We start from the raw sequence: 1,153,433 nt of genomic DNA, 5'->3' as shown, positions 1-1,153,433 counted from the left end.
GGCCAAATGGTAGACCTTCCTAGCACTATATGCCAAAAACAACCCAGCATTTTCAGACGAGTGAATACCCCTTAAAGAGTGATGCAGTTATTTATTAGCCACAGTTGGCGTTTGTGCCGTCGGTTCGAAGCTGTGATTAACAGCCTGCAAGGAGGAAATGTGTGGCTGTGATTATTATACAGGAAAAAGCATGAAAGACATCGTCATATTTCCTAGCTAACGCTCGAAAATTAAATTATAAAATACTTGGGCGCCCTCTGCAGGCCATCTGTATATTGCACTCTCATGTAGTGCTCTTCAGTTCATTTGCTTGGTTCAGCACGCGAAGTATCAGAATTATGTACATAAGACGGGACCCCCTGCACTCAAATGTCAGTGCCTGAGACAGAGAAAAATAACTAATATTAGTGTCAATTCTCAGGCAACTATCCTTATAATTTTAAATACAGTACATATCACAATAAGCCTCACTACACACAGTTTAAAAAAATATCAAAAATACATATATTGTATTAATGGACTCCACAACCTATAATATCTGTATACTAATATTTAAAAAAAAATGCCTTGTATCATTCACTCAGTCACACCACTCATGACCCATACTCTTCACAACATGTCAAAGCTGTGAGCCATCTATATATTTTTCCAATATTCTTGATATATATATCATACACAAACTGTAAGTCTAATTACGCAAACCTAGAACAATTATAATAAATCCATTACAGGTAACTTTCCAAACAATAAATCATGAATACAAATCTTATTTCTTCCATTACTTAATACTCTCCTATGGTCAGAGTATAAAAAGATGCACCAGCTTTCTTCATCTATTTAATATTTTTGGTATATGTGTGGTATTCTATTAATCGCCTACTCTCTAAGCACATTTCGGCTAAAAAGCTACTTCCACTGGCACTGCAGTACCACATTTGTTCCATGTCTTTGAAGGAAGCTTGTACTGACTGGCCTGGCAGTAGCACACTTGTTCCATGTCTTCGAAGGCAGCGTGCACTGACTGGCCCTGCAGTAAAAACACATAATCCAACTCTATAAATGAATCTTGCACTGGTCCTTCAATTTCACACTTGTTCCTTGTCTTTCAGGGAAGAGTGTGATGCTCTTGGCCAGTGCTGCATGTCTTATGCTTGAGAGCCATGGTCCCCATGTGCTGCTGAACCATGTGCTCTATCTATTTCTGTGTATTTTGGGGCTGACCAAATGACTGTCTTATCGGTCTCACCTGTTTAATGTTTTCTCAACAAAAAATACATAATCTTGCATAGAGAAACTGGCCTTTAAGTAAGCCTACTTCAGTTATTCATCAAACAAAATGGCATTCACATATTAGTTCAGCCCTTTAGAACATCATACATACAATTGGGCAGTGGATCAGCCCTCTTCAGGCATAGGCTTTGTTGCCAATGCTTGGTTCTGCCTAGTATATAACCGCTGGTCTATATTGCTTGCTTACTCTCTCTTCCTCTGCATCCAGAGATATCCAACCTCAAGAGATATTTCCTTTAGTTCATCTCCCAGCAGCTCACATTCAAATGCAGACTAGTGCTATTGATTAATTGAAGTACCAACAGCTCTGGTGTCATTGCTATTGGACCACAAATTTCTTATGCAGAGCTCCAGGCATCACTGCTGCAAGCCTAAAAGCATGCCACCATCTTTTTCTTGACGAATAACCACCACTGGGTCTGGGCTCCCAACAGCAAGGCCAAGCCTTTCTCTTTGAGAAAACCTACTGAGCGTGATTTTTTCTTCGGCTAATGCGGACGCCTACATAAGGTAGCCTGCAAACATCTAGAAACCCTGCACACGGTGCCGGTCTACAAAACTAAAGACCAGGCACATTAAGAAAAGTGTACGAATGCTGACTACAAGAAAATGAATTGTTCAGCGTCGTGGTAGAAACAGCAAACACACAAGCTTTCTCTAATAGAGCTTTGGTCCTGATGAGAACTCCAAAATTTATTGCGAGTTCGAAACGCGTAGACCTTTTTTGTTGAGCCATAAGAGTATCAAAATCTTGTTCCAACTGCTGCAAATCTGAGAAACTAATGGTCTATGGCATTTTGTGAATATTGTAATTGAAGTGTAAATAGTACGTGGTGCATGTGTATGTATGAGACAAAATGTTTGAGGAATGTGGTTATTGTGAGTAGGAATAGAAATATGTAGAGGGTAATGTTTTATGAAAAATCTGTATAATGTTGTGTATGTTTTGTATAGATATTTTTGAAATGTAAAATTGGTGAAATTTAACCAAGATAATGAAGCAAAAGTGAAATAAAAAATAAAAAGATTAATTCTGATAAAAAGCTGTGACGATACATATTGTTCAATTCGTATGTGTTGCTGAATTCAAATAAGACTAAGGAGAACAGTATTGGCATTTTTTTGTTTGATAACCATCTTTTTCTTAACAAATGTATTTTAAGTTATAATGGGAATAGGTACAAAAACATTGGCCTCACATTTCTAAAGAGTATGTGGTATATGGATAGAGTTGAACATACATTGGCAAGTATCCCATTATAAACACCAACAGCATTGTTCAATGTTGATTGAGGCTAATTAGGTTTAGCACCACCAAATTATGTTGTGGTTGTACTTCTGTTTTGTTAGATCTTAGTCCAAATGTGCATCACAAGATGACAGGCTTCCAGCTTTAGAGAAGGGGAGCTCACCCAGGTACGATATTCGCAGAGTCTTGGACACTGTCATACGTTTTTCGCCTGTTTTTTGCATTAGCTTTAAGTATGTGACAAACAGGCGCCAATCTCTCAAATTTTGTAACCCTAATGAGGAGCAGGGCGGTAAGTCAGTATGTGTTTCCACCTGTTGTAATGCTCCAAGAGCAAGATATCTTCCCAGTATTATGCATACTTTATTGTTCTTGACTGTTCCAAGATAGCAGACAAGTGCAAAGCTTTACTTTTTAACTTTTCTCTCTTTCTTTCTTTCTTTCTTTCTTTCTTGAGTGCATTGTGAGGGACGTGCCTGTGTGAATGCAGAATTAAAATTGTCATTTGTGAGTGTAGAGTAAGTGGTCTACAGGTTGAAAATTGTGCATGTTTGAGTGCAGAGTGAGGCATGTACCTGTGTGAAGGCAGCAGCACTGAGTGTGGATTCCCTGCATGTTATGTCTTTGTGTGCATGCACTTTATAAGGCCCAAACCTATTGGCTTTGGTAATGCCTTGTAGGGGTATGGCTTTCACTTGCAGAAATGAGGTGTAGGGAGTGAAAATGTAATAGTGTGTGTATGAGAATGGTAAGGAGTTTAGATGTGGCAGATGCAGCCTATGTTGAAGAAGGTTAAGGAGTATGGGGGGGGGCTGGGGGAGACAGCTGATCGACTGAAATATCACTCTAGTGAGGAGGCCCAGTTGCTTTACTTGCATGGCAACCTAGCTACGCCTCTGCCTCTAGCACTGCTAGAGCAGGAAGAAGCCCCTGTGATGTCATTAGTGCAGCAAAGGAGGCATAATGCCACTTCCGCTATCCGGGGATATATAGGGGGAACAACATCCGCGTACGGAGTTTACTCTCAAAAGACTTAAATATAATTTGCCTGTTTGTCATGATCTTAGACGTTCTGTATCCACATCAGAGAGTTTGTGCATCTATTTTAGTGAGCGATATATTTTATTGAAGCCACAGTGTTTTGAAATATCACTTCCTGTGATGTCAACAATGTGATCCAAGGTCATGTGATGGTGAACCCATGAAATGGAGGCCACACAGTATATCTTCATTGAGGACTGTTAAATTCCTTGTACTGACTTTATTTATGTATTAATTAGAAACGGACAACGTTCTTATTCACCCATTTCATCTCTTTTAAAAAGAAAATACAGGTGTTATTCACTTTGACTGGGACACATTAGTTATCTGCAATTTTGACAAAGGCTTATAGTTTGGGCCTTTGGACAGTAATCAACAGAGAACAAAGAAAGCAATTAGTAGAGGTCGACGAGGGATTTATGGCCGAGGCTCTGTAAAAGCCTCTTGTCTGACAGGAAGAATTCCGGGGTGATAAATTTGATGGACAGGTCTCTAAATAAACACCTCCCTGGAAGCTGCCCCCGTAAATGGGCCGAACGTGCCGAGGAGCAGACCGCCTCTTGTCCTGATAATAGAAAGCGCCGGATTTGTGCTTACACACGTCCATCAACACTTCCGGGTGTGAGACGATGACGAATGACGATGACTCTCTTTACAGAGGAATGCAGCCAGGCACTGATGAAGTAGGAACGGCAGAAAATAAAATGGAAGGAGCTGTCAGGAACCCAGGGTCACATCACCTTGCTTGCATTGCAATTACTTACTGTGTACCTCATTTCAAGTGACATGGAAATGGTGTCAGCAGTTTTGTATTTTTGTTTTGTTTGTCAGCACGTGAAGTAGAAATGACCTACACACACCCAATGACTAAATCCGGTGACCACACACTTATGGAGTGGCCACTCCATGCTCGTGGAGCATAACAACAGATGGAAACACACATTGACTCCTTTACATTAATAACATTATGCACAAAGGTATGTCCTGGATTTATTGCTATATATTGAATCTGAGTGCCAACACAGCGAAGTGCGCCCAATGCAAAGTAATGCAGTGGCCTAGGAAGGTGGGTGCGGGCTGCCACTGAGGGGGATGACAAAATGGCACTGAGGGGGGTGACAAAATGGCTGAAATATGTGTAACTATCTTTTTATTCCTTATTTTAATAATGTCAATGTGGGCGGGGGTAACAAGAAATTTTCTGCACCGGGTACCACCTGACCTTCCAACGCCACTGAAGTAATGGAGATGAAGATTTCAAACAAAGGCTGCAGGTTCGGATCAGGAAACTGGACAAAGGGAACTGGTGGCTCTGGAGGTAAGTTGGGGTGCTGAAGAACTTAGGGACACTATTGGATGACCTCCCCAAGCCCTGGGGGCTGCGGGAACAGAGGTATCTTTGGACGTCAAAAAAGTCTTACCAGAGCTGGTCGCGGTTGGGGGACTCTTCATGCTGAGGCTGCAGGCATCATTGTGGAGTCCAGGAGAGATCACTCTGGGGTGGTCTCGAGCTCAGGACCACTGGGGAACCTTCTTGCGACTGGTGGGCCACTTCGACTCGGCCCGGAGGCATCAGGTGCAGAGGTAGGTTCGGAGGTCTAGTTGTGCAGTTCAGCAGGGTACTGGAGCTCCTGGTGTTGGTTTCTTTGTGAACAAGTCCGCTGTCCCTGGGATTTCTTGAACTTCGGGGAAGGCAGGAAATCCTCCCAGGGATGTGGAGATTGCTGGGCTTGCATGATGAGTCGCTTTTTGGAGCAGGTTTCTTCGAGGGCTGCAGACAGGCCTGTACGGCTGGGGCCAGGTCAGTTGTCGTATGTAGTCTTGTCTTCACTGCTGGTACGGCTTTTCTGTCCTTCTTCTTTTGGTCACCAGGAATCAAAGGATCAGGGTTCAGGGGTGCCCCTAAATACCCAATTTAGGGGCATTACAGGTGCTCAGAGGTAGTAGCCAATGGGCTACCTACCTTTACCCTTTTTATGACCACTCCCTTTAGGCAGGGGCATATGCCTAATCCTATTGGCTGATATCTCACAAACAAGATGGAGGGTTTTCAAACAAGGGGCTCGCTTTAGCTCAGGACCCCTTAGGGGTTATCCTGGCTGAGAGGAGAGACACCCCTACTACTTACTAATTTTCCCACTGACCTTGCTGCCAAAAATGGGGCTTGGTCAAGGGGGCGGCCATCTCCACTAGCTAGAGAGGCCCTAGCTAGCATAAAAAACAGCAGGAGGCCTTTGAGGCCAATGCCCTTGAATGCTGTTCCTTCTTGGGGGTAGGTGTTAAGCGCCTCAATCCAAAGCAGGCTTTGTTTCTGACCCACGAGAGCCCAAGGGTCCCACCTCAGGGGGTCATCAACATGTTTGGAAGTGGCAGGATGGTGTAGACCGGTCAGACACACACTAGCAGTATGGTAGGTTTTCAGGGGCACCTCCGAGGTGCTTTCTGAGTGCATTTATTAATGAATCTAACACTGGCATCAGTGTGGGCTCATTAATCTGAGATGTTTTGGTGAAGCCATCACGGAGCTGTGGCACTCATATTGGCAAGCTCCCAGCCCAGATCTGCGGATCCCCCCCACCCCAGCACCTAGAGACCCTCTTGGGTGAGTATGCCACTTACAATTTCCTGATTGATTTATTGATGTACTTGGAACGGCTTCACTATGAACTTATAATGTCTAAGAATAGACTTAGACACTATAGGGGCATATCTGCTCATCCAGTAATGCCCTCACCAGAGGTATAGTGCACCCTGCCTTAGGGCTGTAAGTGCTGCTGGTTGGGTGACTTGCCGATACCTCTTGCAGTGTGCCGAGGCAACTTTTCACTTTTAGTTGCACCAAAACACGTAGACTGCAGTGGCAGTGTAAATGTGTTTAGTGAAGGGTCTCTTAGGGTGGCATAATACATGCTGCAGCCTTTAGAGATCCGTTCTGGTCACAATGTCCTTGGTACCCTGGTACCTTTTACAAGGGGCTTATATGTGAGCCAAAAGTGTGCCAACTGTGGAAACATAGGCACATCTTAGGGAAAGGCACTGGGAACCTGGTATTCAAGAACCCAGTGCACATTCAGTCAAGATTGCATCAGAGTCAGGCAAAAACTGTGGGGTACTGCAACCAAAACCCACTTTCCTACAGTAGGCTACATGGTATTTAAAAGTGGAACTAGTAGAAATGTAGAAAATTAATGTTAACATGTCTACAGTGACAAGTTACTAAAATGTATTTTCTCTGTGGCACACCTAGCTGTCCTTTGTATCCTTTGTAGAAAATCAGAGTACAGATTGTGGGAGGGTTCTGTTGCAGTACCCCACCCCCCACACACACACTTTTGCCTGGCTTTTGATGCAACTTTTACTGTAGAGTACTGGGCCCCTGCTGTCCAGGTTCCCAGTACCACTGTTCTTTTCCTAAAACTGATCCACAATTGGCAGTAGCAAAACGAAACTTAAGAGAGCCCCCCCTGCAAAGTACATGTAGGGGCCCCCTTCTGGCTCACTCAGGAGCTTTCACTCTAGCATACTTTGCTGAGGGCACACTGCGGGGACTTTGTAACACCCCTGACAATTGGCCTTTCAGGCACCCTGTAAGTCCCTAGTAAAAGGTGCATGGGTACCTAGGGCATTGGGACTGAAGAGCAGCATGCATAGCCAGGTGCAGATAGAAATGACAAAGTTGACAATGGCACACAGCCTGTGTGCTATGCCAACTAGCACTGCCTAAGATATAGGTAAGTCATGCCTCTAGAAGGCATTACCAGCCGTAAGGCATGGTGCGCTATATCACAAGTGTAGGCATATCTGCATGAGCAGATATGCCCCTCCAGTATTAGGGTCTATTCCTTAGTATTTTAAATGCCAGTGAAGCCATAGAGAGTACATGGGCTGGGAACATGAAAACTTGAGTTCCACAGCACCATGATGGCTTCACTGAACAAAGGAGTGTTTGCTTCCTAACTACTCCTGTCAATAAACCCCCACTGATACGTGTCTGGGATTTATTGAAACATGTACTCAGAGGGCACCTCAGAGGTGCCCCCTGAAAACCTACCAACCCTGGTGTGATCACAGACTGGCTTTAGGCAACCTGCCACCACAAAACATGTTTCTGGATTGCGACCCCCAGCCTCTGCTGCTAGCAGCAAATAGCAGCCCCCAGTTTGGGTTGGAAAACCGGCTGTAAAACTTAGAAAGACTAGGAGGTGTACCCACCTTTGGCAACTCAAACGCTCAGGTGGAGGAGGCGAAGTTAAACACAATTTTCAGTTCCCTCCATCTTGAAGATGTGGGGACTTTTCCAAACAGGAATAGAGGGTGTATTCACCCCAAGTGAGATTCCAATTGGCTCTACCTGTTACTCCCTTAAAACGCCCCCTAAATCTAGTATTGAAGAGGCTCTCTCAGACCCTGAAACCAGTACCCTGGCGACCTAAAGAGAAGGGCGAAGAAGATTCGTGCAGCAAAGCTTTAAGATGACTAATGACTTGACCTCCAGAACTAACGACCTGTTTCTACCTTCAAAGACCGGGCGAAGATAATGATGCCTGTCATACAGCCATCAACTTCCAGAACCAGAGGAAGACTGCCTGCTCTTTGACAAAGATCAGAGACTCTAGAGGGCAGTGGCTCTGTCCCCAAGAAACCTGCACAAAAGTCTCCAGTGCCCTCTGGATCCACTAGTGCTGCCCGACTCTGCACCCAACACTTCCGGCCCATGTCCAGGTGGCCAACCAATCCAGAACAGGTTTCCTAGTGATCCTGAACTCAAGTCCATCATTGGCTGACCCCTCCTGGTCTCCACAACATCGCCTGCAGCCTGAATCCAGAGGCTCCCCCTGACCACAACAGGCTCCAGTAAGAAGAATCTGGCGTCAAATGACATCTGACGAAAATCACTCCTGCAACCGAAGCCCCTGGGCCTTGGTAAGCTGAATTGGCGGTGCACCTATGACCCCCTATATCTCTACTTACCTCTGCTGTTGCTCGCCTCCTTCCTGCAACCTCTGGTGCGTCGTCTGCAGCTTGTTTGTCAGAAGCAAGTTGTCCAATGGAAAGCATTGGGCACCCGATGCTGAATTTGCACCATGTACCCGCCGCCCCTTTGCCGCTGGTGGTGTATGTTTGGTGCTGCTTTGTAGCCCCCCCTGTGCTTGGGCTTACCCCCAAAGTTTAGCCCCTGCATCCAATTTACATAATTGCAAGCAGTGTGGCTCCGGACACCCACAGTCTTCATTAAATGTATTGGGCTGAACTCTGATTTTATGACCTCTGCACTTGGCCACGCCTGTGCTGCTGGTGGTGCAGTTTTGGCACTCACCTGACCCTTTCCCCTTGCTGACCTTGGGTCCCGAAGACTGGAACTGTAAGTTGAATACTAACCTGTATAACTGCATTGTTTTTCTCCATAGGATAACATTGAACTCATAGAACATTGCAGTGTCGATTTTTGAAAGTGAAAAGTATTTTTAGTTGAAAACCTACTTACCTTATTGCAAAGATCTTGTTCTGAAAATATAATTCAAACAAAGCTTATTTTTCTAAAATTGGTGTGGATCTGCTCATGTGTCAGTTATTATCATGTGAGTGCAATGAATGTATTACACTCAGGGTCGGACTGGCCGTAGCGGGCACCGGGCATTTCCCTGGTGGGCCGGAAGGGTGGGGTCCGGTATTGGACTGGTAGGGGCTGCTTTTTGTTTGTGGGGCCAGATTTGCAGCAGTGCTGCAAAAGTGAACTCCTTATAACCAAAGCGTATGCAGCAGCGGTGTTCCTTCCAGCACCCGATCCCCCCCCCCCACAGCCCCAGGGCTGGTCAGACCTAATTGCCAGGGCTGGTTTGCGATCCCAGTCCGGCCTTGCTTACACTCCTCTGTGCTAGACCTAAGACTGCTCACCCGCACTACCATTAATAGAGCACCTTGGGTTTGCTTTGTTCCCTGTACACTTCTGGGGGATGCTATGGACTCTATGCACGGTATTACCACCTGGTGGTATACCATATACAGAGCCAGCTTCCTGAACAGGTTAAAATAATAATTCTGTAACTTTGGAATGGGAGCAGGTACAAAAATAATAAAACAACTATGTTTGATAGTTATTAATGACTAATTCAATTGTAAGTCAGAGTTTTAATAAATACTAAAATGTTCCCTGCCTGAAGTTCCTGCAGGCAAATCTATATTAACTTTCTAGCTTGTCCCAGCCTGTACTTGGCCTGAGAGGTTCTCAGGAGTGCACAATAGGTTGACCTGAATGGGCAGAGATGACTCCTCTGAGTTGAGAGAACATTCTCATGAAGAATCCCAGGTGACCAGTGGCAACTGGATTTTTTCTGTTGACCTCTGACTGACACCCTAAGAGTCTCTAAGTGCACACCTGGGGGTTTGAAAATGTACTCCTATGGTAGTGTGGTCCAACCAAAATTTGAGAACTTTGAAAAAAAGAATTCTCCAGTGCTTCAAGGGGACCGACTGTGAAAGAATAGTTTTTCCTCAGATAAACAATTAAGTCCCTTTTCAGAATGGGACATAGAATTTCTTTTGAACTTTCTTACTTCCTGACCCTAGCAGGGCTAACCTACTGCCATGGATGTGCGTCCCTGCTCGGGACACATGGTACAGCCAACCCAGGAAGTGAGGAGGAGGCGACAGAGACAGGGGACATGGTCTAGTGTTTTCATGTCCCCTTCCGTCTGTCGCCGCTAGGAAATCCACACTGGACATGGTTGAGCTTCTCAAAAGCAGCAGTATAAAAGCTACCTCAGAGAGTCTCCTTTTGCCTGTAATTATTTTCAAATTAACTTCTGGACTTACCGCTTTGCCAAAGCCTGTTTTCTTGCAGACTCATTTCTTCCGTTGGTGCAAGAACCCCCCTTTGCTGATTCCTGCACTTATGCTGCTGACTCTGTGTTTTTCGTCTGCTCTTTTCTCAGTAGCTTAGGTGACACGAAAGGTACAAGAGGGTTTCCCAATAGCTCTCTGTTCTCCAAAATTGGGAAGGTGCATGATTTCCATACATTGTTGGATGCTACTTATCAGCCAGTTCTGTGACTCCATGACCTCTTGTGGATGATAATTGTTTACCCTACAAAAAGAAGGACAAGACTGTTAGTTAGTGTTTTTCTCCTATAGCACAGTGATTGGTATTGAAAGACTATTATTTCTAAGACTTTTTGGCGCTCCATGGGCATTACTCGAATCCCTACTCTTAGGGATATTTTTGTTTCCAAGACATTGAAAGAATGATTTATTTCCATATGTATCGTGTCTGCTTAGACCCCTGTTTCTTTTCATTTTTTAGGTAAACTTTGTGTGTTGTTGCTAAGTCTTAGTAGTAGTGATTTCTGGGTACTTATTAAACGACATACTGTATTTCTTTTCATTACCTCAGGAATTAAACTGCACTCTCATGGTTCCAGCTGCTAGAATCTAGTTGGAAAGTAAGCGGTATTAGGTAAGACCATACACTTATCAAATTATAATCAATTGTATAGTTACGTTTATTCCTTTAGAAAGGAAGGAGCTAAGCAAAACATATGATATTCTTGTAGACACACAACAATACCAGAACAGGGAATCTGCAGTGCGGAAAACTGAGAAGGGACCTCAAGGACGCCATCTTTGTTATTTTCTTCACTTCCCCTGGGTACTGTTCTCTTCAGGATTTATATTTGTTTCTCATGTGGTTGCAGGGCTTCGGTGCTGTAGGGAATCGGCTTCTGGCATTCTCATCTTGCTCTCACAAGGTTAACACATCCAAAACAGGATTGGTTGTGTCCATACATTACCCCCACTTGCTGTATCTGACCCATGCTCCAGTGCGGTCAGCTTCAAATCACACCTAGGTCCCAGTTTGCCCTAACCATTGACTACCATTGGCTCTATGTGCTCTTTAGCACTATTTTCACTTAGATCATAAAAAGCTCATGTCTACAGTTCCTCTTGTTGGATTTTTGAGATTTTAGTGTCATTTTGTTTGTTAAAATGTTCTCTATTTTTATTAATTGGAGTGTGAAATTAATTGTGTTGTGTTTTTGACTTTTTAACTGTTTTGGTGCTTTACACATTTTTGTTAGGCTAAGCCTGTCTGCTCCATGCCACGGCTACTAAGGGTTGACTGACCATAACAGAATACTGACTTTATTATTTGTTGGGCGCACCAATCCATCCCAATGAATAAACCACTTTCTCACACTCGCTGACTAAGACAAACTTCAGGAAGTACCTAGTACATATTTTTATACTTCAAGAACATCCAGAAGTAACCAGCGCTTATTGGACACTGTTGCGATCTGATTGTTGTTTCGTGTTGGGAGTCTGTTTTCCGTTTCCTTTCCTTTTCCTCTGTGGGCGGGAATTGTAGGCAGGACTCTGCGGGTGGGAATCGTGGACGGGACTCTGCGGGTGGGAACTGAGGGCGGGAATAGCGGGCTGGAGTTCTGAGCGGGACCCTTGGGCAGGATTGTGAGGGCGGGGGTTTGATTCTGGAACAGGATGGCAGACAGGGTTTCCCTCCAACCGTTGGCTGTGACTAGTCAATCTTAGTATGGCCACGGTAGGGGTTGGTGCTTTGGGTGGTATTGAAGGGCTGCCTCCCCCTCCTTCCTTGCTTGAGTTCTCTTCCGGTTTTCAGCCCCAGAAGTACTTCAGCTTTGGCGTCCTGGCGTCCTGTTGCTTTTGGTGTTGCCTTATCTTGTCTTGCTGGATCGCTGACCATCTGGATTGCTACCTTTGGATTCTACATTTTTTATGACATCGCGCTTCAAGGAGGAATTGTCTGTCTCCGGCTGGAGCAGATCTACTTTATGTCTTCAAGTCTATAGTGCGTGTTACGTACTACTTTGTCAAGGACATTCCAAGACAACAGTAGTGTCTTGGAATGTCCTTGACAAAGTAGTACGTATTGCGTGGACTCCAGGAGAGTGTGTTATCATTCAGGAGTATGTTTTTTCTTTCAGTGCACTGGGAATACTTTTGATTGATTTGTATGGGACCATTTACTTACTAGTCAACCTTGGTAGCCTTTTCCCTATCTAAGCGGGTTTTTGTTCACACGCTTGCGGTGTTCTTTTTCCCCGCTTTCACCGGAGGATTTGGTGCTATGGGACATTCCAGGAAAATTGACACTAGGACATATCCATAATCTTTTTGAACCTCTGGATTACCCTAATTGCTACCGACACTATATGTTTTTTCTTGGTATGTTTTAAGGTATTGGGGGAAGGGTCTCATTTTGGTACGGCCATATCTATAGTGTTGTTGTCTGGGGGACTGTCTTTGTACTTACTGTCCTTTCTTGTTTTATCTTTATGTTTACTGCAGCATGTTCCTGTTATGGGGTATTGATATGTCTGCAGTCTAGAGGATGGCCGTATGAATGTCCCTACACCTTTCTGTCACCTTTCTCCGGTTTTCCCCCTGATGCATTGCCCTCTCGTGTGACCTTTGTTGTTTTCCACTCGAGGGGCTAAGGCGTTAGGAAAGGGGCGGATCGGGCTATCTTTGCTCCTGTACTACCTGTGATTCAGGTGAGTGGGGCTGGAACAGAGAACGACAGTAATTCAGCAAAGAGCTTGTTGAGTACAATGAAAAGGGATGTTACATCTGATACACCTAGATGTTTTGTTGAGTCAAAATTTTAAAAAATGATTTGCGGAAAATCAGAGGAAAGTGAGTGTCATAGTTTGAGTACCCCTTCATACAGAAATGTGTCTAAAGGAAGAGGGAATTTATTAAACTTCTAGCTAAATAGCACAGAATCCAGTTGTATCCAGTTGCCAGCTAAGTTGCACATAATCACAGCTGTTTAAACATGGACTGTGTGAATAGTACAGTTGTTTCTGAATGTGCTGTGAAGTTACTGCACAACCCAGGAAGCAGGAAGTTGCAGCTACAGGAATTTGGAGGAGGAGTTCACGGAGCAGGAGTCGCAGTCGGAGTCGGGAGCAATGAGCAGGGAGCTTGAGCTTGGGCCTGAGCAGCACAGTCATCGCTTGCTCGCTCATCACCTTCTGCCCGTTGCCTTCCACCCGCATCAGCTGTGTACCCGACGCGGTGTAACACCGCATGTAAACCGCCGTGCTGACTTCGCCAACTCCTGGACTACGGTCCCCGCGGGTCCCACACCGCACAGGCTCACGAGGAGGTGGTGAGCTGGCGAAAGGTGGTTGAAAGTACTGGTCCCATCGCGGTGCCCAACAAGAGCAAGGAGCCCCCCACAGCGGAAGGGAGCACGTCCGCACATCAGCTGATAGTGACAGGCAGCCGAGGTGGGTGAAATAGCAGCAGGCTCGGGGACTAACGAGCCTGATTGAAGCACAGAGAGACAGGCCGGGAAAACCGCCTGCGCCAGCGCAGCACAGAGGAGGAGAGACTGTGCTGCCGGGGACGCGAGAAACCAGGGCCACCGGAGTGAAGTGCAGGAAAAGCAGGGAGCATGGCGGCGGGAGAGCAGCCATGCAGCAGAGGCATGAAGCAGATGTGAGTCATCGGTTACCAACAAAATTAGCCAAACCGCTAACTGTCTGCTAACTGTCCCCCCTGCTGGCCCGCTACTCTCTCCTGTCACCTCTCCTCCCAACAAGCCCTCTCATAAGCCTATAGGCTGCAAGAGCCCGGTAAATACCAGCAAATCCCAGAATCGGTGAACTGAGATAGAGTCCCATTAGGAGACAAGGTGCCCTGAAGAAAGGGGGCATACACACTAAGTCTTGAGGCCACGTCCCCCTATCTTTATGCCTTGATCTGTACCCTTCGCACCCACCCCCTGTCCATAGCATTCATAGGGGGGGGGGGGGCAGCTGCCTACAGAAAAACCTACAGCAAACCCTCAGCAGCCCCCTGAACCCCTAAACTGAGCTCACTCGGTCACTTAACAACAACAGCAGAACTGCTGAGTGAGTAGTATCAGCGGGGGCAAGCTGGTGGGGGTAGAGGAGGAGAAGGAGGGGACAGAAACCCCCAGGGAGCAGGACTACGGCAAGGAGTAGGATACTGGCAGGGCAACGGTCAGAAGTATAAGGCATAAAGACAAAAGAAATCGTGAGCAGGACCAGAGCAACCACAGAGAAAACACAAAATCACAGAAATAGTAAAGCAACATCCCCTCACACGGCAGACTACAGACTACAGCCTGCAGTGGGGTCTTCTAGCCTGTGGCTCTCCCGTTTGGCCCTCTGAGAGCCACGGCATCCTCTGAGAAACATCCTTGGGCTCGGGCCCCGGGCTTGCCTGCTTGCCTCCTGGTACAGTGGCCAGAGCAAAGAACACAAGCAAGGAGGGCGCAAGCTGGTCACAAGGAAGTTGCTTTTCCGTACTAAAACTTGTACTAACACTCAGCTGGGGGTGTTAAGTCAGCATAAGCCACACTAAAGCTCTGACAGCAAGGTCAAGTCCAACAATCGCAATAAAAGAATAAAACCGCATCTATTACTGGTACCCAATAATAGTATAAACAATCACAATTACAATACTCTCAAATTCACCACTCAAACCAGCTAAACCAGTCAAGCAGGCAAAAACGGAGCCAATGATCACAAGCCTTCGATCAGGGCAGACTGGACAGCAGGAGCATCAAGCACCTGCCCAAGTGCCTGCCCAAAAGGGCACCCTACACAGTTACGGTTATAGCCAAACAAGGCAACAAAAATCACGTGAGCGGGCCAAAGACTGGGCACGTAGGGTAAGGATACAGGTCTCAGCATTTCACACTAATTGGAAGCTTTCACATAAGGCATTCACGGCACGTAGGACAACCATCAAGATCCGCACAAGAAAAATGAGGGGCACTGGATCTGCCAACAAAAAGACAAGAGCAAGGCAGCAACAGGGTACCATAAAAGGCCTGAAGAACATGCCAGACTCAGGCAATGTCCAAATCGGGAGCGCACCTATACACAAATACTTTAGAAGACTGAAGTCAGAATCCAAAATTGACTGCCAAAGGCAATGGGAGGACGAGGAGGAGGAGGAGAAGATTACTATCGGTCCAGGGCTCAGTCAACCAACTTACAGGGTCTATCAACACCGGTAGACACCCGTAGCAAAAAGGCGACTGAAATTAAGGCTCTTATCCACCATACAAACGAACAGCACTAGGAGTTTCTGGAAGGTGCTGTAAACCTATGTGGTCAGGGGCTAAAACAGAACTGCTCCACGCCAGCCAACAATATTGAACGTCCAAATATAAAACAAAAATTAGTCGACCATTGCACCCCAGATGCACATGTAACGGAGCCATTAAAAACAAACTTAAACCTAAACTTATCATGCAATTTGCAAATCTTGGAGGAATTCATAGGATTTGTCTTAGGCCAACATCCTGGAATACAGTATGAACCGCATAACTCAATTAATAAATATGGTTCAGAATCCATTCTAAATACAATATATACATCACTTTTGGCAGCAAGTAGACTTGATACATATGCTTGCGCAAAGTGTCCTGTCAAATTAACAAAAAGGTGGACTCGATAAACTCAAAAATTGATCAGTGGTCCACCAGAGAAACAGGCCACGGGGGGATCGCAAGCCCAACCAAAAATCTCAATGAGGAAATAGTGGAAAAATTAGCCTCACTGCCTGACCTATTAAAAACCTTAATAAAAGAATGTAGCCGAACACGAATAAGCGAAACACAAAGTAAAATAAAGACAGAAAAAGGGAACTTACCTTCCGGACAAGATAAAACATCTAATAAATCGCAAACAACAGAGGGCACATCAAGCACAATCAATAAACAACCAGAGGATAAATGCAGGAGCCCAACTGAGGGCACAACAAGCACAATCAATAAAATACTAGTGGACAAGTGCAGGAGCCCAACACCCAGTGTAGAGGCCAGAGACGATGGCAGGACATCAGATCAAAGACCAATTAAAGGACATTTATCTAGACGGCAAAAGAAAAAACTTCGGAAATCTCTGAAAATTAACAAAAGGAAAAGTACAATGGCATTCCTACAAAAAATTAAGGAAGAGCCGAATATACTCAGAACAAACAATGGTCAGAGTGACAAGGGCGCAACAAGTCCCGACAAAGGCCTGATGTACTATCCCATTTTCAAATAAAAAAACAGTAGCACATTCGAGGCTTCTGCAGTAAACACTAGTCCGGAAACCTCAGCACCAAATAATCTAAATAAAAACCCAACTGAGGGTCCAGCCAAGGTGACCACCACGAAGCATAAAACCTGTAATGCCGTCAATTTCCAAACACAATCGTATGCCGAGGTTACAAAAGCTGTCATGACAAATGCCATCAAAATAGCAGAAAGCTCAGAGGCAAAGGTATTATTTAAGATCAACAAAAACTTGACAAGCTAATCGTCAGGACGCAACACCACAGAAATACAACTTTGCGAAAAGGCAGAAAAGAAAATAAGCGCATCCATGCATGGAACTAGCCCAATGGAAGAATGCCCTTTCGTAACAGAACTACAACACAATACCCAAAAAAAAGCAGTCTCGAAACCGGCACGGCAGATGCAGTTGGCCAATCAACACCAGACTTGTGAACATTTTTGTACCGCCCCGGATGGGAGCCGCAAACCACACCTTGATAGAACAACGACCAAATAGGTCTTAATATCCAATCAAACGAACATGGGGGCAAAGCAATGTGCAAAATGGAAATAACTCAGGAAAAGCACACCTGCTAGAAATAGAGCATACAGTGATTTTCACACCTGAATTCGAGACAAGAGGCCCGGGTGACATCTTAAATCGCTCAAACATATTATTCATTTTGTCCTGCATATCCTCATTGGCTTACTTAAAATCAGCACATCTTGAAGCGGTGCACTTTAAAAACTGTCCTTGCATAAGCCATAGAGAGTCTACACTAATTAAATGGACCAATAAGAAGATCATTCAAAATAATATGGCAGAAAAAAACATACTCAGTGGCTGGGGGATTCGCGTAGATACACTTCCAACTGAAAAGTATCCGCACATACTACCGCAGAGGCAGCAAAAATCTACCGCAGTAGCGTCGCGCAATTGCATTCTAAAGGGCATAAGATCGATTCTGAGCTCACACTGGGATAACAATATTAAAATCAACTTTTGAAGGGGGAAGCCACTAGACAATGCATGGAGACAAGAGTGACTGTGGGCACCACCACAGAAGATTGGGCCTAGATCTCAACGGCTCTGCACACTAAAGGGAGGACAAATCCCTAGCTCATAAGCAGTTAAAACAAGAACAACCCTCAGACTTATAAGCTGGAACGTCGCAGGCCTCAAATCAACGTTAGCAAATAAGAAGGCCTTAAGCCTTCTCAAAACGGGAGACATATTATGTTTACAGGAAACATGGATGACATCGTCAACCCCCATCAAAGGCTATCAGGCAATCCACACCTTAGCAAGTAAGAGAAACTTATTTGGAAGTCCCATCAGTAGGGTATCAATCTATGTAAACTTGAATTTGCAAGTTCAGATGGAAGAATGGCCCCCGAAGTCACCCGACATCCAGATCGTCAGTCTAAAGGGGGTAAGGCTAGAGAGAATTCCAACTACAACTCCGGTAATTAACCTATACATTAACCCAACCAATAAGACAAAAAATGCGAGCTCAAGGATGGCTACCAGCCTAATTAGAGAATATCTCTATGAAAACCCAGGTCATGAATGCATCATTACCGGGGACTTCAACATGAGAGACCTGTGCAACACGGCCAGCCACCGAGGAGACAAAGACCTGAATAGTATGGAAGCTTGCATCATTTAATTCAGCTTGGAACCAGCAAATCAAGTGGTGCCGACAAATATTAAACTACAACAACTTTCAAAAACATCTCGACGTTGGACTACAACTTTTTGAGTCAGAACCTACAGAGGAGGTGAAAAGAATATAAGGTGACTAACACTACCACAAGTGACCACAATACATTAACCATCCTGGTTAATATAAACACAGCAATGCGCTTTGAACATTTAATGGCTGGTAAAATGCTCCATACAAACACTGATACCGCACTGATAAAACATATAAAATGGGGTCCTATTAGCCAAGTGAAATATAACTCTTGGAAAAAGGCAACACGCTTAACGAGTCCACACACGAATTGGCCGGAAATCATTTTGTCATTATCCAAAGCTATGACCGCAGGAAAACAATTGGCTTATAAAGGAAAACTTCGCAGCAGAGGGCCTGCCACCCCTTCTGACCTTAAAGAATTTAAAGAGAGCAAAAAGCAGTGTCGCTTGGCTGAGCAACAGTATCGGAGGAAAAAATGTTCAAAGACAGAATCACGTTTGAAAGCAGCCAGAAGAGTGCACAAAAACACAATCTGGGAGTTGAATCAGAGAATTATAGACGATAAATGGAAATGCATTTATGCATTGCTTGCCCCCAGCAAGAGCAGGGAATTCTGGAACTACGTTGTGAGAAAGTGCCATTTTCTTGCCTTGGTATGCCCCCACTTTTTTCTGAACTGCTGATGTACTTTGACTGAGTGTGCCCGGGGTCCCTGTCAATCAGGTACCCAGGGCCTGTGTTCCTTCCCTACAAAGAAAAGCTATGCTGAAACAAAATACCCAATTGGCATCTCTGGCCCCTGTCAGCCCCTAGTAAATGGTACCTTAGGTACCCAGGGCATGGTGACCAGAGAAGACCCCTGAGGGCTGCAGCACTTATTGTGCCACCCTTAGGGGCCCTGTACCCTGGCTCCCACACACTGCCTTTGCAGGCTGAGGGCCTAAGTACAGAACTAAAGCAAGAGTCGACATGGCACACATCCCTGTGTGCCATGCCCACAGAACCCACTGCCCTGGCATACTTCAGTCACCCCTCTAGCTGGGTGCCTTATGCCAGAGGTGAGGGCCCAAGTGCATGAGCCTTGTGCCCCTACAGTACCCAGGGCCATTCCTGGGCACTGTAAGTGCAGTGTTACCATTTAAGAGTATATGGTGCTGGGAGGTTGTCATTCACGAACTCCACAGCACCATAATGGCTTCACATAAGACTGACAAGTTTGGTACCAAACTTCTCAGCACATTTCACCCGCACTGATGCCAGTGGGGGATTTAATGTAACATGCACGAGAGGGCATCTTAGAGATGCCCTCCAAAAATCTGAACCTACAATCCACGTCTAGGCTGAGTGGCTGCAGAGGCTGCCACACAGCAGACATGTTGCTGGACCCCTGCTCTCCTGGGTCTGCAACAATGCACATACTGGGCGAGGTGCTATGTCTCCTCCCCCAGGATGGACAGGGGGAAGCTTCAAAGGCATACCACCTCTGAGAGCTTCCCCAGACCATTTGCTGTACCCAGCAACCAGCCCCCCACCAATCCTACCCCCACTCTGGCAGGAAGACTGGCGGGAAAAACTACGTTAGGAAGGGGGGGGTGCCAACATGTGCCAACTCCACCCCTCAGGTGGAGGAAGCGAGGTGAAGCATGACCCCGAGCTCCGGCCATCTTGGAGATGGGGAGTCCTGCCCAATCCCAGCTAGGCTCCTGCCCCCCTCCAACAGGAGAGGAGCAGGCTAGGGGGTGTGCTCACCCTAGGACAGGGACCCATTGGTCCCTGCCCTTGCCCTACCTGTAACGCCCCTAAATTTAGTATTTAGGGGCTCCCTGAAACTTCCTTCCTCAGATCCCGATATCAAAAAGAAGAAAGAAGATCAAGAAGAAGACGACCCGCCGTGCAGCTGCTAACAACAGGAAAACAACAACTTACTTGGCCCTAGCCCTACTGCCCTGTTGATCCTGAAACCTGCTCCTGCCTAAACCCGGCGACTTCCGCGGACAGCAACCTTGGGACACCCAGAGGACCTGCCTGCCTTGACCCTCTCGACGATTGGGACTCCCATCAGCAGAGGCTCTGCTGCAACAACCCACCTGGTGCCTACCGGGAAGCTCCGGACCAGCCCACTCTGCACCAGCCGAGCCCGGGCCGGGCCCGGGCCGGGCCAACCCGAACCAAGACCACGAGGACGTCCCCCCGGCGACTGTGACCCGAAGTCCAGTGCCCAAAGACCCTTCTCGACGAACCAGCTGACGCCTGCAGATTCAGAACCAGGGGCCACCCCAACCGCGACCAGCCGGGGGTAAGCTTTTCCGGCACCCAAAGACACCCCTGCACCCGGCGCCCTACAGCCACTGTGCCTCCCTTTGGGGTACCTACCTGTGCTCCAACATCTCAACTTACCTCTCGAAGTGGTAGTCGGCCCTAGAGAGTCACCGTCCCCGAGCTTGCAGCCTTTGTTCCTTTTTCAAGATTCTCATTGGATAATATTGAGCGCCCAACGGCTCAAACGCACCCTGCACCCAGCCGCCCGAGTGCCGCTGGCTGTGAACTCTTTATCCTATCCTACTTCCCCCCTTGCCCTGAGCAAGTGACCCGGAGCCCAGCTCCCAGAGCCGCGTGGCCTGCTCACCAGCAGCCACCAACCGAAGGCTCCCTTTTCCTTATTGGATAACATTGGGCCTACCTACCTCTGCACCCGGCAGCCCCTGCGCCGCTGGGACTGAACTAACTGTACTTACCTGACCCTGGGGGATTCCTGAGTCTATGCCCAGAACCCTAACTTCACCAACCAAGTACTCACCTGGAAACCGGTAATTCACTTACCTGCCATTGGATAACATTGACCCATTTTTGAGTCGAAAATTTTCTAAGTGTGAAGTTTTGAAAATTTAAAATATTTCTATCAAATCAGCCGAAGTCCGAATTCGAAAATACTCACCTGTGAGCAGGAGAGAAGCCAGTATTGTACCTTTCAGCCCAGTACTGAACCACAAAAGTAATCCCTAGCGGGTTTACTAGTAACTTGTATTTTCTCCATAGGAACCCATTGTCTGCTTTTCTATGAAATTTCTTCTAAGTGTCTACTTTTGAAAACTGCAAATATTCTTTAAAAATCGCACGAAATAATGAAACGCAATTACCTACCTGTTTTGAGTTAAGCCCCCAGTGCTGGCCCTAGGAGACTAGTGCTGGGCTACAAAAGTAACGCGATCATACTTTTTACCTGTAACCTGAATTTTTTCTTATTGCATAACATTGTGAGAATCACCTCGCAAAGTTTCTAAGTGTGAACTTTTAAAATAGCTTTATATTGAGGAAAAATCATCACCGTAACTAAAACGTTTTTGCTAATCTGGTTTCATCTTAGACCCCAGGACTAAATCCAAAATCTACTCCTGGGATTACCAAAGTAATCCCTAAAGTAATCAACTGTACTTTCCTATGAAAACCCATTGAGCTCAATGCTAGAGTGTGTTTTAGAACTGTATTGCTGAGTAGCTAACCTGTGATTAATTTGTATACAAACTTATTGCTCCTCTGCAAAGTATTTACATGAGAGTACTCGTAATGTGAAAAGTATATTTTTATAACTGTTGGTTCTAAAAAATAAAGCAACCATATCTCTAGATATACAAACAATTGGCCTGGAGTTCAGTCCTTGAGTGTGTGAAACCTTTTGCTGACTGAGTGTGTACATCAAATGCTTTACACTGTCCTCTGGTACTGCCTTACTGCTCGACCAAGCTACCACTTTGGAGAGTAAGGTCAGTTCTGACTTTAACCTCTGTTATACCTCTGGGGTTGGTGGACTCTATACACCCTGTACTTCCTTCTAGCCCAGTATATATAGAGCCACTTTCTCACATACGTCAATAATCTCAATGGTAGAAGCAACATACACAATGAAATACCCGCTAAAAAATGGGCAGCCCATGCTACTAAGTTATACGTTGATCATGATAAATTGAGGCTAAAAACAGTGGTAGTTGAAAACCATTGTCTAGAGGGAAATGAGAATAAGGCTCTCAATCTTAGCGAAAAAGAAATCCTGCTCATATTGAAAGGCATAAGGAAGGACTGGGCCCCAGGACCGAACGGGTTACCGGGAAGTGTCTTTAATGAAGATCGGACCTTTTGGGCCCCTCATATGCATTGCCTATTCAACTACTGCTTCAAAACTTCAGGAGCACCAGAATCATGGAAAGGCTCCATTCTGCAACCAATCTATAAGAAAGGCAACATCTCACAGCCTGAGAATTACAGACTTATTGCTCTACTTGACGTGGACGGGAAGGCATATGCAAAAGTTCTTCTGAAAGAGCTAGAGAAATGATAATAGGCAATCAAATAATACCACATTACCAGACTGGATTCCGGGCGAACTCATCAACAATGGATAACGCCATTGCATTAGCATATCTGGTAACTAAGGCCACAGAGGGGGCAAACCCACCCCTATATGCCTGCTTCGTTGACTATAGTGCTGCCTTTGATGGCATCGACCGCAACACATTGTGGGCAGAGCTTGCAAAGTGGGGGATACCAAGGAAACTTCAGGCAGCCATTATGTCCCTCCGTACTGGTACATGGGTCCGCACTAAGCTCACACAGTCACACGCAACTGCCAAGATCTATACGAACAAAGGGTTAAAACAGGGCTATGTGATTGCGCCAACACTGTTTAACCTATACACAGTGGACCTGGGAGCTGCACTCTCAAAAACCAATATTTTCCACCTAAATTGGGTCACCTTAGAATACCTATTATGCAATACGCGGACGACGTTGTCATCCTGGACCAAACCAGAATAGGCATGAAAGGGCACTGGAGACTCTTCATTTATACAACTCAGAAAATAATCTCCAAACTAATGCAAATCAAACCAAGGTATTGGTTTTTGGTCATAAACCAAAAAAATCCTTGCTGGGCTGGAACATCGGACCACTAAGAATTGCAACTGCAAATAAGTATACCTACCTGGGTGTACAATTCTTAAATACCGGCAGAGCAACATCTCAGGCCAAATCATTGGAGACAAAATCTGCTAAGGTCACATATGCCCTATGCAAAATACGGTGCACAGAGATAATATCGACTCCAAAATATCGTTTGGACAGAATATCGAGTTTTAAATATCGTTTGGAGAAAATATCGACAAGACAGAATATCGACAGCCAAAATATCGTTTTTAAGGTAAGTGAAGTAATATCGACTGTAAATAATATAGAAAGTGAAAATATCCAAGTATATAATCTAGATAGTAAAAAATATCGTTTTTAAATAATATTTAATTATTTATAGTGTTTTTATGTTATAATATGTGTGAAAAGTGTCATTTTATGTTATAATTATTTTTAATTAATGATTTTTTTTAAATTATTGTGTAATTTTATTTTGTAGCGGGTTGTGGGTTTATAGGGGAATAGGGTGGGAAGTAATTTAATAATAATTAATTAAATATGTAAATTTATTAATTGGTAGTAATAATTAATTAATTGGTAATTACATAATATTTGTTAATTATTTAAAATGTAATTGGTAATTAATTTAATTTAATTGATTATTTGCTAATTATGTAAATTAAAATAATTTATTTCCTGTAGCGGGTTGTGGGTTTATAGGGGAATAGGGTGGGAAGTAATTTAATTATAATTAATTAAATATGTAAATTTAATAATTGGTAGTAATATTTAATTAATTGTTAATTAAAAAACATGTGTTAATTAATTAAAATGTAATTGGTTATTAATTTAATTTAATTGATTTATTGCTAATTATGTTACATTAAAGGGGAATTTTTAGGGTTCAGGGTCAGTTTTTGGTTTTTGGGTAAAGGGGTATTTTTAGGGTTCAGGGTCAGTTTTTAGTTTTTGGGTAAAGGGGTATTTTTAGGGTTCAGGGTCAGTTTTTAGTTTTTGGGTAAAGGGGTATTTTTAGGGTTCAGGGTCAGTTTTTAGTTTTTGGGTAAAGGGGTATTTTTAGGGTTCAGGGTCAGTTTTTAGTTTTTGGGTAAAGGGGTATTTTTTGGGTTCAGGGTCAATTTTTAGTTTTTGGGTAAAGGGGTATTTTTAGGGTTCAGGGTCAGTTTTTAGTTTTTGAGTAAAGGGGTATTTTTAGGGTTCAGGGTCAGTTTTTAGTTTTTGGGTAAAGGGGTATTTTTAGGGTTCAGGGACAGTTTTTAGTTTTTGGGTAAAGGGGTATTTTTAGGGTTCAGGGTCAGTTTTTAGTTTTTGGGGTACAGGGGTACAGTGTAAAAATAAAGTAAAATTAAATTTACATTAATTTAATTTAATGAAATGAAATTAAATTAAATTATATTAAATTAATTTTAAATAACTTAAATTATAAAAATTATTATATACTTACCAATACTTACGTTGTAATGGTAGTGCGTTGTAACGTCATATATCCACTGTTGCACTCTTTGGAGTGGGAATAGTAATTTTAACCCCTACGCTATCCAACGCTTTCCCTACTGTTGCACCCACTGGAGTGGGAATAGTAATTTTTACTGTTTTGTATTTGCACGTTAATAATATTGGCTATTATTTAATAACATTTTGTTACTATATATATATATGTTTTAAGAAATATGATTAAAAAAATATTATTTTTTTACTTTCATTAATTATTTAATTATTAAAAGTTATTTTAAGTATTGTTAAGTATATTTTAGTAATTAATTTTTTATATTAATGTAATTAAACATTGTTTTCATTAAAGTCGATATTTTTTACAACTATATTTTTGTAAACGATATTTTTTACTCGATATTTTTGTACTTACCTGTTTGTAGATAGAAACTCGATATTTTGTCTCTCGATATTTTCTCAACGATATTTTTGTTGGTCGATATTCTTTCCCTCGATATTATTTCAGTGATCCGCAAAATACACCAGAATCTTGTGAGCCATTCAACTGAGGGTATCCGAAGAGTAATACAAGCCAAGCTATTTTAAAGAATTAGCTATGGCCATCTGGCCTTCCAGGGCCTATTGTCCGATAAATTGGATCACCTATATATCATGACTTTTAGGAAGGTCTTTAGGCTACCATTCTCGATAAGGCGTACACTGATCAGACTTGAGTTTAACTTAACATCAATGGACATAGAATGTAAAAAAGACATAGTGAAGCTTTACCACTGTGTTAACAAGGCTAGCCCAGGCACCATAAGGGAAGCCCTCCAAATACTCCTCACGGATCAAACTAGTCGATGGGCTAGTAAAACACTATGCCTGACAGCTGATCATACAACAATACTAAATCTGTCAACAGTTAGCCTAAAAACCTGTTAAAAAAACAGGGAAAGAACATCTCAAGGCAACAGGACATAGATACGATCAGAGTTATCCGTGGCGCAGAGGGCTTTGCAAAATCAGATGAAGCCACTCTATGCCAACCATACCTGAAAGCCGGTCTGGACAGACAAGATCTTCAAAATGTATTGAAGACCAGGCTGCTAACTCTACCAATAAAGGACTATAGGGCACATTGGTCAACTATACCAACTGGAAATAGAGGATGTCGACTGCGTCAATACCACACAGAATCAGCAGAGCATGTTATCTGTTGTTGTCCAGCGTTGGTTAATCCGAGGTGCAAATACTTAAGGGAAATGTTCAACCTTAATAAAGTAAGAACATGCAAGGAGGCCTTAACGTGCATATATACCACAACAGTACCAATGGAGCTGGCACACGCCAGGAAGTTCTTTGCCACTGCTGGAAAGATCTTATGTCAAACACAAAGTATGGAAAAATAACAGCATAATAACAATCTACATGCCGACTGTTGATGAGCATCTACAGCATCAATAGTGACCCTTTGCCAATTCCAATGGTCAAGAACAGTGCCATTGTCGTTGAGAAAACAATAAATAAAGCATCTAATGGCCATCGGTGATCTGGTACCAAACCCGTTAAGTTAAGATGAACGGGCACTAGGGCACTGATTGACTGTCCAACCCGACGTATATGCATATGTCTTTTTTTCTTCTTCTCTTTTAAATCTCTCTGCATTATCAAATCTTTTTAAATGGTTCTTTTTTATCAACCTACCATTATAACTATGATAGTAATATGCATCGTTTTGTAAATGATTTTAGGTAATCATGCAACAATGTATTCATTTGTTCATTCATTCATTCAATCAGTTGTTTTTTTGCTACTTTGATGGTGCCTAGTCAAACATCTGCTATTAACTATCAAATAGTAAATCAATTTTGCATCTGCAAAGGCTGAACTGTACATAATATTGCAATTTAGCAAGAGGCTGAATAAATTGTGATGTTTCTTTGCTTGTTGCTACAATTCTACTATTTAGCCAGCAAACGGATAAATAGTGAATTTTGGTTGTTACTTGGAAGTCTACTGGTCAAATCAGAAAAAAGTTCTGCTATCAAGGCAACAAAAGTGTAAATATTAAAGTATACTAGCTCTGCAGGGTGACCGCTGTGCCGACAATAAAGGAGTGGACAACTGATTTAGATTGGTGAAGGCAAGCGGAACGAATGATATATAAGAGTAGAGGGTGCCCGAGAAAATGGGAGAAGATATGGGGGAGTTGGCAGACTTATAGGGATTTATAGTGGGCGTAACGCAGGCCTCATTTTGCCACTGCATTCCGTAGTTGCTATTGTAAATGACTATGTACAGGGCCGGACTGGCTACCGGGCAGTTGTGTGTGCTGCCGAGCAGGGGGATGATTTTGTTGATGGGGACCTGTGTGTGCAAAACGAAATTCGTTTTGCTTTTTTTATTTCAAAGCGCACGCAGGTCCCCATCAACGAAATAAGCCCACACCACAGAGAAATTAGCCCCCAGCTCGGCAGCACACACAACTGCCCAGTAGCCAGTCCGGCCCTGACTATGTACTATTGTTTTAAAAGAACAAGATGGGATGGCAATCCGATAGAACTGTTCCTTAATTGTACTGATCACGTATTAACAAAAAGAGTTTAATTATCTATTTTTTTAAAGTATACTTGCTCTTTGTGTGGCAGAAGGGCAAATATTACATAATCTCAACTGTTTAGTCAGCAGTCAGGTAAATATTGAAGCTTCTTTGCTATTTGAATGGCCACTGCCCAAATCAAACTTGATCTCTGTTGTTAAGACAGCTGCTGTTTAAATAGTAGACTTTTCCCTGCTATTTGCACACAAAATTGCAAAATAGTATATAATTTCTATACAGCCAGAGCCTCCATGAACAGTTACTATATACTATTTGCTATCATCTGTCCAAGTAATATATAGTCTATTTGTTTGGCCAGCAGCCAGGAAAATAGTGTAGTTCCTTTGATAATTGCATGGCCACTGGATCAATAGTATAACATTTGCTCTCCACCCAGAAGACAAGTCAATAACAAAGAGCAATCCCTATTTAACCGGTGGCCCACTAAATAGCGGCATTCTATCCGTAAAATAAAGGTACGTTTCAACCAATTCTATTGGCTTGATTTAGTTTAATAATGTTGTTTGTGCTTGTCCTTTTTTCCTAAAACTACTTTGGAGGAAAAGTTAAGTTACTTTGTTATATTTAATCACACTATAGCGGCGTATAATTCAGAGAAGTGATAGGCGCTGAATTTCTTAGGGGAGAGGATGTGGCCTTACGACCGAATTTGGAGCTGGGGAACCAAGTTCGAGCTTAAAAAATAAATGTGTTCTTGTGTAACGTAACTGGTGCTCATATAAAGCGCTCCAATACCTTCCGGTCGAGTTCGCGCTATATAAAGCTGCAAAAAAATGTCTTTACCGCCATTCGAGGTGCAAATGCTGCGAAAAAACTCACCGGGGTATATTATATGAAATAAGGGCATTGATGAGGCCCGTACTATAGAGATGTAGGAGTGTTGCTAAGTTACAAAGAGCCACCAGGTGGCAGTAGTGAATCTGTTTTTGTGTCCTCGTGCTCAGGAAACAGTTTCTGGATGTGCTGGGGGTTGAGGGGCTGTGGAAAAATTACTTTGGAGTGTCAAAGGCTGAACAAAGGATTTCAAAGACTGAACTAGCGATCAATCTCACTCGATCTCTGCAAGACACGTAGCACTCCACGGGAGAGAGACAGGGGAGGAAGAACGCCTCCATTTTAGGCACTTTCCAGACACAATAGCGTTTATCTCTGTTTAGCACAGAGCAAGTCTATTTACATTTCGTACATTTTCACAGCATGTATTATATTTATGTATGCCACAGAAACTATCTTGGCGAAAAGCATGAATGTTGTTTATACATCAGTCAGAGAAAATATGTTTATTCTTTCTAAGTAGTCAGACTGAGCAAGATAGACAACCTTCCACCTCACTTTTTATCCGTTTATTAACCCGCCACTTTAGTCTTTCCGGTTTGTTAACGCTAAAATATATACATTTATGACAAGAATACCTTCTTGGTTTATTTTTAGGATAATGGCTTCAGAGAGAAGCCATAAAAGTGGGCCATTTCCTCGCAATATCCTACAACAAATGTAAATAAACACTAGAGCCTTATCTCTCCTACTTCAACACCATCTTGCCAATACTAGTCCCCTTTTACCTTAATGCTCTCTCTTGAGGACCCTTCATGTAAGTAAAATTCTAAATTATTATCCCCATCTTTGTATCTTTTCTCTTCTCCCATCTTACAAATGTATGGCCAGGACTGAAGTCACTATTTACATATTTTGCTCATAAATGCAACAAACAGATTGCTTCAAACCAGCGGCATATGCAGAATGGAAGGACCCCCTACACAGTTCCCAGATTGCCCCTAAATGTCCCTGGTGCTGGCTGCCTGCCAGACATATAAAGGTCTTGGATCTAGCTGAAGACAAAGGCACAGCAGAGGCTCCGAGCAGCACATTTTGATCCGGCATTAAACAATAAAGCATGAACAGATGGAGAACAGCTGATGACGTATATCCTGATGGGGCCGGGTTCCACGTTCTAGGTTTACTCTGGAACCCCTGGTCGATGGATTGTTGGTTCCTGCTTAACCCCTCCCATGCTCATGACGAGCTCAGCTCATCATGAGCCACGGTTGCCGTGTGCTCATGACGAGCTGAGCTCGTCATAACGGATCCAACGCTCGCACGCGGGGATAATTCCCCCGCTGTGCTGAGCGTTCCACACAAACGGGTGTGGCCATGACGAGCTCAGCTCGTCACGAGCACCGGGGCGCTGTGCGCCCCCCCCTGCCTCCCAGCACAGCTGGGGAATTACCCCCGCGGCCAAGGGGTTAAAAGTGTAGAGGGGAGAAATATCTTGCACCAGTCATATATCACGATTTCAATGAACTATGACTCTGAAGAATCACTGACTCCTGATTCAAGTTTGGTTCATTTATTACAAAGCCAAGAACAACTGGACGTACAAACACCTCAAGATGTGGGTGTAGAAATACATTAGAACTAATACAAAGCCAAACCTATGGGTGAAGGTGAGTCTATGCAACATACAAAGAATGTCCAGTACTTGAATCAAGATGCAGAATATGACCGCGCCTACATCAAGAGTCTTCTTCATCGGAGGTTCACCAGTAAAAAGCATTAGTTTGTCCCTACCCTCCCATTAACGTGACATACCTACTTAGCATTTCCCAGGCAAGTTCAGGAAAAAGGTGTCTGTGCATGACGACTGCCTAAGAAGTGCACTCACATTTAATGGGTCAACTAGCATAAAGCAACAGACAACGTTCTAAGATGCTCCTTCCACTCTCCAGATTTACCCCGAAGTCCCCGGACTCTGTCACTAACCTCAACACCAAAATCCTAGGACCCACCCATCGTCACATCACATGATCGTCCCATCCAGCTAGACACCTCCTCGTAAGTAACTTTCCAGGCGGTCGAGATGCTGCCAGCGCTGGTTCGATGACCTTGATTCCCAGGACTTCTCCAGTGAGAAAGAATACCGTCCCACATTATCATCACCGCTTGTTCAAATGTATCCTCTCCTCCCTAAGTGTAACTTCTAAAACAAAAGGGTTATTCTAACTAACAAAGGAGAGTTTGTTCATCTGCAACAGAAACATGAGAAAGAAAAGATTCTCCATACAAATGAACATTACCAACAACTAGTCTGGAGAGCCAGGGAAAATACACGAGGCCTACAAATTCGGCTAACATAAGAATCAATATGAAACTTCATTAATCACCCATATACATGAGCATTGTCAGTGTGCATGTTTAAATCAATGCATTACGTAGCAGCAAATTAATTTCTCATTAGTTAATTATGAGACCAAAACATTAAAGCTTCATCAAATAGATCACAATTACAATGTTAAATCCCCCATGATGTCAGAAATATCTCCATTACTTCACTTACACGGTATTACATTACACACTCTAATAACCAAAGGAATATATGCAGGTGCCAACTTCTTGTTATTATAATGCACCCCTACAAATTAAAGCACACCATCGCGCTCTATCATCCTGTAGGCGAGACTGGCTTCCCGAAAATGGCAGGTCCACGTCATCTTGCCGGGTTTGCTTCCACTCTGTCATCTGCTAGGGGGACAGCAGGATGGCTGGTGGTGAAAGGGTGACCACTAGGCCCCCACTGGTTTGCCTCCTAACGTTAGGGAAGCCACAGCGGGTGTTACAGAGCATTACATGAATAGCGACCTGCACACTGGGCCTTTGGCATGCTATGGGACCTGGGGTCACACCCACAGTAATTACCATCTCTGGTTAACACATAAAGTATGTGGGGGAGTAGAAAAGAACATGAGCCCTGGGTGCACAGTGCAGAAATTTGAGTCAGCCCACATTGGCGTGAACCCACCACCCTCCACAGCTGGGGAAGAGATTTCGTACCCCCTGGGCCCTGTTTGAAATGGGAAGTGAGGTGCAGCCCGGAGGCAATAGTCATGTGGAGCTTAAATGGTGCCATCTTCCAACCACTGCACAGCTAGGGGAGAGAGAGCCGGGCTGTGTTTCTGGCCACTTGGCTACGGAAACCCTAAGACAGACAGCTCGGCCTTAGTGGCATCCTGGGTGGCTTAGACAACCACTGATGTCCCTAGCTCTGGGAGTGCCCCAAGGATAGAATCTTTGAAAGGGACACACTCTCCCCTTGTGCTTCTTCATGCACTCCTTAAGATGGTGCTATTCTACTGGAAGTGGATTGGAGAGCCTCTCCTGAACTTGTGGGCTGTCAGTTTTCAGCCAGTCCAGTCTGAGGCCAACAGCAGAAGGCTACAGCCATCAGCGGGTGGCCACTACTTTTGGTGCTTGTGAACCAGTGGCCACCTGCACCCCGAAGCTGATTTAAAAACTGTAAGGCTACATTGCATTGTGTTCTGCTTAAGGTGATAACTTCACAAATAACAAGGAAGACAATATGAAGAGTACATTACGGAAGGCCATCTGCATTACCCTCCAGAGATTGAGATGAAGCCACCAAACTGGAGCATAAACCCAGGGAGAATTTGCTTGGTTTATACAAACGAAGCACTTTGTCTCTTGGAGCCTTACCACATAATCACTGGTGCTGCCTGACCTCTTCATTTTTTTTTTGTTTTCTTTAATACAGTTACAAGACTACATCTTTTTTGTTTGACACCATAACAATATGACTCAATTAGCAACATCAACTAACTAAATATTTACAACAAATCGAAAAGCTACTAGTAATTTGATAATATAACCCTACTATAATTCAATATAGTAATATGTTTGATTTAATTCAACATATTGGTCTTAATCATGCCACTTAATATACATTTCGATGTCAATTGGGTCATTTACAATTATGATTAATTTCCACACACATGCCACGTGCAATCCAGAGTCATACTACATACAGACGCCTTTACATGCACTGGTTATGAGGATGGTCAGTTGGACTATCTCCATGTCCCACATTTCCCCCCAGAAGAAGACGCCGTTGCTCCTTTAACTTATTTTCCTACAGTGTAGTAAACCTTTGTCCCTCTTATGAATGTTCACAGTTCTTTTATGTTTTGTGTTCATAAAAGAGAATGTTATTTGGGATGGCAGTGAAGCTGTGGTTGAGCTAAATCTCTATAAGCCAGACAAAGAGGCATTTGGTTTTGGTCAAAAGATCATTGGTATTGAAAGCGGCTCCTGGGCTGAATGGTTGGTAATGAGATTGAGAGTTGGGTGTGAACTCAGCATGAGATGATGATGATGGCAGTGGCGGCTTCTCCGCTAAGGCGGAGGAGCATCGCCTCACTGCTTTTAAGCAGTGTGACGAAACGAAAAATAAAATGATAATAACGTATTTCCGGCAGGTGGGCAGGGCTATCTGCTCTCAGAGCAGGGCAGGGGAGGAGTGGTTTGCCCCCTCCAAGCTCATAAATGCTTGGCCAGCCTTCACGGGCCGGCCAAACATTCATGCGCACTTTGCATTTCAGCACTGTGATTGGTCAGGGGAGCCTGGGTGCTTACCAATCACAACACTGCATTGCAGCATTGTGATAGGTCAGAGGAGACTGTGTGTGCTTCCTGGTTGCTGTTCGACCCTAGTCCAATGGACGAGAGACGGAGCAGAGAAGTGGGACCTGGTGATAAGATACATTTTGTTTTCTTTCTACATTCCCCTTTCTCCTCCTACCCTCCCCACCCCAATCCGTGCCAGCTGCCACTGGATGATGGGTGATTTTCAATTGCTGTAGAGGTCTTAGCATGGTTGTATGCAGAGGCACGCGTGGTAACCATACGTGCCTCTACAATGCTGCCTGAACAACTAATGTATCTTAACAACGCATTGCTTTACCATGCATGCCTCAATGCATCAATCTAGCGCATTAAGGATTCTGTAACATGGACAAAATGAAAGGCCATGTGGGGGAAGAGGAGTGTTTTCCCAAAATGGACAAAATTCCACAAACACTTATAACGAACTGCCCGTTTTGCCAAGCCACTGATACATCAAACATCACTGCCCCAATCATCACAGAGGGTGCCTACATTGAACCCTGGACCAAGTGCCTGCACTGAACCCTGGACCAAAATCAATGCTGACTTGTGCAGTCTCCCAGATGGACAACACCTCCGTGTCATCGTTGACGTATGTATGAAGAATGCCATAGTTGAGATGGTGGAGTTTATGGCATTCGATCAAATGAAACCCAAGCTGGAAAAGATCTTTGCAGCCCAAAGTCTCCTGATTTCCATCACAACTGAGAATGGCCCATCCCTTCTGCAGATCTGAATTTCGAGAACACATGAATGAACTAACCATCCGACAGCAAAAGATTATGCTGCGTTGATCTCAGGCTACTGGCGAGGTCGAGTGCTTTATACGCATGCTGAGCCAAATACCAAGTAAGGATAGCCGTTGAATGTGGGAACAACAATAATTGAGGCATTGCACCAATTTTTACGAGCCAATAGTGCCACTCCATATAGCAAGAAGAACTGTCCACCAGCGACTGTGCTGTTGCAAAAGATCCCCAATGACACCCTACCAACTGCTCCAGAGTGGCGCCCACAACGAGTGAATCATAAGCGTACAGTGGCGGTTTGTGCTGTTGGGCGTCGGGGCTCCGTCCCCCTTACTTTCATTGCCAAGGACAAAGTCAGAGTAAATAAAACTAAAAGCAAATTGTTGGCACGTACTTGTTATTTATTTTTTTATAAAATGAGCACGCATTTTGTGCTTTCTCTGATGCGCCGTGTCAGTCACTGTGCTTGCTTCCGTCCGTGACGGGAGCAAGCAATCCTTAAATGCTGCCCCTAGGCGGGCCAAAAATGTAGTGTATTTGCCGGGCTGAATGTCTCACGGCCCTGAGGCCTGTGAGGTCATCAGCTCGGCAAATACTAAGCCTTGTTGACCAGTCTCCTCCCCCTGATGCCCTGAGAATGAAATCAGCACCGGGCGTGTTTCACTGAAGCCCTGCAACTCTGTGGCGTCCCGTCAATCAGGGAGTGAAGAGCATGGTCTCCACACCCTTTCCCAGCACGTCACAAGGTGGGGTGCCCCCACCCTGTGATGTACTAGGAAAGGGTGGAGTTAAGGCTACAGGCAGCCGGGAAGCCAAATAATCGAGTCTGCGCAGTTTGTCTTCATTCATTTTGAATACACACTTCACAGACTCGAGTTGTCTGCTTCCCGCACTGCAGACATTTTTGGACGCCTTTTTAACCACATGCAGTCTTGTGGATTTTAGACACTGCAGATGTCCAGTGCAGTGAAAGAACTTGCCTTGCTTCAATTGAAGATTCACCCGAGTCAGTCCTGACAATGCTTCAGACCGGCAGCCTTATGAAAAAGAAAAACTTAGCTGCTGGGGAAATGAGAAAGTGACTTGCTCGGGCCAGGCCTATTTGAATAAAGTAAAGTAAGCAATGTTATAAATTATCACTGCTGTATTATAATCCCAATAAAAGGTATAAATGAATTGTTTTTTTGCATGTTGGAATGGACACATCGTTTTCTTACTTTCTTAAGGTTTCTTTTCAGGATCAGGAGGGAGGAATTTTTATTTTATAAATGTAATTTGTAAATACAGGGAGGAACGTATTTATAATTCTCTAGAGTTTAATATGGGGTGCTATTTCAACGAGATGGTGGTCCTGGCTTGTAAACAAAATGATCCCGTGAGGTGTGCTTGTGACATGTTATGACTGGCATATTATCTTTATGGTAGATGATGTGAATGTCACAGCAGCCGATTTTGCAATGGTGAGCTAGGATCGAGTGCTCAACATCCTGTGGTTCTGGGTAAATACTCTCCCCGTCCTTAGAGAACATGAATATGTACTTGTCTCATGCAACTGGTGCTCATGTAAAGTGCACCAGTATCTTCGGGGGAGTTTGGCCTTTATAAAAGCTGCAAAAAAATACAGAGCGAAGAATGTCAGTACTGACATTAAAAACGCATTTACTGTTCATTTTTACCATATCCAGATATTCCTTCACAACTGATTTGGGGGTCATACAACTAGATCTGAACCCAACAAAACACTGAATGAATTAGCTTTGCAGAGTTCCCTTCAATTTTTGGAGCAAATAACGTTGCATGATTAATAGTATCATTAATTTGCCTATCTCTGTTGAAGCTTTTACCTATGCTGCCTGAAGTGCAGAGCATGCATGATTGTTTTTTTTGTTTTTTTGCACTTGCCATGACTAGTCGGCAGGATGCTGGTGCCTGGCTGTTTGAACAGCCACCTAATTAAAAATTGTCTCTTTAACGAATTTCATTTCAATTTAGCTTTTTCTGCTTCTGCTCATCACAACATTGTTGTACTCAATTCGTTGCTAATTTCCTTTATATAGTGCTGCAACACAAAAATATGCCCAAATAAGGACTTCCATTAAACTGGGAACCATTGAAGTTAAAAACAGCTATGGTGTTTTGCTCCTCTTTATTTTAAAAAATTGTTCTTGAAAATAAATTATTTAAGTTTTAAAACAAGATTTGCGCAGGGAATCGTGACCGGCCTCGCAAAAAAATCCAGTGCTACCCTAATGTTATGTTAACCCATACCTTTGCAGCCCCAGCCCTACCACTCTCAAACTTCACCAGCCGCCACTGTAAGCGTAGCCAAAGAAAACAAAAATTGAACAGTGATACAGCCTCAAATGAAAGGCGAGCCATAGATGCGCACATTTGCGTAAGTGATCAGGTACTAGTGAGAGTACACACGCCGGCTGTAAATGCTAGATGTCCTACAAATGAGAAACCGGGACAGTGCATGATTAGAAAGGAATTATGGTCTCTGCACAATGGAGGGGGGTGTTGTGACTCTGCACAGTGACATATCTGTTTAAGATGTTCTCACCGGATGGAAGTGTGGACATGTCGCAACACACAAGGGAGGAGGTTAGAACAGCCTGAGACTTGGAAAAACATGCCAGTACTGGAGAAGCGGATGCCACCTTGAAAAGAGACACCAGGAACGTGTCAACGAAGCAGAAGACAACCCTTCAACAGCACCGGCATCCCTCTATAGAAGATTATGGATGCCCTTCTTGAGAATTCAAAACCATTGCTCAAGCCAAGAGACTTTAAGTATTACTAGGAAATGCTACTGAGATTGTGTTTTTTATTATGAAGGTTGGCAAGAGATGTAGCGTGCCACCCAGCCCAATGTAAAGATAAAGCATGCACCGCGACATTCAGGCATGAGGTCAACCAGATGATAAAAGGGAGCAAGCACTCGGGCATTAGTCCCAACAAAAACCAGTGTCACCCTCTATTCATGGTCCGTATCCTGGGGTGCCTTTGATGTATATATTTATAAGTGAGCCAAGTACGTACAAACCCTACTGAGAAACCAGTGCTCGGCAGGAAGTAAGGAGATTGCACATCATATGATGACTTTTTACCTGGGCGGATGCCCCTCAATTTTAGAGAACTTATCCAAAATCTGAGCCTGCAAAAACATACACAATCCAATGCTTTTTTGCCCATTGCCTTTTTCCAAATACACAAAAGTCGAAACAATGGCACTGCCAAGATGTCTGGCTTTAAAGTGCTAACTTCTGCAAACACAAGCACGTTCACATGTGCCCTTGTGTATGTAAATATAAGCATAGACAAGTGCGCATTCGTGCATGCTTGTGTTTGCAGGCGTTAGCACTTTAAAGGCAGACCCACAAGCATCACCAATTTGTTCTGTATATTGTGTCTGGCTTGAGAATCTCTTGCAGTAATTCACTATAAACTTTGTAATATTCATGTTCCCTGCCAATGAAATTCAGTGTTGGCACCTAAGTGCTAATTTATTTTTTCGTGCTTTTCCAGACTAAGCTTTTCTGGCCGTATTTAAACGCTCAGTTTTTTAGCTTGTCTCTCACCTCACCTGCAGAGGATTAAGAGCTTAATGGATGAGTCCACAGCAGATAGCTAATTATATTCTTCCAGGCTTGATAAGACTTGCAAATTGAGTCACCGAAATTTCATTTTATGTCCTAGATGTCACATTCGATTACCTAAATGATGGTGGTTAATTCGTTTTCTCTTTTTCACAGTCATTTTATTCGTTGTATGAAAGGCATCAGACCCTGTTCTGACTTACTAACAGCAAGTACCTTCTATAACACAGTCCACAGTTTGCCTCACCTCTGCAGGGTGTGTTAGCTTGACCTTGATCCGCCATCTTGAAACAGTCTGCTAGGCACTCTATTTGTTGAAAGCTTGTGCGTCCAAAGACCAGCCAGGTCCACCCCAGGCGTTTCAGTTTTCCACATAAAAGACATTTACATCCAGTAGACAGACAGACAGACAATCCACTTGAAACGATTAATTAAAATCATAAAAGTACAAAGCACAAAATACAAAAAAACACTGTCAGCTTATCAGTCAATACATATGAGCGATGATTAGAAAAGAATAAAAAGATAAAAACAGCAACGTCAACAATATAATTCATCATTGTTAAAACAGGATATGTCAAATTTTATAAAAATGTCCGTGACATATAAAAATAAGGGCTTTATACATGGTCTATCATAGAATTTTTTCTTTTCCTGAGACGGACAGCAGCAACAAGAAAACTGGCGATATTAAAAATGTCCCAGGTACTATTAAACATCTGGAAATAAATCTAACTTGAAATAAATTACTGCTAGTGGTTATTCTGAAAATCTGAAATTTTTCTGGCCCTCGTAAACGTAGGTTGGACACTCCTGTGTTAAGTCAGGAATGACAAGATTATTTATTGGCAGAAAAAACAGAGCCCAGCTGTCACTTAAATCTTGGTTGTGTCACACGCAGCACTGAGCACAAGGGTGGGAATTTGCATACCCACAACATCCTTGCCCTTGTAAAAATTACAAAGAAGTACACAATATGTGGTAGAATCAAGACCATATAATATGAAGTGGACTTCAACCATTTCCCCACAACAGAAACAACAAATGAAAATAAAAACTCAAGAAATATCAATTAAGTCATTATATAATCCTTCAAATACCTTAGCGAACATGATGCCCAAGCTGTCTAACATTCAGTTGCTTTGGAAACATTCCGATCCTCCATGTTGTCCTCTTCACAATCCACTTTAACTTTAAGTTCTTCTACAACTTCTGGATCCTTCCTTAGAAATTATCACCCATTCCCATTCATTCAACCATTTCAATTTTTTGACAAGTATTATCTGTACTTCCATTATTTTCCTCATGCACAATTTCAGTACTTCCGCACCCTCATTCCTTACACTTTCAGGGCACACAACTATGGTTTCATCTGTGTCAGGACTCCATTAATTTCATCTTCTCATCTTGAAATTCCAACCCGCAGATACTCCATCTCTCACAATCTTCTGGTATGTTATTCCTGCTGAATATCAGATTTTTCACCATTGGACACCTTCAGTGAACCCTTTGACAGAAAAACAAGAGGTAGGATAAAACTTGCTTCCTAAACTTGGTCTACAAACTTTCACACAATCTCCCACTTGATGGTCTTTGATTTATCTTTTTTTTTTATAACAACACTTTATTCCTTGATGTGTCTTATCTCACTTCTTACTATCTGTTGTTAGTGGATAATTGTTAATACCTTTATACTACTGTTTCCACTTTGCTGTTGATAAACTAGAACCTTTCTAAAATAAAGATGGTAAATTCGCACTCTGCCTTATGACTAATTGAAGTGAATTTAAAGAATTTAGCTTGACTTAGAGCAGATATATACCATAGTTGCTTCGCTAATAGTAGAAGAGTTTGTAGAGTAGGAAAAATCAAGTACCTTTTTACATTTTATGAAGATCCGAAGAATAACTTTTTAATTGACACTGTCTTAAATTTGTGAAGGTGATGCCAGTCTCTCCAAAACTGGAATACCACAGTACAGTTAATCACCTTTATAACTGACCTTCACCACAGAGTGTTTACCTATTCCAGTTGCAATACTACTACCACACAGTCAATAACTGATGGTTACCACTGTGCACTTTCCTTATTTAATCCTCAACACTACTACCAAATAATCAATGTCTGCCTTCATCTGAAGAACTGGATGACACAAAAATGTCTACATCATCTTTCTGTTGCTCATTCAGCAGTATGTACAGTTGTGCGGTGCCACATCTGGCACAGCACAGTATGCAAGATTTGCAGAAATCCTGCCTTGTTAATGTTCATAAGCCAGTATTTTCTTACGAATGACTATGAATGGAGAGATCGAGGCATGCAAAGGCAGCAAACTACCATCCCTGAATTTGGAAAATCGCGTTACTACGAATATGTGACGTTACAACGCCACATATTACGTCGCGGTAGGTAACAACGCGGACGTTACATCGTCCGCGTTGTTACCATGTATGGCATTAAAACACAAGTCGTTTCTACGACTTGCACTAGATGGCGCACTGGACTTAGGAATAGTATAAATTACTATTCCTACTCCAGTTAGCGCAACAGCAGGGAATGTGTTGGACTTACAATCCAACACATTCCCTGGTGTTGCACGCCATCTAGCGCAAGTAGTTGAAACGACTTGCGATGTAATGCCATGCGTGGTAACAACGCAGACGATGTAACATCCGCGTTGTTTCCAACATGCGTAGTACTGACAGCGTTGTAAACGCCAGGGTCAGATTGGCCATAGCGGGCCCTGGGCAATCCCCCGGTGCACCGCACGGGTGGGGTCCATTTTTGTTACAGGGCCGTTTTTGCAGCATAGCTGCAAAATCGGCCCAGTACCAAAACACGCAAAAACCGGCCCGGCAAAGAGTTTGGCGGCACCTCCAACCCCCCCCTGAGTGGGAGGGGAGGGGGGCCCGGCTGAGCACTTTGCCAGGGCCGGTTGTGGTTCCCAGTCCGGCCCTGGTAAACGCTGTCTCCCCATTACTGCACCCTCTATAAGGGCTACAAGAACAATGCAATAAGACATAAGCGGGAGCATGGAGCCGTCCCATGGAGCACTGTCTGTTCCCCATACGCTTCAGTTGCCAATAACATAGTGGAGCTATCCCTCAAGAACTCCTTGCATCCGCTTTGCAAAAGAATACCCTCTGCTTTCTCAAGCTGGTATTCTTTCAATAGCTTGATATATTTCCTTGTTGGTCACAAGGAAAGGGCAACAGTCCCTTACCACCCACTTTTTCTTGTATGTACAAGGAATTGCCATGTGCGTCGTAAATCCAGTTGCTATTCGCAGTGTCACTTTAATACATTGTGAATTGGACTTCACTAATTGCAAAGCCTGCTAAATATACCAAGCGCTGGTGAAAGGGGAGCCTAACTTCATTTGTTATATTAGTCAGAGGGATTTCGGGGAGTAGTAGATTTTGCGTCGCAGCTTCGCCAAAAAGTGATACATCCCCAACGCAAAGTCCCTGGACCACAATTGCACTATGATCAGATAAACAAGTTACTCCCCTTGAAAAGTGGAGTCTGTCAAGGTAGTGATGGCAAGTAGTTAAGGCTTTTACTCTAGGAGGTGACTGGCTAGAAATTCAGATAAAATATGACACATTGAATAACACTTATTAACTTCACAGACCAATCTGTTGTGTTCTGTATCAAAATGTTATCATTGATGTAGAATGTTGGTAGCTGGAGTGTTCTCCGCCACCTGTCATGCTTTACAATGTTAAAGTGGGTTAAGTGATGTGCCTTCTATAATAGTAAATCATATATTTAAGTTAACAAGGGTGTGATCCGTTCCTTTAAAGGCACAACATAAACTGGCGATAAGGAGCAACAGGAGTTGGGCACACAAGCTCGAGCAGTGTTAAAATTCTACTTGGGTGTACTTCTCTTTTGCATAAAAGAAATTTCAGTGATAATATCTCTGTCCAACAGCATTTCTCTAAGCAGGCAGATGGTGGCACAGGACCACACAATCAACAACACAGATGTTCCAGCCATTAGTCTTTTGCAAGTAAGGGCCAAAGGAGAACAACTTGTAACGTATTGGCAAATGTTGTTACATTAGCAGTGTTGAAGATGCACCGCACAACATATTTTAGAGGGTTATAACCCCAGCGGTGCAGAAAAAATAATTCACAAAAGCAGGAGAAACGGGTGTGACTGGTGCAACGTTAGAAGAAAACCTAAGTTTCCTTCAAAATTGGACCAAACACCAGGTGCTAATGAGAAAGTATTTGTGATTAAAGATCATTAAGCCCTGGACATAGCAATCGATCTGAATTAAGGACAATGCCCTACCTATTAAACACAAGATGAGGAGTGTACCCTTCAGCTTGGTAAATGATCTAAAACATGTGGGACAAAGGTATTATTGAACCTGTGGAATCTACTTTATGACTTTCACCATTAGTCATAGCAGGTAAGCATAATGGTGAAATGAGGTTATCCATTTATTTGGAAAGCCCAAACAAAGACATTTGGTTTGATGCTTATTGACTCCCTAAAATTAGAGCTCTGCTGGAAATATTTGGGGGCTCTGTGTGGTTCTGATAGATGGATATAGCAGTGGCATATAACCAATTTGAATTCATTAGAACAAGGGTACAGTCATCATGAATTTCAACTCACTCATTGGTACCTTTCACTCCTATTGTATGCCTTTTGGTTTGAAGTCGGCAGCATCTGCTTTTCAAAGACTCATGTTTCATCTACTACAAGGTATCAATGGTGCTGTTGTATTTCAAGATGGTATTTTAATATCCGCAAAACTTTTACCTTAATATGATGCAACTCTAAACAAGTTTTGGGGTGCCTTTACTGATCGTGGTGTGGGTGCGTAAAAGGATAAATGCAGGTTTTGGAAATCTGAAGTGAATTTCTAGGTTCATATTATCTCCAAAGAAGGCATCAAGGCATCAAAGCAGTTACCGATTGTCTTCCACCCAGAAACTGGGAGAGCTGAAATCCTTTATGGGTTTTTGCAAATTCTATTCGAACTTCAATACGTACTATATTGTTAAAATGATATGCTTGTCAGACATGTTGAAAGGAAGTGTATAGTTTGAATGGGATGATGTATGTCAATCTGCTAAGATTTACTCTAATTAAAAATGACCAGTGCAAAACAATTGAAATCATATGACCCAAAGCTTACATTCAACATAACAGTGGTCGCAAGGTAGTGTGGATTGGGAGCCTTACTGACTCAAAATTTAAATGGTTCTGATGAAGACAACATTGATTTTGCCTCAAAAGTATTGAGAAATGCAGAGTCGCTCTAGGAAAATTTCACTAGGGAAGAATATCCCCAAAATCTCATTCCTGACAATGGGGTTCAGTTCAGAGGTCCGGACATGGCAAACCTTCTGAAGAAATCTGGGGCCCTATTACACATAGGGCGCACTTTTCCTGTTTGCGCAACGGCATACCTTTTAAATAGGTGCGCCGTGTACAAACAGGAAACATGCACCCTATTACAGTGGATGACCTTCCCCTCAGGGCAGTTGTAAACTCAAGTGAAATACAGAGCAGCTGCTTCAAAGCCGCTCCATATTTCACTGGGCTGCTTGCAATCTGCCTGCACTTTAAAAAGGGATTAGAGATACCTTTCCAGGCAGGTGCAGTGAGTTACTGTACCCGCCATCAAGGGGATGTCTGGGGGTTCAAAGGACCCCTTTTTCCCCCTCCAGAGGGCTGCCATCAGGGGGTGCACTGACAGTGTGCCACCTTCCCTCATTCGAATGGGACCATGCCCCCATGCAAATGAAGGAAAGCCCTCTTGAGAGAGCGCTAGCGCTACATGTACGGTAGTACTATCTGAATTACAGACGGCGCAGGCACAAGCATCTGTGCCCCCTTCTGTAATACCAAAGTGCCCCAGGGGCACACAAGGAGGGCATGCATGTAAGTTGCGCCCTCTGGCACTTTCTGTAATACAGCCCCAGGTGTCAAACATTTAAAAAGTACCTTATATCATCCCCATACAAATGGGCTGGTTGAACGCATGAACATAGTGCTGTCTGAATACATATGGTGGGCTAAAACCAATCATTGCCCAATTGATGAAGTAGCTAGGGCAATGCTATGGTTCTACCGTACTACTCGTCCATCAGCCACCATTTGTCTCACGATTTGAATTATTGCATGGAAGAAGAGCCACCTCAAAACTGTATCCAGCATGGATGCCTAGGGTCTTGGGTAACAGCATGTTGCTGGAAGTTATGGATGAATTGGTTCGAGAAAGAGAGCTCAGATTTCACATAATAAACAGAAGAATGCTTTTGACAGTAGGAAAAGGCTTAAACCTATCTAGTTTGCATAGGTTGACTTAGTGCGGATATACAAACCTTGTCACTTTAGGGAAGGTGACATTCATTTTGGTGAACCTGTCACAATTGATACGGTCTGTGAAAATGCAATTAGGGGTCAGAGGCATCACTATGAAATGCAGAAAAAGTGGTCAAAACAACAGAAAGTGAAAGTGGAGAGAAGATGTCTTTTGTACAGCTAGATATGAGGTTAATAACCCATCAAAGAAGATTCAGCCATAAAGTGAGGGGCAAGCCAGTGGCATACAGACTCATGGTGCCTTTATTGTGAAAGAACACATTCTGCTGAGCCATGAGAGCAACATTTATGCCACTGCTGTTCAAATGAATACTGCAACACCCTAATATTTCTACTTATAGTTTTGGAAAAACACCTCGCTCTAACAAGCATGCAATGTCCTTTAGACTCAGTGGGTACTGAGCTCTCACTGGAGGCAATATTTGAGTGGCTCCTTCATCTCCTACTGACTGTCATCACTCCCCAGGTCCTTTCATTGTCCATTTCATGGGCATCTGCATGTTAAGGACACAGCTCTGTCAAATATCGTTCATATACATTTAAAAGAGATGAAATCCAAGAAAGATCAGCAAACTTTAAGGTTGCAAGGGGACTCCATGTAAACAGGCACTCTGGGTTTTGATTCTAGAATTTTGTTTTGAAACGGTGGTAAACGAGTACTTTATTACAATAGATTCAGTGTTTGCAGATAAAGATCACATCTCCAATTCTGTTATTTAGGTAGTTATATTATATATATGTAGAATTAATTGTATGCAAAACCCTCATGGCGCTAAACCATCAAACATCTAATATAGCCTTAGATCCTGACCTAGTGGGTTCTACTGGCCATTAAAGGCCTGCTCCAGCGTTAAAGGCCTGAGCCAAAGGTGGGGGCCTTTAACAAGGGAGCAGGCCTTTAATGGCCGGTAGATCCCACTAGGAGGGCTATAAGGCTATAAGAACATTCCACCCCTAGAGGGCAGAATGTTTAAGTTACTAAAAACAAAGACCTCTTGTGCCCCTCTCAAGCTCCGAGAGGCCTTTGTTCACAGCAGCAGCTGTAAACAAAAATAACATTGAAATGTTGCTCTGCTGGTTTCTGCTGGCACATAGAAGCCCGGAGCACTCCATTGTATTCAATGAAGCGCTCCACATTCCAATGTTCTAGTACCCAATAAAACAATATCTAATAAAATTTGAACCAGAGTGGACCCATCATTCATTAAACACATAACAAAAAAACAAACCTCACACAATAGTTAATATATGGGGCAGAACAACTAATAAGCAAAATCTAGCCTCTTAAGAAAATTCTAAACATATAGAAGAGAAGAATGTTTGTGCCAGGAGTTCCAACATATGGGGGATTTTATGTTATGAGTATAGGAGCTCATTTCCTCAGCACATTTCTGAAGCTGATGGAAAACCACTTTCTCTAATATTTTTTAAGTTAGAGAAATGGGGCACAAATCCTCAGATCAATTGCACTCCAATAGAGCTTTTTGAACAATGACTTGACAGTCACTGTTGGCATGACCCTACGATTAATGAGCAATACAGCATATCAAATGTATCAGAATATATGGAGTGATTAGCTCAGTGGACTTTGCTGGAAAAAAGATCCTTGGATAAACCAGAAGATCTACTCCTAGAAATTACTGCAACTGAGCCTGTGAAGGATGAGATATTAACTACTCTGCTGACGCACTGAGTAAATTGTAAGACAGTGACCTACATGTATGGGGCTTCGGCACCAACATTCTACACTCCTAAGACTGCACTGACACTGAAATGGAAACAGCAGATGAATAGGGAGATTTCCGACAAACAGTGGGGCCCGATAAAGAGACATATAGAAACTCATGGAGGATGCTACTGGATTTACTGTTGGACCTCACGGTAGACCCATACACTTCAATAGAGGGATGTTTATTGGGGTGCTTCGCAAGACTGGTGAAGGCAAAGCACACAAACAAATTCCTGGACCAGGTACTGCTCCTACATAAATGGCCGGTGCAGCCCCTCCAGTCTCGAGATGGGTTCAGGAACTAATGAAGTGGTGCACCGCAGAAATCATCATTCTATGGTCTCATAGGTACTGAGATAAGATTATCTTCCAATCACAATCAGCAGACAGATGATCAGACTGAGAGAATACATCAATGTTTTGAACAATATTAACAGTGTCAGACCTTACAGGATAGTTCCAATTATGGAACTTGGTAATGGAATGTACATTTGCATACAATAATTCAACTAGTAAATATTTGTTTTTTTTGCCTTTTTTCTGTACATATGGTTTTTACTCCAAAATGATGAATACAGAAATTCAGACACTCAACCTAGTACCTGCAGTTTATGAGTTCCGCGAATACCTTATCGACACCGCTCTAACAATGTATAACGAGCCAAATAAATATATAAGGAATTTGCTGACAAGCATAGGAAATTTGAATGGGTGTACAACATCGGGGATAAATTATGGCTATCTACCAAATATTTATGCCTTAGTGGCGTAGCACATTTGAGCCTAAGTTCATAGGACCTTTTAAGATCCTTAAAGTGATTAATCCTGTTGCTGTACAGTTAAAGTTACCCACCATACTACCTGTACACCCAGTTTTCCATATTTCCATGATCAAGCCTGTAACTGTAGGAACCCGTTTGTCAACAACAACACCTCCAGTAGAAATAGAGAGTCATGCTGAGAATGAGATTAAGGCTACACTAAACTCTAAAAGAGTTAGAGGACGCCTGTTTTATCTTGTTGATTATGTAGATAAGGACGGTGCACCAAGGAACAAAGTACAAAGGAGCTCCAAATTTATCCAAAATTCTTTATTCTTTTCAATCTTTTTTAAAACCTCAGCCAACGCGTTTCGTTCGTTTGAACTTCGTCAGGGCTCATGTGTCACTTGAAGGTCCAAAAGGATGATTCTAAAGAATATGGTCCTGATTGCACCTCTTTCTCTTCACCACATATATTATCACGTGGTGATGTAAGAATTAATCAGTAGATCGTCGGTGATATTTTGGTAAGCCAAGTTCTCGGTGACAATATCTCAAGATCCAAGTTGTAATTCAACCGATAGTTCAACTTTCAAAATAAATACGACCAGTGCACAAGGGATGCACATTAGGTCAATTCAATAGGCATAGATAGCCCAGCGCCGTTTCTTGCAAGTTGTGAGCGATTAAGTAATTCGAGTTCACATTCGTAAATCCTGAGAGTACAAGCGGCATCAATAGCTGCAGGAGATGATGAGACAGTGATCGACCAGTGTAGCAGCCACCCACTCTTATATCATATGAAGATCTTCGTATCGACGGACCAAGGTTTTTGAATTGACCTAATGTGCATCCCTAGTGCACTGGTCGCATTTATTTTGAAAGTTGAACTATCGGTTGAATTACAACTTGGATCTTGAGAAATGTATTAGAAATGTTGTTCATCAATGAAAGGAAATAGGCCATCTCTGGTACTATGATCAATATGTAATAAGCTGATTGGTTGAATAACATTTATTTGAATTCTTTCCATCTGTTCTGGGAGTGGACATTATTTCATTGGCTGGGTATCATGAGTTTAAATTTAAAGCTTTGGTGATGCTTTTGACCATATGTATTTATACCTTGCTGTTATTGTTAGGAATTTGCCTTGGCCCTTCACAGTCCTCTTTCTCTTGCCATGTATAACGAAGCCCATGTGACGCTAGGTGGGGTTAAAAGGCTGATTTCCCCTGTCTCTGGTGCTCGTTATCTAGCATTGTGGTTCCTGTTCCTAGCTGAGAGTTGTAGTACGTTTGGGGAATACTGATTTAAATCACGGGCTCGTGATATTCCCTGTATTGTGTTTTTGACTCTAATTTCCCTTTGGATTTCCCTGGTCCTGTCCTTGTGTGTTGGGTCTTTGGTAGCCTGTGTTTGTTCGTTTTGTCTTGTTCTGTTTTGTTTACATGTTTTATGTGCAGTTCCAAATCCTTGGGCAGTATTGAGTCATTTTATCCCGGCTGGGATTAAGGAGTGGCTGGGGCTCCGGCGCTTCTGTCTTTGGGATCGGTGGTCCGGCGGGATCACCCGGTGATATTTGGTGTGTTCGAGTGCTCTGACGCTGCCCCGCACTTCCGCATCTTTTGCAGGCTCTCCGCATCGTTGTGCGGAGGCGGAGTGCCGGTTTGGGCGCTTTCGCGTTCGAAACGACGCGCAACGAAGATTGAGTTGCTCTGAGCTTCAGCCCCTGTGTTTGTTTGTTTTGGACCCTCGTTTGGCTATAAGAAAGGAAGACTCTCGTTGACTTGGCTATTGGAGGTTTTTTTAGTCGTTTTCACGACTTTTTCCTCCTCTTCCCCCCCTTGGCCTCCGTTGGTTTCAGTTTCCTGAAGCAATCCCCAGCTGCTTCGCCCTATCTTCCCCTGGTTCCCCCCCCCCCCCCCTATCTGCCTGCTGGACTCAGCATATACTCCTGGACGGAGCACTCCACCCGGCGATCATTACAGCTTCTGTGGGTAAGGAGGAGTGTTACGGGGAGGTGTGTGTGGGGGCATGAGAAGAGAAAGAGGGCTTGTGTATTTGGGATATTGACATTGTGTTGTTTTTCTTGTGTGGCAGACGGCGATTTGGCCAGTCCCCTGTAATACAGCACGTGGAGTTACATGGTCCATGGTCCTGGCAGAAGGACTCTTTCCCTTGGAGAAGAAGACCTGGGATCCCTTGTTTGTCCTTCCCTTTTTCCCGCCCCCTGTCCCTAACCAGTTCGTTGGTTCATGGTATTATTTACGGTGTGAGCCACGGAGTGGTGGGTTCAGGGGAACGGGGTTGTCTTCGCTCCTGCAGTGTATGGGCATAGGTGGGCAGGAGCCAACAGAATAACGAGCCCACGTAATAATTGCACTGCCTGAGCGACGATGGATGAGGATGTGGGTGCTACGGCGGGTACATCTCCCACTTTACAGGATGTCATGGGCGCTTTGACTGCACTTCAAAGCCAGATCCATGATTTACGACAGGAAAATGTGGCCATGAAGCAGGAGGTTGGGGCACTACTTAGTAGAGAAAGGGTGCAGCTTAGGACACCTCAGTCCCCGGTAATACAACCAGCCACATTTCAATACACAGGTGGGCCAGGGCAGGGAGCTAGTGGGGGGGTACCGGTATCAGTTACTGTAAACACTCCTGTACCTGTACCATTGGCGCCACCAGAGAGGTTTGCAGGGGATAGCGCCAAATTTGGCACTTTTATGAACCAATGCCAACTGCACTTCATGTGCAAACCAACTGCTTTTCCCAATGATTCGGCCAAAGTGGCGTTTACAATATCATACCTGGCTGGCACAGCGGCACAGTGGGCTATACCCCTAGTGGATAGGGATGATCCGGTGTTGACTAACTATCCGGCATTTAAAGAACTGATGCGCGGTCTGTTCGCGAAACATGCCTTTATGCAGGCAAGTGACGCAGAACTTCTGAAACTAAGACAAGGACGCCAGGACCTATTGACATATATTTCCACCTTTAATCGGTTGGTGTCGGAGACACATTGGCCCGAGGATAAGAGAACATCTTTGTTCTATCAGGGATTATCTGAAGATCTTAAGGACATAGTCTCACAGGTAGTAGACCCCCCACTTGATTGCGCAGCTTTTATCGATCTAGTGGTTAAGTTGAACCATCGCTTGGCGGAGAGACGGGGGGAGAAGAGTCGTTACCAGGTGTCTCGGGGAGGGTTTGTGAAGCCTGATCATAAGCCCCTGGGAGCTGGTGAGACAAAGGGTCTCTCTGAACCAATGGAGATAGGCGGAGTAAGGGGGCCTTTGTCCGATGAAGAAAAGAAACGAAGGCGAGAGATGGGTCTGTGTCTGTATTGTGGCCAGGGTGGGCACTTTGCGAGGGAATGTCCCGTGAAACCCTCTGGATCCTCCTATGGGAAGAAGGTGGCCTGTTTGTACCATGAACGGAAGGAGCGACAGTACGAGGTGCTTGGGGTAGTAGACAGGGCTCCTAGACATTTCATCATTAATGCGCATTTGGTACTTGGAGGAGAGAGTAGAGTGCCAGTGTCGGTATTGTTGGATTCGGGGGCTACGGGGAATTTCCTCGATATCACGTTGGCTGACAAATTGAAGGTTCCTTGTTGCGTAAAAGATCAACCCGAACCCGTGCGGGCGATTGATGGCACAGAATTAACATCGGGTTCAATTACTAAGAGGACGATGCCTCTGTGTCTGGTATGTGAGAACGGACACTCCGAGATGGTGTGTTTTGACCTCATTGATGCTCCCTCATTTGGGATGGTTTTAGGTGTGCCGTGGTTGCAAGAGCACAACCCCCGGATAGATTGGGCACAAAGGCTGGTGTCTCTTGATTCCTTGTATTGTGTAAAACATTGCTACAGAGATGCAGGTGAAAAGGAGTTGTCATTATCTTGTGCTACTACTGACATGGATGCAATACCTTTGCAATACCAGGAGTATAGGGAGGTGTTCGATGTAGAAAAGGCGCAGGGTTTACCTCCACATAGGTCATTCGATTGTAAGATCGATCTTATTCCTGGGGCGCCTCTTCCTTGTAGTAGAGTGTATGCTCTCTCCGAACCGGAGGAGCTGCACCTGAAGGTGTATCTCGACGAGATGTTGCGTCTGGGATTTATCCGTCCATCATGTTCGCCTGTTTCTTCGGCTATCTTTTTTATTCCGAAGAAGGAAGGTACTCTGCGGGCATGTGTGGACTATCGCACGTTAAACAAAGCCACCATCAAGAACAAGTACCCTCTTCCACTCATCCCCGTGTTGTTAGATCAGCTTCGCAGCGCAAAGGTGTTCACCAAGTTGGACTTGCGGGGCGCCTATCATTTGGTGCGTGTGCGAAGTGGGGATGAGTGGAAGACGGCTTTTAAAACGAAGCATGGACTTTATGAGTACTGTGTAATGCCGTTCGGGCTATGTAATGCACCGGCGGCATTCCAGTACTTCATAAACGAGATGCTTCGGGAGTTCTTGGATCGGAGTGTGATAGTGTACCTGGATGATATCTTGATTTTCTCTGAGACAGGGGTTGAGCACCAGCAGCACGTGATCCAGGTCCTACGCAAGTTGCGGGAGCATAACCTATATGCGAAATTGGCGAAATGCCAATTTAGCACTACGCAGGTAGAGTTCCTTGGGTTTGTGGTGTCTGCCGGAGGAGTTCGGATGGATCCAAGAAAGATCGAGGCCATACTCACCTGGCCAGTTCCAACGTCTGTAAAACATATACAGGTGTTGTTGGGATTCGCCAATTTTTATAGGCGTTTTATCTCTCATTTTTCGGACATCGTGGCTCCCCTGACTCGGCTGTTGCGAAAGGGTGTACCCTTTGAGTGGTCCACAGAGGCGCAGGGGGCTTTCCAGCGGCTGTTGGGGGCGTTTACATCGGCACCTGTGTTGATCCATCCTGACCCGGCTCTGCCATTCTTTGTGGAGACGGACGCATCGTTGTGTGCAGTTGGTGGAGTACTGTCCCAGAGAGAGGTCGAGACTGGGTGTATGCATCCTATTGCTTTTTTCTCCAAGACCCTGCTGCCTGCGGAGCGTAACTACACTGTGGCAGAAAGGGAGCTGTTGGCGGTTAAGTTGTCCTTTGAGGAATGGAGGCATTATCTGTGGGGGGCGAGGCACACCGTTACCATTTATACGGACCATAAAAATCTGGAGTTTTTCCGTTCGGCGCGAGCCTTGACACCACGCCAAATGCGGTGGGTTCTCTTTTTTAATGAGTTCGATTTCATTATTACATATCGGCCAGCAGCACAGCAGGTCAAGTCTGATGCCTTATCTCGTATCCATGTAGACTCCAGTGAACAGGGTAAGGAGAAGGAGAGCAGGCCTATGATATCTGAAGACAGGATTGTCGGGGTGGTGGATGGGGAGGCGTTCACTGCGTCGGTAAAGAACCAGTTGCGCAGGATGGATCTTACACCTTGGGTGTCTTTGCCCCAGGCATCGTTCCGGGATGACTTATTGTATTATAAGGATCGGTTGTTTGTACCCCCTCCATTGAGAGATCAGGTCATGGAATGGTGCCATTCATCTGCCCTGGTGGCACATCCTGGGATCCCAAAGACGAAGGAGATGTGTGCTAGGTGGTTTTGGTGGGAATCGTTGGCTAAGGATGTTCAGGGGTATGTCACGGCTTGTCCGGTATGTGCTATCAGTAAGCCCTCACATAGTAAACCATCGGGTCTGCTGAAACCTCTGGAAGTCCCTCCTTCACCTTGGCACACCATCAGCATGGATTTTGTGACTGAGCTTCCTTCTGTTTCTGGGTTCACTGCTATTTTGGTGGTGGTAGACTTGTTTACCAAGATGGCCCATTTTATTCCTCTTCCGAAGATTCCTACCGCCAGAGAGATGGCTTTGGTTTTTATGTCTTCAATAGTGCGAATACATGGGTTGCCTTCTGCAGTGGTAACAGATAGGGGGGCTCAGTTCGTTTCCCATTTTTGGAGAGAACTGTGTTCAGTGTTGCGGGTGGACGTCAGACTGTCAACTGCGTATCATCCACAGTTTGACGGCCAGACCGAGCGCACAAACCAGACTATGGAACAATATCTTAGGTGTCTGACGTCATCACTGGCATGTGATTGGGTTATGGCTCTTCCCATCGCCGAGTTTGCGTATAACAACAGTCAGCACTCGGCCTTGGGTATGACACCCTTCTTCTGTTCATTAGGTTACCATCCCAGGGCATTGGCTATTCAGCCCACTGGGCATGTGCCAGCCATAGATGATGTGTGTGGTCGTTTGGGCAAGATATGGGATATTGCCCGGGAGCAGTTGTTGGCAGCTAAGGCTGCTATGAAGTTGCATGCGGACAAACATCGTGTCCCTGCGCCTGCTTATCAAGTTGGGGACCAGGTATGGTTGGCTACGAAAAATCTGAGGTTTGGGGGCTCTCGCAAATTACAACCTCGATATGCGGGACCGTTCCCAATAGTACAGATCATAAATCCTGTGGCCATGAAGTTAGAACTGCCCAGTGACTATCGGGTTCATCCCGTATTTCATACGTCTCTACTAAAGCCTTATGTACCTTCCTCACAGGTCCTGCCGCCTCCTCCCCCTATTCTTGTGGATGGACAGAAGGAGTATGAGGTCCGGGCTATCCTGGATTCAGAAAGACGCAAGGGACGTCTGTTCTATCTGATAGATTGGAAAGGGTATGCCCCCGAGGACCGGACTTGGGAGCCGGCTGGGGGAGTACACTCCCCTCGTCTTGTTCGTATGTTCCATCGTCAACATCCATCTAAACCCTGCCCTGTGGGGAGGATCGTTGGGAGGGGGTACTGTTAGGAATTTGCCTTGGCCCTTCACAGTCCTCTTTCTCTTGCCATGTATAACGAAGCCCATGTGACGCTAGGTGGGGTTAAAAGGCTGATTTCCCCTGTCTCTGGTGCTCGTTATCTAGCATTGTGGTTCCTGTTCCTAGCTGAGAGTTGTAGTACGTTTGGGGAATACTGATTTAAATCACGGGCTCGTGATATTCCCTGTATTGTGTTTTTGACTCTAATTTCCCTTTGGATTTCCCTGGTCCTGTCCTTGTGTGTTGGGTCTTTGGTAGCCTGTGTTTGTTCGTTTTGTCTTGTTCTGTTTTGTTTACATGTTTTATGTGCAGTTCCAAATCCTTGGGCAGTATTGAGTCATTTTATCCCGGCTGGGATTAAGGAGTGGCTGGGGCTCCGGCGCTTCTGTCTTTGGGATCGGTGGTCCGGCGGGATCACCCGGTGATATTTGGTGTGTTCGAGTGCTCTGACGCTGCCCCGCACTTACGCATCTTTTGCAGGCTCTCCGCATCGTTGTGCGGAGGCGGAGTGCCGGTTTGGGCGCTTTCGCGTTCGAAACGACGCGCAACGAAGATTGAGTTGCTCTGAGCTTCAGCCCCTGTGTTTGTTTGTTTTGGACCCTCGTTTGGCTATAAGAAAGGAAGACTCTCGTTGACTTGGCTATTGGAGGTTTTTTTAGTCGTTTTCACGACTTTTTCCTCCTCTTCCCCCCCTTGGCCTCCGTTGGTTTCAGTTTCCTGAAGCAATCCCCAGCTGCTTCGCCCTATCTTCCCCTGGTTTCCCCCCCCCCCCCCCTATCTGCCTGCTGGACTCAGCATATACTCCTGGACGGAGCACTCCACCCGGCGATCATTACAGCTTCTGTGGGTAAGGAGGAGTGTTACGGGGAGGTGTGTGTGGGGGCATGAGAAGAGAAAGAGGGCTTGTGTATTTGGGATATTGACATTGTGTTGTTTTTCTTGTGTGGCAGACGGCGATTTGGCCAGTCCCCTGTAATACAGCACGTGGAGTTACATGGTCCATGGTCCTGGCAGAAGGACTCTTTCCCTTGGAGAAGAAGACCTGGGATCCCTTGTTTGTCCTTCCCTTTTTCCCGCCCCCTGTCCCTAACCAGTTCGTTGGTTCATGGTATTATTTACGGTGTGAGCCACGGAGTGGTGGGTTCAGGGGAACGGGGTTGTCTTCGCTCCTGCAGTGTATGGGCATAGGTGGGCAGGAGCCAACAGTTATATTTGGAAGGGAAAGTGGGTGCACTATGTCTTAGAAGAATGGCACATATTACTCAATTATAGATCTTGGTAAAAATTGCATCTCATCACTTTATTAACCCTACAGACAAAGGCTGGCTACCTTGTCAAAATACTGAAGACTAAAATATAGACCAACACATTTATCGATTCAAAAATATTGGCTACCATTATATAGCCAAGATAAGTAAGCACAGGAAAAGCAAAGATTTATTGTTCAAACTCCATTTCTACTTAACTTGACAATATAGTGCAAGAACATACAGGTCGGTATTAAAAACTCAATATTTTGGTACCACACCGAAAGGGTCTGGTTGACTTTGCGCCAGGAAACGGAGAGTGAGACCCCCTCTCCTGTCTTCACTAAACAGTGTTCAGTAGTGTGCAGTTTTCCACACTGAAGAAAAAAGAGGGTCTTTCCTCGCTTATTGACATCAATCACGGACTTGTTTGTGCCTTTATGGTGTAAGTGTGACCCGTGGTGCGACTAGACAGGATAAGAGGCTCCAGGAATTCTCAAGGTGACCTTGCATTCATAATAGAATCTAATAGACAAATAACCTACACCTAACCCATCACTTTCCACTAAATTGTTTTTTCTTTCATTAAGTAACGCATAAACCAGGACTTTAAGTGGGCCGGCTCCTGCCGGGGCTCAGCACCATTAGTTCTAAAATGCAGGTGCTGAGACGGGTCCCTATCGGGCTCTCCATTTTTGCCCTCACCTTCAGGATTTAAAAATAAAACTTAACTCTGCAGCAGTACCACCCTTCACTGCCTGTGAAGTAACTTCAAAGAAACTCGTTAATCTTCTTTCACAGTCTCATCATTACAGAACTGAAGCATTTTCAATATTCTATACAACAAAGCCATAGTTGTTGCTTATTTATGTTATGCAGCTAACAAACATCTCAATGGCCGCCGGCACGGCTCGCAGGGAGGGGGGGGGCATGTGGCTCACGGGTTGCTTAAAAAAAAAATTACCTTGTCGCTGCCTCCGCCCGGTCCTGCGTCTTCTCTCCTTCTAGCCTGTTTCTGACTCCAGGTTGGAACAGGAAGCAGGCGGCCAGCCTCCCACCCCTAAGCCAATCACAATTGGTCTGAGGTCTGAGCGCCGCGAAACGGCGCTCAGACAGGGGCTGGAGGGGTGGGCATGTTCTCCATGCAGGCTGTAATACAGCCTGCATGGGGAACAGGGGAGTGCACATGACTGTCTTAGGCGGGCTGAGAGGCCAAACAGTCATTGCGCACAGGGATGTTCTACCACTTATCCCCTGCAGCTCCGCCCCGCCCCGCCCCTCACACACTGCCACAGCAGGAGGAAAAAATAAAATGATAACATTCCATTATTAAAATTTTCCTTTTTCCTTTCCTTGCTGCTCCAGGCAGTGGGGCGACGCACCACTGCCTTAGCAGAGGAGCTGCCACTGAACCACTGGCAAAGCCAATAGTCTTGGCGTGTTGTAGCAGTAATGTTACTTTCTGTATTATTTATCTGGATGCAATGACAGAAGCAGCAAATTAACAGCTGTGTGGCACACTATGCTAAGCGCAGATTTTTAGCTTACTTGTTTTAAGTCACGCCCTAATTACATTGACGACGCCTCTATAAGACACCCACACCCCTGGTTTTTTCAGCCCACTTAAAAAAGCCCTGCCATAAACTAATGTCAACCAAGAGTGTACATTGTAGTTGACGTGGCAAGCACAGTGTGTGGGTAGAGAGGCCTTCAATTGTATTCAGTTTATGTCTCCCGCTTCAGGGCTGCTTTTGCACCCTTTGTGAAAGATGGAGGCGATAATCTGATTTATGGCACCGAACAAGTGTTCTCACATACAAAATTAAAAAAAGGAATATTAGAATAAGCGATGTGTGACTGAGCAGAGGGAAAAATTACAATTTGATTATTTTGGTTGGCTTTGAAGGATAGCTGAAAAGATGTGGGTTGCCATGGTAACTTATGTTGGTTAAGAACAGAGCTTGAATGTTCCTGCCTATTAAAGACAGCCACTGCAATGAATAAGGAAGCACAATGTCTTTCCATTAGCTTCCCGATGAAGCCTTTATGCACACCAGGTTTCAGGTGATTAAAGCATTGTCGTGTATCAGATGTACGTGTTCCTTGCCTGATTCGTAACGCGCAGGACTGAAGGTCGTCAGGGCCTGCTGTGAAGACGCGGGAAACGCCGCCATTCATTCGTTTTGCAGTCAAGAGCTAACCACGTTTGTCGCAGTCTTTAAACCGACTGTATCTTAGCTTTGGACATTTCACCCCAGTATTCGATACGGCCAGGCCCGGTATAGCAGTATTTCCCTATATCGAAAATTCACCCCAATTATTGCCTTCTGTTCCACTTGGAACACATCCTCACTAGACATAGAAGAGTTACTTCTGCATGGGTAGAATCAGGACTAAGATCCTCGTAATGGGAGGAAGTGAACCTATCACACGACCCTGCAGCTGGTTGCCAGGATCCTCTAACCTCCTCCTAACCCCCTCCCCAACCCCTCCCCACTCCCCACCTCTCCAGCTAGAAATAAGGGCATGCCATACTCTTCATTCTGCTCTGCAGTTTGTTCCATAGGTCCACACAGGTGTTAAAGGGATGAGTTTTACGCTAGCACTACTCACAGCGTTTGAAATGGGGAAAAAAAGTGCAGCTTGTTTCTGAGAAGTGCCTATACTCTACAATGAAAAGTATTATATCCCTCTTGAGAAGTGCCGGTACTCTCCTCAAAAATATTAAAGTGCCAGTACTCCATACCGGGCCATTTAAAGCACTAACTACTCCGAAAAATACTCCCTTTACCTTTACTGCTAACAGTCCATGGGAGGAACCAACTAAAGTAATTGTCCAGTGCTTAATTTAAGCTGATGGATGCCGGTGGGGGGGACCAGCACTTACTTTTGGATACCAACACTTATTCCGTATCAAATATTTACATAGTGCAAGAGCAGGGGGAAAAAATCACATATTGGAAAGATGGAGGAATTAAAAAATGTGCAAACCCATCACAAACAGAAAGTAGGGTCGATATTCAAAGAAAAGACAAAAAAACGTTTTGGGGAAGGGTAACAAAATCTTACACATTTAAGTGCAGAAGAACCGTGTCGGGGTCGGGGTGATTTGAACTGCACAATCTCATTATCTGTTTATATAAGGGGAGTTCTGTTCTGTTCACGAAATTTGTCAATTAACCCGGACATCAGGGGTCACCATACATTTGTCAGTGCCCCAGGGGCACTCATTCGCTCGAGTAGAAATAGATTTAATTAACTTTTTCTGGCTGACCCAGATGTTAAATATTTCGCTTTCAGAATTTTCATGGAACAACATTATCTGGAAAGGATTATGGGTTGCAGTGTTTTCTGAGACCTCTCCAGCAAGAGTCGTGAAGAGAAGGCTCGGCCCCAGCTGTGGAGACCTGGTGGTCTCCGCTCATCTTCCTTGGTGTGAGGGACCTAGCAACCTGCCAAGACCAGCCACCCAGGTCAGCTGTATAGGTGGGCTGTCACAATAATGTAACTCTGGGAGGAGGAGAAGGCATCTTCACAGTGTATGGCAAGCATTGCAAGAGGGCCGGTCACTGGGCCCAAACTCTATTCCTGTGTCCAGTCTGCCAGTGACATCACGCTGGCGTACGACGCAACTTAGTTTAATTGACTAGTATGCATGTTACTTGGAGTAATGTGTCAGCACCAGGGGCCAGATGTATCAAAGGATTTTACTCATTCTGTGTCTATGGGAAAATGTGTTCGTACATATGGCCCTAGGTTGTGTATTCTCAACCTGTCAGGCCACCAGATCCTCACCGGAATGTTGAACCCAAACATGAAGAACGCTAACCAAAATCCACACCACAGTGAGCAACTTTTGCAACCCCCTACCCAAGTGTGCACTAGTCCTCTTGCACCATTTGTATTCTAGCTGCCCAGCCTCTCTCAGGCAGATAGCCACAGAATGGGCGGCAAGCTGAAAATCTCCTGTTTACACCCACGCTGATACAAACAATGCAAAACACTGGCTACACCGGTCTAATGCTTGTGCTCATCTCTGTCAAACAAGGTATTTACTTCATCAGTTGTAATATTGGGAGCAGGAATGGCTTTCTAATACACTAGATGGTCCCACTCAGGGTGGCATAGTAATACTATACATGTTGACCTCTTAAGGTGGTAGTATAATGCTCTATGCATCCCCTGCACAAGGTCAAATTATAATACTCGATATGTACCCTGATCCAGGTCACATTGTGATTCTCTACATATCCCCCGCTACAGGTGACATTACAATACTCTGTATATCATCCACTCGAGGTGGCATTATAATATTCTATAAATTCACTACTCAAGGTGGCATTACAATATTCTATACGTTCACTGCTCAAGGCGGCATAATAATATTCTAGAAGTTCACTGTTCAAGGCGGCATTATAATATTCTATAAGTTCACTGCTCATGGTGGCATTATAATATTCTATAAGTTCCCTGCTCATGGTGGCATTATAATATTCTATAAGTTCACTGCTCAAGGTGGCATTATAATATTCTAGAAGTTCACCGCTCAAGGTGGCATTAAAACTCTGTTCATGTACTAAAAAGGATAAACAAGGGACATTGACCATGCATTAGAGGTAGTCAGATGTGCCAACTGCTTCCCCTAGCTTACCTACTGGTAGCTCTGGCACTAGGATTTCTTTCCATAGTGTGTTGAGTCAAGAAGACCTTGACATCAAGGTTCTGTGGCTTCCACTCCTTGCTCTCTACCTAACTCCACAACAGCAAATAGGAGACTGCCAATGGACTTGTGCCAGGTCATGGAGTCAATTGTGTGATGTCATCAGGGGCAGATGGTCTACACCTAAACCTGACATTTGGTAAAGGATATCCATGCATGAAAGTATAGTTAGCCTTTCCAACCCCAAGTTTAATCAGATGGAATATTCTTATAATTATATTTTTAAGGGAGCCTGTAAGAGGTGTCAGTCCAAGAAACGGTGGTGTCTCTGGAGTCAACAGACTGGTGGCAGCAAAATATCAAAAGCAATGCCTGTGATCCTGTGCTGCCTGAATGGGACACAGGAGCATCACCTGGTGGTCTAAAGATGTCTGTGCAGATGACTGAACAGATCATCCAGGGATAGGTCAGTCTGGACACCGCCATCTTGTGCTTCCTGAATGGCTGGAGTGAGTGCAGTTTCTATGATTAACTGGATATGCCATTTTAAGACGTCTTGTGCTGGTTTTGTGTACGTCCATTAGCGAGAGAAGTAATTAAATATCTGTTGTTATTTCTGAGGGTGAGAAAGTAGCTGAGATCTGACTCGCCTTCCGATGGGAAGGGAGCATAGTAAAGATCTGTGTTGTCTTTAAGGGAGGGAGGGATTCGTCATATGGTGAATCTCGCATTGATTGATCAAAAAATGTATCTGTTTTAGTTCTTTGGCAGGGAACGTTGCATTGGCGTTTAGTATGTTTGATCTTCCTGTCCATTGGCAAGGTAGAGTCGCTGCTGCTCTTCCATTTTTTGATCTTTCTTGAGCGATATCCTCTTGGTGATCTGCTCCTCAAACACTGGTTTGCGCCTTTCTTGATGTAGGTGAGGCAGATATCACTCTGAGTCACAATGGGGCTTAATTTACTACAGACCCCAACTGGTCAGGTTGGGTTTGACCTCTCAGGAGGTGGTTCTTTTGACGAACTCAAGGTCTTCTCAGGAGGTGGACCTTTTACGAGCTCAGGGTCTTCTCAGGAGGTGGACCTTTTACGAGCTCAGGGTCTTCTCAGGAGGAGGACCTTTTACGAGCTTGGGGTCTTCTCAAGAGGTGGACCTTTTACTAGCACGGGGTCTTCTCAGGAGGTGGGCCTTTTACGAGCTTGGGGTCTTCTCCGGAGGTGGACCTTTTGACGAGCTCAGGGTCTTCTCAGGAGGTGGACCTTTTACGAGCTCAGGGTCTTCTCAGGAGGTGGACCTTTTACGAGTTCAGGATCTTCTCAGGAGGAGGACCTTTTACGACCTCGGGGTCTTCTCAGGAGGTAGACCTTTTACGAGCTAGGGTATTCTCAGGAGGTGGACCTTTTACGAGCTTTGGGTCTTCTCAAGAGGTGGACCTTTTACTAGCTCAGGGTCTTCTCAGGAGGTGGGCCTTTTACGAGCTTGGGGTCTTCTCAGGAGGTGGACCATTTACGAGCTCGAGGTCTTCTCAGGGGGTGGACCTTTTACGAGCTCGGGGTCTTCTCAGGAGGTGGACCTTTTACGAACACGGGGTCTTCTCACGAGGTGGACCTTTTATGAGCTCGGGTCTTCTCAGGCGGTGGACCTTTACGAGCTCTGGGTCTTCTCAGGAGGTGGACCTTTTACGAGCTCTGGGTCTTCTCAGGAGGTGGGCCTTTTATGAGCACGGGGTCTTCTCAGAAGGTGGACCTTTTACGAGCACGGGGTCTTCTCAGGAGGTGGACCTTTTACGAGATCGGGGTCTTCTCCGGAGGTGGACCTTTTACGAGATCGGGGTCTTCTCAGGAGGTGGACCTTTTACTAGCTCAGGGTCTTCTTTAAAATGACAGAGGAGCTGGCTTGCTGGCTTCTCCTGCAGCAAGGTTGGCAAGCGTACTTGAATTTGGGTGGAATTGAAATTGCATTTATATAGCGATTACTACCCCTGAGGAGGCGTTGAAGCACTTTACGTCGGGCAGCATGCTGATGCACTTCTTTGCATCTCATCAAGGATAGATGCGCACAGAAGGACAGCTTGCGCACAGAATGAAACAGTGGTGCATTACCTACAAAAATAGTGAACTCCAGGAAATGGACTAATGCTCTGAATGGAGCACTATATATTGAATGAACATTTAATTTACATTTTGATGACATGTTTTTTTAATTTTTTATAGCATCGCAGTTCACAGACCCACAATCCTGACAGACTGTAAACCAGAAGATCCCTGGGGGTGGAGCAAATTGATTGGTGATTTAATACAATTTCCCAGTTCTGTAGCTGTCTTAAGTGCATAGCTCCCCACTAGCAGAGACTGGAATGCCCCTCTTCACAAACGCTTGCAGTGCTGCATGCTACCTTTACAGGCGCACACACACAAGCCAAACCAAGTGTTCTTTGCTGCAGCTGCACACACGCACATGTGCACTGCTGCCTGTTGGTGGGACAGGTACACATACACACGTGTGGTATACTCCATGCTGCAGCACACACACAAGTGCAATGCTGAAACTACAGACACACATAAACAAAATACATATGCAGATGCAGACACACACACAGACAAAACGCGTGTAATATTGTATACTGCAGCTGCACTTCACTTACCAACACACAAACATATCTGCAGTGCTGTCGCCTTTTGCTGCACCCACACAAAATACATGCCCCTGCTGCAACACGCGCACACACACGAAAAAGCATGTACAATATTGCATAATGCACGTGCCCAACACAAACCAAACACATGTAGCTCGTGCTGCAGTTGTTTAAGGCACGCCCATTTCGAGCGCTCCAATAAATCACATGGACCTCTGTACAAAACATGGGTTCAACTCAAGAGTGGGATCGCCATCCCATTGTTATTCTTTTCTCAGCGTCTCTTCAGGCACATTAGCTCTTTTTAAAACACACATTTGTTTATCCAATAAGTGTTAATGTAAGCCCATTAGCAGTGAGATTCTTGCATCTGCATTAGAAATGTTCTCTCGGTCCCCTCTCACCCACTCGTCTGTTTAACCCTCGGCTGCCAACAAGAAAACAAGCATTGACTCAGCCAATAGTTCTCGCCTATGAGAACTTTTGGCATCAACAATGTTTTGTAGCGATAATATACTTTGCTGTGTCGTTATAACTAATTTTTTTAATTGCCATGACGTAATAGGGCTAATGAGCTGTTTTTAAGTGCATTAGCACTGGATGAATTACAGTCCTTTATTATTATTTTTAGTCATACTGCACAGCAGCCAAGAAAGGCTACAAATCATTGCCAAAGTCAGCAAGCCCATGCTGTACAGGAGGAATAAAAGGCAATCGCAGAGCCAACAGTCTCAAAGGTGAGACCTTTTGGATTTGTCAATGCTTGTTAGGTCTCAGCGCAACACCCCAGTAATTCTGACCAACTAAGTTAATCTCCCCATGCGTGAAAAAGAAAAAAAGTGTCATTTGGGAAAAAAAATCCTATCACATAAGAAAAACAATAGCGCTCATGTCTTAGTGAAAATGTCTTTGAAAGTGGATAACATCTGTTTTGACAAAAAAAGCAGATAACATCTAATGTCACAAAGAACATCCATTTCAAAAGAGAAAAGAGTTTTTTTGAAATGCGTGTGGCAAAACATAGATACCAATGGCAAGAGGTTCAACAAGGACGACAGTGAAGAAGAAGATGCATTGGCAAAGTCATTTTGTACAACAGTGTCGCTGTTCAGCATGGCTAAAAGTGCAGTTAGAAAAAAAGCGCTATGAAACGGCCAGCACTTTTCCCTAACTTTACTTTCAGCCATGCTGCTGTACAACATTGATAAAAGCCATTGGAATAACCAATAACTTTTGCAAAGGCAAGACCTATTAACTTTGCCAATGCTGGTTGTTTCAATCTCCAACATAGTTGTTGTAATTATAGAGCGCTTATTACCCTTGACGAGGCGTTTAACAAATCTTCCTGTCGGGATGATAATTTCATGTGCAATCTATTATGATTGGTTTAGATTCGATTTATAACATAGTCCAATGGCTATTTTTACTTCCAAAAAATTATTATCTGACGTGTATCTAGATCTAGACACTCCAATGAATCTTTCTGCATGACAATATAAGCCAAGACAAAAGAGAATACATTTTAAAGTTTTTTGATAAAATAGGGCTAGTACCACTTTTAGCCCATAACACTTTAAGGTTAGAGTCTTTAATTTCCTTTGTAGATATCAGCTAAAAAATGCCACGATGCATTTTTCTATTTACAACAAGGGGTGGTGATGGACAGAGTCTCTGAATTAAGCAGAGTACTCTCACCCAGTCAAGAGATCAGGGCTAGATCCAACACCGTTTTTTAGCTCATTGCACTATCCCAGTTTCAGAACCTGGCTGTATGCAAATTAGTCTGTCCCTGGCCCAGTGCATCATGGGAACAGGGCAGACCAGACTACAAAAGCAAATTCTTACACTGGGAAGGAAACAAGCTTCCGGGGACCGGTTTCTGGCATTACAGCCGTCTTCGGCCCGGCTTGCTTGAATCCTGATGGTGCAATGAGCAAGGGACTCACATCTGAGTATACCCTTCCACGCTTAGGGTGGACAAAATTATTTACAACAAGGGGTGGTGATGGACAGAGTCTCTGAATTAAGCAGAGTACTCTCACCCAGTCAAGAGATCAGGGCTAGATCCAACACCGTTTTTTAGCTCATTGCACCATCCCAGTTTCAGAACCTGGCTGTATGCAAATTAGTCTGTCCCTGGCCCAGTGCATCATGGGAACAGGGCAGACCAGACTACAAAAGCCAATTCTTACACTGGGAAGGAAACAAGCTTCCGGGGACCGGTTTCTGGCATTACAGCCGTCTTCGGCCCGGCTTGCTTGAATCCTGATGGTGCAATGAGCAAGGGACTCACATCTGAGTATACCCTTCCACGCTTAGGGTGGACAAAATTATTTACAACAAGGGGTGGTGATGGACAGAGTCTCTGAATTAAGCAGAGTACTCTCACCCAGTCAAGAGATCAGGGCTAGATCCAACACCGTTTTTTAGCTCATTGCACCATCCCAGTTTCAGAACCTGGCTGTATGCAAATTAGTCTGTCCCTGGCCCAGTGCATCATGGGAACAGGGCAGACCAGACTACAAAAGCCAATTCTTACACTGGGAAGGAAACAAGCTTCCGGGGACCGGTTTCTGGCATTACAGCCGTCTTCGGCCCGGCTTGCTTGAATCCTGATGGTGCAATGAGCAAGGGACTCACATCTGAGTATACCCTTCCACGCTTAGGGTGGACAAAATTATTTACAACAAGGGGTGGTGATGGACAGAGTCTCTGAATTAAGCAGAGTACTCTCACCCAGTCAAGAGATCAGGGCTAGATCCAACACCGTTTTTTAGCTCATTGCACCATCCCAGTTTCAGAACCTGGCTGTATGCAAATTAGTCTGTCCCTGGCCCAGTGCATCATGGGAACAGGGCAGACCAGACTACAAAAGCCAATTCTTACACTGGGAAGGAAACAAGCTTCCGGGGACCGGTTTCTGGCATTACAGCCGTCTTCGGCCCGGCTTGCTTGAATCCTGATGGTGCAATGAGCAAGGGACTCACATCTGAGTATACCCTTCCACGCTTAGGGTGGACAAAATTATTTACAACAAGGGGTGGTGATGGACAGAGTCTCTGAATTAAGCAGAGTACTCTCACCCAGTCAAGAGATCAGGGCTAGATCCAACACCGTTTTTTAGCTCATTGCACCATCCCAGTTTCAGAACCTGGCTGTATGCAAATTAGTCTGTCCCTGGCCCAGTGCATCATGGGAACAGGGCAGACCAGACTACAAAAGCCAATTCTTACACTGGGAAGGAAACAAGCTTCCGGGGACCGGTTTCTGGCATTACAGCCGTCTTCGGCCCGGCTTGCTTGAATCCTGATGGTGCAATGAGCAAGGGACTCACATCTGAGTATACCCTTCCACGCTTAGGGTGGACAAAATTATTTACAACAAGGGGTGGTGATGGACAGAGTCTCTGAATTAAGCAGAGTACTCTCACCCAGTCAAGAGATCAGGGCTAGATCCAACACCGTTTTTTAGCTCATTGCACCATCCCAGTTTCAGAACCTGGCTGTATGCAAATTAGTCTGTCCCTGGCCCAGTGCATCATGGGAACAGGGCAGACCAGACTACAAAAGCCAATTCTTACACTGGGAAGGAAACAAGCTTCCGGGGACCGGTTTCTGGCATTACAGCCGTCTTCGGCCCGGCTTGCTTGAATCCTGATGGTGCAATGAGCAAGGGACTCACATCTGAGTATACCCTTCCACGCTTAGGGTGGACAAAATTATTTACAACAAGGGGTGGTGATGGACAGAGTCTCTGAATTAAGCAGAGTACTCTCACCCAGTCAAGAGATCAGGGCTAGATCCAACACCGTTTTTTAGCTCATTGCACCATCCCAGTTTCAGAACCTGGCTGTATGCAAATTAGTCTGTCCCTGGCCCAGTGCATCATGGGAACAGGGCAGACCAGACTACAAAAGCCAATTCTTACACTGGGAAGGAAACAAGCTTCCGGGGACCGGTTTCTGGCATTACAGCCGTCTTCGGCCCGGCTTGCTTGAATCCTGATGGTGCAATGAGCAAGGGACTCACATCTGAGTATACCCTTCCACGCTTAGGGTGGACAAAATTATTTACAACAATGCATTTTTCAGCTCTGCATTTACAGCGAAATTCGTTTTCTGCAATTGCTTTTCTAGCGGCCACATTTTTTTCATAATTTCAGGATCCTACACTAAAACTATCTGTGCTTACGTGTAAACATGGTTATTAAAATCCAGGTAATTAATATATTACTGGCCAGCGTTGCTCGGTTGAACTGTAAGTTGTCTTTATAACTTTAACGTTTTTAGCTGTGCCTGCTGTTTCTCGAGCCGCACTTTGGTTCTGTGGTTTCGTGCTGGGTCACAGAAAATGAGCGCTATACTGTAACAATGTAACATAACTTATGCTCATGTTAAAGCGCTCTGATACCTTCGGGTCAAGTTCGTGCTATGTAGAACTATATAAAAAAAGAACACAATGGATAGAAAACAAAGTGGGAGGTGACTGGATCGTAAATGGGAATTTAAATAATTAAGTAAATACACAAGCGCGGCCGAAGTGGACCGCGCGAAAATAATTAAGTAAATACACAAGCACGGCCAAAGCGGACCGCACAGACTCATAAAGGAGACCGTGTAACTCCGCCAGTAAACGATGCAGTCCGGGTGGGCGGGGAAAAAAGAGGACAGGGCGGTAACCAGAGGGACTAAAAAGCCTCAGTAACAATCAAAACACAACGTTTACCATAACCGATGACGAAAATCAATCGAAAGCACGGGCGGAGCCGAAACTCCACTTCTCAAACTGTATTGATCACAAGAAGCCCTCGCAGAGCAAGCAACGCATGCGCGCTGCAACGCCAGGCGAGACATAATGAGGGCAGTGTCAGTAAAGCTTAGCCACATTTCTGATTTTCCAAGTTTCGCTTACTAACGCACATTTTGGACATGATTAAATGGCACTGAGATGTTATAGGATGCAATAGAAATATATATATTATTGTCCCTGCCGCTTGATAATCCCAGAGGGGTTGGTAAAAGGAAGCATAAAAGGAAGCACTGCAATGTAAATCAAAGTCACAAATGACTTCAAGAGTCCATGGAATTTGCCTATTGCTGTAAAACCAATCTCCAAATTCCAACAAAATAAAAACTGTAAGAAAAATTGATGGTCAGAAAAAATGGAAATAAAAGAACAGCATGAGCAGCAGAAGGAGAGCGTAGTGACACATCTATTGCAAAATCAATTAGTACTTGGTCCATGCTCCAGATAAATAAAAAGAAGTGACTTGAGGCATATGGTGGCCAATTAGGAGGCAGCTAAAAAGAATGACAATTAAGGCCTCATATGGCAAGTAATGGTCTGGTTCCAAGCCCTTTACTGTATACAGTACCCCACGCAGCAACAGCACATGTGCATTGTTAAGCGAGACCTAAAAAATAAAAGTAGTACCTCAATCACAGCGCAATCTGCCAAAGTATAGCAATCATGCTGAATCAATCAGTACTTGGTCCATGCTCCAGCCAAGAAAAAAGGAAGTGAAGTCAGCACGTGCTAGACAGTTAAGAGTATGCAAATAAGTATGACAATGAAGCCAACAAATGTTAAACAATGGGCGGGCTGCAAGCCCCTTGTTGTCTACAAAATCTCTCGCAGACGAGAGCGCATGCAATGCATACGGTGTTGCAGGCAAAACCTTAAAAAGGCAGGAAGTCAGGAACTACATTTTATTTTGCATTTCACAAGCCTGACATTGAACATCATAACATATAACCAGGGCCACTGTTTCCGATGCTGCGTAATCATGGACTTACTGGATTTGCCATGTAATACACCATCTGTTGTATAATTGGGAAATTTCACACAAAAATAAATTGTGTCTAAAGTTGTTAAAGTAAAAAGCACTACTCATAATTCTGGGCAGTGCCAGAACCTTTGCAAAGTTTAACTTGTCACCTTTCAGTTAATGACTTCTGTATTCAAATGGTAAGCTTGTACTAATATGGTACAGCCTTGTCCAGACATTGTCAATAGTTACTAATATATCAAATTAAAGACATAACACTGTTACAGATTGTGCCACATTATGCATCATAATTTGTTTTTCCTGGTTGTATGATTTTGTCAACCCTGTTGCATAATTTGGTCCTCCATTGGCGCATAATTCCACTGACTCTGCATACGATACCACTTGCCATTCCTGGAGTTTCAGCCATTTGCCATTCCTGGAATTTCAGCAAACAGTATGCTGCATTGTGGTGCTTAAAGTTTCGCTTTGAATGCTGCAATTATTAGGACAAACCCCCAGCATGCGAAGTGTTGTTAGCTACAAAGCCACTGTTGCCCTAACATGTTATGCATGACATTAGCTCTTCAACTGCCAGGCCTTTTCCCACAGTGCTGAGCTCTTAACTTTTTATCCACATAAGGTATCCATCCCAAATCTATGTCCCTTTTTTCCAACAGCCTGGGGATTTTAAAAGTACTCAGGGTTTGTGGATTCTCCCAGAGAGGACTAACAAAATAGGCAAAATATAGCTACAATTTGTGTTTTGGATTTTTTGTTTCCTAAAAATGACATCAACGTACAGTTTGCTGTGCTAAAGTTGCCATGTTCTTAGCTTTCAGGAACATGCAGAGCTGAATCAAAAAACCTAATGTTTTACCACAGTTTTTTAATTTTTCAAAGAGGAAGCCCATTTTTCCTATTTTTTGGGTTTTCAACCTACTTCTAGTTTGAGGTGGAAACCGGCGGGAAACCCATTGATAATCCAAGAAAGTTATAGATTTTAAAAAGTAGACAACATTACGAGTTCAGCAAGCGATCATATTTGTAGACCCCTCAAGGTTTTACCAAAGAAACTAACTGTTGAAATAAATAAATACTGAAAAGAAGTAGGAAAAAGTAGGCATTTGTGACAGCGTTTTCAACTGTACGTTTTTGTAATAATGGCCGATATACAAAAGGAATATACCATTACATCCGCTAGACTCATCTAGTTGCCAGGATGAAACAATCAACAAATTTATAACGCACACAGCTACTCAAAGAGTTTCCTGGCACTACTAGCCTCAATGACCACCAGCAATGAAACACATTACTTAAATGCAACTTCAAACGGCAGGTCTTAAGAAGGCACTTGAAGATACCTTTGTCCTTTATCGCCCAGACAGGAAAACAAAGTGAGTTCCAGGCGGTGGCAGCAGGGAAGGAAAAGGAGGAATCACACCATTTTTTTCCTCTTAATTCTCGGTACTACAACCAGCAGAGCATCCTATTCATCAGTATTGTGGCCCTATTTGCAGAAAGGCTCTGTGTCTTCATGAGGCCTTTAACCCAAACTCTCTCCTTGATAGGAAGCCAATGCAGTACTTTAGGATTATGCTAAACATGGCTACTTTTAGGCACTTTCAATAGAAGCCAAGCTGTGCAATTCTGTCCTAGATGCAGTCTTCTAAGTTGGTATGCCCTTGTAAAGGACATTCACATAGTCCAGTGGATAAGGATAAGTGGCTAATGCATGTATTATTATTTTCTGATACTGCACGGCTAGAAGATACAAACATTTCTTTAGTGATTTTAAGAGACCATAACACACACTAACAACACCATTGACCTGTGGGCAAAAAGAAGGTCTGTTATCAAATTTTGCCCCTAGGTTCCGTACTAAGGTAGTAAGGGCTGGCGGGAGCAAAACATGACTGGGCCAACAGTGGCCATCCCAGGTGGGGGGAGGTGTGCCAAATAACAAGATCTCTGTTTTTCTAGTGTTGCACTTCAGATTACTCAAACGCATCCACTGGAACATTGCTGAGAGGCATGCCTTGAAGTTATTCAAGGAGTTAGGAATATTGCTGTCTAACGTAAGGCCAATCTGTGTATCATCAGCAAAGGAACCCCCTTACTCGCCAAAGGCTTCTATCAGCGCAGCAAGAGATGTCATATACATATTAAACAATGTTCAGCTCAATGCAGAGCCCTGGGGTACACTAGACTCCAGAGGCTTGGGTTTAGAGGTGAAGGGTGCCATTCCAGACTGCTCGGCTATTGTCAAATTGAAATGATCAAAATCAGGACAACGCAGGACCTATAACATCAATATTTCGCAATTGTTGCAGCAGAGTGGAATGGGACACTGTGTCGAAAGCTGCTGATAAACCCAAAAGCTGCAATGCAAACTGTTTCCCCTGGTCTCCTGCCAGCTAGTATCAGACACCACAATAAGAGTGGATTCCATAGTAAAACCTGTTCTAAAACCAGATTGGGAAGGGTGCAGTAACTGGTGTTGCTCTAGATATTTGGATAATTGGCGCTCAACCCACTTCTCCAAAATCTTAGAGAAATCCAACAATAACGAAATTAGTCGGAAATTCGCCAAAACAGACTTGTCAGCAAATGGCTTCTTTGGCAAGGGAATTAGTTTGACTTGTTTCCAACAACTAGGCACTATGGCAGAGCTTAAAGAGCTATTTAGGAGAAGACTGATGGTGTGATTAATAACAGTGCAGTTAGCCATGAGAATATGAGGTGGACACAGGTCATTGGGTGCACTGAATTTACAAGCGGTTACTGTTTGTTCCGACTCCTGCAGATTGTTAGGCCTGAATTTATGGAGGGAGCAGACCAAAGTATGCGCAAAGGTCATCGGTTGCTCTTCCGACCCACCCATCTCCTGGGGGCCATTGGTTCCAATGATGCTAAGTGCATCCACATAACTCTGATTTTGTTACTAAAGAAGTCTGACAGCTGTGCACATAACTTTGGGGAAGCCTCTAATAGTAGTTCGAGCGCATCTGGATAAGTGAATTTTTTCACAATTTAAAAATTGTCTCTGGATCTGCTGCCAGAATTCGCCAACTTCCTAGAAAAGATGTCAACTTGAGCCCTCTTAATTGCTTAATTGATATTTAGAGCTTTTAGGCTCTCCAAAAACCTGAGGTACCCAGAGTCAACACCTAAGCTGCACGGTACAATGGTTTTTCATTGTGTATCAAGAATAGAATAATTCATATTGTGAAAATGGGTATCAAGGAAATCTTTGTATTTCTGAAATGGGCATAAGATTTGGAGTGTAGGAGTAGTAGTTATGCGTACAACTTTGAATTTGTGTGTACCCGTACTAGATTTTGATTTAGAGGGTATTTTTCAAAATGCCTTCTTTGTTGCACACTGGCATACATTTAGAAGGCAAAATTTAGTAAAATCCAATTGGTAATACCCAACTATTCTATGCTTCCAAAAGTCTTCTGATAAAAATGGTACCTCACTTGTGTAGGTGGGCCTAGTGCCTGCGACAGGAAAGGGCACAAAACGCAACATGGAACATCAGATTTTTCCACTCAAAACTGACCCTTTTTTGCAAATTGGGTATCTGTGGTTTCAGGGTCGTAACTTAGCCGGCACCTAGGGAAACCAAGTTAGCCTGCACATTTGTTTAAACTAGACACCTGGGGGAATCTAGGGTAGGATGACCTGCATGTCTCTCTCAAAGTTTTCTTACCCAAAATTCCTTGCAAAGCTCAAACTTTAACTAAAAAAATTAATTTTCCTCAAATTTCTGTGATGGAAAGTTCTGGAATCTGTAGGCAGCCACAAGCATCCTTACACCCAGCATTTCCCCAAGTGTTCCGATAAAAATGGTGCCTTACTTATGTAGGTAGGCCTAGTGCCCGCATAAGAAAGCACCCAAACACAACATGAACACATCACATTTTTCCACACAAAACAGCCCCTTTTTTTTTGCAAATTGGGCATCTGTGGATTCTGGATTGTAGCTCAGCCGGCAACCAGGGAAAACGCACAAACCTGCACATTTTAAATTAGACACCTAGGGTAATCTTAGGTGGGGTGACATGCAAGGCTCTCACAGGGCTATTGTGCGCAAAAGTCCTTACAAACGTCACACTTTGGTAAAAAACACACATTTTCCTCGAAATATGACAAAAAGTTCTGGAATCTGCTGGCTTAATTTATTATAGTCTCCAACCGGTCAGGTGTGTTTGACCTCTCAGGAGGTGGACGATTTACTAGCTCAGGTCTTCTTTAAAATGACAGAGGAGCTGGCTTGCTGGCTTCTCCTGCAGCAAGGTTGGCAAGCGAACTTGGCTTTGGGTGGAATTGTAATTGCTTTTATATAGCGATTACTACCCCTGAGGAGGCTTTTAAGCGATTTACATCGGGCAGCAAGCTGATGTACTTCTCTGCCTCTCATCAAGGATAGAGGCGTGCAGAAGGACAGCTTGCACACAGAATGAAACGGTGTTGCATTATCTGCAAAAATAGTGAACTCCACGAAATGGACTGATTCTCGGAATGAAGCACTATATATCGAATGAACATTTAATTTTAATTTTGTTGACATGTTTTTGATTTTTTATAGCATTGTATCCTGGGGATGGAGCAAATTGATTGGTGATTTAAAACAATTTCCCTGAGTTTCCACTTGTCCACCGATAAGAACGGTACCCAACTTGTGTGGGTGGGCCACAAGACCACAGCACAAAAGGCCCTAAAGCGCTATGTCGAGAGATAAGCAATTGAGGTAGCTGCGGTATTTGGGGCCGTGCTGTAGCACCACCCATGCAAACCTACAAACCACAGGGATTCCAAAGTGGTGTGCCTTGTGTAGATCCCATGAGGTCTGTTTACCCACAATGCCCTGCAAACCTCAATCTTTGCCTGAAATTACACATGTCCCTTACATTTCTATAATGGAAACTTCCAGACTCCGCAGGAATCCACAAAATTCCTACCACTTAGCGTTACCCCACTTGTACCGATAAAAATGTTGCACCACTTGTGCGTCTGAGACGAGTGCCTGCGACAGGAACAGATAAAACCAAGGTCAATGGGAGCCCTTGTGGATTCTTGAAGATTCCAGAAGTTTCCATCACAGAAATGTAAGGAAAATGTTTGATTTCCGGGACAAGGCACACCTCTCTCGTATACCCTGGTTGTCTAGTTTTCAAAAATATCTGTGATTGGTAGGTTTACATGGGTGGCTGCTGAGCACGGCCCCAAACTCAACAGTTAACCCTATCACTGATCTCTCCAAATAGTGCTGTAGGGCCTTTTGTGTCAAGGTCTCTTAGCCCACCCACACAAGTGATGTATCATTGTTATTGTTAGACCTGGGGGGATGCTTGGTGGTAGGAAATGTGTGGCTCCTCATAGATTCCAGTAGTTTTCCTCACAGGCATGCTTTTAGTTTGCGGTCTGCAGGGCATTGTGGGAATGAACATGTTGTGGGATCCACGTGAAGCACACCCCTGGGTGCCTAGTTTCAGAATTGTCTGGGCCTACTGATTTTTCCAAAGGTGGCAGCCTACCCAAGCCCACAAAGTGCAGCCATTCACTATTGCAAGTGGGATGATATTGGGAATTAACCACAATTTCCTGGCTCATTTGCAAAAACAACACCCAAAGGAATCAAATGTACTCTTGTTTGCCATTAGGATGGGATTTCTTAGTCTGCAGGGGAGCAGAAAGACTGATGAGGATTTAAGAGTGAGGGATGGGCCAGACCCACCCCATTGTTTTTTTAAAATATAATATATTTCTGTCATACAATGGGCTTTTCTGGCGCCCAGGGGCAAATTGAGGCAAACCTCCTGTCTGCTCTTAGTGGGGTTAAAAAGAGTAGGTTGTTCCTTTATTTGGAGTTGGAGGGTGGCCAATGCCAGAGTTCAACAGCTGCACTACTTTCCTTTGCCCCAAAGGCATAATACCTGGTGTCAGGTGGATTTTATTCACCCCTTCCCCCCGCGGGCAGATTTGGGGCATTCTCACTAGTTGGGATAAACCTTGCATCTACCTCCAGGGGATAGAAAGATACTATTGGCCCTTCTGGGGTGGGGGTATGGCTTGATGTCAGGGTTTAGGCTGCACCCTCCATCTTTTGTTTTGGCACCATTTTGAATTCCCTGGTGTGTAGTGGACTCTGTGCCCATCTCAGTAGCAAATTGAAAGCATAATACCTGTCTGGCCTTCGGGGTAAGAAAAAACGCTATTGGCCACAACCCCACTCAAATGTGACAAACAAGTTTTTGTCCTCACCTCTACATAAAAAAACAATTCACTTGTGTCTAGTGGCCTTTCTGCCCCCCCCCCCCCATCGCCCGCTGTAATCACCTTCATCTGCTCTCCAGGAAGGGCAGAAAGATTGTTTCCATGTCTATTGGGGGTGGGGGTGGGGGCAGCCCCACCCCTATATATTCTTTTTTTAATTCATTGGCGCCTAATGGGCTTTCTGCCCCTGGGGGGTAGATCCTGGGTAATCATCCACCATCCGCATCCCCAGGGAGGGCGAAAAAGACTGTCTGCCTTATTTTGGTGGGGGCAAGGACATGACTATTGTCGTTAGCCCCCAAGGGGGACAGAAAGACTGAACATTTTTAAGGGGAATTGGGTGAGCATACGCCCTTGTCTAAGGGGCCTCTCCCTCTATCCCTGGTGCCTACAGGGTGGATCCCTGCTTGGGGATCACTCTCCTGTGGCGGGTGGCAGTCATTGACTGACCCCCGCTATATAAAGTGTTAAACCACTTGTCAGATTTTTTCTTAATTGTTTACAAAGTCACCTAGTCCATTTAAAAAAGCTGCTTCTTTCATACATAAAACCAAGACTAAACCCGGCTCAAATATTATGTGTGGGAGCCCTGTTTCATGTGAGTTGTGCATTAAAACAAGCATTGGCAATGTAAATTGTTTAGTCTTTTGTGTAGTGTAAAGTTCAATACTGAGCATTACATTAGACTAAGGTAAAGATGGCAACAGCAGCACTATCTTCCCTGACACACAGAAAAGACAGGTATCAGAAGCAGGAGGAATATCACACTGTTCTCTCATTCATACAGAACTGGTGCCATACAGATAGCTAGCACACAAAAGAGGGAGTAAGAGAAATCAAAGGATTGTTGTATGCTCTCACTGAAAGACATACAGCTACAAGAAGTACAACAACACTGAAGAAACAGCTAAACCTGCTATGAAAATACCATACATTCATGTCCTCACATTGACAGATGAACCCTTACCTGCCTAGAGTGGTATGCTTCATCAATCATGGGTTCCATATCTAGAACTGGAAAACATCTTAGAGTACTATTGTTCACTTGTTGTATGGTTTCCTAGTGAGAGGTTCACTAGTTTGGGTGAGAATTTGCCCTGAAGTCGATATTTAGGTTCTCTCTTTGTTAAACCCAGGCCTATGTTAAAAGTGGGTGTGTGGGAGCCAAAAATGTTTTATGTCTCCCTACAACAAGATTCAAAACAGGAGGGTCAAGCAATAGATGTTACTTCTCGTATCTGTTACCATCTTTCGCTGCTCGCATATTGCTCTTAGAGGGGCAGACACATACCACAGGACTTGGTATCTCATGAAATATTGTGAAATAGTGCTGGATTCATAAGGCATGCTATGCAAGTGTTTTCAATATATCCTTTATTCTCTGCATAAGGCTGGGCAACAGTAGTGGAATAGCAATAGAACCAACTCTTCTTCATACAAAAGGCCCAAGGCAGAAATAGTATGTTTCCAGCCATCAGAGGACAAATACAGCTAGTAGAGCAGCAGAGCAAGATTTCCTCATCACAAGGCATATACAAATCAGGTCAAAGAAGTGGAAGCTTTACTTCCTCAAACAAGAAGTACAGCATGGCAGTAGCAGATCAAGCTTCCCTCTTTCACAGAACGCAACAACTTTTATGTTCCATTTCCAGCAGAACAGATTCTGCAGGGCAGATTAGCACAAGCTTTCAGTGCTAAATTTGAGCTGGTGGGTTCCGGTGCTCAGCACCAGCACTTAATTCTGAACCCCTGCACTAATGACAGTTTACCACAGGGTGGCAATGTGTGTTTAATTTTGAGATTAGCACAACAACAGTGTTTAATAATTCAATCTAAATTAAAAATGACAATTCAGACTATTCCGAGCAATTTTTATAGCTTTGATGGGGCCTGGAATAGACTGAATTGTCACACTTACAGAAGTGCAATGGTTAGTAGCTGGGTTGATACTGTTACTGACAGTGCTTACAGAGGCAATGGGTTGTGCTAGCTGCAGGGCCTGAGGTACTGGGTTTTTAAGAACCGGCACAGAACCGGTAACCCAGCGGTGTCAGGGTACACCCAGAGACCTCGGGTTCTACCTGATTCAGACCACAGAAACTCAGAGTCTTCTAGGTGAAGTCAAGGATCGATTTTATTGGCTGCAACCAAGGTAACAAGTGTCCTAGAAGTACAACACACGGGGAAGTATATTCTCAGGAGACTGCTCGAATTTACAAAGTCAGGCTTCTCTCTTTATACAGAATATTCAGCTTCAGGCAAACATTCTTCGAATTTGCAGTATATCATTTACAGGTCTTTGTTACAAAAGAAAAGCAGAGTCATGATAACATGTACATATTTCACTTCGTGCTGCCCACAACAAATCACCCGGCAAGGCCCAACATTTCATCAGATATCGGTGGACCCCCAATAAAACAGGCACCTCCCCTCCATAAAGTAGGTGAAGCAAAAAGAGTAGAGACAGATATGAGCAAGATACGGCAGGTGTGCGCGCTGAAATGGTTTTATGGCTTGTTGAGCCTTGATGCTATCTTGTTCAGCCACTGGGAGGGGAACTGACCTAACGAGTTCGGCCTGGGGCAATGGTTCCAACTTGCACAGGTCATAGGAAAGTCGATTAAGGAGTATGTGTCCTTGTGGAATTGAATTCAGCTGGATTAAGGCCTATGTAAAGGGCAAATAGAACAAAAGAGAACACCCTGCCTAGGGATATAATGGCCCTTGCTAGAGGGTCCAAATGGTATATGAAAAGGGGTGATTAGACCAAAAGCTGACACTGCACACAGCAAACACAAGGTCAATCCAAGCAGACTCCACCAAAGTTATATTAGGAATATATAAGTTTTTATTTTTCTTGGAATTGAGGTAAAAAAATTTTTTTGGGGTAAGAGATAAGTTATACTTTAGTTTCACATGATATATTTAGAGCATAAAAAGGACAAAACTTGATCTGATAACAACAATGCAAATAGGGAAATAATACTGCTACATTAAGACCTACCCAGTATCAACCACACTTCAACCACACTCTCACACTCACTTATATGTATTCTTACTCTATCTCATTCTACCATTCAACTTTCATTCTTCCATTCATTCTTCTAATCCTGGCGTATGCATCACATCAAATATCAACATGTTGCATGAATCGGGATGTTATTCCAGGCAGATGACTTTTACAGCGGTTCCTGATGTATTTAGGACAAAGAACCGTATTCCTGGGAACATGAGCCGACGCGCGTTTCGGTGACAGGCCAATAGGGCCACACCTTCATCAGGGCTAGGGGCAGTGTACTGGGAGGGACACAAGCATAAAATCTGAAAAAAATATAAAAGACAAAATGGTCTCAATTTTCTATTCCGTATATATACAATATCAATCAAACACATATGTATGTCCAACATATACTTTTCATTGTTCCAATTCATTTTAACATTTTAATCAAACATTAGGTATAAGGGCGATGCACATGATATTGACCCCTTGCAGCTGTGCAATGTCTAACTTCATAGAGACACTCCCTGGGGTAGATTCCCTTTTCCGTGGAATCTATAAAAGGCATAATGATAGCCCAGGCTAGATGAACCGTAGAGAATATTTCATCACAACAAATCATACATACATTTCATTAAACTATATATACACTTTCTATCTAGTATACACCTGACCATTTTATTGAAGTAAGGCCCAAACTACTGGATGACGCGTTTATATCTTTCCTCAATGTTGGTTCAGGATCTCAGCTAAAGGCAAGCCCAGGATTCCTCATTGCATATAGAAAGAATGAAGGGCAGTTATTAACATTGGATTGTAAACATACACCCTGAAATTTTACCTGTATATTTATGTATATTGCAGGAGACCGCAAGTGTATGGTTGGATCTGCTGCACGGAGAAGTTAGTATATATATTTTTTTGGGGGAATTTCCTTAACCGGCCTCCAGGGGTATTGGTCCTAAAGAGGAAATAAATTAGAGCCTTTATACTATTTGTTATGAATCATGGCAATGACAGCGTTCGATATCTAATCTGGCATTGTCAGAGAATAGCATATTTTTAGTTCATTCATTCATCTATACAGTCGTATGCCTATTGAGTAATTCTATGTTAGTTCCAGGTTCCTTCAGTGATGGGTTTAGACTAACAACTTGTCGTCACTCATATAGTTCCTAATCACTTTTGAACAGATCGATATGTTTTCTTAAGTAATCAGGGAGGGCTTCTAGGCTCATCTCCATTTGCCTTAAATAAGTAATCAAGTCCATCATAATGTACCTTGAGATTTCGTAAGAAAATACGCCCCAATGTTAGGTAAACATAGGCTGGACTTTCAGGTGCCGGAAGTTAATAGTTTTCAATCCACCTCCTGTAAAAGGAATAGAATGCGCTTATTCTGGCTCTAATTGCGCTAGATAATCCAAATGTCCAATAAGTATGTTACACAGTCTTTTTTTACCTGAGTCTGTCAGTAATCCAAAGGCAATTTTTCAACAAGGTTCTAATCGAGGGCCGGTCGATGTGTGAGGCGATATATGGACTCTATATTTCCGATGATTTAGGTCGGCACACAGCTACCCATCACAATTTCTACATGGAAGGGGGATGATATATCCACATTAAAGTGACAAGTCCCTGATCTTTTTCACGTAGTTAAACACAATAGTTGTACAATATACATACCGGAGCAACCAGTGTGCACTACGATACCCCGTTTTCTACCACATGGGATGACACGTCACTTAGATTCCTGGTGGCGGTTAACAGAAGAGAAAGGGAAGGGGGGGCATCCATTACTAACTTTAATTCACCCAGTCCCATTAGACATTCCACATGGTAGCTTAGGGATGATTACCTTCCAAGAACGGATAAGCGTTTCCTAAAATGGGGTTCCGTCGGCTTCTCAACTCGGCCTATTGCCACGGGGGATGACGGGTCGGTGAGGTTCCTGGTGATAAAAATAACGAGAGATGGAACCTGTTATATCTCTATGATAGCTGATGTCCGATACTGTCTAATCTCTAGGTTACCCTTCTAAGACCCTTACCTTCAAGACGAGGCCCGTTTCTTCAGATGGGGTTCCGCCGACTGCACCGGTCGGCCTACCACGGGAGACTGGATTCTCGCCTGTTTCCCTTCTATCTTTGTTTAAGTAGGGAAATGTTCGCGCCTCGCGGGAAGTTGGACCAGCTGTGTGTCAGAGGCGCGATCATCGACGACGGACTCATTTCTCATATCTGGCCTCCGGTCGCCATCTTATGTGAACTAGTTCCCAGCTTTATTTACAGCGGAGGTAATGGCGCAACCATCTTGGTTAAACCGACTAAAATAATGTCGAATGTTAGGGTTAGGCCTAGTGGTTTTAGTACATATATAGCGACCATATTTAGATGTAAAGTTCCGGCTCCAATTCAGTTAACCGAAAAATAAAAAAACAAATTAAACTACATTACTGTAGGGTCCATTGTTTCTATATAGTTTTTATGTCAGATGAACAGGGACTCCTTTTATAAGAACGCCTGGTGCCAAGGACAGTCTTCATTTAATCCTCTTTCCATAGCATTCAGAAAAAAAATCCAGAATACCTCCCGTTTTTTTCGGAGGCACACTGGGTCAGTTCCTGGACTGGCTTTTATCTTTTCCAAGATAAACCAGCGGAGTTCCAGTTCTTTGTGGTCTTTTTCTAGCCAATGTGCTACCAAGGGGGCTGCTAATTTTTGATTTCTAATATTAGACTTATGTTCCCCTATTCGTACTCGGCATTCTCTGCCTGTTTCCCCAACGTATGGGAGATTGCACGGGCACTCTATGTAAAGGGCAACACATTAATGGAGGCCAAGGGTTCAGAACGAAAATGACGATTTCGAGGTGAAATCGTCACTCGAATATGCTGAAAATATTTGTACATGGTGTGCTCGTCATTCTCGGTCTTTTGATACCAAATTCGTCATGTTCCGACGAAGTTTAATTCTCGAGTCCAGAATAATTATACGAGTCCAGAAGTTTCAGAACCACAAACCCTCCTTTTGCCCTTACATAGGCAATTAATCTGTCCTCATGCTAATCTGAGTCCAGATCTATATTCCTAAAGTCATTGAGATGTTGCTGTAACATCATTCTAGTACTTAGTTCGTCTCTTGATACAGGTTTCCTTACACATGATGTGACACAAAGGCCACATATTGCAGGAGCACACTGCACGCATAGACAGAACAGGAAAAGAATGGCTAAGATCATCCCAATGACCATCAGAATTTTCCATCCTCAGGCGGATATCAGTTCCCAGAACCATCCCATTAATGACCAATCTCCTTTATCCACATGAATAGATTCGGAAATCTTATGTAGTTTGGAGATGGCCTGGTACACCGTTGGGGTATTATCTGGGATGAAAACACAGCAGCTTGATTGGATCAATCTGCATACCCCACCTCGGTCTGCAAGTATGACATCTAACGCGACCCTGTTCTGAAGGGTCATAAGTCGATCCGACTGGAGCTCAGCAGTCAAGTTACTAAGGGCACCAGCAGTTTCAATCACGGTGGACTCAACTACCCTTGTCAATTGCCTTATGTTCCTGCTGTTAGCCATGGATCCCCAGAACGGCAGAAAACCCTTTGCAAAGTCCCCAAATTCTTGACCTGCAGTGTCTTCTGTACTCAAGACACCTCTAACTATCCTTGTCCTGTGGTAATCTGCCGCTGCTGTGTAGGTGGGGGGCAACAGAAATGAAACAAAACATGAGCCCGAAAAGTCAGGGGGCAACCATGTATAGGCTCTATCATGGCAGATTAAATAAGTACCCTTAGCTGCTAAAAACGCGGGGAAGTCTGGGCTGCAAAAACATATGTTTTAGTACAGATACTCTTCCCTAACTGAGCCCTGGGATTCGTGCCATTACCTTGCAGACACAGATGACCCTGATGGGGTACAATCCAAATCGGGGACGATCTCTTAGCTTGTTGTTTCTCACTCAGGGTAGCTCCATATCCAGTCACGTTCCATCCTATGTATACTAGTGTCTCATCTCTCGGGATAGTCTCATAAGAAATACCTTCCTTAATCATGTCTACTATACCCTTGACTAGAGCACTTTTTCTAGGATTGTCTGTTACAGAACGTAGGGGGTAGATTTCGTGTGCATATATGAACATTGTCCTATATGCCCATACAGAACCATTGTGACTGAATGGCAGGACCAAATAAGGGATACCTTTATCCGTGGTGTGAGGCATAAGACCGCACACCCAACAGTTAGTTGTGTTCATTACGAGTTGGTGTTGGTGCAGGAGCTGAACAAAGGAGTTATTAATGAACTCCAATCTCCTATTGGATTCATGGTCAGGAAGGGGGTGGAAAGAATGAGAGGAAACAGTAGGAGGAGGTACGGGTGATGTAGTGGGTCCAAATGTTACACGAAAAGAGAATAAAACATAACTTATTAAAAATATCATTACACTGAATAGCATAAAAATACACAATATTATAAAACTTTTCTTTGTCATCACGTTACACAATTTGTGTTTAACGTTAGTTCGTTTGGCAGGTCTCACCACATCGGGAAACTCCATCCTCTCTAAAGTGCTGCCCGCGGTGGGAGGTTGCCTCTGCTTAAGGGATGCTTCTGTCAGTCTAGGGCAACTCCCTTGGACCAACCAGAACTACCGACCTAACGTCGTTAGCTGCACCCCAAAGACTTTAATCAACCGCTGCCCTAGCAGCGGAACCCGGATGGCGGTTCGAAAAACAAAAATGAGCAAGTTTCTCAGATGGGAGAGCTGCGCTTTAAAAAAATGGTGTTTGGGAGAAAAAGGAATTCTTTATTAGTCCATGGGTCTCGGCTTCAAATTGCAAAAGAAATCGCTTTTATTAGTTCGTTTTTCTTGGTCTCAAATTATACCGTTGTTTTCCAGGTATGGTTTGATCCTGGAACAAGAGTTCAGGCTCTGTAGTGTTCAACAGCTTCGATGGTGGCACAGCCTCGTGGGAAATTTTCTCATTTTCTTGTTCAGAGTCAGTTCTTTTTACCCGTGCACCACTGAAAGGTGTGACATGTGGCACGGTATCAGGTTCTGGGTCAGCACCACCCTTCTGGGCCCACTGGTCATAAGGCAGAGGAAAAGGGATTTTCTTACAATGGATCCCGTGGACCCAGTTGGCCTTCCCCTCCACCCGAACAGCTGATCTTGTGGAAAGAAGGACGAGGTGCGGTCCGGTCCACCTGGGCTGGTCGTTCTTCGTCCTCTGAAAGTTCTTAACAAGAACCCAGGAACCAGGGTCAATGGCGTGACCCGGAGTCTCAGAGACCGGAGGCAGGGTGTCGTGAACCTGTTGATGCAAAACACGCAATTTAGCCGTCAATTCATACAGATAATCAAGCAAAATAGGGTGCTCAAGCTCGCTGAACTTAGTGGGTCTAGGCACTCCCCATATGTTGGCTGGCCGGCCAAAAACGATCTCGTAAGGGCTGAGTTTCACTCGTGAATGCACAGACATTCTGGTGGACAGGAGTGCTAAGGGTAGAGCATCAGGCCATTTAAGACCTGTGCTCGCTTGGATTTTGGCCAGTTTAAGTTTTAAAGTGCCGTTGTAGCATTCTACTAATCCAGCTGATTGGGGGTGATTTGCAGCATTGAACTTCTGCCGAATACCTAGCCCTTCACACACTCTCTTCATCACACGACCCACAAATTCGCTTCCATTATCAGACCAGACCATTCTAGGCATTCCAAACCTGGGGAAGTACTCTTTCACAAGGGCTTTTGCTGTGGACAAGGCAGTGTTGTCTTTTAGGGGATAGGCTTCCACCCATCTTGAGAAGGCACAAACAACGAGTACGTATTTTAAATTGTTGCACCTCTCCATGTGAATGAAATCTAGCTGCAAAACCTCGAACGGATACGTAGGAGGTGCAAAATGACCAGCTGGAGTTGGGGTTCCCCTCCCAGGATTGTGCTTCAAGCATACCATGCAATTGTTGACAACATTCTCTGCACACTTGGGAATCCCTGAATTTTGCCATACTGGAGCCAACAACTCGCAAATCCCTTTTACGCTGATATGAGCCATTCCATGAGCCATCGTAACCACTGCAAGCACATATGCATCGGGTAACAACCATCTCTGATGCTCTGATAATTCAATCCAGCAACCATTTGCATCCATTCTACCCGTACTTTCTCTCCACGTGCTCAATTCTTTCTCTGTGGCCTCAGCTTGAATGGACTTCACACTCTCTATTGTGTCTTCACACATTCCAACATCACCAGTCCATCTTGCAGGGCCTGCAACATACATTCGTCTCATTACATTCTTTGCCGTTTCTTTCGCGATCTCATCAGCAAATGCATTTCCACGACCAACATCATCAGTCACCTTCTTGTGAGCACTACATTTCACAATCGCCATTTGCAGAGGCAAGGTCAGTGATTCAAGAAGCTCATTCACCAACTGACCATGCTGAATCTTAGCTCCATGCGAAGTCAGGAACCCACGTTCTCTCCACAATCGTCCAAAACTGTGAGCCACTCCAAATGCATACTGACTATCAGTGTAGATAGTCACTTTCATCCCTTTAGACAATACACATGCTCTCGTGAGTGCAATTAATTCTGCTGCTTGAGCTGAATTATGTGGGACACGTGCAGCTTCAACAACTGTATGCAAAGTCGTAACAGCATATGCTGCAGTCGTGTCACCACTCGGGAGCTTGAAGCATGAACCATCCACCCACAACGTACCATCACATTCAGCAAGAGGAGTATCGGATAGATCTACTCTCCCTTTCGTCTCTTCCTCTGTTCTAAGAAAACAATCGTGCTGTTCTGAAACACCTGATTTCTGTGCAATTGGCAACAATGTGGCTAGGTTTAAAGTACTGCACCTTTTTATGTGCACATGACTCGCTAGCAATGTTAATTCGTAACTGGACAGTCGAGCACTAGTTAAGTGCTGTGTCTTGGTTCTATTTAACAACGTGTCTACTGCATGTGGGACCATCACGATTAGTGTATTATTCATTACTAGACCAGCAGACTGTCGAATAGAAACAGCTGCTGCTGCTGTGGCTCTTAAACAACTTGGCAATGCTTTAGCTACCAGATCCAAAGTCGACGAAAAATAGGCACATGGACGCTGCCTACCTCCAAATAACTGAGTCAACACAGACAATGCACAGCCCTCTTTCTCATGGACATACAATGTGAAAGGCTTACTGTAATTGGGAGTACCTAACACAGGAGCCGAACATAATGCTGTGCGCAATTCGAGAAAACTTTTCTGACACTCTTCAGACCAAGGAATGGGATTGGGTGTATTTTTACACGTTAATGCCACCAAGGGTTTGGCTAATAACGAAAAATTTGGAATCCACTGTCTACAGTACGATGTAATGCCCAGGAAAGCACGCACTTCTCTCTGTGTTCTTGGCACACTCAATTTCGCTATTGCCTGAATTCTTTCTGGGGTCAGTTTCCTTCCCTCCTTCGATAAGAGGTGACCTAAGTAGGTCACTTCTTGTCGGCAATATTGCAGTTTGGAAAGTGACACCTTGTGATGAAGATCACACAGATGACGCAATAATGACAGCGTGGCCTTTTTACAAATTCCCTCACTGTCTGCAGCAATGAGCAAATCATCCACATACTGTACAAGAGCAGCACCTTTAGGTAAAACGATCGTATCAAGCTGTGTTTTTAGAGCTTGACTGTATATCGATGGACTTTCACAGTAGCCCTGAGGAGCGCGTTTAAAGCGGAAGCTGCGACCTCCTAAACTGAAGGAAAAAATATCCCTGCTCTCCTCAGCAATCGGGATGCTGAAGAAAGCATTCTTCAGGTCAATCTCCGAAAACCAAGAGGCAGATGCTGGAATCATAGTCAATAATGTGGTAATGTCGGGGACAACTGGGAATTGTGGCACAACTATTTTATTCACCTCTTGAAGATCAATCATGAATCTGTACACAGGTGGCTGGGAAGGATCAGTTCGTTTTAAAACAGGCAGAACAGGACTATTGCAAACGTTGCCTCGTATTTCTTCAATCACATCCTTTTCAATCAATTCGTAAACTATCGCTAGCAAAGCTTTTTCACCCTCACTAGATATCCTATATTGGGGAATTCGTGGCATTTGAACATTGGCTTTCAATGTTACAACATATGGCGGAATTTCTAAAAGACCCACATCATTAGGACCAGCAGCCCAAAGAATATCTGGAAGAAACAACAACTCTGCTGGAAGTTTATCCCTCGACAAATACATGGGAGAAATCACTTTCTTACCTAAAGTAAGTTGCACTCCTGAAGGAGAACAGTACAAAGTCGCATACAATCATTTTAACAAATCCAATCCTAGCAAGTTTTCACCACAACCTGTTGTCAAAATGAGGGGTGCTTCGAATTCGCAAGGACCAACAGAAAGAGACAAAGGGTCAGAAATCGGATTTTTAACTGGGGCGCCAGAGAAACCTACAGAAACGTTCATTTCGCCAGACAAAGGTGCGCCGGGGAGTTTGGAGTGCATAATAGAACTCTTTGTAGCACCAGTATCCAACAGAAAAGGCTCTGACACACCTGATGTAATCACCTCGACGTAAGGTCCACTCTGATCTACTGGAACTGAAACAACTCCCTCTCTTTGTCTATGGCTGTCCTAGCAATCATTACCCTCCAAATACTCATCTTCTGTATAGTAATCATCAACGTAGTATTGAGCTGTCCTGTCAGAGGCGTTGTTCTGCTGATCGAACCTATTCATAGAATTTTGGGGTGGAAAGGGACGTGTGTTCTGGGGGACGTTTCCACGTCCTCTACCTGTAGGTGCTTGCTGAATACCACGACCTCTTACACCAGAAGCACCATTTGCACGTTGTAACAAAATAGGACAACTATACTTGAAATGACCTTCTTCCTTGCAATACAAACACTGGTTGGGGCCTACAGGGACACGTGGCTGAGTGTACTCGGCTCTTTGCGAGTTCCTCTGATACTGTTGAGGGTGCTGAAAATTATTCTGGTAGTGATTCTGGCCACTATTATTTTGATTACCACCACCACGTGGCGGATATGCTTGCTGTAACAAAACCTTTGTTTTCAACTCCTTGTTTTTTTTTTCTGCTCTATCTTTCTCGTCTTTGTCTCTATTCTCGTAATATTGTGCAGTAGCCAATATCTGCGCTGAAGATGAGACTGCCCAAGAACTTTCTGAATCCTTTAACTTTTTACATAATTCTGGAAGCAGATTGTGCACGAATTTATCGACGAACAACCTCTGACCACCTTCTGTGGTCTTATCTTGACCGCTGTGGTCGACAAATGTTTCTTCAAACCTGGTGAAGAAATCTGAGACAGTTTCTTCTTTCTTCTGCTTGCATGCAGACAACTTATCCCAATTTACACGTATTGCGGGCATTATCGTTTTCATGTAATCAACTATTCTACCAGGGAGTTCTGCTATCAAAGGCTCAGGCTTAGCACCACCTACTTGTCGGGCATCTGCAGCAGCAATATTAGCCCATGAGTCACCTAACTCCTGATCATGATCTGTATGACGAATTTTACCCCATAAAGGCTGTGGAACAACATTCCCAAATAACATATCGATATCGGCTAAATTCATTATACATGATCCAGCAGTCTGTGACAATTCTTTGTAATACCCTGCAGGATTTTTACGCGGATCAGGTAATGTCTGTTTGAGCGCTAAAACTTCAGCTCGCTTCCATGGGACATGAACCCATACACGCTGAAAGTGTGGCAGAATAGGGGGGTCAACAGTCGTGTCGCCCTCTCTCCATTGTGGGGGGACTTCTCTCATGGGGTATTGTCACGCCATTTTCCTACTAGATGCACTAGGCTCAGATTGTGACCCAGAACTGCTCCCCTTACTCCGATATGATAACAATATTTCAACCGCTTTCTCTACCTCGGGACCTACAATCATGCCCTCTCCAAACTTAAACTGTACACGACACAACTCTTGCGGGTTGCATTCCAGATCATTGTCTTCCAAATCCTCACAAAGGAAAACACACATCTGTTAAAAAACATATCTCTGCGTCGGTGCTTCCCATTGATGGAAGACTTCCATGATAGACTCTACATCATACTTTACAGTGTCCATAACCCATTTCCGTGCTAAACGATTCAATGAGTCTCTCTCTTGATAGTCAGGCAGTCGACTTCGCAACTGTCGTCGTCCCATGTTAGGGGTCGTAGTAGGCGACCCAAAAAGAGGTGAGAAAAGGTTAGTGACAGTGCTGGCCATTTTCTGCCGAATGGAAGGTGAAACTGAAGGAAGAACGGGTGGAAAAACGGGGTGAGATAAGGCAGGGGCAGAGACAATAGCAGAGGAGGCATCAGGAGAAATAGAAGGAGCACTAGGCAAAATCGTAGAGGGAGCATTAGGAGAAGTATAAAGTACAGTAGGCAAAATCGTAGAAAGCACAGGTGGAGCAGATGTGGTCGGTGGGCCTGGAGGAGGCTGCACCGTAGGGACAGGAGCCAGCTGGAGAACAGCTGGTGAGTGCTGCGGAGGAATAGGAGACACAGGTTGCACAACTAAAGGTTGCGGAGGTGCGGTGGCATTTTGCGCATAGGGGGGTGGCGAACGTAATAAATGCGACGTTAATGGATCTTTTTCATGCTCTTTTGCTGCCTCTTGCTGAAGAGACGGCAAAACTGGATAACATTTATCTATTGCCATTTTACGTTGCCTGTGCAACTGCTCACTCATCTGCTCTTCTTCATTGTCTTTAAACTGCATAGCAGCTTGCATTACTGAAATTCCCCCTTCTCTCTTATTTTTCTTAGCTAATTTGATTTCTTTTTGTTTGGCCTCCTTACGCCATAGGCGGAAAGAGTCAAACATCGCCGGCCGGGCTTTCTTTTTGAAAAGTTTAACTTCAAGGTTATCTAAGATTTCGGTATCAAAGCTACCATATTGGGGCCATTTTAAAACACCATCTTTTCTTGTGTATTTGATCCACACTTCATTGTATGTGATGGGGCCTACCCCATGTTTCACATATAACTCGTAAGTTGGAGTTCCAACTGGAGGAACCTGACATGAGTCCTCCAATCGGGAGTCCCTATTATTACAACCAAGACAAAACAAATTTCCAAGTCTAAGACTAGGCATCTTCGCTCTCTAGTCTAGTTCCAAACTTCAAAGGATTATCGATTACGATATTTCTCGTGAATACACGAGTCCTTCGGTTTTGGTGCTTGCAAGTACCAACAATTATCCCAAAGGATACCCAAGATTAAGACCAACTAAGGACTGGGAGACGCTCCACTTATACTTAACTGAGATATCGATGACGTCACCAGAAGACTCGTCTTAGTGTTTCGCTCTACCAAACTTCAAGGGTCCAAATCAGGGCGATAGCCAGGGCAGCAGTCCTCTGTAGCCGTTGGGAAGCGGGGAACCTCGCAGCAAAGACCTGCGGACCACGTCGACATGCAGGGGTCGATGAGGTGGTTGGCCGTCCTCCAGAATTTCCACACGAAGCTCCTCACGAACCTCTGGCTGACCGGTACCACTGGAATCGCCCCAAACGTTGGGCGCCAGCTGAGGTACTGGGTTTTTAAGAACCGGCACAGAACCGGTAACCCAGCGGTGTCAGGGTACACCCAGAGACCTCGGGTTCTTCCTGATTCAGACCACAGAAACTCAGAGTCTTCTAGGTGAAGTCAATGATCGATTTTATTGGCTGCAACCAAGGTAACAAGTGTCCTAGAAGTACAACACACGGGGAAGTATATTCTCAGGAGACTGCTCGAATTTACAAAGTCAGGCTTCTCTCTTTATACAGAATATTCAGCTTCAGGCAAACATTCTTCGAATTTGCAGTATATCATTTACAGGTCTTTGTTACAAAAGAAAAGCAGAGTCATGATGACATGTACATATTTCACTTCGTGCTGCCCACAACAAATCACCCGGCAAGGCCCAACATTTCATCAGATATCGGTGGACCCCCAATAAAACAGGCACCTCCCCACCATAAAGTAGGTGAAGCAAAAAGAGTAGAGACAGATGTGAGCAAGATACGGCAGGTGTGCGCGCTGAAATGGTTTTATGGCTTGTTGAGCCTTGATGCTATCTTGTTCGGCCACTGGGAGGGGAACTGACCTAACGAGTTCGGCCTGGGGCAATGGTTCCAACTTGCACAGGTCATAGGAAAGTCGATTAAGGAGTATGTGTCCTTGTGGAATTGAATTCAGCTGGATTAAGGCCTATGTAAAGGGCAACACATAAATGGAGGCCAAGGGTTCAGAACGAAAATGACGATTTCGAGGTGAAATCGTCACTCGAATATGCTGAAAATATTTGTACATGGTGTGCTCGTCATTCTCGGTCTTTTGATACCAAATTCTTCATGTTCCAACGAAGTTTAATTCTCGAGTCCAGAATAATTATACGAGTCCAGAAGTTTCAGAACCACAGGCCTCCTGAGAAGGGCCCTGGCACTCACTTTTTGTTTTTATAAACTAAGCACTGCTTTCATCGCTCATAGAATATGCAAGGTTAAGGCATGGGTGACTTGTAGGTTAGAGAAAGCACTCTGGAGCGGCTTATTACCTCACTGAGAAGAATTTATAGGTGGATGATCAGTAAGTGAGTATGCGAGTGTTGACACCATTTTCACTTACATGATATTCCACGTGAGCATCCTGAAAGTTCTGCTGCCATCACTCGGAGACCTGCTGTCATGTTGTAAATCCTGGTGTCATATCCCACAGTCTTGGTGCTGTCATTTCCTCTAACGTCAACTGCTGCAGTTCAAACGCACATTTATCGAAGGCTGGGCCCTTACTTCACCAGTACAGAAACCTTCCCCACTCGTGGTTGGAAAATGGCACAGAAAGGGCAATTTAAAGAAGAAATGGTGGGAAAAATACCACCTCTCTGCTGCTCTTCTATTCTTCCCCGACCAGTACCTTTTCTGTTTCAATATTTCCACTTTCTTTTTTTAGATATTCCTTTCTCTCTACCTCTATACATCCTCTCCTTTCCTACCTTTTCCCTCTTTCTCAGTCCCTTTGCTTTTCTCCTATTTGCAACCATTTGGCTTACATTTCTATCTCTTCTCATTTTCTCTTGTTTCAACTTCATTTGTCTTTTAACCCTTTTCTCTTACTCTCAATGCCCTCAAACTCTGTATTCACAGATGCTCCTTTCTCACCCGCTTCTATCTTAATTTGATCTATTATGCATACTTCTGTCACATTCTTCTGATGTTTCCGCTTTCTCACCTCCTCTGTCTCTCACATATCTGTCTCTCTTTCTTACTTGTCTCCTCTTCTTCTATCTCCATCTGCACAAGGATTTTGCTAACTCTATGTCAAGGTACTTTTTCCTGTTGCACACACTTGCTGCTTGCACCGTAAATATGATACCACCTGTTGGCAGCAGCCTAGGCATCCATCAAGTGTTCTCTTCCCCAAAAAGTGCTGCAGCTCTCATGTGTCTCAAACTGTCCTCTATTCTTTAACTTTTTTTATTACTGATCCGCTTCTTTTTCCTAAATGCATAAGCCTCACATTTTCTCTTCTCATCCCTCCAACTCCGTTTCTCTATCTCCCTGTAGGAAGTTGCCTCTCTATATAATTAACTAAAACTAATTACACTGTACAGAGAGTCCAGTTCGTCCCCAATTGGTTTACAGAGGCTAAAGTATATAATACTAACGCTCTCTTTTGTGGTAGCGTGGGTGAGCAGTTAGGCTTATCATAGGGTAGTGCTAAGCATTTGTTGTACTCACAGAGGAAATACATGAGACACACACTCAAAGAACAAATCAAAGACCAATTTAGAAAAATAACAATTTCTTTAATATATATTTTCAAACCATGAACTACGTTCAAACGTAAGTACTGTATTTCTTATGAATTTTCAAACATAAGCAAATAGTTCAAAGTTGTGCACAATTACGCACCATGCAATCCTTTGGGAGATCAAAGCAGGTAGGGAAAGCACACAGCACAGACAGTTGTAGGGGTTCACCTTTTGGGTTTTGAGTGGCAGTAAGCCATGGTCCAATGTTCTACCAACAGTTCATCGAGGTGCGTCCTGAATTCCGCAGTGAGTTGGTGGAGTTGGTAGCTGGTGCGCTATGGGGAAGGGGGCCCTCTAAAGATAGGCTGCTCAAGCGGTCTTGCGGGCAAGTCTGAGAGCTCCCAAAAAGGGGCTAGGGTCTCAAGGGCTTATGGAAAAGGGAGCATGGCTGGTTCGTCATTACCCAGGCTCGGCGGGCTGGGTACAAAGCAGATAGATTGGACAGCACTGGTTCGTAAGGTGCTCCTCACCCTCACGGCCAACAGCTGGCAATGTCCCTCGGTGGCTGCTGGGTTCTGGCACAATTGGAGTTCTGACTGGACTCTACTATGTCAGTCTTGGTTGCAGGGATTCCGGTACCCCTGGGATTGGTACTGCATGGCTTCAGTCGGTCCTAGTGCCTCCACACTCAGTGTGGAGAAAGATCTGACCTTCCGGAGCACAAGTACTTCTTCCTGGTCAGTTGCTGTGCCAGTCGGGATAGGGACCTGCAAGTCAGTGGATAGCGTTCTGCGGTGTTGGTGCCTGTGGTCTGCAGGGGAGTAGCTCCTCTACTCAGAGGGAGTTCTTGGGTAATTTGCAAAGGCTGGTAGACTTCTGAGGTTCTTAGAGGCCACACAGCAGCAGGATGAGACAGTTCACCTCGATTGTCGAGTCTTGAAGCAGGAGGCAGGGTTCTGTGCCAAAACTCCATGGCAGGCACTTAGTTATCGGGTTTAACAGCTTTTCTTTGTCCTCTTCATCTTTAGGTCCATTAAATCTAAAATTCAGGCTCAAGAGGTTCTACCTGAATACTCACTTTGGGGGCGTCTTGGGGAGTACCAGGTATTAGCCAATGGGTCGCCTAACTGTAGGGGGCCTACACCCTCTCTATTACCACTTCCAGTTGAAAGTGGGCATAACCCAAACCCTAATAATCTAATTCTTTCCAATACAAGATGGAGGATTCTGAACAGTGGGGTCCACATCAGCTGCCCCGGCCACAGGGCTGATGTTGAATGCGGCACACCTCCTAATCTAACTAATTTTCCTGCTTGTCTTGCTGTGAAAAAATGTGGGGTCAGGACGGGGGGCCACCTCCACTATCTGGAGAGGACTGAGTTCACACAACTAAGGCAGTATGGCCTTTGAAGCTTCCCGCCCTGCAATGTCCATCCTGTTTGGAGGAGGTGTGAAAACCTCTGCCCAGAGCAGGCTTTGCTCCTGTCCTCTGAGAGCGAAGACTCTCACCTCAGGAGGTCAGAAACCTTTCTAGGGTGGCTGACTGGTCGAGACCAGTGAGTCAACACACTAATAGTCTGTAGGTTTTCAGGGTTGCACATCTAAGGTGCACTGTGTGCACTTATTAATAAAGTAAAAAGCTTGGGCGTGGCGCGCGGCAGTTGTATTCAGTTATGGGTGTATAGGTACACGAATAGGGTTAAGGTGCTCCTGCAGGTGACGCAACTGTTCAAGTGCGTCCTAAATAGTTGAGGGGTTGAGTGCGCTACAAAAATGTAGGCGCATCCCTGCGGTGGGCACACTTGTGCGGAACTATGTGTTGTAGATCAACAACATAGGGAGTTTCCCAATTTAGAATAAAGTTTTCTTAAGATGAGTTTTGCAAAGAAATTCTTTTTAATCAAAGTCTTTCATGTTAATGTTTCATATTAAATTCATATGAAGATGAACCATCAATTTTAATCCATTATCTGGTCGCTCCGATGCATTTCGGACAAAAGTGTCCTTTCTCAAGGAGCACTAAAAACAGGGAGAATAAATGCCAATCAATATATGCAATATAGCGTCTAATGCAACATAATTGGTATAGGTCAACTACCCACACTGGCACACGACCATGCCATCATTGCAGTAATTGCAATAACGTAATGAAAGGAAACATCATTTGCCATCCCATGAGAGGCTTTGACATCAAACTAAACGTAGATGCCACCTGCGACTCTTCAAACTTGATTTACCTGTTAAAATGCCCATGTGGCAAAGTGTACGTGGGCAAGACAAGCAGGAAAATCAAAACGAGATTAAATGAACACAAATCGAACATAAGGACTAAAAATATCAAGTCTAACATCGCCATCCATTTCAATGAAGCTAACCACAGCGTGGCTCAACTCAAATACATGGTCCTAGAGATCGTTTCCAAAGTTGAAGGCAGAGACAATAATAAGACTTTACTACAGAAGGAAACCGCCTGGATTTACAGATTACAATCTCAGAAACCGTGTGGTCTTAATGACCGGACAGAATTAAGTTGCTTTCTTTAAATGCCACTTGCGGGCACTCATTGATGCATAACCACTTTGCTCTGCTTTATGCTCACATCTCTCACTGTATTCACCCTCCATTCCATCATGGCCGTCTCATTCACCGGTTTAATTCACCTAACTGTTGAAGTCTCTTTTCTATCTTCACGACTCTCTAACCATTCACTTAACCTCGCATTCGCTTTGCGGAACCTCACCCACGAGGAACCCGTTTTACAGTCCCGAAGCGTTCGTTGCAAAACTCATCTTAAGAAAACTTTATTCTAAATTGGGAAACTCCCTATGTTGTTGATCTACAACACATAGTTCCGCACAAGTGTGCCCACCGCAGGGATGCGCCTACATTTTTGTAGCGCACTCAACCCCTCACTTATTAATAAATCCAGCACTGGCATCAGTGTCGGTTTATTAAGACCATGTGTTTGGTACCAAACTCCTTGGGATACAGCAAAGCCTTCAACTAGCTGGGGAACTCGTAGTGACAAGTGTCCAGCCCATGCACTTGTTATGGCTTCCCTGTGCACGGGTAATTTCTAAAACGAAATTGGATATCACTGGGGCATATCCACTCTCACGGATATACCCTCTTAGGTATAGGGCACCATGCCTTAGGGCTATAAGGCCTGCTCTAGGGGTGACTTACCTATACCACATGTAGTGCTGGCAGGCAAGGCACACAGGGATGTGGGCCATGTTGACTTTTCGGATTTCTCTGCACTAAGACGTACATGCTGCAATAGCAGTTTGCATTAGCTTGGTGAAGGGTCCCATAGGGTAGCACAATTTGAGCTGCAGTCCTCAGGAACCATCTTTAGGTCCAATGCCCCTATGTACCAGGGGTACCATTTACTGGGGACTTACAAAGGATCAAAAGCATTTCCCAATTGTGGAACAATTGTGCAGTTTAGGGAAAGAACACTGATGCTGGGGATCTGGGTGGCAGGAACGCAGCACACTTTCAGTCAAAATTGCACTGTTGATAAACAGTGGGGGTAACAATGTCAAAATGGCACTTTCCACCCTCTAATACACACCTCTCTCTATCTTTCTCACTTCTCTCAAGCTCACCACATAAACTACTCTTACTAGCAATCATCTCACTATTATAGACTCCTTTCTCACATCTTCCTTTCACATATCTTATAGTTTCAACTTATCCTTCTACCTGTCTCTCAAAGACCATCATTTCTGTTCCACACACTCATCTTACATCCCATTTTCACTCACACACACTCTTATCCCCTCACCCCTCACTTAAATGCTCCTCTCATAAACACACTCACACATTTCATTCCAAGCATCCCATTTCTTCTTTCAAGTCCTCATTACCCTGCACACCCCCCTTACTTACCCTTTTCACACAGTTAACTTCACATACACTGAGCCATCTCTTGCTTATGTCCTTCTCTTTCTCAGCTCCTGTTTCTCGCAAGCATTTTCTCTTTTTTACTGTCAGTCTTGCATTGACAAACACACTCAAGCATGTCTGTGTTTTTATGGTCCCTATCATCATTTCAAAAGTGGAATGAATATTTTTGGAAATTATGCTGATGAAAACAGAGCTGTGTTCCACATTTTGGCAATAGCAGAGTAGGAGCCCTGCTGATAAGGTATGAAGAGAAAATCCTACACAGGATTGTAGACTTAAATCAACGGAATGACGATTTCATGCTGAAACATGGATATTTAGGGGCTCATTATGATGGCGGAAGGACCGCCACCGTCTGGCTGGCAGTGGCAGTTCTTCCGCCATCACATGGAGATTTACCCACCGCCAAATTAGGATGACGGTGGGTACCGTGGCGGACGGAAAGTCCATCCAACACTTTTCCGCCGTAGGCAATCGCACTGATTGCCTGGTGGATGGAGCAGGGCCACTAGCATGGTGGCGGTGCCAAGCAGGCACCGTCTGCCATATTAGGATGTGGGTTTTAGGAGGCCTTTCCATGGTGGGGATGCCGCCTTGGAAAGGTTGGCTGGGATTGGGTTTAGGGGCCAGTTGCGGGTCCCCCTTGTGGGATGGTGTCGCTGCACTGGGGGTAACCATGGTACCCCCCTGCATTTCCATGCACATAGCGGCAGGCACCGCGTGGTGCCTGCCACATGTTGTAGGGAAATGCGGTGCAAGCACCTGTATCATTATGGATGGTGCTGCAGCCAGCAGCAACACCGGTAATGTTAAAGGCCCAAGGATGCCACTGCCAGTATGGCGGGCACATCCTAATAGCAGTGGTGGGACCGCAGCATGTCTGGCGGGCGATCCCAAACACCGCTATGGTGGCGGGCGGACCAAGCCCACCCGCCATCATAATGAGCCCCCTAGTTGGGAAACTGGAGGAAAATTAAGGTCTGGGGCCATTTGATTTTTTTCTTTGTTTGTTTATTAACTTTCATTGATAGTTAGTGCAGCATCATTCAGAATAGTCATAGTCCAATAATACAATGCATTTACACTCTACAGTATAATGAGACTCAATCATTACAATGAAAATAACAGTAAGTAACCATTAACAGGTACCTTTTAGTGATCAGTATATGACACGTTTGTACACGATTATTCCTGCATTTACCACTTGTATATGTATTTCGGGTATTACAGAACTCTAAAAAACGCCCATCACAGTAGCGAATCATTCAGAATCTATCTCGCTCTGAGCCATGAAATATTCTCTCAGGGGAGTCCAGATATTAGTGGGTCTGGAGGTAGCTGGCAACTCCTCGGCATACAACTCTAGCTGTTCGCGGCAATACACCATGTCCTTGACCCACAGTTCCACCTTTGGGCTTAGCCGACTATTCCACGTAAATAACACTAGTCTCTTTGCCAACAACAAGGCCACTCTGACAAATCTACCCACTGCCCCCTCTATATGAGGGACATATCCAAGCAGAAATTCTAGTGGCGTGCATTGTAGCACGTGTCCTGTCATGACGTGTATAAGAGTGATTACCTTTTCCCAATAGTGCAACACCAACCCACACTTCCATGCAAGATGTAAAAAGTCAGACCCTTCTTGACCACACCTCTTGCAATTATTCGCATCCCTAAGTCCTATCTTATGTAATTTACTGGGAGTGAAGTATACTTGGTGCAGAAATTTAAAATGGATGATCCTCAAATTACTATTCGATGTCAAGCGACCAGTCAACATGCAAATCTGCTCCCACTCTTTCTCGGCGATCGGGGAATCAAACAAAGCATTCCATCGTTCCAAACTCCTATCCAGTCTAGGGACCGCTTTATAAAGATTAGTTATCAGTTTAATCACCTTAATAGGTTCTAAATAAGAAACGCTAAAAATAGCGAAAGGAACCTACACGACTAGTGTGAGTACCTCATTTATGTTTTGTTTGTTCTTTGTCCTGGCGAAAGCTCTACAGACCCGGCTGGGCCTAGAGAGCTGAAACATGTTGAAACATGTTGACGCATTATTATTATTATTATTATTATTATTAATCGGGTTTTGTAAAGCGCAAACAACCCGGAGGCCTCGTAGCGCTAAGTACCGTCATACTGAAAAGGAAAGAGATTAAATGAACAGATGCGTTTTCAGAGCCTTCCGGAATTTTAGAAGGCTAGGTTCACTGCGAATGGAGGTGGGCAGGGAGTTCCATTCCTTCGCGGCATTCCAGGAGAAGGAGCGTCCGCCCCATCTTGTCCGTCTGACTTTACTAACCGTAGCCAGAAAAGCAGTGCTGGATCTTAGGGATCTGTGAGGAAGATAGGGTTTTGCCAAGGAACAGAGCATCCATATATACATAGGTATATGGTAATCTAGTTACTCGATTACATATATATATCGACAATTCTTAATTGACAGTGTCATCCCCTTTTTCATTAAAAAACTTTTGGAGATACACTGCCTTTTATAATAATTTACCCTCCCTGTTATTCCTGGACACTTCTACCTGGACCAGAGGTAGCCTCGGGTGAGGCAGGCATACCACACGCTTCTTGACTACCCTATGAATATGCCATGAAAACCCCATCTGCTGAAATCATTTTTCACTTTTCCCTTGGCTGAAGGATTTTGTTACGGTAAGCTGAGTGAACCAGCTGGTGTTGTAGCGCCCTGATTGACTCTTGATGGTTTGTAAAAACTAGATCCATGTCTCTTTTCCCCACAGAGCTCACTGGCCCTGAAGAGAATCCTGTTAACCAGCGAGGATTCGAAATGCGTAGGCCTTCCTTAGTCTGCTATATAGGTCTTGGTGACACATGGAAATAGTGCATCTTGACTCATTGTACACTTTAATTGTATTGACTGAATCGAATTTATTGAACTGAATACATTGTATCAAAGTGTACTGTTGTAAATTACACGAATAGTGATTTAGAAATATAGCAGACTTGATACTCACTCCACTGGTTTATTTTTCCCAGTGGACTTTGGGTACGTTGTTTTGAATGTTTGAATGAGAGTTGTATGACTGTGAGATGTCTGAATATTATGAATGATGTTCGTATGAGGTGTTTTATCTCACTTTAGTGTCCTTTGTGTGATTACTTCCCTGTATATATTGTATTGTATCTTTTGAATCTCAGAATTTAATTAAAAAGTTTGGTCAAATTAAATTTTTCCAAAATAAACAGCTATTTAGTAGCATACACATGCATTGAACTGGTGTTTTTACATGTGAAATTGGTTTTGGTTTCAACTAGTTATCAGTATTGGCAAATCTCCTTTTGTTGCTACATAGTTCTCCCTGATCACGACCTCGGGATCACGGTGTACCCATGTCCCAAGATATTTGACTGGATCCTCAGACGAAATCAGTGGATATTCTACCTGAGACGAAGCTGTAATTGGCGTCAAGGGAATGATGACCGATTTCTCCCAATTTATCTGAAGTCTTGAAAATAGGCCAAATTTAATATATTCCCGTATAATCGGGGATAAATATCTCTGTGCTCGCGAACAAATAGGACCATATCGTCCGCATATAGTGATATCCCGACCGGTCGATTATTAAAATTGAGGGCCGCAGCACTATGACCTTGCCAAATTTTACACGCTAGGGGCTCCAGGTCGATTGCAAAAAGCAAAGGGGACAGTGGACACCCCTGCCTGGTGCCACGCTCTATGGGAAACGGCTCCGATGTGAACCCACCTACTCGGACTCTCGCTGAGGCATCAGTGTAAAGAACCTGTATACAGCGAATTAACACAGGGGGGAATCCCATTCTATGTAGTATATGTATCTTTTAACTCCATTCTATAGCATCGAACGCTTTTGCAGCGTCTAATAACACTGCGGCAGACGGCAAATCAAGATTGAGCACGTGTAACATGGCGAAGATAGTGAGCAAGTTTTGGGAAGTAGAACGTTCTGGGATAAACCCTGACTGTTCCGGAAGCACTAGAAGTGGCATAAGGGGCTGTATTTTGGTGGCCAAATTTATCAATGATAATGGGCGATAGGAGTCGCACCGTGCAGGAGGTTTATCTTTCTTAAAGAGGGTGATAATTAAGGCCTAACGTAAAGATGGAGGGAGAATCCCCAACTCTTGTGCCTCTGCATACATCTCCAGCAAATGTGGTATAAGTAGGTCTGCATAAGCCTTATAAAATTCTGCCGTTAGTCCATCCAGACCGGGAGCTTTGTTATTTGGCAGAGATAAAATAGCATCTCTAACATCGTCTTCATCAATTGGCTGACTTAAATATTTTCTATGAACATCTGAAGCCACGCACAGGCCGTGTCCTCCAGGTAGTCGTTTATAGCAGACTCTTCCATCCCACCCCGGGTGGTATGCATATTTGCATAAGAGCGCTGGAACTGTTCAACTTTATCATGCGGTGTATAGTGCGCCATCCCGTCTGCTTCAATAATGTGATCAATTTGGGGTTATCAATCCTGTCACTCAGTCTGGACGCTAGATGCCTGCCCGGCCTTCCACCCTCGCCATAACCTCTGGCAACATGACGTTTGGATAAATATATTACTTCCCTATCTGCTAGAGTCTTATGTTCCTCTACTTGCTCATAAATTTGGGCTAGTATGTCCGTGGACGGTGTGTTTTGATATTGATTCCTGAGTGCCTCCAGTGTTTTCTCAATTTTATTCAGCTGACCTCTAATATCTTTTGAGGATCTCTGCTGATGTACTTATACACACCCCTCTAATCGTTACCTTAAAGGCTTCCCAAAGAGTCGCCTGGCTTTCCACAGATCCCACGTTAAATTCAAAATTTTGTATGATTGCAGTCCTAATAGCCTCTGTGTAAAGCGGATCCAGTAATGCATCTGCCCTAAATATCCACGTGAATGGGCGGTGTAGATTAACAGGGATGACAATATCAATTACAACAGAATTGTGATCGGATAGGGTCCGTGGGAGTGTGTGAACCCCCCTCAACCCACCCATTGGCTTCGTCATTCAACAGCCAGTAGTCCAGCCTAGGCCAGCTGTTAAACGCTGGGGTTATGTGTGTACCCTCCAGGACACCCTCATTTCTCAATCGCCAGACGTCTACCAGACCCATCTCTAACATAACGTCCATTATACACTGTGCAACTCTAAGAGTGCGTGCACATGCCGGATTAGATTTGTCCACCTGCGGGTTGAGATGGTTATTAAGATCGCCTCCCCATATGATTGCAGCCTCTGGCCAGGAGCACAAAACATTAAACATTTGTAAAAAAGGTGGTGTGTCGTCCACCACAGGACCGTACATATTTACCACTGTCACCGGCGCTCTCCCCAATCTGCCCTGCACCATAGCCCAGCGACCCTCAGTATCTACACAAATGTGCACAGCCATGAACGGCACTCCCCTTTCGATAAGAATAAGGATACCTCTTGCATAGGTGGAGTATGATGATGCTAGCCGGTAGGCCGCCCATCTACATGCCACCTTACCTTCTGTGTGTTTACTCAGGTGCATCTCCTGTAATAGAGCAATCTTCACAGCGTGTCTATCTAACTGCGCCAGCACTTGTCTTGTCTTCTTAGGTGTATTCAAGCCCCAAACATTCCAAGTTATGCATTTATACAATTCTCTCCTCATCTTAAACGGTAATCAAAGCAGCAGATACAGCTTAGCAGGCCATTACACATGCACATGCAGTTACTCATAGCTTAGGTGTCATTGATGTTCCGATCACAGTACCTCCAACTTGAAGAAGTAAAACATCCCATCCCGCCCCACCCATTTCAGCATCCCCAATTTGCCAAAGACCTGACCCTCATATAACTCCCATCCCAGCATATACAACAGAAAACGACATTGCAGGTGGGGAATACCCATCGGGGGTCGTAGCAGCTCAGTACACTCCCTGATCTAGTAGAGAGGAGACCGCCGACATATCAACTTGCCCTACTACCTCAGCCGAACCTCCGGCTACACAGCGCAAGGCACAACATAAAAACATTAGTTAAAACGCTTGTGTCACCAAACAGAAATGTGAGAAGGCACAGCTCAACATATCGCCACCCCAACTCTCCCGGCTCCCAACATCCCTACATCCAGCAGCAGTATGTACACAAGCTAGGTCATAATAATTACATCATTTTGAGTCAGCGCCAAGCCCAACATATACCATGTGCAAGAATCTAAGTCAAGAGCTGTGGTGCGGCAGCCATACAGGGCCATAGCAAGCTTCAACGTAGCACTCATATGTGCAAACCCATTTGAAAATTACAGGAGCTTGTGTTGTTGGGTTCCACTGATCGAGAAGTAGCCATTACCTAGTAGTCATTGTTATTTGGAGCAGCCATTGATTCACAGCCTAAGTAACTATTTTCTAGATAGACACAGGCACGCAAAACCCTTCTAAAAGGTTTTTAATGGGTGTCAACAAGCTACTGTGAAGTCCCAGCCTCGGGGCTCCACCTGCTCAAAATGTTCAGGGCCATTAGTAAACTACACAATGCACTTTACCAGTGCACTTTTTGCTGGTGATGTCGTTCTCAGAAGGTTCCACATAACACTTCCCAGAATTCTGGTCCAGAGCACTAGATTTCTCCCAAAATTATTTGGGGACTACATTCAGGTCGCTGTAGTCTTCAAATAATCCCACATTTCTTCAATGCTGCTGGCAAAATATGGAGGTGGGGTGGGGGCCCCACAACCTCCCTTGAAAAGCAGTCTTTATATGACCAGACGACTAGAATGGATTTAGTTACGTTTCTCATTAAGCTGAATGAACTATTGAAGTCCCCTGAGTCAGCGCTGCACTGCAAACAAGCATGTGGCCCATTCATGAAAAGGCAACAGGAAGGAATTCAAAGTGTCACGTGGTAATCCTCCACAAGGCCGTGACTCACTTCCGGTAGGATGAGTTTAGCAACAACATCCCTAACTGTGCTGAGCGATTAAAAGAGAACCAATCTTGCCGGTGGAAACACCGACGTGTGTATAAACTGTTGAGTACACATTTATTACATGTTCACTGTCCACAATTGAGATGTAATTTCCCCAATTTCGCCAGCGGAACTGGGTAAATAAACTTCATATGTTTTTGTGGATTCCAAAGTTCCGACTTTTAAATTCCATCAGGGTAAATGTTTCTCTTGCAAAACCACTTTCTGAAAGAATGCTTAATCGCAAACAGTGGATGACGAGTTAAATGTTTAATGTTTAAAGTAAAATAAGTGCTACAACATGCAGTTATATTTTTACAGAAACCTTTCTTGTTTTTTTCCTTTTTACTAAGCCCATTTCCTATATTTATCGCCCCCATTAAAAATAAAGTATCTAAATTATGTAAAGTTTCACAAACTTTGTAAATTTAACTAAAAACTTCATATCGTGTCCAGATGTAAAACTTTGCAGCGTCGAGCGCCACTTGTTCTAACACTACTCTCATCAAACAAATAAAATGCCCTATCCCAACAAACAAAATGCCCTAATAAAAAATCAGAAAACACGTATTGCAGAGTTACAGAAGAAATCATCTCATTCGATTAGGATACAGACTAACGAATAAAAAGTGTCCGAAAATCATGTTTCCAATACTGCAAATCATATTAAATTATCGAATGTTTTAGTTAAAAAAAGTCTACAAATGCGAGTTTTTATTCCGAAAAAAGACACGCTGGGAAATTGTGCCAGAATTTTCAGGTAGGTAATTGGTTCAAATGCACGAGTTTGTCAACCATTCTGAAATTTTAAATTCTGGTAAACCGGTCGGTATTTGAAGATAGTATAAGGCTGCAGATGAATCCAGCAATAAGTGTTCCCCAGGTGGTGAGGACAAAGGGTGCCATGTTAGTGCTAGTCAGACCACCTGAGAGCACAAGCACATACTGGGAGTACCTAGAAGCAGGTTCAAGCTGCCATCATGAAGCACTACATATAAACTATTTGTATTCATGCTTTCAGGAGGCAGAAGGCAGCAGTGCCAGAGCTCTCCTGTCTACATCCTGTTTCCAAGTCCCCAGGAGATCTCTGTCATACCACCTTGAACTATCTAGAAAAGGCTTTCCTGGTCCGGATGACCAGACTTTCCATCAGTGTCAACTCTGTCCTGGACATAGAGGAGTGGACTGCCTCTAATCAATTCCAGAATCCCACAAATGCCAGGGAATGCACAGGCTCTAAGGTGATTCTCAAATGATGGTGACCTCAGTTTGCAACTTCTATACATGGCAACCTTTGAACCTGGGTTCACCTGCCTGCTTCAGATTACTGCTAAAGACGTTAAGGGTATTCTCTCAAACTGCTACGTGAATTATTTGCCTACGTCAGACCTACTGGCTATACCCTTAACATCCTAAAGCTTCAATCTTCCAGTAAGAGAGGGAAGTAATAGGAAACAAAATGCCTGGAACGCGAGAGTGACTGAATAAGTGAGTGAGTGGGTGAGTGAGTGGGTGAGTGAGCGAGTGAGTGAATGAATGAATCTCTAGAGGACATTTGTGAGAAATGCAGTGTTACAAAAGTGCCTATCTCCACCCATTCCTCAGTTTCACGTAGGGTCCTTTTCGTCGCCGCCAGAACAGTCGGCTGTGTTGGAGGGTCTAAAAAGTTTAGGTGGCACATACAGATTTAAAACCTCTGCCTGTCTCACGAAATCTGTGCATTTTTTACATCTGCACATAGTTGTCAAACATCTTCCTTGATTTCCATATCTTACAATTACCCGTGGCACACACAGATTTTATTCAAATGTAAGGTTCAATCCTGCAAAGTCTTTGAGTAGCGGTTGCAGACATTTTCTTTAATCCGTGTGGAAAAGCACAGATGTTGTGCGCCCGGGCAATTCACCTGTGAGGCATGTCAATGTGTCAGTGGCCACATTGGATTCAGGGGTGTTCCGTTGTGACGGAGTACTGTTGTAAATAAAAGTGATGCTTTCTTGTAGGTTGCACAGGTTATTTATTCGAGTACAAACAGCAGTCTACCAAACGCTTGCTGGCCAGGCACAAACTGACTCCAATAGGTTCTATGTGAGTCAGAGCCACCTAAGTTCTAGAATATAGAATAGAGCAAGGGAGAAATAGGAATCATAGAGTTGAGAAAACAAGTGATATGTTTACAACACATCTTCCCTCATTAATACAGAAAAAAATATAAGATGAAAAACAGATACTATTTAGCAGAAGATAATCAAGTTAATCACAACAATAATCATTCAAGTACACAGGTGGTCTGCGGTACCTTGAGTGTCTGGCATTTTCAGAATTGACAACAGAATCAGCAACAGAGGGAATGGAGGTGGTGTTAGCCAAATCACCATATTGCGAATCAGTAGCATCACCACCACCGACACAGTGGCTCTGGGCAGGAGCTGGAGTAGAAACACTAGAATCTTCTGAAGAAGAAAACATATAACCACTATTCCCCTCATTGATGACACTTTTCCCACGAGATACAGAATCACACTTACTCAATTTTTTGTACAATGCTACTCTCCTCAGGTTCCAACTCTCACCATTGGTTAAAGTAATATAATGAGGAAAAATATTTTTTACGGTGAAAGGACCTTTAAATTTAGACAAACCTTTAGTAACTCTTCCAGGCCTCACCTTCACTAAATCGCCCTCTTGAATTTTTGAAGAATTAGGCTGAGAACTGGAAACACCCTCATAGTGTACATAATCAGATATCATGTTTTTCATCCAGGAAGGAGTTAGCTTAGTGCTAGGAACCCTGCCCCGCATGATTTCAAAAGGAGATCTGTTACCTGAACCATGAGTGGAAGTGCGATAAGCATAAACCATTTCCTGTACTAAGTCATTAGCAGGAACACCTTGAGCGATGGCCATCTGAATGGTACCTTTCACAAGTCTGTTCAAACGTTCACACAGACCATTTCCTTGTGGGTTATAGAGAGAGGTCCTATGGTGTTTAATGCCAAAGTTACTTAAAAAACAACACATGGACTGCGAAACTAATTGTGTCCCATTGTCAGTGACTACAACGCTAGGAGAGCCTTCTTGCTGAAACAAAGACTTCAAATGTCTAATGGTTGTGTCTGTTGTAATATCTCTTAAAAATTCAACTGAAAGCCATTTGCTAAAAGGATCAATAGAGACTATAGCAAAACGCTGAGACAAAGGCAACTCCTCCATGGGACCAATGAAATCAAAACATAAGGTATGCCAAGGTAACTCAGGATGAAGTATTTCCCCATGCTAGATCCAACTGCAACTTTCAGCCTTTTCTCACTCTCCCTACAATATGTACATGTTTCAATCCAAGAAGAAACTTGAGAGTCCAAACCAGGCCACCAAAAGTTGACTTTCAACCTCTGTTGCGTTAACGTTTGTCCCAAATGACCCTCATGTGCTAAGGCTATTAACCTAGACCTCAGGGTGGAGGGCGGGATAAATTTCTCTCCCCGCATCAAAACATTGTCCTTATATACAGAAAGTTCATCAATGAGCTTTAAGTACGGTCTCACACTGACATTAACACAACTCTCACGTCTGGAACCAGCTCTCAATAACTCAGTAACTTCTCCTAAGACACTGTCTTTTGACATGGCATCAATCCACTCATCCTTTGAAAAGGACCCTTCACCCAAATGAAGAACATCATCAATCCAAGCAATGTTGTCATCACAACACTCTAAACAAAAATCTGATTTGTTCACATCCTGTGTGTCAACGGACAATCTTGACAAACAGTCTGCCTGAAAATTCCTCCATCCCTGTAAATGTGATATGTCAAATTGATACTCCTGCAATTTTGCCGCTAATCTAGCAAGCCTAGGAGAACCACCAGTGGCACCACCGGGCGAAAAAATACGGATAAGTGGTTTGTGATCAGTCTTCAAGTTGAATTTGGCACCCCAAAGATAAGCACGGAAATAGTGTGTACCCCATGCCGCTGCCAATGCCTCTTTTTCGATGACCGAATAATTTCTTTCAGAGGCTGACAAAGTGCGTGAGGCAAATGCAATGGGGCGATCACCCTCCTTGTGCTTCTGAAGGAGTACTGCACCAATGCCAGTGGCACTGGCATCAACCAACAGTGTCGATATTTTCTTGGTATCAAAAGGTGCTAGAATGTTTGCATTACAAATATCTTTTTTTATGCTGGTGAAACAATTCTCATGCTCAACTCCCCAATTGAATTTACACCCTTTTTTTAATAACTCTCTCATGGGTATAGTCTTCTCTGAAAATTTCTCAACAAATCGCGAATAATACTCAATCAAACCCATGAAGGAGCGCAACTGGTCCTTGTCTGCAGGACTAGGAGCCAACCGTATGGCTTTCAACAAATCTTTTTTAGGTTTGACACCATCGGCTGATATTTCATGTCCCAAGTAGTCTATATTTTGCACAAGAAAAGTGCACTTTTCTTTCCACAATGTGAGACCAGTGTCTTTAACTCTGTGCAAAACATCCTTGAGTACGCGATTATGACAAGCTACAGAATTACCAAAAAGCAGAATGTCGTCTTGAAAGAAGATGACATTGTGCAATCCCTTGAAGATCTCGCTCACCATCCTCTGGAAAACACTGGCTGCTGATACTAAGCCGAATGGGAGCCGTGTGAATTGGAAAATACCCTCCGTAGTTACAAAAGCAGTGAGTTCTTTGGACGACTCATGTAGTCTCACCTGATGGTATGCACTCTTCAAGTCAAGTTTAGAAAAAAACTTCGCTCCTTGAAGAGTAGACACCATTTCTCCTATATTGGGCAAGGGGAAAGTGTCAGCAACTACACACTTGTTTAGTGACCTGAGGTCCACACAGAACCTCAGTTTGCCATCTGATTTTTTACTGATCACAACAGGCGAAACCCAAGCCGAAGCTTCCACTGGCTCAATCACACCACTCTGCAACATTTCATCAATTAGAACCTTTACATCATCCCTTATGGACAGAGGTACCCTCCTTAATTTGTGTTGGACTGGAATACTGTTTTTCTTTAGTTTGATGAAGTGGGAGTACCCTTTAAGTTCACCCAATTCATTATTGAAAACAACTTTAGACTCTTCAAGAATACTGTCAACACTTTCATCCTCAATGACCATAATTTGGTTTTTTGCTCTGGGATTAATGATGATATACAGGTCGTATTGATGTACCCATCCCAAGATGGGCGGGCCATCCACCGATACATACACTCGACCAAATATAGACCTTTTCTCAAAAACAATGTCAGAGTCAAAATAACCTATAATGTCAATTTTTCCTCCTTGAAAACCTGTAGGATTAATGTCACTTTGAATAAGATCTTTGTTCTTCCATATGCTTGAAAATAAATCCTGTGGTATAATCGTATAACGAGATCCGGTGTCTACCATCAAGTACACTTGGTGTTTATCTATAAGAAAAAGAGCTTTGGGTCTGTTCTGGCGCCTTTCTTCATTGACAGTGACATCATCATTGACAACCAGAAGCCTGTCTCTCTCACTCACACTCTCATGTATATAGTCTTCCACAACGACTACTCTTTGTTTGGTTTTGGCTCTGCACATTTTAGAGAAATGTCCCACACGGCCACACTTGAGGCACTCTTTATTCGCAGCAAAGCAAAACCTTGCTTCAGAGGAGTGACTATAACTACCACACCTTGAGCATTGTCTGTTGCTGGAAACATCCTTTCTCTGGAAATATTTAGATTTGTTTTTAACAACAGCAATGGATTCTTCCTCACAATGCCCACACTCCGGATTGCTCTTTTTAACAGAAACTTCAGAGACGTCTTGTTGTGAAGTGCTTTTCTTATGGGAGTCAATAACTCTCATACAATTCTCTGACTCTTCTATGACTTTTGCCAAATCGATAGCTGCCTTCAATGAGGGGTTCTTAGCCGCCCACAGTCTCTCTTGAATTTTCTTGTTAGTGCACTGAACCATAAGTTGATCCCTTATGAGCTCATCATTCATGGCTTCAAATTTGCATTTGATAGATAATTCCCTTAGACGTGCCACAAAGTCATCTATAGATTCCGCCTCTCTTTGATGTTGTGTATAAAACTTATATCGGTTCATCACAAGATTCTCCTCCTTCGAAAATCTTACTTCTAGCCTAGCAATGGCTTCTTTGTATTCATCGGGCATAGCCTGCCCATTCGCTTGTAGTGCTATAGGCAAAAAACAAAAAATTCTCTGACCTTCTTTGCCCAATGAGCTAAGTAGAATGGCTTTCTTCCGCTTTGCAGAAAATTCTTGCCCATCTAATGCTTCCAGATAATTGTCAAATACTATAAACCAATCTTCCCATGGAATTTGTGGGTTTCCAACATCAGTCAAAAAAGGAGGTGGAAGAATAACATTTATAGGAGCATTTACCTGTTGAGCCATAATGTGTATACGCTAACCCAAATTGCGAGAAACAGATGATGTATGACTCCTAATAGAACCTTCTTGAGTGACTCTGAACTCTGGCTTTTACTAGAATACTTTTCTGAGTAAACTTTTAGTTTGACATACCTTTATAATTTCTTAGAAAATCGGAGTCTCAGGACTTGCTTCGTTGTGCATCTAAGCAGGATATGCAAACACGAAGCTTTGAGGAATTGCCGTAGCTAGTAAATATTCAAAATGGCCTCGATCCAAACAGAGGCTTGAATTGGTTGAAAGCGAGGCTTGGGGCTCAGCGCAAAGAGTTACTGTGACGCGCAGCCTTGATCAAACCCTTTCCCCTCGCGCAGGAAGACAGAGAGGAATGACGCACACACAGCGAGCGCGAGTCGAGGAATGATGGGCGCACAGCGAGCGCGAGTCTCGATTCAAAAGATGCGGGTTACTCACAGTTCGCTGCACTGTCTAACCAAAGCCAGGTAAATCCCTCAGTTTTGAAGAAACAATATTTCTTTTCCTTCTTAGACTTCCGATGTATACAGCACTTAGTGGGTTTCTTTTGCGATGGTAGCTGTTGCTTGTCTTTTTTCTCGAATCTGTTGAAAAACGTCTTCTTCTACTCACAGGACACAGCTCGCCCTCTTTAGACCTTCTGACCAGCAGGAATCGTCGCCAAATTGTTGTAAATAAAAGTGATGCTTTCTTGTAGGTTGCACAGGTTATTTATTCGAGTACAAACAGCAGTCTACCAAACGCTTCCTGGCCAGGCACAAACTGACTCCAATAGGTTCTATGTGAGTCAGAGCCACCTAAGTTCTAGAATATAGAATAGAGCAAGGGAGAAATAGGAATCATAGAGTTGAGAAAACAAGTGATATGTTTACAACAAGTACCTTGGTCTAATGTTACAGATTCTTGTGTCCACTTGTTTGACATAGCTCCCTTCCATTATTAGAGTGAACATTGACTTGTCTCCTACTGGAATACTCTCCGTAAGTGTTAGCGCTGAAGGAACGCTTTCTCTCGCCAAGGCCAGGCTTTCAGGACATCCACAATGAATACGTATGAGTAAAATGTGCACATGTTTGGACTACAGGAATGCGCTTTACTTAGGGGCCCCATGCGCGACCTTCTCAAAACTCCAGATGGTACAAAATTGGGCAGCCAGAATTTTTCTGGATATCCCGAACTGCCAATCTGCAAAACCAGCCCTGAAATCTCTGCACTGGCTCCCTATCAGGGAGAGAGTTAATTTCAAGGCTATGTGTATTGTTCGCAAGACGTTAGCCGGAAAGGGCCCTTCCATCAATCATTCCATTGTTGAGGAGGAGCCTAGCCTGCAGCCATGATGGCCGCCTAATCCTTCGGCTCCGCCGACCTTCTCGCTTCCCTCCCGCCCCGCGACCTGTCCTGGCATTGATCCTGATTTTAAGTGCTGTTTTCGGGCGCGGGAGGTGACCCCGACTCCGCTGGTGTGTCTCTTTCGCTGCTCCATGCGGTGACGACGGCGGGGCGCCCTCGCCTTCTCCCGGACGCTGCCCGGCGTGGACGGGTCTTTGTTCTCCGGGTGCGGCCGCCATCGCACACAACAACAGCGGCCGCTGTGGTCGGCACCGGACCGGCCGACGGAGTGCAGCGGCTGCATTCAGTGTTTCTCATCTCACCGCTCTGCTCCTCTATACGAAGGGGATACATTGGCGGCGATTGCAACAATGTTTCACCGCCCGGGCTCCTGTATGCCTTTGTACGCCTCTGGTCTCGCTCTGTGATGCAAGGGGAGCCATTTTGAAGACGGAGCCACCGGAGCTCGTTTTTCACGATCCCAGGCTACAATTGGTGACATGGCTGCTACAGTCGCCGTGCTTGCGCCTGCTTGGTGTAACATGGGCGGTGTTCCCCTCGTGCCCCCGGACCGATGGTGTTCTACAGTGTGCGGGCGTGGTGCACAGCTTGGTGATGGTACCATGGACGGCCAGTCTTGTGGGCGGCTCCGAGTTTCCGAGCCCCGTGTGCGTAGCTCGGTTGCATCCTTCCCTCCTGAGGCGCCAGTGCGGATTATGGACATTCTGAGTGCCCTGGATGACATTGGATTGGACAGACTTTATTGGACGGCGCTCTGATTTACTGGGATCATACGGTTTGTTTGTCCCACTCAAGATGGCTACTGTGCTGCTGGACCACGTCGAAATTCTGGATCGCAGGGGACAGGGTTGAACTTTCCCTTTCAATCACCGTGATACCGTATACTGTTGGGACTTGAGGTGATGAACGGTACTGTGAAGCTGGACTTTGTTGTAATGCCGGGCGGCGGGGGGTGGGGTGGGGGTGTCTCCTCCTATGCTCAGACTGTTGTTGCTCGTGCCGCTGGGGTGTTGATGGATAGCCGGGGATGTTATACATTCAATTTGTATTGATGATGGGGTCCAGGGTTGGGCGGCCCGGGTATTGACTCCCGAGAGCGGGTCTGTTTCTCTCCTCCTCCACTCTTTTTATATATTTTCCCTACTGTGGGGCAGTTCCGGGGCGACAGGCACACTGTTAGTGGGTTGGCCGTAGCCATTACAGGGGTGCGGGGTGGTGGGTGCGGGGGGGGTTTGTTATTTTAGTTTGTTTTGTTCTATGGTCCCTATCGCTCTTTTCCTGCTTTGGGAGGGATCTTTCCTCTTAGTGGGGTGGGCTGTTTCGGGGTCTCGCAACCTTTTTCTTCTTGTGTTTCAACGGATCTTTGATTCCTGTTCCTGGGATGGGCTTCCTGTGATTACGCTTTGCACTGTTATTGTGTGTATTGCTGCCTATTGTTCCTGTATAGTTGCTGCATGTATGGCCCACCTTTATTTGTACATGGGGTACGCCCCTCTTGCCGCGTTTCTTTTGGGTCCCTTAATGTAAGGCGTATACTCCTCCTGTTGCAGCCCCCTCGCTTCCTTTTGATTTAAAAATGTAAAACCTCCTATCCTGAGTTGCGCGCCCCACAGTCGTTTCTGGCGTCCTTTGCAATATCCTGATTGTATATTGATATACTGTTTTCCATTATTTCTCGTCTATATTTGCGGCCGGCCATGATGGTTGTGGGCCTGCGCATGTATCTCCTGTTTTTGTCTCAATAAAGGTTTTAAAAAAAAATCATTCCATTGTTCGGCCCTACCGTGCGAACAGACGCCTCCGCTCGGATGACCTGCATCTTGCTGCAGCTCCTAGGATCATGAAAGCTAGAAGTGGGGGTCGTCTGTTCCCTTACAATGCGGCTAAGCTCAGGAATACTCTCCCTCTTAATTTACGCAAGGGACCCAACCATCTTGTCTTTCGTAAACTGTTAAAAACCTGGCTTTTTCCCTAGTTTGGTTGGTTGGTTCTCCACTGCTTGCCGTTATCAGCGCTGGGATGCCCCCGGGTAGACATGCGCCTAACAAATGTATTTCTCATTTCATTTCATTTTATGTTTATTTTTGCTGACATTTATCTGCTCTATTTATATTTTTTTATCATTCTGAAAACTCAACTAGATTTTGGACTTTTAGTGGCTCAACAAACCAGCCCATTTCGTTATATGAATGGTCCTGTCTAATTATTATCTTTAGTTGTCCTTTATGTTGGTAACCACGAGTATTGTCCAATCACAATGCCTGCCTTTTTATGGTGAGAACAGGTTGTGCAGTTTGTCACTCCTAGATACCATTAGTGGCTTAAATTTTAGTATAGACCAAGAATAATAGATTGAAGACTCACAAGTTTTGATGAATTCCCCCAACCTGCAATGGCATCCTTAGTGGGTAGAAACATGTTGGCAATTATGTCAGAAACAGACTGTTTTGTCTACCTCTACACAATTTGAATACACCATGAACCACTAAAGTTGAGTTTATCCAACCACAAGATATTACATATCTTAATTTCATGCAAAAGAAGAAGCATAAGTGTAGGAGAGTAGGATCTGCTTCCTATGGTTACCCGCACTTTTTGCTGTGTTTCACTGGTTTATCAACTTTGGTCTGGCGGTGGCCCTGCTATTCAGGACCACAGCCTAGCTGTTCTCTCTCTAAATTGATATCCTGTACATTAGGTAAACACCAGATTGGTTACTGGGTTACCCTTGTGAGTCCCTAGTATATGGTACCTTAGGTACCAAGGGCATAGGTACCCCAGAGGCCTACCAGGGGCGGAAGCATGTATTATCCCACCCCATGGGAAGTCTTCCAAAATGGCACCACAGGTCTGCACTTGAAGCCTGGGTAAGGTCAAGTCAAGTCAAGTCAGAATTTATATAGCGTACTACATACTCAGAGGGTCTCAAGGCGCTTGAGGAAGGGGGGGGAGGTTTACTTATTGAAAATCCAGGTTTTAAACTGTTTTCTGAAGGCTAGGTGGTTTTGAGTAAGACGGAGGTGGATGGGAAGGGAATTCCAGGTTTTGGCCGCTAAGTAGGAGAAGGATCTTCCCCCCATGGTTGTTTTGTGGATGCGCGGAACAGCGGCGAGGGCTTGGTTGGACGAACGCAGCTGGCAGGTGGGGGTGTAGAAGGAAAGGCGCGTGTTGAGACAATCAGGTCCAAGTTCGTATAGGGCTTTGTGTGCGTGGGTGAGGAGACGGAACGTTATTCTCTTGTTGACGGGGAGCCAGTGAAGGTTTTTCAGGTGAGCGGAAATGTGGTCTGTGCGGGGGATGTCTAGAATGAGTCTGGCTGAAGCATTTTGGATGCGTTGGAGTTTTTTCTGCAGTTTAGCGGTGGTACCGGCGTAAAGGGTGTTTCCGTAGTCCAGACGGCTTGTAACCAGTGCGTGGGTGACCGTTTTTCTTGTTTCGGTGGGGATCCAGCTAAATGTTTTTTTGAGCATGCGTAGGATGTTGAAGCATGATGATGAGACGTGTTGATTTGTCTGGTCATCGAGAGTGAGGAGTCCAGGATGATGCCCAGGTTCCGTGCGTGGTCCGTCGGTATGGGGGATTTTCCTAGGGCCGTTAGCCACCAAGAGTCGTCCCAGGCGGAAGGGGATGAACCTAAGATGAGGACTTCCGTTTTGTCCGAGTTCAGTTTCAGACGGCTGTGCTTCATCCATTCGGCTACTTCTTTCATCCCTTCATGTAGGTTGGCTTTGGCGGTGATTGGGTCTTTGGTAAGTGAGAGGATCAGCTGAGTGTCATCAGCGTAGGAGATGATGTTGAGGTTGTGTTGACGTGCGATGGTTGCGAGGGGGCTCATGTAGACGTTGAAGAGGGTGGGGCTGAGTGATGATCCTTGCGGGACGCCGCAGATGACTTCGGTGGCCTCTGACTTAAAAGGGGGGAGGCGGACTCTCTGAGTTCTTCCAGCGAGGAACGAGATGATCCAGTTCAAAGCTTTTCCTTGAATTCCGATGTTTCTGAGGCGTTGTATCAGGGTGCTATGGCAGACTGTGTCGAACGCTGCGGAGAGGTCAAGGAGGATGAGGGCGACTGTGTCTCCGTTGTCCAGTAGTGTTCGAATGTCGTCTGTTGCTGCGATGAGGGTGGTCTCGGTGCTGTGTTTTGCTCGGAAGCCAGACTGTGAGGAGTCGAGTGATTTGTTGGTTTCGAGGAAGGCGGTGAGTTGATTGTTGATGGCTTTCTCAATGACTTTGGCAGGGAATGGGAGGAGCGAGATGGGGCGGTAGTTTTTGAGTTCGGTGGGGTTAGCTGTGGGTTTCTTCAGAAGGGCGCTGAGTTCGGCGTGTTTTCAGTTTTCTGGGAATGTGGCGGAGTTGAGGGAGCAGTTGATGACGTCTCGGAGATGGGGTGCGATAATGGAGTCTGCTTTGTTGAAGATGTGATGGGGGCATGGATCTGTAGGGGATCCTGAGTGGATGGAGTTCATCAGGCGAATGGTGTCTTCTGTGGTGATTGGGTTCCAGTCGAAGAGGATATTCGGAGGGGGTACAGGTTCGGAGGTGAGTGGGGTGGACTGGTTTACGGGTTGGTTGTCAAAGCTGTTATGAATGTCGGCGATTTTGTCATGGAAGAATGAGGCGAGGGAGTCGCAGAGGACTTGAGAGGGGGTGATGTCGTTAGCGCTGGCGGTGGGGTTGGTGAAATCTTTGATGATGTTGAAAAGTTCCTTGCTGTTGTGGGCGTTGTTGTCTAGTCGGTCTTTGAGTGCTGATTTCTTGGCTGTCCGGATTAGTTGGTGGTGTTTGCGGGTGGCGTTTTTGAAGGCGGCTTGGGTGATAGTGTTTGTTTCCAAGTTTTCTCAAAGGAGCGACAGAGCTTCTTGGATTTCTTAAGGTCATCGTTGAACCAGGGGGCGTTCTTGCTTCCTTGTTTGATTTGATGTTTTTCCAAGGGTGCTAGTTTGTCGGCGGTTTGGGTTAGCCATTGTGTGAGGTTGATGGCGGCTTGGTTAGGGTTCCTTGAATAGGCAGGGGGTTTATGAAGAAGCGATGTGGAGATCTGGTCGATGGTGAATTTGTTCCAATTTCTTCGCAGAGTTGGTTGAGGGTGGTTGTGGATCGTGGTCTTATTGTAAATGAAGTGGATGCAACTGTGGTCCGTCCAGTGGAGGGGTGTGGTGTGAGTGAAGGAGATATGCTTGCTGGAAGTGAAGATAGGGTCGAGGGTGTGTCCTGCATAGTGTGTGGGGGTGTTAACAAGTTGTTTGAGTCCGAGATTGGCGAGATTGTCCAGAAGGGTGGTAGTGTTCCTGTCGTTGCTCTTTTCCAGATGGAAATTGAGGTCTCCCAGTAGAATGTATTCTTCCGAGGGGAGGGCGTGTGGGGTGATGAAGTCAGTGATGTCTTCGCTGAATTTAGTACGCGGTCCTGGTGGCCTGTAGAGGAGGGTGCCTCTGAGTGTGGTGTTGGGGTCGGTGTCGATCTGGAAGTGAAGGTGTTCGGCGATAGCGAGATTGTCTTCTGAGCTGGTTGAGACGCGGATAGTGTTCTTGTGGACGATGGCGATTCCTCCTCCTGTTTGAATGGTGCGGTCCTTACGGATGATCTTGTAGCCGTCCGGGATGGCAATGGTGATGTCTGGAGCTGAAGAGGCATTCATCCAGGTTTCTGTTAGGAAGGCGATGTCCGGAGAAATGGTGTCGAGTAGATTCCAAAGGTCGATGGCGTGTTTGTGAATCGAGCGGGTGTTGAGAAGGATGCATTTAAGGTGGTTGGTGTTGGATCTCTGTTTGGTGTTTGTTGGTTTGGTGTGGGTCTTGATGCAGGTGAATTTGCAGGAGTGGCAGCTGAAGGGTCCATGGGTGTGTCCTGGTGCTGCTTGGGCGCAGTTAGGGAGTCGGCCGGGGTTGAGTGCTAAGAGGGTGGAGGCGTCGTATGTAATGCGGGAGGGATGGGTGAAGCGGGGACCAAGGGGTCTGGCGCTGGGCGCGGTCCAGGCGCGGACGGGCGTAGACGGGCTAACCTTTGGCGCACCTTCGGCGCGCATGGGGCGCGACCGCTGCTCGTGAACGCTGTGCGAGAATGCATCTGTCATATATGGATAGTGGGAGGGGCGAGGGGCGAGGGAGGATGATCTTGGAGGCGTGGAGTGGGGCGGAGAGCCGGGCTGGGGGTCGCCACAACAACAACAAGATGGCTGGGGCTAGGGGCACAAGTCAGGCAATGGCGGTCAGCAAACGCCAGTGGGATCGGCGCTATAAGGCACGGCAGGCACAGGCGGCAGAGTTAATAATTAAATAATATCCAATGGTCACAAGCGAGGCACAGGCACGAGCAGCGCAAATTAATTAATGTCCAATGATCACAGGCAAGGCGCCGCCATAAGCAGTGCGAGCAGCGCTAATTAAATAAATAATGTCCAATGATCACAGGAGGGCACAGGCACAAGCGGTGCGAGCAGCGCTACGATACAAGGATATCAGGAAACCAGGAAGGGATTGGCAGCAACGAGGGGAGCGACCTCCTTCGGGGATCTCGGGATGGTGGTGTAAGCACCCCTTACTTAGATATAGTATACCTATATCTACCATTTGAAACGTACACATATTAACCTATAAGTCACTCCTATGGCATGCCTTGACAATCCTGAAGGCAGAGTGCTTGGTTTTGTGTGAGAGGGTGCCCTAGCATGAGCTGAGCCCCTCTGCAGCTTTTGGAATCCCTTCCTTATAGCTGTTCTGTGATATGGCCATACCATATACTCTTAAGTGCATCATAATCCTCTGAGTTAATGCTAACTTTGGTTTGGCTTTATTAAAACATGTCGTGTTTGGTGTCAAACACTTTGGAATACTACCCCCTGCCAGTCCTAGCGGCGGGGGTAGCATTGCACCCTTCTAGCGGAAGAAGACAAGTACACACTTACTTTCCCGGTAATAGTTTAAAAGAGCCCCAGCATCACAAAATGGATGCTGCTGCCACAGACACGTGTCTGACCTCCTGCTGCTGGATTAAACTCTGGCAGGGGAGGCCTGGACAATAGGTTTCCTGTCCAGGGAGGGGCCAGCACCTACCCAGACAGGTTTTAGTGTATTGGGGCAGGGTGGTTTGCATTTGGTGTCCCATGCATTTCCCAGTTCAAACTGGTTACTGGAGCACTCAGCCCCAGCTCTGGCACAAAACAGGGCAAAGGGGAAGGGGTGTAACCACCTACTCCCCAGGTCCTCCCATAGGTGGGACCCTAGAGTTAGTCCATCCCCTAAACTTAGTATAAGTATACGAACCCAGTCCCTAGGACTTTAGATTACCCTGGATGAAACTCTGAAGAAGAAATCTTGGACCTTCAACATTCCATATCGACTGGAAGATGGAAGAAACCTCCCTTGGGGTCAAAGAGTGACTCCCCTGTTCAAACAGGAACCAAAGAAGCATCTTGCCGGTCAGCATTTTCGAAGCTCCCGCCGGATCCCAAAGAATCTGCGACACAGGACATGGACTTGCAGACATCTCCGAGGCTGACACGAGTCCCCAGCAAAGCTAAGACCTGTAGCTATCACGAGAGACGTGGGACCGGAACTCCTGGACATCCTGCACATTTGCTAGTGCATCAACTTGCCGAGCTTTTCCAAAGTTGTGCATTGGGCTACTTGTAGTCCAAGCCTTGAGCACCTTTTGCATCGAAGATTGTGGGCCTACACTCCACGAGTGTTCCGTCAGCCCACTTTCAGCATTTCAGCTCGAGGTGCCTTCGCGATCCATAGTCCGTTGGCTAGTGGGTCCCCATGAAGGAATCTACTTTGTGTCTTGGGCTTCCCTAGTTGCTCCAGACGTGCCCTGACTCCCCTCCAAAGGGTGAGTCCTTCAGAACTTGCTGGTCTGCACCGAAGCCAATCTTGTCATCTTGCATGGGTTGCTGTTGCCAAGGCTTGTTGGGTCCAATCCAGATACCGATGCTGCAGCACTCGACATCCTTTGTGGGACAGCTCGAATCTAGCTACTGGTTGTCGTCGACGACTCCCGGACCTCGTGGCTGAAGAGTCAAACTTCACCTACTTAACATGAAAGCACCCAACAGCAGCTGGCATCCTCTTGTCGCTATCCTGGTCACTGGCTAGTGACCCAGACTCTGTTCCTTCTGCTTTCAGGTTCTTCAGATCTCCGATCCACACTTGGATCCATCCGGACACTTTTCTCCTGGTCGACTGCAGCACTTCTTTGCAGCTCTCCATTGGAAACGACGACTAAACCAGACACGAAAAGACACCTATGCACCTGGCTTCCCTGGGTGAGGTAACACCAGTACTTTGGTGCTCCTGAGGGTCTTGACTCTCGAACTGTCCAGTACTGAAGGGGTTCCACCGTAATCCACTCCTAAATTTCCCTAATCTTTAAACTCGTAACTTTAATTTTCGCCATAGAAGTCAATGGTGATTCACTGCTGTGTTTAGACACTGCACGCGTCCCCCGCGGGTCTCCTGCGTCCCTACCTTGGGTGGTTCCTGGGTGCCCCAGTGGTTCTACAGGCCCTAGGCCTAACTTCTATCCCTCACGTGGTTCTTATACCACTTTCTTAGTTATGGTTTGTAAGGCCCCTAAGGAAAAACGTATACTGTGCTAACTTGCTGTGTGCTATTTAAGTTCTTGTATTGTACATTTGCCTCTAGCCTCATAAAGAGACTAGAGGAGTGTGTTTTAGAATAAATACATATATTTTTTAAATATATACCTGGTGTGGTGCTCTTTCATTTGATCATTCAAGAGATTATAGACTGGTAAAATAAGCTGCTTTACATTCCTTCAAGACTTAGCCTGAAGGCTGCTCTCCACAGCTACCACTAGGATAGCTTGCCATAAAGGTTGTCTTAAACCTATCATCAATAAGGGTCGTTTGGACTGGTGCAAGGTGCCCACAAGAATAGTGGACATCATATGCCAGGCCAACTTCTCACAATAAGGAGGTTGTGGAAGTTCTGCAGTTGCTGGTGAAGAGTGAACCAATAGGATTTTTTTGTCCTTGTAGTGGCATCATCTATCACCCATGCGAATCGGTATCGCCCATGATAGAGATATAATCTTTGATGCCACATATGTTTACTTTTTAGAACCTCTGATGAAACCTGTTAATGCCTTACCAATGTAATATGTACAATACTGCCTAACAAGCAGGGGCTGATTAAATATCGAATGCGAAGCTGATCATTTGTTACTGTCAACCTCACACTAAACTAGCATGTAAACGTTTTATTACTGTAACTAACATTCTAAATGTGACCATATTGCCATTTGTGTGTTATATTATCTGCACCACATTCCATCACTGCTGTACTTTACGTGCAAAACTCAGTCTTCTATGGCATGTGGACTTTCCAGAGCATATTCACAGATTGTTGTACTCTGACCAATAACACCTAATAGAAAACAATTTCACTGCAACTTTATTGATTTGGGTATATTCTTGTGGGCAAATGTGGAGGACCCTGGTAACAAGTCACTTCGTTAGTTATCTAACCGACCACCTTACTGATCTCCTTCTAAAAAGAAAAGAAAGCAGAATATCCAAATATATATATATATAGGTTATGTTATGTTAACATGATTTATAGAGCACAAACGAATACCTGCAGGTATCAAGGCACTATCTCAAGTGACAAAAGCTTCCGTACTTTATTGAATTCTTAATTTCCAGAAAGCCATGTTTTTAAAACCTGCCTGAACATAAGCAAATTTGATATGGTTCTAATGTGATCAGGAAGTAGATGTAGGTAATCACTGCTTTGGTTTTGCAGCATGGGTCTATGCATCGTGGATCTACGCATAGAATGGATCTATGCATTCAATCTACGAGTTCACCATACACCTTTTTTGCAGAATCCAACATAAGTGTTTGCTGGTATAGAAGCAGTTTCCCTTTAACTTGGCTGACCAAACAGTGTTTTTTTGTTAATTCTTTTTATTTATTTCGGTTTGTTGCACCAAAAAGAGCAATTCAACATCAAAATACATCATCATAACTCAATTTCTTCAAGAACAGAATAAAGTGCAAACAGTGTTCTTCTAAAGTCAAAGAGTGCAGGGCAGGGCATACATGAACTGACATTAAAAAAAATGCACCACAGTACTTGTATACAATCAAAGTTAATTAAATAATACATAATACTGGCTTTTACTGGCTTTTATGAGCCTTTACTAAAACTTGCAGCATTCAAGAAAAGTTCTCCAACTTGCAGCTCATTAGAGTACATTTTTAAGTGCTAATGTCTTTCAATAAACAGGTTAAAGTGCTGTGCAATTGTTAACTTGTGTCTCAAAGTGGCAAGCAAAGATTATACTACATAAGAGAATTCATCTTTTGCCTATAAATTAGAACATACTTGGTATATATGGGATAAACAACACATATACTATTGTTTGTTTGTTTTTTAACTTTATTTTTCCATTTTCTGAACAAAAAAAACAAAAAAACAAAAAAAGGAAAATAAAAGGAATACCTACAATGTTATTGCAATATGAAAACATAAAATGACATTTCTCCAAAATCTGAAAACCATATACATAAAACATAATTACAAATCTTGAGGACAGAAGCCTAAAAAGAAAAAATATTATGCGGTACGTGAACACTAACAACACCAAATATACTATACTCAATGAAAAGATCAAGTACATTACAATACTGCAAACAATAATCATTGTCAACACAAAGACCAAAAACCAAATAGATGTATGGACAACCTCTACCCCGTTGTACCACCCCCGATTCCAAGGGGTGCTATCCTACACCGGAAGGGGTAATGCCGGATTGTAACTGAGATTCAGGGGTCAGTTGTTGCCGGGAGATATAGTCCCTATACGGGCCCCAGATGTCTATAGGTCTAGAGGAAGTGGGGAGTAAGGTGCTGAATTCTTTGCAGTTCACATTGCAGAATGCTAAGCTGTTCAACCAAGGGTGAAGGGTAGGGGGCGCGCCTGGAACCCCATAGCAGTGCTATCTCCCTTTTGGCTAATAGGAAGCCAAGCGCCGCTAGTTTACGAACCTCCTTTGGGAAGTGTGCAACATACCCCAACAGTGCTATCTCAGGTGTGGGAAGGAGTGGCATGGACAGTATATCTCCAAGGGTGGAGTGGATGTCTAACCAATACTGGTGTGTTTTGGGACAGGTCCAGGACAAGTGTGCGAAATCAGCAAAGGGGGCAAGACATTTCAGACAATGGTGAGGGCGGGAGTTGTCAATTCTGTGTATGCGGGCTGGGGTAAAATACATCCTACAAAGGAATTTGAACTGAATCAATTTGTGGCGGCTGTTCAATGAAACGTCTGTTGTGGTTTTACAGCAAGATGCCCATTGATCATCAGAGATAGGCCCACCCAGATCCTCCTCCCTAAGCCTAGCATCATTGAATGGTATGAGTGCCCCACACTGTTTGTACAGTTTGGAAATCAGGTGTGCGTTAGTGGGGCTCTGAATCACCAAAGTGAGGGGATGTGTCTCATCCGGTGCCAAAGGAAAAGATGGATAACCCGCCCTCAAAGCAGAGCGGATCAGGGTGAGAATGAATGTGTCCATGAAGGAGCGATCACTAAACCGTGCCTCCTCCGATGCGGAGAATACATGTCCATCTGGGAATAAGTCCTCAAGAGTGCGTATGTTAAACTTTGCCAAGGTGCGCTCTACCAAAGCTTCCCCCGTAATGGGGAAAAGAGATGCATTGGGAAGGGGGAGGGCCGGTGAATATAACAGGTCAAGCCCCAAATATTTACGCAGCCTAATCCAGGCCCAGCATGTAGTGGAGACAGTTTGGATGTCACGGGGATCACGGGGAAAACCAGTGGGGAGTATTGTAAGGAGCTGTCTCAGGAGAACCAGATCTGCCTCTGGCCGTAAATATGGTATGCGTACATCCGGATGGAACCAGGCATAAGCGTAGGCGCATTGCGCAACCAAATAATACAAATAAAAGTCTGGCACACCCAACCCCCCTCTGTCTGGTGGCAAAGTTAATACCTTCCAGCCGACCCGGGGTGTCCTATCCCCCCAGACCAGGCGAAGCAGTAGAGCGCGGAGTTGCGTGAAAAATGCCTTAGTCAAAGGAACGGGAATATTATTAAAATAATAGAGGAAGCGGGGCAACACTATCATCTTAATAATTGCAATTCTACCCGCCATTGACAAGGGCAAGCGGAGCCATCGGGTGACCTGTGATTATAATGTGTCTATAGCGGAGCCATAGTTGAGACGGATCAATGATGCAGTGTCTAAATGGATGTGGATAACCAGGTATTTAATGGAATCATCACACCATTCTAACGGAAATTCAAATGACCATGGAGTAGTGCAGGCCGTGATCGGGAAAATGCCTGATTTGTGCCAATTGATATGGAGCCCGGAAAAAGTGCCAAATCGTATAATTTCCCGAATCAATGATGCCAAATTATCTTAAGGCTGTCGAACGTATAATACCATGTCATCCGCGTACATGGACATCAACAGAGGACCGGTGCGAAATTGCAACCCGCGCTGAAGGTGGTTCTCTTGAAACTGCTGAGCCAGGGGGTCCATGGCCAAAATAAATAAGAGAGGGGAGAGGGGGCAGCCCTGCCTAGTGCCTCTTGTTAGGGGGAAAGGGTCAGATAACGTACCATTAAGACGCAACCGGGCAGTGGGCTTGGTGTATAACAGAGGGACCGTGGCTACGAAACACTCTGGCATTCCCATTTGGCGCATGACTGAAAGAAAAAATGGCCATTCAAGGGAGTCGAAGGCTTTTTCCGCATCCAAAAGGATCGCGGCGGCCGGGGTAGAAGGATCAATACGGTGCAACACCGTGAATAAAGTACGGAGATTAAGGGAAGTTGACCTATGCGGAACGAAACCAGATTGCACCGAGGAGATGATAGATTCCATCAAGAGCGACAGTCTAATGGCGACGACTTTGGCTAAGATCTTGTAATCCAGATTTAACAGTGACAGTGGTCTGTATGATCCACATAGCATGGGGTCTTTCCCGGGTTTAGGTAATAAAATGATTACAGCCTCACGAAATGTTGGGGGGAGGATGCCAGTCTCTAGGGACTCCGCGTAGACCTCGACCAAGCGCGGGACCTGAAGGTCCTTGTATGCTTTATAAAATCGGCCAAAAAGCCGTCCAGACCGGGGGCAGAAGACGCACGCAGGGCATCGATCGCCTCAACGATACTGTCAGAGGTAATGGGGGTCAGAAGGAACTCCTGCATGTATTGTTCCAGATATACCAGAGCCACTTCAGAAAGATAATCTCCGGACTGCGGAGATCTCCGGAAAGGCGTGAAGCATAAAGGGTTTTGTAATATGTAAGAAACAAGTCACAGATCGCGGGGGTGGAATAAACCGGCGAGTCGTCCAGTCCCGTCATCGAGACGATGCACGTGGGGCCTCTGGGGGGGCGTAGCGTATTAGCCAAGAGGCGACCCGGACGTTCGCCATCCCCATACCACCGAACCACGCAATGTTTATGCAGGAACGCCAATTCCCTATCAGCTGCATCCCGAAACTCGACACACAGCTCCAGGCGGAGAGCAGAAAGAGAGTCAGAGGGGGAAACGAGTATTTTGCGGTCTGCAGCAGCAATTTTCTTTTCGATCTGATCCAAAGTAGTGCGCAAATCACGAAGGACTCCGGCATGTTTAGAGATACAGACTCCCCTGATGTAGGCCTTAAATCCCTCCCATAAGACCGCCCACGTGTCAACAGTGCCCGTATTTAGTTCAAAATAATCTTCTACGGCCTGTCAGACCTCCTCATTGAAAACGGGGTCCAGCAGAGCCCTCCCAGGGAAGCGCCACTGTCTCTCATAACCCCCTTCCCGAGGAATAAGGAGTTGAAGAAGAACCGGGCAGTGATCGGAAAGGTTACGGGGGAGAGTCTGTAATGATCCCAACCAGCCAGCAACTACAGGGGAGACCAGCCAATAATCGATCCTGGTCCAGGTGTTGTGGAACCCAGAATAATGAGTGTAGGTAGTATGGTGTGCGTGCAGGTGGGATTCAATGTCTACTAAGGAATATTGCATGCAGATCTCACGAAGGGCCAGGCGGGAATGGGGCTTGGAGTCGGGAGTGGAAGCAGTGCTGTCCCTAGAGTAGTCCAGGAGAAGGTTAAAGTCCCCACCCATGATCAACAGCCCCGTGTCGACAGCGAGGAGATGACTCAGCAAAGAATGATAGAACGAGGGAGAGTCAGTGTTCGAGCCATACACACACACAAGTGAAACCGTATGACCCATCGGTTGACCGGTGACAATCAGGAACCGGCCCTCGGGGTCGCGCTGTGTGGCATAGTGTGCAAACTGAATCCTTTTATGTACAAAAATAGCGACACCTCGTGAATAGGAACTATAAGCGGAGAAATACCTGTGAGGGCCCCAACCGCAGGCCATAGAGTTGGTGCCAGTGTCGGCCAAGTGGGTTTCTTGCATAAAGAGGATATCAGCCTTATGTCGAGCTACATAATTCAAATAATCCTATTATTATTCAGGCCTCGAACATTCCATGTTAATAACAAAAGCACGGAGGGACTGGGAACATTACCTAACTGTACCATGTATGCAATACCAAAGAAGGGGAGTCAGTGCAATAACGTACCACATCATGAAAAACAATCCTCATCATCGATAAACTAGAATATCCATCCAAAAACAAAACAAACGCCCCCCCACCCACCCTCTCCCTACCCAGAAAGAGGAACACCCTAACATTACATCTAAAAAAACAAACCATGGAGGTATTCACCTTAGGGCATGGCAATGCCACGCCTGACGGGCGACTCAGCAACCGAACAACAGAACTATCAAACAGTGGGTAAATATGCAAACGAGCCAAAGTATACAAAGTACTATTAGTGCCGATGAACAAAGCATGACTGAGCTCAGCCATTCCCCGTCTGGGAGAAGAGGTCTACGCTGGCTTGTGAGGACTGCAACGGAGGAGAGTAGGACCGAGGACTGCCTGACGCCCCATTTTTATTGTTCTTGTAGTCTCGAAAAATTCCTGTGCAGCGTGTGGAGTATCAAAGATCCTTGGCCTGCCATCAATGTCAACTTTGAGACGAGCCGGGTACAGCATGCCATATCGGAGCCCCAGGTTGCGAAGCATTGACTTGACACTGTGATACTTTCGCCTGGCCTCCTACACCATGACCGTGAAGTCCGGAAAGAAGGAAAGACTGGATCCCTGCCACTGGATCTCGCCCTTTTCGCGGGCCACACGGAGGGCAGTGTCCCGATCTCGGAAGTTCATGAGTCTTGCGACAATTGGTCTGGGAGGCAGGCCGGGCTTGGGGCGAGGGCCCAAGGATCGGTGAGCTCGCTCAACAACAAAGCCTTGGGTGATTCTCTTCCAAACAAGTCGGCAAGAAGCTGTTCTACGAATGTGTCTAGTCGACCAGTGGCTGTCGTCTCCGGTACGCCGAGAATGCGTATGTTGTTGCGACGCCCCCGGGCCTCCAAGTCCTCGTTCTTTATAGCCACTTCCTTTAGGATCTTCTCGACCCTCTCCAGTCGCTTCAGAGAAAAGGAGGCCCCGTCTTCAAGGTCAGAAACTCTGGACTCCACCACGTCTAACCTACGCTCGTGGCCTTGGACCTTCGCGTTCATATCAGCCAGTTTCTTATCCAGGTCGTCAAAGCGGGCATCCAGGGCCTTGAATCCAGCTCTCATTTCAGCTATCATGGCAGCAGCCAGGGGGGTCGAGTCGGCTTCCTCCTGCTGAAGTGCGGCCTCGGCGGTCGCGCCCGCCGCTAGGTCCGAGGTGGCACCAGGAGGTTTGTCAAACTGGAGTTTGGGCTGCCTGGGGTCTTTCTTGACCATCGTGGCGAGTCCGCTACAGCCAAGTTGCGTTGAAAGATAACGATCTAAAGTTCTACCGCTAGGCCAGGGGGTAGGAGTGGAGGCATACCTCTGGTCCCTAGGTCCGGAGCAAAAACACCCACGCGGGCAGGAGAGCAAGATCTGCAGAGGATACCAGCAGCGAGTCAGCAGCAGCAGATGCCCCTCCGGAGGAAGCAGCAGGAAGGGTCAGCACAGCGCCAGGTGGGGCCGTCGCCGCGGTGGAGAGCAGCGGGGAGAAGGTCATGTGGCTGTCCGCAATGGCTGCTCAAAGCTCAACCCCGTGTAGGAAGGGCCGTAGTACAGCTATTTCACTGGCAGGATCTGAGGCGTAGAGAGGGCCAAATAGCAGGGACTGCCATCAGTCATGCTGGCTCCGTCATCATTGGCACAACCGGGTGGTCGGGCCCCTTTGGCGCAAACAAGGGGGCCCCATCACCGGGAGAAAAGGAAGACCAGTGGGGTCCCCAATCCCGCCAGTCATAGAGGGCCCCCCCGGGCACTGAGAAGGGGGGAAGCGCGAACGCCCATCATCTCCGGCCCACCACCAAACCCCCACCCCCACCCCAGCCCCAGAACCCCTCGCCCGCCGCCCGCACCCAAGTCTGACTTGCCCACCTAATCCAGGCCCCGGCTTCTGCAGAGCGGTAAGCCCGAAGGCCAACAGGGCCGCGATGACTGCAGGGGCCCGGCAGGGGGAGGAGACCGGGTAGCGGGCCGCAGGCTGCGGGAGCAGGCCCCGGGGCAGGCGGGCGCAGGGAAAGGCAGAGGAGCAGGGGGGGGAAAGAGAGCGAGGGCTCACCTCAACTCCGGTGGCAACGAGGATCAGACGGGAAGGCCCATGGCGGGACCCGGAGGCATCTGGCTCCGACGTCGTCCCCGGGTATTTTTTCGGTTCGGTGGCGGCATCAGAATTGGGCTCAGGGCCCCACGTTCACCGGGGAGGACGTTGGTGGCTGTAGAGGCTCGAGCAACGCGGAGCAGGGCTGCCAGAATCGCCCGACCGGCGGAGCTCTATTCGGATGCGGCCATCTTGGTCGCCTCCGTAGCCACGTCCCCACACATATACTATTGTTTATCCCATTTTGTTCACAACCAGTATGACAATGCTCTAAACAAACTTATTGTAAAAGACTTGGAAATTATGAACCCCCGGTCAGAATCTACTGGCCTTCTGCGTGATACTTTTTGCTCTACACTGCATAGCACAGTAATAGATTTTATAATAGGCTCAGCCACATTGGTAGGAGCTTTTAGCAATATAAATGTTGAATCCTTTGGTGTCAGTGACCATGCAGCTCTAACTTGGATTATGAAATGGTGAGGAATTCAGGGCCCCAACCTCTCACATATAAAGCCGATCATATAAAAAAAGAATGGGATAACACTTAAGTGGGAGTGTATAGATAAGACTGTCCTTATTCTCCAGGTTGTATCTAGTAGAATGAAGGAAATAATAATTTGTTTAGACCCAAATCAGGACCCACAGCCCACAATAGAGGCCTTCGAAGCTATTCTGTTAGAAGTAAAAAAGAATCTTTCGAAGAGTGGCAGGTCACACAAATCTATAGGACCAATTGGTTTGATCGTAACTGCACTGAGGCATTTTCCCACTTACATCGATCCCTCAAGTGTGTTCCAAGAAATCCCGCCCTGGTGAAACAAGCCTGGCAGAGTTATTTTAAGGCTAGGAAGAATAGATTTACTATATTGAAAGAAGAAGCTTGGGATAAATTACTGAAAGCTACAGTTACAAACAATACGAGGGACTTCTGGTCAATGATCAATGCGCCATTCATAAAACCAAGCTCCAACCCTAATTTGGAAACACATGTGGATGAGGACTCATTGGGTGGATCACTATAGTAAAATGTTCAACGGTTTGAGAATGGGTCCCGAAGCGATGGGAGATGAGCTTGATCAACCATATAGTATCCCCCTTACTTTTAATAACACAGAGATAGGGGCAGCCTTAGCTCAATGTTCTAGTAATAAGGCTCCGGGTATAGCTGGTATCCCAATAGATTTTTTGAACTTTTTGCCCAGATCTGTGGGCCCCTTTGCTTACTAATGCATTTAATGCCATAGCCAAACAGGGTCCCCCAGCCTCTTGGCACAAAGCAGTTTTAATTCCAATTTATAAAAAAGGGGAAAAATTAGACCCCAGAAACTATAGGCCAATTTCCCTCCTTGACAGCACGGCCAAACTTATGGGAAGAGTGCTGTTAAATAGATAGAAGGCATGGACTTTGGCAAATAACATCCTAATCCCGGCACAATATGGATTTAGAAAAGGAAGAGGCACCCAAGCTAAGCAAGGCAACCTCTACCTGGCCTTCATGGACCTTAGCGCAGCCTTTGACTGTGTATCTCACTCACATTTATGGAAGATAATGAGGGATATGGGGATAGATCATGAAATAATTACCTTCATAAAACAACTGTATGTGAGGCGTGAACCTTGCATAAGGTATGGCACCCAGGGTGAATGCACCAGATGGTTCCCAGTCACGAGAGGCATTCGCCAAGGGTGCGTTCTCGCCCCCTTTCTGTTTTTACTTTATATTAATGGGGTGGAGTCTCGACTGCTTGAATCAACTACAGATGTACCCAGAATAAATAAGATGCACATTCCAATGTTATTGTATGTAGATGATGCAGTTTTAATGGCGCGCACGGGAAAATCGCTCCAGTAACTGTTGAATAATTATGTAGAATTCATGGAAAGTCTGGATCTTCATACACATTAATCTAATTCACTCGTATTAATTGCAGGAAAAAAGCTGAAAAATCCCCCTCCTTTCTTTTTTTCAAACCGTAAAGTGGTACAGACAGATCTATTCTCCTACTTAGGGGTGACCTTTGTCTATAGAGCATCTTGGGGGAACATGGTGGAGAATCAAGGGATGATGCTGGAAAAGAGTACTAATGCAATATGCTCTTTTTCAAAAAAAAATTGGGAACAAGAAACCCATCTATTGTAAGGAATGTCTATAGGGCCAAATCTAGTGCAGTAGTGGCATTTGCTACTGGAGTCTGGGCCCATGTTAAAGTAAAGGATTTACAAATAATAGAGGATAGTTTCTGGAAATCTATGTTGTCTTCCCAGTAGTTGTCCCAATTTCAAACTGCATCAAGAGATAAATGTCCCCTATATAACTGACCTGATCAAGGTAACCCCTATCCTTCTCTGGCACTCAGTATGGTCCAAAGATACCATGCCCCTCTCCCAACAAATAATAACTGTTTAGCCTTGGAACACAAAGAGAATATACTATGGTTAAAATACATGAAAAATACCATGTACACTTTAGACTCTGGGAGCTTGTTTGAGTCACCGGGAAATTGTGTACCTGTTTCAAAAAAGTTTTTTAAAACTTGTTTTTTAGCCTTTGCCAATGATGCGAGAATGAATCCACTTTATAACAAACCTACTATAAGGGAACACTTGGTGGGCCCACTGCAGGTCAAAGGGATACCCTCCTATTTGGAGTTTGTTACAATCCCTTGGCACAGATTTATTCTGTTACAATTTCGCCTAAATTATATCTCATGTATGCTGGGCTACCCGGCTGGTATTTATTCTAGTAATGTTCTCCCATGCTGCCCCTGCAATGATTTCTTGCTACAAACTGATTTGCACATTTTCTTCTTTTGTAAATTCTATTGTAATCACCGTAAAAGGTTTTTAATTCCTCTTTTACGTAAACATGATTTTAGACAATGTCGCCCTGTTTTACATTTTTTACCAATGTTGTTTGATCCTGTAATCTGTTTTAGTGTTGCTTCATTTTTAGGTCGAGGGACCGTCGCACTGCGTAGCAGTGGGCGGAGCCCAAAGATTTATTGATTCTTAGAGGGGGCTTGGAACCCGCCCCTCTTCTCCATTGGCTGGCCTAGTAAATGCTGGCCAGCCATTGGAGGAGAGGGGTGTTACTCGCTTCAAGCCCCGTCTTTTTCGGATTCGGAGGCATTTTTTTTTAAGTTTCTTTCTATTTACTTTCTCTCCTCTTCCCATTGGCTGGAATTTTACCTTCCAGCCAATGGGAAGAGGAGAGAAAGAAAACCACTCCCCCGAATCTGAAAAAGACTATGCTTTCTCCGAGGCATTTCTGCCTCGCCTCGGAGAAAGATGGTTGGTGTTGCGACTGTTGGTAAATCGCTCTGATGCACCTAGAACGCGTCCATGCTATATAAAATCCGAACAGAATAAATAAAATCAGCGTAGCTGCTTCCAAAAGAGCGCGTGTACCTGCGCTGAAGAGGAGCTCATCAGAGCCGCCAGTGTCAGAGAAGCAACTACTGCCAGTAAGTGTTTGGTAAAGCTGCGGGGCTTGGGGCGGATATTCTGTGATTTCTTTGTAAGAATGTTAAGAGGGGACTTTCTCCCCAGCCTTGGATGCTGAGAACCGTCAAGAGGGGAAGGAATTCTACTGCAACATCTGTATTCGACTTTCTGCAGTTTATATGGGAAGGAATCGCCCTATCCTCCCTATGTGCCACATCTCATGTTATGAGGCGCGGGGATTCGCTCAGGATCACAGGGTGTTGAACCGATGCTGGAATTCGACGCTCGCTCTCAAGGTTGAAGCTCTGGGTGATAAACCACAACCCCTCCTCCCTCTGCCCGTAGCTGCCTGGGAAGGACAGCTCATCTCGGGGGGTATTCACCGTCCAGCGGTACCAGGTAACTGCAACCCGAGCCTCGGGGGCTTTAAATACTGATGGAGGAATCATGGATGGCAGGGGGTGGAGGCAGCCAGAGCCCACTCATGCTGGCAGGAATATACAATGGACTTTAGGTGGAATGTCGGATGGGGTGAGGGGGGAGTAGCTCATAGAAGGAGCACTGAGTAACATCGATAGCTCGCGTGCGTGTGTGGGTGTATATTCAGGGGCGCCATCAGCTCCGTACTTCGATGGGTGGGGGAGGGGAGTTTAACAATTTGCATAATGGGGGGGGAGCCACAATCACAGGCCGAGCCAAAATAATTTGTGGGCGCTCCCGTTACTGTTCGTACAGTAAACAACATTAACTGTATTTTTCAGACCAAATTAGAGTTCATTAAATGTTTAAGTGCATCAGACCAGTCAGATTGGTCTCCACATGAAAGCATCGAAACTTTCACAGCGAGTTTAAGTTGTTGCTCAAGATTTTTTACAGAATAAATTACAGATGTGTAACCGGGTGGAGGGGCGCAAACCCCCTGTACCCCTGTCCGAGCCCATAACCTGTGACCCCCCCTCTTCTCTCAACAGGTACCCGACTCTTCAGGATGGTCCCCTGGGGCCATACAATACAGCTGCGACGAGGAGGAATACGAGCACGGCCCCTTTAACTGGCCTAGCGCAGAGGAAGAGGAGGAGGGGCTGGTCTTCCCTACAAGAGACGCCCAGAACCTGGATCAGGTGTGTTTATTCACCGGAGGAGCGGTCAGAGAGGAAGCGGGTGGTGGAGTGGCGTGGAGCAGCGGAATCGAGGAGAAGAGGAGAGTGGATCAAGAGGGAATCGAGGAGAGAAGAGGAGAAGCATACTGGAAGGGCGGACAGGCTTGGAGAGCGGGAGAGGAGCGGAGAGACGGACCAGCTGGAGGGCAACGGACACACGCTTCGCCCAGCCACTCCCCCGGAGGGGCGTGGCTAACAGAGGTACGGGGTCGGGTTACTGGGTGGTTGAGGTTTGGGAAGGGAGGACCCGCCGGCCCGTAGCATAACTCATCACCTGTCATCACACAACGGAGTGAAACTACTGGGTAGCACGGTGTATCCCTCACCCCCTTCCCTGGTACAGTCTATAGGTGTTTGAAGTGATACTAAGACCTCCTCTGTTATCTTGTCTTCCCCCTTGGGTGGAGTCTGGGCAAGACGGAGCCCGAAGAAGAGAAGAGAAGGAGTCCGATACGCCGGCGAGAACTGGACGGCGCCCTAAAGACCCGGAAAGAGAGGGAGAGAAGCCGGTCACCCCGTCCAGTGCGAGTGCGTACTACATGTACCGACAGACTGTTCCACGCAATAATACCTTCTTTAAATCCTACCAAGACTCGTCTATTGCCTATTCCCACCGACCCGGCCACAAGATGTTACAAATGTTGCATTCTAAGGTACGTTCAGCCTGTTGACTTGGTTAGAGGTGGACGTTCGGGTTCTTGTTTTTGTGGAAGACACTGTCAAATGGTGAACTCCAAAGCACACAAACCGGAGGCGACGCAGAAATGTCGGATAAAAAGCAGACAATGGGTCTGGGTTTGCTGGAGGAGGACGACGAATTTGAGGACTTTCCCGCAGAAGGTAAAGATGACTTCTTACGACGTGTTCTGGCTGTCTGGGCTATGGGTAGGCTGAGCATACAACAGCCTTGTCCTGATTGTGCACACTAAAATAAAAGCTGCAGTAGTAAGGGATCTAGGAGACCCATTCCCAACGAGAGACCTACACTGTGCTTTTCGAGCTGTTGCAGACCAGTTTTAATTAAACTTCGTGCAGTGTTAGCTTAAATGGTGGATCGTTTGTGGCGTCTTTAGTTCTCCATGCAAATGTTGTTTCTACTCCGATACTTGTACTTCGAAGAGCAGCATCCTGACATAACATGGCGACCCACTGTATGCATGACTTAGCATTTTCTGCTTTGAGGCTTTGATCTCTAAAGTGCGTTTTAGTTACTTTGCATGCGGGTTTAACTCACTGTGGAACTTTTTTTAGTCAGTTTATTTGTGTTTTTATGAGTGCGATTCAAGAGGTTTGGCATGTAGTGTTTAAACGATTTTCCCGAGTTTTCAAAAACGATTAGAGAATCTGGTTCTCTCGGAGGACAAATGAATGTGGATGAGCCACCATTACACCAGTTTGCTCTTTTCTGTTTCTGGTTACTAGGTCGCTATAGAAAGCCCCTTTGTTCTATTCCCAATGTAGGTTACGTCATTTATCTGCTGTTGGTCATGTGGGCACAGTAATGGAGTGATGTCTACCTTGCCCCCCACCCCCCATCATGTTAGCTTCTCAAGGGCATTATACGGAACATGCCTTCCAAAGTATGATCAGTTGCTGCTTTATTTCATGTTACTATGCGGACGCATGACTAGAGAGTTTTAATGTGTACACAGGGTGGGAGGGACCTGTATCATTCTACCAGAGCATAGAAAGGTGCCTCTTAAAAAGAGCAGGTAACTAGTATAGTTGCCAGGGCCTTGATAGGGAGGAATGTTGGTTTACATGGCTCTTTAAATGGATATTTGCCCCTTCTTTATATAACTTCTGTAATCCTGCCTTTAGAAATTCAGCCTTTTTTTTCGACCCGGACGGCAGCCTTTGACCTCTTGTGCAGTATGCGCACTTAGTAGCCCATGGTTAACTATTCTTTGTCCTGGGACACCACAGGGGTCTGCAACCTTTTCAATAGTGAGAGCTACCAATGTTCAGTGAAAATCACCTGAGATTCCAATGTTACTAGTCAGGTCATAGGGGCCACATCAAACAAGATTGCATTACCGTCCACCCAATCCAAGATTGCCAGCAGTATTGACCTCAGTGCATTAGCCGCACTTGCCAGCAGTAATGTAAACCAGCATGAGCAAAACCACTAGTTATTGCCTAGTGTATATCTATTTTCTATGTCAGTGTTTTTTAGCAGTGTTGCACAGTCGTTGGACTGCATGGCTGAAAGTAAACAAAAAAATACTATGAAGTAGCCAGAGTTAGAAATAAAGAAAAAAATGCCCTTAAAGTGTTTGTGTATCTCGCTGCTAAACACTGAGCCAGTTTTCCATCACGTTAAAGAGCAGAGGTCCGTTTACAATATGGGGATGTCCATTTCAAGGCTGGGACGCACAATCTGCTTGAAACATTCTCTTTGTGTCTTGTTTGTGAAAGTGGGGGGGAAAACATGTAGTGTCTCTCACACTCTCTCACACTCTCTCTCACACACACACACTCTCTCTCTCTCACACACACACTCTCTCTCTCTCTCTCTCTCTCACACACACACACTCTCTCTCTCACACACTCTCTCTCTCTCTCTCTCTCACACACACTCTCTCTCTCACACACACTCTCTCTCTCTCTCACACACACTCTCTACTACTCAGCATTACTCACTCATAATTAGTCACTCTATACTACTCACTCTTTACTACTGAAACTAAAAATACACTGTATATCTAAGGGTGTGGCTGTGCATGTAAATGTATGTTGCTCTAGGACTCTTTACTACTCACTCTCTCACTATTTAATACTCACTCTTTCACTTTTTACTACTCGCTCTCTAATACTCTCTTTACTAATAACTCTCGCCTACTCCATATCAACTACTCACTCTACTACTTACTCTGTGTGTGGGCGCTAATGCAAGTGGTCTCGCATATGCAAGCGATTAAGCTATTGGCAATATAAATGACAATGCCATTTATTTATGATTTAAAAAAAAAAAAAAAATGTCATGAGCAATGCCAATAGCTCTACCTTTAATAATGCCGATACCATTGCATTGTAAATGCTTGTTATGAGTGTCTCTGAGAACAAGGAAATTAGGCAATTGCTGATATGAATTATCTGGGTTTTTTAGAAATGTTGACCGTGATGTATGTCTGTAACTTTTATGATTAATACTGTATTAAAAGAATAAAGTAATTTTGATTGATTGATTGAACACACATATTAGTAATAAATTATGCTAAATTTACAACTCCTCAATAAAATTTGGTAAGTTCGCTTTGGAATAGCAAGATACAAAAGTACACACTAAAGTGTAGGTGTTATAGTAAAACTGAATAAAGTGCAATGCTTCAATTAAGAAAATCTGTTCTTGCTGGCTATACATAATAAACTCCACTCCTCCACAAACACTCCTGTTTTCACTGGCACTTCAGCAAGCGATACTAACTTATGAGAAATTGACTCGCTAAAATCAGTAAAATAAAATTATAATTACTCAAAAACACTGCAGCGTACTTCCAAACCATCCTCTTCCCTTCCCTATTCGCTTTGCATACAAAAGCTCCATAGCATTTACTATGTTAACTTTCTCCACCCATGATTGCAGTTTAGGAGGATCATGTAATTTCCAAAGACCCGTTATTATAGATTGTGCTAAAAGCATTGAAATAAACCACCAACTATGAGCCGGAACTGGTTTCATTCCTAGGTGCTTTGAGCAACCCAACACAATGGCATTCACTTCTACTGTGTACTCGGTCCCAAGAGAAGCCCACATATACCTCAAGACCCTTTTCCAAAATGCCTTGACACTATGGCATTCCCAAATAATATGAATTCAATTCCTGGATTCCACACATCTAGGACATTGATCTGAGATATTAGAGTTCCATTTATATAGCAATGAGGGGGTATAGTATACCATCCATTGAGCATAAAGTTACATCTTCCTAAGATTAGGACCTTGAAGTGCTTTGGAATTGATACATGGCGCCTCAAACCACAGCTCCCTGGGTAGGGTAAACGTATTCTTTTTTACCCATTTACCCCGAATGAAATAATGAAACAAAGCATGAAACAAATATTTGAGGTCACTCCCTACAAAGCTCAGCTACCTAACCGAGTAGACCTGTTTTCTGAATTCCCTAGCAGACATCACTTCTGAACCAGCGGCAGTTTTTACTATTTCCAAGGCACAACATAGCGGTGTTTCGTTTAACTCTCCTCCTGACCAGCGTTTTAAGCCAACTCTTCGCCGCACCCGCTTCGCGGGTGCCGCTTCACAGGCTTTGGACACCGGACAAGCTGAGCATCTTTCTGTGGCGGTAAGGCGGCTGTGGGCGCGAGGCGTCAGCGGGGCTGCGAGCGTGCAGGGACTTCATTTCCCAGAAGTCCCTGCTAGACCGACGGAGAGCTTCCGGTCCGCTCTCCCTGCTGGCCCGCCCCCCGCCCCCCCCACGAGGTGCTTAAGAGGAGTTTTCAACCGCCAACGCGTGGGACATCACTTCTGAACCAGCGGCAGTTTTTACTATTTCCAAGGCACAACATAGCGGTGTTTCGTTTAACTCACCTCCTGACCAGCGTTTTAAGCCAACTCTTCGCCGCACCCGCTTCGCGGGTGCCGCTTCACAGGCTTTGGACACCGGACAAGCTGAGCATCTTTCTGTGGCGGTAAGGCGGCTGTGGGCGCGAGGCGTCAGCGGGGCTGCGAGCGTGCAGGGACTTCATTTCCCAGAAGTCCCTGCTAGACCGACGGAGAGCTTCCGGTCCGCTCTCCCTGCTGGCCCGCCCCCCGCCCCCCCCACGAGGTGCTTAAGAGGAGTTTTCAACCGCCAACGCGTGGGACATCACTTCTGAACCAGCGGCAGTTTTTACTATTTCCAAGGCACAACATAGCGGTGTTTCGTTTAACTCACCTCCTGACCAGCGTTTTAAGCCAACTCTTCGCCGCACCCGCTTCGCGGGTGCCGCTTCACAGGCTTTGGACACCGGACAAGCTGTGCATCTTTCTGTGGCGGTAAGGCGGCTGTGGGCGCGAGGCGTCAGCGGGGCTGCGAGCGTGCAGGGACTTCATTTCCCAGAAGTCCCTGCTAGACCGACGGAGAGCTTCCGGTCCGCTCTCCCTGCTGGCCCGCCCCCCACGCCCCCTATATTACATCATCCGCCTCCAGCAGCGCGGGACGCAGCCCGGGCGAAGACAGGGCAAAGACTGGGCCGTTTGAGGCCGTTCGAGGACGGCCGAGGACTGGACTGGCCTACCCTCTTTCGCCCATCTGGAAACTGTCAAACTGTGGTTTGAGCTGTTAGGAACTTTCATAATCTATAGAAGGTATTTATTAGGTTAGGTTTATTAGGTTGTTATTGTTTATAAACATGTCAGTTAGGATAACCCGTAGTAAAACTGGTAAGGGAAACACTTCAATCAGTGGCCCTATGGATGATTTCATCACTCGCACTAACCTGGCCATTGATGAGGAAATTTCTAAATTACAGACTTGTGTTTCTCTTGAGTTGGCAGCCGCTAGAAGATTATCGGAGGTAATTACTGCTTCAAAAAAATCTTCTCTGGGGCATATTGCCTCTGCCGTTACCCCGGAGCGACCTGCCACTCTTAAGTCACTAGTTTTGCAGGCAGAGGTCCACCAGGTTCCAACTTTACAGCTTGTTCCACAGGTTGTAGAGCTAATTGAAGACGCCGGTGATACTATTCCATCTGTATCGTCTCCTGTGAAAAATGTTTCTTTTAACTTCTCTTTTCCAGCAACTGCAAAACCCCTTGCTGATACGCAGGTCATTAGTTCTAATTTCCCTGACCCTATAATTTTTAATTCATCTAGAACTAATCTAAATTTGGGTACTTTCCCGAAGAGGAAAAAGATCCCCCGGTATACCTATTATGGGAAAAAGGCAAGAGTTGCACAGAAATCAATACCGCCCCCTATACAAATTCCAAAAACATTTGAAGGGATTATTCCTAAGGAACAGATACACCTAGAAGGCGCCAAGGGGGTGCCAGTACCCACCCAAACCACTAATACACCCCAAGAGGGGGGGCCTAATTGCTGAGGGCCAGGAAGGGAAGGAAGGGAAGGACGGGGAATTCATAGGCATAGTTTGGGAAACACTTAAGAAACTACTCTCCCCTCTTGCTCATAGACTCTCATCCATCGAAAACAGTCTGTTGGAGATGGAGAAAAGCATTATAGCCTTGGCTACTCTTGGCTTGAGAAGTCTAGAAAATCAGGGCATTGGGGCTGAGGATTCGATCTCACAGGTGTCTTCTATTCCTTTACCTGTACCACCACCGGAACGTCCAGTTCCGAAACCACGAACAGTGGGTGCGAATCAAACTGTTGCATCTAAACCTGCTGTCCCTCCCCGTTCTTGTATTATACCCATAGCAAACTCTACTGTAGTCCCTCCTTCTAAACCACGGCCCACAGACTCTCTTCAACAGCACTCCCGGGGTACCTCTGTAAAGAACAATTTTAGAGGGGGTTATATCGACCTTCCCCCACAGGCAAATGACTACGTGGTTGTTTTGACGGGTGTTTCTGAACTTGAAAATGATCATCACGAGAACCATTGGTCCCTGAAGAACAAGACAATGCACTGGCTCAATACGAACCGTGCAATTCCTAATGGAAGAAAGAGTAGAGTGCTGATGGTACAACGTGTCCCTTGGGTGGGCCCTACAAAGAAATCTGTGGTTGGAGATTGTGTAGTGGTGACCTTTGAGGACCCACATACAGCACGCTATATATGTTCTTGTCCCAATGGGGAAGGTTCTTGTGTCATCCCTAGACTTTTGTCCTTTTTCTACCCCCCACCCCCTAAAAAACCTCTGAATGATGGTTGGTCTTTGGTACAGCGCCATCCTTGGAGGACTTATTCCTCCAATTACCAAGATCCCTTTATGTGCTGGAATGGTCTACCCACCCAGAACAGGTTTGGTAGCCTTGAGGAGGTAGACTGACTTATAAGGCATCCAACGCCCAATGTAGAATTAACGGCCTCTGCAACTTTTATGGCAGGGCCTCTTGTAAGTCCCCTTGTAATGTCCGACTACAATCATGGACATATGGAAAGCTATCCATTTCCGACATTAGCACAAATTGATAATGCTGAGGAATGCACTGTTGCCAAGACTAGTTTTTCATCCAGGGTACCGATTATGGACGCTGAATTAAGGTTAGATGACCCAAACCAAGATAGTGTAGCCCCCCCCTTGGTACCATCGGTTCCTAATGTTGAATCTGATTCCCCTGGTACAGAGTCAATCCCACATCTGTTTTTCCTGTCATGGAACATCGCTGGAGTGGGCAAAAATCTGAGGGACCCAGAATGGGCAGACTATGTCGACACCAGCGACTTTTGCCTATTGCAAGAAACTTGGGCATTGGATATTCCGCACAGGATGGGATACAAAACTTTTGGCATTAAGGCCACTCAGTCCGATAGGGGAAGGCCATGTGGGGGATTGATCATATGGCTCAAAATTACTTTAGCCATAAGAGTTGATGTCATAGATACAGGAACCCCTGACATTTTGGCCTTAAAAATTGCATCAACTGAAGGGGGTGAATATTACATTATTAATGTCTATAATAGACCGATAGGGTATTCCAAAGTTTCGCCCACCCTGGAAATCCTGGATACCTTTTTAAAAAGGGTAGTGGGAGAAATCCCTGTAATATTAGGGGGCGATCTAAATTGCAACTTCGAACCGATCCTTGGGATTTCGGATGTCTTCCAAGATGAAGACCAAGCATATAATATCCCTCAGCTTGACACCGTGAACTATGTCCCGTGTAGCACTCTGGCGGTTCAATTAATGAGGCTAACAGTTGATCATGGCCTCAGAGCGTGCAATGGTCGCCTTTCATCAGATCTTATAAAACAACCTACCTTTGGGAAATCGAATAGTAGATTAGATTTTATTCTTGTTTCTTTAATTATTTGGCATTTTATGATTGATTTTAAAGTATCATTGAGGGTAGAGAGTGATCACTTTCCCTTGGAACTTTTTATTGATCCGCACATAATTAGAGACACTTATGGTCCGGCCTCATGTGAGGTGGTTGCTGATGTCCAATGTGAGCAGGCACACATAATTAATAATAACAGACGTGCTTTAAAATGGCCACATCTTTTAAGTGAGGGTAAGACCTTGGCTGCAGTTTATTCATTGTTTGACAGCACTTTTTCACCCCTAGTAGGACAACCTTTATCTACTGATAACTGTGATCACTTTGTTGAGCTACACAATGGTTTCTTTGATGAAGTAAGAGTCCATATGTCCAAATTGCCTAGGAAGAACCAGCAAAATGTACGCGTGGGATGCCATGGGAAACTTTGGTATAACCATGCTTGTAAATTGGCTAAGAGGAAGCTCCTATGTGCGATTAAAAACAAAACCCAAGATGATGTTAGACTGGCTAGGGAGGAGTATAAGCGAGTCCAAAGGGTATCACAGAAAACATGGGAAGAGTCAATTTGGGCTGATATGTTGTCTGCTGCAAAACACAATGATAATGTTGGCTTTTGGAGGTTGGTTGCAAATGGGGGACATGCCGGTAGACCTGTGAGGGACTCGTTCATTGATGAAATGACATGGGTGACGCACTTTTCCAATTTGTACAAACTATATGATAACGGCAAGGAAGAGGAGCTCCCATGTCCACTTCCACAACCTGTGTGTCTCGATTTTACTTTGGAAGAAACATATAGGGCAATCAATGAACTAAAAAATAACAAAGCCCCCGGCCCAGACAAAATATCGGGTGACCTCTATAAACATGTACCTGAAGTTTGGGCACCCTATATTAATCGTTTGTTTAATGCTTTGTCCATAAATTGTAATTTTCCGGATAGTTGGCGTGCAGCAGAAGTTGTCCCGATTTTTAAAAAGGGGATAAGATCTGTTCCCTCTAATTACAGACCTATTAGTTTATTGGACACTCTGCAAAAACTTTATGCTAAGCATCTACTATTTAGGATAAATGACTGGTTGGAGGAGTCGGCCATACTTTCCAAATTTCAGGCAGGCTTTAGGTCTAAGACCAGTACGATAGACCAGGTCTTTAGATTTTGTTGTCTGTTTTGGAAGTATGTTCACATTCGTAAAGGTCATTTGTATGTAGCCTTTATCGATTTGAGGGCGGCATTCGACCTTGTTCCTCGCAATCTGTTATGGAGATCATTAAACACAGCCGGTCTGCCAGAAAGTCTTTTGGTCCACATTATTGAATTGCACGCTAGAAATCACGCAAATATCAGATGGGGTCCGAAAGGTGAACTGACGCGTGATATCCCGATCAAGCGTGGTGTCCGACAGGAATGCGTCCTGGCCCCAACTCTGTTTTCTATTTTTGTTAATGATGTGCCTGATTATCTCAATACTTGCAATAACGATTCACCACAACTGAATGGAGAGAGAGTGCCTGCGTTGCTCTTCGCGGATGATACCATCTTAATATCCCAAACTAAGAAGGGCCTCCAGGCACTCTTAAACTCCTTCAGCAGCTACTGTGTGACTAAAGGGCTAGAAATAAATGTTGATAAAACAAAATGTATGGCTTTAAATCCTATTAGACCGGATAGAGGGAACCTGACCCTGAATGGGGAAACTTTAGGTACTGTGGAGAATTTTACTCATTTGGGGGTGGTACTCGATTCTAAGCTAACATGGAAAGCGCAAATCGAAAAAAGTAAGGTGTCATACGCCCATAATGCAAAACCTATAATCTGTAGATTGAATGCTAGTACAAGTAAAAGTATAACTCCCGTACTTGAACTTTTTAAATTTAAAATTCAATCTGCAGCCTTATATGGGGCTGAGATATGGGGTCCTTGGGCCAGGGAGAGTTTCCAAGGACTCGATAATAAATTCATGAGATCAATTGTAAAGGTCCCAACCAGCACACCACTAACACCTCTCCATCTCGATTTGAACTTTAAACGAACCGACCACCTAACTATCATAAGACCGTTAATGTTCTGGATAAGGATTTGGTCCACCCCGGAACTGGTAGATTACAGAAATGGTCTTCAAGAAGTATTGAATTTAGATTCTTTCAATTCCATTCGGTGGTTCGGGCATGTTAAAAAATGGTTTGACAATCTGGGGTTGAGTTCCTTCTGGGAAAACCCAGAGAATCTACCAGCTCTTGCCAAAAATACAGTAAAAAGAGCATACTGGTGTTTCATGAATGACAGACATATTCATGATAGTAGAATCGGCACCCTAACCAATCATTTTTTAACCTTCAAAACTGAACCATGTTTTGAATCGTTTTTGGATGAAATAGAGCCTCCCCTTGCCAAGACTCTCTTCCTGAAGTTCAGGTATGGGAACCTCATGCTGAATTCCAATACTGAGCGTTGGACAAATAAAAAACTGGACTGTCCTAATAGTACAAGTGAGAGATGTCCTATGTGCTCAGAATTATGTAAGGAGAATGAGGTCCATATGCTGTTTATATGTAAAGCATACCTGAAAGCCCGAAAAAGATGGCTCAAACCAATGTGTGCTCTTTTAGGCACTAGATCTTGTCTTACAGCATACAGGATCCTAAAAACTAATACTGCACAGTTCATCGTATTCAGTATCAGTAGGTTTCTTCATTCAGTTTTTATTGTCCGAAAGAAAATGGGATAGGTGCTCTGAAGATGGATAGACTTTAAATAGTGAATTTTGCTGCTAAAAGTTGTTTTTTCCCGCTGAATGAACTATGTTTTTGATTTAACTGGTGAGAATTAATTTTACATCCTATTTTTGTAATTATTGTCTTAATTGATTTTACGCATGTATTATGTTCTAAATGTATGAGCTAATGAATGTATATATGTGTGTCTTTTATGGCCGCTGGCCGAAATAAAGAAATTAAAATAGCGAATGGACTAATTCCCTTATTGCTTCAATTTGCAGTAATTCATATTCCCGCAAAATAGAAGAAATATGAATGTATGCCAACTTATTTTGAACCCAAGCTGTAGGGAGGCTAAGAACCGCTGGGTTAGATAATCTGGTCTGCATAGGGTTGAGGGGAGACAACTGAGGGGGCTAACAAGGCACACATTAATGAAGGAGACCTACTGATTCCTTGAAAGGTCCAGTATCTAAACGTCTAGGTGACGCACAGCTGATGGATGGATGGGAACAGTTTTTCATCCTGCTTTTGGCAATAAGGGGAAGGTAGAGCCAAACAAGCACACGTGTGGTTCAAAAAGTGACTGCTTTGTCAATCGGGGCAGGGTGTAACTTCCTGTGCTTACCGCAAGGCTGTGCAGAGAGACAATGGTATAAAATGAGCTAGCCAATCTATCCACCAAAACTAGACTCTGGGCAAAGGCCTCTCGGTTGTTGTGCTACATCCAGCAGCAGGGGTTATTGCAATGACATAAACCCATAGTCCAGACCCTTTATCGTGCATGGATGGATGTATATGGTATTTCTATAGCGCAAACATAGTCAAAACACAGCACAGCGCTATTCATGGTCAAAGGAAAGCTTAAAGATAGTGTGTGATAGTAGAGAAAGCTGAGTTGAGTATGGGTAATGCATTGTGATGTAGCGTTCTTTAAAGAGGTGAGTCTTCAATTCTTTCCTAAATTAAAGCAGCGCTGGGGTGGTCCTGATTGATATAGGGGTGTTGGTCCTGATACTGGTTGCATAGATAGAATAGGTCTGTTGACTTGTTTTTCTTTACACTTCTTGGTCTGCAATCGAATAGTCATGTGACTGTGGGTGTGCCAAGAACTACCAGAGATGGTGAGGTTGTTTGCAAGAGAAGCAGGAATGCTGTGATGGCTTTGAAAATTAATGTTAATATTGATAAATGCCAATGTTTATAATGATACATTCGACCGTAAGAACGAAATTGCAGCACTATTATCAAATTCACCCGTCACTCCATCAACCCCGAATCAGAAGTACTTGGTCGGAAAGGATCTGCGATCTAGGGCTGAGGTTATTGATTGATAGGTCACAGGTGGGGTGGCCCGTAGCAGGCAGATAAACGTGCAAACAGGAAACTCAGGTCCATCCCCCAGATAAGCGCAGTGGCACCACAATCGTCCAGGGTAGTTGGCCACAATATAGCACACATGGTTTAATGAGTGCATGAATTCCCAAAACAACATAAAGCAGATGCCACATGAATGTAGGGATGCACAGCCAGTTAGGACACAGAACACACATTACACGCATTGATCACGCACCCCTCATGCCGGACATTGTGACACCTTACCTACTGGCCCACATTGTGTCCACACAAGGTCGAGGCCAACTCATATTTGTACATTGGGACACCTTACCTACTGGCCCACATTGTGTCCACGCAAGGTCAAGGCCAACTCATATTTGTAATTAGGGGCCCTATTTATAAATCCACAGACAAGGCCTGCATTCTTTTCTGAAAAAGGTTCTACAGAAGTACTACATGGTACCCAAAGAAATTTAAAAAACCCTGTTCAGATTTATTGTACTTTGAGACAGTCCTCAGACCCGCTTCTGTAACTGTGCTCCCGGCCAAAGTGTTTAATCAATCAATTAATCAAGGGTTTGTAAAGCGCAACTACTCACCCGTGTTGTTCTCAAGGCACCGGGGGGGGTGGGCTGCAGATCTGTCTGGGCGCTGGGTTCATCCGAAGAGCCAGGTCTTGAGGTCATTCCCGAATTGGGACAGCGATGGGGATTGCCTGAGGTGGAGGGGCATGGTGTTCCAGGTCTTGGCGACGAGGTAGGAGAAGGATCTTCCTCCGGTTCGGGTCCTGCAGATCTGTGGGACAGTGGCCAGTGACAGTTGTGCAGAGCATAGGGGTCTGTTGGGTGCGTGAAATGAGAGGCGGTCATTCAGGTATACTGGTCCGGTGTTGTGGATGGTCTTGTACATGTGGGTGAGAAGCTTGAAGGTTATTCTTTTGTCGACTGGGAGCCAGTGAAGTTCACGCAGGTGTTGTGTGATGTGACTGTGGCGGAGGAAGTTTAGGACCAGTCTGGCTGCGGCGTTTTGAACATTCTGGAGCTTCTGGAGGAGTTTTCTGGGTAATGCCAGCATAGAGTTTGTTGCCGTAGTCGAGTCTGCTGATGATGAGGGCATGGGTAACCTTCTTCCTGTATTCGGTGGGGTTCCGTCTGGAGGTCTTTCTGAGCAGGTGGAGCATGTTGAAACATGACGAGGAGACAGCGTTGATCTGGCAGCTCATAGTGAGCACAGAGTCCAGTATGATACCAAGGTTGTGTGCGTGGTCTGTGGGTGTGGGTGCTGTGCTGAGTGCAGTGGGCCACCAGGAGTCGTTCCAAGCGGAGGGGGTGTATCCCAGGATGTTGTATGGCGTTTTAGGATCCGAGTAAATTTTCCCGATTCATGCCCTTATATAGGTACAATTCACATTGCCCTAATATAGGCATATAAAGCATTCCCTTATTTAGGTATAGCCCATGCAGTCCAAATACAGGCATGGCTACTTCCACCCGTATGAAAACGTCACAACGATTTCTTGGAAAATCGGCTTAAGCAGTCAGGGACCTCCCCTTGCTTGAATATTGATTTGTCCAAGAACTCATGTACTTTACAAAGAACTACTATTCCCTTGGGGTTCTTTACTGACGTTATTATGCCCAACTTTATGTCAAACTAGGCACCTTCAAGGTATAAATATGGCTTCACTTGCCCTAGCAAGACACGGTGGTTCGGAGCAGTTCGACTATCTACTTGCCCGACGCAGCTCGCTACAGCAAGTGCCGAAGGAAACCGACCCTCCAGCTGACAAACTGATCGAAAAGCTGTCCTTTCTCTCGCTGAGGATCCAGCTCCAGTGTTTCCAAGCTCCCCTCACGGGGTGTTGGGAAATCAAGTCCGAGACAGAGATACCAGACCTCCTTCATTCTAAACTAAGGTATGGAGCTGATTAGTCTCTAATAGAAATCTTGGCTAGATTCTTGGCAAAGAAAACTAAAACCTATGCTACACAATGCTTACTTCTTCCCTCGTACTAGACTTAGGTTAGGTACATTGGGGAAGGCATATTTTAGAAGCACCAGTAGAGTATTTTAGTCATTGTTATTTATGTATGTATTTTTATATGGCTTAGAAACCATACAATGCTCTTACAGTATTATTTATTAATATTGTTCTTGCTGTACGCATTATACTTTGCAGCCTGCATTACGATTGTACCAGTTCATTTCTTTTGCATGAGAAAGAAGACTTTTCAATAAATCTTTTTATTGAAAACCCCTGTCTATCTATTTCTCTGCACCTCTGTAGAAACGAAGCATGCACGATTGACTGAGTGAAATATTTATCTATTGTTTCCGCGATTCTAGAGATGCAGTTCTTATTCTTGGGAAACAAAGTTGTCATGTTTATGTGGTTGTCAGAAACTAATCCCTTCTTCTGAATTCGAGAAAGTTTCTAGTGACCTCTGAGCTAGCTGGCACTCACTATTAAGTCTAATATATTCGATAGAGACCTAGTCGCCTCAGTCCTACGTCTAAACTATAGGATATATTATTCCAATGCGCAGGGCCTATTGGGAATATAGGAACTACACTACAAGGATGAGGACTTCTGTCTTGTCTGAGTTGAGCTTGAGGCATCTGTCTTTCATCCAGGTTGCAATGGCTTTCATCCCTTTGTGGAAGTTGTTCATGGCAACTGTGGGTTCGTTGGTGAGGGAGAGGATAAGCCGGGTGTCATCAGCGTAGGAGGCGATGTTGAGTCCGTGGTTTCTTATGATGTTTACGAGTGGTGCCATGTAGATGTTGAAGAGACCGGGGCTCAGGGAGGAGCCTTGGGGCACTCCGCAACTGATCTCTGTAGATTCTGAGAGGTATGGTGGTGGTATGTCCCACTGAGTTCGGCTGGTGAGGAAGGAGCGGATCCAGTCCAGGGCTTTGACGTGGAAGACAGTGTTGTGGAGTCATGTGCTTAGGGTGCGATGGCAGACGGTGCCGAAAGCCGCCAAGAGTTCCAGGATGACGAGGCGGGATCAGAGGCCATCCGTGGCAGTGAGGAGAGCAGTCTCAGTGCAATGGTTGCCTTGTAAACTGGATTGGGAAATGTCCAGGACATGGATGGCTTCGATGGGCGTTGATGGTTTTTTCGATTATTTTGGCTGGGAAGGGGAGCAGTGAGATGAACCTGAAATTCTTGAAGTTCATGGGGTCCACAGAAGGCTTCTTCAGCAGGAGGTTGATCTAAGTGTTTGCCAGTCTTCGGGTAACGTGGCAGTTTCAATGGAGCATTGATGGTGCGGCGTAACTAGAGTGTAGTGGCGGCTCGGTGGAAGATGTGGTGCTGACAGGGAGCTGATGTGGCTCTGGAGTTACTGCTTTTCATGGTCATGAGGGTGTCATCTGTGATGAGCGAGGTCGAGTTGAGCAGGATCGGCTGGGGGGCAGAGACATTGGTTGCGGTGGCGGCGGGGGTGGTCGGATGGTCTTGGGCATCGAAGTAAACCAACTGGTTCTATTTTGCCAAATGCCTCTTGTCTTTTGTTTTTTCAAAGTAAATTAATATTCAAGCAACATTTTGGCATGCCAGACAGGAGAGATTGGTACCTCAGACCCGACTATACCTGAAGGAAAGTGACCCAGCATAGGCAGATGTACATTTGCGCAGCAAAGAAGGTGAGCAGACAGAGCAATTGATTGAAAGTTCTGCTGTATCTGCAGGGTGGAGGTCCATCCTGAAGCCGCCATCAGTGGCTAAGAGACTACATCTGATCCTTAGTCCCACCATTTGGCGTATGACAGACTAGGAAGAAGCATAAAAATGTTACCTGAGAGCCCTGCCACTCATAGAAATCTGGAATGTTACCTAGGGAGGCCTTAGATGCGATCTCGCGGAGATCACCATTTTTGGATAGTCAACACGCTAGGAAGGGTGAATATTGGTTGTCGCTTGGACCAATGGGCATAGCACAGATGATACGTTCATCCCCTGGGTCCGATACAGGGTTGAGGCTTCCCGTTTGGGCCGCTGGGCGTGACACAGATGGTACACATGGCTCTGGGTGTGATATAGGGGCTGGCACCTCAATCTTATTTTTAGTCTAAAGGTGTTTTCTCAGTGCTACCGGTTTCTTAACATTGTTGGTAAGAAGTGAGATGTGTTGTTCGTTTGGACTGCTAGGCATGACACAGATGGTACGCTTGGCCCCTGGTTTTGATACAGGGTGTGATACGGACTTTAGGGAAAAATATTTGTATCTGGGAGATCAAGTGTTGCTTGTGTTTGGCCGAGAGGAGCCTGTGGTTCTTTGAGTTATTCCTTTTTTTTGTCAATATTGACAGATTATCGGGCTCACTTAGTCCTGTGTACCACGCAGGGCTTCCACTGGTCACAGGATAACATACACTAGGAGTGGGCTAAGGTATTTTTGAAAAAGTCATCATTTTTTCTCTGTCAGTTTTTTCTTAATATGGTATTGAAATTGATGCAAGGCATATTTGATGTTGTGGTGATTTGATGCTGTGGGGCTGGTAAATTAATGCAACTGTATTTTGTCTTGAGTATTGTATTTTTTTGATGTCTCAATATGCTATATGAAGGCGTTGCTATTTCTCACAAACATTAATTCTTATCAAAGTAAAGTCTGCTATTTGCTGCAAATTTACGTTTTAACAATACAAGGTTGTGACTCTTCAAGTGCATTGCTCTTTGTGTTTGTGAAATATTCATGTTGATGCATCTGTAAATTGCGTTGAGCTCATAGTAAGTAGTTAGAACCAGTAATCCCTGCATATATATATTTCCCCGCAACCAGAGTAGAACTTAAGATTCCCATAAACTTGAAAAATTAGGATGCATCTGTTCCTTATAAAAATACCCAGTTTATCATGGAGTTGCCACTAAAGCACATGCAAACCAGGTTCCCCACACAGTTTCAAAAACATAACAAGCTTTGACACGAATGGCATGCACACACTAAGGCACACACGTTTCCCCGGCCAAAGGAGGGAACCTTCAAAACGAACACAATTGAACTCGAAAACACACATGGAGACCAAATACGCAGGTCAAAAGCAGAGCAGGAAAAAGGCACTATTAGAACTATGGGCTGTATTCCAGGAGGCCTATATCCATAATCCTATCCCACAGACAATAAGCAAGGTGTCCGCACCTCCCCCACCATATGCAGGTATGGAGGTGCTCTCACCGATGCCTGCTTTTCCCACGTTAGGATACACCAAACCACCAGTTGAGGGAGCCGAAGGGTCCCCTTTCGAACAACGAACTGTTCGGTCCAAACATGAGAGTCTAACAGGCCAGCAGGCCTGAGAAATCCCAGCACCACCCCAGTCCATTGCTAGAGCTCGCCAAAGTTTGACCCCCCTAAGTCCGACACATTTACCCCATCGAACTCCAGCGGCACGGAGATCATGGACCCCCAGTGGTTCGGGTGAATACACTCGAGTAACAGGGAGATTCATAGAGGTTCTGGACAGTGATACAACTAGCAGGGTGAGGAAAGGGGACCCAGCAGAAACATAAAATGGCAATAACTATCATTTTATGTTTCTGCTTCTCGCACTGAGAGAAAGCAGAAGGGTTTAGTTGTGGGAGGGCGGGGATGCTCTGCAAGCAGGCCTGGGCAGGGTAGGAGTGTTGTGCTCACTCCTGAGTGTGCATTAGTGGTTTGGTCAGCCCCTCTGGGGCTGACCAAACCAGTCAGGCTCACTCTGCCCTTCTCCTTGCAGGCTGCAATGCAGCCTACATGGAGAACATGGCAGGCCATTAGCCCCTCGCTGGACAGCGTCCCGACCAATCACAACGCTGCTTGCAGTGTTGTGATTGGCTTAGGGGTGGGACTGGGAGCCTGGCTGTCTGTCTCCTGTTTGTGCCGAAAGCAGGAGAGCAGGAGAGGAGCAGAGACGATGAGGGACCCGGCCGGCGGGAAGGTACGTTTAATTTTTTTTAATTATTAAATTAACCCCCCTGCGTGACCTCCCTCCCCACCCGTCCCCATGCCCCCCCCCCCACACCCGTGAGTCATGCCGGCCACAACTGGTTTGAAAACGAAATGGAAGCCACAGGGTCTGGTCAGGTAGCCGGATAAATGATAGGAAGTGAGTTTAAAGGCAAGTTCCAACCAAAAAGAACAGCACATAGCTCAGAGCAAAGGAGGCAATCTAGGTGGGATTTAATGGAAAGGCATGAACTAAGGAGGGAGAGAGAGAGAGAAATAGCTGGGAGAGAGAGAGCTTGCACCATGGAAACACAGTAAAAAAACAGAGCAGCGTGCGCCACCTGAGGAGGGCAGGGGTAGGTACAGAGCACTGTTCAGGGAAGAGTCCAAGGCAGAACTAGAGGAGAGGCTTTGGGCTGGGATCTGAGCCTCACCAGATTGTCAGCAAAGAGGAGAGGCTAGCCAGGAAATAAAAGACCAAGGTAGCCTGGTGCAAACTCAACTAAGACGCATGAGAAGTAAGATGGCACCTTTGAGCGTACACGAGAGGAGCAGCGACGAAGATGTCTACTGCTCTTCCCGAATGTGTAGGACAGACAAACTGACCCCAAGGGAGATATTGGCCACAGAGGAAGGCGAGATCTTTGCACGGCCATTTTGCCACCTGCTAGCCTGCTGGACCGGGAGAGGACCAGTACAATAGACCCTGGGCAGAGGAAGTATCCTTTGAACCAGAGGACATGGCCGTTTCGTAAAACTGCATCCGGTACGGAGGGGGAGATCATGCAGGATTGCCTAAGAAGACGGGAACGCTATGTTGGGGAGAGACCAGTGGAGCTACCCCAAGCCAAAATGTACCCGCTACTACAGAAGGGCACACCAGGGTTCATCTATGTGCCGTGGGCTCAGATGGATAAAGAAGGGCTAAGAACCAAATTGCCACCCTTGCTAGATGGAGTGGGTAAATGGAGCTCATGTTTTGAGAACATAGCAGGAGTAAATCTAGTGATAGGCAATGTTAAAAGTCTATTAAGTAACATCATTGGAGAACAGACTAACACAGGATTTGCCCAAGCTCATATCCCAGCAGTCACGCTGACAAACACTGAGCATGACAAGCCGCATTCAATTCGTACCAGCACCAAATATGTGGGGCCCTGAAGAAAATGTTGCCTGACTGTCCAGATGTAGGAGGGCTAATGGTGCAAACTATGAAACCTGGGGGGAGACCATGACTGATTTTCTAAATAGAATGAGCAAACAAAAGGGACAGGAGACAGGACAGCCACAAACTGACATGGGCCTGCAGGTCGCATTCTTTTATATTAGCCTCAAAGGGCTGCCTAACTAGATACAGAGCGGGTTGGACCGCGTAGTGGGGTTAGATACCAAACCCTGGTGAGAGATGCAGGTCCACATATTGCACTATTACAAAAAGAAACAAAAGAAGGATAGGGAGAAACTGGAGCAAACCAGGGATTCAACGCCAAGTTGGTTCAACACAAATTGAAAAAGACCGCCCTTGAGGGGGGCCACTTAGGCCGCACGCATGCAACTGACACCAGTCTTAAAGGGGGCTCCACTGCAAAATGCCAGAGAGTTTCAACCTTGCTATAACGGCAGAGGCCAGGGAGGTTGGCAGCAGCCAGACCGTAGAGAATGTTACTATTGCCACAGAAAGGGCCATATGGCCGACCAATGCCGGCTAAAAGCAGACCAAGAACAGAAGTCGATAAGCCTGGGCCAGACTCTGCAGAATTCCATCCAGAAAACCAGGCCCAGGGGAACCCAAATGCACCTTACGCTCAGCCGCAGGGAAGTCAGTCAGCCACCTCACCACCACAACAGAGATCAGATAGTTGGACAAACACGTGGCAACAGCAACAGACAGGAACCCCAGCCCAACCGGGACAGGGGCCAAACCCCAGCAGGTAGGGTGTAACTGTCTGTGGAGGCAATGCCTACACACAAACGCAGAACCCAAATGTGCAGTACGTGAAAACCCCCAATGCGAAGCATCCATTTCATGCGCACCTCAACATTTACTGTATCTAAACTCAAAAGAAGGACCAATGAGAGAATATTAGGAAATTCAATCCTTTACTTGTATTCTGGAATTCAGGACTGCTGTATGTGCTTTGTCGATCGGGTATCCTCAATAGAAGGCTGCCCTTCAGGGTGCCTTCAGGAGCCCACGCCATACTCTGCTGCTGAGCGGGGCTAGCAGACCACACCCCAGGGGGAGGGCAGGCTGGTGAGGGGGAGAATGGCAGCCCCCCATGCAGTCCTTACAAGCAGGCACCCAGGTCCCTGCACCCACAAGTCAATTGGGATGGGTTCTAATTACTAGTCAAATGGAGTCCACCCCAAAGCTATCACTGCGTTTGCGCAGGGACTTCTCCCACGTCACTTATAATTATACCCACCCCAACACTAGCATTCCAAAAGCACTACACAGCACTCTCTTACACAACACATGATATTAGCACATGACCTCCCTGAGGTCCAAGACATCAGTCAGGTCATGTTACGTCTGTTCACTGATGCCATATGCAGTAGGCGCAGACAGGCTTTACTTGTCCCAAGAAGTAGCCATCAAAAAAGCAAAATGCCTTCTCCACCCATACCTATGTAGGAATAGGGTGAAAATACAACCCAACAGAGTAGAACCCAATAGAGTAGTAGTGTATCTGATCCGATATAAGACCAATCTCAGCTAAACCCCCACACCAAAGCACAAACAATCCCATTCCCCCGTCCATCTGTGGTCCCAGGGTGGCCCTTAGCATATCTGGGGCTGTCTCTTTAATAACAAATGTACCTGGAGTTCCAGTGTAGGGCCATCCACCTTGATGATACGAAGGGAAATGAGTCTCGTAGGGGAGGTTTAAACAACCTTTGACACCCCTTGTCAGGAAATCTGGGATACTGAAGTGAATACATATACGTGGTTATGAAGGGGTTAGATAATGTAATTGAAAATTCAACTAGAGAGGGAAAATTAATAAAATGTATACAAGTGTTTATAATGATACATATGTACATAAGAACGAAATCGTATCACTATTATCAAATTCGCCCGTCATGAACTGTTCATCAACCCTGACTCAGAGGTATGTGGTCAGACAGGCTCTGCGACCTAGGCCTGAGGTTACTGATTGATAGGTCACAGGTGGGGTGGCATGCAGCTGGCAGACAAACTTGCAAACAGGAAACTCAGATCCATCCGGCAGATAAGCACAGTGACACTACAATGGTCTAGGTAGATTGGCCCCAACAAAGCTCACATGGACCGAGGACTGTGCGCATTCCCAAAACACCATAAAGTCAGATGCCACATGAAGTTAGGAACACACAGCCAATCATAACAAAGCACACACAGTACACGCAGTGATCATGCACCCCTCATGCCGGACATCTGGCCCACATTGTATCCACCCAAGGTCGAGGCCCACCAGCATTTGTTATCAGGGGCCTTATTTATGACTCCACAGACAAGGCCCGCAATATTTTACCAAAAAAGGATCTAAAGAAGTACTTTATGGTACCCAAAGAAATGTATAAAACCCTGTTCAGATTGATTGTACTTTGAAACAGTCCTCAGACCTACTTCTGTAACTGTGCTCCTAGCCGAAGTGTTTAATTAAGCCAACTGTTCCTGTTTTGCCAAACTCCTTTTGTCTTTTGTTTTTTCATGGTAAATTCATATTTGAGCAACATGATGCCACTGGTTTTGGAGTACTATATGTCTACATTCACAGATGGTGCCCAATAACATATCAGGTAACCTATCAGGTGTACTGCCCCAGTCTGCAGCTCATTGTGAACTATGGTGTCTATAACATCTCAGGTGCACTAGCCCAGTCTGCAACTCCTGGAGAACTATATGTCGCTTTTTGCAGTCTGTATCTCACTTCTCCTATGTTTTGTGCAGGACATTGAGTCAGTAAACGTTAATGGTTAAGGCCATTATGGGATTATTGATATAGGGCTATTTTCTTACTCAAAGAATATCACATTTAGTGACATTATGCACTGTATGGGTGGTTTGTGTGGCTGTATGAGATGCTGGTGTGCTCTGTATTCTTACCTTTCAGCATCAACACCAGCAAAGAGCAGATCAGTATCCCAGTGAATTCATCTAATTCCAATCAGTAGTCCATGTTGTGCAAGCAGATTGGAGTTTGGTTATGACATTAGGCTATTTAGGATGTTTTCCTTCCACCCTCCCTCTTGCCCCTGCCATGTATCTGCCAGCCGGTCCTCCACTGTAAACAGGGCAGAATATCTATGACATTAATGACTGTTTGACTGTCAGATCTGCCAACGAGAAATGTAATATTGGTAGGTATGGCGAATGGACCAAGGCGTAAAGACTGCCACGAATGACTGCTCTATATGAGGGAGACATCTCACCCGGATGGAGAACAGTCCATCTGCCAATATTTGGTGGTATTCCCATCCTTAATCTTGAAGAGCACATCTTGTGGTTGGACACTCCATTCTAATACCCAGTACTGACCAGAACGCAGTCCCTCTGACCTCCCAGAACCTAGAGTTGTCAATGAATTCCACACTAGACTCCACAAAAAGGACAAGAAAACAGACTCATCAAAAACCAAACACCAAGTGGACCTTTAGACCCAAGAGATCAGAGACATTGGCAAACTGTAAGAACTACAAGGGACTATCCACATTTCTGATGAACAGGTGCACCAAAGGCAAGAGACTGCAGCACGCACAAATGTTCAGAAAATCACAATACCAAAGAGGTTGGGCAAGTGTAATAGTCAGAAAGCTCCCACTTATAGCCATTGTTGTCCACCAGGTCTAGATGCCTTTTCAGGAATACCTCCTCAATCCCAAAACAGTGTTGCGGCCCAAAGAGAACTAGGCGGTCATGTAGCAACAAATGTCCCAATAGGCACAAAATGGGTAAAATCCTTTGTACATCGTGCCTATGTCCTGGAGAGCGATTCAGGTAAGGAGAGACCAAGGGATGCTGGTGGAAGGAATAACTTGCAGTACGAGTTTTACCACCTAAGTGGCCGGTTCTTGTTCTCCTTTTGTACCTTCATGTCGCCATCCAGAGTACTGTAACCAGCCTCCTCTCTTCCATCCACTTCTCCATTCTCAAATGTTGGTGAACAGGAAAGTTTCGTAGGTGTTGTCTCCAAGGACCAAAGGTACCTGATACCAGGACCAGTGCTGCATTAAGAAAGTTGCCAAATGGTGCTGCCACAGATAACCACCAGAGGGTGCCAAATTGGAACAAATTGCCTTGACAAAGGCCTTCTAGCTTGGATGAAGGGAGTGACTGAATGGCAAAATGTCATTTAGCAGGGAGCTCCTAAATTCCTTGCACCTGAGCTACCTCACCTACACACAGAACATTCCCTTCATCATAGGCTAGTCTGCCTCCCCTTCATTATTTAAGCAGCATGTTACCCGCGACGCGCTGTGGATAACACAAGCAAGTAGACACCCGCTCTTAGACACTTAGGAGAGCTTGGTAAAAGGCTCTCAGGACTGGATAACTGTTAACTCTTTTAATTTGCGCTGCATTGTATTTAAAAAAAAAAGTACTGCACTTACTTAAACCCCACTTCCCCGGTCCACCGCTGAATTCTCAGTTTGTTGTGGAGGGAAGGACTGGAAGGACTGGACAACTGTATTGTTTTAATTTGTGCTGCATTGTTTTTTTTTTTTCAATAATACTGTACTTACTTATACCACACTTCCCCGTTCCACCGCTGAACTTTCAGTTTGTTGTGGGGGGGAAGGGCACACACGCATGCACCGGCAGTACCCCACTTCCAGTAGACACATCAACACAAAGGTTAGCAGGCTAGTCTGCCTCCTCTTCATTATTTAAGTAGCATGCTACCCACGACGCGCAGTGGACGCGCAAAGCAGGCTCGCCGGCGTCGCGCCAAAGGCAAGCCCGTCTGCGCCCGTCCGCGTCTGGACCTGGCCCAGAGCCACCCACCCTGTTGGTATCCCTAAAGAATTCTGTTCCAGAATACTGACCTACAATTCAGAACAGCTGAAAGTAATAAACAGGTACCCTCACAGATGCCTGAGCATTAGAGCAGAACAAATAATGAAGTTTTCTTTTGTCTGACCCACATGTTCGTTTTCTTTAATTGATCACTATACCCCCTCACTTACCTCATCTAAAAAAAAGGATCCGCCTCTTAGAATCATCCGGGTTGCTTTAATAAATGCAAGATCACTACCTAAACCCAAATATGAAATGTTTAATCTTCTTGAAGACCTTAAGCTGGATCTTCTCTTTCTAACAGAAACCTGGGGTGATCCTTCCTGCGGCCCATATTTTACTAAAGCTACCGCTGAGGGCTATACGAATATTAGATTCGATAGAGCCGCAAAAAAAGGAGGAGACCTGGCAATTATACACAGTGATGATTATATAGTGGGAACAGTACTTGTCCCCACTACGATATGTGAAGCAGTGAGCTTTACTATTTCGATACCATATTCTACCCCCTTTAAAGGTATTCTTCTCTATCGTCCTCCTGGTTCTCAACCAGAATTTCTCACTTCTATGGGTTGTCTCCTAGAATCGGTAGCTGGGGAAAATAACTATACTATCTTGGGTGACTTCAATTTCCATCTTGAAGCTCACAAGGACCAAGATACTGTGACCTTCGTGGCAGAAATCGAAGCGGTAGGCCTTAACCAACTGGTCTCATCCCCTACCCATTCGGCGGGCCACACATTAGGTGGCCTTTTCTCAAATCATAAGCAACTCACTATAGGAGATATTACCCCTCTGCCATGGACAGACCATTGTGCGTTCCTCTTTGACATCCAAACTAGAGTTAACCCTGTCTTACCGACTATACGTCCCATCTCCAACAATTTTAAAGCATGGAACAATATTGAGTCGCAAAAATTCAAATCCAAATTGCTTGCTTCTCACTCAGATCCTCACCCTGATCCTGAGATCGCAGCCTCCTTTTATACAAACTGGATTCTGGGTGCAGTTAATACAACGGTCCCCACAAAAAAAAGGTCCACCAATAGGGCAACGAAGTCCGCTCCTTGGTTTAATGAAACCCTCAGACTTGAAAAACGAATCTGTAGACGCCAAGAACTTAAATGGCGTTTGGACTACGAACCCGTACAAAAGTTATGTTATAAACAGGCACTGTCCAAATATAAACAACTTCTGATTACAGAAAAAAGTACATTTTACTGTAACCAAATAGAAACTGCACAAGACTCATCTTTATCAGGTTGTTACTCGTCTAACTGGACAAGGCCCATCCACCCCATAGCTGCTACTCAAAATCTTTGCAATTCATTAGCAACTTACTTTCAAGGAAAAGTTAGTGACATTTATTCGCACTTTAAAACTCACACCTCCAGTAACTCTCCTTCACCTGTCCCATCAGAAAATTCAAAATGTTTGCCTGAAAACTGTAACACCTTCCTTGGACACTAATGATTCTCGTTCCTTTCAAGAATTTACCCAGGTCACTCCATAATCTATTGCACATCTCCTCACTACCATCAATTCTGGATCACCTGAAGACCCTTGTCCTCCTTCAATTCTCAAGCTATTTCCTGACATTATAGGTAACAACTTAGCTGAGATCTTCGATACAATGTTCAAAACAGGCATATTTCCTTCCATTTGGAAGAAAACTATCATCAAACCCCTTATCAAAAAGACTACTTTGGACCCGGTCAATGTAACTAGCTACAGACCTATAGCCTGTCTTCCATTTCCGGCTAGGATTGTTGAAAAAGTCATGAATGCCCAGTTATCTGTCTTCATTGACCAAAACAACTGCCTTGATGAATCTCAATATGAATTCCAAAAGGGGCATGGCACCGAAACTGCACTCATCAAGGCTGCTGATGAAATCAGTAACATAATGGATGGAGGGGGGCCGCAGTCTTGATACTGTTGGATCTCTCTGCTGCCTTTGGCACGGTTGATCATGCGACTGATCGAACGTGTCACGGCAGCTGGGATCTCCTGTGGGGCAAAAGCCCTTCTTTCCTCCTTTCTTACTAATCATGTACAGTTGGTTACCCTTGGCAACTTTAACTCTCCGCCGTGCGCTCTGCCATGTGGTGTTCCCCAGGGATCCTCGCTAAGTCCGACGCTATTTAACATCTATGTGTCCGACTTGGAGAGGGTCATTAAATCTTATCACCTGGGCTTAACATCATATGCAGAGGACACCCAATTGGTTCTGGCTGTTAACAACAACGGAGAGAAAATGGCTCACAATTTCCAGCAGGGAATGCTCGCAATTAGTTCATGGATGACTGAAAACTGCATTAAATTAAACTCCGATAAGACGGAGGTGATGATCTTTGGTACTCTTCTTCCCATCTGGTCCCCCACTTGGTGGCCAGCAGACTTGGGATCTCCACCATCTCCAGTTGTTAAGGTAAGAAACCTGGGGGTTACTTGTGACAGTAAACTGTCATTCATGCACCATGCAAATACGTTTGTCTCATCTTCGTTTTTTATCATTAGAATGATAAAGAAACTCCTCCTCTATCCTCCCACTGCTGCTGTAAAGACCCTTGTCAGCACACTAGTTATGTCCCGTGGTGACTATTGCAACGGGCTCTTTATCAATGCTCAAGAAAGAGTAATAAACAAGTTGCAGCTGGTGCAAAACGCGGTAGCTAGATTGCTCACAGGGACGCCTAAATTTAAACCTATCTCCAAAGTCTTCGACAGCTACACTGGCTACCTGTAAGAGATAGAGCAAAATTTAAAGCATTATGTATTGCCTTTAAAGCAATCTTTGCCTCCTGATCAGCATTTCTAAAACAATCACTATGTCCCTACACCCCTGTACGAACTTTACGCTCATCTACAGCAAACCTCCTGAAGGTACCAAAAACAAAAAAAGTCTCATGGGGTGATAGATCTTTCTTAGTTTCCACCATCAAACTCTGGAATAGCCTTCCACCCCAAATTAAGACAATTACATCTTTACTTACATTCAGGAAGCATATAAAAACATTGCTTTTTAATCAATAGGCCATCTTCTCTCTTGCTAGCATGATCCACAGCGCCAAGACACCCACGGGTATTTGTGCGCTCAATAAGTCTCTAAAATAAATAAATAAAATGTATCAATTGCGTTCTACGTGACCACGCCATGCACTCTGATATAGCACACACTCCACAGGAAAAACCACCTTTCCAAAAAACAGACCAGATATAACAATAGGTGTCACAAAAATGTGTCTCAGTCAAAGGGGAAACAAAGGCCATAAGAGGACCATGCATAATGATATTCCTTTGATTTGAACCTCAATCTATTTTATGCAAATCTGTGTCCTGCTTAATTCATGTTAATGCCATATACAAGTGGCCTTATTGCGGCCACTCCTGCTATATGGTACTAAATGAGGTATAGGACTTGGGGTCCATCGCGCATTGTGTGAGGGTGACTGTACACAAGATGTTTAGGGCTCGCCTGCTGATGCGCATGCGCATAGCTGGCGAAGCTCTATAGTGGCTTATCCAGAGTTTAACCACTGGCGATTCCATGCAGTGCATGTGCTTTTTAGGTCATTGCACAAGCGCAAGCCCTAAAAAGCGCGTGCACAATGCCACCAGCCGCCTGCCTGCCTGCCTCGCATTACCACATCAAAGGCAGCCCAGCCTCCCTCCCACAAGCTTCTCAGTGTGCGCTATGCCTCAGGCCGGCATTTCTCCTCCCCTAAATATTCACTGCACGGCCTGCTGCTCCCCGTGCGTCTCGTCACCCTTCCTCCCTTGTAATTATTTACTTCACAAAGCAAGCCCACGTTTACTCACTTCTTGTTTTAATTCTAAACGGCAACGCTTTGACTTTTAGAGTGCCTTTAATTGTTTAAGATCGGAGTCGCTTTCACTACATATTTGCATTTCTTTATTTCACACGGGCAAACCAATTGATTTGCTTTTCCAAAGGTGTTGAACCAACAGCCAGTTCTCCCATACCCAAATTACCCCCCTACCGCTGTTCACTGTTAATCCAACTTGTCTCTCCTGTCCCAGCCTCTCATCTCCCCACCCCAAACGACTTCCCTTGCCGCAGTCTCCTGAGCGCTGATCGCTTGATTTACAACCACAATAAGTATAACTCTAATTTACTCGGAAAAATAAATAAAAATCCAAACTGCAAACAAAATATCATATGTAAAAACATTACCATTTAAAACACGAGTACCTCTAACTTTCATAAATACAACACTGATTGCATTGCAAATTCTTGTATCTCAAGCATTCAGTCTCTCCTGACACACCCCACCAGTACTTAAAGCCTGTCTCCCCCTCTCCTTGACACCCTGTCCCATCTTTAACCAGAGGCTCTCTGTTTCTCACCCCCTCACTCATATCATCTCAGTCTTACAGTCTCTCCTTGTGGCACACCCCACCGGTATTTCACAGCTATCTCTCCGGTCTCCTTGTTACCCTGTCCCTCCAATCATCAGTCTTTTTCTTTCCTACTCCATTACTCATTTCATCTGTCATTCGCTCGGTCCTTGTGGTACCTCCCTCCCCCCCACCCCTCAACTGTACTTCACAGCTGTCCCTCCGCTCTCCTGGTCATCCTGCCCCTTTCTACACTAGAGTCTCTGCTTCTTGCCAGACTTCTCCTTTCATCTCAGTCTTTCAGTCTCTCCGCTCTCCTGGTCATCCTGCCTGTTCCTTCACTAGTCTCTGCTTCTCGCCGGACTCCCCCTTTCACCTCAGCCTTTCAGTCTCTCCTAATGGCATTCCCCATGGGCTGCCTCTCCGTGTCTACTGTCCCTCTTTTCCCCACATGGCCTCAGTTTTTTTCACCCGGCCCCTCTTTCAACCCAGCCTTTTCACTCTCCTCCATCTCATCCATTCCTTCTCATTACGGCTCTACCACCGGTACTTCACTGCTCTCTCTCAGCTCTCCTGGTCACACTGTCCCTCGTTTCAGCAGAGGCTTGCGACTCCTTACTGGAATCCTCCTTTCACCAGAGTCTCTGCTTTCACGCTCTTCTAGTAGCCCCCCCCACCCTCCCTTCCGGTACTTCACGTACTATCTCTCCCCTCGTCATTCTGTACCTCCTCTCACCAGAGGCTCTCCATTTCTCACCCAGTCCCCTATTTCATCACAATCTTTAGGTCTCTCATTGTGGCACTCTCCACCGGCATTTCACGGACTCTCCTTGTCATCCTGCCCTTTCCTACACTAGAGTCTTTACTTTATACCGGACTCTTCCTTTCACCTCAGCCTTTCAACTCTCCTATAACACTCCCCACCGGCCGTCTCTCCCCTCTATGTGTCATTCCACCGACACAGCTCCACCGATGCACACACCACACAGCTCCACTGATGCACCCACCACACAGCTCCACGAGGCACCCACCATACAGCTCCACCGAGGCACCCACCGTACAGCTCCACCGAGGCACCCACCACACAGCTCCACCGATGCACCCACCACACAGCTCCACCGATGCACCCACCATACAGCTCCACCGATGCACCCACCACACAGCTCCACCGATGCAGCAACTACACAGCTCCACTGATGCAGCCACCACACAGCTCCACCGATGCAGCCACCACACAGCTCCACCGATGCAGCCACCACACAGCTCCACCGATGCAGCCACCACACAGCTCCACCGATGCACCAACCACACAGCTCCACCGATGCACCCACCATACAGCTCCACCGATGCACCCACCACACAGCTCCACCGATGCACCCACCACACAGCTCCACCGATGCAGCCACCACACAGCTCCACCGATGCAGCCACCACACAGCCCCACCGACACAGCTCCACCGATGCACCCACCACACACCTCCACCGATGCACCCACCACACAGCTCCACCGATGCAGCCACCACACAGCTCCACCGACACAGCTCCACTGATGCACCCACCACACAGCTCCACCGATGCACCCACCACACAGCTCCACCGAGGCACCCACCATACAGCTCCACCGAGGCACCCACCATACAGCTCCACCGAGGCACCCACCATACAGCTCCACCGATGCACCCACCACACAGCTCCACCGATGCACCCACCGCACAGCTCCACCGAGGCACCCACCATACAGCTCCACCGATGCACCCACCGCACAGCTCCAGCGATGCACCCACCACACAGCTCCACCGAGGCACCCACCACACAGCTCCACCGACACAGCTCCACCGATGCACCCACCACACAGCTCCACCGATGCACCCACCACCCAGCTCCACTGATGCAACCACCACACAGCTCCACCGAGGCACCCACCATACAGCTCCACCGAGGCACCCACCATACAGCTCCACCGAGGCACCCACCATACAGCTCCATCGATGCACCCACCACACAGCTCCACCGATGCACCCACCGCACAGCTCCACCGAGGCACCCACCATACAGCTCCACCGATGCACCCACCACACAGCTCCACCGATGCACCCACCACACAGCTCCACCGAGGCACCCACCACACAGCTCCACCTACACAGCTCCACCGATGCACCCACCACACAGCTCCACCGATGCACCCACCACACAGCTCCACCGAGGCACCCACCACACAGCTCCACTGATGCACCCACTACACAGCTCCACCGAGGCACCCAACACACAGCTCCACCGATGCACCCACCACACAGCTCCACCGATGCAGCCACCACACAGCTCCACCGACACAGCTCCACCGATGCACCCACCACACAGCTCCACCGATGCACCCACCACCCAGCTCCACTGATGCACCCACCACACAGCTCCACCTATGCAGCAACTACACAGCTCCACTGATGCAGCCACCACACAGCTCCACCGATGCAGCCACCACACAGCTCCACCGATGCAGCCACCACACAGCTCCACCGATGCAGCCACCAGACAGCTCCACCGATGCACCAACCACACAGCTCCACCGATGCACCCACCATACAGCTCCACCGATGCACCCACCACACAGCTCCACCGAGGCACCCACCATACAGCTTCACCGAGGCACCCACCACACAGCTCCACCGATGCACCCACCACACAGCTCCACCGATGCAGCCACCACACAGCTCCACCGATGCACCAGCCACACAGCTCCACCGATGCACCCACCATACAGCTCCACCGATGCACCCACCACACAGCTCCACAAATGCACCCACCACACAGCTCCACAGATGCACCCACCACACAGCTCCACCGATGCACCCACCACACAGATCCACCAATGCAGCCACCACACAGCTCCACCGACACAGCTCCACCGATGCACCCACCACACAGCTCCACCGATGCACCCACCACACAGCTCCACCGATGCACCCACCACACAGCTCCACCAAGGCACCCACCATACAGCTCCACCGAGGCACCCACCGTACAGCTCCACCGATGCACCCACCACACAGCTCCACCGATGCACCCACCACACAGCTCCACCGAGGCACCCACCATACAGCTCCACCGATGCACCCACCACACAGCTCCACTGAGGCACCCACCACACAGCTCCACCGATGCACCCACCACACAGCTCCACCTACACAGCTCCACTGATGCACCCACCACACAGCTCCACCGATGCACCAACCACACAGCTCCACAGAGGCACCCACCACACAGCTCCACCGATGCACCCACCACACAGCTCTACCGATGCACCCACCACACAGCTCCACCGATGCAGCCACCACCCAGCTCCACCGACACAGCTCCACCGATGTACCCACCACCCAGCTCCACCGATGCACCCACCACACAGCTCCACCGACACAGCTCCACCGAGGCACCCACCACACAGCTCCACCGAGGCACCCACCATACAGCTCCACCGAGGCACCCACCATACAGCTCCACCGAGGCACCCACCATACAGCTCCACCGATGCACCCACCACACAGCTCCACCGATGCACCCACCGCACAGCTCCACCGAGGCACCCACCATACAGCTCCACCGATGCACCCACCGCACAGCTCCACCGATGCACCCACCACACAGCTCCACCGAGGCACCCACCACACAGCTCCACCAACACAGCTCCACCGATGCACCCACCACACAGCTCCACCGATGCACCCACCACCCAGCTCCACTGATGCAACCACCACACAGCTCCACCGAGGCACCCACCATACAGCTCCACCGAGGCACCCACCATACAGCTCCACCGAGGCACCCACCATACAGCTCCATCGATGCACCCACCACACAGCTCCACCGATGCACCCACCGCACAGCTCCACCGAGGCACCCACCATACAGCTCCACCGATGCACCCACCACACAGCTCCACCGATGCACCCACCACACAGCTCCACCGAGGCACCCACCACACAGCTCCACCTACACAGCTCCACCGATGCACCCACCACACAGCTCCACCGATGCACCCACCACACAGCTCCACCGAGGCACCCACCACACAGCTCCACTGATGCACCCACTACACAGCTCCAACGAGGCACCCAACACACAGCTCCACCGATGCACCCACCACACAGCTCCACCGATGCAGCCACCACACAGCTCCACCGACACAGCTCCACCGATGCACCCACCACACAGCTCCACCGATGCACCCACCACCCAGCTCCACTGATGCACCCACCACACAGCTCCACCTATGCAGCAACTACACAGCTCCACTGATGCAGCCACCACACAGCTCCACCGATGCAGCCACCACACAGCTCCACCGATGCAGCCACCACACAGCTCCACCGATGCAGCCACCAGACAGCTCCACCGATGCACCAACCACACAGCTCCACCGATGCACCCACCATACAGCTCCACCGATGCACCCACCACACAGCTCCACCGAGGCACCCACCATACAGCTTCACCGAGGCACCCACCACACAGCTCCACCGATGCACCCACCACACAGCTCCACCGATGCAGCCACCACACAGCTCCACCGATGCACCAGCCACACAGCTCCACCGATGCACCCACCATACAGCTCCACCGATGCACCCACCACACAGCTCCACAGATGCACCCACCACACAGCTCCACAGATGCACCCACCACACAGCTCCACCGATGCACCCACCACACAGATCCACCAATGCAGCCACCACACAGCTCCACCGACACAGCTCCACCGATGCACCCACCACACAGCTCCACCGATGCACCCACCACACAGCTCCACCGATGCACCCACCACACAGCTCCACCAAGGCACCCACCATACAGCTCCACCGAGGCACCCACCGTACAGCTCCACCGATGCACCCACCACACAGCTCCACCGATGCACCCACCACACAGCTCCACCGAGGCACCCACCATACAGCTCCACCGATGCACCCACCACACAGCTCCACTGAGGCACCCACCACACAGCTCCACCGATGCACCCACCACACAGCTCCACCTACACAGCTCCACTGATGCACCCACCACACAGCTCCACCGATGCACCAACCACACAGCTCCACAGAGGCACCCACCACACAGCTCCACCGATGCACCCACCACACAGCTCTACCGATGCACCCACCACACAGCTCCACCGATGCAGCCACCACCCAGCTCCACCGACACAGCTCCACCGATGTACCCACCACCCAGCTCCACCGATGCACCCACCACACAGCTCCACCGACACAGCTCCACCGAGGCACCCACCATACAGCTCCACCGAGGCACCCACCACACAGCTCCACAGATGCACCCACCACACAGCTCCACCGATGCACCCACCACACAGCTCCACCGATGCAGCCACCACACAGCTCCACCGACAAAGCTCCACCGATGCACCCACCACCCAGCTCCACCAATGCACCCACCACGCAGCTCCACAGACACAGCTCCACCAATGCACCCACCACACAGCTCCACCGATGCACCAACCACACAGCTCCACCGAGGCACCCACCATACAGCTCCACCAAGGCACCCAGCACACAGCTCCACCGATTCACCCACCACACAGCTCCACCGAGGCACCCACCACACAGCTCCACAGATGCACCCACCACACAGCTCCACAGATGCACCCACCATACAGCTTCACAGATGCACCCACCACACAGCTCCACAGATGCACCCACCACACAGCTCCACCGAAGCACCCACCACACAGCTCCACCGATGCACCCACCACACAGCTCCGCCGATGCACCCACCACACAGCTCCGCCTAGGCATCCACCACACAGCTCCACCAATGCACCCACCACACAGCTCCACCGATGCTCCAACTAAGCTCCACCAATGCACCCACCACACAGCTCCACCAATGCACCCACTAATCTCCACCGATGCACACACCACTCAGCGCAACCACAGCATCACTCAGCGCAACCACAGCATCACTCAGCACCACCACAGCATCACTCAGCGCAACCACAGCATCACTTAGCGCAACCACAGCATCACTGGTTCAAATATGTTCTTTCAATGTTTCAAGCCGTTTTCAAGCTTTCACGCTTTATTACAAATCACAAAAAGATGTTAATATTTCACTTCTGTTCTTGGATTTTCGTCACAATAAAAAACACTGAACATAATCTTCACAAAAGTTATTTACAAAAGTTTAAGCTATTGCCATTACAAATTAAATAAATTATTTAAGTATTAATTATTTTTAAAAAATTAAAAGCCATTGTTATTTGTAATATCAATACATCTAAGTCACGTAAATACAAAACATGAAATACAAAGAACAAAATGGAAGGTGCACTCAAATAAAGTCAATAGAAATGGTAATTTAAAGTGTCTTCTTCTTTATTCAAAAAATTGTTCAAGGAGCATAGGCACAGCCAACGCGTTTCGTTCCTCTTGCCTTTTAGGAACTTCGTCAGGGCGAGTTCTTTATACAAGGTGAGCTGGAATCAAAACAGTCAAGTAGGATTAAATCGGAAGTGGCGGTTAGTTCGGTGGACCAAAAGGAATAACCTTCAAAATCGAAGAAATGAGCCCCACAGCGGGTGGCCTCGAATTGATCCAGTCGAAAATCTATGGTTCAGGAGTATTTTGGAAGCTAATGTCAGCCCCAGGACAGAAGCAATATTGGATATATTAGAATCGTGTCATCTTCAACGGAATTTCTAATGTAAGTCCTGCGGAGCATATAACCTTAGATCCTACGAAAACGACCTCCGAGGTAAAGAAGTCGAACAAGTTACTCAACCGCCGCCGGTCCAGTAGTGACCAGAATGTTTATGGCAATGACCACGGAACACCTGTGATAGGGTACCCGCTTCCGAAGTTTCAGCACAAACGGCGTCCTGCAATCCTACTTGACTGTTTTGATTCCAGCTCACCTTGTATAAAGAACTCGCCCTGACGAATTTCCTAAAAGGCAAGAGGAACGAAACGCGTTGGCTGTGCCTATGCTCCTTGAACACTTTTTTGAATAAAGAAGAAGACACTTTAAATTACCATTTCTATTGACTTTATTTGAGTGCACCTTCCATTTTGTTCTTTGTATTTCAATAATCTACACATCCCATGGCAGCGGGTGTTGGAAGAGATTGCACCATCCTAATTTGAGAACTAAATGATCCGTAGTGCTTGACCTGGTCTGCTGCCTTTGGTCCTTTGGTTTCATAAATACAAAACATGTTGCATTACAAATGCTATAGGTGTCACATTTGCGAAAGTTATAACTATTGGCATTGTAAATGACAAAGTTATTAAATTAGCTATTTAAAAAAATAACACATAAATAAAAAAAAAAATGTATAAGACCAATAGCTCAAACTTTTCTAATGCGAGCCCTATTGCATTTCCAATGCTTGTTTTTTTCAGATAACATCATAAAGCATTCTGTGACTTTTTTTCAAATCTCTCATTATACTATGTGACTACACGTCCCAGCATGCTGAGTATTGGTGGCTGAAATGCCAGAAATCGCTGAAGGCCATCCTCACGACATGAGGCAAGCTGGCTAGTATGCATGAAATGGTCTGTCTCTGAGGCGAGAGGTGCGGTCACAGGGGAGGGTCTCCTGTTCCAGCTCCCCCCCAGATGGTCTCTTCTCAGCCATGTCTGAGCTGTAACTGCAGCTCCTGGTCTGAGAGACAGCTGCCGGGGGATGTAAGGAATGACGGCACGCTGGGAATCAGTACCGAGGGAAAGAAGGGAAGTTGCTGGCCCGATGGCTGGCGGTGCCGGCCTTTTCTGGAGGGCACGCGGGGCTGCAATTGTACAACTGCTCTGACTGCTAACATTGGGGTTGCCAGGAGCAACAATGGCTCCTTGCCAAAGAACAAGAGATTAATGCTGGAAGGCAGAAGGACTCAACGGTGTCGAACAATATCATTTTGAAACGCTCCCTCCCCCTCCCACCCTCACACACAGTGCCGCAGATCACACATCACAGCCACCCTAGCTAATACGCATATCACGCAGGTGAAGCAGGGTTGGCATGTATTGTATTGTAATTGCATTTATATAGCGCTTACTACCCCCGACGAGGCGTCGAAGCGCGTTTGCTGTGCTCCGAAGAAACTAATATCTGTTTGCTGAGGTATTTATACCTCAAACCTCCGCATCGACGTTACCTAGAGCTCGACCTGAAGATCCAGGGCCTCTTGTACAAACTCCTGTTCACAAAGCAGCCGCTGTGTTTGCACACTGACTGATTCACAATGTCATGGATGCAGTGATCCCTACAACAAGCCGGGACCATTGGCTTTGTCAATGGTTGTTAGCTGCATAAAATAAATAAGCAACAACTATGGCTTTGTGATATATCATATTGAAAATGCTTCAGTTCTGAAATGATGAGACTGTGAAAGAACTAAAACGAGTCTCTTTGAAGTTACATCAAAGGCAGTGAAGGGTGGTACTGCTGCAGAGTTAATGGTTTTTTTTCCACCTTAAGGGTGAGGGCAAAAATGGAGAGTCCGATAGGGACCCGTCTCAGCACCTGCTTTTAAGGACTTACGGTGCTGAGAACCGGCAGGACCCGGCCCACTTAAAGCCCTGGGGTTACCCAATGCATTCCTTACAGGTATGATGGAATATCAGCCCTATAGAATCCGTTCCATCGCTGAAAAGAAATAGCTTCCTCAGTAAGGCAGCTCCTATCCAGCAACCCATAGGTAAGGGAGGAACTTACAGCATGACTTCCTGTTATTAATAAAGTTGAAGCCAAAACATCAACATAAGACATATTCAATCCCATACCCTGGGAGGGGGGCGGGATACACGGACTGTATTGTGGAAGTCTGGACTCTGAGTAATGAAGGTTACCAGTAACTCCTCGTCCATCTTCGCTGATCCTATCCTTACATGCGTGATCATACCCCACCAAACCTTATTGATTATTAGTTCCATTATTAAGAGAACACTGTAGGTAGAATGCGATAAGGTGTGATATAATAAAGGAGGAACTCCCCTATTCAGACATCAAAAGGAATCTCTTTAAAAACAAGCATTTGCAATGCAATAGGTCTCGCATTTACGCATTGCAAATGGTAGTCATCATGGCAATGGGGGGCTGGAGGGGGAGAAGGCACGGACAACTGTTGGGGGCAAGAAGGCATGGACAACGGGAGTGCGGGCAGCGGGAGGCGGGGAAAAGGCACAGACAGCAGGAGTAAGATGGGAGTAAAGAAGGCAGTAGGACAACCTCATTAAAGAAAATAGTGCTCACAGACTAAATAACACGTACCGTGTAACACTCGAAGTAAAGGGGCCAGTCGCCAAGAGAGATGACAAATTAAGAGGAGGCGGTACTAATGAGGGACTAACAAGCCTATTGATGAATCAGAAGCCAGCATTTAGGACAGACAATGGTAGAGGCCAATGGCAAACATGGGCAGAGCGTAGGCGGGGCTTCTATTCGCTACTCGTCTACAATAAGTCTCTCAGAGCAGCACATACACGCTGACTCAGGCTTGACCTAAACACGTGACCTTGTCTCAAAAACATAAGACAAACATGCAATTTCCCTTTTTGTGCTGTGGATCACCTTTAAATAGTTGTGGCGTGCCCAAACAAGGAAAGTGAGCCATATTACAATGAAGGTGCTGCCCCCCCAGAGCATGTGTGAAGTCGTGCTGCCCTACAGGCAGTACATTCAAGTGAAATACAGAGCAGCCGGTTCAAAGTTGCGCCTTGTTACACTGGTCAGGCGGCAACCCTTCTCTGCACTTTAAAGAGGGGAGAGAGATCCCTTGCTGGTGTGTGCAGTGAGTGACTGCACCCCCCTGCAAGGGGATGCCTGGAGGGTCCATGAGACCGCCTTTCTCCCTACCAGAGGGCTGCCCTTAAGAAGTGCACTGAATGTGTGCCACCTTTTTGTGGTGCACTTTCATTGCACCTCCTAAAGGCATGTTTGCCTCTATGCCTACAGCCATAATGCTGCAGCACATCCATAATATGGCATAGGCATTCAAATAAGGGAACTCCATTTAAGATAGCGCTGGCACTACATGTGCGCCAGCACAATCTGTAATACGGGGTGGGCTGCACAATCATCTACGGCCCCTTCTGTAATACTAAAGTGCCCCCGGGGGCACACATGCCTGTTGCACTGCCGGGGCTTTCTCTGTAATACAGCCTAGGTCTCAAAAGTTCACAAATGTCGACTGTATAACTTATGAGAAGAGGGTCTTCAGAAAGCTCATATGAACAACCTTGAGACAAAAGAATCATTTTTAATCAGTTTTACTTTTTATAGGTATTTATTAGTATGAGTTCCATATATTACTTTGTTACTCATCTCAGAAAAGGGCTGAAAGTAAGAACATTTTAATCAGACTTGTGAAACATAGTAACTACATTTTAAACTGGTTTCACAGAGTAAATAAAACAGCTTGGTTGTATTCCATTAAAAGAGGTAGATGTTAGCTGTTAATGCTTGTCGTTCCTGAATTTGCTGCTCCCTGAGGGATAGAAGGGTTAATGGTGTGCAGTTAAAATATTCAAGGTTACCCTCAGTGCTTTAAATGGAAAAAATAAGTGCAGGTACTCACCTGAGATGTGGACTAGGGGGCAGGGTTAGGGGGGCTAGGGCTATGGATGCGGGGCTATGGGCAGTGCTAAGGAGCGGGGCCAGAGGCACACATTCAATTTGATTGACGGTTAATTGGTGCGCAGATATGCACACTGCAGACAGCACTCACTCATACCAGAACAGGGACATAGAAGCACTTGTGCACGCGTACAGGGTATTTAATTTATGTGGTTTAGAAACGCATATTCTGATGTCTACACATTACTACACCTTGATTCCCTGATTCCCCCCCAAACAACCCCCACTGCTGTGCTACACCATCATCATCACCACCTTTCTCCTCGATCTGGCTCCAATCAAGTGCTGCCCGACACTGCTATGCCAGCAGGCAGCCCACTCTTAGGTTTCCAGAGTCAGGAGATGTGCCTCTTAGCAGGCCCTTCTCGCACACCTACAGTGCAATTGTCTCAACAGAGCCTGAGTGGATACTCTGTCAATAATCACAGTGTGACTTAGGCCCCTCCCAAACCCCTGTCTGCTCTGATTGAATACATATGGGCGTTGCTCAATTAGCAGATTGTAAAGGGAAATTAGTACTCGAGTGCTTCACAAAAACAGACCACTCACATCTGTGTCATGCTTCCTTCTTTACATGCCAAATTGAACTGAGTTGCCTTGCTGCCTCATGAGTACTGGTACTCTCTTTGAGACAACAAGTTCTGGTACTCAAAGGCAGAAAATGTAGAAATGCCGGTACTTAGTACCGGTGAGTACCGGCCCATTTAAAGGACTGGTTAAACTGCTCCTGGTCCTTTGTCACAGATAAAGACTGACAGAGCGAAGAAGGGTTGACCACACCCCGACGCCACATGACAAGGGTGTCTGATGCCATACACCATTTGCAAATGAGAGAAGGCACAATGGTGGAGCACAAGGTAATACCAAAAATATCTCTCAGTGTGCCTCAGGTGAAGGAGGCCCCCCTCTAAAAATAGTGGGGGACTCTACACCCGAGTGCATCCCTACCTGTCCCCGGACCAGGCAGCAAGAGTAAACATGAATGCATCATGGAGTTGACTCCACACACAGAAGCTTGAGTGGGTCTGGTCTCGCTTCACAATGGCTAGTGCCTCCATCCAGGTCACCGCACACAGGGGCAGATTTACAAGCCCCTTGCGCCACTTTTGGGTCAATTTTCCCATGTTAAAAGTGATGTCAAAGTGGCGCAAGGGGCTTGTAAATCTGCCCCACAAGCTGTTATGGAGTTGCACAAGGGTCTAAGTCTACACCGCAGAAGGTGCTGTACACAGAGACTTGCTGGAGTCTTATCATGAACAAAGACTGGTGTACAAAGACACTTAGGAATGATCAGAAATGCACCAGAATCTGGTGATGCTCCTCATAGGCCCCTGGGGGCCTTTTCGCAACAGAATATGCGAAACGCCAAGGGAAGTGTGTGCACTCGGAGTCTTGTGGTGTCACACATGCACCAGAGGTTGTCTTTTCAGCCAGGATATTGCTGCATACAGAGGCTTGGTGGGATGCTCGAAAAATACATACACATGCAGCCAATGTCTCTGTCCCACGACCAAGCCTTCACCCCACACAGTGTGGCCTGGGCACACCGATAAGTGCCAGCTCCCTGGATGCACACACGTGTTAACTAGTGTAAGCCACAGGGGCTCGAGTTCCAGCATTTCAATTGAGGAGCTCGTGAAATTGCATACTTTATAAGTAGAGACTGAAAATCCCAACAGGCAAAGTGTTGCTTATGAACATGACTGCCTAAAGCAGTAATAGAGGACATAAGGCCACTTGGATAATATGCTTTTTAAAATTACTAAATCGTCTAATCTATTAGACGACTACTACTACTTTTCTCACATATAAATCAAATATAAACACAGCTCCCCTATTTCAAATAAGTCTACTGTTTCATTTGCATCATACATAAAAATAAGAATTGGCAAATCCCTCTTGTTCAACTTTTATATAATATATTGTGAACGTTTTTACCAAACTTCACTACAGTAGTGCAATCTGTTCTAACAAAACACAAGAGGCCATATGTACAAAAGCTTTTTTTGAGGTCGGAAACGGCCAGATTCTGCGAATCAGGACGTTCCTGGCCACAAAAATGCTTCTTTTATATGTACAAAACATAAACTGCATTCGGCAGCATGTTACTGAACCACAGTTTGTGTTTAGCGATTTGGTAGGGGCGGTATAGGGCATCCCTTCCAAATAAAGAATTGCAGTGCTACCTATGAATGTTTTGCGACCCAATTATGATCACAAAACATTCATTTTTTACCGACACCTCAAAGGTGGTGGTAACCATTCGCAAATGGGAAGGGGTCCACATTGGATGTCTCCCCTTCTGGTAATTTGAGAAACAAATATTTTTTAAGAGCAGGCAGTAGTCTAAGGGACCACTGCCTGCTCTTAAAAAATGAAAATTAAAGGTTTAATTTTATTTTTTAAAATGCATCCCGTTTTCCTTTAAGGAAAAGGGAATGCATTTTCAAAAACAAAAGATTGCTTTATTACAAAGCAAACACAGACTTGGTGGTCTGCTGACCCCAACAGGCCACCATCTCTGTAATGGCTGCAATTCCTAATGGGTTGCAAACTACGATCTACCTCATTGATATTCATGAGTTAAGTCGATTTACGACCGACCCACTAGGAATCTCTATTTCAAATTTGTACGTTTTGTACATTAGGAATTGCGATTTCCTAATTGCGATTCAGTAAGAATTGCAATTAAGAAATTGCAATTCCTACATTTTTTATATATGCCTGAAAAAAGGAAATAGGTGGCGAGTGCTGTGGCAAATGTGTTTTTTATCATTATGTGGGGGAAATAGCCTTTACCACACAGCCTTTACCATGCAATACCTTTAGCATGCATTCTTTACCAATGAAGTCTTTACCACACATATGCCTTTACTGGACAAGCCTTAACAAAAAAAAAGTAAGTATATATCAAATGAGTGAAATCGCTTTATATATATATATATATATATATATATATATATATATATATATATATATATATATATATATATATATATACGCACAATCCACCAGTTGTCGGTCGATTAACGGCAAGCACACGAATATCCAGTTACAAAAGTGTTTATTTCCAAACCCCCCTCACCCTTGACAGACGCGTTTCGCTTTGAGCTTCGTCAGTGTCAGTCAAAAAAGTAAATAAATAAATAAATAAATGAAAAAATATATATATATATATATATATTCACTGAAAAAACCATAGGTTATAGACCATATATAGTTAGGAATTAGCATTTACAAAACCTTGAAAATTCACTGAAAAAACCATAGGTTATAGACCATATATAGTTAGGAATTAGCATTTAAAAAACCTTATTTTACTCACACAAAACCATTGAAATTCCATATATAGTTAGTTGCACTAACTATATATCGCGCACCCGCAATCCACTGCTGATCATGTCACATATTACATCATTCATGACATGGTCAGTGACATCACTGATGACATCACTGATGACATCTCAAATGACATCACTGATGACATCACTGATGACAACATCCAGTGACTGTATTTTTCTGTAAAGTTAAAATATGTCTTGAGTGGATGTATAAGTGTCTGGATGAAGGATTTAGTAGGTGCATGACTGACTGTATGAGTGAGTGATTAAATGTGTCTCACTGAATGCATGGGTTAGTGACTAAACTGTCTTAATTTGTGCATCATTATGTCTGTTGTTCTGTAAACTGCTGCATGTGTTGATCATTAGCTATACGAGAGGCTATATGTGTTATTAATTGGTTGCCCAAGTATTTCTATGGGAGATTGAGTTTGTGTGGGGGTGGCTGGAAGGTGTGTGACTCTATGCATAGATGTGTGAGCAGTTTATTCACTAGGTGTATGAGTTCAAGAGTGCATGTGGAAACAGCTACATGGGCAGTTGACTGTGTGCATGAGTGTATTGATGAGTGAATGGATATCTCAATGCTACATGTCATAGTAAGTACATATGTAAAACACAGTACATGTGAGAGTTGGCATATATAAATAACTGTGCATGAGAGCCACTGAATGAGTGAGTGGTTGTATCGATCATTGTGAACTTGTATCAGGGATTGTATAAGAGAGTAAATATGTGTTAGTATATGTTTCAATAAGTAAGGTGTGTTTAACTGTATAGTTGAAGAAATGGAGGTGAGATTGTTTCTTTGCATGACTGACTGGGTGTGTGAGTAACTCCATGGATGAGTGGCAGTGTGTGAGTGTCTGTATACACTGAGTGTATCTAAGGTTATATTAGAGTCTGAAGAGGTTTATCGTATTAGCACAAGAATGATGTCAAATGAGATGTCATCAGTGATGTCATCAGTGATGTCATTTGAGATGTCATCAGTGATGTCATCAGTGATGTCACTGACCATGTCATGAATGATGTAATATGTGACATGATCAGCAGTGGATTGCGGGTGCGCGATATATAGTTAGTGCAACTAACTATATATGGAATTTCAATGGTTTTGTGTGAGTAAAATAAGGTTTTTTAAATGCGAATTCCTAACTATATATGGTCTATAACCTATGGTTTTTTCAGTGAATTTTCAAGGTTTTGTAAATGCTAATTCCTAACTATATATGGTCTATAACCTATGGTTTTTTCAGTGAATATATATATATATATATATATATTTTTTAATTTATTTATTTACTTTTTTGACTGACACTGACGAAGCTCAAAGCGAAACGCGTCTGTCAAGGGTGAGGGGGGTTTGGAAATAAACACTTTTGTAACTGGATATTCGTGTGCTTGCCGTTAATCGACCGACAACTGGTGGATTGTGCGTATATATATATATATATATATATATATATATATATAAAGCGATTTCACTCATTTGATATATACTTACTTTTTTTTTGTTAAGGCTTGTCCAGTAAAGGCATATGTGTGGTAAAGACTTCCTTGGTAAAGAATGCATGCTAAAGGTATTGCATGGTAAAGGCTGTGTGGTAAAGGCTATTTCCCCCACATAATGATAAAAAACACATTTGCCACAGCACTCGCCACCTATTTCCTTTTTTCAGGCATATATAAAAAATGTAGGAATTGCAATTTCTTAATTGCAATTCTTACTGAATCGCAATTAGGAAATCGCAATTCCTAATGTACAAAACGTACAAATTTGAAATAGAGATTCCTAGTGGGTCGGTCGTAAATCGACTTAACTCATGAATATCAATGAGGTAGATCGTAGTTTGCAACCCATTAGGAATTGCAGCCATTACAGAGATGGTGGCCTGTTGGGGTCAGCAGACCACCAAGTCTGTGTTTGCTTTGTAATAAAGCAATCTTTTGTTTTTGAAAATGCATTCCCTTTTCCTTAAAGGAAAACGGGATGCATTTAAAAAAATAAAATTAAACCTTTAATTTTCATTTTTTAAGAGCAGGCAGTGGTCCCTTAGACTACTGCCTGCTCTTAAAAAATATTTGTTTCTCAAATTACCAGAAGGGGAGACATCCAATGTGGACCCCTTCCCATTTGCGAATGGTTACCACCACCTTTGAGGTGTCGGTAAAAAATGAATGTTTTGTGATCATAATTGGGTCGCAAAACATTCATAGGTAGCACTGCAATTCTTTATTTGGAAGGGATGCCCTATACCGCCCCTACCAAATCGCTAAACACAAACTGTGGTTCAGTAACATGCTGCCGAATGCAGTTTATGTTTTGTACATATAAAAGAAGCATTTTTGTGGCCAGGAACGTCCTGATTCGCAGAATCTGGCCGTTTCCGACCTCAAAAAAAGCTTTTGTACATATGGCCTCTTGTGTTTTGTTAGAACAGATTGCACTACTGTAGTGAAGTTTGGTAAAAACGTTCACAATATATTATATAAAAGTTGAACAAGAGGGATTTGCCAATTCTTATTTTTATGTATGATGCAAATGAAACAGTAGACTTATTTGAAATAGGGGAGCTGTGTTTATATTTGATTTATATGTGAGAAAAGTAGTAGTAGTCGTCTAATAGATTAGACGATTTAGTAATTTTAAAAAGCATATTATCCAAGTGGCCTTATGTCCTCTATTACTGCTTTAGGCAGTCATGTTCATAAGCAACACTTTGCCTGTTGGGATTTTCAGTCTCTACTTATAAAGTATGCAATTTCACGAGCTCCTCAATTGAAATGCTGGAACTCGAGCCCCTGTGGCTTACACTAGTTAACACGTGTGTGCATCCAGGGAGCTGGCACTTATCGGTGTGCCCAGGCCACACTGTGTGGGGTGAAGGCTTGGTCGTGGGACAGAGACATTGGCTGCATGTGTATGTATTTTTCGAGCATCCCACCAAGCCTCTGTATGCAGCAATATCCTGGCTGAAAAGACAACCTCTGGTGCATGTGTGACACCACAAGACTCCGAGTGCACACACTTCCCTTGGCGTTTCGCATATTCTGTTGCGAAAAGGCCCCCAGGGGCCTATGAGGAGCATCACCAGATTCTGGTGCATTTCTGATCATTCCTAAGTGTCTTTGTACACCAGTCTTTGTTCATGATAAGACTCCAGCAAGTCTCTGTGTACAGCACCTTCTGCGGTGTAGACTTAGACCCTTGTGCAACTCCATAACAGCTTGTGGGGCAGATTTACAAGCCCCTTGCGCCACTTTGACATCACTTTTAACATGGGAAAATTGATCCAAAAGTGGCGCATTCAGTAAGAATTGCAATTAAGAAATTGCAATTCCTACATTTTTTATATATGCCTGAAAAAAGGAAATAGGTGGCGAGTGCTGTGGCAAATGTGTTTTTTATCATTATGTGGGGGAAATAGCCTTTACCACACAGCCTTTACCATGCAATACCTTTAGCATGCATTCTTTACCAAGGAAGTCTTTACCACACATATGCCTTTACTGGACAAGCCTTAACAAAAAAAAAGTAAGTATATATCAAATGAGTGAAATCGCTTTATATATATATATATATATATATATATATCCAACACACAGGTTGCCTGCATTGAGTCAGCCCATACGAGTGCATCAAAGTATCCTCTTTATTTCATAAGAAGAACGGCTTTCCATTATCAGCACCAGCGCTTCGCCATCATAGTCCTGCGTTGCCCAACGCGTTTCATACTTAGCAGCATTTCATCAGGGGCTCCAGGTAGGTAAGGGAACACAGCCCGCAATGAGCAAGTCACTTTTTAAATTCATAAGTCCCCGCCCAGTTGGGCGCGGCCGTCACCACGGCCTTCTGGATCTTGAAGTGCTCACAGTATTCCTCAGTGAGTTGCAGCTGTGAAATTCCCCACAAATTGTCCAAAATTAAAAACCACAGTTGGTCGCGATAGTCTCTCGTGTTGAAAGGGAGGCACAAAGTATGTTCTTCCATGGAGGTGCACCCGCCCCTCAATTGTGGCGTAATTAAACACCTCACCAGGGCTGCACAACGGTGCAGCAGGGCTGAACTCGCGACTCAGACTGCGCCGCTTAAAACTCCAACACACAGGTTGCCTGCATTGAGTCAGCCCATACGAGTGCATCAAAGTATCCTCTTTATTTCATAAGAAGAACGGCTTTCCATTATCAGCACCAGCGCTTCGCCATCTTAGTCCTGCGTTGCCCAACGCGTTTCATACTTAGCAGCATTTCATCAGGGGCTCCAGGTAGGTAAGGGAACACAGCCCGCAATGAGCAAGTCACTTTTTAAATTCATAAGTCCCCGCCCAGTTGGGCGCGGCCGTCACCACGGCCTTCTGGATCTTGAAGTGCTCACAGTATTCCTCAGTGAGTTGCAGCTGTGAAATTCCCCACAAATTGTCCAAAATTAAAAACCACAGTTGGTCGCGATAGTCTCTCGTGTTGAAAGGGAGGCACAAAGTATGTTCTTCCATGGAGGTGCACCCGCCCCTCAATTGTGGCGTAATTAAACACCTCACCAGGGCTGCACAACGGTGCAGCAGGGCTGAACTCGCGACTCAGACTGCGCCGCTTAAAACTCCAACACACAGGTTGCCTGCATTGAGTCAGCCCATACGAGTGCATCAAAGTATCCTCTTTATTTCATAAGAAGAACGGCTTTCCATTATCAGCACCAGCGCTTCGCCATCTTAGTCCTGCGTTGCCCAACGCGTTTCATACTTAGCAGCATTTCATCAGGGGCTCCAGGTAGGTAAGGGAACACAGCCCGCAATGAGCAAGTCACTTTTTAAATTCATAAGTCCCCGCCCAGTTGGGCGCGGCCGTCACCACGGCCTTCTGGATCTTGAAGTGCTCACAGTATTCCTCAGTGAGTTGCAGCTGTGAAATTCCCCACAAATTGTCCAAAATTAAAAACCACAGTTGGTCGCGATAGTCTCTCGTGTTGAAAGGGAGGCACAAAGTATGTTCTTCCATGGAGGTGCACCCGCCCCTCAATTGTGGCGTAATTAAACACCTCACCAGGGCTGCACAACGGTGCAGCAGGGCTGAACTCGCGACTCAGACTGCGCCGCTTAAAACTCCAACACACAGGTTGCCTGCATTGAGTCAGCCCATACGAGTGCATCAAAGTATCCTCTTTATTTCATAAGAAGAACGGCTTTCCATTATCAGCACCAGCGCTTCGCCATCTTAGTCCTGCGTTGCCCAACGCGTTTCATACTTAGCAGCATTTCATCAGGGGCTCCAGGTAGGTAAGGGAACACAGCCCGCAATGAGCAAGTCACTTTTTAAATTCATAAGTCCCCGCCCAGTTGGGCGCGGCCGTCACCACGGCCTTCTGGATCTTGAAGTGCTCACAGTATTCCTCAGTGAGTTGCAGCTGTGAAATTCCCCACAAATTGTCCAAAATTAAAAACCACAGTTGGTCGCGATAGTCTCTCGTGTTGAAAGGGAGGCACAAAGTATGTTCTTCCAAAGTGACTTGCTCATTGCGGGCTGTGTTCCCTTACCTACCTGGAGCCCCTGATGAAATGCTGCTGGTGCTGATAATGGAAAGCCGTTCTTCTTATGAAATAAAGAGGATACTTTGATGCACTCGTATGGGCTGACTCAATGCAGGCAACCTGTGTGTTGGAGTTTTAAGCGGCGCAGTCTGAGTCGCGAGTTCAGGCCTGCTGCACCGTTGTGCAGCCCTGGTGAGGTGTTTAATTACGCCACAATTGAGGGGCGGGTGCACCTCCATGGAAGAACATACTTTGTGCCTCCCTTTCAACACGAGAGACTATCGCGACCAACTGTGGTTTTTAATTTTGGACAATTTGTGGGGAATTTCACAGCTGCAACTCACTGAGGAATACTGTGAGCACTTCAAGATCCAGAAGGCCGTGGTGACGGCCGCGCCCAACTGGGCGGGGACTTATGAATTTAAAAAGTGACTTGCTCATTGCGGGCTGTGTTCCCTTACCTACCTGGAGCCCCTGATGAAATGCTGCTAAGTATGAAACGCGTTGGGCAACGCAGGACTAAGATGGCGAAGCGCTGGTGCTGATAATGGAAAGCCGTTCTTCTTATGAAATAAAGAGGATACTTTGATGCACTCGTATGGGCTGACTCAATGCAGGCAACCTGTGTGTTGATATATATGGTTCTGTTCTTAAATAAAAATTACCATCTTGCTGATTCTGTTGGTCCGGTCCTCATTCTTTGCTGGCGTGGAGGCGGTGTCTGCGAGCGCAGAGCAAGCTGAGGAGGAGCTTTGTCTTCATATATATATATACGCACAATCCACCAGTTGTCGGTCGATTAACGGCAGTGATGTCATTTGAGATGTCATCAGTGATGTCATCAGTGATGTCACTGACCATGTCATGAATGATGTAATATGTGACATGATCAGCAGTGGATTGCGGGTGCGCGATATATAGTTAGTGCAACTAACTATATATGGAATTTCAATGGTTTTGTGTGAGTAAAATAAGGTTTTTTAAATGCTAATTCCTAACTATATATGGTCTATAACCTATGGTTTTTTCAGTGAATTTTCAAGGTTTTGTAAATGCTAATTCCTAACTATATATGGTCTATAACCTATGGTTTTTTCAGTGAATTTTCAAGGTTTTGTAAATGCTAATTCCTAACTATATATGGTCCATAACCCATGGTTTTTTCTGTGAATTTCATTGGTTTTTTAACAGCTAATATCTGTAGCTGTAAAATGTATTCTTCTTTAAATCCAAAAATATATTTTATATGTTTATGAATAATTTTTTTTTAACATATTTTTTTTTCTTCGTTCCCGCTTCGCAAATCGGGAAGCTTCCCGTTAGCTGACCTTGATGCCGCGAAATAGACCGCGAGCCGGTAAACGTTTCTTTACCGCAAGTGCCGCGTTACAAAACAACATCGTGACGCCTCCCGTCCGCATGACGTTTCACGTTGTCGCGTGATACGTCATATGACGTACTACGTTAGCGAACTGGTACGCGAAGCGAGTCGCAAAGCGCAGGTTTCTGGAAGCAAACCGGGAGGCCCTGCAAAGCGCTTAACGTAAACACAGCAAGTCATGTGACTTGGTAATAACACTTTTCATTGGTTCATTTCACTTTTGGTTTCCTAATGATGTAAGACTAGGTCATATAATCTAAAATGAACACTTTTGATTGGTTGAGAACTCTTGTTTTTCCCAAATGATGAAAATCCCTCCTTCTTTCCTCACTCTGACTTTCATCATTGTGAGAGAAAGACCCTTTGTGATCACTGAGCAATGGCTTCTTTAGTAGCTTCAGCTGGTGCTTCCCCACCACCTCCACCACATCCAAGGAAGAGTGGACCACCTGCTCAAGTTATAATTCAACAAGAAGAAGAAGAAGAGGAACAGGAGGACGAGCACGAAGAGAGGCAGTTTTTGCCTGAGCAGCCCAGGACGTCTCACCGGAAAGAAAACTTCATTTGGCAATTTTTTAAAATTCCCAAAGGTCAGAAAAAAGTAAATGCAAGATACGTAACTTGCCTTATATGTCAAGATAGACTGTCCAGAGGGACCGACAAAAAATACAGTTTCGGAAACTACACAATGCATCGCCATATGACTAGGTGGCATCCTAACAACTACAGTGCTGCACAGTTTCGGAACGACCTAGATAATCTCCCTATTATGGCCAGAAGATCTGTTGTACCGGAAGTAACGGGACCAGAGGGCAGGGAGATGGTGCCAAATATACAAATGAGATTTGGTGATGTAAAACACATCTGCGCATTTTGCGATGGATTCATTTCCTACGGAGAAAAAAGCATCACTCTGATCAACAGAGCTATTGACTATCATATGCAAGTTTGTCCGAAACGCCCAAAATAATAAATACTTCTTTTTTTTGTTTTGTTGCTCCTGTTGAGCCCTTTACAATGAATCATTTTCATTGCCCCCTCCAAGAAAAACCCAAAAAAATATAAAACTGTTCCGAAAAATTCAAAAACAGTAAAAAAAAATTCAGAAAAATTTAAAAAAAAAGTTCTTTTCAGAACTACCTCCCCGTTATTAAAAAATTGGTACAATATTTGGAACTGTGCCAACCTCTATTTCTCTTAGTTCGCTTCCCAGTTCGCTCGCCGGTACGCGAACCGGAAGCGAACCAAAAACAGTAAGTATAAGGGAAGGAAACAGACACTTATGTTAAAAGAAAGACAGCTATAAGGGAGTAAACTAGAGATACCATTACCCGTAATCCACTGCTGATGATGTCACATATTACATCATTCATGACATGCTCAGTGACATCATCAGCAGAGGATTGCGGGTTTTTTGGCAACATGCCTTATCCACGGTTTAATAACGCTGCCTTTTGCTTTATATAAGTTTTCAAATTGTATGAAATATATACCAATAGGTCGTTATGAACCTTTAGGTAGTCCTTTTCTTCATGAGGTCTGGTCGCTTCCATACACATACAGATGTTTCAAAGATGATCAAGAAGTTTATCTGAATGGAGAGGAATGCACTGAGACGCCAGATCATTCACTAATGTGTAGGCACATACAGTTACACGGTTCATGCAACAAACACCGACCAAATATGGCTTGCGTGTTGCAAGGCACGCCAGTTCCTGCTATCATCCCCACGTTCAAGTTGTTGGAAAATGGTAGTTATTTGATGCTCAATAATGAAGATTGTTCTGAGTTAATTAAAAGTATTCCTTTTATCGTAACAGTAAGTGAACGGGTTATTTGCTGCAGAAATGTTCTATTTCCTCCCACACATGAACATAGGGAGTTTTCAATCTGGCCACAAATACCAACCTTGGGACACGTTTCAACGGCATGGCAAGAATAAGAGCTCTTTTGTCTCAGAGAGAGGTGGCCTTGAGTTCGGCCCGTGAAACTTTCGTACTTCACATAGCGAACACCCGTACAGAGGTGCACACCCTTTTCAATTAAGATTTGCCTTTCAATTTCAGCAACATGTTTCCGACTATCTTTAACGCATCCTCCACAAAGTCCCTGGCGCACTTTTTTAAAGTTGTTACCAGTGGTCTCGTGACTTCATTTGAGAAAATCTTTGGAGTCATCCCTGCTTCCTTTCATTCTATTTTCTGCACTCTGGTTCGTGGATTGGCATTTTTACTTGCATTACCAGCGGACGCTCTTGTGCTTTTTTACATTTTTAAATATGGATGTCCCTCCTATGCAACCTCCCACCCTGCAGCTGCTGACACTGTTCCGCAATCGCATGCTAGAATATTATGGCACAATGCCGTTGGCGATATTAAGCACGGCATATGGATTATCTTTTCGATTCTCCTACTTCACCTGTGTCCAGCCTGTATTTCACTGCCTGACCTGTGATTTCGATTGGGCCATTGATTTGTGTCTCTGCGGACCGGTTTCTCCTGACGTCGACTTTAATCAGCTGATGACTCCTATCATTACTCACGAGTTGGTTTGTCCTGGCGAAAGGATTATGGCTGTGGCATTGATGCATGGACTACTTGGTCCCTGGAATTTACTGGCGGCAGCACAGTCTTTCTTGGAACAGAGCTTTCTTGAAAACCCACCGAGCTGTCCTCTGATGGTGATAGAGGATCCGGTGCTGGGAGAGCACGTATGTTCTTTTCCGCTTTTAAATTGGATGGCTGAACTGTTTTCGGATGAAGACGGTGACTTCCTATTGGAGGCTGTTGCAGCTTATTTTGCATACACAGTTATGTCATAGACCTTTTTCATGTTTGATATGCTGAGTACTAGCATTTCATTGACAATTCATTGACTTATTTGTCAAGTTTTTATTATTTACCTTGCCTATTGGCTTAAGACTCGATAAAGTACTTGGCTGTTTTATTTTTCTTTAGCATTAAATTTTCCTAGTTTTTAATGCTTTACCTTGCGGACCGTCCACATATAAACTTGCAATCTGCTCTCATGAGATGGCACTTCTATTATCTTATTCAGTTCGTTTCCGGATCATGAGGAGGTGTCATCTAGGTCCTGGATATCTTTACACCGTGTTAAGTTAGCATGGGCTCATTACCGGTTTAAACGCCATTTTTCCTTTTTTGCAACTTCTGCACACGACACTTAGTTGTTGCTTTAGCTTTCCACCTAGTAGTTCATCGTGGTTTACATGAGAATAATATGTTATTGGTCTACTATCTGCTTTACTTGTTAAACTATATCTGTACAGCGAGTGCTAAAGTTTCAAGAACAACACGATACAGAATTGTTATGAGGTCTGATCTCCACGACTTCATACTCATAACATAAGTGCAACTTCTGCCAATTCTGGGCATGAGGCGGGTTTTATATTGCTTTGCCGAACACACATACACAACAGTTGATGCGGTTCACATGAAGAGAGAGCTGGTGTATGCTGATGTGATTCCTTCAAATCTAAGACACTAAAGTATGGGCACGCCCTAAACCAACACAAAGAGACCTTCTTAGCAAATAATATAATATGTGTATTAGGGAGGGTGAGATATAAGCAGCCGCGGGCCGTGGAGGGAGTTACGATGGGGCAGGGAGGCGGGGAGGGGGAGAAGCAGGGTGGAGCCCTCTCTACCTTGCCCCTCCCCCTCCCCGCCTCCCTGCCCCACCGTAACTCCCTCCACGGCCCGCGGCTGCTTATAAGTGTTGCTAACTCTTATTCATTTACAGCATGTTAACATACTGTCACCATTCGCTTTTTATGTACTAGTAACTATGCTGGTAATTTTGCTACTGATAATATGTGTACTTGTATTCTCCACCCTGCTTCTCCCCCTCCCCGCCTCCCTGCCTCACCGTAACTCCCTCCACGGCCCGCGGCTGCTTATAAGTGTTGCTAACTCTTATTCATTTACAGCATGTTAACATACTATCACCATTCACTTTTTATGGACTAGTAACTATGCTGGTAATTTTGCTACTGATAATATGTGTACTTTTATTATCTAAGGTACTACGCCTGAGAAGACGGCATTAGTAAATAAACATTTCAAATACACATCTGTTCTTCTTAACTCCATGTTCTGGTTTCTAAGAAATCTATAACGACCGACTGTTCATGAGTTCCACGTATCCTGAGGTACTATAAGTTCATATTCTGGATTGTCTAAACATTGAGAGTTTGTTATATCCAATGTGACACTGTACCTAGCTTGCTAAGGAGTTTTTGATTACTAACGTGAGTTTTGGGACACCCTAATTCGCCGAGGTTCCAATCCTCTGTCCACAGTTCTGTGTCAGAACAGAAACCCTGCGACAGGGGCACCCCCGACCCTTGCTGGAGCTTCATCACACTTGCGATACAACTCCAGCAATGCATTCGCCGAGGTTCCAATCCTCTGTCCACAGTTCTGTGTGAGAACAGAAACCCTGCGACAGGGGCACCCCCGACCCTTGCTGGAGCTTCATCACACTTGCGATACAACTCCAGCAATGCGCCACCTTTACGGCACAGATACATCACGCATCTGTGCTGTTTTTGCCCCATGATGCGCCGCATTGTAAATGCAGCACACCATAGGTGACGGAACAGCGGCACAGAATGACTAACACATCCCTGGTGATGCGCCAGTCATCATAAATGTATCCCTATGCTTCTTATCTTGTTAGAGATGAACCGCCATATGTATCATCAAAGTTTTTTGCATTTCCTAAATAGCGAACTTTAAGGAATAAATAGCGATTCTTTACCATTGCTAGTTTGCGATGAGCTATTTGCTAATTAGCCGAATGTAGCCCAATGAAGCCCAATGTAGCCCAATGTAGCCCAAAGATGGCCGCCAGACACACAAAAAAACAAATGTAGCCCAAATATCAGCCAGATGTAGCCCAACTATAGCCCAGTGACAGAATGACCAATCAGCTTCGCAAACCTCCGTTACGCGAAGCGGAGCGCTGTTACAGATATATATCTTTTTTTGAACGTTAATTTCTCAAAATCCACTGGAGCACATATATTGAGACCTAGCAAAGGCACATCGGGCTACCAGTCCCTAATATTTTGCCAAGTTTCGTGCAAATCCATTCAGCCGTTCGATTATTATTATTATTATTTTTTTTTGCCCCGCGGGGCCCTTTTAAAACCTCCACATCAAACCTAGGGGGTCAGCGAGGATCTACTATGCCCCCTTATAGTTATTTCCCCCTTTGTTTTGACCTCCTCTTGTCTCTCGATCCTACCGAGAGACAAGATGGCGGCCGCTACGGACTGTTTGGAATGTTGACAGACGCCGGAGAACCAATCAGCTTCGCTTCACAAAGCTCCGTTGCGCGAAAAGTCCGCGAACCAGAGCGCTGCCCGGTCCGCTGTTACAGATATATATCTTTTTTTAAACGTTAATTTCTCAAAATCCACTGGAGCACATATATTGAGACCTACAAAAGGCACATCGGGCTACCAGTCCCTACAATTTTGCCAAGTTTCGTGCAAATCCATTCAGCCGTTCGGGCTAAAAGTGAGGCCAACCGCCCTATGGAAATTAACATGGGAAAAACGCGTTTTGGGACCCCCCTTTTTTCTCGGCCCCCCCTTGACAAACCCCCCCAAAACTTTCAGGGGCTGCTCAGAAACAAAATGTGCCATTTTCCTGAAAGTTTCAGCCAATTCCGTCCACAAACGCCAAAGTTATTAGACATAGAATTTTCAAAAAACCCATAGAGAAAAAATCCTAACTATATATACCTACTGGCGACCGCCAGTAGGTAATATATATATATATATATATGTCCAACCATAGCGCAGGTACCCATTCAGGGATATATATGTATATATGTATATATATATATATACTCATAATCAACAAGGGAAAGGATCACTAGTCCTGCGTAAACCAATGTCTGCAGGTAGGTAAGTGGGTGTCTCCCAATAAAATGACCCTCATACACGCGTTTTTTTGATTTCTCATAGCGGTATATGATGTGTCCCCGCTCGTTTTAACACGTGAGTGCGTAATCCTTGGGTCAATTCTTTTGTGTGCACCCTCCGCCAGGAGGCTTTACCTTTGGTTAAGGCAGTAGTGATCGTGGAAAAGTGAATAGGGAGGTGGTGATTTGTTAAAAATGCCCGGACAGCCAGGAATTGAGCTTTAATGAGTCTGGATTCGGACAATTATAAAATTAATTTGTGCAGCTATGGAATTGGTTATGGATTCTAGCGCACTTAGATAGTGTGATAAAAAACGGTCGACATGTTTCAGCCTTTTGTTGCCAATTGGTCAGTAGGCTTTCTTCAGGACCAGTGAGTGGTGAAGTGAATAGAAGTGAAAGAATAGGTAAAATTATAACCTGATTCTTCGGGTAGTAGACGGTCGCATTGTACCTATAAAGAAAAAGAGATATACACACAACAAAGAAGGGGGGAAGGGGTAAGGGAGAACACATAATTATGTACAATTGTACAATATCAAAATCGCTAGATTTTGAAAAGAAACTAAAAAATGGCAATACTTTACGCAGAATCAGGGTCATTTCAGGCGTCGACTCTCCCATTCTCATGCTGCAGTGAAAGAAAGTGATTTTGTTATACTGTAGTGCGGTGCCCTTGGTTTTAAATTATCTCCTTGTCATAAAAGCCTCGAGAATACTGATACATTGTGCGATGACATGCTTAATCACAAAGAGACTGGTGATAGTCATGTGCTCATTTGTGGGTGGTCATTGTGTTGGCCCTGTATTGGTTTGATAAGTTCTCTACAATAGTCTTGGTGATGTGCTAACCGTATAGACTGATCGCGATGACATATTGGTCATGTTACTGTGATATACTTAGTATACGGCGTGCTTAATTCATGCATATGTTTCTTATTTTGTTCCCATAAAGTGACACGTGTCTATGTGGGCGTATTTCAAGGGAATCGCGCTCGATATCTGGTGCTCCCTTAGTGTCCGTGTTGTTATAAAACTCTCATGTTGTTTGGAGAGTTACGGTAGTTAAACTGGGTGTTAAGTCATGTATTAACTTATAAATTCGCTGTATGATAAAATATTAGAGCCTACCTCTATGGATTACAGACTTTACTTCTTCAGGGAAGGGGCGTACAGAGGGAGGTTGTACTGTTGGAGGTGAGAGAGTAAGCCGTTAGTTAAGGTGGAGTATACTTGCGATTTGGCCTCAAAATGTCGGGCGGTTCTGCGTAATACCTCAGACCTTCGCCTCCGTTCTTGCAGCATGTGCTGTCTCTGCCACTCTTCACCCGGAAATGGCCGCCAGTGTGGATCCGGTATGTTTATAATGCCGATTCATAGAGATAGACGAAGAATGTATTCGTCGTGACTATAAGTGCGATAAATTGTCGCGTTATGTAAAAAGGTGTACTTATTTATATTCCGAAATCAATTTGGGTTAACAAAATGATTTAGACTACGAAGTCTCATTTCATCTTAATGGATGGGTCAAAATCATGGAAAGTGTAGAGTTACTACATGCCTTACACTCTTTATCGAATATATGTATAGGGATTAATTAACATTTGTAATTTGTTAAGGTTGATTCATTATCATAGTGATTTCAAGAGTATTCTTAAAATATTAATAATGAAGGGCTTCATTCTGTCTGACCTGGAGGGCATCGTTGACATTGTGAATGTTCACGATTTATAGGGCATTAAGTTTGCACTCTTGTGGTTGGTGGCACACTGTATGGGGAGGTTTCAATACTTAGTATTGCGGCTCTTTTGTTGTTGTGAGGGCATTCGGTGTGACACCGATAAATTTGCATGGTTTGGATTATTTGCTAAGGGATAGCCATGGAATGGAGTCATTTAGACCTGTAATGTCTGTCCCAAGCTTGTGCACCCAACGTTGCTCCTTTTCGAACAATATTTTGGCTGCATTTCTGTCTATTGTGTCCAAGGTTTCAAGGATGACCCACTGTAGGTCATTAACAGTGTGACCTAATTCTTTGTAATGGGTGGACATCTTGGTGGTGGTTCTTTTGCAGTTCACATTGCTGCGGTGCTCATACAATCGTTGTTTTGCTTTTCGGCAGGTCATGCCGATGTAACTCATCTGGCATGGGCAGGTGATCATGTATATAACATGGCTTGTGTTGCAGTTAGTGTGTCGTTTTAACTTCCAATGGAAATTAGGGAGTAACTGCAATTCCTTCGTGAATTTTGTGGTGTCACAGGCTAGGCAGGTACAACATGGGTAATTTCCTGTTACCGGAGCGGTGTTCCATATTCCTGGTTGTTCTTTCCTTTTCTTAGGCGGTGGTCTAGTATGGACCAATAGGTCCTTGAGGTTTCGAATTCTTTTATTCGCAAAACGTGGTTTAGGCCAGTTCAGGTTGTTTGATGTTACAATTTTCCAATTTTTGTTGATTATCTTTTTCACCTGATTTGTGACTGGGCTGTAAGTAGTGACGCATGTGGTCCTTTCATCCTGCATCTTGGGGTGTGTATCCAGTAGGGCTTCTCTTGGTAGATTGCGAGCCTGTTTCTTACAAGAGTAGATCACTGTTTTGGGGTACTCGCGGACCATGAGCTTTTCACACAGATCTTTGGCTTGGTTCTTATAATCACATACTAAGCTGCAGTTCTTCCTCAAGCGGAGGAACTGGCTGTACGGGAGGTTCTCCCGTAGTGGCCGTGGATGAAAGCTTTTGAATGATAATAAGCTGTTTTTGGCCGTAGGTTTAAAGAACGTCCGGGTTTGCAAAGTGTTGTTTTCTGCAAAGATGGTTATATCCAGAAAATCCAAGGTTTTCTCATTGGCAATGTATGTGAATTTTAAACATTCATCTTGACTGTTTAGCCAGCAGTGAAAGTTCTTCAGGGTCTCATGGTCTCCTTTCCAAATTAGTAGGATGTCGTCTATATATCTCTTCCAAAAGATAATCTGGCCAAAGAAGGGGTTGTTTTCGTTGTGAACAAAAGTATCTTCAAACGTGCTTACATATAAACCCGCCACACTTGAGGCGAAAGTGCTGCCCATAGAAGTTCCATGGCGTTGGAGAAAGAGGGTGTCTTTGTACAGAAAAAAGTTTTCTGTTAAGGCCAGTCTGCAACATTCAAGTACGAAGTGCCTGGGGGTTTTATGAGGCCACTCAATTCCGAAAAGTATTGTTTCTAAAATGTCCAGAGTTTTTTGTTGCGGCAGGCTCGTGTAGAGGCTCTCTACATCTAGCCCTACTAAAAGCATTGTGTCTTCTGAATATTCAAAAATAGCTAGCATATTGAGGAGGTCTCTTGTATCTTTAAGGTACGTGGGAGTTCTTTGGACCAGAGGTCTTAAATACTGGTCTGCAAACTCTGAGAGAGGTTCTAGGATTGAATTAATCCCAGAGACAATTGGTCTCCCTGGGGGTGGTATCTTTCCCTTGTGCGTTTTCGGCAGGGAATAAAAATAAGGTGTTACTGGTGACTTGGTTTCCAGGTAATCTGCCTCTTTTTTGGACAGCCAGTTGCTGGCTTCTGCCTCCTTTATCATGAGGGATATTGTCCTTAGTAGACGTGCCGTGGGGTCTGTTGTCAGGACTTCGTAGAATTTTGTGTCAGCAAGTAAATCTGTACATTGTTTGTCATATCCTTCTGTAGATAGCAGGACTATTCCCCCACCCTTGTCCGCTGGTTTTATTACGATCTCTTTGTCGTTTCTGAGTTCAGTAAGGGCCAGTTGTTCCGCCTTAGTGATGTTCTGAAAGGGTTTCTGGGGTTGTTGATTCAGTTCATCCATATCTTTCATTATCGCCTGTTCAAAGGTACATATTTCGATCGGGACTTGTGAATTGAGAGGGCAGAAGTTAGACTTGTTTCTCAAAGTTGTGTCTCCTTCTTGAGGCGGTGGTAATTCATCCTTGAAAAAAGCTTTTAGTTTTAAAGTGCGGCAGAAGTCAGCTAATTCACATTTCGTTTTGAAAATGTCGGTTTTTGGGGTAGGTACATAGCCTAGGCCCTTGTTTAGGACACTTATCTGGTTCTTCGTGAGGTATTTGTTTGTCAAATTTGTGACGAGGTCGTTGGACCTGGTCCAGTTTTGGCCCTGGTCACGCTCCTGGTTTGGACTTGTCTTGTTTGGTCGGACCAGGTTACTCCTTTTTGTCTGGACCGGCGATTGGCCTGGCCATTCCCTAAAAAAGGAATTCCTTGTTGATAGTTTTGGCCTCCTTGTGGTTGCATTTGGTGGTTCATAGGTACTTGGAAATAAGGGTTTGGCCACCCTTTAAATAGTGGATTGAAAGGGTGGAAGGGCATGCCTTGTCCGCTGTTCTGGAAGTATGGGGGACGCCCAAAGTTGTTGTGGCCTCTTCTGTTGCCTCTCCTATTTCGAAAGTTTCCTCTGCCAGGGTTTGTTAAATCATCTCCGCTCTGGTCCGAGCTATCATTAGATGATACGCTATTGGAGTCGTAATTTGAAGTATTTTCATTGGGTTTATAGTCCTTACTGCTGTAAGGATGTATGCGTTCTAAGGAGAACCTTTAAGTTCTTTGGCAGTTTTTGCAGCTTTGTCTGCGTCAGGTATTCTTGGCTTTCTTTCATCTCCTTGTTGATTTCTTCCAAGCGGGTTTTGTAGATGGTTATGTTCACGGTATTGTTCAGTTTGGTCTCTAGAATTTCTATTTTGACCGTGCGTTCGTTCGTTAGTCTTGTTGCAGTTTTTATTATTAACACTAAGTAGTCCCTGGTACATTTCCATGAAATGGAGGACCAGTCCTTCCGGAAAGCTAGGTCTTTTAGAAAGATCCGGGGTGTATTTGTTACCCATAGTCTTCTCGGTGCAGCATTAACCCGAAGGTACTCAGTCATTATTATCCCATGTACGGCCGTTCTTACTTGTTCCTTCTTTGCTTCGCTTAATTCGTCCCATTCCGCCGTTGAAGACAGAGTCTGAGTGAGGTCACCTTCCATGAGCAGTGGTGGTCTGGCAAGTATTTAATCAATGTCCTCAGTAGTATAGCTGAGTCCAAAACTTCCTGCCATGGTGGGATACCGTGGTAGGATAGCTTTTTGTGAGTAAACTCACGTTCAGTTTTCTTTTAGGGAAGTCTCCCACAGCTGTGCGCTGCTTAGTACGTATAATCAATTTGAGGAGGGAGAGAGAGATCGGATCCTTTCAGTCTCCATTTAGTTATTCATAATCAACAAGGGAAAGGATCACTAGTCCTGCGTAAACCAAGGTCTGCAGGTAGGTAAGTGGGTGTCTCCCAATAAAAAGACCCTCATACACGCGTTTTTTTGATTTCTCGTAGCTGTATATGATGTGTCCCCGCTCGTTTTAACACGTGAGTGAATAATCCTTGGGTCAATTCTTTTGTGTGCACCCTCCGCCAGGAGGTTTTACCTTTGGTTAAGGCAGTAGTGATCGTGGAAAAGTGAATAGGGAGGTGGTGATATGTTAAAAATGCCCGGACAGCCAGGAATTGAGCTTTAATGAGTCTGGATTCGGACAATTATAAAATTAATTTGTGCAGCTATGGAATTGGTTATGGATTCTAGCGCACTTAGATAGTGTGATAAAAAACGGTCGACATGTTTCAGCCTTTTGTTGCCAATTGATCAGTAGGCTTTCTTCAGGACCAGTGAGTGGTGAAGTGAATAGAAGTGAAAGAATAGGTAAAATTATAACCTGATTCTTCGGAAAGTAGACGGTCGCATTGTACCTATAAAGAAAAAGAGATATACACACAACAAAGAAGGGGGGAAGGGGTAAGGGAGAACACATTATTATGTACAATTGTACAATATCAAAATCGCTAGATTTTGAAAAGAAACTAAAAAATGTCAATACTTTGCGCAGAATCACGGTCATTTCAGGCGTCGACTCTCCCATTCTCATGCTGCAGCGAAAGAAAGTGATTTTGTTATACTGTAGTGCGGTGCCCTTGGTTTTAAATTATCTCCTTGTCATAAAAGCCTCGAGAATACTGATACATTGTGCGATGACATGCTTAATCACAAAGAGGCTGGTGATAGTCATGTGCTCATTTGCGGGTGGTCATTGTGTTGGCCCTGTATTGGTTTGATAAGTTCTCTACAATAGTCTTGGTGATGTGCTAACCGTATAGACTGATTGCGATGACATATTGGTCATGTTACTGTGATATACTTAGTATACGGCGTGCTTAATTCATGCATATGTTTCTTATTTTGTTCCCATAAAGTGACACGTGTCTATGTGGGCGTATTTCAAGGGAATCGCGCTCGATATCTGGTGCTCCCTTAGGGTCCGTGTTGTTATAAAACTCTCATGTTGTTTGGAGAGTTACGGTAGTTAAACTGGGTGTTAAGTCATGTATTAACTTATAAATTCGCTGTATGATAAAATATTAGAGCCTACCTCTATGGATTACAGACTTTACTTCTTCAGGGAAGGGGCGTACAGAGGGAGGTTGTACTGTTGGAGGTGAGAGAGTAAGCCGTTAGTTAAGGTAGAGTATACTTGGGATTTGGCCTCAAAATGTCGGGCGGTTCTGCGTAATACCTCAGACCTTCGCCTCCGTTCTTGCAGCATGTGCTGTCTCTGCCACTCTTCACCCGGAAATGGCCGCCAGTGTGGATCCGGTATGTTTATAATGCCGATTCATAGAGGTAGACGAAGAATGTATTCGTCGTGACTATAAGTGCGATAAATTGTCGCGTTATGTAAAAAGGTGTACTTATTTATATTCCGAAATCAATTTGGGTTAACAAAATGATTTAGACTACGAAGCCTCATTTCGTCTTAATGGATGGGTCAAAATCATGGAAAGTGTAGAGTTACTACATGCCTTACACTCTTTGTCGAATATATGTATAGGGATTAATTAACATTTGTAATTTGGTAAGGTTGATTCATTATCATAGTGATTTCAAGAGTATTCTTAAAATATTATTATATATATATATGACCTACTGGCGGTCGCTAGTAGGTATATATAGTTAGGACCCAGTTACAATAGGAAATTCCGAACATTCTATTGGGAATAACTTTGGCGCCGATTGAGGGATCTGCCTGTAATTTTCCTTACATTTGCCTTGCTGCGCTCCGCTCCTCCCTTGAAAGTTGCGGGGGAATTCGTCAAGCGGGGGCCGAGAAAAAAGGGGGGTCCCAAAACGTGTTTTCCCCATGTTAATTTCCATAGGGACATTCTGACAAGGCTACAGCTCGAACGGCTGAACGGAATTACACCAGATTTGGCAAAATGGTAGGGACTGGTATGCAGCAGTGCCTTTTGTATGTTTGGTGTAAATCCCTCCAGTAGTTTTTGAGAAAATTGAATGTGAAATTGAGTCCAATGCAATTTTCCATAGGACCTTTAGACACAGCTACAGCCCGAACGGCTGAATGGAATTACTGCAAACTTGGCAAAATGGTAGAGCCTGGTATGCAGTAGTGCCTTTTTTATATTTGGTGAACATCGCTCCAGTAGTTGTTGAGAAAATTGAATTTTCCCAAATTATATATCTATGGGTGGCACACCATGAGTGCACTGTAAGCTTACTGTACTCTGTACCTTCCCGAGTATGAGCTTCATGCTGATTGGCTGCCACTGTCTGTCAACACTCCAAAACAGAAATAGTTGGCAGCCATCTTGTGCCTCAGTAGACTGAGGCAAAGGAAAGCAGAAAAAAAAACGTGTAGAACTCAAAAAGGGGGCAGGGTAGAAGCACCCTGACCCCCTAGGCCTGCTCAGGGGGTCCCACAAGGCCCCCCCAGGCCCAAAAAAAATTACTTTTTTGGGGAAAATCGCGGGGGTACGCGCACGGTATGCGTACCGTACAGAGTACAGTAAGCTTACAGTAAGCGTACTGTAAGCTTACTGTACTCTGTACGGTGCGCGTACCCCCGTAATTTTCTGAATTTTTTTTGGGGGGGGGGTTGGAGGGGACCTTGTGGGACCCCCTGAGCAGGCCTAAGGGGTCAGGGTGCTTCTACCCTGCCCCCTTTGCGTGTTTTGCACCTTTGTTTCACTGCTTTCTGGTGCCTTGGTTCTACCGAGGCACAAGCTGGCTGCCAACACTTCCTGGTTTGGAGTGTTGACAGACAGTGGCAGCCAATCAGCATGCCTTTCACAGGAAAGCAGCATGCTCATTGGCTGTCAACACTTCTAACCAGGAAATGTTGACATTGATCTTGTGCTAGGTAGACCGAGGCACAAAAGAAGCAGAAAAACAAACGTGTAGAATGCAAAAAGGGGGCAGGGTAGTAACACCCTGACCCCCTAGGGCTGCTCAGGTGGTCCCACAAGGATATTAACATATTTAAACGTTATCCGCTAATAGAATTAGCATTTAAAAAACCTTGCAAATTCACTGAAAAAAAAATAGGTTTCAGGCCTTATATAGTTAGGAATTAGCATTTAAAAAAACGTTGAAATTCACTGAAAAAACCATAGGTTTCAGGCCTTATATAGTTAGGAATTAGCATTTTAAAAAACCTTTGAAATTCACTGAAAAAACCATAGGTTTCAGGCCTTATATAGTTAGGAATTAGCATTTAAAAAACCTTTAAAATTCACTCTAAAAACTGTAAGTTTTAGAGGTGTTACAGTTAGCTGGACATTTCACTCATACAAAACCATTGAAATTGCTCCTATATAGTTAGTTGTACTAACTATATTTCGCGCATCCGCAATCCACTGCTGATGATGTCACATATTACATCATTCATGACATGGTCAGTGACATCACTGATTCTCCTTCCTCAGAGGCAGTTTGCTGGCACACCTCATTTCCTGCATCCACACAGTTCTCTGCTGCATTCTTCATTTTTACCGGCATACAAATATGGCGTGTTTAATCACCACAAGTACCATGCTGCACCGGAACAAAACTGTTGAAAAGGAGGCACACCGGAGGCCGATAAAAATGAGGAATGCAGCAGAGAACCGTGTGGATGCCGGAAATGAGGTGTGCCAGCAAAATGCCTCTGAGGAAGGAGCACAATTGCTCTGAAACGCGTCAGGCAGTGGGATAGAAATAATCAGAGAAGTAACCCTGTTCTCTTTGAAATAAAGGATTTGTTAATCACGAGCTGGAGGAGTGCGTCTTCATATGCAGGGCATTTTAGGTGAACATTAATATACGGCTGGTCCAGCCGTCGGAGTTCGCACCGCCTTCCTAAATTCAATGAAGGATCGTCTTACCTGAATTTCTCAGTAATCTGTGACGGCGCAGCTGTTCTTAAAACTGATGGAACAGGGTTTTTTTCCTGTAGCTCACTGGAGGGCTGTCATTGATCCCTTAATGTTTGCGAGACACACAAACCACTGGAGGTAACAAATATGGCGTGTTTAATCACCACAAGTACCATGCTGCACTGGAATAAAACTGTTGAAAAGGAGGCATACCGGAGGCCGATAAAAATGAGGAATGCAGCAGAGAACTGTGTGGATGCCAGAAATGAGATGTGATAGCAAACTGCCTTTTTTTTCGATTTACGCCGGGGGAGCACCCGGTACGCGCACCGGGGAGCGTACCGGGGAGCGTACCATGGAGAAAAAAGAATTACAGAGTTTTTAAAAAATGTAGCATTTTTTTATAAATTGGAGGTAGTTCTAAAAAGATCTGTTTTTTTTAATTCTTTTTGTTGTTTTATATTTTTTTATTGTTTTTGTGAACATTTTTTACTTTTTTTGGCTTTTATGAACAATTTTATATTTTTTTGTAATTTTTATGGGGACAAACAAAAAACAGGGAATTGCAAACGGCTCAACTGGAGCAAAAAAAATCAGAAAAAAATTAAGGTTTCTTTCTGCAGTTGTGGTTGTCTCCAGCACGGTTGATGAGTTTGATGCTTTGCTCACCATAGGAAATTGTAGTCCCGCAAAATATACAAACTATTTTGTAATCTCCAAAGTGACGTTGGATATTTGGGACCATCTCCCTTGTTTCTGGACCCGATGGAGTGGGTTGATTTCTTTTGGAGGTGCTGGAAGAAGATTGGGGAGGGTTTCTGGTCAGTTCTCTGACCTCTGCCGCAGCATAGTTGTTTGGGTGCCTGCGTTGCATATGGCGTAGCATTGTATGGTTCCCAAATAAATATTTTTTTGCAGGGTTCCCCCTGGAAAGTACAGTGCCACAGATGAGACATGTCACCTTTGCAGCATTTACTTTCTTTGCACCCCTTGGGATTTTAAAAAACTCCCAAACAAAGTGCTCCTTAGGTTTATAGGGGGTATTATCTTCAGGCAGGAACTGCCTCTCCTCCTCCTCTTCTTCTTCTTCTTCACCACAACTGTGGTGTTGTGGTGGTCCTTGTGGTGGTGGTGGTGGTGGTGGTTGAGATGCTCCTGCTGCTGCTGCTACTGTAGCCATTTCTCAGGTCTGCAAACAGGTCTTCCTCAGTCAAAGTACAAAGTAAGAATGAGGAAAAAAGGTGGGGGCTTTCATCATTTGGAAAAAAACTGCTCTGAACCAATGGAAAGTGTTATTTTCAGGTCACATGACCCGACGCGCTTACGCTACGTGCCCCGGGGCGCGCCCGGGTGCGCGCCCGGTTGCGCTTACGTAGCGCGATCGTATGTGCTCGGGCGCTTCCGGATGCGTTTACGCCGTGCGTCATAAGACGCATCACGCGGCTACGCGATACGTCACAATGTTTTCGTTCGCGGAAATAGCGCTAACGGGACACTCACCGGTACGCGCACCGGGGCACGCCGCAAGACTGCGCTTACCGGTGCGCTCACCGGTACGCGCACCGGGAGCGCTCTAGGGCAAAAAAGAAAAAAATAAATAAACATGAACAATATACATAAAAAAAATAGTATTACATAAATATACAATATAGGATTCATTATAAAAAATATTATATTTCATAGCTATAGAAATTAGCTATTAAAACACCTATGAAATTCACTGAAAAAACCATAGGTTTCACACCAGTTATAGTTAGGAATTAGCATTTAAAAAACCTATTAAATTCACTGAAAAAAACCATAGGTTTGACACCAGTTATAGTTAGCTGGAAATTTTACTGACATAAAACCATTGAAATTCCCACGTTATAGTTAGTTGGACTCACTATAACTCGCGCGCCCGCAATGCACTGCTGATGATGTCACATATTACATCATTCATGACATGGTTAGTGACATCACTGATGACATCACTGATGACATCTCAAATGACATCACTGATGACATCACTGATGACATCTCAAATGACATCACTGATGACATCATCCATGTGATAATACAATACACCTCCTCACACTCTAATCTAACACATGATACACCTAGTGTTAAATACATACTACCATTCCTGAAACCATTGACTCAGTAAAACCACTTACCACATACGCACTCACTGATTTCTAAGTCTACACACACATCCACTCATTCACCCATACAATCTTTCATACATACAGTCACTCATCAATGCAAGACCAACATATGCATTCATACACCTATACAGAGACTCACACACTGCCACTCATCCATGGAGTTACTCATACACCTAGTCAGTCATGTAAAGAATCAATCACACTCCCATTTCCACAACTATACAGTTATACACAAAAAACCTTGCTTATTTAAACATAGACTAACACATACTTACTGTCTTTTACAATCACTGATACAAGTACATATTGATAGATACAGTCACTTATGCAATCACAGGCTGTTATATATAGTCATTTATATATGACAACTCTCACATGCAGCAGCTTACACAACAACAAACATAATGATGTACACATTCAGACAGTTTAGTCACTAACCCATGCATTCACTAAGACACATTTAATCACTCACTCATACAGTCAGTCACGCACCTACTAAATCCTTCATCCAGACACTCATACTTTTAACTTTACAGAAACACACAGACACTGGATGATGTCATCAGTGATGTCATCAGTGATGTCAATTGAGATGTCATCAGTGATGTCATCAGTGATGTCATTTGAGATGTCATCAGTGATGTCATCAGTGATGTCATTTGAGATGTCATCAGTGATGTCATCAGTGATGTCACTAACCATGTCATGAATGATGTAATATGTGACATCATCAGCAGTGCATTGCAGGCGCGCGAGTTATAGTGAGTCCAACTAACTATAACGTGGGAATTTCAATGGTTTTATGTCAGTAAAATTTCCAGCTAACTATAACTGGTGTCAAACCTATGGTTTTTTCAGTGAATATATATATATATATATATATATTTTACTTACTAGTGTTTTTTGTTTTGCTAATAACTTTGGCACCGTTTGACAAATACTCACAAAATCTTCAAAACTAGTGTGCCATTCACTTCAGCTGCTGTCTGAAAAGTTTGTGGGTGTTCCGTCAAGCGGGGTCTGTGAAAAAGGGCAGTACCAAACACTTTTTCCCCATCCACTTTCCCATAGAAATTTTAGACATGGCTTAAGCCTGACCCGCTAAACGGAATTGTACCAAATTTGAAAGAAAGCTAGATCCTAGATCTTGGCCCAGAAAGAGTGCTTTATGTAATTTGGTGTGAATCTGTGCAGTAGTTTTGGAGTTATTAAAGAAAAACATTTATGTATAGCTAGAGGCGCGGATCCACTGCGGTGTAGTATCCGTTGAGCTACATGCCAACAGCAATACCATAATTGGCTGGCACCTACTTGAGCCAAAAGTTGCGCCCGCCATTTTGTGAATCGGGACACGGTTCCCAGGGGGAAATCAAGTATAAATAGGATATAAGGGGTTAGGATAGAGGTATCCTGACCCCAATGGGGCTGATGGAAGGGTCTGCAAGGGGCCCTCATGGGGAAAAAATTGTGGGGGAAGTTTTTTTGCACACACTAGGATCTGTGGCTCCACCCCGGTGCTCAGCGCGGCCACAACACTTTGTGAATGCACAGCAGATCCACAAATCCAAACTCCAATTAAAAAACACATACCACTCACAGATTCCCTCACACACTCTCTCACACACCCACACAACTCACACACCCACTCAAACATCCATACATGAACTCACACACCCACTCATACAACTATACAGTCACTCACAAACCCTTTTGCACACCCATACAGTCACTGATACATCCACTTATAGGCACAGATAACGATGTACACACCCATACAGCCACTTACACACCCACTCAGAGACCACACACCCACTTACACAACCACTTCTCAATCAATCATTCAATCAATTAATCAATATTTGTAGAGCGCACAAATCACCCCGAGGGGTATCCAGGTGCTGCGCCCATACAGCAATGACCACTACACACTTTTTGGGCAAGCAGACAAGGAGCGCCCCATGCATAAAGAATATTGATAGAATGACATGATCCTCTACCCATTGCCTTTTATTTTCACGTAGTGTCCTGTAGAAGTAATCTACCAGACCTCAAGCAGGCCTTCGTCAAAACATATTCAGGCTCCACAAGAAGGCCGAAACTCGTTGGCATATAAGATTAAGTGGACAGGAGTCTTCTATACTTCAATAAAGAAAGAAGTAATTTATACAACAGGTGAAGAGAGTATTGATACCTCCAGGACCTTTTTGGAAAGATCTCCTACCACAAAAGGACCTTGTAGTACCGCTTGGGCTGCAGAACTGAAGGTCAAAACTTGTCCGTACTGACTTGGAACATGTATCCTTCTATGGATTACTTTTTCTGACACTTTTTCTACAAGCACCCACCAGCTTTTTGTAGATTTGATAAACATAGATAATTGTAATGTTTTTTTAATAAGTTTGTATTTTGTGAATATATATTTACTTTATGGCGTTGTGTATATAAGGATTTATATAAATAGTACATTATTTGTCTTTAGTACACTACTGAAAGCATTACGGATGTCGTGAAGAAAAAATAATGACATCAAATGATAAATATAAGTTTTTTAAACACGTGTCTTCTCTTTACTCTACTCATATACTGGGTGCATAAATCCATTTCAATAACAGACATGAGATAGCTGAGAGATAAAGGACAACATTGAGAAATGCATAATGGTCATAAATGACAATCAGAGATACGAACAAATGATGTATCTCTACTTAAGAAAAATAAGATTGATGGTATAGGAGGTACCCGTGTTTTCCTCAAAGGTTATTTGATCCAACCCCCCTAGGTCCTGAACAGGATCACTCGCCGTTGTGACAGACATATTTAGTGCAACTGGCATATGGCATTTGCTACAATGAGTGACCATGTCTTGCAGTTTTGGTGAAACAGCAGGATGGTAAGTATCTGATCAGGTGTAAGGGTCCCTCAGATGGTCCAACTGCTGATGATGATGAACCACCTTCCCACTCTCTTATTGTACTCTGGTATGTCCTTGCATGTATAATTTTCAGGTGTTTTTCGAAACAGAGGATGTGCCATGTGAATACTTCTTCACAGTACTTCTTTACAGTTTTTTGCGGCATAAATTGCATTGGACAAATTTTGCACAAGCTTTCTTTTCTGCAGAAGGGATTGGGAAATATTTCCAAACATCGGAGAAATTCTTTGGAAGTGATAAGTCTTCTTCTTCTTTGTCCTGCTCTTTCCGTTCTCTTCTGTTTTCAGCAGAAGAGATCTTAACTTTGAAACTCCCATCTTTTGAAAGAAAGGCAATAATACAATAGACCTGTGCCTTAGGGACTCTCTTCAGAGAGATATGAAACCGAAATAACTGATTTAAGGACAAGGTATGTTTTTTAATGTGGCTGGGTGGACAGATTCATGGTGGCATTACAGCGGATCCGCGGATCAATCTAATGAATAGATCACAGAGAAAGACTTTAGGTTTTGCATTTGTAAAACGTTTAATAAGTTATGTTATGTTTATTTGTTAATTGTTCGTTTTAAAATGTATAATAATAAATGTATAAATAAAATGTGTTTATAAACTTGTAAAAATCTATATTACTGAATTGACCTTATAAGTGAAATTGTACTACAATTTATATTTAAAAAGCAAAATTCTCTAAAAAAAAACTAAGATTACAGGGATGTTATAGTTAAAAAATAACATTAAAAAAGAAGTTAAAAAACCTTAGAAATTCACTGGAATAAATAAAGGTTACAGGGACATTATCGTTAGGTTCAGATTTTACACACATAAAACCATAGAAATTCAGAAGTTATAGTTACATGAGTTAATTATAGCTCACACCCCCACAACAAACTGCTTATGACCTCACATATTTCATCACTCATGACATGGTAAGTGATATCACTGATGACATCACTGATGACATCTCAAGTGACATCACTGATGGCATTATCCAGCAATGTAAACTTCAATATACTTAATAAAATACCATTAAAACGTATCTAAAGTATGAAGAAGCTCACTTTACTCCATAAGTGGAATCGAAAATCATCAGCAGTGCATTGCGGGCGCGCGAGTTATAGTGAGTCCAACTAACTATAACGTGGGAATTTCAATGGTTTTATGTCAGTAAAATTTCCAGCTAACTATAACTGGTGTCAAACCTATGGTTTTTTCAGTGAATATATATATATATATATATATTTTACTTACTAGTGTTTTTTGTTTTGCTAATAACTTTGGCACCGTTTGACAAATACTCACAAAATCTTCAAAACTAGTGTGCCATTCACTTCAGCTGCTGTCTGAAAAGTTTGTGGGTGTTCCGTCAAGCGGGGTCTGTGAAAAAGGGCAGTACCAAACACTTTTTCCCCATCCACTTTCCCATAGAAATTTTAGACATGGCTTAAGCCTGACCCGCTAAACGGAATTGTACCAAATTTGAAAGAAAGCTAGATCCTAGATCTTGGCCCAGAAAGAGTGCTTTATGTAATTTGGTGTGAATCTGTGCAGTAGTTTTGGAGTTATTAAAGAAAAACATTTATGTATAGCTAGAGGCGCGGATCCACTGCGGTGTAGTATCCGTTGAGCTACATGCCAACAGCAATACCATAATTGGCTGGCACCTACTTGAGCCAAAAGTTGCGCCCGCCATTTTGTGAATCGGGACACGGTTCCCAGGGGGAAATCAAGTATAAATAGGATATAAGGGGTTAGGATAGAGGTATCCTGACCCCAATGGGGCTGATGGAAGGGTCTGCAAGGGGCCCTCATGGGGAAAAAATTGTGGGGGAAGTTTTTTTGCACACACTAGGATCTGTGGCTCCACCCCGGTGCTCAGCGCGGCCACAACACTTTGTGAATGCACAGCAGATCCACAAATCCAAACTCCAATTAAAAAAACACATACCACTCACAGATTCCCTCACACACTCTCTCACACACCCACACAACTCACACACCCACTCAAACATCCATACATGAACTCACACACCCACTCATACAACTATACAGTCACTCACAAACCCTTTTGCACACCCATACAGTCACTGATACATCCACTTATAGGCACAGATAACGATGTACACACCCATACAGCCACTTACACACCCACTCAGAGACCACACACCCACTTACACAACCACTTCTCAATCAATCATTCAATCAATTAATCAATATTTGTAGAGCGCACAAATCACCCCGAGGGGTATCCAGGTGCTGCGCCCATACAGCAATGACCACTACACACTTTTTGGGCAAGCAGACAAGGAGCGCCCCATGCATAAAGAATATTGATAGAATGACATGATCCTCTACCCATTGCCTTTTATTTTCACGTAGTGTCCTGTAGAAGTAATCTACCAGACCTCAAGCAGGCCTTCGTCAAAACATATTCAGGCTCCACAAGAAGGCCGAAACTCGTTGGCATATAAGATTAAGTGGACAGGAGTCTTCTATACTTCAATAAAGAAAGAAGTAATTTATACAACAGGTGAAGAGAGTATTGATACCTCCAGGACCTTTTTGGAAAGATCTCCTACCACAAAAGGACCTTGTAGTACCGCTTGGGCTGCAGAATTGAAGGTCAAAACTTGTCCGTACTGACTTGGAACATGTATCCTTCTATGGATTACTTTTTCTGACACTTTTTCTACAAGCACCCACCAGCTTTTTGTAGATTTGATAAACATAGATAATTGTAATGTTTTTTTAATAAGTTTGTATTTTGTGAATATATATTTACTTTATGGCGTTGTGTATATAAGGATTTATATAAATAGTACATTATTTGTCTTTAGTACACTACTGAAAGCATTACGGATGTCGTGAAGAAAAAATAATGACATCAAATGATAAATATAAGTTTTTTTAACACGTGTCTTCTCTTTACTCTACTCATATACTGGGTGCATAAATCCATTTCAATAACAGACATGAGATAGCTGAGAGATAAAGGACAACATTGAGAAATGCATAATGGTCATAAATGACAATCAGAGATACGAACAAATGATGTATCTCTACTTAAGAAAAATAAGATTGATGGTATAGGAGGTACCCGTGTTTTCCTCAAACGTTATTTGATCCAACCCCCCTAGGTCCTGAACAGGATCACTCGCCGTTGTGACAGACATATTTAGTGCAACTGGCATATGGCATTTGCTACAATGAGTGACCATGTCTTGCAGTTTTGGTGAAACAGCAGGATGGTAAGTATCTGATCAGGTGTAAGGGTCCCTCAGATGGTCCAACTGCTGATGATGATGGACCACCTTCCCACTCTCTTATTGTACTCTGGTATGTCCTTGCATGTATAATTTTCAGGTGTTTTTCGAAACAGAGGATGTGCCATGTGAATACTTCTTCACAGTACTTCTTTACAGTTTTTTGCGGCATAAATTGCATTGGACAAATTTTGCACAAGCTTTCTTTTCTGCAGAAGGGATTGGGAAATATTTCCAAACATCGGAGAAATTCTTTGGAAGTGATAAGTCTTCTTCTTCTTTGTCCTGCTCTTTCCGTTCTCTTCTGTTTTCAGCAGAAGAGATCTTAACTTTGAAACTCCCATCTTTTGAAAGAAAGGCAATAATACAATAGACCTGTGCTTTAGGGACTCTCTTCAGAGAGATATGAAACCGAAATAACTGATTTAAGGACAAGGTATGTTTTTTAATGTGGCTGGGTGGACAGATTCATGGTGGCATTACAGCGGATCCGCGGATCAATCTAATGAATAGATCACAGAGAAAGACTTTAGGTTTTGCATTTGTAAAACGTTTAATAAGTTATGTTATGTTTATTTGTTAATTGTTCATTTTAAAATGTATAATAATAAATGTATAAATAAAATGTGTTTATAAACTTGTAAAAATCTATATTACTGAATTGACCTTATAAGTGAAATTGTACTACAATTTATATTTAAAAAGCAAAATTCTCTAAAAAAAAAATAAGATTACAGGGATGTTATAGTTAAAAAATAACATTAAAAAAGAAGTTAAAAAACCTTAGAAATTCACTGGAATAAATAAAGGTTACAGGGACATTATCGTTAGGTTCAGATTTTACACCCATAAAACCATAGAAATTCAGAAGTTATAGTTACATGAGTTAATTATAGCTCACACCCCCACAACAAACTGCTTATGACCTCACATATTTCATCACTCATGACATGGTAAGTGATATCACTGATGACATCACTGATGACATCTCAAGTGACATCACTGATGGCATTATCCAGCAATGTAAACTTCAATATACTTAATAAAATACCATTAAAACGTATCTAAAGTATGAAGAAGCTCACTTTACTCCATAAGTGGAATCGAAAATGAGAGTGTGAGAGATTGACAGAGTGACAGAAAGAGAGAAAAAGAGAATGTGTGTGCTTTTGTGCGTGTGTGTGTGTTCTGTGCTTTAAAGGTGCACTGCTGGCTACAGCCTACAGGAGGTAATTCATTACTTCTGAGGGCTTCCTTATGGGGCACCCAAGTTAAAATGGTGCTCTTAGCAGACATAAGCTAATTCATGACATGGGAGGAACCCATGTCAAATAAAAAAAAAGAAACCCTGGGGAGGGTTTGGGGCTTTGGCTCACAGTGAAACTACTGGAATATTTAATAAGTGCCTTTTCAGGGACTATGGCTTTTTAGCAGATTGATATCAAAAGTGTGCTTCACTATTTGATTCCATTTTGTTCAACGTTTTTCTCCTTCCGAACCAGTCCAAAAATCTTCTGGGCACGTATTATGCCATACCACTTTCAAAGCTCACCAGCCACCATTGTTTAGCAGACGGGGCAGTGGCAGAGAGAGTGGTCTATGACCAAGGGGGACAGTATGGGTACAGAGTGGGCATGAACAAAGATTCTGCATTTAAATATACGTTTATTAGCCTTCCCCACTTCTTAGTCATTTTTAGCACATATCACGTACAAATGTCCCAATCACTACCAGTATTGTCGTGCACGTGTATGTCTCTAGGAGATCGCTATCGTGCATGGTACCGTCCTCACCCACTTTCACATTCACGTCGCCGCCATTTTTCTAATACATGATGTCAAACACCCACTAGGGTTGATTGAAAGACTGCGGCACTCGAATTCACTTTATGTACAACCAAAGAGGATCTGTGTTATATGCCTGTTATTCATGTTATTTTTCTTTGTTTTTTCCCTTCCTTTTCTCCCCAATGTAAATATGTTTGTAGAGCAAATGTGATGAAAAGGCTTTAAAAATTGTATTCATGATGTCTAAGACAACAATAATGTAATCCAATGTCCTGATGATGATGCCTATATTTTAGGAAAGGCATTGAAACGTCGACCCTTAACCCCATATGCAAACTCTGTATATAACACTGAATAATGCAATGGTGTGGTTTATTTTAACATCCAAAGTCTGTTCCACTGAAATACAAGTGCACAGACAGATTTCTTGCTTTTTCCACTTTTTATTGTTGTTGTCCTTTATATGTTGAAGGTCACGGCTGTGCCCGCTTGACATTTTCCAGAAATCTTAAAAATTTGACCTAAATAGAAAATAAAAACCCTGTCCGGACGGACAGAAGACATACGACCTATCAAGTGTATGATCATTTGTGTTCTTTGTATACTACATCTATATAGGGACCATTGTTCTTTGTAAATAAGTATTTAAATATACAGCATTTCCACTATGAAAATGAATACATATGTGGATATTTCACAATGGGATGAGCCTGCCACACTCCCACCCTACCTGTAATTCTTACCAATTTATATTCAAAATTGGGTCATGTGACCAGGGAAACATCAATAACTTTGTGAACAAAGGTCCCGTGTATGAACATAGAGGATTGAAAGGGTTATATATGTACATCAGTGGATGATCAACGAGGTAACTGCACACAAACGCACTTAGGGACAACCTTCACCTTTCAGTGGCTGTGCAAAAAGGTCTCTGTGGTCAGCCACAGGCACCAAAGTGTAATGTTCAACTCTGGTAGTGTGATTGCAGTGGATACAAAGGCCAGTAGAACACAAGAGAGAGCAGTAAAAGGGCAAAGCAGCCTCTTATTTCATTTTCCTCTTTACCCCTTCTGTGGGGCGGTAACAGCACAAACTCTGTATAAATCACTATCTGAGCTCATTCAGTCCTCCAGTTCACTGTAAACAAGTAAACAATCCAAAAAGGGTAAGTGATTTCAAGAAGATGTCACCCCCTCCTCCATGAGCATGAGAGCTGTGTCCATTGTAGGTGGAGTGTATTCATTAAATCTTACACCTAAAAAATCACCTCGGGGTGAATCGGGGTGGTGTTAAATCTCAATTCTGTATGGCCTTCAATGGCAGCTGGCACGGATCGGGGGTGGACGTGGGGCAATGTAAAACAAATAAAACTTACCTTATTGCCGCCGCCTCTCTTCAGTCTCTCCTCCGTGTCAGGACTTGGCCGGGACAGGAACCAGAAAGCACCCAGGCTCCCCTCACCAATCACAAGGCAGCAATGTAGCGTTGTGATTGGTCTTAGAGTCATGGTTCAGTGCTCAGCCAGGGAATGTGGGCCTGGACATGTTCTCCACGCAGGCTGTAATGCAGCCTGCATGGAGAACATGCAAAGTGTGCATGCCTGTTTGGCCGGCCCGAGAGGACCGGGCAAGCATTCATGTGCTCTTGGAGTGGACAAACCACTCGCGCCCTGCTCTGACAGCAGAGAAGCCCCACCTGCCCTGGTTGCTAAGCAGCAGGATCAAATACAATGATAATAACATTAAGTTATTATAATGTTATTTTTCCTTTAGTTACACTGCCTAAAAGCAGTGGGGTGATGCTCCTCCACCATAGCGGAGAAGCCGCCACTGGGGGCCATGTGTCCCAGAGACAAGGTACAAAAGCAGCATGGCCAAAATACATTTAAGTAAGTAAGGACTGACTCAATAAGTGACTTTTAGGGCAGAATTGGAAAATGGATAAAGATTTGTCATGTCAATTTTAGAGGTGTGTAACGCCCTGGACGTCTCAGGATCGTTTAACAGACACGATAAGGAGGACGCACCCACTTGGGTATGGTTTAGTTATTTTAATGAAGGCATAACTAATACAATGAGTAAACAAAAGATATAGTCACTGGAATCCTCCAGACTTTCTACGTTGCCAACCCACAGCACGGATGGTCCTAACCGTCCTCTGCAAATACGCTGCTCCCAACGTACGCCAACAGAGGGCAGGTGTGCAATGGCCGACAATGCCAATCGATAGGCTGTGGTGGGCACGTAGATGGATGGGTAGAACAGAGGAGTCAGGGAAACACCCAGCCGGGGTCTCTACCTGTAGGGAGCAGCCGCTCAACCTCTTCCTCTTACTGTACCGGGACGCGTCGTCACCTCCTGGTGATGCATCACCGATACCCAAAGCAAAGTAAGATAACGGGACCGAGAGCAGCCGCTCGATCGATCCTGTGGACTTCCTAGTCTGTAACGCGGCAAACACCTCCCGGTGTGCGTTACAGCTGGTTGTCCCTGTATCTCGGGTCGGGCTGGGAGTTACGACTACTACCAGCGCAAGCACCAATGCGCCTAAACTCAGCCGAGTCAAGGCGAAGCTCAAAGGTAGTCCGGTAGAGCTTCCGGGTCAGGAACAGTTTACTTTTGGACAAGACACGGCCCAGGGAGATTGACTCGACCTACCTCCGTTCTTGCCTGACTGGAGCACCACTCCGGAACGCAGCTCTTCACGAATCAGGTACTTCGGTGAAAACACAATATCCGACAGCGGTGTACCTCCAGGTTCCTCCCTTTATAGGGCGTGTTTCCTAGAGTTATGTAACGCTCTCCCGTTTACATAACCTCTCAACCGCTAAGCATCCTGGGATTTGTAGTCCGTTTTCGCTGGTTACCGGTTTCCTCCCCCCTGCATAACGGGGATTCTTGACAAGGTCCAATACAGAAAATGCAAAGTGCAGGTATCCATTGCCATGGCGGCTCTCAGTAACGGACAATGCAGAATAATGAGCAAAATCCAAAAGTAGTCTACATCCCATACGTGCTGCAGAATCAGTAAGAAATCGGACAGCATCTCAAGTAGAATGTGAAAGACTTCACAAGGGTTCTGGCTCACTCCCAAAATCAAGGGTTTATATAACAAATGATCCCATTGAAGATATTGCGGATTCATCACAAGGTCAGTAAAATAAATATATTTTCAAAAAATCAGAACACTGAATTAAAGTGAGCCATACATCCTTACCAAGTAAGTACTATCCCACTACATGAAAATTGATTCAGCCTCTTCTGTGCTAATGTCCTCCAGAAATGCCAGAACAAACCAGCTACAAAAACAGTGAACCACTGTGAATACATTCAATACTGCAAGCAGACCGAAGAACATTGAAGACATGTAAACATTAATGAGCCAATGCTAGAGAGTCTTCTTCAAGAACAACGTCTTTCAGGAAAAAACAAACATGACTCCTTGACCACGGGCAGCAGAAATAATTCACAGTGAAAGAACAAGGTGAGACATTCATTATGAACAAGTTGAGGCCTAGTTATTATAAAACAAAAAAAAGCACGTTAATAGGTCATTTCAAAATTGTTTCAAAGGCAGTAGCACCATATAACTATACACACGTGAATTAAAGTGTAGATTACTATTCTGTACATTGTTAATAATGCACAATTTTTATTAAACACACAAAAACTTCTATGCTATAAGCTTTTCTCATACATGGCCAAAATGCCAGATGGTGATGACTCATGGTAACTCCTGCCCTGTGGCCATTTTGAGCGAGAGCCTTTCATAAGAGGTTTCTTAACTTTATTTGTAAGGCTTTTCTATTCATATTTAAGCCCCCCCCCCCCCGATTGCCCAACAGAATCCAAGGTTGTTCAATGTATAATGTTAGTGGTGTGTCCACTTTGTGGTTTATAACTCACATCACCTTATAGCCTGGAACTTTTATTTGTACTTTTCCTGTTGCAAATACAGGACTATAAGTAAGAGGATGTGAATGAGGAGCACTAAAACCTCAAGATTAGCCGGACTCTTCACAGCTGACGTGGCAAAACAGAGACTAGAATCAATTTGTGCCAGAGTTCTTCAGGCTGTCAATTCACCCTCAAGTAATACATCTGACTATTAATTCCTGCAAAGTTGCTCAATGCATAGGGAAATTGGCTATTGAACAGCAGGATAGCACCCTTCCTGGCTGATGTGAGCAGTCATTTAATGCCCATTCTCTAAACCCTGCTTAAGTAAATTTTTTGATAAAAGCTTGTTCATAAATGCTCACTGAATACCAACCCTGCCTTTTGCCTCATTTATTCCACTGTAATCTAATGTTTGCTGAAAGATATTGACTAAGGGTTAAACAGTTGGATGCTGGACCTATTGATTGGAGTCTTAATCCTGGAATCCTCTTTGATTCCTTCTTGTGATCTAGAACTAAGGACTATTAACTCCGATTCCATACCTGCCAAAACTGGACAGCATTAGGTGTTGCGTTTGGCGTGGTTTTCTGTGTAATATGTATATGTTAAATACAAACAAGGCCTGAGTGTATACCAACATGGTCACACTGCCACATTAGTAGTGTATGCGTGTATTTGGCTTAGGACCTAGAAAAGAAGCTATCTTTGTGAATGGTCATGCTAACAAATCTGTGCATGATCATCATTTTTGCATTTTTGAAACTATTTTTTTAGATCAAATGTATTTTTATTTTCATGAAGACAAAACAGTGCGATATTAGGACAATCACAATCAGATACGCTTTTTTGGCCCCCGTGTCGGACCCAGCGTCAGAAGTCCGATCCCTAGGGGTAAATGCCGTGTGTCCATGTATGCAGGCGAGGGTGATACCCATCAAAGTGATGCACGGTAGAGCTACTGTAACCAACCCCCCTCGAGGTCCACCCTAACTCCAACTGCCCCCCCCTTGAACATCCCCCCTCCCCCCGCACACCCCCTCCAGTGTGTTCCGCTGAGTAGTCACTTGGAATCCAACTGGACCCCTAACAAGGCTTCTGTTTCTTTTCTCCTGGAGGTTTATGAAAGTCATCCACCAGTCTAAGAACTTTGAGATATTTTGGGCATGTAAGCTCATGAAATTCATGGGACAGCAAAGAGACAAGGGGTGACCATGTTTCTCTAAAAGTGTCCGACGTTAGTGTAAGAGAGGCTTGTATGTGCTCCATCCCCATTATATACCATAGCCGATGGAGCCATCCCGTGTGTGTGGGTTTCGTGAGGTGCCCCAAAGTGAAAGGATGTGTTGTGTCGCTGCCCCCATCGCCAGCCCCATTTGTTTCCCTCTTATTGACTTGAGTATGAAGGTGAGTTTGTTGGGCAGGCCCAGGATCGCATACGCGGGGAAGCGGGAAATCTCTGTCTCGAAATATAAGTCTATAACCCGGAGTACCATCTCCCAGTATTCCTGTACCTCTGGGCACTCCCATAGCAGGTGAAGCATGGTCCCTGTGTGTCCGCATCCCCTCCAGCACATGGAATCCCGACAAGGGTTACTCTGGTGCAACCTCACCTTGACCGCTGATTCCCGACTGGCCACATTGCGAGCCGTGTGGTGCGCCCGGTAGAAAATGTCCTGCCATTCCTTATCCGAAAGCGCATGTCCCAGCTCTCGCTCCCAGATCTAGTCACTGGCGGGGGGGGGGGGGGGGGGGGGATGGTCAGCAACTTATACAGTTCCGTAATCGCTCTTTTATCTGTGGATTTGGTTAAGAGCCACTTCTCGTATGACGTGAGAAAGCGGCCCACATGTGGGATTGTATCTTTGTGAGTGAGCCAGTGCCGTAATTGAAAATATTGGAAGTTTTGTGGCTTATCTATGGCATACCCATCTTTTATAGCGTCTAGTGTAATGAAGCCCTGGAGATCAAATAAATCCCCGGCCGTCTGTCGCCACTGCGGAAAGGAACCAGGAACCATCCCAGGCGGGAACAACGAGTTGTCGAGCAAGGGTGTCATCGATGACGGGAAGGACGTAAGGTCTCTGGATACCGCCACCGCGTCCCACACTTGGAGGAGCGTTCTGGTGATGGGAGACTTTTTAATGTATGCCGGCCTGTCTGGGCGCGACAGGAATGGGAACCTCCATAGCGGCATTCCCGCCATCACCCTGTCTTGAAACAGCCAGTGTTTCTCCGAAGTTGGCCTGGACCATTCTAAGAGGTATCGTAGCTGTGCTGCCTGGAAGTATCGCTGCAAGTCAGGTACGCCTAGCCCTCCCTCCGCTGGAACCGGTGCGATTAGGTCGCGCCGCATCCTAGGACATTTACCGGCCCAAATGTATTGCTGAATAGTGTCTTGTAGTTTTTTAATCATGCCTATCGGGGGGGTGACCGGGATGGTCTCGAATAGGTATAGCACTTTTGGTAGCAAGGACATTTTAACAGCGGCCACCCGGCCCATCCAGGAGAGCGGCTGCTGTCGCCATCTCAGAATATCCCCTCGGATGCGCGTGAGAAGCTTGGTGTAGTTTAGTTCAACGGTCTGGGCTGTTGTGGGCGTCAAGTCGATCCCCAGGTATGGGAGCTCCATTTGCGTGGACAGCCCACCCAGTCGGAGCGAGCCTCTGTTGGCCTGGCGGGTATTACTCCCAAGAGGAAGGATCACTGATTTCCCGACGTTCATTTTAAAGCCCAATACCTTCCCGAACCGCTCCATTTCCTCTACAAATGCTGGTATCGAGACCCTAGGGTTGTCTACGGCGACTAAGATGTCATCTGCGTACAAGCTTATAGTTTGTTCTGCGCCCCCAAATGTGATGCCCTTGATGGCCTGGTTGTCTCGCACATGTTGGGCGAAAGGTTTGATATAGAGGGCGAATAGCAGCGGCGAGAGCGGGCAGCCCTGCCTCGTGCCTCGTCGGATGTCAAACGGTTTGGAGCTAGTCCCGTTCACTTCGATCGTTGCTCGGGGCGACGCGTAGCAACTCACCACCCAAGCCTTGAACCTATCACCCATACCAAATCTCGCCATTGTCCTGTCTAGGTAGATCCAGTCCACTCTGTCGAACGCTTTTTCGGCGTCGACTGAGAGAAGGGCCGCGTCCGCAGCGTTATAGTGTGCTTTATCAATCACGTGCATCAGGCGCTTGGTGTTGTCAGCGCATTGACGGGAGGGTATAAAGCCTGCCTGATCCGGTTCTATTATACCTGGAAGACAAGGGCCCAGTCTCGCGGCTAGAATCCCTGTAAAGAGTTTTAAGTCGAGGTTGAGGAGTGAGATCGGCCGATAGGCCGTGCACCGGGACGTGTCCTTGCCCGGTTTTGGCAGGACTATAATATCTGCCTCCAGCATCTCTTGGGGGATCGATCCCGGGCCTTGAAAATAGTTGAATAGTTTCGTCAGTATGGGAGCTAGGAGGGGCAGAAGGATTTATAAAAGCCCGCAGAGAACCTATCTGGGCCCGGTGCCTTAAGCGGTTTGAGGCGTGCAATGGTCGAGATCACTTCCTCCAATCGTATAGGGGCATCAAGAGCCATGGCGTTCGCCTCATTAAGGGTTGTGACATTAGCTTCGTCCATGTATGCAGTGTTTGCCTCAGCATCTGAGGCCGGATCAGCCTTGTAGAGTGTGGCATAGAATGCCCTGAACGCCTCTGCAATGCGGTCGTCCTCTCGGAGTTCCCCCCCACTTTCCTCGTGAATGACTGGGATCTTAGACCGGACAATTTTCGCTTTAAGTTTACTGGCCAGCAGACAGCCCGTCTTGTCACCCCCCACGTAGTACGTTTGCTTGAGACGCAATGCTGCGTATTCCGCCCGGTCTAGATCGAGGCTCGCAAGCTGCGCTCTGGCTGCCTTCAACTTGCGCCAAATCCTAGGTGCCCCCGTCCGGCTGTGTACCCTCTCCAGCTCCAGCACCTGTGCTGCCAGCTCCAGGCGTCGCTCCTTCCATTCCCTGTTGTCCGCAGCCGAGAGTGCTATTAACTCCCCTCTAATGACCGCCTTGAGTGCCCCCCAGACTGCCGTCATGGCCACCTCCCCCGTGTCGTTCTGGCTTAAATAATCCGCGATGCTCTGGGAAAGTTGCTGTGTGACCCCCTTGCGGGAGAGCAGAGTCTCTCTGAGTCGCCATTTACCCTTAGGTGACTGCATACACAGGACCTGTAGGTGAAGCACTACCGCATCGTGATCCGACAGGGCCGCAGGGGCAACCTCCATGTCCTGTACCATAGGGGCCACCTCCGCCGAACCGAGAAAGTGGTCTATTCGGGCATATGTGTGGTGCACATGTGAGTAAAAGGTGTACCCCGGGGCTGTGGGATGGATCTCCCTCCATGTGTCCAGGAACCCCCTGCTAGCGAGCCAGCGCTTCCCCTCAGTAGAGAGAGCTCCGGATTCGCCGAACCTCCGCCCGACCTATCCCTTTAGTTATCCATAATCAGGTTTATGTCCCCGCCCATCAGTGTGTGCATCAAGTCCGTGCCCATGACCTCCGACAGTGCTCCTTTGAGGAATGTCTCCTGGTTGGAGTTGGGAGCGTAAACGGACCCCACCGTGATCGCCAGGTTCCCAATGAAAACAGTGTGGGCTAAAAGTCTGCCTTTAACTTCTGCCACTTTGTCCCTCACCCGGCCTTTGAAGTGACTAGCAAAAAGAAGCGCTACCCCACCCTTCTTCTCTAGGGTGGAGGAGTAAAACTGAGTAGGGAAAGCCCTGGACTTCATGCGATGCCAGTCTTTGGCCAGCAAGTGCGTCTCTTGGAGAAGGCATATGGCCGCCCCGGAGTTCTCCAAATAGGAGAGTACTGCCCTTCTTTTGATAGGGTTATTGATCCCTTTGACATTTAAGGTAAGAACCTGAATAGACTCATCAGCCATGGGGAGGTACGTATCCTATCTCGCTCTTCCGCTGTCCCGATCCAGAGCCACCCCAAACTCCCGCTCTTGCTGCCTTAGTGAAGTGAACACACCGGAGCCCACCCCCAAACCCCCTCACCACCCTTCCCCACCCCCCACCCCGTGCCCCAACCCCAACTGAACTTGTGAACATTGTCCCAGGCCCGATATAGGCACAGTCCAGGCCTGTGGTAAAGTCTCAAAGGAGGGAGAACAGTGGCAGTGGCGGCTCCGAAGCCCCCATCCCGCCCCCCCAATATGTAGCGAAATCAGAGTGCAGCCGCACCCTCATCCGTGACCCCTCACTGATCCTCAATCGTATCCGTGGAGACCTCCTGTATCGCCGCTGCGTGCTCCTGCGCTATTGTCTCGGGGTCTAGCTTAAGTCCCTTCCTGGACAGACGTCTGCGTCTGACCGTCTGCCAGCCATCCCTCGTCATCCGTGGGGACCTCGGCTGGGAAGACTGCGTGCCAGGACTTTCCTCTGTGTCGCCACCCTCAGCGGTGATAGCCAGCAAGTCGCATGTCTCCCGAAGGGATCTGAGCTGGTATAAGGCTCCTTTCCATTTGAAGATGAGTCTAAACGGATGGCCCCAGGAGTATGGAGTGCCATTGTCGCGCAGGAAGGATGTGACCACTTTGAAGGCCTTTCTCTTTTGCAGCGTAATCGCAGAGAGATCTTGGAACAGTTCGACCTTATGACCCTGAAAAGGTTGCTTTTGGCGTGCCGTTTTCAGGATGCGCTCCTTGAGGGAGTAGTCGGGCAAAAAGGCTAGGATGTCTGGTGCTGGAGCAGGTGCTCGGCGTGCTAGGCCCACTCTGTGGGCTCTGTCTATTCGGATCTCAAAATCCGCCAGCTCCCCCAGGAAACAAGCCTGCAGGTAGGCCGTGACATCGCTCCCCTCTGATTTGGACGGCACTCCTCTGACCCGTATGTTGTTGCGTCAAGAGCGGTTCTCGAGATCCTACGTGTGGGTCTGCAGGTCCGTTTGTTGCTCGTGAAGTCTGATAATCTCCTGCCGCAGTTGGTTCACTTCTTCACGCCGAGCGTCGCCAGAGTTCTCAATCCCTGCAACCTGCTCCCCAAGGTCATCCACGTCTCGGCGCAGCTCCCTGTATTCCCCCGCCATGTCTTGTTTGAGGGTCTGGAAGTCTTCTCAAAGGGAGTTGAAAAGGGATTCTAGGAAGGATTTTGTGATAGGGGCCTCTTCCTCGTCTCGTGCCTTTTCCTTCAGTTGGGCCTCAGAGGTCGGTTTGTCAGGGCTTTTCTCTCCTTTAGTACCACCTTTAGCCAGCATTTCGGGGATGGTGCGGCCTGTTCTGCGGTTCGAGTTTGCCATGGTGTCCCCTGATGTGACCCGTGGAGCTCTTCGTGTTGATGCCCCCCCTTCGGCTGCTGCGTGGGCAAGGGCGGGTCGGCGTGTGGAGCCGGGTGCACCCGTGGGGGGAGTGTCAGTGCCCCGCGTGTCCGCCGGGCCGCGGCGCAGATGGGAGCTCCACGGAGGTGCGGCCTCGTCCTGGGCCCGTCAACGCTAGACAGCGGCGCCCACCCGGTGGGCCCGCCGCGATGCACGGCACTCCTGTCAGCCAGAGGGCCCGCGGCCGAGCAGCCCGGTCGCCTCTCGGGCCGGCTCTTCTCCACTGGTCTGCGGCGTCTTCTTAGCGTCGGTCGCCTCCGGGGGCCCGGCAGGCGCCCCCCGACCCCACACTCCGGTCACGGGCTCCGCGCCCCTCGGCCGCAAGGCCTGTCTTCCGTCGACCGGGGTGGGTTTGTGCGGCCTCTGTTGTATGTGGTGAGGCGTCTAGCCGAACGCCACCCTCCGAGTCTGCAGCAGTGGTGCAACTCCTCTCTCCCTTGCACCTTCTAGACTATCGCCGGGGACTCGGTGGGTGCCCCCCGAAGCCGCTCTCTCCCTGCCCGAGCGGGCCTTAGTTTTCTGGTGGGTGCTGCAGGGCCCCTGATCCGTCCCGGAGCGCCGGCGGCTGTCTCGTGGCCGCTGCCGCTAGGCCTCGTCAGGCCTCTCACCGGGGGCTCGATTAACCGCCCCCCCCGAGTTCCAGCCCCGGACACCCCAAGGGTCCGCTCCTCACCTGTGCTTGAGTGCACGTCCGTCCCAACCGGGGCACGCTATTCCCCTGCACCCGCGGGCACCCCGGACCAGCCCGGACCAGGCCCAGACCGGGGCCTCGATTTATGCCTCAGGCCGGCCGGCGCTGCCGCTCGCTCCCTGGGGTGCAGCCCGGGCGATCAGCGATTCTCTGCCGGCACTCCTTCTCTCTGACCCCCGCCCGGTGGGGTCCTCAGTATTGCAGGCCGACGGTAGCCGCTCTGCCGAGGGGTGCTGACGCCGTAATTGCCGCTCGGCGCTTACGGTCACCTCGCTTCTCTTCTCCGGCCGGGAACGGCCGCCTCCGCCGCCCACTGCAACACACACCGGAGGTAGGGTGGCGTTGCTCGCCGGGGGTCCTGGTGGAGAGCCCCCTCGGTGCCAGGGAGGAATTGAGTATGCAGGGGTGCAGTAAGCTTATTTCGATGCTTTATCGGGGGTTTGGGACGGGGAGCCTCCTCGAGCCACGTCCGCTCAAGCCGCCATCTTAGCCACGCCCCCTGAAACTCTATTTTAACATACACAAGTCAGAGAATACATGTTACTTCTCTCTGATCTGCATGCAGTGCTTACAGCCACAAGGCCATCCTGCCTTGTGTAGAATTTGCTTGGAAGAAACCAAAGTTGTTGCATCACTGCCTTCAGTTTGCTTGTACAAGACAGCATTGTTTGCTACAAAAGCAGAAACAATTGTGCTGAGCAGGAGTGCCCCCTGTTACCCCCTCCATAGTAAATAATTAGAAGCAAAAGTATAAAGAAAAGTCAGAAAAGGGAGGGATTAGACATAGATATTGATCTCCTATTACCCACAGGCTACTCTATCCTCAGGAATGACAGACCGATCAAAGTTGGGGGAGGTGTTGCAGTCATCTTTAGAAACTTCCTTCAACTTAAGGCTTTTCCCATCAGCGCCTTCCGCACTTTTGAATGTCTATCTCTTGAGCTTCAACTACACCTGGCAGCGGACCTTTGTTTATAGAGGAACTCACTGACTTCATCAGCGACCAATAGTCGCAAAGTGACAATCAGACCTTCGTGGGTGACTTCAATCTTCACTGGGGCTCTCTGCAAGACTCGTCCGCGAACCTGCTGGCCACCTTCCTCTCTTCAAACGATCTTATCCAACACTGCACAGAATCAACACACTCTAAGGGCTCAATCCTGGTCCTTGTTATTTCTAAAGCAGGCATGCTTTCTATCACTACCCCTATTCACGTAGACTGGTCTGACCACCTCCTCATTCCATTCTCTCTTCACCTAGCACACTCTATAACTCTTGGCCAACCTAAGAGGGCTACCTCCTGGTTCCGTGACACTAAAAACATTGACACTGTTTCCCTCTGTGAATCAGCCTTGCTGTCACTACCAAGGCTAGACCCGAACCTAGATGTTGACGATCTCACCTCCCAATGCCTCTCAGGCCTTGCAGTAGAAATCAATAATGTCGCTCCTCTCCAAAGCAAAAAGAAAAGGCCCATTCCCTCAGCACCTTGGTTCAACAAATCCCTCTATGAAGAAAGGAAGCACCTGCAACTCCTGGAGAAACAATGGATGCAAGCACCTTCCTCCAACAATTTGGCCACGCTTTGTTCAACAAGATCCAAGTACCACAAGCACATCTTCCTTGGGAAAGCATCACACTTCAGAACCCTCCTTGAGTCAGCCAAAAACAGACCCAAAAAACTATTCGAGCTCATCAAGAATATTAACTGCTCTCCCCCAACTGCCAAGTTGGAGGATTCTACAAAGAAAGCTGCTGATTTCGCTGTATTCTTTGACAAAAAAGTGAAATCACTTGTGGATCAGGTCGCTCATCCTACCCCTCCAGAGGAGCGCAAGTCACTAGCCGTTTGGCAGAACTTTGACCCCATTTCTGAAGATGTCCTCCTCAAGTGCATCCTCGAAACAAAGTGTGAGAAGTTGGCCTGATATATGATGTTCACTAGTTCTAGTGATCACCTTGTATCAGTCCAAACAACCCTTATGGTGATTGGTTGTAAGTCAACCTTATAGACCAGCTATCCTAATGGTGGCATGGACAAAGCAGTCTTAGGCTAAACTCTTTTGGCATGTGAAGCCAGCTGTTTTACCACAATATAACCACTTGAATACCAGATGAAAGGACACCACACAGGTTGTTATGAAAATAAACAGTATATTTATTAATAACAACACCTCTGAACTCTTTATGAGGTCAGAGGGCTAAGCACATGACAATCTCTTACAAAAATACTACAAGTTGCACAAAATTACAATGGTGCCCCAGGGGCACGACAAACCATATTCTAAGTAAGTGGAATGTGAGAGTCGATAAAAGGAATGGAGCTGTCCAGAGGCTGTAGGATCGATGGGACCACGCTACACTAACTTCAGGTAAGTAATAGGAGGCCCACGGAACGCGTGTGCAGAGTGTGAACTCACACGCGAGATGCGTAACAACGTCTATGGACAGTACAGTTCAAGTAAAAGGTAAGTACGGACAATCCTGACTAGTTAGGACAACAACGACTGTGGAATTGGACACTAGGACAGTTTGGACTACCCTTGAGCACCGAAATGCTCTCGTTACCTCACCCACGGGCTGCGGGTGCATAGGTGCCAAAGTGTGTCGGGTTATCGCGTTGAAGTCAATGGAGCCTGAAAGAAAAGATGCTGCAGGCGACCAGTAGGAAGATGTCCGGTGCGATCCAAGGGTGGATCGGTGAAGAAGAGGACCTGAAAGCAGAGGGGACAGTGTTCAAAGTCACTAGCCAGTGACCGGTGTGGAACCAGGAAGGAACCAGGTGCTGTCGTCGCGATCAGGTGAAGAGTGGACGCTTGACTCTGCAGCCACGTGGACCAGGAGGTGTCTTCGATGACCAGGATGGAGGCACGAGCTGTCCCACGCAGGCTCTCGCTGTCGGCGGTGTCGGATCCGGGATTGGAGTCAACAGGAATTGGCAAAGGCAACCCACGCGGTGAAGGGAAAAGACGTCTGGTACGGACTAGGAGAGTCCGGGGTGCCTCTCTTTTGGAAGGGAGCAAGGGCCAGTCTGGAGCAACCAGACCAGCAGCAAAGATTCAAAGGTTCGGCGTCTAGGAGGCCACTAGCCAGCCGGCAAGTGACCAGACAACGCGTCGAGCAGTAAACAAGCAGAAGGGCCCCACGCACATCTCGTGGATGCTGGAGGGCTGATCTTCGGTGCAGGGGCTGCTCGGGGCTGGGGCTTCTCAGTCCCCAAAGCACTTGGTCGAGTTTACCTCGGGAGTCGTGCTGGAAGTGAAGTGCAGTTTCTTCCAAGATAGCCGGTCCCACGTGTCTCGTCGCACCCACGGATCTCAGCTGTGCTGCAGATGTAGGTTGAGGTCGGAGAGGTCTGGGAATCCGGGTCTCGTCGGGCTCTGAAGTCTGGATCCTCGAGGGAAGACGACAAAGGGAAGCCGCTGGACGCTTGATGGTGCCTGCAGTTGCAGGGTGGACACTCCTTGCCCACAAGGGAGATTCTTCAGTCTTCTGTGGAGCAGAACGTCGAAGGCCAGAGTTTCTTCTTGTTGAATAGTTCAGGATAATCTAATTTGGAATGGGACCAGCTCCTACCTTTATTCTCCTAAAGGGGGCTGCACTACTGACTAGGTCCGTCCCCTGGGTGGGACCAGGAAGGGGGGTGGCTACACCACCTATCCTTTGTCCGGTTTCCCACCAGAGCTGGGGCAGGGATGCCCCAGCAACTGGTTTGAACCGGTGTATGCACAGGACACCTTGTGTGCCCCAGGCATGTCTCATTCCTTTCAGGCCTGTCCTACCCAATACACAAAATCCTGTCTGGGGTGGTGCTAGCACCTCCCAAGGCAGGAAACCCTTTGTCCAAGCCATCCTCGCTGGAAGGACTCCCAGCAGCAGGAGGTCAGACTTGTGTCTGTGGTGGCAGCATCCATTTTGTGATGCTGAGGCTCGAGTTAACTTTAACCGGGGTTCACAGTTACATACATGTCGTGTCCCTCTAGAAGGGTGGAATGCTACCCCCGTCGCCAGAATTGGCGAGGGGGTAGTATTCCAAATCGTATGACACCTTACTTGACATGTTTTGATAATGTTATACCAGAGTTAGCATTTAACCGAAAGGTTGATAATGCACTTAAGAGTATATGGTATAGCGTTATCATGGAACAGCAATTAGGACTTTGTTCCGCAAGCTGCAAACGGGCTGAGCTCATGCCAGAGCACCATCTCACAAAATTTCAAGCACTCTGCCTTCAGAATTGATAAGGCCTTCCATAGGAGTGACTGATAGGAGTATATGTGTCCATTTTAGGGTTAGATATAGGTATACTATATCTACAGCAAAGGGTGTTTACACCACCTTGCCCCAGCTGTCATGCAGCCAGTTGTGTCAGTTTTGGATGGCCAGCCAGGGGTGGCATAATACATGCTTCAGCCCCTGGTAGGCCCTGGGTACACCTATGCCCTGGATACCTAAGGTATACTGTACAGGGACTGATAAGATGACTCAGTATCCAATTAGATATGTACCTAGGGTACATGGAGTCCATTTTAACAGAGAGAGCAGGAAGCCTGGGGTCCTGAATAGCAGGATCCCAGGCCAACTAAGTCAAAAACCAGCAAAACACCAGGCAAAAAGTTGGGGGCAACCATAGTCAGATATCCACCTTCCTACATAACCCCCCCCCCCCAAACGAAAGGAGATAAGGCTATCCTTGACCAGGTAAGCCTATATTGCCTGAGTGGCCATATGAGGAGGTGCATGCAATGGCATGGTTACCCCCTATCTCATGGTCCACTAAGCAATCCCTCACCCTAAGGGTATCTGAGGGCCTCCACCATAGGGAATCTCTACCTGTGGTGTGTTTTGGCAAAGTAAAAGGCTGGTGCTGGGATGGAGTACTGAAGTGAGGCTCCACTAATGTTGGGCTCAACTTCCTCCAATCACTATCCACCAGATATGGCTTTCTTTCCAGGACTGAGTTGCTGTATGCTCTCAGGGTCAACCTCTGGCTACCTAAAGCTGGAGGCTGGGTCCCTCTGTTTGGCTTACTGGGGGGACAGGTCAGGTTTGGGGCCCTTAGGTCCCAGGTTTGGCTGTGCCCAACAGTGCCCATCTGTGGGAGGTCCCTAACTAATTTTAAGGGGGATCCCTCAGGAGTTTGTTTTATTTTCACTTGGCTAGGACTACTAGCTTCAGTGCCCTTAATCTGCTGATTGGGGAGTTCTTTTGGACAGGGGGCCCTTTGGGGTCCACCACTGGCCTCCCTGACCTCTACAGCCCTGGGCTGACTGAGGCAGGGTAAAGAGGGGCAGGTTACCTGCTCCAGACTGGGTCCCACCTTGGAAGGGTCCACTGACATCAGGGGTTCTGCCACACAAGGCCTGACTACCTTTGGGGCAGTTATTTCACAAGGGGTAAGATCAGTTCCGTGAGGAGGCTGATCCTTTCCTAAAGTCTGGTGGGAGGGAGATTTCTCTTCCTCCTCAATGCTCTCTGTTTGAGTGGAGTGATCCATAGTTTCAGGCTTCACAACACTATTATCAGTCTGAGTTTGGGCTGTGGCCATCAAAACCCCACCAACCTTTTCAGGAAGGGACTCAGTTTGGGTATGGGCTGTTACCATCACAGCCCTGCTAATCTTTTCAGGGAAGGAATCTATTTGGGATTGGGCTGAGCCTGGCACAGCCCTCCTAACCTGTTCAGGAAGATTTACCATTTTAGAATGGGTTTCTTGTTCTACCTCAGCCCAGGCTGAGATCTCTAAATCATTCCCCAGTATGCAATCTACAGACAAGTTTGATGACACTGCCACTCTCTTGGGGCCAGTGACACCTCCCCAGCTGAGATTTACCACTGCCATGGGATGATTTTTTTGCACTCCATCAATGTTTGTCACCTGGTATGTGGCACCAGGTAAAAGTTGCCTTGAGGGGACTAGGCTTTCAGTCACCATGGTGATGCTAGCCCCTGTGTCTCTATAGGCCTCAACTTTCAGACCATTGATGAGGGGCTCCTGTCTGTATTTGCCCAAAGTGTTGGGACAATCAGTGAAGTTGGCAAACCCCATGCCAGTTTCACAGACAAGAGTATCTGAGTTAGGGGGCCTGGTTAGGCCAGAGTCCCCAGGAACTCCCAAAGTAAATCCACCCAAATTCTTGGGGGCACTCCCACCACCTGGGGGATTACTACTAGTAGTAACAGGAGGTTTGGAAGTGTTACTTGGGGGTATGTTCTCCTTATTGTTGTTGGCCCTTGGGCAACTGCTGTCAGTTTTCCAATGGCCCACCTGTTTGCAGGTATAGCAATAAGGTTTCTTCTGGGTATTGGAAGGATTCTGGGACCCACCCCCCTCAGAGGATTTTTGGGGCCCTGATGTGGTTTGATCTGTAGATTTATTCCCACCCTTCTCTTGAGGCTTGGTTGATTCCTTCTTTTGGTCATCGCCTTGGTTCTTAGGCCTAATCCTGGTTCTGACCCATTTGTCTGCCCTCTTACCCAATTCTTGTGGAGAGGTCAGATCAGAGTCTATCAGGTGCTGGTGTAATAACTGGTTCTGACAATTATTTAAGACTTGCTCTCTCATAATTAGATTATACAATGGGGCGTGGCTACGACGTCGCCGAGTATGGACGCCTGAGCCCTGAGCTCCGGGTCGGTCTCGGTGTTTATCCTGATTGCTGACCCCCCTCGCGGCGCCACCTCCCGGGATTGCTCCCTAATCGTCGCGGGGCACATCAGCGCTGGCCTGGAGTGCGCTGGGTCCCGTGATTGCAGACGCCTGGGATCTACGGAGGGGACTGCGGTGTCGGCCGCCGGCCATCTTGATTGGGCCTGTGTATCGCGGCTGATCCCCGGCCTCGATTTCTGCGAGGCCGCCGGAAACTGCGCCGCTGCAGGCGCCCAGAACACGGTGCGGGCGGGCGCCCCGACCCCGACTGTAGGAGACCCCCTGCGGGGAACCCGACGGACAGGCAAGGGCGAGTTGGACGCCAAACGAAAGGAGTGCTGGACCGCTGCTGCTACGGAGCGGCTCGGCGGGGAATCCGGGAGCAGAGGCGCCCATCAGAGGTGAGAGGCGCTGAGGGTCGTCGGCGCTCGGCTCCTGTGCGGTCCCCGGCGACGAACACCCGCCTGGTCCCGGGGGGTGCTGGATCGGCCACGGGTCGGCTGAGCAGTGGAGGCGAGTCGGGCAGCCTGGTGCCCGCTGTGATTGTAGGGGCCCGAGACTCTTTGGGGAACCCGCTGTGGCCCGCAGTTGACTTTGGCAGCAGTGATCTCGGGGCTGCCTGCGGAGTGCAAACCATGGGGTACTCGAGGCGCTGCTGACGCCCTGGGCGGCCCTCTGGCCCTAAGTGGGGACTGGGGCCCCCTCTGCTGATATCCTGGACTTTTGCCTTGGGCCCTGTCGGCCATCGAGAGAGGCCCGGAGCAGTGTGCGGTTGCTGGCAGTTTGGACTGGCAGCTGCTGGGCCACTGGCCTGAGGGAGTCTTGTTGGGGTGCCGGGAACCGGAATCCGGCGGGCCTGCTGACTACCTCCTCCCTTCTTTTCTCTTCATCGTGTGCGCCCCACCTTCTCGCCAGGCTTGTTGGCGTGGTAACGACTGTGGCCTTCTTTGCTGGACACGTTGGATCGGCCCTACTGTGTTTGGCGGCGGCGCACTCACCAACTAGCCTCCATGGGGAAGCCGCGGAAGGGGGCGGGCGCGGTGCCGCCGGATCAAGTGGAGGATTCTCTTGACGCTCATGATCTGCAACAGACGGGTGACCGGGCGGCTGGGCTGCAACAACAACAGCTGGACCAAATTCTTAAGGCCATAGGGGACACGAGAGAGGCGCTGCGTCAGGACATCGCCCAGGTCTCCACGAGCCTTGGCCTCTTGAAAGCAGACCATAACAAGTTGGCTGATCTTGTCAAGGCGGCACAGCTGGTAATTGGAACATTGGAACCGGCCCAGAAGGCATCAGATGCCACGTTGGAGGACTTAACCCGCAGGGTGCAGCAGTTGGAAAGGAGAGCGGCGGACGCGGAAGGGCGCAACCGGCGCAACAATATCCGCGTGGTGGGTTTGCCCGAAAATATTGAAGGAGACGACATGGTCGCGTATCTGGAGACTTGGCTGCGAGCTGTTGTGGTCCCGGAGGGCTTGACGCACTTCTACACTTTGGAAAGAGCTCATAGGGTGCCTGCTCGTCCTCTTGCTCCTGGCCGTCCTCCCCGACCGGTGATAGCCCGGCTACTCCACTTCAGGGACCGGGACATTATCTTGCGGCAGGCCAGGCTGGCGGGTCCCTACAAGGTGGATAATGCTTCTGTGTCAATATTCCCTGATTACTCCCAGGAGGTCCAGCGTAGCCGTTTCTCCTTCGTGGCTGTTAAAAGAGATCTCCGCGATGAGGGGGTGCAGTATTCTCTGCTGTTCCCGGCTCGCCTGAAAGTGCTGGTGGACGGAGCGACGACGTTCTGTGACTCCCCGGAAGAGGCTTAGCAGTGGCTGGAGCGGTACCGAGCGGGCAAGGATGGCACGGGGGATTGGACTGGGAATGCTGAGGCCCGACCGCAGCCGCGTAGGAGCCGGCGTAATAGGAGGAGAGGACAGAGCAGGAGGTCGCCCTCGCCTTCACAGACGGATCAGGAGAGGAGAGCTGCCCTACAAGCGGTGTCGGACATTTCCGGAGCAGTGCCTGAGACTCAGATGGCGGACTCAGGCTCCAGGTTGGGCTCGGATGAGGCGGAACCGGGTGGTTCGGATGAGGCTTCGGACAAGGAAACTGGAGATTTGCCTCGGATCACCCCGCAAACAGCTGATGGACTGCTAGATGAGTGACTACGGGCAGCTGAGTTATGGACAGTAAGGGGGTGTGCTGGTCCTGTGGGATGGCATGTTGTGGGCGGCTGGGGACTTGCTTTCTGAACAGGTGGCCCTGCGGCGGTACTCTGATCAGTGTGGGTGGTGCTTGGCCCCTGATCTTCTTGATGGGTGGTGGTGCTGCTGGGAGAGGGGTGGTGGCGGTCTACTCTTAATCGGGATCGACCTTTCCTGGTGCGACGGGTCTGGGCTATCCGACCGGCTGGCGGGGAGTCACCCCCTCGATCTCACATAACTTGTGAGTCTCTGGTATTTCCAGAGTTTCCCCCGTACTCGGGGGTTGGGTTTGGATGGGTGACAATTGTTTTATGCCTGTTCTGGGGGTGGGTGGGGCGGGAGTTGGTTGGGGTTGTTTTGGGGTTTCTGAATTCCTGGGGATTGTCAGTGTGCCGGTGGGACTGTGGGGGATTGGCCTTTGCTATATGTTGGATGATGGCGGTTAGGTTAGACTTGAAGTGCATCACCTGGAATGTGCGGGGGCTCAACTCTATGAGGAAAAGATACAAAGTACATGCGTATTTGGTCCGGAGGGGGGTCCAGGTGGCCTTTTTGCAGGAGACGCATTTAACATTGGCAGAAGGGCAGGCGCTGCAGCGGCGTTGGAGAGGGCAACTCTTCTATACTACTTACTCTGCGCATGCTAGGGGGGTGCTAATTTGGGTACGGGCGGGTGTCCCTTTTCAGGCATTAAGCACTAAGGTAGATCTGGAGGGGAGGTTTGTGGCAGTGTTGGGGAGGCTAGCTGGCCGGGATGTTGCGTTCTGCTGTGTCTATGCCCCTAACTTTGATCAGGCTGCGTTCTTCTCCGTGTTATCCAACCGGTTGTCGGATCTGCTGGTGGGCACGGTGTACATGGGAGGGGACTTTAATTCTGTGGAGGATGTTGAGATGGATCGTTCCCATCCACCGCTCGCCCAATCGGTGGTGCGCAGAGTGGCCAAGGCTCGGAGGGATTGGCAGGATCGGTGGGGACTCCAGGATGCTTGGCGGACGTGTCACCCCACGGATAGGGACTACTCGTTTTATTTGGCGCCGCATGATTTGCATGTGCGCCTCGACACTTTCCTCTGCTCGGGCGGGGCTCAGGAGCTTACGAGCGATTGCGAGTACCTGGCGCGGACCATATCGGACCATAACCCTTGCCTGCTCACGGTCCTTTGGACCAGGCAGCGACAGCCGGTTCCCACGTGGCGGCTGAATCCGCTGGCGCTGGAGAACCCGGTCTTCCACGCTGAAGTGCGGGACTGCATTGAACGTTATTTCCTTGAGAACTAGGGCACCGCGACGACACGAGCGATGGAGTAGGACGCCTTCAAGGTGGTGGTGCGCGGCGCGTGCCTCTCGTCCTCGTCGGGGGTTCGCCGGACGCTGCTGGCTGATGTAACGCGGGAGGAGACCGATCTGCGGCAGGCAGAGAGACGCGAGCACGGGGCGGGCGGTAATAGGGAAGCGGTACTGGTGGCCCGAGAGCGGGTGGCAGTTCAGGTGGAGAGGCTCCGCTGCCATGACTACCGGGAATATATGGTCCGAGCGCATGCGGAACGGGATCGGGCTGGCTCGCTACTGGCATGGTTGGCCGCTCCGGACCCGAGGGGTATGCCGATTTTGTCGCTGGCCACCCCGACGGGGGGCCTGGTCCACTCACAGCAGGAGATAAACACTCTATTCCGGGATTACTACGCAGACCTATACCGGAGCAGGATGACTACTTGCCCGGCGATGCTGGATGCCTTTCTTGAAGAGGCCCAGTTGCAACGGCTGGCTCCGGAGCTGGGTGACGCGTTGGGGTCCGCTATTACGATAGGGGAGATCAGGGCGGCTATTAAGCATATGGCTAGAAAGAAAACGCCAGGAGGGGATGGCCTTCCGGTGGAGTTTTTTGCTGCCTATGTGGATCTCCTGGCCCCTCGATTACACCAGATCTATAGGGAGGCTTGGGAGACGGGTAGGTTGCCGGCTTCGGCGCGGGAGGCGATCGTAGTCCCGCTGTTGAAAAAGGGAGGCCTCCCACGGCTAGGACAGCATATCGCCCGCTGTCAATGCTAACGGTGGACTACAAGGTGCTGAGTAGGATCTTGGCGACGCGGCTGACCGCCCATATGTGCTCTTTGGTGCAACCGGACCAGTCGGGTTTTATTCCTACTAGGAACACCTCGACATGCATACGGCGTCTGATAAGGGTCATGGATGTTGAAGGGGAGGGTCCTGCGGGGGCGGCCGTGCTGTCGGTGGATATCGAGAAGGCGTTCGATAGTGTGGAATGGCCTTACTTGTTCTGCGTGCTACTTCGGTTCGGGCTGGGGGAGGGCTTCGTCCGTTGGACGAGGCTGCTGTATGAGTCGGGCACTGCTAGGGTCCGGACAGGGCGCTCCATATCCGCGGCGTGCCCGGTAGGACGGGGCACCAGACAGGGTTGCTCATTGTCCCCGCTCCTGTTCGCCTTGGCGATTGAGCCGCTAGCGGCGCGGGCTCGGCAGGGAAGGTATTTTGAGGGGGTGCTGTCGAGCGGCGACTTACATCATATCTCCTTGTATGCCGACGACCTCTTGTTGTATCTGGCCAATGTCGATGCATCGTTGGCGGGAGCACGGGCCTTGCTCCAGGAATTCGGGAACTTGTCGGGCCTCCGGGTTAATTGGTCTAAGACCTGCCTCTTCCCCTTGAATTCCCGTTGCGCCCAGCCGGCAGTGCTGGACGACCTGCGTTGGGAACCGGATTGCCTGCAGTATCTTGGAGTGCACATATATCACACCCATTCGCTCCTTTATGAGGGGAATGTGGGTAGGGCCTTGAGGGGCATTAGAGGTAGCATGCGGTTTTGGCGCGTCCTCCCGTTGTCAGTGGCGGGGCGAATTGCGTTGCTGAAAATGGTGATCCTGCCACGCCTTCTATATTTTTTCCGCACGCTGCCGGTGTGGATACCGCCCTCCTTTTTCCGAACTGTGAGGTCTGAGGTGATAGGTTTTATCTGGGGCACTGGGAGGCGACGCATAGCCCTGAACACTTTGCTTAGATCTCGGGAGGAGGGCGGCCTGGCAGTGCCAGACTTCGAATGGTATTATTTGGCTGCCCAGCTTCAATGGCTCATGCAGATGGTGGCGCGGGAGTTTAGAGGACCGGACGGACCGCAGGGGCGGATTGTACAGCGTCATGTCCTATCCTTTATTGTGCTCCAACAGGAGCTTCAATTGGAGCGGCTGACTGTTGAGGAGCGTACCCTTCGCCGGTGCTGGCTACGTAGCCACCGGCGGGTGGGGTGTCGCATCCCGTATGCGCCGGAGATTCCCTTGGGCATGTGTACTGCCCTCCCGCATGGCGGAGACTGGTCGGCGCTTGCCTGTTGGGAGGACCTTGGTGTTCACATGCTTGGGGATCTCTACCGGGACGGCACTTTGATGTCGTTTGGTGCTCTGCAGGAGGCCTTCGATCTGCCGCGGGGTGACTTCTTGTTACATGCTTTCAAAAAGGGGGTGGTGATGGACAGAGTATCTGAGTTAATCAGAACACTCCTACCCAGTCAAGAGATCAGGGCTTGATCCATCACCGTTTTTTAGCTCACTGCACCATCCCAGTTCAGAACCTGGCTATATGCAAATTAGTCTGTCCCTGGCCCAGTGCATCATGGGAACAGGGCAGACCAAACTACCAAGCCAATTCTTCACTGGAAAGGAAACAAGCTTCCGGGGACCGGTTTCTGGCAGTGTTCTGCTTAATTCAGATACTCTGTCCATCACCACCCCCTTTACTGTATCGTTTTGTCCACCATAAGCGTGGAAGGGTATGATGCACTGGGCCAGGGACAGACTAATTTGCATATAGCCAGGTTCTGAACTGGGATGGTGCAGTGAGCTAAAAAACGGTGATGGATCAAGCCCTGATCTGTTGACTGGGTAGGAGTGTTCTGCCTGATTCAGATACTCTGTCCATCACCACCCCCTTTACTGTATCGTTTTGTCCACCATAAGCGTGGAAGGGTATGCTCAGACGTGAGTCCCTTGCTCACTGCACCATCAGGATTCAAGCAAGCCGGGCCGTAGACGGCTGTGATGCCAGAAACCGGTCCCCGGAAGCTTGTTTCCTTTCTGGTAAAGAATTGGCTTGGTAGTTTGGTCTGCCCTGTTCCCATGATGCACTGGGCCAGGGACAGACTAATTTGCATATAGCCAGGTTCTGAACTGGGATGGTGCAGTGAGCTAAAAAACGGTGATGGATCAAGCCCTGATCTGTTGACTGGGTAGGAGTGTTCTGCTTAATTCAGATACTCTGTCCATCACCACCCCCTTTACTGTATCGTTCTTGTTACATGCGGCTTTGGTTACGGGGATCCAGAGGCGTTGGAGGATGGGACTGGTGGAACCCCCCACATCGCTGTGTTGCCAGTATGTCGTGATGGCGGCTGGCACTTATAAGGCCATCACATGTCTGTACCGGAGGCTGGCGCTGGCTGATCCTCCCCCCTTGGACGGGCTGCGGGAGCGCTGGGAGGTCGACCTTGGTCGACAAATACCGGAGACGACCTGGCCTCAGCTTGTGCGCAGGGCCTGGAAGGGCACCCGTAATGTTCGGTTCCAGATGGTTCAATATTACACACTCCATAGGGCGTACTGGACACCTGCCAAAATTCGACGGATCTTTGGAGGTGAGCAATCGTTATGTCCGCGCTGTGCTGCGGAGGACGCTGATTTTGCGCATATGTTCTGGACATGCACAGGGTTGGTGCCTATTGGACTGATGTTTTCGCTTGCCTGAACACGGTTACGGGTCGACAGGTGGATGTAGACGTGGGCGCTTGCCTGCTACTTTGGTTTCCCCATACTCCCGCCACTAAAATCACTAGCAAATTTTACGATTTGGGGTTCATTATGGCCAAGAGGGAACTTACTTTACATTGGAAGGCAAGAGGGGGCCCTAACTTCCTGAGGTGGAGACGGTGCTTTGCGCAGTGGGCTGCGTGCAAAGGCTCTCTCCGGCTGCAACTAGCTAGGCGTATGGCTAACGATAAGGCGCTAGATACTGCCAGGGCGTGGAACGCGTTAGTAACGGATTTGCAATCACTCATAGAGGATGATGAGAGTGATGCGACTGGAGGGGTGGCGGATCGGGAGGGGGGCACGAGGCAGGGGGAGGTGGGGACCGATACGGCGGGAGGAGAGGGTTAGAGGGGGAGCCCGGATGCATGACAAGTACAGACAAGTACAGACTGCATGGGTCACTGGAGCCTCGGACCGGAGTGGAGGTCTTGTGCTGAGCTAGGACATTGACGGGCACATGAGCTGAAGATAAGTTTCGTCTGCTAGCTATAAGCTGGAGCTGTCAAGTTATCCCAGGAACATAGAGGCACACTGACAGAGGGGGAGGTGGGATGTTTTGGATAGGGATGGATGCGAAAGTTTGCTAGAAGTGTCATAGCTGTGTGTGATATAAACAGGCGGGAATGTGACTTAAGATGTATGCTGTGTGTACATACTCAATAAAAACAGTTTACAAAAAAAATAATCAGATTATACAATCCTGTGTAATCAGTAACCTTACTTCCCAGTAGCCAGCCTTCCAAAGCCTTAGTGGCACAATCAACAAAGTCAGTCCAATCTTGAGCCTGAGTTTTCTGGGTATCCCTGAACATTAACCTGTACTGTTCAGTGGTTAAGCCAAACCCATCAATCAGTGCATTTTTCAAGACTTGGTAATCATTAGCATCCTCATCTCTAACAGTGAGGAGCTTGTCTCTACCTTTACCTTCAAAGGAGAGCCACAATATAGCTGCCCACTGACTCTGGGGTACCTGCTGTACTTTGCAGGCTCTCTCCAAAGCAGTTATCCACTTGTGGATATCATATCCTGTCTTATAGGAGGGCACTATTTTACTCAGGTGTCTATTATCAAAACTCCTGTCTCTATCCCTAGGGATATTGCTGCCACCAGTGGGGACTACCCCACTCAACTGTTGCTCCCTAGCAAAGGCAAGTTCCTCTTTGGCCAGGGCAAGTTCTTCCCTCTGGATCCTCAGATTAGCTTCCTTCATCTTTGCCTCATGCTCTCTCCTCTGAGGGGAAGTCATCCTCCTCTGAGCAGATGCATGAGAGGCACGAGAGTGCACAGATCTAATGGAGTCCCTAGAATGAGACCTATCTCTTCTAACTCCATAGTTAGGCCTGCTCAGGGTCAGTACTGGGGGTCCACCAGATCCTTCCTTATGTAGGTCTAAGTTGGCCCTGGTTAGTCTGCTGACTACCCCAGGACCTTTGTCTGCCTCATCCCCAGAGGTGTCCCCTTCTTCCTCCTCCTCCTCCTCTACATTCTCTGTTTCAGGGAGATCTGGATCACCAAGGGTACCTTCTAAGGCTGGCATGCTCCCATCTGTGTTAGAAGCCTTTCTAGCATCATATGTCTCTAAGAGACCTAACAGAAAGGGAGTGGTAGGGTTAGAACCCTGTTTCAATTTCCTGGAGGTACACAATTGTCTCATCTCCTGAAAACTGAGAGCTGCATATCTGGAAAGGACCTGTGGAGGGTCACTAACCACTAGGGGAGTCTCTGAAGACTCTCCGTGGGTAGACATGCTTTCTAGTGAGGTGCAAGTGATGCACTTACCTACACTATGGGTTTTCCTACTGATCCCTTGCTAAGAGTTGTAGTCAGGGTGTGCTAGGCCCTTTCTACTACAACAGCTGGTTCAGTAGAACTCAGAGTATTTCTAAGCTTGTTATATGTACCTAGAGTATCTTATGTGATCTTTCAAATGATATTCAAAGATTATATGTGGTAAAAACAACAGCAAGCTCACATCCCAACCGCTGCACACCAATGTGAGAAGTTGGCCTGATATATTATGTTCACTAGTTCTAGTGATCACCTTGTATCAGTCCAAACAACCCTTATGGTGATTGGTTGTAAGTCAACCTTATAGACCAGCTATCCTAATGGTAGCATGGACAAAGCAGTCTTAGGCTAAACTCTTTTGGCATGTGAAGCCAGCTGTTTTAACACAATATAACCCCTTGAATACCAGATGAAAGGACACCACACAGGTTGTTATGAAAATAAACAGTATATTTATTAATAACAACACCTCTGAACTCTTTATGAAGTCAGAGGGCTAAGCACATGACAATCTCTTACGAAAAATACTACAAGTTGCACAAAATTACAATGGTGCCCTAGGGGCACGACAAACCATATACTAAGTAAGTGGAATGTGAGAGTCGATAAAAGGAATGGAGCTGTCCAGAGGTTATAGGATCGATGGGACCACGCTACACTAACTTCAGGTAAGTAATAGGAGGCCCATGGAACGCGTGTGCAGAGTGTGAACTCACACGCGAGATGCGTAACAACGTCTATGGACAGTACAGTTCAAGTAAAAGGTAAGTACAGACAATCCTGACTAGTTAGGACAGCAACGACTGTGGAATTGGACACTAGGACAGTTAGACTACCCTTGAGCACCGAAATGCTCTTGTTACCTCACCCACGGGCTGCGGGTGCATAGGTGCCAAAGTGTGTTGGGTTCTCGCGTTGAAGTCAATGGAGCCTGAAAGAAAAGATGCTGCAGGCGACCAGGAGGAAGATGTCCGGTGCGATCCAAGGGTGGATCGGTGAAGAAGAGGACCTGAAAGCAGAGGGGACAGTGTTCAAAGTCACTAGCCAGTGACCGGTGTGGAACCAGGAAGGAACCAGGTGCTGTCGTCGCGATCAGGTGAAGAGTGGACACTTGACTCTGCAGCCACGTGGACCAGGAGGTGTCTTCGACGACCAGGATGGAGGCACGAGCTGTCCCACGCAGGCTCTCGCTGTCGGCGGTGTCGGATCCGGGATTGGAGTCAACAGGCCTTGGCAAAGGCAACCCACGCGGTGAAGGGAAAAGACGTCTGGTACGGACTAGGAGAGTCCGGGGTGCCCCTCTTTTGGAAGGGAGCAAGGGCCAGTCTGGAGCAACCAGACCAGCAGCAAAGATTCAAAGGTTCGTCGTCTAGGAGGCCACTAGCCAGCCGGCAAGTGACCAGACAACGCGTCGAGCAGCAAACAAGCAGAAGGGCCCCACGCAGATCTCGTGGATGCTGGAGGGCTGATCTTCGGTGCAGGGGCTGCTCGGGGCTGGGGCTTCTCAGTCCCCAAAGCACTTGGTCGAGTTTACCTCTGGAGTCGCGCTGGAAGCGAAGTGCAGTTTCTTCCAAGATGGCCGGTCCCACGTGTCTCGTCGCACCCACGGATCTCAGCTGTGCTGCAGATGTAGGTTGAGGTCGGAGAGGTCTGGGAATCTGGGTCTCGTCGGGCTCTGAAGTCTGGATCCTCGAGGGAAGACGACAAAGGGAAGCCGCTGGACGCTTGATGGTGCCTGCAGTTGCAGGGTGGACACTCCTTGCCCACAAGGGAGATTCTTCAGTCTTCTGTGGAGCAGAACGTCGAAGGCCAAAGTTTCTTCTTGTTGAATAGTTCAGGATAATCTAATTTGGAATGGGACCAGCTCCTACCTTTATTCTTTTAAAGGGGGCTGCACTACTGACTAGGTCCCTCACCTGGGTGGGACCAGGAAGGGGGGTGGCTACACCCCCTATCCTTTGTCCGGTTTCCCGCCAGAGCTGGGGCAGGGATGCCCCAGCAACTGGTTTGAACCGGTGTATGCACAGGACACCTTGTGTGCCCCAGGCATGTCTCATTCCTTTCAGGCCTGTCCTACCCAATACACAAAATCCTGTCTGGGGTGGTGCTAGCACCTCCCAAGGCAGGAAACCCTTTGTCCAAGCCATCTTCGCTGGAAGGACTCCCAGCAGCAGGAGGTCAGACTTGTGTCTGTGGTGGCAGCATCCATTTTGTGATGCTGAGGCTCGAGTTAACTTTAACCGGGGTTCACAGTTACATACATGTCGTGTCCCTCTAGAAGGGTGGAATGCTACCCCCGTCGCCAGAATTGGCGAGGGGGTATTATTCCAAATCGTATGACACCTTACTCGACATGTTTTGATAATGTTATACCAGAGTTAGCATTTAACCGCGAGGTTGATAATGCACTTAAGAGTATATGGTATAGCGTTATCATGGAACAGCTATTAGGACTTTGTTCCACAAGCTGCAAACGGGCTCAGCTCATGCCAGAGCACCATCTCACATAATTCCAAGCACTCTGCCTTCAGGATTGATAAGGCCTTCCATAGGAGTGACTGATAGGAGTATATGTGTCCATTTTAGGGTTAGATATAGGTATACTATATCCACAGCAAAGGGTGTTTACACCACCTTGCCCCAGCTGTCGTGCAGCCAGTTGTGTCCGTTTTGGATGGCCAGCCAGGGGTGGCATAATACATGCTTCAGCCCCTGGTAGGCCCTGGGTACACCTATGCCCTGGATACCTAAGGTATACTGTACAGGGACTGATAAGGTGACTCAGTATCCAATTAGATATGTACCTAGGGTACATGGAGTCCATTTTAACAGAGAGATCAGGAAGCCTGGGGTCATGAATAGCAGGATCCCAGGCCAACTAAGTCAAAAACCAGCAAAACACCAGGCAAAAAGTTGGGAGCAACCATAGTCAGATATCCACCTTCCTACACAAAGCCCTCCAACCATTCTCTTGACCCCATCCCTAGTGCCATTGCCATTGACTTCTATACCCATTCTCTTCCCTATTGGACCACTCTGGTCAACCCCTCCCTCTGTAAAGGCTCCCTTCCTGTTCCCTTCAAAACTGGGCAGGTCACCCCTCTGCTTAAAAAACCCACTGCGGATGCGAATGACCTCAACAACTTCCGCCCCATCACTAACCTACCCTTTCTTGCGAAGATCACAGAAAGATGTGTTGCGAAACAACTTTCTCGTCATATCAAGGACAATTATCTTCTTGACAATTTTCAGTCCGGCTTCATCCAAAACTGCAGCACTGAAACAGCCCTGCTGCAAGTGATTGATGACGCGCTGCAGATACTCGATTCGGGGGGGTCTTGTCTTCTAATTCTCCTTGACCTTTCTGCAGCCTTTGACACTGTCAATCACAACACCCTCCTCAACACTCTTCAACAGAGAATGGGCATGGAGGGCACTGTGCTCAAATGGTTTGCTTCCTTCCTCTCTGATAGATCCCAAATGATCAAAATAGCGGACAGTCTTTCACCTCCTCTGGCGGTGGGTCAAGGTGTTCCTCAAGGCTCTATACTTGCACTCACATTGTTCAATCTCTATTTGGAACCACTGGGAAATCTCCTAAGTAAATCTGGGGTACACTATAATCTCTACGCAGACGACACTCAAATCTACCTCAAGGTTGCCTCCTCTCATGATCTCTCCGTCCTAAGCTCTACTTTGGACTCCATTCAAAACTGGATGTTTTCACATCAACTGATTCTGAATCCCTCCAAAACTGAATTCCTCCTCCTCTCCTCCTCTCTTTCTCCTCCCCCGGTTCAATCATGGATGGACCAGATGAATCTACTGAACAATAAACCCATCATTGTCGACAGCGCAAAATCCCTCGGTGTCATCCTCGACACAAAACTCAATCTACTCTCCCACATTAATTCAATTGCAAAGTCTGCTCGATACCAACTGAGCTTTCTTTGGGGGATTCGTCGCTTCTTCCCGGAGCATGACCTTAAAACTCTGGTCCAATCGCTGGTCCTCTCCAGACTGGACTACTGCAATTCTCTTCTTAATGGCCTCCCCAAATCCCACCTGTCCCCCCTCAAGTCTGTTCTCCATTCAGCAGCTCATTTTATTTATGGGGCCAAAAGAAGCGACCACATCACACCCATGTTATCCACCCTCCCCTGGCTTCCCATCGAGGCAAGATCTATCTACAAGACTGCCTGCATTACCCACAAAGCCTTGCACTCCTCCTCACCTCGCTACCTGGCGAATAAACTGAAACTCTCATGAGGGTCTAGACCATCACGAAATGCGGAAAATCTACTGCTTGAACCGCCCACTTTCAAGAAGGAAAGATCGATGGCCCAATCCTTTTCAGGCAGCGCAGTGAGAATCTGGAACTCACTTCCGCCCCAGCTCCGGACCACCACCTCCTCCCAGGCCTTCAAAACTGACCTCAAAGTTCTCCTCCTTCAAAGACACTTCCAAACTTAATTCATGCCCTCTCTTTTACCTGAAGGAAGACCTTCCATTATAGAAAATTCTTCCTTCCATGACTATGGAAGTGCCTTCCCAGTGTGTTCTTGTGGTGTGAGAGTCTGCCATTTATTGCAGTATTATCCTTCTACCTATGTTTGGCACTCGTTTATAACATGCACAAGTCACTTTTCTCTTTTATCACACACCGTTTGCTACCTCTTACATTTTGTTTGCCTTCAATTCTTGCACAAGTGCCACCATTGCCTACGTAATGTTTGTTTTTGTGTTTGAGTGTCCTCCATTTACTGACGCTTTTGTAACCTGCACACATGTCACTTTTTTTTCCTGTAATGCACCGTTTGCTACCTCTTGTATTTTGTTGTCTCACGATTGTCACTTTTGCCTCATGTAATGTAACGTTTGCTTTTGTAATTTGCTCACTTGTAATGCTCTCATGTATCAGTTCTGTTCCTATTGTGAAGCGCTCTGACACCTTCGGGTAAAGTCCGCGCTATATAAAAATGCATAAATAAATAAATAAATATCGGTCAGATGCTGAGGGGGACATGCCGAAAGAGCGTATTCCAGCTTAAGGCTGAGCTGCAAAGAAGGATATGAAGGGAAACTAACAGGACTTGGTATGCTATAAATTAGTTAGGTGATACAGCCAAGTAAGTGTATGGCTGAAGATACTTTTGAATAACAGGTAAGAGATTGTATACGTAAAAGAAATAGAGATGTGTGATGAAATATGTTTTGAGTTTCTTTGTCTTAGCTCTGGATTTAGTTATGAATGTTCGGATTTGAGTAATAATTACCATAATTCTGTCCCATATGTTTTATAGGCAATTTGTGCATATTAAATAAACAATCATTGTACAACGCCAATCATTGTGTGTCTCTTCTGTTTTGAGAAACCACGGTGGAGCTTTGCTTCATGAATAACCCCTGCAGATGAGGCATAATTTAAGCGGGTTGTCTAACTCCTAACACTCCCAGCCTCAAGGAGAGTATGGTGTTAGAAAAAGGAGTGAGGGATCCTGCCTGTTCTCCTTTACTCTAAAGAGGGTACAATTCACAGAGTTCGTCTTGGGCTAAGGTGATCTATCCATTTGTGACCCCTCACTCCCCCCAAAATATGGAGGTTCATAAAATAGGGGTCTAACATCAGTATTAAGTGGTAGATAAATATTCCATTCAATAATCAAGATCTTGAAATTAAATTTCAGGTCTGTGGTCATGTGTGAATGTGCACAGTAGCGCCCCTTCATCCAATTCAATTTCACAAATATGTACTTCAAAACCTAAATGTGTCAATTTGAGGTCTACAAGCCACATTCTCAACGTACAAATTACCTTTCCATATGGGAGCATTTAATTGCAGAGAGACTAAAAGAAGTCAGATGGGGGGGACTGAGCCTACCAGACAGAGGCATATGCCCTTTCCCACTGGAGTGTGACATAATAGGGGGTGTACCCACCCCAAGGAAGGGACCCATCGGGCCCAACCTTTACTTACCTGTAACTCCCCTAAATCTAATATTTAGGAGCACCCCTGAACCCTGCCTCCTCAGACAAGAACTGACCAAGAAGAAGGACCGAAGAGCCGTGCTGAAACTAAGAAGAGGAGGACGCCCACTGACTTGGCCCAACCCTAAGGGCCTGTCCCCACCACAAACCTGCTCCAGTGAAATCCTGGCGTGTCCTTCAGCCAGCAACCTCAAGAACCCCGAGGACCTGCCCTGCCTTCCACAAGAAAGACTTTGTCTCCTGTGAACACCGGATTTGCCCACCCACAGGCTCTGGCCAAATCCGCAAGTCTACACCTGACGCCTACGACCCGAGTTCCAGTGGCCCAACACCACGAGGAGGTCTCCCCAGTGATCCTAACACAAGATCTAGTGATCTCTGACCTGCCTCGAACCTCCAAGCGAAGCCTGCAACCTCTTTCTGGCGGATCCCCCAATCGCAGCTGGTTAGAAAATCTGATGCCTAAAGACACCCCTGCACCTACATCCCAAGGCCTTGGGTGGCCCAACTGGCTGTGTCCCAGCATCCCCAAAATACCTCCCCAACAGGTGGTCACCGCCACAAGATCTTTGTCCCTGAGCCTGCAGTCTTTCTTGAAAATCCCTATTGAAATCAACAGGGCATCCAATGCCAAACCAGCACCCTGCACTCAGCCGCCCCTGCACTGCTGCCGGTGTACTTTGTGTGCTAACTCAGATCGCCCTTTGCCCTGAGCCTAACACCAGAAGCTTTGCTCCCCCAACCCAGTGGCCCGCTCGTAAGCAGCCACCAACCAGAGGCCCCCTATGCCCCATTGGATAACATTGGGCCTCAGCACTCTGCACCCGGCGGCCCTAATTCCGCTGAGGGTGCTTTGAGAGTGCCCTCTTGACCTTGGGGGGACACTGGTTCTAACCACAGAAAACCAAAACCTAACCCCAACCAATATACTCATTTCCTCCCATAGGACTGCATTGACTGCTATTTAGTGAAAATTGTGAAAAGTGTGGAGTTGCTTTTGTATGAGAACTTAAAAAACTGCAAATAACTAAAAACCTTTTTTTCCCCTTTTCTCTAGGAAATGTCCCAGTATGATATCTACAAAAAACACAGTTGATGGACAGAATGTAGAACAATGTCATACATTCACCCCAGTACAAGGATCTGGGCCTAAATCCATCGTTTTTTTGCACTCCACATCACCCTGGGTCAGACACTGGCTATATGCAAATCAGCTCTGACCCTGTGTCTCATGGGAACAGTCCAGTCCGAACTACCAAGCCATGTCTTTCCCAGACCGGACTCAAGCATCCAAGGACCGGTTTCTGGCTATCAGCCTTCATTCAGCCTGGATAGCTTGACTCCAGTGGTGTGGAGAGCCTGGGACTCACGTCTGAGCATACCCAGCCCTCTCGGGGTGAAAATTGCAAAAAACACAGTTGATGGACAGAATGTAGAACAATGTCATACATTCACCCCAGTACAAGGATCTGGGCCTAAATCCATCGTTTTTTTGCACTCCACATCACCCTGGGTCAGACACTGGCTATATGCAAATCAGCTCTGACCCTGTGCCTCATGGGAACAGTCCAGTCCGAACTACCAAGCCATGTCTTTCCCAGACCGGAATCAAGCATCCAAGGACCGGTTTCTGGCTATCAGCCTTCATTCAGCCTGGATAGCTTGACTCCAGTGGTGTGGAGAGCCTGGGACTCACGTCTGAGCATACCCAGCCCTCTCGGGGTGAAAATTGCAAAAAACACAGTTGATGGACAGAATGTAGAACAATGTCATACATTCACCCCAGTACAAGGATCTGGGCCTAAATCCATCGTTTTTTTGCACTCCACATCACCCTGGGTCAGACACTGGCTATATGCAAATCAGCTCTGACCCTGTGCCTCATGGGAACAGTCCAGTCCGAACTACCAAGCCATGTCTTTCCCAGACCGGAATCAAGCATCCAAGGACCGGTTTCTGGCTATCAGCCTTCATTCAGCCTGGATAGCTTGACTCCAGTGGTGTGGAGAGCCTGGGACTCACGTCTGAGCATACCCAGCCCTCTTGGGGTGAAAATTGCAAAAAACACAGTTGATGGACAGAATGTAGAACAATGTCATACATTCACCCCAGTACAAGGATCTGGGCCTAAATCCAGAGTAGTTCGGACTGGACTGTTCCCATGAGACACAGGGTCAGAGCTGATTTGCATATAGCCAGTGTCTAACCCAGGGTGGTGTGGAGTGCAAAAAAACGATGGATTTAGGCCCAGATCCTTGTACTGGGGTGAATGTATGACATTGTTCTACATTCTGTCCATCAACTGTGTTTTTTGCAATTTTCACCCCGAGTGGGCTGGGTATGCTCAGACGTGAGCCCCAGGCTCTCCACACCACTGGAGTCAAGCTATCCAGACTGATGAAGGCTGATAGCCAGAAACCGGTCCTTGGATGCTTGATTCCGGTCTGGGAAAGACATGGCTTGGTAGTTCGGACTGGACTGTTCCCATGAGGCACAGGGTCAGAGCTGATTTGCATATAGCCAGTGTCTAACCCAGGGTGGTGTGGAGTGCAAAAAAACGATGGATTTAGGCCCAGATCCTTGTACTGGGGTGAATGTATGACATTGTTCTATATTCTGTCCATCAACTGTGTTTTTTCCAGTATGATATCTAGGCATATCACACTGAGTAGAAAAAGTAATCCGTAAAGTAATCTATGAAGTATTCCAAAGTAAGATTTGTAATGTGCATTTGACCATCTTTTTTTATATAAAATCGTGTTTTACAAATTATGTATATGGCTTCATATTAGATCCAAAATTTCCCAATCTTGCATTATTAACTCGAATGTTTAAAAAAAAAAAATTTAATGTTTCTAAAGTAGTCTCAAATCCATCGGCATCGCAAGCCCAATTGTTCTCTAGTGAGCATGATGATTACAACTGCACAGTGTGGAAGTATACTATTCCGTATGCTGCCCATCCACTATGGTGAATATTATTGTGCATTAGATACAAACAGGAGGATCAATCCATTACTTGCAACAAATACCTAATTTCTGTGTTTCCATGTATCTGGTTCTCATCAATTCCAACCAATTAAAAACACTGATAAGAAAACAAAACAAAATGCCATTCAAGTATCCAGTGCAGTTGTAATCACCACAATCACTAGAGAACAATTGGGGTTGGAATGTGATTGGAATTAAGACCACTTTAAAAACATTAAAATATATTTTTTAAAACATTTAAGTTAATAATGTAAGATTAGGCAATATTGAATACTTATCATTTTTTTTAAAATGTATATAAAATTAGTAGAAAAAAAGCATGAAAAATGTGCGTAAAAATAAAAGAATAAAGTGAAAATATGAAAATTGTTTTAACATGATTAAAGTATTTATTATTGTATAAATGTATTTTTAGGCCCTGATGAAGTCCCTGTAAGGTATGAAATGCGTTGAAATGGTCTTTATTGAGACAAGACTCGATTGGTACTAACAACATTTTTTTACTGGAACTTTTACATTTCTGTCCTCACCACAGCTACTTTACATGGAATAATAATTTTTTATTTACAACTCAGCGGGACGTCCATGGGGTTCACGGGAGCCCCATCGTACGCCAATATGTTCATGGCGAAATTTGAGGCAGACCACATTTTTGAACAACCAGAATGGAAAGATCATCTACTTTTTTTCTGTAGATACGTAGACGACATGTTTTTAATCTGGACCGGATCAGAATATAAACTTGTGGAAAACATCAGCTGCTTGAACACAAAAATCCCAGGATCCAATTTACCTATACTGTTAGCAAATATGCAATCTTATTTTTAGACGTCTGGGTGGAAATCACTGAGCAAGACATGAGTACTAGTTTGTACCAAAAACCCACTTATCGGAATAGTGCCTTATTATTCCAAAGTTTTCATCCTCCAATGTTACTCGGGAACCTTCCATATTCCCAGTTCTTAAGAATACGATGACTCGTATTAGACAGTACACAATGTCAAAACACTATTTCAGATTTGCAAACGAAATATGAAAATCGAGGATATCCCAAGGATCTTTTTGCAAATCAAGCACTCAAAGCATTATCACAACCTCGTGGAGACTTACTACAGAAAAATGTGTTTGTCTCTAAATTCTCAATCAACTCATTTAAAATTCACAAGATTATTATGAGGAGATGGGAGCTTTTTCCCAGCCCTCTCGGGGTGAAAATTGCAAAAAACACAGTTGATGGACAGAATGTAGAACAATGTCATACATTCGCCCCAGTACAAGGATCTGGGCCTAAATCCATCGTTTTTTTGCACTCCACATCACCCTGGGTCAGACACTGGCTATATGCAAATCAGCTCTGACCCTGTGAGATGGGAGCTTTTTCAGCAGGAAGCAGACTTTAGAAAAGTTTTTGCCTCCAAGCCTTTATTTGCCCACACAAGGTATAGAAACATCAAGGAACTCTTGGCTATCAAAACTAATCCAAAGCAGGTCAATACAGGAATGTGCAAATATCAGAATTGCGTACATTTTTATTTTTATTTTTTTTATTGTTTTTTTACACTTTTTTGCAAGCAATACAGGATTATCAATACAGCGAGAAAACAAAAGAAAAAAAAAGATTTAACAGAAACTCTAAACAGCTGAGACATAAATAAAGCAGGGGAAGAAAAAAAAAAAAAAAAGAAAAGAAAACAATTCAAAGAACAACATAAAGTGTATACAAACAGTAAAGCATTCCTCAATCTATGCATAAAGAGAAAAAAGACAGATACCTAAAAATAATCAAGTGAAATAAGATATAAAGTATTATAGTCGGTCCAACTCCCCCTGAATCCATTGCCGAACAGGGTCCCAAATTTTCAATCCAAGAGATCTTTTTCTTCTGCCTTTCGTTCTATATATGGCTTCTTCTATATTATAAGAGGCTAGAAGACGTGCTCTCCATTAATCCACTCTTGTGTAATACAAGCCCTAGTTATTGCCATGGATAAAAATAATAGATTTTTTTCCCCTCTGGTAGAATGTCCGAAGTTACACCAATTAGAACATGTTCCCCCGTTAGTGTAACTGTAGATCCTAGCACTGTAGTCAGAAATGTCTGAATTGCCGCTACGAAGGAAACTAGCATAGGGCAGGCGAAAAACATATGTATAGAGTCTGCGGCCTGTAAGCCACATCTATTACATGCTGTTCCTACCGTCACCCCCCATTTTGAGATTTTTGAGGGCGTATAATATAAATCATATAAGGCCATAAAGTGCTGTGTGTGCGATCTACCTGTAATCAAAATAGTATTAGCCAAAGCAATAGATTCTTCTAGACAGACAGTTTCAGTACCTAGCTTTTCGGCCCATTTTGCTGAATGAAGTGCTAAATCATCTGAACATGTGGCCAAGAGGACTCTATAATAATGGCCGATCGATCTTTTAGTAAACAAATTATCAATGAGTGAGATCGTAATGAGACCGGAAACTTCCAATTTTGACAAGGTATTAAAAAAGCTATGGATCTGAAGTTATTTAAAATAGTCCTGAGTTGTAAGGTTATATCTGTCTGTTAATTCCAAAAAGGAAAGTAACCGACTATTCTGCCATAGATCGCCCACACAGTGGATTCCTTTATTTCGCCATCGAGACATAACTGAATCCTGAAACACAGGGGGAAGTATTTTAGATGCAGAAAGAGGTGTATAAATCAGCACTTTCATGATCCCCCAACTGGCGCCTGACTATCTTCCATACTCCAAAGGCCGCTTTCAGCATCTTAAATTTAGTTTTTTTTATAGTAGCTTAGCTCTATATTTTTGAGAAAGCAGCCTCGACACTCCTCTCCCAGTATTAGTTCATATATTGATGGTGAATGGCACGGCAGGATCCTTGCTTTTTCACCAATAATCAGAGGGGAGATAAACTGTAAAACAGATGCAGTATAATAGTACAAAAAATGTGGAATACCCCACCCCCCCCCTAGATTTTGGTAAAATCATCTTTTTGTATGATCTACGATGTCTTTTATAGCCCCAAATAAACCTACATATCGTTCCTTCCAGTTGTTTGAAGAAACTCAGGGGAAACTCAAGAGGGATTGATCGAAACATATAAAGAAATTTGGGAAGTATAATCATTTTTAAAACATTGTTCCGGCCAAATAAGGATAAATGAAAATGATCAATGCGTTTGAGTGTAGAGTTTGCTTTTTGAAGAACCGGGTTAAAATTTAAATTTGGGATAGCAGAAACGGGGGATGTAATTTTAATGCCCAAGTATGTTACTACAGGGACTGTATTAATCAGTGGAGGAGGAGTCTGGCCAACAAATAAATTTTGAGTTTTCGCGATATTCAGCTTGTAGCCGGAGAAAGCCCCAAACTGAGTGGCCAGGTCCTCTATCACTGGCAAAGCTTTCTGAATATTAGTTGTAAGAACTATTATGTCGTCCGCGAGGGCTCTATAATTTGTGTTGGCAACATGTACTGGTGCTATGTCAGCCGCTAGATTCAGCTTATTCAAAAATATGTCTATATAAAAGGCAAACAAAAGTGGGGAGGACGGACAACCCTGCCGGGTACCTCTTGAAATAGAAAAAAAGCCAGATTTTTGAGTACCAATTTTTATGCAAGATGTAGGTAGCACATAGAGAGACTTTAATGCTAGAATAATCTGTGGGCCGAAACATTTCAATGACAACGCCTCCCACAGATAAGACCAGGCTACCCTGTCGAATGCCTTCTCGGCATCCAACAGGGTAATGCCGAGATCAGATCTCATCGCTTCGGCCCGGTCCATTAAGGTGATTACGCGCCTGACATGATCCGAAGTATCCCGATTAGGAATGAATCCATGCTGCAGAGGTGAGATTATTTTAGAGATTACACCCGAGATGCGAGATGCTAAAATCTTTGAAAAGATCTTGCTATCCGCATTAATTAATGAGATCGGTCTAAAAGAAGAAGGGAGGAGAGGAGGTTTGCCTTTTTTAAGAAAAGCCATAATAGTGGATTGACTCCATGATGCAGGTGCTAGCCCATTTTGAGCCTCTACACAGGTTTGAAGAAGATCTTGTTTCAGTACATGTCTAAACATTCTATAGAACTCTAGGGGTATACCATCTGGCCCCATAGCTTTCCCGGTGGCCAGCGATAAAATGGCTACCTCTAATTCATCCCATGTGATTGCTGCGTCTAGTGCCGCAGATTGGGCAGCAGTTAACTTAGAGATGTTATCAGTCCCGCAAAAATTTAGCAGGGTCTCCAAAGAGTAGGATAAATTTTCCTCCGTATATAGTTTGCTGTAGAATAAACGGAAAACCTCCAAAATTTCTTCAGGTTGTCTATAAATGTGTCCCATCTCATCCTGGATCTCATTTACATTGTTGAATACTTCCTGCTGCCTGAGTTTTTTAGCCAAGATACGCCATTTCCCCCACTTCATAAACCTGGGAGCGAAATACTGCAACCTGCTCTGCCAGTCTCCTAGCAAAGACCTCATGTAACCTAGACTTATGTATGGCGAGCCTTGATTTAATATGCTCAATATCTTGAGCAGCATTAATAGCAAAAACTAATTTTGCCTCCCATTCTTGTACTGCCTTATAGTAGGTAGCAAGTTTAGCCCGAGAGGACCTTTGCTTGTTAATAGAAAACGACAAAGTCTCTCCCCGAACCGCGGCCTTGAACGAATCCCAAACCATTTGAGTAGAGGTGGACCCTCGATTGATATAAAAAAACTCTTTTATCCATTTAGACATATATTCAATGTATAAAGGGTCTGCCAGAAGTTTACGTTCAAATGTCCATGAGGTTATATTCGGCATGGTACCTGACTCCTGCTTAATCTCTATTAATATGGGGTTATGATCAGAGATTATTCTTGGGAAGATCTCATAAGTGATATTATTTATAAGTACAGAGGAAATGAAAAAATAGTCTAAACGTACCATTTTCTGATGTGGGGCTGAATAAAACGTATACCCGGGTACCACATCTCTGTTAACAAATCCCACATCAGATAGACCAAACTCTCTAACTAGCCCTCTTAGTGCCTTGTACGTCTTCTGCTTAAGCCCACCATAGATAGTCTCTGACCTTATATCAAATCTCTTTCAATATGAATGTTGAGGTCTCCACAGAGTATTAAAGGAGCGGGCCATCCAGCTAATTCTAAACTGAGAAAATGTAATAGCTCGGAGTCGTCGGAGTTTGGGCCATAAATAGAGCAAATAGTCCACAGTTTACCATCTATAGAAAGTTCTAATATGACCCATCTTCCATACTGATCCGTTTTTATACGATTGGAGCGTCTCACCCCTTTTTACATGAGTACTGCTACCCCCCTAGTAGTAGTACCTTGACTAGTACAGCCCAGAAGTTGCATACCCAGATCATTGAACCATTTTCTGTTATTCCAGATCAAATGTGTTTCTTGTAAACACAGTACATCTATCCTCATACTTTGGATAATCTGTGCACACATACCTCTTTTTTGCTTACTATTCAAGCCGCAAATATTCCTGGAACATATCCTTAATTTACCCATTTAATGCTTTTTTTTTTTATATTCACTTGTGTCGCGCTTTTAAGTAACATCCCCTGCCTTAAGTCTATCAGATGCATATAAACAGTATTAACTTCACCAGACAATTCACAAAGACCAAAACTCGTAAAATCCCTGTAATTGCTTGCCCCACCACCACACCCCCCCTCCCCCTGACACTCTCAACCCCACACAAAGAAGGCAAAGGGACTGAGCAGTCCCTAAAGGTGATGGCCTGAGAAGCATAATGCATCTCGCTGCGCACTCCCATCTGCTTAGCAGTCATCCCAATTTTTCACAGACAAAAAAACAAGATTTAACCTGAGCAAAGAAAAAAATGCCAGACCAGACTAGCTCGCTATAACACAGTAATCCTCAGGTGGTTCAGCCTTGAGGCCAATAAAGAAAAGCAGAACAATTGAGAAGTCACAGATTGGCTAATAAGTCCTTTGCTGCACTCTCCGAAGTTAGAAAATGAGTTCTTTCCTTATATATAACTTTAAGTTTTGAAGGATTAAGGAGAAAGGCTTGGGCACCCTTTGCCTGAAATGAAGGAATAAGTTGACGAAACTGCCAACGTTGGTGAACAGTAAAGTGACAATAGTCAGGACGGACAAAGAAATCCAGTCCTTTCCCTTTTCGTTTTCGATCTGGCCTGGCTAGGTCGTAGAGTGCTTCACGAGCCAGGAAGTTGTTCAGGGAGATCATGATAGCTCTTGGTTGGTTGTTAGAGGCGCTTCCAAAGTTCTTATTCCGTTGAAAGGGGAATCTGTGAGCTCTTTGAAGCTCCCGGTCCCACTGCCACTGGGTTAACTCCGGGAAAGCTTCAGTAAAGAGCTCAATAATAAACTGCCTGACGTTCGAACCTTCACTCCCTTCAGGAATACCCAAGACTCGCAGGTTGTTACGCCTAGACCTGTTCTCTAAATCCACCAGCTTCCAATTAACATCCTCCTTTAGATTAGCCAGAGAGGAGAGCTGAGAGCTTTGCTGTGACATTGCATCTTCGATTGCAGAGATCCTCCCCTCAGCCTCCTGCACTCTAGTGGATGTTTCGTTGCAGGTTTTTACCACTCGCCTCAGATTATTTTGGAGCTTGCGTACTGCTCCTTGCGTACGCAAGTTCTCTGCTCTAGTTTCTTCTCGATGTTGAACCATCATTTGATACAGTATATCCAAAGTGATCTCGGGTATATGAGACATCTGAGACGAGTCTGTAAGATCTGCAGGAGCATTCTCAGCAGAGGTAATGAGCACAGGGGAGCCTTGATTCTTGCCGGTTTCCAAGTCTAGAATTGCGTACATTGTAATAATATTATCGTTGGAAATACTATTTTTCATCCACACACAGGCAAAATAATTAAGCTGCAGTTTAAAGGGGGTTGTAATTCCAGCAATGTAATTTGCACAATAAAGTGTCCTTGTGGCATGGTTTTTTGTCTTTTTATATTTTTTTTCTTATTTACAAGGTATTAAATAAGGTGCGCAGATTAAAAGCTGTTGAGCGATGGGGTCTGAAACCTGACTGGGCCGGTGAAACAATAGATTCCATCAGGAGAGAGAGACGACATGCAAGGGAATTGGCTAGGATTTTGTAGTCAAGGTTAAGAAGTGAGAGTGGGCGATAGGAGCCGCACAAGAGTGGATCTTTTCCTGGTTTAGGGAGGAGAATAACGACAGCCTCACGCAGGGTAGGTGGTAGGACCTGCCTCTCCAGGGCTTCTGCATACACTTCTAGGAGATGTGGGATCAATAAATCCTTATATGTCTTATAGAAATCTGCAGTGAAGCCGTCCAGGCCAGGAGCAGAGGAACTCCGTAAAGCGGGTGATGGCTTCATCAAGACTCTCCTCTGAAATAGGTTCAGCGAGGAAGTCTTGCATGAATTTTTCAAGATATACTAGGGCGACTTCGGATAAATAGCCCTCTTGCTCTGTTCTACCCTGACCTAGTCTGGTAGTGTACAACGTTTTGAAATAGGATAAAAATTATTTCTGGATATCCAGTGGGTCAGTAATTAGTTGCCCTGAAGCCGTTCGTAACTCGGGAATGTTTGCCTTACTGTAAGGGGGCCTAATCATCTGTGCTAATACCCGGCCAGGTCGCTCGCCTTCGCCATATTGCCTGGTGTTGTGATATTTACCCATAAAAAGGATCTCCGTTCGGCGGTATCTTTAAATTCTGAGAGCAAAGATCACCGCTGCTTTTCCGATTCAGGATCGTTTGATAGGCGTTGATTGGAGTCTAGTGCCATTAGGTCTTTTTACAACCGGGCTAACTCTCTGCGTAGCTCTCGCAGCCCGCCTGCACTCTTGGAGATACATACCCCTCTCATGTACGCCTTATAGCCCTCAACAGCATTGACTCAGAGTCTACTGAACAAGTATTAATGGTAAAATAGTCCTCTATCGCCTCCCTTAATTCCTGTCGGAACACCTCATCGTCTAACGCTCGGCTAGGGAATCTCCATTGTCGCTCAAAACCGTCGGGTCGCAGGACCTTTAATGTCAACAGTAGAGGGGAGTGATCAGAGTATGTTCGAGGGAGTGTATGGATCACATGGCACCAGGTGTATATTTCTGGGGACACCAGCCAGTAGTTGATTCTCATCCAGGTATTGTACCTACCAGTGTAGGGTGTATAGTAAGTACCGTGCGGATTCTGTATACGACCTATGTCAACTAGGGAAAATTGTTCACACAGCGCACCCAATGCCTTCCGCGCTCGTGGTTTGGGATCTTGTGCCCTCGATGTGCTATCTAATGCTTGGTCCAGGGCAATATTAAAATCGCCCCCTAGTATAAGGGGCATGGAGCCTAGATGTGCCAGTTTAGAGAGTAAGGCATAATAAAAATCTGGGGAATCGGTATTGGGGCCATATACACAGACCAATGCCACCTTGTGGCTCATCAGTGTGCCTAGAACAATGATACACCTGCCTTCACTATCACGTTTTGTAGAATGAGATTGAAAAGGAATCCGTTTGTGTACGAGAATGGCCGTACCCCTAGCGTAGTTACTGAAGTTGGCAAAATATTGAGTACTATTTAGGCCGCGGATATTCCATGTCGCCAAAACCACCTCCGATGGACCAGTATTATGACCTAACTGAGCCATGTTAGTGTTGAAAAAGAGAATCTAATAAAGAACAATTTTGCGTACTTGCCAGTAGTAACGAGTCACAAACCTAAGAGTGTCCTAGTGTAGCTGAACAACAATCCAACCCCGCCCTCCAGCCCCCACCCAGCCTCCCCACCCATCCAGAGAGGCCATACCGTTACCATCCAAGAAAAATATTGTACCGATAATACCTCCAAAATAGTGGAAAACAACCATAAGGGGTACATACTTAATTCACACATCATTTACAAGGTGATCACCAATAGGGGTGGTGGCAACGCCCCTTCGGCTACTTGGCAATAAGAAAAAAAAATATGACTATAAACAGAGTGAACTAAATCCCAACAGTTTGAAAGATTGCTTAATGTAAGGCCAGAGGAAACAGTTCAGCAGTGCCCAGATCTGGAGAAAAGGTCCATACTTGCATCTGAGCCACTTTGTGGAGGGGACAGACTGTTAGTTTCAGCTGAGCGTTTGTTGTTAAGCTTATACGTGTGGCAGAACTCTTGCACATCTGTGGGATTGTCAAATACTCAGGCTCGCGTAACCGTGCTGGGTATAGCATGCCATATTTCAGGCCCAGGTTCCTGAATGTTGCCTTGACTCCATTACACTTCCATCTGGCTTCCTGCACCATGATGGTGAAGTCTGGGTATAGGGATAACTTAGAGCCCTGCCGTACTGTTTCGCCCCTTTTGCATGCTAGACGAAATGCTGTGTCCCGCTCCCTAAAGTTCATGACACGGGCAATGATAGGTCTGGGTGGGCACCCAGGATTGGGTCTTGGGCCCAGCGATCGATGGGCGCGTTCTATTACAAAGCCCGGAGTGAAGACATCCCTGCCGAATAAATCTATCAGTATCGTTTCAACCAGGGTGTCCATGCGGCCAGTGGCAGTGGATTCTGGAACGCCCAAAATGCGAACGTTGTTTCGCCAACTACACTCCTCCAAGTCCTCATTCTTGATTGCAACGTCCTTACGGATGCGCTCCATGTGGTTGAGCCTTTTCAGTGACTGCGCCGTTCCATCTTCCAAGTCCGAAGTACGAGACTCCACCACGTCCAGGCGCCTGTCGTGGACTTGGATCTTCTACCCCAGATCTGCCATGTGCTCATCCAGTGCGCCAAAGCGCACATCCGGCGCCTTGAATCCCACCTTCATTTCTTGCAGCAGGGAGCCCATCTGACTGGTGCTGCCCTCAGGCACAGCGTCCTTTTGTCCACCCTCCGCCATGGTCCCGGGGACTTCCTGGGTTGCCTCCGTGACTTTTTCAAAAGGGAGAAGACGTTGTTTAGGATCTTTGCGGCCCATGCCGCAGTTTCACCAGCAGAGCGAGAAGAGAGAGCCAGATCAGGGCACTTCAACTACTGTGGCAGGGGCAGGTGCAGCAAGGTGACAAAGGGAGTTCCGGCTAGTGACTCAGTGGTGGTGTCCAGTAATGTGGGGGTGACGGAACTGTCGTCAGCACCTTCTTGGTTATTGGGCAGGCTCTAGATGTTCAATTACTGCTTCCCAGTGAAAGGAGTATGCAAGGTTAACAGTCTATATGTCTGTAATTCCACCAGAGTAGACTATCCTGTCCATGGGTGATGTCTGGTAGGCTGCTGCAGTCATCACATATCTCTTGAAGAGCAGGTAGCAGGGAGTGTGCGGTGGCAGTAAGCAACGTAGGGGCTCTAACTAGTGTCCACTACCTCCAGGTGACAGGGAAGGCCCCAGTTGTTCAGGCACCAGTTCCCTTTAGAAAATGACATGGATGGTTTACAGTCTGTATGGTCTGTATGGCTGCAGCCGTTTTCGCGCAGACTGTTTGGTGCGTAGGTGGGAATGGGCAGGCTGCTGCTGTCTCAGCACATCTCCTGGCTGGCGAGGGTGCTTCCTGTGTAGAAACCACTGGAGCCTGATGGTGTGTGCTTTCAACCACGCAGGGAAGCCATGTAGCGTAGTGCCGCTGGAGCCCCGCGGGAGGGAGGGGAGCGAGACCAGGAGGGCCACGGCCGAGCGCAGATACAGGACAGGCTGCAAAGCCCCCAAAAGTGCTGAAGCCGTTCTCGCCTCACACCGAGGCTGCGCTACGGGGAACAACCGCAGGCCCTATCCCTGCTCGTTCCCGAGCCCACAACCGTCGGGGGAGCGCTGCGCTCGATCTGCAGGCAGCCAAACGGACCCCCCACCCGGATCAAGCACCGCAATGTACAGAATGCTGCCGCCTAATGCTCAGGCCCGCAACCCCCCACCTCACCGCACCACAGTTATTGGGGGTCCACCAAGGGTCAGTCCCGATGTTGCAGCCCCCGGAGCTCAATCATTCCGCATATGCCGCCATCTTTAGCCCTGCTTCGTCGCGAAGGGTAGACGATTTCCTCCATCCTGCTTGCCGCTGTGCACTGCGGCTGGATATTAGCTGCTCACGTATTCCTCTGCATCCCCCAACGACCCTTGAAACTCTCAATGGCCTCGATGGAGCCTGGGATTACACATTAATGCCACGCCGGCCAACTGAGCTTCAGTGCCGGGCGACCATCTTGGTCTCCCGCTTGGCCACACCCCCTCCTTGCGGCTTGTTTTGTATTGGAAAAACAGAACGGAAATTAAAAATCCAGATCTCAGAACATAAAAGTAAAATTCGTAATACAAGCACCATATCTTGCCTGGCAGCCCATTGGGATGAAAGTCAACATACTATTGCACAAATTAAATTCCAAATTGTGGAGACCGTAATGGAATACCCTAGTTTGAATATCAATTAACGTTTATTGCAAAGAGAGATTTTCTGGATGAAACGATTGGATACTATTAAGCCACGAGGGCTCAATGATAGATTGGAAATGAGTTGTTTTCTCTGAGAATCTAAGATTTGTTTATGATCAGCTCGAATGCTTAGATTCATGGCTGAACCACACAAAAGATAGTCCCTCAGGCTCTGATACACATTTCACAATTTTTTTCTCTCCCTTTCTTTTCTTCTTTCTTATTTGAGTCACATTTAGTTTGGTATGGCACACTGGTGAGATGTACTCATACACAATGGCACAGATGGATATTGTTGATTAAGTGAGTATTTACATTTTTGATCAAAACGTCTAGTATCAGTAGTTTGAGCACAGTCAATTTTTAGAAAGCAAATCGTTTTCACTGTTTGCTCGTTGGTACACTTTAATAGCTCATTGTGTTCTAACCTCGGTACGGCATTACATGAGGGCGCAGATTTTCAGAATTTGGGCTTCCATACTTATGTGAAGAGAGAGAGTAGTTTGGAGGTATGGAGATACTATTAAGTTGTAACGACGTACTTTCGGATTATAATTATAGCTGTTGTGTGGATGAGATCGGTATGATTGATTAATCAAGAGAACGTTATTGATAACACGGATCGGTTTAATTCTAAGGGCTTTAGAACATTCTCCAATATGGCGCTGATAGTTATGCGCCAGCACACCCCCGTCACGTGAAGAGGGTTGATTTTCTTCCTGATAAATGGCATGGCGGCGTTTGTGATAATACCCCGTTCGGCTTTGAAGCAGCACGGCGTTCACTCATTCCGGTGAGTTCCACCAGATCAATGGGCCAGGGGGGATTATGGGTTACATTGACCAGGAAAATGTATATATTTCCTTATGTCATTACAGGAGCGCGGTCTTCTTGGCATAATCACCCCTGTATTTAGGGTAAGCTTTTTAAATTTGGAAGTCTTGCTTACAGCTCAGTGTTTGTTGGCACGTCACATTTTGGGTTATCATCATTGGGATAAGTTTCGGTTTATTCATCTTTCTCGATAGAAGCTGTGTTATCATTTTGGGACTGTTAAGTGCAGTGTGTAACATCAGGAAGAGGACAGTTGTATTATACTCCTCGGAAAACGGTTAAGAGGTACGAGCCTACTTTGAGAAACATCACAGTGTATTCATAAACATTGTGCGCATTCATCGACAATAGTGTGTTTACTTTTGCAGCTGGAGTCGGTAGTGCGGACAGAATTTTGACCCATACTTATGAAATTACAACCTATTGTCATTTTCAAGTGAGTACAGTGTTTTTTTTAGTTGAGCAGCATTATTTAGGCAGATGATGGGACCCTTATCTTTTCTTCATTTTCTTCCTTTTTCTCTCCCTTTGGTTTTTCAGTTTTCTTTCATCCACCTGTACAAACAGTAATGGGCCATGCTGTATAAGGAGCTTCTTTAGTAGGAAGTTACTAAGGGAAATGGTCATTGATGTGTCATGTGTGTAAAAAAGACTTGGTTATTGATCCTTCTAATGTACATAGTATAATAATGCAAAGTTTACTTTTGTTTTACAGAGAATTCCCCTGAAGAAGGAATATCAGTCCAGAAATGCATTGGGCTTTGTTTTGTTTTTGTTTATTTTGTGATGGAATGACAATGTTTTAGCAACGCTTGTTAGAATTTTGATTGTATTACTTCAAGAAATGATTTACATGTAATGTTTATTTAAAGAATTCACAAATGATTTTTGATGATATAAATTTCAGGAAATTCTGATTAAATAACTCTGTGAGAAATGTATTGAAAGTTATGCTTTCATGTGTCATGTGACAGATATCACTTTTTGTTGTGCTCACTTGTGTCCAGCAGGCAGTTTGGCTGCTGACCCTCATTTAGTTTCATTAGGTGCGGGAGGTACGCACAGTCAGGTGCAGCACACAGATCGTAATTAAATTTGTGATCCAAGGAAAGATCTAATAAAGCGGATGTGCATAGTCTACACCAAGTTTCCAGTTGACAAATGTTAAAGACGCGCTGCAATAGAATGAGGTTTGTCTGAGATGTGCAGTTCTTGGTAGGCAAATTGTGAACTGAATAGTAAAGAGAGTGCATGAGATTCGGATGAGAGGTAACTGTAAACATTACCAAAATGGGAAATCTTTTTTCGAAAAGAGAGAAAGATGTGAATAATAAAGAGAAATTCCAGACAGGAGAAAAATAAGTTAGGGAGGTGGCAACAAAGAAAGGGTTACACGCTTAGCCAATGGCAAAAATATGTGTTTAAATATGGAGAATTATGGTTTTCACTGAGATGTACTTTCCACATTCCTAGAATATAAAATGTAATAAGGAGAATATATGACTCGAGACCTCAGTCTCGACCAAGGGGTTTTCAACATTTTCCGTAATAAGAGCTACTTATGTTCAATGAAAATCATCCAAAGTTACTATTATTAGTGTTGCAATAGTGACCACATCATAGAAGATTACAATAGTGGCCATGCCATGCAAGTTCACTAGCAGTGATCACCTCAGTGTGTCAGACAGTGTTGCCAGCAGTAATGTAAAAAGGCTTTTTTCATTTTGGAATTCCTGACTGTAGGTAATACATGACAGCCAAAGCTGCAATGCCCCTGGCACAAAGGTAATACTTTTAGTAACATTGTATGATTTATCACTCAAACATCAGCTTCAATTATATTTTGGAATTGTTCTCCAAATGTCAGCTTATGAGTTCTGAAAATATACATATTTTCATCTGAAAATTAAAGCTTTTCATTTTTGGAATACATATATTAATTCAACCAAACAAAAGCTTGGCTCTACACAGGAGAGCTACTCTAAGGTCACTGGAGAGCTATCAGTAGCTCCCAAGCTACTCATTAGAGAAGCCTGGCCAAGACCCACACAAGTTGAGGTTCCTGAACCTTTGTGAGCTAGTTGTAATTGAAAAGATAAGGAAAACATTTAGGTTTACTCATATGTTAGCGCGCAGGACAATGAGAGGCAGAAGAGATGGAGGGAGGAAGTGATCAAGACACTTGCAGTTTACCCGCTGATTGAAAGCGAGGATATAGAAAAAGAAAAGCCCAGTGAGAGAAAGAAACCCAAGGATGAGGCGTAAGAAGAGACAATGCCTTCATAGATGAGCTCCTGAGAATCAGACTACCCCCATATAATGCAGCATTGGTACCAAGCGCCACATTTCAGGCAGTTGCAGAGAATGGAACAGATGCAGTGACCCCCAATGCATGTTAGAGCACACCTAAGTTACTCAGAAACCCCTGTTTCACCGCCTGTCCGTGGCATTGGGATAAGCATACTCATCGTGTACAGCAAGTATTTCAATCATACAGAAACAGAGTGGAAACAGTAGCCATAATGCAGTAGTCTTTAAGTCCAAAGAAACAAGGAAGTCCAGAGTTCTTTTATAGATTCATTCTAGATTTTCCTTCCAATAAGCAGCAAAACGCAACAAGACAGCCAACGTGTTTCGCTCATGTATCACAAGCTTTATCAGGCCTGCAATTATCAAACAAAAAGAAAATCTTTGTATATAATTAAAAACATTAAGTTAATACAAGAATATGCTAAAACAGGTAAGAACCTATTATGACAAATCTATTGAGAAAGCAAAGTCAATGTGGATGAAAGAAACAGAACATACATAACCTACATACTATAAAGCAAGTCGATTATATTTGGGTCAAAAAGATGCAATTGTCATATAACATAAGCCTTTAATTACTCCCAAATCAAATATTCAAAACAGTCAATTCATCAAAAACAGTTTCAAACACAAAACCCCACATGAGAGAAAATAGCAAACATATTACAATAGTTGTACAAATGAGGAATCAGTGAAACACGAGACAATGATTTATGTTTTGCCAAATTAAAACACATCTGTTAGGCCAAAGAATGTAACAGTTTTGAATTAAACTTTTTCAATCTTTCTGATCAAGTATTAGATTGTCATGAAATTAGTGTACTCAATAAAGGTTTGAATTAATGTCCAGCAAGAAATTGTGTATTTACTGATATGCATGTAGATCTTTATACATTTTTGAGTAATGGCAAATTAAAATGTCATTTTGCGGTGCACAGACCGAAATATTTAATTCCAGAACTACGACCAGAGCACTCAGCACTTCCAGTGTCGGGTGTACATGATATATACACAATTCTGTCTGTGGACACAGAATGATAATACTATTGGAGGGGTTGAATAATGATTTGGGTATTTTGTCAGATGTATCATGTGATAGTGGATTGAAGCTATGTACACAGTTTGTACCACTAGGTTCTCATTTGAACTGTATAGATTTATTTGCTAAATGTGTTACAGATAATTAGGGGCCGATTCTGATTCGGGAAAAAAACGCTCCGAATAGCCGTTCGGAGCGTTTTTCCCGTACGAATCGTACCCTGCAACGTCCCCCGTACGTACGACGAAGTACGATTCGTACCAGGTGCCGTACTCCGTACAGAGACCGTACAACTCTAATCTCTATATGATTCTCCCTCGGAACCTGCTGTACGCGACATCTGTACGGTTCGCGGCTGGTTTTTATAACCCAGCAAGTACGATACGCACCGTACGACCCTTTTACTACGGGAGCTGAAAACAGCCGTAAAAGTAGAGTTCGCGCCAAAACAGGTACGGAACGGCCCCCCCGGGTACGGTGCGTACCCCCATGATCGCAGGGGTACGCACCGTACCCCTGCGATCATGGGGTGTACGCACCGTACCCCATGTACGCTGGGAGTACTCACCGTACCCCATGTACGCTAGGTGTACGCACCGTACCCCATGTACGATGGGTGTACGCACCGTACCCCATGTACGATGGGTGTACGCACCGTACCTCATGTACGCTGGGTGTACGCACTGTACATGGGGTACGATGCGTACACCCATCCCCAGCATACATGGGGTACGGTGCGTACACCCAGCATACATGGGGTATGGTGCGTACACCTAGCGTACATGGGGTACGGTGCGTACACCCCATGATCGCAGGGGTACGGTGCGTACCCCTGCGATCATGGGGTGTACGGACTGTACGGTGTGTATGTGTTTGTGTGCTTTTCCGTCCGACTCGCCCTTACCTGACGTCAGTGCTTAATTTGTAAAATATGAAGTACAGGTGCTGAAATATTTTTCGGAGGCCACACCCACTTTTTTCATGCTCCGCCCACTCTCGACACTGGCTCCACCCACTTTATTAGCTCCACCCACATCTTCAAGTGGCACTGCTAAAAGTCAAATATAATACCTGACCTGAATTTCAGAAAGGGAGCCTTCGTAAGGTTTTGATAGGAGGTTCCCCGTGGCGTGAACCATTTTGAAAAAGATTAAAGCAAATGTGCATTTAAAGCACAAGTTTGGAATAAATTAGCTAAAACCACTAATGCATTGAAATGGATAATTTCAGTGCTCTGTGTGCTGATTTGGAGAAAGGACAATACTGGGCATGCCATTTTTAACAGAGTATATGATTTCAAAGGTACAACTTTGACATAGCTTAAGTTATGTGACAAAATAAAACACAATGTTGTGAAAACACTAGTCCAAACAGATAAACTGAATAAAATTATGCAATACACTTGAATGAGTCAGACACTGTCACTTCCAGTGGCCGAAGGGGTATGGGGTTAATCAGTAGAGTGGAATATTCCTTTAAAGCGACTGCTTTAGAGAAACAAAAACAAAAAAGGATGATTACCAATTGGGCTTGTACTATAACTTACTTGTCTGGAGCTATATGTGTGCCTCCTCTGGGATGTTTGAGATGCAAAAATGTGCAGACTATTTGTGCTTTATCTCTGTGCAACCTGTCTCTATTTCTGCTTCCTTTGTATGTCCTTTGTATTTTTTTACCCAGGCTTACAATACTACTTTTTTGATACCTTGGGGGGCGGGGGGGGGGGGGTGCAGACAGTGCTAGTGTTATGCAGCACCACTAACTAGGGGACTATACAACAGGGCACAGACATATGATTTGTAGCAAGAGGCAGATTGCACAGAACAAATAGTGTGCGTGCTTTTACAGTCTTTCACATACTCAAGATCACAGGAAAACATTTGTGAGCTAAGCAGCCACAACTTTTTTATAATTATATTTTATTTATGCCTGGGTTCAAATAAACTGCATATACACTGTACATAATTTGTATACACAGCAAACGTGCACAGTTAGGTTTCAAAGAACAGGGTTACTCATACAGTAATAAAAATGAGAAATTACTTCAGGGCAGAAATCCATTTGTACAAATAACCTGCTCGATTAAAATATATCAACACATTTAATAACAAGCATTTGCAATGCAATAGGTCTCGCATTTACGCAAGTTTAAGCTATTGGCGTTGTAAATGAAAATTACTTTTATTTATGTTTTAAAAAGAAATAAAAGGCATTGTTATTTGCAATGTCAATAGCTCAAACTCGTATAAATGCGAGACCTAATTGCATTGCAAATTCTTGTTTTTTATAGCTGCTTCCACCATGTTGCCAGACCTCATGCATCATGTCCATATGGTAAACCACAAACAACACCCTTTAAACCATGCTCTACAAGGGGGGGGCAGGGGCCTGATGCAAATTAAGGTACTTCACAACCTCTCTCTGGTTATGAAGAGCAATATAAATATTACATGTTTTCTTACCGTTATCGTGGTTGAGCCGGTCGGCAGGCCAGGACACACACTGAGTACTGGTGGCTGCAGTGCCACGACCAGTGCGACGCCACCAGGCACGGTGAGGTGACCCGACGTCACGTCACCACAGTGCAAAGGACACCACAAAACAGCCCAGGCCAGCTCTGCCTCTGCCTCTGCCCAAGTTCGTCGACGTCGGTCGTCGTACTTGTTGGTGGGGTCGGGCCGAGGCCGCCGGGCTAACTTAATGTGGAGCGGCTGCCTGACTCGTGGCGTGGGGAGCTGGCTGTAACTGCGCAGCGCGGTTATGCTGGGGCGTGGTTCATGGCTGCAAATGGTGGCAGAGAGGCAGAGCCAAAGTGAAAAAAACTCGTGCTCACATCCCGACTGGCCCCAACCCCCATCAGAACCTCCAGGGCAGCTCCAGCCCGGCCCCCAGCCCCCACCAACTTCCGCGGCCCGTCCACCCAAAACAGAAACTATCAACAACTCTGTGGCCGCGCCGCCAATGATGAAAAACGAAACGAAACACTGCACATTCATTTTAATTATATATATTTTATTTTTTATTCTTATCTCTCTCTTCTTGGACTTGGCCTTGGGGGCGGGGCCCAGTCCCAACAACTTGCAAGTGTGAAGAGAAGACGCCGGTGAGTGTTGATTGAGACTGACTGAGTCTGTTTGAAATTGACACAGACAGTATGAGACTCGGGCTCGTCTCGGCGGCCGAGCGGCGGCCGCGGGATAAATACATTGACAGCAGTGTGATTGATTTAAATTACATACATGGTCTGGTCGGTAGTGGTACCCAGAATGAACACACAACACCACACGCACGCTGCGGGGCGAGCCTTTGGCCTGCACAGAGACAGAGAGAGTACAAGAAGCAACTGCAAGCATGGAATATGAACAAAACACATCATCAATGTGGGTGTGCGGCGTGCGCACGGCAGATGATTCATAGACCCGGCCCTGATATTTAAGTGCCGGTGCTAAGCACCGGATAGCACCGGCACAAATTAAGCACTGCCTGACGTGGACCGTACGAATTGCGTCCTCATAGCCCGGTCCGGATCGTACTCGTCGGGTCGTACGGCATGTGTACGAGTCGTACGGCATGTGTACGAGTCGAACGGTTCACGGTTTTAGCCTTGCAATACGTATGGATCGCGGCGATTCGGACGGATTCACGGAATACGGATCGTACTACGCGACTCGGACGGACGGGTACGATTCGTACGGAGAGGGCTCCGGATACAAATCATACGGACGTTTTTTTTCCCGAATCGGATTCGACCCCTTTATATGCCCTGACGGCTGTTGAGGTACGCTAGTCCGGTGTTGTGGAGTGCCTTGTGTGCGTGGGTGAGGAGTGTGAAAGGTATCCTCTTGTTGATGGGGAGCCAGTGCAGGTCTCTCAAGTGGGGTGTGATGTGGCTGCGGCGAGTGATGTTGAGGATGAGGCATGCGGAGGCGTTCTAGATGCGTTGGAGCCATTTTAGGAGTTTGGCCGGGGCTCCTGCGTAGAGTGAGTTTCCGTAGTCCAGTCTACTGCTGGCGAGGGCCTGGGTGACCGTCCTTCTTGTTTCGGTGGGGATCCATTTGAAGATCCTGCGAAGCATGTGGAGGGTGTTGAAGCAGGAGGAGGAGACGGCGTTGACCTGCTTCGTCATGGAAAGGGTGGAGTCGAGGATGACCCCTGGGTTGCGTGCGTGGTCGGTGGGTGTCGTTGCTGCTCCCAGGGCGGTCGGCCACCAGGAGTCGTCCCAGGGTGGATCCGAGGATGAGGACCTCCATTTTGTCCGAGTTCAGCTTCAGTAGACTGTTTCTCATCCAGTCGGAGACAGCCTTCATTTCTTCGAGGAGGTTGGTCTTGGCGGTGTGGGGGTCTTTGGTGAGGGAGAGGATAAGCTGGGTGTCATCGGCATAGAGGATGATGTTGAGGTCGTGCCGTCGTGTGACGTGGGCGAGCGGTGCCATGTAGACGTTGAACAACGTTGGGCTGAGGGATGAGCCTTGTGGTATGCCGCAGATGGTCTTGGTGGCTTCGGAGTGGAAGGGGGAGGCGGACGCTCTGTGTTCTGCCGGAGAGGAAGGAGGTGGTCCAGTCCAGGGCCTTCTCTTGGATTCCAGCATCGTAGAGGTGTTTTCATAGTGTGTGGTGGCAGACGGTGTGGAGGCGGCTGACAGGTCCAGGAGGATGAGGGCCGCAGGTTCTCCACTGTCAAGCAGGGTCCTGATGTCGTCGGTGGCGGCGATGAGGGCAGTTTCGGTGCGGTGGTTGCTGCCGAACCCAGACTGGGATGGGTCCAGGATGCTGTTCTCCTCAAGGAAGCTGGTCAGTTGTTTGTTGACGGCCTTTTCGATGACCTTCGCCAGGAACGGGAGTAGGGAGATGGGTCGGATGTTCTTGAGGTCCTTGGGGTCCGCCGTGGGTTTCTTGAGTAAGGCGTTTATCCCTGCGTGCTTCCAGCTATCCGGGATGGTCGCTGTCTCAAAGGAGATGTTGATGGTTTTCCGGAGATGGGGTGCGATGGTGCTGCTGGCTTTGTTGAAGATGTGGTGTGGGCAAGGGTCTTCCGGGGATCCGGAGTGGATGGTGTTCATGATCTTAATGGTGTTGTCGCAGTTGATGTTGGTCCAGGCGAGCAGGTGGTTGGTGTGGGTAGTGGTCGTGGGAGCTGGGATCTTAGTGGTTGCCGGGTGGTGATATCGTCGAAGCTGTCGTGGATGTCTGTGATCTTGCAATGGAAGAAGTTGGCCAGCGAGTCGCACAGGACTTGTGATGGTGGGATGTCGTTGATGTTGGAGCTGGGGTTGGAGAGTTCCTTCACGTAAGTCCCAGTTATACCTTACAGCAGAAAATATTGAATGATGAATGACACTTGGTTGGTTCAACTATAGGATTTCTTCCCCCTTAGTAACTGTTCAATGTGCCCAATCTGAAAATAGTAAAAAATATTCAGCTATAACACGTCTAAAAGCTATTAAATCAGGCAGTTTAATAATTGCTAAAGCACCTATGAAGTATACGTAATTATCTATGCTTGTGAAAAAAAATATGTTGGTAGTAATGTCTGGCAGTTATGAGTATGAATTTAGAAACCTAGAAGGACATGGACATGTACAAATAGAGATATGACTTATCCTTTAGTGATGCACATTTGTTCTAGCAACAGAACTTGAAAATTCGTTACTTTTCATGGTATTGAGTTAATTAGGGAAATCCCTAGAGGAGGAGATAGGTTCCCTTGTTTAAGACAGGCAGAGGCCAGGTGGATTTGTAATTTTGTGAGTTAGTGTAATACATTCTGTCTCTTAATAGAAGAATGGATGTTGAGATCATTTGTTTAGGTGTAATATTGGTTATTTCTTGTTAGATGGCTTGACCCAATATTGATTGTGATATGATTCAATTAAGCCCAGGTGTGGACCTAATTATAATTTTGGGGCACATTTCTAGGATACACATTGCTTAGTTTCAATCATACCAATGGATAGTAGGATGATGAACATCTTGGTGGCATGGGTCTGAGAGATGAATAATTACATGATTAACTTTGGCATTTTCCATATATTCGACCGTATTTGACATGATGAGTTCGTGAGGACCTAGGTAGATTGGATTACAATATATACAATTAAGATGAGAGTGAGAGTTCCGATTGGACTTGCAATTTGGAACATGAAAATTTCCCTTCTCGGAACTCTTTATAAATATGTCTTAAGATGACATAACTCTGAGTGGTACTACTTAAAACATGTCTGTGGCTACATATAAAGGTGTGATAAGGATATAATTGATATACATTATTGGGCACCGTGCTCAGGAATGAACTTTCGCAGGATAAATTAACATTTTCTTATCGCATGTAATTGACTGTGCAATTGTGATTAGATAGGTTTAACACTTATATCGGCTGACAATTCTTACATGGTAGCTGTAGCTATGGATATAGTGTGATAATGAATGGTTCTATGAACAAGAATGAAAATAATGGTACGGAATAATGTCCAACACTTACTTTCATAGGATGAACAGGATTTCTCTGCTAGTACTTGTAGTTGATTATGTATTTGTGACTACACCAAGCTAATGGGTCTAATACACTGATCAGTTGATATTTTCAATATGGTGACAACAGTTACAAATATAGTGAGATAATGGATAGTGTTGTGTACGTGAATAATGACACAGAATAGTTAATAATTGATTTTTCTGTAGGATACTGTATTTGTGTACGCCACAGATGCATTCATTGATGTTACAATGACTTTTTCTCCTAGATGCTCTAGTCAGGTGTGCAATTAATAAGGATGATTATGTAGTTGTCTTGGTTTTATTGTAGAAACACTTGTGCGATTCTTCCAACAAGGCGGCCACAATGCTACACTATTTGGACTTGTTATTACGGCTGCTGTGTTTTTTGATTGGATTGTGAGCATTTAAATAGCTTAGTCCTCTATGACGCGTCTGTTTGATGGACAGAATTGCTTATCACGTGACCCCTACAATGCTAAATACGGGTAAGTGCGAGACAGACATTTCGGAATATGCTTGCTCATTCAAATGGCCATTGGTTTATTAGAAGATGTGTCAGGGTGTTTTCTAACGGTAACTACACAAAATATCGAATTCAAAACATAGAATTACCAAAATATCGAAGTAAAAATATAGAATGGACAAAATATCGAATGGACAGAATACAGTGGTGAAAAATATCGAATTTAAGGTAAGTAATTTAATATCGATTTTTTTAAATATAGAAAGTCACAATATCGAAGTAGATAATGTAGGTATTAAAATATATCGATTTTTTTATAATATTGAATTTTTTAAAGTGTTTTGTATGTTAGTATATGTGTGAAAAGTGTATATTTTTTGTAATTTATTTTAAGTAATGAATTTTATTTAATTTAATTTGTGCGTAATTTATTTCTGTAGCGGGTTGTGGGTTAATAGGGGAACAGGGTGGGAAGTAATTTAATTATATTGAACTAAATATGAATTCTTAGAAATTACTCATTATTTTTAATTTAATTTTGCGTTTTAGTTCTGTAGCAGGTTGTGGGTTTATAGGGGGATAGGGTGGGAAGTAATTTAATTGTAATTAATTAAATATTTTAATTTATTTATTGGTATTCGTTTTGAATTAATTGTTAATTAATTTTTAATTGGTAATTAATTAATTTTTGATTGGTAATTCATTTTTATTAATTGATTAATTGCTAATTATGTTAATTGTATTAATTTATTTTCCATAGCGGATTGTGGGTTTATAGGGGAATAGGGTGGGAAGTAATTTAATTGTAATTAAGTAAATCATTTTTATTTATTTATTGGTATTGTTAATGTTAATCTTAATGATATTTGTAGAGCGCACTGTTGCCCAAGGGCGTCCTGGCGCTATAAGTGATGTTCCCCTAGGGTGGAGGTGGAAATGCCTAGGGCTTAAGCATTGAACAGCCAGGTTTTTAGGGATTTTCTGAAGGCGAGCAGCTCCGTTGTGCTTCTAAGGGAGAGTGGAAGGTCATTCCAGGCCTTGGCCGCGCCCAAAAGAAGCTTCTGCCACCCCAATTGGCTTTCTTTGCCAATGGAATGCGGATCAGTTTAGCCTCTGAGGAGCGCAAAGACCTGGACGGGACATAACATTTGATATTTTGGATCAGGTGTTGTGGACCCGTGGAATGTAGTGCTTTATGAGTTATACACAGCGCCTTAAACAAGACTCATTTCTTAACTGGCAGCCAGTGCAGTTTTTTTTATTTCTGCTGAGATGGATTTGTGTTTTGGAATGCCAGACAGCAGTCTGGCCGCTGCATTTTGTAGGAGTTGCAGTTTCCTTAGGAGACCTTCCTGTGCATTGACGTATAGGCCATTGCAATAGTTCAGCCTGGACATTGCTAAAGCAGTAACAACCGTTTTTTGACTTGCTACAGGGAGAAAGTCCAGTATTTTTTTTGCATGACTTTAAGATGTAAGAGGTTGTAGAGACAACTGAGTTGACTTGGTCTTTGTGGGTTAGTTTGTTGTCAATAATGAACCCTAAGTTCCTCACTTTCCTAACTGGTGTTGGGAGAGGGCCAAGAGGATCTGGCCACCAGGCTGGTGTCCAAAATTGAGGATTATTTCCGAAAAGGATCACCTCTGTTTTGGCCGAGTTAAGTTTTAGGCAATTTTGGGCCATCCAGCCCCCTACAGCTGTCATGCAGTCATGAAAGCGCCTTCCTGGCTCCCGAGTATCCTTCGGAAGAATGGGGACCATTATCTGGGTATTGTCAGCATAATAGGTCAGCTTGAGTCCAAAAGAGCCAATAAGGGGAGCGAGGTGAGAAACATATACGATAAAAAGAGTGGGGCTCATCGATGACCCCTGCGGAACTCCACTGGGAAGAGAGAATGGCTTAGCAGTAAAGTTGCCGAGCGAAACTGTCTGCTCTCTCTCTGTTAGGAAAGATTTGATCAGCTTCCAAGCCACGCTTGTAACACCAATCTGCTGGAGCCGGTCCATCAATAGATTTTGATGGACCGTATCAAACGCCGCAGAGAGGTCCAACATGATCAGGGCTCCATTGCCTCCCTGATCGAGAGTGGCTCTTATTTGCTCCGTAGATTTAATGAGAGCCGATTCAGTACTGTGATTCCCTCTAAAGCCGTACTGCGTAGGGTCCAATTTATGACCCTCCTCCAGAAATTGACTAAGTTGGGTATTAATACATTTTTCAATAATTTTAGCGGGAAGTGGTAGTCTAGAAATTGGCCTAAAATTATTGACATCCGTGGGGTCAGGTTTTGGTTTCTTGAGCAGAGGCAAAATTGATGCCGTTTTCCAGGCTTTAGGAAAATAGCCCTCTGAGAGAATTCTATTAATGATCTTTGTCAGGGTAGATATAACTGGTTCTGCTACCAATTTCAGTACGGTGGGGGGACAGGGGTCAGTTGGAGTTCCTGATTTGGAATTCAGAATGGAATGCACATCCAACTCAGTAATAGGTGTGAACTGAGATAGCTGAGATATGATATCCAACTCTTCCTCCTTTATTTGAGGAATGTGATTAGTGTCTACTGTAAAGGTGCTGTAGATATCATCCACCTTCTTGATAAAGAAGTTGGCTATCTCATCGCACATTTCTTGACTGGCAACCACAGTATTTGATGGTGGATGAGCTAGGGCTGTGACTTTTTTAAATAATTCTTTAGTGGAGTTTTTTTGCCAACTGTATTCTCTCTACAAAGAGATCTTGTTTTGTTTTATGCAGTAATTTCTTATAATTTGATAGACAGGCTTTATATTTATTTTTTTCCTCAGTATTGTACTCCCTCCTCCACACCCTTTCTTGATGTTTACAGAGGAGTTTGCTTTTCCTTAGGTCCTGGGAGTACCACGGGGCACTTGGTTGTTCACTGTTACTGCGAATGATTTTCATAGGAGCTAGCTTGTATTGATTTTTTATTTATTGTTAATTAATTGTTAATTGGTAATTCGTTTGTATAAATAGGTAATTAATTTTTAATAACTAATATTTCTTTGTATTTTTAATTGATTAATTATTACATAATATTCAATTGGTAAATAATTGTAATTAATTTTTTATTGGTATTGCTATTTAAATTTTTTTTATTAATATATTAAATCTTTACTTTCCCTACTGTTAAACTCACTAGAGTGGGAATAGTAATTTTTACCCCTAGGCTATCCAACACTTTCCCTACTGTTGCACTCTCTGGAGTGGGATTAGTAATTTTTACCCCTACGCCATCCAACGCTTTCCCTACTGTTGCACCCTCTGGAGTGGGAATAGTAATTTTTACACTTACCTATTCGTTTTCCCAACTGTTGCACTCTTTGGAGTGGGAATAGTACTTTTTACCCCTACGCTATCCAACGCTTTCCCTACTGTTGCACTCTCTGGAGTGGGAATAGTAATTTTTACCCCTACGCTATCCAACGCTTTCTCTACTGTTGCACTCTCTGGAGTGGGAATAGTAATTTTTACCCCTACGCTATCCAACACTTTCTCTACTGTTGCACTCTCTGGAGTGGGAATAGTAATTTTTACCCCTACGCTATCCAACGCTTTCCCTACTGTTACACTCTCTGGAGTGGGAATAGTAATTGTTACCCCTACGCTATCCAACGCTTTCCCTACTGTTGCACTCTCTGGAGTAGGAATAGTAATTTTATCCCTACGCTATCCAACGCTTTCCCTACTATTGCACTCTCTGGAGTGGGAATGGTAATTTTATCCCCTATGCTATCCAACGCTTTCCCTACTATTGCACTCTCTGGAGTGGGAATAGTAATTGTTACCCCTACGCTATCCAACGCTTTCCCTACTGTTGCACTCTCTGGAGTAGGAATAGTAATTTTATCCCTACGCTATCCAACGCTTTCCCTACTATTGCACTCTCTGGAGTGGGAATGGTAATTTTATCCCCTATGCTATCCAACGCTTTCCCTACTATTGCACTCTCTGGAGTGGGAATAGTCATTTTTACCCTTACGCTATCCAATGCTTTCCCTACTGTTGCACTCACTGGAGTGGGAATAGTAATTTTTACCCCTATGCTATCCAGCGCTTTCCCTACTGTTGCACTCACTGAAGTGGGGGAATAGTAATTTTTACCCCTACGCTATCCAACGTTTTCCCTACTGTTGCACTCACTGGAGTGCTAATAGTAAATCTTACCCTCCCGCTATCCTACGGTAAAAATATTGTATATTTTTTATTAATATTATGTTAATATATATATATGTTTTAGAAATAATATTGTATGTTTTTTTATAACTTGAATTAATTATTTAATAATTTTAAGGTTATTTAAGTATTTTTAAGTATGTTTTAGTTAATTATATTTATTATTTCATTAATTTTAAATTATATTTAAGACATTTAAAGAAATTCGATATTTTGACTAACTATATTTTTTAAACGATATTTTTGATTCAATATTTTTGTACTTACCTGTTTGTAGATAGGAATTTGATATTTTTGTATTCTATATTTTTTCCTTGATATTTTGGTAATTCTATATTATTGTATTCGATGTTATGTCAGTGATCCTTTCTAACACATTTTTATAGTTCTGAGTACAAGTTTTAATAAAGTGTTAGGAGTTTCTCTCCAAAACATTATTTTGTTTTGAGTATGAGGTTTGAAAGTTGCAACTGAAATAGCAAAGGTTCTATACTTGGCTATAGGGGATGACTTTAGTCGTCATGCATAATAGTGTCCTCATGCTGGAGAATTGTATACATATGGTAGTGTGAGAGACTTGGTCGAAAGAGTTCACTTTAAGGTGAAAGGCAAGGGGGAAGCTCTGTACGAGCTAATAAGTGAGTTAAGGCTCAGAAAGGACATGCACTCTAGAGGTGACGTGGCATTCAGACTAACTATGCCCAGAACAGAAATGCAAGACATATATGTAAATATAACATCATTAACAAGAAGGAGAATGTGGGGTACAGCACTCGGGAGCTCCACACACTAAGACTGAAGTTCAGTAAGTTCATCACAATTGCTGTTACAGTTACTGACTGCGAATACCCACATATAGGATATACATGCGGAGGCAGGGTCTGTGAAGCTGATACCTATGGTGATGTTATAAATGTAACTCGAAGACAAAACTCACAGTGAACAAGAAACACCACCTAGGTTGTCAGATATGCCCACGGATCCTGGCGATCAAAAAGGAACACGGAAGGCGGTAACAGCAAGGGTGAGGAACTAAATATACAGCCAAAATAGACAAGGAGCTAGCAAGGAGGAGTGCTTAGCAGGAAAGAAGGGAAAACAAAGGGCATACTTGGCAGAAGGTAAGCAACAAAACCTACAAGGATACTGGAAGCTAAGACCAGGGGAACACGAAGGCAACAAGGTAGAAACTGGAACAGAAGGTAAATGGAAAAAAGGCAGGGACTGGGAAAAGGTTAATACAGAAGGAGAGATACTAAAAGGGTACAATAATTAGTACTGGTTCAGGAATCAAGGAAACAAAGTAGTACTGAAGGCAGTGCTAGTTCAAGGATCAAGGAACTACCTAAGCTCAGGAATCAAGGTAGCACTGAAGGCAGTTCTAGTTCAGGAACAAGGGAATAGCTACATCTCTGGAAACAAGGAATTGTTAAGGCTCAGGAATCAAGGCAGCACTGGCAGACAGTGCTAGTTCAGGAAACAAGAAATAGCTATACCTCAGGAATCCGAGTAACACTGCAAGCAGTGCTAATTGGGAACCAGGAATAGCTGTAGATCAGGAACAGGAACAACTATAGCTCAGGAACTGAGGTAACAAGGAATCTAGGAATACCTATAGGACAGGAACTCTGTAAAGAATGATAGCGCAAGCTTAGGAAACAACAGTCGTTCTTACAGGAACACAGCTACAATGACCAACCCTGGACTGAAGGGAGGTGGGGTATAAAAGCGCTCACAGTAATCACATGCATCAGGTGTGGGCAAACTATCAGCAACCAGCCACAGGTGTACTGAATTACTCCACCCATCCTTGGCCTGCAGGGGTGGAGACGAAACATTGAGCAGGAGATTATAGGTAATGGAGTTTCAAGAATGAGTAGACTGGCTTTCACAAAACCCAGTATGCATTGGGGATGGATGGCAACTTCCAGATTGCGCCCAAATGCTGGAAGTCAGTATATGCATACAGGGGAAGGCCAGAAGCAGGGCCTGCTCTAGGCTCATGGAGGCCCTGAGCAGGGAGTGTAGGTAGGGGGCCCAAGGCCACCAAATCCCTGCCAGGGGCCGCCACGCAAATATGTTTATTAGAACACTTGAGAGTCCCACAAATCAGGCCACTAGTGAGGAACACGAGAATGCAGAGAGCAAGTCGTGACATAAGGCATCTGTATGTTTAGGGTAACTTTTAGGATGGAGGCATCCCACTTTTTGTCTTATGAATGTTTAGATGTAGATCTATAGGATTGTATACATGCAGGCATACTTCCCAAATAGGTAATATTAGATTTGGTTTGTTGTCCCTTTTTGACAATTGTTATATTTGTAGTTGAAAGGTGTACTAATGCAGGTAGCGTCCAACTGCACTTAATTGTGCCAACACCGATTAATTGATTGGCTATCCAAAAAGAGTTCCCGCCTTTTGGACTTCATTGACATTACACAAAACGGTACTTACAATGTTAATATATTGTAGACTTTGTTTGAGGGGAAGATGTGATGGTATCTTTGGGGTTACCTCAAAAGACTAGGACGACTTGTCTTTGATTGTCAAAAGACAGCACATGCAATTGAAGTGTATTTAAAACTATACATTATACTGTCAACTATGATTATCCAAGAACCATTCAGCATAGTAAAATGTAGGTCTTTTGATGATGTCAAGAACAAAATGTTATATTTGTAAGAATGGTTGGAAAGTATGTTGCACTTATGTCCTTTCAAGAATTCTACAATGTATTCAAATAAAATGTAATATGTTATGTTAAATGATTCTAAAGCGCTCGAATACCCAGGGGTGTCTTGGCGCTGAATGGGAATCAGTAATGGTGAGAGCGAGGGGAAACTACAGGTTAAAAAGCCAGGTATTTATCCTAAAACTAAATAATGTGGGAGCTGCTTTATTATGTATAGGCAGACTGTTCCAAAGGGATGGGGCTTCAGAGGAAAAGCAGCTGCCTCCCCATTTGAGTCTCTTAAAACTGGGACATAGGACCGTCAAGGAGTTTTTTGATAGTAGGTATCTATCAGGTATGTGCCAGGAGAGGTACTGTTTAAGGTAGCTAGGACCAAAATCATACAAGATAAGATTGTTTGTGAAGCGCTCGAATGCCGCTGCGTCTTGGCGCTGAAAGTGTGAAGTGGGACTACAATGATTGCATCCTGCAAACTCAGTAAGGGGGAAACAACTCCTGCCTCCCCATCTTACTCCGTGAATTTTGGAGATATGAATGACACCCACATTTGTAGATCTCAGATTTCTCGTAGGAGTGTACCATGGTAACAATTTCTGAATGTCATCCGAGTCACCTCCATATCGTGCCTTATGAACCAAGCATAGGCCCTTGAATTCTACTCGTTGTTGGATAGGGAGTCAATGCAGTGACCTTATGCCCACTGAGGTAGAATGGCCTTTGGGAATGTTTAATAACAATCGTGCAGCAGCATTTTGCAATGATTGTAATTTAGTCCTCTGCGATTTGTCAAAGCCGATGAAGAGAGCATTGCAGTAGTCCAATTTCGAGAGAATGAGAGCTACTACCACCATTTTCCTATGTTCCTGAGGAATGAAAGGGAAAATCTTCCGTAGGATCTTCAATAAAAAGAAGCAGGAAGAAGTTATATGGTTGTTCTGAGCTGGGAAGTTAAGCCGATCATCAAAGATCATTCCCAAATTCTTGGCCTTAGCTGTTGGACGGGGACATTCACCAGCCTCAATGGGCCACCAAATTGGACTCCACAGGGATTGATTGCCCCATGCTAAACTCCACTACCTCAGTTTTTTCGGTATTGATCTTAAGAAAGTTTTGACTCATCCAACTCATGATTTCCATCATGCAGGCATGAAAGCTGGTAGAAGTGGTCTCTAGCTGTTCAGATACGTATATAACAAGCTGTGAATCGTCCGCATACAAGACCAAAGTAAGGCAATCCTCTCAGATGAGTCTAGCCAGTGGAGTGACATAGATATTAAATATTGTGGGTGACAAGGCTGATCCCTGGGGCACTCAGCACGGAAGATGGAATGTGTCAGATTGCAGATTTTCCCAATGTATAACCTGCTCCCTTGATGCTAGAAAGGAGGAGAGAAGGGCCAGAGCTGTATCACCAATCCCCACAGCCTTCAGCCGCCGCACTAACACTGTATGATTCACGGTGTGAAATGCTGCTGATAGGTATAAGAGGACAAGGACCGCCCTACCCCCCACCTACCCCCCATCTACCCCCCATCCACCTGTCTGCAAATCTCCTCCGTCGCCATGATCAGAGCACTCTCTGTAGAATGACAAGGCCGAAAGCAATGCTGACTCGGGTCAAGTGGTTTATTGGAGTCTAGATATTGAGTTATAGATTTTTTCAAGCATTTTGACTGCTATTGGCAAGCCAGAAATAAGTCTAGGGCGTGCTTTTTTAGGATCGGCCTGATACATGCATTTTTCTAGGCGCAGGGATAGGTGCCTGACTCTACCACTTTGTTTAAAAGGAGGGTTAGATGTAAGCTAATCTTCCCCGAGACCAGGTGCATAATGGCATGTGGACAGGGATCATTAGGTGATCCTGATTTCGTTGATAAGAGAATAGTATTCACTTCCTCCTGCGTAAGAGACCGGAAACTCGTTAGTTGGCACAAAGATGTCTTCTCCTCCAGGGGCAGCCTATTACAATTGTCAGCGACTTGAGGTGTGTTAAGAAGGTCGCTATAGATCATTTGCACTTTAGTCTGAAAGAAATTAGCCATCTTATTGCAGAAGGCTTGATCTGGCCTGAACTGTTGGCCTGCTGCCGCTTAGATAACACTTGGATAGATTAAAAAAGTTCCTTAGAGGAGTTGTTAGCTGGCTCAATTTTTGTTGTAAAGTAGGCTCATTTGGCTTTTATAATGGCCTCCTTATATTGTTCTAAGGCTAGATTATATGCCAATCTGTGCTCCTTACTATTGTCAGATCTCCATGTTCGTTCGGTTCTCCTACATTTGGCCTTTATGTTTTTAAGAGCCGGTCCATACCATGGCGATGTCGCCTTGGATCTTCTTGCTCTGATAGGTTTTTCAGGCGCTCCTGGTTGACTGCTGTTCCTATCCCTTTCTCAAACTGGTGGACTGCGTCATTGTTATCAGTGACCAATGAGGGAGGGCATATGATTAGACCCTGTTCTAATTTGTTCCCTTGTATTTTATTCCCTGATCAAGTTTTACGATGGATGGTTTGTTTGAGATGGAAGGGTTAGACTGAGTAATCTTAATATTAAAATATACAGCCTTATGATCGGTCCAAGGTAGTGAGGAAGTTTTAATCAAAGTGATGTCGGGATTATTGGTGAATATGCCATCAAGTGTATGGCCGGCTTAGTAAGTGGGTTCGGACACTATTTGAGTTAGACCATAAGCAGCTAAATTATCAAGTAGCCTTATGGTGTCTGAATTATTATTTAGTTCCACGTGAAAATTGAAGTCGCCCAGGATAGTGAGCGAGGTGGATTCTAGTCAGGATTCAAGTAGGGTCTGAAGAGCTTCCATGAAAGCTTCTCTGGGAACAGGTGGCCGATACAAGAGAAAAACATGAAAAGTAGAAATGTTATTTTTTTACACGTAAAACACATAGCCTCCACCGGAAGTTGAGAAATAGATTCTACTTGCACATTTAGATGGTTGCGATGAATTATAGTTATTCCCCCTCCTTTGTTCCCTGTCCTGTCTTGGCTAATCACTGAATAGCCAGCAGGGAGTGCAGTATTCCACTCAGGATCAGAGGCCAAAGTTGTCCAGGTCTCTGTCAGGAATACTATATCTGGGTTAGAGAGCTGCAGCGAGCATTCAAACTGGTACTTATGTATGACCAGTGAGCGAGTATTGAGCAGTATACATTGAAAATAATGATCCTGCGTCGCCTTAACATTTCTACCGACAAGTCTGAAACTACCCGTGGTTGTAAGGGTGCCCTTAGTAGTGATCAATGGGACTGCGATCTCTCCCTTCCTCCCACCGGCCTCTGTCTTAGCAGCACCAGCATTATATGTGCCTAGTGCCGAAACAAACCCGAAAATCACAACTGGAACACTTGAACTCCCCGTACTTTCCCCATTTTGAGCAAACATCAGGAGTACAGCACTCACCTCTCCTGAGCTCAAATAGTTGATTTTGTGTGAAGCTTCGGAGCACAAAACGATCAGGGGTTCTGGCCCTGGGCGCGTTCCGGGCGTCGACGGGCTTGCCTTTGGCTCGCCGGCGGCTAGTCCGCTGCGCGCGTCCGTTGCGCAGTCGCATCAGCGTGCTTTTTATAACCAGGATCAGTTAAAACTAGAAAACTGATCCCAAAGCACAGGCGGGCCTGCTCTTACAGACGGGCACCGCGGGCCAGCGAAATTAATTAAAACATTTTAAAAGGAGTTGATTTTAAATACTAAAGCATATCAAAGTGCGATGTGCATTAATCCCCAGAACAGACGCACAAAGCAACAAACACTGAGCTCCTCGTATCTCACGCTGTGCGGTCGTACCAGCGTGCTTTTTATAGACAGGATCAGTTAAAACTAGAACGCTGACCCCAAAGCACAGGTGGGCCCGCTCTTACAGACGGGCACTGCGGGTCGGCGAAATTAATTAAAACTATTTTAAAAGGAGTTGATTTTAAAAACGAAACATATCAAAGTGCAATATGCATTAACCGCCAGAATAGACACGCAAAGCTACAAACACTGAGCACCTCGTATCACACGCTGAGTGGTGACGCCAGCGTGCTTTTTATAGCCAGGATCAGTTCAAACTATAACGCTGACCCCAAAGCAAAGGTGGGCCCGCTCTTACAGATGGGCACCGCAGGTCGGCGAAATTAATTAAAACCATTTTAAAAGGAGTTGATTTTAAAAACGAAAGCATATCAAAGTGCGATGTGCATTTATCCCCTGAACAGACGCACTAAGCAACAAACGCCGAGCACCTTGTATCACTTTATAGGTAAGGCAGTGCCTTATATTTATTGAGGGTATTCACTGAGAGCCAGTTCCTTAATGAAGGCTGAGACCAGATGGAATTTGGGGAGATAAAAAATTAGCCTGGCCGCCGCATTCTGCAAGCTTTGGAGTTTCTTCATGTATTGTTTTTGGAGCCTAAGAATGGGCCCCCAGGGGCACTTGGCAAAGCCAATGTCCCCCTGGGGCATTTCGCGCGAGGGACGACCTCATGCGACCTAATTGGGTGGTGGGAGGGACTAGGTCCAAAGGAAGGGAGGGGAGGGAGGGCTGACGTCACTCTGAGCGAGTGAGAGGAACGGTGGTGTCGCGTTTGAGGCGCCCTGTTTACTTTCTGTCAGAGCTGTCATTTGCGGTAAAAAAAAAATGTATATTTGACGTGATTTTCAGTCAAAAAGCGGAAGGATGTCGACTGATGTTATTGCCTTGGAGGCAGTTCGCGCTTTAGTAGCGGTGGGGAGGAGTGACTTACTGAGACCGGGCGCTGTGGTAGATACTTCAGCACCTGTGAAGCGGCCAAGACGTTTGGCGGCTGAAGGTGTGTCAAGAGCGGTGGCGGCTTGTCAACAGATGCATCGTGATCCACATGAGGCGGACGGCGGCGGTAGGATGCCTGCGGCACGAGCCAGGAGAGCGCGCTCGACGAGCAGAGGGAGCCGGGGTAAGCAACTGCACCCCCCGCGCTCGTCTTCGGCCCCCAGTAAGTTTCCAGGGGTGCGTAATCTGAGTGTGGCAGCGCCCAGACGTAGGGCTGGCAGGCGCGGAGGCTGTGCTGGTGGAGGCTTCGACACGCGTGTGTCTCAGGTACAGCTGCGCGAAGATGAGGCGGTCGCTGCTTTTGAGGTGATGCGCGCTTCCACGTCGCTGGAGCTGGGAGAGCCTGGGTCACAACCTAGAATGAATGATGCTGCGCAGTCAATTGGGATGGCAGCAGAGCACAAGGTGACCGGTGGGAGAATCGACATAGCGCCTGAGGTGGCGGATGACAGGCGGAGTCCTATGTTAGTGGACTATTCAAGCGATAGCCAGCCTTAGGAGGAGGAATGCTCGGGTGTTGAGGAAGGTGATGATGGCGAAAGAAGAATGCCAGACGTCAATGAGCAACCCCAGCAGGTGGCTTTCATGGACTGCCAGACTATTCTTGTTCCGCGGCCTAGAGGCCCACCGAGACAATTTGTTGAAGATGAGTTTCATGTGGGTTTAATGTGTGATTTTCCTCCACAGGATGAACGCCGGCTGGGAAGTTTGAGGTGGCAGCCTCGAGCCAGGCAGTGTGGTAGGGGGAGGGGGAACGGGGTGGTTGGCAGGGGTGAGGGCGGGCAGGCCCAACAAGACACTGCAGTGTTTCCCAGCGACAGGCAGCCGCCTGGGCGACCTGAGGTGATTCATAGTTCAGGGTATGCGGTTCCTCAAGGTCAATGGGTGTGGGTGGAACACACAGAATTGACAGTGCCTGATGGGGTGGGTGCTTCGTCTTCTCAGGTGGCGGGTAAGTATGGTGCGGGTCCTCGCTCGAGCGGCGAGTACCTCTCTGAGGCGGTTAGTCTGGTGCCGGATGACCAGTTCGGATATGCTCAGGCGGCGCCGCGGAGCGCGGTGTTTAGGGGGGGGGCTATTTTGAGAGGCAGATCCGGTGCGGGTCTGCTACCGGCGGCAGGGCGCTTTACACGGAGGCCTGAGCTGGATGAGCAGAGTGGTTTTATCAGCTTGGCGTCTGGCATTAGGCCAGGTATGAGCTGTACAATGTTGGAACATGATACGCAATTTATGGATGAGGATGGTGAATATGATAAGGAGAATTATTATGAGACAAGAGGTGGTCTGTCTCATGGTGGGGGAGCTGGGGCTGGGAGGTGTGGGAGGAATTTAACTTCTGCCAGTGTGTTACAGAGTTCTGGAGCGGTTCTCTCACCGGCACACGGGAATCAGAGCGGACATCATCGGCGTGATGGTCTGGAAGACTTTCGGCAACGGGCTGCGCAGTTACCAGCAGGTAAGACAGACTGGTGGGCTGCTTGGACACGGCCGTTAGCTGGTGGTTCAGGTGGGGCACCTGCTGAGGGTGGTCAAGGAAGGGGGGAGGAGGGGGATGGGCTGGGGTCAAAACAAGGTGAAGGTGTGAAGGTGGGGCATGGGGGGAGGACAGGGAATGCCAGCCCAGGTTCATCGGTTTCTAGTTCAGAACAGAGTGAGATGCCTAAAGTGAGTGGTTCGAAACTGCCTTACATGGGGGTGTCCATGCCATTAGGTATACATTTGTCAAACAGAACTAGGCAGCGGATTTGGGACCATGAGTACGTGGATGTGTTCAGGCTCCTTCATAGGGAACTGCAAGCAAAGGAAGGTTCTAAAGAGGAGGAGGTTGAATTGTCCCGCCGGCCCAAAGTCCCAAAAACAATAGAGAACTGGACAGCGGCCTTTCTGATCTATGCCAGTGTCTATTGTGAACGCTACCCAGAGAGGGCAGTTTCGCTTTTCAAGTATGTAGATGTCATTAGAAGGGCTCACTTGCAAGCAGGGGGCTATGCGTGGCTGAACTACGATGAAGAGTTTCGGGCGAGAATGAGTTTATTCCACGATAAGCCATGGGGTGAGGTTGATCAAGAGCTGTGGTTACAATGGCTGTCAGGTCACTCTTCTACGAACACGATCCATACAGCAAGTGGGTTGCCGATTCCTTACTGGCCCTTTTCTCAGCGTCCCGCCACACAGGGGGCGGGTGGCGTTGGACGGGGACAGTTGCCCACAACTGGAGCATGTTGGAGCTTTAACCGAGGTTCCTGTGTGCGCCAGTACTGTAAATTTAAAAAAACTGCAAAAAAGAACAAGTGATGGACTGAATGTGGATCAATGTCACACACTCCCCCAGTCAAAAGATCTGGGCCCAAATCCATCGTTTTTTTGCACTCCACACCACCCTGGGTCAGATAATGGCTTTATGCAAATCAGCTCTGACCCTGTTGCCCCATGGGAACAGTCCAGTCCGAACTACAACAGCCATATCTTTCCCAGACCGGAATCAAGCATCCGAGGACCGGACCGGTTTCGAGGTAACACCTCTCTTCAGCCCGGCTAGCTTGACTCCAAGTGGTGTGGAGTGCCTGGGACCCACGTCTGGGCATCCCCAGCGCACTTAGGGCGGCAATTGTAAAAAAGAACAAGTGATGGACTGAATGTGGATCAATGTCACACACTCCCCCAGTCAAAAGATCTTGGCCCAAATCCATCGTTTTTTTGCACTCCACACCACCCTGGGTCAGATAATGGCTTTATGCAAATCAGCTCTGACCCTGTTGCCCCATGGGAACAGTCCAGTCCGAACTACAACAGCCATATCTTTCCCAGACCGGAATCAAGCATCCGAGGACCGGACCGGTTTCGAGGTAACACCTCTCTTCAGCCCGGCTAGCTTGACTCCAAGTGGTGTGGAGTGCCTGGGACCCACGTCTGGGCATCCCCAGCGCACTTAGGGCGGCAATTGCAAAAAAGAACAAGTGATGGACTGAATGTGGATCAATGTCACACACTCCCCCAGTCAAAAGATCTGGGCCCAAATCCATCGTTTTTTTGCACTCCACACCACCCTGGGTCAGATAATGGCTTTATGCAAATCAGCTCTGACCCTGTTGCCCCATGGGAACAGTCCAGTCCGAACTACAACAGCCATATCTTTCCCAGACCGGAATCAAGCATCCGAGGACCGGACCGGTTTCGAGGTAACACCTCTCTTCAGCCCGGCTAGCTTGACTCCAAGTGGTGTGGAGTGCCTGGGACCCACGTCTGGGCATCCCCAGCGCACTTAGGGCGGCAATTGCAAAAAAGAACAAGTGATGGACTGAATGTGGATCAATGTCACACACTCCCCCAGTCAAAAGATCTGGGCCCAAATCCATCGTTTTTTTGCACTCCACACCACCCTGGGTCAGATAATGGCTTTATGCAAATCAGCTCTGACCCTGTTGCCCCATGGGAACAGTCCAGTCCGAACTACAACAGCCATATCTTTCCCAGACCGGAATCAAGCATCCGAGGACCGGACCGGTTTCGAGGTAACACCTCTCTTCAGCCCGGCTAGCTTGACTCCAACTGGTGTGGAGTGCCTGGGACCCACGTCTGGGCATCCCCAGCGCACTTAGGGCGGCAATTGCAAAAAAGAACAAGTGATGGACTGAATGTGGATCAATGTCACACACTCCCCCAGTCAAAAGATCTGGGCCCAAATCCATCGTTTTTTTGCACTCCACACCACCCTGGGTCAGATAATGGCTTTATGCAAATCAGCTCTGACCCTGTTGCCCCATGGGAACAGTCCAGTCCGAACTACAACAGCCATATCTTTCCCAGACCGGAATCAAGCATCCGAGGACCGGACCGGTTTCGAGGTAACACCTCTCTTCAGCCCGGCTAGCTTGACTCCAAGTGGTGTGGAGTGCCTGGGACCCACGTCTGGGCATCCCCAGCGCACTTAGGGCGGCAATTGCAAAAAAGAACAAGTGATGGACTGAATGTGGATCAATGTCACACACTCCCCCAGTCAAAAGATCTGGGCCCAAATCCATCGTTTTTTTGCACTCCACACCACCCTGGGTCAGATAATGGCTTTATGCAAATCAGCTCTGACCCTGTTGCCCCATGGGAACAGTCCAGTCCGAACTACAACAGCCATATCTTTCCCAGACCGGAATCAAGCATCCGAGGACCGGACCGGTTTCGAGGTAACACCTCTCTTCAGCCCGGCTAGCTTGACTCCAAGTGGTGTGGAGTGCCTGGGACCCACGTCTGGGCATCCCCAGCGCACTTAGGGCGGCAATTGCAAAAAAGAACAAGTGATGGACTGAATGTGGATCAATGTCACACACTCCCCCAGTCAAATGATCTGGGCCCAAATCCATCGTTTTTTTGCACTCCACACCACCCTGGGTCAGATAATGGCTTTATGCAAATCAGCTCTGACCCTGTTGCCCCATGGGAACAGTCCAGTCCGAACTACAACAGCCATAAATTGTTGTTTTTTGCAATTGCCGCCCTAAGTGCGCTGGGGATGCCCAGACGTGGGTCCCAGGCACTCCACACCACTTGGAGTCAAGCTAGCCGGGCTGAAGAGAGGTGTTACCTCGAAACCGGTCCGGTCCTCGGATGCTTGATTCCGGTCTGGGAAAGATATGGCTGTTGTAGTTCGGACTGGACTGTTCCCATGGGGCAACAGGGTCAGAGCTGATTTGCATAAAGCCATTATCTGACCCAGGGTGGTGTGGAGTGCAAAAAAACGATGGATTTGGGCCCAGATCTTTTGACTAGGGGAGTGTGTGACATTGATCCACATTCAGTCCATCACTTGTTGTTTTTTGCAATTGCCGCCCTAAGTGCGCTGGGGATGCCCAGACGTGGGTCCCAGGCACTCCACACCACTTGGAGTCAAGCTAGCCGGGCTGAAGAGAGGTGTTACCTCGAAACCGGTCCGGTCCTCGGATGCTTGATTCCGGTCTGGGAAAGATATGGCTGTTGTAGTTCGGACTGGACTGTTCCCATGGGGCAACAGGGTCAGAGCTGATTTGCATAAAGCCATTATCTGACCCAGGGTGGTGTGGAGTGCAAAAAAACGATGGATTTGGGCCCAGATCTTTTGACTGGGGGAGTGTGTGACATTGATCCACATTCAGTCCATCACTTGTTGTTTTTTGCAATTGCCGCCCTAAGTGCGCTGGGGATGCCCAGACGTGGGTCCCAGGCACTCCACACCACTTGGAGTCAAGCTAGCCGGGCTGAAGAGAGGTGTTACCTCGAAACCGGTCCGGTCCTCGGATGCTTGATTCCGGTCTGGGAAAGATATGGCTGTTGTAGTTCGGACTGGACTGTTCCCATGGGGCAACAGGGTCAGAGCTGATTTGCATAAAGCCATTATCTGACCCAGGGTGGTGTGGAGTGCAAAAAAACGATGGATTTGGGCCCAGATCTTTTGACTGGGGGAGTGTGTGACATTGATCCACATTCAGTCCATCACTTGTTCTTTTTTGCAATTGCCGCCCTAAGTGCGCTGGGGATGCCCAGACGTGGGTCCCAGGCACTCCACACCACTTGGAGTCAAGCTAGCCGGGCTGAAGAGAGGTGTTACCTCGAAACCGGTCCGGTCCTCGGATGCTTGATTCCGGTCTGGGAAAGATATGGCTGTTGTAGTTCGGACTGGACTGTTCCCATGGGGCAACAGGGTCAGAGCTGATTTGCATAAAGCCATTATCTGACCCAGGGTGGTGTGGAGTGCAAAAAAACGATGGATTTGGGCCCAGATCTTTTGACTGGGGGAGTGTGTGACATTGATCCACATTCAGTCCATCACTTGTTGTTTTTTGCAATTGCCGCCCTAAGTGCGCTGGGGATGCCCAGACGTGGGTCCCAGGCACTCCACACCACTTGGAGTCAAGCTAGCCGGGCTGAAGAGAGGTGTTACCTCGAAACCGGTCCGGTCCTCGGATGCTTGATTCCGGTCTGGGAAAGATATGGCTGTTGTAGTTCGGACTGGACTGTTCCCATGGGGCAACAGGGTCAGAGCTGATTTGCATAAAGCCATTATCTGACCCAGGGTGGTGTGGAGTGCAAAAAAACGATGGATTTGGGCCCAGATCTTTTGACTGGGGGAGTGTGTGACATTGATCCACATTCAGTCCATCACTTGTTCTTTTTTGCAGTACTGTAAATTTAAGCATGAATGCTCTCAATGCGGGGGCAGGCATGCTGTCTTTCAGTGCTTTCCCAACCAATACCCGGGAGAACATGTTAGGGGGCAGAGGGGGGGAGAGGATCTGTACCACCTCTTATGCCAAAGGGCGCCTACTCCAATTAAATTACAGGCCATGTTGAGCGCATTGGAGGTGTATCCTGATGTTGGAGGAGCGGCTAAGTTGTTTTGGGGGTTTCGACTAGGCTTTCGGATTGGTTACCAAGGACCCAGGGTTTCACGCTGGGCTGATAACTTGAAGTCAGCAAAGGAGATGGCGTCAGTGGTAAGGGTGAAATTGCAAAAGGAAGTGGATTTAGGCAGAGTAGTTGGCCCTTTTGAGTTTTGCCCTTTGCCAAACCTCATTGTATCGCCCCTTGGTGTCATCCCAAAGAAGGCAAAGGGTGAGTTTCGGCTGATACATCACCTATCTTGGCCGGAAGGACAGTCAGTCAATGACTTTATTTCTACTTCTGATTCAGCAGTGACTTATGCGTCAGTGGACGACGCTTTGGAATTGGTGCGCAAGGCGGGGATGGGAGCTGAGCTGGCTAAATGTGACATACAGGCCGCTTTTCGCCTGTTACCTATTCACCCGGCGGATTTTGGTTTGCTGGGCATGTATTTTGAAGGAGAATTTTATGTGGATCGGGTGTTACCCATGGGCTGTGCTATCTCTTGTTCACTTTTCGAAACTTTTACTACGTTTGTGGAGTGATGTGTGGTCCAGCGTTCAGATCATGTGGCTGTATGTCATTACCTGGATGATTTTTTGTTTGTGGGCAAAGCAGGGACGGAGCAATGTGCTAAAGTTTTGGCCTGCTTTCAGGACGTGGCGGAGGAATTTGGTGTCCCCTTGGCGGAGGACAAAACGGAAGGTCCAACGAACAGTTTGACATTTCTAGGCATAGAAATAGACACAAAAGAGATGGTGGCCCGTTTGCCCAGGCAGAAAGTGCAGGAGATCAGGTCTTTTTTGCAAGAAATTTTGGGAGCTAAGCGTGTGCAGCTGAGACAAGTCCAGAGGCTTTTGGGCTATTTGAATTTTGCTTGTCGTGTTGTCAGGGCAGGCAGGACGTTTTGCAGGCGGCTGGGATTTGTGCTGGCTGGGGCGAGTTTGCCGCACCATCACATACGGATGACAGCAAAAATTAAGGAGGATTTGAACATTTGGTTGCGATTTTTGGATGAGTTCAATGGAGTGTCCATCAATTTCGTATCGGAAGACACTGTCTGGCCAGTGCAGATCTTCTCTGATGCGGCCGGGGCTTTAGGTTTCGGCTTATTTTGGGATGGACGGTGGTGCGCGGAGCAGTGGCCTGCACAATGGTTACATCAGGGTCGCAGCATTGCTTTTTTAGAATTTTTTCCCTTGTTGGTGGCGCTGCAGATTTGGGGTGAAGAGTTCAGAGACCGATGTGTGTTGTTTCATATCGACAACATGGCGGTGGTTTATCTGGTGAATGGGCAGCGGGCAAAGGATCTGAAAGTATTGCAGTTGTTGCGGGCTTACATGTTGCGGGTGCTGCAGCTGAATATTGTATTTAAAGCGCAACACATCCCTGGTGTCAACAATTCAATTGCCGACGCTTTGTCTCGTTGTCAGTGGCAGAGGTTTCGGGATTTGGCACCGGGAGCAGACCATTGCAAGACACCGATTCCACCGAACATATGGGACCTGGGGAACTGAGAATGGCTGAGTTTGTCGAGCAATCCTTGTCAGAATCTACACGACGCAGCTATCAGCTGGCATGGTCTGGTTTTTTGGGTTATACGGCTCAACGTGGCAGGGAGGGTACAGCGGTGAGAGATGAAAAGTTTATGTTGGGCTTTGTGCTGAGTTTAATAGACAAAGGTTTGTCTCCGTCCACCATTTTGGGCAAGTTAGCTGGCATTTCTTTTTATAGCCAACTGGAGTTGGGGTGTGAGGTTCAGAAAGGTTTTCGTTTACAGAAAATGCTGAAGGGTTTTGGGAGGTCCTTTGGTCAAGCATCAAGGTTGAGGGACCCTATTACTTTTGACTTATTACATAAATTATTGGGTGTGTTGCCTTCATGCTGCTATGATGAATGGGAATGGTACAGGTTCAGGTTAAGTATGATATGGTTGTTTTTCGGTGCATTTAGGATATCAGAATTACTGGGCTTACGAAATCTGGGTGGGATCCGGTCGTCTGATATTGTTCTTCTGGATAATGATATATTGCAGATCAAATTGAGAAGGTCAAAGACGGATCAGGCAGGTAAAGGGTCATTGGTGCGACTCGGCAGGAGCGGGGTGATGGGTTGCTGTCCAGTGGGGGAATGGGAGGCATTTGTGGGTTCAAAGGTCTTTCGGGATGGTGATATATTCTGCCATGAAAATAAAATGCATTTAACTTGTTTTCAATTCTTAGCAGTTTTGCGGAAAGCATTGACGTTAGCAGGGGAAAATCCACATTGTTTTGGGACACATTAATTCAGAATAGGTGCGGCTACCGAAGCTGCGAGGTTGGGTTGGGGGGCAGAGGAGTTACAGCGCATTGGCCGATGGAAATCCAATTGTTGTTTTAAATATGTTAGGTTTAAAAAATAAAAAAAACAACAACAATGCCATACGCTTTATATGGCCAGTTAGTTATTGTGCTTTTTCCATCACAGGTCGAGTGGCAGATTTTCCTCGGAAAAAGAGGACGTGGATTGTCGGCCATTCCATTGTGAAGTGGGCGGCGAACTTTGCCGAACAACAGCTATGTGGTAGAGGTTTGGGGTTGTATGGTAATGACCATGAGGTGATTTGGAGGGGTTTAGGGGGGATGAAATGGGGGGAGTTGTTTTCGGTCTTAAACAAAATGGCGGAGGTGTGGGGCATTCCAGACTTGTTGATCCTGCATTTAGGGGAAAATGACTTGGTGGAATGTTCGGGGCTTGCTTTAATCAAGCAGATGAAGCTGGATTTGGCTGTAATCAAGGACAGATGGGAAGGGACCAGGGTAGTTTGGACTGAATTTCTTTACAGGAGCCAATGGAAAGGAGCCAGAGTTCAGACAGCCGTTGAGAGGGCCCGCAAAAAGGTTAATAAAGCACTGAAGCCATACTGCGTGGCAATGGGCATTACGGTCATTGCACACGAACATTTTAATGGTGACATGCTGCATTTGTTACGGAGCGAAGGGGTTCATCTGTCACAGATGGGTCAGTCCTATTATTTAATGGAACTAAGAGATACTTTGGCAAACCTTTGGTGTGTTGACTTGTGGTGCTCCAAACCAACGAAATGAGTTGCAATTGAACAGTTTTTCCTTCACAGTTATTCTGCATTGACTTGAGCAGTCCGTTTTCTAGATTTGGGGAGGGGTTTTTGGGTGGGGCAGGAAAACTCAAGGGTTTTCCTGGGTGGCGTGTGTGATGGGGATTGGATAATCTAGAGAGGATTCATCCTTTCTCTAAGGGGGAGGGCTTGGGAGGGTAGGTGGGGAAGAGATGGAAAGAAGAAGGAAAACACAAGGATGGTATTAAAACAAGTTATGGTTATTGGAAAAAGAAAGAATTGGAAAACGTTATGGTTTATATGAAAAAGGTTTGGAGAAGAAATAAAGATAAAGTTTGGTTGGAAAAGTTATGTTGCGGGTCTGCCTCTGGCTGTCCTGTAATAAAGGTGACCTTTTATACTATATTCAGAGTTGTGTGAGAGTCCTTATTTGCGCGATGGGCCCCCAGGGGCACTTGGCAAAGCCAATGTCCCCCTGGGGCATTTCGCGCGAGGGACGACCTCATGCGACCTGATTGGGTGGTGGGAGGGACTAGGTCCAAAGGAAGGGAGGGGAGGGAGGGCTGACGTCACTCTGAGCGAGTGAGAGGAACGGTGGTGTCGCGTTTGACCCACCCACCCACCCTGGTTGCAAAATCAAAGGGGGGTGTTTTTTGTTGATTGTCACGTCTTCATGTTAAAAAAAAAAAAAAGACTATGCAAGCATGTATACCTCTTGCTACAGGTCGAAATGTCAGGATGTCACCTCAGGACTACTCAGGCAGACTCTTTTGTTGTCTTTGTTGGCGTGTGTGATGGGGATTGGATAATCTAGAGCGGATTCATCCTTTCTCTAAGGGGGAGGGTTTGGGAGGGTAGGTGGGGAAGAGATGGAAAGAAGAAGGAAAACACAAGGATGGTATTAAAACAAGTTATGGTTATTGGAAAAAGAAAGAATTGGAAAACGTTATGGTTTATATGAAAAAGGTTTGGAGAAGAAATAAAGATAAAGTTTGGTTGGAAAAGTTATGTTGCGGGTCTGTCTCTGGCTGTCCTGTAATAAAGGTGACCTTTTATACTATATTCAGAGTTGTGTGAGAGTCCTTATTTGCGCGAAAGGTACGTTACAGTAATCCAGCTTCATCAGTATTAATAAGGAAATTACTGTTTTTCTGGAAGTGAGAGGAACATACGACAAAATCTTCCTGATGATTCTCAAAGTGTTAAAGCAGGATGAGACAACTGATCTGATATGCTTATTAAGGTTCAGCATGTGACCTATGGTTATGCTTACGTTTTTGGCTTTTGGAGTGGGGTTGGGAGAGTTCCCAACTCTGCTGGCCAGCATGCTGAGCCCCAAAACTGAGGGTTATTACCAAAAAGTAACACCTCCGTTTTCTCAGAGTTTAATTTAAGGCAATGCTTTCCCATGCAGTCACTATGTTTGCTATGCTCTAACATAGTTTTCAATTAATTGAGTGTTCTGATTATTTGATTTGAACAATTAGACAATTGTATCTTTTTGACCCGAATATAATAGACCTGCTTTGTACTCTAAACATTCTGTGTATTACCTTAATGTTTTTAATTGTATATATAAAAAAATATATATTTTTGTTTGAAAATTGCAGCTCTGATGAAGCTTGTGATGAATGAGCGAAACTAGTTGGCTGAGTTTTTGCTGCTTCTTGGAAGAAAAATAAAGAATTAATCCATAAAAGAAATCTGGATTTTCTTGTTTCATTGGACCTAAAGACTACTGTATTATTGCAGTATATAGGGTTACGGGTTATATGGTATTTATTTTTTTGACATTTCCGGCTGTAGTTATCCATTTTTATTTTTTGCTACTTTTATCTGTATTTATCCATATTTATTTTGTTTTTTGTGAAAACATTAAGCTGAAATTAGTATATTTCCACATTTATTTAACTGATAAATATGCACTCATGCTTGAATGCCTGCCAGGCTTCAATGCTATGAACACCCACAGAAGATAAATCAATGCACTTATATGAAAATATGCAGATTTCAGTTTTAACCTTATGCATATTGAACCTCTTTTAAAAAAACCTTTAACCCCATACCTATCAATCCACACAGTTATTAAACTGGCAGTCGTGGTAGACAGTATTTCGAAACACTCAAAAAACAACCCAATGTTAGTTTTTATCCACATTAAAAAATAAGTACAGACAAGAAAATAAATATATTTTTCTGACTGTATTTATCTGTAAAATCAGTTTTAAAAAAAACAGGGAGCCTTAATTATTGCCACTGTTGTCTCTCCAGTTCTGTATGGATTTAGTATTGTGGATCTGGGATGGCAAATCCAAGGAGGTGGGCAACATATTTTTCCACTTTAATGTAGAAGGTTTTTAAGAATTGATTTATTTTATTAGACCAGTCAGTACATTACAAACACTGTACCAATAAGAAATTCAAAAAGTTGAGCCATCATCCCATACATGTCGCAAAACAGCAGTAATTCCAAATAGAGGTACCATTGTGTTCAGATCATGACATTAGGAAGAATCACCTGTTGATCCATCTCTCCCATATAGGAGCCCCACTCCTGATAGATGCCCATTTAGCCTAACCCTCAGATTTCTGCCTGTTGTGTGCAGAACCCTCCTCAAACCTTGTAAAGACCCCAACCATGTTTCCAAATCCTCCCCTGGGTGGGCATCCCTCCTACACTGATGGAGCTGCACCTCGTCCTATACTGCTCATTCTGTAACATCTTTGATCCGTTCTGTTCCCTGGACCCTAACGGGCTCATTCATAAGATGGCAACCTGCTGCTTTGCTAGCAGCCAGACAAGTTGCATAAATGTCCATTCCATTTTTCTTCCCTTGTGTTTCCTGACCATCCCCAAAAGAAAGGTGGATGGTTCCAATTCCACTTCTATACCCTCAATACTCTGCAATCGTCGGACCACTAACTCCCAAAAAGCATGTGGCAGGCTAAGTGAAGGAAGGTTATAGGTCTATGCTGACACCAGTGGCATCCGTCAGTTTTGGTGGGGTCTATTCTATGGAAGAACACCGGTGTGACATATGTGCAGTGTATATAATTAAAATGTTTTAGTTTAAACCATGCATTGCTCTCACCCTGCATAATGAGTGCGGAAATACCTTAAAAGTGTGTGTCTTCTAGTGGTACACCCAGATCTTCTTCCCTTGTCGCCCTAGCCCAAAATATGATCTTTGGCTTATCTGCAGTCACAGCTCTGTATAAGTGGGAAATGAGCATCGGACTGACACCTTAGCGGGAATGGAACTGCACGACTATTAGTCGGTGGTTCCACCCACAGTATTAAGATACGGCTGCCCTATCGGAAGCATCAATTTTTCTATTGTAACTTGTGCGGCGGCCAGAACTGGGCCGCAGCACAAGGTGCAATAGAAAAAATGATATTTTCAAACATCCTGCACCGTGTGGCAAGCTCCATAGCAGAGGGCCAGGGGGCAAGGGAGCCCTGCGAGGGTCTCCCAAAGTCACTTTCCACTTGCCTTTTCATGGGCGGTAGACCATTATGAAAGGGCAGGCGGAAGGTGGATAATAATCCCCACAACAGTGCCTGAGAAGGCACCGCCTCCCTTGTGGGGAATGCCAACTGACTGCCCGCCCGACGGTCCCTGCACATATGCCGTCTGACTGCATTGTGATGCAGCGGTCTGTCCGCGGCCTTAGGTGCCGGTGGGACCGACACCAACGTGCCGTCGGTCCCACTGTCATCGTAATGATGCCCCAAGTGTCTGCTTCCACCAAATTCCAGTAATGTCCTAAACAGTTCAGAAGAAGATGGGACTTCCTGGTATGTGGGCCAGACATCTCGCACTATGTCCACAATACAATATGTGATGAACACAGGAATAAACATGCAAGAAGTCTCAATGGCATATGGAGGAAATGCACAGGGAAAGGGAAGAGGTCAAGGAGGTATACCTGGAAACAGTATAAGGCTTTAGAGAAACTTAGCCCTTGTCACTATAATCCTGATCGAGCAATGATTGATCTCCAAACTGCAAATTTCGGTGTGCAGGGAGAGCTTCTCCAGTACCCAGACCCCTATGCCAACCTCAAAGATCCCAAAACCTGGCTTATCACAAAATCCCCTTGGGCCTATTCAGATGCAAGGAGGGACTCCCTATTTTTAACTGGGAAACTGAGTCCCCCATAACCCATTTACATCCCAGACTGCCAAAATTCCCATAATGTTTGAGAGTTAAAGAGATTTTGAATAGGTGCAATGAAGGTGCCTGAAGAGGGAAGAGTAGTGCGTACTTGGTGCAGTCTTCAAAGCGGATCAGAGGGGCCCATATGTAGATGGGGAGGTTAATGGACATCCTGTATTCTTTCTAATAGATACAGGAGCCACTCGTTCGACTGTTATAACAGTTGAGGTCCCAAACCTACCCCTCTCAGGAAAAGAAGTCCAAGTTGTTTTCATTACAAATAGGCAGCATATAAATCATGTTATTGCCCCAGTCCCAGTAAAAATCAGGGATATCAGAGAGCAATACCAGTTTTTCATGTGCGATTCAAGTCCTATACATTTGCTAAGAAGGACCTTCTCTGCAAAATCAATGTCTTATACTGAATGCAAGACAGAGTCAGTTTAGAAACCTAAGCAGCAGATGAATAGTTTAAATTACAAGCACTTGAACCAGTAGTCAAGTTGTAACTGGTTCTTACTAAAGAAGACATACACATTGATTTAAAAGAGATAGACAGAGAAGATGTTTGAGATTTCACAAGGAAGGAGGAAATTGGGCTGATTAAGCATGCCAAACCTTTAATGAGAACGTTTCGGCCCATTGCAGTATTTTCTCAAACACTTACTTACAAGAGGACCACAGAAGCCATTGCAGGAATAACACCCGTCATCAAGAGATAGAACAGGAAGTTATATGGGGTCCATGGAACACTCCGATTATGGCTCTGCAAGCAGCCAATAAAAAGTGGAGAATAGTGCATGATTTAAAAATGATAAACCAAATTGTCATTTCATTCTATCCTTACGTAACAAACCCTGCCGTGCTCTTGATCCAAATTCCTCCAGAAGGGACGTTGTTCATGGTCATTGATCTTAGCCAGGCCTTCTGCTTGGTTACCCTTCACAAAGAGACTCAGTTTCTCTCAGCGTTTTGAGTCCAGGAAAAGACTCTTGTGTGGTGTAGCACTTCTCATGGGTACACAGCGAGCCCTTCCTATTTCAATTAGATACTTAAAAAGAATCTAGAGACGCTCCTGTTACTGTATAGCTCAAACCTAATTCAATACATTGATGACTTGCTAATTGCATTGATGGCAAAAGAAGTTTGTAGGCAAGAGAGTATTGTTCCGCTCGACCAATTAGCTGAGAACGGTATAGGATTTCTCTTGAAAAGTTGCACTATTGTAAGAAAGAAGTCATGTATCTGGGATATCAGACTTAAAAGGGAGTTCGAAGAGTGTCCCATGAATGCGTTAAAACAGTCCTTAAGTTGAAGTTTCCGACCACACATAGAGAAGTACAAATGTTCTTGGGAATGGCTGGTGTTGGACTTGGCCTTTTTTGCAGGGCCATCTCCAAACTTTTTGCCTTTCACCCTCCTATTTTCTGAACCTGTTTTTGTTCGCCTTAGGACTCTGTGCACTTTACCATTGCTAACCAGTGCAAACATGCTGGTGCTCCTCCCCTAAAACATAGTTACATTGGCTCTTTAAATGTACTTATAAGTCTCTTGAAGACTGGTGTACTATGTACCCAGGGCCTGTAAATTAAATGCTACTAATGTGCCTGCACCACTAATTGTGCCACCCACTTAAGTAGCACTTTAAAACATGTCTCAGGTCTGCCGATGCTGCCTGAATGCAATTTGAAACTGCCATATCCACTTAGCATATATACCCCCTTGCATAGCCTTAAACTCCCCTTTTACTACATATAGGTCACCCCTAAGGTAGGCCATAGGCAGCCCATAGGGCAGGGTGCTGTACAATTAAATAGTTGGACATGTACTTTAAAGTTTTACATGTACTGGGAGTGAAAAACTCCTACATTTGTTTTTCACTACTGTGAGGCCTATCTCTCCCATAGGATAACATTGGGAATCCTTAATTTATTTAATAAGCTATAATTTCCAATTGGGAGCTGGTGGCTATTTCATGTTTGGTGTCTTTGGAATCGTTGTGAAAAGCCCTATTTAATGGGGAAGTGGGGTTTTGATCGTAATTTTAAAAATGCCACTTTTAAAAACTTGGCATGTTTCTGCCCTCTGCCCTTTTGTGCCTATAGCCTGGCTTGGGTCACATGACTGGGTGTAACTGACAGTTAGACTTTGTGAATTCCTAGCAGAAAGTCACACAATAAAAATGATTAGGTGTGTCTGAATGGGCCTTCTTCTGGCAGGATGGGGGGTATAAACCTAAGCCTAACCTGGTGACTGTATTTGACATGCGCTCCATTGCGGTCGGCCTGAAAATATGACTTGGACCTAGTCCAGCGTGGCAAGATATCCTGGGTTGGCACTTCGTGCTTTTTGAGGCTATTTTCACTATATTCTTTGGGGGGCGCTTTTGGGACTACAAGTCATGAAGGAAACATTGGTCCCGGTCCAGGTGCCCAAGAATGGGGACCATTCAATGTGGTGAATGGAAGCCATCCCTATTGATTCCATACGTGGTTCCCTGGGTGTCCATTTTTAAATAAATTTTCTGGGTGACGCCTTGCCCCCTCATCAGACTGCACTCCCCCTGGGATGTGGCCAGTTAACCCTGCCCTGGGGGACCAGCAGCAGAGGGGGACCCTGGCTCTTCTTTTAGTTTGGTACAGTTTTGGGGGAAGAGGGTGAGTGAGTGTTAACTATTGTTACCTGTGCTGGGGGTTTATCTTAATGTGTATTTTCATTTTCATTGAGTGAGTGTGTGAGTCCCTCCTGAGGCGGAAGCCGGGAGGTTGTTGTGCGCTGTGACTCTGTGACTATTTTAAATATTTTACTGCTCCTATTAGCGCCGCATTTTAAACAAAGCGCTTGATTTCTTTGCACATTGCACATCGTTTTTATCTGCTCATAATTTCAATCCCGACGTGGTATCCTAACTAAATTGTTTTTCCCCGCACTGCCTTGCTCCCTGAGCCTACCTCTGGCGATTTTGGGGCTGGTAGGCTCTCCCTCGAATTGGCAGAAGCGCAGCGGCCATTTTGGGTATGGGAAGCGTCCAGTCACCAGCATAAAAGGCACTCCCCTCGCAAGATTTCGCCCTTTCTGAGTGAGTGTGTGAGTCCCTCCTGAGGCGGAAGCCGGGAGGTTGTTGTGCGCTGTGACTCTGTGACTATTTTAAATATTTTACTGCTCCTATTAGCGCCGCATTTTAAACAAAGCGCTTGATTTCTTTGCACATTGCACATCGTTTTTATCTGCTCATAATTTCAATCCCAACATCTTGCCTCAACACATATAGTAAGGAGTCTCTTTTATCGCTACAACACAAATGCTGTGCTCTCACTGTTTCTCTTCAAAGGGACTTAGCCCTATATCCAGAGTTGGGCATACCTTGCAATATGCTGAATGACACATTGGTCCCGTGCTCCTTTGATCAGCCGCCGTCTCAGGCCCCTAAAGACACCAGCAATTTCTCCATTAAGGCTGGCCTAATTAATTGACGCTCCCTGCCTAAACATTCTCTCGATATCGCCCAGTCTCTGATGGACAATAACTGGGATTTACTTTTTCTTACGGAAACATGGCTGGAGGATGAATCGAATCCGTCTTTATGCCTGGCCATTCCCCCGGAATATAATATCCTATGCGCCAATAGAGCGGGTCGCAACCGGGGTGGTGGGGTAGCTATTATTTATAGATCCCAATGGACTATCTCTTCCTTCCCTTACACACAAATTGAACTGATTGAAGCCCTTCCCTTCTGTATTAAATTAGCTGAACACACCACACTGACAGGGCTACTGGTCTATCGCCCTCCTAAATCTAAGGCTTCCTACTTGGCTATATTTTTGGACTATGTCCTTCAGGCTAGCTTACGCTATGCCAATTTTACCTTATTAGGAGACCTAAATTTACACGCAGAGGACTCTTCTGACAAGCTTTGCCTTAACTTTCTTTCTACTTTAAAAGATGCTGGATTAAGCCAACTGGTTTCTCAACCTACGCACAAAGCTGGTCATACTCTTGATCTTGTTTGCTCGAATTTCTCTAACATCCTGATTGAGGATCCCTATCCGGTGATTTGGTCGGACCACTTTTTTATCCCTTTTACTATTCACTTTTGCCAGCATGTGAGACCTAGAATTCCCCCTAAGGCGGTAGGACGTAATTGGAGTAAGATCTCCCCTGGCAGTGTTGCCCTACATCTTGTAAATACCACTCCCAAAGACGCCCCTGATTTAGATTCACGCCTGACTAACCTCAACTGCTGGGTCACCTCTGCTATTGACTCGCTCGCTCCTATGCGACCGATTAAAACATTTCGAGCAGCTCCCTCCGCCCCATGGTACTCCGACGAGCTTCACAAATATAAATCTTCTTGTAAGCTGTTGGAGCGCCGGTGGAGGTCATCCTATGCTACTGACACAAAATTTAAATATAAACTGGCCCTCAAAGAATACCGTAGGAAAATAATTGAGCATAAAAAACGTTACCTGGAGGAGAAAATTAATAGAGCGCATGGCTAGGCCAGGGAAATTTTTAACACAGTGAAGACTTTCACAGATCCCTTGGCTCTTAAACAGTGTCTTCCAGTCTCTCAGGCCCTTTGCTCCCGCCTCTCTGACTTCTTTGAAGACAAGATCACGAAGATCTATGACACCTTCCCCAAGAATAATGACCTAGGGAGTGCTACGTCTTTACCTGACTGCATCGAGTCTTCCTCCACCTTTTCAGACTTTGAGGCAATCTCACTGGAACACTCACTGATGGAATTGTCTAGATGCCGCTCCGGCTCACCACTTGACCCTTGGCCAGCCAAGCAATATAAATCATTGGCCTCTTTTCTTAATCCCTTCCTCAACTACATCTGGAATGACTCGCTCAAAACCGGAATTTTCCCGGAGTCTTGGAAACATGCCCAACTGGTCCCGATCTTAAAGAAAGCTAATACAGATCCTAATAAGCCGGTGAACTATCGACCCATCTCTCTGCTCCCAGCCCCTGCCAAGGTCCTTGAAAAGCTAGCGTAGCAACAACTGGCAGGTTTTCTTGACTCCCACGGCCTACTTCATGAATCCCAACATGGTTTTAGAAAGTGCCATAGTACTGAGTCGGCCCTTATAGAAATGGCCGACTCTGTGCGGTGGAAACTGGATGGGGGTTCCAGAGCAGCGCTGGTGCTGCTCGACTTGTCGGCAGCATTCGACACCGTCTCTCACCCCATCCTGATTGACCGTCTTCGGTCGAAGGGCATTCAGGGGAAGGCCCTGGAGTGGCTGACCTCTTTTTTGTCTAATCGCACCCAGGCAGTCTATACTCACCCTTTTACTTCTGCTAGCCATACCCTGAAATGGGGTGTCCCTCAAGGCTCGGCTTTGAGCCCACTATTGTTCAATGTTTATTTTTCTCCTCTAGCCGAACTCATTGCTAGGTCGGGCATTATAGCTACTTCCTATGCAGATGATATTCAGCTGCTTTTCTCCTATGAGAGTGCCACGCAGACTACTTTTGATCCTTTGAAGGATTGTCTGCGGGACATTTCAAAATGGATGGACCATAACTGCCTCCGCATGAATGCGGCGAAAACGGAGGTTCTCTTTTTCCATCAACCCTCCCCTCTTGATGCAACTCTCTGGTGGCCACAGGAACTCAGCCTTCCCCCTGTCCCTAAGGACTCTGTAAAAAATCTAGGGGTCAAGTGGGACTCAAATCTTTCCTTTAGTAACCAAATACAGACCGTTTCTGCCGCTTGTTTTTCCAAGATCAGGATGATTAGGAAATTCATCACCTATCTCCCCAGTGACACCAGGAAAACCATAGTCCAGGCATTGATTACATCTCACCTGGACTATGCGAACGGCCTGTATTTAGGGTTGCCCGCGGGCCTCCTACATCGGCTCCAGACAGTCCAGAATGCGGCGGTTCGGCTGGTCTGTGGGGTTTCCCTACGCACCCATATTTCGCCACATCGCAGAGCATTACATTGGCTACCAATCCATCAAAGAGCTGCATTCAAAGCCATGATCTTAGCCCATCGAGCAACTAGGGGTAGGGGATCGGCCTACCTCTCTGTTAGCATCCGTCCTTACTGTAACTCTCGGAACCTCCGTTCCAACTCCCAACATCTGCTTTCCATACCAAGATTCAGGAAAGCACGTTCTGGAGGTAAAACCTTCCAGGTCTGTGCCACAACTCTCTGGAACAAACTCCCGATCGCAATTAGGATGATCCAGGAAGAATTACCCTTCCGTAAGGCACTAAAAACTTTCCTCTTTTGTTAACAACCCCAGGATTATCACTCTGCTTTCACTCAGAAGCGCCGGGACACCCCGTTGGGGTAGCTGCGCGCTATATAAAATACACAATAATAATAATATTTTAGTTCTGTGATTCCATGAAGGCGCTACCTCCCCTGGCCGTTATTCCTCCCTGCTGGGGTTGAAGCCCTAGTCTCTGTTGGGCTGAGTCCCTGTCTGGGGTTGCTGCTGCCGCATTTTGGTCCTATTATCTGATCCCTGCTGCGGGGATGCAGCGCATTGGCAGACCTCCCTGCGGTTAAGAGTAGAGTGCATTCTAATTACCCTGTACTTGTTTTTGTGGATAGATATTTATGGGGTTTTGTGGTGGCTGACTCTGGCTCATCGATCTCTGCTCATGGTATGGCTTTGACCAGCATCTGTCTGCCAGGTGGCCTATCCTTTGGCAATAGCAACATTCCCTGGTGTCTGGCTGCCCCCAACCTCCCTGGCCGCTATCACCAAAGTTGGGTTGGAACCTTCTGGGGTTTTTCGGTGGAGCTCCCCTTGAGACTGGTGACATTTGCACGGAGACGGCCAATGCGTCCCCCTTGAGGCCGTCTTTATTCAAATTGTGTTGAACCAATTTAGCAGTGTCTCTCTGGGCTTGATCCTGTTTTCCTCTGTCCTTTTCTTGCTTCTTTTTGTGATAATATAATATAAGGGCTTGTATCTTATGCCAGGGTTTGGAGTCTAACCCAACCACGCTGTTCAGCCCTCTTTGCATCTCTGTGGGTGACACCTTTTAAAGAACATTGTAAAAGAATGCAACCTGTGTGCCCGTATTGATCCACGGCTGTCCTGTCTCTTGTCCCCATCGTTCACTCATTCTGTTAAAAAAATCGGTTATGCTCTTCCCCGTCTTCATAGTCTCTTGTTTAAATTTGTTTATTTGGGTTTTAAACATCAAGTATCATGGCAATAAACTCAATATAGCAATACATTCTTACATCATTTTGGCAAAATGCAAGTCTCATGACCATAGGCTGCAAGCCTCAATATCCCTGTCTTCATAGTCTCTGCCATTAACCCTCCTACATCCGGGTGGAGCAGTGTATGTCCTCATCGTTGCTCCCCTCACATGCACGCAAAGGCATCATCTTATTTTTCCTGCATCCCGTTTGGGTTAGTACCAGGCTGACGTGGTCTTTTATTTCCTGGTCAGCCCCTCTCCTTAGTTGGATTGGAATATCCTAAATGCGAGGGAGGTGGCGGGAGCAACTCCATACCTGCTGACGCCTAATTTGCTATTAGCATTCTAGGGCTATTACTATAGGCTTCTTCTAAGATGCCCCATAGATCTAGTAATGCCTCTCTCTTGTCTCTCTTCTGACATGTATATTTCGTTTTTATGTGTGTTTTACTATCTTCTATTACGTTAGTGTCAAATGTTCCCTCCTTAGGCCAGAGAAATGTGTGTGCCTTCGTGTCTGTGTGGCATTATTGGTAAAACATTTGAGGTGTCTTTACCTGTGTGGGTAATCAGGTTTCCAAGTGTTTTAATGGAGAATCCATGATCATTTTAGTGGTTTTGTGAACAAAATAAGACTAAAATCTTTTGGGAGTTTTTGTTTGCTCTAATCGTGGGGACAAACGTATGTGGTGCACTATTACAAATTTACGTACTATGAGATCAGCGCTATTCCCAGATGCATCAACCAATTCAACTTGAACCATTCAACAAACACAGATAGCAATGCATATGAAGGGTTGCAACATAGGCAAAACATGCAATATAAAAACAGTATCTGAATGATATCAACTTTTTGCGCCAAATACAGTTTGCAAGAAATATTAGCACCCTCATATGAAGTATTGAGACATAGGTGAGAAAATGCTATATTTAGAACAGTCTCTGATCAACTTGTGTAGAAAATACAGTATGTAATAAATAACAGCACCATAACATCACATCTACTCTACAGCAACTTAACAGAGGTTGACAGAAAAAGGTGATTGCTTTGTTAAAAACTTCTTAGCCCGCTCCTAGCACATGCCATCCTGTAAACAGGGAAAGCTCTGCATGGTACACAGTACTAAGTAAGTCCAATAGTTTGCCAATATCGGCTCTGGGACAAAGGTAATAGTAATAGAATCATAAAAAGGGAATAACTTGGGAACTACAGGTCTCTCCTGGCCATGCACAAGTTCACATCTGTTTCCCTAAGGTCCAAATCACACCCTGTATCACATCCAGGGGAAACAACCATTACAACGCAGTTATTACAACGCACTACCTTTACAACGCAGACATTACAACGCAACATCCTTTACAGCGCATGCCATTACAATGCAGCCATTACAAAACATGTCTCTACAACGCATGCCACTATAACGCACGCCAATACAATGTATTATAAGATAAGTAATGGGAAATAGTAATTTTTACCCCTACACTATCCAACACTTACCCTATTGTTGCACTCACTGGAGTGGGAATAGTAATTTGTACCCCTACACTATCCAACACTTACCCTACTGTTGCACTCACTGGAGTGGGAATAGTCATTTTTACCCCTGCACTATCCAACACCTACACTACTGTTGCCCTAAAAGTATAATGCATTGTAATGATTAGTAGATTGTCACTTCCTGAAGCGGAAGCCGGGAATTAAAAGCTAAGCTGTACGTTTTTTAATTGTGTTTTAAAATATCTTTTGCACTGTTCCTTACCCCTGCACTGTTGTGTTCCCCTCACCCTCAGCCGATTAGGTGCTTTCGGGGGGGTTTGGAAGGAACGACGATCTTTTCCTTAGCCTCCATCTTGGGGGAGTATTTGGGTTGACGGACTAGTTGCCCAGCCATCCCGCCCTCGCAAGGATAAAAGACGCGCTATTGCCCATGCGCGCAGATTAGTAGATTGTCACTTCCTGAGGCGGAAGCCGGGAATTAAAAGCTAAGCTGTACGTTTTTTAATTGTTTTTTAACATATCTTTTGCACTGTTCCTTACCCCTGAACTGTTGTGTTCCCCTCACCCTCAGCCGATTAGGTGCTGTCGGGGGGGTTTGGAAGGAACAACGATCTTTTCCTTAGCTGCCATCTTGGGGGAGTATTTGGGTTGACGGACTAGTTGCCCTGCCATCCCGCCCTCGCAAGGATAAAAGACGTGCCATGCGCCCATGCGCGCAGATTAGTAGATTGTCCCTTCCTGAGGCAGAAGCCAGGAATTAAAAGCTAAGCTGTACGTTTTTTAATTGTGTTTTAAAATATCTTTTGCACTGTTCCTTGCCCCTGCACTGTTGTGTTCCCCTCACCCTCAGCCGATTAGGTGTTGTCGGGGGGGTTTGGAAGGAACAATGATCTTTTCCTTAGCCGCCATCTTGGAGGAGTATTTGGGTTGACGGACTAGTTGCCCTGCCATCCCGCCCTCGCAAGGATATAATAGCCTTACCTACCCGGGCGGGCAGCGGGCGCGCCGACAGCGCGCTAAATGCAAACCCGTCTGCGCCTGTCCGCATCAGGCCGGGCCCAGGGACCAGCCCCTCTGCCCAAACGACCAACTATTCCTTGGAAGATTTAAGATTATTACACCAGGTATATCTTTCGCTTTGTCCCGCCACTCTTGACATCCTCCGAGAGCCTACAAATCAACCTGAACTCCGGCCCACTGCTCCTTGTCAGAGCCAGAAGCCCACCTCAGCATTAGCCAGCGACCTAAAACTTCACATCTCCTACTTCAATACCCGTTCCTTAGTTAAGCATCAATTAGATATTTTTCTTTTTCTCCTATCAGACAAACCTGATATCTTTTTTATCACAGAAACATGGCTCAATATTGACTCCTCCCCGGACATCCTGGCAGCTCTTCCAGACACTTATTATATTTTACATACCGACCGGGTCCCAGGAAAGGTTGGAGGTGGAGTAGCGGCCATCATCAACAAAGATCATGTTTTTACTTCTATGTCCGCTCTGAATCTTCCTGTAGCAGACAACCTAATTATTAAATTTGAATCTAAGGCTGGCCCACTAATTTGTGTATTAATCTACAGACCCCCCCAACATATGCCCTTATTTCCTCTTTCCCTGTGCGAACAACTAGCCACTGTGGTCACGGATTACACAAAATTTCTCCTACTCGGTGATTTGAATTATTGGTGTAACGATGCCACCCATGTTAAGGGACATACCCTTGATCAGGTGTGGAGTACAAATCTCATTATATCCACACCTACTATATGTCCTTGCACATGGTCTGATCATTTCCTTATCAAGTTTACCATTTCTATCCCGACTGGTAGTAAGCCCCCGACAATGGAGGGGGGTTTCATCAGAAAATGGAGCACTGTTGACAAACAAGCCCTTCTGGACAGCCTAGATAGCTCTATCCCGGCCGACAATATGGACCTTGAGCAGGCTGAAGCCACTATCTCACATTGGCTATTAGCAGCGAGCAATGCTCACGTCCCCCTGAAAAGACTTAAAACTGCCCGCCGCTCGGATGCACAGAAGTGGTTTTCTCACGGCTTGAGGGCTCAAAAATTAGACATCCGCCAAAAGGAGCGAGATTGGAGGAGAAACTATGACTCTCACGTCAAATCTCCCTACCTAGACGCCCGCGCAAACTATAAGAAAGCTATCATCCAAGCCAAAGCCTCGTATTTCTCAAAAATAATTGCACATTCAGGAAACAAATCCAAAGATATTTTTGCAATTGTTAATAAATTATCTAACATGGAGAGAGTTCATCCTAAACCGGCAGTCACTCAAAATCTGTGCAACTCTCTTAATCCATATTTTCTTGACAAAATCACTACCATCAAAGCTAGTATCCCAGTTACTGACCTTAAACTGAATTTCCCTGCACATATCTCTAGCGCCTGCTCCTTTGATCATTTTCCACCTCTTGATATACACTCCCTACAAGCCCTCCTGACCAGGGTGAAGTCCTGTTCCCCTAGGGATTGCTGCCCTCCTTACATATTAAAGGATATTTTTTCAGCCCTCTCAGTCCCCATCCTGACCTTCCTCAATGCCTCCTTGTCCCAGGGCATGGTCCCGAATGCCTTCAAAGAGGCGGTAGTCGTACCCCTTTTGAAAAAAACGGGTGCGGATTCCTCAATCCTCTCCAACTACTGGCCTATCTCCCTCCTTCCCTACCTGGCTAAGGTTCTAGAAGCCTATGTAACTACCCATCTCTCCAACTTTATTGAGCAATCAAATTACTTGGATTCTCATCAAGCTGTGTTCCGCCCTGTCCACTCCACCGAGACTGTCATTACCACTGTCATGGACTCGCTTCATGACAATGCAGATAAAGGAATCCCACAGGCCCTGGTCCTACTGGACCTCTCGGCCGTGTTCGACACGGTCGATCATGCCATCCTACTAGACCGTGTCGAACAGGCCGGCATTCGTAACTCAGCCTAGAGCTGGATCAGGTCTTTTCTTAGTGACCGCACTCAAGCGGTCCGTCTTGCCCCCTTTACTGCCCCCAAACTCCACACTTTCTGTGGGGTTCCTCTGGGTTCTTCCCTATCTGGCTCACTGGTTAGAGGAGGTAGACCCTGAAGCAGAGGTCAGACCCGGGACCAGGGTTCAATTCCCGACGCGGCAGGGTCTTGAGCCCAAATATCCACGGACTCGATAATTCTCGTTTCGGTGCCTACTCGAATCACGGGTTCACACTCTGCAGCTCTGGGCATCAGCTTGCTTAATCTCCACTACGGCCCCCCCGCGGCGGGATGCCTGGCTTTCACCTTGGGGATGCCCAGTACGGGTATCTCACAGGGAAAAGTCAGGACGGGTTCCCAAGGCAAGCGCCGAGATGCCTACGGGTAATCGAGCGCTATATAAGAACGCATAATAATAATAATAATCTCCTCTTCTGTTTAATTTGTATTTGGTCCCTTTGATCCAGTCCCTGAAAGCATTTAAGGCCGTCACATTTAATTATGCAGACGATCTTCAACTTATTTTCACAATAGACAACTCCCCTGAATCTATCAGGGAGTTTCAGGGCACCATGCTGCACATCAGTCAATGGATGGACTCTAATCACCTAAAACTGAACCCAGGTAAGACCGAATTAATCCTTAATGGCAAAAGTCAAATATTCTGGGGCCCACATTATTGGCCTCCAGAACGTGCCCCCCTCCACCCCTTCCACCTCGGTGAAGAGCCTGGGGGTGGTCATTGACAAGGATTTGTCATTGAAAACCCAAGTAGGCACGGTCGTATCCTCCTGCTTTTTTCAGCTTCGCAGGATTAAGAAGATCAGTCGGATGTTAACCCATTCGGCCTTGATCCAGGTGGTGTTAGCCTTAGTACTGTCACACCTGGATTATGCTAATTCCATCTACTTGGGCCTCCCTCTTTTCCTCAGTAAACGCCTTCAACTGGTGCAGAATCAAGCAGCCAGATTGATCCACCAGCAACCCCGTTGGCAATCTGCCAGGCCCCTATTAAAACAACACCAATGGCTTCCCATTTCCCAACGAGTAGAATTCAAAACAGCAGACTTCAGTTCATCAACACTCTCCTGCCCAGATACATCCCTTCTCGCAACCTCCGGTCCGCCAATCTCCATCTTCTGGCCACCCCCCCTTCAAACTTCAACGCCAGGGAGGGCGCAGGTTTGCGACTCTTGCTTCCAGACTCTGGAACTCTCTCCCTTTGGAAATCCGCTCCTGTACCAACCTCTTAATGTTCAGGAGACAGCTTAAGACATGGCTATTCACTCAGACTCAGGCATAACCTTCTTTCTACCTGGGTATCTGCTAGTCAGCGACATGAAACCTCTGGGTGTACGCGCGCTATATAAAAGATTATTAACATAACATAACATAATAGTATGTGTTGTAATGGTATGCGTTGCAATGGAATGATTTGTAAGTGTAGTTTCTAAAAATGAGTTGTGATGGCATGCGTTGTAAAATCATGCATTGTAATGGATGTTGCAATATAAACACCCTGTGGCCAAGCACACCACCTGTACACGCACAGCAGCTAAGCATACTGTCAGTGTCACGCCAAGTGGGAAATGAAATATTAATTAATAAACGCGCACTACTACCCTGGCTGTGTCTAGGGTCGAACCTCAGAAGGTGACAGGCTGATTGACTCGAAAGTTACAGTTTGAAAAGCCACATTTTAAGTGCTTACCTGAAGGTAAGTAGGTCTGTTTCCTTTGTTAAAGTCATGGGAAGAGTGTTTCACAAATGTGATGTACTGACAATAAAGCTTCTTCCTCCCCATTCTGCTTTCTTGGATCTGGGAATGATCAGATTGAATGCTGTTTCTGAACGCAATGGTCTGGCTGGGATGTACCAATTAAAGTTTTGCCTAAAGAAATCTGGGCCTTCTCCATGGAGAGCCCTACAAATTATACATAAAGCCTTAAAAGTGATGTGTTTCTCTATAGGTAACCAGTAAAGCAAGGAAAGAGTGCCCGTGACTGATTCATTTTTAGGAATGCCTAACAATAAGCGTGCTGCCACGTTCTGCACAATCTGCAATTTATTGAGAATTGTTAACAAATAGGGCATTGGCGTAGTCAATTTTTCAGAGCACCAGAAAGGAGATTATCATTTTCGGCAGGTCTTTAGTTATGAACTGGAAAATTTTCCTTAGAAGTTTCATAGTGAAAAAGGGGGCTGAGGTAATAGAGTTGACATGTCCTTCAAAGGTGAGTTGATTGTCAAAGAATACTCCCGGGTTTTTTTACTTTATTAACTGGGAGAGGGGGTGACCTAGTTCTGATGGCCACCAGTCTGTGAACCAGAAGGACAGTTTCTTCGAAAAAGAAGCATCTCAGTTTTACCAGAATTAAACTTTAGACAGCTGTGGTAAATAAATAATTAATTACCGGTACTATTTTTCAGGATACTCATACAAATAGATAGCTCAATAAATAAGAGTCAAGATACGAGGTAGCTAGAGTTGACAGGCTTTAATTAAGCATAAAGGACTGGAACAGGACAGCCTGTACGGGGATGGGATGGCAGCTGCCTGGGGCAGGGACAAAGGAGCGCTAGCTTTTAATAACAGTGCACAAGTATATATAGTTAAAACATTTACATTACAGTCAATACAGTAGGCGTAGCAGTAGGCGGAGTTTGTAGCAGTCGCGAAAGATAAGGCATAAAGTGGGTGTAACAAGAGGTGTGTACAGGGCGTATACATAGACATGTGATGCAAACGTAACAGAATATGTCATAAACGGGGCGGAAACATGGAGGGGGCTACCTGAGCAGCTGGGACCTCTTACCTAGTGGTGCGCGCAAACTGACAATGACGTGTTACTAGGGAGAACTGGGGGGCTATGACTTCTGCGCTAGAAGAGGAGACGAAAGTCTGGAGAGTCAGAGCGACATGTACCTAAGCATATCTAGTATCTGTTGTTTAGAGAACATGTTGATAGAATCCAAGAGTTATCAGGGTAAAGGCTAACAGACACTAAGACTGATGCATGCATAATTCTACATGTAGTGTGTGTGCGAGGAATATTCTATGAATATTAATACAGTATTTCTCTTACATGGAGACACAAAGGCTAGACCATGACGGAAACTATTGATGCGATTCAGTAGCTTAGGAATGCAGAGAAGGAGGGCTGGACTGATAACTAGAATCATAACATACTCTTGGCAGTCTAAGAGACAGAGCCAGGCCGAGCCGGGCACTGCGAGGCAAGAAGTAAGCTAAGGGTCAGGGATACAGGTGGGGGCTGTATCGCTCCTCGGAGAGGGTTCAGGAAACAGGAGCTGAATCTGAGTCCGGGCCCTTTTGAGGCCTAGAAACGGGGACAATTCAATGAATTAACGTGCACACTGAAAAACGTGGCAACGTAGGATTACATAGGCCTGATATTCGTTGTATTCACGATAACTGGAAACTGACATACTAGAGATGGACACAACTGTAATTGCGTCTTTAATCGATCAGAGGGGAATACATGCATATCGATCATGCACATATGACATAACATGGGGAACACGTAGGCACATATAACATGGCAAAATTTACTTTTCCACACAGCTTTGAGACATCCAGTTCCCTATCTCCTGCATGCAGCTGTGAAACCGCCTTGCAATGTCCTCTTGAATAGTTGAGACTGAGACCACTATTTGGGTGTCCTCTGCATATGTTACCACTGACAATCCGAAGCACCTGATGAGTTTGGCCAGAGGTGCCACATATATAGTAAAGAGCGTTGGACTGAGAGACGACCCCTGGGGGACACCACTTGGCAGGGAAAAGGTGGAGAGGTTAAATTGTCTACTGCGACAAACTGCTTTCTCCTTGATAGAATGTATTTGAGCAGAGAGTAAGCCTTGTCCTTTATTCCAATGGCAGCAATACAATACAGTAGGATGTTGTGATTAACAGTGTCGAAAGCGGCTGATAGGACCAATAGAATCAACGCGGCATTGCCACCACCATCTAATGCTTGTCTAATTTGTTCCGATGCACTGACCAAAGCTAGTTCAGTACTGGCAAGGAGCTAGATGGCTGTGGTCCTCAAAAAAGGAAGCCAGCTGAGAGTTTATTGTTTTTTCAATTATCTTAGCCAGGAGAGGAAGACTTGACATCGGCCGGTAATTGTTGGATTCTACGGGAGCAGGGTTCGTTTTTTTAAGCAGAGGTAGAATGGAGGCTATTACTAGTCACTTGGAAAGTGCCCTAGCTTAATCATTTGCTTGAAGATATCAGCTAGATCAGTGGTTCCCAAACTTTTGACTCCTGAGGACCCCCATTGAGTCACCACTGGAAGCCGGGGACCCCCAAGCAATTTGTATGAGTTCAATTTCAAATATTAAAACAGTAATTCGAAAAAAATACACACGTGTGCACACAAAACAAATACTCAAAGTACTTAGGGGTAGATTTACAATAAGTGACGCATCCATGCATATCAGCAGGGATACGGCACTTATTGTGCGCCATGCCTCTGCCACCATTGATGCACCGCATTTACAATGCTGCGCCTCATGGGGCAAAAAAGCACAGATGCATGACGCATCTGTGCCGTAAAGGTGGCGCATTGCTGGAGTTGCGTCGCAATCACGACACAGCTCCAGCAATGCTCTGGGGGGCCGAATCTTGTTAATGCTGCGTCAATCCTTACGCCTGCTTCAAGCAGGCGCAGGGTTTTGACGCAGCATGGGCCCCAAAGTGACTGAGTGAAATCTTGTAGATTTCACTCAGCCACTTTAAGGAGGCGTTCCTGCGCCGGAACGCCTCCTTCTGGCGCAGGGCTTTACAACGCGGCGCATCTCCCAGATGCGTCACATTGTAAATACCCTGCACCATGGCGCATCTTTTGCGTCGCCGCTGCATCACGAAAGTGACGTAACGGTGGCATAAAAGAGGCGCAAGGGGCTTGTAAATCTGCCCCTAAGGATTTTGGGGCCAGATGTACGACCATTTCATTTAGCGCCTCGCAATTGGCGACACATTGCGAGTGGCAAATTGCGAGTCGCTAAATGAAATGTACAACAGTGTGTTTAACACTGTTTCGGATTCCCAATGGGGTCGCAAATTGCGAGGTTCATTAATATTAATGAGCCTCTCGCAATTTGCAAGCCTATTGGGAATGCCAGCCCTCCTACGTATGGTGTCTGCTGGGCTCTGCAGGCTACCATGTCTGGGACTGCTTTTAAATAAAGCAGTTTAAAAAAGAATGCAGCCCATTTACCATGCATTTAAAAAAAAAAAGAAAATGAAACGTTTTCGTTTAATTTTCTAAGGGCAGGCAGAGGTCCCTGGGACCACTGCCTGCCCTTAAAAAATAATTTTGCATGCATTTGCAAAGGGGACCCAAATGGGAAGGGGTCCCCTGGGGACCCCTTCCCATTTGCAAATGCATTACCATCTACTTGAAGTAACTGGTAATTGGGAGTGTTTTGCGACCGCAAAACATTTGTACATGGTTTTAAGACTCGCTATTTGGAAGAGAATGCCCCTTCCAAATAGCAAGTTGCAAAACCTATTTAGCGAGTCGCAAACAAATTGCGACTCGCGAAATAGGCAATGTACATGGCCCAATACGTTATTGCATGTGAAAGCGGGTTCCCGAACCTGTTCACGCATATAAAAATGGATCGTACATCTGGCCCTTAGTATTTTATATTGAAGTAATAGCCCCTCTGTCACATGTATTTCATTTGTTTTATAGCATCTCTCATACCATTGTAGGATGTCAGAGCACTTTACTTCACACACATATAGAGACATTGAATCGTACATGTAAATCAGTGTGTATATAAAATGTTTAAAGAGTGCTTGGTCTGGCAAAGCACAAACTCAGGATTCAGAACATAACACAGTGGCTAGCACTGACTTTAACATTAAAAATGTATTTCCACCCAAATAAAACTTTTTAGCAGCATCAGGATAATGAATAGCTGGGGAAAAACAAAAGTTACTAACTGGTACCATGCAGTTTGCAAGCAGCTCTTTGATGAAAGTTTATAGATCCCTCTGCTACATTACGATTGTCACTTATGAAGTGCACAGTAACAAAAGAATCTGTGACAAAAGCAGTAACCACAAACCTATGCACATAAAATGCTGCTTTTTAAAATGCATGTTACACGTTCTTTGCAGTAGGCACATTAACCCTCTGTGCTACATTAGTTAAGTCAAAGTTGCCACTTAACAAAACTCTCCTCGCTCCAGCAGGTACATTAATCACTGGCTTTATCTTGACACTTTTATTGCTGCTGGAAAGCTGCTAATTATACAAGAAACTTTTCTGTGCTTTTAAAGCTGTTGCCTGCGGACCCCCTGGGAATGTGTCACGGACCCCTGGGGGTCCGCGGACCACAGTTTGGGAAACACTGAGCTAGATGACCAAATATGATTTCCAGTGCTAGGTGTGTTATTTTAGGTGGGCATGGATCAAGAGGCGATCCTGACTAAGGGCCTGATTACGATTGCGGTTTTCCCGCATCCTCCGGGCCGGCGGAAGCCACCGCCGGCCCGGAGGATGCAGACTGACCGCTGCAGACTGAAAAAGACCCCCCACCAGATTAGGATGGCTGGGGGATCGTTTTTCAGTCCGCAGCTTTTCCGCCGCGGTCGCCTTCCGACCGCGGCGGAAAAGCTTTAACATGGCTGGCGGTGTATATCAGACACCGCCTGCCATATTAGGATGTCTGCAGAAAGATGCCTTTACACCGCGGCATTTCCGCCGTGTAAAGGCATACGGATTTGTGTTTGGGGGCCCGTTGCGGGCCCCCAGGGGCGAAGGGGGGGTGGGGGGTGTACATGGGGGGTACCTATGGTACCCCCCTGCATTTGCCTGCACAAAGCGGCAGGCACCGCGAGGTGCCTGCCTCTTTGTGCATGCAAATGCACAACTTACATTTTTATCATTGCGGCGGGTGCTGCTTCAAGCAGCACCCGCCGCAATGATAAAAATACAGGATGTGACCGCCAGGGTGGCGGTCACATCCTAATTTGCACGGAGGGACCGCCGCTGCCCCTGCGGACGGTCCCTCCTACTCTATGGTGGCAGACGGACTCAGGTCCGTCCGCCATCATAATCGGCCCCTTAGTTTCCAGAAATCGGATGCTAATTTGTGCAGGGGACAGTTCGGAGAAAGTAGATAACGTTGTTATATTTTCCTTTCTCTTGGTTTGGGGGTCTTTAAGGTAATCCCTATAGCTTGAAGTATTTGTGGAGAAAAGGTTGAACACCAAGATTACCTTCTTTTGAAATAAGATGGCCAGTGAGTCACAGGAAGATTGATTGAAATCATGGTTTAGCTTTTCAGGCAGCCTAGAAAGCTTCTTAATTATGGCAAAGAGTTCCTTTGATGAGTTTTTTGCCTCTTCAATTTTTTGTGTGAAATATAAGGTTTTTCTTTGACAATCATATCTTTATAGGTGGCTAAAAGTCTCTTATACTGCTCTTTTTCTGACTCCGCATAGTGGAGTCTCCATTTTCTTTCCTGCTTCCGACAAGCTTGTTTTAGAAGCCTCAAACTTTCCGTAAACCTTGGTTCTGAGGGCACAACCCTGCTACTCTTATAAGGTTTTAGAGGTGCTATCTTGTCAAGAACCTTGTCCAGCCAGAGCATATATGATCTGGCTGCTGTGTCAGAGTCATGTGTGACCTGTGGCTGAGTCGCCATTAAGGCTTGTTTAAGCTCATGTGACCCAATAGTGTGTCATTTACAGGAAGGCCTAGGGGGTAATGGTTGTTTATTGTCTGGGATATAGAGGTCTGGGTTGATATGAAACATAACCGCCCGATGTTCAAACCAAACCAGAGGAAGGCGTGGTGCAATTGATAGGTGTGAGCAGTCTGAGAAAATACTGTCACGTAGATGACCAGCCACAAAAAGCATACGGTCTGTGTTATGCTCAGCGGTCCAAGTGATGAACACCTCTCACTCCCTACGGATACCACTGGTGTAAAGAAACTGGTAGCACTGAGAAAATCTTTTAGACAAAAAAAATTCGGTTGAGGTGCCAATTCTGCCCAATCAGATTAGCTCGATCACAAAAACAGTGTTCTTGGAGTTATGAAGGGCTATACATTAAATATGCAAATTTCCTAGTGTACTGACTATCGAAAAAGGATGACTTCCATGGGATCGCCTCTTTGGCCACCTTTGGAATACTCAGCTAGGACATATAAAATAGGTAATATGCCAGATTCTGTCAGTTGCAGGGTGCTCAGGTTATCCAAGAGCAGTACGTGCAGGTAACAGCAGTGGGGCGGGGTGGGGAGGGAGTTGACAGGCGAGGTAAGTGGTTTTCTTTTTATTAATTCAATTTTCCCTCATCGTCGTCCATTGACTCCGTCCCCATCCCACCGCTCTTCTCTGCATGGCCTGCTCCTGAGGTTATCTTTTTGCACTTCTCCCTAGTTTACATATGCCAAATACTTTAAATTAAGTTCTGATGTAGTAATCAATTGTGGTGTCTACTCACCATCCTTGATGCGCAAATGTGAATTTGTCCGAGCGGACTCTCCTTCCTCTGGCTGCAGTTGGGTTTGAGGTACCAATCAGCTACGATGGTGATTCACCATAATGATACTTGAACATGAAATGGATTGAAAAAATCAAGAAGTGTTTTATAAAACAGGATCACTTTATTTAATTAAACACAGCGGCAGGGAGAGCAGTTACTGGCACAGGGGTCTGCAGACTGTCCCAATTTGCAACCGATCTGCAGCCTCCTTTTATACAGTTCATTGTAGCTAATAAAAGTTCTTGGTGATCCTTGTATAATGAGGAATGTAAGTTGCTGCCTTTAGAGTAATAATGAAAAATCCAGGTTGGCCTCAACCTTGTGTGGGCACAATGTGGCCTGTGGTTAACGTCTCCAGATATGTGTGTGATGTGTCCTGATTGGCTACTTGGGCCTAACTTATGTGGCTTCTGACTTTATAGTGTTTTAGAATCGCATACCCTCTCCAGCCATGTGTGCTTTATTGGAGCCAATTTCCCTTGACCATTGTAGTGTTGCTCCGTCTATCTGTGGTATTGATCTAAGGTTTCCTGTTCGTTCATTTGTCTGCCGGCTCCATGGCATCCCACCTGTGACCGATCAATCAATAACCTCGGGCCTAGGTCTCCGTGGTTGCCTTAATACGTATTTGGTTGATGTGGAGTTCAAAACTGACAAATTTGTTAATAAAGACGCAATTAATTTCTTTCTCATAAATGAATGGCACTTTTTTTTATCTTAGCATGAACTTTTTCCATATTAACACCAAGATCGGCTGGTACCCACGGAAACCTGCCAACTCCAGACATATCTGAAAAGCAGACGTCTGGGGAAGTCTAGGATGATGTGACCTGCATAGTTCCATGTAAGTCTTCTTACTCAGAATTCACTACAAATGTCAAAATATGGGTATAAAAATTCAAATTACAAACACTTATGTGAAAAACTCCCCTCTATTAAAGCAATGGCAAATGTCTTACCAACCAGTGGTCGGAGTGCATTAAAAAAAAGTGTGGAAACTGTGATGCGGCGCACAAATGGGGGCAGGGTTAGTGAGCTTGGGGTAGGATCAAATGTATGGCTAAAAACACAAATATTCTGAAATTTCCTTCAGGTAACTAGATATAAAATAATGCATAGCTTAAATGAAAATAAATGCAAATTAAGTTAATCAGTAGGAAATGCACTATCATACATTATGAAACTTCTATTAGTTAGTGCACTGCAGAGGTCTGTGTCTGTAATCAGAAAGCCACAGAACTGAACCCTGGTTGGTGCATTGGAGAATAGTGTCTTGTGTATGTCTAATGCTATGATGTCCCAGTCTGTGACATAAAGCTCTATGAATATGTAAATCTTTACTTTAAACTTGCATTACACACAGTAGAAGACAGGCTGCAATTAAATGCGCATTAAGGTTTAAAATCAAAAACGGCTTTCCAAAATATAGATTTTAGCAATACCCAGACTTGTGCCTAGCGCAATCATTTTATAACTGCTCTTTAAAAGCACACACTTTACAGCTCAGCTGGTAATTCCCTTTCAGTACCACTCAAATTACTTGCAATACAGTGTTATAAGGAATTTCAAGTGATTCCATCAATTAAAGCCAATACCTCCTTCCAAGCACCCTTAACAATTGCAGATTAACCCCTTCGACGCTCATGACGAGCTGGGCTCTTCATGCAGTAGCCTCCTCGCACGCTCATGACGAGCCCAGCTCGTCATGTAAAGTGGTATCTGTCAAATTACAGCACAGGGGAAAAATCCCCATAGCATTCAAGGTGTTAGCAAGTTTTACACATTTACTTTTCTTTAAAGCAAGCAGGCACCCTGGCAAGAAGGCTTGTTTAGAATGACCCAAACCAGTGACCTGCGGAAGACTATATTGATAACAAATTGACTACCTATGGTCACTGTTTTAATCTGTACCTGTGGAGTGGAGTACTATTTTTAGAAGGAGAAGTGTGGCTGGTAGTGGATCCCCATTGCTTATGGAACTTTCCCCTTAAAAATGTGAGGAAAATCTGACATTTTAGCCAAAGGTTGATGTTTGAAGGGCATTATGTGGTTGAGGTCATGTAGCTAGGCCCAACCAGGGCTCCCCTGGATATCTTGTTTCCAGAATGTCTGGAGTTTGAAGCTTTCCATGGGTGCTGGCCGACACTGAACCTAAATACTGCAGCTACCAACTAAGTCATAAAGAATAAAATTCAGAGGACTAATCTTGATGTCTCCATATGGGATTTCAGGGCATTTACTGTTGAAGGTGATTAATCCATCTATGCAAGTGGGGTAATATTTTAAGCAGGGCAAGTACGGGAATGCCGGTGGTAAGACTTTTGTGGATTGCCATCAGATTCCCTCATGGATATGTAAAGAAGATCTGTCATTTTAGCTAAAGTTAAAAAAATTTTGCAGGGCATTTTTGGTAAGAAGATGTGGGGGGATCCACATAAGCCACCCCACCAACACCCTCTGGTGTCTAGTTTTCAGAAATGTCTGGGGATAGTAGGTTTCCCTGGATGCCGGCTGACCATCTGCCCTAACAGAGCTACCAAAATCGCCAGAAAGACTGAAATTCCCAGGATAAATCTTGATGTTGCCACACTGCATTTGGAGACCTTTCTTGTCACAGATAATTGAGCTAGTCACTCAAGAGGTGTACCGTTTTTATAGTTCCTCTCAGAAATGTGAGGAAAATCTATAATTGCAGCAAATGTTGTATGTTTACAGGGTTATATAGGTAGGAAAAAGTGGTGGGATCCGTGTACACCACATCAACCTGTCCTCCAAAGAGTGTTTAGGTTTCATAAATGTCTGTCCCTGAGTGTCGGCTGATCCTGGGCCTAAATACCGCATCTATCCACATTGACAGAAAGATTGAAGTTTCAAGCAAAAATCTTCAGTCTCAACATTGCTTTAGGGGGACATTCCTGTTGTGGTATCTATAGGAAGCTGGCTCTGTATACACTATACCAAAGTGAGGTATAGTGTGCACAGAGTCCGGTGGAACCCAAAAGGTAGGCAGAGGTAAAGTAGATAGCACCTCACTCTCTATTTGTGGTAGTGTGGGCAAGCAGTAAGGCTTTATCAGAGGACAATGTTAAGCATTTGTTGTAGACACCCAGTCAGCAAATATATTCACACACTCAAAGACTGAACTTCAGACCAATTGTTTTTGTATAAAATTATTATTTTAAGTTATTTTATTTTCTAGAACCAAGCAAGCCTGGCACAGGTAAGTGTTAAATACTTTGCAGTACATATACAGTTGTAATACAGTTTGGATTGTAATTTTATATGCACTTTGTTGTAACTTACAGTATTGTTACTGGGAAATGCAATGCTTTGTAAATACAGCACATATACTTTGAATGGGCTTTTTAGTAAAAATGACCAGTACATTAAAAATGCAATGGACTAATTCTCATAAATTTAATGGGAGGTTAGTGTCTAGCAAGGACTGTATCTCGCTTGATGTCCTTGCGACTTGTAATTCAAAGCTTTTTCTAGCAGATGCTGGAGTCACATCCTTTAGAACAATAGTGCTTTGAGTATGCTTAGCTTGTTAAAATCGGCCTTCAAAGTTGGAATAGAAGGACATAATGAACTATCTATACCCCTTGGGTGGGGGGAGAGAACGTTGTTGCAACACGTGACGAGCTGGAAAACCGATAAAATTTATAGGATCTCAGCGTGCATCCTATAACAGTCTTGATCACTTATTATTAGATAACTTCCATTTGTAAGGACTGTAATTAGTGGGAGTAGTGTAGGGTCTAGTATACCTATAAGATAACCGGCGAAATTCTCCTTCGAATCATTACATGCGCGCTGAATGGTAACGTGTTTGCAAACGAGTGAATGTCCAACAATAGGGTCGCATTCCTTTCCAGTACAGAAAACTTCTTTGTTGGCACATTCACAATGATAAGAAAATGGGAAGGGCCATATTACATCAATGAAGCTGTCTCCTCGGGGCTAATATCTACCTACAGGGAAATGTTTCATGCAAGCTGTGAATTGAAATGTTGAAATTAACAAATATATTAAGCCATATAAAAACCATACAGTGGAGGGGGTTTCTGCTACAGTGAAAAGGAGCTGTTCTAACTTCTCAAGATGCAACACTGTAACAGTTGCATCTTTTTTTGTCATGAGCATTGTTTACGAGTCAAATTGAAAGGCATAAATAGGTGACTGCAATTAAGATAATGCCAAGGGACGTGACCATTTTTGAAAGTCAGAAGGGTACAGCTAAACTGCATGATGGATCTAAGCTGGATTTGCCCATGGTGCAATGTAGACATGTCACTTTGCATGTTATCCATAACAGATGACACAATGATTTTGAGATTGTAAATGTGAGAAGTCAACGTATTAATACTATTATCAACAGCAAGCACTTTATCCAAATTATCTTGATCACTTTTCCTTAAACGAGCAGCAACTTCAATTTATGATCATTTCCAGATTTCATTATATTTAGCATAAATTAATCTTTTAAAATGCGGAGACTTAGGACCCAACAGAAAATCTGATAAGTCCATGAAATCAGATAGGAGAGAAAGATGTTATTTCACTGCAGATAGTCTGGAGTGTACTAACCACTGTTAATACAATTTTCCCACTGTATAGGAAGTAATCAAGTCAAGAGTAACTTTATTTTGGTGCACCAAACCATAAATGTTTAACAATAAAATGTATAACAATTTATTTAAAAAAACAGTCACAAAAAAAGAGAGTAAAAATGTCATAAGATTCCAGTGATATAGAGTTCTTTGAGTACAGTAATAGAAATCAATTTAAACAACATGATACCAGTCATATGAGCATCTTTTACTCGGAACGCTTCCTAATGGCCATAGAGACTTTTATAAAATAGACACCGCAGTACAAATATCCGTGTTAGTCAATGTATGCAAAAAATTAAAACCATCAATATATGTACAGGGGCGAATCTTCCATAATAATGGATTTTAAAAATCTACTTTTCGCCATTTTATATAAATTGCAGAAAAGGACACGGTGGATAGTGCTTTGACTCAAAAAACTATCACATAGAGAAGGCTTGAGATTTTCGACCCAACCTCTTTGATGTGGGAAAGCCAACAAAAAGTGCACAGTGCATAAGCAAAATCTCGTTAGGTGAAATCTATTCTGCATATTAGTAGAAAAAGTTAAATAGTATTGCACTGGGGCAGGGAACCACTATAATAAGCCCATCTCACCATGCTGTACATCGCACATATTTACCCTAGTATGGTACCCCTCCTTAATGATGACCTTGGCGTTTTGCTGGATACTTTCAGGAATGTCATAAAAATGCCCCAGTCCTATCTTGTGGTATTTTCCCCTCAGATAATGAAACCAAGGTATCATTAAAGCATGGCCCAAATTTTGACAGCCTTTAATTACTTCTCTTGAAAATGTTAGGTCTTCTGATAGCCAGATCTTTGCCCATAAAAGCAAGGGAGCACTGCCTATGCAGTCCTCTAGAAAAGCTTTTGTGATGTTGCCAGACGCCTGCCCCATAAGTTGCAATGGGGAGACATTTGGTTCTATAGAGAGTAAATAGTTCCCTCACAGGCATGTGCCCTAATTTGCATGCGAAAAGAAATTACGCGTCCACAGCCCTACTTGTCTGTAGGGCTCTAGCGATTAGAAGTGGTTCCCAATTCTTCTGGTTGCCCAAATATGAAACATTAACTACTTTTTCTATTCTCTTACCCTGTACAACAAAGATTTGGGTTTTGTGGTCTACGGGCCGCCTACCATTATAAATGATTTAATAAAATTTACTATTCAATCAAGGGAAGGTATAACAATGGTAAAAGCATCAAGAAATGTTTGCAGGCTATTAGCGGTCCTTGCCATTAAGACTGTATCATCTGCGTTTAAAGGGACAAATGTATTGCCGATTTTAGGAAAATCGAGCTCCCTACCTGATAAAAAAGCCTCCAGTCCATTTGTGTAAATTAAAAACAGGAATGGGGCTAGGATACACCCTTGCCGGACTCCCTCTGTTGAAATGATCGGGTTAGTTATTCCCCTAGGGTGCTTTATCTTCTGGTAACTGTGGTATTAGAGTGTAGTCTTCGGAGAAGGGTAACTAGTGCTTCTTCGACACCCATACTTTCCATCCTGGCCCACAGGTTATCCCGGTTAACGGTATCTAAGGCACTAGATAAGTCCATGAAGGCCAGGTGGACATAACTCTTCCTGGCCCTCACATACTTATTAACAATTAAGGACAAATTAAGGCATTGCTCAGTCGTACCCATACCCCCTCCTTAAACCATATTGTGTGTTGGACATGGTCCCCGTGGTGGATGCCCAGTCCTCTAGACGAGCAAAGAGTGCAGTACCTTGGCTGTGGCATCAATTAGTGAGATTGGCCTATAGCATGCTGGAACACTCCTGCTGGCCTTCTTGAAAACTGGGACCACAATTGCCTCATTCCAGGTCGTAGGCAAAGGGCCAATAATAGCTACTTCAAAAATATTCATCAACAGTGGTGCTCATAGGTTAGGGTTTCTTTTAAATAGGTCAAGGAGTACCCCATCTGGGCCCGGGGCTTTCAGACAAGTGCCTTGAGCTAAAGCCTCCACCACCTCAGCAACTACAATAGATAGGCTGAGTTGGATGCCTACAGTGAAGTCAATGGGCATATCCCTTGGGTTTGCCTCATTTATCTTGTGCTGGGGATTAAGAAATTTAGAGGCTTTTAGGGATCCTGCTCTTTCCAGATCTTCCCATGCCATCCACCTCAGTTTCGCCTTTCTATTTTCTATCACATATTTATAATTATGCCTTGTGCATTTAATTAGATCTCTATCACGAGAAGTGGGCGGAACTCTTGGTGGTAAACCAACAGGCCTCTTTCGGTTCCTTTTGAGGGACATTCCTGGTAAGCCTTTCGGCTATGTCTAGGCAAAGTAGCTCAAACTCCCAAACAAGATCGACCAGGGAGGAGTCTGACTCCAAGCAGCCAAATATTGAACAGTAATTTCCTTTGATGGTATCTTCCTCAAATTTAAGAGGGTTTATCTGCCCCCAATTTAGTCTGACTCCTTTTTTTGGGTAATATTGAATTGGACAATCCTCTCCGTCCCTTACTTGCGTCTTTAGATTGAGGGCGACAATAAGAGGATAGTGATCACTGGCACAATTAAGCTTTACTATGAAATCGCGAACAAGAGTTGTGAAATTCCTGGATATTAACACAAAGTCACTGGAACTGGCCCTACCACCGCCAACATCAGTGAGGCACTGTGGGGGCTAGTCAGAGTCATCATTATTTATAAAACATAAATCATTACCTACCAAGATAGAAAAGGCTTCACCCTGAGGCGAGTGAATGAAATGAGCCTGGGGCTGGCCCTCGGTGTCTTCCAGCCCACACACGCGTTGGGGGCTGTGCTTACAGATTGTGCAATTAAAAACCCCAGCCCAGAGAATGCATAAAGGCTGCCAACTTGCAGCAACTTGAGTAATTTCCGTTTGAAGGGACACTATTACATGATACGTATTTTTGTCAAAGATATTATAATACCAATTCACAAGTAATACTTTCACCTTGGCTAAGTTTGAAAACAAAATTAATTGGTAACAGGGTGATGAGCTTATACAGTTGGCTTTTACAGGGCCATATTTGACCATGATGAATACCCCAATGCCTCCCTTGGCCCTTCCCGCAGAAGAAGGAGTTGTAGGAAGTCAGAAGGATCGAAAACCATCGATAGAAATATCAACTCTAGACAATGTTTCCTGGAGGCAAATTATATTAAAACTTCTAAAAAAAAAAGCCTAGCCAGTCTACGTTATCCAGTTTTGAACGAATTCCTGCAATGTTCCATGATATAATTTTAAAAATCAAAGGGGTGTTTCCCTGATTTGCTGGGCCCCGAGTTATGTTAGTGGTTGTATGAGATGTGCCAATCACTAGGGGCACAATCCCCTCAGTTTCAAATGCTTCTTCACTTGTGCTATCCGTAGGTTATTACACGGCTGTACCAAGCCTCTACTGCCTGTCCCAACTGCTCTTGTAGTCAAATCAATTCAATTCATGAAGCTTTATTCGGTACATATAAAAATGACCATGAAAGCACAAACAAATAAAAAATACATACATAATATAACAAGTACAGCAGATTACAGACAAGGGAAACCAACTGAATATATAACTTAGAGAATAATTTAAAAAAACATACTTTTCCTGGCCCTTATTGATTGAGTTAAAAACATAGCAGTAAAAAAACAGATATCGACATATTGTAGATTAAAAACTAATCTCATAGCCTGATGTACTGTACTTATGCCATATTTTACAAACATGGGTTTTAAAAATGCAATACAGACATTTATATACAGTTTACAGGTCAAAATAAAGTGCAAAGTGCTCTGTTTGGATACGCCATCACACATGCATGGCCCCTGCGGATGTTTCTTAAGAGTAGGCAGTGCCTCTAAGTGATGCGCAATACCAAGCCTTAATCTAGTCAGCACATACTTATGTGTTGGCCTAGTCACCCAAACTAAATAGATAGGAAAACCTTTATCGGTTATATAGTTATTGTAAAACATGACAGTGGATAGAGATCCGCTGGCAACTGCCCGTTTTCTTGCAGCAAAGGATAAAAATTTAATTTTCAACTCGTGTTTAGGTATTAACAAAACTTCTCTGGGGTCAGCCAAGATGTTCAAGTTAAAAATCTCAGAAAAACACCTAATGACGTATTTCATCCAGGGAATTTTTAACATTTTATCCAAAGAGAAACAATCCTCAATGATTGATCTAAAGAAAGATTTTTCCTCTTGAAGCCAAATTGAACGCCATATCATAAGTGGCCTCAAGGATAATTGATCAATCAGAAAATTGATATCCAATTCTCGATGGATCAGCTCGGTAGCAGCAGAGGATGGCAGCATCAAAAGCTTTTTTTTAAATATATTTTCCTCCAGCTGCAGAGTGTACGCACAGTTGTGTCGCCAGACACCTGCCCCATATAGAGCAATACTAATACACCTTGCTTGATAGATCTTGAGCATATCCCTGGTTCGTCGGTCCCCAACCTTTGCTGCAAACCTGAAAACACCGTGAGCATTTTTTGCCATTTTAATGCGGATATTTTTAAATTAATTATGCCACTTTCCATCTTTAGAAAAGGTGATACCTAGGTAACAAAAAGTATCTACTTGATGCACTTTATCTTTGTCAATAAAAAAGGAAGAATTTGAAAATGTATTCTTAGGCCCACATGTCATTATATAGGTGTGGAAAAGTCACGGTCCCTACCTCAGCGGGGAAGCATCCTCGCGCGGGATCCTGCGGGTCTAACCCCGATTGCACCTTGTTCCAGCTCCCCAGGATTTCTCCCCTCTCTCTTCCCCTGCAGGTACGACAGGAACCGGTCACAACACCTAAGACACCGGAAGCAGTTCACCCTGACCCCGGAAGTTCCAGCCCCCACTTCGACCCGGAAGATAGAAAAGCCGATTGTCCAAAAGGGAGGAGGTTCCAACCAGCGGACTCGTGGCAGGAGGCAGCAAGGGAGGAACCGGAGCGGCGTACGAGCGGAGCAGAGTTGGAGAGTCGAGTCGAGGAAGAGGAGGACGACGACGGCGTTTGGTCTGAAGACTGGTGGAGTCCTCAGGAGGTGGCTGGAGAGCGGCCGCGACTCGCTGGAGAGTTGCGGCGGGCCACGTGAGTAACCATCATCAGTCTCCGTGTGTCCCTTGTAAATATAGTTGTTAATAGTGTATAGAACAGCACACCCATAAGCACTGTCAATCTGTATATAGATATAAAGGTCACCCCCCTCCCTCACCTAGAACACCCTAATCTTCCCCGTCCCCCCTATCGTCTGTCTCTTCCACCCACCCTTCCGCCCCTTCCTCACTTTCGCATTTCCGTATCCTCACCTCCCGGTGTCGGCGGTAGTACACGGTAGTCTGTGAGCATCAAGGACTAACGGCCCTGTACTTTCTCTCTTCCATATACCTCCGAGGCCCATCGGTGCATCATACGGGACCAGACGACCCAGCCCAGCAGAGAGAGAGAGAGCACCGCCCTGACGACCTCAGCCCAGCAGCGGGAATAGACCCACAGTACCCTTCTGTCTGACGTGCTACACATTCCGGACACCCTCGAGGAGAAAGTTTCCCCTAACCCAGAGACTGCATATCATCTCTTGTACTTGGAGAAAATAAAACCAGCTAGCCATAGCTCACTATATCTGGCCTCCCCGCTTGTTATTTCGGTCCGCTGAAGCCCACGACCCACAATAGGTTTTCCCCTTGTTGATGATCAATTTCCTATCCTTAATAAAGGTAGAGAATCGATCAATCAGCCGCTGTAGTCCAATTGGTGTTCTAGAGAGCAGGACAGCGTCATCGGCGTGTAATAACACCGGTACCGGGGAACCTTTGACCTAAGGGGCGTCAGCTTTAACACTTTTCAAAACCACGTCGATTCCGTTAATAAATAAAATAAAAAGGAGGGGGGCCAGTACACAGCCCTGTCTGATCCCTCTTTTAATATTAAATTTTGGGGTGCATTCCCCCTTGGGGCCAAAACGCACACATATTTTTAGTCTCCCATACAACCTAGCCAGAAAATAAATTATACCCTATTGATGAGTTCAGGCCTCAGCAAGGCCCAAAGGTACCGAAAGGGTTCGCCCTTCTGTGTACAAAGTCCTTAGACTTACAAATGAAGTTGGCAAGGAAACTGGAAATACAAAAACATAGTTTAATAAACCTTTAAAGGTGGTGATACAACCTCCACAACACTTCTACAGTATTGTACAGAGTAGCACACTGAATACAAGCACATGGCCCCTTTTATACACAGTGGAAGGGGTTCAGCTTACAGCTTAGACAGAGGTTGCAACCACGTAAGGACATTTCCAAATATATCAGTGGGTGGAGCTAACAGTATTTCTAGAACATGGGAGGGCTATGCTAATAAGGAACAACTGTTACTTCTGCTGAGCATGCGCTACACTCTCAAGAAGGACTAATAATAACTGTTGCTAGGTAGAATCCACAGTGTAACTGGCAGAGAGGTAGGACAATCAGAACATTGAGCACATGGCAATGTAGGGCATGAAAATGGTGGACTCGAAATACAAAATGAAATCCCTATACTAGATATTTGGACTGATGCATTATGGCTTCAGCTAATGCTTAATAATACCGCTGTTTTATTTACAACAGACGACCCTTTCAGCGTTAGCTGAAGCCATTCCATTTCATAGGGTAGTCATCAAACTCATCTTGAATATCAATGCTCATAATGTTAGAAATCTCTTTAGTTAGACTCTTTTGATAAGCAGCTTCGGAAACAGCTTTCTTATTGGGTATACAAGAGGTAATGCAAAGAGAACATATCATAGGACCACATTGAATACACATACAGCAAGTAAAAAGAATTACTACTATTATACAAAGGCCAGTGAGGATCTTCCAACCCCATGTAGTAAATAAGGTCCAAAACCAACTAGAGAAGGTCCATGTACCATTATCTACATGTATGTCAGCAGCTATTTTATGCAGTTTATTTATGGCATTATAAACAGAAGGCGAGTTGTCTGGGATGAAGACACAACAGCTACTTCCAATAAGTCTACAAGCTCCTCCTTTTTCTGCTAATATGACATCTAACACCATTCTGTTTTGCAGGGCAACAATTCTAGTAATTTGCAACTCTTCAGTTACGTTTCCTAGTGCTGCAGCAGTTTGGTTGGTCACTGCCTCTACAACTCTAGTTAATCTTCTTATCTTTCTACTGTTTAGGGCAGCTCCAACAAAAAAGAATAACCCTAGGTTAAAATCTACATATTGCTGCAAACTAGTGTCGGTCTGGTCCACATCATCGATAGATAAAGTACGTTTGTATCTATTCACAGTGGCATTATTCAACAATTTCAAGTCTTTATGATAAGTGGCAGGTGCTAAAAACACTGGTGGTAATAAAAACGATACATAGCATACTCCTGACCAGCCAGCTGGTAATCGATAATATCCTCTATTACCGCATACAAAATATGTATTATGGGATGCTAAAAATGTGCTATTATTCAGACCATCTATATTTAAGACTTTAATACAATCACTAACACCTACAGGGATGTTCCCAACACTTTGTACGCATAAGTCCGCTTGTGCTTGTGCAACTGAGATCACAAATTTTTCACTTTCGACAGTGTCTCTAGTGTTCGTAAAAATGTAGGGAGTAGACTCATTGTCCGGTCGATATTCTTCCCACTCCCATATTGTTCCATTGGCTTGTGGATAGCCTTCTTTATTCTGGTGACATTCTTTGTTTAGTCTAAAAAGTAATCTTCCAACAGCAGGCTTTCTTGTGGCAAATAGAAGAGTATACCAGGCACGACAAGAACCATTATGAGAGAAAGGGAGAGGTATAAACGGTGTTCCTCCCTTCTTCTGGTGCGCTGGCATCATACCACATATCCAGCAATTTGTTTCATTTGTAGCAGTGTGGGTATGATGTAGCATCTGAATGAAGGTGTTATTTACAAAGGACAAGCGGTGTTTTGATTCCTGATAGGGGAGCGTATAAAAGAAATGCTCCTCTGGCACCGGTGTAGAAACCACATATAGATCACGGGCAGGAATTACATCCTCAACAAACCACGTGATAATGGCAACAACTGCCACACTAGCAATAAATCCGAAGGCGCAGATCACTTTCTTTCTCTCCATGTTGAACAAATGTCTCGCAAATCTTCCTGAAACTAAAAAAAAAGGCTGTCAGAACTCTTCCCCCAAGGCGGCTGTTGTTTTCTTCACCAACGGGCCAAGACGGGTGTCACTACTCTAATGCAAGGCTGATCCCCCCCCCTTGCCTCATCGGCTCTCCGTTGCACCAACCAAGAGGCCGTTCTGACAGCAGTCTAAACAGCAGAAAACTTCTTCCTGGGTCGAAGGTTGTATTTTCTTACTCCAGAAGTCGTCGGGTCCGGGAAGAACTCCTCTTGCTCATCAGGTACCACAGCAGGGCCTTTCTCTGTAGTCAGGATTTCTCGATGGTCAGTCAACACGGCAGGCTCCACCAATCCGGGTTGCACTCTGAGACAATGAAGGGAGTGAATCCAGTTCTTCCGGTTGGTCACTCGGACGGCCGTTCTTGTTGCGAGCAGAACCTGCTCGGGACCGCACCATCGGGGCTCCAGGCCACTCGTCCTCTCGAACGCCTTGATGAGGACGAAGTCACCGGGTCGGAGACTATGACCCTCACCTGTGGACCGGTCAGGGAGTGCTTCTCGAACCTGTTGATGAATAGAAACCAAGTTATCAGTTAATTGTGCCAGATAGTCATTCATCAATACACAAGGTACATCATATACGGAACTTGGTTTGGGCACTCCCCAAATATTCATGGGACGACCAAACACCACTTCATACGGTGTAAGGCTGGTTCGGGAGTGTGGTACTGATCTTATTGACAACAATGCCAAAGGCAAAGCGTCGGGCCAAGTCAGAGAAGTGGAAGCCTGGATCTTTGCTAGTTTAAGCTTCAGTGTTCCATTGTAGCGTTCCACCAAGCCAGCCGACTGTGGATGGAACACTGCATGAAACTTCTGTTTTATCCCCAGACCTCTCAGAACGTACTTGATAACGTCTGCTATAAAATGAGGCCCGTTATCACTCCATAATAGTCTACAAACACCATACCTAGGGAAAAACTCCTTAAGTAGCACCTTTGCTGTAGTCATTGCAGTATTGTCCTTAGTAGGGTAGGCTTCAATCCATTTACTGAAAGCACACACCACTACCAAGACGTACTTTAGATTATTACAGCGTTCAAGTTGGATATAGTCCATTTGCAGGACTTCAAAAGGTGCAGTAGGTATTTCAAATCCTCCTGCTGGAGTCCGTGTTCCTTTCCCTGGGTTGTATTTAAGACAGATCATACAGGTCTGTACCACTCTCTTGGCCGTGCTAGCAATCTCTGGATGCTCCCAAACTTGCGCAAGCAATTTCACAATCGCTGAAGCTCCAACATGTGCTAGCCCATGTGCCATTTGAACCATAGGTTGGACAAAAGCTGTGGGCAACTTCCACCTATCCATTTGTTTGTTGCGCCAACAACCTTCATCATCCAGTTCTCCATTTTCAGACCATTGCTCTCGTTCTTTATCAGAAGCAACTCTCTGTATTTCCCTCACTTCTTTCCTAGCATCATGCCATCGTTCTGCTTGTGACTTCACAACATACATTGAAGTGGAGTCAGGTCTCATTGCAGTTTCTCGTGCTACTTGGTCAGCGAAAGCATTTCCTTGCCCTACTTTGTCAATAACTTTCTTATGTGCACTGCATTTCACTATAGCTATCTTCTTAGGAAATGTCAGGGCAGTCAAAAGATTGTGCACCAGTTCTCCATACATAATTTGTGTTCCGTGTGATGTCAGAAAACCTCTTTCCTTCCAGAGCAGGCCAAAGTCGTGCGCTACTCCGAAAGCATAGCGGCTATCTGTATAAATATTCACACACAACTCTGCACTAAGCTCACATGCTCGTGTCAATGCTATCAACTCCGCTGCCTGGGCTGATTTCTGTGGAATGCGTGCTGTTTCCACGATAGTATACAAAGTAGTGATGGCATATGCTGCCGAAGTCGTACCATCCGGTAGCTTCAGGCAGGAGCCATCCACCCATAATTCTCCATCTACATCTGAGAAAGGCGTATCCTGGAGATCGATACGACCCTTTGTCTGTTCCTCAGTCACAAAAATACAATCATGTGCTTCTTGTGCCTCAGGCTGAGTCGTCAGGAATGGTAACAATGTTGCTGGATTTAACGTAGCACATCTCCTCAATGTGATATGGGGAGCCAGCAACGTTAGTTCATATCCGGTCAGACGGGCACTTGTTAAATGCTGCGTCTTTGTTTGATTCAAAAGGGCGTCAACAGCATGGGGAACCAACACTAACAGCTTGTGAGATAACACTATTCCCTCACTCTGACGTATTGACACAGCTGTCGCTGCGACCAAACGAAAACACCCCGGCAATGCCCGAGCGACAGGATCGAGCAATGCCGAGAAATATGCACACGGACGCTGCCTGTCCCCGTGCATCTGTACTAACACAGATGACGCACATCCATCTCTCTCATGTACATATAATGTGAAAAGTTTCGTGTAATCAGGAGTGCCTAACACTGGTGCTGAACAAAGGGCCTGACGTAACTGTTGGAAAGCGTTTTCACATTCATCTGTCCAAGGAAGGGGAATTGGAGTGTCTTTTGTCAATAGCGCTAACAGTGGTTTGACTATATGTGAAAACCCCAGTATCCACTGCCTACAAAAGGACGTAAGACCCAAAAATGCTCGAACATCTTTCTGTGTAGAAGGTGTTGGTGTGTCCAGGATGGCTTGGATACGATCTGATGTAAGTGCACGCCCCTCCTTAGACAAAAGGTGGCCTAGGTAGGTCACCTTAGGTCTACAGAATTGCAATTTCTTCTTAGATACCTTATGATTGTGAGAAGCCAAAAAGGAAAGCATGGACAACGTACAAGTCTCACATTGCTCAGGGGTGTCAGCAGCCAACAAAATATCGTCGACATATTGAATAAGCACTACCCCCTCAAGCAAGACAAAGGAATCCAACTGTCTTTTCAATGCCTGACTGTAGATACTAGGGCTCTCAGTATAGCCCTGTGGAATTCTACAAAATCTATACGACCGATTATTCAAAGTGAAGCCGAAAAGGTAACGGCTATCAGGGTGAATAGGGATCGAAAAGAAGGCGTTCTTCAGGTCGACAACCGAGAATGTTGTCGCTGTTGGTGGAACTAAGGTAAGGAGTGTCGTGATGTCAGAAACAACAGGGTATTGGGGCACCACTATCTTGTTCACCTCCCGCAAATCAATAATAAATCGATATACCCTAGTATCAGTGTCTTTCTTCAAGATTGGTAAAATAGGACTGTTACAAACATTGTATGGGACTTCTTCCACCACCCCCACTCGGATGAGATCCTACACAATCTGTATGAGCGCCTCCTCACCCTCCTGTGAAATCCTATATTGAAGCAGGCGTGGTAACACAGCTCCCTCCTTCACACTAATGTGAACCGGAGGAATGACCATCTGTCCCACATCAGTGTCTGAAGTAGCCCACAACGTGTGAGGTAAAGAGGCTAATGCAGCACTTTCAGCGACCATACACACTCTCTCTTTTGCAGGATAATTGTCATTTAAAATCACGCGTACTCCTTCAGGGGAGCAACGGATTGTGGCTCTAAAATGTTTCAGCATGTCTAGACCCACAATGTTGTCAGGCGTGTTTGAGGAAAGCAAGAATGGACATGGTGCTGTAAATTTGTCGACATGAAATGCAAGGGGTTGGGATAATGGGCTAAGAGAAGGTGTTCCATCGAACCCCACAGATGTGATCGTTAAGCCAGACAGGGGAGCCCTCGGAACCAATTGTTTAGACAAAGCGCTACGAGTAGCCCCTGTATCAACCAGAAACTGATCAGTAGAACCCAAAACATGTGCTGTAACATAAGGACCCCTCTGATCTACTGGTACTTCAACTGATTCCTCCCCCCATCCTACGCAATCCTATGCATATTGGGAATCATGACTTTCGGGGTGCACATAGTCAGACATCTGATACTGATTTCGTCTATCAAAGGTATTAGACCCTCCTTGTTGTTGCTCCTTAGATTCGAATCTAGCCCTATCATTTAGGTTACCTCGTGGGCCAGAAAACCCCCCACGATTTCTCCCAAAACCTCTACCCCGTCCCATAGCCCTGTGTTCTCGCGCTAAAGGACACTCATTGGCCCAGTGGCCTCGTTGCTTACAATATGCACATTGATCTTTAGCCAAGTCTGTGCGGTTATATGTAGAATCATAAAAACCCCGACCACCTCTATTATTTCCTCTCTGGGGTGGTCCATACACTTGTGCTAACATAACTTTTGTTTTCAAATCCTTAGATTTCTTATCTTCATTACTTTTTGCTTCTAGTTCCTGACGCTCGTAATACTGAGCCATTGTCAGGAGGGATGCCGGAGTCGAAGTGGTCCAGGAGCTTTCACTCGCTTTCAACCGAGCTGCTACTCCTGGTAATAAATTCGAAACATATTTGTCTACAAACAGATGTCGACCCGTGTCATCCGTCAGAGACTGACCACTGAAATCGTGAAAAGTTTCTTCGAATCGCGTAAAGAAGTCAGAAACTGATTCATCTGTCTTTTGCTTGCAAGATGCTAACATAGTCCAGTCAATCTTTTTAGGGGGAATAATCGTCTTTAATTTAATCAAAATAGCAGCAGGGAGGTCTAGAATGAGCTGGGGTGGTTTCTGCGCAGGTTTCCTAGCTCTGTCCTCCTCCTCAATGTCTTCCCATTTAGCTTTAAACGTCACTAAATCATCAATTTTCCGTACTGATCTCCACATGTCAGGGGGTAATATAAGACCAAAGAATAAATCAACGTCAGCTAATGTCATAGTACAAGAATTCAAAGCCCCCTCAACTTCCTCATAAAAGGCAGCAGGATTTTTCCGTGGGTCAGGTAACGCTTTCTTTAAGGCCATAACATCCGCTCTATTCCAAGGAGTATATACCCAATTATAGATAAAATACCCTCGGGCATCAGCTGAATCTTTATCTGAACTAGTACCCGCTCCTTTAGGAGGAACATACAAAGGCGCTGCCTCTCGCATAGGTTTAACATGCACAATATCGACCTTATCTAAAGAAAAGATAGGTGATTGTTTCCCGTCGCCACTCAAACCCGTCTCTTTGTCGTCCACCGTCTTTTGTCGCTTTTCTTCTCGTAACCGAGACGCCTCATCCCGCAATACGAATAACCGTCGAACTGCATCAGCTGCCTGGGAAGGAGAAAAGAGACCTTTACGCAATTCTTTCTTATCTTGTATTATGTCATCAGGTTCAAGAACAGGAGAATATTTTCGAAAAGCCCCGACTACTTCATCAGAAAAGGTTTCAAGAAAATAAATTTTTTCCCTGTCCGGCCATTTTTCAAGAGACAACAATATTTCAGCAAAAGGAATTGTACCCTTAAGAATACGATAAGAAATTTGTCGGAGCTCCGCCATACGATCAGATGTTAGCTTAGACCGCGTGTCTACCTTATCTTTAAATGATCCAGAATCCTCATCTTCCCCTTTCGGAGCAGACGGGCCAGCATACGGAGGCGGAGAACGATCTAGTAATGAAAAATCATCATCAGCATTATTAAGGACAGGATAAAGAGGCCGACGAATGGGATATTGGCCAGATATCTGCAATCTACGTTCCTTTTCCCGTTTTTCTTCCGCGTCTTTTTGTTCACGTTGTCTCATTTCTTGCGCCTTCTCACGCACATTCTTCCTCTGCTCTTTCTCAATCAGCGCATGTTCACGTTTCTCACGCTCACGCACTTCTTTCACCCACATTCGCACACTCTCAAACATATCTTGTCTCGCTCGGCGCTTACACAGGCACTGTTCCACATACTCAATTTTGCGCACATCAAACGAACCATACAAAGGCCATCTCAACTCAGGATCCTTCTTGGTATACTTCCTCCACAATGTGCTGTACATTATAGGGGAAAGACCAAACTTAATGTACATATCCCTATTCGGCGTCCCTTCTGGGGGAGCCGGCTGCGATTCTTCAAGACTTAACCGGTTTCCACAGCAGCACCACTTACGTAGTGCGCTAAAAGTAGACATGCTAGAAATAGTGCGAAATACGCAATATTATACAGAAAAATGGCACTTAATCGTTGCGCCGCTCACAACCATATGTTGGAGAAAAATCTCCACATTGCCTACCTATATGTGTTGCAACGCATATATACCCATATTCATAATCATAATATGATCGATCATCCAAACATCTCCATATCCATATCCATATCCATAAGCCACAGCAAGCGTATCCTAAAACTGCCTTGCTAATCACTGGCTACCATAAACACTCACAGTAATTACCATACATTGGTCCTTACCAAGCACGAGCGTCCAGATTCCACTTGCCAAGTTCCACAATTTGCTCAAACAGCTTATCCACAGCAAACCGACAGAAGAGGTCTCAGTCGAAGACCGGCGCCACCCAGATGGTCAGATCGGAAGGAAGGAAGAAATACCTCAGGATGCCAGGACTAAAGACGCCGCTGGCAGTGATCACTTCCCCGGCAGAGTTCCACTCCTTCGTCACGACCAGTCCTTCGAGCCTCCGAGTCGCCGATGAGCCCCACGTGACGGGCGCCAATTGATGAGTTCAGGCCTCAGCAAGGCCCAAAGGTACCGAAAGGGTTCGCCCTTCTGTGTACAAAGTCCTTAGACTTACAAATGAAGTTGGCAAGGAAACTGGAAATACAAAAACATAGTTTAATAAACCTTTAAAGGTGGTGATACAACCTCCACAACACTTCTACAGTATTGTACAGAGTAGCACACTGAATACAAGCACATGGCCCCTTTTATACACAGTGGAAGGGGTTCAGCTTACAGCTTAGACAGAGGTTGCAACCACGTAAGGACATTTCCAAATATATCAGTGGGTGGAGCTAACAGTATTTCTAGAACATGGGAGGGCTATGCTAATAAGGAACAACTGTTACTTCTGCTGAGCATGCGCTACACTCTCAAGAAGGACTAATAATAACTGTTGCTAGGTAGAATCCACAGTGTAACTGGCAGAGAGGTAGGACAATCAGAACATTGAGCACATGGCAATGTAGGGCATGAAAATGGTGGACTCGAAATACAAAATGAAATCCCTATACTAGATATTTGGACTGATGCATTATGGCTTCAGCTAATGCTTAATAATACCGCTGTTTTATTTACAACACTCTGGTGCTCCTAACTGTAGCAAGGTTGACCATAAAATTGAATGGTCAACCATATCAAAGGCGCTACTAAGGTCTGCAAAACAGAGGTAGAGTGAGCCGGTTTTGGCTGCGGTATATTTCCCGATCAATAAATCTAAATTTAAACACTGATCGATTGTGCCCCGGCCCTTTCTAAATCCATACTGGCTATCAGCGAGGATACCCTCTTGTTCGGCCCATTCCTCTAACCTCGCTAACATAACTCTACTCATAATCTTAACTGAGGAGTCAAGAAGAGAGATAGGTCGGTAATTTTTTACATCCGACCTGCTACCCTTTTTATGTATCGGAATAATAATGGATTCCCCCCATGTGTCGGGGGCATCAGTACATATGGCAGCATTAAAAACTATAGCTAGGAGAGGGCTCCACATCTCGGGGGCTGTTTTATATACGTCTATGGGCACCCCATACGGGCCCTGGGCTTTACCCCCCTTACTAGCATGTAACCCAGATTCTACCTCGCTAGCTGTAATGTCCAGAGGTAAAACAGGCCACCTATCCTGGTTGGTGGCCATACTGCTGTTAGAATAAAATATATTTGAAAAATGTGTAATCCAGCCGTCACTCGGGACGTTAGAAGTTAGGACTGGAGTGTTTTCATCCTTAAGAAAAGGAGAATTAACAGTAACCCAAAAAAGGGTGCTGTTAGATAGTTCAGCTGCCTGATTTAGGGAGTCCCATGCCAACTGCTGTAGCTCACTTTTTCTTTTCTTTAAAGCAAGTTTATATTCTGATCTAAGTTTAATTACAGAGTTGGTGTCCCTCGGTTTGTTAGCAAGAGCTAATTTTAATATAGTTAATAGACTGGTGCACAAATGGTCAAACCACCCCGGTCCGATTCTACATTGGCCACCTGTCGGTTTAGTGAACCTGGCATTAATAATTTTATTAATATCAATAAAAACATTTACGACCTGCTTTAAATCTGTGCTATTGTCAAAGATAAAAGAAATGTCCGTTAGACAATCCCTGACAATAGCACCGATTAGTTTGTTGGCTTTATCCCCTGCCCATCTTAAACAGACTCCATTTGGTCTATGCGGTTCCACATTGGAAACCGTATTACCCACTCTAACATGACAATCTCCCCACAGGGTAGTTTCCAATATGACATAGTTATGGTCACTAATAGTGGTTACTTCAATCCTCGTAGGAGCACAACAAGAAGTAATACTAGAGGAAACAATCACGTGATCAATAACTGAGCTGGATTGGTGATTTTTAAAAGTTTTCATCTTTGGGGAGGGCTTAAATGTCCAACTCATAACAACCCATTAAATAATTTAACGCCTCTCCATAATTGTTATGACCAAAATGCAAATCGTCCACCCCAGACTCATCACTGGATCCACATACTTTTCCTGTTGGCGATTTACACAGAGGGGTATTAAAATCCCCAACCCAGATCATATCAAAAGAAACATTAGCCTCAGAATTCAAATTTTCAATGGAACTAGCCAAATCGTGAACCACTACAGCCCTGGTACCATCAAAAATGTTGTTATAATAATTTACCAGTAAGATATTATGATTCGGTTCCTCTAACAACCATAGAATCTGAGCATGTTCTCCTACAATTATGTACCTTTTTACTGTTATTGGACGATTAATTGTAACCAATATCAGTAGACCCCCTTTAGCCCTACCCGGTCCAGTCCCCTGTGCGGGCAAATGAAATGATGCATACCCCTCATAATTAACTTCCTCCCTACACCAAGTCTCCTGGAAACAGAGAATATCATGGGCATTGATGAAATTCTGCCAGCCCAGAACCCTCCCCTTGGATTTTAGACCTGCAACGTTCCAGCTGACGATAGAGGTCCCAGTAACCCCTATGTTGGTCCTATCTGGGATCGTAATTACATTAGGGCTATTTTCATCCCTGCAATTGCCACTTGATAAAGCCCCACCATTATGTACCAAAAAAGGGGTCACTTCCCTGGCTAACTCAGGGACCGTTATATCCTCAATGTTTTCAGTAACAGGTCTATTAATATCCTCACACACGGGAAGGGACTGATCGTCCATGCTAAGTCAGTCGTTAGAATCCAAGCGGCTTAGGGCATGAAAACGATTGTGTAGAGGAATAATTAACCCCGGGCGCTGGATCGGCGTAATTTGCCTAACTAAGGTGCCTTAATAAGGTGACTATAAAAAAAGCCAAGCGGGCGTGCACATACATTATTAGCATTGGACGGGAGGGAGGCTGCTCTAAGCAAGACTGTGGCGACGTGTTGCGGATACTTAAAATTAATGATAACACAGTCACCACTACAACTCTTGCTAGAATTGCCGATCCAATTTACCCTTCTAGTGCTTAATATATCATTTAAAAACGTAGTTGGGAACCCACATTGATTATGCAACCAAGAGACAGTTTTGTTTTTCAACGAGTCATGGGATTCGTGTTGGGGGTGAGACATGTGCGTATCAGCCTGGGGTACATTGGTTAAAACAACCACATATGGGGCACAGTCTGGAGGGAGATTGATAAAACGCCTTCTCCTCACTTCAGACCATCCCGTGTTATTATCAACAGCTTTGGGTACCGGATTTTCTAGGCTCACTGTGGGCTGTTGAGGTAGCGTGACTGTTTTATTTGCCTCAATCCCCTCCTTAGGTTGAATTACTACGTCTTTCCTACCCCCAATGCCTGCCTCGCTGGACTTAGACAATCCAGCCAAAGTAATATGTGTACCCAGAAGTTCGCCCAGCTGGACTACTTCTTTGGACATCTGGTCTAATTTGGCCATTAAGGGTCAATAATTCTGACCAGAAAATAAAATTGCTCAGAATTCAATTTATTCATTCCATCCCCTTCCAAGACATCTTCTCCTACTGGGCTTTTAGGAGGTGTTGGCGGTCTCTTGGTCTTTCTATTCCCACCACGCTTTGTTGGTAACTTTCGGCACGCCCTGCCTACTCTTCGAACCGGTGAATGGTGGTCAGGGGTATCAGGGGAATCATCCAGCACGACCTGGTCATGGGCCGGTGATGACAATATATCACTATTTATCACCTCCTTCATTCCAGAATCTTGAATAATATCTAGGACTGGAGTATCCAAAGAAATTGACAAAGTAGAAGGAGACCCTGGGGGGATAACACGACTTAAGGAACGTCGTCGTTCACTGTTAATTTTATTGACTACTTTAACTAAGTAGTTATCCAGAGTCACTGGTGCTGAAGGGGTTTTAGTGGGTTTAATTTTAGACATACTTGTTGCTTTAAATGAAACCTGCTTAACAAGATTAATATAAAAGTACCGAAGCAATCATGAAACACACAAATAAATCAATATCAAGAACTCAACGTCCTTCAGGTTTAAAACATTGAAAGTTAGATGGTTAATGAATACTGCCCGGGTCCGTGGCCCAGTCCGGCCTCGTACAGCCCCGGACTGCCACAGACCGCCCGCCCTTTGCCCGGGCTTAGCCCGGCGCACTCCCGCGCAGCGGGATTACCGTTCTATTAAATAACCGTCCTGTGGGCGGGGCAGGCAGGCAGCGCGGACCAGGTGGGCTGCCGAGCAGGGACTCCTGGTAGAGCGAGTCCCTGCAGCGCCGCTCCAAAGGGCCTCCCCGCCGTCCACAAACTGCCCCAGCAAATATCAGGCGTCCAGAGCAGCGAGCTGCGATGGCTCCCAGCGGCTCCCGTTCACCTAGCGCCTCGAAGCGGGCGAGAGGTAAGGGATTTAGCAACGGTCCCACACAGGTGTCCGCAAAATTACTGAGGGATCAAATCAATATTGGTTAGGCCTGAAAGAATTTCAAAGCGGTTTAGGTGGGTGATCGGCTGTAGCTGCGTAAAATGATGGATTTTGGGACCTGTGGGGGGCGACCTGAGTCTAAAGCTATGTTCCCTATAAGGAGGATAGAAACATCCAGGAGAAGGCCCTTATTGGGTCATTTTCATCCAGTGCTTCCTTGAGTCACATCAGTAGAGTGAGCTCCACCAGGCGATGTTTCTCAAACAAATTTGTCTGAGGCAATGCTTTGCTATGGCACAAATGGGCAGATTTATTTATGAGACTTTGACAGTCTTCGTGGCGGCCAATGCAGCGGTACAAACAATGGGGGGTTTTACCCCTAGTTGCGCCTCTCGTTGCTGAGGTATGATGCTAAGTCCCTGGAACAAAGGACCAAGAGAGTGGGCCTAGCCCAGCGTTAGACAGCCGTAGACGGGCGCAGATTGGTCCGCCCTTGGCCCAGGTTCTGCCCAAACACGCCCGGGTGCGCCCGCGCACGTCTCAAGCTGAGGGAGACTGCCGTGAGTCTTGGCCGCAAGGGGGCAACTCCTTCTCTCAGGTGCATGGGAGTTGGAGGCTGGGGGACCGAGTCCCACCTCAGCTGCAGGCAAACGCGTTGCGAGCTATCGGAGCCCATTCTGTGTGTACCGCGCTGCAGGAGACTGCCGCGGTCTTGGCCGCAAGGAGGCCCCTTCCTCTCTCAGGTGCAGGAGAGTTGGAGGCTTGGGACCGAGTCCAACCCCACTGGAGGCGGAAGCGTTACAGACTAGAAGAGCTTGTTCTATGTGTCCCCACAATTCCTGAGTGTTGGGATTGAGACTAAGGAGGGTCAGGTTCGGCTAACTTTAAACCCCGGTGTAGAATTTAGAAAAATATGCTTGACAACTATTTGTGTCCAGAGGCCACAATGTCCTCCGAGAGGCTCTATAAGTGTGGAACTAAATGTACCATTCTGCAGCCAACTATTGAGCTGCTCCTCAGTGCAATTTGTTAACTGTTGCCAATGTTCAAAGTGGGCAATGGAACGAATAGCGGGTGCATTCATATCTTTAATCTTAACCAATCCTAGACATGTAGGGCCAGATGTACGACCATTCAAAATTGCAAGTCGCAAATTGCAGGTCGCAATTTGGAATGTACAACAGTGTCAGAGACACTGATGGCAATGCCCAATGGGGTTGCAAAATGAGTGGCTAATGAATATTAATGAGCAACTCACAATTTGAGACCCCATTGGGAATGGCTGGCACTCCCAGGGATGGTGTCCTGCTGGGCTCAGCAGACCTCGATGTCTGGGACTCTTTGTCAATAGATCAGTTTTTCTTTTTTAAATGCAGCACATTTAAAAAAAAAAAAAAAAAGTTTTTGTTTTCCTGAGACCACTACCTGCCCTTAAAAAATATTTTCAGAGCCAGTCACAAAGGGGAAGGGGTCCTCTGGGAACCCCTCCCCATTTAGGACTCCATTACCACCCTCTTGAAGAGGGAAGTCAATTGTGAGTGTTTTGTGACCGCAATTGTGGTCGCAAAACATTCATACATGGCTAGAGACTCTATTAGGAAGTGAACGCCGCTTCCTAATAGCGAGTCGCAAAACACTATTTTGCTAGTCGCAATTTTATGCGACTTGTAAATAGTGTTTGTACATGGCCATGTAGGTTTTTGCATGAACAAACGGGTCACAAACCCGTTTGCGCATGCAAAAACTGGTCGTACATCTGGCCCGTAGTCTGTTGAACAGTGTCATTCAGAAAAATCATTTGTGTTGGGATTAGACAGGCTTGAAACGGGATTTCTGTCTGCTGAACTTGCCATGATTTGGTACCCCAAATAGACTTCATGCCAATTGCATCCTTCCAATAGTCATAACCCTTCGCAGCAAACTGTGTGACAAAAGAGTCCCTATATATGAGCTTAGTTTGTGTAGATATGTACTTTTTTCGGTGGCGTAGGGATCGAATTTAAAATAAAAGGATGTTGGATCTGATGAGTCATATCCTGAAAAGTATGTACATTTGTTTTGGCACTCCCTTGTGGGGGAGTGGGACAATGTTCCCATTGTGTGTAATTAACAATTGTACGTTGAACACTAGCTCGATGCAAATAATGATGTCCGTAATGGTTATAACAGAATATTTCACCTTAGTTAGCCGAATAAAGGTACAAATCCACTGATTCAAAAACAGTATAATATTCCTGCTCTAAGAGCATGGAGTTTACAGTTTCAACTACCCAATCATCTGAATGTAACGCAGGTACTATTACATCCCCCCTACAAACTTTAAAAACATATAGGGGATCATTAGGATGGCGGGCGGACTTTGCCCGCCCACCATCCTCGTGGTAATCGGGACCGCCCACCATAAGGGCGGGGGTCCCTTGGGGAGTATTAGGATGTGCCCGCCACAGTGGCGGGCACATCCTGTATTTTTAGCATTGTGGCGGGCGGTGCTCTCTGCACCGCCCGCCACAATGCTAAAAAAGCATTTCAGCATTTGCATAATCAAAGCAGCAGGCACCGCACGGTGCCTGACGCTTTGATTATGCTAATGCAGTACCACAGGTACCCCCCGTGTGCACCCCTGTACTCTCCATCACTCTAGGGGCCCGCACGGGGCCCTCAAAGTGAAGTCCGCCTGTCTTTCCGAAATGCAACTGCAGACGCCCATCCAAATATTGCTGGCGGTGTCTGATAGACACCGCCACCATATGAACCCTTTTCTGCCCCGGCTGCAAGGGGACCGGGGCGGAAAAGTGGCGGGCGGTGTTTGCCTCCGCTGCGGTACCCCCCGCCATTGTTATGTGGCGGGGAAAAAGGGTGGCGGGCGGGCATTTATGTCGGGCGGATCGCCACCGCCACCATGGCGGTGGCAGTCCGCCCGACATGGTAATGGACCCCATAGTATCTGCACAATCTCTCTTGGGGCCAAATATGTCATTTTATTTTTTAAACGTGTTTTTATTAACATTTAAGAAGTACAATTCAGTTATGCAAGTGAAAGCAGGAGCATACATCTGAATTATACAGCAGGTGTCGGAGTCACGAAAGAATCATCACGTTACAAGTATCAGCATTCTTCCAGACAAATGTTGGCTGAAGGTATCAAATAGTCAAAAACTAAGTTCTAAGCATTCAAAACCTTTAGCAAAACTTCAATCTATGACGGTGTGCAGAGCACAAGTAGAACCGCACTGTTATCAGCTCTACTCCATGGCATTACAACCACGAATATCAGTATATTCAACTGCTCATAACATCCTGGTCTGATATATTGGTGACAACAATCAGCATAAGTGCCAAATATGTCATAAGGAACTTTCTCCCAAACAATTCCATCAGTTACTGGAACAGCTTATATGTTCATGAGGTACAAGTTTTTTTTTTTAGCTTATGTGAATAAGTTCCATAGCAGAACGTTCTGGAAGGTAGTAGCCAATAATCAGTAGGAAAAAACTATCACAAATCCAATCCATATGAATAGAAAAACCAAGGAAAGTGTTATCCAAACATACATCCAAGGTGGGACCAGATAAGTGTGTTTCAACCATGAAAAGAAATACAGATCCAGGTAGGAGGAGGGTCTGTAACAGTTGTAATGTTGAAAGTCCCATCTATCGGTAGAGTTCAAACTTACCCCCGTGGATGAGCCCTTGATTCCGGCTAAAGTGGTGCGTAATTAGGGGGTAATGGTGGATGAAAATCTTCAAATGGTCTCCCAAGCTAATAAAAGAGCTAGCGTTTGTTTCAACTTACTGCGTATGTTACGGAAGGTCCTCCCGTTACTCCCAAAGGATACTCGATCTCTCGAAGTGAATAGTGTAATCCTGAGTAGGCTGGACTACTGCAACTCACTGTATCTTGGGGCACCACAATATGTTATGCAGGGGTTGCAAAGAGTCCAGTCCATGGCAGCAAAGCTGGTGCTTGACAGACAGCACAGGTCTTCCACGACTGTGGCTCTGAGAGACCTTCATTGGTTCCCTATCAAACAGAGAATCTGTTTTAAGTCTCTCTGCATTGTATACAAAGCAGCACACGGTCAGGGCCCTGTCCCCTTGCAGGAGATGTTCACCTGGTACAGCCCTGGGAGGCAGCTCCGCTACTCAAATGCAAATCTGATAACAACCACTAGATTTAAGAGATCTCGGATGGGGGGCAAAGCTTTTGGTGTGACTGCCTCGCGTGCATGAAATTAGTTACCTCTGGACCTCAGACAGGCCAACTCTCTGACTTGTTTCAGGAAGAGCCTGAAAACGTGGCTATTTCCCAAAGGCGTTCTTTAGACTGTCTTACTGACAATTGATTCTGCTGTGTGGTGTCTACCCGATAATCCAAGCGCCAGGATACCCGAAGGGTGGCAGTCGCGTTATATAAGTGCTTAATTCTATTCAATTCAAGAAAAATAATTTGCTCCCACAAAATATTGTCGAAAAACCTGGTGCCTCAGCTATCGCAATAGGACCAGTAAAATCCACAAGGAGTGGATCCGAAGGTGGATCATTATAAGCAACCTCAGCTGCAGAAGATGCAGTAGTAAGTTCAGTACTCTTTCGGTCATGTCACTGGCAGTTGAAGCTGATGCAGTAATTAACTGTAGTGCATTCCCTACCCCCTGCCACCCAGCTGGATGAAACAGCATCAGTGGTGTTCACTAGCTGTAGAGCAATTTCATGTATGGTAGTGAGATGAGTTAGGGCACTACCAAAGACTTGCCGTGGCCTACTGTTGAGAATCGGCCACATGATGTAACTTAACTTGATCAAAGGAGGCAAAACGGTTGTCTTTGGAACCAGGCAGCAGTGGCAAGATTACAGTTCTCGTACCTTGAATGCCAAGTGCTCAGTATGATGGGCTGAACTATTTTTTGACTGCGACCTTCTCTCAGACCAAATCCCCAAATTTGGGAATCCAGCCATCAGGCTCTGGTTTCACCTTGATTTCAGCAGAGGCAGAATCATCAACTTCTTATTGGATTGGGTGTCACAGACGTTTTTTGTAGATCCTGTAAGACAGCACAACAATCATTTATGTCAAAGGGAGAGGCTTGTGCCATAATGTCTAGACAGTGAAAGTTGGGAACATACACGTTGATGCCAAAAAGGATCTGATATGGGGTCCAGTCACCCAGAAATCTTTTAGGAAGGTTCTTTAGAGCTCACTGAGCTCCAAAGAGGTGGTGGATTCCACTATGCCATGTGCCTAGGACTGCTTTAAGTTATTTTTCATCCTCTCCACAACATAATTATCCTCTGGCCTATATAAAGAAGACTATTGCACCTGTACATCCAAGGAAGCCATAGTATCAGGATTCTATAAGCTTTAGAAACAAAGGCTTGGCACTGGTCCGAGTGGAATGTACTGCATGCATGTGTCCCAATAAAGACTTGCATGTTTTTAATAACAGTGCGATAGTCAGCCAAACACTGTGGCCAAACCCAGAGGAACCTGGAGCAAGAGTCAACAACTGCAACTAAGAAAATTTTAAACACAGAAGTCGAAATATGAGGACCACAATGGTCCAAATAAATGCACCTGAAGGGCTTGTTAGAAAATAACAGGTGTGTCTGCGTTGGACGTGCCACCGTTGAGGCCATAATTTGTTGACAAATGTCACAACAGAGGCATACTTATTGGCCTGTTGATATAAGCCTTGCCACCAATAGCGTTGCTGTAACTGAGAAACTGTGGCTGCCACACCTACATATGCAGACGCAACACCTTTGTGCGCAGCTATCACTAAAACTAGACTGATTTCTTGGTTGGGATTTGTTAGACCTGGCATCCAAGGCATGGTTTACCCTAACTTTTTGCCTCTACCTCCTGTGTTTTTGATGCTGTGCTAGATTTTGTTTTTTCTGGCTTAGATGCTTTGGGCACTTTGCCACTGCTGATCAGTGTCAAAGTTGAAGTGCTCCCTGTGTAAATTGATATTGTGATTGGCTCTCCCTGATTGGCATATTTTTTTACCAGTAGGTCCCTAGTAAAGTGCACTGAGTGTGCCAGGGCTGGTAAATCAAATGCTACTAGTGGGCTTGCAGCACTGATTGTGCCACCCATATGAGTAGCCCTGAAAAGAGGTCTCGGGCCTGCCACTGCGGTGCCTGTGCACAGTTTGTTATTTGCCAGGGCACCCACTTGCCAGGCCCTACTCTTCCCTTTTCTTACACGTAGGACATCGCTATGGTAGGACCAAGGTACCCCCCTGGGCAGGGTGCCGTGTATGTGTAAGGTAGGACGTGTACTGGTGTGTGTACCATGTCCTGATCGTGAAATACTGCCAATTTTGTTTTCACTATTGAAAGGCTATCTTGCCCCAAAAGACAGAATGGGGAATGCTTTGTAACATTTTACAAGCATATCTTCCCATAGGAATAAGATAGAACAAGCATTTACAACGCAATATGTCTCACATTTAGCGAGTATGAGCTATTAACATTACAAATAACAATGCCTTTTGGTGCTAGGAGCTAGGGTTTTAGTGTAGAGGAACTAGTGGCGCTCTGCAAAGTGTATGGAGGTCAGTTGGACACAGTTCTATTAGTTATGGTGCTGACAGGAAAGGGGTGACCCTACTAACCCCTTAATTTGTGGTGGAAAACCAACCACATACAACAATTGCAATAGTCCCGTGCACACATACAGTCAATATTAAACAATGTATGTTTGTGTTCACTACATCAAGACAATATTCGCTGTAGTTTTCTTGGTTGCTTTAACGTGTGTTGGCACAGAGAACAGGCAGCCGACATGTGTTTCGTCAGAGAAACAATGATCTCCAACTCTTCAGGGCTGGAATTAATACAAAGGAAATCACTCAGTACATGTTACATGTATTCGCGTTGTTGCACAGGTTCCAAAACCTAGATTAAAAGGGACATCGTTCAGCACTCGTGGAAACCAAAATATGTGGAAATCAAGAAATACTATGTGGCAGACCTGAATTCAGGCCTCCGTGACGACTAATAGATTTCACGTGTCAAGTAGCATTTGGGACACACAGGTAGTGCAACGGAGTGCAGGGAGTACACCCCGTGTGGGTTGAGTTTCAGAGAGTTACACCAGCTGCCACCACGCGAAACAGTGACAAAACAAAACTGTGAAGTGCATGTGACACATATCATTCAAGCATCACCACAAAGCGTCCCATAGTGGTGAGAGTTAGATCAATCCTTGAACAAAACAAGGAGAAGACACATACCTCAAGTCACGGTGGACGGTATGTATAATCTAAAGAATGACAAGGATAAAAACAAGAGCGTCAGGTTTATATTAGAAACAGAAGGTCAAAGGAAAAAATAGTCGAATTCGTGGAAGACCAAAATGAGTTCCACCCGTCGTTAATAAAACTAACTCACAATGAAAAACTAGGTGTGTAAACTCACCCCTAAACCGGTGATAATTCCAACCCGGTTGCGTTCAAAGAGAATTCGGTGGTAGTCAAGTATAGATCGTCAGGCATGTATCCAAACACTGAAAGAGAAGGGGAAGGGTAGATGAACCGCCGCAAAAGGGCTGGGTAAAGTACCATGTCTCTGCTTACAAATAGCAAGAGGCGTACCTCAATATAGATGTTAAAGAAACTATGTGGACTCTGGTGGAAAGAAAGGATAGAAGGAAGGACATAAAGTAACGCAAAACCTTACGTAGCGCTCAATCACTCACATTTGCAGTCGGTAGTTTACAAAAAAGGTAGGGGGGGATAGATGGGGAACAACAGACGGGGAAGGAAGAACAAGTGGGTGTATGCCTTAAGTGCAGGGGGCGAAGAAAACATGCATTATGAACAATGGATGCTCACCAGGATGGCGGTGAGAATAGTCAACTGGCATCCACATCGGCAGGTATGGTGGAAAGTAAAATGATGACTGCAGGAGAATTAAAGAGAAAGGGAACAATCATGAGTCTACTACATGTATGCGATGAAGTCACACGTTACCAGGAACTGGTAATGTCGAAAACAAAAGCCTCACCTTCAAAGTGTAGTGTGAGGCTCAAACGCCAATACAGGGTCAAGAGGAAGGGATAATTCCAAACAAAGGACAACCTGCGAGTAAGCCAAGTAGAATGTCCTTTAGAAATCTCATTAAATTACCGGTGACAAGCCATATTAGAAGACCTAATGTATATTAAGTGTCCAAGTACAATGCACTCACGTATAGGATCGAAGGAAATCAAGTACGGTCCTTTCCGACACGTGTGGTTGTCAACAATTCCTACAAGTGAAATAAAAGATGGCAAACATGGAAAACCTGCAAAGCAAGTAACTCCAGAGTGACACGATATAAATGTGAAACTAATAATTAGTTTGCGGTAATAGGGGCCTGCGAAGTAAACTTATGATAATCTGGCATGGACCCCGTGTTTCGGCGATGGCAAACTCAATCCAGAAGTGAAAAGGGAACGAGACCCGGAGGTAAAGTAGCTTCCTGGGTCAAAAAACTAGACCGCAATAGTGTAAGTCAAGGTACCGAGTTAGTAACGCGAGCTCATATGGAAAAAAGACTGCCTATTGAGTTGGCTACAATGCGGCTTCGTGGAGATCTATGTAAGGGCGATCTACAGGGAAAGCTCATGACCACAAGAATCATGTGTGTCTGTGAGTTTAGAATAAGCCGTAAAATTTTCGGACGGTGAATGGCATTTGTAATTGCTGTTCGATAATCTGTCAAAAGGATAAATATCAAAGTGTATAAATGTTACGGATGTGGACCACGATTGGGCAAAAAATATTTTTTTATATTTTATTTGTGCTGAAATACATTAAATGAAGTCAAACACTAGAGAAGATTCCAATCGAAATTGTACCCCACCATCTAATCAAAGTTCGGGTGCGGCGGAAGTAAAGTAGTAATGAGGAGAGCCTCAAATTGTGTAAGAAGACACAATTCAAAAACGTGTGCGGCGAGTGTAGAGTAGTAATGAGGAGGGCCTCAAGTCGCATGAGAAGACACAATTCAGTGTCATGACGTGCTAACCAGATATAAGACAATATGTAAAATTTATGGCCAGCAAAAGGAAAGGACAGGGTGAGGAAAGCAGACAATGGCACCCATGTGAAAAGGTGCCCTGTGTATCACCCACTGCTCGGTAATTTAAATGGATGTTACACATATATTGCAGAGCCAACATATGTGAGTCACAAGAAGTGTGAACGAAAACAAAAATCCCCGAGTTGAAGGGAACATCATCACAAGGTCATTTTGGAGTTTACAGCATACACTCCATGTTCAAAAACACAATACTGTAAACTATATGAATGAAGAAAGAATTGGTCACATTAAATTGATATTGTGATTGGTTCTCCCTGATTGGCATATTTTTTTACCAGTAGGTCCCTTGTAAAGTGCAATGAGTTTGCCAGGGCTGGTAAATCAAATGCTACTAGTGGGCTTGCAGCACTGATTGTGCCACCCATATGAGTAGCACTGAAAAGAGGTCTCGGGCCTGCCACCGCGGTGCCTGTGCGCAGTATGTTATTTGCCATGTCGACTTGGCAAGTCCACCCACTTGCCAGGCCCTACCCTTCCCTTTTCTTACACATAGGACACCCCTATGGTAGGCCCAAGGTACCCCCCTGGGCAGGGTGCAGTGTATGCATAAGGTAGGACATGTACTGTTGTGTGTACCATGTCCTGATCGCAAAACACTGCCAATTTTATTTTCACTATTGAAAGCCTATCTTGCCCCATAGGACAGAACGGGGAACACTTTGTAACATTTTACAAGCATATCTTCCCATAGGAATAAGATAGAACAAGCATTTGCAATGCAATAGGTCTCGCATTTAGGCGAGTTTGAGATATTAACATTGCAAATAACAATGCCTTTTATTTTTGTTTTCATTTTTAAAACATAAATAAAAGGCATTGTCATTTACAATGCCAATAGCTTAGACTTGCATAAATGCGAGACCTATTTCATTGCAAATGCTTGTTTCATATTGTTGTACTCATTAAACATCCTATTATAGTAAGACTTCAAGTTTTCCTTGTCTCAGGTTGCTGCGTTGGACGTTTTACTTTAAGAAGACGGCAGGCAGATCGTTGTTAATGTATATCTCTTTGTAATTGTCCATAGTAACAACTTAATGGCACTGTTGCTTCAAGAGAAGGGGACTGGCTGAAGTAAAAGGAAAACGGGCTGGTCGATTCGCATAAAGGAGCCATTCATTTAATCGTGAGCTTAAACAAGGATGGGGTCGGAGCGGCAAAAGGAGAGAGAGGGCAGAAAGAGAAGATAGGCAAAATGCACGCGATGGAGTGGAATGGGGCAAGAGAGGCAGGAACGGAGCAGGCATGTGTGCATGTGTGCGTAGTGGTGCATGCGTGCGCGCGCAGTCTGCTCTCTTTGGAAGGACATACTCGTGCTTGTGGCGCGCCCCTGCTTGCTCCCGCAAGGTGGATGCCGCCACAAGCACGAGTATGTTCTTCGAAACAGAGCAGAGCGACGGCTAAAGGTCCTCCAATGCAGTGCATGCGCGCTGCGTAGGCAAGACCTAAAAATGGAGTTAGGTATCCCTGAACTCAGGATTTAATAACACATCTTTTAGTAAAGATGGTTTTTAAATTGTGTGTTTGAAAATACCACTTTTAGAAAGTGTCTATTTTCTTGTTCAACCATTCTGTGTGCCTCTGCCTGTTTGTGGATTGACTGTCTGGTTTCAGAGTGACAGAGACAGATGATGTGCATTCCCTGTAGACAGCCTCTGGGTCGGCTGAGGTATGACTGGCCCTTCCTGGATGACCCAGCCCTGAGCTGAGTAGACCCTGGCTGCATAAGAAGTGGTGGAAGAAGATTTACTTGCACCTGAATAGAGCCTGTCTCCCTTGCACAATGCTGTCTCCACCTCCTGTGCTCATGCTGCACCAGTGAAGGCAGAACTGCTTTGAACTGCGCTCAGAGCCCCCTGAATAAAGAGAACACAGACATTTTGGGGTATAAGTATCAGACCCAAAACCCCAGACTGTAGATCATTCCTGGAATTCAAGAGGACCCTTTACCAAGGAGAAGAGCTGGAGAAACGGAGGAGGACTACTGCTCTTGATGTGTGTCTGGGGTTGTCCTGCAGTTGCTGTTTCTACCAAGGAAAGTAGAAGGACTTTGCAGTGTGCTGGGTCCCCTACATGAAGAAGATCTCCAAGGGTCTGTGTGTGCTGGCCTCCTGTTCTGAAGTCTCAGGGAGACAAAGACTTCACCCCCAGCTCCCCTGAACTCTGCTATTGTGAGTTCTGACATGCCTAGAGATGCCTTTGCCAGTTTTGGACCTCTGAAAGTTGTTGCTGCTGTTTGGGAGTTGGTAGAAAGAAGAAACGTGAAGGACTCGTAAACCGACGTATCACTCTTCTTGCGCCTGTTTTCTCAACGCATCTCCACAGCGTGAGAAGAATTTCCACGCATCGCTGTGCCACTGCGAAAAACCGTCACAGCGCCTGCAGCCGCTACAAGAATCGGCGCATCGAGGGATCACGGGTGAAGAGGACTGACGCCGCGCCGCTGGATGCAGCCGCATCGATCGCCGACACATCCCAGATTTCCACGCATCATACCTGTGTGGCACGTTTTCCCGACGCATCACCTGCAAACCAGAACCGCCACGAAGAATCAACACATCACTCCCCATACAAACCGGATTCGACGCAACTCGTCCTCTGCATGTCGCAGAACTGTTGCATCGCCTCCCCAAGGTCTCTGAAGTGTCTCATCTCTTTGTTTTCTGACTCTGTGGCTGTTTGACTTTCGCAACTTTGACGCATCTACAGGTACTTTGGTGAAAAGTCACGCATCCATAGTTTTCTATGGTACAAGTTCTTGAAACCTTTTGAAAGTCGTATATTTTAACTCTGTATGTTGGATCTTTGCTGTTTTGGTCTTGTTTAGTTTAGATAAAGATAGTTTATTTTTCTAAACTGATGTGGTGTCCTTTTGTGGTGTTTTGACTGTGTTCCTGTGAGTGTTGGTACAAATACTTTCCACATTACCTTTGGGATAAGCCTGTCTGCTTGTGCCAAGTAACCAATGGGTGAGCAGGGGTTATCTAAAGTACGTATCCCCCTTACCCTGACTAGAAGCATGGGTTCCTATTTAGACAAAGGTACCTATCACTGCCAACTAGAGACCCCTATTTCCAACAGAAATCAAATAATTGCCAGCTCCTGGAATAGTGACAAAAGTGATGCTTTGTTCACTTAATTGGTATGCAAATTTAGAACGAAAACCTTTAGGTAACGGGGTGCCATCTTTATTAGCATTAACGGCAGCCAAGATATCAGAACCTTTTCTTGTTTTCAAACCTGTAATTGCAGCAACAGTGGAAGTCGCCTCTACAGATTCGGCAACTTCATCAACTACAGAATTCCCTACAACATGTGCCCCCACACACTGATGACTCGACGCATGTATAACATTAGTCTGTGGCAACCTATCATTTACGGCCGCCACTTTAAACAAAAGCGGTATATGCTTGATTGTGTTGACTTTAGATTATTTGAACCCATGTTGATGCCAATAATGTAAATTATCATTCACACCTTGTGGGCATTCTAAAAGGTGGGTGGGGCAGCGACGTACGTTGATTTTTGAAGTTGGAAGTTCCTGTCCAACATAACACCAACAACGGTGGTGCACGCTGCCGAATATTGCTGTTTAGAACCAATCGCAAATTGGGTTGAACCATCAGTATAAACAATATGTTTATACTGCTCAAGAGGTAAGATAGAAGAGGGTATAGAGTAAACATGCTCATATTGTAGAAATTCTTGTATCTGTAAAGACGGGTCAAAGAAGAAGTCTACATCAACAGCTGTTAAGGATGTTGCCCATTGTATCCATCTATGATGGCAGGCTTTGCCGTTAGAAATGGTAGCCTTTGTAACAGCCTCTAAGGCTGTCATGGGAGTGACGTCAATAATGTGCTTTCCTTGTGCAAGCGGCTGCTCTTTAACAGCCATCTGCACTGCAGTACGTTTTTTCAGTAGAGGCAAAACGCACACTGGAATGTAAATGCGATTTATAAGCCATTAGCACTGTTTTGCCTTCATTAAAAGTGATATAGGTAAACCTAACGGGACCCGGTAAGACTCGGAGGACCACGTTTGTTCACACCAGGACCGGACCGGGAACCACAACCGGCCCTGGCAAAGTGCTCGGCCGGCCCCCCTCCCCACTCGGCCCTGTAACAAAATGGTCCCTAGGGGCCCAAAACCGGCCCCCACCTGTGCGGCGCACCGGGGGATTGCCCGGTGCCCGCTATGGCCAGTCCGGCCCTGATTCACACATGTATGTAAATGACATGTTGCAAGTAAGTCAGATTATAAAGATATGAGAAGTATGTTCTGATGTCCATTGTGAACAGAGATTTAATGCCCTGGTCATAATCAGGAATGTGTGTTCTGCCAAAATTAAGAAATCCTAAAAGGATTGCAATGTTTTGTGTGTAGTTTGAGGTTGCAATTGTGTACACTTCTCCAAAAAGTGAGGGGCAAGACTCTTACCCTCATGTGTAAGTTCATATCCTTTAAAAGACACTCAGAAATGCAATGTACAATTTCTTAAAGTTATATTTCTAGCTGTAGGCAGTGAATCCCAAATTATGCGATAAACTCTGGCTATCATGTAGAATGAACACTATAAGGGCAGCAAACAGTCCTGGACTGTTCTTATAGCCAATTGCCAAACAAGTACAGCGACATTGAAATCCTAAAGCAGAAAATGCTGTCCAATCTTTGCTTTCAGGAGCTAGATTTTATCTGAATTACCATTGAAGATGTCCAAGGAGGTTTTGTATTTTTTACGGACTATAATATTAATTACTGCCAAACTGTGTGTATTTAGTATAGCAAAGGTGCGTGTATGACTGTTTAAATGTCTGTAGACTAAGACTATACGATATAAATGATCCGGTTTCAGAAAAGGAAAAAGAGGATTATTAATTTGAGATACAGTGTTCTATTGCTCCTTGGTACTCCCATCTGGGAGAGTATTTCTCCAACAAGTGCTTTAGCATCTCATTTAATGGGGTATTGTGGTTGCACATTCAGGCTGGACCTCATGGAGGTCCATAATAAACAAAAACAATACAGAAAACAGCTTGCAATATTTATTGAAACTATAGTGCTCTATTATGAAGCAAATGTGCAGCAACTAGAAACATACAAAACTCAGTAATGTAATTAGCATTACCAATTAACTGTACACAAAGAAAAGCCCTATCATGGTTATTGGTGTATCTGCCTTAATACTAAATATTCCAGGGATGGTGTTGGGCTCTATCCCTACCATTTGCAGTTAGCTGATCTGCATTTCAGTTTGCGCAAGGCTTGCTCTCTGATTCCAGGACCTCATCTCTGCTAGAAATCCTCCTTCTATTTTCAAAATGGCAAGTCTTGGCTTATATGATAAGAAGTGCCCTACTCGTAAATAGCATCTGGGTCTCTGCTATTATGTCTAGGTGTTAATGTCTGACCACAGAGAATAACAAGGCACAATGTTGTTTGACCTTGACTTAATGTTTGGACAGAAGTGCAGCAGAATAATAAAACATGTGCAGCCTATTTCTAAAATAAAAATAGGGGACACACAACAATTTGGGAACAAAATATATCGGTCTCGGTTTTGGGACCTACAGACTTTGCTAATGCTTTTTGGTGTGGCTGAACAGCTTTGGTAAAAAAACAATGCTTTTCTACCGTTGCTGTTGAGCAGAGCAAAAAACAGGGCACAATATTGTGGCTGCAGTTGGATATTGAGTCATTCTGTAAATGTGTGTGCCTTCTTTCTGGCAAGCGTCTACAAAGTAAAGTAGGTCCCACTTTCTTTTCTTTTTTATTGACAGTTCTAAGATTGTGGGCACCACTTCGATTATTTTACAAAAAATAAAAGAAAAAGAAATTGTAAGTGTGTCAAAGCGCTTTTTCAGAGGGACGGCAGCAATTTACTGCCTGACCCTCCAAAACATTAAACTCAAAAAAAGAACAGCAGAGGTGAGATGGCAATTAAGAGTGGGTTGGGAAAAGCAATGTGTGTTGGCAGGGTGTTGGACTTGGCCCTTTTTGCAGGGTCATCCCTGAACTTTTTGCCTTCCTCTGGTATTTTGTCTGACCTGTTTTTGTTGGTTTTATAACTCTGGACACTTTACCACTGCTGATCAGTGCTAAAGTGCATATGCTCTCATTATGGTAAATTGATGTATGGATTAGTGACTCCATGGTTGGCTGATTTAGTTTACTTGTCAGAACCTAGTACAGTGCACTGCGTGTGCCCAGGGCTTGTAAATCAAAAGCTTCTGGTGGGCTTGCACCACTGGTTGTGCCACCCACAGAAGCAGCCTGTAAAGTGTATCTCATGTGTGCCATTGCAGAGCCTGTGTGCAGCCTGGTACTGCCATGTTGACTGGGCAAGTGCACCCAATTGCCAGTCCCTAAACCTTCCCTTTTCTGCATATTAGTCACCCCTATGGTAGGCCCAAGAGCAGGGTACATTGTATGTAAAAGGTAGGACATGCCCTGATGTGTGTGGCATGTCCTGATAATGAATTACAGCCATTTTCGTTTTTCACTATTGCAAGGCCAGAATGGGCAGTCTGATTATAACATCTTATAATCCTGACTCAGGGAACTAGGTAGAAATTCGAGTTTAGTATGCCTGAACGCAGAATGATAAAATACATCTTTTAGTGAAGTTGGTTTTAACATTCTGTGTTTGAAAATACCACTTTTAAAAAGTAGGTATTTTCTTGCCTAACTATCCAAGCCTGCCTCTGCTAGGTTGTGTATTCCTTGTCTGGAGTTTGAGTGACAGGGGCTGGGGATTCCAGAGACAGGGTGAGTCAGCTCAGGGCTGAATAGAGAGATCTGCATGTAGATTGGTGGTAGGAGTTGCACCTGGGACATGAATGGGGCTGTGCCTTCTCTCCACAATGCTGGCTCCACCTCCTGTGGTGTGTCTGATGTCCCTGGTCTACACTGTGAAAGGAAAGGAGTCTTGTCAACAAAGTGCTCCAGGACTGACTGTAGGAGAGTAGGGTCTGCTATCCTATGGTCACCCCAAATTTTTGCTTTTTGCTTCACTGGTTTATGACTTAATGTGGCTGTGGGCCTGCTAATCAGACCCACAGCCTGCTGTTCTCTCTCTAAATTGTTACCCATGTACTTTAGGTGCATAACGACATTGGAACTGGTTCACCTTATTGGCCCCTGTAACAGTGTACCCAGGTACCCAGGGCATAGGTGCTTCCAAGGCCTACCAGGGGCTGCAGCATGTATTATGCCACCCCTGGCCTGGCCTCCATATTTGACACAACTGGCTGATCACTCAGCTGGGGTAAGTCGGTGTAACCACCCCTTACTTAGGTGTAGTATGCCTATACCTAACCTAAAATGGACACATATGTTCTTATCAGTCACTCCTATGGAAGGCCTCATCAATCCTGGAGGCAGAGTGCTTGGAAATATGTGAGATAGTGCTCTGGCATGAGCTGAGCCTGTCTGCAGCTTTCGGAACCATGTCCTTTAGCTGTTTCATGATACTGCCATACCATATACTCTTAAGTGCATTATGAACCTCGCGGTTAAATGCTATCTTGGGTTTGGCTTTATCAAAACATGTCGAGTAAGGTGTCATACGAATTGGAATACTACCCCCTCGCCAGTTCTGGCGACGGGGGTAGCATTCCACCCTTCTAGAGGGACACGACATGTACCTAGCCTGAACCCCGGTTAAAGTTAAACAGAGCCTCAGCATCACAAAATGGATGCTGCCACCACAGACACAAGTCTGACCTCCTGCTGCTGGGAGTCCTTCCAGCGAGGGCAGCTTGGACAAAGGGTTTCCTGCCTTGGGAGGTGCTAGCACCACCCCAGACAGGATTTTGTGTATTGGGTAGGACAGGGCTGAATAGAATCAGACATGCCTGGGGCACACAAGGTGTACCTGTGCATAGGCCAGTTCAAACCGGTGCTGGGGCCTTCCAGCCCCAGTCCTGGCGCGAAACTGGACAAAGGAAAGGGGGTGTAACCACTCCCCTTCCTGGTTCCACCCAGAGGAGGGACCTAGTAGGTGATCCGGCCCCCCAGATTCGAATAAGAGTGGGAGCTGTGTCCTGAGACTTCAGATCATCCTGAATCAACTTGAAATACAGAAGAAGACTGGACTTCGACATTCTGCTGCACAGAAGACGGAAGAGAATCTCCCTTGTGGCCAAGGAGTGACCACCCTGTGAACACAGGCACCAACCAGCAACTCGACATCTGCTTTGCCGCCGCCTCCCGCCGGAGCCCGAGCCCAGAGCCTGACAAGACCCAGACTCCCAGACTTCTCACAGCCCGATCCACAGTCCCTGCAAAGAAGGGACCCGTGGAGGCACCGAGAGACGTGGGACCGGACCTCTTGAAAGACCCCCGAGAAGCTGACTGCGCAGCACCTGAGGCACCCTCGACGCTGTGCTTTGGGGTTTGAGAAGCCCCAACCTCGAGCAGCCCTTGCACCGAAGATCAGCCCCCCAGCATCTCCACGATCTGCGTGGGGCCCTTTTGCATCGTGCCACTCGACGCGCCATCCCGGCCACTTGCCACGTGGCTAGCGGCCATCTTGGCGATGAAATCTTCGATCTACACCGCTGGTCTGGTTGCTTCAGACTGGCCCTGGCTCCCCTGAAAAGGAGCAGCCGCTCTGACCTTGCTGGTCCGAGTGAGAAGCTTGAATCACTTCCTGCGTGGCTTGCTTTAGCCAAGGCCTGTTTGCTCCAATCAAGTTGCCGACACGGCCATCAACGAGAGCCTACGTGGGACAGCTCGTGACCGACTCCTGGACGTCCTTGACCTCTTCGTGTCCACGTGGCTGCAGAGACAATCTTCACGACATCACCTGTTTGCACCCGACATCGCCTGGTTCCTTCCTGGTTCCACGGTAGTCACTGGCTAGTGACTTTGAACATTGTCCCCTCTGCTTTCAGGTCTTCACCTCTTCAGATCCACCCTTGGATCCACCGGAACTCTTCACATCGAGCCGCCTGCAGCATCTTCAGCTCCAAGCACCATCGACCTGCGTGACGAAAACCCGACACTACTTCGACCCTGTGCACCCGCTTCCTGTGGGTGAGGTAACTCAGCAACGCCGGTGTTCCCACACTGGTGTACACCTCTAGTGTCTGTGTCTAAAGTTTCATCCTTCTAGGTCACTCGGAAGGTTCCTTAATAACTAACTTTGTAACTTTTACGCACCATTGACATTGCATTGGTATTGCATGCGCTTTCCGCACTGCACCCGAGTCCCGCGGGCCTTTCCCGACTTCTTCACTGCTAGTCCCGAACAGCTCCAGCGATTCCCCAGGCCCTAGGCCTCTTTACTTTCCCCATAGTGGTTCTTATACCACTATTTTAGTATATGGTTTAGGTGGCCCCTAGGGCTCATCCATAATTGTGCAACTTTTGTATATTTAAACTGTGTTTTGTTTTAACGCATTTGCTTCTGTGCTCATAAAGAGTATCAGGGTTATTTGTAGAAATAAATCTATATATGTTTCCAATATATATCTGTGTGGTGTCCTTTCATTTGGTATTCAAGGGATTGAGTATGGTAAAACAGCTTGCTTCACATGCATTTACAGAGTTTAGCCTAAGACTGCTTAGTCCATGCTACCCCTAGGATAGCTTGTCTATAAGGTTGACTTTACAACCTGCACCATAAGGGTTGCTTGGCATGGTACAAGGTGATCACTAGAACTAGTGAGCATCATATACCAGGCCAACTTCTCACATTGGTGAGCAGCGGATTGGGATTTGAGCTTGCTGTTGTTTTACCATTATAATCTTTGAAAATATCATTTGAAAGATCATACAGGTACCTGATAGGTACACTAAAACAAGACTAGATATACTTAAGTTCTACTGAACTTAGTTGTTGTAGAGGATAGGAAATAGCACACCCTGACTACAACTACTAGATAGGTTTTGTAGGAAAACACAAGTGTAGGTAGATTGCAACACATCCACCACACTAGAGCAATGTCTGGAGCAGAGGGATCCACTGGATCCATCTCTGTTGAGAGTGACCCTCCGAAGGCACCATCCAAATTTGCTATCTTTCCATTTAAGGAACTGAGGCAACTGTGTTCCATGAGAGGAATCAAAACAGGTCCTACTCCTACAGCAGGACACCTCAGAGAGCTATTAGACCAGTCTGAAGCTCTAAAGAACTCCAAACCAGGCCCCTCAGGGACTGGTGAGGGAGTTTCTCCTTCTGAAGATGATAACCCTGATGCCCCTGCCCCTGTCATCCAGATAGATGAGGAAGACCAGACCCCTGGGAATTCTCAGCCTGAGGAAGAAGAAGAGGGGGAGGAGGTGGAAGAAAGTGATTCTGATGATGATAGAGATAGCCAGGTGTTAGTCAGCAGGCTTAACCAGGCTAACTTAAGCTTATTTGGGACTGAAGGTGGGTCCAACCCCTTCAGACCCCCAAATGGGCTTAACCAGGAGCATAGGAGGAGGAGGAATCACTCAGGTGAATCCAATACTTCCAATGTTTCTAGAGGTTCTCATGGCAACTCCAGAAGGGAGTTGACTAGCCCTCAGAGAAGGGAACATGAGGCCAAAATGAGAGAGGCTGAACTTAGGATCCAGAGACAAGAATTAGAAGTTGCCCTGGCCAAAGAGAAACTTGCTAGAGCAAGGCAGCCTAGAGAGAGTGGGTTAGAACCCACTGGTGGCAGCACTATCCCTAAGGATAAAGACAGGTCCTATGACAATAGAAACCTGAGTAAGATTGTGCCCCCCTACAAAGTTGGGGATGATATCCACAAGTGGATGACTGCACTTGAGAGAGCTTGCAAAGTACAGCAGGTCCCTCAGGAGCAGTGGGCAGCAATCTTGTGGCTCTCCTTTGAAGGTAGAGGCAGAGACAGACTCCTCACAGTTAGTGATGGGGAGTCTAGAAACTACCTGGTCCTGAAGAGTGCTCTGATTGATGGGTTAGGCTTAACCACTGAACAGTACAGGTTAATGTTCAGAGACACCCAGAAGACACAGACTCAGGACTGGTCTGAATTTGTTGAATGTGCCACTAAGGCTCTGGAGGGCTGGTTGCTGGGAAGTAAGGTTACAGACTATGAAGGATTGTACAATTTGCTTATGAGAGAACAGATTTTAAATAACTGTCAGAACCAGCAGTTGCATCAACATTTGGTTGACTCAGATCTAACCTCTCCCCAAGAATTGGGAAAGAGGGCAGACAAATGGGTTAGAACCAGAGTTAAGCAAAAGAACCAGAACCAGAACCAGGGTGGTGACCAAAAGAAAACAGACCAGAAGGGTGGGGAGCAGAAAGCTAAAGACCAGAAGTCTTCAACAGGGCCCCAAACTAATACTGAGGGTGGGTCCCAACCTTCCAAGAAGAAGAAGAAAGAAGGTCAAAGAAAACCCTGGTGTAGCTTTTGCAAAAACACCACTCACTGGACAAGTGATTGTACAAAGGGTGGAGCCCCCAACACGGCAGCCCCTAAGGCACCTGCACCCACTAGTACAGTTGGCAGTGTTGGTCCACAGACTAAGGGGGTAGTGGGTATCACCTTGGGAACTGATGGAGATTCTGACCTAGTCAGAATCCCCACACAGGCTGTTCTGATTTGTGATGGGGAGATTGATTTTTCCCCTACTGTCTGTCCCAATAATTTGGGCAAGTACAGACAGACACCTTTAATTAATGAAAAAGTGGCTCAAGCATACAGGGACACATGTGCCAGTGTCACCTAGCTTTGTGGACCCTGGACAGTACCTACCAGGTGATAATTACCTGGTGACCAATGCCAGCAATGTCACTACTACACATAGTGTGGCCATTGTTAACTTTTCCTGGGGAGGGGTAACTGGCCTAAAAAGAGTTGTGGTTAGTGCTGATCTCCCAGTAGAATGTTTGTTGGGCAATGACCTGGAGAGCTCTCTATGGTCAGAAGTTGAGTACAGGACTCATGCAGAGATGTTAGGGATATCATCACATGTCCTTGCTGTGACCAGGTCACAGGCCAAAAAGTGCCTCTCTGAACCTCAGGTCTTGGATCCTGGAACAATGGACCAAGTACCTTCCAAGACAAGGAACAGGAGGGTAAAGGATGTGCCTTCCCAAATGCCTACAAGGGAGGATCAGCCTTCACAGGAAGATGATTCTGAGACCCCTGAAGGAACTGTCCCTATAGAGCTTGAACCTGATCAGGTTGAGTTTCTGGGGACAGGGGGACCTTCTAGGGCAGACTTGGGGCAGGCTCAGTTATCCTGTCCTTCTCTTGAACCCCTCAGACAGCAGGCTGCTGCTGAGGCTGCTGGGAATGCTCAAGGTACCCATAAGGTTTATTGGGATGATGGGCTCCTTTATTCAGAGGGTAGAGACCCCAAGCCTGGTACAACCAGGAGGTTGGTCATACCTCTGCAATTTAGGGGCTTCCTTCTTACCTTGGCACGCGATATTCCCTTAGCAGGACACCTAGGCCAGAACAAAACATGGGACAGACTTGTCTGTCACTTTCACTGGCCTCACATGTCAGAAGATACAAAGGAGTTTTGTCGCTCCTGTGTAACCTGCCAAGCAAGTGGCAAAGCAGGTGGTACCACAAAGGCCCCCCTAATACCACTACCTGTGGTGGGGGTGCCCTTTGAAAGGGTAGGGATTGACATTGTTGGACCAATGGATCCCCCTACAGCATCTGGGCACAGATTCATACTGGTGGTGGTGGACCATGCCACCAGGTACCCAGAGGCAATTCCACTTAGGACCACAACAGCTCCTGTTGTGGCCAGGGCCTTACTTGGAGTTTCTCCAGAGTGGGGTTTCCTAAGGAGGTAGTATCTGATAGAGGTGCAAACTTCATGTCAGGATACTTGACAGCTATGTGGAAGGAGTGTGGTGTCAACTATAAGTTCACCACTCCCTATCACCCACAATGCAATGGGCTTGTTGAGAGATTCAACAAGACCCTAAAGGGCATGATCAAAGGATTACCTGAGAAGCTCAGGCGAAGATGGGATATCCTTCTGCCCTGCCTTCTGTTTGCTTACAGAGAGGTCCCACAAAAGGTGTTGGCTTCAGCCCCTTTGAATTGTTGTTTGGGCACCCTGTAAGAGGACCCCTATGTCTGGTGAGGGAAGGATGGGAGCTACCTCTCAAAAAGCCCAAGCAAGACATAGTGGACTATGTACTTGGTCTCCGCTCCAGGATGGCTGAGTATATGGAGAAGGCATCCAAAAACCTTGAGGCTAGCCAGGAATTACAGAAGGCCTGGCATGACCAAAAGGCTGTCCTGACTGAGTACCAGCCTGGACAGAAGGTATGGGTGTTGGAGCCAGTGGCCCCAGCAGCACTCCAAGACAAATGGTCTGGACCCCATACAATCCTTGAGAAAAAGGGAGAGGTTACCTACTTGGTGGACCTTGGAACTCCCAGGAGCCCCCACAGGGTGCTCCACGTTAACAGGCTGAAAGCATATGTTGACAGGGCAGACATGGGCTTGCTCATGGCTACCGATGAGGGGCAGGAGGAAGAGAGTGACCCTCTCCCAGACCTACTGACTCAGAACCCTGAAGATGGCTCAGTTGATGGTGTGGCCTTAGATGGCAGCCTCACTGAACATCAGCAAAATGACTGTAGACAGGTTTTGCAGTCATATCGACATATGTTCTCCCTGACACCCAGTCAGACTAACTGGTGTACCCATGTGGTGGACACTGGTGATAGTCTTCCTGTAAAGAACAAAATTTACAGGCAGCCTGACCATGTCAGAGACTGTATCAAGGCTGAGGTGCAAAAGATGCTGGAGTTAGGTGTCATTGAGCCTTCAGACAGCCCCTGGGCTAGCCCAGTGGTTCTGGTCCCCAAACCTCACACCAAAAATGGGAAGAGAGAGATGAGGTTCTGTGTGGATTACAGAGGACTCAATGCTGTCACCAGGACAGATGCACACCCAATTCCAAGGGCAGATGAGCTCATAGACAAATTGGCTTCTGCCAAGTATTTGAGCACATTTGACTTGACAGCTGGCTACTGGCAAATCAGGTTAGCTGAGGAGTCTAAGGCCAAGACAGCATTTTCTACCCCCAGTGGGCATTACCAGTTTGTGGTGATGCCCTTTGGTTTGAAAAATGCACCTGCCACCTTCCAAAGGTTGGTGAATCAAGTCCTTACTGGGTTGGATGACTTTTGTGCAGCATATCTGGACGATATTGCTGTCTGTAGCTCCACCTAGGAGGATCACCTGGTCCACCTGAAGGAAGTGCTAGAGGCTCTGCAAAAGGCAGGCCTCACTATCAAGGCAACCAAGTGCCAGATAGGGCAGAGTAAGGTTGTGTACTTGGGCCACCTTGTGGGTGGAGGCCAAGTTCAACCACTGGAGAGTAAGATTCAGACCATCAAGGACTGGACTCCTCCAACTACCCAGACTCAGGTCAGAGGTTTCTTGGGCCTGACTGGGTACTACAGGAAGTTTGTTAAGAACTATGGGTCCATCGTGACTCCTCTTAATGATCCGACATCCAAGAAGATGCCCAAAAAGGTTCAGTGGACAGAATACTGTCAAAAGGCATTTGATGACCTGAAGAAGGCCATGTGCTCTGCACCTATCCTGAAGAGTCCTGACTACTCAAGAGAGTTTATTGTCCAAACAGATGCTTCTGAGTTGGGAGTAGGAGCTGTGCTTTCACAACTTAATGTAGATGGTCAAGACCAGCCCATTGCTTTCATTAGCAGAAGGCTGACCCCCAGAGAGAAACGTTGGTCAGCCATTGAGAGGGAGGCCTTTGCTGTGGTGTGGGCCCTGAAGAAGTTGAGACCATACTTGTTTGGCACTCACTTCAAGATTCAGACCGACCATAAGCCCCTCTTATGGCTTTATCAGATGAAGGGTGAAAACCCCAAACTGCTCAGGTGGTCCATTTCCCTACAGGGGATGGACTTTACAGTGGAGCACCGCCCAGGGACTGACCGTGGTAATGCAGATGGTCTCTCCAGGTACTTCCACTTAGAACATGAAGACACAACTGGTCAATGTTAGTCTAATGTCCCTGCGTTTGGGGGGGGGTTGATTAGGAGAGTAGGGTCTGCTATCCTATGGTCACCCCAAATTTGTGCTTTTTGCTTCACTGGTTTATGACTTAATGTGGCTGTGGGCCTGCTAATCAGACCCACAGCCTGCTGTTTTCTCTCTAAATTGTTACCCATGTACTTTAGGTGCATAACGATATTGGAACTGGTTCACCTTATTGGCCCCTGTAACAGTGTACCCAGGTACCCAGGGCATAGGTGCTTCCAAGGCCTACCAGGGGCTGCAGCATGTATTATGCCACCCCTGGCCTGGCCTCCATATTTGACACAACTGGCTGATCACTCAGCTGGGGTAAGTCGGTGTAACCACCCCTTACTTAGGTGTAGTATGCCTATACCTAACCTAAAATGGACACATATGTTCCTATCAGTCACTCCAATGGAAGGCCTCATCAATCCTGGAGGCAGAGTGCTTGGAAATATGTGAGATAGTGCTCTGGCATGAGCTGAGCCTGTCTGCAGCTTTCGGAACCATGTCCTTTAGCTGTTTCATGATACTGCCATACCATATACTCTTAAGTGCATTATGAACCTCGCGGTTAAATGCTATCTTGGGTTTGGCTTTATCAAAACATGTCGAGTAAGGTGTCATACGAATTGGAATACTACCCCCTCGCCAGTTCTGGCGACGGGGGTAGCATTCCACCCTTCTAGAGGGACACAACATGTACCTAGCCTGAACCCCGGTTAAAGTTAAACAGAGCCTCAGCATCACAAAATGGATGCTGCCACCACAGACACAAGTCTGACCTCCTGCTGCTGGGAGTCCTTCCAGCGAGGGCAGCTTGGACAAAGGGTTTCCTGCCTTGGGAGGTGCTAGCACCACCCCAGACAGGATTTTGTGTATTGGGTAGGACAGGGCTGAATAGAATCAGACATGCCTGGGGCACACAAGGTGTCCTTGTGCATAGGCCAGTTCAAACCGGTGCTGGGGCCTTCCAGCCCCAGTCCTGGCGCGAAACTGGACAAAGGAAAGGGGGTGTAACCACTCCCCTTCCTGGTTCCACCCAGAGGAGGGACCTAGTAGGTGATCCGGCCCCCCAGATTCGAATAAGAGTGGGAGCTGTGTCCTGAGACTTCAGATCATCCTGAATCAACTTGAAATACAGAAGAAGACTGGACTTCGACATTCTGCTGCACAGAAGACGGAAGAGAATCTCCCTTGTGGCCAAGGAGTGACCACCCTGTGAACACAGGTACCAACCAGCAACTCGACGTCTGCTTTGCCGCCGCCTCCCGCCGGAGCCCGAGCCCAGAGCCTGACAAGACCCAGACTCCCAGACTTCTCACAGCCCGATCCACAGTCCCTGCAAAGAAGGGACCCGTGGAGGCACCGAGAGACGTGGGACCGGACCTCTTGAAAGACCCCCGAGAAGCTGACTGCGCAGCACCTGAGGCACCCTCGACGCTGTGCTTTGGGGTTTGAGAAGCCCCAACCTCGAGCAGCCCTTGCACCGAAGATCAGCCCCCCCAGCATCTCCACGATCTGCGTGGGGCCCTTTTGCATCGTGCCACTCGACGCGCCATCCCGGCCACTTGCCACGTGGCTAGCGGCCATCTTGGCGACGAAATCTTCGATCTACACCGCTGGTCTGGTTGCTCCAGACTGGCCCTGGCTCCCCTGAAAAGGAGCAGCCGCTCTGACCTTGCTGGTCCGAGTGAGAAGCTTGAATCACTTCCTGCGTGGCTTGCTTTAGCCAAGGCCTGTTTGCTCCAATCAAGTTGCCGACACCGCCATCAGCGAGAGCCTACGTGGGACAGCTCGTGACCGACTCCTGGACGTCCTTGACCTCTTCGTGTCCACGTGGCTGCAGAGACAATCTTCACGACATCACCTGTTTGCACCCGACATCGCCTGGTTCCACGGTAGTCACTGGCTAGTGACTTTGAACATTGTCCCCTCTGCTTTCAGGTCTTCACCTCTTCAGATCCACCCTTGGGTCCATCGGAACTCTTCACATCGAGCCGCCTGCAGCATCTTCAGCTCCAGGCACCATCGACCTGCGTGACGAAAACCCAACACTACTTCGACCCTGTGCACCCGCTTCCTGTGGGTGAGGTAACTCAGCAACGCCGGTGTTCCCACACTGGTGTATACCTCTAGTGTCTGTGTCTAAAGTTTCATCCTTCTAGGTCACTCGGAAGGTTCCTTAATGACTAACTTTGTAACTTTTACGCACCATTGACATTGCATTGGTATTGTGTGCGCTTTCCGCACTGCACCCGAGTCCCGCGGGCCTTTCCCGACTTCTTCACTGCTAGTCCCGAACAGCTCCAGCGATTCCCCAGGCCCTAGGCCTCTTCACTTTCCCCATAGTGGTTCTTATACCACTATTTTAGTATATGGTTTAGGGGGCCCCTAGGGCTCATCCATAATTGTGCAACTTTTGTATATTTAAACTGTGTTTTGTTTTAACGCATTTGCTTCTGTGCTCATAAAGAGTATCAGGGTTATTTGTAGAAATAAATCTATATATATTTTCAATATATATCTGTGTGGTGTCCTTTCATTTGGTATTCAAGGGATTGTGTATGGTAAAAAAGCTTGCTTCACATGCCTTTACAGAGTTTAGCCTAAGACTGCTTAGTCAAGTCAAGTCAAAGAATCTTTATTCGGTGATTAAAAATCGCCATAAAAGCACACACATGTATACATAGTAAAAAGTCATTAAACATATCCAAGATCCTTTGTATAGAGTGTAAACAGAGCCTAAAATGCAAACAGAAAAAGCAACGTATAGCATTTAAAAGGCATAAAATGTAAGACATTTCATTCTTCTCCCCTGGTATGTCTTAAACGGACCGCTACCTTAATAAAATTCATAATACTACATAATGTTAAGGGGTCCGAAGCTTTCTGTAAAAATACTAGTGCCTCCCTAGCATGGGACAATTTTGTTTTTTTTAAGAGGGTTACAAGAAATCTGCGTCTGGGCATTGTGTAAAAGGGACAAAGTAAAACAAAATGGAGGGAGTCCTGCGGAGACCTGTTGTCGCAGCCGCAGGGCCCCTTCTGTTCGATTGATGTAGCAAATCCTACTGGTGATGCCAACATATATGGGAGTAGGTTCAGCCTGAAACGGCTCAACAAGAACCTGTCCTGTGCGTTATACATGAGGTACAAGTATGGTTCCATACCCTCCGCACTCTTCACTAGGTTATGGTCCCTCACTGTCTTTTTACACCCTTCCGCCTCAGCTCTGCATAGGTTTTTCCGCTCTAGAAAAATGTTCCCAACTTGCAACTTATTCTGGGCTACAATTAATGCAGGGTTAGTAAAGAGGTTCCCAAAACCTAGTTCCTCCAAAGTGTTCTTCACATAGCGGAGCCAGGGGATGCGCATACATTTGTCCCTCTCCAAACAATCCGATAAGATTTCTCTACTGAGTGACGCATCAGGATTGACCCAGATTTTTAACCAGGCTATTATGGGCCTCAATTTTACCAGGTCTTCTATATAGGGCCTCCCTAACTCCCTGTGGGCAATCAATCCAGCGGTACTTTGAGGTACCATCAGGATTGATTTCAGATATTTGTTTTCTTCCCGTTGGAATCTTGTGGTATTAACAAAGCCCCATACTTCAGCCCCATAAATAACTTTGGAGCATGATACAGAGCTGTACAAGTTCATCACCTGTTCCGGGGACCATCTTCCTAGCCTCCTGCCATAGCTAGCTATCGCCCCGTTAGATGCAATCATTTTACCACAACGCTCCTCCACCAAGGAATCAAACTGTAAGGCACCATCAAATATTACACCAAGATAGGGAAACGTTTTGACCTCTTCTACAATGTGACTCCCTATTGTGTAAGTAAATTTGGAAGTAGATTTTTTCCCCGCCCGGAGCACATAGGATTTACCCAAATTAACAAAAAGGTCCAGGGCGCCCATGAACTTAACAAATCCATCGATCAGGATTTATAAGCTCCTGGGTGTACGTGCAATCAGCACCGCGTCATCTGCGTAAAGCAGAACAGGGATAGGACGCGACCCGACCCTTGGACAATCAACCTTTAAACCCAACAAAAACTGCTCCAAATTATTAATATACAGGGAAAACAAAAAAGGGGCAAGGATGCAGCCTTGCCGAACACCGCTCATACAGGGGAATGAGTTAGTCAATCCCCCCTCCCTGTTGTGACGGACCTTAGCCGTAGTGTCACTGTGCAATTCCCTCAAAATGGCAATTAGGCCACTCTCGATCCCCATGCTGAACATCATGCCCCACAATTTCTCCCTGTTGACATGATCAAATGCTGCTGCCAAATCCATGAAACCCATATAAATGGGTTCATCACTAGCCATGGTATATTTGGCAGTCAGCATATAAAGGTTCAGGCATTGGTCACTAGTTGACCTCCCTGTCCTAAATCCGTATTGGGTGTCCGAGAAGGTGTTATTTTCTTCGGTCCACTCGGACAGTCTGTTAAGAATTGCCCTTCCCAAAAGTTTTGCTGAGACATCAATCAGGGAAATCGGCCGATAACACTTGGGGTCATCCCTATTGCCCTTCTTAAAAATCGGCACAATTACAGCTTTTGACCAGGACGGAGGCAGGCCGCAGGTAATAGCAGTATTAATGACCCTTGTCATTAAAGGGGCCCAGAATTCAGTGTTACTCAGAAACAGGTCTGGGGGAATTCCGTCAGGCCCCGGGGCTTTATTTTTAGTCAAACCTTCAATCCCTGCAATGATCTCCTTAATAGTGATTTCAACCAGTGGAGCCTGAGTTGGGATAGCCGATAACTCTACAGTGGTGCCAGGCTCGTGGTTATACAAGCTCCTATAGTGGGTAACCCACTGTTCTGGGAGGATATTAACCCCTATCTCCGGGGTGTCTTTTTCCTGGAAAGTTGGGTTATTAATAATCCTCCAGAAACCTGCTAGATCCTTTCTTTCCCCAACTTCTCTTAAATCTGCCCACGCTTCTGCCTGTAAGACTAATTTCCTCCTCTTAATCTCTTTTTTATAATTTTCTCTGCACGCCTTCACTTTATGGTGGACCCTTGGTTTAGATTTAAGGCAGCTTTTCAGCTCCCTCAAAGCTTTGGAGCAGTCTTTATCGAACCATCGGGGATTCCCGTGGTTCTTTAAGGGCACACAAGTCTTTAGTAGACCGTCGACCAACTTGGCGATCTGATCGAATGCCTCCAGAAGCCTCAGACCATGAACCTCTGTATCTAAACAGTCATTGATGGCCAAGTTGCCGGCGTCAACCAGGTCCTTGTAAAACTTTTCCCCGTCAATTTTGGACCACTTTAGTCTCCTGCCTTGATCTGTTGCCCTCTCAATGCATGTGTGTTGGGCTCTATTTCTTGGGCCCACCCTATACAACAGCTCCAAGACGAGAGGGTTATGGTCACTGAAGCCACTCCATTCAATCCCTGCACTAGTTATCTTGTTTATCAGAGATCTTGAGACCAGGATATAGTCTATAAAGGATGAGCACCCTCTGCCCTTAAATGTAGGTGGAAGTGTGCCATCCGCCTGCGTCCCCATCATGTTAATAGTATGCTCAAGGTCATACTTGAGCCGGAGCGTACTGAAAGCTAGCCCTGTCGGCGTATGGGAAAAGTGAGGCCCCTTCTCCATAGGGCACTGGGACCAGTCTGGGTTTTTTTGAACCAGTGCCGGGCACAGATGGCAATTGTAGTCTCCCATAACCGTCATTGCATGTGTCTGCCCTTTTTTTTGGCCCGTTGTTTCCTGACCCAACCTGTGATCCAATTCAGCGACAAGAGGGGTGTGGGTTCCCGCTGTCTCATTATTGTAGATATTAAAAACTACAAATCTAAGCCCCTTCCCTGAGAACCTAACTGCCTGGATCCTGTGGGAGTTCCAGTCTGGGCAGGAGCAACTGCCCGGGAGACCCAAGTCTATATAAATAGATAATCCTCCCATGGCTCTCCCTGGTCTAGATTTTTGGGCAGGTACAAAAAAACACTTATACCCTTGCAAGTGGAAGTTATTCTCCAATGCCCAAGTCTCCTGCAGACAGATTACATGGAATTTCCTGATACAGTCGAGCCACTCTTTGTTATCAAATTTTCCAGCCAGACCAGCTATATTCCATGAGATAATTCTCAATGCCTCGCCCCCCTGCTCCACTCCCCCCTGGCGCGCCCTTTGTAACTCACACCTTGTCTTTTCTATATCCGGCCCATGTCCCTCTCCTATACAGCCGATATCTGCTGCCCTGGGTTCAACCAGCACAGGCGTCATGCCGCAACTTGAGGGCATTTGCATTGCCACCGAACTGTGCACCTCCAACTCTTCTTTCAGAGCCCCTTTACCCCCTTCTTCCCGAGGACCGTTAGCCATTTGTCAATCTACCCCCTCTAAGCCATCCAGGCAGTGAAACCAGTTGAGTGTATGAAGGGGTGGCTCTGGGCGGCTGGATACTGGACTAGGGTTAAATTTGTGACAATCACCTCTCCGACCGACCCTTTCCCATTTATCATAGGTGCGAAGCGTATGTGCAGGGGCAGGGACAGGGATAGGGATAGGGGGGAAGAAGAAAGACACATGAAGGGTTTGAATGGTTGACACCTGCGATCTATTCTTTCCCTGGCATATGTGAGTAACTAACTTTGTAACTTTTACGCACCATTGACATTGCATTGGTATTGCGTGCGCTTTCCGCACTGCACCCGAGTCCCGCGGGCCTTTCCCGACTTCTTCACTGCTAGTCCCGAACAGCTCCAGCGATTCCCCAGGCCCTAGGCCTCTTCACTTTCCCCATAGTGGTTCTTATACCACTATTTTAGTATATGGTTTAGGGGGCCCCTAGGGCTCATCCATAATTGTGCAACTTTTGTATATTTAAACTGTGTTTTGTTTTAACGCATTTGCTTCTGTGCTCATAAAGAGTATCAGGGTTATTTGTAGAAATAAATCTATATATATTTTCAATATATATCTGTGTGGTGTCCTTTCATTTGGTATTCAAGGGATTGTGTATGGTAAAAAAGCTTGCTTCACATGCCTTTACAGAGTTTAGCCTAAGACTGCTTAGTCTATGCTACCCCTAGGATAGCTTGTCTACAAGGTTGACTTTACAACCTGCACCATAAGGGTTGCTTGGCATGGTACAAGGTGATCACTAGTACTAGTGAGCATCATATACCAGGCCAACTTCTCACACTGACCAGAACTGGGTTGGACTAGGCAAAGGCCTCTCTGCTTTCAGAGAACAAAGAGAAAATGAGGATAAAAGGGGGGGGGGGGGGGTTGGCCTGCAGTGGTTGCCTGACTGCCAAAGAAAGGAGGAAGGACTTTGTGCTACTTTCATTCAACTTGTGAAGGATCTCCAAGGGCTTGAGACAGAGCTTGCCTCCTGCTGAAGTCTCAGGGACAACAGACTTCACCAGCCAGCTCCACAAGAGTTCTTTTGAAGTGCCTGCTGTTGTGTTGGGCCTTCTGAGGGACTACGTGTCGCAAGGAGCTGGAAGCGCGACTCACGAAGAAGGGTGTCGCCGCTGTCGCTTCGCAAAGCAGAAGCGCCTCACATCGTCGGAGAATCGGATAGACGTTGCATCATACGCCGGCGCATCATCGGAGAAGCGTGTCGCCACCGCAGCCGCTGTTGTCGCATTGCTGAAGAAGGGTGTCGCCACTGCAGCTGTCGCATTGCATCGCCGAAGCACCTCGCATCGCCGGAGAAGAGGATCGACGTTGCATCAGATGCCGCCGCATCACCGGGAAGTGTGTTGCAGGGCCTGTCACGGCTCAGAAGAATCGCTGAGTCGCTGCACGGCCGTCTGTTGCATCAAGAAGAAGACTCCATCTTTGTTTCATTGCACCGGATCTTCATCGCATCACGGAGCTCCTGGTCGCATCGCCACGGAAGCGCAGTAAGAAACCGACGCATCACCTCCCCTCGCCGAGAAGAACCGACACATCCCTTACACATCAGTAGAGACCCGACACATCACCGTTCTTGCGTGTAAGGAACTGGCGCGTCACCTTCCCTGCAACACTTTCGTTGTATAGCGTTACGCATCCAAGGGTACATTGAACTCAAAGTGTCGCATTTTCCATCTTAAGAGAACTAAGCTATTTCTACCATTTGTAAGTACAGTATTGTGGATTTTTGTCGTTTGTGGTCTTGTATTAAACCTTTATAAAGAATACTTATTTTGATATAAAACATGTGTGGTGTCCATCTGTAGTGTTGTCACTGGTTTATTGTATGTATTCACAAATGCTTTACACACTGCCTCTGAGATAAGCCTGCCTGCTTGTGCCAAGCTACCAAGGGGCTGAGCAGGAGTGTACCCCGTACCCTGACTAGATGCAAGGGTCCCTATTTGGTCAAAGGTACCTACCTCTGCCAACTAGAGACCCCCAAATCTAACACAGGGCACGAAGAAGAAAGCAACAATGGGTGAGGCGGAGAAGCAAATGAGGAAACAGCTATACGGAGAGAAGGAAGCACACAGGCAAGAGACAGCAACACTGAGCAAGATGGTGAGAGAAGTACGCAGACGATTGAGTTACATGGTGCGTAGGGAGGGAGAGAAGCAGATGGAGAAAGAGCAACACAGATCACAGGGGAGAGAAGCACACAGGGAGACAGCTAAAAACACATACACTCTTATGTAGTGCTTAAGCAAAAGGAAAAAGTTATTTCCTCAACGTGGGAAGTGGAAGGACACAAATAAAGAGCATAGGCTCCAGACAAACACAAGATGGACAAGTCAAGCCACTGAACAAGAAACAAGCAAACAAGAGTGGCAATAATTCTAACCAATAGTATGTAACTGGTCAGGCTTTATGCCCAATGGTATGTTTTTTTAGGTAAACTGACTTTAGCAACCAGACAGCTTGGATTGTCTGGTAGACTCTGCCTGATATAACCACTGAATTGACCGCCAACACTGGTTTCATGAGTAACTTGTTACTTATCCTAAGGCGCTTCAAGGCCCCGTCAAGGATTGTAAGCACTACATAAATGCCAATACAAAACTAACACCTAAGATATTTAAAAGGTTTCTTTCCAGGTATATAAAATCGTGGGTAGACTGACTCAGTACTCTCTGATATAGGCACTAATAAGCAAATACAAATAACCCAGTCTTTATCTGCACACATTTTTTAATAGCCGAATAAAAAAAAAGGCATAAATGTATATGTATTGAAATTGTATTCTATGTATAGCGCTTACCGTCCTTGACGAAGCGTCTGACATAAATAGTAACAAAGAAGTCACAACTCATTTCAAACAAATGAGAAACTTTGCGAGAATGGTATTTTCTCATCCCTATAGAGACCGTTCCTCTTTTCCACACCCCCTCCATCCCTCCCTTTACTCTTCCTTAATAGAGAGGACTGTTTTTGTCCAATTAATCAGGTTTATTTGATTGCTTGACTGTCACCCCCTTGTCTCCTCCCTGCTCGGCTCACATTTCAAGAGGCGAGTGGGAGGAGGAAGAAAGGGGCAGGGACGTGTGGTAAAGCCCGTGCCAAAATGATTTATCCTTTCTTCGCTCGTTAATTTTTTTCACCTCTAGTCTCCCACCTCTGTCCCCATTTTCCCTGCTGTTTCTTCCTGCTCGTCTTCATCTTCCTCCAAAAACAAGCACACTGCATTCGGCACGGCCCCTTTAAATGCATTTCTCCTCCTCCTCGCTATCGACCGACCATATTTTTTTTAACCCAAAAGCAAAAGACCCGGAGTGCTCACCCCCCTCCCCCACCACCTTGTTTTGTGTAACCTGGAGGCGAAAAAAACTACGAAAAGGGGGAAAGGAGAGTGCAGTAGAGAAACAGGGAGCCTGGAGCAGGAGGAAGGAGGCCCGGGGGGCAGTGCCACAAAGGTCCCAGCACAGCAGACATGGCTGCCAACATGTACAGGGTCGGAGGTAAGAGGCGCACGGCAAATACACGAATTCCTGCCTAATTAGCGTGTGCTTTCCAGTAATGTATATTTTTCGCCCCGTTCTTGGCACAATCTCGCCTACCCGCGCCCGTGCAGTTTTTTATGCATAATACCCGGGGCTTCTCCCTGCAAGCAGATCTGTGTTCATGAGCAAAGGCGGCCTCGGTTATTTTTCTGCTTGGTGGTGGGTTCGTTTCATGCATTTTATGAAATTAACGTTTCTGTAAAGTTGAGAGGGAGCATCAGTATTCCTCTTGGGCTTTTGCGCAATTGCATGCGTTTGGAAGATTATTTTTGAAACATCGGCATGCATGGCGATATGCCTCACTTTGTCAGGGTTTCTGGACACTGAATGTTTCCCCCTTAAAAATAAGAGTTTTACTGCACCCTGCTGACAAGGGATGTGTTTAGGAACGGAGGCGAGAATGGATCCCGGAAAAATCGATGGACTGAAGGAAGGGGGGCGAGCGTGTGCTGCCTGTCGTGTTTGGCGCTGGTTTTCAAAGGCTCTCTCCCACACCAGCCCACACCCCCACCCACAGGAGGATTGCAAAAGAGATTGTTGAGTGCATAGTTGACCTGTCTCCACCTCCCTCTCTTCTGTCCCCTCACTCTCCAATAATTATAAATGTAAAGAGACGTTTACATCTGTAATTCTGTATGTACATTACTTTATATTGCATTGTTGGGGGGAGGTACTGCACCTATATTTTCCCACTTGCGCGTGGAGATTTGCTTTCTAATTTATAAGTGTGTTTTCCCACCTTTTACGCATATTTTCTTTTTATGAAAGAGTAGCGTGAGGGAGACGTGCAAGACACGAGTTCAGCAGCTTTCCACTGGGTCGAGTGCACTACTCACTGCAAGTCTCCCTTACTTGACACCCCCTTTGAGGGGGAGGCGGGGGTCTATCTCTTTCTGCGTTCTTCTGATTTAATGCATTTTCCTCCCACACCGGAAGATGACAGAATCCGCTCTTGCCAGCTCGTGCCAAAATTGTCATTGTAAAGTTTCACAGTTTGCGTAGGATCACGGTGGGCGACTAAATACATCCATCACAAGCTTGAAATAAGGCGAGGGTGATGTTTTGTTATTCTATCCTCCCGAGCCCCTCCTTTAATTGGTCCTCCTCATGGCCTTCCGCTAGTTTCCGAAACCATTTCTTCCTCAGCCCCGCCCCATTTCGACGGGAGTTTGATATCATTTTTCAGTTGTAAATATTGTCTCGCGGATGGGTGATATGCCAGGCTCAGGTTGCGACAGGCGAAGCCCGGGATGGCGGGTACCACCGGAAGCTTCCTTGGGACCGACCCCGAGCTTCTCAATCCAACCGCCGAACTCGCGAGCGCTCCATCCGGCGGTTTGGTTTTTGTTTCGTTTTGCGTACTGGAGTTCAGCGGTTGTGAGGCGAATATGCTGAACGATTTCAAAAGGGGTGGGTTTTAGCAGAGTTAGCGAGAGGGAAAAACGGGAAATTTATGAGCCAACAAAGATGGCGGTGACGGCGGATATGAGGAGGACTGTGACTGGGAAGATTGAGACGCCACCGGGGGCAGCAGCGGCGCCGCAGACGGGCACGTCACGCCCCCAGTCCTCTCTCCCCTGCTGTTCCTGGAGCTCAGCTCACAGGCTCTCTTCCTCATCCAGGGCCTGAGGATGTACCTCTTTAGAAATAGTCACTGCCCTCTTTGGTATTTAGAGATACCAAGGCTTAGGTCATGGAGCTTTGGTTGACTTGGGGAATCTTTAATATGAACATATTTTGATGAGTTTGTATTTTTTGAGTTGATTTAATGGAGTATTTTCTTGAGTGGATACTAGTTTTTGGAAAAGGAGGTACTTTTCGGGGGGGGGGGGGGGTTAGATGTTGATACAGGTGTAAGAGGCAGCTTGGAATTGGAATTGAAATCCTCTCCTCGCTACCTGGCGAATAAACTGAAATGCTCTGGAGGCTCTAGACCAGCACGTAATGCGGAAAATTACTGCTTGAACCTCCCACTTTCAAGAAGGAAAGAACGATGGCCCAATCCTTTTCAGGCAACGCGGTGAGAATCTGGAACTCCTTTCCGCCTCAGCTCCGGACCACCGCCTCCTCCCAGGCCTTCAAAAGGGACCTCAAAGTTCTCCTCCTCCAAAGACACCTCCAAAAGTAATTCACGTCCTCTCTATTATCTGAAGGAAGACCTCCCATTACTGAAAATTCTACTTTCCATGAATATGGAAGTGCCTCCCCAGTGTGTTCTTGTGGTTGGAGTGTTTGCCATTTATCGCAGTATTATCCTTGAGCATGTGTTTGGTACTCTTTTGTAACATGCACACACCCCTTTTCCCTTGTAACACACGGTTAGCTACCTCTCACATTTTGTTTGCCTTTGATACTTGCACAAGTGCCACCATTGCCTACGTAACGTTTGTTCTTGTGCCTGAGTGTCTAGCATATATTGCAGTATTATACCTCTAATTGTACTTTGTTTTCTCTTGTAACCTGCACACTTGTCACTTTTTCCTCCTGTGCACTTTTTGCTACCTCATGTATTTGTTTGCTCACAATTGTCACTTTACCTTATGTAATTTAACGTCTGCTTTTGTAATCTGTTCACGTGTAATGTTCTCCTCATGTATCAGTTCTGTTCCTATTGTGAAGCGCTCTGACGCCTTCGGGTAAAGTCCGCGCTATACAAAAATGCATAAATAAATAAATAAATAGAAAGGGATCCCTACTAAACAGCCCTTTCGACATGGTAAATAACCTGGTCCTATATAATCAGAGCCACTAGAATTATGCAGCAAGGAATGGCAAATTATGCATTTTAATGCTGCACATTTTGTGAAGGTGCTACTTCAGTTTTTTCACAAATCTTTATTTGGTTTAAGTATCCTAAGCCATAAAAGAAAAACATAAGAACATCTATTTCAAATAAAATGACAGTTAAAATTAATTAATAATACTACCATTCTTTCATAAAGCTTCATTGATCACTGTGCTAGAATATGAACTCTTTTCCTCACTCGAATTGCTGATGTCACATTACTGGGCACTGCATTGCATATTAAGAAACTGTCAAATTTGCTCAAAAAAAAGAAAAACATAATTTCTAATCATGTTAAAGTGCGTTTCAAAAACAAGAAACATCCATCGATTTAACATAGACCTTGCAAAATGCAGAGTTGTTTGACGTGACATGGACAGGGTGGGTCACTTATCTACACGCCAGTGATCCATTTTTGGGAATGCAATTATGTTGTGGACAGTTCCCAATCAGAAGCGCACCAAGATGAATCTATGATGCTATTAGTAACTGTATAGGTATGGTTGAGAGCCCTGAATTTTTTAAACCGATAAATAACATTTAACCATAATTATCTTTTCTTCTCTAGTGCCAAAAAACAAAGTATTTAGGTCATTTTTGGAGAGGTTATCATCTGTTCAGGGGACACCAGTATCGTTAACCAGATTCAAAATATATTTTATGTTGGAAAGGCAGTGCTGATGTTGCTTGAATATGAAGTTACCTTTAAAAAAATGAAAGATGAGGCGTTTGGCAAAACAGGAATAGTTGTTCAATTAAACGCGGCGGGGAGATCAGGCACTGAGTCGGGGTCCAATAGTAACATTCCCCCCTCTAGTTGAATTTCAACTACATCATTTACCCCATACTTCATGACAGTCACATTATTTGAGGTTCGATGTGTATCTGTTGTGTCCATTACTAATCCCCTAGTTACTTGCATTCTATCTAATTTGAGGACTGCATTTTTACAGCAGGAAACTCCTCAATTGTAGTGAACCACACCAACAGTACAACAATGAAAATCTGGAGCAGTGACAGACCCATTCTGGTCACCGACTGGGGACCCGGAAAGTAAATCGGGAAACCAGTCCTGCGCAGGGGCACCTCCCTCCTTCATGTCAACTCGTAGACAATTCAGTGCTTGGATGGCAAGAGCCAATTTCCCATTATCCATGTTGTTTTCAGGGATAAATGCATAGCATGATGCACCGATCTTGGCACACATCCCACCCTCCATTGCGGTCAAGTCCATCACATACCGAAATATCAAACAGTGTAAAGGAAACATTCAATGAAGGCCATAATGGCGCCTCCCTGACTGTGTAGGGGGGTGGAAACAGTACTTGCATACAGCATGTAACCCTGGACCTTACAGTGACAAGATATGCGATGCCCGGGAGAATCCCACAACAACCTTGATCGTTCAGCATCAAATAACTCCCATTTGAAAGTAACCTGAACAGCGGATTAATCGCGGCAGCTGGAGACCCTTTCAAATGACAGGATACATTTGCAACTGAACCGTTACAGGCCCCATTAAGCATGATATCCTGGCATATGAGAGATCCACTTAAAGCGTTCTCGCAGTTTGAACTGCTTAGAAACACTTCCATGTCTCCACTCCTGCACCAACATCTGTATGGCAATTCCCAAGATTCCTTGATGAATACTCTACCCATCGCTTCATATCTGCCCACCTGTTGTTGTTCTAGGCAATACTGAAACTGGAAAGTTGTGGCCGGTAATGTTATATGGCCATGGATTAACCATTCTGTGGATGTTAATGTAGTCCTACTATTGTCAATTACAGCGAACACCTTTTCTAGGTTAATTCTATCCATTTCACGGAGTCTCTCTGCGGCTTCTTGCTGAGAGATTTTCCAGATTTCATTATAGACAACCTATAAGAAACGTTTCTGACGTTACTTGCGGGGACCTAGCAAAAAATTCCTTCGATCCACCTCATCTAAGAGTAAGGCTAATCTAAGAGTAAGGATAAGTGCTGTTTCACCTGGGACGGTGTCGAGGTTTTTAGCCAATCGAGGCATAACTTCCCAACACTGTATGATGTCCCTACCCCAGGATGGTCTCTTTGTACGTAGCGTTGGCATGGCCTATGGATACTGTACCCTTCGGTTGTACCCCTGATTCTTGATTGACATCTGTTTGTGTCTGTGGGCCAAACCAACCCTCCCTTCCAATTGAGGTCTGAAGTATTGTACTGTATGATGTCATCTATTGTATCCCGTCCATATGATGTAATATTCATATGAGATGGTGTGGGAACACGAGGTGTGTTCAAATCTTTGTTCTTGGCTAGTCCAAGACAGGAAGTCTGTTGCACTGTGTCGTCCAAAAAGATGACTTGCTGTGGGATGAGGCAAGCGCAAAATAGTGCTTCTGTTCCCTATGCCTGACAGTCCTTTGAACCCCAGACTTTGTTAATGTCTATTGTGTCCTTTCATAAGTCGAAACCCTGTTCAGACAGTTGGGTAATAACAGATGCAGGATAACTCTTGTTGGTGTTAGCATAATTTTCCTTGCAGTTGTTGGTGCAACCTTATAGTAATCTGAAGTGGGGTTTAGAAGTGTTAAAACCCTGAAAAATGTGAACATTTCTGTGCAAATGTTTTTGAACTACCGTTTGGTGGTGTTGGGCAAAGTTCTTATTGGTGGTATGTAAAAACATTACGTGGGATACTGGATTTACGTAAGAAGTGATGACCATAATGATGGTAACAGTACATAGTATTATAATCAAATGTGTCCTCTAACATTTCAGTGCTTGAAAATGCAGCAGATTGTTCTAGATCAGACAAGATATTATTTACAGTTTCAAAATCTCAATCATCTGAAAATGTACTGGAGGTAATGATATAATTAAGAGAAATTTTACATAAATGTGGAATTTTCAAAAGTTCAGTGGGGCCAAATAAATCATAATCAACCTTGTCTCAAACAATACCATCAGGAATTGGAACAGCTGTAATGTTCACGAAGGACAGGTCTCTTTGTTCATGATGGGTTGACGTATGAGGTTTCAGGACCAAGTTCACTTTGGAAATTGCAGATCGTTCTAGAAGATAACTTCTATTCATGAGTAAGCAAAAAACGGTCACTAGGCCAATCCAGAATAAAAGAAACAATATTCCCGTTATTATCCAGAGTTGCAGTCCTGGTGATACTAGATAAGTCTTTTTCAGAAAAGTGTAGAAATCACAAATTTGTTGCTTATGGGAAACTGGAGCTGGCGTTGTCACAGGTTCACTGGGATCAAGAGAGAGGGTATCAACATCGATGGAAGTAGCCAGATGCAGTCAGATCTATCTTAGTAGCTCAGCAGGTTTTGTTGAACTGGCAGACGTCTCTTGTAGAGGCATATTTATGTAGACATCGGTGGTAAGCCGAATTGATATTTGTCTTTCATTTGTGTTGTGATCTGTGTCAACAGGAACGAGTTCCATTTCATTGTTGGAAGTTCCTTTATTTTTTATTGGTGACTCTTCGTATGTTATGAGTCTTTCTGTCTGAACTTCCTGTATGGTAGCAATAGGAGAGCTTTGGCTACCCAGGAGCCCATGAGGCCTATTATTCAGTATCGGCCACATAGTGTTGTTTGATTAGATCAATGGAGACAAATGTCTTATTTTTTTGCCTCTTATTTTATTTTTAATTTTTTTGCCTGAAAGAGGTGGAAGAAGTACTGTTCTTGTTCCTTCAACAGCCAAGACAGGGACTGGTTTTCTGTATTGTATCATGGCCCAAATTCTTTTTTTGTCCATGATCTTTTCTCTGACCAGATCCCTGACTTTTGGGATCCAGGCAGGTCTTACCGTGACTGATTTGACTTCCCCAGTGGCAGTGCTTTTACTTGCACGTTGCTTAGTAGTTCCCGGGATTCATTAAGATCCTGTAAAACAGCCAAACGTTAATTGATGTTAAATGGTTTTTCATCCGCCACTGTGCTTTCACAATTGAGATCAGGTACCCATATTCTCGTCCCAAATAGGACCTCGTAAGGAGTGACACAACCTAGGGAACTTCTTGGCATAATATTGAGTGCCCTCTCGACCCCATATAAGTGATTGACCTAACTACCACCCAAACCTAATACTCTTGCTGTTAAAGATTGCTTTAAGTCTCGGTTTTTCCTCTCTGTGACCGAATTTCCCTCGGGTATGGTACGGAGAGGAGTACCGCAATTGTACACCCAAACTTCCCATGGCATCCTTGTAGGCCCTAGAGCTGAACGCGGGGCCACGGTTACGATGTTATATGCCAACTGCGTATGTCCCTATGAAGTCTCGCAAATCTTTTATAGCAGTTTGAGTGTTAGCCGAGCGCTGAGGCCATGCCCATAGGAAGCTAGAGCATGAATCCACTGCCACCAAAATATTCTTTTAAGCCCCGTCTGATTGTTGGGGGCCGCTGTGGTCCAAATAGACACACGTGAGTGGTCTGTCTGTTAGTAATGGTGTCTGCGCTGGACGTTCTATGGTGAAACCCTCCGTCTGCTGCTAGATGTTGCAATTTAGGTCAAAATTCTTTGTCTGCTTAGTTAACCCTTGCCACCAATAGCGCTGTTTCAATAAAGAAACCGTTGCGGTAATCCCTGTGTGTGCAGAACCTATACCCTCATGTGCAGATAGAATTAAACCTAATCTGCGATCCATGTTTGGTATTCCTCTATCCCCCACTCCTGGAATTTGAGCATATGGAATGTTATTTGCGTCTCACTTGTAGGAGTACTTGAGAGGAAAACCTTTTGGTAAGGCTATGCTGTTTTTGCGTGAAGCAATGACCGCTACCATTATCTGTCCATCTATTCTCGTTTGATTACGGCTATGGCAGCAGTTCCTTCTGCCCCCTTCGCGGCTTAATCAGCCAATGATTTCCCATCAACGTGAACGCCATCACGTTGATGACTCAGCATGTGTATCACATGAGCTCCTGGTAGTTAATTTTTCAACCCGGCTACCTGTTCCCATAGCATTTTATGCTTAATTGTGCCACCTTTTGAGTCTTTAAACCCATTTTGACTCCAGTAGTGAAGATACTCATTGTATGACTGGACACAATAAAAAGAATCACATACAGTTAGTGTGGGGATTTCTCGATCCGTATTTATTAGTGCCAGTAACAGGGCTCTTAGTTCTTCTAGCTGCGCCGTGCAGTCTCCTAGAGACTGTGTCTTTGTACTGCTAGGATGGTACTTGCCTTCCTGCATAAGACCCTTCGCAATTGCACATGCAGTGCTGTATTGCTGTTTACTACCTAAGGCTGTCTGAGCAGATCTGTCCGTGTAAGTAATGTATTCATATTGATCTGGAGGCATTATTTCATTCCGGAGAGGATTTTCTTGTTCACATTGCAGTAATTCTTGTGTTTTAAGTGTAGAGTCATATCTGTATTCTACATCTGTGGTAGTGAGAGAATTAGCCCATTGTATCCATCTTGGATGTAAGGCTTTAGCAGTAGGAATGCTAGCCTTTGTAACTGCCTCTAAGGCTGGCACTGGGGTTTCGACAATTATTTGTTTCCCCAGAGCCAGTGCTCTTTCTATCACTACAGCAGTCTGTACTGTCAGAATTTTTCCTGTAGAAGCAAAATGCATTTGTGTACAGGTGTGATTTGTATGCAATTGGGAATGTCCGACCTTCATTGAAAGTTATATCCTGATAACCCGGGGACGACAAGTATCACCAGATTGCAGACATTCACATGTGTCTGCAAGTATTTTGATGCTATCATGTCAGCTTTTAGGGAACAAATGATATCTGTAGGTTCTTGTGTCCAATGCCTAACTTAAAAATCGTTTCGTAAGTCATAGAAAGGTTTTACTTTTTCTGCGTAATCTGAAATGTATGTTCTGCCAAAATGTACAAATCCCAATATGGATTTTAAGATTTTCAAAGATTTAGGAGGTTGGAGCAGGGCACACTTTTCTAAAATGTTACCTGCCAGGCTTTTTCTTTCACTTGATAAATCATATCCAAAAATAGGACATTGAGGTGGGCTATTTAAATTTTTTTTTTTTGATAATCGTTTAATTTCTCGGATGCGAACCCGAAAATTATGTTGCTCACCCTGGTCAATGAAATGAAATGTGTGTTTTTATAGAGCGCATGTTTGCCATGGCCTCTTAGCGCTTGCTGCCATAAAGTGCAACTGGAAAATTAGCCAACCACTTGTGTACAAGTGAATAACCAAGTTCTAAGTTCCTTCCTGAACTGTAATAGGTTGTTTTGAGTTCTAAGGTACAGGGGCATGGAATTCCAAAACCTTGGGCTAGATGTCGGAAACTTCTATCGCCCCATTTCAACGTCTTTACCCATGGGACTACAAGCAGAGATGCCAATGCAGAGCGGAGGCATCTCTGTGGGATGTAGCGCTCAATGTATTGGCTGATCTGAATAGGTCCCACCCCGTGTAAAGACTTGTGTACAATACACATGGATTTAAGCTGGATCCTAGCCAAAATGGGCAACAAGTGCAGTTGTTCCCGATGACTTGACTAATGGGACTGAATTTGGGGAGTTTTAGTAGCCGCATTTTGCAAAGTCTGTAGCTTATTTATCATACTTTTTAGCTCTAAGGTAGAGTGAGATGTAGTAGTCCATTTTAGACAGGATCAGGGCCGTATCTACCATTTCCCTAAGGGGCATAGGGATAAAAGGGAGGGTCTTCCGAAGGATTTTCAAGGTGCAAAAGCAGGAAGAGGTGATGTTGTTGACCTGATCCGATAGGGAAAGATGGTCGTCGATCAGAACTCCAGCGTTTTTTACCTTCTTTACGGGCTGGGGCAAGGCCCTGCTGTCCCAGGGCACCAAGCGGAGTTCCAGAGTGAAATGTCCCTTCCAAACATAACCACTTCTGTCTTCTCGGTGTTCAATTTTAAGCACTTATTCTGCATCCAGCTGATATGGCTCATACAAAGGTTGAAACGTGCTGCCACAGTATCTGGTTTAGCCGCTAGAGAGACCACAATTTGCCTGTCATCAGCGTAGCAGATGGCTGTGAAGCCAAGGGATCGGATATGTTTAGCCAGTGGGGTAACATATACGTTAAACAGGGTAGGTGAAAGTGCTGATCCCTGGGGTACCCGACAAGACATGGCAAAAGGGGGTGATTTGTGCTCATCTACTATCACAGATTGTTGTCTGTTAAGTATGACCAAAGGATGTCTCCGGCCTTATCAGTGATACCTATTTCAGCCAACCGCTGAAAAAGTATACAGTGGTCCCCAGTGTCAAATGCGGCATATAAATCAAGCAATATTAGTATGGCGTTGCCTCCCTGATCTAATTGGGCAGGTAAACGTTCAGTGGCTGCGATCAATGCAGATTCAGTGCTGTGCCGTGACCTGAATCCATGTTGTGCTGGATCAAGTTTGTCGTTTGATTCTATAAAAGAGAGCAGTTCCTTATTTAATGCTTTTTCTAGAACTTTTGACGGAAATTGTAAGCAGGTAATGGGACGGTAATTAGTAACTTTTGAGGGGTCAAGGGTCGCATTTTTTAAAGATGGGTTTTACCAGGGAATTTTTCCAGTCAACTGGGGACTGTCCACGGTTAAGGATGTTATTCAGAAGAGGTGCCAGGTTATTAGCAACAGTATTGGGGACCATATGGGGCACCATGGCCAGGCAGGGTTCCAAAGGAGATCCTGACTTAATTGCCAAGATCATTTTTTCAACTCTATCCTGTGTGAGGGGACTGTAGGGAAGCGTGTGTGTTTGATTTGTCCATCTCATGTTCGTCTTGTCTAGTTCCATTAGTAGCAGTGGATAATTCATTGTATACTTTGACCACCTTGTTGTGAAAAAATTTAGCAAGTTTGTCGCAGAACTGTCTTGTTGAGTTAAACAGTTTGATGTTACCGAAGATGGCTAATTTGGAGACAGTCTTAAACAGTTCTCTGGGTGTATTTTTAGAAGCCATGATTTTCTCCGTTTCTTCCACAGTTAGGGCTTCTTTTACATTGCTAACTCCTCTCCATACTGTTTTTGCCAGACTCTGAGTATTCCTTCCTCCAAAGTCGTTCTTTGGCTCTGCAAATTTTCTTTAGGTTTTTCAATTTAGTGTTGTACCTTGAGGCTGAGGTCAGTCTATTTTTTGTTCTTGTACAAGTTTCAGGGGCTAGCCTTGAGAATGCCTGTTCGATCCAGCGATTGACGTGTACTACTGCTCGATCAGGATCAGAGTCCATAAAGGGGCTCTGTGATCGCATCGCAGTTTCAAGATCAAGACTGCTTATTTGTTTCCAAGGGCGCGATACCCCTGTTCTATTTGTGTCAAGTGATCCTTTATATCCTCATCTGTCAGATAAATATCATCTTCATAGGACAAGGCGGCTTCATCCAAATTCTAAAGTAACTCTGTTAGCCTAGCAGAACACAACCCAGGGCTATTCTTATACACTTGGAAACCTAGCTTTGAGAATGCTGTCAAATATCTGCTTTCAGGCGCTATATTTTGGCAGAAAAATCAATTTGAGATATCTAGTGTTTTGTATTGTTTCAGCACAATGTTATTCATCAATGTGGCACTGTGTGCATTCTGTACTGTAAATGTTTTTGCGCATGTGTTCAGATGTCTGTAGTCTAAAACGAGACCATATGAATTATCGGATTTAATTATAGGAAACAAAGGATTATTCATTGCAGAGGTGCAAGGTTCTATTACACCCAGGTATTCAAGTTGATCTAAGATCTCCCTGTCGTGTTCTTTCGCTTCTTGTATTATTGGGTAGAGTCTCTGTGGAGTTGGAGTTTTTATTGGGATTATATGGTGAGGTGCCTCAGCATCCCACCCAACATGGTTACAATATAATGCTGGAGCAAGTGCTACTTCCCACTCCTGCGCCTATGTAGGTTTTAAGTATATAGGAACGAGGTCGGAAAAAGCAGGTAAAAGTACCATTTTCCCTTTGGGCAATATATAACAATTTCAGGCGGCTAATCTTTTTCAGCTAAAAGGATGTCTTAGCCATAAGTCAGGTTCTCCCAAAAGAGACATTTAATTTTTCTGGGTTTGTCCCTCTCCATTTGGAGTGTGATTTCATGTAACCTACGTGGGACACTTACCCTTGCATCAGGTGTCTACACCGTGATATGCTCATTCAACTCCGCTGTCACCAGAAATTCCATCAGGTTCTGGCGAGCTATTGTTACTTCTGCTGCGCTGTCTAGCAACGTACGAGCCCATTCAGAAGTTGAGTCCTCATAATTCTGGGCATGTCCAACTTTAAGACCTGCTACTTTTTAAATTGAGGTTTTGATTTTTGTTTTTCTTCTTTTTTGGAGCTGTAGTCTGAAATGCGTTGTGTGTCTCTGGACTTTGTACACTCTTCTTGTCTGTGTTCTGACCCTCCTTTCCTATCAGAGTTTTTTGATGAACCCTGAAAGGAACAAGAGGAATGTGTATCAGTATCCTGATACCGGTCAGGTTTTAAAATGTTATCACGATTCCTAAGGTTGTACCTCCTTTTGGAGAGCTCCTGTTAAGGAGACCCACCCCTGGATTTTGATCTATTCTCCTCCCTCTTCTTTTGTTTTTTATTGTGATTATCCAATTTCTTCTTGGAAGAATTAGATGCTTGCTTGGTGTTATTCTTCTCAGGACCACCCATGAGTTGAGGTATCGTTGCTCTTGCTCCCATATTATCTCTACCTAATTCAGCATGGATTTCTATGATAATTTTAGGTAACTCGTGCTCCTATTGTAAAGGAGTGAAATCCCTCAGGCGTTGGCGTATTGCCACTGCTGCTGCATCCCCTTTAATGTTAGCTAATATAATAGCTGATACCTGGGCAAAATTTACTAACCACTTCATCCCTAAGTTCAGAGCAGGTTCTGCTCCATACTCATTCGTTATTTGTCTTAATACACCTGGTATTACTGCTAATGATGGGATACCATGAGTTCTGGTATATAGGGCAGTGAAAACTGTACCCCAAGTGGTACAATCCTCTATCTGGGGAGCTATCCCGTTTGGCAAGCAGATTGTTAGCATTCTTGAAGGCTTGTGTGTGTAAACAGTGCCTCTAGCTTTATTTTTTTGAGCTATCCAGAATGGCTTTTGCTCACGACTATTGGGCATTTTACCCATAACGGCGTGTAGCGTTTGTGGTGTCATTTTAGTTGTAGATCCCTGAATTTGTCCTGCTGGTGTAGCCCTCGTTGACTGAAGTGTGAGTGTTCTCATCACAAACTGTGTCCCGTTTCTGTAAAGTTTTATTATTTCTTTATGAAGTGAACGTAAGTCTGCGACTGGCATTGAGTCAATGTCTGGATGCGGTGTGTAAGCCGCAAGGACTGGCCAAGTGGCTCTGTCTCTTCCGAGCGGATCGAGTCTCACTTTTTCTTTTGTGTGTGGGAGGGAGCCTTTAAACCAGTTTATGTGCTCCTGGTAGGTGAGATGAACTTCAATGTCCTCACATGGACAGTATTCAATTGGTGTTTCATCCTCCCTGTCAAAAATGAAATGTATGTGATTGTGCATCTGCTGGTGGAAATTGAACCCATTAATAGAATACCTCTGCTCTATTTGATTCGTGTGCCTCAATCATGAATGTGACTTGTCCCACCCCTAGCTGTGACTCCATAGTCTGCCAGTTTAAAGTAAGGGGCGTTCTAAATTTTCTGAAGTGTTGATTTCCCCTTGTTGTTCTTCCTCCCTTGCTGCAGCACGAGGTGCTGGCGCAGCGGTGTCTTCGTCCGCCATTATTTTGAAGAAGGAAAAGATTGAGAGGAAACTGAGATAAGGTTTTATGCACAATAGGAACTGTTTGTCCTTCAAACTTGATAAACCTACAGCCAACATAGGATATACCTACTCAGCTGTGGTGGATAGTTCCCATCCCGCTCCAGATGTCTCTGGGGAAATGTGAGTAGGGGTCTCTGAGAACAGCACGACTGAACTACTCAGATTTGACCGTTAAATAAGTACCAAACCAACTTTGGGCACCATGTCTTGTAGTTCCTATAAACCTTTATAGGATCTGCGTGTTTAGACAACATACACTGTAGGATCGGTGTCCGGACTGATTCTAGACACCCCCACTGGGTATGTTATCCTGTATACCAGCTGGCTCACAGTGCCACTAGAAACCCCTCTTACCAAGGAGCGAATAGTTCTTGGCAACTATTGAACGTTACAATCATGATCCCTCAGGATCGTGGAAACAGTACGATACTTTTCGCTCATTCACTGGTGCTCACTTCGTCTGAGAGAGATACACAGAATAAACTTTGGGGACGTTTTTCAATAAGCATTTATTGAACCAGCGTAATTCTAGTGTAAAATAGGTGTGCTGAAACAATCAAAATACAGAAGTAGTAGTAAAAGGATGGTAGATTTCCACCATAGTGCTAAAACAATGAAATCCGGCAAATATAAAAATACATGACAAAATGAGTACGCCTACGATGCAACCTTAACTAGATGCACCTAAGTGTACATATCATGTATGTAGGTGTGAAGCCAAGAATCCCTCTAGGATAAAGTCAACCCCTTTACCTGAAGTGATAGACTGTGGACACCCTGCGAGGTATGTCAGACCACTGCCAGCTGGAGTGTCTGCGTGCATGAACCTCCGCGTTTGCCGTCAGTGTGTCCGCATGGAAGTCCTTATCTTCTCTCCTGCCTCAGCAAAGATATGGTGTTTATATACCCAATGTGGGACCCCCAGGAGATATACTTTGCTGTGTCATGTCTGACTAGGATGACGGAAGGAATGGCCTGTATACATAGTTATTATGCAGGAGATGGTAGTCCTACTGTGATTCCAAGAATCCTCATGCATAATGAATGAGGCTAGTTTTCAAAGAAAGCCCCATGTCCTTTAGGCATTACCGTAACTACGTAAAAGGTCAGTACTGAGAACCGTTATGTAGTGTAATGTCGGGAATATAGGTGAAAGTCGGGTTGCTACCTAAGCCTACATCGGACACCTGTATGAAACATAACATTACTTTGCATTAGTCTGAAGCTTTCTGGCATCCGTCTTTGCTTTCCACAGCATAAAGAGTCTACCCAAAAATTGTCTTTAAAAAAACAAAGGTCTGTTTTGGCGTGTACTATTAGCCTCATTGGGACTTTCAGAGGTTGCTACTGCAGACAAATGGTGGACTGCAGTAATTGTGGTGCACGTGGGGCCAAAAGGCAAAACCCAGGTGCTCCTTGACTAAATGTTCGCCGTCTCTTAAAAATGACTCCCCTATTGCGGCCACCTTCCTGTACCTTACTAAAAAGTTAACCAAAGTACTGGTATTAGTCAACCTGGAAAAGGCGTTCAATATGGTATATTAGGGTTATCTATTAGAAGCATTGAAAGCTGTAGAGATAGGCCTGTGGTTTCGATGGTGGGTTCAGTTGCTTTATGCGGAACCATGTGCGAGGGTATGAGTGGGGTGAAACCGCTCTGGTGCATGGCTGATGGGCAAGGAACGCAACAGGGTTGCCCCGTCGCCTCTGTTGTTCACCTTTGCAATAGAGCTGTTAGTGATATGGGTGTGACAGGAGTTGGGTAGCTGTGGTATTAGATTGGGGAACACTAGCCATTTGATCTCACTGTATGCAGATAACACCCTTTTCTATGAAGCCTACCGCGAGACACTGTACCCAAGCTGTTGTAACTACTAGTTGATTCCCCTAGCAAAATTAAGCGCCTTAACAATAGATAGGCTTCCGAGTCTAGGATTGTGTTGGGAATTGGTCCACTTCCTTTACTTGGGCATACAAGTGTCCCACACCGACGCTCAAGTATTCCATTTAAATATGGATTGAGTCATTGATAAGCTGAGGAACTCGGTTGCCTTCTGGAATACTCTTCCGCTGTCTTTGATGGGGAGACAAGCGGTATCTAAGATGGTTCTATGCCTGTACATGTTGCAGAACATACCTTGTCACATACCCAAGACGTACTTTAAATGACTGCAGTCTGCACTTGTCCTGTTATGGGCTGGAGGACGTAGAAGAATGGCTTTACCTACACTTTCCTTGCGTTATGAAGAGGGAGGCCGTGAAGTGCCCACTGTTTCATTTGTCCTAGATTGACTCGGCCCATTAACTTTCCAGTTGAGTCCACGAATGAGATTACCCTGCCTCCCGTTCTTAGAAATTGGAACAATAATGGATGTATACCAAGTAGTTGAAAGGTATCCATATCCCACCACATCTAGTATCTTTGTTAGAAGGGGGACCCAAAACTCCAATATAAATTTGTATGTGAGCACCGGGACACCATCGGGGCCTGGGGCTTATCAGGTATGTATTTGTATGTATCCACTGGGACACCATCAGGACATGGAGCTTTACTTTTATTACTCCTATCCAATGCTGCACAAATTACCTCCGTACTAAAACTAATGAAAATACGGGGGGAAATCACATCTATCATTATGGAGGGATAAATGAGTATCAAAGATGTTAAAGATAAAATTGAAGTGTTAACCCAGTCATGTGCAGGAGACAGCATTATCTAATTTTGGAGCCAAATGTTCTTTAAGGAAAGGGCTGTCTGTAGTTCTTCAAAAAAGGGACATATCTTTAGTCTCCAACACCAGGGTCAGATTTTCCCAAGCTTGTTTTGCAATTCCTTCTTCGAGAATTAGTTTATGATCTTTACATTCCTTAGTGCACCTCTTAGATTTCAATGTTGGACCCTGGTGTTTCCTTGTCAGTAATTAATTGATAGCTTTAGAGATTGCCTCATGTGCCTGAATAGTTTGTTCAAAGACAGACTTCTCGTTTAAACATATACAATCGTCACCTTTTCTTTTAATTAGTGAGCCAATAAAAACTGAAGAATCCAAACCAGACCTTTTGAGTCTAACCCGATTGTGCCTCTCCACTACCACATTTGAGGCTCTTGGTGATTCATGACTTCTCCTCACAAATATCGAAAGAGTTTATGCTAAGCATTTATACCCGCTCAGGCAGTTTTTTTTTATATTTAAGTCCAGAGGGATTTTGTGCGAATTGTATGTAAGCAGAATACAGTCAATGGTGCTCATGGAAACCCTCCATATGAAAGTAGAAAGCAGTGTGTCATTACGAGAACGACCGGTATTGGCCATTGATAGAATATATGTGACTATTATATTATGATGTGCATTGCAGTAGAATATATGTGACTATTATATTATGATGTGCATTGCAGTAGAATATATGTGACTATTATATTATGATGTGCCTTGCAGTGTAAACTATGTGTAAAGTGGTCAAGTCTCTCTACCTGCAGATCTATTAAACCACAAGCCTCTTTGTAGGGGAAGATATATTTAGTAGAATTGAGGTCCCTCTTCCAAATTTATAAAGATTTCATTTGAGCATGTATCTGTGAATTCATGATGTTTTGCTTCCACTCATTAGACTGCAGTTTATTCGCCACGCCCGCCATGTTCCATGAAAGAAATAAGACATTGGCATGAACATTGATTTGGGAGGCAGTACGGGGAGCTGTGCTGCTTCTAATGTTAATGTTAATAAAATTTGTACAGCGCACAAATACCCTCAGGCATCTTGGCGCTAGCGGACCAAAAAAAGTGTTGTTCTCAACTATACTGCTACTGGAATAACCAGGTTTTAAGCTGTTTCCTGAATTCAAGATGATGGGTAATTTTTCTGAGATATAACTGGAGAGAGTTCCATTCTTTGATGGTATTAAAAGCTACACTCCTCCCACCCCAATTCATCTTATGGATCCTGCTGGCTGCATAAGGTAAGCATTTGATGACCGCAGCACTCTGTTTGGGGAGTACCATCTAAACAAGTTCTCTAAGAACTTTGGTCCTTCTCTATGTAGTGCCTTATGTGCAATGCAGAGAGTTTTAAATTTTATCCGCTGGCAGCCAGTGGAGTTTTCTCAGTTCTGCTCTTACCGATTAAAATTTTGGAATATCCAGGATCAGTCTTGCAGCCGCATTTTGTACTGCCTGCAACTTCCTAAGAAAGACAGACTGAACCTTAATGTACAAACTATTACAATAATCAAGTTTGGACAAAACTAAGGCAGTCACTACTGATTTTCTGTAGGATTTAGGAATGAATGGCAAAACTTTCTTAATCATATAAAATGAAGACGACACTACTTTAGAGACTTGGGTCTCAAAGTTCAACTTTCCATCTATAATGACTAGTGTCATCAGTAATCCCAAAAGTGTTCCCTCCAGCATGCGAAGGTGATTGAATTGTGTTCTCTTCGCCATGAAGTCACTCTGTATCTTATAAAGATCCAGAGGGAGCAAATGTGTTACTTGTGGGAATAGGGGCTCCTTGATCATGAGACGGTCCTCTTCCCTTTGGGCGATTACCTGTGTTACTGTTCACCACTAACTCACAATTTTAGAAATAACCCAGGGGAAGGGCTTCAGTTTTCCTCCTAATATTCAAATGCACAGACTGAATGTTGTTTAAAATGGACAGAACTGTCCTAGTAAAGCGTGAACAGCGAAGGTTTAAAAGCATGCAGTCTTCCATGCTATCTTACTTGAAAATCCAACCCACTTTACTTAACTCTGCTCACAAGCAGAATTTAATCATAAAGATATTGCACATTGCTGACCCGTTTTGTCAGTCAGTGGACCACGTTATTTTCTAAGTCTCCAGGTTTCAATAGTTAGACCAAAGTGAAGGTACATCTTTTTAATATTACGATATATTGGATTGCCTCAGGTGGTAAGTGTAAAGCATCTTGTGGATCATGGCCGGTATCGAAGTTCGGATCGTGACACTTGTTGGCGTTTCTCAATGTTAGTCGAGAGGTTATGAGTAAATGGTTGCAAGCACCTCCTTTCTGTAATATCATGTTCTGCACAGGAATGAGAATCACTTTGGGAATACAACATGCAGTATGAGGTGTCTATCTGTCCCTTGTTACTGAGCCCCGTCCTTCTTTACCAGGACCTGATGGATCTGTAGGATCATGATTGGGAAAGAGCGTACCGTAAATGGTTGGATCAGTTGAATACCTTTCCTTAAAGCTTCCAAAGTGTTTTATGTAATATTAATGATATTACATTCAATTTCCTTTAAGGTAGGCTTGAACAAGTTCTCCACGCAATCCACCTTAGTGTTTCAAAAATGAAACCAGGTGTGATGCGTCTCTCCTTGTTTGTCATCAAATCAACCCACAAATCATCCTGTCTATCTTGTATTATTATATTGGATTTGGAATGTATAAAGCGCACTGTGACCAAAAATGGTATCCTGGTGCCAACTGGACCACCATGTGGAAAGAGTCGGCTGTGAAGAATCTGAAAGAGCTGCAACCCGGCTGTTAGACAGGGAAAAGCCAGATTTTGAAAGACCTTCTGAATTTTAGTAGGTCTGAGAGTAGGTCTGGGGCTGGCAATTTATTCCAGATCTGAGTTGCTTTTGCGGTAAAAGCATGTCCTCCTTATCGGACTTTTCTAAATCTAAATTCTTGGACAAAATTACAAGTAGCTGAACGAAGGGGTCTGCCAGGAGTGTATTTTGTTAGTTTACCTGTAAGGGATTTTGTCCTTTGTTGTGCTTTATGTACAAAACAAAGAGATTTGAGTATAATCCTCTCTTTGATAGGCAGCCAATGATGATCTCTCAGGGCATTTGTGGCTTTGTTCTTAGTGAGCGTGGGGGGTATAGCGCCTCCGTTTGTCTAAGTGTTCTAGGCTGTGATTTCTTCCTTTTAGCTGGAGGGGAACTTGCAGCAAGTGGGGGTAATAGATGTAGTAGTCCGCATTCAAGGTGCACAGGTTTTTATTTGGTTTGGAAATTACAGCATCCAATGGAATGTGCAAGTCCTGCATGCGCTTCGAGGGGGTAATTAAACCTTTACTAGGCTTTGTTGACTCTGCGCATGACTACTCCAAGCCTTTCTTCCACATTAACAATTTTACTATTGATTAAGCCCATGGCTCCAGTAAGATAATTTATAATAGTACTGGTACTTGAGTAAGTACTTTCCTTGCCATTAACTTTCTGCATTCATTTTCCTTTCCCCATTACAAACCTATTGATTGAAGCCTAAAGTGAAGCCTAAAGTGAAATGTGAGAGTTGGTATGGGAGCCCCCAAAAAAATGTTGGGGTTGGCCTATCCGATAGGTCGGTTTTGGAAGGGCGCAGAAAGGCTTGCTCTTGGCCCGGACTTGGCACAGTCTTTACATGGACTTGTCCTGTGCTGCTGTGATTGGGTGCTGGCTAAATGCGTCTGATGGTGCCACAACAACCAGCTCCTCCCTGCATGCAACAGAGGATCTTCGGTCCTGCAGACAGGCCCCCAGCAACTCTCCGAACGCGTGTGCTTGCTTCACTGTCATTTTTAAACATATTCACTCTGCGTGTAACTTTTACCTCATTCGTACTAGTTTAATACCCAAATAAAGCAATAAGCAACCGAAAGATTAACCTTTTCTGAATGGACTTTTCACTACTTCCACTACATCCAAATATGTGTCACTGCAGTTTTAGTAACTTTCGATCAGTTTGAGGTGGAAAAGTTTTTTTTGGTTACAACCTGCAGATTATGTAGCAGATTGATTGATTAGGTGGCAAATGCTACAAATCTGTAGTAATGCGGGAAATGCAGGGGTTACAAAATTACATAATTCCTGTGGCCCTGTATATGATATATTGTGTATGCATGGTTTATAAGTATGTTCATGATTTTAGATGACTTGACTTTAAGTGCAGTGACCATTGGGCTTTTCAGGTTTGGCCTACTTCATATGCTGATACAGCTATTGCTAGACTTATTTTTTGAGTTGGGTTACCCAAGAATGTTAACCAGTAGGTTAGCCTCTCTGGATTTGCTACAGTTGCAGGAGTATCAAGTTTTAGATCTATGTAGTGGTTTTCCATTGATAGAAAGTAAACTCAAATGATTATCATCAGTTGCCTGTTTCCAGTATGTATGCTGCTGTCCTGTTAAAAATGACACGTAGAATTTGTAAATTACAAAATCTCAATGGGTCCATTCAGTTTGATATTCTTAATGATTTAAATATCTAAAAAAGAAACAACATGCTTTCTTTTGTCATATTTCAATTTCACCTTAATAACAGGCAGTGGAAGAAATTGTCTTCACACTAACCCAACCTCATTATTATGTAGAACAACAAAACACATTTGTAAGACTCATCTGATCAACTTTTTTTAGGTCTTTGAAAACTGTACTCTTCGTTTAAAATATAAAGGCAACCCAGAAAATATTAAATTGTTCTCAGAGCCTAAAGTTAGACAGAATTGTCCCTCTGATACTCAGTAACTCTACAAGACCGGATAACCAGCAGCTATAATTAAAAATATTATGTACATTTGTTGCAGTGGATAGTCGAGTGAGGAGAAATGACATTGTCTTGGGTGCTTTAGTGAAACCTATCTTCCATAAACAAGGTAGAAATTCCCCAAATGAGTATAGATGAATAAGTTTAACTGACACTGTATCTCAGATATTTGCAAAAATACTCTTGTATGTAGAAGTGTGGATCTCTAACATCTTATAATACTGACACAGGGTGGGTTTCATGAAGGGCTGTAGATCATTATTGCCATATTGTTTTAAAATCCATATACATTAATGCGAAATTATACTGCAGTGTTGTTGACTTTTGCATAGCTTTCAATACAGTGGATAGGGATCGTCTTTGGAAAAGCAAACTTAACTGGAGAGCATCATCGTGCCCTATTATCACTTATTCAACTTTTGCATATCCCTATTGGCCTCAAGTTGAATTCGATTTATCAGGACGCTTGTTGATTAGAACAGAGGTATTAAATGGATTACAGCAAAGATGCATGCATGCACCATCTCTGTTTGGTCTTTACATTTCTGATCGGTCTTTAGCCTTGGGAAAGAAACCTATTCCATTTTTCCTCCAAGAACGGTGATATTCATATACTGTCTCTTGTATGTCTATGATCTAAATGTTTGATTATACTGAAATCAGTCTGTTGAGGAAGCTGTAGACGTTACGGCAAGGCTGTACTGATAATTCTTTGATCATAAATACAGAAAAGCGAAAGTCATGGTTTTGATAAGAAACGAGTGATATCTAAATGATTTATAAATGAGGTAAAAGTTCCGGAAGTTGTAATTAAAAATATTTAGGGCTTCTCTTTTCTGAGTATCTAAGCTGGAGGGAACACATCGAAACGTTAAAGATTACAGCAACACTTTTTAGTGGAGCGTTGTTATAGTTTAATAATATTTATGTAGGATGTTTGTCACCTTTGCTTACTGCTTATGTCTACTGAAATTATGTGCTTGGACACACAAGTTTCCCTGTAATTTAAAAAGGAAACTACAGAAACCAAGTGAGTCATGATCAAGGTGAATTGTTTGCAGTTAAAGTTTATTGCTTGGTCAGTGCTAGGATATGTATATTTGGGTTGGTAAAAGGGTTCCACCTCATGTAGCAAAGTAGAAAGTGTGGATTGGAGATAATAATATATCATCGGCGTTTCTGCCAATTGAATTGGTTTATTTGTTATTTTAGAGGATGAGGTAGAGAAAGGCTGCTCTGGTTGGTACTACAAGCCCTGTCCACTGCTTATGCTCCAATGTTATCTTTTCGCCACTCTACTCCTTACCCTATTAATAGTGTAAATGTATTGCGACTTATATAGCGCACATATCACCCGAAGGCATCAAGGCGCTTGCTTAGGGAACCCGTCCTGGTATTCCCCTGTGAGATACCCCGGCAGGGTATCCACAAGGTGAAAGCCAGGCATCCTGCCGCGAGGGGCCGTAGTGGAGATTAAGCAAGCTATTGCCCAGAGTCGCAGAGTGTGACCCCGTGAGTCGAGTAGGCACCGGAGCGAGAATTGTCAAGTCCGTGGAATTTTTTGAGCACGAGACCCGCCGAGGCGAGGAATCGAACCCTGGTCCACAGCCGATCTCAGCTTCCGGGTCTGCTGCCTCTAACCACTGAGCTACGCTTCGTACATACTTTTCTATATTCATATCCCAAAGCTTCTACTATTTATACTCCACTTCATAATCCACATATTGATAGATAGAAGACTAAAGTAGAATTATCTTGGGAGGAGGATCTTGATGTAGTTTAGTAAGATTCCTGTGTTTTTGGGTAGCAACAGTGGCTTGTTTTACAGGAAGGGTTACACAAGTTCTGTGTCTGTATTAAGTTCATTATGATTTTTTTTCCTATATAAAACATTGAAACTTTAAAAACCACATATGACTTCTTGCTCAAATAGATTGGTTGGAAATATTCTCAATCCTTTGTGGAATTAATCTGTTTAATTGGTGTTATAGGAAACCTGCAAGTTAACTATGAATTCCTTCTCCACTGTGGATGTCTGTGTGCCGCACATCACTGTTAAAATGCATGTTGGGCCCATCCCTGATTCAGCTTTGAATAATCGGGTCCCCGGAAGGGAACTAAAGTCATTTTTCCGTCCTATCAAGTATGACTTCTTATGACCTGCTTAACCATATCCCTTGCGTGTTACAGGTGTCCCTTCATCATATATATGTCCTGATGAGACCTGGACACGGATATGGGTCGAAACGTCAACAAAACATAACAACCTCTCTCTTGATCTAAATTGGATTTATATGCAGGCATAAAAATTTCGTTATTGAAATAATGCCGTGTAATTATTTGTCTAATGCACAATCTGGATTTTTCTTAACTCTCTCTCTCTCCAATCTTACTTTTTTGTAGATTGGTTCTACTTTTACTTGGGACATATTGCACCTTTGTTCTGGAACTATTTATTGTCCTATTACTATATTCTTGACAATCATTATAACTGGACATAAATACTTTTGGATAAGTTATAATGAGACATTGTTCTTTTGATGTGGCAGCTTTGATAGCATATAGTGATTTCACAGTCTGATTGTTAATTATTACAAATGAGGCCAGTGAGTCACTGTTTCCCGTAAATAGATGTATACTCTGGTTCGTGCAGGCGTACGGGTAGCTCTAGTTACAGAAATATAATCATTCTTTTTCCTGACCTACACTTGGTTTCCTTCAATCCATTTATATAAATAATGTGTGCCTAGAGTTGGCAGTCTGAAAGAGAGAGGGTCTAGTGAGCAAAGTTGTAAAAAAGTTTTTAAATGAAAAATGTTTTTCAGTAAATGTCTTTTCATCCTGCTCGCTTTCTATGAAATGTTTTCCACGCTTTCAGGACTGATGAAACATTGATCATTAATATAAGTATAGGTTTTATGATTTGTTGGCAAAGTGCATTACAAATGGTTGGGCACATCAAATTGTGAATATAACCGTACAACTGTGTAAGCGTTTACCTCTCTCCACTGCATGTACCCTTTTTCCAGGGAATAATCCCTTCTACACTTCTTTGTATCCTCAGAAATTGTGTATTTTCATCAACTGTGATGACCCCTACGCAGTTGCAACTTGAGAACTTTCTATCTTTAAATCATCACTATGCCATGGTGTGTGAATTGGGACTTCATTGTCCAGCACTGCCCGTCTGGGGCCATTTATAAGATACATTTAAATTGAGACACTTTGGAAAGATTAACATCGGGCACGTAAGGTAGGGAGTGTACACGACACCTCAAATGAAGTAGCATTCTATTGTAGTAAAAAAACAAACTTATCTGGAAACCCGTAAAAGCACCTGGTGTAAGTAAATGCTACCTTAATTCATGGATTTCATTTATCACGTGTTGCATCTTTTGCACTACGATTGTGGACAGACTTTATTAGGAGTGATTGTTTTTAAGATTTTGCGTGCTATGCTGGAAATCAGTGTTTTATAGTTTACTAGCTTCATGTACTTTAAACAGACCGGATTTGTGCTTCGTTGTGACCATGTTGGATTTGTTTGTAGCATATTTGTTCTGGATGGGTTTACTATGCCATCTGTTTTCAGACTATCAAGCATATGCTCATCCGTCTTGGACGAGCCCAAAGGAGCAGTCCCTTTAAAGTTGGTGGGTCATGTCTTTGTCTGCCATAAACCCCTTTCAGCTGTGATGAGCCTTCAGATTGAGAGAAGAAAATGCAATTTTGTTATCTATCAAGCCTTTCACAATCTTTCCTGCTCTGCACCCGCCTTGATCTGTTTTCCATGTGCTATCAGAAATGAATGTATTCTTTAGCTACTGACAGGCTTGCAAGTTGCACCAGGAGTAGTATAAAAGACGCACGGCATAAGAGGCTTGCTATATGCATCGGGGAGACTAACTGATTTACATTATTAACCTAATGTATCCATCAGACTGGACCTCTTGATTCTGGAGCTGTAAATACTGGCTAAATGAAGTCTTGTATTTACTCTTCAAGATTGTAAAGTGGGAGAGCCATACTTCAGATTTTAAAGAGTTCCTGGCTGTAGGAAATTGCACAGAAAAAGCACATCCTCTGTGTGATATTATTTTTGGTACCAATTTGAGCATTATAATTTGCCCTTACTCTTTCCTTGTTAATATATAGAGCAAACACTTGAAGGTCAGGTAGACCACGTGAAGCGCTTGCCATGTACTAGCAGAGCAACATTCCGCAAACACATCTTTAGTATCTAAGCCAAAATGTAGCATGTGCAGGAATGTTTTGTCATATTTGTTACAGTAGTAGTTCAAGCAGTGACTTAGGAAGGCCAAAATAGAATGCACTGTGACAATCCAGCTAGGTTACTCTACCCCAAGAGGCTGTTTTTTGGAGAAAAGCACTGGGATACCAGCTTTTCGTTTCATTGGATGGTAAAAGTAGTTTCACAACAAGGTTTGCTTGAGGAACCTAGAAGACCATATTATCCAGAAGGCCCCCCAATGTTCTTCGCATTGTCAGACTGTTGAAAGTAGAACCCGAAAATGTTTGGTGGTGTAGATCTGTGATTTAGTTAATCACATCTCCATCTTGGAGCTGTTCAGCTGTAAAGATTTGTCATCCAATATTTAGCACAGGCCAGTACCTGTAAAAGTTTCCTGCTGTGAATAGTATCCAGGAAAAATCTAATACATCTTGGTGTAATGAGTGTAGGATTGGACAGACACTGAATGTCCAATGAAAATATTGAAAGACGGATGCAAACCTATATTGAACAAGGCTAGTGAGAGGGAAATCACAGTTTAGGATTTACAGATGAACCTGTCACTTGAAAAAGGAGCCACTCTGACACCCACTGTCCTTTTGTGAATCCCAGCCAGTGACAATCCTATATTCCTGTTTTGTTTTCTAAGAAGAAAATGTTTAGATTATTATAAAGGTCTCTGGAGAGGGCCATTAAAGAGATGTGGTGGAATTTGTCCAAAGGAGTAGATTGAAAATGGCATGGGTTTTTCCTTCAAATTCTTTTTCCTCCACATTCTGACAATCTGATTGTCTTAGTGCGCTTTTTTACCCCTAAAATCATGGCCTCTTCAATTGTTTCATTGAATGCTAAATGTTCAAACTTAATAGTAGGAAGTACATGTTTAAATAATTTAATCTCTTAAAACTCTTTTTTTACGAAATTTAAAGTTTTGGAGTAAATACGGAAGGTTTGTGGTTGTCTTTTAGTACGATTTCAAAGTGTTGTCCAACCGATTGAAAACTTCTTTAGACACTTTTACTCTCCAGTTTAGCTAGGATAGGTCAAAACGGAGTTGCATGCGTCGCACCCTTCTGAGTTGTGGTCCTTAGGCAGACAAAGGTTACACAACTTTAACGAACCTAAATCAGCGATGTGCAGGCATATATATTCCTCCATATTATGTTCCGGAGTGTCTATCTAGCAAACGACATCATACCAGCAGTTTTATAAGCTGTATTGCCTGGCCATTTATATTGTGTCAAAGGGCCAGTTTCTAATATTGATGTTTTACACTGACTATATGGGTTATTAGAACATTGGAATGTTGAGCTCTCCATTGAAGACAGTGGAGTGCTCTGGGCTTCTAATGGCTGGTAGAAGCTCTGAGTATCAACATTCCATTGTTTGTTCACAGCATCCCGAGGGGATTTCAATGCCCTCGGCTCTGTGAGGCCTTTGTTTTACAAATTAGAACATTCTGCCCTCTAGGGTTCTAATAGCCTTAGAGCCCCCTGTTCCAGGCTCTACTGGCCATTAAATGCCTGCTCCCTTGTTGAAGGCCCTCGCCTTTAGATCGGTCCTTTAACGCTGAAACTGGCCTTTAATGGCTGGTAGAGCCTGCTACAGCGATCTCTAAGGCTATAGTAGCAATCATGCCTTTCTGAGCACGCACTTGGAAGGACCCTACATTCGAATGAGTTGCAAAAGTTTCAAGGATTTCATCCCAGCCTTCAGGACATAATATTTTCCTCAATCCCCTTATTTCCTCTTTTTGAAGCAACAAAGATTCTGCCTCATGCCGTTTCTTTACTTGCTGTTTCTTGAGAGGTTTAGCTACTAAACCTGCTAGGTCCAGAAACCTGCTTGTGGGCTTGCCTTTAGAGGTATGAGCAAACACCCTCAACAAACCACAGTTTGCACTCAGGAGGTTTTGACGTTGCTTGGTTATTGTCAAGTAATTGTTGATTTCCAGTGTTATGTAGCGTGAGGGCATTCTTAAAACCTCTGCCAATAGCGGGCATGGTCTCCGCTACAGCGAGGGCACTTATATGAAGTAGCTGGGTACATTTTGTGTAATAAATCGGGTGTCGGATGCTCAGCGTTATAAGAGAAACTTGGGATGTTGGTGCTATGTTCCATCTTCCACATTTATCAAAAGTGGATCATCCTATAGTTGCTCATTACGGTTAGTTTCTCTATCTTTTATCTATTTTCATTGGTCCTTTCTTTTCGGCAGGTGACTGCTATCACCCATACGAGTTTGAAAACGAAAAGATAATTACCAGCCTTGGCACCACTTGATGTTTTAGATGATTGGAGGGAAGCAGTAAAAAGATAAAGCCCAAACTCTTTCCAAAACATGTCAGCTGGTATAGTGCATGGTAAATAGTATAAATAAATTCATTTTGGATTTAGGACATTGCTAAGAGAGTAAAGTAATTTATTTGATCAATTGCCAAATACAAAATAGATGCCTTAGAGAGTATACACAAGATCACTGGATAAGTTTTTCTCCTTTGAGCTCAGTCCTGCAAAATAAGTAAAAAGATCGAAAATGCAGGTTTATTAGTTAAAGAAATTTTCAATTTTAAAATCTGTTCATTGCACTTGTCACACAGCATTTGTTTTAAATCACAGAAAAATAGAGTGCTGCAACTACGGTGTCGCAGGGGAAGAGTGTGTCTAAAAAAAATGAATGAATAAATCCACTCTGCTTATTGTCTAGCTTTTAGAAACGGGATGAATAAAATCATATGATGGCCACTTGCAGAATTATCATGGGATTCCTAGCAAGGCAGTATTTAGCATATGCCAATATAAACGGACTACAGCCAAGAGCTCCTTCTGTTAAAATTGCAAAGGTTTAAGGGCACAAGTCAACTGTTATGACCACTGGAATGAGCTTCTAGAGCCAGGTACACAGTGACAGAATTGTGTGGCTTTTTAAACATGCCATTCATAACAATACTTACCAAAAGAAGTAGTTACCTTCATTGCATTGTTTGCCAGTAGTTTCCCTATGGAAGACAAGTTTAACAGTCCATCACATTAACTTAATTTTGGCTCAAATTACTTTTCTTTTTCATGCTACCACTAATCTTTTTAGAAGATTTGCTAGTAATGTATATACATAAATACATTTTGTTTTCTCAAAATGTTACAGCGGTCTGCCTGATGTTGGTGTTTGAAATTTATATTTTTATCTAGGAAAAGTAAAGAGACAGACACTGTCAATCTCAATGACGAATCCAGAATAGACTTTTTTTTTAATGTACATATTATTATGACTTTCCTGTTTTCTCTAATGCCAAATTTTATTTTACAGATTATGTATTCTTTGAAAATTCTTCAAGTAACCCATACTTGATACGAAGAATAGAAGAGCTTAATAAGGTAGATTTGCTTTATTCGTTTGGTTTCAATGTGGTGTTTTGCTTGTCTGTTGCATGTTGTGGGCTGGATCACTTCACATTTCCAATAGTTCTCTTTCAAAGCTGTAACATCTTGAAGCAGTAAGTCCTCTTCCACCGGCTGTTAAAGCCATTTGTTCCTAGTCAGTCCCGCATCAGCACATTCTGGCATAATTATCATATCTATATTACGACAATGCAACTTGAAACGAAGTTTGTGGGAAACGGAGTTAATTCTACAAGGTGTGGACACATCCTAGTCTGTTAATATGTAGATAAAAGATGTGTGCCAACTATAAATCACATAACGCATCCTATTCAATAATTTAGGGTTACTATGTTGCCTAAAGCAGAGTAATCGCAATATTTTGTCATCCAAATACTCAGTGGTGAGTTACTTACAATCCTCGTCGAAATCTGAACGGGAGCCTTAACCACTACAAATGGGCAATGAGAAACCAATTCTGGCTTTCCAAATGAGCAATGAGAAACCAGTTCTGGCTTTCTTTGCCCGGTTATCCTCTGATCCTCTTCCCTGTGGTGCTGTCTCATCTGTATGTCATCCTCTAGGAAAGAGGGATGTAGGCCTAGCATTAAAAGACTACTATTTATCCGGTAGGCCTCTGGGGGAGAGGGCAGTATTTTTTATATGTGTAGGTCTTAGAACTTTATTACACTATCCATCCTCTCATGTTCATGGTTGCTGTGCTGTCTGTCCTGTAATAAAACTATACATATAATTGATGATCACCCTTTACTTGTTAATCCATAGCGTCTACATGACCAGGATGACGTAAATAAAACTGTGTTGAGGGTAATTTGCATAATTGATTTTCTGTAGCTCCATACAACTTTGAACAACATTTTAAGGCTATTCCAAGCTAAATTGGGCCACTGCATTTATCAGGACTTGAATCCTGTGTACAGGCTTGCCATACTATCCAGCTATCACTATGAGAACATATAGCGCTTAGAGTGGTTAAATCCACTAACTGTTGTCATTTCTTAGGGAACGTGCTAAAATAAGCCTGCAAAGATAAAAAATCAAATTAAAAATTAATTTTCATTCCATTTAACTCATACATTCATTCAAATATGAAGTGAATGCTGCTCAGTTTCCTCTGCTTTTGTTTTTAATTTAATTATTTTAACTACATACACTGAATACATCTCTTTAAAGATACTCCCAATACATACAGGAGTACTTCAGGATTATTCACAGGCTTACCCCAATAAATGCGTGATTCTTTGAGTCAGGGGCGTGGAATTCCTATAGCCCAAAACCCAGGACATATTGTTTGGGGTCCAGGACGTGACGTTTTTGTGTTTATTTTGTCCTTGGGACAAGTAGGCGCAGCACAAACCTGTTGGCTGCCAGATTACAATATCACATTATGGATCAGGGACAGGCATTGCCTGCAGTTAAGGTGATAGTTCTTCCCGTATGTTAATGATGTTCAAACTTGAATTTAAGGTTCATTTAATACAAAGCATTCTTTATTAGGGTGAGCTTTCTAAGGAAAGTTGTAAGTTCAGCCTCCACTACTGACCGTGGTTCCAGTATAAAAATGTGTACACACGTTTGGAAAGTTTAACAATATAAGGCTACGTATAATGGTATGCTCTCTGATGAGATGCAAATATATGCAAAAGCTTGAAAGCAAGATTGATGATTCTTTGATTTCAAAATCAAAGGCATAAAAACAAATGCAGGTAGGAAAAAAACTTTTACTAAACTACTGTGAAATATTAGGTACCATTTCTTTGAATCCTCGTTTAGCAAAATGTTGATGCATGCTAGTATTTCCCAAAAATATTCTTTTAAAAAACTTTTTAAAAAAAATATTTATTTATGGTATTTGTACATTTACATAAAATACAAAAGGGAATCATTATATGGGTTGCCAGCCTGTGAGGATACAGGGTAAGTGGTTCATGGTAAACATATTGGTTGGTAACCCCTTTGTTGGTTATACAGTGGTGGTAGGATAAGAATAGGAGAAGAGAAAAGTGAGAATAAGTGTAGAAGAAGGATAGTACAGAAGCAAATTCGATAATACCTAACAAACAGGATGAAGGTTGCATATAGTTGATTGGTACCCAGTTCATAATGGAAAAATCACTAACCAGTTCCAACAAAATTATAGGGATTATGAAAATAAACAAGTATTGGCAATGCCAATGGGTAGGACTTTGGTGTTCGTTATGTCAATGCATGTCTTGTGTTGATGTGGATTTTGTAAAACTATATTGTTGTGGGGGCTACCGGGCACTCGCCATTATAACAAACATTGGCAAAAACAAAAATATTGTTGGTCTCAAAAAACAAACATTGCCACAGTCACAGTTCCCACTAACGTGCGTGCGTGGGCACGCGCGCACGATGGTCACCCGGAGCGCGCAGTGTCCTGGATTCAGCGCGCACACTGGGACACATCCCCACAAGACCGTTTGCGCCGCCGCTTTTTAAACGCGAGCGGCGCGAAATCCAGGTGTGAGGCAGAGACATGGTTCTTGCAGGCGCGCAAAGCCCATTGTGCTTAAAGGGCTTCTGCTTCAGGCCCCCACACCCCCGTCGTGTCAGCCCGGCTGAGACCGCTTCGGTGCACACAACAGCCGCACCGAGTACTTCACGGGTCTTTAAAAGACCATTTGCATGTAAATGAACTTTGTTGTTTTTTCGCCCCTGCATCTTCACACTTCCTACTGCCTACTGGGATTAAGAGGACTTCCTGTGCAGAGGCCGAGTACCTTGGCATTTACACTTCGTCTCTGGACTGGAGCATGAGGAGTTTCTGGCGTTTAGATACTTTGTGAACAGAGGATGGTACAGACAATCACGACCTTTTTGATACAGTCCAGGGATTACGGCATGGCTCTCTCAGTGCCATTCCTTGTCCTGGAGCAGTCTGTTCACGATCAAATGCAAATGAAGGATTCTCCGTGTGTGTGAAGTATGAAAAACCCTAGGTGTGATATTTGTGGTAGGTGTTAGTTTTGTGGAAGGCCTTGGAGAAGACCTGTATTTTGGACTCCTCTTCCCATTTGGTCCCTGGACTACCAAAAGTACTCCGGCCCTCATCTGCAGTCTGCAAAAGTCACTTCTACTTCCTTGATGTCTTATCTGGATGCAGGCTCAGGAAAGCCTCAGCACTTATTCCTAAAACGCGCCTATGGTGCCTTTTGGTCTTCTTGCAGCAAAAAGCTTCACAAGATGAGCAGGCAGACTCGTGATGGTCACGTGGGTGGCAGAGGTCACGGACAAAGTCGGTTTAATAAGAGAAATTTACTATTGCAGTTGTGCCAAAATATAAATGACGCTCTCCATACCGTTCACATAAAAGTCATTCTCATATGACCGGGTCCAAGGCTTCTTGATCCTATTCCACTCTAAAGTGGCCGGAAGTCGTATGAGGGTCTATAGAGTGAAGCAGCTGTGGTTCGCACAAACAACTCGCATTTTAACTTATTTTTCCACAGCCTCGATGTCATAAGGAGCGCATTGAAACCGAAACTGCCATTTCAAATAAAAAGAACTTGCAACATCCAAACCGAAAACTAGATAGCAGGATCGTGCACAGCAAGAAATGTACCTCCGCACATGCTGCAAACTTAACTCTTACTGTGCAAAGTTCCAGAATCCAGCCATGTGCCTCAGTTGAATGAAAGGAAGCGGAACGAACAGAACCGTTAAATACCAAAATAACTTGCCTTCTGAAAATGCAGAAAAAAACCTACTGCTTATGAGTGCGTTATTAAAAAGAAAAAAAACAGAAGAATGTTGTCATCTTCTTTTCCTCCTTGTTGCAGTGTTATTACTTCTTCTTGACACACCATGCATTTACCATTAGGGCGTCACTAGACTATCCTTGTATTGTTTAAGGCTCCATCCAAGAAGGGGAAACGACAACAAAAAGAATCAATCAATTCTTGTTGCGATTTTCACTACTGCTAAAATCAATTTTGAAGTGCACAATATATTTAGCCAAATGTAAGAAACTTTAATCCTTTATTAAAAAAAAATTACTATCACGTTTGTTAAATAAGCTTTTAAGCTATTAGCAAAATTGTTTCACAGCAATAGAAACCGTTTTTTTTTTAGTGTAGTTCAATTGCCATCAAGATGTAAACCAGGAGCAGAGACAAAGCATAGTGCACCACATATCGGCGAGTGTGAAAAATCAAACTTGAAGTGAAGAATTAAAACTCCTAGCTGCTTTCTGTTTTAAAAATAAAACTGTGCCTAATGATGAGTAGCTCTGACCCCTGCGTAACGTAAGATTTGGCACTGTTGACTGTCGACATATTTTAATGCACTTTGGCAGAGTGAATAGGTTTGGCTTACAAATAGTGAAGTCACAGAGGGGCCTGGCAGACTATGCACGCACAAACACAGATCCCCAAGCACAAAGAGATAAAGATGCAAGCAGACAAATGGACATCTAGGCATACCAAGACATATGTGCATCAGAGCAAACAGACAACACATATGCACCTACAAAGGCACACATGCAGTCTCAGACATACAGGAAGAGGAATGCACGACTGTGTGATTAGATGGATAAGTGTGCATCTGTGAATGCACAAAGGATTTAATTTATACATGTATACACATGGGTGCATGAATGGATTACCAAATATACATTTGTTGTTTAGGACTTATTTTTTGGCTTACAACGGATTGGATTTGTTTTTACTATGATGCGATTTTGCAATTGTTTGCGTTGTAAGAGCAGAGAACAAAGATGCTGGCACTTTTTCTGTGGTTTACGTTTTACTACGATATATGCTTAAGAAGCAGGTTCTAAACTTCAGTCTCCTTTAAGAGCATTCGGCAGTGAAAATATCAAACAAAACATTTGAATGGGACAAGAGAATACATAAGTATTCACTACACGCCTTTATGGAAAGCAAGTCTGAAACACATTCAGGCAATTACAAAATGTGTGCCCTATCCTGGTATTTGTGAAGAAACAACCCCTTTTTCAATCATAGATCAATGGCATCTAGAGTATGCACATAATGCCTTATTAGCCAAGCACTGTCCACAAAACTTATAATAATTATATAGAACAACCCTCAGACACTTATAGTATAGTAGGGAATTATCCAGAGAGTGAAGCAAATGCAGCGGCAAAAATACTCTAAATGCTGGGCTCCACCTCAAACAGCACTCCCTATAGCTTATGACGGGCTACAACAGAGGAGTGCAAAACAAATAATTAGAAGGAATAGTCAATAATACAAATTAACACGCATTCTACTTTTGAATACACAGTATAACTAGTTACTCAGGTATTTTGTTTTAAGGGAAAATAACGAAGTTCAATGTGTGGTTATCATAAGATTTTTTGTCAACATATCTGAAAAAGAAAGTGCAAAGAGAATGTTTTACAGCAATTTAAATCCAATAAAAAATACACTTGTCAAAAGACCTCTAGTGGGTAATACTGAACAGTGGGCTTTGGGGTAGGAAATTGTTTTTAATTGGTTGGTTCTAAAGTCAATCTAGTTAGCTAGTTTCTTACTGGATGGCTTTTGTCGTTCTTGTGTTATTTCTTCTCCTGGACCATAGTTTCTCTACCACCCTTTTGATTGGATGACTTGTATCCTTCCACTGCTCATATTCAGATACTGAAATTATTATTATTTTTAGCACCACACAGGAGTGAGCACATGTGTTTTCTTGAGTTCTCTCCTTTGACCTGTATGTTGACTCTCTGTTCACCCTTCTGCCCCCTATTTTTCCGGTCAAATAATAACTTTGGTGATAAACGTTGCATTTCATAAAAGCACACACAGTACATCAACAGCACCTTAAATATTATATAGTCTCTTAAAATCTACAGACTAATGTTGTCCTGGGCACTGTCCCAGAGCCCCTTTCCTATCGAACAGGGCTGGTTATTCCCCATTTGACAATTAAGGTGACTTTCAGACATGGTCCATGCTAGTCACCATGCAACAAAGTTTAATTCCGGCCTTAAGAATCAATATGAGGAAGCCTGACTGACTAAGGCAATCTTCTCTGACCGGGGCAGCCGCCGAGTTCAGAGAATACAGAGGCATGTCTTCTCAGGCTCCGGTTTCACAATGCAGGAGGGTTGTGGCATCTAGCAGACCTCTCTGGATGATGCATCGGGACAAACTATCTCTGACGGGATATCCAGACATTACTCCGTAGCTTGTATGTCTAATTGTAAATATGTTATGTAATTGTGTATATATGTGAACTCGTATAGGCTCACAACATTCCCCACCCTATGAACAGTCCTTGAGCTGAGGATCTTCCGTAAAATCTTATTATGATACCACCATTGGAGTCCTGTGCTTTTCTAATCCCAAAGTGTACTTGCCTGTGTAACCAATTCATGTCATTGCGTATGTATCTAAATTGAAAACCTGCCTTAAGACACTTCATGTGGCATTACATGTGTGGAAATGCACTCTCTTTTCACTTTTTTAAGCAAAGGTTTGGAGTGAAACTTGGCGCTCCACCACATACGCTGTCTGGTTACCGGCGCACATAGCCTTAGTTGCAGCGCACAGAGACCTTATACTGCCGCACACAGAGGAAAAAATTAGAGGGAACATTGGCCACAGTAGTTTCTGTCGCTGAACAATACTACTTTTTGTGTGAATATGCTCCTTGTGAAAGCTGAATGCTATCACTCGCAGTCCAGCAATTGTATTGAAAAATGCTTAGCCAACTATCTTTACAATCAGATGCCCCCATTACTATTACAACATTTTAATACAAAAACCCAGATTTAGAACTAGATTTGATATTTCTCTTGTATCAAAAAAGAAATTAGATAAATACATATATTTCAGTCTATATACAGTTCAATTAATTAAAAATGTTTTGCCATTACTGTATAACGAAACAGCCCTATCATTCATTCAAACTTCCTCATTCATCCTTCACTATATTTTGCATTATACAGTATTTCAATATTGCACCTTTATTGTGATAAGTTCTTCCTTATTTATTTTATTGACATTTTAAAGTTTAGATCTCGCATGGAAGATATTTTTCTTTTGTTCATATAGTGACAGCATTGTTCACTTTGATACATTTTCAGGTATTCTTTATCATTATTAAATAAAGTTATTTTTTAAACTGTGAGGACTGTTTGAATTAATATTTCATATCCATCATGGCTTTGTGTTCCCATCTCATACGTGCGTTTCGGCCTAACAGCCTTCGTCAGGAAGCCATGTATTTTGGGAAAAATACCTATAAAAACCACATACAGCAATAGGGATCTGGGTTAAGGTCTCACAGCCCTCCAAAGTATTTTAGTAGCAGCTGTGGTTTAGTTTGTGCGCCACGTTCCAGATGGGCCACCTTGTATCCCATTTCTGTGATTAGATAATCTGTGTCCATAAATACGTTCAAAATCTTATGTTTCCAGTGTGCCACCTTATTTATATCCTGTATTTACATAAAAGAATTCACGTGAATGGATATATCAAATCCATGTCCGTGGATGACGGAAGTCGAAAACAAGAACCCAAGGAAATAGCCTGGGGAACGTAAAAAATTAAAAAAAGAAGGAAGAAGTGGCAAAGCTTTCCAAACACTTAGAGAAAATGATAGTATATTTTTATTCACACGTTCAGTGCTAACTGGAAATAACATAGAGAAAGGCGTCTGGCTCTGCGTGACAAATAAGTGTAACACTATGATCACATGCCGTTACCTCCAGCTACCAAATCCTATAGAATTGTCCTAGAATGTTTACCTATATATATGAGCGGTTCCAGGTGTTGGACTTGGACAATCTCTGGTTGGCAGTCCATAAAATGCAAGGCCAGTGCTCCAATGCGAGCAATCAAAGATTGCATTAAGGAATTACTGCAATAATTGAAGAAGAAAGATGTAGGGGTGTACCCCCTATATATATATATATATATATATATATACACCACCGTGTTCCCACTGGCTAGTGTATTCGCACTTACCCTGAGAGAAAAGCAGGCAGAATAGATTGTCAAGAGAGCTTAATGCGATGGCATAGTATGGGCTCCAGAATGGTGAAAATAAAAGTAAAGCCGATAGTAATTTTGAGGATTGATATTTATACAGTTTCGATCCTACTTTACATAAGGCACAGGACATTTAAGTCTCTTACCTGAAAATCGAATGTAGTGGTGCAATAAGGACTTCTTTGTCAAGGTTCGTTCCACTAGCTTGCAGGGAACTATTTCCGGGCGTCTCAACGGTTGGGTGCTTGTATCCAATATTCCTTTGAAGCAGATCTCGCCTCATTTCTACGAAGCAGATGGAGCCTTGATATACCGCAGGTACGCCAGTGAGTAATTACCATGTTCCTTTCAGGACACTGGTGTGCAGGTTTTACCTCGAGTTAATACGTATGGGATGAAATCTTTCTATGCAACAGGTACGTGTCGCCATCAGGAAACAAGTGCAGTAGCTACACCCATCTTTTATGGACTATGGATGGCACGAAAGCTGACTTGCGGACTATGATTCTTAAGCGCCTCCGCAGAGCGCTAGAATGGAAACTCTCTTCCGGGTTGCCCTCAAGGACGCGTTTGTGTGGACCATATTAGGGTGATCTTGCATCGTTAAAGGAACCTTTTAAAAACCACATAATACAAGAGATGTGGTGCATATAAAGGGTAATAATAGGTAAGCCAGTTATTCTAATCTCAATATCTAAAAAATAATTATTAATCTACTGGCTAAATCCCAAGCCTGATCTAAACATCACACTAAAATGAGAGACAGCCCACAAACTCTCTATAATGGCGGCCATATTGAAGGAGAAAATCTTCATTGACAACCGAGAAGATTAAAGGTACCCCGGAAACTGAAGCAATGTATATATACACGCCAAATGTATTTTACTGGGTGTTGATTGATATATAATGATAACTCTGACACCCTAAAGAAAAGTGTTTCATTTATATAAAAGAGGATGCTTAAAACTGGAGAAAGTTTATATGAAAATATTACATGACTCTTAATTCTTATTAAACCTTGATGATGATTACTGCTGAATATGATAGAACTATGCAGCAAGTCAAACTGTAAGAAAATCCATATGGAAGGTATAGCATAATGACATATCTGATTAACCCAGAGGTTACAGAAAAAGCACTCCATCGTGTAAGTGCAAGCTGGAATATTACATGAAGTTTCACAGAGAGTATAAAGCCTGGCTAGCATTGCAGTCCGAAAACTAACCGCCTAAATGTACTAGATCACCCTATAGGGGAGGAAAAGATGACACAAAAAAGGGTAGGGATCAATGAAATCATTTGGTATTATAGCTGATAGCCTGATCCCAAGGGATTTCACTGTTCTTACCTCTTTAATAAGCATCCAATATGAAAATCCTGAACAAGTCTATGCATTTTCCTAATTTCTGCACTTAAACAGCCTACCTATGTGTGGATTTTCACCCAAATAATCCATTGTATGTGATCAGGTGTATGTAGTGCCTCTATGTAATGCTTTACTAGTGGTGCAGCTAGTTTTTTTGTTCGTAGGGCTGACCGATATTCCATCAGCCTGGTATTCATGGTGCGTGAAGTTTTCCCCACATATCTCCGCTTGTAAGGGAACAACAGCAAATATATGATATTACTAGTTTTGCAGTTTGTGAGACTTTTCAGATTGACATTGTATCCATTGATGCTCCATTTAGCTGCTTGAATGGCAAAATTACACGCTTTACACATCGTGCATTTGAAATTTCCTATGGGAAGATTGATATCTATAGTTGTTTGGATGGTAGGCTTCCTTTATTCAATAATGATAACTAATATCTGAAAATGTATCAAAGTGAACAATACTGTCGCCATATGAACAATAGAAGAATATGCCTTCCATGTGAGATCTAAACCTTGAAATGTCAGTACGTTAAATAAGGAAGAACTTATCACAATATAGGTGCAATATTGAAATACTTTAGAATGCAAAATATAGTGAAGGATGAATGAGGAGGTTTGAATGAATGATCGGGCTGTTTTGTTAAACAGGAATGACAAAACATTTCTAATTAATTGAATTGTATATAGACTGAAATGTATGTATTTATGTAATTTCTTTTTTTTTTTTTCAAACAAGAAAAATATCAAGTCTAGTCTTCTATCTGGGTTTTGGTATTTAAATGTTGATGCCCCCATTACAAATAAAACATTTTAAGACATAGTTGCCTAAGCATTTTTTAATACAAATGCTTTGCTGTCCCTGGTTTAGGAACTCCACCGAGTATCAGGGGAACCCCTATATATGTATAATTGATCACTCACAGTCCAGTCAGGTAGTAGATCGAGAGAGAGAGATAGAATTTCAATAAAAACAAAAACTCCAGACATGAATATCAGCCCAATTCTTAAAGTCACAAAAGTGCACCCATGGTATATGTAGTGCAGATTTACGGCTTTCATGAATTCACAAGAATTTACAGAAGTATGTCAGGAAATTGCACTCCTAGAAAATATTTGTGAACTTCATTTTAGCACTAGCAAATAGTCTTGTGTAGATTTCCTGATGCCAAAATCTGTTGCACTGTAACAAGTTCACTTTCTGAACAACCACTTGTTTTCCCCCAACCCTGGAAGAAGTTTTACCTCTGCCCTTGTCAGGAGTACATTTCCAACCTTCTTCTATATGGGAAAAATATTGAAGACAAGCTGATAAAAACACACAAAACATGCAAGTTAGTAGGTTGGAACAAACTCAAAAAGGGCATTCCAACCATAGGGAACTATTGCTTACGCAACCTCCAGTCCCAGTATGTAGATCTGTGGAAAAGTGGCCAAACAAGGGAATTGCTAGTATTCAAACCCCACTATGGTATGAGCTCTGGCATAATCAGAGAGGTTATTATCAGTGTTATTATATAGTGAGATTTCTGCCATAATTTGCACCACAATACATGACCGCAAAGGGACACGTGGATTTTGTTACAGTACAAGTAGATTATGAAGCAATCTGTCCCATGGACAAGTAGATATTTTATTAAATTCCTCACCCCTGTTGACTGAGGTATTAATTTTGTTTTTAGTGGTAGTTTCAGTATACCCAGCTAAAGGTGTCAAACATTGAACTATATTCCTCCAGCAGCTGTATTAATAAACTATACAGGTATATTAAATTAGTACTTGGCATTCTAACAAAATAATCAACTGCAATTTGCACCCTTAGCAATCCCGGACTGTTATTTGTGGTCTAACGTTGAAAGAAAAAGAGCTATTGACTGGTATTTGATATATCTTGTCAAACATGTGATGTCCCCTAGTACACGCTTGCAATGCTTAGCTTCTCAGATGTAAATGAAAGCATCCTCCATGACATCTACCATGGAATTGTAGTATTTCCTCTAAACTTAATATTACCTAGCCATTTGATTGCCCAAAAAATCAACGATGCAAAAGATTTCTTTTCTAATCCAAAAAGTCCCCTTACATCCATGCACCAACACCTTTGCATTGTAGTTCTGATAAGTTCTGAATTTAAAGCTAGTTGTCCAGTCCAAATTCTGATTCAGGTCTTCAGTGTGAGACTTCAATCTTAAAATTCACTTTCACTCCTTGCAATGCGGTGTTTGTATCCAATTTCTATCACTTATTTTGATCCTACCTTTTTCATAATGGTCCAATTTATAGAATTTACCTGATGGTTTATTAGAAACCAAGGATACAACATCTGATAATGTTTGTGCTTTTTAAATGCAAATCTTTTCATCTCCGTGTATTGTCTATTAAAGATCTTGCGACTACTCTGTAACCTTCACATTACCATTATTAGCTGGCTTGTTTATAATCACATAGTTGGTAGGCAAAGTTCTCCAGACCTCCTTTTCTCCAGTCCAAGCACTGAGGACTTTATCTACCAACAGTGAAATTATCAGGCCCACTAGAAGAAACATATAGACTCAAATATGAATGAATACCTCTGAGGCTTTACTTAATCGTTCTAATAATTTTATAATAGCCAGGGTATTCCTTGAACAAACACATTCATTTTTATACATAGTTTTTATGTAGTTTTTTTTATGTATATTCAATCTACACCTCTAATCTCCTAAGTCTCTCATTGCTGTTAAAAATTCTACTTGATTTTGAAAAACAGTTTTCATTGTCTTAGACAACCTACTGTGACAGTTACCTTGCATTTATTTGAAGGAGAAGCGGTCCGGACTATAATATTGCTCCTTCAGTGTATTTATGGAATCGCTAAATCATGCAATGATGAGTCAAAACTTTCTAGAGAACAGCTTTTCACATATAAGGTTTCCTACATCTCATTCTAGTTCCTCAAATTGTTACAGCGCTAAACAACCACTTTCTTGCTGCAGTTTGTATTTAAAAGCTGAACTTAGTTTTCGCCTGATACCATTTTCGAAAATTTTACTCCAAGCTCAAGAAGTGTTTAGAAATGTGTGGCTTTTTCAAATTTATAGTTACTGTTTGTTACATACTTTTTTCACTGGGCTACAAACTTTCGATGTAGAGCTCCTTAGAGGGCAATGAACTTGCTGGAGAGACCTGCATCTAATTTGCAAGCCATAACTTGAAATCCCAGCAAGGTTTAGTCTGCTTCTCATTGTGTGATTTAAAAGTATAGTATTATTGAGATGTGCAATAATCCTGCTGTGTCTCTTTGATATGTGTACATGCTATATGTGCAGAGTGTAATATGCTGTTCATTAGTAATGTTGGGTGTGGGGATGGGTCATGACTACCGAAAGGTGAAGTCTTGAGTGGGTGATGTCCCTCCTCCCTCAACAATGCTAAGAGCTTATTGCACCCTGCGCAAGTGCATTTGTGTTTTATTCCGTGGGCTTGTTTCATGCGCATTTATGTTAAAGGTTTTTAACCAAAAGCAAGGTTTTAGACCATACATTTGAGCAAGAAGTTAAAATAACATAGAAGAGGACTCGTGATTATTAATAATGTTATTTCCCTGTGTAAAGCAGTTGTTACATGCAGCCTGTATGGCATTAAACAGTTTTTTGAATGTCAGTTTTGCTGTACTGTGGTAATAAACTTTGAACTGTAGTAATGATTGTGCGCATGTTTATTAGTGCAGGTGCTCTAAACATGTTCTATTGCACCACATTTATTTTCACTGCCATGGCATGTTTGTACTATATCTAGGTGTTAGAGTGTGTGTATGTATGTCTATATATAGTAACTGAAAAAAACAAAAGCTTCTGGGGTGTTATAGATAGGTTCACGTTTTACCCACACAAAACCATAGAAATTCAGCAGTTGTAGTTACACTTATGGTTATACTTCTCTAAAGAAAGTATATCTTATGCCATTAAGTACATTTTGGCCTCGAGTTATAGTTTCTTGACGTAAGTATAACTATAACAATGAATTTCTATGATTTTGTGTGGGTAAAATGTGAGCCTAACTATTATATCCCTGTAACCTTTGTTTTTTTTCAGTGAATATTGTATATATGTTTATCTACAAACACAAAATGTGGTGGTATAGAAAGTCACATTTTGCAGGGAATGGTGAAATGTGGAAATATAGATAACCTCCTTATAATGACTGCCACAACTCAAACAACTCTGTAGACCTTCACCATTGTAAAGAGGTCTAGGATTAGGCAGCATGGAGGGCCAAATTATGCAGCAAAGGTGTTTGTGGCAAAAAGCAAATTATGCACCACTTTCTCTGAAAGTATTTGTTTCAGCCAGAAACCACGTTGTTTATGAAATGTGGAAAATATATGGCCTATGTGGCATATGTGTTAAATCTGTAATTATGCTGTGTTACAGAATCACATAAATACACTAGCCCTCTTGGTTGTCCATTTAAATCAATTTATCCATAAAATATAAAATTGATCAAAACCTTAACAGGAAGTGTGTTGCATGCCCCCCATTTTGCAATCTCTGGCTTTAGTGACCTATACAAAGCATTTGGAATTCGGCCTCGTGATTTGTCACCAGAACCGCTAAACGCAATATTGGACCATATTCTACATTTACCCTTGTGTTTTCTCTCTTAATATATATACACTGGAAGGTTTTGGTTCCATATAAAGAAAAGTTATAATATATCAAGGAGGCTGATCGCAACCAGTTAATAGTGCATGGAAACTCCAAACATGAGCTCAATCTGGGTCCCTACAAATTCTTCAAAGGGGATTTGCCATGACCTCAAACTTTGCCCCTTCGTCTGTCCCTTTCTACCAAATTCATGCAACTCAACAGACCTAGTTTGTTTCTACCAAATGTGGTACACGTCCACCATAAAAAGTGCCTACATACTGGACTTAATTAATATTGTGTCTAACATGAACCTAAAGTAAATAGGATAAACACCTACAAACTGTTTATTGCCAAATATTGATCTAATATAGTCAGAAAAATCACTTGTACATGGCGTTCCATTAATGTTATGTAAAATATAGGCCCACATAGGTGCAATGTGATGTTAAATGCACTGCCTTTGTGCTGTTTCTGGACTATCAAAATTAAACTTCATGTGTACTTTTAATGGAAAGAAAGGTTGTGTTCATCTACTTAATCAAACTCTAAGCAACCTGTGGTCGGAGGTGGTGTGGCAATATTTAAAATACAGCAGTGTCATTTATACAATTTCGGGATTTTTGGTCCCGCTTGTGATGCAAAATCCCTATAGTTAAACCATGAAGCTATTGTGTGTAGTTACACCGCTCTTCGTGGCATAAGTATAGTGCAGGAACAACCAGAACATGGGAAGCTGTTCCCGGCAGTTGTGTTTCTCCCAATTTTGTTTAGTGCAACATGCAGGCATGTGTCAAAATTTGAGGCAGTCTAAACTTTCTGCTAAAATGTAGTGCTAAATAATTAATTCTTATTTTTATAATTAAGAATAATTTCACTTTTTTTATTTCATGGATTTGCACAAAGCAAATAATGCACATTTTGCTCACCCTTGGGTACAAGTCGGGATCCATAGCATGTTATAAAGCCACATTTAATATGCGTATGTTATTTGTAGCATGCTGGCGTTACACATGGCTTCACTGTAGCCACTGCAACATTGCCGCAGGACATACGAGACCATGATTCAAAACATTACAGCGCAAAGTGCCAAAGACTCCTCGATGAGACTGGTCTAAGTTGAACGTTCACTCCGTGTCCTGTTCGAGATCCAGAAATCATTCAAGAGGTCAGTCTTTGTGTGGATGAAAGTCCTCAGGTAAGCTGAAGCAAGAAATCCAACCTGGACTCTGCCCCTTCCTGTCATTCACGATCCCCTTGAGGTCCCTTTGTCTGCACCATACATTCGATCTCGCTCCTGGAGTCGCTCGACCTTAGAGATGATCACTTATTCCGCCACAACCTTGGGAATCACTCCGCCACTCCTAATTAAATCGCAGAGGTGCAGGAGACCATGCTCAGACTCTTTGGATCCTTATTGACTCCCTCTGATGCGCCCATGGGCCCCACAGAGCCGAGCGGTTCTCCATCTGGATTACCACTGGTGGGTTCACCCTTGGCTCCGGCTAGATCCTCAGTCACCACAATGGGACTCTCTCGAGCTCCAGTCCTGGCTCTGGTGGGTGGTCCACGCTGGTTCCCCGTACTTAGACACTCGTATGAACTTTATCAACACTGGAAGACGAAGCTCCAGAGTCTGCACCAGTATGACCGTGACTGCAATTGGATGCCATTGAGGCCCTACTCCCTCCACTTGATCTGCTTTCTTAGAGACACACATCCTGCATTCCCTGTTTAGCATTGATTCAGAAAGTTACTACGATGCGGGTGATGAAATTGGCCAGCCATATCATGAGGAAAATTGGAATAATGAACTGCAGGAGTCTAGTGGCCTTGCTATCCGCCACGGAGTTGAATTTCCTCTCATCACCTATTCTTGCCACTAAGGAGAGTGCTACCAATTGCCATGGTGATGCGTAAGGTGGCTGAAGTTCTTGAGCTCTGGATCCCCACCTTGGAGTTCAAAACCATAGTTCTTAAATATATCCGACAGCTGGGGTAAACAGCCACTGAGTCCCTTAGTTTTTAACACGACCCTTACAGATGCATTGTAAGGGGCATGAGCCAAACCTTGCTCTGGCCCCCAGGTCAACCGCTGAATTGCATGACGTGACCACTGTGCCCAGGGGACCCTGCATTTTGACCCTCACTCCCACCGAAAAATTGGGGGCGCAGTGTCTGCTAGCAAAACTATCCCCAACACATTCCCAACTATTGCTCCTCTCCTCTGATAGGGAATCAGAATGAGTGGTGACGTTTGAAAAAAGAGTTGTCTTATCTACCAGCTTAGCTCTTCAGACTGTGAATGCCAGCTGTCTACTGGGGCACTGTTCACACGCCCTTTGGGATATGGTGGCTTAAGTTCTCCCAGGTGTTCCTGAAAATCTCTAATATGTCCTTGCGCAGGCTATACAGGATGGTGGTGATGCGGCCAAGTTCATAATTCCTTGTGGCCTCGACATTACAGATTCTATAGGACGAGCTATTGGGACCAGTGTTACCATTTGCGGCCACTCTTGGATGAGGTCCACTGGTTTTCCACTCTATGTCCAGTTGTCCCTCATGGACACGCTGTTCATCTGGACTCATTTGACATATCATCCCTACTGCCCCAACTGTGGGTTTGGCAGAGGAGAAGTGTGGCTCACTGGTTAGAGGAGGCAGACCCTGAAGCAGAGGTCAGACCCGGGACCAGGGTTCAATTCCCGACGCGGCAGGGTCTTGAGCCCAAATATCCACGGACTCGATAATTCTCGTTTCGGTGCCTACTTGAATCATGGGTTCACACTCTGCAGCTCTGGGCATTAGCCTGCTAAATCTCCACTACGGCCCCCCCGCGGCGGGATGCCTGGCTTTCACCTTGGGGGAAACCAGGACGGGTTCCCAAGGCAAGCGCCGAGATGCCTACGGGTAATCGAGCGCTATATAAGAACGCATAATAATAATAATAATAATAATAATAATAATCTCATACAGCCAGCCATTCCAACCTTCACAAGGAGCAGATCAGTTTTTTGGTCAAGGCCCTGGTGCAGGCTGCCCCTACTGTCTAGGTCCGGAATCTCCCAAAGTTGGTCCTGGAGGGCCGGATCCATGCCAGATTTTTAGCATATCCCCATTTGGATAAATGTAGTTATTACAAATATCTAGCATGGATCCAGCCCTCCAGGAATGACTTTGGAGAACCGTGGGCTAGGTCAGCGGGGGCTGCCCACTCTGCTACCTCCCCGCCCTGCAGCCCCACCTGCCAAATCCCTTTAACATGCCCTTAGTCGAGCGCAACCACCCAGTGGGAGAACATATTTGATGATTCTTGATGGGTTGGCAAGCCATAACATCAAATAGGTAGGCCCTGCATATTGTTTGGCAGGTATTTGCCCTTTCTTTCATTCTGTAGCTGCCACACCTTCCACCGTCCCTCAACCTCCTCCGCACTCTAGGGCTGACAAAGGTCCATGGCTGACAAAGGTCCATCTCTCCATTTTGCAGTAGGAACTGCAACCTCTTTTGTTCTAAGGGGCCATCCAGAGTGCCTGTGCCAGGAATTGAATGTGGTTGTTCTTCCCACTACTTACAGGTGCCCAAAAAGGACGAAGATCGTTGTCCTGTTTTTAGACCTGTGCTCGCTCACTGCTTCCTCCAAAAGGAAAATTCTAAATTCTCTCTCTGGCCCAGGTATTGTCTGCCCTCTAACTTGGTGACTGGTCACCTATTTTCATACACCCGTCCTGCAGGCTCCCCTCTGCTACCTGTGGTCCATGGTGGAGCAGGACCATTTTCAGTTCACTGTGCTCCCCTTTGGTCTCACCAGTGGCCCTCAGGTGTTGGTGTTAGTGTTAGTGAAAGAGATGGCAGTGGTGTCGGCACACCTTTGGTGGTCAGGGGTGCAAGTCACCCTCAGACCCCCCACACCCCTTCGACGATTCCTTGATGCAAGCCAGACTTCAACAGCTAATAATCAACCACCTCAAGACTATGGTGAGCCTCCTGTCCTCTTTGGGTTGAATATCAATGTGCTGAAGTCCCACCTTACTCCATCTCAAACACTCCCAGTCAATGGAGCCATTCTGGACACAAGTTCTTTTGTGCCTGCCTCCTGGGAAAGAGTCCAACCTTTTGACCCCCGTCCTTGATTTCAGTGAGGTCGACTCTGAGGCAGCTGGGACTGATTGTTTCCTGCATCCTGCTGCTTGAGCATGCTGGGTGCCATATGCAGGCGATGTAGTGGGATTGAAAGTCTCAGTAGGCCCATCATCAAAGGGTCATCTCTGACCAAGTTCAGATTTTGGAGAAGACTGCATAAGATCTGCACTGGTGGGTACTGGACTGCGATTGGGTCCGTGTCGGGCCACCCGCCCTTCCCTAAAAAGAGCGGACAGTGTTGACCAATGCATCTCTTCTGGATTGGTGTTGTCACGTGGGAGAGGTGGAGATCAGAGACCTCTGGTCAGACCCCCCAGGATATAGCGGCATGGATTGGCAAATTTAGCGGCACAAAAATGAAAATTTAGCGGCACAAAAATGGAAATTTAGCGGCATTTAGCGGCATTTTATTTTGGGTTTTTTGCAACACCAAACACAGATATCTTACTGTTTGAGTTATTTGACAACATGCTACAGTAGCACAAAGTAGGTAGCAAGCCAAAGAAGATCAAAGTGGTTGAAGCAACTCTACAGAAGTAGGAAGGCTTATCTGAAGCTACTGTAAAATTCTACCAATCTATAATCCTACCTTCAATTTGATTGTTCTGTACATCATTGAAGAGCAGAGTTTTCTGGGTGATATGTGCCCAGGTCTGGGAGGTGTTATTTTCTACCAGTATTACAGTGGGGCTCTCCCCGACGGCGAGACCTGTAGATTGGCCCTTGATTCTGAGAACCCTGTGCCAGGTATTACAGGAGGCTGAGGGGGGTACTCCAGATAACTGCTGCTGTAGGACTCTGACATTTAACGAGAACTGCCAAAGTCAATAGGTCTGGCTTTGTCTTTATAAGTTTAAGATAATAATTTGTATCAGGTACTGAGAACATACTCATACTGGAAATACTGCACTATTATCAGCAAGCACAATGGCGGATGATAGACACAAAATGTTTGTATCACAGAGGCATGCATGGCTAAACCATACATGCCTCTACAATCCTAACAATGAATGTGTCTAACCAACGCATTCCTTTACCACGCAATTTTGTGTTAAAGGCATGATTCATAAAGGGATGTCTGGTGAAGATCATACTCCAGCCACCTCCTATAAAGTACCCGACCCCCCCAGAGCCCTAAAAACTACCCATCCCTAAAACTACCTGACCCCCCTGCCCTGAACCCTAAATTCCTGGCCCTTGCCCTAACAGCCTGACCCCCCCGCAAGCCCTAAAAACGACCCTATCCTTCAAACCCAAAACTACCCTGACCCCCCCCCCCTGCCCCAAGCCCTAAAAACCCTTCCTCCTGTCCTATAAACAACCCCGATGCCAGAGCCCTAACAACTACCCCACCCCCAAAACCCAGTCCCAGCCCCACTTACCAGTCCACGTTTGTTATCGATTCTTCCCCTTCCTGCCCATTCACGCATCTAGACTGTGTACTGACTTTAACCAGACATATGCATGGTGAAGGCAAGCTTGGTTGCGCTTGTGGGAAAACTGCACGCCTGGCTCTGCCTCCGTTGTAAGGGCCATTTCCCAAGCAAAATATATGAGTGACTACAGACAAATGTAATTTTACAGAGTGGTATTCCGTCCAACAAGGTGTCTGTGCAGTGGATGGCTCAAGAGCTGAACATACTGATGAGAGGATAAAACGTTTTCCTTTGAGCTGTGTTTTGAATGTTATTAATGTTTGTCTCATATGTGGCACTCGAACAATGTATATGCTTTCAGTCCCTGAAAGGGTGTTTTGGTAACCTCCAGTCTGATGCTTTAGCTAAGCCCAAGGGGGAGGAAGTGATCCTTGTCCCAGTTAACATTCTGACTAGAGTAAAGTATTCTCCCATCTCAATTACTTCCCATCTCATGTCCACAATTCCACTTCCAAATTCACTGCACAGTCAAAAGGTGTAATATTACGTTGACTTAAATGCAATGTTGTGACTGGTGCCAGGATCCCGTTAGCAGGGAACAAGAAGCTGTTCGGAAGTCATTTCAAGACCCACAGAAATACTAAAAATAAAAGATTAATGACCCCTGAGGCCCGCCGAGGGCCGCCGCATACGGGGGACGCGGCGGGCCTCGGGGGACATTAATCTTTTATTTTAGCATTTCTGTGGGTCGGAAATGACTTCCGAACAGCTTCTTGTTCCCTGCTAACGGGATCCTGGCAGGGACGGACGTACCTCCTGTCTGTGTTCGCCGGCCGGCTGTTCTCCTGCTCCGAGTCCTCTTCCCTGGTCTCTGGAGAAGAGGAAGAGTCTTCGTGTGTGTGTGTCGCTGCCGCTTCTTGCTGTGCTGGTCTTCTCCCTCTCTCGGCCGCCGTCCTCGATCTCCTCTTGGGTGCGCAAACGGCGGAGAAGGCGGAAACGGCAAATTTCGCGGGCTTTTGCCCAAATATCGCGGCATTTAAACAGATCGGCCGATTTCGCGATTTTTTTGCAAATCGCGAAATCGCGATAAGCTGGAGGGTCTGTCTGGTCTCCGGTGGCGTTGTAGCTCCGTATCAACTGTCAGGAGTTTAAGTCTTCCATCCACCAAGAGGGGGCTGGTATAAGTGCTCACGAACAGCACATCGCTGTGTGGTACTGCAACTCACCGGGTGGGTGGGGTCACGAAGCCCTACGCCTCTGGAAATAGCTGGGCCACCAAGTAATTTTACGGGTGGTAAACCACATGACTGGATCATAGAATTCTAGGACGGATGAGATCAGCTGTCGGCGCCTAGTGGATCACGAGTGGCAGTGACACCCGGAGGTGGCCTAAGGTCTCTTCCTCAAATGGGGAAAAGGCTTGTCTTGATTTGTTCATCACTGATAAACTTGCAGTACCAACACGTCTTCACATTGAAGTTTACAAGGCAGTTCTCGCTCTGAGCCACGTTGTCCTTCAAGTGGAATTCGGGACTCCTGTGTCCGTTTCTGCTGATACTACTCATGCCTCAAGTTCTCAAGAAGATCAGGACTGAATGGGCCCAAGTCATCGTCCTGGCTCCACATTGAGCACGGGGAGTAGGGTATCCAGAACTCTTAGGGTTTGAGTATTTACTCTCCAATCAGGCTGCCCCTCCACGGGGATCTGCTGTCAAAGCATTAGGGCAACATTCTGTAAACAGGCCTTCACAATCACCACCTTCATGCATGAAGATTGAGCAGCGACAGCTCTACACCTTCACCCTTCCTACCTCAGCTAGGCATCGCTTGATAGAAATTGTATACACCTGTTTGGGTGTATGCACCTGTTGGGGCAATTTTGTGGCTTGGTGCAATACTCTGCAGATAGACACCCTCCAGGCATGGCTATCTGACATTTTGTTGTTTGTTTTTGTCCATAGCCTGGCAAGCATTTGCTCTGGGCCTAATTTATAGGGTACCTTTTGGTTCTTTTGATCTATATGCAGTTGCCGGATCAGCCCTGATTGTTGAAGTCTCTAGTTTGTTATGCGCATTGTGGAAGGCTTACATTTGTTTCCTCCCTATTCTTTTGTCATGCCACAGTGAAACCTTAACTTGGTCCTCACATTTCTGATGTGCACTCCTGTTTAGCCTCTTCACAGCTGTCCATTGTGGTTTTTCACCCTCAAGACAGTGTTCCTTGCCAACACAACATCAGTGTGCTGTGTTAGTAAGCTTCAGCCTGTGTTAACCTGCTGTATAACACCTTGCTAGACAAGTTAGTTTTGTGGATACAGGTATCTTCCTTGCATAAAGTTGTGTTGTCATTACACGTTGGTCAGATCATCACCTGGCTGGTGTACTATGCTCTGCCTTACATCTCTAAGTAGAAGGAGACACTCCGTTTCTTGGACTGTAAGAGATCGCTGAGCTTTTACATAGATTGTACTAAAGCACATTAGGTGGACAATCATCTCTTTGTGGGGTTCTCTGGAGTGACAAAAGGCAAGGTTGTGCACAAGAGCGCCATTGTGCTCTGCATTAAGATCTGCTATGCATTGGCTAAAAAAGCATCCTCCGGAAGGACTGCGTGCTCCTTCTACCAGGGCCAAAGCTGCTACCACTACGTTGGCACGTGGAGTCCGTGACCTGAACATTTGCCAGGTGGCTACGTAGGCGTCCTTCCATACGGTCACACAGCACCATTGTTTGGACAGTCCAGTTTACTGCGAGGAGCATGTTGCTCACTTATAGGACTTTCTGGTTGGTGTCCCAAACACAGCCCACTTCCAAATAGATACTGCTTTTGGTGTATGTTCAAAAGCGAGGATCTGTAGTTAGAAGTCCCTATTTATTTATTTATTTATTTATTTATTTATTTATTTATTTATTCAAAGTTTTATATAGCGCGAACAAGATCTTTACAGATATCCGAGCGCTTCACAGAGACAGGGGTAGGGGCAACAGGAGGGTGACTAAACAGACTAATGGGTACAGTATAATAGTCAGTAGCATAATAGGATAGCAGTCATGTACAGATAAAATACCAATAAACAATCAGGTAATCAGTAATGAGACGGCACAAAGTCATTGATCCAGCTACAATAGGGTTCAGGTAAACTTTGGCTGTAGGGATGGCTTATACCATTTTCTTAGAATTAGAGAGAACAAGGGGTGGGGGCATCAGGAGGGTGAATCAACAAACTAATGTGTACCATATAGTGGTCGGTAGTAGGAGAGTAGCATAATAGGGTCGCAATCAAGTAAGAACATAATGCCAGTAGACAATCAGGTAACCAATGATAAAAAGCGATGCAAAGTCTCTGATCCAACAACCTTAAAGTTCAGGTGAACTTGGCCATAAGGATGGTTTTCACCTCTTTCTTGAAGAATGCAGTGGAGGAGATAAGCCTGGTTTCAGGAGGGAGTGCATTCCAGATCCTGGGTGCCATTCCTGAGAAGGCGCGTTTGTATGTTTTTTCCTTCCGGAATCTACGGGGTTTCAGGAGTAGACTTTTTGTACTTGGATCTCGAACCTCCTGATATAGACAACTTTTGAGCGAGGTAGTTGGGTGCCTTGTGGTACACGGCCGAGTGTGTCATAACGGCAATTTTTAGCTGTATTCTGGCTTCAAAAGGCAGCCATTTCAGGGATTTTAAGTCTGGGGATATATGCGAGTGTTTTCTTGAGCCAGTAATGAGTCTCGCTGCAGCGTTCAGGGAGGCTCTTAAGGGTGCGGTTGTTGATAGCGGGAGTCCGCTGAGGGCCACAATTCCATAGTCTATGCGGGGGATGACTAGAGCTTGTACAGCAGTTTGGAAGTCCTTGGCTGGGAGGAAGGGTTTAAGTTTCCTCAATGTGAATATATGAATACTAATTTCGGTAACACGTGTTTACAAATCACTACTGCTTTGACAGTCCGGTACCTCAAGACAGGCCATTTGCCCATTTGGTCTGCCAGGATTTTTTTGGTTTGAGCTGGTTCGCAGACCCACCCCCAGCGAGGAATTGCTTTGGTATCTATTCTAAGGTGAGGAATCTGCTGTTAAGTCTCTCAGAAGAACCAGTTACTTACCTTTTGGAGACCCTTTTCTTTTAGAGACCATATCTAGCTGCAGATCCCTCACCGTCCCTCCCATTCTCTCCTCTCTGATTGGAATCTATAATCGATAAAATACCAAGACTTGGAATCTGAACACTGTCACACCAATATGCTTTTGGCTCTGCGTCTGGGAGCGCGAATACTTTCAAAAGCAAATTACATCTGCAAGTGGCAGGGGTGCCCATATGGGCAGTCAGCATGTCGTTTCCAGAACAGAATCAGTGTGGAACTGCATGATGTCACCTACTTGGAATGCTGAAAAGGGTTCGGATGCAGTCTGGCGCCTGAGGAATAGTCAAAAGGATAGGAATGTACAGCTAGATAGTCTCTACCAGAAACCGTTTTTCTGAAGCTAAATAACTTGTTCTTTTAAAGAAAAAAAAAAACAGCTACAGTTGGCCACATGGAGAATTTAGATTTGTATATGAACATGTTACTCTTCCAATTGATGAGATTATGGAATATGTACACCAAAAGGTTTCTTAATGAGAGAAGCATTACTGACATTTTGAGCGAGAATATCAGATTCTGAGAACCTGGATCTCTTCCACCTTTTAGTCTGGATACTGTTGTCTGGGATGATACCTTTAACCAGCAAGTGTGCACAATGTTTAGGGAGCCTTCTAGTAATTTGTAGTGAGGCAAATCCACTAGGTACGTGCCTAATTCTAGATATCGCCTACTTATTTATCTAGTGCTGAATTTTTCCCACGCCGATAGGTGAATTCTGTTAATAAAGCATGGTGGTTGGGATCTTTCAGGAAAGCCAAACTGACCTCGTACTTTTCAAGGTGTGGCAAATGCTCCGCTGGGAGGTGAAAAAAATTGGATTGTGATGCTCTGGAGGGGAACGTCTTGTGGGGGAGCAAGGTCATAACTCTCTAGCAAGCGGGGTTATTGGACATCAATAGTGTCAGTAGCGGCCTTTTACCAGAGACCAGAGTAGCGACCTTTTACCAGAGACTAGAGTTTATGGATCCAAACTGAACCTCAAGCACAAGTTTTAGCACTTTATCATCAGGGTAGCGAATCATGGCTTACTCAGGAAATGGTGTGGGGTTTGAGACTCTGAAAACTCCAACTGCACAATTGTGCTGTTTTGCAATCTGTGGACAGCACTCACTTTTTTTGCTGATGGTGAGTGCATTAATGAGTACTTAATGCTGTAATTGTTAGTACTGCACCCCAAACATGGTACTCCAATCTAGCACACTTGTCACAAAACAGTATAACAATACCTGCACACACATCACTGTCAACAACACAATGAAGAAAAGTTTACCAGCCATAGCTTCAGCACTTGCAGCGAACAAGTTAGCTCCTGAAATCTTAAAATTTCAGCTTTCAGGTTGTCCAGAAAATTGCATGAACAAGCGGTTACTCTGCAGAGTGCATAAGGTATAACACTTGGGGCCAGTGGCACTAAGGGATTTTGCAATCGTAAATTCTGTGATTCATAACAATGCTGTTTATTCAAGTCTTCGAAACCCATTTTGCAATCCGTAAAATACTCTCCAACTCGGAAAATGGGGTTTGGGAGCTTAACCAAATCCATATTTTTGAAGGATGATAAAGGGTCGTTCCTTACCAAATTTGCTTTTTTCCATATAATGACAGCGGTTTGTGATCACAGTTCTAGTTGCAAACCAATGTTCAGTTATCCACACATCAAAGGAAGGGGGTAACTGATTTGTAAAGGGGATTATTTGCAGCGGTAGCCCCAGAGGGAGCAACCAGTGGTCCAGAGGATCACTGCCTATTGGACCTGTTTTTTCAAAGTGATATTTTTCATTTTTTTTTAAAGCAGCACTTGTTCATTCAAAGAGGACGCGCTGCTTTAAAATATTGCAAACCTATCCACAGAGGCCGGCTATGTGTTGCAAGCTAGCATCCCTATGGTTGTAACCAGTATGGTTTGCACATTGCAATTTTCCTAATTAATATTCATGAGGCAGGCAATTCAGCAACATTCCCCCACTCAGTGAATAGTGATTTTTTTTTTAAAATTGGCCTAATGGTGCATTGGTCGGATCAGAATGTCAGATACTGGCTGCAAAACGTCACTGTGCGATTTGTGACTACATTTGCTTCTTACAGAAACATTCCAACAAAACCTGTTGGATGAAGCATTAATATTAAGATATCTTATGTATGTGCTAAACATTAGTTTTAGATGTGCATTGTTAACGTTGCACCTCTCGGCTATTGTAGCACCAACAAAACGGAATCTGATTTTTTTTTCTTCATTCCTTTTCACCCAGACTCCTGAAACCTCCTTTTGAACCTGTGCACAAAACATGTCTCAAACATATACATTAAATAACTTTCTTAGTCGCAATTACGTCTTTATGAAGGGTGTGCTAATTACATGCTTTCTCAGTGCAGGGTCTTTATTAAATTATACAAATAAAGTGGTAATGCAGTCACATCCAAATGTATTCCTGTGTGGTTTCACCTTGTGTATCAGTCGATATATTTTCAAGTAGTTTCACCTTTCAACAGTCAAGCTACACAATCGCCAGCTTGTTCCCACAGTTAAGACAGCAGACAAACTTCACCTATAGGATATGTTCAGAGGCAAAATAATTTTAGATAAAAAAAAAAACAAAGGACGTTATTACACAGTTTTGTTTGCACATGCTCTTCGAGCTACAGGTTTGTCTATTGCTAAAGCAAAGTTGATGACTCAATAAAATGTTACTTTTCAGAAAACAAACATCTTGAGAAAAAGCCTACAGTACTTTCTCCAAAAAAGAGCTATGTTGGCAATTATGGGCAAGGTATATATAAAATATGTGTTCATGCAGCAACATGGTCTTCACAATACTAGTACACTAAAAACCACTGTGCTGGACATTCAGTAACAAAAGTAGTGTGTAGTAGGTGAGGCTGTGTTAAAACATTTGTTGGAAATTTGCCTTTCTTCAGTAAATCCTCCATGTGGCGGTAAAGCCTCTATTTGTTACCTAAACAATGCAAAGCATGTGAATCAGACTTGGTTGATGCTGCAGAAGACACCGGCGATAGTTGCCTATAATATTAATTTTGAAGATTCAACTCTTCAAGACTTTCGTAGCACTTCCCATCTTCCCAGTGGAGATGTGGAGTCAGTTCCAGGATCAAATGAGGAGAAATCTAAAATGGAAGTTACGTGTCTTGGCATAATTTGCTTATGGTTGACATCACAGTGAGACTAACTTCACCCATGTTTAATGCCAAGAGTAATACAAGCATTGAAAATACAATAGGTTGCGCCTTTGATTAAGTTAAAGCCATTTGCTTGGCTAATGGTATTGTATAGCTAAGCAAATAACTTTAACTTAATAAAAGGCGAGACATATCGCATTTTTTAATGCTTGTTTCTATACGTTGAAGTCGGTTACTGAACATCAAAGAATTGGCTCACTAAAATCTGCAACACAAACATTCAGACTTTCGTGACACTTCCGGTTGCTCGAATCAATCGCAATAAAGTAGCAGGTTAGCACTCTCATTTACAGTTTGTGCTAAACCCATGAAAAATATTCTTAAATTATGTAGGTCCTCTGTATTATATCTCCATGTAAACAATAGGCAAAGGGGGTGCTTAAAATGTGGTAATATATGTAGCATTACCACAAACTGTGTTATATCATTAATAGCAAAGCAGCTCCGGTGCCCAGAAGAGTTAGGGGACCACTTAACTCCTGTCATGACTGTTTTTTACTACCCAACGAACAGACAGAGCCTGGTTTGCTTGCCAGCACGGTGACCCATTGCTTTCTCGCTGCGCCATAGGGTTAAAGAACACTGAGGCACTGGGTTTGCCTGGGGGTTTATACAAGTAGATAAGCTGCTATCCGACGACCAGTTTGCCTGATATTTTTTATTAGATGTAACTTTTGTATCAATATCAATATCCATTTATCTAATACAACTTGTACAAAAAGTTTCTTTTGTGAACAGACCAACCCTCAAACAAATTAACATCAAGAGTATTCATTCTTCTTTTCTGTGTGCCAGCAGAAAAGGGTCTGAGGCTACCTGAAGTTGGTATTCACTGTTTTATAAAACATTACATAAAATAGATACAATTAATCTATAGTCATAGTTTTCTGACATATGATGCATAGTGGAAAATGTCTGGTTCTTAATAATGTAATGCTGTGATGAAACTGGAAGCCATGAATTATTTCTCAAATTAAAATCCATGCGGCTTGATGAGCACTGCATGAAAGGTGTGTTGGCTTGAGATGTGAAGAAATCCGAGACCTGTCACTATATTGTAAGGGAGAACTTTGAGTTGTGCAAGCTTTGTGTTTCACATTCGTATGTATGTTGCATTATCATTAGCCAGGAGTTGCTGAGACTATCTTACATACCTCCACTATGGTTGAAAGGTACTAGTTACTTGCAGCATACGAATGTCTGCAAAGAATTTTTTGGCGCCACCCAGAGGCCAAAAGCCAGAATGATTGCTTGACGTCAATTCTAAATGTTCGATGCATTGATAACGAGATATGCCGTGCTTTCTCCCAAAAAAAAGTCATCCAAAAAGTGTGTAGTGTCACGCCGCCAGTGAAGCCTCCAGTCTGCGCGTGCACATCTTCTATCTCACAGCATGCACATCGGAATCTTACTGATTCCAAAAGGCCCCACAGCATGGCGAGAGCAGCGCATGCGCTGCTTTTGCTAGGCCGAGACCCAAAAAAATCTGTGTTTAGTGATATTCTCCCAGGTCTAATCACTAGGTAGTGGAATGATGTGCAGCATGTGACTCTAGAAGAGTTTCAAGGTGCAGAACTCGTGTCTTGTTACAGATAAACACGTTTCTATCCTTTCTTGCTATATTACAACATAGCATGCAGATACAGATTGTTTTTGTCAGGTGTCTTGAGTAGCTTACCAAGAGATGGACTACAGGGAAGTTAAAGCCTAAGTAATGCACTCGATAAACAAAAAACAGCCAAGATTACTTTCTTCCTAACTGTTATATGAAATAAATGGACATTACATGCTAAATGAGTGTAATCGAGCCGTGTAAAGCGAGGCGTAAAGCATACTATCTTCCCCAACCCTCTTGCTTTCCAGCAGCTCCTCAAGTCAAACAGGTAATTATGATCTGAATATAAATTAATCCTAGCCCCCCACCTTTTTTTATTTAATTCTTACTTCTGTTCATATCTCAGATGTGCCTGCACATCCATTGTTCGTTAACTTGTAGCCATATCACACAGGCCCGTGCCTCATCATACAGATTTCCCTCCAACCACTCGAAGATTAATTCTAACTCCTTTCCGACCAATTCCCCAGATGGAGAGTAGGCAAGAACATGTTTTTTTCTGCCAGTTTGAAATTGCGGTCTATAAACGGAGTCTAATAGGTTGCTATGTCTTATGGGTCTTTGGTAGCAAGATCTTGCTGGCTATTCTCCTTGATCCTGCTGGCTCGGATGATCCATGATAGGAAGGATGCAGTAAAATACATGCTTGGACACCATGGATTGCATTGGCAGAGCAGTTGGCACCAGTGACGTGCTCTTCAGACATGTCTGGATGAGGTTACCAGATTTTCTGACGATGTGCAGTCATCACAAATAGACATGCCCTTTGATTGGTCTCAACTCCTTGGAGAGAAGGCGGACTGTGTGCTGGTATGGTTTAACGATGGTAGGTCACATGGTGTTTCTTGAGGCCTTAGACTCTTTCAAAGCAAATCCCCCATCCAATATGAAAATGTAGAGGCTCCTCTAGGGGTGTTAACCTTTAGGAAAACAAGTTAAGTAGCCGTAACTGTAGTTCTCCAGTATTGGGATCTTTCATAGATTCACATGCTTGAATCATTCCCCGTCGCAGTGATGGAAGTTCCCAGTACTTTTAAGAAGTACATAGGCCTAAGGCCTTTTGATTTAGTAACATATCCTAGTCCTTAAATAAAGACTAGAATATGTTACTAAATCAAAAGGCCCAAACTTAGAAGACATCTAATCAGATGAAACACACTGTAGAACCTTCCTGAGAGAAGCTCCAGTCCCTCAGATTTTCCAAGCACTAGCACATACAAAAAGAAACACCACTGAGAAATAATGGTGAACTTTTCTAGGGGAGGTCGCATATGAATCTTTGAAAGATTCCATTACTGGAGAACTACAGTTACAGGTAATTAACTTCTTTTCTTACTCCAGTATTGGAACTTTTAAAGATTAAATATTTGAATCAGAGTACAGAGCAATAAAAACATTCAGTTGAAATAGATCATGTTATAGCGCTGAGATACCCCGTCGGGGGAGATTCATGCGCTTTATAAATTAAACAAAGTAGAATATCAAAACATGTATACATATCATAAAAAATGTGCGTCATAAAAAATGGATGGTGGGAACAAAGAAATGGCTCGTCTTTATTGAAAAAGATGCTTTAGAACAGTTTGTCCTACTGCAGCATCTCGCATGACCTCAGAGTCCAATTAGTAATGCTTTGTGAATGTGTGCGCCGTCTTCAAGAGCTGCTCTGCGGATATCTATCAGGGACACACCTGCAAATCGCACCATAGATGTGGATATGTCTCTGGTGGAATGAGCATGGACCTTTGAAGATAAAGGTTGGCCTGCATGTTGATAACAGAAGAGCATTGCACTGGATATCCACCTAGAAATGTTCTGCTTTGTGAGAAGGAATACTTTTTTCGGTGCACTGCAGGCTATAAACAGTAAGTTGGATTTTCAAAAGGATGTGGTTCTGTCCAAAAAGAATTTGAGGCACTTTTTGACACCTAAGGAGTGCAAAGCACATTCAGTTGATGTTTGAGGATCTTTAAAGAATGATACAATTTCAGTATGACTGGCTCATTTAGATGGTAGTCCGAAGGAACTTTCGGAATAAACATAAGGTTTGTGCGCAGGATAACCCTATTGTGTCTAAATTGGAGAAATGGCTCTTGGGTAGTGGAAGCTTGGATTTCACGAACTCTCCTTGCTGATGTGAGAGCCTGGAGGAGAGCAACCTTCCAGGACAGGAACTTTGTATCCTTCTATGGCTGGGTTCGAATGGATGTTTCATCAATTGTGCAAGCACCGTGTTGAGCTGCAATGTAGGAGGAGGGGCATTCACTGGAGGAAAAGTTTAGAATAATCACTTGAGGAATAGTTTAACAAGCCTGCTGGACCACAAAGATGGAACATTAGATGATCTCCGTAAATGGCCGCTAGATGTACTTTTATGAAAGCATGTGCCAGACCTGTATGTGCCAGGTGCAGGAGATAAAGCTAAATTTCCTCAGGGGGTGATGAGAGAGGGTGGACTTCAGCTGATCTCCACCAAATGCAGAACCTTTCCCACTTCAAGCAGTATGTTTTATTAGTGCTATCCACTGTTACCCTAGCCAGAACGTCTGCATTCCTGCAGAGTTTTTAAATGTTGAATCTCTTAAGACTCAGGAGCCAGGTGGATAATCTCAGAGAACTGAAATCTAAATGCTGTACTTGTCCCTGGCTCATTGTCAGCAGAGATTGAATTGATATGAGTTGTATCGAAGGTTGTACTGAGAGGAGGAGAAGCTTGGTTTACCAGGCGGGGCAACACTGGTGCTATTAGAATGGTCTTGCAAGGTTCTGCCTTTATCTTCTTTAACACCCTTGGTAGGAGAGGTGTGGGAGGAAAAGCGTAGGCAAATATGCCAGATGATGCAATTGAAAAGGCATTCCCTCATGATCCCTGATGGCGATGCCAACTAGCGAAATACCAGCATTTGGCGTTGTTGGGAGTTGCGAAAAAGGTCTGTGTTTGGCTTGCTCCACTGGAAGATGATGTTGCCAATGGTGCGTTGATTCAACTCCCACTCGTGGCAGGTTGTTTTTAGTCTGCTTAACGTGGCCGCTATGGTGTTTTGTTTTCCTGGCACATACTCCACTGTTAGTGAAATATTGTGATGTATTGCCCAGTTCCAGATAAGTTGAGCTTGTTGATACAGAAGGTGAGATTGTGTTCCTCCCTGTTTCTTTAGGTAGTGCATTGTTGTGGTGGTGTTCGTTCTGACAAGCACCAAAGCATTCCGAATTCTGGGCAGGAAGACTTGCAGAGCCAGGAACACTGCTCTTAGTTCGAAGATGTTGATGTGAAGTTCCCGATGAGATGACTGCCTTTTACTGCTGACCTGGAGCTCTTGAAGGGAAACTCCCCCGTTGTTCAGGGAGGCATCCATTGTTCTCACTAGAGGGGAGACCTGTGATAGGAATGGGAAGCCTTGTGACAGATGAGGTTGTGTCCACCAGACTAGTTATGAGAATATGATGGGTAGAGTTAATCTTATTAGGTCATCGAATGTTCCCTTGACTTTCACCCACTGGATGTTTAAAACTTCTGGAGAGGACGCATGTGTAGGAGACAGTAAGGAATGAGATGAATACAGAAGGACCTCTTTAAGAAGCTGGCTCTGTATATACTATACCAAAATGAGGTATAGTGTGCACAGAGTCCAGTGGAACCCCAAAGGTAGACAGAGGAAAAAAGTAGATAGCACCTTACTCTCTATTTGTGGTAGTGTGGGTGAGCAGTAGGGCACAGGTAAGTGAAAGAAGCATTGGCAATGCAGTAGGTCTCGCATTTAATTAAGTTTGAGCTATTGGCATTGCTAAATATTGGAACACCAATTGCAACAAAAGTCTATAAATTGTAGGCCAAAAAAATGTGTATTTATTTTTGTAGCTATGGTGGCATGCTGTCTAAACTATCGAAACCAGAAGCATTTCTGACCACAAAAGGGTACTGAACCATACATGCATATTCTATTTTAGGTTTGGCTTGACAGTGCAGCTAGCACCATACCTTTTATGATAAACAGAAACAAGCTTTTAGAAGTACTACTGAGGAAGGGTGGTACGTTCTGCCCACTTGTTGGTTCCAATGTATACGGCATTTGGTTGAGCAGAAGATATGTGCTTCAACAGAAAAAGAGTGCCTGTAATGCAGTTTTTGCTTTGTGGGAAAGCTACTGCTCGATACAGCATGAACGAGTTGGTTATGGGCACAAGTCAATGATCAAGGCTACATGCCTGATCCACTCATTATTCACAGTCACGATAAAGGCATGAGGCCTGACGTATCGACCATTAATAGGCATTGATCGGTGGATTGCTGTAATTATTCAAGCCTGAAATGAGATACTTTTTACATTGACTCTCACAGATTACCATAGTAGGAAAGTGTTTTGGTCGTGATCACCACCTCTGATAAACAGTTGAAGCTGGTGACTTTTGAAAGTTGTGAGCCGTAAAAGTTGTGGCTGAGTTCAGAGGGGTGAGTGAGCGTAGCGGTCAAGCTTGACTTGCGTAAGGGTCCGGGGGGATTCTCCCCCGACAAAAATATTGAAAAAAGAGTGGGCAAATGGTGCATTGCCAAGCAAATTTGAGAAAGCAATAAGGTTAATAAAGCAATTGTGAAAGACCACATACATAGTCATAGCGCTTAACTACTTTGTAAAAATAAAGTAGAAACAGTGCCCTAACTTTAAACCCTAAGGTTGTGAAAAGCAGAAAAGGAGGATGGGTTCTATGCAACCACTCTCTATCCAAAAATTATGTGTACTTCTTCAGGCTGTAACAAATGCAGAAAAGAAAAATATTACACAATTAGCGGTGGCAATTATTTCTATAAGTGGTCTTGTGCCCATTTCATGCCCTCTAATTCTACTACATATGGGGAGGCATACCTAAAGCCGTGAGGGAAACGGCCAGTGAACTTTGGGCCAGTACCAGCGTCCCTGCACTCACTCCTCTACCGCCGTGAGGGAAACGGCCATCACCGCCTCTGCACGGACGCCGCACGGGCAGGGACTTCATTTCCCAGGTGCCCCGGCGGCTCTAGGCGCCGGAGTGACACCACTGGAGCGACCGGAGGCGCGATAAAGCGCGGAGCGCCCTGAGCTCCCTGGGAGGCATACCTGAAGCCGTGAGGGAAACGGCCAGCGAACTTTGGGCCAGTACCAGCGTCCCTGCACTCACTCCTCTACCGCCGTGAGGGAAACGGCCATCACCGCCTCTGCACGGACGCCGCACGGGCAGGGACTTCATTTCCTAGGTGCCCCGGCGGCTCTAGGCGCCGGAGTGACGCCACTGGAGCGACCGGAGGCGCGATAAAGCGCGGAGCGCCCTGAGCTCCCTGGGAGGCATACCTGAAGCCGTGAGGGAAACGGCCAGTGAACTTTGGGCCAGTACCAGCGTCCCTGCACTCACTCCTCTACCGCCGTGAGGGAAACGGCCATCACCGCCTCTGCACGGACGCCGCACGGGCAGGGACTTCATTTCCCAGGTGCCGCGGCGGCTCTAGGCGCCGGAGTGACGCCACTGGAGCGACCGGAGGCGCGATAAAGCGCGGAGCGCCCTGAGCTCCCTGGGAGGCATACCTGAAGCCGTGAGGGAAACGGCCAGCGAACTTTGGGCCAGTACCAGCGTCCCTGCACTCACTCCTCTACCGCCGTGAGGGAAACGGCCATCACCGCCTCTGCACGGACGCCGCACGGGCAGGGACTTCATTTCCCAGGTGCCCCGGCGGCTCTAGGCGCCGGAGTGACGCCACTGGAGCGACCGGAGGCGCGATAAAGCGCGGAACGCCCCTCGCACCCGCGAGTCGCGCGCAGGAGCAGGCCGGGAGAAGCCCGGGACAAGGGCGGGTCAGTCTATGTCAGTCATAGACAGGAAGAGGCAGGGCAGGGGCATATTCCCTGGCCAATCCTGCATTGCTCCCCTCGGACTGTTGAAAACCTGTAAATTCGGCTAAGTGTTCTCCGATTACTGGATCTTTATCCTTGGTTGCATTGTTCTTGTTTGATTTTGGATGCTGTAATTTTATGTTTAGGACTGATCATGCCAAGTAACAAAGAGAAATTCACATCTGGGTCAGGGCCAATTGACAATTATCTAGTAAAAATGGTTAGCAAAATTAATAGTGACAGAAGGGCCTCCTTGGGAAGGGACTCTCTTTCAAACAGTTTACAAGTTCCCCCAATCCCCGCAGAGAACTTTCCAGAGTCGGTCACCCCAGACTCGGATACTATAACGCTCACTACAGTTACTGCCCAGGTTCACGTGGTTCCACCAGATGTAGAAAGACTTAGCGAAAGTGAAGAAAGTGAGGAAGTACTGCCTGTTGTCAGACCAGTACGTAATTGCAGGAAACACCTAACTAAAAGGGGAGGTAAGCACACTAAAAAAAAAGGTAGATTTCCCCCCTCAAACGCAACCGCGAACGCAGTCCAACCCAGAAGAGCTTAGTAATGAGCGGGTAGAAAGTACTGCCCCTAATGGCTCTTTAAGTCCTGACCAATTTTCCCATTTGCTTCATTCCCTGGAAGCACTGCTTGAAGTTAAACTTGATCAGCTTGTCCAACCTCTATTGCGAAAGCTTGACAGTCTGACTGCTGAAGTTAAGAGGTTGGGAGGGCTGCTCTCCAAGCACTTGACAGGGGCTGACAGTCCCAAAGAGGTGGCGAAGGCTACAGGAGGGTCTGAGCAGATAGCTAGAGGGGTAATCCAGCAGCAAGATAATGAGCACCCTATCAATACTGACCCTATAGTAACAGCTCACAGTATAGCAGCCAGGGGAGCCGGTGAAACAACAACAGGTCCTGCTAGCTCACCCAGTAACAGTACGGTTAAGAGAAGTAGAACAATGAACCTTCCCCCAGCATGTTCCCCGTACGTGGTTGTGTTAACAAATGTACCACCGCTGGATAGACAATTACCACTCTCTTATGAGGAATCGCATGAAACACTTAAAAATAAGACCGTGTCTTGGTTAAGCAGGAACTGTGGTTTCCCTAGTAAATTTGCCCAGGATATTCTATCTACGAGAAGGGCCAACTGGATAGAGTCTTCTAAGAAGACCTTTAAAGGAGAGTGTATAATTATTAATTTTAGACACCCACAACACGCAGCCACAGTTCTACTAAGGGCAGCCTCTTTGTCGCAAGATGCCAACAGTATCTGGGTGCGTCCTCTAGGGTTCTTTTATAATCATCTAGCGGGTAATCCGCCACCTAGTGCAAGAAGGCGTCCTTACACTCCGGTTATGGCTCAGACATTGTACTCTGTTCCGGGTTCCTGTGGAGAGAACTTATTTAACCCAGGCATGGGAAGGAATCCTTGTACTCCCGCTTTGGCTCAGACGCCAGTTCTATTTCAGGGCTCTGGTGGGGGAAATTATTTTAATTATGGGCCCAACAGTCCTACCCATAACAGATTTGAATTGCTTTCATCTTTGGAGCTATGCGATTGACGGGAGGTTGAAATGGAAGGTGTGGAAGAGCCATATATAGCTTCTGTCCCTCTAGTACAGGACCACTCTGGTTTGACCCCTCCCCCTATTCACTATAATCCTGTGTTGCCAAGTAATGCGAAAGGGGTAACGGTAAAGATGCCAAGTTGGAATATTGCCGGCCTGTGTTCAAAGAGAGATGATGTCAACTGGTTAAACTTAGTGAAACAGTATGACATTGTGGCTCTCCAAGAGACTTGGGACAGAGACTGTGATTTTTGGGTGGATGGTTTTACCTCTTACTTTGTCCCTGCAGTAAAATCATTGGCGGGGAGAGATAAAGGGGGACTTATGTTATTGGTCTCTGTGAATGTGAGAGGATCAGTCAGTATGCTAGACTGTGCCTCTAATAATAATTTTCTAATTTTGGAATTGAAACTTACCAATAACACTAAATTAATCCTAGTAAATTGCTATAACTCTCAGTGTGGGGACCTCCCTAATGTTCATTTGTTATGGCTGTCAGATTTTTTAAATGTTTATAGTGCAAAGCAAACCACTTTATGCCAACTTATTTTGTTGGGTGATTTTAATGTCCACTTATGTAATCAAAATTGTTCATTAGATGACATTAATGGACCGGATTTCACATCCCCTCAACATTTTGAGCACTCGAACAAGGGGGAAGCACTAGAGAAACTGATAACAAACAATGACCTGTTTGAAGCAGAGTTTTTTGATAAAAATTCACGTATCCCCACATACACTGGGAGGGACTGTGAAACCATAATTGATTATATCTTCCTTTCTTCTGGACTTTTAAAGTATGTTATTTTCTATAATGCCATACCTTCCTGTTTTAGTGATCATAACCCGTGGTAATTGAAATGGTAAATGGTTTTTCGCTTATGAACGCGACCACCCCAACTGTGGTGGTGGTAGAAGTAAAAGCAAAAGACCATGGAAGGAGGTTAAATTGGAGTAAGGTGGTGCCTGAGGAGTTCTTTAATAGCATTACTGCCAAGGCCGCTCGGGATTTAAACATTTGTGGAGATCCCCACTCATTGGGTGAGCAAGTAATCTCTTCTTATGAAGTTATTTGCTCCTTAGTGGCCAAAGAACTCACTTCTAAAAGTCGACCAGCTAAAACTAAAGAGGTTGTAGGTTGGTTTGACCATTTATGTACTAAATCCCACAATCGACTGAAAAAAGCTCTCCAGGAGCGACCTAGAAATAAAGCTTTGGTGGCCCAGCTCAGAAGGGAGTATTCTAGAGTGGTACTGGAAAGGAAGAATAAAATTAAACCGGAAGCGTGGGTGGAGCTTATGGACTCAGCAACCTTAAAAGACAGTGCTAAATTTTGGTCCATTATTAACAAGCCCCTGTTTTCAGATAGTAAAAACGAGGCTCTAGAAGTAAACATTGCTGAGGAGGATTGGTTGAGCCATTTTGAGCAAATCTATGGCAGTCATCTGGATTTAGAAATTTTTGTGGCCCCAGACTCAGATTCTTCTATTTTGCCAGTGAGATTTTCTGTATATGAAGTTGTAAAGGCAATCGAAGAATCTGCAAGTCGAAAAGCTCTGGGGCCAGATGGAGTCCCCTCAGACATGTATAAAGCAAACCCACTGTACTGGGCTAACATCCTGACTAACGTTTTTAATACCTCGGCCCAGGTTGGTTTTCCTAAATCTTGGTCCCGATCAACAATAATCCCAGTTTTTAAGAAGGGCCAAAGGTCTGACCCTAGATGTTACAGGCCTATTTCCTTGCTAGATTCCTCAATTAAAATTCTTGGGAAGGTATTTCTGGCAAGGATAATAGGGTGGGCCTCAGACAATAACATTCTGTCTGACGCCCAATATGGCTTTAGAGCTGGGAGGGGCACGGAGGACCAATGTTTAAATTTACATTTAATAACAGCTAAGTACACCAAGGCCGCTAGGGGTTCCATCTATATGGGTTTTATGGACTTGTCCACAGCTTTTGATCTAGTCAATAGGTCAAAGCTGTGGACTTTGCTCCTGGAACTAGGACTTGACCGCTCCCTTGTGTACTTTTTGGCCGAGATGCACAGGGATCTTAACGCCTCAATCAGGATGACTACTGAGGGGAAATGTACGTCCAGTTTTAAATCGGGCAGAGGGGTGCGGCAGGGCTGCATCTTGGCCCCCATGTTATTTACACTGTACATTAATTCACTGGAGGTAAACCTGTCTACTGCGACCCCTGATATTCCGCGTATGGGAGGGATACCGGTTCCAGTACTCCTATACGCTGACGACGCCGTTTTGTTAGCCAGGACCCCTCTGGGCCTGCAAAGACTACTGGACTCATTTGGGGCCTTTATGAAAAATGTGGACTTGGTAGTTAACAACGGCAAATCGCACGTCATGTCTCTGGGGCCTTCGAAGAACAAAGTTAAAACCTTTTTTTGTGGGGGAGAGAATCTCTAGAGTGAAGGTATTTACCTACCTGGGAGTGCTCTTTGATGATGAGGGTTCTTGGTCCCCTCAACTCTCAATGAAGGTAAATTCAGTGAGAAACTCGTCAGTGGCAGTGTAAGGCTTTGCTAAAAGGCTGGGGGGAAAACCTTGTGGGGCAATTCTAAAAATCTACAAAGCCAAGGCCATCTCCATTGCTAGGTATGGGGCCTCAATTTGGGGTTATACCACACCCGATGCTATACAAATTGAAGAAAACACATTTTTAAGGTCTCTCCTTGGCCTCCCTCAATCCACGGCCACCCACTCTGTACACCTAGAACTGGGGATTGGTTATTTAGCAGACATAATTAAACTTGCCCCAATGCTGCTATGGATCCAAATCTGGCTAAACCCGAACCTCTCCCTAAATCACAAGATTTTAAAGGACTGCATTAAGCTGGATAACATGTATAAAATTCAGTGGTTATCGTACATTAAGACGGTAGCAAGGTCTATGGGGCGACCAGAGATCTTTTTCCATACAGAATCTCTTTGCAAAGCAGACCTTGAGTGGGTAAAAACCAATTTCATAAGATTAAGGGAGGCAGAACGGTAAGGTGCAGAAATGTGTAAACCTCTGGTTAGGGGCCATGTTTTGGTTACCCAGTCAACAGCAATGCCACTTTATTTGTCTATTGTGACAAACTCTTTTCATAGATGGCTATTGACGAAACTTCGGTTTAATCAGATACACACAATACTCTGGGATGTGGAGGGATGGAGTAGACCTGAAGATGCTGCCCCATGCAAATGTGATGAATTTTCCCAGCAAGACACTATGCACTTTATGATTTTCTGCCCCCTGTACGAAGATGCTAGGAAAAGGTTTATTATTCCATTATTGAAAAATATGAATTTTAGACAGTGTAAACCTGCCTTATTGTTTTTTAAATTGTTAGAATCCCCTCTAACTATGTTTTGTGTTGCCAGCTTTCTTGCAGCTTCGGTTAGAAGCAAGAGAGCTAGACTGAAAGTTACTCCAGACCCTGACCCCTCTTAATATCCAGTCAATGTATTTTTATTAATTCTGCCTGATCATGGGAATGTTGATGATTGTTTTAATGCATTTTTGTATTATACTCTGTAAATAATGTATTTTGAATGTTTTGGCATTTGTATAGCATACTTTTATGATTTTAATTAATCGAATAAAGTGGTTTTTGACTTGACTTGACTACTACATATGCAAATCAGTCTTGACCCTGCTCCGTAGGAGCAGTCCATCCTCGGAGAGTGAACACATCTGTTAATGCGCTGCACACTACCAATGCTTTAATATCGGACACTGGGATGATACATTTCTTCTGTGAGGCTAGCAGAGCAAATTGATGTCCTGAAAGCAGCCATGTCAAGTAGAAAAGTAAATAACTCTGGAAAGAACTTTTAATTCCTTACATTGTGGATGGAACGGGCCGAGCATGGTATTTGTCCAATCTTTTATGGGCGGGTGCCACATTTCTTGAGGATCACAACATTTTGCGATTCCATAAAGAGCAGCCCTCGTGCAAACACAACGAAAGGAGAACACGCTGCTACTGTCAGAACTCTCAACCATTCGCTCTTGGATGATGTGTATAGGAAACACCCTGCAGGTGGTCAAGGTAAAACCAATACTGTATTTGCATAAAGATTGTGCTGGTATTTTAAACCTAGCTGGTAACATAAAATGCAGCATTTCTGGGCATCAAGGCTCTAGAATTTGGAGGGGACACGATTTAAGAATGGGGGAGTCCTCAATCCCTTGGAAGATGAAGGTGATGTTGGCCCTTATGTGTGGATAATCCTTTCAAAGTGTTTTTATGTCAATTGGTGGCTGCACACAGGACTGAATTTCATCGCCTGATCGCAACAGTGCATTCACTGCCCACTCCAGCTTTTGCAGACAGGTTCTCGTAAATCAGTTGACATTAAATCCACAAGAGATGGAGCATACATGGCTTTTAAAAAGTGCCCCTGTACATAACGGTAACAAAAAAAATTAAGTGGTAAGAGCTTAAGAAAGGATGCTTGGTGATTAAAGAGATAGTAGAGAAAGAAGGAAGCAAGAAGTACAAAAGCAGCTATAGAAAACGAGAGCCATGGCCCAGCAAAGAGACTAATAATCAAGAAACAATGGAAGAGAGGCCAGGAAAGAGAGAGCGACAACATGTTGAAGGACCCCTGCAGAAGTGGGGAGAAAGGATCAGAGAAAAGAGGAGAGACAGCAGAGACAGACAGAAAACAGAGAAAAGGAAGAGATGGTGGCTAGAGAGAGAACATCGGAAAGAGAGAGCGAAAGAGAGCAAGAAATAGAATGATCGTGAGGGGAAACTGAGGGAAAATAAAAAGACAAAGAATATGAAGCTGAACTTGAAAGAGCTGAAGCGAATTCTGGAAAATGTAGTGAGGAGCTGCTGGAATAAGAAACCGAGTATTAGTCTAGGAAAGAGCAGAGGGCGAGGGACCTAAAGGGAGATGGGAGAGGGTGTTTACCAACAAAAGTTCATTTCATAGGCCAGGGCTGGGCAGCATCGCTCTCTGAGCGCGGGTGAGTCACGTTATTAATATTAGCAAAGGCAGCTGAAACATTAAAGAGGAAGGAGTGTGAGGAGTTTAAAATGAATGCCAAGCTTGACTGCCCCTGGTCAGTGAAGTTTTAAATTTCACAGTACACAATATTCTGCATAGCCTTCCAAAGACAGAGATCTGTCTTCAGTGTAGTCCTAATTGGTGTAGTGATATCACATTCTGCTGTCTTTGTAGAGTCAATTCTATATATTTCTAGCAATGTGACTCGGACTGTGACACTTCTCGATGTGCATGGCAGCAAACAGTGACATCACTGTACGAAAGTAACATCAAACTATGACGTCGCTCCATGTGCCTGACATCAAAAAGTCACATCACTGCAGTAAATTATCAATAGATTGTGATACCACTTCCTCTGCGTGACATCAAACTGATACCAAAGGGGATGATGGCCATCAAACTGTGGCATGACCCATGTGTATGTATCATGTCAGACTGTGACATCAGTGCTGAAAATTAACATCAGAGTGCGAACAGGTTGTGAAACATGTTTGGCACTTGACGTCTACTGTAACATTGTTGCTCTGAAAACTTTTATGCAACACTGAACAAATCAAGCATCAGTCAGAATCTGTCATGCCTGCTTACCTGGAGCGGAATCAGCGTCACAAACAAACGCTGTGGTTGGCAAGATAGACGTGGTTGGCAAGAACGTCTCATCTGAAGGCGAGAGTAATGCGCATGCGCAGGAGGATTGTCGGAGCATTTAGGACCGCCTCACTAGCCCGGAAGCGCTTCGCGTTAAGCTAGTGTTCCTGAATTCGTTCCGGGTCACGGGGGAGCGTCCGAGGAGTTAGTGGTTGGCGTTTTCCTCCATCGGCGTTGTGCTGCGGTTCGTGAGTGCGGGGATTCATTTCCCTTACTTGATTCTTTTTGCAAGTCTGGTTGCTAGATTGTGGGTGTCGAGTCGGCTGATTCGTCACCGTTATTTCACTTCTCTTTTCTTTAGTTCGCGTTTGCCCTTTGGTTGTTGGTGGTTTCGAGTCGAGTCTCTGTTTGTAGACTTCTCTCCGTGGTCGCTCGCTTGAGCTATTTCCTTGTTTCTCTCAGTAGCGTCGGGTTCCTATTGGCGCCCCGTTATTCCTAGTGTGGATACATACATTCCTTGTGAGATATTTAACAAGGGATTGTACAACATTGGATATTTCTTTCGTGTATCCTCTGAGGCTAAGAGGTACTTTGTATATACAATTCTATAGTTATGACCTAGACCTCTCCTGGCTATACCTAATCTCCTGTGACCTTATTTCTAGGTACAACAATAGGAAGTTCAAGACTCTTCATAATAACAGGGGACAGAGATTATACACAACTTCCCTTAGGTATGAATACACATAGCCAGATCTATACACCACATGAGTGGGATAGGGAGAACAGAACTATATTAATTATTTGCTTTGTCTTATAGATACAGTTCCGGTGAAAATAGAAACCTGTCCTGTCGAGACGAGTGCAGAGTGCAGTGTCTTCCCCTCCTTTCCTTGTTGTGTTCCCCTGTTTTCCCCAAGTCATCACTTAAGTGTTAGTTATCATTTCTAACACTGGGAGGTGATAAGGGGCGAAACTGAGGGCTAGGCATCAGGCTCCGTGGCACTCCTGCGACAATTGGAAGCAAGCACGACAGAACGCGAAGCCCATTGTCTATTTGTCTCCCGAGTGCCATGGAACTTACACTAGCAGACGTAGCCGGGATGATAGGCAATCTCCAAGCGGAGACCCAATCCCTTTCTGATAAGGTAGAAGCGTTACAAAGACAAAGAGACGGAGGAGCAGGAACTAGTTCCCCCAGCCCCGTAGTCCAAGTAGTCACTCCTCAAACCATACCATTAGCCCCTCCGGAAAGATACTATGGAGACCCTAATAAATGTGCCGCTTTCCTTACGCAATGTCAGCTACATTTTTTATGTAAGGCAGCTTGTTTTCCGAATGATCAGGCCAAGGTGGCGTTTGTTCTTTCTTACTTGGGAGGTTCGGCTGCTAATTGGACAATTCCTTTAATCGAAAGAGACGATCCACTTTTGGTGGATTACAATCGATTTAAAAGGGAATTACGAAAGATGTTTGATAAACATACCTTCACCCATGCTGCTGACACTGAACTCTTGCACCTTAAACAAGGAAACAAAGATCTTATCACATATATCTCTACCTTTAATAGGTTGGTTGTAGAGGCGGATTGGCCACAGGGCAAACGTAGCGCATTGTTTTATAAGGGGTTAAGGGAAGAGTTAAAAGACGCCCTTGCTCATGTTGTAGATCCCCCCGATACTTGCCCTGAGTTGATAGACTTGGTGGTAAAACTTGACCACAGGTTAAACGAAAGAAAAAGGGATAAAGGACGATACGACTTTTCTAGACTAGGTCCGAGAGAAAAGAAGACAGAGACTGAAGTAAAAACAGACGAACCAGAACCCATGCAGATAGGTAGCATTAAGGGTCCCCTGACAGAAACTGAGAAACAGAGGAGAAGAGACAACAAATTATGTCTGTATTGTGGGAAAGCAGGTCATTTCCTCAGGGAATGCCCTGTTAAACCTAAATCCTCACGCAGGGCGGAAAACTAGTAGACCTGAGACTGTCTGAGACTGCTCTCTCGGGTCCTATCAAACACATGGTCTCTTCTGTTTTGATAAACAACGGACATTTTTATATCATGACTCAACTCAGCTGGTTTGGAAGTACGATAGACATACCTATCATGATAGATTCCGGAGCATCCGGGAACTTCATGGACACCCATTGGGCCATAGATCAGTCAATTCCAACTGTACAAAAGACCTACAGTGAAGAAGTTTATACCATAGATGGTAGTCCTTTAAAATCCGGACCCATCACTCAGACTTCTATTAGGATGGAACTCACTATGTCACCCAATCACTGGGAAGAAATCACTTTTGACTTGATTGATTCCCCCCAATTTCCGGTGGTTTTAGGGTTGCCATGGTTACGCCTGCATAACCCCCAGATAGACTGGGAACACTCGACACTTTCCTTTAGAGAAAGATGCTGCCCTCATATGAAGGCGAGAATTACTCCCAATACCACTGAGAGCGTAACAGAGTCAGAAGACTCTGTGTCATGTCCCAAAGTACCAGACAAGGAGGTTATTTCTGTAACCCTTCCTTTTGTTTCTTCCCTGAATGTGGAACAACCCGATGTGGAACTACCCAGAGAATACAGAGAATTCCAATCTGTGTTTGATAAAAAGCAGGCCACCGTATTACCCCCACATCGAGTATATGATTGCCGCATAGAATTACAACCCGGAGCCAAAATACCCACAAGTAGAGTATACTCACTCACTGAAAAAGAGAACTTGTACCTCAGAGAATATCTGGACAATATGCTTGAGTTGGGGTTTATACGAACATCTAGGTCTCCTGCCTCGTCAGCTCTTTTTTTTTATACCCAAAAGGGAGGGAGGCTTGCGCTGCTGTATTGACTATCGCGCGCTCAATTCTATTACAATCAAGAATAAATACCCTCTTCCCCTCATTTCCGTCCTTTTGGACCAAATAAAAGACGCCAAATGGTTCACCAAGTTAGATCTTAGAGGGGCGTATCATCTCGTTAGGGTCCAAGACGGAGATGAATGGAAAACAGCGGTTTGTACGAAGTACGGGTTATATGAGTATTTAGTAATGCCCTTCGGGCTGTGCAACGCTCCATCAGCCTTTCAGTACTTTATTAACGAAGTACTGAAAGAGCAGCTCGATGTAAATGTCATAGCTTACATCGATGACATACTCATATACTCCAAGACCTACCCTGAACACCTTCAACATGTACAAACGGTTCTCCACAAATTACAAATGAATCAGTTGTTTTGTAAACTTGACAAATGTTTCTTTCACAGACACCAAGTAGCCTTTCTAGGTTTCCTGATTTCCGAGCACGGATTACAAATGGATCCTCATAAGGTGTCTGCTGTGATGAATTGGCCTTCTCCTAGAACAGTCAAAGAGGTGCAACAGTTTATAGGGTTCGCTAACTTCTATAGGCGCTTCATCCACCTCTTTTCTGATGTAGTGTCCCCTATCACTAAGCTATTGCGTAAAGGGGTGCCTTTTGTGTGGTCTGCAGAGGCAGAGAAAGCCTTCCAAACACTGAAATCAGCTTTTACTTGTGCACCCATTCTGAAACATCCTGATCTCAACAGTCCGTTCATAGTGGAGGTGGACGCCTCCCAGGTGGCAGTGGGGGGAGTCCTTTCCCAAGCTGCATCTCCTACAGGGGAATTACATCCCGTGGCATATTATTCACACAAACTCACACCTGCTGAATCCAACTATGCGGTAGGGGAGAAAGAACTTCTTGCTATCAAGAAAGTACTGGAGGAATGGAGACAGTACTTATTGGGCACCCATCACACGGTCACCATCATAACTGATCACAGAAACCTACAGTATTTACAAACTGCTCGAGCATTCTCCATGAGGCAAATGAGATGGACACAGTTTTTTAGTGGGTATGATTTCGTCATCCATTTCAGGCCGGGGAGAAAGAACGGGAAGGCTGATGCGTTGTCCCGCATGGGGTTTGATCCAGTTCCCATTGATGAGGAGCCTCCCCAGATTATTAGTCCTTGCAAGATTATTTGTGGGCTTACCTCAGAAGAGCAGTTGATTGAACAAATACGTAGTGCTCAGCAGGACCCTTCTTTTCTAACTTCGTTAGCTCCTCAATCTTCTGTGGTTAAGGATGGTTTACTCTATGTTCTGGGTAGATTGGTGATTCCTACACAACCCTTGCAACAACACGTCCTGGAGTTATGTCATTCCTCAGGAATAGCGGGCCATCCTGGGTATAAAAGGACTCTTGAGTTGGTGAGGAGATACTGTTGGTGGCCTAATATGGCAGGAGAGGTGCAAAAGTTTGTTCGTACATGTCATGTGTGTGCCCAGGGGAAGCCGTCTCATGAAGGGTTAGTGGGTCTACTACAGCCTATCCCAACCCCCCCTGAACCCTGGCATACCATGTCCATGGATTTTATAGTCGAATTGCCATGCACGAAGAAAGGTCATACCACTCTTCTTGTAGTAGTTGATTTGTTTACCAAATACGCTCACTTCATCCCACTACAGAAATTACCCTCATCACAAGTATTGGCCTCGATCTTTTTGCATAATGTTGTCAGGTTGCATGGTTTACCGGCCGTATTGATCACGGACAGGGGGACTCAGTTTGTCTCCAAGTTTTGGAAATCTTTGTGTGAGGCCCTGCACATTGAAATACGTCTCTCCTCAAGTCACCACCCCCAGACAGATGGGCAAACTGAGAGGGTGAATCAGAGCCTGGAACAATTTCTCAGATGTCAAACGTTGCAAGACCAAAAGGAATGGGATGAGTTAATTTGGCTTGCTGAATTATCATACAACAACAGCCACCACTTTTCTACCCTGTTTACACCTTTTTATGGGTCCCATGGTTATCACCCTAGAATCCTGCCTTTTGTCCCTACTACACACTGTCTTCTTCCTGCTGTGACTGATTTAGTGCATCATGTCCAATCTGTTCATTCCCAGATACAGAACAATCTTGATAGGGCCAAGACGGTGTACAAGAACAAAGCGGACGCACACAGAAAGACAGAGCCAGACTATAAAACGGGAGACAAGGTGTGGCTTTCCACCAAACATCTGAATCTCAAGGGCGCCTGTAAATTTAAACCTAAGTATGTAGGTCCCTTTGTGATTTCAAAAGTGGTAAATCCTGTAGCTTTGAAATTGACCTTGCCCTCATCCATGAAAGTACATCCCGTTTTTCATGTGTTTTTACAGATCACAGTGGTAGCAGGCTACTCGCGCGCTCCCACGCTACTCTGATCTTTGATCCCAGCGCTTTGAATTTTAGATTGCTCAGCCCTGCTGACTGATAGCGGTGCTGCGCACCTGGTATATTTTTAAAAGCCTTCATTTAGCTTACAGCGCTGCGCGCTCGTGTGTGCATTTATGCTGGCTAAATCTTAAATGTTTTTATGCTGAATGAGAGCATTGTGCCTGATGTAATATTTTGTATTTGGGGAACCTACCTCTATCTTTCTCGCTCTTGACCCCGGTCCGCCCCGGCTGTGTGCCGTTTGAGCGGAGGGTCAGCCTACGAGCGACACTTCCTACCTGGTCCTGCTCCACTTCCGCCCTGCCTCTCCACCGTGCAGGTTAGCGGTCTAGTGGGTCACGGCTACCAGATATATATGACGCCCTGGAGCAAGCGCAGCGGACGAGCGCAGCGGGAGCGCCGACTTCGCGCCGAAGTCGCGCACAAGTCGAGCCCGTCTGCGCCCGTCCGCGGCCGGCCGGGGCTGGGGGCACATCACTCTGCTCATTTGCTCACCTACTCCTCAGCAGACCTTTTAAGCCTTCAAGGCCCTTGGTCTTTACCTACTGCCACCCGTTCTCGTATTTCCTTATTCGGCTTATCCCCCTCTCATGTTCCCCCTCCTCCTGACCACGTTCTCACTAATCCTCTGAGGGGTACCACCAATCCTGTACCCATTAAAACTCTCAAAGCTTGTTATCTTAATACCCGGTCCGCCGTGGCTCATTCGCATGAGCTATCGGTGCTGTTGGACCTTCATGCCCCAGACTTGCTGTTTCTCACCGAAACTTGGTTTCGTGATGATTCCCTCCCCGCTCTTTTGGCCACCTTACCAGCCCCATACTACGCCCTACGCTCGGACCGCCTTAATGGCAGGGCGGGGGGAGGGGTAGCGCTCATTGCCCGAGCAGACTTGCCTTTTCAAATTCTCCCTCTGCCCGATATTGCTACGACCGAGTACCTGGCCATTCGCACCACTTCCATCTCCCCTCCTCTTACCTGCTTACTTATTTACCGCCCCCCTCAATCACCTTTATTGTTTCTGCCTACGTTCCTAGAAGTATTCGCTACAATCGCTATTAATAATACTTCCATCCTGCTCTATGGTGACTTCAATTTTTGGCCGTCAGACCCTGCAGAGTGTTCTTCCTCTAAGGAATTCTCAGAAACCCTCCGATCTTTTAATTTTATACCCCACATCCACTCCCCCACCCATGCTAAAGGGCATGTGCTTGACCAGATTTGGTCCCTGAATTGTCCTGTAAACTCTGTTTCTATTACACCTTGTACTTGGTCAGATCATTATTCAATCTCCTTTGCTCTTCCCATATACTCCCCAGCTAAACCCTCACTTCCTAAAAACGTTTGGGTCCGGTCCTGGGGACGAGTAGACCCAGGCAACCTCTCCGATTTACTTACTGCCTCCTACCCTTCACTACAGGGGTTATCTACTCTCTCCCAAGCCGCTTCCATCAACCAGTGGCTTATCTCTGGTTGCGACTCGATTGCCCCACTCAAGCGGGTTACGACCAAGCGGGAGAAGGATGCCAACCTGTGGTTCAATGAGGATCTCAAGTCTACTAAGTTAGCTGTCCGCAGAGCTGAGCGGGCCTGGAGGAGAAATTATTGCCCCCTATTGAGACTGGAGTTTATTAATATACTGGCCCAGTACAAGCAGGCCATCTTAGGGGCAAAAACAGCTTACTTCTCCTCCAAAATCCTCGCCGCAGAGAACCAATCGAAAGTAATCTTTTCGATTGTGAACAACCTGGCATTCTCCGACAGAACTACTCTGAAACCCACTCCTTCACCTGAACTCTGTCACTCCCTAAATAATTTCTTCATCCAGAAAATTTCTATCATCAAGGCCAACATTCCTCTTCCCTCTCCCACGTTTGTGGACCCTCAGTGTCCCCCCCCTACTGGCCAACTAGACGTTTTTCCTCTGTTGACTAAGGAATGTCTCACTTCGATTATTCCCTTGGTCAAATCCGGTTCCCCTCTAGACCCTTGTCCCTCCCACATCCTCCGTCATATTTTTTCTTCATGTTCTGATCCCCCTCTTCACCTCCTTAATAGCTCACTTTCTCAGGGTGTGGTGCCCACCCCGCTGAAAACTGCAATCATTGTCCCCATCCTTAAGAAACCTGGTGCGGACCCCTCGGTCCCGGCCAACTACCGTCCCATCTCCCTTTTGCCATTCTTGGCAAAGGTGCTCGAGCGTCACGTTACTCGTACCTTGAGCACTTTTGTGGAGATGCATGGGGCCTTAGCCCCCCGCCAGGCCGGTTTCCGCCCCGCACACTCTACGGAGTCCGTGGTACTCTCGGTCCTTGATAACCTCAGGGAGGGAATGGATACCAACAAGACCCAGGCCTTGGTCCTGCTTGATCTCTCAGCCGCCTTTGACACGGTCGACCATACCATCTTACTCTCCCGTGTCAGGGCGGCGGGGATCGGAGGCACGGCTCTGGTCTGGTTATCCTCCTTCCTGAGGGACCGCACCCAGGCTGTTCGCCTGGGTGACTTTACTGCGGATTTCCGGAAAGTTCAGTGCGGGGTCCCCCAGGGCTCTTCTCTTTCCCCCCTCCTGTTCAACCTTTACATTGCTCCACTTATCTTTTCTTTACAGCAGATGGAGGTCGCAGTATATAACTATGCTGACGACCTCCAACTAATTTTTGATCTGTCCTCCTCTCTGTCTTCTATCTCTAATTTTCAATCTATTATGACCCACATCCGTGACTGGATGAACCACAACCACCTAAAACTCAACCCAGATAAGACCGAGCTGGTGTTGACGGGTGGTTCATCCAGCCCCTGGTCTTCTCTGTTTTGGCCCCTTTCCCTTGGTTCCCCTCCTGTCCCCTCTTCCTCTGTTAAAACTTTAGGTATCAAGCTCAATTCTCAACTTACTCTTCACTCCCAGGTTAGCTCTGTCGTTTCCTCTTCCTTTCTTTCACTGCGTACTATATGCAAGGTGTCCCGCTTTTTTTCTTTTCACGCCCTTAAACTGATCACCTTGGCGATGGTCATCTCCCGCCTGGACTATGGCAACGCCCTATATGCCAGTATACCTGCATACAGTCTTAGGCGGTTGCAACAGATCCAGAACCAGGCGGCCCGCCTGGTGTTCAAACTACCAAAATTTCACCATGTCACTCCCCTCCTTAAATCTTTACATTGGCTCCCTGTTCATGAACGTGTCCAGTTCAAACTGGCCTCTATCACCTTCCAAGCTAGACTGGGCACGGCACCGGTTTTCATCTCTTCTGAGATCACTTCCTATGTACCCACCAGAGACCTCCGTTCTTCTACCCAGGCCCTTCTCACGGTCCCGCGCTTCCGTAGGAAGAAATGGGGCGGTTCGAAATTTGCGACCCTTGCTCCACTCCTCTGGAATTCCCTGCCCCTTGAGCTCAGGACCATGACTCATTACTCCCAATTTAGGAAACAACTTAAGACTCTTTTGTTTTCTAAAGCCTTTAATTAATTAATCTGCTTCCCCCACAGCCTGAACTGCTCTATTTCACATTGGCCAGTTCACCCTGTTTCTGTAAGTTGTAGCGCCATGAAGCCGCTGGCGAACGTGCGCTTTAAAAATAATTTTAAATTCAAACAAAATTCAAAATTTTAAATTCAAATTCAATTCAAACCTGTTGTGCCTGGTACTCGTATCCCAGCAGTTACTGTTCCTGTCTTGATTGACGATGAGGAGGAATACGAAGTAGGAGCTATTCTTGATTCCCGACGCGTGCGTCGTCGCCTCCAATATTTGGTGCATTGGAAGGGATTTGGTATTGTGGAAAGGTCGTGGGAACCTGCCAGCCAAGTGCATGCCCCTCGTCTACTCAGGGCCTTCCATAGACGCTATCCTCAGAAGCCGAAACCGGTGGGGGGTGCTGTGGGGGGGGTATTCTGTCATGCCTGCTTACCTGGAGCGGAATCAGCGTCACAAACAAACGCTGTGGTTGGCAAGATAGACGTGGTTGGCAAGAACGTCTCATCTGAAGGCGAGAGTAATGCGCATGCGCAGGAAGATTGTCGGAGCATTTAGGACCGCCTCACTAGCCCGGAAGCGCTTCGCGTTAAGCTAGTGTTCCTGAATTCGTTCCGGGTCACGGGGGAGCGTCCGAGGAGTTAGTGGTTGGCGTTTTCCTCCATCGGCGTTGTGCTGCGGTTCGTGAGTGCGGGGATTCATTTCCCTTTCTTGATTCTTTTTGCAAGTCTGGTTGCTAGATTGTGGGTGTCGAGTCGGCTGATTCGTCACCGTTATTTCACTTCTCTTTTCTTTAGTTCGCGTTTGCCCTTTGGTTGTTGGTGGTTTCGAGTCGAGTCTCTGTTTGTAGACTTCTCTCCGTGGTCGCTCGCTTGAGCTATTTCCTTGTTTCTCTCAGTAGCGTCGGGTTCCTATTGGCGCCCCGTTATTCCTAGTGTGGATACATACATTCCTTGTGAGATATTTAACAAGGGATTGTACAACATTGGATATTTCTTTCGTGTATCCTCTGAGGCTAAGAGGTACTTTGTATATACAATTCTATAGTTATGACCTAGACCTCTCCTGGCTATACCTAATCTCCTGTGACCTTATTTCTAGGTACAACAATAGGAAGATCAAGACTCTTCATAATAACAGGGGACAGAGATTATACACAACTTCCCTTAGGTATAAATACACATAGCCAGATCTATACACCACATGAGTGGGATAGGGAGAACAGAACTATATTAATTATTTGCTTTGTCTTATAGATACAGTTCCGGTGAAAATAGAAACCTGTCCTGTCGAGACGAGTGCAGAGTGCAGTGTCTTCCCCTCCTTTCCTTGTTGTGTTCCCCTGTTTTCCCCAAGTCATCACTTAAGTGTTAGTTATCATTTCTAACACTGGGAGGTGATAAGGGGCGAAACTGAGGGCTAGGCATCAGGCTCCGTGGCACTCCTGCGACAATTGGAAGCAAGCACGACAGAATCACAGCATGATCTCAAATTGGAACAAAACTCCAGGAATCTAACAGCACACTTTAACATCACTCTAGAGTCCTGAGGTCACCCTTTGGTAACACAAGAATTTCGTGGCATGTCGGGAATGACATGATTCTGACGTCAAACTGTAACAAAAGTTCAGGAACCAGACCGCACACTGAGATGTCGCTCTAAGAATACGAGATGAAACAGTGAGGTCATTGCAGAATCTGACGTCTGCCTTTAACATAACTCCAGGAACCTCTTGTCAGACGAACATTGCTCTGGAAGTGTTGCGTCACTCCAAGAACCAGCTGTTATGGTGTGACATCACTGCAGGAACCCACTGTTTGACATTGACATCAGTACAAGACCTACCAATAGACCACGACATCACTCAAGAAACCTATCAGCCTGCCCTCTTCCACGAAAACCATTTCCGTTGTCATGTTAATAATACATTTGTAAAATACATGACGCTTCAGTGTTTAAACACAAAACCAACCTCGCCAGCGATGTAACAAGCGAATCAAATAAGGCATAGCTTAAAGAGTAAATACAAAAAGTCCGTACAGGTACGGGTATCTATCCTGGGCAATAAAGCGCGGGAAAAGTGTGTACACCAGAGGCAGGCCATCGTATCTTGGGGTTGCGTTTTCTGGGCTTTTGCCACGGTGCAGATGTACACACAGTGCGCGTAGACGTTTGCATCTAAATCTATGGTTACAATATTTGGAGAGTGTTAAACTTCCTATCAATGAATGAGTCTAGGACTGACGTGAGAGCGGTGAAGTACCCTGCTCGGCGTGAGCAATGCGTTTGCAGCCATGGGAGCCCGGCTGAAGGAAAGCAAACGTAGAGATAGTAAGGGCTGGGGCCAAGTCAGTGGGCGTCCTCCTCTTAGCTTCAGCACGGCTATTCGGTCCTTCTTCTTTTCTTTTTGGTCGTTTCTTGTCTGAGGAGGCACGGTTTGGGATTTCCCCTAAATACTAAATTTAGGGGCGTTACAGGTAGTTAAAGGTTGGGACCAATGGGTCCATTCTTTGGGGTGGGTACACCCCCTACTATGCCACCCTCCAGTGGGAGGGGGGCATATGCCTCACTCTGGTTGGTTGGCTGGGTCCCACATCTGCAAGATGGCGGGGACTGAGAGTTGTGCTTCACCTCGCCTCCCCCACCTGAGGGTTGGGGTTGGCAAAGGTGGGCACACCTCTCTTTCTCAATAAAGTGGAGGTCAGCACTGGTGGGGGCCAGTTACTGGAAGCAGCAAAGGGCCTGGAGAAGCTCACAAAGGCCTTTGAAGCTTCCCCTTCGTGGATCCTGCCCATCCTGGCGAGGAGGCTTGGAGGCTTGGCACCTCGTCCCAGGATGTGCATTGTTTCAGACGACCCAGGGGTCCAGAAACATGTCTGGTGGTGGCAGCTGGTAAAAAAAGCCACTCAGCCTGGACACTAGTGTTAGGTCGTCTTTCAGGGGGTATCTTTAAGATGCCCTCTGTGTCCATTTGTCATTAAATCAAACAATGGCATCAGTGTGGGTTTAATGTCTGAGAAGTTTGATACCAAACTTCCCAGTTTTCAGTAAAGCCATTATGGTACTGTGGAGTTCCTAATGACAAACTCCCAGCACCATATACTCTTAATGGCATTACTGCACTTACTATGTCTAAGAATGTACTTAGATACTGTAGCTGTATAGGGCTCATGCACCTCTACCCTCACCACTGGTATAGTGCACCCAGCTAGATGGGTTGACCTATGTGAGGGCAGTGGGTTGTAGGCATGGCACACAGTGTGCCATGTCGACTCTTCTCTTTCTTTTGCACCAAAATGTGCAGCCTGCAAAGGTGTGTGTAAAGGTACAGGACCTCCTAAGGTGTCACAATAAGTGCTGCAGTGCAGCCCTTGGAGGCCTTCCCTGGCCACAGTGCCCTTGGTACCTGTGATACCATTTACAAGGGACTGACCTGTGTCCAAAGCGTGCCAGTTGGGTTTTGCTTTCAATTCAGTTTAAGGGAAAAGACATAGGCCCTGGGTTTCTGTTTGGCAGGAACCCAGGGCACACTAAGTCAAAGCACATCAGCAGTTCAGCAAATAGTGGGGCAACCATGCAAAAAAGAGGGCCCTTTCTTACAACATCATGCCCAGAAGAGATTTGTAAAGGCGTCTGGAAAGATTCTTTATTTTCTTTCTTTTTTTTTTTTGCACGCTTTTTGTCCAAGCTATTAGTTTCTGTTGTCTTTCCGGCGTGGGATGCTCTTTGTTTAGAGTGGTATCCAGTATGGCTTCTTGCTGAGAGGGTTTAAGGACTGACTTGTCCGGGTTGAGAGTTAGACCTAGCTGGTTGAAAAGGTGCATACAGGGCCTTGGTGGATATTCTTGCGGCCTTGTAGGTTGGGGCCTTGACAAGCCAATATTTGAGGTAGGGAAAGATTTGATGATGATAATGATGCTGCCTGAGGTATGCTGCACCTGCGGATTTGAGCCCGAATGGCAGTACTCTGAACTGATAGTACTTGCCAGTCACTGTGAACCTGAAGAATTTCTTGAGTTTTTAGTGTATGGGTATATGAAAATATGCATCCTGGAGCTCTAGGGGCAACATGTAGTTGTTTTCCTTGAGGAGATGAAAAAGATCATGGATGGTAATCGAGCAAAAACAATTGTTTTTTGAGGAATTTGTTGAGACTTCAGTTTAAAATCGGTTTCCAATTTGACTTCTTGTGAACCAAGAAGTAAAAGGAATAAAAAACTTTCCTGTGTTGACCAAATGGAACTTTTTCTATAGCTCCTTTCTTTAACATGGTAACGACATCTAACTTTAAAAGGTGTAGGTGTTTCTGGGTAAGAGGTTGGGGGTCGGAGGTGGAGTTTGCCTGAATTCCAGAGAATGACCGAATTGAATTTGGTCTAAGTCCCATTGGTCTGTGGTGATTTTCTTTTACTGTTGTAGATAAAGGGAAATATTTCCACCTATTCTGGATGGAATGGGAGAGTCCGTAGCAGGGGAAGATCATTGGCGACGATTAGCTTCTTTGCCCTGTTGTCCTGTTTTTCCTCTGAAAGAGGACTTGTTATAGCCAGCAATAGGCGGCTGGCGTTGACTATATTGTGGCCTATATTGCTGATTGTTGGAAGGGTATGTGAGGTATCAATACAGCTGGTATCCTCCTTTGTAAGATGGATGTCCCTTGCCTCTACAGTACAAGAAAAAGCCTTTTCATGGCGTTTGAGTCCCCAGGGACTTAGCAGTTCCCATGTCTGCTTTAATTGCCTGTAAAGTCTCATCCACCTATTTCCCAAATAATGACTCCCCGTCATAAGGTAGGTCTAGAATCTTGATCTGAACTTCAGGCCTGAATGATGTCCCTTTCAGCTAGCCATGACTTCTCAAAACTGCTGCCCCAGCCAGTTGATGAAATCCTGTGGAAGCATTGCCCATTTCACAGTCAATTATTTGAGGCAAATCGCTCACCTTCCAGTAATATCTTTTTTGCTTCCTCTTTGACCTCTGTTTGGAGATTGTCAACCTATGCAGCAATATTGTCCACATCTGCCTATTATATTGGCCCAGTAACACTAGGGAATTTGATGCTCTGAGTGTGAGCGCTGACATAGAAGGTTTTGCTGTTGTTATTGGCCCTTCTACCTTCCTTATCCGGGGGCACTGAGAAGGGTGCAGAGGAATTTTTATATCTACTCTGTGCAGCTTGCGAAATAAGAGCCTGGTTTTGGGTGGCTTTTTAGGCAAGCAGGTGCGTCCTCCAGGGCCTTATATTTCTTATCCAACCATGGTAACACTGGTGGCACTGTAGCTGTAATAACTTTTAAAGCCTGGTCCCAAATGTAGTCATTAATGGGCATGGATATCACTGACTTCTTGAGAGGTTATTACAATCATAAAGAAAGCTGTCTTGTTGAAGCGCAGGCTTTGGCAACTGAGCCTAGTCACTCTCCTTAAGAGATTATGGAAACCCCCTATATCTTCTGGAGGCGAATCCATTTGAGGTGGAGTCGGTGACGCTGGTGGTGGGATTATGTATTCATCCCATGCATCGTGTTCCTGTTGAATCTCCTCTTCTTCTCTCTCTTCTTCCAAAGATGATGGTTGTTGTAAAGGCATTTCCTATTACGAATGGTGAATTACTGGAGATACCTGTTGCATGAGATTGGTTTGTCGAACCTGCACTTCAGGAGGCTTGTTGAAGAAAAGGCTTTGCTGCTGGAAACCTCTTTCTGTAAACTGCTAATATAGATTGTAATTCTGAGACAGGAGTAGAAAGAAGGCTCATCACATCTTGTTGGTTCTGTTGTTGGTGCAATTCCTGAGGGTAATAATAATGCTGGTCATAGTAGTCTTGATCATCTGAGTCCTGATATTTAATGTTAAGTTCTGATGGGCATTGGGCTGCTCCAAAAAGGATGTTGTAGTAACGACGAGAACTCCAGGTAAGTTAACAGGATTAGTTTATTATTGTAGTGGTGCAGAGACCGCTCTCAGCACGGTGCTCCCTGCGATGAGCAGCAAACAACTGCTGTTAACAGAACGCTCGTCCCGAGACTGTCACCAAGGACACAGAGTTCAACGGTAAGCAGGTGACTCTACATTACAACTAGGGCTCCCGGTTTAATGGTATTTTTGAACATTTACATCTGTATTTATCCATATTTTTATTTTGGCCCTTTTATCTGTATTTATCCATATTTCTTTTGTTTTGCGTATAAATGAAAATTGTAGAACTGTACATGTCCATGTTGATAGACGTGCACTCATACTTTGATGTCTGTCGTGTTTTAGCTATTTAAGCTGCCAATTATTACATAACAATACATCCACTGGTAAATACTAGCATTGTACCACAAATGTATATTGACACATGCCGTTATTTAAAGAAATTTCATCCTGTTTTATTTCCTATGCTGTCCATCTGCTCAGCTGTTGGGCTATAATACAAGAAAGATAGCACGAAGAGTCATGTGAAAGCAGCACAATTATCTGTATTTATCCATTTTTTAAAATAAATGCAGACAGAAAACACATTGTTTTCTGTCTGTATTTATCTGTAAAAATCCGTAAAAACGGAAAACAGGGAGCCTTAATTACAACACATTCCCTTTCCATACACATTAAATCAAGCCCAACTGCTCGGAAAATGTAACCCCTAGCTAACAAATGAAAGATAAAATTACATTATTTTTACCAAACATCTTGATCAACAATATAAATATCTACATGCACAGTGTGAGAAGCAACTCTTTAGAGAAGAACAATGAACCCCCGACCCTAGTAAAAACGTGCACATGAGCTACCGTACATATTCTGCAAAAATGTTGGTTGTCTTCTCGGTCTCGGTATTCAGCTTGTACTTATGCTTTGCTCAACAGAAATCCCACTTCCCTGAGTACGCACAATACCATCCCCACTGCCCTGCACACCAGAATTCACAACCCATTTGCTCTCACTCCGTACTGCTCCATCAGACATAAGCATGTTCCCTCTGCAACCATTATCGTTACCACTTTGTTCTCCAGCCCAATGTCCACCATACTTTGCTACTCTCCTCAAGTGCCACCGTTCACCATTAGACAATACTACATGCCACTTATGCACCTCCTTGACCTTAAAAGGTCCTAGAAAGCTGTCAAAACCCTTTTTTCCCTGCCAGACTTTATTTTCACGCAATCTCCGGGAGTAACACTCCTCTTATCTGTAACCTTTAATCTGTGAGTGAACCCAGGCATACTGACCCTTACATCTTTTCCCCCATTGGAACTTTGCTAACACCAGTGAACTTTCAACCAATTATATCACACATACAGGACGGGCAAAGTTTCGAACTCGGTTTTGTTCCATGCATCACACAAAAAGGAATGCTTACAATAACTGAGTTTTCAGTAGTGCAGTATGCCCACACTAGATCACTAATCAAGTTTTCCACATTCAACCGATTAGCCACTGCCATCTTCAGGGCTCCTTTCAACATACGGTTGGCCCTTTCAATCATTCCATTAGAACACAGGTTGTAAAGAGACATATGTGAATGCTTGACACCGCACAACAACAATACACCCATCTCACTTGATGTGATGAGTCCCGTTGTCAGTGATGAGCATGGTTGGTAAACCCTCTTCTCTAAAGGCCTCCTTGAGCACACTGATGGTTGCTTGTGTGAGAATTTCACACACAAATTTTACAAGCCATCTTGAATGCACATCGATCATAACCATAGCAAATCTCTTTCCGTGCCCCAACCCACTCATAGGACCAATGAATTTGAACAAACACTGTGCCACGCCAAACCAGGATCAGTAATGCTACCCCCACCAGACTTTGCTATGACCAACTTCAACCTTTTTTCACTCATTACACTGGAAGCACCTCTATCAAATCTATAATGTCGCCATCCGTGCCGGGCCACCAAAACTCATTACTTATCCATTTCCTCGCGATAGTTTGGCCCCAATGTCCTTCGTTAGCTATCGCAAACAATCTTTCATACCACTGCAGGGGGAATCAATTGATCGCCTCTCATAATTATGGTACCTTCGTGGTTGGACAGTTCATCCAAAGCCTTGCAATATGGTTGTATAGATAATGGAAGGGTACTCTCTCTCTCCTACTGCCATCCTTTATCATGCTTTCACCTCTGTCAACACCTCATCACTTTCCATTGCTTTTACCCATTCTGCTTCACTTACCACACCCCCACAATACTCAGACATCGCCAATACGGGCAACTGCTCTCTCGTTCTCTTTACTCATTACTGCATCTCCATCCACAATCTTCCAAACCAATGACAACCGTGAAAAGATTTGGCTTGAAAATTTTTCCAACATGGAATAAACTCTATTTCGTCGTCTTATTCCTGTAACCGTTATGCAAGCCTGGCTAACCTGGCCAAGCTTTTGCCCGTGCTACCAAGGAGTAACATATTCAACAGAGGCTTGTGATCTGTACGCAACACCACACGGCTGCCCCACACATACGTATGGAAATACTCCAGACCCCATGCTGCTTCCAATGCCTATCACTTTATTACCGCATAGTATAGTTCAGTATCAGTTAATGTGCGTGCCATAAATGCAACTGTTTTTTTAACCACACCATGCATTTGTAACAATACAGCACCTATGGCCCTAGCACTCGCATCCACTGTAACAAACGTTTTGAGTGCTGTATCAAATGGTACTAAATTCTGAACTCTACATATTTCCTGCTTGGTGTTAACAGAGCAACCTTGCTGGGAAGTACCCCGTTCAAATTTCACACCTTTCCTCATCAGCATTTTCATACACTCTGTTTTGCTGCCAATGATCTCAGTTGCTCCTTATCTTTAGGTGACAGTGCAGATCTGATAGCAGCCAGTAGATAACTTTTGGGGCTAGCTCCACCAGCAGACAGCGTATGACCCAAATACCCAATATCCTCCACCAAGAATTCACATTTCTTAGGTCTGTCAACCGATTCCGCCAAAGGATCCAAGGCTAGTTTCAAAGTGGCATTATGATTATGTACAGTATCACCAAACACAAGTATATCGTTCTGGAAAAATATAACATTGTCCAACCCCTTAAAGATTACATTTATCATTCTCTGGAAGACACTTGCTGCTGCTGATAGTCCAAAAGGCATTCTGGTAAACTGAATGGTGCCTTCCATGGTGATGAACGCCGTCAAGGACTTCAACTTGATGGAGCCCTATTTGGTGGTATGCATGTTTAAGATCTAGTTTTGAATAGTAGAGCCTGTTTGACCAATTAAATTGAATCAAATTAAATTATCTTCTCGCATCCACAAGCACTTTATTAGGTATTTCTCTATTATCCTATGGCAAATTTATAATGTTCCAGTCAAACACCAGCCATCCATTACACTTTGATGGTCTGACAATACGATGAAATGCAATTAGTTTTTAATCTGTTGTTACTGTATATTTTTATTGGTTGTATTAACTGCTTGCTTTTATCTGACAAACCTATTTCTTAACAAATTGATTACAACAATTATTTTATTATGTCTAGAATCAAACAGACCATCATGATGTATTGTTCGCTTATGAGGTATTGTGTGATTGTTCTTTTATACTTCTTTTTTTTAAATGTATTCCAATAGCTTTTATGACACTATCTGTCGACTAAAGCTTTACAACAACAGCAAGAAGAATAGTATTGCCCTCCTTTTAGTAAGAGTAACAATTAATTTATAATAGGGAGTGGGAAATTGCCAGATACCATTTTCTGATTCAATCCCCGGAAGTCAACACAGAATATCAGTTTCCCATCTTTTTTTTATTTTTATGTGATGACCACTTGAGATACCCAACTTGACGCTTCAACTGGCTCAATTACTCGACTCTCTAGCATATCTTGCAACAGTTGTTTGTCTTCTTCTCCTATTTTAATGGGCACTTTCCTAACTTTATGCTGCACAGAAACCGCATTGGGGACACACTGGCCTTCGTGTAACCAGGCGCTTTAAAATTTTCAAATTATTATTATTATTATAGTGGCGACAGTGGAAAAAGTTGACGCTGCTGAGACAGCACTTGACTCATTAAGGACAGTGTCCTCTCATTGTCAGGGATGTCGTAGACGAGGTCTGTCAGCCGAGCTGAGATGGGCATTTTTAAAGTATGTTTTACAGTGGGAATCTTTTCTGAATTCACATGCTGTCCATTATTCCGCCATCTAGTGGTTGGGTCTGGAATTGTATTTCTCTTTTTTCTTTTTGTTGTTGTGGGCGTCAACATACCACCATTTGGTGTCCACCTGTGACGTTGAAGTGCTTCCTCCGGAAGCTCCCACCTTTGGTTGCCACCTTCAGATTCTTTTTTTTCGCCATTGGTTGTGTATTGATACGGAAGGAGCTCCGGAGATTTAAAGAGAAGAATCAACAAAACTAGGGAAAATCTTCTACAGAACAGCGATACAAGGCTTTTTCGACATACCAGACTACAATCCTCGGAGCCGGAGTGCTCCGCAAAGTTTAAAATTATAGAAGTTCGACTTCACAGAGAATGTGCATGCAGGGTGCTCCCAGTGATGGTATTAGACAAGCCACTGTTAAAGTTCTGCAAGAATTGTCATCACAAGCACAAAGATCAGCATCCGGTCTGCAACCTTTACCTTCCGCTGGATCACCGAAGTGAAGATTACAACGCGTGCTCGGCCTTCACCCTAAAGACTTTAAGGGTAAAAGAGAGACTGAGAAGTAGCAACCATAACATACAGGACCAGGGGCCAAATCACCGTCGCTTTGAGACCTGGGCCTCTCCAGCGAAGAGGAGGATAACTTTGTCGAAGGCCCGGAAGTCGACAAGGAAACAGATGTACCAGTCATCGAGGTTCGAAAAGAAGACTTCGAAGGAGGTAAAACAACTGTCGACATCGAAAAAACAAGATGAGACACCAAAAAATGTCTTGAAGTCCTCAAAAGGAGCCTCGACGTCAACACTCAACGCAGTTGCCTCCAGAGACAAACAATCCGTCTGATCCTACTTAAAACTCTTAAACTCGACCTAAGGCGGTCGGAACGCCACTGGAGACGGAACTATTGCCCCTTGTTGCGCGCCAAATACAAATTACTCCTTGCTGAATATAAAAATGCGATCCTGGCGGCAAAAACCGCCTATTTCTCTGAGAGAGTAGCTCTCGCGAATAACAAATCCCGTGAAATCTTCTCTCTGGTCTACAATCTTGCCACCTCTGATCGCTCCACCCCCAGTCCGGTTCCCTCACAGTCCCTCTGTTCTTCACTTAACGATTTTTTTATTGATAAGATCGTTAAGATCAAAGCTAACATTCCCACACTGCCACAACCCCGCCCCACCTGTCTTCCCATCTATCCTCCCTTCTCTTTCTCCTCTTTCCCTCCTCTTTCTACTGAACTATTTCTAAATCTACTGATCAAAATCAAGTCCGGTTCCCCCTTGGACTGCGCACCAGCACGCATCCTTAAAACCCTCTTCACCACTTGCTCTGGACCTCCTCTTGCCCTCCTTAACTCCTCTCTGGCTCTTGGATCTGTCCCCTCCTCTTTCAAATCTGCCATAGTCCTTCCGATTTTAAAGAAAACTGGTTTAGATCCCTCTCTTCCCTCCAATTTCCGTCCCATCTCTCTCCTTCCCTACCTGGGCAAGATCCTCGAGGCTCATGTCACTTCTTGCCTCTCCTCTTACATTGAGGAGAACAGCCTCCTTGCATCCCATCAGGCAGGATTTCGCCCGGGCCACTCCACGGAGATGGTGGTCCTCGCAGTCTTGGATGAGCTTAAGGGGAAGGCTGACTCCAATCTCCCCCAGGCTCTGGTCCTTCTCGATTTGTCCGCTGCGTTTGACACGGTCGACCATGCCATCCTTCTCGACCGTGTCAGCGCAGCGGGCATTCGGGGCGTGGCCTTTTCCTGGCTGGCGTCCTTCCTTCAGGATAGGTCCCAGGCAGTTCATCTCTCCGGTTTTTCCGCTCCTCCCCGTCCTGTCACTTGTGGAGTTCCCCAAGGCTCTTCTCTCTCCCCTCTCCTCTTCAATCTCTATATTCACCCCCTCATCACTTCTCTTCTTGAGCTGGGGGTCTCTGTGTATAACTACGCAGATGACCTTCAGCTCGTCTTTGATCTTTCTTCCTCCCCTGACTCTCTTCCCAAGTTCTGTTCCACTTTAGTTTTCATTTCTGACTGGATGTGCGCTAACCAACTGAAGCTCAATCCAGATAAAACCGAACTTGTTCTCACCGGTGGCTCTTCTAACCCCTGGACTCCCGCACATTGGCCCCTTTCTTTTGGTCCCCCCCCTGTTCCCTCTCCTTCTGTCCGCACTCTTGGCATTAAAGTCAGTCATGACTTATCCATGCACAGTCAGATCAGCTCGGTTGTGTCCTCCTGCTTTCTTTCTCTCCGTTTAATCCGGAAAATCTCCCGCTTCTTCTCCTCTGATGCTCTCAAATCCATAGTCATGGCCCTCGTCATCTCTCGCCTTGACTACGGGAATGGCTTGTATGTGGGCATACCTGCTTACGAATCTCGCCGCCTACAGGCCATTCAAAACCAAGCCGCTCGTCTCATTCTCTCCCTCCCCAAATCCTCTCATATCACCCCGGCTCTTAAATCACTTCACTGGCTCCCTGTTCGTCTCAGATCCTTTTTCAAACTGGCCTGTCTAGCATTCTTGGCTCACTCTCGCTCCGCACCCCTGTTCATCAACTCTCTTGTCTCTTCCCATGCCCCTGTCCGCACCCTCCGTTCTTCCTCTCTCTCTCTTCTTCACACCCCTCGTTTCCGCAAATCCAGAACCGGGGGAACCCGATTCTCAGTCCTTGCCCCCCAGTTTTGGAATAGCCTTCCTCTCTCTATTCGCTCCATTCCCATCTACTCCCACTTTCGCAAAGCCCTTAAAACCTTCCTCTTCCTTCAGGCATTTCCCTCTTAAATCTTTCCTGGGTCCCCTCTGCCGAGTTTCTGATCAGGTCCCCAGCGCCAGGAAGCCGCTTGGCCATCGCGCGCTTTATTAAATATTTTATTCATTCATTCATTCATTCGACAAGGACTCTGTGACTGCAAAGAGCCTCGAAAAATCAAAGACCGTCACGAAAAAAGCTCTTCGAAGTCAAAACAAGAGGTCGAAACAGATATCAACTACAGTATCTGATTCGTCAAGCACGAAAATAAAAGCTTGAGGGTCTCGACGCCGAAACTCGTGCGCCCGAGATAGAGAAGAAGAAAGACTAGAAGCAGAAATGGGAAATATTTTTCAGAGCTAAAAGGAATTAGACGACCGCTTGAAGCAATTTAAGACACCTCCGAAAACCTTGACAGAAGCGGAAAGGCTGTCGAAGATTTACAGCCGCCAACGACTCCCGAACCGCTCGATGAAGAAGAGGAATTCTTCGAGGGAGGAGGAGGAGGAGGAGATGAGGCACTGATGTATGTGGGTTCAAGACCTCGGAGGTTCAAGACCTACAATGGCAGGATCTCGATGCCGAATCACCAGAAGAGGTGGTCGATACATATCCTTTGAGCCCTTCACCACCAGATAACATTGGGATGTACAACTAAGTCCTAAAAAAGGAAGCAGACACATATGTGGTACAACTGGAAGAAGAAAAACCACAACCAAGTTTTCTATTAGAGACTTTGCTACCTACTCAATCAAGGAACCAATTTCTTCACATGCTACCAAGTGTATTGGATCGAGGGCAAGAAGCATTTAAAGAGCCTGCCGCATGCAAAGTTGTCACACCAAGAGGGGAGAAGAAATACAAACATTCCTCAAAGGACCCTATGTGCATTAAAGGGTCGGTCCCGGCTGACTCAATCATAACATCCACGGCTAGGAAGAAGGCGAATGTACCAACCAATGCTGGACCACCACCAGACAAAGAGAGCAAGAAGATGGAACTAATGGGGAGAAAGGTCGAGAGGAGTACAGCAATTCAGTGGTGCATAGCAAACTCAAAGGCATTGATGAACAGGCATGCATATCAGCATTGGGAAGAGGTAGGAGAACTACTAAAGCACCTGTCGGATCAGTTCCAAAGAAGGGCAGCCCTAGACGCTGCAGACACATCTAGCAGGCAGATGATTATCGGCATTACCGAAAGAAGACCTGCATGGCTGCGAATCTCAGGTTTCAAGCCATAAGTGCAAAATAACATTCTAAACTCGCCGTTCAATGGGGAACAACTGTTTGTTAGCGACGTAGATGGAAAAACTAAATCAGATGAAAAAGGAAAATGAAATAGCAAGGTCTATGGGCGTACTACAATTCAGAGGCATGAGTAGAGGCACACCCTCAAGGAGACCAGCGGGCAAAAGTAACCATCAACCTACAGCCTTGCATCAAACTTATCAACAAACTTACCAAGGAGTAAGCCAGGGACAACAACAAGGGCAGCAGCTGAATTGGCATACCCCACAGGGAAGACCATCCTTTTGAGGGCGCTCTCAGGGAAGATGGCAACCACAACAAGGAGGACCGCAGACCACAACAAAGTGACTACATTCCAAAAGTGGTGCACTCTCCAAAGACATCACAGAGGGGGCTCCCAGAGACCCCATCAATACAAAGACATCATCCTTTAAGCAAACAGTTCCTCTAACACACTACACCAGTAGGAGGCAGGTTAAAGTACTACTTCTAGAAATGGAGAGCGATCACTTCAGACAAATGGATATTAAACCTAATACAGTACGTTACTGCATAGAGCTAACAAGTCAACCTCTAAACAAAAAAACGAACATGAAGATGCATTCGAAAAGAGAATTATCTCAATTACTCCAAGAGATGCAGTAACTTCAAGTCAAAGATGTGATGGAACAGGTACCACAAAATGGAAAAGAACTACGGCATTTACTCAATGTACTGCCTAATTCCAAAGGCAGACGGAACATTGCGTCCGATACTAGACCTAAGGTTTCTCAACAAATTCATAAAAGCACAAAGATTCAAAATGATAACCTTGCAAGAGGTGTTACCTTAGTTGCAAAAAGGAGACTACATGGCAACCATCGACTTAATCGATTTTTGTGTCTTCTGTTCATTGGAATGTGCAAGTATACGTCTTTTTAAGGTGTGGTCAACACAACTCCCTACCAAATCAAAGTGCTAGCATTCAGACTAAAATCAGCTCCAAGAGCCTTCACAAAGTGCCTAGGTGCAGTAGCCGCTCATCTAAGAAGACCGGGGATTCATGTATACCTGTACCGAGATGACTGGTAAATAAGAGCAATCACATACAGTCTCTGCACACAGCATATACAACAAGTGATAGATCCACTAGTTCAACTCGGGTTTTCAATACACTGGGACAAATCCTCACCAAAGCCAGAACAACAGAAGGTGTTCTTAGTTTCAGAAATTAACACTATATTTGGGAAGGTGTTCTCAAGCGAGAAGAGAATATTGGCGCTGCTACAGGAGACTCATCTATACCACAAGGGGCAAGGTCTGACTGTGCGGACACTACTAGGAATGATGGCATCATGCATTCATTTAATCCCCAATATTCGCTTACACATGAAACCGTTTCAGGAATGGCTCCAAGATCAATGGTCACAAGCAACAGGGAGTTGGTGGATCTAGTGGTTGTCATGAAGACCGTTCATCAGGAGATGGCATTGTGGAACAAAACCAACATAGCAAAAGGAAACCTTTTCACACAACCAACCACAACGGTGACCATAAAAACAGATGCTTCCCATATGGGATGGGGAGCACACACGAAGAACCCCAAAGTAAGGGGAATGTGAACCCAGGAGGATGCATTCAAACACATCAATTTCCTGGAGCTAAGAACAGTGTTCCTAGCCTTAAAAGCCTTTCAGAAAGTGCTTTACGGAAAGAAAGTGTTCATACAAACAAACAACACAAACGCCATGTTTTACATAAACAAGCAAGGAGGGACACAGTCTTTAGCACTCTCAGCGCTAGCTCAGCAGCTGTGGAAATGGGCAGTCCCAAAGAGCATAGACATAATTGCAATACACTTGCCAGGAAAGGACAATGTACAGGCAGACAGACTGAGCAGACAAATGTCAGCATCCCACAAATGGGAATTGAATCAATCAGAACTTCACAAGATATTTAAAAAATGTCTACCTCCGCAAATCGTCCTATTTGCAACTCACCACAATGCAAAATGCCAACACTTCGCATCCAGGCAGCCTTGCAAACAGTCCCTAGGAAATGCGCTATGGATAGACTGGTCAGGGATATTTGCTTACGCCTTTCCCCCCTATACCACTTCTTCACAAGGTGATCAACAAATGCAAAATCAGCCACATGACTATGATTCTCATTGCACCACAGTGGGCCAGACAGACCTGGTTCTCAGGGTAATGGAGATTACTCAGGGAACCGTGCAGAAGCTTCCAAAAAGGCAAGACCTATTAAGAATGCAAAACGGAAATGTACTTCACCCAGAACCCGAGAGCCTAAGCTTAGCGGTATGGCTCCTGAGGACTTAAAATTTGCATACCTCAAGCTGCCAGAAAGCACAATGGCAGTACGAATAGAAGCAAGAAAACCAACAACAAGAAAATGTTACTCCGCTAATTTGAGAAAATACTCTGAATGGTGCCTTAAAAAATCTTTCAAAGAAGATCAAAAGGGAAAAAATAGTTCTAAAGTACCTGACTCATTTACTACAAAGTAAACTAAGCTACACATCATTAAAAGTACACTTAGCAGCAATTGTAGCGTATACAAGAGGAGAAACGGATCAGCCTTCGATCCCGAATGCATTCCTGCAGAAGAACAAATTCAGAATGCTCACATTTGCTCAAATCCGATCTCCTGTGTACTTGGGAGATTCGATGGACTTTAAGACTTCCAGTATGTTATTTAATGAACTTGCCGTAGCACAGATGTTGCCTGCTGTTCAAGGTGGTCTGGGTACACAATCAATTTGCCATGCCCCCCTTTGGTCTTGTAGCAGCCTTTTGGTTTTTCACTAAAGTAATGGAGATAGTTGCTGCCCATTGTCTTGAGATCAGAAGTTTCTGTTTTCTCATACATTGATGACTGGCTGCTGAAAGTAGGCTTGATGCGGTCAGTGGTGTATCCTGTCCGGATGACAGCGGAACTCTTAACATTGAGTTTTACCATAAAAGACCTGCAGTCCCAACAGATCCCTTAACTGAGTCTTGTCCTCTTAGTTACCATCCAAGGTATGTTGAGGAACAAGTCTTTTTCCCCACCACAACTGGGTTGTTGGTATTTTGGGTTCAATCTTAGAGCCCGTGAGGGTGGGTCTGAGGCTTCTTGGCATCTTAGCCTCTGCCAGCTACCCCTGGTGCGTGCATGGCTCAGCAGTGGAACTTGACATCCCATTTCACCCGACATTAAGGCTACCTTTCAACTCCATCCAGGTCTTGAAGGAGATGCCTCAAAATCTTGGTGACTGACAATTTGTTGTGTAGCAGACTGCTTTTCACTCCCCACACAGCTGACAGTGGGGACTACTGTACAGCTGCTGGATTTCGGGGGTCATGAGTATGAAGTGGAGATCAGCGTCTTCTGGTCTTTAGCGGATAGACAGCTCCACATCAGCCTACTAGAACTAGGGATACTTGTTAATCCCTGCATGCTTTCCTCTGTCCATCAAGAGAAGGATAGTGCGGATTCCCGTTATCAACATCAATACCATGTAGTACTCCAACAGACCGGGCAAAGTGTTGTTCTGGAACTTGTCTCAAGAAACTTTGCTTCTGTAGAGGCAACAGGAGCTGAAAAATATCTTTCTAGTCACTAACCATCTGCCAGAGCAGATTAATGGAGCAGCTGCCACCTGGAAGATCATGAATGGCGTCTGTATCCAGAGGTGGCACAGGGCATATTCCATCTATTTGCCACAGTTTGACATGCAATGTGAACGGGTTTGCACATTGGAGTTTATGCCAGAACTCTTGTCGGGAGATAGCATTCCTCTTGAAATACGAAAAGGGAATTGTATAACTTCTTCCCGCTACCTCTCCTACCAAGAGTACTGATAAATATCATGAATGACTGGGCCTAAGTGATCATAAGTGCCCCGATTGGACCACAAGTGTGGTATCCGGAAATCCAATGCATGAGCATCTGTTCTCTGATCATGCTGCCTCTTTGGAAGGACTTCTGTGTGTGCAAGAGTCATTCATCCAAACCTCCGCAACTTGCACCTCTATTCATGGAGATTGAGCATTTGAAATTGACTGCGTTTGAATTGCTTTCTTAGGTGGTGGATATCTTCCACTCTACCTGACGTCCTTCCACAAAATCCATCTGTCCTAGTGCTGTTAAGTTTGTAACCTTGTCTGGTGTCGGGGATGCATGCCTTTTACAAGCTACGTTGTAAGCTTTTCTCATGCTTGTTTGTCTTTTGCCCAGTAAGGCCTTGTAGTAGGCTCTGTGAAAGGGTATTTGTCGACCCGTTTGGCCTTTCTTTGTCAGACAGAACAACCACTGTTGTTAAAATCAACATATGTGATGTTATTAAAGATTTGACACATCTATTCCCTTCCAAACAGTTTGTGTCCCACCAGTGGGACCTTTACTTAGTTGTACCTATCCTTATGCAGGCACCCTTTGCCACCTATGCAAAGTTGTTTACTGCATCTCTTGAATCTGAAATTGTGTTCCTCATTGTTCTTACGCAAGCTTGTTGCATGAGTGAACTCCTGGCACTTTGTGTTATCACCCAACACCTCCTTTTTCTTCCAGTACAAATTGGGCCTGAGGTTGCTGGTGGCCTTTTTAGGTTTCGCCTGGCGTAGCACTGCGCAGCAGTGTTTGCGCAGGCGAAATCTTATGTTAGACAGTACGGGGCTTTGTCCCGCCTCTCTCTTCCATTGGCTAGCTCCATAAATGGAGGCTAGCCATTGGAAGAGAGATCTGTCAGTCATTGCCCGAGCAGATTCGTGGGCGTTCTGGCGATTTTTACTCATCCCGCCCCTTTAAGAACGTCATTGCGGCGGTGGGCGGGTGTTTTTTTTGGGGGGGGGACGGCATGTTGTGTTCAGTTCATCATGGCTTTTGCGGGAGTGGGCTGCGCGATTTATGTTGCCGGGATGTTTGCGAGCAGGTAAGCAGCATTTTCCAGCATTTTTTACAGGGAGCTGGGGCGGGCGGGTCGCGAGTGCCTGGCGTTGCTTGCCTCTGTTAAATTCGATTTCATGTGTAGTGTTTTCCCTCCCCCGTTCCCCACTGTCAGGGAGCCTGAGACGGATGGCTCTCGGAAAGTCTGCTCTAGTCAGGCTGAAATGCTGCCTCTGAGAATAGCTCGGTGAGATAAACACAGCTGACCGCACGCACGCATGGCCGCGTGAGGGCCTCCTTCCTTCCTGCGCTTTTTGGGCTACACGCATTTCTATGTTTTTATATTGACCCCTTCTTGTGGCCTGTCTCCCGGAAGTACTTCGGCCGTGTGAAGGGGCACCCCACTGAAGAGTGAGGAATGTGGCCTCTTACTCCGGAGTTTCTGAGTATCTCCGAATGCGGTCTTGTGACCGGGGGGGGGGTGTGGGGGGTTGTTACACTGCCTGCCTGGCTGTCTCGCCGAGCGGCTCCATGTATGGGAAGCGGGAGGCTTGCTGCTGCGAGCAACGTGGGCACCTCACTCTTTGTGTTTCTAGGCACTTCTGTTTTGGGCATATTGCTTGCTTTCGAAAGGGGGTTGGAACAGCTCATTCTTAGACTGCACTACATATTTTGGACGCGCGGGAAGGAAATGTTTCAGAAGTTGCAAGTGTTACCTAAAATAATTCAGATAATGCCCTTCAAAAGGGCATCGTTTCATTAGATAAAATGCCCAGCCACAGTAAATGGAAGTCTTGGCATGCTGCAGCCACCGAGTACTGGTTATTAAACGCAAGCAGATTAAAGTCTCTAGACATTGTTTTCTTTTAAATGAAATATGGACTGGAAACACTTTATAAAATTAAGCTTTACCCAACTTGTATTAAAGACAGCGCAGAGGGTAAAGATGATTTTTAGGTTGGGTATTACAGTCCTGTTATGGGGTTGGCGGACACATCCACACCTCCATGAGTGGGCATCCTCCAGGCTTTTCCCCCAAGTAGCCCTGGTCTGCACTGCATTCACGTGGGCTCCCCTGTATTATAACCGCTTCAACTTCTGTGAGTGGTTTAGTCTTCTCTCAAGCTGCTCAGCTCCCTGTCTAGCTCTCACCCTGAAAAGCGTCCATTAACCATCTCTTGTAACGCCCATCTGGGGTACATGCCTCCATTCAGGCTACCTGCAAATCTGTTGTCAAGAGCAAAGCCCCGATTTTACACTACTACTGCTTCTACCTTTTCTGTGCCTTTTGTGTATGCGAGAGACGTGTGCGCTGCTATTGCATAACGAGAGCCTGTTCATTGTGCGGGAAGCTACTGCCTGCACTACAGTGGGATGTGTTTGACTCCATTTTGAATCCTATGGCCTTCGTTGTGTTGCTGTGTGTGTGAGTGTTACCACTACTACCCAAGCTGTGACTCTTCTATGCATGTAAGGGAAGCTTGCACTGCTGTTGCTCATCAGGTATCTACTAGGTGTGCAATGCTGAAACATGAAAAACTTTCACCATGGAAAGACATGTGTGTGTGGCATTGGCAGCGCTTGTACTCTGAGTCAGTCAACTCATTCTCATCATACAGCCCCCATGGTGGTGCTCGCATCCAGCATGCCTACTAGAAATGTCTACTGAAGCAACACGTTGCCACTTGTGTGCAAGGCGGAAGCAGAACGTGTTTACCCCTTTAATTGGCCTCGGGTGCTCCATGTCCTTTCACTGCTGCCGGAAGTCCAGGGGCGGGACCATTATGCCTCCCTGCTGTCACTCTGGTGTGTGGAAGAAAACTCCGACTTAAGGTTTTGTCGAGTTTGAAAGAGTATTGATTAAGAATGGTCGGGTCTCAGAGCAAAACGGCATGTGGAGCCCCCTCCATCAGAAGTGGAGTCGAGCTCCCCGAGGCAAGGCAAGCGCACGTTTATACCCCAGTGTTGACATTTCTAGACTCGAACACGCTTGCACCTCTGTGTCACAGAGATGCAAATGAAGAAGAGACGGGGGTGGATGCAGATGGCGATCAGTAAATATCAACATTGGTACATTGTTTAGGCCGAACAACTAAAAGCTTAAAAATCTTAACTCGAGTGCCAAGGGGGCTTCATATCTCTACTCGGAGCCGGGAACTTCCGATTAACAGAGCCACAAAACATGGCAGAGACAGTTTACAATAACTAAGCAATCACATGGGCTAGTTGTATTTTGCAGATGGCATGGAGAAAAACCAAATCCCTGCGGCCTGGTGTACTATCCATGTTCCGTGGGGCATCCATTTGTAGGCAATGGAAGAGGTTTATTAGCCCAGCATCCAAAAAGTTTGAGAAACCTCTTACTTCTATTGGCCCCTCGCTGTGCTTGCTTCCCTGCCCCCTCTCTGTGCTTGCTTCCCTGCCCCCTTGCTGTGCTTGCTTCCCTGCCCCCTCGCTGTGCTTGTTCTCCTAGGTGTGTGTGTGTGTGTGGCTCTGGGTGTGTGTGTGTGTGTGTGTGGCTCTGGGTGTGTGGCTCTGGGTGTGTGGGTGTGTGTGTGGCTCTGTGTGTGTGTGTGTGTGGCTCTGGGTGTGTGTGTGTGCGTGTGTGACTCTGTGTGTGTGTGTGTGTGTGTGGCTCTGGGTGTGTGTGTGGCTCTGGGTGTGTGTGTGGCTCTGGGTGTGTGTGTGTGGCTCTGGGTGTGTGTGTGTGTGGCTGGCTCTGGGTGTGTGTGTGTGTGTGTGTGTGTGTGTGTGTGTGTGTGTGTGTAGTAGTAATTGCTGTCTGCTGAGCTCGTCCAGTAGGGTACAATAGGTCTTACATTTGCGAGAGATTAAGCTGTTGGCAATGTAAATTACAATGCCATTTATTTATCTGTTTTCAAAACCAACTCATAAATAAAAATGTTGTCATTTACAATGCCAATAGCTCTAACTTTTGCAAAGGCGAAACCGTTGCATTGTAAATGCTTGTTACATAAGGTTGCGACTCCCTTCCATGTTGTGCAGTTGACCGCTTTACAAGCAAGCTCTCCCTCACCCTTTGAAAAAGGAGGAGCAGCTCCATCGTGTGGGCCTCAAAAGGGCTTTTAGTTTTTGTATTTATTGTACCTATGCTCGTCGGGTGGAAGATGAGCTCTTTGTGGGGTTTTCTGGAACGAAGAATGGGGTGACTGCAAAAGCAGACACTTTCGAGGTGGATATTCCCTTGCATCAAGTTCTGCTACGCACTGGCCAAGAGAGAGCCCATTCCACCAAGACTGCTATGACTTCATTTGTGTAGGGGTTGCCTGCCCTTGATTTGTTGCAACATGTGGTATATACATTAGCTTAACAGTACTACCCTGACAGCCATGTTCGTCAGGAAGGACACTTCACATGCTCGGTGCTGCAGGACTTTTTGACTTGAGTCTACTCCAAGGTCCCGGTATCTTTGGAATGCACTCCTTTGGTGTATGTTCTAAAGGTGAGGTGTCTGTTAGAAATATCCATCAGAAGAACTAAAATATCCATCAGAAGAACTAATTAGTTCTCTTCAGTAACCCTTTTTGGTGGATACTCTGTTTAACTGTGGATTTCACACTGCCTCCCCACTTCCCTGTTCTGTGGATTGGCTTCTATTAGACATCTAAAAAAGTCTGAAGTTCGAGATGATCACACTGTCCTCCTCAGTTGATCTTGCACTCTGCATCTGAGGACGCGGAAAGGGGAAAAGACAAGTATCATTTCAGCACACAGGGGTGGTGTTTATATGTTACTTCTGGGTTGGTGTTTTATATGTCTCTTCTGGGATGGTATGTAGTCAGCATGGAGTTGTTTGACATTATCTACTGGCCGAGTGGAGTATTGTTTTCTGGCCAGTCTATTGGCCAATACAATCTAATGGTGAGGAATATTTAGCTATGCAGTTGGAGCATCCAGCAGAGAGTGTTATCATCAAGGCAAGTAACCTGTTATACTGTTTTGTGTTTGGTTTTTATGCTTTCAAGGGTGACTGTAGTTGTTCTGCTTCTTGAAGGAATAGGGGTTTTAGAGTTCAGGGTGGGAACAAGCTTGATGTTTTGTTTGTTTATCCGTTTTACAGACAGCAACTGGAAATGTGGAAGCAAAAGTGGTATGTTTCTACAGAAGAAGAGACATATCTAGCACACTGATCTCACTGGCAGACAAACATGCAAGTAGGTTATTTTCCTCTACATTGTAAAAGTAGATGTTATAATGTGAATTTCACTCTGACAATGCCTTGAAACCATGTTCAATGTCTGTTTAGCTCCCGATTCCCTTTTCCATTAGTGTATCTGTTTTGCCTGACTCGCCATATTGAACAGATTCCTTTTGGTGGCAGATCTCCTTTCCCAGGCTTCAGCAATCCTAGATGTCCACCAGTTAAATCATAAAGGCCAAAAAACTGCAGAGCTGTAAATGGATTTAATAATAATATTCTGTGGTCAAGGGTTTAGCAAGATTTTATTAGTCAGGCCCTGAGTTGTGGCACGCTAATAGACCCACAAAATGTATCACAGAAGGCTGTATGACAAAAACTTTGTCCTCTTGGTACCAGACCTACATTTCCAAGGCGCTCACCTTTGTCACTTAATTTTTCCCTGTTTTTACCACCCAGTTCATGGTTGTAGACCGTTTTGCTCCATGGCAGTATTTACAACTAAGGTTCAAATCTTACTTTCTGAGCCCCTGGTCGTTGACGGAACGTAACCTTCACTGAGGCGCACCTTTCACATCTCGAATACTCGTTTAACCTGTATGCCTTTTTGTGAGGAATGTGTGCCAAGATTCCTTAAGAAACTTCCTTCAACCAATCTAGTTAGTAGAACCCAGACTTGTCCCGCATGAGACATATGACTTTGTGTTTCAGCAGGAGAAGTCAAGAAAGGAAGAGTTGAATCCTGCGGATACTACTTCCGTCAGCTGTTAATAAAGATACTTATACGTTTTACTCTTGTTCTTCTAACTTATCCTGTAAGGAAAAATCCACTGGCCCATGTATGGGTGTGCTCTTAAAATGTTTTTTGTAACAGTTTCCACGAGGGATAAAAAGTAAAAGGTAAAAATGAAAAAATAAAACTGTGGCACTATAGTCCATGGCACTAACTACATTTTTAGGTCTCGCCTGTCAATGCGCATGCGCATTGAGCTTGCGAGAATATAGGGGCTTAAACAGAGTTTAACTAGACTGGCGATTTGATGCAGTGCATGTGCGCTTTTAGCCCAATGCGCGAGCGCAATGAGTTAAAATGCGCGTGCACAGCATCAAATCGCCAGCCATCTGTTCCCCAGCAGCTCTTCCCGCTCCGCCCCACAAACTTCCCCCAGCGTGCGCTCTGCCTCAGCCGCATTTTTTTTAAAACTTGCTTCACTCCTCACTCACCTTTGAAGTGAAGCTTAGCTTCACTTCAAAGGCCCCTTCTGCTTCACACTTTTCACGGCCGCCAGGCCGTATCTCTCCCTCATCGCCGCTCTCCCCGCTCCGCCCCCTGCTGCGGCCGTGTCGCATTTCTCCTCCCCCCTCCCCACAGCAATGCCCTCCGTCTTGCTATACTATACTATAAATACCCTGTCTGCAGTAACCGATACACGCAGTGTTTGCACACCCTGCAACCGTCGGTGGTTTCTTCAAATATCGGAAACAAAAAAGTAGCCTTGCCTCTCTCGGACCCGAGCGCAGCACCGGGAAGGGCTACCTTTTAAACACTTTAATCATGCATGACTAAACCAGTAATAAATTGGGCAGTGGTCGTGATTTTGTTTCTACTGTGAGTTTAAAAGGGATTACAACGAAGAAATACCATGAATTAAAATAGCACTTAGGTACTTTAGTTTTTCTCAATCTATTCCAAAAGATGTTATCCTAAGTGTATCCAGAGCCTCAAAAATTACATTATAAACGATTTAGGATTTGTAATAATAATAGACTACAGTGTTTGGGCAAAAGATATTTAAAATAGTACTGTCACGGACAAAAATTTAGTACAGAGACAGTCACGTTTGGATTGATTGGTGAACTGCTTGTTGAAAATTACACAGCGCGTCAATGGGCGCGCCGAGGCCTCTCCTTGCTTAATTGAGCTCAGCTCCTCTACCCCTACGGGATGGATTGATCACGTCCTTGTTGACTAAAGAGAATCATATTAATTTCTCTTGAATCAAAAACAATAGTTATGTGGACGTTGCGGCTAGTTTGTTTATGACCTCTCTTTTTTAAAAAATATTAATTATTTAAAAAAGTTAAAATCCATTGTTATTTGGAATATCAATACATCCAAGTCACGTAAATACAAAACATGTTGCATTACAAATGCTATAGGTGTCACATTTGCGAAAAGTTATAACTATTGGCATTGTAAATGACAAAGCTATTAATTTAGCTATTTTCAAAAACAACACATAAATAAAAAAAAATCATTTATAAGACCAATAGCTCAAACTTTCCTAATGCGAGACCTATTGCATTTCCAATGCTTGTTGTGTGGATGTGAACATGATGCATGAGCCAGCAGCTGAGGTGGGCAGACCTTGTGCCTCATGCTGTATGATGTGGTGCGCGTGATCAAAATTTGAATGACGGCAAATAGTGGATGTAGCGGGCTGGCTAAAAGTCATTGTTTTGTAAAATATATTTTGATTTATACACTCAAAATTTCTTGGCTAACCGCAACCCTTACAAATCAAACCTCATGACGTCTAAGACTATAAAGAAGCCTTTGCCTAACAGTATATATGCACTCAGTATGATTGGTACCTCTGCTCATCATTTCCTCTTAATCTGTGGTTTTCAGAACAGATTAACACCCTTTCCTAATTCTTTATCCTTGTGCCTTCGTCACATGGTGAGAACCAAATGGGTCGAATTAACAAAATCTGAAAAAAGTCCTGGAGAGGTGGTCTTGAATTGTATTCAGTGTGATATCTTCTCTGTGATCCAATTTAGCATGTCAAAATACAAGAGTCTATTATAGTTGAAAAGGGACTATTGTAATTAACTTGTGAACCACTGCTTAGAATGTTATTTAGTGCTTCTCTAATAGAATCAGTACTCTGTTACCTCATGCTGTGTCGGGGGATTCAGACTGGAGGAAAGCAGCAGTGAGGACGTGTTTTTGTCGGTGACTAATTTTATAAAGCCTAATTTAAAGGAAATACAGAATCCCTGGCTTTTATTACTGGCGACGAGGAGCTTGATGGGGACAAGCTTGGACAGTCACCGATTCCCCTGTGAACCTACTATTTATCTTGGATTCAAAATGTCACCTTGGAGAGTAATTGGAATTTCACATTTGGATTGGATAGGATTTTGTGCTGTGACTACGTGTAGTATCCTGGACACCGTGGTCGCTGTATCTCAAACAATTTACAATTGTGTGCTGTTTTGCAAAAATGGAAAGCGACAGTTGAAGCAGAGTAAGTAAGTGACGGTTATTACTTACTGCTTACTTTTGAATCGCTGCTGAATGCTGCATCACGCGTCCTCCATATTCCAACGAGGAATCTTGCTCTCAAGAGCAGCTGTGTTCCTGTGGCACTCTAATCGTGACCTTGCACGCATAAGCATGCGTCTGGTCACGCAACGTGGCCGCCATATTGGATTTCAGCAATACATGCTCCTATTATCAGTTTCAACGAAGGTTACCGGGCAAGTTATTCTTCGATGTGATTCTAAACTTTAAAAACGAAGGATAACATTACGCTTGGGACTTTACAACCTGTAGGATATTTGTGGTGAGAAATACATTTTTTAACATTCAAAAGTGAATTTAATGAGAAATCCATTTCTGATATTTGGAAAACAAATACTTTACAACATGTGATATTTGTGGTGGAAATACATTTCTGATATTTAAGGAAAAACAAATTATCATTTAAGATGGCCACATCCATCAGCATGTCCCAACCTCCAGCATTTTTATCAGAGAAAGGGGAACCAATTCTTCTTTGGAAAAGGAGGAATTTGTTTGACTCATATATTGTGGCAATTGGGGGGTAAAAAATTTCCGATTCAGAAAACAAGCTATTTTATTACACAATTTAGGTGTGGAAGGCAGGAATAAATACGACAGCATGGATCTTATATCTATTGGTAATGGCGAGCCTGCAGATCTTTGAGATGTCCATGAATATGTTGGAGCGATATTTTGGGCCTCGAATAAATGTTGTTTTGGAACGTCACAGGGTTTTTCACGAGAGTCCAAGGTCCTAACGAACGTGTAGGAACGTATGTTGCATCCCTCAAAACCCTGGCACGTACTAGTGAATTTGGTGACCTGTCAGATTCCCTTGTTAGGGACCAACTTGTAAGATGTACTAACAGTTCAAGGGTACAAGAGAAACTTTTATCCAAAAACCCTACCTTGACTGAAGCTATTGCAATTGTTGAAGGTATTGAAAATACTTCCTCTTGGGTGAAAGAAATGAGGAAGAATCGTGATGATGGTAAAACAACGCAAGGTGATGACACTAAGAAAAGTTCTAATGGAGGACAGATTCTCTCGGAATTTGACATCACTGAGGAATTTTCTGACAACATTGCCAAGGTCTTGTTAGGTACTAAAAAAAAAATGATTTTTAAATACAATCTCACTAATTCTGTAAACAAGGATGCCCAACCACGCAATGATCGCTCACGCCCCTTTGATCGGCAGAAGATTAGTACTGAGAATCAAAGGGTGCGGTGTTACAGATGTGGAAGTTTTTCTCATTCTTCTACTTTTCTTAATTGTTATGCCAGGGAGTCTCTGTGCAAAAAGTGTGGGATTAAGGGATACTATGCTCGTGTCTGTAAATCTTCCAAGAAGAGTCGCTCAGTAGAAGGGAACTCTGATGTCATTTCTAGTATTTCCGACAAGAGTGTTGGGGATGGTTCTGTAAATATTACAAGCATTTCAGAAGATGGCAACAACATTGATTCTGGAAAAATTGTTATGCCATTCTGTAAAATCTCTGTAGATGGGTATGAGTTTAGTACGATGGCAGATTCTGGTTCCCCGTTTACGTTAATTGGGAACAAAATATGGGATGAAGTTGTGGGTTTGGATAATGTGAAGCTTTTGTCCCATGACATTTCTCCATTTAGTTATGGTGGGTCTCGTGTAGAAATTGTTGGATATACAGTAGCCACGATTGTGTTCATAGGAAGGAAAACGGTTAGGAAAGTTTATGTGGCAGTGAGAGGGAATAACCTTCTAGGATAAAGACATCCGAGTGATTTAGGCATTATTTTAAATCCTAATGCTAAAAATCCTGAAAATCAAGTCATGTTGATGGAGGATGTGGGTATGAATGCAAATAATGTCATGTCTGTTGATGAAGTGGGTATTGGGGAGAAATATTTTAATGATTTCCCAGAAGTGTTTTTTAGATGACCTTGGTTGCTTGAAAGGGTTTGAACATAGAATCATTTTGAAGAATTCAGCCAAGTCCTGTGTGCACAAGGTAAGGAGAGTGCCAAACTTAATGGTCGAGCCACTAAAGTGTGAACTTAACAAGCTATTAAAGTTGGGAGTAATTGAAGAAATTGAAGCTTCAGTGTGGTTGAGTCTGGAGCTTTTGGCACCCAAGGATGGTGGTGCTGCTGTAAGAATGTGTGTGGATCTACGTGGTTTGAATGAATGGATCTGGGTAGATCATCAGCCTCTTCCAAACATCTCAGAATCTATAAGTTTGTTGAAGGGGGCTAAAATCTTTAGTGTGTTGGACCTCTCGTCCGCTTATCATCAGATTAGGCTTCACAAAGATTCAAGACATTTAACGTCATTTGTTACTCCTTTGGGGGCATACCGATTTTTAAGGGTGCCTTTCGGTTTGGCCTTGGCGGCAGCATGCTTCCAATGGAAGATGAAGATTGTTTAGGGAAACTTGCCTAATGTCTTATTTTTCCAAGATTCTAGCCTTCGGCAAGGATGAGGATGAGCATGAGAAGAGTTTTAAGGTCGGTATTGAGTAGGTTGAGAGAAAGGTCTCACAGTTAAAAAAGAGAAATGTTGAATTGAGTTGAGATCAGTCACGTATCTTGGTCACATTATCTCTGGCGAAGGCATACGGCCTAAGATTAAACTTGCAGAAAGCATAGTCAAAGCGCCAACGCCAGAGGACAAGGAGCAAGTTAGATCATTCTTGGGGATGGCAGAGTTTTACTCTAAGTTTGTGAAAGGTTTTGCCAGTGTTGTAGAGCCCATTAGAGCCTTGTTAGGGAAGGGAGCACGGTTTGTTTGGTCACCGGAGTGTGAAGTGGGTTTTGAGTTGGTCAAAGATGAAATTGGGAAGATGCCAACATTGGGACATTTTGATACCAATTTGAAAACTATTCTTACAACTCATGCCAGTCTCAGGGGACTTGGAGCAGTGCTCTCTCAGGTTGTGGATGGTGAAGAAAAAGTAGTAGCTTTTGCCTCTAGATCTCTTAGGGAGGCAGAAGTCAATTATTCATGTATTGAAAGGGAGGCTCTGAGTGTGTTCTAGGCGATGTAGCATTTTAAGTTTTACTTATGGGGCATTTCATTTGTAGTTAAATCTGACCATCGTCCTTTGGTTCAAATTTTCTCATGTAATCACACCGATCACATGACTCCCAGGCTTAAGAGGTGGAGTGAGTGCTTGCAAGAGTTTAAATTTAAAGTACAGTACATTTCAGGCCTCAGTAACAAGTCTGCTGGCTGTTTGTCAAGGTTACCTGTGGATTGTGAGCATGTTAAGGATGACATTGAATGTGTTAATTGGTTAATGGAAAGTTCGTTGTTGAAGGAGAATGGTTATCCTGTTCTGCTATGGATAAATTATTCTTGTCTCTGAGGGAATTCATTTTCAAGGGTTGGCCGGATTACAAAGACTTAAGTTCTGAATTTAAGTCTTTTTGGACAGCAAGGGATGATTTATCTTATTGTCAAGGGAATCTGTTGAGAGGTGATAGGATGGTTCCACCTGATGAACTTAAAGACAAGGTAATCAATTTGGCTCATGAGGGGCATTTGGCGTAGAAGTCTTACGAAAGCACGTGTCGGAGTGAGATATTGGTGGCCAGGAATGGATCGAATGATAGAGAATGCTGTTAAAGATTGTCATTTGTGTGCCATTAATGACAAGTGTCTGGTAGCCAATCAAGTACCTCTTTCTCCTGTGAAAGTGCCTGATACTGTCTGGACCAAGTTGGGATTGGACATCATGGGTCCGTTTGAATTAATGCCTTTGCAGGAGAGATTTGTGGTTCTTTTGGTAGACTACACTTCAAAGTGGGTGGTTTCTAAATGCATGAGCACTGTTAATTCTAAATCCGTGATTGAGTTTTTAAAGGATGTCTTTGCCTCTGAAGGCATTCCTAAATATTTAATTACTGATAATGGAGTTCAGTTCACTTCTAATAAAATGCATGACTTTCTGGTAAGTGTAGGTATTGTTCATCAAAAGACTGCTCTGTATTCACCGCAGGCTAATGGTCCCACAGAAAGGATGAATAGAGTTGTCAAGAGTTGTGCCCAACGTGCGCGGGACTCTGCGGTTTCTTTTTGTAATGTGTTGAGAGAAACTTGGTGGGCGCATCGCACTGCTCCTAATGCTATTTCTCAAAGATCACCATATGAAGCATTGAGAGGGAGAAGAGCAGGTTCTAAATTGAATCCTGCATGGATTCCTTTTAGGAAGAATGATGTCATGACTGAGGAGTCCAGGAGAAATAGACTTTCTGAGTATCAACAGAGATACAAATTGAGATATGATGACAAGATGTCAGTGAAAGAGAAGAAGTGGAATATAGGTGATCGTGTTTTGGTGAAAAAGAACAAATATGGTCACAAAGGGTTGTCTAATTTTCTTGGCCCTTTTGTTATCACCGCAATTAGGAAAAATGTGGTGACCTTGGAAAATGGTTGTACCTGGAGTATGTCTAGGTTGGTCAAATTTGTTGAGACAAGCCATGGTGCAGCTACTGGTCAAGGTCGTGTTTCCATGGGTAGATTTTTGAACAGGGATATTCCAAGTAGATCCAGAAGTGTTCCTCGAAAATTCAAAGATTATATTTTGTTTTAGTTTTGGTCTCTTCTGTTCTTTTGTTCCACTCCTGTGTGCCAAGATTTATGGTTACATTTTATTTATTGTTTTTTTTCTAATTCATAATTTAAGATGACATTCATTGTTCTGTTATTGTTGTCTTATTTTGTAAAGGGGATGTGTTGTAATTTACTTGTGAACTACTGCTTAGAATGTTATTTATTGCTTCTCTAATAGAATCAGAACTCTGGTACCTCATGCTGTGTAAGGGGATTGAGACTGGAGGAAGGCAGCAGTGAGGACGTTTTTCTGTCGGTGACTAATTGAATAAAGCCTAACTTAAAGGAAATACAGAATCCCTGGCTTTTATTAGGGAGCCTACTTGATAAATCATGCTGTAGCGTAAATTTGTTTCCGTTTTGTTCTGACCCCTGTACATAAGTGCTTTTACCACACTGTAGTAGTGATAAGTCTTCCCATAGCCATGATATTTTGATTTTTACTAAAGTTATATGTATAATATAATTAAGAATTTCTCTCTCCGGAATTCAGCAGAATTTTTATGTAGCGGAGTTCTTCAAACGGACGGGATTGGGCAAGTTCTGCTGTTCACGCTGAATTTGGTGCAGGGAGCTTTTTACGCGCTGAAAAAACAAACTGCACCACACCTTGTGTCAGAGGGTGCTGCTTCTCGTGTTGATTTTGCCACTGCAAGAGTAGATTTTTTACTCAAGCAGCAGCTTTCTGACCGCGAATGGTCATGATAGCCTGCATTGGGGGAAATCTCCTGAGTTTCCTCCTAGCGACCTGAAATCTCCCGAGGGGACCCCAAGCCTTACTCGCCATCTTACCACTAATGAGCCACACATGCCAAAAACTCCAACACGCGGAGGTTGGAGGTATTTGCCCAAAATTCTGTTGGTGGTGCGACATTTATCGCCCATCCCTAAATATAATCACTTGCAGAGGCTTTCAGCCAGCCCTCTACCCTATTATTGTATCTTTCACATTTTCCTTCGACTCACTACAGCATATAGCAAGGGGCAGTAGGTTAACCCACATCCGCCACTGTTGAACTTCATTGTGATTGACAGCACCTTGTCCTTTTAAGGTGCAAATCCAAACATAAAGTCGGTCCCATTAAGGGCCAGGAGCTACTGTGGCAATGTGTGCTATTTCCTTCTATTCTTTGTCTTTGATCAGGCATCGGTTTTACCAGTGTACCATTGTGTTTGACAATCTTTCATGCTCTCTGACCCGCCACATCTCGTGACTGAGAAGGCCTGGCCATCTTGTATTCCATGTTTCACCTCTGGCACTGCAGTAAGATCTTGCCCTCTGCTGGACCATTGTAAATTCCAAATGGATGATCGTCATGGCCCAGCACCAACCGCTGTCGTGTCTTCATCTCAAAGAGGCTGCGCATCATCTTTTCCCATGCAAACTGGGATCACAGCTCGCAGTGACGCAGTATTGACTGCCTGATAAAGCTAAGCGCCTCCTGAGAAATGTAATCAGAGCAAAGTACTGTGATTGCAGTCGATTTAAAAATAAATTGCATAACACTTCTGAAATAAACATTGCAATAATGGACTGAAAATGTAAGCTATATCTTCAATGGTTGAAATGTTGTCCACTGCATTAATGAATTAATAAATAGATAAACACAAAGACTAAATCTACTGTTCTGCCCTACAGCTTCATTGAAACTCCAAAGCATTCAGGTCCTTTGCTGACCTTAGTCGCAACTATTTTGAGGAATGTTTTCATTTCTCTTGCTGATCCGTTGACATTTGTTTTCTCTTAGGTGCCTGCTACTCATGACATTCTAAGGCCTAATTTCTCAGCTCTGTTTTATGGAGTGATTCATTTAGTCAGATTTGGCATCTCCGCTGTTGCTCCTTTTATTGAAGGTGTATCATAATGAATGATTTTGACGGGAAGAGAGCTTTAAATCTGTGTTCTTTTGTCGCTATTGTGGTGGTCTTGTTCATGGCAAGGGGAATTTAAGTTGTCTTTTATTATAGATGTCTCAACCAGCTTTGAAGCGATACCTCCATATGGAGTCTCAATAGTTGAAGGATGTTCAATGTCCTTGTTTATGAACTTCTGTTTTGCCAAATATAGTATTTGTTTTACACTCAAAATCACCAATAAAGTACAGCTGTGCCCTAGTATTTCTTACATTTCAAATAGAATGGAAAAACGTAGTACTGTGTATCGTTGTAGTAACAGACCTTTTCTCACATGTGGAATTCATACTAAAAAGTATGCTAATACAGTAATTGATTTGATTTTTAGTATTGTATTCAACATTACTGTGTGTGTAAAGTTAGAGTATATTTTCGGAGGTCTGATTTCTTTTAAGAAAAAGTGTGCCCACACAACATTTTAAGAACGGAGTAGCACATAATAAGTTCTCTTCCAGGGGATACTCATTAATAGTCATAAGCACTGAATTATCTCCGCCCATGAGCGGGAACCCGGAACACATAACAATATACATATATATATATATATATGTGTAAATATATCAAAAAGTACATAGTACTAAACTAATTATACACATATAAATGTATAATAACCATAATATGCAGCCTAACATATATACATATGCTAATAAAGCCAATATTACACACGTTCTGAAGCATGAAAATATGCTGTATATAATGCAATAAACAGGCATGAGCCCAAAATGCATTTCATAACCATGAAAAACTTTTATTTTCATCAAAGAACCTGTTGTAAACAGTTATTAGCCTAAAAGGCTGCATATGAAAAATTGTCTGTGTACAGAAAATCAGACTGGCACCCTGCCTTTAAGGCCCCAGAGAATCTGCACACTTTGCCTTTAAGGCCTCTAGGAGAACTCTGTTCCCATCATGCACCACAGGTGACAGTTAGGTCAGTTCTTTTTTCCGGCTTGTTCTGTGAGGAACCTGGAACTTGAGCTCTGCTCATTTGTAGTATTTTTCTGTCAGAAGTTGGTTTTTCTTACTTTTTTTTGGGCAAAAGAGTATTTTGGTGGTGTTTTATATCTTGTTCTGACTAACTGTTGGTGATTTTTTAGTCAGAATGCCACCTTTATTTTACAAATGTCCTTCCTGTGGGAAGAAGATGTCAAAAACGGATCCACACTCTGTTTGTGTGGTGTGTCTTCCAGCTTCTCATAAGGTGGAAGATTGTTATCACTGCCTCAACCTTTCTAGTAGAACTTTAAGGGAAAGGGAGAAAATGAGGTTGCTGGGCCTTCTGGAGAGAGAAAACCGTGGTGAGAAGAGTTCCAAGGGCGTATTATCATCTGCTAAGCCATCTTCTTATCCTAAACATCGAAGATCAGCGTCTCCAGAAGGTAGAACTAAGAAAAATCGACTCCAGGGAGCGTCGCCGTCAAAAAAGGTGCGGTCGACGTCGAGATCCAGATCGCCGTCGACGTCGAAGAGGGCTCCGTCGACGTCGAGAACTTCGCCGGTGAGGCAAGGTTCAGCGTCGAGCCAGTCGCCGTCGAAATCATTCTCGACGTCGAGACATCTGGTGTCGATTGCTGTAAAGACGACGTCGGGGGCGCCACGGTCGACGTCGAAGACTCGTGAGTCGACGTCGAGGGAAGAGAGGCGTCCGACGTCGAAGGATGGTGTGTCGACGTCGAAGGATGGTGTGTTGACGTCGAAGGATGGTGTGTTGACGTCGAAGGATGGTGTGTCGACGTCGAGAAAAGTGTCGACGTCGAAGGATAGACCGAGGTCGAGAGAGAGACTTACGACGTCGTCTAAGAAGAGATCGACGTCGAGAGATAGGACGGCGTCGAAGGAGTTGACGTCGAGACCTAAAAAGAGAAGATCAAGGTCTCCATCGCGACATAAGTCGATGTCGAAGTTTGCTTCGGGCTCGAAGCATAGAGTGTCTAGGTCTCCCCCACCTGAACACGGGTCGGCGTCGAGACTATCCAGACCGGCCTCTCGGACCTCAATTCGGTCTTTGTCGAGGTCAGACATCAGTCCAGAACATACGTCTTCTCCGCGAGACCAGCAAGATGACAGGTCTGCGGTGGGGCAAGAGGTTGTGCACCAAGACTCGTCTGTGGTGGCTCATTGGGGTTCAACCTCAGGGCAGGTGTCGGATGACAGACAATTGGTCCCCAGACAACGGACTCCATCTGGCTCATTGGTTTCTGAGCACAGTGTAGTTTCCAGAGCCTCCAAGTCTTCTACTGGACTGAATATTGTGCAGGTGTCACCTGAGGCTTCACCTGAGCGTGTAAGGCGGCCTAGTAACTTGTCTCCGAGGTGGCTGGAAAGCCTGAGACATTGGAAGATGCTTCGAGATGCTGGACTGATGGGGATGAGGGCTCCGGTCCCTCAGACGGAGCTGCATAGAAGATCACGCTCGAGGTCCTTAGTGAGAGAGAAATCACGTTCAAGGGAACGAAGGAGGCAGCGATCGGCAACTCCTCAGAGTAGAACTCCTTCACCATCTTCTACATCGTCTAAGTCTTCTTTAAGATCTTCATATAGAGACTATTCTCCCACAATCTCATCTACTCCTCCGTCCAGAGTGTCTCCAGTGGATGATTTGGGCACATTTAATGATGTGTTGTGTCGTGGGGCGAATAAGTTCAAGATCAAGATGGCAGTTCCTCAAATAGCAACGTCAGTCATCTTTGAAACCCTGCATCACAAGACGACTGGTAGGCCTCTTCTGCCGTTAGTGCCCGGGTTGATAGAACCAGCAATGAGAACATTCTTAACTCCGGCCACGGTGGGTTCTGGTCCTTCTAGGATTGCTAAGAAGTACAGGGCTCCAGCAGAAGATCCTTTATTTTTGCGTTCTGACCCTCCTCCAGATTCACTTATTGTGGCGACAGTCAGAAAAGCACATTCTGCGGCATCTACCTCTTCTGCTCCACCTAAAAAGGATAGTAAGAGTATGGATTCCTTGGGGAGAAGAATGTGCAACACCTCAGGTTCGGTCATGAGAGTGGCCAGTGCGTCAGCCTTATTGGGCCGCTATGATCGTCTGCTCTGGGACTCAGTAGCTCGTTTTGCAGATAAACTTCCTAAGGAGGATCAGAAGGACTTCCTAGAAATAGTGGAAGAAGGAGGATTGGTGGCTAACCAGAGTATAAGCGCGGCTGCTGATGCGGCGGATCTGTCAGCTCATGGCTATGCACATGGTATTTGTGCTAGACGTACTGCTTGGCTTCGCCTTACGGGACTGAAGCCAGAGGCTCAGAGGAAAATGGTGAATTTACCTTTTAATGGTTCGACTCTGTTTGGATCTCATGCTGACGACGAAATGTCTAAAATGAAAGTGGAGTTGGACACTCTGAAGGCAGTCGGCCTTGAAAAGAAAAAAGAATTTAGACGTCGGGGTAATTTTCGTCCCTTTGACAAAAGATCTTTTCAGCAGAGGGGCCAACAGACGAATTGGTCCTCGCAAAATCAAGGCCAGAATCAACAGAGGTTGCAATACCAACAGCGACGACCTGGACGAGGCAGAGGCAATGGAAACAGGCAGCAATCCTCTGCTACCAAGCAGCCTCAAAAACAATGAACGGATGCTTCCTCCACAACCGTGTGCCACTCCGGTTGGAGGAAGTATTGTGTGGTATCTGGACGAGTGGAAGCAGATCACAAAGGACAGATGGATGCTGAGTATTATTCAGAGCGGGTACCTTCAAGAAGCCACCTCCTGTCATGCGTCCTCTAAAGATGGTTCAGTGGAATATAAAGCGCTTGCAACAGGAAGCGAATGTCCTTCTGAAGAAGAACGCCATAGAACCAGTACCATCTCATCAGAGATGTCAAGGCCTGTACTCGATTTTTTCTCGTGCAGAAAAAAGGTCCAGCTACGGAGTTCAGACCCATTCTGGATCTGAGACGATTGAACAAATTCATTCGGAAGGAGAAATTTCGAATGCTGGCTCTTCATCAGATCTTCCCTCAATTACACCAAGGGGATTGGATGTGCTCCATCGATCTGAAAGATGCCTACTTTCATATTCCGGTATCGAGAAAGCATCGCAAGTTCCTCAGGTTCCAAGTAGGGGCTCATCATTACCAGTACCCAGTACTCCCTCAGTACTCCCTTTTGGCCTGAGATCAGCTCCCAGAACATTTTCAAAATGTATGGCGGTAGTTGCGGCTTGGCTTCGAAAGAGACTGATTTTCATATATCCGTACTTAGACGACTGGCTTCTGAAGAGTTCATCCCCCTCGCTACTAGAAGAGCATCTAGCGATATGCCTCCAACTCATGTTCAAGTTGGGTCTGCAAGTCAACTACAGACAATACAACTACCATGTATTACTAAAACAAGCAGGGGGGTACCAGATCCAGGACTCTGTCCATAGAAGCCCAGACCATCTGGCATTGGTTACTTGCACGAGACCTGTCCGTAACAGCAGTTCACCTACCAGGGAGTCTCAACTCACAGGTGGACGGCCTCAGCAGAGACTTCGTCGAAGCGCACGACTGGGTTCTCAACGAAGACGTCGCGCACAGCATTTTCCAGGCTTGGGGAACACCAGACATCGATCTGTTCGCAGATGCGGCAAACACAAAATGCCCCGTCTTCGCGTCCAGGTTCTCCCAGAAAGGGTCGCAAGGGAATGCCCTTTTGATAGACTGGTGTCAAAATTTGCTGTACACCTTTCCACCGACACCGTTGATACCAGCAGTGATCAACCGGATGTACAAGACCAACTCCAGAATGATACTGATTTGCCCGGAGTGGCCACGGCAGTGGTGGTTCCCAGATCTCCTTCAGTTGTCAATCAGGCCACACAGGAGATTGCCTTGTCACCCGGATCTTCTGTCCAAACAGGAGGGGCGAGTGTTTCATCCCAATCTGCCCTCCCTGCGCTTGGCAGCATGGCTCCTGAAGTCATCCAGTACGGGCATTTACAGCTGAATCCGGAGTGTATGAACATTCTTAAGGAGGCAAAGCGGCCTTCTACAAGACAATCCTACGGATTTAAGTGGAAACGCTTTTACCTTTGGTGTCAGAGTAAGGGTCTTGACCCTATTCATGGTCAAGAACAGGTGATCTTGCCTTATCTTCTGTACCTTGCTGAGTCTGGTTTGCAGTTTAGTTCTATTAAAGTCCATCTTGCTGCAATAACTGCTTATAGAAAATCGCCAACACAGATATCGTTTTTTCGAATGCCTGTGGTGAAGGATTTTCTAGAGGGGTTAAGGAAGGTGTTTCCTCCAGTCAGGTCTCCTTCTCCACCGTGGGAGCTTAATGTGGTATTGACTAAGTTGATGGGTCCACCATTTGAGCCCATACATAAAGCTTCTTTGCAACACTTATCTTGGAAAGTAGCATTCCTGGTAGTCATCACTTCTGCTCGTAGAGTGAGCGAAATTCAGGCTCTGTGTTGCAAGGAACCGTACACAGTTTTTCATGGAAACAGAGTGGTGCTTAGGACTCATCCTGCTTTTCTACCAAAGGTGGTGTCGGATTTTCATGTTAACCAATCCATAACATTGCCTACTTTCTTTCCAAACCCTTCGAGTCCGGCTGAGCGGACTTTGCATTCATTGGATCTAAAGAGGATTTCGAAATTTTATTTAGATAAAACGAAGTCTTTGAGACACACGGACCGTTTGTTTGTGAACTATGGTCCTACGAATACTGGTTTGGCAGCATCCAAGAGATCCATTTGTTGATGGATAGTGTCATGTATCTTACTGGCTTATCAGCTAGCCCACAAGTCTTTATCAGGTAGACCTAGGGCTCATTCTACGAGAGGGAAAGCTGCTACCACAGCTCTTCTTAGAAATGTGGCTATGTCAGAGATATGAAAAGCAGCTACTTGGCGTCAGTGCATACGTTTACACGCCATTACTGCTTGGATTCTGATGCGCAGACTAATGCACAAGTGGGACAAGCATCACTCAGAAATTTGTTTGCTGTTTCTAGTTAAACACTGTATTTTTAAAAGTGCAGCTATGCATTTATCTGTTCGCCCGCTTCTAGTGGGTATGAGCTTGCTACTCTATTCAGTGCTTATGACTATTAATGAGTATCCCCTGGAAGAGAAGGATTAGTTACTTACCTGTAATCCTAGTTCTCTTCCAGGGGTATACTCATTAAAGTCATAAGCACCCTCCTGCCTCCCCGGGCGAACAGTAGCATTGAAGTGTTTTTCAATATGTATTATGAAGTTTTTTAAGTGCAGATTCCTGCTAAAAGTTTACTGTACCGTACAAAAGAACTGACCTAACTGTCACCTGTGGTGCATGATGGGAACAGAGTTCTCCTAGAGGCCTTAAAGGCAAAGTGTGCAGATTCTCTGGGGCCTTAAAGGCAGGGTGCCAGTCTGATTTTCTGTACACAGACAATTTTTAATATGCAGCCTTTTAGGCTAATAACTGTTTACAACAGGTTCTTTGATGAAAATAAACGTTTTTCATGGTTATGAAATGCATTTTGGGCTCATGCCTGTTTATTGCATTATATACAGCATATTTTCATGCTTCAGAACGTGTGTAATATTGGCTTTATTAGCCTATGTATATATGTTAGGCTGCATATTATGGTTATTATACATTTATATGTGTATAATTAGTTTAGTACTATGTACTTTTTGATATATTTACACATATATATGTATATTGTTATGTGTTCCGGGTTCCCGCTCCTGGGCGGAGATAATTCAGTGCTTATGACTTTAATGAGTATACCCCTGGAAGAGAACTAGGATTACAGGTAAGTAACTAATCCTTGCTAAACCTCCACTTGCGTGCCCTTCTACAGATTATTTTGCTGTACTGCAGTACACATAGAAATTCTCAAACTGAAACTCTTCCCCCAACCACGTTTCCTGGAGGCAGATTATCTTGGGGTTTAATTCTACTAATGATTTAAGCTTATGACTCGATTTTCCTACCCCGCCACATTCCAGGATATGATGTTGCCCTAATGGCTACCCCCGCACTATGGGCTTTGTGGTAGATGTTTTTGACCCATTCAGTGTACCTGCAATCCAACTCCATTTTGCTACCTCATGTACTTTGTGTGCCATATAACGGTAATTTACAGCTGTCAGAAAATGCATTGAACGCCTTAGAAAAAGTGAAGCTTCCAAGAATGCATATATATGTAACAAAAGAAAAGGTGTTGCAGGTAAATGCATTCTTTGGGGTTTCAGAGTCATTTTGCTGATAGATGGCCCACTTCTTCCTGGGAGCGTCTCTGAAAGCCTGTAATTCGTATGAAAATGAAGAATCTGGAAGTTTCCAAACACACCAGCAGAATATACATTGCAGCTTTTCCAATCTGCATACTACCTTATTTGCTGCAAATGTGTATATGGAAAATGTTTGTTGTGCAGTATTCGTAAATTTACCCTTTTCACTTTAATTCATAGTCTCATATTAAGTGCCAAGATGAACAACCATTTCCCTTTTTGAGCCCTCTTTGAAGAACTGTGCTAAAAGGAGATTCAGTAGACTGGAAGCTTAAAAAGAATACAAGTGAGAAGATGTAGACATTGTCCTCTTTTATAGAATCTTCTTTAGTGGGTGTGAGTCACATCCCAGCAGGTCTGCATAGGACAGTCTAAAAACCACACCATTTGAAAAGACAGCAAAAAGGATGTAGTAACTGTGTCAAAAATCATAATTGCTTAGATCATCACAAATCATCTACTTGCTCTTCAAAACACAAAGGCATATTAGCTAAGCAGACCGCTCCAGAAAGAGCATTGCTGTGTACTGAACCCAAAGTGCTTGGGATTTTTTTAGATCAGGGAAACACCTGATCTTCCTGTGTGTCACCACAACCAATAGAAAATGCAGAAACCTTGTGTTTAGGTTCCTTTGTGATGTTGCTTTTAGGTGAACTAGTCTGAACTTTTTCCACATTTTCAGGTTGATCTGCTTCTCTCCAAAGTAATTATCAAATTGAAGCAATGGCAACTGAGGGATCTCTTTGCCCTCGACTAGCCACAAAAGGAATTTCCTACCTACATCCTATCGCAGAACCAGACCACATTAAATTCTTCCTTCTGCCAGCAGGTGCTGGTTAAAGGAGAAAACATTAACTGTTGTACACTTTAGTGTAAGAGATAGTATATTTGGTATTTATTGTCTTCTGAGATTGTTTGATCCTAGTATATGCAAAAAAGAAATGGTACTTCCTTATCTTCTATATTTGGCTAAATGTGGCCTCTACTTCTTCTCTTAAGCCCGTTTGCTGTTGCGGTGTTCGCTCACCCCTGTGTTGCAGCTTTGTTTTTCTGTTTTTTAAATATCTGCTTTAGGTTGTTCAAGCACATGTACCACTTTGGTCTCTGTGCACTCCTACAAACAGTTGCTTTTATTCAGCACATTCTGGGCAGTGTGTTGATACAAACCCTCCATCAATATGCCATTGCACTCTGAGGATATAATGACAGTACATATTCTTATTTTTTAACAACTATGGTCAATATTTTGTTGTATTTCTCAATTTAAATCCAGGAACAATGACCAAAAAGATGTTGCCCTGTATGTCTGGACTCCAACAGTATCAACTTTGAGGTTTTCTAGGGAATGTAGTCTGCACATTCAATTATGATATACGACTCGTAACTGTATGGAAAGTATAGTGTATAGTAACTAAATATTTTCTAATTCTGTATGACCTAAGGATTCTACCAGACATCTGTTCCCTGTCTGGCTGAACAGTAGAACATACTGAACATGACGTTTATCATATTTTTGGCAATTTCTTTGTCCCAAAATGTGATATTTCCCTCTAGTCTCCTTCGCAAAGGAATATGTTCCTGCCAAGGCTTGATCCCTCACTTTGTTCCCCATGGTCCTTTAAGTGTGGGGACATGTATGGGTTTTCTATATGCAGGTGCATTTTAGAAATTTGTAAAGTGGTTGCAACCAAATGCCTATTTAGGGTACCTCTCTTTTGGTCACGTATATCACCCTTGGGATATATGAACCTTTACTGTTGTGCAGTTCCTATATATCCTATACAGAATCTGTGCATTCGATAGCATAAACTGTGGGTTTGGTGGCAGACTGGTTCCGAGTTCCCCCACTGAGAATGTTAACCTGTTTGCATTAGCTATCTTACAGTGCCACTAGAATCTGCTCTTATCGGGGAGAGAATTTTTTTGGGCAACCTTAGAACATGACAACCCTGATCTCTCAGAATCGTGGAAACAATGTACTACCTTTCGCTCGGTCACTCTTGCTCATTAATTCGGTCTTTGACAGTTTATACAGAAGAAACAGTTGGGCGTGTTAGAATAAGAATTTATTGCACAGTTCTTCTAGTGTAAAATGGATGTGCTGCAATAACTGTTAGACAGTAGCAGATATACATGATTAGTAGTACAGTGAATATAAAAGGATAGTACAGTTCTTCCAACTTGCAATAATCATGAATACATGAATATAAAATGCTGGATAAAAAGAAAGCACATACACCTGCGATGCCTGTCTATATGTACCTAAGTGTACCTAGTATGTGAGTAGGTGTGAAGCCCAGGATCCCTTTAGGTTTTAGTCTAACCCCATTACCTGAAGAAGTGAGAGTGTGGGACCCCGTCCTGGTCTCGAGTTGGACACCCCGCAAGGGATGTGTTAGAACGTCAGCTGAAACGTCTGCCTGCAGGAGCCTCAGCGTCTCTGGTCAGTGTGTCGGCTGTAAGTCTCGGTCTGTGGTGTAGTTCCTATATTCCCAATAGGCTCTGCGCATTGGAATAATATATTCAGCAGTGTAGACGTAGGACTGAGGTCGACTAGGTCTCTACTGACTATATTAGACTTAAGGTTTGCCAGCTAGCTCAGAGGTCACTAGCTAGCTCAGAGGTCACTAGAAACCTTCTCGAATAAACGAGGAGGAGTTTAACCTCCCTGGATAGACAACAAGGAATTAGCTTCTGACAACCGTACAACATGACAACTTTGCTCTCCCTGAATAAGAGTGTATCTCTAGAGTCGTGTGAAAACAAAAGACAGCTATTTCACTCAGTCAAATGTGCGTACTTAGTTTCACCAGAATGCAGAGAAAAGAGACACGGGCGTTTTCAACAAAAAGGTGTTATTTATTGAGCAGTCTTCTTCCTCATACAAGAGAAATGAATTGCCACGATTGTAATGCTCATGGTAAAGTAAAGTGCGTACAGTAAAAGGAGGATTATAAAATAATACTGTAAAAGCATTGATATGGTTTCTTAGCCATATGATACTTTAAAATAGATAAAATATATACATACATATATACATGGACTAATCGTACTCAACTGGTGCTTCTAAATACGCCTACCCCGGTGTACCTGACCTAAGCCTAATACGTGGGAAGGAGTAAGTAAGTAGCAGTTTAAGTTAAGTTTGTTTTGCCAAGAATCTGACTCAAGAATTCTCTGTAAGGGTTTAGTCAGTTCCGTACCTGGGTAATAGAAAGCAGGAGGTCTGGTATCTCTCTCTCAGGTCTGGTATCTCTCTCTCGATATCCCAGCAACCCGCAAGGGTGGGCTGGAAAAGCCGGAGCTGGATTTCTCGGCAGGAGAAAAGACAGCGTCTTTCTCAGCGCGTCAAGGAGTAGGGGCAGCGTCCGTGGGCTCTCGCATCAGCTGGGCTTTCAGAAGCAGATAGCTGCTCTGCTCCAGAATTACCACCGTGTGTTTGCTTAAGCCAACGTTGGTATATTTATACCTGAAAGGTGCCTGGGTTTGACGTAAGGTTGGACATAAGACGTCAATAAAGATGTCACTAAGAACTGGCCGTTCTTACAGTGCTTTACAGGAGTTCTAGGACGAAATCAAAACAATAGCAAGGGGGATTTCCCAGGTTGCTGGAGGCTTGGTTTTGTTTAGAGAACTCGGTGTGCTTTACTAGGGGGCCGGAGAAGTAGCCTTGCTTAATGTGACAGCATGTGCTACGACTGAATTATGGATATGATTATTATGCCGTTGTATGGATATTATTGATTATAGCCGGACAAGGGCATAAAATAGGAATATCGATTCAGGTTTCCTAGATAAAACACTACAGGTCTACTCTAGCTAACCCTAGTAAGATGTGCTGTATTTATACAGGAAGTATCTAGGGTCCCTTTGTCCCTTGTTTCTTGTATGAGCCATTGTTGGATTTGAAGATGATGTATGCCTGGTTTCCAAGAACCCTTATGAATATTCATTCATACTGTGTGAGTCTATTGATGAAGTTATAGGATGCTATTGTTCAGGAAAAACCCTCCTTCTGCGCCCAGGACTAGAACTAGGTAAAGGTTCAATCCTAAAAGGCTTGTTACTGGGTAGTGTAAGGGAGGTAATGTAAGTGAAGGTGTATGATATTACCCAGGCCTATATAAGGGTACCTATATGGAACATAACACCAACTCCTCTTCTGAAAAGTCAACAATAATAAAATGCTAGCGAACTACTCTCTTTACTAGGTAGCAGCACATAAAACTAACATCGAGCCTCGTAAAAACAATGTCTTTTAAAATCATTTAAAAATAGTCGAAGAGGGAGAAAAAAAATTGAAAATTTGTTTTTGGAATTGTCACTTAAGCCAAAGTCCTAGTTGAGTTTTTTTATAGAAGTCGAACCACTACAAGCGCCAGAAGCCATGCTTTTCCAGCAAAAGTGCCAATTTTAGGAAATGTTCTAAATTTTGTTGAGTATTTGAAACCAAAAAGGAAAAATCCGAATTCTTTTCCAGCACACGATAAGCCAATTATAGATTAAGTGTCCTGGCTGGGAGACGCAACATCGTCATTGCTCGCCGCTGCAGAGGACGGTCCCTGTAACACCTCGCAGAGTATGTCAATGAAGCACAGACCTGCCACTAGCGGGTGCAGAGGCAGCTGGTGCTGTAATCGATACCTGTGTGCTAGTGGAAGAGCTGATGCTCAACACAGTTGTAGCAAAAGGCACCTGCGGGTTCTCGAGGAATGCAGCCATCAATATAGGCATACCCTGGGGACATTGCCGAGCATGGGTCCTCACAGGTTCCAACCTGGTATTTATGTCCGGTGGCGTGCCCGATGATCCAAAACGCATTCTGCTCTGCAAAACAGGCATTGAAGACCAGGTAAGATGTAGTCGATCCAGACTGGTCTTAAGGATAGGAACCAAGAGGCGCTCAGTTCCCGTAGGCGAGGTGTTCCCAAATGTTGTACTATGCTTTCATGGTATTTGCGCTCCAGGAGTGCTTTTGCCATCTTGTTGTTGATTGGGCCGCCCATTGCGTAGCAGAAAAATAACAATCAGGATTCCTGCTATTGAGAGCAGGATCAGCGGAAGACTTCTAAAAATGCTGCCCAATACGGAGTATATAAAATTTGGAATAACTCTGAGGACTGTTTGAAAGGTGCTTAGAAATCCTGACCCTATGGTCTTAAATAGGTGTACAATACCACCCGTATCGGACATTTTAAAAATACGACCTACCATATCTGCGAAATGAAAGGGGCAGTTTATACGTATAAGTGCCTGAATCTCAGTCTAAGTCCTTGCGATTTGAAGAGCAAAGGTCACGGGTACGGTTTGCTGTAAAAGTCTGCTTTCAGCCTGCTCAAAGTACCAAACTGTATAAAGGAAACATTCTACGAAGGCACCAACGACGCCTCACAGACTATTCATTGAGGGAAGCAATACTTGCATACTGCAAGTAACCCTGGAGTTCATAGTGACCAGATAGGCAATGCATGGAAGCATCCCACAGCACCCTTGATCGTTCAGCATCAAGTAACTCTCATTCGAGAGCAGCTTGAATATCGGATTAATCACGGCTGCTGGAGTCCCTTTCATGTGGCAGGACAAGTTTGCTACTGAACCATTACAAGCTCCGTGTAGTGAAATATCCTGGCACATGAGAGAACCGCTTAAAGTGTTCTTGCAGTCTGTGCGTGTGTGGCTCTGTGTGTGTGTGTGGCTCTCTGTGTGTGTGGCTCTCTGTGTGTGTGGCTCTCTGTGTGTGTGGCTCTCTGTGTGTGTGGCTCTCTGTGTGTGTGGCTCTCTGTGTGTGTGGCTCTCTGTGTGTGTGGCTCTCTGTGTGTGTGGCTCTCTGTGTGTGTGGCTCTCTGTGTGTGTGGCTCTCTGTGTGTGTGGCTCTCTGTGTGTGTGGCTCTCTGTGTGTGTGGCTCTCTGTGTGTGTGGCTCTGTGTGTGGCTCTGTGTGTGGCTCTGTGTGTGGCTCTGTGTGTGGCTCTCTGTGTGTGGTTCTCTGTGTGTGGCTCTCTGTGTGTGTGTGTGGCTCTCTGTGTGTGTGTGTGGCTCTGTGTGTGTGTGTGTGTGTGGCTCTGTGTGTGTATGTGTGGCTCTGTGTGTGTGTGTGTGGCTCTGTGTGTGTGTGTGGCTCTCTGTGTGTGTGTGTGTGTGTGGCGCTCTGTGTGTGTGTGTGTGTGGCTCTGTGTGTGTGTATGTGTGGCTCTCTGTGTGTGTGTGTGGCTCTCTGTGTGTGTGTGTGTGGCGCTCTATGTGTGTGTGGCGCTCTCTGTGTGTGTGTGTGTGTGTGTGTGGCGCTCTCTGTGTGTGTGTGTGGCGCTCTCTGTGTGTGTGTGTGTGTGGCGCTCTCTGTGTGTGTGTGTGTGTGGCGCTCTCTGTGTGTGTGTGGCGCTCTCTGTGTGTGTGTGGCGCTGTGTGTGTGTGTGTGTGGCGCTCTCTGTGTGTGTGTGTGGCGCTCTCTGTGTGTGTGTGTGGCGCTCTCTGTGTGTGTGTGTGTGTGTGTGGCTCTCTGTGTGTGTGGCTCTCTGTGTGTGTGGCTCTCTGTGTGTGTGGCGCTCTGTGTGTGTGTGTGTGGCGCTCTGTGTGTGTGTGTGTGGCGCTCTGTGTGTGTGTGTGTGGCGCTCTGTGTGTGTGTGTGTGGCGCTCTCTGTGTGTGTGTGTGGCGCTCTGTGTGTGGCTCTCTGTGTGTGTGTGTGTGTGTGGCTCTCTGTGTGTGTGTGTGTGGCTCTCTCTGTGTGTGTGTGTGTGTGTGTGTGGCTCTCTGTGTGTGTGTGTGTGTGGCTCTCTGTGTGTGGCTTTCTGTGTGTGTGTGGCTCTGTGTGTGTGTGGCTCTGTGTGTGTGTGGCTCTGTGTGTGTGTGGCTCTGTGTGTGTGTGGCTCTGTGTGTGTGTGGAGGGGGTGTGGCTCTCTGTGTGTGTGTGTGTGGCTCTCTGTGTGTGGCTTTCTGTGTGTGTGTGTGGCTCTGTGTGTGTATGGCTCTGTGTGTGTGTGGCTCTGTGTGTGTGTGTGGCTCTGTGTGTGTGGAGGGGGTGTGGCTCTGTGTGTGTGTGTGACTCTGTGTGTGTGTGTATGGCTCTGTGTGTGTGTGTGTGTGTGTGTGTGTGTTATGTTAATAATCTTTTATATAGCGCACGTACACCCAGAGGTTTCATGGCGCTGACAAGCAGATACCCAGGTGGAAAGAAGGTTATGCCTGAGCCTGAGTGAATAGCCATGTCTTAAGCTGTCTCCTGAACATTGAGGTTGGTACAGGAGCGGATTTCCAAAGGGATAGAGTTCCAGAGTCTGGAAGCAAGAGTCGCAAACCTGCGTCCTCCCTGGCATTGAAGTTAGAAGGGAGGGGTGGCCAGAAGATGGAGATTGGCGGACCGGATGTTGCCAGAGGGGATGTATCTGGGCAGGAGAGTGTTGATGAACTGAGGACTGTGGGCGTGAAGAGATTTGAAAATTATACCGGCTGTTTTGAATTCTACTCGTTGGGAAATGGGAAGCCAATGTTTTTTTTAATAGGGGCCTGGCAGATTGCCAACGGGGTTGCTGGTGGATCAATCTGGCTGCTTGATTCTCCACCAGTTGAAGGTTTTTACTGAGGAAAAGAGGGAGGCCCAAGTAGATGGGATTAGCATAATCCAGGTGTGACAGTACTAAGGCTATCGCCACCTGGATCAAGGCCGAATGTGTTAACATCCGACTGATCTTCTTAATCCTGCGAAGCTGGAAAAAGCAGGAGGATACCACCGTGCCTACTTGGGTTTTCAATGACAAATCCTTGTCAATGACCACCCCCAGGCTCTTCACCGAGGTGGAGGGGGTGGGGGGCAAGTTCTGGAGGCCAATAATGTGGGCCCCAGAATATTTTACTTTTGCATTAAGGACTAATTCGGTCTTACCTGGGTTCAGTTTTAGGTGATTAGAGTCCATCCATTGACGGATGTGCAGCATGGTGCCCTGAAACTCCCTGATAGATTCAGGGGAGTTGTCTATTGTGAAAATAAGTTGAAGATCATCTGCATAATTAAATGTGACGGCCTTAAATGCTTTCAGGGACTGGATCAAAGGGACCAAATACAAATTAAACAGAAGAGGAGATAGGACGCTGAGGAACCCCACAGAAACTGTGAAGTTTGGGGGCAATAAAGGGGGCAAGACGGACCGCTTGAGTGCGGTCACTAAGAAAAGACCTGAACCCAGCTGTAGGCTGAGTTACGAATGCCGGCCTGTTCGACACGGTCTAATAGGATGGCATGATCGACCGTGTCGAACGTGGCCGAGAGGTCCAGTAGGACCAGGGCCTGTGGGATTCCTTTATCTGCGTTGTCACAAAGCGGGTCCATGACAGTGGTAATGACAGTCCCGGTGGAGTGGGCAGGGCGGAACCCAGCTTGATGAGGATCCAAGTAATTGGATTGCTCAATAAAGTTGGACAGATGGATAGTTACATAGGCTTCTAGAACCTTAGCCAGGTAGGGAAGGAGGGAGATAGGCCTGTAGTTGGAGAGGATTGAGGGATCCGCACCCGTTTTTTTCAAAAGGGGTACGACTACCGCCTCTTTGAAGGCTTTAGGAACCATGCCCTGGGACAAGGAGGCATTGAGGAAGGTCAGGATGGGGGCAGAGAGGGCCGAGGAAAATATCCTTTAAGATGTAAGGAGGGCAGTAATCCCTAGGGGAACCAGACTTCACCCTTGTCAGGAGGGCCTGTAGGGAGTGTATATCAAGAGGTGGAAAATGATCAAAGGAACAGGCGCGAGAGATATATGCAGGGAAGTTCAGTTTAAGGTCAGTAACTGGGATACTAGCTTTGATGGTAGTGATTTTGTCAAGAAAATATTGATTAAGAGAGTTGCACAGATTTTGAGTGACTGCTGGTTTGGGAAGAATTCTCTCCATGTTAGATAATTTATTAACAATTGCAAAAATATGTTTGGATTTGTTTCCTGAATGTGCAATTATGTTTGAGTAATACGAGGCTTTGGCTGTCTCTGTCTCTCTGGTCTCTCTCACTCTGTCTCTCACCCTGTCTCTCATTATGTTTGAGAAATACGAGGCTTCGGCTTGGTGTCTCTCTCTCTCTCTCTCTCTGTCTCTCTCTCTCTCTCTCTCTCTCTCTCTCTCTCTGTGCTAAGACTCTCTACTACTCTCTAATGCTCACATATTGCCATTTTAAATGACAATACCATTTATTTGTTTAAAAAAAAAATGAAACAAATGCCATTTGCAATGCCAATAGCTCTAACTTTAACAAAGACGAGACCATTGCATTGTAAATGCTTGTTAAACTGAGGTTTTGATTTAGCCTTTTCTTCTTTTTTGTAAGTATAGTCTTGAGCGTGCTGCTTGTCTCTCGACTTTGTACGCTCTTCTTTGTGTTCTGACCGTCCTTCTCTCTCAGAATTTTTCGTAGAGCCCTGAAAGGAACGTGTATCGGTATCCTGATACCTGTCAGGTTTCCTAATATTATCCCTATTCCTGAGTTTGTACCTCCTTTCGGAGGTCTCCTGTGGAGGAGAACCACCTCTGGATTGAGATCTCTTTTCTTTGTTATTTTGTTTATTATTATCATCCCACTTCTTTTTAGGAGAAGCAGGTGTCTGCTTGGAATTGTCCTTTTCAGGACTGCCCACTAATTGTGATTTTAGAGCTTTCCCACCCAAAATGGCTCTGCCTAATTCTGCTTATGCAGTTTCTATAATTTTGGGTAATTCACGTTCCTGTTGTAAAGGACCAAACTCGCGTTGGTGGATTGCCACTGATGCTGCCTCTCCTTTAATATAATATTTGCTATTTCTATTGCTGATACCTTGGTGTAATTACTTTGTAATTTCATCCCTCAGTTCATAGCAGGTTCTACCCCGTACTCGTTTTCTATTTGTCTTAATACATCTGGTATTACAGCTAAGGATAGTATACCATGAGTTCTGGTATAGATGGCTGCAAAGAATGTACCCCAAGAGGTACAATCCTCTAATAGTGGTGTAATCCCCATGGGCAGGCATATTGTCGACATTCTGTGTTTTTTCATACTGGCTAGTATTCGGAAATACTGCTTCTAGCGGTGTAATTTTCTGAGCTATCCAGAATGGTATTTGCTCACGTTCCTTGGGTATTTTGCCCATTACTCGTAATGTTTGTGGAGTAATTTCAGTTGCTATACTTGGTGTAGGAGCTGTGTTAGTTGTAGCTACTGCTGGTTGGACTGTAAGTGTCCTCATGACAACGCAAGGGTGTGCGAAGGTTCGCCACCCTTGCCTCTAAACTTTGGAATTCCCTTCCCCTGGAAATTCGTTCCTCTACCACTCTCCTCCCGTTTAGGAGGCATCTTAAAACCTGGCTGTTTGCCCAGTCCATGGCCTAACTCTACTTCGCCATCTAAGTCATAGTCATATAGCTCTTGTCGGTTAGCGCCATGAAACCTCCGGGTGTGCGAGCGCTTTATAAAACCATGTTAAAATAAGATAAGATAAGATGACAAATAGAATCATGTTTCTGTAGAGTTTTATCAACTCTTTGTGGTGTTCGAGTAATTCATCTTGTGGCATTGTCAATGTCAGGATGTGGTGTGTAAGCTGCTAATATCGGCCATGTTGCTCCTGGTCTTCCTAACGGAATGAGCCTTACTCTTATTGTATGGGGCAGGGCGCCTTTTAAACCAGTATTCATGTTCCTGGTACGTTAGTGGAACTTCAATGTCCTCATACGGAATGTATTCCATTGGTTTGTCATCATTTGTGTAATCATGAAACATTTTTAGGTGTCGGCTGGCGTGGGCTGCGCACATGCGCAGTCTAGCTAGCGAGATGTAATGATTTTGAGGAGCTTTCACTAACGGGCTTTAAGCCCCACCCATCTTTCCCATTGGCCGGTGACGGTGGCCAGTCATTTGGAAAGAGCTTTCTGTTACGTGGACTTTTCTCTTTTACAGACGACCCACTTGGATGGGCTTGTCTGCCTTTCTTCTGCTGCAAAAGGTTTCTTATCTTTCTGGAGCCATGTGTTTCAAACATATGGCCCGATAAAGACAACAGATGCGAGCGCTTGTTTAAAACGTGACTTGCTTTTTTTTTTTTTTGTGCAACGTGCTTTGTTTAGTCCCGCTAAGATCAGACGGCAAGGGGAAGCGGGCCGGTGTTCGCAGCTCGAACCCTCTCATATATATATATATATATATTATTTTTTGTTGCTTGTTTGTGGTGATGGATTCCTTACACACATTTGTTCTAGAATGGCCAGGAAAATGCGGAGGTAACTCCAGCTGTCCTGCTCTCATTCTGAAGATGAATTTTTCATTCATTTTCACTCCTGCGGTGAAAGAGTTTCTGTGGTGTGTGTGAATGTGTGACCAATGAGTAATGAAGGGTTCGCGGCCTGGGGAACTTCTGAATGAAGTCTGCCTCCAGCTTTCGTACCTGCAAACACGAGCTCCCATGGAATGAAAGAGCCCTCTGTTTCCAGGGCAGGCAAGCTCCGCAATAAACACTACTCGGCCCTGGCACAGCCGATGAGACCGTCCACCCTCCATCATCACTCTACGCAGAGCGCACCATACATCACCAAAAGCAGAGCACACGATAGGTCCCTACTCACAGGGTGCACGTTACAGCTCCTTGGCAAAGAACACGATATATCACTACAAGTAGAGCGCAAGATACATCACCACCCGCCGAGCCGCGAGCGCACCATATATCACTACACGCAGAGCACACCATACCTTACCTCATGTAGTGCGCACCATACAGCACCTCATACGCAGGCAGGTCACCAGTCAAACCGCTGCTCATCACCCTCAAAGCTCACACACCGAGTATCCACATGCCTCGCCAGAACAACCACAAATGTGGTGTGTCAGTTCTTGGATTGCCTTATTTTCCATGGGGCAGCAGTGTATCACTCCTGTGACTGTCTTATATTTAATGGGACTATCAATGCCTGCTCACGTTTAATGTACCGGCTTCAAAATCCTTCAGCTGAAGTGACACATATGTAAATGATTGGCATGAACTGCGTGAGGTATAGCGGTCAGGACCAAAGCCTGGCAAACACACAAGGGGACACCACCAGCGCTCATCGGCGGAAATGTAAATGAGCAGTAGCTGTGATGTTCGACAGGCCTGCACATATTTAAGATGGCTAAGGGCACACTCATCAGCAGAGGCAGAGCTGCCAGTTTTTGAATGGGCAGTATTAACATGTATTATGGTAGGCAGCATCAGCATTACTCAGAAGTTCTAGACTTGTGGGGCAGTATCAACACTCCTCATCCGAATTGACTTGTTTATTAAGGGGCAATATACGGTGCTGGACACAGCACTATAAAAGTGCAGGTACTCCCTATCCCAGATCAGTGAGGCGTGCGAGCACGCTCTTATTAAAAGCACTCCTCGGCAGGGCGCCGGGTATTTAAATGGGCAGTGTCAACACTCCCCAAAAGAGCTGACACTTGTTTAATGGTGTTACGGCAAACAAATGATGGACGGAATGCTGACAGTGCAAACATTCTCCCCCAGTCAAAAGATCTCTGTTAAATCCATCGTTCTTTTGCCCACTAGCCACTCCAGTTCGGTCTGGCCTGGCAGTTCGGTCTGGACTGTTCCCATGGGGTACAGGGTCAAGACTGATTTGCATAGGGCTGGGTCCAAACTGGGGTGGCGTAGTGGGCAAACGAACAAGCTGACCCACCACCTCAATGACAACAACATCCTAGACCCATCCCAGTCGGGATTCAGACTAAACCACAGCACCGAGACTGCCCTCATCGCCGCCACAGACGACATTAGACACCAGCTAGACAACGGCAAAACTTCAGCCCTCATCCACTTGGACCTATCAGCCGTTTTCGACACGGTTGGATTTTCTCGATGACCTTCGCCGGGAAGGGGAGCAGGGAGAGGGGCCGGAAGTTCTTGAGGTCCTTGGGGTCCGCCTTGTGCTTCTTGAGAAGGGCATTGATTTCGGTGTGCTTCCAGCTCTCCGGGAATGTCGCTGTGTCGAAGGAGTTGTTGATGACCGTCCGTAGTTGGGGTGCGATGGTTGTATCAACTTTGTTCAAAGTGCAGTGTGGGCAGGGGTCTGACCGAGATCCTGAGTAGATGGAGTTTATGACTTTGCGTGTCTCTTCGTAGTTTACGTGGTACCAGGAGGTCAGCTGGTTGGTGCAGGTGGCATTCGGGGTGGGGTCTGTTGCGGTCGGGGCAGATGAGGAGTTGAAGCTGTCGTGGATGTCGGTGATCTTGTGATGGAAGAAGGTGGCCAGTGAGTCGCACAGATCTTGCTTGTTGTTCTTGCATTTGCTGCTGGGAATGTAACCCATGAATAAAATACCTCTGTTTGGAAATCTTCTTGTGCCTTTATCACGAAGACTACTTTGCCACCTTTGGCCGTTAAACCGTGTTTATAGTTTAAGGGTGAGTGCGTGTCTAATTTTGGACATTATTCCATTTGGATCTCCTTCCTCGTCTCAGTGGGGAAGTGCTTATGTCAGCGGGTCTAAATCTCCTTCTTGGTTAGTCATTGTGTTAAGAAAATGAAATAACTTTCCAAGGAAACCAAGATACGGTGTTTTGCACAATGTATGAACAACGTGTCCTTCAAGCTTGATTAATCAGCAGCTAATAAATTGGATATTTTGCCTACTCAGCTGTGGCGAGTTTGTGCCCACCCATTCCAGATGTCTCTGGTGTTTTGTGAGTAGGGGTCTCTGAGAATTAGTACGACTGAACTACTCAGGTTCTACTGTTAAATAAGTACCCAACCGACGTTGGTGGGGCTATGTTGTGTAGTTCCTATATATCCTATACAGAATCTGCATGTTTGGATAACATAAACTGTGGGTTTGGTGGCAGACTGGTTCCGAGCACCCTACCGAGAATGTTAACCTGTTTGCATTAGCTGGCTCACAGTGCCACTAGAATCTAATCTTATTGGGGAGAGAATAGTTTCTGGCAACCTTAGAACATGACGACCCTGATCCCTCTGAATTGTGGAAACAATGTACTACCTTTCACTCAGTCACTCATGCTCATTTATTCAGTCTCCGAGAGTTTACACAGAAGAAATAGTCGGGCGTGTTACAATAAGAACTTATTCCACAGTTGTTCTTCTAGTGTAAAATGGATGTGCTGCAACAATTGTTAGACAGTAGCAGATATATATGATTAGCCTCACAGAGAATATTAAAGGACAGTACAGTTCTACCATCTTGCAATAATCATGAATACATACATGAATATAAAATGCATGATAAAAAGAAAGCGCATACTCCTACGATGCCTGTCTAGATGTACCTAAGTGTACCTAGCATGTGAGTAGGTGTGAAGCCAAGAATCCCTCTAGGCTTTAGTCTAACGCCATTACCTGAAGTGAGAGCGGGTGAGACCCCTTCTTGGTCTTGAGTTGGACACCGTGCGAGGGATGTGTTAGACCACTCTCAGCTGGAGCGTCTGCATGCAGGAGCCTCACCGTCTCAGACTAGGAGGACTGGGCGGTGCTGCCTTAAGTGGATGACATCCTATCTACTGGACCGCAGCTTCTGAGTTGCTTTATCTCAGGAGGTGCCCCCGGGATCAGTTTTGAGCCCCACCCTCTTCAATCTATGTTTCCCCCGTAGCAGAGATTGTGGAGAACCATGGGGTCGCCATTGTATCCTATGCAGACAATACACAGCTAGTAGTCACTCTCTCCTAATTCAGTGAAGGCAGCTAAAAAGTTTGCAGACTGCCTAAAGGACCTTGCTTCTTGGATGACCAGCAATTGCCTGAAACTGAATGGCAACAAAACCGAGATCCTGGTAGTATAGAAATCTCCGCTGATTTAGTCTTCAGCCTGGTGGTCAACTACTTTAGGTCCCATCCCCAGCACCAAAACCGAGGTGAAAAACTTAGGAGTCTGGCTGGAGTCGACTCTCTCCTTCGAAACTCAAACCAGGAAAGTTGCAGGCAAGTGTTTCGGAATCCTGAAAATGCTGAGGAAAACCTTGGTCATCTTGCCTCATTCCTCTAGGAAACCCCTGGTCCATGTCCTTGTGACATTGCGACGTCTGTTTTGATTTGCACCTACAGAATCTTCCACATGGTAGTCCAACACCCGGCGCAGTCAAAACTCTTTAACACAGCACCTTTAGGAACGGGTTTTATTTTACAAAATGCAAGGACTCTCTTTTGACAAAGGCTTGGGGTTTATTTTACACACTGCCCTCAAAAGCTTTCCCAGATGTCCAATGCAGAGGGTTCAAATACACAGCTATATATATATATATATATATATATATATATATATATATATATATATATATATATATATATATATATATATATATATATATATATACTTTCTTTGCTCAAAGTTCCTAAAGCACGCTCTCAGGACAAAATTAAGGTCACCACACAATCTCCATAGTGCTGTTTATTCACAACGCGTTTCGCCGTCAAACGGCTTGATCACGTGAAGAATACTGTTACACCATTGGTATTTGTTGAATGTGTCCATAGTCATAGAAAGAGGACTAACGTATTGTGAAACATAAGTACAAACATTTTTACAAACATTTCCTTCATACGCGACATGTCATTACATGTAATACTAAATAAATATATTACAGTGAATACTGATAAATCTGGTTATTTAACCCACACCTTACATTTGTTTGTCACAAAATATAAGTCATTACGTGTTTCTCAAAATTATCAAAAATATATATAACAAACCATAATTAATACAATCAATTGCATGGGAAACACACTGTGTTGAAGCCAAAGTATACTATTGTCGAGCATAACCAGCAGCTCTCCATGTTAACGGAGTTATCGTGACCCCTCCCTTTCTCCCACTAAATGCGTGTGAAACGGAAGGTATACTCCCAAACTCATAATGTCGCCGTATCAAAATCATAAGCCTCATAGTGGCAAGTGCCCTGAGATTCCAACAAGTCCTATATTGTAGAGACACATAGAGGTAACGTGTGGGTAATGGCAAGTGCCCAATACTCCACCGAGTGAATTCATATTCAGTTACCGTCCATCAGACTACCAAGGTTTCCAGTACAAAGTGCCCAGGTGATGAAGGAAGCAGAGAAGGGGAGAAGTCCCGTGAAGTGCAGATACAGTGGGCCCCCTCTCTTGCTCCTGAAATGTAAACAAATATATCATATGATTAAAACCATATTCACAATACTTAAATCTCTTTATCAGACACAAGGCTAAAAACATATCTTTAAGGTATGGAAGACTAGCGTAGAGATATGCATGTTATATATACTCCATCATTAAATGCATTAGATCTTCAAATGTACGGCTAATTCCTCATCTTGATTCAGGCCTCCAGGGGCCTTGCTCTGGAACTCAATAATGAGTTTTGACTCTCTCTGGCGTAATTGCAACACCCTGTTACCCCCCCTTGGGTTCTTTATCTGTTCCAAAATGATAAAACTTAAATCTTTGACATTCGAGAAATGATATTCTCTAAAATGTCGTGCAACAGGGTATTTGGGGTCAAAGTTGGTAATGGCTCTCGTTTGTTCCAGAATCCGTTTTTTAGCCATGCATGTAGTGCTGCCAATGTACCATTTGTTGCATGTGCAAACAATTGCATACACAACAAAGGTGGAGCTGCAGGTGAGAAAAGACAAGATTTTCTTCGTGACACCATTATACATGACTTCTTTGCATGACTTGCTATTGGAGCAGGCTTTACAATGTCCGCAGGGAAAGAAGCCCTCGAGTCCCTTCATTTTAGGAGGATACGTAGTGATGTCACTATGGACTAACATGTCCCTAATGCTCCTCCCACGTCTATATGTGATGCTAGGTCTATTAGGTAGATCCCTCCCAATGATATTGTCCGTTTTGAGTACATCCCAGTTTTTTGTTATGATTTTCTTAATCACTTTGGAATCCGTACTGTAGGTGAGGATGAGTCTAGTAACATCCTCCCCTTCCTCAGTTGCATTGGGTTTGTCACAGATAGTTTCAGATCTATCGATCGCTTTCGCCCTCTCCCTAGCTTTCTTGAGCACCCAGCTGGGATATCCCCTGGTACGAAACCTACTCAAAATGATTTCACTTTCTTCCAGGTAGCCACTCTCATTGCTACAATTGCGCTTTGCCCTCAGCAGCTCCCCAAACGGAATGCTCCATTTGAGATTATCTGGGTGACTGCTGAGGGCATGCAATATACTGTTCCCTGCGGTGGCTTTGCGGAAGAGTTTAGTCTGCACCTTCTCGTTTATGATCTCAATTTTGACATCCAAATATTCTATGTCTGTTCTTTGTGCCACTGAGAACTATGTTCAAAGCATTTTGGTTGAGTTTGTCAATAAACCTGTCAGCCTCTTCCATAGTACCTCTCCACACTATGAAGAGGTCGTCAATGTATCTCAGCCACATTGATATCCTTAGAAAATCTTGTTGAAGAGTGGGATCAAGCCGTATGTCTTTTTCCCACTTGCCAAGAAACAAATTGGCAAAGCTGGGCGAAAAACATGAGCCCATGGCCGAGCCACTGACCTGTCTAAAAAGCTCGCCATTAAATAGAAAGATGTTATTTTCCAAGCAATATTTTATCATGCTTAAAATCATGTGTGTGTTCTCTGTATTTCATGGGCCTTTCTTTAAGAAATTCCTCACATGCAATCAAACCTTGCTCGTGGTCAATTATAGTGTACAGGCTCTGGACATCCAAGGTTATCAGAACATCACCCACCTCCCACTTCAAGTTTTCAATATTTTTCAAAAAATGTTTAGTGTCTCTCACATAACTGTCCAGTCCAATCACAAACTCTCTAAGGAAGTGGTCGATGTATTTGGATACTTTCTCAGATGCACTCCCTCTTGAGGACACAATAGGTCTCCCTGGAGGTATAGTGGCGTTTTTGTGTATCTTAGGTAGTAAGTAGAGCACCGGAAGGACAGGATAATCGCATTTAAGATATTTGAATTCTTCCCATGTTAGGATACCCGTGTCCTTCCACTCTACCAGAAAATCCCACAAGACCGTGATGCTGTTCTGGTACCCTGTCATTTCAATAGGTTCATAGAATTTCTTGTCACACAATTGCCTCATGGCCTCTGCAATATACATTTCTTTGTCCATGAGGAAAAAGACATACGGCTTGATCCCACTCTTCAACAAGATTTTCTAAGGATATCAATGTGGCTGAGATACATTGACGACCTCTTCATAGTGTGGAGAGGTACTATGGAAGAGGCTGACAGGTTTATTGACAAACTCAACCAAAATGCTTTGAACATAGTTCTCAGTGGCACAAAGAGCAGAACAGACATAGAATATTTGGATGTCAAAATTGAGATCATAAACGAGAAGGTGCAGACTAAACTCTTCCGCAAAGCCACCGCAGGGAACAGTATATTGCATGCCCTCAGCAGTCACCCAGATAATCTCAAATGGAGCATTCCGTTTGGGGAGCTGCTGAGGGCAAAGCGCAATTGTAGCAATGAGAGTGGCTACCTGGAAGAAAGTGAAATCATTTTGAGTAGGTTTCGTACCAGGGGATATCCCAGCTGGGTGCTCAAGAAAGCTAGGGAGAGGGCGAATGCGATCGATAGATCTGAAACTATCTGTGACAAACCCAATGCAACTGAGGAAGGGGAGGATGTTACTAGACTCATCCTCACCTACAGTACGGATTCCAAAGTGATTAAGAAAATCATAACAAAAAACTGGGACGTACTCAAAACGGACAATATCATTGGGAGGGATCTACCTAATAGACCTAGCATCACATATAGACGTGGGAGGAGCATTAGGGACATGTTAGTCCATAGTGACATCACTACGTATCCTCCTAAAATGAAGGGACTTGAGGGCTTCTTTCCCTGCGGACATTGTAAAGCCTGCTCCAATAGCAAGTCATGCAAAGAAGTCATGTATAATGGTGTCACGAAGAAAATCTTGTCTTTTCTCACCTGCAGCTCCACCTTTGTTGTGTATGCAATTGTTTGCACATGCAACAAATGGTACATTGGCAGCACTACATGCATGGCTAAAAAACGGATTCTGGAACATACGAGAGCCATTACCAACTTTGACCCCAAATACCCTGTTGCACGACATTTTAGAGAATATAATTTCTCGAATGTCAAAGATTTAAGTTTTATAATTTTGGAACAGATAACAAAGAACCCAAGGGGGGGTAACAGGGTGTTGAAATTACGCCAGAGAGAGTCAAAACTCATTATTGAGTTCCAGAGCAAGGCCCCTGGAGGCCTGAATCAAGATGAGGAATTAGCCGTACATTTGAAGATCTAATGCATTTAATGATGGAGTATATATAACATGCATGTCTCTACGCTAGTCTTCCATACCTTAAAGATATGTTTTTAGCCTTGTGTCTGATAAAGAGATTTAAGTATTGTGAATATGGTTTTAATCATATGATATATTTGTTTACATTTCAGGAGCAAGAGAGGGGGCCCACTGTATCTGCACTTCACTTCACGGGACTTCTCCCCTTCTCTGCCTCCTTCATCACCTGGGCACTTTGTACTGGAAACCTTGGTAGTCTGATGGACGGTAACTGAATATGAATTCACTCGGTGGAGTATTGGGCACTTGCCATTACCCACACGTTACCTCTATGTGTCTCTACAATATAGGACTTGTTGCAATCTCAGGGCACTTGCCACTATGAGGCTTATGATTTTGATACGGCGACATTATGAGTTTGGGAGTATACCTTCCGTTTCACACGCATTTAGTGGCAGAATGGGAGGGGTCACGATAACTCTGTTAATATGGAGAGCTGCTGGTTATGCTCGACAATAGTATACTTTGGCTTCAACACAGTGTGTTTCCCATGCAATTGATTGTATTAATTATGGTTTGTTATATATATTTTTGATAATTTTGAGAAACACGTAATGACTTATATTTTGTGACAAACAAATGTAAGGTGTGGGTTAAATAACCAGATTTATCAGTATTCACTGTAATATATTTATTTAGTATTACATGTAATGACATGTCGCGTATGAAGGAAATGTTTGTAAAAACGTTTGTACTTATGTTTCACAAAACGTTAGTCCTCTTTCTAAGACTATGGACACATTCAACAAATACCAATGGTGTAACAGTATTCTTCACGTGATCAAGCCGTTTGACAGCGAAACGCGTTGTGGATAAACAGCACTATGGAGATTGTGTGGTGACCTTAATTTTGTCCTGAGAGCGTGCTTTAGGAACTTTGAGCAAAGAAAGCAGAAATGTGTCGGCTACTCCGCCGGCGTGCACACCACCTCTCACGGGTCGCATGGGATCCAGAAGGAGTTGGTTGCTTTGTGGATATATATATATATATATAATACTGATTAATGAACAAGCAGCAAATAATATGAGATAAGACTCAAGCAAATATACTGGACGTCCTGCAAGAGATCAGAAAGATATATATATATATATATATATATATATATATATATATTTTTTTTTTTTTTGCAGCGTGAATCTTTCTGGATTCACTATGCTGTGCATTATTCCGCGGTCTTGTGGTTGGGTCCGGATTCGTAGTCTTTTCTTTGTTTTTTTTTTGTTTTTTCTTAGCCCAGGTGGGCGTCGGCGTCACACCCCCTTGGGTGTATTTCCGGTGACGTCGGCATGCTTCCTGCGGAAGCTCCCACTCTTGGGCGCCATCTTCAGATTCTTTTTTTCCGCGGTCGGGTCTGGATCGTTCCCGTTTGGGCTCCAGACATTTTTTGGAGAAAGAAGAAAGAAAATACAGAAAAGACGAGGAGAAGTCATCTGAAGACTCCAGGGGACTTCATCGACGAAAAGTCAGCAAGGAGAAGGCATTTTTTCATCGAGATCATCGACGACCGTCGACGAACACGCGACCAGAGAGACCCTGGACGCTCGATGATGGACAACACGCCGTTCAAGTTCTGCCGTAACTGCCACAACAAGTACGCGCAGAAGGACCAGCACCCGGTATGCAACCTTTGCCTACCGGTGAACCACGAAAGCGGAGACTGCAACGCCTGTTCCGCCTTCGCCCCGAAGACCCTTCGTGTGAGAGAGAGGCAGAGGGTAGCACACACCACCCTGCAGGGGAAGGCCCCGACTCCGTCCCTCTACGAGCTGGGGATGTCCTCCGAGGAAGAAGACAACGCTGCCGCCGAAGACGACAGCTACACAGTCGTAGAGACTGATTACACGAAGACTTCTGACAAGGTAGGAGACTCTTCGGCCCCCAAGAACCCGAGAGACTCTGAGTCTAGAAAAATCGAGGGCAAGACCCCGAAAGCGCCGACGCCAAAAAAGGCGGCGTCCGCGACTACTCCCAGGCCCAGCGGATCCTCCGAGAAGGAGTCCCCGGCGCCGAGAGCTGCTGATCAGCAGAAAACGTCGAAAATCGTCCCCGAAAAGGATCGATCGACGCCGAGGGAGAAAGACCCAAAACTGACGACGACGACCAGAGACCCAAAATCCGGTTCGACGTCGAAAACTTCGACACCGAAAGGCACGGCGACGAGCCATCCGCCGAAAAGAACAGCCGACCCATCCGACGCGGAACACGCGGCCGAGATGGAGAAGAAGAGAAGGCGCCTCGAGGCCGAAATGGAGAACATCGTGCAGCGGAAGAAAGATTTTGATGCAAAGATGAAAGCCTTCACGATCCCTCACAAGACCAAGCCACCGGTGGTGGAGGCGGTCGAGGAGGAGGATGAGATCGCCGAAGTCGCCGAGGAACAAGACCAGGACGTCGAGGTGATCGACGACCAGGAGGAGTACGAGAATCCCTACGATAGTTACAACTATGGGGAGGAAGAGGAAAGCAGGACGGACACAGAGTCGGCACACTCTGACCTACAGGAGGTAGATTACATAGATGTCGACACCGACAGCCCGGAGGAGGTGGTCGACACTTACCCCTCGAGGCCCTCGCCGCCGGACGACATCGGGGCCTACAACTCGGTGATACAATCTGCCGCAGCAGCTTTCAAGCTCAAGCTCGACGAAGAGAAGCAGAAAGCAGACTTCCTTCTAGAAACATTGCTCCCAACACAAACGAGGAGCCAGTTCCTTCCAATGTTTGAAAGCGTCCTGGCTCAGGGGAAGGAAGCATTCAGGGAGCCCGCAACATGCAAGGCAGTAACTCCCAGAACTGAGAAGAAGTACAAGCATTCCACAAAGGACCCGGCCTACGTTCAGGGCACGGTCTCCGCAGACTCCATTATCACGGCCACAGCAAGGAGGAGGGCTAACGTACCCACTACCTCGGGCCCGCCACCGGATAAGGAGAGCAAAAGGATGGATCTGGTGGGCAGAAGGATCGAACGGAATGCCGCGACCCACTGGCGCATGGCTAATTCCAACGCCCTGATAAACAGGCACATGTACCAGATCACGGAGGGGCTGGGGCAGTTGGTGAAGGACCTGCCCCAGGATGCCAGGCAGAAGGCCGAAAAGCTGGTTGAAGAGGGAAAAAACGCGGCAAATTCTTGCCTTAAGACGGCCCTGGATGGGGCAGACACCGCCAGCAGGCTCATGATGATGGGCGTCACGGAAAGGAGGCACGCCTGGCTCAGGATCTCAGGTTTCAAACCGGAGGTGCAACACAGCATCCTGAACACACCGTTCAACGGCAACACGCTTTTCGGAACAACAGTTGATGAAACGCTCAGTCAACTGAAAAAAGATAACGAAACAGCAAGATCCATGGGAGCATTGCAGTTCAGAGGGAACAAGAGGGGCACCCCGTCATGGAGGCCCGGCGGGAGAGGCGGAAACCAGCCAGGTACATCACACCAGGCTTTCCAGCAAACGCACCAGGCAGACTCGCAGGCTCAGCATGGTCAGCAGAAGCAGTCCTGGCAGTACCAACAAAGAGGCCAGTTCTTTCGAGGGAGAAATGGACGGGGACAAAATAGAAGAGGGGGGCAGCAGCCCACCTCTAAGTGACTTCAAAAAACTCCGTGTGCCCGCCCACAAAAAAGATCCCAGGGGGCAGCACGTACAGATGGGTCAAGACAAACTAGACACCTACGACCACATGACGCCAGTGGGAGGAAGATTAAGATTTTACCTCCGAGAGTGGAGAGAAATCACATCAGACAAATGGATCCTCAACATTATCCAATTCGGATACTGCATAGAGTTGGAGGGGAGGCCAACAAGCAGAAAACCAAAAAGAAAATCACTAGCAAGCAAGCAGCTGCAGTGTCTTCAGGAGGAGGCAAAGGAACTCCTGCGGAAGCAGGCCATAGAACGGGTACCCTTCAAGGAAAGAAACACAGGAATATACTCAACGTACTTCCTGGTACCAAAGGTAGATGAGACAATGAGACCCATTCTGGACTTACGGTTCCTGAACAAATTCATAAGAACGCAAAAATTCTAAATGACCTCCCTGCAAGAGGTGCTCCCACAATTGCAGACCGGGGACTTCATGGTCACAATAGACCTCAAAGACGCCTACCTGCACATCCCAATGAACAGAAAGCACAAACACATGCTCAGGTTCACCATTGGAGAAAGCCACTACCAGTTCACGACACTGGCCTTCGGACTAAAATCAGCACCAAGAGTTTTCACAAAGTGCCTCGCAGCTGTCGCAGCGCACCTACGAAGGCAAGGAATACACGTATACCCTTACCTGGACGACTGGCTGGTGAAAGCAAACTCATACCAAAAATGCAAGCAGCACGCACATACAGTTACGAGCATGCTCACAAGCCTGGGGTTCTCCATCCATTGGAAGAAATCATCAATGGAGCCGGAACAGGTCAAGATCTTCCTGGGAGCACAGATCAACACCTCACTGGGCAAGGTGTTCCCCAGCGAGAAGAGGGCGAGGGCGCTGGTGAAGGAAACTCGCCTCTACCGGAAGGGGCAAGCTCGGACAGTGAGGACTGCGAGCAAGATCATGGGCATGATGGCATCATGCATCCACCTGGTACCAAATGTACGACTCCACATGAGACCCATTCAAGAATGGCTACAGGAGCAATGGTCACAAGCTACAGGCGGTTGGGAGGATCTAGTGGTTGTAACGCACGCAGTGCAGAAGGAGATGGCATGGTGGACCATGGAGAACATAACAAGGGGAAAGCCTCTAACGCCCCCAACGCCAACAGTGACCATCACCACAAACGCATCCCTGAAGGGATGGGGCGCTCACATGGAGGAGCTCAAGGTGAGGGGACTGTGGACGCCAACAGATGCGGCAAAACACATCAATTACCTAGAACTAAAGACAATCTTCCTTACACTGAAAGCCTTTCAAACAAGACTGTACAAACACAAGGTGTTGATACAAACAGACAACACCACTGCGATGTTCTACATCAACAAGCAGGGGGGCACACAGTCAGCCCCGCTTTCAACGCTGGCGCAGGAGATATGGAGATGGGCCATCCCTCTCAAGATAGACCTGCTAGCCATACACCTACCAGGGAAGGACAACATACAAGCCGATTGGCTCAGCAGGCAGACATCGGCATCCCACGAGTGGGAGCTCAATGCTCAGGAGACAAGGTAACTGTTCGACAGATGGGGGACACCATCGGTGGACCTATTTGCCACACGCCAGAATGCAAAATGCCAAAACTTCGCATCCAGGCAGCCCGAGGAGGGGTCACTGGGGAATGCCCTATGGATAGATTGGTCAAGGACATTTGCTTACGCCTTTCCCCCGATACCACTGATGCACAGAGTGCGGAGCAAGTGCAGAGCGAGCAACATGACACTGATACTGGTCGCACCACAGTGGGCGAGGCAGACATGGTACTCGCAGATCATGGAGATGACACAGTGTGCACCCCACAGATTCAGCAGGAGGAAAGACCTACTCTCCATGCAGAACGGAGAGGTACTACATCCAGAGCCAGAGAGCATGAGCCTAGTAGCGTGGCTCCTGAGGACATAGAGTTCGCACATTTGAGACTACCAGAAAGCACCCTGAGGGTACTTCGGGAGGCACGAAGGCCCAGCACTCGGAAGTGCTACGTTGCGAAATGGAAAAGATTCACTATATGGTGCAGACAGGAAAGGCTCCACAATAAAATGAAGAGGGACTCCACAGTGCTAAGGTACCTGACGCACTTGCTGGAGAAGAACCTTAGCTCATCCTCTTTAAGAGTTCACTTGGCAGCGATAGTCGCCTACACAAGGGGAGAAACGTGCAGGAGCTTCTTCACATCACAGGTGGTGAAGAGATTCCTAGAAGGTGCGAAAAGGATCGCACCACCCAAGCGGGTGCCGCCACCTGCATGGAACTTGAACACAGTCCTAACGGAACTCATGAAAGAGCCCTTTGAACCACTTCACAAGGCCCCCCTAAAGATGCGAACTATGAAAACAGCCTTCCTGGTTGCAATAACGTCCTTACGCAGAGTAAGCGAGCTTCAAGCGCTGACGCTACAAGAACCCTACATACAAATACACAATGATAGAGTTGTGATGAGGACTGACCCACACTTCATGCCGAAGGTGGTATCGAAATTTCACATGAACCAGTCTATACAGATACCGAGTTTTTTCCAAAAACCAACAACAAGCGCAGAGCGAGCTCTACACACCCTAAACGCCAGAAGGGCAGTCATGCACTACATTGAGAGGACAAAGGGACACAGGAAAACAAAACAGTTTTTTGTGTCATTCGCAAACAGCTTCATGGGGAAAGCTGCAACCAAAAAGACCATTGCACGATGGATCGCGCAGACAATTCAACTCTGCCACAAGCGTGCAGGACAAGAACTGGCAGAGGGGACACGTGCCCACTCCACCAGGAAGAAGGGCACTACAATAGCCTTCCTGGCTAACACACCCATAGAGGACATATGCCTGGCGGCAACATGGGCTTCGGTGCACGCGTTCACGAAGCACTACTGTGTGGACATACAAATGAACAAGGAAGCTCAAGTTGGACAGAAGGTGCTACAGCACATATTCAACACCCAACGCTCATCTTCCACCCAGCCGCCACAGAGATGAGAAACCGCTACAAAATCTATGCACAGCATAGTGAATCCAGAAAGATTCACGCTGCAAACCGAATAGTTTTCTTACCTGTCGGTGTAGTTTTGCAGCTTGAAGATCTTTCTGGATTCATTAGCGAACCCACCCACCCCTGCCAGAAAGATGAGGCTGGAGAGAGAAGAGGTGGTTAACTAAAGAAAGGACTTTAAAAGTACAAAGCGGTAAAATACCAAATAAATAGAACATTGCCATTACTTCGGAAACGAAAGAAACACGGAAAAAAAGAACCCGAAGATGGCGCCCAAGAGTGGGAGCTTCCGCAGGAAGCATGCCGACGTCACCGGAAATACACCCAAGGGGGTGTGACGCCGACGCCCACCTGGGCTAAGAAAAAAAAACAAAAAACAAAGAAAAGACTACGAATCCGGACCCAACCACAAGACCGCGGAATAATGCACAGCATTGTGAATCCAGAAAGATCTTCAAGCTGCAAAACTACACCGACAGGTAAGAAAACTATTCGAGATAGATATATATATATATATATATATATATATATATATATATATATATATATATATATATATGTGTGTATTCCTAGGCTTTTCTCCCCCATTCAGATGAAGAAAGAGGCGGCACCACGGGGCTCGGGATACACCAGTTTTTATTGAAAAACATTAGGCATGACGCGTTTCGGAGGGTTCCTTTATCAAATGCCCCTCTGTTTTTGAAAGTGCCACCGTTGCTAGCAGTCCCATCTTTTAAAGTCCTTTTTCAATTGCCTAATTACTGAAGTAGTGTAGGCTCCCTTGAAAACCCGGCCCGGAGTTGTCTCTGCATCCACGAGTGGCCTGCATTTCCCAGCATGCAGTATAGTTTGCTTGCTGGCGATCGCTCCGTTTGTTAGTAATTCTGTTTTCCTCAATTGGGTAGCAAACTTGCCAAGTTCGTAGGTGAGGACTCCAGCATCCGTTCTGGGCATGACGGTGTTCTTCCATTTTCGAGTCCCGTACTTCAAGCCTCGCAGATGTGCCCGTCGAGGAGTAAGGAATGTCCATAAAGTAAGGGCTTTTCTCCATAAAGTATGGACTGCAGATTTGCAGCTTGTCCTCCTTGTCGGGCTTTATGCGAGGCGGTCGGGGAGTCTTCTATATTTCTAACGACTCCCGTAACACTCCCGTAACACTAGAAGGGCCGTCCTCGCGTGCCAAACAGACACGCTAATTATTCCAAGGCTTTTCTCCCCCATTCAGATGAAGACATGTATATATATCAGATGATTACTTTGGATGTGCACCCCAACTCACTCCTACATCACAAAGAAAACACCTTAAATGATCATAGCCACTGGCCAAACATCACAGTGGCAATAACCAAAACTCAATACATTACCTGGTGCAAAACATCTCATCTCAGACTGGGGAACTAAACAGCCGCGATTGAGAGCTTCCGCAACCAGGGTCCAAGCTCCGAGATAGACTCGTCTGTCCTCGTTCGGATTCCAAACTCCCAGTTTCCAAGTCCACAACCCTCAGCTTTAAACACACTAGAGGGTTTGAGAAAGACCACCCCCAGGGCCAGAGGAATCTTACCAGAACTGGCCAGTTTCCAAGCAAGCATTCGCACGGCAGGAAGGAGCTCTTGCGTCCTCTTCTCCAAATCTCGCATGTTCCAGCCTCTATAAACACATACATAGCTTGAGAGTTTGAACAACTAACTTTATAGACTGCCTTCCTGGTTCCTATCAAGTCTTTAAGCAGTGTTTGTAAGCAACATGCCTTTACAACTTAAAAGGCTTAAGTATAAATAACAATGACGGAGTAGCGATGAAAACAAACCAACAGTTCATTCATGTGGTGCATCACACTTTCATGTAATCCAGTCGTACACTTATCTGTATACTTCTAGCAGTTAAAACACAAGCAGAGAAGGCTTTGCATACATTGGATGTTAAAAAAGCAATTGTTGGCTATTTGCAACAAAAACAAAAAAAAACACCAGGAAGGGGAACCAATTCTTTAATTCCTTTGCCCAAAGTAGGCAAAAGCTTTGTACCCACTAAAAGTATTCTGTGTATAATTCGGATAGTCCGGATATTTTACAGAACAGTGGGCGTGACATTCAAGAAAAGCCACTGGCACACTCCACAAGGAAGAAAGGAGCAATACTCTTCTTCTTTGCTAGTGTATACTAAACCACTTCTTCAATGCACACTTTCGTATAGCATTACTGTGTAGACTTTCAAGCCAACACGGAGGCTAAGGGTACTAAACACTTGTTTGCAAATACACACTGGTGATCTCCGCCTCCCAGGGGAAGAGGATACTGCTACAAAATCAATGCACTGGATGTGGATTCAGAAAAGATTCACATTGCAAAACAATATTGTTACTCGCCTGTAAAAGTAGTTTTGCAGCTTGAAGAATTTTCTGGATTCACCCCGTCAATTCCCCCAGATGAGATGAATTTGGAAAAGAGAGAAAGTAAGTCGAATATATGAATAGCAGATCATACATAGAAGGAAGTTGCCCAAAAGGGAAAAGAATTGGAAGATTGCGAACGCATTGAGCAGTTTTCGGGGCGTATGTCTGACATTCTTCAATGAGGGACAGTGGGCCAATGGTTGACTACTTGACAAACCCCACCTTGCCCCCCCCCCCCCCCCCAAAAAAGGTTGAAAGGAATCATGTTACAAATTCTGGACCCAACCAATAGATAGCGGAGTACTGATCAATATGTAAATCGAGAAAATTCTTCTATCTGCAAAAGTACTCATACCTGCAAGTAACCATTTTGTTCATCACCTTCGGTAATGCTCTTGCTGGTGGAAAAAATAACTTCAGATTGCTCACTGCACTGCTGCCACTCGCTTTGTGGAGTGGACTTCTAAGTTTTACTGTTACATATTTGATTCTGCGCACAAATTATTCTCAATCTAAGGTGCCAAATGAAATCGCATAAAGACTCCTTTCTGTGGTACCATAGGTGCGTGGCTACACCACAGCAAGGCGATGTATGCTGGTTGCATTTTCTTTGAGTCTGAGAACCTTTTAGGGTTTTTTCGTAGACTAAAGAAAATCCAAACAGTTTAACTCCTTCCTGACGCATAGTTCTTCTTCCTTAGTGCTCAGGAAGTGGATATTGGAATAGGACCGACTAGGAACAATCTTAGCTTACCCCTTTTACACTACCTGTTTTGATTCTCTTGTTGTGGAAGAAGTAGCAGTGGAAGGGAGTTATGGGAGGAGTTGGACTGCTTCTCCCATCCTTTCTTCCATCCCCTTAACAATAACAAACAGTGGACTGGGCTAGAGGGCATAGCAAGGGAGAACCAGGGTATTCATATTTTATTAGAATGGCAAACAACGTAGTTTAAAGCATGGGGAATGATGTTACTCCCGCATCTAGATGTTTTAGATTTTTACTGCAAACTGTATTCCCTCCTACCCTTTACCCAGAAGCACCCTTTCATAAAATCCGGCGGCCCGCCGACCATTGGAGAATTGTTTGGCGAGCGAGACTGGTCGATAGTGAAATACAACACCCAGGGCAGTGTGTTAGGCCATGCCTTACAAACTTTTGTAATTTCCTTCACCATTTGTCGAGACATTTGGGCACCCAACATAGGGGTAATCTCCCAGGGAGGGGATCAGAAACTTGCTTTTGTCTCTCTTAAAGGTGACAAAAGTCATAGTGACTGAAAAATATCACTGAAAAAGCTTTTCAATGCTTCAGAGATAGAAAAGACTAAATAAATGTGCAAAACCACACAATTCTGACAGAACAACAGTGGAAACTATGTAGACTATTTACCAACTGTGTTCTAGGTCCTAGGCGAAAAACAATTAACTGACTTCGAGAGGCAATTGTCTGTACAGTTCATTCTGGGTTTGGAAACATCTGTGCTTCTTAAAGTTACAGATGGTCTTTGTTTGCACTATTTTAGTGCAATGCTTGTCAGGCCTTCTTTTACCCTCATTCAGCCCACATTTGCAGAAGCAGTTTAGTTCAACAGATTGCATTTTAGTTTTTTCATTTTATTTGATAATACAGAGGTGTAAATTCGTGCACAAACAGACTGGACATGTTAAATGTGGACCCTCTTTGATTCAGAACAGGACTACAGGCAAACCACCATTTATTTTAACTAAACGTAATTTGAATTCAGAACGACTTTGCTTGATGTGAAATTTCTAACAATTGATAATGTTCTTTGTATTGAAGGAGAGATGGAAGAAGAGATGGAAAACCCAGAAATGGTAGATTTGCCAGAAAAGGAGAAGCATCAACTAAGGCATCGAGAATTGTTCCTGTCTAGACAATTAGAATCGTTGCCAGCCACTCACATTAGGTATTTCCTTTACTTTTTTGTGTGTGTGTGTTTTTGTTTGTTTGTGTCTATAATACGGTACGTTTTTGTTCAATGGTTGTTTTAACATCGGAATCTTGTGTCGTCACTGGGTTTATTTCTAATCATGCGGCCTATTTGGCGTTCAAAATATTAGTTTGAATCTACAAGATAGCCCTGTTAACAGTTCATAAGTTGATTTCCTAAGAATGTTTATCCTGTGAGTATAAAGTTTAATTCCACAAACTAAATATGAGCTATGCAGATAAATGGCTCCGGAGGAAAAAAAGGATTTGTGTAGAAAGATGCAGTGAGCATTCCAGTTTCAAGGAAATGCACCAAACATGTTTTTTCTTTTAGAGAAAACGAGCAGAATCCTGCCATTTATCTCAAATGGTCTACTTTACACAGTTTGCACTCGAGAGCAACCGCTCAAGATATTTTACTCATTCTTTTTCTGTGGGCTTCCATAATTACTCTTTGGGGAAAATAGGCAGATAAATTGCTGATCCCATCATATAGCCATTGAGCCCAATGCAACTATTGAAGGATCTCAGCCACACCAGACTTGCATGATAAATATTAACCAGAGGAATGGTTTTAGTTTCCTGCCTGGGGAGTAAACCAAGACTGAGAGGGGTATGACTAAGCTAGACCATTCTTTTTAACTAGTTTCCACCTTCTTTTCACTTTCTAGCCTTCTCTCGTCTGTCCATTCTTTTAGATTCCAATTTGTTCATCCCACCTTCCATCTCCCTTACCCTCTGCCCCTCCTCCCCCAGGACTGCTCTTCCCCCTTCAGCTCATTTATTCCTCTTCATCCTCTGTCTGCACACCCCATATTCTGTAACTGCGTCCCCATCCAACTTTTTCAATTAGTTTTTATTTCTGAGCCACAATTATTCCTTTTGACACACTATCTCCAACCCTAGCCTATCTATATCCTCTCCCTCCTCCCGCAAGGTCCACTTGGTGCCTAATGTTTGCCTCTGTCTTACTCGTGTTGCAAACTCAAAATATACCCTCATTTTCCTTATTCATTACGTTTTGCTGCTCTACATTTTTTTTTTCTGTACAAAGATTTACTGTCACCCAAATTGTTCTACATATAACATACTAACATTGGTTGGGTATGAATCCGATTTATGAAATGTTAAATGAGCAAAAGACCAACCCCCAGATGCATCCAGCCCATATTCTGCGAATTCTAAATTGCGAAAAATACCGAATCGCAGAATGGGATGCATCAAGAAAAGCGAGTCAAAAAAGCGAATCGCAATCGGCCTCAATTGCCGATTGCGATTTCCGCAAAATCGCATTAAATTCGCAGAATCGGCGGTTTTCCTTGTAGATATTGCGAACTCGCAAATTGCGATCTCGCTAATAGCGAGATCGCAAAAACGAGAAGTCGCATTTCGAGCACAATGATGACATCACAACCAGGAAGTAGGCAGTACCCTCCCTCATTCACAACACAGAGCCTGAGAGTGGAAGCAGCACAGCCCAGAGCTCCACAACAGACTACCTGCAGCACCACACCAGGACACAAAGACCAACTGAAAATGTCCCAGGAAGCAGCAGGGAGAAGTGCACCAGGCAGAAAGCGGAAAATAAAATTCTCAGAGCAGGAACTGGAGTACCTCATTGAGGGATTCTCAAAGGACCATGACCGCCTGTTTGGAAAGGAGTCCCGGAGGGTGCCTGAGGCGGACAAGAGGCGCATTTGGCTGTGCATCCGCGCAAAGGTTAACTCAGTTGGAGTGACCCAGCGCTCCATCAACAATCTAAAAAAGAGGTGGTACGACCTCAGAGGGCGTGCCAAAGAACGCATCGCTGAGAGGCTGGGGGAGCGACTTGCCACCGGAGGAGGAGACCCCACTGTTGCACCCAACACTCCACTGGAAGACCTGGTGGAGGACACCCTCAATCCTGCAGCCTGCGTGGGGGTCACCCGGCTGGACTCCTCCCGACTCGCCCAACAATCCCAAGGTAAGTGCCATGCGACTGCGACTCCATCCCCTAACAATGCCCATGACTCCAAAGCTAGCTATTTGATAACCCCAGTAATGCAGGCCATGCACACCTGAAATGCCCTATTGCATTGTGGGACCTGTAGTGTGACCACAATTCCCGGATAGCCACACACATCCAGACCTGTCAAGTGAAAGTCATTCCTAAAGCCAGTCAGGGAATTCTAGCCTGCATGCATGTAGCAACATCCCATGTGCAAGATACATATCATTAATCATGCACCCATTTACATCACAGGTGCGTCTGAACAACCCAGCACCGACAGCGAGGCCCTACCCATAGAGGAGAACCCTGAGGACACCGAGGGAGAGAGCCATCCTGCCCCACGACCCAGACCATCACAGCCAGCAGCTGCAGTACTACTACCTCCCCATGTGGACAGGGCCACCCCTGCAGCCACAGGAGCCCAGCAACCACCCCATGTGACACCCATGTCAGTGGTACAGGTCACACCACCACCACCCAGGAGGCAGACACGGCGCACAGCCACTGTGCGATCCCAGTCCAGCGGACTGATGAGGCAGCAGCGCGACGTACCAACACGCGCTGGCAGGGGGGTACATGTCCGGGATCCTGGGCTGGCCATAGAACGCCAGATGCTTGCAGTACACCAGAAGCAGGCACAGCACTTGGCAGCCATCCACCTGCAGCTGAATAAAACTGCGCGAAATGTGGGCCAGCTCACAGAATGCATGCAGGTCATGACCGCAGCTGTCCGTGAGAACAGCCAGATCCTGGTGTCCCAGCAGGATATCACCCGCCGCGGCCACCGCCAACTGCTGACCCGCCTGTCCGCATACACGAGATCTAACCATCTCATAGGAAATGCCACCTCCCAACTATCGCGCCGCTCTCTTGCGATGCAGATACAGATGGTGCAATGCTGCCAGGACGTTGCCAGGGCCCTTGAGCAAGTCACCACAGCTGTGCAGAGTCTGCAGGCGTCTGGACATGGCCAAGCAAGTGGGGGGGGGTGATGCCAGTGAGGGCACTTCTAGTCACAGCAGCCTTTCCTTGCCGCTGGTAACCCAACGCCGCCGCAGCACCAGGCCCACTGCAGCATCACAGGCCAATATTGAAAAAATAGAAATACACATTATTGTGAAAAATGATAAGAATTTATAGTCACAAGTTAATCCGACTCATGTCATTATTTCATTTGGCATGCATGAGTGCAGTGTTGTGTGAGGGTAATGGGTGCACTAGAAACAGTTCATTGTGATATGGTTGCGGCGCCTGTGTCCTTCAGCAGGGTTCTCCCCGCGTGCATGATGCACATGTGCAGGTGGGCGGTTGTCCCCTTCCGACTCACTGCCAGAGATCTCCACAGGTATCCTCCGCTTGGTAGCAATATTGTAGAGTATTGCACACACGGCCACGATGCGGCAGCAGACCGTAGGCTGGTATGTGAGGGCCCTACCAGTCTTGTGTAGGATACGGAATCTGCTTTTTAAAAGCCCAAATGTCCGCTCAATGCAATTTCTAGTGCGAATGTGTGCAGCATTGTAACGCCGTTGCTGTGGTGTGGCAGGGTTGAGGTATGGAGTGAGGAGGTGCTCACGGAGGCCGTAGGCGCTGTCACCTGAATGAAAGGAGCAGAGGGTGAGTGCCTGTTATGTGCAGCTACATGGTCTCGATGTACTGTTTGTTGGCATGTGTACTTACCTAGAAGGTGTCCTTTGCCAAAGTCTCCCCTGGCCAGGCATGTATGCATGCCGCTGTGCCGGAATATGAAGGAATCATGCGTGCTCCCCGGGTATTGTGCCACGATGTCTTTGATGATTGTCTTTGCGTTGCAGACCATCTGGATGTTCAGCGAGTGGTAGGACTTGCGGTTCCGGTACATGTATTCAGTCTCAGTGGGTGGGCAGATGTGGGTACAGTCAATGCATCCAATTACATGGGGGAATTGCGCAATGTTGTAAAATTGTAGCTTGGTTTGATCCAATTCCTGCTGGGTGGTTGGGAATGTTATGTAATGGTGTAGCCGGGTCAGCATGGCCTCCAGGAAACTCCTTAGGCAGCGGGACAGTGTGCTTTGGGACATCCCCCCTGCAACTGCAACTATCCCCTGGAAGCTTCCGGAGGCCAGGAGGTGCAGGCAGCACAAGACCTGGACATGGGTGGGCACGGCATTGGTCCTCCTCGTTGGGTGCTGCATCAGGGGGTCAAGGTCCTGGATGAGCTTGGTAATCATTGCCCCATTCAGCCTGTACTTTGAGTAGATTTCCTCCTCAGTCTGACCCAGGAGTGTGATCCGCTAGCGGAAAATTCGCTCATGGATCCGGCATCTGTTCCTTGCTGCAGCCTGGAGCTTCGCCGCCTTACCACCATGTAGAGTCCTGGCATTTTGAATGTCCTCATGCTCCTACTGTGTATCCTTAAGTGTGTTTGTTCAGCCCCGCACCTGTAGCTAGTTAGGATTTTCTTTTCTTTTTTTTTTTTTAACTTTATGGTTACCACCTGGTTTGGGTTCTCCTTAAATTGCGCCTCGCAAATAGCGATTTTCAGTTTTTTCGCTAATTGCGATTTTTCATGCATTTCATTTGCGATTATTTTGCGACTTCGCAAATGGAATCGCAGAATCATTGGGGAATCGCAATTACGGAATCGCAAAGGGGGTTCCAGCTTGATTCTGCGATTTTATTTGCGAAGTCGCAAAATATATTTTGCGATTTCGCAATTTGGTTACTCTTCTTTTCATGAATTGCGGATCAGGGAATTGCGATCCCAATGGCTTTTTCACAGCTATTGCGATCGCAATTTGTGTTGATGAATCTACCTGAAAGACTGCAGAGGAGCTATAGAGTATGCAAGAAGTCAAGTTCCATAAAGTAGGAGGAAAATGAAGCGTTGAGAGTAGTGCAGATCTTTGCAGGTCCAGGAGCAGGCATTGGGCATCTTGCTTAATGTCAAATTTCTCTTCGATGGCTCCACCATTGAGGTCCTGCAGATATATAAAAGAGCACATAACATCCAAATCACCAAGTGGTGCTGACCAGACTCTTTGTAACCTGCAAAAGCTTTTCACTTGTTTAAGGAAATCGGTTTCCAGCAATTTGGGAACTAGGCATAATGATAGAGTAGGGGAAAATGAACCTCTTGATTCCGGTCGTGCCAGTTCACCTTTCTCATTAGCATGCATGCTGTTCTTGAACCCTAGAAATGGGAGAACAAATGTAGAAAGGCGCAGCAGTTGGCGTACGTAAGTGCCCACAGTGATGAGGGATACTCCTAGATGGCATACACCAAATGTGTTTACAGGACTGTTTGTGTGTGGTCCTCCCTGCTAGGCATGTAGGAGGGAGAGCAAGCACCAACAGTGCCCACCTCCAACTGACAGTAATGCCTTCTGTTTCTTTGATAACCAAGGAATGTTTAGCATTTTGTGAAAATTGACCAGTGTTGTGTAAGATCTGTGTTAAGAGAAATGAAACAACTGTCTCCAAGTGATTGAAATGGAAACCGTTTTTGCAAACTGTGAAGGAGTATATCTAGCTATTGCGGCTAGAGGAGTTTGAGATGAATGATAGTATAATCATCAACATTCGAAGGGCTGCCTTTTCTAAGGGAGGGGTTTCTTTGATGTGGTGGAAAGAATTGTGGAGAAGCGTTTTGGGACTGTTGCCAAAAGGTGTGGGTATTTCAGTTGCCTATTAAAACAAGGAAAGACAGCACACTCTTCTGACAAAAAAAAAAACCTCCTTACTCAATCAGTTTTCCTTCGTGTACAGGGAATTAAATTCTGGTCCTGATGCACAAAATAAGGTTGGTCCTGCATTCAAAGGAGCATAGGACATTGGTGTGGAGAACATAATTTGTCTGTTGTGCAAGACACTATCCAAATTAAAAGGAATTAAAAAATTCAAATATGAATTCACTCTTAACCTTATGATTTATGATCTGTGAGCAAAGGAAGTTGTCGTCATGCCTATAACAAAGAGACTGGTTCTTTCCTGGGGGTGATCGTGCTGCCTTTTCTGTTCGCCATTCATTTGGATCCCCCCGGACATCTGGGCTTTTGGCCCACTTCCGGAGTGGATTGTGCTGATTTGTGCTGGCTCCTCTGTGGCTGGTCTTCAGAGGACACCGACGGACACCGATGGATGGCTTGTTGACCGGCGGCGGCAAGGATTAGCGGTCCAGGGGTCATCCACCTATCGGCCCGGTCTCGGAAAAAACTGCCCGAGTTAACGGCCCGGAGCGGGCCTGAATTGATTATAGCCGGACTCCAATGGACTGCTTGCCGTATTGTTTGACGGCCTGGAGCCATTCATTTACCGAGTCAGGGTGCCAACAACTGCCCTGATTAACTGCCCGTATAAAGGATTAACGGATTAATTTACCTAGCCAGATTTCGATAAACTGCTTGGAGAGGAGTGTGAGACTGCGGCAGCGTTGGTAACGGCTCTGTGGCTTCGTGGATTCTGTGAGCCTGAGATTCCGAGATACCAAGCCTGCGAGCCTGAGAGGAGAGAGACGCGGGGGAGGAAGGCTGCTGCGTGAGCCTAGAGCGGTGAGCCTAGAGCCGTGAGCTGCTCGGTGAGCTGCGCTCGCGATCCCCAATAGAGCCCTGTGTGCTGCAGTGAAGGAAGGCGTGTGCGTAGAGAGGGACGCAGTGTATGAAGGCTGCTCCGGGAGCCGGTAAAGCCTGCAGGATTGCGTTCCAACGATCCTGCGAGCCGCGAGAGGAAGGCGTGCATAGCCACTCTGTGAGTCCGCGTGCCTGTGCATTCACGACCCCTGTGACCCTCTTCTGACGGTCGTGGGCTTTGGAATCTGGCCCGTATTTTTGCATCATCAGAGGACGCCAGTGCCGCGAATAGTAGGCGGGCAACGGAGCCGAGCTGAGTGAAGAGAACTCTGAGAGAACATCTGACACACCAAACTCTGATACACCACCTTCTGAGCCCCATCTGAGCACGCCGCCTGTCGCCCTTACTCCCAGCGGCTCGTGGCCGGCTGCAGTGTGCTATCTGTGGAGCTCTACGGTCACAAGGGGGACCAAGAACCAGGTGAGCTCACCAGCACTAACACAACACTCCTAGCAGCAACTATTGCGGAAACTGATAGTCCAACCGCCATTGCTATCATCAGGCGCAGATATTAGAAGGCAATAATAAGAAGGAGGCTATGTGTTGCAATGGGGAGTAGCTGATAACGGCAGTCATTAGAGACAACACAAGTAGCACTTAACATTAAGGCCAATAGCTTGACTCATGCCGCAGCAGCCTCAGCTGGGCAGCTGGGCATCAATTTAGAAATCAAGAAATAAAGGGCAACTTCTTAGTTCGAGGCATGTGGGCTGCTAAATTCATATCTTTTGCATTAGATCGCCGCCTAGTGTTGGGTCCGGATGATCGCACATTGTTGTCCTGGAAGAGTCTTCGAAGTATCCTGAGATAGGTGGCTCCTCCCCTGGACTACAGTGCGCATGGGCATCTGCTCCATCCCCAGATTGTTTTTTTCCGCCATTGGGTTCGGATGCGGTCTCGACGTCTCTCTGTCGGAACCGAGGAAAACTAGCTTTTTACGGCCAAAAGGCCTTATATTCTTTGCGTCGGTATTGTTTGCGCACGGTCTCAAGTTCTTCCGTCTCTTTGAGTCGGAATCAGCGGAGTCGTTTCGCTCTTCGGACATCGAGGCCTTCTCATCGCAACCCGACCGCAACTTTTCAGCATGGAGCGGAGCCCGTTTAAAAACTGTCCACTCTGTGGGTCCAAATACCCACATATCGACGTGCACCCGGTCTGTAACAAATGCCTTTCACCAGACCATAACAAGGACAACTGCATGGCCTGCTCCAAGTTCAGGTCAAAAAAGACTCTCAAGCTTCGGCGCGCGGTGCGCCTTGAGACCAGACAAGCGGCCCCGGATCCAGAAAACATCTTCGGCGACCAAGAAGAGGAGGAACAGGGCCATCATCTTCAAATCTCCCCGCCCGAGACGGAGGTCGAGGCGGATCCGGAAGACGACGACGGAGTCGTGGATCAAGGCCTTGCATACGTCGACGAGGTAGGGGACGTCGAAGAGGTTTATGGGGCCGCGGAAGATAGCTCAGGGGATGAGCTATGCCCCGAAGGTTACGAAGATCAGGATCGGGTCACGGAATCGCCGGTAGGCCTTACCCACGACCCCGTACCGCAAGCCACGGCCCCGCCTTCAGGCCCGGCCACGGACATACTTGCTGCGCAGCCCGTATCGAAACCGAAACTGAAACCTACGGTATCGACCACACCTAAAATGGCCGACCCGAAATCGAAACCGAAACTTACGGATTCGAGCGACCCTAAAATGGCGGCCGTTACACCAAAAGCACCTAAACCGGCTGCCTCATCGACTCCGTCGGCCACCGGTCCACAGAAGTCGAAGAAAACTGTCGATTCCAAGGTGTCGAAACCGTCGCCAGAGGAAGTTTCCTCTAAGAAGGGAGTTCGGCACGGGTCAACCGCTGCGACGCCGTCAAAGCCCGCCAAGGCCAGCGACAAGGCTCCGGTTCCGACTGGGACTTTGTTAGTTGGACGCGTGGTGGAGACGGACCCGGCGAAATCACACGGGTCGAAAGCTGGAACGTCAACGCATCGGTCCAAGGACTCTGGGTCGGCGGCTGCGGCATCATCGTCCAAGACTCAGAAGGGCCAACAGGACGTCGGATCCGAGGGCAAGGTCAAGACCTCCTCGTCGGCGCCGAAGGCCGCTGTAAGTGACGCGTCCCCCATCGCCGCTTCACTACAGAGAATCAGGGAGAAGGCCTCTGCTACGTCGGCTCCGATGTCGTCGCCACAGAAGCCGATGGACATTCCGGCAAAGCCTGCTAGTAAACTTCTCTTCCTTCTGCCGCCAAAAGAGGCGCCGAAGGCCTTTACGACAAAATCGACGCCAAAGAAGTCGGATTCTTCAACGTCTGGAGCACTTTCAGGTCAACTACTCCACTCAGAAGAGGAATCTGAGCGTTTTATCGACGCAGACACAGGCAAATTGACCCTTTACAAGAGGAGAATCACTTCACAGCCAGTGGACTCCTATGTTGTCCCCCTGAAGAAGAAAAGGCTTGCTCAGGACGCTTCAGCCCTGATGGAACCTATCCAGCCTCCTCCTAGAAGGAGCCCAACACCTTCCCCAGACCACTCTGAGGGTGAGGGATATGGTGAAGATGACCAATACACTTTCCCCATCAATGAACCCGATGCACAGCAGGATTCCTATGATGACATAGGTGACCAAGGCACACAAAATGTGGGGCAGGACCCACAGCCTTTCAGTACACGTGCATCCCCAACAGAAGACTCTGCAGGTTTTCATGCACTTATTGAAAGGGCAGCAGCTAATCATGATGTGGACATGCATGCTGACCCAGTAGAAGAGGACTTTCTATTTGACACTTTTTCAGTATCTGAAAGGACTGTAAAGACACTGCCTATGCTCAAAGGGGTCATTAAACATGCTGCGGACATCTTTAAAGAACCTACCAGGGCGAGAGTGGTCAATCCACGTATCGAAAAAAAGTACAGACCAGCACCTGCGGACCCTGCATACATTCGGGGACAGTTGCCGCTTGACTCTCTTGTGGTCGCAAATGCCCGCAAAAGGGCGAACTCCCAAACAACGGGTGAAGCTCCTCCCCCGGATAAGAAGTCGAAAGTGCTAGAGGCAGGGGGCAAAAGAGTAGCTGCACAGGCTGCCAATTTTTGGCGTATTGCAAATACACAGGCACTCTTGGCACGTTATGATAGGGCGCATTACGACACCCTAGAGCACGTTTTAGAACACCTGCCTCCGCAGTTTCAAGAGGGCACCAAACTGCTTATAGAAGAGGGAAAACTGATCTCCAACGCAGCCATAAAGTGTGCACTTGATGCCGCAGACACAGCAGCTAGGGCTATTAACACTAGCGTCATGCTGAGACGACAGGCGTGGCTCCGCATATCGGGGTTTAAACCTGACATTCAAACAACCATACTTAATCAGCCCGTCAATCCTGATAGACTGTTTGGTCCAGATGTTGACACCACCCTAGAAAAGATTAAGAAAGACAACGAAACTGCTAAGTCTATGGGGGCCCTACAATCACAACAGTTCCGTGGCAACAATTTTCGTCGCTCAGGTGCACGTGGAGTCACCAGAGGACAGGTGGGTCAACAATCACAATTCTCTAGAGGTGGAGCACAATCCTCGTACCCCAAGCAGAACAAAGGGGGTTACCGAGGAAACGGCACCAGAGGACGTGGCAGAGGAAACAACAACTCCCGCTCCTCTGCCCCAAGCAAACAGTGACTCTCTGTCACTGCCCCCCGACCACTTAACACCTGTCGGGGGGAGACTACAGCAGTTCCTGCCCGTCTGGAGAAACATCACCACAGACAGGTGGGTGCAACAACTTGTCCAGTACGGTTATTGTCTAGAGTTAAAGTCCACTCCACCCAACATTCCACCAAGGCAACGGCCTATGTCCGCAGAGCATTTGCACTTATTGCAGCAGGAGGTAGTGGTGATGCTGCAAAAAGGCGCAATCCAGCTCGTGCCGGTGGAGGAGGAGGGCACAGGGGTATATTCCCTGTACTTCCTTATTCCAAAAAAGGACGGATCTCTCAGACCCATTCTGGATCTGCGTCCCCTCAACATGTATATACTTTCAGAACATTTCCATATGCTTACACTGCAACAGATTCTTCCCTTGTTAAACCAAGGGGACTTCTTAGCAACCTTAGACCTCAAGGATGCTTATTTCCACATTCCACTACACCCGTCCCACAGAAAATACCTCAGATTCACTATCCAGGGCAACCATTATCAGTTCAAGGTCCTACCCTTCGGAGTGACCACAGCACCAAGAGTGTTTACCAAGTGTCTGGCGACAGTGGCGGCGCACCTCAGGAGGCAGAACATCCATGTCTACCCCTACCTAGACGACTGGCTCGTTCAAGCCAAGTCGGAACAACAGTGCGCCGCGGACATGTCGACTACCATTCACCTCCTTCACGATCTGGGCTTCTCGTTGAACTACCCAAAGTCGCATCTTCAGCCGGCGCATGTCCGGCAGTTTCTAGGTGCGACAATCAATACCCTGACGGCCATGGCCCAGCCAAACCAAGCCAGGATAGACAGCATGCAGTCGCTAATCCAAAAGTTCAGACCGCAACACTCGCTTCCAGCGAGAGTGTTCATGCAGTTGATTGGCATGATGGCCTCCTGCATCTTCATAGTCCCTCACGCACGTCTACATATGCGTCCGCTCCAGGAGTGCTTAGCAAATCAGTGGACGCAGGCTCAGGGACAATTGACAGACCTAGTGTTGGTTACCAGTCGGGCATACGACTCTCTGCATTGGTGGACTCCACACAACCTTTGCAAGGGCCGACTGTTCCAGGAGCCAGTGCCACAGATTATCCTGACAACGGACGCATCTCTCCAGGGATGGGGAGCTCATCTGCTCACTTACACGGTGCAGGGACTATGGACGACGCAGCAGCAGAAGATGCACATCAACTATCTAGAACTGATGGCAATCTTCATGGCGCTCAAGTCCTTCCTAGTACATCTGTGCAACAAGGTAGTGTTAGTCCGGACGGACAACATGACCGCGATGTACTACATTCAAAAGCAGGGGGGCACCCACTCGCCACAGCTGTCTCATCTGGCTCAGGGCATGTGGAAGTGGGCCATTCAGAGGAACATTTTCCTCATGGCAGAACACCTCCCGGGCAAGGACAATCAGATGGCGGATCTGCTCAGCAGATACAGCCATCAAATGCACGAGTGGGAGTTACACCCATCTGTACTCCACCCGTACTTCCAGCAGTGGGGTCATCCGGACATAGACCTGTTTGCCACAAACGAAAACGCAAAATGCCAACACTTTGCCGCCAGGTTCCCTCACCCACAGTCGCAGGGGAATGCGATATGGATGAACTGGTCAGGCAAATTTGCGTACGCTTTTCCGCCAGCCCCTCTGATATCGCTGGTGGCAAGAAAGCTAAGGCAGCACTCAATGACTCTCATCCTGGTTGCTCCAACGTGGGCGCGCCAAGCATGGTACACCACGTTCCTCGAACTCTCGATGGTGCCGCATCAAAGGCTGCGCCTCACGGCCAGACTTTTTTTTTTTTTTTTTTTTAAAAACCTTTATTGAAAGACACGTATAAGTACAAGCGCTGGCCTACAACCACAGGGGCCGGCCGCAAAGTCAGGAGAATCAAAATAACAAAGCAATGTATACGATAGGGTGAATACAGGATGGATGCAAATAAAGTCGTTACATCGCCAGCGCCAGGATAAAAGAGGTTTCATTTTACATTATATAAAGGAGGCAGCAACCATATCTACCAGCGCGTCATGCAACATATACAGAAAAGAAGGGGGGGGGCGGGAGGGAAATAGCCCCCCACGCAAGCAGACGACCACAGTAGGGCAAAGCCCAAAGACCTCACACGCCCATACCAGGTGCAGAATAGAGGAAGAATACCAGCAAACAAATAAAGTGGACGCCACACGTACAGCCCACCCGCCCCGAAAAAGGAGAAAGTGCAGACGCTAGCGAAACAGAGGAGTAAACACCAAGGGACATAGCCCACCCCCTGGAAAAAGGCAAAAAAGGGACCATAGAATAAAACAAACTAAAATAACAAACACCCCCCCCCACCCTACATCACTGTAATGGCTACGGCCTACCCCACTAAACAGCGTGCCTGTCGCCCAGAGTCACCCGAAATATAGAAAAAGAGAAAGGGAATTATAACGAAGAAAGAGAGGGGAATAAGAAGGGAAAGAGAGGAAAAGGAAGAAAGAGAGAGGAGAGGAGCCAGCGACCGAGACATAAAACACTACCCCCCCGCAACAATAATGCACTAATCGAGGTCGAAAAGGAGAGTCAAGAAAAGCCTACACCAGGATGTAAACAGGAACCATCCAGAATAACGAGGCCCGGAGATGCCATGTAAAAAGGGTCCCACAGGCATCCGGGCATGATCACCCCTGTCCACTTTTATGAAGAGTCGAGCTTCCCAACCCCGTCACAGCCAAAAAACAGCAGAACACAGTGGGTCCATACCAGTCAGGAAAAGCCGGTGGGATCTCCGCAAAACACCGTCCCGGCAAACTAGAAGCAACCAGGAGAACTCGGCAACAGTCAGAATGCAAAAGTTCCTCAAAGATCCACGTGGTCAAGCACAGTATCTGGGCCGTCCAGCACGAAGCAAAGATAACAGGATGTAGAAAGCACTGCAGCATCGGCACCGGGTCCGCTAGTTCCCATAGAATCGAGCACCCAGCCGGAGATCCCAGCACAGCCGCCGGCGAAGTTTCAGGCAGTACAATTCGGGGAGACGACACTTCGTCACAAAATGGCGGAGCCACCATGGCAGCTATCCGCAACTCCAAGGCTCGACATTTCAAGGACAGGTCGATCCGCAGAGCAGACAGGGCAAACCAGATAGCACTCCGAGTAGGGGCCGCCGAAACCAAACGAGGGCTGGAGAAAGCAAATGCGGCAACCCCCCTGTCTCCAGGAGAAAGACACCCCGAGGGGCCATCCGCCATCTTAAGTACAGCACCCTCCGCCATCGCCGCAGGTTCTTCCAAGTCCATCAGGAGCACCGGCGGCCCCAGGGCTCACCGCCAAACCACGGCGGATGGCGCTCGGCGGAGAAAGGAGAGTCACCAGAAGAACGGGCGTGCTCCCCACAGCACTCGGGGGGAGCCCAGCACCGGATCCCGGGTGGGACTAACAACAGGAGTGGGTTTCTCACTTGAGGGGTGCCGGACAGCGCGGCTTCTCTTCTTCGGGCCGGTAGGCGAACGGACATGCGGGGTGGCCCACCAGCGGGGGCGGGTCTGCCCCGGGGGTCCCGGGCCGCGGCTCTCAGGCTCCCACCATCGGGTCTCTCCACCGGTTCCGGACCGCCGGCACTCCGAACATCTCCGGGCAGGCACAGCACTCGAGGCCCCGGCGCCAGGGCCGGGAAGGCCAACAAAGTGACCAGGGCAGAACGCCGGAATCACTGCACGCCAGAGCCCCGGAAAAGGATGGTAAGTGACGGCTCTTCCTCAGTGACCAAATTCGGAACACCCCGAACAGGATAAAATACAGGATAGGTGGCGGGGAGGAAGAGATCACGGAGCGAGGCGGTTATGCGACCGTTCCGATCGCCATCTTGGCTCCTCCCCCCACGCCCAGACTTTTGACGCAGAACCATGGAGACATTCAGCATCCAGATCCGCAACAGCTCAACCTGGCGATCTGGCTCCTGAAGTCCTAGAGTTTGGATACCTTCACCTACCTCCAGAATGCATGAACATCATCAAGGAGGCAAGAAAGCCAACTACTAGAGCATGCTATGCTGCAAAATGGAAGCGTTTTGTCATTTACTGTACAGCCAATAACATCAACCCGCTAGATGCGTCTATCCCTAACATCATTTGCTATTTGTTACATCTTTACAAGTGCAATCTAGCGTACGCTTCTATTCGGATACATCTATCCGCCATAGCAGCTTATCTTCAGAATAGGCGGCATCTCTCTGTCTTCAGGGTGCCTGCCATTAAAGCTTTCCTTGAAGGCCTGAAACGAGTCATTCCCCCAAGAACACCGCCAGCTCCGGTGTGGAACCTCAATGTGGTCCTCACCAGACTGATGGGACCACCTTTTGAGCCACTACACTCGTGTGAACTTCAGTTCCTAACGTGGAAAGTAGCTTTCCTAATAGCTATTACGTCACTGAGGCGTGTTAGTGAGCTACAAGCGCTCACAATCCAAGAGCCTTTCATTCAGATTCATCCAAATAGGGTAGTACTACGTACTAACCCCAAATTCCTTCCAAAGGTGGTGTCACAGTTTCATCTCAACCAAACTATTGACTTGCCAGCATTCTTCCAAAACCCACAAACGGTGGCGGAAAGAATGCTTCATACCTTAGATGTCAGGAGGGCGTTGATGTACTACATTGACAGGACACAACACTTTAGGAAAACAAAACAGCTTTTTGTTGCCTTCTCGCCACAGCACAAGGGCAACCCTATTTCCAAAGCAGGAATAGCCAGGTGGATTGTTAAGTGCATCCAAATATGTTATCAAAAGGCAAAACGTACCTTGACAATACCCCCAAGGGCGCACTCCACACGCAAATTGGGGGCATCTATGGCTTTCCTGGGGAACATTCCTTTAGAAGACATTTGCAGAGCAGCCACGTGGGTTACTCCACATACCTTTACAAAACACTACTGTGTTGATGTACATTCCAAGCAGCAAGCAGCTGTAGGACAGGCTGTTCTCAAAACACTTTTTCAGGTTTCTGCAGCTGGCACGGGCAACCGCCGCTAATGGAGGGACTGCTATATATTCTATGCAAAAGATATGAATTTAGCAGCCCACATGCCTCGAACTGAAAATGCTACTTACCAGTATGCATCTGTTCTTGGCATGTAGGGCTGCTAACATTCATATCGCCCACCCTCCTCCCCGGTGCCTGTCGCAGCTGCAGACATACTCTTGTATTCAATCATTAGCATGGACATCCTTTACACTTTACACTCCATCTCTGCCACAATGGCTAAAAACAATCTGGGGATGGAGCCGATGCCCATGCGCACTGTAGTCCAGGGGAGGAGCCACCTATCTCAGGATACTTCGAAGACTCTTCCAGGACAACAATGTGCGATCATCCGGACCCAACACTAGGCGGCGATCTAATGCAAAAGATATGAATGTTAGCAGCCCTACATGCCAAGAACAGATGCATACTGGTAAGTAGCATTTTCATTACTTGTCGTCACTACAATTGACTGTGAGCTACAGTCTCAAGATCTGGCTGCAGGGCGGTAACTTCGCCAGAATCTAAACGGTCTCGGTTCCAGGTGGCCCAATGAGGTCTGGAAGAACGAGAGAGGCTATGCCACCCAAATCGAAAGGGAAAAAAAGGAAACAAACAAAACCCCAGCACTCAGGATAATGTCAAACAAAAACTTATTGCAATTGAGCAGGACCATAAGGAGAGTATAGCAAGGACGCTCTCAGGTAGCGCGTTACCTTCTCAGCAACCCAAGATAGATCCAAAGTTCAATTTTCTAAAGGATGGGTCAGTCCGTGCGATGGTGTCAGCTTGCCCGTGCGATGGTGTCAGCTTACAGGATGATTTGCATTTCCTATTCTTTTGCAAATTTTATGTGAGATATATTAAATGGTTTTTAACTCCGTATTTTAAGAAATATAGACCACTGACACTTAAGGAGTCCTATAGAATGCTGGTTTTGCTGGATTCAGATGAACTAATTTTTCGTACTAGTACTTTTCTGAGACTGATAACAAGAGTGCGCAAAACGATGGAAAATCCCTGAATTTAGCCTCAAAAGAGTATAATTGTATTGTACTTTTATTATTTTTATTATGAAATCTTTTGAACTATGTATAATGCAAATGAATTGTTGTTTTTTAATCACGGTACTTTTATGAATATTATGAAATTCGAATAAAGGTCTTTTGAACTTGAACTTTGAACAGTCCTTTTTTCTAGCAACGCCTCTCTTAAAGGCCTGCATTCGCCACTGGTACCCCTACCTCTACAAACGGAAGGGACTGATCTAAGCCTGCCTTCCTTAGACAAAAATGGATCATTACAGCAACATGGCCAGCAACTTACGTCTAAACATCAATCGCTAATACACCCGGCTGGGGCGAAGGAGGCAGGCAGGCCATCACCAGCGGTTTTCGTAGGAATGCCCGGTTAATCAGGACCGCCCTTAACAAAATTTAGGCAACAGGGCAGCACTCAGAAGAGCCCACCTGTAGAATAAAACCCCCAAAAAACAGACGTTAATGCTAGAGCCGATGAGCAGGTCATCAAAGAAATCAAACGCAATAATGAAATCAGCACAGACTTAGAGAGAGAAGATGGGGTACAAAATACTGAAATTAATTCCAGCCCCTTAACCAACATGGCAATAAGCAGTTACAGCACTCCTATTAAAGCTATAAATCAAGTAACTGCAAAATCACCAATTCCACAACCCCTGGCCCACGGAACTGCGTCTAGCCAACATGGAGTTCTATGCGCAGGGGTGCCGGATCGAAGCCAGAAAGAGGAGGGAAGGGTGACCATGTCCTATTTAAACACACAAGAATGGGAGGACGTGCTCGCCACTTACACTCCAGACCAAGCACAAAGAGCGCACTTCCGTCAAGACTCTCGGCAAGAGTGTCCCAGGGATTCTTCCTCGGAGAACAAAATAATAAAAGCTTAAAAGAGAATGGGCACAAAAAGGAACAAAACACTGGCACTTGGATCTCACTATTAAATACAATACAGCTAGCAGTTGAAGCACTGCAATATCAGTCTGAAAAGATGGAGATCCATCTTACTTTATTAAATACACTGGCAGTTTTCACTGCAGGCATTGATGAAAAACTGGGCAATCTTAACGGCCTGATAACAAGAGCGCAATCAAATACATACCTCAGCTGTAAATGCGAGCAGGTTGTTGACAAACTATCCACCCTGCCCACAATGTTAAGTGGTTTGATAACTGATATTAAATGTGCAACAAAAGGAAACTTAACTAAAGACCAGGGCATGCCTAACAGCCCGGAGGGAACAACAAAAAGCAAAATAACTGGCAACGTACATATATGCAAGTCAGTGGCAGACACTAAGAAGACAAGCAGTCACGATGATGGAGTGCTCCAAAAACTCAATGCCAAACAACGTCGCCAACAGAAAAGGAAAGGGCGCAATCAAAAGCCCCAAACAAACGCAATGAAATACTTCCCTATTTTCTATGGTTTGCAGAATAAATATGACACCAACTCTAAAGATGCAAATTTACCAAATCAGGCTCAACTGCTTCCAGCCAATCCCAAACATCTTACGGCACAGGTAATAGTTACAAAACAGCCAAATGAAATTAAGACACATGCTGAAACAGGAGAAGGAACCAGACAAATAACTCCACATCCAAAAAAGGATAATACAGATCAAATAGAAATAAAAAGACAAGAGACTACCACCACTGTGCCATTAATACAATCTGATAGAGGTTCTAATCGACCGCCAACACATAGACCAGATCTGAGGTGTGAACCTGATATACTACAACAGGTATGTGGAGAAGGGTGCGATTCAGGGGCCTCAAGTTTGATTGTAAGAAAACAAATAGACATCAACACGAGCCCTATCACCGGGCCTAGAAGAAAAGATTGCGGAACGACAGATAGGCCAGACCAGGCCTCACCGCTCAGGGAGACCAAAAGGCTTTGTACACCAACTAAACTCAGTCCCAGATGCAAACCATTGGGAAAAAAGGGCACAGATTAAGGGCCAAGAACTAAAGCAGACAATCTTCACGTTTACAACATCAAAACCAAATAAAAAGAAGCTTATGTTATGTTATTATAAGTTTGTAGAGCGCCTTATCACCCAGAGGTATCTAAGCGCTATCAGCGGACACACAACACTGGTAAGAGCACCACGCCACCCACTCACAGTGACCCCCATCCTTCCAGGAAGAGCACCGTCTTTAGATTCTTCCTGAAGAGAAGAAGATTGGTTTCTTTCCTCAGTTTAGCTGGGAGAAGGTTCCATGCTCGGGGGACCGTGCTTGAGAACGCTCTGCCACCCTTGGATACCAGGTTGAACCTAGGACATATCAAGTTGCACGCCTCAGCAGACGGAAGGGACCTGATAGGCGTATATTTAGTCAGCCGGTCCTTGATATAAGTAGGGGCTGAGCCATGGACGGCTTTATGTGCAATACAGAGGCTCTTAAATTTAGCTCTTTGAGCAATTGGCAGCCAGTGTAAGTCCTGTAGGAAGGGCGTTGCCCTGGTTTGCCTAGGTTTGTTAAAGATGAGCTTGGCCGCATCGTTGATTACCACCGGAAGTCTGGCTAGAAGGTTATTTGGTAAACCCAAATATAAGGAATTACCATAGGGCAACCGTGCCAAAATCAGGGCGGAAACAACCAGCCTAGGGGTGGGAACGGAGAGCAGTGAGGATAGTTTCCGGAGCTGGCGTAATAGGCTAACACGGGTGCCTACCAATGCCGACACCTGCTGTGTCATAGATAACAGGGCATCAATTTTGATCCCTAGGCTCTTTACTGCTGCTGCTGGTTCTGGAAATGGCCCCAGCTCGGCCGACAAGAACAGATCACACCATGGGTTGGCTGCTGTGGTAACTGCCAGGACTTCCGTTTTGTCCGGGTTTATTTTTAAAAAATTGTCCGTCATCCAGTTAATTGTGAATTTAAGAATGTCTTGCATTCTTAAATAGGCCACCGGTGAATGTTCGATCTGGATCAGGATTTGTGTATCGTCGGCATAATTATAAACCCTGCAGTCCATCTGATTCAGGGCTTCAATCAGAGGCTGTAGATATATATTAAAAAGCAGGGGCAAAAGAGCTGAACCCTGGGGCACGCCACATGTCAACCTAGCTGGATTTGACACACGGTCAGACAGTTGAACTCGTTGTGAGCGATCCTTAAGAAAGGAGGTCAGCCAGGACAAGACCGTGCAGACTTATGGCAAAAGGACCAAGAAACCAGGTGGATACACAACCTGAAAAAGCAAACAGCTTTACACCTCCACCAGAATTATCTGATATTGCAAACGTACAGTCATCACAAGTACCAAGAATTAAACTACAAGAAACAGAGGTCTTGGTCTTTCATCCCCTATTTACCTCAAAGGGACACCAGGATTCATTAAATCGAGGAAACGTTCTAAGACTAATGAAGTCCATCCCAAACTTGGCTAGCATAAGTCCAAAGGATCTACTTTCTGTAGAATTCATATCTACAGGTAATTCAAAAAATCGAGAGGCAACAAAGACAACATGGTCCACAACTAAAATTGCAGATACAATCCTAGCTGAACTGGGGGCATTCCAAAACTGGGGTATTGATATCACCACCCTACAAAAACCAGCCTATCCATTTCCATTACTGTGCAACACAAGCCCGGTATCAACAAAACCCAAATTATACGCAAAGAGTGTACTTAGAGGAGCACAGGGAAGAACGGGACTATGGAATATAAGCAGCCAGAGGGATCGATCAGACACGTGGCTGAAAGCAGTATCTTACTCAAATCAAGGTCCTAGCAGGGAAACACTATCCCGCACAATAACCGTGCATCCACAGGACGATTGACGCAATCTACGAGATAGAGCCCAGAGCAGGACAATGGAATTTCCTCTTAGTTTATGCTCATGGAACATCAGTGGATTAGCAACAAAAATAGAGGACGCTGAATTTTTGAATTACGTTCCCACCTTTGACATAATCCTGCTGCAAGAAACCTGGCTCCTAGATCCACAGCATATTAAGGGCTACACATGTTTCGCCGAACTAGCAACAAAGATCGGTAGACATGGCCACTGCTCGGGAGGGCTGATCACCTACGTTTCTACAACAAGCATAGCCTCAGCAACCCCCATGGACTCGATGCCAAGCGCAACATTAGCAATCAGAATTAGGATCAAGCTGGACGAAGAGGAAAAGGAGGTTTGTATAATTAATTCATATGTTCATCCCAAACATAAAGCTAAGGACTTGACTAAAATCACCAATCTTTTGTCGGAGTATGCAGCAGAGATGGAAAATCCAATATTCATTCTGACAGGGGATTTAAACCAATATCTCTTCGGCTCGGCACAAGGGGAGGAGGTATCGGCTCTAACCAGAATCTTCAATATTCCTGCACAATCTGATCCATTGCAGGTAAAGAAGAAAGACCACCGTAGTCGCTTCCTGATGACCAGACCATCACAACCTCCGTGCACTGAACGGAAGATTTCCAGAAGATCGTCCACCAGTCGAATCCTTTTATTCCACGACTACAAGCTCTATTCTGGATTACACCTTTGCTAGTCTCGAGCTGTTCCCTTACATCCTTGTGTTTAGAATGGGGGACAAGGGTGATAGTGACCATCGCCCCCAGGAAATTCAATTAACAGCTACTGTACCTACTTCAATTAGGCCAGACATATCCCTGGGGCCTATTCACACCCAAGATCATAAAAGGATTAAATGCACAATGAACAACTCAAACCTGCTGTCTGAAGCCACAATAAACTTCTTCAACTCGCAAACCCTGAGCGCAGCTAATCTAATTGCTCACTGGGAGCATTTCACAGCTATACTGCCACAAAAGCTTGCAGGCACTCCCCCCACTAAAGTCAATCTCGGGAAAAATGGGGAAAAAACAAAATACAGAAAAAGCAGAGAGTACAGCTCAAGTCACTGAAAAGATCAATAAATTCGAGCCTGCGTAGGCTAAGAAGATTTCCAGGAAACGTCAATGCACGAGCATCCCTGAATCATCAAAGGGTAGCCCTAAAAAGATTAAAATGGATATCAAGAGAGACTGTGAGAACGAAATCTGGGCAAAACCCCTATACGATATAAATCGCAATAACAGCGCCCGTTTTTGGAAAACTGCGAACGGGATAATGCGCCCAAAATTTAAGGACATTGGGTCTCACATCTCAGAAGCAATCTGGATAAAATATCTCACTAGCCACTTTAACAACCACATGGAAAACGCAGGAGAACAAATGGACAACAGACGGCTCTCAGAGGGAGAATATCTGAGATAGCGGAGCAGGAGTGGCCAGCCACAGGAAGTAAACCTTTGGGCGCAGCAAACCATCCGCTGTCACTCCCAATTATTCAAAAGCAGATCGCCAAAGGGAGGAAAGAAGGTGCCCCGGGACCAAACTGTATACCGCCAGCCTTGTTCAAAGCGAAGCGTAAAGAATGGGCAGATATTTTTCAACCTCTGTTCCTGGAAATTAGGCTGCTAAAGAGAATACCAGAAGCCTGGAAGGGCTCAACAACTATCACCTAGTTGCGCTAATTGACAACGAAGCAAAATACTTTGCAGGCATTATATTAGAGGAGCTCACACTCTGGGCCGAGACGAATCAGATGATACAGCTGAATCAGACCGGTTTCCGTAAAATGACTAGCACAGCTACAAACATCCTTGCAATTTCTCTAATAATTGATGCAGCAAAAGCCTCCAAGTTACCCTTACACCTATGTTATATTGATTTTAGCGCTGCTTTTGACAATATTGAGAGAGGCAGACTATGGGGGAAACTGGCACGATGGGGCATCCCACAGACCATCTTAAACATGCTGATGCTTTACATATGGACACCTGGGTGAAGGTGAAACTAGGCGGAGGCACCCATCTCTCCTCGAAAGTACCAACCACAAAAGGACTGAAGCAGGGTTGTGTGCTTGCACCAACACTGTTCAATTTATTTAGAACTGACCTTCCAAATGTGCTGGACGCCCTCAACTCTCACGCTCCCAGGTTGGGAGGGAGTACTCTAACAAATCTCATGTATGCAGATGATGTAGTTCTGCTAAGTCATACTTATGTCGGCCTTCAACATCTACTAACTGAAATGCAGAAATACGCAACAGAAAATAACTTAAAAATAAACCTGATCAAAACGAAGACAATGTCAATCAATAGCAAAAAGAGCACACAGAAACATTGGTTCCTTGGCGGAACTAAAATTGACCACGCCAGGGAGTATAAGTATCTAGGAGTCGTATTTGACAAGGAAGGTTCCTTTTGGCGCCAAAAAGAGGAAATAAGAAGGAAAGGTCTGTTAACTGCCTTAACGATGAAAAATCTTGCAAACAAATTGATGGGACCAACGTTGACTCCACTATTGAAGGTAGTTCAGGCTAAACTCCTCTCCTCGATAACCTATGGCAGCGAGGCAATGCGGGGAAGAGACGCTAAGGAGCTGGATAGGACGCTGGTGAAAGCTTACAGAACTATGTTCTGTCTTCCGTGTTATACGTCAGCAGCACAAATAAGGCTGGAGTTTGGCCTTCAACAAGAAGTCTTAGCCAGATATGGTGCATATATCATCTGTTGGCATAAGATCAGCAAGGCCAATACAAACACGCTTAACTATCTGTTGTGGCATGACATACAACACAGGGAGTTTTCCCAGGCAAGAAATTATCTCAAACTAGCCTTAGATTCCACCAAACTCTCTGGACTTTGGGATGCGCAACTCGGCCACCTCAATTTAAAAATATTGGTCTGGAAAAACATAAAACTTTCCTCCTTATTGGAGGACAAGGCAACCTTCTCCAAAAATCACATGCCTGGATGACCCTCAGCTCCTACAAATTATTCACCCCACAACCATATTTCAATCAGGGCTACCCTAGGGTGATAAAAATGAATTTCTTAAGGTACAGACTGGGGATCCTTCCATGCACCCAGCATTCACCACCATGGCTGAGGATAAAAGGCCAAGATACTTGCAGGCTGTGTAATATCAAGATAGGTGATATTCTTCATTTAATTTGCCTATGCGAAGAACTGCACCAAGCGCGGATACAACTTCTAAAAGATCTATTCAAACAGAAAGGTATCCGCACTAGAAGGCAAGCAGTGCTGGCCTGCTTAAACCAGGCAAATACTCAGTCAAACTGCAGACTCTTAAAATTCCTGAGGATGGCTGAACAAAAAATGCTGCTAACATCAAAGAATGCTTCGCAAAGCCCATCCTCGTGAAACAGTCTGCCAGATGGGAATTAGGAGTAGCAGCGGGAACACTATTGTAATAAGCAGAGACAATTTCGCTCTGATAATCGGGCAAGCATGGCCGGAGCACAGATTTCTGAGTCAAACAAAATGACAGCATCTAGTGACCCATTGACTCTTCCCAACTAGCATAATCCAATTGTGATTTAACTGCATTTAGTTTTCTACTTTAGCTTTTAAATGATTTTTAATTATGTTATATGAATATTGTAGTGCTATTATTGCAATGGTTTTAATTAACTATGCTAATAAAAAAATAAACTAAACTATAACGTAGAGAAAAAGTAAAGATTGAATGGTTTACTTGGATGCTCTTAAGCCAAGGGTACATGGGACACACAGGAAACCTGGGTAAATACCGTGATAAGAAACCATGTTTCCGATGGAAACTTGATAACGAGTAGTTTCATTGTGGTTCTAGGAGGCTTATCATCAGATTCTCATTCCATCTCTGCCACGATCACTGCTGCTTTTTTATGTGTCCATCAACCACTAATCTTTAGCACTCTTTCAAATTATATTCTCCAGATTAGTGTACCGAATCACTGTGACTATATCTTTTAAAGGTGTTGGGCTGTAAAACCCTGCCTGTCTTGATGGTAATGTCGATTTTTGAACCTCATGGCATTGCATGTGGTGCTTGGTCCTTCAGAACATCCCATTTCAGATGCTGCTTGATACACACCAAGGCAATCCAGGAGAGGGAAGTTACTCATCCTGGCGAAGGAAACTGAGAAACCTCCGGTGTGTACTGGAATCCTTCTCACAAAAAAACAACCAACTCTGAGGCAACCTACAGTACGAAGAATTGTCGATAATCAAATCTGGAGTTTTAAAGGGACAGGGTGTTTTGCTCAGGCTTCCATATAAGCATGAGGCTTTGCTTTTTCTCTGTGTTAAACAGCTACTTGGCATTTTTCTCTGAGATGCTGTAATGTAATCTTAAAGTAGGGCTGTTTGGCAGATTACATTTCAGAAAAGTTTTTGGTCTGACAGATTCAGCTCATCATATGGCAGTTAGCATCCTATGTGAGAAAACCTATACACATATTGATAGTGTTTGGGATCCGTGCATCCAGCGGGGAATTCTAATGTTTATTACTTCAACGAAAATTTCCTAAGATGCAGCACACAACTAAGTTGTAATTTCTCTCTTTTTTTTTCCAAATAACATTTTGTCAACAGCCAATATATGCCTGTTAAGGCCAGGTACCATGACAGTACAATATATATATATACTAACCATAGTGATGTCGACATTTTGTAGCCAAGTAAACAAAGAAGGATCATATTCATAACAACATGGCATATTAACAATCAACTGAAGTGTATACATCTAATATATAATACAGTGCATGTCAAATTGTCCCTAGAGTGAAAAGTTAAGTCACTAATACAGCGTTCCCCCCCCCTTCCCTATGGGAGATGTGTCTAATGTTAATCTATCGAGCGATCTGGCATAGGTTCTAAGTAGATCCCCGGAAGTCTGCCCATCTCTTCCAGATCTTGCGATATTTCTGGGGGCAACCCCTCACAGCAAATATAAGAATCTCCAGCCCCATAAAAAATCAAGGCCCTTCTTACAAGCCCCAAGGGAGGTGGGGGGAGGCGTCCTTCCAGGTCTTCGCGATGTCTCGCTTTGCTAGTGTAAGGTCCAGTAAGAGTAGGTGACCTTTATATATATATATATATATATATATATATATATATATATATATATATATATATATATATTTCCCGCGATGTCATCAGTTATATGCAGAAGCGTTATTCTAGGTGAATATGGGATATCCCACCCCAAGACCTGCGACATACAAGCAATTATCCTGTGCCAGAACCCTGAGTGATGTGCATTGCCATACAGTGTGTATGAGGGTTCCCTCAGCTGCATGGCATCGTAGGCAGAGTGGAGATGCAATGAGTCCTGCCCGCCAGAGCTGATACCTAGTATAGTATACCCTATGGAGGTACTTGAACTCTATGCACCATAATCGAGTCACTATAGCTGCGCCTTGTGGGTATTCTAGTGCCTTGGTCCAGTACTCTTCGTCAAGGGGACCAAGTCTGTCTCCCAAGCCTCCTGTGTTTTAGATAGATTTAGATAGAGTAGTAGGGCTATTTGTGATCAGTGTACGATACATTTTGGTGATCTTATGTTCCCCTAGTTCTCACATGAATACTTTTGCCTCAAGGGGGCTAAAATTTGGTATGGTCTCCTGGAGTGTGAGGTAGGGAGAAAAGGCATGGCGGAATTGAAGATATTAGTAAGATTGTGATCGAGGCATTGCATATTCTTGCTGTAATTCCTGAAAAGACTTCAGGGTCTGACAATGAAGAACGTCCCCCATAATGGAAATTCCTATAGCCTCCCATCCCGAGAAGCCAGGCAGCCCAGCGAGCTGTGGTAAGAGGCCATTGTGCCAGAGGGGAGCCTCTTTTGTTATTCTGGTCCATTAACCCAGTTGACGAAGTGTGCGCCTCCATACTTGAAAGATTGTGGTGGTCACTGGCGGTACAGCTTTTAGGATCTGGCCTGCATAAAGGATTGTATGTAGGGGTGTGTTGCCCATCAGCTACCCCTCGGCTGTGTATGCAGGGTCTGACCTAGCCCTGTACCACCAATCTTTTAGTATGAGGAGGTGCAAGGCTGCATAGTATGCCTGAGCATCCGGTGTTGCTAGTCCACCGCAGTAGGTTGATCGAAAACATGTCTTCAATCGTTGTGTGAATCAGCTAGGTGGTATCCAATATGGGTGGTTTTGGAGTTGGTACAATAAGCAGGGCAAGGAGACTTGAAAATGGCAGATCTGCCGAATAAAAAAAACAGAAGGTGTGCCCAGGAGCGAGTCCGTTCCTTAATTTGCATCCATAGTGGAGCCAGGTTCTTTCCCAGGACAAAGACTGCGAGGCAGCCAGAAACCCCCCCAACCGATATTTAAAGCCATCGCGCACCACCGTCGCCTCATCTGCATTGCGCATGGGCAACAGGTAAGACTTGCGGGGGTTCATGTAGAGCCCAGATGTGTCACCAAAGATCTGCATGATCCTGAGCAGTCTGGGTCCCGACCGGTCTGGTCGTGTAAGGAAGAATGATACTTCGTCTGCACATAGAGCTACGCGGTTGGACGTCTCCCTAATCCACGCGAACCCACAAATCTGTACATCCACTCGTACCCAAGCTGAGAGAGGCTCTATAGCGAGCGCAAAGAGATATGGAGAAAGGGGACATCCCTGACTGGTACCCGCCCTATAGGAATGATTTGTGAGACAGTGTCCGCGATACGGACTGAGGCAGTGATATCTGTGTATAGAAGTTGGTTATATTTGAGGAGGCGAGAATTAAAATTGAGGCGACTGAGGAGCGCAAAGGGGTGTGTCCTGCTGGGGGAATTGAAGGCTCTATATCTGCGAGTAATAAAGCAGCCGGTTCACCCAGACGGTCCGCCGATGCAATGGCATTGTGTGCGCGTCTGATGTTATGTCGTGTGGTGTGGCCAGGCATGAAGCCTGCCTGGTTAAAGTGAACCAGATCTAAGATATATGGGACTATACAATTGGCTGTAATCTTGACGAGGAGCTTAGCGTCAACGTTGAGGAGGGATATGGGGCAATATGAAGAATGAAGTTCAGGGGGTTGGCTTGGTTTTAGGAACACTGCTATCTTAGCATGTCGCCAGTCTGCTTGTGGACTAGACGTTGTGGTATAGTCTCCAGTAGGGGCATATAGCTCTGTATAATAATCTGCGAAGCTTGCTGCAATTTGGAAGGGATCTGTGAGAACCTTCCCATCGGGGTAGCGCAGTCTCTGGATGGAGAGGGGGCAGAGAGCTCTATTGCACAAACTATGTAATAGATCATTCGATTTGTTGCCCCACTGGTATATCCTGCTGCGGGTAGCTAGCCAGGCCACCGAGCCTCGTCCATAAGCTCACTGACATGCATCTGCCGCGTGTGGAGCAATCGCCTACGTGCAACATGTCCGTTTGCCTCCCTACTTGCGCGCTCTGCGACCAGTAGCTAGGCTTCCAGCTGTATTCATCTTTCCAGCCGCAGCCTACGCTGCTCTGTGCAGTATGCTATGCCCACACCCCCAAGTGTGGGCTTCATTGCCTCCCATAAAACTACAGGGGATTCTACCGACGCTGTGTTGTGAGAGAGATAGTTTGTGATGGCATTATGTATATCTGACCTATATTTTTCATCCTGTGGAAGCCATGGTGATAGGCGCCAGCGGAAAGGAGTGCTTTAGGTGTTTAGTTGCAGGTCCAGGCCCCGGGTAGTATTTCAGCCGCAGCAAGCCTGTGTATATGCGCAGCTGACATGAAGATGTAATATATGCGGGTAAAGGATCTGTAGGTGCTAGCGAAATAGGTGTAGCTTAGATCTGTGGGGTGTTGTCGTCGCCAAGTCTCTAGGGCTCCACTGTATTGCCTGCACTGCGCCACCTGTCTATAGAGGGGCATATTGTGGTGTTCCAAACTCCCCCGACTAAGGTCAACCCCGGGGGAATTCCTTACCCAGAGCCACATCAAGCGTTCAATTAGGTGTCATGTAATGGGCGGAGGAGCGTATATACATCCTAGGACGAGCGACTGGCCCTACATTGTGCCCGTAACCGTGACATATCTACTGTGGGGATCGGTCCAAGTTTTATCATGTAGGAAGGGGATTCTGCGGTGAACCAGTATCGCTACCCCCGTGGACCTTTAGCGTATCCAGAAGGGAATGCTTGTACATAACCAAATCGGGGTATCCATGGAATCCTATTCCCAAGTAGATGCGTTAGTAGAATATCTGCGCCATAGCGTTTGGCTAGGCGTAGGATAGCCCCTCTTTTAATCTTATCCAACAGACCTCGGACATTCCAGCTAACCACCCGAGGCGTCTTTCCTCTAGCCTAGGCATGCTCAGCGACGGGACTGACAAAGATGTGTATAAGTGGGGGACTGCATGTGATGTTCACAGGCATAGACATGGCAGCAGGATTGGTATGTGTATCACTCTTAAAAACAACGAAGAATAATTTTTTCCAACTACTACCCCCCAATATCTCTTGAACATTGAAGCATCTGACACGGCATGATGGCAGCTCCCTACCAGTGCCAGATTCAGTTCTTGTGTCAGACCATGATTGATATTCCAAAACTGACTCTATTCCCTCCATGGTGAATTCAGAATCTCTGGATTGGATTCCTCCTGCAGCTTCGACCCCAGGGCCATGTTAACTAACACATGACTCGAATCAAATCAAATCAGGAACATTTATTGAGCGCTCAAATCACCTGAAAGTCTCATGGCGCTGGTGGATGACTCGGAATTGTCAGCATGTACATGGAAGAAGTCGAACCAATGATCGAACAGCCATGTTTTCAATTCCCGGCGATAGTGGTTATGGTCAGAGGTGATACGTAGGTATAAAGGCAGTTTTTTCCAGAGGGTGGGCCCGAGAAAGGAAAAAGCCCGCCCCCCGTTTTTGACAGTGCGCACTCTGAGAGGAAGGAGGAGGGATCTGTTACTGGTTTTTAAGGTCCTGTTAGGCTGGTACCAACTGAGTTTTTTTGGTCCAGTAACTAGGACCTCTACCATACATGTTTTTATGTGTTAGGCATAAGGTCTTAAAGCAGGTTCTCTTCTTCACTAGCAGCCAGTGAAGATGTCTTAGGCTGGGCGCTGAGAGGGATCCAGATGGGAGATTTAGCACCAGCCTGTCTGCTGTGTTTTGCAGGGCCTGAAGCTTGGAGAGGAGATCTACATTTATTGCTGTCCGCAGAGCATTGCCGTAATCCATACGGCTGATAATTTAATTTAATTTAATTGTGGGTTTATATAGCGCTAGGAATCGACTCCCGGAGGAGTATCTCCACGCTTCGACCGCTGGGGAACCCGTCCTGGCTCACCCTGAGAGATGGTCCCTGATGGGTATCTCTAAGGTGCGACCAAGCATCCCCGGCGGTCTGGGGGGGCCGTTGTGAAGATGAGGCAAGCTGATGCCCAGAGTTGCCGAGTGTGGTTTCTGACTAGAGTAGGCACCGAGGCGAGAATTATCGAGTCCGCTGACCCTGGTCCACGACCCTGCCGCGTCGGGAATCGAACCCTGGTCCCGGGCCGTTCTCTGCTTACGGGTCTGCCGCCTCTAACCAGTGAGCCACACTTCTCCACTGTAATCAATCCCTGTACTAATGGCTTCCTGACTTCTAGCGGGATCCATTTAAACACTTTGCACAGATTGTGCATAATGCCAAAACAGGAGCCAATTATGTGGTTAACCTGTTTTTCATTGATAATTGATTATCAATTTGGATTCCTAGATTCCTCACTGTCTGCTTTGGGGCTGGGCAGGAACCGAGGTTTTGGACCAGTACTCATGGGACATACCAAAGAGAACTAGCTCTGTTTTACTTCCATTGAGTTGTAGGTGGTTGGTGTTCATCCACCTATTTACATGGGCCATGAAATTCATAAAGTGTGATTTTGTGTCCTTGGGGTCAGGACCAAGGGTGATCAGAATCTGAGTGTCATCGGCATATGGCACTATGTCAAAGCCGTAAGATCTGATCACCCTGGCCAGTGATCCCCTCAGTGCTGCTCGCTGTGAGGTCGCTCCCCAGCCTCCCTGAGACCTGGTATCGTTGTGCTGCATTTGTGCTGCTTTCAAGCCTCGTGTTTACTCTGTATTAGGCGCTGCTTCGCCTCGCTCCTGACATAGTTGAATTGTATTGCTGAGTATTCCTTCACTTGCACTGTTGCGCATTGTCCGCTGCTTCGCCTCACTTGTATTTACATTCATTCAAGTGTGCTTGTCTGACGATATTGCGCTGAGCGCTGCTTAGCCCTGCCTCCGCTGCTATCACCAGAGCCTTAAGAGCGCGTTTACCCCCAGCGCTGTGCTCTGCCCTCCCCCACGCTGCCATTTTGTTTATTGTGTTGTTGTTGGTCTGCGTCCTCGTGAGCCCGCCCCGCCTCCCAGCTGAGACGCCCTCCCACTTGGTATCTACAGCGCTCCCATACCTGGAAGCGCTGTGATCCCCTCAGCGCTGCTCGCTGTGAGGTCGCTCCCCAGCCTCCCTGAGACCTGGTATCGTTGTGCTGCATTTGTGCTGCTTTCAAGCCTCGTGTTTACTCTGTATTAGGCGCTGCTTCGCCTCGCTCCTGACATAGTTGAATTGTATTGCTGAGTATTCCTTCACTTGCACTGTTGCGCATTGTCCGCTGCTTCGCCTCACTTGTATTTACATTCATTCAAGTGTGCTTGTCTGACGATATTGCGCTGAGCGCTGCTTAGCCCTGCCTCCGCTGCTATCACCAGAGCCATAAGAGCGCGTTTACCCCCAGCGCTGTGCTCTGCCCTCCCCCACGCTGCCATTTTGTTTATTGTGTTGTTGTTGGTCTGCGTCCTCGTGAGCCCGCCCCGCCTCCCAGCTGAGACGCCCTCCCACTTGGTATCTACAGCGCTCCCATACCTGGAAGCGCTGTGATCCCCTCAGCGCTGCTCGCTGTGAGGTCGCTCCCCAGCCTCCCTGAGACCTGGTATCGTTGTGCTGCATTTGTGCTGCTTTCAAGCCTCGTGTTTACTCTGTATTAGGCGCTGCTTCGCCTCGCTCCTGACATAGTTGAATTGTATTGCTGAGTATTCCTTCACTTGCACTGTTGCGCATTGTCCGCTGCTTCGCCTCACTTGTATTTACATTCATTCAAGTGTGCTTGTCTGACGATATTGCGCTGAGCGCTGCTTAGCCCTGCCTCCGCTGCTATCACCAGAGCCTTAAGAGCGCGTTTACCCCCAGCGCTGTGCTCTGCCCTCCCCCACGCTGCCATTTTGTTTATTGTGTTGTTGTTGGTCTGCGTCCTCGTGAGCCCGCCCCGCCTCCCAGCTGAGACGCCCTCCCACTTGGTATCTACAGCGCTCCCATACCTGGAAGCGCTGTGATCCCCTCAGCGCTGCTCGCTGTGAGGTCGCTCCCCAGCCTCCCTGAGACCTGGTATCGTTGTGCTGCATTTGTGCTGCTTTCAAGCCTCGTGTTTACTCTGTATTAGGCGCTGCTTCGCCTCGCTCCTGACATAGTTGAATTGTATTGCTGAGTATTCCTTCACTTGCACTGTTGCGCATTGTCCGCTGCTTCGCCTCACTTGGATTTACATTCATTCAAGTGTGCTTGTCTGACGATATTGCGCTGAGCGCTGCTTAGCCCTGCCTCCGCTGCTATCACCAGAGCCTTAAGAGCGCGTTTACCCCCAGCGCTGTGCTCTGCCCTCCCCCACGCTGCCGTTTTGTTTATTGTGTTGTTGTTGGTCTGCGTCCTCGTGAGCCCGCCCCGCCTCCCAGCTGAGACGCCCTCGCCCCTCCCCCTCCACCATCCATATATGACAGGAGTTCCCACGTGCAGCGTTTACGCGCAGCGACCGCGCCCAACCCGCGCCGAAGGTGCGCCAAAGGTAAGCCCGTCTACGCCCGTCCGCGCCCGGACCGCGCCCAGCGCCAGACCCCCTGCCCCCCGCGCTGCCCAGCCCTCCCGCGTTACCTACGATGCCGCCAGCCTCCTAGCCCTTAACCCCGGCCGTTCCCCCAACTGCGTCCAAGCCGCTCCCGGACACACCCATGGACCTTTCTCTTGCTACTCCTGCAAATTCATCGGCACCGACAACATCTCCGCTACGACCACAACGCAGATTCCTGACCCCAACAACCTACAGTGCATCCTTCTCAACACTCGCTCGGTCCACAGACACGCCATTGACCTTTGGAATCTACTAGACACCATCTCTCCAGACGTCGCCTTCCTAACGGAAACATGGATGAACGCTTCCTCCGCCCCAGACATCACCATTGCCATCCCGGAAGGATACAAGATCATCCGTAAGGACCGCATCAAGCAAACAGGAGGAGGAATCGCTATCGTCCATAAGAAATCAATCCGCATCTCAACCAGCTCTGACGCCAACCTCGCTAACTCCGAACACCTTCACTTCCAGATCCACATCGACCCCAAGACCACACTCAGAGGCACCCTCCTCTACAGACCACCAGGACCCCGCGCAAAATTCAGTGAAGACATCACGGACTTCATCACTCCTCACGCGCTCCCCTCCAAAGACTACATCCTTTTGGGAGACCTCAACTTTCACCTTGAAAAGATCAACGACCGCAACACCACCACCCTCTTGGACAATCTCGCCAACCTCGGATTTAAACAACTGGTCACTTCCCCCACCCACATCGCAGGTCACACACTCGACCCCATCTTCACCTCCAGCAATCATGTCTCCTTCAGCCACACTACGGATCTCCTCTGGACTGACCACAGTTGCGTTCACTTCACCTACAACAAACCAAAACCCACCAACCACATCCAACCAACTCTGCAAAGAAACTGGAACAAAATCACCACTGACCAAATCTCCGCTTCGCTCCTTCTAAACACCCCAGCCCACTCTTCTAACGCAAACGAAGCCGCCGCCAACCTCACCCAATGGTTATCCAACACCGCCGACACCTTAGCACCACTGAAGAAACGTCAAAGCAAACCTGGAAGCAAAAAGGCCTCATGGTTCAACGATGATCTTAAAAAGTCCAAGAAACTCTACCGCTCCCTTGAAAAGGCCTGGAAAAAAGACCCAACCACTAGCACCAAGGACGCCTTCAAAAACGCCACCCGCACTCACCACCAACTAATCCGAAAGGCCAAGAAAACAGCATTCAAGGATCGACTTGACGACAACGCCCACAACAGCAAGGAACTTTTCAACATCGTCAAGGAATTTTCCAATCCCTCGGCCAACTCCAACGACATCACCCCCTCTCAAGCCCTCTGCGACTCCCTAGCCTCATTCTTCCACAACAAGATTGCAGACATCCACAACAGCTTCGACAACCAACCCGGAAACCAACCCACCCTACCATTTGCTGAACATTCTCCCCCCGTGAACACCCTTAACGACTGGAACCCAATCTCCACTGAGGATACCATCCGCCTGATGAATTCCATCCACTCAGGATCCCCCACAGACCCATGTCCTCACCACATCTTCAACAAAGCAGACTCCGTCATAGCACCGCACCTCCGAGACGTCATCAACTGCTCCTTCAACTCCGCCACCTTCCCGGAAGACTGGAAACACGCTGAACTCACCGCCCTTCTGAAAAAACCCACAGCGGACCCCTCCGAACTCAAAAATTACCGCCCCATCTCGCTCCTTCCATTCCCGGCCAAGGTAATCGAGAAAGCTGTCAACAACCAGCTCGCCGCCTTCCTCGAAGCCAACAAATCCCTCGACTCCTCACAATCTGGCTTCCGAGCAAAACACAGCACTGAGACCGCCCTCATCGCAGCAACAGACGACATTCGAACTCTACTGGACAATGGAGACACAGTCGCCCTCATCCTCCTCGACCTCTCTGCAGCATTCGACACAGTCTGCCACAGCACTCTTTTACAACGCCTCAATAACATCGGAATCCAAGGAAAAGCACTTGAATGGATCACCTCGTTCCTCACCGGAAGAACCCAGAGAGTCCGCCTTCCACCATTCAAATCCGAGGCCACTGAAGTCATCTGTGGCGTACCACAAGGATCCTCACTCAGCCCCACCCTCTTCAACGTATACATGTGCCCCCTCGCTACCATCGCCCGCCAACACAACCTCAACATCATCTCTTACGCGGATGACACTCAACTAATCCTTTCTCACACCAATGACCCCAGCACCGCCAAAACTAACCTACACGAAGGAATGAAAGAAGTTGCCGAATGGATGAAACAAAGCCGTCTGAAACTGAACTCAGACAAAACTGAAGTCCTCATTTTAGGTACATCCCCCTCTGCATGGGACGACTCCTGGTGGCCGGAAGCCCTCGGAAAAGCACCCATCCCGACAGACCACGCACGGAACCTAGGCGTCATCCTGGATTCTTCACTCTCAATGAACAGACAAGTCAGCGCCGTATCCTCTTCCTGCTTCAACATTCTTCGCATGCTCAGAAAAACATTTCGCTGGATCCCCACCGAAACAAGGAAAACAGTCACCCATGCTCTGGTCACGAGCCGACTGGACTACGGAAACACCCTCTACGCAGGCACTACCGCTAAACTCCAGAAGAAACTCCAACGAATCCAAAACGCCTCAGCCAGGATCATATTAGACATCCCGCGCAACGAACACATCTCTGGCCACCTTAAAGACCTCCACTGGCTACCCGTTAATAAGAGGATCACTTTCCGACTGCTAACCCACGCACACAAATCACTCTACGACATCGGACCAGAATGCCTCAACTCACGACTATCCTTCTACTCCCCCTCCCGCCAACTACGCTCTTCCAGCCAAGCCCTCGCCACTGTACCTCGCATCAACAAGACCACCATGGGAGGCAGATCCTTCTCATACCTGGCTGCTAAAACATGGAACTCACTCCCCGCTTACCTTCGCCTTACCCAGAACCACCTAGCATTCAGAAAGCAACTTAAAACGTGGATATTTGACAAGTAATCCCCCCCCCCCCCCTTTCTAAGCGCCTTGAGACCCTCTGGGTATGTAGTGCGCTATATAAATTCTCTGACTTGACTTGACTTGACTAGTGGGGTCATATAAAGATTAAACAATGTAGGGCTCAGAATTGAGCCCTGTGGCACTCATCTTGACAGGCCTGCTACATGAGACTAAATCGCCAATCTGTACTGCAGTAGCTTGATCCATTAGATAACTCTCTAGCCATTTCAGGGCCTTCCCATTGACACCAATCTCCCAGAGCAGTTATTCAAGGATGCTATGGGAGATGGTGTCAAAGGTAGCTGATAGATCTAGCAGGACGAGAATGGATGACTGCCCTCTATCCAATACTAGTCTGTGATTTCTACCAGCGCTGTTTCGGTACTATGGGTGGCCCTGAAACCTGACTGTGAAGGATCCAGTAATCCATGACTCCCGAGAAGGACAACGAGCTGCTGGTTGACCAGTGACTCAAGTACCTTCCCAAAATAAGGGAGCAGCTAGATTGGGCGATGGAAGTTTTGGTTCTGCAGTAGATTTTTTTAGAATTGGCCTGACTCTAGCTGCCTTCCATATCTTGTGCCAGTCTGATTGTGCCAGTGACGTAATAAATAGATTGGTGAGACTGTCAAGAAGCACCAGAAGAATTGTATGCAGAAAACGTGGTAACACGGGATCTACTGGTGAACCTGATTTAATTTTTAACATGGCTCTAGCCACTTCCTCAGGGTTGTATTGGGAGAATTCCTCCAAGAGGAGGGAAAGGACAGTAAGGTTAGTGTGGTATTTTTCCAAGGTGTTTGAATATTCATGTGGTGGAAAGGAGCTATAGATTGTGATAATTTTATCTTCAAATTTTATCTTCGAAGAATTTGGAGAGAGAATCCGTCCAATCCTGTGAGACAGGGACACCTGTCTGAGCAGGAGGCATCATGAATTCTTTTAAGATGTTATAGAGTTCTTTATTGGAATTTGCTGCTTTTTCGATCCGGTTTAGGAGAAAGATTTTATTACTTTGTCTGATATTTTCCACATACCTACGATGGACATGTTTATAGTTCTCATGGTCTATTTGGTCTTTACTTTTCCTCCATTTACGTTCTGCAGTCCTGCAGGAGGTCTTTAATATTTTTAGTTGCTCTGTAAACCAAGGAGCAGTTTTGGGTTCTATTTTGATCCTGGTGAGAGGAGAGATCTGATTCAGCGTAGTTGTTATTGCTCCCTCAAAGAAGGTGGCTGCCTGATCAATTTTATCCTCTTGACACTGTAGATGGAGGCTAAAGTAAGCTGAGAAGGAGGTGGGAGTGACTTTCCGCCATGACCTTCTCCATATAATTTCACTCCTGATCTAATGTTTGATGGTCTGAGCTGGAATTGTGAACGTCAATAGGTCTTGATCTGACCATAGTAGAGGAGATAGAGGTTCTACTATGATATCTGTGGTGTTAGTGAATAGTAAAACGAGCGTGTGGCCCGCAGCATGGGTGGGAACTGTCACCATTTGAATGAACTCTAGGGTACCCATTTTGGTAGTCAACTGATTAGTGTCTGGGCCAGATAATCTCTCCATGATGATTAAAATCTCCTATTAAGAGGAAACTTTCAGCGGCCAGCAAGTGAGGGCAATAGCCTCGAGCAACTTCTAGACAGTCGTTTTTCGGGCCCAGAGGTCTATATACTAGGGCTCCTCTCATGGTGCCTTGTGATATCCCCCTTATTCCAAAATTGCACAGTTCTAGTTGGTCGACACTTATAGATTCCAAGGAAATGATTTCCACGCCAGTGTAATCCTCCACCTCTTTTCACCTTCCTGTCCACTCTGATTTATATTGTATTCAGGTGGAAAGGCAATAGCTACATCAGTGGAAGCATGGTCATGTAACCAGGTGTTCGAATCAGATCTCACACTGTGCATTAGATCACTACCTGGTGTTGGGCTCGGATGATTGCATGTTGTTGTCTTGGAAGAAGTTTTTGTAGTCACGAGATAGGTGACTCCTCCCTTGGACGATAGTGCGCATGGGCATCGGCTCCATCCTTAAATTGTTTTTTTCCGCCACTGCGTTCGGGTGCAACTTTTCCGATTCTGTTCGAAACTACTTCTAAGTAGTTTGACGCATTGTAAAACTTACTTCAAACTCTTCTAAACAACTTTCGACATCTAGAAACATCGATTACATCTCATCAGCTCGATTCCGGTCATCGACGCGGGCCGTTGTGCCTATCCACGCCGTGAAGCCTATAGATCATGGAAAGGACACCGTTCAAGAAATGCCCCCATTGTGGAGCAAAATTCCCACACAGTGACCATCACAAGGTCTGTAACCTGTGCTTGTCACCAGAACACAACAAATCTAGCTGTCCGGCCTGCGCATCCTTTAAATCTAAGAAGACTATTCAAGATCGAAGAGCCCGTCGACAAATCATGCAGAGATCAGCTCCGGAACCAGACAACATCTTTGACGAAGGTCCAGATGTCCCCGAGGTAGATTCCGAAGATCTCGAAATCGTATCCGAGGCAGACTACTCCGATAACTCCATACCTTCGGGTCAGTCGAGTACTACTGCCTCTGCCCCATCCCCAACACCCAAATCGAAGGCAAAGGTCAACACCCAAAAGCTACTTCAGAAGCCCCGCCTTCGAGCTCAGCTCCGAAGAAAATACAAAAGCCTTCTGGTAACTCTGGACCGAGCAAACCGCATGTGCCGGTACCACCAGCTCCACCGGCACCGAAACCAGTCCTGGTTCCGAAAACATCTCCGAAACCGGTCGACTCCAAAAGATGATAAATCAGCTCCGATTATAAAAAAGACTGTTTCCGACGCTTCCACGCTGACGAAACCAGCTTCAGCTTCAAAGCCGAAATCCTCGGAGCCAAGATCTACGCCAAAGGATTCTGCCACAACTCCTAAGGCTAAAGACACACAAAAGACACAACCACACTCGGAACCGAGAAAAATCGGCACCGAAAGCGGTTCCTGAGGAACAGGAGCTTTTTCACCCTGATCCTAGACAGAAAAAAGATCTATATTGACCTAGACACAGGACATGTGTCTACTGGGCCACACAGAAAGTGGAAATTGGATACAGCACCTCCACATCCAGTGCCTCTAAAGAAGAAAGACTCTGCTACATCACCTATGCACCCTTCTTCTCCTCTACCTCAATCTATCTCTCTTCCTCCACCACCTCAAAATGCTCCACCTCTTTTCTCACCACAACATACACCTCCTCATAATAATGAAGATGATGATATTATAGAGGGAGGGAACGACCCTTTTAACTACTCAACAGATCCACCTGACTGGGAGTACCCAATCCCACCAGATGTTCCACAGGATGTACCAGATATTCCTGATCCATATGCATACCCATCCAAACCTTCTCCTCCTGAAGATAATATTGGGTTTCGACACTCACTTAATAGAGCTGCCATTCATCATGGGATCACAATGCACTCCGATGAGGCAGAAGAGGATTTTCTACTTGACACTTTTGAACAAGCCCAGAGGTCAGTGCAAATTCTACCTATGATCAAAGGAGTAATTACACATGCACCAGAAGTGTTTAAAGACCCTGTACAGGCTAGGATCATAAACCCCAGAATAGAAAAGAAATATAGGCCTGCTCCTAGGGATCCTGCATAGATTAAAGGACAGTTACCCTTAGACTCACTAGTCGTTTCCAACGCTAGAAAAAGAGCAAACTCAAAAACATAACGTGAAGCACCACCTCCTGATAAAGAGTCAAAGATGATAGATGCTTCAGGCAAGGGAATAGCTGCCCAAGCAGGTAACACAAGGCCCATAGCTAATACACAAACCCTCCTCGCAAGATTGACAGGGCTCATTATGATCAGCTAGAAACACTCCTACAGCATCTACCTGACCAATATAAAGCACAGGCTAATGACCTTATCCAAGAAGGTAAGCTCATTTCTAATGCTTCCGTCAAGTGTGCACTTGATACAGCAGACACTGCGTCTAGAGTAATAAATACTAGCGTTCTCCTCAGACGACATGCATGGCTACGTATCTCAGGATTTAAGCAAGAGGTGCAAACTACCATATTAAATCAACCATTTAATCAACAGCGGCTTTTTAGCCCAGCTGTAGAGAAAGCGCTTGAAAAAATGAAAAAAGATACTGTGTCTGTCAAATCTACGGGAGCTTTGCAGTCCACACAGACAAGAGGCTCCTTTCGTGGCTCCTTTTATAGAGGAGGTTCCAAACAAGCTGGAGCAGACAACTCAGATTCTTTTAAAAACAATACACAAGCATTCTCCAATAAAGGATACTTTAGAGGAGGCTACAGAGGCAATAACAACAAAGGCAGAGGCAGAAGTAATAACAATAATCGGACCTCTCCCAACACAAAGCAGTGAGTTCCTGCCTTCCACTCCCCCTTAAAGGTCGACAGCATTAGCCATCTTCCCTGGTCTGATCATTTTTTATTAATTTCTTTAATCTGGTCCACTTCTAAAATTTTACTCTCGACTCCCATTCCTCGTGCCACTCGAAATTGGTCAAAGCTCAAAACAGACGAATGGATGAGCAATCTTGTCACCACTAATCCATCTCTCTCCCTGGATCCCTGTGCTAATAACGAGCTGTTCAATGACTGGATAACAAGTTCCCTGGACTTTGTACTTCCCCATCGAACTTCCGGTACTAGAAGGAAACACAAAACCGCCCCTTGGTACTCTGAGGATCTTAGGGAAAAAAAACGTCTCTGTAGAAGACTAGAGAGGAAGTGGCGCTTATCTTATGAGTCTGCGGATAAAGTGACCTATAGAGAGGCTATCAGGAACTATAAAAACAAAATCAGAGATAAACAAGCCATATACTATGCGGAAAAGATTAAATTGGCAAAATCTAAACCCAAGGAAATTTATCAGATTGTGAAAACACTAACTAGATTGCAAATACCGCCATCTACTGATGACAACTCATCCTCCCGCTGTGAAGATCTAGCCAATGCTTTTTTCTCAAAAGTAAACACAATCTATCTTTCCTTCTCTGACCCAGAAACTGACTTGTCTCCACAACAACTAAATCCGTTGACTACATCAGTTGGCTCCCCTCATAACAACGCTCTGGACCGCTTCCCAATGCTGCACCTTGACACTCTTGAGGCCTTAACAAACCAAATTAAATCGGGCTCACCTTGTGACCCTGCTCCTCCGGAGATGTTGGCCTTAGCCAACAAAGCCATTCTTCCTATTTTAATGAAGCTGCTGAATTCTTCTATTACCAGTAGGACAGTCCCACCTTCCTGGAAACACGCCATGGTTCGAGCATTGATAAAAAAAACTAACCTCGATCCAACTAACTTTAACAATTATCGCCCGATTTCATTATTGCCCTGGGCTACTAAGATCTTAGAGAAACACGTCAACATCAGTGTAACTCAGTTCTTTGAGCACAACCATCTGCTCGATATCTCCCAGACTGGTTTTCGCCCAAAACACGGCACGGAGACAGCCCTATTGGCAGTGACAGAGGTGACAAGGCGGATACTCGATCAGGGAGGGTCAGTGGCAGTGATCCTCCTTGATCTGAGTGCCGCCTTCGACACTGTCAACCACAAAATACTTCTGGACCGCCTCCTCAATATGGGAATCTCGGGTGAAGCCCTGGAGTGGCTCAGGTCTTTTCTATCAGACCGAACCTTCCAGGTCTTTGAAGGCACGTCGGTCTCCTTGAAGAAACCGTTGGGATGTGGGGTTCCGCAGGGGTCTTCATTGAGCCCTACGCTCTTTAATGCCTACATGAGACCGCTGGCTGGAATAGTACGTCCGCATGGTATTGACATCATTACCTATGCGGATGATACCCAGCTAGTGGTCTCTCTCGCACAAAAGAGCACCCCACTACCACAGTCTAATCTAACAGTCTGTCTCGAGCATGTTAAGAGTTGGATGACTAAATCATGCCTGAAGCTCAACAATGATAAAACTGAGCTGATGCTCCTAGGCCCTCCAACTCTCTCCACTTTGGAGGTGTCATGGCCTCTGAGCATGGGCACAGCTCCCACCCCCAGAGATCACATCAAAAGCCTGGGGGTGTGGTTAGATAAATCGCTGGCCTTCGACATACAGGCAACAAAAGTCTCTGCGACCTGTTTTGGTCTTTTAAGGATGGCAAAAAAAATCCTGCCTCTCCTTCCCTTTGAGGCAAAGCAGATAGTTATGCAAGGCTTAATTCAATCTCGCCTAGATTTTAGCAATGCTCTATATCTGGGAGCGCCGGAATACACTTAAAAAAAATTACAACGTACCCAGAACTCTGCGGCTCGTACCCTACTTGGTATTTCTAGGAGAACTCCAATAAAACCTGGCTTAAGAACACTACACTGGCTCCCCATCAGGGAGAGAGTCAAGTTTAAATCTTTGTGCATCGCACATCAGGCATATTGGAAATCAGGCCCAGAGATTAATCACTCGCTGGTATTGCCATATGAACCATCTAAAGCTCTTCGAGCCTCACACGCTTTTTTAGCCCAAATTCCAAGAATCTATAGAGCAAGGACGGGAGGTCGTTCCTTCGCATATAATGCCCCGAAAATTTGGAATACTCTGCCACTCTATCTCAGATCAGAATCTAACCTCTTGAGTTTCCGCAAGAAACGTAAAACTTTTCTGTTTAATTAAGTAACTGACTTTTTCCCTTTTCCGTTGAGCACTGATGGTAACTTTTAGCGCCTGGACGCCTCAGGGCAACTGCTAGCGCTTTATAAATATGTTTTTCATTTCATTTCATTTCATTTCAACAGCATTCCACTCCTGTAGGGGGGAGAATAGCACCGTTCCTACCTGTCTGGAATTCCATCATAACAGACAAGTGGGTAAGACCGATTATCCAATATGGCTACTGCCAAGCACTCACAGCTACCCCATCACATATACCACCCAGACAGCGTCCAATGTCTACAGAACACCTTGCGCTGCTCAAACAAGGGGTTCTATCATTGCTTCAAAAAGAAGCAATAGAAATAGTTCCATTACAACACCAAGGGACAGGGGTTTACTTGCTGTATTTCCTAATACCCAAGAAGGATGGGACACTAAGACCAATTCTCGACCTCAGGCCCCTCAATCTGTATATACACTCAAATCATTTTCTTTTTTTTTTTTTATTTGAAAAAATATAAACAAGCAAGGCAGAAAAATTGTCATACAAAGTACCAGTTCAAACTAGGAAGGAAAAGACATCATGACAAAATCAGCAATCAATATAAGGAAAGGGAGGGGGGACATGGGCCGACTCAATACACATATAATGAAATAGCCAGAATGTGGGGTAAGGGGGAGAGTGGGACATCAGTGTTATCTGCTACAGGCGGTGTACATATATCCCCACGATAACTATTCCAAGGTCCCCACACTCGACACCATTTCCGGGGACGGCCCGGGCCAAATACAGTTTTTTCCCTCAACATACACCAGTCCATGTTTTCCTTCCATACTTCGACTGTAGGAGGCCTCTGGGACCCCCACAACTGAGCAATATCTCTCTTAGCAATCATGGCCCCCAGGGTCGCCCACTGAGTCTGGGCTGCATTATAATCAGTGGGTTCCCAGATATTTAACAAGCAGCGCCTGGCTTCCGGCAAGAGAGCTAACACCCATCACTTCCTTCATTACCTCATGCACCCCGTTCCAGAAAGCAGCAACTTCAGGACATTCCCAAATAATATGGAGAAATGTCCCCACCTGCCCACACCCCCGCTTACATAGGCCCTTCTCAGAAAAGCCCATTTGAACCAAACTGGGGCCGTGACGTATATCCTGTGGAGGACCTTAAGTTGTACCAGTCGGAGTCGAGCTGGAATCGTGACCTCCTTGGGAGAGGAGATCGCAGACTGCCAGTCCTCGTCATCCAACTCGAGACCGTCACAGGTCCACAAGTCCCAGAGATGCAGTAGGAGGTCCGACCTATCGTTAATTAATTTTTTGTAGACAAGGGAGATAGTACTATCAGGCACATGACCATCCAACATTCTATCTTCTAGCGGGGACGATTCCGGAATTACACCTCCCACTGGGAAAACTGACATCAAGGCATGGCGAACTTGAACATAGCGGAAGTACTCTGTATCACCCAATTCAAACTCCGTCTTTAACATCTCAAACGATTTCACCTGACCCTTGACCCAGAGGTCTCCCACCTTACTACTACCAATGAGGTCCCACTTATCGAAACCCTTGGTCTTCCACAATTTACCAAGCTTATCCGAGCCAAAAAGCGGGGTCGTTAGTCAAGCGGTCTTTCCATCCCATAGAACTAGTTGCGTCCTGCCACATACGTACTGCCGTCTTCGTCGACCCCGACAAAGCCTTAACCACCGATTTTGAATACAGCACCCTATAGTAATTGCCCCCAGGCAACAGCCATCTATCCATAGCAAAAGCAGGGATCAATTCGGGACCATGCATACCATGATTAATGGCACCCAATTGAGATGCCCAATAATAACGTTTAATGTCGGGGAGAGCAATACCCCCGTCATACCACGGGAGCGTCAGTTTGGCAAGTGCAATACGAGGTCTACCGTCCCATATCAACTTCCTTTGAAGACCCTCAACTGTACGGAAATAGCTAGCAGGAACTATATCAAGAGTGCTCTGGAGAGCATAAAGAAAACGAGGCAGAGACATCATTTTAAAGAAGGCCGCACGACCAAGCGGCGAATGCGGAAGCTTACGCCAACCCGCGACGTCCTGCTTCAATCTAGTCAAGGGCGGGAGAAGATTCTGTTCATACCAAGTTGCGGGGTCCAATGAAACATAGATACCGAGGTATTTAAACCCCGATTGTGTCACCTGAATGGGACAGTTACGTGGCAGAAGAGGGACGTCACCAGAAAGAACGTATAGGTAGGATTTCATCCAATTAATAATCAGGCCCGAGTTTCTACCAAAAGAGGTCAAACCATCAATGACTTCCGGGGCGAGGTCAGATACAGTAAAATGTCATCTGCATAAAGCGAGATGCGATCTTCAAACTCAGAGGACCACCGAATACCCTTCATCGAGGGCTCCCACCGGATCCACGCAGCGAGGGGCTCGAGGGCCAAGGCAAACAGGAGCGGTGACAAGGGACAACCCTGACGAGTACCTCTCTCAAGACTAAACAGAATAGAGACACGACCATTCACAACAATTTGCGCAAGTGGGTCCTCAGAGAAGCCGCACCCAGCCAATAAAACCGGGTCCAAACCCAAACTTAGCCAACGCGGCCCATAAATATGGCCATTCCACGGTATCAAAAGCCATCGTGGCATCCAACGACGCCAAGATGGCCGGCTCACGCAACGTCGCAGCCCTCGCGAGAACGCCGTGTAGGCGCCTAAGATTCAGGGCAGTGTTTCTATGGGGGATGAAACCGGATTGATCCGCAGGTCCCTTCAGGACGTGCGCGTTGCAAATGACAGGACACCTCAGCTGGGATCCGGGTGAGGAGTTCAACGGAATTGACAGGAGGCAAAGCCAGTTCTCCCTTACGGAATGTGCATGGATACCGATCCAATTTCCAAACTTGCTCTCAAAGAGAGGAAGACAGTGGAGATGATGCTATCCCAAAATAGGAGTGTCACAGGAGCTGCACTAAGAGGCAAAATTTACATTATTGCCACGAAAACCCAGGCAAAGCCGAGGTCCATCACAGCTTGATAGGTAAATTGTGGCAAAACAGTCGTCAAGTCGCTAGCAGTAAAACACCTCAAAGGACAGAAAAGCCATGTACCAGAAAATATGATGTTGAAGGTAATTCCAACCACTGCATAAGACAGCGGTGTCCAAACTTGATTAAGATCTCGGACCTGGGATACCGGGATTCGAACAGCGCATTTCAGCGCACAGCAGCGTGAGACACAGCAGTGTTTTTTAACTCGACCCGTTTTCTATTTTATTTAATATTTGTTTATTCTACCCTGATTTTAGTGTAGCTTTCCACTCACCTGCACTATAATCAGTATTTCACCGCTCTTTGGCGGGTCCTTTGATTCCCCAGCTCCTCCGGTTTCTCGGCCGCCATATTGGGGGTAGTGGTGCTAGTTGCCGGGCGGCGCCAGAGTGTGTGAGCAGACCAGCTGTCACAAGGACAAGCTGGCCTGCATTTAAAGCGATCCTTCTACGCGCAGCGTTTCGCCGTAGTGACGCCGGAGTCACGCCAGAGTCCAGCCCGTCTGCGCCCGTCAGCGTCTCGGAGGCGGCTGGAGCGGCGGACTGGGCTGTAACATCGCGTATGTTTATCTTTATTGCCACTATGGTGTGTTATACGTCGCTTGAATTACGGGCTTTGCAGGAGGTTTCCTGTGCCTGTCATAAAGTCTTTCCTGGCCGCTATAAGGGCAAGAAACGCTGTCCTGGTTGCGGTTGGTTTCCAGGCATTACCTCGACTACTTTACCCTTTAGGGAGGAGGTCAGTGTGAAACATCTCTGTCTGCTCCTAAATACAAGGTCTTTGTGCAGACATGCACTGGACATTTATGACCTTTTGGTCACTGAAAAACCGCTATGTCTAATGTTGACAGAGACATGGCTGGGAGATTCATCTAACCCTGACATAGCTATAGCTATTCCTCCAGAATATAACATCTATAGGCAAGATAGATTGGAGGGGAGGGGCGGTGGTGTGGCACTGGTAGTGAGCAAACTTGTTACATGCTCTATCATCCCCATTGATACCATCACAGGATCGGAATCCCTTGCTTTCTCCATAGCATTGGCGCCCCATCAATCTTTTAAAGGGCTTTTAGTTTACAGGCCCCCTGGACCAGTGGGATCCTTCTTTGATGAGCTCCAGTCGGTACTTTCGGTGCTGGCTCTGAGAGCTGAGCACTGTGTACTGGCTGGGGACTTCAATTTTCACATGGATGAGGAACAGGATCCTGAAGTGATCAAACTGGGCGATATCACAGCCCCTTTAGGTCTGACCCCTTACCTTTATGGACCAACGCATGGAAAGGGCCACACCTTGGACCAGGTCTTCTCTACGTCTCCCTTGGAGGTGCTGGCACTTCTGCTGGTGCTCTGGTCAGATCACTGGTTGGCCAAATTCTATATATTTGGCATAAAGAAACCATCCAGTACTGCTCTCAGGCAGCAGGGCCGAGCCCCAAGGGCACTTCATCGGGTGACTCCTGAAATGCTGGCCCAGGCGGCCCTTGATCATCCGTGCCCTGCGACGGGAGACTTGGAGAGGGACCTAGAGTCCCTGCAAGTGTGGCTAATGGATAGGCTGAACGATCTAGCCCCTGAGACGGCCCCTCGATCAACATCTAGGCGGGTCTCGGCTCCGTGGTTCACTGAAGTGCTATCGGCCTCTCGTCGGCAGTGCAAGGTGGCGGAAAGGGTATGGCGATCTCAATATGATCCCGTGGCCAGGCTTACCTATAGGACAGCGGTTAAAGCATACCATCGGGATATTCTCCTTGGAAAGAAAGATTACTTGGCAAGGAGGATAGAGGCCGCTTCAAATTCCTGTAAAGAGATCTTTACGATCGTCAGGGAGTTTATTGCCCCACGCGCCAATTCGACTCAGGCTGCTCCCTCTGAGCCGTGGGTCTCTGCCCTTGCCGATTTTTTTACCACCAAGATCAAACTGATTCAGGATTCCTTTCCCTTGAAGGCGGTCGAAGGACCCCTTAGTTCTGTGGATAGCTCTGCTCTGGTGGCTTCGGTAGGTCCAGTTCTGGCCGACTTTCCGCCAATTTCAGCTGTATCCTCATTAGCACTTATGGCCAGTCTTAAATCTGGGTCGTCTCTGGACCCTTGTCCGGCCAAATTTTTGGCTAAAATGGCAGAAGTGGTGAACCCGCTAGCAAACCCACTTCTGAACCTTTCTATGAGTCGGGGGTGGTACCACAGGCCTGGAAACAGGCGAATGTTATCCCCCTCCTCAAGAAACCTGGCTTGGACCCGGAGGTTCTGGCCAACTACAGGCCCATTTCTCTTCTCCCTGCGTTGGTTAAGATTTTGGAGAAGCACGTACACGTCGTGCTCTCCAATTTTCTGGAATCATACAATCTGCTGCACCCGACTCAATCTGGCTTCCGCCCTAATTTAAGTACCGAGACGGCGCCTTTGGAGGTGTCTGAGGCCATTAAAGAGGTACTGGACTCGGGGGCAAGGTTATGCTTGTAATGCTAGATCTGTTGGCGGCTTTCGACACCGTCCCCCATGAGGGTCTCCTCGCCAGACTTCATGAGATCGGTCTGAGGGGGACGGTGTTCAGCTGGTTTAAATCATTTTTGGCTGGTCGTCGACAAACGGTCTGGGTCCCACCTAGCTCTGCCGTGATGCCGCCTTTGGGAGTCGGAGTTCCGCAGGGTTCTGTGTTGAGCCCGACTCTTTAACATCTTTATGACCCCTCTGGCGGCACTGGCCGAGTCTTTTGGGGCCCAGATCGTTTCCTACGCCGACGATACCCAGCTCCTCTTTATGTGCAGGAAAGGAGAAGATTTTGACGGACGGAGAGAGTATCCGTGAATGCCTTGGGGCTGTTTTTAAGTGGTTCCAGCTAAACAGCCTCAAGTGCAACTCAGATAAATCTGAGGTACTGTTCTTCGGTTGTCCATTAGAGACAGATTGGCAGGAATGGTGGCCTGTTAACATGTTCCCCCCAGCGGGCTCGTCCCAGCTGGCTAAGAACCTGGGGGTTAAGATTGATAATGGTCTGGCGTTAAGATCTCAGATCCTTGGCCTTACGGGAACACGTTTTGGCCTCCTCAGGATGCTTCGTAAATTTCTTCCTTTGCTCTCAGAGGAACATAGGAAGACGACGGTGCAGGCCTTAATTGGCTCCAGACTGGACTATTCCAACGTCCTTTATCTCTGTTTGCCGGAATATCTTTTGCAACGGATGCAGGTGGTCCAGAACTCTGCCGCAAGGGCCATTTTTGGTCTGAATAGGCGAGCCGGAGCGTCTGGTCTTTTGCAGTCGCTTCACTGGCCGCCTATCCGCAAGAGGATAGTTTTTAAGGCTTTGACCTTGGCCCATAAGGCTCTTCATGCCTCGGGAGCCAAATATCTCCAGAAGAGGCTTGCCTTTTACCATCCGGCCAGATCCTTGAGGTCTGAATCACTGTTCCTTGCTGTGGTCCCACGAGTAAAAAGGGCTCGTATTGGAGGTCGCTCTTTTAAGCTTTTGGCGCCGCAGCTTTGGAACACTCTGACCCTAGCATTACGTAGTACCTCCAATCTGCTGAGCTTTAGGAAGGGCCTTAAAACTTGGCTTTTCGCCCTTTAGGGTCCCCCTCTTCGCTATGCTGGGCCTGTTTTATTTGATTGTGTTGTGTTCTCTCTGTTCTGTTGTTTTCAATAAAAGCGCCGGGACACTCCATGGAGTAGCCGTGCGCTATAAAAATCCATATTAACATAACATAACATAACATGTATCAACACGCTAATAACGGTGATCAATCGGTTAGCCAGTAATTTTGCGAGGATCTTAGGTTCGGCATTCAAAAGAGATATCGGCCGGTACGATGCACACCTATCTCTTGGTTTCCCTTCCTTATGAATCACCACAATGGTAGCAAGACGCTGATCACGGGGGAGAGAACAACACTCGCGTGACTCCAAAAACATATCCCTTAAATAGGGAGCCATCTTGTCAGGCCGCAACTTGTAAAGTTCAATAGGCAGACCGTTGGGACCCATAGCTTTCCCTGAACGCAGGGAGCGAATCGCAAGAGCCACCTCATCCGCGGTTATTGCAGCGTCCATTTGTTCCCTGTCAACATCAGAAAGACGCGGTAAAGCAATATCACGCAACAATAGGTGTGAGTCCTCCTCCGGCCTATCCGACACGGAGGAGTACACTGTCTGGAAGTGATCTGCAAAACATTGAACAATCTCTTCAGGGTCGGTGACCCGAGCACCACTCGCCGTCTCGATCAGAGGCACCACACGACTAGCTCTATCTTTCTCATCCAGCCACGCTATCAGTTTGCCTGCTTTATCTCCCACATCATATAGACGTCCCTGTTGTTCTCTACTCATGGCCTTAGCTGAGTCAGTAACCAACGCCCTGTATTCCAACTGTTTCAGTCGCAGAACATTTGTCTTAGCACGGGTAACCTCCTGCTCCAGGCCAAGCTCTAAGTCCGCTATCTCCATCTCGATCTTAACCACCTCCTCATCCCTCCGTTTCTTAACGCCCGCGATTAACGACAGGGCCTGGCCCCTAAGGACAGCCTTGAAAGCCTCCCAAAGCGACACCGCAGACGAAACAGAACCCTCGTTTTCCAGAAAATATTGGTCAAGCGATTTTACAAGGTCAGCACGAGTTTTAGGGTTCCGGAAATACCAGGGATTAATCGGGGCTACCCGTCCCTCAGTCCCGGAATTAAACTCCATTCGAAGCCATAGCGGAAAGGGATCGGAAATTCCCCGAGCCAAATGCTTAACCTCAGTAATAGAAAGTGCCTGTGCAGCAGGCACCAAAACATAATCAATCCGTGAAAGGCTACCGTGAGTGCCCGCATGAATGAATGAATGACTACTCATTTGTATAGCGCATGGTTACCCGGAGGCATCCCAGCGCTGCAGTGGTCCAATTCATCCCTGGTGAGGTTAGGGAAATAGGAAAGTATTGAGCATGTTCCTAAACCTATGATGGTTCTCCTCCATCCGAATAGGGTCAGGCAGGTTGTTCCAGAGTTTAGCCGACTGAACAGAAAAACGTCTGCCACCCATACGGCTTCTCCGTATTCGTGGTACTGCTAGAAAATTCTTACTGCTGGATCTAAGGGTCCTGTTCGTTTGGTAAGGGCAGAACAGATGTTGAATAAGCTCAGGTCCTGTCTTAGTTAAGGCTTTGTGAACAATGGTCATGGCCTTAAATTCGACCCTCTGTTGTACCGGCAGCCAATGAAGTTGCCGGAGCGCTGGTTTGGCAGAAGTTCTACGTGAAGTCTGTAGAAGCATCCGGGCTGCACAATTCTGTACGGTCTGTAAGACCCTAAGTGTTCCTAGTGGAGCCCCTAAATATACTGCGTTTGAGTAGTCCAGGCGCGTTAAAATCAGGGCTTGGACTAGTATCCGCCTTGCTTCAAACGGAAGTAGTCCAATGATTTTCTAAGCGATCTCATCAGGGCGTAACAGGTGGCTGCTACCTTCTGGACTTGCACCAAAAAATTAAGTGCTGGGTCCAACCATACCCCTAGGCTTTTAATTTTCTCTTTGTGGGGGGGGGGGGGGGGGGGGAGACCTAGAGTGGTAGGCCACCAGCCGTCCACCGAGGGGGGAGCATCATGCCCAAGCATCATGATCTCTGTCTTTGTTCCGTTAAGTTTCAGGAAAGAGTCATCCTCCACTCACGGACTCTGCTAAGGCAAGAGGACAGATTATCATAAGTCGACATCTGCCCAGAAAGATTGATGATAAGCTGAGTATCATCAGCGTACGTCACTGGTTGCACCCCCCATGGCAGCACCACCTCAGCCAAAGGCCTCATATAAATATTAAATAAGGTCGGGCTGAGGGATGAACCCTGGGGAACGCCACAGTGTAGATGTATAGGAGGGGAGGAGATGTCATCCTCAAATACTGAAAAAGTCCGCTCAGAAAGGAAGGACTGCAGCCATTTTAGTGCGGTCCCAGTGACACCCACATCATTCATCCTTTGGATCAGAATAGAATGATTGACGGTGTCAAAGGCCGCACTGAGGTCTAATAACAATATGGCTGCACAACTACCCTCAAACACAATCTTTCTTGCTTCTTCAATTACTGCCACAAGCGCCGTTTCAGTGCCTTGTTTGCACCTGAATCCGGTCTGGGTTGGATGTAGTAAGTTGTTATTTTCTAAATGGCTGGATATCAGCGAATTCACATATTTTACAGTTAGTTTACTGATTGTAGGCAGCAGGGAGATAGGGCGATAGTTGGCCCAATCATCAGGGTTGAGGTTGGGTTTCTTCAGTAACGCCTTTACTCTTGCCTGTTTCCAGTGAAGAGGGACTACCCTGGCTGAGAGAGAGGTATTAATCGCCTCCCGAATCACCGGAGCCACAGTATCTGAGACCAGATTGAGGACGGTGGGAGGTGCTACATCAGCCGGTGAGCCTGATTTCAGGTTACTCAAAAGTGATTGAACCGTAAGGCAGTCAAAGAGGGGGAAATATCTCAAGAAGGGTCAGATCTGATCTAGGAGGCGAGAATAATGCCAGCGGGGAGCCCCGGAATGTGGAGTAGATATCTGCTATCTTTGATACAAAGAAATTTGCTAGCTCCTTACAGCGTGTATGAGCAAGACGAGGGTCAGCGGTGGGGGCAGGAGGAGTGACCAAGGACTTAAATATTTTAAAAATTTCCCTGGAGGAGCTGGAGGCAGAGGTAATTCTTTCTTTTTTTTAAATTTTTTTATTTTATTGAGAGTTCATACCAGAACATACATGTACATAAATACATAAATAGATACGTAAAATTATACCATCAATCAAAGAACAGAAAGAATAATAAACAATAGACAGGTTAAATAAGTACAATACCAGTAAATCATTCATTTGAACTTTTGCTGACCTCCAAGTAGCTACGGGGGCCCAAAGTCGCTTACCCATATCCCTTATCTTCACTCCCTTTAAATCATATAGTGCTTCCTCAATGTTATGTATACCCAACATTCTGCACATCCACATTTGAAAAGTAGGAGCTTCTGTATCCTTCCAGGCTGCACTTATTAAAATCCTAAGGACTGCTACAGAGATGAAAACTAAAGCTTCGGCCTCAGTACACATATTTAATTTCACATCACATCCAATTATTATCAGGGTAGGGGATAGATTAATTTTGACGTCAAGTAACCCCTCTAAAAACCGCACTATTTCAGTTTTAATAATTTTTAGTTTTTCACACCCATAGAACATATGTATAAGATCAGCTGGACCATTTCCACATCTGGGGCAGTTACTATCTGCCGCTTTCCCCCAAGAGAATAATTTTTCCGGAGTATAGTATAGATTGAATAGCGTTTTGTAGTGTTGGGCCCTGAGATTCGAAGAGCGCAGAAACCTCTTATCCATAGCTAGTGCCTTATCAAGATCTACTTCGGGATCCCCCAATTTTTTGGACCAGGCGGTTTCCATTTTCCCAATATCGTCCATCGATGCATCATTAAATATTTTATATATATCCCTAATTCTATGGCCCCCCAGACTTCAGATACTCAATTAATTCAAATCTCCCAAGCAAAGTGATACGTGGCCTAATTGATTTAATTCTATTGACAATCTGTAGGTATTTAAACTCTTGATAACCTTGTAGTGAATAGTGTTGCGTAAGTTCTTCAAGTGTCCTACAGTGATCTCTAATCATTATTTGCCCCAACTCCACAATGCCCTGACTCTCCCAATGACGCCACGCTCCATCCCTACTAAGGTTTGGAAAGAGTGTTGAGTTCCAAAGCGGTGTGCTGTGATGGATAGTGGGTATATCTAGGATTTTTTAACAGTTTTCCATGTATACCATACGTCTTCAAGCGTCTTGAATCCAATTTCCTTGTAATAACTCCTCTGAGTTCTCCTTAATAAGAGCCCTACGGCTTCACTTCCCACCAATAGCTGAAAAATTGATGGTATCACCGCCTGCCTGCGGGTTGGGCCCCCCGGATGAAGTAGGATAGCCATGTCTGTTAGGAGACATGCGAAATTATAGCTCTTGATATCTGGCAATCCCAACCCTCCTCTATCTTGTGGTAATGACATATATCTATTTGATCGCCTTATTTTACCATATTGCCACAAACATTTCATGAATATAGCCTCAATCTTCTTAATAATCTTCTCGTCAATTTTAAATGGGATTGACCTTAATTTATAAAGCACCTTGGGAAACATTGTCATTTTTATAACGTTAGCCCTCCCAATCAATGACAGCTGTAATGAATCCATTCTTTTTAGTTCTGTTTCCATCGAATGGATAAGCGGTGTGTAATTATCGTCAATTATTCTTCCTGGATCTGCATTTATTATTATTCCCAAGTAAACTACAGATTCTAGGTATCTACCATCCAACTTGGCTATTTTTTTAGAGCATAATATTTGTGTTTTGTCCACATTTAGTCGGTAACCCGACACATCTCCAAAATGACCTGTTATATTAACTACCTCCCTCATAGCTAACTCTGGGTCTTTTGTGATGACTGCTAAGTCATCCGCATATGCGAGAAGTTTAGTCTGATACCCATTTGATATTACTTGTTTAATAACCGCACTGTTCATTAATTGTGTGATTAAGGGGTCTATGTAAAGCGCAAACAAGATTGGAGAGCATGGGCAACCCTGTCTCGTACCCCTTGTTATGTTGATCCTATCTGATCTTTCCCCCATTGATTGAATTCTTGCCGTAGGTGATGAATACATAGCCTGAATGGCTTGACAGAATCTAGGACCAAATCCCCTTGCCTCCAGAACCTTCCATAGAAAACTCCATCTGACGCGATCAAATGCCTTCTCCGCATCGAGGAGGATCACTGCAACCTCCTCCCCCCTAGCAGCACCGATGTCAAATAAGGTGATAGCTCTCCTAATATGGTCTGTGGTTCCCCTTCCTGGGATAAACCCATGCTGCCAGGCGGAAACCAGGGACGCAATGATCCTCCCCATGCGAGTGGCCATGATTTTTGCATATAGCTTGTTGTCACTGTTGATCAATGATATTGGTCTGTAGGACCCGGGTTGGTCTTTGGTTTTCCTTTTTTGTGAAAGATCACTATATTAGTTTCTTGCCAGGACTCGGGTATTATTCCAGTATTCATAACGCCATTAAATAGATCTAAAAGCATTGGTGTTGTTTCCTCCCTTAGACTTTTGTATAGCTCTACCGGTATAGCATCTGGGCCCGCGGCCTTTCCGCTTGCCAGGTCTTGCAGAGCTTCCAATACCTCAGACATTGTGATATCTTGTTCCAGAGATTCGATCTGGACCGGTTTTAGCTTACTACCCATGTCTAGCCAACTTATATTTGGGGCCTCTACACCTGCTTCCTCCTGATATAAATCTTGATAGAATTTCCTAAACACCTCCAAAATTTCACCTGATTTATCATATATGTGTCCCTGATATTCAATTTGTGTCACTATATTCTTACTTGCCACCTGTCTAATTCGCAGGGCAAGTGCTCTACCTGCTTGCTCACTAGTTTCGTAAAGGCGTGATCTCTGTGCCTGATAATTTGCTGCCGCCTTTCTTGCTAGTTGTTTCTGGATCTCTGCTTTTAGGGAGTTTACTCTTTGTAGACTCTCGACAGATTGAGCACCTACAGTTATATCTTGTCTGTGTTGTGTCTCTGCCTCACTCAGCTTTCACATCAATGCTTCCCTTTCCCTGTTAATCTTTTTCCATACGTTGGTAGTATAACTTATGGTCTCTCCTCTTAATCCTGCCTTAAAGCTATCCCAGACCCCTCCCCTTGATGCACTATACCTATTAGCATCAAAAAAGGCCTGGGACCATGTTTTCATATGAGTGATGTAATCCATATCTGCTAATAGTTTTTTATCAAATGTCCATGGCCTAGGAACTTTATATGGTTTATTGATGACCATATTTAGGACTAGGGGATTGTGATCTGACATTATTTTGGGAAGCTTGTTTATTTGGACACTCTTCAGCAGGGTGGTCGAGATCATGAAATAATCCAATTTCGAATATTTGTTAAAGGGATGTGAAAAATAAGTAAACCCAGGATCTCTACTCAATAAATTTCCCCAGACATCGTCTAAGCCATGTGACTGCATCATTAAAGTTATTGCTCTAAACACCCTTGGCTTCCTGCCTATGTATGGGCTACCATCCGAGAAATTAGCAGAAACGTTAAGATCCCGACATAATACTATGGGGGTATGCCAGTCAATTCGTTCATTTTCAATGTGACTAAAGACCTCTGACTCATCTGTGTTAGATCCATATACCGAGCAGATAGTGATACCTAAATTAATTTCACACATTGCCCATCTTCCTAGTGGATCCGCCTTACACCTTTTGCCCCCCCCTAACCCCACTTTACCAATTATGGCCACACCTCTTATCATAGAAGTCTGGGATGTACATGAGAGCAATTCATAGCCTTTAAAGTTCAACCAGTGTTTTTTCCTCCAGGGTAAGTGGGTCTCTTGTAGACATATTAAATCTAAGTTTATCATATTTAGATATTGTTCAAACTTCCCCCTCTTTTTCCAATCATTTAATCCTCCAATATTGAGAGACCCAATCCTTAGCTTAGACATATCTAGTTTTCAAGTATTGCCAGTCCATCAACCTGTCCAAATAACTAATATATACACAATATACATAATGGGAACGTATCCTTAGTTTCAGATTTACTCTTTCATTCGAAATCACTTTACCAGTATGAACTCTCTTCAATTTTTTAGTTTCTCCCCCCACCCCCGCCACCCAACCCCCTTTTCCCCCCTCCCTGCCCCACCCTCTTATCCCCCCCCTCCTGCCACCCTTTGAGGCAACCTGGGTTTCGACTCACCCAGCTGTTGATGGCCGTGCGTTCTGTACGCCTGGACTTGCCCCTGGCCTGATACTATTTGAACCTAGAGAGTGTCAACCATATATCAAATAATAATAGTTTGTCGGCACTAGATTCCCTCTTCTATTCAGTTGCCATTATTTTGTTTCATTCTTGCTTCAACCTCCTTAAGATAGGCCTCCGCCTTGACTTCACTTATGAAGCTCCTCGTTGAGCCTTTGTAAGTTATTTTTAAGCGCGCCGGATTTTGTAGATAGACCGTTGCTCCCAGCTTTTCAAAAGGGGCAAAAAGTTGTCGCATTCGCCAACGTCTTTCTACTGTTGCGTGTGCGAAATCTGGTCTTGCAAAGAACTTAAAACCCCTATATTCTCTTTGAGCCGTTGGCCTGGCCAAGTCATATACAGTGTCACGTACCAGAAAGTTTCCAAAGTTGACTAAAAATGCTCTGGGATATTGCGGAGATTTCTCTGACCGTTTTGGTTGTGTTAGTGGAAAGCGGTGTGCTCGGCATACTTCTCTATCCATTTCCCAAGAGTTGAGTTCCGGAAAAGAAGATTTTAGTAGATTAGTCATGAAGCTTCTTGGATCACTCCCTTCCGAGCCCTCAGGAATCCCAAGAAATCGAAGATTATTCCTCCTTGCTCTATTTTCTTGATCTTCGACCTTTATCATTAAGTCCTTAATTATTCCCTCGTGCTCCTTTCCTTGAAGTTGTAGTTTGCCAACGTCTGATTCCAAGTTTTCTGCACGAACTTCTACCGAGCACATTCTATCAGAGATTTCCAGGCATGTATTGCCAACTTTATTGATTGACCCGGATACTATAAAATTCAACGATATTACGGCTTCGTTAGGGTTATTCCCCTTTGTGAAAGGCCCTACACACAATAAAGGCCATACCTTGGATCAGGTATTCTCAACAAGACCCATCTCGGTCTGTGCCACACAGCCAGTACTTTGGTCGGATCACTTTTTAATTTCTTTTTCTTTGTTGGTCACTGCCTCGGTTCGGGAGAGAGAAATTGTGGCTGCGAGAACTTCACGCCCGTTTCATCTGCTCTCTGGGGACATGCTGTCTGAGGCTCTTATCTCCTCACCTTGCCCCCTTGTTGGAAATTTGGAGGAAAATCTTGCTCTCTTGCATAAATGGCTGTTGGCAAGATTTGAGACTTTAATCCCCATTAAAAGATCTAAACTAGGAGAGCGTAGGGCGTCTGCCCCTTGGTTCTCTCCTCAGTTGAGGACCCAACGTCAGGAGTGTAAGAGGGCTGAGAGGGCCTGGAGGCGGACTTACGACCCAATGGAGAAATTGAAATTTCGGGCAGCCATTAAAGCCTATCATCATTCTATCTGGGATGCTAAAAAGGTCTATTTTGAACATCGTATTGATGAGGCTGATAATGTCTGCAAAGAAATCTTCAAAGTGGTCCAGGACTTTATCTCTCCTGCTGTCTGTACCCCTAACCATACTCATACGGATGCGTGGATACAACAACTTGCCACCTTCTTTGTCAGTAAGATTACAGCCATCCAGGCTTCTCTCTCTAGTGCGCAACCGGTTGTGAGCCACCCACCGCCACTTCGTTCGGTGGATGACAATGGCCCTTTCCTTTTTGCATTTCCCCCTATGGATCTTAGTACATCTTTGGAGTTGCTGTCCGGCCTGAAATCCGGCTCTCCTTTAGATCCATGTCCGGCTAAATGCTTGGGAAAAGTGGCTCCCGCCATTAACATCTTGGTGAACCCCCTGTTGAATACATCGCTGTCAACAGGGGAGGTGCCTCTGGCCTGGAAGCGAGCCATGATTTTACCACTGCTCAAAAAACCCACCTTGGATCCCTTGATACATGCCAACTACAGGCCAATCTCCCTTCTCCCTGCTCTGGCAAAAGTGGCCGAGCGGTATGTGCATAGGACAATTTCCAGTTTCATCGAAGGAAACGACCTATTGCACTCTTCGCAGTCCGGCTTCCGAGCTAATTTTAGCACGGAGCTGGCTCTGCTGGAGGTCACTGATGCTATCAGGGAAGTACTCGACTCGGGGGGAAAGGCCGTGTTAGTCATGCTTGACTTGTCGGCGGCTTTCGACACCGTTCCTCATGATGCCCTCCTTGTAAGACTCTGGGAGTGTGGTCTTCGAGGAACGGTGTGGAACTGGCTAAAATCATTTCTGGCCGACCGCCGGCAAACGATCTGGGCGCCTCCTTTTTCCGCTGATATGGCTCCGCTAGAGGTGGGAGTCCCGCAGGGCTCCATTCTCAGCCCTATGCTGTTTAACATCTTTATGGCCCCTCTGGCGGAAGTCGCGGAATCTTTTGGCGCCCGGATCGTGTCTTACGCTGATGACACCCAACTCCTGTTCACATGTGACAGGGAGGGGTCATTTGATGGCTTAAAGATCAGGGATTGCCTTGGTGCGGTGTTTGAGTGGTTCAGAGGTCATGGCTTAAAATGCAACTCTGACAAGTCAGAGTTGCTTTTTTTCGGTTGCGCACCGGAACATGACTGGAAATCCTGGTGGCCTCAGGATATGTTTCCTCCTGACAAGGTTGCTGCCAAGGCGAAGAACTTGGGAGTGATAGTGGACTGTGAGTTATCCTTTGGACCTCACATCTTGTCCATTGTAGGGAAGTGCTTCGGCATCTTACGGATGTTGAGGAAATTTTTCCCTCTACTGTCACTCAATCACAGGAAAACAGTCGTACAGGCATTAATCGGGTCGCGTCTGGACTACGCAAACGCTCTCTTTCTGGGTCTACCAAAATATCTCATGACCCGTTTGCAAGTAGTCCAGAATTCGGCAGCCCGTGCTATTTTTGGACTCCCAAGGAGAGCTGGCGCCACTGCCTTATTGAACACTCTTCATTGGCTACCCATCTCCAAGCGGGTCCTTTTTAAATGCCTGACTGTGGCCTTCAAGGCCCTTAATGGTATTGGCCCCAAATATATTGGGAAACGCGTTTTTCGGTATGTGCCAAGCAGGAATCTCAGGTCATCGGGTCTGTCTTTGCTTAAAGTTCCTGTAATTCGTCGTGCACGATTGGGAGGTCGTTCTTTTCGCTATCTGACACCCAAGGCATGGAACGAATTACCAGTGTCCCTGAGATCGGCTCCATGTCTTCTGACCTTTAGAAAGGATCTGAAGACATGGCTTTTTAAGAAATAGTTTTTCTCTTTGTTCTTTTTGTTGTGTGGTTGCTTTCTATGCTGTCTTTCTTTGCCAAAGCGCCGGGATGCTCCTCGGAGTTGCCGTGCGCTATAAAAGAAATAAAGTAACATAACATAACATAACATAACATAACCTTCCAATTTTTGAATAGCGGCATGGTTTCTTTGGCTATCTTTCTTTACGTCCTGATGAAAAGTTTTTATTGATTCTAGGACTTCACTAAGTGTGGGCTCTCTATGCTTCATCTGCTCATCGTCATCCGGGATGTCGGAGATATTCTTATTTCTTTCAGATTCAACGTTTGATTTACGATGAGGGCTTTTACGTGAGAGTTTGGTTCTCACTATTGTATGTTCTGGGTTGCTTCCAGGATCTGTTGTTTCATCATGAAATATTTTTGAGTGCCTTTTATGTTTACTTCTTTTTTTCCCCATTTTTTTTGTTGGTGTATTATTAGGGCATTTTTAGATCCAATATCTATTGGTGAAGGTACTTTTTTGTCCTGTTCCTCATGTCCGGGATCCTCGCTAAGATCGCTCTCTTCACTGGATTTGCTGGATTCGCTGGAGATTGATATTCCTGTCTCATAGATCTCTGACTCAGAGTCATCGGAGACTTCTGCTGAAGCATACCCGTCCATCACTGGGTTTATATTCGAGGCTTCTACTGAAATGCTCCCTTTCACCAATGGACTTATGTTTGAGACTGCGTCTATGTTAGGGCCAGATCTGCTTTCTTCCCTCATATCTTCATGTTCTAGATGCTCTACTGGAGGTGCAGCTTCAGCTGCCGCAGTGATGGCCTTATTTTGCAATCCTTGTTGATCCATTGTAATTAATACAGTTTCATTGGGAAGGCGACTTTGTTGTCTTTCTTTGATTGCTGGGCTAAATATGTTTGAAATTCTAGGTTGGGAGCCTTATGAGTGACCAGTTATGTTAGCTGCAGCTTTTAAGTTTTTGATCGTTTGTAGTCTTTTGGCCTTTTTCTCCAAGAGATCAAGATTCTCTCTGGTTGCCAATTCCTTTTCTGCCTCTTTTGCTCTCTGTTTTTCCTTGGCTTTCTTTTTCGATTTTTCGGCTTCCTTATGGAGTTTCTGTTCATTCTCGATGTTTCTATTTCTTCCATCAGGCTTGGTAGCTCTTGTTTTGCCATCATTATATTCATCATTATTTTCCATCGCCTTATAACCCCTGGTTTCGGGTCGTCTCTGTGTTTCTTTTATTTTCTGAGATTCTTGTAGATTATAGGTATCTTTGGTATTTCCTCTGTCCTCTGAATTCTCTTCCCTTTCTTGACTTTCTTGTTTTTCTTGTTTTTCTTGATCACCCTCTACTCCCTGAGCCAGGACCTTTGCTTTTGCTTTTGTATCCTTTTTTGTATCGTTCTTTGTCTCAGTTTGATTCTGTTTTTGAATTTGAACTTGATTATCACTGTCTTTATCCTTATCTTTACCTTTATCTTTTTCTTTATTTTCTCCATATCTTTCTCCACGATCGTACTCGGCTGTGAGATCAAAGTCGGTATGGTAATTTCCGCAGTATTTGCTGCTAACAGTACTGCATTGCCTCTGACCCCGATTCCTCCGCCTCTAATCCTTGTAAACTTTGTAATTGGTCTGAGTAAGCTTGAGACTCCAGCATACACTCTTTTTCTCCCAAGAATCCCAGTAATCTTGGTGTCTAGACCTATATTTTTTCCCAATTGTAGGTCTGAGCAGATTAGATAGAATTTTTGACTGACCACCAGAAAGCCCATATGTGGTTGCTTTTTCTCGCTCCCAGTTTATTTATTGCAAGATTTGGATTTAATTCACTTTTTTTTTTTCCCTATTCCCGTACCACTATTTTGGCCCTTGTATTGAATTATATCCTCGTATTATTCCTCTTATCTCTTTGTCTCTTTATTTCTTAATCTGTTCTTGTTACTTTCGGTTTCTCCCCCACCAGTCTGGGCCTTCCGGGCTTCCTGGGCTAGCAACGTCGTCTCCCTTGACAACGACGCGTGGTCTCCTGTCTTTTTTACGCTCAACCGCCGTGTCTGCAGATGACAGATGACAGAAGGCAGGGGCGGCGAGCAGAGTGCGGAGGAGTGCAGAGGTAATTCTTTCTTGATAGTAATTGGACTGGGATGTTTTTATAGCCTTTTTGTAATTACGTAATACAGTCCTATAGGTATCTTTACTAGCTTCGAGGTAGTCTTTCCTCCAAAGCCTCTCTTTCTGCTTGCAAAGCGGTTTAAGGGTTCTAAGTTCTGGGGTATACCAGGCTTGTTTGTTCGCCAGAGTACGGTGGGAAAGGTCAACCTTAGGTAGAACCAAGTCCAGTGATTCCTCTAGGCCAATGATTATAACGATCATTTGCTTCTGAGGGATCATTACTAGATTCAGGTAGAGTTTCTACAAGATTGGATGTCCATTTCTCAGTTGCTAATTTAGACCATACTCGCCTAGTTTTTTTTTAAAAACAAGCCTGGCCCGTCTGTTCCTGGCAAGTAAGGGAAAAGGACAGGAGAGAATGGTCAGACCAGGGAATTAAAGTGGATGTTATAAACTCGAGCGTACTCAGTTTAGTATAGCAGTGATCCAGCGTATGTCCTGCTTTGGGTGTAGGACCTTTAATAATTTGTTTAAGTTGGGCCGTGTTTAACGTAGTCAACAAACTCTGACAAATCGGAGTGTCAAGATTTATCTAGCTGGATATTGAAATCTCCCAATACCGTAAAGTTAGGATCGTTACAGGACAAATTAATAACCGAACTTAACAGCTCTTCACAAAACTGTCCGGGCGCCTATATACCAACAGCCCCGAAAGCGAGCATATTGGGGAAAGAGTATCTGAAAACATCATGTTCGAGGCATGTGGGCGGCTGAATTCATATCTATAGCATAGATCGCCGCCTAGTGTTGGGTCCGGATGATTGCACATTGTTGTCCTGGAAGAGTCTTCGAAGTAACACAAGATAGGTGGCTCCTCCCCTGGACTACAGTGCGCATGGGCATCGACTCCATCCCAAGATTGTTTTTTTCCGCCATTGGGCTCGGATGTATATTCGTTATCTCCAGTTCGGAATCGATATAGACGTTTCTTAAGGCCTGAAGGCCTTTTCCTATTCCGTCGGTATTGTTTTTGCGCTCGGTGCCCAACTCTGTTCCGGCTCGCTTCCCGAGTCGGACGTCCCGAGGAGTCGCGTGACTCTTCGGTGTTCGAGGCCCAGTCGACGCAACAAGGCTTCCAACGACACATCATGGAACGGAGCCCATTCAAGAAATGTGCCTTGTGTGGATCGAAGTATCCCCACATCGACGTCCACCCGGTGTGCAACAAGTGCCTGTCGTGGGACCACGACGAAGCCAACTGTATGGCTTGTTCCCGGTTTAGATCGAAGTAAACGATTCGACTTCGGCGCGTGGCGCGCCTGGAGGCCCAGCAGTCGGCTCCGGCACCGGTGGACATCTTCGAGAGTGAAGAACCAGACGACCAAGAAGTTCATCTGCAGATTTCACCTCCTGCGGAGGAGATCGACTACGACTACGACGCGGACGTCGAAGCGCTCGATGCAGAAGAAGTCGTCGACGACGTAGGAGACGACAATGAGGCCTATGGGGCCATGGAAGATAGCTCGGGCGAAGAGCTATGCCCCGTTCGAACAATCACTAAGGCTCAGGTCGTGGGATCGCCACACGGCCTTACCCGAGACCTTGCACCCAAATCCACGGCCTCGCCTACGGGCCCGGCTACGGACACTTCTGCGGAGCCGCTGGTCGTCAAAACGAAACCGAAAGTGAAACCCTCGGTGTTGACAAATTCGAAAGTGATGGAAACGCCAACGAAACAGAAGAGGTCTGTCCCTGTGGCCGCCCCCTCGTCTTCCGCTCTGTCGGGTCAGCTAAAGCCGAAGAAGGCTGTCGAGCCGGTGAAATCGACCAAAGGCATCCAGCCAAAGTCGGTCAAGGGCGTCGATCCATAATCGAACAAGGGCGTCGAGCCGAAGACTGGGGCCCCGACCCCGGGAGTCAAGGCCGCCGAGCCGAAGTCGTCGGGGCCGAAGGCCGTCGGCGCGGAAGGAGGACACGGCGCACCTAAGAAAGCTGCTCCTGTACCTCAGACGGAGAAGTCCAGCACATCGACGCTACAGTCTTCACACGCTGGTGGACCGAGGACGTCTGTCAGGTCGACGAAACCGTCCGCTTCCTTTACGAAGCAGGTCTCGGACTCACTGCAACGCATCAGGAACAAGGCTTCCGCGGTCGATCCGAAGGATGTTTCCACCCCGAAGCAGGCTGCCAAGACGCCGACGTCTTCGACGCCGCTCCTGTTTACGTTACCGCCTAAGGTGGCACCGAAGGCCTTCGCACCTAGGTCGGTCACCAACGCGCCCGTGCAAGGGTCTGCTGGGTCGAAGCCTTCTACGCAGCTTGTGAGCTTGAAGCATCGACAACCCTTGGTGGAGGAGCAGTCGGAACACTTTATCGACGCCGACACCGGTAAACTTACCCTCTACAAGAGAAAGATCACGGCGACACAGCCTTTGGAGTCCTACACGATTCCTTTGAAGCGCAAGCAGCCTTCTACGGATTCCCCGATTCTGGTTGAGCCACTTGCTACACAGACTCCAAGAGTTGCTACACCCTCACCCACTTACTCAGATGTGGAGGCTGGGGAAGGTGATGACGAACAGTATCACTTTCCTGCCACCACTGATCCTGAAGATCACCAGGACTCTTGGGCAGATGCAGGGGACCCAGGGGATCCACAAACTGCCCCGGACACTCAGGTGTACAATGTCAAAACCTCTCCTACAGAGGATTCTGCTGCATTTAATGCTCTCATTGAGAGGGCAGCTACAAACCATGACGTCCAGCTGCACGCTGACCCTGTTGACGTGGACTTCCTTTTTGATACCTTTTCCACAGCAGAGAAAACTGTCAAAACTCTCCCAATGTTGAAAGGGGTTCTCAAACATGCTGCGGACATCTTTAAAGAACCCACACGTGCCAGGGTGGTCAACCCTAGAATTGAAAAAAAATATAAGCCGGCACCTGGCGACCCGACCTACATCAAGAGCCAGTTGCCATTGGACTCTTTGGTCGTTTCTAATGCCCGGAAGAGGGCAAATTCGCAAACAACTGGTGATGCTCCTCCCCCAGACAAGGAATCTAAAGTGCTGGAGGCATCAGGGAAGAGGGTGGCGGCTCAAGCAGCCAATATCTGGCGTATCTCGAACACTCAGGCTCTCTTGGCCAGATATGACAGGGCGCACTATGACACACTAGAGACCCTGCTACAACATCTTCCCGATCAGTATAAAGAGGCGGCGGAAATGCTCATTCAAGAGGGGAAGCTCATCTCCAACGCTTCTATTAAATGTGCACTGGACGTGGCGGACACCGCGGCCAGGGCCATTAACACCAGTGTGATGTTGAGACGTCAGGCATGGCTCAGAATCTCCGGTTTCAAGCCGGAGATACAAACCACCATCCTCAATCAGCCGGTCAACCCTGATAGGTTGTTTGGCCCTGAGGTAGATGCCACACTGGAAAAAATAAAGAAAGATACAGAAACTGCAAAGTCCATGGGAGCTCTCCAGTCCCAACAGTTTCGGGGCAGTACTTTTCGTCGCTCAGGCAATAAAGGTGTTTCCAGAGGCCAGATGTCCCAGCAAACGCAATACACTAAAAGTGGGGCGCAGTCCTCTTACACCAAGCAGAGTAGAGGCGGCTATCGGGGCAACAGTGCCAAAGGCAGAGGCCGTGGAAATAACAACTCCCGTTCCTCTGCCACCACCAAGCAGTGACGCCCTGCCCCTGCCCCCCGACCACACAACACCTGTCGGGGGGGGAGGCTCCAGCAGTTCCTGCCAGTCTGGAAATCCATCACCACAGACAGGTGGGTCAGGAAACTTATCCAGTTCGGTTATTGTCTAGAGTTAACGTCCACTCCACCCAACATGCCACCAAAACACCGTCCTATGTCCACAGAGCATTTGCACTTATTGCAGCAGGAGGTACTTGTCATGCTGCAAAAAGGGGCAATCAAGCTCGTGCCGGTGGAGGAAGAAGGCACAGGAGTGTATTCCCTGTACTTCTTAATCCCAAAGAAGGACGGGTCCCTCAGACCCATTCTGGACCTCAGACCCCTAAACCAGTATATTCTCTCAGAACACTTTCACATGCTGACGCTGCAGCAAGTTCTTCCGTTGCTCAACCAGGGAGACTACCTCGCAACCTTGGATCTCAAGGATGCATACTTTCACATTCCACTACATCCATCACACAGAAAATACCTCAGATTCACGATTCAGGGTCGGCATTATCAGTTCAAGGTCCTTCCTTTCGGAGTGACCACGGCGCCCAGGGTGTTCACAAAATGCCTGGCGACTGTGGCTGCGCACCTCAGGAGGCAGAACGTTCACGTTTACCCTTATCTGGACGACTGGCTTGTCCAAGCGAAGTCGGCCCAGCTGTGCGCCGCCAACATGTCCCACACCATTCACCTTCTTCACAGTCTGGGATTCTCACTCAATTATCCCAAATCGCACCTTCAGCCAGCCCATGTGCGGCAGTATCTGGGCGCGACGATAGATACTCTGGCGGCCACGGCTCAGCCGAATTCTATGAGGATCAACAGCATTCAGTCGCTCATCCAAAAGTTCAGACCGCAACACTCGCTTCCAGCAAGAGTGTTCTTGCAGTTGATATGCATGATGGCCTCCTGCATCTTCATAGTCCCGCACGCGAGGCTACATATGCGTCCGCTTCAAGAGTGCTTGGCTCGTCAGTGGAATCAGGCTCACTGACAGTTAAAGGACCCAGTGTTGGTGACCGGTCGGGCATACAACTCTCTGCATTGGTGGAATCCACACAACCTTTGCAAGGGCCGACCGTTCCAAGAGCCTGTGCCACAACTTATCCTGACAACGGACGCATCTCTCATCTAACACTACGCCTGTGGACAGAAGTAATGAGCTGGCCAACTACTTCAACGCCAAAATCGACCGCATCTTAACATCTCTGCCCCCTCCCAGCCTACCCAACAACTCGAATGACGAGGGTTTCGCTAACTACGCAGTAAATAGCACGCTTCCTCAGCTCTCCTCCTTCAAAGCAGTAACTAGAGACGAGGTAGAATCCACCTTAACCAAAATGAAAAGTGGATCCCCGTTAGACCCCGTCCCGATCAGATTCCTCAAAACTATTGCCCCAGTCGTAGTACCCACAATTACGGAGCTCATAAATACATCACTCTCCCAAGGCTCGGTCCCCCCCAGCTGGAAATGTGCAATTGTTAAGGCACTCCTTAAAAAACCCCAGCTTGACCCAGCCGACATGGCGAACTACAGACCTATTTCTCTCCTCCCTGGTACCAGTAAGATGGCTGAGAAACTGGTCAATGGCCAATTGTCATGTTACCTGGAAGCCAATAACATCTTACGGCAGTCCCAGACGGGTTTCCGTCCAGGTCATGGCACGGACTCCGCCCTCCTCGCTGTCATCGAGGAGGCGAGATGCATCCTGGATTCAGGAGGATCAGTGGCAGTGATCCTCCTGGACCTAAGCGCAGCCTTCGACACAGTCAACCATCGTGTCCTTCTCCATCGGCTAGCTGCTGCAGGGATTGCAAACTCAGCGCTCAAGTGGATAGAGTCCTTCCTCTCAGGGCGATCGTACCAGGTGTGGGATGGCGAATTCCACTCTGCCACCCTCCCCCTCACGAGCGGAGTCCCCCAGGGGTCCTCATTAAGTCCAACCTTATTTAATGTCTACATGGCCCCCCTTGAAGACGTTGTCACCCCCTTTGGGATTAGAATAGTAAGCTACGCCGACGACACCCAACTAGTCGTCTCACTTTCCCAATTGGACAAACACCCGGACAATCTCCAAAACTGCCTTAAAAACATACACACCTGGATGTGCGAGTCAGCACTCAAATTAAATGGGTCCAAGACTGAGGTCATGCTTCTGGGCAAGCAGTGGTCCACCATCCCTCCCTCGGTCTGGCCAGACGTTTTCGGAGAAATCCCCACCCCGAAACAGGAAATCAAAACCCTAGGAGTCTGGCTAGAGCCCGAGCTGTCACTGAAGACTCAAGCCACCAAGACAGCAGGGACCTGCTTTGGCCTAATGCGCTCCATCAGGAAGATCCTTCCACTTCTCCCGCCACTATCCAGGAAACTCCTAGTACAGGGCCTGGTACTCGCAAGGCTGGACTACTGTAACATGATATACCTCGGAGCACCAGAATCTACCCTCACCAAACTCCAGCGAACGCAGAACGCAGCCGCCCGGCTACTCTGGAATCTCCCCTCCAGAGCATCAGCCAGGCATGCAATCCAGGACCTCCACTGGCTTCCTATCCGCCAAAGGGTCGATTTCAAGACCCTCTGCACTGCACATAAGCTGCTTAACGGTTCCGGCCCAAACATCTTAAGAAACCTGGTTACCCCTTACAAAGTCTCCAGGTCCCTCCGCTCGGAAAATGAGAATCTGGCCAACGTCCCCAGGCATAGGAAGACACGCTCAGGTGGCCGCCGCTTCTCGATCAATGCCTCCACGAGATGGAACGCCCTCCCCCGTACCCTCCGACTGGAATCCAATCACCTGCGGTTCAGGAAGAAATTGAAAACGATACTGTTCCCTAAATAAAAATTTCCCCCCTGTCTGCCCTCAGGTTCGCCTTCAAGATTTTAGCGCGGGGATGCCCTCGGGTCACCATGCGCTGTACAAATCGCTAAAATAAAAAAAATAAAATCTCTCCAGGGTTGCGGAGCTCATGTACTCCACTACACAGTGCAGGGACTATGGACTCCGCAGCAAAAGAAGATGCACATCAACCACCTAGAGCTGATGGCAATCTTCATGGCAATGAAGGCATTCAAAGTACATCTGTGCAACAAGGTCGTGTTGATCTGGACGGACAACATGACGGCCATGTACTACATTCAGAAGCAGGGAGGTACACACTCTCCACAGTTGTCTCATCTGGCTCAGAGCATGTGGAAGTGGGCCATTCAGAGGAACATCTTCCTCATGGCGGAACACCTCCCAGGCAAGGACAATCAGATGGCGGATCTGCTCAGCAGGTACAGCCACCAAATGCACGAGTGGGAGATACATCCATCAGTACTCCACCCGTACTTCCAGCAGTGGGGTCATCCACAGATAGACCTGTTTGCCACAAGGGAAAACGCAAAATGCCAACACTTTGCCGCCAGGTTCCCTCACCCACAGTCGCAGGGCAATGCGATATGGATGAACTGGTCAGGCAAATTTGCGTACGCTTTTCCCCCAGCACCTCTCATACCGCTGGTGGCACGAAAGCTAAAGCAACACTCAATGACACTCATCCTGGTTGCTCCAACGTGGGCACACCAACCATGGTACACCACGTTTCTAGAACTCTCCGTGGTACCGCATCAAAGGCTGCTCCTCACGCCCAGACTTTTGACGCAGAGCCATGGCGACATTCAGCACCCAGACCCGCAACAGCTCAACCTGGCGATCTGGCTCCTGAAGTCTTAGAATTTGGCTACCTTAATTTGCCTCCCGACTGCATGGATATCTTACGGGAGGCAAGAAAGTCCACCACCAGAGCTTGCTATGCAGCAAAATGGAAGCGGTATGTCATTTACTGTACAGAACACATCAACCCGCTAGATGCATCCACTCACAACATCATCTGGTATTTGTTACATCTTTACAAATGCAAGCTGGCATATGCTTCCATTCGGATACACTTATCCGCCATAGCAGCTTATCTCCAAAACAGGCAGCATCTCTCCGTTTTCAGAGTGCCTGCCATTAAAGCGTTCCTAGAAGGACTGAAACGGGTCATCCCTCCCAGGACCCCGCCAGCTCCTGTATGGAACCTAAATGTGGTCCACACCAGGCTGATGGGCCCACCCTTCGAGCCTCTGCATTCATGCGAAGTTCAGTTTTTAACATGGAAAGTGGCTTTTCTAATAGCCATTACGTCTCTGCGCCGTGTTAGTGAGCTCCAAGCGCTCACTATCCAAGAGCCATTCATACAAATTCACTCAAACAGGGTGGTGCTGCGCACTAACCCTAAATTTCTTCCTAAGGTGGTTTCACAGTTCCATGTCAATCAGACCATTGAACTGCCCGCGTTCTTTCAAAACCCAGAGACTGTAGCCGAAAGAATGCTCCACACTCTTGACGTCAAACGAGCTTTGATGTACTACATCGATAGGACCAAGGATTTTAGGAAGACACAACAACTCTGTGTTGCCTTTTCAGCCCAGCACAAAAGCAACCCCGTTTCCAAAGCGGGTATAGCCAGGTGGATCGTTAAGTGTATTCAAATTTGATATCACAAGGCTAAGCGCACTTTAACGGTCCCCCCCCAGAGCCCACTCCACCCGCAAGTTGGGGGCCTCCATGGCTTTCCTTGGTAATATCCCTTTGGAAGACATTTGTAGAGCAGCCACATGGTCTACACCACACACATTTACTATACACTACTGTGTAGATGTGCACTCCAAGCAGCAGGCAGCTGTGGGGCAGGCTATTCTTAAGACACTTTTTCAAACGTCTGCAGCTGGCACAGGCGGCCGCCATTAATGGAGGGACTGCTATATATTCTATGCTATAGATATGAATTCAGCAGCCCACATGCCTCGAACTGAATATGCTACTTACCAGTATGCATCTGTTCTTGGCATGTAGGGCTGATGACATTCATATCGCCCGCCCTCCTCCCCGGCGCCTGTAGCGGCTGCAGAATTCAAGCTTACTCTTAGCATGGTCATCGCTCACACTGTTACACTCCATCTTCGCCACAATGGCTAAAAACAATCTGGGGATGGAGTCGATGCCCATGCGCACTGTAGTCCAGGGGAGGAGCCACCTATCTTGTGATACTTCGAAGACTCTTCCAGTACAACAATGTGCAATCATCCGGACCCAACACTAGGCGGCGATCTATGCTATAGATATGAATGTCAGCAGCCCTACATGCCAAGAACAGATGCATACTGGTAAGTAGCATATTCAACACTCCGCCCCAGGGATAATGACCTTCTCTACTCTACAGCCTACGGATTTTTTGTGCACTATGGCGATCCCTCCTCCTCGTCCGTCCGTCCGATCTTGCCTCGAAATTGCATAGTTCGAGGGGAGGGCCCGGACAATATCAGGGTCGAAGCAGTCGTTAGTCCATGTTTCTGTGAGGAAAAGAACCTCGAAGTCCAATTCCTCCAGTAGCAAGGAGATCTCTAAGGCATGTTTAGGTAGAGAACGACAGTTGAGCAAAGCTAGAGAGAAAGGGTGTTCCTCGGGGGCTAATATATCCGGGGTAAGATAAAATTGACAACCCATACAGGATTTATGATCCTTATGAGTGTCTAACAAGGTACAGTTCATTCCCACCTTACCTCTTAGTTGCAGGAGTTGATTCCTGTCATATGTAATCAGAGGTATATTAGCGGGCAAAGAAGCAGGGGGGCTGGCCCCTGGACCCGGCGTGGCCCGGACAGGCCCAGACGGACTTGCCTTTGGCACGCGCGGACGAGATCACCATCCATTTTAGGGGGAATAACAGGGCGGGGAGGCGGCCCGACAGCTGGTGCGGTGAGCTAAGTACCCTCACCTAAGATGGCGTCTCTCCGTGTCTTTACCGCCCCAGAGCCTCAGTCGTTCTGGGCGGGGACCAGGGTTCAAGCCCTGCGAGTGCCAGGAAAGTTCCTTAGTTTAAAAACAAATTATTCACACAGTAAAAAACGCTAAGGAATATTGAGTAATTTTTACAATTTTTAAACGTGTACTGCCGCTGAGCGGGGTGTAACAATCTCCAGCAATCTAACAGGCCCAGAGTGTCAATGAGATCGTGGAGCCAATTCTGTGCCCCCGTAAGATCCCTAGGTGGATGTCTATCAACCATACCAGAAACCACAGCGTTAAAGTCGCCACCTAATAGCAGTGACCCCTCGGGGAGAGCGAGGGTAACCTGCCCCAAGTCCGCAAAAGTAGTTGACTGCAGGGCAGGGGGGACAAGAAACCAGGGAAAGGGTCCGGCCCTCCCACCTACCCGTAAGAGCGACATAGCGCCCTCTATCATCAAGGACAGTGGCGTCAATCTCCAGCAGGAGAGAATTCTTAACAAGGATACCAACCCCCCTGGAACCAGAGGAAAACCAAAAAAAAACATTTTCATATGATCACTTTACAACAAGTGCTTCCATTGTTGCAACACGGCGATTTCCTTACTACACTAGATCTCAAGGACGCCTACTTCCACATTCCCATACATCCTTCTCACAGGAAGTATCTAAGGTTTGTGCTAGAAGGACAACACTATCAGTTCAAAGTCCTTCCATTTGGGGTCACAACTGCACCAAGAGTGTTTACAAAATGCCTGGCAGTAGTAGCAGCACATCTTAGAAGACAACACATACATGTCTTCCCATACCTAGACGATTGGCTCATAAAAGCCAAGTCTTTCAACCAGTGTGTCCAACACACATCTCAAACAATTCAAACATTGCGCGACTTAGGTTTCACAATCAACTACACCAAGTCGCATCTCCAGCCCTCTCATGTACATCAGTACCTAGGGGCCACAATAAACACGTCTACAGCTCTAGCTTATCCCAGTCCAGCCAAGATACAGAGCATTCAAGCCTTATTCACAAGGTTTCAGAACCAACACTCTCTCCCAGGCAGAGTGTTCATGCAACTAATAGGCATGAATGCATCTTGCATTTTTATAGTACCATATGCAAGATTGCAAATGCGCCCACTGCAGGAATGTCTAGCACGACAGTGGAACCAGGCTCAAGGACAACTTACAGACCTGGTGTTGGTAGACAGCCCCACACATCGCTCTCTGCCGTGGTGGAACACCAAAAACTTGTCCAGAGGGCGGCAGTTCCCCGAGCCAGTTCCACAGATAGTACTCACAACAAACGCATCCCTGACAGGATGGGGAACCCATCTCCTACACCAGGCGGTTCCCAAACTTTTTCGAACCGTGGCTCCCTTGACCTATTGACAGTTGGCCATGGCTCCCAATTATGTTACTTTCTTTCTGCTGGTGGGGGATGTAAGCCCTGCCTCTGGAGTACTTTCATTTTTTTCCCCGCTGAAAATAACTGGTATGAAGCCAATGATCATACAGCCTCCCTCCTGCAGCCTCCACAGTGCCAGCAGTGTGCACATTCACAATGCAGGCCCTTCCCTCCAGCCTTTGCTGGAGACTGTGTGCCAGTGGTGCTCCTACAGCATCTCAGAGACAAGGTATTTACCTTTGGCCTCCTCTTGGTATGTCCACAGGGCGCACACCATGTGCACGTGGAGCAGTGGTCATCCTGGGCCTGCTCTCGCTTCTCACCCCAGTGTTGAGGGATTCACCTTGCGTCTGCTGCTGCATCTCCCCTCAAGCACTGCTAGTTGTCCAGGGAAGGAGGTGATCACCTTGGGATTGCTGCCCCATGTACATTCTATCTCCCTCACAGTGTTGTTAGCACTCATTCAATGTCGCAGCAGGAGGAAAGGGATAATCTTTTGCCCGCTGTCCCTCTCCCCTCCTGCTTCCTTGGTGTGCTAGCTCTGTGCTGGAGGTAAAAGTGAATACCTTGCGCCTCCCGCCCCTCTTTTCACCAGCCCTCTCAGTGTGCCATTGTTGTGCACAGGATGGAATTGTGCACCTGGTGCCCGCTGCCCCTCTCCACTAGCCCCCTCAGTGTGCCAGCACTGTGCCTCGGTGTGGAAGTTTCCATCTCCGATCTCTTGGCCCCACAGTGTGCCAGGTCTGTGCCTCAGAGTGGAGGTTCATATCTAGGGTCTCCGTCCCCCTCTAAACCTGGCAACTCAGTGTGCCAGCTCTGTGCCTCGAAGCGGAGGTGTGCATTCTGCACCTGCTGTCCCTCTCTCCACCCACTCATCCCTCAGTGCACCCGTCCCAGAGGTTCTCACCTTGGCCTTGCTGCCACTGATGGCCAAAGGGCGAGTGGAGCCAGTCTCCTAGTAGCAGAACATGATCTTGGAGACGCAGCCGTGAGAAACCCGTAAAATAGGACCCGGGCCCAACTAACCTGCTGCCTTCTCCACTCCCTCACAGCAGATTGTGAGAGCCCTAGGTAAATCTCTGGAATCTGTGTTTCGCAGCTGAGCCTGGAAAGCGGAAACCGAAAGAGTTCACTGTCACCATAAATACAGAATCACATATGAAATGTGAAAACTGCATGAAGAAGATGAGTGCTATCTGCGCCTGTCGCGAGCCGGGTCCGGAATTGTGACGTGGATGAATATTGTTAATATTTATTTGTCTTTGGTCTTATTCGTTGACTTTAAAAAGGACCCAGGATGACATTGGATGACATATTTGCAGTGTTGGTTTGTGTCCTCGTCATTTGTAGTTATGTTTCCATGAAAGTTGAAATGGATGAAATCCTTTTACACCTCCGCTGTTTGCTCTTCTGCAACTTGTAAGGATGATGAGTTTTAATTTCCTTCAAATAGGAAACAAAGGTTGATGGAATATTTAACGTTTCATTGTTTTTACAGCAATTGCCTTCGGGGATCCTTATTCTACTTGCTCCTATCAAGAAGCCAGAGAGCTGCTCTATTGTGCTTTCTTTTATGTACTGGCCGGTATTTCTAGCTCAGTAGGCTGAGCCGAGATCTGTGTGCATTCCATTGCTGGCAGGGTGGACTCAAACGTTCATTCTTCCTTCGACTATGAAAGAAGTATGATTATTCTATCACAATTCCATTTGTGACGTGCCTTATTTGAATAGATCATGGTGTTTATTATTTTGTAATATTTATGCTTCTAATGGCCCACTGCAGTAACTGCCTGGCTACAGTGCAGGCTACAAATCAGGATATTTCTTGTTCTCTCCCTGTGCAGATAGTGGTATAATGCGCCTGTTGTAATGATCTTTGTGTAACCAGTGTGACACGTTTTAGAATCCCCTTACTGAGGGATCAGCATTTTTATGTTCGACTCCCTCTAGTGATGACTTGGTGCATAAAATACATTCTGAAAACTGAAACGCAGATATAGGCATTTTGCTATTCAATGTACAGTAGAAAATAAATATTTTTGAAAATGCCAAATTAAGAGTTTTCACCCTGGAAATAAAGATGCAGGAGAATTCCAGTATTCACTGACGTACACCTCCTGCTTGCTTCACTCGTTTCAAGGAATGGCAGACCAAAAACAGGTATGCTGGAGTATACGAGAGAACATTGAATGGCCAGGCTTAAGAAGTGGTTCCCAAACTGGTGTGTATCTGTTCGCGGCGCCCCTGGCTAGTTCTGACGGCGCACCAAGGTGCCGCGGCGCACAGATTGGGAACCGCTGTCCTACACCATACAACTCGAGGAAAATGGACCTCTCAACAAAAAGTGCTCCACATCAATCACCTAGAGCTGCTAGCAATATTCCTAGCACTTAGGTCTTTCCAAGTACATGTAAAAAACAAAGCTGTCTTATTCCGGACGGACAACATGACAGCCATGTACTACATTCAAAAACAAGGAGGCACACATTCTCTGCAATTGTCCTAGCTTGCACAAAACATTTGGAGATGGGCCATTCCAAAGAACATATATCTGCTAGCAGAACACCTTTCCAGGGGTTCACAACCAGATTGCAGATCTGTTAAGTCGACAGACACAACAGATTCACGAATGGGAACTACATCCACAAGTTCTTCTACCATTCTTTCACAAGTGGGGTCACCCAGACATAGATCTCCTTGCCACACACGAAAACGCAAAATGCCCAACCTTCGCCGCCAGGTTTCCACACCCGCAATCCAAGGGCAATGCGATATGGATGAACTGGTCAGGCAGATTTGCGTACGCTTTTCTGCCACTCCCATTAATACCACTAGTAGTGCGCAAGCTAAAACAGTCTCTCAAAATGATCCTAGTAGCTTCCACATGGGCACGCCAACCTTGGTTCACAATGCTACTAGAACTCTCTCTAGTTCCACACCAAAGCCTGTGCCTGACGCCATCCATGCTAATGCAGAACCAAGGAGGACTCTGGCCTCTAAATCAATTGAATCTGGCGATCTGGCTCCTGAAGTCATAGAGTTTGGTTACCTTAACCTACCACCAGACTGTATGAATATCATTAAAGAAGCTAGAAGACCTACTACTAGAGCTTGCTATGCAGCAAAATGGAAGAGATTTGCCATTTACTGCAACAATAATCAAAATGATCCCCTGGATGCTTCCATCCAGAACATCATATGTTACCTTCTACACATACAAAGAAGTAATCTAGCATATTCTTCCATAACATTACATCTTTCAGCCTTTGCTGCGTACCTACAAAATAGACAACATCTGTCATTATTTAGAGTACCTGCAATTAAAGCATTTATGGAAGGTTTAAAAAGAATCATTCCTCCTAGGTTACCACCCTCTCTGGTGTGGAACCTAAACATTGTTCTTACCTGGCTCATGGGACCCCCTTTTGAACCTTTACACAAATGTGAACTACAATTTCTCACATGGAAAACAGCTTTCCTTACTGCTATTACCTCTCTCAGGAGGGTAAGTGAGATTCAAGCTTTTACTATACAAGAACCATTTTTACAATTACACAGTAACAAAGTGGTAATAAGAACACATTCAAAATTCCTTCCTGAAGTCTTTGCTCCATTTCATCTAAACCAATCAGTAGAATTGCCAGTGTCTTTTCAAAACACTGACTTTGTAGCAGAGAGATCTCTAAACACCCTAGATTTAAAAAGAGCCATTCTCTATTACATTGATAGGACCAAATCCTTTCGAAAAACTAAACCATTGTTTATATCTTTCTCAACCCCACATAAAGGCAACCCCATCTCTAAAGCTGGAATTGCAAGGTGGATTGTAAAATGCATACAAATATGCTATCAAGAAGCAACACGTACATTAACAATTCCTCCTAGGGCGCACTCCACACGCAAACTAGGAGCATCTATTTCCTAGGGAACATTTCCCTGGAAGACATATGCAAAGCAGCAACATGCTCTACAACACATACCTTCACTAAACACTGTTGTGTTGATGTGCAAGCTAAGCAGCAAACTGCCATAGGCCAAGCTGTCCTCAAATCTCTTTTTCAAACTACTGCAACAGATACAGGTGACCACCGCTAGGGGAGACACTGCTGTACAATCAATGCACAGTGTGAGATCTGCAACTCCTATGCCTCAAACGGAAGATGCTACTTAACAGTATGCATCTGTTCTTGGCATGTAGAGCTGCAGAGTCTCACACACCCACCCGCCATCCCGGGGCCTGTATCTGTTCCAGTTCTATCTTAATTCGATATACACGCATGGACATCCTTTTTCTCTCTCCATCATTTCCCATCATGGCGAAAAATAATCTAAGGATGGAGCCTATGCCCATGCGCACTATCATCCAAGGTAGGAGTCGCCTATCTCATGATTACAAAGACTTCTTCCAAAGCGACAACAACATGCAATCATCCGAGCCCAACATCAGGTCTAATGCAGTGTCTAATGCACAGTGTGAAACTCTGCAGCTCTACATGCTAAGAACAGATGCATACTGGTAAGTAGCATTTTCCTTCTGTTATGAAACCGATATCTGGTGTTTCCATGACCAAAAGGTTCCATAGCTCCACTGCATGCTTGGGGATTGAGCGGGCATTCAGATAGATTGCCTTTAACAATTTGGGGGTTATGGCTTTAACCGCGTCACATTTTAATTTCGATATACCCAGTGGTGCTGGATTCTTTAAGCAGTGGTTTTCATGTGCCCCAGTATTGGCTATTTCCCTTAATTCAACAGTTTGTTTGGGATGAGGTTAATTTAAGTTTTTAAGCTCTTGCCCAGAGTAACATAGTTTAGCCATGATGGGCCACAGGTGTAGAAGGGAACAGAGATAGAGAGGTCCTGGTGACTGGCGGCGGACAGGCGTGGACGTCTGCAGACGAGCTTGCCTTTGGTGCACCGCTGCACGCTTTCGCGCTCTGCCCCACCTTAAGTCGGTCTGGGAGCTGTCCGCATGAGACTAGAACGCTGACTGCAGTTCCGGTTGAAAGGCCGGATAGTTTGATTTGGAGCCCCACATCCCTCCGCTCAATCGGCACAAGCCGTGACTGAACAGGGACTTCAGGCTGCTGATGCAAGTTAGTGATAAAAAGTCAATGTGCTGTCTGGTAAAATGAAGCAAGCTATAAAGTGTGAAAATGCGCTTCCAAAAGCGGCGAGTGAGTGTCAATCTACACTTTACACTCCTATCCAAGCCAGCGACGCAGTTTGGGTCTTCTAATCCAGTGCTGCTAACAATTGGCCTGCTTATTTAACTGTCCCCTCAGAATGCTAGCATCATTGATACCTGTCCTGAAATGAACCATTTGGACCTCCCTCTGAGGAGTTCAACTTATCCTCTGCAATAAAGAAGTCACTAGAGGTTTTGGAATTGTCTTTACATGTTTGCGGAGGTCATGTCCAATTTTTTCATCAGAACTTTACAACCCTTTACGACTGCCTTGGAGCAGGCATTCCCTTTCAGCGATGCCTCACTGGGCTCTTATGGCTGCATTTTAAAAGCTATTGTTGACAACAGCGGTCAACAGACAGATTATCATATGACCTACTCCCATGTGCTCAGGTTTCTGAGAGTGCATCCATCCTGAGGGCCTAGGGATACAGTAGTCTTCACAAAAATGTTACCCAAATGCATTTCTATCCTCTAGTGAACGTCAGGTGCTGTTTGTTAACATTACAAATACTGTAGTCTTTCAAAATAAGTTCATCATATGTACTGGTGCAGCTTTTCGGCCAGTAGATGTTTCTTTATTTCAAGAGGCCAATTTGGTTACCGTGGGTCTTCATTCCTTCTTACCTCTTTAAGGAGGAGAAGCAGTTTCACCCAAACAAGATCCAATTTCTATGTCGACAGGACTCTGGTGAATAGTGAGCATGACTATTTACTGGCTTGGCTGGACAGGTAGTCCTAACATGGGCATACATCTTCTGGATTGTCCTTTGCATCAAAACACGCTATGCTTTAGACACTACCCGTGACACAATTAAAAAGGATATAGACACAGCTAAGGCCATAGGAGCATTACAGACCACAACTCCTAAGCTGTCCTTTCGTTGCACAGGCTACAGCGGTGCATCTAAATCCACCACCACAGGCGCCTCCACTTCCCAACAAAAACAAGGCCAGTCTGCCTACAGTAACAGCTATTTTAGAGTTTCCTTCAGAGGTGGAAACAACAACGGAAGGGGCGGGGGCCTCAGCATGCGGAGCTACACCCACTGCAGAGCAGTGACTACCCATGGGAGCATTACAGACAGCCGCTCCTTGGGTGTCCTTTCATTGCACAGGCTACAGGGGTCACCCCTGACCACTCCACACCTGTCGGAGTCACACTGCAACCTTTCCACCCAGTCTCGGAATCAATCACCACATATCAATGGGTACTAGCCATTATCCAACATGGCTGTTATCTGTAGGTCATTACCACACCACTCAACATCGCACCTCTCACTCACAGGTTGTCGCAGGATCATCTAACACTTCTCAAACAAGAAGTCAAAGCCCTTCTTCTCAAATGGACTTTAGAAACTGTCCCACTTAACAGAAGGGATCAGGGGTATATTATTTTACACTTTTCTCATTCACCAAAAAAAATGGGTCACTAAGACATATCTTAGATCTCAGACCCCGCAGCAAATACATCCTATCTAAAATAGACATATTCCCATACATGGACGATTGGATCATCAAAGGTAGTCCCCACCTACAGTGTCGACAGTACACTCAATTGACAGTGGATCGACTTCAGACTAGGGTTTACAATAAATGTCTCAGTCTCACCTTCAACCTCTCCAAATTCAACTTTACTTGGGAGCAATTTTCAATACACAGGTAGGACTAGTTGATCACAATCCCGCTTGTAGGAAGATGGCTCTGTATATGGTATACCACTTAGTGGTTATACCTTGCATAGAGTCCAGAGATTTCACCCAGAAGTGTACAGGGATCAATGCAAACCCAAAGTGCTCTATTTGTGGTATTGTGTGCAAGCAGCCTACGGCCTAGCAGAGAGGGGTACCAGACTGTTATTGCGTACACATTGACCAATACGGGTCACGTGATCCACCCCAATTTTATTAAAATAAGCTTTGTTCTAGCTTTATTTTAAGACCAAGATCTTCGCAAAAAGGCAAGTATGTTTTTCAGAAAAAATACTTTAGTCATTTAAAAGTAGACAATGTGATTTTCAACTAGTTCAATGTTAACCAATGGAAGAAAACAACAATGTGGTTTCATGTGTAAGTACCCAATTTATAGTTCCATTCTTCAGGGTTTAATGTCAGCAGAGGGAAAGGTTCAGGTAAGCACAAAGTCTGCACCTCCAGCGGTACATGTGCGGCTGGGTGCAGAGGTTAAAGTCAAAGATACGCCCAATGCGTTTCAATGGAGTCTGTGGGTGCTTGAAGCCACGCTGCTTACAGGTAAGTAGATCAGTTACAGAGAACAGGCTTCGGGATTTAGGGCAAGCACGGGGGGTACAAGACAGCACCGGGTGCAGAGTGCAAATACAGCATTTGGCGCCCAATTCTTTCCAGTGGAGAAACTCTGTTGGACAAACAGGCCGCAGGCATCGAACTGGAGGCTGCACGGAAGAATCTAGCGACAGCAGAGGTAAGTTGAGATGCTTTGTCATAGTGAGACCATCGGTTCAGCTCACCAAGGCCCAGGGGCTCCGGGTGCAGGGGTGTCCTTGGACATCGGGTTTTTCTCACCAGAGCCGGTCGCGATCGGGTGGAACCTCTGGACTCAGTCTGCCGGCGTCATTATGGCCTCCAGGAGAGGGTCAGCCAACGCCGGACTTAAGGTCAGGATAGCTAAGGAACCTGTTCTGTATCAGTGGGCCACTGGAACATGGGCCGGAGGCGTTGGGTGAAAAGTGGGCGGGACTCATGGTTCTGGAGGGCACCAGAGTCCTTTGTGTAGATTTCTTGGGGACAGATCCGCTGTCCTCTGGAGTTCTGGTCATTATCAAATGTCAGGCAGTCTTTCTCTGGTTCTGGAAGTCGCTGGCTGCAGGACCGGTGTCCTCTTATTTTCCAGGGTCTTTGAAGTTGGAGACAGGCCGGTAGTTCCGAGGCTAGGTAGGGCAGGGGCTAAGTCAGTAGGTGTCTTCAGGCTTACCTGCACTGTGTCTTGTTCGTCCTCCCTCTTAGGTCGGCAGAAACTAGTTTCCAGATTTGAGGGGCCACCAAATGCTAACTTTAGGGGCGTTTTAGGGGAGCCGCAAGTAGGGCCAGTGGGCACCTTACCTGGGGTGTCTACACACTCAATTATGCCACCCTCCTGTGGGAGGGGGCATATTCATAGCCCTGATTGGATGGGTCTTCCAATTGTCAAGATGGCGGGGACTGAAAGGTATGCTTCACCTTGCCTCCCCCACCTTAGGGGTGAAGTTGGCATAGGTAGGCACACCTCCTATTCTTCCTAGGTTTCCCATCGGTTTTCCCACCCAAACTGGGGGTGTAAACCGGGGTTGCCGACTGCTGCTAGCATCAGAGGTCGGGCTCGCATTACAAAGGCGGCAGGTCTTTTAAACTTCCCTCTCGAGCTCTGTGCCCATCCTGGGGGAGGAGGTAGACCCCTCGCCCAGGGTGTGCTTTGTCTCTGGTTCCAGAGAGCAGAGGCTTTCGACTCAGGGTTCCAGAAACATGGTGGTGGCAGGTTGCCTAAAGACAGTCTGTGACCACACCAGGGTTGGTAGGTTTTCAGGGGGCACATCTGAGGTGCCCTCTGAGCACGTGGTTCAATAAATCCCACAGTCGGAGTATTAGTTTGGTACCAACCACTCCTGGTTTCAGAAAAGCCATCATGGTGCTGGGGGACTTGAGTTGTCGAGTTTCGAGGGCCATGTACTCTCTATGGCTTCCCTTGCTTTTACAATATCTAACAATCTGCTTAAATATTGCAGGGACATATCTGCTCAGGCAGATATGCCCATACCTATGGTATAGTGCACCCTGCCTTAGGACTGTAAGGCCTTCTAGAGGGGTGACTTACGTATACCTTAGGCCGTGCTAAAGAATTGCACACAGTCCGTGTTCCATGTTGACTTTGTTTTGTCTGCACCAGGCCATGCATGCTGCCGTGGCCTAGTCGAGGGGTCCTTAGGGGACCCTCTTCAGCCCCAAAAGCCCTTGGTACCATTTATTAGGGTCTTACAGGGGGCCTAAAGGTCCAATTGTGGAATAGTTTTAGGGAAGAAGCACTGGCACAGGAGACCTGGTTGGCAGGGACCCTGTGCACTCCAATCAAAAGCACATCAATTTCCAGGGATAAAGTGGGGGGCTAATGTCAAAAGAGGCACTTTCTCACACTGCTGGAGTTCAGTACTTTCAGTTAACTCTACCACAGTTTCAACCAGACAAAACTCTCAGTTCGGACCATTGTGGTCTGTTAAGAATGATGGCCTCTTGCATAACCTTTTTCCATATGTGAGATTTCACATGTGCCCCCTGCAGCAATGTCTAGCTCACCAGTGGTCTCAATCACAGGGTCACCTTCAAGATCTAGTGTTGATAAACAGCCCCACTCTCCGTTCTCTGCAGTGGTGGAACACCAACAGCTTGCTACTGGGGTGGACTTTTCCGGGCTTTTCTGGATCCTGTTCCTTAACTCACTTTCACTACAAACACATTGGAGATGGGTTGGGGTGCCCATCTACAAGACTTCACAATACAAGGTCTGTGGGATGCCAAACATCAATCCCTACACATCAACTAACTGGAGGTTCAAGCAGTCTTCCTGGCACTGAAGGCTTTCCTTCCTAGTCTTCACGGACAGAAAGACAGCCATATGTTATTTACAAAAAGAGTTGAGGACCTGGTCTTCATAACTGTCTCAGACCATATGGATCTGGACTCTTCACCTCCACATTCATCTCTTGGAAGAATATCTGCCAGTAACCGACAATAATTTTATAGACCAGCACAGCAGGATGCAGCAACAGACCCACAAGTGGGAACTCCACCCAACAGACTTCCTTTTCCTTCTTTCGAAAGTGGGGATTTCCTCAAATAGACCTTTATGCCACAGCCGAAAACACAAAATGCCCAAACATTGCCTCCAGATACCCACGTCCACTATCGAAGGGCAACGCACAACTGATGGGTTGGTCAGGGATATTTGCCTACGCTTTCCCACCTCCCCCTCTCATTCGGTTTGTGGTTCGGAGACTTGGGCAAACATCTCTCACCATGATCCTAGTTACTTCCACCTGGGCGTGCCAGCCCTGGCTCACCACACTGCTCGTTATCTCAGTAGTTCCACAAGAGAAGTTCCCTAACAGGTTGGACCTTCTCACTCCGAGTCAAGGACAGATCAGACACTCGGGCCCCAAAACTTTCAATTTAGCAGTTTGGCTCCTGAGGTCAAATAGTTTGGCTATCTTAATTTACCACAAGAATGTTTGAACATTCTTAAGCAAGCACACAAACACACAGAGCATGTAATGTTGCAAAATGAAAACGTTTTGTTTGCTATTGCCAAACTAAACAAATTGATCCCATCAAAACCATGTTGTTAGATATTATTTGCTACCTACTTCATTTGAAAGAGTCTAATTTAGCCTACACTTCCGCTAGCTTACACCTCGCTGCAGTGGCTGCCTATTTCCAAAATAAGCAGCATCTCTCACTGTTCAATATCCGTCATTATGGCATTCATGGAAGGTCTAATACCTCCTCTGGTTGCTCAAGCACCCTCTTTGAATCTTAATATAGTTCTCACCAGACTCCCGGTCCTCCTTTTGAGCCTCTTCACTTCTGCCTTCTTCAGTTTCTTTCATGGAAAGTGTCATTCTTATTTGCCATTACCTCACTCGGGCGTGTTAGTGAGCTCCAGGCTTGACCCTCAGAGTAGCCATTCTTCCAAATACATAGAGACAAGCTGGTTCTCCGTACTAATCCTAAATTGCTTCCTAAAGTAATCTGTTTTACCTCCATCAATCCATTGAGCTCCCAGTTTTCCCCCCTAACCCTGATTCTGTGACCTTCGATGTAAAAAGAGCACTCATGTTCTACATAAATAGAACTAAAACATTCAGGAAAACCAAACCACTCTTTTTGTAGCCTTTTCTCCACCTCAAATCAGGCATAGCCAGATGGATAGTCAAATGTATTAAAGCTTGTTACATTAAGGCCAAAAGACCTTTACCCATTACTCCCAGAGCACTTTCCACTCTTAAAAGAGGGAGCTACTATGGCCTTTTTTTGAAATATTCCCATAGCTCACCTTTGTAAGGCAGCTAAATGGTTTAGCCCACACTCATTAACCAAACACTACTGTGTGGATGTTTAGCACGCCAACAAGCCTATGTAAGTCAGGCAATGCTACGTACACTTTTTCAAACTACTGGGACTCCCACAGGCTAGCCACTGCTTCCAAGCAGGGACTGCTTTACAGTCTATACAGAGCATGTGTATCTACAGCCACACATGCCATCAAACAGATTGTTACTTACTGCATAAGCATCTGTTCGTGGCATGTAGTGCTGTAGATTTACATGTGCACTCCTTCCTCCCCGGACACCAATGGCTGTTGTTGTTACATTACATACTTATGGGATACACTGACATTTTGCATGTACATCCATCATCTCACACACTCTTTACACTTCTATCTCAACTGCCTGCAGGAAAACAATCCAGGCCATGGCCATGCCCAGTATCACCAAGAGGAGTCATCATTCTGTCTCGTGACTCGAAAGACTTATTCAAAGAAAAACACTTGCACACCTCCGAACCCAACACTAGACGGCAGGAGTATGCAGAGCATGTGAATTTACAGCACTACATGCCACAAACAGATGCTTTCAGGGTAAGTAACATAATCCATATAAAGATTTCCAAGTTCTACTTTCTATTAGTCACTTGTATTTTACTGCCTGGTGGTTTGCACATGGAATTGACAGTGTATCTTTTTTTGAATGCTAATTTATGTAAATGTTTTGACCTGAAAGTAGTACTATTGCTCAACTTGATGTTAAAATCAGTCAGTGCTTGAATTATGAGCATGAATCCTCAATTTCAGATTGTAATTATTCTACATATTGTTGATGCGATAATTGTATTCTATTCTGTTTTCTATTATTTTTTTCTGTTTTTTGAAAAGTATTCATTTTATCTTTAGAGGCAAATGCAGTGTTACCCTGTTAAATGAAACCGAATCCCTTAAATCTTACCTGGAACGAGAGGTATGTTCGCTGTTTCCTTATAATTCCAAAATGTTGTACCATAGTCGAACATAAATGCTAGTCAGTTGGTTGTATAAGGAATGAGTGTGTTCTTATAGCCACTTTCATGGGAGTGTTTGCAGCTCAACTTGCCCATGAGGACGTAATGGTCAGCACAATGTCCAATACACCCATAGTTTCAAAGGAGTCTTAATGAGGAGTGAATAAAATCATGATCCAACGTTTTGAAGTCTGTCCATGATGTCACCAAGAAGCACATGCTCATATATGCTCAGAAATTTGGAAGTGGATCAATGCTCGAACTGTGGCTCAAGTGTGTGCTTTGCATGGGCAGAATGTATCCGGCTGAAAGGGTTCTGGAATCCGGTCCAAATTAAATCAAGGGAGTATTGATAAAACTAATATAATATTAACCATTGGCCTAGGTTTAAGTTATCTATTAACTCTAGATATGATTGCAACAAACCGGACACTGCTAGCTTGCATGCTGGTGTGGCTTAAACTCGTAATTGAACGTTAGTCCAGTAAAATGTGATACATATTATCTCTCTCCTTTGGTATGCTTTGACTCTCAACTGGACCATTTTTTACTATATTCTCAGGGGCTCAGAACTATTAGGTGAACTGATATGTGAGACTTTTGGAATGTAGCTATGAATTCTAAGGAGAAGTGAGCCATAGTCGCCGCACCATTGAGCAGTTAATTTTTTACCAAATTTCCTGTCTTTTCATCCGTGCTTCCCCAGTAGTAGGGATGAGAGTTGCAAATACTCGGTTTCTTATTTTCTGCCATCTGCTATGATTATCTTTACGTTCCAACTAGGTGATTGATGCTAGATATTGTGTGGAATGTACTTGAATTACATTGTTTTGTGTAGAATGAATAAAATGCATCTTGAAGTCACTCAGACTTGGGAGTGGGCAGCAGTTGATATTAATTACCCTCTCTTAGGTAACTAAATTTTGTCTTGGACTCTCCAGACTGTCTCCTGAGGTTTTCCCATGAGTGGCAATAAACCAAACCGTGTTGGATGGCATATTTGCACACGCCAGTGGCATAATTAACAAAAAGTTGCCATGTCTTTCAAACTTACTGACTCTTGTGAAGGGTTATATTAGATGTACAACAGACTCATTGAACTTGAGAACCTAGTTTCAGTTCATACGTCTTTATTTCAAAATATTGCATCATAAAATACATTTTTATACATTCTGCCCGAACCAATTACAACATGTACCGTACATATAAAAAGCCACAAAGGCTAGTTCATAAAACCTTAAAAAAGCAGAAATTAGGATCTAAACACAATCTATCAATACATTGTGACTCGGACAAGACATACATAATAAATAAGATACCTTTGATAAAACCTTATTAAATTTACAAAAGACGTACTAGAATATATTACATTTAAAACAGAAGATTTAATCAACTATCAGAAAGGTGCCTAGCTCTAATAATCCATGTCTACCCCAAAAATTTAGCTACGGCTATAACCACCGATTCTGATGTATTGGACCTCAACAACCATAAAGCCTCCTGCGCCACCCGTGTTTTCAGGTTGTTACAAATTGGTATTAGCCATTTTTTCCGGGGGGGCTTGATAAGCAGGGCAAGCAAAAAAGACATGGCCTACCGATTCTCTTTGATCCCTACACCAGGGGCAGAACTCTTTGCACTGACCACGCCATTTGATTGTGAAGGATCTCACTGGTAGCGAACCAATCCTAAATTGGTGATATAGCTTCCTGTCGCTACCCTTGATAATAACATCCCAATAATCCTCCAGCGAGGAGTCTAGTTTATGTGACAGGAATCTACCGGTCAGAGATGTCGAGTCTGACTGGATAACAAGTTGGTGTCTTATAGTTGCCCAGTAAAGGGCTTTAAGTTCATTTTTAGATGGAAAAACATTATTTCCAGGGGCCACCCACAACTGACTAAGGCCCATACTTTCCAGGATAATTCTTACATTTCTGAACCAGGGGAGATTACCTGATCCCACCATCGTACTAAGTTCTGCTATTTCATTGGCAAAGGATGCCAATTCCGGAGTTGACCGTATCCTTCTCCATAAAGCTACGGTCCTAAACCGGGCAATTTCGTCGATGGAATTACAACCCCTTGTCGATTAGCAATGGTTTCATGGGACTAGATTGGGTGAGGCCCACCAAATTGCGAAATAATTTATTTTGTGTTCAGACCAACGAGGAAAGGTCCGCGAAGCCCCATAAGTCTGCACCGTACAAGATAGCTGAACTTATTTTGGCGTTGTATACTTTTAGAGCAGGACCAATCCTTTTTGTGAGTGAAGATCTCTGAGCCTTAGTTAGACACCCAGTCAATTGGGCAAACTTTAAAGAAAGTACATCAACCTGTGGTTTCCAGCTGAGCCTATTTTCCAAGGTGACCTCTAAATAGGTCATAGTTTCCACCTGTTCCAGCCCATGACCGTTCATACTAACCTTGCCCTTTAGTAGCCTGTTTTTAGTTAGCACCATAAATTTAGTTTTATCAACATTAACCTGGAGGTCATTATGAGTGCAGAATTCCTCAAACCTGTTCAGTGCAGTTTGGAGCCCCTTCTGGGTTTTGGAGAGGATAAGAGTGTCATCTGAAAAGATAAGGAGTGGAAACTTAGTACCACCCAAAGCAGGGGTGTCTGTAGGGGTGTCTGCAAAATACTGCACGACCCTGTTAATGAATAACACAAACGGGGTCGGCGGCTAAAACACACCCTTGACGAACCCAACGGGAGACGGGGAATCTCTTGGTAACCTGCCCCTGCTTGCCCCACCGTACTTGTGCAAAATGATCCTCGTGGAGACGGATTACTATTTCTAGCAGTTCACGCGGCATACCCATGGTTCCCAAGGCGGCCCATAGCTTATCTCTTGGAACTAAGTCAAAGCAGACTTGAGGTCTACAAACACCGCATAGACGGATCCTCCACCCAAGGTCACCACCTTCCAGTATATTAAGATAAATCTAAACACCAGGTCGATTGTACTGACACAGGATCTAAAACCAGCCTGCATAGGAGATAGGATGTTCTCAAGATCCATCCAAACCTGGATCTTTGCCAATACCATCCTAGCTATGATTTTCTGGATTGTATCTATTAGGCTGATAAGGCGATAGTTCCCAGGGGCCGACCAATCCCCCTTTTTAAATACTGGTAAGATGTCGGCCCCCCGCCAAGAACCCGGGATGGGGGCCCCAGTCCCAATGGCGTTAGCCAGTAATGTAATATATGGTACCCAGTTCAAAGGATCGTATTTAAATAAATCTGCTGGAATACAATCCATACCTGGTGCGTAACCGGCTTGTACCAACCCCAATGCAATTTCTGCATCTTTATTCTCCAACACAAGGGGGAGGCACGACCTCTGCGACAAAAATGGGGTAATCAAGGGAACACTCGCAGTTTCTATTTCGAGGCCCCTGAATTGGGGTTCAAAGTAATCGATCCAAGCTTCCGCTGACACATGGTTCACCGGGGCTTGCGATTCTGAGGTACGACCCCATCTGACAATCTGCCAAAACTTGTTCTGGTTTCTGGACCTACTTGCCTCAAACAAATCCAACCAATATTGGTCATCCCATTCTATTTTACCACCGTTATGGCTTTTTTGTAATCCAGTCGTGCAGTCCTAATATCACAGATAACCCGTGATTTTAAAGCTTTAACCAAGGAGCTGTGTGCCTGCCGGCAAGATTTGTTATACCATTTATTCCCTGTTTTTGGGACCTTTATTTTCCCGGGTTTGCAGCTTTTGGAGAATGAGGCTTTCAAAGCACTAAAAAGCTGTTCATGTAGTGTGCTTATTTGCACTAGGTAGTCTGTAGGGTCAACCAGTGCCTGAAGGGCACGAAGGGTGGAAGAGACTTCAAGAGACATCATTTCTAAAATTGTGGGGTCATCAACTACCCTGCTCCATCGGATCCTACGCCTATCATTTGTAAGAATGGCATTAGCAGTGACACACTCGGAGGCTACATTGCTCCCCTGGCTATACCCGAGATTTAAACTAAGGACTAGCGGATTATGATCACTCTCGGGACGAGCAGTAATAGACATGTCCACGAGAAGTGACCAGTACTCAACTTTAATTAGGATGTAGTCAATTCAAATCATACTACTACCGTTGTCAAATGTTACCTGGCCTATTTTATCAGAGTGTGAGCGGCCATTGACAGCTCTCATCCCCCACTCAAGGCACATACCCAACCAGTGTAGAGCAGCCTCTGTCCCCCTCTTAATTGGTTTAAGTTCGAGCTGAGGGAGATTCCATTGCACGTCTTCATCTGCAAAGATGTCCTCTCCCTCACATGATAAGGGTTCAAAGGTGCAGTTGAAGTCCCCTGCCACAACTACAAATCCGTCCCTTCCAATAGAGTTAACGAAAATATCGAACTCGTTAATAATCCCCAGGCTTCGCCCTCCTGGAAGGCCTCGTGCATAAATATTAACAATAAAAATCTCCAAGTAGTTTGACCTGGTTAGCTTTATCCAAAGGATGACCGGGTTATGCACAGTTACTTCTATGGGCCTATAACTAAGTGACTGCCTTTTAATAACATGGGCACATGGCCTACAGCCATTACTACTCGCAGCCTGGCCCTCACCCGCACCATAGGCGCACTAAAACAATTCGCAAAGAGACCGGGGGGGAAACCAGTCGATTCCCTGCTTAAGATCTATGCAGCGAAGTGCGTCTCAACTGCAACATATGGTGCAGGCATATGGGGGACGGCCGACTGCACAGAAATTCAAACACTAGAAAATGGTTTTTTTAGGTTTTTACTTGCAGTCCCAAGATCTATCTCCACGACCGTAAGCCACAAAGAACTAGACCGAGTTCATATTACAGACATTATAAAGATAACTCCAGTCATGCTGTGGCACAAGATATGGTCCTCTAAGGAGACAGCTTTTAGCAGGGATGTTATTCAAGACTGCATGAATCAGTCAGCTGCGAGTAGGTTCACTTGGTTATTGTATGTAAAATAAATGCTGTACTCTATTGGCCATCCAGATCTGTTCATGACACCAAGTACTTGTTCGCAAATACCTAAGAAAGTCCTAAAGGAAATCTGTCTCAGGTTATTAGAAGAAAGGCGGTGGTTTACCGATGGTAATAAACCTACGGTCATCTCCCACCGTCTCATTTCCCATGGGACAGGCTTACACCCTTACCTGGAATTGACATTTACTTGCTATCATAGAATGTTATTGACAAGGATGAGAACAGACTGTTTTTTTAGACTGATATCTCTTCCTGTTACAAATGACTGGTCTGCCTCCTTAATCAAATGTCCGTGTGATGACATATCAACCCAGTCAAACATACATTGCATCTTGTTTTGCAAATATTACGAGTGGGGCAGGAAGCGCTATCTACTACCCATTCTTAAGACCTGGGGATTGAGGCAATATAAACAAGCATTGATTAGACTCTACTTATTACAAGATGAATCTACTATATATGCAGCCGTTGCTTTTTTAAAGTACGCAGTAAGATGCAGAGGGACGATGGTCTAAATGTTTGGATATTGTCTGTATGTTTGTTTTACACTGCACTTTACGACACCACATAGCACAATACAAACTACCCAGGTCCCCTCTGTTGTCGTTTTCTTTTATGTACGCAGTAAGATGCAGAGAGACGAGGGTTAAATGCTTATAAATTGTTTGTATGCTGTACCATACTGTACCTTATTACACCTTATAGTACATTACAAACTACCTAGGTCTATTCTGCTCACCTTTTTTAATTTCTTTTTTAATTGTCTTAATAGTTGCCTTTTAATATTCTCAATGAAAGTTCTGAAATACTTTTTATTAGGATGCCCAGAGTAATAATGTCTAATGTATGTATGTACGGATTTAGAGTATTTATAACTAATGTGCTTTTATGGTTTTTGGTACAAACACCGAATAAAGCTATCCTTGAACCTTGACTGCCTTACCCATATAGTTTACCCCCTGATGCTCTACCCTTTTGACCCTTAATGGCAGGTTTATAAAAGTTAAGATAACCCAGTCGATAAATAGGGTCAGGGGCCCAGGTTTCTTGAAAGATGAGGATGTCATGGTCATCCACAAAATCCCCCCACTCATCTATATCAATTTTGCTTTTCAACCCTGCGATGTTCCATGATACTATTTTGAGCGGGGGGCCAGGGTAGATGACTGAGGTTGAACGGCCACCCTTAAGTTAGACCCTGGACTGGGGGGGGGGCGGGGCGGCTGGGGTTCGCTAAGTGAAAGCTCACCAGCATCGGAGTTCGAGTGTACCCAACTCGCATCCTTTGCAGCCAGCCGTCCCACCCAATCAATACCCGGGACATTTGCTTCACAACGAATTGTCTCCATCCCTGATGGATTACAAAAGACCGCGTTGCTGACATTAACAGTGACACCAGCATCCAGTATACCTGACCCCAAATAATCCCTACAAGAAAATTGGGACGCAGTGTTACCACTAGATGAACTCGTAAGTCAATCCACTTCCTCCAGACCTATGAAAGGCTCAAACTGATTCGATTAGGTAAGGGGATACCCCACCCTGTCGAAGTGGCCTACCTTATATGGTCTGTCACTACGAGGGTTATGCGGGGGGTGGCGCACCTCACGACCTGCGCTGGGATAGAAGTAGTCAAGGCCAAGAGATTGGATATCTCCAATTCTCCCGAACCTTGGATCCCTACGAATAAAGTCCACCACCCAGGGATCTCTAAAATTCACTATGACACAGTCACCCTCTAAATCCTTCGGACTGTATCCCACCCAACTAGTCCTTCTAACACTTAATATCTCGGTATTACATGAGGGAGGAAGAGTTCTATTACTATTAAGCCAATAAAGGACTTTATTTTTTTAGCTCCCAGTGTGATTCTGATTTTACCACCACTATTCCAGGGACGCCCACCAAAATAATCGTGTAGCGTGCGGACTCTGGTGGAAGATTTACACATGGGGGCCGTGGTTTAATAATCCCCTTTCCCAGTGAGGTGTGCCCATTTGGTTGGCTACCAGTCAATGAATACACAAGGAGCTGGCTGCGTTTTTGACACCGCGCCTGTTTTCGAGACCCCACCCCCAGGAGTACTAGAGAGGTTTTTACCTACAGGACGTTTTTCCACGCGTGGATGACCAGACTGGATGTTGGATTTGTCAATAGTGACCGGTTGGACCACACTTTTGCCACCACCAGACCCCGAGACTTGAGAGGCGATTACTGGACCTTTTGTACTATCCATACCCTTTATTAGTATATCCAGTGTACTGGAGTTTGCAGCTACTAGCTTCTCCAACTGGTCTAGTTTAGAATTGATCAATCTCGTTCTCTCCAATAACGGTAACATCAGAGATTTAACCAGAACCTCAATTTTCCCTAGAAGCTCCTGGTTTGCACTGCAATTTGAAGATGATTGAATAGGGTCTGGTGGGGCCTTTGGCGTGCTGGGAGGCTGAACTGGGAGAAGTGGTGTTAAAGTGGAGCTATTATTCTTGGCGATTTTAGCCGAGCCGCCCTTCTGGGGACCACCCCCTCTTTTCCTTTTGTTGTGTTAAGTATAGACTGCAGGCTTGTTGCTTTCTATCAATCCCTGATTTTGTGTTATTGGGAGGGGACTGTGTAGCGGAGAAGATGGATTTACTCTACAAATCGAATCACCAGAGTCCGTACTAATTATGGTTGAGTTTGAAATGGAATAAACCTCAACATTGTCAGGGACTACCAGCGTAGAACTAGAATTCTGAGAAACCAGAGGATCTAATAATCTTGGTGTACCAGGTGAGACTACTGACCCAATTAGGCCTAGAGATGAACGCTTCCCTGTTACAAGATCTATGGACAGACGTTTCTCTGTAAGAGCAATTTCCTTTTCCAATATTACTGTAGCTCTTTTGAGAAATTGATCCATCGTACAGGTGACCACCCCGCCCGTGACAGAGCGACATTTCTATCTTTCCCGGATCTTAATGACATGATGTTAATTAACCGAAGTTATAATACAAATAGGGGAACAACCAAGTAAGCTAAGATTAAGTAATAGTCACTACTGCAATCATACAGTACAACACAGACCCACAAATAAGAGGGGGAGCCCAGCCCGGCCTCGCTCGGCCAAGGACGGCCCCGCCCTTGTCCCGGGCTTCTCCCAGGACGCTCCCGCGCAGCGGTGGGAGAAGCGTAATAAATAGTGTTAGCAGTGGGCGGCGCTCAAGCCCCGCTGCAGGTGTGGGCCTCGAAGTGACCCGTGGGAGATGGAGTCCCGATGATTACACAAAGCCCCTCACACACTCGCTGGGTCCCAGTCCCCTTCGTGGATGCAGGGAAGTTCCACCGTAATCCCCAGTCTCTTCCCAAGTACAGAACAAGAACTTTCGTGGGCAGGCAACTAAGCATACCTAACGCTGCGGCACCCACTTAACTTTAAATCTCCTGCAAAGGGGGGGCATGGCCAGGCAAGATGGCTGATTGGAGGTTTTCTTAAAGAGCTCTACTGCCTTGATTTACCTTCCTGCTTAATCCTGCCCAAAATGAAGTCATCTGAGCAGCTGGGGTCTCTGTGACCCTTCCCCTGCCATAAAGGCACAAACATTGCTCTTATGGAACCCCAATACCCTGATTGCAGCTCTGAAGCATGTGTGGTGGCCGTGCTCCTGAAGACTGCCGCGTGGAAGCGGGTGACCGCTGGCGGGCCCATGTTCTCCTGCTTTCCTGGGCCAAGAAAGGCCAAAAGATGTGAGGGTTTGCAAAGCCCAAGGTGTGAACCACGGTTGGAGGGTTCGTGGGACTACATGGTGGTGCTGAGCCATACCCTGAGAGAAGGCTCAGGGCGACATGCTCCAGGACGCGGGCCCGGGAATGAGGTGCAATGATTTGCGCTCTGGGCAGTGTGCCCTGAAAGTTCTCTACAGGGCCCTTCTAGACTGCAGCGGAGGCCGGATTGGTTGCTCTGCGGCATCAGTGTGGAGCACTGATGGAGGATTCGTTGCGACTTTGGCCTTCTAATATGTGGGTGAGGTGCTTCCTGAGGCCCAACCGATGCGAGGAGCATGCACGCGGTGCACACTGGAGCCCTAAGTTTGGTCGTCCATCCACCCCTGCCCCCCCTTGTCCACAGTGAAAGGACCTGCGGCCCTCCTGACATGTACTCTGCTCCCTGGGATGGCCACCTGTGCTGTTCGTGCTTTAGTGGCATTGCTCGTCATTCCTGGAATCCTCGTGGAGCTGAGCGGTGCTCTGATTACAAAGCTGACAATTTGCTGCAAGGATAGAGCGACTATCCTCACCCAGTGCACTCTGGTTGGGACACCCAGGCCCACCAGGCAGAATGGCACCGGCACTGCAAATGAACGGGGGGCAGCAGGGAGATGAGCCCACCAGAACTTTTAGATCCAGAACTGCTCTGGAGGGCAAAATTGATGCAGTCTCCATAGACATCAACTTGCTCCGTACAGACCTCCATAAAGTCGTGAATAAGGTCAGTGCAGCTTTACATTCTGTAGAAGACCAGTAGTCATAAGTGGAAACACTTAAACAGCAAGTGTGCAATAATTCGAGACTTCTGGGGTTAACAGAGGGAGAAGAACGCTCCACACTGGACAAATTATTTAAGGACTAGATCCAAACATTGTTGTAGCAACAGGGTCCGACGCCAGTGTTTGCTGTGGAGCGGGTACATAGGGCCTTGACGGTTTGGCTTCTCCCGGGGGCCCCACCTAGGGCAATTATAGCAAGGATATTTAACTATAAAGACCGGGATGCAGTCCTGAAGGCGTCCAGGGAAGCAGGGCACATTTGCTCTGATAACCACAAATTTGCTGTCTATGAATTTTAGTAGCACCGAGCAGCTGGGTCCTAGATGACTACACTACCAGGACTGGTCACAATTATTGGTACAGTATATTGCCCACCTCAAATGGCCTGCTGCTAGTAGACCACAAACAATTATCACAAACTACTTTGGATGAGAGGCAACATATGGAGAACAGAAACGGGTATAAGCATTGAACGACACAACATCTTCAAATGTTTTTCATCTTTTATTTTCTGCTATGCACAATATGCAGATGACGAAACCAGCCAACATTTCACGTTGATTTCAAATGAAAAAGAAAATGCTAAAGTCTTCCTATAGTTCATCTGAAAAGAAGTCCAATCTTAGATTAAAGCATTGTAATGAAAGTGAAATGTTGATATGTAACCTATAAATTTATGATCAAAATATATAAAAGAAATATTTTTGCATAATAAGATTTCCCGTGTTTTTCATATTGTACTTTGACTATTTCATTTGAATGGCTTTTCTGCCTAATTGGCTCTTAGATTGAAATTGGTTCATAATGGTGGCACCTTGCTGGCAGAGGAAGACTCAGGGTCCGCTGTGAATCTGAGACTGTCCCTACCTCTGGAGGGCTGGAGGAGATAACAGTGAAATGGAAGGGATGCTACTGTGCTACTATGATATGCAGGGCACTGAGAGGGGAACAGGGATGAGGTTGCTACATACTGAAATACACTAGTCATTGAGCACTATGTCTGTGTCCTTTTTAGTTCTATTATTAAACGATGGAACACTGCAGTGCATTAGGGGGGATGCAGAGACGGGGACCTGGTCCTTGATGATGACGATTAACTGGATTCTGTTGATTTAATGTTATTCTTTTTTCAAGCTATCCTGGACATTGGGACAGTCAATTTCAGAGACTCTTTATGTGCGGTCTCGGCTGACAGAGTGGTCTTGAGGCTTGTGTGGAGTAGGCTCTCCCTGCGTATAGTTATCAGAGCTGTTTACTTGGACTCCGTGTTACCAGGTGGCCTGAGTTTTGAGAGGTTTGGGACAGGCACTGGGTCATACTGTTACCATGTGTTTACCTGAGGCGGATGCGGGGGTGGGGGATTATGGAGGAGTTGGTATGTTTTATTTACTGACGCTGTGTACTGTCAGCCAATCATGGTAAACACTACCAGTGCTGTGGAGATGGAGCAGTCCTGGTGTGCTGAGACTGGCGGGGTTGTTACACAGTCACATTGTGAAATGGGATTGAAATATAACCCACTGGCATGGAATGTTAGGGGGCTGGGCAGTTATGTCAAATGCCGTAGGGTACTATTGCACCTTCGATGGCTCCAGATCTATATCAGATCTATATCGCATTCCAGCAGGAAACCCATTTGACTATGCTTGAGGAGGAGAAACTGGAGGCAGAATGGCAAGGTCAGTTTGACTCTGCCATGTATTCGGCCTACACGAGGTGTGTGTTGGTGTGGGTGCCACCCAGAGTTAATATACTCTGAGGCTAATATTGAGGGCCGATACATTTTTCTTCAGGGGACACTGGACTGTAAAGACAGTGACGTACTTAATCTCTGTGCTCCCAATATAAATGAAAAGAACTTTTACAACAAGATTCAGGATTTGTTGATGGAATGTGTTGCCATCCTGGTGGCATGGATGGGAGATTTCAGTTTTGTATTGTATGAGGTGGATAACCCCTCCCTAAACATGCCACTAAACCAGGTGGGACCTCCAGCCTTCAAGGGTGATGCACAGCAGGGACGTGTGGCGGGCGCTGAACTCAAATGGGCGAGAATACACATGTCATTCTTAAACACAACACACCACACCCATAGTAGACTAGACAGGGTCCTAGCAATGGGAGGATTTATACATGTGGTACTTGGAGGAAGATACTTGTCCGCTTCTTATCTGATCATGTGCTGCTAAAGGTGGACTTTGAGGGAGGTGGAATGCACAGAATATACAAGCAGTGGAGACTTACACTGGGGGCACTAGCTGACCCGAGTGTAGGGAAGAGATAGTGACCCAGATCTCTTCCTATCTTGATTAGAACTGGGGCTCTACAGCTGCTAGGCGGTCGGAGTGGGAGACCCTGAAAGCACTGGTGTGGGGTATGAATGGGTAAGCTTTATGGGGTGAAAAAGGCAGCTCCAACGGGATTTGACGCTGCGGGAGCTGCACCTAGCTGTGTTGCAATGAAAGGGACATGACAACAGAGAGCCTTGGAGCTGCACCTAGCCGTGTTGCAATGAATGGGACATCTGCAGCAGACTTCACAGGAATCAAGTCTTTTCTCCAAGCTGACACCACTATAAAATGACCAGTGCAGTAATTGTGTGACCATCCTCCCTCTACCAGAGGCATGAGGCCTTTTTTTCTGAGCGACATCGTACAGGGATATAAAATGTTGGTAAGACACCGATGATGTGTACAATTTGCTGCCATCTCAGCATATCGATGAACGATTTTGAATTGACCTACAGAATGCCAGTGGATAAGACTCCTCTGAGAGATAGGGCTGGACTACACACCTGGTGTGCTAAAGGAACGCCCATGAGAGTAGAGTGCTGGTGTCTCCATTGCATCGCCATGCTAGGTCTCCTGTACCCATTCTCATTAGCATCTTCTGCTCGAGTTCTGAGGAAAGTCATTAAAGCCCGAGCCCAAGCCATCCTAACATCCCCAGACTGGACCAGGCAAGTGTATTACTGAGTGATCTTTGGAGTGAGCGTTTGTCCTTCGATCAGACTCCCTCCCCGGGAGGATATTCGGTCTCAACAACAGGCAAGGGTCCTGCACCCACATCTCTGCAACATGCACCTAAATGTATGAAGACTCATCAGCTACAGGTGAGCTGTTTCAAATTGCTGACTGAGGTAGAAGATATCATTCTTGAAGCTAAATGTTCGAGGCATGTGGGCTGCTAAATTCATATCTTTTGCATTAGATCGCCGCCTAGTGTTGGGTCCGGATGATCGCACATTGTTGTCCTGGAAGAGTCTTCGAAGTATCCTGAGATAGGTGGCTCCTCCCCTGGACTACAGTGCGCATGGGCATCGGCTCCATACCCAGATTGTTTTTTTCCGCCATTGGGTTCGGATGCGGTCTCGACGTCTCTGTCGGAACCGAGGAAAACTAGCTTTTTACGGCCAAAAGGCCTTATATTCTTTGCGTCGGTATTGTTTGCGCACGGTCTCGAGTTCTTCCGTCTCTTTGAGTCGGAATCAGCGGAGTCGTTTCGCTCTTCGGACATCGAGGCCTTCTCATCGCAACCCGACCGCAACTTTTCAGCATGGAGCGGAGCCCGTTTAAAAACTGTCCACTCTGTGGGTCCAAATACCCACATATCGACGTGCACCCGGTCTGTAACAAATGCCTTTCACCAGACCATAACGAGGACAACTGCATGGCCTGCTCCAAGTTCAGGTCAAAAAAGACTCTCAAGCTTCGGCGCGCGGTGCGCCTTGAGGCCAGACAAGCGGCCCCGGATCCAGAAAACATCTTCGGCGACCAAGAAGAGGAGGAACAGGGCCATCATCTTCAAATCTCCCCGCCCGAGACGGAGGTCGAGGCGGATCCGGAAGACGACGACGGAGTCGTGGATCAAGGCCTTGCATACGTCGACGAGGTAGGGGACGTCGAAGAGGTTTATGGGGCCGCGGAAGATAGCTCAGGGGATGAGCTATGCCCCGAAGGTTACGAAGATCAGGATCGGGTCACGGGATCGCCGGTAGGCCTTACCCACGAACCCGTACCGCAAGCCACGGCCCCGCCTTCAGGCCCGGCCACGGACATACTTGCTGCGCAGCCCGTATCGAAACCGAAACTGAAACCTACGGTATCGACCACACCTAAAATGGCCGACCCGAAATCGAAACCGAAACTTACGGATTCGAGCGACCCTAAAATGGCGGCCGTTACACCAAAAGCACCTAAACCGGCTGCCTCATCGACTCCGTCGGCCACCGGTCCACAGAAGTCGAAGAAAACTGTCGATTCCAAGGTGTCGAAACCGTCGCCAGAGGAGGTTTCCTCTAAGAAGGGAGTTCGGCACGGGTCAACCGCTGCGACGCCGTCAAAGCCCGCCAAGGCCAGCGACAAGGCTCCGGTTCCGACTGGGACTTTGTTAGTCGGACGCGTGGTGGAGACGGACCCGGCGAAATCACACGGGTCGAAAGCTGGAACGTCAACGCATCGGTCCAAGGACTCTGGGTCGGCGGCTGCGGCATCATCGTCCAAGACTCAGAAGGGCCAACAGGACGTCGGATCCGAGGGCAAGGTCAAGACCTCCTCGTCGGCGCCGAAGGCCGCTGTAAGTGACGCGTCCCCCATCGCCGCTTCACTACAGAGAATCAGGGAGAAGGCCTCTGCTACGTCGGCTCCGATGTCGTCGCCACAGAAGCCGATGGACATTCCGGCAAAGCCTGCTAGTAAACTTCTCTTCTTTCTGCCGCCAAAAGAGGCGCCGAAGGCCTTTACAACAAAATCGACGCCAAAGAAGTCGGATTCTTCAACGTCTGGAGCACTTTCAGGTCAACTACTCCACTCAGAAGAGGAATCTGAGCGTTTTATCGACGCAGACACAGGCAAATTGACCCTTTACAAGAGGAGAATCACTTCACAGCCAGTGGACTCCTATGTTATCCCCCTGAAGAAGAAAAGGCTTGCTCAGGACGCTTCAGCCCTGATGGAACCTATCCAGCCTCCTCCTAGAAGGAGCCCAACACCTTCCCCAGACCACTCTGAGGGTGAGGGATATGGTGAAGATGACCAATACACTTTCCCCATCAATGAACCCGATGCACAGCAGGATTCCTATGATGACATAGGTGACCAAGGCACACAAAATGTGGGGCAGGACCCACAGCCTTTCAGTACACGTGCATCCCCAACAGAAGACTCTGCAGGTTTTCATGCACTTATTGAAAGGGCAGCAGCTAATCATGATGTGGACATGCATGCTGACCCAGTAGAAGAGGACTTTCTATTTGACACTTTTTCAGTATCTGAAAGGACTGTAAAGACACTGCCTATGCTCAAAGGGGTCATTAAACATGCTGCGGACATCTTTAAAGAACCTACCAGGGCGAGAGTGGTCAATCCACGTATCGAAAAAAAGTACAGACCAGCACCTGCGGACCCTGCATACATTCGGGGACAGTTGCCGCTTGACTCTCTTGTGGTCGCAAATGCCCGCAAAAGGGTGAACTCCCAAACAACGGGTGAAGCTCCTCCCCCGGATAAGGAGTCGAAAGTGCTAGAGGCAGGGGGCAAAAGAGTACCTGCACAGGCTGCCAATTTTTGGCGTATTGCAAATACACAGGCACTCTTGGCACGTTATGATAGGGCGCATTACGACACCCTAGAGCACGTTTTAGAACACCTGCCTCCGCAGTTTCAAGAGGGCACCAAACTGCTTATAGAAGAGGGAAAACTGATCTCCAACGCAGCCATAAAGTGTGCACTTGATGCCGCAGACACAGCAGCTAGGGCTATTAACACTAGCGTCATGCTGAGACGACAGGCGTGGCTCCGCATATCGGGGTTTAAACCTGACATTCAAACAACCATACTTAATCAGCCCGTCAATCCTGATAGACTGTTTGGTCCAGATGTTGACACCACCCTAGAAAAGATTAAGAAAGACAACGAAACTGCTAAGTCTATGGGGGCCCTACAATCACAACAGTTCCGTGGCAACAATTTTCGTCGCTCAGGTGCACGTGGAGTCACCAGAGGACAGATGGGTCAACAATCACAATTCTCTAGAGGTGGAGCACAATCCTCGTACCCCAAGCAGAACAAAGGGGGTTACCAAGGAAACAGCACCAGAGGACGTGGCAGAGGAAACAACAACTCCCGCTCCTCTGCCCCAAGCAAACAGTGACTCTCTGTCACTGCCCCCCGACCACTTAACACCTGTCGGGGGGAGACTACAGCAGTTCCTGCCCGTCTGGAGAAACATCACCACAGACAGGTGGGTGCAACAACTTGTCCAGTACGGTTATTGTCTAGAGTTAAAGTCCACTCCACCCAACATTCCACCAAGGCAACGGCCTATGTCCGCAGAGCATTTGCACTTATTGCAGCAGGAGGTAGTGGTGATGCTGCAAAAAGGCGCAATCGAGCTCGTGCCGGTGGAGGAGGAGGGCACAGGGGTATATTCCCTGTACTTCCTTATTCCAAAAAAGGACGGATCTCTCAGACCCATTCTGGATCTGCGTCCCCTCAACATGTATATACTTTCAGAACATTTCCATATGCTTACACTGCAACAGATTCTTCCCTTGTTAAACCAAGGGGACTTCTTAGGAACCTTAGACCTCAAGGATGCTTATTTCCACATTCCACTACACCCGTCCCACAGAAAATACCTCAGATTCACTATCCAGGGCAACCATTATCAGTTCAAGGTCCTACCCTTCGGAGTGACCACAGCACCAAGAGTGTTTACCAAGTGTCTGGCGACAGTGGCGGCGCACCTCAGGAGGCAGAACATCCATGTCTACCCCTACCTAGACGACTGGCTCGTTCAAGCCAAGTCGGAACAACAGTGCGCCGCGGACATGTCGACTACCATTCACCTCCTTCACGATCTGGGCTTCTCGTTGAACTACCCAAAGTCGCATCTTCAGCCGGCGCATGTCCGGCAGTTTCTAGGTGCGACAATCAATACCCTGACGGCCATGGCCCAGCCAAACCAAGTCAGGATAGACAGCATGCAGTCGCTAATCCAAAAGTTCAGACCGCAACACTCGCTTCCAGCGAGAGTATTCATGCAGTTGATTGGCATGATGGCCTCCTGCATCTTCATAGTCCCTCACGCACGTCTACATATGCGTCCGCTCCAGGAGTGCTTAGCAAATCAGTGGACGCAGGCTCAGGGACAATTGACAGACCTAGTGTTGGTTACCAGTCGGGCATACGACTCTCTGCATTGGTGGACTCCACACAACCTTTGCAAGGGCCGACTGTTCCAGGAGCCAGCGCCACAGATTATCCTGACAACGGACGCATCTCTCCAGGGATGGGGAGCTCATCTGCTCACTTACACGGTGCAGGGACTATGGACGACGCAGCAGCAGAAGATGCACATCAACTATCTAGAACTGATGGCAATCTTCATGGCGCTCAAGTCCTTCCTAGTACATCTGTGCAACAAGGTAGTGTTAGTCCGGACGGACAACATGACCGCGATGTACTACATTCAAAAGCAGGGGGGCACCCACTCGCCACAGCTGTCTCATCTGGCTCAGGGCATGTGGAAGTGGGCCATTCAGAGGAACATTTTCCTCATGGCAGAACACCTCCCGGGCAAGGACAATCAGATGGCGGATCTGCTCAGCAGATACAGCCATCAAATGCACGAGTGGGAGTTACACCCATCTGTACTCCACCCGTACTTCCAGCAGTGGGGTCATCCGGAGATAGACCTGTTTGCCACAAACGAAAACGCAAAATGCCAACACTTTGCCGCCAGGTTCCCTCACCCACAGTCGCAGGGGAATGCGATATGGATGAACTGGTCAGGCAAATTTGCGTACGCTTTTCCGCCAGCCCCTCTGATATCGCTGGTGGCAAGAAAGCTAAGGCAGCACTCAATGACTCTCATCCTGGTTGCTCCAACGTGGGCGCGCCAAGCATGGTACACCACGTTCCTCGAACTCTCGGTGGTGCCGCATCAAAGGCTGCGCCTCACGCCCAGACTTTTGACGCAGAACCATGGAGACATTCAGCATCCAGATCCGCAACAGCTCAACCTGGCGATCTGGCTCCTGAAGTCCTAGAGTTTGGATACCTTCACCTACCTCCAGAATGCATGAACATCATCAAGGAGGCAAGAAAGCCAACTACCAGAGCATGCTATGCTGCAAAATGGAAGCGTTTTGTCATTTACTGTACAGCCAATAACATCAACCCGCTGGATGCGTCTATCCCTAACATCATTTGCTATTTGTTACATCTTTACAAGTGCAATCTAGCGTATGCTTCTATTCGGATACATCTATCCGCCATAGCAGCTTATCTTCAGAATAGGCAGCATCTCTCTGTCTTCAGGGTGCCTGCCATTAAAGCTTTCCTTGAAGGCCTGAAACGAGTCATTCCCCCAAGAACACCGCCAGCTCCGGTGTGGAACCTCAATGTGGTCCTCACCAGACTGATGGGACCACCTTTTGAGCCACTACACTCGTGTGAACTCCAGTTCCTAACGTGGAAAGTAGCTTTCCTAATAGCTATTACGTCACTGAGGCGTGTTAGTGAGCTACAAGCGCTCACAATCCAAGAGCCTTTCATTCAGATTCATCCAAATAGGGTAGTACTACGTACTAACCCCAAATTCCTTCCAAAGGTGGTGTCACAGTTTCATCTCAACCAAACTATTGACTTGCCAGCATTCTTCCAAAACCCACAAACGGTGGCGGAAAGAATGCTTCATACCTTAGATGTCAGGAGGGCGTTGATGTACTACATTGACAGGACACAACACTTTAGGAAAACAAAACAGCTTTTTGTTGCCTTCTCGCCACAGCACAAGGGCAACCCTATTTCCAAAGCAGGAATAGCCAGGTGGATTGTTAAGTGCATCCAAATATGTTATCAAAAGGCAAAACGTACCTTGACAATACCCCCAAGGGCGCACTCCACACGCAAATTGGGGCATCTATGGCTTTCCTGGGGAACATTCCTTTAGAAGACATTTGCAGAGCAGCCACGTGGGTTACTCCACATACCTTTACAAAACACTACTGTGTTGATGTACATTCCAAGCAGCAAGCAGCTGTAGGACAGGCTGTTCTCAAAACACTTTTTCAGGTTTCTCAGCTGGCACGGGCAACCGCCGCTAATGGAGGGACTGCTATATATTCTATGCAAAAGATATGAATTTAGCAGCCCACATGCCTCGAACTGAAAATGCTACTTACCAGTATGCATCTGTTCTTGGCATGTAGGGCTGCTAACATTCATATCGCCCACCCTCCTCCCCGGTGCCTGTCGCAGCTGCAGACATACTCTTGTATTCAATCATTAGCATGGACATCCTTTACACTTTACACTCCATCTCTGCCACAATGGCTAAAAACAATCTGGGGATGGAGCCGATGCCCATGCGCACTGTAGTCCAGGGGAGGAGCCACCTATCTCAGGATACTTCGAAGACTCTTCCAGGACAACAATGTGCGATCATCCGGACCCAACACTAGGCGGCGATCTAATGCAAAAGATATGAATGTTAGCAGCCCTACATGCCAAGAACAGATGCATACTGGTAAGTAGCATTTTCAATCCTTAATTTAATTTATGCTGAATGTTGTGAGATGTTTGTGGCCTGGTCTGGGAAGGTGTTTTTTCGTCATTGTCATCCCAGCACGGGTTTGCAGTAGTGTCGGTCAAACGTTACATGTTGGCCAGTAAAGATTTTTTTTGTGTTCACCGAATTAATCTTTTCTTTTCAAACCACCAGTTTTGTTGCATTTCGTAAAACGACTTCCTCCAAAACCTTTAGTCATGTCGCAGCAGGACCTCAGTTTGGTTGTCATGTTCCTTATGTGCTCATAATTCAAGCCTATGCGTAGTTAATGCTTCTCCAGTATTGGGGTGTCTTTTATAGATTCACATGCTTGAATATTCCCGGTCGTCGAAGTGTGAGTCCCACGGTACATAATATAGCAATAACCTAACCATAGTATAGGTAAGAAAAAACCATTGAGTAGCTTTGAAACATAGAGCTTAATGGATAGAAGGACTTGTCACTTTAACATATCCAGGTCATTGTAAGTAGTCCAAACTCCTGCCAATCAGGCGTCCACACCCTCTAGAATGTTCTCCTCTGAGGCTCAGGCCCTCAGATTTTCTACCGCACGTTGTGTGAAGGGAGTCTCCCTGAGCTCTGCTCAGTTTTTTCTCAATTTTCTTCAAAAAGGAGTATTATTGACACAATGTCTACTAAGAAGTCCCTCTTCAGACCCTGTGGAACATGTGGAGAACAGCGTCTTCATTCAGAGGACCCTCCTAAGAAGTGCATCTATTGCCTCTATCCTGAACACCAGGTAAAGGATTGTAAAATGTGCAGGACTTTCTCACAAAAGACTTTGAAGGACAGAGAGGGGCGTCTCCTTCTGAGGCTACAGAAGTTTAAGACTATGGATAACCCCCTGTCCGATGTGGAAAGAGTGTCCTCTGTCCGGACTGCTTTATCTTTGAAGAGAGCCAGTGAGTTGGAGAAGGTCTCTCCTAAAGTTAAGGTGGTGAAGAAACATCATGTGAAATCTGCAGTTCTACTTTCATCTTCAAACCGGGTGCTTCCAGCCCCTCAGAGTCTATCTTCACCCTTTACGCCCCTGAGATCTGACTCTCAGGCGCCCACGACTTTATCTGACAAGTTGTTACCTAAATAACTGGGTGTCTCGTCGACTAACTCGTCGCCGCTCCCTCCGTCGACGAGGATTTCTGTCATCGCTTCTACAATGAGGACTTCCACTTCTTCATCTATGATGCCGGCCATGATCTGGTTGTCGGCGACATCGCCGTCGACAGAGGCAGTTCAGGTGAGGCTTCTGTCATCTACGGTGCTTTTGACTTTGCCGACTGCGTCTGCTAAGCAGAAGAAGTATTCGCCGACATGCACTTCATCGATGAAAGGTTCATCTTCGTCGACGGTGGCTCAGCGGCAATATCTCTTGTCGATGGTGACTGCGTCAACGGCACAATAGTTAGGAAAAAAGTCCACCCACATAAATTCAACAATGGCTCATAAGGAGTCCACTAGTTTCTATGCATAACAAGAAACTCACCAAAGGGGGCAACAGAGAAGTCACTGGGTAGAATAAATCTCAAGTATAAGTGTACAACATCTTTATTTTCTTTTCTTCATATTTTGTTGATGTACTAGTTATTCAAAACATCAGACAACATAACATCTCAGTAAATAGATAGAAAATTACATCAATAAATACACATAATAAAACATAATTTCACCACATCAACCTCTCAACAACCATACACTAATTTATCATATCAATCACGCACATACATCCACACATATACCACACTCAATACAAATTCCTCAACATAATCCCCAGAGTGACACAAGAATGGGGTCCAGCGGAGCCTTCGTAGCACAATGCCAGAGACTCCAGATTGATAATACAGGATCCCAGGATCAGGTAACGCCAACGCGCGTTTCGGTGCCAGGCCAAGATCTACGGGCGCACCTTCGTCAGGGCTTTCACGCCGAGGGAGGGGAGGAAGACACAACTCATGGACGGTTCATCAGTGACAACTGCGTCAACGGCTGCATCCATGGATTTGGTTCCATTGAAGTCTACAGGTTCTCTCCTTCAACGCCGACAGTCTTCTTTGGACACTTTAATGCCAATCCAATCGACTCCCCATCTCCCAGCAGAGCTGTTTTCATCTGACGCTGGTGAGGGTGATTCGGAGGAGGATGCCCGATTTTGGGCTGCTCGCAGTCCCTCCAAATTTTTTATTAAATGTCAGGATTTTAATGATGATCAGGACTATGAAGAATATTCTGAGCAGGCCGGCCAACCAGCGCCAGAGCTTCCCATGGCACAAATGCCCATGTCCCTTATTTCTAATCTTTAATTTATGCTGGATGACTATTAGTTGTTTTCCAACCTCAGTCCAGACCTCTCCTGAACCGCAAGCACCATTTCCATCTCCGCTCGTTGCGGAGTAACTTCCAACACCTTCTACATTGGCATCAAAGTTCCAACGCCAGAACACTCCACAGGTCATTGATGATGACGATGATTAGGATGATGACAGAGAAGAGGGTGAGCTGGATGATAGATCCCTCCCACCGTTCCAACGCCATTTGATTGTCCACCGGTGGATATTGGCGGATTCCATGTCCTGGTGGAAAGAGCAGCAAAAAGATTTCCCTATGGTAACTAGAGAGGGAGATTGTTTCTTGTATGACTTCAAGGATCAGCCGCAGAAACAAGTTCGCGCTATTCCAATAATAGACTTTATTAGGCAAGAGGGTCTCAAGCTAATGCAGAACCCTAATTCCATTCCAGCTGTCTTGCTACGACTGGATAAGAAATACAAAGCCCCGGCAAATTCGCCTGCTTGTCTTATTGCACAGCCGAAGCCTGATTCCATTATTACTCAGGCAGCACAATGTTGTGCCCGAAATCCTTCGTCTCCACATTCGGCTCCTCCGACTGGGCGGTATGACGCCTTGATGCTATTGGCAAAAAGTTCTCCACTATGGCGGCAACTACAGTCCGAGCGGCCAATTCATTGGCTATCCTTGGCCGTTATGATCGACAAATGTGGTCGGACATTGTTGCCCTCATTGACTTGATTGCAGAAACTTCTAAGGCAGAAGCGCTGAGAATTCTTCAAGAAGGGGGAAGGATTTCCTCAGAAATTATTGATTGTGCTGTGGATGTATCTTCCACTGGCTTTCGTCAACTGGCAGGAGAGGCAGTCCTCCGGCAGCAGGGCTGGTTAAAAGCCACTTCTTTCCGTCAGGAGATGCAGACGAAAAGATTGGACATGCCTTATGACGGTGACTCACTGTTTGGTCAACACATTATGATGCCCTTCAGTCGGTCAAAAAGGACACCGACACGGCTCGTGCTCTGGGCACTCTTCAGTTTCGGGGTGCGAGGGTGTCAGAACTGTCAGAAGGCACCAATTCTTCGCGGAGGCAGTATTGAAGCTGGTCCCAATCGCCCACCTCCCAGTGTCTCCGCAATCTAGCCGAGAACACCAGCAAGGGGGAAAAGGGGAAGTGGAAGAGAAAGAAGAGACACCTTGAATACAGCTGTCACCCTCTAGTTGCTTGGTCTAGCTGGAGTCTTCTGTTGCCTGTCCCAAGGTGAGAGTGCCTAATACACAGAAGGGGAAAAGAATAAACACAACAGCCTACCTGGTATCTCTACACTCTATATAATAATTAGCCTTTTCCTACCAGCTGTGTCCAGGGCCTTGCTACTCTTCTGTTTAATTTGTAGTTCTATCAGGAGCCTATACTGAAAGAAGGGAAGGACGAATTACTAAATAATTCTAGAGTTAACCACTTCTTAATTAACTGTTACTGTGGAATACCTACCTGTAGGGCTTCCTGATATAGCTGTATATTTCCTTCTGAAGACTTGACAAGTAAATCCTGAATAAGCAGCCTTAATCCTTTGAGCGCGCAGAAAGGTACAAGGAAGGGAACCAAGGGGAAGGAGAGGAAAAGGGTGAGCGCAAGAAGGGAAGGGAGCTGCTTTTGTAATATCGCTGCGTCGAAGCAAAGTTGAGAGTCTTACTGTCTTTTCTTCAATCTTCGTAGTGAGGTAAACGGCACGCAGGGCCTTCTGGAAGAAGCGCTGTGGTTTGACAATGTCCTCAGGAACGAAAAAGAGGATTCAGGTACTTTTCCTCAATTCAAATGCGAACTTCGGACATACTGAGAACTCGCTCCCTGAACTTGACTATTTTCTGAGAGAGCGAGGACTCTAATATTCTTTAAATGATTTGGGATAACCTTCGCGAGAAGACCTTCCCACTCTAGTATTTCACTCTGACCTCTAAACTCAAAGAAAAGCTCCCGTCATGAATAGTTGACGCGGAGCTCGAAATCCGTGCTGTATTCTCTTCACGAAAAATCATTGAAGTGCGCAGTTTAGAACTCGCGCATTCTTCAAGTACACTAGAACGTGCTGGCAACTACAATACTCCAAAGTCCCTGGTGGCGGCCATCTTAGGAGAGGGGAAACTATATACATTAACTAAAGAACTTATCCTACAAAGGAGTTTTCATCTTATTTGCTAAAGACCCCTATTAATAACAGGGATACCAAATGTTAGCTCTCTTGAGTTAAGAACCTGTCGGAAACGCAAGACGCCGTTTTGGAGAACAGATTGTGGCGACTCTGTGAATCCTGACAGTACCCCCTCTCAATGACCGATTTATCGGTCCTGGCTTGGATGGATAACGTGCATGAAATCTTTTGAGAAATTGTGGGGCATGAAGATGAGCCACTGGTTCCCAAGATCTTTCTTCTGGGCCATACCCCTTCCAATCTACTAAGTACAGGAGTTTCCCTTTCTTGTATTTTGAGTCTAAGATATCCTTGACTTCATATTCTGAGTGACCTAGAATCTTTAAGGGGTCAGGAGGTTTATTCAACCGCATGTGAGGCATAGTCTTTTTCAATAAGGACACATGAAAGACAGGATGAATACCTATCTTCGCTGGTAATTTTAATCTCACTGTCACTGGTCCCAAAACCTTCTCCACCTGATAAGGACCCACATATCTTGGTTGAAACTTTCTGTTTCCTTTCAAATGAAGATTCTTGGTAGAGAGCCAAACCTGATCTCCCACCCGATACTGTGGAGCTGACTGTCTAGGTCTATCAGCAAACTTCTTGTAAGAAGTTTTAGCTTTAATTAAATTGTTTTCTGCCGATTTATGCAAAGTGACTAAGTCAGTGATCAAATTCTTTACTGCAGGTACTGCCAAATTCTCCTGAGTGACAAATAAATTTGGGTGACGACCAAAATTCAAATAAAACGGAGAGTAGCCAGTAGAAGCACTCTTCGCAATATTGCAAGCGAATTCAGCCATCCACAACCGTTCAGACCATTCTCCGCCCTGATCTATGAGGAACAAACGGAGATACTGTTTTAATTCTTGGTTGATTCTTTCCGTCTGACCATCAGATTCAGGGTGATAACTAGTGGACAGTCTACTCTCAATTCCCAAACCCTTGAGGTAAGCCTGCCAAAAGTGGGAAATAAAATTAGGGCCACGATCCGAAACCACTATCTTAGGTACTCCATGAATCTTTATGATATTCTCACTGAATGCTCGGGCCAACTCTGGAGCTGATGGAGTTCCAGACATGGGAATGAAATGACTCATCTTAGTGAAAGTGTCTACAATAACCAGGATGATATCAAACCCCTTGCTAAGTGGTAAATCCACTATGAGATCTAAGGATATGGTGTGCCAAGGATGAGGAGGAGTGTGAAGTGGTTGCAATAACCCTTGAGGAGCCTGTCTACTTGGTTTACTTCGGGCACATAGCTCACAGGACTGCACATATTGTTTGACATGAGAGGACAACCCAGGCCTCCAAAAATAACGCTGCACCAATTCCAAGGTCTTGGAAATTCCTTTATGACCTGCCAAGGGATGATCATGACAACCTTGTAGAGCCTTCTGTTGAAGAGTTGAAGTAGGAAGATACAAAGCCTCCTTGTAGTAAGGCAGTTGCTGATGAATTTGTCTTCCTTCTCCCAGCTGGACCCACTGTTGAACCTCTTCCTGAGAAACTCTTACGAACTTCATCCTGAAAATTGTCTAAAGACAGAGTACAGATGATCTTTTCTTCAGGAATGATAGGTTTCAGTTCCACAGAATGTTCACATTCTTCAGTGTTCAAACGGGACAACGCATCTGCTTTTCCGTTCTTAGGGCCAGGACGATAGGTGATTACAAAATCAAAATCTGCGAAGTATAAGGACCCGCGTAGCTGCCGTGGAGTAAGAGTCTTAGCGGTCTTTAAAAACTGAAGATTCTTGTGGTCTGAAAATACAGTGACTGTATGTTTAGCCCCCAGCAAGTAATGCCTCCAATCTTCAAAAGCATCCTTAACCGCCAACAGTTCTTTTTCAGTAATGGTATAATTCAACTCAGCCGGATTCAATTTTCGGGAACGGTAAGCTACCGGATGGAGTTGTCCAGTCCTAGAATGTCTTTGGGAGAGAACTCCACCAATAGCCTGATCGGAAGCGTCTGCTTCCACAAAAAAGGGTTCTGACGGGTCAGCATGCAATAGAATAGGAGCAGTAATGAACCTTTTCTTCAAATCGAGGAAGGCTTGCTCAGCTGCGGTATTCCACTCAAATTTAACCCCTTTCTTTAATAATCGAGTAATTAGAGCAATTAGCTGAGAAAATCCTTGAATAAAACGCCTGTAGAAATTGGCGAAGCCCAAAAACATTTGAATCTCCTTGATATTATGTGGTGCCGGCCAATTCTCCACTGCTTGCACTTTTCCGGGATCCATGGTGATTCCTTGAAGGGAGATGACAAATCCTAAGAACTCCACCTGTGATGCGTGAAACACGCATTTTTCCAATTTGACGTACAATTGATGAGCCTGCAACCTTTCCAAAACCTTCCTGACATGTTCTGAATGATCCTGTGGGTTCTTGGAGAAGATCAAAATGTCGTCCAAATAAATGATGGCAATCTTGTCGATCAAATCCCCCATGATATCATTAATGAAATGCTGGAAGACTGCTGGCGCATTACACAACCCAAAGGGCATAACACAATATTCGAAGAGACCAAACTTAGTTCTAAAGGCAGTTTTCCATTCGTGTCCCTCTTTCATTCGAATAAGGTGGTAAGCCCCCCCGCAGGTCAAGTTTGGTAAAAATCTGCGCTTCTTTGATTTGATCTAACAAGACAGATATCAAAGGTAATGGATATCTGTTCTTGATTGTTACTTGATTCAGAGCACGATAAACAATGCAGGTTCTCAAACTCCCCTCTTGCTTCTTAGGTATAAAAAATAGAGGAGAGGACACCGGCGACTGAGATGGTCTGATAAATCCATTGGCAAGGTAACGATCAAGGTATTCTTTAAGATGGTCATTCTCAACTTCAGTCAGAGCATAGATCCGACTACAGGGAAGGACAGCCCCAGGCTCTAAATCAATGGTGCAATCATATGAGCGATGAGGTGGTAACTGCCCAGCTTCTTGTTCACTAAAGACTGCTTCGAGGTCTCGATACTCTGACGGAATTTCTCCAGTACTAATGACCCCAATGGACTGACCTCCAAACGAGAGTAGAGTTGCTTGTGAAGGTTCTTTAACATCTTCCTTGGGTCCAAAACAATGTTCCAAACAAAATTTAGACTGCATACTAACTGAACGATTTTCCCAATCAATGGTTGGATTGTGCATAGTTAACCATGGTAATCCTAAAATCAACTGAAACTGCGGGGCGTCAATCAAGTTAAATTGCAAAATTTCCCAATGTCCATCAGCTTGAATCAGTTCTAATTCTTCGGTATGACTAGTGATAGGGCCGGAAGTCAAATTTGTTCCATCGACTGCGCGTACCGATTCTTGTCTTTCTTTCTTGATGGCTCGAATTCCCATTTGTTGAGCATATTTGATATCACAGAAGTTACCTGTGGCCCCGAAATCAAGCATAATAGCCACTCCAAATATCTGATGCTCTCGGAACTTCAGGGTCATCTGAAGAATCACATGTGGAGTCATTGTCTGAAGAGTATTTAAAAGCAGATGAGATTCTGGAGTCGATTTTTCATCCTTCACCACCAGAGCGACTCCGCCTACTGATGGCTCACCTCGTTTCCCTTAAATGGTAACTTAGGGCGCTTGGTGCACTCTTTCACAAAATGACCTGAACCTCCGCAATAGAGACACAACTTCTTCAATCGTCTCTGTTCCTTTTCTTCTTTACTTAACGGACCTCTAACAGCTCCAATCTGCATGGGTTCAGGGTCGTTACTATTCCCCTTCTCAGTTCTGATGCGATCAAAACGAGGTAGGTTAACCTTCCAATTCTTTCTCTTTTCTCCTTTTTCGTTCAGAATTTCGAAAATCTAATTCCAACACCAAGTCTACCAATGCAGCCAATTCTGTGGGCCGATTTGGGATCTGAGCTAATGTATCCTTGATCTCGTCCCTCAATCCTCGATAGAACAAAGCCGCTCTCTTCTCTTCTGGCCAATTAGTTTCCAGAAGGAGCTTATTAAATTGAGTAAGGTAAGTAATTAGATCCTTAGAACCTTGACGTAGCTCCAGCAACTCGTTATCTGTGGCCTGGGAAATCTGTCTCCGGTCAAAAATTCTAAGAAATTCACTCCTGAATTTAGCAAAATCAGAGAGAAGAGGACCATCTCCACTCACTAAAGGCATTGCCCAGTTAGCGGCATCCCCACCTAAATACGATAAAATGAAAGCTACTCTAGACTGAGCATCTGGAAAAAGTGTAGGACGACACATGAAGTGTAAGGAACACTGTGTCAAGAATAGCTGTGCCTTTTGTGGATCTCCTGTGAATCTTTCGGGGGCGGCTAATGGAATCAAAGGAGAGACTGAATGAATTACTTGTGCCACAGTCTTAGGGTCGGTACTAGGATTACTGGTACTTGGGGTAGGAGCACTAACCACGGGTTTCCCATAGCTAACCCATCTACCTTCTGTGCTAAGGTTCTTGTCTCCAGACGAGAAGCTACTAATTCCAATTTTAAATTCTTATTCTCCTCCCGAACCGCTCCTATCTCTCTCTGAATTCCCTCCAGGATATTTCCCAAAGCCTTTAAATCCAACCCTTCAGCCATACTGCCCGGGCGAAGTAAAACCTGTGGGCACTTCAAACTGTCAGAACTGTCAGAAGGCACCAATTCTTCGCGGAGGCAGTATTGAAGCTGGTCCCAATCGCCCACCTCCCAGTGTCTCCGCAATCTAGCCGAGAACACCAGCAAGGGGGAAAAGGGGAAGTGGAAGAGAAAGAAGAGACACCTTGAATACAGCGGTCACCCTCTAGTTGCTTGGTCTAGCTGGAGTCTTCTGTTGCCTGTCCCAAGGTGAGAGTGCCTAATACACAGAAGGGGAAAAGAATAAACACAACAGCCGACCTGGTATCTCTACACTCTATATAATAATTAGACTTTTCCTACCAGCTGTGTCCAGGGCCTTGCTACTCTTCTGTTTAATTTGTAGTTCTATCAGGAGCCTATACTGAAAGAAGGGAAGGACGAATTACTAAATAATTCTAGAGTTAACCACTTCTTAATTAACTGTTTCTGTGGAATAACTACCTGTAGGGCTTCCTGATATAGCTGTATATTTCCTTCTGAAGACTTGACAAGTAAATCCTGAATAAGCAGCCTTAATCCTTTGAGCGCGCAAAAAGGTACAAGGAAGGGAAACAAGGGGAAGGAGAGGAAAAGGGTGAGCGCAAGAAGGGAAGGGAGCTGCTTTTGTAATATCGCTGCGTCGAAGCAAAGTTGAGAGTCTTACTGTCTTTTCTTCAATCTTCGTAGTGAGGTAAACGGCACGCAGGGCCTTCTGGAAGAAGCGCTGTGGTTTGACAATGTCCTCAGGAACGAAGAAGAGGATTCAGGTACTTTTCCTCAATTCAAATGCGAACTGCGGACATACTGAGAACTCGCTCCCTGAACTTGACTATTTTCTGAGAGAGCGAGGACTCTAATATTCTTTAAATGATTTGGGATAACCTTTGCGAGAAGACCTTCCCACTCTAAGTATTTCACTCTGACCTCTAAACTCAAAGAAAAGCTCCCGTCATGAATAGTTGACGCGGAGCTCGAAATCCGTGCTGTATTGTCTTCACGGAAAATCGTTGAAGTGCGCAGTTTAGAACTCGCGCATTCTTCAAGTACACTAGAACGTGCTGGCAACTACAATACTCCAAAGTCCCTGGTGGCGGCCATCTTAGGAGAGGGGAAACTATATACATTATCTAAAGAACTTATCCTACAAAGGAGTTTTCATCTTATTTGCTAAAGACCCCTATTAATAACAGGGATACCAAATGTTAGCTCTCTTGAGTTGAGAACCTGTCGGCAACGCAAGACGCCGTTTTGGAGAACAGTTTGTGGCGACTCTGTGAATCCTGACAGAGGGGTCGTGGCTCCTCTTCTTTTGGGGAGGTTCTAACCAATACCGGCAAAACAATTATTTTTCAAATCAGCAACTTTACTCCTCCCAGAATCAACAGTTGCACAGACAGCCGCCGGCGGCCTCTTACAAGCAGTATAGAGTAAAATCCTCTTACAGAGGCAGAGATTCATCCAAAAAACAATTACTTGTTCCATTTACCACAGTCCATACCACCCACACACACACAGGTTGGAGGTCAAATCTCCCTTTTCTACTCCAAATGGTCAGAAATTACTACAGATCGATGGGTTCTGGATATTGTGCACAGGAGGCATGCTATAGAGTTTGGAAATATCCCTCCCAATTCTCCGCCCAGCTGTCTTCCACCTGCCCATCTGAAGGAACTTTTTGGTCAACTCGCAATCTTGTTGAGAAAGGGCGCGATCGAAGTGGTTCCGAAACTACAAAGGGGCAGAGGTTTTTATTCAAGGTTCTTCCTTATACAGAAAAAGTCGGGAGAATGGCGTCCCATTCTAAACCTACGCTCCCTAAACAAATACCTCAAAAAGCAGACATTTTGAATGTTGTCCCTTCAGGAGGTGCTTCCATTACTATTCCAGAACGAATACATGACCACACTGGACCTTCAAGACGCCTATTTTCATGTCCCAGTTCTTCCCAGGCACAGAAAATTCCTCCAATTCAAAGTGGCTGGGAGAGATTTCCAATTCAAGGTCCTTCCATTTGGCCTCCGTTCTGCGCCCCGAGTGTTTACCAAAGGTCCTGGCACTTTCATCTTCAAAAAACAGCTACTATCCATTAGACTAATCAACTTTTTGTAACCTACGGACGGATGCGTAAGGGGCATCCTGTTACAAAACAGGCAATTGCACGCTGGCTATCTTCTGCCATTGCCTTCTGCCATCCGCAAGCTAGGAGACCACTTGCTGCAACTGTTCGAGCGCATTCTACCAGATCTGTTGCATCTTCTGCTGCGCTGTTTGCTGGTGTCCCTCTTCAGCACATCTGCAGAGCTGCAACATGGTCGAGCAGACACACCTTTACAAAACACTACTGTCTGGCAGCTGTTGACAACGCTGATACAGCCGTGGGGCAAGCGGTCCTACGTAATCTCTTTAAATAAGGTGAGTCTCTGTTGCTTCCCTCCTCCGGTCTGCAAGGTACAGTTTTTTTGCTATATTTGTGTTTATAGTACTATGTTTTACAATTCTATATAGTTTACCTTGCATAATTTTGGTATCACTGCTAACTACTCTTATTCAAGCATGTGAATCTATGAAAGACCCCAATACTGGAGAAGAACAAAAGTTACTTACCTGTAAACTGTGGTTCTCCAGTTTTGGTGTCTTTCATAGATTCACATGTGACCCACCCTCCTCCCCTCATAGGCTCTCCTCTCCTATTGACTCTGTCACCCTTGTGCTATGAAAATCCGAGGGCCTGATCCTCTGACGAGAACATTCTAGAGGGTGCTGACGCCTGATTGGCTGGAGTTTGGACTACTTACAATGACCTGGATATGTTAATAAAGTGACAAGTCCTATCCATTAAGCTCTTTGTTTCAATGCTACTCTGTTTTTTTTCTTACCTATACTATGGTTATGTTATTGCTATATTATGTTATCTACCATGGGAATCTCCCTTCGAAGGGGAATATTCAAGCATGTGAATCTATGAAAGACACCAATACTGGAGAGCCACAGTTTACAGGTAAGTAACTTTTGTTCTTATGGCTTTTAACAATCCAAACAGTCTTTCTCATCACAGGAACTTTCCATGAGTGAACAGCAGGTGCATTCATTGAAATACCTTTACACCACTTTATTTCCAGGCAAATTGGTGCTGAGGACTTTGGACACCTTCCCGCAAATCAGAAAATCTGTCATTGTATCATCTTTTTTTGCTCTACCACACGCGTCAATGGAGGATCAGAGGTTTCTTAGTCTTAACCCTAAAAAAAACCAACAGCTTTTACAATTTGATGTTACTGGGGGACCACATGTAGAAGACTAGCTCTTACTGGATTTTGCTTTGAAAAGGGTAAAGCAGTGCAAAAGTGCACTCTCTAGAACCAATCTTCTGCATAATGATATGCTATGCTTCCACCTGGAATGAACCTCCGGAGGTCTATGAACCCATTATCCCAGAGCCAAGGCTGTAACAACTGCACTGGCCAGATGAGTTTGCCGTCTGTGCATACATTCACCTAGCACTACTTCCTTGACAGTCGGATCAGTAGAGGGCCATTTTGCCGGCTCGTACGTGCAAGAACTTAGTGGCTTTAGTCCATTCCTCAGATTTTCCACCTTCCTACTTTGGTATGTGTTCTAAAGGTGAGTAATGTGTGTTGATAAGTATTCATAAGGTGAATAAGTCACTTACCTTTGGTAATGCTTTTCTGGTGAATACTTTAATTGTTGAATTCTCACTGTCCTTATGCCTTCCTTTTCTGTGAAGTGGATATCTGCACAGAAAAAAGGACTCAAGTTACCTACCAGCACACTGTCATTGACAATTTGATTAGTCTAATCCTAGTCTGAAGGCACAAAAGAAAAGTAGATGAAGACACTGATATCAGCACGCTTCAATGGCACCCATGTGCTCATCCGTTGTCACTTCCAGAGCAGTGTGCCATTGCCGCAGGACCACATTTCACCACTTAGAGGTGCATGGGAGTCGTTGTTGGGAGAATTCTTTGCATCCAGGCTATGCATGAGATATTCTAAAGCTGAGGACCCTTCAGTTAGAGCTCCCACAGAGAGAGTGTTGCTGGAGGCAAGTAACTTGTTGGTTAGGTGCTACAAGCCAAAGTTATCAATTCTCCGACACTAGACCAGCAGAAATTAGACTGAATACCTCCTTCAGTTTTAAAGACAACGCATGCCACCATCGTAGACCTTTAACTTGGAGCATTTTATCAGCAGGGGTTTCTCCCTGAAATCTTTGAACCTCCAGCTGCCTTTTAGATTTGCTTAGATCACCAGCGCAGCAGGCAGCGCAGCGCAGGTGATGAAGATGGTGGTGGCCCTCTGGATTACCCCAGGGCACACCTCGCACGAGAACTGGGAAAGGTTTACTCATGTTGCTCCTTGGTTTCACAGGGGATAATAGGAGGCTGGAAGTACCCCACAGCCTGCTAGGGTCAAAGCCCTAGTGAGTAACGCCTGTGACATTCAGCTTTTGGAGTAGAGTTAATTCTGTGATAAATTCAAGTTTTAAAAGCCTTGGTGAAAAACTTTCGAATTGAGCAAGTTTTGGACAAATCTACAAAATCTTGTGACTCTATTGCTGCACCCCATGCCAAAATCACCACTGTTAATGTTGCTTTTTCAACTAGTAGAGTTGCATCAGCCTTACAAGCTCAGTATAATGCTGCAGGCGTTCCTATGGTTTTTACATCTTTAGTGGGCACTAATTTCTGAATTACAGCGGTTTTACCTGGTCATCCTTTGGGTATTGAATGTTCAGTTATTGTTGATTCTGTATCAACACAATGGTTTCACCCATAGTGTTATAACTCTCAACCCTACATCTCCTTTCTTAATTTTGCCCTTCTGTTTTAGTTTTGGCTAATGTCCTTTACTTAACTGGAACCAGTCTTCAATTCTGAAAAAAATGAGCTCATTAGTTGGCTAAAAATGTAAATCTGAACACTGCTGTGTATGATAGGATTTTGTTTGTAAGGTGTCTTGGGTCGGGTTATCCTTAAAAACACTAATGGGGGATTGTGTAGCTGTTAACTTTAAATATCCGGAGAACGTGAAAGATACATTTTTAAAATTGGTGCTCATGACACAAGACTTGTGATTTATTTTTTTTAATAGACCAAATTTTTTCATAAGTTGACCAATTGTGCCAAAGTAGATGTCCTATTAACTTATTTTCCTAATATTACAATTTCTACCCACTATCATTTTCCTAACATTACATTTTCTACCCACGATCATTTTTCCGCCCTTGAAAGTTTGGATAATATTGATTTACCTGACCATACAATTGATTCTGGTGATCTAGAAGCCATGCAAATGGATCATATGGAATCCTTCTATAATTTCCAGCCTGATAATAGCGATGACTCACTTTTCCTTATAAGTTTCAATATATCTGCCATATTAAATAAGCTGAACCAGGATAGCTGACTTCCCTTCATCAAAACCTTTGTCGTTATGTTGCAGGAGATATTGGCTTTCACAGTCCTCGCCTTTGATAGGTTTGTTGTCTGTTGTTTGTTTGCAGGGTTAATCTTTTCTGGATTCACATGCTATGCATTAATCCACCCTTTAGCGGGTGGGTCCAGGATTGTCTTTTTTTTTTTTTTTTTTTTTTTGCTTGGTCGCAGTTAATGCTTTTGTGCTATGTCCCTCCTTATATGATGATCGGTGTCTCTAGAAGCCGCATTGATGGCCTCCATCCTCAAATTCTTTTTTTTTGCCTTAATTCTGGAGAGCACAGACTAGCTCTAGGTCCAAACGCAGCAAAATATATTTTCAAACGAAAACTCTGAACAAACCGAAAAGACCTTCAACTACTGTCAGATGTTGAGGTAGAACGCTTAAAGACACCACGTGTCAGAGGGGTGCATGAGGACATAAACTGTGTGGGGCTGCAAAGTGGGTCTGAATTCAAGCTTAATACGCTGAAGTGTGAAGGCTAAGGAGAAACATAGGTCGGCTAACACATAATGGCACAGACGCAGAACCACACTCAGGAAAGAGCTGGAAGTTTTCAGTGGCGAGGAGAACCCAAAGGTAACTGAACTGGCACAGGCAGACTCTTCCTATGTCCAAGAAAGAGAGAGTGTTGAAAAAGAAAGGGTGCACAATAAGCCAATGCATAATGGCACAAGCCCAGTAACCCCATAAAACTTGGGTCCAAACAGAAACAACTTGCCAAAAGCTTCTGCAGTTGAGAGCACACCCAAGCACAAAGGCTCTCAGATCCAAAACCAAGGATACTGAAGATGGCAAACCGTCAACTCTAGCATCGACTCCGAAAGGTGATCAGAGGTGCTGGAGCTGTAGGCAGATTCCTTTATTGTGACCACAGTTTGGAAAAGAGCAAACACACCACCAACCATGGGATCCCTGCCCGGCAAGAAAAGCGAGTGGATAGAGATGGTGGCCAGAAAAATTGAATGCTCTGCAGCTTCTCAGTGGTGCATAGCCAAATCTAATGTGCTCCGTTGCATCAGCCACAAAAGGAAATGAAGTCTTTGATTTAGACCAGTTAAAAAATTGTCACTGGAGCAAAAGGCCATTGCTAACATCGGTTTAAAATCCGCTTTCAATGCAGCAGATACTACTAGTAGGCTGTTATGCACAGGCACCACTTTGTGGAGACCTGCTTGGCTGCAGGTGTCTCATTTCAAGCAGGAATCCCAGGCAGCAGACATCAATGTGCCATTCACTGAAGACATGTCTTTGGAAGCACAATGGACAAGGCTCTAAAAAACTGTGGAAATAAATAACACCTCAGGAAGGATCCACGAGTGCTTACATTCAAAGGGCCTTTTATGGGGGTACTACAAACTAAAACTAAAAGCCACCCCTGCCCAAAAAAAAGGGGATGGGTTCAACCAGTGACTTCACATTTCCTCTTTGACGCCACTCCCAAAGTACTCCAATGCAATGGCACTACATCAGCTTGCCAAGCCAGCCCTCTCCTGGGAGAACACACCCACTGTAGAGGCTCAACCTCGATAACTTCTAGTACGTGACTTCACCAGGCTGCCCCCGCACCGAACACAAGTCGCGGGGGTTAGGTGAGGGAAGGTGATATTTTCAGGAAAAATTGCAGATGCCCTACCCAATACCATTGATACTTTTGGTGATAAATAACTGCAACCAAACACCTATGCCACTAATCTTAATCTGACCCAATGGGCAAGTCAGAGTGGATTATCTCACCTACTGGAGATGGTGCGGGGCAAGTTACGGTCAGTGCATAGTAACCATGTAAAGGGGACAAGTTTTCATCTGGAACCATGACAGCATGGGTCCTCCGGACAATGAGTTTGGACCCCTCCTCTTATCTGATAGAACCAGGGACGTGTTAAGAGATGATGGAAGACCTTCTGCAAGGTAGGTTTACACCACAAAATGGGTCGCGGCCACATGGCGGGTGTAGCAAGGGAGTGCCTGACATCAGCTGGACACAGTACATAACGTTCCTAGCTAGATTTTCCCGCCTTTTCTCGTGCCCAAAATGGGGGTCAGAACCGGTGGGAGCCAGTCCTGATAGTGGCAAAACATGGGGGGCCTTGGAAGCTCCATCGTCGAGGACTTTGCCCGCCTGAGGGGGAGAGGGGAGGGTGAGTGGAGTCGTAGCACCTCTGCCCAGAATGTGCTTTGTTTCAGAGCCCGGAGGGCGCTCTGCCCAGGGACCTGTCTGGTGGTGGCATATGGCTGGGAGCCGGTCTGGAACCACACCGGAGTTGGTTGTTTTTCATGGGTCATCTCTAAGATGCCCTCAGTGTGCATTTTTCATTAAATCCAACATTGGCTTTGTTGATTTAATGTGCTGGGACGTTTAATACCAAACTTCCTAGACTTCAGTAGAGCCTTCATGGAGCTGTGGAGTTAGTGTTGACAGACTCCCAGCCCAAATACTCAAAATGGCTGCACTGCACTTAGTGTCTGTGAATGGCACAGACACTGTAGGGGCTCATGCACCTATGCCCTCACCTGTGGTATGGTGCACCCTGCCTTTAGGGCTGCAAGGCCTGCTAGAGGTTTGACTTACCCATGCCACAGGCAAGGTAGTTAGGCATGGCACGCAGGAATGTGTGCCATGTCGAGACTCCAGTTTAGTCTGTACCAAGACACTCAGCCTGCAATGGCAGTGTGTGGGTGTCCAGGTGAGGAGGGTGTCACAATTCACGCAACAGCCCTCCGAGGCCCCCTCTGGTCACAGAGTTCTTGGTGCTGGGGGTGCCTTTTTCAAGGGACTTGCCTGTGACCCATAGGTGTGCCAATTGTGGGTAACAAAGGTACAGTTTTGGAAAATAACACAGGTGCTGGGACCTGGTTGGCAGGATCCCAGCATACACAGAGCCAAGTTTGCATTCAGTATCTGGCAAAAGGTTAGGGGTTAACCATGCAAAAAGGGCGCACTTTCCTACAATGAACGAGAATAAACTGAAGAGCACAAATTCATGTACTTGGGCCAGTCACAGAAACGGAACAGGCTGTTCGAAATCTCAGTGAAAGCAACAGCTTTTTATACCCAGCTTGAGTTGAAGTAGGAGGGGGGGGGATTGGAGGGGATAAGGATGCAACTCTACGGCCTGAGTAGTTGACCTAGGAACAAAGGGTACGAGTTTCGGCATCATCTCAACAACCTCATGTGATTATGGGATCTTCTGGCTTAAAAAATAAATAAATAAATGAGACGAAAATTATATAAATGTGCGTTGGACCATACGGCTTGGGGGGAATAAGTGAGGGGCAAAGCTTAATAGGATCGGAAAGAAAAACAACAGGAAGCTGATTGGAAAGGGAAAAAAAAGTGAAGTGTAAAGCTGAAGCAGAGAGCGTCCATGGGCAAGCAAGATACTGCGCGAGACCATTAATTTGGAATAGAATGCACCAAACACACAATTAAAGCCATAAGTAAGGGGACCTATAACTGGAGCAGTCCCCACGAAAATCAAAACCCACCCAAAGGCCGTACAACGAGCAGCGTTTTCAGATGAAAAGAAAGCAATTTTGACAGACAGAGGAAAGAACAAATGGAAAGTGGTGGGGAGTGACTGTGCCCCAGTAGATTAGATACAGCATTTCTCGCAGAGCAGCGCATGCTCGCTGCTAGGCTCAACCTAAAAGCCATAGATGGCACATCATCTCGGTTCAAGCAGCCAGGCTATGAAACTCTTTACCCCCCATACCGAAGAGCCACAGATAACTACCTTATCTTCAGAAGTCTCCTCAAGACTTTGCTCTTCCCCACATAACCACCATACTCAACCATAAATATACAGCATAAAACTGTGTTTATAAGCTGTTATTTTGGATAATATATGTGTACCCAGATCTGTGTATTCCTTTGTATAAATGTGTATAAACATGTTTATAAATATATAGATATTTGTTCGGCTTAACCAATGTACACATTTGTTCGGCTTAACAAATGTACACATTACTTACGTTTATATATTCTATTTTTAACATGCATATATGTCACTGCATAAATAGGTAAATTGTTATCATAACTATTCATCTACAATTACTTCACTATTGAAAAGAAAAAAATATATAAAAACTAAAAATTTAGCTTAAAGTACTGCAACACTTGAAAGTCTGAGTTTATGAAATACAACTTAAAACTACATATATATGACCTTACTCATACATATATACCTTCCATGTACTTCTGTATCTAGATATGTATCTTTTCTCCTAATTCAGCCTCTCCAATGCACTGCTCTATTTCTCACCCTATAACTTTCTCAGTATATCCTCTACCTCCACACTCACTCAGCCAAAGGGACTTCGAAGGTATCATCTCTCTCCACTTGGGGCTAAAAAAGATAGCTGACTGGATGCATGCAAATAAACGGAAACTAAATGGTGGGAAAACTGAACTCCGCATCTTTAGTGGAAACAAAACTCTCTGGGCCCCCAACACTGGCCTCAGCAAATGGGCGATCTTCCCCTCCTGTCACAATCGGCCAGCAACCTTGGCGTTATTATTGACGACCAATTGTCTATAAAGCAGCAAGTGGTTAAAGTTGCCTCTACCTGTTTTGTGTTTCTAAAGTGGCTCAGGAAAATTCTCTGGACGCTTCCATCCTCTACGCAAAAAACTGTCATCCAGGCCTAGATCGTGTCCAGGTTAGATTATGGAAACGTGCTTTATCTGGGTGCTAGTAAGGAAGTGCTTTGCAAACTGCAAGTAGTCCAGAACTCCGCGGCCAGACTGCTTTGCCAACTCCCCAGAATGGCCTCCACTACAAGTCCACTCCGTGAACTACATTGGCTAAGGATTGGCAATCGCGCTAAATTTAAAGCCCTCTGCTATATGCACAGGATAAACATGGGCTCCGCTCCCCATTATCTAGGTGCTTTGGTGCAGCATTACCGCCCTTCACGCCTACGACGATCCTCTAATCAATTCCAGGTTCCCAGGATCAAACGAGCCTGAATGGTCGGACGCTCTTTTACCTCTCTGACTCCTGTCCTCTGGAACTCTCTTCCACTTCATTTACGACTCGAAACGAGCTACTTTAAATTTCGCAAAGATCTGAAAACTTGGCTTTTTAATCAGTAGAGCTTTAGGCCCTTGCCTCCTTGTACTGCGTGTCCGTAGGCGCCGGGAAACCTCCGGGTAGCTGTGCGCCATATAAATTTTATAATAATAACTCATCCCAAACCCCACTCTACTGCTGTGACCTTAGACCCCCAAAATAACCCTTTCTAGACTCTTCCCTCCTATACCCCTTCTTGCATATTCTCAAACCTCTTTTACCATTTGGACCTCCCAAACAAGCTTTTCTAAACTCTTCCACCTCTCCTCTACTTATCCCAAGCCTCCTCCTGCTGCTATAATCTCCAAATAAACACTTCTATCCCTCCACTATCCTTTTCAATCCAACTAACAGACTCTCATGTCCCGCTCAAATTAATTTCCTATTTTCCCTATACTAATTCAGCACTAATCCTGTTTGGTTTGGTTTGTTTGGTTTGACACCTCATCAGGGGTACCAAGCAATGCATAAATGCAAACCCTTCCCTCTTCTATCCCTCCACTATCCTTTTTGAATCCAAATAAGACTCACCTGTTCACCGCTCAAATTAATTTCATGTTTCCTCATGCGAATTCACCACTAATACTTTTTGGGTTCCAGAGTAGCGCGCTACTCGTTGAAAAGTGCTTCAACACCTCGTCAGGGGTAGTAAGGGCTGTATAAATACAATATCTGAAAGAAACAGGTTAGTATTAGATTCCTTACCTTAGAATATCCCCAGGCGTCAGTCTGGATCCGAATCTAATACTAACTACTGTTTCTTACAGATATATCGTTACCGAAGGTAAGTAACTTGTTCTACACTACATAATACCTCGCTTATTTACTCTACAAACATCTCTTCTACTCTTTACTAAAAGTATGTTTAGCTGCCATGGTGCCTTAATCGAGAGATTTAATTGGCAGACGTTTTTTCCAAACACTAGTCATTAGGAGATTTCTGGAAGGTGCATAGAGTTTGGCCCCATAGAGGTTAGCACCCACAACAATGTTAAACCTTAATATGGTGCTTATTCAAAGTTTATATAGCGCAAACAAGATCTTAGCAGATATCAGAGCGCTTTACAGTAGGGTGAGTAGACATAGTAATTGGGTACAGTATAGTGCACGGTAGCATAATAGGATAACAATCATGTGCAATAAGATACAGGTAAACACTCAGCTAGACAGTAGAATAAGGTGGTGTAGAGTCTTTGCTCTAACTAAAATAGAGATCATGAGGTAGCAGAGAACACTCAAATAGACAAAAATATAAGATAGTGCTGAGTCTGAGCTAGCTACAACACAGGTCTAAAGATAATATTAAACATTCAAATAGACATTAGGATAGGGTGGTGCAGGGGGACTCTGATCCAGCTGCCATGGAGATCAGTGGATACCAGTAAACACTTAAAAGATAATACTATAGTACGGTGCAGGGTCTATGATCCAACTGCAAAAGAGGTCAATAGGTCATGAACAGAAAGTTAATGGATCACTAATTATCCGACGTTACAAGATCGGTGCATAGACTCTGAGCAGCAACAGTGTGGATCATGTAAACTTGGCCATAAGGATGGCTTTCACTTCTTTCTTGAAGAGTACAGTGGAGGAGATAATCCTCGTTTCAGGAGGGAGTGCATTCCAGATCCTCGGTGCCATTCCTGAGAAGGAGCGCTTGTAGGTTTTTTCCTTACGGAATCTGCGAGGTTTCAGGAGCAGACTTTTAGTACTTCTATTGGATCTCGAACCTCCTGATATAGTCAGCTTTTGAGTGAGGTAGGTGGGAGCCTTGTGGTGTATGGCTGAGTGTGTCATAACCGCAATTTTCAATTGTATTCTGGCTTCGAGGGGGAGCCATTTCAGCGATTTCAGGTCAGGGGTTATATGAGAGTGTTTCCTTGAGCCCGAAATGAGTCTCGCGGCCGCATTTAGGGAGGCTCTTAGGGGTGCTGTTGTTGCTTGAGGGAGACCGCTGAGGGCCACAATTCCATAGTCTATGCGGGGGATGACTAGTGCTTGTACAGCAGTTTGGAAGTCCTTGGCTGGGAGGAAGGGTTTGAGTTTCCTTAGAGTGTTAATTTGAAAGTTAGCTCCTTTCGTTGCTTTGCTAATGTGCTGTTGCATATTGAGCTTTGCGTCTAGTGTGATGCCTAAGGACTTCTCAGAGTCCACGATGGTGGGTTGGACATTGAATGCTGTTAGGTGATTGAGCCATATATGGGTGGTGGTAATTTTCGCAGGGGGTGATATCAGGAGGAACTCAGTTTTCAATGCATTTAGTTTGAGGTGATTGTCGGCCAACCAAGATTGGGTGTTCCTAAGTGTGCAGTTCAGAAGTTTGATATCTTCCGGGGATTGTACCTTTAGGTATAGTTGAGTGTCATCGGCATACATGTGGAAGTGTACATTGGATGCCTGGAGCAGGGTAGCGAGTGGTTCCATGATGAGGTTGAACAGCGTGGGTGAGAGGGAAGATCCTTGTGGGACGCCTAAATCTACTGGCACTGGAGAGGACAGCACGTTGTTAATCTTGAACTTCTGGGATCGGTTGTGAAGGAAGGAAGTGAACCATTTGAGTACAGTCCCGGATAAGCCCATTCTGGTATTTAGGAGCTCTAATAAGTTCTCATGTTTGACCGTGTCGAATGCTGAGGAGAGGTCCAGGAGAATGAGGAGGCAGGAGTCGTTGCGATCCAGGATTTGGAGAGCGTCATCAATTATGTGTGTCATGGCCGTCTCCGTGCTGTGTTTCGCCCGGAAGCCTGATTGGTGAGGGTCGAGGAGTTCGAACTGATCAATGTGTTTTGTTAGTTGGAGTTGCACACATTTTTCCAACAGCTTGGCCAAAGTGGGGATATTGGTGATAGGGCGGTAGTTGTTTAAGTCAGCCGGATCAGCTGTCGGTTTCTTGAGTATGGGCGTGACTTGCCCCACTTTGAGGGAGTCTGGAATGAGACCTTGCTGAAGGGAGCTGTTAATGATTTTTGTCCAGAGTGGGAGAAGCACGGGGATGAAGTCTCTAACAGCATTGGCAGGTAATGGGTCTGTGAGGTGATTAGAAGGCTTCAAGGAGCCGAGCAGTTTGTGTATTGCTTCTTCAGAGTAGGTTTCGAAAGACGACCAGGAGGCGTTATTTTTAGGTTAGGTGTCGGGCATTTTGGTGATGCTCGGGTATCGTCTTACATCATTAAGGAGGTCATTCCTTATGTTGTCGGTCTTTAGCTTAAAGAAGGCAGAAAAGTCTTCACAGTGTGGGATGATGTTTGTTGAGTCGTTTGAGAGAAGGGGTTGCGTCTTGGTTTAAGTTTTGATTAGTTCGAACGGTGTACAGTCATAATATCGAGTCTTTTATTTCGACTGGACAGAATATCGAGTAAAAAATATAGAATGGACATAATATCGACTAGACATAATATAGACAACAAAAATATCGACTAGAGAAAATTAATATCGAATAGAATGGACATATCGAATCAAAAATATAGAATGGACATAATATCGACTAGACATAATATAGACAACAAAAATATCGAATTTAAGGTAAGTTAATAATAATTTTTATTTTTTGTGTAATATAAGTCTGTAGCGGGTTGTGGGTTTATAGGGGAATAGGGTGGGAAGTAATTTAATTCTAATTAATTAAATATGTTAATTTATTTATTAATATCTATTTAGAATTAATTGTTAATTAATTATTAATTGGTAATTAATTAAAATATAATTGGTAATTAATTATAATTGATTAATTGATAAATATTTTAATTTTAGTAATTTATTTTCTGTAGCGGGTTTTGGGTTTATAGGGGAATAGGGTGGGAAGTAATTTTATTATAATTAATTAAATATGTTAATTTATGTATTGATATTTATTTAGAATTAATTGTTAATTAATTATTAATTGGTAATTAATTAAAATATAATTGGTAATTAATTATAATTGATTAATTGATATATATTTTAATTTTAGTAATTTATTTTCTGTAGCGGGTTGTGGGTTTATAGGGGAATAGGGTGGGAAGTAATTTAATTATAATTAATTAAATATGTTAATTTATTTATTGATATTTACTTAGAATTAATTGTTAATTAATTATTAATTGGTAATTAATTAAAATATAATTGGTAATTAATTATAATTGATTAATTGATAAATATTTTAATTTTAGTAATTTATTTTCTGTAGCGGGTTGTGTGTTTATAGGGGAATAGGGTGGGAAGTAATTTAATTATAATTTATTAAATATGTTAATTTATTTATTGATATTTATTTTGAATTCATTGTTAATTAATTATTAATTGGTAATTAATTAAAATATAATTGGTAATTGAAAATAATTTATTAATTTTTAAATTGTAAATTAATTTATTGTTAATAGGTAATTAATTAGTATGAGTAGGCAATTTTTATAATTAAATATATTTTTTTGTATTTATAAATAAATATTTAATATTTTTATACACTTTTTTAATATTTTAATTACTTGTAATTGGTATTACTATTTATGTTATTTATATATATTTGTGAAGTATTTACTTTCCCTACTATTGCACTCTCTGAAGTTGGAATAGTAATTTTAACCCCTACGCTATCCAACACTTTCCCTACTGTTGCACCCACTGGAGTGGGTATGCAACGTTTACAACGCTACTTTTACTATGCACTACCATTACAACAAAACTTTTAAATTGCACAAACTTTTACAACGCATACATTTACAAAGCATGTTTTTAAAACGCAGATACCGTTACAACGCATACTATTACAATGTAAGTATTAGTAAGTATATAATTATTTAAAAAAGGTTATATGCTTGGGATTTTGGGTAAAGGGGTATTTTTAGGGTTCAGGGTCAGTTTTCAGTTTTTGGGTAAAGGGGTATTTTTAGGGTTCAGGGTCAGTTTTCAGTTTTTGGGTAAAGGTATTTTTAGGGTTCAGGGTCAGTTTTCAGTTTTTGGGTAAAGGGGTATTTTTAGGGTTCAGGGTCACTTTTTAGTTTTTGGGTAAAGGGGTATTTTTAGGGTTCAGGGTCAGTTTTCAGTTTATGGGTAAAGGGGTATTTTTAGGGTTCAGGGTCAGTTTTCAGTTTTTGGGTAAAGGGGTATTTTTAGGGTTCAGGGTCAGTTTTCAGTTTTTGGGTAAAGGGGTATTTTTAGGGTTCAGGGTCAGTTTTCAGTTTTTGGGTAAAGGGGTATTTTTAGGGTTCAGGGTCAGTTTTCAGTTTTTGGGGTAAAGGGGTATTTTAAGGGTTCAGGGTCAGTTTTCAGTTTTTGGGTAATGGGGTATTTTTAGGGTTCAGGGTCAGTTTTCAGTTTTTGGGGTAAAGGGGTATTTTTAGGGTTCAGGGTCAGTTTTCAGTTTTTGGGGTAAAGGGGTATTTTTAGGGTTCAGGGTCAGTTTTCAGTTTTTGGGTAAAGGGGTATTTTTAGTGTTCAGGGTCAGTTTTCAGTTTTTGGGGTAAAGGGGTATTTTTAGGGTTCAGGGTCAGTTTTCGGGTAAAGGGGTATTTTTAGTGTTCAGGGTCAGTTTTCAGTTTATGGGTAAAGGGGTATTTTTAGGGTTCAGGGTCAGTTTTGGGTTTTTGGGGTACAGGGGTACTTTGTAAAAATAAAGTAAAATTACATTTAAATTAAATTTATTTAATAAAATTAAATTATATTAAATTATATTATAATATTTTTTATTAATTTATATTCAAAAAATTATTATATACTTACCAATACTTACGTTGTAATGGTATGCGTTGTAAAGGTATATGCGTTGTAAAATCTTGCGTTGTAAATGTATGCGTTGTAAAAGTTTTTGCGTTGTAAAAGTTTTGTTGTAATGGTAGGCGTTGTAAAAGTATGCGTTGTAACGTCATACATCCCTGGAGTGGGAATAGTAATTTTAACCTCTACGCTATCCAGCGCTTTCCCTACTGTTGCACCCACTGGAGTGGGAGTAGTAAATTTGACCTCTACGCTATCCAACACTTTTGCTAATGTTGAACTCACTATAGTTGTAACAATAAATTTTAAACATTTTCTAAAATGTTATATATGTTTATTTAATAATATGTTTATATATATATATATATATATATATATATATATATATATATATATATATATATATATATATATGTGTGTGTGTGTGTAATTTTTGGTGATATAATTTTTTTAATTATATAAATTATTTATTAAAATTACATTTTTTTATTAATTATTTCTAAGTTTATATTAAATATATTTATTACTATATTAGTTTTAACTTAATTTTAAGACATTTAAAAAAATCGATATTTTGACAGTCTATATTTTTGTAAGTCGATATTTTGGAGTCGATATTTTGGTACTTACCTGTTTGAAGATAGGGAGTCGATATTTTGTCAATCGATATTTTTGACTCGATATTTGTGTATCTCGATATTTGTGTCGTCGATATTATGTCAGTGATCCAGTTCGAACAGCTTTCTTGGTCTGTTTTTTGCTTGGTCCAGCTGGAGGCTGAAGAAATCAGATTTTGCGCGCTTTATTTTCCTAAAGTAGGCATTTCTCTTGCTCTTAAGTATTTTGCGATGCCGCGTTGAGGGGACTGATCTCCATGTGCGTTCTGCCATTCGCATAGCCCGCCTGTCTTCGTTGAGTCTGCCATCATACCAAGGGTTCGAGATCTTGGTGGAGACTCTCTTTAGTTGCAGTGGGGCGGCTTCATTGATTATTGAGTTCATAGAGTCGAGGTAGTGGTCAGTCAGTGATTGAACATCAGAGGTGCCAGGAGGGGGAAGGAGGCTATTGGTGAGGTGGGGAGGCAGGGAGTTGGGGTTAAGGTTCTTCATGTCCCTTTTCCAGATCTTAGATTTGGTGGGTTGCGCCGAGACAGGTTTAACCTTTTCATTGATGAAGAAGGAGATAATGTGGTGGTCTGACCAATCACAAGGTTGGATTGCCCCATATTGGGTGGAGTCTTCGTTGGCGATGATGAGATCAAGTATGGAGCCTATGTCGTGTGTTGGGCTGTTGCATATTTGAGTGAGGTTAAACGCGTCAAGGAAGGATTTGAGACTATTCACCACTGCGTCTTTCTGATCGTTCCAGTGGAGATTGAAGTCACCCAGGTAGATTTGCGGGATCTGCCGACCAGCGTTGGATGAGATCGTGTCCATGAGTTGTTGAGTGAAGATGAGGTTGTCCCTAGGCGGGTGATAAATGAGATGTAGAGCACATACTGGTTTGCCCTCGCTGGAGATATCAAGACAAATGATTTCGCAAGACGTGATGGAGGGGGAGGTTAATTTAGCAACCGAGAGGTTGCTCCTGAAAATGCATGCGATTCCCCCGCCCGTCTTGCCGGTTCTGTCAAGTCTAATTATGTGGTAATTGGGGGGGACTAATATGTCCATGATAGGTGTGGAGGCTTCAGTTAACCATGTGTCCGTCAAAATGGCTAGGTCAAGATCCATTGATGTGACGAGATCTGCAATGTTGGAGGAATGCCTCTGGGCCGATCTGCAGTTGAGTAGGATGCAATTGAGTCTGGGGGTGAGAGGGGTGGTCGAGTGTTCTAGCGCGAGAGGTATTTTTCTGAGATTGCTGGGGATGGCGCATCGGCTGCTTAGAGTTGGGTGCCTAATGGGATTCGAGAGAATTGTGGGTATGGGGAGTTGTGAGGGCGTTGTGCGCTTTACCGGGCCAGGGCCAAATGAGCGGAGGAGGGTGTCTATGTCATGAGCCGTCAGGGAGTTATGAGAGCGACGGGGGCGGTGGACGTTGTTGCGGTCGGGGATAGTGGGCCAGCGCGGAGAGTGTGAGCCCACCCGTTTCACCCATGGAGCGAGATGAAAGCGAGGGCCTGTGCGGAGGGTGTGACCTTTGTTGGACACAGAGGTGTTGGTTGTAGGTCGGTGTTGTCTGGGGTGTGTGTGGAGGAGTTCTTTGATGGTGTGGACCTCGTCTTTGACTTGTAGGAGCGTTGTTAAAATCAGGTCGAGCTGTGAGTAGGGGCTAGCGTTGGAGGTGAGGACCGTAGGCAGGTTGTTGAATAGGGAGCTGAACTGCGAGCTGGGGTCGGGGGGGTGGGGTGTGCCATTGTCCGTGGAGTGTTCTGTGGTAATAGGGGGAGGGGTGGTATTCGGTGGGTGAGAGAGGGTGTGGGCGAGGGGTGTGGGTGAGGGGTGGGTCGGCTGGGACGTAAGGGCGGGGACGTCGTTGGGGGGCGACGCCGGAGAGTTATGGGAAGAGTGAAGACTGAAGACAATAGGGGTGTCAAGAAGGTAGTGGGGGCTGAGTATGGGGGGGTGGAGCGGGGGGGATGTTGAGGAGCGGGGGGTGGTGGGCTCTGTGTGTCTTGTTGGGGGGGGTGGGGGGGTGAGGAGTGAGAATGGGGGGGTAGGGTGAGAGAGAACTGCTGCGGAGGAGGGGAGATATGCTCAGGTCCGTTGTGGGTACCGCGAGACTCGTAGGAGGAGTGGAGTGGAGTGGAGTGGGTGGAAGGTAGGGTGGGGGTAGGTGTGATGTGGGAAGGTGTACGATCTTCGTCCATGAGTGCGGGGTGAGGAGTGGAGGGGAGTGGAGTAGAGTAGAGTAGAGTGGGGTGGAGTGGAGTGGGGTGGAGTTGAGTGGGTGAAGTGATCTTCGACAGTGGGTGCGGGGTGTGGGGTGGAGTGGATGAGGTGATCTTCGACAGTGGGTGCGGGGTGTGGGGTGGAGTGGAGTGGAGTGGAGTGGTGTGGAATGGGTGGAAGGGAGGGTGGGGGAATGTGCGATGTGGGAGGGGGGACGATAATCGTCAGAGGGAGAGGGGTGTGCAGGGGTTACGTTATGTTGGGGCATGGAGTTGGGGGGTGTGGAGCATCTTGGTGTGTGCGAGGTGGGGGACCGCATTTTGGTAATGTGCATTAGGAAAGTAGGGAAAAGGTGGTTGAGTCGGTCGAGATTCCTATCTGTGGCTTGGAATAGAATGATCCCGTTGTTGTAGATGGTAATGGTGGCTCTGCCGGGGAAAACTTGGGATGGCGTGATAGAGAGCGTCCGGCTGTGAGCGGTTTTACTGGTGGTGGAACCAATGAGAATGGAGAGAAGCGCTCTCCTCCACTGTGCTCTACGCAGAGTGTGGAAGATGATATCAGTGCTCGTGGCACCATTGCTCTGAGAGAAGTAGGTGTCCACACACGGTATTTCAGGGTGAGCCTTCAGGAAGTTGTGTTTGTAACGTTTGGCGTTTTTTTTGGAGAGCCCTGGTGGGTAGTTAATTTTGTAAGTGTGCTCGCCTGTGCGTTCCATGGTGGAGGAGGCGTAGGTATATGGTGCTTACCCAACTAATGCAACCACCTTTTGAGACAGTGCAGGATTAACATTTTTTACATTAAAGACTGCCTTTTTGGTGGGCATAAAGTCAATATAATGAATTACCAAACTGAAAGCACTCTTAGTGCAGAAACCGTACCTACAAATCCACAGAGCCAGTCATAATGCGAACAAACCCAAATTTCCTCCCAAAGGTGTCCTTGTTCCTCTGTGACAAACTATAAATCGACCAGCTTTTTTTCAAGCAGCTTAAATCTCAAACAACATGAGGTCTTCACACACTAGATGTCACAAGCGGTCATGTATTCCATTCATGAAACAAAAAACATCAGAAAAAGAAACCTATTTTTTTGTTTCTCCTGCATGGGCCTCAGAAGGGTCACCAGTAAGCAAGCGGACTATAGCAAGCGGCCATAATGCTGCAGGAGTTGTTAAAAGCAAAACTACTAGCGCCCCTCCCCAAGAAAAGAGGGAGCAACACTTACCTTAATTGCTAATGTCTCCATTATTGATATATGCACGGCTGCAGCATGGTCCTCAACACACCTTTTACCAAACACTTCTGCGAAAATATCCTAATGAAGAATGAACAGGTGGAACAGAAAGTACTAAAACACCTGTTTGCACATAATAATTCATTGTAACGCAACCTCCCAAGAAGTTATAACCGCTACGAAGTCAATGCACGGTATTTGAATGTGGAACGGATTCATGCTGCATAAAATGAAATGGTTACCCATGTTTAGGAGTAGTTTTTGCATCAGATAGTTTTCTACATGCAACCCTCTCTCCTTAGACCCCTGAGGAGAGGACCATTGGCCAGATATGCATAGGGCGATGTAAGAACACTACGGAATCCACAAATGAATAATTGCTGCATATGATTTCATGGCGTTATGTTTTGATGAAACATTTATGTTAAAATTACAAGCAGCATTTCTTGAACATTGAACAATGGATGATGTTTGATTTAAATTAATGAAAAATTGTGTTTGAAGAAAATTATGTTAGCTGTATTTTGTATTCATGTTGAAAAATTAAATGTTAAACACATATAGCAGTTGACAGGCATTCAAGTACATTTTTAATAATACACATCATTGACAAGATTTGTGTGAGACTGGCAGCTCCCTGGTCCTGTGTAGCATGCAAAACTTTGCAAATAATCTCTTAAAAGGAGTGCGCCTCTCACACTACTTTCTCTACATGCTGATTTGTCATCCAGAGTAGATTTGGTGAGGGTAGTTGTGATCTTGCTCCAGTGTTGTTTCTTGCATAATAATAATCTTTATTCACATTTGATAATCAGTGGTAAAGATGTGCCAGCTCTTTCTCTGTATGGTTTTTAGTAAAAACATGAAGATTGGCGCTCAGACTTATTTCCGTTATGCTTACTATGCTCAAAGTATGTACGGTGCTGCCAGGTCGGGGGAAAAATGTGTGAGTCGAAAAACCCACACCAATAATGGGAACGCAGTCCTGGGCACACGTGATGAGGATTTAACAACGGTGGTAATGTCTCGTATTTAATTAATATCTTTGGTCAACACCAGTGTGTTATTTCAGTGTATTTAATCACTCAACAACGAAAAGCAACCAGCCAACAGGTGTTTCGTCACATGTGGGAAGTATCCTGTGACTTCTTTTTCAGGGCTGGTCAGGATACAAAACAATGAGTAAAAAGACGGAAAAACATAAGTTTTGGTTGTTACCAATCGGGATAAACAAAACAAAGGAAAATGGGGATTTGAATCACCAATCACACGTGGAAACCCTAGGGAGGAAAGTGCACAGTACAAATGTAAACGGGACTTGGTCTAGGGACAGGTAACATGGTGTATAAATCGTGATTGCGCAAGGGTGGGAGTAAAAGGAACCAGTGCGGGATAACAAAGTGAGACAAAGTTGGCATGTAGTAAATTATGGTAGTTGAAGTGACATCAAACGGTAAATAGAAGTTAACAAGCGAAAATACATATTCATGTTTAGTTTAAACACACTAAGACACAAATCTCTGTGTTGACTTCTATGTACCGTTTGATGGTACTTCAACTACCATAATTTAGAGATGCTGGAGATCTAGGATTCTAAGCAAGTTTTTCTTACACAAATGTATGTTTCCCATACACTTTTACACATTTTCGCTTGAAAGGCTTGGCACAGTATATTTGATGAAAATAATGATTTTGTAAGGGAAAGTGTGAAGCCAGGTTATCACACAACGCCTTGCAAGAAAATGTGGGAAATGGTCCCACCTAGTTGTATGTTTTCTCTTTGGAGGCAAGGCCTAAATAAATACATAGTTTTAGCAATCCATTTCTTAAAAAGAAAAGTATTCTTTTTTTATTTTTTATCATTTACTTTCGAGACATTTAAAAGGACATACTTGTAGACAGTAAAACTAAATATGTAAATTGGTGCTCTGTGCTCTTATTATTTTAGGAGAAAATACAAATGTAGGATTATTTTATTTTGCTCAATCGTACTATATACTAATCTTTTTTTTATCCAGGAGAATAGTAGTAACGTGTATTTGCAGACAAACATCGAAGGAATGCAACAATTATTTTGTAATCCTGTACATTTTAATATGTTTTGTTTTTCTTTTTGTTTTTCAGGATTTCTTCTTTTATTCTTTAGTGTATGATCCACAGCAGAAGACTCTCTTGGCTGATAAAGGAGAGATTCGAGTTGGAAACAAATACCAGGCAGATATAACCGATTTTCTAAATGAGGGTAATACTTGGGGGATCTGTGTCTGTATTGAGTCTCTACATCAATGCCTATGGTCGTTTTCATGTTGCGTTATGCTGTATATTACCAGTTGAACTAGTTTAGCAGTCTTGGGAGTTCGAACAACAATTAAGCCTGGTTTGAGACTAGTTAACGAATCGTAGAATTGTACGTCCGTTTTTAATGTCATAATGCTGAATCATGCTGAATCCAATTGGTGGGTGCATACTGTTTGCATCTGATTCGGAATCTTGCAAGAAAATTCCACAATCCTGGATTTTTTCCAGCATCTTTTCCAGTTTCCTCCAAGGATAGCCTGGAGGAATGTATGTGGGAGAAAAAGGTAAGAAAGAGAAAGAATATTCAGAAATCTAGTATACTTATTCGGATTCGACAGGTTTTGCCTCATTCTGATCTTCGAAACTGAAAAGCAAGAGTTAATTTCTCCCTGGGGTAAATGTGTGGTTTTAGATTTAACCTGAAGTGAAGTACTTCACAATAATCCTCACAGGTTGGGGAAGTGGTTTTCGTATTAGGTTTCCAGTAGTAATGGTTTTATTTGTGCATCACTAGCTGGATCATTTATCTGTTCGCACACTTTCCAACCTAATGCTTGATTTTTTTTTTGTCTGTTAATCTCTAGTTGAGTCAAAGAATGATTTATAAAACTTTTAAAAGGAATTAATTAAAACTGAGATTCCTCACAATTAGACTTATTAAGCCAACTCGACAATTATGGGTCAGATGGTATCTGCATCGAAATACTTAAAACAAATCCATCAACAATTACACAAGTATATTGTTTCGAAATGTGGTATCATGTATAGGTACAGGGCGCCACTAGGTAGATTCACACAGCCAGTTTACAGAATTATTTCTTATCTTTTAGGACGGTCCTGTAAGGTGTGGAGAACCAACCACCTCCACAGAAACAAGCCACAACTTATTTTGACAAATAAATTAACTCCCCAGCACACGTCAAATCAAAAAAATGGTCTCCCAGTTTTCACAGCAGCAAACAGAAATTATTATGTCACACAGTGAAATGAACATAAATGCGTTGTGTTCTCTTTTTTTCCAAGATTTATTCTTGTGGACTTCATAATCAGCTTTCAACAGCCAACACGTGTTTCGTTGCGTTTGGGGTGTTATCCCGCAACTTCATCAAGGCTGTAAACAATTACACAACCCACATCTCCTTTGAACAAAAGAAAAACTAGGTACAAACTGCATTTCATGAACCCTACGGACACATACATTAAACGGAAGCAGACATAGGAAAGACTTCAGCCCAAACCTTCCTCACCAGAGTCCTGTATAACTGAATGAGAATTTTTGTAGCTTATCGAAGATGGCACTGGTTAAAGCATTAATTCCCCCACCTCCCTCGCCCCTCCACCCCCAAGTGGAAGGTTAAGCCTTGTTCAGTTCTTCCTTTACCACCGTAGTCAGATGAATGAACATACGTCATCTTGTTCCTTTTGTAGTTCTAATTTAGAAATGTATGTAACCACTGCTAGCACATCTCATACCATTAACATAATTTAAAATGTTTAAAAAAAAAACAAAAATGAAAACATGTCAGATTTCAATTGATAATGTGAGTGTGTACACTACCATATAAGTGTATATGGTTTGGAGCGCCTGAACTTTCAGGATTGGAAAGTAAAACTATGAGATCGTTCACATGTAACATCAATGCATCTTGAATTAATTTTCATTTAATTGAAGTAATGTGTTTTTCTGATTAATACTTCTACCTGGAGATTACTCAACTTGTGAATTTACTACAGATACCAGACTAGATACATAAGCTCAAGTAGCTCTACGGCACTGATAAGTAGCATCATGGCTGAGTCAACTCCAGCATCCATCCCCAGATATGACATCGTGGACTCATCTGAGGCGCCAGCCAGGTGCACTGACTTTAGTCTGGTTTTTTTTCCCTTGCCTTTTGCGGATCCGTATTTTCATTCCTCTAAATTTTCTTTATCTCCAAAGTAATATTGCATCCATTTCAAGAATGTGTCTCCCTTAACCCCGCTTTTAGAAATTCGAGCTTTAAAATCTAACAGTCTTGTCAGAACAAGATGTTGCTCCTAGACCCCACAATATCGCTGTCTTGTCTGAGGCCCAAGCACAACTCCAAACCATGGGCTAAATGTGGTCCAAAATCGGGAGGCCAAACCCTTCATGAATTGGACCAGGTTGAATGTCCGTCTCTGTGCAGAACCAGACTCCGCTTTTGCGTGCTTTTGATCTCAAGGAGAAGTTCAAAATGCTAACCTTAGCTCAGGTCTTGTCTTCCCTCAACCCTGGGGACCGGATGGTAGTGTTGGACTTGTAGGACGCTTATTCTCACTTCCCTGTCCTGCCTGCCCACCGGCGTTATCTACGATTCATGGTAGGCCACAAGCATTTTCAGTTTACTGTGCTCCCCTTTGGCCTTACCAACGCCCCTCTGGTGTTCACGAAAGTGATGGCGGTGGTCGCAGCTCATCTGTGCAGATCAGGGTTTCCAGCCTCCCCATATCTCGATGACTGGCTGCTAAAGGTGGGCTCGACCCAGGTGGCCATCTCCCACCGCCAGACTATGGCGGACCTCCTGCATTTGCTGGGGTTCACTATCAAAGTGCCGAAGTCCCACCTGATTACCTCTCAGAAGCTCCTTTTCATTGAAATAGTTCTGGATACAGCGCAGTTTCGGACTTATCCTCCAGAGCAGCGAGTTTGGGATATTCGGGCTATGATACCGATGTTTCCTCCTCTATCCCAGGTTTCAGTGAGAATGACCCAGAGGCTGCTGGGCCTCATGGCCTCCTGTCCTGCTGGTAGATCATGACAGATGGCATATGTGGGCTCTGCAGTGGGACCTGAAGTTCCAGTGGGCACAGCATCAGGAGAATTTTTCCGATGCCGTCCAGATCTGAGGGGGCTTCAAGTCAGTTTAAGTGGTGGCTCACGAACCAGGATTGGGTCAATGGCAGATACCTCTCCCTTCCGCAACCCAACTCCACAGTAGTGACGGCTGCGTCACTCCTAGGATGGGGCGGCTGTGAGGAAGTGCCCTCTTTCTTGCATGGTATGCCCCCACTTTTTGCTGAATTGCTGATGTGCTTTGACTGAGTGTGCCCTGGGCTCCTGCCAATCAGGTACCCAGGGCCTGTGTTCCTTCCCTAAAACTGCATTGAAGCCTAAACCCAATTAGCATCTCGAGCCACTGGTAAATGGTACCATAGGTACCCAGGGCACTGTGACCAGAGAAGGCCCCTAAGGGCTACAGTACTTGTATGCCAGAGCACAGGGCCTCTAAGGGTGGCACAATATCAGTCACCCCTCTAGCTGGGTGCCCTATGCCAGTAGTGAGGATACAGGTGCATGAGCCCTGTACCCCTACAGTACCCAGGTCCATTCCTGGGCACTAAGTGCAGAGCTGCCATTAAGAGTATATGGTGCTGGAAGTTTGTCATCATGAACTCCACAGCACCATAATGGCTGCACTGAAGACTGAGAAGTTTGGTATCAAACTTCTCAGCACATTAAACCCACACTGATGCCAGTGTGGGATTTAAAGTAAAATGCACAACAGAGGGCATCTTAGAGATGCCCCCTGAAACTCTACCAACTCCCAGTGACCTGACTGGCTGCCGAGGCTGCCACCCCAGACATGTTTCTGGACCCATGGATCGAGAGTTTGCTACTCTCGGGGGCCTGAAACAATACACATCCTGGGACATGGTGCTAGGCCTCCTCCCCCAGGATGGGCAGGGTTCACGAAGGAGAAGCTTCAAAGGCATACCGCATTTGTGAGCCTCTCCAGACCACTCGCTATACTCAGCAACTGGTCCCCACTGGTTCAACCCCCCACTTTGGGCGGGAGACCCGGTGGGAAAAACAAAGTGAGGAAGAGAGGTGTGCCCACCTCTGCCAACTCCACCCCTAGGGTGGGGGAGGCGTGGTGAAGCACAACCTCGATTCCCCGCTATCTTGAGGATGGGGGTACCCAGACAACCAGGGAGAGGCTCCTACCCCCTCCCACTGGTGAGTGGCAGAATAGGGGGTGTACCCACCCCAGGGAAGGGACCCATTGGTCCCTGACCTTTACCTACCTGTAATGCCCCTAAATTTAGTATTTAGGGGCACCCTGAACCTTCCTTCCACAGATCCAGCAACAACAAGAAAAGGACGAGAAGCCGTGCAGAGCTAACAAGAGGACGATGCCCACTGACTTGGCCCCAGTCGTACAGGCCTGTCCCCCTCGAACCTGCTCCTGCGAAATCCCGGCATGTCCAGCAGCCAGAAACCTCAAAAACCCCGGAGGACCTGCCTGCATTCACTTTCCAAGCTGTTGTTCCTGTGAACACCAGACATGTTTAAACTGCAGCTTCTGATGCCAGCCAGAAACCGGGAATCCAGCACACACTCTGCACCCTCCGAGCCCGGCCCTTGTTTGAGTGAACAAACAACACATGGAGGTCCCCCCGGCGATCCTGACCCAAGATCCGGTGACCCTTGACCTGCCTAAAGCCTCCAGACAACGCCTGCAGCCTCAATCCAGAGGACCCCTACCGCGACCAGAGCGGGTCCGAAAATCCGACGTTTAAAGGCACTCCTCCACCCGACGCCCCACGGCCTTGTGTGCCCAAACCAGCGGTGCCTAACCATCCCTCTACGTCCCAACTTACCCCTCAAAGTGCTGGTCACTCCTGGAAGATCCTCGTCCCTGAGACTGCAGTGTTTCTTTGTCCCGAAGAATCCCCATTGAAATCAACAGGGCACCCGACCTCAAAACAGCACCCTGCACCCGGCTGCCCTAGTGCCAGTGAGGGTGCCCCTTTTGTGCTAACTTGTCCCCCAACTTGCCCTGAGCTTAACCCTAGGAGCTTTGCTCCCACAACCCTGTGGCCTGCTTGCCAGCCGCCACCAACCGGAGCCCCCCTATCTTCTATAAAATAACATTGGGTCTCAACACTCTGCACCCGGCCGCCCGAGTGCCGCTGAGGATGCAACAGTGCATTACTGACCCTGGGAGACCCCTGAGTCTAACCCCAGAACCCTAACTCAAAAGACCGCTTACTTACCTTGAAACCGATAACTCATTTTTCCTCATAGGATGACATTGACACTTTTTCTCCCAAAAAGTTTCCAAGTGCCGACTTTTGAAAACTACAAATATTCCTTAAAAATCAGCCCATTACCCCAAAACGCATTTTCTCAACTGTTTTCAGGAAATATCCCAGTGCTGAATCCAGGAGCAGGAGTAAGAAAAAGTAACGATAACCTAACTTACCTGCTAAGTGAATTTCCGCCCATAGGATAACATTGGTGATTCTATGTGCAAAAGTAAATGTGTCAACTTTTGAAATGCAATAATATTCCTAAAAAATCGTACCTTTAACCAAAAAGCATTTACTCACCTGTTTTCAGGAAATGTCCCAGGGCTGAATCTAGGATCGAGTCCTGTGTTAGCAAAAGTAATCTGAAAAGTAAATAACTGCATTTTACTTAAAAATCCCATTCAGTTGAATGTACTGTACCTGCAATGTGTTGCACACTGCTTTCTTAAAACTGTAACCAAAACCAGTACATGTTACACTGCTATTTTGAACTGTGTTCATACAAGTAATTCACTATTGGAAAGTATTTTTATGTTTACCTGCACCAGGCTTGCTTGGTTCTAGAAATAAAGCAGTATATTTTTTTATACAAAACCATTGGCCTAGAGTTCAGTTCTTGAGTGTGTGAAACCATTTGCTGACTGAGTGTGTACATCAAATGCTTTACACTGTCCTCTGATACTGCCTTACTGCTCGACCAAGCTACCACTTTAGAGAGTAAGGTTCTATCTAACTTTAACCTCTGCCAAACATTTGGAGACCTTTGGACTCTATACACACTGTACCTCACTTTGGTGCAGTATATGTAGAGCCAGTTTCTTACAGCGGCCACATGGGAGAGGCGGAGATCAGATGCCTCTTCCATCAAGGGAAGAATAGTGCAGGTGTTCACGGACAACACTACCGCTATTTGGTACTGCAACAAACAGGGTGGAGTGGGGTCGTGGAGCCTATGTCAAGAGGCTCTTCCCCTTTGGATATGGTTGGAACATCAGGGAATGTCTCTAGTGGTTCAACACTTGGCAGGTTCCCTGAACGCCACGGCAGACAAGCTCAGTCGCCGGTGCATGATGGATCACAAAGGATGTGATGCAAGGTCTCTTTCAGCAGTGGGGAGTGCCTTGGTTAGATCTATTCACCACTGAAGAGAATGTGCAATGTCACCAGTTCTTTGCTTTGGAATTTCCAAGGCGGCACTCGCTAGGCAACGCTTTTCGTTGCAAGTGGAGTTGCAGCCTCCTGTATGCCTTTCCGCCTGTACCACTTCCACCCAGAGTGCTGAAGATCAAGCACGACCAGGCCCAAATCATTCTTGCGGCTCCGGACTGGGCGCAAAGAGTCTGGTACTCCGAGCTCTTGAGCTTCTGGGGTTAGAACCAGGATTCCCCTTGGGTCGAGGATGAATAAATGAATATTTGATTTATAAAGCGCTAACTTAGCCCAAGGGCATCAAGGCGCTGCAGAGGACTGTTATATAAACCGAATAATATACTCCTACTGATGTCTGTGTAAAGAGCCAGGTTTTCAGGGCCTTGTTGAAAAGAGTGTGACACCAGTCCAGATAGACCATCAGGGAGAAAGTTCCACAACCTAGCAGCGACAATGCAAAAAGCCCTGCCTCCCTATCTAACCTTCTTAAAGCTCGGGACTATTAGCAGATTCTTGCTTACCGACTTAAGCTGATTAGTCTGGGTGTAGCGCTGGAACATCGCTTTAATGGCCTCAGGGCCTAGGCCATAGTAAGCATTGTGGGTTAGGCATAGTGTCTTAAAGAGAATGTTCGAGGCATGTGGGCTGCTGAATTCATATCTGTGCATAGATCGCCGCCTAGTGTTGGGTCCGGATGATTGCACTTTGTTGTCCTCGAAGAGTCTTTGAAGTATCACGAGATAGGTGACTCCTCCCATGGACTACACTGCGCATGGGCATCCTCTCCATGCTCAGATTGTATTTTTCCGCCATTGGGTTCGGATGCAAACTCCTATACCCCAACTCGGAATCGAAAACAAAATTTTCTAAAGGCCAAAAGGCCTTCGACTTCGACGGTATTGTTCTCGTTCGGTACCTCTCTACTCGATACAAACTTCCATCTCCAATCGGTCGTCGATGCGGGCCGCTGGGCCTTTTCGACGCCACGTGAGCCAACCGTCGATGGAAAGAAGCCCTTTTAAAAGGTGCCCACAATGCCACTCCCAGTTCCCCCATACTGATAAACACCCAGTATGCAACAAGTGCCTTTCCCCAGACCATAGGGAAGAAACCTGCCCGGCCTGCGCCCAGTTCCGGTCGAAGAAAACCATACGGATCCGAAGGGTCGCTAGGCAAGAAATGCAGCGACAGGCACCGGAACCGGACAACATCTTCGATGATGACAAGGACCTACCGGACGCTCAAGACTCAGACCTAGAGATCGTCACAGTCGAGGACTACTCCGACGACGAGATCCCGTCGGACCAAATCGTGAGTACACTGCCCCCCGACACCAATTAACCCGTCACCAAGGGCTCCGGTCGAGGCATCGCCAACAGGCCTTAGCCAAGATCATAAAAGACTTTCGACAGCCCCACCTTCAGGCTTGGCTCCGAAAATGAAACCGAAACCTTGAGAAACCCCAGGGCCTAGTACCATCGCCCCGAAGAAGGTTCCAGAGCCAAAAAAGGTCACCGACCCAAAGGGCGTCGATCCAAAAAAGGCCGCACAGCCAAAGAGCGTCAAGCCAAAGAAGACTGTCGACCCCACAAAGGCTGTTCAGCCAAAAGCCGTCGACCCCAAGAAATCGGTCGACCCGAACAAGGGCACGCAGCCGAAGGGCACCGAACCGAAGAAGGTCGCCGACCCGACCAAGCCTGCGGTTCCCAAAACCGTCGACCCGGCATCCGGTGCCATACCGAAACCATCGAAGCCGGACAAACCTGTCGACCCCAAGATAACAGCTCCAAAGACACCGGTCGATCCAAAAAAAACATCGATCCGGTGAAAGACACTCGTTCAAATAAGCCTACGGAGCACAAAAAGCGTGTCGACCTGAAAGCACTCGTCGAGCCGAAATCAGGGCCCGAGCCGAAAAAGCCCAGCAAAACACCAAAAGTCATCGAAAAACCAGGTGTTGTCGACCCGAAAAAGTCCAACACTAAACCCAGGACTGTAGAGGAAGAACTATTCCACCCAGATCCATCCGACGACCAAGCTAAAATTTACATTAACCCAGAGACTGGTAAAGTTACCATCCTGCATAGGAAAAAGAGACCTTTGGACTTTGAACCTGATTCACCTATCCCACTGAAGAAAAAGGACTTTGGCACTTCACCCACAAGACCCTCAATCCCTTTTCAACCTATTATGCCATCCACACCCTTTGCACCTACCTCACCTTCTCACCACGGGGACGAAGAGGGGGACACAGGGTATGAACCACAGCCCCTATATGACTTTCCTCAAGATCCTGACCAGGAGGAACCTTGGGATGAGCCAACAGACCCTTATGACACACATCCCATCCCTGATGTGCCCACTTATCCTACTAAGCCATCTCCCACTGATGACACAGTAGTCTTTAACCAACTCATAGACAGGGCAGCACAATTCCACAATGCGGACATGCACAGTGACCCCGTGGAAGAGCACTTCCTCTTTGACACCTTCACTACTGCAGAGAAAAGTGTCAAAACACTTCCCATGTTGAAGGGAGTTCTAAAACCTGCACCTGACATATTCAAGGACACAGCCAGGGCACGGGTAATCAATCCCAGAATAGAAAAAAAAGTATAGATCGACTCCTACAGACCCATCTTACATCAAGGGCCAGTTGCCGCTAGACTCACTGGTGGTTGCTAACGCACGTAAAAGAGCCAACTCTTAGACAACAGGGGAAGCACCTCCCCCTGACAAAAATTCTAGAAGCATCAGGCAAAAGAGAAGCGGCACAAGCATCCAATTCTTGGAGCATTGCTAACACACAAGCCCTACTGGCTCGTTGCGATAGGGCGCACTACGATCAGCTCGAAAGCCTTATGCAACATTTGCCCGAGCCGTTTAAAGCACAAGCAAATGATCTCATTCAGGAGGGAAAATTCATTTCAAATGCCTCCATTAAATGTGCGCTGGATGCTGCAGACACCGCAGCTAGGTCCATTAATACTAGTGTCCTCCTCCGCAGACACGCATGGCTGCGGGTTTCAGGTTTTAAGAATGAGGTGCAGTCCACCATTCTAAACCAACCCGTCAATCCAGATTTTCTATTTGGTCCTGCGGTAGACACCATCTTAGACAAAATGAAAAAGGACAAAGAAACCGCAAAATCCATGGGTGCACTGCAATTTCTGCAACATAGGGGCTCCTTTCGACGCTCCTCATACAGAGCAAATACACGAGGAAATGCTTCACAAACATCTGCCTCTTACAAAGGTAACACACAAGGTTCCGTCACAAAGAACACCACCTGAGGTGGTTACAGAGGTAACAGTAATAAGGGAAGAGGGCGGGGAGGCAATAACACCAGGGCCTCCACCACCACAAAACAGTGACTTCATTTCGCTGCCTCCAGACCACTTAACACCAGTCGGAGGCAGACTACAACAGTTCCTACCTGTCTGGCACGCAATTACCACAGACAGGTGGGTGAGAGAAATTATCCAGTCTGGTTATTGCCTAGAACTGACTTCTACGCCACCAAACATACCACCCAGACATCGTCCTATGTCCATAGAACACATCAACCTACTACAACAAGAGGTGAAAAGCATGCTGGAAAAGGGGGCCATAGAGCAAGTCCCTTTCCACCAACAAGGGAAAGGAGTATACGCCCTATACTTCCTTATTCCAAAGAAGGACGTTTATCTCAGACCAATTTTGGACCTCTGGCCCCTAAATCAATACATACTATCGGAGCACTTCCATATGATCACTCTACAACAAGTGCTCCCGCTGCTACAGCAAGGAGACTTCCTAGCAACACTGGACCTCAAGGATGCGTACTTCCACATACCCATCCATCCAGCCCACAGAAAATACCTCAGGTTCACAATAGAAGGGCAACACTACCAATTCAAGGTTTTGCCCTTCGGGGTTACCACGGCTCCAAGAGTGTTTACTAAATTCTTAGCGGCAGTAGCAGCGCATCTCAGGAGGCAACACGTCCATGTGTACCCTTATCTGGACGATTGGCTAATACAAGCAAAATCGTACCAAGAGTGTGCAGCACACACGTCCCACACAATCCAGTTGCTACACAGCCTAGGCTTTTCAATCAACTACACAAAATCGCATCTGCAACCTTCCCACATACAGCAATACCTGGGAGCCACTATAAACACCTCAGTGGCAAAGGCTTACCCAAACACAGCAAGGATAGCCAGCATGCAGATACTCATCTGCAAATTCATGCCACAGCACTCCCTGCCAGCCCAAGTTTTCATGCAGCTCATAGGCATGATGGCCTCCTGCATATTCATTGTCCCCCATGCCAGACTTCAAATGCGCCCGTTACAGGAATGCCTAGCACGGCAATGGAACCAGGCTTGTGGACAACTAAAAGACCTAGTATTGGTGGACAGTCGCGCACACAAATCTCTGCAGTGGTGGAACCCACAAAACCTTTCACGGGGCGGCTGTTCCAAGAGCCGGTTCCACAACTAGTACTAACAGCGGACGCATCACTGACGGGCTGGGGAGCCCATCTCCTTCAGTACACAGTGCAAGGGCTCTGGACAAACAAACAAAGAAGGCTGCATATCAACCAACTAGAGTTGTTAGCGATCTTCCTAGCCCTAAAAGCCTTTCAGAAATACGTGTACAACAAGACGGTGTTGATCCGGACGGACAACATGACCGCAATGTACTATATCCAGAAACAGGGAGGAACTCACTCTCCACAGCTGTCCCATCTGGCGCAGAGCATATGGAAGTGGGCAATTCAAAAGAACATCTTTCTCCTAGCAGAACACCTCCCAGGGAAGGACAATCAACTTGCCGACCTGCTCAGCAGGCACAGCCAACAAATACACGAATAGGAGATTCACCCCCAAGTTCTCGAGCCATTCTTCGAGGAATGGGGTCACCCAGAGGTAGACCTCTTTGCCACAAAAGAAAACTCCAAATGCGAGTACTTTGCCGCCAGATTCCCACATCCGTTGTCACTGGGCAATGCGATATGGATGAACTGGTCAGGCAGATTTGCGTACGCTTTTCCCCCAGCACCGTTTATCCCGCTGGTGGCACACAAACTGCGACAACACTCACTCACCCTAATCCTAGTTGCTTCCACATGGGCGAGACAACCATGGTACACAACGTTCCTAGAACTTTCAGTAGTTCCTCATCAAAAACTGTGCCTTGCTCCACATCTTTTAACTCAGAACCATGGAGAAATAACACACCCAGATCCCAATCAGATGAACCTAGCGATCTGGCTCCTGAGGTCTTAGAGTTCGGATACCTTAACTTTCCCCCAGACTACATGAACATCATTAGGGAGGCAAGAAAACCAACCACACGAGCGTGCTATACAGCAAAATGGTAGAGATTTGTTATTTACTGCAACAATAACCAAATCAACCCATTAGACGCTTCCATACAAAACATTATATGCTACCTGCTGCATTTACAAAGATGTAACTTAGCATACTCTTCCATACGACTACACCTAGCTGCTATAGCAGCATACCTTCAGAACAGGCAACACCTTTCACTGTTCAGGGTACCAGCAATTAAAGCATTTATGGAGGGCTTAAAAAGGGTGATCCCTCCAAAACACCCTCCTCCCCAGTCTGAAATCTAAATATAGTGCTTACCAGACTCATGGGGCCTCCTTTCGAACCTCTACACTCATGCGAATTGCAATTCCTAACGTGGAAGGTTGCATTCTTACTTGCCATCACCTCACTCAGGAGAGTGAGCGAATTGCAAGCACTAACAATTCAAGAACCCTTCATGCAGGTACATGCTAACAGGGTAGTTCTTAGAACAAACCCTAAATTCATGCCTAAAGTCGTATCCAATTTCCATATCAATCAAGCAATTGAACTGCCAGTATTCTTTCAGAATTCACAGTCAGTAGCTGAGAGAGCCCTGCACACACTAGACGTTAAAAGAGCTCTACTTTACTATGTGGACAGAACTAAATCCTTTAGGAAAACAAAACAGCTGTTTGTTGCTTTTGCACCACAACACAAAGGAAATCCTATTTCAAAGTCAGGGATAGCCAGATGGATAGTTAAATGCATTCAAATATGTTATCTAAAAGCTAAACACACACAGTCCCCCCTAGAGCGCACTCTACACGGAAAATGGGGGCATCCATGGCTTTCCTAGGGAATACTCCTCTCGAAGACATCTGTAAGGCAGCCACATGGTCCACCATACACACTTTCACTAAACACTACTGTGTAGATGTGCAAGCAAAACAGCAAGCTGCTGTAGGCCAGGCTGTCCTCAAAACTCTTTTCCAAACTGCTGCAGCTGGCACAGGTGGCCACCGCTAGAGGAGATACTGCTATTCAGTCTATGCACAGATATGAATTCAGCAGCCCACATGCCTCGAACGGAATATGCTACTTACCAGTATGCATCTGTTCTTGGCATGTAGGGCTGCTGACATTCATATCGCCCACCCTCCTCCCCGGCGCCTGTCGCAGCTGCAGCATTATCTCTAGCATGGGCATCTCTGTCTTTCCTATCTCCATCTCTGCCACAATGGCGAAAAACAATCTGAGCATGGAGAGGATGCCCATGCGCACTGTAGTCCAGGGGAGGAGTCACCTATCTCGTGATACTTCGAAGACTCTTCTAGGACAACAAAGTGCAATCATCCGGACCCAACACTAGGCGGCGATCTATGCACAGATATGAATGTCAGCAGCCCTACATGCCAAGAACAGATGCATACTGGTAAGTAGCATATTCCTCTTCGATCCAGAGGAAGCCAGTGCATCATGATGAGGGAAGCCGGGACTGATTGGTATTTCGGCAGATCCATCACCAACCTCGCTGCAGCAGCTGCAGACGTCGCACCAAGCCTTTGTAAATGCCCAGATAGAGGGCATTACAATAGTAGAGTCCGGTCATTATTAAGACAATAACTGCCTGCTTTTGTGTAGCAAACGCAAGGAACTGGGAGATTTTTCTAAGGCGCCTGATTATCCCAAAACATGTGGACACTAATCTGCAAATTCAGAGAAAGAGATGTGACCATGATAACCCCTAAATTTTTCCAGTGGGATACAGGGAAGGGGTAGCTCCCAAGTGTGTCAGGCCACCAGTCGTTAGACCAGATGTCATATTGGTTACGAAAGATCAAGATCTCAGTTTTTCCCCATTAAGTTTAAGATAGTTTTCAACCATCCAGGAAGAAATTGCCTGCATGCAGTTTTTGAAATTTGCGGCAGATTTCCTTATGCTGTTGGTAATGGACACCATAATTTGCGTGATGTCAGCACCTCAAATCCAAAGGATCTCACGACCTTAGCCAGCGGGGCAACTTAAATATTGAAAAGTGTAGGGCTCAGGGAGGAGCCCTGACAAACTCCACATACCAAAGGATTGGAAGCGGAGTGGAATTGGCCCATTTTCACTAACCGTGCCCGCTCACTCAGGAAGGAGGCAAGAAGCCCAAGGGCCATGCCCCGAACCCTATCTCCTTGAGGGGTTTCACCAGCCTCAAAGGAGACAGGGTATCAAAAGCTGCAGTAAGGTCAAGAAGAACCAGCAGGGTAGTATGCCCTGCATCATCCTGGACCCGGATGTTATAAAAAAAACTGCAGTTGGTGCTGACTCCAAGCTATGATGGCTTCTAAAACCATGCTGCGAGCCATCAATCAACTGGTAGTCCCTTAGATAAGAGCTAAGGTGATAGTTCAGGTATTTTTCCAAAATCTTGGCCCGGACTGGTAGCAAGGAAATGGGGCGATAATTATTTTTTTATCCCACTGGGTCCAGAGAAGGCTTTTTTAAGAGCGGTTTGACCACCGCGGTCTTCCAAGGGGTGGGATACTGCCCATCCGAAATAGCTACATTTAGTACTGAGGTGAGGTGGGGGACAATGACTTCTCTTCCTATTTTTAAAACCTTCAGGGGGCATGCGTCCAAAGGAGACCCAGAGGTAACTCCTTCTAGCAGGCGGTCCGTCATTTCTGGTGAAATACGAGGGAAGGCGAGTAGCCTTGGTTCCTCCTCCATGGTTACCGAAATATTAGGATGGAGCAGATATAGCAATTTCAGCGTTGGAAGCCTCCAACGTGGAATATATATCCGTGATTTTAGTGCGGAAAAAATCCGCCATTCTATCACAAAGTTCTTGGGAGAGATCAGAGGAGTCAGCGGCAGGCGTGGGAGAAAAGAGAGTTGATAACATTAAAAAGCTCTCTAGGAGATTTGATCGATTCAGTGACCTTCGAATAGTACAATCTTTTTTCCTCTGTAATGGCGCTTTATTTTCCCTCAGGCACTGTTTATTTGATTTCATTCTGGAAATTATATAGCGCACGATTGCCCAGTAGCGTCTAGGCGCTTTGCGGAGGAGATTGCTGGAGATGGTCCATTCATTTGAAAAAAGCCATGTCTTTAGCAATTTTCTGAAACTGAGCAGCGTTGGGCAGCTTTTTAGGTCTCGGGCTGCGATTGCTGCGCACATGCGCAGTCTCGCTGGCGAGATTTTATGAGATAGAGTACTTTCACTAGCGAGGTTAAGCCCAGCCCCTCTTTTCCAATGGCTGGCGTCACCGTTCATGCTAAACAGTGGCCAGCCATTGGAAAAGAGGTCCTAGTGACGTTCTCTTTTGAAGCCGTCCCACATGGACTAGCTTGCTTGACCTACTGCTGTAGTAAAAGCGTTCTTATCTTCTTTATGGGTCCAAACAGATGGCCTCATCAAGAAGATAAGCAACCTTTTACGCCAGCAGCAAGTCAGGCTGATGCGGTCCAAGTGGGACGGCTCCAAAGAGAAAAGTCTCTATTGGCTGTGATGGTTGTCTTTCAACAACATTGTGCATTTCGGGCTTAGCCCCGCCCCAAAGCTCAACGTCCATGTAATGGCTTCCAGAAGAAGCCCTCCCCGCGGTACAAGGCTCGTCTTGCTTTTGGGTTAGCCCAGTTCTACTCGTGGAGACTTTATTCTCTGCATAGGTATATTTTGGGTGACGCGTGCTGCTGCGTATCTTCCCTCTGGATTTGACCAGCCGGCTCTATTGATGAAATGTGGGCTCTGGACTGTGCTCCCCCATGCCGTCCAGTCCCGCTCCTACGTGTAGAGAGCGCACAGGGGAGTGGTGAAGCCCGCTCGGTCACACTGCCTTCTCTCTTGTGCGGGCACTTGTCCTCTGTCATGGCATGCGTGCGGCTGACAGGCTGACACCTGGGGATGGTGAACCCGTCGAGCTGCGCACCCACACGAGCGATGCCTGCACGTCGGCCCTAGCCGCCCTGAGTGCCCCCGGGATGCCTTTGGAGCCGTCCACGCTCGACTGAGGCCATTAATACATCTTCGTCCTCATCTATCCCGTGTTCACTGCGGGGCAATGGCGAAATATGCGAAAGGTAAGATCCGTTCTGTTAATTCGGCTTTGTTTTATTGGTGTGACGGCAAGATAAACACGCTCGCGCCCGCAACCCTCTGCGAGCTATTAGCATGGACAGAAACCGTTCCATAATGAGAACTCTGCTCTGACTCGGTGTTGATTCCAAGTGCTGCCTGGTAATTCCACAGTATGCCAGATGCAGCTCGCTGCAGTCCTGCCTGACTGACGGACGAGGTCTTGGAAAGCGCGGAGCCGCTGTCTAGGTTCTCCTTGTAAGGAGGGCAGGGTGCTGATGCATCGCTGCTGAGCCCAAGTGGGAGGCTTGGCCAGGCTTGGCAGAGCTCACAGCTGCATCAGTCAGTGTGTACGTGCTCTGCCATCTGGATGGGTGCAGGAGCAGCCAAGCTGCAGGCTCGGCTCATGGGAGCTGGGGGTCGTGCAGGAGGCGCCCTAACTTTGCTGCATCGCAGTATATACTCAAATTTGTCTCTAAGGCCTCTACTAAGAGCCACCTTTTGAGAAAAATGTCACCCTGACTTCGATATTTGGCAAACAGTTGTGAAAGTGCCTCCCATGTTGCCTTAGGCTTTGCTGCATCATTTACAGTGTTGGGCTGTCATGTGCAGTCAGGCTGCAATCGTACCAACAAAGTAATACATGCACTTTCTGGCTTACCAAGTGCAAGGCACTGCGCGTGCGCAGAGGCTACAAGCGTTTGAGTGAACAGGCTTCTTTGTAGAAGTGATCCTGCGACTTATCAATTTCGCATGTTGTGCTGATGATGCTTGAATGTCCGTTATGTCATTAAGGATGCATGTTTTGTTCTCTTTTCAAGTTATTGATCTGCAGAATGCACTTATTTGTTAGGCTCATCGTTCCAGCGAGTTTTGTGTATCAGTAGTACTGGAGTCGCACCGTAGTAACCTACAAGACATGCCATAAAAAGAGTAAATAGTCCGCATTACCCCTTCACCCCGCATTTTCACTAACGGATCAGATATCTGAGCATTTTGCCAATGGTCGTCTACCTACATTTCTCTATTTTAAATATCAGTTTATTAGATAGTTTTTTCAGTATACTGTATACTCTATAGAGCCGTTCCAAAAAGAAACAGAAGTATTATGCCAATCCCATGTACAGTGCGCATCATCTCGTTATATAACAGCAAGGATTTAGTGTCATAGTGTCATTAGTACACATCATAACAATCGGCCTGGTAAGTTTATTTACATTCATTTGCATCTGCCATTACTATCTGAATGTAAAATATTGCTTTTTTATGGTGTGTGGCTCTGTTTGTGTGTGGCACTGTGTGTGTGGCACTGTGTGTGTGGCACTGTGTGTGTGTGGCACTGTGTGTGTGTGGCACTGTGTGTGTGTGGCTCTGTGTGCGCGTGGCTCTGTGTGGCTCTGTGTGTGTGTGTGTGTGTGGCTCTGTGTGTGTGTGTGTGGCTCTGTGTGTGGCTCTGTGTGTGTGTGTGTGTGGCTCTGTGTGTGTGGCTCTGTGTGTGTGGCTCTGTGTGTGTGGCTCTGTGTGTGTGGCTCTGTGTGTGTGGCTCTGTGTGTGTGGCTCTGTGTGTTGCTCTGTGTGGGTCTGTGTGTGGGTGTGGGTGTGGGTGTGTGTGTGTGGGTCTGTGTGTGTGTGGGTGTGTGGGTGTGTGTGTGGGTGTGTGTGTGTGTGTGTGGGTCTGTGTGTGTGTGTGTGGGTCTCTGTGTGTGTTTGTGTGGGTCTGTGTGTGTGTGGCTGTGTGTGGCTCTGTGTGTGTGTGGCTCTGTGTGTGTGTGTGTGTGGCTCTGTGTGTGTGTGTGTGTGTGGCTCTGTGTGTGTGTGTGGCTCTGTGTGTGTGTGCCTCTGTGTGTGTGGGTCTGTGTGGCTGTGTGTGCGGCTCTGTGTGTGGCTGTGGCTCTGTGTGTGTGGCGCTGTGGCTCTGTGTGTGTGTGTGTATGTGGCTGTGGCTCTGTGTGTGTGGCTCTGTATATGTGTGTGTGTGTGTGCCTCTGTGTGTGTGTGTGTGTGTGTGTGGCTCTGTTTGTGTGTGGCTCTGTTTGTGTGTGGCACTGTGTGTGTGGCACTGTGTGTGTGTGGCACTGTGTGTGTGTGGCACTGTGTGTGTGTGGCTCTGTGTGCGCGTGGCTCTGTGTGGCTCTGTGTGTGTGTGTGTGTGTGTGGCTCTGTGTGTGTGTGTGGCTCTGTGTGTGTGTGTGTGGCTCTCTGTGTGTGGCTCTGTGTGTGTGTGGCTCTGTGTGTGTTGCTCTGTGTGGGTCTGTGTGTGGGTGTGTGTGTGTGTGTGTGGGTGTGTGTGTGTGTGGGTCTGTGTGTGTGTGTGGGTGTGTGGGTGTGTGTGTGTGTGGGTCTGTGTGTGTGTGTGTGTGGGTCTGTGTGTGTGTGTGTGTGGGTCTGTGTGTGTGTGTGTGGGTCTCTGTGTGTTTGTGTGGGTCTGTGTGTGTGTGGCTGTGTGTGGCTCTGTGTGTGTGTGGCTCTGTGTGTGTGTGTGGCTCTGTGTGTGTGTGTGGCTCTGTGTGTGTGTGTGGCTCTGTGTGTGTGTGTGGCTCTGTGTGTGTGTGCCTCTGTGTGTGTGGCGCTGTGTGTGCGGCTCTGTGTGTGGCTGTGGCTCTGTGTGTGTGTGGCTGTGGCTCTGTGTGTGTGTGTGTATGTGGCTGTGGCTCTGTGTGTGTGGCTCTGTATATGTGTGTGTGTGTGTGTGCCTCTGTGTGTGTGTGTGTGTGTGGCTCTGTGTGTGTGTGGCTCTGTGTGTGTGTGGCTCTGTGTGTGGCTCTGTGTGTGGGTGTGTGGCTCTGTGCGGCTGTGTGTGGGTGTGTGGCTCTGTGCGGCTCTGTGTGGGAGTGTGGCTCTGTGTGGGAGTGTGGCTCTGTGTGGGAGTGTGGCTCTGTGTGGGAGTGTGGCTCTGTGTGGGTGTGGCTCTGTGTGGGTGTGGCTCTGTGTGGGTGTGTGGCTCTGTGTGGGTGTGTGGCTCTGTCTGGGTGTGTGGCTCTGTCTGGGTGTGTGTGTGGCTCTCTTTGTGTGGCTCTCTTTGTGTGGCTCTCTTTGTGTGGCTCTCTTTGTGTGCCTCTCTTTGTGTGCCTCTCTTTGTGTGCCTCTCTTTGTGTGCCTCTCTTTGTGTGCCTCTCTTTGTGTGCCTCTCTTTGTGTGCCTCTCTGTGGGTGTGTGTGAGGCTCAGTTTGAGTGGGCAATTATTTTCTTTTTCTTAGCCGTAGTATGCAAATGTGAATCAGGTGCAAAATCTCAGTTTTTGCAATATCCGCTTTCTGCCTGCAGCGTACTAGAAAATGAATGAATTGTACGCTGCATTTTTGCAGTGATCCATTGACTGCCACAAAATTACTGCCCAGGCATGCGAACTTGCAGATACATTTCACAATGGGGGGAGGGGGTTTGGAGGGGAGGATCTTATAGGAGATGTCTGTATAGGGACAAAATCATAAGCCAATTGCGTTTACGAGGCACGAGGCATGAGGGCACCAGGTCATAAAGAGGGGTCGGGGCTTTGGGCTTGGATCTGACCCCCCAACATCCCTCCCCCCTAAAACAAAAGCTTCTGAAGCTACAACTAGTGCCCTGGGGAGTATGTAAAAAATAAAAAAATACCCATGAAACATAGCAACGCCCACCCTCCAGATAGGAGCTGGAAACCCACATTCCACATCCCACAACCCTCACCTGCAGTGTAAGATACAGCAGTGTGTATGAGAGGCAGCAGTGTGAGAGACAGCATTGTGTGTAAGAAAGGCAGCAGTGTGTGAGAAACATCCATGTGTGTGAGAAAGACAGCAGTGTGAGAGACAGCAGTGTGAGAGAGACAGCAGTGTGAGAGAGACAGCAGTGTGAGAGACCTTTTATTTGTGTTTTGGTTTTTGAAACCTAAATAAAACGCATTGTTATTTGCAATGTCAATAGCTCAAACTCGCGTAAATACGCGACCGATTGCATTGCAAATGCAATAGGTCTCGCATTTGCGAGAGATTAAGCTATTGGCATTGTAAATGACAATGCCATTTATCGGTTTTCAAAACCAACACACAAATAAAAAGTTTGTCATTTACAATGCCAATAGCTCTAACTTTTGCAAAGGCGAGACCGTTGCAATGTAAATGCTTGTGATATTTAGCGGAAGCAAGTTCCACAGCAAAGCTTCCCAGGACAAAGCTTCTTCCTCCCCAGCTTGCTTTCTTGAATTTTGGTGTTCGGCGGAGTTAGCTCTGTGCTGAGCGAAGGTGCCTTGATGGGTGGTACCAGGTGAGGTATTGTTTCAGGAACGTTGGTCCATTTCCGTGGACCGCTACGTGTGCTAGACATAAGGCTTTAAAGTCTAGCCTCTTCTTGATACGAAGCCAGTGGAGTTTTTTCAAACCTTCGGAGATGGATTGAAATTTGGGAACATCTTGCAGCAATCTGGCAGAAGCGATTTGTGCTTGCTCAAGTTTAATCATATGTTGTTTCTGAAGGCCTAAGTATAGTGCATTACCATAGTCCAGTTTCGCCAATGCTAGGTCCGTCACTAGTATTTTTACCGCTTTGGGGGGGTATGAAGGTGCGCACTTTACTGATTGATTTTAAAGTGAGAAACACCGATGCGACGACTTTATTGACTTGTTGTTGGAAGGTCAGTCTGTCATCAAAGATGACCCTAGGTTCCTCACTTTCTGGAACGGGGTAGAAACAGCGCCCATACTAGAAGGCCACCAGTTTTATGACCAGAAGGATGTGTCAGAGCCTAATAAGAGTACCTCAGTTTTTGTTCCATTGAGCTTTAGACGGTGTCCCCATCCAATGGTTTGTGGGACATGCACTGGTTGAATCGCTCAGCTGTTTCCTCTGGATTGCTGGAGATGGACACCACTATTTGAGTGTCATAAGCGTAGGATAAAAGTGTAAAGCCGAATTGCCTGATGACCTTGGCCAGAGGGGTCACATAAAGGTTAAACAGGGTGGGGCTTAAGGAGAAGCCCTGTGGCACCCCGTAAGGCAAGGTAAACTATTCTGAGCAGGAGTCCCCTATCTGAACATATTGGTATCTATTGTTCAGAAAGGATTTGAGCAGTGTTTGGGCAGAGTTCTTAACTCCCATCTCTTGTAGCCTCCTGATTAAAATGTATACGGTGTCAAAGTCTGCCGACAGGTCAAACAGGATCAAGGCGGCCTTGGCACCCGTGTCCAGTATTGCCTGAATCTCTTCTGCTGCCATGAACAGGGCAGTTTCTGTGCCATGTCCTTGTCGGAAACCATACTTGGAGGAATCCAGTAGATCTGCCGATGAGATAAAGGTCGTGAGTTGGAAGTTTAGAATTTTTTTCCAGGACCTTAGACGGGAAGGGGATCCTTGCTATTGGTCTGTAACTGCTGTTGTCATTGGGGTCTAGATTGGGTTTTTTCAATAGTGGAAGGATGGATATTGTCTTCCATGCATCCGGCAAGACACCTGAGTTGATTATCTCTTTAAAAAGACTGTAGAGTCGTTCACTTATTCTGCCCGGCACCATGTGGAATATGTTGGGAGGACAGGTGTCTGATGGTGCTCCGGATTTTATTGATTTAATTGCCTCCTTTATCTGTTCTGTTTGGTGGTTCAAATGAATCTAAGACATTGGAGGGGCATGGGGAGATTGTGGAGGGAGTGGCTACCGTGCTGTCTTCCCAATCTGAGAAGGATTTGAATATGATTTGTACTTTGTCCTTTAAAAACGCCACTAGTTGATTGCAGAAAGCTACGTTGATCTCTTTTTTTTGTGGTTCTGGAAGCTTGACTAGATTCTTCAATGTTGAGAAGAGTGCTTTGCTGGAATTACCTACTTGTAGTATTTTGTTAGAAAGTAGCTGCTTTTCTTTTCCAGTTGCTTTTCTTTTCCAGTAACATCTTTTTATAGATGTTCAAAGATTGAGAATATAAAGGTTTCTCTTCCAGGGGATCCTCATCAAAGTCATAAGCATTAGAATATTCCCGCCCATGTGCGGGACCCCGGAAACACTATATTATATGTGCCCCACATATATATACTCATATATATATAAATACATATATATATATAACATGCAATAGCAGCCAATAAAAACAGAGCTGAAATATGCTGTGTAGAATTTCCACTATACATGTAATCATAATAAGCATTAGAAACATGAGAAACAACCAAAAAAGTTTGTTTAGAAATTGTTTTAATGCTCAGAAAGCAGTAGAAATTCTTATAACTCACTGGAAGCATAGAAAGCTCCCAGGCTGCATTGCAAATACACAGTCTAAAAAGACTGAAAAGCTAACCTGTAGCTGCATAGCAATAAACTGACACCGTGCCTTTAAGGCACTCATGACCCCCAGTATCCCATCATGCCTCAGGGGTGACAGTTAGGTCAGTTGTTCTTTCCGGCTCCTTCAGAGAAGGACCCTGGTTACACAGCTCCACTCATTTTCCTGTTTTTTCAGAGAAAAACTCTTCACTTTTGACAATTTTTTGTTCTTACTCGACATTTAACATCTAGTCAAGTAAGATACTGTCTTTTTCAGTCATTTTGGTGAGCATTTTCTCCTGAAAATGCCTTCACTCTTTGACAAATGCCCTTCTTGTGGCAACAAGAAGGCCAAGTCAGACAACCACGACGTCTGTATCCTGTGTCTGCCTGAGGAACATGATCCAGGCACCTGTCCTCATTGTGAACACCTGTCAGGAAGAACTTTAAAAGACAGGGAGAGGATTCGCATGTATGGCCTAGCTCATAGGTCATCAAGAGGAAGATCTCCGGTGAGGAAGGGCTCCAAGAAGACACATTCATCTTCCAGAAAGAAGTCTTCACGCCCCTCACCCTTTAGCGTCGGGCTCGGCGCTGAGAAAAGAGCCACCGGTGGATCATTCATCGTCTAAACTACCGTCGACGGCGGGCTCGCCGTCGAAGAGAAGACCAGGTACGTCGACGACGTCGAAGGATCCAGTTCCATCGTCCAAATCCCCTCAGTCGGCGTCAACCGGGCGACGTCCGACGTCGAGGAAGGGAACTCCGCCGCCGTCAACCGGGCGACGGTCGGCGTCGAGTTCCAAGACCCCTCCGCCGTCGTCAACCAGGCGACGACCGGCGTCGAGGGAGGTCACCCCTCCGCCGTCGTCATCCAGACGTCGACCGGCGTCGAGAAGTGTGACTCCTCCGCCGTCGTCGAAGAAGCGACGTTCGGCGTCGAGGACCAAGACCCCTCCGCCGTCGACAGGGAAGAGTCGATCGGCGTCGAGGATGCAGTCTCCATCGGTGTCTCGTCAGCTCTCGGCGTCGAGGGTGTCCAATACCCCTCCACCGTCGTCGCACAGGCATTCGACGTCGAGGCAGATATCTCCGTCGACGGCTGATCATCATCGTTCGACGTCGAGAGAAAGACCTCCGACGACGATTAGACATCGTCACTCGACGTCGAGGCAGGGTGCTTCGTCGACAACAGGACATCGTCGTTCGACGTCGAGACTTCCGTCGACGACTGGGCATCGTCGTTCGACGTCGAGAGAGAGGGCTCTGTCGACGGCCGGTACTCGCCGTTCGACGTCGAGACATGGAACTCCGTCGGCGGCTGATCATCGCCGCTCGACGTCGAGAGACCATACATCCTCGCATAGACATTCAAAAACGAGATTGTTTGATCCGCCGACCCCCCGAAAGCACTCGACCACGAGGGAAGAGCGCTCGGCGTCGAGATGTTCAGATGTGGTGATGGTAACGGAGTCCGCTTCCCGTCATTCCACCTCAAGGTCCTCTGGCTCCTCCACTGCATCGTCGAAGTCCAGAAGTCCGGTACGCAAGTCACCTGAGCGTCGGACGGACCCTTGGGCGGATAAAGTCAGACTTTCACCTAGATGGTACAGGTCTTTGGAACATTGGAGAGATTCTGGGGCTGCAAAACGTATGCAGGACTACGCCAGCTCGCAGCACAGGTCTCCTCTTCAGGATCTGGTGGAGGAGATGGACAAGCATAGCCCTCCCAGGCGCAAATCTCCTGTGAGACCACCAACCAGATCTCCCAGAAGGACCCGATCTCCCAGAAAAGAACCAGAGGAGCGGGTCAGGTCTCGCTCTCCTAGACGAGAAGAACGTTCGAAACGATCAAAAGAGGAGGCACAGTGTCCACCGTAGACGTCGACGAACTCCGTCTACTTCCTCTACCTCTTCTTCCAGGTCTTCCAAGAGGGACTACTCCCCTACTTTGACGGACAGTCCTACGTCCCGATCCTCCCCAGTGGATGACATTGGCACGTATCTGGATGTCTTGCAAAGAGGAGCTCAGAAGCTGAACATTGAAATGTCTGTCCCTCAGGTTACAACGACAGTCATTTTTGAGACTTTGCACAAAAAGGCGATCACCCGTCCTTTACTGCCATTAGTCCCGGGGATTATAGATCCTGTCAAGGAGGTATTCCTAACTCCGGCGGCTATCAGAGCGGTGCCAGCCCGCATCCAAAAGAAAAACAAACCGGCCTCTTCTGACCCGGTTTTTGTAAGATCGGACCCGCCAGCAGACTCTGTTATTGTGGCGGCGGCGAGGAAGACACACGCAGTGGCAGGTTCTTCTTCAGTCCCCCCAGACAAGGACAGCAAGACTCAAGACTCCTGGGGTCGCAAAGTTTGCAGCTCGGCTGCGTCGACTCTTAAGGTTTCTAGTGCGGCTGCACTTCTGGGTCGGTACGACAGAGCCTTATGGGACTTTATGGAAAGGTTCAAAGCCAAGCTGCCAAAAGAAGACCAGCAGGACTTTGAAGAGACCGTGACTGAAGGATGTCTGGTGGCGAATCAGATGATAAGCACGGCTGCGGATGGTGCTGTCCTGTCGCGCATTCCTATTCTCATGGGGTTTGTGCCAGGAGATCGGCATGGTTGCGCTTGACAGGCCTGAAGCCGGATGCTCAACATCGCATCCTTAATCTCCCCTTTTCGGGTTCCGCTCTTTTCGGTGAGCATGCTGACGAAGAAATCACCCGAATGAAGACGGAACTGGACACAGTGAAAGCGGTGGGCTTGGAAAAGAAGAAAGAGTTCAAGCGTCGTTCCAAGCCCAACAGGGGGAGAGGGGCTCAACAGAGGGTTCAAACCCCTCAATGGTCCCAAAGTAAAGCCCAAGGAAAACCCCAGTTTCGAGGTAAACCTGGCAGAGGTAGAGGAGGTCATCAACAATCCTCTACCACTACAAGAGGAGGAAAAGCCTGATCAGTGGCTTCCTCTGGCGCCGTTGCCCACTCCAGTGGGAGGAAGTGCTTCACAACACCTGGCAGAGTGGGTCAGCATCACCAAGGATCAGTGGGTGCTGAATATACTGCGCAATGGATACAAACTACGTTTCCTTGCTCCTCAAAAGAACATATCTCCAAAGAGCGCTTCCCCTCACCAACTAAGCTTGCTCCGAAGAGAGGTAAAAGTCCTACTACAAAAGCGAGCGATAGAGGAGGTTCCTCTCGCTCAAAGAGGAAAGGGAGTTTACTCCAAGTACTTTCTTGTCCCCAAAAAAGATCAGGAGGACAAGTTCAGACCAATACTCGATCTACGACTTCTAAACAAGATCATCATCAGAGAAAAGTTCCGCATGCTGGCTCTTCACCAAATATGCCCACATCTTCAAGTCGGAGATTGGATGTGTTCGGTGGACCTGCAAGATGCGTACTTTCACATCCCAATTGCACAGCAACATCGCAAGTACTTGAGGTTTGTCGTAGGGAACAAACACTATAAGTACGCAGTGCTACCCTTCGGTCTCAAGTCCGCACCACGAGTCTTCACCAAATGCATGGCAGTGGTGGCGGCTTTTCTGCACAAGAAGGGACTCTTCCTATACCCATACTTGGACGACTGGCTCCTAAAAGGTCCGTCTCCGGTGCGGGCACAACACGATCTACATCTGTGTCTTCTCCAATTGCACAGTCTCGGTCTCCATGTGAATCTGGAGAAGTCAGTCCAGCGGCCTACACAGTCGATTCACTACCTAGGCTCCGTTCTGGACACAAAAGTGGGAAAAGCGTTTCCTTCGGAGGAGAGACTTTTTTCCCTGAACCAGAAATGTGGAATTCTGCTAGAATCTCGGCTTCCAACAGCCCGACAAGTAGCATCCCTGCTGGGTTCCATGGCATCCTGCATCTTTCTCATCCCAAACGCCAGACTGAGGATGCGGCCTCTACAGCAGGCCCTGGAGGATCAATGGGACCAGGCGACAGGTCTTTGGGAGGATCGCATCAAGCTCTCCCAAGCGACGAAAGACGCCATCAAATGGTGGACACGGAGAAAGAATCTGCTGGTGGGGATTCGTTTTCACCAGCCTCTTCCAAGCCAGTCGATAGTGACGGATGCCTCTCTGCAAGGTTGGGGAGCACATATGGGCCCGCTTCAGATTCAAGGCCTGTGGTCTGCGCAGGAGCAGACATACCACATCAATATGCTGGAACTCAGAGCGGTATTCCTGGCTCTCAAAGCTTTTTTACCAGCGATAGAGTCCAACTCAGTCCTAGTTCAGACGGACAACACGACCACCATGTTCTATCTGAACAAACAAGGAGGCACAAGATCTCGCCCTCTGTCTCGAGAGGCTCAGGCAATCTGGCATTGGCTCCTCTCTCGAGGCCTCACGATAGTGGCCGTGCACCTTCCAGACGAGTTGAACGTAAAAGCAGACGCACTCAGCAGGCACTCCGAAGATCAGCCAGACTGGGTGCTAAACGACGAAGTGGTGGACGAGCTTTTTCGTTGCTGGGGTCGTCCAACCATAGATTTGTTTGCAGACGACGAAAACTCCAAATGCCACGCCTTCGCGTCCAGGTTCCACCGGCCAGGGACTCAGGGGAATGCTCTATTGATGGATTGGTCAGGGACATTCGCTTACGCGTTTCCTCCCCTGGCTCTGATTCCGAGAGTAGTTTCCAAGCTCTGCAGGTCGAACATGGACATGATCCTGATAGCTCCGGATTGGCCACGGCAGTGGTGGTACCCGGACCTTCTACATCTGTCTGTGTGTCCACACAGACGACTCCCTTGCAGGCCGGACCTGTTGAGCAAGATGAACGGGAGGATAATGCATCCCAACCTCCCATCATTGAACCTAACAGCATGGCTCCTGAGGTCCTGCAATATGGGCATTTGAACTTGCCTCCTGAGTGCATGAACATTTTAAAGGAGGCCAAGAGACCTTCCACGAGAGCGTCCTATGCGTTTAAGTGGAAGCGGTTTTTCATATGGTGTAGAGATCATCACCTTGACCCGACTAAAGGACAGGAGGACGTCATCTTGCCATACCTCCTTTCCCTAGCTACTGCTGGTTTGAAATACGCTTCTATTAGGGTGCATTTGTCAGCCATAGTAGCATACAGAAAATCATCACCAGATCAGGTTTCTTTCTTTCAGGTTCCAGTGGTTAAGGACTTCCTCCGGGGGTTGAAGAAAGTCTATCCCCCTGTGCGAAATCCTTCTCCTCCATGGGAATTAAACCTAGTGCTATCCAGGTTAATGTCACCACCTTTTGAGCCCATCCACAAGGCCTCTTTGCAACATCTATCTTGGAAGGCGGCCTTTTTGGTGGCGATTACCTCTGCTCGCAGAGTCAGTGAGATTCAAGCTCTCTGTGCGAAAGAACCATACACTATCTTTCATCACAATAGGGTAGTCCTAAGGGCTCATCCTGCTTTCTTACCTAAAGTCATCTCTGATTTTCATATAAATCAGTCCATTTCCCTCCCGTCATTTTTTCCAAATCCTACGACCCCGGCCGAGCGGTCACTTCACTCCTTAGATCTTAAGAGAGTGCTCAAGTTCTATTTGGAAATGACCAAAGGGATTAGGAAAACGGATCAACTGTTTGTGAACTATGGTTCAATGCGAACAGGTTTTCCAGCGGCCAAGAGGTCCATCGCGAGATGGATTGTCTCTTGCATTAAATTGGCTTATCAGCTTGCAGGCAAGCCTTTGTTGCAGTCACCCAAAGCGCATTCCACTAGAGGGAAGGCCACTACAGTAGCCTTCTTGCACGACATTCCAATGTCGGAGATATGCAAGGCTGCGACTTGGAAATCAGTTCATACCTTTACGAGACATTACTGTCTCGAGTCTGATTCCAGGGCCGATACTCAAGTAGGACAAGCCTCTTTGAGGAATCTATTTGGGTAGCCTACGGCCTATACGAGCTTAGTGTTTACTAGGCTTAATATGGTTTATTACTGTATTGTTACACCTTTGCCCGCAGGGAGATGAGGTGAGGCTCGCTATTCTATTCTAATGCTTATGACTATTGATGAGGATCCCCTGGAAGAGAAGGATTAGTTACTTACCTGTAATCCTAGTTCTCTTCCAGGGGTATCCTCATCAAAGTCATAAGCAACCCTCCCGCTTCCCCGGGCAAAGGACATTCTTTAATAAGGAGATATTGTTAACCTATTTGTTATTGGGTTTATTTTCAGTCTCCGAAAAGAACAACTGACCTAACTGTCACCCCTGAGGCATGATGGGATACTGGGGGTCATGAGTGCCTTAAAGGCACGGTGTCAGTTTATTGCTATGCAGCTACAGGTTAGCTTTTCAGTCTTTTTAGACTGTGTATTTGCAATGCAGCCTGGGAGCTTTCTATGCTTCCAGTGAGTTATAAGAATTTCTACTGCTTTCTGAGCATTAAAACAATTTCTAAACAAACTTTTTTGGTTGTTTCTCATGTTTCTAATGCTTATTATGATTACATGTATAGTGGAAATTCTACACAGCATATTTCAGCTCTGTTTTTATTGGCTGCTATTGCATGTTATATATATATATATATATATATATATATATGTATTTATATATATATATGAGTATATATATGTGGGGCACATATAATATAGTGTTTCCGGGGTCCCGCACATGGGCGGGAATATTCGAATGCTTAGGACTTTGATGAGGATACCCCTGGAAGAGAACTAGGATTACAGGTAAGTAACTAATCCTTATCAGTTATTGAATAATTGCTTCTCCAGCGCCTCTCTGCATTTCTGCAAAGTTGTTTCTGTTTGCGCAGGACATCACAGAACCAGGGCTCAGATTTCTTTATGCGCTTGCTAGTGATGCTTTTTTCTGGTGCCACTAAGTTCACTGCGGATTTAATCCTGTTGGTGAAATTACCTGTTGCTTGATTTGTTTCATGTTTCAGGTCAGGTTTAGAGGAGGCCAGAGTGTATTGCATCTGCTGGGGGTCAATATTCCTCCAGTTGCGACCTCTAATTATCTTATGGGGTATGTGCGCGCTGGAGATGTGATGTGTGGTAGTTATCGTGAACAGGATGGCTTTATGGTCTGACTATGGAATAGGCAGGATTTCTTTTATTAAAGTTTTGGCTTGGAAGTGAAGAGGTCATCTAGAGTGTGACCAGCTTTGTGTGTGGGGTGCGATACTTTCTGTTCCAGTGAAGCATTAGACATTATCTCCTATTAGTGATGCCGAATTATGGTCATCTGAATTTTCAAGATGGTAATCAAAATCACCTAATATACAATAGTCCATTGAGGTGGTGCTTGATACTAATACTTGGCTAATAATTTCCTCGAATTTGCTTTTGCTCTTCGAGCTGGGAGTCCTGTACAGTAGTGTGCCTTTGAAAGTGTAGTTGGCACTCAGAGTGATTCTAAAGGAAAGTAGTTTGCAGTCCGGGCTACTTCCTGCCGGGGATCCTTTAAGTTTTAGGGAGTTATCGATTATCATTGCTAATCCACCTCCCCGTCTATCTTGCCTATCGTTTTTGATAAAAGAGAATCCTTTGGGTATAGCTAAGGCCAGATCACAGTCAGAAGTGCTATTTGCCCAGGTTTCGGTCGCAAATGCCATGTCGACTTTGTGCGAGGTCAATAATTCTGCAAATTCTATTTTGTTTTATTTGGGAGCGGGTGTTAAGGAGCAAGCCTGTCACTGTCTTGGGGGCTAGTGACTGTCTGTATTGATTTGGGTTTTCTGTGGGACATGCCTTAGTTTTAGTGAAGAAAAACTTTGCGTTGCAGTGAGGGCATGTCTTAAGCTCATTGGAAAGATCGAGCTGAAGGCAGGAGAATTGAGATTTTTTATTGAGGTTCATAAGAGTGATATTAGAGTACATCAGTCTTATGCCAGCTTTTGGGGTGTGACGGACAGGGGTCGTGGCCCTGGGCCCAGTCCAGGCGCGGACAGGCTTGCCTCAGGCGTGTCCACTGCGCGCGCTTCCGCTGCTGCATCTTGTATTTACGCAAGTGGCAGGGAAATTGGCGCGCACACAAGTGACTGCCTCCCTTGACCCGGAAGTCAGTCAGGTTTTCCGGTTCACTCTGCCCTCCACTGCAAACTGCACCAGCCGCGGTGGAACGGGGCACAGAACACAGAAAAGGCAGGTGAATTCAATTTATGCTCGCCTTGCAGTAAAAACAATTGTGAATAACTCATTCTGAAGCAATTTAAAAATTCCAGAAGTCTTGGTTGTTGCTAAAGTGCCTGGTGCTTGGTGGTTCAAATCAGTGGCAGCATGCAAGTGAGCATGAGCGTGCGGCATAAACCTACCGCTGGTGTTTGCGCGTCCGCTGCTGCATCCTGTATTTATGCAAGTGGCAGGGAAATTGGCATGCACGCAAGGGACTGCCTCCTTTGACCTGGAAGTCAGTCACGAATTTCCTGTTCACTCTGCCCTCCACTGCAAACGGTACCAGCCGCGGAGGAACGGGGCACAGAACACCGTTGTAGCTCAGCCTGCCGGGCTCAGATCTGTACGCCATATCCTTTCCTTCTTACAGCAGGATTTCCTCAGCTTTCTGAGTATATCAGAGAACGATGGAGCAGAGGGTTTTTTCCTCGCTACATAATCAGCTGCTGCTAAATTTGCATCCAGATGCTTAGAAAACAAAGTTCATAAAATGATTAGTGAGAGCCTCCTTACTGATAAGGCTAAGATTTCTCTGTTCCTCGATTATCCTTTTATCAGCTAAGATAGAGCCTAGTTCTGAGGTCTGAAGTTTAAAGGGAATGGCAAGGTATTGGCTCTCCCACCTTGATCCGTAGATCGTTAAAAAAAATGCCATCTAATATGTGTCCCGCCACGTGGGTGGGGCTTGTGATCAACTGCGAGAACCACAGCAGCCTAAGGTTTCCAGAAGGGTTTGAGTATCTTTACATAGTGGTGTGTCCAGATGAAAGTTAAAATCACCCAACAATGTAATATTAGGTCTTGCCAGGTAGGGTTCTAGGAGATTATTAAGGTCCTGGCTGAAGGAAGATCTGGATCCGGGTTGCCGGTAAGATAAAACAGCAGGAAAACTTTCAGTGGGGTGAGTATTTATTGAAAAGTATAATGCCTGGTACTGGTCAGTGTGTAGTAAGTGGCTTGGTGCGGCAGGTATAAGCATGCCTATGAAAAAATGCCTAGCCCCCCTCCCATTCTGCCTACCCTATCCAGTCTAGCTAGGCTATATCCAGAAGGGATTGCTTCCACAAGATCAGGACTAGAACAATCTCTTGCCCATGTCTCTGTGATTAACATCCTACCCCGTTTGTGAAGCTAGACAAAATCCCTGAAAGCAATCTTGTTCTTAATCAGAGATCTGGCGTTAAAAAGATATCTCTGTGGGTGTACTCCCAACGCCTACCTGTGTCAAGCAAAAACTGCAGGAGGGAAAGGCATAAGACTGTTTCACAATTAGGACATCCGGATCAGCAGTATGGCAGCAAGGATCTCACCCCTGCCGTAAGTCCAGAAGTTCCTCCATAGTGTAAATGACAGTTTTGCAGCGTGAATCTTTCTGGATTCACTATGCTGTGCATTATTCCGCGGTCTAGTGGTTGGGTCCGGAATCTTAGTCTTTTTTTTTTTTTTCGTAGCCCAGCTGGGCGTCGACGTCCCACCTTTTGGTGTCCTTCCTGTGACGTCGGCATGCTTCCTGCGGAAGCTCCCACCCTTGGGCGCCATGTTCGGATTCTTTTTTCCACCGTTGGGTCTGGATCGTTCCCGAGAGGGCTCCAGAGTTTGGAGAAAAGAGAAGCCAAAAACCAAGTTTTATGAAGAAAAGACTTAAGAAGACGAAGTGAGACTACAGCATCGAAGAGGACGACGAAGGAAGAGGAACTTCGACGTCCAGAAGAGAATGCGCAATCAGGGGGCCATCTGAACGCAAGAGATGGACAACACACCATTCAAATTCTGCCGGAACTGCCACCACAAGTTCGGGCAGAAAGACCAACACCCAGTTTGCAACCTCTGCCTGCCGGTCGACCCCGAAAGCAGGGACTGCAACGCCTGCTCCGCCTTTACGCCGAAGAAGCCACCGGTGGTCGAGTTCGTCAAGGAAGAAGAGGAGTTCGAGGTCGAAGGACCGTCTGAAAGCCAGGAAGATCTGGAATATCGAGAAGAAGAGACCCCCTACTACGAGGAGGAAGATGACGGCCAGAGGACTTTTCAGGGCTCGTCATACTCTGACACACAGGACCTAGAGTGGCAGGACCTCGAAGCAGAGAGTCCAGAAGAGGGAGTGGACACATACCCGGCGAGGCCCTCGCTGCCCGACTACATTGGACTTTAGAATGAAGTTGTCAAGAACGCAGCAGCAGCGTTCAGAGTAAAACTCGAGGAGGAACAGCCGAAGGCGGATTTCCTCGTGGAAACACTGCTCCTGGATTTCCTCGTGGAAACACTGCTCCCAATACAAACTAGGAGCCAGTACCTGCCAATGCTCGAAAGTATCAAAGGACAAGGGAGAGAGGCCTTCAAAGAGCCTGCGACTTGTAAACCCGTCACACCCAGGACGGAGAAGAAGTACAAGCACTCCCCCAAGGACCCACCCTACATCCAGGGAACGGTCACTGCAGACTCCATCATTGCGGCAACAGCAAGGAAAAAGGCCAATGTCCCGACAACGTCAGGACCACCTCCAGACAAGGAGAGCAGAAGGATGGACCTGACAGGGAGTAAGATTGAGAGGAATGCCGTAACGCACTGGCGCATGGCCAATTCCAACGCTCTGCTGAACAGACACCAACACCAGATCCTGGACGACCTGGGCCAGTTAGTCAAACACCTCCCACAATAATACCAGCAAAGAGCTACGCACCTGGTAGAGGAGGGGAAGAATGTGGCAAGTTCTTGCCTAAAAACAGCATTGGACGGTGCAGACACAGCCAGCAGACTTATGATGCTGGGCATCACGGAAAGGAGACAAGCCTGGCTGAGAATATCAGGCTTTAAACCGGAGGTGCAACATAACATCCTGAACACCCCGTTCAATGGCGAAACACTGTTCGGAGCACCAGTGGATGAAAAGCTCACCCAGCTGAAAAAGGACAACGACACAGCAAGATCCATAAGGGCCTTGCAATTTAGAGGAACAAAGAGAGGAACCCCGTCATGGAGACCAAACAGGAGAGGGGGAAACCAGCCGGGAACGTCGCACCAGACCTTCCACCAGTCACACCAGGGCGACACCCAGACGCAACAAGGTCAGCAAAAATAACACTGGCAATACCAACAGAGGGGCCAGTCCTTTCGCGGGAAGGGGAATGGCCGGGGAAAAAACAGAAGAGGTAGACAACAACCCACCTCCAAGTGACTCTGCCACACTACTAGTGCACACCCTTTCAAAAACTCCTGGGGTAGAGCACAGATACAACAAAGAGGAGTGGCTCGGACTAAACATGCAAGAGCACGTAACACTGGTGGGAGGAAGACTGAACCTGTTCTTCCAGGAGTGGAAGAAAATAACTACAGACAGATGGATTCTCAACACCATACAGTACTGATACTGCATAGAGTTGGAAAAAACACCACCAAACAGAAAACCAAAAAGAAGAGCACTACCAAAGAAGGAACTACAGCTACTTCAAAGGGAAGCCCAAGGAACTCCTGCAGAAGGAGGCTATCGAGGCTGTACCTCCCATAGAGAGGAACAAGGGGGTGTACTCCACGTACTTCCTGGTACCAAAGGTAGACGAAACAATGAGACCCATCCTGGACCGAAGGTTCCTCAACAAATACATAAAACCCCAAAAATTCAAAATGACGTCCCTGCAAGAGGTCCTTCCACAGATACAAGGCGGGGACTTCATGGTTACCATAGACCTCAAAGATGCCTACCTGCACATCCCAATGAACAGGCGGCACAAACATCTGCTAAGATTTGTCATCAACACAGATCACTATCAATTTACGGCACTGGCATTCGGACTGAAATCAGAACCAAGGGTATTTACAAAGTGCCTTGCAGCAGTCGCAGCACACTTAAGGAGGGAAGGGATCCACGTATACCCTTACCTGGACGACTGGTTAGTAAAGGCAAGATCATACAAGACATGCAAACGGCACGCACAGCGAGTGACAGATACACGGATGGCCCTGGGTTTCTCCATCCACTGGGGAAAATCCTCAATGAACCCAGAATAAGTAAATAATTTCCTGGGTGCGCAGATCAACACCGTACAGGAGAAGGTGTTCCCCAGCGAGAAGAGAACGCTGGCACTGTTGAAGGGGGTGCGCCTCTACTAGAGGGGGCGTCCTCTGACAGTGAGGACGGCGAGCAAGATGATGGGCATGATGGCCTCATGCATACACATAGTGCCGAATGTACGACTCCACATGAGACCACTCCAGGAGTGGCTACAGGACCAATGGTCACAAGCTACAGGTTGTTTGAAAGACCTAGTGGCTGTAACGCATGCAGTGCACAGGATATATCATGGTGGAACAAAGGAAACATAACAAAAGGGAAGCCTCTGTCACCACCAACTGTGACCATCACCACAGACTCATCTCTGAAGGGATGGGGAGCACACATGAAAAAACTCGAGTGAGGGGTCTGTGGACACCAGCGGATGCGGTCAAACACATCAATTACCTGGAACTAAAGACCGTTTTCCTCGCACTAAAGGCATTCCAGACGAAGCTGTACAACCAAACAGTGTTGATCCGGACAGACAACCCAACAGCGATGTTCTACATAAACAAGCAGGGAGGAACACAAACAGCCCCGCTGTCAGAACTAGCGCAGGAAATATGGAAATGGGCCATCCCACTAAAAATAGATCTACTGGCAATTCATCTGCCAGGGAAGGACAACGTGGAAGCGGACTGGCTCAGCAGACAGACATCGGCTTCACACGAATGGGAGCTCAATGCCCAAGAGACAAAGAGACTGTTCGACAGGTGGGGAACACCATCGATAGACCTGTTTGCAACACGCCAGATTGCAAAATGCCAGCACCTCGCATCCAGGCAACCAGGGGAAGGGTCACTGGGGAATGCCCTATGGATAAGCTGGTCAAAGACATTTGCTTACGCTTTTCCGCCGATCCCCCTGATACACAAGGTACTCAGCAAATGCAGAACGAGCAACATGACCCTGATACTGGTGGCACCACAGTTGGCCAGACAGACCTGGTACTCGCAGATTATGGAGATGACAGAGTGCACCACACAGATTTGGGAGAAGGAAAGACCTACTCTCCATGGAAAACGGAGAGATGTTGCATCCAGAGCCGGAAAGCCTCAGCCTGGCTCCTGAGGACATAGAGTTCACACACCTTAAATTACCAGAGAGCACCCTGAAGGTACGCGGAAGTGCTATGTGGCCAAATGGAAGAGGTTCACACTATCGTGCAGAAAGGAAAAACTGCATAACAAGATGACAAGAGACTTAACATTGCTTAAATACCTCACGCACCTGCTCGAGACTAATCTGAGCTCATCCTCGCTAAGGGTACACCTGGCAGCCATAGTCACTTACACTAGAGGAGAAACAGGGAAAAGCTTCTTGACGTCACAAATTGTAAAAAGATTCTTGGAAGGTGCAAAGAGGATCGCACCGCCAAAGAGGTTACCAGCACCAGCGTGGAACCTCAACCTAGTACTGACGGAACTCATGAAAGCGCCCTTTGAACCAATTCATAAGGCCTGCCTACAAATACTAAAGTTGAAAACAGCTTTCCTGGTGGCAATCACCTCACTGCGCAGGGTGAACGAGCTACAGGCATTAACGCTACAAGAACCCTACATACAAATTCACAACGATAGGGTGGTGATGAGAACGGACCCACACTTTGTGCCAAAGGTGGTGTCTAAGTTCCACATCAACCAAACTATTCAAATACCTAGTTTCTTCCAGAAACCAACGACAAACGCAGAAAGGGCACTGCACACTCTGGATGCCAGACGAGCAGTCATGCACTACATAGAGAGAACTAAGGATCACAGAAAAACAAAACAATTTTTTGTGTCATTCGCAGACAGTTTCATGGGAAAGGCAGTTACTAAGGGGACAATTGCACGATGGATCGCGCAAGCAATACAATTCTGCCACAAACAAGCTGGGCAAGAACTGGCAGAGGGGCTGCGGGCCCATTCAATTAGGAAAAAGGGAGCAACAATAGCCTTCCTGGCTAACAGTCCCATTCAGGACATATGCCTGGCGGCAACATGGGCTTCGGTGCACATGTTCACAAAACACTACTGTGTGGACATACAAATGAACAAAGAAGCACAAGTAGGACAGAAGGTGCTTCAACATATATTCAACAACCAACGCTCATCTTCCACCCAACCGCCACAAAAGTAACGAAAACCGCTACAAAATCTATGCACAGCATAGTGAATCCAGAAAGATTCACGCTGCAAAACGAATAGTTTCTTACCTGTCGGTGTAGTTTTGCAGCTTGAAGATCTTTCTGGATTCACTAGCGAACCCACCCAACTCTGCCAGAAAGATGACTGGAGTAAGAGGTGGTAAAAACGGGGCAAAAGACTTAAACACTTTTGAAGAAAAAAGCGGTGAAACAAATATTCAAACATTGCCATACTATTCGGATACTAAAAACAAACGGGGAAAAAAGGAATCCGAAGATGGTGCCCAAGGGTGGGAGCTTCCGCAGGAAGCATGCCGACGTCACAGGAAGGATACCAAAAGGGGGGACGTCGACGCCCACCTAAGCTACAAAAAAAAGAAAAGACTACGATTCCGAGCCCAACCACTAGAACGCGGAATAATACACAGCATAGTGAATCCAGAAAGATCTTCAAGTTGCAAAACTACACCGACAGGTAAGAAACTATTCATTTCAGTTTGTTCTAACAAAAATGCAGCAGCATCCCTAATGCAAGGCGCAGTCTTGGCGCGGACAGGCGAAGATGGGGTTGCCTTTAGCCCGCCGGTGGTGCGCCTGCTGCGCGACCAGTAAGGCATGACTTTTAAATAGGCTGCGAGCACTGAGACGCTAACTGCCCCCAACAAGCCGGAAACTGAGTCTCAAGATCGCCAGCACCCACCACAGCAATCTGGAAACCTGTGGTGGACAGGGGTGCAAGCGAGAGACACCTTTGAGTGCCATTGCATGCGGTAGCAAGAGGAGAAAGTGCAAAGTGCAAGGTCAAGGAAACCACAATTAAAGTTTAAAAACCATGCATTTTAAAAGTTATGCGTTAAATTCAATGCAGGGCGTTAGAACAGATCGCCCAGTCTTAATCAATTTCAGCATATAAATCGTGTCTGCACGCGCGCGCACTCAGAACGCCCTCAGCGGCACTACGGCGGCCGGGTGCAAAAGGCTGAGGCCCAATGTTATCCAATGGGGGGGATAGGATGCCTCTGGTTGGGGGCTACCCACGGGCAGGCCTCAAGGTTGTGGGAGCAAAGCTCCTGGTGTTAGGCTTAGGGCAAAGGGGGATCCGAGTTAGCACCCAAAGTACACCTGCAGCGGCACAGGGGCGTCTGAGTGCAGGGTGCTGTTTTGGCGCCTGGTTACCTGTTGGTTTCAATGGAGATTCTCTGGTTTCAACAAAGACTTGAGGATGGGGGGGCGAAGATCTTTTGGCGGTGACCACCGATTGGAGAGGTAAGTTGGGATGCTGGGACACCATGGGTTGTGCTCCCAAAGGCGGTGGGACTTCCGGTACAGGGGTGTCTTAAGGCGTCAGGTTTTACCATCTTCGGTTGAGGTTGCGGGGGATCCTCCTGAAAGAGGCTGCAGGTTTCGCTGGGAGGTTCGAGGCAGGTCCAAGATCACCAGATCTCAGGTCAGGATCGCCGGGGAGACCTCCTCGTGGTGTTGGGCCACTCAAACTCTGGCCATAGGCAATGGGTGTAGAGGGCTCCAGAGTGGTGCTGACTTAAAGATTTGGCCAGAGCCAGTCTGTGGGTGAGCAAATCCGGTGATCACGGGAGACCAAGTATTTTCTGTGGAAGGCAGGGCAGGTTCTCGGGGTTCTTGAGGTTGCTGGCTGCAGGACACTTTGGGATTTTTTTTCTGCAGGTTCGAGATTGGGACAGGTCGGTAGGGCTGACCCCGAGTCAGTGGGGGTCCTCCTCCTCTTAGTTTCGGGATGGCTCTTCTGTCCTTCTACTTTTCTTCTTGGTCAGGTCTTGTCTGAGGAAGATAGGTTCGGGGTTGCCCCATAATACTAAATTAAGGGGCGTTACAGGTAGGTAAAGGTTGGGACCAATGGGTTCTTTCCTTGGGTTGCGTACACCCTCGTATTATGCCACCCTCCAGTGGGAGGGGGCATATGCCTCCCTCTGGTAGGCTTGGTCCCCCCTATCTGCAAGATCGCGGGGACTGAGAGTTTTGCTTCACCTCCCCCACCTGAGGAGTGGGGTTGGCAAAGGTAGGCACACCTTCCTACCTCACTTGGTTTCCCCGTAGATTCTCCCGCCCAAAGTGGGGGATCAGAACCGGAGAGGGCCAGTTGCTGGAAGCAGCAAAGGGCCTTTGAAGCTCACAAAGGTGGCAAGCCTTTGAATCTTCCCCTTTGTGGACCCTTCCCTTCCTGGTGGAGGAGGCTTGGCACCTCATACCAGGATGTGCATTGTGTCAGACCCCCGAGAGCAGCAGGCTATCGACCCAGGGTCCAGAAACATGTCTGGTGGTGGCAGCTGGTGAGCAGCCACTCAGTCTGTACACTAGTATTAGGTTGTTTTTCAGTGGGCATCTCTAAGATGCCCTCTGTGTGCATTTGTCATTAAATCCCACACTGGCATCAGTGTGGGTTTAATGTGCTGACAAGTTTGATACCAAACTTCCCAGTTTTCAGTAAAGCCATTATGGTACTGTGGAGTTCGCAATGACAAACTCCCAGCACCTTAATACTCTTAATGTCATTACTGCACTTTCAATTTTTAAGAATTGACTTAGACACTGTAGGAGTACATGGCTCGTGCACCTGTAGCCTCACCACTGTTATAGTGCACCCAGCTAGAGGGGGCGCTGACCTATGCCCGGGCTGTAGGTTGTAGGCATGACTCTTCACTTTGTTCTTCACCAAAACACACAGCCTGCAAAGGCAGTGTGTGTGTGTGTGTGTAAGGGTACAGGGCCTCTAAGGGTGGCATAATAAGTGCTGCAGCCCTTAGAGGCCTTCCCCGGCCACAGTGCCCTTGGTACCTGTGATTCCATTTACAAGGTGCTGACCTGTGGCCAAAGAGTGTCAATTGGGTTTTGTTTGCAATGCAGTTTAGGGAAAGAACATAGGCCCTGGGTGTAGGAGAGTAGAGTCTGCAATCCTATGATCACCCAGATTTTTGCTTTTTGCTTCACTGGTTTACGACTTTCCCTGGCTGTGGGCCTGCTAATCAGACCCACAGCCTAGCTGTTCTCTCTAATCCAAATTGTACCCAGGTACTGAATTGGCACTGGGCCCTCTCAAGTCCCTGTACCCAGGGCTGAGGTGCACCCAGAAGTCTCACAGGGGCTGCAGCATGCATTATGCCACCCCTGGGCTGACTAACTAAATCAGACACAACTGGCTGCTTGACAGCTGGGGCAGAGTGGTGTACTCACCCTCTGCTGTAGATATAGTAGTCCTATATCTAAACCTAAATGGACACACAGATCTCCTATCAGTCACTCCTATGGCAGGCCTTGACAATCCTGAAGGCAGAGTGCTTGGAATCGTGTGAGATAGTGCTCTGGCATGAGCTGAGCCTGTCTGCGGCTTTCGGGATCCATCCCTTAGCCGTTTCCATGATATCGCATACCATATACTCTTAAGTGCATTATAATCCTCGCGGTTATATGCCAACTCTGGTATCGCTTTATCAAAACATGTCGAGTAAGGTGTCATACGAATTGGAATACTAACCCCTCGCCAATTCTGGCGACGGGGTTAGCATTCCACCCTTCTAGAGGGACATGACATGTATGTAACCTGTAACCCCGGTTAAAGTCAGACAGAGCCTTAGCTCCACAAAATGGATGCTGCCACCGAGACACAAGTCTGCCCTCCTGCTGCTGGGAGTCCTCCCAGCCCAGGAGACAAGGACAAAGGGTTTCCTGCCAGGGGCGGTGCCAGCACCGTCCCAGACAGGATTTTGTGTATCCTAGGTAGGCAGGGCTTTAGAGGAAGGTGACTGCAAGTGGCACCCCGGTGCTCACTGTGCATAGGCCGGCTTGAACCAGTTCCAGGGGCACTCCAGCCCCTGATCTGGGGAAAGCCCGCCAAAGGAGAGGGGTGTAACCACCCCCCTCCTAGTCCCACCCATAGGGCAGGACTTAGTCGCGTGCCAGCCCCTTTTTGCAGGATAAAGGTAGGAACTGGCCCCCTTCCAAATTAGATCATCTTTGAATCCTGAAACTACTTTCTGCAAGAAGGAACTCAAGACTCTTCTCAAGATTTCTCCCTTGTGACTAAGGAGTAGTCACCCTGCAGCAGCAGGCACCAACCAAGCATCGCGGTTTTTTGCCAGTCTCTCCTTCGGATCAAGACTGCTCCAGCACGACGAGAACCGGCTTCCCTGGCACCTCTGACCTCAACCTACATCATCAGCCCAGCTGTGATCCGTGGGTGTGACGAGACCTCGAGGGACCGGCCATCTTCAGAACTGCACGACGCTTGTCCAGCACGACTCCCGAGTGATCCTCGACTGAGTGCTTTGGGGTAAGAGAAGCCCCGACCCTGAGCAGCTCCAGCACCGAAGTTCAGCCCCCCTGCATCCACGAGATCTGCGTGGGGCCCTTCTGCTCTTTGCTGCCAACCGCGTTGTCCAGGTCGCTTGCCCGTTGGCTAGTGGCCCCTTCACGACGCTCCACGACGACAACTACTGCTGGTCTGGTTGCTCCAGACTAGCCCTTGCTCCCCTCCAAAAGAGGAGCACCCTGGACCCTCCTGGTCCACTCAAGACGCCATTTTAGGTCCACCGCGTGGGCCTTGCATTTGCCAAGACTTGTTGCCCAATTCTGGGTCCAGCGACGTCGACAGCAAGAACCTTCGTGGGACAGCTCGCACCTCCATCCTGGTCGCCGACAACGCCTCCTGGTCCGAGAGACTGCAGAGCCCAGCAGCGCCCACTCACCTGGCTGAGGTGACTTCGTCCGGTGCCATCCTGGTGCCCACCCAAATCACTGGCTAGTGATTTAGAACTTGGTCCCCTCTGCTTACAGGTTTCTTCTTCCCTGATCCAGGCTTGGATCACTCCGAACTTTCTTCACTGGCCGCCTGCCAGCAACTCTTTCTTCAGGCTCCTGGATCTTCAACGAGGGTTTCCGACGCAACTTCAACCCTATGCAGCCGCAGCCCCTGGGCTAGGTAACCTGAGTACTCCGGTGCTCCAGCATAGTCCAACACCCTAAGTGTTCGGATCCACCCTTGTTTTCGACCCACCTAGTCGGGTTCGCCCGAGAACAGTAACTTTGCAACTGCTAGCCTCCATAGACTTTTCCCCGCCTTACGCGTGAGAGTTCCCACTCTGCACACGACGTCCACAGGCCTCCTGCATCTAATCCCAGTGGTTAGAATTGTAGGTCTAGCGATTCCTAAGTCTAGAAAAGTATTACTTACCTGCTAGCAAGTTTGCATTCCACTTACTGTGTATATGTTTTTTCGTGCCCCTAGGGCATTTGTGTAAATTGTGCGACTTAAAGTATTTTCGTAAGAGTTTTGTTGTGTGCTTAGCTCCCTGACTCATAAAGAGTTCAGGGTAGTCTTGTTATAAATAAATATACGTTTATTTTCATAACAACTTGTGTGGTGTCCTTTCACTGGGTGTTCAAGGGGTAATGTGATGGTAAAACAGCTGGCTTAACACGCCCTCTAGAGTCTTAGCCTTAGACTGCTCGTATCCATGCTACTAGGATAGCTGGTCTATAAGGTTGACTTACAACCAATCATCAATAAGGGTTGTTTGGACTGATACATAGTGATCACTAGAATAGTGAGCACTGCATATCAGGCCAACTTCTCACATTGGTGAGCAGCGGTTGGGATTTGAGCTTGCTGTTTCTTTTACCACACATATCCTAAGAATATCTTGTGAAAGATCACATAAGTACTAAGGTACATATAACTTAGCTTAGAATACTCTGAGTTCTACTGAACCAGCTGTTGTAGCTCCTAGGGCCTAGCACACCCTAAACTACAACTCTAGCAAGGGATCAGTAGGCAAACATATATTGTAGGTAAGTGCACCACTTACACCTCACTAGAAAATCATGTCTACCCAAGGAGAATCTACTGAGACTCCCCTTGTGGATCTTGACCCTCCACAGGTCAAATCAAGATATGCAGCTCTCAGTTTCCAGGAGATGAGACAAGTGTGTACCTCCAGGAAATTGAAACAGGGGTCTAACCCCACCATTCCCTTTCTGATAGGTCTCTTAGAGACATATGATGCGAGAAAGATTTCTCAGCTAGATGGGAATATGCCAGCCTTAGAGGGTACCACTGGGGATCCAGACCTCCACAACACTGTAAATGCAGTTGAGGAGGAGGAGCCTGAGGAACTCTCTGGGGATGAGGTAGACAAAGGTCTTGAGGTAGTCAGAAGGTTAACTAGGGCCAACATAGACTTGCTTGGGCTAGGATCTGGGGGACCCCCAGTACTGACCCTAAGTAGGCCTAACCTTGGAGTTAGGAGAGATAGATCTCTTTCTAGGGACTCCAATAGATCTCTGCACTCTAATGCCTCTCCTCAGAGGAGAAGGAACTCTCCCCCAAGGAGATTGACTTCCCCTCAGAGAATGGAGCATGAAGCCAGTATGAGACAGGCTACTCTGAGGATTGAAAGGGAATAACTTGCCCTGGCCAAAGAAAAGCTTGCCTTTGCTAGAGAGCAGCAGATGAGTGGGTTAGCTCCCACTGGTGGCAGCAATCTCCCAAGAGATAGAGAGAAGGGTTTAGATACTAAACACCTGACAAAAATAGTGCCCCCCTTTAAGCAAGGGGATGACATCCAGAAATGGATGGCTGCTCTGGAGAGGGCCTGCACTGTGCAGGGCATTCCCCAGAGTCAGTGGGCAGCTATACTGTGGCTCTCCTTTGATGGTAAAGGTAGAGACAAGCTCCTCACTACAAGAGTGGAGGATGCTAATGATTACCAGGTCCTGAAAAATACACTGGTTGATGGGTTTGGTTTAACCACTGAGCAGTACAGGTTGCTGTTCAGAGACACCCAGAAAACTCAGTCTCAGGACTGGTCTGACTTTGTGGATAGTGCCACTAAGGCTTTGGAGGGCTGGTTGCTGGGTAGCAAGGTTACTTATTACACAGGATTGTATAATCTGATGATGAGAGAACAAATTTTAAATAATTGTCAGAACCAGTTGTTGCACCAGCACCTTGTTGATTCAGATCTGACCTCTCCCCAAGAATTGGGAAAGAAGGCAGACAAATGGGTCAGAACAAGGATCAAGCAGAACCAGAACCAGGGTGGTCAGAAGAAAGCAGACCAGAAGGGTAATGCTAAGAGTGAACAAAATGACCAGAAGTCTTCAACAGGTCCCCAACAAACCAAATAGGGTGGGGGTCAGGCTTCACAGCAGAAAAAGAAGACTCAAGAAGGCCAGTCAAAAAGGTGGTGCCAGTACTGTAAAAGTAAGTCTCACTGGTTTAGTGAGTGCACCAAAAGAGGAGGGCAAACCTCTACCACTACAGCCCCTAAGGCAACTGCACCCCCTAGTACAGTCAGTAGTGGTAGTGCACCTCCCAAGGGATTAGTTGGGTTAACCTTGGGAACTGAGGAGTCTGACAACTTAGTTGGCACACTCACTCAGGCTGTCCTTGTCTGTACAGGGGATATGGATATGTCCCCTGATGTAAGTCCCAATACTTTGGGCAAATACAGGCAGACACCTTTGATTAATGGCAAAATGGCTCAGGCCTATAGGGACACTTGTGCCAGTGTCACCATGGTGACACCTAACTTTGTGGACCCTGGACAGATCATGCCAGGTACAGATTTCCTGGTGACCAATGCCAGCAACGTCACTACCAGTCATAGTATGGCGATTGTTGCTTTCTCCTGGGGAGGGGTAAGTGGCCAAAAGAAAGTTGTGGTTAGTTCAGACCTCCCAGTGGATTGTTTGTTGGGCAATGATTTGGAGTCATCCCTATGGTCAGAAGTGGAGCAGAGGACTCACATGGAAATGTTAGGCTTGCCAGCACATGTGCTTGCTGTGACTAGGTCACAGGCCAGAAGATGCCCCACTGAACAGGTGCTGGATCCTGTAAGAAAGGACCAGACACCTTCCAAGAAGAAGAGCAGTAAGGGTAAGGCTTTGCCTTCCCCCTTGCCCCAGGTTGAGGATCAAGTCTCTGAGGAGGCTGATCTGAGAGAGCTGAGGGAGACTGAGCCTAAAGAGCTTGAACTTGATCAAGTTGAGTTTCTGGGCTCAGGGGGACCCTCCAGAGAAGACCTGGGGAAGGCACAGTTAGACTGCCCTTCCCTTGAACCCCTCAGACAGCAGGCTGCTGCTGAGGCTGCAGGGAATGCCACAGGTGCCCACAGGGTATACTGGGAAGATGGACTCCTGTACTCTGAGTCAAGAGACCCCAAGCCTGGTGCAACCAGGAGGCTGGTCATCCCCTTGTCTCTGAGAGGTTTCCTTCTCACCTTGGCCCATGAGATTCCCCTTGCAGGTCACTTAGGTCAGACAAAGACTTGGGACAGGCTTGTCTCACACTTTCACTGGCCCCACATGAATGAGAATACCAAGGAGTTTTGTCGCTCCTGTGTCACTTGCCAAGCCAGTGGTAAGTCAGGTCGCACAACAAAGGCCCCCCTCATACCACTACCTGTGGTGGGGGTTCCCTTTGAAAGAGTGGGGATTGACATTGTTGGTCCAATGGAACCCCAGACAGCCTCAGGGCACAAGTTTATACTGGTGGTGGTGGACCATGCCACCAGGTATCCTGAAGCTATTCCACTTAGGACCACTACAGCACCTGTAGTGGCAAGGGCCCTAGTTGGAGTGTTCTCCAGAGTGGGCTTCCCTAAGGAGGTTGATTCTGACAGAGGTGCAAACTTCATGTCAGGATATCTGACTGCAATGTGGAAGGAATGTGGTGTTAACTACAAGTTCACCACACCCTATCATCCACAGTGCAATGGGCTTGTTGAGAGATTCAACAGGACCCTCAAAGGGATGATTCATGGACTACCTGAAAAGCTCAGGCGTAGATGGGATGTCCTGATCCCCTGCCTCTTGTTTGCTTACAGAGAGGTCCCACAGAAGGGGGTTGGCTACAGCCCTTTTGAACTTCTGTATGGGCATCCTGTAAGAGGACCCCTGTGTTTGGTGAAGGAAGGATGGGAGAGACCTCTCAAAAAGCCTGCAACCAACATAGTGGACTATGTACTTGGTCTCGGCTCCAGGATGGCTGAATACATGGAGAAGGCATCTAAAACCTAGAGGCCAGCCAAGAACTCCAAAAAGCTTGGCATGACCAGAAGGCTGTCCTGACTGTATACCAGCCTGGACAGAAGGTGTGGGTACTGGAGCCAGTGGCTCCAGCAGCCCTCAAAGACAAATGGTCTGGGCCCCACACCATCATTGAGCAAAAGGGAGAGGTCACCTACCTGGTGGACCTTGGAACCCCCAGGAGCCCCCTCAGGGTGCTCCATGTGAACAGGCTCAAGGCATATGTCGACAGGAAGGACATGTGCTTGCTCATGGCCACAGATGAGGGACAGGAGGAAGAGAGTGACCCTCTCCCAGACCTGCTCACTCAGAATCCTGATGATGGATCAGTAGATGGTGTCTTTTGTGGCAGCCTCTCTGAACATCAGCAACAGGATTGCAGGCAAGTTCTGCAATCCTTCAGACATATGTTCTCTCTGACACCCAGTCAAACTGATTGGTGCACCCATGAAGTGGACACTGGGGACAGTCTGCCTGTCAAGAGTAAAATCTACAGACAGCCTGATCATGTCAGAGACTGCATCAAAACAGAAGTGCAGAAAATGTTGGAGTTGGGAGTCATTGAGCCCTCAGATAGCCCTTGGGCTAGCCCAGTAGTTCTAGTGCCAAAGCCTCACACCCAGGGTGGTAAGAGAGAGATGAGGTTTTGCGTAGACTACAGAGGCCTCAATGCAGTCACTAAGACTGATGCCCACCCAATACCAAGGGCAGATGAACTTATAGATAGATTGGCTTCTGCCAACTACTTAAGCACATTTGACCTGACAGCTGGGTACTGGCAAATCAGGTTAGCTGAGGAAGCCAGGCCCAAGACAGCATTCTCTACCCCTGGTGGGCATTATCAGTTTGTGGTAATGCCCTTTGGGTTGAAAAATGCCCCTGCCACCTTCCAAAGGCTGGTGAATCAAGTTCTCACTGGGATGGATGACTTCTGTGCAGCATATCTGGACGATATTGCTGTCTTTAGGTCCACCTGGGAGGATCACCTGGTCCACCTGAGGAAAGTGTTAGAGGCCCTGCAAAAGGCAGGCCTCACTATCAAGGCCACTAAGTGCCAGATAGGGCAGACACAGGTTGTATACCTGGGCCACCTTGTAGGTGGAGGCCAGGTTCAGCCATTGGAGAGTAAGATACAGGCCATCAAGGACTGGGCTCCTCCAATCACCCAGACTCAGGTTTGAGCTTTCTTGGGCCTGACTGGGTACTACAGGAAATTTGTCAGAAATTATGGGTCCATAGTGACCCCCCTTAATGACCTGACAAGTAAGAAGATGCCAAAGAAAGTTCAGTGGACAGAAAGCTGTCAGAAAGCATTCGATGACCTAAAGCAGGCCATGTGCACAGCACCTATCCTAAAGAATCCAGACTTCTCCAAACCATTCATTGTCCAAACAGATGCTTCTGAGTTGGGTGTGGGAGCTGTTCTATCTTAGCTGAATTTTGATGGCAACGACCAGCCAATTGCTTTCATTAGCAGAAGGCTGACCCCCAGAGAGAAAAATTGGTCAGCTATTGAGAGGGAGGCCTTTGCTGTGGTATGGGCCCTGAAGAAGTTGAGGTCCTACTTGTTTGGAACTCACTTCACAGTTCAGACCGACCATAAGCCCCTCTTATGGCTAAGTCAGATGAAGGGTGAAAACCCCAAACTACTTAGGTGGTCTATTTCCCTACAGGGGATGGATTTTACAGTGGATCACAGACCTGGTACTGATCATGGCAATGCTGATGGGCTCTCCAGGTATTTCCACTTAGAGCAAGAAGACTCACCTGGTCAAGGTTAGTTTATTGTCCCAAAGTTTGGGGGGGGGGGTCATGTAGGAGAGTAGGGTCTGCAATCCTATGATCACCCAGATTTTTGCTTTTTGCTTCACTGGTTTACGACTTTCCCTGGCTGTGTGCCTGCTAATCAGACCCACAGCCTAGCTGTTCTCTCTAATCCAAATTGTACCCAGGTACTGAATTGGCACTGGGCCCTCTCAAGTCCCTGTACCCAGGGCTGAGGTGCACCCAGAAGTCTCCCAGGGGCTGCAGCATGCATTATGCCACCCCTGGGCTGACTAACTAAATCAGACACAACTGGCTGCTTGACAGCTGGGGCAGAGTGGTGTACTCACCCTCTGCTGTAGATATAGTATTCCTATATCTAAACCTAAATGGACACACAGATCTCCTATCAGTCACTCCCATGGCAGGCCTTGACAATCCTGAAGGCAGAGTGCTTGGAATCGTGTGAGATAGTGCTCTGGCATGAGCTGAGCCTGTCTGCGGCTTTCGGGATCCATCCCTTAGCCGTTTCCATGATATCGCATACCATATACTCTTAAGTGCATTATAATCCTCGCGGTTATATGCCAACTCTGGTATCGCTTTATCAAAACATGTCGAGTAAGGTGTCATACGAATTGGAATACTAACCCCTCGCCAATTCTGGCGACGGGGTTAGCATTCCACCCTTCTAGAGGGACACGACATGTATGTAACCTGTAACCCCGGTTAAAGTCAGACATAGCCTTAGCTCCACAAAATGGATGCTGCCACCGAGACACAAGTCTGCCCTCCTGCTGCTGGGAGTCCTCCCAGCCCAGGAGGCAAGGACAAAGGGTTTCCTGCCAGGGGCGGTGCCAGCACCGTCCCAGACAGGATTTTGTGTATCCTAGGTAGGCAGGGCTTTAGAGGAAGGTGACTGCAAGTGGCACCCCGGTGCTCACTGTGCATAGGCCGGCTTGAACCAGTTCCAGGGGCACTCCAGCCCCTGATCTGGGGAAAGCCCGCCAAAGGAGAGGGGTGTAACCACCCCCCTCCTAGTCCCACCCATAGGGCAGGACTTAGTTGCGTGCCAGACCCTTTTTGCAGGATAAAGGTAGGAACTGGCCCCCTTCCAAATTAGATCATCTTTGAATCCTGAAACTACTTTCTGCAAGAAGGAACTCAAGACTCTTCTCAAGATTTCTCCCTTGTGACTAAGGAGTAGTCACCCTGCAGCAGCAGGCACCAACCAAGCATCGCGGTTTGTTGCCAGTCTCTCCTTCGGATCAAGACTGCTCCAGCACGACAAGAACCGGCTTCCCTGGCACCTCTGACCTCAACCTACATCATCAGCCCAGCTGTGATCCGTGGGTGTGACGAGACCTCGAATGACCGGCCATCTTCAGAACTGCACGACGCTTGTCCAACACGACTCCCGAGTGACCCTCGACTGAGTGCTTTGGGGTAAGAGAAGCCCCGACCCTGAGCAGCTCCAGCACCGAAGTTCAGCCCCCCTGCATCCACGAGATCTGCGTGGGGCCCTTCTGCTCTTTGCTGCCAACCGCGTTGTCCAGGTCGCTTGCTCGTTGGCTAGTGGCCCCCTCACGACGCTCCACGACGACAACTACTGCTGGTCTGGTTGCTCCAGACTAGCCCTTGCTCCCCTCCAAAAGAGGAGCACCCTGGACCCTCCTGGTCCACTCAAGACACCATTTTAGGTCCACCGCGTGGGCCTTGCATTTGCCAAGACTTGTTGCTCAATCCTGGGTCCAGCGACGTCGACAGCAAGAACCTTCGTGGGACAGCTCGCACCTCCATCCTGGTCGCCGACAACGCCTCCTGGTCCGAGAGACTGCAGAGCCCAGCAGCGCCCACTCACCTGGCTGAGGTGACTTCGTCCGGTGCCATCCTTGTGCCCACCCAAATCACTGGCTAGTGATTTAGAACTTGGTCCCCTCTGCTTACAGGTTTCTTCTTCCCTGATCCAGGCTTGGATCACTCCGAACTTTCTTCACTGGCCGCCTGCCAGCAACTCTTTCTTCAGGCTCCTGGATCTTCAACGAGGGTTTCCGACGCAACTTCAACCCTATGCAGCCGCAGCCCCTGGGCTAGGTAACCTGAGTACTCCGGTGCTCCAGCATAGTCCAACACCCTAAGTGTTCGGATCCACCCTTGTTTTCGACCCACCTAGTCGGGTTCGCCCGAGAACAGTAACTTTGCAACTGCTAGCCTCCATAGACTTTTCCCCGCCTTACGCGTGAGAGTTCCCACTCTGCACACGACGTCCACAGGCCTCCTGCATCTAATCCCAGTGGTTAGAATTGTAGGTCTAGCGATTCCTAAGTCTAGAAAAGTATTACTTACCTGCTAGCAAGTTCGCATTCCACTTACTGTGTATATGTTTTTTCGTGCCCCTAGGGCATTTGTGTAAATTGTGCGACATAAAGTATTTTCGTAAGAGTTTTGTTGTGTGCTTAGCTCCCTGACTCATAAAGAGTTCAGGGTAGTCTTGTTGTAAATAAATATACGTTTATTTTCATAACAACTTGTGTGGTGTCCTTTCACTTGGTGTTCAAGGGGTAATGTGATGGTAAAACAGCTGGCTTAACACGCCCTCTAGAGTCTTAGCCTTAGACTGCTCGTATCCATGCTACTAGGATAGCTGGTCTATAAGGTTGACTTACAACCAATCATCAATAAGGGTTGTTTGGACTGATACATAGTGATCACTAGAATAGAGAGCACTGCATATCAGGCCAACTTCTCACACTGGGTACCTGTTTGGGAGGAACCCAGGGCACCCTCCGTCAAAGCACATCAGCGGTTCAGCAAAAGGTGGGGGCAACCATGCAAAAAGAGGGCACTTTATTACAGTAAACTATTGCCTGCTCTGGCTTTTCTATGAAGACGAGTATGTACCACAGTGTTGGTAATCTCAACCTTAACATCGAGAAAATCAACAGTATGTCTGCTCATGCTGCTTGTGAGGGTCAAATTGCCGTTGTTTAAGTTCAGTATTTCTGTGAACTTTTCGGCCTCAACTTCTGTGACCCTCCAGATTAAAAACAGGTCATTTATGTACCGGAGCCATAAGACCACCTGTTCCATCTCCGGAAAGATGACACTGTCATTGAGGATTTCATCCTCCCATGGCCCCATAAACAGTTTGGCAAAGCTCAGGGCAATGCATGCCCCTATGGCAGGCCCGAGAATCTCCCTATATAGAGTGCAGTTAAACATGAAAATGTTATTATGTAGGCAATGCCTGATCATGTTTAGGATCATATTTGTGTGCTCCTAGTATCGCATGGGTCTTCTGGATAGATATTTGAAACAGGCAGCTAGACCTTGTTCATCGTCTGTGATGGAGAGTAATGAGTTGACTACATCTAGGGTAATCAATAAATAATTACTCTGCCATTCGCTGTCATTGCTTTTTCCTAAAACGTTTTTGGTGTCTCTAAAATACGATGGGAGGGTCACCACCTGACCTCTGAGAAAGTGGTCCACATATCTTGAGATGTTCGCTAGAGCACTGCCTCCGGAAGAGACAATGGGTCTTCCCGGGGTGTTAGTTCTGTCTTTGTGTACCTTGGGAAGAAGGTTTAAAATAAGGAATTTGCGATAGTCACGTTTGAGGAAGCCGTATTCCTCTCATTCGAGAATCCCTTTGTCCCTCTAATCAGTAAGATTAACCCACACATCCACTATGCTCTTGGTGTATGCCTCTTTCTGTAGTAGGGGTTCTCTGTGTATAGTCATAATCTAGTGAACAGTCCCACCCATGTGCGTGGACCCCGGAGCAATCAAAAATAATCTCTTAAGTTGTCAAAAACATGCAGAACTGCACAGACACTTAAGAGAGAATTTAAAGACAGATAATGCAGCCTATATCCACAGGCTACACTGTCCAGTACTTCAACTAGAAATTGCACCCAAAAAAAACACAAACGGCACAGCCTGTCCGAATTTCTCCACGGAGAAAAACCTTGCTTTTACCAGAAAAACCCTCTGGAATGATAGAGAGGAAGAAGTGGACAGACAAGCCCCATAGGCTGCCATTATGAGGCTCAGAACAGGATACTGTGCCTTTAAGAGAACCTTCACAGTATCCCAGAATGCACTGCAGGTCCTCTTTACTTTCAGTTCTTTTTTCCGGCTCCTGCTAGCAGGACCCTGGAGCATTGAGCTCTCCCTTTCTAAGGGTATATTTAGTGATTTTTCACTTTTTCAAGTGTTTGAGTGTGTTTCATTTGAAGTACCTGTTGCTCTCTTCCTTGTGTGTGTTTCTGGGCACCCTTTTAGTTGTCAAAATGCCTGCTTTGTTTGACAAATGCCCAGAGTGTTCGAGGAAGAGGGCCAAGTCTGACCCACACGAGGTGTGCATCATCTGCCTTCCCTCATCTCATGTCCCAGAGGAGTGTGACATTTGCCAGGGCTTCTCCAGCAGGACCCTGAGAGATAGGATGAAGATCAGGATCCAAGGCCTGGAAGACAGGAGACTGAAGGCACAAGGTGGGTCTGGGCAGACTTCCTCTGCCCATGCTGAGGCCTCTGGGGGGGCTCCCCAGGGACAGGAAGGCCAGCAAACGTCCCCATTCTCCGTCGGCGTCGATTGCACCGACGACGGCGTCGAGAGGGATGACTGCAGTCTGTTCCCCGTCTCCCCAGGGCTCTGGGTCGAAGCGGCGTCGGCGATCGACGTCGAGGGAACTGAATAGACCGCCGTCGAGATCACCAGTGATGATTTCATCGTCGTCGCCGAGTTATCGACGTAGAGAGGTGGCCCGGCGTCGGCGCTCGCCCTCGCCGCGACACCGCCGTTCGGCGTTGGCGAAGAAGAGGTGGTCGAGGATGACGTCGAAGTCTCGCAGGCGTTCGGCGTCAAGGAGACGCTCGTCGTCGAGGCGAAGGAGTTCGCCGTCGAGGAGGAGGCGCTCGCCGTCGAGGGCCCGACGGTCGCCGTCGGGGCGACGTTCTTCAACGCCAAAGAGGCGCAGAAGGAGTTCTAGCGCCAGGAGTCATTCTAGCCGGCGGCATGTGCCGATAGGGGACTCTCCATCGCCTCACCCTATTTTAGAGGGAAAGTCACCGGGTTCGGTGTACTCTGAGGTGTATACACCTCCTAAGTCGAGGTCAACTCCACCTCCTCCTCCCTTGCCCAAGGAGCCTCCGCCACGGACTCCCACCCCGCTTCCGCGTCCACCTCAGCCTCAACCTAAACCTCTTCCTCGGCTCCCTTCTGGCGGACCGCCTCCGGTACCTCCGAGGACAGCTTCACTGCCACGATATCCGACGCCGCCTAAGGGGACCCCCTCAGCCGAGGCCCCCAGTCAGGCCTAAGTCGACTACTCCTGTGAGGCCTGTCGCAGGTCGTCGTCGAGATCAAGACGATGCCACAGGAGGCGCAGATCACGGTCTCGCAGGGACTCTTCTGGGACCAGGGCCTACTCACCGACTTTGTCGGAATCCCCTGGGACGAGGGTGTCGCCTGAAGACGACATCGTCGCATTCCAAGAGGTTCTGCTGAGGGGGGCAGCGAAGTTGGGCATCAAGGTGACGGTGCCCACGACGTCCGTGATTTTCGAGACACTCCACAAAAAGCACCTGTCTCGTCCATTGCTGCCTCTAGTACCAGGATTGGTAGAGCCCGCAGAGGAGTTGTTTCTCACTCCCGCGGTAACGAAGGCTGCTCCCTCCAGGCTCCTTAAGAAATACCGGGCCCCGGCTTTCCTTCGGATGGATCCGACACCGGACTCTGTCATAGTGACGGCGGCTAGGAAGCAGCATGCCACTACCCCGTCTTTTACGGTCCCTCCTGATAAGGAGAGCCGCTGGATAGACTCGGCAGGCAGAAAGGTCTGTGGGACGGCGTCTATTGCAATGAAGGCGGCTAGTGCCACGGCTTTGCTAGGGAGGTACGATCGTGCCCTATCGGAGTCCCTCCGGCGATTCGCCGAGCTCCTTCCTCGAGAGAAGAAAGAGGACTTTGAAGAGATTCTGAAGGAGGGGATGCTGGTGTCGAACCAACTCATCAGCGCGGCGGCTGATGTGTCTCTTCTGGCAGCACATGGGAACTGTCATGGTGTCAACCAGCGGCGCCACGCTTGGCTTCGCCTTACATCGCTCAAGCCAGAGGCTCAGCAGCGGGTGGCCAATCTGCCTTTCTCGGGGGAAACCCTGTTTGGCAAGCATGCGGATGACGAGATGACCCACATGAAGGCGGAGGCCGAGGCCCTGACGGCTGTTGGGTTGGATAAGCCCAAGGAGAAGAAGACCTACCGCCCATTCCAGAGACGGTTTGGGGCGCAGGGCAGAGGGCGTGGGCAGGCTACAGGACAGCAACAACAACAGCAGCAGCAGCAGTTCCGAAGGCCCTTCGAGAAGCGCCAGAATGGTAGAGGCGGCCAGCAGTCCGCAGCAGCGAACAAAGGCCCGGCTGGGTCTTGGCCCGGAGCGGTTACTTCCCCTACATCCGTTACCCGCTCCGGTGGGGGGAAGCGTTCAATTTTTTCTGGCAGAGTGGAGAAAAATTACTCCGGACAAGTGGGTGCTGAATATTGTTTGCAATGGATACAGTCTTCGGTTCACCAGCCCGCCTCCAGCAATTCCACCGGTCAGCTCGCAGTTTCAGCTGTGTGAGCTCCAGGCGGAGGCCGATATCCTGTTAAGGAAAAGTGCGATAGAAGATGTACCTCTGTCTCAAAAGGGAAGAGGTCTGTACTCCCGGTTGTTTCTGGTTCGCAAGAAGGACAAGAACGAGTTCAGGCCCATTCTGGATTTGCGACAAGCAAACAAGTGGATTCTTAGAGAGAAATTTAGCATGCTGTCGTTGCATCAGATTTATCCTCGGCTGCAACAGGGAGACTGACTCTGTGCTATAGACCTACAGGATGCGTACTTCCATGTGCCCGTTGCACACAAACACAGGAAGTTCCTGCGATTGCAAGTCGGCACCAATCATTATCAGTACCAGAACGTTCTCGAAGTGCATGACAGTGGTAGCTGCGCACCTGAGGAAGAACAAGGTGTTTGTCTACCCGTACCTGGACGATTGGTTGATCAAGGCCTCCTCCTTCTCGGAAGCTCAAGCGCACTTCCAGAAGTCGTGCCTTCTCTTGAACAAGCTGGGGTTGCACATCAACATGTCCAAGTCTGTCCCGATTCCGGTCCAGTGCATACAGTACTTGGGAGCCTCCATCAATACGCTGTCAGCAAGCGTGTCTCCTTCGGAGAAGAGACGGTTATCACTCCTTCGGAAGGCTCAGTCTCTTATGACCGCTCCATCTACAACAGTGGGGATGGTGTCTTCTCTACTAGGGTCGATGGCCTCTTGTATCTTCCTCACGCCACACGCATGGCTGCACATGAGACCATTGCAGGAGTGCTTGGAGGATTAGTGGGATCAGAGGACAGGATCTTGGGATGAAAAGATACGACTGTCTCTGCATGCTCTTCAGTCTCTGAAGTGGTGGTGTTCAGCGGAGAATCTCCTCAGAGGGGTTCCCTTCCACAAGGACATTCCCACGCAGACTATCGTGACGGATGCGTCTCTCCACGGCTGGGGGGCGCACTCCGCAGACTTACAGATACAAGGAACGTGGTCCCCGACAGAGTCCACGTATCGCATCAATTTCCTGGAACTCAGAGCTGTTCACTTGGCACTGAAGGCCTTTCATCCGTCCTTCCAGACCAACTCTCTGCTTGTACTGACGGACAATACGACCACGATGTATTACCTCAACAAGCAGGGGGGCTCGAGATCGCGCACTCTGTCACAGGAGGCGCAGGCGATCTGGCGTTGGCTTCTAGCCAGAGGACTGACGATAACGGCGACCCATCACCAGGTGTGTTGAATGTTCAGGCCGACGCACTGAGCAGACTGATTCAGGAAAACCACGAATGGGTCATAAACGACGAAGTACTAGGAGAAGTCTTCGCAAGGTGGGGGACTCCAGACGTAGATCTGTTCGCCACCGCCGAAAACAGCAAATGCTGAGATTTTGCCCCCAGGTACTACCAGCAGAGGACGCTGGGGACTGCGTTATGGATCAACTGGTCGAACAGGTTTCTGTACGCTTTTCCACCCATTCCCCTGATTCCGGCGGTGCTCATCAAGCTGTCCCAGTCCAGGGCACGGATGATCCTTATTGCCCTGGAATGGCCCAGGCAGTGGTGGTTCACGGACCTGCTTCACCGGTCTCTCCTTCCTCACATACGGCTGCCGTGCCGTCCGGACCTTCTCACGAAGTTCGGGGGGCAGATGGTGCACCCCAACCTCTCGTCTTTGAGTTTGGCGGCATGGCTCCTGAGATAGTGCAATATGGCCATTTGAATCTACCAGAAGATTGTATGGACATACTGAAGGAGGCTAAGCGACCTTCCACTAGGACTTCCTATGCTTACAAGTGGAAGAGATTCTGCATCTGGTGCAAGTCCAAGAACTATGATCCAACAACATGTAAGGAAGATGTCATCCTACCGTATCTTCTACATTTGGCGCAGTCTGGCCTTAATTTCCATTCCATTAAGGTTCATCTCGCTGCGCTGACTGCCTACAGGAAATGCCCTTCACAGATCCCTGTGACCAAGGATTTTTTGGAAGGCTTGAAGAAAGTGTTCCCTCCTGTCCGGCTTCCTTCGCCTTCATGGGAATTGAATGTGGTGCTGTCCAGATTGATGAAGGAGCCTTTTGAACCTATTCATAAGGCTTTGTTGCAGCACCTGTCCTGGAAGGCGGCGTTCCTCGTGGCCATCACATCGGCCCGCAGGGTGAGTGAAATTCAGGCGTTATGTTGCCAAGAACCGTATACTGTATTTCATGCTGCTAAGGTTGTTATGCGCACTCACCCTAAATTTCTTCCAAAGGTTATCTCTGATTTCCATGTTAACCAGACCATAACTTACCCTAAGTTTTTTCAGAATCCTTCATCTCCAGCGGAAAGGTCTCTGCATTCTCTGGATGTTAGGAGGGTGTTGAAATTTTATCTGGATAAAACCAAAGATATTCGTAAGTCAGTCCAATTGTTTATCAATTATGGATCAGTCAGGAACAGTCTTGCTACCTCAAAACAGTCCATCTCGAGGTGGATTGTGACCTGTATACAATTGTGTTACCAGAAGGCTAATAAGACCTTAGGGGGTAAACCTAAGGCTCATTCCACCAGGGGCAAAGCTGCCACGACTGCTTTGCTACGTAATGTTCCGATTGCAGAAATCTGCAAGGCGGCCACTTGGAAGTCGGTCCATACCTTTGCTAAGCATTACTGTCTGGACACTGATGCCAGGGCAGACGCTCCGGTTGGCAGGCTTTGCTGCAAAATCTGTTCGCACAGTAGTGGTGTTATTTCTCTTCTCTCCACCGCTGCTTTGGTGTGGGGATGGGCTTGCCATTCTATTCACTAGATTATGACTATACACAGAGATCCCCTACTACAGAAGGAGTAGTTTATGTCCTGTAACTCCAGTTCTGTAGTAGGGGTATCTCTGTTATAGTCATAAGCGCCCGCCCTCCTCCCCGGTGGAGAGCGATATTAATGTAACGAATGCTACAGGTCTGGCGTGTTACGCCTTCAAAAAGAACTGAAAGTATAGAGGACCTGCAGTGCATTCTGGGATACTGTGAAGGTTCTGGAAGGTTCTCTTAAAGGCACAGTATCCTGCTCTGAGCCACATAATGGCAGCCTATGGGGCTTGTCTGCCCACATCTTCCTCTCTATCATTCCAGAGGGTTTTGCTGGTAAAAGCAAGGTTTTTCTCTGTGGAGAAATTTGGACAGGCTGTGCTGTTTGTGGTTTTTTTGGTGGAATTTCTAGTTGAAGTACTGGACAGTGTAGCCTGTGGATATAGGCTGCATTATCTGTCTTTAAATTCTCTCTTAATTATCTGTGCAGTTCTGCATGTTTTTGACAATTTAAGAGATTATTTTTGATTGCTCCGGGGTCCACGCACATGGGCGGGACTATTCACTAGATTATGACTATAACAGAGATACCCCTACTACAGAACTGGAGTTACAGGACAGAAACGACTCCTTTTTCAAGGTGGTATACAAAAAGGATCACTCAATTGTCTTTGCAGCGCCCTGCTGAGTAGCACTATATTGTCACCTTTATCAGCTGGGTGTATAATAATGCTCTTGTCATTGGTTAAGAATTAGATGGCCGCTTTCTGTGTAAGGGAGAGATTGTCTTGTGTGCTATTGTGCTTCATGAACCAAGTTTTCTGTCTGAACCTCATAAGTTGTTTAGTCATAGTATCCTGGAAAACATCAATGTTGTAATGTAGGGTGGTGGGAAGGAGAGTGGAGCGACCTTTGAAATTAGTAGGAGCTGCTTGGTCATATGTTATATCAAGGTTTTCTAGTTTTCTGCGTGTGTGTGTGTAAGTGTATATGTGTGAATATATATATATATATATATATATATATATATATATATATATATTTATAGAGAAATATGTATATCTCAATTTTAAGATTGGTGTGCTCCATCATAGATAAAAAATGTTGGCTGCATCACGCTGTATGTGTGCACATGCGTGGTGGCGTGGAGACCTATGCCCACCACGCATGCATTCACATAACACATTTTTTTTCTTGCACTGATGCTGTTCAGTATGAGTAGAGCAAGATTTCTTTCCGTTTGCTAATGCTAAACCGCATTAACAAAAAAAACATTAGCACAGTGAATTAGTTTGCTTTGTTAATGCTTATTATATTTTCGTGGCATGAGGTTCCTAGTTTATTTGCTGGTTTCCCATCAATTAATTAGTCAATCTAGTCATTCATTTAGTTTGCATGAAGCTGAGTAACAGTTAGCATTCATCTTTCAATTGGAGGCTGAAGTTTATTGAATTTGTGTTTCCCAAGGTGAAGACGATGGCAGAGACCAAACCATGCTTGAAACAAAAGTTTGGGAAGCATTTAACCCACTAACGGATAAACAGATAGACCAGTTCTTGGTAGTAGCACGGTAAGAAATGTTTTCATGTCTGAAATGGGTAATGTTTTAGCAGAAATAATGTGATGTAATTCACATAATGTGAATACATTTTTGTATGAAGCTATAGAGACGTTCATATTCACTATACTGAATGTGGCAGATTGTTCAGTATAACTTATTGGACATCAGTATATGCTAAATCACTAAACCATTTTGGGATGAATCCTAGGCGTAACTAAAACGTGTGCACTTAGAAGAATACAGCATTTGTATGTATGAGCCCGTTTAAAGTATCCTTGGAGTCTGTGGGATTACTTTTGATAGGATCAATACATATCCTTAAGCTCTTATGACACTTTCGGTGTGGGAATCCATGTTTACCAACCAGCTTTTCTCCTGATCAAGAGTAGTTTAGGTGGGTTTTCTGGGGATATCCCCACACATTCTTTTCTCTATGGTACTAGAAAAACCAGGAATAACCCAATAGTGAGCCTCTACGTTAGATGATGGCTGCCTGTGTTTGGTCCCAATCGGTTGATCAGACAGTGTCTTTTGTCAAGGAACTGCTCTGAGTGGATAGGGGAACTAAAGTCTTTCTCCGGGAGAGGAAAGAATCAAGACTAGACCTCACAGAGGATAATTGAGGGCAGAGAAAGAAGGCTGCACGGTTGGGCCTGACTTGGTATTATTGTCAGGTACCCCCCCCTAATTTCACAGAAACAAACCAGAACACTTCACCATGGCAAAGCACCAACTTCAGTGGAAAGAAAAGCACTTCTTTTCAGAAAGCAGGCTGTCATGGCTGTCAGTTACCGTGATGGGAGCAAATTGTGTTGCTGATAACTTCTGCTCTGTTTCTGTATATTTAAGGGGAGGAGAAGGAATGCTGCTATACTACTTACTTGTAAGTTTACATCATGCTGAACATCCTTCAGAACTGAAATCAGCAAATGCAATCCTTTTAGTCAAAATCCTTTGTTTGATCTCCCGCCCTTCCTTTTAACTATCAACTGATTTTACTATTTATAAAAACCTCTTGAACGCCATTGCCAATCCCCAGCTATCTCCTTTTTAGGTCTTGGCTAGCGTAGGCTGCGCATGCGCAGTCTCGCTGGCGAGATCTTATGTCTCAGAGTAGCGATGCTTAAACCCACCCCTCTTCTCCATTGGCTGGCCTCATAAACGGCGGCCAGCCATTAGAGAAGAGGTCTCTGTGACGATCTCTTTTCGCTGTAAGCCCCGTACTTATTGGATTGAGGGGCGTGTTTTTTCGCTTCTTTCTCTAAAGAAAAACACGCCCCCCCAATCCGAGAAGGACGGGGCTTACAGACTCCTGCTGTCCGTGTCTCCTCTGTGCGTCTTCCCCCCGGGGCCTCCTCTCTCTCTCCTCCCTCCTTCTTTATTACGTTATAAAGGTCCACAATACTCGTTAAGTAAAGACGAACCGCTACCTAAACTACAAACTTAAGAAGCAAATTAAAGGAATACAATTAAAGGAATAAAATGAAATGAAGGATACAGAGTGTAGTCTGTGCCTTCTTCACGCTCAGTAAAGTTCCAAAGTTGGTTTTATGGGGCGCACGGTCTCTCTCTGATACCTACAGAATCCTTGCTCGCTCCTGTTGGACTGTGGTGGGTAAGGCGGAGTACTTACCAAGGAGCCGGACAACATGTTTTAAGGGGCTGCGAACAGGTCTAGATGAACAGCGGAAGCCCCATGTTTATCCTCCCTGAGTGACGTCAGAGACCCATAGAGACGAGAGAAAAGAGGAGCGGTACACTTTCAGGCGACTGCTCTGGCCGGGAAAGGGCCTCCCCGCTGGTGCTTTGGTTCCACCTCACCCCATCTCACCTCTTGGTTCCGTTAGTTTCATTCCAGACTATTCGAGGGTCTGGAATAGCAGCAGCCATACGGTCCCCTTCTCCCAGCCCACCTGCCTCTCTACGAAAGTCGCAGCCTCAGCAGAATAGCCCTGGACACCCTGCTTACATTGAGCGCCTCAGCAATTTCATAACTGAAGCCCAACTTTTGCTCACAATACTTAATACGTTCGTAAGAGTTTACTGTTTCACGAAGGAAGAGAACACATGCTCCAGAGTTTGAGTAACTTGTCCAGCATCACAGTTTGCCCAAATTTCCTGGCGCAAAAGATGACCGTATAAACGAATATATCACATTTGTTCACTTGCCGTTACACTTCGGGGAGCATGGCGCACCCCCCTGCAAGAACTACACCCTATTGTGACCCTGAAAATAGGCCAATGTTCTATTTTATGTTCTTTCAATATTTTTTCCAGGCAGCGTTTATTTGGTAATCGCACCCACCCCAAGGTCCAGGAGTTTGGAGGACCAGCCTGACAGAAACTGGCATCCATACTTTTTATATCACATAAGCAGCGCCCTGGAGCCAAACGCTTGCCAGCCTTATACTCTGTTTGAATCCACCAATATACCAGTGATACCCAACTGCAATCAAGGACATCCTGTCTCCATGGATTGTGTAAAGAAGGCCCACGCAGGCCAAGCGTCTCTGATGAATTTGTAATCATTAAAGTAGAACTGATTTACTGCCTACATGAAGAGCTTTGCAGCTAGCACCTTAATCCGTGTGGGTATGTGTGTTGGTGTGTGGCTCTGTGTGTTGGTGTGTGGCTCTTTGTGTTGGTGTTTGGCTCTGTGTGGGAGGCTCTGTGTGTGTGTGGGAGGCTCTGTGTGTGTGTGGGAGGCTCTGTGTGTGTGTGGGAGGTTCTGTGTGTGTGTGGAGGGCTCTGTGTGTGTGTGTGGGGCTCTGTGTGTGTGTGTGTGTGGGGATCTGTGTGTGTGTGTGTGGGGCTGTGTGTGTGTGTGTGGGGCTCTGTGTGTGTGTGGGGGGCTCTGTGTGTGTGTGGGGCTCTGTGTGTGTGGGGCTCTGTGTGTGTGTGTGAGGGTCTGTGTGTGTGGGGCTCTGTGTGTGTGTGTGGGGCTCTGTGTGTGTGTGGGGCTCTGTGTGTGTGTGTGGGGCTCTGTGTGTGTGTGGGGGGCTCTGTGTGTGTGTGGGGGGCTCTGTGTGTGTGGGGCTCTGTGTGTGTGGGGCTCTGTGTGTGTGTGGGGCTCTGTGTGTGTGTGGGGCTCTGTGTGTGTGTGTGGGGCTCTGTGTGTGTGTGTGTGGGGCTCTGTGTGTGTGTGTGTGTGTGTGTGTGGGGCTCTGTGTGTGTGTGTGTGGGGCTCTGTGTGTGTGTGTGTGGGGCTCTGTGTGTGTGTGTGGGGCTGTGTGTGTGTGGGGCTCTGTGTGTGTGTGGGGCTCTGTGTGGGGGGGCTCTGTGTGTGTGTGGGGGGGGCTGTGTGTGTGGGGGGGGGTTCTGTGTGTGTAGGGGGGCTCTGTGTGTGTGGGGGGCTCTGTGTGTGGGGGGGCTCTGTGGGGGTGGGCTCTGTGTGTGTGTGGGGGGGCTCTGTGTGTGTGGGGGGGGGGCTGTGTGTGTTTGTGGGGCTCTGTGTATATGGGGGGGGCTCTGTGTGTGTGGGGGGCTCTGTGTGTGTGGGGGGCTCTGTGTGTGTGTGGGGGCTCTGTGTGTGTCTGGGGGCTCTGTGTGTGTGTGTCTGGGGCTGTGTGTGTGTGTGTCTGGGGCTCTGTGTGTGTGTGTCTGGGGCTCTGTGTGTTTGTGTGGGGGGCTCTGTGTGTATGTGTGGGGGGGCTCTGTGTGTGTGGGGGGCTCTGTGTGTGTGTGTCTGGGGCTCTGTGTGTGTGTCTGGGGCTCTGTGTGTGTGTGTCTTGGACTCTGTGTGTGTGTGTGTCTGGGGGCTCTGTGTGTGTGTGTGGGGGGCTCTGTGTGTGTGTGTCTGGGGCTCTGTGTGTGTGTGTGTGTGTGTCTGGGGCTCTGTGTGTGTGGGGGGCTCTGTGTGTGTGTGGGGGGCTCTGTGTGTGTGTGTGGCTCTGTGTGTGTGTGTGGGGCTCTGTGTGTGTGTGTGTGGGGCTCTGTGTGTGTGTGTGTGGGGCTCTGTGTGTGTGTGTGTGGGGCTCTGTGTGCGCGCGTGTGGGGCTCTGTGTGCGCGCGTGTGGGGCTCTGTGTGCGCGCGTGTGGGGCTCTGTGTGTGCGCGTGTGGGGCTCTGTGTGTGTGTGTGTGGGGGGCTCTGTGTGTGTGTGTGTGGGGGGCTCTGTGTGTGTGTGGGGGGCTCTGTGTGTGTGTGTGGGGGGGGCTCTGTGTGTGTGTGTGGGGGGGCTCTGTGTGTGTGGGGGGCTCTGTGTGTGTGGGGGGCTGTGTGTGTGTGGGGCTCGTGTGTGTGTGTGTGGCTCTGTGTGTGCGTGGGGGGGCTCTGTGTGTGTGGGGGGGGCTCTGTGTGTGGGGGGGCTCTGTGTGTGTGGGGGGCTCTGTGTGTGTGGGGGGCTCTGTGTGTGGGGGGCTCTGTGTGTGTGGGGCTCTGTGTGTGGGGGGGCTCTGTGTGTGTGTGTGTTGGGGCTCTGTGTGTGTGTGGATCTGTGTGTGGTGGGGGCTCTGTGTGTGTTTGGGGGCTCTGTGTGGGGGGCTCTGTGTGGGGGGCTCTGTGTATGTAAGGGGCTCTGTGTGTGTGGGGGGCTCGGTGTGTCTGTGGCTCTGTGTGTGTTTGGGGGCTGTGTGTGTGTGTCTGGGGCTCTGTGTGTGTGTCTGGGGCTCTGTGTGTGTGTCTGGGGCTCTGTGTGTGTGTCTGGGGCTCTGTGTGTGTGTCTGGGGCTCTGTGTGTGTGTCTGGGGCTCTGTGTGTGTGTCTGGGGCTCTGTGTGTGTGTGTGTCTGGGGGCTGTGTCTGTGTGTCTGGGGCTCTGTGTGTGTGTCTGGGGCTCTGTGTGTGTGTCTGGGGCTCTGTGTGTGTTTGGGGGCTGTGTGTGTGTGTCTGGGGCTCTGTGTGTGTGTCTGGGGCTCTGTGTGTGTGTCTGGGGCTCTGTGTGTGTGTCTGGGGCTCTGTGTGTGTGTCTGGGGCTCTGTGTGTGTGTCTGGGGCTCTGTGTGTGTGTCTGGGGCTCTGTGTGTGTGTCTGGGGCTCTGTGTGTGTGTCTGGGGCTCTGTGTGTGTGTCTGGGGCTCTGTGTGTGTGTCTGGGGCTCTGTGTGTGTGTCTGGGGCTTTGTGTGTGTGTCTGGGGCTTTGTGTGTGTGTCTGGGGCTTTGTGTGTAAAGTAAAGTAAAGTCCACATTTGTAAAGCGCACAATCACCCGTAAGGGTCTCTAGGCGCTGGGGGGCCGTCGGGAAGATTAAGCGAGCTATTGCCCAGAGTCACATGGTGCTGGGCTAACCTGCCGCTGGAGCCGGGGATCGAACCGTGGTCCCCAGATTCCAGCGTCAGTCGCCCTAGCCGCGGCGCCACACCTCTCCCACACACAGAGCCCCAGACACACACACAGAGCCCCAGACACACACACAGAGCCCCAGACACACACACAGAGCCCCAGACACACACACAGAGCCCCAGACACACACACAGAGCCCCAGACACACACACACAGCCCCAGACACACACACACAGCCCCAGACACACACACAGAGCCCCAGACACACACACAGAGCCCCAGACACACACATGTGTGTGTCGGGGGCTCTGTGTGTGTGTGTGTCTGGGGCTCTGTGTGTGTGTGTGTCTGGGGCTCTGTGTGTGTGTGTGTCTGGGGCTCTGTGTGTGTGTGTCTGGGGCTCTGTGTGTGTGTCTGGGGCTCTGTGTGTGTGTGTCTGGGGCTCTGTGTGTGTGTGTCTGGGGCTCTGTGTGTGTGTGTCTGGGGCTCTGTGTGTGTGTGTCTGGGGCTCTGTGTGTGTGTGTCTGGGGCTCTGTGTGTGTGTGTCTGGGGCTCTGTGTGTGTGTGTCTGGGGCTCTGTGTGTGTGGGGCTCTGTGTGTGTGTGGGGCTCTGTGTGTGTGGGGGGCTCTGTGTGTGTGTGTGTGGGGCTCTGTGTGTGTGTGTGTGTGGGGCTCTGTGTGTGTGTGTGGGGCTCTGTGTGTGTGTGTGGGGCTCTGTGTGTGTGTGTGGGGCTCTGTGTGTGTGTGTGGGGCTCTGTGTGTGTGTGTCGGGTGCTGTGTGTGTGTGTCGGGTGCTGTGTGTGTGTGGGGCTCTGTGTGTGTGTGGGGCTCTGTGTGTGTCTGGGGGCTCTGTGTGTGTGTGTCTGGGGCTCTGTGTGTGTGTGTCTGGGGCTCTGTGTGTTTGTGTGGGGGGGGGCTCTGTGTGTGGGGGGGCTCTGTGTGTGTGGGGGGCTCTGTGTGTGTGGGGGGCTCTGTGTGTGTGGGGGGCTCTGTGTGTGGGGCTCTGTGTGTGGGGGGGCTCTGTGTGTGTGTGTGTTGGGGCTCTGTGTGTGTGTGGATCTGTGTGTGGTGGGGGCTCTGTGTGTTTGGGGGCTCTGTGTGGGGGGCTCTGTGTGGGGGGCTCTGTGTATGTAAGGGGCTCTGTGTGTGTGGGGGGCTCGGTGTGTCTGTCGCTCTGTGTGTGTCTGGGGGCTGTGTGTGTGTGTCTGTGGCTGTGTGTGTGTGTCTGGGGCTCTGTGTGTGTGTCTGGGGCTCTGTGTGTGTGTCTGGGGCTCTGTGTGTGTGTCTGGGGCTCTGTGTGTGTGTCTGGGGCTCTGTGTGTGTGTCTGGGGCTCTGTGTGTGTGTCTGGGGCTCTGTGTGTGTGTGTGTCTGGGGGCTCTGTGTGTGTGTCTGGGGCTCTGTGTGTGTGTCTGGGGCTCTGTGTGTGTGTCTGGGGCTCTGTGTGTGTGTCTGGGGCTCTGTGTGTGTGTCTGGGGCTCTGTGTGTGTGTCTGGGGCTCTGTGTGTGTGTCTGGGGCTCTGTGTGTGTGTCTGGGGCTCTGTGTGTGTGTCTGGGGCTCTGTGTGTGTGTCTGGGGTTCTGTGTGTGTGTCTGGGGCTGTGTGTGTCTGGGGCTGTGTGTGTGTCTGGGGCTCTGTGTGTGTGTCTGGGGCTCTGTGTGTGTGTCTGGGGCTCTGTGTGTGTGTCTGGGGCTCTGTGTGTGTGTCTGGGGCTTTGTGTGTGTGTCTGGGGCTCTGTGTGTGTGTCTGGGGCTTTGTGTGTGTGTCTGGGGCTCTGTGTGTGTGTCTGGGGCTCTGTGTGTGTGTCTGGGGCTCTGTGTGTGTGTCTGGGGCTTTGTGTGTGTGTCTGGGGCTTTGTGTGTGTGTCTGGGGCTTTGTGTGTGTGTCTGGGGCTTTGTGTGTGTGTCTGGGGCTTTGTGTGTGTGTCTGGGGCTTTGTGTGTGTGTCTGGGGCTTTGTGTGTGTGTCTGGGGCTCTGTGTGTGTGTGTGTCTGGGGCTATGTGTGTGTGTGTGTCTGGGGCTCTGTGTGTGTGTGTGTCTGGGGCTCTGTGTGTGTGTGTGTCTGGGGCTCTGTGTGTGTGTGTCTGGGGCTCTGTGTGTGTGTGTCTGGGGCTCTGTGTGTGTGTGTCTGGGGCTCTGTGTGTGTGTGTCTGGGGCTCTGTGTGTGTGTGTGTCTGGGGCTCTGTGTGTGTGTGTCTGGGGCTCTGTGTGTGTGTGTCTGGGGCTCTGTGTGTGTGTGTCTGGGGCTCTGTGTGTGTGTGTCTGGGGCTCTGTGTGTGTGTGGGGCTCTGTGTGTGTGTGGGGCTCTGTGTGTGTGTGGGGCTCTGTGTGTGTGTGTGTGGGGCTCTGTGTGTGTGTGTGGGGCTCTGTGTGTGTGTGTGTGGGGCTCTGTGTGTGTGTGTGGGGCTCTGTGTGTGTGTGTGGGGCTCTGTGTGTGTGTGTGGGGCTCTGTGTGTGTGTGTGGGGCTCTGTGTGTGTGTGGGGCTCTGTGTGTGTGTGGGGCTCTGTGTGTGTGTGTGGGCTCTGTGTGTGTGGGGGGGCTCTGTGTGTGTGGGGGGGCTCTGTGTGTGTAGGGGGGCTCTGTGTGTGGGGGGGCTCTGTGTGTGGGGGGGCTCTGTGTGTGGGGGTGGGCTCTGTGTGTGTGTGTGGGGGGGCTCTGTGTGTGTGGGGGGCTGTGTGTGTTTGTGGGGCTCTGTGAGTATATGGGGGGCTCTGTGTGTGTGGGGGGCTCTGTGTGTGGGGGGGGCTCTGTGTGTGTGGGGGGCTCTGTGTGTGTGGGGGGCTCTGTGTGTGTCTGGGGGCTCTGTGTGTGTGTGTCTGGGGGCTCTGTGTGTGTGTGTGTCTGGGGCTCTGTGTGTGTGTGTCTGGGGCTCTGTGTGTTTGTGTGGGGGGGGGCTCTGTGTGTGTGTGGGGGGGCTCTGTGTGTGTGGGGGGCTCTGTGTGTGTGTGTCTGGGGCTCTGTGTGTGTGTCTGGGGCTCTGTGTGTGTGTCTGGGGCTCTGTGTGTGTGTCTGGGGCTCTGTGTGTGTGTGTCTTGGACTCTGTGTGTGTGTCTGGGGGCTCTGTGTGTGTGTGTGGGGGGGGGGGGCTCTGTGTGTGTGTGGGGGGGGCTCTGTGTGTGTGTGTGTTTGGGGCTCTGTGTGTGTGTCTGGGGCTCTGTGTGTGTGGGGCTCTGTGTGTGTGTGTGGGGCTCTGTGTGTGTGTGTGGGGCTCTGTGTGTGTGCGCGTGTGGGGCTCTGTGTGTGTGCGCGTGTGGGGCTCTGTGTGTGCGCGTGTGGGGCTCTGTGTGTGCGCGTGTGGGGCTCTGTGTGTGCGCGTGTGGGGCTCTGTGTGTGTGTTTGGGGGCTCTGTGTGGGGGGCTCTGTATGTAAGGGGCTCTGTGTGTGTGGGGGGCTCGGTGTGTCTGTGGCTCTGTGTGTGTCTGGGGGCTGTGTGTGTGTGTCTGGGGCTGTGTGTGTGTGTCTGGGGCTCTGTGTGTGTGTCTGGGGCTCTGTGTGTGTGTCTGGGGCTCTGTGTGTGTGTCTGGGGCTCTGTGTGTGTGTCTGGGGCTCTGTGTGTGTGTCTGGGGCTCTGTGTGTGTGTCTGGGGCTCTGTGTGTGTGTCTGGGGCTTTGTGTGTGTGTCTGGGGCTTTGTGTGTGTGTCTGGGGCTTTGTGTGTGTGTGTGGGGGCTCTGTGTGTGTGTGTGGGGGCTCTGTGTGTGTGTGGGGGGGGCTCTGTGTGGGGGGCTCTGTGTGTGTGGGGGCTCTGTGTGTGTGTGGGGCTCTGTGTGTGCGTGGGGGGGGCTCTGTGTGTGTGGGGGGGGCTCTGTGTGTGTGGGGGGGCTCTGTGTGTGTGGGGGGCTCTGTGTGTGTGGGGGGCTCTGTGTGTGGGGCTCTGTGTGTGGGGGGGCTCTGTGTGTGTGTGTGGGGGGGCTCTCTGTGTGTGTGTGTGGATCTGTGTGTGGTGGGGGCTCTGTGTGTGTGTTTGGGGGCTCTGTGTGGGGGGCTCTGTGTATGTAAGGGGCTCTGTGTGTGGGGGGCTCGGTGTGTCTGTGGCTCTGTGTGTGTCTGGGGGCTGTGTGTGTGTGTCTGGGGCTCTGTGTGTGTGTCTGGGGCTCTGTGTGTGTGTCTGGGGCTTTGTGTGTGTGTCTGGGGCTTTGTGTGTGTGTCTGGGGCTTTGTGTGTGTGTCTGGGGCTTTGTGTGTGTGTCTGGGGCTTTGTATGTGTGTCTGGGGCTTTGTGTGTGTGTCGGGGGCTCTGTGTGTGTGTGTCGGGGGCTCTGTGTGTGTGTGTCGGGGGCTCTGTGTGTGTGTGTCGGGGGCTCTATGTGTGTGTGTCGGGGGCTCTGTGTGTGTGTGTCGGGGGCTCTGTGTGTGTGTGTCGGGGGCTCTGTGTGTGTGTGTCGGGGGCTCTGTGTGTGTGTGTGTCTGGGGCTCTGTGTGTGTGTCTGGGGCTCTGTGTGTGTGTCTGGGGCTCTGTGTGTGTGTCTGGGGCTCTGTGTGTGTGTCTGGGGCTCTGTGTGTGTGTCTGGGGCTCTGTGTGTGTGTCTGGGGCTTTGTGTGTGTGTCTGGGGCTTTGTGTGTGTGTCTGGGGCTCTGTGTGTGTGTGTGGGGGCTCTGTGTGTGTGTGTGTGTGGGGCTCTGTGTGGGGGGCTCTGTGTGTGTGGGGGGCTCTGTGTGTGTGTGGGGCTCTGTGTGTGCGTGGGGGGGGGCTCTGTGTGTGTGGGGGGGGCTCTGTGTGTGGGGGGGCTCTGTGTGTGTGGGGGGCTCTGTGTGTGGGGCTCTGTGTGTGGGGGGGCTCTGTGTGTGTGTGTGTGGGGGGGGCTCTCTGTGTGTGTGTGTGGATCTGTGTGTGGTGGGGGCTCTGTGTGTGTGTTTGGGGGCTCTGTGTGGGGGGCTCTGTGTATGTAAGGGGCTCTGTGTGTGGGGGGCTCGGTGTGTCTGTGGCTCTGTGTGTGTCTGGGGGCTGTGTGTGTGTGTCTGGGGCTCTGTGTGTGTGTCTGGGGCTCTGTGTGTGTGTCTGGGGCTCTGTGTGTGTGTCTGGGGCTCTGTGTGTGTGTCTGGGGCTCTGTGTGTGTGTCTGGGGCTCTGTGTGTGTGTCTGGGGCTCTGTGTGTGTGTCTGGGGCTCTGTGTGTGTGTCTGGGGCTTTGTGTGTGTGTCTGGGGCTTTGTGTGTGTGTCTGGGGCTTTGTATGTGTGTCTTGGGCTTTGTATGTGTGTCTGGGGCTTTGTGTGTGTGTCGGGGGCTCTGTGTGTGTGTGTCGGGGGCTCTGTGTGTGTGTGTCGGGGGCTCTGTGTGTGTGTGTGTCGGGGGCTCTGTGTGTGTGTGTCGGGGGCTCTGTGTGTGTGTGTCTGGGGATCTGTGTGTGTGTCTGGGGCTCTGTGTGTGTGTCTGGGGCTCTGTGTGTGTGTCTGGGGCTCTGTGTGTGTGTCTGGGGCTCTGTGTGTGTGTCTGGGGCTCTGTGTGTGTGTGTCTGGGGCTCTGTGTGTGTGTCTGGGGCTCTGTGTGTGTGTGTCTGGGGCTCTGTGTGTGTGTGTCTGGGGCTCTGTGTGTGTGTGTCTGGGGCTCTGTGTGTGTGTGTCTGGGGCTCTGTGTGTGTGTGTCTGGGGCTCTGTGTGTGTGTGTGTCTGGGGCTCTGTGTGTGTGTGTCGGGCTCTGTGTGTGTGTGTCTGGGGTGCTCTGTGTATGTGTCTGGGGGCTCTGTGTGTGTGTGTCTGGGGGGGCTCTGTGTGTGTGTGTCTGGGGGGCTCTGTGTGTGTGTGTCTGGGGGGCTCTATGTGTGTGTGTCTGGGGGGCTCTGTGTGTGTGTCTGGGGCTCTATGTGTGTGTGTGTCTGGGGCTCTATGTGTGTGTGTCTGGGGCTCTGTGTGTGTGTCTGGGGCTCTGTGTGTGTGTCTGGGGCTCTGTGTGTGTGTGTCTGGGGCTCTGTGTGTGTGTGTCTGGGGCTCTGTGTGTGTGTGTCTGGGGCTCTGTGTGTGTGTGTCTGGGGCTCTGTGTGTGTGTGTCTGGGGGGCTCTGTGTATGTGTGTATGGGGGGCTCTGTGTGTGTGTGTCTGGGGGGCTCTGTGTGTGTGTGTCTGGAGCCGAGTGTGTGGGGCTCTGTGTGTGTGTGGGGCTCTGTGTGTGTGTGTGTGTGGGGCTCTGTGTGTGTGTGTGTGGGGCTCTGTGTGTGTGTGGGGCTCTGTGTGTGTGTGGGGCTCTGTGTGTGTGTGTGGGGCTCTGTGTGTGTGTGTGGGGCTGTGTGTGTGTGGGGGGCTCTGTGTGTGTGGGGGGCTCTGTGTGTGTGGGGGGCTCTGTGTGTGTGGGGGGCTCTGTGTGTGTGTGGGGCTCTGTGTGTGTGGGGGGCTCTGTGTGTGTGTGGGGCTCTGTGTGTGTGGGGGGCTCTTTGTGTACGCGTGTGGGGCTCTGCGTGTGGGGCTCTGTGTGCGTGTGGGGGGGCTGTGTGCGTGTGGGGGGGCTCTGTGTGTGGGGGGGCTCTGTGTGTGTGGGGGGCTCTGTGTGTGTCTGGGGGCTCTGTGTGTGTGTCTGGGGGCTCTGTGTGTGTGTCTGGGGGCTCTGTGTGTGTGTCTGGGGGCTCTGTGTGTGTGTGGGGGCTCTGTGTGTGGGTCTGGGGCTCTGTGTGTGTGTGTCTGGGGCTCTGTGTGTGTGTGTCTGGGGCTCTGTGTGTGTGTGGGGCTCTGTGTGTGTGTGGGGGGCTCTGTGTGTGTGTGTGGGGCTCTGTGTGTGTGGGTGTGTGGGGCTGTGTGTGTGGGTGTGTGGGGCTCTGTGTGTGTGTCTGGGGCTCTGTGTGTGTGTGTGTCTGGGGCTCTGTGTGTGTGTGTGTCTGGGGCTCTGTGTGTGTGTGTGTCTGGGGCTCTGTGTGTGTGTGTGTCTGGGGCTCTGTGTGTGTGTGTCTGGGGCTCTGTGTGTGTGTGTGTGGGGCTCTGTGTGTGTGGGGCTCTGTGTGTCTGGGGCACTGTGTGTGTGGGGCTCTGTGTGTCTGGGGCTCTGTGTGTCTGGGGCTCTGTGTGTCTGGGGCTCTGTGTGTCTGGGGCTCTGTGTGTCTGGGGCTCTGTGTGTCTGGGGCTCTGTGTGTCTGGGGCTCTGTGTGTGTGGGGCTCTGTGTGTTTGGGGCTCTGTGTGTGTGGGGCTCTGTGTGTGTGTGGGGCTCTGTGTGTGTGGCTCTGTGTGCGTGTCTGGGGCTCTGTGTGTGTCTGGGGCTCTGTTTGTGTGTGTCTGGGGCTCTGTTTGTGTGTGTCTGGGGGCTCTGTGTGTGTGTCTGGGGGCTCTGTGTGTGTGTCTGGGGGCTCTGTGTGTGTGTCTGGGGGCTCTGTGTGTGTGTCTGGGGGCTCTGTGTGTGTGTCTGGGGGCTCTGTGTGTGTGTCTGGGGGCTCTGTGTGTGTGTCTGGGGCTCTGTGTGTGTGTGTGGGGCTCTGTGTGTGTGTGTGGGGCTCTGTGTGTGTCTGGGGCTCTGTGTGTGTCTGGGGCTCTGTGTGTGTCTGGGGCTCTGTGTGTGTCTGGGGCTCTGTGTGTGTCTGGGGCTCTGTGTGTGTCTGGGGCTCTGTGTGTGTCTGGGGCTCTGTGTGTGTCTGGGGCTCTGTGTGTGTCTGGGGCTCTGTGTGTGTGTGTGTGGGGCTCTGTCTGTGTGTGTGGGGCTCTGTGTGTGTGGGGGGGCTCTGTGTGTGTGTGGGGGGGCTGTGTGTGTGGGGGGCTGTGTGTGTGGGGCTCTGTGTGTGTGTGGGGCTCTGTGTGTGTGGGGCTCTGTGTGTGTGGGGCTCTGTGTGTGTGTGTCTGGGGCTCTGTGTGTGTGTGTCTGGGGCTCTGTGTGTGTGTGTCTGGGGCTCTGTGTGTGTGTGTCTGGGGCTCTGTGTGTGTGTGTGTCTGGGGCTCTGTGTGTGTGTGTCTGGGGCTCTGTGTGTGTGTGTCTGGGGCTCTGTGTGTGTGTGTCTGGGGCTCTGTGTGTGTGTGGGGGGGCTCTGTGTGTGTGTGTGGGGCTCTGTGTGTGTGTGTGGGGCTCTGTGTGTGTGTGTGTGGGGCTCTGTGTGTGTGTGTGTGGGGCTCTGTGTGAGGGGGGCTCTGTGTGTGTGTGGGGGACTCTGTGTGTGTGTGTGGGGGGCTCTGTGTGTGTGGGGGGCTCTGTGTGTGTGGGGGGCTCTGCGTGTGGGGCTCTGTGTGCGCGTGTGGGGGCTGTGTGCGTATGTGGGGGGCTCTGTGTGTGTGTGTCTGGAGCCGAGTGTGTGGGGCTGTGTGTGTGTTTGGGGCTGTGTGTGTGTGTGGGGCTGTGTGTGTGTGTGTGGGGCTGTGTGTGTGTGTGTGTGGGGCTGTGTGTGTGTGTGGGGCTCTGTGTGTGTGTGGGGCTCTGTGTGTGTGTGGGGCTCTGTGTGTGTGTGGGGCTCTGTGTGTGTGTGGGGCTCTGTGTGTGTGGGGGCTCTGTGTGTGTGGGGGCTCTGTGTGTGTGGGGGGCTCTGTGTGTGTGGGGGGCTCTGTGTGTGTGGGGGGCTCTGTGTGTGTGGGGGGCTCTGTGTGTGTGGGGGGCTCTTGGTATGCGCGTGTGGGGCTCTGCGTGTGGGGCTCTGTGTGCGCGTGTGGGGCTCTGTGTGCGTGTGGGGGGGCTGTGTGCGTATGTGGGGGGCTCTGTGTGTGTGGGGGGCTCTGTGTGTGTGGGGGGCTCTGTGTGTGTGGGGGGCTCTGTGTGTGTGGGGGGCTCTGTGTGTGTGGGGGGCTCTGTGTGTGTCTGGGGGCTCTGTGTGTGTGTCTGGGGGCTCTGTGTGTGTGTCTGGGGCTCTGTGTGTGTGTCTGGGGCTCTGTGTGTGTCTGGGGCTCTGTGTGTGTCTGGGGCTCTGTGTGTGTGTGTCTGGGGCTCTGTGTGTGTGTGTCTGGGGCTCTGTGTGTGTGTGTCTGGGGCTCTGTGTGTGTGTGGGGCTCTGTGTGTGTGTGTGGGGCTTTGTGTGTGTGTGGGGGGCTCTGTGTGTGTGTGTCTGGGGCTGTGTGTGTGTGTGGGGCTGTGTGTGTGTGTGGGGCTCTGTGTGTGTGTGGGGCTCTGTGTGTGTGTGGGGCTCTGTGTGTGTGTGGGGCTCTGTGTGTGTGGGGGCTCTGTGTGTGTGGGGGGCTCTGTGTGTGTGGGGGGCTCTGTGTGTGTGGGGGGCTCTGTGTGTGTGGGGGGCTCTTTGTGTGCGCGTGTGGGGCTCTGTGTGCGCGTGTGGGGCTCTGTGTGCGCGTGGGGGGGCTGTGTGCGTATGTGGGGGGCTCTGTGTGTGTGTGTGTCTGGAGCCGAGTGTGTGGGGCTGTGTGTGTGTGTGGGGCTGTGTGTGTGGGGCTGTGTGTGTGGGGCTGTGTGTGTGGGGCTGTGTGTGTGGGGCTGTGTGTGTGTGTGTGGGGCTCTGTGTGTGTGTGGGGCTCTGTGTGTGTGTGGGGGGCTCTGTGTGTGTGGGGGGCTCTGTGTGTGTGGGGGGCTCTGTGTGTGTGGGGGGCTCTGTGTGTGTGTGTGGCTCTGTGTGTGTGGGGGGCTCTTTGTGTGCGCGTGTGGGGCTCTGCGTGTGGGGCTCTGTGTGCGCGTGTGGGGCTCTGTGTGCGTGTGGGGGGGGCTGTGTGCGTATGTGGGGGGCTCTGTGTGTGTGGGGGGCTCTGTGTGTGTGGGGGGCTCTGTGTGTGTGGGGGGCTCTGTGTGTGTGGGGGGCTCTGTGTGTGTGGGGGGCTCTGTGTGTGTGGGGGCTCTGCGTGCGCGTGTGGGGCTCTGTGTGTGTCTGGGGACTCTGTGTGTGTGTCTGGGGGCTCTGTGTGTGGATGAGGAGGCAGGACTCATTGCGATCAAGAATTTGGAGGGCGTCATCAATTATGTGTGTCATAGCTGTTTCCGTGCTATGTTTCGCTCGGAAGCCTGATTGATGAGGGTTGAGGAGGTCAAATTGGTCAATGTGTTTTGTTAGTTGGAGTTGGACACATTTCTCCAGCAGTTTGGCCAGGGTGGGATATTGGTGATGGGCCGGTAATTGTTTAGGTCAGACGGATCAGCTGTAGGTTTCTTGAGTATAGGCGTGACTTGCCCCACCTTGAGCGAGTCTGGAATGAGGCCTTGTTGCAGGGAGCTGTTGATGATTTTGGTCCAGAGAGGGAGGAACAAGGGGATGAAGTCTTTTACAGCATTAGCAGGTAGAGGGTCTGTGAGGTGATTAGAGGGCTTCAAGGTGCAGGGCAGTTTGTGTACTGCTTCTTCCGAGTAGGTATCGAAGTACAGCCAAGATGCCTTGTTTTTAGGTTGAGTGTTAGCCATTCTGGTGTGGTTGGGGAATCGGCTTACATCCATGATGAGGTCATTTCTTATGTTGTCAGTCTTTAGCTTAAAGAAAGCAGAGAAGGCTTCACAGTGTGGGGTGTCGCTTGTTGTGCTGTTTGATTGTAAGGGTTGTCTTTGTTTGGGTCTTTATTAGTTCGAACCGCTTTCTTGGCCTGTTTTTTGCTTGGTCCAACTGGCGGCTAAAGAAGTTTGACTTTGTGCGCTTTATTTTCTTGAAGTAGGCCTTTCTCTTGTTCTTAAGCCTTTTGAGGTGCAGTGCTGAAGGGTCCAATCTCCAGGTGCGCTCTGCCATTCGCATAGTACGCCTGTCGTCATTGAGTCTATCATCATACCAGGGGTTAGAAATTTTGGTGGAGACTCTCTTCAGTTTCAGTGGGGCGACTTCATTGACTATTGTATTCATAGAGTCAAGGTAGTGGTCGGTCAGTGATTGAACATCCGAGGCACCTGAAGGGGGAAGGAGGAGATTGCCGATGTGGGGAGGAAGGGTGGAGGGGTTAAGATTCTTCATGTCCCTTTTCCATGTTTTACATTTGATTGGTTGAGCCGGGTTAGGTTTAACTTTCTCATTGATAAAGAAGGTGATAATGTGGTGATCTGACCAGTCGCAGGGTTGGATCGCCTCCAGTTGTGTAGAGTTCTCTTTGGCAATGATGAGATCGAGTATCGAGCCTTTGTCGTGTGTTGGTCTATCGCATATTTGGGTGAGGTCAAGCGCATTAAGGAAAGTTTTGAGACTATTCACCACTGTGTCTTTCTGATCGTTCCAGTGGAGATCGAAGTCACCTAGGTAGACTTGGGTGGTCTGCCGACCGGCATTGGAAGTGATCATGTCCATGAGTTGTTGGGTGAATATGAGATTGTCACCAGGCGGGTGATAGATGAGATGTAGAGCACAGACTTGTTTGCCCTCGCTGGTGATGTCGAGGCAGAGGAGTTCACAGGAGGAAAGGGAGGGGGAGGTTACTTTAGTGACGGAGAGGTTGCTCCTAAAAATGCATGCAATTCCCCCGCCCGTCTTGCCAGGAGACCTGTCCAGCCTAATGATGTGATAATTGGGGGGGACTAGTATGTCCATAATCGGGGTAGAGGCTTCAGTAAGCCACGTTTCCGTTAGAATGGCTAGGTCCAGATCCATAGATGAGACGAGATCAGCGATGTCGGAGGAGTGTCTCTGGGCCGATCTGCAGTTGAGTAGGATGCATTTGAGTTTGGGAGAGAGAAGGGTGGTCGAGCTTTCTAGTGTGAGGGGAACTTTTCCGAGGTTGTTAGGGACGGAACCTCTGTTGAGTGTTGGGAGCCTCAGAGGGTTTGTAAGAATTGTGGGTATGGGGATGTGTGTGTTGGATATGTGTTTTACCGGACCTGGGCCATAAGAGCGTAGGAGAGAGCATAGGTCGCGGTCCGACAATGGGTTGAGGACACGACGGGGGCGGTGGGAGTTATTGCGAATGGGGATAGTCGGCCAGCGCGGGTGTCGTTGGGGGCGAGGGCATGTAGGGAGGGTGCGTCGTTTGTGGGGTAGAGGGATGGTGGGAGGTAGACTGGGCTGTGAGGAGAGAAGGTCTTTGATTGCGTGGACATCTTTTTTGATTTGTAGAATATCCTCTTTGACTTGTTGGAGGGTGGATAAAGTCAGGTCAGGAGGTGCGTTGGGGATGGGGTTGGTGGTGAGAGCCATTGGTGAATGGTTGAGTAGTGCGCTGGAAAGCGGGCAGGGTATCGAGGGGGGGGATATACTAGCGTTGTTGGAAGGTTCTGCTGTGCTAATGAGTGGGATGGCATTCAAAGTGTGGGCGTGTTTGTGGGCGAGGGGTGTGGGTGAAGTAGGTGAAGTAGGCGTTGGGTGGGAGGCATAGGTAGTGACGTCAGTGGGAGACGGTGCCGGAGAGTAGAAGAGTGAGTGAAGGCTAAAGACAGTGGGGGAGACAGGAGGGTAGTGAGGGCTGAGAATAGGAGGTGGGGGAGAGGGGGATGCTAAGGAAAGGGAGGCGGTATGTTCTGTATCTTTAGTTGGGAGGGTGAGAGTGTCGTGGGTGGGAGTGGGGAGGGAGCTGGGGAGGGAGAGTGGTCTGCCGTGGGGGGGATGGAAGGGGGGGTGGATAAGCTCCGAGCGGTGGTGTGTTCAGATGGTGGCGTGTTGTGGGTGGGAGTTGTTATGTCAGGGGGGAGAGGGATGGAGGGGGTATGAGTGGGGATAAGAGTGGTCATGTAAGAGGGGCGGCTAGTATATGAGGTGGAGAGATTTGTGACTGTCCTTGGGGGGTGTGGGGCGTTAACAGCAGGTGGGCCATTTACCGGGGGGGCTGGGGGTAGGGGTGTTGATGGTGGGGGCTGCGATGTCAGGGGTGATAGTGCTGGTGGAGTTCTGGGTGGGGGTCCGCAGCTTGGAAAGGTGCTCTTTGAACTTGGGGAACAGGTTGTCTAGTAGTTCCAGGTTCTTGTCAGTGGATTGAATTAGGACAATCCCGTTATTGTAGATAGTAATGGTAGTCCTGCCAGGGAAGAGGTGGGAAGGTGTGATAGAGAGAGTTAGGCCATGAGTTGTTTTCCTGGTGGTGGAGACGGTGAGTAGGGATAGGAACGCTTTTCTCCATTGGGCTCTGCGTGAGGTGTGGAAGATGATATCAGTATTCAGGGCTCCATTGCCCGGTGAGAAGTAGGTGTCGGCAAAGGGTGTTTCAGGGTGCGACCTCAGGAAGTTATGTTTAAAACGTTTAGTGGCTTTTTTGGTGAGTGTGGAAGGGTAGTTAATTCTAAAAGTGTGCTTGCCGTTAAGCTCCATTTTAGACAGGCTGTGATGTTGGGTGTAGGAGATAGGACGACAATAAAAAAATAAAAATAAAAACTGTCAGCCACTAGTTACAAGGCATGGAATGACACTAGTGGGTGACCAAAAGTATAAGAGGTAGAAGTCAGTGCAATCCAAGAACAAACAGTGTGTAGGTGCAGCTTACCTAATGTATCCTATATGCGAGGTAGCAGTCAGCTTACACCATGTACAAAATATGAGCGGTAGAACCGGTTAGGTGGAATCAAATTTACCCATCAGAATGTACGAGGTAACAGCAGTGTAGTTTAGGTGTAGAAAGTGGCTGGGTGCAGCTTACATGACTGAGCGAAGTGAATAAGGTAGTAATAATCAGTGCAACATCGTGAAGTAGCTTACATCGGAAGAACCAGCAAATAAATGAGGTAGCGAACAGTGAATGATAGGGATAAAGGTGAGGTAGGTGCAGCTTACCGCATATACAGTATAAAGATAGGGCTAAATTACTAATGAATTGCTGAATCCAATATATGTACAAACAAATAAATGCAGTAACAAATAAGACCCTCGAATATGAGGTAGCAATCAGTGCACTGTCGGTGAGTAAAAGCGAAGATGGGTGTATATTACATAAGATGTAGGATACCAATAGTAAGATAATACTGCAGTAAAAGGCAGATACTTAAGCACATCAAGAGCACCAGGTTATATAAAGTGTAAAATACAATAGTAATAAAATACCGCAATAAAAGGCAGACACATAAGAACACAAAGATTTAAATACAGAGCTATGTGGAGTCTTTGGTATCAATAGTAAGTAGTAGTCAGAAGGACTAGTCCATGATGGCCGCCAAAGAGAGCAAGAGTAGTTTAAAAATGGCCACCAAGTAGGGAGGATGAAGTCATTAGTCCTCTTTTAGTTGTTACTGTTTTGATAGCAGGGCAGAGCAGTTTCACATTCAATTCCGGCTGGCTCAGGGTCCTGCATACCAAGGGGAGTCTTATCTCAGATTTATTATCTAAAAAGGAGCTGCTGAGGGGCCTCGTGTGTTCAGGCGGGGATTGAGTGTTCAGTTTATGGCCCCGGCCATTTTGAAGAAGAGAGGTTTTTACAGAATGAGTCAATAAGAAAATCGAGTGGAGCAAAATAAGTAGCTAATCCAGCAAAAAGTATTGGGGCACAGTAAATACCTTAATCAGCCTTCACTTTAGCATGCGAGCTGTAAACCCAGCCGCCGGGGCAAATACGACCTTTTTGCCAGCTTTTGCATATCCCGGTTGCAGTGGTGCCCAGATCGACAGGCTCACCTTCGAGCCGAAGGGGCCGTCTCTGCTCCCGAGTATTGCATCTGTGCAGCATATCCCATGGGGAAACGTGAGCGCGCACAGGGTCGAGCAGTTCAGGGTAGACCTTTCCCAGGGCAAATCATTCCTCCTTGCCTGGCTCGCCCCCAGAAGCTGGATGTTCGGCGTGTTCGGGGTGTGAGGAAGAGCCGTGTCAGACCCCTCAGTCCTCTCCCACACTCCTAGAACGATGGCGGCTGCAGGCGGAGGACGAGCTTCCCTTCACCCGGCCGGGCGAGACGCGCCGATCACAGCCCGCGGAGATCAGCCAGGCGGGGGAGCCCAGACTCGCCCGCTCTCCGTCAGTCCGCCCCGACCCTCGCCTCGGGGGAGCCCAGACTCGCCCGCTCTCCGTCAGTCCGCCCCGACCCTCGCCACCTTCGGCTCCACGTCCATCGGGCGCTCTCCTCCCCAGGTGTCGTCACAGTGAGGCGCAGGGGATAGACCAGCCAAGCAAGCAGAGCAAGCCGCCAGGCGCGGAGCCCAGCGGACGAGACAGGGTGTCCAGCTCCCTGCAGGACAATGGAGGTCCCAGCAGCAGTCACCGGCGGGCAGCACCCATCCGCAGCGTCTCACTCTAGGCACCAGCGACGGTCCAGGTCCACTTCAGCGACGTCCCTCCGGCAATCACCGGCCTCCAGGCAGCAGGCATCCGCAAGTTGGTCGGGGAGCCCACAGTCCGCGGGGGAAGGCGGGAGTGTCTCGGTCCCAGTCCTTAGTCAGATCAGGGATCCTCAGCAGGCAACGTCCAGCAGGTAAGGAAATCCAGTTACTTTATGACATCCTGTTACTTGTCAATCCAGTTACTTTATGGTATCTCCAGATGGTGCAGCTCAGAGCTAAAGGGGATAAAAAGCCAGAAAACTGGATCCCCAGCACAGGAGCTCTTACAGGGAGCTCCTATCCGGCGGCCATCTTGGTGCATCTTTTTTGAGTTTGTTGGTGAAACAGGGGGTTTTCTTGCTGCCGGGTCTGCTGGGAGGGTTCTTTAGTGGTGCAAGGTTGTCGGCGCAGGCGGTCAGCCACTTGGTGAGGTTGCTGGCTGCTTCGTTTGGGTCCGTTGTGTTGGTGGGTGTTTTCTGGCTGAGGGAGGCGGTGAGCTGCTCGGTGGTGATCTTGCTCCGGCGGGTAACCTGTTGCGGGTGGTGGTGGGTCGCAGTCTTTCTGAAGCTGAAGTGGACGCAGCTGTGGTCGGTCCAGTGGAGTCCGGTGGCGTGGCTGAAGGAGATGTGCTTGCTGGATGAGAAGACGGGGTCAAGCGTGTGGCCGGCGTAGGGGGTGGGAGTGTTCACCAGTTGCTTGAGTCCGAGGTTGGCGAGGTTGTCCAGCAGGGTGGTGGTGTTTCTGTCGTTGTTGTTTTCCAGGTGGAAGTTGAGGTCCCCTAGGAGGATGTAGTCGGCGGAGGGCAGGGCGTGTGGGCTGATGAAGTCCGCGATGTCTTCGCTGAATTGTGTGCGTGGTCCTGGTGGTCTGTAGATGAGGGTGCCTCGGAGGGTGGCCTTGGGGTCGGTGTGTATCTGGAAGTGAAGGTGTTCGGCGGCGGTGAAGGTTTTGTCGTAGTTAGTCGAGATGCGGATGGTGTTCTTGTGTATGATGGCGATGCCTCCTCCCGTCTGGTTGACGCGATCCCTCCGGGTGATCTTGTATCCGCCCGGGATGGCTATTGCGATGTCGGGCGCTGAGGACGCGTTCATCCAGGTCTCGGTGAGGAAGGCGACGTCCGGTGCTGTTGCGTCGAGCAGGTCCCAGAGTTCTACGGCGTGCCTGTGGATGGAGCGGGTGTTCAGCAGGATGCACTTCAGGTGGTTGTTGCTGGTACTCGACTTGACGGGGGTGGTGTCGGTCCGGAGGCAGGTGAATTTGCAGGCTTGGCAGGCGAAGGGTCCGTGGGTGCGTCTCGGGGTGGCTCGGTAGCAGGCAGGGTTCTGGCCGGTGTTAAGTGCGTTGAGTGTTGAGGCGTCGTAGGTCCGTCTGGTCGTCTTGCTTCGGCGGGGGCCTGGGGTCCTGGCACTGGGCGTGGTCCAGGCGCGGACTGGCGCAGATGGGCTTACCTTTGGCGCGCCTTCGGCGCACAATCGGTGCGCCCGCTGCGCGTCCCTGCGGTCGCCATTTAAGGGCAAGTGGGGAGGGAGGAGCGGCGGGGAGGGCACAGAACACAAAGGGGGTGTGGCCGCGTGGTCGGCGGCGGGAAGCGGGGGGCGGGAAAGGCACAGGGGGGGGTAAACGAGCACAAATTACGGATTAAAAAAGTACAATTCAAACAAACAGAAGGCAATTCAATCTCTCAGGGCAATAACAAATACAGTCAAAAAATACCGGCGGAGCTGCGGGGACAACGCAGCTAGGGCAGGCACACGGAGCAGCGAGTCTGCGAGCAGCGGCGGGGGAACACACACACAGCTGGTGGCCGTGCGGCGCGGGGGTGTCCTGAGGACAGGTCACACTCACATGCGCCGCGCGGTCGCCATTTAAGGGCAAGTGGGGAGGGAGGAGCAGCTGGGAGGCGGGAGCGGGGAGGGCACAGAACACAAAGGGGGTGTGGCCTCGTGGCCGGCGGCGGGAAGCGGGGAGCGGGGCGAGAAAGGCACAGGGGGGGAAAAACAAGCACAAATTACGGAAGGAAAAAGTACAATTCAAACAAACAGAAGGCAATACAATCTCTCAGGGCAATAACAAATACAGTCAAAAAATACCGGCGGAGCTGCGGGGACAACGCAGCTAGGGCAGGCACACGGAGCAGCGAGTCTGCGAGCAGCGGCGGGGGAACACACACACATCTGGTGGCCGTGCGGCGCGGGGGTGTCCTGAGGACCGGTCACACTCACCTGCGCCGCGCGGTCGCCATTTAAGGGCAAGTGGGGAGGGAGGAGCAGCTGGGAGGCGGGAGCGGGGAGGGCACAGAACACAAAGGGGGTGTGGCCTCGTGGCCGGCGGCGGGAAGCGAGGAGCGGGGTGGGAAAGGCACAGGGGGGGAAAAACGAGCACAAATTACGGAAGGAAAAAGTACAATTCAATGGAGTCCAGGATAATGCTGCGTTTAGATGCGTCGTCGGTGGGTGTGCCGGGGAGGGGCCTCCTAGCGCTGTGGACCACTAGAAGTTGTCATAGGCGGCGGGGGTGGTTCCCAGAATGAGGTCTTCGTTTGCACCAGATTTCGCTGAGCCCGGGAGTGCTGTCAAGAGAGTTACTTAGACCCTTAGAAGGAAAGTTTTTGACCCATGAAGGATTGGCTTGTGACTGCAACAACAAGTGACTGGTTAACCAGTGGCTACTGGACTTCGACCAGACCAGAGACAAATTTGTGGCACGTCGACCCTGCAACCAGGACCCCCTCACCATCTTCGTTGACTGAGGAATTTGGGCAGAAGACCCCTGTCAACTGCGTCATGTCCAAAGCATCCTTAGTGCAATTTCAGCATCCTTCATCCTTTGCATTAGGACTACTTCACAGGCATCCATTGCAAAGCGGATCGAGCACCTGGAATTGCTGAAGAACTGCTCCTTCTGTAAAGGTACCTGTTCTTGAGGACCTTGCAGGTCCTTCTGACTAGCTCCCTGCCAGAGTTGGTCGCCCCAAGTACTTGAAACCAAGCACATTGACACTTACTATGTTTTCCTTGATAATGTTTCTAACTGCACAATTTGTTGACTTTCCAAGGCTTGTTTGTTGTTGAGTGAAATTGCGTTGATTTATTATTGCTTGTAAAATCAATATCTCCGGAACCTTACGGTGGAACTTGTTTTTCTAGTACCTTAATTCTTATATAAATATAGTCTATGCATGATGAGGTTACACAACTATACCGTATAATATACTCTATTCCCTCACAAACATTCATTACTTGCTGTATCTAATTTCATTCTTCATACCTATCAAAGAAACTATTTTCTATAATAATAATAATAATACTGATACTTGTAGAGCGCGAACACCTACCTCACTTGGAGGTGTCCCGGCGCTATAGTCTTTTGACTTGTTTCTAACTGCTGTTCTTTCTGTGAGTGTTTCGGGTTATGTTTCCTGTTTCCACACACCTCCAACACCTCCTAGACCTCGCTCACCACAGCTGCCACAGTCTCCACAGTTGTTATGCGCCTCGAAGCTCACTGTGTCCGACTAAGAAGGCCATTGTAATCCTCATGATCCTTACGATTGTCACGCCGAGGATGACCCATGGAAAGATCACATAGATCCCCAAGACAATCCCAACCTTGAGCCCAGTAATAGGCTACCCCCGGTAGCACCAATGCCGAAAATGCAGTCCAGAAGAGGATGGCGTATCACTGCAAGTTGAAACCCTCTCTGAGACAGAGACCTCTGTCCAGTATTTATCACAGTTAAAGAGCATGGTGAAATGTTCTGCTGAAAACTTTAAAGACAGTCAAGATTCGAGCTGTCACCTGATTGGCCAAAAAGAAATATAAGGCAATGCAGACTTGATATATATATCAAGGGGCAGGTTCCACCAGGAAGAGGCCCTCAGCATAAGCAACGGGATGCTCCTCCTCCAAATAAAGAGAGCAAGAAAATTAATGTGACTGGGAAATGTATAGCGGAGGGGGCAGGCACTTGGTTCGATTGAACAGCTTGGCAAGTATCATCATCATCAGTGGGAAGAAATGGAGAAGTTGGTGAAGCACTTCCCTGAAGCCTACTTCAAAACTTGGCAGGAGCTAGGGAAGGTGATCTCAAACTTGAACATTTAATGTGCGTTGGAGTCTGCTGATATTTCTTCTAGAGAGATCAATGCCAGTATCCTGCTGAGACATGATGCTTGGCTTAGAATCTCTGGTATCACATCCGAGGGGCAACAACACCGAATCAGTGTCCCATTTGGTAGAGTGCGTGAGGAATTAGAAAGGCACTGAGACTGCCATGACCATGGATGTACTGAAGACCCCGATATCAAGGTCTGCCTTTTCACAAACGAGCCAAGAGGAGATCCAAATCCATCCTCTCCATTTCTGATGCAGTCCTTTAACTTCAGTCTGTTTAATCTGGTTGGGCTATAGTAAACACAATGAGGATATTTTAGTTCGATGTGGCTCATTCTCAGAGACTACAAGGACTCTTGAGGACTATCCTTGATTCCGCCCAGTCTATGCCATCTAGCAGACCTAAGTCTTGGACCCATCTAGCCCGCAATTTTGACGTAGGGTCTGGAGTATGTGTTCCCTAGTGTGCGGTATAGTTGATACACCTTTACTTTCAAGGGGAGCCAGCCTAACCTTTGCCTCCAGAAGACTGTATTCTGGAAGAGTAGTAAATGTCCTTCATGTATGCCTCCATGTATGGTGTAACTGAAGGTACCCAAAGAATTGTGACTTACGCATGTCATATGTATCTACCCGATATGAGAATGGTTTATTGTGCTCACCTGTCCATATGTCAGAGTTTAGAGATGCCTATGTGGTCCTAGGACTGAAATCCCTCCAGCTTTGTGGTGTCTGAACCAAGAGAACCCCCACAACAGAGGCTCCCCAGTCAGGACCTCCTCCCATCTTATTCAGTGAAGTGCACAATGCCAATATCTTAGAGGTCATAGTGGTAGAGGGACTTTTACAGTGTTGAGTACGACATATTTTTAAAGTGTATCCAGTTCAAAATTACTCTAGGGTCCTTCATATCCATGAAGCGCCGTTAGTTAATTGGAATAATGTGCCAGGCCCAGACAACGATTATGTGGGGATAGGATGCACTTCCGGAATTCCAATGCAAGTGGAATTCAGTAATTGTCGAATAATGATTCAAGCGAAGACTTGAATCTGATGAGGAATGTTTTGAAGGACATATACCAAATAGGGGAGGGAAAGCATTTTGAACAGTGCACCACTGCCTGCAATTTTAAAAGGGAGAGAAAGAGCCACATTTCCATATCGCTTTGACATGAGAGAGCAGCTGCAAACTCTGCAGCCCATTGACAACTATTCATTATGTACATGACTAGGTTTTGTGATCTCGCCTAGGTAGCGAGTAGGTAGCGCTTGCGCTGTCTCTTCAAGAGATGCTGTATTCAGTCTCTTCAAGACATGCTTTATTCAGGATATGGGCATAAAGCTCTGCCCACTTTCTGCTCATCTTTTTAATTGGCGCCTGTCCCTTGTCTTTGTAAATGGTGGCTTTTCATTGGTAAATAGGCCTAGTCGTCACTCCTTGGTACTGCCTTGTCTCTTCTTGTAACCTTCCATGAAGATACCCCCCCCTGTTACATGTGTCGTTACTCCCTAGGTTTTAATTACAGCCTCAGAGCGCTATTTTCTTAAAGGGCTTCAGTCAGGACACACGCTTGGTCCAAGGCAAGGCTGGCAGAGGTTACTTTACTCACTAACACATTTCAAGTTTATATGAGACCTTCTATAAATTTCCCGTCATCAGCTACACACAGAGTACAACCTTATCCGGAATAAATATAATAACTCTTTTGTCACATTTTAAAGCTACTAATTGTTTATATTGACATAGCTATTTGAATGGACTTGTGGTACTGTCTTGCATGCAACGCATTATGGGTAGGGTGGATTTATCATACCTTCTGCAGGGTGATCCATAGGATCTCTTTTGGCCACATATGGTACTGCATCCTGAAACATGGCTTGGTAACAAACATTGGCATTTTCAATGCCAAAAACTCAAAAACTCCAGCAAATGCGAGATCGATTGCATTTCCAATGCAATAGGTCTCACATTTGTTAAAGTTAGAGCTGTTGGTGTTGAAAATGCCAGTGTTTTTACTTTACTTTTTTATACCATTGGCAAAAGTGCTATGCAAATATAATAACTCCACTGCAAATAATTAAAAAAAAAACCCACTATTTTCAACGCCAACAGCTCAAACTTTAACAAATGCAAAACCTATTACATTGCAAATGCTTGTTTAAATAATCAGTAGCAAGTCTGAACTTAATGTGCAGCTGGAGGCCATTGTGATACTCTGAGACTGTCAAATATAGGAATTTGGCTCAGTTGACCAAGAGGCCTGGGGCCTGGCCTTAAGCTTGCATTATCTGTGTCTGCCTGGGGACAGAGATTTCAGGAACATATACATATATCAGGATATAGTCTGCATACAGGGATATCCCATCTTTCCTCTGTTTCACCCCTCTATTGCCCTGTAACTGAGCGTCACTCTTGATCAACTCAGCCAGTGGTTAAATAGTGAGTGCAAAGTGGGGAGGTTAATGGGGGCAGCCTTAGCGCATGCCTGGTACAAAGTTAAAGGGGCGGGTAGAGAATGCCTTTTCCTTTAACTTGTGCCATTCCTTAAGGATTATGAATGACTTTTTTTTGTAAAAGCTCTAATATGAGTGAGTATATATTGTTTTCCGGCTTATAAAGGGGTTAACTGTAAAATGTTCATTAATACAATAGCGCAGTAATAATTTACTGTGCCACACTTCAGGTTTAAGCAGAAATGTGTGAATAAGCTGGTTAAGGATAGCCGTAATGCCCTGCCTAAGTACTAGATGACAGTGTGTGTACATTCAGGTCAAGAATTCCGTTCCAATTTGGGATTGTAATGCAAAATAATTTAAAACTAAGCATGGAAACGTTTCAGTGTTTAAGAGATGGGCTCTGTTGCCTGTGTCTGTGTACATATATTGATTGGGTACATATGTTTTGGAGCATTGAAAAGGAGGGTTCGAGGCATGTGGGCTGCTAAATTCATATCTGTAGCATAGATCGCCGCCTAGTGTTGGGTCCGGATGATTGCACATTGTTGTCCTGGAAGAGTCTTCGAAGTATCACGAGATAGGTGGCTCCTCCCCTGGACTACAGTGCGCATGGGCATCGTCTCCATCCCCAGATTGTTTTTTTCCGCCATTGGGTTCGGATGTGATTTCGACGTCTCCTGTTCGGAATCGTAAAAGTACTTTATCAAGGCCAAAAGGCCTTCTTAGCACCGTCGGTATTGTTCGCGTTCGGTCCCGTCTATCTTCCAGCTCGTAGAGTCGGATATCCGGGGGGTCGTGAGACTCTTCGGTGATCTGGGCCTAGTCTACGCAGCAAGACTTCGACGGCATGGAGCGGAGTCCATTCAAGAAATGTCCCGTGTGTGGATCCAAGTACCCACACATCGACGTCCATCCTGTGTGCAACAATTGCCTGTCGCCGGACCACGACGAGGCCAACTGTATGGCCTGTTCCAGATTTCGATCGAAAAAGACGATCAAGCTTCGGCGCGTGGCGCGCCTTGAGGCCCAGCGATCGGCTCCAGCACCGGTGGGCATCTTTGACGACCCCGCGGAAGACGAGCAAGTGCGTCACCTGCAGATTTCCCCTACCCCGGTGGTGGTCGAGTCCGAAGACGGAGCTGACGACCACAGTCCCGACATTGCAGAAATCGTCGAGAAGGTAGGGGACGACGACGAAGCATATGGGGCCATGGAAGATAGCTCGGAGGAAGAGCTATGCCCCGTTAGTACTCTTACAAAGGCTCAGGTCACGGGATCGCCACGCGGCCTTACCCACGACCTTACAGCTCGATCCACCGCCCCGCCTTCCGGCTCGGCTACGGACACCTCCGCGGAGCCGCCATTACTGAAAACGAAACCGAAACCCTTGGTACCGGTGAAAACAAAGATGGCCGACACGCTATCGAAACCGAAGACGTCCGCTCCGGTGCCGACGCCGTCGTCTTCGGGGGCCCCCAAACAGGCGCAAGCTGCCGACCAGGCTAAGGTGCCGAAGGTGGTTAAGGAGCCAAGCTCGAAGAAGCCCATCGGGTCGGAGTCTACCAAGGGAGACAAGCCGACGCCCAAGAAGACTGCCGAGCCTGCATCGGGAAAGTCTGTCGCGCCGAAGACCAAGGGGCCCGTTGACGCGAAGTCGGTGAAGGCCGCAGAGCCGAGGTCTGGGGCCGTGACCCCTAAAGGAAAGCCCATCGATCCAAAGCCATCGGCATCGACGTCTACGGTAGTGGACAGTGATCGAAGCGCACCAGTCACGAGTGCTCCTCGACCGGACAAACACAAGTCAGCCACGCTCGGGTCTTCCCAGGGGGCGGACCACGGACATCAGTCGGATCGACGAAACCGTCCGCTTCCTTTACGAAGCAGGTCTCGGACTCCCTCAAGCGCCTTAAGGACAAGGCTTCGGCATCGGAACCGAAGACTCCTTCCGCACCAAAGCTAACAGACGCACCGAAGACCACGTCGGCACCGCTCGTCTACACGTTGCCGCCTAAGGTGGCGCCGAAGGCCTTTGCACCGCGGTCGGTGCCCAAGGACACCGTGTCGACGTCCACTCCACCGGCTGGGACCGTGGGTCCTCGACAACCTTTGGCTGAAGAACGGTCGGAGCATTTCATCGATGCCGACACCGGCAAACTCACGCTATACAAGAGGAAGATTACTTCACAACCTTTGCAGTCCTTTACCATTCCTCTGAAACGTAAAAAGCCTGCAGCAGACACCCCAGTTCTGGTGGAGCAGATTCTTCCTCAGCATAGGCGGAGTGGAACACCTTCACCCACATACTCAGATGGGGATGGAGGGGACCAAGATGAGGAGTAAACTTCCCTGCTCATACAGAGCCTGATGAGCAGCAGGACTCATGGATGGATACTGGTGATCAAGGGGACCAGCAGACGGTCCAGGATCCACAGGTCTATAACGTAAAGCCGTCCCCCACTGAGGACTCTGCGGCATTTAATGCCTTAATCGAAAGGGCAGCTACAAACCATAAGGTGGAGATGCATGCTGACCCCGTGGAAGTGGACTTCCTTTTTGACACTTTCTCTACTGCTGAAAAAACTGTCAAGACTCTCCCAATGTTGAAAGGGGTCCTTAAGCATGCGGCTGACATTTTCAAGGAACCCACGAGATCCCGGGTGGTAAAACCACGCATTGAGAAGAAATACAGACCGGCACCTGGCGACCCCACTTACATACGGGGCCAGTTGCCTTTGGACTCTTTGGTGGTCTCTAATGCCCGCAAGAGGGCAAACTCCCAAACAACGGGTGAAGCTCCTCCCCCGGACAAAGAGTCAAAAGTGCTGGAGGCATCTGGGAAGCGGGTAGCGGCTCAGGCGGCCAACATATGGCGCATCTCAAACACGCAAGCTCTGTTGGCCAGATACGATAGGGCGCACTACGACACCCTAGAGCAGCTGTTACAACACCTCCCAGACCAGTTTAAAGAGGGAGCTGAAATGCTTATTCAAGAGGGGAAGCTCATCTCCAACGCTGCTATAAAGTGTGCGCTAGATGTTGCGAACACAGCAGCAAGAGCAATCAACACTAGTGTGATGCTGAGACGTCAGGCATGGCTCCGCATCTCGGGATTCAAGCCAGAGATACAAACTACTATCCTCAACCAACCCGTTAATCCAGACAGGTTGTTTGGCCCAGAGGGGGACACCACCCTAGAGAAGATCAAAAAAGATACCGAGACTGCCAAGTCCATGGGAGCTCTCCAGTCCCAACAATTTAGAGGGAACACTTTTCGTCGCTCAGGCAATCGAGGTGTTAACAGAGGGCACATGTCGCAGCAGACGCCATTCAATAAAAGTGGTGCGCAATCCTCCCACAGCAAGCAGGGCAGAGGTGGATACAAAGGAAACAGTGCCAAGGGTAGAGACGGAGGCAACAACAGTTCCCGTTCCTCTGCCGCCAACAAACAGTGACTCCCTGTCACTGCCCCCCGACCATCCTACACCTGTCGGAAGGAGACTCCAACAGTTCCTGCCCGTCTGGAAGTCCATCACCACAGACAGGTGGGTCAGGAAACTTATCCAGTTCGGCTATTGTTTAGAACTGACATCCACCCCACCACCCATGCCCCCAAAACACCGTCCTATGTCAGCAGAGCACTTGCACTTATTGCAGCAGGAGGTTCTAGTGGTGCTGCAAAAAGGCGCAATAGAGCTTGTGCCGGTGGAGGAGGAAGGCACAGGGGTTTATTCCCTGTACTTCTTAATCCCAAAAAAGGACGGCTCGCTCAGACCGATTCTAGACCTACGCCCCTTAAACCAGTACATTCTTTCAGAACACTTCCACATGTTGACACTGCAGCAGGTTCTTCCCTTGTTACAACGGGGAGACTTCCTCGCAACCTTGGACCTCAAAGATGCTTACTTTCACATACCACTCCAACCCTCCCACAGAAAGTACCTCAGGTTCACCATCCAAAACCGGCATTACCTTCGGAGTGACCACTGCTCCCAGAGTGTTCACAAAATGTCTGGCGACAGTGGCGGCACACCTTCGGAGACAGTATACATGTCTACCCTTATCTGGACGACTGGCTCGTGCAGGCAAAGTCAGCCCAGCAGTGCGCCGCAGACATGTCCCACACCATTCACCTCCTTCACAGTCTAGGATTTACACTGAACTACCCGAAGTCACACCTTCAGCCAGCCCATGTGCGGCAGTATTTGGGCGCGACGATCAATACTCTGGCTGCCACAGCTCAGCCGAACCCAGCGAGGATCGACAACATCCAGACGCTGATCCAAAAGTTCAGACCACAACACTCACTCCCAGCAAGAGTGTTCATGCAGTTGATAGGCATGATGGCCTCCTGCATCTTCATAGTCCCGCACGCGAGACTCCATATGCGTCCGCTCCAAGAATGCTTAGCGCATCAGTGGACTCAGGCTCAAGGACAACTAAACGACCTAGTGTTGGTGACGGGTCGGACATACAGCTCTCTGCATTGGTGGAATCCACACAACCTTTGCAAGGGCCGACCGTTCCAGGAGCCTGTGCCACAGATTACACTAACAACGGACGCGTCTCTCCTGGGATGGGGGGCTCATGTGCTCCACTATACGGTGCAGGGACTATGGACAGCGCAACAAAGGAAGATGCACATCAACTACTTGGAGCTGATGGCAATCTTCATGGCACTCAAGTCCTTCAAAGTACATCTGTGCAACAAGGTCGTGTTGATCCAGACAGACAACATGACAGCCATGTACTACATTCAAAAGCAGGGAGGTACGCACTCTCCACAGTTGTCTCATCTGGCTCAGAGCATGTGGAAGTGGGCCATTCAGAGGAACATCTTCCTCATGGCGGAACACCTCCCGGGCACGGACAATCAGATGGCGATCTGCTCAGCAGGTACAGCCACAAGATGCACGAGTGGGAGTTACATCCATCAGTACTCCGCCCGTACTTCCAGCAGTGGGGTCATCCAGAGATAGACCTGTTTGCCACAGAGGAAAACGCAAAATGCCAAAGCTTTGCCGCCAGGTTCCCTCACCCACTATCGCAGGGCAATGCGATCTGGATGAACTGGTCAGGCAGATTTGCGTACACTTTTCCCCCAGCGCCTCTCATTCCGCTGTTGGCAAGAAAGCTCAAGCAACACTCGCTGACGCTCATCCTAGTTGCTCCAACGTGGGCGCGACAACCGTGGTACACCACGTTCCTTGAACTCTCCGTGGTACCGCATCAAAGACTGCACCTCACTCCCCGGCTCTTGACGCAGAACCGTGGCGACATTCAGCACCCGGATCCGCAGCAGCTCAATCTGGCGATCTGGCTCCTGAGGTCTTAGAGTTTGGCTACCTTGATTTGCCCCCTGAATGCATGGACATCATCCGGGAGGCAAGGAAGCCCACTACCAGAGCTTGCTATGCAGCAAAATGGAAGCGGTTTGTCATCTACTGTACCAAGCACGCTATCAACCCGCTCGATGCCTCCATTCCTAATATCATCTGCTATCTGTTGCATCTTTACAAATGCAATCTAGCATACGCTTCCATTAGGATACACTTATCCGCCATAGCGGCTTATCTCCAAACCAGGCAGCATCTCTCTGTCTTCAGGGTGCCTGCCATTAAAGCATTCCTGGAAGGGCTGAAGCAGGTCATCCCTCCCAGGACCCCGCCAGCTCCTGTGTGGAACCTCAATGTGGTGCTCACCAGATTGATGGGTCCCCCATTTGAACCTCTGCATTCATGTGAGCTTCAGTTCCTCACATGGAAGGTGGCTTTTCTCATTGCCATAACGTCTCTAAGACGTGTTAGTGAGCTACAGGCGCTCACCATCCAAGAGCCATTTATACAAATTCATTCAAACAGGGTGGTGCTGCGCACTAACCCCAAATTTCTCCCTAAGGTGGTGTCGCAGTTTCATGTTAATCAAACTATCGAACTGCCCGCATTATTTTCCCAACCCAGAAACGGTAGCAGAAAGGATGCTCCATACGCTTGATGTCAAAAGAGCGCTTATGTACTACATTGACAGAACACAACCTTTTATAAAGACACAGCAACTCTTTGTTGCCTTCGCAGCCCAGCACAAAGGCAACCCCATTTCCAAAGCAGGAATAGCCAGGTGGATCGTTAAGTGTATTCAGATTTGCTATCAAAAGGCTAAGCGCACTTTAACGGTCCCCCCCAGGGCACACTCCACACGCAAGTTGGGGGCCTCCATGGCATTCCTGGGTAACATTCCTTTGGAAGACATCTGTAGGGCAGCCACATGGTCTACACCACATACGTTTACCAAACATTACTGTGTAGATGTGCATTCCAAACAGCAGGCAGCTGTAGGACAGGCTGTTCTTAAAACACTTTTTCAGACTTCTGCAGCTGGCACGGGCGGCCGCCGTTAATGGAGGGACTGCTATGTATTCTATGCTACAGATATGAATTTAGCAGCCCACATGCCTCGAACTGAATATGCTACGTACCAGTATGCATCTGTTCTTGGCATGTAGGGCTGCTAACATTCATATCGCCCGCCCTCCTCCCCGGCGCCCGTAGCGGCTGCAGACTTTTCTTACATTTTATCTCTAGCATGGCCATCACTTTCACTGTTAAACTCCATCTTTGCCACAATGGCTAAAAACAATCTGGGGATGGAGTCGATGCCCATGCGCACTGTAGTCCAGGGGAGGAGCCACCTATTTCGTGATACTTCGAAGACTCTTCCAGGACAACAATGTGCAATCATCCGGACCCAACACTAGGCGGCGATCTATGCTACAGATATGAATGTTAGCAGCCCTACATGCCAAGAACAGATGCATACTGGTAAGTAGCATATTCATTTTCACCTCGAAACGCGTTGGTGGCTGTCTTTTTTAGTTTTATCTTTTATTTGCAGTCAGTTTATGTGGCTGCTCGGTCCATGCACTGACCACTTACAAAATTGCTGGTATAATAGTGGATTTTATTTTTACCAAAGCCATGTTGCACCCTTCATAACGCCTGATGAGTCAAGCCAACCCAATTTTATGCCCGTCACCCTAGTGCTGAAATTTGCCAGTTCAGGTTGTGTAGTAAACTGTACACTAAGTCTGTACATCAGCTAACTATCTCCAGGGTGTTCGGATCTATTTTCAACAGTATTTTCATTTAGTACCTCTAAAGTTGTTGCTTTAGTAGACTCCAATACTAACAGAAGTATATCATAAAGCCTTTTAGCCCGGTGTAGCGGGCAATACCGGCTATTAAAGGCCCTCTCCAGCATTAACAAGGGAGAGGGACTTTAATAGCCGGTATAGCCTAGCTAAGTAGGGCTATAAAGCTATTAGAACATTTTGTCATTAGAGGGCAGACTGTTCTAACAAATAAAACAATGCCTTTCGGGAGTGCGACGGGAATGAAATCCACTCGGGCTCCCTGAAGCCTTTGTTCACAGCCAGAGCTGTGGACAAAGAAACATTGGAATGTTGGAGCTCCGGGCTTATAGCAGCCATGAAAAGCCCGAAGTACTCCATTGTTTTCAATAGAGCTTCCAACATTCCAATGTTGTAATTGCCGGTATAGCCCGCTACGAACGGCGGGCTATAAGGCTATATTAGAACAATTTTGTGGAAAGATGGAACACCTTGATGATGTTGCAGATTGTGAAAGCCACTGCAGACAAAACATGCAGTGGGCCACAGGAAAGCACTCAGGCAGCATGGCACAAGTTTGTCGATCAGTGGATAAAAGTACTCCAATCACAATTAAGGTGATTTTACAAATCTTGAAGTGATGTAATGGAAATTGGGTGGAGAACACTGATATAGAGCTCACCAGATCAAAATGGTTTGATGTGTGAATAGGGTTGTTCATTTCGTACACTATCTTAACCCATTCCTTGAACATTCACTTAGCATTCCTCTCACCTCCTTTTGCCCCCACAGGTAAGGAGTAAATCATGTAGGAGAGACTCTAGCATCTAAACTAACTCATCGAAAAAACTGTCTTCGAAACCCGTTTCTGAGAAGCTAAGTGACAGATAAGATTTAGTGGAAACATAAATTAATTGAAATAGGTTGGTTGAAAAAAAGAATGGAAACCCCCCAGAACAGTTACAAATAAAAATTTGCTGAAACACAAAGCTGGTTTAAAAAATAAATTGTGGACCCCTGTGGGGATTCTAGTTTGGTAACAGTTCAAATTAAAAATAAAGTAGAAGAAAAAGGTAGTGTATCAAAGGTAGAGGTAGGCAGTGTAGGCAAATGGTTAATAGTAGGAATGAAGGCATGGAAATTACCTCCAGCCACAAAAATGGAAAATAGGGGGAGAACGAGGAAGGGGAAAACTAAACTAGCTTTAAATTTTGGGATCGTCAATCCCCTCCAATTACAAAAGGGGGAGCGTGTTTGGGGGTAAGGTGCAGGAAAATAACAGGGAAAGTGGTTTGGAGGTTAACCCCACTTTTGAAATAACAGTTTACATTTATTTATTTATTTTTTAACTATCACTTAAATGAGGTAACACGGGAAGGAATGAGGGGGAAATGTAAAATTGTCTATATAAACCTCGTAGACTGGACAAAGTACAGATTATCCATCTTCCCTGAAATGGGTTTGGAGGATCTGGTACTTAAAATTTCTAGTATAGAACATCCGCCCTTCTCTTCGTCTCCAGCTTCACAAGAATCTATTTTATCAACACCAGGGCAGGGGTTCTCCACCAGAACCTCTGTAACCTGCACCTACATGAATGAGACCGACGAAGAAGCTTCAACCTTCGGGATAATGTGGTGGATGTTATTCTGACTATCTGCCACTATTTTGCCAAGACAGTATTTTCTGGCCTCTAGGCTCATTTTATTTTGTGAGAGTGAGGAAAGGCAAGTTGACCCTTTATAAAGTTGTGTGATGTGCTGTTGTTTGTTCTTGAAGACTGGCATGGCATGGTTAAACGTTAGAGAACCTGATCTGCCTGTGTGTGCCTGATCAACACTCACTATTAAAATCCCCTGTAGTGATGCGCTCCTTGAAATGGTTGTCACATTTCCCTTGATGCAGTTTATTATGCCGCTATGGGATCCAGATCCGTTCTTAACCTTTCTGCCATTCGAGCTTTTTCACAGCTGTACTCTTAAGGTCCTTACATTAAGAAATGTTTCTTGTTACAGACACTTCTGTTTGTCTTTTATGCGAACTTAAGGCTCTTTCAGTTCACCCTCCATATAAAACCTTTTTACCAGATGCGCTAGTGTTTGAGTGCCTCCTTTATTCCAGCAGTGGTGTTGCCAATTTGTTGGGCAGTCAGTTACATTTCCTTCCCTCCTTCTCCATCCATATAATGAAGAGGAAAGGTACAAGGTGGGACTCGTGGTTTGCCATAAGTTTCTCTATTGACAGGACTAAGGAGCATTGTGTTGATGATCAAATCTTCGTTGGGCTCACTGGAGCAAAAAAAGGCATAGCAGTCAACAAGTACAAGTGGACTTACTCCTCGCTTGATTGCCCTTTGTATCAAGGTATACTATGCGCTAGCCAAAAATGCTCCTTATTTCAAGAACACTCCACCAAACCAAAGGCAACTCTGACTAGCGATGCTCCTATTTTGGACCTCTATCAAGCCATTGTTTGTGCCTCTGTCGATACATTCACTAGGAACTAATGCATTGAATTGCATTCTGTAGTCCTGCAGGACTTCCTGGTGTTTAGTCCATCCCTCCGGCTCACCTACAAGTTTGGGAAGGGAAGGTTGCTTTGGTATGGATTCATAAGGTGAGTCATCTGGGGGTAGATTTTCTACTTTGAGTAAGTTACCTACATTTACATAAGCCTTTCTCGTGGGTTGTCTACCTGCATATTCCTCACTGCCCTCCTCCCTGTTCGGTGGAATCTACTGGAATTGACTCGAATCGAAGATTGATATTGCTCTCGGCCTGCTATCACTAAGTTGCGAATCATTCTTCGTCTGATAGAATGGAGAATGATGATGGGAATTGATGTCCATGCACATTAACGGTGCTTATATACTGCGACTGATGCTGGTGGTACCGCCTATCAGCAGGTGAGCTATGAATCCTTTTCTAAATTCAGTCTGGAGCCTAAAGGGTCTCACAAGGTAAGAATTCTATAGGGTAAGTAGAATATCAACCAGAAAGAGTGTTATCTAATGTAGGGAAAAAATCAATTCTTCTAGAGGGATGTTTCATGAACTATATCGGACTACCGAAATGCTTGATCAGGCAGGCCTGTGGTCTCCCAATGAAGTATGAGAGGGGAAAGGCAGCTACCACTGCTTTATTAAGAAACCTAGTCAGTGTGAATAAATTTGAAGCAGCTACTTGGAGATACTATTCCTTCATGACACTTCTGTCTTGATTTGAATTCCAGAGCTCTTGTCAAGGCTTTCTTACTAAATCTATGTGGGTAAAGTGAATACTTATTCTCCTTTCTGTATTGGGATGGACTTGCTAGTCTATTCGTTCCTCATTCTATTAATAAAGATTTTCAGGGGTAGAAGATAAACTTATTTGCCTGTAATTCTAGTTCTCCTTCAGGGAAGTTCTCCTTTAAATCCTAAACAACCATCCCTCCTTTGAGTAGAGTTTGAGAAATTGTTTATTAATGCTCAGTATTATAAATTCCCTTAAATTGTTCCAAGACACTACACATGGTTGCTACTGTTCAGTACTTACAACGTTAATGAAGATTTTCCTAGGAGGGCATTTATGATTACAGGTAAGATAACTTTTTCATGTGTAAAATTGGAAAGTTCATGGTGAATCTGGAAACTGGTATTTGCATCAGTGTGGCATTATAAATGCAAATGAAGGACATAAATAAATGCACGTAGGCAGCTGTAGTGACTGTTTGTCAATACATTTGTGTTAATTGGCTCGTGCAAAATGGTTTTTTTAAATTCTTTTCCAGCTCAGTTGGTACATTTGCCCGTGCGTTAGACTGCAGCAGTTCCGTCAGACAACCAAGCTTGCATATGAGTGCTGCAGCGGCCTCAAGGGACATCACACTGGTAAGAATTGTTGTTCACAATATCTACAACAATTTTATGTTAAACACACAAAATGTTAATTCCAAGTCTGTCGTAATACCTAATGGAATCTCTAAGAAATTTCTCTTTTGGTATGGTCACCCTTCAAGTTTTAAACTGATGCTGCCGGTATTTTGACTTCGAGTGCACTGAGGCCTACTAACAAGACCACCATGCCTGTGCCCTGACTATTAAATCTGTATGTTTGAATGGAGTAGACCTATTTGGCACAAGCTAGCTCACGTGTAGGAAAGTGCCCCTTTTTGCATAGTTGCCCCCCACCTTTTGCCTAATGTTGATCTATGTTGACTCAGTGCGCCTTGGATTCCTGCCAAGCAGTTCTTTCCCTAAACTGTACTGCTGCAAAACCCAATTGGCAACTCTCTGGCCACATATAAGTCCCTTGTAAAAGTTACCCTAAGTACCAAGGGCACTTTGATGGCCCTGTACCTTTACACACACACACTGCCATTGTGCCATGCCTACAATCCACTGCCCTGGCCTAGGTAAGCCACCCTTTTAGCTGGGTTGTTCTATACCAGTGGGGAGGGTACTGGTGCATAAGCCCTGTACCCTCTACAGTGTCTAAGTCAATTCTTAGACACTGTAAGTTTAGTAATGCCATAAAAAGTAAATGATATGGTAGTTTGTCATTACGAACTCCACAGCACCATAAGGGCTTTACTGAAAACTGGGAAGTTTGGTATCAAACTTATCAGCACATTGAACCCACACAGATGCCAGTGTGGGATTTAATGAAAAATGCACCCAGAGAGCATCTTAGAGATGCCCCCTGAAAAACGACCTAACTCTAGTGTCCTGGCTGAGCAGCTGCTAGTCAGCTGCCATCACCAGACAGCTTTCTGGACCCATGGGTCGAGAGCCTGGCGCTCTCAGGGTCCTGAAACAAAGCACATCTTTGGTCGAGGTGCCAAGCTTCCTCCCCCAGGTTGGGCACGGTCCACGAAGGGGAAGCTTCAAACGCTTGCCTCCTTTGTGAGCTACCCCAGCCATTTGCTGCTCCCAGCAACTGGCACCCACCAGTTCTGACCCCCTCTTTGGGCGGGAGAATCGTCGAGAAAACAAAGGTAGGAGGAGAGGTGTGCCTACCTTTGCTAATCCCACCCCTCGGGGGGGTGGGGGAGGGGGGAAGAGGCGAGATGAAGCACAACTCTGTCCCTGCCATCTTGCAGATAGGGGGGACCCAGCCAACCAGAGTGAGGCGTATGTCCCCCTCCCACTGGAGGGTGGCATAATAGGGGTGTACCCACCCCAGGGAAGGAATCATTGGTCCCGGCCTGTACCTACCTGTAACACCCCTACATTTAGTGGCAACCCTGAACCTTGCCTCCTCAGACAAGAAGAAAGAAGAGGAAGGACTGAAGAAGTCGTGCTGAACGAAGAGGAGGTGGACATCAAATGATTTGGCCATAGCCCTACCGGCCTGTCCAGACCTCGACCTGCTCCAGCGAACTCCCATTATGTCCAGCAGCCAGCAACCCCCAGAACCCTGAGGACCTGCCCTGCCTTCCCAAACCAGCCTTTGTTTCCCGTGAGCACCAGATTTACTCACTCACAGATTCTGGCTTTGGCCAAATCCGCGGTTCTGCACCTGATGCCCACGGGCCAAGTTCGAGTGGCCCAACACCCAAGGAGGTCTCCCAGCGATCCTTACCTAGGATATGGTGATCCCTGTCCTGCTTCAAGTCTGACGCCTGCTGCCCCTTTCTGGACCGAGCCGGTGAGAGAAACCAGACGCCAAAAGACACCCATGCACCCAACACCCCACAGCCTTGGGTGGCCCAACCCATGGTCACGGCATCCCAAGACATCCCAGCTTACCTCTCCAACTGGTGGTTGCCTCCAGAAGGGCTTCGTCCCCGAGCCTGCAGTGTTTGTTGTACCCGGAGAATCCTCATTGAAACCAAACAGGGCACCTGACAGCAATACAGATCCCCTGCACCCGGCCGCTACTGTGTTGCTGTGGGTGCGCCTTGTGTGCTTAACCGGATCCCTCTTTGCCCTGAACTTAAGTCCAGGAGCTTTGCTCCCACAACCTTGTGGCCTGCTCGTGACCAGTCCCCTATACCCCATTAGATAACATTGGGCCTCAGCACTCTGCACACGGCCACCCTAGTGCTGCATGCACCCCGCCAACCTAGTGCTGCTGAGGGTTCTTAGAGAGTGCATTCCTGACCCTGGTGGAACCCTGGTTCTAACTCCAGAAAACCAACTCCAAACCTAAGTACTTGCCGTTAAGTCAATAACATTGTTTTCTCCCATAGGATTGCATTGACTGATTTCTTGTGAAAATTGCTTTGTGGAGTTAAAGGAGAGGTGTGGCGCCGCGGCGACTGACGCTGGAATCTGGGGATCAGGATTCGATCCCCGGCTCCGGCGGCAGGTTAGCCCAGCACCATGTGACTCTGGGCAATAGCTCGCTTAATCTTCCCGACGGCCCCCAGCGCCTAGAGACCCTTACGGGTGATTGTGCGCTTTACAAATGTGGATTATTATTTATTATTATTATTAGTTTGTATGAAACCTTGAGAAACTGCATATGTACAAAAACTGAATTACATAACTTTTGTCTAGGAAATGTCCCAGTATAATATCTAAGCATGTCTAACTGAGTAGCAAAAGTAATCTGAAAAGTAATTCAAACTTTTATTACGTAACGTTTGTTTAGGAAATGTCCCAGTGTAATATCTAGGCATGTCTCACTGAGTAGCAAAAGTAACTTAAAAAGTAATCTGAAAAGTAGTTCAAACTTTTATTTTTTTGAAAATTTCTTTATTAACAGGATAATGCCAGTTCTCAAGTAACAGCGCAGTATATTCTCATTTTATATACATAGTACGTATGTGATAACATCGTGACAGTTGTATACAATCATTTTCATTTTGTTATTTAGGAACGTTCTGAACATAACTCCCCCTACCCTCCCCTCCCCTCCCATGGCACTATTCCACTGTACGTTGTGATCGCTCGTGGTTCCAATCTTTCCAATCATGTACACTGCACATTATGGTCCTACTGCATCTGTTTCTGTTCTGGGGGTATATAGTGCTCATCATACATAGTAATCACTTCCCGTGCACTCGTAGAACGTGTATCAAATCCTACCCAATCATGACAAGTCCAGTTAGGAGCATCGCGGCCCTAGTGCATGCATCCCACCTGTCTCATTAGATCTATTTTGTGTGGTCCGACTGAGTCGTTACTTGTCTCAAATGACCCCAGTAACACGTTCCAGTCCAGGGAAATGGGGTTCTTCCTAAGTCCCTTACGCTCTTCGCGGTGCAACACTACGCTCTCAGCCTTCCCCCATCTCACCACCTCCGCCCTCCACACTTCAGGGTCCGGCGGCCTAGGTGACTTCCACTTCATGGTCAAGGTACGTTTCGGTAGGAGCAGGGCTAAATCAGTGAATCGTGTGCCTGCACTCTTTTTCCGGTCTGTAGGGCCCAGACCCAGTATGATGTATTCCAGTGTGTTGTATGGTTTGGCGGGAACCAGCCTAGCCAGGTCATCTTGTATCGTAGTCCAGTAATACCCCAGTTTGGGGCAGTTCCAAACCATGTGTACTATACGTGCATCCTGCGCCCACATCTTGGACATGTGTCAGGTGTGTCTGGGAACATTGTGTGTAGGCGGTGAGGCGTCAGATACGCCCTGTGTAGGAGCATGAGCTGTATAAACTTGAATTTCTGATTTCTCGACACTCTCTTAGGGTATTTCAGAATCCGGTCCCATTCCTTGTCCCTGAGTGGCCTCCCAATATCTTGTTCCCATCTATCTCGTAGGGGTCGTAACGAGATTGCCCTGCCTTCCCTTATGCCGCGTGTTAACCACCTAGTCAAATGGCTTCCCGACCCCATCAGGTACTGCATTGTGAGTAGTGGGTTCGTTGGCGGTTCCAGTCCGTCTGGAGCCCACACCTGTGTGATGTAGCGTTTCACCCCTGCGTGTAGCAGAAACAATCCACCGGGTGTGTGGTACGAAAGTCTTCAAACGTCATGATCCGGCCATCACCGAACAGGTCCCCTACTTGTGACACGCCCGAGTCATGCCAGTCCGTGAGCATGAGGGACGAGATTGCCCTCAGTCCAACCGGAAGCCCCAGCAATGGGATCGTAGGGGCATAAGTTGACGTGGTACACGTATATTTCACCGCTCGTTTCCAATATTCTATCGCTATTCGAAACAGGGGGGGCGTCGACCTCGGGATTTCCGCCCTCGGGAGTAGCAGGGTATAGATACCTCCCCTGCTCCAGTCCATGTTCGATATGCCAATCTCGTGTAGGTTTCGTCCTGCTAGCCAGTAAGCCAGCCATTGCAATTGGCAGGCGAAGTTATATGCCCGAAGGTCAGGGACCCCCATACCACCCGCGTCCGTGGGAAGTTGCAGTTTGGTCAGGCTAATCCGTCGTCTCCCAGAGCCCCAAATCAGTTCTGTCAACAGTGTATTAAGCGTTTTGAATATGGAGGCAGGGACCCTCAGCGGCAATCCAGTAAAGTAGTACAGCAAGCGGGGCAGGACCACCATCTTGGAGATGGCCACTCTGCCCGCCACCGCAAGCGGCAGCGTAGTCCAGAACTGCACTTGTGACCTCAGTGCCCTTACCGCCCTCCCCAGGTTGCCATCCAACAGATCCCCTGCCTCTCTGTAGATCTGGATTCCCAGATAGCGGAAAGTAGTCTCCGCCATCTGAAAAGAGTGAGGTGCAAAGAGTAAGTGGGTTTCCGCTCTGGTTGCGGAGAAGAAATATCCGTAGGATTTAGGTGCGCTGATTGTAAGGCCTGACAGGGCACTGAAGCTATGAAATATATCAGGAACAGGTCTCAGATCCCCCCCCCCCAAGTCTCCAAAGTAGAGGATAATGTCATCCGCATACGCTGACACCACATGGGTCACTCCGTCCCTCTGTATGCCCCTGTGCTGCGCCGACTTGCCAAGTCTGCACAGTAACGGCTCCAGAGCCAGGATAAATAATAGTGGGGATAACGGGCATCCCTGTCTTGTACCCCTCGCTATGTCCAATTGCGCAGAGATGCATTTATTCGTGCGGACCCTTGCTGTCGGGCAGGTGTACAGTAGCCTCACCCAAGTAACATATTCTGGTGGTATCCCAAAGCATTCGAGTGCCGCTAACATATAGTCCCATTTAATGGAATCAAACGCCTGCTTCAGATCTAATGAGATGCATCCCTCCGTGTTCGACCGTCCTGGTGCACCTGACATAAGTTGGTTAAGTCGTCGTAGGTTCATGGCAGTGCTCCTGCCCGGCACAAAGCCGCATTGGTCTGGGTGAATGAGCGACGGAATATATTGGGTCAGTCTTGTTGCAAGAATTTTGCTCAAGATTTTATAGTCTGTGTTCAATAATGACAGCGGCCTATAGTTTGCCATATGTAAGCCATCCCTGCCCGGCTTAAGCAGTGACACTATTAGGGCCTGTAGCGTGGTCTGTGGCAGGCCCCCGTGATTTCAGCGCCTCCCGGTACATCTCGAGGAGCCGCGGCGCCAAAAGATCTATGAAGGCACCATAGAATTCCACCGGGAGGCCGTCCGTGCCCGGTGCTTTGTTCCGTGGGAGTGTGCGAATGGCGTGTCGTATTTCCGCCACCATAATTGGCCGTGCTAGCTCTTTTTCTGTCGGTCCTCAAGCCTTGGTATCACTAACCCCTCCATGAATTCCTCAAGTGCCCCATCAGGCGGTGGCGCGTGCGGGCCGTATAGTGTCTCATAATAATCTCTAAAGGCTGTGTTAACCCTCAGCTGTGTCGTCGCCATCAACCCCCCTTGGTCAAGTACCTCTAGTACTGGCAGCTGGACCGGTTCATCCTTCACCAGTCGGGCTAGCAATGGTCCTGCCCTGTCCGCCTGAGCATGTTGTCGGCTCGTGTATTCTCTGTAGTCCAGTATGCGCTACTCTTCAAGGAGTTCCGCATGTTGGATGTGTGCTTCCTGCAGTGGCGTGAAGGGCACATTCGTGCCTGCAGCTTCGCTTTCGAGCATGGCTAGCCGCCCCTCCACGTCCCGGAGTCTACTCATCACAGTGTGTCTCATTCCTACCCGTGTACTCATCGCCTCTCCCCGGATTGACACTTTAAAAGCGTCCCATTCTATTTGTCGGGAACTCGCGGTCCCGCTATTCACAGCAAAGTAAGATGTGATGGCATCCTCAAGTGCCGCGCGAAAGGTCGCGTCCTCAAGCAGGTCCGGGTTGAGACGCCAGGTAGGTATGGGTGAAGGGTTCCTACCCCATTGGAATATGACCTCCACCGGGTTGTGGTCCGAGAGTGTCTTGCCCATGTGTTCCGCTATTGTTACCGCCCCCAGTAGTGTCGTGGTGCAAAAAACATGGTCAATTCTAGTGTGTAAGTTATGGGGTGGCGAGTAAAATGTGTACTCCCTGACCAAGTGGTGTTTACCACGCCATGCATCTACTAGGTTCCATCCCTCCACCCATCATGCTAGCGCCTCAGCCTGTTTTCTACTCTCAGTTGCTTGTAAGGGAGGGTGGGACCTGTCTAAGGAGACATCCAGCACTGCATTAAAGTCCCCACCTATTAACCATGGGAACTCTGTCCAATCAGCTAGTATCCCATTAATCCTTACTAGGAAGGCCGGTTGGCCCGAATTCGGCGCATAAACACTGCCTATCACAACAGGGGAGCCATCCAACAACCCTCTGATGAACACATATCTGCCGTCTGTATCGGACCTCAGCTCCACTAACTTAAAAGGGATTGAGTTCCTCAGCCATACCGCTGCCCCTCTCGAGAATGCTGAATAAGAGGTAGCAAATAGTTGCCCCTTCCATTTTTTAAGCAATTTTCCACTCTCCGTGGTCGTTAAATGGGTCTCCTGGAGGCAGGCGATCATGACATTCCTACGGTTTAGTTGGGCCAGGATTCTGTGTCTTTGTGGACAGACCCCATACCCCGCACGTTCCAGGTGCACATCTTGTATTCGTTAAGAACCCCCATTCCAGACAGCAGCATGTAAAGTCAGTGAGCATTGCACCACGAAGCAGGTGTATATTATTCGCCATGAGTCTCGTGCCATTATAAAAAACAACCCCATAACTATAAGGTTCCCGAATAAAACCCTTCGGGATCCAAACATTACTGTCCAACGTGGGCACGCATCAATTCTAAACATGTCTCTACGGTGTGGAGCGAGGGCCACTTACACCAGTCCATGGTCCGTTGGTATCACCCCGTTGTGCCCTCAGCAAGTGGGGCCCCCCACCCCCCGATCGCCCTGACATACAGTTCATACAATACCACCCAATGTCTTCCATGGCTGTATTCACAGGTCATTCGCTTCTTGTGCTGTAATCTTAGGGAACAGTTGGAGGCTGTCAGCCGAGCCCGACACCTCCGTCCGCGAGGCAGAGCGGCAATCTAAATCCACGTTGTCCTGAGCGTCGTGTTCTGCCAAGGCGGCCTCTGTCAGTTGTCCAATTTCCGTCGCCCCTTGAGTCCGGGCTGATGTCGATCCTCTTGGGGACGCGGGTCCGCTCGCTCGTCCCAATGTCTCTCCAGTCTGGTTCCGCTCTCCCCGGCGCGAAGATCTCTCTCTCCGGTCTCCCTCAAAGGGGTCCTGCGTGTTTGGGGGCAACAGGGTTATTTATTTATTTATTTTGAAAGTTTTATATAGCGCGAACAAGATCTTTGCAGATATCAGAGCGCTTTACATAGAGAGAGTACATGATCCTAGTCAAACAGGTAAGTCAGTAAAGCTAACAGTACAAATAGATGTAGAGCAAAAATACAAATAATACAAATAAACAAAGAGGTCGAACAGGTAGTAAAGATCTGTGCAGATTCTTTAAGAGTCCGAAGTAGTAGTTCAGGTGTATTTAGCCATAAAGATAGCTTTTACTTCTTTCTTAAATCGTATAGTGGAGGAGATGAGCCTGATTTCAGGAGGGAGTGAGTTCCAGATTCTGGGTGCCATTCCTGAAAAGGAGCGTATATAAGTTTTTTCTTTCTGAAATCTTCTAGGCTTCAGCGGAAGATTGTTTGTGCCTCTGGTGTTTCTAGAGCCGCCAGAGATTGTCAACTTCTGAGTGAGGTAGCCGGGTGAGTTAAGGTGTACCGCCTTGTGTGTCATGCAAGCAATTTTCAGGTGTATTCTGTCTTCAAAAGGCAGCCAGTTCAGGGATTTCAGGTCAGGGGAAATATGAGAGTGCTTTTTTGACCCCGTGATGAGTCTCGCTGCAGCGTTTAGGGAGGCTCTTAGGGGTGCCGTAGTGGTAAGGGGGAGACCGCAGAGGGCGATACTGCCATATTCTATTCGAGGGATGACTAGTGCTTGTACTGCAGTTTGGAAGTCTTTGGCTGGGAGGAAGGGTTTGAGTTTCCTCAAGGTATTAATTTGGAAGTACGCTCCCTTAGTTGCCTTGCTGATATGTTGCTGCATGTTGAGATTGGTGTCAAGTGTTATGCCTAGAGATTTAGCTGAGTCCACGATGGTGGGTTGGACATTGAGTGCGGTTAGGTGTTTAAGCCACGTTTGAGTGGTAGCGATCTTTGCTGGAGGTGAAATCAGAAGGAACTCTGTTTTCAGAGCATTGAGTTTGAGGTGATTATCGGCAAGCCAGGATTGGGTGCTTTTGATCGTTGAGTTCAGGAGCAAAATGTCTTTGGGGGATTGTAGTTTGAGATAAAGTTGGGTGTCGTCGGCGTACATGTGAAACAGAACATTGGATGCTTGTAGCAATGTGGTGAGAGGTTCCATAACTAGGTTGAACAGAGTCGGGGATAGGGAGGATCCTTGGGGGACGCCTAGCGATACAGGTATTGGCGAGGACATCATGTTGTTGCTCTTGAATTTCTGCGATCTGTTGTGTAGAAAGGAAGTGAACCATTTGAGAACAGTTCCAGATAAACCCATTCTTGTGTTTAGTAGTTCGAGTAGCTTCTCATGTTTAACGTTGTCGAATGCTGAAGAGAGATCAAGCAGGATGAGGAGGCAGGTGTCGTTTTGGTCTAGGATTTGAAGTGTGTCGTCAATTATGCGAGTCATGGCAGTTTCTGTACTGTGCCCAGCTCGGAAGCCTGATTGATGAGGGTTGAGTAGCTCAAACTGATCAATGTGTTTAGTCAATTGTAGTTGTGTGCATTTTTCCAGCAGTTTAGCGAGAGTGGGGATATTGGTAATGGGACGATAATTGTTCAAATCAGAGGGGTCGGCTGTAGGTTTTTTAAGTAAGGGTGTGACTTGTCCAACTTTGAGGGAGTCAGGTATGATTCCTTGTTGAAGTGAGCTGTTGATAATTTTAGTCCAGAGTGGGAGAAGCAGAGGGGTAAAGTCTTTTACAGCGCCAGCTGGAAGGGGGTCTGTGAGGTGATTGGATGGTTTCAAGGTGCTGAGCAGTTTGCCAATTTCTTCTTCGGAGTAGGTGTCAAAGGATGACCACGTAGCATTGTTTTTTGGTTCAGTGGGTGCTATGCAATGGGGTCTGGAGTAGAGGCTTGCGTCAGTAAGGAGATCGCTCTTTATGCTATCAGTTTTTTTGACAAAGAAGGCAGAGAAGTCTTCACAGGAGGGTGCTTCGCGCACCGTGCTAAGTGGTTGGGGTTGCTCCTCGGCTTGTGTTCTGATTAGCTCAAACAGTTTCCTCGGACGGTTTTTTGCTTGGTCGAGCTGGAGGCTGAAGAAATCTGATTTTGAGCGTTTAATTTTCCTGAAATAGGCGTTTCTCTTTTTCTTCAGAGTTTGTAGGTGCAGAGGGAGCTGATCTCCAAGTGCGCTCTGCCATTCGCATGTCTCGTCTATCCTCATTGAGACTCCCGTCGTACCATGGATTGGATATTTTGGTGGAGACTCTTTTTAGCTGCATCGGTGCAGCCTCATTAATTATTGAGGTCATAGCGTTGAGATAGTGGTCAGTCAAGGATTGAACGTCCGTCGTGCCGTTAGGTGGGAGTAGGAGTTTGCAGCTGTTAGGAGGCAGAGAGCTTGGGTTGAGTTTTTTCAGGTCTCTTTTCCAGACTTTGGGCTTGGAGGATTGAACCGGGTTAAATTTAACTTTTTCATTGATGAAGAATGTGACAATATGATGATCTGACCAGTCACAGGGTAGGATGGACTCAAGTTGGATATAGTCCTCTTTGGAAATGATAAGGTCGAGGATAGAACCTTTCTCGTGGGTCGGGCTGTTGCATATTTGGGTGAGGTCATGGGCATTGAGGAAGATTTTAAGGCTATTTACCACCGCGTCATTGCGGTCGTTCCAATGGAGGTTGAAGTCACCAAGGTATATTTGGGTGAGCTGCCGTCCAGAATTGGTTGAGATCATATCCATGATTTGTTGGGAAAAGGTAAGGTTGTCCCTGGGTGGGTGGTAAATGCCGTGCAGAGAGCATATCGGTTTGCCCTCATTGATAATGTCGAGGCAGATGTATTCACAGGATGTAGGGGATGGTAGGGAAGTGAAGTTGACTTTCCGAACAGAGAGGTTGTTCCTGTAAATGCATGCAATTCCACCGCCTAATTTGCCGGACCTGTCAAGTCTAATGATGTGGTAGTTGGGAGGAACCAGAATATCCATTATAGGTGACGAAGATTCAGTTAGCCAGGTTTCAGTCAAAATGATTAGGTCAAGGTCCAGAGATAAGATGAGATCAGCGATGGCGGTGGAATGTTTCGAGGCCGATCTGCAGTTGAGTAGAGTGCATTTGAGGCGGGGTGTGTTGAGGGTGGTAGAGGGTTCTAGTGATAGAGGGACTTTTCTAAGGTTATTAGGGATGGAGATTCTGCTGTTTAGAGTAGGGGGGTCTAAGGGGATTTGAGTGTATGGTGGGTATGGTAAGGTGTGCGCTGGATGTGTGGGGGGCTGTGTCGTAGGAGCGGAGGAGAGTGAGTGTGTCGAGGTCTGACAGCGGATTGCAGGGGCGATGAGGACGGTTGTTGCGATTGCGAACAGGGATTGCACTCCAGTGCGGGGAGTGTTGGGTGGGAGAGTCCACCGGAAGGGAGGGGGACCTGTTGGGAGGGGAGGTGAAGGTGGGTGAGTGGTTGCAGGGGCGACGAGTGCGGTTGTTGCGATTGCGAACATTGGTTGAAGTCCGGTGTGGGGAGTGTTGAGTAAGAGAGTCAACCGGAAGGGTGGGGGGCATGTTTGGAGGAGAGGCGGAGGTGGGTGAGAGTTGTATGGGGTTTGTGGAGAGTAGTTCTTTGATGATGTGCAAGTCTTCTTTGACCTGGATGAGGGTGGCCATAATCTTGTCCAGCGTGGGGTATGCGATGGAGGTGGGAGCGGGGATCAGAGGTGCATGACTGACCCGTGAATTAGCGAGCAGATGGGGGGGTAGGCTGGTGTTCGTGCAGGGCTCCGTTGTGTCAGTGTCAGTGTACGGGATGGAGTTAGGGAGGAGAGAGAGTTTGGGCGGGAGGGGTGTGGATGAGGTAGAGAGGGGGTTGGTGGAAGGCGGAGAGAGCAGGGTGGAGGATGCGTGTATGTTAGTGGTGGTGGGGGTACAGTGATGGTAGTGGGGGGTGAGAATGGGGAGGGAAATGGGATTGATGGTGGACCCTTTGTGAGGTGGGGGAGTTAAGAAGAGAGGATGTGTGTTCTGCGTATTTAGCCAGAGGGTAGTGGGGACTGAGGATGGGAGGGGATAAAGGGTGGGAGTTGTCGTTGTGCGTGTCGTTCCGGAGCTGAGCTAGGTTATGGGTGGGAGCTGTGATGTCTGGGGAGAGAGGAGTGTTAATGGTATGTGTGGAGGCCCGAGGGTTGGTAGGAGGGGAAGGAGTGGGGTTGTGGGTGAGAGCAGTGTGGGTGGGAGCTGTGATGTCAGGGGAGAGATGAGTGTTAATGGTATGTGTGGAGGTCCGAGGGTTGGTGAGTGGGGAGGGGGTGGGGTTGTGGGTGAGAGCAGTGGAGTCAGGGGTGAAAGGAATGGGGGTGAATTGAGTGGAGGTCCGAATGTTGATGGGGGGGTGAGGGTGAGGTTGAAGCAAGTGGGGGAAAGATCTGTGACTGTAATTGAGGAGTGTGGGGTAGCTACAGCAGGTGGGTGAATGACTAAGGTGCTGGGGGTAGGGGTGAAGTGCCTGTCGCTCTGGGGCTGGGCTACGTTAGAAGGGATGAGAGTGGGGGCTGTTGAGTCAAGGGTGTTAGAATTGGGGGTGATATGCGTGGGAGTCCTAGGATTGGAGAGGTGTTCTTTGAAGGTGGGGAACAGGTTGTCTAATAGTTCCATCCACTCCACTGCTTCTTCCGGGCTGTCGAAAAAGTATGACTTGTTCTCGTAAAGTATTTTAAGCCGGGCCGGGAACAGTAAGGCGTACCTCATATTCCTGTCTCGCAGTGTGCGTTTCACCCCCAGATCTAGCCCTTTGTACCGTCGGGGTAAAGTCCGGATACACCGAGATGGTTTTATCTTCATAGCGTAACAGGGCTTTCTCTCTTGCCACCCTCAGGACAGAGTCGCGGTCCCTGTAATGCAGCAGTCGCGCAATCAGCGGGCGTGGCGGCGCCCCCGGTTTCGGTGGTCTCGCCGGTATCCGGTGTGCTCCCTCCACACTATACATTGGCGTGAGGTCCTGGGGGCCAACGATCTTTTGCAGCCAGTCCTCCACAAATTGTGTGGGGTTCTTCCCCTCGCTTCTTTCCGGAATACCTAAAATTCGCACATTGTTGCGGCGCGCCCGCCCTTCCGCATCGTCCAGTTTGTTCCATATCATTTTCATCTGCTTCTCCATATTTTCGAGTTTCGTGGAGTGGACCGTTTGTTGTGGGATTAGGTCGTCCAGCGCTAGCTTGTGCTCCGTGACCCTCTCTGCCAGTTTGGTATGGTCTGCCCTGAGAAGCGATAGGCCTGTCGCCATAGTGTCCATCTGAGATTCCAATGCCTCTCTGGACGCCTTGATTTCAGCTGGTATGAGGTCCAGTTTTGCGTCCTGCGAGGTCCTGCCCGTTGGGGGGGATCATCTCCACGTTGGAAGAGGCCAGGGGATCCTCAGATCCGGTAGATTGGACATCGGCGCCAGCTCCGTGGTTCTGCATCTTGGCCCTGTTCCTGCCCATAGCCCTCGTTAGCAGGGTGACAGTCGCCGTGTCTCTCCTCCACCACCGACGTTGTGCAAGCAAAGGTGACCCACCCGCAGTCGGTACGCCACTGGCGCTATTTGCGTGCAGTCGCCGCTAGGAATTCGTGAAAGGTGGTCCACAGTGTGCGGGAGCGCCGCGGCCCCTCTCCACAGCAGGCCACACTAGCTCCCTCTGCGCTCCGAACTGCAGGGCAAAGTCAGAAAATTGCGGCCTCGCACTTACTGCAACGTCCGTCGTGCGTCGCTGTCAGGGCCATGAAGCACATAGGAGACGCCAGCACTGAATTCGCTATGCCGCAATGCCAGGAGCACCTCGGCGCTGCGGTAGGCTAAGTACTCCCACTCCTCAGATCCACGCAATCTCGGCGCTGTACAGCACGAGGGACACAGTAATCAGGATCCCGGTAGCAGCGGGGGGTCGTCCGCGCCGCGCAGTACATCCAGCGCCCGGGCACTGATCTGCTGGGCGCAGTAATTAATGCGGGGCGGTGGCGGTCGGCACCATCGAGGCTTCAGTCCAGTGAGTCACGGGAAGGCGCGGAAGGCGCGCACGGCCGGTGATTCAGTGTGGCCGGCGCCGCCTCCGCACTGTTCAGAGATGGTCCGCTGCCGGCCCCCACCAGTAATCGCCACTCGGCTGCCACAATGCCCTGCGAGTACAGAGGTCCTTACTATCGCAGCGCCTCTCCTGCTTCACTGTTTGTCCCGGCCGGCTTCCCCTCCGTTGGCGTCCCGCGTCGCATCTGCGGCCGGTTCCAGCAGCGTCGGACCGCCCCCTCACTGCAGCCCGCGGCTGCTCCACCAGTGCCAGGCCGCGTTCAGGCCGTAGTCCGTGTGTGCTCGCCGGTCGACGTCGGGGACAGCAGATCACGGTCGGAGGCTCGTATCACCCCACAGGCACCAGGGGACGGTTCGTGGCGATCGGGGGGTCCGGGGAGATCAGGATAAGTTGCTTATGTTGCAGGCAGTGGACGGAGCCGCTCTAAAGCACGTCCGCCATGCTCGGCTCTTGGCCACGCCCCGCAAGTAGTTCAAACTTTTATTACATAACTTTTGTCTAGGAAATGTCCCAGTGTAATATCTAGGCATGTCTCACTGAGTAGCAAAAGTAACGTAAAAAGTAATCTGACAAGTAATTCAAACTTTTATAAACAAATGACTTACCTGAAAACCAACCCAACTGCATTTAATTCTTAATTCACTGCATATTTCTTGCAAAGTATTACTATACTTACCTGTACCAAGCCTAGCTTGGTTCTAGAACTAAAATATAACCAAATAATAATTTTATATAAACAAAATTGGTCTGAGTTCAGGATTTCAATGTGTGACATAATTTCTTGCCAGAGTGTGTACAATACATGCTTAACACTATCCTATGTATGATAAAGCCCTACTGCTCGCCCACACTACCACAAATTGAGAGTAAGGTATTATCCACTTTTACCTCTGCCTACCTTTGGGGTTCCACTGGACTCTGTGTATACTATACCAACGTAAGGTATAGTTTGCACAGAGCCTGCTTCCTACAACGATCATAATTTTTTTTAAATAGTGCTGAGCGGCTATCTATAAGCGATGTAATTAACAGGCCCTAGTAGTACCCATTTAATTGCATTGAATTAACTTCAGCAGAATGTGAACCGTGAGCCGCAGCTCTGATGAAGGGGTGTTTGAAGGAAGTCATCTTCGTGACTTGGTTACTGATCTGCTCAAATTAAGCATGTTTTTAACTTTTTGCATGTTTTAGGTTCTAGTTCTCAGAAGCGCTTCAAATCATACTAACACTAAGTGAACCCCAGCACTGAAGAAACATTATTATTGTTATTATTTTTTTGTTTGTTTTATATAGCGCGAACTTGAGCCGGTATCAGAGCGCTTTACATAGCACCAGTTGAGTTACATGAGGCACATTCATTTTTGTTAAGCACGGGGAGATTCAGTGATTTGTCCAGAATCATAGGGTGTTCAGCGTCATTGCCGAGATTCAAACCCAGTTCTCCAGATCCGAGGCCGACCGCCCTAGCCGTTAGGCCAACTCCTCTCCCCAATATTAAAGTCCCACAATCATGAGTCATTTTCTGACTTTACTAGGAAGTCACATGTTTTCTAAAGTTGTGTTTGCTACAGTGATTATTCTCCGAAATGATGTCACTGCCCTCAGAAAGAAAGCAGCGATGGGGAACTCGGGTCCCTGACTGTCTAAGGTCATTTTTCATCAGGCCCAGGGATACGACGCACGCTACATAACATCGTTTATATAAATAAATAAATACATGAGATACAGTACGTTCCAGGTTTTTCATGTTTTTGCTATTGGAGCACCATCTTAACACACTTTTGTGGTACCCTTAATATAATGGATTGTATTTACTGTTCTGGGTTTATACAGTATTGACTATTAAACCTAATATTGTTTTGCTTATTTCAAAGGTACATTACCTTTCCATAATTTTATTAGGGGCAGTTTGTGCGTACACTTTTACAGTCAAACGTTTTATAATTTTTACAATGGGATAAACAAAATTATCGGTGAAATGTATTTGCCCTCTTAAAGAGCTCCCTTATAATTTAGTTGCGGTATTAAAGCCAAAATAGCAACAACATTCACTAACACAAATATTATTTACTAGCAGCCCGTCCCGACGTTGTCCAGGTAGGCTTTGCGAGGTGAAAGGTACTCACCAGCATTGCGCACCCCGGACACGGGCAGCTCCTACCTCTCTCTTACCAATTACCCCTTTTTGCCCACTTCCCCTCAAACTACCTGGCCTTCTGTTCTGAGAGCCTCAGCTTCACCTGTCTCGGCCATCCACCTGCGCACCTACCCTCCCCCCCCCCCCCCAAATCTCCTGAGCCCAGTCACCTCATCCTCACACTATCACTCGAGTACACTCACCTCAGACTTCCCTCATCTCAGCCCACTCCCATGTGTACCCCATCACCTCCTCCGCCTATTACATTAACCCACGTCACCTTTTAATCTCTACACCCTCCCAACCCGTCAGTTACACTTTACACCTCAGTCAGACCCCCCACCTCATCCCACCCATGTCCTTGCTTTCAGTCTCACTTCTTCAACCTACCAAAAGCGTACCTTTCCTCACCCTACCAGGAACTCCCTTACCTCTCTTCAGTCCCCTTCACCCCTCCGTTCACTCCGTACCCTCTCACCATGAAAGCCCGCATCATTCTCGGGGGCCGTCTCAGCCCCACGGCCCCACTGTCGCCGCCGCTCTCTTTACCATGACGGTGGCGGACATTGCACTGAACTGGGTGTTGGTCCGCGCTCCTGGTGTACGCCGAACGCCGCGTTACTTTTCCTCCCCACGGCTCCACTTTCGCTGCTGCTCTCTTCACCATGATAGTGGCGCACATTGCACTGAACCGGGTGTCGGTTCCGCGCTCCTCCCCGCGCCACGCCCACACGCCATTGCGTTGTATGCGCCCATGACGCCGAACGCCACGTTATGCGCCATGACGCCAAACGCGGCGTTCATATCACTTTTCTCCTAACGTTCTTTCCCCCCCTAATGTATATGGTGTGGTGCTGTATAGCCTATGTCCATCTCCGGGACCTCCCCTTTCCAACGCTGTATTGGGTGTTGTGATTGGTGGTGTACTTTTCGAGTTTACCCGCCTCAAAGGTTCCCAGTTCTCGCTTTATAATAGTAGTATAGATTACATTTTTAGGTTGTATCCGGTTACTTCTCACATCAGGCCTGATGCATAACAGCACTATATAACTCAAATAGCCAATACATTAAAGGTTATAAGCTCTTAAAATTCTACTCTCGCTAAAATAGCAACGCTCTCTCACTCCCCCAGTTATAAGGAATTATCTTTGGTGTTTGTGAATAATTTTGGTCGGATCATATTGGCATTTCTATTTGATTTTTTGTTTCTCTTTTGCATGTACAGCAATCCGCTTCATCCACCGCATTTACACAACCATATTTTGTAGCTAGTATTGAAGGCATCACAGCTGCAGACTTTCCTGACTTCATTTCCACATTTCTTGTCTCTACATTTAAAAAAAAAAAAATAGTACAATCTTCTTGATTAATCACATTCAATTCCCTTTCGTGCTAAGTCTACCTACAATTTCCTTCTGTTCTGTCTCTGTATTTTAGCTACTCATACTTTCTTTATCTATCACTATCTGTAAATCCCATAATCTTGTTCACCTAAACAACCTTCCGTATAATTCCACCAGACAAATATAATACACTTCATACACAACTAACAAATGCTAAACACACTTAATTCCACTACACAACACATGCATACACTCTCCTGAAAAATTAAACACCTACGTATAAAACATTACCATTTACAGCGTCAACACCTCTAACTACCAAAAATGTGAGACCTATTGCATTGCAAATGCTTGTTTTCCTTCCTGCTGGGTGGTCAGGGGGAGAGGCTGAAAAGCAAATGGGCTCCTATTGTCTTTGTGCTGTCTTAAGAACTGTTCTTGAGTGTGTGAAGTTCTGTCGTTTAGAAAATTAAAGTAACACATATACTGGTTAAAAATAAATGGTATCGAAGGACGGTGCTGTAAGGTGAGGAGAACCACCAACCTCCCCCAAAATGCGGCCGAGGCCAACACACAAGAAAAAGCAATCCCCAGCACACGTCTACATTGTAACACCACTTATAAATGTAAAAGTATGCTTTTTCCCAAAATAAGTGGTGTGAGTCACTTGTGTGATGAGCGAGAGGGAGCAGAGCATGCTACTTATCAGTATGTGGAGGTGGTGGGTCGAGGAAAAGGAGTATTCTCAACTGATCGGGTTCTTTAAACGCCATATGTCTCCCAGCCACCATGACCATATGCGGAGTGCCTCTGACTGTTTAATGGACCCTGCATCTTGAATTGGGTGGTGCGAGCGGTCTATTTGGGTGTCTAGGACTGCATTTTAATCGCCGGCCAGTATCCATGGTTAGCCCTCCCAGTCCGCTAGTATTGCGTTTAGGCTTGTAAGGAATTTCTCTTACTCAAAGTTTAGGGCATATAGGCTGCCTATTATGTGTGTGCCATCCAGCATGACATGTACTAGGATGTATCTGCCCTGCAGGTCTGTGCGCTGTTTTAATGCCACAAACGGGCCCCATGTCTGACTCATATTGTCGCTCCTCTAGCGAAGGCGGAGTATGATGTGGTGAACACTTGTCCTTTCCACTTTTTACGTAATTGTGTCACCTCGGATTCGGTAAGGTGGGACTCCTGCAGGAACACCTCCTGTGCCCTACGCCTATTTAGTTGCGCATATGTCATGTGACGCTTATAAATTGAGGCCAGTCCTGGTACGTTCCAGGTTATTATGTTATATGTGCCCAGCATCTGTTGTTCTGTATGTGTTTCGTGAGCCTGCCTTAGGTAACAAAGTTAGCAGTGTACATTGTATGATATAGGGTAAGCCAGTTTCCCAAAACACCTGGAACTGTGCTGGTCCAAACTCTGAACACAACTGTGTTAACAATCAATAGAGTATGGGTTTATTTCGCAGTGAGGGCCCTGAGTGCCTGGACCATGTTCATTTGTTAAGGTGTTCCCCCAAAGCTGGGGGGAGAATGCATGGCGACAGTTACCTCCATTGTTACATTTTCGGACTGTTCAGACGGGTTGGGGCTTTCTGGTCAGGTGCCTCTTTAGCCCAAGAAGTCATCCACTGTTTGGTGGAGGGGGGGTGGGGGTCACAGTGCGAAACAGGGCGATTCTTTTCTCAGAGCCAGAGTGTATAGTTTTTTCTTCTGACGATTCCGACATGGAGTGGGGGTTGCAGTCACTAAAAAAGGATGCCACAGCAAGTGCTGCTTCTCTTCCTTTTTGGGTTTGCTCAGGTGTAGGGCTCTTCGCATGGGATTTGCGATTCGTTTTAGTACGGCGTGACCTTTTTCCTGTTTTGCTCTTTGGGCTTTGATGTATGGTTTGCAACGCGTTTTGGGACGTCGTAGGGGGCAACATGACCTCTGATTTATCCGCCTCTTCATAGAAGTGCGTCTTTTGGTCATGAATGACCTTCAGACGGGCGGGGAACAGGGCATACTTAAGGTCCAGGGCTCTAAGTTTCTTCTTGGTTGCTTGACACGAGGATCTCCTGCGTTGGACAAGGATTGTATGATCCGTCATAACAATATCCGTTGGTTCTCGTATTGGATTGGGGATCTTTCCCTGGCCCTTTGTAGCAAAGTGTCTCGGTCCCTGAAATGTTTGAGTATATGGGCGATTATGGGGTGAGGCGGGGCTCCCGCCGCTGGCCTTCCAGTGGGGATTCTGTGGGCCAGTTTCACACAGAAATCAGAGAGGCCTTCGGGGCCACATGATCATGAAGCCATTGTTCTATTAATCCAGTAGCGTTGGGACACTCGCATCTTTCCAGAAGTTCGATGATGCGAACCTTGTTCCTTCTTGTTCGCCCCTCAGCATCTTCAACCCTGTCCTGAAGCCCAGAAACGTATTATTGCAACTGCGTTATTTGTGCTATGTGCACTTTATGTTGTGGTACCATTTCTGCCATGGTTAGTTTGTTGGCCTTTACAGTAGTTGCTAATTTGGCGTGGTCTGCTTTTAGGAGGGTGAAGCCGATTTGCTGTTCTATGGTCTTTCGTAAGACTCTGACCTCCTGCAGGATTAAGTCCAGCTTTATCCGGAGCTGACTTCATGTTTGTGGGTGGGATGCAGCTCGATGAAAGAGTTTGGGTGGTGTCTGTTTCTTCTGGCTGCTACGTATTTGTGGTGGTTGCGTCCGGTATCAACCCCTTTTGGGCGCCCCATGGTGCGGCAGGTGCCAATCCAGAGAAGGAGTGGGCTCTGTTGGGATTACAAGGTAACTATGCCAGACTGGGCTTGTAGCTACTGGTTTTGTAGAACGGGTTAATCGGGCTCGGTTACGACCTTTGTAACTTTGACAGAACTGTGGGTCGGGCGCCTGTTGCCCCCACTCTGTGCATCTGCCCTTACAGTGTATGTGGTATAGAGGAGGGCTATGAGGCTATCTCAGAGGCTTGTCTCTGCTGGTACTCGAGAATGTGACTCAGGTTCCCAGTCTCTGTTCGGGTATAGGGTCCATATAGCACGCCCAGGCCTGCACTCTACTCACTTTCTTTCTCCTGTATGCTGCCCACCTCTTCTATGAATGAGGGTTCTGGACTAGTTGCCTCTCGGGCGCTCAATGTTATTCAATGGAGCTCTTGGAAAGTGAACAAAGGCTGCAGGCTCGAGGACGGAGGATCTTCTGGAGTGACCAACACTTCGAGGGATAAGTTGGGATCTTGGAGGATAGGTATGCACCCAGGAGTTGGGCACAGGGGGCCGTGGGGCGCTGGGTGCAGGGGTGTCTTTTGAGGTCGGGAAACCTTACCCCCTGCGGGTCGCGGTTGGAGGGGTCCCTTGTCCTGAGGCTGCAGGCGTCGTCGGGGTCGTCGAGAATGGTACTTCGGCACTGGATTCCAGGTTGGAATCGCTAGGGGGACGTCCTCAGGGTCTTTGTTCACCCAGGCACAGGCCGGGCGCGGCGGGTGCAGAGTGTGCTGAATTCGCTGTTCTTGGCTGGCATCAGGGGTATTGTTTGAGCAGAACCACTGCTTGTGGGAGTCCCAGTCTTGGTAGAGTCACAAGGCAGTCCGGTCCTCCGGGGTTTTTGAGGTTGCTGACCACAGAAGGAGCCGGGGTTTTGCAGGAGCAAGTTCGAGGGTCGTCTGGCCTGTAGGACGGGGGCCAAGTCAGTTGGTGTCGTCCTCTTCTTAGCAGCTGCACGGCAGCTGCACGGCAGGTCTTCTAGTTTCTTGATCTTCTTGCTTGTTTCGGTATCGGGAACTGAGGAAGGAAGGTTCAGGGTGCCCCTAAATACTAAATTTAGGGGTGTTACAGGTAGTGGAAGGGCAGGGACCAATAGGTCCCCGTCCTGGGGTGAGTACACCCCCTAATCTGCTCCTCACCTGTGGGAGGGGGCAGGAGCCTATCTCTGATTGGGCAGGGCTCCCCATCCTCAAGATGACTGGAACCAGAGTCCTTGTCTCTCCCACCTGAGGGGTGGTGTTGGCACACCCCTTTTCCTCACGAAGGGTTTCCTGCCAGTCTTCCTGCCAGAGTGGGGGTCAGAACCGGTGGGGACCAGTTGCTGAGTACAGCAAGTGGCCTGGAGAAGCTCACAGAGGCGGCTTGCCGTTGAAGCTTCCCCCTACCCATCCTGGGGTAGGAGACCTAGCACCTCGTCAATGATGTGCATTGTTGCAGGCCCAGGAGAGCGGGGGCTCTCCACCCAGGGGTCCAGCAACATGTCTGCTGTGTGGCAGCCTAGGCAGCCTCCCAGACAAGACATGGATTGTAGGTTAGGTTTCAGGGGGCATCTCTAGGATGCCCTCTGTAGTGCATTTTACATTCAATCCCACACTGGAATCAGTGTGGATTTAATGTGCTGAGAAGTTTGATATCAAACTTTTCAGTGTAGCCATTATGGTGCTGTGTAGTTCTTAATGACAATCTCCCAGCACCATATACTCTTAATGGCATCACTGCACTTACAGTGCCCAGGAATGGCCCTGGGTACTGTAGGGGCACAAGGCTCATGCACCTGTGCCCACACCACTGGCATAGGGCACCCAGCTAGATGGGTGGCTGATGTATACCAGGGCAGTGGGTTGTGGGCGTGGCACACAGGGATGTGTGCCAAGTCTTTGTTTAGTTCTGCACCAGGACACTCAGCCTTCAAAGACAGTGTGTGTGTGTGTGTCAGGGCACATGGCCCCTAAGGGTGGCACAATAAGTGCTGCAGCCCTTAGGGGTCTTCTCTGGTCGCACTGCCCTGGGTACCTGGGGTACCATTTACCAGGAGCTGACATGTGGCCAGAGATGCCAATTGGGTTTAGGCTTTAGTACCGTTTTTAGGGAAGGAACACAGGCCCTGGGTACCTGATTGGCAGGGACCCAGGGCACACCAAGGAAAAGTGCATCCGGTGTCAGGCAAACAGTTTGGGGGAGGGAGAGGGGGGGAGGGAGTTACTGCAACAGAAACCCACTTCCTTACACATGGCCCCCAGCTTTGTGTAATTTATCAGGATATCTGGTCCGAGCACAGAGCTCAGCTAAGTTGCGACCGCCATGTTTGCCCCCCCCCCCCCCAAACCCCCCCCACCCCCAACCCCAGTTTTCAGTAAAGCCATTATGGTGCTGTGGAGTTTGTAATGACCAACTCTCAGCACCATATACTCTTAATGGCATTCCTGCACTTACAATGTCTAAGAATGGGTCTAGACACTGTAGCTCATGAACCTGTACCCTCAACACTGTTATAGTGCACCCAGCTAGAGGGGTGGCTGACCTACCTCAGGGCAGTGGGTTGTAGGCATGGCACACAGGGATATGTTTATTTATTTATTTTGAACGTTTTATATAGCGCGAACAAGATCTTTGCAGATATCAGAGCGCTTTACAAAGCATGGATACCAACAGGAGAGTAGATAACAGTCCATTGGGCATAGCGTGGTTGCAGGTAATAAGTGGGGTGAGGTAGGTACATGGGGGAGCATAGTAAAACAGGTACATCAATAATGCTAATAGTACAAATAAGTGGGAGCAAAGACAGTCAGGTAAGACAATAGTACAAGTAATAAAACAATCACAGGGATCGAGCGGATAGTACAGGTCGGTGCAGAGTCTTTAACAAATCCACAGTAATAGTTCAAGTGTATTTAGCCATGAGGATAGCCTTTACTTCTTTCTTAAAAAGTGTAGTGGAGGAGATGAGCCTGGTTTCAGGAGGGAGTGAGTTCCAAATCCTGGGTGCCATTCCTGAGAAGGAGCGTTTATAAGTTTTTTCCTTCCTGAATTTTCGAGGTTTTAGCAAAAGATTATTTGTGCCTCTAGTGTTTCTAGAGCCGCCAGAAATTGTCAGCTTCTGGTTGAGGTATCCGGGTGAGCTCAAGTGTACAGCCTTGTGTGTCATGCAGGCGATTTTCAGATGTATTCTGGCTTCAAAAGGCAGCCAATTCAGGGATTTCAGGTCAGGGGAAATATGCAAGTGTTTTTTGACCCAGTGATGAGTCTCGCTGCAGCGTTTAGAGAAGCTCTTAGGGGTGCAGTAGTAGTTAGGGGAGACCGCAGAGGGCGATGCTGCCGTATTCTATTCGCGGGATGACTAGTGCTTGTACTGCAGTTTGGAAGTCTTTGGCTGGGAGGAAGGGTTTAAGTTTCCTCAGGGTAATGATTTGGTAGTTCGCTCCCTTAGTTGCCTTGCTGATATGTTGCTGCATGTTGAGATTGGTGTTGAGTGTTATGCCTAAAGATTTTGCTGAGTCCACGATGGTGGGTTGGACATTGAGTGCAGTTAGGTGTTTGAGCCAAATTTGAGTGGTAGCGATCTTCGCGGGAGGTGAGATCAGAAGGAACTCTGTTTTCAAAGCATTGAGTTTGAGATGATTATCGGCAAGCCAGGATTGGGTGCTTCTGATCGTTGAGTTCAGGAGCAAAATGTCTTTGGGGGATTGTAATTTGAGATATAGTTGGGTGTCATCGGCGTACATGTGAAAGTGTACATTGGATGCTTGTAGCAAGGTGGTGAGAGGTTCCATAACTAGGTTGAACAAAGTTGGGGATAGGGAGGATCCTTGGGGGACGCCTAGCGAAACAGGTATTGGCGAGGACATCAAGTTGTTGCTCTTGAATTTCTGCGACCTGTTGTGTAGAAAGGAAGTGAACCAGTTGAGAACAGTCCCAGATAGACCCATTCTTGTGTTTAATAGTTCGAGTAAACTATCATGTTTGACGGTAATCATGTGTGCCATGTCGACTCTTCACTTTGTTCTGCACCAAAACACACAGCCTTCAAAGGCAGTGTGTGTGTGTGTATAAAGGTATAGGGCCTCGAAGGGTGGCACAATAAGTGCGCTTGGTTCCCATGGTACCTTTTACAAGGGACTGATATGTGGCCAGAGAGGTGCCAATTGGGGGTACAAGGTACAGTTTTGGGACAGAATACAGGCCCTGGGAACCTGATTGGCAAAGACCCAGGGCACATCAAGTCAAAGTGCATCAGTAGTCTGGCAAAAAGTGTGTGTGTGTGTGGGGGGGGGGTTACTGCAACAGAAACCCAGCCTCCTACACTCTTGTGTTTATTGAGCACATCTACCCGCTTTGCCTCCGTGTTTGTTGCTTGAAGGAAGATTATAATATATTACCATTACTCTGTGTGGACAGACCGAAGAACTAGAGCAATAGAGGCTTAACCGATGTGGGTGCCAGAATTACTCCGAAGCGTCACCTAATCTGTTTTGCATTTGGTCTGACAGTTTAATGAGGTAATTACATGTACACTCAATCTTGGTTGGCCGATAATCACCTCGAACTAAATGCTCTGAAAACTGAGTTCCTACTGATCTCACCTCCTGCGAAAATTACTACCACCCAAATCTGGCTTAATCACCTAACAGCACTCAATGTCCAACCTACCATCGTGGATTCTGCGAAATCCTTAGGCATCACACTTGACGCCGAGCTCAACATGCAACAGCACGTTAGCAAAGCAACGAAAGGAGCTAATTTCCAAATCAACACATTGAGGAAACTTAAACCCTTCCTCCCAGCCAAGGACTTCCAAACTGCTGTACAAGCTCTAGCCATCCCCCGCATAGACTATGGAATTGTGGCCCTCAGCGGACTCCCGCTATCAACAACCGCACCCCTAAGAGCCTCCCTGAACGCTGCCGCGAGACTCATTACTGGCTCAAGAAAACACTCGCATATATCCCCAGACTTAAAATCCCTGAAATGGCTGCCTTTTGAAGCCAGAATACAGCTAAAAATTGCCGTTATGACACACTCGGCCGTGCACCCAACTACCTCGCTCAAAAGTTGTCTATATCAGGAGGTTCGAGATCCAACAGAAGTACAAAAGGTCTACTCCTGAAACCTCGTAGATTCCGGAAGGAAAAAACATACAAACGCGCCTTCTCAGGAATGGCACCCAGGATCTGGAATGCACTCCCTCCTGAAACCAGGCTTATCTCCTCCACTGCATTCTTCAAGAAAGAGGTGAAAACCATCCTTATGGCCAAGTTCGCCTGAACTTTAAGGTTGTTGGGTCAGAGACTTTGCATCACTTTTTATCATTGGTTACCTGATTGTCTATTGGCATTATATTCTTACTTGATTGCGACCCTATTATGCTACTCTCCTACTACCGACCACTATATGGTACACATTAGTTTGTTGATTCACCCTCTTGATGCCCCCACCCCTTGTTCTCTCTAATTCTAAGAAAATGGTATAAGCCATCCCTACAGCCAAAGTTTACCTGAACCCTATTGTAGCTGGATCAATGACTTTGCGCCGTCTCATATTACTGGTTACCTGATTGTTTATTGGTATTTTATCTGTACATGACTGCTATCCTATTATGCTACTGACTATTATACTGTACCCATTAGTCTGTTTAGTCACCCTCCTGTTGCCCCTACCCCTGTCTCTGTGAAGCGCTCTGATATCTGTAAAGATCTTGTTCGCGCTATATAAAACTTTGAATATATATATATACTTTCTCTTATAATTAATTAAATGTAATTTAGATTGCTCTTTTTCTACTTGTTTAGTTCCACGCAATGGATACTTTGGACAAAAGTAATTATGAAATTTCGAGGGCAATCTCTGCACTGGTGCCACAGGGTGGGCCAGTCCTATGCAGAGATGAAATGGAGGAATGGTCCGCATCGGAAGCAAACCTCTTTGAGGAAGCCTTAGAAAAATACGGAAAAGATTTTACTGACATACAGCAAGATTTTGTAAGTATTTTAAGCTGAAGTTTCTAATGATGGATTTTACAAACTCATTGTATGCTTGAGCTGTTTGTCTGTATCCCAGTGCACCCATGCATCGTCCACGCTTCCTTGTCCGCCCACACCATCTTATCATCTACACGCTTGCACGCACAGTATTTATTATGTCTTAGAATAAATCAGGAAGAAATTACCGATATAGCTTATGATCCTTGCTGAAGGTTGAGATGTTTTAAGACATTAAGATCCATTTCACAATTTCTTCTTTGTATATTATTTTGTGACTTGAGTTCTGAAGTTTTCAAACCTAATGTCTGTATTTACTTTTGTTAATGTACCTGAACACCATAATGGGTTTACTTTTTTTCAGTGTTCTGACTTAAATGCTGGTGGCCACGGGTAATTTTGGCTGCATCTTAGCTAGAAACCTTTCACCACAATTTGCAAGACGAATATAGATGTATATTTTCTAAAACCCCAGTCATGTCATTAAACGTTTTACAGATTTCCAAATGGGAGACCATTTCTTAAAGTTAATCAACTCTAATTTTTCTGTTTTACAAGTTACCTTGGAAGTCATTAACCAGTATAATAGAATATTATTACATGTGGAAGACTACAGACAGATACGTTCAGCAGGTAAGCAACACTAACACAAAAAGCAGTATTTCTCTTAAATAAATGCAGATATGTATCCATATATAGGTAGATACTTTGTTAGAATGCGTACACATTATCTGTTGCTTACTCGTGGCATAGTACTAGGTGAGTGAGGAGCTGAAAAGGAGCACCTCACAGACATGTCCCCTGCATGAAGGTTTTACAGTATATTTAAAATTTTCTAAGAGTGTAATTTCACGCACAAATAGTAACCTGGCAGCAAGCTCAGTCTACATTTATCAGGCAAATCATGGTTACATATTGTGAAGCTTTGCCAGTATGCATGCAGAGTTTCACCATAAATCTATTCAAAACAATCTCAGCATGAAATAATTTTGATCCGTTCCTCACTCAGAACTGGGGAGCAATCATAATCTTTATTAACCCCACTCATTACCAGCGTTGATATGTGAAATTTACAGTGTGACTGAGCCACAACAAAAGCAGGTGATAGTCATAGCAGTTTGAATGTAAAATGTTGGAATGCCACAATATTAATTGTAACCTATGTTTTTTTTTCTCAAAGAAACGATTGAAAGCTGCAGAAGCAGAAAGTAAATTAAAACAAGTGTATATACCTAACTAGTAAGTGTTCTCTTTCTCTCCACATGAAGTCTTTCTATACATTATGGCGTGCTGTACTTAACGTTCTTAAATATTTTCATTGTCAGTGGTTAATCAAGTGACTGTCTTGAGTGCAACTATATATGTGGTGCAAAATTCTGTAGTGGGCATGTTAAATATTTTATGTCTGTCTACTCCTCTCTAAATGTGTCGGCATGGCTGCCTAGTTGATGGATTCAAAAACTGCAATTACTGAGGCTCGTTTCATCAGTGGGAGCGTCGGGCTTCTTCAGCCTTACCATCTAGGTATATGTTTTCTAGGGATGTAGATTCTGTACTGTGTAGCCTTTTTTTAAATTTTATTTATGGTTATTTTCCCTGCTCCTGGATTTTCTGGCCTAAACTGTCTAGAATATCTGCATTTTTATGATGACCGTTGTCACAGAAGTGCTGTAGAGATTATCTTTAATAGTAAGTTGAAGCCAACTGAATTCTGATAATTTTTGGCTCCAACGTCATGTTACTGACCAGAGAAAGAAACACTAGGCACTTTTCCACTTTTCTTTGGCTTCTATTTGAGGCTATCTGCCACCCAAATACATGAGTACTGACCCACCAGTTAACGCGTTCATAAAGACTTTCCACTCTCCATGAAAAGGTTCTTCACATTACAGAGTGCATGTGTGTTGTACCAGATCTTGAACCTGCTTTAGATCAGCAGTGTGTGACAGTGCCATTACCAGTGTGAGTGTGTATTCGTGCCAACAGCCCCCACTTGTAGCTAATTGTTCCTTAGTATACGGGTTGCCAAGCTGCAAGTGGTTGACAATGAAGAAGAACCTTTTGAACAAAATACCATTGGTGCGTACGGAATAAATTTTAGTGTGGAAAGGAAAATTACATTTCTTGTGAACAGTTTAGGAGTAGAGGGGGGTGCTCACCTGCTACTTCGATTCTACACTATTGGAAATCAGTAATTTGAAAGCACTACATTGGTAGTCACAGTTTTGCAGGAAAGTTTCACTACAGTCACACCCGTAGTCACTTTTGCAAAGGACATCTCCTTGCAAGTAGGTAGATGATCATGGTCCTTAACCTCACTCCCACACCCCACACACACTTTCTTTCTCTTCTTCATTTTCTTGCTCATTCTTTCTATTTCTCCTTCTGTCTTCTTTCTCTCTCGTTCTCTTCCTTTCTCTTTCGGTCTTTCTCTCTCGCTCATCCTCTTCCTCGTTCTTTTGCTCTCTCTCTTTCTCCCAGATGGACTCTCCAAAGAACACAAAATATTTCCACTATAGCGTTTCGGTCAGACATGGAGAGTTGCCGTAAGAAGCAACGAAGCCGCCATCTTGTGTAGGCGCGAGCAGCGCTTACTTTACTGAACCGAAGACGGGTACCTTACTCACGCGACTCATATGTCGTCGTCCTTGACTCGGTCTTTCCACCGGAGTCCACAGCGGATTGTCCAGGGTCCGTGCAGGGCCCTCACATGGCGTCCGCCGACGCCTGGTTTACCGCGCGGTCTTCCGTCCGCCCTGGTCCGCTTCAGACACCGGCGCGTATTTCAAAGCAGCCAAAAGGCCACTTTCCTCTCACGGAATTCGTCGGGCGTACTCTCTTTCTGCACCTTTCATGTTCCGGTAGCCGATTCTTTGATTTTCGGCCGTGTAAGAGTGATTGTACTTGCTCCCCGCTTGGTTGATGGCTTCCGCACGGGTGGAGAGATTCACAGCGCCGCCATCTCTCTCGGCGTCCAAACCACGCCCATCCTTCTCAAGCAGGCTTTCTTAAAAACAGGTTGTCCAGTGACAACACGAGGATTGTGGCACATGTTCTAGAAAAGGCAAAATTGCCAGGCACCCCCACAGCGGCAATAACATTGGACGCTGAGAAAGCCTTCGACAAGGTTGATTGGTCCTTCCTTAAAGCAGTCCTTGACAAATACAACTTAGGGGAAACTTTTATAAGACTAGTAATGTCCCTGTACTGTTGCCCCTCGGCGAGGGTCAGAGCTGGCGGTTCTTTCTCTTCTGCATTCTGTCTAAAGCAGGGAACAAGGCAAGGATGTCCCCTATCACCCTCACTTTTCTTACTGGCAATAGAACCTTTCCTATACCATATAAGGGAAGATCCCAAAATCGTGGGCATTCCATTCGGGGATTGCACAGTCAAATTAACTGCGTACGCAGATGACGTACTGGTTCTGTCTGAGAGAGCTGAAGAGGCTATACCTGCGCTCATGACTGACATTGAGGAGTTCTCCAGAGTATCTGGGTACAAACTTAAGGACAAAACAGAGGTCAAGCTTCTGAACAATATTGGTGATAAAGGAATCATTGGGGAATCCGGTCTTACATGGCAGCCCAAATGTTTTAAATACCTGGGTTTAGACTTCGCTAAAGATTTGATCACCACCCTGAAAATAAATGAGGACCTGACTCTTAAAAAGATATCTACATTACTAGAGGGGTGGTCACCAAAATTCCTCTCCTGGTGGGACAGAGCGGAGACGCTCAAAATGATGTCTACTCCGCTGGTTAATTACCTGGCCAGCATGCTCCCAATGACGTTCTCGAACAACTTTGTTACGAAGGTAGACCAACTGTTTGGTACTTTCCTATGGCGAGGTAAAAAAGCCAGAATATCATTAAAGAAACTGCAATTAGCTAAAGACAGGGGAGGATTGGGTCTGCCTTCATTCAGGAACTACCAGACAGCCTACCTTTGCAAACAAGGTGCTCAATGGTTGACGAAATCACCACACTACACGCCAGTCTGGATTAACATAGAGGAAGCTTTGGTGAACCATGCCCCTCTTGAAACCCTACTCACTATGGACCTATTGCACCTACCACATTCCAAATACATAATGTTAAATACTAGGAGAGCTTTGCTTAGACTCGACCAGACACACAAAACCAAGATGACCTTCGCTAAGTCGTCCTTTATGTCCCTATGGAGAAATCCATATCTCAAACACAAGGGTAGTACACTCTCCTGGGACTCATGGTCCACAAAGGGCATTCATTTGGTGGGGGATCTATACGAAGGGAGGACACCACTCCCGTTCTCAACCTTGCAGCAGAAGCACGACCTTACTCCGATGGACTTCTATGATTTCCTAAAAATCAAAGCAATACTAACTGCACGCAATTTCTCTCCCTATACACCATGGCTAATGACTCATATCCCACGTCTCATGAGCGCGGGCCACTTTGTCTCTAAGGTGTACAAACTATTATTGCCCTTACCCAGGAAAACTCATAGGAAGGTGGAGCTGAAGTGGTAAGCTGAGCCGAACTTAACAGGCATAGACTTTGACTGGGATTTGATTCACAAGACGGCTCTCATCCACAAAGTCTCACCCATTCTATTCCAAACAAAGTACATGCTAATAAATAGGGCATTTTGGACTCCAGACAGGCTCTTCAAGTGTAAATTAAGGGATTCGCCTACATGCTGGAACTGCCACTCAGGGACGGGAGACCTCGCACACATGCTATTCAACTGTCCTTCTTTAAGTATATACTGGGGGAAAATATTTGAATGCATACACCACGTATTCAGAATAAAACCTGTACAGGACTTTACTTATGTTATTTTGGGGGCATTAGATCCACAGCTGCCAAATGACCAGGACCGCCTGCTTTTGGACTTAATGTTAACGCTGGCGTGTAAGGTGGTGCTGTGCAAGTGGAAAAGTGCGAAGGAGGTAAACTTCAAAATTTGGCAGGAATGGCTGTCATTCCTGAGAGGTGTCAATATCCCAGCGCTGCAGGCAGCTACATGGAAACCGTCTAATAGGAAACTATGGGCATCACTAGATGCATCATCATTTCACTATGAACCACCTTGATGAGTCAAAAGTAATTCTGTTACTTGACCTGTGTTACTAAGGGACACATCGGCTGTAACCTACTAGAGCACATGCTGATACCTCTACCTACTGAGTGTTATGTATATATCTGTATTATGAAGATGCAAGCTGAGTTGTTTTGTTTTATTTTATTACTGTCATCTTGTTTTCTTTCTGTATTGTCCATCAATAACTGACCTGATAATGTCTGTAAGGAAGAATTATTATTATGTCTTTCTTTCTTTGTGTATCACTTCAATAAAAATGATTTGAAATAAAAAAAAAAAAGAAATGTGGAATCAATGTATTCCTGAGATCTCTTGAGGTATGCAGTAATCAATTCGTTTTGTCAGTTATATTCAGTCCATTTGTAAAACTTCCTTGCGATGTGCGCGGAAGAGATCTCCCCAGGATCCGAACGATGCACAAAAGGGTCTACCTCTTGATTCCCCCAATTCCGTATCATAAAAATAAGAGTATTAGGGTGATCAAGCGGGGGTAAAAGGATTGGGAAGGGAACAGGGAGGATTGAGGCATGACACCTGAAAGAAGAAAAAGAATAATTACCAGATAAGATTGACTACTCTCATATAGTCTCACTAATGAATTGAGATTCCATTACCTTCAGAAATACAATTGTATCCCATTTCTTCCATACCAAGAATGATCGTCAAAAATAAAACGACTTCCTCATTCCTTCAAAACCTGAAAACAGAGAGGCGTCAATTCATTCACATTGTAACATAACTAGAAAATAAATGGAAACATTCCTTCATACATCCGGTATACATACCCTAGAAAAGAAAGCTAAAACCCTGAAGCCTTCAGTAAAAATTGCTCGTCAGAGTCAGGAGCAACCAAATAAAGTTTTGTCTCTTTGAATGAATTGTTTAAGTTCATTTCGTAGAATTTCATAGGTCTCTTGCTCCTTAGTTTTTCAATAGATAAATGGTTGAATTTAAATGATTAGGTAATGCTGACATAAAGAAAAAAACATAGATTCCAGGGTATATCTCATAATCTAACTTCATGCATGTAAAGATTGGCACTTTTGTTCCTACCGTAACTCCGTGTGAAGCATGGAATGGCTAATGTTACCTCAGTTGATAAACATCGCTAGCCTCGGAAGTGTTCAAACAAGCTTTTCTCCAGAATATCCACATCTCTCTTAGAAATCCAGCGCTCGAATCGCTGGAAAATTGAAGAGAATAGTGAAACCTCTGCCCCACCGAAACATGACTCTAGCTCTCCTCCAAGAGCAAGATAAAACAGGAAACAACAGCAGCGAATCTCAAGAGGGTCCAGAACTGGAACGAGGCACAACAATTTGAATAACACACACTCGTCAACGTGCAGAGTTTGTTTTTAAATGTTACGGAAATGCCACATCAGAACTACTCTACCTCCCATTGCTTCATGGGATTTGTAGTTCTTACTTATGTTTGCCTTGAACGGCTTTGCGCTTCGGATTCCTGACACCATCTGGATGCAATGATATTAAACTTTGCATCAAAGCTTTTCTCTGTAGTCCAGTAGTTCCTCCTTTAAGACATTTTCCACAAGGAAAAATATTAAAATCTGATAGCAAATGGTCCAGAAGGTTAAAATGATTGGCAACAAGCTAGTCAAGTTTCGTATTAATTTTTGCTGATTTGTGATTCCGGAATCATGTACGGAGGTCATTCACTGTTTGGCCTCCATATTGTATTTCTTTTTTTTCTTTTACAGATTTGGCACTGAATCACATAAATCTAAATGTAGATTTAGAATATATATATCTAAACTTTCACGCATACCACACTGAACTCTTCAAAATGTGCAACCAAGCTCTCAGAATAATACTCATCTGTAGCAATCAAGGCACTTGTAAAGAACATCTGCAGGAGCTTGCAAGATTATTTCAAATGTGGGACTATGTTCTGTACATCATACAGCAGTTACCCAGGAAAGCACTTATTTGGAATACCAACTGCAGAAACAAAAATGGCAGAATCCCGTTTGTGATTTATTATTATCCATCAGCCCATAAGTATAAAAATATAACTCCAATCACATCTCCCTTATTATCCACCTGCAAAAAATTACAAAGGTTTTTCCAAAACTGGCAGATATTGCTTGAGACAGCATCTTGCATGTGGATCAATATGCATTATTTATGGAATTCACTGCCAGCCCCTAAGGTGGTAAGAAAACACAAAAAGAAATCATGTAACTGCAGGGCCCACAGCCTGTTTCCTGTGTGGAGGATGAATCCCTTGTGGTTTTTGTCCCCCCGGGACCAGTTACAGCCCTTACTGACTCTGATCGAGACTTGTACTCCTGCCCCGAGATCCATGCCAGTCACTGCAACAGCAGTGCTTGTATCAACGCCCTGTAATATAGCTTAGTGCTGTTGCCAGTGTTGGACACTAAACCAACTGGTTTGGGCCAGACTCGAAATTACAAAAGCACAACTGGCTGTCATGCAAATTAACTTCTAATCCAGTGCCTATCCAGTGTTGCTCCTATCAGCAGAGGTGCCATTATATTTTTGGTTATGACTCTGATCCTGAGGTAGAGCAGGGGCACCCCAAATGTTGTGTTCGAGGCATGTGGGCTGCTAAATTCATATCAATGTTGTTTTTTTGCCAGTTTCAGTTATTAACTTTTAAAGCTGGAATAATACATAAAGGCCTGAAATGTCATTAGCAATTAAAAAATGTGATATTTTGAAAATACCCTTCACAACAGTTTTTCTTTTCTTTAAAAGTCTATAATGGGGCAAGCCAGGACAGTGTAGCTCTTCAAGCTAGACCTTTAAGGATTCCCAGACTGTCCGAGCATGTATATAGCAGTTTTGCAGCATGAATCCTTGTCAGCATTCACGTTACTGCGCATCTATTCTGCTATATAGTGGTTACGTCCGGAATGATCCCTTTTCTTCTTCTTGTGGGTGCCAGCGACCACCATTTGGTGTTTAGTCTATCCCCTGTGTGCCATCTTACGTGCACCCCCGGAAGTTCATGTTCATGGTCACCATCTTCAGATTGTTTTTTCAGCCACTTAGTTATTAACCACGACAGGAGCTCTGAGAAATGTCTTCAGCGATCGAGTTTTTCCATGGAGACGCACTGAAGGTAACCAAGAAGAACAACACTCAAAGGCCGGAGAAGCGGAGCCTATACAATCTCGGCGGGGAGCACCATGTGGTCTGAGAATGCACAGGCATGGAGAACTCTCCAGTTAGATCTTGTCTCAACTGCCATCACAAGTTTGCACAGAGTGACGATCTTGATGTGTGCAACTTGTCTCCCGAAAGATCGCATTGCGAGGACCGTGAGGCCTGTGCAGAATTTGTTCCGAAAATCTTAAAGGCAAGACTCAAACAGCGACCGGCACACCATGCCATGGCAGACGCTCAAAGGAACCAGAATTGCTTCAAGGACCTAGTCCTCATCAGTGAAGATAAGGAGGGGTTAGTCTGGGAAGCTGAACTGGCAAAAGGCGGAGAGTCGGCGTCTCCAATGTCGAGAAGATAGAGTCTGCGAGGAGGGCAGCAGGAGATTCCGATTAGCCCAAGTGCCAGAAGGTAACACAAGTACCAAAAGATACAGATTCTAGATCCTCGAAAGCCACCCCGCTTTAACATCTAAATACTCAATAGTCATAGAGCTGCGCGGGTTCCGATGAAAGGACACTGTTGGAGCCAACCTTTGAGCTGACCTTCAATGTCAGCGGATGAAAAAGAAGGGACAAAGCAGAGGGCCTGGAAGTCGATATCCAAAGAACCGACGAACCATAAGTGGAAGACCCCTTTGAAGGCTGAAACTGAACGCTCCCTCGCGCTTGAATGGAAGAAGTGCCAGCGCAAACCAGAGATTGCAGCCCTCCTTCGGCGGAAGGACTATGAAGCATTCCTCTTCCCTCCGAAACCCTCTGGGTTGAGGGAGATGGGTGACGATCACCAGCACTGAGGCACCCTCAACACCAGAACTACACAAAAAGGAGGAGGGTTGTAGGAAGGTAGATCCCTGACTATGGTTGCCCCCAACTTTTTTCCTGGTGTTTTGCTGGTTTTCTGACTTAGTTGACCTGGGGCCCTTCTATTCAGGACCCCAGGCCTACTGCTCTCTCTGTAAAATGGTTTCCATGTACCCTAGGTACATATCTAATTGGATACTGAGTCACCTTATCAGTCCCTGTACAGTGTACCTTAGGTACCCAGGGCATAGGTGTACCCAGGGCCTACCAGGGGCTGCAGCATGTATTATGCCACCCCTGGCTGGCCATCCAAATCTGACACAACTGGGTGCACGACAGCTGGGGCAAGGTGGTGTAATCACCCTTTGCTTTAGATGTAGTATACCTATATCTAACCCTAAAATGGACACACAGATCTCCTATCAGTCACTCCTATGGCAGGCCTTGACCATCCTGAAGGCAGAGTGCTTGGAATCGTGTGAGATAGTGCTCTGGCATGAGCTGAGACTGTCTGCGGCTTTCGGGATCCATCCCTTAGCCGTTTCCATGATATCGCATACCATATACTCTTAAGTGCATTATAATCCTCGCGGTTATATGCCAACTCTGGTATCGCTTTATCAAAACATGTCGAGTAAGGTGTCATACGAATTGGAATACTAACCCCTCGCCAATTCTGGCGACGGGGTTAGCATTCCACCCTTCTAGAGGGACACGACATGTATGTAACCTGTAACCCCGGTTAAAGTTAGACAGAGCCTTAGCTCCACAAAATGGATGCTGCCACCGAGACACAAGTCTGCCCTCCTGCTGCTGGGAGTCCTCCCAGCCCAGGAGGCAAGGACAAAGGGTTTCCTGCCAGGGGCGGTGCCAGCACCGTCCCAGACAGGATTTTGTGTATCCTAGGTAGGCAGGGCTTTAGAGGAAGGTGACTGCAAGTGGCACCCCAGTGCTCACTGTGCATAGGCCGGCTGAAACCAGTTCCAGGGGCACTCCAGCCCCTGGCCTGGGGAAAGCCCGCCAAAGGAGAGGGGTGTAACCACCCCCCTCTTAGTCCCACCCATAGGGCAGGACTTAGTCACGTGCCAGCCCCTTTTTGCAGGATAAAGGTAGGACCTGGCCCCCTTCCAAATCAGATCAATCTTTGAATCCTGAACCGACTTTCCACGAGAGGAACTCAAGACTCTTCCTAAGATTTCTCCCTTGTGACTAAGGAGTAGTCACCCTGCAGCAGCAGGCACCAACCAAGCATCGCGGTCTGCTGTACGTCTCTCCTCCGGATCAAGACTGCCCAGCTCGACGAGAACCGGCTTCCCTGGCACCTCTGACCTCAACCTACATCTTCAGCCCAGCTGAGACCCGTGGGTGCGACGAGACCTCGAGGGACCGGCCATCATCAAGACTGCACGACGCTTGTCCAGCACGACCACCGAGTGACCCTCGACTGAGTGCTTTGGGGTAAGAGAAGCCCCGACCCTGAGCAACTCCAGCACCGAAGTTCAGCCCCCCTGCATCCACGAGATCTGCGTGGGGCCCTTCTGCTCTTTGCTGCTCACCGCGTTGTCCAGGTCGCTTGCCCGTTGGCTAGTGGCCCTCTTACGACGCTTCACGACGACAAACACCGCTGGTCTGGTTGCTCCAGACTAGCCCTTGCTCCCCTCCAAAAGAGGAGCACCCTGGACCCTCCTGGTCCACTCCAGACTCCATTTTAAGTCCACCGCGTGGGCTTGCATTTGCCAAGACTTGTTGCCCCAATCCTGGGTCCAGCGACGTCGACAGCAGAGACCTTCGTGGGACAGCTCGCACCTCCATCCTGGTCGCCGACAAACGCCTCCTGGTCCGAGAGACTGCAGAGCCCAGCAGCGCCCACTCACCTGGTCGAGGTGACTTCGTCCGGTGCCATCCTGGTGCCCACCTAAATCACTGGCTAGTGATTCAGAACTTTGTCCCCTCTGCTTACAGGTCTTCTTCTTCCCTGATCCAGGCTTGGATCACCACGAACTTCTTCACTGGCCGCCTGCCAGCAACTTCTTTCTTCAGGCTCCTGGTTCGTCAACGAGGGTTTCCGACGCCACTTGAACCCTATGCAGCCGCAGCCCCTGGGCTAGGTAAACAGAGTACTCCAGTGCTCCAGCATAGTCCAACACTCTAAGTGTTCGGATCCACTCTTGTTTTCGACCCACCTAGTCGGGTTCGCCCGAGAACAGTAACTTTGTCTTTACTAGCCTCCATAGACTTTTTCCCGCCTTACGCGTGAGTGTTCCCACTCTGCACACGACGTCCCTAGGCCTCCTGCTTGCAATCTAAAGGTTCAGTAGTCCAGTCCTAGCGATTCTAAAGCCTATGAGAATAGTACATACCTGCTAGTAATTTCGCATTCCACTTCTTGTGTATGGTTTTTCGTGCCCCTCGGGCATTTGTGTAAATTGTGCGACTTTAAGTATTTTTGTAAGAGTTTTGTTGTGTGCTTAGCTCCCTGTCTCATAAAGAGCCAGGGTAGTCTTGTTAGAAATAAATACACGTTTATTTTCATAACAACTTGTGTGGTGTCCTTTCACTTGGTGTTCAAGGGGTATATGTGATGGTAAAACAGCTGGCTTAACACGCCCTCTAGAGTCTTTGCCTTAGACTGCTCGTATCCACGCTACTAGGATAGCTGGTCTATAAGGTTGACTTACAACCAATCATCAATAAGGGTTGTCTGGACTGATACATAGTGATCACTAGAATAGTGAGCACTGCATATCAGGCCAACTTCTCACATTGGTGGCAGCGGTGGGATTTGAGCTTGCTGTTGTTTTACCACACATATCCTAAGAATATCATTTGGAAGATCACATAAGTACTAAGGTACATATAACTTAGCTTAGAATACTCTGAGTTCTACTGAACCAGCTGTTGTAGCTCCTAGGGCCTAGCACACCCTAAACTACAACTCTAGCAAGGGATCAGTAGGTAAACATATAGTGTAGGTAAGTGCACCACTTACACCTCACTAGAAAAGCATGTCTACCCATGGAGAGTCTACTGAGACTCCCCTTGTGGATCTTGATCCCCCACAGGTCAAATCAAGATATGCAGCTCTCCGTTTCCAGGAGATGAGACAAGTGTGTACCTCCAGGAAACTGAAACAGGGGTCTAACCCCACCATTCCCTTTCTGATAGGTCTCTTAGAGACATATGATGCGAGAAAGATTTCTCAGCTAGATGGGAATATGCCAGCCTTAGAGGGTACCACTGGGGATCCAGACCTCCACAACACTATAAATACAGTTGAGGAGGAGGATCTTGAGGAACTCTCTGAGGGTGAGGCAAACAAGGGTCCTGAGTTAGTCAGCAGACTCACTAGGGCCAACTTAGACCTACTTGGGCAAGGATCTGGGGGACCCCCAGTACTGACCCTGATGAGGCCTAACCTTGGAGTTAGGAGAGATAGATCTCTTTCTAGGGACTCCAGTAGATCTCTGCACTCTAATGCCTCTTCTCAGAGGAGAGGGAACTCTCCACAAAGGAGATTGACTTCCCCTCAAAGAAGAGAGCATGAAGCAAGGATGAGACAAGCTAAACTGAGGATTGAAAGGGAAGAACTTGCCCTGGCCAAAGAGAAGCTTGCCTTTGCTAGAGAGCAGCAGATGAGTGGGACAGTTCCCACTGGTGGCAGCAATCTCCCAAGAGAAAAAGAGAAGGGTTTAGATACTAAACACCTGACAAAGATAGTGCCCCCCTTTAAACAAGGGGATGACATCCAGAAATGGATGGCTGCTTTGGAGAGGGCCTGCACTGTACAGTGCATCCCCCAAAGTCAGTGGGCAGCTATACTGTGGCTCTCCTTTGATGGCAAAGGTAGAGATAAGCTCCTCACTACTAGAGTTGAGGATGCTAACAATTACCAGGTCCTGAAAAATGCACTGGTTGATGGGTTTGGCTTAACCACTGAGCAGTACAGGTTGCTGTTCAGAGACACCCAGAAAACTCAGTCTCAGGACTGGTCTGACTTTGTTGATTGTGCCACTAAGGCTTTGGAAGGCTGGCTACTGGGTAGCAAGGTTACTGACTTCACAGGATTATATAATCTTATTATGAGAGAGCAAGTCTTAAATAATTGTCAGAACCAGTTATTACACCAGCACCTGGTAGACTCTGATCTGACCTCTCCACAAGAATTGGGTAAGAGGGCAGACAAATGGGTCAGAACCAGGATTAGGCCCAAAAACCAAGGTGGTGACGAGAAAAAGGAATCAACCAAGCCTCAAGAGAAGGGTGGGAATAAATCTCCAGATCAAACCACATCAGGGCCCCAAAAATCCTCTGAGGGGGGTGGGTCCCAGAATCCTTCTAATAACCAGAAGAAACCTTATTGTTATCCCTGTAAACAGGTGGGTCATTTGAAAACTGACAGCAGTTGCCCAAAGAATAACAATAAGGAGAACATACCCCCAAGTAACATTCCCAAACCTCCTGTTACTACTAGTAGTAATCCCCCAGGTGGTGGGAGTGCCCCCAAGAATTTGGGTGCATTTACTTTGGGAGTTCCTGGGGACTCTGGCCTAACCAGGTGCCCAAACTTAGATACTCTTGTCTGTGAGACTGGCATGGGGTTTGCCAACTTCACAACTTGTCCCAACACTTTGGGCAAGTACAGACAGGAGCCCCTCATCAATGGTATAAAAGTTGAGGCCTAAAGAGATACAGGGGCTAGCATCACTATGGTGACTGAGAGTCTAGTCCCCCCAAGGCAACTTTTACCTGGTGCCACATACCAGGTGACCAATATTGGTGGAGTACAGAGAGATCATCCCATGGCAGTGGTCAATCTCAGCTGGGGAGGTGTCACTGGCCACAAGAGAGTGGCAGTGTCACCAAACTTGCCTGTAGATTGCCTACTGGGGAATGATTTAGAGCTCTCAGCCTGGGCTGAAGTAGAGCAAGAAACCCATTCTAAAATGGTAAACTTCCATGGTAAGGTTAGTGGGGCAGTTGTAGCCACAGCCCCAGTCCAAGATGTCCTCCCTGAACAGACCAGGTGGGCTGTGTCAGTCACAGCCCAATCTCAGACAACTTCCTTCCCAGAACAGGTTGTAAAGGCTGTGATGGTCACAGCCCACACCCAAACTGAGCCCCCTCCTGAAAAGGTTGGGAGAGTTGTGATGGCCACAGCTCAAACTCAGACAGATGATAGTGTTGTGAAGCCTGAAACTATGGACCACTCCACTCAGACAGAGAGCATTGAGGAGGAAGAGAAATCTCCCTCCCACCAGACTTTAGGAAAGGATCAGCCTCCTCAGGGAACTGATCTGACCCCTTGTGAAGAAACTGCCCCAGAGGTAGTCAGGCCTAGCCTGGCAGAGCCCCTGATGTCAGTGGACCCTTCCAAGGTGGGACCCAGTCTGGAGCAGGTAACCTGCCCCTCTCTACCCTGCCTGCCTCAGTCAGCCCAGGGCTGTAGAGGTCAGGGAGGCCAGTGGTGGACCCCAAAGGGCCCCCTGTCCAAAAGAATTTCCCAATCAGCAGATTAAGGGCACTGAAGCTAGTAGTCCTAGCCAAGTGAAAATAAAACCAACTCCTGAGGGATCCCCCTTAACTTTAGTTAGGGACCTCCCACAGATGGACACTGTTGGGCACAGCCAAACCTGAGACCTGAGGGCCCCAGACCTGACCTGTCCCTCCAGTAAGCCAAACAGAGGGACCCAGCCTCCAGCTTTAGGTAGCCAGAGGTTGACCCTGAGAGCTCACAGCAACTCAGTCCTGGAAAGAAAGGCACACATGGTAGATGGTGATTGGAGGAAGTTGGGCCCAAAATTAGTGGAGCCTCACTTCAGTACTCCATCTCAGCACCAGCCTTTTACTTTGCCAAAACACACCACAGGTAGAGATTCCCTATGGTGGAGACCCTCAGACACCCTTAGGGTGAGGGATTGCTTAGTGGACCATGAGATAGGGGGTAACCATGCCAGTGCTGGTACTTCCTTATATGGCCACTCAGGCAATATAGGCTTACCTGGCAAGGATAGCCTTATCTCCTTTCGTTTGGGGGGGGGGGGGCTTATGTAGGAAGGTAGATCCCTGACTATGGTTGCCCCCAAATTTTCTCCTGGTGTTTTGCTGGTTTTCTGACTTAGTTGACCTGGGGCCCTGCTATTCAGGACCCCAGGCCTACTGCTCTCTCTGTAAAATGGATTCCATGTACCCGAGGTACATATCTAATTGGATACTGAGTCACCTTATCAGTCCCTGTACAGTGTACCTTAGGTACCCAGGGCATAGGTGTACCCAGGGCCTACCAGGGGCTGCAGCATGTATTATGCCACCCCTGGCTGGCCATCCAAATCTGACACAACTGGCTGCACGACAGCTGGGGCAAGGTGGTGTAATCACCCTTTGCTTTAGATGTAGTATACCTATATCTAACCCTAAAATGGACACACAGATCTCCTATCAGTCACTCCTATGGCAGGCCTTGACAATCCTGAAGGCAGAGTGCTTGGAATCGTGTGAGATAGTGCTCTGGCATGAGCTGAGCCTGTCTGCGGCTTTCGGGATCCATCCCTTAGCCGTTTCCATGATATCGCATACCATATACTCTTAAGTGCATTATAATCCTCGCGGTTATATGCCAACTCTGGTATCGCTTTATCAAAACATGTCGAGTAAGGTGTCATACGAATTGGAATACTAACCCCTCGCCAATTCTGGCGACGGGGTTAGCATTCCACTCTTCTAGAGGGACACGACATGTATGTAACCTGTAACCCCGGTTAAAGTTAGACAGAGCCGTAGCTCCACAAAATGGATGCTGCCACCGAGACACAAGTCTGCCCTCCTGCTGCTGGGAGTCCTCCCAGCCCAGGAGGCAAGGACAAAGGGTTTCCTGCCAGGGGCGGTGCCAGCACCGTCCCAGACAGGATTTTGTGTATCCTAGGTAGGCAGGGCTTTAGAGGAAGGTGACTGCAAGTGGCACCCCGGTGCTCACTGTGCATAGGCCGGCTGAAACCAGTTCCAGGGGCACTCCAGCCCCTGGCCTGGGGAAAGCCCGCCAAAGGAGAGGGGTGTAACCACCCCCCTCCTAGTCCCACCCATAGGGCAGGACTTAGTCGCGTGCCAGCCCCTTTTTGCAGGATAAAGGTAGGGCCTGGCCCCCTTCCAAATCAGATCAATCTTTGAATCCTGAACCGACTTTCCACGAGAGGAACTCAAGACTCTTCCTAAGATTTCTCCCTTGTGACTAAGGAGTAGTCACCCTGCAGCAGCAGGCACCAACCAAGCATCGCGGTCTGCTGTACGTCTCTCCTCCGGATCAAGACTGCCCAGCTCGACGAGAACCAGCTTCCCTGGCACCTCTGACCTCAACCTACATCTTCAGCCCAGCTGAGACCCGTGGGTGCGATGAGACCTCGAGGGACCGGCCATCATCAAGACTGCACGACGCTTGTCCAGCACGACCACCGAGTGACCCTCGACTGAGTGCTTTGGGGTAAGAGAAGCCCCGACCCTGAGCAACTCCAGCACCGAAGTTCAGCCCCCCTGCATCCACGAGATCTGCGTGGGGCCCTTCTGCTCTTTGCTGCTCACCGCGTTGTCCAGGTCGCTTGCCCGTTGGCTAGTGGCCCTCTTATGACGCTTCACGACGACAAACACCGCTGGTCTGGTTGCTCCAGACTAGCCCTTGCTCCCCTCCAAAAGAGGAGCACCCTGGACCCTCCTGGTCCACTCCAGACTCCATTTTAAGTCCACCGCGTGGGCATGCATTTGCCAAGACTTGTTGCCCCAATCCTGGGTCCAGCGACGTCGACAGCAGAGACCTTCGTGGGACAGCTCGCACCTCCATCCTGGTCGCCGACAAACGCCTCCTGGTCCGAGAGACTGCAGAGCCCAGCAGCGCCCACTCACCTGGTCGAGGTGACTTCGTCCGGTGCCATCCTGGTGCCCACTTAAATCACTGGCTAGTGATTCAGAACTTGGTCCCCTCTGCTTACAGGTCTTCTTCTTCCCTGATCCAGGCTTGGATCACCACGAACTTCTTCACTGGCCGCCTGCCAGCAACTTCTTTCTTCAGGCTCCTGGTTCGTCAACGAGGGTTTCCGACGCCACTTGAACCCTATGCAGCCGCAGCCCCTGGGCTAGGTAAACAGAGTACTCCGGTGCTCCAGCATAGTCCAACACTCTAAGTGTTCGGATCCACTCTTGTTTTCGACCCACCTAGTCGGGTTCGCCCGAGAACAGTAACTTTGTCTTTACTAGCCTCCATAGACTTTTTCCCGTCTTACGCGTGAGTGTTCCCACTCTGCACACGACGTCCCTAGGCCTCCTGCTTGCAATCTAAAGGTTCAGTAGTCCAGTCCTAGCGATTCTAAAGCCTATGAGAATAGTACTTACCTGCTAGTAATTTCGCATTCCACTTCTTGTGTATGGTTTTTCGTGCCCCTCGGGCATTTGTGTAAATTGTGCGACTTTAAGTATTTTTGTAAGAGTTTTTTTGTGTGCTTAGCTCCCTGTCTCATAAAGAGCCAGGGTAGTCTTGTTAGAAATAAATACACGTTTATTTTCATAACAACTTGTGTGGTGTCCTTTCACTTGGTGTTCAAGGGGTATATGTGATGGTAAAACAGCTGGCTTAACACGCCATCTAGAGTCTTAGCCTTAGACTGCTCGTATCCACGCTACTAGGATAGCTGGTCTATAAGGTTGACTTACAACCAATCATCAATAAGGGTTGTCTGGACTGATACAAAGTGATCACTAGAATAGTGAGCACTGCATATCAGGCCAACTTCTCACAAGGGTGACCTCTTCCACTACGAGGGCAACAAATCGACCACACTTGAAGAACAGGACCTTTCAATGATGCTTGGCAGTGTCAATGCTGAATCCTTCAAAGAGGGTGTCGACAACTATCCCTTGAGGTTCTTTTCCTCGCTCTTGCTTCTGTCTTTTCTGTGCTTTTCCCCCTGTTTTTTGAGAGTGCCTTCTCCTTGCTTTTCCCTTGTTTTCCCTGTTTTCTCCTTGTTTTTCCCTAATGGCCACGCCTGCCTTCTGCCTTTTTTCCGCCCAGCCCACAGCCTCCCCCCACCCTCCTACAAGAACCTACTTAATAGAGGCCTCAGTGCGACCCTATTAAGCAGGCCCTGCTCTCCCCGTGCTGCTGCAATCACTCTTGTTCCAGTGCCCCCCCTGTTTTTCGAGTGCCTTCTTATTGCTTTTCCCTCGTTTTAATCGTTTTCTTCTTATTTCCCCGTTTTTCGAGTGCCTTCCCCTTCGTTTTCATTGCTTTCGTCTCGTCGTCCCTCATTGCCGCCCCTGCCTGCCGCCTTTTACTTGCCTCTTCCTAGCTCCGCACAGTGCCCAGTGCGACCCCATTGAGCAGGACCAGCTCTACCCCGTGCTGAGACATCGCTCTTACTCCTGTATTCTCCTTGATTTTCCCACTGTTTTTTGAGTGCCTTCTCCTTGCTTTCCCCTCGTTTTCACCACTTTCACTTTGGTTCCCCCTCCGTTTATTGAGTGCCTTCTCTCTCTTGATGAACTCCTTCAAGCTAATCCAATGATTTGTCTTATGGATAGAGTTCCTGAATATATAGAGAAAGGACTCTGAACAGTTATACTTGTATGTGTTAATCATGGAATCTAAATGAATCATGGCGTTAAAAATTCCTTTTTGGGTTTATGGATTCGTTTATTTTGTGTTACATTTTTGTTCTTTAAAAAGCTTTTTAGTGTAAATGTAAGACGACGATTGTGTTAAAAGGATGATATAAATGAAAAATATAGAAAATAAATAATACATATTTACACACAGGAATAATTTACTGTTTAGTGTATCTTAAGTAATCAATCGATCACTGGTGGGGGTTTGTTTTGTGCTTTGTATTAAATTGATCCCTCCCCCACCCAGGCCTGACAGGATCAAACCCCATTGTTTATGCACATTTATTGCGTCACTGAAACAATTAAATAATTAGCCCACCCATTTAAAAAAAAAAACATGCTTCAGCCGCTACAACTATCCATCCACTAATATGTTGCAAAAATCCACTTCTAGGGCACATGAAGTGATTTAGATTTAAGAGCCACATCAACAGCAGTTTTGTTTTTTGGTTGTTAAAAATAACCTCTTTCTCCAATAGAAACCGGGTAGACCAGCCATTTTTAAACATTTTGTTCTCTCTGCTTTTATGAATATCTTGAAGAATAACACCCCTCTGGTTCACCTCCCTTCCACGACAGTGTCACTCGAGGCTAAAAGCTGTCTCTGCTCTTTTCGCACCACCCATTAAATTATAACTGCACTATCTCACCTGTTCCACTCACGTTCACTTTTACATTTATGTAAGCCCAAGTGTTTGACAAAATCCTTCATATCCACAACAACAATGGCCAACTAATGTTTACCCACAAAGAGAGATGAGAAATTAAAAAAATATTCTAGATTTAATCTTGCAGTGAGTGTGGTCAAACTCGCCACTTAAAGGATATCAAAATATAACTCTGGCTCCAAACAAAAATCAATACAATTGCCCTCACTTGATCATCATTGTTACATACATGTATATACATATTTAAGCAAATGTAGAACAGTGAGCTAGTTACGTGTTCCAGTCTCCCCTCACTTATTGTGCAAATAGGGGTACAACAGAACTACAGCAACACAAACCCAATGCAGCATTATGATGTTAGAAAGTCGTCCTTTTTGGTCTGTACACCCCCATTTTGTTTGGACTGGTATTGTAATTACTGACTCTGACTGTGCCCTGCTAACCAGGTCCAGGGACCATGCTATGTTTAAGCACACATGTAATAGGGTACACTATGTGTTAGGTGTGAGGAAGTGCCATCTTTCTTGCATGGTATGACCCCACTTGCTGCTGAATTGCTGATGTACTTTGACTGAGTGAGCCCTGTCCTCCTGCTGATCAGGTACCCAGGGCATGTGTTCCTTCCCTAAAACTGTATTGAAACCTAAACCCAATTGGCATCTTTGGCCACATGTCAGCCCCTGGTAAATGGTACCCTAGGTACCCAGGGCACTGTGACCAGAGAAGGCCCCTGAGTGCTGCAGCGCTTATTGTGCCATCCTTAGAGGCCCTGTACCTTTACACACACATACACACTGCCTTTGCAGGCTGAGTGTCCTGGTGCAGAACAAAACAGAGTCGACATGGCACACATCCCTGTGTGCCATGCCCACAACACACTGCCCTGGCATACCTCAGGCACTCCTCTAGCTGGGTGCCCTATGCCAGTGGTGTGGGTACAAGGGCATGAGCCCTGAACCCCTACAGTACCGAGGTCCATTCCTGGGCACTGTATGTGCAGTGCTGCCATGAAGAGTATATGGTGCTGAGGTCGTCATCACGAACTCCACAGCACCATGATGGCTACACTGAAGACTGAGAAGTTTGGTATCAAACTTCTCAGCACATTAAATCCATACTGATGCCAGTGTGGGATTTAATGTAAAATGCACGACAGAGGGCAACTTAGAGTTGCACCCTGAAACTAACCCACAACCAGCATCCTGACTGAGAGGCTGCCTAGGCTGCCACCCAGCAGACATGTTGCTGGACCCCTGGGTAGAGAGCCAGCCGCTCTCGTAGGCCTGCAACAATGCACATTCTGAGGTGAGGTGCTAGGCCTCCGCCCCCAGAATGGGCAGGGGGAGCTTCAAAGACATGCCGCCTTTGCGAACTTCTCCAGGCCACTTACTGTGCTCAGCAACTGGCCTCCACCGGTTCTGACCCCCACTCTGGCGGGAAAACCTAAGTGAAAAAAGGGGTGTGCCAGCCTCTGCCAACCCCACCCCTCAGGTGGGGGAGGCGAGGTGAAGCACAACTCCGGGCTCTCGCCATCTTGAGGATGAGGATAGGGAGCCCTACCCAATCAGGGACCGGCTCCTGCACCCCTCCCACTGGAAAGTGACAGGATAGGGAATGTACTCACCCCAGGGAAGGGACCCATTGGTCCCTGACCATCCCCTACTTGTAACGCCGCTAAATTTAGTACTTAGGGTCACCATGAACCTTCCTTCCTCAGATCCCCATTCCGAAACTACCAAGAAGAAAGAAGACCTGCCATGCAGCTGCTAACAAGAGGACGACACCAATTGACTTGGCCCCAGCCCTACAGGCCTGTCGACCCTCGAACCTGCTCCTGCTAAATCCCGGCATCTCCTTTGGTCAGCAATCTCGAAAACCCCGGAGGACCTGACTGCCTTGCTCATCCAAAGACTGGGACTACCACGAGCAGTGGTTCTGCTCAAAGACCTACAACCCCTGGTGCCAGCCAGGAACTGCAAATCCAGCACACTCTGCACCCGCCGAGCTCGGACCATGCCTGAGTGATCAAAGACCACGAGGACCTCCCCGTGGCGACTGTGATCACGAACCCAGCACCCAAGAACCCTACTTGACGCTCCTGACGACGCCTGCAGCCTCACAACCACGGACCCCTCCAACCGCGACCAGCAGAGGGTAAGATTTCCCGACACCAAAAGACACCCATGCACCCGGCGCCCCGTGACCCCCTGTGCCCAACTCCTGGGTGTCTACCTAACTTACAGCTTCCCAACTTGCCTCTCGAAGCTGTGATCGCACCTGAAGAATCTCCGTCTGAGCTTGCAGCCTTTGTTTGTCTTGCAGCTTTCCCATTGAAATACATTGGGCGCCCGACGGCCCAAAAGCACCCTACACCCAGCCGCCCAGGTGCCACTGGAAGTACAGCATCTGTTCTATTCTACTTCCCCACTTGCCCTGTGTAAGTGACCAGGAGCTCAGCTCCCACAGCCGCATGGTCTGCCTGCTAGCAGCCACCAACCAAAGGCCCCCTGCCCGCCATAGGCAAACATTGGGCCTACTGTCTCTTCACCCGGCTGCCCCTGCCCGCTGAGGGTGTAACAACTATACCTATCTGACCCTTGGAGACCCCTGAGTCTTACCCCATAACGTTAACTCTGCCAGTTGAGTAATCACACGAAAACCGATAACTTGCATTTTCTCCATATGGTAACATTGGCTGGTTTTCACTTGGAAATTCTTCTAAGTGTTGAGTTTTGAAACTTTTAAATATTCACTAAAAAACATCCGTTCAATGAAAATGAAATTACTCACCTGTTACCAGGAGAGATCCTAGTGCTGGATCTTTGTGCCCAGCACCGACCCTAAAAAGTAATTACAACTGTGATTTTCCGATAATCTGATTTTCCTCCATAGGATAACATTGCCTGGTTTTCACCAGACGTTCTTCTAAGTGTCGATTTTTGAAACCTACACAGGCGATTTTTAAGGAATATGTGTAACAAAAACAATTTCTTTCAACTGTTTACAGGAGATGCACCAGGGCTGATTCCAGGATCCAGCCCTGAGTAAGAAAAAACTATGTAAAGTAATTGATATTGCATTTACTTGAAATTCCCATTGAGCTCAATGTTATTATTGTGTTAAGTTTGCTGCATATTGCAACAACTGTATCTATTGCATTTAAAAGTCTATTGCTCATTGAAAGTATTCAATTGCAACATCTCATGAGAAAGTATTTTTATACGTACCTGTGGTTCTAAAATAAAACAATATATTTTTATATACAAAACAATTGGCTTAGAGATCAGTTCTTTGGTGTGTGAGACCATTTGCTGACTGAGTGTGTACAACAAATGCTTTACACTGTCCTCTAATACTGCCTTACTGCTCGACCAAGCTACCACTTTAGAGAGTAAGGTTATATCTAACTTTAACATCTGAAAGAAACATGTTAATGTTAGATTCCTTACCTTAGAGTATCCCCAGGTGTCAGACTGGATCCGGAAAGTTTTCATCAGCAGTACCCTTGCGTGTCGGTAGGTGCCGCCTGCGGCTCCGCATCCGTCAACGGCGTCGTTATTGCCGGAATGACGTAGTCGGAGTATTTAGGCGCCGCCCTCACGCGCTGACGTCAGTTCTGCTTTTTGCTGCACCAGCAAGTGCAGATCCGGGAAGAGCAGTACTCTAGTCATTTTCTGGCTAACTTTTTTGATCTCTTTTAATCACTTTTCGTGTCGATATTAACTTGCGGTGCCGTTAGGGATGCCTGGTTTTAAACCTTGCGAAGCCTGTCACCGTCGGATGTCGGTGACCGACCCCCACCGTCGGTGCCTTTACTGCCTCGGGTCCGACCACGATAACAAGTCGTGCCCAGATTGCTGGGCCTTGACCTCGAAGGCTAGACGGGAGCAGTCCCGTAAGCGGCTCGAGCTCCGGCAGTCGCCTCCGTGCCGCTCGAGGGACCGGTCGCTTAGCCGCAGCCCTCACTGCTCGTCAAGTCACCACCACTCTTCGGGCTCCAAGTCCTCCGGTAAATCGAGGCATTCGAAAAGAAGTCAAAGAGGCGTCATCGCTCTTCCGACTCCCCCCGACGCTCGCGCGGCCGGGTGTTCGGGCAACACCTCCCGCGTGGCTCCACCGGAGCCGCGAGCGGCGCGTCCAGCTCCACGCCGCCGGTCCCTGGGCTACACGCGACGCAGGAGGAGATACGTGACTTCCTCGTAGCCATGAGGACTCACTTCCCTCCGTCGGACCCTGTCGAGGCGCCTTCGCGCCCCACGGGTCCGACTGGGAGCCCTTGCAGGCCGTCAGTCCCGGCCCCGGCGCCGTCGGGTGCTTCAGCCCCGGCGCCGTCGTCGACTCCGGTCCAGACGCCGCAAGGCCCCACAGGATCCAGGCCTGGATCCGGGTCGTCGCCAGTCGACCTCACGACTCCTCCGCTGGCGCCGACCCAGAGGGTGTCGCTCCCGGCGCCGTCTTCGGACGCCGCCGACCCGGTTTCAGCCCCGGTCCGGGTGTGACGCCGGAGCGTCGCCGCTAGTCGCCGTCAGGTGAGCAATTCACCTACGAACCGGCTCCATCATTTTTGCCTGGTTTCCAGCAGTGCCAGTTAAGCCAGGACTGGGCACATGAGCTGGGGGAGGCCAGTGGTCTAGACACTTCGCCTGACCCTGGGTTCACCGCTCCTCCCTCCGTGGCTTCAGAGGAGGGGGCTACTTATAGCGTTGTGTTGAACAGGGCGGCCAAGGCCTTGGCTCTTGAGCTCCCTGTAGCGGCCGTGAGGACTAATCTCCTCACTGAGGTGCTCAAATCGCAGTCAAGCTCATCGGAGCCTCTACTGCCGTTTAACGAAGCCCTCACCGACGTTCTGATGGGAACCTGGTCCAAGCCCTCTACAGGCCTCCTTGTGGATCGGAACGTGGCCCGACGCCACCGCCCGGCTCCGGGCGACCTCTGCTTTCTGTCCGTTCACCCCACCCCGAGAGCCTGGTAATTCCGGCCTCTACGTCCCAGATCGCATTCCCCACCGCTCCGCCGGGCGGGAATCCAAAAGGTATGATCAGTGTGGGAAGAAACTGTTCTCTTCTCTGAGTTTTTGGCTGCGGTCTGTCAACACCGCCTGCCTTTTGGGCCGTTACACCCACTCTCTGTGGGATAAGGTTGCGAAGGTGCTGCCACAGTGTCCGGAGGAGGCCCGGACACGGCTCGCCCAAGCCCTGACGGAGGGGCGGGATGCAGCACGGTACTCAATTCGATGTGGACTTGACACCACGGACTCGCAGGTCAGAGCGATATCCACAACGGTGGCGGTTCGTCGGCACGCTTGGCTGCGGTCTGCCAAATTCTCGGGGGATGCCCAGGCCACGCTCATGGACATGCCCTTCCATGGCCGTTGCCTCTTTCGCGACAAAGCGGATAGTGCGCTAGAGCATTTAAGGACTCCAGGGCTACGGCCAAGTCCTTGGGCATGGGCCAGCGCCAGAAAACTTCTGCTTTTTGCCCCTTTCGTGGCCAAGGAAGGGGCACCCCACATTTCTAGCCAGCCACAGGCCGCAGAAACAGTCTCAACACGGTTGTGGATGTGGTTACCGCCGTGGCGGTTCTGGGGGACAACGGCAGGGTCAGTCCACATCCGCCCCCGCAGCATCTGCCTAAAAGCCTTCCTAGTCCGGCATTTCAGGCCCATTCGACGCCAGTGGGGGGCAGAGTTCGCCATCACCTCCTCCACTGGCGTAGCATCACGTCTGACAGGTGGGTGCTGCAAATTGTCCGAAGGAGCTACTCCCTACCCTTCGAGGCGACCCCTCCAGCCATGCCACCGCAGTACCACCACTTGTCGGGGGGTCACTTGCAACTTCTGCAGGAAGAAGTTACGGCCCTCTTGGCCAAGGGGGCCATCGAGCATGTTCCTGGGCCAGAAGTAGGACGTGGTTGCTATTCCCACTACTTTCTGGTACCCAAGAAGGGCAACGGAGGCCTTCACCCTTTCTTGGACCTCAGGAGCATCAATGGCTTCCTCCGGAAGGAGAAGTTCAAGATGTTGACTTTGGCTCAGGTCCTAGCTGCCCTGGACCAGGGAGACTGGATGGTATGATTGGACTTGCAGGATGCATATTTCCACATCCACGTCCTGCCAGCCCACCGGCGCTACCTGCGGTTCACGGTAGGCCACGAGCACTTTCAGTTTACCATGCTCCCCTTCGGCCTTACCAGCGCCCCTCGGGTGTTCACGAAAGTGATGGCGGTGTTCGCAGCTGATCTGCGCGGATGTTATGTGTTATGTAATAAGTGTTTTTTAAAGTGCGCAGCTGCCCCAGCAAAGAGGCGTCCCGGCGCTGGCAAATCTAAATAGTACAAGATCCAACGAGATCAGGAGTTTCAGTCTTCCCCTATCTCGACGATTGGTTGTTGAAGGCGGGCTCGCCCCAAACAGTCGTATCCCACCTCCAGACTACAGACGACCTCCTGCACTCGCTGGGGTTCTCCATCAATGTGCCGAAGTGTCACCTGTGCCCCTCTCAGAAGCTCCTTTTCATCGGAGCGGTTCTGGACTCTGTGCAGTTTCGGGTTCATACCCCCGAACAGCCGGTTCGGGATATTCAGGCTCTGATTCCGATCTTTCAGCCTTTATCCCGAGTTTCGGTCAGATTGACGCTGCGGCTCCTGGGGCTGATGGCCTCCTGCATCCTTCTGGTGCATCACGCCAGGTGGCGGATGCGGGCTCTGCAGTGGGACTTGAAGTTTCAGTGGGCACAGCATCAGGGCAACCTGTCCGACCACGTCCTGTTCTCGGAGGGCACTGCGAGCCTGTTGCAGTGGTGGCTCACGAACCGCAATTTGGTCAGCGGCAGATCCCGCTCCCTACCCCAACCAGAGCACGTAGTAGTGACGGATGCGTCCCTCCTGGTATGGGGAGGCCACATGGGAGAGGAGGAGATCAGAGGCTTCTGGTCTCCGGCGGAGTCCCGGCTTATCATCCTTCTGGAGCAGTGGGCGATCCGACTTGCACTGAAGGCATTCCTTCCCTCTGTCCGGGCAAGTGTAGTGCAGGTGTTCACGGACAACACCACCGCCATGTGGTCCTGCAACAAACAGGGCGGGGTGGGGTCGTGGCCCCTTTGTCAGGAGGCTCTGCGCCTCTGGCAATGGCTGGAACGCCAGGGCGTCACCCTGGTGGTTCAACACCTGGCAAGTTCCCTGAACGCCAGGGCGGAAGAACTCAGCCGCTGGTGCATGAGGGATCACGAATGGCATCTGAAATCTGATGTGGCGCAAGGTCTCTTTCAGCAGTGGGGAGAGCCTTGGTTAGATCTATTCGCCACCGAAGAGAATGTGCAATGTCATCAGTTCTGCGCATTGGAATTTCCAAGGCGGCACTCGCTCGGTGACGCTTTTCGTCGTGAGTGGAGCTGCGGTCTGTTGTACGCCTTTCCGCCAATACCACTTCTGCCCAGAGTCCTGAAGAAGATCAGGCGAGACCGGGCCCAAGTTATCCTTGTGGCTCCGGACTGGCCACAAAGATACTGGTATCCCGAGCTACTCAGCATGTCAGTTGATCCCCGATTCGTCTGCCTCTTTAGGAGGACCTTCTGTCGCAGCAGCAGGGGACGGTCCTCCACCCGAACCTGTCAAGTCTCCACCTACATGCGTGGAGATTGAGCGGCGGCAGTTAAGGCCATTTGACTTGCCTCCTGAAGTCTGTGATGTGATTCTGGCAGCCAGGCGTCCCTTCACAAAAACGGTATACGCCTTCAGGTGGAACAAATGTGTGGCATGGTGCACAGCAAAGGATGTGGATCCACTCTCTGCCCCCCCTTTTAGAGGTTCTCCTCTTCCTTCTTTCTCTTGCCCAGCAGGGCTCTGCTCTGGGCACTATCAAGGCCTACCTCTGCCTCCGCATCCTTCGAAAGAGGAAGAGAGGCTCCACGTCTGGACCCAAAACGTGCGCTCTCCTTCTATCTAGATCGCACACGCCAGTTCCGGGTGGGCGACTGTGAGAAGTTGGCCTGATGTGCAGTGTTCACTATTCTAGTGATCACTATATATCAGTCCAAACAACCCTTATTGATGATTGGTTGTAAGTCAACCTTATAGACCAGCTATCCTAGTAGCATGGATACGAGCAGTCTAAGGCTAAGACTCTAGAGGGCGTGTTAAGCCAGCTGTTTTACCATCACATTACCCCTTGAACACCCAGTGAAAGGACACCACACAAGTGTTATGAAAATAAACAATGTATTTATTAGAATCACAACAACCCTGTACTCTTTATGAGGACAGGGTGCTTTCTTCCCTTTCAATCCTCAGAGTAGCCTGTCTCATCCTAGCTTCATGCTCCATTCTCTGAGGGGAAGTCAATCTCCTCTGGGGAGAGTTCCTTCTCCCCTGAGAAGAGGCATTAGAGTGCAGAGATCTATTGGAGTCCCTAGAAAGAGATCTATCTCTCCTAACTCCAAGGTTAGGCCTACTTAGGGTCAGTACTGGGGGTCCCCCAGATCCTAGCCCAAGCAAGTCTAAGTTGGCCCTAGTTAGCCTTCTGACTACCTCAAGACCTTTGTCTACCTCGTCCCCAGAGAGTTCCCCTTGATCCTCCTCCTCAACTGCATTGGCAATGTTGGGGAGGTCTGGATCCCCAGAGGTACCCTCTAAGGCTGGCATATTCCCATCTAGCTGAGAAAGCTTTCTCGCATCATAAGTCTCTAAGAGACCTATTAAAAAGGGAATGGTGGGGTTAGACCCCTGCTTCAGTTTTCTGGAGACACAGATTTGTCTCATCTCCTGGAAACTGAGAGCTGCATATCTTGAAGTGACCTGTGGAGGGTTAACACTGACCAGGGGAGTCTCAGTAGATTCTCCCTGGGTAGACATGCTTTTCTAGTGAGGTGTAAGTGGTGCACTTACCTACACTATATGTTTGCCTACTGATCCCTTGCTAGAGTTGTAGTTTAGGGTGTGCTAGGCCCTAGGAGCTACAACAGCTGGTTCAGTAGAACTCAGAGTATTCTAAGCTAAGTTATATGTACCTTAGTACTTATGTGATCTTTCACAAGATATTCTTAGGATATGTGTGGTAAAACAACAGCAAGCTCAAATCCCAACCGCTGCCCACCAATGTGAGAAGTTGGCCTGATGTGCAGTGTTCACTATTCTAGTGATCACTATATATCAGTCCAAACAACCCTTATTGATGATTGGTTGTAAGTCAACCTTATAGACCAGCTATCCTAGTAGCATGGATACGAGCAGTCTAAGGCTAAGACTCTAGAGGGCGTGTTAAGCCAGCTGTTTTACCATCACATTACCCCTTGAACACCCAGTGAAAGGACACCACACAAGTGTTATGAAAATAAACAATGTATTTATTAGAATCACAACAACCCTGTACTCTTTATGAGGACAGGGTGCTAAGCACACAACAAAACTCTTACGAAAATACTTAAGTTAGCACGGTATACACAAATGCCCGAGGGGCACGAAAAACCATATACTTTAAAAGTGGAATGCGAAATTACTAGCAGGTAAGTACAGTACTAATAGGCTTTGGAATCGCTAGGACTTGACTATAGAATCGTTGGATTACTTCTAGGAGACCTAGGGGACTCGGGTGCAGAGTGTGCACTCTCACGCGGGATGCGGGACAAAGTCTATGGAAGCTAGTAAAGTTAAAGTTAGTGTTTACGGGCGAACCCGACCTGGTAGGAAGAAAACGACAGGGGATCCTGACCCTTGGGTAGTGAGGCTATGCTGGGGCACCGAAATGCCGAAGTTACCTAGCCCAGGGGCTGCAGCTGCATAGGTCTCAAAAGACGTCGGGAATCCTCGTTGCCGGACCAGGAGCCTGGAAGAAAAGATGCTGGCAGGCAACCAGTGAAGATAGTTCGAGTTGATCCAAGCCTGGATCTGGAAGATGGATGACACCTGAAAGCAGAGGGGACCAAGTTCGTGACTACTAGCCAGTAGTCAGTGGGCACCAGGAGGGCACCGGATGGCAGTCACCTCGACTAGGTGAGTGGGCGACGCTGGCTCTGCAGATCTCACGGACCAGGAGGTGTTGTCGGCGACCAGGATGGAGAGGCGAGCTGTCCCACGATGGATGAAGCTGTCGGCGTCGAAGTTACCCAGGATTGGGCAACAAGCCTTGGCTAATTCAAGCCCACGCGGTGGACTCAAAATGGCGTCTTGAGTGGACCAGGAGGGTCCGGGGTGCTCCTCTTCAGGAAGGGAGCAAGGGCCAGTCTGGAGCAACCAGACCAGCAGCAGTGATGTCGTCGGCCGTCGTTCAGAAGGCCACAAGCCAGCGGGCTAGTAGCCAAACAACGCGGTGAGCAGCAAAAAGCAGAAGGGCCCCACGCAGATCGTGGAGATGCTGGGAGGCTGCACTTCGGTGCTGGAGCTGCTCAGGGTCGGGGCTTCTCGGACCCCAAAGCACTCACCAGGAAATTACTCGGCGGGCTTGCTGTGCAGAAGTCGTGCAGTCTTGAAGATGGCCGGTCCCTCGAGGTCTCGTCGCACCCACGGTTCTCAGCTTGGCTGTAGAGGTGGGTAGAGGTCAGAGGTGCCAGGGAAGCCGGTTCTCGTCGAGCTGGGCAGTCGGATTCCGGAGGAAGGACGTGCAGCAGACCGCAGTGTTCTTGATGGTGCCTGCGGATGCAGGGTGACTACTCCTTAGCCACAAGGGAGAAATCTTTAGGAAGAAGTCTTGAGTTCCTTTCGTAGAAAGTAGTTTCAGGATTCAAAGATGATCTAATTTGGAAGGGGGCCTGCTCCTACCTTTATCTGGGAAAAGGGGGCTGGCACGCGACTAAGTCCTGCCCTAGGGGTGGGACCAAGAGGGGGGTGGTTACACCCACTTCCTTGGCGGGCTTTTCCCCAGCACAGGGTCTGGAGTGTCCCTGGAACTGGTTCAAGCCAGCCTATGCACAGTGAGCACCGGGGTGCCACGTGCAGTCACCTTCCTCTGAAGCCCTGCCTACCTACAATACACAAAATCCTGTCTGGGACGGTGCTGGCACCGCCCCTGGCAGGAAACCCTTTGTCCTTATCTCCTGCTCTGGGAGGACTCCCAGCAGCAGGAGGGCAGACTTGTGTCTCGGTGGCAGCATCCATTTTGTGGATGCTAAGGCTCTGTCTGACTTTAACCGGGGTTAGGGGTTACATACATGTCGTGTCCCTCTAGAAGGGTGGAATGCTAACCCCGTCGCCAGAAAAGGCGAGGGGTTAGTATTCCAATTCGTATGACACCTTACTCGACATGTTTTGATAAAGCGATACCAGAGTTGGCATATAACCGCGAGGATTATAATGCACTTAAGAGTATATGGTATGCGATATCATGGAAACGGCTAAGGGATGGATCCCGAAAGCCGCAGACAGGCTCAGCTCATGCCAGAGCACCATCTCGCACGATTCCAAGCACTCTGCCTTCAGGATTGTTAAGGCCTGCCATAGGAGTGACTGATAGGAGATCTGTGTGTCCATTTTAGGGTTAGATATAGGTATACTATATCTAAAGCAAAGGGTGAGTACACCACCTTGCCCCAGCTGTCGTGCAGCCAGTTGTGTCAGTTTAGTTAGTCAGCCCAGGGGTGGCATAATACATGCTTCAGCCCCTGGGAGACTTCTGGGTACACCTCAGCCCTGGGTACAGGGACTTGGAGAGGGCCCAGGGCCAATTCAGTACCTGAGTACAATTTGGATAGAGAGAACAGCTAGGCTGTGGGTCTGATTAGCAGGCCCACAGCCAGGGAAAGTCGTAAACCAGTGCAGCAAAAAGCAAAAATCTGGGTGATCATAGGATTGCAGACCCTACTCTCCTACATGACCCCCCCCCCCCAAACTTTGGGACAATAAACTAACCTTGACCAGGTGAGTCTTCTTGCTCTAAGTGGAAATACCTGGAGAGCCCATCAGCATTGCTGTGATCAGTACCAGGTCTATGCTCCACTGTAAAATCCATCCCCTGTAGGGAAATGGACCACCTAAGCAGTTTGGGGTTTTCACCCTTCATCTGATTTAGCCACAAGAGGGGCTTATGGTCTGTCTGAATGGTGAAGTGAGTGCCAAACAAGTAGGCCCTCAGCTTCTTCAGGGCCCAGACCACAGCAAAGGCCTCCCTCTCAATAGCTGACCAATTTTTCTCTCTGGGTGTCAACCTCCTACTAATGAAAGCAATAGGCTGATCATTACCATCAAAATTCAGTTGAGACAGAACAGCCCCCACACCCAACTCAGAAGCATCTGTTTGGACAATGAATGGCTTGGAGTAATCTGGACTCTTTAGGATAGGTGCTGTGCACATGGCCTGCTTTAGGTCATTGAATGCTTTCTGACAGCTTGCTGTCCACTGAACTTTCTTTGGCATCTTTTTGCTTGTCAGGTCATTAAGAGGGGTCACTATGGACTCATAATTTCTGACAAACTTCCTATAGTACCCAGTCAGGCCCAAGAAAGCTCGAACCTGAGTCTGGGTGATTGGAGGAGTCCAGTCCTTGATGGCCTGTATCTTACTCTCCAGTGGCTGAACCTGGCCTCCACCTACCAGGTGGCCCAGGTATACAACCTGTGTCTGCCCTATCTGGCACTTTGTGGCCTTGATAGTGAGGCCTGCCTTTTGCAGAGCCTCTAACACTTTCCTCAGGTGGACCAGGTGATCCTCCCAGGTGGAGCTAAAGACAGCAATATCGTCTAGATATGCTGCACAGAAGTCATCCAGCCCAGTGAGGACTTGATTCACCAACCTTTGGAAGGTGGCAGGTGCATTTTTCAGTCCAAAGGGCATTACCACAAACTGATAATGCCCTCCAGGGGTAGAAAATGCTGTCTTGGGTTTGGCCTCCTCAGCTAACCTGATTTGCCAATACCCAGCTGTCAAATCAAATGTACTTAAGAAGTTGGCAGAAGCCAATTTATCTATAAGTTCATCTGCTCTTGGTATTGGGTGGGCATCAGTCTTAGTGACTGCATTGAGGCCTCTGTAGTCTACGCAAAACCTCATCTCTTTCTTACCACCCTGGGTGTGAGGCTTTGGCACTAGAACTACTGGGCTAGCCCAAGGGCTATCTGAGGGCTCAATGACTCCCAGCTCCAACATTTTCTGCACTTCAGTTTTGATGCAGTCTCTAACATGATCAGGCTGTCTGTAGATTTTACTCTTGACAGGCAGACTGTCTCCAGTGTCAACATCATGGGTACACCAATCAGTTTGGCTGGGTGTCAGAGAGAACATATGTCTGAAGGATTGCAGGACTTGCCTGCAATCCTGTTGCTGATGTTCAGTGAGGCTGCCACAAAAGACAACACCATCAACTGATCCATCATCAGGATTCTGAGTGAGCAGGTCTGGGAGAGGGTCAGAGCACCATCTCGCACGATTCCAAGCACTCTGCCTTCAGGATTGTTAAGGCCTGCCATAGGAGTGACTGATAGGAGATCTGTGTGTCCATTTTAGGGTTAGATATAGGTATACTATATCTAAAGCAAAGGGTGAGTACACCACCTTGCCCCAGCTGTCGTGCAGCCAGTTGTGTCAGTTTAGTTAGTCAGCCCAGGGGTGGCATAATACATGCTTCAGCCCCTGGGAGACTTCTGGGTACACCTCAGCCCTGGGTACAGGGACTTGGAGAGGGCCCAGGGCCAATTCAGTACCTGAGTACAATTTGGATAGAGAGAACAGCTAGGCTGTGGGTCTGATTAGCAGGCCCACAGCCAGGGAAAGTCGTAAACCAGTGCAGCAAAAAGCAAAAATCTGAGTGATCATAGGATTGCAGACCCTACTCTCCTACAGCGACCAGCTCTTTGTTGGTTACGTGGGCGCTAAGAAGGGACGGGCGGTGCACAAGCGGACCATCTCTCGGTGGGTCGTCTTGCTGCACACGTTTGCTCGGCACTACTGCCTGGTCAGCCAAGTCCGGAGAGATGGCTTTTTCTGCCCTTCCGTTCTCCAGGACTTTCTGGTGTGATCTTGGTTCGCAGACCCACCACCGGTGTTGGTATTGCTGGGGTATCTTTTTTTTCTTGTTCATGGGGGCGCACCAAAAATAGAAGTCCAGAGAAGAATACGTAGAAAATGTTCTTTATTTATCTTTATCCAGTAAAATACACATCATCAATAAAATATACCACAAATTCAGCCAACGCGTTTCACTCCCTACCAAGGAGTTTCTTCAGGGCTGAAAGAACAATAAAAACAAATACTCACATCAGTTTCCTGCATCTCAAAGTATTTGCACCTTCATCATTTTATACAATTACAAAAAATATATAAATAAGTTTTGTGTACAACACTTATTTCCCAAAACGTAGGCAAATGTACAGTAACCAGGTATTCACCAAAAAAAGAGAGAAAAAGGGAAAGACAGATACACAAATATTATTGGTTATTTAAAGAACGCACAATTTTCACGCTATTTTTATAGTTTTTCACAGTTTTTTTACAGTTATTTTCTACACGGTTACCATCACGGAAGGGGGAAAGGGTAGACATAGAAGACCGTGAAGAAAAGTCCAAACATTAAAAAGTGACCTATTGTGATATTATAAGCCCACAGCGATTTTTAGGCCTTAACAGTACAAGGACCACGGGGAGAGGCGTGTATCACACGGTAGGTTAGTATTCACACAAGTCTCAAAATTTGCAATCACATAAGCATATAGATAGGTTTTGGTACCATTGCTTCGCATTTGTGGTTAGCAGCGAATTCCACTACCAAGAGCTACAACTAGGTACATCAAATTTCTATAGATGCCTAGACCTTGACCTAGGCATCTATAGAAATTTGATGTACCTAGTTGTAGCTCTTGGTAGTGGAATTCGCTGCTAACCACAAATGCGAAGCAATGGTACCAAAACCTATCTATATGCTTATGTGATTGCAAATTTTGAGACTTGTGTGAATACTAACCTACCGTGTGATACACGCCTCTCCCCGTGGTCCTTGTACTGTTAAGGCCTAAAAATCGCTGTGGGCTTATAATATCACAATAGGTCACTTTTTAATGTTTGGACTTTTCTTCACGGTCTTCTATGTCTACCCTTTCCCCCTTCCGTGATGGTAACCGTGTAGAAAATAACTGTAAAAAAACTGTGAAAAACTATAAAAATAGCGTGAAAATTGTGCGTTCTTTAAATAACCAATAATATTTGTGTATCTGTCTTTCCCTTTTTCTCTCTTTTTTTGGTGAATACCTGGTTACTGTACATTTGCCTACGTTTTGGGAAATAAGTGTTGTACACAAAACTTATTTATATATTTTTTGTAATTGTATAAAATGATGAAGGTGCAAATACTTTGAGATGCAGGAAACTGATGTGAGTATTTGTTTTTATTGTTCTTTCAGCCCTGAAGAAACTCCTTGGTAGGGAGTGAAACGCGTTGGCTGAATTTGTGGTATATTTTATTGATGATGTGTATTTTACTGGATAAAGATAAATAAAGAACATTTTCTACGTATTCTTCTCTGGACTTCTATTTTTGGTGCGCCCCCATGAACAAGAAAAAAATGGTCTAACTGATCTGGAGAACACAGCGACGCCAAACAGCAGCTGGTGTTGGGGTTGGCAGCACAGAGAAAAAAGATATATTGAAACATTGATTTATTGGAACTGGAGTTTAGGTGCGGCACTTTAAGGTCCGCTGCTGCTTTTTTGTATAAACACTTAATTGCTGGGGTATCTATTCTAAGGTAAGGAATCTAACACAAACGTGTTTCTTTCAGATGCACAAGTTACTTACCTTCGATAACGATATATCTGTAAGAAACATTAGTTAGTGTTAGATTCCTTACCGCCCCACCCATCCTCCCCGTTCTGCGAACCGATGTCTAGGGTTAAGGACATCCCTTTCAGGGCCCTAGTTTCATGGCACCAGTGTCTGTTTCTATCATGGCTCTGCGTTCCTGGTGTGGAAAGCTATGTACAGAACTGACGTCGGCGCACGAGGGCGGAGTCTAAGTACTCCGAAGTCATTCCGGCGATCACGACGCAACGACGGACGCAGAGCCGCAGACGACGCCTACCAACGCGCAAGGGTACTGCTGACTAAAACTTTCCAGATCCAGTCTGACGCCTGGGGATATTCTAAGAAAAGGAATCTAACACTAACTAATGTTTCTTACAGATATATCGTTACCGAAGGTAAGTAACTTGTGCCTCTGCCAAACCTCTGGGGACTGTGGACTCTGTGGACTCTGTGCACACTGTACCTTACTTTGGTGCAGTATATACAGAGCCACTTTCTTACATTAGCGTAGAATTAAAATTGGCCTGACAGACCCTGTAAGTTCCTAGTAGATAATAAAGCTATGGGGGTTTAATATGCCTACAAGACTCTAGCAGATAATAAAGCATGGTGGTTTAAAATCTCATCAGAGTTTATGCAGTTTGCATGTGTGCACAGCTGCTGGAAATTAATTGCAAAGTCAATTTTGGTGCTATGGGCACTGTAAAGTGATAACCTACACCAGTTGTACATATTAGGTACCCCCAAGGTCTCCCCTAGGTGTCCAAGAGGTGGGCGGGGGGAGGAAGGGGAAAGGGGAGATGGAGGGGGATTTCATGTAACTAAAAGCAGGACCCTTATAGAAAGAGATATTCTAAACCCCGGTGAGGGAAATCTGCCCATGTTATTTTCCCCCAATGTAAATACTTAGCCCATGTAACATTGCAATATTTTATGCATGCATAATTGTCGGGAAGGGAATAAAATGTCATTCAAAGACTTGGAAGAATGGTATGATTAAATCCAACAGATCCAACTTGTACAGAAAACAAGTTATACGACTTTCTTGTCTGTAATTCACAATCCAGCCTTCCTGCAGTCTCTCCTAATTGGTCAGATCTAACAGGATTAGCCGAGCTGCCTTGATTAGGTCATAAGTGGCCTGGCCGAGCAGAGGTCACCTGATGAGAGGAGCTCTCCAGTGGCACATGAATGTGAGAGAAGCGGGATTGCCCATAAAGCATGAGCTTCAAAGAAGAGCAGAACATGCAAAAATGTAAGCCAGGCCTCCCCCGCTTCCTGCCAGATGGGAGGCTTAAGGAAGGAATGTGCAGATGTGATTGGACACCTCTCTGCACCGAAACCACAACCTCCACTATGTCCTCCATCCATTCCGAAGTCCCAGTGGATCCGTGGCCTCATTATGCCTTCAACCTCGGACACAAAGAATTCTGAGAGCCTCTCACCAGCATCATCAACTCGGCGTTCAGATCCCCAACCACCATGGGACGACTCCTGGTGGCCCTCCACCATTAGACCAGCACCCACCACCACAACATCAGTATCATCCTTGACAGCAAGCTCCCCATGAGATAACAGGTCAACTCTGTTGCCTCCACCTGCTTGTTGCCTCCACCTGCTTCAACACCTTCAGAATACTCTGTAAAGTCTTCAGATGGATCCCAACTGACACCAGAAGAACCGTCACACAAGCCTGCTTCACCAGTTGACTTGACTACCGGAACGCCCTCTATGCCGGAACCAACACCCTCCTCTTCAAGTGCCTCCAAACAATCCATAACGCAGTAGCAAGAATCATCCTGGACCTGCTCAGCTGATCCCACATCACCCCCCCCCCCCAACCTCCGTAGCCTGCACTGACTCCACGTCAAGAAGAGATGCCACTTCAAGCTGATCATGCGTGCCAACAAACCCCTTTACAACATGGGACCAGAAAACCTGAACAGCTGCCTGACATTCCACCAGCCCACCAGACAACTGCGGCCTCCCTGGCCCTTGCCACAGTCCCCCGCATCCATCGTACTCGAGCCGGAGGACACTCCTTTTTCCACCTCGTTGCCAAGGCCTGGAACGGCCTCCACATCCACCTCTAAACCTCTACCTCCCTCACCTCGTTCAGGACTGGCCTCAAGACATGCATGTTCGAATCGCTCCATCCCACTCAGCATCTAGATATCCTCTGGGGTGATTAGTGCACCCTACAAATACTGATAGATTTAATGACTGAATGAAACATGCAGCTTTCAGGTCGGCGGAAACCTGGGTAGCCTCTGATCACTGCTAACCATCTTTTAGAGAGCTGCAATCCAGTGCGCTCCTTATTACATTCAGCTAGCCTCACCCAGACCTTATATTGATTTGCAGATAAACACTGGATTTAATCCTCCACACAGGTCAAGTTACATCAAATTCAAATTCAGAGCCACTATAAGAGTACATACATCATAAATAAAAACAAGCTACAGAGTGATCATACAGAATAAATTCATACACACTATTGTTAAACCAGTGTTAACATTTATGAAATCAAATAACCTAAGAGTGTACATAAAAGAAAGCACAGCTGGCCCAAGAGGAGTTATCAAATAAAATAATTAAAGTTCATAAACCATACCCGTCTCATACAATATCTAGGCAAAGGACCTTACTAAGGAAAATTGGGCAAATCTTTTACACGGGGAGGCCAGTAGGCATCTCCTCTTGAAGGGCACAAGTAGAAATGCCTAGCTTCTTACCTCTAATCTTGATGCCATCATTGCCAGTCTCTCTAAACTTTGATAGAGAAGGCAATAGCCACTCACTCAATGATGATCTATTTAGAAGCCCCTCGACCTTGAAGCACAGCTCTTTGCCTCAAGTTGTTAAATGGGTAGAAACCTCCGGGAACTCACATGATTATCAAGCCTGCTAGGGCCATAAAGACACTTTAGGCAACATAGCTCTCCTTAATGAGGCGAGAGGAGGGGGTGGGGAGCTAAAAAGAAGTATAGAACCCTTGCTCCCAAGATCAACTATGACGATAACAAGGGGTAACTGTTCTGGTTGTGCTGTATCTCAGGTTGGTTATATGATAATGTATGGGGGTAATCTTCATTAATAGGAAGTGATGCTCTCACACAATTCGTAAAGGTGTCATGCTTCATCATCTGGCTTGGCCCCTTGTTAGATTGGTGCTGCAATACCCCACGGGCCCCGTTAGTGGCCTCTTTAGTTAAGATCTTTTAAGTAAAAACAAGCTGTGATGTTGAGTGCAGGTATGTGGGAGATAAGCGAAGAAGTGAAATAAAACTACTTGAGGGGTATCACAAAGTTATATTTAATCTGGGGTCCCCTCGGTATGGGATACAAAGTGTATGTAGATTGTGAGCTTCCCGTAATGGAGAAATCAATCTAACAATGTGCATGGGTCGACATGTTTCACGCCTCAGTGGTCCAGGAGGGATCCATGTCGTTTCATAAGGACCATAGAAAGTGGAAATCCCTACCCTTAGTCAGGGTTATGTGGGGGGGGGTTATTTGTTGTGTGATATTCAATAATTACCACAGAAGAATTCTGTAATGGAGGTGAGCCACATTGGTACCTACTTATCAGTTAACAAAAGTGAGAGTCTTAACATCCAACCCTCCAAATAGGAGTAATGTGCACCATGGGTCCAGGCAGAGGACCGAGACAGTGCTGCCGCTAAAGGTTTATGGATAGTTGCCATGTGGGGCACGGTAACCTACCCTTCCTTCCTCCGAAGCATGACACCTTCAAGGGTGTGTGAGGGCATCACTTCCTATTAGGAAGATATCCTCCCCCTATCACATATTCAACCTGAGATACAGCACCACAGGAACTCCTGATCACTGTCAGAATTTCGCTCTCAGCCATCCTGATTTAGAATTTTAGCTCCAATTAGGAGGTAACTTGTGATAATGACCCACAGTACCTTGCTGCATTTTAGTTACCTGACAACTATTAGTGCTGAAAGAACATGCACAAAAAACTTTCCATAAGCATTTTCCATATATCAGAAGTGTTTTTGTCTATCCAATATTAGCTGAAAGTTGATTTAGGTTTGTGAGTAACTTATAACAAACTACTTCATTAATTTTGATGCTAACCTGTTTCATGTTTTTGCTTTTCTTGAAAAGTAATAAACCAAATCCTAACCAGATCACTGTAAATAATGTCAAGCCGGCTGTAAATGGGACTGCAGTACAAGGACAGAACCCAGTGATAGGACGAGCATGTGAAAGCTGCTACAGTAAGTTATTTGAAATGTTCTTCATTAATTGTGCAGATTAGCTGACCCTTTTATGAATTTAATAGATTAATATAAATAGTATCTCACTATTTGCTTCACAGGATTCAGAGAATCCGAGTTTACCCGTTAATAAAGTAACGATGGACAATTGCTGTGTACAGTTAGCTAATTATCATTATTTTTTTGTTCATCTTACGTTTTCTATGTTAACATCAATTACTCAAATTAACGCACATTTCCCAAATATGTTATAAAATGTGCAGGTAATTTCTTAGGTAAAACTGTGTATCATGAACTTGTAATTTGGCCACTAGGTGTTGGCTAATTTTATATTGTTGATTTGTAGTATATATTACAGGAGCCATAAAATAGCCTACACATAACCAAAATAAAATATCGGCCCTATCAACTTGCCTATTGAATTTGGGATTAGCCTTACCTTAGAGAATGTTGCTGTAGTTGTGTAGGGGCTTAAAGAGAGCAGAGTGACCATCAAGCATGTTGATATTTGTGATGTTTGTTATAGCTCATGACTCTGTCAAGACCGAATTTGTGCTTTTTATTGTTCTGTTAAATACTGTACATTTCTCCTGTCCAAAGGCCTGCTAATTTAATCGCAAGGTTTCTTTTCTAGACTTTTTAGCGAAATATTGATACAGCAAGCAAAATGCAGGCCATTACTCTTGAGCACCTATCTGGTTATTACTCCCTCACCTATCTGTTTCCCACTTACTCACATAGTAAGCCACTGAAAGTAATGTTTGCCTCCTTGTTTCTGACTCTTTTCTCCACATCAGGGTCCACCCACATCAGTCTACGTTCAGATTCACTTAGCTGTCCAAGTTCTTCCTCTCAGCATACCGCTTGTTTGTAAACTTAAAGAGCCTATAGGCATATTCTCTACCTGCCCTCATCAAACTCCCAATACTTTGATCACATTCATGAACCACTCTTAATTACACCACTTTAACACTCTGCCTTTTACTTGGCTATCCTCTGCAAATTTACCCAATTTGTTCAGTGCCCTAAACTCGTTTAGCTCCTTCCTTAAAACCTAAAAAAGAAGCAAACAAAAAACTAAATGTCAGCATGTTGATAAGATTGATGGAACCTCGCACCCTAGAAAATATAGTCCTTTATTTGGACGGGATCACATCTCTTTGCCAAAATGTCTTCAAGAAATCCAAATCAAAATATTACAACACTCTCCTCTCTCATATTGCAAACCCAAAACATTTCTTAGAACATTATCTCATCTTTCGAATCACCGCCTTGTGCAACTTCACAGGTGATGACTTCCTACAATGACACCACAATATCTGGTACCGAGAAACACGCTCAGCACCCTACTCAGTTCTTCCACTTCTCTCTCCTTCCACGTGCACCACCCACTCAGACTATTACTTTTACCACCCCAGCTGAACTTGACATTCTCCGAAGTTCCAAATCTTTTTGTTGTTGTTCCTGACCCTTACTACACCACCTAGTTAAGAATCGTCTGTCATGAGTAAGTTGGCCTGAGTTTTTTTTAAAAGATTACATTACAGCCATTGTTGCTCCGGGCAAGAATTTGGAAGAATCCAGAGGCTGATCTTTGTAGAACACTATTAGCAGACTGTATGAAATTGGACAACAGCTTAGTCATACCCTGGTTAAGGTGCATCAAAACGAGTTTTGCGAAGATCGGTGTTTCAGAATATTATGCAAATCCTCATACCTTGCGAAATGTGTCATCTGCTACAATCAAATCACTTTTGTATCAAAGCCTTGGGCAGCCAAGTGAACTGTGTAATACCACTGGACATTCGGTGCCTTGTTCTCAGCCACAAATACAACTTGCCCTCTATATCCAAATAGATCTCAATGAAAGGCAACATTTTTTGCTGTCCAGGCTCCGCTTGAAAACTATAAATTTCTTGGCTGCTTTTCCAACCCAGGGCTCATGGTTTTCCTCACTTCCTGTCTGTCCCTGTGACACTTTATCTTATTCTGTAAATGTTATAAACCTCAGAGGAGGAAGTTAATCCATTCACTATTATTAACATCACGGATTAGAGCTTATGATTGGCGATGGTCTATTTGCTTTCCCTTGGAACTACAGATATTATACATGGAGTTTTAAACTACCTTTTTACTGTTTTTCAGGTCTGTAGCAAATACTAGGTATTTCTATTAATCTGTGTTTTACTATGTTTTTGTTTTAAATGAAGGTGTATGTACGCAAACTTTTATGGATCTTTTTGAGTCAAATAAAGTATTTTTATCTGATCAGAGTCGTATTCTGGACTGATTTGGAACTGGCCCAAGTCAACCATAATTTCCCTAACTGTGCACTGAGCCCCATGCACTAGATTTCCCACTAGAGTGATGCACGGAGCCTATAGGATAGGATAATGTTTCTGTAGTAGGGGATCTCTGTGTATAGACATAATCTAGTGAATAGTCCCGCCCATGTGCGTGGACCCCGGAGCAATCAAAAATAATCTCTTAAGTTGTCCTCAGGGCAGTCCTGCATAGACACTTAAGAGAAAATTTAAGACAATAATGCAGTCTATACCTGCAAGGCTACACTGTCCAGTACTTCAACTAGAAATGCAAAGGATAATCCACCAACATCACATTTAACACAGTCTGCTAAGTTTCACCCATAGAGAAACTGCCCCTTCACAAAATCCTTGGAATGATATAGAGGAAGGGATGGACAGACAAGCCCCCATAGGCTGCCATTATGTGTCTTGAAAAGGGATAACATGCCTTTAAGGAACTCTCCAGAGACCCTCGGTATCCCATGATGCACAGCAAACTCCTTTTACTTTCAGTTCTTTTTTCCGGCTCCTGCTAGCGGGACCCTGGAGCATTGAGCTCTCCCTTTTTGGGTGTTTTTCAATTTTTGGGCGCTTTTAAAGTGTTTAGAGTGTTTCACTCGACGTCTGACTGCTTCTTCTACCCGTTTCTGGAGTTTTTGGCCAGTTTTGCCCACTCTTTTGTTGAATATGCCTGCCCTGTTCGACAAGTGCCCTGAGTGTGCCAGTAAGAAGGCAAAGTCAGACCCTCACAGGGTGTATATCCTCTGTCTCCCTTCCTCTCATGTTCCTGATGACTGGGAGATTTGCCAACAATTCTCCAGCAGGACCCTGAAGGATAGAGAGAAGATCCAGCTCCAAGGACTGGAGCTCAGGAGACAGCAGGACCAAGGTCGCTCTGGGCATGGAGGGACTTCGTCCTCTGCCCGTGCGTCGGCCTCTGGGGGGCTCCCCAGTCAAGATAAGTCCAGGAAACGACGCAGATCTCCGTCGACGTTGATAGCCTCGACGTCTGCGTCGAGAGGGTTGACCACCGTCCCAGGGCTCAGGGTCGAAGCAACGTCGAGGGGACCGACGTCGAGACCTCGGACGAGGTCGACGTCGAGGACCGCCTCGACGTCAAGATACCGCCGACGTCTGGAACACCGACGCTCACCATCGAGGCGACACCGCCGTTTGCCGTCGAGGAAGAGAGACTCGACGTCGAGGGATGTGTCGAAGTCGAGACGTTCGACGTTGAAAAAGAGGTCGACGTCAAGGAAAGAAGTCGAGGTCCAGGGGACGTTCAAGGGACAGGACTGTGTCCCAGGACTTGGTAGTCACCCTGTCCTCCGCATCCACGAGCTCAGTCGCGGCGGCACCGGCGCTCGTCTAAGAGAAGATCAGCCTCTAGAACATCAAGGCCTGCGCAGAGGAAGAAGAGAAGAGTTGTGCGGTCTGTGGACTCTGATTACTCTCAGACCTACTAGCCTTCCAGTCACAGGACGCCTATGCCTCCGCCATTGCCTAAGAATCCTCCTCCGTTGCCTAAGGATCCTCCTCCTCGTAATCCTACTCCGCCACCTCATCTTCCTCCTCTTCCTCCTCCATCTCTTCCTCCACGGTCTGCATCATTGCCGCGCCTTCCATCGCCGCGTACGGGGCCTCCACAACCTAGGCTTCCGGTTCGGCGTCCGCGGTTTTTCCCTCCAGTACGGCCAGTGGATCGTCCTAGGCCTAGGAGATATAAGGTCGCGGTCCAGGAGGAGACACTGTTCAAGGATTGACCGTCGCTCTTCAACGCGGTCTAGACACCGTCACCGGAGGGACAGGTCCAGGCCCCGTCACACGGACTCTTCCAGTGCCCGCGACTACTCGCCCACCTTATCGGATTCACCACATACTAGAGTGTCACCGGTGGATGACATCGTGTCGTTCCAAGAGGTGTTGTTGAGAGGGGCAGCAAAGCTGGCAATTACGCTGACGGTCCCCACACCTTCGACGTCAGTGATTTTAGAGACCCTGCACAAAAAGCAGTTGTCTCGTCCCTTGTTGCCCTTGGTACCAGGGCTGGAGGAGCCGGCTACGGAGCTCCTCCTGACTCCGGCGTCGACTAAATCTGCTCCTTCCCGACTGCAGAAAAAATACAGAGCCCCAGACTCCGATCCGGCGTTCCTTAGATTGAACCCGGTGCTGGATTCAGTGATCGTCACGGCGACTAGGAAGCAGCACGCTACTGCCCCGTCGTCTACGGTGTCTCCGGACAAGGAGAGCCTTATGATGGATTCCGCGGGAAGGAAGGTGTGTGGTTCAGCAGCAGCGTCAATGAAAGCTGCTAGTGCCACGGCGCTCCTGGGTCGGTATGACCGGTCCTTATGGGACTCCTTACAACAGTTTCTGGAGCACCTACCTAGGGACAAGAGGAAGGACTTTCAGGAAATCATCACCGAGGGCATGATGGTATCCAACCAGGTGATCAGCTCGGATGCAGATTCCGCTCTCCTGGCGGCTCACAGCTACTGCCACGGGATTAATCTTAGGCGTCATGCCTGGTTGCGCCTGACTTCGCTAAAACCGGAGGCGCAGCAGAGAGTCGCCAACCTGCCGTTCACTGGTGCTACGCTATTTGGAAAGCATGCGGATGAGGAGATGGCCCGCATGAAAGCGGAGGCTGAAACCCTGACGGCTGTCGGGTTAGAAAAGCCGCAAGAGAAGAAGACCTTCCGCCCCTTCCAGAGACGTTTTGGTGCCCAGGGTCGAGGGCAGGGTGGTCAAGCTGGGCAGCAGCAACACCAGCAGCAGCAGTACCAGCGGCGTCCATTCCAGAAACGCGAGAGGGGTAGAGGCGGCCAGCAGTCCTCCTCGACGCCTAAAGGCCCGGCCGGGTCTAGGCCCTGAGGTGCTACTTCCCCCTCGTCCTTTACCCGCTCCGGTGGGGGCAAGCATATACAATTACTTGGCAGAGTGGAGAAAAATTACTCCGGACAAGTGGGTGCTGAATATTGTTTGCAATGGATACAGTCTTTGTTTCACCAGCCGCCTCCAGCGATTCCACCGGTTCGCTCACAGTTCCAACTGCGCGAGCTTCAGGTGTAGACGGATATCCTGTTAAGAAAAAGGGCGATAGAAGACGTCCCTTTGTCTCAAAGGGGAAAGGGTCTTTACTTTCGGTTCTTCCTCGTGCGCAAGTAGGACAAGAACGAGTTGAGGCCCAATCTGGATTTGCGACAAGCAAACAAATGGATTTGCAGGGAAAAGTTTTGCATGCTGTCTTTGCACCAGATTTATCCTCCGCTGCAAAGGGGAGACTGGCTTTGCGCAATAGATCTGCAAGATGCGTACTTCCATGTGCCCATTGCACGGAAACACCTGACGTTCCTGCGATTTCTAGTCGGTACCAATCACTATCAGTACACCGTACTACCGTTTGGACTGAAGTCTGCACCCAGGATGTTTTCCAAATGCATGGCAGTGGTGGCAGCGCACCTGAGAAAGAACAAGGTGTTTGATCAACCAGTCGTCCAGGTACGGGTAGACAAAGCCTCCACCTTCCAGGAAGCACAACTGCACTTCAACAAGACGGCTGTTCTGTTGAGCCAGCTGGGGTTGCACATAAACATGCCCAAGTCTGTTCCGACGCCTGTCCAGTGCCTTCAGTACTTGGGAGCCTCCATCGATAGTCTATCAGCAAGCGTGTCTCCTTCGGAGGAGAGACGCTTTATCGATCCTTTGGAAGGCTCAGGCTCTCATAGCTGTTCCATCTACAAGCGGTGTCTTCTCTACTGGGGTCGATGACCTCTTGCATCTTCCTCACACCACACGCAAGCCTACATATGAGGCTGTTGCAGGAATGTCTGGAGGATCAGTGGGACCAGAGGCGGAAGAGCTGGCACGACAGGATCAAGCTGTCCCTCCACGCTCAACAGTCCCTGAGATGGTGGTGCTCCGCAGAGAATCTTCTCAAGGGGGTTCCATTCCACAAGGACATTCCCACTCAGACTGTCGTCACGGATGCTTCTCTCCACGGCTGGGGAGCGCATTCCGAAGATCTACAGATCCAGGGAACGTGGTCCCCGGCGGAATCCACGTATCACATCAATTTCCTGGAACTCAGAGCGGTTCACTGGGCACCGAAGGCCTTTCATCCATCCTTCCAGGCCAACTCCTTGCTTGTGCAGACGGACAATACGACCACAATGTATTACCTCAACAAGCAGGGGGGCTCGAGATCGTGCACCTTGTCACAGGAAGCGCAGGCGATCTGGCACTGGCTACTTGCCAGAGGACTGACGATAACGGCTACCCATCTGTCAGGTGTGCAGAATGCTCAGGCGGACGCACTCAGCAGGCTGGTGCAAGAAAATCACGAGTGGGTTCTAAACTTCGAAGTGCTAAGAGACATCTTCGACAGGTGAGGCTCTTCGAACGTAGATCTGTTAGCCACCGCCGAAAACAGAAAATGCCGAGACTTCGCCTCCAGGTATTACCAACCGGGGACTCTGGGGAACGCGCTATGGATCAGCTGGTCGAACCGCTTTCTGTACGCTTTTCCACCCATTCCCCTGATTCCGACGGTGCTCATCAAGCTGTCTCAGTCCAGAGCACGGATGATCCTCATTGCTCCGGAGTTGCCCCGACTGGTGGTTCACGGACCTGCTTCACCGGTCTCTCCTACCCCACATGCGGCTGCCGCGTCGGCCGGACCTTCTCACGAAGTTCGGGGGGGGCAGATGGTGCACCCCAACCTCTCATCATTGAGTTTGGCGGCATGGCTCCTGAGATAGTGCAATATGGACACCTGAATCTGCCTGAGGATTTCATGAACATTCTCAAGGAGGCTAAGCGGCCTTCCACTAGGACGTCTTATGCCTACAAGTGGAAGAGGTTCTGCATCTGGTGTGCTTCCAAGAACTATGATCCGACGACCTGCAAGGAAGATGTTGTCCTTCCATATCTCTTGCATTTGGCTCAGTCCAATCTATTAAGGTTCATCTCGCAGTGTTCACTGCGTACAGGAAATGTCCCTCACAGACTTCCTTCTTCCAGGTCCCTGTGATTAAGGATTTTTCGGAAGGATTAAAGAAAGTGTTTCCTCCTGTGCAGAGTCCTTCGTCTTCCTGGGAGTTAAATGTGGTGCTGTCCAGATTGATGAAGGATCCTTTTGAACCCATTCATAAGGCTTCACTGCAGCACTTATCATGGAAGGTGGCTTTCCTTGTGGCCATTACATCGGCCCGAAGGGTAAGTGAGATTCAGGCAGTATGTTGTCAAGAACCTTATACTGGTTTTCATGCTGCTAAGGTTGTGATGCGTACTCACCCCAAGTTCCTTCCTAAGGTGGTCTCTGATTTTCATGTTAATCAGACTATAACTTTACCTACGTTTTTCCAGAATCCTTCCACTCCAGTGGAAAGATCTCTTCATTCCCTGGATGTGAGAAGGGTATTGAAATTCTATCTGGATAAGACCAAGGATATTCGTAGGTCAGACCAACTATTTGTCAACTATGGGTCGGTCAGGACTGGTCTTGCTACCTCGAAGCAATCCATCTCTAGGTGGATTGTGTCCTGTATCCAGTTATGTTACCAGAAGGCTAATAAGACCTTCGGAGGTAAGCCTAAGGCTCATTCCACCAGGGGCAAAGCGGCTACAACGGCTTTGCTTCGTAATGTTCCCATTGCAAAGATCTGCAGGGCTGCCACTTGAAAGTCAGTCCATACCTTTGCTAAGCATTACTGTCTGGACTCTGATGCCAGAGCAGATGCTCAGGTTGGGCAGGCTTCGTTAAGAAATCTGTTTGCACAGTAGTGGTGTTGGCTTTTTCTCCACCGCCGGTTACATTGTTGGGATGGGCTTGTCATTCTACTCACTAGATTATGACTATACACAGAGATCCCCTCCTACAGAAGGAGTAGTTTCTTACCTGTAACTCCAGTTCTGTAGTAGGGGTATCTCTGTTATTGTCATAAGCGCCCGCTCTCCTCCCTGGTGGCGAAAATGGTACTGTAATGTATGCTACAGGCCTTTCTTTATACACCTTCAAAAAGAACTGAAAGTAAAAGGAGTTTGCTGTGCATCATGGGATACCGAGGGTCTCTGGAGAGTTCCTTAAAGGCAAGGTATCCCTTTTCAAGACACATAATGGCAGCCTATGGGGGCTTGTCTGTCCATCCCTTCCTCTCTTATCATTCCAAGGATTTTGTGAAGGGGAAGTTTCTCTATGGGTGAAACTTGGCAGACTGTGTTAAATGTGATGTTGGTGGATTATCCTTTGCATTTCTAGTTGAAGTACTGGACATGTAGCCTTGCAGGTATAGGCTCCATTATTGTCTTTAATTTTCTCTTAAGTGTCTATGCAGGACTGCACTGAGGACAACTTAAGAGATTATTTTTGATTGCTCCGGGGTCCACGCACATTGGCGGGACTATTCACTAGATTATGACTATAACAGAGATACCCCTACTACAGAACTGGAGTTACAGGACAGAAACTACTCATTCTAAAGCGCTCGAATGCCGTGGCGTCTTGCGCTAAGTGTGTGTATGGGGAGGCTGGGCTGTGGTCTCAACAGGTTTCATTTGAGGGGAACAACCAGGTCTTCAGTGATTTCCTGAAGATTGTCCGGTTTGGTTGTAGTCGTATGGTTGGTTCCAGAGCTTGGCTGAACAGTACGATAAGCTCCAACCCCCCCTACCTTGCTCTATCATATATATGGGTACACAAGAACCTGGAAATAGTAATCCGGCAGAAATATGGCAGGGTGGTCTCAAAATTGGAGGATCTTGATGCTGGCTGTCAGAGTGGCGGTCATGAAAATGGTTGTGTTTTTGTACATGTTCATTAACATATCCACTGCTTTGCCAAAGGCCTTCTTCAATACCCTGCGGTCCTGCATGATATCACTAATCTCGGCGGGAAAACAGCCTAGAATTAGCATGGAATGCACTCACTTGAGCTTATGAATAGGGTGAGTTTGGTGCCTGGGATATGTTTCTCTATTTCTTGTGTGCGAAGGCATGGTTTGCCCATTACTGCTACTTCTCCTCCAAATTCCTGCCAAACCTAGCTGTAGAATGTGACAATGCACACCCTATACCGCTCACGGCTATTCTCCTACTTGGGCGCGCAGACATCACACGACTGGAAATTAATACTATACACAGCACCACGAGGGCCTGGTGTGCTCTTGGCGCATGAGTGAATACGTCTCCTCTATATGCACCAGTACTGCCATTACTATATCACCTGGACATCTCAGGAACTCAAGGCTCTTTCCATTCTTGCAGAGGCGGGTGTGGAAACAATGGGAGATGTTTACCCGCTAGGGAAATTCACAATGATAAATGCCATATCTGATCGACATCTATCCGCAGATTCCTTACCTTTGAACTTCAGGCGTCAGGCTGGATCCGGAAGATTTTTGATAGCAGTAACCTTGAGCGTTGGTAGGTTGCGTCGGTTGACTCCGGGTGACGTCGTAGGTGTCATGTTCGTCATTGTGACCTCTGCATCGTCAATATAACCTCCACTCCAGCATGCTGATATCAATACTTTTTCTTCCGCGCCAGTCAGCTCCGATCCCTTGAAGTGAGCTACCCCCTGTCACTTTTTGACACTTTTTTTGTTGACTCCTTTGGATGTCCAGTAGGAAAACTTGAGGGTTTCTTTATTTATAAAGTTTTATATAGCGCGAACGTGAGCCATGAGGGTATCAGAGCGCTTTACAGTATACAGTAAAAAAACATAAGAAAAGAAAGAAAGAAAAAAAAGAGGTAGTATGCAAACATTTGATATTTTTCATTACTTACAGAAGGGTTATATAGTATATGAATAACATAGATGACCCGTCTACAGCAGAACATTGCCCTATTTACAGTTATTGAGCATTAGGTGGTTGTGATAATAAACATACATATGATATTCTCCTTTGATCCACCCTAGGTATGAGGTCTATGGATAATATAGGAGACCCGTGGCCAACAGAGCTTTACACTGACTATAGTTAATGAGCATCGAGTGGTTGTGGTAATAGACATACATACAATATTCTCCTTCATTCCACCGGAGGTAGGCAGTGACAAGAGGATTGAATATGTGACTCGATGTCAGCATAAAAATTAAGTCTTAGGACGTGAATTTGTTCTTTAGGAGTATTTTTACTTCTTTTTTAATGCTGTGAATAAAGACATTCCACGTTCCTCTGGAGGTAAGGAGTTCCTAATCTTTGGAGCAATCCCTGAGAATGCTTTGCAGCCAGTTCTCTTCTTATGGAAGGATTATGGTTTCAGAAGTAAAGTACTGCAAAAATATTTAGCATTAGCGCTAAGTAACTGGGTGTATTGTTATGTAGTGCTTTATGGGTCATGCAGGCAACCTTTAGGTGTATTCTTGCCTCATATGACAGCAAGCTCAGAGCTTTCAGGGTTGGAGAGATGTGGCTATTTTTTTCCGTTCCTGATACCAGTCTTGCTGCCGCATTAAGTGATGCCCTCAGCGGAGCCAGCTTGGGTGCTGCTTCCATAGTCTAATCTTGGCAGCACTAGGGCTTGCACCACTATTTTTAGGTCGGCCTGGGGGAGGAAGGGTTTGAGTTTCCTTTGTATACTCAACTTGTGATTAGCTCCCTTAGTGGCAATAATGATGTGCGTCTGCATATTTAGGTGTTTGTCTATGGTGACTCCTAGGGAGTCAATGATGAGGGGAGCACAGTCAAAGGAGGTTAGATGTTTCAACCATAGATCTATCTTAGGTGTGTGATTCGGTGGAGAGATTAAAATGAATACCTTTCTTTTTTGTATTCAGCATGAGGTGGTTGTTAGTGAGCCAGATTTGCGTGTTCTGTAGAATAGCGTTGAGGTAAATTAAGTCTTCTGGAGTGGAGATTTTCAAATACAGTTGGGTGTCGTCCGCATGGCTAAATACACATGAACTATTACTGTGGACCTTTTAAGACTCTGCGTCGATCTGTACTAATTGTCTGATCTCTTTGCTCATTTGTATTATTTGCATTATCGACTTACCTGATTGTCTATGCTCCCTCTTATTTATACTATTTGTATTACTGACTTACCTGACTATGCTCCCTCATGTACCTACCCTACCACTCACTTATTGTTATGCACTCTCCTGTACTTACCCCTTGCCTTTGTAAAGCGCTCTTATATCTGCAAAGATCTTGTTCGCGCTATATAAAACTTTCAAATATTAAAATAATAATATACAGGTGACCTAGAATGTGCGGCGCGTGTCACTGCTCCATGTCGGTAACAGACCCCCACCTCGTGTGTTTCTGGTGCCTGGAGTGCAACCACGACACAGTCATGGTCAGATTGTCGGGTCATAGTACCGAAGGCTTTGAGGGAGCAGTCCCTTAACCTGCTCGTGTCCCGGCACACACCGCAGAGGTCACCGCATCGATCTCTCTCCCGGTCGAGAGAAAGGTCCGAGCATCGCTTCAGGGGCTCGAAGTCCTCTTCGTCGAAGTCGTCAGGTAAGAGACACCACAAGAAGTTAAAGCGTGCTTCGACTTCGCCACACGGCGAGACGGGGGAGGCCAGTGCCAACAGATCCATACTGCTTCATACTCTCTAACCTACCCCTTTCTGAAGATTTGGAAGAGAATTAGAAGGGGGGAGTATAATCCCTTAGAAATTCCGCAGCCCCAGGATATATGAGGAACTGAGTGATGCCAGTGGCCTGGACACCTCCCCAGATTCTGGCATGCTGTCTCCCCCTAACCTGGCTACGAAGCAGGGGGCGTCGTTTGCTATGGTGGTGCTTAGGCCTGTGGTGGTCTGGGACCTGTAGTTTCTTACAGTGACGGCCAAGACGAATGTCTTGATGGAGGTCCTTCAGCCTGGTTTCTCCTCATCGGAACCGTTGCTGCCTTTTAAAGAGGCCTTAATGTACATTCTTCTGGGCACCTGATTCAAACCCAGCACAGGGGCTCCTGTGAATAGAACAATTGCCTACTGCCATCGTCCTGCCCCAGGTGACACATTTTTTCTCACCCCCCCCCCCTACCCACCTCTCCAAAGCTCATGGACATGCCTTTTGTTGGCTCTTCAGAGAAAAGGTTGATGCAGCGCTTGAGCCCTTCAAGGATTTGCGGGTTGTGGACAAATCCTTTGGCCTCAGTACTACACCACGACCTAAGTCTGCTTTTCACTCCTTTTGTGGCTACGGAAGGGTCTTCCAACCGCGTGAATCCTATTCCAGCTAGCGGGTTCATTAAGTTCAGCAATCTCTGTGGGCCGTGGACGCGGTTCATTCAGACCTCTAGGGTCAGGAGGCCAGAAGTCAAACCAAGCCACCATCCCCTCCTCTACCGTAAAACCTTCGTAGTCCAGTTTTTCATGATCACAAGCATCCAGTGGGTGGCAGGATACGCCATCACCTCCACCATTGGTGCAACATCACCTTGGACAAGTGGGTGTTGGAGATACTTCCGAAGGGGATACTCCCCCCACCCACCCCCCTCCTGGCCCCCCTTTTTGAGATTACCCCTCCTCCCTCTATGCCTCCAACTTATGATCCGCTGACGGGAGATCATTTTGCGCTACTCTGCGAGGAAGTCAAGGCTCGCTAGGCCAAGAAAGCTATAGAGAGGGTTCCAAAGAAGGATGGAGACCTCCGCCCTATCCTCAACTTCAGAGACCTCAACTACTTCTTTAAGAAGGAGAAAATCAAGATCCTCACTCTGGCTTAGGTTCTGTCTGCCCTAGACCTGGGACTGGATGCTAGCTTTGGACTTGAAGGATGCCTATTTCCACATTCCCGTTCTGCAGGCCCATTGTCGCTACCTGCGGTTTACAGTGGGCCAGGAGCACTTTCAGTTTGCTGTGCTCCCCTTCGGCCTCAACAGTGCCCCGTGGGTGTTGACCAAGGTGATGGCGGTGGTCGCAGCTCATCTGTGGAGATCAGGGTTTCCAGTCTTCCCCTATCTCAACGACTGATTGTTGAATGTGGGCTCGTCCCAAGCAGTCGTCTCCAATCTTCAGACTATGGCGAGCCTCTTTCATTCGCTGGGGTTCACTATCAACGTGCCGAAGACACCCGACTCCCTCTCAGATGCTTCCCTTCATCAGAGCAGTTCTGGACATCGTGCAGTTTGGGGCTTATCCTCCCGAGCTGCGATTTCAGGATGTGCGGGCTATGATACAATATTTCAGCCTCTGACCCGGATTTCAGTGAGAAGGACTCTGAGGCTGTTGTGCCTCATGGCCTCTTGGCATCCTTCTTGTGGACCATGCCAGATGGCACATGTAGGATCTTCAATGGGACCTGAAGTTCCAATGGGCGCTGCATTGGGGAAATCTCACTGACCTGGTCCGGATCTCAGAGAGCACTGCGAAAGACCTGCGATTGGGTCAGAAGAAGACACCTCGCCCTTTCTCATCCAGACCTCACAGTAGTGATGGATGCATCCCTTCTGGTATGGGACGGCCATCTGGGAGAGGCGAAGATCAAAGGACTCTGGTCTCCAGTAGAGGCACCGGCTCCATATAAACCTGTTGGAGCTTCGGGCGATCCACTGGCAGTAAAAGCCTTTTTGCCATCCATCAAGGGGGAGGCTAGTTCAGGTGTTCAGACAATATAACCGCCATGTGGTACTGCAACAAGCAAGGCAGGGTGGCTCATGGATTCTGTGTCAAGAGGCATTGCGTTTCTAGACTTGGCTGGAACAGCAGGGCATTTCCCTGGTGGTTCAGCATCTAGCGGGTTCTCTGAACGCCAGAGCGGATAAACTCAGCCGAAGGTGCCTTGATGATCATGAGTGGCACCTCCATCCATAGGTGGCGCAAGGATTCTTTGAACGGTGGGGAGAGCCTTGGTTAGATCTGTTCGCCTCCTTAGAGAACGTGCAAAGTCAGCAGTTTGGCACGCTGGAGTTTCCAAGGCGGCTCTCGCTCGGTGACGCTTATCGTCACAAGTAGAGCTCCGGCCTCCTGTACGCCTTTCCACCCATACCACTCCTACCCAGAGTGCTCAAGAAGATCAAGAGCGACCGGGCCGAAGTCATTCTTTAGGCTACAGACTGGGCACGAAGAGTCTGGTACCGAGCTTCTGGCAAAGAGCATTTGTGATGTATTCCTATAGGTTCTGTATAGATCCCCCTATTCCTGACCCTATTCTGGTTAACAAATTAACTAGCAGCCATCCCATGATGCAGAAACCGTTATCTGATTAAGCCAGACCACGGCACAGGAGCGTGTTATCTGATTAGGTCATAACGCTTGCCATCTAATTAGGCAAGCAATATTCCTCCAGCCCCTGATAAGGCATACGGAGTTCTCAAAACAAATCAAACCTATGACAACCTGGGAAAATCCCTGCGGCCATTGTTTTGATTTCTCAAAGAACTTCAGTAAAAGAATGTGCTAACGACCAGCTCGTATGACATCCTTATTGACGTATCTATGTCCATCCTTACGTCAATCTCTGCACCTTACAGGTATAAATATTACCGACATTGCCTTAAGCAAACACACGCGGTGGTGACGAGATCGGAGCAGCGAGACTTGCCGAAGCCCAGCAGAGAGCGAAGCCCACTGGCGCTGCCCCGCCTTCCTGACACGCTGAGAACGAGACGCTGTCTTTCTCCTGCCGAGAAATCCAGCTCCGGCGCTTCCGAGCAGCCCACGCAGGCAGCTTGGAATATCGAGACCACAGACGAGAGATACCATCCCTCAACCATCCTGGATCTCAGGTACAGAACTGAATAACCCCTTGCAGAGAATTCTTGAGTCAGTCACTTGGCAAAACAAACTTAACTCAAACTGCTACTTTCTACTCCAGCCCACGTATTAGGCTTAGGTCAGGTACACCGGGGTAGGCGTGGTTAGAAGCACCAGTTGAGTACGATTAGTTAAATGTATATATGTATGTATTTATTCTATCCATTTTAAATAGCATATGGCTTAGAAACCATATCAATGCTTTTACAGTATTATTTCATAATTCTGCTTTTATTGTATGCACTTTACTTAACCATAAGTATTGCAATAATATCGATTCATTTCTCTTGTACGAGAAAAGAGACTGATCAATAAATAACATCTTTTATTGAACACGCCCGTCTCTTCCTTTTCTCTACAATCTGGTGAAACTAAGAATGCACGTACTGACTGAGTAAAATAAGTTGTCTTTAGTTTTCACACGACTCTAGAGATATACTCTTGATTAGGGGAGAGCAAAGTTGTCATGTTCTATGGTTGTCAGAAACTAAATCCCTTCTTGTCTATCCAGGGAGGTTCAACTCCTCCTTGCCTATTCGGGAAAGTTTCTAGTGAACTCTGAGCTAGCTGGCAAACACAAAATTAAGTCTAATATCGACAGTAGAAGACCTAGTTAACGTCTGGTCTAGGTCTATACTATTGGAGGTATTATTCCAATGCGCAGAGCCTATTGGGATAATAGGAACTACACTACACATTGATCCTCTGATCATGCTGCCCCTTCGGGAAGATCTCCTGTCGTAGCAGCAGGGGATGATTCTCCACCCGAGCCTGTCCACTTCCCCCTCTTTACGTGGAGATTGAACGGCAACAGCTGACTGCTTTTGACATTCCTCCAGAAGTCTGAGGTTATGCTTGCAGCCAGGCGTCCCTCCACGTAGTCTGTATACGCCTGCCGATGGTCCAGATTTTGTAATTATTGTACAGAAGGGTCTATTGACCCTCTGCATCTTTATCTGATATCCTCTGGTTAATACTTTCCTGGGGCCAGCAGGGCTCTGCTCTGGGCAACTTGAAGGGCTATTTTGGCCCTTTCCTCTTTTCTTTGGCTGCCTGATTAGCCTTCTGTTTTCAAATCCCCTCTGGTGACGATATTCATGAAGGGGTTAACCCACTTGTTTCCTCTCAACCCTTTACTGTGCCACAGTGGGACCTTAATTTGGTTCTCACCTTTCTGATGTGTGCACCGTTGGAGCCGCTACACAACTACCCTCTATGGCTGCTCACCATCAAAACAGCCTCCTTAGTGGCAATAACCTCTGCCAGGAGGGTGAGCGAACTGCAGGCACTGTCATTACAGCCTCCTTATGGGCGTCTTTCCGGATAAAGTGGTGCTCTGCGCAAGGGCATCTTTTCTACCTATGGTGCTAACACCCTTTCATATGGGGCAGTGGAATTTCCTACCAACGTTTTATGCACCTTTGCACCCTTCCAAGGAAGAAGAGCAACGCACCCTTCCCAGGAAGAGGAGCGTCTCCATCGTCTGGACCCAGAAAGAGTGTTATCGGTCTACCTTGATCGAACAAAAGAGTTTCATGTAGATGACCAACTCCTTATAGGGTACGTCAGTGCAAAGAAAGGGCGTGCTGTCCAAAAGAGGAGTATATCACGCTGGGTTATCCTCTTATCAAAATCTTTTATGCCTTAGCGAAGAAGAATCCTCCTGAAGGGCTCAGAGATCATTCCCCCAGGGCAAACACGGCCATCATGGCTCTCCAGCATGGTGTTCCTGTTTCAGATATCTGCCTAGTTGCTACTTGGGCAACTCTTCACATGTTTGCCAGACACTACTGCCTGGATTCCCAGGTTTGCAGAGAAGGCCTGTTTAGTCGTTCTGTCTTGCAGGACTTTCTGGTTTAAACCTTTCCGCAGTCTCTCCTCTGGGGATGGCATTGCTTGTGTATCTGTTCAAAGGAAACTGATCTGCGGCTAGATGTCGCTATCAGATGGACAAGTTACTTACCTTCGGTAATGCCTTATCTGGTACAGAAGTGATCAAGCCGCAGATTCCTTACCGACTCACCCAACCTCCCCGCACGGCGGATTTTTTTTAGTGTCGAGGACTTTTCCATTCAGGGCCCTAGTTGCCTTTTTTAACACACCGTGGTCAGTCACTTCATGGCTTTGCGCTTCTGGCGTTGAAAGTCGTGGAAAATACTGACGTCGGCGCGCCGGAGTGGTGGTTATATTGATGACGTGGATGTTACGACGACCAACACACCTACAACGTTGAGCAGAGTCAACCGACGTATCTACCGGCTCGCAGGGGTACTGCTATCAAAAATCTTCTGGATCGAGCCCGACTTCTGGAAGTTCAAAGGTAAGGAATCTGCGGATAGATCATGTCTCTAACAGATCAGGAGTTACCGAAGGTACGTAACTTGTCCTTCACAGACACATCAGACCCCGTTGCTGATTTTTGTGACATGGATCTGAGAAGCTATTAAAACATTGTACACAGTTCCCAGATGAACACCCTTTATTGGAGGCACAACAGGTGAAACTTACTTGCAGCTCTCAGAAAAATCTTATCACCAGATTGTATAATGCCTCCCAAAGAGACCGGACTGTAGGCCGGACAAAGACACTTGATCATTTGAATAACTATTGGATGCTCCACTTACTTTGAGGCACTAGGGTTTTTACTGTGACTCACCAGTAGATTTGCAGCTAATTGCAGTTTAAGAATTCTTCACTTTAAATATCTGCAGCAGTTGAACTATACTCCTCTTCAGTTGCAGAAGTATGGTCTCTGCACAGACAACCACTGTATTTGGTGTTGCGCTAATAAAGGGGACCTCATACATTTGGCTTGTGCATGTGAGCTAATACCTAGCGTCTGGACACGGGTGACTCAGGCCCTGTTTGATATGGTGATTGAGCCAGTGGGGTGCACTCTGTGCATACATCGCCTTGTAAAGCCCCCACAGCCGTCTGATCGTGGGCTGGTGGCGGTAGCTCTGTTGCTGGCCAAAAGGAGTTTGGCTATGCCCTGGGGCAAAGGGGCAGCACCCACGTTTTAGCAAGGGATACTTGACCTGGCAAACTGCAGAGATCAACTGGACGTCTATGCTGAAGAGCTCCAGAAGACTTCATGACCAAAGGAAATATGGGGTCCGTTTACAGCATACCTTATGTTGACACAGACTATATCCTGCATCTTTCATTGAGATAATGCAGCAGCACCATGAATAATCACACTCAATGTAATAATATTTGACATTCATAACATGTAAATTGTATTGAGAATGTGATGACCGTGTAGTTGCATGGTTATGTATAATTGAAATGAAAAAACCTAATTTAACAAAAAACAAAAGAATCGTCTTATGAGTAAGCAGTCTGTCCTGCCTCATCGCACTCCTACACTACTGCTTCCTGTCTGCAGGACCTCTTGCCTCCTAATGAAAAAAGAAAAACCTTTGTCCATTTTCACCAAATCAACTACTACTGAGTGTCCAGTTTCTACTTTCCCCCCCCTAAAACTTGCTATAGGGTTTACTTATGTTTTTGTAAACAATCTGATTGCAATGTGTTTTTCTTCGCCCCATGAAACCTCCCCTACGTTTCTCAGTTATGCTCACCTCAACACTTTAAACTTGCTCATCTATCTGAGCTTTTGACTAAGTTGAAAACTCAATTACGCTCCCATTTCTTGCCAGCTTGGGAGTAAGTGGAAAAGGGCTTTTTTGGTATTTACTATTGGATCATTCTGCCTCAGCCTCCTGGTAATCATCACTCTTCTCACCTACTCCCTTTGAGTGTGTGTGCATTAAGAACCAGCCATAGTCTTAAACTGTTTAGCGTTCTACACTACCTACTTAGATCACTACATAGATTACTTCTCCTACCGCCTACATATGTCAAACACACAAACCATCACCTTCATGTCACCCTCCACTCTTTCAAATGTTCGTCCGTCTTTCAGACACAAGATGGTCTCCACTCTTCAATGCTTCGCTTTCTTCGAAAATTGAGGTTCTCTACAACCCGGCTATCACAAGCCGAATCCCATAACCGAACACCTTTACCTTTGACTGTCTCACCACAAGTCTACCAAGCATAATGGCACCTTTCAGCACCACAGCAAACAAATGATGGACGGAATGCTGACAATGCAAACATTGACCCCCAGTCAAAAAATCTGGGTTAAATCCATCGTTCTTTTGCCCACTACACCACCCCAGTTTGGATCCAGCCTATGAAAATCAGTCTTCACCCTGTGCCCCATGGGAACAGTCCAGACCGAACTGCCAGGCCAGGTCGTCCCTGGTCTGGAAACCAGCATCCTGGGACCGGTTTCGGGGTATGTCACCCTTCTTCAGCCAGGCTAGCTTGAATCCAGTGGTCCACAGTGAGCAAGGGACCCACGTCTATGCATACCCATCCCACTTAGGGCGAAAAGTGTTACAGCAAACAAATGATGGACGGAATGCTGACAATGCAAACATTGCCCCAGTATTGGAACTTTCATAGATTCCCATGCTTTGTATCATTCCCCGTCGTCGGAATGGGAGCCTCGGTAGTATCACAACCATAGAAACAAAAGAGAAAAATAGGCCTAGGCCTCATCTCATTTTGTATCCTATCACCCTCTTTTTGTAAAAGAGACCAAACTTTTGTCAAGACCAATCAGAGCAGCCTCACCCCATAGAACCTTCCTGAGAGAGCTCAGAGCCTCAGATTTTTCTACCGCACGTTGTGCTAGGGAGTCTCCACTGAGCTCTGCTCAGTTTTTCTCAATCTTTCTGGTTATTTCTTCAATTTTTCTACTGAAATCAAGACATGTCTGACAGTCAACGACAACTTCGACGTCGACGCTGATGACGACGAGTACGTCTACGAAACCGTGGACGATCATTCCGTCGACGACCAAGATTTCGTCGGCGAAGGCCGCTGTACCGTCGACGATTCCATCGACAATACCGTCGACGACTGCTGCACCGTCGACGACGGCTCCGTCGACGAGACCGTTGACGGGTCAAAAAATGCATTTTCCACTGCAGAAGATGAAAATTACACCGGAAATGACGTCTCCGCGACGAGTTTCGTCGCATCCACCGACAATGCTTCTGGATGATGAGTCGGAGGAGGATGAGGATGAGAGTGGCCATTATGGGGATGCCTACAGTCCCTCAGACTTGAATGTAAAATTGCAGGAGACAGACACGGAGGAATATTACGAGCATACAGGTGGCCAACAGTTGCATCACTATGTTCCACAAGAGCGACGTCCGCCTGGTTTAGGGCAGGACATGGTGGCCATGCCCGCCTCTCTCATCTCTGATCTACAGATGATGCTGCAGGACTATCGAAACAGGTTTCCTTCGGAACCTTCAATGCAGTCTGCCCAACCTCCACCTCAGGTGTTGTCACAAGCACAGACAGTTATCGGTCTGCCTCCTTTGCCTATGGTGCCCCTCACGCCACCACCGGTAGTACCTATGGTCCGTTCCCGGACACCGGATCCCGAACCAGCCAATACTGTCCAGCAGGATACCTCTTTGGACGATGAGGCTGTACAGGTGGATCCCTTGACTGATCCATTGCAGTACCCAGACTTGGATCAGGGTGACAGTGGGCTACAAGATCCAGACGCCTCTGGTCGTGATACTTCTGTCTCCCCTCCAGTTGGTATAGGGGGGTTCCATAACCTGATGGAGAGAGCGTCAAAGAGTTTTGGACTGCCGATTACGAGAGAAGAGTCTGAATGTTTCCTCTATGACTTCAAGGAACAATACAGAAGATCTGTCAAGTCCATTCCCATAATTGAACATGTGTGGGAGGAAGGTATGAAGATCATGCAAAATCCAGCCACTGTTATTCCGGTTCTCCCCAGACTGGAAAAGAAGTATAAGGCCTCAGAAGGCAGTCCAGCTTGTCTTCTTGGACAGCCGAAGCCTGATTCGGTGATCTCACAGGCCGCCCAAAGCAAGTCCAAAAACCCGTCAACACCTTTGACTACGCCTCCGGACAAGGACGGTAGGCGCCTGGATAACGTGGGGAAGAGGTTTTCTTCCATGGCCAGCTTGCTTGTTAGAGCAGCAAGTGCTCTCGCCATTCTAGGCAGATACGATCGCCAGATGTGGTGTGACATGGAACCGTTTGTGGAACAACTACCAGACTCCACAAGGGATGAGGCCAAGAGAGTGCTGATGGAGGGAGAGAAATCCTCCTCTGAAGTTATCGACTGTGCTATGGATATAGCTTCCACGGCTTTTCGGACCTTAGCAGGGTCAGCGGTGCTACATCGCCAGGGCTGGTTGAGAGCCATCTGGTTTCGTCAGTAGGTCCAAAATAAGATCCTGGATCTCCCATTTGATGGAGAGATGCTTTTCGGTAAGCATGTTGATGATGCCCTGCAAAATATAAAAAAGGATACAGACACGGCGAAAGTCCTTGGGAACACTCAACTACCGTAAGGTCCCATTTAAAGGCGCTCGTGGCAGAGGTTTCTCTTCGTATAGAGGCAACACCCAACAGAGATATTCCTCGTAATCTTCGCAGTCTTATAAGACCCAATACTCAAATCAACAGCAGGGACAATCGGCGTCTTACTCTCGCCAACCTCCGCGAGGCCGTCAGAACCGTCAGGGACATGACAACGCCAAGCGGCAATAGCGGCCTCCTGGCTCTACCCACTGTTCCTACCCTCCCAGTCACATCAGTGGGGGGCAGGATATCATTTTGTCTGAACAGCTGGAAGTGTATAACATCGGACCAGTGCGTCCTGAATATTGTAGAGAGTGGCCATACGTTGGAATTCCAAGATCTTCCTCCAACAAGAGCTCCGGGCGCCATCCGCACAAAACATCTGGGACTGCTCCATCTCGAAGCCCATCAATTGTTCCTCAAGGGGGCAATAGAACCGGTACCTCTCTCTCAGAGGGGCAGAGGTTTTTATTCCAGGTTCTTCCTGGTGCGGAAGACGGCAGAGACTTGGCGCCCCATACTAGACCTACGAGAGCTCAACACTTATCTCATCAAACTCTCTTTCAGGATGGTCCCTCTCCAAGAAATTCTTCCTCTTTTGAACCCAGGCGACTATTTGGCGTCTCTGGATTTAGAAGATGCTTATTTCCACATACAGATACACCCAGCTCACAGACAATATCTGTGCTTCACAATGGGCAAGAGCCATTTCCAATTCAAGGTGCTTCCGTTTGGCCTTTGGTGAATACCCGTGGTGCAGACCGAAGTGTTAGCACCAGTAGCGGCTTTTCTACGAAAACAATCCCTGGAAGTTTTCCCTTACTTGGACGACTGGCTCGTCAAGGCTCCATCTTTCAAGGAAACTTCCCAAGCCGTTTCAACTTGCATCCAGTTGTTCAGTCACCTGGGCCTTCAGCTAAACAAACACAAGTCAGTTCTGCAACCCTCCAGATCCACAAGATTCCTGGGGGCCATTTTGGACACAAAGCTATGCACGGCTCGTCCTTCGGAGGAGCGTCAACAAAAGTTGATCGTATCAGCTCGCCAACTGTTCCACAAGAAATGCCTTTCAGTCCGTCAATACAAGTCTCTTCTCGGGTCGATGTCATCCTGCATACCATTAATACCGCATTGCAGGCTGCGAATGCGTCCTCTGCAGGAAGAACTAGACAAACAATGGTGCCAAGCAGAGGGATCATTCAACGACAAGGTGTTGGTGACATCAGCAATGAGAAGGGCATGCGAATGGTGGCTAGTACAAGACAATATCGCACAAGGTCTGACGTTCAGAATTTCACCATCCCCCCTGATCATGACCACGGATGCCTCTTTGGAAGGCTGGGGAGCAGTGCTCCGAGAGCTTCAAGTCAGCGGGCACTGGAGTCCAGAGCAGCACCAGTGCCATATCAATTTTTTGGAGCTGACCGCCATTCAGTTGGCCTTGCAGGCTTTCCTTCCCAGAGTTCGCAACCATACAGTGCTGGTACGGACGGACAATACGACGGTCATGCACTACGTCAACAAGCAAGGGGGAACGAGGTCGCAAACTCTGTCCACAGAAGCTCAGAGGATCTGGGATTATGCGATTCTTCACAGCATCAGTCTGAGAGCCGAACACCTGGCAGGCTCGCTCAATGTCAAAGCGGATGCCCTGAGTCGCCAGACAGAGGTGACTCACGAATGGGAATTGAATCAGTCCATTCTGGAGAGTGTCTTCTTGGTTTGGGGGACACCAACCATCGACCTTTTTGCCTCTCTCGGAAAATGCAAAATGCCGGTTTTACGCAAGCGAACTTCACCATCAGGGATCCCTGGGGAACGCCCTTTCGATGGCCTGGTACAGCGCATTCTTTTACGCTTTTCCTCCAATTCCCCTCATTCCTCGAGTACTCAGGAAAATGAAGGCGGAACCATGCAAGATGATTCTTATTGCACCAGCGTGGCCTCGGCAATTTTGGTACACAGAACTCCTGCGGCTCTCCCAGGCTCCTTCAATTCGCTTACAACCAATTCCGTCCCTGTTGTCAAGGAATCGGGGACAGGTTTACCATCCGGATCCGAAATCGCTACACTTGACAGCGTGGCTCCTGAACACAGAGAGTTCCGTCATCTGAATCTCTCCCAGGAATGTAGAGAAGTTTTGTCACAGGCTCAAGCACTAATAAAACTTACAAGGCAAAATGGAAGAGGTTCTGCCTATGGTGTCAAAGACAAGGTCTCCATCCTTACAAGTCTCTGCCTCATCAACTATTGCCATATATACTATCATTGGCTAAGTCTGGTTTGGCGCATTCGTCTGTGAAGGTACATCTTGCAGCCATTTCAAGGTTTCGGCGTAGTTCTTCAGGCCCTTCTTTATGGTCCTCTAGGATTGTTAAACAATTCTTAAAATGCTTGTTCCGGATGTATCCTCCAGTTCGACCTCCTCCACCAGTTTGGCAGCTCAATCTTGTCCTGTCTCAACTCATGAAAGCTCCGTTTGAGCCTGTGCACGATGCGGACTTGAAGTTCCTGTCTTGGAAACTTGCCCTCCTCTTAGCTCTGACATCAGCGAGAAGAGTTAGTGAGCTTCAAGCCCTCTCCATGGTGCATCCATTCCTTCAATTCAAAAAGGATGTTCTTATTCTTCGCACCAATCCGAAGTTTATTCCGAAGGTGCCGTCTGAGTTCCACTTGAATGAACCTTTGATTTTAAAGTCTTTCTTTCTGCGCCCTTCTACGACTGCGGAACGCACATTACATTCTTTGGACGTTCAGAGATGCTTGAAATTCTACTTAGAGCGCACACGACCCTTTCGGAAATCATCCCAGTTGTTTGTGTCCTACAGCGCACCACGGAAGGGGTTTCCTTTGGCAAAGAGTGGCATTTCCCGCTGGATCTCCAGTGCGACTCAATTCTGCCATCAGGAGGCGGGCAAGCCACTGGACAGAAAAGTCTGTGCACATTCCACAAGGTCTGTGGCATCGTCTGTGGCTCTCTTCTCTGGAGTCGCCATTAAGGACATTTTCAGGGCAGCAACGTGGAGCAGTACTCATACCTTCACGAAACACTACTGCCTGGAGTCTGCAGGACGAGACGACGCAGCTGTTGGTCAAGCAGTTCTGCGAAATCTTTTTCATTGAGAGGTGAGCTTTCCCTACAATCCCTCCATCCTGGTGAGCACATTTTGTTTATTGTTTTGCTATGCTATAAGTATTGCTAATATGGTTATGTGATGCCATGTATCTACAAAATGTGTCTTTGTGATTTACTGCTAGCTACTCTGATACAAAGCATGGGAATCTATGAAAGTTCCAATACTGGGGCAAGAAAACAAGTTACTTACCTGTAACTTTGGTTCCCCGGTATTGGTAACTTTCATAGATTCCCATGCGCCCACCCTCCTCCCCTGGGAAAGCTCAGTCTTTTGACAAGAGATAGTGGCGGTTTGCACAACGGCTACGAAAATCTGAGGCTCTGAGCTCTCTCAGGAAGGTTCTATGGGGTGAGGCTGCTCTGATTGGTCCTGACAAAAGTTTGGTCTCTTTTACAAAAAGAGGGTGATAGGATACCAAATGAGATGAGGCCTAGGCCTATTTTTCTCTTTTGTTTCTATGGTTGTGATACTACCGAGGCTCCCATTCCGACGACGGGGAATGATACAAAGCATGGGAATCTATGAAAGTTACCAATACTGGGGAACCAAAGTTACAGGTAAGTAACTTGTTTTCTTCTCCCCCAGTCAACAGATCTGGGTTAAATCCATCGTTCTTTTGGCACTATGCCACCCCAGTTTGGACCCAGACAGTTTCAGCACCACCACAGCTGTTTAATTCCACCTAATCAGTATAAGTAAAAGCTACCATCCTGTCCCGTTTGACACAGCCATACCCCTAATCAATGCTTTACTGATAAGCAAGCAGGATTAGCATGACAGCTTGGTGATGTCACTACCCAATTATCTGTTTACTCTTTCTGAACAAAATATTACACTCGTAACCTTCCAAACAATCTCCCATTTGTGAAAACACACCACACTGAGTGGCTATTGCTCAAACAAAATGCGTATTTTAGACCACTAATCAGTCTAGAAAGTCATTTATGGTTTAGTCCTAGCCTTCCTGTCCCAATTAGTGTTTCATCTCCCCCTTCTTCACACTACCAGTAAGTCTTCTCACCACTGGCCCTACCGTTCAGATGTAAATATGTATTCAAAGCAGATGCCTAAAAGTTACTGTTAGCAGCCTGTATGTGCATATAGTAGATTTTACTGTAAGTATTCCAATGTACTTGTTGCAGTAACAATTTCCAAATTACGACACCACTTAACAAACTATCTGTATTGCTTTCACTCATCTGTAATCCAATGTATGCCGTCAGTGTAGCACTTTTTGGGTATTCTCACTATACTGATGGGCACACTTCTCATTGTCGCAGGGTACACCATGTTTGCTCTGTATTCAGCCAAATATATTGCAGTTGTCTCGCATTTCCAAATAACATGGTATTTCACAGTTTTAACATTTGTATGTGAATCTGGAGATACACTTTCTCCTTGACGCCTGTTCTGTAGAACAATTCTGAAGAAGCAGTTTCCACAAATTTCCAAATATGAATGTATTTCTCAGGATATTCGATACAATGCTGGAGGATCCGTTTCATGTTGAAAATCTACACTGGGACAGTTTTTCCAGCATGACGAAGACTTATTAATTTCCTTCTATGAGAGGAAGAAACCTCAATATTGTTCCTTCCTTCCTACTCCTCATCTGACCTCTCTTTATCTGGTTTGTCATGTGTTTCTCTTTATCTCACGATCCTCAAGTGATTCACTCAATTTCTCCCTTAACAAAGGATTTTTTCTTGCCCTGTCCTTACCTATACCCTGGTCCTTCTGCCAAAACCTGTGACCTTTTCCCCCTTCTCTTCATTACTCATGCTCTTTTTATCTTAAATAATTTTTTGCTGATGTTGTGCCCTCAGAGTGCTCATTTTCATTTTGTCTGATTTCCCCAATTTAACCAAATATGTATTTTTAATTTGAAAATTCAGAAGACCGTAGCCTGATGTCTGACTAGTGATCTTCATTTTGTTTTTTCTCTGATTAGAGGTACAGCGGTTTTAAGTACAGATTTAAGATCATGCTCATTGTTATGAACCAGGAACACAAACATTTGAGTGCTTGTAGTCAGAGGAAAATATCTAACTCGTTTATGAAAGACCACCTACCAGAAAAACATCCATGCAAGCACCAAACCATTTTGGTGAAACCAGCACTGCCTTTGCTCATCTGTATATGTGTGTAATACAAAGACCTCATCTTTTACGATTTAATTTTGTAAATTATTGCCAGTCATTTTACTATTTATCATATTACATAGTGGTCGCCCAGAAACCAGAAGCTACATTTGTGTGAGACTAGACTACACGTTTCCCTGATTTGACTGGAGATACAGTATCTGGTCCAGTAATAAGAATGTTCTCAAGTGCAACATGAGGGGGTTAGGAGCGCACTTCATCTGGAGTGTTGCTGCAGTCTGTCCTGCCTGCGAATCTATTGAATTTTCTTGTGTCAGTGTGACTTTATGCAGTTTGATGTACAGTTTATTGTAGTTGGTTTATTATTTGACACCAATTTCTGGTGCTTGCATCCTTTTTGTGCTAAAAAAATAAACTTCTCTTTGCAAAGTAACTTCTAACAACATTAAACCAGCATTACTTGTATTGAGACCATTTGCTTTTAATCATTATTATTTTAAGACTTTCTTTTGTAACCTTGCTATCCATAGCTGCACAGTCTTACCAGTGGTATTCTTGGGGTCCTCCTAATATGCAGTGTCGCCTGTGTGCATCTTGCTGGGCATACTGGAAGAAGTATGGTGGCCTGAAAATGCCAACACGACTAGATGGAGAAAGACCAGGCCCAAATCGCAATAACATGGTGAGTATCTTGGTACTTGGCATATAGTAAGTGGAATGTTCTCAGGCTTACGCCTAGGTCTTGCATATGGTACATTTTGAAAGACCTCTAAGAACATGAAAAATGTCAGTCACTTGTAGTGGACATTCTTCAGCATAGTTTCTAACTCTTCTCTTCTGTCTACTAAATTAAAAAGACCGCAAACTGTGTTAAAATGCCCATTGGCCCCACAGTAGCATGTCAGCCTTATTTAAAACAATGCAAATGTTAACCAATGATGAGCTCTTTTGTAGCTCTCCTCCAGTCGCATTGGCCACCACACCTTCGATTTATATGACACATCATGTGTGAGGGAGTCCCTGTAAAAGAACTTTACTCTCTTGACATTCTGGCTACATATATAATGAGTTTAACTTTTTCTTCAACTCCCTGCACTCCCACCAAGTCCTGTTTCAGCTTCTCTGTACCGAAAACTGTCTCGGAGTGATATGACTATTTTCTAGCCCAGAGGAGAAGCTCAACTGTCAGAGATGTAGACTAGGAAAAGAGAGCTCTCAAAGATTTGTTCCTCGTGAGCGCGACAAAAGATTTCTGCTGATTATCCTCATGTCAAATGCCTATGTTGCTAGTACCTGCTTATGGAATGAGGCTTATTGCTGTGAATTTTTTCAGGCTTTTCTATCAAAGACCCTCAAGAAGTGAGATGGAGACTGGTATTTTATCTCCAGAAAAGGAAAGATTTTCCCTTGTTCTGTGTGCAGTGCTCCAACAAGCTCTTTCATGATAACCGAGCCCTCTGACAAGGTGTAGACAAAGGTTTAAGAACACTCTCCCTCCAAGCTGGTGTAAAATCCAGCTTCTCCAAGTCTCTATCAGAATTCCTGTGTGATCGGACAAAGAAAACAACCCTGTGGATGATTGTGATTCCGTGAACTACTTCCACAACAACTGCCCTGTTGACAGCGATGGCCCAGTCATCGAGTGTCCCATCGACGGTGATAACTTAGTTGATGATGGGTTCTGATGATGACTTAGTGAACTACCTCGTCGACTACAGCCTTTCTGATGAAATAGACCATGACTATGGCACAGGATTTCATTATACAACCTTTGCTGGAAATTCCACTGTCTTTTAAATAACTTGCCTTAGAACTTATCTCGTCAACTTCCAATACATATTCTGGAATCTGAAATGGAAGCATACATTAGTCACAATGAACGTGTGTGAAGCCTACAGTCCTATTGGATGTGCAATATATTCTGTACTATGAACACAGGGTAGAGGGGTATAGTTAGTCCCCAGAGACTGAAGAAGGCTTATGAAGACTGGCAGGCATGTGGCAAACGTCATGGAAAACTATGAGCAATTCCACCTCACTCCTGAGTTGCATCTATGATGCATTTGCGTGTAGCCTTTCTTATTACCCTGCAACAGATGGACACTTTCCAGAAGTTGATTCCACAACCTTACTTTGTGGGTCCACATTAGGTGGCCGTCACTGAGTAACATTCTCAGCAGCCACCATTCCAACTTCTGATTGATGTGCCACCTAAGCCGCCTCTGTTCCCAGAATGGCTTCCACCGCCTTATAAACTGTCTCAGTTAATACACCAAATATCACCCACACCTTATGACCCAGGCATGGATTTGGATCAGCAGAACAGCAGTGATGAAGAATTAGAAGAAAAGAGGTACCAGCAGATTATCTGGGCGTGAAGAGAGGTGCGATGAGGAGGAAGAATGGATAGACTTCATTACACTTGATGGGAGATAAGGCATACCCTTAATAGTTGTCTCATTTATATGTTATTACTTACTTCTACAGAATTGTCTCTTTTATTGAGTCACACGCTTGAATCATCCCTGTACGCTAGCTGGAAGTCCCACAGTAGTCTTAGTGAGCAGTTGCAGTGATAAAACATAGCTTGAAAAGCATAAATATGTTCATAGCATTAGTCTAACCACATCGTTTTATAAAGGGCTAAAGTCCTTCCAACCAGAAGTTGGCTTGTAGAAAACTACTCTCCCTGAGGAATACCTTGTTCGATGTCTACTGCATTTCATGGGTTGAGCCACCAGAGCTCTGCTCCGCCTCTAACAGATAAGTGTTGGTCTGTCTCCTGAAGATTGTGGATGTACAAGCTGTTCTCCTTCATTAAACCTCCTATCTACAACCACTTCTGTCTCCTGGATTACATCAATAAGTGATTTTTTTCAGCTTACACTGTTGATATTCTGTGACAATTCTCCACACTGCTGTGCATTTAGAATCTTCAATATTATCGATGTCTTATACATCCAAAATAGTCTCTTGAGACATTGTGGAACTTGTGGCAGGAAAATGCTTAACTCTGTGGACCACATAGTGTATAACGGTTCGAGGCATGTGGGCTGCTAAATTCATATCTATTGCATAGATCGCCGCCTAGTGTTGGGTCCGGATGATTGCACCTTGTTGTCCTGGAAGAGTCTTCGAAGTATCACGAGATAGGTGGCTCCTCCCCTGGACTACAGTGCGCATGGGCATCGACTCCATCCCCAGATTGTTTTTTTCCGCCATTGGGTTCGGATGTGGTTTCGACGTCTCCGTGTCGGAACCGAGTATATTTGTTCTTAAGGCCAAAAGGCCTTCGTTACCTGCGTCGGTATTGTTTGCGCTCGGTCTCGAGCATCGTCCGGCTCTCTGAGTCGGAATTCTGCGGAGTCGAGGAACTCTTCGGACATCGAGGCCCTCTCGTCGCAGCAAGACCCCAACATACTGAACATGGAGCGGAGCCCGTTCAAGTTCTGCCCCGTCTGTGGATCTAAATATCCACATATCGACGTGCATCCGGTCTGTAATAAATGCCTCTCGCCGGACCACAACGAGGAAAACTGCATGGCCTGCTCTAAGTTCAGGTCAAAGAAGACGCTCAAGCATCGGCGCGCGGCGCGCCTCGAGGCCCAGCGAGCGACTCCGGCACCCGACGACATATTCGACGACCCCGCAGAAGAAGGAGGTAGCCATCATCTTCAGATTTCACCGCTGTCGACGGAGGTCCAGGCCGATCCCGAAGAACACCTCGGAGGACAGGCCCAAGACCTTGAATACGTCGAGGAGGTAGGGGACGACGAAGAAGTTTATGGGGCCGCGGAAGATAGCTCAGAGGATGAGCTATGCCCCGAAAGCTGCATGACTCAGGCTCAGGTCACGGGATCGCCACTCGGCCTTACCCACGGCCCTGCACCGCTATCCCCGGCCCCGCCTTCTGGCCCGGCCACGGACACTCAAGCGGAGCCGCCATTGCCCGTATCAAAACCAAAACCTTCGGATTCGACGGCACCAAAGATGGCCGGCGTCCCACCGAAAACGAAACCTTCGGATTCGACAACACCTAAAATGGCCGACGTCCAACCAAAATTATCGAAGCCTGCTCCTTCATCGACTCCGTCAACCTCCGGTCCACAGAAGTCGAGGAAGGCTGTCGAGATGACTGCGCCGCAAAAGGTGCCCAAGGAACCTTCCTCTAAGAAGGCCGTCCATCAAGTGTCGAGCACTGTTGCTCCGGCGCGGACTTCCAAGACTGTTGACACGCCTTCGGAATCCACTGCGGCGCCTACAAGTAAACGCACGGTCGAGTCAAAGTCGACTAAAAGCCACGACCCAAAGACCGGAAGCACTGCGCATCGGCACAAAGATGCCGGATCTGCAGCAACGACGTCGGTGCCAAAAGCAACAACGGGGACGCGTCCCGTTGGAGCCGATGATTCCTCCACGGAATACTCGTCGACACCGAGGGACTCCGACACTACCGAACATCGGTCGTCGGTTACAAAACCCTCTGCTTCCTTCACAAAGCAGGTCACCGACTCCCTCAAACGTATTCGGGAGAAGACATTGTCGCCAACGGCTCCCACGCCGTCGGCTCCAACATTGGTGGACACACCTCCAAAGGCCTCGACCAAGCTTCTCTACACTCTGCCACCTAAGGTGGCACCGAAGGCGTTTGCACCCAAATCGGTGCCGAAAATCGCTGCCACGTCGGAACCTTCAACGCAAACAGGCCGCTTGGGTCGACAACAAGCCTCAGAAGACCAATCTGAGCATTACATCGATGCCCAAACGGGGAAGTTGACCCTCTACAAAAGGAAAATCACTTCCCAACCACTGGAATCCTATGTCATTCCACTCAAGAAGAAAAGGCCGGAACAGGACATTCCTGCCCTTGTTGAACCTATTCTCCCTACACCAAGACGGAGCCCATCCCCTTCCCCCAACCAATCAGGAGGAGAGGATGAGGACCCAGATGACCAGTACAATTTCCCAGTTGACAATGACCCTGATGTTCAACAGGACTCGTATGACGACACTGGGGACCAAGGTGGACATCAGGTGGTACAAGATCCACAGGGTTTTGGGGCACGTACATCACCAACAGAGGATTCTGCAGCATTTAATGCTTTGATAGAGCGGGCAGCTGCAAATCATGATGTGGACATGCATGCTGACCCGGTGGAGGAAGATTTTTTGTTTGACACTTTCTCGGTTTCAGAACGAACAGTTAAAATACTTCCTATGCTCAAAGGTGTCCTTAAACATGCCCCAGAGATCTTTAAAGAACCTACCAGGGCAAGAGTGGTGAACCCACGTATCGAGAAGAAATACAGGCCAGCACCTGGGGACTCTGCATATATTCGAGGACAGTTGCCCCTGGATTCGTTGGTGGTCGCCAATGCCCGCAAAAGGGCGAACTCCCATACAACGGGTGAAGCTCCTCCCCCAGACAAGGAGTCGAAAGTGCTTGAGGCAAACGGGTGGCGGCGCAGGCTGCCAATATCTGGCGTATAGCAAACACACAGGCACTATTGGCACGATATGATAGGGCGCATTACGACACCCTAGAACAGCTCCTTCAACACCTACCTGATGAATTTAAGGAAGCAGCCGAGATGCTCATACAAGAGGGAAAGCTCATCTCAAACGCTGCAATAAAGTGCGCACTTGATGTGGCTGATACAGCGGCTAGGGGAATTAACACTAGCGTCATGTTAAGACGACAAGCATGGCTTCACATATCTGGATTTAAACCCGACATTCAGACAACAATCCTCAACCAGCCCGTCAATCCTGACAGACTGTTTGGTCCTGATGTTGACACCACCCTTGAAAAAATTAAAAAGGACAATGAGACTGCTAAGTCCATGGGGGCGCTTCAGTCTCAACAATTCAGGGGAAGCACTTTTCGTCGCTCAGGAGCACGTGGTGTTACCAGAGGACACTTGGGTCAACAAACACAATTCGCAAAAGGTGGTGCACAATCCTCGTACCCCAAGCAGGGTAGAGGGGGTTACAGAGGTAACAGTGCCAAGGGCAGGGGCAGAGGAAACAACAACTCCCGTTCCTCTGCCGCCAACAAACAGTGACTCTCTGTCACTGCCCCCCGACCATCCAACACCTGTCGGGGGGAGACTCCAACAGTTCCTGCCAGTCTGGACGTCCATCACCACAGACAGGTGGGTCAGAAAACTTATCCAGTACGGTTATTGCTTGGAGTTAACATCCACTCCTCCCAACATTCCCCCAAGACACCGTCCTATGTCGGCAGAGCACTTGCACTTATTGCAGCAGGAAGTTGTTGCGATGCTGCAAAAAGGCGCAATCGAACTCGTACCAGTGGAAGAGGAAGGAACAGGGGTCTATTCCCTGTACTTCCTCATCCCAAAAAAGGACGGATCCCTCACACCCATTCTGGATCTACGCCCCCTCAACCTGTATATACTGTCAGAACACTTTCACATGCTTACACTGCAACAGATTCTTCCCCTGCTGAACCAAGGGGATTTCCTAGCAACCTTGGACCTCAAGGATGCTTATTTCCACATTCCACTCCACCCATCCCACAGAAGGTACCTCAGGTTCACCATTCAAGACAGGCACTATCAGTTCAAAGTCCTACCCTTCGGGGTGACTACTGCCCCCAGAGTGTTTACAAAGTGTCTGGCGACAGTGGCGGCGCACCTCAGGAGGCAGAACATACATGTCTACCCGTACCTAGACGACTGGCTTGTTCAAGCAAAGTCAGCACAACAGTGCGCCGCGGACATGTCCCACACTATTCACCTCCTTCACGGTCTGGGGTTCTCGCTAAACTACCCAAAGTCGCACCTTCAGCCAGCCCATGTGCGGCAGTATCTGGGCGCGACGATAAACACCCTGACTGCTATAGCTCAGCCAAACCCAGTCAGGATCGACAACATTCAATCGCTGATCCAGAGGTTCAGGCCGCAACGCTCCCTACCAGCGAGAGTGTTCATGCAGTTGATAGGCATGATGGCCTCCTGCATCTTCATAGTCCCGCACGCAAGGTTGCACATGCGTCCCCTCCAAGAATGCTTGGCAAATCAGTGGACACAGGCTCAAGGACAACTGACAGACCTAGTGTTGGTGACCGGTCGGGCTTACAACTCTCTGCATTGGTGGAATCCACACAACCTTTGCAAGGGACGACCGTTCCAAGAGCCAGTGCCACAGATTATCCTGACAACAGACGCATCTCTCCAAGGGTGGGGAGCTCATGTGCTCCACTACACTGTGCAGGGACTCTGGTCCCCTCATCAACAGAAGTGGCACATCAATTACCTAGAATTGATGGCAATCTTCATGGCGCTAAAATCCTTCAAAGTACATCTGTGCAACAAAGTCGTGTTGATCCGGACGGTCAACATGACAGCAATGTACTACATCCAGAAGCAGGGAGGCACTCACTCGCCACAGCTGTCTCATCTGGCTCAGAGCATGTGGAAGTGGGCCATTCAGAGGAACATTTTCCTCATGGCGGAACACCTCCCGGGCAAGGACAATCAGATGGCGGATCTGCTCAGCAGATACAGCCATCAAATGCACGAGTGGGAGATACATCCATCAGTACTCCACCCGTACTTCCTGCAATGGGGTCATCCAGAGATAGACCTGTTTGCCACAAGGGAAAACGCAAAATGCCGAAGCTTTGCCGGCAGGTTCCCTCACCCGGAATCGCAAGGGAATGCGATATGGATGAACTGGTCCGGTAAATTTGCGTACGCTTTTCCCCCAGCGCCTCTCATTCCGCTGGTGGCAAGAAAGCTGAAGCAACACTCGTTGACTCTCATCCTAGTTGCTCCATCATGGGCACGCCAACCGTGGTACACCACGTTTCTAGAACTGTCCGTGGTACCTCATCAAAGGCTGCATCTCACATCCTGGCTCTTGACGCAGAACCATGGCGACATTCAGCATCCAGATCCGCAACAGCTCAATCTGGCGATCTGGCTCCTGAAGTCTTAGAATTTGGCTACCTAAACCTGCCTCCGGAATGCATGGACATCATCCGGGAGGCAAGAAAGCCCACTACCAGAGCTTGCTATGCGGCAAAATGGAAGCGGTTTGTCATTTACTGTACAACCAACAATATCAACCCGCTGGATGCATCCATTCCTAACATCATCTGCTATTTGTTGCATCTTTACAAATGCAATCTGGCGTACGCTTCCATTCGGATACATTTATCCGCCATAGCGGCTTATCTCCAGAATAGGCAGCATCTCTCTGTTTTCAGGGTGCCTGCCATTAAAGCCTTCCTGGAGGGACTGAAGCGAGTCATTCCTCCAAGAACACCACCAGCTCCAGTGTGGAACCTCAATGTGGTCCTCACTAGGCTGATGGGCCCACCTTTCGAGCCACTACACTCCTGCGAAATTCAATTCCTAACGTGGAAAGTGGCTTTTCTCATTGCTATTACATCGCTCAGACGCGTTAGTGAGCTGCAAGCGCTCACAATCCAAGAACCATTCATCCAAATACATTCCAACAGGGTAGTGCTCCGCACTAACCCCAAATTCCTTCCTAAGGTGGTGTCACAGTTTCATATCAACCAAACCATTGACCTACCCGCATTCTTCCAAAACCCACAAACGGTAGCAGAAAGAATGCTTCATACATTGGACGTTAGGAGAGCGCTGATGTACTACATTGACAGAACACAACACTTTAGGAAAACACAACTACTTTTTGATGCCTTCTCAGCACAGCACAAAGGCAACCCCATTTCCAAAGCAGGGATAGCCAGATGGATTGTTAAGTGCATTCAAATCTGTTACCAAAAGGCTAAGCGTACTTTAACAATACCCCCAAAGGCGCACTCCACACGCAAGTTGGGGGCCTCCATGGCTTTCCTGGGGAACATTCCTTTGGAAGACATTTGTAGAGCAGCCACATGGTCTACACCACACACATTTACCAAACATTACTGTGTCGATGTGCATTCCAAACAGCAAGCAGCTGTAGGACAGGCTGTTCTCAAGACACTTTTTCAAGCTTCTGCAGCTGGCACGGGCAACCGCCCTTAACACCTTGAACGCTATGGGGATTTTTCTCCTGTGCTGGAACTCCATGAACACCATTATTCATGACGAGCTGGGCTCGTCATCAGCGTAGCAGGAGGCTACTGCATGACGAGCCCAGCTCGTCATGAGCGTGGAAGGGGTTAATGGAGGGACTGCTATGTATTCTATGCAATAGATATGAATTTAGCAGCCCACATGCCTCGAACTGAATATGCTACTTACCAGTATGCATCTGTTCTTGGCATGTAGGGCTGCTAACATTCATATTGCCCGCCCTCCTCCCCGGTGCCCGTAGCGGCTGCAGATACTCTCTTGCATTCATCATTAGCATGGACATCCTTTACACTATTTCACTCCATCTCTGCCACAATGGCTAAAAACAATCTGGGGATGGAGTCGATGCCCATGCGCACTGTAGTCCAGGGGAGGAGCCACCTATCTCGTGATACTTCGAAGACTCTTCCAGGACAACAAGGTGCAATCATCCGGACCCAACACTAGGCGGCGATCTATGCAATAGATATGAATGTTAGCAGCCCTACATGCCAAGAACAGATGCATACTGGTAAGTAGCATATTCATTTCTCTGTCCTAGCAATAAGTCTAATAAATGTAAGATATGTTGCACATTTTCAATGAAAACACTCAAAGACAGGGAAGTTTTTTTAATTCAGTTACAAGTTCAAACCCTTACCATCCAAGAACTCTTTATATGGGTCCACAAAAATACCGTGGTTTTCAGGACTAATCCTAAAGTAGTATCACCTTTCCATCTTAACCCATGGAACTCCCACTGTTCTTCCTACTACCAGAGTCCATAAATGAAATAGCATTGCACACTTTAGATGTCAAAAGGTCCCTTTTGTACTACATGGATAGGACCAAGTCATTCTGCAGGTCAGAACAACTATTTGTCTCTTTTGCTAAATCTCACAAGGGCAAACCATTTCTAATGCTGACATGGCCAGGTAAATTGTCAAATATATTAAAGCCTGCTACGTCAAGGCCAAAATGGTACTTCACACTTCCTCTAGGATACACTATTTGTACAAAAATGTGCTCCTATTGCCTGGCTTGGTAACTCCTCCTTAGCTAAATACTTGCAAAGCATCCACATGGTGAACCCTACATATGTTTATCAAATGTTTTTAGGACATCTTGGCCCGCAACAAGCCTTAGTTGGCAAAGTAGTAATAGGAACACTTTTCCACACTTCTACATCATCGACCCTCTAGTCACCCTGGCTGGAGAGTACTGCTATAAAGTCTGTGCTAAACATGTACATCTACAGCCACACATGGAACATTCTATTTACTATTTACTCTTTAGGCGTCCATTTGTAGGGTGTAGTGCTGTAGTTTCTCTCCCACCCTTGAAGTGCTCTCAAGAAAAAATTGCATGCATTTATTCCAGTTACTTTGTGATATATTAATACCAGGTAGGTGTGATCATTAGTAGTGGCTCTGTGGTTTCAGATCATTGGTTGGTGAGATAACTAGGCCAACAGAGAGTAGGTAATGTTAGATTGCAGGAATATAGTTTTAAAGAGGAGAGCTTGTGATGTATGAACTGAGGTATTTGATAGACTTGGAACCACACATTCCTTACCAAAGAAGTTTCCCCAGGTGTCAGACTGGATCTGGAATTTTTTTTGAGAGCAGTACCCCTGCACGCCGGTAAGTGATGGTGTTCAGCTCCACGTAACTTCATTAGTGTCGGAAATTACATGCTCGCAGCTATATAGGCAATACAACGCACTGCCCGGAGGTCTTTTCTTACTGCACAAGTCAGTGCCGATCTGGAGAGAACTTCCCTCAGTTACCTATTGACTGTCTTTTTTTGACTTTTTATCGAAGTTTTTTGAGACTTGTCTCCTGGTGTGGCAGGTATGTCCACGAGGAAGGCTGGATACAAGCCCTTCGGTGCCTGTCACTGGCAAATGTTGGTGACAGACCCACACCTCATCTGTTTCTGGTGCCTTTAGCACGACCATGACACCAAGACCTACGTCAGTTGGGTTATACGTTTTATTCTGGGGTGCAGAAGACCTTTGCGAGTTTAAATTATTTTCTTTGGTATGAGAGGCGCAAATATGAACGACTTGTCCGATCATGTGCTTGTGGAGCTGCTGGTGGACTTTGGGGAGTGGGACAGCTGATGCCAGTGGCGTTTGAGCCACTGGATCCTGGTCAGTAGCGAATTCAGGACATCTATACACAATGCTGTGGGGGCGCTAGGTGGCGCCAGACCAAGATGGCCGCGCTGTTGTGAGGCTCTCGCCCTGCTGAGCCTAATCGCCATCCTTTCGGCCATCCTGACCAATCTCTTTGCCTTCTGAGCGGCGGCATCCTGACCGCCTTAGCGCTGTAACCACTCCGGTGCCTGCTGCTACCGCATTGCTCAACCGGAGCCGGCGGAATTCGGCCCGGACCTCGCGGCCGGCGCCTGGCGCTCTGCCACCCCATCACCCCCCTGGGTCACCCAGTCTGGGAAAGCCCGGGGCTTCAGGGCCCTGAGCGGAGGAGTCCCAGGCCCTGCATCGCGTGAGGCCTGAATTGCCACCCCGATACCTGCTGAGGGGTCCCGCCTCGTGAGTGCCTGCTTCCCCCGCCAACTCCGCACTGCCGGCGCTGCTGATCTCCGCTCTACCCCCGGATTCTCCTGCGTGCTGAGGGCGGCCGCGCGCCTGGACTGCTGCGGGTCGCGCTGCGGGCCCTGTCACACCCGCGCACCTGTGGCGCTGCCGGTCTCGGCCGCTGCGGACCCCAGGCACAGAATCTGACGCTGCGGGAGGCGCTTCCTGATGCACCCGGGTTGGTACGGCTGTCCCCCACGTTGAAGGCGGCTAACTCCTCTCTGGCTTGAGCAGATCCTCCCCGCCATTACCTCTGCTGACAGTGCCTGGTTGGCGGCCATTTTGTGCGAGCTCACCCCGCTGCTGTACTTTCACCCCCTGGAGTTGCTGGTCACTTTTGCCTTCCTGTTGCTTCTGTGCATCTCGGAGCGCTGCTCCATTACAGACCTTGGCTGAATTCTCCTTCCTTCGTGTGAGCCCTGGGAGGACTCGATAGCACCACCTGTGCTGTTGCTGATTGGCCCTGGAACACTGCCTCCCCAGCGCTACTGTCTCTAGCTCCTTGGGAAGTGTCTTGACCCTCTACACTCCTTGCCCCGAGCTGTCGTCGACACCCTGAGGGCGATCGCCCACAACTTACTGGCTACGACTCCTGGCTCCGTCCTTCTTCCCGACCTGCTCCCTCTTGAGGCCTGGCGCCCATATCCTCTGCAGTGAACCAGACGCAGCTGCGCATCATGGGACGCACTGATGCACGTCAATCGAAAATCCCATTCGAATCGAAGAGGACCTCCAAGACGACACCAGATGGCGGTGGGAGTCCCTCGACCTCGCCCCCCCCCCCCCCCCGGAGGAGGACTGGAAAACGCTCTTACTAGGCATGAAGCAAAGCCTATCGAAGATTGACTCAAAAATTGACACTATTAATGCGCGCATGGACAGCGTGGTGGCGAAACTCGAATATCACGACACTCGCATAAAGGAGGCTGAGGAGAGAATCTCGGGGCTGGAAGACAACGCTGCATCTTCGCAACGCCACATTACCCAAATGGACAGACTGCTCAAAATCATCGCGGACAAGAACGAAGATTTAGAAGCGAGATCGCGACGGAATAATGTTCGCATTTTGGGCCTTGCGGAGACTACCAACACGGGGAAGATGGAACTTTTCGTTGAAAATCTCGTTACAGACCTGTTTGGTAAGGACTCCTTCTCCCCACTCCTTATTGTTGAGAGGGCCCATCGCTCCCTGGCTGCCCCACCTCCCCCCGGCCTCCCGCCTAGGCCCATCATAGCGCGCTTTCTTAACTACAGAGACCGGGATGCTGTGTTGCGCCGCGCGCGGGAACTGAAGACAGTGCACTATGAAAACACGGCGCTTTCTTTTTTCCCTGACTTCACCCCTGCTGTCCAGGAAGCCAGACGCAAATTTACAGAGGTGAAGAAAAAATTGCAAACCCTGGAGATTCCCTATGCCATGTTGTACCCGGCCAAGCTAAAACTCTCTCACCAGGGCAAACACCGCTTCTTTCAGAATCCGCAGCAGGTGGAAGACTACCTTAAACAATGCAAAAAGGACCAGCTCAGAGAGGAGTCCACCCGCCGCCGCTCCAGATCGCACTCTCCACTATCCCAACAAGACTGACATGTGACATTGCTCGTTGGCCCCTTTGAACTTCTTATTCACTGTGCAACGACCCTGAGCGCATTGACTCCTCTATATCCCGGTGAGGTCTTTGATTTATTACACATGTAACTGGTCTAAATGTATACTGTGTGCTCACTAGACCACCTCCGTCCCGTGGTTTCGACCGGGCCGACCTGGTTGTAAGCGGGTGTAAGTAGGGAGGTGGTTGGCAGGTTCTGGTGCCCCTAGTTTCAGACCCCCAATGGGTATCCCCCAGGTCCCCTCTCCCCTACTGCGGGTTGAGGCTTACGATGCCATATTCTTGGCTTTTGTTCTAGTTGTGTTTGGGTTAATGGGGGGGGGGGGGAATTACTACACGGCGAGTTGGGATAGCCGTTGTGGGTGGGTTGATGCTCCAGTTTTACAAAGCCATAGATGTCAGGGGGTTGTGGGGTGGGATGGACCTGACTGCGGGGTGGGTGATGGGGGGGAAATGTTGTTTTCATGCACCTAATAATGAAGTGAACCGATTTGAGTCATTACTACGCTACACGCGCTTACACTCTGACACATGGGTGACGTAATGCCGCCTCACCCCACACAGCAGTTCCGCCTAGCGACTTGGAATGTTCGGGGGCTGAATGACCCTCGAAAGAAGAGACAAATCTTAAGTTACCTGGACAGACAGGGGGTCTCTATCGCCATGCTTCAGGAAACTCACTTGCGGCCGGACAGGTCCCCTATGTTTGCCTCTAGATGGGCTTCTTGTAAAGTTTTCTCCTCTTACTCTAATTATGCCAGAGAAGTTGCGATCTTAGTTAGGCGAGGGTTGCGCTTCTTACCTGCTGGCACTGAGGCAGACTCGGGCGGGAGATACTGCTTGCTGTGGGGGACACTACACTCGCACACGATCCTCCTAGCTTGTTATTATGGCCCTAGCACGGATGACACTTCTGCACTCCTTACGATGTGGGGTAAGATTCAAACGCTAGGTATCAGCCACGTCATACTCGGGGGAGACTTCAACACGGCATTGACACCGAACTGTGACAGATCCCACCCCCAGACACTCCATTACACGCATACCCAACGCACGTTAACTGACCTGGTCAGGGACCACCACTACATTGATGCATGGCGGCACCTACACCCCACTCTGAATCAAGGTACTCATCACTCAGCGGTACACTCTACCTGGGCACGGCTTGATTATGTGTTCCTTTCGGCTGGCCTCCTCCCTTGGCTGGCTGGTGCTCTTCACCTCGCTAGAACTTTCTCCGACCACTCACCAGTCCTCCTTACTATGAGCATACCCATTGATACCTCCCCGTACCTGAGCTGGCGCCTCAACCCCGCGCACCTCACTGACTCAGCGTTCAGGGGGGAACTTGAACATGACATTCCGGATTTTTTTGACCGAAACACTGGCTCCGTCACTTCTTTCACTATGGTGTGGGAGGCCTTTAAGGTTACTGTCAGAGGCTGGTGTATGGCGAAAGGTGGTGGTGTCCTTAAATCGCTACGTGGGCTACTACACAAATTAGAGGCTGAACTCAAGATACTCGAGCGCGACGTGACCCGTGACCCACAAAGTCCTACTCCTAAGGCCCTCCTAAGGGACAAGCTCAATGAATACGCTGAGACAGCCGAACAGGAATGCAAATTCCTTGCGAAGCCGTACACGGCCCGTTTATACGGCGAGGGCGACAGGCCCGGCAGGGCCCTCGCCTTTGCGGTTAGGCCTGCGAAATATCACAATTATATCTCGACCCTAATGGACGAACATCAGGCCCCACAGAGAGACCTTAAGGAACAAATGCGAATCCTGACTCACCATTACTCTACCCTCTACACTTCACACCGTCAGACGTCCGTCGACTTGCAATCCTATCTAGAGGACACTGCGGTCGCGTGGCTCGGCCCCTCCCAACAGAAATTTCTACACCACGAACTTGAACTTGACGAAATTAAAGACGCCATCATGTCTATGAAATCCGGCAAAGCGCCTGGGTCGGACGGGCTTCCAATAGACTTTTACAAGGTGTGAGAAGTTGGCCTGATGTGCAGTGCTCACTATTCTAGTGAGCACTATATATCAGTCCAAACAACCCTTATTGATGATTGGTTGTAAGTCAACCTTATAGACCAGCTATCCTAGTAGCATGGATACGAGCAGTCTAAGGCTAAGACTCTAGAGGGCGTGTTAAGCCAGCTGTTTTACCATCACATTACCCCTTGAACACCCAGTGAAAGGACACCACACAAGTGTTATGAAAATAAACAGTGTATTTATTAGAATCACAACAACCCTGTACTCTTTATGAGGACAGGGTGCTAGGCACACAACAAAACTCTTACGAAAATACTTAAGTTAGCACGTTATACACAAATGCCCGAGGGGCACGAAAAACCATATACTTAAAAAGTGGAATGCGAAATTACTAGCAGGTAAGTACAGTACTAATAGGCTTTGGAATCGCTAGGACTTGACTATAGAATCGTTAGATTACTTCTAGGAGACCTAGGGGACTCGGGTGCAGAGTGTGCACTCTCACGCGGGATGCGGGACAAAGTCTATGGAGGCTAGTAAAGGCAAAGTTAGTGTTCACGGGCGAACCCGACCTGGTAGGAAGAAAACGACAGTGGATCCTGACCCTAGGATAGTGAGGCTATGCTGGGACACCGAAGTGCCGAAGTTACCTAGCCCAGGGGCTGCAGCTGCATAGGTCTGAAAAGACGTCGGGGATCTCGTTGCCGGACCAGGAGCCTGGAAGGAAGAAGTTGCTGGCAGGCGACCAGTGAAGAAAAGTTCGGTGGATCCAAGCCTGGATCAAGGAAGAAGAAAACCTGAAAGCAGAGGGGACCAAGTTCTTGAATCACTAGCCAGTGATTAAATGGGCACCAGGATGGCACCGGGCGAAGTCACCGCAGTCAGGTGAGTGGGCGCTGCTGGGCTCTGCAGTCTCTCGGACCAGGAGGCGTTGTCGGCGACCAGGATGGAGGTGCGAGCTGTCCCACGAAGGTTCTTGCTGTCGACGTCGCTGGACCCAGGATTGGGCAACAAGTCTTGGCAAATGCAAGGCCCACGCGGTGGACCTAAAATGGCGTCTTGAGTGGACCAGGAGGGTCCAGGGTACTTCTCCGATGGAGGGAAGCAAGGGCCAGTCTGGAGCAACCAGACCAGCAGCAGAAATGTCGTCGGGCGTCGTCAGGAAGGCCACAAGCCAGCGGGCTAGTAGCCAAACAACGCGGTGAGCAGTAAAACGCAGAAGGGCCCCACGCAGATCGTGGAGATGCTGGGGGGCTGCTCTTCGGTGCTGGAGCTGCTCAGGGTGGGGGCTTCTCGGACCCCAAAGCACTCACCAGGAATTCACTCGGCGGGCTTGCTGGAAAGAAGTCGTGCAGTCTTGAAGATGGCCGGTCCCTCGAGGTCTCGTCACACCCACGAATCTCAGCGTGACTGATGATGCAGGTAGAGGTCAGAGGTGCCAGGGAAGCCGGTTCTCGTCGAGCTGGGCAGTCGGATTCCGGAGGAAGGACTTGCAGCAGACCGCAGTGTTCTTAGATGGTGCCTGCGGATGCAGGGTGACTACTCCTTAGTCACAAGGGAGAAATCTTAGGAAGAAGTCTTGAGTTCCTTTCGCAGAAAGTAGTTTCAGGATTCAAAGATGATCTGATTTGGAAGGGGGCCAGTTCCTACCTTTATCCTGTAAAAAGGGGCTGGCACGCGACTAAGTCCTGCCCTATGGGTGGGACTAGGAGGGGGGTGGTTACACCCACTTCCTTGGCGGGCTTTTCCCCAGCACAGGGTCTGGAGTGACCCTGGAACTGGTTCCAGCCAGCCTATGCACAGTGAGCACCGGGGTGCCACGTGCGGTCACCTTCCTCTAAAGCCCTGCCTACCTACAATACACAAAACCCTGTCTGGGACGGTGCTGGCACCGCCCCTGGCAGGAAACCCTTTGTCCTTATCTCCTGCTCTGGGAGGACTCCCAGCAGCAGGAGGGCAGACTTGTGTCTCGGTGGCAGCATCCATTATGTGGATGCTAAGGCTCTGTCTGACTTTAACCGGGGTTAGGGGTTACATACATGTCGTGTCCCTCTAGAAGGGTGGAATGCTAACCCCGTCGCCAGAATTGGCGAGGGGTTAGTATTCCAATTCGTATGACACCTTACTCGACATGTTTTGATAAAGCGATACCAGAGTTGGCACATAACCGCGAGGATTATAATGCACTTAAGAGTATATGGTATGCGATATCATGGAAACGGCTAAGGGATGGGTCCCGAAAGCCGCAGACAGGCTCAGCGCATGCCAGAGCACCATCTCACACGATTCCAAGCACTCTGCCTTCAGGATTGTTAAGGCCTGCCATAGGAGTGACTGATAGGAGATCTGTGTGTCCATTTTAGGGTTAGATATAGGTATACTATATCTAAAGCAAAGGGTGATTACACCACCTTGCCCCAGCTGTCAAGCAGCCAGTTGTGTCAGATTTGGATGGCCAGCCAGGGGTGGCATAATACATGCTGCAGCCCCTGGTAGGCCCTGGGTACACCTATGCCCTGGGTACCTAAGGTACACTGTACAGGGACTGATAAGGTGACTCAGTATCCAATTTAGATATGTACCTAAGGTACATGGAATCCCTTTTACAGAGAGAGCAGTAGGCCTGGGGCCCTGAATAGCAGGGTCCCAGGTCAACTAAGTCAGAAAACCAGCAAAACACCAGGCAAAAAGTTGGGGGCAACCATAGTCGGGGATCTACCTTCCTACATAACCCCCCCCCAAACGAAAGGAGATAAGGCTAGCCTTGCCAGGTAAGCCTATATTGCCTGAGTGGCCATATAAGGAAGTACCAGCACTGGCATGGTTACCCCCTATCTCATGGTCCACTAAGCAATCCCTCACCCTAAGGGTGTCTGAGGGTCTCCACCATAGGGAATCTCTACCTGTGGTGTGTTTTGGCAAAGTAAAAGGCTGGTGCTGAAATGGAGTACTGAAGTGAGGCTCCACTAATTTTGGGCTCAGCTTCCTCCAATCATTTTCCACCATAGAGGCCTTTCTTTCCAAGACTGAGTTGTTTTGGGCTCTCAGGGTCAACCTCTGGCTACCTACAGCTGGAGGTTGGGTCCCTCTGTTTGGCTTACTGGAGGGACAGGTCAGGTTTGGGGCCCTCAGGTCCCAGGTTTGGCTGTGCCCAACAGTGTCCATCTGTGGGAGGTCCCTAACTAAATTTAAGGGGGATCCCTCAGGAGTTGGTTTTATTTTCACTTGGCTAGGACTACTAGCTTCAGTGCCCTTAATCTGCTGATTGGGGAATTCTTTTGGACAGGGGGCCCTTTGGGGTCCACCACTGGCCTCCCTGACCTCTACAGCCCTGGGCTGACTGAGGCAGGGTAGAGAGGGGCAGGTTACCTGCTCCAGACTGGGTCCCACCTTGGAAGGGTCCACTGACATCAGGGGTTCTGCCAGGCTAGGCCTGACTACCTCTGTGGCAGTTTCTTCACAAGGGGTCAGATCAGTTCCCTGAGGAGGCTGACCCTTTCCTAAAGTCTGGTGGGAGGGAGATTTCTCTTCCTCCTCAATACTCTCTGTCTGAGTGGAGTGATCCATAGTTTCAGGCTTCACTACACTATCATCTGTCTGAGTTTGAGCTGTGGCCATCACAACTCTCCCAACCTTTTCAGGAGGGGGCTCAGTCTGGGTGTGGGCTGTTACCATGACAGCCTTGACAACCTGTTCTGGGAAGGAAGTTGTCTGAGATTGGGCTGTGACTGGCACAGCCCTCCTGACCTGTTCAGGGAGGATATCTTGGACTGGGGCTGTGGCTATCACTGCCCCACTAACCTTACCATGGATGTTTACCATTTTAGAATGGGTTTCTTGCTCTACTTCAGCCCAGGCTGAGAGCTCTAAATCATTCCCCAGTAGGCAATCTACAGGCAAGTTTGGTGACACTGCCACTCTCTTGTGGCCAGTGACACCTCCCCAGCTGAGATTGACCACTGCCATGGGATGATCTCTCTGTACTCCATCAATATTGGTCACCTGGTATGTGGCACCAGGTAAAAGTTGCCTTGAGGGGACTAGACTCTCAGTCACCATAGTGATGCTAGCCCCTGTATCTCTATAGGCCTCAACTTTTATACCATTGATGAGGGGCTCCTGTCTGTACTTGCCCAAAGTGTTGGGACAAGTTGTGAAGTTGGCAAACCCCATGCCAGTCTCACAGACAAGAGTATCTAAGTCAGGGGACCTGGTTAGGCCAGAGTCCCCAGGAACTCCCAAAGTAAATGCACCCAAATTCTTGGGGGCACTCCCACCACCTGGGGGATTACTACTAGTAGTAACAGGAGGTTTGGGAATGTTACTTGGGGGTATGTTTTCCTTATTGTTATTCTTTGGGCAACTGCTGTCAGTTTTTAAATGACCCACCTGTTTACAGGGATAACAATAAGGTTTCTTTTGGTTATTGGAAGGATTCTGGGACCCACCCCCCTCAGAGGATTTTTGGGGCCCTGATGTGGTTTGATCTGTAGATTTATTCCCACCCTTCTCTTGAGGCTTGGTTGATTCATTTTTCTGGTCACCACCTTGGTTCTTGGGCCTAATCCTGGTTCTGACCCATTTGTCTGCCCTCTTACCCAATTCTTGTGGAGAGGTCAGATCAGAGTCTACCAGGTGCTGGTGTAATAACTGGTTTTGACAATTATTTAAGACTTGCTCTCTCATAATTAGATTATACAATCCCTTGAAATCAGTAACCTTACTACCCAGTAGCCAGCCTTCCAAAGCCTTAGTGGCACAATCAACAAAGTCAGACCAGTCCTGAGACTGAGTTTTCTGGGTGTCTCTGAACAGCAACCTGTACTGCTCAGTGGTTAAGCCAAACCCATCAACCAGTGCATTTTTCAGGACCTGGTAATCATTAGCATCCGCCACTCTTGTAGTGAGGAGCTTATCTCTACCTTTACCATCAAAGGAGAGCCACAGTATAGCTGCCCACTGACTCTGGGGAATGCACTGCACAGTGCAGGCCCTCTCCAGAGCAGCCATCCATTTCTGGATGTCATCCCCTTGCTTAAAGGGGGGCACTATTTTAGTCAGGTGTTTAGTATCTAAACCCTTCTCTCTATCTCTTGGGAGATTGCTGCCACCAGTGGGAGCTAACCCACTCATCTGCTGCTCTCTTGCCAGGGCAAGCTTCTCTTTGGCCAGGGCAATTTCTTCCCTTTCAATCCTCAGTTCAGCTTGTCTCATCCTAGCTTCATGCTCCCTTCTCTGAGGGGAAGTAAATCTCCTCTGTGGAGGATTCCTTCTCCCCTGAGAAGAGGCATTAGAGTGCAGAGATCTATTGGAGTCCCTAGAAAGAGATCTATCTCTCCTAACTCCAAGGTTAGGCCCACTTCGGGTTAGTACTGGGGGTCCCCCAGATCCTAGCCCAAGTAAGTCTAAGTTGGCCCTGGTTAGCCTTCTGACTACCTCAAGACCTTTGTCTACCTCATCCCCAGAGAGTTCCTCTTGATCCTCCTCCTCAACTGCAGTAGCAATGTTGGGGAGGTCTGGATCCCCAGAGGTACCCTCTAAGGCTGGCATGTTCTCATGTAACTGAGAAAGCTTTCTCGCATCATAAGTCTCTAAGAGACCTATTAAAAAGGGAATGGTGGGGTTAGACCCCTGCTTCAGTTTTCTGGAGACACAGATCTGTCTCATCTCCTGGAAACTGAGAGCTGCATATCTTGAAGTGACCTGTGGAGGGTCAACACTGACCAGGGGAGTCTCAGTAGAATCTCCCTGGGTAGACATGCTTTTCTAGTGAGGTGTAAGTGGTGCACTTACCTACACTATATGTTTGCCTACTGATCCCTTGCTAGAGTTGTAGTTTAGGGTGTGCTAGGCCCTAGGAGCTACAACAGCTGGTTCAGTAGAACTCAGAGTATTCTAAGCTAAGTTATATGTACCTTTAGTACTTATGTGATCTTTTACAAGATATTTTTAGGGCATGTGTGGTAAAACAACAGCAAGCTCAAATCCCAACCGCTGCTCACCAATGTGAGAAGTTGGCCTGATGTGCAGTGCTCACTATTCTAGTGAGCACTATATATCAGTCCAAACAACCCTTATTGATGATTGGTTGTAAGTCAACCTTATAGACCAGCTATCCTAGTAGCATGGATACGAGCAGTCTAAGGCTAAGACTCTAGAGGGCGTGTTAAGCCAGCTGTTTTACCATCACATTACCCCTTGAACACCCAGTGAAAGGACACCACACAAGTGTTATGAAAATAAACAGTGTATTTATTAGAATCACAACAACCCTGTACTCTTTATGAGGACAGGGTGCTAGGCACACAACAAAACTCTTACGAAAATACTTAAGTTAGCACGTTATACACAAATGCCCGAGGGGCACGAAAAACCATATACTTAAAAAGTGGAATGCGAAATTACTAGCAGGTAAGTACAGTACTAATAGGCTTTGGAATCGCTAGGACTTTGTGGTAAATAAATAAATAATACCCTATTTTTGACTAGACATATATCATAACAGATAGCTCAATAAATAAGAGTCAAGATTCGAGGTAGTAGGAGTTTTGCAGGTTTAATACAGCATAAGGACAGGAACAGGACAACCTGCATAGGGGCCCAGCAGGGGCCCAGCAGGGTGACAGGGGCCCAGCAGGGTGACAGGGGCCCAGCAGGGTGACAGGGGCCCAGCAGGGTGACAGGGGCCCAGCAGCTGCTGGGGCTGGGTCTGGGATGAGCGCGCTAACTTTTAATAACAATACAAGAGCATATATACATAACGCGAACACATAGCATTACATTGCAGTAGGCGTAGCAGTGGGTGGAACAGAAGGCGTGACGCGTAGCAGTCACGAAAGATAGGAGTAAAAGTAGGTGTAACTGGGCGTATACATAGACATGTGGTGCAAACGCAACAGAATATGTCATGAATGGGGCGGAAACATAGGAGGGGCTACCTAAGGAGCCGGGACCTCTAACCTGGTGGTGCGCGCAAACTGGCAATGACGTGTTACGAGGAGAAGCTGGGGGCTACGAACTCTGTGTTAGGAGCAGAGACTAAAGTCTGGAGGGTCGGAGCGACATGTACCTAAACCCTATCCAGTATCTGATGTTTAGAGAACATGTTGATATAAACTAGAAGTCAGGAGGGGAAAGGCTAATTGACTCTAAGACTAGAGCATGTATTTATTCTACATGTAGTGCGTGATGAAGAATATTAAATGACCATTAAATGCAGTATTTCTCTAACGTGGAGCCGCATAGGCTAGACAATGACGGAAACTATTGATGCAGTTCAGTAGCTTAGGAATGCAGAGAAGGAGGACTGAACTGATAACTGGAACTATAACATACTTTTGGCAGACTCAGAGGCAGAGCCAAGCTGCACCGGGCACTGCGAGGCAGGAAGTAAGTGAAAGGTCGAGGATACAGGTGGGGGCTGTATCGCTCCTCAGCGAGGCTTCAGGAGACAGGAGCTGAATCTGATGTCCGGGCCCTTTTGAGGCCTGGAAACGGGGACTTATAATGAAATAACGTGCACACTGAGAAACGTGGCAACGTAGCTTTACATAGGCCTGATATTCGTAGTATTCACGAGGACTGGGAAATGACATGGGGAATAACATATGCATATTGGTCATGCACACATAACATATGATGGATGACACGTAGGGACACAGAACATGGCAAAATTTACTTTTCCACATTCCCTCCTTGTCACTACGTTTCCATCAGGAAACATCAATATTCATGATACCATCTATCATTTCATACAGTACCATTTGTTCATCTCGAATTGTCTTGGAACGAGATTTAGAACGGGGCTTGGGACTAGGAATACAAGAGGTAGCACACATGCCGCAAATCGCAGGGCCACATTGTATACAGAGGCAGCAGCTGAATATGATCGCTACTGCGATACTTAGAAAGGACAGGACTTTCCATCCCCAGGCGGAAATTATATTCCAGAACCAACCTGACCATGTCCAGGTGCCTGGATCTTGGTGTAACAGATGGGCAATTTTATGAAGTCTGGTTACAGCTGAATAAACAGACGGCGTGTTATTTGGAATGAAAATGCAGCAACTAGATCCGAGGACTCTACAGGCCCCGCCCCTATCGGCCAGTATGACGTCAAGGACGAGACGATTCTGTAAAACGACAATTCTCATAAAGGATTGCTCTTCGGTTAAGTTACCTAGAGCGGAGGCAGTCTCATCTACTACAGCTTCAAGGGTTCTTGTTAATCTACGAATTAGCTTACTGTTTACAACTGTACCTAAATAAGGGAACACACCTTTATCAATATCAATGAATTGTTCTGCAGCAGTTTCAGTATAATCGACAATCGGGAGGTTTCTCTTGTGTCTAGTATGTACTAGGAAGGAATTCCTATGGTAGTCAGGTGGGGCTAGAAAAACAGGTGGCAGTAGGAAGGCAATGTAACAGGTTCCCTCCCAATCGAGGGGCAGACGAACATATGCGGTCTGACCACAAACAAAATAAGAATGACGTGAAGCTTTAAAAATAGATTTCCCACTGTCACTATACTTGACAATAGTAGTACAATCACTATGTCCTACGTGTACGGAACCCTTATTTCGGACACATAATTCGCCTTTGACTGGTAGTACTGAAATAGCAGGTGAGTCTGGAGTAGTATCAGACTGAACATTCAGGACCATAAAATTCGACGAATAATTACCTAAATTATATACTTCATTTTCTAGATCTAAACCTGTTCGGTGGGGGAAACCTTGCTTGTCTGGGAAACATGTACTGTTAAGAAAAGACATATCTGTTGAGGATGACGTTAACGTGGACCATGCTCCACACGAACCATTATGTGAAAAAGGATAAGGAAAGAGTGGCAGAACTCCCTTCGGTGTCTGGAAAGGGGGGAGTCGACCACACACCCAACAATTAGTGGCATTGCTGGTCTGGTGTGAGTAATGTAACATGCGGATAAATGAGTTATTACGCATAGCGAGGCGATATGAATATTCGTGAGGAGGCAGATCACTAAACGTGTGCTCTACTGTAGCATTAGCAGGCTTATTTACATGAAGAACTGGAAAATATAGGAAAAAGGCATAACTGGTGCAGGAAATCATAATGCTGATGAATAATAGGAAACTTAGAAAAATGATACATTGAATTGAGTTTTTACTAACTCTCTCACTATGGGGGTCTATTTTATACATGTCAGAAACAGTCTAACCGTTTCACCTAGGGGAGGACTTAGACAATCAAACTGACTGACTTATTTTACTAGACCGTAGTTTTTGCTTATACTCCTGCTGCGGAGTTTTCTCTACCAAGGGAGGGGTTGTATCAATGTCTTTTGCGGGACAGTCCTTAGGAGCAATATTTTGGCAGTCCTTAAAATCCGGGGAAATGTTCTTAAAGACGGGTTTCAGTCCTTTTAAAAGTTTAACGTGAGAAAGGTGTATCCATCCTTTTCGGCCTTCCAACTTCACGGCTGTACGGGTGGTGAGGAGGACCTGACGGGGCTCTTTCCATCGAGGCTCCAACGGACTTGATCTGTCAAAGTTACGGACCATCACCATGGAACCTGGAACGATTTCATGCGGTGCCACCTCGGTATTGTCTGGAAATGCGGCAGCAACCTGTGAACGACATGAGTTGAGGGCAGACATCAAGGAAGCTAGGTAATCTGTCAGCATATTACATGAAACATCAGTAATACTTCGGGGTCTAGGAGTACCCCACATGTTAGGGGGGCGGCCGAATACGACCTCATACGGGGACAGACCTGATCTGGAATGTGCGACCATGCGCATATAGAATAAAGCAACTGGCAGAGCTACTAGCCAGTCCACACCCTTATCTTTACATACTTTGGCGATTCGGATTTTCAGAGTCTGATTATGTCTCTCGACTAGACCGGCTGCTTCGGGATGGCGTACACAATGGAACTTCCACTGGTACCCTAACAACAGGGAAACGTGCTTCATCAGTTCGGATGAGAATGGCTGACCGTTATCAGAATATACGACTCTAGGGAGTCCATATCGAGGGAAGAATTCACGAACCAACTGCTTGGCAGTGGTCGCGGCTGTGTAATCTGGGACTGGATATGCTTCTGTCCATCTGGACAAAGCGCATACAACTACAAGGACATACTTGAAACCTCGACATCGCTCCATCTGAATATAATCCATCTGGAGGACCTCAAAAGGGTGGTCAGGAGGCTGGAAACCACCTTGTTCCACCGGGACACTTTTACCTGGATTAAACTGACAACATATCATACAGGTACGGACTTTCTGCTTGGCTGCAGCTCGTAAATGTTTGTTGAACCAAATGTTCTGGATACTGTCTAACATAGCTTTTTCTCCTAAATGTGCTGGACTATGTGCGGTATTAATGATGACTTGAACCATAGAGTCGGGGAGAAACCATGTGGCTCTACCCTTCGTTAACCATCCTTGATCTGTCTGGACCCCTCCTTGTTCAGACCATTTCTTGATTTCATCGGGAGTAGCATGTAACTGGATATCTATGACATCTTGTGTAGGGTCCTTAACTGTCATACATGTAATCGGATCTGGAGTGTGTGTCAGGTTAACTGGAATGTCTAGAGTCTGTGCTGTAAGCTTGGCTGTGCGATCTGCTAGATCGTTACCTTGGGAAATAATGTCAGTAACTTTCGTATGTGCTTTGCACTTCATGATAGCAATGGATGTCGGCAAATGTATGGCATCTAACAGAGCTTGAATAAGGAGACCATGCTGAATCTTGGTTCCATGAGAAGTCATGAAACCTCTCTCCTGCCAGAGCACTCCGAAGTCGTGTACAACTCCGAATGCGTAACGTGAATCTGTGTAAACATTAACTTTCAGGTTCTTGGCGTGTATGCAGGCTTGTGTCAGAGCAACTAGCTCTGCTGCTTGAGCGGACAGGGTGTCAATACGGTGTGTCTTAATAACTTCGGTGTCAGTAGTCACTGCATACGCGGCGACTAGTTCTCCTGTACTAGTTCTCATACATGAACCATCCACATAAAGTGTCAGGTCAGGATCTGGTAACGGAATGTCTGTCAGGTCTTGTCTTGGCTTTGTCGTAATATTGCCTACTTCCACACAGTCATGTGGGTCAGGATTCGAATTAACTGGTGGTAACAGTGTAGCAGGATTCAGGACGTTGCAGCGTCTAATTTCTATGTGTGGCTGGAACAGTGTCAATTCATAACCTGTTAAACGTGCAATTGTCAAGTGCTGAGTTTGTGTTCGGTTTAGAAGAACTTCTACTGAATGTGGGACTTGTACTGTCAAGGTATGTCCTAAAACTATGGAATCACTTTGTCTGATAGCTAGGGCTGTGGCTGCAACTGACTTGAGGCACGCAGGCAACGCCTGGGCGACTGGATCTAGTGTGCTCGAAAAATAAGCACAGGGCTTGTACTGTCCTGCTTGATCTTGTGTGAGAACAGATAATGCTGTACCTTCACGTTCAGTAACGAAAAGTGTAAAAGGCTTACTGTAGTTCGGTGTAGCTAGAACTGGAGCTTGGCATAGGGCTTTCTTTAACTCGTTGAAACTAAGTGTATGTTCAGATGTCCAAGGGAGAACAGTCGATACGGCTGCCTCCTGTGTCGTTAACTGTATCAGTGGCTTGGCTAGAAATGCATACTGGGGAATCCATTGTCTACAATAAGAAGTAAGGCCGATAAAGGCACGTACCTCCTTCTGGGTTCTGGGCTGGGGAAGACTCGCTATCAACTGGATACGGTCTGGTGTCAACTGCCTACCCCTCTTGGACAGCAAGTGTCCTAAGTATACCACTTGCTGGACACAGAATTGAAGCTTCGAAGGTGACACCTTGTGCCCCATCTCGGCTAGGAAATACAGAACCGTGAGTGACGCTCGCTCGCAGTCACGTTCAGAACGGGCTGTGATCAGTAGATCATCGACATACTGGAGCAGGGCAGTGTCAGTTGGCATGTGAATGTTGTCTAGTTGTCTCTTAAGTGCTTGACTGTAAATACTAGGGCTTTCTGTGAAACCTTGAGGAGCGCGTGTGAACATATAGCTCCTTCCATTTAAACAAAATCCGAAAAGAAACTGGCTGTCTGGATGAATTGGAACACTAAAAAATGCGTTCTTGAGGTCGATTACTGTAAAGAACGTAGCTTCAGAATCAATGGCTGTTAACAGGGAAGAGATGTCTGGGACAACTGGGTACTGAGGAATAATACATTTGTTAAGTTCTCGTAAATCAATCACTAATCGATATACTGGGGGTGCATTTGGATCAGTACGTTTCATGACTGGAATGATCGGAGAGTTGCATATATTGGAGTCAGTTTCTACAACTACTCCTTGAGCGATAAGCTCGTCAATAATTTTGGATAAGGCTGCTACAGCCTCGGGTGGCAATCTATACTGCCTGATTCGTGGTAACACTACACCTGGTTTGAGAGTCACACGATAGGGTGTGATTTGCATGTAACCTACATCAGTTGGACCTTGCGCCCATAAATGCTGCGGAACATTAGACAGTCTTGAATCAAAATCTCGTAATACATAGTGACCCTTAAAGTCACGTAGGAACAGACGTATTCCCTCCGGGGAACAACAAATAACTGCACCTAATTCTTTCAGTGTTTTAATGCCTAATAGATTTTCTGGACATGACTTAGTAAGTAACAGGTCAGTAGTGCGGGACAATGGACCTACTTCTAGAGTAACTGGCTTTGAAATCTCATTTACGATAGGCTTTCCTGAAAATCCAAGGGAAACATTTCTTGAGCCTGAGAGCGGAGCCCCTGGAACTTCGGCATGACTAATTGTGGTCCTACTTGCCCCTGTATCAATCAAAAACTTTCTGTCTTTCCCTAATACTTGACTGTGAACATAGGGACCTTCTTGATCTACAGGTATCTCGATGAGAGGCAAGCCTACCTCCCTCTCTAGGCTGTTTCATGAATATGGCTGGTACTCTGGATACTCAGACTGTGCATACTGGTACATCTGTGATGTAACATGCTGTGTTGCAGCAATAGGCTGCGGTACTGTAACTGTCTGTGGTGCATTCTGTGGCTGAAGAGTCTGTGAAACTTGTTCTTGTCTAGGCGGACGTGGTCTTTCTTTAGTCTTACCAGTAGCTATGTTGTGTTTCAGAACTGCACACTCATTTATAAAATGACCTGGCTGTTTACAATAATTGCAGTTCCCTTTAACGGGAGCTGCAGGATGACTGGCTTGATTCGGACCCCTCTTCTGACTGTCTTGAGGAACAGATTGTGCAACTAGCACTTTCATTTTCGTGTCTTTCATACGTTTTCTCTCGTGTTCTTGCTCTTCCCTGATTCTATTCTGGTGGTACTGGAGCATCTGGAGCATCTGGGACGGAGTATTAGCTTGCCAGGTGCTTTCGACTTTCAGAACTCGATTTTTAATTGGTGGACTTGAATTCTCGACTAATTTAGTAACAAAAAGGTGAGGATATGACTCACTACTTGTCTTGAGACCACTGTTGATACTGAAACATTTTTCAAATCTAGAATAAAAATCACTAATATCTTCATCTTGCTTCTGTTTACAGGCTGAGATTGCATCCCAGTCTTCTTTTCTAGTCGTCAATAATCTGGGTAAAACTTGAATCAATAATTCTGGTAATTCTTTACATTTATCTCCGAGACCGGTACCTGGTACTCGTGCCTTGTCTTCAGCTTCTAGAACTGTCCAATCGATCTTTTTCTCTCCCACCTCCCATTCTTTTTCCTTTAGCTTTTCATACACCCCTGCGGGCAACAGAACCTTTAACATTTTAATGATATCTGGGTATGTGTATTCTCCCATACGGAGCATGTCTTTTAATTCTCTATGGAACCCTGCTGGATCTTTGTCATGACAGGGAATTAATTTCTTCATTTCAAGGAGTTCCATCTTTGTGATTGGAGTGTATACAAACACTCGTTGCATTTCGCCACCCGTTCCTCTGACTGGGTGGACTTCTCGTAACGGATTCTGTCTGTCTATGTAGAATGATTTACTTTCTGGGGGTGAGACATGAACAAAATGCGGGTTCAAGAATGTTCTATATTTGCGACGCTGTTCTAGAATGACACTAATTAAATCGGTACCTAGACCTCTCCATTTATACTGGAGTAACTCGTTCAGGATATCATGTAACGGACCTGGATCAGAGTGTTGACCCTCATACAGAGTAATGAGGTACTGAATCATATACATACCCACCAGTCGCTGCTCGGCTGGGGGCAATTTCAGAAACATTTGTGCCACTATTTCGTCTGGAAAAGTGGTAGAATCAGTAATCCATCGGACTGCTGATCGGGCTAGTTCTTGTTCATGCATAGTACTTAACTCACTGTAACCGATTCGTGATTTCAGAATGTGATCGGTAGCTTGGAATACTTGTTCTAGGGAACCTTGTTCTGGTGCTGAATGATGGAAAGTAGACTTGGGTTCTAGACGTAAATGGCGATCTGGAAATCTAGGTTTCCCTACATACGCTATTCTGGCAGTATTCTCGTCGTCTTCCTCTTCAGGATCAGAGGTACTTTCTTTCTCGCTTACTTGTGCTGCTTTACGCTGTTCGTGTATCTTTATTATTTCTCTACGGATTTTCTTGTACATACTTTCCATGGCACCAATGGTATTGTGCTTTCCTTCGGCAATATTATCACTCCACTTTGTCAGAGTTTTCATTTCCGCTGGATCTTTAGACGGGTAATCTTGTTCTCTTATTAGACAATTAATTAAGAACTTTAATATCATACGCTGAATCTCGGCTTTCCTTTGAGACATGGCATCACTAATACTTTCTGGATCATCCCCTGTACGGATGAAACGATATATTCTGTCTAGATCTTCTTTCATATTCGGCAAGGTGACTAGATACTCGGTCACCCTCCTTATGCGTACGGAATATAAAACCATATTAAATTCGCCTGGAACTGGGTCATAGACACATTCGCCAAGGGTTTGCCTGATTTCTGCAACAGACTTATTACTTTTAGGAGTACGCTGTGATGCTTGAGCATGTAATTCGAGTGCTGATAAACGCTTGTATGGCGGCGGGGTTTGAGGAAGACCTCCCCCTGCGGCCCCTAAACTAGAATCATCAACTGATGCTTTTCGTCCTGGCAGGGTGGGTAATTGTAACGTGGGCTGGACTTGTATGGCGGGCTGACCCGGGGGGGCTGTTAAGGGCACCCCGGTGTCTGGAGGAGCAGGAATTACCTGATTTACAGGGACGGGCGGAGCGCGAACAGGATTTGCATATTCGGGGACTGTGTCGTCCAGATAGGACGAAATAAAAATATCAGCTGCGGTCGGTTTGTGACGTAGCTTGGTCGGAACTAATGATGGCGGGAAATTACTGGATGCCTCTGGGGTCGCTTTTGGCAAGCCCTCAGCAAGAAGAGGATACATACCCTTAATGAGGGCATGCCTCTGTCTGTCTGACTGTTCGGCTTTGACTCGTTCACCTATCTCGATTAATTCTCTTTCTTGGGCTCGTTCTTGGGATTCTCTACTTAGTTCTGTCTTTCTGATTTCTTTTTCGGTTCTCTTATGAGCTTCTTTGCGCCATAACTCGATGGCATCTTTCTGTGACTGTCTGGCTTTCTTTTTCCATAATGCCTCTTCTACTCGCATGATGCATTCGGCATCCCATGTACCCGATACGGGCCATCTATACTTTTCTTCTAACTGTTTGGTATAATCTACCCATAAATCTAGATACAATATGGCGCTTATGCCATGTTTCTGATACATAAAATGACCTGGACTGTCCCTGGGCGGGACAGGAACTGCTTCTTCTAACAAACCCTTTCTAGTTTTTAACTGACGTAGTCTCGAAAAGAGAGACATTGTAAACTTGAATCGGAACACAATACAATACACGGGGAACAATAACAATTGGGAAAACAATTCAGGCATACCACGACATTGGAAATACATTGAACAACATCATAACATTACAGTTCGGACAGAATAATACCTGGAATACTAAGAACAGAAACACAAGAATTTCTCGAGAACGGAACAGACTAGAGTTACTGGATGCACTGCTGAAACAGTACGGAACATACCGGTCCCATAAAGGGACGCATCAAGACCCGTATCCACCTAGGTGAACACTTCGTTAGTGGGCCTGGGTACCACCAACCCACGGACCAGAGTCAATTTAGATTGACCCTGTCTAGATACTACCCCAGCAATGGTACTCACCGGGCAGCAAGAACAGAAAGGCCTTGGACTGGACTGGACTGCTACGACGACGGACGACGAACTTCGGACTTCAGTTACGGGTGGGCCTCCGGATACCTCGGACCTTGGACTCTTGGCTTGGGCTCTGGTCGGGACTCGCCGCGTTCCTCCACCGTCTCGTTTGGATGCTGGACCGCCTCCTCCGTCTCCTCCGTGGGCCTGAGGGATACTTGAAGCAGAAATATCTGCACGTGGCCGGTATGGTTCCGTCACGGCTGCAGAGGGTCAGGGGGTCGGCGTGGCTTCACCGACGCGTGGGGAAAGGGCAAGTCCCTATTCGGGCGCCATTATGTGGTAAATAAATAAATAATACCCTATTTTTGACTAGACATATATCATAACAGATAGCTCAATAAATAAGAGTCAAGATTCGAGGTAGTAGGAGTTTTGCAGGTTTAATACAGCATAAGGACAGGAACAGGACAACCTGCATAGGGGCCCAGCAGGGGCCCAGCAGGGTGACAGGGGCCCAGCAGGGTGACAGGGGCCCAGCAGGGTGACAGGGGCCCAGCAGGGTGACAGGGGCCCAGCAGCTGCTGGGGCTGGGTCTGGGATGAGCGCGCTAACTTTTAATAACAATACAAGAGCATATATACATAACGCGAACACATAGCATTACATTGCAGTAGGCGTAGCAGTGGGTGGAACAGAAGGCGTGACGCGTAGCAGTCACGAAAGATAGGAGTAAAAGTAGGTGTAACTGGGCGTATACATAGACATGTGGTGCAAACGCAACAGAATATGTCATGAATGGGGCGGAAACATAGGAGGGGCTACCTAAGGAGCCGGGACCTCTAACCTGGTGGTGCGCGCAAACTGGCAATGACGTGTTACGAGGAGAAGCTGGGGGCTACGAACTCTGTGTTAGGAGCAGAGACTAAAGTCTGGAGGGTCGGAGCGACATGTACCTAAACCCTATCCAGTATCTGATGTTTAGAGAACATGTTGATATAAACTAGAAGTCAGGAGGGGAAAGGCTAATTGACTCTAAGACTAGAGCATGTATTTATTCTACATGTAGTGCGTGATGAAGAATATTAAATGACCATTAAATGCAGTATTTCTCTAACGTGGAGCCGCATAGGCTAGACAATGACGGAAACTATTGATGCAGTTCAGTAGCTTAGGAATGCAGAGAAGGAGGACTGAACTGATAACTGGAACTATAACATACTTTTGGCAGACTCAGAGGCAGAGCCAAGCTGCACCGGGCACTGCGAGGCAGGAAGTAAGTGAAAGGTCGAGGATACAGGTGGGGGCTGTATCGCTCCTCAGCGAGGCTTCAGGAGACAGGAGCTGAATCTGATGTCCGGGCCCTTTTGAGGCCTGGAAACGGGGACTTATAATGAAATAACGTGCACACTGAGAAACGTGGCAACGTAGCTTTACATAGGCCTGATATTCGTAGTATTCACGAGGACTGGGAAATGACATGGGGAATAACATATGCATATTGGTCATGCACACATAACATATGATGGATGACACGTAGGGACACAGAACATGGCAAAATTTACTTTTCCACAACTTGACTATAGAATCGTTAGATTACTTCTAGGAGACCTAGGGGACTCGGGTGCAGAGTGTGCACTCTCACGCGGGATGCGGGACAAAGTCTATGGAGGCTAGTAAAGGCAAAGTTAGTGTTCACGGGCGAACCCGACCTGGTAGGAAGAAAACGACAGTGGATCCTGACCCTAGGATAGTGAGGCTATGCTGGGACACCGAAGTGCCGAAGTTACCTAGCCCAGGGGCTGCAGCTGCATAGGTCTGAAAAGACGTCGGGGATCTCGTTGCCGGACCAGGAGCCTGGAAGGAAGAAGTTGCTGGCAGGCGACCAGTGAAGAAAAGTTCGGTGGATCCAAGCCTGGATCAAGGAAGAAGAAAACCTGAAAGCAGAGGGGACCAAGTTCTTGAATCACTAGCCAGTGATTAAATGGGCACCAGGATGGCACCGGGCGAAGTCACCGCAGTCAGGTGAGTGGGCGCTGCTGGGCTCTGCAGTCTCTCGGACCAGGAGGCGTTGTCGGCGACCAGGATGGAGGTGCGAGCTGTCCCACGAAGGTTCTTGCTGTCGACGTCGCTGGACCCAGGATTGGGCAACAAGTCTTGGCAAATGCAAGGCCCACGCGGTGGACCTAAAATGGCGTCTTGAGTGGACCAGGAGGGTCCAGGGTACTTCTCCGATGGAGGGAAGCAAGGGCCAGTCTGGAGCAACCAGACCAGCAGTAGAAATGTCGTCGGGCGTCGTCAGGAAGGCCACAAGCCAGCGGGCTAGTAGCCAAACAACGCGGTGAGCAGTAAAACGCAGAAGGGCCCCACGCAGATCGTGGAGATGCTGGGGGGCTGCTCTTCGGTGCTGGAGCTGCTCAGGGTGGGGGCTTCTCGGACCCCAAAGCACTCACCAGGAATTCACTCGGCGGGCTTGCTGGAAAGAAGTCGTGCAGTCTTGAAGATGGCCGGTCCCTCGAGGTCTCGTCACACCCACGAATCTCAGCGTGACTGATGATGCAGGTAGAGGTCAGAGGTGCCAGGGAAGCCGGTTCTCGTCGAGCTGGGCAGTCGGATTCCGGAGGAAGGACTTGCAGCAGACCGCAGTGTTCTTAGATGGTGCCTGCGGATGCAGGGTGACTACTCCTTAGTCACAAGGGAGAAATCTTAGGAAGAAGTCTTGAGTTCCTTTCGCAGAAAGTAGTTTCAGGATTCAAAGATGATCTGATTTGGAAGGGGGCCAGTTCCTACCTTTATCCTGTAAAAAGGGGCTGGCACGCGACTAAGTCCTGCTCTATGGGTGGGACTAGGAGGGGGGTGGTTACACCCACTTCCTTGGCGGGCTTTTCCCCAGCACAGGGTCTGGAGTGACCCTGGAACTGGTTCCAGCCAGCCTATGCACAGTGAGCACCGGGGTGCCACGTGCAGTCACCTTCCTCTAAAGCCCTGCCTACCTACAATACACAAAACCCTGTCTGGGACGGTGCTGGCACCGCCCCTGGCAGGAAACCCTTTGTCCTTATCTCCTGCTCTGGGAGGACTCCCAGCAGCAGGAGGGCAGACTTGTGTCTCGGTGGCAGCATCCATTTTGTGGATGCTAAGGCTCTGTCTGACTTTAACCGGGGTTAGGGGTTACATACATGTCGTGTCCCTCTAGAAGGGTGGAATGCTAACCCCGTCGCCAGAATTGGCGAGGGGTTAGTATTCCAATTCGTATGACACCTTACTCGACATGTTTTGATAAAGCGATACCAGAGTTGGCACATAACCGCGAGGATTATAATGCCCTTAAGAGTATATGGTATGCGATATCATGGAAACGGCTAAGGGATGGGTCCCGAAAGCCGCAGACAGGCTCAGCGCATGCCAGAGCACCATCTCACACGATTCCAAGCACTCTGCCTTCAGGATTGTTAAGGCCTGCCATAGGAGTGACTGATAGGAGATCTGTGTGTCCATTTTAGGGTTAGATATAGGTATACTATATCTAAAGCAAAGGGTGATTACACCACCTTGCCCCAGCTGTCAAGCAGCCAGTTGTGTCAGATTTGGATGGCCAGCCAGGGGTGGCATAATACATGCTGCAGCCCCTGGTAGGCCCTGGGTACACCTATGCCCTGGGTACCTAAGGTACACTGTACAGGGACTGATAAGGTGACTCAGTATCCAATTTAGATATGTACCTAAGGTACATGGAATCCATTTTACAGAGAGAGCAGTAGGCCTGGGGCCCTGAATAGCAGGGTCCCAGGTCAACTAAGTCAGAAAACCAGCAAAACACCAGGCAAAAAGTTGGGGGCAACCATAGTCAGGGATCTACCTTCCTACACAAGGCCTATATACACTTGCTTGCTCCCCTGCTGAAACGGGTTTACTACTCTGCACTGGAGGAAGGTACGCTGCCGTCCACCATGCGGGAAGCCCTTATTGCTTCCTTGCTGAAACCTGGTAAGCCTCCGGAATTCTGTGATTCTTACAGACCCCTGTCGCTGCTTAATACAGACGTGAAAAGTCTGGCAAAAGTGCTCGCGACACGCCTGAACTTACTGATGGAACGTCTGGTCTTACCGGACCAAGCTGGGTTCGTCCCCAACCGTGCGACGTCTCACAACTTGCGCACCCTACAAGCTGTCCTGCAGGACATCAACCCACGCTGCAAGGCGGCGGCCGTCTTCCTGGACGCGACGAAGGCGTTCGACTCTCTAGAGTGGGACTACCTTCTGGCCCTCCTGGAACGAATGGGGATCCCCTTCTCCTTCCTTGATTGGATCAGGCTGCTGTACTGCAGACCCCAGGCCACCGTATTATGGAATGGATCTCGCTCTGCCCCGTTTGTGATCCATAGGGGCACCCGGCAGGGCTGCCCGCTCTCGCCGGTCCTCTTCGCGATTGCCATTGAGCCCTTGGCGGCCAAACTCCGGCAGCACCATAACCACCGGTCATTGATCTACCCGGAGAAACAGTTGCTTGTCTCCTTATATGCGGACGATGTGACCCTATACGTAGACAACCCACGCGAGAACCTTAACCCTCTGCTGCGGGAAATAACTAAGTTTGGGGCCATATCTGGGTTTCAGATTAACTGGTCAAAATCGGCCCCGTTTCCCTTGACGGACAAGACCGTCCCCTTCCCGCTGGATTACCCCTTGGTATGGGCAGCTGACGAAATAAAATACCTTGGTGTAATCGTGACCAGGGACCGGGAAGCCCTCATCAGAGCTAATTATGGTACTGCTATAGACAAGCTGACCGACACCATCACCAGATGGATCCACCTTCCGCTCTCGATGGCGGGCCGTATTTCCCTTATCAAGATGGTGTCCTGAATTCCCAGCTGTCTAGACTGATCTGGGGTGGCAAACAAGCGAGGCTCAGTCTCACGACGCTTATGTTGCCGTACCACCAGGGCGGATTCGACGTCCCGAATTTTCAGCGCTACTACGAATGCGCCCAGGGTCACTTTGCTGTGTACTGGCTGCATCCCCCTCCCTTCATGGCTCACCTTGCGGTGGAAGACGGCTATATGAGGCCGGCTCATCCATCAGGGTACCTCTATATCCCGACCAGGGCGACTGACCGGGACCCTACCACAGTTGATTGCACGGTACGGGCCTGGAGTCGTATCACGACTCGGATGGGGGTCGAGTTCTTATACTCGCCACATATGCTCTTAGCGCACGACCCCAGATTAAGTGTCGCTTGCGAGGAGATAGGCCGTAAACTGCTTACGAAATGCGCGTTCCATACCTGGGGAGACTTGTATCTTGAGGGGCAGTTTCGCACCTCGGCCCAATTCTTTGGGGACCTTACCCCTTCGATTATGGACACGTTCCTCTATACCCGGCTACGCCAGAATGTCAAGTCGGTCACACCCGATTTCCCATCTGAGCCGGAAACAGTGGCTCCGCTACATGCTCTACTCCATCCTGACCCCCCGAAACATGTGGTGTCTATGCTGTACAAACACACCCAGGCACCCCCTTCGCCCCCGACGCTCAGAGCGCGCGGTGAGTGGGATGGAGATCTGGATGAGCCACTGTCGGATGAACAGTGGGAAGAAAGCTGCTCTCACACAAATGCAGTCACAGGTAACGCGCGCCTCCGGCTTGCTCATTATAAATTGTTACACCGACTCTATTATACCCCCGCCAAACTACTCCGTTTTGGCTTGCGCGATGATGACAGGTGCTTGAGGTGTGGTTCCGAAGGTGCGGGCTTCCTCCACTTGGCCTGGTCATGCCCGGCTGTCGCGGCATATTGGGTGGAAATATTTCAAGCACTGTCCGAGATGGTCGCCGTGGACGTCGCGCCATGCCCCAAGATCGCTTTGCTGGGCCTGCCACCGCCTTCGATCAAGGTGCATCGGAAATTTTTTGCGCTGAGCCTCCTCTTGGCCAAGAGACATGTGGCGTGCCGTTGGGGTAGGGGTCGCGCACCCAAATTTAAGATATGGCTTTCTACGATGTCGACGTGGCAAGAACATCTCCACACATATGCCGATCTCTTACCACCGAAGTCGCGTCCTAAGGATCTCTGGACCCCCTTGACCACGTATCTCCTATCACTGTCAGAGATAGGTGACCCCAAGACTGGAGGGGCTGAGGGTGATAGCTAGAGGCGCTATTTCCCTTGGTCCGTAATTCGCCCTTGCGTCTCCACCCCGTCCCCCCCATGCATTGCCCTACTGCACGACTGTTTGATAGCTGCCAACACTTGGGATAGGCTACAACCACTGTTCTGGACACACTTCCACAGGGCACGTATTCACGAGCTGGGCCTACTCCCCCACCCCCCTCCCCCTCCCCCCCCCTCCCGCAGACGCTGCGCAGACACCACTCCCCGTCTTTGCCGCGTCCATGCCTCACTCCCCGAGCCTCGCGAGGTGTCCAATTCGTTAAGTCATGTGCTACTGCTATCTAAAAGGGTTCACCGGCTTCCCCCCCCCTTCTTCTTATGCCTTCATACGCCACTTCGCACCCCCTAGACACCCCCTACATCACACTTGAATGATTGGGGCATCACAGTTGGGATTGTTTTCGTTTTGTTGCTTTCTTTGACTGCATTACTAGATAAATGAAACCTCACGTCATGAGAATATGATTGTGGGCGGCCAACTTGTAGGCTTGTTGTACTAAAGTTTAACAGTTATTTCAGCCTTTTCACCGCGGCCGGCCCTTTGGGTTGTAGGCGACTTGCTGTGTCTTTGATACCGACTTGCTTTTCAACATTGATGCGCCTCCGTACAAGCTTGAAGTGTGATCGCTGCCGGCCAGCGGTTGTCAGGTTGTAGGCAATTGGCTGTGTACATTCTCCTTGTCACCAATAAAGGTTTTTTCCCCCCAAAAAAAATCTATACACAATGCTGTCACAATGTTGGCTCGGTAACCTCCCCTCGGGACCCTCAGGTAGGCCACCTTTCGAAGATTTATTAATCGCTGCTGCGGGCGAATGCAGTGGTGGAAGACTGGATGCCAAACTCCTTGACGTGGAGTCTCGATATTTAGGGAAGTCCGATCCGGCGATCCTCCGGGACTCAATACATACCAGTTTAGTCCTTTGACAGACCCAGATGGGAGAGGCTCTGGTAGTATGGATGGTGACCCTGAGCCGGATTTATCAGTGGGATAAGTCGAGCAAAACCTTTCATTGGCTGTGCTCCGCTTCACCCTCCCTTGAGCCTATCTTGCATATTACAAATGCATGAAGGGAGCAGATGGTCGGGGAGTGGCCCATTGCAACTGCTTTTACTTCCTCTTACAGCATGTTCTATGCTTGCCACGAGACAGAGAGCCCTTCTGAACGTAAGGCATTCGTACAGGACCTCCTGACTAAATCTCTTTTGACCGAAGAAGAGGATGCCTTGTACATGGCCTTTACGGTTGATGAACTGGGCGGGTGGGTTGCTTGGACACCGCTTCATCCGGAGAACTCGCCCGGCCTGATAGCCTCCCTGCTGAATTTCACAGGGCCCCATTTGCTGGGGATCTTTAAGGAGGCCCTGGGGTGCAAACTGATCCCCCTGACCGCCAACATTATAGTCCTACTGAAGCCATGCCAACTGCTGGACCTATGTGATTCGTACCCGCTGATCCCTCTTCTTCCTATTGAGCTTAAGGTGTGGGCCAAGGCCCTAGCGAACAGATTATTCAGAGTTAGAGGCACCATGATTCACCCGGACCAGTCTGGTTTCATGACGGGCTGGGCCACGCACCACAATATCCGGCAATTGAGCAAAGCGATAGCTCTGTCAAGACACCATTGTTATGAGATATATTTCACCACAATTGACTTAAGATCGTCAATGAGCTCAAGGGGGGCGTTTGGTCTTCCTTAAACTCAGTTCTTCAAGATTTTGCAACTCCGCCATGTCATACACCCTACATCACACCCTTGATTCACGTTCTGGAGTACTGTCCCATGGAGGGTAAGATACGTCTGATGAACATCTTAGAACATAAGATTTCCAATATTTACTGGTCACTGGTAGTCAATGCCACCGATGCTGTTGAGCCCCTGCGGGAGGCTGGGCTCGCGGTGCGGGACCCTTCACGGATGAGGACTGAAGGGAGGCGCTGGTCTCTCCGCATGAGACAGCCATCGTGTTCCAGTACTGCCTGATACTGTTGTATTATTTGCATCGGGTTTACTGTACGAGAGACAGATTGTGGAAGAGGGGGCTGATGGAGACTGCCAGTTGCCTAGGCTGCCAGTCCAAGACAGGAGATTTTCTACACAGTTTGATGCTGCAAGGTTTTGGCTCTCTTCTGGCAGTGGTTTTTCCATTGTTTAGGAGGAGTGTTGGAGCGGGCCTTGTCGAAGACCGCACAGTGTGCCCTGCTGCACATCACAGAAGGTGTGGCTGGTAATAGATTAAAGCGGGCCTTGCTTTTGTTGGGCCTGGTCATTGCCAAAAGAGACACAGCTAAACCATGGAAGGACGCCCGGGCCCCCCACTCCTTGGAGGTCTGGAAGGAGAGTCTGGATTGCAGTAGAGGGTCCGAGCACCCGATTTTCATAGCCAGGGGATGCCCCAAGATTTATTACGTAGTATTGGAGAGGTGGGCATTCTTTTGTGGAATTCACCTGGAGCCATGCCCCACGCCAGAGTGGTCTGGAGAGCGAAATTGGAGTGTTTGATACATGATCTCGTCCTGGAAGGAGAAGGGCTGTGGCAATGGGTGGCACAGAGCAGATAGGTGGCAATATTTTGAACACTCTGGGTTGTGGTGCTGTGGGAGGGTGTGTTGTTTTCTTGTATTGTGTTTCATCATTGGGGGTTGTACAGCAGGGTTTGGGGCCCCAACGGTCCGAGTGGGAGCCTGCCTGTGTGGTTACAGAGACTGCCTGCTATATGTCACTACTGGTTTGCATTGCTGTTACCAAATATTTCAATAAAATTGTTTCAGATTTTAAAAGACCTACATCGATTGGGCCATGCACCCAAGGCCTCAAGGGACCGATCCCTCAAGCTCATTGCCATTTGACACCACAACCCCCTAGATCCGGGTCGAAAGAAAGATTCCGGGATTGGTTGTGAAGCCATCGATCTTTGTCCCAGTCGATGTCATCCCACTCTGGTAAGTCCCACAAAAAGAAAAGTAAGAAGTCAGAGGTCTATGACTTCACCCTGCCCATCGAAGTCATCTGACAAGACGAGGGAGCGTAGTCACTTGAGGCTTGTCTCAGCGGTTGAGCCTGGGCCATCTGAATGTCTCCCTGAGTTTCCTGGAGTGACCTCCGCCCAACTCTGAGAATTCTATGAGGCTATGCACCTCATGTTTTGGGTCCCGGCTTCTGAAGTGCCTTTGGGCCCTGCAGGTTTGGGAGTGGCGCCTGCTGGTTCACAGCCTGCTGGTCAACCCTCATCGCTAGTCGGCCCCTTGCATCCATAGATGGATCTGGACTAGCCACGGTCGTGCCACCTCGATCGTCCTCAACTCTGGTCCCACTGCTGACACTCACGGCATCTTCCAGCGGAGCATCCCCATTCTTATCCATGACTCGCACACAGAGCTGAATGGGCGATGTTGGGTTCAGATTCGGGCGCTGAATGGAGCCATTCCCTCCAGGCTGGAACCTGAGCCCTATTTCTAGGAATTATGACTTTGGTGAGATTGGGAGGGGCCACTGGACCCTTGAGAAGATCAGCCTTTTGACAGGAATATGGACTGGTGTGAGGAATTGGCAGATGCACATGGACTAGATACCTCCTCAGATACTGGCTTGGTCTTTCCTCCTACTGTGGCTAAAGCTGAGGGTGCCACAGTTGCCATGGTGGTGAGGAATGCAAAAAGAACAATTGATGGACAGAATGCAGAGCATTCACATTCATCCAGTACAGAGATCTGGGCCTAAATCCATCTTTTTTTGTTCACCATGCAATTCCAGTTTTGACCCAGCCATATGCAAATCAGTCTTGTTCCTGTGTCCAATGGGAACAGTCCGTCCGGAACTGCCAAGCCAGGTCCTTCCTGGACTGGAAAGAAGCATCCTATGACCAGTTTTGGGCTTTGAGCCCTCATCAGCCAGGATAGCTCGACTCCAGTGGCATGGAGAGCATGGATCCACATCTAGGCATACCCGTCCCACTCGGGGTGACAAATGCAAAAGAACAATTGGACAGACTGTTCCCATGAGCACAGGTTCAAGACTGATTTGCATATGGCTGGTTCCAAACTGGGGTGGTGCCCACGTTTATCATCATTTGTTGCCTACTCACTAAGAAAACAGAATCTTGTCCAGTAAGAAGACATAAAGAGCAGAAAGGAGAAATTAACTACCTCAAAACAAAGATTTGCAAAGGACATTAAGGCTGGCGGAGCTGCTCTTTAGGACAGCTCCGCCAGGCAGGAGGTTACTAGCGTCTAATTCAGCGGATGGCGGCGATGTGACCCGAAAATAATGCCAGATGTAGACGTCGGAAGGTGTTGAGCACAAGATACTGGCAGCGGCGCCGTTTATAAGTGCTCAAAAAGATAATAAACGGCCGAAATCAGAAGAACCGAGCACTGCCTCTCGTGAACTCAAAATGGCGGCGCCCTAGCGAGATGCGTATCATACTGAGATTGCAGATCCACACATTCTTGGGAAAGGAAGACAACCTCATGACAGAAAGCGAGCCGGCAGGAACACATAGGGTCATCTGCACCCGGTTGACGCGAGTAGTCCCAAGGAAAGGACTCATCACGGAAGCAGCGCTGCAAGATCACGGAGGCGATGACCCACCTTAGCAGAGGAGTTGCCACAACGCCGAAGGAGAGCGGGTGACCCGGAGAAGGCACACATATCGGACCGAGCTTCCAGTGCAGAACCGGGCTCTCCGACTATTCCCCCACTCCGATTTTCTCACTACAGCAGTTCTCAGGACCACAAAGGAGACGACCTGTCGTGAATACAGCCTCCACCTCATCGGCTGAGAGGCTAGAAGCAGCTTTTAACCCCAGGATGTTCACTGCAGCAGGGACACAGCTAACGATCTGCAGGTACCCCCCCCCCCCACCCCTCACCCCTCTCCCCTGCCGCAATCACCACAAGACGAGATACACGGCGGATCTCACCGCCGCTAATCAGGTCCAACCCATAGATACATGCAGCGCTTCTTATGTAATTCGAGCAAGCGGCAACATTCATTAACTTAAATTGAGACCCATCATGCTTGCTGAGATCTAGTCCACACGACGATTATATGTTACGTGATCCACGGTACAGACCCTACGGACTCTTTATTGTTTAAACATTAACCTGGGCGTTTCCCCTATTTTGCGTTATTTTTGACTCTTTTTCCCCAGCTCATTCCAGAACAGATGGTCCACTGTCCTCCATTTTGCTATCAAGTTTTAAATAGCTGCATTCCTCCCCTCAACTTCAACCATTAGAAAGAAACAGAGGACTTTACCCAGCGATGAAATCCCATAGAAAGAGTGATAGGACTTCACTCCTGAACCAAACTAACTCTGAGCAAACAAGCAGCCATATTGGAACAGCTTTTCTATTAGCTATATTTAAATTATAACATATCACCAACCTCCCCTTTGGATTACTTTTTCCACCAACGTATAAAGGTAGATATGACCTCATTCTCAGACAGTCATTAGGATCTAAGTCAGTAAGATTTACTCAGTATTCAACACGAACGTGAGCCCTTACCTCGACACTTACACAAACATAACTAGTCCCTTTCTATCTAAGTTTCACTTCAAGGTGACAACTATCCACCGGAGCCTGCTCCATAGCAGCCGAGCCTGAGACTGACCGTGGATTCCTGCAACGAAGTCTTCACAGTGGAGCGCTACCCCCGGAGTGATGGTGTAATAACTGGTACCTCGCAAGGGACAGCGCGATTTAATACGTTACCCGCGGGAGCGGTCAGGGCCGGACTGATGATTGGGGGCCCTTCCTCCCTCCAAGCCTCTGAAACAACCTGATAGCACGGTCCCTCGTCACCCGATGATCCTGACACGAGGAGCGACCCCACACCGAGTCGCAGAGAGAAAGATGTAGTCCCGCCTCTTTTTACCTCACATGTCTCGACAACCGGGCAAGCCCCAGACACCGAAAAAAAAACTCCCGCACCCCCTCAGACACCGAACCTACCCCCACCACCCCCTCCCCCAGGCAACGCCTCAAACACCGAACCGACCCGAGGAGAAGTGGAGCCTGGAAGTACCTGCACTGGACCCCGCTTAGCGGCACCGCACGGAGAACTCCATTGTGGCGCCTGTGAAGAAACTGACCTGCTTTTTGAATACCTTACAGCAGATCCATGGGAACCTTTACCGAACTACCTACCCCTCCCTGCTCTACTCCTCTCCTCTTTCCTGCTACTAACCTTTACCCTCCCCTGTCCTTGCCCTAGGCCACACCCTGTTAACCTGTGAAATTCCCACGTCATTTGAGAGCTAACTTTTTTGTCTGATGCCCGATGGAGCTACCTGGTTTAGCTATAGGGGAGACAGGTCGGGGATTCCCTCCTTGGACGTCACCTACCCAGTCGGTCTTTAGCCAGACTTCCTTTCGTCTCTCTTGCCGTCTCTTCCCGCTTCCTCCCTCTATTTATATCTCTACTTCTCTCCTCTCTCAATGTATTGAGACTGAACTATTTTGTCTGATGCCCGATGGAGCTACCTGATTTAGCTATAGAAGAGATGGGCCATGGATTGCCTCCTTGGTCGTCTCCTACCAAGTCGGCCTTTAGACAGATTTCTTTTCGTCTCTCCTTGTTGTCTCCTCCCCTATCCTCCCTTTCTCACCTGCCCTGTTCCCTCCCCTCTATGCTCCATTTATTTTGCCCCCCATGTTATTTAAATGTGTCCCATTGAGACCTAGCTATTTGGCCAAAGCCCGGTGGAGCTACCTGATAGCTATAGAGGAGATGGGTTTTGGGACTTCCCCCTCGACCGTCACCTACCCAGCCGGTCTTTGGGCAGACTTTCCTTCGTCTTTCTGCCGTATCTCTCTCCCATCGTGTTTTTCTGCGAACCTCTTCCCCAGACACCTGAGACCGAACTTCTTAGTCTGATGCCCGAAGCTATAGGGGATATGGACCGAGGATTCCCTCCTTGGTCGTCATCTACCCAGTCGGTCTTTAGACAGACTTCCTCTCGTCTCTACGGTTGTCTCTTCCCTTACCCTCACGTTCTCGTCTCACCTACCCCCCACTTCTTTCTCTCTCCTTTCTCTCCTCTCCTACTGTATTGCTGATTGTTTGATGTATTGTGTAATTGTTCATCTTTTCTGTTATACTGTTAAACCACATTGTTTCACTTCCTTTCGTCCCTCCTGTTGTCTCCTCCCGCCTCCTCCCTCTATTTATGTCTCTCCTTCTCCCCTCTCTCAATGTACTGAGACTGAACTTTTTTGTCAGATGCTCGATGGAGCTACCTGGTTTAGTTATAGGTGAGATGGGCAGTGGATTCCCTCCTTGGTCTTCACCTACCCAGTCGGTCTTTAGACAGACTTCTATCTGTCTCTCTGTATTGTCTCTTCCCTTTTCCTCCCTTTCTCACCTCCCCTGCCCCCTCCACTACTTTTCTCTCTCCTTTCTCTCCTCTCCTAATTGTATTGCCTATTTTTGGGGATTATTGTGTAATTGTTGAACTTTTTATGTTTCATTGTTGATTCTCATGTAAAGCGCTCTGATACCGCCGGGTCTAGCCAGCGCTATATAAAACTCTTTAAATAAATAAAATAAATAAAATGTGTTCCATCAATTAAAATCGAGTTAAGACTCAGTTAGGTTTGCCCTATTTATTCACAATTGTGAGCTTACTCAAGTTAAAAGTACTGCTTGTTGCAAACCTTGTCATAGTAGGCCAACATGTTTCATTGCCCATGCTATGTTGTGGCAAATTTGTCAGGGCGCGAGGTTCATTATTCGCCGCACTAGACAATACATTTTGTGATGCGGATTGGCTGATAAAAACACAAGCAGAACAGCAGTTCTTTGTTATAAACTGACCAACCAAATACAATATCAATCAATGTATTTGCAGATACAATGTGCAGCACACATCCGTGGATATATTCAATTTGTAATTACCAGGAGTGAGCCAAAGGCACTCTCACCAGCTTCCACCATACCACATGGGGTTGTGTTTGTCACAATTACCTCTATTTCTTCCGCCAACCTGGCATTGTGGGTTGTGAACACTGTATGCCTTTTGGGCTGTTATTCCTAATCCTTTTGGGATTCGGTGGCATAGGTGCTTCCTATGGTCCGGAGGAGGCTCGGGCCATACCCTGCCAAACTATGGCCGATGGGAGAGACGCAGGAAAGTTCACAATCAAATGTGAGCTGGGCACGACCAGTGGGTTCTTTAGATGGTCCGAAGGGGATACTCCCTCCCCATTCTACAGTGAAGCTTCTGCTGTTGCTGGGGTACCCTATCGACATGCCGATGTACCGCCTCACACCTTCTCAGACACTCATCAGAGCTGCTCTGGACACAGTGCATTTTTGGGTTTATCATCTTGAACGTCTAGGTTATTCGTGCTGTGATACCAATGTCTCAACCTCTACCAGATTTTGGTGAGACTGATTGAGGCTGCTTGGCCTCATGGCCTCCTGTGTCCTGCTTGTGACACATGCCCACTGGAATATGTGGGCTCTGCAGTGGGACCTGAAGTCCCTGTGAGCGCTGCATCAGGGACATTTTTCTGACTTGGTCCAGATCTTGGAGGGAACTGCAAATGATCTGCAGTGGCGGTTAACGGACCGTAAGGAATTTCAGGCGATCTGTATCCCGATCTTTTGAGCATGGTCATTGGTCCTCTGATCAGGCTGCCTTTTCGGTAGGATCTTTCACAGCAGCAGGGTTGGATGCTCCACTCGAATCTGTCAGTGCTCTGCCTTCATGCTTGTAGATTGAGCGGCAACAGTTCACTGTTTTCGACTTTCCTCCTGATATTTTCAATGTTATCTTGGCAAGCAGGTGTCCCACCACCAAGATTGTATACGCCTGCTGCTGTGACATGTTTGTGACATGGTGTGCAGAAAAGCAAGTTGACCCCCTTTCTGCTGCCCTTTCTCAGGTCCATCTATTCTTTCTCTTGCCTGCAGGGCTCTACTTTCAGCCACTTTAAGAGCTAACTTTCTCACATCTCAGCCATTCTGTGGTTGCCAGATCAGCCATCCTTGTTCAAATCCCCTGTTGTAAATAGGTTTTGAAAGGTCTCCTACATATTTCTAACTTTACCCGTTATCTTGCCTCAGTGCAACCTCAATCTCGTATTTACATTTCTGATGTGCACTCCCTTTGAGCCGCTTCATAACTGTCCTCTCGGACGCCTTACCTTCAAGATGGCCTTCCTAGTGGCAGTAACATCTGCCCGGAAGGCCAGTGAGCTTCAGGCTTTGTCATCTAAGCCTCCATACTCACTAATTTTTTGGCGTTAGAGCTTCTTCTCTGCCGAAAGTTGTCACTCTCTTTCATGTAAGCCAGACCATCACCCTGCCTATCTTTTATTCTCCACCACATACCTCTAAGGGAGAGTAGGGACTCTATTGACTGAACCCAAAATGTTCTACTGTTGTCGTTCTACCTTTGACTGCACAAAAGATTTCCAGGTGGAGGAACAACTCTCTGTAGAGTATGTCGGAGCCAATAAAGGGAAGGCAGTGCAGAAATAGACCCTCTACCGCTTGGATCATGCTCTGCATTACAATCTGCTACATATTGGCCAGAGGGCAACCCTCTGAGGGTTTGCGTGCTCATTCTACCAGAGCCAAGGCTGAACTATGTTAGCACGCAGATTTTTGGTCCTGGACATTTGCCACGAAGCAACATGGGCATATCTGTATATGCTTACTATTCACTGCTGCCTGGACAGTTTGGTCGTAGGGATGGGCACTTTGCCCGTTTGCTCCTGCAGGACTTCTTTGTTTTATATTGCTTCTCAGATCCACCTCTGGGAAGTATTGCTTGGTTATCTATTCTAAGATAAGGAATCTGCAGCTAGAAGGCTCTATCAATAAACAAGTTACTTACCTTCAGTAACTTCTTGTCTGGTAGAGACTTTATCTAGCTGCATGTTCGTTACCGACTCACCCTTCCTCTCTGCCCTATGAACAGATTTCTAGGGTCAAGGCTGTTCCCCTTTCAGGGCCCTAGTCTTCCATACCAGTGGTCAGTGTTCTTCATGGCTTCTTGCTCCTGTCATGGAAAGTCACGAAAAGAAACTGACACCAACGTGCTGAGGTGTGCCTATAGAGGCACCACGCTGATCACTTCCGGTGTGGATGACTCCGCCGATGCCAAGCCTTTACTCCTGTAAAATTTCTAGATCCATTCTGATGCCTAGGGATACTTCTAAGGTATGGAGTCTGCCGCTAGAAAGAATCTCTACCAGATACGGTGTTACCAAATGTAAGAAACTTGTTCATTTCTGTCTTTGGGTGGAAATCTAAAAATGTCAAGAGGACGTGACCAGTGAGAATAATATTGTCCAATAATTGAAGCATTTTTTAGATTCATAACTAGTACACATCACATTAGGTACATTTGCCAGCAATTTTGACGTATACCAAGGTACTGGTTACAGACCACTATCAGCCATTCAGGGAGCAAAGAAATCTGGCTACCAAGATGACTTCCACCACTAATGTGATATCTATGTACAGTTCTAATATTACTTTTAAAACCGCTATTTGAACCAACCAAATTCATGAGGTTGAAATAAAAGCCTTTCACACAGCCTTTTGATACTAACTCCTTAACTGCTATTAGTACGTTGAAGATGTTGAGTAACCCCAAATTTATCCTAATATGTATTCAGTTTTAAAGTGAATTAAGATGTTTAACTTTCTGCCTTTTCCAGTAACATAACCACCAGTAGGATGAAAGCTACACACACTAGATGGTGGGAGCGCAATAATGTTTAATGTTCAAGCAACCAAGGACATAAGAAAAATATAGCAGTTATTGTTTTGCACATGCCACAAAGTTCATAGGCGTGCAAGCCATAAACATATCTATATCAAGTTGGATTGGACAATCCAAATGTGCTTTTCTATGTTGGGCGAGCATTAGTCCCTGGGAGGCGGCGCGGTCTTGACAACAGTGACCATGAGTGCCCGTCTCATTATAGTTCTGACCAGAGATGTGGACGGCTAGGGACTTCTAGAGTCAGACGAATAGCACAGTGTCCCTGGGGGATTGGCTGGGGTCCCCGGGCCACGTGAGGCCTGCATCCACGATGGAATATCCCGGACCTAGCCCCACCGTCTTAGGGGGAGATCTCTAGCAGAGCGTCCCAAAGTAGTGCGGGCTTTCCTTTATGGCCTTGTGTGAAATGGCCTGCCTGAACTGACTACCCTCTGAGGATTTTTGTATGAAACGGCCTGCCTGAACTACCTTCCCGCCGAGGATTTATAGACACTGATTTCCTCCTTGGAGTTTGTTTTTCCGCATCTAGCCCACACATGTGACTGCTTAATTTGCCCTATCACTGCATAGTTAGAGATGCTTCTGAGTGACGGTCAAGTGATGTGTCTGGGAACTGACAGCGCAAAATAACGGAGCGCGAATGAAGACACTATTTTGTTGTTTCTTGTCCTCTACCTCGGTGCGTCGGACTTCCTCCTGCCGACCCTCAGTCATTGCTCCTCGGCTGGACGGCCTTATCTCTTTCTCTCCCCCCCCCCCCCCAGGTCCCTGTCTCTCCTATAACCTATCTCATCTCATTTCCCTCCCCGCCCTCTCTCTACCCCGTTGGATGTCTTATTTCTCCATTCACTCTGTTGATAGGTAACATACAATCGTTTTTATCCTAATCGTTGTGATAATAGAAATCTGAGTGAATTTACTATTTTGCATAGTTACACTAGTATATGTTGTTGCTCTTTGTACTTGATATCACCATTTTGTGATTCTGAGATTTTTGCGTTTGCATTTGACTCCTGAGTGACTCTATAACGTACTCATTTCTTTTTTCTGCTATCCGTGTCTCTTCTTTGTGGGACTCTTCAACTCTCTGACTCCCTCCCTTTGTCCTCCCTGACTCTTGCCTTTCGTGGATCTTGTCTTTTTCTGGATCGTTAATTTATCCGGGTATTGTATGTGTTATCTTTCAGTAATTAATGCGATTTTCTTTTGCCGTTTGTTCCCCCTCTGTTGACCTGCCAGTTCCGACCCACTTCCTAGCCCCCTGTCCCTTGGTGCCCTTTGACTAAGCACTCTTTCTCCCCTTGTTGGGGAAAGATCTAATATTCTTACTCTAGAGTCTCAGTGAACCCTCTGAGAGAATCCACAGCATCAAGGGAACCACGCACAGCTGAGGCATAGTATGGCACCCATTACCAATGCACTCCCTCTTCCCTTGTTGGGGAAGGATCCAGTTGCCCTTAGAGACCCCTCTGAGTCAACCGCATAAAACACCCTTCCCCCCTCTTTTCATGCTCTCTCACCCTCCCCTACTGCTTTCCCCTCTTTTATTCTTTGTCTACTTCCCCTCCCCTTTATCTCTCCCCTTGCCTGCTATGCCCCCTAGCTCCCTGTCCCTTGTGCCCTTTAACTAAGCACTCCTTCACCCCTTGTTGGGGAAAGATCCAACTACTTTTACTTTGGAGTCTCAGTGATCCCCCAGAGAGTCCACAGCGCTAAGGGAGCCACTCACAGTTGAGGCTTGGTATGGCGCCCCTTGCGAAAGCACTCCCTCTCCCCTTTTTGGCAAAGGATCCTGTAGGTAGACCTTTGAGTCTCAGAGACCCCTCTGAGAGAGTCCACTGTGTAAAGGGAGCCTCTCGCATCTGAGTTGGGGGAATGATGTCTCTTCCCCTGGGATCATAGCTTACTGGACTTTTGACGCAGCTTTACTCGTCTACCGGTTTGTGACCCCGTCACCCTCCCCCCTCTTCTTTCATGTTGTATCTCGCACCCTCCGCCTCCTCTTTCCCTCCTTCATTTGCGGTCTACTTCCCCTGCTCCTCCCCCTGAATCGCTCCCCTTGCCTACTTTTTCCCTTACGCATATGCCCTTATTGTTTGTCTCGACCGTTCATATACCTATGTAGCTATGCTCTAATAACTATATAACCTTTGTAACGATGTAACCTGCAACTATGGTCTGCTACTCATGTAAAGCGCTCTGAAACCTCCGGGTCTAGCTGGCGCTATATAAAACCTTTCAAATAAAAATTAGAATGTGGGCCATACGCACATTGAATGAGCAGTAAAGGTCCAACTATAGCATAGGTGGATAACATTTCTCTAAAGGACATGTGCATTATGGTTACATGGTCTTCCTCCCACATCTTAACGCATCTACTATTTAAATATTTTTATTGTTCAGCTTGCAGCAAGAAAATACAGAGCCCCGGACGGGACCCATCAATGCAGTTGGAACAAATGGACAATGCAAGCATTTTACAGTTGAAGTCAATTTAAAAAAAAAAAAACAGACCAACCACCCTCCCCACCCCAGAACCGGGCACAAATAAGTTAATTGAATCCAATGTTATGGATAATCTGAGACAGTAAACAGTCCGTAATGGTGACTTAAATCCCACCACCTTGAGCAATCAGTGCAGCCTTTCAATCGCTTAGTTCAAATCGGGATTACCCAGCAAGTACACTGTAAGTGGAGCCCAAATATCCTTGAGCCGTGAGGCTTCAGGTAATTCTTCCGCATAAGTCCCCAGTTGGTCTCTGCAGCACAGCAAGTCTCGGACCCACCTTCTCACTGTCTGTAGAGTTTTAGACCCCTCCCCCAACATTGTGCAACCACCCGTTTGGCAAACAGAGTGGAGATAGCCACCAATCTCACCTGGAAACCGATAACTCACTTTCCTTCCATAGGATAACATTGACTGGTTTGACTCGAAAAACCTTCTAAGTGTGAAGTTTTGAAACTCTAAAATATTAATCTAAAATCAGCCGAGTAACGAATTTCGAATTACTCACCTAGAATCAGGAGAGAAGCCAGTACTGTACCTTTCAGCCCAGTACTGAACTGCAAAAGTAATTATAACTGTACTTAACCCATAACCTGAATTTTCTCCCGTAGGTAACCATTCACTGTTTTTCTATGAAATTTCTTCTAAGTATCTACTTTTAAAAGTTACAAATATTCCTTAAAAATTGTACCACAGTGCTTAACCTAGGAGTCCAGTACTGGATTACAAAAGTAACGAGAACTTACTTTACCTGTGCTTTGAATTTCCTTCCATTGGATAACGTTGCTGGTTTCAACTATTAAAATACCTTTATATTCTTTAGAAATCATTGCAATAACTAAAACGTTTTTACTAAGCTGTTTTCAGCTTAGACCCCAGGACTGAATCTAGGGTCCAATTATGAAGTTACAAAAGTAATCTATAAAGTAATCAACTGCATTTATGTAGAAAAACCCATTGAACTCAATGTTAAATTGTGTTTAGAATTGTTACCTACTGCAACCAGTGTACCTATTGTGTTTACAAAGTTTATTGCCTCTTTGCAAAGTAATTACATGAGAGTACACGTATCGACAAAAGTATATTTTGATACCTGTTGGTTCTAAAAATAAAACAACTATATCTTTGGTTATAAAAACAATTGGCCTGGAGTTCAGTTCTTGAGTGTGTGAAACCTATTGCTGACTGAGTGTGTAAAACAAATGCTTTACACAGTACTCTGGTACTGCCTTACTGCTCGACCAAGCTACCACTTTAGAGAGTAAGGTCAGACCTGACTTTAACCTCTGTTATACCTCTGGAGATTGTAGACTCTATACATACTGTACCTTACTTTGGACCATTACATATAGAGCCACTTTCTCACACCAGAAATGCGCAAACTGTGCCTGAGCGCACAAATAGAGCCCCATATCAGGGGCTTCAAAGCCGCCTCGCTCAAACGGTTGCACGAACACATCCCAGCTGCATCGTGGCTTCTTGCCTCCCCACTCAAAAGATAGCAGGTCTGATTGCAGCATATTAAACAGTGTGGTGTTGAGTTGAATCGGGGTGTTAATAAACAGATACGGGAGCTTTGGGAAAATCGTCATTTTGACGAATGCTATGCGGTCCGCTAGGGAAAGCGGTAGCCTAGCCCATCGCGCCGCCTGATCAATGACTTTAGTGATGACACGGCCGTAATTCATGAAAATCCCCACATCAGGGTCTCTCTGCAACCACACGTCTAAATATCGAACCGGGTCGGTGGACCACGTCAGTGGTAAGCCCAGCTCCACTTCGCAGGTACCGGCCGTCAGCGGAAACACCGTCGATTTAGCCCAATTTATAACCAAGCCTGAATACCTTTCAAACTTCACGTACTCGCAAAGTAAATCCGGTAAATAAGTAGCCGGCTCACAGACATACAGTAGCGTATCATCCGAGTACAGCGGAAATATCAACTGCCGCTTACGTAATCGCAACAACGCAGGAACATGCAACTGGCACAATTTACATGCCAAAGGCTCTTATGCGAGTGCGAAGAGTATGGGTGACGGGGCAGCCCTGCCGCTGCCTCTATTGATCTGGAAAGCTTCAGACACACACCCTTTGACGCGTATTTGTGCCACTGGTGCAGTATATAGCCAGTGGATCCATTTTAGGAAGAAAGGTGGCAGGCCCATGTGCAGCAGGACAGTGAACATATACTCCCATTGCAGAGAGTCGAATGCCTTTGCGGCGTCAAGCAGCACTGCTACCGCCAGAAAATCCGACTCAAAATAATGCAGAGTGGCAAAAACGTTGCGCAGATTAAACATAGTCGATCTGGTCGACACAAACCACAACTAGTCCCAGAGTACCAGGTTAGGGACTAGGGGCTGGAGCCAGCTGGCTATCATTTTTGCTAGAATTTTGGCAACAATATTAATTATGGAAAGGGGCCTGTAGGAGTCGCACAAATTGGCCGCTTTGTCCGGCTTCAAGAGCATTACAATGAGTGGCTCCCTGAGTGTGGGAGGAAGGGTTTCAGTTTCGTATGCCTCCGCAAATACGGCAAATAACCTAGGGGCCAGCTCCTCAGCATAGGTCTGGTAGAACTCGCTCAGGAGCCCATCAAGGCCTTCTGCCTTACATGTCAGGAGAGACCTAATAGCAAACTTGACGTCCTCGACGTCGAATGGCTGCATGAGATATTCACGCTGACTGGCCGTCCGACAACCAACCCAGCACAACGTCTTCTTGGTAAGAGTTGACGTCTGCTGCTGGGGCTTGTGCCTGCTTCCCATATAGCCTAGAGTAGAAATCTAGCACCATTTTACTTATCTCTGGTGTGGTGAAATGTGGCTCTCCCTCCTCGTCCGGCATTTCAGTGATACATTCCTGACTCCGGGGCGCCGCCAACTTCTGCGCAAGGGAATGGCTTGGACTTCCCCCTCCCCATAATAGCGTGCCATGCTTTGACGCGATCTATGGGCCATCTCCTGGTCTACGGTTTCATTGTGCTCCGGAACCAGGTCACGTATCGCAGCTAGCTTTTCTGGGGCAAGATTCCACTCACATTCGTGCTCCAAAGTATAGATTTCCGCAGCAAGCGTACTAATTCTGCGGCGTAAGTCATTCAAACCCGAGCTCGCGCCCCAATACACACATCCAGTATCATGACCTTAAATGCTTACCACAATACTCCCACGCTGTCTACAGTGCCCTCATTTTCCTTAAAGTTGCTCATCGCCTCACCCACAGTGCACTTAAACACCTGGTCAGTCAGTGAAGTCTGTTGTAGTCGCCATTTGAGCAGGGGTCTTTTGCACTCATGGATGTCGAGCAGTTCTGGGTAGTGATCAGACAACGTCTTCACCAAATGGCGAACGTCAACCACCAATGTGTAGGCAACTTCTGAGGCAAGCCAGTAGTCTAGACGGGACCACATGCCGTGCACAGTAGATATAAAGGTGATTTCTCGTGCCCCAGGGTACCGCATCTGCCAGTCATCATTTATGTTCCGGGCCTCTAACACCCCTAATAAAGCATCTGTCGACAACCTATGCCGCAGGGCCCCTTTTCCCAATCAGTCTATTGTTAAATCAAGGCAATTATTGAAGTTGTCCCCCCCCCCCCCTCCCCTTGTTGGCGTGGCCGTGAGGCGGGGCTGGCTTTTTGTCCGTTTTCCCCATAGTAGGTAGCAGGCAAGATAACTGGGAGACAGCGACCTGTACAATGGGACTAGGCTAAGTAGGAGCACCCAAGTCACAACCACTGACAAATAACCTCCAGGATCGGGCACCAGTGTTCCAGTGGGGCCTACCACCCGATTTCTCCATCCCAACAGTGGGGAAAGACCTTCACGAGTGCACCTTCAGTGGAAACAGCGCTACTTCAGGGGTGGGCATTGGAGGTGACTGCGCTAGGCCAACAATAGATCCCCAGCCAAGCGGGAATCGTGCACGAGAAACCTCTGTCCAGTAGGCCCCGTGGAGCCAATGGCCCAGACACCACAAACTAGTGACTTCCACCGCTGATGCACTCTAGTGATAAATATACTTGTGCCAAATCTGAGTTTGGAGGATCACCTCTCTGCCGGGCTGCGAGTCCCAAGACCAGTCTCAGTCCAGTAGCGGAGGATGAAAGCAGACGAACTGGGGCGGTGTATAAGGAGCAGATCAGGCTCCCCAGCAGGGCAGGCATAACGAAGCTCACAGAAACTGGGCAATAGTCGCACCACTAGGCCTGATGCTAGTATGTGGCCGAGTCAGGCTGGCCCCAGCTCGCAGCACACCATACAGGAGGTGTCTGGCCAACTTGTGCACAAAGGAAATCAGGCAGCCTCAGCACAACAAACTCAGTGCTATCGGGGTGCCCCGCAAGGCAGGTTCAGCCTCCTCCGGGTCTCAACACTTTCCTGCAACTCCACAGGCGTCTCAGCAGCTGCACGTGGTGACCAGGCACACTTCTGGATGATCTTGCCGCATCGCAGCCCCTGAATGCTAGGGCAGGCAGCAGAATACAGCTCGATCTTCTGCCACAGCCCAGTGGCCGCCGCTTGCCTCCGTCTCACGGCAGATCGGCGCCACGTACCGGTTCACCACAGCGCTATGGCGGCCACCATTTTGGGTCCACGCCGTCCGGCCCTTCCACAATGGATTTCCACGCTATATTGCGGCGCTTGAATTTCGGGATGCCCCCCTCTCCACTCAGGGGTGTTTTGCCATGTAGGCCAGTAGTTTTTGATTCTTACAAGCGGATATTTGGCGGATCGAGGATCAGCCGAGCAGAGCTGCACTAAGGCACAGCCATCTCACCGTACGCCCTATAGCGCCCCCCACACATCTACTATATAGTCATTCAAGCTGGGAATGAGGTACAATTTGAGGCACTTAGTATTAAAACTTGTTTAGTACAGCAAGCTCTTCACCCTAGAAGGGTAAACACTATATAGTTCGTCCTGTCGCTTAGTTCCTACTAATCTGTAGGATCTGCACGCTTGTTGGACAAGATAAACTAGGGGCTTGGTGCCTAGACTGATTCAGGGCACCCCCAATATGTTGGCCTAGAAACCAGTTAGCTCAGTGCCACCGTAAGCTCCCCTAACTGTACCAGGGTGAAAATGGTTTCTGGCAACCACTGAACATGACAACTTTGATCCCTCGGGATGGAGGAAACAGTACAGAACCTTTCTCTCAGTCACTCATGCTCACTTATTGTCAGACAAGTTATGTTATGTTATGTTATGTTATTAATTTTTATAACGCGCACAGCTGCCCCAGCGAAGGGGCGTCCTGGCGCTTGAACAGATACTAAAACATAACACGAAGAGAAAGAAAGAGGACGACTAACCAAGTACAGAAAACAGGAAAGTTTTAATAGCACGTCTAAAAACGGTAAGATTATTCAGAGCACGGATGTGCACCGGGAGAGCATTCCACAGACCAGCGGCAAGCACTCGATAGGAGCGGCCACCCATCCTGCTAAGTTTAAAACGGGGGCAGACCGCAAGATGAAGAGCCTCCGATCTCAAGGACCTCAACGGGATATAGGGGATGAGCAAGTTCGCAAGTGCCGGCGGCGAAGAAAGCTTCATGATTTTAAAGGCCAAGCATAACGACTTGAACTTAATTCTTTGCCTAACCGGCAGCCAATGAAGGACAGAAATCGTGCTGGACACAGAACAATGTTTAGGAAGGCCAACAATGGCCCGAGCCGCAGCATTCTGTACCCTTTGAAGCCTGGATGCCTCAGCCTGGTTTATCCCCAACAGCAGCGCGCTGCCGTAGTCCAGCCGAGATAGAACCGTGGCTTGAACCACGCGCTGCCGGGTGGAAGAATCAAAAAACGTGAGGACCGGTCTTAAGCCTCGCAAAATACCGTAGCAGGTGGCTGCGACCTTCTTCGTGTGACTCGTAAAAGTAAGAGCCGGATCCATCCAAATTCCTAAATTCTTTACCTCGGAAACTGGAATGGGAGTGACGCCCAATTCAGGCGGCCACCACTGATCTCCCCAAAGCTCTGCATGTTTCCCCAACACCATAACTTCAGTTTTTTTGGCGTTCAGTTGTAAGCAATTGGTTCTTAACCAATTTGCTACGGCCACTAGTCCTGCTCGGAATCTAGGGACATCGACCTCAGGGTCTCCGCTCAGTGTCACCGCCAGCTGCGTATCGTCAGCATATGAGGTCATCGTCAAGCCCCATTGTTTGACGATCGCAGCTAGCGGTTTCACGTAGAGGTTGAACAAGGTTGGGCTCAACGAGGAGCCCTGAGGAACCCCCAGATCCAAAGGATGGAAAGTGGACTGGCCAGGTGGTATAGCCACTTTAAAGGACCGACCGGAGAGGAAAGAGCAGAACCACTGAAGAGCAGTCCCCGCTATACCAGCCTCCTCTAGGCGCCGAATTAGAACACGGTGGGACACAGTATCGAATGCGGCGCTCAGATCTAATAAAAGGAGCGCCGCCGTTCGCCCAGAGTCGAGCACCCCACGTAGGTGCTCGGTCATATAGAGCAAAGTGGTCTCGGTACTGTGTCCCGACCGGAAGCCATTCTGACTCGGGTCCAGAATATGGTTACGAGAAAGATGGTCAGATAAGATGGAATTTACGTGTGTCTCAATGACTTTGGCTATCCAGGGAAGAAGGGATATGGGGCGGTAGTTCTCAGGCAGGAGCGGGTCTGAATTTGCCTTCTTCAGAACAGGGGTGACTACCGCCTGCTTCCACGAGGAGGGGACCGTTCCAGAAGATAGCGACAAATTAACCAAGGAGAGTATCGGAGCACGACACCAGGGGGGGGAAATCCTGATTTGATCAGGCTTCAGCGGATCCAACGGAGAGCCAGATTTGATCCTGAGGCTCAGCATGTCAAAAGCCTCCGTAGACAGGTCCGGCAAGGAGGACAGAATCTCCACAGCCAGGGAGTTAGAGCCATCTGGCTCTGAGTCGGGCAGCGACAGGTCAAATCCTCGGTAGATAGTCTGCACTTTCTCTAAAAAGAAGGATGCCAGACTTTCACAATGGGCGTCGGTGCAGATTTCTGCCGAGGTAGCCCTTTTATTCAAAAGGTCTTTGAGGACCTTGAAAGTTAGTTTTGAGGGGTTGGTACTGGTTTGGAATTCCTGAGCATAGAATGCGGCACGAGTTCTGCAAATTGCCCTGTGATAGATCTTAAGTTTGGCAAAATAGGAGGACTTCAGACTAAGATCGTAAGCCTTCCTCCATTCCCTCTCAGCTTTCCGGCAGATTTTTTTAAGCTCGGCAAGAGTCGTTATACCACGGGCTCGGTACTTTAGTATAGTTCAAGTTCAGGCATTTATAAAGCGCACTACTCACCCAGAGGGTCTCAAGGCGCTAGGGGGAGGGGATCACTGTTTATCGAATAGCCAAGTTTTCAGTTCTTTTCTGAAGGAGATGTGATTCTGAGTAAGGCGGAGGTGGGTGGGGAGTGAGTTCCAGGTCTTGGCAGCCAGGAAGGAGAAGGATCTGCCACCCATGGTGGTTTTTCGGATGCGCGGGACTGCGGCGAGGGCTTGATTGAATGATCTTAGTTGGCGGGTGGGATAGTAGAAGGACAGTCGGGTGTTGAGGCATTCGGGTCCTAGATTATAAAGGGCCTTGTGTGCGTGGGTAAGAAGGCGGAAAGTGATTCTTTTGTTGACGGGAAGCCAGTGGAGGTTTTTTAAGTGACCGGTGATGTGTTCTTGGCGAGGGATGTCTAATATGAGTCTCGCTGATGCGTTTTGAATGCGCTGGAGCTTTTTCTGCAGTTTTGTTGTAATTCCGGCGTAGAGTGTGTTGCCATAGTCCAGTCGACTTGTGACCAGTGCATGGGTGACAGTCTTTCTTGTTTCGAGGGGGATCCAGCGGAAGATCTTTTTGAGAATGCGAAGGACGTTGAAGCAGGAGGACGATACAGCGTTGACTTGTCTGGACATTGAGAGGGAGGAGTCTAGAATGAAGCCAAGGTTACGTGCATGGTCTGTGGGTGTGGGCGCTGATCCCAAAGCGGACGGCCACCAGGAGTCGTCCCAAGCTGAGGGGGAGGATCCAAGGATGAGCACCTCCGTTTTGTCTGAGTTGAGTTTTAAGCGGCTCTGTTTCATCCATTCGGCTACTTCTTTCATACCTTTGTGAAGGTTGTTTTTGGCGGTGTTGGGGTCTTTGGTGAGGGAAAGGATAAGCTGGGTGTCGTCGGCGTAGGAGATGATGTTGAGGTTGTGTTGACGTGCGATGGAGGCGAGGGGACTCATGTAGACGTTGAAGAGGGTGGGACTGAGTGAGGAGCCTTGAGGTACGCCGCAGATGACTTCAGTGGACTCGGAGTAGAAAGGGGGGAGTCGGACTCTCTGGGTTCTTCCGGCTAGGAACGAGATGATCCAGTCCAAGGCTTTTCCTTGTATGCCGATGTTGTAGAGGCGTTGTATGAGGGTGTTGTGACAGACAGTGTCGAAGGCGGCGGAGAGGTCGAGTAGAATGAGGGCCACTGTTTCACCGTTGTCCAGGAGTGCTCGGATGTCGTCGGTCGCCGCAATGAGGGCGGTTTCGGTGCTGTGTTTGGCTCGGAAGCCGTTTTGTGAGGGATCCAGGGAGTTGTTGGATTCGAGGAAGGCTGCGAGTTGGCTGTTGACGGCTTTCTCGATGACTTTGGCCGGGAAAGGGAGGAGGGAAATGGGTCGGTAGTTTTTCAGTTCTGAGGGGTCTGCTGTTGGTTTTTTCAGAAGGGCGCTGAGTTCGGCGTGTTTCCATATTTCTGGAAAGGAGGCGGAGTTGAAGGAGCAGTTGATGACATCGCGGAGTTGGGGAGCGATGATGGAGTCAGCTTTGTTGAAGATGTAGTGGGGACAGGGGTCCGAGGGTGAGCCAGAGTGAATTGAGTTCATGAGGCAAATGGTATCTTCAATGGTGATTGGGTTCCAGGACTTGAGGTAGTTAGTTGGAGGGGTGGGAACAGAAGGGGGTGGGGTGAGTTGGTCATTGGGAGTATTCATGAAGCTGTTGTGGATGTCGGCGATTTTGTTGTAGAAGAAGGAGGATAGCGCATCGCAGAGGTCTTGGGAGTTAGTGATGTCGTTGGATGCTGCGGGAGGGTTGGTGAATTCTTTGACGATATTGAAGAGTTCCTTGCTGTTATGAGAGTTGTTGTCGAGACGGTCCTTGAATGCTGATTTCTTGGCGGATCGAATCAGTTGGTGGTGTTTGCGGGTAGCTGTCTTGAGGGAGGCCATGTTGTCTGAGGTTGGTTCTTTTCTCCAGTTCTTCTCCAGGGTGCGGCATGTCTTCTTGGATTTTTTAAGGTCGTCATTGAACCAGGGAGCCCTTTTGCTGAATGATTTCAACTGGTGTTTTTTCAGGGGTGCTAGTTCGTCCGCACTGTTGGTGATCCATTGCCTGAGGTTTGTGGCCGCTTGGTCTGGGTCCGTTGTTAGGGTGGGAGTGTTTTGGCTGAGTGATGTGAGGAGTTGGTCGGTGGTGATTTTGTTCCATTTTCTTCGGGGAATGGGTTGTGGACGGTTGTGGGTCAGGGTTGTTTTGTAGCTGAAGGGAACACAGCTGTGATCCGTCCAGTGGAGAGCAGTAGTATGATCGAAGGAGATGTGCTTGCTGGAGGTGAAGATAGGGTCGAGCGTGTGTCCGGCTGTGTGAGTGGGGGTGTTAACAAGTTGTTTGAGTCCAAGATTGGACAGGTTGTCCAGAAGGGTGGTGGTATTGTTGTCGAGAATGTTGTCAAGGTGGTAGTTGAGGTCTCCTAGGAGAATGTAGTTCTCGGATGCGAGGGCGTGCGGGCTGATGAAGTCAGTCATGTCGTCACTGAATTGAGATCGGGTGCCAGGGGGCCTGTAAATGAGGGTTCCTCTGAGTGTGGTCCTGGGGTCGGTGTGGATCTGGAAGTGGAGGTGTTCGGCGGTTGCAAGATTGTCGTCAGAGTAGGTTGTAATTTTGATGGTGTTTCTGTGGACGATGGCTATGCCTCCTCCAGTTTTGTTAATGGTGCGGTCTTTTCGAATGATCTTGTATGTCTCCGCTATGGCGATGTCGGGGGCAGAAGATGTATTCATCCATGTTTCAGTGAGGAAGGCGATGTCAGGAGATGTAGAGTCGATTAGGTCCAGAGTTCGGTTGCGTGTCTGTGGACCGAGCGGGTGTTCAGTAGGATGCATTTCAAGTCGTTGTGTTCGGAGCTGTGTGTGGAGGAAGTGTGTTTGGTGAGGGTCCTGACGCAGTTGAACTTACAGGAGAGGCAGGAGAATGGGCCGTGGGTACGTCCTGGGGTAGCTTGGCAGCAGAGTGGGGTGCGTCCGGCGTTGAGGGCGAGGAGAGTAGCGGCATCATAAGTTACTCTGGGGGGTTGGGAGCGGCATAGAGCAGGGGGACGGGCGCTGGGCGCGGTCCAGGCGCGGACGGGCGTAGACGGGCTTACCTTTGGCGCACCTTCGGCGCGACTGGGGCGCGGTCGCTGCGCGTGAACGCTGCGCGTTAGGGCATTGGTAATAAATGGATGGTGGAGGGGGCGGAGCGTGGGAGGGGCAGCAGCTGGGAGGAGGCGGTGGCGGGAGGAGGGGCGGACCATGTGAAAAACAACCACACAAAATGGAGGGTCAAAGGCGAGCACAGCCAGGGGCAGCAAATGCACAGCGTGAAAAGAGCCTTACACGCACAAATCAGCTGTAAAGTCTGAGTTACTGCCTCAGCGACGTCGCGCTGCTATTTAAATAAATAAGGCGACAGTGCGGCACAATTAAATAATTAAAGCGACAGTGCAGCGCAATTCAGAAAGTACAAATAAAATCGACAGTGCAGCGCTATGGAGCGACCGTGCAGCGCTAGCAATTAAATGAATGAAGGACAATGCAGCGTTAGGAGCTGAAATGCAGGAAAACAGAACGATACCAGCGTGTAGGTCAGCTGGAGCGTGGGGGAGCAACCGGACTGAATGAGGGTCCAGGCGGTCACCGTATGACACAGTATGACATTTTGACCAGCGCATTGGTATAAGGGAGTCGAGGGCATCCGAAATCCATTTGCAAAACAGTTCGTAACCTTGTTCCACATTCAAAATAGAGCTCAGGGGTTCCTTCTCCAGTAACCTATAAAACTCCTCAAGTTTAAGCTTGTGCCACTGCCTTTTAAAGATCAACCTATCCACCAATTTGAATGGCCGATGGACAGGAGACTTCCACCAACAGATGGTCAGTCCAGCCCACCGGAATCGGGTTGGACACCTTCGCCCTCTCAAGAGTAGTGAAAAAGGGATCCAGAATATGTCCCCCAGAATGAGTGGGAAGTGTAACTAATTGAACAAGTTGCAGTGCTTCAAGGTCCGCGAGCAGTGTGTCTATTACCGTGGACGCCCTACAATTGAAATGAATATTGAGGTCGCCCGTGATGTTAAAATTCGCACAGCTAGGCGCAAGAGAACTTACCATATCAGCAAGAGCAGCCTTAAAAACGGTGTCGTTGTCTGGAGGGCGGTAGATGAGGATACCGCTAAGCGTGAAATGATGACTAAAGGCCACTTTAAAAAGGGCACTCTCACAGGCTGGCAGACCAAGAAATTTCCATTCCGAGGGGAAGCACGATTTTACTGCCATGGCGATGCCACCTCCCCTCGTCGAACGGTTCAATGTGAACACCGTGTATTCCGATGGAAAGGTAAGGTTGAGGATGGCGGCATCAGAGTCCTGTAGCCATGTTTCGGTGAGGAAGAGTAGGTCGGGCGAATCCTTTACAATGAGGTCATGTACAAATTGGTGATGCTTGACCAATGACCTCACGTTCAGGTTCCAAATCCGAAGCACACGACCCGCGGTGTTATTACGCGTGGTCGGGACACTCTCTTCCAGAGCTCGAATCCTGGCCGGCTTGTCTAGAGACCAACTATTGCAGGCACATACATGTGGGCCGGATAGGGGGTCCACCGGATGACACCGACAAACAACGACCCTACCCGCAATGGACAACAGCTCATCCAGAGTATAACTGAGTATCGGTGACGCCTGCATGCTAGTAATCGAGGTTTGTGCCCAGAGCCCTGCCGCGGCACGCGCTTCCTCGTCGCTGACGGGCGCAGACGGGCAGGACTCTGGCACGACTCAGGCTATGCGAAGGCGCCCCGACTGCGCGTCCCGCTGCGCGGGAGAGGGCGACTTTAAATAGGCGCTCCGAGCAACAGTGCGAGCGCGAGGACGCTCAAAGATGCCGCCCGCCGGGATGGGCAGAGCCCAAAGCAAGATGGCGCCCAAGCAGGACCACCCCCGGGACCCGGACCCACCAAAGCGGCGGTGATGTTCTCTCAATTAAATGCGGTGAGAGGGAGGGGGAATGCCCAACCTAGACCCGCTAAAAGCAGGGGAGAAATAAAGTAAGCTAACGCAAATATGGCAAACCAGGAAAGTATTAAAAACACAAGCGCTAGCAGCAGCGTGAGCGCAGCAGTGCACGTACCTGTTCAGGCAGCAAGCAGCTGCGAGTCCGCCTTAAATAGGTATACAGAGATATATACAAGTATACAGAGAATACACAGTGGGACGTTTTCAATATATTTATTGAACTGTTATTCTTGTATAAAATACATGTGCTGCAATGATTAATAGACAGAAGCAGATAAAGGTGATTAAAAGCACCAAAAGCGTGAATAGTAGATATAGTTCTGCCATGGTGCTAAACCAGAGTATATATGCAGGCATATCAAACCAGGCAGTAATCGAGCATTCTCCTACTATGCAAACCCTACTCTAAGTGTACCTAAAGTGTGTGTAGGTGTGGGGCCAATAATCCCCCCATGGGACGATCCAACCGCATTATCTGATGTGAGCTAATGAAGGACCCCATCTCGGTGATGAACTGAACACCCCTCACGAGATGTCAGACCGCTGCGTGGTGATTTATCAGCATGCAAGGACCTTCGATGTCAGCTGAAACGCCTCCTCTCCTTGTCTATCGGAATACTCATCTTTTTATAACAGTAAGGAGCCTTGCAAATTGGATATAGATTAGTGATGGTATGGATATGTAGATAGCCTTGTCGCCCCTGGATGAAAATGGAGATGACATTTGTACATAGTGCAAGAAGATACCTTGTACATGATTTTCAGGGCATTGTGATATTATTGTGCAAAGCTAGATGTGTAAAAAAGTTTAGTTTTAGGGAAACTAATGCAACATTGTCACACATGCAAATATTTGCAAAAGATTACTGCTGAAAAATAGCACACTGTAAGAAATAAACTTCTCTTCCAGGGGATCCTCATCAATAGTCATAAGCATTAGAATATTCCCGCCCATGTGCGGGACCCCGGAAACACTATATTATATGTGCCCCACATATATATATACACTCATATAATATATATATATATATATATATATATATATATATATATATATATATATATATATATATAAAAACATGCAATAGCAGCCAAATAAAGAACAGAGCTGAAATATGCTGTAAAGAATTTCCACCATACATGAGCAATAAGCATTATAAACATGAGAAAACAACACAAGGTTTGTTTCAGAAACTGTTTTAATGCTCAGAAAGCAGTAGAAATTCTCATAACTCACTGGAAGCATAGAAAGCTCCCAGGCTGCATTGCAAACAGTCTAAAAAGACTGAAAAGCTAACCTGTAGTTGCATAGCAATAAACTGACACCGTGCCTTTAAGGCACCCATGACCCCCAGTATCCCATCATGCCTCAGGGGTGACAGTTAGGTCAGTTGTTCTTTCCGGCTCCTTCAGAGAAGGACCCTGGTTACACAGCATCTAGTCAAGAAAGATACTGTCTTTTTCAGTCAGTTTGGTGAACATTTTCTCCTGAGAATGCCTTCACTCTTTGACAAATGTCCTTCTTGTGGCAACATGAAGGCCAAATCAGACAACCACGACGTCTGTATCCTGTGTCTGCCTGAAGATCATGATCCAGGCACCTGGCCTCATTGTGAACACCTGTCAGGAAGAACTCTAAAGGACAGGGAGAGGATTCGCATTTATGGCCTAGCTCATAGGTCATCAAGAGGAAGATCTCCGGTGAAGAAGGGCTCCAAGAAGACTCATACATCTTCCAGAAAGAAGTCTTCACACCCTTCACCTTCAGCGTCGGGCTCGGCGCTGAGAAAAGAACCACCGGTGGATCATTCACCGTCTAAACTACCGTCGACGGCGGGCTCGCCGTCGAAGAGAAGACCAGGTACGTCGACGACGTCAAAGGATCCAGTTCCATCGTCGAAATCCCCTCCGCCGGCGTCAACCGGGCGACGTCCGACGTCGAGGAAGGGAACTCCGCCGCCGTCAACCGGGCGACGGTCGGCGTCGAGATCCAAGACCCCTCCGCCGTCGTCAACCAGGCGACGGCCGGCGTCAAGGGAGGTCACCCCTCCGCCGACGTCATCCAGACGACGACCGGCGTCGAGAATTGTGACTCCTCCGCCGTCGTCGAAGAAACGGCGTTCGGCGTCGAGGACAAAGACCCCTCCGCCGTCGACAGGGAAAAGTCGATCGGCGTCGAGGAGGCAGTCTCCGTCGGTGTCTCGTCAGCTCTCGGCATCGAGGGTGCCCAATACCCCTCCGCCGTCGTCGCACAGACTTTCGACGTCAAACTCCGTCGACGGCTGATCATCACCGTTCGACTTCGAGAGAAAGACCTCTGTCGACGACTGGACATCGTCACTCGACGTCGAGGCAGAGAGCTCCGTCGACGACAGGACATCGTCGTTCGACGTCGAGACAAAGACTTCCGTCGACGACTGGGCATCGTCGTTCGACGTCGAGAGAGAGGGCTCCGTCGACGGCCGGTACTCGCCGCTCGACGTCGAGACAGGGAACTCCGTCGGCGGCTGATCATCGCCGCTCGACGTCGAGAGACCATACATCCTCGCACAGACAATCAAAGACAAGATTGTTTGATCCGCCGACTCCCCGAAAGCACTCGACGACGAGGGAAGATCGCTCGACGTCGAGGTGTTCAGATGTGGTTATGGTAACGGAGTCAGCTTCCCGTCATTCCACTTCAAGGTCCTCTGGCACCTCAACTGCATCTTCGAAGTCCAGAAGTCCTGTGCGCAAATCTCCTGAGCGTCGGACAGACCCTTGGGCGGATAAAGTCAGACTGTCACCTAGATGGTACAGATCTTTGGACCATTGGAGAGATTCTGGTGCTGCAAAACGTATGCAGGACTATGCCAGCTCACAGCACAGGTCTCCTCTTCAGGATCTGGTAGAGGAGATGGACAAGCATAGTCCTCCCAGGCGCAAATCTCCTGTGAGAACACCAACCAAATCTCCCAGAAGGCCCCGATCTCCCAGAAAAGAACCAGAGGATCGAGTCAGGTCTCGCTCTCCTAGACGGGAAGAGCGTTCGAAAAGATCAAAAGAGAGGAGGCACAGTGTTCACCGTAGACGTCGACAAACTCCGTCTACTTCATCTACCTCTTCTACCAAGTCTTCCAAGAGGGACTACTCCCCTACGTTGACGGACAGTCCTACGTCCAGATCCTCCCCAGTGGATGACATTGGCACGTATCTGGATGTCTTGCAAAGAGGAGCTCAGAAGCTGAGCATTGAAATGTCTGTCCCTCAGGTTACAACGACAGTCATTTTCGAGACTTTACACAAAAAAGCGATCTCCCGTCCTCTACTGCCATTAGTCCCGGGGATTATGGATCATGTCAAGGAGGTATTCCTAACTCCGGCGGCTATCAGAGCGGTGCCAGCCGCATTCAGAAGAAATACAAACCGGCCTCTTCTGACCCGGTTTTTGTAAGATCTGACCCTCCAGCGGACTCTGTAATTGTGGCAGCAGCGAGGAAGACACACGCAGTTGCCGGTTCCTCTTCAGTCCCACCAGACAAGGACAGCAAGACTCAAGACTCCTGGGGTCGCAAAGTTTGCAACTCAGCTGCTTCGATTCTTAAGGTTTCTAGTGCGGCTGCGCTTCTGGGTCGATACGACAGAGCCTTATGGGACTCTATGGAAAGGTTCAAAGCCAAGCTGCCAAAAGAAGACCAGCAGGATTTTGAAGAGACCGTGACTGAAGGATGTCTGGTGGCGAATCAGATGATAAGCACGGCTGCGGATGGTGCTGTCCTTGCGGCGCATTCCTATTCACATGGGGTTTGTGCCAGGAGGTCGGCATGGTTGCGCCGTACAGGCCTGAAGCCGGATGCTCAGCATCGCATCCTTAATCTCCCCTTTTCGGGTACCGCTCTCTTCGGGGAGCATGCTGACGAGGAAATGACCCGAATGAAGACGGAGCTGGACACAGTGAAAGCGGTGGGCGTGGAGAAGAAGAAAGAATTCAAGCGCCGCTTCAAGTCCAACAGGGGGAGAGGGGCTCAACAGAGGGTTCAAACCCCTCAGTGGTCCCAAAATAAGAACCAAGGGAAACCCCAGTTTCGAGGTAAACCTGGCAGAGGTAGAGGAGGTCATCAACAATCCTCTAACACCACAAGAGGAGGAAAAGCCTGAGCAGTGGCTTCCTCTGGTGCCGTTACCCACTCCAGTGGGAGGAAGTGCTTCACAACACCTGGCAGAGTGGGTCAGCATCACAAAGGATCAGTGGGTGCTGAATATACTGCGCAATGGATACAAACTACGTTTCCGTGCGCCTCCAAAGAACATCCCTCCAAAGAGCGCTTACCCTCACCAACTAAGCTTGCTTCGAAGAGAGGTAAAAGTCCTACTACTAAAAAGAGCGATAGAGGAGGTTCCTCTCGCTCAAAGAGGAAAGGGAGTTTACTCCAGGTACTTTCTTGTCCCCAAAAAAGATCAGGAGGACCAGTTCAGACCAATACTCGATCTACGACTTCTAAACAAGGTCATCATCAGGGAAAAGTTCCGCATGTTGGCGCTTCACCAAATATGCCCACATTTTCAAGTCGGGGATTGGATGTGTTCGGTGGACCTGCAAGATGCGTACTTTCACATCCCTATTGCTCTACAACATCGCAAGTACTTGAGGTTTGTCGTAGGGAACAAACACTATCAGTACACAGTGCTACCCTTCGGTCTCAAGTCCGCACCACGAGTCTTCACCAAATGCATGGCAGTGGTGGCGGCTTTTCTTCACAAGAAGGGGCTCTTCATCTACCCATACCTGGACGACTGGCTCCTAAAAGGTCCATCTCCAGTGCAGGTAAAACACGATCTACATCTGTGTCTACTCCAGTTGCACAGGCTCGGCCTCCATGTGAATCTGGAGAAGTCAGTCCAGCGGCCTACACAGTCAATTCACTACCTAGGCTCCGTTCTGGACACAAAAGTGGGAAAAGCGTTTCCTTCGGAGGAGAGACTTTTTTCCATGAACCAGAAATGTGGAATCCTGCTAGAATCTCGGCTTCCAACAGCCCGACAAGTGGCATCCCTGCTGGGTTTCATGGCATCCTGCATCTTTCTCATCCCAAACGCCAGGCTGAGAATGCGTCCTCTTCATTAGGCTCTGGAGGATCAATGGGACCAGGCGACAGGTCTTTGGGAGGATCGCATCAAGCTCTCCCAAGCGACGAAAGAGGCCATCAAATGGTGGACACGGAGAAAGAATTTGCTGGTGGGGGTTCGGTTTCACCAGCCTCTTCCAACCCAGTCGATAGTGACGGATGCCTCTCTGCAAGGTTGGGGAGCGCACATGGGTCCGCTTCAAATTCAAGGCCAGTGGTCTGCGCAGGAGCAGACATACCACATCAATATGCTGGAACTCAGAGCGGTATTCCTGGCTCTCAAAGCTTTTTTCCCAGCGATAGAGTCCAACTCAGTCCTAGTTCAGACGGACAATACGACCACCATGTTCTATCTGAACAAACAAGGAGGCACAAGGTCTCGCCCTCTGTCTCGAGAGGCTCAGGCAATCTGGCTTTGGCTCCTCTCTCGAGGCCTTACGGTAGTGGCAGTACACCTTCCAGGCGAGTTGAACGTAAAAGTAGACGCACTCAGCAGGCACTTCGAAGATCAGCCAGACTGGGTGCTAAACGACGAAGTAGTAGAAGAGCTTTTTCATTGCTGGGGTCGTCCAACCATAGATTTGTTTGCAGACGACGAAAACTCCAAATGCCACGCCTTCGCGTCCAGGTTCCACCGGCCAGGGACTCAGGGGAATGCTCTACTGATGGATTGGTCAGGGACATTCGCTTACGCGTTTCCTCCCCTGGCTCTGATTCCGAGAGTAGTTTCCAAGCTCTGCAGGTCGAACATGGAAATGATCCTGATAGCTCCGGATTGGCCGCGGCAGTGGTGGTACCCGGATCTTCTACATCTGTCTGTGTGTCCACACAGACGACTCCCTTGCAGGCCGGACCTGTTGAGCAAGATGAACGGGAGGATAATGCATCCCAACCTCCCTTCACTGAACCTAACAGCATGGCTCCTGAGGTCCTGCAATACGGACATTTAAACTTGCCTCCTGAGTGCATGAACATTTTAAAAGAGGCTATGAGACCTTCCACGAGAGCGTCCTATGCGTTCAAGTGGAAGAGGTTTTTCTTATGGTGTAGGGATCATCACCTTGATCCGACTAAAGGACAGGAGGACGTCATCTTGCCATACCTCCTTTCCCTAGCGACTGCTGGTTTAAAATACGCTTCTATTAGGGTGCATTTGTCAGCCATAGTAGCATACAGAAAATCCCTGATCAGGTTTCTTTCTTTGAGGTTCCAGTGGTTAAGGACTTCCTCCAGGGGTTGAAAAAAGTGTATCCCCCTGTGCGAAATCCTTCTCCATGGGAATTGAACCTGGTTCTATCCAGGTTAATGTCACCGCCTTTTGAGCCCATCCACAAGGCCTCTTTGCAACATCTCTCTTCGAAGGCGGCCTTTTTGGTGGCCATTACCTCTGCTCGCAGAGTCAGCGAGATTCAAGCTCTCTGTGCGAAAGAACCTTATACTGTCTTTCATCACAATAGGGTAGTCCTAAGGGCTCATCCAGCTTTCTTGCCTAAAGTCATTTCTGATTTTCATATAAATCAGTCCATTTCCCTCCCTTCGTTTTTTTCCAAATCCTACGACCCCGGCCGAGCGGTCACTTCACTCCTTAGATCTTAAGAGAGTGCTCAAGTTCTATTTGGAAATGACCAAAGGGATTAGGAAAACGGATCAACTGTTTGTGAACTATGGTTCAATGCGAACAGGTTTTCCAGCGGCCAAGAGGTCCATCGCGAGATGGATTGTCTCTTGCATTAAATTGGCTTATCAGCTTGCAGACAAGCCTTTGTTGCAGTCACCCAAAGCGCATTCCACTAGAGGGAAGGCCGCTACAGTAGCCTTCTTGCACGACATTCCAATGTCGGAGATTTGCAAGGCTGCGACTTGGAAATCAGTTCATACCTTTACGAGACATTACTGTCTCGAGTCTGATTCCCGGGCCGATACTCAAGTAGGACAAGCCTCTTTGAGGAATCTATTTGGGTAGCCTACGGCCTGTACAAGCTTAGTAGTTACTAGGCTTAATATGGTTATTACTGTATTGTTACTCCTTTGCCCGCAGGGAGATGAGGTGAGGCTCGCTATTCTATTCTAATGCTTATGACTATTGATGAGGATCCCCTGGAAGAGAAGGATTAGTTACTTACCTGTAATCCTAGTTCTCTTCCAGGGGTAGGGGTATCCTCATCAAAGTCATAAGCAACCCTCCCGCCTCCCCGGGCAAAGGACATTCTTTAATAAGGAGATATTGTTAACCTATTTGTTACTGGGTTTATTTTCAGTCTCCGAAAAGAACAACGGACCTAACTGTCACCCCTGAGGCATGATGGGATACTGGGGGGTCATGGGTGCCTTAAAGGCACGGTGTCAGTTTATTGCTATGCAGCAACAGGTTAGTTGTTCAGTCTTTTTAGACTGTGTGTTTGCAATGCAGCCTGGGAGCTTTCTATGCTTCCAGTGAGTTATGAGAATTTCTACTGCTTTCTGAGCATTAAAACAGTTTCTGAAACAAACCTTGTGTTGTTTTCTCATGTTTATAATGCTTATTGCTCATGTATGGTGGAAATTCTTTACAGCATATTTCAGCTCTGTTCTTTATTTGGCTGCTATTGCATGTATGTATATATATATATATATATATATATATATATATTATATATGAGTGTATACATATATATATATATATATATATATATATATATATATATGTGTGGGGCACATATAATATAGTGTTTCCGGGGTCCCGCACATGGGCGGGAATATTCTAATGCTTATGACTTGATGAGGATACCCCTGGAAGAGAACTAGGATTACAGGTAAGTAACTAATCCTTCTTCACTACGTGGGCCTAACTCGGTAATATAACAGTGCACATTGTCAGTTTAAAATAGATTGGTGCTTCAATAGAAACTAGTCCTTATCTGAATATTTACCTGTTTTGCATCTTTTCTAGATTTACATGAACCAGGGTTTAATTTGAGCTGGTGGTTGCAAGTGGGGGTCAGATTTTCACCCAAAGCAAGAGACAGAAAAGCAAGAAGGGTGCAGAAAGAAGAAAACAGAGCCTGAAAAAGAGTGGGAAAATAACCTTCTAGAGTGGTATAAAGGGACAGGCTGTTGCTGGTGGCGGACAAATGTGGTATGAGATGGAATAAAGACCGCACAGACTTGTTATTCTACACCCCTGATATGCTGAACCACATCACTTAGAAATTAAGCATCGAATGCAACCTTCACATCTATTGGGAGGGTAAATACTTAGTTAGTTTGCCATTTGTAGAGCGCATGGTTACACCACCAGTGTGTCCCCGCGCTGAGACGGTTCCTCGTAAAGGAAACAGGCGACAGTTACATACCTTGCCCGGCAACTGTATTTAGTGTGAAGTTGTGAAAAGCCATGTCTTCAGTTTGCGAAATCTAGTTTTGCATTGTGAGGAGACACGTGGAAGAACACTTCAAGTTATATTACCACACAAAACAAACACTTTTGATGTATTTGAAGCCTAACCATTGCATTGCTGAATAATGCACAGCGTGTGAATCTAGAATCATTTCATTTGCAAATATATTGATATAGGCAAGTAACTAGTTTGATTTCTGATGCATGCTTTCCCCGCATTAAATACTTAATCTGTTGCTGCCTGGTGTAAGATCCATACACTTGGCACAAACTTGCCAAAGAATCCCATGTACATTTCTGAGTATTTTATTGATAGATGCTGTATTATTTAATGTGTTTACTATTATGTTTCCTACAGAGTCCTCATAGCTTGCCATCACGCAACAGTGGAAGCCCTAAGTTCGCAGTGAAGACACGGCAAGCTTTTTATCTCCACACAACAAAGCTGACAAGGATAGCAAGACGTCTGTGCCGAGATATTTTGCATCCCTTGTATGCTGCAAGACACCCGTATATACCAATCAACACTGCAGCGATCAAAGCCGAATGTACGTTTTTAACTGTTCCATGAGATAGTTCTGCTTTCAGTATAAATAGGGTTTGAAGTGATTGGAGCGAAAAAAACCTTTACGGTTAACATTAGCATATTTTTAATGTGTAAGCTTGTAACTTCCTTTTTAGCCCAAGTCATGGTAGAGCTTGGGAATATATTTTACATTTTCAGGATAGTATTTCCTGTTTGTTTACCATTAAGTCTGAAAACTGGGCATTTTTGTATCATTAAAAAGGTCATTGCGAATTTCACTGATAAAATGAATTTAACAAGAAAAATATAAGCACTATATTACAGGCATGTATGAGCAGCTCCTGTCCGGAATTACATACCTTTGTGGGCACTGTGAATTTAAACAAATGTTTCTCTAAATATATGTAACCATATTATTGCTTTCTAATCTTTCACAGGTACAACACGATTACCAGAAGCAGCTAAGAGCCCTTTGATATTGAAGCAAATTGTTCGAAAGCCTTTAGAGACAGTGCTGCGATATATAGGTGAAATAAATATACATAAGTTTGCATATTGTGGTAGTTTTTTCCATTAATTGCTCAAAGTGATTTAAGTCATTATGCCTTGCTTCTCAGCTAGTTGCTTATGCCACACACTGAACCAGAAAAGGGGTCCCCCAAAAAGTCACTTCAAATTCTGTGATGAGCTTCAGCGTGAGTGCAAGTCACCAAACATCCAAGCCCAGTTTCAGTATTTTTTTTTTAAATTATTGCAATACAGAGGCAAGTCTAAGTGCCTCCCTTTTTTGCTGTTTTCTTCCTTTGTGCTATGCATAATTTCGTTTATTTTACCAACCATGTCCCCCCAACCCCCTAAATTATCTCTATGCATGCTTGTTATGTGCTTCAACCCATACATTGAGTGTTGGCGACTCCTAATGGGGATAATTTTTCAATCTAACTTTCATCTAGTCAGTTCTTCCTCATTGAATCTTCAATGATTGTCATTCCATTCGATTTTACAACACGTTTTTTGTAAATACTTTAAAAAACAAATGTTACTAATGCATATTGGGGCTAGTCAGTCAGTCAGTCAAAAGCACTTTATTTGATTAATTAAAATCATAAAAGCAAAAATGTGACAATTCATTACTTCCTGTACATACAATCACATGCGCAAATTTATCATATATTGGGGCTAATTTTACTCTTAATCTGATCTGGATAGGTTGTATTCTTGTGATAAAGTCCAGCAAGACTTGAAAAACCTGTGATTCGTTCCTCATTTGCTTTTCTGGCCTACCATTGGCTTTTCCTCCGGTGAACTCTGTATGTTTTTGCTGTTGTGTTTATCAGCTGAGCTTAACTCAAGTGACAACGATCCACCCAAAGTGAACTACCAACCTCCCTGAAGATAGCTACTTCCCAAATTACCAGGCTGTGTTGTGATTCAAAGTTGTGGCTGCATGCTTTCTATTCAGATGTTACTCTTTCGTGTTTGAGGTGTGCAAGGTGTGTGTGTGTGTGTGTGTATATGCATCTTACTGTAACCAAGTGAATGGAAGTGTTCATCTTGGACATTTTGTGTATCAATGTTTGCTGGGGGAAAAGATGCAGGCACTTCTTTGTCCCCAAGTTCCATATCTCTTGGCATAGTGCAGTAAACACTTAATCAAAGTATCCCAGCTCTTTGTCTAAATAGAACAGCTCAAGATGATTTGTTTGTTGGGTGAAGAAGGAGCTAAAACCAGGACCTAGCATGAAAGGTAATCTTTCTATTGGAGGGAAGAGAGTTCCAGAGATTTGCGCTAGTAACTGAGGGACCTGCCTCTGCAGCAAACACAACAAATTTGTGAAATGAGCTTACAGTTTGCGACAGAAAAACCTGAAAGCGGACAAGTTATCTGAGGCGACCAGGGAGACACACACAACTGGTATGGAGCACAGCCTTGACACGGAGAAACAGGATATTAAATGTGATACACCTATGAACTGGAAACCTGTGACCTTCCTTTGTTAAGGGATGCTTTTTTTTAAATAAGGATTTCTTTATTGAACGTTTCAGTCAGTGTGCCATACATGCAGTTACATGTAGTTAAGGGATGGTTTCCCTTGCTAGAAAGAAACTATCCCCTTTTGATATATTGTTGGCTGTCACTTGGCAACCCCATGTCTCCCAATGGGCGCTCTCTGGCTCGATTTAATATCCATAATGTCCAAACTAGTATGATCCCTGCACCAGAAGGCTGCAAAAACTGGAGACCGGAGTATGGTGCCCTTCTCTCGTAGGGGATCTCCATTGATAGTCATAAGCTTTTGAATAGTTTTGCTCACGTGCTAGAGTCCTGGAGCACATTTTCATAGAATATCGTCTTGAGTGTAGATGTTCACCTTTCTTCAGGAAGGCCTGTAGAAACACTTAAGATAGAACAGAATATGCAGCCTAGTAAACAAGCTACATTGGAAAAATATTTTAGATTGTATTTACTGAATGGTTAAAATACCCCTCAATATGTCTAATTTTGAAGTAAAAATGTCATAAAACAGCTTAAATCTCTCACAAACCATTTTTTGTAAAGGTAGAAGATGAAGGATAGCAGAACAGTGTAGCCCCATAGGCGGCCATTATGTGATTTTTAAACCGTGTTTGCTCCTTAGGGACTCTGAGACCACCAGTGGCCCATCATGCGTAGCTGGGGGCTGTTGCCACAGTTTTTGTTTTGCCACCTGGTGACAGGATCCTGGGGCAGTGAGCTCGGCCTTTTAGGCTTTTTTTCAAAGTTCACCTGTGGAACTTTGCTTTCTTTGATTCTCTTTACATCTTTCAACATCTTCTCACCGTTTTAAGGCTTTTCTGACTGAATTCTGAAGCCTGTGGGAGGAAGAAGTTCAAATCGGACCTTCACAACGCCTGCAAACTCTGCCTTCTATCTGCACAAGTCCTGAGCAGTGCTAATGCTGCAACAATTTTTCTTGTTGCACCCTAAGGGAGAGGGAAAATTTGCCATCATGGCACGGAAAAGTCCTGTCTCAAGGTGAGACCTCTGAGTGAGGAGAGGGTGATTCCCCTACCAGGGCTCTTGCATCTGTAGGACGTGGAAGGCCAAAAAGAGTGCCAGCCAGAAAGACATGTTTTCCGATCGACTCCAAGAGATTCAACGTCAAGACCAGGTGCAGCACCTTCCAGGACTGGATCGCCATCTAGGCAAGGTTGACATGTGGTGTCGATGCACTCTGCAAGATCAATGTCGAGGAGCATACCCATGTAAAACTTGCTATCTTTTTGGTGTGTTTCCCTGAGTTTTTGCTTTCTGACCTCCAGGTTTTTACTCTGTTTTTGTTGGCGTAGTCTTTCTGCGCACTTTTCTCACTGCTGATAAGTGGTAAAGTGCAAGTGCTCCTGTGGTGAATTGTGTTATAGATTGGTGTTTCCATGATTGGATATTGGATTTACTTGTTAGTCCCTGGTAAAGTGCACGGAGTGTGCAGGGCCTGTGATTCAAATGCTACTAGTAGGCCTGCAGCACTAATTGTGCCACCCACGTGAGTAGCCCTGAAAAGGTAACTCAGACCCGCCATTGCGGAGTCTGCGTGCAGTTTGTAACTGCCATGTTGACTTGGCCAGTACACACACTTGCCAGTCCCTCGCCTCCCTTTTCTTTCATGTCAGCCACCCCTAAGGTAGGCCCAAGGTACCCCTGTGAGCCGGGTACAGTTTGTGTAAAAGGTAGGACATTCCCTGGTGTGTGTGGTGTGTCCTGATAGCGAATAACGGCCAATGTAGTTTTTCGCTATTGCAAGGCTACCTGTTCACCATAGGACAGAATGGGGAGCTTGTTTATAACATCTTTTAAACATAACTGGCTCGGGGAATTAGGTAGGCAAATAAAGTTAAGTATGCCTGAACTCAGTATCTAAAGCTGCATCTTTCAGTGAAGGTGATTTTTACATTCTGTGTTTGAAAATACTACTTTTAGAAAGTTGGTATTTTCTTACTCAGTCATCCTGTGTGCCTCTGCTGGAATGTGGATTGCCTGTCTGGGTTTTGGATGACAGAAGGCAGGGGAGCAGGAGTGGCTCCAGATAGTCTAGGTGGGTCAGGAAAGGGCTGAATAGACCTGGGATGCATTTCGGGGAGGAGATTTCCTTGCACCTCAAAGGGCCTGGTCTGCCTTAGACCATGCAGTCTCCACCTCCTGCCAAGAAGTCACACCAGAGAAACTTCCGAGGACCGTTTTCTGGCATTACAGCCGTCTTCAGCCCGGCTTGCTTGAATCCAGTGGCAAAGTGAGCAAGGGACTCACGTCTGAGCATACCCTGCCACACTTATGGCGGCCAAAGCGGTACAGAAGGGGGTGGTGATGGACGGAGCATCTGAACCAATCAAACACTCACACCCAGTCAAAAGATCTGGGTTTGATCCATCACCGTTCTTTAGTCCACTCTACCACTTTGTTCGCCATAAGTTGGCATGGTATGCTCAGACGTGAGTCCCTTGCTCACTTTGCCACTGGATTCAAGCAAGCTGGGCTGAAGACGGCTGAAATGCCAGAAACCGGTCCTCGGAAGCTTGTTTCCGGTCCAAAGAAGGCATGGCTTGGCAGTTCGGGTTGGACTGTTCCCATGAGGCACTTGGTCAGACTGATTTGCATATGGCCATGTCTGAACTGGGGTTGCAGAGTGGGCTAAAGAACGGTGATGGATTCAACCCAGATCTGTTGACTGGGTGTGAGTGTTTGATTGGTTCAGATGCTCCGTCCATCACCGCCCCTTTTGTACCGCACTAGAAGAGAAAGCAACCCGACACCGTCTACGATGCTGCTGCCGACTCAGTGTCCTGAAGGCACCGCAGAGGGCACTGCCGCAACGCGACCCTGGTCTCCCCGACGACGCCGCCACCGAGCCGCTGCTCGCACCATGACCTGTGAGCCCCGTACTCTGCTCTGCCTCGCTTCACGACGACTCCTTGGTATCCCTGACGATGCTGCTCCACGCCGAAATCGACACCGCTGCTTGTTCCGTGGTTCGAGGGCACCGTTCGTAAAGTTACACAAAGCACTGCTCTCATCCTGCAGCCTTGGCCTGCCGGCATCATCGACTCCAGATCGTCAGCCGACGACAGCACTTCAGCAACGACGACGACGCTGCTTGCACACGACCTGCAGCACCGCGGCGAGCACTGCATTTACTTCACACCGCGACCCTGGTTTACCAACTATGCCATCGGACGCCGCCACCGAGCCGCTGCTCGCACCGCGACCTGAGCGCACCGCACCGCAGCACCCGACACCTGCCGACGCTCCTGACTTCAACAGAGAGGAGTTCGATCTGCAACACGTGTGACTTAGAAGGCCCCGAATACTTGTGCACCGACCTCCGGAACCGACACCTGCGGAAGCCTTGCTTTCGGAAGCTCAACGAGAGGTAGCCCCACCCTGCATTTCTAAGAGGTACTGTTTGCGGGTCTTCCCGACACTGTAACTGGTGTGGTGTCCTTTTGTAGTGCTTACATTGTATTACTGTTGGTTATGTGCAAATGCTCTACACACTGCCTCTAAGATAAGCCTGACTGCTCGTGCCATGCTACCAAGGGGGTGAGCAGTGGTTATTTTAGGAGTGTAACTCACTTATCCTGACTAGAGTTCTGGTTTCTGCCTGGCTTTGGCACATGCACTACCCTACCAAAAATCCCATTTCTAACACACGTTGAGGCGAGGTGATGATTGACGCCAAGGAGCGGTTCGATATAAAAGCATCTGAGGAGTTCCCCGTCGTGGGGGAGGTTGACGTCAAAATCCATCTCGACCTCAAAGACACAAGAAAAGAGGAGAAAGAGAATAGGCAAATGATTCAGTGTACTTGAGGACCTACTCTCCTGGTTCCCCTGTAGAACTTACAGTCTCCTCCACCAGAAACGTCCCGCCTCCTCCACCTCCTCCTCTTCTAGTGCCAATACCTCCTTTAGCACCGTCAATGCCCAGATCACGTTCCAGAATGCTTTATCAGTCACACCATCACAGGCGTCATTCAAGGCATTCATTCGCTAGATTCCTTCGCCATTGGAGGCATAGATCATGGTCCATGGTTTGCAGTGGGGCAGGGCCATTATCAATACCAAGTCAATACCAATTTCTTCCATTCGGCCTCCAGTCAGCCTTCTCGAAGTGCATGGCAGTAGTTGCTGCTGATCTCAGGAGGTACCGAATCTTCGTCTATCCCTATCTAGTTGATTGGTTTATCTAAGCGTCGAATTCATAGGAAGCCTAATGGCATTTCATCTGGACATACGATCTTAAACGGTTGAGTCTTCATATCACCACAGCAAGTCAATCTCCACCCTTGGTCAGACTCTGCAATACTTAGGGGCCACCATGGACACACAACAAGCGTGTCCTTCGAAGGAGACACTTTCATCGATACATTGGAATGATCATTCTCTAATAAAGCTCCATGGCCTCGTGTATTTTTCTTACTCTAAATGCACGCCTCCATATGCCTCCCCTGTAGGAATCTCTTGAGGACCAGTGGGACCAGTCAACAGGCAACCGTGAAGACAAGATCCTTTTCCCCCTCAAGTTAAGCATTCTCTGACATGGTGGTTCTCTTCGACCAATCTCCTTCAAAGGATGCCTTTCCACCAACAGACTCTCTCTCAAACCATAGTGACGGATGCATCCTTACTGGGGTTGGGAGCCCACATGGATCTTCGAAATTCAAGGCACATGGTCTCCGAAGGAGATGACATATCACATCAGTCTCCTCGGGCTCCCAGCAGTACACCTTGCACTGAAAGAGTTTCACCTGTCATTCAAGACCCAGTCCCTGCTTGTTCAGGCGTACAATACGACCACCATGTATTACCTCAACAAATAGGGGGCACGGTCTAGACCTTTATCCCATGAAGTCCAAGCAATTTGGAATTGTCTTGTAGCCAGAATCCTGCCGATCACAGCAACCCACCTCCCAGGTGTTCAAAATGTGCAGGCAGATGCCCCGCGGGTTCTGCAGGAATATCATGAATGGGTCCTTCACGACAACGTCCTGTAAGACATCCTCCGTCTGTGGGGCTCTCCGCACATCAACTTGTTTGCCACTGCAGAAAATAAAAAATGCCAAGACTTCGCCTCGAGGTACTTCCAACCAGGGACTCTGGGGAATGCCCTATGGATTGACTGGTCTGGCAAATTTCTTTACGCCTTTGCACCAATCCCTTTGATCCCGGCAGTCCTCCTCAAGCTGTCCCACCTTATCCTGATAGCCCCAGAGTGGCCATGTCAATGGTGGTTCACGGACCTCCTTTACCAGTGACAGCGACCACATCTCAAGCTACCATGCCGGCCAGACCTGCTAAAGAAATTAGGCCAGGTGGTTTACCCCAATCTCTCCACTTTTAATTTGGTGACCTGGCTCCTGAGCTAGTGCAGTATGGACACTTGAATCTGCCACAAGACTGCATGGACATCCTCAAAGAGGCTAAACTGCTGTCGACCCATTCAACAAATGCCTTCAAGTTGAAGAGATTTTGCATTTGGTATTCCGCCAATAACATAGATCCTACTACTTGCAATGAACATGTAATTCTTCCCTATCTTTTCCATTTGGCAACATCTGGCTTGCAATGCCTCTTCATACGAGTCCATTTGGCTGCAATAGCTGCCTACAGAAAATGTCCTTCACAAACCTTATTTTTCACAACTCCAGGATTAAGGGCTTTTTTTAAAGGCTAAAAAAGTTTTTCCCCTCATATTAGGCATCCTTCTGCTCCTTGGAGGCTTAACATAGTCCTTTCATGACTCGTGCAGGCCCCTTTTGAATCTATTCATATGGTGTTCCTACAACATCTCTTGTGGAAATCTACTTTCCTTGTAGCAATTACATCAGCTCGTAGGATTAACGAAATTCAGGGTTTATTCTCTCACAAGCCTTACACTGTCTACCACTCTAACAAAGTAGTTATGAGGACCCACCCTAAATGCCTCCTCAAGGTAGTTTCGGAGTTTCATGTTGAGCAAATAATTTCGTTCCCAACTTTTTTTCAACACACTTTAATTTAGGCTGAAATTCCCTGGATATAAGAAGGGTCTTGAAGTTTACCTAGACAAGACTCATGACGTACGAGGTTGTTTATAAATTATGGCCCGGTCCATACAGGTTTAGCCACTTTCAACTAATCCATCTTATGAGGAATAGTGTCTTGCACTCTTAAGCTATCAAAAAGCCAACAGGACCTTATCAGCTAGACATATGGCCCACTCTAATAGAGGCCAAGTGGCTACTGTCGCTATGATGACAAACGTCACAATAGCGGAGAACTCCAAGGCAGCTACTCTGAGGTCTGTTCACACATTAACCTAGCATTACTGTTGGATTTGGATGCTCAAGCGGATGCTAAAGTAGTACAAGCTTCCCTCAGAAACGTATTTGCTTAATTTAATCCCATTGTAATTCCTCTGTTTTCCACCACTCTTGGACGGGAATGGCTTGCTATTCTATTTACACACTTATTACTATCAATGGAGATCCCCTACAAGAGAAGGATTAGTTTCTTACCTGTAACTCCAGTTCTCTCGTAGGGGATTCTCCATTGCAGGCATTAGCGACCCACCCGCCTCCCCGGTTGATATAATAGAGGATAGTATTGGGTTTTCCAATCACTAATGCATTCCTTCAAAAAGAACAGAGGCAACTGCCACCTGCCAGGCATGATGGGATAAGTTTTGTCTCTGAGGCCTTAAACGTGCAAACACGGTTACAAACTCATATAATGGCAGCCTGTGGGGCTACACTGTCCTGCTATCCTTTATCTTCTACTTTTACCAAAAGAGGGTTTGTGAAAAATGTAAGCTGTTTTATGAAATTTTCACTTAAAAACTATACATATTCATGGGTATTTTAACCCCTTTATAAGTACAGTCTGAAATATGACTCCAATGTAACCTGTTTTCTAGACTGCACATTATGTTCTATCTTAAGTATTTTGGCAGGCCTTTCTGAAGAAATGGAAACGTCTACACTTAAGAAGATAATCTATGAAAAAGTGCTCTGGGATTCCCGTACATGGGTGGAACTATTCAAACACCTATGACTTAAATGGAGATTCCCCTATGAGAGAACTGGAGTTTTGCAGCATGAATCCTTGTCTAGATTCACATGATGTGCTTTATTCAGCCATCTAGTGGTTGAGTTCAGAATTCTCTGTTTGGTTCTTTTTTTTTTTGTGGTAGTCGTTGACCACCATTTGGTGCTAGGTCCATCCCTTGTGTGACGTCAGACGGCACCCCGGAAGTTCCTGTGTGAGGTAGCCATCTTCAGATTCTTTTTTACACCGTTGGGTCTGGAAGCAAAGGAAGAGACTGAAGTTTTGAATGAAATCCCTGAAACCATGTATGATTAGAGGAGAAAAAAACATTCTACATAGATCAAGAAGGCCCCGGAGCAGGAGAGAGACTTCCGGTCACCTTTCCCCATCGGGGTATCCTGTCATAGCAATGACTACGCCGATGTACCAAAATGAGACCAGGTAGGGGCCATGGAAAAAAGCCCCTTTCAAATGTTGCCCTTATTGCCACCACACATTTGCTCAATGCAATCGTACGACATCTGTAACCTCTGCCTCTCTAGGGATCATAAGAATAAGGACAGCGAGGCCTGCATTGTATTCGTGTTGAAAACTCTCAAGGTCTGTATAAAGCAGAGGGGGGTGCACTATGCAGCTGTGCTCGTCTGGCAGAAATAGCAGGTATCGCTGAGGGACTTGAGTCTCTCAAGCGATGAAGATAAACAGGGGGCGACTGAAGAATCAAAACACGAAGGATTGGATGTCGGGATCCTCGAAGGGGCTGCCGAGAAGTGGCGTACCATGAAAAGGACGACCAAGGATGTCGAAAAGAAAGCAGAGAAGGTAACTAAAACCTCTTGCCCATCAGATATCAAGAACTTCGAAAAGAAGGCGTGAAAGGCAGTCCAGGTGTCAAAGAAAATGACGACGGTCAGCGGCATCCGAAAGAAACCCACGGATCCCATGCCTGGGATACCCACGAGAGTATCTTCCCTGCTTCAGACGCCAATAAAGCCCCCAAGATTTAAACCAAGAGGTGCCCAGAGGCAGAAATAGCAGCACTCCTTCAACTTAGAGTTTGAGGTGCTAAAGGAATTCAGAATTCATGCGAAACCCTCCACTACCACAAGGGCTGAAGAGTATACCCTCAAAGCTCTGGCAACACCAGAACCTCACAAAGAGGATGTCGAAGACCTCGATGTTCCAGAAGTGGAGGAAGCTACAGGAACTTTCAAGGAAAAGTGGAATGACCTAGACATACAAAGCCCTGAAGAAGAGGTCTGTAGCTATCCCTCAAAGTCTTCACCACCAGACACACGTGTGCGTGTGTGTTGTATTGTATTGTGTTAAGCCTTTTAAAACAGCCTCATCAAAAGAGCAGCTGATACTTTCAGTGTCCCCTTAAAGGAGACTTGTGTTTCCTCCTTGAAACATTAACACCATCCACAAAAGGTACACAATACCTTTTAGTGCTACCAAACATTCTGGGCAAGGAGGCTTTCAATGAACCTGCCTCAGCAAAGGGCGTTACCCCAAGGGTTGAAAAGAAGTACAAACCCTCCACAAAGGACCATACATTCAAGGGAATACACTGTCTGAGTCCATCATTGTTACCACAGCAGGGAGGTGAGCAACGCCCATTCCTCCACTGGTCCGTCTCCAGAAAAGGAAAGTAAGAGCATGGAAAAGGTGAGGAGGACGATGGAAGAGGAGGCCGCTATGCAATGGTGTATTGCTAATTTTATTGCCCTCAGTAGGTATAGCCATCAACAATAGGACGACATAGAGGAAATAATGAACAAACTCCCCGAAGAGGATAAGAAAGGAGCCAAAACAGTAATACAGGAGGGAAAAACATAGCAAACACCTGCCTGAAATCAGCTCTAGATGCAGCAGATGCAGTCAGCAGACAAATGTGCACAGGTACAACACTAAGAAGGCAGGCCTGGCTCAAAATAGCGGGTTTCAAACAGGAAGTGCAGACACCCATAATCAATAAGCCGTTAACGGGAGACGCACTGTTTGGTCGTGAAGTAAAGGAGTCTCTACAACTAAGGGCAATGAAACAGCAAAAGCTATGGGAGCCTTTCAGTACAGGGGCACCTTCAAAAACAGGGGTTTTAACCACAGAAGACCTACAGGAAGGGGGGTCTTCTCAGTAGGGCAGCAACACCATATGCAGAGCAGCGGACAACAGTCTTGCCAACTGTTGGGATACCAACCCTGGCAGCTACATTCAAGCATTTTCGTGGCAGAGGAAGAGCCAACGGGCAACCCTCAAGAGGGGCAGGAACAAACTCAAGTGACTTGTCTATAAAGAAGGACCCCCCCACACACAACACTAGTGGAAAGCAGAATGGTGCATTACCCACAACAATGGGAACATATGACTACAGACAGTTGGATTTTAAACTTGGTGCACCACAGCTATTGTATAGAACTGATAAAGAAACCTCCACCAAATCCATCAAGTAAGAAAAAGGTTTGAAGAACAGAACTTTTAACATTGATGGAGGAAATAAAGGAACTTATAGAAGAACAAGCGAAAGTACTAACAAGGGAGCTCAACAAGGGAAACTACTCTCCTTATTTCTTGGTACCAAAGCAGGATCTTGCGTTAAGACAATATTAGATCTCAGATTAATTCACAAATCTATTTGCATGCAGCGTTTAAAAATGACAACCCTAAAAGAAGTAATCCCACAGCTACAAAAAGCAGACTGCATGGCAACAATATACTTTGGAGGATGCCTGTCTGCACATCCTCCATTAATCCAGCACACAAGAGATACCGCAGGTTCATCCATGCGGAGACACACTACCAAGTCTAGTTCTTGCCTTTTGGAATAAAATCTGCACAGTTTTTTCATAAAGTGCGTAGCAGCATCCCTAAGAAGGAGGGTAATCCACGTTTATCCCTATCTAAATGACTAGTTGGTGAAGGCAAATTCAAAACAAAGATGTTACATGCATTCAACAGGTATTCAAACCGCGACAAGGATTAGAATTCTCCATAAACCACACAAAATCCTCAGCAAAACCAGAACAGGAAAATATCTTGCTACGAGCAAGATTGAACTCCAGAATGGCACAGGCATACCCGACCAAATGAGGATACAAGCAATGAAAGAGGAAACTCGCCTCTACCAGAAGGGACAGTCTCTGACAGTGCGGACAGTTATGAAGCTAATGTGCATGATGGCATCATGCATCCCCTCATTACTCATGCACGTCTACAGATGCGCCTATGAGGTTGCATTGGGGATGCCTTAGAAGGACTCTAGATTTACTACAGTGTTCACTAACAAAACCTCAGTTAATGGGGAAAATTGCCAATCAAAAAGAGCATAATGTAGCATTCTTGCTCTGCTACATCAGGACCTCAGTTGTGATCAATGAGTAATACTGGGCTACTCATTTGGAAGATGGGAAGTGGTTTCGTTCTAGTAAAAAAAATAATAATAATAAAATACCAAAAACTTAACTAGACAACAAGAGTACACAACCAAGTTCAGTTAATGGTAGTGTGTCGTGACCGGCGATAATACACCATAACCAGGAAGGACAACATTCTCGGCCTTAAAAATTTTTTTTAAAAAGGAGCCATGGTCCCAAATGGCTTCAAAGCTTTTCAACTAGAGCAAATTTAGTTCTGGGTCAGCAAATGACCTCCACAAGTGCCCAACATATCAACATTGGCAGTTTGCAGTCAAGACTTTCACTTGTAGGTACATACAGGAACGAGCGCATCCACTGGAACAAATTCAATAGCCACAGCGGGAAGTCACTTCTTTTCTAAATAATGAAGGATCACTAGGAGTAGTTTTGCAGTTTGAAGAGTTCTTGATTCACATGCATTATTCCACCATCTAGTGGTTGGGTCCAGGAATTGTCTGTTTCCCGTTTTCTATCTTTTTTCCCCCCCGTCGTGGGCGTTGTCGACCACAGTTTGGTGCTATGTCCATCACTTGGGTGACCTCGGATGGCACCCGGAAGGTTACTGTGCCTGGTTGCCATCTTCAGATTCCTTTTTCTCCTTTCCCTTCTGAATAAGGGCATGTCTTCACTCTTCTTGTTTTTAAGTCTTTCTTTTTGCTTCTACATAATTTCTCCTCCCACCTGTTTGCTTTCCACATCTCTGGGGAGGTGGGTGGATCGTATGCGACTCCAGAAAACTATTAAGGCTGAAAAACTACTCCTACTGTTAAGTAACCATTTCGTTTTGCAGCATGAATCCTTTTCTGGATTTACATACTGTGCTTTAGATTATGAAGCTGCTTCCCATTCCTTATGATGGTTGTGGTGAGATGTAGAGGAGGACCTTGCGAACAGGTGCTGAAGTGTACCTTTTGTCCCACCTGAGCTTCCTTTGTCATCTGTATACCCACACAATAATGCTTTGTAAAATGTGTAGAGATGCTCATGTAGTGGCTGCACATATGGTGTCTATTGGCAAATTGGCCATAAAGGCTAGGGTTGCCCCTATTTTCTTTGTTGAGTGAGCTCTTCTTCATGTATTTAATGTTTTCCCCCTGAGGAATAGCATACCTGAATTGCTTCTGCAGTACAGTGTGCCACTGTCACCTTTGTCACCGGTGCACCCTTGTACTTGGAATAAGAGACGAAAAATTGATTCCCTTTATGGAATTGTTTTGGCTCCTGTAGATAGTATAAGGCTCTTTACATCCAGGATATGACGTCTTCTTTCTAGTCATGTTTGTGGGTTTTTGAAGAAAACTGGTAGCTGAATGTTTTGATTCATGTGGAATTTGCTTACTATCTTGGGTAGGAACGGAGGGTTGGTCCTTAGGACAATCCTGTCCTTATGGATTTGCATGTATGGGTACATCACCTTTTGCGATAACTGTCATGATTAAGTACATTTTCCTTTAAGATGATTTGAGCTCATTTGTCTACTGTACAATTGAATAGCTGTTTCATTGCTTAGGCGCATAAATATTACAATAGTGCTATTGTTGAGAACAGCCTTGCTTATGACTATCAGGTCAGCTATCAAGTCAGTGAGTTTAAGGCTTTCGCGTTGTCATCAACCTTGGTTTTTAATAGTCAATGTGTCAACTATGCCAGTCTGTTATACACTCAACAGTCATTTCACATTACTGGATCCATAGTTTAGAACGCCAGAACATGTTACAGAGTATGAATGTGAGAAGTGCTTTGGGGTTTTGCATAAAGCAACAAGCATGTAGGAAGAGTAGCCCCGACAGGAAACAACCAAGGCCCCTCATTGTGAGTTTGCCAATAATAAAATGCACTTATATGTGGAAATAGTGGATCTCGACATAAATATGAGTTTGCCATCTCTTTTGAACAGCATATGCCTTCCCAGTTAATGTATCAACTGCTTACCATATTCTGAAATAAGGAGTGAGATTTGCTAAGACTGAGCCAAGTGTGCAGTGGAATCTGATTAAGCAAGAGGTTCCCTGTATAGATCCTTGGTTTCAGTTTTCTATCCTCATAGGTTTACCCAGTGCCCCCATCAGCTGGTCAAGTAACATAACCTAGGTACTCAGTTGAAGTTTGTTGGGTTGTAATGTGTTCTGTTCTCTTCCAAACAGAGACGCACCCCTGTCCTCCAAAACCAGACCATGCAAAGAGCCTTTCCAGTAATATCAATAGCCTTACTCCTGCCAAGTCAGCATCTGTGATTAACAGTGGATCGCCAACCATTCTGGGCAAAAGAAGTTATGACCAGCACAATGGAATGGATGGTGGGCATTTTACTGTTTTGAAATATTCATTGCATTTTGTACCTTTCTTCTCCCAATCTTTTTTCCTTTTAGTGCGAAGTCATGGGTAATGTTTTAAATGGGGCCTAAGAACATTAGTTTTCTTTGTAGCACTCTACTTTGTAGAAGTGAAACTGTCTGTTCTCTGATGCATTGTGACTGATATAGGCTCACACAAGTTTTTATTGCTATTGTGAGCAACTTGTATGTTTGTGCAGTAAAAGGCACGTATAATACTCAAGCATTCTTAAGGCTAATTTAGTGTTAGAGCTTTCATATATTAAAAAAATTCAAGCCTCAGGATATTTTCTGGGTGGTCCTGTGCATGTGTGTTTACGGAATATGGTAGGTTGATGGTCTTACCTTCATGAAGCACACATTAGTACATAAAGTGAAAATGTGATTGATAGCTGTTAAATTATGTTGTGAGATGGATATGTAAGCTTTTCAGACTTCTGTGCAAATATTTATATCTGCACAGAAGTCTTTTGAAAAGACAAACAGCCTCTCATCATACCTCTGATTCGCTCTTGTTTGCTACCTTTAATTTTTTTTTCTGAAGCATTTGAAAAAGGCGAGCAGGTGTAATGCATGAAACAGAGTTGTGTAATTTAACATTTATTATACCTTTTATTTGCTTTTGGACTCATCATTCCATTATTATGTTATTATCACTTAACATCTGTTTTTGTGTTACTGTTTGTTGAGGAGCCTGTTCCTTTTCTTACTGAAAGAAAAATACATATGTTTGCAGTTCTGCACTTTATTTTTTACAGTATATCTTGTTTTCAAGGTCTGATTTGTTGGCATTAAATTGTTCTGCAATCATATCAATTTTCAAACTGAAAGAAAATTTAATAATTCTTTAATCTTTTATTCCATTCTTTCTATTGACCCAATACATGGCCATGATGTGCATCCATTGGTGCAACTGTTAAGAAATGTGTGCAGTTTGTTAAATCTCACCAGTACAGAGATCAATCTTTACATTTTGCTGAATTTCCAGGCCAAGCGCTATTATGTCATGCCTTGGGCAGTATGCTTTGAATCTCACATTCTGAAATGCATGTGACATGAATTAAGTTTGCTGTGTTTTACCAATAGAAAAACTAAGCCAATTTCCAAATCCTGAAAACAAGCATTGACGGGTTTCAGTCCGAATGACGCACACTTCCGTACCCAGCTCTCTTCTTTGTCTACTTACGCTGATATTCACAGATAGAAATGTAGTGTCTTTTTTATCGATCAAGTTTTATTTTAAACAGTACCGTAATAAACTCAGTACAAGCTGTCAAGTTCACAGCAATCCATACATGAGTATGTTGTCACAGTTGCAGTACATACAGATCCGATAGATCAGTTACAGTGAGTCGGACTATTAGATTCAACTAAGGAAATCATCATATAGGTCTGTTTAATTACACGCTAGGCAGAGAGGGAGGTCACATTCTCTTGAACATTACACTGTTATTCCAGGATTGCTAGAAGATTAGGGATAACCTGCTTGTTGCATACACGGCACACATTTATAGTGGAGGAAGGGAAGGCAAACTAATCTCTTGACTCAGCAAGTAAGTTTGCATTGGGACCTAGATGTTTTTCGGCCTAGTGGATTGTGGGAGAGTGGATGTAAAAGTATCAGACATGACATTACTAAAAGTCTGGCCTTTCAGCCAGTCATAAAACCTTGGGCACGATTCACTACATTAACATATTGCCACTCCTCTTTTCACCAACAGTAGTTTTTGAAAACAGATGGAATGTCTCATATGTACGCCAGCAGAGCTATCCAGGGGCATGGACACAAGTGTTTCCCTCTCAAAAGCGACATTGAATTAAAAATTACTGACAGAAAATTACCACTGGTGAGCAATTTCATGCAAGATTGTAAAAATAAAATCCCCACCTTCCAGAGTGAGGCGCAGACTTCTCATATGGGTGGTTATATCCTTATCATTTATCTCTTTTGTAGTAGAGTATACTTTACAAAGGAACTTAAAGTGCAACAGCCTAAACTTGTTGCTGCAACGGATGTCTGGTTTGAGCGCAGCAGTAGGGTCCACTGTGCATCAGACATTGGGTACTCTTTATCAGTTCCCCATCGCTTTAGTCATTAATGTATCATGTGTGATCTTCTCCTGTATGAAACCCTACAGTCCGGTGACTGGGTGCCTCTGGTCTTTGTTGGCCATCAGTTGTGAAAGATTGAGAAGATGTAACGGTTCTTGGGTGAATGATGGCGATACTGCTTGGCATGTGGCTCAGTCAGTAGTCCAGATGTGTATTGCATGGGCATTTCTAAACCATTTATAGTGTGTGAGGAAATGGTGTGTATTATAGGGTGTGGGTATGCAACCTCACAGTGTAATACAATTACCAGCCCCTTTAGATCCAGTAGGTTGCATCTATACAGCACAAAAACAATTGCGGAAGACATCGACACCACACTCGAAATCTGACATCAATTTATGAAAACAGGTTGTATTTTTATGTCGAATTTAGACACTAGAACAAAAAAGCACTGGAGGGTTCCAGAGAGCTAGATTTTTGAAGCAAAAATAAATCAGTGTTGTTTCAATTAACCGCAAACAAGCCTTGATACAGTCAAGAAATTGGACACTTAGTAAACCTTTTGAAAGAAAACTTAGGTCAGTGTCATTTGTGGTCAGTTAGAAGTACTTGAGGACAACCCACTTCGGCAAAGAGCTAGTCAGGGGACCAGCAAGGTTCTCAGGAACAATTACCTTTAGAGGAGAGCAGTCCTTCAACAGTTACAGGAACTTTATCTACGTTACAGTGGATTCCTATGAAGTAGGCATGATGCTAGGGAGGAAGGGGGCTGAAGATGCTCTAAGGATGCTTAAGATGCTCTAAGAATACTGTGGCTGCAACGCGGTTGACGGTGGGCTTCCTGCCGGGATTCCTCAGTCCACGAAGATGGTGAGGGTAGTTCTGGTTGGAGGGCTGACGTCCAATGAAGTCCTCTACGATCTGGCCGTATTACAGTCGCCACTGAACTACCAGTCACCCGTTGTTGCAGTCACTGGCTTCACCTTCTGAGGGTCCCAGCAACTCTCTGGGTGCACTCTTGGGCTCAACGAACTTGTGTGCACCTCTGTGCTTGGGTCTTGGTTATCGGTGCTGCACGACGGTTGTGGCAGCAGCTTGTAAACTTTGGCTTACCATCTTGCCCCACCAGGCTTCTTCAGGTCTTGTATCCATGTGCTGCGAACAGGAGGCCAGTCCACTCTTGTCCCACTCGGTTCTTGAAAGGCGGCTGCACCTTTGAAGCGTTCCTTTTGGGGCTAACGCCTTAGAGGCTTCCTGCAGGAGGGAGGTGACACCTCCCTAGCCTACAATCCCTTATTGTTCTCCTTCCTCAGACTCATTGGCAGGTATCTTCAGGAGGACAAAAATGTGTCTAGTGGAGCAGGTTCCATGTGTGACCGGGAAGGCACAGGAGTTTCAAAGCCTAACAAAGTGGTATCTTTGCTAAAGCTGCGCACTGCAACAAGTTATATTAATTTCGACCTAAGATACAAGTCTGGCTTAATGTAACGAGTTGTTTGATACATTGGAGTGGCCACTTTAGTCTCACCGTTTAGGAGTTAGCATAGATGAGGGGCTATTGTGTATCCCTGAACTCGCCAATCGTGCGATCAAGTCTTTCCACAGTAGAACTGTAGTTTTGTGTGTTTTGCTGTAAGGATGTGTAAAGTACATATCTTGCTTGTCCCTGCCTTTTGGGCTCAGTAGGCCTGTCAGAGGGGTTACTTGCACACATGTCCCTGGTCTTTGCCATTGCTTTCAATGGCAAAGTTGGGCTAGAAGTGTACGACTGCTCTACCAGTCTGCAGTGGGGACTGGGGGACTTGTTTTACTTAGGGGAACTCCAGGGTGGCACAATCATTTCTGCAAGCCTAGGGATACTCCTCGAATTTGCATGCCCTGGTTACTAGGGTACCATTCAGAAAAGTTAGAGTTAGCCTAACGGCTAAGGCGCTCGACCTCGGACCTGGGGATCTGGGTTCGAGTCTCGGTAACGACGCCAAACCTCCTGTGATTCTGGGCAAATCACTTATTCTCCCCGTGCCTAAAAAAAATGAAAGTGTGTGTCCTCATGTAAAAAAAAAAACGTAACTTGTGCTATGTAAAGCGCTCTGATACCTGATTTGGTTCGGGTCTAGTTCGCGCTATATAAAACTCTAAAAAAAAAAAAAAAAAAAAAAAAAAAAAAGGGGGGTGGTGATGGACAGAGCATCTGAATTAAACAGAACACTCATACCCAGTCAAAAGATCAGGGCTTGATCCATCACCGTTTTTTAGCTCACTGCACCATCCCAGTTCAGAACCTGGCTACATGCAAATTAGTCTGTCCCTGGCCCAGTGCATCATGGGAACAGGGCAGACCGAACTACCAAGCCAATTCTTTACTGGAAAGGAGACAAGCTTCCGGGGACCGGTTTCTGGCATTGCAGCCGTCTTCGGCCCGGCTTGCTTGAATCCTGATGGTGCAGTGAGCAAGGGACTCATGTCTGAGCATACCCTTCCACTCCTATAGTGGCCAAAACGATTCAGAAAAGGGGGTGGTGATGGACAGAGCATCTGAATTAAACAGTACACTCATACCCAGTCAAAAGATCAGGGCTTGATCCATCACCGTTTTTTAGCTCACTGCACCATCCCAGTTCAGAACCTGGCTACATGCAAATTAGTCTGTCCCTGGCCCAGTGCATCATGGGTTTTGGAAAAGGGGGGTGGTGATGGACAGAGTTTCTGAATGATGCAGAATACTCTTACCAAGTCAATAGATCATGGTTTTAATCCATCACCGTTTTTTAGCTCACTGCACCATCCCAGCTCAGAACCTGGCTATATGCAAATTAGTCTGTTCCTGTCCCAGTGCATGATGGGAACAGGGCAAACCAAACTACCAAGCCAATTCTTATACTGGGAGATTTTGGAAAAGGGGGGTGGTGATGGACAGAGTTTCTGAATGATGCAGAATACTCTTACCAAGTCAATAGATCATGGTTTTAATCCATCACCGTTTTTTAGCTCACTGCACCATCCCAGCTCAGAACCTGGCTATATGCAAATTAGTCTGTTCCTGTCCCAGTGCATCATGGGAACAGGGCAGAACAAACTGCCAAGTCAATTCTTTACTGGAAAGGAAACAAGCTTCCGGGGACCAGTTTCTGGCATTGCAGCCGTCTTCGGCCCGGCTTGCTTGAATCCTGATGGTGCAGTGAGCAAGGGACTAATGTCTGAGCATACCCTTCCACTCCTATAGTGGCCAAAACGATTCAGAAAAGGGGGTGGTGATGGACAGAGCATCTGAATTAAACAGAACACTCATACCCAGTCAAAAGATCAGGGCTTGATCCATCACCGTTTTTTAGCTCCCTGCACCGTCCCAGTTCAGAACCTGGCTACATGCAAATTAGTCTGTCCCTGGCCCAGTGCATCATGGGAACAGGGCAGACCGAACTACCAAGCCAATTCTTTACTGGAAAGGAGACAAGCTTCCGGGGACCGGTTTCTGGCATTGCAGCCGTCTTCGGCCCGGCTTGCTTGAATCCTGATGGTGCAGTGAGCAAGGGACTCATGTCTGAGCATACCCTTCCACTCCTATAGTGGCCAAAACGATTCAGAAAAGGGGGTGGTGATGGACAGAGCATCTGAATTAAACAGTACACTCATACCCAGTCAAAAGATCAGGGCTTGATCCATCACCGTTTTTTAGCTCACTGCACCATCCCAGTTCAGAACCTGGCTACATGCAAATTAGTCTGTCCCTGGCCCAGTGCATCATGGGTTTTGGAAAAGGGGGGTGGTGATGGACAGAGTTTCTGAATGATGCAGAATACTCTTACCAAGTCAATAGATCATGGTTTTAATCCATCACCGTTTTTTAGCTCACTGCACCATCCCAGCTCAGAACCTGGCTATATGCAAATTAGTCTGTTCCTGTCCCAGTGCATGATGGGAACAGGGCAAACCAAACTACCAAGCCAATTCTTATACTGGGAGATTTTGGAAAAGGGGGGTGGTGATGGACAGAGTTTCTGAATGATGCAGAATACTCTTACCAAGTCAATAGATCATGGTTTTAATCCATCACCGTTTTTTAGCTCACTGCACCATCCCAGCTCAGAACCTGGCTATATGCAAATTAGTCTGTTCCTGTCCCAGTGCATCATGGGAACAGGGCAGAACAAACTGCCAAGTCAATTCTTTACTGGAAAGGAAACAAGCTTCCGGGGACCAGTTTCTGGCATTGCAGCCGTCTTCGGCCCGGCTTGCTTGAATCCTGATGGTGCAGTGAGCAAGGGACTAATGTCTGAGCATACCCTTCCACTCCTATAGTGGCCAAAACGATTCAGAAAAGGGGGTGGTGATGGACAGAGCATCTGAATTAAACAGAACACTCATACCCAGTCAAAAGATCAGGGCTTGATCCATCACCGTTTTTTAGCTCCCTGCACCATCCCAGTTCAGAACCTGGCTACATGCAAATTAGTCTGTCCCTGGCCCAATGCATCATGGGAACAGGGCAGACCAAACTACCAAGCCGATTCTTTACTGGAAAGGAAACAAGCTTCCGGGGACCGGTTTCTGGCATTGCAGCCGTCTTCGGCCCGGCTTGCTTGAATCCTGATGGTGCAGTGAGCAAGGGACTCATGTCTGAGCATACCCTTCCACTCCTATAGTGGCCAAAACGATTCAGAAAAGAGGGTGGTGATGGACAGAGCATCTGAATTAAACAGAACACTCATACCCAGTCAAAAGATCAGGGCTTGATCCATCACCGTTTTTTAGCTCACTGCACCATCCCAGTTCAGAACCTGGCTACATGCAAATTAGTCTGTCCCTGGCCCAGTGCATCATGGGAACAGGGCAGACCAAACTACCAAGCCAATTCTTTACTGGAAAGGAAACCACCTCCCGGGGACCGGTTTCTGGCATTGCAGCCGTCTTCGGCCCGGCTTGCTTGAATCCTGATGGTGCAGTGAGCGAGGGACTCATGTCTGAGCATACCCTTCCACTCCTATAGTGGCCAAAACGATTCAGAAAAGGGGGTGGTGATGGACAGAGCATCTGAATTAAACCGAACACTCGTACCCAGTCAAAAGATCAGGGCTTGATCCATCACCGTTTTTTAGCTCAGTGCACCATCCCAGTTCAGAACCTGGCTACATGCAAATTAGTCTGTCCCTGGCCCGGTGCATCATGGGAACAGGGCAGACCAAACTACCAAACCAATTCTTTACTAGAAAGGAAACAAGCTTCCGGGGACCGGTTTCTGGCATTGCAGCCGTCTTCGGCCCGGCTTGCTTGAATCCTGATGGTGCAGTGAGCAAGGGACTCATGTCTGAGCATACCCTTCCACTCCTATAGTGGCCAAAGCGATTCAGGTACCATTTACTTGGGACTTGTAAGTTAGCCATTTCCAATTGGGTATAGCCAATTCGATATACAATTTAAAAAGAGGCAGGATGCTGGCACTGAGGTTTTGTTAGCTGACCTTAGTGCACCTGGAGTAGAAACCCCCAAGCATCAGCAGTCGAAAACTTCAAGGTGACCATACCAAAAGAGGCATTTCCTTACCTAGCGCAAGAAATCTGCCTTCAGAGAAGATGTTGTCTTGTGTCCGTCGACCCAGTTCAACAGTTCGATTTTGGAATCATACACTGTTGGGAGAGAGAGTTATGGAATAGAGATAAATGTGGAGCACAGAGGGTAAACTCACCTTTTTGACACCCTCTGCCAGGCCTATCCACTGCAAGTCACTGACTTGAGTTGACTTGACTTGCAGCATTGTGTTGTAGTCCAGGAGTGAGGATATGCAGTTTTGCTGGCATTGGACCTTTCCGCGATAAAGAGATGGAAGTCATATGGTAACATTGCAATAGCTGCATACCCAAATTTCTATCGACACACACACATGAAAAATATTCACTTTAGTACCCTATCCACCTCATTTGATGTAACCCAAAGTCCAGCCAACAAGGTACAAGCATACTGAAATCAACTCCCCCAAAGGAATTCATAGTTGAGATTTAAGGCTGCACATCGTGAGAAAAGAAGACACTTTCAAAGCCCTGGGTTATTTTCCTTCCTTTTCTTTCCCAGCTTTTACCCACCTCCCATGAGTCATTAGTTGAGCCCAGGACATTTCCTATTTACAAGGTCACAGTTCTGTCCAGCGGCTCAGTGAGACTCCTGTATTTCTTCTGTACGAAGGGTAGAATCAAACATGACACTATTAATAGCCTAGGGCTACTAGTGGGGAAAAAACTTTACAGATGATCTGCATGATGACAGCATTTATTGACCCGAGGCACAACATTTAGGAATGCAAAAGCTCCAGTACTTTTTCTTACTAAGACCAACATCTGTGAAGGTAGCCTGTTTCAGTGGCAATAGACCTAGATTTCGGAAATGGCTTCTTGAAATGTGGAGTCTTAAAACGAAGCCTCTCGGAAGACACGGAGAGTGGAAAATCTGAAAAGGTAAAGGCTAAAATGCAACAGTCGGAATTGGACCCTTTACCTCTCTCGAGGCCCGTCCCACCACAAGCTATTCTTGGCGGTAGAGGTTATCCAGTAGATTCTGTATCCAGTTGATCCAGATGTACCTCGAGTTCCCTGGACCTTCAGCTACATCGCAATAGGTCAAGGCATTTAATGAGGCCATGCCTCATATTTTTGGCACTCTTCTGTCTCCCCCTGGAGCGCCTTTGGGCTCCAGGGTTCTCAGGGGCCTCCAATCGGGTTATTGCTGGTGGATCAATTCTTAGTGCAATCTAAACTACTAGAACCCGCCTTGGGTTGTGCACAAACCCCGGAGCCGGTTTCCATTCCATCCCAGTGACCTGCGTCAGTATGTTCTTTGTCAATCTTGCTAGTGCCAAAGTACCTCTACTGACTGCAGTGTTCTACCCCGGTCAAGGTTGCCCTCTAACTCCTCTCTGGCACACCTAGTTCCTGTTCTGTCTGATTTAGATAAAATACACTGTACCACGAAGCTGTCCTCGGCTGCACCACCAGCTTTTCCGTTCCAACTGAAAACAGAGCTGGCCACTCCTAGGAGATGATGATGGTTTTCTCCCACATTATGATGACAGTTTTATATGGATTTACAAAAAACTAGTGACACTTCCCCTGACACGGAGTTAATTTCTCTCCTTGGGCTGCCAACAGAACTTAGTACTTCTTTTGATGTAGTCATCAGACGTGCTCCTGAGGTCCAGGATATACTTTCTTCTTTTCAGGTTGAAACAAATGTGCTTAATGAAGTCTACAGCCTGGTCTGACTTCTTATGAGTCCTTAATACCGTTCAGCAAAGCCCTAATTAATACTCATGTGAACACTTGGGGTAAATCATGTCCTTGCCCAACAATGAACAGGCACTTGGCCAGGGCCACAGATGTGCACCTGACGTAATGGGGAGTCCTCTTGCCCAGCTTCTTCCTACGATAGGTCAAAGCATGAAGTCTAGTAAACTGCTATATGTATGCCTTCTGAGACCTCTCCAGCAAGATGTTGCCAGTGCTCCCAGAAGATTTTAGGGCCATCTTGGCTTACGTTTTCCAAGATGATCAGTGTTGCCAAATACATGATTCTGACTGGCTTGGATACTGCCGATTGGTTGAGGCAAGCAATCTGCTCTAGTATGGTGCTCATGGATATGCATAGATGTGATTCACAAGGTTCTCTGGAGATGTGCAGGCATCCCTTATGAATGTTCCTTTCCGCCCTGAAGCGCTTTAAGAAAAGCTTTTCTGTGGCACGCTCCTTGAGCCTTTCGACCAGACAGTTTGCTCATCAGTTTTGACTCTTCCGAGGCTACTCTAGAGTTTTGGTATATTGACAATTTCACACCCCTGCCCCTTCAACAGTCACCTCTGGCACTTAATGGCGGTGGACAGGGATCCGGCTGCAATATGTAGGTCACCAAGGGCATTATTGATATTTCCAGGACCTGTAGCCGCCGCATTACCATTCAGTCTGCTTTAGTTTACCCTTACCAGTCACACTGCTACCCTTTGGGAGGCAGAATCCTAAACTTCCTCCCAGTGTGGCAGTTCATCACATCCAACAGTTGAGTCCTCTAGTGGATCGATTAGGACTATGTCCTTCCATTTGATATGACCCACCACAGCCAGCTTCTGCCCACATCATAGCATCTTTCAGAGGAGTATCTGACCATCTTGCTTCAAGAGATGGGAGCTCTGCTGTCCAAAGTTGCCATCAAGAGATTGCTGGCTGGGGGCGTGGCTTGGACGCATGGCAGGCTAGACGCTGAGTAGAGCAGCTCCTGCCCCGTAAGACAGACTCCTACCTGTATCCTGGCGGAATTGTGCCCATTCTCACACAAAAGGGGGTTGGTACCCCCCCTGGTCCAGAGAATCCGGACCGAGTGCGGTTCCACTTGCTAGCGGACTGGGAAACTGGATTTTCTCCCCAGGTGCTGCGACTGCTTTACTTCTGGTAAAATGGCGGAGCGGTCTGTGTCTTCCTAATTGCCTGCCTCCGGACGCCTGCTCCGAGTCGGCCTCGCTGCGGAGACCTGTGCTGCGGGGCCGATTGCGGCCCGAAACTCCTGCCGCATCAAGAAGGGCCCTCGGGGGACTCTGACCCTGGGGTGAGGTCCCGCAAACGCATGCCTGCTTCTGCCCAACGGAGTGCCTGTGGGCAAGTGCCACGCGACCTTGGGAGGGCCGAGGTAGGTTTACTTAGACTGAGCTCCTCCCTGCGAGGCCTGCGGCTAATTAGACACGGTCCACGAGGGCGGACTCCGATGCAGTGAAGCCTGAAATACCCACGGGGGACCCTTTTACAGACAGGCCTGTGCCTTGCTCCTCGAGAGGGCAGGGCTTTGCCGGAGACACCTGCCTTGTGGGGTGGGGGGGTCCAGAGTGGTTTGATATCCGGAGGAGTGTGCCGTGACAACTTGCTGGCCTGGTGCGGCTGACCGCGCCCGGGGGAGCGCTCCACGCGGGCACGGGATCTCGGAAGGGCCGGTCCTGGTCTACTATGGCTGTGTTCTCGTCTGGGAGGACAGTTAACGTCCCTGTACGTGGGCAGGCTGCTGGCCAAAGGGGATTGGACCTCTGCTTGCGGGCGTGCTCCCAAAGGAGGCCTACTCGTACACGCCTGAGACAGCCTTCGGTGGTGGGTACCGCCCTGGAGAATATGAGAAGACTCGGTGGGGGTGAAGGGGGGGGGGGTGCCACAGCTAGACCCCTGCTCGACTGTGACGGCCCACGGTGGCCTTCGGGTCTGACGTGAAGAGCTCTGTGGAATACTTCTCCAGACAACACCCGGCCGACCGGTAAACTAAGGAGCAGTGGATTGACCCGTGACAGTTTTCTGAGCCTGGGGTAGCGGACAGCCTTGTTAAGCCCGCACTGGAAATGGGGAAAGATAGGCCCCTTTGAATAGCACAAGCAAACAAGATTATGCAGTATATGATACCAGGCCCACCGTCGACGGAGCGCATCAGACCGGACCCTGAGCAGGGACCGCCACAGTGATCAGCAGCCCAAGATAAGGCTGATATCCTAGAGGCCATTCGAGACTCATGAGTGGCATTGGAATAAAAAATGGATGGTATGGCCATGGACATAAATCACTTGCGCCTGGACCTACGGAAGGAGGCGGATCGAGTCACTACCACCGAGGGGGACCTGGCCTCCTTGCGGTCAGCGGTCCAACACTTGCAAGCGAAGGTGTCTGCACTCAAGGAGCATACCTCTCACCTCGAGGACAGGGCTGAAGACACTGAGGGGTGCTCGAGGAGGAACAACCTCTGCTTTTTGGGCTTTCCGGAAAAGGCGGAGGGACCGGTGGCGGACCTATTTCTGGAAGAATGGATCAGTTCCGCCCTGCCGGGTCTTCGACTATCCAAGATCTTTGCGGTGGAACGGGCCCACTGCTCCCTTGGTCCAACCCCTCCGTCCCCACCCCCCCAAACCAGGGTCGCCGCCTAGGACTCTGATCGCGCACTTGTTAATTTTAGGGACCAGGACATGATCCTGCAGTTCATCCTTAAGAATGGTCCCCACCCCACAGGTTCGAAAACCAAGAGATCCATATCTTCCCGGTCTATACCAAAAAGGTACAAGACCTGTGGAACGACTTCCTGAGGGTCAAGCGGAGGCTGAGAGATCTCAATATAAAGTACAGCCTAATGTTTCCCTCCAGGCTCAGAGTACAATATGCAGACAGTGACCACTTCTTCAATGCCCCGCAAGAGGACACGGAATAGATTGATTCGATGGGCCTGGAAGGGCAGGATCAATAGCACGCATGGCAAGAACAGAGGCGATGGAGCGGTCGACAACGGAACCAGCATCGCCGCCCTGGAGGCCAACGATCCGGGTCACAAGGGAACCAGACAAAGGTCGCATCATGGTGAGGCCGGACGGCACCCTGAGAGAAGAGTTGGGGGGCATACCGACACAAAACCAGTTTTCCCATTGTGCCTCGTCCAGGAAACTCAATCGGAACCGGAAGGCATTGCCGACCCTGTCGCTTGTGGCTCATGAGCCGCCTAAATACAACTAAGAGGACTGCCATTTGAGGGGCTGTTGGTCGGCAGGACTACATAAGACACTGTAAGTACCGACCTCATAGGTGCTGCGGCCTGACTCTACGGAGCGCTGGAGGTGGATATTTATTTGTAGGGACCACAGGGGGGCGGGGGGAGCGTAGCTGAGGGGGCGGGGCGCTTTTCCGACACAGTGCAATCTAGAGACTCCAACAAGTGTGTGCTGTGTAGGCCTAGCTAGGCCGTTGGTTGGACGGGGCTGCGCAGTGCCAGGCAGTCTGGTTGTACAACAAGGACTGGGCTTTGCTTTTTGCTGACTGTTATTGTGGCTTACAATGTTGCAGGAGGTTCCAATGTTGCGGGGGGGGGGTTCTAAGGAAAGGGTGGTGGGTATGGGGCGAGTCCTGAGTCCTCAGACCACGGTTGGGCTATGAGAATGAGGTTCTACTGCCCGAGGGTGGGGTGAGTGGGAATGTTTACATTGTTTTGTTTTACTGTTCTCTGATGGGAATGCTTTTTGCCTGGTCACCAGATGTCATGAGAGCTTTCAGAGGGGAGTGGGGGGTTCCTAACACTACGCCTTACAGTTCATCCTCCTTGTACACCAGGGGTCATTGTCACCCAGAATTCTCTACTTATGGCAGGCGATCGACGGACCTATAAACTTATAACATGGAATGTTAGGGGGCTCATGAACAGGATCAAAGGGATTCGGATAGCAACATATGTTAGGCGGTATAAGATAAGTGTGGCCTTTTTACAAGAGACACATCTCTGGGGGGGTTGCCTAAAATATGTTCAACGGCGGTGGAGGGTCCAGTCTTTTGCGACCTCATACTCGGGGTTTGCCAGGGGGGCACTTATATGGGTGGCGCCTGGAGTCCCCTTTAAAGTTTTTAAATATCGTTCTGACTCAGATGAGCGCTACGTGGTGGTAGAGGGGACATTAGATGGGAGACACATGTGTTTAGTTAACCTTTATGCCCCAAACACCGATGATGGGGAATTTTTGGGTACAGTCCTGGGGAAACTAGACTTGGCACCCGATGTGGAACTGATTATAGCTGGGGACTTTAATTGTGCCTTTGCTGGGGAACGGGACAGGCACCCCCCAAAAGTGGATGCTAAACCCAAGACTCGCAAAGCTCTGCGGCAAATGCTTAGCAACTACCACTTGCTAGATATCTGGCGGCACCGCAACCCTGATAGCCGGGTGTACTCCTGTTATACTCCGGCAGCTAATACGTACAGCAGATTGGACTACTGTTTTATACAGGAAGCAGCGGTCGGTCGAATTCTAGAGACACAGTACCTGGCCCGCTATCTGTCCGATCACTCCCCCCTAGTGGTGGCCTACACTTTGGGCCGCCCGCGTTCCAAAGTACTGTTGTGAAGACTTAACACCTAGGCTTTGACGGACCCGGTTTATAAAGAGACGATCGTGGCAGGGTTGGAAGACTATTTTGAGGTGAATTGGAACCCGGCCAGTTTGAGGGCGTTCGAATGGGACGTGATGAAAGTGGTGTTGAGGGGAATATGTATGTCCCCGGAGGTGGGGGTGAGCAGAGTGATAGAAGGGGACTTAATGAACCAGGAAGACCGCTTGAAAGCTCTAGAGGCAGCCCTTCCCACAGACCCAGGGGGACCGGCCAAATGGACAGAGCAACAACAAAAGATAGGGGCTCTTTGAGAGTCATTGGGCAAATACAATAGGTCCGCGAGTAGACGTCGCTGGTACACAGAGGGTGACCAAGCTGGGCGCCTATTGGCACGCTTCATTAGGGAGGAGACTCAGCCTACCCCGATACTGGACCTTAAATCTGATCCGGTCGGTTGGTCTATACCCAGCATGAGATTAACGCGGTATTCACCACACACCTCCAAAACATATATTCCGTGCCCAAGCCCAAGGTTGCCCCACAGGCTTTGGAGGCCCACCTTGCTGAGGTGGACCTACCTTGCCTTGACTCGGAAAGTCTGGAATCCCTGGGGGTGCCCTTTAGCGGGGAGGAGGTGAGAGCGCGATCGCTCATTTGAAAACAGCTAAATCCCCTGGGATGGATGGCCTAGCTGCAAAGCTATATAAAGAATTTGGGGGTGTCCTGGTCCCTAGGCTCCTGGACATTGTTATGGAGGCCGGTGAGACGGGCATATTACCTGCCTCCATGCGTGAAGCGCTGATTGTGATGATCCCCAAGCCGGGGAAGGACCCCTTACTCTTGGCCTCTTACAGGCCAATCTCTATGCTCAATGTCGACCTTAATATCATTAGTCCGGTATTGGCCAACAGATTACTTCCGTATCTCAGACGATTGGTGCATGACGACCAGTCTGATTTTATTCCAGGAAGAAACACGTTGCGGAATATCCACCGTCTGACTCATGTCATGCAATCGCTAAGAGGGCAGGGCCGAGCAGAATACCTTGGTATTCCTAGACATCGATCAGGCGTTCGATTTGCTCAGGGGGGAATATCTATGGCAGATGCTATTAAAAATGGGGATCGGTGAGGGGTTTGTGAACTGGGTGAAACTCTATACTCAGCCGGTGGCAAGGGTCCGTATGAGACGCTATGTCTCGGATGCGATATCAATAGCCAGGGGGACGCGACGGGGGTGTCCGCTTTCCCCCTTGCGGTTCGCCCTGGCGATGGAGCCATTAGCATGCCATCTCCGTGGGGTCCTCCAGGGGCAGAGGCAGGGTATTCAAATTGGAGCCCTGGAACATATTGTATCACTGTACACGGATGATGCGCTGGTGTACCTGCGGGAGCCAACCCACTCGCTTCCGATACTGATGGGACAGTTTCCTGAGGCCTCTGGACTCTATGTCAATAATACTAAATCACAACTATACCGGGTTGGGTTTAGGCTGACAGGGGCGGGGTCCGACTCCCCGAGATGGGGATCACTTGGTTGTCAGATGCGTTGAGCTATCTCAGTATCTGGGTAAGTAGGGACAGGGAAGTTGTTTATCACCAAAATATGGGAAGGGTACTTGGAGTGCTCCGAGGCAGTATTGACTTCTGGAACACACTAAATCTCTCATTGATGGGGAAGAGCGCCTTGATTAAGATTGTGGTGCTGCCCCAGTGTCTTTACACAATGCAGGGCTCCTTCTTTGAGCTCCCACACCAGGTATTCAAGGACCTTGATGAACTGCTTATAAAACTAATCTGGAATGGTAAACGTTTTTGGGTGAGCCTGGAAGTCATGAAACGCACTTGGGGTAGGGGCGGTTTGGAAATCCCTGACCTGGAACTTTATTATTTTGCGTCCCAATTACAGCACGCAGTGGCTTGGCTCGACACGGACCCTTCATGGGAACGTTTGCTCCTGGCCGACACATATGGGGACCGACAGTTGGGTGTGCTCCTGTGGCACACGAAAGGGCACCAGAAGCACTGTCCTCTATTCGGCGTATTGTTGGCTGCCATCTGGGCCAGGGTGGTTAAACAAATTATTCAGGTGCGACCGTTTGCCCCGGAGGCAGACTTTTGTCTGATGCCGCCTTTCGCGCTCATTGAGCGGGTCATGTCTACCCATAAATGGAAGGCAGGAGGCTGTCTTATGCTGTCGGAACTCTATCCGGAACAACGGTCCATAACATATCAAGAAGCAATGTACTCGTTTGAGTTGGGATTGGGGCATTCTTTGCAATACGCCAAAATAGCGGCAACGGCACAACATCTATGGCCTACATTCCCGGAAGCCCCGGAACACACGCATACCCTGGTCATGATGAGTGCCATGGCGGGAGGGCGGAAACTTGTCACCCACCTGTATAGGGCGTTAAGGGAAGACAGAAAATGCGCACCTCTCAAAATTGAAGGTAGATATCATGAGGTGAGTCCGCAGATTACACCACGGGAGTGGGAAAAAATGAATGAGGGAGTACGCAAGGTGGCAGTTTCCAATAGAGTTAAGCAGGTACAATACAACATGGTGCACATGACATACCTTTTACCCATGCGCCTACACACTATTGACAGTTCGAGGGACCTGAGGTGCCCCAGATACGACCATGCACAGGCAGATTTCCCACACATGGTTTGGTCATGCCCAACGATCCAGGTATTCTGGACAGCTATCCTAGAGGACCTGTGAACGGGATGGAGGGGTGCCCTAGAGGTGCGTACTTGTCTCCTTGGATTGATTCCCCGAGCCCCTAAACGCAAAACCAGCAGGAAGTTCCTGGTATTGGGGCTTGTGACAGCTAGGCGGCGAATAGCAATCCACTGGCTAGCACAACATGGGCCGCTGATAGTGAACTGGAAAGCGGACCTGAAGGAATGGGCATTGGCGGAGGAAGGGCACATATTTATTTATTTACTTATTTATTTATTTTTAGATTTGTAAAGCGCGTAGCTGCCTCAGCGACGAGGCGTCCCAATGCTACCAGAAACCCCAGGAAACCCGGGCCGATCAATAAACAGCAGATTAGACTACTTACAGGGAAAGAGCCGGGTCTTGATGGCTTTACGAAATGCCAAATGATTCGGCATTACTCTGTGAGAGGGAGTGAATTCCAAAGTTTCGCAGCCAGATAACCGAAGGAACGACCACCGGCCCTCACTCTCCAGACGCGTGGGACACGGACCAGAGCAAGGTCCGCGGATCGAAGCAGGCGACCCAGCACATAATACTCCAGCAAGTGAAATAGCCCTGGAGGGGCCTGTTGTGACAAAATCTTGTGGGAGTAACAAAGTGCCTTAAACTCAATACGCCGGTCGACTGGCAGCCAATGAATCCTAGGAAGCACATGGGCAACCGAATGGTGTCGAGGCAGGGTAACCAATAGCCGAGCCGCCGCATTCTGAACCCTACATACGTAGTACTAGTAGGATGCCAAACTCCTGGAAGTATTGCAGGCCTGGGGGCTAATGGTCCAGGAGATAGGGAGAAGCTCCCCATGTTCTACACAGACCGTGTCGCCTGGGGATAGTCATGTGGGAATTGAATGCCCCAGACAAGGGGAGAGACGAGAGGATAAGCAACAGTCCTGCGCGCTCATATCAAATAACACATCATGTAGATGAATATTTCGAAGTAATGCAACCAATCCAACGCTGGAGTCTATTCTTTTATCTTTTCATTTTAATTGGTCATCAGACATAGGTTACACACAGCCAGTCGACACGTGTTTAATTGTAGAAAAACAGTGTTCTACAACTCTTTAGGGCTCAGTGGCTGAATCCAAAAATGGGAGAGCCCAATTCCGGTGATAATTCCAACCCGGAAGGGTTTACTAAACTCTTGGCAATCAGAGTAAGAAGCGGCAGAGTAAAAGCCAGTCTGCAAGTTACTGTGATTACTAATGCTAATGTTCATACTAATTGTCGGTTTGGTAAATACTTCAGTGACAACCCACATTGGATCAATAGCTTCTGACCTGGGATTGTACTGCCTATAGTTCAGGGTGGTCCGTGAGATATAAGTGTTTAAACATGTGAAGTATACCATAAAACTGCAATAAAGAAATAATTTTTAAAAAAGAGAGATTGCCGGCTTCGAAATGGGGACGGGTTGTTACTCTAAATTTTTTACTCATACAAAACCAAGATGCAGGCATGTAGGAAAGTGACCATTTTTGCATGGTTGCCCTCCCCCACCCTACTTTTTGCCTAATGTTGAAGTACTTTGACTGAGTATTCCCTGGGCTCCTTCCGGCCAGGTACCCAGGGCCTATGTTCTTTCCTAAACAGTACTGATGCAAAACCCAATTGGCAACTCTCTGACCGCATACAAGTCCCCTGTAAAAGGTAACATAGGTACCAAGAGCACTGTGACCTGGCATGGCCTCTAACTGCTGCAGCACTTATTGTGCCACCATTAGAGGCCCTGTACCTTTACACACACACATACACACACACACATACACACACACTGCCATTGCAGGCTGCGTGCTTTGGTGCAGAACAAAGTGAAGTCTACATGGCACACATCCCTGTGTGTTCAGCACAAATGGGGCCGCTCCTAGTTAGGGAACCAAGTTGCTACAGTGTAAATTTGTGAGTGCAGGCATCTTACAAAAAGTGAAGGGCTGGTCTCACACACCACCTGTCCACGCCCTCTAAAAACTTGGTTTGATAGAGGGCGGGCATACACCTGACGACAGGGATGCACTTCTAAGCTAAGTAGGGGCCCTAAAAGAAAAACTGTGAATTTAAAAGGCCATTATAGTTGTCATAAATAATTTTAATGTGACTGGCATCTATATGGTAATTAAAACAAGTGATCGGTGTTTTGGGAATTTTATTGTCTCCCCGCCGTGTTGAGTGTGGTCAACATGTGTTCGAGGCATGTGGGCTGCTAAATTCATATCTTAGCATTAGATCGCCGCCTAGTGTTGGGTCCGGATGATCGCACATTGTTGTCCTGGAAGAGTCTTCGAAGTATCCTGAGATGGGTGGCTCCTCCCCTGGACTACAGTGCGCATGGGCATCGGCTCCATCCCCAGATTGTTTTTTTCCGCCATTGGGTTCGGATGTGGTCTCGACGTCTTTCTGTCGAAACCGACAAAAAACTTACTTTTAACGGCCAAAAGGCCTCGATTTTTTGCGTCGGTATTGTTTGCGCACGGTCTCGAGTCTTCCGTCTCTTGGAGCCGGAATAAGCGGAGTTTTCTTTCGCTTTCTGGACTTTGAGGCCTTCTCATCGCAACACGACTGCAAAACTTTTCGGACATGGAGCGGAGCCCGTTTAAGTACTGCCCGCTTTGTGGGTCCAAGTACCCACACATCGATCTACACCCCGTCTGTAACAAATGCCTTTCGCCTGACCACGACGACGGCAAGTGCAAGGCATGTGCACAGTTCCGCTCAAAGAAGACTCTCAAGCTTCGGCGCGCGGTGCGCATGGAAGCTAGACAAGCGGCCCCGGATCCGGAGAACATCTTCGGAGACCAGGAAGAAGAGGACCAGGGTCATCATCTTCAAATCTCCCCACCCGAGACGGAGGTCGAGGCGGATCCGGGAGACGACTACGGAGTCGTGGATCAAGGCCTTGAATACGTCGACGAGGTAGGGGACGACGATCAGATTTATGGGGCCGCGGCAGATAGCTCGGGGGACGAGCTCTGCCCCGAAGGTTTCGAGGATACCGACCGGGTCGCGGGATCGCCTGTTGGCCTTACCCAAGACCCGTTGCCGCAAGCCACGGCCCCGCCTTCTGGCCCGGCCACGGACTTACTTGCCGAGCAGACTGTTTCGAAACCAAAACCAAAACCATCGGGATCGACAACACCTAAGATGGCCGACCCGAAAACGAAACCGAAACTTAAGGACTCGAGTGTCCCTAAGATGGCTGCCGTACCGGCGGAAACGACTGTGCCCTCGACTCCGTCGACCTCCGGTCCGCAGAAGTCGAAAAAGTCCGTCGATTCCGCCGCTGCAAAATCGAAATCGACGCCAGAGGAGGGGTCCTCTAAGAAAGATGGTCGGCACGGATCGACAGCTGCGCCGCCGTCCAAGCACGCCAAAGCCAGCTCCAAGGAGGCTACGCAAGCGCACGGATCGAAGACTGGCACGTCGACGCCCCGGTCCCAGGAATCGGGGTCGGTGACGACGGGATCCGCGCCCAAAGCGCACAAGGCCCACAAAGACGTTGGATCCGAGGGAAAGATCAGAGCATCCTCGACGGCGCCAAAACAAACTGTGAGTGAGACATCCCTCATCGCCGAATCACTAAAGCGAATCAGGGAGAAGGCCTCTGCTCCGTCGGCTCCGATACCATCGCCGCAGCCGCAAAAGGACAATCCAGCAAAACCTTCTGGGAAACTTCTCTTTATTTTGCCGCCGAAGGAGGCGCCGAAGGCCTTTTCCACCAAATCGGCACCGAAACAGGTGATTTCTTCACCGGCTGGCCCTCTTCCACGTCGGGTACTCGACTCTGAGGAAGATTCAGAGCGTTTCATCGACGCTGACACAGGAAAACTGACCCTCTATAAGAGGAAAATCACTTCGGAGTCAGTGGACTCATATGTCATCCCACTGAAGAAGAAGAAGGTGCCCCTTGATGCTTCAGGCCTCATGGAACCTATCCAGCCTCCTCCGAGACGGAGCCCTACTCCCTCACCAGAACACTCTGCGGGTGAGGGGTATGATGAGGACGAGCAATACAATTTCCCTATCAATGAACCTGATGCACAACAGGATTCATATGATGACACTGGTGACCAAAGCGCCCAAAGTGTGGGGCAGGACCCGCAGCTCTTTAATGCACGTGCATCCCCAACTGAGGATTCAGCAGGTTTTCATGCACTACTCGAAAGGGCCGCAGCCAATCATGATGTGGACATGCATGCGGACCCGGTTGAGGAAGACTTCCTTTTCGACACATTTTCAGTCTCTGAAAGGACAGTAAAGACTCTGCCTATGCTTAAAGGAGTCCTCAAGCATGCTGGGGACATTTTTAAGGAGCCTACAAGAGCAAGAGTGGTCAATCCACGTATTGAAAAAAAGTACAGACCTGCACCTGCAGACCCCGCATACATTCGGGGACAGTTGCCACTGGACTCTCTTGTGGTCGCCAATGCCAGGAAACGTGCCAACTCCCAAACCACGGGTGAAGCTCCTCCCCCGGATAAGGAGTCTAAAGTGCTAGAGGCAGGGGGCAAAAGAGTAGCTGCGCAGGCATCAAACTTTTGGCGCATTGCCAATACACAGGCGCTCTTAGCGCGTTACGATAGGGCGCACTACGACACCCTAGAACAGATTATACAACACCTGCCTCCACAGTTCCAAGAAGGCACTAAACTGCTTATTGAGGAAGGGAAGCTAATCTCAAACGCAGCTATCAAGTGTGCCCTTGACACAGCAGACACAGCTGCTAGAGCTATCAACACTAGCGTTATGCTGAGACGACAGGCGTGGCTACGCATCTCAGGGTTTAAACAGGATATTCAGACAACCATTCTTAATCAGCCAGTCAATCCTGATAGTCTGTTTGGTCCAGATGTTGACACCACCCTAGAGAAAATAAAAAAGGACACAGAGACTGCTAAGTCCATGGGGGCCCTACAGTCACAACAGTTTCGTGGCAGCAATTTTCGTCGCTCAGGTGCACGTGGAGTCACCAGAGGACAAATGGGTCAACAATCTCAGTTCTCAAAAGGTGGAGCACAATCCTCGTTCACGAAACAGAACAAGGGAGGTTACAGAAACAACAGCAACAGAGGTCGCGGCAGAGGAAACAACAGCTCCCGCTCCTCTACCCCAAGCAAACAGTGACTCTCTGTCACTGCCCCCCGACCACTTAACACCCGTCGGGGGGAGACTGCAGCAGTTCCTGCCCGTCTGGAAAAACATCACCACAGACAGGTGGGTGCGACAACTAATCCAGTATGGTTATTGCCTAGAGTTGAAATCCACTCCACCCAACATCCCGCCAAGGCAAAGACCTATGTCCGCAGAGCACTTGCTCTTATTGCAGCAGGAGGTAGTGGTGATGCTGCAAAAAGGCGCAATCGAGCTCGTGCCAGTGGGAGAAGAAGGTACAGGGGTGTATTCCCTGTACTTCCTTATTCCGAAGAAGGACGGATCTCTCAGACCCATTCTAGATCTACGTCCCCTCAACATGTACATACTGTCAGAACATTTCCACATGCTCACTCTCCAACAGATTCTTCCCTTGCTAAACCAAGGGGACTTCTTAGCAACCTTAGATCTCAAGGATGCTTATTTCCACATTCCACTACACCCGTCCCACAGGAAATACCTCAGGTTCACTATTCAAGGCAAGCATTACCAGTTCAAGGTGCTACCCTTCGGAGTCACCACAGCCCCAAGGGTGTTTACCAAGTGTCTGGCGACAGTAGCAGCGCACCTCAGGAGGCAGAACATCCATGTCTACCCCTACCTAGACGACTGGCTCGTGCAAGCCAAGTCGGAGCAACAGTGCGCCGCGGACATGTCGGCTACAATTCACCTTCTTCACAATCTGGGTTTCTCGCTGAACTACCCAAAGTCGCATCTACAACCAGCACATGTCCGGCAGTTCCTAGGTGCGACGATCAACACCCTGACGGCCATGGCTCAGCCAAACCAAGTCAGGATAGACAGCATGCAGTCTCTAATCCAAAAGTTCAGACCACAACACTCGCTTCCAGCGAGAGTGTTCATGCAGTTGATAGGCATGATGGCCTCCTGCATCTTCATAGTCCCTCACGCACGGTTACATATGCGCCCGCTCCAGTAGTGCTTAGCGAATCAGTGGACACAGGCTCAAGGGCAATTGACAGACCTAGTGTTGGTTACCAGTCGGGCATACGACTCTCTGCATTGGTGGACTCCACACAACCTTTGCAAGGGCCGACTGTTCCAAGAGCCTGTGCCGCAGATTACCCTGACAACGGACGCATCTCTCCAGGGATGGGGAGCTCATCTGCTCAATTACACAGTGCAGGGACTATGGACGACGCAGCAACAAAAGATGCACATCAACTATCTGGAACTGATGGCAATCTTCATGGCGATCAAGTCCTTCATTGTACATCTGTGCAACAAGGTAGTGTTAGTCCGGACGGACAACATGACCGCGATGTACTACATTCAAAAGCAGGGAGGCACCCACTCGCCACAGCTGTCTCATCTGGCTCAGAGCATGTGGAAGTGGGCCATTCAGAGGAACATTTTCCTCATGGCAGAACACCTCCCAGGGAAGGACAACCAGATGGCGGATCTGCTCAGCAGGTACAGCCATCAAATGCACGAGTGGGAGATACACCCATCTGTCCTCCACCCGTACTTCCAGCAGTGGGGTCATCCGGAGATAGACCTGTTTGCCACAAAAGAAAACGCAAAATGCCAACACTTTGCCGCCAGGTTCCCTCACCCACAGTCGCAGGGGAATGCGATATGGATGAACTGGTCAGGCAAATTTGCGTACGCTTTTCCGCCAGCCCCTCTGATACCGCTGGTCGCAAGAAAGCTAAGGCAGCACGCGATGACTCTCATCCTAGTTGCTCCAACGTGGGCGCGCCAAGCATGGTACACCACGTTCCTCGAACTATCAGTGGTGCCGCATCAAAGACTGCGCCTCACGCCCAGTCTTTTAACGCAGAACCATGGAGGAATTCAGCATCCAGATCCGCAACAGCTCAACCTGGCGATCTGGCTCCTGAAGTCCTAGAGTTTGGATACCTTAACCTACCTCCAGAATGCATGGACATCATCAAGGAGGCAAGGAAGCCAACTACCAGAGCATGCTATGCTGCGAAATGGAAGCGTTTTGTCATTTACTGTACTGCCAATGACATCAACCCGCTAGATGCATCTATCCCTGACATCATTTGCTATCTGTTGCATCTTTACAAGTGCAATCTAGCGTACACTTCCATTCGGATACATCTATCCGCCATAGCGGCTTACCTTCAGAACAGGCAGCACCTCTCTGTCTTCAGAGTGCCTGCCATTAAAGCCTTTCTTGAAGGCCTGAAACGAGTCATTCCCCCAAGAACACCACCAGCTCCGGTGTGGAACCTCAATGTGGTCCTCACCAGACTGATGGGACCACCTTTTGAGCCACTGCACTCGTGTGAACTCCAGTTCCTAACGTGGAAAGTGGCTTTCCTAATAGCTATTACGTCGCTGAGGCGTGTTAGTGAGCTACAAGCGCTCACAATCCAAGAGCCATTCATTCAGATTCATCCAAATAGGGTAGTGCTACGCACTAACCCCAAATTCCTTCCGAAGGTGGTGTCACAGTTTCATCTCAACCAAACTATTGACTTGCCAGCATTCTTTCAAAACCCACAAACGGTGGCAGAAAGAATGCTCCATACCTTAGATGTACGGAGGGCGTTGATGTACTACATAGACAGGACACAACCCTTTAGAAAGACAAAACAACTCTTTGTTGCCTTCGCACCACAACACAAAGGCAACCCTATTTCCAAAGCAGGAATAGCCAGGTGGATTGTTAAGTGCATCCAGATATGTTATCAAAAGGCCAAGCGCACTTTAACGATTCCCCCAAGGGCGCACTCCACACGCAAATTGGGGGCATCCATGGCTTTCCTAGGGAACATTCCTTTAGAGGATATTTGCAGAGCAGCCACGTGGGTTACACCACATACCTTTACAAAACACTACTGTGTTGATGTACATTCCAAGCAGCAAGCTGCTGTAGGACAGGCTGTTCTCAAAACACTTTTTCAGGTTTCTGCAGCTGGCACAGGCAACCGCCGCTGATGGAGGGACTGCTATGTATTCTATGCTAAGATATGAATTTAGCAGCCCACATGCCTCGAACTGAATATGCTACTTACCAGTATGCATCTGTTCTTGGCATGTAGGGCTGCTAACATTCATATCGCCCGCCCTCCTCCCCGGTGCCTGTCGCAGCTGCAGATATACTATTGTATTTATTCATTAGCATGGACATCCTTTACACTTTTCACTCCATCTTCTGCCACAATGGCGAAAAACAATCTGGGGATGGAGCCGATGCCCATGCGCACTGTAGTCCAGGGGAGGAGCCACCCATCTCAGGATACTTCGAAGACTCTTCCAGGACAACAATGTGCCATCATCCGGACCCAACACTAGGCGGCGATCTAATGCTAAGATATGAATGTTAGCAGCCCTACATGCCAAGAACAGATGCATACTGGTAAGTAGCATATTCATTCTGCCTGTTGGTCCAGAAGGGTCCATGGCATCCATCTGGACCTATAGATAAGGAGAGCTCCGCTCTTACCAGGGTTTTGGTGAGAAGGTTCCACTGTGTGGGGTGATCTAGATCACGTTCCACTTAAAGGTTATGCGTTCAAGCCTGAAATTAATTAATTGTGGGTTTCTAATGCGCTAGAATCGACTCCCGAAGGAGTATCTCTGTGCTATAGACCGCTGGGGAACCCGCCCTGGCTTTCCCTGTGAGATGGTCCCTACTGGGTATCTCCAAGGTGAAACCAGGCATCCCCGGCGTATGTGGGGGGGCGTTGTGGAGATGAGGCAAGCTAATGCCCAGAGTTGCCGAGTGTGATCCCTGGTTAGAGAAGGCACAGAGGCGAGAATTATCAAGTCCGCTGACCCTGGTCCACGACCCTGCCGCGTCGGGAATTGAACCCTGGTCCAAGGCCGTCCTCTGCTTCCGGGTCTGCCGCCTCTAACCAGTGAGCCACACCACTCCAAGAAAGAAGAAAAAAACCCAGAAGAAAAAAAAACAATGTGTAGAAAACAAAAGAGCACCAAGTATAAAATTGCATGAAAATTTCACTCAGCCACATGGACAAACTGATATTGTGAGTGGCTATAAGTACAACATTAGTTAGTGATAGATTCCTTACCTTAGAATATACCCAGGCGTCAGACTGGATATGGAAAATTTTGCGTAGCAATACACCTGCGCGCCGGCAGGCGTGCTCCGCGTCCATCGTCCGCGTCGTTAGTGCCGGAATGACGTCGTCGGAGTACTTAGACGCCGCCCTCGCGCGCTGACGTCAGTTCTTCTTTTTTCTGCGCCAGCTAGCGCAGATCCGGAGAAGCTCTACCCCTTAGTCATTTTTTTACTAAACTTTTTGATCATTTTTCTCTCGAGTCTCTCGACTCCTACGGTGCCGGTAGGGATGCCTGGGTTCAAACCCTGCTCCAAGTGCAGTCGGTTACCGACCCCCATCACCGGTGTCTTCAGTGTCTAGTCCTCGACCACGACGACCGCACCTGCTCCGACTGCCGGGCCCTGATGTCTAAGGCTAGGCGGGAGAGTTCCTGCAAGCGGCTGGAGCTCCGGCAGTCAGCCCCGCGCCGTTCCAGGTCCCGGTCCCACATGAGGTCGAGGGACCGGTCGCGGGGTCGGAGCCCTCGTAGCTCCGAGAGTCGGCATCGGTCTTCAGGATCCAGGTCCTCAGGTAAGAGGCATGAGAGGTTGGAGAGACGTCATAGTTCTTCCGACCCACCCCGACGCTCGTGCGACGCGGCCGGGGGTTCGGGAGACACCACCCATGCGGCTCCGCCGGAGTCGCAGGCATCGCCACCTGCTCCATACCTTCCGGTCCCTGGGCACGGTGCGACGCCATAGGAGGTCGAGCGGTACCTCATGGCCATGAGGTCTCTCCCGCCTCCGCCGGGTACCGTGGCGCCTCCGGGCCCAGCGGTCCCGGCTGGAGGGCCTAGCGGGTCGGGTGCCCCGGCTCCGATGCTGTCGGGTGCTCCTGCCCCGGCGACTTCGGTTCCGGCGCCGCAGGCCCTCGCTGGATCCGGGTCGTCGCCGGTCAACCTCACCGGCGCCGGCCCTGCGGGCGCCGTCCCCGAACCTGCCCTCGATTCGGTTACGGCGCCGGTGCGGCGCCGCTCTCGACGTCGTATGGAGATTTCTATTTCCACGAACCGGCCCCATCTGTTGAGCCTGACTTTAAGGAGATGGGTGACGAGGGTGATTGGGAGGGGTCTGTGGACCCTCTGGCACAGGAGTGCCAGTCTCAACAGGACTGGACATAAGAACTTGGGGAGGCCAGTGGATTTGACACTTTGCCAGACACTGGATTTGTCTCCCCTCCCACCGTGGCTACGGAGGAGGGGGCTGCCTACAGTGTAGTGTTGAAGCGGGCGGCCAAGGCCTTGGGCCTGACGCTCCCCGTCGCGGCCGTTAGGACTAACCTCCTCACTGAGGTCCTTAAACCGCAAGCATGCTCCACTGAGCCTGTGCTGCCGTTTAATGAGGCCTTGTGTGACGTTCTTTTGGGCACTTGGTCCAAGCCCGCTACAGGTCAGCCTGTGGATAGGAACGTGGCCAGACGCTACCGCCCGGCCCCGGGCGACCCTTGCTTTTTGTCCACCCATCCCACCCCCGAGAGCCTGGTCATCCAGGCCTCCACTTCCCAGACCGCATTCCCGACTGCTCCGCCCGATCGGGAATCCAAGAGGTACGAACAATTTGGGAAGAAAGTGTTCTCGTCCCTGAGTTTGGGACTGCGGTCAGCCAATACCGTATGCCTCTTGGGCCGCTACACCCACACCCTGTGGGACACGGTCGCGGACGTGCTGCCACCATGTCCGGGGGAGGCCTGGACTAAACTCGCCTAAGCCCTTGCGGAGGGTCGAGATGCAGCGCGCTATTCCATCCGGTGTGGGCTGGATACCACGGACTCACTGGGCAGAACGATGGCCACGACGGTGGCGGTTCGACGCCACGCCTGGTTGAGGTCCGCCAACTTTTCGACCGATGTCCAGGCCACACTTCTGGACATGCCGTTTGATGGATGTCGCCTGTTTGGCGACAAGGCAGACCATGCGCTTGAGCGTTTTAAGGACTCCAGTGATACGGCCAAGTCCTTGGGCCTCTCGGCCCCACTCCAGCAAACGGGTGCCTTTCGCTCCTTTCGTGGCCAAGGAAGGGGCGCCCCCACACGTGCTGCCAGCCACACACCGCAGACTAATACACAGTGCGGTGGCGGCCGGGGAAACCGCCGTGGTGGCGGTCGGGGACAACGGCGAGGCCAGTCCACACCTTCCCCTGCAGCGCCCTCCTCAAAACCCTCCTAGTCTGTGCTTTCAGGCCCATGTGATGCCAGTGGGGGGCAGGGTTCGCCATCACCTCTTCCACTGGCGCTCTGTCACGTCGGACAGGTGGGTGCTGCAATGCCATGCCACCGCAATACCAACGCGTGTCGGGGGATCACTTGCGACTTCTGCAGGAGGAAGTTACGGCCCTCTTGGCCAAGGGGGCCATCGAGAGCGTTCCTGGGCCAGAAGTAGGGTGTGGTTGTTACTCCCACTACTTTCTGGTACCCAAGAAGGGCAAAGGGGGCCTACGCCCTATCTTGGACCTACGGAATGTCCACGGCTTCCTCCGGAAGGAGAAGTTCAAGATGCTGACTTTGGCTTAGGTCCTAGCTGCCCTAGACCCGGGAGACTGGATGGTAGCATTGGACTTGCAGGACGCCTATTTCCACGTCCCCGTCCTGCCGGCCCACCGGCGTTACCTGCGGTTCACGGTAGGCCACGAGCACTTTCAGTGTACCGTGCTCCCCTTCGGCCTTACCAGCGCCCCACGGGTGTTCACGAAAGTGATGGCGGTGGTCGCAGCTCATCTGCGCAGGTTAGGGGTTTCAGTCTTCCCCTACCTCGACGACTGGTTTTTGAAGGCGGGCTCGCCCCAGACAGTCGCCAGCCACCTCCAGACTACGGCCGATCTCCTGCACCTGCTGGGGTTCTCCATCAATGTGCCGAAGTCACACCTGTGCCCCTCTTAGAAGCTCCTCTTCATCGGAGCGGCTCTAGACTCGGCTCAGTTTCGGGTTTATCCTCCCGAACAGCGGGTTCGGGATATTCAGACTCTGATTCCGATCTTTCAGCCTTTATCCCGAGTCTCGGTCAGGTTGACGCTGCGGCTTCTGGGGCTGATGGCCTCCTGCATCCTTCTGGTGCATCACGCCCGGTGGCGGATGCGGGCTCTGCAGTGGGACCTGAAGTTTGTGGGCCCAGCATCAGGGCAACTTGTCCGACTATGTCTTGATCTCGGAGGGCACTGCAAGACAGTTGCAGTGGCGGCTCACGGACCGCGATTGGGTCAGCGGCAGATCCCTCTCCCTACCCCAACCGGAGCACGTAGTTGTGACGGACGCGTCCCTCCAGGGCTGGGGGGGCCACATGGGAGAGGAGGAGATCAGAGGCCTCTGGTCTCCGGCGGAGTCCCAGCTCCACATCAACCTTCTGGAGCTGCCGGCGATCCGACTTGCACTGATGGCATTCCTCCCCTCTGTCCGGGGGAGTGTAGTGCAGGTGTTCACGGACAACACCACCGCCATGTGGTACTGCAACAAACAGGGCGGGGTGGGGTCGTGGACCCTATGCCAGGAGGCTCTGCGCCTCTGGCAGTGGCTGGAACATCAGGGCGTGACCCTGGTGGTTCAACACCTGGCAGGTTCTCTGAACGCCAGGGCGGCGAACTCAGCCGTCTGTGCATGATGGATCACGAATGGCGTCTGAACTCGGACGTGGCGCAAGGTCTCTTTCAGCAGTGGGGAGAGCCTTGGTTAGATCTATTCGCCACAAAAGAGAACGCACAATGTCATCAGTTCTGCGCGTTGGAATTTCCAAGGCGCCACTCGCTCGGAGTCGCTTTTCGTCGCGAGTGGAGTTGCGGTCTATTGTACGCCTCCCCGCCTATACCACTTTTGCCCAGAGTGCTGAAGAAGATCAGACACGATCGGGCCCAGGTTATCCTTGTGGCTCCGGACTGGGCACGAAGATATTGGTATCCAGAGCTACTCAGCATGTCTGTCGATCCTCCGATTTGTCTGCCTCTTCAGGAGGACCTTCTGTCGCAGCAGCAGGGGACGATCCTCCACCCGAACCTGTCCAGTCTCCACCTACAAGCTTGGAGATTGAGCGGCGACAGTTGAGGCCATTTGACTTGCCTCCTGAAGTCTGTAATGTCATTCTGGCAGCCAGGCGTCCCTCCACAAAGTCGGTATACGCGCCTGCAGGTGAAACAGATTTGTGGCATGGTGCACAGCGAAGGCTGTGGATCCTCTCTCTGCACCTCTTTCTGAGGTTCTCCTCTTCCTTCTTTCTCTTGCCCAGCAGGGCTCTGCTCTGGGCACTATCAAGGGCTACCTTTCTGCCCTTTCCGCCTTGTTAAGGCTACCTGATCAGCCATCTTTGTTCAAGTCCCCAATTGTAAATAGGTTTTTGAAGGGCATCACACACATGTTTCCTCCTGTACCTTTGGTGATGCCCCAGTGGGAATTGAACCTTGTACTTACTTATCTAATGTGTGCTCCCTTTGAGCCACTCCATAACTGTCCTCTCCGTCTTCTTACTTTGAAGACTGCTTTCCTGGTTGCCATCACCTCTGCCAGGAGAGTGAGTGAGCTCCAGGCTCTTTCTTCCACGCCTCCTTTCCTCTCTGTCCATCCGGACAAGGTTGTGTTGCGGACAAGATCCTCTTTCCTGCCCAAGGTTGTCACGGCCTTCCACATCGGGCAGTCCATCACCTTGCCCACCTTCTTTCCGCCTCCGCATCCCTCGAAAGAGGAAGAGAGGCTCCACCGTCTGGACCCAAAACGTGCCCTATCTTACTATCTGGATCGCACACGCCAGTTCCGGGTGGATGACCAACTCTTTGTTGGTTACGCAGGCGCTAAGAAGGGACGGGCGGTGCACAAGCGGACCATCTCTCGGTGGATCATCTTGTGCATCCAGGCGTGTTGCTCCTTGGCCTAGAAGGAACCTTCTGTTGGGCTGAGGGCTCATTACACTCTGACCACGGCGACTGCGACTGCCCTGGGCCGGGGAGTGCCCTTGGAGGACATTTGTCAGGCAGCTACGTGGGCCTCGCTGCACACGTTTGCGAGACACTACTGCCTGGACAGGCAAGTCCGGAGGGTTGGCTTCTTTGGCCGTTCCGTCGTCCACGACTTTCTGGTGTGATTATTGGTTCTCAGACCCACCACGGGGTTGGTATTGCTGGGGTATCTATTCTAAGTTAAGGAATCTATCACTAACGTGTCTCTTTCAGATGCACAAGTTACTACTTGTGTAACGATATATCTGTAAGAGACATTAGTTAGTGATAGATTCCTTACCGACTCACCCATCCTCCCCGTTCTGCGAACCGATATCTAGGGTTAAGGTCATCCCCTTTCAGGGCCCTAGTTTCATGGAGCCAGTGTTGGTTATATCATGGCTCTGCGTATCTGGCGCGGAAAAGCTGTGTATCAGAACTGACGTCAGCGCGCGAGGGCGGCGTCTAAGTACTCCGACGTCATTCCGGCACTGACGACGACGCCGACGACGGACACGGAGCCGCGGACGATGCCTGCCGGGGCAGGGGTATTGCTACGCAAAATTTTCCGGATCCAGTCTGACGCCTGGGGATATTCTAAGGTAAGGAATCTATCACTAACTAATGTCTCTTACAGATATATCGTTACACAAGTAGTAACTTGTGCAATAGTGTGAGACATCTGTGCTCTTATAAACTTGTGGTATCTCTCATCCACAATGCTTACCCTAGAAAGGTGGGTCGAAATGTCCTATAGGAGAGTGAGGGAGGAAGACCCCTATGGTCCAATGCTGAGTGATAAGGAAGAAAAACAAGCAGATGAGAAAATTACAAACAACTGTTGGAACAGCCTTGAGCCTCTGTGACTTCTAAGACTTAGAGGTCAAAGAGAAACTAATGATAGCATGATTGTGTGTGTGTGATTGAACCAGCAGCTATCACACTCTTACTGTTCCGTGGTATGTCCCTTCTCTGCACCTAGCTGTGTTGTCCTCCACTCCTCAATGATGAATGAGGGGTGCAAGTGTGTGCATTTTATAGTGCTAGCGCTGGATGGTGTCTGTTAATTAGTGGTATAATTAGGTGTAATTGACCGCATTGTATCGAGGTCCGGTGTCACAAGGCGGCGCTGCTAAATAGACCGTGCCACCTGGCTTGCCTGGAGCAAAGTGCGCTCGAGCCTTGTAGAGACATCCGGTGTCCCCACAGAGCGTGCCTGGTATCTGCCAATTAGTTAAAATGCCGGCCATGCGGGTGAGGTCCCGTCTTGCACTTCATGGCATGGGAGTGTCTGTACGCATGCGCCCGCTGGCGGCACACTAATTTGTACTGCTCGGTGCGCGTGAGCTTAATACTGTTATATGCACCATATTTTTTATCCTGCTTTCACTCTGTTGGATCTCTATCAGGAGTGCATCGGCCAGTTCCCTGGCTGTAGTGATAATTAGCACTAGCCAGTCCTTGGTGCATTTCCATGCAATCCTGGACCAGTTAGTGCGAAATTCCTTGTTGTTAAGGAGTAATCTTGGTTCGTTGGTAACCACAAGACTACTCGCTGACACAACCAGCTACGAGAGACATACAGATGACCCAACACTACGCCTCACCAGACAGATCAAGGGTATGGTGGATGAAGCACTATGCAACAACTGGATTACTAAACAAGAGGCAGATTTCCTCATCAGCGAAAATCCCAGGACACCAAGGTTCTATACTCTTCCCAAAATCCACAAGGGAAAGATGCCCCCTCTGGGAAGACCTATAGTCTCTGGCATCGGATTGATACTTGAGCCTCAGTCACAGTTTTGTGACTGGTTTCTGAAACCAATTGTACAGAAATCACCAACCTACCAAAGATGTGCTGTGGCTCTTGCGAGATCTGGAGACCAATATCTCTGAGGACCTATTTATCACTATGGACAGAGAGGCACTGTACACCAGTATCCCACAGAGACGTGCTTTGGAAGTGGTGAAACAGATTCTACTAAGTATGGAATGGGATTTTGTCAATCCCCAACACTTCATCATAGAATGTGCTGAAGTGGCCCTAACAGAGTACTATTTCGAATTTGAAGAGGTGATATACAACCAAATCACGGGCACATCAATGGGCAGTACCTTCGCCCTGAGCCTGGCATGCCTATACGTTCATCAATTCGAAGAGGATCAAACCAAATCTTTTACTTAACACATAAAAACATGGAAACGCTATATCAACGATTTTCTTTTGCGTAGCGAGGGGATGTAGACACGGCAAAAGCCTTTGTAGAATGGGTCAACTCAAAGGACCAACATTTAAGGTTCACTCACTCTATCAACAAAGACCACGCGATTTTCCTGGATCTAGACATTAGCATGACAACAGATGGTACCAGCACAAAGGTACATAATAAACCAACAGACAAGAATAGTCTACTCTTGTATGAAAGCTGCCATCCGAAAGCCCTACGTAACAACCTACCAGTGGGTCAATTCCTCCGGGTGCGCAGGAATTGCTCGGAGATAGAAAATTTCACTGAACATGCGGAATAACTCGAAGAAACTACTGGATCAGTACTATCCAAAGAAATTTATGGAAAAAAAGGCCAAAAAGAGAGCCAGGAACAATAATCGAGAAGCACTTCTAGAGAACACAAACCAAGAGAAACCAGACAGAATCGTGTGCGTAATCCAAAAGTATTTACAACTGTATTTGCATATTTTTAGAAATCTGTGGGAAAGTCATTCTTCATCCATTTTGTTTTTTAACAATCTGTTTTGAAAAGTACAATCATTTTTACCTGTGCAAAGTCCTGCTTGGTTCTTTAAATAAATACAACTGAGAATTTTTTTTATACCAAGCAATTGGTCATAGTTCAGTCTTTGAGTGTGTGAAATCATTTCTTGCTTAAGTACAATAAATGCTTAGCACTACCCTCTGATAAAGCCTAACTGCTCGCCCACACTACCACAAATAGAGAGTAAGGTATTACCTACTTTAACCTCTGTCAACCTTTGGGGATCCACTTGACTCTGTGCACACTATACCTTACTTTGGTATAGTATATACAGAGCCAGCTTCCTTCAGTCGCCCGCTCTCGTTTTCTTGGCTCTTCTTTGTCCTCTTCTTGATCCATTGAGTCTGAGTTCATGGCATCATGGGTGCCACCTAAATGCTCACTCAATTTAGGGGTGTTAAGGGGAGTAAACGGTAGAAGCCAGTGGGCTGATTACGTTTATGGTGCCTGCATCCCCTATATGACCACTTCCTTTGAGAAGTGAGCATAACCCTGAACCAGTGAACCTAATTCAGCCAACAACAGGATGGTCGAGTTCTAGTTTTCGTGTTCACATCAGCCTTAGGGGTGGAACTGGCCTGAAAGTAAACATTCCTCCTGGCTAGCTAATTTTTTCTCCTGTCCTGGTGCCATATGGGCCCCGGGCAGTGGGTTGCATTTCCCCTATCTGGGGAAGCCTGGGTCGCGCAACAGAGGCATCAGAGGCCTTTGAATCCTCCTGTCTTGATATGCTGATTATTTAGCCATCCTGCTTGGTGGGGGTGACAATCAGTAAAACCGCATGTGTTATGTATTTATTGAAAGTAATTGATTTTAAACATGATTTGATAAACTTCCTGCCCCCGTCCTGATGACAATGGTCATGTGTCTCGTATATGTGGCTAGATTTGTATATAAGGAGCAGAAGTTTATTCTATTAAATCAAACAAGAGTTTTTTGTACAGCAGACATGTTGTACTCACATATTTGAAGGTGTTCTCATATGTAATAAAGAAGAAAAAGACAGCTCAGTAAATCAAAATATTGCCCAGGATAAGTGGAGACCAGTTATGGGTCAAGAGCATTACAATTAGGTTGAATAGTTTATTTAAGTCACTAGACCTACAGGTCTAATAACATGTTAATGATTTTTTTCAAGGCCTGCTGTGAGAAGTTGGCCTGGCATATGATGTCCACTATTCTAGTGGGCACCTTGCACCAGTCCAAACGACCCTTATTGATGGTAGGTTTAGACAACCTTTATATAAAACTATCCTAGTGATAGCTGTGGAGAGCAGCCTTCAGGCTAAGTCTTGAAGGAATGTAAAGCAGCTTGTTTTACCAGTCTATAATCCCTTGAATAATCAAATGAAAGTACACCACACAAGGTATATATCAAATATATATGTATTTATTCTAAACACAACCCCTCTATTCTCTTTGAGGCTAGAGACAAAAGTACAATACAAGAACTTAAATAGCAAACAGTAAACTAGCACAGTATACGTTTTGCCCTACAGGCCTCACAAACTATATACTAAGAAAATGGTATAAGAACCACGTGAGGGATAGAAGTGAGGTCTAGGGCCTGTAGAACCGCTGGGGCAACCAGGAACTGCCCAAGGTAGGGACGCAGGAGACCCACGGGGGACGTGTGCAGTGTCTAAACACAGCAGCGAATCACCATTGACTTCTATGGAGGAAAAGCAAGATACAAATTTGAAGATTAAGGACACTTGGGAGTGAACTACGATGGAACCCCTTTAGACTTAGACACTTCGAGAGTCAAGACACACGGGAGCACCAGAGAGCTCGTGTTATCTCACCCAGGGAAGCCGGATGCATAGGTGTCTTTTGATGTCGAGTTTTGTCGTCGATTCCAATGGAGAGCTGCGAAAAAGTGCTGCAGGCGGCCAGAGGAAAAGTGTCCAGGTGGATTCAAGGGTGGATCGGCGATCTGAAGAACCTGAAAGCAGAGGGGACAGAGTCTGTGTCACTAGCCTGTGACCGGGATGGCCACCGGAAGATGCCAGCCGATGTCTGGTGCTTTCAAGTGGAGTAGGTGAAGCTTGACTCTTCAGCCACGAGGACCATGAGGCGTCGAGGAAGACCAGGAGCTGGATTCGAGCTGTCCCACGAGGGATGTCGAGTGCTGCAGCGTCGGAATCCAGATTGGACCCAACAAGCCTTGGTAACAGCAACCTACGCAAGATGACAAGATTGGCTTCAGTGCAGGCCAGCAAGGTCTGGGGGGCTCACCCTTTGAAGGGGAGTCGGAGCAAGTCGGGAGCAACCAGGAAAGCTCAAGAAACCAAGGATTGTCCTTCGTAGGGACCCACTAGCCAACGGACTAAGGATCGCGAAGGAGCCTCAAGCTGCGGTGAAGAAAGGGGACTCACGGAACACTAGTGGAGTGCAGGCCTCTCAGCTTCTGTGCAAAAGGTTCTCCGGGCAAGGGCAACAAATATCCCACTGCACAACTTCAGGAAGTAGGTGCAGTTGCAAACTTGCAGGATGTCCAGGAGTTCCGGTCCCACGTCTCTCGTGATCGCTACAGGTCTCCGCTCCGCTGGGGACTAGTGTCAGCCTCTGAGATGTCTGGAAGTCCGTGTCCTGTATCGCAGATTCCACGGGATCCGGCGGGAGCCTCGAAAATGCAGACTGGCAAAATGCTTCTTTGATGCCTGTTTGAACAGGGAGGTCACTCCTTGACCTCAAGGGAGATTTGTTCCGTCTTCCAGTCGATATGGAATGTCAAAGATCCAAGATTTCGTCTTCAAAGTTTCGTCCAGGGTAATCTAAAGTCCTAGGGACTGGGTCCTATACTTATACTAAGTTTAGGGGTTGGACTAACTCTGGTGTCCCACCTATGGGAGGACCTGGGGCGAGGGTGGTTACACCCCTTCCCCTTTGTCCAGTTTCACGCCTGAGCAGGGGCTGAGTGCCCCAGCAACCGGTTTGAACTGGGACATGCCTGGAGCACCTTGTGTGCCTCAGGCAGTGTCTGAAAAGCATTCACTGAATGCAACCCACCCTGCCCCAGTACACTAAAGCCTGTCTGGGGAGGTGCTGGCACCTCCATGGACAGGAAACCTATTGTCCAGGCCTCCCCTGCCGGAGTTTCGTCCAGCAGCAGGAGGTCAGACTCGTGTCTGTGGCACAGCATCCATTTTGTGATGCTGAGGCTCTTTGAAACATTTACCGGGTGTACCAGTGTGTACCTGTCTTCTCCCTCTAGAAGGGTGGAATTCTACCCCTGCTGCCAGAACTGGCTGGTGGGTAGGATTTCAAAGTGTTTAACACCAAACACGACATGTTTTGATGAAGCCAAACCAAAGTTAGCATTTACCGCAAGGTTATAATGCACTTAAGAGTTTATGGTATGGCTATATCATAGTGGTACAAAAGGGGGTGGTGATGGACGGAGCATCTGAATCAATCAAACACTCACACCCAGTCAAAAGATCTGGGTTTAATCCATCACCGTTCTTTAGCCCACTCTGCCACCCCAGTTCAGACATGGCTATATGCAAATCAGTCTGACCCTGAGCCTCATGGGAACAGTCCAGCCCGAACTGCCAAGCCATGTCTTCCCTGGACCGGAAACAAGCTTCCGAGAACCGGTTTCTGGCATTTCAGACTATCTTCAGTTGACTGTGAATCTTCTGACATCGTTGGGTTTCACTATCAATGTGCCACACCCGACTCCTTTGCAGAGGCTCCCTTTCATCGAAATGATCCTGGATACGGTGCATTATTCGGCCTTGCGTCCTGTAGGATAATGCCCCTTTTTTACCTGGTCACCCTCTCGTTTTGCCCACTGGTACTTATGTTCTTGACTGGATGTTCACCGGGTCCCTGTTAAACAGGCCCCAGTGCCAGTGCTCTTTCCCTAAAAAAAATTCAACATGTCCAATTATAGCCCAATTGGCAAAGACTTGCGCACCCTTGTTAGACCCTGGTAAAGTAGCCCTGGTACCCAAAGCATGCGTCCTAATGAGGGTCCCAAAAGGCTGCTGTATGTATTAATCCACCCGATGTGATCACACTAGCACTGCGTGCAGTCTGCCTTTGCAGGATGCATGAAATGGCGTAAACTATTCTGAAAACACGACATTGCACACTCCTGTTTGCAGTGCCCGTGTACACTGCATGTCTTATATATGTCACCCCTACAGCAAGCCTTGGAGCCCTGGGGCAGGGTACATTACATGGGAGGGCTCATCTGCATGGCCAAATATGCCCCTTTGATGTTTAGTTCCATTGACATTGCAAGTGATCAGAAAGCCATGCTAAAGGTACGTACTGGCCAGTGGTCATTAAGAGTTACCCTGCTACATAATTGCTTCACTGAAAATAATGGTGTTGGAAATCAAACACCTTGTCTCAATAAACCTTGTACTCATACCAGTATCAGATTTATTGTGACATACACCCAGAGGGCACCTTAGAGGTACCCACTGTAAACCTACTCTAGTGTGTTGGCTGACTGGTAACGTCCAGCCACCCACCACAGACAAGTTTCCCCCTGTTGCTACCACAGACCTACCCTCTGTAGGTGACAGCCTGCACTCTGAGGCCAAAATCCGTGCCTGCTCCAGCAGAAGGTGTTCACACCTCCTCCAGCAGGGTGGCTAGTGATGTAGCATATCAAGGCCAGAGGCTTCAAAGTCCGTGCCACGTTTGATATGCGACCCCCAGCATCCCCCAGACCTGGGGAACACCACCCCCAGCCCTGAGGCCCTTTTTGGCACCAGAGCAGGCTTCAGAAGGCATGTCACACTTACAGCCTGGGCTCACCCCTGAGGTAGGGCACCTGAAGGTACAGTCGAAGAAGAGTTTTACCATCTTGGTTTTGGTGAAACTAGCATCTCTGGGTCAGGATTATGCCCACTCCTCACTGATTGGCTACTACCCTACATTCCCACAAATTCCCCAAAATTCAGTATTTATAGGTCCCCTTGACATCAGGCAGACAGATTAGTCTACCTGGGAAAAGAAGAAGGAGAAAGAAGAGCAGACATCACAAGAACAGAGGACCTGAACCAGAAATTGGTGCCAAACGCTGCCTGCTGCTGGTACTTTAACAATTGAACAGACCAGACTCGTCCAACAGCTTGTCCAACAGCTGTGCATCCTCCCCAACACTTGGAGGACTGTCCGGTGCTTTGCCAACCATCTAGCATTTCCCTCGGGGTAGAGGAACCGTCTTCCTGCATCTGCAGGCACGAACTGCATCTGTCCGGTACACCATGTTGTTGCTCATTGGGACCACCGAATAAGCAGCACGTCAGGTAGAGGCCTTTGTGGCCCTAGGAGGGCAGCTCTGTCTCTCCACCTAGTTTCGAGACGCTAGACATTCCAGGAACCTTCCTGCACCAAAACCCTGGGTACCAGACGACCTGCATTAACCAAGGTTTGTTTGTGTCCAGTCCAGAAACCACCGCTGAGGAAGACCGACCTGCACGCCGAGGGACTTCAAGGCCAGCGAGGCCCACAATGACAGTGGCCCAGCTGTCCTGTTTTCCCCTCCTCTGCAAACCCCACGACAACTGTGAGAGCCTAAAATGCAAGTGGCCAGCCAGCCAGCCAAACGCCTTTTCACATGAGCCCTACATCCTGATTTCACAAACCCGACTGTGTTCCCTTGTTCCAGATACACTCCTGGTTCAAGCCCTCCTTTTGGTTTGGCCGGACTTGTCCCCAAGTCGACATTTGCAATCTTTTTTTGTTACTGGTACCATTGACTTCAACGGTTTAGTACCCGAGAACACCAACCCATCCAGCACCTCTGCACCCGGACACACCAGGGCAGGTAAACCCAAACTAATGTTGGTTCTTTGGACCTTGATCCCCAGGCACTATAAGCCCAAAAGGGTGTGACCCTACACAGGGTGCAAGTACTGTTTTGCTGTATGTGTCTTTCCTCCCATAGGATAACATTACTATGTTGGGAGGAACATACCTCAAAAACAGTTATTTTACTATTTTATTGTTTCCTTTTAAAATTCCTAGCTTCGAAAGTACTTACCCGATTCCAATGATCTTGGTGTCTAATTATTTTAAAAATCTGTTATTTTTCTAAATTGGTCTCTAATTTCTTTTTGAGTGCTTGTCTCATTTATTGACTCTGTGTGTGCAACAAATGCTTAACACTCCACTTTGATAAGCCTGCTCAATGATGCTACCCTAAATAGAGCACTTGGGATTATTATAAGTATGCCCCTGTAAACCAATAAGGATTGTCTGATCTATTTGCATGGTGTGCCCTTACACTGACACTACATAAACAGCCAGCTTCCCACACCTCCGGATCAGCGAGTCGGTACATTCGGGATATGATCCTAATGTATCTTACCATGCACTGGTACCTCGGCTACATGGGTTTATTGTGGGTTTATTGTAAATAACATGTTATTCTGGTGCATACATTGTAGTTCTACCTACTGCCGATGCTGTACCTGTTGTGAGTGTTTGAGGTTATTTTGATTGCCATTGCTGTCCCAGTCCAGTGTATATACAGAAGCATGAAACCTGCTTCCCTGTTCTGTTACCATTACCTTTCGAAAGCCAAGTCATTATTGTAGGAAGGTAGATCCCTGACTATGGTTGCCCCCAACTTTTTGCCTGGTGTTTTGCTGGTTTTCTGACTTAGTTGACCTGGGGCCCTGCTATTCAGGACCCCAGGCCCACTGCTCTCTCTGTTAAAATGGATTCCATGTACCTTAGGTACATATCTAATTGGATACTGGGTCACCTTATCAGTCCCTGTACAGTGTACCTTAGGTACCCAGGGCATAGGTGTACCCAGGGCCTACCAGGGGCTGCAGCATGTATTATGCCACCCCTGGCTGGCCATCCAAGTCTGACACAACTGGCTGCACGACAGCTGGGGCAAGGTGGTGTAATCACCCTTTGCTTTAGATATAGTATACCTATATCTAACCCTAAAATGGACACATGTATTCCTATCAGTCACTCCTAGGGCAGGCCTTAACAATCCTGAAGGCAGAGTGCGTGGAATAAGGTGAAATGGTGCTCTGGCATGAGCTGAGCCCGTTTGCAGCTTGCGGAACCAAGTCCTAATAGCTGTTCCATGATAACGCATACCATATACTCTTAAGTGCATTATAATCCTCGCGGTTATATGCCAACTCTGGTATCGCTTTATCAAAACATGTCGAGTAAGGTGTCATACGAATTGGAATACTAACCCCTCGCCAATTCTGGCGACGGGGTTAGCATTCCACCCTTCTAGAGGGACACGAAATGTATGTAACCTGTAACCCCGGTTGAAGTCAGACATAGCCTCAGCTCCACAAGATGGATGCTGCCACCGAGACACAAGTCTGCCCTCCTGCTGCTGGAACTCCTCCCAGCACAGGAGGCAAGGACAAAGGGTTTCCTGCCAGGGGCGGTGCCAGCACCGTCCCAGACAGGATTTTGTGTATCATAGGTAGGCAGGGCTTTAGAGGAAGGTGACTGCAAGTGGCACCCCGGTGCTCACTGTGCATAGGCCGGCTTGAACCAGTTCCAGGGGCACTCCAGCCCCTGATCTGGGGAAAGCCCGCCAAAGGAGAGGGGTGTAACCACCCCCCTCCTAGTCCCACCCATAGGGCAGGACTTAGTCGCGTGCCAGCCCCCTTTTGCAGGATAAAGGTAGGAGCAGGCCCCCTTCCAAATTAGATCATCTTTGAATCCTGAAACTACTTTCCACGAAAGGAACTCAAGACTTCTTCCTAAGATTTCTCGCTTGTGACTAAGGAGTAGTCACCCTGCAGCAGCAGGCACCAACCAAGCACCGCGGTCTGCTGTAAGTCTCCTCACCGGATCAAGACTGCCCAGCTCGACGAGAACCGGCTTCCCTGGCACCTCTGACCTCTACCTGCATCATCAGCCCAGCTGTGATTCGTGGGTGTGACGAGACCTCGAGGGACCGGCCATCTTCCAAGACTGCACGACGCTTGACCAGCACGACTCCCGAGTGACCCTCGACCGAGTGCTTTGGGGTAAGAGAAGCCCCAACCCTGAGCAGCTCCAGCACCGAAGTTCAGCTCCCCTGCATCCACGAGATCTGCGTGGGGCCCTTCTGCTCCTTGCTGCTCACCGCGTTGTCCAGGTCGCTTGCCCGTTGGCTAGTGGCCCTCTGACGACGAATTTCGACGACAAACACCGCTGGTCTGGTTGCTCCAGACTGGCCCTTGCTCCCCTCCAACAGAGGAGCACCCTGGACCCTCCTGGTCCACTCCAGACGCCATTTTAAGTCCACCGCGTGGGCTTGCATTTGCCAAGACTTGTTGCCCCAATCCTGGGTCCAACGACGTCGACAGCAGATATCTTCGTGGGACAGCTCGCACCTCCATCCTGGTCGCCGACAACGCCTCCTGGTCCGAGAGACTGCAGAGCCCAGCAGCGCCCACTCACCTGGTTGAGGTGACTTCGCCCGGTGCCACTCTGGTGCCCACCTAAATCACTGGCTAGTGATTCAGAACTTGGTCCCCTCTGCTTACAGGTCTTCCTCTTCCCGATCCAGGCTTGGATCCCCAAGAACTTCTTCACTGGTCGCCTGCCAGCAACTTCTTTCTTCAGGCTCCTGGTTCATCAACGAAGAAACCCGACGACATTTGAACCCTATGCAGCCGCAGCCCCTAGGCTAGGTAAACCGAGTACTCCGGTGCTCCAGCGTAGACCAACTCTCTAAGTGTCTAGATCCACTTTCGTTTTTGACCTACCTAGTCGGGTTCGCCCGAAAACACTAACTTTGCTTTTACTAGCCTCCATAGACTTTTTCCCGCCTTACGCGTGAGAGTTCCCACTCTGCACACGACGTCCCTAGGCCTCCTGCTTGTAATCTAAAGGTTCAGTAGTCCAGTCCTAGCGATCCTAAAGCCTATGAGAATAGTTACTTACCTGCTAGTATTTCGCATTCCACTTGTATAGTATATGGTTTTTCGTGCCCCTCGGTCATTTGTGTAAATTGTGCGACTTTAAGTATTTCTTTAAGAGTTTTGTTGTGTGCTTAGCTCCCTGTCTCATAAAGAGCCAGGGTAGTCTTGTTATAAATAAATACAACTTGTGTGGTGTCCTTTCACTTGGTGTTCAAGGGGTATATGTGATGGTAAAACAGCTGGCTTAACACGCCCTCTAGAGTTTAGCCTAAAGACTGCACGTGTCCATGCTACTAGGATAGCTGGTCTATCAGGTTGACTTACAACCAAACATCAATAAGGGTTGTTTGGACTGATACATAGTGTTTACTAGAATAGTGAGCACTGCATATCAGGCCAACTTCTCACAATTATGCTTTCCAGTTCTCGTTTATTGGTTCTCCATAACACATGGATTGTTTGGTATTAGTCAGAAAGCTTAGAACGTATTTATTTGAAATGTCGAAAGATGCACAGTTCACACAGACGCTACCTTAGATGAAGGGGCAGTTCATTGCCTTCTATAGGGCCAGGTAGTCAATCTTTATCATTTAGGCTTAATCATACTTATTAATTCACACTCATTTTCACAATTGGTTTATTGTTTATTTTTAATTGTCAAATTGATGTGTCCTTATTTCTAGCATCCCCATGATATGTAGCATTATTATACTTACAAGGTTGATGATAGTTATGCAGATTGTGATGCTGTTTTACTTTTTGTGTGCATTTTTAGGCAACATGAAGAAACGCCTTTTGATGCCTAACAGGGGTAAGTCTTTTAGGCTTTAGTCAACTTCTGCTACGAGTTTGTGATCTAATTTTTAACTGTTGGCTTTTCTGTTTAGCTTGTTTGTAATTTTGATAAGTAGTGCATGTGTCTGGCTAAACGTAGAGATGATAAGTGTTATGATGACTGTAGTTTGCATAAAGGGGAAAAGGTTGAGAGTCTGTTTCTTAGTAACTTAAAATTTCAGATGGGTGTATGCCAAAAACAATTAAATTATGATCCTATTAGATGCCTTTTCCAAACTGGCAAGCTAGTGTTTATAAATATCCCCATCTCAAAGGTGCCGAGAGAGTAATACAGGATTAAACTAAATGTATCTAATTGGAGCACACACTATAAGGTTCCTTGCATAAGTCTTACTTTCTATTTTTTTTGCCTCGTAAACAAAAAAACGTTGCCATCCCTCAAAACATAGACCGCATGGTAGAAACGTAAGCTGTGAAGAGGCATACATTCCTTTTCCCAACACTGAATATTATAATCTATTTTCCAAACCGTACTTCATTGTTCATATCATTCAAATGTGTTCTTTTAAAGCTACATCTTTAAGAGTAAGAAATGTGGATTTTATTTTTAAATGGGTTACACATTTTGGATTTTGCAGGCATTGTATAGCTCTACTGCAAGAGGTCATTGAGTTACCCGACATTTCAACCTTTTAGTGTAGGTATAAGAATATAGGCTTAGCTGGGTTAAAGCAAGAGGCCAAGCTGGAGTGGCAGGGTAGGACTGTGTCTTTGGTGTGTATTAAAAGTACTATGACATTTTGAACGCCAAGAGTCCAAGACGTTGTAAAAAGTCATGATTTTTGAACTACAAACATGTTTTCCTGCAGATCAATAGAGACACATTATTCACTGTGTTTCGCATTAAAATGCTTGAATGGCTTTGGGAATCGTGTGTGTGTGTGTGTGTGTCTGTGTCTGTGTCTGTGTCTGTGTCTCTCGTTCCCTCACTGAACTCAGCGTAACTTCTCTAATCTGTGTTAACAGACAGTAGTGGTAGTGTTCCTTCTTCTGAAGGACACAGACCTTTTAAGCCTATTGCTGTAATGGGACTTAATACTGATTCCCACCAATCCCAACTTCATTCTAACTTTCCTATAACTGGGGATCTTGAACTTCATCATACCATGAACCTGTATTAAGGTTACCAGCATGTTTGTGGGACATGGATTAACTATTTTGTGACTGTATGGGTGAGTGTCTGAATCCAGTGCACATATGCTAGCTGCACAAGATGGTAATCTTTGTTGCGAAGGCTGATGTTATCCTTTTGGATAGTCCAGTCTACAGAGATGTTACTGGTTAAAGTTACGGCCAAGGTCCAATGGTAGTCACCAGTAGGCCACCTTCCTGGGGATCGTTCTGTGTACACTTGCTCCATAGGTGCTCATACTACAAATATATTTTGAGCCTAACCAGTGGTTCTCAAGATTCAGACCTCTACCCATGAACTATTACCTAACCGACACCTTCTGTGTACTGGCACACCAGTTAGCCACTGAAATCTGGACTGTCTTAGATGCACATGTACCCCTCCACTATGCAGCAGTGACCGGTGCTCAGGATCACCCCCAAACCACTTCTAGGATTCCCTGGAAGCTCTTAAAGAAAAAAGCTTGGATGGTAGGATCCTGTTGGTTTGAGTGCTGAGTTTTTGACTCTGAAAGGAGAGTTGTACATTCTTCCAGTTCAGACCTCTGCCACCAATTTCTGCCATTGACACAGCATGCCTGACTTATCGTTTGCAAATATTTCAGTATTTATTTCTGTTGGATTTCTAACTTCTGCATCGTAAGATCCTCATTGAGAGTCCCCCATTTTGAATATTATCACCTCTGGCTGGGTCCTTGGAACATTTTCTTCGTATATTACCGTAAATTTAGTATAATGTAGTCGGAAGTAGGCACCCGATTGTTAGTCGGAGGCACTGCCTCAATATAAAGACTGTACAGCTTTTCTAGCATATTTACTAAGCGTAAAACCCTTTTAAAACTGCATTAAGACCACAATGTCGCACCTTGCTGAAGATATATGCAATCATACACTAAATTACACTTTTACCTTCTGACTTGATCCATTTGTTCGCCTGTCTTTGATCTAAAATTTGCCTATTAGGGACCAACAAATATCTAAAATAGTTGCCTTCTGTGTGAGCGAAAGGTACAAATTCCATTGCACATTTTTGGAGGAGAGATTTTACTTCCTGATCCTAAACCGATAGCAAGTGGTTCAGTGCTGGTTTTAAAGGGATTGGTGGAGGGGGAGCATAGCTGCCTGCACAAATGTTATTGTTGTCTTCCGGGGGATCCTTATTAATAGTCATAAGCACTGAATTTTCCCACTTATGAGCGGGATCCCAGAGCACTTTGCAAAATGTGTTAAAAAGGCAGATATGAAAGAAATTTAACAAATAACTGTCACAAACCTCTCCTTTAAAATGGAAGAAACGCAGGTCCATTGTAAAACCTAGGCTATACAGCCAAAGCATTAACCTAACACTACCTTTAAGGGTTCACACTTGCACCAGTGTCCCATCATCTACTGGGTGACCTAGTTTATTTTTATGTAGATGAAGGCATAAGCACAAAATCCCTTTCTATGATGATCCTTCTAGCTGCTTAGGGACTTGAGACCAGTGGGCTCTTTCCCGGTGCAGACTCACCATGTTCAAAGTACACAGGAAACGCATTGGGCTGTGCCTCTGTTGCAGGCCTTACCAGTTGTTCTTCCTTCTGCTCAGTCTCCTGTGGCACTGATTCCGGCTCTTCATTTTGATCCAAGATCCAAAGAGTTTGCCCTGTGTCACATTATGCCATAACCAAAGTGCAACCATATGCAAAGAACCACTACCTTCTGGTTCCTCTGCCTTGGCAGAAGTACTTCTGGATGATGGAGTCCATTTTTGCATCAGGCTGATTCAGGGCCAATACTGGTCTATCATAAAACTTCATTTGGATACCGCCAATGGGATTGCCCAAAATCTGAATCTAGCCGTTTGATTGAGGAAGCGAGTTCAGCTGTCACCAAAAGGTCTTGCTGTAGTTTAAGTTGTGAATAAAAACAAAAACGCTCTCAGAGGTTCAAATATCTAGATCAGGTTTAAAGAGAGCAATGCAAGTTCTAAAGCTGTTCTCCTATGCACAAAACCAGAGGTTTATACAAGTGTCCAGAATTCCTTAGCTGTCCCTAACCTCCTTGTAAGTCTCTATTACATACTTTTCCTGGGGTAGCTGAAGGTATTTGAGCTGCCACTTCACTCTCAAGTCTAAGGTTGATCTTTTGGGGATTTTGGAACCTGCCCATTTAACTTTGATATCTCCATTTAACAATGCTATGTTTGACCTAATCTTGGCATCTTTCTCAAAACCATTTTCTGTTCCAGCAGTGATCCGCCCACTGCTATACGCCTGCGCTTGGATACCCTAAGTTCCTAACAAAGCATCCTACTCCCTCAGAGCCTCGTGGTGCAAGCCTCTATTTTTTAAATCAATTCTAATTATTTTTGTTCTACTCCACCTCATAAGAAAAGAAAAAATTGATGCAGAAGGCAAGTAAGGTTTTCCTTAGACACTATCACTGCTCTCCTTGAATTCTGACTGCTTTTTTGGACACATCAGCGACATTCTTTGGGACATGGTGCATGAGATTTTGCTTGCATTGCCTGAGAAGCTGAATAGTGGTTCCTCATAAATGTTCACGAAGGACAAGACCCAGCCAAGCAGATTCTTTGTTCATGCCTAAATACCCAGTCATCTATGAAGGATATACCCTAGCTGGGGCGAGATACTTTGGAGAGAAGGCCGATTCTGCTTTGAGGGACTTCAAAATCTGAGTTTACAGCTTGCTATCTCCTGACTCCTAATTATTTAGCATCACAGAAAGATGGAAGTTACTTTAGAGGCCTTTTGTTTTGCCAAATACAACCTGCTCAGCCCATCCAGCAGTTAACACACAGTTGGAGCACTAGAAGTGGTGGTGCACAAGGAGGAGGACAACTTTGATAGCATCAGTCTTCTGCCCCTTTTTCACCATGCAATGTTATGAAACCATTCAAGTTCCCCCTTGAGTGTGCATCTGGGTTCGGTAGAGGGTTGAATCCAACATTGCTTACCCTAGTGATGATCATTTCGGACTTAAGAGTCCTCTGGATGGCCCGGATTGCTTGCTTTCCCTTTTCTGGACACCCCTCTCAATATTCTCCCCTTTATAATAATAATAATAATAAAACCACTTATAGAGCGCTTGGTTACACTAAAAACAGTGTGTCCCCGCGCTAAGAAATGCTACAGCTCCCTGAAGAGGCCGAGGACCGGGGATAGTCTGCGTCCCGGGCTGCAGAGTCAGTTATTCCCTTGGAAAGAGGTGGGTTTTTAGCTTTGATCTGAATATTGTTTCTGAAGGCTCCATGCGTAGGTCAAGGGGGAGATTGTTCCAGTGCTTGCTCGCAAGAAAGCGGAAGGAGCTGCCTCCCATCCTGCTCCTGCGTACACGAGGGATTTGAAACAGCATTGCTCCAGCAGATCTCAGGTCCCGGGTAGGGCGATGTATGGTCAGAAGGTTGCGCAGGTACCTTGGCCCTTTACCCTGGGCAATGCGGTGAGCGAAACAGAGAGCTTTGAACTTGATGCGTTCCTCAATGGGGAGCCAGTGAAGTTTTTGTAATGCTGTTTTGCCGGATGCCCTGCGCGGGAGATTGAGTACCATGCGGGCGGCAGCATTTTGGACGCATTGTAATTGGTGTAAGCCTTTCCTGCTCAGTCCTAAAAGGAGGGCGTTGCCGTAGTCCAGATGTGGAGTCACTAGGGCATGGACAAGAGTCTTCCTTGCACTGATGGGAAGCAGATCAAGAACTTTACGGAGTGTTTTGAGTATTCCAAAACATTTGCCCGTAATTTTGCTGATCTGTTGTTTGAAGGAGAGCTCCGCATCCAACCATATTCCAAGATTCTTAATAGAAAGTGCTGGGCGGGGAACTGCTCCAAGTTCTGCAGGCCACCAGGCCTGCGACCAGGCAGAGGAGGGCTTGCCAACCATCAATAGCTCAGTTTTATCGCTGTTGAGGCGGAGGCAATTGTTATTCGTCCAATCTGCTACCGATCGCATACAATTGGAAAAATTGATGGCATCCTCAGCTTGATTGTTGGAGATGTTGATTATTAGTTGGGTATCGTCAGCATATGTGACGATATCCACACCAAAAGTTTCCACCAATTGGGCTAGGGGTTCCATATATAGATTAAATAGCGTAGGGCTCAGGCTTGAGCCCTGTGGAACCCCGTGTCTCAGTTTGTGAAGAGACGATTTGTGAGGCGGGCAGTGCACTTGGAAACTCCTGTTTTCAAGAAAGGATCCTATCCACTCCAGGGCTGGTCCTACCACTCCCAAATCAGAGAGGCGAGACAGCAGCGTTGAGTGCAGCACGGTGTCAAATGCTGCACTAAGATCTAACAAAACCAACGCTGCTGTCTGCCCCCCATCTGCAAGTTGTCTCAAACATTCTGTGGAGAAGAGAACCGCCGACTCGGTAGAGTGGCCTGCTCTGAACCCTGACTGAGTGGAGTGGAGAAGAGAGTTTTCCTCAACAAATTTCATAAGTTGGCTATTTACTATCTTCTCCACAATTTTCCCACAGAAGGGGAGGAGGGAGATAGAGCGGAGATTTTGTAGCTGGGATATCTGTATATTCGCTTATTTTTCAGGGGTATTACTTGTGCCATCTTCCAAGTGTCAGGCACATGACATTCCTGAAAAGACAAGGTAATCAGATTTTCAATTTGCTCAATCAAACAGTCAATGACTTCCTTGCAGCGATTGAGGGCATTCACATCCAGGGGGGAGCCAGACTGAATGCTATTAATTATAGTGAGCAGGTCAGCTCTCTCAGGGACGAAAAATTGAGTCAAATGGATCTTGGTGGCAGAGGCACTTCTCACTACCACCTCTCTAGTAGGTGAATTCCCTGTAAAGGTGGCATGTATTAAATCTACTTTTTTTGTGAAAAAGTCAGCGATATCATCGCACAATTTATTGGTGAAGATGTCTTGGGCCACAAGTCTGGATGGAGTCGTAAGCTCTTTGTAGATCACAAAGAGTTCTTTAGTAGGATTTTTTGCAGATTCAATACGTCCTTTAAAGTCCTTTTAGCTGTTCTTACAAGTTTGTGATAGATTCTTAATTCTTTCTTGTAGTTCAGCGTGTCCACTGGATTATAGTTTTTCCGCCAACTCCGCTCAGCCTTTTTACATTTGGCTTTGGCTTCTGTAAGTTATTTCGAGAACCAAGGGGCAGTTTTCACTTTCCTGATGGGGGGTTCACACCCTTAGCCAGTATGTTCTCTAAGGATGTGCTTATGTTGATTGCCAAGAGAGCACAATTGAGATTGCACTCAGTGGCTAAGCTACAATGTGTTGTAACCCCTTGATGCCCAATAACAACTAACAGGAGTTTCATCACAATTCTAAACCTCAGGTTACTGAACGTGTTCCAGAAGAAGGAAAAGTTCATTTTAGTTCTGCAGTCCCACTGGAGGTATCTTTATTTTGTAGTGATATAACACCATATTCGAGGCATGTGTGGCTTTAGGTATACATGCTCTGCATACTCCTGCCATTTAATGTTGGGCTTGGATGTTTGTTGTTTTTCTTTGGAGATATCTTCTTAAGTCATGAGGTTGTGTGACTCAGTCTCTTGTTGGTAATGATCTTGGTAATCGGTTCCATTGCTGGATTGTTTTCTTTCTGCCATCAGGTTTGGATGTATGTTACCATTTTAAAGATAGACGCCGGCACGGTGTTCTCTTTAGGGCCGTTTCCTTGCCCTAGGTGTTATTTGCTATTTTTGACTCCCCTTCTCATTGTCTCAATGTGTGCGGCTTCATTCGGGCGGGAATAGGGCTGACTTCGAAACACTCCCCTGCACACAAATGTTGTGCGCATGTGGAAACACCCAAGACTACTTCGGCCTAGAGGGGGAACACCAACTGGAACTTTCTGCTGACAAGGAGGAAGCCTTCTCGCCCGAAGGAAGTTCTGACTCTAACCTGGAGATCGAAGCTTTCCCACCTGCTCCAGCTAGTAGTAATTACAGTTCTGCCTCCTCTATCCCCTCAACACTGCTTGCACTCCGAACAGGCACCCATCACCCAAGGGTGAGACAGCCACGCTTGAAGCTAACAAACTGCTTCTGGGCCACAACTGCCTTCGGACCATGGTCGGACCTGTACTTCTGCTGCGGACTCCACTCCCATCCGTGGCTCGGCTTTGAAAATGATTCCCTCCGCATGGGGCTACATCCAAGGCACATATCAGGGTAACAGCTTCAAGGGTAGAGGCAAGGGCGGCTTTCCTAACAGAACTGCCCCCACCAAGCAGTTACTTGCCCCACCCTCCTCTCGTTGTATTACCAGAACCTGACTGTTTAAAACCAGTGGCGACCTAGTTACCTGGGTCTCCACAACATGACTGCTGTATATTGCCTACAGAGTCAGGGTGGCACTCGCTCTCCCCAGCTTTCTCAGCTAGCCGGGACCATTTGGCGGTGGGCTGTCCACCACAGGATTAATCTGCTGGCTGATTACCTTCTGGGGGTGGACAACAACGTTGCAGACCTCCTTAGCAGGATGCAACAAGAGTGGAAACTTTACTCATGAGTCCTCCTGCCATATTTACGGCTATGGGAGTTTCCCGACATGGACCTCTTCACCACGACAGATAAAGCAAAATGCCCAAACTTCAACCCTAGATTCCCATGCCCACCTACCATGGGGAATTCTCTGTGGGTGAACTGGTCAGTGATATTTGCCTACGCTTTTCAGTCTCCCTCTCCTGTTTATGGTTCGTAGACTTCGACAAACCTCTCTCACGGTCATCCTGGTGGCTCCCAGCTGTGCCAGATGGCCATCGTTCACCACTCTCATTGAGGTCTCGCTTGTTCGACACAAAAGGCTTCACAACAGTCTGGACCTTTTCACGCTCAGGCACCCCGAACTCAGGAGACTTAATCTTGCGATCTGGCTCATGAAGCATTAGAGTTTGGTTACCTCAACCCACCTTCAGAGTGCATAAACGCTGCCAAGTGGAGAATATTTGTCTCTTACTGCATCGCAAAACGCATTGACCCTTTAGCAGCTAATAACCAGAACATTGTCTGCTACGTACTACACCTACAAACCTGTGGCCTAGCCTTCAACTCCATCAGGCTCCGCTTATCTGCTGTGGCTGCTTATCCCCAAAATAGGCAACACATTTCCCTCTTTAAGCTTCTAGTCATCACAGCTTTTATCGAGTGCCTGAGAAGGGTCATTCCGATCCAAGAACCCCTGCCCCAGAGTGGAATCTCAGTATCGTCTTTACAAGACTTATGGGTCCTCCATTCAAGCACCTCCATTCATGCCCTCTCCAATTCCGCTCTTGGAAGGTGGTGTTCCTTGTTGCTATCATCTCACTCAGGCCAGTCAGTGAGCTAAAAACGTTAACATTGGAAGAACCTTTCTTTCAAGTTCATAGAGCCAGGGTTGTCCATCACACTTACTCTAAATTTCTTCCTATGTCTCTCCATTCAACCTTAGTCAGTCTATAGAACTCTGTTTTCTATCCTCACCCCGACTCAGTTGCAGAACGGGCCCCTCATACCTTAGATGTTAAGCAAGCCCTAATGCACTATGTGGATAGGTCAAAAGCTTTAGAAAGACTCAACAACTCTCTCTTTTTCCAAACCTAACAAGCATTTGCAATGCAATAGGTCGCACGTTTATACAAGTTTAAGCTATTGGCATTGTAAATGACACTGCCTTTTATTTATGTTTCAAAATCAAAAATAAAAGGCATTGTTATTTGCAATGTTAATAGCTCAAACTCGCGTAAATGCGAGACCTATTGCATTGCAAATGATTACTTATTGATTACCAAAAAAGGGGACACTGTTCCCAATGCAGGGTGCAAAAAGTCACCATTGCATAAGGGTGCTAATGTCACCCATATATGAAAGAAAAGGGGAGAAGAAACAGAGTCCCTAGGTAAGGGGACCCACAGAAAACAGGGAAAACATTTTGTGTCCTCTGTTGCCCTCACACACCTCGAAAGGTGTCATGCTTCATCATCGGGCAGTTGCTCCTCGTAGGGCTGGCGCAGCAATCCCCTACGGGTCCCCCCGAAGGGTCTCTTTATCGGAGATCTTTTGTAGGACTGCCGGATGGTGCATGCGGGTGTGCCGGGAGGGTTGTGTGTGGTGGGTCAATAGGGTAATAAAATGCGTGCTAGTGTGAAGTGAAATTTATAATGGGTAACAATGCAGCAATTGTTCTAGTCATGTACCCTGAGCAGACTTAACTGCTAAATAAAATCTAGCCCCAGTGGCATACTATGCCTGGGTATAGAGACATAGGTCAACATGTTTCGCGCCTCGATATTGGGCGTCCTGTGTCTGTTTGTTAACTCCCGTTGGTTGGTTATTTCCACAGCCCGGTTTTGTGGGTGAATCCATTGCCTGGCGCCAATGGCTCGTTCCCCTCAATATAACGAGGTGAGCTTGTTTCAAGGCAATACATCTCTAGGGCACTGACTCCTTGATAAGATTTGCAGAGCACTATGACATAGAGTGTTTGAGATACCTTGTTACAGAATATAGGGTTACAAGTGGGTCCTACAACATCCCCACACCCCAATATTTTCCTGGTGTGAATTTGTGTCTCATGCGCCTGTTATCTTTGATCATTTCATGTTTGCATGTGCACACAGTGGTGGCACATGATGTGGCATCAAGGTGTTCCTGGTGCTCAAATTTGGATTTGATTTGAATTCAAATTTAATTTAAATGTATATTCTATTTTGTTCTTTCCTAGGTACTGACCAGGAGCGGTTACAAACATGCAGCTGTAGCCAGATGTTGGGCATACAGGTTACTGCCCGCCCTGATCGATTATGAGGGTATTTTTAATCCATTTATCACGTGCACTTTACAACTTTTAATTCTGGTCCTGACGAAGCGCCAACGACCCTTAAGGCGACGCAGGCGCGAAACATGTTGACCTATGTCTCTATACCCAGGCATAGTATGCCACTGGGGCTAGATTTTATTTAGCAGTTAAGTCTGCTCAGGGTACATGACTAGAACAATTGCTGCATTGTTACCCATTATAAATTTCACTTCACACTAGCACGCATTTTATTACCCTATTGACCCACCACACACAACCCTCCCGGCACACCCGCATGCACCATCCGGCAGTCCTACAAAAGATCTCCGATAAAGAGACCCTTCGGGGGGACCCGTAGGGGATTGCTGCGCCGGCCCTACGAGGAGCAACTGCCCGATGATGAAGCATGACACCTTTCGAGGTGTGTGAGGGCAACAGAGGACACAAAATGTTTTCCCTGTTTTCTGTGGGTCCCCTTACCTAGGGACTCTGTTTCTTCTCCCCTTTTCTTTCATATATGGGTGACATTAGCACCCTTCTGCAATGGTGACTTTTTGCACCCTGCATTGGGAACAGTGTCCCCTTTTTTGGTAATCAGTTTAAAATAGGAGCATGGACACTGGACCTTATAATAGCTCCTTGGTCCCCCACCTCTCCCTTTTGTATAGTAAATGATTACTTATTACCATAACACATAAAGTTGTGTACGGTGTGCATGCATTGGGATATTGTACATAGTCGTGTGAGGGTTTTGCAAACCGTCCAACCTGCTAGCCTTCAGAACTCACCATTACTACAACACTACATCATGTACCAGGAGCCTCCACCGTTTTCGGTCTGATGCGGGAATAGCTCCAAATAGAATAAATGTAATTGATGAAAACCAGAGATGACTCACGCCTTGGGCGCCAACGTTGGACACCCCTGAAAACATGCAGCAATCACTTGGTTGGCTTTGGTGCTGAGAAAACTTACGAAGGACATTTCCGTTCTGGAGGAAATACCAGTATTGGACACAAGCACGACTATTCAGAGTCTTGTGCAATACCACACACCAAACATTTTTCCCTGTGCAGAATCCTCCCAGTGATTTTTGGTGAAATTTGTAAGGCAACAAAAAAGGCCAGCAAGAGAGAAATGGGAGCCAAGTGGAAACATAAATTTGGATTCTGCACATTATCCCTCATTCCAGCAGGACGCTTAATTATGGGGCAGCCTCACCCTGAGGAAATACATAGTTTTGGCATTTCCCTGGGCATTATTATCGCCTGGTACTTGAGGAACAAGAGTAAAGAGGTGCTGCATTGGGAAGTACTTGATCTTGTTCTTGGGTGGAGCTTCTCCATTCCCAAGGTGTATGGAAATTAGGATGCAGAAAATAAGAGAAGAACATGGCAGGAGCAACCATCAGTACGGACTTGTGGACGTAACTATGATATCTGCCACTCTGAGTGAGTTTCTGCAGGGGAGCAGGTGCACACAGCGCATCAATTGTACAATGTCAACATCTTCCTGAACAGTGATTGAAGCTCTCTTAAGTAGGACAGTGAGAGCATGCATGCCTTGCACAGGAAGGTTGCATTCAAGCAGTAGCATTTAAACAATCAGCAAGCAATACAAGTGCCCAATGGATTAAATGGAGTCTGTGTTCATGGGTATTTCCCCCATCTGATGGGAGCAGAGAGTCTGGAAGAAACCGTAGCATTACACGGACAGCCATTAGAAAACATTAGAGCTAATCAGATGTCTAGCTTTTGTAGGATCTTTGCTGCCACAAAAGCACTATGTGTAGAAAAGAAAGTAGAACATCTCGACTCATATGGAATTCCCAGGTAATGTTGGAATGCAAAAGGGGTTATTCTGCATCCTGTCTATGTTAAAGACCATCCCTGAGGTATCTGACTGCTTCATTGGAAAAAGGGATTGTCTTTTTTGAAGGATTTCAAAGTCTTTAAAAAGCTATCAAGTAGCCCTCAAGTACAGGGTATTTACAATATTCAACTAGACGTCCAGCCTCCATGAGGAATGGAAGGAATGGTTACTAACTAGGCAAGATATGGTTTTTTCCACAGCACAGTTCAAGTAAATAAAAAATAGGTAAGCCAGTTCCATCTGCACTACGTCCACAGACCAGTTCCACTCTAAGAATGATGCTACCAACATCAGATACAGAGATACTAATAAAAGTGGGGTCTGCTGATACAAAGCAAGCCATTAGATAACATACGTTTTACAATAGTAGCTAGTACTCCTATGTAGTCATGCACTCATTATCCATACTCCACAGTATTAGACTAGTGAATACACTGTGGTTCCAGCTACCACAGGACCCAATCCTGTATATATGACAGAAAATGTACAATGTTCATGAAATGAGTGTACACACAGAATTACTGTGAATAGACCAACCTGTTCAGTCTGTAAATAGTCCACAAAGATGAAAACTATCCAGGCACAGCATGTTTTTCATGTGTATCATTATACTTACTGATGAAAGGCACTTGAGTTTCAAAATTCATACTTGTATATTTGGACCCACTAAATATTAAAGTTGAGTCCATGAACGTTTGAATTATTGAAGCTGTAATTATGACATTCACTAAAGAAATCCAAATGTGTCTCAATACATGAAAATACGAAAAGATTAATCTGTTGGGAGACCACATCGAGAAACACAGGGTTGGGCATCTGAGTCATGAAATGTTGTGCACCCAAGGACTCTCTTCCAGTGTAAGACGGCAGTTATCACTAGGTATAATGGCCCGAGCTATGCAAAGGTTCTGTAGTAGGGGATCTCTGTGTATAGTCATAATCTAGTGAATAGTCCCGCCCATGTGCGTGGACCCCGGAGCAATCAAAAATAATCTCTTACAGTGTCAAAAAATGCAGAAAATGCATAGACACTTAAGAGAGAATTTAAAGACAGATAATGCAGCCAAAAAAGGCTACACTGTCCAGTACTTCAACTAGAAATTCCACCATAAAATCCACAAAACAGCAAAGCCTGTACAGATTTCCCTTGCTTAACAGCAAAATCCCTCAGGAATGATAGAGAGAAGAACCTGGACAGACAAGCCCCATAGGCTGCCATTATGTGGCTTAATTAGGATACTGTGCCTTTAAGGAACCTTCCAGAACCTTCTCTCAGTATCCCAGAATGCATAGCAGGTCCAACTTAGCCTCAGTTCTTTTTTCCGGCTCCTGCAAGCAGGACCCTGGAGCATTGAGCTCTCCCTTTTCAAGGGTTTTTGTTAGTGTTTTACACTAATTTCGATTTTTGGTACTTTTAAAGTACTTTGGTGACTTTCTTTCTGTGTTTCTGCACTCTTTTTTGTCCATAATGCCTGCATTATTCGACAAATGCCCTGAGTGCTCAAGGAAGAAGGCCAAGTCAGACTCCCATGAGGTCTGTATTCTCTGCCTTCCCTCTTCCCACATTCCTGAGGAGTGTGTGATCTGCAGAAGCTTCTCTGGAAGGACCCTGAAGGAGAGGAAGAAGATCAGGCTTCAGGGACTTGAGGAGAGAAAGTTGAAGGCACGAGGTGGGTCAGGAGGGGCTCCTTCTACCCATGCTGAGGCCTCTGGGGGGCTCCCCAGGGGCAGGAAGACCAGCCCTCGCCCAAGATCTCCGTCTGGGTCAGTTGCGCTGACCACGACGTCGAGGGGACGGTCAACGGCCAGTTCCAGGTCTCCCCAGGGCTCTGGGTCGAGAAAACGTCGCCCGTCGACGTCGAGGAACGTGTTCCGGCCGCCGTCGAAGCCGGTGTCGATATCCTCGTCGTCGGCGTCGAGTGGTCGACATCGGAGGGCCCGGCGTCGGCGCTCGCCGTCGAGGCGACACCGCCGTTCGCCGTCGAGGACATCGTCGTCGAGGGGATCCTCGTCGTCGAGGTCGCCGTCGAGACGGAAGGCGTCTCCGGCGCCGAAGAGGTCGACGTCGAAGCATTCCAAAAGGCCGACGTCGAGACGGTCAAGGAGATCGACGTCGAGAAGGTCAGAGAGGTCGACGTCGAGAAGGTCCAAGGGGTCGACGTCGAAGCGATCCAAGAAGTCGACGTCGAGGCCGGCGAAGAGGTCGAGGTCGCCGTCGAGGCACCATCGCCCGTCGTCGAGGTTTCGTGGCTCGTCGATCTGGTCGGGGTCGACGTCGAGACGGAGACACGGTTCGACGTCGAGGAGTGTGATTCGGTCGACGCCGAAGGACCGTTCGACGTCGAGGGGACATCGGTCGTCGTCTGGGCACCGGTCTTCAACGTCTGGAGGTCCTAAGGACAGACCCAGGACTGTGGGGGGCTCCCCACGCTCCGGAAGGGATGGTGGCTCGCCGGGAACGGCGCATTCCGGGGTGGACACTCCGATGAAGCCTTCTACACCTCCTTCGCGGCCTGCTGTGCCAAAGGGTCCGCCTCCGAAGGCCCCGACCCCACCTCCGAAGCCGGCTCCGCAGACCCCGCGTCCGGTTGCTCCTCCGCCCCCGGTCCCGCCGAGGGGGGTGTCGATGCCTAAGTTTCCGACGCCTCCGAAGAAGACTCCTAAGAAGCCTAGGACTCCTGACCCTGGGAGGCCGAAGGAGCGTCCGAGGCCCAAGAGGTCGAGGTCTCGCTCGGGGAGACGGGACAGATCAAGGAGTGGCCATGGATCTTCCTCACGATCCAGGCGTCACCACAAGAGACGTCGGTCCAGGTCACGTTCTCCCTCTGGGACCCGTTCCTACTCGCCCACGCTGTCCGATTCGCCGGAGACTAGGGTGTCTCCGATAGACGATATAAGCACATTTCAGGAGGTTCTCCTGCGTGGAGCGGCGAAGTTGGGCATCGAGGTTGAGGCACCTACGGCTTCTACCTCGGTGATATTTGAGACACTACACAAAAGACACTTGTCTCGCCCCCTGTTACCTCTGGTGCCGGGGCTCCTTGAGCCCGCCGAACAGCTATTCCTGACGCCAGCAACGGTGAAGTCTGTGCCTTCCAGGATCCTAAAAAAGTACAGGGCTCCGGACTCAGACCCAGCCTTCTTGAGGAAGGACCCGGTACCGGATTCGGTCATCGTGACTGCTGCACGGAAGCTTCATGCCACCTCCCCTGCGTCCACGGTGCCTCCGGACAAGGAGAGCCGCTGGATCGATTCTGCTGGTCGTAAGGCGTGTGGGACATCCGCCTCGTCAATGAAGGCCGCCAGTGACTCGGCTTTGCTGGGACGTTACGACCGGTCCCTGTGGGACTCGATGGAGCAGTTCGCAGACCTTGTCCCTCGAGACCGCAAGGAGGACTTTGTGGAGATCGTCCAGGAGGGGATGCTGGTCTCTAATCAGGCCATCGGCGCCGCAGCGGACATATCATTGCTGTCCGCGCACGGATATTGCCACGGGATTCACCAGAGACGCCACGCTTGGCTCAGGTTGACGTCATTGAAACCGGAAGCACAGCAACGCGTGGCGAATCTCCCGTTTTCCGGAGATACCCTCTTCGGGAAACACGCGGATGATGAGATGGCCAGGATGAAGGCCGAGGCGGAGACCCTGACGGCAGTGGGCTTGGAGAAGCCCAAGGAAAAGAAACCCTTCCGACAGTACCAACGTCGGTTTGGGTCGCAGGGTCGTGGAAGGGGTCAGTCTGCTGGACAACATCAACAGCAGCAGCAGCAGCAGCAGTACAGGCGGCCCTTCCAGAAGCGACAGGGTGGTAGAGGTCGTCAACAGTCCTCTACCGCGACCAAGGGCCCGGCCGGGTCCCGTCCCTGAGCTGTTACTTCCCCCTCGTCCGTTACCCGCTCCGGTGGGGGGAAGCGTTCAATTTTTTCTGGCAGAGTGGAGAAAAATTACTCAGGACAAGTGGGTGCTGAATATTGTTTGCAATGGATACAGTCTACGTTTCACCAGCCCTCCTCCATCGATTCCTCCCGTCAGCTCGCAGTATCAACTGCGCGAGCTTCAGACGGAGGCGGACGTTCTGCTCAGGAAAAGGGCGATCGAAGACGTACCTCTGTCTCAAAGAGGAAGAGGTCTGTACTCTCGGTTCTTTCTTGTCCGCAAGAAGGACAGAAACGAGTTCAGGCCCATTCTGGATTTGAGGCAGGCAAACAAGTGGATTCGCAGAGAAAAGTTTCGCATGCTGTCGTTGCATCAGATCTACCCTCAGCTGCAACGAGGAGACTGGATGTGTGCCATAGATCTACAGGACGCATACTTCCACGTGCCCATTGCATGCAAACACAGGAAATTTCTGCGCTTTCAAGTCGGCACCAATCACTATCAATACACGGTGCTACCCTTCGGACTGAAGTCTGCACCCAGGACATTCTCAAAATGTATGGCAGTGGTAGCGGCACACCTGAGGAAGAACAAGGTGTTTGTCTACCCGTACCTGGACGATTGGTTGATCAAAGCCTCCTCCTTCTCGGAAGCTCAAGCACACTTCCAGAAGACGTGCGTTCTCTTGAACAAGCTGGGGTTGCACATCAACATGTCCAAGTCGGTCCCGATTCCGGTACAGTGCATCCAGTACTTGGGGGCCTCCATCAATACGCTGTCAGCAAGCGTGTCTCCTTCGGAAGAGCGACGTTTATCACTCGTTCGGAAGGCTCAGGCTCTCATGAAAACTCCGTCTACGACTGTGAGGACGGTGTCTTCTCTACTGGGATCGATGGCCTCTTGCATCTTTCTCACTCCTCACGCACGGCTACAGATGAGACCTCTGCAGGAGTGCTTGGAGGATCAGTGGGACCAGAGGAGAGGTTCTTGGGACGACAGGATACGACTGTCTCTACATGCTCTTCAGTCTCTAAAGTGGTGGTGCTCGAAGGAGAATCTCCTCAGAGGCGTTCCCTTCCACAAGGACATTCCCACACAGACCATCGTGACGGATGCGTCTCTCCAAGGTTGGGGGGCGCATTCCGGAGACCTGCAAATTCAAGGGACGTGGTCCCCGACGGAGTCCACGTACCACATCAATTTCCTGGAACTGAGAGCTGTTCACTTGGCACTGAAGGCCTTTCATCCGTCCTTTCAGACCAACTCTCTGCTTGTTCAGACGGACAACACGACAACGATGTATTACCTCAACAAGCAGGGGGGCTCGAGATCGCGCACTCTGTCGCAGGAGGCGCAGGCGATCTGGCACTGGCTTCTAGCTCGAGGACTGTCGATAACGGCCACCCATCTGCCAGGTGTGCAGAATGTTCAGGCAGACGAACTGAGCAGAATCGTGCAGGAAAACCACGAATGGGTCATAAACGACGAAGTACTAGGAGAAGTCTTCGCAAGGTGGGGAACTCCAGACGTAGATCTGTTTGCCACCGCCGAAAACAGCAAATGCCGAGGCTTCGCCTCCAGGTACTACCAGCCAGGGACGCTGGGGAACGCGTTATGGATCAACTGGTCGAACAGCTTTCTGTACGCTTTTCCACCAATTCCCCTGATTCCGGCGGTTCTCATCAAGCTGTCTCAATCCAGGGCGAGAATGATTCTGATTGCCCCGGAATGGCCCAGACAGTGGTGGTTCACGGACCTGCTTCACCGATCTCTCCTTCCTCACATGAAGCTGCCGTGCAGGCCGGACCTTCTCACGAAGTTCGGGGGGCGGATGGTGCACCCCAACCTCTCGTCTTTGAGTTTGGCGGCATGGCTCCTGAAATAGTGCAATATGGCCATCTGAATCTCCCAGAGGATTGTATGGGCATACTGAAGGAGGCTAAGCGACCTTCCACTAGGACTTCCTATGCTTACAAGTGGAAGAGGTTTTGCATCTGGTGCAAGTCTAAGAACTATGACCCTACGTCATGCAAGGAAGATGTCATCCTTCCATATCTGCTTCATCTGGCGCAGTCGGGCCTTAATGTCCATTCCATTAAGGTTCATCTGGCTGCTTTGACTGCCTACAGGAAAGGCCCTTCACAGACTTCCTTTTTCCAGATCCCTGTGATCAAAGATTTTTTGGAAGGCTTGAAGAAAGTGTTCCCTCCTGTCAGGCTTCCTTCGCCTTCATGGGACTTGAATGTGGTGCTGTCCAGATTGATGAAGGAGCCTTTCGAACCCATTCATAAGGCTTCGTTGCAGCACCTGTCCTGGAAGGCGGCGTTCCTCGTGGCCATTACATCGGCCCGCAGGGTGAGTGAGATTCAGGCATTGTGTTGCCAAGAACCTTATACTGTATTTCATAATGCTAAAGTTGTTATGCGTACTCACCCTAAGTTTCTTCCCAAGGTTGTTTCTGATTTTCATATCAATCAGACTATCACTTTGCCTACGTTCTTTCAGAATCCTTCATCTCCGGCGGAAAGGTCTTTACATTCCCTGGATGTGCGGAGGGTGCTGAAGTTTTATCTTGATAAGACTAAAGATATTCGTAGGTCAGACCAATTGTTCATCAATTATGGCTCAGTCAGGACGGGTCTTGCTACCTCTAAACAGTCCATCTCTAGGTGGATTGTGTCCTGCATTCAGTTGTGTTACTGCAAAGCTAATAAGACCTTAGGGGGCAAACCTAAGGCTCATTCCACCAGGGGCAAGGCTGCTACGACAGCTATGCTCCGTAATGTTCCCATTGCAGAGATCTGCAAGGCGGCCACTTGGAAGTCGGTCCATACCTTTGCTAAGCATTACTGCCTGGACACTGATGCCAGGGCAGACGCTCAGGTTGGGCAGGCTTCGCTGCGGAATCTGTTCGCACAGTAGTGGCGTTATTTTATTCTCCACCGCCGCTTGGTGTGGGGATGGGCTTGCCATTCTATTCACTAGATTATGACTATACACAGAGATCCCCTACTACAGAAGGAGTAGTTTCTGTCCTGTAACTCCAGTTCTGTAGTAGGGGTATCTCTGTTATAGTCATAAGCGCCCTCCCGCCTCCCCGGTGGAGTGTTGTTCATGATCATAATGCTACAGGTCTGGCGTTTTCTGCGCCTTCAAAAAGAACTGAGGCTAAGTTGGACCTGCTATGCATTCTGGGATACTGAGAGAAGGTTCTGGAAGGTTCCTTAAAGGCACAGTATCCTAATTAAGCCACATAATGGCAGCCTATGGGGCTTGTCTGTCCAGGTTCTTCTCTCTATCATTCCTGAGGGATTTTGCTGTTAAGCAAGGGAAATCTGTACAGGCTTTGCTGTTTTGTGGATTTTATGGTGGAATTTCTAGTTGAAGTACTGGACAGTGTAGCCTTTTTTGGCTGCATTATCTGTCTTTAAATTCTCTCTTAAGTGTCTATGCATTTTCTGCATTTTTTGACACTGTAAGAGATTATTTTTGATTGCTCCGGGGTCCACGCACATGGGCGGGACTATTCACTAGATTATGACTATAACAGAGATACCCCTACTACAGAACTGGAGTTACAGGACAGAAACTACTCCTTACTGATCTAGAACGTGTGGGGGTAGGCATATGGATGAGATTCTAGATTTGGTGGGTGCATGCTGATGAAGGAGCAAACACAAGCCTTGGTGAAGTCAACATCTGGAGTGGTACAGCATCCTTGCACTTTGAAGATAGGCATCAGTGAGAAGAACAGACTGTGGAGGAAATACACGGAGAGTGACAACTCTTTTCATAGGTGAAAACATGTTTAGGAGATGGGCTAGAAGGCAGGGGGTGTAAGGGTGATGCATGCGCACCGCTAGCACCTACAGTGTGGTGACTTCACAACAACACATTCAGCACTGAGAGAGGTGAACCTAAAAGCATTACAAAAGTAAGACTGAAAATTAAGGGGTCAAGCTTAAGTGGCAAAACATAGATGGCGACAACAGTGGGGGAAAAAAATCAAATCGAAAGAAAGAAAGGAACAAAAGGCAACGGAGAATTAAAAGTGTATGGCAAGACCAAAGACAAACATGATCGAGTTCAACTCGACTGCAAAACATTATTAGTTTTGTCCAGAAACAAATGCAACACCACGGAGACAAAACAATGTAATTGGGCAAATGCACTTAAAACCAATACTGTTTCACCTTTGAATGGCACTTTATATGCAGGGTTGTGATCTGATGGAGCATCCTTCAAACTGTCTGCATGGAATGCATATGGAACTATATCTTTAGCAGGCCCCTGCCAATGTACACTAAATACTGTTGTTCTCATGGTAGAGAGCGCCCGTGTCGCACGGAAGGAGGTACCAAGGATTGTGCTACAGACTTGTGAGAAAGGACGGCTCTTAAGCTGAACATCTGGCCATCTCCTTTGCAGCTAACTTTCAAGACAATGATTGGCCGGAAACCAATGCACAAAGCAATTGAGAAGCTACAACTCGGGAAAACCCAAGCGTCCGGAAAAGCGTTCGGTTTCACTTTCGCGATCGCTTGAAAAACCAAGAAGCCTGTGAATTGTGCATGCGCCACAGCGAGGCATGTGGTTTCAATTATCGCTCCCGTGTCTGGGCACGATAATTGAAAGCACATGACGGCCTGGTGCGCGTAATAAACACCAACAGGCCGTGGGCGGAGCAATGCGCCCGTCTTTGGCCAATTGCTTGCATTCTTTCAAAAAAAGACGCACGCAAAGGCCAATAGTGGGGCCCAAAAGGGATCGCGCACGACCGTGTGCGAATCCTAGACCCGTTTTCAAACTCCCCTACAAAATGTCTCGCGCTGCGCTAGCAGTGCAGCACACTGCATCGCTAGGTGCGAGAGCTAATAAAGGGAAAGACTTAGCAAAGTCAGGCATAGCCAGATGGATAATTAAATGTAGCCACACATGTTTTGCAAAAGCTAAGATGGCTTTGCCTGCCCACTCTACCTGGTAAAAGGGGGTCACTGTGGCTTTCCTGGAGAGCATCCCGGTAGCTTACATTTGCAAAGTAGCGACTTGGTCTACACCACACACTTTCACTAAACACTATTGTGTGGATGTACTAACAAGCCAACATTGGTCAGACTTTACTCTGTACCCTTTTTCAGTCTACTGCAGCACCCACGGGCTAGCCACCACTTATGAAGGATTGGTTTACAGTCTATGCACAGTATGTTTATTTTAAGCTAAACATGCCTTGAGTGGAAAATGTTACCCTGTAAGCATCTGTTCGTGGCATGTAAACCTGAAGATTCACATCTGTCCACCCTCCTTCCAGGAAGCCTCTGCCTGTTCCAGTTATCATTCCTTCTTAATTCTCTTGTATGGTCATCTTTCTCTCCTGTGTCACTTTGCGCCAGCTCCATCCTCAACTGCTGTGCAGAAAACATATTGGCAACAAGAGGTGGAGTCACACTACCTTGTGATTCAAAAAAACTTCTTCGAAGAAACCCAACTTGCACACATCTGGGCCCAACACTAGATGGCAGGAGTATGCACTACATGCCCTACATGCAATGAAAAAATACTTTTAAGGTAAGTGACATTTTCCTTCCTGTTCAACATACTGCACTTTTATCCTTGCATTGTCCCATCAAGTCATTAAGAATATCGTGCTAGTGGTCTGTCTTTGAAAGCATCGGGTACTTGTATTCCCATACCTCAGCGGCTGGTTGTTGAAGGTATGCTCATGTCTGCTAATCTCGAGCCACCTGCAGAAAAAAAGGGTTTCCATCAACCAGTCCAAATCTCAGCTTCACAATCGCAGAGACTGCCCTTTATTAGGGCTATTTTGGGCATGGTAGAAGGAGAGAAGGTAAGACCTTCTCTTCTCTGCATTGAGCATTGGACATTCAGGCTTTGATCTCAGTGGTTGCAGATGACCGCTATTGTTCAAGATTTAATGGTTTTTACGCTTTTTGGTGTTCTGGCATCTTGCATCCTAATGATGCCTCACACTTGTTGACACATGCTGCCCTGCAGCAGAACCTGCATTTGTTGTGGGTCTATCATTAGGGGAGACTCTCAGACAGGATCTGTGTCTCCAACAAGGTGTTTTAAGATTTCCATTTTTTCGGTGGTAAACGCCAAAACTGTTTGGCTGATCATTCCCATTCCATCTTCTTGAGGTCAAGGCGGTGACGGGCATCATTCCTTGAATTGAGAGATGTGTGGGGGGTATTATATTGTGTGGTTAAGCAACCTCACCATGTAATACTTACCAATTCCTTTAGGACCCTTTGGTTTCGTCTGTGAAACCCTCAGCTTGAACATGGGTAGCTGTGGCTCTGAGCAGCAAGGATCACACAGAGGAACAAGTGTAAAGCATTTAATCGAATAGAGACTTCTAGCAGCAGACTTCTTACCATAGAATTATCCCCATGCATCAGACTGGTCCGTTAAATGTTTTTTAACAGTATCCCTTCGTGCCAGGTGGCGTAGTTTGGGTCTGCGTGGTTTAGTTTGCACCAGAAGTGACATGCGCAGTACATATATAGGCGCCTTTCCAGCATGCTGATGTCAGTTCTTGTCTTTCCAGTCAGCACAGAACCCGAGAAGAGCTACCACCAGTCACTTTTTGCGTAAACTTTTTCTACCTTTTGCTGAAGACTTTATAAGACATTGTCTCCTGGTGTGGCAGAATGTCCGCAAGGAAGTCTGGTTTTGAGCCCGGTGGAGCCTGTCACAGCAGATGTCGGTGATGGATCCACACCTCGTCTGCCTCTGGTGTCTTGAGGGCGACCACAATGCCAAAACCTGTGTTGATATCGCGCCATGCACCCTATGGCCTTGAGGGAGCAGTCTCTCAAGCTGCTTGCCGCTCGACATACTTAGCCCTGACAGTCCCAATCCCGGTCAAGACACAGGCCCCGGGATCGGTCACATAGCCATCGAACTAAGTTGCAATCAAAGTCGCCCGGGCATTTTGGTAGTCACACAGGAAAAACGAGCTAGACTTCGAAGAGGGGTTTGACTGCACCCAGTCTGTCGAAGTCATCAGACAAGAAGAGAGAACATCGGCATTCAAAGCCCGGCTCCGCAGTTGAGCCTGTGTCTGAGCTGTCCGCGCCTCCAGGAGTTTCCTGGAAAGGGAGCGACCCTGCTCAACTCCGTGAGTTTTAGCAGTCTTCTTTGGGTGGCCAATCCCCGCTGGCATCTCGTCTGCCCCTGTGGGTTTGGGAGAGGCCCCAAATGATTTTCAGCTAGCGAGCTCCCCCTAGCGCCAGACAGGCCCCTTAGATCCATTGATGGATCTGGATCGACTCAGTCAAACCATCTCTACCTTCCCCAGCGCCGGTTTCCGTTGCCGGCGCTGCACCAATTCCTATTCCTGGCTTTGACTCTGAAATGGATGGGCGGCGTCTGACTCTGGCGCAGACTGGAGTCATTCCCTCAGGCCGGAGCCTGAGCCCTATTCCTATGGTTTAGAACTTGGGGAAGATTGGGAGTGGCCACTGGACCCTTATGAATACCAGCCAACCCAATGAATACAGCTGAACACTGCCCCCAGAGTATTTACCAAATGCCTGGCAGTAGTCACTGCTCACCTGCGAAGACAGCATATTCATGTCTTCTCGTACTTAGACGTCTGGCTCATCAAAGCCAGCACTTACATAAAGTGTCTCCAGCACACTCGCATTACACTACAGCCACTGCAACAACGGGTTTACAGCCACTGTGTTAGTCTCCTCTCCAACCTTCCAACACACAAACCTATCTAGGAGCCACTTTAAATAGTCTCTAGATAGAAAGCTCTGGCTTTTCCCAATGCAGCCAGAATGCTCAATATTCAGGCTCTAATCGCTCAGTTTCAGCCCACCCATTCACTATATTATATAAAGAAACTGACCGCAACACTGCCCTTCTATTTTCAAGTTTTTATTCGCCATCATTAAGAACCTTCCGTACTGTCAATTCCTGAGGATCCAACGGATCACATGCAATATTGATAAGATCTTGAAAACCATGGAAACTCAGAAAGCTAACTATATGGAAAGGGGATACCCTGAAGCACTATAGGAAGCATATAGGCAATGTGCATGCTCACGCTGCAGAAGAGATCTACTTCAAAAACATCCTAAGAAAACTATGAACAGGAGCGTGTTGGTTTCCAAATTTTCTACAGTTTCACCCCAAATCAAACAGATCATTTTGAAACGTAGGGAACTTCTTAAAGAAGAACCTGAGTTTAATGACTGGGGAGAACCCTTTGTTAGCGTTCACTAGAGGACGTAATCTCAAAGAGATATTATCATACAAGAAATCTAAGAGAGCAGACATTAGGTCAGGTACATCCAAATGTGGGAACTGCAACCATGTTATATACGGAGATACTCTGCTGATTCCTAGAACTGGAGAAAAAATTAAAATAAAACAAGCATTTGACTGCAATTCTACACGCGTAGTCTATTGTATCAAATGCCCATGTGGCTTACTATATATTGGTATAGATTGGTAAGCCGATAGGAAAATTAAGATTTGTGTAACTGAGCATAAAAGTCGGATCAGGAACAAGAGGACCACGTCAAGCTTAGCCCTACATTGGGAGGAAGCCCGCCACAGTATTGCTCAATCAAAATTCCAAATCATTGAGCACGTCCCTCCTAGGGACGGAACAGACAATTCTAAATTGTTTTTACAAAAGGAAGTTTATTGGATCAAGAAACTGGACACCTTAGTGGCGTATGGGCTTAATGATAAACTGGACATGGCATGCTTTTTATGAAAACTATACACGGCATATATATGTCAGGAGATGATGCAGTCATGACAGCAACACTTTACAGATTATACTCCTACACACCTCAGTTTGGCACACCTACTCTTCTACTATAGAACATCTTCGGTTTACCCCAACATTGAGTGTAATACTAGGAGGTACATTAAGTTGTTTGCCACTCGAGCTTTAAATCCTCATAAAAAAATATTTTACATTTTTGTGTGAACTGAGTTATATCTGTAAGCATGCCAGAGTGTAATACAAGGTGTACATTAAGTTGTTTGCTACTCGAGCTTTACATTCTCATAAAAAATGTTATTCTTCTGTTTGGGAACTAAGTTATACTTGTAAGCATGCCAGAGGTCTATTATCTTCACCGTCAAATGGGAGGCCAACCGAGTGTTTTTTATTCTGGCTACTGTTATAGTTTGCACACCATTCTTAATTTTGATACTATGGAGTTCAGGTAATAGGGAATGTTCATCAATTTTGTTATGGCGATGGGTTTTTATTTGTTGACAATGAGTTTTTATGGATGAGCCGACTTGGTAGATTTGAGTCTCTCTTTTTAGATTTGTTTTACACATATAGTTGTTTGATACATTAGATCCATTAGAGCGGTTAGTATAGGAGTAGGTAGTGAGATACTGTGTCACAATGTTGAGGTATCCACTCCAAGATGGCGCCAACGTTTTGGTGTGCACTCGAGAGAGTCTGCGCTAATAAATCACCGTTGCAGTAAGAGTGAGGTTTCTTGCATCTAATGGCATTGCGGTTTATATGGTGACATATGGAGGACAAGCGGCAAGGACTCGTAGTATAGGTAAGACTTGTATAGATTTTTACAGATTGTAAGCAGGCATTTCCTTTTGCGATCAGCCACTTAATGCTTTGTTTATTATGCAGGCAGCAGTATTTGCTCAGACTACGTTGGAAAGTGGTGGTAAGAATGAAGCGTTTTTCGGTGGTGGGTGTTGAACTCAGACACTGTTAACTTTGAGCTGATCAACTATTGTATTATATTTGTAGCATACGACGCATCTGTCAACTGATATTTGAGAAACCTCTGTCGAGGTTCAGCATTAAATGACCAGTGAATTCCAGTGTGGAGTACGGCATCCAGCTGGCTTCATATTGAAAGTTTGATGCATTCAGGTGTGCAAACTGCATTGGGTCACAATTTGGTTATCATAGTGGCTTTTGGGCAGCAGGTTCTGGTTGGTTTGTCACTTGGTATGCACATTGTTTGCATGACTGTCACAATGATAATAGACTTCTGACATGCACAGGATTCTATCACATGTCCACTTGAGATGTAATTTGTCATTTTGAATGGTACATAATACTTGTGATTGAACTGACAGCATGATGTTGGTTCTAATCACGTGTATTAAATAGCATTTCGTTTGTATACATTTTCACAGGTTCGCCCCTGACGAAGGGACAGGCAGTCCCGAAATGCATTGGGCTGGATTTTTAATTTTCAATCGCCGTGGAATAACGCATTGTATTATATGTTGAATGTATTAAGTCACATTGACATTAACTGAACTCTGTGAAGAAACATTGTTCTTTAAACATGCAATAAGCAATAAATTGCATATTGTGAATGTCCTAATTGTGTTTTAGATGAGTTGTACAAATTATTTGAAAAATTGATATCTGGTCCGTATTTAAACCCCCCCAGCTGTGCACGTATGAGCCCAGGTTGCCCGTGTGGAACCTGGCCACTTTTGATCATTAGTACATGTCAGGCAGACATTGGTCAAATCTAGCACGCTATAAAGTTTGAGGTGATTTATAATTTTGATTTACTTGTCATAAAGCAGATGAGCACTATCCACTCTTCTGCTACACAGGGATGTGTCCCATGTCAACTCTGTTTTGTTCTGCACCAACACACTCAGCCTGCAAAGGCAGTGTGTGTGTGTGTAAGGGTATAGGGCCCCTAAGGGTGGCACAATAAGTTATCCAGTATTAGGGTATCTTTCATAGATTCACATGCCTGAATCATTCCCCGTCGTCGAGGCGGGAGTCCCACGGTAAATTATATACAATAGCAGTGCCTAAAAATTTCTTGTAGTAGGCTGGAAAAGCCCAAAGGCCTAACTAGGCCTCAAAACTTAGCAGCCTATCTACATCATTATGTAAAAAGACCTGAAATAGTAGCCTTAGCCAATCAGCTGACCTCACCCTCTAGAACCTTCCCAGCTCAGGCAGTTCTCCTCAGATTTTCACTGCACTTCGTGTGTAAGGGAGTCTCCCTGAGTGCCTACTCAGTTTTTTGATCTTTATTCCTTAAAATGTCTGAAAAGAAGACTCTTTTCAAAGCTTGTGGGACCTGCTTCAAGAAGAGAGTCCATGTGGATGACCAGCACTCTGACTGCATTTATTGCCTGCACCCTTCACATGTCGTGAAGGACTGTCGAATTTGCCGTACCTTCCCTCAGAAAACTATCAGGGATAGGGAGGCAAGGGTTCTTTTGTGGTTGAAGTCTTCTTCCACTGATGATGAGGACAAAGCCTCTACCTCCAGCAAGAGAGCTAGATCCAAAGAAAGTGCTTCTCCTGAGAGAAAGAAAAAACTAAAATCCTCTCAGAAAGCTTCAGAACCCTCTAAGAGTGCATCGGCTTCTTCAACTGTAAGTACAACCCAGGCTAAGACTATTTCTCTAGTGTCTGTACCTACCACCACTTGGACTTCTACCTCCTCGTCTACTTCTCTGGTTACCACTTCAGCTATTACGTCGCCTTTGATGTCTGTTCAACCATTGCTGACTAAATCCAAGTTACCATCATCGAAGTCCTTCTCGACGACGGTTCCGTCCACTAAATCTCCTGCTCCGTCGACGACAACAAAGCCGTCGTCGACGAAGACATCGTCATCAAAGGAATCATCGTCGAAGTCACCATCGACGGCCTTGTCGACGAAGACATCATCGACGGTCTCATCGACGAAGAAGTCGTCGACGAAGACACCAACGGCGGACCCGTCGACGAAGGCCTCGTCGACGAAGACACCATCGACGGTCCCGACGACGAAGGCCTCGTCGACGAAGACACCATCGACGGTCCCGACGACGACGGACTCGTCGACGAAGATACCATCGACGGTCCCGACGACGAGCGACCCGTCGACGAAGACATCACCGACGGTCCCGTCGACGAGGGACCCGTCGACGAAGATGCCATCGACGGCCCCGACGACGAGGGGTTCGTCGACGAAGATACCATTCACGACCTCGTCGACGGCAAGATCTTTTTCATTGACAGGACCGTCGACGGAGATCCCGGTATCTAGGCTTCCGCTCTGACATCTGTTCATCGGATACACGGTTCCCCTCCGGCAAAGATACAATTCACTCATTTTCAAATGAAAACGTATCAAAGGCAGGATTATTCACATATTTCTCCACTCTTGCCATCACACATTTTGGAGACATACATGGAAGAGGAGTCAGATGAAGGGGAAGAGGATGATGGTCCTTTTGGGATTGCCCGTCACCCTTCTCAATTAAATATTAAAATGCAGGAGGATGATGAAGAGGAAGTTCATGATCATTATACACATGATGTTTATTCCACGCCATATCAGTCACCTCATACCAGACCTTCTCAGTCTGAGGACACTACGCATTTACCAACCTCCTTAATACAGGATTTGCAGGCTATGTTGGCAGATTATCGCCAGAGATTTCCATCCAATCAGGGTGCGCCTGCTGGGTCACCTGTTCCAGTTACTGTGCCAAGACCTCTGTCACCAAGAGCTTCATTGTCGCCACAGCAAAATACTGCACCAGTTCCTCAAATTGACGACAGTTCTTCCAATGATGATGAAGACAGCAGGGAAGAGGGAGAGTTACCGGATAAAACACCTGTGGATCCTTGGGAAGATTGTCATCCCTATGCCTACTCCACCTCCTCCTCGCCCTTCAGATTCTCCACCTGAAGATATTGGTGGTTTCCACAATATTATGCAGAGAGCTGCTAATCGTTTTGAGGTAGCTGTCACAGTTGAACAGTCGGACTGTTTTTTACATGACTTTAAAGAGGGATATCGGAGAGTGGTCAGGGCCATTCCTATTATTGATTATATCTGGAAGGAAGGCCTCAACATAATGAAAACTCCTGCTTCGATTCCGGCAGTCCTGCCAAGGATAGACAAAAAGTATCGAGCACCATCTGATACTCCTGCTTGTTTAATAGATCACCCTCGACCTGATTCTGTTATATCTCAGGCTGCGCAGCAAAAATCCAAAAATCCTTCTGCTCCCATTTCAACGCCACCTGACAAGGAGGGAAGAAGGCTTGATGCAATTGGAAAGAAGTTTTCAGCAAATGCAGCAGCCTCCATTAAGGCTGCTAATTCATTAGCTATTCTAGCTCGTTATGATAGACAAATGTGGTCTGAGCTCACGGAATATCTGGAAATGATCTCTGAAGATCATCAGATGGAGGTGCGCAGAATTGTACAATAGGGTGAAAGGGCGGCCTCAGAAATTATTGATTGCGCCCTGGACATTTCTAACACCAATATTAGGCAATTGGCTGGAGCAGCTGTGCTTCGGCGTCAAGGTTGGCTCAAGGCTACCACTTTCAGGCCTGAGGTCCAAACCAAAATCTTGGACATGGCATTTGATGGTGAGTCATTGTTTGGGAAGCACATTGATGACGCTTTATTGGCTATTAAAACTGATACCGATACCGCTAAATCTCTTGGAACCCTGCAATACAAGAGGGGATCCTTTAGAGGAGCAAGAGGCCGTGGTTACTCATCTAGAGGCAATTATTCCAACCAACAAAATCGCCAGTATCAATCTAACTACAACAAACCCTACTACCAATCTTCTTACAGGCAGCCTGCCTCTGGTTCTTTCTCTCGGCAAGGAGGGAAAAGACGCGCAGGCAATCAAGGCCGAGATTCCAACAAGCGCCAATGAGCTTTGCCGGATGTCAGCCACTCACCTTTCCCTTCCCGTGGGCGCCAAAATTTCCGCCTTTTACCACCAATGGCGGAAGATAACTTCAGATCAGTGGGTCCTGGATTTGGTCAGCAAGGGACACACTTTGGAGTTTTTGCAGAAGCCTCCGACAACGCCGCCCAGGGGTCCCCCTCCCCCTCGTCTTCACCTACTCTTCAAAGAAGCCTTAAAGATGCAACACAAGAATGCGATAGAACAAGTCCCTCCTTCTCAAAAAGGGAGGGGGTTTTATTCTCGCTTCTTCCTCGTGGAGAAAAATTCGGAAGAGTGGCGTCCAATATTAGATCTGCGCAAACTCAACAAATATCTAAAGAAACAGAGTTTCCGCATGGTAACGTTGAAGGACATTCTGAATTGTCTCAACGAAGGGGACTTTATGGCTTCTCTGGATCTACAAGACGCCTATTTCCACATCCCTATTCACCCGAACCACCGCAAATTCCTAAGGTTCCAAGTGGCTGGCGTCCATTTCCAGTTCAAAGTGCTTCCATTCGGCCTCAAATCGGCCCCCAGAATCTTTACAAAATGCCTGGCTCCAGTGGCAGCAATGTTGAGGTCCCAGGAAATGCAAGTTTTCCCATACCTCGACGACTGGCTGTTAAAAGGTCCAACCAAAAACTCGGCAATGGAAGCGGTCAACAGTACGCTTTCTCTCTTCTCGAATCTAGGACTGACCCTCAATTCAAAGAAATCTCAGCTCCAACCTCGTCAACAATTGACCTTTCTGGGTGCAATCTTGGACACATGCCAGTGCAAAGCATACCTGACACAGGAGCGACAAAACAAACTAGCAAAACAGATATCTGCAAGAAGGTCACTTTCAGTTCGGATATATGCTTCCCTTCTAGGGATGTGCTCATCTGCGATCAACCTCATTCCTATGGCGAGATTCAGAATGAGACCGTTGCAAGAGGAGTTACTTCGTCAGTGGAAGCAAGTCGAGGGATCATTCGACGACCGCATCAAGGTCACTGCCAAAATGAAACATGCTCTTCTTTGGTGGTCAAAGGCACACAACTTGTCGCCGGGCCTCACCTTTCTCCAAGACATTCCGGAGTTCACCCTGACTACGGATGCGTCCATGGAAGGTTGGGGGGGTCACCTTCAGGACCTTCAGATCCAGGGAAGATGGTCTCGTCAGTACCAACAGATGCACATCAACAGCTTGGAACTAAGGGCCATTTTTCTTTCCCTACAAGCCTTTCTGCCAAGGATTGTGAATTCGTCCGTGCTGGTGCGTACGGACAATACCACCAGCATGTTCTACATAAACAAACAGGGAGGAACAAAATCTCTAACCCTATCACTGCAAGCGCAGGAGATATGGGATTGGGCCCTGACTCACGGCATATCCCTCAAAGCAGAGCATGTACAAGGAGTTCGCAACTCTCTAGCAGACAGTCTCAGCAGAACGTTTGTGGGCTGTCACGAATGGGAACTCGAGCATCATCAACTAGAGAAGATTTTTCGGTTCTGGGGGAAGCCGACGCTGGATTTGTTTGCCACGCAGCAAAACAGCAAATGCCTGTTTTATGCCACCAGGTTCCCAGAACGGGGATCAAGAGGAAATGCCCTCCTGATGAGATGGACCGGAATGTTTGCGTACGCTTTTCCTCCGATTCCGCTCATTCCGAAGGTGCTGCAAAAGATGAAGAGGGAACACTGCACTCTCATCCTCATTGCTCCACGTTGGCCAAGGCAAGTTTGGTTTCAGGAGCTCCTTCTGTTGTCTCAACAACCTCCGTTTCGTCTCAAACCGACAGTGTCGATGTTGACAAGGAAGGGAGGTCAAATCCATCATCCGGATCCTCAATCGCTGCACTTGCACGCTTGGCTCCTGATTTCCTAGAGTTCAAGGACCTGAACATCTCCTCGGACTGCAGGGAGATATTGTCGCAAGCACGTGCGCAGAGTACCATCAAAACATATCGTTTCAAGTGGAAGAGATTCTGTTCATGGTGTGGAGATAATGAGGTTCATCCACTTCAGGCTCCTCCTGAAGCCATTCTTCCATACCTACTGTCGTTGGCTAAGGCAGGTCTAGCGTTTTCTTCTATTAAAGTGCATCTGGCGGCAATATCCAGATTCAGGAAGAGTTCCAACAAACCATCCTTATGTTCATCCTCTTAAGTCAAGCAATTCCTTAAAGGGCTATTCCGAGCTTTTCCGCCAGTTCGTCCTCCTCCTCCGGAATGGGATCTTAATGTTGTTCTTTCCCAACTTCTAAAAAGGCCTTTTGAACCGATTCATAGAGCAGAACTAAAGTTTCTGACTTGGAAAGTGGCAATCTTGTTGGCTCTTGCTTCAGCTCGCAGAGTTAGTGAGATACAGGCCTTCACTATTGCTCATCCCTTTCTGCAATTCTCTAAGGACTTTGTTACGCTTAGGACCAATCCAAAATTCATTCCTAAAGTACCAACTCAATTCCACATTAATCAACCGGTCAAACTCAGAACCTTTTTCCCGGATCCAAAAACTCCTGCAGAGAGGGTTTTACATTCTCTGGATGTGAAAAGGTGTCTGAAGTTTTATCTTCAGAAGACAAAGGACATCCGCAAATCTAAACAACTTTTTGTTGCCTATGGGAAGGCCACCTTGGGCCAAGCTGTCACAAAAGCAACTATTGCCAGGTGGTTGTCTTCCACAATTACTTTCTGTCATGACAAAGCCAACAGACCTTTATCAAGGAAGGTAAAAGCTCATTCCACAAGAACAATGTCGGCGTCTACGGCCCTTTTCGCTGGAGTGACGCTGGAGAACATTTGCCGAGCTGCTACTTGGAAAAGTGTACACACTTTTACCGAACATTACTGTCTGCAGTCGGCGGTCCAGGATGACACGGCTGTTGGTGCTGCGGTGCTGCAGCATCTTCTTCACTAAGGTTGGATGGCTTATTGCCTTTTATTCTTCTTTTAAAGTTTAAGTATTTCTAATGCTGTCCTATCAATCATGTTTTTGAAGGTGTTGATGCATATGTTATGTTAACAAGTTTGTACTCTATTACCTTCCTGGTTGAGTGGGGATAGATATATATGTTTTCTTTGTCTCCCACCTTCCTCTATCGACAGACATGATGTTACTGCTTGCTACTCTGATTCAGGCATGAGAATCTATGAAAGATACCCTAATACTGGATAAGAAAACGAGTTACTTACCTGTAACTACGGTTATCCAGTATTGGTATCTTTCATAGATTCACATGCACCCACCCTCCTCCCCGGTAAGGCAGTTCTTTCTATGGATACTCATTCTCACTTGTGCTGGGAAAATCTGAGGAGAACTGCCTGAGCTGGGAAGGTTCTAGAGCATGGGTACTCACAAACTTTCTGTCGGGGGCCAACATTACAGTGTGCTTTGTGGCCGAGGGCCGCACTGTTAGGGGTGGGGTTAGCGGGGGCGGGATCAGTGGGGGGCAGAGCTAGAGTAAAAAAAAAAGCTGTTGCAAAACATTAGACAATGTGACAATGCTGTATTTCAAAATCAGATGTAACTACAAAGAGCACATTTTGATAATACATTTTTAGGTCTCGCCTGTCGATGCGCATGCGCATCGAGCAAGCGAGACTATAGGGGCTCATCCAGACTTTATCTAACTTTCAAGGAATCGTGGCGATTCCTTGCAGTGCCCGTGACTTTTAAGCTCAATGCGCATGTGCATTGAGCTTAAAAGCGCGTGCACAGCCGCCCGCATTCCTCCGACACCTTTGAAGTGAAACTTAGCTTCACTTCAAAGGCCCGGCTTGTTCACACCCACATGCCGCTCTGCCCCGCTCCGCCCCCTCCCCTGAGTCATCCTGCCTGCCCCTTCCCGCCGTGTCGCATTTCTCCTCCCCCCTCCCCTCTCCCCTCTCCCCTCTCTTCCCTCCGTCTTGTTTTCTTTGATGCTGGTATTGCTGGCAGCGGCATTGCGCTTGGAGGGACAGCAACAACATAAAACTGACCATGAAGTTAATCACAGGACCCTGCAGCCGAAGGCTTCGTGCACTGAGCCCTCCCGGCATACACATAATTTTATCGCTCTCTTTCTCTCGCGCTCTCCCTACATCTATAGCTCCCCCTCCCTCTCTCCTGTCTTCCTCTGTCTCACTCTAACTGTGTTCCTCCCTCTGTCTCACTCCCCCTCTCTTTTTCCTCCTCTCTCCCTCCCTCTCCGTCTCGCAGCTTAGATTCACGTTTCTGCCTGTTTCACTCTCTCTTCCAACTCTCACCCCCCTCTCCATTTACTTACACAAATCTCGCAGATACCCCAAGCAGCGGTGCACGCAGTACCAATCCTTCTGTTATGCCACATCTCGCAGCTTAGATTCTTTCGCTCTTTCTTTTAACTCTCCACGTTTCTGCCTGTTTCACTCTCTCTTTTAACTCTCACCCCCCTCTCCATTTACTTACACAAATCTCGCAGATACCCCAAGCAGCGGTGCACGCAGTACCAATCCTTCTGTTATGCCACATCTCGCAGCTTAGATTCATTCGCTCTTTCTTTTAACTCTCCACGTTTCTTCCTGTTTCACTCTCTCTTTTAACTCTCACCCCCCTCTCCATTTACTTACACATATCTCGCAGATACCCCAAGCAGCGGTGCACGCAGTACCAATCCTTCTGTTATGCCACATCTCGCAGCTTAGATTCATTCCCTCTTTCTTTTAACTCCCCACGTTTCTGCCTGTTTCACTCTCTCTTCCAACTCTCACCCCCCTCTCCATTTACTTACACAAATCTCGCAGATACCCCAAGCAGCGGTGCACGCAGTACCAATCCTTCTGTTATGCCACATCTCGCAGCTTAGATTCATTTGCTTTTTTTTTTAACTCTCCACGTTTCTGCCTGTTTCACTCTCTCTTTTAACTCTCACCCCCCTCTCCATTTACGTTTCTGCCTGTTTCACTCAGCCACGCAACGCCACTCAGGCACGCAACGCCACTCACGCACGCAACGCCACTCAGCCACGCAACGCCACTCAGCCACGCAACGCCACTCAGCCACGCAACGCCACTCAGCCACGCAACGCCACTCAGCCACGCAACGCCACTCACCCACGCAACGCCACTCACCCACGCAACGCCACTCACCCACGCAACGCCACTCATGCACGCCACTCACACACGCAACGCCACGCACACATGCAACGCCACTCAGCCACACTCTGCCACGCAACGCCACTCAGCCACGCAACGCCACGCAACGCCACTCAGCCACGCAACGCCACTCACCCACGCAACGCCACTCACCCACGCAACGCCACTCACCCACGCAACGCCACTCACCCACGCAATGCCACTCACCCACGCAACGCCACTCACCCACGCAACGCCACTCACCCACGCAACGCCACTCACCCACGCAACGCCACTCACCCACGCAACGCCACTCAGCCACGCAACGCCACTCACCCACGCAACGCCACTCACCCACGCAACGCCACTCACCCACGCAACGCCACTCACCCACGCAACGCCACTCACCCACGCAACGCCACTCACCCACGCAACGCCACTCAGCCACGCAACGCCACTCAGCCACGCAACGCCACTCACCCATGCAACGCCACTCACCCACGCAACGCCACTCACCCACGCAACGCCACTCACCCACGCAACGCCACTCACCCACGCAACGCCACTCACCCACGCAACGCCACTCACCCACGCAACGCCACTCACCCACGCAACGCCACTCTGGCACGCAACGCCACTCTGGCACGCAACGCCACTCTGGCACGCAACGCCACTCTGGCACGCAACGCCACTCTGGCACGCAACGCCACTCTGGCACGCAACGCCACTCTGGCACGCAACGCCACTCAGCCACGCAACGCCACTCAGCCACGCAACGCCACTCAGCCACGCAACGCCACTCAGCCACGCAACGCCACTCACCCACGCAACGCCACTCACCCACGCAACGCCACTCACCCACGCAACGCCACTCTGGCACGCAACGCCACTCTGGCACGCAACGCCACTCTGGCACGCAACGCCACTCTGGCACGCAACGCCACTCTGGCACGCAACGCCACTCCCCCACGCAACGCCACTCCCCCACGCAACGCCACTCCCCCACGCAACGCCACTCAGCCACGCAACGCCACTCAGCCACGCAACGCCACTCAGCCACGCAACGCCACTCAGCCACGCAACGCCACTCAGCCACGCAACGCCACTCACCCATGCAACGCCACTCACCCACGCAACGCCACTCACCCACGCAACGCCACTCACCCACGCAACGCCACTCACCCACGCAACGCCACTCACCCACGCAACGCCACTCACCCACGCAACGCCACTCACCCACGCAACGCCACTCACCCACGCAACGCCACTCACCCACGCAACGCCACTCACCCACGCAACGCCACTCACCCACGCAACGCCACTCTGGCACGCAACGCCACTCACCCACGCAACGCCACTCACCCACGCAACGCCACTCACACACGCAACGCCACTCACCCACGCAACGCCACTCACCCACGCAACGCCACTCACCCACGCAACGCCACTCAGCCACGCAACGCCACTCAGCCACGCAACGCCACTCACCCACGCAACGCCACTCACCCACGCAACGCCACTCACCCACGCAACGCCACTCACCCACGCAACGCCACTCTGGCACGCAACGCCACTCTGGCACGCAACGCCACTCACCCACGCAACGCCACTCACCCACGCAACGCCACTCACCCACGCAACGCCACTCACCCACGCAACGCCACTCACCCACGCAACGCCACTCACCCACGCAACGCCACTCAGCCACGCAACGCCACTCAGCCACGCAACGCCACTCAGCCACGCAACGCCACTCACACACGCAACGCCACTCACACACGCAACGCCACTCACACGCAACGCCACTCACCCACGCAACGCCACTCAGCCACGCAACGCCACTCAGCCACGCAACGCCACTCAGCCACGCAACGCCACTCAGCCACGCAACGCCACTCAGCCACGCAACGCCACTCACCCACGCAACGCCACTCACCCACGCAACGCCACTCACCCACGCAACGCCACTCACCCACGCAACGCCACTCAGCCACGCAACGCCACTCAGCCACGCAACGCCACTCACCCACGCAACGCCGTCACCCTCACACCATCATCCACTCACCCTCAACACCTCACCCTCACTCACCATCAACACACTATCACACTACAACCACACACAAACACTTACCACCACAGCACCAATCATTACCACTACAGCATTACTCAGCAGACAAACGACATACAATCCAAACATGTGCGCTTTTAACAGGCACACACACTAATAGCTAGCAATGGACACATTCACAAGGCGTACACACACAACAGTCATCAGTGCATCCTTTCACCATGCATACACCCACACAAACAGCCATCAATCCACGCTTTCAACAGTCACACACACCACCAGCCTGAAGTGCACGCTTTAGAACAACTTTTTGTACGTTGCACACAGAATTACAGCTATACAAGCATGCTTTGGTGCTGTACAGTACTGCAGTTCTATGTCTAAATGAGACTGGGGGAGTTCTAAATACGGCTCTACTGGCAATGAGTGATGATCTCATGTCGCTCAATTGTAGTGTGGGGTTGCAGAATGTTAATAATGTGCTATTGCTGCAGAAATGGACATAAGGGATGCCGTGCAAGAGAAAATTACTACACACAAGGAAAGTGCGACCGAAAAACACGTACGCCAAAACGAAACTCAATCCATGCCAAAGAATAAAACTAAATAGCAGCCATTGATAAAATACTAAACACACTCTAATGAGAGGAGCCAGACAGAAAATACGTACGAGCAAAGCAAAACCAAATACAATAATTACATTAACATCAATAAAAGGAAAGGCATAAACAAAAGTATAAGAACTCACAAAGGCACTTTTTCATAATATGCAAATAAAATTGTCATTACCTGTCGATCGTAGCAGCTCATTCCCTGAAATGTAGAAAATATAAAAAAAACACAACAAAGAGAACATACACAGTGCATACATTATACTTTTAACTACAACAAGCAACTAACAAAAAAAATGAATAGCGGCGAAACAAGTCACATACCGGTACAAATGACACAAGCAAAAGCTAAGTCAGAGGGAAAATAAACATCACAGTGCCACCTCAGGCGAAACGGAACTACTGAAACTACATACCAGGAAGACACTAGCAAAGATTACTCAATGCATCCCAAAGAATCTACTTAAACACGAGCCAACATTCGCATAAAGATCAAGAAAAATTCAAAACACAAGGAAAGTGAGCGAGAAATAACAAGGGACGCAATTTCAAAGACATAACACATACAAACATAAACATTGCTTTATGTAACATTTCGAAAAAAATATATTTTTCAAACATATATCTTTTAGAACAGTACTAAGGAATATTGTAACTCAAAACTCGATAATACACATGGCGCAATACAAATAAAACACTCATACATCCTAATAAAACATTATTAATAATACGTATATACACACACGTATTAATACATTCAAATTCATGTACTCACTTTTAATAAATGTACATCTTACCAGTCAGACGACGCAGCAACAAACACGGAGGAATAACACACCTTTACCGCACGAACATTCACATCAATTTGGAAAAAGCCCCGTTGACGCATGTCAAATGCAACGCTACGTCACACAACGTAGAGCTGCGATTGGCTAAAAATTACGTAACGCTCATAATTACATCACCATCAATTAAAAAATAGAACGCTAACATCCCTTACGTAACAAACGTAAAGGGAATACATTGCGTAATACCCTTTACTAGAACAGAAAAACAAAAACTTTTAATTACATACACTACATAATTTTAGAAACGTATACACAAGCCAAGTGCGACCAAAAAACACGTACGGCAAAACGGAACACAATCCATGGCAACAAATACACCGAAATAGCAGCCATTGATAAAATAAAAATCAAATGCAAGAAGCCAGGCAGAAAGTACATGCGAGCAGAGAGACCTAATAAAATAATTACATTAGCTTTACAATAAGCAAATCAATAAACAAAAGTATAAAAGTCACAAAGACACGCTTTAATATTATGCAAATTAATTTGTCATTACCTGTCCATCGTAGCAGCTCATTCCCTGAAATAAAGAAAATATAAAAAAGAAAACACACAAAGAGAACATACACAGTGCATACATAAAACTTTTCACTACAACAATAAAGAAACAAAAAAAAAACTGTGCACGCACTACCAATCCTTCCGTTATGCCAGATCTCACAATCTTCCATCACACACGGAGCTGCTCCAGCACAGGCAACGGCAATGCAAGCTTCACTCAAACACGGAGCAGGTACAGCACAGGCAACAGCATTCCCTTACACATGGAACAGGTACAGCACCGAGAGCTGCAGTGCAATCTTCCCTCACACATACATCAGGTACAGCACAGCCGGCAGCAGTGCAAGCTTCCCTCACACACAGAGCAGGTACAGCACAGGCAGCAGCAGTGCAAGCTTCCCTCACACATAGATCAGGTACAGCACAGGCGGCAGCAGTGCAAGCTTCTCTTACACATGCAACAGGTACAGCACTGACAGCAGCAGTGCAAGCTTCCATCACACACGGAGCAGGTATAGCACAGGCAACGGCAATGCAAGCTTCACTCAAACACGGAGCAGGTACAGCACAGCCAACAGCAGTGCAAGCTTCCCTTACACATGGAACAGGTACAGCACCGACAGCAGCAGTGCAAGCTTCCCTCACACATAGATCAGGTACAGCACAGGCGGCAGCAGTGCAAGCTTCACTCGAAAACAAGGAGCAGGTACAGCACAGGCAACAGCAGTGCAAACTTCCCTTACACATGGAACAGGTACAGCACCGACAGCAGCAGTGCAAGCTTCCCTCACACATAGATCAGGTACAGCACAGGCGGCAGCAGTACAAGCTTCCCTCACACACAGAGCAGGTACAGCACAGGCAGCAGCAGTGCAAGCTTCCCTCACACATAGATCAGGTACAGCACAGGCGGCAGCAGTGCAAGCTTCCCTTACACATGCAACAGGTACAGCACCGACAGCAGCAGTGCAAGCTTCCATCACACACGGAGCAGGTATAGCACAGGCAACGGCAATGCAAGCTTCACTCAAACACGGAGCAGGTACAGCACAGGCAACAGCAGTGCAAGCTTCCCTTACACATGGAACAGGTACAGCACCGACAGCAGCAGTGCAAGCTTCCCTCACACATACATCAGGTACAGCACAGGCAGCTGCAGTGCAAGCTTCCATCACACACGGAGCAGGTATAGCACAGGCAACGGCAATGCAAGCTTCACTCAAACACGGAGCAGGTACAGCACAGGCAACAGCAGTGCAAGCTTCCCTTACACATGGAACAGGTACAGCACCGACAGCAGCAGTGCAAGCTTCCCTCACACATACATCAGGTACAGCACAGGCAGCTGCAGTGCAAGCTTCCATCACACACGGAGCAGGTACTGCACAGGCAACGGCAATGCAAGCTTCACTCAAACACGGAGCAGGTACAGCACAGCCAACAGCAGTGCAAGCTTCCCTTACACATGGAACAGGTACAGCACCGACAGCAGCAGTGCAAGCTTTCATCACACATACATCAGGTACAGCACAGGCGGCAACAGTGCAAGCTTCCCTCACACACGGAGCAGGTACAGCACAGCATACCCTCAGACCCTCACCCTCAACACCTCACCCTCACTAACTTCACCCTTATCACCTCACCCACAATTCCACACCCTCACTCACCCTCACCATCACTCACCCTCACTCACACTCAACACATCACCCTCATCTACACTCAACATCACCATCACTCACCCTCAACATCTCATCCTTAACACCTCACTCTTAACACCTCACTCACCCTCACTCATCCTCAACAAGTCACACTCACTCACCCTTAACACCTCACCCTCACCCTCAATACCATTCAACACCTCACCCTCACCTTCACTCAACATCACCCTCACTCACCCTCAACGACTCACCCTCAGTTACACACACTAACACTCAAAAACGCAACAGCACTCTGCCTCTCCATCATTCACACTCTATCCATCATTCACACACTATCCATCTTTCAGAAACTCTGCATCATTCACCCACTCACCATCATTCACCCAATCTCCATCATTCACCCAATCTCCATCATTCACCCAATCTCCATCATTCACCCAATCTCCATCATTCACCCAATCTACAGCATTCACCCAATCTACAGCATTCACCCAATAGACAGCATTCACCCAATAGACAGCATTCACCCAATCTGCAGCATTCACCCAATCTGCAGCATTCACCCAATCTGCAGCATTCACCCAATCTGCAGCATTCACCTAATCTGCAGCATTCACCCACTCTGCAGCATTCACCCACTCTGCAGCATTCACCCACTCTGCAGCATTCACCCACTCTGCAGCATTCACCCACTCTGCAGCATTCACCCACTCTGCAGCATTCACCCACTCTGCAGCATTCACCCACTCTGCAGCATTCACCCACTCTGCAGCATTCACCCACTCTGCAGCATTCACCCACTCTGCAGCATTCACCCACTCTGCAGCATACACCCACTCTGCAGCATTCACCCACTCTGCAGCATTCACCCACTCTGCAGCATTCACCCACTCTGCAGCATTCACCCACTCTGCAATTTGAGGAATGTTAGGCCATTTTCTTACACATAAAGAAATTTCAGGACGGAAAACAAGGGGGTCGACGGAGTATAGCATCAGATACGTTAGACACAAAAAAAACTTAACATCATTGACCTAAAAGGATGCAAGGATGTTAATCAGTCTTCGGGCCAAAAAGTAAATTTAATTCGTACGATATTACAACAATATTACACAAAGGAAACAAATACAAATATGTGGCAGGAAGCGAGGACGAGGAGATACAAAGACACAAGTGAAACAGGCAACTTTTTCGCCGGGCAATAAACAAGCACTATTCATCCGGAGAATGGGACGGTTTAAAGACAGTAGTCAACAGTTACACAAAAAACCGGACGCATACAACAATAGCACTTCTTCTCACGGAATTCCGTCTAATATAAAGCAAATATGACGAAATAAACAAAAATTCAGAAACAATCAAATTTTTCAGAGGGAAATAAACAAGAACGATTCATCCGGAAAATGGGACGCATTGAATACAATAGTCGAGATTTACACAAAAAAAGAAACGCTTAACACAATAGCATTTATCCAGACGGAATTAGTTCAAATACAATAAAACATATTACGAACATAGAAAGAGTCAGTCACAAAAATCTAACGAAAAATACATTAGTTCACTGTACATGTCGTTCATACATTGCTAAAAATACTACAGTCAGCAAAGACACAAAGTTTCATTTCATACTTCAAGTACGTCAATAACAAATTATCCGACTACTTCAGCATCACACAAAAAAATAATAAAAAAACAACTTACATCAATATATTACAACACATTTACCACTTCGAAATGAAACAAACCCCTTTTGTATGTCAAATTACCAAAAAAAGGACATTAATACATTACATTACAGTTTAACAAAACATATGCATTACACATCGCCAATAAAAAACACTACTTTATGTTACATTACAAACATTTACAAATATTACGAGTGAATTAAATAAATTTAGCAAGTATTTAAATTTTACATAGTATATATACTACATTACATTACATTAAAATAAACTTAGGAATACATTCTTACCTGTCAAACGACGCAGCAACACCACCGGGACAAGAACACGCCTTCCGCACACCAACATTCTCGATCAATGGGGAATTCAACGGTTGACGTATGCAAATCGGAACGCTACGTCAAAAACGTCGCGCTCCGATTGGCTAGAAAAATACGTAAACAAAAAACACACACAACTCAAAAATAAACTAGACCGCTAAACATAGCAGACGTCGACGTGACGCTATACGTCGGCCATTTTAAAAAAAAAATAAAAACGAGACTACACAAACATGTTACAAAACATACACATAGTTAGTACAATACATACACATTTAAAATTACATACTAATATACACATAAGACTGAAGTAATACAAAGGGGACACCTTTAGTTACAAACAACACATTACTTAATTATTATTAACATATACACACACTCTTAACATCACCCTCACACAACAAAACTATCACACTCTTTCACACACGCTCAGTAACGCTAAAACAACATCTCCCTCATACACCATCACACACCTTCAGCCTCACACACACTTACTCACCCTCACACTAACACACTCACACACTCTCTTACGCAAATAACTTCACTCATCCTCCCCCCCTCACACCCCCTAACACTCTACGCGATTGCAGCCTGGAATCCCTGATAAATTTTCTTGTATCCGTGGCTGGCATTCAGTCATCCCAACGTAAACTGGTGCATTTGTCTTTTCTTTGCTGAAAATAATTTTCTATACTTCTATTGCATGATTGATTGAAATACTTTATCGGACAATCGTTCACATTCTAGATAGGCAACTTGTACATCACACCCCTCGATGCATTTCGGGTTCGCGCCTTGTCCTTCCTCAAATGGTAAATACTTTTAGGGATGAAAAGGCGCCGGGTCCTGCTGCGTTGTTTTCATTTATATTTCAGACTCGTGCTGTCAATGTCTCAACTACGCTTAAACACACAGGACAAAAAATGACAGTTTATTAAATGTATAATTCTGTTTTTATCAGCTCTGAAGTAGCCTCCCTACCGAGCGAGTGCTATTTTATAACAATAAATACAACACATAAGCTCACAATTTTTTTTGTAAAATGTACCTATCGCATTTCATTCTTTTTCACATATAAGAAGATAATTGGGCTTTTCACGGGCAATCAGTAAGACGCTACCTCACCCTCACTGACACTCACTCACACTCAATCACTCTCACCCTCACTCACCAGCAACACCTCACCCTCAACGCCTCACCCTCAAATCCTCACTCACCCTCACTCTCACTCATCCTCAATCACCCTCAACATCACACACTCACTCACCCTCACTCACCCTCAACACCTCACCCTCACTCACCCTCAACTCCTCACTCACCCTCATTCTCACTCATCCTCACTCAACCACCCTCAACTTCAATGACCCTCAACGCCTCACCCAACACCTCACCTTCACTCACCATCAACATCTCACCCTCACTCACCCACAAAACATCAGCCTCAACACCTCACCCTCAATCACTCACCCTCAACAATTCACCCACACTCACCCTCCCTCACCCTCAATTCCTCACCCACACCCTCAACACTTCACCCTAAACACGTCACTCATCCTCAACGCCTCCCCCTCCCCCTCACTCACCCTCACCCTCACTCACCCTCAACACCTCACCATCACTAACACTCAACACCTCACCCTCACTAACTCACACTCAATCACCCTCAACACCTCACCCTCAACACCTCACCCTCAACACCTCACCCTCAACACCTCACCTTCAAAACCTCAACCTCAACAACTCACCCTCAACACCTCACCCTCACTCACTCTCACTCACCCTCACTCACCCTCACTCACACTCACTTACACTCAGTCACCCTCACTCACTCACCCTCACTCACCCTCACTCACCCTCACTCACCCTCAACTCCTCACTCACCCTCAACTCCTCACTCACCCTCACTCATCCTCACTCACCCTCAACACCTCACCCTCACCATCACCCACCCTCAACCCCTCATCCTAACTCGCAATAACGCTCCCTCACCCTCACCCTCACTCACTCTCACTCTCACTCACCCTCAACACCTCACTCACCCTCAACACCTCACTCACACTCAACTCCTCACTCATCCCCACCCTCACTCACCCTCAACACCTCACCCTCACACAGTGCAATAGGTCTCGTAGGATTTTTAGTTACAGCTTTTACAATTGTTTATTGCTTTTTTGATTTGTAATTCTTTAGCATTGGCAAAAAAAAATAAAAATGCAAAAGATTTACAACAAAAAACCCATAAACAATTCTAAATGCACTAACTCTAATGCTGCGAGACCTATTGCATTTCCAATGCTTGTTATTTGAAGGCCTTTAGTGAAAGTAGAATAGCGAGTACAAAGGCAATGCTTGTTTGTTTTTGTAGCTGTACTCCTGTGTATCTCAGATCGCATGTGTGTGAGATTGAGAGAGGAATGAGGGAGAGAGTCAGGGTGAGAGAAGACAGGGAAATGTTTCTGTCTTTGTAGCTGTGAAAGTGTGGTTGGGTGTTGTGTGTGGATGTATGTGAATGAGAGAAGGGGGAGAGATTCGGAGACAATTAATAAGATTGTTTGTCTTTGTAGCTGTCCTCCTGTGTATTTCAGATCACCTTTCTGGGAAGGATGGGGGGGGGGGAGAGAGAGAGAGAGAGAAAGAGAGAGAGAAAGAGCAAGAGAGAAAGAGCGAGAAAGAGAGAGAGAAAGAGAGAGAGAGAGGGGGAGAGAGAGAGAGAGAGAAAGAGAGAGAGCGAAAGAGAAAGAGAGAAAGAGAGAGTTTTTCATACGTTTTGCACGAAGTGAATATTTGCCAGATTGTGCTTGCAAAACAACACTTTGCATAGGCCTGCTTACATTGCATGTGAATATTGTACGCCCACCACCAGGATATTCGGGTCCAAGCAACTTCCTTGTCAAAGAGTGAAGACATGTCTGACATCAGGGAAATACAGTGGGATCCGCTCACTGCGGTGTTGCAAATTGCTCTTGAGGCAATATTTGTCCCTGGGCTTTTAAATAGCCATGCTATTTAAAAACGTGATAGGTGTGTCTGACAAAAGCCCAATTTCTGTGCCCATTTGGCTAGAGTTCTCATTAACTTTGCTCAGCGCCACTGTGGCTTCTTCGCATTTTTAGAAAAGCCTCCTCGTGAAATATCATTATTGACTGACTTGCGAGATGCAAGCTAAGTGCTTGGAGTTTGGAAGGCACAGGCAAGACACTAATTGTCTGCGCATGCCCTTTACTCGGCAAATGCGGCCCCGAGGAATAGCAACAGCTGTAATGGCGCCAAGCCCATGACTGTTGTTGTTTTCCATGGGGGCCGCAAGGAGAGGTTTGGCGGGCCGCAAATGGCCCGCGGGCCGTACTTTGAGTACCGCCGTTCTAGAGGGTGAGGTCAGCTGATTGGCTAAGGCTACTATTTCAGGTCTTTTTACATAATGATGTAGATAGGCTGCTAAGTTTTGAGGCCTAGTTAGGCCTTTGGGCTTTTCCAGCCTACTACAAGAAATTTTTAGGCACTGCTATTGTATATAATTTACCGTGGGACTCCCGCCTCGACGACGGGGAATGATTCAGGCATGTGAATCTATGAAAGATACCAATACTGGATAACCGTAGTTACAGGTAAGTAACTCGTTTTCTTCTGCAACCCTTAGGGGTCTTCTCTGGTCACAGTGCCCTGGGTACCTTGGGTACCATTTACCAGGGGCTGACATGTGACCAGAGATGCCAATTGGGTTTTGGTTTCAACACAGTTTTAGGGAAGGAACACAGGCCCTGGGCACCTGATTGGCAGCCGCCCAGGGCACACTCAGTCAAAGTACATCAGCAATTCAGCAAAAAGTGGGGGCATACCATGCAAGAAAGATGGCACTTTCTCACAGTATTCAGGCTATGATTCTGATGTTTCAAAATGGAACGTGCATTCCAGTCGTGATAGGTATTACGACTGTTGGGTCTACTAGCTTCCTGCATCCTTTTTGGTCACTCATGCACGCTGGCACATCTGGACCCTTCAGTGGTTCCTCCACAGGCATTGGTTCCAACGTGTCAGAGACCTTTCGGTCTATAGCGATCTTGAGGGACGCTTTGGTGGATTTGATGTGATGGAGTTCGAGGGAGAGCCTAGTTCAAGGGTTGTATTAACAAACTCGGTCAGCAGTGGCCATGGTGGTAATGAACACTTCAACTCTAGGGTGGGCAGCAGATCTATAGGAACTGGAGAGCCGAGGCCTTTGATGTCAGGAGGAGCAGATATTGAACATCAATTTTCTAGAGCTGACAGCAATATGGCGGGCGCTCAAAGCCTTCCTGCCATCCCTTTGCAGGCACACAGAAAACCGCAATCTGCTTCCTCTTCCATACACTGATACAGGTCTTTACCTTGATTTACATCATGCTAATGGCTTTGATACCTCTCTAGAATGAAACATCCTTAATCCTCCAAGTCCTCGACAAGGCATGTATTAATTTACCAAAGTGGTGCGTAAAGCTGACAAAACTCTGGATTTCATGTTGACCTCTGAGGTACCCAAGTTCAACATTGTGATGAAAATGTTGCAGTCTACTTAATTTTCAGAGTAGGGCCATTGCTCCCATTTAATAAGACTATTGTAATGTGTCTTGGCTGCCCAGCAGCTCAGTCAAATTACTACACACAATGGGCCTAAATCCTTGTCCTGCATCTATCACCTGAGAGCTTTGTGATTTAGGCTTTATTTGCAAATTGAACTCCAGTGGCTTTCCCCTCAGGGCAGATGCGCTAACAAACTCAACATTGTTGGCTAGTAAGGCTTTTGTGTTATGCAGTTACCCTTTTTGTACATTGAATACCACAAATCTGCTAGGCCACTGTGTTCATGCCTTGTACAAATTGACCTAACTGACAACAGTAAGCCTGCCGGAACACTTCCAGAAATCTTCTTCCTAATTGGTTAGCGATTTCTTGAATATCTCTAAACAAATCCTCGAGTGTGGCTTGAATCCTGTAGAAATGATCTCTGTTTGTCTGTTAGGCCCCTCTCACATAGAGCAGTCTATTTGAGTACTTGATCTCCCTGCGTCCTAGAGCAAAGGCAACTTCATAACGTGCCTAGATGGTGGTTTGTTGTATTTGTTGAATTTACCTATTCTGTAGCATCGAAAGTTCTGTATGTAAACACAGTATAAGCTGTGGTCCATAGGACGGCCTTCAAGTATGACAACATGCTAGTATGTGTTCTGGCATTTTGAGAAATGTCAAGGCCCCTCCGATTGATCTGCCCTTCGGTGGCAGGTAGCTTTTCAGTGAAAATGACAACCCCTCTCGAGCACTTCCTGAATGGGAACTACACCATGGATTGGGGTGTCCGTCTATAGATCTCTTTGCCATGTCACAGAACAGGAAGTGCCCTCTGTTCTGACTTGCATTTGCCCCTTAATGAGTTCCAGGGGATATCTTGAAGCTCAACTTCTCTCAAGGCCTGCTGTACACATTTCCACTGGTAATGCTTCTGTCGAAAATCCTGCAGAAGGTGCGGGAGGATCAAGCACGGTTGATCTTAATGACACCAGATTCGGCAAGAGAATCTAGTATGCTGATTGGTTGGCACTCAGAATTTTTCCATCGTTTCCTCTTCTGCACAAGGTAGACATGTCCTTAACGCCAGTCCCCAAACGCTGCAGCTGCACATGTGGAGACTGAGCGGTGCCTACGCGAATCTTTTGTCTCCATGATGAACGTGCAGATTTCTGCTGCGAGAAAACCCTCTTTTAAGCCAGTTTATGCAGGTTGATGAAACATGTGTGAAGTGGTGTCAATTAGTCGGTTTAGATACCTTCAAGTGCCTTAGCGATTGTAAGGTCATATTTTTTTAACTGTATCATTTGAAAAATCATAGTTCATGCTTTCTGCTAGTAATGTGAAACTCAATATTCTGAACACAGCCTGGTTAATATGCAATGTAGATATTAATATAGTACGTTTCTGTTTCTTTTCAGCTGGAAAAGCATTTTACATATAAAGTGTTCCCATGGATTGTCCTTATTAGGTCCATATTTATTCATAGAACTCATTCTGGGTTTTTCATAGCGTGGTCAACCTGTTAAATGATAACTCATTTGAAATCATTCACGCTGTGTCCCATAGATATAATGGGGCTTGTCGTTTTTTAGGACGAACCTAGCACAGCACACATGCGCTGCTCTACGAAATTGACCTCTTGGAATCACTTCAGCTTTTGGGCAAACTTGTGCGTGTGGTGCTCACACGCTATTGGCCTTTGCGTCTGGCTTTAGCACGCAATTGGCCAAAGGCGTGTGGCTCTCCCAGCTTATTGGGAAATGTTCACTCCCGGAGCATTTTGCTCTCGGGAGCCAGCAGCGGCTCGCAGGGGCCATTTGTTTTTGATTAGCATGGCCGCTCTTGTCTGTTTATACAGTGGTGTGGGGAGGCTCTACTCACGCTCAGCTGCTCGAGTGTTAACATACCTGTAAATCTTGTCCGGCGCCTGCCCAGCAATCATGAACAGTAATGTTTTCCGTTTTACATACTGCATTCTACAACACATTTTTCAGTGAGCAGCAGTTATTTCATCGCAGTAAATAGGAGGCCACCATTTAAAGGTGAGGCGCCTTTGTCCACAATCCGTGCGGCGTTTTGATGTTAATCACGCCGGTTTATTCATATAGTAATCTAGATGCGATTTAAGCACCTCAGAGTTTGTGACGTGCACAATGAATCAGTGGCGCAGTGGTGTGCAAGGAAGGAAAAATCCCTTTTTAAACAGTCTGCCTGTTTCTCCTAAGTTACTTTTCCCAGACTTTTCATGTATTTCTGCAGTTCCCGCGTGTTGCACTGTCTTGCTCTGTTTCTAGGAGTGCTTTAGGTGGGGGCATATAGCTGCTCTAGTGTCTCTGCCTCAGGAGGATACAGCATATACTGCGAAACCCCCAACCACACCTCTCTCGACCCTGCGTGTACTTATACACGTCCCAGACTGTGCGTAATTAAACGAGAGGTCCCTGGAGTGTCACAGTGAATGAACGTTAAGTTAGTCCAGATTGTTCAGAACCCATCTGAGTCACCCGATCAGGTGTTACCCTCCCAGCTGATCTCTGACCACCCTCCCCACCCCATTCCTTCTTCCTAGGAACGAAGAGTGGGACTGGGAGTTCAGGAGTTCCAGGCCCTCTGCCTAATTCTGGCAGGACCACTTACCGAAAACATAACAAACTCTCTCCTCGCTGCGCCTGGAGTCCGTGTAATGAGTTGATGCTAAAAAAAAAGATCACCAAAAAACCAAATGATTCATGTTTTGGATGATTACGTCACACACATCACGTCACACATTTCAGAAATAAAATAGGAAATAAAAGGTCTGGTTTTTACAAACGGTTGCAAACTAGGTAACCCGATAGGCATGTTAGAAGTAATTTAAAAAAAACTATTGATATTTCTATAAAGATAACATAGCAAAACTCTTGCACGCACAGACAGCACGCTCACAAATTAGCGAATTAATTATTACAAAACAATACGTGCAAATATACATAATGTGGTCACTGCTACAGGCAATAATGCGATTGTAATTTTAAGATGCATTGCGCCTGCAATAGACACAGAAGGCAGTTACGGAGACATTTATTCTCGGTCCTCAAATTAATTTTACTCCGCCCTCCGTTCCACGCTTTCTCCATCCTCCGAGTACTTCCGCCCAGACCGGCGACAGATGTGTCTCTTTTGCAACCAATATTTACAGCAATACTTCCCCTCCGTCGCCGGGTTTCTATCCTATCCCTCTCTCAAGTGGACCCTTGTACACCCAGGAGGATCCTGCTCTCCCCACCACTCGGATGCCCCCAAAGTACCTCTTGGGTCCTCCGCTGATCAGAAATGAGTGAATCCAGAACCCTATTTAAAACCAATATTGGCATAGCCAATAGGTCTCGCCTTTGGGACCTTATAAGTGTTTAGTTATCCAGCACAATATCCTTGATGCAACAACATCAACTGTTGCATGGCTAAACACTTATAAGGTCCCAATGGCCAGGCCTATTTGCTATGCCAATGCTTGTTTATTGTGTTTCGAATGCCTCTTAGATTATTTCGTTGTTTGTATATGCACGTTTTGATTTTCCTGCATGACCTACAAACATATCTCTGTCCACATGATCATGTATATGACACAGTTACAATTAGTATGTTCTCTTTATTAGCTCTCTTCCAGTACCCTTTCCCCTCTGAATTTTCAAGAGCATGTGATTTTCTAATCAAGGTAGCAGCTCTGATACGTATTTGGGTAACTTGTCCTGCATGCAACTACGGGCAGTGCCTTGGAGATATTTGATGACTAAGGACTCTAGCTGGAAAGTGATGCACTTGTCAACTCGTAACCATTGAAGAGACCTCAAGTTAGTTTTAATACTGTAAGATATTTCCACCATAAACCTTGTGCTAGGTTTTGAATGAACTACAATTGTTCTATGATGTTTTAATTCCATGTAGGAGAGTGTGTGCTAGAGTGAGAACCGCTGAGCCAGTGTGAGCATAAAAACTGTTATTGTGGTCTGATAATAATACCGAGATATTTGGCTCTTTTCCTGAAGGAAGCAAACAAACTATACCATTCAGGGGTTTAAGGCATTTTCTTCAAAGCTAGAAGCTTGTGATTCAATCTCATACTTAGAATATCTGTTTCCCTATTTAGTTGTGATCCCGCTGTCATTCATACATTGCACAACATTTCCCAGACAACCTTTTTAAGTTGGAGAAATCAGGCTATCAACATAAATATAAATCTTTTATTGGTTTAAGTGTGAAATTAAATGATTGGGGAAAGTGTACTAAGAATTATACTAAGCAGTAGAGGGGGTAATGTGGACCCATGGGGAAGCCCCCATGCCTCCCCCACGTTAAAACCTAGAAAAGGGCCGGTCCAGTTTTGGTCCATTTCATATGACATTGCAAGAAGGATCTGAACCAACTTGCAGCCTCATCTGACGCTAGCCTTGGACCCCTTAACTCTTAGATAAGGTTGAAGGAATTGGAACCTTCCGGAATCCTGAATTAGATAGGTCGAAGGGTGCCCTTAGACCTCCATCGCGCGCAGCTCGCGCTATAGCTAGTATTGCGCAGGCCGAAGGGTTGCGTAATGTGTGGCGTCATCTTGAGCCCCTAGGCAGGGAATGCACAACCTACTCGGCGGTCCACGACACACATACGAGGATCGATTATTGGTTCGCTTCCAACACATTGCTTTCCTCGGTACAGGAATTTAAGCACATGGCTCGTACTTTGTCGGACCATTCACCACCTTTCTTCAGATTAGTGCTCCCTGATGCTGGGCTTAATAGACAATTATGGAGATTTCCACAATACTCCCTCCTTGACTCTGTTTTTCGTCCAGATATTGGTACAGCGATAGATGAGTTTTTCCTGACACGCATGCAGAACGTTGAGACTACCCTTTAGACTCTGGAGGGCAGATTGCAGGATAGAGATGACTCTCACCTGCTGGTGCAGATCAGGACCCTAGGTAGTGAATATAATGAGCTGGCGGACGTTGAGGTACAAGACCTTGGGAAATCCGCTGTGGCGCGGATTTATGCTGAGAGGGCCAGGCCCAGTTCTACATTGGCAGTGACGATAAAACCTCTTAAGGCGGATAGTCATATTTGGGGTGTTTATAATGCTGAAAACGATCTGGTGGACACCACACCTGCCGTACTGGAGGCTTTTGCTGATTACTACTCTGGGTTGTATACATCCAGGGAGGCTACGGACCGTGAACTGGATGATGATTACTTAGCCCATATAGCAATGACCAGATTAGACAACAGTGATAGTGAACGACTTATTGGCCCTCTCCGACCCACTGAAATTATAGCCGCATTGAAAGATATGCCTGCTGGGAAAGCACCAGGTGTGGATGGACTGACAGTGGCCTTTTATAAGGCGTTTCAGGATAAATTGATCCCACACCTAGTTAATTTATTCGAAGAAATGGCCAAAGAGGGGAAAATTCCCCCTTCCATGAGGGAATCTACTATAGTGACCCTCCTGAAGCCCGGAAAATCCCCATAGCACTGTTCTTCATATAGACCATTGTCATTGATGAACACTGATACCAAGCTGTTTGCAAAGGTATTGGCAAACAGATTATCCCTCCTGTTCCCTAAGTTAGTGGAGCCGGAACAGACTGGGTTTGTCCCCGGTGGGTCATTTTCCAACAACCTCCGCACATTATTTGGAACCATAGCGCATATTCAACCGCAGGTTAAGGCTGCCACATTGTTCGTAGATATCGAAAAAGCTTTTGATTCAGTTGGATGAAGGTTTTTATATGCGGTCCTACGTAGAGTGGGGGTCAGGGACATTTTAATTCAGTTGGTCGAAGTGCTTTATGCACAGCCCCAGGCTAAGGTACGGCTCAATGGTGCGCTGTCACGTACCATAGAAATAGCGTGAGGTACAATACAAGGCAGCCCCCTTTCTCCCCTCTTAATACCTTGGTGGGGAAACCTTTAGTATGTGCAATTTTATTTATAAAGTTTTATATAGCGCAAACTTGATCCCGAAGGATATCGGAGCGCTTTGCAATTTGAGGCAATTAAATAACTTCCCACCTTATTCCCCTATAAACCCACCTCCCACTATGGAACTAAAAATGCAAAATTAGAACAATAAAAATGTAATAACTACAAACATTTTTACACGGATAATAAAACCAAAACTAAATCGTATATCAAAAATACATGCATTGCGCGACTACCACGCTTATTGAGGTATTCGTTCCCCGAAATATAACATGACAATAGCGGGTTATGCTGACGATAGGCTGCTGTACATTCATAACCCGGAGCAGAACTTGGTCCTATGTTGCAGGAGGTGGAGCACTTTGGTAAACACTCAGGGCTCCATATAAATTGGCATAAATTACTTTTCTTTCCGTTAACTGCGGTTACAGTGCTGGTTCAGACTGCATACCCCTTGGAATGGACTACTGAGCCTGTGCGGTACCTGGGTGTTAAAATTCATACCAATGCCGAACTAGTTGTATCAGAAAATAATGGGTTTGCAATACAGAAACTCGCATAGGCCATAGAGAAATCGATTGTTTCCACTTTCCAATGTTGGCCGTACTGAATATCAAAAATGGTGGTGCTCACTCGCTTTTTATTTCTTTTTGTGAACATAACTATTAGTCTCCCGCAGTCTTTCTTTCGCACCATACGTACATTGTTGTTGCGATTGGTCTGGGCAGGGAAGCAAGCAAGGGTCAGCTGGGATACTTTAACTAAACCATTTTCTGAGGGAGGGTTAATGTGCCTGATATGGAAAGATATTATAGAGCGGCCCAGACTCTACATGCCCACTGCTGGCTGCATGGTCCCTCTAATTTACCACATCACCTAATTATGCTTATTGCTAATAAGAACCAGCATAATGTGATCTATTCACCCAAGCTGCCTCTGAGTTGGTGTAATTGGATTCCGTTTAAGGAGGCTAGGGCGGTGATGCGTACTCTGGCCAGGCTGGACATACACGGTATGAGAGATTTATTTTGTGAAGGGTTAGCTAAGACTTGGGACCAGGTTTCAGCCCAGGTGGCGGGGATTACTGCATTGGACACTTCATTATTTTAGATTCCGCAAGTCTCTGCGGAAAATGCTTGGCTCCACAATGCTTGATCCGGAGGTGATGCCCGCTCTCACGTATTTATTACAAACACAATCTCCGCAACCAGGCAGAACACTTCTGTACACTCTGCTCAAACCTCCGGGTGCGCAGACCAAGTTAAAGTTCCAGCGGGACCAAGATGAGGAGCTTGGGGTGGAAATCACAACTGCACAGTGGACCTGGTGCTTCAACAAGATTAAAACGATCTCATCTCATTGAATGGCAGACATAGACTGCTACACTTTAAATATATTCATAGAACCTATTACACTCCGGCGAGGTTATTCAAATATGGTTTGAGGGAGAATGATAACTGTATGAGATGTTCTGCCCCGAATGCGCACGTCACACACCTAGCCTGGGAGTGCCCTGGCATATACGCATTTTGGAGGGAGTTGTTTGCGATACTATCTAAAATGCTGGATTGTGCATTGACGGAGGAACCGCTGTTGACTCTTCTGGGGTTTGATACAAAAGGGTGTGCGTAAACTGGCAGCAATTGGCCTACTTGTGGCCAAACGGAGAGTTGTGATGAGATGGATGAGGGCCCCCCTGCCTACTATTGCTAAATGGAGAACAGATCTGGCGTACTGTTGTACCCAATCTAAAAGCTATAACGAATTAATGTCCATTAGAGGTGCACCGAAATATATCTGGGGTCCGTATAGACAGTACTTGCTGGAACTGGTGGCTGCAGACGAATCTTCGTCGGAACAAGAACGCACTGGAGTTGGTTGAGCGATGCATTGTGCTGGATAGGGGGGGGGGGTTCTTCTGTCAGAACTACTGCTGGGTGCCTGTTATCAAATACCTTGTTGCAGGAAGTAAGCAGCTATGTAAAATGCCTGTGCCTTGCGTTTCTGTGTAACACTGAAATTATTGATATTACAATTTACTGTGCTATTCTACATTTCGGGAATCTTGTGTACTAGTCTACTGGTGTGTACTCTGTAATAACAACTGAAATGCTTTTTCTTTTGATGTTTGTTCATTTTTTTATGATATATAAACTGAAAAAAAAGTCTTTAAAAAATAAAGGAATTGGAACCTTTGACGTAGAGTCAAGTACGTGTTTAAAATGATGCTGCTTGTTTGTACCAGCCATATCTTAAACAACGTCAGCCTACTAAATGTAAACTGGTGAATAACTCACCAGTGGCAAGGTATGGCACCAAACGTTTAATTTGATAGACAAAACATTATTATCAACAGTTTATACAAGAGCCGTCATTGATGACCGTGGTGTAAGTTTTTTGAACAGCTTAGTTTGAACAGGGAAGTCTCAGAAGGACTGGTATTGTACTGATTTAGGTGGCTTCACAACATGTGTTCTCGTACTTTTGGTGTGTGAGCTTGCAATACATATAACAATTATAAAACTTTCAGTAGCTGAGGTACTTCATTAAATCATAGGGCACCTTTTGGTTCCATTGATTGTCATAGCAGTCCTAGAATTGTTTTTATCCTTCATAGTCTCGATTATGGTTACAAATTAGAAAGTGTTCAACGTCTTCATGAACAAAAAGATTTCATGCAGACCTCCCTTATTCCATTTGTCGAAAGTTTTTTTAGTTTGTTTTTTTAAATAAAAGCGATGGTCAACTTATTCCATTGCTCCTCACAGAACGTCTTCAGGGCTAATTATGTCAGTGTCATTTGATTGATTCACTGCTATTGGAACGTAGTGTGTGCGTGACCGGCCATCAGTTGTTACCTATATGATTTCTGAAATAAGAGAATCTTAAAATCGTGCAATATTGTTATTTTTTGAGCCAACAATCCTTGGCATGATAGGGCTTGTAAGACCGCAATTAAAATGGGAAAAGTGAATCTTCAACTCTGTTTAGTGTTTTTGTTGTTGGTTTTTTTTTGGGATAGAAAACTGACTAATGGCTTTATGTGACAGAAATATGCAACTTTACATAGTTGATAAGGTTATTAAGCTTGTCACCGGTTGGCAAATGCTTTGTAATCTGTGTTTCCCTTGCTGAAGACTTATTATTCAGTCCGTTGATACTTACTTTGCTGCGGATCAAAGGGTTTTTAGTCCAATATGTCAAGCTCTTTTAGGTGTGAATTTTAAGATGATAATAGTGAGGGGTGGAACATAGACTTCTGTATGTTGATGGATACTCAAAATGTCAGTAGTCCGGATATTAATCTGGAATCTGAGTTCTAGTTACTGATACGCTAGTTTGTGTGCATTTCACTTCTGTCATTACGAAAATAGCAGAAACAATAAACATTCTGTTACATACAGATAGATGATCCAGACGCATTGCTTTTCACTTAGAATTTAACTGATAAACGGGTAGTAGATGCCATCCTCCCATTAATCGGATCTTTGATTGACCACTTTAGAGAAACCACAGTACACTTTGGTTGTTTCCAAATCACCTTACAAAAATATTGACCACCATCTCATCGTTTACCATTCCTGTGTAACCTACCCCTGAAACATTTATTGTGCGAGTTTCAGCTCTAAGCGTAAAAAGGAGGCCATTCATGCTATACAATACAACCACTTCTTAATTTGCATTAAAAAAGTGTCTGCCCCTAAGTTTTATAGAGAAGCCAATGTATGCCTCTTTAACTCACCACCAGATATTACCTGCCTCTTTTGCAGGTTCTCTTTCATCCCTGCTTTCACCTTTTGTCACTCTTTCAGTATTTCTCTTGCGTTTGTCTTTTCTTGCTCATGATCAAAGTTTGTTGAGGGAAAATGTGTGCCAGTTCCCAACAAATCCGTGCTGGTGGGCCCCGGATGCAGCTAGTGGCTCAAATTAATCTTGATTTGTGGGAGTAGCATCATTAATTGATGATCTGTTGTATGGGGAGCATAAACCACCCCTTCAGGATCTGCTTCAAGAAGGCACAGCTGCTTCCATGCAGGCCATGCTAACAGAATTATTACTGTGGCTGTCGTTGCTGGATTTGTGGGCGCCAGTTTGGTGTTTCTTAAGCATACATGGAGCAGGCAACTGTTTTTTTGGGGGGATGTACAAGCATTTTTAGTGGCCATGGCTCTTGAGGCATGTTGCCAAAGGTTGTTTGGAAAGAAGCTTTACTCCTCCATTGAGAGATTTAAAGAGAGTCACAGCTCAGGCTCGGGGTCTGTCATTATCAATGGGGTTTGAAAATACATTTCCTTTAACTTCTTTCATTATGCGTATGTGGGAATTGGATTCGCCGTCAATTTTCTCTTCAACTCTCGGAACCCCTGCACACTCATTCCGTTAAATTTCTTAAGTTGGTGGATGGCTTTGTTGTTGGCCTTAGGAGTTAGTGAGTTGTTACTGTTTTCTCCCAAACAGAATATGGTGATTCCTTCCTTTTTTGCCCCAAAATAGCTACTTCCATGTTTAAGGCTCGTCAGACTGTAGCTGCAGCTTTATTTTTCACCTACCTTCTTCTTTCAAGGACAAAGAGCAGTTGTACAGGCCAGTTCTCAGAAGAGTGATCAATTGCTACATTCACAGAGCTAATTCCTTCCAAATTGGTGACCATCCGTTCACTGCCTTGGAAGGTCGTAAATTAGACAGCAGCCTGTCCAAACAAGCTATGCTGTTCCTGGAGGTGCATGTCAGAGACCATTAATACTGACCCCTCCTCCACCTGTTAACTTTGAGAAAAGATGTTTCTCGGTGTTCTATTCCCACCACTTTAGCGTTCCCTCGTTCTTTGCGTTAATACATCTGTGCGGGTGGTTATTAAAAGAATAATCGAATGAGGGCTTTAAGGGCCTCAATCATAATGTATTTCTGTGAGAGTGACTCACTCCTGACGTTGCTGTGATTGGCTCGAAAATGCTCTAGTCTAAATCACGCAAACATGTTTATGAATTTGATTTGTTGAGTCTCAGTATTTTCCCGCCTGCTCAGTATCATTTTGCTTGGATATTCTTCTCAGAAGATTGGCTCCAACTCCCAACCATTACCAGGGAGATCCCTGTTTTCAGAGGTAAACCCTGGTGTCTTGGGTGGCGTGTACTGGAGTGACTTCAAGGAGTCTGCAGAGAGCTACCAGTGCACCTAAAGCTAGGGAATGACTATGCAATTAGCTAATTATTTCAAGTTTGTTTGAGCTGAATGAATGAATGAATAAGAATTTTATTTGTGGTTACTCAAAACCATTAAATATAGAATCACACAACGATTAAAATTTTAAGTAAAAGTAATTAAAAACAAAACAGAAAAATTTTAAACTTGATTCGTTAGTCTACTTCTGCCAATCACGAAGATTTAAGAGTCATTGTTCCAGGCTAATGAGCTAACTGTGTGGGATCATCAGTTTCTGGCGTGCCTGTTGGATAAATTTACTAAACACAGCCATGTCCTTCACTGTTTCCATTGTGAATAAATGGTAGATGGCTTCCTTTATAGATCCAATTCTGTGTTTAAGTAAAATTGGCTTTAAATAGCGGGTGCGCTCAGAAGACAGCCCTGGGCAGCAAAATAGGATATGTGCGAAACTCTCTTGTTTATATTTGCATAGGCGACACTCCAACTGCCTTGTCGCATTAGGCCTTGCGGGATAAAGATCTTTAAGGGGGAGAGGATGTAATCTGAACGATAGGATCCTATTGACTGCTTGTTTGCCCACTGCTTGGGTAAGATGGAGTTTTGAAGTCTGTGTTGTCTGCGGGAGGATTAGGGACTCATGGAAGCCTTTTGCTTCCAATGCTTCCAAGTCAGTTGAATATGAGCAAAGCCGAACCTGTCTTTTTGTCGTGCTTTTAATGGCAGAGTATTTTATTAGTTCGGGGTCCCAATTATCCACTTCAAGATTCAAGGCTTCTTTGGCGGCGGCGAGGCTGTTTGACCACGGATTTCCTGCTTCCAGAAAAATGTTCTTTATTCTAAATTTCAAGGAATTCTCTGGTGCCGCTGTAGTAAGGTAAAAATATTTGCTCATTAGGGCCAATTCTTCTAATTTTTGTTGCCTCAGGTCAAATTCAAGCCACATTAAGGTGTTTCTGGTGCAAGAGGGTAGATGGAATAGTTTTTTATAAGCCGAGCAATGTATTTTTTCCAGGGTATTGGATCATTTTCCCGGGAAGGCCTGCTGTGCATAATTCAAAGACGGTATTAACTTAGCCCTTACTACTCTTTGAATAGCTGTTGTTGTAGGGCTGTGTAGAGTTGCATGCAGCTTCCCAAGGGCGTATGAGATGCATTTCCCTTTTGCCCGTATTTTGTCCAGGTGAACTCCCGGTCCGCCTGTCTCGCTTAGCCAAACTCCCAAATAATTATATTGTTGTGTGCAGTCTAACATCAGCCTTCCTATCCTCCATTTTATACGGGTTTTTTTCCGGAAAAGACCCAAAGATAATTATTTTTGATTTGGCTGCATTCACAGTTAGTTTGTTTTTTGCATTGTAATTGTCCAACGACGTTAGCGCTTTTTGAAGCCCAATTTTAGTATGATCTAGTAATACCAAATCATCAGCATACTGCAAAAGTTGGATCTTAGTGTGGGCAAGCCGAGGAGTTGCAAGTGATGCTCCTGTCAAAGCTTTTCCCATGTCTGCAGTATATAAGTTGAATAGCATCGGGGCTAAGACGCATCCTTGCTTCAGTCCGCGATTGGTATCGATTTTCTCTGTGGCTGCTGTATTTGACAGTTTGATTCTGACCCACTTTCCCGAATATAGAGATATGATGGCTTTTAATAGATGAGGGTCGATGTTCCAGTTTTCCAATTTCTGCCACAGAATAGAGCGGTCAACGCCGTCAAAGGCCGCTGTGTAATCGATGAAACAGGCAAAGATGGGAAGAGATTTTCGTGCTACAGCCTTGTATGTTAGATATGAGAGCGCTATGATGTTATCCACTGTTGAGGCTCCTGATCTGAACCCAGTTTGGTAAAGGGCAAAAGGCCCTCCTTGTTGACCCAGTTTGAGAGGTCCGCTAATAGGGTGCTTGCATAGGCCTTTCCCTCGATATCAAGAAGGGCAATCATGCGGTAATTTTGTGGGTTAGATTTCGGCCCTTTCTTGTAAATGGGGTGCAGGAGCGACCCGCGCCAAGAATCTGGGACATTCCCCGTCATTCGACATTCGGTATATAGCACCGTCAGGTTTTCAGTCCAGAAGTCTATGTCTTGCCTGAATAGGGAACCTGGCAGGCCATTGAGCCCTGGCGCCCCATTGGGTCTAATTGTTTTTTAGAATTGTGTTAACTAGCTTTTTTTTCGAGAGGGTCGCCTGGCTCATGTTTTTTAATAAATTGATGGAATTAGTCTTTTTTATTGCTTTGGCCAGGACTGTGCTTGGTACACTTGAGTTGCCTTCCTCTGAGTACAAGGATTTCACGTGGGCTATCCAAGTATCTGAGTCAATTGAGTTCTCCCTCTGTGAACTCCCTTGATTCATGGTGTTAAGATAGTGCCAAAACTCTTGTGATTTGCTGGGGCTTAATAGTCCAAAGATCTTTAGCCATTTTGCTTCGATTTGCTCCGGTTTTTCGGCCCAAACTAGCTTTGAATGTAGTTTTGTTTTTTCTTGAAGGAGTTGTTTGTCCTCAATTGTCCCCGTTTTCAAGTAAACCCTTTGTTTACTGCGTACTTGCTTCACACTTTCTCTAATAGTGGGGATATAGCCAAGATTATACTTAGTTTGTTTGAGCTCTTTATGCGGTTAACCGGGTACTACCTCAGCTATCCCCTTGTAGCCCTCAGTCAGGCATAAGTAATATTTTGAGATAACGTAGATTTGTAAAGCTCACCTTCGCCTCGAGAGAGTGCCTGGCGCTGTTGGCAGATTCCGGATGTTTATTGCTACCCAGGTCACAAGTCACTGGTGCTGATGTAATCCACTTCGGGGTCATGGACGGCTTCCCTCGGGACAGTAACTGTGCGCTATCATTCTTGTTACTGTGAAAGCACTGATTACGTTCCATATGATACGGTGAGTTTGTTCTTCTCAGCCTTAGCATCTTCTGTACAGCGATCCTCATAGCTCCACAGTTAAACACTCCTCTAACCATTTCTTTTTATAGAGTGGGGGGGGGGTGACATCCTAATAAATCATGAGGCTGTAGGCCGCGCGTCGTGAGAACCCCACGATGCATGCGCAGGTTAATGATGTACTTTTCAATCTACAATTATTCTCACACAGGAATGTGCATACTTACAGCTGTGCTCCAGGATACTACAAACTAGTTAAGTATACTATGTTGATTTATGGGCTTTAAGATGGGTTGTAATTTGCAATTTACTGTGAGATTGCAATTTTCAATAAGGGAAAATAATTAGCACGCACATCCTAATTATGATGCCATTTTGGTTTTGGAACCACTGCTGTGTAAGTAACTAAAGCAAACCAGTAATATATATGTACAGTATGCGCCCCTGAACTGCAGCAGCCAGCTGCACTGCACAGCTGTATGAAGAAGCCTCAGTGGGAAGGTGGTATGAAGAGGATGTCGTTTCATGTGTTCCTGCCGAGAGCCAAAACAGAGAGGGTATAATGTGCTACTGATGGCGTCAGAGTCTGTTGCCATGGCAATGCCAGTCCAAGGATTACTAGACGCAGTGAGGGATAGATAGCTAATGAGTGTAATCTTCCTGCAGTAAAGGCAGCCGTAGCATCGGCCCTATGTGAGGAGCTGGCGGACTGTCGGCACACAACAGGATGTGTTTTCAAATTCCGAAGATGGATAATTGACTTTCGAGGGTGGAAGGGATCAAACGTCAAACTGCTTAACATTTTGGTTTGATCCCCTCGCACAGTATAAAACATTACATCAAAATTAAGCAATTAAAGCAAATCGTGTACCAATCTTTTAATTTCATAAGCGAACAAAACCGAAATGTCAATAACGAATTATGTTTGCTGTGAACCACGGAAATCATGAAATGTGCCCTGAGGATCCTCTTGCCACTGTATGCCCCCATTGCATTCTAGGGCAAGAATAAAACATTGGCCGTCGCAAACATGTGGATGGCGTTTGATTTATAGCAGCAGCCCAAACATTGGGTTAGTACCGATAAACTTTTATGCTACATAGGATGTACAACTCGTACAAGTACTTGAATTACTTATTTGTCAACCAGTGACACCAGGCTCCAGACAGCAACTGCCATCCTAGAACCTTCACATTCCGATTCCCCTCTTAAGGTTCCACCTTTGAACGTTCCATCCCATGCCCCAAACCTTAACAGTGCAAACCCCTTATGGGAGAGGTGTGGCGCCGCGGCCAGGGCGACTGACGCTGGAATCTGGGGATCACGGTTCGATCCCCGGCTCCGGCGGCAGGTTAGCCCAGCACCATGCGACTCTGGGCAATAGCTCGCCTAACCTTCCCGACGGCCCCCAGCGCCTAGAGACCCTATCGGGTGATTGTGCGCTATACAAATGTGGATTATTATTATTACAAAACTAAAAAAAATGTTACTTTTAAGACATAATACAATTAGAAAAAACAAAAGTGGAATCAATCATGTCGAACAGTTATGAGGAAAACGTTAACATGCAGGAAAAAAGATTACAAAGAACAGTTACACTTGCAGTGCCTATGCAATAAGAAATCATACATAACCACAAAATAGCAATGAACTTGCACTGGCATAGTATAGGAGAAATACCTTAAACTTTATAGGCATAAAATGCAATGGACAGCATTCAGTACCATAATAACAGAAAGAAATTGCCAGGCAGGGTTTCAAAATTGTTCATTGCACATTCATCGCGTAATCTCTAAATTTGGACAGGAAGGATTTCGACCGTACAAGTTTGGAATGCCTTACTAAATCTGGCCCCAATTCCTCTCCATTGTCCGAACTAGCGTTTAAGCTCTGACGCACATAGTCAGACATGGCATTGTGGATAAATGCAATCATGCTTTTGTTTCGGATCGTTCCGTTCTCTAACACTACAACGTGGTCTTTAACTTCCCTGACTCTGGCTGGCACTGAGAACATGCGATGGCTTTTAGCTAAATTATGATATTTTTTCACTCTAGTCCCCCTCTTCAACTGACAATGCTCTCTGTGAAGCTTCAGCTGTACTGTACTTTCTTTGCACCGCACTTCATATTTCCACCACCTGTTCAGCTTTATTCAAATCCATGACCTTCCTATCCATCCATTCCTTGTTCAACCTAGAACCCGCCATCCTCCCTCTTAGCAATGAAAAAGGTGACATTCCAATACTTATGTAAGGCGTAATCCTGATTGTACAGACCATATCCTGGATAACTTTCCTCCAATCCAACCCGTTCACTAATTCCAACTGTAGCTAGATTTTAATGATGCGATTAAATAGTTCTACTAACCCACTGCTTCAGGGATGATATAAGAAGGATCTGATGTGCTTGATTCCTTCTGACTTCACAAATTCCTCCATTTCCCTAGACACTAATTGGGTTCCATTGTTCGTTACCAACTGCTCTGGGTAGCCTTCTCTAAAAAATATCTCATAAAAATTCAACGACTGTTGTGGTGTTCACTATTTCCACAGACCGTAACTTAGGCCATTTTGACATGTAATCTGTTAGGATCAAAACATACTTAGGAGTGGCACCTCGAATGGCCAATGCCTCCTCAATGTCCAATGCTATATATTCCACGGTGCATTGTTACATTGCACTGGTGTGACGGGAGCAGGTACTGTTTTTGGAGTTTTGTCGCTCAAAACACATGCGTAACACTTTCTGATTGATTCTCGATATCTCTTATCTACTCCCGGCCACCAAACATCTTCTCTCACTCTTTTTCATGGCATGTATGCCTAAATGGCCTTCAAGATGTTATCTTAATTCAAGACCACAGGGTACAACTAAAGAACAAGTTACTTACCTTCGGTAACGCTTTTTCTGGTAGATACAATATCTGCCTGTGGATTCCTCACCTTGTGATTCCTCACCTTGTGAATATCCCCCTTGCGTCAGCAACGTTCGAATTTTTTCTTCGTTGGACGACGTCATAGAAACGCTGCATCGCGCGCGACTCCGTCTGACGTCACCGACCCCTTCTTAGGCCTACGTCGGCGTGATGTCATCAGTTCCGCCCTTTTTTCCGTGCCTTCGAAGCACCCGGACGGACCAATGACAGGAAATATACATATATACAGTGTACATAGTACATACAAACCAAAATAGCACACATAGTGCGTAACAAAGGTATCAAAAACCCAATAAATATACAAATAAACCCAGGTATAGCAGAGTGGACAACGGGGAGGAGGGTGGGTCAGTGAGGAATCCACAGGCAGATACTGTATCTACCAGAAAAAGCGTTACCGAAGGTAAGTAACTTGTTCTTCTGATAGATGCATCTGCCTTGTGGATTCCTCACCTTGTGAATAGAGTCCCACAGCAGTCCCCACTCCCGGAGGAGGGTGTCCACACTGCTACACCAGGAAATCTTGGAGGACAGAACGCGCGAAGTGGCCGTCCCTCCTCACCTCGGTATCCAAGCAGTAATGCTTTGTGAAAGTGTGGAGGGAGGCCCAAGTCGCGGCTCTGCAAATGTCCTCAACATGTACACCTCTAGACAATGCAGAAGTAGCAGACCTAGCCCTGGTAGAATGAGCTCTTATACCCTCAGGAGGGTCCTTACTCGCCAGGGAGTAGCAAATCTTGATGCACAGGATTATCCACCTGGAAAGTGTGCGCTTGTGCACCGCTCTGCCCTTACGACAGCCAGCAAAACCAACAAACAGCTGGTCGTCCATCCGGAAGTCTTTAGTTCTGTCCAGATAAAAAGACACCGCCCTCTCAGGGTCCAGACGGTGCAGTCTCTCTTCCTCCTTAGAAGGGGCGGATAGAAGGTAGGAAGGGTAATGGACTGTCCTAGATGGAAGGGAGTTACCACCTTAGGCAGAAAAGCAGCCCTGGTCCTAAGAACCATTCGTTCAGCATGAATGGTCAGGAATGGGGGCTTAGAACTAAGAGCTTGAAGCTCACTCACTCTTCTTGCCGAGGTGATTGCTACTAAGAAGACCGTCTTGAAAGACAAAAGCCTCATGGGACACTTGTGTAAGGGTTCAAAAGGAGAACCCATCAAGACAAGATTTAAATTCCACTGAGGCACGACAAATGGAGAAGGAGGGAACTTATTTGTGAGGCCCTTCAGAAACCTCAAAACCACTGGAGATTTAAAAAGAGATGGCTGGTCCGGCAAGCAGAGAAATGCAGATAACGCCGAAAGGTAACCTTTGACAGTGGCAACAGCAAAACCTTCCTCCGCCAAAGAGAGAGCAAACTGCAAAATATCAGACAGATGAGCCCTCAAAGGATCAACAGCCTTCTCCCTACACCAAACAACAAATTTAGACCATCTATACGAATAGATGGACTTGGTGGAGTCACGCCTGGCCGAAAGAATGACATCCACCACATCGTGAGGGAGAGAAAAAGAGTTCAGGTTGCCCCGTTCAATCTCCAGGCATGAAGGTGTAATGTCTGGAGGTGGGGGTGTAGAATCTGCCCCTCCATCTGAGAGAGGAGGTCTGCCCTGTTAGGGAGACGGAGCGGCGGGTGAGAGGAGAGGTGGAGTAGGTCCGTGTACCACACCCTTCTTGGCCAATTCGGGGCGACCAAAATGACTTGGGCCCGGTCCTGGCGAATCTTCCTCAGAACCCGAGGAATCAAGGGTATGGGAGGAAATGCGTAAAGGAGTTGCGAGTCCCAGCTCAACTGAAACGCGTCCCCCAGTGCTCCTTGCATCGGATACTGGAGACTGCAGAATGACAGGCAGTGAGCATTCTCGCGAGTGGCGAACAGGTCCACCTGAGGAGTCCCCCACATCTGAACAACCTCTGGATGGAGCCTCCACTCGTGGCCGGCTGAGAACTGCCGACTGAGAACGTCTGCACGCACGTTCAGAACTCCGGCCAGATGATTTGCCATTAGACAAATCTGGTGGTCCTGAACCCAGGATCAGAGCCGCAGAGCCTCTTTGCAGAGACACTGCGACCCTACTCCTTCCTGCTTGTTGATATACCACATCGCGGTCGTGTTGTCCGTCAGGACTTGAACCGACTGACCGCGGAGGGAAGGGAGGAAGGCCTTGAGCGCCAGACGTATCGCCCGCAACTCTAGAAGGTTGATGTGAAACAACTTTTCCTCTGGAGACCAAAGACCCTTGACCTCCAGATCCCCCAGATGAGCACCCCACCCGAGAGTGGATGCATCAGTTATCACTGTGGCAACCGATGGAGGTAGTTGGAAAGGCTTTCCCTGAGACAGATTGCCTTCCACGCTCCACCATGACAGATCCGCTGCAGTTTCTCTGGAGATCCTCACAGACTCCCTCAGATCTCCGTTGTGCTGATACCACTGCCTGCGGAGGCACCACTGGAGTGCCCTCATGTGCCAGCGTGCATGGTTGACCAACAGAATGCAAGAAGCCATCAGACCGAGCAGACGAAGGACCTTCAGGACTGGAACGACCGCTCCATTGTAGAATAAAGGATATCATCTCCTGTATGTCGCAAATCCTTTGAGGTGGAGGGAATGCACGACATACAGTAGTGTCCAGTACCGCACCTATGAACAGGTTGCGCTGGGAGGGCACCAGGTGAGACTTGGGTACATTTATCGAAAAACCCAACCTGTGCAACAACTGAGTTGTCTCCTGCAGATGAAGGAGCACCTTCTCTGGCGACTCTGCTTTGATCAGCCTGTCGTCCAGATACGGAAATACAGGTATTCCCGACCTTCTGAGATGTGCCATCACCTTGGTGAAAACTCGAGGCGCAGTAGTAAGTCCAAACGGAAGGACCGCAAACTGGTAGTCTTGCGATCCCACCGTAAAACGGAGATACTTCCTGTGCGACTTCAGGATGGGGATGTGAAAATACGCATCTTGCAAGTCGATCGACACCATCCAGTCTTCTTCCAACAGCGCCTGAAGAACCTGCGCAAGAGTGAGCATCTTGAACTTTTCTTGTTTCAGATACAAGTTCAAGATCCTGAGATCCAGGATTGGCCGAAGTCTGCTATCCTTTTTGGGGATCAGGAAATACCGGGAGTAGCACCCCTGACCCCTCTCCTGCTCCGGAACCACCTCTATCGCACCCTTTCTGAACAGTGCCAGGACTTCTTCCTGCAGGAGAAGCAGGTGGTCCTCCGAACAATAACATTGGCAAGGAGGGTAATTGGGAGGGAACTCCTGGAAAGGAAGAGCATACCCATTTTCTACGAGTTTGAGAACCCAAAGATCTGATGTAACCGATTCCCAATCCCGTAGAAAATGAGTAAGCCGACCCCCTACCGAACCCGCATGATCCGGAATGGCGGATCTAGGGCTGCTTTGCTGATGTAGGTGGGGGGTGGGTATTAGAGGAGGAAGTAGGGGAGGAAGAGGCCTGACGTCCACGTCCACGACCCTTCTGTCATCCTCTGTAAGACTTGTACAGAGGGTTCTGTTGCTGCTGGCCTTGTTTGAAGGAACGAAAGGAGGACCTGCCAAAGCCTCTGAACTTCCTGGTGGCTGTGCCTTTCGCTTGCAAGCCCAAAGACCTAGCCGTCGCCCGGCTATCTGTTTTTTTTCCCGTTTTTTTTAATTGGAAATATTAATGCATTTACAATGAATAAGAAAAAAAAGAATAGAACAATACAGATAAAATCCGGACGTAAAAGCAGTAATACTTAAAAAAACCAGGCTCATCACCAACACACAATCAAAGGGTGCTACGACAGTACTAAAATATTCTGGCAGCATAATCCAACAGGACCAAATACATCTTATTTACAATTCATAAAAGTTTGATCTTAAAAATATAGTTATGGTGGTAATGGGATAATTTCATCGATACTCCCACAACTTCGCCCTCCTCCACTCTGTGACAGGTGCCCATAGCCTTCTTCCAAAATCCCGTGTTTTTAGTCCCTTTTGTTCATATAGGCAGGACTCAATATTATGGATTCCCAGCAGCCTAGATAGCCACATTTGGAAGGAGGGGGCCACCGTATCCTTCCAACCTGCCGAAATTAAAAGCCTGAGTACAGCCACGGAAATAAAAATCAGTGCTTCTTCCTCTTTTCCTAGTTTTAAATTAGAATCCATACCCAAAATCATTAGGGTAGGGGATAGGTCGATCTTAAGACCTAGCAGCCCCTCCCAAAACTTTTCAATCTCATTTTTAACAGGCGTTAAAAGGTTGCAGTTGAAAAACATATGTAATAAGTCTGCTTGGCCATCCCCACACCTTGGACACGTATCGTCGGTCCTAACCCCCCCAGGCAAATAATTTCGCCGGGGTATAGTACAGGTTAAACACCGTCTTGTAATGTTGGGCCTTTAAGTTTGTGGCTCTAAAAATCTTTTTATTCAATAGAAGGGCCTGATCAACATCTATATCAGGGTTGCCCAATTTTCTGGCCCAGGCTACCTCTGTCTTATCCACATCATCTTGGATCTCTGAGATAAAAATGTTATACAAGATCCTAATTTTTTTACACCCTCTAGTCATGGCCTCCAATAAGGGACAAATACCGGGGATGTCAATTTTGGTCTCTGAGCCTTCAATGAACGTATCAGTTGGATATACACAAACCAATGGTTGTCAGGGATTCCATACCTATTTTGTAAAACATCAAAACTTACTACACCCTCTCCGTCAATTAATTGCCACAATGATTTGATACCCAACCCACCCCATACTTTGAAAGTCCTATCTGCTTCTAGCACTGAGAGCAGGCTGGAGTTATAGATGTGTAGGTATGGATTGATTTTAGGGATGTTACAAAACTTTCTACAGCCCATTCAAACTCGCCAGACACCATCAATAATCTTGAACCTTGCCTTCTTATAGAATCTACGATCGATCTCACAAAGCATTAGCCCCAGCGCCTTCCTTCCTAACAATAGCTCAAATATGGAGGGAGGATGCTCAATTTCTAAAGTTACATCATTACGGAATGTCTCTGGCTGGAAAAGCACAGTCATTTGGGTCAGGAGGCAGGTCCAATGATACAGCTTTAAATTGGGGAGAGCCAACCCCCCCCCTGTCTTTTGGTAGGGACAACAGATTAGTGGACCGTCTAACTTTTCCAAATTGCCAAATGAATTTAATAAAAATTGACTGTAGATTCGCGATCATTTTCTCTTCAAAAAATAGAGGTATGGCTCGAAATAAATATAATACTTTAGGGAACAATGTCATTTTGACAGCGTTCACCCTCCCAATTAATGATAAATGTAGACCATCCCACCTTCTCAGATCGGATTTAATTGATTTGATAAGTGGTGCAAAATTATCTTCCACAATTTTATCTACATTAGCATTGATTGTTACCCCTAAATAAACTGCTGCGTCCACAAATCTAGAATCAGCTTTCACCACATTCCTTGTGCAAATAATCTGGGTCTTAGCTTCGTTTAATAGGTAACCTGACCTAGCACCAAATTTTTTCGTTAGATCGGACAGAATCTCCATTGCCTGCTGAGGATCAGAAGAGAATACCGCGATATCATCCGCGTAAGCTAAAACTTTATTTTCATATCCGTTAAAAACCACTGGTCTTAATCTAGGACACCCTAGTATAGCCTGAATTAGTGGATCAATGAAAAGGGAGAAGAGAATCGGGGAGCACGGGCATCCCTGACGGGTCCCTCTCTTTATAGAGAACAGATTCGATTTCTCTCCCATAATCGTCACACTGGCAACTGGATCTTGGTACATTGCCTTAAGTGCTCTTATAGTTTTCTGTCCAAACCCTCTTCCTGCTAAGATATCCCAGAGATAGCCCCAGACCACCCGGTCAAAAGCTTTTTCCGCATCGAGCAGGATCATGGCCATCTCCCCCACCGCCACCCGCCCCCCCCCCCCCCCGCCGTGGCGACATGGGCATCAAATAGACCAATAGCTCTGCTGGTATGATCCGTCGTGCCACGTCCGGGAATGAACCCATGCTGCCACGGAGAGACGAGACCGCCTATGATCCTGCCCAACCTCAAGGCCCAGATCTTAGAATATAGCTTTGTGTCGGAATTGATAAGCGAAATAGGTCTGTATGACCCCGGATTCTCAGTGGGTTTACCCTTTTTATGGAATATAATAATATTCGTCTCTTTCCAAGAATCCGGGGTCTGACCTGTACTGGCTATCCCATTGAAAAGATCTACCAGGAGAACAATGGTTTCCGATTCTATGCATTTATAGGCCTCCAAGGGAATGCCATCGGGTCCTGCGGCCTTCCCTGATGCCAGGTCGTGTAGGGCTGTCTTAACCTCCAGTTGAGTAATATCCTTATCTAGTTCTTCTCGTGATAAGGTATCAAGGCGCGGTCCTGAATCTTCCAAACTATCTTGCTGCTCTCCAACCCTACTCTCCTCATCATATAATTTCTTATAGAATTCTTTAAAAACATTTAGAATCTCCTTAGTTTCAGTATATTCTTTACCCCTTTCCACTATCTTTGAGATTACATTTTTAGACCTCTCTTGTCTTAATCGGAGAGCGAGAGCTCTACTGGCATGTTCGCCTGTTTCATAGCGATTGGTTCTAGTGACCTGATATTCCCCTATCGCCTTTTGAGTGATCAATTACTGTAACTCTGCCTTAATAGCAGAGAGGGCATTATAGCTATTATTTCCATCACCACCTGATGCTATAACCCTGACATGCTCTTCTTCGATATTAGATAGTCTTTCCAACAGTTTGGTTTCCTCCAACCTATCTTCCTTTTTCATTTTTGCTGAAAAACTGATGGTCTCGCCTCTCAAAGCCGCTTTGAAAAATTCCCATACAATATTACGGGAGGCGCTATATCTATTAGCATCGAAAAAAGCTTCCGACCAGTTCTTTAAATGGGTTACAAATCTTAGGTCTGCCAATAATCTCCTTTCAAAGGTCCAAGGGGATTTACCTCTGTGACCACCAACCCTTTTATACAGGACTACCAATGGGTTGTGGTCCGACAGCACCCTCGGTAGCCTAGTGATGGTAACTTTATTGATTTCTGAGGAGGAAATAAAAAAGTAGTCTGTAGGAGAGTAGGGTCTGCTATCCTATGGTCACCCCAAATTTTTGCTTTTTGCTTCACTGGTTTTCGACTACTGAGGCTGTGGGCCTGCTGATCAGACCCCCAGCCTGCTGTTCTCTCACTAAATTAATGACACATGTGCTATAGGCACATACCAATTGGAAATGGACTCCTTGTCAGCCCCTGTAGAATGCACTATAGGTGCACAGGGCACAGGAGCCACTAAGGCCTACCAGGGGCTGCAGCATATCTTTTGCCACCCCTGGCTGGTTCTTAAATTGACACAACTGGCTGATCACTCAGCTGGGGTAAGGTGGTGTACACACCCCTTGCTTAGATATAGTATACCTATGTCTAAACCTATATCTGGACACATGTAAACCTGTGAGCCACTCCTATAGACAGGCCTCACCAATCCTGGAGGCTGGGTGCATGGTTTTTATGTGAGATGGAGCTCTAGCATGAGCTGAGCCTGTCTGCAGCCGTCGGGAACAAATCCCTAAGCTGTTTCAGGATAATGCCATACCATATACTATTAAGTGCCTTATAATCCTCGCGGTTATTTAGCAACTCTGGTTTGGCTTTATCAAAACATGTCGTGTAAGGTGTCATACGCTTTGGAATACCATCCCCTCGCCAGTTCTGGCGACGGGGATGGCATTCCACCCCTCTAGAGGGGTAAGACATGTTACTTCACTTTAATGCGGTTGATTTCTCCAAAGGCCTTAAGATCCCCAAAATGGATGCCTCTGCCACAGACAAATGTCTGGACCCCTGGAGCTGACCGAAACCCAGTCAAGGGGGTCCTGGACAAAGGGTTTCCTGTCACAGGAGGGTGTCACCGCCCTCCAGACAGGAGATAGTGTATTGTAGCAGGGAGGTTTGAAAGAAACCAGACACTGCCTGGGGCGCACAAGGCTGCCCCTTGCATAATCCGGCCAAACCGGTTCTGGGGCACTCCAGCCCTCGTGCCAGGGCGGCCTGGATCAAAGGAAGGGGGTGTATCCACCCACTTCCTGGGTCCCACCCATAGGAGGGGACCTAGCAGGTAATCACGCCCACCAGATTCGAATAAGAGTGGGAGCAGTGCCAATGCACATCAGATTTCCTGGAAGAAACATTTTGAAACGATATTCTGGACCCTTCGCCCTCCATCTCAACGTGGAAGCCCGAAGAATCTCCCTTGTGGTCAAGGAGTGACCACCCTGCAGCAGCAGGCACCATCCAGCCCTCGACGTCTACTTAGTTGCAGTTCCCGCCGGAACTCGAGCGACTGAGATCGACGAGATCAAGCCTGCCCAGCTTCTAACAGCCCGATCCACAGTCCCTGCAAAGCTGAGACCCGTGGAGGCGACCGGAAGCGTGGGGCACGCCATCTTGAAGTGACCACGAGACGCTGACCGTGCAGCCCACGAGTGACCCTCGAAGCTGTACACCGGGGTTTGAGAAGCCCCCACCCTGAGCTACTCCTGAGCCGAAGTTCAGCCCTCCACACTCGACGAGTGCTGCGTGGGGCCCTTTGGCACGATTTGGCTCAACGCGTTGGCCCGGTCACTTGCCAGCTGGCTTGTGGTCCCTGTGCCGACGAACTACAAAGAAAGACTCGTGATTCTGGTTGCTCCAGATCCACACCAGCTCCCCTGAAAGGGAGCCCCGACTCTGACCTTCCTGGTCCGAGTGAGACGCCATCTTCCAATCCCGCGTGGATTGCTCTTACCAAGGCTTGTTTGCTCCAAACCGGAAGCCGACTGCACCGACGGTGAGAGCCTGCGTGGGACAGATCGTGACCTGCTCCTGGACGTCGCAGATGCCCCAGAGCCCACGTGACAGCGAAGAGAAGCGCCTCGACGACCACCTGATTGCGCCCGACATTGCCTGGTTCCGTCCTGGTTCCACCCTGGTCACTGCTGAGTGACCCAGACTCTGTCCCCTCTGCTTTCAGGTACTCTACAACTTGAGTCCACCCTTGGACTCCACCGGACACTTCGTCTTCACCCTGCCTGCAGCCCTTTCAGCTTCAAGCACCAAGAGCCTGCGTGTCAAAACCCGACGCCACTTCGACCCTGTGCACCCACTTCCTGTGGGTGAGGTAACTTTGCTCCGCCGGTGTTCCCACACTGGTGCACACCTCTAGGGTCTGTGTGTTAAGTTTTGTTCCTCTAGGTTCAGCGGAAGTGTCCTTAAACTTTAACTATTTGACTTTTACGCACCATTGGTTAACATTGGTGCATGCGTGCGCTTTCCGCACATCTCCCGAATCCCGAGGGCCATTCCCGACTTCAGCATTGCTTGTCCTGACTGCTCCCAGCGATTCCCTAGGCCCTAGGCCTAACCACTGCTCGAGTGGCCTTTCTTATACCACTTGTTTAGTATATGGTTTGAGTGGCCCCCTGCCCTCATCCATAATTGTGCAACTTTGTATGTTTAAACAGTGCTTTTGATTTAACGCTTGTGCCCCTTTATTCATAAAGAATACTGGGGATTGTTTTTAGTAATAAACACATATATTTTTATAATATATACTTGTGTGGTGTCCTTTCATTTGGTATTACAGGATTGTATGTGGTAAAACAGCTCGCTTAACACGACCTCTTAAGTTAAGCCTTTAGGCTGCTTAGTCCATGCTACCCCTAGGATAGCTTGTCTAATAAGGTTGACTTACAACCAGACACCATAAGGGGATTGTTTGGTCAGGTAGTAGGTGGTTCCAGAATTGGAAACATCCCCTACCAGGCCAACTGCTCACATTGGTGAGCAGCGGTGCGGATTTGAGCTTGCTGTTGTTTTACCATTGCAATCTTTATATCAAATTGAAAGATCACATCAAGTACCTCTAGGTACATATAAAATCAAAAGCTTAGCATATTAAGTTCTACTGAACTTAGTAGTTGTAGGTTGAAGGGAGTAGCACACCCCTGACTACAACTCACTAGCAAGGTCCAGTAGGAAAACACTTAGTGTAGGTAAGTGCACCACTTACACCTCACTAGTAACCATGTCCGACACAGGAAAGGCCTCAGGGTCTAGTCCTGTGACAGTTGACCCTACCCAGGCAACTTCTGGATATGACAAACTAACCCGCAGAGACTTGATTGTCTTGTGCAAAGCAAGAGGGTTAAAAAGGGGCAGAAGCCCCACCTGCCTAATCCTGATAGGACTCCTAGAACAGGATGACTTAGAGAGGGCAAAAGCAGCTTCCCTAGATACAGGAACTGGAGGGAACCCCCCTGCAGTTGATCCCCCTGAAGAGGAGGATGATGATGACTTGGATGAGGACTCAGATGCTGGGGACTTAGAAGTACAGGATCAGGGTAGCCAGGTTCCAGTTGGTAGGCTTAGCCAGGCCAACTTGGACCTACTGGGAAATGGAGAGGGCCAGCACCTCCCCAGATCCCAACAAATGATTCTCCCAGGCAACAGAAGAGTGAGATCTCCCTCAGGAGACTCTCATCTTTCTAGTGCCTCCAGAGAATCACAGAGAGGCATGAGTGCTTCTCAAAAGTTAGAGCATAGGGCCAGAATGAGGGCTGTCAAACTCCAGATAGAGAGGGAGGAGGTAGCCTTGGCTCAAGCTAGACTTGCCTTGGCAAGAGAGCAGAAATTAAGTGGCTTAGATGTCACTGGTGGCAGCAATTTTCCAAGAGAAAAAGACAGGGCCTATGACAATAGAAACCTGACCAAGATTGTGCCCCCCTTCAAAGAAGGGGATGACATCCACAAATGGATGACTGCTCTTGAGAGAGCCTGCATGGTACAGCAGGTTCCTGAGAACCAGTGGGCTGCAATTTTGTGGTACTCCTTTTCTGAGAAAGGGAGAGACAGGCTCCTCACAGTTAGACCTGAGGATGCCAAAAACTACTCTGTTTTGAAGAGTGCTCTCATTGAAGGGTATGGCCTAACCACTGAGCAATACAGGTTGTTGTTCAGAGACACCCAGAAAGCACAGACTCAAGACTGGACTGATTTTGTGGAGTGTGCCACTAAGGCTTTGGAGGGTTGGTTACAGGGAAGTAAAGTTTCAGACTATACAGGATTGTACAATCTTATGATGAGAGAACAGATCCTTAATAACTGTACAAACCAGCTGTTGCATCAATACCTTATTGACTCTGATCTGACCTCTCCCCAAGAATTGGGAAAGAAGGCAGACAAATGGGTCAGAACAAGGATTAAGCAGAAACCCCAGAACCAAGGTGGTGACCAGAAGAAAACAGACCAGAAGGGTGGTAATCAGAATCAGAAAGATAAAGAAAAAGACCAGAAGTCTTCAGGCCCCCAAACTAATAGTAAGGAGGGTGGTTCCCAAAATGGTAACAAGAAGAAGAAGAACAAAGGTCCAAAGACACCTTGGTGTAATACCTGCAAATCAGTTTCACACTGGGGCAGTGAGTGCACCAAGGCAAATCCAGTTCCCACCACTACAGCTCCTAAAGCAACTGCAACCCCAAGTACAGTAAGCAGTGGTGGAACACAGTCCAAGGGTGTAGCTGGGTTGACCCTGGGTATTGAAGTAGGATCTGGCCTAGTCAGAGTCCCTACACAGGCAGTTCTCCTGTATGATGTGGACATTGAGTTGCCCACTGCAGTAAGCCCCACTAACCTGGGCAAATACAGGCAGACTCCCTTAATAAATGAGAAACTGGCTCAAGCCTACAGGGACACATGTGCTAGTGTCACCATGGTGACCCCTGGCTTTGTGGACCCTGGACAGATTGTACTAGGAGAGAGCTACCTAGTAACCAATGCAAGCAACTCCACTACCTCCCATAGTGTGGCAGTTGTGAACTTCTCCTGGGGAGGGGTTGATGGCCTAAAGAAAGTTGTGGTGAGTGCAGACCTACCAGTAGACTGTCTGTTAGGCAATGACCTTGAAAGCTCAGCATGGTCAGAAGTGGAGTACAGGACTCATGCAGAAATGCTAGGGATTTCAGAGCATGTCCTTGCCATGACAAGGGCTCAGGCTAAGAAGTGCCTTCCTGAACCAGTGGTGGATCTTGAGACAATAGACCAGCCACAACCCAAGAGAAGGAGCAAGAGAGGAAAGGCCTCGCCTTCCACCTTGCCCCAGGTTGAGGATCAGGTTTCAGAGGAAACTGATTCTGCAGTCCAAGAGGAGACTGTCTCTGAGGAGCTTGAACCTGACCAGGTTGAGTTTCTGGGGACAGGGGGACCCTCAAGGGCAGACCTGAGGCAGGCTCAATTAGATTGCCCTTCCCTTGAACCCCTCAGACAGCAGGCTGCTGCTGAGGCTGCTGGGGATGCCCAAGGTACCCATACTGTGTATTGGGATGAGGGACTCCTTTACTCAGAGGCTAGAGCCCCCAAGCCTGGCATGACCAGGAGGTTGGTGATACCTCTGCAGTTTAGGGGATTCCTCCTTACCTTGGCCCATGATATTCCCCTTGCAGGACACTTAGGCCAGAACAAGACGTGGGACAGGCTTGTTCCACACTTTCACTGGCCTCACATGTCAGAGGATGTCAAGGAGTTTTGTCGCTCCTGTGTCACTTGCCAAGCCAGTGGTAAGTCAGGTGGCACAACAAAGGCCCCCCTAATACCACTACCTGTGGTGGGGGTCCCCTTTGAGAGAGTTGGAATTGATATTGTGGGTCCAATGGACCCCCAAACAGCATCTGGGAACAGATTCATACTGGTGGTAGTGGATCATGCCACCAGGTACCCAGAGGCTATTCCCCTAAGGACCACCACAGCACCTGTGGTGGCAAAAGCCCTCATTGCAGTTTTCTCAAGAGTGGGCTTTCCTAAGGAGGTACTATCAGATAGAGGGACAAATTTTATGTCCAGCTATCTCAAAGCAATGTGGAAGGAATGTGGAGTAAACTACAAGTTTACCACCCCATATCATCCACAATGCAATGGGCTTGTGGAGAGATTTAACAAGACCCTTAAAGGCATGATAAAAGGATTACCAGAGAAGCTCAGGCGGAAATGGGACATTCTTTTACCCTGCCTGCTCTTTGCTTACAGAGAGGTCCCACAGAAGGGGGTTGGCTACAGCCCTTTTGAACTTTTGTTTGGCCACCCTGTGAGAGGTCCATTGTGTTTGGTGAAGGAAGGATGGGAGTTACCTCTCAAAAAGCCCAAACTAGACATAGTGGACTATGTACTTGGTCTCCGCTCCAGGATGGCTGAGTACATGGAAAGAGCATCCAAAAACCTGGAGGCCAGCCAAGAATTGCAGAAAGCTTGGCATGACCAAAAGGCTGTGCTGGTAGAGTTCCAACCAGGACAGAAGGTATGGGTACTGGAGCCAGTGGCTCCAGCAGCACTCCAAGACAAATGGAGTGGACCCTATCCTATTATTGAGAAGAAAGGGGAAGTCACCTACTTGGTAGACTTTGGAACACCCAGGAGCCCCCACAGGGTAATCCATGTGAATCGCTTGAAAGCATTTGTAGACAGGGAGGACATGAGCTTGCTCATGGCCACAGATGGGGAACAGGAGGAAGAGAGTGACCCTCTCCCAGACCTGCTTTCCCAGAACCCTGATGATGGTTCAGTTGATGGAGTAGCCTTGGCAGGCAGCCTCACTGACCAGCAACAGAGGGACTGCAGACAAGTTTTGCAGGCTCACAGGCAAATGTTTTCACTCACACCCAGCCAAACTGACTGGTGTACCCATGTTGTGGACACTGGTGACAGTCTGCCTGTCAAGAATAAGATCTACAGGCAACCTGATCATGTCAGGGATTGCATCAAGGCTGAGGTGCAAAAGATGTTGGAGCTTGGAGTGATTGAGCCATCAGAGAGCCCATGGGCCAGCCCAGTAGTCCTGGTGCCAAAACCTCATACCCAAGATGGTAAGAGAGAAATGAGGTTTTGCGTGGATTACAGGGGTCTCAATGCTGTCACTAGGACAGATGCTCACCCCATTCCAAGAGCAGATGAGCTCATTGACAGATTGGCTTCTGCCAAGTTTCTGAGCACATTTGATCTGACAGCTGGCTACTGGCAAATCAGACTAGCTGAGGAGTCAAAAGCCAAAACAGCATTCTCTACCCCTAGTGGACATTATCAGTTTGTGGTAATGCCCTTTGGTTTGAAGAATGCACCTGCCACTTTTCAAAGGTTGGTGAACCAAGTCCTTACTGGGTTGGATGACTTTTGTGCAGCTTATCTGGATGATATTGCTGTCTTTAGCTCCACCTGGGAGGATCACCTGATCCACCTGAAGAAAGTTTTGGAGGCCCTGCAAAAGGCAGGCCTAACTATCAAGGCCACAAAGTGCCAGATAGGGCAGAGTAAGGTTGTATACCTGGGCCACCTAGTAGGTGGAGGCCAGGTTCAGCCACTGGAAAGCAAAATCCAGGCCATACAGGACTGGGCTCCTCCAGTTACCCAGACACAAGTCAGAGCCTTCTTGGGCCTGACTGGGTATTACAGAAAGTTTGTGAAAAACTATGGGTCTATAGTGACACCATTAAATGACTTGACATCCAAGAAGATGCCAAAAAAGGTTCAGTGGACAGTTAGCTGTCAGAAGGCATTTGAAGACCTGAAGAAGGCCATGTGCTCTGCACCTATCCTAAAGAGTCCTGACTACTCCAAACAGTTCATTGTTCAGACAGATGCTTCTGAGTTGGGGGTGGGAGCTGTACTCTCACAACTTAATCAAGATGGTCAAGACCAGCCAATTGCTTTCATTAGCAGGAGGCTAACCCCAAGAGAAAAACGTTGGTCAGCCATTGAGAGGGAGGCCTTTGCTGTGGTTTGGGCATTAAAGAAGTTGAGGTCCTACTTGTTTGGAACTCACTTCCTGGTGCAAACAGACCATAAGCCCCTCTTATGGCTTAATCAGATGAAGGGTGAAAATCCCAAACTGCTCAGGTGGTCCATTTCCCTACAGGGGATGGACTTTACAGTGGAGCACCGCCCAGGGACTGACCATGGTAATGCAGATGGTCTCTCCAGGTACTTCCACTTAGAACATGAAGACTTATCTGGTCAAGGTTAGTTTAATGTCCCTGCGTTTGGGGGGGGGTTGTGTAGGAGAGTAGGGTCTGCTATCCTATGGTCACCCCAAATTTTTGCTTTTTGCTTCACTGGTTTTCGACTACTGAGGCTGTGGGCCTGCTGATCAGACCCCCAGCCTGCTGTTCTCTCACTAAATTAATGACACATGTGCTATAGGCACATACCAATTGGAAATGGACTCCTTGTCAGCCCCTGTAGAATGCACTATAGGTGCACAGGGCACAGGAGCCACTAAGGCCTACCAGGGGCTGCAGCATATCTTTTGCCACCCCTGGCTGGTTCTTAAATTGACACAACTGGCTGATCACTCAGCTGGGGTAAGGTGGTGTACACACCCCTTGCTTAGATATAGTATACCTATGTCTAAACCTATATCTGGACACATGTAAACCTGTGAGCCACTCCTATAGACAGGCCTCACCAATCCTGGAGGCTGGGTGCATGGTTTTTATGTGAGATGGAGCTCTAGCATGAGCTGAGCCTGTCTGCAGCCGTCGGGAACAAATCCCTAAGCTGTTTCAGGATAATGCCATACCATATACTATTAAGTGCCTTATAATCCTCGCGGTTATTTAGCAACTCTGGTTTGGCTTTATCAAAACATGTCGTGTAAGGTGTCATACGCTTTGGAATACCATCCCCTCGCCAGTTCTGGCGACGGGGATGGCATTCCACCCCTCTAGAGGGGTAAGACATGTTACTTCACTTTAATGCGGTTGATTTCTCCAAAGGCCTTAAGATCCCCAAAATGGATGCCTCTGCCACAGACAAATGTCTGGACCCCTGGAGCTGACCGAAACCCAGTCAAGGGGGTCCTGGACAAAGGGTTTCCTGTCACAGGAGGGTGTCACCGCCCTCCAGACAGGAGATAGTGTATTGTAGCAGGGAGGTTTGAAAGAAACCAGACACTGCCTGGGGCGCACAAGGCTGCCCCTTGCATAATCCGGCCAAACCGGTTCTGGGGCACTCCAGCCCTCGTGCCAGGGCGGCCTGGATCAAAGGAAGGGGGTGTATCCACCCACTTCCTGGGTCCCACCCATAGGAGGGGACCTAGCAGGTAATCACGCCCACCAGATTCGAATAAGAGTGGGAGCAGTGCCAATGCACATCAGATTTCCTGGAAGAAACATTTTGAAACGATATTCTGGACCCTTCGCCCTCCATCTCAACGTGGAAGCCCGAAGAATCTCCCTTGTGGTCAAGGAGTGACCACCCTGCAGCAGCAGGCACCATCCAGCCCTCGACGTCTACTTAGTTGCAGTTCCCGCCGGAACTCGAGCGACTGAGATCGACGAGATCAAGCCTGCCCAGCTTCTAACAGCCCGATCCACAGTCCCTGCAAAGCTGAGACCCGTGGAGGCGACCGGAAGCGTGGGGCACGCCATCTTGAAGTGACCACGAGACGCTGACCGTGCAGCCCACGAGTGACCCTCGAAGCTGTACACCGGGGTTTGAGAAGCCCCCACCCTGAGCTACTCCTGAGCCGAAGTTCAGCCCTCCACACTCGACGAGTGCTGCGTGGGGCCCTTTGGCACGATTTGGCTCAACGCGTTGGCCCGGTCACTTGCCAGCTGGCTTGTGGTCCCTGTGCCGACGAACTACAAAGAAAGACTCGTGATTCTGGTTGCTCCAGATCCACACCAGCTCCCCTGAAAGGGAGCCCCGACTCTGACCTTCCTGGTCCGAGTGAGACGCCATCTTCCAATCCCGCGTGGATTGCTCTTACCAAGGCTTGTTTGCTCCAAACCGGAAGCCGACTGCACCGACGGTGAGAGCCTGCGTGGGACAGATCGTGACCTGCTCCTGGACGTCGCAGATGCCCCAGAGCCCACGTGACAGCGAAGAGAAGCGCCTCGACGACCACCTGATTGCGCCCGACATTGCCTGGTTCCGTCCTGGTTCCACCCTGGTCACTGCTGAGTGACCCAGACTCTGTCCCCTCTGCTTTCAGGTACTCTACAACTTGAGTCCACCCTTGGACTCCACCGGACACTTCGTCTTCACCCTGCCTGCAGCCCTTTCAGCTTCAAGCACCAAGAGCCTGCGTGTCAAAACCCGACGCCACTTCGACCCTGTGCACCCACTTCCTGTGGGTGAGGTAACTTTGCTCCGCCGGTGTTCCCACACTGGTGCACACCTCTAGGGTCTGTGTGTTAAGTTTTGTTCCTCTAGGTTCAGCGGAAGTGTCCTTAAACTTTAACTATTTGACTTTTACGCACCATTGGTTAACATTGGTGCATGCGTGCGCTTTCCGCACATCTCCCGAATCCCGAGGGCCATTCCCGACTTCAGCATTGCTTGTCCTGACTGCTCCCAGCGATTCCCTAGGCCCTAGGCCTAACCACTGCTCGAGTGGCCTTTCTTATACCACTTGTTTAGTATATGGTTTGAGTGGCCCCCTGCCCTCATCCATAATTGTGCAACTTTGTATGTTTAAACAGTGCTTTTGATTTAACGCTTGTGCCCCTTTATTCATAAAGAATACTGGGGATTGTTTTTAGTAATAAACACATATATTTTTATAATATATACTTGTGTGGTGTCCTTTCATTTGGTATTACAGGATTGTATGTGGTAAAACAGCTCGCTTAACACGACCTCTTAAGTTAAGCCTTTAGGCTGCTTAGTCCATGCTACCCCTAGGATAGCTTGTCTAATAAGGTTGACTTACAACCAGACACCATAAGGGGATTGTTTGGTCAGGTAGTAGGTGGTTCCAGAATTGGAAACATCCCCTACCAGGCCAACTTCTCACATAGTCCAATTTAGAATGCTTCTGGGCTGGGTTCGAGAAATATGTAAAGCCGGAGTTTTGTGGTTCTTTAGTGCCCCAAATATCGGTTAAGGCCAGTGATCCCATAAGTGCTTTTATTGCCCTGAAAACCCTCGGCTTCCGACCACCATACTTTGCATTGTTCCCCCAGTTTGCTGAAATATTTAGGTCTCCACAAACTATTAGAGGTCCCGGCCAGCCAGCTAATTCGATCTCTAGAAAATCAAAAACCTCTGGGTCATCTCCGTTAGAGCCATAAATTAAACTTAAAGTTATGCCAATTTCCAACTCTGTGATAGCCCATCTCCCGTGACTGTCAGTCTTAGCCCTTTTAACACCGCACAGGGATTTCCTCACCAAAATGGCGACCCCCCTGATCATTGTAGATTGAGAGGAGCATGCAACTAGCTCAAAACCATTCAAAAACAGAAGGTTCCTCTTTGCCCAAGGGAGGTGTGTCTCCTGGAGACAGAGTACATCTATTTTATTGAATTTAACAAAGTGAGCCAATCTTTGTCTCTTTCTCCAGTCATTTAGACCGCCCACATTCAATGTGCAAATATTACAGTCTAACATCGTAGCTATTGATTTGATGTCCCTGTGAGCCCTGACGCTTAATTCTATTACCCTTTTTTGATTGCTCTTTTTGTCCGGACAAATCAATCAAAACAGTAATGCATTTTATATTCCCATTTTTCATTTTCGACCATCTACACCCCTCCACCCCTCCCCACCCCCCGTCCCCACCCCTCCCACCCCCTACCCCCCAACCCCTCCATCTCTACCACCCACCCCCCACACTGTGAGGCACACAGATCTAGTCTGTGCATGCGATGAAATGCATAGCTTACGGCGAGGACAACTAGACCTACAATTCAAAAAAGAAACCACCAAAACCCTCCAAAAAAAAAAAAAACCTTCAAGTGTACATTGAAAAGTTTGACGCATTGAGAACCCTAACCTATAGGCAAAGGAACATGAAATAAATTATACCTGTAATACCCTTATACCTTTATAATCAATGAAACTGTCAGTTTATCAAAATCTATTTGCCCAGGCTGTCTAGATACTCCTTAGCCTTTACTTCTGAGGAGAAGTACATCGTTTTCCCTTCATTGATTATCTTTTACTGTGCAGGGTTAATCAGATAGGCTTGAAGTTTCTTATCTTGAAAGGGTTTTATCAACCCCCTAAGACGCCATCGTCTTTCCACAGTCGCGTGGCAGAAGTCTGGGCGAACAAAAAACGACACCCCATCTACATTTCTCCTGGCATCAGGTCTAGCCTTAACCGCGATCGCCTGTCGAAGGACAAAATTACCCAGAAATATCAGTACTGCTCTGGGTTTATCCCCTTCCTTGGTGCTCCTTCTCTGATTGAAAGGAAATCGGTGCACTCTTTGTAGTTCTTTGGGCCAGTCCCAGCTTGAAAGCTCCGGGAAGGCTTGTTGAAACAGTTTGATGATAAAAGCCCTTACCTTCGGCTCCCTCCGGAATTCCCAAAACTCTCAGGTTGTTCCTTCTAAGCCGATTTTCCATTTCTTCCAACTTCCACTGTATGTCTAACACCTGAGAGCATTGAGCTTCGACCTTAGATACAGCACCTGCCACCTCGGTTTATGTTGCTACCACACGCTCCTCCAGATTCGACACTCTATCTCCTGTAGCGGCACAAGCTTTAGAAAGTTTCCGCACCACTCCCTGCATTTTCCTCATCGCAGACTGCGATTTCCGGCTATCCTGGAGCGTCTCCTCTCTGTGAGCCAAAATCTCTTGGTGTATAGACCCCAACAGGGATAGTTGTGTCTGTTCCATCAGGGGGGTACCAATTAAAGGGGGAGGGCAGAGGAGTGGTCCCAGCTTAATTCACTTTGCTTTGGCTCTTGTCCCCAGGCAGCCTTTTTGGTTTTCATAGCAGTGGCTGGCATGTCGCTCTCGGGATCGGGGTCAGAGTCTGACTCCTCACCAGAGCTGTGCTCCTCATCCTCTTCAGACCACTCACCTCCGCCGTCAGAGACTGAGAAGAAAGCCTCACTAGGATCATTCTCCTTTTCCCCGATAGCTCCTGCTGCTCCCCCCTCAATCATATCTTCATTTCCCGCCGGGGGTTCTAACAGGGTTTCTAATGTGCTGGGTATCTCTTCACTCGCATTCTCCAAAATTTTATTGCCACAAGGTGGTGTCTCATTAATGCAACCTGCTGCAATAGGTGTCCCTTCCACGGGATCTCCCCCTGGTGCTTGAGGAATAAGGGGTACATCGGAGTTCCCAGGTAAATCATGTACAACCAAAGGAGCACTTTCCCCCAGAACCTTCTCCCCCTTCTCCTTACCGGCCTTTACCAGTAGCTCCAAAACAGTAGCGGAAGCTAACCGGGTCTTGGTGCCCCCCTGCTGTCACTTTCTTTGCTGGTTTTGTAATGGAAGCTCTTCTCCATGAATGGGGTCCGTTATTAAGACCTCTGCCTCATCTTTTGCAGCTTTCTTTCTGGCATTATTTGACTTTGAGCTGGGGTTCTGTTTAGGAGCCATTTCGTCCCTCAGCTGCTGAAAACCTGCTCGATAGCTACTCCCAGAGCAGATGGACTTCTGCTTCCTCTCCTGACTCCACTGACAGCAACACCGAAGCGAGCTCCGCGGCTGTTCTCGACTCGGCAGATGACTCCGCCCACCTCTCAGCTCGAGGCGGCAGCCGGGAATGACAGCCTCCAGGGCCCGCAGCACAGCCCGCAGCACAGCCCTGAAACGCCGCCTCGAAGAACCGAGCCGCGCGAGGGTCAGCCACATTTCACCGTTTCAGCGCCAAGAGAAGCCTTTAAGCAAGGTATGCCAGCTATGCGCGATGGGTGTTTCGGTAGTACGTTTTGAGAGGGGTTTCATCCAGATTACCGTCCACGCCGTACCTGCTCTGCACCGGCAGCTCAAGCGGCCGCCATCTTGCCCTCCGTCGCCCGGCTATCTTTGAACCTTTCTAAAGCCGCATCCGCTTTCTTCCCAAAGAGGCCAACTCCGTCAAAAGGCAAATCCAAAAGAGTAGCCTGTACATCAGCGGAAAACTCTGAGGACTTTAGCCAAGCAGCTCTTCTGGTAGCCACTGAAGAACCCATCACTCTAGCCACAGAGTCTGCCGTGTCCATGCCACTCTGAATAACCTGGCGGGCTGCGGCCTGAGTGTCCAAAACAACCTTATTAAAGTTTTTCCTGTCCTCCTCCGGAAGCTTAGCTGACAATTGCTTGACCGAGTCCATCAAGGCATGCACATACCTTCCTAGTAAGCAAGTAGCATTTGTTGATTTTAAAGCCATGCTACCTGAGGAGAAAACCTTCTTAGCGGCTTGATCCAACTTCTTGGAGTCTTTATCTCCAGGAACCTGGGGAAAAGAGCCTACTGATCTGTTCGCAAAAGCGGCCTGCACCACCAGACTCTCCGGCGAAGGGTGAGGTGAAAAGAGCTCAGGGTCTCCAGGAGCCACCCTATAACGCCTCGCCACCGATCTAGACACCGCAGGTGCAGATAAAGGCTTTTTCCAAACTTCTAGAATCGACTCGGTCAGAGCCTCAGTGAATGGTAGTCGACTCAATGACTGAAGAAGGCGAATGTAAAACTTCTGTAAGGATATTAGATTTGAACTCTACTGTTGGTAAAGTTAAGTTCAGCAACTCAGCAGCCTTTCTGATTACCATATGGTATGGCACTACATCCCTAGAGGGTGCATCCGAAACCACAGGCAACCCCCATTCTGGAGAAAGTTCAAGACTGCTTGCACTATGTAGATCCTCAAAGGAATCCTCATGTTCCTGAAGTTCGCCTTCCTCCACTTCAGGTTCCCCATACTCCTTCTCCTCCAAGAGACGTTGGGCTCTACGCCTCGACCACTCCAGACGGATCGAAGTCGATGGATCCGGTAACGACTCCGACGAATCGGATCCAGAGTCGAACGAGGAGCTGGAACAGGAGGCTGAGAAACAGGAACCGGCGTCGAGCCACGATCCAAACTTCGAGGTTGCTCCGGAGCCGGGGAAGCCGTGTGCGGAGTCGATGACCTCGGCGGCGCCGTACCAATCCAAGAAGGATATGGAGTCGGCATAAAAGGCAGAAAGGGCGCTGGTGCATAAGCTTGGGGGACACCCAAGTTAAAAGACAAAGGACCCATGGGACCCATAGGTGCTCCAGTGGGGTACATTGCCCTCGCATATACTCCAAACATTATTATTATTATTATTATTAAAGAATTTTGTACCGCGCACGGTTACCCAGAGGCATCCCAGCGCTTATAGAGACCTAGAGCACACTGCCTATACAGAGCGGAAAGAGCTGAAGTTATTCTGGAAATAGATAAGTTTTCAGATGTTTCCGGAACCTGAGAAAATTAGGTTCAGAGCGTAGTGAGAGTGGGAGGGAGTTCCAGGCGTGAGCTGTATGGATAGAAAAACTCCTGCCACCTGAACGGGCTCTCCTGATTCTCTTTATCTGAAGGAGGTGTTTGTTGTCAGAGCGTAGAGCTCTTGTGGGCTTATAAGGCCGAATCATGACCCTTCGCATTTAGGAAATGCGAAGGGTCCTGACCAGGAAAGGAAGGGTATGAACCCATTGACGGCTCCGCAGGAGGTTGTTCCGGATTCGGTTCCTCCTGACCTTTTTGACCTTCCAGGTCATCCTCTGGAGTCGGTGACTGAGGAACATCCACGACCTCTTCATGCTCCGAAGACTGGCCCAGAGCCGGATTCGGATCCAACTCCGGCTCCGGTGTATGTTCTCGAGACCGTATCGGCGTGGCTCCACCAGCAGGAGACGGAGACACAAAATCCTTGTGATGTTTCTCAGAAGACCTGTTCTTCGAGTCCGATGACCCCGAATGATGGTGAGAACTATGCTTCTTCCTCTTATGTTTTCTCATCGAGGAACCCGAAGCATGCCCAGAAGCTGACTTCGACGCCGACTCCGATTTGGCCCTCGATTTCGATCGCGACCTCGATCGTGACTTCGATCGCGACTTCGGCCTCGATCTGGAGTGTCTCGATCTTGATCTCGAAGATCTACCGGCTTCTTTACCTTTTATCTTGGCTAATAGAAGTTTAGCCTCCCGCTCTCTCCGAGCCTTCGGATTAATCTTTGAGCAGGATCGACAGCCCTTGACGTCATGATCCGATCCTAAACACCACAAGCAATCTTCGTGTGGATCGGTAATCGACATCATCCGGGCACACGAGCCACACTGCTTGAAACCCGTCTTCTTCGGCGACATCCTCGACGAAGAACAGAAACAGTAACAGACAAATAGCAACAAAGTCTCTATCTGTAACCACAGAAGATCCCTGAAACCGTTAGCGTCGACGACGCGGAAAAAAGGGAACTGATGTCATCACGCCGACGTAGGCCTAATAAGGGGTCGGTGACGTCAAACGGAGTCGCGAGCGATGACATCAGTTCCCTTTTTTCCTTTTTCCTATGACGTCGTCCACGCCGGCGTGCTACGAAGAAAAAATTCTGAACGTTGCTGACGCAAGGGGGATATTCACAAGGTGAGGAATCCACAAGGTGAGGAATCCACAAGGCAGATGTATCTATCAGAAAGTTCACATCTGCGCATTACTTCATTCATTATAGACAATTCCTCTGCAACTCTCCAAAAAGGAATTAGGGTTCCTCGCATTACCTTAGTACGGACAAATACTTTGACTTCTTGCATTACCTCATCTTCCAAGGATGCTTTTTTCCACTCCTCCTCTGAAAGTGCACTTTCAACATCGCATCTACTGCACAAAAAAATGCCACATCCTCGGAGTCCTGAACAACTTCTTGAAATTGATCATCCAAGGGCAACCTTGATTAACAGTCATCTGCAAAGTTACGCACCCCAGGAACATATTGTAACTTATTTTGGAACTCCTGCAACCGGTATAGCTATTTTTACAACGCGAGGAGTTGCCCTTCCTCCACACTTGCTTTTAGACAAATCTACCAGTGGTTTATGATCGGTTCTCAAGAGAAACTCCTTGCCCCAGATGAAATTCTGAAAGTAATGGATGTGGGAAGGTGGATACCTGATTATGGTTACCCCAGATTTTTTGCCTTGTGTTTAGCTGTTTTTCGACTTAGTTGGCCTGGGATCCTGCTAATCAGGGTCCCAGGCTATCTGCTCTCTCTATAAAATGAACTCCATGTACCTTAGGTACATACCTAATTGGATATTGGGTCACTCTTGTGTGTCCCTGTATAGTATACCATAGGTACCCAGGGCATAGGTGCACCCAAGGCCTACCAGGGGCTGCAGCATAACTTTTGCCACCCCTGGCTGGCCATCCAAACTGACACAACTGGCTGATCACTCAGCTGGGGCAAGGTTGTGTAATCACCCCTTGCTTAGATATAGTATTCCTATATCTGACTTTATATCTAGACACATATACACCTATAAGTCACTCCTATGGCAGGCCTTAACAATCCTGAAGGCAGAGTGCTTGGTTTTATGTGAGATGGTGCTCTAGCGTGAACTGAGCCTGTCTGCAGCTTTCGGAACCATGTCCTTATAGCTGTTCTAGGATATTGCCATACCATATACTCTTAAGTGCATTATGAACCTTGCGGTTAAATGCTAACTTTGGTTTGGCTTTATCAAAACATGTCGTGTAAGGTGTCATACCCTTTGGAATACTACCCCCTCGCCAGTTCTGGCGACGGGGGTAGCATTCCACCCTTCTAGGGGGAGAAAACATGTTACTTCCATTAATCCCGGTTAAAGTTAACCAGAGCCTCAGCATCACAAAATGGAAGCTGCTGCCACAGACACAAGTCTGACCTCCTGCTGCTGGGAGTCCTTCCAGCGAGGGAGGCTTGGACAATAGGTTTCCTGTCACAGGGAGGTGCTAGCACCACCCCAGACAGGCTATAGTGTATTGGGGCAGGGAGGGCTGAATGAAATGAGACACTGCCTGGGGCACACAAGGTGTCCCATGCATAATCCAGTTCAAACCGGTGCTGGGGCACTCCAGCCCCAGATCTGGCACGAAACTGGGCAAAGGGAAAGGGGTGTAACCACCCCCTTCCTGGGTCCCACCCACAGCAGGGACCTAGCAGGTAATCCAGCCCCTAAATTTGGTATATAGGTAGGAGCTGAGTCCCAAGACTTTAGATTTATCCTGACTGAAACTCTGATACGAAACTCTGGACCTTCGACATCCTACTCGACGTAGAAGACTGAAGAATCTCCCTTGTGGTCAAGGAGTGACCACCCTGCGCAAGCAGGCACCATCAAGCGATCAACGGTTTGCTTTGTCGACGCTCCTGCCGGAGCCCGAGCACAGAGCCTGACAAGACCCGGACTTCCAGACTTCCTTCAGCCCGATCCACAGCCACAGCAAAGCTGAGACCCGTGGAGGCGACGCGAGACGGGGGACCGGCCATCTTGGAAATCCAGCGAATTGCTTTCCGTGCAACTTCTGAGGCACCCTCGAAGTTGTGCATTGGGGATTGAGAAGCCCCAGCCCCGAGCACCAACTGCACCGAAGATCAGCACTCCACGAGTTCTGCGTGGGACCCTTCTGCATTTTCCTGCTTGACGCGTCGGTCCGGTCACTGGCCCATTGGCTAGTGGCCTCTGTGACGACGAAACCTTCGATTTACAACGCTGATCTGGTTGCTCCAGACTGGCCCTTGCTCCCCTGAAAAGGAGCAGCCCATCAGACCTTGCTGGTCTGATTAAGAAGCCATCTTCCTTTTCTGCGTGGGTTGCCTTTGCCAAGGCTTGTTGACTCCAATCCGGAAGCAAACACCGCCGACAGCGAGATCCTTCATGGGACAGTCTGTGCCCAGCTCCTGGTCATCGTCGACACCTCCTGGTCCACGTGGCTGCAGAGACAAGCTTCACGACATCACCTGATTGCTTCGCGACATCGCTTGGTTCCTTCCTGGTTCCATCCTGGTCACTGGCTAGTGACCCAGACTCTGTCCCCTCTGCTTTCAGGTACTCTTCATCCTTCATCCGCCCTTGGATCCACCCGGGCACTTCTCTCCTGGTCGCCTGCAGCATCTTTCTCCAAGGCTCCATAGGATTCGGCGACGAAACCCGACACACTTTGACACCTATGCACCCACTTACTATGGGTGAGGTAACGAGAGTATTTCGGTACTCCTGTGGGTATTGACTATCCTAGTGTCCTAGTTTCAAGAAGCTTTTCCCTAGTCCATCCGGAAGTGTCCTAAAAGAACTAGTTTCCATTTCTTTCGTTCCCATTCTAACTCTATGGTAACTTGCGTGCGTGTAAAGACACTGCACGCGCATCCTGTGGGCCTCCTCCTCTCCATCCATTGGTAGTACAGTGTAGCCCCAGCGGTTCTCCAGGCCCTAGGCCTTTCCTTTGTTCGTGACGTGGTTTTTTTTTTTTTTTTTTTTTTTTTTTGGGTAAAAACTTTTATTGAGCAATCAAATAAAGGTTACAAGGATGGGCCTACAACCACACGGGCTGGCCGCTAAAATCAAGGCACAATGTAAGATCATACGATCACTCCCGTGGTCGGGCACAAATCAGATACCAAATGTTACTCGAAGTATAGAACAGGACACAACAATTTTCTGTTATATACATACAAAAAACAACAAACCACAAAAAGGCGAATGCATACTAATCAAAGTCAGCCCAGAAGGCGGAGGGGAAACTCACTAATCAGGAAGGCGGAATCACAATCGATAGGACTCGGCAAGGCGGGGGGGGAGCAGCGGGGAGGAAAGGCAAATTATAAAACAGCATAAGAAATCTCGGGAACACCAGCCTAGGGAGATAGGGTAACATCGGGTGCGTCAACCAAGGGAGGAGTACAAATATTCCCACGATATTCGTTCCACTGACCCCAAATCTTCGTCCATGCCCTGGGTCTGCCCCTAGCTATATAGACGGTTTTCTCGCGGAACATGGACCAGTCCATGTTGTCCTCCCACACCGAGACGTCGGGAGGTCTAGATGCGCCCCAGAGTTGCGCAATGTCTCGCTTTGCAACCATGTATCCCAAGGTCGCCCATCTGGTCTGGGCCACAGAATAGTCGGTGGGTTCCCACACATTCAACAGGCATCGTCGGGCCTCAGGCCGTAAGGCAATCCCAGTCACAACTGCCATCACCGCAAGTACTTCAGTCCAGTAGGCCGCCACCCCCGGGCACTCCCAAATTAATATGTAGAAACGTCGCACTCATTCCACATCCACGTTTGCATAGACCATCCGGGGAAAAACCCATCCCAACCAGACGCGGACCAGTAACATACACCCGGTGGAGGATCTTAAGCTGAACCAAACGGAGACGGGCAGGGATGGCGACCTCTTTCGGAGAAGAGAGTGCCGATTGCCAATCTTCGTCATCCAATTCCAGCCCGTCGCCGACCCAAACCTCCCTAAGTCGGACAAGTAAGTCAGTGCGATTATTGATCAGCTTCTTGTAAATCAGGGAGATAGTGCTATCGGGAAGGTGGCCATCCAGAATGCGATCCTCGAGGGGAGAGGACTCGGGGAGGGCCACATCAGGAGTCAAAACAGAGGCCAGGGCATGTCGGACCTGCAGATAACGAAAAAATTCCCTATCACTCAAGTCATATTCGGCCCGAAGGGCCTCAAAGGACTTCATTCTACCATTCACACAGACATCACCCACTCTACATATTCCAATCATATCCCAGCGGTCAAAGCCCTTAGTAGACCAGAGACATCCCAAACGCTCGGAAGCATAAAGCGGCGTCGCCAGTGTCAGACGATTCTCCCATCCCAGACTCACATTCGCGGCGCGCCACACACCGACTGCAATCTTGGACGGGCCCATAAGATGGCGCCCAGCCGACCTGGAATACATTGCATGGTTAATGGCCGACAGCTGGGTAGCCCAGTAATATCTCTTGATATCAGGGAGCGCCATGCCCCCGTCAAACCAAGGGATGGTAAGTTTCGCAAGGGCGATACGTGGACGCCCGTCCCAAATCAGCTGCCTTTGGAGACTCTCAATCTCTCGGAAATAGGTAGCGGGAACGTCATCATAGGAATTCTGAAGTGCGTATAGGAATCGTGGCAAAGACATCATTTTGAAAAGGGCAGCCCTGCCCAGAGGGGACAAGGGCAACTTACGCCAGCGAGCCACATCCAGTCGCAGTCTAAGAAGCGGGGGGAGGAGATTACGTTCAAACCGGAGTGAGGAGTCAAGCGTAATAAAGATCCCCAGATATTTGAAGCCAGACTGGACAACCTGGATAGGGAATCTATCCGGCAACGGGGGCAGAACACCCGAAAGAACATACACACAGGACTTAGCCCAATTAATAACCAGACCAGAGTTAGCGCCAAACGAAGTAAGAACGTCAAATAGAACATTTAAAGATTTGCGCGGGGAAGTAAGGTAAAGAAGAATGTCATCCGCGTAAAGCGAGACGCGGTCTTCAAAATCTGGTGACCAACGGATCCCTTTGAGTGAAGGTTCCCATCGAAGCCACGCAGCTAATGGCTCCAAGGCAAGAGCAAAAAGTAGCGGAGACAAGGGGCACCCCTGTCTGGTCCCCCTACCAAGGCAAAAGGGAGCAGAAACTCGACCGTTGACCACAACCTGCGCCAGGGGTTCGGCGTATAGCAACTTCACCCAACCAATAAATCCAGGGCCGAAACCAAATTTCTCAAGAGCTGCCCAAAGATAGGGCCACTCTATCGTATCAAAGGCCATCGAGGCATCAAGCGAAGCCAAAATGGCCGGCTCCGTCAGAAGCCCCGCCCTCGCAATGACTCCATGGAGACGACGCAGATTAAGAGCCGTGTTACGATGCGGGATAAAACCGGACTGGTCCGGATGAGTCAAGCCGCTAATAACCGTCAGGAGGCGGGTAGCCAGGAGCTTAGCCAGAACCTTGGGCTCAACATTCAACAGGGAAATGGGCCTATAGGACGAACAAAGGTCCCGGGGTTTACCTTCTTTAGGAATAACAGCGATCGTAGCCAGCCGCTGATCGTATGGGAGAATACCCCGTTCCCGGGACTCCAAAAACATGGTACGAAGATAGGGCGCCACCATATCAGGACGTAGCTTGTACAACTCAATTGGCAATCCATTCGGGCCCTAAGCCTTGCCCGAACGGAGTGAGCGAATGGCAGTCGCTATCTCGTCCGTGGAGAAAGGAGACTCCAAAGAGACTCGGTCTAAATCGGAGACACAGGGCAGAGCTATATCACGCAACAAGAGGCGAGAGTCATCCACATCCCGTTCAGACACAGGGGAATAAACCACACGAAAATAGTCTGCAAAACATTCCACTATTTCAACCGGGTCAGTCACTCTCACACCATCCAAAGTCTGAATCACCGGTACCACACGATTCGCCCTCTCCTTCTTGTCCAACCACGCCAGCAATTTACCCGCTTTGTCCCCCACATCATACAAACGACCCTGTTGTTCCCGAAACATCATTTTAGCCGCGTCCGTAACCAGAGACCTATAAGCAAATTGTTTCAGACCCAGGGCGTGAAGTTTATCAGGAGTAACAGTCAATTCCAAGTCAGCCTCTATCCCAACAATCTCCCTCTCGAGTTCCACCACCTCCCGATTCCTCGCCTTTTTGGATTCAGCAATAAGGGAAAGGGCCTGCCCGCGGATCACTGTCTTAAAGGCCTCCCATAGGGACACCGCAGAGGAGACGGACCCCTCGTTATCTAGAAAATAATTGTCCAACGACTTAATCAAGAGACCACGGGTCTCGGGGGAGGTTAGATACCATGGATTGATAGGAACCACCCGGCCCGCCGCCTCCACCCCCATCTCAAAACAAAGCCAAAGCGGAGAATGGTCAGAGATGCCCCGGGGGAGGTGTCTAATCTCCCGAACAGCCGACGACTGCGCCGCAGGCATCAGGAAATAATCCAGTCTAGACAGACTCCCATGGGCCCCGGAATGGAAAGTGTATTGAAGCTGAGTAGGGTGCATGAGTCTCCAACAATCCACCAACCCAAAAGTATCCAGAAACCCACCCAGCCATTGTTGGACCGAAGGAGTGTCCCTAGGGGGGTGACGATCATGTAGACCGGAGAACACAGAGTTAAAGTCACCCGCCATGAAAAGAGTACTATCTGGGAGGCTCAACAACACTCGGCCCAAATCGGAAAAGGTAGAGGTCTGTAGACCGGGGGGCACATAAACGGCAAACAGGGAAAGGGTCCGACCCTCATAGCGCCCCACGAGGACGGCGTAACGCCCCCGATCATCAAGGATCACATCATCAATCGCCAGGGGGAGGGAAGCACGGACAAGGATGCCCACCCCCCTGGAACCCGTGGTAAACCCCGAATGTGCGACGAGGCGATAGCCCCACCTGTTCATCGCGCGACAAGTATTGCCCACTAGATGAGTCTCCTGCAGAAAGACAATATCAGGAGACAAACGTCGTAGACATTGCAACACCACACCCCGCTTTATACGATCCCCCAGACCATTGACATTCCACGAAATAAACCTCAACCCGCTACCCCCCATCCCACACAGTGATGCCGGACCCCTCCCCCAATGAGCATGACATCGAAAATACCATTAGCAAAATAGAATCGCCTTGAAAAAACAAAACACAAACATCAAACTTCCCATCAACCCACCCCCCAACGACCAAGAAAACACCCCCCACCCTGCACCCCTGCAAGAAGCTAAAAAGCCACCCCAACATGCAGTGTGCCTGTCGCCCAGAAACCCCCATTCTACAAAAAGACCCCGGAGGAGGAAAGGCCCTGTCCCACCCGCCACCCCGAACAAAATAAAGAAAGAGGAGAACACACAGAAAATAGAGGCACCTAGGCATAGAATCACAGAAGAAGGTACGTGGCACGGTGACCGAGGCATAGACCACAAGTTCAGCTCTCTACACCACCCTCGGCACCACCCAGGTGTTCGGCGGGCTCAGTCCCAGGAGGTCGGTCCGGCAGAGAGTCCAGCCAGTCATTCACGGAATCAGGCCGATCAAAGAAAAGGGTCCGGTCATTGTATTCAACTCGCAGCCTGGTTGGAAAAAGCATAGCGTAGCGCAGTCCCAAGTCCCGGAGACGCTTCTTGACTCCATGGAAGCCCATATGCTGTTTCTGCACCAATTGAGAAAAGTCCGGGTAGAAGTTCACCGTGGCATTCTCAAAGGCCACCGGGCCCTTCACTCGCGATGCCTGCAGGATAGCGTCCCGGTCCCTATAGTGAAAGAGTTTCGCAACAATAGGCCTCGGCGGGGCGCCAGGCTTGCCCTGGCCTCCCGGAACACGATGGGCACGTTCCACTGCGAAGAATTTACTCAAACCAGACGGAGAGAGGTAGTTCTGTATCAGGTCCTCGACCAGGAGATCAACAGAATGCGGGTCCGGATTTTCCGGAACGCCAACCACACGCACGTTACAACGACGTGCTCTGTTTTCAAAGTCCTCCAAGCGCCGGGTCATGAAATCGTCCACCCTTCGGAGGTTGCCAATCTCCGTCTGTATCTCCGAGACGTCGGCCGTGAGGCTGGATGACTTGAGATCCAATGACTTCACCTTCTCGTTGGTTTTAGATAGGTCGGCCCGAATCAAGTTCACGTCAATGGCCACGGTGTCAATTTTGTGGGCCAAAGCTTCATACTGTTGGCCTAATGTTTCCTTCGTGCCAGAAATGGCGCCCATGATGTCCTGCAAGGAAGGCTCCGTCGACTCTTCCACAGTGTGGCCAACTGCACTCGAGCCAGGCAAGGCGGCTCCAGGGGACCCCTTCGAATGGGTGTACCGGTCCATGACATTGGACTGGACCGGGCCCCCGCGAAGGGGCGTTTTGGTCTTCCGTGTCTCTCGGTCCCCTCTGCCCGCCATGTTGGAGACCGCGTCCCAGGGGACTCACTCGACCCGGTGAAAATGGCCACAGGAGAGCAGGGCGTTGTAGCCGAAAGGCAGCGGCGAGGGTACCTCTAGGTGTGAGCCAGCCTGGAAGGACAATAAGCTAGCCAAAGGCACAACAGCAGTCTCGTGCCGCCGGACCCAGCAAGGGCCAGACTCCTTTGCCAGATGCACAGTCTGAGGCAGAATCGAAACCGAAACTTAAGAGGGGGACCCACCAGTCGAATCCCCCTGCCGTTGTTGTTCAACTCAGACACGGCCACTGTGCCTCACCCAGACCCGGGCGCACCTCCAGGGCGGACCCCGAAAGTTCGAGTCGTCGTATCTTCGGTGTCCCTGGTCCAAATCAAAATTCAAAAACCACAGGAAGATCAGCCCAGTGTCCTCTACACAAATCCTCGGGAAGAATCAGGATATGTTCAGGATATTATGCTGGGAGTGGCGGGGGTCCGGAGAGCGCTGTGCTCACGCGGCCATCACGGATGCCCGCCAAGCTCCTCCTCCTGACGTGGTTCTTATACCACTATTTTAGTATATGGTTCGAAGTGCCCCTAGGGCATTACTGTATTTTGTGCAACTTATTGTATTTTCATTAAGTATCTTGTTATGTGCTGGTGCCTCTGACCTCATAAAGAGTTCAGAGGATTGTATTAGAAATAAATACATATATATTTTGATATACAACCTGTGTGGTGTCCTTTCACTTGGTATTAAAGGGATTGCATATGGTAAAACAGCTGGCTTCATATGCCCTCTTGAGTTTAGCCTAAGACTGCTTTGTCTATGCTACCACTAGGATAGCTGGTCTATAAGGTTGACTTTACAACCATCACCATAAGGGTTGTTTGGACTGATACAGGGTGCCCACTAGAATAGTGGACATCACGTATCAGGCCAACTTCTCCCACTGGATGCTCCACCACATTGCCAAAGCGTATTTTTCGATGGTAGAATAACTATACTCTGCACCCTGTAAGGCTCTCGAGGACAATTCAATAATTTGTTCTGCCACTCAAATTTCTTTTCTGTATGAGGACAGCTCCCAAGACATAATCACTATCATCAGTGGTAGTGATGCATACATTGCCTGTGTTAAAAGGCTTTAGGTGGCCAGCTGCAATGATTTCCTGATTGATGTATTTAAAGACCTTATGACACTCCTCATCCCACAGGAATCTGGAATTTTTGTTTAATAGCATACATAGACATACAGTTTTTGCAGCAAAATTGTCAACAAACTTAGAATAATATTCAATGAGCCCCAAAAATGTTCTAAACTGTTCCTTGTCTTTAGCTGCAGGCTCATCCTCAATCGCTCTCAAGATCTCAATTTGAGACTCTTCACGCTTACCGGATATGTGGTTTCCCAAAGTGGTCTACTTCTGACTGACTGAATTTGCATTTGTCCCTCCTTAATGTAAGCCCACTCCTTCTGATTATTTGCAACACATCATTAAATTGTGTTAATTCTGACGTTTCAGTCTTTAAAGGACTCTACACCAGGCATATCCTTTAACAAACTTCCCATCAACCTTTGAAATACACCTGACAAAGAAGATAAACAGAAAGGCATGCACCAGTAACGGTAAGCGCCTTTGGGTGTTAGGAAATATGTTAAATGCCTCAATTCCTTGCACAACTCTATTAGGTGGTAGGCTGTCGACATACCTAGGGATGTAAACATTTCGTCCCCTTCTATAGTGGTTAACATTTCATTATTATTTCGGAGAGGTTGGCCGTCACAAACATTTGGATGGCGTTTGATTTATAGCTGTAGCCCAAACATTGGGTTGGTATTGATAAGCTTTAATGCTGTTACTCGGTATCTAGATTGGTAACGTGATAACCTTGAATAACCAAGTGGAACGAGGCGCAAGGGATATTTGCTAAGGAAGATGGGGCCAAAACTGATGGCTGTATCCAGTCCCACAGTAAAGTTGAGTCCTTCTGTTGCCTTCTTGGATCGTGACAGATATATACATTAACCTAGTACTCATGACGTAATAGGTAATGTCTGTAGTTTTCCTTTATAACCTTCCTCCGCACACCCCATGCTCCCAAGAGTTGGTGGAGAGCTGGCGGTTTTGAATGGACGTTTTTTTTTTTTTTTTTTTTTTGTATTGTATTGTATTTTTTTTGTATTGTATTGTATTGTACGTTTGTGTAATACTTGATATTATGTCTGGGGCCAGAAAGTTGTGTGTCAGTCATTCATCTGAATCTGTAGTTTCAAGTTGCTACACAGACTGTTTTCTGCTCAAAGGCTGGCCTACATACTTCAGTTCCCTAGCGATTTTTGATACAGTGTGGCTTTTACCTTTAGTGTGGAGTTTAAAGCATTTCAGATCTTAACGTCCAGAGGAACTTCTTCAGGGCTCCAACCATTAATTTAAGGCTGGATTACCAGGTGAGCATTTAAAAGGTGCTCCCAGTAGCTGCTTGCTGTGTGATATTGACCTGTGAAGTGATATTAGAGTGACTTGTCATATTGGACAATCCCAGTTTGTATACATCATCGTACTGTTGCATGCTTATTGGCATGTTTATGAGCACTTATTTAAGATTCAAGGTCAGATACACACTGCATCTCGCAAGTTTGCCACTCCCGACACTTGTATATGGAGCCACATTTTTGTTTTTCATAGTTTAATGATGGATCTTTTTGTAACTATATTTGTGTTTTTAACGCAGCAAACCCGCATTTTGACAAAACTGAGATGAAATTACGTTAGTGTATATGTACAACGAAAACAACACTACATGCCATCTAACTCAGTCTATTGTGCCTGTAAATTGTGTTTAATAGCCTATTAGTGTTTTGGGTGGGCCGGAGCTCGGAAGTGAAAGGTTTAATTGATTATGTGCATAGCGATCCAAAAAGTATGTAGTACGTGGTTACAAAAAATGTGTTATTATTTCTCAAACTAAATGGTGCCTGATTTATGAACTTGCAATGGCTGATAAGGGGAGTCTGGCAGGTCTGGGCTGGGTTTTATGTTGCACAATGATCTCGTCAGTGGTGACTTACCTTTACAGTGCTAAATGTGGCATTAGGAAGTATGCTTTAGTAACCTCTTAACTGCGTCTCTCTGTGCTACGAGCGTGACTTAACCGCGTTAAAATGTTGTGTATTTATATGGAACTCTGAAAAATGTTTCCTCTGCTTGTAGAAGTATAAACTCAGTGCAAGCTTAAGATCAAAGCACTGCACGCGTAACCACTTGTTGTGCAAGGACCCTTCAGGTTTCTGCAGGTGGAGATGGAGTAAAGCAACGTCGAGGAACGTCTGGTAACTCGCTTCTCCTTTGGATACCTCGCAGCAGAATAAGACCTAATTAATGTCTTGTTAGTCTTCCATCGTAATACCCTTGCATTGCTTTTCATGCATTCTTTTGATGAGGTTTCCAACTTCTCGTGATCTCGCAGCGCTCCTATCTGAAGCTAATGTTACGGTTCTGCTTTACTTACTGTTGTTGGCCCACAAATGTGAACTGGTGGCACACTCGATTTCAAAGGTGTCCGCAACTACCCGCAAGGCAGATCACTACCTTAATGCTACCTTCTCCACTTTCTCTCGGTTTAAAAATTAATTAAAATGGTGAACCTTTAAATTGTGTTTTTATTTGTATTGTTTTTACCCAAGACTCAATAGCAGAAAGTATGAAATGAACTATTCTGATCTCTAATAACATCCCTTGCTCCAAGTCCTAGATCATTTCACGTTTGGGTGGATCAGATCCCTTTTTTTCTTCACATAAAGGACATACCCATTCAACCTCTTATTAAGGAACCTACCAAGGATGGCCATACGGCTCTTAGCTCTGTAACTGCAAACAGTGGATTGCTACATCTTAATTTATCTCCCCCACGATGGGATTGAAACTGGCACCATTCATACCTGTGTTGGATGTTATTAAAATGCAACATTCCAAATCAAAAGTGACCAAAATTACCTTTATGCTGCCCACTTTCTCCACCCTATTTAATGCCTACCCCAGCATTCGTGCCAGCATTCGTCACCTTGCAGAGGATTTCCAACCACATGAGTACTGTCGCAGATGGAGAGGGAACGAGCTCTGCAATTATGTCCAGCCTAAAATGAAGCCAGCAGTTGATTAAAGCATTCTCTCTTGCCCTAGAAGGCAGAATTATCCTCCTAGCCATCCACTAACATTCTAAAATACCCTGTTGCTGCACTCCTGCTCCTGGTCTATTACAGTACACGTCTCCATGTTAAAAAACTCAGATCATTGTCTTTAAAAGCAGTATATGATTTATCCAACATGTGGAGATAATAAATACACATATTTCCTTGCACACCAGTACTCCCTTTGTGAATGATGTAGCATAAGAGTCTCCATCGTAGATTTCAAAAAGACCAGATCCAGGTCAGATTTTAGTAGAACAATTGAAATTTATCTTGTGTGATTATTCTGTAAATCTGGGATAAATCTGCCCCTCCTGCACCAACGTTGATCACCTATGGTCTAGCTGTTTTAAAGAAGAGATGGAATGGATTCTCTATTATACATTATCTCTACATTTGGGAATATTCTTAGGTTTTGTTTCAAGAGACGAAAGGCAACCCGCTTTAGAGGTCAGTTTGACTGGGAGATGCTGCTGTCTGCTCCATGAACATTATTTCTCTTATACCGGTCATCCTTTTTCCTATGTCTCCTCTCATGGTTGTGTTACTGTGCCAAGTGCTCTTGAGGTGACACTTTGTAGAATGCAGCACCATGCATTTAAAATGGGTGCATTCAAATAGCTGTAAGAGAAGGTATAGCTGGTACAAAACATCAGTGCAGATTTGAGGAATGTATGTGTTTTCGGTGTGAGACTCCATTTAATTTTGTGTATTGTGAGTATTTTCTTAAAACATTTAATAATCTGAAACAAGTCACCTCTTTGAAACAAGTGACTTGGCTCAAGGTGAAGGATGAGCTAGCAGTTTGAAGCAATGCCTAATGCTCAGTGCTCTCACAGCAGACAAGTTGCTTTGCCTCGTACCAGGTTTTATTTCTTTTTGTAAGATTAAGTTAATAGTTGAATAGTTTTAGCTCAATCTTGTTATATTCGTTATCAGGGGTTTTCAAATTGCTTGCATAGAAAAGAAAGCCATTTGCTTACAAACACGTGTTTGGGGGGCTTTTTGTATTTTTCTGTCTTGGAACAAAAAAAAATGGTGTCTTACGAGATCTATTCTCTTTCATGTTTGTTAGGTATGCCTAACCACGGACAAACCAGACAAATGGTAAGAGAATGTTCATTAAAAATAAAAATAGAACGTCTCTAGAAAGAGCTCCCTTTTAAAAGTTTAGTACATGATAATGCCCTGTCCTTTCATGTTTGAAAGTTGCATTTCGTTTTAAAATGGACAGTGTCCTGCCCTGAGTTCCGCCCAGAGCCGAAGGCCAGGGCAGGACTGGAATAGAAGGGGGGATTAATGCTCTTATCTGAACTTCAATGTAGCTGCCGACTTTTAGAGCTCTGACCGCTCATGCATTGTATGGAATAATGCAAAATGACATCTAAAATTTAATGACTTTATTGAATCCAAGGATCTATCAACCCTTTACATCAAGTGTGATAGCATTCCTGTTGTCCTGAAAAAGTGTGGCAAAGTTAAAGAGATGTAGAAAAGCCACAATGTATGTTATTGAGTTTATCTCATAGTAAGGTGCTGCATTGCACGGCTACAGAATTAGGTAAATGCTGACCAAGTGGATTGTTACCAAGTGGCAGTTTTTTTAGCAGAGCTCTAAATGCCAGTACTTTCATAAGAAGGGATGTGATTTTTATACGCGTCTCTTAAAAGCATAGATATTGACAGCTAACAAGAATTGACTATTTTTAATTTTCAGAATGTTTCGTGTACGCACTACAAAGATAGTCACCATTAGCCACTATCACTTCCTCATACCTCCTGATTGTGGAGTGCAGGTTTCGCCACTGGAGCTATGGTCAGTGCGTTCGTGTTCAGGAAGGCACTTAGGCTTCTTGTATGAAGAGATATTTTGAAGCTTTTTATGAACAAGATATTGGATATGGCCTTCAGTAAAGATAATGATTGTTCATCTGTGTGGGAGCTTTGACAGAGAAATGTGTCCCTTCTTCCTTGCATTTTCCAAATGAGAAGTTTCAGGTGTTGGGCTGGGGACTTTAAAGTCTGTATTGGGTGATGTAAATTTGTCACGGTGTGGGTCTAAGCCTGTTGGGCATTCTTAAGTGGTGCATAAGGCTATGAATTGAGGTACGCACCAAAGGGAAACCAGTTGAGAGTTTTTAAATAAGAGACCCCTGCAATCACTTGTTAGAACCATGCATTGCTCATTTTTTGTCTTCTGGACATTTTGAGGAGGGGCGGTTTAAATTTTCTTAAGGCATGCATAGCCTGGATTGGCTCTACAAATGGTGCCAACCAGAAGAGTATCAGTTTTGTAAGGAGGATCATGATGCCTATGACCACATCACTTCTGTGGGAGGGTTTTCTTTGATTAATGTCCAAAGTTAGGAGGAAATTTATGAAGTAGAGGGTAAGAGATGATATAGGGTTGGAAGCGTGTGGCATGAGTTTAGAAGGATAACCTCTGGGTTTCTGCCATTCAGCTTAATTCTCCTATGGCTCATTCATTCCTTAGAGTTTTTGTGCATATTTGTAGGGCCTTCGGTTTGGTTACGGATGTCTTGAGAGGCATAATGGGCCTGAACTCGGGTAGGTATGTGACTGAAACCGTGTAAATATTCATCAGGTTGTGGAGACTTCTTAGGTTTGATGCATGTATCTTCCTGCACAGGGTTTATTGTTATGGTGGTATTACAAGTTTAACTAATCCAGAGTTTCTCCAGTTGCCTGCTGAGGTGTTTGATTCATTTCAAGCAGAGGTGCTTTAAGGAAACTTATGATATGGTGGCAGCTGGGTGATTGGGCGTGTTGTCCTGCAAAGCAACCAAACCATTTCCCATTCCTGCCCTGAAACAGACTCCCTATTGATTGAGGCCAGTGGGCTTTAAATATGGTAGGTTTGCATGAACACCGGGAATGGAGCTACTACCACTTCTAGGAATTTTAGAGCTAGAAGTGGCTGGTAATAGGGTGGGACAGGAGTGTTAAGATAGAGATGTTTTTTTCCTGTGATGCATTATTAAACATTTCCACAGGAATGGCTTGCATATGTACTCTGTCTTTTAATTTATTTCTGACTTTTGAGATGGGACTAGGTGATTTTCTTCCTGTGTTTCTGTGGTGTATAATATTCTTCAGATTTAGACCTTTTCCTCTTTGTTCTACCATCCTTTTTTGTTGTTGTTTTTGTCCATATCAATTCCTTTTAAGCATTTTAATACTTACATTGATCTATGTTGTACCTTGAGATAGTGGACCTTTTTGGTATTATTCCCGTAGGTAATTTTAAACTACTGAAAGTTGTTTCCCTTCCCAGCTCGACATCCCTTCACTCTGTTTGCAGAGTTTCACATTTCTGGTCAATTCCTTTTTAATTTTATTTATATGGGGGGGGGGGGCGGCATTTTCCAAATTAAACATTTTTAATAGAAAAGCTAATAAGCTCCATGTTGGCTTTTGTTTTCCTTCGCTGAATTCATTGCAGGGAATATATATATATATATATATATATATATATATATATATATATATATATATATATACACATACATACAGATGCTGCCTATGCTGGTGTGATGGGTTTACATTATATTTCCCACTCTCTGGTAGCATACAGACATTTAAACTGAAATGTCATTCTGGAGCTATGCAGTACAAAAGGGGGTGGTGATGGACGGAGCATCTGAACCAATCAAACACTCACACCCAGTCAACAGATCTGGGTTTAATCCATCACCGTTCTTTAGCCCACTCTGCCACCCCAGTTCAGACATGGCCATATGCAAATCAGTCTGACCCTATGCCAGAAACCGGTCCTAGGAAGCTTGTTTTCGGTCCAGGGAAGGCATGGCTTGGCAGTTCGGACTGGACTGTTCCCATGAGGCACAGGGTCAGACTGATTTGCATATGGCCATGTCTGAACTGGGGTGGCAGAGTGGGCTAAAGAACGGTGATGGATTAAACCCAGATCTTTTGACTGGGTGTGAGTATTTGATTGGTTCAGATTCTCCGTCCATCACCACCCCCTTTTGTATCGCTTTGTTCGCCATAAGTTGGCAGGGTATGCTCAGACATGAGTCCCTTGCTCACTTTGCCACTGGATTCAAGCAAGCCTGGCTGAAGACGGCTGAAATGCCAGAAACCGGTCCTAGGAAGCCTGTTTCCGGTCCAGGGAAGGCATGGCTTGGCAGTTCGGGCTGGACTGTTCCCATGAGGCACAGGGTCAGACTGATTTGCATATGGCCATGTCTGAACTGGGGTGGCAGAACGGCTAAAGAACGGTGATGGGTTAAACCCAGATCTTTTGACTGGGTGTGAGTGTTTGATTGGTTCAGATGCTCCGACCATCACCACCCCCTTTTGTACCATTCTGGAGCTATGGACAATGAAACTGAATGTAGTAATCCGGGGAGATTTCACTAGTCGTTTGTGACATAGGTACATTTGTTTTTCTGGTTCGTGATCCCCTTTGTCAATAATATTCTTTTCTTGAATACCTTGGTCCTTCTTTTATTGTGCTGTTGGCTGTCTTGTTCCATTTAAATATTTTTACCAGGATGAAGGAGCCACAATATGTATAATCCCCTTACGTATAGTATGAACCCCAACATACCCACCAATATTATATGCTTATTTCAACAACTGAATCACGGCTTCCTTCCAACATGCCTTTTCTCGACAACAGAACTGAAATGACTATTGTAATGAGGATATATTAAAAGGAAGCTCTATTTGAAGGTACTTCATCCAATTTAGAGAGCTTCTCACAGTAGCCTCGACCAATACGTTTTAAAAAAGTTGTTTATTTAGAGCACTGCCCCTGCCATTGCACTTTTCCCAATACCTGCCATTCTGCTTTCCTTTGTTTTGAGAATTAGGAGTTATGGCATAGTGGAGAAAAGAGCAATATTGCTTAATCTACTGCAAGTTTAATGGGTCATACTCCATTTAAATGAAGGTCCCAGTGAGTTCACTGAATTGACTCCTGATGGTAACCATTTAATTGCTGAATTCCCGTTAGATTCTGAACTTTTTAAGATGACCTTATGAAGAGATCTGCCATTACACAATATATTACCACAGCAAACTTTATAGACGATTTTACAAAATCGTTATTATTCAGCTTATATCAAGGGGACAAGACAGGCTTATGATTTCAGTAGCACAGTACTTATTGGAGCACGGCTTGTACAGACTTTAAAGTGACACAGTTTATTTCATTATAGCTTACCAAAGCCAGCAGTATTTTAGAATGCCATTGTTTCGCGAGCTTTCCTTTGACAAAAGTGTATTGCACGTCTAATGCAGAAGAACTATTCTTTGAACGCTCTTTTGAAAGCAGTCTTGTTATGGCAACTGGGATATGCTGCAGCCCTCTGAGCAAAGGACTTTAGAGGATTGTTCCTGGTTGGCATCTTTCCAGGCCAACCAGGTTAAATATTTGCAGTTTCAGTATTCAAATCATTCTTGTGAAGTTTCAAGTAGCGACCCCTCTATTGTGACCACAGATGCTGTCTCGTTTTGCTCGACTCAGGCTTTGCCTTTTGTTTGGGGGGGATAGGGATTGCAGAGCACTAATATTTTGGACCGACGTATGAAAATGTTGCTACTAAAGGGGTATTAATCACTTTACTCCTCTCTCTTACTTACAACCATTCTTCTGTGGTCCTCCAATTGGAAGACGTCAATGTGTTGAAAATTGCTTTGGCAGGTTTACAGATTGTGCTTCATTACACCTCAATGTAGGCAGCATGCACCAAACTGTGGAAAAGAGGCATGAGACAGAAGATTATCTAGAAATCATGGTATTGTTTGTAGGCATTTATGAAATCGGTAATGCAGACCTTGATCCTTTACTTGCCAGTGCACTTCTAAATCAAAATTGGTGGCAGGGCACGATAATGTGGCATTAAAATTTACTTGCGTTTATCAGGAGTAATATACATTTCATGAAAAGCTAGAAAATGTTCATATCCTCCATCTTATTCTCTTCATGGGATGTTGACGGCAAAATTATAGGGATGTATTTTGTGATATGAAAGATTACCAATAACACATTGTAATCTTTTATGTTTATGCATAGTCTTTTATTACGCCCTGTCAGGGTTAATAACCGATTCATAGTCCCTTTAAGAATTGGCCATAACATGGAGAAATGCCTTTCCGCATCAGTGATTTTTAAAATAAGACTTCAGCATTTTCTGTGGAACCACACTGCTATGAATGACAGAAAATTCATAAAAACCCCTCCACAGTATCCAGGGAGTACATGTAATGCACAAACCCTCAAAAGTCGATGTATTGTAAAATTCAGAGTTTCTAGGATGAACATGTTTAAAACCTATTCCTCACATGCTGCTGTGGCCACACCCAGTTACTCCTCAAACGATAGTTGGTCAGCGATGGATGCACTTTGCAAATAAACCAAATGAGCTGACACCTTTATTACAAATTCTTTGAGCATCACGCCTGATGCATGTATTTGCAAATTTCTGCTGTGAACTAGCTCTCCCACCAACCACTAACATGGCACGCCATCTCAGAATAAGTATCTTGGTTTATCAGGCTCCCACATCAGTAGAAGAAAGAGTTCTAAACTTATTGCCATCTAAAGTCATTATGCTGATAGTCGAGTTAAAATGTAATTTATTTTGCAGGACTGATTTACCCAACGAGGTTACTTAATTGAAACAGTTTATTAAATCAAAAGCATACTCTTTTGCAATTCCATGTGAATATTCGCAAAGCCCAGAGGGAGCAAAATTTCTGACAGATACTTCTAACTGCAAATTCTTCACTTTTGGAATATTCCCTATGAGTAAGACCAGATCTGGAAACTTTTTTGCTGTACCTCTGTGTGCCTCTCTAGATGGGATGCATGAAACAGCACATAGGCACCACTCACACCCGCTGGAGTCAGTTCCTTGCTTTCTGCTCCACAAGATGCAGTTCCTACTCCACCTTGAGACTCTTCACTTGACCCATATCTTCTTAAAATTGTTTAAAAATCCAGTGTGCAAGGGAAAATGTGATCCCTCAAGAGTACGAGGTTTAAATCTTGGAATGACTGTCAGACGCAAATATCTGTGACCGATAACCATCAGACTTGTCTGTGGTTCCTGGTGTCGGAACACGACACCAAGGCCTGCAGTAACTTCGCCTTGATGAATTCCCAAGCTGTCCCAGGACCATGAGGGAAGGCTCCACGTCGCCAAGCATTGAAAAACTGTGCCGGCTGAAAAGAAGGTCCTGGTCATGTTACCTCTCCCAAAGTCTATCCCGTGGTTGATCATTGTTGTGGTCGAAAACTTCAGATAAGGTAAGCTGAAGAAAAAAGATAGTCTATGTGGTAATCTACCCCCTTCCCACCATTTTTTAACTCTAGGGAAGGTAAGAGGGTGTCAGCATGCCTCTGTCTCGTTCCAGAAGCCATTCCCCTTCAGAGTGGATTCTGACCCATGTTTTGAATCAAACCAATTTCTGGGGCCCTCTGTGACGCAGCAAATCAAACAATTCTGTGAAGCCATGCCGCAGTTCTGTGGCATATTACCGGCTCCCTTTGGTGGTCCTTCAGACCACAAGGAACCCACCTGGGACTCCGCCAGCGGGACCTGCTGCAGGTTCCGCACTGACTTCATAGTGACTCAGATCCTGGCACCACGACCCACGCTGAATGGCGAGGTGGGCCCTATTGTGCTTTCCAAATCTGTTAATACCCTCTAGCTGCAGATGCCTTAAGTTATGAATTCTCCACAGTCATCAGACTGGATATGGAAATTTTTCAGCAGTCCCTCTACGCGCCGCGGGACTGCTCCTTGCGACCCTGTGATAACGTCGACTCCGGTTGTGACTTCAGTGAAGTCGTATAAGTCCACTCTGACACGCAGACATCAGTTTCTTCTTTTCCATGCTACAAAACTGATCCGCAGAAGTGATTCCTCAGGCCTTCTTCAACAGTGTTTTCTATGTTGTCAGGCTTTAAGCCTTGTGGGTCCTGTTCTCGCCAAATGTCTGCTACAGACACGCATTCCGTTTGTATGTGGTGTTTGAGAGAACACTACGACTCTGAGGATTGCGGTTCCTGCCAGAGGCTGAAGCCGAAGGCGCTAAAACAACGCTGAATGAAGTTACTAGCAGCACATCTGTCGTGATCCTCAGTAGTCTTCTCATAGAGAGGCCCAAGGAGGTGAGTGGAGCATTGCCAGCGGGTTCACCCTCGGTGTTGATTGGGTCGGAGCTGGCTGACTCCACTTTGGTAGCGGTGCACAGCTTTTCGGAAACTCAATCTTCGGTGTCTGTGCTTGATCAACCAACTCTGGCGCTGAAGTCAGCGGCGCTATCGGAGTACATTCTCCTGTCAACGTCAAAGTGTTACCTTCTCATCATCGTTCGGCATCTATAGAGCAAACTGAGGGGGAATGTGGCATTTTCACTTCCTTCTCATGATGAGACTTCTGAGGGTCGCCTTGTGGCAGTTGATTCAACGGAGTCTGGGCCTTTTCAACCCATTTCTGACACTATTCCATCAAAAATGGAGGAGAATTGGATGTCTGCACTTGGTGAGGCTAGTGAGCTGGAGTTTTTCCCAGCCTCTGGGCTTTCACCTCCTAGTCTCGCTACTGAGGCAAGTTCCTCCTTGCAAGATGTGTTGAAGAGTGGCTGCAGTTTTGGACTTGTCACTGCCTACGGTGGAGAAGTACACCCACCCTCTGATTGATGTCCTTCTTCAAGGACAGTCTGGGGAAGAGCCTGTTCTTCCATACTGTTAGGCCCTGTTCGACATATTGCCGGATACAGGGGTCTCGATTGAGCATGCTTTATCTCTCGGGCATCTGCCTGCGCCTGGAGACCCAGTTTGTCTCCTCTGGCATCCTACCCCTTGTAGCCTGTACAGCCTCACAGGATATGTATTCTTCATCTAAGACTCCATTGACTAGAGAGCTAGAATTCATGATGCATGTGGCAAACGCATCTTTTCTTTGGCTGGTTCTGCTTTAAGGTCCACGCGTCTTCTGTTCTTGGGTGTTTTTTGGAATTCTTTGCAGATTAGGTTACAATTACTCCTGTTCTGACGTTGAGCAGCTGATTAGAGATGGCCAACAGGTGGCCAAGCTGATAATTTGATGCAGCATGAATACTACGGATTCAGTAGGTCGGGCCATGGCATCTTCGGTGGCACTGCAACGTCGTGCATGGTTAAGAACTTTAGGTTTTTTAGAGGCAGTACGGGGTCTTTGATTGATATGCCCTTTGACAGCGCTCAACTTTTTGGGGGCTCAAGCCGACTCTGCATTGGGTTGTTTCTTATTTACATTGTCTGTGGTCATTGCCAAGGTCTTTTGGAGAGCCATGCTCTTTTTCGTTTAATTCCTACGTAGGTCTAGCCATTTTCGACAAACTTGGATCTCTTTGAGAGCTTTCGTAGGATTAGTTCACAGACCCTCCTCCGGGTGGATATAGCTATGGAATTTAAATAATAAGTTAAGGAATCTGCGGCTAGATGTCTCTATCAGATGAAGAAGTTACTTACCTTCATTAACGTATTATCTGGTAGAGACACAGTTTAGCTGTAGATTCCTTAATGCCCTGCCCATCCTTCCCACTCTACGAATGATCTATGCTGTAAGGGTTATGCCCTTTTCAGTACTGGTTTTATATACTAGTGATCACTGTTTAATGTAATTGTGTAATTCAACGGACCATTTGGTTTTGTTTCTTAAATCTTGACTATGTATTGCATTACCTTTCACTTCCATTTCCTTAATCACAACATTGGTTCTTACCTTGTGGGCCTTGTCTGGGTGTCATCATACCATTTATTTCCATTTTCTAATTATGTTTTAAAGATACATTGACCATTTTTGGAACAGTTTCCACAGCCAGTTTCTATAGTGACTCTGTGTTTTAGCTCGGAAGGTTTCTGCACGCCGGAGGGAACTTATGACTCCACTGAGTTCACTACTGGAGTCAATGTCATCCCAGAGTCGTAAGGCGCTGTCCCCCGTCGTGCAACGGAACTGCTGAAAAATTTCCGGATGCAGTCTGATGCCTGGGAAGAATTAATAAATCAAGGAAACTGCGGCTAGACTGTGTCTCTACCAGATAATGTTACCAAAGGTAGATAACTTGTTCGTCAGCACCACTTCAGCCTCAACCAAGGACGTTCCCTGATCCTCTTGGGTCTCAGACTGTGGGCAGCCCATCAAACTACAATACTCTGCTCTTGCCTCAAGGGAGGGCTCAAGATTTGCATACTTTGTTTGACTCCAATTCTGGACAATGGGCTAATTTGTCCCTCTGGTCCCTGCCATAGAACAAAGTTCACAGTGGTCATGTGAAGAACAGCTGATGTTCTCGACCTCCAATTACCAACTATGGAGTTAGACTAATGTCCATATGGAGGGGTTTCTCTGTTGGAAAACAAATACTGAGCCCCTGCATCCTTTTAATGAAGCCCTCACAGACACCCTTCTTGGGGCTTGGGCAAAACCTAGTTCCAGACCTCTGGTGAACAGACAGCAGAACACCCCTGTCAAGCGGCAGGTGATCTGGACTTTTTGACTTTGCACCCCATGCCAGAGAGCCTAGTCGTGCAAGCCTCAGCGAGCAAGGTTAACCCTAGTGCTTTTCTTACCAGTTCCCCGAAACTAAAATGCATCAAAGGCTAGGGAAGTGCATGTTTTCTTTGACAGTTTGGCACTACCTTCTGCTAACAGCATCTGCCTTTAGGGAGTTATACTCGTGCCCTTTGGGACTCTGTTGCACAAGTTTTACCCTTTGACTCTGACGATTTGTGTCCTGTCCTCACACAGGCAATGCAGGATGGCTGTGATGTGGCTAAATTAACAACCAGCTGTCCATTGGACACCACAAATTGCCAAGGAAGCACTCTTGGATGTGGGCCACTAACTTTTCTGTCGATGTTCAGTCCATATTAATGGGCATACCCTTCAACAGTTCAAAAGCTTGATTCAGCTCTTGGGCGCTTTAAGGATAGCAGGACCAGGGTGCGCTCTTTGGGCATTTCAACTCCCCACATCAGCTGCACAAAAAGTTTCACCCCCTCTGTTGTAATGGTAGGGGCTTCCAATACCACCATAAAGTCCTGCCTACACAGAAAACAACGTTTTCTTGGCTGAGGTTGCAGTAGCTACAGACCACGTGGACCACAGGGGCAGTGTGCAGCACAATTTTTCTCTCCTCCTACTGCAGCAGCCTCAAAACCTCTTTAGCGTGTCTTTCGAAGAACACAGCCACACTGTAGGAGGCCGGATGCAACACATTCCACGAGTGTGGCTGGCGCTAACCTGAGACAAGATATTCTGGTGGTTTTACGCCTGACCATTTTTTGTCACCCCGCCGCACCTTCCTCCATCCTCAGAATGTCTGACAGAGGAACACTTGTCACTCTTGCAGCAGGAAGAGCAATCGAGAGGGTGTCGGAATCAGACGTAGGTTGCGTTACTCCCACTACTTTCTGGTGCTGTTGGACTGATGCCTTCGTCTTATTTAGATCTTTCTGCGGAAGGACCGATTCAAGATGCTAACCCTGGTCCAGGTCTTGTATGCCCTTGACCCTGGAGATTGGAATAGCATTGGACCTGCAGGACGCTTAGCGTCATAACACCATTCTGCAGGCCTACAGGCACTATCTGCGGTTCACTATGGATCAGTAGCATTTTCAGTTTGCTGTGCTCCCACTTAGCATCACCAATGCATCCCCCGGGTTGTTTGTGAAAGTGATATCTATTCTTGCAGCACATCTTTGGAGATCAGGGAGTTTAGTGTTCCCTGGCTCACCCCATGCAGTTCTCATTTATTTATTTATTTATTTATTTATTCAAAGTTTTATATAGCGCAAACAAGATCTTAACAGATATCAGAGCGCTTCACAGGGGGCAACAGGAGTGGGCAACAGGAGGGTGAATAAACATAATAATTGGGTACAGTATAGTAAACGCTAGCATGCTAGAATAGCAGTCATGTGCTGTTATAAATATATAACAATATAAGGCGGTGCAGAGTCTTTGATCCAGCTACAATGTAGATCAGCAGGTACCAATAAACACTTAAAATAGACAATAATATAAAATGGTGCAGAGTCTTTGATCCAGCTGCAGAAGGAATCCGGAGGGCTCAGGCTAAAAGGATACCTATATCACTTACTTAGAGATCCAGAGAACAAGGGGTAGGGGCATCAGGGGGAGATTCAGCAAACTGATGTGCACCGTATAGTAATGGGTAGTAGGTGAGTAGCATAATAGGATCACAGTCATGCATGAGTATAAAGTTATTGGACCATCAAATAATCAATGTTACAAAATCGATGCAAAGTCTCTGAACTACAACAATAAGGTTCAGGTGAACTTGGCCATAAGGATGGCTTTCACTTCTTTCTTGAAGAGTGCAGTGGAGGAGATAAGCCTCGTTTCCGGAGGGAGTGCATTCCAGATCCTGGGTGCCATCCCTGAGAAGGAGCGTTTGTAAGTTTTTTCCTTACGGAATCTGCGAGGTTTCAGGAGCAGACTTTTTGCACTTCTATTGGATCTCGAGCCTCCTGATATAGACAACTTTTGAGTGAGGTAGTTGGGTGCCTTGAGGTGTATGGCCGCGTGTGTCATAACGGCAATTTTCAGCTGCATTCTGGCTTCAAAGGGAAGCCATTTCAGGGATTTCAAGTCAGGAGTTATATGACAGTGTTTCCTTGAGCCAGTAATGAGTCTCGCGGCACCATTCAAGGAGGCTCTTAGGGGTGCGGTTGTTGTTAGAGGGAGTCCGCTGAGGGCCACAATTCCGTAGTCTATGCGGGGGATGACTAGGGCTTGTACAGCAGTTTGGAAGTCCTTGGCTGGGAGGAAGGGTTTGAGTTTCCTCAAAGTGTTGATTTGAAAGTTAGCTCCTTTAGTTGCTTTGCTAATGTGCTGTTGCATATTGAGCTTTGCGTCAAGTGTGATGCCTAAGGATTTCGCAGAGTCCACGATGGTGGGTTGGACATTGAATGCTGTTAGGTGATTGAGCCAGATTTGGGTGGTGTTAGTTTTCGCAGGGGGTGATATCGGTAGGAACTCAGTTTTCAGCGCATTTAGTTTGAGGTGATTGTCGGCCAACCACGATTGGGTGTTTCTGAGTGTGTAGTTCAGAAGTTTGATATCTTCCGGGGATTGTACCTTTAAGTAAAGTTGAGTGTCATCGGCATACATATGGAAGTGTACATTGGATGCTTGGAGCAAGGAAGCAAGTGGTTCCATGATGAGGTTGAACAGCGTGGGTGAGAGGGAAGATCCTTGTGGGACGCCTAAATCTACTGGCACAGGTGAGGACAGCACATTGTTGATCTTGAACTTCTGAGACCGGTTGTGTAGGAAGGAAGTGAACCATTTGAGCACAGTCCCTGATAAGCCCATTCTGGTATTTAGGAGCTCCAATAGGTTCTCATGTTTGACCGTGTCAAATGCTGAGGAGAGGTCCAGGAGGATGAGGAGACAGGAGTCGTTGCGATCAAGGATTTGGAGGGCGTCATCAATTATGTGTGTCATGGCCGTTTCCGTGCTGTGTTTCGCTCGGAAGCCTGATTGATGAGGGTCGAGGAGTTCGAATCGGTCAATGTGTTTTGTTAGTTGGAGTTGCACACATTTTTCCAGTAGTTTGGCCAGAGTGGGGTTATTGGTGATAGGGCGGTAATTGTTTAAGTCAGCCGGGTCTGCTGTAGGTTTCTTGAGTATGGGCGTGACTTGCCCCACCTTGAGGGAGTCTGGGATGAGACCTTGCTGAAGGGAGCTGTTAATGATTTTAGTCCAGAGTGGGAGGAGTACGGGGGTGAAGTCTCTTACAGCATTAGCAGGTAGGGGGTCTGTGAGGTGATTAGAGGGTTTCAAGGTGCCGAGCAGCTTGTGTATTGCTTCTTCAGAGTAGGTGTCGAATGACGACCAGGATGCGTTATTTTTACGTTGGGTGTCGGGTCTTTTGATGTGGCTCGGGTATCGACTTACATCATTAAGGAGGTCACACCTTATGTTGTCGATCTTTAGCTTAAAGAAAGCAGAAAAGTCTTCACAGTGTGGGATGTCGTTTGTTGTGTCGTTTGATAGTAAGGGTTGCGTCTTCGTTTGAGTTTTGACTAGTTCGAACAGTTTTCTTGGTCTGTTTTTTGCTTGGTCCAACTGAAGGCTGAAGAAGTCAGCTTTTGCACGCTTGATTTTCCTAAAGTAGGCATTTCTCTTGTTCTTAAGCGTTTTGCGATGCAGTGATGAGGGGTCAGATCTCCATGTGCGCTCTGCCATTCGCATAGCACGCCTGTCTTCATTGAGTCTGCCGTCATACCAAGGGTTCGAGATCTTAGTGGAGACTCTCTTTAGTTGCAGTGGGGCGGCTTCATTAATTATTGAGTTCATAGCGTCGAGGTAGTGGTCAGTCAGTGATTGAACATCAGAGGTGTCAGGAGGGGGAAGGAGGCGATTGGAGAGGTGGGGAGGCAGGGAGTTGGGGTTAAGATTCTTCATGTCCCTTTTCCAGATCTTGGATTTGGTGGGTTGAGCCGTGATAGGTTGATTTTTTCCTTAATGAAGAAGGTGATAATGTGGTGGTCTGACCAATCGCAAGGTTGAATTGCCCCTAGTTGGGTAGAGTCTTCGTTGGCGTTGATGAGATCAAGTATGGAGCCTTTGTCATGTGTAGGGCTGTTGCATATTTGGGTGAGGTCAAGCGCGCTAAGGAAAGTTTTGAGACTATTCACCACTGCGTCTTTCTGATCGTTCCAGTGGAGATTGAAGTCACCCAGGTAGATTTGTGTGATCTGCCGACCAGCGTTGGATGAGATCGTGTCCATGAGTTGTTGGGTGAAGATGAGGTTATCCCCAGGTGGGTGATAGATGAGATGTAGAGCACATACTGGTTTGCCCTCGCTGGAGATATCAAGACAGAAGAGTTCACAAGACGTGAGGGAGGGGGAAGTGACTTTAGCAACAGAGAGGCTGCTCCTGAATATGCATGCGATTCCCCCGCCCGTCTTGCCGGTCCTGTCGAGTCTAATGATGTGGTAATTGGGGGGTACTAGTATGTCCATAATAGGTGTAGAGGCATCAGTTAGCCAAGTTTCAGTCAAAATTGTTAGGTCAAGATCCATTGATGTGACGAGATCTGCAATGTTGGAGGAGTGCCTTTGGGCCGATCTGCAGTTGAGTAGGATGCATTTCAGTTTGGGGGTGAGAAGGGTGGTCGGGTGTTCTAGAGCGAGGGCTATTTTTCTGAGATTGTTGGGGCCGGAGCTTCTGCTGCTTAGGGTTGGGTGCCTAATGGGATTTGTGAGAATTGAGGGTATGGGGCGTTGTGTGGACGCTGTGTGTTTTACCGGGCCAGGGCCAAATGAGCGGAGGAGGGTGTCTAAGTCATGATCCGACAGGAAGTTATGGGCGCGACGAGGGCGGTGTATGTTGTTGCGGTCGGGGATAGTGGGCCAACGTAGAGAGTATGCGCCCAGCCGTCTCACCCCTGGAGCGTGATGAGTGCGAGGGCCTGTGAGGAAGGTGTGGCGTTTGTTGGATACGGAGGTGTTGGTTGTAGGTCGGGGTTGTCTGGGGTGTGTGTGGAGAAATTCTTTGATGGTCTGAAGCTCGTCTTTGACTTGTAGGAGGGTTGTTAAAATCAGGTTCAGCGGTGGGTTGGGGCTAGCGTTGGAGATGAGGGCCGTGGCGTTGTTGACTAGGGAGCTGGAGAGCGAGCTGGTGACGGGGGGGTGGGGTATGCAATCATTAGAGGAGTGTTCTGCGGTAATAGTGGGTGGGGTGGCAGTCGAAGGCTGGGAGATAATGTGGGCGAGGAGTGTGGGTGAAGTCAGGGTAGGCTGGGACGAAGGGGCGGAGACGTCGGTGGGAGGCGATGCCGGTGAGTTGAAGGGAGAGTGAAGACTGAAGACAATAGGGGAGGTAGGAAGGTAGTGGGGGCTGAGTGTGTGGGGGGAGAGAGGGGAGGATGTTAAGGTATGCTCTGTATGTCTGTTTGGGAGGGTGGAGAAGTGGGGCGTGAGAGTGGGGGGGGAGATAGGGTGGGAGGGAGATCTACCACGGGGGGGGGATATGTTCCGGGCGGTTGTGCGTTCAGCGAGACTCGTAGGAGGTGTGGGATGGGTGGGAGGAGGGGTGGGGGTAAGTGAGATGTGTGAAGGGGGACGATCTTCGGCAATGTGAGAGGGGTGTGGGGGGGATTACGTTGGGTGTTTGACTAACTATAGCATTGGGGGTATGAGAGGGGTGTGTGTTATTCCGCTGTTGAGTTGGGCAGGGTGGGTTATATTGGGGAATGGAGTAGGGGGTTGTGGTGCATCCTGGTGTGTGTGAGGTGGGGGACCGTCCTTTGGTGATGTGTTCTAGGAAGGTAGGGAACAGGTGGTCGAGTCGGTCGAGATTCCTATCAGTGGCTTGGAATAGAATGATCCCGTTGTTGTAGATGGTGATGGTGGCTCTGCCTGGGAAGACTTGGGAAGGCGTGATAGAGAGCGTCAGGCCGTGAGCGGTTTTACTGGTGGTGGAGCTAGTGAGAATGGAGAGGAGCGCTTTCCTCCACTGTGCTCTACGCAGAGTGTGGAAGATGATATCGGTGCTCGTGGCTCCATTGACCTGTGAGAAGTAGGTGTCCACACACGGTGTTTCAGGGTGTGCCTTCAGGAAGTTGTGTTTGTAGCGTTTGGCGTTTTTTTTGGAGAGCCCTGGTGGGTAATTGATTTTGTATGTGTGCTCGCCTGTGCGTTCCATGATGGAAGAGGCGTAGGCAGAGGAGGGGGGGTGAAACGTGGGTGAGTTTGCGAGGTTGAGGGGCTGTAAGCCTAAGTGGTCTTAGGTAAGAGCAGTGGATGGGGATGTCTAGTCTAAGATGGCCGCCCCAGTGGATGACTAGTCAAAGATGGCCACCGGGATAACATATGGGGGACAGGGGTGGTAGTCCTTTCTCTGTTGTAATTGTGCCTTAGAGAGACAGTTTCCCTCTCTGCTCTGGGGCATGTCGAGTTAGTCCATCATCTGTGTTCATTGGTGGGGAGGAGAGAGAGTAGACTCTGTGCTGCTCGGAGACGTGGAGGGAGACTTATCTCTGTTTTTGGTGACCTGTGACCACGTTGGTATGTAGCCTCATGGTCATCTGCTAGGCAGTGGAGGCGATTTATGGCTCCTGTTATATGGCCCCCGCCATTTTATATGTAGTGGAGAGTGAGGGGTGGGAGGACCGCTAAGCTACGAGGGTAGTTTGCAAGCAGACTAAATATGTATGCTTCAGGGCAGAGACAGTAGAGCCGGCAGATTGAGAGAAACAAATAAAAGAATGCGTGCAAATACCTTCAGGGCTGTATTGAGGCAGTTCAGTTTATCACATAGGACATAAGGCAGACTCAGGGCTTCATCCGGTAAATGCGGGAAAAACTGTAGTCTCCAGGAACCATGAGAGTCTCCAAGGAGGGGGGGGGGGCAGTTTGGGCCGTCCACAATGCCTGCGCTGTGCAGATCCACGCTCGTTCTCCCATCTTTTGTTCGGCTCAGCTCCTGCCCCGTCTCTCCAATGATGTTATCGAGGGGGTGGTGGGGGGGCGGTGGGGAAGGACACCGAGTCACCTCGTTAGGACGCCAGTGTTCCCCTATGACCCTCTCGTGCCAGGTCCCGAGCGCTGCGCCCAGTCCGAGTCTACAGGCTGGGCGGGGGCGCACAGGCGATGCGTGCAAGGACAAGGACGCCTCCGCAGACCCCCGCTGTGTCTAGAACGGGGTCCGCCAGCATGATGAGGGAGACCGAGGCAGTGGACGAATGCAGGCACACCCGCAACGGGCACCAGTCTTTCGATCCGAGTCACCCCACTCACCCCACTCATCCACCACCATACTACGGCGACCCTCTTAACATTGTTGGGGCTCACTATCAGCATGCCAGAAACACACTTGACTCCTTCACAGACTCTCCACTTCATTAGAGCCTTTCTGGACACTGCTGTTTCATTCCTTTCCCCGGAACAGAGTCCAGGCCATTCTGACTATGATCCCGATGTTTCAGCCTCTGTCCTGGATCTCACTGAGGGGGACTCTAAGGCTGTTGGGATTTGAAGGCCTCCTGCATGCTGTTGGTCAAGCACGCCAGGTGGCATATGCTAGCTGTGCAGTGGGATCTGAAGGTCCAGTGGGCACAGCATCAGCGGGGGGCCCTCACTGACAGTGTCCAGATTTCGGAGGGGACTTCAAAAGACCTGTAGTGGTGGTTGCTGGACTGCAGTTGTATCAGCAGCAGACCCCTCTCCCTAACCCACCTAGAGGTAACAGTGGTGACCAAAGCGTTGCTTCTGGGTTAGGGCATACAATTGGAAGAGGGGGTGAGCAGAGGTATCTGGTCCTTGGTGGAGTCAAATCAGCCTTCCGGAGCTGTGGGCCTGCCGCTTGGTATTGAAGGCCTTCCTACTGTCCATTAATGGGAGGCTGGTGTGGGTGCTCTCAAACTACACCACCACCTGTTATAGTGTAATAAAAAGGGCAGGTTGAAGTCATGGGCCCTGTGCCATAAGGCATAATGCCTCTGTACAGGACTGGGACACCCAGGGATTTTTCCGGCGGTACACCTCCCGGCAGGATCCTTAAAACCAGCATGGACAAACTCAGCCACCAATGCCAAGCTAATCAAGCGTGGCAGTTACATCTGGACGTGGCTAATTCCCGATATGAGGAGGACCATGGATCAATCTTATCGTCCCCGACGAGAACCAACAATGTCAGCACTTCAGCGCATTGGAGTTTCTAAGTCTTTCACTTTGAGGTGTGCTCTGTCTAGAGTGGAACTCGGGATTCCTGTGCACCTTTATTCTGATACCGCTCCAGCCCAGATGAGAGAAAAAGAGCAGGAAGAACTGGGCCCATTTCATTTTAGTGGCACCAGATGTGATAAGGAGTGTGAGATAACCAGAACTCCTGGGCATGAGCAGCCATCTGATCATGCTGCCAAGGAGCAGCACCCGAAGGTTTGCAGGCCAATTCCTCCAGCACCAAGGCTGCTAGCACTGCATTGGCACACAGAGTGCCTGTTCTGGATGCTTGCCAGTCTATTATGTGGGTGTCACTCCATTCATTCAAAAAAGTACTCATCTGGACAGCCCTGTCCTTTGAGATGGCTTTTTGCCATCTCGCTCCTGTAGAACATTTTGGTTTGAGCTAGTTCACAGACCCACCCCCTAGGAGGTACTGCTTTGGTATCTATTTAAAAGGTGAGGAATCTGCGGTTCAAAGTATCTATCAAAAGAACTAGATATTTACCTTCAGTAGGGCACTTTCTACTACACCTAACTGCAGATTCCTCACGGACCCTCCCAGCTGCCCCATTCTGCGTACTGAGCCCTTTTTCCATTTAAAAGGTCCCAAAGTAGGAAGATTTGCACACTGGTTAAAGCCAATTTGCTGCTGTGCTCTGTATCTGGGGGCATGCACAGCCTAGGAAGCAGCTGTCATCGGTGCACCAGTAGCGCTTGTATGCGACTCCACACGTCACTTGTGGAGCAGAATGATGTCTACGTGGTGCCGCACCACGTCACCTACCAGCTCGCTGAGGTACTGCTGAAATGTTTCTGTAGAAAGTCAAATGCCTGCGAAATATTCAAAACGTGAAGAATCTGCAATTAGATAGCACCTTATGTTGTGTATTACTGGTTTTAACGATGTGTACCAATGGTTTTATTGATTGTTTTAAAGTATTGCAATGGTTTTTAGTAACTATACAAAAATAAAAGAAACTGAAACTGAGCAATTAGAGTCCGTATCTACCAGAAAGAGTGTTACCAAAGGTAAGTAACTAGTTCATCAATATAGTCGCGAAACAAACACGTGTTGGCCTGTTTCTCTTAGATGAAATCAAACATAACAATTTTAATACAAATATTATCTAAGGCTTTACATTTAATTTAAAGAATGATGACCTCCGCAGTCAGTCTATGATTTAATGTTTGCTGTCAGAGGGAGAGAGAATATGTTTGGAGGCCTTAGCTAGCTAGCTTATTCTCCTCCAACCTTCTAAAACTAAGGAGACATCATTGACTTTTCATCTTACTCAGCCAGATGACTGTAGGACCGAACATTATGGCACATATTTGAGAGCAAGGGTTCACATGCACCATTCATGCTTTATTCCCTGTTCATGCTCATAATGTATTGTCCTACTTTAATCTGCAAACCATAGTCCGTGTTTGGGCTCTACTAAACAGCTTTGTAGACAGTCACTGCTTAACACATACATCTACGTGATTTGCCTTAATCTCAAAACCTATTCTCTGTTTGTAAAGCTTGGCCCTGACACTTTTTTTATTGTCTATATTTTTTTTATTATATATCGTGCTAGGGACCAAACCGAAACTTGCTGCTCAATGGGAAATCTTACCCAACAAAAGTCAGATTAATTCGTGGTGGATCCATGCTTCCAGTGAAAAGGAGGAGGATGAATTGGATTGATGCCCCAGATGATGTTTTCTACATGGCCACCGAGGAAACCAGGTAAATATATGTACAGAAGGATTATGCATCTTGTCTACTAGAAATCCTTTTTGTATTTTATTTGTATTTTAGGTGCTTAAATACTATCACATTTTGATATTATATGCAGTACTTTAATTTTAGAATTAGTTTCTGTTCATGAATAAAACAGATACAATGTACTATCTGCTTGAGACAGTGAAGTGGATAAGACCTTAATCTCTTCCAAAAGTGTTTTTTTACATGTATTTTCTGCTTATAGCATGTGAGGGAGTCTTTATATGTAAATGTTCTTTCTTTTTGCCTATAAAAAATCATTTTGGAAAAACAATTCAAAAGCATCGCTTAATATTATAACGCCCCCCCCCCCTTTTTAGGTCTCGTGACCTTAAATGTGCGCAAGCGCATTGGGGAACGAGAATTCAAGTGCTCAAAATGCTCATGAAACCACCAGCTTTTTGCTGGCGTTTTCATGCAGTTCATGTGAACCACGTGTTCAAACATGAACGCGCATCAGCCTCCCTCCATTTGCCGCACAGCACATCAAAGGGCTTCGCCCAGCGTGCGCTCTGCGGCTTCTCGGCTTCTCCTCCCCTAACTTCGTTGCATTTCTCCTCCCCCTCCCCAGCCAGCTTCCCCCAGGCCGTGTTCCCTCATCCCTCGCACCCCCTCCTCCTTCAGCTTATCACATTCTTCAAACTAAAAATGCGTCCCCGCTTGTAGCGTGCAGGGGCCTAAAGTGATTGCATTAACCAAACTAGTTTTCCTACCCAATTTTTTTTCCCCGACAGATAAAGGTAAGTTGCATTCATATTTTCCATTTAAGGTATGTGCGTTGTATTGTGTATGTAAACATCTACCAAAATCCCCCAGGATCAGAGTTCACTTACTTTTATTTATGCACTTTGACTGCTGCCCAGATCAGTGATGAGTGCTTGGCAAAGAATAAATAGTAATAATAAAATACATTTTCATGCAGATTTTAATAATGCTAATCAGTAAGTGGCCACATCAAAGGCTCTGTGCCACTTTCACCCACACAGCAACACTTACAGACACGCAACGCCACTCACACCCACGCAACGCCACTCACCCAAACAACACCACTCACACACGCAACGCAACTCATCCACGCAACCCCACTCATCGACGCAACCCCACTCATCGACGCAACGCCACTCATCCACGCAACGCCACTCATCCACGCAACGCCACTCATCCACGCAACGCCACTCATCCACGCAACGCCACTCACACACGCAACGCCACTCACACGCGCAACGCCACTCACACGCGCAACGCCACTCACACGCGCAACGCCACTCACACGCGCAACGCCACTCACACGCGCAACGCCACTCACACGCGCAACGCCACTCACACGCGCAACGCCACTCACACACGCAACGCCACTCACACGCGCAACGCCACTCACACACGCAACGCCACTTTCACCCACACTGTGCAGTGCACAATCGGTCTCGCAGTAGGAAAGTTGGAGCTATTGGTTTTGTAAATGACAAAGCCCTTTATGTTTTTAAAATGAAAACAAAAATAAAAGGCATTGTTATTTGCAATTGTAATAGCTCCAACTTTCCTACTGCGAGACCTATTGGCAACGCCAGTGCTTGATAGATGAGTGTCAGCTTTTTTCTTAGTCTTCAATAAATTCGAAATAAATCAACGTGTGAAATACACTCAGGTTATTTACACTTTGTGTGCGAGCTAGTCATACGCACCAGCCTTAGCTTTACAATAAATTGTGCAAACAAATCCAGTGTCCATATAAAAGCCAAGAGGAACAAGCATTGGCATGGCCAATAGGTCTCGCATTTGGGACCTTATAAGTATTTAGTTATGCAGCACAATATCCCTGGTGCAACAACATCAACTGTTGCGTTGCTAAACACTTATAAGGTCCCAGACACGAGACCTATTGGCTATGCTAATGCTTGTTTTTTTTCTTTTTTACTTTCCAAGCTTGAAGAAATTGCACTTTCATGTTCTGTTGAGCCTGGATAGCGATCCTGCTACTCTTTATTAGAGGGCTGAATCTTGTCTAACATGGGAAGTGTTGCACGCTTTGCGTTTTTCTGTTTGTCTCTCATAGCATTTAATTTATTCATATGCACATTTCTCATTTGTAAAAATGTTTAATTGTGTCTTGCACATATTTATCATATAATGTTTTGCTTTATTATAGGTTGCACAAATTGCTCTTGTATTGTGTCAGCGTGAATTAGAATGTGTAGCAGGTTTTAGTTAGTATGTTAGTTGTTCTATTTTACATCACCAATCACAATGTCTGACCTTTTAGTAATAATAAGAAAGCAGTATTTAAATCTGATGTAAAGGCATCTTCTGCAAGACACATCTTCAGATTTTGCTAGGCACATCAGGCAAGCTGCATGCTACAAACAGCTATTAATCACAGACTTGTGCAGCCGGTCTTATCTGTGCTTTTTGCAGCTCGGGACACCATAACAAAGCCAGGCTATGATATTCTCAAAGCACAGAAGCATCTCTACTATTCGACCAGGGCTTTTCCATCAACAATCCCAAATCAAGCCTGAAGCCTTCTCAGGGCCTCCTGTTCAAAGGGGTATTACTGGATTCAAATTCTCGTCAACCATTTTCTCCTCCACATAGGATCCAGTACATTCAGAATATGATTTCAGAGTGTCAGGAAGAGGCTTGGAGATTCCAGTCTTGATTTTTCTACTCGTGCTTCTTCTTTTGGTGTCTTATATCCTATGATGGTCTGCTAGTGGTGCCTCTGCATATAGTGGCTCCAGCACAGGGGAGATCTGTCATACACCATCTTGATCACTTAAGACATCTGCAGTAGAACTTACACGGTGGAGGAGCACCTAACTCAGAGGATGTCACTCCACCTTCCCCCAGCTGCAGTCACGGTGATGACTGATGCATAAACCCTCGGGTTGGGTACTTGCCTGGACATCAGAGGACTCTAGTCTCCAGAGGAGCAGGTTTTCCTTATCAACCTGCTCAAACTGAGGACATTTTGGCTGACACTCATGGCCTTCCTGCTTTCCCTTTATAGGCAGTCTATTCAGATTTTAATGGGTAATACAACCACAATGTTGTATATCAACAGGCAGGGAGGAGTTGAGTTTTACTTTCTCTATCGAGGGGAGCTGAGGCTCTGAGCTTGTGTGCATCAACATGGAATTTATCTTGTTGTAAGCTAGCTCCCAGAATATTAATGCAGACAGCCTGAGTCCGCGTAACCTTGCTTGCCCTTAAGTGGTACAACTCATCTTTGCCCTGTGGGGCACCTCTCAGGTGGACCTTTCCGCTACTCATGGAAAAGCCCATTGTCTGTGTCCTCTGGTATCAGTTGCAGGTAGCGATAAGGAATGCTTTTCAATTGAAGTGGACTTTCCACTTCTCTACGTGTTTCCTTTCATGCTCTTGATTCTTCAAGTTCCAAGGAACATTTGCCACAGCTGAGCACAAGTTTATCACATTACTCCGGACTTGCCAAGAAAGCTGTGGTACATACTGTTGGAACTGGGGTCACCAGTTACCGAGGGTAGCATGGCACGAGCGGGTAGGCATCCGAAAGCTTATGTGTAAAGCGAGCACACAAACCACTGAGACAGTAAAAATGGGCACGCAATGAGTAACGCCACTCCAGTTAGTTTGTATAAAAGTTAGATAACTTTTATATAGAGCAGAGTCAGGGTAATCAAAAATTACAGTATCAATTACTTTTTAGTTTTCCTTCAGAATACATATGTTTCAACACCTTGTAATAAATACTCAGAGGAATAAATATTAAATATCAGTTAAATATTGAATATTAGTTAATATTAAGTATAGATAACCACAGGCCTGACCGTAGCCTTGCTTCTTGTCAGCACCTGTAAGAAATACATTAAGGAGACAACCAAATGACATTGCATCTCATTGGTTCTGCAGGCATTTTACCCACTTCTCACCAAGCAAGGGTGAGCGTTTTACAGCAGTAAACATGTAAATAAATAACTGTAGGCTTCCAGTAAATGCAGCACTAAGTGAGAGAAAACATTTCATTAAGATTAAACATCCCCTTGTGCAGGATTAACCATCTCCTTAATCAGGAATAACCACATTAGGAATTACTCCCCGTAGGAATAAGCATTTCCTAGATTAGGGCTACACATTTCCTTAGTTATAATACATTTCAGTAGACCAGAAAGAATATTCTCCTTAAGCAGATGAAGAACTTCCTATGAAGCCAACGTAAAACATGTCATTCAGAATCAGACCAGCTTTATGGAAAATAGTAACAGATCCCTATGTAGGGCTAAACATTTCAACAGATAAGCATGAGCATCCTGGGCTTGGCTTACGCCTTTAAAACCTTTCCTTATGTAAATAGAAACATCTCCTTTTGCAGGAGCACGAATATCCCATTAGGCCAGAATAAAACATTCCACTGGGAATCAGGCAGGGATAATAAAATGTCCTTACTCAGGAGCCAACAGGGCGTTACGCTGACTGATTCAGCAGTGGCGGTCATTCCCTTGACCTCATTAACCATTTACCCCAGGGGATATCCGTGGGCTTTCATCAACAGGTCAGTAAATTGAATAAACATTTCCATTTTAGTTGTTAAACAAACATTTTATCAGGTAAGTACCCCATAAAAAGGCACAACATTTCATGAGCAAGAATATGCATCCCCTTAGGTAAACATCCCATTAGGTAGACACCCCATTAGGTCCGAATAACCATGACATTAGGCCGGAATGTAGAACTCTTCCTTAAAGATCAGGCAACATGACATTATGCAAAAACCCACATTTCATTAGAGGCAAAGCATTTCCCTAATGTAAAACTTTTCATTAGGAATCAGGCAATTTCACCTTAAATAAGAATAACCCTCTCATGGTGGAAGGCAACCATTTCACTGGGGCTAGGAACCCCATTTCCTCAGCAATAAGTCTTTCATTGGGCAAACACCCATGGTATCAGCTAACAATGGGTATCAATCATCAGGGCCTACCAATGCCTGATGTTCCACACTACTAAACCCAAGCCCCAGAGGTGTCTTTCGAGGCTCTGGCCCAGTCTCCGGGCAATGAAGGGCAGCAGGGGAACCGTTTCATTCAAACCGGGCTATATTAGCCTAATCAGGGGTTACCCTCCTCTTCCCACTGATGAGGCCAAGAGTTCCACAGGGCCCTAGCCCAGTTTTGATCACAGGGGCCAACGGGGCCCAACAACAGTCTTCCCCAGGGGAGGGGCGAACTCTGGCCTCCTCCGGCCTTCCGCCCTCCTCCCCGGGGTTACCTGACTCTTTGGGCCTCCCTGGCCCCTGTCGATGGGTTCTGGCTGCAGGGGGAGGGCTCCTACTCCTCACGGAGCCCTCCGGTCATAGTTCTTCCTGTTCCCGGGCCTGGGGTGATGTCAGGGGCCCGGGAACCAATCAGGAGGCGGTCGCGAAGGGGGCTTGTCCCTGGCGGCCAATCGCGTAGCGATCTACGGGGGCAGAGGCAGAAGACCAATGAGAGCGTGGGTGCTCCCGCAGCTGCCTATGGCAGCGCGGCCTGCGGGGGCACGACGCCGGCGGCCAATCAAAGTGTGGCGGGGGCGGAGTCACTTCCGACGCCCCCGTCACGTGAGGCCGGCAGGCTGGCTTCGTCGGGCCTACCACGGCCTGAGGTAATTTCACGGCGGCCCTCTCCAGGCACTGAGGGCCGCCGAGGGGGCAAGGAAAGCGGCACCGGCGCCACCGAGATAGCGCCGGGCCGCGACAGCAAGCACAAGGCCCTGAGAGCAAGCACAAGGCCCCCCCCCCCCCCGTGCTGCGGCGGTGATCTCGTCCTACAGCGATGCGGCGGCAGCCCTCTCCTGGCACCGGGGGCTGCCGATGGGGGCAGAAGAAGATGCAGAGGCTCCCACGATACAGCGGCACGGCAGGCAGCGCCCTTGGGGACACAGCGCTCCAGAGCCTCCACGCCAGGGCACGAAGCGGAGCAGCGCTCGGCCACTTCTCGGAGTTTTTATATAGCGCGAACTAGAACCAAACCAAATCAGTTATCAGAGCGCTTTACATAGCACCAGTTACGTTACATGAGGGCACACTTTCATTTTTTAGGCACGGGGAGATTAAGTGATTTGCCCAGAATCACAGGGGTTTTTTGGCGTCGTTACCGAGACTCGAACCCAGATCCGAGGTCGAGCGCCTTAGCCGTTAGGCCAACCCCTCTCCCCAAGAGAGGACTTCAGAGCCTCTAAGGCACAGCAGGTGAGCGCTTGATGGGCACGTTGGATAAGCAGGTTGGCGCTTGGCACTTATAGCGCCTCGGGGGCATCAGCCGTTCTGAGGAGCACAGCGCTTCCAGGCCCAGCGCTGAGGAGGGGTATAGCACTTCAGGGATACTGCTGCCAGCGCTTCTCACAGGTACAACAGTCTCCAGAGCCCCAGTAGATCAAAGGATCTCAGCGCACTCTGGCAGCATCAGCAGACTCAGTGCTTCTCACAGGGGCTTAGTAGATAAGCGCTTAAGGACGATACATCGCTTGGGCAGTTTCTTTAATAGCGCTACACCAGTAGTTTATTTTAGGTGAAGGCAGTTCATAGTTCGAACAGGACAATCCACACAACAGTGGCAGACCAACAAAAGGGACCCGGGTGGTGTCAGGGAGCGCAGGGGTGTCTCAGCACAATACCTGGTTGATCCCTTTTTAGTCCTGTGAAAGAAAAGTTTCTTCTTGGCGCTTCAGGTTTCTTGCGCCCTTGTAAATAGCAGTCTCTGGGTTCCTTGAAGGGGGGGGGGGTGTTGGAGTTGATGGCTGGTATCAAATCTCCTCAGCCGGTCTCCGTCAGGTGGACTCTGGGTTCCCCTCCTGCCGGGCTAGATCAGGGGGTAAGTTCAGGATTCCTCAACACTTGGAAGGCAACACCTAAGCCTTGTCACTCCCAGTATCATAAGTCCCTGACTAGGCCCCACTGTCTAAAACTCCTGCGTAGGTTCTTCCCCAGGTCTGTGCTCCCTCAATCTGACAGGAAAGTTTCCCTCCCTTTCCTTATATAGTGCCAGTTGACAGTTGGCAGTGGCAGTTGGTGCCACCTCACCTGTTCTAGAAGGTTCCAGGAGGTTCTAGGAGGTTCCACCACTCTGGCTATGGGCAGGCTAGTATTGTTACATTGTTTGGAGGGTTCCAGCCAGCTCCTGGCTACTAGAATGCGCCTGAATAGACCACACTGCAGTAGCAGTGGTCAGGGGCACCCATGTTAGGGGAAGAGGGCACCTTAACATTAGTTTAACATTACACAGGCCATCTCTACTAGACAAGGCCTATACCCTTTTGTTACAATGGGGTCATCCTAAATTAAGGGAATAAAAAGCGAAAAATTTCTGGGAAAAGGGCCAAGTCCTACACGTACTCACTGAGCCCCTCCTTCTGACCCCCACTCAAGACGGACCTTATCTCTCAGAATGGTCAAGTGGTGCAGCCCAACCACCAGAGCCTCCACATTCATGCCTGGAGTTCGGGGGTACATCTGACCTCTTGCAGAGTTGGTCAATGTGATCTTTTCTGCTTGTTACCCTCCCAAAAATTCTGTCTATTCTGGGAGGTGGAATGGGTTCATTGCTTGGTGTTTTGAGTAGGTGCGGCTTCTTGAACGACTGCCTTCCTGGGGCCCTCTGATTTGTGCTTTCACTTGCCCAGCAGGTCAAGATATTTCTGGCAGCCTTTTTGTTTTCCTCTCCCCTCCCGATCAGGTACCCCAATTCAAGTCACCAATAGTGATCCACTTTTTTTAAAGAATTGGTTAACCTTTTCTCACCTATGCCTTTTATGGTTTCCCAGTGGGCTTGTGTAGTAGAATGGGTTTTGTTGCAGTACTCTCCGAATACACACTTTGGGCCTGGTACCTGATGCAACTATGACTGAATGTGCACTGCGTTCTTGCTGACCAGGTTCCTAGTGCTTGTGTTCTTCCCCCCAAAAAATCCTCAATTAGACAAACTTCAGACTCCCCTGAAACTCCCTAGGAAATGGTACCCCTGGTACCAAGGGCATTGGTACTAAAGAAGGAATCCCAGGGCTGCAGCACTAGTTGTGGCACCCTGGGAAACCCCTCACCAAGGTCATGCAGACTGCCACTGCAGCCTGCCAGCCTTGGTGCAGAGAAAGTATAAAAGTTGACATGGCCCACAGCCCTGTGTGCCACGCCAAAACAGCACAGCCAAGGTCTGTAAGTTACGCCTCTGGAAGGCCTCTCAGCCCTAAGGCAGGGTGCAATATATCTATGGTGAGAACGTATCTGCCTGAGCAGATATAACTCTGCAATATTAAGTTTATTCTTTATATTGTAAGTGACAGCGAAGCCATGGAGAGTCTATGGGCTGTAATCTCCCCATACTTGAGTGGCTTTACTGAACCTGGGAGAGTTTGATATCTAACTATTCCTAATAATAAACTCACCCTAATGCCAGGGTAGGATTTATAAAATAAAAAAATTAGGGTTCCCCTTAGAGGGTTCCCCTGAAAAACCAACAGCTCTATTGTGTTTGTTTCACTGGTCTGAGCCAGCCTGCTGCCTGAAGACGTTGTTAGAGCCAGCACTCTCAGCGCCCAGAACAAAGCCTCTGCTGGGAGGAGGGCTTCACACCCCCTCCAACCCAGGATGGGTAATCCCAGGAGTGAACTTTAAAGGGCTCTGCACCCTTTGATCACCTCCACCAGCTTCTCCTGTAGCAGGAAAAGACCCCCCTTCGTATTCCAGCCCCTTTTGGTGGGAAACCCGCAATAGCTAGGTGTGCCCTCATCTGCCAACCTCACCCATCTGGTGGGGAAAGCGAGGTAACACAAGATTCACTTTCCCCCATCTTGAAGATAGGGAAAGATAGCCAATAGGGTTAAGTGAAATACTCCCTCCCACTGGAGGCTGGCATTCAGGGTGTGCAGCCAACCCACCGTTCGGGGACCATTGGCCTGTGCCCTCTACTCCCCTAAAGCGCCCCCTAAATGTAGTATTTAGGGGCCTCCTTTAACCAGAATGCTAGATTTTATTCGGACCAAGACCTGAAGAAGAGGAGGAACTGCTGCAGGAGCGAGAACTGAAGGTCTTAGGAGGAATTTAGATGCCAAACCCGTGCCTACCACTCTGGAACTCCAGAATCCCCTCCCATCAGTCAGTCTTGTAGCTGTGTGGCCTCTACAAACCCCAGAGTGCTGCCAACCTTCGAATATTGCATAGGATCTCCCTCAGGACAAAGGTACTGCCCCCTGCAGCTGCAGGCACAAAAATCCCTAAAGTCTGGGACCACGTTTTTGCTGCGCCCGGCCCGTCCGAGACCGCTGAGGGCTGAGCTTTGGTACCATCGCTCTTGATGGTCAGATTGACCACCACCCTAAATATGGTGGCCCCAGGACCTTCCTAGCCTGCCTGGTACCAATATATGGCCTACCAGACCACCACACCCAAAAAACTGGTCAAACAAGTCCTAGCAGCCTCCAACTTAACAGCGTGCCAGCACCCCTCAAGGAACGTCCAACCTCGGGGACTAACTTTCAGTAGCCCAGAAGACCCGGAAATCCAACGAGAAACATGCCAGCCCTGACCACAAGGCGCACTTTTGTGCACAGTGCCAAGCTATCCTGTTCGTGCTGCTTCCTCCCCATCCCGCCGGGACATCCAAAAACCTGCTGTGGCCAGAGGTTCCCGACTCTTGCAACCTTCTCCCTTTTTTGCGAGACCTCTGACTTCCTTGGAAGTCTCTTTTCACCACCTGCATCCAAGTGACCCATTTGGTAGCGCCAGCTACACTGCTCCCTTATCTTATCTTAGGTGCAATTTGTAGAGCGCGCTGACGCCGAAGCTTCCTGGCGCTGGTAGACAGAATGGGTGGGTGAGGAGGAAGCGTGAGTGGCAAAGTTCTAGCTGAGGGAGGGGAAAAGGTGAGTTTTTAATAGTTTTCTGAAATTCAGGAGTGAGGAAGAAGATTTAATTGAGAGAGGAAGGAGATTCCAGAGCACAGGAGCTAAGTAGGAGAAACGGCGACCGCCGAATTTCATAGTTTTATTCTTAGGAGTGACCAGCAAATGACGGTGGGCTGAGCGGAGGTTACGTGTTGGGCAGTGGGGGCGGATAAGGGATTTGAGAAACACAGGGCCAGAACAGTGAAGGGCTTTGAAAGTGAGACATGCCACCTTAAAAGCTACCCTTAGGTCTATTGGGAGCCAATGAAGGCTATGGAGCAAAGGTTTTGCCGATTGTCATCTGGGAGTTTCCCTTGTCTCATTCTCCCACCAGAACACAGGAGTTTCCCGTGAGATGCATCCTGGAACCTTGAACACGAGCCCTCTCCCTGTCTAATACTCGAATATGACCCCCAAAAGCGGTGCGTTATATGTTTTCCCACTGTGCCAAATTTCTCCTTAGGAAATGCAGTGTGTGCTATTGAGCACCCCTGGTTAACAATGCCCTTGAACCCAAATTGTCTTGCAAAAGTGCTTTCACTAGTATCCGAAGTTTTACACTGCCTTTTAAATTAGAATGGCCAGAGTAAAAGTATTTCCTTCCATAGGATTGGATTGCATTTTACTGACATTGCACCAAGTGTTGATTTCTTAAAATATTGAAAAGTATTCACCACCACTGCAAAGTATTTTTACATTCTTACTGTAAAGTATTTCCATTGCTTTATCTAACACATACCAACAGTATTCTTAAAGTATTGTTACTAATGAACAGTCCTACTTACCTGCAACTGATTACTTCTTAGTTCTAAAAATAAAATAAAGTAATAACTTTTTATGCAATTCAGTCTTTGAGTGTGTGTAATCTCGTCTTGCCTGTGTGCACAACAAATGCTTAACACAGCCCACTGATAAGCCTAACTGCTTTACCACACTACCACAAATAGAGCTTTCAGTATTATCTACTTAAGGCTCTGTAAGCCTCTAGAGATCCACTTGAGCTTCCTACACAGATGCATCACTGCTGAGTTGGGGAGGTCACCTGGGGGTAGGAGGGGGGTAGAGATCAGAGGAATCTGGTCTCAGGCGGAACGCCATGTCTTTATTAATCTATTGCCGTTGCGGGCCATTAGCCTAGCGCTGAAGACCTTTCTGCAGTCCATAAAGGGGAAGCTAGAACAGACCCTCATGGACAATACCACCACCATGTAGTATTGAAACAAGAAGGACAGAGGGGAATCCTGGGTCCTGTGCTAAGAGGCTCGGTGCCTCTGGAGGTGGCTGGAGCATCAGTGCAGTTCACTAATCTTTAACAACCTTGCAGGATATTTGAGCCAGTACTGATTAACACAGCCAGCGGCACCTGTCAGATCACAAATCACATCTGCATCCCGTGCTGGCACAGAGCATCTTCTGATCGCGGGAGCACATGCCTAGATCTTTTTGCCCCTGTCAAGCATGTGCAGTGTTGAATCTTTTGTGCATTGGACTCCCCACGAAAACTCTTGCTAGGTTATACATTCGGGTTAGAGTGAAGCATTGGAATCAAGCTTCTCGGCACATTAAACCCACACTGATGCCAGGGTGGGATTTAATGCCAAATGCACACATAGGGCACCTTAAAGATGCCCCCTGAAAAACGACCTGACTAGTGTCCTAGCTGGCTGGCTGATCACCAGCTCCCCCATCCGCGCCCCCCAACATGTTTCTGGACCCCTGGGTCGAGAGCCGCCCACTGTCGGGCCGAAACAAAGCACAAACTGGCCAGAGGTGCCAAGCCTCCTCCCTCAGGATTGGCACGAAAGGGAAGCTTCAAAGGCTTGCTGCTTTTGTGAGCTGACCCAGCCATTTTCTGCTCCCAGCAACTGGTCCCCACCGGTGCTAACCGCCACTTTCGGATGTAGAATCAGCAGGAACCCAAGATAGGAGGAGAGGTGTGGCCACCTTTACCAACCTCAGTTGGGGTAGGCTATGCAAAGCCCAACTCTCAGTCCCTGCCGTCTTGAAGGAGTGACCCAGCCAACCATAGTGAGGCTTATGCCCCCCTGCCACTGGAGGGTGGCATAATAGGGGGTGTACCCACCCAAAGGAAAGGAACCATTGGTCCCAACCTGTACCTACCTGAAATGCCCCTAAATTTAGTATTTAGGGGAAACCCCGATCCTTTCCTCCTCAGACAGGCAAGAAGGACCAAAGAGCCATGGTGAAGGAAGAGGAGGAGGACACCAACTGCCTTGGCCCCAGCTCTACCGGCCTGTTCCAGCGTCAGCCGAATCCCGGCGTGTCCTGCAGCCAGCAGTCCCCCTGTCATGCCTTCCCTACAAAGACTTTGCCTCCCATGAGCACCGGACTTGCTCAAGAACCAGACTCTGGCTCCCGCGGAATCCGCAAGTCTGTACGCGATGTCCACCGCCCGACTTCGAGCGGCCCAACCCCTCACGGAGGTCCCCCCCAGTGATCCTGACTTGGGCCCTGGAGACCCCTGACCTACCTAAAGCCTCCCAACGATGCTTGCAGCTTCCATCTGGTCTCAAGACACCACTGCACATTATACCCCACGGCCTTGGGTGGCCTAATCGACCGTGTCCATGCAACCCACAGCATCCTAACTTACCTCTCCAACTGGTGGTTGCCTCCAGGAAACCTCCTTGCCCAAACCTGTTGTGTTTGTTCGTCCGGAGATCTCCCATTGAAAACAGGGCACCTGACACCGATCCTGCACCCAGCTGCCCCTGTGCCACTGAGGGTGCACTTTGTGTGCTAACTTGGATCCCCTTTTGCCCTGAGCTTAACCCTGTGAGCTTTGCTCCCTCATACTTGTGACCTACCCGAGAGCTGGCACCAACTAACAGGCCCTATAGGCTATCATTGGGACTCCGCACACTGCACCTGGCCGGCCTAGTGCAGCTGAGGGTGCTTTTCGTGTGCATCCTTGACCCTGGGGAAACCCTTGTTCTAACCACAGAAACTCAACCCTAAAGACGGTTTACTTACCTGCAAACCATAGGATTGCATTGACTGTTTTCCTCTGAAAAACTTTTAAGTGTTGAGGGTGTTTGTATGGAAACATAAGAAACTGGTTTTATGAAAATTGTTTTACTTACCTTTTATCTAGGAAATGTCCCAGTGTGATATCTAGTCATATCACACTGAGTAGAAATTGTATGTAAAAGTACTCTAAAAAGTAAATCATCAGATATTTTAACTGTATTTGAATATTTTACAAACCTGGAACAGAAGTCCTTATCAACCAGCTTGCTTGTTGATCAATCTGTCTTGAAAAGTACAAAACTATTTACCTGTACCAAGTCCTGCTTGATTCTAAAAACAAAAGACCACTAAAAAATATTGTTACTACAACCAATTGGTCTGAGTTCAGTCTTTGATTGTGTGACATAATTTCTTGCCCGAGTATGTACAATACATGTTTAACATTACCCTCTAATAAAGCCTTACTGCCTGCCCACAATACCACAAATCGATAGTAAGATATTATCTACTTGTACCTCTAAGCATTTGAGGATCCAATGGACTCTGTGCACACTAAACCTTACTTTGGTAGAGTATTTACAGAGCCAGCTTCCTTCAACACGAACATGCGCAATCTACACCTTCATGCAAGGAGACGGAGTCATTTTAGTTTAATGCATTCGGTCTACCATCTGAGGTTGTGGATGCCAACCTTCCTGCCAGACGTCCTCCTACACTGTCCCTTTATGCCTGGTACTGGGAGAAAATTGTGGTCTGGTAAGGAGTCTGCAAAACAGACCCTTAACAAGCCAAATTGTTGAATGTTTTTTTGTTTGCATTGCCTATTGTCCAGCAAGATGTTGCGGTGGCTATCAAAAAGTTCTACAGCTATGCCCCAACACAGACATGTGGCATTGAGTGACTGACAAAATGGCTCCAAGTACTATGTTGCTGAGTTATTTAAGATAACACCCTGACATCAGTTCCTTTCTCCTTTAAAGGATGCAGATCTCGAGTACCTTGATTTAATTATTCGCAATATCTGAAAATTAAATTTTTCAGTGTTCTGTTGGGTGCCATATAACCACCTAAAATGACAGGCTTTAAGCATTTTTCTACACTCTTAAACAATTGTAGAACTTTAATTACTACTAATTCTGCCCGTGGTACAAGGGCCTTTACCACAATTCCATGCAGAGACTGCAGGTCCCTTTAGCTGCCTTAATTCAATTTATTACACACAGAGGTGCAGGGTTGATCCAGTATTTATAAGTCTCCCTCCTTGCTATTAATACCAGATAAGACCAATTTGGTCCCTGCTTAATGTACGATGTGTGATGTTATCCACCCCCAAAAGGACTAATATGGGGTTTAATACTATGTCGAATCCCAGAATATCCTTTAAGAGGGACTCGATGTTTGACCAAAATACCTTTATTCCGGGACAGGAGAAAAAGACATGTTCCTCATCCACTTTTGTAAGGCCACATCTTCTACACCTGGGACTCAGCTGTGTTACAAATCTGGCAATATTTTGGTCAATCGAATAGAGCTTGTTAATGGTAAAAAAGATATTTCGCTTTAGGTTTCGAGGCTTGACAATCTAATAAAACTGTTTCAGGGGGTTATTCTGTAACAGTTGTATGTGCACCCTCTGAAAAGTATCCTTCCAGATCCTATATGGTGCCAACAAGTTTTGCAGCGTGAATCTTTCTGGATTCACTATGCTGTGCATATTCCGCAATCTGGTGGTTGGGTCCGAAATCGTAGTCTTTTTTCTCTTTTTTTTTTTTTTTCGTAGCCCAGGTGGGCGTCGACGTCCCACCATTTGGTGTACCTTCGGTGACGTCGGCGTGCTTCCGGCGGAAGCTACCACCCTTGGGCACCATCTTCAGATTCTTTTTTCCGCCGTTGGGTCTGGATCGTCGCGTGAAGCTCCAGATGTTTTGGAGAAGGAAAGGAGAAAATACTGCAAATCTTCAACCGAGAAGACCTGAGAAGATCGGGAGAAGAGGACCTTTAGAGAGGAGACGACGAAGAAAGGAGAAAATCTCGAAATCTTCGACGTACTTCGAGGAATGCACACACAGGGGGCCCCCTGAGCGCAGGGATGTACAAGACGCCCTTTAAATTCTGCAAGAACTGCCACCACAAATTCGCACAGAAGGACCAGCACCCAGTCTGCAACCTCTGCCTACCTATCGACCACGAGAGCAGAGACTGCAGCGCCTGCTCCGTCTTCAAGCCGAAGACACTCCGAGTTCGAGAAAGACAGAGGACGGCTCATCACACGATGCAGGGCAAGGGCCAAGCCCCGACGCTTTATGAACTTGGCCTCTCCACAGACGACGAGGACAACATCGCCGAAGGCCCAGATGACTTCACGGTCGCTGAGACCGATAAGAAAACACCTGAAAAGGTAGGAGAGTCTACAATCCTGAAAACTCCCACAGGGCCTCGAAAACCAGAGGCAGACTCTCGAAAGTCTGAGCCCAAAGCCCCGAAAGGAGCACCGGCGTCGAACAAATCGACGACCGAAGCTGCATCCTCCGAAAAAGAGCCCAGCGGATCCTCCGAGAAGGACTCCCGGCGGCAGAAGACCAGCGAAAAGCAAAGGTCATCAAAGCAAGCACCCGAAAGAGGGCCTTCGACTTCGACCTCAACTTCAATTTCGACCTCAAAAGAAAAGGAGCCAAAGAAAGCTTCGACGGCGCCGCCGAAAAGGGCGACCGAAATGCTCGACGACGAACAGGCCGCAGAGATAAAGAGAAAGAGGCTCGAGGCAGAAATGGAGAACATCCTTCAGAGAAGGAAGGATTTCGATGAAAAAATGAGAAGCTACAAGATCCCCTCGAAGCCGGCAACGAGCGTCGCTGAGGTACAGGAGCCCGAGGAGTTCGACGTCGAAGAGCCGCCGAAAACCCCAGAACCTTCGGAGCACGAAGAGGAGGAAGACCTCTACTATACAGAAGGGGATTACGGGGAACAGCAGTCAAGCTACGGCTCAGGTTCCTCGACGGCCCAAGACCAGGAATGGCAGGACATCGAGGCCGAAAACCCAGAGGAGGCGGTGGAAACATACCCCTCGAGGCCTTCACCACCGGATGACATTGGGGCATCCAATGAGGTGGTAAGAAAGGCGGCAGCAGCCTTTGGGGTTAAGATGGAAGAGGGGAAGCCAGAAGCAGACTTCCTGCTCGAGACTTTGCTCCCCATACAGACAAGAAGCCAGTTCCTGCCCATGCTCAAGAGTATCACAGACCAGGGGAAGGAAGCCTTCAAGGACCCGGCTACGTGCAGATCAGTAACGCCGAAGACGGAGAAGAAATACAAATTCTCCTCCCAAGACCCAGCTTACATCAAGGGATCCGTCACAGCAGATTCTATAATCGCTGCAACAGCCAAGAAAAGGGCAAACGTCCCAACAACGTCTGGACCCCCACCTGACAAGGAAAGCAGGAGGATGGATCTAACTGGCAGGAAGATTGAGAGGAACGCCGCAACGCACTGGCGGATGGCGAATTCCAATGCCCTCCTGAATAGGCATCAATACCAGCACTGGGAGGAGATGGGACAGTTGCTCAAGCACCTTCCGGAACAATACCGTGAGAGGGCATCACACCTTGTGGAAGAGGGGAAGAGCATCTCCAATTCGTGCCTGAAGACAGCCTTGGATGGGGCAGAAACATCCAGCAGACTGATGGCTATAGGCATCACAGAAAGAAGGCAAACCTGGCTCAGGATCTCAGGATTCAAGGCTGAGGTTCAGAACAACATCCTGAACACACCCTTCAACGGTGAAACACTGTTCGGAGCCCCAGTTGATGATAAGCTCACCCAACTGAAGAAAGACAACGAGACGGCAAGGTCCATGGGGGCCCTGCAGTTCAGAGGGATGAGAAGGGGCACTCCTACACGGAGGCCGAACGGCAGAGGTGGAAATCAGCGAGGAGATTCTCACCAAAGTTTTCACCAGGGGCAACAGAGTGACAACCAGGGCCAGCAGAGGCAAGGCTGGAACTACCAAAGCAGGGGCCAGTCCTTTCGGTCAAGAGGAAATGGATGAGGCCAAAGAAGGAGAGGCGGTGAACAACCCCCCTCTAAGTGACTTCAGACAAGAGAAGGTGCCCCACCACCCAAACCCTCCGGGGGAGGAGCACGGGAAAACAAAGAGGAGAGGGCTACACGGACAAGACACAAAGGAACATGTAACACCGGTAGGAGGAAGATTAAGATTTTTTCTCCAGAAGTGGAGCAAAATAACAACAGACAAGTGGATACTCAATATCATGCAGTACGGATACTGCATAGAATTAGAAAAGAGGCCACCAAACAGAAAACCAAAGAAAAGACAGCACTCGGGAAAAGAGCTGCAACTACTGCAAGAGGAAGCCCAAGAACTGCTCCTCAAAGCGGCCATCGAACGAGTTCCTTTCAAAGAACGGAACAAGGGAGTGTACTCAAACTACTTCCTAGTGCCAAAAGTGGACGAAAGTCTAAGACCCATCCTGGACCTACGGTTCCTGAACAAATACGTCAAAACTCAAAAATTCAAAATGACGTCCCTACAAGAGGTCATCCCACAAATAAAAGCAGGGGACTTCCTGTCTACAATAGACCTCAAAGATGCGTACCTGCACATCCCCATGAACAGGCAGCACAAGCACATGCTAAGGTTCACAGTAAACCAGGATCACTACCAATTCACGACCCTGGCGTTCGGCCTAAAGTCCGCACCAAGGGTGTTCACCAAATGCCTCGCAGCAGTGGCCGCACACCTAAGAAGAATGGGGATACACGTGTACCCCTACCTCGACGACTGGCTGGTAAAGGCAAGCTGTTACAGGACATGCGAAGAGCATGCAGAACAGGTGACAAGAACGCTAACAAACCTGGGGTTCTCCATACACTGGGGAAAATGCTCGATGGACCCAGAGCAGGTGAAGATCTTCCTGGGAGCCCAGATCGACACCGTCCAATGCAGAGTCCTACGGAACGAGAAGAGAACGCTCAGTCTGTTGAGGGAGAAACGTCACTACCAGAAGGGGCGAGCTCTGACAGTGAGGACTGTGAGCAAGATCTTGGGGATGATGGCATCATGCATACACCTGGTCCCCAATGTACGCCTGCAAATGAGACCACTCCAAGAGTGGCTGCAACAACAATGGTCACAAGCTACAGGAAGTTGGGAGGATCTAGTGGTTGTAACGCACAGGGTGCAGGAAGAGATAAGGTGGTGGACCAAGGAGAGAATAACAGAAGGGAAACCTCTAACACCACCGGACCCAACAGTGACCATCACCACAGACGCATCCCAGAAGGGGTGGGGCGCACACATGAACAGGCTCAGAGTGAGGGGTCTGTGGAGCCCTACAGATGCAGTCAGGCACATCAACTACCTGGAACTGAAAACTGTGTTGCTAGCCCTCAAGGCCTTTCAGAAACACCTGTACAACCAGAAGGTGCTAATACAGACAGACAACACCACAACGATGTTTTATATAAACAAACAGGGGGGAACTCAATCGTTCCCTCTGTCAAACTTGGCACAGGAGATCTGGAAATGGGCTATACCACTAAAAATAGACTTGCTAACCATACACCTGCCAGGGAAGGACAATGTAGAAGCGGATTGGCTCAGCAGGCAGACTTCAGCGTCCCACGAGTGGGAACTCAACAGTCAGGAAACAGAGAGTCTATTCAGGAAATGGGGCACCCCAACAATAGACCTATTTGCAACACACCGGAATGCAAAATGCCAATACTTTGCATCCAAACACAACAATGATGGACAGAATGTGGATCAATGTCACACATTCACCCCAGTCCAAAGATCTGGGCCCAAATCCATAGTTTTTCCACTCCACACCACCCTGGGTTAGACAATGGCAATATGCAAATCAGCGCTGACCCTGTGCCCCATGGGAACAGTCCAGTCCGAACTACAAAAGCCATGTCCTTCCCAGAACGGAAACAAGCATCCGAGGACCGGCCCGGTTCCGAGGTAACACCTCTCTTCAGCCCGGCTAGCTTGATTCCAGTGGTGTGGAGTGCCTGGGACTCACGTCTGAGCATCCCCAGTACACTTAGAGCGGTAACTGCAAACACAACAATGATGGACAGAATGTGGATCAATGTCACACATTCACCCCAGTCCAAAGATCTGGGCCCAAATCCATCGTTTTTCCACTCCACACCACCCTGGGTTAGACAATGGCAATATGCAAATCAGCGCTGACCCTGTGCCCCATGGGAACAGTCCAGTCCGAACTACAAAAGCCATGTCCTTCCCAGAACGGAAACAAGCATCCGAGGACCGGCCCGGTTGATGAGAGGTGTTACCTCGAAACCGGGCCGGTCCTCGGATGCTTGTTTCCGTTCTGGGAAGGACATGGCTTTTGTAGTTCGGACTGGACTGTTCCCATGGGGCACAGGGTCAGCGCTGATTTGCATATCGCCATTGTCTAACCCAGGGTGGTGTGGAGTGGAAAAACGATGGATTTGGGCCCTGATCTTTTGACTGGGGTGAATGTGTGACATTGATCCACATTCTGTCCATCATTGTTGTTTTTGCAGTAAATACTTTGCATCCAGGCAACCAGAGGCACTGTCCCAGGGGAATGCCCTATGGATAAGCTGGTCAAAAACATTTGCCTACGCTTTTCCCCCGATACCACTGATCCCCAGGGTTCTCAACAAATGCATGAAGAGCAACATGACGCTCATCCTTGTGGCACTACAATGGGCCAGACAGACCTGGTTCTCTCAGATAATGGAGATGGCGCAGGGGCCACCCCACAAGTTCTCAAAAAGAAGAGACCTACTCTCCATGGAAAACTGAGAAGTTCTGCACCCAGAGCCAGAGAGCCTCAACCTCTCAGCCTGGCTCCTAAGGACTTAAAATTCGCACACCTAAAACTACCAGAGAGCACCCTGCGGGTGCTGCGAGAGGCAAGAAGGCCCAGCACACGCAAGTGCTATTGGGAAAAATGGAAAAGATTCACTCAATGGTGTTGCAAGAAACAGCTCCAAAGGAAACTGACCAAGGAATCCACGGTGCTAAGGTACCTCACGCACCTAATTAAAGCTAAACTAAGCTCATCCTCGCTGAGGGTGCACCTGGCAGCGATTGTGGCGTACACAAGAGGAGAAACAGGGAGAAGCTTCTTCACATCCCAAGTCGTAAAGAGATTCCTGGAAGGAGCTAAAAGAATAGCGCCGCCTAAAAGAATGCCGCCGCCGGCCTGGAACTTAAATGTGGTGCTGACGGAGCTCATGAAAGCACCTTTCGAACCCATCCGTAAAGCATCACTGCAAATGTTGACAATGAAGACGGCTTTTCTGGTAGCAATCACCTCGCTACGAAGGGTGAGTGAGCTGCAGGCTCTCACACTGCAGGAACCCTACATCCAGATACACAGTGACAGGGTCGTGATGAGAACTGACCCTCACTTCATGCCAAAGGTGGTGTCAAGGTTCCACATGAGTCAGAGTATTCAGATCCTTAAATTCTTCCAAAACCCCACAACAAGCGCTGAGAGGTCGCTCCACACCCTAGACGCAAGAAGGGCTGTGATGCACTACATTGAAAGAACGAAAGAGCACAGGAAGACAAAACAGTTCTTCGTGTCCTTCGCAAACAGTTACATGGGCAAACCAGTAACTAAAAACACCATAGCTCGATGGATCGTACAGACCATTCAATTCTGCCACAAACAAGCTGGCCAGGAGCTGACAGGAAGGGCACAGGCCCACTCCACCAGAAAGAAAGGAGCAACAATTGCCTTTCTGGCCAACACACCAATTCAGGACATATGCCTGGCGGCAACATGGGCTTCAGTGCACACTTTCACTAAGCACTATTGCGTGGATGTACAGATGAACAAAGAAGCACAAGTAGGGCAAAACGTGCTTGAACATATTTTCAACAACCAACGCTCATCTTCCACCCAACCGCCACAAAAGTAACGAAAACCGCTACAAAATCTATGCACAACATAGTGAATCCAGAAAGATTCACGCTGCAAAACGAATAGTTTCTTACCTGTCGGTGTAGTTTTGCAGCTTGAAGATCTTTCTGGATTCACTAGCGAACTCACCCGCCTTCGCCAGAAAGATGAGGCTGGAAAAGAGGGTGGAAACAGATGGAAAAGAAAGCAAGTTGGAACAATTACATGATACGTGGAAATACTAACGTTGGAAAACGACTAACAAACATAGCCATGGATTCACTACAAAGACAAAAAGAAAAAGAGACAGAAAAAAGAATCCGAAGATGGCGCCCAAGGGTGGTAGCTTCCGCCGGAAGCACGCCGACGTCACCGAAGGTACACCAAATGGTGGGACGTCGACGCCCACCTGGGCTACGACAAAAAAAAAAAGAGAAAAAAGACTACGATTCCGGACCCAACCACCAGATTGCGGAATATGCACAGCATAGTGAATCCAGAAAGATCTTCAAGCTGCAAAACTACACCGACAGGTAAGAAACTATTCGTTTTTATCCTCCGTGTCCAGAAGCTTCCAGTACCAGATGGCAACTTCCTTCCTTTTAGGACTCGAATTCCCATTCCCCCCTATCTCCGAAGTCGAAGTTGCAAACCAGGAGGAGAGCTGCACGTATTTAAACCCAGAAAGGGTGCCTCTGGATTTAACTTTCATGATTTCCCACTGTAAGATTCCCTTCTCTGGCATCAAGTCTCCCCAAGATTCTACCCCTGCCCGCCTTAATGGAAGACTTCGCCCATCCGTCATGCATTCTGGGGTGCCGTGAGAGTCCCAAATGGAGGCGAAGTTGGATTAATAACCTATATTAAGTATCATCCTCCCCTTGCACCAAAGGTTTAGTGCAGTCTTTAAAACTTTTAGCCGAACCTTCTAAAGAAGTAGAGGAGCTCCATACTTATACAAGAAGCCGCCCTCTCCAACCCCTCTTATTATTTCGCCCAAAAGCTTCCCCCATGTAGAGCTGCCTGGTTTTCCAAGAAGCATCCAGAGGTTTTTAAACTGAAATGCTAAACAATATAAGTTTAAATCTGATAAAGCCAAACCTTCCTTCACAAGCCTTCGCCTCAACTTCTTCCAAGCCAGCCTTGCATCACAGCAAGTGCATATAAAGCTTGATATTTTCCCCTGGATCTTGCCAATAAGTGATCTTGGGAAAGTAAGGGGAGTACAATTAGTCATGCTTTCTCAGTCAGTTGTAAAGTTACCAAATTCTATGATTGCAGCCTTGCTTCCACATTCTCTACATTGAAGTTTATGGGACAAGGCACTTTCTCTATGATAAGCATACCCTTCACTCCAGGTACCTGCTTGTCTGGATACAATGACATCAAGGCTGGGATTGCTGTACCTGTTGGTGTAATTGGCTAATCTTTGTATACCTTATGTTCATTTTGCTTTGATAGCATCGATAGTCCCATCTTTCTGACGTGGCATTCCTTGGTGATATTTTTTATTAGTACATGGATTAAAGTACTTTTGGAATTTCCACTTTTTTCTCTGCTGCAGAATTTTATGATGGTATGAAGATTATCCTTTGGCTTAACCAGCATGTCAAAATGGAAATTCCAAGTCTTCTGCTGTGTATTCTTTGACCTATGATGGACCATGCTAGAAGGAATACTCTATCATAGAACACACTGCTACAATGTCTGATTATGTACAGGCATCTGCCTTATTTATTTCCGAATAGGTTCAAAATATAGTACTTTGTGGTGGTTGTCTGTTAAAATGATAATTACCTTATTGGCCATAGTTGACGCAAAAGACTGTGGTGCCAGTATTGCACACTCAGTTTCAGCAATACTGTTTTGTGTGTGACTGTGGTTCAAGTGTTGCACACTCCGTTTCAACAGTATGGTTTTGTGTGTGTGTAACATACTTTATTTTCCCGGATAGCCAGGCCGGTCACCTTTCTCGTATGTAATCGATGCTGGGAGTTCTGATTAATTGCCAATTTATGGTTATGAAATTATCTGTGTAAAACATAACGGCAAACGTAATGGATTTAGGACAGCACTTGCCCATTATGATTTATGTATGTCCACTATTGTAAATGTTTGTGCCTGGATAGTGGTGATGTAAGTAAGAAAAAAAAACAATACAGAGACATCCAGTAGAGTGGGCTTTTTAAATTGATTATCTGATAGACTTCTAACTGCAGTTTCCTTACCTTAGAAAATTTCCCAGATATCAGACTGGATCTTGGAAGTTTTTGAGCAGTACCCCTGCGTGCCGGTAGGTGGTGGTGTTCAGCTTAACACCACCCGCGCCGGAAATGTGCGGTGTCTATACAGTCACCACCCTGGCATGCTGACATCAGACTGAATCCAGTTCTTTCCTTTCCGCGCTACATAGTGCTGATCATTGAAGAGCTACCCCGAGTTATTTTTTGACTGGCTTTTTTATTGATTTTTGTTTAATCTTTTTTGAGAAATTGTCTCTCCTGTCTGACAGGATGTTCCCAAAGAAACCAACTGGTTTAAAATCATGTGATGCCAGTCACAGGCAGATGTTTGTGATGGACCCTCTTGGTTTGTTTGTGGTGCTTGGAGCGGGACCACGACCTGCAAGGACTGCCGTGCCATGAACCCGAAGGCGCTGTGAAAGTGATCTCTCAAGCTTCTCGACACCGAACGTCTGATGACCCTATGACACACAAGACCCCATGTCGCGCGGAAGGTCCCGGAACCGTTCCAGATCCGCACCTGGAGTTGGTTGTCCCACTCGGTCATCGGGAAGTTAAGTAAGTCCCGCAAACATTAGAAGTTTCAGAGGATTTAGACTTTGCCGTGCCCGTCAATCTTCTGACGATGCGCGGGAGCATCGACATTCCATGTCTTGTGCTTCGGCGAAGCCTGAATTGGGGTCTGTGCTGCTATTCCCTGACTGTCCCGGAGTCGTAGCGACCCCTGACCTGCTTAAAGATTTTTATTAGAGCATGCACCTCACATTTTGGCTGCCCGGTTCCTCTGAAGTGCTTTTGTGCCCCACAGGCTCGAGAGGGACCCACACTGGATCCTTGCCAGCAGGGCACCCTCTGCGTTATTGAGGCCCCATGGATTCCATTTTGGATCCGGAGCGGAACTGTCGGCAAGACAGAGACCTTCCTCAGTACCCTTTCCAGTACTTGTGCCCCACGGCGGCACCATCCCCATCTATTCTGACACTGTGCCAGACACTGGTCTGGCAAAGACTATGACCATACTTCTGGATCAGAGACACCGCCTTTTGCATTTGACAGGCCTGGAGAGGGAGACAATAGGGAGGGGTCTATGGACCCTTATGGATAACAGTATCCCTTTGTTGAGAACGAGGACAACTGGTATGAGGAACCGGTGGAGGCCCTAGACACTGGCTTTGCCCCTCCTCCTACTGTGGCTACCTAGGAGGGAGCCTCTTCACTATGGTGGTGGGTAGGGTGGCTCAGTCAGGGCAAAAGTCTTGACAGATGTCTTTCAGCCGGGAGTCTTCTCTTCCAAACCTTTTCTCCCCTTTAATGAAGCTCTTACAGACATCCTGCTCAGGCCTGGTCTAAGCACTGCATAGGACACTTGCCGCCCTCCATTTTCCAGCTCCTCAGGACCTCAGTTTACTACCCAGCACCCACCCTGGAGAGCATGGTATTTCAAGTCTCCACCTCTTGAGTCAATCCCATATGTTTCATACCAATCTGCCGAATAGGTAATTCAAGAGACTTGCATAACTTTGGCAAGAGAATCTTCTCTTCTGCCAGCCTTGCAATGTTGTTGGTGAACAAAGAATGCCTTTTGGGCTGATATTTCCATGTGATCTGGGAATTGGTTGCGAAAGTGCTGTCTATGGTCTCAAACTAGGCTTGAGACGTACTGTCCCAAGCTATTGCTGACGGGAGAGACGCAGCAAAGTTTTCTACATGATCTGGACTGGACACAACCAACTCGCTGGGTAGAGTGATTTCATCATCGGTAGTCTTGAAATGCTACACCTGGCTGACATCCACTTGCTTTTCCGGAGATGTCCACAGCTCACTTACGGACAGGCCCTTTGAAGGCTTTCGTCTTTTTGGAAAGGAGGCGGACTTACCGCTGGAGCGCTTTAAAGGCAGCAGTGCTATGGCAGGTCCTCTTGTCTACGGCCCCTCGTCCTCTCCAGTATGCTGAATTAGAGTAGAACCGCCCACTCGGGCAGCGTGAGTACTATCAACCCTGACCCTGCTTTTCCACCTTAAAAGACCTCCAAATCTTGCCTTTCCATTACTAGAGGTCGCTGGACCACTACTGCCATCTGGCCATGGTCAGAAAAGACAATTTGGATGACCCACTTTGGTCCAGCACTGAAAACTTCCACCAAGGTGAAATACGCTCTGTATTGACCTCCTCGGATTGGGCACACATGTCGGTATCCTCCCACTCTTCAGAACTGACCCAGCAACTGACTGCTTCTTCCTTGTTGCTGGCCAAAATATATCCCCCCTTTTCAAAAGCTTCAGTTCCCAAACCAGTCGAATTAAAATCAGTTCCGAAATCATAGGAGACAAAAACTTTGAAACGTTCCACAGTTTCTATGCTTCCTGTTAAGCCTTTCCTGGAAACCATGGATATTCGACTAAGAAAAATCCAGATTCATCATGGAACTGGAAGAAGAATGGCCTCTCCTCCACCAAAGAGGCAATTGTCGTTTGAGAAAGTTTTGGACACTCCTGTGGCAAGAGGACTATGGACACTGCTACAAGTCCTACTCATCATCCTCCACCACCCCCCACCATCATCTCCTCCACCACCACCCCTTCCATCATCTCCTCCTCCACCACCACCCATTCCATCATCACATGCATCTCCACTTCATAATCCTATATGCTTCGCCTCCAGGCTAACCTAGATCAAATACAGGGGTTATGGGAGACCCATTAGGAGAGCCAGACCCAAGTGCCATAAAATACTGATCCATAACACCTAATGACCCGGATCTATATCCAGCTAGACCCTTGGCTACCAACAAGTTATTGCCAGGGCAGTTACCTGATGTGGTGTTCAATTACATAAGGAATCATCAGAATATTTCATTTTTGACACTCATCTACACACAAGGACACAGTGTTTACCTATGCTCCCTGGTGTGTTGCTTCACGCTTTTGCTATTTTCAAGGAACCTATCCGTGCTAGCATTATTGCCCCACGGGTAGATAAAAAATATAAATGAGCTCCCTGAGACCCTCTCTTTATAAGAACTCGGGTACCACCAGACTCTGTAGTTGCCACCACTGCTAATAAAAGAGCTAAAGTCAAGCAACTGGAGATACGCCAGCTCCTGAAAGAGAGCAAGCACATTGATGCAGCGGGGAAATGTCTAGCAGCCCATGCAGCTAACCACTGGCGTGTTGCCAACACCCAGGCCCTTCTAGCGCACTGTGATACGCCTCACTGGGATGAGATGGAAGAGTTATTAACATCTCCCTGAGGAGTATCCTAAAAAGGGACAACAAATTGTTGCCACGGGTCAGACCATCACTAATAACTCTTATCAGTTGTTCCTTAGATGCAGCCGATTCAGCTGCAAGAGGAATAAACTCCAGTATTCTTCTCAGGAGACATGCTTGGCTCAGGTTTTCTGGCTTTAAACCAGAAGTACAACAAGCAGTTCTTAATCTGCCCTGTGATAAGGAACATCTTTTTAGTCCCTGGTAAACTCCATCCTGGACAAAATGAAAAAAGATGCAGACACTGCTGAAGCCATGGGCGCCTTACAAATAAATCCATCTAGAGGCTCCTTTCGTCGCTTAGGTTATAGAGGTGGATATAAATCCTCAAACATCTAACACCTCCACTTTCTAACAGAAGCAGGGCCAATCCACAAAGTGTTTTTCAGTGGCTTCTTTAGTGGTGAGATTTTCAGGGGCTCCTTTAGAGGTAGTAATAATAGAAGCAGTGGTGCTTCCACCCATGCAGCATCCTCCACTGCAAAACAGTGACTGCCTTTCCCCTGACCACACAACACCTGTCAGGGGAAAACTTCAGTTTTTCCATCCAGTCTGGGAATCCATCACCACAGACCAATTGCTACTAGCAATTACTTATCCAACATGGCTATTGTCTGGAACTCTTTACCACTCCAACCAACATCTCACCTCGCACTCACAGGTTATCACACGATCACCTAATACTTCGCAAGCAAGTGCAATCCCTTCTCCTCAAAGGGGCCATAGAGCCATTCCTTCTTCAACAACAGGACACTGGAGTATATTCGCTTTACTTTCTCATTCCAAAAGGGACAGGATCTCAGACCCCTCAATACTACATCCTCTCAAAACATGGTCACTCTTCAGGATGTCATTCTTCTACAGCAAGGCAACTTTATGGTCACACTGGACCTAAAGGGCGCTTACTTTCACATACCCATGCACCCTGCTCATCGCAAATACCTCAGGTTTGTCATAGTAGGAAAACACTACCAGTTCAAAGTTCTTCCACTTGGAGTCACTACATCGCCTCGTGTTTATACAAAGTGCTTTGCAATAGTAACAGCACACTTAAGATGACAAAATGTTCACAAATCCCCATACCTAGACGACTGGCTCATCAAAACCAGCACCCATCAACAATGTCAACAACATATTCAGTTGACAGTGGATCTAGTCCACAGCTTAGGGTTCTCACCATCAATGGCCCCAAATCTCACCTTCAACCTCTTCAGGTTCAACCATACTTAAGGGCAACACTCAACACACAGTTGGAGTTAGCTTGTCCCAACCCAGCTCAGATGCAACATTTTCAAACAATTCAACCTCCGTTTCAACCAAATAACACTCTCACAGTTCGGACTGTCATGCGTCTACTGGGAATTATGGCGTCTTACAATGCCATAGTTCTACACTCAATACAACATATGCAACCACTGCAACAGTTTCTCTCTCGCCAGTGGTCTCAAGCACAGGGTCACCTACAGCATCTAGTGTTTATAGACTGCTGCTATCACGGTTCTCTGCAGTGGTGGAATTCCAACAATCTGTTGAAGGCCTTTCTTGGGCTCAGTGCCTCATATAATTCTCACCACAGATGCATCAGAAACAGGATTGGGTGGGCATCTACAAGACCTAAACGTACAAGATCTGTGGGATGCCAAACAGCAATCCCTTCACATTAACTACTTGGACCTTCAGACAGTCTTCTTAGCACTGAAAGCTTTACTTACTCATCTATAACAATATATGGACAATATGACAGCCATGTGCTATCTACAAAAACAGGGGCGGACATGGTCATCTCAGCTGTCACACTTAGCTCAGGCCACGTGGAACTGGGCTCTTCACCACCACATTCATCTCTTGGCAGAATATCTGCCAGGAACAGACAACATTCTTGCGGACCTGCTCAGCAGGATGCACCAACTACCCAACGAATGGGAACTCAATCCACAAGTTCTCCTTTGCTACTTTCAAAAGTGTGGGTTCCTTCAGATAGACAGTCGAAAACGTGAAATGTAAAAACTTGCCTCCGGGTTTCAACACAACACCCATTATCCAAGGGCAACGCACTATGGATGAGTTGGTCAGGGATATTTGCCTACGCTTTTCCACCTCTCTCTCACCTTCCATTCTGGTTCGCAAACATCTCTAGACATGATCCTTGTAGCTCCCACCTGGGCATGTCAACCCAGATTCACAACCCTACTGGGTCTCACAGTAGTCCCGCATGAGAAGCTCACCAACAGGCCAGACCGTCTCACTCAGAATCATGGACAGATCAGACCCCAAGATGCTCAACCTAGCAATCTGACACTTGAAGTCTTCGAATTTGGTAACTTGAACTTACCGACAATGTATGGATATTGTTAAACAATCATGCAGATCCACAACTGGAGCTTGTTATAATACAAAGTGGAAACGATTTGTTTTCTACTGTCAATCTAACCAAATAAATTCCGTCAAGGCCACTGTACAGGACATTATTTGTTACTTACTACAGTTACAAAAATCCAGTTTAGTATATACTTTCATTAGGGTGCATCTTGCTCCCATAGGTGCCTATCTCCAAAATAGGCATCTGCTAGCCTTGTTTAGGATTCCAGTCACTAAGGCATTAATGGAAGGACTCAAACGAGTTATTCTACTTCGTGTACCTCTAGCACCCTCTTGGAATTTAAATATTGTACTTATCTGAAAGAGACACGTTAGTATTAGATTCCTTACCTTAGAATATCCCCAGGCGTCAGACTGGATCCGGAAACTTTTGCGTAGCAGTACCCTTGCGCGTCGGTAGGCGTCGTCTGCGGCTCCGCGTTCGGCGCCGTGATGACGTCGTCGGAGTACCTAGACGCCGCCTCCGCGTGCTGACGTCAGTTCTTCTTTTTTCCGCGCCAGCAAGCGCCGATCTGGAAAAAGCAGTAACCCTTATTCAATTTTTGACTAACTTTTTGGATCACTTTTGATCATTTGTCGAAGTCTTATGACTCCGATAGGTGCCGTAGGGATGCCTGGCTTTAAGCACTGCGAGGATTGCGACCGCACGATGTCGGTCACGGATCCTCACCACCTGTGCCTAACTTGTCTAGGCGTCGACCACGACGACAAGGCCTGCTCCGACTGCCGGGCCCTCTCTTCGAAAGCCAGGCAGGGGCGGTCCCGCAGGTGACTCGAACTCCGGCAGTCGGTCCCGCGCCGCGAGAGGTCTCGGTCCCACAGGAGGTCGAGGGACAGGTCGCGGGCTCGGAGCCACCACAGTTTTGAGAGTAGGCCGCACTCCTCCGGGTCGAAGTCGTCGTCCGGTAAGAAGCACAAGAAGTCCAAGAGGCGTCATCGCTCCTCGGACTCCCCCCGACACTCGCGCGATGCGGCCGGGGGTTCGGGTGACACCACCCACGCGGCTCCGTCGGAGTCGCGGGCGCCGCGTCCAGCCCCACCCCCTCCGGTCCTTGGGCAAGACGCGACGCCGGAGGAGATCGAGCGCTTCCTCATGGCCTCCTCTCTCCCCGCGCCTCCGGGCCCAGCGGACCCGTCTGGGGCCTCTAGCGGGTCGGGGGCTTCGACGCCGTCGGGTGCTTCGGGCCCCACAATCCCGACACCGCGGGTGCCTTCTGGCCCGGCGCCGCAGGGTCCCGGCGGCGCCGGCGCCTTCGGGCACGGTGCCGGGGGACCCTGCTAGACCACCTTCGGGACCTGGGTCGTCGCCGGTGGACCTAACGACCTCCCCGGCGTCGGACCATCCGGTGTCGCCTCCGGCGCCATCCTCGGGCGGCGCCGTCCCCGATACCTCCTTCGTTCTGGTTCCGGCGTCGGGACGGCCCCGATGGGCGCCGCTCCAGACGCCGCTTGGGGTGTTTAACTTCTATGAACAGGCCCCATTGATTGAGAACCCTGAGTATCAGGAGATGGTTGATGAAGGGGATTGGGAGGGGTCTGAGGACCCTCTGACCAGAGAGTGTCAGTCTTATGAGGACTGGGCAGGAGACCTTAGGGAGGCCAGTGGCCTGGACACCTCTCCAGACACTGGTTTTGTCTCGCCTCCTACCGTGGCTTCAGAGGAGGGGGCAACCTACAGTGTGGTGTTGATGAGGGCTGCCAAGGCCTTGAGCCTTGAGCTCCCCGTCGCGGCCGTGAGGACTAATCTCCTCACTGAGGTCCTTAAACCGCAGTCAAGCTCGGCCGAGCCTCTGCTGCCCTTTAATGAGGCCTTGAACGACGTTCCTCTGGGCACTTGGTCCAAGCCCGCTACGGGTTCGCCCGTAGAAAGGAACATGGCCAGACGCCACCACCCAGCCCCGGGCGACCCATGTTTCCTGTCCACCCATCCCACCCCCGAGAGCCTGGTCATCCAGGCCTCCAATTCCCAGACCGCATTCCCGTCGGTGCCGCCGGACAGGGAATCCAAGAGGTACGAGCAGTACGGTAAAAAGATCTTCTCCTCCCTTAGTCTGGGACTGCGGTCTTCCAACACCGCATGCCTCTTGGGCCGCTACACCCACTCTCTGTGGGATACGGTTGCGGAAGTGCTGCCAGAGTGTCCGTTGGAGGTACGGGCCAAACTCTGCCAAGCCCTTGTGGAGGGCCGGGATGCAGCCAAATATTCTATCCGGTGTGGGCTGGATACCACCGACTCACTAGGTAGAGCGATGGCAACGACGGTGGCGGTCAGACGCCACGCCTGGTTGAGGTCCGCCAACTTTTCGGCCGATGTCCAAAACACACTGATGGCTATGCCGTTTGATGGCCGTCGCCTCTTTGGCGACAAGGCAGACCATGCGCTTGAGCGCTTTAAGGACTCCAGGGCTACGGCCAAGTCCTTGGGCCTCTCGGCCCCGCGCCAGCAATCTGCTGCCTTTCACTCCTTTCGTGGCCACGGAAGGGGTGTACCCACACGTGCTGCCAGCCACGCTCCGCAAGGTAATACCCAACGCGGTGGCGGCCGTGGGAACCGCCGTCCCGGCGGTCGGGGACAACGGCGAGGTCAGTCCACACCTTCCCCCGCAACATCCGCCTCTAAATCCTCCTAGTCCGTGCTTTCAGGGCCATGTGACGCCAGTGGGGGGCAGGGTTCGCCATCACCACCTCCACTGGCGCACTGTCACTTCGGACAGGTGGGTGCTGCAAATGGTCCGAAGGGGCTACTCCCTCCCCTTCGAGGCGACTCCTCCAGCCATGCCACCGCAGAACCACCGTGTATCGGGGGATCGTTTGCGACTTCTGCAGGAGGAAGTTACGGCCCTCTTGGCCAAGGGGGCCATCAAGCGCGTTCCTGGGCCAGAAGTAGGGTGTGGTTGCTACTCCCACTACTTTCTGGTACCCAAGAAGGGCAAAGGGGGCCTACGCCCTATCTTGGACCTAAGGAACGTCAACGGCTTCCTCCGGAAGGAGAAGTTCAAAATGCTGACACTGGCTCAGGTCCTAGCTGCCCTGGACCCAGGAGACTGGAAGGTAGCGTTGGACTTGCAGGACGCTTATTTCCACATCCCCGTCCTGCCGGCCCACCGGCGCTACCTGCGGTTCACGGTTGGCCACGAGCACTTTCAGTATACCGTGCTCCCCTTACCAGCGCCCCACGGGTGTTCACAAAGGTGATGGCGGTGGTGGCAGCTCATCTGCTCAGTTTAGGGGTTTCAGTCTTCCCCTACCTCGACGACTGGTTGTTGAAGGCGGGCTCGCCCCAGACAGTCGTCAGCCACCTCCAGACTACGGCAGATCTCCTGCACCAGCTGGGGTTCTCCCTCAATGTGCCGAAGTCACACCTGTGCCCCTCTCAGAAGCTCCTTTTCATCGGAGCGGTTCTCGACTTGGCGCGGTTTCGGGTTTATCCACCCGAACAGCGGGTCCGGGATATTCAGGCTCTGATTCCCATCTTTCAGCCGTTATCCCGGGTCTCGGTCAGGTTGACGCTGCGGCTTCTGGGGCTGATGGCCTCCTGCATCCTACTGGTGCATCACGCCAGGTGGCGGATGCGGGCTCTGCAGTGGGACCTGAAGTTTCAGTGGGCCCAGCATCAGGGCAACCTGTTCGACCACGTCCTGATCTCGGAGGGCACTGCGAGACAGCTGCAGTGGTGGCTCACAGACCGCGATTGGGTCAGCGGCAGATCCCTCTCCCTTCCCCAACCGGAGCACATAGTTGTGAGGACGCGTCCCTCCAGGGCTGGGGGGGCCACATGGGAGAGGCGGAGATCAGAGGCCTCTGGTCTCCGGCGGAGGCCCGGCTCCACATCAACCTGTTGGAGTTACGGGCGATTCGTCTAGCACTGAAGGCATTCCTCCCCTCTGTCCGGGGGAGTGTAGTGCAGGTGTTCATGGACAACACCACCGCCATGTGGTACTGCAACAAACAGGGCGGGGTGGGGTAGTGGACCCTTTGCCCGGAGGCTCTGCGCCTCTGGCAATGGCTGGAACGCCAGGGCGTGACCCTGGTGACTCAACACCTGGCAGGTTCTCTGAACGCCAGGGCGGACGAGCTCAGCCGTCGGTGCATGATGGATCACGAATGGGGTCTGAACTCGGACGTGGCGCAAGGCCTCTTTCAGCAATGGGGAGAGCCTTGGTTAGATCTATTCGCCACCGAAGAGAACGCGCAATGTCATCAGTTCTGCGCGTTGGAATTTCCAAGGCGGCACTTGCATCGCGAGTGCAGCTGCGGTCTATTGTACGCCTTTCCGCCTATACCACTTCTGCCCAGAGTGCTGAAGAAGATCAAGCGCGACCGGGCCCAAGTAATCCTTGTGGCTCCGGACTGGGCACGAAGGTACTGGTATCCAGAGCTACTCAATATGTCAGTCGATCCCCCGGTTCGTCTGCCTCTTCGGGAGGACCTTCTGTCGCAGCAGCAGGGGTTGGTCCTCCACCCGAACCTGTCCAGTCTCCACCTCCATGCTTGGAGATTGAGCGGCAACAGTTGAGGCCATTTGACTTGCCTCCTGAAGTCTGTAACGTCATTCTGGCAGCCAGGCGTCCCTCCACAAAGTCGGTATACGCCTGCAGGTGGAACAGATTTGTGGCATGGTGCACAGCAAAGGCTGTGGATCCTCTTGCTGCCCCTCTTTCTGAGGTTCTTCTCTTACTTCTTTCTCTTGCCCAGCAGGGCTCTGCTCTTGGCACTATCAAGGGCTACCTTTCTGCCCTTTCAGCCTTTCTACGGCTGCCTGATCAACCTTCTTTGTTCAAGTCCCCTATTGTAAATAGATTTCTAAACGGCATCAGACACACATTCCCTCCTGTTCCGTTTGTGATGCCTCAGTGGGACTTGAACCTGGTTCTTACGTTTCTGATGTGCGCTCCCTTTGAGCCACTTCACAACTGTCCTCTCTGCCTTCTTACTCTGAAGACTGCTTTCCTGGTTGCCATCACCTCTGCCAGGAGAGTGAGTGAGCTCCAGGCCCTTTCTTGTACTCCTCCTTTCCTTTCTGTCCATCCGGACAAAGTGGTGTTGCGTACTAAACCATCTTTCCTGCCCAAGGTTTTCACGGCCTTCCATATCGGGCAGTCTATCACCTTGCCAACCTTCTTCCGGCCACCGCATCCCTCTAAAGAGGAAAAGCGGCTCCACCGTATCCCTCTAAAGAGGAAGAGCGGCTCCACCGTCTGGACCCAAAACGTGCGCTCTCATTTTACTTGGATCGCACACGCCAGTTCCGGGTGGATGACCAACTCTTTGTTGGTTACGTGGGCGCTAAGAAGGGGAAAGCGGTGCACAAGAGGACCATCTCCCGGTGGATCATCTTGTGTATCCAGGCATACTACTCCTTGGCTAAAAAGGAGCCCCCGGTTGGATTGCGGGCTCACTCTACCCGAGCCACGGCGACTACAACTGCCCTGGGCCGGGGAGTGCCCTTACAAGACATCTGTCAGGCAGCTACGTGGGCATCGCTGCACACGTTTGCAAGACACTACTGCCAGGACAGCCAAGTCCGGAGGGATGGCTTCTTTGGCCGTTCTGTCCTCCAGGACTTTCTGGTGTGATTATTGGTTCGCAGACCCACCACCGGGGTTGGTATTGCTGGGGTATCTATTCTAAGGTAAGGAATCTAATACTAACGTGTCTCTTTCAGATGTACAAGTTACTACTTGTGTAACGATATATCTGTAAGAGACATTAGTTAGTATTAGATTCCTTACCGACCCACCCATCCTCCCCGTTCTGCGAACCAATATCTAGGGTTAGGGTTACCCCCTTTCAGGGCCCTAGTTTCAATGGCACCAGTGTTGGTTTTTAACATGGCTCTGCGTTTCTGGCGCGGAAAAGCTGTGTCTAAGAACTGACGTCAGCACGCGGAGGCGGCGTCTAAGTACTCCGACGACGTCATCACGGCGCCGACGACGGACACGGAGCCGCAGACGACGCCTACCGACGCGCAAGGGTACTGATACGCAAAAGTTTCCGGATCCAGTCTGACGCTTGGGGATATTCTAAGGTAAGGAATCTAATACTAACTAATGTCTCTTACAGATATATCGTTACACAAGTAGTAACTTGTGCACTAGGCTTATGGATCCTACTTAAAGGCCTTTTGCACTCATGCCCTCTTTAGTTTCTGTCATGGAAAGTGGCATTTTTAGTTGCTATTGCCTCACTCAGACGTGTTGGTGAGCTCCAGGCCTTAAACTTAGAAGAACCTTTCTTTCAAATATATAAAGATAAACTAGTTATTCGTACTAGTCCTACCCAAAGTATTCTCACAGTTTCATCTCAATCAATCTCTGAACTTCCTGTGTTTTTCCCTAACCCTGATTCTGTTTCAGAAAGCGCTCGCACATACTGTGGATGTAAAAAGAGAGCCCTTGTACAACATGAATAGAACTGAAACTTTCAGGAAAACATAACTCTTTGTAGCCTTTTCTCCACTCATAAAGACAACTCTATATCCAAATCAGGCATAGCTATATAGATAGTCAAATGCATTCAAACGTCTTACATAAAAGCTAAAATACCATTATATGTCATTCCCAGAGCTCATAACACTCATTAAAAAAAGGAGCAGCTAGGTTTTAATAGGGAATATCCCAATTGCTGATATTTGTAAAGCAGCTACATGGTCTATACCATAAACACAATTAGTAACCACTACTGTGTGGATGTTTTAGCACACCAGCAAGCTAATGTAGGTCAGACAGTACTACATAACCTTTTTCAAACTACTGCAACTCCCACACACTAGCCACCGCTTCTACGGAGGGACAGCTTTACAATCTATGCAGAGCATGGTTATCTACTGCCCCACATGCCATCAAACAGATTGTTACTCGCCCTGTAACCATCTGTTCGTGGCATGTAGTGCTGTAGATTTACATGTGCCCTCCCTCCGCCTCGGACGCTTGTGGCCGTTGCAGTTATGTTTTGACACATCTCTGATACGTTCACATTTTAGCATGGACGTTTTAATTGTTACACAAAAGCATATGAGTCTGCAGCATTACATACCACGAACAGATGCTTACAGAGTAAGTAACCTAATCCTTCCACATCCCCGTCCTGCCTGTCCATAGACGTTACCTGCGGTTTATAGTGACCAAGAGAAATCTCAGTTTGCCGTGCTCCCCTTCAGCCTTTCCAAACCCCTCTGGTATGCTCCAGATCTCGAAGGAAACTGCAAAATATCTGCAGTGGTGGCAACTGCGATTGGGTCAGTGGCAGACCCTTCTCCTTCCCCTACCAGAGCTGACTGGTTTGACAGATGTGTCACTGCTAGCATGGAGCAGCCATCTGGGTGAGCTGGAGATCAGAGGACTCTGGTCGAGTACGGGCTCCACATAAAGCTGTGGGAGTTTCAGGCGATTCACCTGGCATTGAAAGCCTTTCTTCTTTCGATCAAGCGAAGGCTGGTGCGAGTGTTCACGGACAACCCCTTCCACCATGTCTTACTGCAACAAACAGGTCGGGTTGGGTCGTTGACACTTTGTCAACAGGCTCTGCACTTCTGGACATGGCTGGAATGCCAAGGCATTTCCCTGGTGGTTAAGCAGCTGGCAGGCTCTCTGAACACCATGGCGGACTAACTCAGCTGAAGATGCCTAGCGCATCATGAGTGGCATCTCCACCCAGAGGTGGTGCAAGGCCTCTTTCAGCAGTAAGGATAGCCTTCGTTAGATCTGTTCGCCACCGCTCAGAACGTGCAATGCCAGCAGTTTTGGACACTGGAGTTTCCAAGGCAACTCTCCCTCTGAGACGCTTTTCATCTCGAGTGGAACTCTGGCCTCCTGTACGCCTTTCCACCTATACCACTCCTGCCCAGAGTTCTCAAGAAGATCAGCAATGCCCGGTCCCAAATTGTTATTGTGGCTTCGGATTTGGCACGGTGTCTGGTATCCCGAACTGTTGAGCATGACTATCGGTCCCCTGATTAGGCTGCCTCTTTGAGAGGATCTTCTGTCGAAACAACAGGGGAGGGTTCTGCACCCGAACACACTTCGTGCATGTAGATTGAGCCATGACAGTTAACAGCTTTTGACCTTTCTCCTGAAGTCTGTGATGTTATTCTGGCAGCCAGGTGTCCCTCCAAGTCAGTATACGCCTGCTCTTGGGATAAGTTTGTGACATGGAGTGAATCTAAATACACTGATCCTCTTTCTACATCTCTCGCAAAGGTTTTTCTGTTTGCTGTATCTTTGGCCAAGCAGGGCTCTGCTCTGGGCACTCCATTTCAGCATCGTTGTGGTTACCAGCCCAACCTTCCTCATTCAAGTAACCTGTTTTGGCTAGGTTTCTTAAAGGCTTGCAGCACGTTCCCCTGTAGGTAGAAATCTCTAGCAGATGAGCAAGTTACTTACCTTTAGTAATGCCTTATCTGGTAGAGAATCTATATAGCCACTGATTCCCCTACTGGCCCTCCTATCCCCCAAGCTCTACCAGCCGACTGCAGTGTAAGGGACACCCTTCTCAGGGCCTTAGTATTTCACACCAGCGGTTCTCATCCTAGATCCGTGTTTCTGGCATGGAAACTTGCGAAAGTAACTGACATCAGCATGCCGGGGTGGTGCCTATATAGGTACCGTGCACATAATTTTCAGCGCAGGCAACACAGAGCTAAACAACTCTACATAACGGCATGCAAGGGTACTGCTTAAAAACATCCAGCTCCAGTCTGATGCTGGGGAAATATTCTAAGGTAAGGGATATGCGGCTTGATAGTCTCTACCAGGTAAGGCGTTACCAAAGAGAAGTAACTTTTTTGTCCCAGACTTGTATTTTCTGTGGGGGTCATGCCTGTGTTTGACTATCCTCTGCCTTATTGCCTCATGTAGGCTTGGGTTGAAGAGCCATTTTGAAAGTCTTGACTTATGCAGTACTTTGGCCAAAATTTCTGAATTGTGACAAATGTTTTCTTCAACATTTCTAGGAAAATACGCAAGCTGCTTTCATCTTATGAAGCTAAACGAGCTGCAAGACGTCCATACAAGTCCATCAATATCCGACAGACCCAGGCAGCACCACTGATGCGAACACCAATGAACGATGAACCCATTATCATTGAGGACTGATGCAAACTCCCAGATCTCCGTGTTCCAACAATTCTACGCTGTCCAGTTCTGCTTGATGAATCTTCTTTTTTTATCCTCACAGACAGTACTTAGGCTTACAATGACTGTGTTGAACAAACCCGTGGAAAAGGAAAGATTCTTAAAGCTGTATGCATCTGTTTTTTTTATCGATGAACTTACTATGAATGACCACTGGGAACAAGAGGCTGCCCTCTCTGGTCTGTTTTTGTGACCATTTTTTCACTTAGCTTGTAGATATTTTTTCTTTTTTTCTTTTGGTCAGGTGGAAAAAAGGAAAGTTAACTTATTAAGAACATGTGGAAGAGCAATTTTAAGCTTTTTGTTTACTCTAATGGAATTAAGAATAGAATTCTTAAGGTTTGTGAATATATAACGAGCTATCATTAGCCTTGCTTTTATGAGGCTGTGTTGTATTTTTTTTATTGTTTTTTACACTGTGCCATATATTTTTTTGGTAGATAAAACTAAAAGCCTGTAACTCTTATACTGTGGAAAATGGGGCTGGAAAGCCAACAAGAAGTACATCTACTCGACTTGGTTCTGTCCCTCATATTTTCAAGTAACTTTCATAGAAAAAAAAATAGAAAAGTACAAAAAAATAATCTTTATGCTGTATGCTGTGAGCCATCCATTGTCTGCATGGGCTTCTACTTCAAGCTGTGCTTTAATACTTTGGTTGGGAAAGGGGTGAGCTAGGAACTTAGTTGATTTCTCTCGCAAAGCATTACACTGAAAGAAACCAGTCTATCTCCCCCCCCCCCCCTCAAAATCGCATAAATCGGCTGTGTCTTCTGTACAATTCTTAAAACATGTAAAGGAGTTGGTCACAGTAAAAGGACTACTGTGTTGAACAAGTAATTTGACAAGTCACTGGAACATACTTGCCCGGAATCAATGAAGAATGTGACGTTTTAGGTCTGTTAAATGTGCGGTATTGGCCTTGAAAATGCAAGCGCAAACCTGCCGAGCCAAGTCAAAAGTGGTGTCAGTGTAATGTATTGCTTTTTAGAAAAGCTCTGTTCTGGCTCCAGGAGTCTAATACACCAAGTCCACTGATCTGTTGCCTTTTCTTTAAACTCGTTTGCCCTATAGTGAGTTTTTCTGTCAAACAGGCATTGCCAGGAACAGCCTGGTTTTGTTGTATTTTCCCTATTTCGAAGGGAATTAAAATAAGACAATTAGAAGGCAAATGCAGATTTAATTTGAACACAAATTGTGTCTAAAATTAGTGTTATTTCCCTTGTAAACGTTTGTGTTTGAGGTTTTGCATCTCTTGAACTTGCGTATTTGCAAGCATCAACTCTTTTTCAATTTGCCACTTCCAGGCAAGGTGCATTTCAAAAATGCCTCTGCCTTTGAAGGATGTAATAAAACAGGTGTTATTTTCAACTTGTACATGTCTCTGCCATAGGCAGATAAAGCATGTAATAAAAGATAAAACAAAGATATCATTCCGTATGTTATGGCAATGAGAGGACCCAAAGTTGTATTTTGTACTCGTTTGTACACTAGTGCAACATGGGTAGAAGAATTGTTGACTGTGCTTAGAAAGAAATAAAGCATTTTGTAAAATTAATATTGTAAATGTATTTCTGTTAACTGCTATGATAGTAATTGAAATAACACTGATCAGTTTTTGCTTCAATTGCTTACCTGCTATGCAGCAAGATTTTGAACATCAAGAAACTTTATCCACCCTGTTCATTTCAGTCTACTGAATATTAACTTGATTTGCATAATTCAATTTTTCAAAAGTTTCTTGTGATTCTCTCACTCTTTATTCCAGCTGCCGGAAATGACATCCTGAGTTGAAACGGGTATCTTAACCTTTAACCTAACTGCCTGTCATATGTTAACATTAGTTTTATCTATAAATCAACAAAACGTTTGTTTCTGTGCTTTGGGCAACAGTGATAATATTCCTATTGCAATGTTTATTACAACTGTGGCAAGACGTGTTGTGTTCTCTGTAAACAATTTTGATTTACTTGTGGCCATGGTCCTAATTGTCACAGGAAGAATCCCATTTCCATAAAAGTTCCAACCAAGGGAGGAACCAGAGTACCTAATGGCAACAGCACCAGTGCATAGAACTACCTACAGCTCTGCAGTGAATTTCCGTGTGGAATCTGAGAAAGAAGAAAACCGCTCTGTGTTCGCTGAGTAATACTGTACTTTACAAAAGTGGAAAGTCAGCCCCATTTGTTCTAGTAGTTTTCATCCCAATGCAAACACTTTTAATAGGCGATGTGAGACTTTGACACTACTGTGCGCATATTGAGAAACCAGCATGACCAGGGATGCCATCCATTCAACTCCTAGGTAAATGTTTCTCTTTACAGGACATTACCAGATAAACGTGCTCGCACAGAATGGTGTGAACAAGTATATTAGTGCTGCAAAGTAATTTGAGGCTAGCCCACACACACATGTACTATGAGGTGAAACATATCCATCTTTTGTGTCTTATGCAGTCTTTCAAAACTTCACGGCATCTGGGGAAAAAACAATTCTGTCAGCTTACTTCAAGATGCTATTAAGATCCGTTTCCCAGTGTTCACTTCCATTGATTTGGTACTGACCAAATCTGCTCAGAATGTACAGACATGGGTCCTGTGCTCTCCATGCCACTGAAGTCAATCTATCCCGGCTGATGAGCGCTGAAACCCCGAAACCGGTCCTAGGATGCTTGTTTCCAGTCCAGGAAGGACCTGGCCTGGCAGTTCTGACTGGACTGTTCCCATTGGGCTCAGGGTCAAGACTGATTTGCATATGGCTGGGTCCAAACCGGATTGGCATGGTGAGCAAAAAAACAATGAATTTAGGCCCAGATCTCTGTAGTGGGGTGAATGTATGACATTGTTCTGCATTCGGCCCATTAATTGTTCTTTTTGCATTTGTCACCCGAGTGGGAGGGGTATGCCAAGACGTGGGTCCTGTGCTCTCCATGCCACTGGAGTCAAGCTATCCTGGCTGATGAGGGCTGAAAGCCTGAAACCGGTCCTTTGATGCTTGTTTCCAGTCCAGGGAGGACCTGGCCTGGCAATACGGGCTGGACTGTTCCCATTGGGCGAAGGGGCAAGACTGATTTGCATATGACTGGATCCAAACTGGAATGAAATGGTGAGCAAAAAACAATGGTTGTAGGTCCAGATCTCTGTCCTGGGGTGAATATGACATTGTTCTGCATTCTGTCCATCAATTGTTCTTTTTGCATTTGTCACCTCGAGTGGGACGGGTATGCCCAGACTTGGGTCCCGTGCTCTCCATGCCACTGGAGTCAAGCTATCCTGGCTGATGAGGCCTGAAAGCCCAAAACCGGTCCTAGGATACTTGTTTCCAGTCCAGGGAGGACCAGGCCTGGCAGTTAGGGCAGGACTGATCCCATTGGGCGCAGGGTCAAGATTTGCATATGACTGGGTTCAAACTGGAATGGCATGGTGAGCAAAAAAATCAATGGAATCTGATAGACTACTAGCCACAGATTCCTTAACGTAGAATTATCCCCAGGCGTGAGACTGGATCTAGAAAATTTTGCCACAGCATCTCTGCGCGCTGGGGGCGTCACCACGTGCCTCCCCCTTGACGTCGTCCGCGGACGTGACGTCAGTGAGGCCACATAAGCCCCACCCGGCGTGCTGACATCAGTTTCTTTCTTTTCCGCATGCAACGGGGATCCGGATTGTGTCCCTTGACCTGTTTTCAGGCCTTCTTTTAACGCTTTTGCGTTGGGGAACAGTTTGCGAATGGTTTCAAGACATGTTCTTATAAGAGTCAGATGTCGGCGACGGACCCTCACCCTATTTGTATGTGGTGTTTGGGCGAGCACCATGATTCTACGGACTGCAACACTTGTCAGCATCTGAAGCCGAAGTCCCGGCTGGAGCGCCGGATGAAATTGCTTTCGGCCCGCTTGTCCAGATCGGTCTCGTCACCGCGTCAGTCACCAACCTCAGAAGGGTCCAGAAACCACCGACTGCGGAATCGTCCTTCACCGAGGCCCCATGGGCGTCGCTCGACCACCGGTAAGTCTTACAGCTTGTCACCGAGGCCTGGTCCTTGTTCTGCAGAGGGCGCAGGTTCCCCTAGGGACATGTGCCTCGCTCGTCGCCACCCTATCCGCCGTTTCCTGGCGTCGGGGCGACTAGGGCCCAAATGAAGGCCTACGCTATGGCTCTGCAGGCTTCTTTGGACCACCCTCCTCTTCCTGAGACGTCCGTGGATCTCTTGCCATGTGCGGGGCCTTCCGCAGAGTCGCTGGCGGGCTCGAACCCGGCGCCGACTAGTTTGGCTTCAGGCTTTGGGGGGGTGGTGTCGTCGAGGTGTGGCCCTACGGGGTTCCCCTCTTCGACCCATGGCGTCCCTGCCTCACCGCAAATCCCCGCGGGGGTCCCTGTGGTGTTGCAGGAGGTCGCCAGGACTCAAGGTTTGTGTCCCCGAGTCCCCCTCGGTCCTCTGGGCAGGCGGCTGCCTTACCGGAGGCCGAGCCGACGCCGTTCCCTCGCCGATGGCTTTCCTCCCCAGCCTTGACAGCGCCGCGGGTGGGGGCCCGGGGCGCCTCCCCGTGTCCCTCTCGTTCCTCTACACAGGCGGTTGCCTCATCGGAGGTCGAGTCGGTGCCTTTTCGGCACCATTCATTAGCTGATCCGACCCCGCCCCATTCGCCTAGGACGCAGGTGGTGGTGGTGGAGGTCGACTCAACGCCCCCGATGGCCACTTCGGCACCGAACGAAGTTGTGCTTGTGGCGTACACCACAGCGCCGTCCCAGCGTCGGGTCATCGACTCTTCTCCAGAGGTACCTTCCTGGAGGAGAGTGTAGCCTTTGGCCATTTCCTCGGCCGCTGGCATCTTGCAAGTGGACAACCCAGTCACCCCAGTCCCTATGGACCATTTGTTGGAAGTTCTCCACCAGGGCTCTGGTGGAAGGGAGCTGCTGCTTCCATTTGAAGCTTCGCTCCACAACTCTCTTCTGGGGGCGTCCTGCCATGGCAGATCCGGTGCCTCAGCCACTCCACCGCCACCATCCTGCTCTGCATGATCCAGTCTGCCTTCCTTTCCACCCTTCTACCTAGGGCCCTCTCCTGCAGACTGCTTTTCCTTCCTTGCCTTCAGTGTTGTTTCCTCCATCACGGGAGACCCGGTGGTTGGATTCCTGGGAGTGTAACCTCTTCGCTTCCACTAGTGCTGCTTTGCGAGTGCTCAACACACTTGGTGTCTTGGCCAGGGCTACCTCCAGCCTATGGGATTCCGCAAAGTCCCTTCTATCTCATTCCTCCCATGAAGGTGTCTGCGCTGATCTGCGGCACCATGTGTTGGATGGCCGGGAGTTGGCCGCATTTATTCTCCGTTCGGCCTTGGATATTTTTAATTCTCTCGGCCGCGCTATGGCAAGTTCTGTGGCTTCCCGCTGCCATGCTTGGTTGCGAGATGACGTTTTTCCAGAGAATATTAGGAAGCGTCTGGTTGACCTGCCTTTTGATGGGGTTCTTTTGTTTAACACCCCACAGACTCCGCCATTCAACGGCTCCTTGCGGGGCTTGGTCCTCCCCCCTCCGTAAGCTTTGGCTTGTCGGTTCTTAGGTGCTTTATGGGAGGCGCATTTATCCCACCTTTTTCTTTGGGCCTAGTGTTTCGGTTGGCCCTTCTGTGTGGTTTGAAGTGCTTCCGGGGTCCTTAGTTTGGCACCTCTGTACTGTTGCCTGCCTTCCCTTTGGCTTTTGTGGTGTGGCTTTTGGCTGTTAGTAAAACTGTATAGGTCCTCAAGTTGGGCCATCTGTGCATTTTTTGGCTGATTGGTAAGCCGTCTGTGGTACTACCCGCAGGTCCTTTATGTTCTTGTCCTCTGCTGCAGGTTTTCCTTCCCTAAGAGGTGTTCCCATGTTGTGTTTGGGACGTGTCATACCCTAAGTGGGGTACTTGTAGCTATTGTGTAGCTCTGTCCTGAGCTGGGAGGGTGTGGACACCTTTTCGGGTTCCTCTCCTTACCTGGCGTCACTGTATACCGTTGGTACGCTGTCTTTTGTCTTAGCGCAGCTTGCGCTGCTCCAGGTTCAGTCCTCTCAGTATCCGATAAATCGCCAGACCGGCTTTGGCATGCCGTCTACGCCGTTGTCGTGGGGTCTCCACCTTCTTGCCCGGCTTTTCGGCCTGGTCCTATGCCTTGTGTTCCAGGGGGCTAGGATACTCCTAGTATTCTCCTGTGTTCTGGTTGGCGGCTTTCGATCCGTCCTACATATTTCTCCTCTTTCTCTTCTGGCTGGTCCCACTTCTTGTGGGTTGGGTTGTGTCTCTGGAACAGTCCTTCTATGGGGCTTGTTCTGGGGTTCCTTGGCCTCTGCCTTCGTCTTGCACTTGGCTTGTTCTGGGTGCACTGCTTCATGGGGTTTGCCAGCTGCGCACGCCTGGGCATTATGGTCTGCCTCTGTGGGCCTTGGCGTGTGCCCTTGTGCTCCTGCCCCTTGTTCTGCTGGAGCTTTGCGCGACGGTGTCTTTCTTATCACGCCTGCGATTCTTGGCGGTGGGGCCGTTCCGGCCTTTTCCGCTGCTTCGAGCTGATGCCTGTTCGGCTGTCCCCATCGCTGGATATGTGTGTGTCCTCCTGCGGCGGGCTCTGCCTGCGGTTCCTCCTCTTCTCCTTGGAGTTCGGGATGGTTCTTTCTTCCTTGGTACTCCTCTGGTGTGGTCTATCCCTCCGGGGTTTTCTGACGAATGTCCCTTGTACCTCGGGTAGGCCTGGGGTATCCTGGCCTTCCCTTCATCTTGTTCTTGCTTCCTTCTGCTTGGTGGGGGCTGGACAGGCCTTGCTGTCCCCATGACACAGCCCCTGTTGGGGCCCTGTGTGTCTTCGAAACTGGGGAGGTTCTCTCGCAGGCCCTTCTCCTCTCTGGGTATGACTAGGGTATCTATTCTACGTTAAGGAATCAGCGGCTAGTAGTCTCTATCAGATGTACAAGTTACTTACCTTCGGTAATGATGTATCTGGTAGAGACAATTCTAGCTGCAGATTTCTTCACGACCCGCCCTTCCTCCCCGTTCTGCGGGGACCTTCAGCTTGGTTTTCTGCAATCGCCTCCCTCCGGGTGGCTGGTCTTCCGTGAGTGCGGGTGGCTGGTCTTCCGTGAGTGTCCTCTTCACTTCCTCCCTGGCGGGGTGCTTCGTTCTGTTTAATTGTTCCACACCTTCCTTGCTGGTACTTGGTCGGTTGGTTCATGTGTACTTCTGCATCCCTGCGCCCTTGTTTTTTCCAGTGTCGGGGCCTACTCTTACTCTCTTCCTTTTTAATTGCTTGGGGTTCTGACTCCTCTGGGTTGGGGGTCTCTTGGCTGTGCCTCAGCCTTTAGCTCTGTCCAGGGGATGTGACCCTCCTTGATGGTGTTGTCTTGGGGTGCTTTGCCGTTACTCATCTTTCCGGTCTTGTCTTCGCGGTTGTGGATTGTGGTTGCAGATTTCCTGTCGTCTGCTATTACGTCTTTCACATTTTTTTCTGCCTCAAGGAAGGATGTCGCCTTAGCTTTGCAAATTTTGCTTCTCAGAGTGGTGCTCTGCTCTTCCCTGCTATGGCTTCAGTATACAGTGCCTGGCACTTTTCCAACTGGTGCTGTTCCTCACCTTTCGTTTCCTCCCTTTTTCTATTTCACTGCCTTTTCGCACATTGTTCCCATACTCTCACAGTTTGGTTTGTGATGTGATGGCTCCGCGTTGTGGCGCGGAAAAGTTCTCCGAAGAAAACTGTTAGCGCGCCGTGGTGGGTCTTATGTGGCCTTGCTGACGCCAAGTCCGCGGACGACATCAGGACAGAGTCACGTGGTACCGCCCCCGGCGTGCAGAGATGCTGTGGCAAAAAATGTCCGGATCCAGTCTCACACCTGGGGATAATTCTACGTTAAGGAATCTGCAGCTAGAATCGTCTCTACCAGATACATTGTTACCGAAGGTAAGTAACTTGCACGTTAGGCCCAGATCTCTGTACTGGGGTGAATGTATGACATTGTTCTGCATTCTGTCCATCAATTGTTCTTTTTGCATGATTTACCTCAAAGGTGGTACCTCGGAGCATCCACCTCCAATATCAAACTAAAGCAGCTGGAATGGAAAGGCAAAAAGAGTATCATCGAATGTACTTGACAAGTGGACATACATTTAGAGGCAAAATGACTGAAGTAAAAACTGCCTGCCTGATCAAGGATACCGCAGCTGAGCATATCCATCATAATAGCCCATTCTAGAAAGCAGAACAGTGAAACAATCGACGCTTGCAGGTTAGGAGCTCATACCTGGCATAATATCAGGTTGTTAGGGCTTGCGAAGAAGCCGAAAAGTATCAAATGCAGACTTTATTAGATAACTTTTTGCCTTGACTAAACTGTGAGGTATCGCAAGTTAAATGGCCCCCAAAAGCCTAATCGATGTACAACATCCACAATTCACCGTGTATATGTCAGTTATCTGTTTGCAGAAGTACAAAGATATGGATCTGAAAGAGACTGTAGTTATAGATTTCTTACCTTTTAGAATTACCCCTAGGCGTCAGACTGGATCCGGAGAATCTTTTCGTAGCAGTTCCCTTGTGCATCAGTAGGTGGCGTTGGTCGACTCCACATGACATTGCGGTCTCTACTTAGTCGCCGCCCCTGCATGCTAGGTCAGTTCTTTCTTTTTCTGAGCCAGCCAGCGCAGATCCAGAGAGATCTTGCTCCTTAGTCATTTTTTGACTAACCCTTTTTCAACTTTGTCGACGTCTGTTTTGAGTCTTTGACTCCTGGTAGCACGAGGGATGGCCCATTGTTGGACCTTCTTCAAGCCTTGTTACTCCTGTCACAAGTTGATGTCCATCACGGATCCGCACCTATGGTTCCTGGAGCGCAACCACAACCCAAAGTCGTGCCCTGACTGCCAAGCCATGAATCTGAAGTCTTTGTTGGAGCGGTCCCGAAAGCTCTTGGAGGCCCTGCAGTCCGCTCTGAGCTGTTCGAGGTCGCAGTTGAGAGGAAGGTCGCGGGACCGGTCTCAGAGCCACCACCCCTCGTCATAGAGTCTTCGCACTCGTCAGGTAAATCGAAGCACAACAAGGCAAAGAATCATCGTCGCTCTTCGCCTTCTCTCTGTCGGCTGACGTGGGATCCGGAGTGTCGTCCCTCTCCGGCAATATCTTCAGATACCGCTTCTGGGAATGCTCCGCGCTTCCCTCCCTTTCTTGGTGCAGGAGCGTCTCCTGCCCAGCTTCGAGCCTTTTACGAGGCTCTTCATAGTATTTTTGGGCAGCACGACTATGCAGGTGCGCCTAGCTATGGAGGAGGGAGCTTCTTACGCAGTGGTATTGCGTAGGGTGGGTGAGGGCTTAAGCGTTGAGCTTACTACGGTGGCAATTAGAACTAACCTGACAAAGGTGATTCAGCAGGCACCAACCTGTTTGTGGCCCCTGCAATCCTTTAATGAAGCCTCACAGACATCCTTCTGGGCACTTGGTCCAAGCCCAGCACAGGGGCTCCTGTGGACAGGATGATTGCCCAACCCCACCGCCCGAGCTACGCACTTTCCCTCACCCAACTCCCGAAAGCTTGGTGGTCAAAGACACATTCTCCACTGCTCCCTAGATAGGGAATCCAAGAAGCTGGACAACCTTTGGAAGATGTTTTCTTCAGCCGGCTTAGGGTTGCGGTTGGTGAAACACTGCATGCCTCTGTACCCATACAGCGTGGGATACGGTTGCGCAAGTGCTGCCACAGTGCTCGGAGGAGGCCTGGGCCGTGCTCACCTGCACAGTTGCTGAGGGTCAAGACGCAGTTAAGTTCACCATCAGGTGTGGGCTGGATACTGCCAACTCTCTGGGCATAACGGTTTCCACGTCGGTATCCCTGAGGCACTACGCCTGGTTGAGGACTTCTGTTTTTTTCAGGGGCTGTCACCCTTTTGGACATGCCCTTTGATGGCCACCGCATGTTTGGTGACAAGGTGGACTCAGCACTTGAGCGTTTCAAGGATTCTAGGGCTACGGCCAGATCCTTTGGCCTTGCAGTAACCTCTCGCCCCACGCAGTCTGCCTTTCACCCTTTTGTGGCTACTTAAGGGGTGCCCCTCCACATTTCACCCAATCGAGCTATAGGCCCACGCAAGCAACCCAGTTTATTGGTGGCCGCGGATGTGGGACCCAGCAACGTGGGTCTGGAGTCAGCGGGTGGGCCAGTCCACCCATACCCCCCTGCAGCAGCCTCCAAACCTTCCTAGTCCAAACTTTCAGTGCCATCACCTCCCCCACCGGCAAAACATCACGTCGGACAGGTGGGTTTGCAGATAGTCCGAAGGGGCTACTCCCTCCCCTTCAAGACTACTCCTCCCACCATGCCACCAACACTCCATCGCATGTCGGAGGATCATTTGGCCCTTCTCCGCTAGGAAGTTAGGGCTCTCTTGGCCAAGTGAGCTATTAAGCGGGTCCCTGTGCCAGAAGTAGGTCGTGGTTGCTATTCCCACTTTCTGGTACCCAAGAAGGACAAAGGCCTGCGTCCTATCTTAGACCTCAGGGCCCTCAAACGCTTCCTCCAGAATGAGAAGTTCAAAATGCTCACTTTGGCTCAGGTCCTCTTTGCCCTCGATCCTGGAGACTGGATGGTAACTTTGGACGCGCAGGACGCCCAGTTCCACACCCCGTCCTGCCAGCCCACTGGCGTTACCTGTGGTTCACGGTAGGCCATGAGCATTTTCAATTTACCATGCTCTGCTTTGGCCTTACCAGCGCTCCTTGGGTGTTCATGAAAGTAATGGCTGTGGTCGCAGCTCATCTGCGCAGATCAGGGGTTCCGGTCTTCCCCCTATCTGGACGACTGGCTGTTGAAGGTGGGCTCGCCCCAGGCTGTCGTCCCCCACCTCCAGACTATGGCGGACCTCCTGCATTTGCTGAGATTCACTATGAACCTGCCGAAGTAGCACCTGATTTCCTCTCAGAAGCTCCTTTTCATCTGAGCAGTTCAGGATACAGTGCGATTTCGGGCTTATCCTCCCGAGCGTCGAGTCCAGGATAGTCAGGCTATGATACCGATGTTTCCGCCTCTATCCCGGATTTCTGTGAGAATGATCCTGCGGCTGCTTGGCCTCCTGCATCCTGCTGGTGGATCATGCCGGGTGACATACATGTGATCTGCAGTGGGACCTGAAGTTCCAGTGGGCGCAGCATATGGGGAATCTTTCAGATGTCGTCCAGAACTCTGAGGGGAATGCACATCAATTGCAGTGGTGGCTCACGAACCAGGATTGGGTCAACGGCAGATCCCTCTCCCTTCCCCAACCAGAGTTCACAGTGGTGATAGATGTGTCACTCCTGGGATGGAGCGGCCTCATGGGAAAGGCGGAGTTCAGGGGTCTCTGGTCTCCGGCTGATTCCAGGCTTGCATCAACCTTCTGGAGCTTTGGGAGATCCGTCTTGCACTGAAGGCATTCCTTCCTTCTGTCAAAGGAAGGGTAGTGCAGATGTTCAAAGACAACACCACCGCCATGTCGTACTGCAACAAACAGGGCGGGTGGGGTTGTGGGCCCTATGTCAAAAGGCTCTTCGCCTTTGGACAAAGCTGGAACATATGGGAATATCCCTGGTGGTTCAACACCTGGCAGGTTCCCTGAACGCCAGGGCAGACTACCTCGGCTGCTTTCACTCGGAGGTGGTGCAAGGTCTCTTTCAGCAGTGGGGTGAGCCTTGTTTAGATCTGTTCGCCACTAAAGAGAACGCGCAAGGTCAGCAGTTCTGCGCGTTGGAGTTTCCGGTACAGTTGCGGCCTCCTGTACGCCTTTCCGCCTGTACCACTTCTACCCAGAGTGCTGAAGAAAATCAAGCGCAATCGGTCTCAAGTCATTCTTGTGGCCCCGGACTGGGCCATCGATCCTCCGTTCAGACTGCCTCTTTGGTAGGATCTTCTGTAGCACCAGCAGGAGACGGCCCTCCACCCGAACCTGTCCAGCCTCCACCTCCTTGCATGGAGATTGAGCGGCAACAATTGACAGCTTTCGACCTTCCTCCCGAAGTCTGTAACGTCCTCTTGGCAGTAAGGCGTCCCTCCACTAAAACTGTGTATGCCTGTCGATGGAACAAATTTGTGGCATGGTGCACAGCAAATGCTGTGGTTCCCCTTTCTACCCTCTTTCGGAGGTTCTCCTCTTCATTCTATCTTTGGCCAGCAGGGCTCTGATCTGGGCACTCTTAAAGGCTACTTTTCGGCCATCTCTACCTTTTTTGCCATCCTGATCAGCCTTTTCTTTTCAAGTCTCCGTTTGTAAATAGATTTCTAAAGGGCATTACTCATCTCTTTCCTCCTTCTCCTTTCGCAATGCCCCAGTGGGATTTGAATCTTGTTCTCACTTACCGTATGTGTGCTCCCTTCGAGCCACTACATAATTGTCCTCTCCGTCTTCTTACTTTAAAGACAGCTTTCCTGTACGCCATCACCTCTGCCCGCAGGGTGAGTGAGCTTCAGGCTCTATCCTCCAAGCCTCCTTTTCTTACTGTTCATCCAAAGTGGTTCTTTGCATTAGACCCTCTTTTCTGCCCAAAGTGGTTACCTCTTTCCACATAGGTCAAACCATCACATTGCCCACCTTCTTCCCGCCGCCCCACCCTTTCAAAGAGGAGGAGAGACTCCACCGTCTGGACCCAAATCGTGAGCTGTCCTTCTACCTTGACTGCACGAAAGATACAGTGGGTTATGTGGGCGCCAAGAAAAGTTGGGCCGTGCACAAACATACCATTTCTCGATGGGTTGTCCTATGCATCAAAATATGCTATTCTTTGGCAAAAAAGGAACCTCCAGTAGGACTATGTGCCCACTCTACCAAGGCGACGGCAGCCACTACTTCTTTGGGACGTAGAGTTCCGCTGCTTGACATCTGCCAGGCAGCCACGTGGGCATCCCTGCACATGTTCACAAGACATTGCTGCCTGGATAGCCAAGGATGGAGAGACTGCTTTTTCAGCCGTTCTTTTCTTCAGGACGTCCTGGTGTGAACTTAGTACGCTGACCCACCACTGTGGTTGGCATTGCTGGGGTATCTATTCTAAAGGTAAGGAATCCATAACTACAGTCTCTTTCAGATGAACAAGTTACTTACCTTTGGTAACGATGTATCTGTAAGAGACGTGTAGTTATAGATTCCTTACCGCCCCACCCATCCTCCCCGTTCTGCGAACTGACTTCTAGGGATAGGGACTCCCTTCTAGGGCCCTAGTAATGTGCACCAGTGGTCAGTGTCTTGCATGGCTCTGCGCTTCTGGTGTGCAAAGTCATGTCAGAACTGACGTCCGCACGCAGGGGTGGCATCTAAGTAGACACCGCGATGTCATGACAGATGACGAGTCAACCAACGCCACCTACTGACGCGCAGGGGTACTGCTACGAAAAAATTCTCCTGATCCAGTCTGACGCCTGGGGGTAATTTTAAAGGTAAGGAATCTATAACTACGTATGACTCTTACAGATGCATCGTTACCGAAGGGAAGTAACTTGTTCTTTCATAATCTACAAGGACAGAAAGCAAAATTTCTAATGATACTTTTACCTGCAGAATCCGCACATTTGAATATATCATGCAGAAGGCTGAATCTGGAAAATTTCTGGAATCTCTCTCCGCTGCCCGGTACGTGGTGGTGTCTCTGTTTTGAAATCAGATGCGGTATCATGAAGATATCAACAGAGGCATATCTCAACAGGACCACTGCTGTATCATTTAGTTTTTTGGCACCTTTTGACGTGGTTGAGAGAGTTACTCTCCCCCGGTCAGAGATTTTCTTTTTTGTGCAGGTAGGGATACGCTCACCACCATAATGCTTGAGCCATCGAACCAGGTGGAGACAGAGGTGTCTTACCTCTACTCATTTGAGGTTACAGTCAAGGTTTAAGTCCTGTTCGAAGGTCATTACCCTGAACCAAGTCATGCAGGGACAAGAAATTATGCCAGTAGTAACTTTCATCATCTTCCTCTATTCATTCCAAGAGTTTATGTAAGAGACCTCCGGCTCCATGTTAGCCCTAAGCTGGTGTAGGTGGAAATATACCCGGCCCCACCTATGGTGATTCTGGGTCCGATGTGTGCTCCACCTCCTCCTTCCCCTGTTGGCAAACCTTTCAGTTTTGTGTCAATGCTGCCTTTAGTACATTACTGGTTCATCCCTGTGCTGCCTCAAGTTGGGGCCCTAACCACCTAGAATCCACTCAGGCCAATCTCTGTTCCGTTTCCATCTCCACAAAGACCTTCACTGAGAGCAGCTCCGGCATCAACCTCAGCTCCACAATTGACTTCCGCTGCACTTTCGGTCAAGGTGCACATATGACGCTGGCACCACAACCTGTACTGGAGACCTTGTTGGGAATGGAAAGAAACCACTTTAGGTATTTTGCCTTCTGGAAGAGGGCAGGCCGTCTGAAGAACCGTCCTGGCAGTTTTGCAGCGTGAATCTTTCTGGATTCACTATGCTGTGCATTATTCCGCGGTCTAGTGGTTGGGTCCCGAATGGTAGTCCTTTTCGTAGCCCAGGTGGGCGTCGACGTCCCACCTTTTGGTGTACTTCCTGTGACGTCAGCATGCTTCCTGCGGAAGCTCCCACCTTTGGGCGCCATCTTCAGATTCTTTTTTCTGCCGTGGGGTCTGGATCGTCCACCGAGAGGCTTCAGAGTTTTTGGCGAAAAGAAGAAGAAAAAGGCGAAATTTTCACAGAAAAGATTGGAGAAGATACCTAGGAACAAGATCACCAAGCCAGGACGACGAAGAAGGAGGAGAACTTCGAGATCTTCGACGTCCAACGGAGAATGCGTTCACAGGGGGCCACCTGAGCGCAGGAATGGACAAAACACCCTTTAAATTCTGCCGTAACTGCCACCACAAATACATGCAGAAGGACCAGCACCCGGTCTGCAACCTCTGCTTACCGGTCGACCACGAGAGCAATGATTGCAACACCGGCTCCGCCTTCACCCCGAAGACACTCCGGGTTAGAGAGAGACAGAGGAGAGCCAACTACACCATGCAAGGCAAAGGCCAACCTCCATCGCTTTGAGACCTGGACCACTCCAACGACGAAGAGGACAACATCGCCGAGGGACCAGATGACTACACGGTCGTAGAGACCGATAAGAAGGCATCTAAAGAGGTAGGAGAGACGTCGACCCCTAAACCCCCGACAGACTCTCGAAAGCCCGATCGGGACTCTAGAAAAAAAGAGTCGAAGTCCTTGAAGGGAGCACTGGTGCCAAAAACCTCGACGGCTGCAGCTGCATCCAAGGAAAAGCAGCCCAGCGGATCCTTCGAAAAGGACTCCCAGGCGGCAAAGGCTGGCAAAAAGCCATGGTAGTCGAAGCAAAGGAAAGGAACGCTCGACTTCGAGGGAGAAGGACCCAGAGGTCGCTCAACATCGACGACTAAGTCGAAGAGATCGGCCGAAACGCTCGACGCCGAGCATGCCGCCGAGATGGAGAGAAAAAAGAGAAGGCTCGAGGCCGAAATGGAGAACATCCTGCAAAGGAAGAGAGAGTTCGACGAAAAAATGAAGAGGTTCACGATTCCGTCGAAACCACCGACGACGATCGTCGAGATAGAAGAGGAATTTGATGCCGAAGGGCTGCCGAAAACTCCCGAGCCTCAGGAACACCTACAGGAAAAGGGCCTATACTATGAGGAAGAAGGCGACGATGACCAGTGAACGACTTTCGGCTCGGCATCCTCGATGACGCAGGACCTGGATTGGCAGGACCTCGACTCCGAAAACCAGTAAGAGCCTGTGGAGACTTTTCCTTCACCACCAGATGACATTGGGGCCTATAATATGGTCATCAAGAAGGCGGCAGCGGCCTATGGAGTCAAACTGGAGGAGGAAAAGCCAAAGGCATGTTTCCTTTTAGAGACCCTGCTCCCCACTCAAGCAAAGAGTCAGTTCCTCCCCATGCTTCCGAGTGTCATGGACCAAGGGAGGGAGGCGTTCAAAGACCCGGTGACCTGCAGGTCTGTTACACCTAGGACGGAGAAAAAGTACAAACACTCCTCTCAGGATCCTCCCTACATTCAAGGATCCGTCATGCGGACTCCATTATTGCGGCAACAGCCAGGAAGAGGGCAAACGTTCCAACAACGTCAGGGCCCCCACCAGACAAGGAAAGTAGGAGAATGGACCTAACTGGGAGAAATGCAGCAGTACAGTGGCGCATGGCGAACTCCAATGCCCTGCTGAACAGACACCAGTACCAGCATTGGGACGAGATGGGGCAACTGCTCAAGCACCTCCCTGAGGAATACCAGCAAAGGGCATCACACCTGGTGGAGGAGGGAAAAAATATAGCAAATGCTTGCCTGAAAACGGCCTTGGATGGGGCTAACACATCCAGCAGACTTATGATGATAGGATTCACAGAAAGAAGGCAGGCCTGGCTTAGGATCTCAGGCTTCAAGCCGGAAGTGCAAAACAACATCCTGAGCACTCCCTTCAATGGAGAGACGCTGTTCGGAGCACCGGTGGATGAGAAACTCACCCAGCTCAAGAAAGAAAATGAAACTGCAAGGTCCATAGTGGCCTTACAATTCAGAGGGATGAAAAGGGGTACCCCGACACGGAGACCAAAAGGAAGGGGAGGAAACCAGCTGGGAACGTCACACCAGACATTCCAGCAGACACACCAAGGCGACAATCAATCCCAGCAAGGGCAGCAAAAGCAAGCCTGGCAGTACCAGCCTCTGGGCCAGTCCTTTCGCGGGAGGGCGAATGGACGAGGGCAAAGGAAAAGAGGGGGACAACAACCCACCTCAAAGTGACTCCGTCGCGCAAATCATGCCCACCCACACAACCCCGCCGAGGGTGGAGCACAACAAGGCCAACAAGAGGGTGTTACACAGACCAAACAGCGACGACCATGTAACACCAGTAGGAGGCAGGCTAAGACACTTCTTCCAGGAGTGGAAGAAGATAACTAAAGACAAATGGATGCTCAACATCATACAGTTCGGATACTGCATAGAACTGGAAAAGAAACCACCAAAGAGAAAACCAAAAAGGAAGGTGCATTCGGGAAAAGAACTGGCGCTACTCCTAGAGGAATCACAAGAACTACTCCGAAAGAAGGCCATCGAACCAGTTTCATTCAGAGAAAGGAACAAGGGAGTGTACTCTAACTATTTCCTAGTTCCAAAGGTGGACGAAACACTAAGACCCATCCTGGATCTACGGTTCCTAAACGAATACATAAAGACACAAAAGTTCAAAGTGACATCCCTCCAAGAGGTCATTCCTCAGATAAGGGACGGAGACTTCATGTCCACCATAGACCTCAAAGCTGCCTACCTGCACATTCCCATGAACAGGCAGCACAAACATCTACTAAGAGTGACCATCAAGAAAGAACACGATCAGTTCACAGCCCTAGCCTTCGAACTAAAGTCCGCACCAACGCGCAGCCGTTGCAGCGTCCCTGCGCAGGGAAGGTATTCATGTATACCCTTACCTCGACGACTGGCTAATAAAAGCAAATTCACACAGGACATGCAAGGAACACGCACAGCGGGTCACAGAGACACTGACAGACCTAGGATTCTCCATACACTGGGGGAAGTCCTCAATGGAACCAGAGCAGGTGAAGATCTTCTTAGGGGTATAGATCAACACCATACAGAGCAAATTGTTCCCCAGCGACAAGAGAACACTGGCCCTGCTGAAGGAGACACGCCACTACCAGAAGGGGCGAGCTCTGACAGTGAGGACAGCGAGCAAGATCATGGGGATGATGGCGTCCTGCATACACCTGGTCCCCAATATACGGCTCCACATGAGACCATTCCAGGAATGGCTGCAACAACAATGGTCACAAGCTACAGGAAGTTGGGAAGACCTAGTGGTTGTAACGCATGCAGTGCAGGAGGAGATTATGTGGTGGAACAGGGAGAACATAACAAGGGGGAAGCCCTTAACACCACCAAACCCAACGGGGACCATCACCACAGACGCATCCCAGATGGGATGGGGAGCACACATGAACAAACTCAAACTGAGGGGTCTGTGGACTCCAGCCGATGCGGTCAGACACATCAACTACCTGGAAATTTAGACTGTGTTCCTCGCCCTGAAGGCATTCCAGAAATAACTGTACATCCAGAGAGTGTTGATACAAACAGACAACACAACAACGATGTTCTACATCAACAAACAGGGTGGAACACAATCAGTCGCACTGTCCAACCTAGCGCAGGAAATATGGAGATGGGCCATCCCACTCAAAATAGGCCTGCTAGCCATACACCTACCAGGGAAGGACAATGTGGAAGCAGACTGGCTCAGCAGACAGACTTCAGCATCCCACGAGTGGGAGCTCAATGCACAGGAAACGCAAAGGCTATTCAGGAGGTGGGGAACTCCGACGATAGACCTATTTGCAACACACCAGAATGCAAAATGTCGATACTTCGCATCCAGGCAACCAGAGGAACGATCCCAGGGGAATGCCCTATGGATAAGCTGGTCGAAAACATTTGCCTACGCTTTTCCCCCAATACCACTGATACACAGGTTACTCTACAAGTGCAGAACCAGCAACATGACAATGATCTTGGTGGCACCTCAGTGGGCCAGGCAGACCTGGTACTGACAGATAATGGAAATGGCACAGGTACCACCTCACAAGTTCGGGAAAAGAAAAGACTCTCCATGCAAAACGGGGAAGTACTACACCCAGAGCCAGAGAGCCTCTGCCTAGCGGCATGGCTCCTGAAGACATATGCATAACTAAGGTTCCCTGAGAGCACCCTGCGGGTGCTACGAGAGGCAAGGAGACCTAGCATACGAAGGTGCTATGTGGCAAAATGGAAGAGGTTCACACAATGGTGCAACAAGAAGAAACTACACAAGAAGATGACAAGGGAATCAACGGTGCTAAGATATCTCACGCACCTGCTGAGGGCAAAACTAAGTTCATCCTCGCTAAGAGTACACCTAGCAGCGATACTAGCCTATACAAGAGGAGAGACAGGAAAGAGCTTCCTTACATCACAAATAGTAAAGAGATTCCTGGAAGGGGCAAAAAGGATTGCACCACCTAAGAGGATGCCGCCACCGGCATGGAACCTTAATTTAGTCCTAACAGAGCTCATGAAAGCGCCCTTTGAACCAATCCATAAGTCCTCCCTACAAATGCTGACAATGAAGACAGCCTTTCTGGTGGCAATCACCTCGCTGCGCAGGGTAAGCGAACTACAAGCGCTAACCCTGCAAGAACCCTACATTCAAATACACAATGATAGGGTGGTAATGAGAAATGACCCACACTTTAGGCCAAAGGTGGTGTCGAGGTTCCAGATGAACCAGACAGTACAAATACCAAGCTTCTTTCAGAAACCATCCACAAGTGCAGAGAGGGCGCTGCACACTCTGGACGCTAGAAGAGCAGTAATGCATTGCATAGAAAGAACTAAAGAACACAGGAAAACAAAGCAGTTCTTTGTGTCCTTCGCAAGCAGTTTCCTGGGTAGAGCAGTAACAAAGGGAACCATCGCACGATGGATCGCACAGACTATACAATTCTGCCACAAACAGGCAGGCCAAGATCTAGCAGAAGGGGCATAAGCCCACTCTACCAGGAAGAAGGGAGCAACAATAGCCTTCCTGGCTAACACTCCCATACAAGACATATGCCTGGCGGCAACATGGGCTTCAGTGCACATGTTCACCAAGCACTACTGTGTGGATATACAAATGAACAAGAAAGCACAAGTAGGACAGAAGGTGCTTCAACATATATTCAAGAACCAACGCTCATCTTCCACCCAGCCACCACAAACATAACAAACCGCTACAAAGTCTATGCACAGCATAGTGAGTCCAGAAAGATTCACGCTGCAAAACGAATAGTTTCTTACCTGTCGGTGTAATTTTGCAGCTTAAAGATCTTTCTGGATTCACTAGCGAACCCACCCACCTCCGCCAGAAAGATGAGGCAGGAGACGAAGGTGGTAATACAAGGTCAATAGAGAACAGACACCTTAAAGGACAAAGCGAAAAAATCACTTACTTGAAGAAGAAATAGAAAACATTGTCAAAGAATTCACAAACAGAACACAAAAACAAGAAAAAAAGAATCCGAAGATGGCGCCCAAAGGTGGGAGCTTCCGCAGGAAGCGTGCCGACGTCACAGGAAGACTGGTTATGGTGGGTTTTAGCTCACCTAATCATGCACTGTTCACTTGGTGCTCCGCACCTTAAAAAATAAAATATTTAACAACACTCTTTTTGGTACGTGTTTACACTTATTTGTGCATTTATTTTTCTATTGCTCTATATTTTTTCTTGGCTTATGTTATTTGCAGTATTCATAACAGTTTCCATAAACATTTATAAGTACATTTACATCAAAATTGTATACATGACATTTTACAAGCATTTATGAACAGGCCCAATGCATTTCGGCACCCGAGGTGGTGCCTTCATCAGGGGCAATTCTGAAAAAAATGAAAGAATGTTCAATGTAAGTGCGAAAGGTGATTTATATGGTGGATCATGGGGGTGGACGGATATATTAGATAAATGGCGTACCTGATATCAACTGAAATTCAGGTGTTGATATGCTGTGGCGATGGCCTGTATATCTGAAGCACTATGTAAATGAAAGAGATGTGATAATGAGGGCTAAATATTTCATGTTATTTCGAACCTCTATACCTATGGTGGTGATAACAACATACCTGCTTGTCTTGTTCTTGGTAAGCTGTAATGACAAGCATACATCTAATAAGTGTTTTAATCGTGGGCTAGAAACAACATAATCGTGTTTCAATAAGATAAACCGCCCTACCTTATCTTCGTGACTGTGATGTTTTATCTAGAAAATTAAAGGAATGGCACAATGTTATTGCCTCGTGAATAATCAACGTTCCGAGTAACACGCATGGTCTATCCCTAACGGTAAATACCTGTCATGTAGGAATCTCGACCGTCAATAATAAAGCCGCTGCTCGCTGAAAGTGTGTTTGACCGCGTCCCGAAGGTAATCTCCATTAAAGCTCAATCTGCTCGTGACGTGTGCGCGATGTAGTAACTGAAGGCGGACTTACTCTATAAGGATCATTCGATGAGGTCGTGACTACACGCGCCATCTTAGAGTTATGGTTATATTGATCAAACCGTCTCTATTGCTTGTTTTAAAGCTTGTTGAACAGGTGGTAGATGACCTCTTATCTACAAAAATGGGTTTTTCAGGCCCACGGTTATCGAAAATATTTGGCTGAGATAATATGTCAGTCTCCACTGAGTTAAAAAATGGGTCCACGTGTGTGCTGGTAACAATCGGAGCGGAGGGATAATTTTGTGAGCTTATTAATGGATACTAATGTGTGGTGTCACGTGTATACATTGATTTCAAAAAACATACCAATCCTGATACATCAAAAATGAAATAAATACAAGCTGTATATACAAATATTGTGAGAAATGCGTCTTCATCATTACTATTGAGATCTTACATATAAATCGCTAGATTCTTAAGATATATGTACAAGAAATGCTGGTCAAACGTGTCTGCCTCTATCATACACTTTTTCTAGACAGTATTATTACGTTGCATCTGTTGTAATAAACATTACTAGTGGGAAATACCATCACTGTATGCGTATTATGCATTACTTTAGGTGTGTTTGTATGATCTAAAGGTGATGCTAGTATCAGTTGATAAATGCTATAAGTAGCAAGCCAAATCGTATTTGTCATTAAGGCCTGTTGGGGCCAGGGTCTATAAGTGTTTAATCCAAAATAATTCTCGTTGCAACAACCTTTGGTGGTTGTCTGTGCCAAATTGAATCTTTACATGTTCAATAACAAAAAATCTCAGTTGAGAGATTGTGTGGCGTGCTTCTCTCCAGTGCGTCACAAGTGGTGAAGTCATGTTCTCATTGCGGATGCGACTTTTGTGCTCCGTAATCCGTACTTTTATTTTGCGTTCCGTCTTCCCAATGTACATCTTGCCACATGGACATTTGATAGCGTACACCACATTCTTGGTGTTACAGTCACTTGAATGTTTTAGGTTGATAAGTTTGCCAGTCATTGGGTGTGTGCAAGTGTTACCGATAATTACATTGTTGCAGTTTGTACAGTTTGAACATCTGGTTGTTCCATTATAATTAATCGGTTCTGTGGGTTGTTGTTTTCGTTTAAGTCTTTCCCTCAAATTTGATCCACGCGTATATGCATGTAGAGGTGGTTCTTTGAAAATTCCATGAAAATCAGGTTCCATGGCTAAAAGTTCCCATCTTTTGTTCACGATTTTTTTAATCGTTGTGGACAAGGTTGTGTATTTGGTTACAAATACCATCCTATTCGGTGAGACTTTTTTGCGTTGTTTCAACAGATCCAATCTATTCATTTCTTTTACCCTAGTCATTTGTTCAGCTAGTACATCTGATGCATATCCTCTATCTTGGTACTTCTGTGCCTGTTGTTCCAATGTGGTTAGGCATGTTTGTTCATTTGAACATATTCGTTTTATCCTGATAAACTGGGATACTGGTAAGTTCCTGATGAGATTTTTTGGATGAAAGCTTGTGTATTCAAGTGCACTGTTGCGGTCTGTGGACTTAGTATACAATGATGTTTCAAATCCGTTAGCTGTTTTAGTGATTCTAACATCTAAATAATCGATGGTGTCCTTACTTATTTTGTAAGTGAATTGGATTCTGGTATCCACTTGATTTAAATGATCGATCAGTTGTTCTAGAGCTGCAGGAGTATCGTCCCAAATTAAAAAAAATATCGTCGATAAATCGACTGTACATTTTCACGTGTCTCCACTCTCTAGATGACATCAAATTTTCTGCTTCATACTGAGCCATAAAGGTATTCGCGTACGCAGGAGCCCCTGCAAAACCCATGGCTGTTCCATTCAGTTGTGCGTAGAACTCATCTTTCCATATGAAGTGGCTGTTGTGTAGGAAAAATTTCAATAGTTGTAGTATAAAAAAAATTTTAGTGGTAGGTAAGTCTTCCATTTTGAGCAATGCCCATTCTGTCGCTTCTAATCCAGCTTGGTGAGGTATAGAGGGTAAAGTGCCACCACGTCTATGGTACACATTATCCAGTGTTCTTGATATCCTTCTTCTATCCACTTTAGTTGATTCAAGAAGTCTGTTGTATCCCGTATGTAGGATCCCCATTGTTGGACAAATTGTTGTAAATAGTGGTCAATGTATTTGCCAAGGGGGTCAAAGATTGACCCACAGCCTGACACTATGGGTCTAAAAGGTGGATTTGTGGGGTGTTTGTGAATTTTCGGGATCATATACAGTGTTGGTCGTCTGGGATTTTTTTGTGTAAGGTACAACGATGTTTGCTGATCAATCCATTCATTCTCTACAGCTGTTTGTAGAATGGTATTTAACATTTGTTGTAATGTTGTTGTGGGATCCATTGGTAGTTTGAAATAAATATCTTGATCGGCCACGTGTTCATTGATTTTGTGTTCATAAAAGGTTGTATCCATTAGAACAAGAGCACCGCCCTTGTCAGCCGGTTGTATCGTAATTGTTGCATTGTTTGCCAAATTGTTGATGGTATTCAATTCTGCTTTGGTCATATTGTTATGATAAGTCCTTTTGTAGTTCAATGCTTGCAGATCTTTTTTGACCATTACCTCAAATGTATCCAGCATTTTATGAGATACTGGTGCTTGAAACACACTTTTTGGTTTAAATGTTCTCTCTGTGGTGTGTTCGCTCAGTTCTGTGGATTCCACCACATTTTCAAAATAATGTCTAAGTTTCAATGTTCTCATAAATCTGAAGAACGCGCCTTCAGTCTCCAATTCATTAGTTGCCACTGTGGGTACAAATGTTAAGCCTTTGTTTAATATTTTCGTTTGTTGCTTTGTTAGTGTCATTGATGATATATTGATGATTAAACCACAGTTCGTCCGCTCCTCAACTCTTTTCCGGCCGTTTCCTCGCCTTGTTTTCCTTTTGTTGCAGGTGTTTCTGCTTGTGACGTTGGTGGTTGTCCTTGAGTTTGAGCCTGTGACAAAAAAGCTGGATCCCTACTAGTGGTAGCTTGGTTGCTGGCCTCCGGAGATAGTATGACTCCCTCTTGTGTGGCTGATATTGGTCCCCTGCGTATAGATGTTTCTCTATCTGTGACCAGACTTTCTTCCGACGAGCGATTTGATGGTGGTGTTTTTTTGGGGATAAATTGACGCTGGGCATAGATGTCAGCCCATGTATATACTTCGTTAAGTTTATAGTCTATAGTGTCACGTTTATATTTACGCAATTTGCCCTCCTGTAGTTCTTTTTCGTATTTATCCAATTTAATATTGATGTTATCCAGACTGATTTTCCAAGTATCTCCTTCCATTCTGGCCTCTAGTTCTGACTTGAGTGTGTAGATCTCTTCTTCCAATTCACGTATTGTTTTGGCTAATTCCTCGATTATAAGTAGGATCAGATCCAGGGAACATTTGTTCAGTATACTAAACCATTTGTCCATGAATTTTGAGTTTAGGTTAAAACGGAATAACATTGGTTTTATTGATAAACGTAGTCCTCTGGGTATCCGCTTAGCTCGGTGATATTGAATGAGCGTAGAGGCATGCATCCTTTGGTTCAGTTGGCGCCTTGTTAAGTATTCAAGTTGTTTTAATTGCTGACTGATAGATCCCCCATGAACATCCATGTTTTTCACTTCTTTTATAAGAGAATAGATTTGGTCCGCCTGATCATTTGTATAGGCCATTGTGCTGGCCCTGTTGTCCGTCATGCCAGTAATTGTATCAAACTGCATCTTTATATGGTCAGTGGGTGCCTCCTTGCTGAATGACTGGTTGAAAATTCAAGGTAATTTGGGTAATGAGGAGCACTCAAACTAAACAATTGCTTTAAATTCCTCCAATGGTGCTATGATTAATCAGGATAGTCACTCCTGAATACTTTTGATGACTGGTTATGGTGGGTTTTAGCTCACCTAATCATGCACTGTTCACTTGGTGCTCCGCACCTTAAAAAATAAAATATTTAACAACACTCTTTTTGGTACGTGTTTACACTTATTTGTGCATTTATTTTTCTATTGCTCTATATTTTTTCTTGGCTTATGTTATTTGCAGTATTCATAACAGTTTCCATAAACATTTATAAGTACATTTACATCAAAATTGTATACATGACATTTTACAAGCATTTATGAACAGGCCCAATGCATTTCGGCACCCGAGGTGGTGCCTTCATCAGGGGCAATTCTGAAAAAAATGAAAGAATGTTCAATGTAAGTGCGAAAGGTGATTTATATGGTGGATCATGGGGGTGGACGGATATATTAGATAAATGGCGTACCTGATATCAACTGAAATTCAGGTGTTGATATGCTGTGGCGATGGCCTGTATATCTGAAGCACTATGTAAATGAAAGAGATGTGATAATGAGGGCTAAATATTTCATGTTATTTCGAACCTCTATACCTATGGTGGTGATAACAACATACCTGCTTGTCTTGTTCTTGGTAAGCTGTAATGACAAGCATACATCTAATAAGTGTTTTAATCGTGGGCTAGAAACAACATAATCGTGTTTCAATAAGATAAACCGCCCTACCTTATCTTCGTGACTGTGATGTTTTATCTAGAAAATTAAAGGAATGGCACAATGTTATTGCTTCGTGAATAATCAACGTTCCGAGTAACACGCATGGTCTATCCCTAACGGTAAATACCTGTCATGTAGGAATCTCGACCGTCAATAATAAAGCCGCTTCTCGCTGAAAGTGTGTTTGACCGCGTCCCGAAGGTAATCTCCATTAAAGCTCAATCTGCTCGTGACGTGTGCGCGATGTAGTAACTGAAGGCGGACTTACTCTATAAGGATCATTCGATGAGGTCGTGACTACACGCGCCATCTTAGAGTTATGGTTATATTGATCAAACCGTCTCTATTGCTTGTTTTAAAGCTTGTTGAACAGGTGGTAGATGACCTCTTATCTACCACCTGTTCTACATTGAACATTCTTTCATTTTTTTCAGAATTGCCCCTGATGAAGGCACCACCTCGGGTGCCGAAATGCATTGGGCCTGTTCATAAATGCTTGTAAAATGTCATGTATACAATTTTGATGTAAATGTACTTATAAATGTTTATGGAAACTGTTATGAATACTGCAAATAACATAAGCCAAGAAAAAATATAGAGCAATAGAAAATTAAATGCACAAATAAGTGTAAACACGTACCAAAAAGAGTGTTGTTAAATATTTTATTTTTTAAGGTGCGGAGCACCAAGTGAACAGTGCATGATTAGGTGAGCTAAAACCCACCATAACCACTCATCAAAAGTATTCAGGAGTGACTATCCTGATTAATCATAGCACCATTGGAGGAATTTAAAGCAATTGTTTAGTTTCGGAGTGCTCCTCACTACCCAAATTACCTTGAATTTTCAACCAGTCATTCAGCGAGGAGACACCCACTGACCATATAAAGATGCAGTTTGATACAATTACTGGCATGACGGACAACAGGGCCAGCACAATGGCCTATACAAATGATCAGGCGGACCAAATTTATTCTCTTATAAAAGAAGTGAAAAACATGGATGTTCATGGGGGATCTATCAGTCAGCAATTAAAACAACTTGAATACTTAACAAGGCGCCAACTGAACCAAAGGATGCATGCCTCTACGCTCATTCAATATCACCGAGCTAAGCGGATACCCAGAGGACTACGTTTATCAATAAAACCAATGTTATTCCGTTTTAACCTAAACTCAAAATTCATGGACAAATGGTTTAGTATACTGAACAAATGTTCCCTGGATCTGATCCTACTTATAATCGAGGAATTAGCCAAAAAAATACGTGAATTGGAAGAGGAGATCTACACACTCAAGTCAGAACTAGAGGCCAGAATGGAAGGAGATACTTGGAAAATCAGTCTGGATAACATCAATATTAAATTGGATAAATACGAAAAAGAACTACAGGAGGGCAAATTGCGTAAATATAAACGTGACACTATAGACTATAAACTTAACGAAGTATATACATGGGCTGACATCTATGTCCGGCGTCAATTTATCCCCAAAAAAACACCACCATCAAATCGCTCGTCGGAAGAAAGTCTGGTCACAGATAGAGAAACATCTATACGCAGGGGACCAATATCAGCCACACAAGAGGGAGTCATACTATCTCCGGAGGCCAGCAACCAAGCTACCACTAGTAGGGATCCAGCTTTTTTGTCACAGGCTCAAACTCAAGGACAACCACCAACGTCACAAGCAGAAACACCTGCAACAAAAGGAAAACAAGACGAGGAAACGGCCGGAAAAGAGTTGAGGAGCGGACGAACTGTGGTTTAATCATCAATATATCATCAATGACACTAACAAAGCAACAAACGAAAATATTAAACAAAGGCTTAACATTTGTACCCACAGTGGCAACTAATGAATTGGAGACTGAAGGCGCGTTCTTCAGATTTATGAGAACATTGAAACTTAGACATTATTTTGAAAATGTGGTGGAATCCACAGAACTGAGCGAACACACCACAGAGAGAACATTTAAACCAAAAAGTGTGTTTCAAGCACCAGTATCTCATAAAATGCTGGATACATTTGAGGTAATGGTCAAAAAAGATCTGCAAGCATTGAACTACAAAAGGACTTATCATAACAATCTGACCAAAGCAGAATTGAATACCATCAACAATTTGGCAAACAATGCAACAATTACGATACAACCGGCTGACAAGGGCGGTGCCCTTGTTCTAATGGTACAACCTTTTATGAACACAAAATCAATGAACACGTGGCCGATCAAGATATTTATTTCAAACTACCAATGGATCCCACAACAACATTACAACAAATGTTAAATACCATTCTACAAACAGCTGTAGAGAATGAATGGATTGATCAGCAAACATCGTTGTACCTTACACAAAAAAATCCCAGACGACCAACACTGTATATGATCCCGAAAATTCACAAACACCCCACAAATCCACCTTTTAGACCCATAGTGTCAGGCTGTGGGTCAATCTTTGACCCCCTTGGCAAATACATTGACCACTATTTACAACAATTTGTCCAACAATGGGGATCCTACATACGGGATACAACAGACTTCTTGAATCAACTAAAGTGGATAGACGAAGGATATCAAGAACACTGGATAATGTGTACCATAGACGTGGTGGCACTTTACACCTCTATACCTCACCAAGCTGGATTAGAAGCGACAGAATGGGCATTGCTCAAAATGGAAGACTTACCTACCACTAAAAAAAAATTTATACTACAACTATTGAAAT

At 46.8% G+C, this 1,153,433-nt stretch overlaps 2 protein-coding genes across 8 annotated transcripts; one reads left to right on the top strand and one right to left on the bottom strand.

The window, feature by feature from the left end:
* Nucleotides 1-318,644: 318,644 nt before the first annotated feature.
* Nucleotides 318,645-327,594, bottom strand: LOC144780973 (uncharacterized). Of its 2 annotated transcripts, none has more exons than XM_078659567.1 (2): nucleotides 326,866-327,594; nucleotides 318,645-321,154 (listed from the first exon to the last, which is right to left on the bottom strand). In XM_078659567.1, exon 2 carries the CDS (start codon nucleotides 320,586-320,588, stop codon nucleotides 319,095-319,097), a length of 1,494 nt encoding a protein of 497 aa, XP_078515693.1. In that variant the 5' UTR covers nucleotides 320,589-321,154; nucleotides 326,866-327,594; the 3' UTR covers nucleotides 318,645-319,094. The 2 variants fall into 2 exon arrangements, with proteins under 2 accessions (XP_078515693.1, XP_078515694.1); XM_078659568.1 differs by having other exon boundaries at nucleotides 327,278-327,292.
* A 37,422-nt stretch (nucleotides 327,595-365,016) lies between these two features.
* On the top strand, nucleotides 365,017-1,126,713 carry MTA1 (metastasis associated 1). Of its 6 annotated transcripts, none has more exons than XM_078659562.1 (20): nucleotides 365,017-365,446; nucleotides 394,085-394,152; nucleotides 467,453-467,546; nucleotides 514,690-514,816; nucleotides 598,728-598,791; nucleotides 649,403-649,520; nucleotides 707,363-707,465; nucleotides 745,102-745,201; nucleotides 770,886-771,074; nucleotides 771,633-771,707; nucleotides 772,255-772,313; nucleotides 810,275-810,387; nucleotides 837,609-837,760; nucleotides 909,115-909,304; nucleotides 909,720-909,809; nucleotides 923,904-924,056; nucleotides 967,280-967,315; nucleotides 1,067,888-1,067,919; nucleotides 1,087,138-1,087,289; nucleotides 1,124,975-1,125,736. In XM_078659562.1, the coding sequence occupies exons 1-20, from the start codon at nucleotides 365,419-365,421 to the stop codon at nucleotides 1,125,114-1,125,116; spliced, it is 2,085 nt and encodes a 694-aa protein (XP_078515688.1). In that variant the 5' UTR covers nucleotides 365,017-365,418; the 3' UTR covers nucleotides 1,125,117-1,125,736. The 6 variants fall into 6 exon arrangements, with proteins under 6 accessions (XP_078515688.1, XP_078515692.1, XP_078515690.1 ...); XM_078659561.1 differs by lacking the exon at nucleotides 365,017-365,446 and adding an exon at nucleotides 366,672-366,898 and having other exon boundaries at nucleotides 1,124,975-1,125,256; XM_078659565.1 differs by lacking the exon at nucleotides 365,017-365,446 and adding an exon at nucleotides 366,949-367,612 and having other exon boundaries at nucleotides 1,124,975-1,125,256.
* Nucleotides 1,126,714-1,153,433: the final 26,720 nt, after the last annotated feature.

Source organism: Lissotriton helveticus, chromosome 9, assembly GCF_964261635.1.
Source record: "Lissotriton helveticus chromosome 9, aLisHel1.1, whole genome shotgun sequence".
NCBI classification, from domain to species: Eukaryota; Metazoa; Chordata; class Amphibia; order Caudata; family Salamandridae; genus Lissotriton; species Lissotriton helveticus.
This window is presented reverse-complemented; position numbering and strand designations above follow the sequence as displayed.

What these genes read in the sequence shown, in the direction of transcription:
- LOC144780973 (XM_078659567.1), bottom strand. Translation starts at nt 320,588, where the DNA reads ATGGAGAGAAAGAAAGTGATCTGCGCCTTCGGATTTATTGCTAGTGTG.
- MTA1 (XM_078659561.1), top strand. Translation starts at nt 366,739, where the DNA reads ATGGCGGGTACCACCGGAAGCTTCCTTGGGACCGACCCCGAGCTTCTC. An exon ending in AACCGATTTTCTAAATGAGG is followed by an intron (nt 649,521 to 707,362) that starts GTAATACTTGGG and finishes GTGTTTCCCAAG; the next exon opens with GTGAAGACGATGGCAGAGAC. An exon ending in AGCATGTGAAAGCTGCTACA is followed by an intron (nt 810,388 to 837,608) that starts GTAAGTTATTTG and finishes TGCTATCCATAG; the next exon opens with CTGCACAGTCTTACCAGTGG.